The sequence below is a fragment of the Falco punctatus genome (genome assembly GCF_963210335.1).
Source record: "Falco punctatus genome assembly, chromosome: 4".
In the NCBI taxonomy this organism is placed as follows: Eukaryota; Metazoa; Chordata; class Aves; order Falconiformes; family Falconidae; genus Falco; species Falco punctatus.
The window spans coordinates 83,189,547-84,289,093 of record NC_137583.1 but is presented as its reverse complement, the minus strand read 5'-3'; the positions used below and the strand labels follow the sequence as shown (position 1 = coordinate 84,289,093).

General features: G+C 38.8%; 6 protein-coding genes and 3 long non-coding RNA genes across 27 annotated transcripts; 8 read left to right on the top strand and 1 right to left on the bottom strand.

The window, feature by feature from the left end:
* Positions 1–82,053: 82,053 nt before the first annotated feature.
* TMEM196 (transmembrane protein 196) lies at positions 82,054–119,000 on the top strand. Of its 6 annotated transcripts, none has more exons than XR_013927751.1 (5): positions 82,054–96,570; positions 108,350–108,406; positions 110,194–110,448; positions 112,346–112,597; positions 114,772–119,000. XR_013927751.1 is itself a non-coding variant. In XM_080385200.1 (5 exons), the coding sequence occupies exons 1-5, from the start codon at positions 96,406–96,408 to the stop codon at positions 114,776–114,778; spliced, it is 558 nt and encodes a 185-aa protein (XP_080241326.1). In that variant the 5' UTR covers positions 82,054–96,405; the 3' UTR covers positions 114,779–119,000. The 6 variants fall into 6 exon arrangements, 5 of the variants coding, with proteins under 5 accessions (XP_080241326.1, XP_080241329.1, XP_080241327.1 ...); XM_080385200.1 differs by having other exon boundaries at positions 112,346–112,419; XM_080385203.1 differs by lacking the exon at positions 112,346–112,597 and having other exon boundaries at positions 82,054–96,552.
* Positions 119,001–137,380: 18,380 nt separating this feature from the next.
* On the top strand, positions 137,381–141,784 carry POLR1F (RNA polymerase I subunit F). Its single transcript, XM_080383202.1, has 4 exons — positions 137,381–137,735; positions 137,889–138,030; positions 139,732–139,940; positions 141,314–141,784. The coding sequence occupies exons 1-4, from the start codon at positions 137,518–137,520 to the stop codon at positions 141,705–141,707; spliced, it is 963 nt and encodes a 320-aa protein (XP_080239328.1). The 5' UTR covers positions 137,381–137,517; the 3' UTR covers positions 141,708–141,784.
* A 47,818-nt stretch (positions 141,785–189,602) lies between these two features.
* LOC308062145 lies at positions 189,603–245,468 on the top strand. Of its 3 annotated transcripts, none has more exons than XR_013927502.1 (4): positions 189,603–189,739; positions 194,411–194,468; positions 194,720–194,794; positions 196,237–245,468. It is a non-coding gene; the product is annotated as an uncharacterized lncRNA (long non-coding RNA). The 3 variants fall into 3 exon arrangements; XR_013927504.1 differs by lacking the exon at positions 189,603–189,739 and adding an exon at positions 189,959–190,095; XR_013927503.1 differs by having other exon boundaries at positions 194,411–245,468.
* Positions 245,469–324,674: 79,206 nt separating this feature from the next.
* FERD3L (Fer3 like bHLH transcription factor) lies at positions 324,675–331,079 on the top strand. Its single transcript, XM_080383197.1, has one exon. It carries the CDS (start codon positions 329,222–329,224, stop codon positions 329,780–329,782), a length of 561 nt encoding a protein of 186 aa, XP_080239323.1. The 5' UTR covers positions 324,675–329,221; the 3' UTR covers positions 329,783–331,079.
* A 133-nt stretch (positions 331,080–331,212) lies between these two features.
* On the top strand, positions 331,213–349,166 carry TWIST1 (twist family bHLH transcription factor 1). Its single transcript, XM_080383196.1, has 3 exons — positions 331,213–331,259; positions 331,312–347,911; positions 348,594–349,166. The coding sequence occupies exon 2, from the start codon at positions 346,966–346,968 to the stop codon at positions 347,866–347,868; it is 903 nt and encodes a 300-aa protein (XP_080239322.1). The 5' UTR covers positions 331,213–331,259; positions 331,312–346,965; the 3' UTR covers positions 347,869–347,911; positions 348,594–349,166.
* Positions 349,167–390,202: 41,036 nt separating this feature from the next.
* Positions 390,203–872,892, bottom strand: HDAC9 (histone deacetylase 9). 4 transcript variants are annotated; one of them, XM_080383947.1, is made up of 27 exons: positions 872,695–872,892; positions 869,324–869,419; positions 834,535–834,643; positions 619,029–619,270; positions 617,937–618,087; positions 615,631–615,757; positions 613,493–613,614; positions 598,980–599,108; positions 596,072–596,187; positions 590,362–590,484; positions 587,842–588,052; positions 587,218–587,435; positions 578,485–578,754; positions 538,135–538,312; positions 532,593–532,726; positions 524,785–524,905; positions 519,155–519,204; positions 503,751–503,858; positions 491,210–491,265; positions 490,880–490,967; positions 486,408–486,527; positions 485,977–486,074; positions 450,526–450,644; positions 419,027–419,160; positions 409,442–409,526; positions 404,165–404,318; positions 390,203–394,929 (listed from the first exon to the last, which is right to left on the bottom strand). In XM_080383947.1, the coding sequence occupies exons 2-27, from the start codon at positions 869,354–869,356 to the stop codon at positions 394,890–394,892; spliced, it is 3,336 nt and encodes a 1,111-aa protein (XP_080240073.1). In that variant the 5' UTR covers positions 869,357–869,419; positions 872,695–872,892; the 3' UTR covers positions 390,203–394,889. The 4 variants fall into 4 exon arrangements, with proteins under 4 accessions (XP_080240073.1, XP_080240072.1, XP_080240074.1 ...); XM_080383946.1 differs by lacking the exons at positions 390,203–394,929; positions 404,165–404,318; positions 409,442–409,526; ... (12 more) ...; positions 869,324–869,419; positions 872,695–872,892 and adding an exon at positions 670,607–670,778 and having other exon boundaries at positions 576,179–578,754; XM_080383948.1 differs by lacking the exons at positions 390,203–394,929; positions 404,165–404,318; positions 409,442–409,526; ... (12 more) ...; positions 869,324–869,419; positions 872,695–872,892 and adding an exon at positions 670,607–670,739 and having other exon boundaries at positions 576,179–578,754; positions 615,637–615,757; positions 617,937–618,078.
* LOC308062440 lies at positions 538,323–586,311 on the top strand. Of its 3 annotated transcripts, XR_013927588.1 has the most exons (3): positions 538,323–542,131; positions 573,461–573,571; positions 580,319–586,311. It is a non-coding gene; the product is annotated as an uncharacterized lncRNA (long non-coding RNA). The 3 variants fall into 3 exon arrangements; XR_013927587.1 differs by lacking the exon at positions 573,461–573,571; XR_013927589.1 differs by lacking the exon at positions 538,323–542,131 and having other exon boundaries at positions 570,689–573,571.
* Positions 795,741–813,269, top strand: LOC308062441. Its single transcript, XR_013927590.1, has 3 exons — positions 795,741–796,137; positions 796,179–809,540; positions 809,580–813,269. It is a non-coding gene; the product is annotated as an uncharacterized lncRNA (long non-coding RNA).
* A 56,066-nt stretch (positions 872,893–928,958) lies between the features above and the next one.
* SNX13 (sorting nexin 13) lies at positions 928,959–997,015 on the top strand. Of its 7 annotated transcripts, none has more exons than XM_080383943.1 (26): positions 928,959–929,648; positions 950,252–950,364; positions 955,627–955,729; positions 958,880–958,969; positions 959,378–959,499; positions 961,149–961,270; positions 961,430–961,531; positions 962,193–962,281; positions 962,683–962,766; positions 965,203–965,341; positions 965,876–965,964; positions 967,096–967,195; positions 969,099–969,292; positions 970,901–971,005; positions 972,532–972,664; positions 973,402–973,439; positions 977,866–977,935; positions 980,542–980,714; positions 983,464–983,571; positions 984,487–984,597; positions 985,864–986,025; positions 987,242–987,313; positions 989,714–989,859; positions 991,632–991,700; positions 992,831–992,943; positions 993,440–997,015. In XM_080383943.1, exons 1-26 carry the CDS (start codon positions 929,631–929,633, stop codon positions 993,685–993,687), a joined length of 2,913 nt encoding a protein of 970 aa, XP_080240069.1. In that variant the 5' UTR covers positions 928,959–929,630; the 3' UTR covers positions 993,688–997,015. The 7 variants fall into 7 exon arrangements, 5 of the variants coding, with proteins under 5 accessions (XP_080240069.1, XP_080240068.1, XP_080240066.1 ...); XM_080383940.1 differs by lacking the exon at positions 928,959–929,648 and adding an exon at positions 929,725–930,016; XM_080383941.1 differs by lacking the exon at positions 928,959–929,648 and adding an exon at positions 929,731–930,016 and having other exon boundaries at positions 980,575–980,714.
* The last annotated feature ends 102,532 nt before the right edge of the window (positions 997,016–1,099,547 follow it).

Here is a 1,099,547-nt window from a genome sequence, read left to right as displayed (position 1 = left end):
CCTTTTAGTGTTCTCACAACATTCAGAAGATACTGCAGTTCCCAAATTTCTTAGTACAGTGCAAATAACAACAGTTTATGCTTCCATTGCACCTTCTGATGCAACTTGTCTATGATTTGCATTAATTAAAATGCCAGAGCTTTGCCATGAGGTAGGCAAGCACTATGGACTGGAATAAAACCCTCACTAAATGCCAAAGAAAAAGCTCCTACTGGCTTACCACTTTAGAGCTTTTTATATCTGTGCCATAGACAACAAAGATGACATTTCAGGTTGGTCTTTACATCTTAGGCCTGGTAAACATGAAGTTTAGACACAGTAATTTTTATATTTTTGTACCTTGGAAAAAGTATATTCTCTCTGATTAGTTTTTATTATCGTTATCTATTAAGTTGTTTATTTTAAAGCAGGCTATACTACTACCAGTCAGTCATTTTGCTGTGAAGACTATATCTTGAGGAATTATAACTGCAAGGCAAGTTACCCCTTCCTCCTAGAGCCTGTGTGTGCTACCCAGATACTTGGTAAAAATTAGCCGATGAGTTTCTACATGTGAAAGGACCTACCCAGCTGGCTTAATGTTAAAGAAATGTCCTTTCTCCTTTAGCATATAATACTGGTACTTCTCCCACAAAATTAAGATAAATTAATAAGCATTTGGATATTTTGCACATTTCACTTGTTAGAATGTTGCTGCATATGCTGCTAAGGTTGCTTTGCTCTAGATGAATGAACATGGGTATTGTTTAGTGCCTCTGGTTTGATAACAATGTATACTGCTCTAATCAGCATTTACTAGCTTCAATGTCTGCTCAGACTTCTTGATAAGTTTCTTGCCAGAACTATTCTAGATGCTAGAGTCTCTTGTAGTAGCAGTATATGAGACACAAATATTCAGAATCTGGAAGACACAGCACTGATCTGTTCACTTGCATATAGCAGAGATGGGAACTTACGTGGAGCATAAATCTTTTGCAAACGTGATTTTTCCTTCATGAACTGGAAGAACCTCTTCTCCAGACAGTTGATTAGAAAAATATGACCACTGTTTCCTCACTTGCTTTAGCAGTTATTCTGAAAAGGTCTTACAACATTTTAAAGTCATCCACTATAAAGCATATTGGTGATATGCAGTAAGCAAATATGAAACATAACTGACTTTATGCTACTGTTTGATAGATACCTTTTTGTCTGTATTAACTGCTGGCTCCAAGGTGTCTAGATGCCCTTGTGATCTAAACTCTTAACAAACTTATACTGGTTATTTTACTGTTGATTGCCAAACATTACTGTTTTTTAAAAACTTTGCTGTGACAGGATCAGAATGTCCACTATAGCAAGATCTGGATGCAACAGAGAGAGCCTAACATGTCAGAGAGCAGATGGAGTACTTGGCCTGCCGATCCTGGCCATAAGGTCACTTGCTTCCTATTATACATTATTCCCAGGACGCTGCTGAAGAGAATTAGACCCAGAGATGAGTTTTTGGTTAGAGCCCAATGAAGTCCCCTATATAGATCCCAAAATCTCAGAAACACACATCAAAACACCCAACCTCATCCTAATTTGCTTAGAAAGTTTAGTAGTTCTCCATACTGTGAAGGACTTAGGAGCCTTGGAGCAAAAATAAAATAAAAAGTCAAAAATGAAATAGGCAATCAGCAGCAACAGCAACAAAAAACCCAAAGCAAACTGCCAACCAAGTTTTCTTTGAAAGTAAGAGTCTGAGTCAGACAAACTGCCCCAGAATTTTTATTGAATAGTACAGATCATAGGGTTTATTTTCTCCACATTTGTTTGTAACACAATACAATACTGTTCCCGGAATTCCAAACTCATCAGACCTAGAAGCAAGAATTGCTCTGAAGTGATCAGGGCACACTGACAGTACTCTATTGAAATTAGTGGATTCTTATTCTTCTCACTGTCTGACTAAGAGCTATCATCATTTTACCCAGATGAATGTATTAAAGTCCACCACTATTCTCAATAGCTCAAATGAAAAACTTAAAAACTGGAGAAAACACAGCATTTTCTTTGTGAATGTGTTAGGAGTGTCTCCTCTCTCTCCTTTCCTGACACATCTGCTTCCCTCCGAGCTGGTAATGCCCTCGCCAGAAAGGTTTGCTCACCCAGCTGAGCAGCACTCTTGGCCAGCCAGAGATGACTCATCGTGTGCCCTGAATGAGCTCCAGCTCGACACCTCCGTGCAGATGTCCAAGCAAGTGAACATTAGTGTTTTGCAGTCTTTGCAGCCCTCAAAGTTGCCACTCAAGCTAAAAAAAGCGCTCATGATCATGCTTATCATCAAGTGCATGCGTATCGAATTTTCCTAATTAGAGGATGAATGGGTAGAAATCAGTTAGTGACATTTATAGTCTCCTGGAGGCATTACATACAGTGAAAGCTTCTATCTAAACCTAGAAATATATTTCTATTCTAAATATATATTGTTTTTCTGACCCTTTCTAAACCTTCTTTCCAGGTAAAATATAAAGCAGCCTTAACTATTTTTACCTGATTTCCCTGGAAGTAAAGGGTTAGATTTGACATTATCTAGACAAGGAATTTGAAGCTCTCTCTGATTCTGAATAAGAAGATTTAAGTCATTGCAGCAAAGGCAGATTATTGCTCATATCCTTTTATGAACAGGCAGAGCATGAAAAGATATTTCTATACAGCAAATCCACGTAATAAACTATTGTTTTTGACAACTTGCACTGCTTCAGCCGCTTGGATTACTTGCTTCTGTGACCTCAGCCACACACACATATGACAGAGCCCAAAATAGATTCAGAAGATGAGTCATGATGTTCAGGAAGGATTTCAAAACAAATGGACCTATTTACTCTTGCAGCTGTCTCCTGAAGCTAGTACTATTTTACAATGGTGTTATTGATTTGTTTTTATTATCTGCATCTGAGAAGTGCATTTGTTTTTCTTTTTGGGCTGGAGGGGGTTGCATCAGGTGATTAAAACAGTTTATTTCTTCAGAGGATAACACTTCAGGAGTAAATGTGTCATACACATTCTGTTTGATCTAAAAACAGAACATGTTAACAGAGACAATCTCAGCATTGCAAGGATTTTACTTGCTTGCCAAACGCCATGCAATTGCACAGCAGTTTATTTCAGCATTGGGGAAGATAGGAAATACAATGTTTTTCTGTCACCGTGCTAGGGATGATCCATGCTTTCACCAAATCTACTACACAGTATGCATGTTCACGTGTTACATTTGTTGTCTATATCTAGTTAATATGGTGACAATGCTGCATGACTAAAAGGAAAGGTCCAGTCTCAAAATGTGATTACAGAAGTTTGTATGGAAGTGTTTTTCAGGTAGACATGGCTCTGTTTTAGCACAAATTCCAATGCCTTCCAAAACATAACAAAAATTTAAGTTAGCAAAACTCTCAGCTTGGTCTTTTGACCTAATACTATTTTTCTTTGACTAACAATAATCCCGTGCTTCTTTTAAATAGAATTCTTATTCTAAAATGGTTCTCATATTTGACTGCCATAATGTTTCAGCAAGTCTAATTATCTCTTTAAAACGATACTGCTTTATCCAAAAGCAAGATGATGTTTTATTTTCACTTACTATTATTATTTTTAATAACTTCACCCCTAAAGACCTAAGCTAACTGCTACTGGCATGATAAAATGTACATTAACTGCAGTGGAAGCTGGATCAGATCCTAACAGCAAAAGATAATTACTACATAAATCTTAGGGCCTCATATACTTCCAGTGTAGTTAACTTAAATTGCAGAATCTCTGCAAAAGGATTATAGACCTAATTATTTAATACGGTTTCATGTTAGCATGGCTCCATATAAAAGACTCACCATTTATATCATGGAACATGACAGGCAAATAAACCTCTAGCTGGTGAAGTAGTAAGAGTTAACATTTATGGCTGAAATTATTATATTTATCACATGTGACCCTTGTTGCCAATCAGTAGGTTGAAATGAAAATAGGGTACAGATGATCGCTTTACCTCAGTAATGCAAAGAAGGGTGAAGAAAGGCTTATACTTCTGTTGCCTGTACCATGAATTTAAGACCACCAGGAGCTACCTGTTTGCTTCACAAGCTAAGACATAAAAGAAGGGCCATTTCTCAAAAAAAAAAAAAATTGTAATGAGGCCTTCATTCAGCAAGGTACGTAAGATGAATTTACCTTTACAATGTGACAATGCCACAAAAAATACTGGCGGACTTCTATTAAATGCATGCCTTTATATATAGCCATCAGGCAATAAAGGTGACTTCAGAAGAACTGTGATTCACTGAAATGAAACAGTTTTATTAATCACCTCCTACAGCTTAAGCTTATAGAATTTAGCATTTGGATTAACACTTTTTAATTCACTAAAAGAATATTTATATTTCTGAATGCTGCTGACCAATAACTAAGCTGATGCAGACCTTGTTTGTGAAAGAGCTCATGCTAACTCCCTTAGGGTATTTCAAGCTCCAGGCAGGTGACAAAAATAGCATCATAAACAATACAAAAGCATGACCACACACAGTCAAACCAAATCAATAAATTAATATTGTTAATAAGTATACAAACAATAGATGTGTCACTGATTACAAGAAAATATTAAAAAACTCCTATGTGTATATTTGCAAGCAGAAATTTTGTCATTTACTACAGATCACTTGTTTTCACTCTTAAGTTGGGATCTCCTGCAGTTTTTAAACAAAACCAAGTATCACCAGTATACAATAAAGATGAATTAAAAACTTCATAAAAGCAACATTCATATTTGTAGATGTAGTCATAAAAATCATCATCTATTTTTGGCTTTTGTTAGGCTAGATAATATTTTAACCAGTGAAGTCATAGATGAGCTTGCAGAATACAGTGATCATTGTAAATCTAGGACTTACTCTGGCAAAGACAGCTTTGGCTCACTCAACAGACTACGCCTGTTACTAAGCAAACTTATTAGCAGGTGTAGTTTTGAACTCTTCTCTTGCTTTGTCTTTAGAAATTTACATTGCTTATCTTTATAGGTACAGAATTTGAAAATTGCTATTGCATTTTATTGATTTTTTTTTTTTTTTTTATAGCAGACTGGGTGACTTTATAATGTTTTTAAGAATATTTCACTGCCTTATATATGGAACAAGTGCTTACCTTCCCTTTTCCTTTGAGTAAATTTCCATGGAAACTGAACACAGTGTTCTCCTGCTGGCTACATTTCTTGCCTACCTGAGATAGCACTTTGATTAAATGTGCCTTCATAGTTAATTAATTAAAACCTTTATGAGGGTTCTCCAGTCTCTGCTAATATTTAAAAAAAATATATGTTTTGCATTTAATTTAGCATACTTGCAAGGAAAATAAGAAATAAATGTTTTCATACCTAGCTAGATGCTGGTACTGCTCAACATTTTCAGTGCAATCACAGAACTATCAAAGCATGTGATGCACTGAGGTCTATCAGCTCTCGATTCATGACCAGCTATAGACCTTTCAGTACGCTGCTAGCTCCTGAGGCACTGATTGTGCCTTTTTTAGTGCCAACTGTTTCCACAACATAATTTATCCATCCCCATTCTCCAAGCCATTGTCTTCTAACTTGTAGGCATCACAAAAAAGACAGTACACAGTAGTTCTTCCAAACCATAACAGGCTGTAGCATTTTCCTAGAAATGTTCCCATTTAGCATACACAGGGCCTGCTAGGAATGGAGTAATGGGTTCTGATGACTCACTGCAGAGAGCATTTCATTTTATCTATCCAGTCTAGGAAGGATAGAAATGGTTTGGGAATCGGACCTATGTTATGGGACAAATAGACTTGTGATAAGAGCCATAATATGCCGAGAACTAAACAGTGCTGATAGCTTTTCATTGTCTTTCCTTATGAAGCCAATAGCCTTCCTTCAGAAAAGAAAAATCGATTACATTTCCAGACACTACATTTTAAAAAAGGTCTGTGACAGGTACCTCTACACAATACATCTCTTCATTTCCATCCTAGTCTGTCTTACCACAGGCAGAACTTTAATTGTAGACTTCCCTGGAGAATTGGGGTGAGGTGGTGACAACCAGGGAAGCAACACCAACTTGTTCTGATGCATGATTTTGGAATGAAATGCAATAAAGCATCTCTTGCAATTCCTAAGTGACCATAGACCAGAACAGAAAGTAAACAAAAAACCTGATTCTTTATCACTGAGGCAGTGATAAAGAAAACTGGAGAAAGATAAAATAGTGTTTCATTTGACCTCCAAAGACAACTACCTCAGGGGCAGGGAAAAAAATAAGGAAACCGTCTGCCAAATGCAAATAATACCTGATTCTAACACATGAGAACTAATAATCAACTATTTTTCCTTAACTCAGTCTTGACAGATTAATGATGAAACTTCAGTACAACTGAAGGGATCAGGCGGATAAAAAACATGTCTTGATGTTCTCAATTTGATTATATAGTGAGAAAATAAAACTGGAGAAGACTTTGCAAGTGGTCTGAACCAAAACCAAGCCCATCAATTTCAAATTCCGGGTTGAGAAAAAGGAGAAAAGGATTTGGTGAGGAGATGATGGATGATTAGATGAATCTGGAATAGTTGTAGAGACAATAGTAAGACTCAGAACAATGAGAATTTTTCAAGGCAAAGAAGTCACCTTGCTCAAAATAAATGTGGATATGTTCTTTGTGATAGTTTTATTAGAGAGTTTTTCATATTCCTATAGGCCAGATAACGTGGACAGGTATTCCTCTGTATTGTTAAAGCCTCAAGGTTATTTAAATCAGGGAGGTCATGGCCATGCTGCACATCGTCAGGACTGTAAGGCAACACAACTACCTTGTCACCTTACATACCTCAACAATACTTGCCCTGTAGCATCCTGATTTCATATGTGTGGCCCCTGCGTATCATGACTGCACCAACAAGATTCATGAAAGGGACTGTACACTACATTTCCACTTAGCTTGTTCCTTCTTGCTGCACAGCTGTGCTCCCTCTTGCTACTGGGTGGGTTGGCAAAATGTAGATCACAGAAGATAACCTCAGGGTCATCCATACCCTACTAGAAATGACCAGAAAAATCTGAGAGCAGCGTTTTCATCATGGTCTTCTCCCTAACCTGCAGCAAGAATTAGGCTCTTCCAGTTTGGATACTGCTCACTGTAGCTGGCATGTTTAGCATGGAGTATGAACTTCAAGATAAAAAAGGCTGCATTAGAGATCCTGGTGAGGAACTGGTATCTGTGCTGTAGCATAAGCTCTCCCTCCATGTGCTTACAGTTTCACCCTCCAGGGAAGCAGCAGTGCCTGCCTGAAGCCTGCCTCCCCTAGTGCCATGGAACCGGTTTGGAGTTACAAATCTACTGTTGTATTCGTCATGGAGAAGGCAGGTGATGACATCTTACTGACTATCCATCTTCTCATACTGCTCATTACTAGCACCCATGTGGCTTTCAGACACTTTGCTTTACAGGCATTTTACTACTTTGTAAGCGATGTACATCCCCATATGCTACATGCTACAGCAAACCCTCTGTTATATGAATGGGAAATCCTGATCCTACAGATCACTGTCAGTCTCTGGAGATGATTAATAGAGACTACAATGAGCAACAGAGGCCAATGAATGATGTCTGAATGTTCAGGACTCAGGTGTCCCCTCTGGGTACACATGGATAATCTTTCTTTCTAATTGTCATGGAACACCAAGGGTGGGTGCTACTCTGTGACTGGAGGGAACAGGGATCGAGAAACAGTCCCACAGTGCTTGAGCATGGAAGGCAGGTCTGAGATGGTAAACAAGGTCATCCAAGAGTCCAGTCATCATCTAGCAAGTCCACAGTGATGAGGCAGATCTGATGTCAATCCAGAAAGTCAAGTCAGTGAATGAGGATCAGAGTGAGGGAGTCAAGAGAACAGCCACAGATAAAGCTGCAACATAGCTTAAAAGAAGCTCCTGAGAAAAATGGGGTGGGGGGCAAAAGCAGGGAGAAGAAGCTCTTGCTAAGGCTTCTTGGCAGAACATTCTCAAAGACTTTAAGGCTGGACACTGGCACCATTACCTACATGCATGCTGAGTCCAGGCAGACAAACCCCAGGGGGAGGAAGATCACCTTAGTGCTCTGACATTAGTGACAGCCACTGATGGGGAAAGTCTTCTGCGTTTATTTTGAGGAAGGTGGAAAAGGACAGCCAGACACCTTGCGATTATTGTCTCAAAGATGTCTCAGATTCTGGAAGCTATATAAGGACTTGGCTCTGAATAAAAGCTTTTGTCCTAGACTTCAGATTCATACTTTTTGGTGTTTGAAATTTGATACAGCATGATATACTGGTTCTTACAATCCAGCCTGTACCTGCCTTCTTAACTGTCTCCTCAAACTCCAACAGTAAATCTTCCTGCAAAAAAGCTACAAGTACAGGCCAGGTGCAGGAATATATCAGTCGCTAAGAGACTAACAATTTGTGCAATGATATATGGAGAGGATGTCTTACATTAAACAGGGTAGAAGCATGCAGTCACTGGAGTCCATACAAGTCTGTGAGGTCTGTTACTGCCGTGGTATACAGAGGGGTGGGAACTCAAGGAGCACTAGCCTCTTGGCCAGGCTTCTTCTTCTTGAATGAAGTCCAGATATGCATTAACATCCACCAAGCGGATAATCTGGGCCCTAGAATCTCAGTGCAAAACATCCATAGAAGCTTGAATACACACACCCTCTATAAGGTGTGGGCAATGTTCTGGTAGAGAATAAAAGCAACAGAATAGAAATAAAAAGACTTTAATAGAAAGTCTTTAATAGAAAGACTGCAGAGTCAGAGTCTGATCTGTATTTAGCATGATTTTATTACAAAATAGCACTTACTGTTACTGTTTAAAAGAAATCTGCAATAAAAACCTCTGGGTTGTTAAAATGCTTGCCCTCCTGGTTAATAAGGATAAAAGGGAATAAAAAGACAGAAAAGGCAAGATAAAGACCATTTGGTATGATCCGATGTACTAGAAGCATGAAACTGATGTTATGCTTGTTTTGGAAAACAAACCAAAAAGCCCCCCAAACCCACAACAGCTGCAAACTGGAGTGAGTCACAAACAGGTTGCCCCAGGGTCTTGGAGGGCTGAAACTCCAAACAAACAATGCTACCAGAAATAGGTGACATATTCCTCCAGTCGGACACACTATAAAAAGAATAAAGCCTGTCACTTTGTTCAAGAGTCACTGCTAACAACAGGCAGAGACACCAGACCCAAGTAGAAATATGTGAACTTTCCAGCTCCATCAGGATATGGAAAAAACAACAGACCAGATTAGCTGGCATAAACTCTGCATACCTAATACATGGTCCCTCAGAAGATAACTGAATACTATACGTAATTTTGGTAAGAACTAGAATGAATTACATATAATTTATAAATCTGGGGTTGAATCTTAATATTGTGCCTTGGAAGGAAACACCTAGCATCAGGGTTTGTGTCCTGTGGTATAAACAGCTCTTGTACCAAGTGTGGTGCAGCACTTGTCAGGTACAATATAAAGCAGTTTTCTTTTAAACCCTGATATAATAAATGATCATTAATCAATCCCCAGTAGACTAGACATCCCATGGTCTTCCACTAGCAATTAATCTCAAAGTGCTTAAGTCACTTTTGTAAAAATTTAACAGTAACAGCATCATAATAAGCATTATGTTTATTATATATTATTATATTTAATAATAAACCCCAGCATAAATAGAGTAACAGCAGGTTACTCTAGAAAGCTGCATCTGGATGATGGTAAGAATCTCCAGACTTTGTATCTGGGCAGTGTTTGATCTCAGCTGGGAAAGTGTCAGCAGGAAAGATAATGGTGTTTTCAAAGAGATGTACATGTCCTAGGGGCTGGTACTGGCCACAACATCCATTTACATCCCCTAACTCCTGTTATTCTTCATTATTTTCACTCACCAGTAATTTGTGAACTATGTGAATAGTCCACTCTAATGCTTAGTCTTTCACATGTGCAGCACAAAATATTTAACTTAAAGATAGAGGAGTCTAATTTTCATACTTAAATCTTTTTTTTGTTCTTTCTTTCTTGAAAGTTCAGGTGCAGGCAGCACCCAGTGGAGCCCAAGGTTCGTTTCATGCCTATTTTTGTACCATTTCTGCTTGTCCTTCAGAATTTGATAAATGAGGAGTTGTGGAGTTGCTTATAGGAATATGATTATGCAGAATTAAATTGTCAGGCTCATTAATTATTCCAATTAAACAAACAAAGCCAAGGAAAGGGATTTTTGTGGCCCCCCCCTCCACCAAATTGCATACAGCGAATCTGCAGACATTTACATTTTTATAGTATAATAAATACATCTTAAATGTAAACATCATCACTCACAGAAACAGAGCTGGAGTTTGACTCACAGGGGGCTGCAGCTAGAAACCTCTCCCATTAGTATACTGTTATTTGCATCACTTTCTGACTTAGCCTTGCAAGCCCACCAGCCACCCTAACGTGCATGTGAAGCCCTGCACACTGCTGTGATTGCTCTCCCTTCACACTCAGTCTGCCTTCATCGGTACTTCATTATGGAAATATGCAAATCATCTCTTTTTACCTTTGTGAACAATTAGCTTACAAGGGAAGATAAAAATTATATTTTACCTTGTGTTCACCCATAATTATTCTGGCACGTTAAAGGGAATGGGGGAGAGGAAGAGCCTGCAGTTTAATTCTTAAAAAAAGTATCTATCACAATTAAGAAACATGCTATCAGATATGTTTTCTTCTGAAGACACTGATGCATTCAGCATCGTTAAATTGCAAACCTTATATTGTGGGCAGCCACTAAAAATAAAACCATTAGTGAAAGAGAGCACATAAGATAGCAATAATAATAAGGTAACAATAAGATAAAATAGTAATAATGATTACAACCACCAAGACTGTCACTCTATCAGATGTCCAGAGAACATAGAAGATTCTTCCTATTTCACTGAGAAAATGACTGATTCATGCAGGTACCAAATTAAGAATCTGGTGGACTTTTTCATTACTGTTGGATGTTAACAACATTCACCCCAGTAAGGAAGGAAAAAAAAAAGCATGAAGTATTAAAGAGTTGGGGAAATTAGATTTTTTCCTCCATAACAAAAAGGCTGAATCTTTCCTTGAAGAACAAATTCTTCTTTGTGCAAACTTAAACTGCTGCATGTACTCCCCCAAGTAATGTCAAGAGAAGGTCCAGGAAGAGAAGAAAAACTAAACAAGCAGCCCAGAAATACTACAGATGGCAAGAAACACAGTTTTGAGCCCAATATTAAAGATTTCTTACACTCCTGGTAGGTAAGAAGTCTTGTTTAGCACTGTATTCCTAACTATTCCTGAAGGTCAGTCTAATAGTAAATGCTGGGAAGAAAGAACTCTTTCAGAGCTGATTTTCCACCAAGCAGTATGTCACTTCGGTATATTTAGCTAAGATATGTAACTTCCCCTACTTTATCACCGGAAGACTTCAAGTATTTCTCATTAGTATTACCTCCCTCCTTTTCGTACTCCAGTTCTATTAAGGAGTTAGTTCGTTTATTCGCCTGCATATAAAGGGCACTGTAAAAAATCCATACTGAAGTTTTGTGCCGAGCCCAAAACAATGACTTTTCCGATCATTTTAAACACCTCTATTCTCTAAATCAGTAAATCTGAACCTTTGGGGTCAACAGACCATGATAAACTGTCAAAATTTCCATGGACAGGCATATACCTTTACCAAATTTCTGACTTAGAAATGCTGGTAAAATGATCAGACTTATTTGTTTGGTTGTCCAGAGAAGTTTCACAGCTCCCAAGAGTCTGTGCTAACCTCAAAAAGGTTTGGGAGGAGAGACAAAAAGAGAGAAGGGTGATAAGTTCTTTCATTTAGAACAAATATAAGTAGTAGCTTTCAAACAGGAGAAATCTTGACTTGGACTCTGGAAGCAAGAAGGAAACCAAAGCAAAGAGAGGTCCTGGCTTATGTGTTAGCTTAGAGCTCCTTCAGACCATGGAGCTCACAGTTTTACATTGGTATTTAACAGCAAGGTAGACAAGCATCTCTGAATTTCACCAAGAGAAATTCCAGCTCAAGTTTAGGTTTCATATTTCATAGCTTTGACAACTAGTTTACAAGAAATGTGGCTCTCAAATCTACATTGCAGTTGAGCTTGAAGGTTTTGGGAAATGTTTATATATGGCCTCCGCTGTTCTCTCGATCCTGGATCCATAAAATAGACTAACCTAGTTTCTTCTAAGTTTACAAGAAAGATCCTTTCTGCCCATCTCACCATTTCATAAGGCTGTCTCACGTGGAGTTACTGCCTGCAGTCTCAGAGGCTGGTTGGCAAGCTCTGTGCAGGGCTCTCCTGAGACCCTGGCACTCCTAACGCAGGGTAATATGTGTCTAACTTTGTCCATCTTTCTCTGGGAGAAATCCTCCACCTGATTGCTTCAAAAAATGCCTGGGGACTTTTTCAGTTTTCACTGGTGCTGTTGACAGTAACAGGAATCAAAATAAGGACTCTTGCCAGAAAGGCTTTAAAGAAGTTTTTGTTTGAGCATCACTGTCTGCACTCTGACTGCTGACATGAGCCCTTCACTAGCCTGCGGGGAGAAGTGATTAAGACTCACCAACAGATAAATCCCACAAGGATTACACTCATCTTCCTGTCACTAACAATGACATGAACACAGTTTTATTGTAAGGATGAATCAAAGCTTATGCAAGAAGGCTTTTTCCAAATCCCATTCGCCCAGTGCTGCCTCCTCTTACTCAATTCTTGTGAGATGCAAACCCAAAACTGCAAGTCTGAGATCCCACTGTATTCACTGCTCACAGCAGTATCTGCACTGGTTTCAGTGCATATTTTTCTTTCAGGTAGTGAGGTTATACAAAAGTGTTCAAGGCCAGGCTGGATGGGGCTTGGAGCAACTGGTCTAGTGGAAGGTGTCCTTGCTCATGGCAAGAGGGGTGGAACTAAATGATCTTTAAGGTCTCTTCCAACCCAAACCATTCTACAGTTCTACTGAAATCTTCACTATTTCTGTGCCATTGCCTAGGACCAGGTTAGAAACGCAGTACTGGTCCCCTACAGCAAAGCTTTAGCTACCAGTTAAAAAGCTATGACTTCCAAGGGTCTGATTCTCCCCTGGTGCTAAATATAGTTTCTTTGGACTCAGACATCAGGGCTCTTTTTGCTAAGTAAGGAACCGTGCAATGCAGTACAAGTTGCAGGATGGCAGATTGATCTCTAGCCAAGATGCCTGATATTGAGTGTGGTAAAAATACTCCCCCCCCCCCCCAAAAAAAAAAAAAAAATATCAATAATTGTCAAATTCGGAAACGGTGAAAGAGAAATATCTCTTAACTCTTTCTGTTTACTATCTTGCAAGTCAATATTGACGTTTATTTTAATGCACTAACTTTCATGCTTCATATCCATTAAAAATTAATATATAACAGCATGTATTTTCTTTCCCTCCTATATCATTTATAGTTTGTTGCTTTCCATTTCAACCTATCTATTATTGAACAGACTGGATGATGAATTTTTGAAACAGAAGCCAGATACAGAAGTACTGGTTAAGTAAATTGTATCTATAAATAACTTCATAACAAGGCCAAATATACAGTAAAATGAAGTTTGCATAAATATCTCTTGATTTAATGCCTGTGTTTCCCCAGCTAACATAAATCTCATTAGTCACAGACACACTGGGTATGGTGTTTTCAAAGTCTTTGCTGCTTGGGCCAGTAAACGCTTCCCACATGGTCATGATATTTCTTGTAGCAATTGACATTAATCCTCTGTACAAGTATGAAATGTTCCAGGGCATTTTAAAGGGCAAGACTACTGCTGGCCTTCATCCATGTGGTAGCTCCGTGGAAAGGATTGGTGATTTCCAATGACACATACCTTCTGAGAAGTTACAGGTAATCACAGGCCCTTAGTTATGAATTTAGGCATTTCAACATCTATATTTCAAGAAATTCTGCGTAACTCTAAGTGGGCAGGGAAGGAGTGAGCAATTCCCTATTTCCTACACAGGATGGAATCTCTGACCATCAATGCTATCAGAGAAAGAAATTCACCATTGAAAGAAGCGATGGATCTTTTATATTTACCTATATGCTAAAATCTGGCTGGAAAAGAGACATTACTTTTCCCTTTTACTATGTCCTCCTTGGTTTTATAGCTTGTGTGTATGCACAAATCTCTGTGAAATAGTTTGTAACTGCAGAGCTAAACCAAGAAAGCATACGGTTCTAGGCTTTGCTCAGAGTGCCAATTTCTTTAAGAAAAAGCTGAAAATATACCTGGCAGAAGTAGAGAGAACCAAAATCTATAATGAAATAATCAGTTCAGATGAACTTTTATTCTCCTTTTGTTTAATTTTATATTCAACACTTTGGTAAGTGGAGATTTGCTTGAATAAGTTTCCTCACAGTATAAAGCTTTATCAGGTTGATGCACATAGCACCCAGAACTTGCTGCTGTAAGTGATCTCTGCATTCCTCAACATGTTGCTGTTTATTTTTAATTGCTTTTTTCAAAAGTCAACAATGCAGTCTGTGCAAAAGTGGCAGGAAATTGTATAGCTCTGACATTTCAATATGTTGCAATTCACAGTATTCTGCAGAGTTCACAAAAGGCAAACAGTATTTGACCAGTATGTGTCTTTCTTACCCTACACATCTTCCTTTCCCCCGAATTCTTAATCCTGCACGAAAGGAAAAGCGTGAAAAAAAATGCTAGAAGGAACTACTAGTGATAAATTGCATTGGATTTAATACCAACTGTTTTATAACCTTCAAATTCTTGTTCCCCATTCAGAAAGATATCTGGCTGCTTTGATGCTTACAATGGCAAAAGAGATGTTGCCGTCTTGCCCCCTCTGTTCTGGGTTCTTCTCTGTTATAATTTTGTTTACTATGCTCTTTCAATATGGTTTTCAAACCTTATTTACATCACTTTCTGTGTGGATGAAAGAGCTTCCCAAATTTATCCCAAATTCCATCTCCCATATAGTAAAATCTTCCTATTTTTCAGAGCCTTCCATTTTGGTCTCAGTGCCTAAAATCTGGAATCTCAGCAGTTCTTCTGGTCATAATTTGAAATGCACTGTTTTCCCTGAAACTCATTAATGTCATCCTTAATTACTCACTAACTTGAAGTGGCGCACGATCTTTATGCAGATTGTACGCTCCTTCCTGTAGAGCGACTACTGGCATATTAACACTACTTATGTTAACTGTCTCTTCCGTATTTGGGTTGTCCTTTTCTGCACATCTATAAATAAAGACATTCAGTGGCATGAGACATATGCTACCTCAGTTGCCAACTACAAGTAGTGAGAAAGTGTGCTAAAGGAAAATACATTTTTCAGCTAGTCAGTTTTTCTTGTGTCTTTTTTTAATTGACCATAATTGGGATGCACAAACCATGTTCTCCATTCTGTGTGCATCTTCTGTGTTCATTTCAACTTTCTGGTTATCAGGGGACTGAGAAAGGGACAGTTGGACCATTTATGGGTTAAGCTGTAGAAATAAGATGACTGTGTAAAAACTAGAACAAGTGTTTCAGTAGCTATTCTTGAAGCAAGTTATTCACCACAGTCTCACTACAGCATTCAAACCTTTTGCCTCTTGTGCACCCTTCTGCTAGGCTTTTAGGAAAACCATGATGTAATGGTTGTGTTGGAGAGTCAGGCCATCAAAAACGCTTTTTAAAAAATAAAATCTTGTTGCATTTAGCTAATGGTGATAACTACCATGGTTTAATTTGCAAGCATATGAACAAAGGCCTGAATTCCAATCAAATTAGAAGAAAGAAAAGAGTGAGTTTAAAGTGTGATTGTTTTTATTTTTTTGATCTGAGAGGTAGGAAGCACAAGAAGAACAGAAGGAATCCTGCAAGTCAATTGGAAATCTGGTGGTTTTGGGTTTTTTTTCCTTTTTAAGCATCAAATTCCAAAAAAAGAGGATTTCTTAAGCTATCCAAAGGCACACAGTTCTTTGTCAGTTAAAAAAAACAATATATTTTGCTCCAGATGTGCCTGAATTTTGTAGAAGATATACGTGCATGTTTAATTTTAACAGCACTGTGTAGTGACAGAATTACAGCTGCAGAGAGCCACTGCATAAACAGTTACATGTGTCCTGAAATCCTGGTAGATGTCTGCATAAATAACCTCCCTTGGACAAGAAAGATTTTGCTTGAGCATAATTGATTTTCATAAAGGATATCAGATACAGTAGTTCCCTGTAAACATGCAATGTTCATCAGCTGTTGCCTTTTTCCTGAAAAACTTAGCATTTGCACACATCTGGAATAGGAAATATGTTCTGTCACAGATCTCACAGTGAAGTAACCATTGGTAAAAGTTTGGTGGTCTTTTTTTTTAATTCTGACCTTTCAATTTGCCTGTGCAGACATAGCCAGGATGTTATGAACTCTAGCTACACGTTAATGACAAGGGTTTGTCAGAAGTCTTACTTATTTCTTATCCAAGAGTTAATATCTTAATCCAGAATCCATTTGGATCAACAGGGTAAAAATCTCTAGCTTCAGCTGCCTACAGACCACTCATTAACTGAAAAATAATACTCATATTGTTAAGTACATTAAGTATATCTCTATAATCACTAGAAATCCAAAATTATCTTAGAATATATTAGCTCATAATACTAGAACATAGGGTGCAGGTTACTAGTGGGAAAAGGAAAAAAACAAAACAAAACAAAACCCCTACAATCTGTATACAGTTTAAAGTAGAATAAACCCATAAATATTGTAAGAAGATTGATATAACTAGCAAAAATCATTTATTTGTCTCAGTAGTGTAGGAAAATTACAGGCTGCATGGGATAAATGGTACAAGCTACATCTTGGTTTTCATATTGGAAATTCTGTTGCCAAGTTATACATTTAACTGTAGTACCATAGTCTAAATTTTCTCTCCCTGAATTTAAAGATAAAATTTCTGCTGATGTCAAAGGGATGGGTATGGTGTGAAATACATAAAATATAATATTAATGCCTCAGGGGGGAAAAAATACAGAATTAGTGCAGTCAATTCTTGAGTATGCTAAAGAAGTCACAACAGTCTTAGGTCAAATCCGTCCTCTTCATAAAGTTTTCTGAGGCATGTAATTTCTTGGATTTCATGTGAAACACATGGATTGATAAAATTTTAAGTGCCAAGGTATATGCTATAATCTGTGTCTGCATAGTCAGACAGATTCTTACACACATGCATACCCACAATAACAGTATAGGAGCAATATACAGTGTAGCGTGAAGATGTTTGGCAGATGCTTTAAACACCAAGAATTTTCTCATCAGGGAATCAGTCACCACTAACTGAAGAATGTGTTTGGCATTGTATTCCTTGAAAATTACAATAGAAGTCAGAATGAAGGCGGGCATTAAAGTTGAAATAAAAGTGTTACTCTTTTATTATAAGTTGTATTATTTTTAAACAACCCATGTTAAGAAAATATAAGCCCATAACACTTAATATTCACTACAATATTACTTTTAATATCCAGGCAGGCAAGAGCAAAAAGCTTGGCCATGTGACCTGTTTCTCTTCCATCTACTCCTTTCAGTATGATTTTTCCTTTTTAATGGATGGCACCTTAGCTTTCCTAAAAGTTAGATATTCCTGGGTTTGGAACAAGGGATACACAGAAAAATGAGATAGTGTCATATTCTATTGAATCTCCTGTGCATTTACATACAGAGCATTGATTATCAAGTTTGAGACAACCAAGAACTTTAGTAAGAGGAAATAAAATTGTAGACATCTGAAAAACCCAGGGATTTCTATTACCCAAATGAAAGAGAATAGCACTAGAAAACTGGAGTTTTCTGGTCCAGGACCAAAAAAACCCAAACCCAAACCCCCAAACCAACGAAACAAAAACCCCACTGAAGTTTTAGCTTTACTATTGAACTGGAAAGAAATAAAGCAAATTCTAAACACTGCTGCCGCTCATTGTTTCATTTCCCCACCAGCAACAAATTTATTTTTCCAAAAGCAATCTTGGAAATGCTAAGGAATAATTACCTTTGACTGCATGGCCTAAAAATCCCTACAACTCCCTCCTGCGAAAAAATCCTTCAAACCAAAACTAAAAATAAACTCAGAGTTGACTGAAGGAACTAACTAGACATTTAGCACCTGCAATATTCTGAGGATTTTACTGTGAAAGTCAAACCGGTTTTTATTCTGACATGATCCAAATCATTAATTTTCCAGACCCACATTTCTACTCATTTCCCACCCGATTTCATCTAGAAATGGGGCAACAGAAGTAGAGAAATCTGATTTTCATTTATAGTAGGCTCCTTCTCATGATGTCCAATAGGTCAAGCAGATGAAAAGATCGAGTTAATTTTATTTTGGCCAATTTTAAGATTCTTGTACTGGTTAGATATACCAGTACAGGCACTGTAATGTAAACAGAAGCTGAGCAACTAAGCTATTTAAGATTACACAAACCGCCACATTTGGACCAAGAAGTAAATTCAAGACTTCCCAATCTTGTCTTTGAACTTAACTTCCTTATAAAAATTCTGTCTTTGAAGGTTTCTTTCCTTTTAATATGGTGTCTAAGACTTCTCCCTCCCTCCAACCCCTGCCCCAGCTTACTCGGTAATTGCCGAAGGAGTTCCACATCACCTGAAACAATCATCTGAGATATTATGTCCTTTCGAAATTTTGTCTAGCTCCTTTTCAGAAGAGTTTAATGTTCTTTTAAATTCAGAGAGAGACAGTTTATATTACAGCTACACATTCAGTCACAGCAAAAACCATAGATGACGACATAAGACTAGTACAATTGATTTCTAGGGATAATTAGTTCAAATTAAATTAAATCAGGTACTTTCTGGAATTTTATGAGTACCGATTTTATTGTTTTCCTTTTGCTACATGCTATCCAGAGAAACATTTTGTCCTGAAAATAGTTCTTATTGTACAGAGAGACATAAGAAATACATGATGCATAGCAATCTGTTTTAGCTTTGAGAGTACAGAAGATTGAGAGCGCGATAATTTCTAATAGATACCAGAAATCGATTAAATGAAGGTAGGGTCAAACCTCCAAATGTGAATCTAATTTTAAATCATATGAGAAACATGGTTTTTTTCCAGGTATATCTTTCAGGAAAGCTTACTATATGTATGGTCTACTCCATATAAATAAAAAGTGTGCATATAGTAAATGCTATATATAAGTGCTGATTCTTTAGATACCAAAATCCAGGTACTAGAAATTCAAGGGGCATATTAAAATACAGACGAACAGAACTCACGTCAGTACTAGAAGTGGTACAAAGTAACTTATGCTCATTAGTAACTGCTAATAAGACCAGTCAAGTTTAAACTACTTTGACTAGCAGAATTTAGAAGCCCAGCAAAGTAAACATCTAAAAAGAAAGATACCATACCCACCCAGTTTCTAAATACACAGGCTTAAACCCAATTTGTATTAGCATACCTAAACCATGCAAGGTTTCCCAAAAAAGCATTATTCAGAGCTGCAGTCAGAGCAGCCACGGAGGGACCTAACCATCCTTTGCTGTGGCTAAATAACTGTGGGGAGAGAAAGATCCCCATCTGGCAACAATCTGCCAGATTGCCATGCTACTCACCTGTATGCAAGGGAGGACCCATGGATTAGTTTCAGGCACACAGGTAGATGCTAGCCAGCTTACTTCCTTTGGGGAAAGTCAACAGTTCTATTCATGGGTGGCTTTGCAGAAAAGCTAATGAGAATGTGTTAGCAGAAATGCTGACTACAGTTCTCAGCCAAAGGATGGACACGTTAGAGCTCTTGCTAATGTGACTAGAGGACTCCACCTGACCTAACATCCATATAACTAATTCCATACTTGTATTGATTATGTCATACAGATTATCAAAGAGACATATTTAAAATAATAGATGCTAAACCAAAAAATACTAAACAAAGTATAGGAGTTGTTCTCTTCTAAATACCAAGCTGATGCTCTCAATCAGCACTTACATTTGGTTTTGCTTCAAAATGGGCTGAAAGCTGTTATGAAATATTTACATTTTACACAAAGCTGATCTTTAATCAGCTTTGAGCTGTGTACTTGTAATCCCAACTGCTTTCAGCAAGAGCTGTGATTGCCAACACATCTGAAAGTCATTTGTGGAACATAAAAGAAAACAAAGAGAGAACTTTAGCTTGATAGTCTATAGAGTTCATTTTGTGTTCCACAGCAGTGGTACAGTTGACACAATCCTGTGGGCTGTAATTGCCTAGCACCCTTGCCCTGTGGCAGCACCCCAAGACATGTGGCCATCCTCCATGGACACAGCTCTGGGGGGCAATCAGGTACACATCCATGCTGCAAGATTTAAAATTAGTGTAAACCCTTTTTTTCTGTACATGACAGCTGTGCACATGTGTTGTGGTTTAACGGCAGCCGGCAACTAAGTACCACACAGCTGCTTGCTCACTCCCCGTGCCTGCAGAGGAATGGGGAAGAGAATCAGGAAAAAGGTAAAAGTCAAGGGCTGAGATAAGAACAATTTAATAATTGAAATATAATATTAATTATAAATCCAATAGTAATAATAATAAAACCAACAACAACAAAAAATATAATGACAAGGAGGGAGAAAGGAGAGAAATATAATGAAAAGGAGGGAGAAAGGAGAGGAATAAAATCCAAGGGAAAAAAACAAGTGATGCACAATACAATTGCTCACCACCTGCTGACTGATGCCTAAACAGTCCCCAAGCAGTGATTGGCAGGCCCTGGCCAACTCCTCCTGGTTTATATACTGAGCATGACACTCTATGGTATGGAATATCCCTTTGGCTAGTGGGGGTCACCTGTCCTGGCTGTGTCCCCTTCCAATTTCTTATGCCCCTCCAGCCCTTTCCCTGGCAGGGCCTGAGAAACTGAAAAGTCCTTGAATTAGTAGAAATGTTACCCAGCAGCAACTAAAAACATCCGTGTGCAATCAGCATTGCTCTCACACCAAATCCAAAACACAGCACTGCACCAGCTACTAAGAAGAAAATCAACTCTGTGCCAGCTGAAACCAGGACAACACACCAGCACCACTGTGAAGGCAGCCATCAGCCTATGGAAGTTAATTGTGCAAAACCTCTCAGTGTTGGATTTGGCCAAACAGGCACAGTTTAAATCCCTTCCCTGAAAGAGTATAATTTCTGAGCTCCAGTACGGACTGAAGAGGTCTCTGATGCATAAGCAGTAGTAGCATATACACAAACACAGCCTTATCAGAAGATATACATGTTGCAGGAATGCTGATGGCTTCTAGGAATTTGAGAACTTGGAAATCAGATATCCTTCAGAAAGTCATGAAGGCAAAATGCAACTGTTTAATAAAAGAGTTGTCTTTAGTATTGAAGTGCAAACCTTTTATAGACATGCAGGTTCCATCTACTAAACTTATTATTTGAATTAGTTTATTAATTTCATTCTTTGCCTTTCATTATCCAATGTATTTCATTATTTTAGATGCAAAGACATGCCTATAAGTAACAGTATACATTTGGCAGAATCCTGATTTCTATAACAACAAAAAAAAATTACTTTCCTGGAAATGTTTTCTCCTTCTGTGTCCCTTGTGAAATAATTATTTATTTTTAAAAGATGGTTTTACTTACATCGAACAATAAAGCAAGAACTAAACAAGTTTTGAATAAAAAAAAGTAAAACGAACACATACTAGTCCAATACAAAGAACGAGGAATATTTTTCACTGATGATGCAAAAGAGAGTGCAACATTTATGTGATATCTGCTGGTTTGACTCAGAGCTGGAGATCATGCAGTTAGCCAGCCCTGCAGTGGGAATTTCCCTTTTGCACCATGCGAGGGACATGGAATTACAAATTTCACATCTATAGTGGGGGTATACCACAAATTTAAAAAAAATACGTTATAGCCCATTAGCCAGTAAAACATTCCACATGTGAGTACAGGTAGACTAGTAAACCTATACTTTCTATGGCATTTGCTTAATCAATCCAAAGTTGTAGTTAGCTCTTCAAGTAGAACTGAAACAAACTTCACATGGGCCTGTTGAGTTCTCTCCCAGATAAGACTGGTTGGGTGGATCAACTCAAGAGATAAAGGAACTCAAGGGGGTTGGCAACGGAACAAATGACAGGGGAAAGGTCCTTAGGTTATTGTTTTGTTTAGGGAAAACATTATGTTTATTTTTTTTCTCTCTTTGTTTTCTTCCCTCAAATAGACACTAAAGAATGGATGTACCCTGATGGGAGCTTCTGAACAAATAGGTTTGGAGTATAAGCACTTAAATCAGTGGTGATGCACATGCATATAGCCCAGATCCTTTTTGCACAACTATGCTAGGTACAGACCATGTTGCTGACAGATCTCTCTTTTATGGGAAGGATTTGTAGAGCTCTTTAGGGGTGGGGAAGAAAAGAAATATAAGTCCAGGATGACTTAAGAGGAAAAGTTAATGAAAAAGAATTATTACTGTTAAGCATAGCCAAAGAGTCAATAAAACAGAATGATGTAATTTAAATTGCAATGCTTTTTTTTCTGCATTCAGAGCAGCCTAGACACTTTCTACACTTCTCTCAAGTCTCTGACTTCTTTAAAAACATACCCTAACTCTCCTTGGTTGGGTCATCTTCTTGTTGTCCACAATTTTTCAAACAAAATTACATTGTACAAGAAAAATTGGGTGTCATATAAGAATAAAACAATGTTTAATATTGAAAGAGCTTATCCAAAGTGGAATTTTTATGTAGAAATGAAAACTAAAGCTCTGCATTTACCAGGATTATAAATTGTGTCTTCTTCCTGCTACATCTCCATAGAAACACATTTAGATATTTTTTGTCTAACCGTTAGTAAGCTAGGGATTTGAACTGTGGAGTCTGAGTATTACTATTCTGCAAATAACTTGTCTTAGTGAAAACAGTTATAATTCTGTCAAATAATGTAGTACTGTTGCTTGATTAAAAGCAATGTTAAGCTTTCAGTCTCTTGAGAAACAGCAGGCTTCAGGGGACAGTTCAGAAATTAAAAAAGATGATAAAGAACTCCAAGGATGTCAACACTGTCATTTTCAAACTACATAGTTATCCTATTAAATTTAATGTAGGATACACATGTAACCACATAAATACATGTGAAAAGACTCTAAATCAAGATGAGATAGGAATTGAATGAGGTTGTGGTTCTGTAGCACACAGGAAAGCCTAAGTAACTATTTAATGTTATTGTCCATCTTATTTAAGGAAAATTAGTAAGTATGTAACAGGTGACTTCTCAAGGGGTTTTGAACAAAATTTCTATAAGCAATGTTCCAAAGTAGAGGAGAGCTGGGCAAGGACCAAAAACTTTATATTTGGTGCAAAGGCAATGAAATTACCTCTGAAATGTGTTGAACCTGTTTCATGCACTGGGGAGTGCCTTACTTGCGGACTGCTGAAGTGGAAGTGCTTCAACAGACACCCCGAAGGACTTTAGCCCCTCAGACAGTACCTAGACAGATTCTACTCCTAAACCTAAAATGCCAAACCATGCTTCTCAAGTCCTCATAACTGTGGAGGTTTCTACACTGACTAGGCAGCTTTGATTGCCCTAAGGAGCATCCATGAGCTTGCAGTTCCGCATGGGCTGCATGGCCAGGGAACAGCGTGCCCTTTTCTGAGCCCCTGGATCCACAAACTGGGGAAAGCAGCTGGGTGCTTTGGGGGGCCTGGTGGTGTTTGCATTTCCTCAGAAGTAGGTGAGAGCCAGACTGTGGGATCCCATTTCCTGGATGAGTTGTCTGAACCCTGTGTGGAGGGTAACAACAGGAGAACCACTTTCAGTGGCTGTTTTGTTGTTGTTTTGAGTTCACCTGGTTTGATAATTGCCTGGGACAACTTTAAGTGCTTGCCTGCATAGGGTGTGGGATCTCAGTGCCTGGAGCCGTCAACTGGAATGTGTCTTCAACTTTTAGGTCTGCAAAAAGGTGACATTCCAGACTTTTATTAGGCATGCCTTTTTCTCCATTGCATGGTGTTAATATGATTTCTTGGGCTGCCACACTGCCCACCACACGGCAAAGGGAATCTGAAACCAAGAGGAAAGTTATTAATGATCTAGATACCCAAATCTAGGCTTTTGTTTTCATATTCATGATCGGGTCCATAAGACCAGCATTCAAATGCTAGTCTTAGAACATTGCCAGAGGTGGCAACTTTTTACGCAGAGCTACCATACTTCTCCTACCACCTCCTTGGCAGGCACAGCAACGGAGGAATCAGTGACTGTCTTTGCTTGTAAAGGCAGAGTAGGGTGGAAACAAGGCAGGTATCAGACTGACAGAGTTATGCAGAAAAATAGCCTGGGTGAAAAACGTTTGAACTCCAACTCCCCACTTCCCTAAATGTGCTAGAAGCTTGTGCCCTTGTACGAGGTATAAACAGTATAATATCCTGGATAGACCAACAGAATGTACGTGTTCTGCTCTGAAAATGCCCACTAATTTAAGCTTCTGCCCCTGCCAGTGAATGCAGTGGTTAACAGCATCTGATCCTGTACACTTCATATAGGTCCTGCATCATGGATTAACACACCCATACACATTTGGAGGCTTATTAAGATCTCCAAGCCAATAAGCTTGTAAATCTCCAACCTTCTTTAAAGACCCTGTGGTGTTTGATGCTGAAAAAATACAGAAGTCAGGGAATTCTGAATGTAACATAATGGTGTACTGGGTTTAGTGGAAGCATTACATTTCTGGAATCATTAACTGTCTCATAGTGTGTAAACAGTAAACTACATTTCTCTTTTGGTTGCAGAAAGACAGTATTTTTTCTTTCATTTTCCTTTTAAATGTATCCATAAAATGCAGCATCGTGGATATGCTGCACAGTTACATTAATACACAGAAATTTCATTTTTGTGCAGACATAATTTTTTTTGGATATGCACAGCAATCTTCAGCATCTTATCCCTGATTTTCTCTGTTACCTTACTATTTTAAGGAACAATTTAGGTGAATAGAGGATGGACTAAGTTTAAAGTCTTTAATCTGAGAATCTTGCCATTAAAATCCAATATTATAAGCAAGATGAATGTAATAATACATGAGGACTAAGCCTAATAAATCTTCTGATTTCACATTTTAAATAAACTGGTAACTCACAAGGCAGTATACCTGTAGTATAGCAACTATTGCACTTGACTCTGTAGAGGCCAGATCCAGCACTTATTAAATGCATTCCCACAGGCTTCAATGAATGTTGGACTAGTTCTTAATTTTGGAATTCTCTTTGGGGTTGTATAATAATACTCCTAAAGGTGGCTGAAATAATACTCAAATATGAGTTCCATAAGTTCTTTCCTTCTACATACTTTACCTAAGCTGACTTGGACCATATTTTAGAAAGCTCTTTAAAGAAGGATAACTCTGAAGAGGAAAGTCTTTAATGCAGCAAGCCCATTAAAATAATTCCAGGGAGGTGGTTATCTAATTCTATCAGCCACTCAGCCCAGCAGAGATGCCCAGTGGGTTTGACTTATTGCTTTTCCACTTATTTGGCCATTAACTCAGTCTTAATTATAGTTTATAAAAAATCTGTATAATTTTCCTCATCAAGTCATGTTCAGGTCACAATGCTTTGAGATCCTCGAAAGAAAATTCTCAGTAAGTGTAAAGTAGTGAAATATAATGTTAGAGTTACAAGAAGTTGCTTATGAATAAAAGGTAGAAACTATTTACCACAGTTTCTTGAATAACTTTACGGGCATGCCCAGTAAATTAAGTATCTGCATTTTCCATATGCACTGCTTGTACTATTTGTACATATTAAGCATTGTTGGATCGTACAGAAAGTCTTCCAGTGTGTAATATTTTGAGACAAAAGCAGGAGAGGTATATTTTTATTAATTATTCACATTATTATCATTTCTTCTGCTGCTATAATATCTGGTTTTCATGGATAAATCTTGCATTTTCCTCTTTGCAACACTGCAGTGCTGCAACAGAGAAAAGGTGTAACTCAATACAGTTTATTGAGGGCAGCTGTATTTGAAAGCAGCTGTAATTCTTGCTGTATTCTTCACAGAGCATTCATTAGTGTTTTATAAGCACCATTTGACACATAAAAGGGAAAGACCAGAACGGTTTGGACATAGGATGAAACAACGTATTTCAATAAATATTAATTCCACATAATAGATTAAAATGTAGTACTTACAGCAAATATGGTACATATATATGTAGTACTTATATAAATATATATGCACATATATAGTGCATACAGTAAATACAGCAATTCTGATGGAGTACTAGTGTATATTATGGTAGATTTTGTCCAACAGTCTGTTGGCCTGTTGCACCAAGGATATGGAGACACGGAGCTTTTTTCCTTCAAGGGAGGGACAGTAGCTTTCTATAGAGTTTTTTTAGGCATCACAGGGCTGTTGCTGTGCTCCCTCCAGAGCCTTTGGTTTGATTTTCAGTACTTAATGTAGATAAATCTTTTACACATTTTGATAAGATGCTGTGGCGGTCTCAACTCCTGACCCTTGGGTTCAGTGGAAGATTTTGGAAGGAAGGGGAGATCTGGACCCTCCCCAGAGCAAGTCTAGAGGCTGAAGACAGGGTACTGACTTTTCAGGAACTTGGGGCAGATTGGGATGCAGCTGTGGCAGTTGCAGGGTAGAGTGATGGGGCTTGTATGCTGTAAAGGACAGCCCTCAGCTAGGCCTTGGGAGGGAAGAAATGAAGGAGACACCCCTCAAAACACAGAGGAGACCAGATGGGTCTGAGGAAAGCTATGTGAAATTGTTGCATTAAAATGCAGAACTGAAGAGTCTCCTCCACACCAGGAATGCTGTAGGCAGGATTGTTTCCTAACCATTTGGTTTATTTTCTCCTTCCCAGATGTGGCTTTTTTGTATTTAAAGATAATTATCTTTCTAGATCATTATTTCTGTGTCCCAATGAAATCTCTCCTTAAAGCTGGGTGCTGCTGGTGCCTTAGAAGGTACTCATGCATGAGAAAAGGTGGAGGTAGATCCATTTTCTGATTCTGATCAAGTTCTGGTCTTATCTCAACCACGTTTCCTGCCTCCCTGGTCATACCCCTGCACATCCACACACAAAAATGAAGACCGTACATCTGTCCCAGTCAGAAAGTTGAATAAAGACATCTGTAGCATTATCTCCCCAGGGTCTTCTCCTCTGACAAGATTTCTGTGGTTGTGGCAGTAACAAGAGCACACAGAACTGTTCAAGCCAGGACATAACTCTACACCTGCCTGCTTCGTCTCTGTACATATGACAAATTATATGTCTATGTATTATGCATGACTGTCATGTCAGTGAGAGGTCAGAGTTGGTACAGAGCAGGTGCTCAAAAAATAACTGTACCTATGGCTGTCATATGCAGTATCTAATAAGCTACATTTGGGTTTTATGTGTGATGTAATAAAAAGTGTTGCTAGGAGCTGTAGGATGAAAATAGACATTTTTTTCAGAGTAACAAGAAAGGCAACCAAAGGGAACAGGTAAAGGTGAGAAGAAGAAATAATATGGCAAGATAATTGCTCTGAAAGATGTCTTGTAGCTTAGACAGAATTTATTGATTTGAGACATGAATTACTGGTTTTACAGTCTATGTTCTGGCAAGAAATCCATCTAGATGACTACAATAGTCCCTCCTAGGTTTAAAAATCTATGACTCGAGATATAAAAGCTAACAAATATGTAAATGAGTAATATAGCCTAAAACATTAATCCAGTGCTCCTTCCAAAGCATTGTGTCCAATCTGCTAAAGCTAAGAGAAATAAACTACCGCAATCACAGTACAACTGAAAGATAGGTGTATGACTTATGAAATAAGACATATTTAAGACTGACTTTATTGCAATACTGCTATACTGACTATTTTCCTTGAAAACTGACTTTGGACCATTTTACTTCAAACCTCACTTCTCAATGTGATCACTGTCACAGTTTACCTCCTGGGGCCATATATTCCAGTGGACCTTGGGCAGATGATCACCTAAATTTTTCTGAAAATTCCATTCTTAAAATTTAACGTAACTTTCTTTGTTCAACCTTTGCCAGATGTAAGTATGCCTTCAGCCTTATCCCACTTGTCTATTCATTCTCTGATCGTTCTTTCTTTCTGTTTAACCATATATGGTTGTGTATGTTGGAAGCAATTTTGCATAATAAAAAATGGAAACTGTAGCTGCAGGCTTTCCTTTAGAACAGAAATGCTGGGGAAGTATAAGAAATAGTTCATGTGCTTGCTAAATAGGGAGCAGCATGTCTTGCAACACAGTGCTTACCCTCAGTTCAGAGCTTCTTGCAACATGAAATTTGCCTGATGCAGGGTGGCCATAACAGGAGAGGGCGTGCTACCGTAGTGTATCCTATAAATTCTCCTTTGTTGGAAAAAGGCAGACTGCGAGCTTCGTTTTAGGTAATTTGCATCAAAAGAGAGCAGGAGGGGAAAGTTTCCAGAGATCAACAGGAAAAAATATGTAGAGGTTCCTTTCCCCATGTTTACTTGCAATGGCACTGGCCTACTATGTCTAAGGTGGCCAGATGTGTTTCATATTGATCTGGTTATAAAAATTTGTCAAATAAAACTTCAATTATAGAATGGTTCGGGTTGGAAGGGACTTTAAAGATCATGCAGTTTCAAGCCTCTGCCATGGGCAGGAGCACCTTCCATTACAAAAAGTTGCTCAAAGCCCCATCCAGCCTGGCCTTGACCACTTCCAGGGATGGGGCATCCACAGCTCCTCTGGGCGACCTGTTCCAGTGCCTCACCACCCTCACAGTAAAGAATTTCTTCCTAATATCTAATCTAAATCTATCCTCTTTCAGTTTAAAGTCATTCTCCCTTGTCCTATTACCGCACACCCTTGTAAAAAGTTCTCCAGCTTCCTTGTAGGCCCCCTTTAGGTACTAGAAGGCTGCTAGAAGGTGTCCCTGGAGCCCTGGAACAACTCCAGCTCTCTCAGCCTGTCTTCATAGGAGAGTTGCTCCAGCCCCTTGATCATCTCTGTGACCCTCCTCTGGACTTGTTCCAACAGGTCCATGTCCTTATGTTGTGGGCTCCAGGGCTGAACACAGTACTCAGGAGAATCACCTCCCTCAACCTGCTGGTCGTGCTTCTTTTGATGCCGCCTAGGGTACAGTTGGCTTCCTGGGCTGCAAATACACACTGCTGGGTCATGTTGAGCTTCTCATCCACCAGCACCTCCAAGTCTTTCTCCTCAGGGCTGCTCTCAATCCATTCTCCAACCAGCCAGAATTTGTGCTTGGGATTGCCCTGACCCATGTGCAGGACCTTGTGCTTAGTGCTGTTGAACTTCTTCATGAGGTTTGTATGGGTCCACCTCACCAGGTCCCTCTGGATGGCATCCTGTCCCTCCAGCATGTCAACTGCACCACACAGTTTGGTGTCATCAGCAGCTTGCTGATGGTCAATTGTACTGCACGTGTTGCTGACAAAGGTGTTAAACAGCACTGGTACCAATACCAATACCTGATTAACAGCACTCTTCACTGGTCTCTACTTGGACATTGAGCCATTGACAGCAACTTTTTGAGTGTGACCGTCTGGCCAATTCTTTACCCACCAAGTGGTCCATCCATCAAATGGGTCATTAATCCTAGTCTACAAACAGGATTTTCTTTCAGAGTTTATCCTGATTATTTACACTTTGCATTGCTATGCATCCTCTGTTGAACGTTTATTTAAATTATACATTGATTTTTCTCTTTTCTGTTCTCTGTTCTCATGCAGCAATTAAAGGGGGCTGTAAATGGACATATTACTGGGATGATGTGCCAACAGAAAAGAGATAGGAACATATCTGTGCATTCAGTAACATTACAGACCATGGACTTATTACCAAAAAGTAGGACCAGAAAGCACTGCAAAAGGTGTCATGCTTCACAAATTTTGAGCTTCAACACAGCTTTTGAGCTTAATTTTTTTTTCTAATGCACAAGAAATTATCTGAACTGACTGTGCTGACTACTTGCAATGAATGTGCTATACTTCCTCTGCACTGATTATATTACAGGTTTTATTCACTAAAAATTAGGCTGAGCAATCAGCATGACTGCAACAGAAGATATTATCACGTACTGGGGCTAGTGAAAACAGCTGAGAACCACCAGTCAGAAATCAACTGTGTCAAAGAGTACATAGAGAAGATCCATTAATTCAATTACACACACACACACCTACATTAGAATAACACTATTATAACTGTAAGGTCAAACACTTGCCAGATAAGAAGTGTCATAATTAAGGATGCCTCATCACCCATAATTAATTTCTTTTCACTTATATACTGGGACATGTTCAAGTGCTGTTTTTCCCACAGAACATCTGCCTCCTCCTGTGCACAAAATCAGTAATGCACATTTAATGACCAGTTATTTAATATGTTTATGTTCAGTCCATCATTTCTTAGGCTTTCTTCATTTTCAAACTGTATTTTGAAGACATAATTATTAATTAACTGTGCTTGACCTCAGCAAATATCACTTAAGGATCATGGTGTTGAAGCCTTGGAAGCTGTGGGCATCAGAGCCTGCTCCGATGATCCTCAGCTTAGTTGAAGTCAGTACATCAGTAGTAGCTAAGACTGGATCTTTGCAAGCTCTCAGCTGAGCCTCATTCAGTCACTCACTCCAGGCACCATCAGGTATGTATTAGTGAATGAATCTTTTCAAGATCCTTCCCAGATGACAGTGTGTTGTTGCTGTTCTACATGTAGATGAAAGATAGCTACACTACAGAGATCAAAATTAACTTAGATACTCAACTTGAAACATAATTGGCCCAAATATTTTTCCTATAAATAAGCAGGCACTATCCATATGTTTTAAATATGAAGCTCAGCTTCCATTGGCCTGAGTCACGCATGCAAGCACTTCTGCAATTCAGATTCCAGGCAGAGGAACTTCAGAGTAAGTGCAATTTTTCCTTTTTTAATTGGTACTGTACAGAGATCAGTCACAGTATCTGCAAGAAATGAAGTAGGAATATCATATGTGACAGTCACCTTAATTATAAAACTCTAATTCAACCCTAGAGCTGGTATTTCACCTACCTGAATGAAATGAACGTACTATGGGGGTTTCTTTAATCTGTTTTCCTTGAAGGGTGCTTTGCAAAGTCTTTGTACAAGTGGCTTCAGCTGTGGCTGGAGAGGGGTTAAAGGGTTAAGGTAAGTATGCTTTCACCTGGTGTGTCATCCACTTGCACAAACTTAACCGCTCATCTGCTTTTCTACTTTACCCATTTCCCTGAAGAGATACATGCTGCCTAGCTTAAATTTTTTCTGTAGATGAACTTACTTCTAATGACTCCTTTGCAGACTGCAAAAATAAAAGCATCATCTTATGGTAACTCTGAATGTCACATATTTCATCAGCAGAGTAATAGTCTTTAGATTCATGTAAGTTTCTGCCACTTGAGAAATTAAAGTAACAGTTAATATCACCAAAAGACAAAACTGGTATTTAATGTCAGACAAAACAGTGACAATTAGGAATCATGGGTTCCATATCAAACTCCAGAGAGTATGTAGTCTAGCAGGTACAAATTATTTGCCTCTTCCCCTGAGCATTAATAAATTATACATTTACCTGCCTTGTCCTCTTGAGTCCTTTGTTCTAGTCCCATTTCTACCTGCTTATAACATGCAATTCTCAAGCTTTCTAGTTCAGCCCCAGCTTCAGGATGTTGAAGAAATCAAAATGCAAGATGATGAATTACTGGATGAATGTTTGTGTCTCAGTAGGTTTGTCCTAACTAATTGTAGTTGAAAGGTATCAGGAGAACTTATAAACTTCTGTAGGGTTTTACATGCAGAGTGAATCGAAGTCAATACCTAATTATAAAGTGGTACAGCAAACAGGGTAGTGCTTAGCAAAAAAAAAAAAAAATTGTAGCAGAGAAAACTTGGAAAACAAGATGGAAGACATCTGTTTTGGGTGTGTTGAACTGGCAGAAATGAGGAGACAAACCAAAAGAGATTGACATTTTTATTTGCATAGAAGGATTCTATGCAGGGTGCATCAGTATCAGGATAACAATTGGATTTGTTTTCACAGAAATGGGTCTAGGGGGAGAATAAAACGATGGATGTGCTGAAGCCCTGACAAAAGGAGAACAACAAAAAATTATGGAGAGAGGGAAGAAAAAGATCATCTGGAGACAGGGAAGCTACGTACTAGAAGTAAGGGAGTGTAAAGCATGGCCGGTAGCTCTTCCAAGTGGAGGCATTTCTGCATTTTGCAGTGGAGAAGCCACAACAAATGTTGTCAATTTGAAGGTGAGCAAGAAAGTGAAGTTGACTGAGCTCTGAAGAGTCAGACCTCTGTAGGCTGATGTCCGATATGAACAGGAGTTACCAGGCGGGGGCCTGCAGAAAACCTGACAGAAGAGAGCTGTGTTATTTGATGCTGTTCAGAAGACATTAGAGAAGCAGAACAGAAACAAAGATATTCAGTGTCCTCTAGCTGGTGAGCAGGGAGCAGAGAGGAAAAAGAATAATTCCTGTAAGAGAAGGAAGTTGTAGTGTTTCTTTTTTGAAATGGCTGCTCTATATTGCCTGAAGGTTACCCTGAGGTGGAAAGTACTGAATCTTGCCCATATTGTAAGAAAAGGAAAATAATATATTGGGAAATATGGGACAACTTGACACATTTTTTCATGCAAAGAATTGTCCCATTTTGACATGTGTGGAAGTTTTGAGTCATTTATTTGCAAAGTCACTTTTAAAATAACTTCTATTTTAATACAGATCATGTTTTTAAAATGTTTAGACTTCGTTGTAACAAAGCAATATGATTCCTCCAAATGTTTTTAATGATGTTTTTGAAAGGGTGTTTTATAGGTAATTTTAATTCCATTTCATAATGGGGAAAAAAAATCAAAATTTCAGCATTTCCTGAAGAATGGAATTATTCCCTCCTGACTTACTACCTCGCTACTTCAAAAGGTATTGTGCAACTTGGACTGGAAAGAGGAACACTGAACTAATTAAAGATAAAATGAGAACAGCAAGAATTAAAAAAAACAAACCAAATGCATACAGAAAACAGTCCAGGAAAATCCCAAAGGAATTATTAATGCCATCATTCATTTAAGCAATCAAGACAAATGACGTCAAGGTTTCAGAGTGCTCCTCAGGAAAAACAGCAAATGTGAAATGCAAATTTTATGTCCCACCCAAGACAATATAAATACAGAGACAACTAATTCTTGCAAGACTGACAATATGTCTACCAACTCTATCCCTATGCTTTCTATATATTCCCATAGTGTATCCTCATCCCTGTTTCAGTTGCAACCATCCTGATTACATAATTTTGGTGGGAAAGCAAACAATAAAATGTTGTTGCTATTTAGTGATAAACAGCAATAACTTCAGAAATAAAACAATCCCAGACTTTCGAATATTGTTGATGCAAGTTAGTTATGAAACAGTATTTAAGTGAAATGAGAGGGTTAGGGAAAATTAAAAAAGTGTAAAGAAGTTTTAGTTAATTGTACTACAGATGCTATATTCACTCGTCTCAGGCAAGGAACTTGATATGTAGTTACAACCACAGATGGACCAGTTTCAGTAAATATATCCCATAAAAATCTATGGAAGTTGCCAAACACAGTGGGGTTTAAATGACTAAAACATCTTTCTTAGACTCTCCATGAAGAACAAATACAAAGAAAAGCATACTTTAATGTGAAAAGGTAATAAAAATTACCTTTTCATCAAGCATAAATCCATTGAGGCAGAAAGAAATGTCAAGTATAGGTTAATATATTTTATTGTATTCTATACATTTTCCATCTAATTCTTTGTACAATGCCTATGATCATCCCAGAAAAATGGATCAAGGACAAGTATTATTAAAGTCATTATTTTGACTACTTGGCTTTAGGACTAATACACAGAAGTACTACTAATAACTGTATCTCTAAGAGGAAGGAGACAAAGAGATGGGAAAGACAAAAGAAATGGTGTGTTGCAAACAGGACCAGTTGAAAAAGAGAACTGAAATTGGTGGAGTGGAGAGTTTAGAAATTCCAATGCAAGATCAAGGACAGTAATTTTACCCTGGAGTTAGTTCAGAGCTGGTAAAGATTTAATTAAGGATGCTAGCACTGAAGGAAATTATTCAGGAGGTTCAAAGGTCTCACAAAACTATTCCAGAAATTTATCATTGAATTTTCTTTTCTCATTTCATCTTCTGAAATTGTAAGACTCTCTGTTCAGTATGATTTCTGGTTATTTCTTACAACTCTATAGTTTATGTGAGCAAAAGATGAATGTTACTAGCATTTCCACAATGAGACTGCAGATATCTGGAGTGCTAACTTGGCAATTTGGCATCTTCCAGGTGCCAAATCATTTATCTCAGATTCTATGCAGCATGTATTTGATGTAATGTATTTTTTACATAGCAATTTAGAGATTTAGAGAGGAAGGAAATTGAGCTGTGTGAAGAGAAAATGAAATATGTATCTCAGGCCAAATACCAGAAAAGCAAAAACTGAGTAATTATGATAAAACAAAATACAGATGGATGGATAGAACACAATGATGAAAGAAGCAAGGATAAAAAGGGGTTGCAAAACAAATAGTGAGAAGCATAATTGGGAAAATACTAACAAAATAAAATATTGGAACTTAGGGTTACCACTGTGGCAGCTCCAGTGTAGCCTTGACATACTCATCTTGGGAGGTCTTACTCAGAGAAGTGCTTTACTTTTGTAACTCAGTACTTTTTATGTCTAGTATAATGATTTGGGCATGTATGACTCCACGCTAGAGCAACACATGGTATTGCTGACCAAGAACCAGAGCCACAGCTCTGTGCCACTCCCCTCCAAGTGTAAAATAACCGCATAGTTGTGGAAAAAGTGGGGTCAAGGACCTGTTAATTTCCTTGCCTCTGGAAGGAAGGAAGTAGACATTAGCAAGTAGACTCAAGTAGAGACTAGCAGCCCTTCAGAAGTTGCTCTTTCTCCGTCTCTCACTGTTCTGCCAGCCAAGAGACAGGCACCCTATTCAAGGTTTTGCAAAGCCTTTTATTTTCATGTGCAGGTGTAAAGCAAAAAAAAACCCTGGGAGAGAAGGGCTTTGGCTTAGATCAAATGAACTTCACCTGTAGCTACCATGAGGATTTGTTACTGGGATTTTTCATAGAATGCTGCTCTTCTTCTCAAAGACCCTCAGTGCTATACAGACATTTGGGTTATCAGCTCCTCAGTTTTAGCCTCAGAGGTGGGATTTTGCCAGAGTAGGATCCCTTCTGTCTGAGGGAGAGCTCTTCTATCTACCCTTACCCCATTGGCTTACATCCTGGCAAAGAGCCGTCTGGTTCTCCTAGTATCTTCTATTTAGTGAGACAACCTTCAGCAGCAGGAATTGGATTTACTCTCTTTTCTCCCTTCCCTGAGCAATAAAGGTTCCTCTTCTTTGCCTTCCTGTGACTTGTCTGCTGCCTTTGGTCTGAGATGTTCTGCTGCTTTAAGAGAGGATGCCAGAGGACCTCATGAAGCAACTTCAAGGTAGGGTGTGGGGAGAAGAGGATGTGGGGACCAAAAAGCAGGGCTGCTGTTGGGAGGGATATTATAGGACACTGGACAGGGATTTTGAGGGTTTTCACTGGGCTAGGGGATGCAGTTTTCATAGATTGTATGTGGGACAAGGATGCTTGAAGGATCAGTGATTTCAGTGTCACTGCTGTCAAATGATCATTTAAGAATCAAGAGTAATTTAAGGATCAGGTTTGATTTAGATCTTGCCTGGAAGATTAATTGCTGAATTAGGGACTAGTAAATGTGGACAGCAAGAGTTTCTGCAGAACTAGGGACCTAAAACCATCTTGCTCAGATTTCCTCCAGAAATGGACTACATTAAATGTACCTCACAGTGGCAACTGGTAAGGGAAAACTAAGTATTAGCTGAGGGATTATAATGCTGTAATCTTAATTTAAAACACCTAATGTTTTGAAAAGCAGAGGAAACCCTGCACTTCTATTTGTTTTTTCTGTGTTCTAGTCTGACTCATAATTGTTTGCTTATTGATATTGGAAAGATGAAGATGCATTAAAAAAAAAGACATAATGATATTTAAAAAGGCTTTTTACCATAAAATTTATTTACAGTGCATGGAGATAGAAGCAATTTCTCCTCCACAGATTGACTCAGAGGAGGTGCTTTGGAGGAGTGTTGTTCTGTGCTCCCAAAAGAATAATCAATCTATATAAAAACTTAGAAAATGTAAATGAAGAAGGTAGTGGATAGGCAAAATATAGCAGAGAAAAAAGAATAATTATAAGAGTCCTATATATTCCAGTATAACTTTTGATGTGAATAGTAAAAATAGGAAAAGTAAAAACAGGTAAAATCCTGCTGAACTACCTTCTTAAGAAATTTCTTTTAATAACTAAGTGTTCTCCAGTGACTTTAACAGCTTAATGGGAAGATTTTGCTTGCTGAAACTGAGCATCAAGAATTTGGCACATAATGAAAATATTATTTTATTTCATGCTTTTCTTCTTATCAAAATACTATTATTTTAGAAAAACAAACAAACAAAACAACAAAACCAAAACCAAAAAATTTGCTTCTGCCATAAAGCTGCTTCTAAGAAACACCACAGCGGCAAAAAAAAACCCAAACCGCAAATCAGAGAAAGAGAAAAGAATTAATAGTTAAGATAATTATTCAATCTAAAAAAGCCTGTCTGCTCAAATCTTGTACAAAAGTCAATGCCATACTAACATGAAGTGCACATCTAGCTATCATCAAATCAGGTAATTATGTGAGCAAAATATAAATACAAAGATAACAGATTTTTTTATTATTACTTATTTATTTTATTAGTTAGTTCTAGGTGTCTGTATTCACTGAAATTCTACTGAATGATGGACAAGGTAATTGAACTCAAGTATGTCAGGACATGTGCTGCAGCGGAAAGGAGAAGACGCAATCTGTGACTATGTACTTTTTGTGAGCTCCATGTGGATGCCACATGTCCCAGCCAAGATGATACCACATAAAGCTGAACAGAAATTTTGTTTCAGGACTTCATGTACTGTATTTCCCTTCACACTGAGACACTTTGGAGGGTGTAGTTTCTAAGTATCTCTAGTAGTGTTCAGATAGCAAGAGTGAATCTTACTATTTTTCTGGCCAGGTAAGATAGACTGGGGTGTAGGCCTCAGTAACCATTATACTTTACAGTCATTAAGCTATAGATGCCAAAGTCTATGTGACACAGCCTACATAGAGCAGGAGCAATCATAACGCTTTCTTGATTTGCAGCAGAGCTGAGTCAGGCCAGAAATCACTGTGCCTCCTTGCAGACCTCAGCACTGCAAGAGCCGTCTGTATTGGACACACCAGCACAGAAAGCAAAACCAGGTTAATGTTTTTATTGAAATCAAGCTGACCTGAATCTAAGTTATAGCTTCTTCTTCTGTCTATAGAATATATTCTGGCAAAATGTGGAATCTGCTTTATTTTTAAAAGCAGCTGAAAAATTTTGACTAGTTGTCCTTACTTATGGGTAACAAACAGGGTTAGATTAAGGAAAACATTTTTCCCACTTGTTTGCTGGGAAAGGCTGTGGATGTTCTCTACCTAGACTGTAGTAAAGCTTTTGACACCATTTCTCACAGCATATTCCTTGAGAAACTGGCTGCTCAGGGCTCGGACAGGTGTACTCTTTGCTGAGTAAAAAGCTGGCTGGGTGGCCGAGCCAAGAGAGCGGTGGTGAATGGAGCTCAACCCAGCTGGCAGCTGGTCACAAGCGGTGTTCCCCACGGCTCGGTACTGGGGCCAGTCCTGTTTGATGTCTTTATCAATGATCCGGACAAGGGGATCGAGCGCACCCTCAGTCAGTTTGCAGGTGACACCAAGCTGGGCGGTAGAGTTGATCTGCTGGAGGGCAGGAAGGCTCTGCAGAGGGGGCTGGGCAGGCTGGGCTGATGGCCGAGGCCACGGTGTGAGGTTCAACAAGGCCGAGTGTGGGTCCTGCACCTGGGTGACACCAGCCCCACGCTGCGCTACAGGCTGGGGCAGGAGTGGCTGGAAAGTGCCTGGTGGGAAAGGACCTGGGGGTGCTGGTCAACAGCCAGCGGAACATGAGCCAGCAGTGTGCCCAGGTGGCCAAGAAGGCCACCAGCATCCTGGCTGGTATCTGAAACTGTGTGGCCAGCAGGACTAGGGAAATGATCATCCCCCTGTACTCGGCACTGGTGAGTCCGCACCTCGAATACTGGGTTCATTTGTGGGCCCCTTACTACTAGAAAGACACTGAGGTGCTGGAATGTGTCCAGAGAAGGGCAATGAAGCTGGTGAAGGGTCTGGAGCACAAGTCTTATGAGGAGCAGCTGAGGGAACTGGGGTCGTTCAGCCTGGAAAAAAGGAGGCTCAGGGGGGACCTTATTGCTCTCTGCAACTGCCTGACAGGAGGCTGTAGCGGGGTGGGGGTTGACCTCTTCTCCCAAGTAACAAGTGATAGAACAAGAGGAAATGGCTTTAAGTTGTGCCAGGGGAGGTTTAGATTGTATATTAGGAAAAATTTCTTCACTGGAAGGGCTGTCAAGCACTGGAACAGGGTGCCCAGGAAAGTGTTGGAGTCACCATCCCTGGAGGTATTTAAAAGATGTGTAGGTGTGGCACCTGGGGGCATGGTTTTGTGGTGGAATTGGCAGTGCTAGGTGCAGTTGGACTTGATGTTCTTAAAGGTCTTTTCCAATCTAAACAATTCTATGATTCTATGATTATCTCTCTCTTTAAATTTTTATATGATTGCTTTCAGTATGTCTCTTGATGAATTTGTCTGATCATGGTTATTTAGTGAAGCAGTAACATTTATGCTACATCATGTACAGTTCTTATATGAGTAAAATTAAGCCTGTGCCAGGCAGAGGTTGTAATTTTACCCTTCAAGGAGAAGCTCTTCTAAAGGAATAGAGAAGGGCGGGGGGAAAATTATTCAAGGGAACTAGAGCTCTGTAACATCCCAGTTAAGGGCCTTTGAACCATAGGTCAATGCTTGATTTGAATTGGAAGTTTCTTTCAGAAATGAGTAACAGCCACAGGACTTTTTTCCCCCATCATTCATACATCCGTTTTATTTATTAGAAGCAATTTAGAGGAAAAAGTGGTAAATACCTGGGGCCAAAGATCTGTGAATTAGTTTCCCTAGATTTTGGTTTTCAACCTTTACTCTATCACTCATAAGATTTAGAACACCATTTTGTTGAGAGACAGCTTTTAAAGCTCTGTTAACTTTAGCTACTCTGACAGCTGTATTATTAAAATCTTAGTTCAGCATGATGGAAATTCGTACATAAAACCTGATGTAGTTAGACTTTAACTGACAGTACTTCCTAAATTACTCTGTTTGCATTAATAATTCATTTCAAAAAGAGAACGCAGCTTTTTTAAAACACCACCACCACCAAAAATCCACTGTACTCATCCAGTGACATTTTGTAGTGCTTTAAAAAAAGAGGTACACCAGGACATTCTGCTTTCTTGTGAAACTTGCAGGCTGAGAGAGAAACACTTGCTGTGATGGCATAGCACAGTACAGTCTGAAACAGTACCCATTAAGGTGGGTCACAGGAAAACGAACAAGATTTGGGGGGTTTGAGATATCTGGCTTCACTTCCTTGCTTTTTCTTAGCATCTGAAGTCATCTCACTGCTCTATGCTTCACTCACCAGCAAAGTGAGATTGGTTAATCCTCCTTTCTTTTATATTCATGTCTTTTCTATCCTAACCTTGTCAAAAGATACCCTTTAATAAGATATACCCCTTGACTGCTACCAAACGATCGCCCTACACGCTGGTTGTCTCAGGAGTACAAGTTAATAAATTACTGTTTGCAAACTCTTTGTGGCTGCATGGAGTCTGGCAGCATGAGGGTGCAAAGATTCATATCTTCCTGAACAGAAACACCGTCAAATGATTAGTCATGCTAGATTGAAAATGTTGTGTACGCCACCATATCTTCCAGTAAATCATCTAATGTGCATCTCCTACTTTCAAGCAGATCTACTTCTGTATCCACTAGCACAGTGGATACATATGGGAAAACAGTCAATTAGCTTCAAGAGACTATATTTCTTTGACTATAAAGGAGAGCAGAAAACAAAAGATATATGGAAACAGTGTTTGTGATTTTCAGAAAAAGTAGTGAATAATAGAATATTTTAGTACTTATGATTCTTTACTTTTCTAAGACTGTACTCAAATTGTAGCATTGTTTTTAAATAGTTACGATCTAGCATAATATATTAATGTCAGTTATCACCAGCATTTTATTTATTTCAATTGTTTGGCTCCCTTTATTATTTCTTATACCTAGTCAATCTTGTACTCATCGGAATAACTCTGCTGTCTTCAAGAATGTGATTTGTATGAAAAAGACCTGTAAAAATGGTTGTGATATTCATATGATGTCAAAAAATGGTCTTAATGTCCTCTCATTTGTAACAGTATGTCTCCAATAGAGTCAGTGGGTCTTGTCACCACTGTAGCAGAAACACTCTGGAACATCAGGCTTCTGTTTCCTCTACTCTGGGGAATTTGTACCCACATTTAATTTACTCTAAACCCTGTTTTAAGGTTTAGATCCTTGAAACACTAGCATTTCACAGAGTAAAATAAAGCAAGACCCAAATCATCTGAATCATTGATAACAGCATTTAAGTAAAAGTGGGAAATATGAGGTAAGAAAAGTATGAAGTGAGTATGAAGAGCGGGTTTTGTGTCACATATAGGCTGTAAGAAAAGTAGGTGTTGAATCAAGAGTGGGAGGAAGGGACAACGGTGAAGGAAAGCATGGTGTATAGCAGTCAGTCACAGACAAGACTTGGCAGATCTGTTTGTTGCTGTTTCCGTGCTTTTATTTCACATACAACTTCTAGCAGGTCAGGGAGAAGGAAAAAATCCAGGGCACTGCTGAAAACTAGTTAGTACCAACCCATATTCCTTAATATGCTCCAGAGAATCTGGGTTGTGCTTTGGGGCTGCAAACAGTAGAGTGACTGGGGCCCTGCCAGCTTTCTGTATCCTTTGAAAACAGAAATTTAAATTCTTCACTACATTCTGTTACTACTTGCATTTAGTTAGCCTCTACCAAAGTCAACAGAGACTAATGATTTCTGACAAGTTCTCATTTCATTTATTCAATATTTAGGAATTTTGAAAAAGGTTTGGGGAGGGATTGGGGTGTCTGTTGTTGTTCTTTTATACTTTGACTTCATCCTTAGTTGTTTAGGTTTTCAACTGCAGGAATTTGGGAGGTGAGAGCCTTCTGGATAAAATATTCATTAAGAAAAATATTGCCTTTTGCTGGCAGGACTACTTTCAGTAGCTGATGCTATATTTTAAATTCCTCACATCCTCCAAGCTCTTATGAGTATAATGGCATTTTTTTGTTTGCTAATAATGCAAGATTGTAACTTTATTAGGTATTTTCCCTTTGGTAAATGCCCTCCTCCGACCCTTACAAGTGAAAATGCAAGATTTAGTGTGCTTCTTATTCCTAGTAAGAGAAAATAGGGTCTTTGAGGATGGAGGCTGTGGGAGAAGAAAATGATTTTCATTCTTTTCCAAGACTTCCCCTATAAAGGTGGAGGTCTTTGTAAGAGGTGTATTAGTAATTCCCTCATCTATTTATCCTGCTCTTCGATACACTTCTTTCTGTAGGTTTTATTACTTTTTTTTTTTGTTTTTAATCATGCTATGGTTATAATCTTAGTATGCAAGAGGAAAGGAGAAATTAACTTCTTGATTTTACTTCTGTTCAAAGCCAATGTTGACCATGGTTGTATTAACTTTCTAGAAAAAAATTACCAGTACAATTCCTGACACTAATCCTATCCCTTAGCCTGCAATTTGAGGGAAGGTGGGACTTTAAAAAGTGTAAAGATAAGGTTGTTTAAAATATGAAATATGTCCTCTTTTAAAGGATTGAACTGCCTTTGTCGTTGGTGATTATATAAAGCCACAAACGCAGTCTTAACCATTATCTTGGTTTCGGTTGGGATAGAATTAATTTTCTTAGTAGCTGGTACAGTGCTGTCTTTTGGATTTAGTATGAGAATAAGGTTGATAACACAGTGATGTTTTAGTTGCTGCTAAGTCGTGCTTATCCTAAGTCAGGGACTTTTCAGTTTCCCATACTCTGCCAGTGAGCAGGTGCACAAGGAGCTGGGAGGGAGCAGAGCCAGGACAGCTGACCCGAACTAGCCAAAGGGATATTCCATACCATAGAATGTCATGGTCAGTATATAGAGCTTGGGTAACTTGGCCAGGGGCCATCGATCACTGCTCGGGGACTGGCTGGGCATCGGTCAGCGGACGGGGAGAAATTGCATTGAGCATCGCTTGTTTTTTCCCCTTTGATTTTATTCCTTTGCCTCCCTCTCCTCTTCATTACAATTACTGTTGTTGTTATTCTTATTTGCTTTATTTCAATAATTAAGCTGTTCTTATCTCAACCTACAGGTTTTACCTTTTCCTGATTCTCCTCCCCATCCCACGGTAGGGGAGGAGGGTGGGGAGCGAGCAAGCAGATGTGTGGTACTTAGTTGCTGGCTGGGGTTAAACCACAACATCCACCAACACAGAAGCTTTATACTAAGCTATACACTGTACTTTTCCATTTTCTAGTAATTTGGCTAGAGAGGATGCCATCAGGTAGATGTGGAGTGGAGAAGTCCTAATAAGATATGAATTCTTCTTGCAGACTAATAGCCAGCTAATGGGATTTTATCAGGGAAATGAAATAACAGTATGACTAAGGAATCTTGTCAGAGTTTTGAAACCCTGCCATAAATTAGCACTTTTCTGGGCTGTCTCTATAGAGACCAAAGTGAAATAAGGAGTAATATAGAAGATGCTTTTTCTTCAGGCTTGCTCCAAAGAGCAAATATTGATAGTGTGGAAAAATTTGGACTGCCCTGAATTATTTTTTTCACTCCTGAAGTGACTTCAGTTTTCTAGTCAATGCTGTTAATTTAGAAGCTATGGCAAGTGCTAATTTTGCCATTAAAGCTAAATAGAAATTCAATGGTTAACAGTAAGCAACAATATGATCTGCTGTCACTAACGATGTATTTTCAGCTAATCTGTGAATGCCAAAGGTCTCAGGGTGTGTACTGATGTCAATAGGAGTTGGTGGTGGTGGTGGTGGTATGGGGGTAAGTATTTCTGTTTCTTGTTTGTCAGGCAAAAGTCCCTCAATGGGATGGCACATCAACAAAATTCTGTGCCCTCGTGAAATGTCAGTGTTATCTGAGAAACTATTTGCAGGTTTTTTGTTGCTAACTGCAGGAGGTGCACGAAGCTGGGCCTTGCTGTCAAGCCTGTTTCTGATGTGGTGAAATGAAATATGTGCTCCGTGTTCCCAGAGTGAGCTTTTATGACAAATGGCAGAAAAATAGCCCTTGCTAATTTGTATTGAAGTATACACACTGCTGGCTTGGTGGCATTACTGCAGCAAACTGTGAATCATGTGCAAAATGGAAAAATCCCTGCTTCTTCTGTACTGGGAGTGAATACAGAAGAGGTTGTTGTCTGCTCTTGATTTTGGGCACTGGTGCTCTAGCTTTGGCTTTTGTTTTTTAATAAAAGAATGCAGGAAGCCAAAACTTCCTTGAAGAATAAGAATAAAAATAAAAGAAATTCATGCCAAATGTTCTTTATCTGTTGTTGTATTACTATATTCGAACACTGTCCTTATTCTCCCAAGCTTAAAATAGGTATTCCTCATTTCAAGCATTTCAGGCATTTTAAATAAATGTTCAGTGTGTGGATTCAGCTTCTTTTCTGTCTCTCTCTTTCCCATCCAGGTTTATGAATTGGACACCTGGTATGGAGGGACAGCTGTGTCACTGTAACTTTGAGAGGCAAACAAAAAAGGGCTTTCTTCAGTACCTGAAAACCCTTTAACCACTTTTCTGGGCCATAACTTTTCTATAATGTTTCATATAAGAATATTTACCCCCAAAGCAGAATACAAGTCCAGTGCTTTTTGTGTTCTTCGGGCTGTGGCCATTCGATGGGCTGGAAGGCTCTTTAATAAGCTGAATTAACACTATGCAAAAGCACCCTTCATTGCAGGGAGGACATTTATGAAGCAGGGATATGCATACGGTATGAAATTGTCCCGTGCATGTTTCATAAGCTGAGATCAAGTTTGGCTCATGGAAAGCAGGCCTTAAACGCTCAGCATGAGATGTACTGCACAGCTACAATGTGTTTGTGGGACATTGTTTCCATAAGATCAACACAATTAGGGTCAGGCCTGCAATGTTCCAGCAATTTTCCACTCAAATTGTATTCTCATTTTGACATGAGAGCATTAGGTATGTAACATGCACGTTCTGGGGGAATAGTTGTTTTGATGCCAGCTTGGTTAGATGAAGAAAAAAGTTGCTGTATTTAAGCCTGGCATAGGAGGAAAACTGTGTGGGAGCTGTGAGTAGCAATGTATTTTTTTAAGCAAGGGGTTTCACAGTGCTGGAGGAGTACTTCTCTGGAGTAGGCTTCATTCCTGGCCAATTCACAGCATTGGGAAAACAGTTCCTGTGAGTAAACCTACCGTGTTTGCTTTGAATGGGAGGAGGGAAGCAAGTGAGATGGAACCATGGAGGTTTCCACTAAAACCCTAGGATGTAGTACAAGGAGTGTCTGTGACTTTTAAGTATAATGCATTTCTGCATTCAAGTTGCCACTAGTTTTTTTGTTGTAGGAGGGGAAGAAAGTTGTGATGTTGTCAAATGTCACAGATACTGTGAATGTAGTTTTTTCTTTTTTAAAGTTGACCTTGAAGTTAGAGGATCACCCTGGGACTTTCAGCTTCTTTTTCTCTAAATTAATTTTACTATTTTGTGGTTACTCAACAAGAAGCTTGAAAATGTGAGCTGAGTGCTCCTAAAAGAATTTATTTTTAAATAAAGGAAACTGAAATCACAAATATTAAATGTCTTTCAAAAAATATTGAGATTGTCTTAAAATAATATAATTTTTACTTCTCTACTTAGTTTTTTTTCTTGAAGTCATGTAGAATAGACACATGACTTTATTGCAACTCATCTTTTTCTTTGATAGCTTTCTTAGATTCTTCAGCCTTTCATTTGGACTCATTTTTCATGCAATTTATTTGCTAAAGCATTTTCCTCCTACCAATTTCCCATAGGTGAAAGAATATAAATTAGAATCTTTTCTATAGTATATCTAAATACTGCATTCATAGGCATACAAAATTCTGCCTTTTCAAAATGTAAGCAAAAAAAATCTCCTTTCCCCATTACATTTATGTATATACATAATTCCTAGGCAAGTATCCAAATAAAAAGCAAATCTTTATTTATTTCTCCCTGATCGTCCCATTACTGGGCACAGTTTTGTAGGTATGTTGACTATCTGCATCTCTTGGTTTCATCAATACCAGCAATCCTGAACTCTTTTCTATCCTTCATTTATTTTCCAACAGGAATAAAAGAAAAAACAGTCAAATACAAATTTTCAGGTGGCTTGCAGATATCTTCCGTTTAAAAGACTTATTTTTTCAGTTGTACGTGGGAACATTTGTTTGATCCTTAGAACAGAAATTCTAGAGATACAGTCCTCTGTGTTCTCCACATCAGTTTATGAATATTTTTTCTTGTTTTACTATTTACATACTCAAGTTTCTGCTGCATATCTTAGACCTAAGCCTGGATTAGAAATTTGCTAAGTTCAGGAATTTGACTTCAGACTAGAGGACTATAGAATGAAAACATGAAGTAATTCAAGCATTTTCTTAATTTATTCCCTGTTAAATGCTTTTGTCAATATGATCTTTGGTTCATTTATACCAATTAATTAAATATTACAAAAAAGGAGTTAATGAACTCTTGTTTTTAGTTTCCTAGGTTGATCTGAAAAGGAAACTATTTGAGAATTACGTATGTATGTTTGTGTGCATAAACACACAGCTGAGAAATGGTCAGCCAATTTTAGGAAAACAAATGTCTGTTTCTGTCTGCTGTAAAACATTTTCTTCCTGGTAAAATTATTCATGATGTTTAGGAGTACCTGTGCTCAGTACCTTGAAAGAGGAATCAAATTTCCTGATTTTATTCTAGGAATCCCCTTTTGAAGATTTCCAGGGAAGATGTAGTTCTCTAGCCATCTTCTATATATTTTAACATAAACATTGAGGCGTGACTTTTAGATTGTAGACTTCTAGTTTGTTGCCATAAGCACTCTAAAAATAGAAATTTTTGCAAAGTCTGAGCAGCCCTTATCGATCAAAAGTGGGTAATAGTTGTTATAGTGAAGGATCCTCATAAACCAATCACTTGGGATGTTTGAATAACGTCCTGCTTCTACAGACACCAAATTCTTTACAGTATACTTGCGCAGCATAGATATTTTTATATCTATTCCTCTCTGCTCCTCCCCCACACCCTTTAAGGTTTTTCTTTCATTTTTGCATAGAACCACTAAAAAGTTCATCCACTGTGCCCCACTAAAGGAGTCATTTATTAAGGTCCTTGCCAAGGTGGTACAGAATCATTCTCTTTTGGCAGAATATTTGAAGAGTTTCCTGGTGGCCTTTTTAAAACTCATTTTCTTTCTCTGTTTTTATATGAGGCCACTGGTTATCTTCAGAGTTTCTCGCTGTCAGTGGTTGATTTATGTACTAGCTAGCATAGCAACTCTTTAACCTGAACTAACCCTTTTCCAACTATTCTTGTCTCTTGGCTACTCTGGCTTCTCATCCAAGTGATGATTATTCTTCTTATGTTCCATGTGGTGAAATGCCATGCAGTGCCAGTGTGCTAGATTTTAAATGATTTACAGTGGAGCCTGTAAATGAAATAGAAATCATGTGAGAACTGAACTCTGAACTCAGCTTCTTGTCTAACCATAGACTTGTCTAACCATAGATGACCTTCATGTCTTGTTCAAAATGTAAAACAGTGAAGGCCTCTTGCTGCTTATTGAAAAAAAAATGTTGTTTCCTATATATTTGCATTTTGAATCTAAATTCAAAGAATTGGAACAAGGGAAAAAAAGTGTTGTCAATTATCTTTACAGGCACAAGATAACATGCCAAAAAGCCAAAAAGGAATGACAGCTGACTGGGGAGCAGAGACAGCACAGCTGGAGTTATTTTCTAAATGAACTACTGTTTGTTAGGCATAGCAAGGACTTTTTTCTTGAAGATGGTATTAAGTATTTTGCCTTTTCAGCATGGAGGGAAGATATTTTTTGTCCTGTAAGAAAGAGAGACTGTGGAGTATTATTGCATGTTACTTAGGGCTGAAACATTTGCATTAACTCAATGAATGTTTTGTCATGGGCTTTGTGTGAGCTAAACAAATTGCTGATTCCGCAGCTTAATGACTACAGCCCATTTCCACATCCATCCCACTCTTATCCATACCCAAAAGGCTGGTTGCAAGTCAAAAAATGAATATCCTTTTCTTTATCCTTCCCTTGTCTCATTGTGGTATGTGCTATAAAAACAGTGCAGAGGATGGGCTTATTAGGAGGGTTGGGCTGTATTTTTCCTGGTTGTTAAGATTATAGTCTAGGGCATTAAAGAATAGAGCTCCTTCCTCTGCCACAACAGTAGCCACCTGTGTATAGAATGACATCCACAAGAGGATTTTGGCCTCATGGGACCCAAAGCCCTCAAATAGATATATAGGCTCTGTATACTGGTATACATGGGCATATCTGATCTGAACTAAAACTCGCCAAAGTGGCTGCCAATTTTTGATAGCACGGTGAGAAATCCCAAAGAGAATGTGTATTTTCAGCATACCTGCCGGCTCCACAGAAGAGTCCATCCACTGCTGGCAGTCACAGACATGTTAGAGCAGGTATGGGTGCCTTGTTTTTCACAAAACATCACACCATGGGCAGTGGTAGAAATCATCCAGTATTTAGGTGAATTGAACCCACACATAATCTGCCTCTGACGAATTCACTAACAACCATGCTGGAAGGTATAAAGGCTCTTACGGCTTCTCCTGCTTGAAGATGTTCTACTTATGAATACTGAAGTTCACTGGACACTCAGTATCTTAATGGTTAGGGCACTTACCCAGACTTAGGAGAGACTTTCATTTCATCCCCTCCTACAGTCAACACCCGGTGTAAAACATTTCATTATGTAAAATTAATTGCCAGATGAACGTGCCAGTTATAAGGTAGCAATGACATGCTCCTTCCTGACCAAATGGATATTTAATTAGGCTGAGGGTATTAGTTTTAACAGGAAGGACTCAGGCAACATAGTCTACAGTGAGGTATAACTGGATACTTAGAGCATTCCCCAGGGAAATGCAAGTTAAAATCTTTTCAAAGGGGAAAAGAAATCAATCTGCATTGCTGATACCTTGATACCAATACCTCAAAGCACTATGATCGTGGATAGGATAGAAAAGCATAGTACCTTGGTTTTGGTTTGTTTGTTTGTTTTTTAATGTGGGGTTCAACTCTCCACGATGCCTGTTTGATTGAAATCTGCAAAACATAAAGTCAGAAAAAAATTTCCTCTACCCAGGCTCTAAGACATCTGTCAAGAATAAGGGGATATCTGTGTCCATGTGTTATTCTTACTCTGATAAAAGAACTGAAGCATATGGTTGTCTAGGCTGCTGAGCAATAACCCAGCAGCATTTTGAAGACATTATTCACAGGACCAGGTGGAGTCCAGGCACTGTGCATGTGTGATTTAACACAACTGCAAGACTGGAATCAGACTTAACCTGGGACATGCAAGTTGCACTGGTAACATTAAGAGCCATGACGTCCTTGGCCACCCTGTCCGCCTAGATCTTTACCTGGGGAAAGCCTGAAGATGACTGGATTGCTTTCTTGAGGCAGCCCAGGTAAAATGGAGGGTAGAACACATGAAAATAGGAGAGGAGAAAAAATGAGATATTTATTATGTATGTATAAAACCACAAAGCTGTTAACCAATGCACCTTTGAAAAAAGAATGTTTTAGAAAATTATTCATTTTGTATTGAATTCATGTGTTACTTTCACCTTTAGACTTCTGCAGTTTGGACAAGTCAAAATCAAGATATAATCTGTATCTATAGGTGCCACAGAAATACAAAAAACTGTGCCATGCAAGTAAAAGGGATATGAGGGGTCCCAGCCTATGTGTTTCAGTTTTGCTGAACATGTACTTCCAAGTGGATAGTGGTATCTGCTAGCAATTGCAAACTCAAGTTTTCAATAAGGTTAGCAGCTGCAGGCTGTTTTCTCTGTGAACATCTGCCCAGACCCTTATTTCCCAAGAGATATTGAAAGGATTTTGGCTTTTCTAGGTTTGGATAAGATCTAAGCAGCTCTGGAGTAATGTTGATATCACATATGTGAATACCCAAATGTCTTGAAACAATTTTCCTCCATTGTTTTGATTTTTATTGAGAAAATCCTTTTTTTTTTTTACCCCTTCTTTTTTTCCTGGAACTAACAAGTACCAATTGTTCTCTGTTACTGAAAACAGAGAGGAGCAGAGTACTCTGCTTTCTCTTATTTTGTTCATGTGGCTAGAATTTGTTACTGGATTTTTAGCCATACAGAAGCAAATGGTAACGTAAATGTTTCTTGTAATGATTCTAGGTAGATGGCTCATTCTCACAAAGTAGATAACCACTAAAATTCCCCTCCAAAAATAAAGTTTTTGTCTGTAAAGAGGAAAGTCCTTGATTTAAACTTTTCTTCTGATATGGATCTTTGAAATCAGTTACAGCACAGACAAGAGCTGTACCCAGCCGTTAAGACAGACTAGATATAACTATATATATAAAGATCTATTATATAAAATATATAGTTATATATATATATATGTATATGACTTCAGAAACAGGCAAGTTATAGAAGATCACTATCACTTTTTAACTTCTTGAGTTCTGGATACGGCTTACAGTTGCAGTGCTTTGGATTTGGAGACAAACCTCTCTTTGTATCTTCATGTTTTCCTTCAGATTGTATTAATTCACATCTCCTCTGCATGATTTCTCATCATTTATAACTTAATGATAATGTAACGTTGCACTTAAAAAATGTTGGTGTCCCTTGGGTATGGCTAGGTGGAGCCATCTCCTGTTCAGACAGTAAACAGGCTGTGTTAATGACCATCTTGCTAACTTAAACTTGGGTTTTATTTATTGCTTTGGAGTTGTTAACTTCTAGCTTTCCAGGTGGGGATCCAAACCTCAGTGCATAGTGTTTTGTATATGTAACCTATAATACTCATGAATTTTTAATTCAAAAATACATATATCCTGGTTAAGAAAATTCATACAAGCTTTGGTCTCTATAGATTAATATCACAAATAAATACAGTTTTAAAACACAGGTAACCAATTTCTGTATTCTTCAGATTTAATAAAAGGAGCATTAAGAATTCCAAATTATTTTTGTCAAGATACCAGATTTCTCTATTAGTATTAAATTATCTTGATTGAAGTATTTTGCTCATCTGTGCCCTAAAATATGCTACTGCCTTGTGTTCCTTGTGGGAGAAAAAGATATGATCTGATGCAGATATTTAAAGTGAACACTGAATTCTTTGTGTTTGATATCCAATAGAAAGTGTATCATATTGAATTTACAGACAATGGATGTCACTAAATTAGTGAATAAGAACTTTTTTACACTTATGATCAGAGTGAAAAATTACTTCAGAAACCTGAGCTAAGTAAATGTCTATTTAAATAAAGTGACAAGAGAGAACAAGTATGGATGTTATTCAGAAAATGAACTTTGGGTTTATTACTTTGTCATAAAGAACAAGAAAATTCTCTTAGGTCAAAATCCTTGTCCTGGGCTGTTTCTTAACCCGCTAAACTTACCTTGGAGCACAAAGGGGTTTTTTGTTGCTTGTAAGTGATCAAATTTCTTAGGTAGATAGGAAGTGCAAGCAAGCCAGAAGTACAGAAAATGCAACAAAGCACATATTTTCACAAATGTGAGGGTAAAATGACTGGAAAGAAAACAGGGTGAGCACACATAGAAAGAAACCTTAGAACAGATGACATGTTCCTTATGATTACTGTCTGGGGTGCAGACACAAAGGCGCAGTCACCACACTTGTACTTTCTTTGACTTATATATGAGGAAATTTTGAATTAATGTAAAAGCTAACTTTATATAGCATTGATTTATCAGCTGTATTTTAGGGACCCATTCTGTCACACACCAAATCAGTCTTTAAGCACAGGGAATGGTTTTAAGGAATTAGAAGATTCTTAATGATGGATTTGAACTGCTTATGTTTACCAGATAGCAATACAGTGGGTATAATGGCTATGCAAAATGTAAGTATGATGGATCCAAGCCTCTTTCAGTCATAACATTTATAGCAGAAATGCCACATCGCCTCTGCAAATACCATTCTAACTTGAGACTGTAGGAAACAGTGATCTTACACTGCATACAGCTAAGGACAACAGAACTAACAGAATATACAATAATCCTTTAAATTAAATTATTTATGAATTGTGCTTATGAATGAATCTTCAACTTGGATCAAGACAGTTGGAGTTCAGAATTTTAATTTAATAATTTTGCGCAGTTCTGGATTCCATCCCTTAATTCAAATAAATATTTCAAATTCACATTTTCGTCTCGCTTCTTGGCTGTGAGAGTTAAGTAATCATTACACAGGGAGCACATGGTTGACATTTGAGGGGAAAATTACTGCTGAAGGACCAACCACCTGTGAACATCAGCAGTTTCCTACCAGCAGCAGCTGTGTTAGTCTTAATGTAGTCTTACAGATCTGTTGAAAGACTTGACCACTATTTGGAACAGTTTGCTGAGATTGTTGGGTTCAAGGTGGTTATAAGTACAATTTTCTGTTCTTTTCTGCTTGAATGAACAGATATCCATTGAATTTTTCATTAAAAGAAAAAGTAATTTGGGGGCTGAGACCAGGTATGTAAAATTTAAGATACTGATTATGGTTTTGTTCATAAGCAAGTGAACATAGAGCTGTGGTGGAAATCTGCCACCTCTATACAGCACCAACTGTTAGAAATAATATATGTACACAATCACTGCTGGGAAATGACACAAAATGACATAAATTTATGAGATCATGGGAAAAATTACTTCCAAGATTTCTTGCTAAACATCATCTCAACTACATCTCTTGTGAAGAGATACATGTCTGTATTTCTTTGTCAGACTTCAAAAGGAGGTTTTAGTATGAGAGAAGCTGAAATTCAGAACGTCGAACTGGGCCAGTAGGGTGTCCTTATGTATGAAACAAGCAGTGCACCTAACCGATAGACACAAATGGGGTTCCTCAGGGGCACCCTCCTGGAAAAAATGCCTGGCTGCCTCGCTGGCAGCAGCAAGAACAGGTGCCCCTGGAGACCCTCATAGAGCTCTGTCCATACCATTGCAAGGACCTACAATTAGCTATGCAGGATCTCCTTCTGGAAAATCTGTCGTGTGGATGAGTTAAGGAATTCTTCTGCTGATATTTGGGGGACTAGTTCACTAGATGCCTGAAACACTGGATGCCAGTTGGATTGTACCCCCACATGCCTGTAGAACCTGGGAAGGCTATATCAAAGCAGCCCCAACCTTGGGCCTCACGGATCACTGTCTGGACACTGTCACATTTATTCCCTGTTTTCCTGTCCTCTCCTTGCATTGTGCAGCATATTATGCTCTTTTGCTCTGCTTTTTAAAGGGATTACTGATACTGATTTTCATTTTATCATTACTGCTACTGATTTGCAAAATACACAGATCCATCTGAAGAAATTGCTCCTGGTTTCACATGAGACCTGTTCTGTTATTTTTGATGGACGCTAGCTTGCTTTCAAGCAGAGACAAGTAGAGCACAGGATTTTTGTAAACAGCATCCCATGCCTGGGCTAACTCCTGTCTGGGGGCTGTTGGTGAAAGCACACTGAGCACTACCCTGCTAACCACTCTATACTGAAAGCCTCTGCTCCATGAGGAGGGCAAAAAGAAATTGTAAGAAATTATGTTTAGTATTTGCATAGCATTTTGACAGGAATGTTACAAGGGAGCACAGCAGCCATTTTAACTCTCTCACAAGGCCACCCCTGCATCTGCTCAACTATATATTTGCTAGAAAATGAAGTGCAGTTAAGAGACTACCGGCACTTTGCAGCTATTCTGTTTTTCTCATATATTTATGCATTGTTAATTTGGAAACAAAGCTATTACACTTCAGATGGTGTTATGGGTTTGATAAAGGAAGCAACATGAGAGATTAAAATACTCTTCTTTCAGGCATTGTAAATTGCTGCAGCAGTTGTATTTAGGCTCAGTGGGTCATTTATGTTCAAACTACACAGCTGACTCGGCACTTGGGTGGGTTGAGAAGTAAGCGGTTTTGACATTTAGCAGCCCAAGGCTTCTTTTCTCCTTGAGAGACTTGCGTGTCAGCTATGTTAAGTTTTTCCTACTGCTACTCTTTTGAAGCAGATGGTAAAACCTCACCTCGCCTGGGTGGTTGGGACCCTTGCAGCATTTAGCAAGGCTAACCAATTGAATTATTACTGATTGTGCCTGCAGGTATCAAGTAGCATATGATTTATGATTATGGTGTTTAAACTATAGTCTGTGGAAGGTACCAGAACATAGCACTGAATGTATTTTGAAAAGTCCAAAGAAAAATACAATCATTCACAGAAAACTAAACAGAATAGTTTAGAATGAGATGGGGTCCCTTCCATTAGAAACAGCTCCATCACAAGCATTTTGTCTATTGTAGATGTGCTCCTGCATATATTTAGTCTGCATGTTTAGCCTGCATTATATCTTGAAATTATTTAAATATAAGATTTTCACAGAGTGTAGATCCTTGCTGAAATACATGCAGTTTAAGAAATGCAGATTTCAAAGCTGGCGTCTGTATAGATACTGAAATGATAAGCCCGAAATAGCAGAGTACATTCAATGAGGTTATTGCATCGGCACCTCAGCAAGCACTTCTGTTCAGTTAGGCATAAAGCCTGAGTGTAAAGTAATGACCATTGTGGGATCAGCAGTTCTATTTTTAGACAACTCTTTTCCAAACCTCATCCTCTTACAACACAATATTTGCTAAATTGGAAATAATACATCCCAAAGTATCTGAATAACTAGAGATCATGAGTATGCATGCTGCAACATAACAGCACTATATATGCATCTTTCTTAAAAGAACATCCCTTAAAAATAAGTTAAATTGTGTTTATTCATAATTAATGTCTCCAGATAAATGCCTAGCAAGGGATATCTTATTTTCAGCTGTTTAGTAATCCTGCTTAATTATGCCCCTGCTGAAACTGGGAAATGTTGCAGAGAAAAATGATTAGGAGAAGCTGAGCATTTGCTGCAAGGTACTATTGTGGATACAAGAAAAAAACTGCCAGTCTCTCAATAAAGGCTGTTTAGCAATATACAAAATCTAATCCAAGGTGTACCTTGCAAATTACATTTTTAGTTGCATGATCTACATTCCCTTTGCATTGGCAGAGCACAGATGAGGTGAGCAACCTTACAAGAAGAACATATTGAATGTTTTACTGAAAATAACATAAAGGACAAGTGTAGCCATTTTTAGTTCACAAACCATTGGTGAATGTGTTGAAATATGTGTTCAGTTTTTCTGAACACTCTGATAAAATATGCTTGTTAGGTTGTGAGCTGCTCGGGGGGGGCGCATGCTATATGTACTTGTGTAGCGTACGACAGCCATTACCAGAAGATAAAAATTTGTCTGCAATCCAGTACTTACTATATGTTATTCATGAGTGTTCACTATTGGCACCATAGGTTTAATCATGTAAGTTACCTTCTTATTTTTCCTGTTTCCTGCTGGGGAAACTGAAGCTTCGTTAATCTGAAATGTCTAAGAATGTTTGGGGAACACAGTTCTTTAACTGTATTTCATGAAGTCTGCTATACAATTTAGATTTATTTGTGAATATTTGCTCATACAAACATTCGTGAGTAAGCATGCAACCAAGTGTTAAGAAAACTGTATGTTTGCAGGTGTAAGCAAAGCAAACTGAACAAAATGTCAACAGTATTTTTGGCAATGCTTTCCCTTATTTCTTACATGTATTCTGCTTTGACAATCTGCTCAAACATGTTTTGTTTTCCTGAGGGTAAAGAAAGCAGGCAAATGCACATACCTTGCTTAGCATGCTATTCACACTCTCTGAACACATATACACACCTTATGGGGGCACTTGTATTTCTTTTTTTGGAACAGACAGCAAAAGTCGCGCTTTTGAAAATGAGGTCTCCAAAATTGTAGTGCATCACAAGCAGAGCAGAGAACAGAAAGGCAGCCTTTCCTCCCCCGCCAGCCTCCCCCCAAAATTCTCTGTCCATCTGACCAGACAAAAACTCCTTCCCAACTACAGCTTAGCACTCAGTTTGATCCTGAACATGTAAGGAACATGCTCCACTGGGCAACCAGTTTCTTGCTACTGGAAGAAGCATAGGTACCTCCAGTTAAAATCACATCTGTAGTTATGTCCTGCCCACAACGCTTTGCAGAAGGAGCTGGCCTGAGATGCAGATACAGACCTGGAGCCCACATATCAGTCATCACAGTTCAGTATTCGGTTCTGATCTTCCAGGAATATTTGGGAAAACTCAGACAGAAAGATTCTCAAAGAATGTGCTGCAATGTGGCATCTTACTAACTGTGCTAAAGCTTAAATCACATTGTATAAACAAAAGTCAGCTATTTACAGTGATCAAAGAAACACATTTTGTGGTTGCATCTAACCAAATGTTTTTGCTAAAAGGCAAACAGTTTGCCTGTTAAAGGACGTGAGCAGAGACTGTTTAAATGAAACAACATACTTGCTCATATTTCTAGAGTGTTAAACAGCCTTTCCTGTGAAATGTGAAGTGCCGTTTGAGAACTGAGATATTGAACAGTTCTTATTATTCCTCCAAGTTGTTGTTTTCAGAGCAACATTACAAACGCCATTGCAAGGGATGATTTTTATAATGGAAAATTATGAGGCAGCCTCACATCAGTATGTTAGAGAAGCTGAAACACCATTGAAACTTGGAATTTGACTGAATTTTTACCAGGTGGGAACATACAAGACTTCAGAGGTCCTTTTGTAACATCCAACAGTGACACATCTTACAAGGCAATCACAGAATATTCTGCATTTAAGAAAGAGTCTTAAAGAGTTAGATTTATACAAGTGAGAATTCATGGATATTATTGGCCTCTGGAGGACAGAGAATTTGTTTTGTTGTGCCACTGTACTCTTCATCAAGAATGAGATAACACTATGGTAATGATATAAACCCTTTTTTTTAGGCATCAATTTAATGAACTGCATATATACACACATACTTATAAAGCTTATTAAACCATGGAACTTTTTGGGTTCCTTTTATTTCATTGGATATTTTTCTCCTGAATCATGGTTATTTTCAAGGGATGAACAGCACCATAGTCAAATAGTTTTTTCATTTCCTCCAGAAAGTTAAATTTTCATTACCACTTGTTGGCATTTCTGGTTTTCAGTTTTTTGGTTTTTTACTCAATTCAGCAAAGCTGGATCTAGTGTGAGCTTCCACAGACATGAAAAAAACTACCCTGAAGGAGCAGAGGCCATAGGTAAAGTGCCCTTGGTAGGGTCTTGTCTGTGATGTCAAACCCCCAAGACTTTTGAAGCAGACAGATAAAGTTTTTCCTGCAGGTGGTTGTACAAGCGGCTGCTCTATGACGTGTCCATTGTCCCATACCTATCTTCACCTTGACCCATAACTATATTATATCCTGCATGCAGCCCCTCTGCCTCCCTGGTAGTCGGTGCCCACACCAGTGTGCTGTAAGGTCCAAGCCTGAGCTAAGCCCTTTTTGCTGCTCATGGCTCTGGGGCAGATCAGAATAAATAAACTCTCTCATGGCCATCACTATCACATGGGATGGGGCAAGGCTGGGCAGAGCCTGAGCACTACATCACCCTCAGGGATGGAGAGGGAGGGGATGTCCTGCTGTAACCTGCTGCTCTTAACCTCTTGCAAATTTAACTGAAAATGTGACTCATTCCAGTCTCTCCACTGAGCTGTGGTTTTGGCAGTGTGAGAAGGGTACCTTGCTGCATCCATGGAAAGCAAAGTAGGGTGGCTGTGACACTTACAGGAGATGTTCAGAAAGGACAATGAACAATGATTAACATCTCTTCTACTAATAGATGAAGATCCACAGGAAAAAAAAAAAAACAACAACAAAACTCCTTATTCATTTCAGCAGGGAGAGAAACATGCCTCAAGCTAAGAGGCAAAATGGTTCTTAGAAGCAGAATTTGACCACTGAAACTAAAACCAGACTCATTTTACATTAATCAGACCATTTAGGAAATTATTTCTGCTAACTGTTCTTTCCTACATATGTTATGCCAGAGTACAGTCTACAAGAATAACACCTTGATTAATTGCAAGGAATTCTGCAATCAGGTAGTCCATTATGTAATAGTTAAAAAGTTAACTGTTGAAGCACATAATTTCTTACAGTTTCGATAAATCATCTAGAGATTTACTTCTTTTTCTGCCTCAGCTCCTAAAATATCTTTTAAACTTTTGGTTAAACTGTGTTCTGTATCTCTTTCTTTTGTGTTGCTATTTTCTTTCATGTTTTCTTTTTCTATATTTTACTGGTATGGGTCCATGCTGTTTGCCATTCCTGCTCAGATGCTTGGTTTCACAAAACAGACTTGCTGTGACCAAAGTGTTTCTTTTAGTGTGACAACTGAGTAATAGAGATGTTTGTAATTTAACTGAAACACACATTTTAACATCTCATTTAAAGAACGTGAACAAATAGAGTGAACATCCTTAAGAATAGAAGTGCATCAGTTGTTATGCTAGTGAAGGTACAAATTTTGTCCTTTTAAAGCATTTCAGAGTTTGAGTCTGACTGGTATCTAATGCAAGACATAGACTCAAAATCAAGATGCAGTGAAGAAATACCAGAACCATTTTGCTCTTGATACTTAAAAAAAGAAACCAAATGGATCATTCAGACCTGGAGCTTGTTTGGGATACAGCACTGTTCACTACAGGAGTCCAGAGATGGTCTGCTCCTCAGTCTCGCAGGGAAGACAGATTTATGTTTAGCTATAGTAGTTCTCTCTTCTGTTACCAGACTCTTCTATTTAGTTACAAACCACAGAAAATAAAGTGAAGAGGGACTATGAGACCTCCTCTTCATGAGCAAGACAGTACCTGTTGTTTTCCTGCATAGACACTTGCCACTTTTTTCCTCCCCCAGTAAAAGAGAGACAACAGCATCATCTCAAGAGTCTGTTTCAGTAATTAGCTATTCAGACCATGGAAACATCTTAGTGTCTAACCTAAATCTGCTTTATTGCACTTGAATCCACTATTTATTTGTTTTATTTGCAGCTTACCCCTCTTATATTTCCAGCTATCTTTTATTCTTTTGACAACTGTTACCTTGCTAATAGATAAGGCAGATAAGGGAGGTACTGTAAGGTATTCTCCGCACACAGACAGGATGACTAAGGGTGAGAGAGAAAGGACAAGCAGAATACAAGGGGGAGCTCCTATGATACGTGTAGCCAATTTATGTCTTTAAACTTTTTCTTGATGGATGTGGTATGTGCTAGTACTTGACAGCAGCTCTCTGTTGGCAGGGGGTTATCTGAAGGGTCTGGACAGGTACTGCTAGGAGCTGGCAGATTATTCTTAGCATTCTCTTTGAAAGAATCACTTGTTAAAAGCAAGCCTCTTCGTTCTCTGTACTTGAGTTTGGTGGTAGGGAACAAGCGACATAAACATTTAGGATTAGGGCTAGGGTTAGAATTAGGGTATACACTGGAACGCCAGGAAAGACGAACTGCTGTTACTGCTGTGTTTCCATAAGTTTGCTTCCCTAATATTACAGCTGGTTCTGCAAGGGGAAAGGCAAACCTAACACAATTTGGGGAAGACCAAAAGCTCTCATTTAGGGATACAATAATGTTTGGAAATAAAGGAAGGGCTGAACTGTAGTGTAGCTAGGTTTACTAACCTGTCTTAAGGACCTAAAACTTGATGGATTTGATTTATTTCTCTAGAATTAAATCTAGATAATTATAATCCTAGTTTAGGATATGAAATTCCAGGATAGTGCTTTGGATACTCTAGAGTTAATTATTTTCAGGTGAGGGCTAGAAATAAGTTTAAAATAGAGGTACAAAAAGTCAAGGAGGTGCTGAGCTGCAACTACTGTTGTGTTTGGAAGGGCTTGGAAGGCAGGAACACTCTTTGGCCACTTGTGTTTCCAAAAATAAAGCCTATTCTTGAACATAAAGCCTTAGTTTCTGCATGAGAAAAGTGCACTACCAGCAACCACAACATGGTTATGTTCCCCAGTGTCCTAAAGCAATCAGTCTGACAGGGCCAATCTAAAGATCAGTTAACTAAAGCCAGCATTGATTATAGTTAAGCATTCCTGCATTTCTGAGTCCTAACTCTTGACTTTAGCCATGAATTTGTACTAGGACAAGCGATGGCCACTGCATGAAACTCAATATAGAATCCTAGCTTTTTACATTTGTGTATATTATTCTGAGAATGGAAAGTCTGAGCAGCTCCTGTTATTGTGGGACTTACACATTAATTAACCTAGGTTTATGGCTGGTTCCTTTTGGACCTAGAGAAGCATAATAAATTCTGGGTGTTCCAGGGTATTTTGCCTGGATTCCAACATGTATACAAGGTTAGGTTTCTAATGGTTTTATGGTTACAAAGGTTAGAATTTGGTTAGGTGTCACAGCACTCTCAATACTAGCTGGCTGCAACAAGATCTTTTACCATCTCACCCAGCACACTCTTCATACAGTCCCTCTACTGCCTTCTCCTCATCTCACCTCATCCAGGACATGTGTTCTCTCTCCTTTCTCTACTTCCTCTCTCCCCTTCTTCCTCAGCTGCTCTCTCTCCATTGGCTCTCAACCACTTAACCAGCCACAGCTGCACCTTATCTACATCAGCCAACCCACTGCCCCTGAAGCCAGCCCACAGTTGTATATTATCAATGCTAATTAACCCAGCTTCATTCCACTACAGTTAGGATTCTGAAATGTAGAAATTCTTGAGTCAGTGCTAGATTTAGAAATCTTCACTTATATAACCCTTAGGGCTTGTATGTGAAAGGAAGTAATATGCTAAGTGACTTCCCATCACTTCCATTATATTGCACCTGAGTTAAATCTGATATTTGGGATAAAGAATGCCAAGAGATCAGAATTTATTCTGATATTGTGGTTAGAAAATGTGTCCGGGTTAAATTTAGGGCAGCATTATTTGGACCTAAGAGATTTTGTTGAGTTTTCTGAGCTACCTTTCAGTCCTTGGCATGAGTTAGGATTAGATATAAGAAAACGTCATTTTGGAACCACTGCGTTTGAGAGAGTAAGTGGATAGCTCATATCAGTTATTTGGGGTGGAACTCAGTTTGGGACTAAAGTGCCCAAAATTAGGCATTTAAGTATATGCTAGTGTTTGTGAGTAAGATGCTTAACCTCCTTGTGTAGTCAATAGAGATCTGGTTAATAAGTGATTTATCTGAGACCTAATTCATAGTGAATAGTCTCAGAAGTGATTTTAATTCTCAGGAGCAAAAGACCCCTTGGTTAATTAAGGTTTAGGATTTGATTTGGGTATGGCTAGGGATGAGGTACAGACATGCAGTAAGTAATTTAATCCCAGTCTGTTCACCTAGTTCAAAACTGAGCTGCTGCTTTAATTGATCACCAGAACAGTTTTCCTTGCATTTTCTAAACCTATAACCTATGCTTGATGTTAAGATAAAACTCGGCATGTTCATCAGGCACCTAATGCAAATAGCACTAGAACTAGGTTAGCAATATTTTTCAAATCACAGGCTGACTACTGTTCAGCTTCTCCTGTATGTATGAACTTACTTCAAACCCTAATTCTAATAATTAACATTGGGTTGCAAGAGGTAGACATTCACTATGCTTTGATAGACCTTAACAGAGCCAAGGCTAAAAATAGGTTGACAAATCTATTTACACTAAGAATTAATTGCAGATTTGTTCCCTCTGAAATTCGAAACCTGAGGCTCTGATCCCAATCTTCTGCTTGACAGGGATAGATGATCACTGCGGAATCTTCCCATGCTCTCTTAGCTTCTAACAGGACCAGTCCCAAAAATAAGCTGTCAAGCATTTAGAAACACAGCAGGTGAGCCCTCCATTGACTTCCAAATCTTAATTCTAATCTCCAGGTTTGCCTCTTTAGGGTTATGGATTGCTCATATAGGATCTCGAGAGCATATGAAGCTTTTCAGTCTATAACAGCAGACTTCTACAGCAGAAAATGTAATGTAATATAACATATTCCAAGGTCCTAATCAGAGAGTCTGTAACACCAGGTTGGCCAGAATTTCCTGAGTTTACATACCCTAAACTTAACATAAACTGAAACTCTAAGGCACCAGTCTGTTAGAGACCAAAGTTGTATATGCTCATTTAAGCTCCAGTGGAACCAGACACAGTTAGGTTACCATAGCCCTTCTGATCTCGGTACTGCCCACAACTCCCAGCTCCACAACTCCCAACTCCTTTTATTTCTAAGCACTCACTTAGCCCTAGTTTGTACCTTAAAGAGTATGGCATTGCTGGCTAAGACTCAGCATTTTCCCGTAGTTCTCTAAGGGATTAGTTCTGATTCTAGACTGGTAAAGCTGCTTAAAGTTAGCTCCTTTATTAACTCTAGTTCACAGGCCTGTTTTTAAATTCAAACCTCAACCTGCATAATAACCCCAGCCCCAATCTTATGTTTAACTGCAGAGCACTGACCAACACTCAGCATGTTCCTTCTAATCCTGTCATAAATTTAGGTCAGCTAACTTTTCCAAAATCACTATTAAGCATGGATCATGAGTCCCTCTCCGTTCAAACTCCTAACACTAACAATATTTCCAACCCTACTTTCCACTATAGACTCCAGCTCAGAATCCTTATCTAAACATGTTAGTTTCAGGACACAGAAATAGTGGCTGTATATTAAACTCTTATTCTGTTTGCAGTCCTGTACAAATGCTCTTCATACACTTCATGATCAAGATATTCCTCTGGTCCCTTGAAAAACTAGTCTGCACTTTGTAGATCACTATTTGGACTTGTGCTTATTTGCACAAGTGCTCTTTCAGATCTGAAGTAATTGTGTTCCCCATAAAGCTGAAAAGGGGAGCAGCAGTCCTAGTCAGAAAGTGAGGAGCTGCAGAGCTATGTGCCCTCTGACTGCATCCAATGCTTGAGGTACACTGCACTGGACGGTGGTCAAAGTTGACAAAGATGTCACTTTATTTCCGCTAGTAAATTTGCACCTGCAGGCTTACCCTTAATTGCATGGAGCGTTTCTGCATGCATAGCAGGGGAGATAACAAGAAACCCGTGTTAGAAAATAGGTGCATTTGAATGAACAGGGAGTCCCTCTGAGAACTCTTTCCCTCCATGTTCAAAATGGATCATGCTCAAAAACAGACCCAGAAGATAATAAGACTTTAAACCATGCTATTTTTCTTTACGTATAATACAATTATCAAACCAGTAAATAAAGAAGGCTTTGCCCAAAGCGATACTAATTTCTCTCTGATTGTGTTTCTTAATAGAAAAGAGGTAACCTGTACGTATCCTGGCCAAGATGGAGTTAATTTTCTTCATAGCAGCTCACATGGTGCTTGCGTTGATAACAGGGCAATATTTTGGCTGCTGAACATCAAGGTTGTCTTTTTTTACCACTCTGCACTCCATCCCTCCCTCACCCCAAGCAAGTAGGCTGGTGGTCGGCAAGAAGCTGAGAGGGGACATAGCCAGGACAGCTCACCCAAATTGGCCAAAAGGTTAATCTATACAATATAGCACCAGGAAACACAATAACACTGAGGTAGAGGAAGAAAAGAGACAGTTATCTGCCAACATGGTCATTGCTCATGGCTGTGCATCAGTCTGACTGTGGAAGGTGGTGAGTAATCAATTTTGCAGACTTTTTTTTTTTTTCCCCTCCCCTTCCCTCTTTCCTTCAACTATTGAACATTCTTCACCTTGACTCACACACTTTCTTCTTTTGATTTTCTCTTATTCTCTCCCCTGTCCTGCTGGTGGAGGGAGTGAGCAGGTACCTGGCTGATGGTTGAGGCCAACCCACCACAGTACGGTAAGGGGAGGAGGGGAGGTTGATAATGTGATCGTCTAAGCATCAAATAATAACTCCTTATATTAGTAAATTTAAATTATAGTCATTTCAGATTATCCTTGGTAGACCCACACTGTGTTGTACCTGTGTTTCATAAACCTCTTCATAAGTACATGGGTAGCCTTTTCTAGCATTAGCATCTTTTGCAAAACGGATATTCTAGCATGAATATTTCTATCAAATGTTATGTGGCGGTTGGATAATTCTTGGGTAGTTCTTGCAGTCCAGGAGGCTGAGCCATGAAGAGCATGAAGTATGATTATTTTTCATAATAAAACTTGGTATGGGTTCTTACTCGCTGGATCTGTTTTTCATAGGTATGTAATTATATATCCTTGTTTTAGGGCTGCAGGTAAAGTTCTACTGGATTAACCTCCAGGGCTATGCAAAAAACAAACCTATGAGTATTATATAGGCATATAGCTCCAATCTTAGTTGGAAGAATTTAGAGTCATTCCACAATGTTTGAGTGTCATTCCTAATGACAGTGAAACTGAGAAAGAGAAACTGGTGGATAGCAACCATAAGGATCAAAAATATTATTAATACTTTATTCTTTTTCACTTCTGCTTGACCATTGAGCATCCCTCTTTACTTCCCTCCTAACTCCGCTTAGGCTATTTGATAAACAAAGATGAGGAATTTTAATGGCTTCTACATTGTCTTACTATTCCAAACGATGCTTCCTGGAAAGTCATTAACACAACAGATACATGATTGGTTTCATACCTCCACATAGGGGGAAAATCATAATAACCTAAGAATGATTTTGTAATAAACTCAACAGAATGAGTTATTAGTACATTAATGACTCAATCTTAACATTTAACATTATTACATGTTAAAGAATGAATGCTTCTGGATAGGTTTTTTAATTTCTCAGGAATAGATGGATGGGATAAGTTATAATCTCACACTGAATTTTATGAAAATTTTTAGCCATTGTGTTCATAAGATTGCAGCTCTGAAATCACTTTTTGAATGGCAGTGAATGCTTCATAAAATTTGCAAAATTGCCAGCCTTGTAATTATGAACCTTTCAGCACAGAAACAAAACAAAAGGTAGCATTTACAGATAACCTCACTGTATCACTAAAATGTGCAGGAGGAGTTCCAGTTCTAAAAGCTTTTATTTTACCTTTAAATTCAACTAATCCTTTAAATTATGCCTCCAAGATAGGAAGTTTGCAAACTGTCAAAGACAGAATAGCACCACCATAGATACACTATGACATAATCAGGAAGTGAAAGGGCAGTGCTCTTCCTGAAAATATTAATACTTGTTAATAAAGAGCCTGTTGCATGATTTCAGGCTTGGTAGAAGTAGTGCAAAATTAACTTGCCCTCATATTGACAGGGCTGTAATCATGAAAGCCTTATAGGTGTATCTTTGGTTCATCCGTTGTCAGGGTAAAACGGAAAATACACCCTTCCTGGAGCTTTGCTTGGTTGGAAGATATTCCTGTGCTATGCCATGGCTATCGATGTCACGACTCAGCACCAGCTACAGTTTTAAGCGTGCAGCTCTACATTCAAACATGCAGTCAACGTCGAGACTTGCTTTCATGGCTCAGTCTTTCTACCTGCATGGTTAGACTACTTAGATGAGCTTTTGTACAAATATTTTGTGCAAACTACAAACTAGAAATTGATGTCCTCATTGCTATAAAAGCCTTCCCAAATACATAACAAAGCATCAACATGCTTCAATTTGAAATACTGATTACAGAAGGGCCAGTTCTGCTCAAAACACAATGAAATAAAGTGTGACAACCACATACAACATCTTGGTTTGGTCCTGGGTCACTTCCCCAGATACCTACCACACACTAAGATGAAAGCTAGAAACATCATTCAAAATGAAGATGAAGCAGGTGCTCTGTCTTAATGCATACCATGGTCCTCATCTTCTCAACAGCTCCATACAGAACATGAGCATGGGCAGGTAACATACAGAGAATGAATCAATGCTCATTTGGCCAGAGATACAAAAAAAATTTCAGGAACGCTGAAGCTAGCACCAAATGTCTGGCTTCTAATCTTCGTACATCACATCATCATCTCTGCTTAGAAAAACTGCAATAGTGTGAAAATTCAAGTATGTTGTAATTTTTTGCATGCATTCAGACATCCAAAATCTGTAGAGAAGCCAACTCTGAGGCAGTACTTTGAAGTATTTAGGGAGAGCACAGTAGCCCAAAGATAAAACATTGTCACGGACCTGACAACATAAACCTTGAAAGATTAAGTCATTATGGTTTAATTGCCCTAAATTGCATCAAACCATGACATAAGCACTGCAGCCACCTACTATGCAAACGGAAAGTGAAAGACAATTTCAAGACAACACTGAAATAGAAGGCTAAGTAAACCAAAGCTTCTAAAATGAGCTGTACTTAATTCTATCAAACAGTAAACTGCAAAACAGCTTGCTTGCCATATTTCTCTTAATAAGCATATCCTTTACTTTTCACTTTTCTTCTACTCTTAGATCATGTAGTAAATGAGGCTTAGGAAGAAAATGACAATATTTCATAGCAATACTTACTGTGTGCTCATCTCTGGTTAATTTATTCATGCCTGCATATAAAAGAAACAACAGACAAGTAGATATTAACAAGACCAGAAAAAGTACTCAATTTGTATCTCTTCAAATGTTCGTAAAGAGAACTTACAAGCCTCCTAACTTGATGACTACCTCATCTATAAAGCAAGTGAATTCCATGTTTACAAAAGTAAAAGTCATGTTTTGAAAGGGTGACTTTGAACTCAGATTCAGATTCAGTACCTGTGAGATTCTGTAAGGCTATTGGTCCTAAGACGCCTGCTCTCTAATCTTTTATTTCTGACCTTATCCTGTGTAGAAATCATGATCCATGCCAGGTTGTCTTATTTTGTAAGTTGCATGCGCAGGAACAGGAACACTCCCAGTGTCTTGCAGGTTTAAAGTTTGAAATAGAGTTTTCAGAAGAAAGTGGAAAAGTGTACCCAGAGTTGTGACATACAGGTCACCACGCAGGTTCAGAGTGACTGGCTGTGAAGTTTTCTGATATCTTGGCATAAATGAGTGATTTTTTCTGGAGCATTTTGCTGTAAGTGCAAACATTTCTTGGAGGAGAACCCAATTGCAGTTGCTCTCTGAAATCTGTATCGCCTGCTTTCAGTCAGTTCAGTTGTATTTCCCATTCTTTATGAGGGAGAGTCTATGGGCTTCATGAATTACATGGAGAAGTGACCTCTGCTATTGTCCTTACAGAATGCTAGCAAAAATTTCTATGAAAGGTTTGTTTTGAAATATGGAAAAAGCTCTTCATTATGTATTCATTCTCTCTTTGTGTGAAATTTCTTGCTAAGCTCAAAGCAAGTATACATTCAAAATATGTCTGTTACATTGATTTAATTTTTCTACCTCCTGTAGTAAAGTTCAAGTGCCCAAGATATATAGCTCGCTTTTAAATTTTAACAAATACTTTTTATATTTGCTTTCTTTCCCCCTAGTTTACAGACTTTTGTCATTTTTCTGATACAACTGGCAAATCGAAGAAATCATGAGGTTCCTAATTTTTTTTTTAGAAATAAGTCAAACCACTCATGAAAGCTGTGAGATAAAAATACACTTAAATTTCAATCCTGCCTTCACAAGTGCAACTAGTGAAACTGGTACAAACCCAAAACCACAGGTATACAAAGACTTCATTGGAATTGTATGTCTCATGCTTGTCTTAATTTTATTTTTCTTCTGAATCATAGCAATATAGATTAAATAGTTCACAGTGATAGTGCTCCTGTCAGAGCTGTAACCAGTCTGCAAACATAGTTATGCTGGGCTCACTGTGATGAAATGTCAAACAAATCTCGACAAAAGTTCACACAATGGAGAAACGTCTCTCACTCAAGCTTTTAGGCAAATATTCTTTCAGTATTTCCTGAATCTTCATTACTTAAAAGCCTGTGCCATTTTGAAGCTTGCTCTGCAATGTGTCAGTTTGTAAAGAGTTTATTCTTTGAGTTCTGCATTGGACGAAAATTTGCTTGCATCTGTGGAAATGTAAAACCAAAGTAACCAACCTTTTTTTCACAGCTTTCACTGAACTTAATTAGAAAATGCTGTCATTTGCTTAATTGGAAATGGTAATGTAATGTGCAAAGGCAATCCAAAAGATTTAAGCACAAAATTACCACATTAAAATGCTAGCTTGTAGGTATATCGTTAGCTGCCCTATACCATGGAAATCAATATAGAAGTCCTAAATACAAAGATAGCTAACTTTCTACCTTACATAATTTAGGATTTATTTTGTTGGCCAAAATCAGTTGTCGCATAAACCATTTTAGGTAAAAATAGATGGAAGATTTGAATTGCACAGCACACATTTAGCAGATCAACATTTAGTTCTGTGTTGGTCCCTAAACATCATGCCGCACCTTGTTTAAAATTAAGAATACCTTCCATTGTCTTCTCTCATTTTCCCCTTTCATATCCTCTCTATCACTCGGCACAGTGATATATATTTTTCTGTCTCTCTCTCTTGAAATAACTTCTTTATCACATGCTTCTCACATGACTCTTTCCAGACTTCAGTTTGCAGTTTGCTTCACCAACCCTCAAAGTCCCCTCAATTCGATTGAATCAAGCATTTTTGAGGGAAATGAAATGCAAAAGGGAAAAGGACTTTCATAATTTTCAAGGTTAGATGCCAGCTTGTGCAGCTTCAGAAGTGTTTCTTTTGAACGGCTAACAGGGATCCTGGTAGAACTGCTGATTAACTTTCGATGGGTGATGTAATTTCTAATATTTCTTTTGTTTCTCAACTTCTGCTGTCATATAAATTTTTATGAAATGGTTGATAGAACTCCTTGAAAGTTACTTCTTTTGCCACTTCTCTGAAATCCTAGCCATATGTCTCAGTAACCAGTAGTATTTCAATCACAACATCAGCATAACATTAAAACCCATCCTGCATAATTCTTATTGTCCTAGGAACACAAAGAAAGAATAAAATCTGGGCAAAGCTGAAGCCTACATTCCTTTAATAGTGCAAAGCACTGAGAAAACAGATATTTCCAATGGTAGTTTGAAATGAAAGTTCCCCATAAGTCCAAAAGAATTAACGAGAGTATATTATAGTTAGACAATGAGAAGTCTGGAGTAAGGAAACCTGTTTACTGTAATCCAAATGTCTGATTCTACTGGAAGTCTAAAAGATGCAGTGACATATAAGATATTTAAGAACAAATATAATGAATTATTCTACCTAAATATCTGACTATACATAAATTTTCCTCTCTGCAATTATTTGTTCCCATGAAGAGGCATTGTTACATGCAATTTGTGATGACAGAGGACAGTAGATGTTAATTTACTAACATTTTATATTTACTGTGCATAGGAAACACACGTTTACTGGCAATTCAGTGCAGTTGTTCTTAAGATTTCTGTCCAAAAATCAAGACATCATGATAGCAATTGTTCTTGCTTTTTCAAGATTTTATTTCTGACTTTCCCTAGTAAAGGCTGGGAACTGGGTTTTCATTCTGCTTTAGGAATGGCCAAGAAATTAGGAGTCAGCTTTGTCTTAAAATTATTCCATGCTTTCCTGAGAAGAAGCCAAAACAATCAGGCTCTTTTGAACTGCTTGTCATACTGATTCGATTATCACTTCCTGGGCCATGCTGTGAGCTAAACAACAGAGCTACACAGCTTTGCTTTTCACCACCTCAGCTGTCTGAATGTTTTCGGTGATCTTAGCGTTGTGATGAACAAGCCCCCCAAGTAAACTGAAGTGTTGTTCTAGCTCTTCTAGGAATGTTCTTCTGTGCAGCACTGTTGCAGGAAGTTGTGCAAAAGCTTTGTCCTTTCTTGTGCCATCTAGGGGTTCCCAAACACTGACTAAACTGGCAGCTGCCTACATACAGCAGATGTAAAATCTTTCTGTACCAATCTAGGAGGAAGAGGGAATTTAAATGGAATCAAGAATTTTATGGCTTTTATTTGTTTGTTCTTGCAAATACTGACTGGATGGTTCAGCTCGGATTGTCCTTTGAAAAAACGAACCAAACTTCCTGGGTTATGTTCAGGCCACATTTGTACTTCAGATAGTTTGAATTTATGTTTTTCTGTCCCTTGAGCCAGATTATCTGACCACTTTCCAACAAAACAACCAATTTGGGCTGGCCCTCTTGTTATAAGATCAGCCTAAAAAAGTTGTTTGTTTTCTTTTCTTTGGCTGGGTACAACTGGCTAAACTATATTTGTACTTGATGAAGATGGGAAGCAGAAGGGAACTCTAATACACTATTTTAGGGTCTTAAGAAAGCATTCTAAATTAGAGCAGCTCTAAGGCTGCCATAGCTTATGTTAAGGCCAGCTTTAAGCAGAAAACTGAACTACATGCAATATAGCATATATACAATTCACTTTCAGTGATCATTAATTTCTTCTGCAACAAGTGGATTTAGGCTGAGGAGATAATCTGACTTGGTGTGTGGTATATTATAATCTGACTCAGTGTATGGTATATTATAGAAGTCAACCATGGGATGAACTCTGCTGATATAACCACAGCACTTCAAGCCCTTTGTCTTTTGTGTCTTTAATGCCTGACTTTTATATTGAATAGCTGCAATGTCGATAGGTTGGATTTCCTCACTGTGATAGATCTGATTCTGCAGTCAAATGCTTTGCCCTCATTTTATTACTTTTAAAAATGAGAAACTCTATGGCTCTTAATTTGTGGACAGTAATCAGCTTCTAAACAGCCCCACCACACTATCAAAATCTGCTGAGGAATTGGCATCTGGGTCAAGTGTTAATGAAGATGCAGAACTAGCAGATGAGGGCTCTGGCAGTACCCATGCTGACCTGTCCCTGACCATCTTGTTCCTCTAATCCTTCCCTATATTTTTAAATACTTTGTAAACTCATTATGCCACTTTTGCAGTATTTTAACTCTCTTTCTCTCCCCTCCACCACTCTTTTTTATTTTATAATTGGAACATCTGTTTTCATATTTCCTGTCTTTCAGATTGTCTTCTGTGGCTGGAGCATAATGGTACTGGCAAGAGGAGAACCCCCAGACCCTGGAACTTACCCAGCTGTGCATTGCATTATGGAAAGAGCGGCTTTGATATTGGCAGTTTAGGCTAACTGAAGCTTTATAAATGATGTGTGAATCTTTCACAACTGTAGCCTTACACTTCCACTTTGAAATATTCATTGAAATGGATTATTCTCCTCCATATGAAATTCTCTGGAGTAGCCCTTCACGTTTTCAAGTTGTACTTAAATTATACTGCTATGAAATTACTAATACTTCTATTTTCCCATGGTAAAAGTTTCTAGATATTCAATAAACTTAAGAGGAAATTATTATAGGAAAATTACATAAGCATATACTCTTGAGAGCTTAAAATTGTTGAGATTATTAGAATGGGAAGAAAGACTGTATAAGAAACCTGAAAATAATAGCTGATACTGATAAGGGTTTTCTATTCTTTTAATTTAATCCTATCCAGTTATTTTTTTAACAGTTAACTTTATTAAAAGACTAAGCCATTCATCACGATTTTTGTGTTTATTTTTCTTCTGGTGAGATTATATATATATATATATATATAAAAGTGGCAATAAGTCAAATAAAAGCAGCCTACTCCAGTATTTGTCTTCACAGTTCCTTATTTGCTTGTATCATGACTTTCTGAGCTAGGAGAGCAATGAGCTTTGACTCTCCTGTCATATGCACAAGTTAGCAGGCATTGAACAACAGCTAAAACTTCTGAAATCAGAAAACTGACCCTCTCAAATGTGAATATTCTGAGAGACTTTAAGAAACCTTCAAACTACAGTGTTCACATTTGTGTCACTTTTTTGCAAATATATGTCTGATAAATGAATCAGGTTCAGGAAAATTTACCAGAACAGTGATTTGTAAGAGATATTTTACAAATACTTTTAAAAGAGATGTCATTTCTTCATAACTGCAAATATTCATTCCTGACTAATATACTTATCCAGGAATGGGGCGGAATCATACCATGTGATCTATGTGCTGAATCATCTCAGACTCAACTAGCTCATGGTGAATATTTGTGTAATTCTATAAAATACTGACTTGGGTCTGTTTAAAATACAAAGTGAATAATTTCTAATGCAGTTTGAGAAACTCATACAGTATGTTTGAGTTTTTCCATTTTATTACTGAGGTTTGCTTCCTGAATGACAGAACTTTCCTTAGGAAAAAAACACATAGAGACAGACCAGGGACTTTGTGTTGGTAAGCAAGAATCTGTAGTATTTGTTTGCCCATGTTCTCACGAATACATAGTGAACACTGTCCTAGAATCACAGGGCAGTAGAAGTGGGAAGAGACTTCAGGAGGTGTCTTGTCCAACTTCCTGCTCAGAGCTGGGACAGCTCAGAGATCAGATCACGCCCCAGGGCTCTGTCCAGCCTGGCACTGAAAAATTCCAGGGGTATAGACAGCACAATCTCTCTAGGCACTCTGTTCCACCCTTCAACTGTTTTCATGATCAGTCTTTTGTAGTGTGTGTTATATCCAGTCTGAATAGCTCTCTGAATTCTCTCATCCTACACCCATTGCCTCTCAGCCTCCCACTACACACAACTGTACACACCACTGTGAAAAGCCTGACTCTTGTCTTCTCAAGAACTTCCCCACAGGCCTCGTCAGGCTGCTGCCAGGCCGCCTGGAGCCATCTCTTTTCCAAATCATACAAGGCCAGTTCTGCCAGTCTCTCCTCACAGGGCAAATATTGCAGCCTACAACCATTTTGGTGGCCCTCCACTGAGCTCACTCCAATTTATAAACATCTTTGTTGTAGGGAGGATCCCAGCACTGGATGCAATATCTAGATGCGGTCTAATGAGTTCCAAGTAAAGGGGAGTGACCACTTCTCTCCATCCGCTGACTCTGCTCCTGGGATGCTGCTGACCTTCTTTGCTGCCAAGGAAACACTACTGGCTCATGTTCACTGTCTACCAATGTCCTCAGAGCTGCTTTGTAGCCTGGCAGTCCCCAGCCATGATTTGTGCAAGGGGTTAACCCAACCCAGTGCATGGTGGCAGTTGTCCTTGTTGAATTTCATTATATTCATGTTGACCCATTCCTCCAGCCCATCCAGGCTCCTGCGGATGTCAGTCCTGACCTCCAGCATGTCAGATGCATCCCCCAGATTGGTCTCACCTACAAATCTGATGACCAAGCAACACTCTATCACATTCCCCAGGTCATTAATAATGACATTAAACAGGATTAGTTCCAGTACAGATAACTTCAATACTCCACTTGTTATCATCCTCCAGGTAGTGTATGGCTCAGCAACCACTGCTCTCGGAGCCTAGCTGTACAGCCAGTTTCTCACCCACTTGGCTTTACCTCACCCGTCCTGAAGTATCCCAACTTGGATACAAAAATCTTGTATCCAAGACACAATATTCTTGTATTGAGAGACAGTGTCAAAAGCCTTGCTAAAGTTGAGGTAAGAGACACCCACTGCTCTTCCTTCATCCACAAATCCAATCATATCTACTCAAAGATATACATTTTACTTCAGTTCTGTGACATGCCTTAATAAACACCAGAGCAGAATCAACCTTATACAATCAAACTAGAAATAAATCTGTTGAAAAGTTGTTGGGCATCAGTGATAAGTAAAAAACCATGTCCTTATATTGTGTAAATTGGTACTTACATCAGTGAAAGCATGAGTTCAAAATATTTAGCATTCTCTTGTTAGCTATAGACATGAATAGGATATTGGTTTCATCTTCCCCTCTTTCTCTATTGGTTTGTTGTAATTAGATACATACAGGTTTAACATATCTGCACATTTAGATCTTAAGCTCTCAGTAAATTAGACATTGTGCTATATTAATCTCTGTTGTAACTGAATTGAGATGAATATCACAGTGGTATGATTTCATAGACAATAACGGTATTTATTAACGGTGAATCTGATGCGTGTTTTTCCCTCACTTCATTTTACTATGTTAGATATAATTCCTTGTCAGTATTTGTATGTGTGCTACATATAAAAGACTTATTGTGCACAATTATACATATGTGCACATACATAGGAAAAACACCTCTACAGAATCAAGCTCTATTACAGAACTACATCTGGAGTTCAGCCTTGTCTCAGATGAAGCTACTATGTATAGAAGACTGCACAAAAATATATGTGATGGTTTTGGGTTGTGACCTTTGGAGAGATGATACTAGCAATGCTTTTTGAAGTGTGCTTTGCTGTAGTTCAAGACTGATGCATTTAAATATTATTTTATTAAATAGTATTTTATTTGGAGACTTGTTCTCCTGTTCAGACTTTTGCATTCATCAGTAAATCATGCTACCTAGAATTCTCCTGCTAGAGGCTATGACCTCACTTCTTTCTCCCACCCTCTTAAAATTAGGAGCCTTCTAATGTTTTATTTTTCTTCCCCAAAGTGTAAATCATGCATCTTGTAGCTTTGTTGACAGATTTACTGAGCAGGAGGACAACTCTGGTGATCAAAGTAATGCTGCAAGGTTTTCACTTTAACAATTATTTTGTAGCTTTGGAAAGCATAGCACAGCTTATACTGTACACCAAGTATCCTTCACCTAGGTTATATATTGATTCTTTTGGGGTAACAAAAAACATAAAAGGGAATATGATGTTGGCTGCTCTAGGCTGAACATTATTATTAATTTTTTTAATTCATCTTGAAATGGAGAAATTTCTTGAGGTTTTTTTCTTCTTAGATTCCTCCTTCTCTTTGGGGGATTATGCTAGCAACAAGTATTTTCTCCCCACTTTCTAAACATGATTAGGACTTCTCAAAAAAAAGAACATTAAAAACTGAGGCTAATGTGTTGCATAACGTGGTCAGTATGGCCTTGTCCGCAGAATCTTCCTAGCCAGGATGTGTTTGAGAGAGAGGAGTTGAGGGAAGTCCCATCTAACAGCATTTTATTCTCTCTTCATCAGCAAAAAAATGCATTGACTGTAAAAGATCATTCAAAATCCAACCTTTTGCAAGTCTGTTGTGGTGGCTCAAATTGCCCAGCTGGATTGATGTGGCAGGATATTAAGAAAACATGTTCAAATAGTTTCCTAAGGATTGTTTTTTAGAAGTCTAATAATTTTTAGGAGCTGACATGACTATTACAGTTATTCTTTCTGTATAGACAGTGATTAATTTGCAGTGATACTTGGGCTCATAACAGATGACCATTATTTGGACCATAATTTATTGTGACCTCACTAAGGATTTGTGGCAGACCTCACATTAGATTCTCATTGTGTTTTGCTTAAGCTTCACCTCTGCTTTATGTAGTCATTCCTGGGATAACAATAAATGCCCCGGTGATCCGCAAAGGAAGAAGGAGCTAGAAGGAAAGTTCTGAGTAGCTTTATTTCTCCAACATTCAAGAAAGCTATCTGCTTCAGAATAAGCAAAGGCTTACAGAATACATTTTGTTAGCTTTTTGTGAACCATCACAGAAAACTGATTGTTTCTCAGGCCAACCTACAATAACCAACCCCTCTGGCTTGTCTCCAATACTATCTAGAAAGATTTCTTCCTCGGGCAAGATTTCCCAATGTGATTTACAGCCCAATCTGGCTATCCAGACAGATATTCAGTCTCCTGATTAATACAGAAAAAAGCTTGTCTCCTTTGTTCAACCTAACCTCTTTTTTGCAGAAGGAACTTTTGTAGGTGTACCATTAGACTCTGTGCAGAACTTTTTATGGCTTCCTTGGCTGGGGATGCTGAAACACTCAGCACTGAGCAAACAGTCTTCTCTCCAAGGCCAACGGGATCACAGTGAGCCTCCGAAAGAAGAGTGCCTGAAAAACCACACATGCTGTTAGGCACCTGAGTGCTCTGGGCTGTAACAGCAGGTACTGTAGACAGCTATCAATGTTCATTATTTGCATTCTGATAGCATCCAAAACATGCCCTGCTGCATCCACACCCCCATAAAGTCAGGGCTGAAGGACTTCTTTCCCATTTTGACATTGTCTTGGTAGCATCAGAATTTCACACTGAGTCCTGGACTCAGCATTCACTTACGCTACAACAGTAGAAGATGTGCCTATCTTGGGTTGACATTTTGTATTGTGAATTTCACTTGTCTAATTCTTTCTTTAAATAATTATCTTATACTCTGCCATCATTGTTAAAGACCTATCGTTTGTAAATGGTAATGAATGAAGAACCAGCAGTCTGACAATATACCTCCATCATCATTAGGATGTAGAGAAACCATCTACCCCCACAACCACGTAGGACTAATACTGTGCATGTTTTTCTTCTCGCATTAAACAGAAGAAAGGTCTACAAAATTATGTGGCCACATAAACAAAGAAGTGATTTACTGTGTTTGTTCATGCTGATTCCATTAATTTTTAATGCACGCTTTGTAGAAAATATTCCATGAACAATTCCAGACTAGAAACCTACTGTACGAGAAAGATAACAGTAAGTGTAATTACTTAAGTGGACCTGTATTTAAAATAAAACTGAGCATGAGAAAATACAGTTTCCTTCTTGTTCTGTCACCTGGTAGAAAAATTAATTGCAGCATTGATATGGTTCACTAATCTAGAAAAAGCAGGTAGCGGGAGGTCAGTGTTTAGCAATTTCAACAAAATAAACAGTGAGAAGATAGTCAAAGTGGTTTGCAAGGCCAAGTAAATATCCAGAGAAGAACAGAGGATAAGCTTTACAGAAGAGGAGAGCATGAAAGTGCTCATAGCTCAGCACCAAGCAATCACTTTATTATTTGACCAGATCAAGACTGAGCATCTTGCACCCTATCTGAATCAGCAGCGAACATCCCACCTTCTCTTCTTGCTCACACTTTAGATGATTTGAGCTGAACCACCTTGCCCTAAGACACCGAGGAGAAAAATACTAGTGGAGTACTCATTCTTGGTGTGCTTAATACTGTTTTTAACCTTATGAAGTGTATATAGCTTCTAATTTACAAGTTTATTTAAGGTTTTCCAAAAATAACATTGTGAAATACCAGTGCAGGATGTTTCATTATATATATAGCAAACCACTTTCTTATCACCCTCATCATAAGGTGTCCATGTGTATTGAGACAGATGGAAAGGAAAAACTAGTCACTAACAGAAACAAACAAGAAGATTTTAACTCTTCATATACTTTTCCCTTTTTAACAAAAGTAAACCAAAGTCAGTTCTTACTGTCTCCAAACCCATCCTTTTGTCATGTACTTTGTAACTTTACCACTTTTTAAGAGAGATTTTTATAGTGGAATGCCTCTTTCCTCTTTCTTTAGATTTTTCACCCACCAGTTTATCTGTGTGGTTTCTTCCTGATGTGGGACATTTTCTGAAATACATGTAGGGCTTTAATCTTAGAGATACTTCTTTGTACTTCAAAGCACCTGCACAGCAATGTCTCCAGTTGGACAATCACTCATATTACAGAATTCACTCTTGAAGGGGGGAAAAAAAAAGAAAATTGAAACTGAAAATTAAAAAGTGAAGTGAGTCTTCTCAAACAAGTTGTACCGCACGTGACATTCACAAAGTCTATTAGTAAGTTCCATTATTTTTGCTCAACACTCCTCTGGTCAGCCTTTATTTTTAGTGAGGTCAGGAACTATTATATTTAGCAAAATGTTGTGTTTAATAAAAAATATTGCCATTATTCCCTTCAGAGCACCTCTCCTTAAATAATAAAAATGCCATGAAAAATGAATCTTCAGAATAAGCAAGGTGAAATTAAAGAGTGAAATAACTAAAAGGTGAGGATAAAGGGAGGCAGAAGGCACACTAGAAAGAAAAGAAAAAAACATTTCTAACCATATTTGAAACTTGAAAAAGAGGTAGAGAAATGTAAAAACTTATTCTGGATGACTGAACAGATGAGCTGCAGCAGTTTTGTCTATGCTGAATTTCATCTGAGCTGAAACAGAAATAGGCTACCTATTGCATATACCTGGGCATGTTGCACAGTGTTCAGATAAAAAATGAGCATGATTTCACAACTTGTGGTTGGAGGAATTAGACTGTTATTATTGTATAGAGAAGAGGAAGGGCTGGACATATTTTGACATGGATTGAAACATGAATATTTGACCCTGACACTGATAGCTGACTTCCTGCATATTTGCATGCCTAGTAATACAGTATTCTTCAAAGATTAATTCCTGTACACTTAGAAGAAACTAACCCCAATAGGTGACTTTGAACTGAAATGAAAATTATATCTAACATATAAAACCTTAAATATATGAAAACAAATGAAGAAACATATGAACATTGCTATTAGGGAAATAATACTTATGCATCTGTCAGTAAACCTTATCCATATGGATGCACCTTTAAGTGGTTAATTTTTTTCTCAGAGTTTAAAGACCCCAAATATGTGCTCATACCTTGTATGATGCCTGTTACTAAGTCTATCTATACACCTGGTAGTATTTAGAGCTAATTAATTATTTTCCCTCTTCCTGTTTTCATCATGAATTTCTCTCAAGTCTACTTTTTTGTATTTTAAAGTAGTTAAAATATGCACAAAGCACAAGAAATATTTAGGAATATCCCTTAGAAAAAATAAGCTTTATGTGGTGGGTTGGCCCTGACATGGCCAAGCATCCATACAGCCACTCACTCCCCACCTTCCAGTGGAACAGGGAAGGAAACAGGAAGAACAAGAGAAAACTTGTGGGTTGAAATAAAGACAGGGAAATCACTCAACAGTTACTGTCATAGGTAAAACAGACTTGACTTGTGGAATTTAACTTAATTTATAATATTTAATTACTCAGAGATACCAGGAAATAAAGATGACAAACATTTAAATACTAGAGGCTGCAGTCCCTTTATGGGTGTACCTGCTCTGGTGTGGGTTCATCCATGCACTGCAGCTCCTTCAGGGGTGTCCCTGCTTCAGCATGGGGCACCTCTTCCTCCTCTGGCCTTGTTCTTTTTTTCTAATTTCTGAAATAAATTTTCACTGAGCCACCACAAACTCCTCTGACTGCTTTAGAGGCAACACCAACTCCACTGCTGGGCTCAGCTGTGTCCTGCAGTGGGTCCATTTTGGAGGTGGCTGGAACTGGCTGTGTCTGACACAGGGCAGTCCCTGACCTCCTCCCACAGATGTAGGTCATTAGGGCCACCCGCCAACTTTGCCATTTATACCCGCACATTAACAGCATTATTGCAGAACATGAGTTCAGTTGCAATGAAGTCATGCTTTTGGAAACCAATTTACCTGCTTGTGAAAAGCATACGGCAGTGGTTGCCCGATGATGTTCTCCCCATGAATAAAGTTCAGCCTACAGGGCATAACTTGCCAGAATGTGAGTCCCCGCTGATTTGGTATCTAACACCACCTTACACAGGGTACTGATTTTCAGCATTGGCCTTGTAGTCCATGAGGGCCTTAATGTGGGCAGAGGAGTTGAGTATTAATGAAAATGGAGACACAAGGTGCTCTGCAGAGCTCGAGAGCTTGCTAAACTGCTAGACAGACCTAGTTAGCCTGACTGGCACCCACGGTAGATGGCTTTGTGCTCCTCTCTAATATTAAGACAACCTACAGCAATTTTAAATCTGCCACTGATCTGAAGGGTGCAAAGTTGAACGTCTATACTGTTAGTGGAGCTTGAAGAGTGTTACTGACAGGAGAAACTGGTATAACCAGTCTCGTTAGGGTGAGTATATGCTTATTTATACAAATTAACTGCATTTTTGTAACAGTTATGCTATTAATATACTGTTCCGGTACCAGCTCATGAGCTGGTACCCATTAATGCTCTGCAGACACAAAGCACGTCCCATCAGCTAAAAAGACTTGCAGGGCAAAAATGGAGTACAAGACTGATACTTGCTTTTTCAAGAAGCTGAGAGACCAAATCTCCACAAGAATAATTAACAGCTGCAATAATTAGCAGTGTTAGCTCTTTTAGAGAACAACCAAATACTCACTCAAGCCTCGAGGATCCAGAGTCAGAGGCAGAACCGACTGTGTAGTGAGCAGTGTGTGGGAAGTTGGATCAGCCGCCTCTTACTCCTGGACTCAAAAGGATCAGGTGGAGTAATGGTGGGCAGCCTTCTGGAATGGGTTCAGTCCAGTGTGTGCCACTGACAGACACATTTGCTGCTCTGTCCCACAGGTTAATGCAGAAAAGACTAAGAAGAAGCTCCTTGGAAAATTAGCTTCAGTGCAGCTAAATTTAGGGAAATTAATTTCATGGAAATGATGAGAAGGAAACAATTTGTTTCCTTTTTTATTATTTTTTTATAACTTGGGTTTCTTTCCTGAGTCCCAGCCACTCAATTTGTTGGAGATGAGGTCTCACCCTAACTGCCAGTGCATGGAGCAGCAAAGTGCCATTGAACTCGGAGGCTTCCATGAGCCAAGAGAGACTGGAATCACCTGTCTGCTTTGCTGTGATGGAGACCAGAGCTGACCTCTGTGCTTCCTTTCCTTTCCTTTTCTGAAAGATGCTTTCTATTCAAAAAGATAAAACGGAAACTGCAGCTAGCAAGAATCTCCTGGTGCCAAGTAGTCCTATAGTGGCACCAAAAAAAAATAAAACAAAAGAATGAAACAAATGTGGAATTAAAGGAACCTTGTTCATTAAACATTCTTCTTTCCAAAGGCTTATTAACAATAAGATTTGAAAAGTTGAATTCCACGAAAATACATCCATTTAAGTAGCTGTTAGTGGATCTGTGTTTAGGAACTTTATTACCTTTCTGTGAAGCTTTAGATCAAGGGATACTCCACCTAAAACTTCCTCCTTAAAATAAATAAAAAGTATCCTGTATTTTGCAGTATCAACATAAAACATATATAAAAAAGGAGGTGGCATGTTGATAAATGCATGTAAGTCAAATTCTGTATCTACTTAATTGATCTTGTTCTTAATAAACACTTTTCTATAAAATGGAAACCTTTAGATAAAGATTAACTACAAAGACCATGGAATAAAAATTAATGATATTGGTCTAAATACTTTATTACAGTGAGGGAAAACCTGGTTTAAAATATAGGAGATCAAATACATCTTTAACTTGCCATTGAAAAGAATAAATAGAAAAAAGAACAACAATGCTATGTGTTAGAAAGCAGAATTTTGTCCACAGCTCCCCTGCCTGTTAGCTTGTCTTGCCCGTGATGCACATTCCTGAAGTGAGATGACTTTATCCCAATTTTGTGACATTTTGGAATCACTTCATACTTTGTCTGAGCATGAGCTTGGTGGGTGCAAAGCAAAAAAGCATGAGCTCAAAGACCTATTCTCTGCTGCCAGGCATAAGACTTTACAAGACACCAGACTTAGTAATGCCAGATTCCTGTCTAAATAATTGACAACTACAATGAAGTGAGGGCAAAAGTCACTCCCAACCAGACTATATTTAAAACTGCTAACCTGAGCAGGCTTCATATTCTAAGAAACGTGTCTAAGATTCATCTGAAAAACCCTGCTGTGTGTTTCCAAGTTCAGTCATCGTCTCCAGAACAGTTTTAAATGAGAGATTTACTGAGCCAGTTACTGCACAAAACTAGCTGTAGGGAAAGTTACACTGTACTGATAAAACCAAAATAGCCGATGTTACATTACAGCAAAGCTAACATGGAAAACGTCTTCTGTCACAAAACTTCTAGCTGGACTTATGCACTGAAAAGAATTAGTTTCATTTGTGATCTGAGGTTGTGCTTTGCTCAGAGACCTATCAAGAGCTAGAGTAGCTGTGGATGTAATGTTAAATTCCAGTTAAGACATAGGCAGGAGGAACAAGACCACTGCCCAAGGGGTCTGGTGGTTGTGTGCCAAGCCACTGAGTGGGCACCAAGCTCAGGAGCCAAATTCTTAACTGCATGAGTATGCCCTGCTCCCGCCAAGGTCAGTGGGAGCAGCGTGCTGCATTGCAAGGCAGAGCATTTAACAAGGACACAAAGATAAATTTCTGCAGAGAAATCTTTCTTGTGCTCTTTGCAAGTATTGTTTTGTTGTTGGCTTATTGTTTGGTGGGGTTTGGGGTTTTCTGTTTGGTTTTGTGGGTGGTTTTTTGGGGGGTTTTAGTGGGGGTTTTTTTGTAAGCCTGCAAACTGCAGGATATTGAGAAAATAGATACTGGATGAAATCCTGGTTCCACTAAAGTCATTGGGAAAAATTGTATTGACTTCCCCAGGGTCAGCTTTCATTTAGAGTGTAGTCCCTTGTGTATTCTTTCTTGGTGACACCCAAATAAAATGTGCTTTGCTTACAAATCAAAATGTTTTTTTGAAGCTGCTAGCTCTTTCAGATCAGCGTGGTGGCTGAAATACAAGCTGTGCTCTTCTCTGAATCTCCTATTATTACCTGTCATAAAGAATCCACAATTGGGGTTTAGCTGGCAATTTCATTGCTGATACATGAGGCAGATGAAAATCCAGATTGTTCTTCCAAATCAGTTTTAGCTGTATGTTGATGATATAATAGCTTTTTGTGGTGGTGTTGGAATAGTAAGCAGATATGTACCTCCATCCACACTGCCCAATCGGCAGCCCAACAAAATCGGTGGGATGGACTTCCACCTAGTAGAAAATTAATATACTCCACAATGTTGCTATCATTTAGTTTCTACAGCCCTGTAGCGGGGTTTACTGCAGCAGCTATTCCAGTGTACCTGGTCTCTGCAGGAGTTTTTTGAATGACTTCAGTGACACCAGTACCTACAGACACACTGGAAGAACCTGACAGTTTAAAATATTTTTTCAAACAGATGTGACTTTAAAGAACCCAAAGCAGAAGAGAAATATTCACAGATATGAGCATTTCTACAATACCACAGTGATTCGTTGAGAGACTTCTGTTTACCCACTGAAGAGTGAGAAATGGAAGACAAGAGAGGATGAGTAGGGAACAACCCAAGGTGTTCGGAGTATGAAGGGGAACTATTTTTCTTTTGCAGATTGTCCAGTGGAGCAGGAAATGTCTATACCTGACTTAGGAGTTTAAGTCAGGCAATTTCTTTATACATGGAAAACGTTAGTTTTCGAGTGGTATGCAGGGCAGGCAAACTAGTTGGCCTCAATTGCTATTGCTGTTAAAGACGACCAGTACAACAAGTTGTGGAGGATGTCAGAAACCTTACATCTCTTTCTGCAAGAAATGTTTCTAACTTGATTTCTGTCCTGTGGGAGCAAAGTTAAAGTAAAATGTTCACTTTTGCCACAGGATGAAAACATTAAGTTAATAGTTATTATTATATATAGCATAATTTCACATCAATCCACAAAAAATTGAAAGCAAAATAAGAGGAAGTGCAGCAAATCTTTCAGTTTTTAATTTAAAATATTATTGAAATTGACTCATTCCCTTGTAATTTATATTTTCTCAAAAGAATGGTTCTCTTAAAATCGTTTGACCCTATCTATTTATAGATATTGTTTGTTCTGCTCTTCTTATTTATTTCTTTTGGCATTACTGCTCAAATAATTTCAAATCATGATTTATGCTTATATGGCAACAGAAAGGATTGAAGCCAGTGTCATCTATTAAAATAGCCTGTGTCAGATATTATGCTGTATTTACCTCATCCTGAGGCATATTCCTGTGATCTCTTCGAATTAATTTAATTTGAAAAATATTCTGGAGTTAAAGTACACTGAATAATAGTTGTTTTGGAAACTGAATAATAAGAACTAACTTCAGCCCTTTTTGTCAAGCTACTAATTGTTTTGTTTATTTAAATTAAGAAAACTCTGTGCCTACGGACATGTTATGAATTCTCAAGACCATACATCATTCTCCCTTCACAGCAGCAAAGATAAAAAAAAATAAAAAAAAAATTCTGTAATTAATGTTTCTTTTCACGTGGTTTTCTATATGGAGAGCAAAAAATTTTAAACCAAAAAGTACTCATTTATTTCCAAAAAAAGGAAAGGCTGGTTTAGTGGCTCTGCAGTTAATTGGAAGCCTTTATCCTGCTTGAAACAGTGGAAGTCACGGACATGGCCTGTCCCCAAGAGCCAGGGTGGTTATCATGAACCATCTCACAAGGAAACCTTAAACAGTCGGGGACCTTCTTTTCAATGAGGATATGATCTTGCTGACAAGCTCTGGGCTGAAACATCATTATATCTGTCCAAAACCACGGAATATTGTGCCTTGAGCTGGCACCACAGCAAAACCCTACTGATTCAGAACTGGAGTGACAACACTTGCTGCTTTGTTCTTCGTGAACGAATGGCACTGGAGTAGGCACAGCGCTGACATGTAACAAGAACCAGCCTCTGAGAAGGGCATGCTCTAAATCAAATCAGACAGAAAGGAAAGTGCAAGGATTATTTCTATCTTACAAATGCAAAATGCAGAAAGAAAATAAGAGCCTAGTCAGAGGAGTCACATAGTCTCAGTGTGCATAAATACCTGAAGGGAGGGTGCAAAGAGGATGGGGCCAGGCTCTTTTAAGCAGTGCCCGGTGGCAAAAGAAGGGGCAATAGGCAAAACCTGAAACACAGGACACTGCCTGAACATCAGGAAACACTTTTTAATGGTGAGGTGACTGAGCACTGGCACAGTTGCCCGGGGAGGTTGTGGACTCTCCATCCTTGGAGATATTCAATAGCTGTCTGGACATGATCCTGGACAACTGGCTCTAGGTGTCCCAGATTGAGAAGTTGGACCAGATGACCTCCAGAGGTACCTTCCAACCTCAACCATCTTGTCATTTGCTGATTCTCTCTCATCAGAAAATCTGGAAACTGACTCTGCCACTGCTCACCCGCAATCAAACGGTGCAGGAAGCCCCTTACTTTGTGCCTCTGAGCTTAGGTTATTTGTGGAATAGTTTATTCACTCATTTTTATGTTATTTTCAGGGAACAACAGGTTCTTATTTAGTACACTCCATGACTTAATGAGAACAAATATTCTGATTCTTATATATACTTAGATCTCTTTACGCTGCTCTGGAAACACAGGGGTTATACATGAGCATGTGGTGTAGAAATGACTTGCCTTGTCACAGAAGTGTATCCTCTCATTTTTGCATCTGCTGGTGGCACACTCATTTCAGTCACATATTCCTGATCTATAATGATATAATAGAATACAAATTATATCTGGATGGGGCTTTTTTCTATTTAACTTTAAATGTAACTATGAATTTGGTTTAGTAAATTTGTGTCATATTTTACTAGCCTTGAAGATTTTACTCTGGTGAATGTTTTCTGTTTTGTTTTGGTTTGGATTTTTTTAAAGTTTTGATGTCCTGTTTTCTTCTTTATCAATACTATCTAGATAGGGCCATATGCAAATAGCTTATCTGTCTTTGCAGGCTAGGAAGATTTCGGAAAAAGCATTGTTTACATCCTAATCAGGTACAAACATCTTTTGGTTGACATATTTAAATTATTTGAATGCTTTGCTGTGGCTTGTATTCGTATCTGCAGTGCAAATATTCCTTCTAAATCAGTACCCAGACAGAGGAACATTAAATAATTTGAAGCAATGCTAAAACCAATAGAATATACAAAGACAGTTTCCTGTAAACAACATGGTGGTGGTGGTGGTGGTTTTATATCCTTCAAATTCTGTATCTTGGTTTGTAATCTATACCTACAGTGAGGGGAAGAATAAATTAATTTCTATCCACAAGACAATCTTCCAGCAGTGATGGTTTTCCCTGAGGTACGACAGCTCTAAGAAATAGCTGTTGAACAAAAAGGTGTATATGATATGGTAGGAGCAGGCAAGCTGAAAACCATAATTATTCTGTAGTTAAATATGCGTGCAGGAGTCTTTCATTCATATTCATACCCACAGGGTAGCCCCTGGGGTGATAATTCAGTGGTTCAGGTCCACCAGATTTAAAATAGATGAATGCACTCAATTCTTAATTTTAAGCCTATTTAAGTCTGTAAATGACAGAAATGTATTTGTTTGATTTATGTTGGCTTGCAATTGACCACATTAATAGGAACCAATTAAAATATTTTTAATTCAGTGATATTTTATACGTTCCTTCCAATTCCCAGATATCACCAAAAGTGAGCAGAAACCTATGCCTTTATTTCTAGAATGCTATTGAAGGGAGATGAGGTACCATGGCCAGAGGGAAACTATATTTTCTGTTTATTATACTTAAGTGATCTTTTTTTTCTCAAAAATATTTTTTCCATAAAAGCATCTATTTCTGAAGTGTCACCAATTTTCATGTAGGCATCTTGCAGGCTTGATACAATTCATATTATATTTTAATTTAGTTTTTAAAATAACTTTATGATATTTTTTAATTAAATGTACGTTTAGCATTTCATTTTCAAAAGGAGAACACTGTTCTGGGGGCACTTAATTGAGATTAAAAGTAAATTTTTGAGAAAAATATACAGTTCAACTGCATTAAAAGTTATTCCTAACACTCTCAGGGAAAAAGACTTATATCAAATGTACTAAAAGGGAAACATCCTGAAATAGCAGGCAGGTCATAAAAATAGTTTCCACATTTTTGTTTCTCATGGTACTGTTAAAGCAGTCAAAAGATGCAAGGTGTAATCAGTGACTTCTGTGAGTATGGCTTAAACTGCGAGAGTTTGGAACAATGGTGAGGGAAATGACGCTTTCACAAGAGGCAGTCTGCTCAAGCCCAGTGAAACAAAAAATGTTAAAAGCACATGGGAATGAAGTCTCCTAGGGATGGCTAAGATGGCCTAAGGCAGTGCTCCTCCTTTCCAGCCAAAGGTCTGATGGAGGCTCTCTCTCACGGTAGCACAGTCCCAGCTCTGAAAGAAAATGTCCACCCCATGAAGATAGCCTGCTCCATTCCATCAGAGGCCAGGGTACCTGCAGACGTGTTGTGAGGAAGGCATGAGAGAGTCTGAAGTTTTTTAAAATACACATTTCTTAGATAACTATTGTTTTATTTGAAGATGCTTTGATTTTCTCTCTATACAAAAAAAAACCCAACCAAAAAAAAAAAAAAAACCAAACAAGCCAACCCTCAAAAATAAAAATGCAGTAATGAGCAGTTTTTAAAGTAGTTTGGTGCAATTATCATACAGAGATATAACTCACAATGTCAAAAAATGTATCAGGAATGTTGGGGAATGAGCTTTTAATCATAAACCAAAACAGCTCTGTGGTCACCTTTTCAAGATGGAAAGCACTAAGCAGAAGTGAAAATACTATTGCAATATGACTGTTAGAAATTATTGCAAAATCAGTCTTTACTATTAGCTAGTACTTACTGTTCTGCTAGTTGGGAAGGTATGGGGGTTTTTGGATTGGTCAGCTACTGTAATTGCTGCCAGATGGATGCAATTTTAAGATCATTATTTGTAATCCTTCCTTGCTCTCAGTATTTTTTATCTCGAAACAATTGCAATTAAGATGTTCCTCAGCAGTTTTTTGCTGAGATAAGAGGCTTTTCTTGCTCACCCATGTTAAAATGCTACTAAATTAATCATTGTGCAATTTAGCTAAGGAATATAGCTTTGTTGATGTGCTGTTATTTTTAACGTTTAATTAGAAGGAGTAAGAGAGCTGATTAGCAGTACAGTATGATAGCACAGATCATTAAAACTCAGATGTAAACCTAAGTGCACTCTCTTGTCTCACCACATGCAGGTGGCAATTACCTGAGCAACAGAGCTCTCCTGGCATGAAGCATGGCTGTACCTAAGTGATGGGAGATTTTGAGGATGGGACCCTGGTTTCCTTGTCAGATATGTATGAATAGATCTGACTGAAACCCATGGGAAACAAATGCATAGAGGGAAACCAGCAGTCCAGAGGACTCAAGGTGTGTCTTCAGGGATGGTTGTTTCAGATATGCTTGCTTTTCAGAACTGTATGGCCAGAATGTAACTTATAATACTACATCTACAGCATGTATACATATAAAGCCCTTGATTAGGCAAAAGAAAGAGCTAAGGTGCCTTTGGCTTCCCTCCTGCTGTTAACACTCACCACTTCTGCATAAACTACCTAATCTCATGACAATGATGGGACCAGACAACCTTCCCAGCCAGAGGGCAATGTACAGACATTGTTGACCAAAAAATGGTCTGAGTTTTATAGACAGGTATAGTAGGATTTTAGTCTAGCAATATACCCTGTATTTTTTCAACTGTAAAAACTATTTGTAAATGTTGACCAGCTAATAGCCATTACACAGTGATACACAATTTAACTCACATTTTATTCAGTAGTAAGATTTCTACCAACTAGACAAGAAATTGGATCAGAGTACAGATCTTTAATAAAATCATACATTACAGAAACTAATAATTTGCTGGGTATAGTCCAAGATAAACCATGATTTACAGGCATGTTGACAAATCACTCTCGCAATTCTGTGCCCTCTGAGCTTACCATTTTGGACTGCTTTTTCACTTGCTCCATACAGTGTGTTTCTTATAAAAATTATTATTACAGTTTGGCAGAGAAAAGGGGTTGATGGAGTCATGTACGGTTGAAGGAAAACCTTTTTGTTAACCATTAATTCCTATTTTTGCCTAACATTGAAAGGATGGGAATAATTAAAATTTAGTCCCTAAATGTTTTCATTTTTATTTTGGATTTTTGATGATTTTTTTTCTGTACTCTACCTTGGGCACAAAAATTTAACAATTGTTTCACAAATTACAACAATGCAACAAAAAAACCCCCAGTTCCAAACCTTCTCAAATAACAGCCCAGATGCCCCATGCTCAAGGACTTTACTTGACACAATGCGTCTCATCAGTGGAAAAAATTACTCAGTGGGAGATAGAGTCTGATCTAATTAAAAGACCTGGTGAAGGGGAAATGACCACACTCCTTATTCATCTCCAAAACTATCCTAATAGGCTTCAGATTAGGGCTCTTAACAGGGTTCATCCCAGCTGTTATCTCTTTCGTGACTCATCCAAAGAATATGAGCAGGCAACAGCTGGAGCCTGGACTCTGTCTTTTTCTACAGTGTATTGGATGCCAAAAATGGGAGCAGATACTGGTCCTGAGGTTCTTGAGTGCTGCTTTCTGGTTTGGCACTGTTCCTAGTTACTGTAGCAGCATAAATCCCTATCATGCATGAGTTATACAGCCTGTCAGGCCACTTAACATGTGCAGGTTTCTTCCAGCCCTCATTCAGGCCGTGCTCCCATTTAGGCAAATGTGAGCTTTGTGCATCTACATGATGGAGGCTGTAATGACTCTGATTCAGCAAAGCCCTTTAGTGCATATTTAGTTCTGCATGTGTTAGGTTCATCCTCATTCAGGGGAGCGTTATTCATAAGGTGAATTTTGAACACACACTTGAGTGCTGTACTGTATGAGGGCTGATTTACTAAGACACCTTCTAACCTTTATTACTTGAATGCGCTGCAGGATTCTAAAAATGAATGGCAAATCTATAATGTACTGAGGTCCTAGTTAGGCACTCATTTCATGGCATTTTAGGTTTGAGAATGCTTTATTACAGCCTGCACTGTAAGAATGTATTTTGACTGCATTCAGATTGGAAAGGTTTAATTAAATCTCAATTTAATGGACTTCACCCCAGAAAGTGAAGGCCAGAGACCGAAAGATGGCAGAATGTCAGATGGGTTATGTAAGTCATGCAATTCAAAGAGCACATTAATTTACTATCCTGCAGAGACTGTTTATACATTCTGTTTATATAGCAAGGCAGTAATGTTGTTATCTCACTTTCGCTTTGTTTTGAACATCCAAGGTTAATGTATTAAAACAAAAAAGGTGACTAAGTCAGGATTTTTCCCAGGCATTGCTTCAAATGAATTCTTTGCAATAAAGATTTATGTTCCTTTTTTATTTCAGATCAGTATGCTTAGTGTTCAACCCAACCAGGAAGAGTAAATTGGACATTTCTTGCAAGCAGCAACAACATGAATGTCATTTGAAAACTGTTCAGTTTATTGCAGAGGACAAGATGAAAATGAGGTGTTCAGTGTTCAAAAGATGTCAGTGAGGCCTTTGCAACATAGCTGGTGCTAGGAACTGTATCTGGTAACTTTTGTATGCTCACACCTAGTATGATAGTGCATTAGTTAGAAGTGCAATAGCTTCAAGATTTCAGTTTTCAGAAATGGTCTGAACAAAATGTCCACTGTCTCAGTAGATTTAATGATTACTGAGTAGTAGATTATAAGAAGGCAGCCCATGACAATTACTTTTTGTTCTTTGCAGAGTTGCTGTATGCATGCTATATACTTCTATAGCACCTCTCCATAGCTTCACAGCTTCAGGAGTGGAGCTATGAGATGTACTATAGCTCTACAGAATAACTCATCCAGTGGTTCAAAATAAAAGTGAGAAATTCAAAGTGCCTCTAGCTACTGTGCTACTGTAGATCATCTTCTAGGCAATCACCTAAGTAAAGGTCCTAGATAGAACCTTTCTACCCAACTTAGATTCAGAGTTGGTATAAAAATGCTCCTCCTCATCCCATGTTTTTGATGGTGTCCTCTCCTAATAGGAAACCTTAAGAGATGTTAAGATGTGGATCGTAATATACACATCAGACAAAGAGAAGCTGAAGAGTGCAACAAGGACTCACTCCCAGTACAAGACCCTGTTCCTGCCTTAGTTTCTTATAAACAACATACTTAATAGCTTAAAGTCTTCAGGTTGCTGGTGGGAACAGATTATTTGATCAGATATATGTCAGATGAAACGGGGACTTAACGGATCAACACGGAGCTCTGTCCTGTTAGACTGCAAAGCAGTCTTTGCCCTAATACTTTTTAATCTCACAACCCCTTGGCATCAAAACAAAAAGTCCTCAGCAAGGTTTTTCTGAGTTTTCTATCCCACTTTATTTCTTCTTTCCCCTTCTTGTGGAAAGAATGGCATTATGCAGCCCTTCTTTTCTCCTCATATATGCAAAATATTCATGTACAAGGGCTCGTGTTTGTAGCAAGTCCATGCATACTTGCAGGGATAAGCAAGAGACAAGAAGCCTGCATTACTCTCCAAACACTCGCACTTCCAGTTTCCTTCATGCCTCTACTGAACTGTCCCAGCCCACCAAAATAACCACTGATTCCTTCTAAACTCCTTTACCTCCATGACTGCTGCTGAGACTTGCCAGCCCTGTCAGTCTCCAACAATCCTTCTCTGACCTCTTCCTCACCCTTTTCCAACAAGCTATGCTGTCATCATCACAAAATGGCATTTGCTATCCCCAAAAGTGGACAGCAAAATGTAACAGTTGCCTACATTGTTAAGAAGACTAATATTGGCTTTGTTTACCTTCCTCATGGAAACAAACACAACAGGTTCCACTAAAATGTTCTCTCCCTCTGGCTATTAGCACAAAACAGCGGCTCAGCTCAGAATAAGTTGCTGACTTATAGGCTTGTAAGTCTCCAGCCCTCTTTGCTCCTGTCCCCCAAAAGCAGATAGTTCCAAGCCTTTCTTCTCCATGGTAGAGTGAACTTGCTTTTCATTCTTCTTTAATCCTGAATCCCATGGAAATCCCATATCAAAATAATTTTTCCTTATATCTAGATCTTACCCAGCAGGGTACGATCCTGGGCAGATACTACCTTCAGAAAAATTTTCCTTAAGAGCTTAGATGACTTGTTTATCCCAAGCAGAGAGGATGCCTTCTCAAAGGTAACTGTGCTCATTGGGCCACCACTGGCCCAAAGCACTTCGGAAAGTGGGTACCTTTGAACTCTCCTATGTCCCTAGTAAAAAGCCTGTCCATCCTGTGAAAGAATGTAAATATTTCAATAATTGTCTGGTAAATATAAAATTACTCCATACACACAGTTTGACCATGCAGTTCAAACCAGTTCCTAGAGCAACCAGCTCTAGATTCTGCTCGAGATTCCCCAGTGAGTGACATTTCCTTGTAGTGGTTCAGAGGAGATGTGTCTATAAAGCTCATCCCTCTAGTTTACCAAAAGTCATTTCATCTGATTTATGTTCCTCAGATCTCTAAGAGAGGCTATTTAGCATGACATTACTGCACCAAGAAATGGACAGGAACTGTTTTACAAGTATTAAATTCACATTAGTAACAGAGGAGTACTTGTTTTAATTAGGCATTTCATGCCGTACATTGTATTGATGAACAGAGCTGCTGGGTGAACATGGGTCTGCAGCTCCATCCAAGGGTCTTCACTGGCAGAGAATTATCTGCTGTGAAGCCGGGGGATCACAGTTCCTGGGAAAACTTAGTCTTTTCCAATGATCATACTTGGTTGCAGTTTCCACAGAAACCATATTAATGTAGAAAGAGTCTTTATTTAACAGGACATTGATGTTGGATGAAAGAGACCTTGGTTCAGCTAGTCTTTATGTACAATGTTAGGCAAGTCACTTTAAAGATCCTGTGACTCATATCCTTGAATGTAACATGGAGGTAAGTAAATTCACATGCACTCTTAATTAATGTTTTGATGAGTAGCAGGAGACTTAGAAGTTGTGCAGGTTTCTGATCTCTTCTACTGAAGGAGGATCCTTCTCTAATCTAATCAAACTAGTAAAAGGTGCCTTGAGGGGAATAGAATTTCTTTAAGTTGTAGAAGAAAGGGGATAATTAAGAATAAATCCAAGAAAAAGTAATTTTTACTCACTTTTCACTTGGGCTATATAAAGTCCATCCTATTTTCTCTACCCAACCCAAAGCTGAAAACGTGAAATTTTCCATCCAACATCAATGACTGTCACAAATCCTCTAACCTCTCTTGAATAAAACCGTGTGCTGAGTAGTTTTAGAATATGCCATCAGATTTTTTGTGTGTTATAAGCCAATAACTTAATGACTTGAACCAAGAAAACCAATTGTGACCTAACAACATTAACAGCCACACATGTGTCACAGGTCCTAGTTTTTCTGGGGCCGAGCTACTCATTCAGCAGAAAGTTTGTCTGAGTGTTGAATTTTAAACAGACAAAACCAATGAAAGTCCCTTATCTTCTCCCATACAAGATTCTAATAGGGTTTGCTTCCCATTTTAGTACATCAGTGCATGCTAATTTAGAGTATGAATAAACTAAGGAATAAAATGTACTGAGCTGATTTTCCACAAAAAAAGGGAATGTTCTAAAGGCTGTTTTGTACACATTTTTATAGATAGGATAGAACTGATAAAGCTGGCTTTAGAATGGAATCAATAGGAATCTCTTTGTAGAACCCAAGGCACTGTATCAACCCCAAACACTTAAAAGACGTTTGTTAGAGTGCTGCTCTCCATTGCTTTTGTTTCAGTCAAACTTAATTGAAGAGGTCTAGGTGACAAAGCAGTGTAAAGGGATGGAATCTGCAAAGTACGGTGAAAGCAAGGTGTGCCTGTGAAAAGAGGAGGATTCACAATCTGCCCTTGAAGCTGAATTTTTCCATTTCCTAAAGAATGTCCTGGTAAAAGTCATTTAGTCTGTGCCATTTATTCCAGGATAGCTCAACTGATATTCCTTGTGCCAAGCTAGAAAATAAATCCATAAGGTAAAAGAGTAATCCAGCTTCTAAGATCAAATGTCTATTTGCCCAAGACTGCTACCTTATACGCAGGTATATTAGCAACACCATATTAGCAACACCAACCTTTAGGAAGTGAGTACCTCCCATCTTGGAACTGCATCAACTTATATCTCATCTCTGAAGCAGCCATAGGATGGCTGTACAGTTCCAATTTTATTCACAATTTACCCAGGCTGAATTGGATTCGGTGGCCTGAATTCTGATTTAATGCTATAGGCCAGTTCTTATTCACAAGATAGATCTTTACAGTATTGTTTTAGAGACTCATGGAATTAGGGAATAAATAAATTCAACCACTCTAACAGGATGCATTCAGCTATGGATAGAGCCTTCAAAGTGTTACATAAAACTGGTCTTTTCCAGTGGAGAGGCTATAACTTTCTCAGTGTCTCTCCTTTTGGTCATCAGAGCCACGTAAAAGGGACTTAGCATAAATGAATCTTTGTATTCTGATTTCTATTTCTTCACTGCCAGTACTATGTCATCCAATTACCCTTCATTCCACTATGTGACTAGAATCTTTTTGTCATGAGACATTTTTAAAGTCTCTAATGATAAAAAAGTGGGGGAAAAAAAGTTTTCTTTCAAAGAAGTCAAGAAGAATAAGGTTGATAACTTTGGCTCATGAATCCAACAGTTTAAATTAAAGATCCAAAGACCTCATGACTTTAGTTAATGGTACTTTGGGGATGGGCTTTCAGTATTTAACTTCCTGCAGTCATGAACACTTGCCTGCACATTGAATGATTTTAGATATTTTTTTTCCCTAGTATAACATCATAATCTTTTTGTTATGGGAATCACACATACAGGAAACATTTCAAAACCAGCCAGCTGAGACAGCAAGCAGTTAAATAACTCTGGAAAAGAGTGCCTTAATGCTGCAAAGATGTAAGCATGTGCTGAAATGTATGCATGAATAGCCCCATGTGTAAAGTTAATTGCCTAGATCAAATCATAATGATGATGCAGCACCATAGTACAAATAAAGTGATTACACAGACAAAGGCTGTATCTTTTCATTTTAAAAAGATAACAATTAGAATATTACATTTCCTTCCTGTCTTTATTTGAAAGGGTGCAAAGCAGAGATAACTCATGCAGCTCTTCCTGGGCAGCCTTACTAACTCCGGCTGAGGCCTTGCTTAGCTCTGCACCTCTGCAGCCTGCAGGTTGGAAAGCAGGCACCCGGAGCACTGCCTCTCCTGCCATTGGGCTCCAGTTTTATGTCCCTCTTTTAATAACTGTCGCACGAAGTGATCTCCATCTAGGACACACTTATCACAAGGTCTCTTTCCCCCCATCTTTCTGGCAGCTTATTATGGCTGAAGTGGAAATGTTACATAAAACAAGCTGTTTATGGAAATCTTATTTCTGTCACATGAGCTCTATCCTGATATGACAGGCACTCTATCTGGCTGCAAGTATTAAATATATTAATTATATCTGTCATTATGCAATTCCCTTCTTATCACCACTGGTTTTTATAGTCCTGGTAAAATATACTCTAAACGGTAAAATCATTGTACCTTAGCACACTTTAACGTTTATAACAATCTGACATAATAAGAATACTGTCATTGCAGAAACACCTTCCTACACCCATGTGGGTACTTGAAAATCTGTGCTTTCTCCATCCTCCTACATAAAGATAGTAGCTTAGAAACTTTTATGCTGTGCCTTGATTTTTAATGATAAGAGATGTCAGGTATCATTTAAAACATCGGAGATGGAAAGGGGCTAATTCAGCTTTAACTATAATATAGCTTTCCTTTACAGTCACACATTCTGCTTCTGTGAACTGGCAAAAGTGTGTGAAAATATGAAACAGTTAAAATTTTAAGCTAGAAAGCATTAAGATCCTTTCTTAGGACCCCTTTCTCACTCTTGGATACCAGAAGAACATAAACAGCTTATGGGGCCAGACTTTGACACCAGTCTAACTTCACTCACAGCAATTAAGCATGCAAGCTTTCTATAAATGAGAACTAAACTCTGGCCTCTAATGGTGGATCTTCTCAAGTGATAATACCTACACATGGCTTGTTCTCTTGCACTTTAGCAAGTGCACATGACAGCAGTCCAATTGCTGTCTTCTCAACAAGACACAGGTTTTGGAGCTCAAAGAAATATTTTCAATCAGGACCTTGCTAATCTGATGCTCTTGCTTCCAAATTGTACCATCAAAATAATGGATAAGTCTAGACTGCCCTTCTGGATCCTGATGCCTGAGCGTAGGATTTCTAGATGTTTAAAGAATATTAAGAATTCTAGATTTTTGCATACAAGGGAAATTTCCACATATGCTTTGTTTGGAAGAAAAAAATAGCATGTATATAGAGAAAACTAGCTAAATCCCCCAGGATGCTGATGTTTTTGTATCATGATCTAGATTTTGGGGATGTAATTAAGTAGTGCTTTTGCCCCGCTGTTAAGGTAGACGTCCAAAGGTTGGTGATGGATATTTGGGAAAGCCAAGGTACTAGGTTGAGTGTTTTTGTGTTGTGCAGCACACCCATGTTCTAAAACTGCAGTCACAGTGGCGAAGCATTCCCTGTATCTGCACCTCGGGAATAAAGGCTGGTACCAAGCCACCCGGCACGGCTCAGGTCGCAGCTCTGGATCTCTCATTACGTTTCTCTTTGCGGCTCATTTGCTTTAGGACTGCCACCCTCCTGGCCGTTGTCAGAGTGACGAGGATGGCTACAGCAGTTGCCTATTTTGGCAACGGTGTTTTGGAAGGAACCAGAGAGTTTTGCAGCGGTGAGACTGGCTCCAGCCCTTTTACTCACACAAGAGGCAGACGGACTTCCTCCTGCATGCTCGCGGCAGCACCTGGGGGCGGGGGGGGGCTCCTGCGCACCCCCCCGAGGGGGCCACCTTCGCGGGAAGGGTGGCGGGGCGGCAGCCCGCAGCCGGAGAGCGGCGCTCCCCGCGCCCCGCCGCCAGCCGCCCGGGCGCGGGACGGAGGCGGTGTGCGGGCCGGGGCCGGGCCGGGCCGGGCGGGGGCGGGCCGGGAAGGTGCGGTGCCGTGTGCCCCAGGGCGGGGCTGCGTGGCGCCTCGCCCCGGCATTGGGTCTAGATTCATACATAAAGATAGCCGGGGTGGGCTCGGCACACTCCTCTCCCCCCCCACCCCAACCCGGGGAGAGACGGGGGGAGAGAAATAAAGGGAGGGGGGGTGGGGGGGGAGAGAGAAAAATCCCAGTGAGGTCATTTCAATGAGAGCGCAGGAGGCGACCAGACTAGGTCGACTTTTCCGGCGGAGGCGCAGCCCCTGAGGAGCGCGGCGCGGCACCGCGGCCCGTCCCCGCCGCCGGGCCGGCACCTTGGAGAGCTCCGCGGCGCCGGGGCCGCGCTCGCTGCCGGCGCGGCGCTGCGCGGCGCTTTGCGGGGCCCGGTGCGCCGGGGCCGCCCCGCCGCCCCCCGGCAGCGCCCGCCGGCCGCGGATGCGCCGCTCCGCCCCGGCTGCCGGCCGAGGAAGAAAAGTTTGGGGGCGACTTAAGGCCGCGGGAGCGTCGGAGGAGAAGGAGGATGCGCGGTTTCCCCGGCTGATCGGGAAGGAAGGATGACCGAGGGAGGATGTGCACCAGCAGCCAGATCATCGGGAGCCTCCTGGTGCTCTCCGTGCTGGAGATAGGGTTAGGGGTGTCCAGCGTGGCCGTGGGGGCGGTCAGTTTCAGCCTGGTCCTCACAGAGCATAAACCTCAGCTGGGAGACTCTTCTCCGGTATGGAGCGGGGTGTGTGTACGTTAGCCATTTCACTCTCTCTTTAACTCTTTATGGTGATGATCAGACCGTGCGAAGGCATTCCCTTCCCTTCCCTTCCCTTCCCTTCCCTTCCCTTCCCTTCCCTTCCCTTCCCTTCCCTTCCCTTCCCTTCCCTTCCCTTCCCTTCCCTTCCCTTCCCTTCCCTTCCCTTCCCTTCCCTTCCCTTCCCTTCCCTTCCGCGTGTGCATGCTGCGCCGGGAGCCTTGCCGGGTCCATTTCCGATGTGCATGGGGTACAGTCCGCATACTCGTGGGGCAAGGGGGGAGGTGCGGGGGCAAGAGGTGTATGTGTGTGTTGGCGGGACACCTCTTTCTCACTCCTTTTCATTATTCAATTTTGCTGTGAACGATTGAACTTTCTGTGAACCCACCTCACACCTGGAAAAGCCCAATGCCTCCAGTGGAACATGGGCCATAAGCTTTACTGTCTTTAAATTGACTGTGAGTTTTGCTTTTAAAAATGAGCAGTCCTGTCTCTTATGATAAGACTCTCAAAAGGTCCTTTAATATAATGTCAAGGGCATGTCAGCTGAGCTCTGAGCTTTTGGAGGAAGAAGATACAGAGGAAATGGGAAGGAAAAGGAAAGATATGTTCTCTTGATCTGGGCATGCTAAGCTGCTTGTAAAATGACCAAATAAACCAAACACCAATAATGGGTTAAAAGAAGCAGCATGTTCATATCACAGAGCATTTCTCACTTCTCAGAAACGTTTCTTACTTTTTTCAGTTTGAGAGACGCATGTTTCGAGGATAAATTTTCCTCCAAATGGTTATTTACATTTACGAAACAAGGAGAAGGAAATACTGAATACTCATCCTAAACATGAGTGGGCATTTCTGAACTACAAAGCTGGTTTTGGCCAGCTGGGATTGTACAGCAGTATTTCTAAAAGGATTGTTTGCTTTGCTTGAGATAAGATGACAAATGCAAAACATTCTTGGTTATTCATCAGTGTAACCTCCTGTAATTTATAGGTTAATTCTGACAAAGTGCTTCATGTAACATTCTCACTGACAATAGTTATTAATTGTTGACAACAGTCATAAATATTTTTGGCAGTATAAAAATGCACACATAATTCTGCACTGCAGAACAGGTAGGTGAGAAATGAGAATGAAGCCCAGATAAGATAAGACAGTGGCCAATATGTAATAATATTATCAAAACCACTTCAAAGAAGGAGGTTTCTGAACACTGCTGATGAATAAAAAAGATTACACAAAAACATGTGTTTATCTGAAGGTTAATGACAAGACGCAATATCCTGGGTTTTACTGAAGTCAAAGAGTTCTGACCAGTCAATGAGATCAGTATTTTATGCAACGATTGCATTTTGTGACGCTGTCACAGCTGATACCATTTCATGACGATGCAAATTTCCTGCACAACTGCCTCATTCATTTTGATGGTTTCTGTTACCCCAGAGTTTGTACTAGCCAAAAATTAAGATCCTATTACATTAGACGCTGGCTCCAAGGACCTTATAATCAAAGCAAGAGATAGATGTAGGATAAAAGGATGTAAGGGAGTATAAAGAAACAGCAAACCAAAATTGATTGGTATAACAGGTGGTTGCATTAACACACCAGCAGTCTGGCTGATTTCAAGCTGTTCATAGCTAGAGTTTTAGATAGGAATACGAGAGAGGACAATGAAGAATTTTTTCAGATGTTTATAGGAAATTCTCCCCATGTGTGAGTGCAAAGCATGGAAGGGAACCCAAAGGGACTTGTTTGAAAATGTAACAGGTGGGTGAAGGATGCCCGCAACCAGAGCCAGCAGATGCAGGCATCAGCTGCTAGGAACTGAGCAAACAACTGCAGGTTGGGTAGGCAGAGAGGCCGTAGAGAAACTAAAGCGAAAGCAAGCAGTTTGTGCTTCCTGTAGTAAAGGAAATAAGAAATCACAGCAGTACATAGAGTGGGGTGACACGGTTATAAAGGCTTACTTTGCCTTGAACTAAAGATCTATGGTCTAAATTTTCACCATTATGACACCTTATTTGTACTGCTCCAGCAGCTGAAAATGTCTGTTAGGTTGTGTTCTTCTTACTAGAGGACTAACAAGTGAGACAGGACAAGAAAGGGGCCAGAGAGCTACTGTTCTCCAGGGGTGCTTAGGGCCATGGGTAACTAGGTCCAAATTAAAACAACCGGAGGAAGGTTTGTTTGCACAGTCCTCAGAATTGTCCTGCTGCAGAAATGGCATAAGACACCTTTCAGTTCACTGGATCTGACACTGAGCTCAGGTTGCCTGTATTAAATAATCAAATAATTAAATAATATGTATTGCATAAACTATGCTTTTTCCAACTCAGACTCCTGAATCAAGGTTTTCCTTTCAGAAATTAACATTAAGGAAAAGAAAGGGACATTAAAGGAAAAACTAATACTTGAAATCTTAGGTTGCAAAACACTAGGGTTAAGTTGAACAGTGTGTCATGTCTCCTATTGTGATTTACCTGGAAATATGCTGAAAACTTTTGACCCTGTTCTATCCTTTTACGTGAGTGGAACTCAGCAGAGGCCCAAGTTCATAAGGAAGTAGATGAAGACAGCATCACCATGGAAACCTTAACCTGAATTCCTAAAATTTGGGCATCTTAAAATCATGCACATTCATTTCTCCTATACCTGCCTCCCTATAATGCTTTGCATTTGACACACATTAGCTTCTTCTTAAAAGAATTGTTCTTATTGTTCACTATCTCCATTCAGCCAGATAATTTACCAACGTACCTAACTTTAAGCATGTGAATCCCACCCACAGGATTAAAGAGACAAATGAAGTTAAGCATGGGCTGAAGTGTTCAGATCATTGCGTGCTCTTCATTTATGTATAAGCAGGTCAGGGAAAGTGGAGTAGACAAGAATGAAGAAATGGAAAGCCTAGACAATGTCTACATAAAAAATGCATAGAAATGGGAAAACAGCTTCTCAGTTCATTGTTCTCATTGGAGTTGAGCTGGATTAAGATAGAAAGAGTTTTTTAAAAAGTAGCCGAAAGAAGACAACTGAAGGTGTGACTGACTTCTCAAATTATCTGGAGCATGTGGAAACAAATATCCAGTTTATTTTACATCATATCCAATCTGTTCTTTTAAAAACAGGCCACAGCTCCTAAATTGCAAAAAAAAAAAAACAAAAAAAAAAACAACAAAACCAAACAAAAACAAACACCAGAAAAATATTGCTATATAACTTCAGGTTGAATGTGTTGTTGATTTCTGGATTTTTTTTCTGTTTGTTATGATTGTAGTGGTATCATCTACTCCACAGGCTGTATTCAGCATCTCCCAGATTTCTTTTTTCCAGAAATTGAGGTATATTTCTGAAATCCACAATTCCAATTCAATTATATGACATACTGTAGAAATGATCAAACCAAGGAGCATGCTGAACCACTAACACTAACATAGCAAGAATGACTGTATCCATAACAAAGGCTTTTGCACAAAGAAAAAAACACCCAGAAAATACTAATTTAAAAAGTATTCACAGATGTTTTTTAAATGATCACATACTTTCTTATCTATATTTAAAATATAATGGTTGCATCACTATCACTATGAGTAGTGACTATATATTTATACACACATATGTATGTGGCTTTAATTCTCATTTATTCTATAGTGGTGAATAAATTCTTGTTATAAATGAGATTTCTCTCACAGAGAGAAAGAATGAAAGACAAAAGCCAAATAGTCAAATATGCCAACTATCTTCATATGCAAGAGAGATACCTGATGATTCACTTACGGCTATGCCCCTAAACAGTAATAGTTTCTTCCCTTATAAAGACAAATACCTAAATGTATTTGAGAGTTATGCATTCCCTGGATGTTGGTCAGTTTGTCTGTCTGCAGGGGCAGAGTTATTGTTTCCATGATTTGTGATTTCAGTACAGTAGAAGTCTGCCTTCCCATTAAAACTCTGCATTTATAGTTTGACTACAGAAATTTGCTCCAAGTTGGCACTTGAAATATTTCATTTCAATTACTTTTTTTTTACCCAGGATGTGAAGGAAAAGAAAATGGGCCAGTCAGTATGGAACTCTCCGCGAGCAAGAACATCATTTTAGACTGTTGGTGGCCTAAAATTTTAAAACACTGAATTTTGCATCTACTTATTACTGCTGCCAAGTTTCCTTTGGAAAGAACAATCAAACTATTCTTTTTTTTTTTTTCTTTCCCCCCCAAAAGAACACTAAAAAAATAGCATTATTGTTTAGCATGAAGACAAAATGCAGATGTTATCCTACTTTATTTTAACATGTGCATTGCATTTTCATCAAACTGACCATATTTCTGGCTGGCTCCTGCTCCTGATGAAAGGAATCACAGCACTGTCAGTAAGCTCAGTGGAAGGTGGAGAGAGTTCTGTACCTGTAGATGAGGGAGGTTGTACCAGGTGTGGGAGCTTCTTGCCTTGCATGGAACCAGAACAATTCACTCCAGCTGAAAAGTCTTTCAGTAGGTTTTCTTTATCATTCAGACACTCCAGAAGCATAAACCAATCTGGAAGATGGTCTGTACAAAGGGGACTTGTAGTTCCTGGTATATATTTAAGAGGATCTGTTGAACATAGACTGACTTAAGCATACACTTAAATGTTTAGCAGATATAAGACTTTAGTTCGCCTGCAGGGAATAATCTTTATTACTTTTTGAGATGAAAGCAGTCATATTCTAAACTGAATACTTGATACAAACAACAAAAAGAATTATTTACTATTTGTTATTCTGATAGGTCCTAAACAGGTAAATAAATATTTTATTTTGTGCTGAGACTCTGAGTGTTTTTCCAGATGACCAGAGGTTTTTTGACTCACTGATGGCAGGCAGATTTTCAGGTTCAGAGACTCACTTCTAAATATCCTTGAGTGTTTCTAAACACTATTCCCCATTTTGAAAGTGTTCCTGCAGGCCTAGAACCAGATGAATGGAAACACTGATCACAGGGACTGGGATGGAATTTAAACTACTTCAGTCAGTGGGAATTGTAGCACCACCTGAGCTGAAATGGCCAAACAGCACACTGCCAGGTCAAGGTGTCCACTCAGATTAGACATGTTTTAATGCTGTCTCACTTCAAATAGCAGAGTCTGTCCCCGTCCCCCCATCCCCCCGCATGAGAGATTTGGTGGGACACAGGGTTGGGCTGTGGCAATGCTGTTGCTTCTAGTTCTGGGTCAGAGTGACTTGCAGCCAGCTAGACATTCCTGTCCCCACAACCCCTTGCATGGAACAGCACCATCATTAGAAGTTTCCATCCCCCTTTTGCAAAGATTATTGTGTTTCTCTGTGGAGGTAACAGGCAAACCTACTACCTAGGCTCGCTCTTTTTGCCTGTTGACATTTTTCTCTAGTTGGATGTCTTTGTTTTCATGAATGGATTCTGTGCCCTCTACACCTGCACTTAGAAAACTTAATCCTTGTCCTGAAATACTGCTTTGAGGAGGAGTTACAATTACAGATACTGTCTCTGCTCAGTTCATCCATTAGAGATTTCAGCTTTTTCTCACTTGTATGGAGTTGAAACAATGAGTTTATCTAATAGAATGGTCCTTTTTAGACATTACTAATTTCAGATTCCTGGGTATTCTCATGGAGTCACATGTTTATGCACTTTTAGTGTAAAACACAGACTTTTCTGGTTTACCACCTGACAAGAGTAGATAGAAGTGAAGCTATTAATTTCATCTTGATGGTTTAGTCTTCCAAGTAGAGGATTATTTGAATAGATATGATATGCTTGCATTTTCACTGTGTAATATTCAAATTTGGAATAATTTCCCTTCTGCTATTTCATCAGATGTGTATGGATGACACAGAACACTGGAGGGCTTTCCACAGAGTATATGCAGTTTGGGCTGCTTCTTTGTCATGAACAACAACTAGGGATCAAGCAGTGCTTATATTCAACAGGTTTTCTCTATTATTTTCTTCAGCCTCTGTCCAGAAAGATTTTCTGCAAACATTTTTCATTTTCTCAGGGGAATTACACTCACCATTGATTTGCCTCCTCCAAACAGAAGAAAGATTTCTTACCTTCAATATATAAAATAAAAATAGTTCATTTTCTTCTGCATGATGGAAAATAACACATCTTCAGCTCTCCGCAGATATAACTAAAACTGAATCTTTTTTTCAGGCTACCAGTAAGAAAGCCCACTTTTTCCAGGAGAAAGTGAAAGAGGCCAAGTCTTTTGTTCCAGAAAATATGAAATAGGGATGGATCCAAACCACAGATCTTGAATCTAAATTGAGATTTCAACCTCCTTACTGAAATTTCTGGGTGTTTTGATCTGAGGTTTTATTTCAAGCCCATATTTAATATAAAGTAAATTAAACCAGGCTCAAAATAAACATTATCCTTTTCTGGGAGGTCTTTGGTTCTTTATTCCTGAGTTCAACAGACCAAAAGACAGATTTTCAAATATGCGCATTGAACATAAGCAGGCACAGCTGCAGTGTGAGTGGCAAAGACTCCACAGACAAATGGACACCACTGCATCACCTTGCAATCACACTAGTGCTGTCCAGAGGGATTCTGCCCCTGCTAGGTCTCCAGCAAATCTCCACTGAAAGAGGGACTGAGGCACTCACAGCCCAGAGTCTCTACATAGCTTGTGTGCTTTGTAGTATCTTTCTTTGGATTTTTTACCAATCATCCAAAAGTGGTTCTTCTCCTACCTATTATTGGATGACATGTTCAATTCCTGTCTCCTCTGCTAGTCTTGACATGAAACATCATGTGTCATAGGAGAATATGAGTAAGTCTGCAACCAAAAGTAACCCCAGAAGCAATGGGAATTGGTTGCAAATACTGGTCTCTGTAGGTTTTTAAGTGAGATTTTGGATCTTTTAGCATTTTATGATTTTTCTGATGAATAATTAGAACAGAAGTCCAACAGTAAAACATCTGTTTCAACAAGTGCCGGCTGAAGGCCTTTCTCTGGCTCCCAGGGCATTTTGGAGGGCTTATTAACTTAGCTCATCCTTCATTAAAAGTTTCAGCCTTATTCTTGGTGTGAGTTGTGAACACTTCAACAATTGATCATTCTTTACAAGGAACTTATCTTCAGTGATATATTTCATTTCCACTCCTGATTTACTGTATTTTCAGCATAAGTGTGTTTGCTTTAACTTACTGCAGGTTTGACATAGGTAGAAAATGTAACTATATTTAGAGTCCAAGAGGTTGGCAAAAACTGACTGAGGATAATCAATGCTGAAGTAGAAAGGAGTAAGTCCTCACCATGACAGTATTAGTTAGTCATGGGTAAACTGCAGTCCCAGGTAGCTCAACAGTACAAGTCAAGTTTAACTGGTACAACATATTGACATGAAGATGATGTCTTTCAGTATAGCTAAGAACAGACAGAAAGTGGCAAGACAACAGAGCCTCCAATGGCTTTATTCCAGTTAGCTGTACTACAAAATAGAAGTATTCAAAATTAAAAGACAAACAGGAACAAACACAGGAAATTCCTTTTGAGTATCATTTGTATTCACATCCTTTTGCTGGTACAAAGAGCTAGTATAGTTTCTCCCATGTACTTTTCACTACTGCTGATCACAACACTGAGACTTCCAAATTTTTACAGGAAATTATTGTAGCTTCCAAAAAAATATTCCCAAGTGCCTACCTATTCTATCAAAAAACAATGATCAGAGTGAATCACATAATGTCTCACTGACTTCCTAACCTTTCTAGAGGTCTCCACATTGAGAAGCCTGGCTAAAGCAACTTGTCATGAGCAGAATTCCCGAGCCCCAGGTACTGCTAACATGCTCTCTCTAAAGCAGGTTTCCATTGCTTCCAGTGAATTAGAATTCTCTGCAGACTCAGAAGAGAGTGGAAGACTTTTCTCATAATTTTCAAAGCTTTGCATGACATTAAATTGCCTGACACTCTGGCTAAAATTCATCCATTGGTTTTAATAGCAAAAAGACTGCTGTCATAAATAAATAACCATACTGTTTTTTCGGGAAAACCTTTTCTCTGTGAATGTAACACACTGCCATCCAAAAAACTCCAACCAGTATTAATCCTTTGCTACTGCCCAAGTGCTTTTCTTTCCAGGTTTTTAACATGTTCAGGCATACTGCTGCATTCAGTTTCACAGCTTGCTTATCTTGTAGTCATATGGATTATAAAACTTTGGCATGACCTTCTCAAGCTCACACCCAACTCCTCTGAGTTAGAATAGAATAGAATAATTTCAGTTGGTTCTCTTTTGAGTTCTTTAACTACAGGACACCTTATTCCTTGTGTATATGTATAAATATTGTAGATGTACGGTGAGAGAAAATACATACAGAGCATGCATACAGACCATGACACAATAAAATATTATCACAGAATCATAGAATATGTCCAGCAGGAAGGGACCCTTAAGGATTATTGAGTCCAACTCCCTGCTCCTGGCAGGACTACCTAAAACTAAACCAGATGACTAAAAGCATTGTCCAGACACCCCTTGAACTCTGACAGACTTGGTGCCATGAACACTTCCCTGAGGAGCCTGTTCCAGTGACTGACCATATTCTCAGTGAAGAACCTTTTCCTAATGTCCAACCTGAACTTCCCTTGGTGCAGCTTCATTTTGTTTCCTTGTGTCCTGTCACTGGTCACCAGAGAGAGGACATCAGCACCTCCCCCTCCACTGCCTGCCTTGAGGAAGTTATAAACTGTGATGAGGTCACTCCTCAGCCGTGTCTTCTCCAAGATGAAGAAACCAAGTGACCTCAGCTGCTCCTTATAAGTCTTGCCATCGGGACCTTTCACAATTTTGGTTGCCCTCCTCTGGACACACTCTAATCATTTGATGTCCTTCTTCTATTGAGGTGACCAAAACTGCACACAGTACTTGAGGTGGGGCTGCACCAGTGCAGTGCAGAGTGGGACAATCACCTCCCTCAACCATCTGGCTATGCTGTGCTGGATGCACCCCAGGACATGGTTGGCCCTTTTGGCTGCCAGGGCACACTGTTGGCTCATATTCAATCAAGTCAGACCCCCAGATCTCTTTCCATGAGACTGCTCTCCAGCCTCTTGCCCCTCAATATTTACATATAACCAGGACTACCCCATCCTAGGCACAGAATCTGGCACATGGTCTTGTTAGATTTCATATGGTTGGTGATTGCCCAGTATTCTAGTCTACCTGATCTCTCTGTAAGGCCTTCTACCCTCAAGGGAGTCCACAGCTCCTCCTTGTTTAGTATCATCAGCAAATTAACTTATAAGTACTCCTGAATCCAGACCTTTACTCAAGGTAGTCCCTCAGATACTTCAACAACTATGGAATACAGTAGTCACCCCTTGTTCTTGAGAAGGCAGGACCTTAGGGTTTGCAGATTAGCTCATTCACTATTATTTGGATTTCAATTGGTTAATACCTTAGGTAATATATATGTATATGGCACTGCGTAAAGGTGGTTTGGAAGGGGGTGTGTCCTGTCCTTGAAAAATAGTAAGGAACAGCAGAACTGCCTGAACTGGTGGGTTCTAACGCTGAGTGAATCTGTAATTTGCTTGTTGTTCCTTTGGTGATATGCAAGGCTACTATAACTTGTTCATTGCATTCCCTTCTGGTTAGCAAAAACTGTACAATGGAAATAGAAAGCCTTCTTCAATTGAAATCAGTAGTAAAAAATCCACTGACTCTAACAGGAGCAGAATTAGAGCATTCTTGAAAAAATGGGTGACCTATTCTTTCAGTTTTGAAGGTAAATTATCAAACATTTAGCTTTTTTTAATTAGTTAACATACACTTGTTACAAGTTGAAATGATCTTTGATGGTATCTTCCAGATCCTTTCTGTAAGCTCTCTAGAACTCATAAGTTCTTCATACAGAATTTTCCTTTCAATCCTATTCAATCATTTCAGAGAGAAATTATATTATTAATCTGCTTCATCAAGTATGACTGAATAGAACTTAATTACAGCAATGTCTTCAAAAATATATTTTTTTTTAGGTTTATGCATTAATGTTGAGAAATACAAAATACTACGTGTGAAAATCTGAAGCATGCCTTCAGTTGAAGGTAATCTGCAATGACAGGACTGGGAGTGAAACTCCAAAACTTCACAGAAAGCCTGAGCGAAAAATTACAAGGCAGATATGATAGTTCTGAGCTGAAATCTCCTCTGACTGTGGGAAAGGGGCAGGGGGAGCCCTACCCATCATTTTTTTGGATTTTTATTCCAATGGATGATCTCTAGCAGCAATTACCGGTTGTACGTCCTGGACTGTCCTGAGCCATTCAGCACCATGGTCCACATGACCCAGTCCTCTCCATAATCAGATCGGCATTAAATTCACATCCCATGCTTAGTGTTGATGTAAATAATATACAAAATTGAACCATATTCATTGTGGGGAACTGATTCATGGACTAACTCAGAGTAAAAATACATCTCAAGGCAGATGGTTAGCTATATGCATGAACTACTCTAGTTGGAGGGAGATAAACTAGTCACCTCCTCAACTGAGATACTGAAGCTGCAAAATTTTGGAGGGTAAATGAGATATACCTGCAATATATTACACGGGCTCTGAATGCTGTATAGAAGCTGCTTAAATATTTTTTCCATTTCTTATGTAAAAGCTAGCTCTGTTCTGTAATTTAAATCAAGGTCAAACAGAACCTTTTGCTAGATATACTATCTCAGTGCAAAAAGGATGTGGAAAAAAACAGTTTTAAAGGTATAAAATTACTTCCCCATAGGGGTGTAAGGTTAGCTTTACTGAAAATAAGTAGCATAGTTTTCTTAATAAAGGAGTTTATGAGGTATCGAAGAAATCTTTTGACAGTATTACAAACACCTGAAGAAGGCCTTATTGCTTTCATACAACTACTGCAGTGCCTACCACAACTGCTCCATCAGGGACTATTCACTGTTTTCCTCATTAAACTTTTTTGTCGGAGGAAATTGAGACATCAGAGAGCATCATCGGTCTTTGAGACAGGTCACTAAAAAGCATTAACATCTATTCATATCGGTTGGTAGGGTTGTTTCTGTTTTTGTTAGTTTTTGTCTAATGCTCGATGGAACAATTAGTAGACAGGTTTGCGAAAGGGAACTACATGAAAAAGTACAGATACCTTCATGTTACCTCCTGCCAAGTGGGCTATCTAGAACCTGGAACCGGTTTTCCTGCATGGTCAGTGTAGCCACACCAACAGATATATTCATATTTACACCTGCACCTATGCAGGTGACTGAATTGCATTCTTGCCCAGAGTTCCACTGTCTTGAGGACAAATATCCATGTCTGAACCCTCAGTGTTTCAGATGGTAGAATCAGGGCAGTAAGTACCTCAGCTGTGCTTGAAAGTAGATTATTTGGATTACCGACTACAATCTTGCTAAACTTTTCGGGGGGGGGGGGGGGGGGGGGGGGGACGGGGCGGAACCAATTAAAAAGGCATCTTCTGTTTGCAACACTGTGGGGTTTTTTGTTTTGTTTTGTTTACCCAAGCAGCTTAAAAGTAGGAATTTTTTTTTAATGAGTAATCATCCTCAGTCTCACTTCTCATTCCATTTTCTTATTCTTAGATAAGTGTGTTTATGGTTGAGTTATAACTTCCTGAAACATAAGGTTTGTGATAAAAATGCTGACAACTGTAACCATTGCCTAACATACTGTTGAGGTCATCACTACAGCAACACAGCAGGATGTAAACTTGAGACGTTAAATGATGAAATAATTGGTTGTTGATTTTTTTTCTTTTCTTTGCAGTTTCTGCTTTGTGGCATATGTGGAATATTGTGCGCCAAAAAAAAATCTGGACTTGTTGTAAGTTTCTCCACTGCATATACGATATATAAGTATTTGAAAGGCATACTTAACTAACTTGAACTCCTTACTGACGGCTTTCTGTGTCCAAGTGTTTCTGATAAAAAGTCAGTAAAAATTGCAAGTCAGCAGTCCAAAAATGCAATAAGCACTTTGGGTTAATCGTGCAAAACAAGGCAATTCTGAAATGGCCTATTTAGGACATGCCTATTTAAGCCATACATCCCTATTTGTCCCTGTTGGATGGAAGCTTGGATGGAAGCCCTCTTGACACAAATTTATTCCAAGTCAATAAAAAGTTCTCCAATCACTGGATTGTATCTTCTATCCTTCAAAAACAAACATTGGGCTGACGCCTTGATGAGGCTGCTGACCAAGTCTGATTCTCAATATCATAGCTTTTCACTTTTAATAAGTTCTTTTTGCAATCAGAATCATGTATGAGCCTGTTTTAAAGTGATGGCCGATGTTTTCTATCTCTTCTAAGAATCAGAAGTACAGTAATTTTTCTGACTGCAGCAGAACGGTGCTATTACTACTCAAGTCACAATTTATGTTTAATACATGATCCTATTGTAAGTGATAATGTTTGTCTTAATTTTCTGTCAGCTTGATTATTCTGCCTTATACAGACGGAAGTCATGTAGAACCAGTATAACCGTGACAGGAATCAAGATCTCTCTCAGATTATTTTTGAATATCAATGATTTATATTAAACCCTGTTACAATGACAGTTCTTAAAACATGTGGACCATAACCAGTTTCTAAAAGCTTTCTGTTCTTGTGGTCTCATGGAATAGTCACTTCCCAGTGGACTGCAGCATACAGCCTGAATGCCACATTCCTGAATAAATTCTCACCCCAGTTGTGTACAGAAGTAGTCTGTAAGGCTCCATAAACTCCTCCTACCACAGTACATAAGTAATACACAAAGCCATGTTAAGTAACATCAAAGGCCCATCTTAGATCAACATCTGACAGGCCAGCAGTATCAAGGGAAGTAAATAAGACAACAGTTTAGCAGTGTCTCCATAATAAGGTCTTTTGCCCTCGAGTCATTTGTAGCTCAAGGACATCTTGAACCAGGGCGGCATCTTTGTGTTTAAAGTGGTAGGAGGTCTTTAAACATGTCTAATTGCAGCCTGTTTCACATTCTGCTAAACTTCCCAGAAATATAGTAGCAAAGTTAAAAACAACAAACAAAAACGTAGTCACCACACTGACCTGCTGTAGAGTTGCATCACAGATTTCTTTGTTATTTCTCATGCTTCTTTGTCCAGCACATTCACCTTGAACACATCTAAGTCCCCACAAAAGCTATAGAAAGCCTCCAGACTGCTGTCTGACCAAGCAAATTGGAATTGAACAGGAGGCAGAGTCAGAGGGCACGCAAAGCAAGAGAGTCACTCTGAATACTCAGTCACCACTGAAGAGTGGTGAGAAACTGCACGACAGAAAATTATGACACATTCTGATGTTACTGTTTTGAATGAAATGCTGGAAAACAGATTTGTGCCCTAGTAGTCCTTGCACTGACTAGCTTTTAACATCACCAGCTCATCTTACCCAACTTTATCTTACACGTAACATCAATCTCAACTCTTGTGCACAAAAGGTATTGTACTCCCTTGGAGCTCTGTGGGAACTGAGGGAGTTTAAAACGAATGTCTGTGCTGTCCATGATGCTATCGAAGCATTGAATTACGTTTAGTCTCACTTTTTATATGAATGAATCTGTCTTTGAACAATGTTACTGTGACATAACCTCTTTTGTCTTTCCTGACAGATGATTCTTTTTTCTGCCTGTTGCATCTGTGGACTAATTGGAGGAATCTTAAATTTTCAATTTCTTCGTGCTCTGACAAAGAAGTCGTCTGCTCTCTATTCTTTGCACCTTGCCTCCATGTCTCTTGCATGCATTGGAATCGGTGGTTGCACCCTTTCTTCATGGCTCACTTGTCGGCTAGCCAGCTATGAACAAAGGCGAATGTTTTCAGAAAGAGAACATTCACTGCATCACTCCCATGAAATGGCAGAAAAAGTGAGTTGTGTGTCCTCCCTTATTTGTTCTGCTTCTCCTAAAATGCTACTGTGTGTGTTAACATTTACAATTGGCAAGAGATGTATTCAGTTTCAGTTTTATATGAGAAAGACCTTCTGGGAAATGAAATGCTGCTATTCTGTGCAAGCTTTATTATGTTGCATTATATGGAGCTATTTTTAGGTACTGTGTATTTGCAGTACATCCATTTCAATGAAGTACATCCATTTTCAACATAATTCCATTGTATAGCTATTCAAGGGCTTAGCTGCTAAATATAGCACTTCATAAATAATTGGAAGCCTTATTAATATGGATTATCATGTATTGTACTGTGAAAAAGTACAGAATGCTTTCTGTAACCACATCATTGCATGCTTCCAGGATTTAATCAATTTCGTCTCCCAAGTACTCAGCTTATAAAGTAGGTTATTTAAACACAAAAGCCACAGTTCACAAACCTAGATGACTAAACCTAAGCACCTAAGGGCATATTTAGACACCTAAATGAAACTGGTCTGATTTGCAGCAGCACTGAGCATTTACTGCCTTTCTCCGTTAAAAGGGAGCTTACCAAGGTGTCTGGGTCTGTGCTTACATACTGACACTTAAGCTCCTGAAGTTGAGCATGTAAGGCCAAAAGAATAAATTGAATAGAATTCTTAAAATCAGCTCCCTGGATTTACAGATCTGATTAATATTTGAGGAGTAAAATGTTCATTGACACCCTGTCTTTATGTTTGGACACTGTATCCAATGCCTTTCATTTGAGAAATTAGTAGACAAAAGGACAAAAGCCAAGTGGACTTCCCATCTAAGCCTCCACGTGCAAGTTTGCATTACGCTGAAATTCAACAGTCTACATCATATCTACTGAGACCTCTGAACAGAAGGGTGAGGATTAATTCACTCAGGCTGTAGGATGTTTTGGGATTCCCTGACAAAACAAGACATAGCAGTTAATTGTCCATTAAGTTAAAATTCCTTGTCACTGTTCTTTGGTTTCTTAACCAATGTGAAAGTCCAAGTAAAAATGCAGAATGAATTCACCTTAGAAGATGTTTGAAATATGTTTTATAAAGTTAAATAGTACAGGTTACAACTGTAACATAAAGCAGGGTGATAATATCAAAAGAAGAGATACGTTTTCCCCTCTCATTTTAAAATTAAGCAGAAATCTGATGAGCTTTGTAAGCTATGTGAGCTATGTGTGCTATGTAAGAACGACCATGGTCTTGCAGATGGTAGGCTAGATCTTGCCTTTCAAAGCTCTTGCCTCAACAAGGACAAAGATAAAGCTCATTTGAGAGGAAAAGAGAGAGGGAAAATAAAAAGAAATGGCCTAGGAAGAAAAACTTTTCAAAATTCAAACACCTGCCAGCTCTATAAATTTGGGTTCAAGATGACCATGTATAGCACTACTTCATTGCCTTCTTTCCCGGCCTGTTGACCTACTGAGCTTTTAGACACTTAGCAGTGAGCACTGCCAGGTGCACACTTATCTTGGGTGAAGGGCCACGATGCATGTGCAGTGCAACCCTATTGCACACTCAGTGAATGTGGGATGTGCCCCCCAGGTGGTGGGCTTCCTGCATGTGTGTTGCTGAATCAGGTCTGCATGTGTAGATGGTCTGATCTGGGACTTCTTAGACCTACAGCCTGTGGACTGCCTGCTGCTGGCAGGTTTGAGCACACATTAGCTCAAGGCACGCCCCTAAAAAATAAAAGGCTATTTAAAAATTTACATTAAATTAGGCCCTGATCTAGAAAATAGCTTTAAAGTGTTTTATATATAAGACTATTTTGTAATTTATACTGATATACAGTAATATAGACATGTACTGCATGTGCATTTGTTTGTGCTATATTTATTGTATAATTGTTATATTTATATTAGAGATTGAGGGGTATTGAAATAACCGACCTGCCCAGCTGCCCGGTGGTTCCCCCGACACCAGAGTTACCTCCAAGGTACGCTGAACACTAGGGAGCTACCATGTTCTTATGTCACTTCAGGAAGGGCCACCTCTAAGAGGAAGTCACAGTTTCAGCTAATCGAAGTTGGCTGATGCTGTGATGTCACTCTGAGTCAGGAACCGTGCTTCCAGGTAGTGACATAATTCTACGTGGCGAACGCTGCAATCTGGAAGTAAGTTGAGTATTTAAAATATTCACCCTAGTTATAGACATCCAAATGCTCCTATTTGGATGTTGCCACCATTGACTCACTCTGCTTCTAATCTGTGTGCTCCTTCATTTCTTGAATTCAGCAACATTTTTTAATTTATTAATACTTTTCTTTTTGAAAAAAAGAAATATTGGGGAAAATAAATGGTTTTCAATATTGTCCGCAATTATGATGATATTCTAATAGCTGTTGTTTGCAGAGGATTCAAGTAAGAAAGCTGACAAAAGGAAACTCCCACTCACTGATGAGTAGCATTCTGACAGATCATTACTATCAGCTTATGGCTGACTGATAGTTAATATTAAATGTCTTTGGTATTCTTGGTCCGTTTCCTAGCTGACTGATATCTTCAGCGTAGATCCAGCACAGTGTTTAGGCAACTACAAATATGCAAAATGTAGAGACTTGTTTCAGAGCAGACAGCCCCTAAACTGGGATCCAGAGCCCAGTGTCAGGCACGCAGCTTCCTCTTCAGTATATGGGGAGAATAAGGCTCCATACAAAAACACCCACCACCACCTGCCAAATGGACAGCTGGATGGTAGAAAATGCTCAAAATCCAGTAAGTTTACACACCTTATTTTGTCTTATTTACGCTTGATTCAGGAGTATTAGTTGACAAGGCTACTTGGTTTAATGCCCTTATGCTTACTTTGTGGAGAGAAACGGGACATTCTTTCTTCCAAAAACTGCAAGGAACAACTAAGTTTTGTGATCTGCTTTAAAGTGTAGCCGGTAACACCTGACAGAGGAGGCACCAGTGCTTCCACTTTTGTTAAACTCTTGAGTTCTGGTCCCTGCCTCCAATACTATTTATAAATCAAATATTGTGGATTGAAAGAAGAGAATGAAAAAGTCAGACTAGCCAAAAAGACCGGGTCCCAGAATTTTCTTCTCTTTACCAAGAATCTCAGCTACTATGCTACAGTCAGGCTCACTCTTTCTGTATTTCTCCCTCTCTCTGTTTAACCCAATGAATCTTGCTTTTCACAGAAACTTCCACAAGAAGGGGGACAAACAAATCCCTTTTCTTCCACATTTTCTCCAAGTGTACCTACGAGGTAGAAGAGGTGAATTTAATCTTTCCATGCAGAGACTTTCTGGTTCTCATGCAAGTAGTTTAGAACTAGACCAACAGTAGCCCCTCCACCTCATCTACCTCAATTTCAAGAACAGCCCAAACTGCATTTTTATGTGTGCCCATTTCTCTGGGCATAATTGGATGTTCTCTGGGACTTGTCACGGGACTTAAGCAGCAGATCCCTTAATTTGTGCATCCAGATTCTATTTGGTATGAAATAGGCCTAGGAAGGTTCAGAACAGGGCAGTTCTGAGCATAAACCCTATGTGACTTTGCAGCCTTGAAGTTCAGGGAATTGCTTAATTAATGTAGCCATCTCTGGGCTTAGACAGCTGCTAAGTAGGTATTGTCTGAATTGCAGTTTGAGTTAGAAAATCTAACTCCAAACATAACTTGGTTTAGGTGCCTTAGGATTCTGACTCATGATCAGGTCATCTTACTCCAGGATGACTCACCTGCCACTTGAATAGCAATTGCTGAACTGCTAAAATTTTTAGTCTGGCATACTAAGGGAAAACAAAAAAAAAAACTGCATCCCAAGGCAAGCAGTCAAAACCCCATGATCCTGTTTGGATCTAGACCTACTCCCCAAATGTCTATCCCAGCTAGCATCCAATGGCATCGGTTTGTAGCATGTCAGCACAGAAAAAAGTCTGAATGGAAACAAAGAATTAATTACCAACTTGTTCCTTTGTGGATTAGCACACAAGCTTGAGTTGATGCACTTTCAAAGGACAACGTCACAAAACTTGCACGGATGCCATCGATGCTGTATATGTGGTCTGAGAGTAATGTCAGTTCAATCAGTACCAATGAGTCTATGAGCTTTCAAATGTACTTAATTTATGTAGGAAGAAATGTGATTTCTTTTTTGGTTTTTTGTTGGTTTTTTTTTACAGTGAGATTTATCAAGCTAAATAAAAAAATGTAATGTTTTTCTGAATGTTTGAAATTTAGAGTTTGTTGATTTTTTTTATTACAACCTTAGCTAACTGAATTTTGAACACCATAAAATAATTGTAATTTTAATCTGTGTTTTCTGTTCTTGTTCCAGGAAATGACAGACAACCTAAGCAATGGTGGCCCACATCTGATTTATAATGGAAGTGTATATTAAGAGATTTTTAAAAGTTCCATGGGAAAAAGTGGTTTTAGAATTTTCTTCAGAAAAAAAAAAAAAAAAGACTCCAAGGAGTTGAGAAAATGGAACTATCTTAGCTTTTATGGCTCAAATATCACAACTGCAGAACAGCACAGTTGCATTTCCCTTTTAGAAACATGTTCAAAATTTGTCTCATAAACATTTTGCGGATATATAATATTTATTCACTTCCTGGCTATTCTTTTTTGTTTGGGTTTGGGTTTGGTTTGGGTTGGTTTTTTTTTTTTTTTTTGTCTGAATAACTTTTCAGAATTGTGATAGTATTTGAAATAGACTTTGCAAGACTCTTCTTCTCATGAAGACTCAAAAACCAGAAAAAAATAATTAACCCAGACCACATTTAACCTGGTCACAGGATTCCTAAAGAGAAGAGAAGAGGGCAGAGGAAGGATGGCTCAGGGGAATCTTTTTCACCTCCCCACTTATCAGTATCTGGTGTAATATGATGGCTTCAGATCATGTGGCATGGTACCAGCAATGCATTTGCACAGTCCCCCTCCACACGTTGCAGATGCATCCAGCCTCAGTTTTCCCAGTAGGTCGTTTCAAAAGAGAGTGCAAATTGCTCTTCCAAAGGTTCCCATTTCACAGAGTGTAAATTAACAGTGTGCTGAAAACACCACCAATGTCTTTGTTTTGAAAGACAGAATGCTCTAAGAATGCCATAAATCAAAACCTCAACAATGCCTTGTTGTAAAGAAATTGTAAATATTTCCAATTTGTGAATGAAGTATATTTCGTAATTTGTTCATAAAAGATGACAAATAAAATGAAATCTAAACCAGAGATTTTAGAGAGAAGTTTGGGGTTTTTTTCTTGTTACAAAGATCTTGCAAAGCTAAACTGTCACGCTTGCAGTTTTGCACAACACATTAAAAGGTTCCTAAAGGGGTGATCAGAAAGATCAGAAAGGAGGAAAATGAAGGGTGAACAAAGGCATGGTCAAGGTCAGAATATGCTGGCAATTCTGCACACCCACAGCAGAGTTTGGAGTCTGTTTAAGCAGTGTGTATGTTAAAGCAGCAGCTTTAACTGATCCCAAACTTTATCGTAGGACCTACTGGCTCCATATAGCCATGCAAAATGGAAGATGTAGCCTTTAACAGAACATATACAGCATAATATTCATATAAAATATTCATATAAAATCTCTCATATGTTACATAGTGAGTCTATGACTATGCTAAAAAGCCCAACACTTTAACATGAGTTTGAGATGTGAGCTTTATTGATGACTGGCAACATTTGGCGATTTATGCCCATGTCCCCAGATAAGTGCGACTAGATAAAAATGCCATAATAACATCTAGAAATTATATTAAATTTTTTTGTGAATCTGCACGGTATAAAATAATCTCTAATTCTATTATTTTAGTGTTTTCTAAGTCTGCAAGGGAGTCTCTCATCTAAAGACAACATAGGAAACATCTTCACCGTGATTTAAGTCTCTCACTTTAAACTTCATACAAATTACTTGGATGGCTAAGCTTGTGAGTCAAAAATGGTCAACTTTATAAGGCTTCTCTTCAATTACCTACTGTCTGAAAAAAGCTTTTGAATTTTCTCAAAGCCCCTGCTATACTATGTATTGTGTACATTAGAAATTGCTAATGAGACTGTTGAAGTTCATAAAGAATATAGATACTGTCATAGGAAAAGAATTAGATGCTAAGGCATCTCTGCTCAAGGAAAGTGCTCCCCTTCCCAGGTCCTACAAGCCTTTAGGCTGTCGGCCTTAATACATTCCATCTTGTTTGGACTCTTTATAGGTGCCATTGCCTCTTCAGCTTGATGCTTCTCTTCCTCAGTAGCAGGAAACATGGGACAGATCTGTCGCCAGTATGTGCCCCTTCTGGGACCACTCTTGGTGCAGCTCTGGAGACAACCTGTCAAGGCAGGACTACTGTCTAAATGGGCTGCAGAGTTTCATAGAAGTTGAGGAAATATTCACTGGACATAGAACCAGAGGAGGTGGTTGTGTAAGGCTCCCTTCCTCACTGCATCGGCACAAAGCATCTAAAAGAGCCTTCTCAAAGAAAAGCAAGAGTAGAATAAAAAATTACTCAAAAATCCACCTCAGAAATACCTGGCTGAGGTTCATCACTAGCTCTGTAGAACAGCTGTAAAATCACAGCTCGTACAGAGGTATCTCGCAGCACCTCAGGACTAGGAATGGTAGCTTCAGATCCTAGAGAGTGGTTTGGAATTGCAGTTCAGAGTCTGCTCAGGAATGACATGAACGAACAGACCATAACACCACCCATTTACTTATCACAAACACTTAATTTCCCAACTTGGTAGCCAGAGATGGTGCAGAAGAATAGGTGATAATTCCATAGCAAAAACAGTAGACCAGTGCAACACCCACTTTCTCATGCTTTGAAAAGGAAGGGAAGATACATTCTCCAAGCTCACAATGTTTGAAACTTTACTGTAACTTATGAAATACAACACCACTTTTGCTGCTTTTCAGGAGGTGCCGGAAGGAGAGAGAAGAGACCTGGGCCGCAGAGGACACAATATTCAATTGTTTGGTTGTGGGTTTTTTTAATTCTTTTGCTGCCAAGTCTGCAGGATGCAGAGAAACTGGCTGGTCCCTGTATTAATAAAAGCCTTGAAAATGCGAAGCTGGAATTCAAAAGACTTGGGAATAAATGTGATGAAGAAGACTGCTCCTACCTGACAGATACAAAGAGGATCAGAATTCTTAAACTCAAAGTAAATTACTGTAATATAGGGATGTGGTAGGGCAATTCTAAGAAATGTTTCCCTTCATTTGAAGAAGTTTTGTTTCATAACTGCATGCAGACTTCAACTGCAATGCATGTTCTGTATGTTTTCATTACCAGTACAGTTGAAAGGACACTCATTCCACTTATCCAACTGTATGAAAAACAAAACTTTCATTTTTCAGAATGTGACCAGCCAACATATCTACACCAATAGCTTGAAGGCTGGGCACCAACATCGATATTAATCTACATAAGATGAAGCATGTATTGTCCTTGATGCAGTTCTTTCTAATTCATTCTGCTGTAAAAGCAAATGCTGGCTCAAATTCTCTGAGAGGTATTCAGCTGTTATTTACTACGTCAAGCAACACTCTTCCTGAAGGGGATTACTTATTGAACTTTTTATGTAGGATTTAGCTGGTAAGTCCTTAGTGTCTGTTTTAATATTTTAGGCTATATTTTAGGTTGTACTTGGCATTTCATAGAACCTCAGCCTACGAGAAACACACACGTTTTGAATTTACAACAATCAACAGTTCTTACTGCAAGAATATGCACTTATATGCACTGTGAAGAAAAGTGCATATAATAAGTTTTAAATCTTTGTCTTGCATAGTCTTCAATATGTATTAGTTGCATTAGGATATAAAAATTTTGCTTCAGATGGTCTGTGGAGGTTTGAAGGACAGTGGAGCAGCTCAGATTCAATAAGATATTATTATGCAGTAAGCCATAATCATAAATAGTCATACTTATACCAAAATTTTCCTGGAGAGTATGATTTTGAAAATAGAAGGGAAAGAGTATAATTTTTTAGCCATTTTTAATACTTTGAGAACCCAGTCCCAAGCAGGTGAAGGAGTTAAAAGTAGTATTTTATGATTGAAAACTTAGAAATATCTAAAAGCAGAGTAGTATTAGACTATCACGTCATTGTAGATATTACTGCATACTGTTTCTGACTAAAAATTATTCTAACTAGCTTTCCCTTCCTGTATCAAAGTGACATCTTTAGCACCGCTATAAACTTGCAAGTTCCACAAAGCTGTTGTACATGCAGCTGGAGACAGACTTTGAAGAACCTTTTTAGAACTCGTACAAGAGCTAGCCAGACAGACAGTCTCCAGGGGGCAGGAGAAAAAAAAAAAAAAGAAAACACTAGAATGTTTTTGATAAAACATAATTTGATTGGAAAAACTTGGGAAGCTGGCTCAGGAAGGCTTTCCCCTCCCTGAATTATAAAATTATGAAAATGCTATTCAATGTTCTGAAAGAAAAGAGGGAATCGAGTGAGATAAATCCATAGCTGGTGTTTCAGCAGAAAGCTGTGGCCTGGAGAGACTTGTTTGGCTGTGAAAATGTTGTTTTGCTTCAAAAAGAAGCAGCTTTGATTTGGAGGAAAATGTTGTTTTGCTTCAAAAAGAAGCAGCTTTGATTTGGAGGAAAAAGTCCAGAGGGCTGCACCAAGGTCTCTCTTGTCATCTTGCTACAAAGTAGTTGAACAAATACCGCAGACACAGGACAGACACATCTACTTCTGCCAGGGAACTAACAGTAAGCTGTGCAGAGTAGCCTCACAGTTCTTCTGTGATCCCCTCAAATGAACCCTGAGCATATAGAGAAGTGGCAGTTTATTTGGTTTTTTTCCCCTTTGCATTACATTTGATTTTCTGTAAGTTATCTTTTATGTCCTTTAACCACCGAGTAACAGCAGGCTGCTTCATTGATTTCTGCATCAGTGTAATTTTGCTTTCTAACCAGTAGAAGATGGGGTTTTTTTCCAGAGATCCTTTTTGAAATCCAGTTTCAATCCTGCCATAAACTGCAAAATATATCTTTCTAAAAATATGTGCAGCTATGGCATGATGAACAGGTTGACCACATCCATTAATTAAAAATAACTCTGCATCCATGAAAATAGCTGTTTTGATGGACTGGTGTAATGTGCAATGGGAACACACGAGGAAGGCAGGCAGGAAGAGAGACCACAAGCCCAACTAAAAATGCTTTGAACTGCAAAGTGTCACTACAATTCTGCATATAATTCCACTGATATATACCAGGCGTATGAGTCAACACAACTTCTCTTTGCACTCTTAAGAAAGCAGGCATAGATTTAAAAGGAGCTACGAGCTGTTACAATTTCCTGCCCTCTTTCTCACATCCTGTTACTAGTAGCTAGTGTGAGACAAATCAAGTGATGTAGCTGGGACCACAAACTTGTACAGCTCCTCTCCCACATCATTAGGTGAACCCTTTTTTATCTTCCTCCCACTTCATGCCAGTTCAAGCTAGGAAGTCAAGTCTTCTATCTCCCCTTATCTCCCCTTCTGTTAAAGCACAGCTTTATCCTTTAAAGTGTTTAGTATTGTATAAATTCTTACCTTCCCTGCCCAGCAAAAGCAAACAGATCATTGCCTTCATTTTACAGCAAGAGTGCAGACAAGGAAAATCTAAATCTAAACCATGAAATCCAAACACCCACACTGACAGTATTAAATTCCCGTGGTTTGCTACACTTACTGATATCATTGTTGTCTTCCCCCCCTAAATCCAGACATAACCTCCAGGAATGCTGACAGCTAATATTTTTCTGAGGACTATGTATTAACTGTGTAGCACCCTGGGAAAGAATGTCAGAGCTCCTTTGGTAACCATTACACGTAAAGGACAGCAGATTAATATTGATACACCTTGGTGGCAGCAGCAGAGATCCTGAAATGGCCCAAGAGCTCTGGATCTAAACGTTACAAAAGGCATGGGATTCTGTATGATCGTATTTATGCAAAGCATTGTTTTGTTTCTATTTTATGCTTCCTAAAAATATTGTATAAAACCATGAATAACACTGTTAAGTTTGTAAATTAAGACATTCAAACATGAAGAAATAGATGAATGGGTTTTTTAAGACTAGAAAGCACCTTATGATTCCCTTCTGTATAGCACAAGACATGATACTTCACCTGACTATTCTCGTATCAATCACATAACATCTGGATAAGTGACATATTATATTTAGAATGAAATCTGATCTTTATTTAAAGACTTCAAAAGATGCAACCTATCACCTCCCTTACTTCAGTGAGCAGAAACTTTCCCACTTTAAAGCAGTTTGTTTCTATGCATATTTTTTTTTGTTTTATTTCCCAGGCGCTGGCTCTCATTATGCTATTGTCTGCTAAATTAAAGAACCTGGGAGAAACTGGGATCAAGTCATATCTTAACCTTCTCTTGGGTGAGCTTTTTTAATTCCCTCACTGTGGGGCAGATTTCTAGACACCAAATATCTATAATATTTTACTTCTTTCCTAAACCCTTTCTGATTTTTCCACATAAACTTATTTCTTTCCTGTGCATTGGAATTATGACAGCATCTTTAACTACTTATCCATTCATCCCTGCCTTACCAAAGTTTCATTGGACCAACAGCCAGCAGGCTAAGAGTTCTCATCTCATCTCTTTTCCTGATTGCTTTGAACTAATCTTTATAGTATAAGGGTTTAAAATTGAATAAAAATTCATACTCTCTTCAGCTTGCTTTCCCCGGTTTCTTCTCAGACCGATGGCCTATTTTACCCCTAGCAGTAATAAGGAAAATAAGAAGTTCTTCATGGTTTAGGATCTTTCCCTGATTTCCATCAATGGATAAAGAGATCTTTTGTGTGAATTTGTTTCAGGCTGGCAAGTTTACTTTTACACTGACACCTATACACCTAGGATTTAAAAGGTTTACACCAAGCAATAAGGAATTCTGCAGAAACACCATAATCCTCAGATGCAGAACCAGTTACGGTGCAGTTGTATTAATGAGGTGCTCCTGACCTGAGCTAATTAGACATGCTGAGGTAGGGCTGACAAACCTTAACACAGAACCATACACATACAAACATATTGCTTCTGCACATTACAGATCAGGTACAGTAATGCCCTGTGTGGCACAGGCACACCTATACTGCTTCAAACCCATGAGCTCTGCACAGAGACAGCTCTGCTCTTACCAGCTTTCAAAGCCAAATGTTGAACAAAGCTGAAAGTCTACGTGGAGATTACATTTCTATCTGCCAAAAGACAGATGCTTGCCTTATGTTAAATGGCTTGCTCAAGAGGGAAAGACCTTTCTTCCCACTCTTATGATATATGTTCGCTTTTTCAGAGTCTGTGCTATGTGCTTGGGTCACAGCAGCCTCTTGGCAAATAATGCAGCCAGAATGAGCATCCAACAAGAGAGCTTCAGGGATATATAAGGATTAATTTGTTGCAATTTGCCATTCAAGAAAGTGTTGCGACATTCTTAACTCTGTGGTAATTCTGTGGCTGCAGTGATGAGCTTGTGTTGGCACAGAGAAACCAACTGCATCCCTGTAGCTAGACTGGAAAATTTGGAAATAAAACCTAATTTCAAGGAAAAGGGTTTAATGATATATGGTCATGTCATACATCTAATGGTCATAAAAAAAAAAAAAAAGAGGAAAAAAAAGGAAAACCAAGGTAGGTGCGTTCAATGTATCTTTAAATTCTTCACTTTCATGTTAGATTTTTTTTTTGTTCAATTTATTCTTTTACGTCACATGTTTGGGACTGCCCTATGTTGTACATTATTATATTCAAGATTTTGTTTGAAAATTCCACACACATAAAAAATAATGAAAAAGATTTAAAATTAACTGTTCATGCTTTACGAACAAAGGGTAGTATGTACATGTACCTTGGTGGCTTAACTTCTCAAATACTAAAGAAATGTTCCTTTTGAGGACTGTATACAAATATGTCCTTAAGGAACTGCTTCCTCTGAGAGCAATGGGACTAAGACTTATTTTTAAAGTTAAACCTGGACAACTGCCTCAAACAAGGATTCTTTTGCAAATGACAGCCTACCATTGTCCAATGACTAGTAACTACTCCTGCATCACCCTGAATTCTGCAAAAATAGCAACTGGGTGTGCAGACCAAAGGCACAGAAGTAATCAATTAGAATAAATGAATTTTACAAGTACAGATTTACTGCAGGGGAAGCGAAAAAAAAAAAAAAAAAGAAAAAGACAAAGGGATTTCTACTTCCTTCACCCCATCTTTCCATTAGCACCCAACAGTGAAATATGCTCATTTCTATCAGTCAATGCAATCACAGCTGCCTTGCCTGCAGTCCCCCAGGGTAGACTGCACCATCCTTCACCCCTCAAGGCACTTATATTTAGAGTCTATAATACTTGCAAATATTTAAGATTACTCTTTTTAATTGTTCCCCCAAATACATTGCTCTTAACCCCCAAAATGGTTCATGCTTGAAATCTGAAGATTTGGTTGGAAGGATCTACTTTTGATTTCAAATAAATGTACATTCTGGGGTCTTTCAGAATATTCGCTGGGTCTATCAAGAAACGGAAACATAACAGATGCCCACCAGCTTACTGGCAAAGAGAAGAGATTCTTTCAAAACAGCATATTTATTTGGAATGAAGAATCTGATTTCAAATCTCCTTCTTTGATGACACCCATATCTTTGGCATTTACATTTCCAATGTTTATACTACTGTTTTAAGAACACTTAAGTAGAATCTTTGTTTCCAAATAAAGTTTCATAACTTGGCAAGCTCTTGCTCACTTTATAAATATAAGAACTTTAAATCCCTTTCCATATAAACATATGTAATATTTCCTACCAAAAGTTTGTGACGGCCAAGAAGTAAAATTATTCTCCATCTGTAAATCTGTGCAAAACAGTTCACCCATAATAATGCATCAACTGAAGCATAATTACAAATATGCATGTCCAGTAAAGGTAAATAAATAAATACCCTCTAAGTATGAAATAGTAACTTGCCAGAAAAATTATACAGTATGCTAGAATATCCCATAGGTTCATTGGAATACAGTTGTGGTTAGAAATGACGGGAGACCTCTTCCTCCTAAAACTGTCCATAGTTCTCTGCCAAGCTGGAAATTTCCAAAATGTGAGGAAGAGAAAGTCACCCTAAGTTGTCCTCTTCGCTGGTATGCACACAACCAGGCGGGGAGGAGACTGCCAGCAGGAGCCATATAGTTCTTCCTGCCAGCAAGCATCTGTGGAGATGGTCCAAAGATGCGCAACACTGATGCAGGCACACTGCCTTCTCTGAGACACAGAATGAAAACAGAACGAAAAAAATGAAAACTGAATGAAAAAAAAAAAAAAGTCTGTTTTCCCAACTAATGCCCTCAATACACAGTGCCACGTGAACAGCCCCAGTGGTTGCACAGGAGGTGGCTGGAGAAGCAGACACGGGTCATCAAGAATGAGCGCGGTTCTGGTTTAGCCCAGATTACTTAACTTTTTGGATAGGTCAGCAGCAAGAGATTAGCAGCAAGCCTGAGCATGGATTTAAGTGTGAAGAAGTCAGCAGCATACTAAAGTACGCCATGTCCTCACAGCGCTCTAGAGTTTTGCTTGAGCCCGGTTCTGCTGGTTGACCCAAGTTTGAAAACAGATCTGGGTTTTCTTAGAAAGCTTCCAATGGAAATAGTGTGACATGGACTCAAACTGAGGCTAAGAATATTTTAAGGCCATGTAAAGTTAAATCCCAATGATAAGCTTTAAAAGGCATTAGATTCTGATAAGCAATTTGGGTAGCTGCAAACTAGGCCTGGCAAGCCTGATGTCTTATATTCCTTGCTCTCAAAGTGGAATATCCAAAATTTATTTAGATATTTGACTAATCAGCGAGAAAGGGGTGAGCATGTCCTTCTACAGGAAATATTTCATGCTTTCTGGACCCAGAGCTCTGAATCTTTACCTTAAATCAGGAACCTGTGAAAGCACCAGGCACTTAAAAACTCAGGCTGCCTCGAGAGGACTTCGTGTTCTACCTCTTGAATCACACCTCAGTACAAGACCCTGTTTTGCTCAGCCTGAATGCATTCAAGCTCCTAACCCCATTTCTCAGGAGTGTTCACCAAATGTCTTGCTAAAGGTTAAGCTGGGAGGCCCTCTTCTGTTGAAATGAAACATGCATGATTTACTGCACAGAAGAGCACACACAGCAGCACAGCTCTGGGAACTACTGATTAGACAGCTATACAAGCCCTGAATTTTGCCGTCAGCTTGTCCCACCATTTCTTTCAGGTTTGGGTGTTGGGTTTTTTTTCCTCCACGACCACCTAAGCAAACCTGGAAGTAGAAGCAGACTGCTGAAAAAAGTCAGCATTACCCAGTGCCACCTCCACCTCCAGCAGCCATAGGACAGCTAGTTCTAATCCAGTCGACTTTCCTGTCCTCTCTCAGCCATACAGATGGGTTGTTAAAGCACTCCCTGATACTGCAGGTTTGCATGTCCTCCAGCTGGGAAGGGAATCAAAGCTACTTTCCAGTTCAGTCTTCTGGCCACTACATAAAGTAAGGCCTTGTTATCCATGTGCATTTCGGGGGAAAAAAAAATAATAAAAGACTACAAATGTGTTGAGGGGAGCAGACAGCTGATACTATGCAGGTGTTTTTAAAGGTATTCTCATCTTACCACACTGCTTAGAGCTCTTAAGACCTGTTCTGCTTAGAGGTTGGCTCCAAGCAATGTTTAGAACGGAGCTGGAGAAGGAGCCTTTTGAAGTGGGACAGGTCAGCCTAGGGCACCACACTGAGCTTCAGACAGCTCAGAACAACTTACACTGAGTTTTGTCCCAGGATTAAAATGGAGTTTCTGAATCAGCACCTGAAATCCTTCTCAGTCATATTTTAGCTGCTTCTGTCTTTCATAGGATCTGATTCTTTTTGTACAAGACAGTTCAGATCTTTGTTTCAACAACACAATGCAGCCTAACAACAGCTCCTGCACTAGTACACCCAGGCATGAATCTGTAGAACATCACTGATCCTTTGCCCTTGCCATAAGAAATCCAGTTAAAAAAAGGGGGGAAACACCCCACATTAGTTGAAATTTCCATTTCAGACTTAATTAGCAAACTGTTTCTTCACTCTCAGAAGTAAAGATTCAAAGCAAAACACTCAGATTTGTTACCTCCTCTTTCTTACCCTGGCTGAAAAACAGTATTACTTCCATTTAAGTCAGTAAGGTTAAAAGCAGACATGGGAGAAGAATCAGTTCTGACTAGCCAACAGTGATACCCCTTCAAAACCCTCCAAACTTACACTGCATGCAAAAAATTAACTAGTGAGGTACACAACCTGCAACTGGAAAGCATAAAAAACTTAGGCAAGGCAGTGTTTTTGAGGTTGTTCCTTCCTACTATTTCCTAAAACAACCATGTCCAATGTTTTTTTTTCCCTTTATTTTTTCTTCATTTTTTCCCTTTATTTTTCACTTTATTCCCTTCTTCATTAGAGTATTGCCCAAAGGACTGCTGATAACCCACCAGAGTGATCAGATCACCTGAAAGGCTCCATTACCCTGCAAACCATCTTCCATCGGAATTACTTTAAAGATGACAAATAGCTGCTTTTTCTATCTGTGATTAAAAAAATAAATTAAAATACTTTACATAAAAAAAATTAAAATCAGGTTTTGATAATTTATTGCAATAAACCTGAGGGAGTTACACTTTTACTAACCTGAAGCTTTTGTACAAAGTTGTTTTTCATGCAAAGCAACTTGGAGTTCAAAGACTTCATTTATTACTTTCGTTTTATCCTTCCCAGCTGAAAAGGGACCAGACAGACTTTTTTCCCCACATTGTTGCAGTGGCAAGCTAGTTTTCCCCAAGATTTTTGTCCTACTTTTGCTGTGGCACTATCTGATTCTTTGCATGCTGACAACAGTATGAATACTCATGCTGACTTTAGCCAGCAGTTTTCCAAGTCCCAGGTTCTTCTTATGTACATGTAACTGTGTTCTATGGTGTAGACTACTGGTAAGAAAGGACCTCACTGTGCAGACTTCAAAGCAATACAACTCCTGTGACATAGCGAAGTCTGACTGTTTTGATTACTCATAGTGAGTCTTTTCATAGTGAGATAAAATACCTTTCCTTAATAATAACAATGCAGCTGTAGTTCTGTCTCTCTTACTGATGAGTAGGTATGTAATCACTTGCAAATGCTTCAAAGGGAGCCTTGACTACACAAAATCATTGCTTTTATATGAGAAATGATGAAATATGGGGTTCAAATTCTATTTAAAGAATCAAATATATGTGCCATGTTACTAGCTCAGTGGCTGAAATAACATCATGCAAAAATAGTACATTGTAATAAGTAAAAAAGCGTATTTCATCTAGCAATGTCAAAGCACTTAATAAGCACGAATTAAGGCTTACAACATCTGTGTGAGGTTGATACTATCACACCAAACTGATATGTAATTTGACGTCAAGATAAATGCAGTCAAGCTGATGGGCCCAGAGTCTCAAACTCAATCACTGTCAGGACCCTGAGCACATTCCTCTCCCCTGGGAGTTTGACTGCTTGGGCAAAGACCCAACCTCGACAAGCAGCTGTCAGGCCTTGAAATGGTTATGAAGAAAGAGTTCTCTGAGAAAAAGCTGGAGAAGCCTCAGCAAAAGCTCTCCCCTTTTCTTGGGAGATGCATTTAAGTGGAGGTTCAACCTGGGTCCCTGTTGCAAGTCTTGTGTTGTGCTTGTCTCGAATCTCTCTGATTCTGAACCTGAACCTGACTCAGAAACTTGACTTTCAGGCTAGACCTCAGACTTGCATCCTCTCTACAGACCTGTTGGCTCATAGTGGACCCCAGCTGACCCTGGTTACCAACAAGGATATGGTCTACTCTTCTAGCTCAGGTGCTATGGGATGTTGCCCTTGCTGCACCCTGGCAGTCGCTAGCAGGGTCAGCTGAATGAACCAAACACCTAATTTTAACTTTAACTATTAGGCAACGTGCCTTACAGACACAGGTACACGCATTTCAACATAAACGCAGGTAGGCTTACAAAAATGGTATAGGAAAACACAAATTACACAATCATAATTTTAAAAGACAATTTTTTTGTATTTCCAGTGTTAGGTGTCCCAGAAGCTCTTTCATGGCAACAGCAGAAAGATGTGCCTCAACAGCAGTAATATATGGCTTCTTATCCCTACCAGTAAGAACTTCCAGCATGCTTTGCCCCACCAGTCCAACAGGGTTATTATATCCTTTAGCTACTTATTAACCTGACCAATAGCAACACACACACACATAAAAAAGAAATCACACATCATGAGCCTCCTACTAATCTCAAATAATGCCATAATAATAGTAAGCAGCCACAAGAGGAACGCTTTTTAGTTGATTTTGCATATAGAATACTCAAACAGCTAAGCTGCATGTTTAACTGATGTATTTCAGGAAATCAGATCTTTTTTTTTTTTTTCAGCATATTTGAGTTTGTTTATTGATGGGAGCACTCACAAGTATCACAAATAGCTGGAGATATTTACAAGAAATTAATTTAAAGAAAACAAGAGCAAATATTTTTAAAGCCGTGCAAAACATGCTACTATAGATGTTTACAAAGTATAAATCATGGATAATGTCTATGTGGTAAGTGCAAATTATTCTAATTGCACAATTCAGTCAAGATGTCTGTAGATTCAAATTCCTCCTTAAAACGTATGTGTTCTTTAAATTCTTTCACAATTAGCACATTAAGTTCCAAATACAAACTTATATAAATAAATATACTTAGCATTTCAGCTTCCCACTCATGTCTCTCATCTTTCACATATCTAACATCGTCCTTGCCAAAATGCATGCAATGAAGAAATAGCCTGTGTAAAGTTACACTGATGTCAATAAAAGTTCTCATTTATGCATCTTACAAGACTTACAAGAATATATAAGGGGGACACAGAACCTGTATATAGACTATATGCAAGATCAGCATTAAGCACAAGTAGCTAAATTGACTGCTCTGTGCCCTGATGCCCTGGTCTAGACTCCTCTCTGCTCCACACTATCCACAGTTAACTGCTGTGGGGAGACTGCAGAGTGTTGGATGAGCTCAGGAGACTGGTTCACTGGTGAGAGAATAATTTAAACTCCTAATTCAAAATCTTGCTGGATTACCCTCTTTGCCAAAGGCCAGCCTAGCCTGGGCAGCTACACTGCCTGAGGAAATACTCAAGGCTCCAGCCCTTGCCAGCCCTTTGACATGTGCTCATCTGTTAGCATGAGCAGTTTCATTGAAGTCCATTCAGAGCAAAGCGATCTGTATGCCCAAGTGTCAGCAAGCTGAGATTTAAAATGCTGGGCAACTGGAGGCTGGCAATGGGACATTTCTGAATTTCCTTCAGCACCTGATTATTAGCAAATATCAGCAAAGTCACATTACTGGGCAGTACTGAGAGTTGCAATTGGAGGGTGACATTATTTTTGGAGCACAGAGTGCTTTGAAAAAGCCTGTTTCAATTTGCAAAGTACACTGACGCAATATACTGCTGTTGTGCTGAGTGAACATGTTAGTTATGCTTTGCATCATCCACCATATCCTACGCAATCTGATATACCTGATGAGCAGCAGTAAAACAAATATCATTAATTAAATGTCAATGAACCAACAGTAAGCACACAGCGGCACCTAGGACATTTATTTCCTGATGCAAGTTGAGATGAATACTGCAGAACTCAGCAACCACAGTGCCATAATTTTTGGTGAAAGGTGTTTGCTAGTTTATGGATAACAACCACAGTGGCCTTACTGTTTAACATCTGTTTAACTGAACAGTGGCATCCTGTTTAACATCTTCATTAGTGGTTTAGGTGATGGGGCACAGTGTAACCTCAACAAGCTGGCAGGTAACACGAGAGGAGCAGGAGTAGCTGATCTGCCAGAGGGTTGTGCTTCCATCCAGAAGGACCTCGACAGTCTGGAGAAAGGGGCTGACAGGAACCTCATGAAGTTCAACATGGATAAGTGCCAAGTTCTGCATCTGTGGAGGAACAATCCCATGCACCAGTACACGCTGTGGGCCACCCAAATGCAAAGTAGCTTGGTAGAAAATGACCTGGTGATCCTGGTGGACACCAAGTTCAACATGAGCCAGCAATGTGTCCTTGCTGCAGAGAAGGCAAATAGTGTCCTCGGCTACATTAGACAACGTACTGCAAGCAGGTTGAGGGAGGTGATCCTTCCGTTCTACTCACACTGATGAGGCTGCACCTGGACTACAGCTAACAGCCACCAGGGTCTCTGAAGGAGTCTCTGTCCATGAGAAATTGACACAACAGAGACATGACCTCTGTCCCTGGAGCAGGAGTATAGTGATGTGTAGCCTATATTATCACATCTTGTAACTAGAGAGTACTTTCTAAGCACTCCCTGAGGCATCTAGAATGCTTCTGCTGTCTGCCATGTAGATGTATAAATAACGAGTTTTTCAGACCACGGGACAGACAGGGCTGCTGCAGAACACAGTCGTATCTGTTCTGCTTTCCTCAACTTTTACTAGTGTTAGCTCTGATTTAAAAGACTGCCCTGGCCCTGTTTGTGTCACTGAAAAATATTTATTGTTCTGTAATGAATCTGTCATTTAATCTAGAATCATAGAATATTTTAAGTCAGATGGGACCTTAGGATGCCATCTGGTCCAAAACATTGTTTTAGTATTTCAAATAATATGGATGCCACAGCTTCTCCAGGCAACCTGTTCCAGCATTTGATCACCCTAACTGTAAAGAATCCTTTCCTTGTATCTAGCAAGATTTTCCCCAGCTACAGCTTGCACCTGTCACCTCTCATTCTTTCACTGTGCACTGCCAGGAAGACTATGGGTCCATCTTCTCCATAGCTAATCACGAGGTTGTTGAAGACAGCCAGTTAATTCCCCTGTTGGCCTTTTCTTCTCCAGATCAAACAAGACTTCTCTCAGTGTCTCCATTAAATAGTCATTATGCTATTGTTTCCCAGTGACAAATCTGGCACAGCAGTGTATGTCCTTGATTCACTGAAGACATTAGTAATATCACACTAACCATATTTATTGATGATACCAACCTGGTGAAGTGGGACTCAACTGTCTGTGTCTTTACTAGCCAGAGCGCTCAAGGATTTCTACCATGTTAATCTTGTGTAGTAGAGGCAGAAACAATTTCTAAAGGCTCAATCCAGAATCAAAGTAAAAACTCAGTCTTGGCTTTAACGCAGTCCAGTGTTCAGACCCTTTACATCTCTTTTCACAATGAAGCAGAAAAAGAGGAGTTCTCCCCAATCACAGTCAACTTGGTATTTTAGTTCCACTGCATTAAGCACAATAAAGAATTAGAGTAGGTTATTCCTCATATACAGAACAGATGTACTTTCACAATGTATTCTTAAGAGTTCAGATGCCTCTGCAGTTTTCTAAGGTCCAAACAGAAGCAGATCCACTGCATCATAATATATTACTCTGCATGATGCTAACAACTACAGCCATTTTCCCAGTTGCCATTGTTTCATAAAGATGCCACTCATATTTCCTGTCTTTTGTCCATTTTAAAATGACAGCAATAATTTCTGACTATGTGCATTGATATAAGTCAACTCCAGGGGTCCACCTCTAGAGCAAACAGGAGCATGGCAGACATCACACCCTCCGTCCATCACACACAAGGGACTTCCTCACCAGCTACTTGGTGAATAACTTGCCTATCCTATGTGAAAGCCAGTACTGGCAGAGCTGGCAGGATACTATCTGCTGGACTGGAGTGGAAATGCACAGCACTGCATTGTCCAGATGGCAACTAAGGGTTACACTTCTATCAAACAGACACCTTTGCCTTGGAGAACGGGTGTGATGTTGAAGGCCACACTGGGGTACCTCTCTGATGGAGCAAGCATGCTGTGATGGTCTTTACTTAGACAAATTCCTTTGGCTTCAGTTGAAATTGCTTGAGCGAAGACTAACAAATATCTTGGGGTTCAACTACTGCATCTCATTTGCTTCCAGGAAAATGGTGATGATAAAAATAACAAGGAGAACCTTGTGACTAATGTCACATTTAAATTTACATAAAGGACAATTCTGCACTTCAGAAATTTCTCATGCTCTTAAGGGACTTGGGTAAGTGAAAAGAGAATCTGAAACGAGAGCAGGCTTTTAGCCACGCTGCATTAATATTTTTACTACTTTCACCAGTCTAGAGAACATTAAAATTGTACCTTTGTCACGGCTCTCACAGAAGAGTCCCTCATTCTCATGTTTTGTTGTGCTTTGGTTGTTGTATGATTGGTTGGGTTTGGGTTTTTTTGTTTTGTTGGTTTTTCTGGTTTGTTTTTTGGTGGGTTTTTTTTTGGTTTGTTTTTTTTTGGTTTGTTTTTTTTTTTTTTTTTTTTTTTTTACTATAAACATGACTTCTGTTATCCTGGGATTTTTGCATGTGGGTGGATGGATGTGATGCTAAGCAGTTGAACTGGTTTAACGAGAACGCTGTGAGCTGCCAAACTAAACCATGATCTCAGCAGGAAGTTACACGAGAACAGAGAAGTTTCTCTGTAAACTAGGACAACCTGGCAATTGCCTAAACATTACGCTACATCTGTTCTTAAGCCCTATCATTCAGAAATGTCATTCAAGCGTCAAGTAATACCTAGCACTGAATCACTCAGAGGTGAGTGACACTCAAATAGTTTTCAAGATAAGAACTACTACAGGTACAGTACATTGGAGATCACCTGAACTACTGCAGGCGCATTTGCTTCGGCACCTAAAGCTGCTGTACTTAAATTCAAATGGTGACATCGAGCTCTTCAGTGTCCACTCAGAATAATGACTGCTACTCTTTATTTGCCTGAAGGTAGATAATGCTGCTATTGATAGTCAAAAGCTCAGCTCTTCTAAGAAAATCAGTGACACTCAAGGTTTTCTGAAGAAGGATACACTGCCTGAGAAGGGCAGCAGAAAAATAGTAAATGTGGAATTGTTTTACACTGTTGTCATTACTTTTATGCTCATCTTCAAGCAGAGATTCAGGAAGAATTTATTCATATTTTTAGGCGGATTTTTATATAACGTATACTGATTAAAAAGTTTATCTTTGATTTAACAAAGGGTATTCCTGGAAATAGAATCCCAGTATTTCTGGAGAATAAACATAATAAACAGCCAAATGTTACGATGCTTACTCAGCCTCTTTGGTTTACAATACAAGAACAGAATTCCCATCAGATTTGAGGTATTTTTTCATTCTTTTAGACAGGAAACACAAGAACAACTTTTTCAATGACATCCAAACAAGTCCGTATTTAATCCACAACAAAACCACATAATCACAAGACAAAAACAATCACATTCTTGAATACCAAAAAGGAATTGTCTCTCATTTCCATTACATTTGGGTTAAAGGCTTCAGTTTTCCATTCTGTCAATAGAAAAGCATATACCTTTAACTGCAGAAGAAAATACAGACAAAATAAAACAGAATGATTTGTCACCATAAATATATGCGATAATCTACCTGTTAAAGTCTGTAGATGAAAAGAAAAAAAAAATCCACATAACTGAATTCCTCATCATTGTTTTTAATACTTCTTAGGTATCAACTGTCCTGAAACTCACTTGCAAAAATGAGATTGCAGGACTGGGGCTTTAGTTTGAAAGCAGCCCAGTAGATATAAACCAGTATATTTCATTCAAATAGGTGATTACTTTGGATCTCTCTTAAATGGCAAACTCCTTAGATTAGGGACCTGGTCTCCAGGCCAGAAGGATTAACAGTTTTCCATTATGAAAAAAAAAAAAAAAAAAAAAAAAAAAAAAAGTGGTAAGAGATGCAAAATTGGGAATACCACTGTAAATTAAAAGTTTCTGTGCCTCATCAAATATATATATATATTCTAGAGTTTTGTCTGAGCAATGATTTGGGTCTAAATGTCTGAACATTCTTCATTTCATTAGAAATGTCTTCACAATTCTTTACACAATTTAACAGGGCATGAACACTAAAAAGACAGAGAACTAGTAGAACCAGAAGATTTTGTCTTCTGTAGTATCTTGAAGAAGTACAGGAGTCATAAAGCAGGATGGCAAAAAGACATTTTCTACTCTTAAAATTAATAGCAGCTAGCTTTTCTGGAAGCAATCTCCTGTGGATCCTTAATTCCTATCTTTCCTGACAATTTCAAAAAAGCTGGAGTAAAGGGTTACTTAAAGTTTTTCAGAGTATGAACTGCAATATAACACAGTCAGATAATGTTAAGAGACACATTTACCCCATTTACAAACTGTGCATCCATCTCATTTGTTAGCACAATTTGTCACAAGCATTTAAAATGCTGCAGAAAAGCCTCACTGTTCTTCACATTGGCATAGACTGCCTCCCTCCCTTGTTTCTGTGGCAACATCACCTCTTGCATACATGGCAAAAGTCATGTTCTCACCTATTTGCTGTACTTTCAGCCAGTATATGAACACACTTCACTCACTGGCTGAAAACATGGAGGAGAGACTCAGCATCAGACCAACAGCCAGATCTCCACAGGCCATGATGTCTCCACCATTGAAACTGTGCCTTCAAACACCAGAAAAACTGGAATGGGGCACCTCAGCCAGCACCGGTCATCCTAAGGCAAGTTCTCTCATTCCCACAGATGTGAGGCCAGGGAGCTACTTGAATACAGTTCTTTCAGCAATATAGTTACAGACAAGATGTTTTCTCTCCAGAAGAGTGATTCACTGCGTAGGCAATACTGATTGCCAGCCATATCAGCCATTTCCTGGCAGGCAGCAACTTACTTAGAGAATCAAGGGCCAAAGGCAAATCCAGCCAGTCCCCAACTGTTAGGAGATGTCCACCCCAGACATCATAAATGCCACTACAAATCAAGACATATTATTAGCTGAAAAAAATTAACATAATTGCTGTCTTACCTGCTTCTTTCCCTTAATGTTTCTCTAAGTAATTTCCTAGCTATTAAAGTGACCTAGCAATCGCTGACAAAACAAAGCACAGTCTGCATATTGTAACGCAGATTACATGTTCAGCCTGACATGCAGTTACTATCATTCTCTTGGATGACGGCACTTTTCAGTATGGCTTTCGTGTGCCATCTGGTGGACTTTCAGCATTTGGTACATTTTGTTTATGTACAAATCCAGTGACACAGAGGTGCTCGATATACTGACGTATCTACCTTCTTTAGCGAATGATAGTATTCATCTTATCATCCTGCGTTCGCTCAGATTATTTTTTGCCTGAGAGTAATAACTTAATTTCTCTCACATTTCCAGTCAAATGAGTTTTTACTACTGTAACTATTGTAACTTTAGCTAATCCCTTACACTGATCAATTTTATATGTAATTGAATGGTGGCGCTCTCAAAAAAACTTCTGCCAAACTAGCCTAACAGCAGACCCTCTATGACATTTAGTTGCCTAATTCTCACTGACCAAACATGCTAGCATTAGTCTCTACTTGGGATGAGGGTCAAAGATATTGAAGTAAATCTGTTACCACACAACTTCAAACAAAACTGAGAGTTGCAGTACTGACTCTTCATTCCAAGTACCACAGCAACAACTGTCATTAAAAATACTGTAGGTTTTTATGATACCACATGACAAATGTGAAGCCAAATAAATATTTGAAAAAAAAAATTCAAACATATTTTCTATTGTATCCACCCTTCCTTTGTAACTGTGAGACATTTCTGCATTTCTCTTTTTCATAGAGCGTGAGTTGTGTGATGATGAACCTGGGATGGATTCAATTTCAAAATGCAGCGAGGCCATTGAGCACACAGCCCAAAGAGGCAGCATACCTGCCACTCCAGCACAGTGCCACAGGCACTCTTCCACTCGGCACGAGATGCAGTATATTCCGTGGCAGCTGGGACTTCCAGAATTTTAATGCTGGATGGAGGCTGCCCTCTGAATGAATGAGCTGCAGGTGCCACAGAAGAGCATGAATGGGCAGTTGGATGAGGCTTCTACGCAACATACGATGTCAATTCAGAAACCTGGACAGAAGATTGCAATGACTGTATGGGGAAAAAAAAAAAAGAAAACACCAGCTGAGAGGTGCTGGATATGTGGCTATTAATGAATCTCCTTACTGGAGTCTGGCCTTCTTTCCATAAAGACAAAACAAGACAAACACATATAAAACAGAAAGGAAAAGAACAGCACTGATTGAAAATGCAGCTTTTGTTTTTGGGGACAGACATACACAGATTGTTGCAGGAGCAGAGACAAGGAGCCCTTCTGCCACCATTTTGTCCAACCTGCCTACAGGGTGAAAGACAAAAGTCTACATTCCTGTTCATGTTGCCTTTCCATCTTACTCTGAGTTTTTATTTAAGAATCACAGTTAGGATTTTATTATCCTGGATAAAGCTGAGTGTAGCCGTTAGTGTATTATATGTTCTCACTGCAAACTAAATCCACTTATAAATAGGAGTTATAAAACATCTATTTCATTTAAAAATACAAGTGCCCGTAGTTGTTGTAGAAGGTCTTTAACTGAGATTGAAAGCACATTGTAAGGTTTAAGTATGACCTAAATAGATGAAATAAAAAAATGCAGGTATTTCTTCCAGTGAGCATATAACATACAATTAATTTCAACAGATATTAAATACCTTGGAGGATTACAGCTACAAGACAATACAGATTACAGTTCAAGACATTTTCCATTTCAATTTTGCAAGTTCAGGATGACATCTGAAAGCCATTTTTCTGCCAGTTTTTTCATACTAATCCAATTTCACTCGCAGTAATGAATGGAATATTATACCATTTGTTTTACCCATGAAAACTAACAATGTTCTGTTTTCACAGTATACCCAGTCAAAGAAAACCTTGTGGTGATGTAGTATCTGAGTAGTTGCAAAGGCTTTTGCATCACTTAACATTTCACAGGGAGTTCAAGGATTTCTGGTATCTGATGTGAGGCCTGTTTTTAGGCAACAACAGTGCTTCTGAGGCCTCCACAGCACAAAAAGAATTTTGACACCTTTCATAAAATCGTTACATGAAAAACTTATTTTTGTAACTCTCCTTGTGGATTCATTCAGTTTGAAAGCATCCATTTACTAAAACAAGGTAAGCTGATGTAAATCAGACTTCAATCAGAGAATGCTTTTTCAAGGTTTTGCACCATCCAGTTACATCAGTTCAAAATAAAATCTGAAGGCAATACTGTGCAACTGTGGGCCCACACAAAGTCTGACTGGCTTGTTTGGTCAAAGTCTTCACAAACCAGCCATGAGTTCCACTGGTTACAGCAGGAAAAGGGTGGGTTTTTTTGCTGTTGCTGCACCTCACTTTGTAGGTTGTTCAGCGTACAGAGCACCCACAGCCCTTTTTGTGACTTCTGTTAAGTTTTATCTGTTTTCTCCTTCTGTCTTCTAACACGTGGTTAACAAGTGTCACAAAAGTTCTCACTACTTTTGCGTACAAAAATTAGATGTAGGCCCTAGCAACAGAAAACAAATTGTGTGTGTTTATAATTGCCATGTGTGAAGAACACTATTTAAGACAACTTGACATTTTTTCTTTAGTTCGAATTACCAAATGCTCACTTTAAATTTACTATAGCATCCTAACACCATGTCTTTTGTCTAATGACCAAACGCTTGATTCAGGTTTATGGGTAGAATGGATGCGTGAGGGGGGGTCATTACCCGGAGGAACGATCTGAAAAGGCGCGAAATGGCGAGCCCGAGCACACGCGTATGGCTTTCGGGAGCAAACCCGCTTCTGAGGGCTACCACAGGGGGCTACCACAGGGGGCTACCACAGGCCGCCGCCGCCACCCCCGCCACCCCCCCTCGCCCAGGGCTGCGGCAGAGGCAGAGGAAGGGCCCAGCTGGGCGGCAGGGGCCGAGGGCCCGCCAGCCCCGCCGAGGCTCCCCTCACACCCGGCCCCGCCGCCGGCGCTCGGAAACGCGTCACTCCCCGCGCCGCGCCCCCGCCCCACCGGGTGGTGCGTGACGCCATCACGGCGCGCTGCGGCGTGTGCAGTTGCCGCTGTAGCCCGCGCGGCCCCGCCGGTGGCCGCCCGCAGCATGGCCGCGGCAGGGGAGCCTGCGCCGTCCGCTCCGCCGCTGCCCGCCGCCGCGGTGCCCTCCTTCGCCGTGGCCCGCGGCCTGGTGGGGCGCCGCTACTCCTGCCTGGTGGTAGCGCCGCACCGGCGGCACGTCGCCCTGGCGCCGCGCTACCTGGGCCGCAAGCGCAGCGGCATCCGCGCCCAGCTCGACGCCGAGCTCCTGCGCTACTCGGAGAGGTGCGGCCGGCGGGCGGCTCGGGGCGGGCCTCGGGCCTCAGCCCGCCGGGGCCCCGCGCCGCCGCCTGGGCCCGGCGCGGCCGGGGGAGCGCTCGCCGCCCCGCCGGGTCTGCCTCCGGCCTAACCGCTAACGGTGCCCCCTTCTCCTTCCAGCCTTCAGGGCGTGCCGCTGGCGTACGACAACATCAAGGTGGTGGGCGAGCTGGGGGACATTAACGACGAAAAGGGGTTCATCCACCTGAACGTCGAGGCGGATTTCGTCATCTTCAGCCCCAAGAAGGGGAAAAAGCTGGTGGTGCGTAAACGCGCTGACGTCTCACGGGGCATTTTTTTTTATAAAGTAATCAAAGCTTGGCTTATCTCCGTCATCAACAGAGGTCTGGGACATGGGGTGGAGTTATGTTTTACTTTGTAACACTGGCTTATGCGTGCACGAGTAGTTCACGGTAGTTTGTTAGCAGTGCGTGGTAGTAGATCGTACTTCCGACTATCTGTACTGTCCCTGTATTTATCAAACTTCTACATAACATGTATTGTTAACATATTGTGTTACATATTATTAAATACTTCAGAATTTTGAATATCATATCCATGCTTCTTTCTGAAGAGCTGATAATTCTCAAACAGGTATGCATGTTCTTATTTAATAGTAACAGGGGTGTTTAGGATGCTCATATGAGTTTAGTTCCTTCAAGTACAAGAGCAGTACATCACGTTGAAGGCTACCTTTCAGTAAAAAGAGATGTATGGCTCACAGAACAGCTTTAAGCTTGTTAAGACCCTTGCATCAGTATTTGTGGGGAAAAATAGGTTGAGAGTTGGCTTACATTCATTTGTGTGCTGTACCTTTTGCAGCATAGCTTATGTCTTAAGAAATTAATGTGTCTTCTTGCTAGGAAGAGAATGGAAAAACCCTTAGCCTCTCAGTCACCCTTGGGGAGAACAAAGATGAATAGCATTTGATGTACAAGCGTGTCAGAAACCCACTGAATGGAGTACTTGAAAGCCTTTTAGGTGTCATCTGTATCTTTAGCTGCTAAGTAGTGCTGTGCCACTGTGAATGCTGTTTTAGGCAAGTAAATCAAACTTTAAATGGCTTTAAAACAAAGTTGATGGCTGTAGTGTGGGGAAAGAGTTACCAGTTTTATTCAGATACTCACTGTGGCTATGTTTTGGTGTCATGGCTTGTATCCAGAACTGTGTGGCCAGCAGGACAAGTGATTGTCCCCCTATACTCAGACAGTGGTGAGGCTGCACCTTGAACACTGTGTTCAGTTTTGGGCCTCTCACTTCAAGAGGAATGTAAAGGTGCTGGAGCATGTCCAGAGAAGGGCAACAAGGCTGGTAAAGGGTCTAAAGAATGTCTTAGAACAAGCAGCTGAGAGAACTGGGACTGTTTAATCTGGAGGAGTCTCAGGGGGGATCTTACTGCTGCCTGCAACTACCTGAAAGGAGTGGGCAGGTGGGCGTGGGTCTCTTCTCCCAGGTAATTAGTGACAGGACAAGAGGAAACAGATTCAAGTTGTGCCAGTGGAGGTTTAGATTGATAATTAGGAAAAATTTCTTCACGGAAAGGGTTGTCAAGCATTGGAACAGGCTGCCCAGGGAGGTGATAGAATCACCATCCCTGGAGGTATTTAAAAAACATGTAGATGCAGTGCTTAGCGACATGGTTTAGTGATGGACTTGGCAGTCCTGGGTTAACGGTTGAACCTGATGATCTCAGAGGTCTTTTGCAACCTAAATGATTCTATTATTATTATGCAGATACAGGTTGAGTTCTATTTTTGGAGGAGTTGTATGAAGAGTTTACAGGAATAGCGTTGATTTTAGTGAAGAAGAGTTAGCTTATTTGCTGGATAAACTGACTTCATAAATTGCGCATAAACTCTTGTTGAAAAGTGCCCATATATGAAAATTAAATTTGTATCATAGGCATTTAAAGGAATGATCTTTCTATAACTTCATATGACCTTTTTTTTGTTTGTCTTTTTAGGGTGTAATTAATAAAGTGGCCCCTAGTCATATTGGCTGCCTGATACATGGATGCTTCAACGCGTCTATCCCTAAACCTGAACAAATGTCAGCTGCACAATGGCAAGAGCTGGGGTTAAAAACAGGGGATGAACTGAAGTTTCAAGTATTGCACTTGGATTCTGATGCAGCTGGGGTGTTTTTCATTCGAGGAGGACTTACTAAAAGCAGGTATTGTGACCTACTAGAGAATATTTTTAACTGTTTGCATGGGTTTGTTACAAGCTAAATGATTTGAATTAACATCTTAATCTTCAAGCTTTCTTATTTTTACACAAACCCATGACTATATATACCCTGTTTTTGTTATCCTAAACTAAACTTCCTAGTGTTAGTTCTCATATGAAAATTTTCTCTGGAAAAATAAAAATAGATCTTTGTTTTTTCTTAGATTTAAAAATCTTGGTGTGCTGACCTGTGAACTGTTGATTATGTATGTAATACGTGCTCAAAATAGCACCTCCAGATGTCTAGAGTAGCTGTGTTGGTGAATGTGCACAGGCTTTTCAAGTGAAAACTGTCCAGTTCCTGAAAACGGTGTTCATGTTGGTGTTTGCCCACACAGGTGCGCACATTCCATAATCACAAATCATTACATGTGGATGGCTTAAATGCTTGCTAAAATGTAGGAATATAAAAGATGATACAAGAAAATGCATCACCTTCCTCCTTTTGCTTATGCCTCCTTTTAGAGCAGCTTCCTAAAAATCTTATTAGTGATTAAAAGTTTGTTCAGATTGATTTTTAGATGGTCATTTGCTGAGCAGTGTTTTTTTCTGCCAATGTGCTTATGTTTTTAATTAAATGTACAATGTGACTACTACTGGAAAAATCATAATATTTTTTGTTTGATTTTTCTTTTTTAATCTGGAAGGATGCTCTAAATTGTTTCAGTGAACTTACAATGAAAGTTAACAATGTTGTCCTCAGTGCTTCTGGGGACATCTCCATGCCTTTTAGCTGCATGCTTTCCATATTTGTCTTTCTAGACGTTTTCTCCAGTGCTCTCAGTTGCAAGGTACCTGCTGGAGTTTTTTATTTTGTTTGGGTGGGTTTTTTTCTTTTTTTGCCTTTTCTGGCATCACCTTTGTTTTAGCTGTGTAGACTTTAGCAAGGTAGTTGCTTGGTAAAACCAGTAGTGTGTCTCATGTATGACTGAATAGGCTGTTGACTGTGCATGTTTGTGAAAAACGTAAAAATAAAAATTACTACACAATGTGTAAGTAGGAGTTAGTGTATGAAGGAGTACAAGGAAAGAGGGAATATCAAAGTGGTCTGTACAGCATTTTAGAGAAAAAAATTAGCCTTGGATCTGAAAGAGAATATTGATTCTGCGGTAAGAAGGAAGCTCATCGGGTAACAGAAATTACCCTAAAATACCCTGAAATTATTAAACTGGCTTTATGATTTTCTGTAGCTACAGTATCATGTTCTCCAGCTGGTTTTTTACAAATGCTTATCTTTATCTACTTGATGTAAATAAATACTGTGTGAGGGACAGTTAGATATCTCCACTTCAGCTTATTTTGTGTATTTCTTTACAGCATGCGGCCCAAAAAATCTGAGACTATCACTGGCAGTGCAAATGGAGATGAATTTCAAAATCTTGACTACCAGGAGAATGGCTTCAATGACTCTGGGGGAGGTAACATCACAGAGGAACCTCGAGGTGAGACACATAACACTGGGAGAGAGAACACAGAAGAGCAAAGTGTTGGTGCTGTGAATGGATTATGTGATGATAAAAAGAAGAAGAAGAAAAAGAAAAAGTGTAAGCAAGAAGAACAGGGACTTGTATTGCCTACTAGTGACTCCAGTGGTTACCAAAGTGACCATAAACAGTCAAAGAAAAAGAAAAGAAAGCATTGTAATGATGTTGAAGAAAGTAAATTATCTCAGCTGTCAAAAGAACCCAAAGCTAAAAAGAAAAGGGACTGAAGTCTGAAGTGCTTTTCCTGAGTAAGATTTCCTATGTTTTTGATAAGGTTCCAATAAAATCCTGTTTTCAAAATGTATGTGTATATTGCTTTACTGATGCTCTGCCAGGTGGGATGATGTTTGTGTGTATATGCACACCAACAGCTTTAAAGGCAGGAGCTTTTAAAGAAGTGATAGGAAGAATGTGATAGAAGCAATATCTTATCTTTTATTTATGGGAAAATAAGACGCCAGAAGAACAGTGGAATGCAATTACAGGAACACGTGCATCACCTCTGTGTCTGCTTTTTGGTTCCATGCATTTACTACTGGTTACCATGTAGCCATGGTAAAACCCAATGATCTTTGCTATTCTTTATTCCATCTTTTGCTTCTCAGTGCCTTAATTTTATTAGACTAGATTAGGCTTACCTTTGAGGTTCTGGAAAATACACCTGAATTTTCAGGGGCTGAGAAGAGATACTATTTTTTAAATTTTATTTTATTGTAGTAAGGAACTGTGAATGCCTGTGAATGAAACTACAGCTTGATTTAAAGGTTAAGCGAACTCAAGCATCTTGGATCTTTCAGAACACCTTCTGCAGTACTCTAGGGTATGATCAGTTGATTCAGAGCAAGCAGGGAAGATGGGAGAAGATTAATTAATCTAGTGTAATGAAGTACCACTTACAGGTTACAATACTACTGAGATACAGGCTGATAAAGCAGTTGGTAATGGGATGTACTGTAGTAACTTTCATTTTTTCACATCAAGTTTATTGACTTCACAGTTTTCTTTTAAAAACAAAAAAACAACAAACAAAACCCCTGAAGTGCAACTCCCAACTTTTTGTGCTAGTTGTAACTTTCAAGTACTGCTCTCTAGCATAGCAGGTACCTACTGTCAGTATTTTCTAAAATGTTGGAATTGGTGTTAGTGGAAGGTTCTGACAATGGGAAAATGACAAGCATTAACAAATGTGGCTTTACTATGAACTAATTTTCCTGGTGTACATGTATGATATTTTTTTTGAATATTGGTACTTTTGGTTGCTGCTCTTTTCTGTTGTGAGGAATTCTGGGGAGAAATGTAGTGTGACACATTCTAGGCTGTCTTTAACTGGGATACAAGGCTATGATTACTTTGGTGTTGATTAACCTATTAGAAGAAGACATAACCAGCTCTGTGGAAGCCTTTTAACTAAACAGCTTGTATATGGAAACTTGCTGTTCATCTGTCCTTAGGTGACAAAACATTTTGCTCTAGTGATCATCACTGGTCCGTTAGCTCATTTCGCTAAGGTTTAAATACAGTGCCTACTAACATAGCCGTTCACATTGAACATGTATTGAATTTCAAGTGTAACAGTACTTGTTTTAGGGCTCACTTTGTGCTATATTGATGTCTTTTATGTATCTTCAAGCTCCAAATTTACAAAGGCAACTCTTAAGTTTCTTCCAGACTTGATGGCATGGCAGTACATCATAGACATTTTAAAGTTATAGAACCAAGTTAAGTTAAGAGTTTTCAAAGACCTGTAAGATGAGCTTAAATAGCTGTTTAAGGGCAGCAGAAACTTCAGTATATCCTGTTTTGCTTGCTCTTCAGTGTCCTTGATCTTGAAACCAGTTTCTAAACAGTCCTGAGATGACCATGAACTGTCCCTGTTGTGTTTCTACATGTGGCAATGCTGACACTTGAATTACATGCAATTTCATGGACGGACAGTGGTCTGTCCATTCTTCCTGTACTGTGACAAAGCCTGAGAAGTCAGGTAACGTTTGTTACACCTTTGTTACACGTTTGTTACAGATTGCTATGAGGCCAACTGAGGGCAGTATTCTGGTGTGCTAGGTGTTACAGAGAGTAGCACAGAAAGTCCCACCCTAATGTGCTTCACATTTAAACATGCAGGGCTGGCTGAGGGTTGGGACATAATTTACAGTTAGAAATTATCTACTGTCTCCTCTTCTTGTGTGTGTGTGTGTTTGTTTATATTTTGTTTTTTAATGGATTGATGTAGAGGGAAGAAATTGCCTGGATAGGTATGGAGGACATACCGGAGAGGATGGCAAGTGCAGGTGCTTTTGTTGATGTCTATGGGAAGAGAAGAATGGTGGCAGTTGCTATTGCAACTAGCCGAAGATGGAGAGTCATGTGACTTGGTCTGTTAGTCCTTAATAATTGTTATAGTTCACTTTCCCTTTTAGGGAAGGGAAACACGTCTCTAGCAGACCCATTTTTGGGGAGGGAGTGGGGCATGAGACAAGTGCCACTAGTTCATAGAAGCACCTTGTAGCACCAAGAGTTTGTCTTGCCATGTTCAACTTTTCATCAGTGTGGAGAGAAAGGAGACCTTCAGGGCAGAAAAACTGAAGTTGCAACTAATGAATCAAGTAACTTAGTATAAATTATTTCAGCACTTTGAATACTCTTTTTCCTGCTTTTGCTGCTTTCCTATTCTATTACTGAAGGAGAATTGCCTATTGTAATTTAGCAAATTATGCAAACTGGTTTTTTTGAGGGTATTAAGCAACTTTTCTGAAAGTCTTACTTAGTAATCTGTCAGGTTTTGGGCCTTACTTAAAGCCAGGGATTTTTTTGGCACACAAGTATGGCCAGCACCGTCTTGTATTATCTTTTGATTTATTTTCTTGGCATACAACAGGAGAGAGCAATTAAAAATATTTAAATTCAGAAGCTGGTATTTCATGATTGCCGAACAAGTTGTTGCTTCAATGTCACAAATACTATAACGTGTTACATTAAATTCTTGCTAGGTTAATATGTAAAAAATAAAATTGTAGATTCCTTTGCCTGACAGTTGTACAAAACAGTTGACTGTTTTCTGCTGGTTTATGTCTTTGGAAGGGGAAGAGTGAAGAAAAAATTTAAAATTAAAAAAAAAAAGGGAAAAACGTTTTTTTTCACAGTTGGAGGCAAAATTGGCAGTCTCACAGCTGCACTGTTGATGTAGACAATCTTTTTGCATTAACTAAACATGGCAAGAAAATTTGGATTTTCAGAAATGAATTGTCATTCTAATCATGACTTTTGATCACTTCTCTTTGGGTTTTTTTTTGCCTTAAAAGTAAGATTTTCCAATGCTTGAAATTAAAAAAAGGAAAGAAGCTGAACCGTAAAAGTTTCTCTGAAGTTTGATTGTTATAAACGTTCAGCTTTCTGTGTTCCCCTGGACTACAAATGAAGAGTTGTATTGAATTCTGAGTTGAGCCAAGATTTCTGATTATAGAGGACAAACATTTGTAAAGCTTCCAGTGAGCTTTGTATTTACTTGGCCCTTCTGTTCTTTTCTTTTTTCAGAGTGCATGCTAGTACAACTCACTTCTGTCACATAGCAAAGAGAAGGTTAGGGAAGTAAAACTGTATTTTGTCCTGTAACTGTATTGATAGTTGCACCAGTAATAGCTTGTTACTATCAGGTGATCTAGACAAAACATGCTGGGTTTTTTCCTGTTTTAAGTTGGCAACAAAGCTAATATTCACTTCTGTCTATAGTTGATAATCTTTTGCCTTTATTATGAAAAATGTAGTTCCAAAATAACCAGCTATAATAAGTTTCTAAAGCAGGGACTGCTTTGTAGTATTATAAATATTTTGATTCTGCAAACATGTTTCTCAGTGTATTATATGCCTTTGCCAGAAGAGTAAGTGCCCTTAGAAGAAAGTATTTTTAGCTCTCATTAAAACAACTGTTTTTTATTCTCTGAAGCCTGCAATGATCTACAGTGTTAACTTTTGCTTTTTGTCTTTTCCTTGCTTCTCTTAGAAACAAATTACTTGCTTTTTACTTGGCAGTTTGGTGCTGCTTAAAATATGCAGCCCAAACAGCCCAGTGGATGAGCTCTAGGGAAAGGATTTTTTAAAAAGCTTAAGTAAGGCAGACTGCCTTTCGGAAAGCATGTGCCTTGATCAAATCTGCCTCTGAATTAACCATTTGCCTTTGGAAGTACCTGAGCCTTTGACAGCCGTCAGACAGTACAGACCTTTGCTGTAAAAAGTATTGGGGTAGTTACATATCCACACTACTGAAGTTAAAGTTTTCCATATACCTGTGAAAAGGTTATGTGATCTGATGCTTAGGATTATTAAGGCTGGCTATGAAAGGATTGAAATAGTTTCATTCTGGTAAGGCATATATTTTTCTTACCATAATGTTGAGTCTATTCTGCTATTTATCGTTCAGAAATTCTGTCATTTCAATGAAGCCTGAAGGGCTTCAGTATTCAGTACACTTAGTCTTTCTTACAGGGAGAAGATACTTTGTCTTCTGGATTGATGTAAAAAAAATAAGACTCTGAAAATCAAGCTTCACACTTCTCCAGCATCATCTGTAAATAAGATTTTTAAAGACACAGATCGTGATTTTTTTTGTCTTTCATCATGGCTTTGGATATAACTAAGTTAGAGCTGGGTTAAATTCAGCTGTAACTCTTGTAGCAAGCCACTCAATTGACCAGATGTTAAGCAATTAGGAGCAATTGCAGCCTGGAAATGGCTTCAAGTTCCCTTGAAGCCAACTGTCCCAGGCAAAGAGTGGAGACAGGCAAGAAGGAATGAGCTTTAGTTTTCCCCACTTTAAGGACCCCTACTGTGAGACACTGAATACATAGATGATCTCCTCCCATTTCCCAAACTGGTATGTCTGTAGTGCATTATTGCTGCTGGAACATTTTTGTTTCAGCCAGAGGTAGTTCAACTCTACAAAGACTTCCTTGAGAAATCTGTCTACAGAAACAGCTAAAATTAACTTTCTGTACAGAAGGTGAGTGAACTGCAGTAGCTCTTGATCCACAGCACAGAAACCTTATGAACAGAGAAAGAAATTTTGGTACAAGACTCATTATCAATACCTTCCTCTTCTATGGATTATTTTAGGATATTTCATATGACTAGAAGGTTGAGCTGTGACCTTTGGTCTCTGAAGCTATAAACTTATTAAGAAAGCAGGTACCAAGGTATGATTGACTATTGCACTTCAAAGCTCCTTATCCCCTGTTTTCCTTCTTTATGTTTTCTCTTACTGGTGCCTTTGGTGTATGGGAACTTCTCTAAGAATATTCTTACTACACCTGAAATATGATGCCCCATTCAAGAGCAATTGCATTCATTGTGCTGCACAAATTGATTGAGAACCATATGTTCCAGAAGCTCTGGTAAAAGCCAGTCTGCCAGTACTATATTGCTGTGAAGTTCACATTAGGTATGACAGATCCACTAGAAGTCTGGACACTGAAAGCAGATCTTTGTCAAATACTTTGACTTGAGTTGCAATTAAGATTGCCTTCAGAAAAATGTTACAATTCTATCTGCAAAGGTATGATCTTTGGGCATGACCTCATTGTGATACGTACATGCACAGTGCACACAACTTCTGCTGAAGACTCGCAAACACAGCAGTTATTGGAATGCGGGCTGTGCAAGTACAGTCCCAGGTTCATTGAAAGCATTTTGTCAGAACTGGTGTGAAACAACTGCCACTAATTCATGAAGCTGGCTGAAGCCAGAGTCATCTTGTTTTCAAGGAGAGTTGGACTGGGCTACTCTTGGCCTTGATAAAGTCAGCTGGTTAGGCTTGTTTGTTACTGTGTATGAAGGCACAGTCTGTGCTTTTGTTTCCTCATAATAAAAGTGTTAATGTATGGATAAATGAAAAATCCTCTATGGATCAGTCAAAGCAACATTTAAAAGCTGGACTAAAAAGAAAGGCAAATTTATGCTGCATCAGTAATCATTAATATCAACATCAGGAGAAATAAGACATAGTCTTGGAGCAAGATTACATTTTTGCATCAGCTCCTTTTTTATTTCAGATAACAAACCGTTGACATCCGAACTCCTTTCAGGATGGTGCCAGTTTATTACATCTGTGCTTGAAGACTCATTTTTTTCTCCAGAGATTTGGTCAGTTCTCCATGGTCTCAAAGACGAGCAGATTTTTGAAGCACTTTCCTAGGACAGCTATTTGTCTCTTTGCTGAAAAAAACCCAACTCCCAAAACCCAACAACAAGACAAAAACTGCACAGATAGTGTAGGTGTTTGTAGTTTCTTCATGGAGCCTGTTGACATTATCTTGTGGCTTTGTGAAGAGGGGCATTCCTTCACCTCTGGTGTATCTACATTCTACACAGAGAAGCAGTTGAGGACCTCTGTCTTTCAAAGAAATTCCATATATTGTGGCTAAAAATAAGTACACAGAACAGCCTGCACTGATGATGAATGGGATGTGCTGATAGCTTTTTTTGATATGATTTTCTCAATGTTAAACTGATTTTAGCGTAAGTGACCAACTTTATGTCTGTTATTACTAAATCCCATGTTTTCCTAGTTTTCTCAGAGAAAGGATAATTCCTTTTCATCTGTAAAAATTCAAAATTCATCTTTTTGTTTAGGATAGACATTAGTTAAGCTTGTGTGCTTAGTTTCCTTGGGCCAAGTGAATGGTATCATGGATAGGTACAAGGTTTCTGAAGCAGAGAAAAGCGTGCACATATTACAGATTTAAGTACATTTGGACATTCATATTTTTACCTGGGTAATATTTATAAAGTACCAAAATATGCTGATGCTTACAGATTAATTCTGTAGTTATTTGTATTTTGGTTATTTCCATCTCACTTTGATGTCTGCAAAAAACTTTGTCAGAATTAATTCCAAAATAGAGCCCACCATCATATTTATTCTTGATATATTTATTTCCTGTAAATCCATGGTTGTGCAATATGATGATGAATGTGAGGACAAGCTATTGCAAATAACTTTTTTAATCTTCCTATTAATTAAGTGTAGCAAATGTCTTTTCTCAGGCAATAAAAATTCCCAAAGACTTTTTTCTCATTTTATGAACAAGTCTTAGAAAAAGAAGAGTAATTACTCTATTTGTGAGACAGGCATTCAAATTTGAATTACACTTGAAAAAAGGGTTAGTTAAAAGATGTTGACAAACTGGATTGAATTCAAATACGAATCACAGCAATAAAAGAGAGCTCTATTTCATGAAGGAAGAATAAAAAGATTGCCAACTTTTAGCCGAACAGTAGCTGTGGATGTAAAGTGGGAAGAAATAGACTGAGTACCTCTGCAGTGTCTTGCTCTGAGAGTTCTCACAGGGCTTGAGGTAGGCTGCAGTCTGAAACACTTTCTGGCTGCAATGCAGCAAGGCACTTAGACATCACTAGTGAGGGACCATAGATACAAGCAGCACTTCTTTGTATCATAAAGATTGTGTGAAAACCTAGTGCAGAATTCTTCCTCTCAGCATTTTTCTATGGGATGCTTCTAATTCTATAACGAAAAATGTAACAAAGGACAAAAAAAATATTTTCATTTACTGTAGCATTATTAGTTTAGTGATTATTTTTTTTCTTGTCTCTGAGCAAAAACTATTGTGTAAATATTTGTAGTGGTTAGAAAAACTTTGAGTACACAGAGTTCTGATACTACAGGGTTTGTTTGGGTTTTATTTTTTATTAGCACAATTATTTATGATTAGACTTTCTTTACTTGAGCACACTTTGGAAAATGTTCTAAGAAAATTCAATGAACTTACGCAAAACTGGGAAAGATGGATTTTAAAAAAGAGAAAAAAAAGAGGATTTCTTCATAAACCAAGAGTACAAAGCGTAAAATTTAAGTTTAAGGAAGTTCTTGATATTTCAAAATCTTTCCTGAGGATGAGGGAAACTTGAAGACTTCTCTTTAAAGGCATTTCACTCTTCTCTCCACTAAGGATTTTCAGTCCATTCAAAATGCTTCTCTAGTTTTTGAAAGTGTGACATAATGTATTTAAAAAGTGCAAATAGGAATTTCAAATAGAGAAGTATTCCAATCTAGGTATCTGAATTACATTGTTAGGCAGGGAACCAAAAGGGTTTTTTCCTCCCAAATTCATACTCTGGTGAAATTGACTGAATTATTTTTTTTAATGTGAGACTATGATTCCAAGAAAACTACTCTGATCCACGAAGAATTTGCACTTCAAATTAAACCCATTGATGAAATCAATGTAGGACTTGGAAAAGTCTGGCTTGAAGAAAGGTTCTGCCTGTTCTCATGCAATGCCACATGGTGGAGTATTGCTTTTTCTGTTGGGCTTTTTCCCCACATCTGTCATCTAAAGAACTCAAAACTAGTGTGAACTAGTATTTGATAAGAGGAAGTTTCTGGTAAATGTAAGATGCTTTAGGTGCAGAGCATGACTTTCTGTTAGCACTGTGCTCCTGGAGCAATTACAAAGTCCCTTGTCAAAAATACAAAAGGTTCGGAATTAGAGAGGACACTTTTGCACTTTGTTGTACTTTTAAATTACTGCTGTTCCAGTCTTGGACAGCATTCGTAATGACTCTTTTAAATTAATAACGTCAGTGAAAGCCTGCAGACTTATTTCGATCCTTCCTTTGCAATATAACAGGGTACTTCTGTATTACAGTTGACTGTAAAGAAAACTTGTTTATTCAGGTGGAAAATGAACTAATATGCAAAGGTGCAATTTTTTAATCTAAATAATATTTTGGCACCATGAAGTTCAATACAGCCACAAATGAGAGGGCTAGAGAGCTAGATCAAATAAGACTGGAAGAGAAAATCTGTATGTGTTCTGTATTTCAGCATTAAAACCTTTGTATCTAATTCTGTGACCATGTTAGTTTATTTTCTTATTTTCATATATCTCAAAGTGCTGTTAATACGTAAGTTCATGCAGTTTTTCACTGTTCATATTTCAGATTCCTACCTTACTTTGGTTGTATAGGAAAAGAGGCTTATGTGGCCGTGCTGTGAACACCAGCTCATGCAAGTGCCATGAAGTGTAGGTGCATTTATTTGTCCTTACTGTTGTGGTTTAGTACTGTCACGGTTTAGCCCTGGCCAGCAACTAAGTACCACGTAGCTGCTCGCTCACTCCTCCCATGCCCCACTCCCCGCCACCCCCACCCCAGTGTAAAATTTGGCCAGTTAGAGCCAGCTGTCCTGGCTCTGTTCCCTCCCAATTTCTTGTGCCCTTCCAGTCTTCTTGCTGGCAGGGCCTGAGAAGCTGAAAAGTCCTTGAATCAGTAGAAACATTACCCAGAACAATTAAGAACATCTGTGTGCTATCAGTGTTATTCTCACACCAAATCCAAAACAGAGCACTGCACCAGCTACTAAGACGCAACTAACTCTATCCCAGGTAAGACCAGGACACTTAGCAAATTTTTAGATATTGGCCACTTTGCATACTTCTGTCTACTTAACTGAAATACTGAATTCCCTGTAAGCTTCATGGAAGTGAGTTCTTGGGCAGAGAAGAGAAATCATATTAATTCCCCGATGTGAAGAAAAAGTGACCCAGCTTCAGCTGTGGTGAGACTTGACCCCTCTGTGGGCTCCATGGAAAAAGCTTCAGGCAGAACTGTACACTTTATTAGGCATGTGGGGATGGGAAAGGGGGGCATCCTTAGCTGTGCTGCTGAGGAAACAGCTTGGGTTTGTCTTTACTGCACTTCGGGGTTTTTACAACGTGTAATTCTTTTGTGTTTACTCACCGTCTGTTGTTTCTGGATTTTCTGTACGCTAATCTGTTCTCCTTCACTTATACAGGACAAAGAGGCTGAAAAGTCCCTGTTAGTCTTCAGTTCATCAAGGCATTTTAGTTTTCACATAAGGTTACTGTTAATTACCAGAAGCTCAGTATTGATCATGTCAAGTCTCAATGGCTGAGGTGTAAGACCTGCAATTAAGATTTTAAAGAGCGAATTGGAGGTGGGGGAATTTCTCTGCATACTACCAACCTGCATAGGCTGCTGTGCTGCCACAATGCCACCTGTAGACACATTTGAATTATATTAACGTAAAAAGAGTGACATCGGATTACACTTTTAGCCTTCTGCATTATATCAGTCACAAAGTAAAATACAGAAACTGTCCTGTTTCTGACAGACTGCACTGAACTACATTAATGTGCTTGATTATGCTTGTCCTTGTTCTGGATAATGGTGTCTGAAGTACTCGTCTGTAGAGCTTCACTGGAAAGGTTAAAAGGTGTCTTAATCCTGCTTAGGATGTTGAGTGATATTCCCACCTGAACATAAATCCATGTGTTTTACATGTAAGCAATATAACCCTTAGAATCTTGCAGAAAAGGTGGATAACAAAATCTTTACCTCTAGTAATGAATTACATTTTGAGAGCAGACTGAGCTCTGCTTATGGGATGGTTCTGGGGATTTGTCTTCAAGAGGGATTTCAGGTTTGTGTGCATGGGGACTCAAAAACATCAATAAGACTCTGTCATGTGTGTGAATATTGGTGGCAGAATATGCAACTATGTTTGTGGTACATCTGTGCTCTGGAGTGGATGTGGATCTGGCTCAGATTGCTTCAGGTTTAGTCATGAAAGTATCCATGGACTTAGTTTGGAAATTGCATGGTATTTTAAGGTTAACTAGAGACAGGAATTCAGAGGGTTCTCTAAAATCTCAAATAGAAAAAGACTAATTAATAACTTCAGATACAGTGTTGAATAAATCTGCTATGAAAGACAACTAGCGAGATGTAATGGACCTGTGCACTAAGCTATGGAAGCTGTTCACACTGCTTTCTGGTGGGATGGGATATTAAAATTAGTGTAGGACCCTATCAAGAAAAACAGCCTATGTAGGACCAGTGTGCATGCAACTGTGCTTATGAAAACTCTAGAAAACAGAAGCTTCTCTGACAGGTAACAGCTATACTTAAAGACTTCCATTCTGTTAGTCTTACTAAAAAGTGCTTTTCACCAATGAGCTGTTTCATCTGCTCTTAAGGTTGAAACACCAACAATAAACTTTTTTTAAAAACTTCTAAAAATGTCTTTCTGTGAAAAGCCTTTAGTCCTAGCAAATTGACAGTATTTTTTTGTTTTCAGGTACAAAGTTAAATCCAAACCACTTTTTTCCCTTTGAGTTGAGAGATTTTGTAATTGGAAAAGCTTTGCACGCTTATTATAAGGAGAGCAGTATTCTCACTACTTCAATATAAAATTCACAGACCGTTTTTGAGATCAGTACTAAAATATTGTTTAAGTGACAAATAAAGTAAATTCTTAGTTTTGTGTGTTTGTGTAATTTATGTAGTATGATTCATAACAACGCTATGCAGCAAGGCCAAGACAGGGATGAGCAGGACTTCTGCTGAAAACCTTAAGCTGAGACAGTTAGGAGGTTACAGGAGGGCAAAACTTTGATCTCATTCTGCTCTTCATTACATTATATATCAATCTGATCGGTATCAGAAAAAAAAGAAATAGTATTATCTTAATATTTTATGCTAATTTGGACTGAACGTCCTACAGCATTATTTTGGCACTGTGCTAGTGGTGTGTCAGCTGTCTCCAGGGGCCCTTGTCAAAAGCAGAGGAAAGTATCCTGCTGTGCCAATACCGTAAAATAAATAACATTCTCAGAAGATTAATACAGAGCTGGAGCACAGAGTGTTACTAGTTGTCATAAAACAGACGGAAAAAGAGTTGCATTCTAAAAGGGAAGACTTAGGAAATGACTGATCCCAGGGAAGGATAAGTTTGTTGATCTGGAAACATCATTTCAGAAAGAAATGATGAGTAAGTGTCCAACAGTCTGGAAGTTCTGAAGGGACACGTGTCCAAAATGCAGATCTATAGCTGAACTTCTTCCAAGCACGTTTAACCTTGTTTGGTCTGGAAATCTCATGAATATGAATTGTGTTTTGAACTTACACTTACCGGTATTGGTTTTGCTTAGGCTGTATAGCATATAAATGCTGTTTACAGAGCCTTCCCCCCCTACCCTCCCCTTTATTGATACTCTCATTTCTAGCTGAAACTAGTAAGAGAAATAGTGCATTAGTTACTTTACAAAAAAACACATAAAAGGCAAGTCCCAAATGTATGTATTGTGGGGTGACAACTAAATTCCTGTCTAGTTGCCTTGTGAGTTTTTTGCTACCCATTTCCAAACTGCAGAGTCACAAGGCTCATGTCTCTCTTCATCACTCTCCACCACCCCTCATAAATCTGAGTGCAATCAGCAATTCCAAACTGCTTACTGTGTGCCTACAGATATTGTAAGTGTTGCTTAACAAGAAGTCAAACAGCTAATCATAGTCACACACACTGTAAGTAATTTATAGCTATGCCAGGGGCTCTGCCGCGTGCTCCACCAGCTGGATCCTGCTGTGAAGGATCAGGGGACTGTCAGAGTGTGCTGCTGTCCCCATCCGGCCTGAACCCCATCTTTGCTCTCCATGGGCTGGGGGTGTACACATAAGCTCCATCTCAATTCAAAACATGATTGTAGCTGGAGGATTGTACACTACCCAAGAATTGAATATATAATTAAAATTCTGGAACAATTAAAAAAAAAAAAACAACAAAGAAAGAAAAGCTTAGAACTCATGAATTGGGAGCAGAGCTGGCCCTTTGATGTCCTTCTTCATATCACCCTAAACATGTATGTCTCAGTAACATAAGTGATATTTCATCACGTTCCAATCATTAGCAGCTGCTTTTGAGACAGGAGTGGATTGTTGGATGAGACAAAATTAATTTTTAAGAATTTTGAGAATTTTCAGGAAAGTTCTTGCCTAGACCAGGCCCAGGGCAAGCTTTCAGAGCAAGCCAGAGGGCAGCCCACATACAAGCATCCTGGGTGCAAGGACACCACACCCTTTGACCTTGCCTCACCTTTGTGAGTCTCATGCAGGTTTTGGACAGTAAGTGTTAGCTTTAGGAGGATTTGATGGTGATTGCATGTTGTACTTTTTTCTACTCTTATTCAGTTTTAAAATTGCTGTTTGGAGCACAGTATGATATAATTGATTTATTGTATTAGTACAATGGCTTTCTTCTAAAACTGTTTCTCAGCTTTCTATTTATTAGTTTCTCTGTGCTTCAGAGTTAGCACCATCCCCAACTCTCATTTTTGGCCCAATTCACTAGGTGCTCTTTCTGTCACTCTCTTTTTCTCAGTGTGACCCCAACAAATTAATCCTATTCCTTGCAGTCTTCAAAGAATCACAGTTTTCCTTCACTTTTCTAATCACGAACGTCTGGTCTCTGCAGCTGAAGCAGGAGTTAAATGGGAATCCCCATCTGTATTTAATGTGCACTTGGCACAATGCCTCTGTTTTTTTTAAAAAATTATTTCTCCCTTTTAAAAGCCAAGGTTGAAAGTCTAACCTTGATCAAGTCAATAGGATTTTTGCCACAGAGTAGTGGGGCTACTGAAATCAACCCCAAAATCCCAGCAGGTACATTTTTGTTGTTTATTTTTATCTGTGAACATCACGTTGCCTCTTCTTGATTCTTTCATTACTGTCTCCTTAACAGTACTGAATTTTAATCTTAGAATATAGGCTTAAGGTGTTCAGTCAGTTACCAGAGGTAGAAATAAAGCTTGTGGAATCCAGCTTATTTTAATTTCTTCTTTTTAGGCTTAAAGAGTTTTTTATCTTTATGCATAACTGAGAAAATGTCTCTTCTAAATCCTCCTTTTTTTTTTCTCTAGTTCTAAGTACCAACTTTTTCATAAGAGAAGCCTTTCCAATTTTCTCTCTTTACAGTGTAAATCTACCAATCTCTTGCCTTGCATGCTTTTCCTGTTCCTTTTCATAATTTAAAAATGTATTTACATAAGTAAACTGGTGTTATACATTCTCCAAAACTTTTAACTGATCATGCATGAATTACAATGGTGATGTCTGAGATTACAAGAACCTAAATAACAAATTTTGAGGTCAAACCCAAGATTATGTACCTAAGGATCCAAATAGGGAAAACCAGCCATGATCTTCATTAGAAAGTACCAACAGGGTCAACTGCTCTGTAAGGAGTGTAATTTTCATTGTTGACAGATGGAGACAGTAAAAGGTCAGTCTGTTATGGTTCCTGTTTGAAGATGTTGGCTGGGTAGTGAAATGAAGTCAACTCTATTCTTTCTCCCGAGTAGCAGAAAACGTCTCCATTCCTCTTTATGAATGTGTAATTGGCAGTGTCGAGCCATTAAAAGTCTCAGCACAAAAAAAGTCTCTGCAGTCCCTATTCTGGTGTGACACAATGTCCTTTTCCTACATAGTAATGGATGGCATATTACTTTTCTTTTGCTCAAGTGCTTACTCTTGGAGAAACTTGGACATTTGTAAAGGGAACTTACTTCCCACAAAATAATCTAATTTTTTAAAAAAATAACTTCAGGTACATATCAGAAAAAAGATGCATGTTTTTCGTACCTGTGTCACCAAGTGGTACTCTTTGGCAGATGTTTCTGATGCTTGGCTTTCTCAAAGAATAACCTTCTGATTATTTGCATGTACTGAGTGCAAGGGAAGTTATAGTTTAATCTCTGGCTGGTTTCTCAACATCACATCTTGTACAGCTTTCCTATCCCCAGGTATCTGTCCTGAACCAGAACATCTTTGCTGTAATTAAAACATAGCCTCCTCCTCACCACCCTCCCCACTGTGGTCTTGATTTTTCATTCATATTTAAGTGGGGTGTTATTTTGACCCTCCAGGATCAAGTCTGTTGTTTGTGCATCATGCAATAAAACCCACTGAGTTCTGCATCTTCATTTAACACTGGCTGCTACAAAGCAGCACAGTTCAGATAAAGCAGGTGCCAGCAATGGTGAACGTGAACCTGAGAGCCCATAGCAGGCTCCTGTGCAGCTCATGGCCTTGTCTCCAAGGCCACTTGAGCACCTTGGTAAGCTTGTCGATAAACCTGCCAGTCCTGCTGTGAGGTTAGCAAACTGAAGTGAAGACACCAGTTCTGTTTTTTAAAAAAGTGAGGCAAATCCTCAAGAGCTCAGTTGCATGAATTGTCTCAGAGGAGCATGGGATGAGAAGAGAGAAACAGATGAATACAAAGCGCTCAACCTAGAAAAAAACCTGACACTAAACTCTTTCACCTTCAATATTTTTTCCTTACAGCTTGATTAGTTATATCTTTATTGTGTCGGCTTTCTCTTTTAATTCCATTTCCCCCTACATATTTTGAGGTTTTTTCCTTATTTTCTATCACATTTTTCTTTTCTTTTTTTTTTTTTTCTCTATCATTTTCTGTCTTTCTTGGAATCTTGAGAAAGTAAGTTGTGAACACCTACAGAGCTCCTAAGTATGATGGTGACTGAGTACCGAGTTAAATTGAGTAGGAATCATGATGACCCTTGAGGGATGCCAGCTACTGTAGCAGAGAGGGAATCACATGGTGTTCTGACCTTTCTTTTGTATCAGACTGTTTTGCCCATACGTGTCATTTAGGAGGCCACTACAGTATCAAAAGTTGGTTTTAGTGTGACATTTGAGGGTCTCTTTTAAACAAAAGGGTTTCTGGGAGAAGAATGTAGAAAAGGAATAAGCAGGAGAGAAAGGATTTAATTGCAGACATCCTTACTCGTAATATTTCCATTCCATGTTCCTAAAGAACATCTAAATAACAATACCTGCAAGCTTTATTTATGTGAAAAATAATCCTAAAATTAATGTAGAAACAGTGTGAGCTTTGATCAGCTCTTGATTTTGCTACACAGCGGATATTTGGTACCCATATGCCGGTAAAATGCTAGTGTATTTTAGCTGTCCTCCAGGCTGCCTCTTGTGCCTGCACAGCCTTTGTAATTGAATTTGACTCAGAAAACCATCATCTTCTTGTCACTGAGTTCTCCAAAATGTAAAGCAAACAGAGGAATTCCCAAGTGATTATAAGTGAAATATTTTTTACTGAATGTCAGCATGGTCTCACATAAAACCAACGATTTGATGTGTTTTTCCATACTTGCAGGCTTCAGCCATTTGGTGTGGTAATAAACATCTCCAAATCTTATGTCATTGATTGTTTGGATTCAGTGATGATGAAATATGGAAAACAAAATGAAGGAACATAAACCTTGTCTGAGATTTTTTTAGAGACCATGTGTGAAGCATACCTGGCTTTTCATACTTATCATAGCACCTGACAGAAGTGGCACATTCAGCCTTAACCATGTCTAGTGTATCTTGTCAGTGTCTGAAACAGACAGGGGAAACCTTTCAACATTGTACTTCATAAAACTGTAACCAGACTGATAAATCTGTTTATTTTTCCTTTAAATGTGCCCTGGTTTCCATAACAGAGACAGCTTGCATGTATGCTGATGAATGGTTACTCTCCCATCACAGACCTTTATGGACACTTTGCCAACAAACTTGTTTTGTGAATTCCTCAGCTTCATTTTTTTTTCCTTCTTTTTTTCTTTTCCAGCACCTGAAAACTTGCAACTGCTCTGGTTTGAAAGCTGCCTTGGCAATTTTACTAAGGCATTTACTTTGATAGCTAAAAATGACCTTGAAGAATGATTAATACTGTGTGGGGGTTGATGACATAAATCTGTTAAAATGCGCCTGATGTACAGCTTCACATGCAAGAATGTTATAGCCATATTCCTGTACTAACACAGTGACACTGAACAGACTATTGCAGGTATAAAATCTACAACAACAACAACAAAAGAACCTTTTTTTTTTAATTATTTTTATGAATTTGTTACCAACAAAATGCTTCTGGTCAGAGGGTATAAATTTAATGAAAAATAACAGTGTTCTTAAGGTACATTGGGACATATTCTCTAACTCACATAATGCTAGTGGTTGTTGCTGAGAATGTAGATACTTGCCCCAAGGAATGAAAGAGTCCACTCTTTCTCTACTGTACTTTTTGCAATGTAGAACAGCAACAAAGTGCAGTTAAAAAAGGAATAAAAGCCCGATTCAGCAGCCCAAGAAATATGTCCATCCTTTGCCTTAAATGTATCTGTGTAAATCTGTCTGTTGATAGTCATTTTGGAAGTACATAATTAGAAGGCATAGGTTAATCCCTTCTCAACCTAAAAAAAATAAAAAAATAATTATAATCATAAGGAGGTAGAAGAAGGAAGGATGTACTTTGTACCGGACTGGTAAGAAATGAGCTGAAGTTGCTATCCCTAGCCAGGGAAAATGCATGGCTTACTATTTTGCCTATGTGACTATGGGAAATCAGCTGAATAATTAGGTTTGCAGAGGAGCAATCAGGGACAGTTTCTAGCTAAGAGGTGTCAACAGTAGCTCGCACTGTGCTTAATCATGGGAAATTATGTTGATGATCTTTTTGCTGTATATTGGCAATGAGTCTCTATCAAACACTAGTTTATCCCAGTGTAATTTCCTTTGCCTTCAGAAAAAAAATTGGGTAGGGCTGATGAGGGGGAGATGAGTACCCTAGAAGTACTTAAAATACAGTGCTGTGTGCCAGGTCACCTTTTCCATTGCACAGATCAGGCAGCACACTTCCATTTACAGCCTCATCCCTTTCACCAGCTCCTGTGTCCACCAGCGTTACAGGTCTTCATGGCTGCACAAAGCTGGAGAAGCCTCCAACCGCAATTTTAACAATAAAATAAAATAAACATTCTCTGCACAAATAGACTATTCTAGTTTCCACGTCTGACAGTTTGGCACCTTTCACAGCTCTACATTAGCTTAAAACATTCATCACTACACATGCTTTGAGAGAAGAAAAACAAGTACTAAGTAGGCTCTGAGACTTGGTAAACTTTCTATTTAAGATGAAACAATCATTTAAACTGACAAGAAAAGGCTGTGAAAACAACTCAGAAAAATAACTTATTTCTATTTGAGACTCAGCAAATATTAAGGGAACAAGAAATGGTACTAAAACGGGTGTTGAGCTCTTCTGTAAAAATAATAAGAAAATGACAAGCCTGATTTACGTGAAAATTCGTAAAACTGTTCTGCATCCCAGCCTTTCCCAAACTAGATTTTTGTATGCCAAGTTTCAGCTTGAACCATTCTTTAAGGAAATCATTCCTTAAAGTATAAGAATTAAATAATGAATTAGTCATCTCTTAATCCTAAGTACAGTTTCATATGTGTAATTTTTTTTAATAGAACAAAGTATAATACAAAAAACATTGGAGTGCAGAAAGAATGTGCACGTTCTATTCAAATTGCAGTGTGTGCAGAAACTTAAAGAACCTTACTATGGTAAAGCTTTAAATCATGCTACTGTATCTATATCCCAGGAGATAGATTCCTATAATACAAAACTAACATTAACATTTTTGCTAATGCTTACTAGCCTGGCAAAAAGCTTCACATGGTTTTACGGGAGAGGAAGGTAAAAAGCCATGTGTCATATGTTTTTGTGAGAAGTAGTAGTTCATAAATTAAAAGGAAGCTTAACAATTCCTCTTAAAAGATGAATTTTCATGGCTCATGACAATGCACACACATTTTGGCCTGTTTAAGATTTTCCAAGTGATTCAGGCTAGATGGAGATGCTCTAATAATTTTGGGTTTAGTTCACTATTGTCAATTTTTTGAAACCTTGTTGACTTTCCATGACCTGAGAGTCTCCTCTCAGTTACACCTTGCTGAGATTGTATAATGGTTTTCCTCTACAGGATAGATAAATAGCATGACTTCTCTGACTGTAAAGGAAAAAACAAAAACAACCCACCGCCCCCCCCCAAAAATAACCAACAACCCCACACCACAAAAAAAACCCAAAACCAAGATGCATTCTATTTGTGTTCTAACACAGAGGGTTTGCAAAGTGGAAACTTCTAACAAGCCCATGTATTTATCACAGAAGTTAGTGTTACTGAAGTTTGAAAACGATTTGTCATATTCATGTTCATGAAAACACAGAGGTTTGTTGCTGGGATTTTTACTTTTTGCTATCTACTTGGTCCCTATGCTTACATCAGAAAGTAACATGAAGGTGACTAGAAATATTTTCTTTAGCATAGAATTCTTTAGGGGTGCATTACAATGAGCAGTGGATTTGGATCTTAGTGTAAACTCTGGAACGTGACAAACACACTTGGAACAAAGAGCTAAAAATCTGCTATAAAAATGTCTGTTTGGATTTTTCAAGTTCAGATATGAAAAAATCAGGCGAAACAGGATGAACAGTGAAAAATGTAGCTGACTGTTTCTTCAGCATTAGTAATTTAAGGTGTTATGAACAGTTCAGGCAAAGTAGCCTTCTTTTCAACAATACAAATGTCTTTTATACTGTCAGTTGCGCAGAAATATGTGAAATGGCCCTGTTTTTTTTGACATGACCTTTGCTTTTTATGTCTCTGAATCCTTACTTGCCTTTCTTATTAGTCATACTTTAACCAGCATAAAATAGATGTGGATGATCTAGTTCATCCATGCCAGAATACAAAAATCAGTTCAAGGACCAGAAAACCACCTCAGATTTTTTTCCAAAGTCTGTCTAAAGATAGTTAACTGTTCTGACAGCCCCACTCATTTAAAGTACTAGATTCACACGGTAGCTTAAATTTCATCTTGGAGTAATGTTGAATGGAGGATTTAAGTGGGGTTATAGTCTGTTTTATCTGATGCTTCTGTCCAACCTCGCTGTAATCCTCTTCTTCCCTAATAATTGCAAAAAGAGATAATTTATTATAATCATAGGGAGGGGGAGAGAGAAATAAAAATAAACAGTGACATCTGTTCCTGAGTTTTCCTTTTCTCTAAATTTCTGTACTACTTCACCTTCCTCTGTGTTTCTCTTTCACCCTAAAAGAAATGCAAGACCCTTTTTTCCCTGCTTTCTATATAATTTTGTATTTTTGGAACCAAGAAACAGAAATACATGTCGGCACTTTGTCGGCACTTTTTCCAAGAAAACAAATAGGACTGTGTGATGCCCTGTAAGACAGACTGAAATACCACCTGCAATTTTTTGACTACATCACTGCAACCATTGCTAAAGTAAAGCTGCCACTTCTCGTGTGTATCTAACATCTACCTAAAACACTGTGATATCTCAGTTTTGTGTCACTCCTTTCAATATCACCTCTCTTTAGGCTCCCTGGGAAATAAATATTCAATTTATCTTGCTAAATTTGTGCCAAATTGAGCTCTCAGATACTTTGTGAGGTCATTAGGATTATCCAGATCCAAATGGGATACATGAGTCAAAAAGGAATATAGTATATCTTTAAACCCACACGTATTTCAAGTCAGGGGTTTGGTTTCAATCCTCTCACTTGCTGCTGTGTATCCCCACGGTGTTACATTTAGTGATGCCATCTACAAACCGAAGATCCTCTGCTTCTACATTCTTTGGCATTAGCTCAGGGGGAACTGCTTTGCGCACAAAACCTGCACTTTGTAGACATATTCCTGTCTCCCACCTTTCAGTACACTGTTTCGTGTCCCTATGATCTAGGCTACTCTTAACCTAGGCTGTGACCCCATCAAAAAGTGTGTTTTGTCCACTATAGATCGGTAAGAGAACGCAACAGCTGGAAGGAGCCAAACAGCAAACAGGATCCTTTAGCTGAGGGGGGACTCTCGTATCAGTAGAGGGCAGCACTAGTACCCGTATAATTTAAATTAACCGTAAAGGAATATTCTATAGGCTTGCCAAATGCATTAACCAGCCCTTATACATTAAAAACAATGAAAATGACCAGCCTAGAGCGGGACTTCTGAACGTGTTTGCACAAGGCACCCCTTATCACAGGGGCAGAGCACGGGCTCCATCCAAGAGCCGCTTGTAATTATAAAAGCCAGGTTTTGTGAGCACCGAGAGAGATGAGGGTAGTAACACAGGTTAGGAAGAAGTCTCCAGCTGCAGAGGTTTTTAAATGATAATCATGTTAAATAAATGTCGTGGTCAAAGTGGTTGTAGTGGTGTGGGTGTCTACCATACTGCGCACGGTTTGGTCAGCATTGTTCCTATCAAACTGGGACATTACCTTCTACCAACACTCTTAGGAACAGCAGGAATCTTTAAGTATCATCCTTCTTATAGCTTTACATTGTCATTATCATGTCAAATTTTGGGTTGCTCCAGAGTCTTTTTTTGATACCGATTAAACTCCACTGCACCCCAGTATGTGTTTCAGCAGCACAGCTGTGAAATTAGAGAAGGATTTCCAGATGCAGGTTTAAATGGCTAGGAAACAAAAATGGACTAATTACAACTATCCCACCAGGCCATCCTGGAGGCCTGCTACTGTTATCCATGCAAGTATCATTCAGCAAACTAGCCACTTAACTGGCTATAATTTTAAAATCTCCTTGCCTGTGAGACTAGCTGTAAAATCGACATGTGCCAAAACACCGGGATTTAGTTCCAAAAGTACATGAGAACTTCAGTGAAAATACTACTTTTAAGTTTAAATTTTAATATGAAAATCAAATATCTCTGCTTCGTCATTATCACAATGTCTTGGTAGCAATTAATTTTGTACAGCACACGTGCTCTGGAAGCACGGCTGTATCCATGCACCACAACCAAGCAGCTGTAGACCTGGGCTCCACAGCTTCTCTGGGGCCGTGTAACAGCAGCCAGCTCTGGGTGTCCCTCCATGCCGGGCACTTGTAGCTGTGGCAAACAGTTTTCTCATCGCTCCCATTTTTCCATTCCTAGTTTTTTAAAGAAAAACTACGGATTTAAGAAAGCAAAGTTGCCATTTTTCTGGACAATATCGGGCTCCTAATTGCTTAAACATATGCAGTCCTGCAGGTCTCCAACCAATATAACTGACAAGCAACCTTACGCATATACATAACAAACTCACCAGGTTTTAAGTTAAAGTAAAGTGAGAAAAACTAATTGGCTGAAGGGTAAGCATAATAAATTCTGGGGGAAAAGTGTAGCTGATCCCATCATAAAACAACCAGAATGAGAATGTGCTACATAATAAACTAAGTGTTACTGTTTTCTACAATCACTCAGGCCCTGCATTTTGATTAATTGCAGATTCCGAATTACTGAGAAAAATGGCAGTTAATTACCCCTAACACCTTTGCAGGAACAGCTTGGAGGGGACTATGAAATTAGCACTCTGAAGTCTGAGTTAAATATATCATTTTAGCTTAATGGAATTTAATAATATTGTAATTCAAACGTATGTTGCACAAAATTAATAGCTTTTAATACTGAAATACCTTTATTTGATCTGTTCCATATTTTATGCACAATGACATTTATTGATTTCTTCTGAAATAGCCATCACTTCCAGAAACTGGAGGAGAAACCTGGGTGTGCCTGGTTCAGGTGGGGCGTTATTCCCAAACCAGCAGTCAAGACAGAGATTTGATGTGTTTATCCGGATAGCTCGGCTGACTTTTTCTGCCCCGTCTAACTCTCCCAGGTTGATGTATCCAGCCATGAGCCCCAAGGCCTGAGCTGTGGTTTTCTGCTGGAGCCCTTGGAGGAAGGTACACCACAGGACCCTGGCGGGTGCCCCAGGGCCACTGGCGCTGGGACAGGGCTGTGCCATAGCCACAGCACCTCCGTCAGCTTGGCTGGCAGAGCAGCTGGTGCCATCCTGTCACCCCACGGTGCCATCAGCAGCATGAGGGCTGCTTTATAATGCGATGTGGTGAGCTGTTCAGATGGCCAGTAGAAATCCTCCAGAGATTAGGAGCAGGAGACTGCCGTAAATCCCACTCATTCCACAGCTGTATCTGTGATGGGCTTGGAGTCACAGCTGGCCGTGGAAAATTTTATCGAGATTTTTGGGAATGTGGGATGCGCTGACATTTCATCTTTTTAGCAGAACCCACTGGGCGGCGCTAGGTCCTGTTTGCCACAGCTGTAAAACCTGATCCTCGGTTCTTCTCCAGTTTGGCTAAAAACCGCACGTTATTCATTAAATTATCGTTTGCTTGGACGTAGGGGAATAGAAAAATAAAATCCGATGTCGATTTACAGTTTGGTAGACTCTATGAAAATTAGAAATTAATAACTAGGCGAGTAGAAAACATATGCCCCAAAATTATCAAATATGTCAGTTTAAATAATAAAAACCCTCAAGGTAGTCAGGTCGTCTGAAAAATATTGAACTTTATTTTACACTTAGGAAAATCCATTTACATACTAAAGACAAAAATACAAAAGCGTGTTACAGTAAATCTCCACATCCCAATCAGAATCACATTCACACGGCATTGGATGTTTTTCAAATTCAGAAGATAACGTGATTCCTGCTTACATCATGGCAGCAGCAGCTTAGCAGAGTCATCTCAGACACAGATCCACATCATTTAAGAGTTCTATGTTGTCCTTTCAGTTCTAAATACAAAAGAATTTGCGTGTCTTTAAAGTAAAATCTCTTCCATGTCTGAAATATCCAAACATGTAAAACAGTGAATGAGGACTGGATTTAGGTCCTTTAGTCCAGCAATAATATCTGTAGTATGTGATCCATTGAAGGAAAGAAAGGGTTAGTAATTAATTTAGAAATAAATAAAACAATGTATTCACCCTGCAAAATCTCTATACAGCTTTCAGTAGCAGTGATGGGACAGTATGAGCAAGAATGCAAGCCCAAATACAACAGTTGCTTCTAGACATATACCATAAAACCAGAGGTTGTAAAGATAATCACTGAGGTCTAAAAGAGAACCAAGGAATACTGAGGGATATTTTACAGATGAAAACAGGCACATACACAAGACAGTGACAAAGTTTAAGGTTACTTGCCAAGGAGTAAGAGGGTCTCGGAAAGCTATTTAAAAAGCTTTTTGCACAAAGGATATCAGATACAGAGGCTGTATTTTATAGATTTTGACATACTGTGAAAAAAACTGTGCGGCTGACTAAATACATTCAGGTTTGGTTTTTTTTCCAGACTCACTACTTCTTATGCAGAATTGCATTAGTGGAAGAAAACACTGTGTGTCCAAACTCACAGCACTGCATCAGACTTCCTTGATTTCATAATATCCTTATGTTTTGTCAACTGTAACAGTCTTGTCTATAAATAAGTGAAAACTCCAAGTAAAACCTCACTCCCTGAATCTGAGTAAATCTTTCCAACACTTTTGTCTTGCATTGACTCCCACCTATGCTATTGATTTTTCTTCAAATTGAACAGAATGGTTTACACTGTATTATATGAAAGGCAGAACAAATGTAAGACAAGTAAAACCAATTTAACTGGTAGTGACATAAAATACTAAAGGTCTGCTCTTTGGGAATCTGTAATATCTACTGTGGATGATAACCATTTTTCACTGTCTTTTTTAATATTAGTTTAGAAATTGCATTGTGATATAATTTGCACAATTGGATGCTGATGCTTCCCAAACACTTACTCAGATGCAACGAAAGTTACTTAAAATGCAGTACGCATCTTTACCCAGACCTGCTCGGAACTCCACGTGAGAGGTTCATGTACTACTACATCTCTGATTCCCCGAGGGAAGTGCTGAGACCCAGCCCTGATCAGAGGAACGGTCCCATTCCACAGAGACAGATGTCTGCCCTGGGGACTGATCCTGCCCTGGGCCTGGCTACACTGTCTCCTGCTTTTCCACTGCCATCTACCAGTTCAAGCCAATAACACTTTGATCCTCTGTTTATCCATTGCTTTGCTGCTGAGCCACTCTCTCAATGGAAACCGTTCCTGAAAATTTCATCCAAGTTTTTACTTCTCTCTCAAAGAATATGTCCATAATGCTCCCTGTAAGAATGGGATTCGTGCCCAGCTAGAATGGAAACCTTAAAAGCAAAACACCAAAGAAATACATGCTTTTTCTACTGATTATATTACATCTTTGCTGAGCATTTTGTCCTTTACAAGTACTTTTCCGGAACTGCTTTTTGTTTTTAAATTTGTGCATATTATATTCAAGCTAGAGACTACCTTGTGTGTCAGGTGAGGACACAAATGAAAATTTTGGTCCAAGGAATGAAGTATGCCTTAACAAGTTATAAAACCAACGTCAATGAGCAGTTGGTAAAGCAATCAGGGTCCCAAGATGAAGCGTACAGCAAACACAGTGACCTTAGCCTTTCTCTTTTGATTTACAACAGTGTTGGAAAGTAACTTAACTAGGTGCCATGGGGCTCCAAGAACAAGTGAGTCAATGTATTGTTTAAATTGTTACGGATGTTAATTAGATTAGCAATTTGATGTTGAAACCGGCAAAGAGAAGTAGGTGTGCTCTTCAAAACTCATTCTTCTGGCCTGAAAATTCGGGCAAGATGAAGCCATATACTGGAGAAACTGGTGAGGTCCTACCGAGTCGCGGAATCCTTATCACAACAGCTGCGAAATAGAAAAGGAATTGTCTGGTTTTAGAGGTAGCAGGCACCAGCATTCATGGACTGTTCAGTATAGGCACAACAACTGGGTCACGAATGTCATACACCCTGCTATATTCCAGTATCAGGTCTTTTATCAGGCGTTAATAATTTTTTATTGATGGAGTAGTGTCAGATCAGAAACATTCATTAGAAAAAGGGAGTTGCTATTACATTCCTAATCTACCGTTACCAAGGTAGCTGAGCATCTTCCATATAAATTAGGACAATTAGTAACATCTTTAGAAGATTTCAAGGAGGCCTTGTGACTCTGCCATAGTCTAGGCTGAAAAGTAATAAAATAAGCACAAAAATTCCTGTAGGAAGTTTGTTTTTTTTTTAATTCTGTGGAACAGTTATCTTGTGCTTTTGGGGAATACTACAACTGACTGCTTTAATAATACAATGGCAAGGCATTAGCCTTTCTCCTTGTAATTGAGTTTATACCTTTTCTTTACATTCAAAGCAATTGTACTCCTTACATTTTCAGTCAAATATATAATCTTTGTCATTCAGTATCCACAAATTATTGTTTGCAGTGCTCATATATACACTTATTTTGCTGAACTAGGGCTACAGAGAGGGGAGAGAAATATGCTGAATCTGCTTTTTTTATTGCCATGTGGGTTTCTGTAGAGGTCTGGCAGGCCTGATCTTGTTTAATCTTTCAGAGGCTAGAATAGGTCCCCTACATGTCACTACTGCAATTATAAAGCAGGCTGACAAATGAAGCCAAATCTTTAAACCATTCCAGCAGGTGGAACTCCAGACTTGTCATTTTTTGTGGAAAACAGTAAATGGAATTCTAAATTTTGAAGGAACTTACTGAAACCTCCCAACTAGTCCTGACTTCACAGCAGATAAAGGCAATACAAATCCATTGATGTCAGTGCATCAGTGTCCTTTCACTCCAGCCAAGGGTCTGTTAGAAAATTTCCTGATGTCAGAACACCCAACTTTTGCAGAAAGGAAGGTGATATCATAAATTCCCTCAGCTTCTGGAGAGAAATTCTGGTTCCAGAGAATTACCTATTACAGAAGAGCCATAATAATAATTTGTTCATGTACTTGCCTTTCTTTCTTACACATCTCAGGTGAGTTCCCGGACTCTGAAACTCAGGGCTATTTTGGAGGGAAATTTAATTTTCTTTTGTTTTTTTACCAGGGGTGGGAATGAAAAAAACCCCACAACTGGTAAAAGTTTCTGTTATTCAAACAGAAGAAAGAGCAGGACAAGAAAGCTGCTTTCCCCATTCTTATGCTCCCATGTGCTCACAATGCACCATACAGCCCCATGTTCACATGGGTGTTCATAAAAAAAGGTCTTCATTTTATCTCTTTGACTTCCATCAAACAGATGAAAATGATACAGTACACCTTGTTCCCACTTCTCATCCACTGGCTCTTTCATGCACATCTCTGACTCTCATTACCATTCTGAATGTCCTGAGCCATCTGTATCCATGGAAAGCTCATGGACATTTTTTAACATGTGCCTGGTTTAGGAAACTGCCTGGGGGGAAAAAAAAATATCAATGCCCAAGGCTGTCTTCTGAGAAGATTAGCAAGTGCAAAATACTGAAATGAGAAACAGTCACATCAATACAATCAGGATTAGTCCCAACAGCAAGAAAGGTATGTTACTGCACCTGTGCCAGGTTTAATTGCTATGAAGACTGTAGATGGCTTAGCTTTGTCATTTTCTCATCAAGCCAGAATAGAGCAGGCTATATCCATGGCATGTCAGTCTGCCTCTGCATCAGTGGAAAAACATTCTTGCAATGAAAAATGAACACATTTCAGGGAACCCATTTTAATGCATTGAGAATACAAAGGTCTATTACAGTCAGTACTGCTAAAACGTGTGGTGGCCCATTATAATTAAATTACTACTGCACAGCCTTCAGTGCAGTGAATGTAATGGCAAACATACATACGTAAGTGAAGGACAATGTGTGGCTTATTTGTAACCTTATTTATAAGCTTTGGGACAAATTCTGCACTCCTTGCACTACAATCCTATTGAAGATATCAAAATTTTGGGCTATATCTGAGGCAAATATATATAGAGAGATTGTTTACACAAAATTTGCAGTTTAGAAGATCTTCCATTCTGACACATAACCCAGAATATGAAGGACGAACCGTCAGCCATGCAGTCAGTGAGGAACTGCAAATGCCACAGTGACATACATCATTGTTTAATATTATTTCCTTTGAAACAACTGGTGGCTGTTTCCCCCCCTTACAAGCTGGCTGCTAGCTAATCGTTATATGCCAAAATAACTGTCTCACACACATACAGATTTATAATGTCATCAATCTATCTAAGAGCTCCTACACCCAATACAGTCAGGAATCCTTACTTCCTTTGACTATTGCCATCTTCCTCTTTCATACTTCTACTACTTTTGCCTCCTTCTCCTCCACTCCTGTACATACACCCCCCCTTTATAATAACTACTGATTAAACAGTAGTTGGTGTAATCCTAAGAAAATCAGCTTTTCGTGAGAGCCTTACTCTCATGAACAATGTTTCAGGTACATATGGGTAATGTTGCTATGGAACCAGTAATAGGTGTAAGAATGTGCATGTACGTGTTCATGACTGCACACTGTTAGCACTAAATCCTCACTGGTGTCTCTCCTACCACAGGGCAATTACTGTAGTTTATACCAACCAAAAAGCTCTCTTTTATGTACTGCTTATTTTGACACTTCTCAAAGCAGCTAGACTGGCATTCACATTTTAATGCATCTTTTCTGTCCAGGCAGCATTCAAAAACAATCAAAACCACCCTGGTTTGAAAAAAAGACATTTATGACCACTGTGAAAAAAAGTTCCATTAATAGATTTCTATTTTTGTAGATTTAGAAACCGATACCTATTAATGGAAAGCCACTTTTGAAACGCTAAGCGACAGTGATTGTAGATCATTTATATTAAGTGCTTTGTGTCTGTGTTACTGCCTGCTGAGACCTGTGGAGTCTAAAAGGGAAAGAGAATCTCAGGGATTAATTGCCAATATTTAAAAATAGTTTTGCTTTGAATTTTTATGTTGTGTGCAAGGGCACGTTAAACAGAGACTTTACTTAATGTTTTACTTAGCAGCAAGTAAACAAGATTTAGCTAGCTACTCCTACATGTAATTCTTTTTTAATTGCAAAAATTTAATTTCTTGTCATCAGGAAACCACATCATTATGGCAGGCTGTACATCAAAACTGAGAATCTCAGTAGAGTGCCAGGCAGTGAGCATCCAGGGCAAGCTGAGCCTCAAAGCTAGCTCATGGACAGGGAAGTATAGGAGACTCAAAATTGGTTCTCTGCTTGAGCTATGAATAAAGGTTGAAAAAGTCTTATGTGATACTGCACTAGAGACATCAAGAGAAACCCCATGGTTTGTATAATTCCCCAAGACACATCCAGAACCTAGCAACCCCTTAATGCGGAAAGATGTTGCCTGCCTGAGGGCTAAGAAGCACAGGGCATTCTGGTGCACAACCCCAGCAGGGAGCTGAGGGCTGACAACCCGCTGTGTGCAGACTAAGGAAAGGTGGACTGAGAGCGTGGTGCATGCTTAGTGCCCCATAACCCTGGCTGGGGGAGATTAAGTGGGTGCAATGGCACTAGTCAGCTGGGGATTTTTCCTTTCATTTGCCTGGTTTTAGATTTTTAAATATCCCTTGGCTAGGATTTTCTCCTCACTTTCTGTGACTGCCCAGTTGAAGCAAAAGTGATTTAGTGAGAGGGGAAAAAGCGCTCATTTCCTACCACAGGACTTATACCTCCTGCACATTATCCCATGTATATGGGGCAGGCAGAAGACCGTAATCCTGAAAGAGCGCCAAGTGCACAGCGTGTTGAAGGCTGCTTGCCACAAAGAAAATTGAAGCCCTAGCCAAGTGGACAAAGAGGGTAAGAGGGGTGGTTAGGGAGTTAAACCTCTTTCACAGAGTTGTTTAACATTTCAGAATACACTACTGGATTTGCAATCAGTTTGGCAGTGGAGTCTTATAACCAAACAGACGTCTCTTTTAAGAAAACCTCTGTATGTCTGAACAGAAAGAGGTTTGTCCTCATGCAGGAAGCCTAACGCAGAGCTTACACAGCGATATATTTTCAGTCATGTGGCCAAGACAATAAACATGCATTTTTTGATCTGTGTGGCAACAGTGCACGAGTTGTAGTTTATGCTGGGATAGAATGAGAAGCAAATCCGCCAGGAGTGAGTCAGTGCTCTGGCGTGTTTCTGCACATCCTAAATTTCACCAGGCTGAGAATAGGGGACTTCACATAAATGTCTAAAGAACGCATAAAAGTATCGCAGCAAGCATGATGGTTTAAGCCCTTATTTCAAAACACAGGAACGTGCAGTCTATTTTCTATAACATATTTCTTCATCTTCTAACTATAAATTAAAACTCTTTAAAATACGTGCTTCTGTAGGCATACATTTACCAGCAGTCTTTTCCTTTTTATGTGATGCAAAATGGGGCAGTATTACCTCTTGCAGGACTACAGAGGGCACAGGTAAAATTTAAAAATACCATTAAAAATTATCTCTTATTAATTGCTGTCACATTAAAATTTGAGCAATATCCTCTGGTCCTTTAATAGCAGCACTGCCATTATACCTTCTTGTCTTGTGACATTATACAACTAACCACACTGGTACATTATTTCCTAGACCGCCTCTGTTTACAAATCAAAGTGCCTCGCTCAAGCGCAGCCTGCTGAAATGCAGTGCTGTTATTAGGAAATGTGAGTGGGCTGAAGTGGGGATCCCTGTAGAGTTAACTTGGCAGCCGTTGAGATCCTGCTCAACGTGATATTAAAAGTGAGTCATCAGTTTACCCACGCAGCAGGCCCTCACTTTGTACTTTTCACTGCGAGCAGCTCAGCAGAGGGCCAGGAGATCCAGCGTTTGCTTCTCTAATTAATAACCAGCTGAAAAGAACTCCTTGTTAAGGAAGACTTGGGGTTGTTTTTGTTGTCAGTGGTGGTTGGTTGGTTTGGGTTTGGGTTTTGGGGTTTTTTTTTGTTCTTCAGGGTTAAATGCTGATAAATAACAAAAGCACAAGTCAGGTCTGCCGCCTGGAAGCCCAACACAGGCTGCTTCGCTTCCATGCTAAGCCTAGGGCTCTGCAACTGCCTCAGCTCCTCAAAGCTATTTTTGTATCTTCTAGGAGCTATTTGCAGCTCAGATCTTCCATTCACAATTAATTTGGGACTAGCCTGTTTTCCCAAGATCCACAAACAGCCTTGTGCTCCTTGAGGGCCTCAGGCAGAAGGTGTGCCAGTGCTCACACCTCTTTGAGGAGTGAGGAATCACAATACCATAACGGCTGCAGGGTGAACATCCCTTGCAGGTTATCAGTCAAGGCCAGGTCTTCCTTCTGGTATACATTTAAAATATATAACTAATTGGTCTTTCATGCAGTATTTTCTTGTTCTAGCAGTTTTGTAGCAGCACTGGGCAGCATGTAAACATAGCATGAGGAGCTAGGATGGACAGGCTGTTTCCTATACTCTGAAGATGTCAATCAGATTTATATGTTTCCCTGTAATGGAGGTAACTTTTCTGTCTCTTTTACAGCCTAAACCAAAAGCTCACGATTTGCATGTCCACTTCCCTGATTTGTATGTACACTTTATTGAAAGGTATCCACTTCAGATTGTACTTTTTGTTCTTTTTCCCCCCAACTTGAGGAGACATTTATACGAGCTAAAGTATAAACATGCAGATTTAGTGGAACTTGGGCATCTAAATATAGATCCTTTCCTGAAGCAAAGCGTGCTTTACACCCCCACCCCCCGCCCCCCCGCCCCCCCCCCCCCCCCCCCCCAAGTTTTCTGGTTCTGAAAAGAACAGAAATCAGTAGGATATTGCATTACTGGTCCAAGTATGGTTGCATACTCATGCGGGGGGAAAATGATGTTACAAGTATAAAAAAAAGTCAATTCCACAGTTATTTTAACTGCAGAATTTGCATTTACCAAATTCTATGTTGCCTAAATATACATTTTGCCAGTTCCTCTTTATTTTCTTTTGATCTAGTTCAAGATGCACTAGTTTTATACACCTTTCTTGGTCTAGTCTCTTCCTATTTGTCTGTAACCGAGTCGTTGCTGTTTAGTTTGTGATATTAATTTCAGGGTAATGCTATGGTTTTGTTTCATGCAACTGCAGACCCACTAAATAAAAAAGCATGCTTTAGTTTTGCTGCTCTTCAGTTTTGCTGATACAAACATTTTTTTCTGTTTGTTTAGATCCTCCCTAAGGCAAGGCACTGAAATAGGAGGAAAATAAAAATTATGTTATGTATGAAACTGGTAGAAGAAGGGAGGGAAAGAGACTGAAGAAAATGTAAATCTTCCTAAACAACCAAATTATTTGTGTTATGAAAACAAGTGTCTTATGTCAAGTGCCTCTTCACCCTCTAAGTGTGCTATGAAATATGATCACTTGTCTTGAATACACTCCACCTTAACAGCAACATTCTTGAACTTATAAACACTATTAATTGTGTCAGACTTGGAATCTGAATCCTGCAAACTCTTCCTATGTTAAACTGAATGGGCCCCATTCATAGATGAGGTAGGTTTGAACGAGCTCAACATGGTTATGTTAGGCAGGACAACATTTCATGAATAATTCTGCATTCTTTTCTCAACAAATCTTTGAGTTAGATATTGTGAAGTAGTCTGGATGGCAACGGGACCCCATTTCTACATGCCATAGTTAGGCTGAGAAAGTCATGTATCACTAGAAACCACACCAATGGTACCGAGTTTTCCAAAAGGAAAAGCAGTAGCTATGTGAAGTTAGCAGAATCCTTTCAAGGCACCATTCTCCATTTGCGTTGCAGGTAGAGCCTCTATTTTGAGGTGGAATACAGCTTTTATTCCTGTAGATGAGATCACTATCTCTTTTACATCCTGACTTAAGCACATTTAAAATATAGTTGTTTTACACAAAATTGTAATTATAGGAATAGAAATTAATACAATGAAAATGGCCTTCCTCTAAGTTTGCTTTCAGTGAACAAGCTAACATATAAATAGCAGCCAAACCAGAACAAAAGGCCTGTTCTGTATTGCAGTACAGGTACTGCTTCTTAAGCTGGTTCTTAAGCTGGTTCGGATGTCCCACACAGCAGTTCTTCATAGTAGCACACTGGCAGCGTGAATTTGGCTTCAGCCAGAGATGGAGACGGACACCCTGGGAAAAGACCAGGAGGACCGCTAGGAATGAAACTGAAATTTTAAATAAAGTTTGATGCTGCATTTTTGTTTCTAGAGTTATAATAAATTCTTTAACCTTTTGATTTGATGTCAATGTCTGTAACATTTGTCTGGTTCTAGTAGCCTGGTTTTAAGGTGTTTGGCTGGATTATGGATAGGCTGTTGCCATAGACAGAAAGATACTACACACAAGCACAGAATGTCATTCCTCAGAGATGCCACTGTTCAGGACCTGTTTTGGGGTTTGGCTGGGTCACTCGGCTTATCAGCCTGATAAAACTACAAGTTATACAAGAAGGAGATGTTTCCTTTATCTGGTGAACTCTGCTGTGGTTGAATATATACCTGCTTTTTTTTGTTTTCCTTTAAAGACACAAACAGACGTTGACCACCCAGACTGAATCATGCAGTATGTGATGCCAAGAAATCCCACTTAACTTGTGATCTGAGTCTATGTGTGATGTACACGTGAGAGCAGTGAGGCTTGTAGGGAGGAGGTGCCAAACCTGCTTTGCCATTGCACTCTGGAGAGGAAACGTGATGGGAAAACATTTGCTGACATCCTGGATTGAAGTGCAGTGAGGATGGGCTGGAGGGATCTCCCTAAGGAGAGGAGGGAGGAGGGAAAGGCTGTCCGCTGCAGTAACACACCGCTTCATGCATCCTCTGAGTAACAAGGGCCCCAGGAACTGCAGAGATCTCTGTCCAAGCGGCAAAAGGCTTGTGCCGTCATTACTCAGCTCTCTTCTGCTTCCTTTGGGCTATGATGTCCCTGCCCACGGACTTGCCAAGAACACTACAGTCAGTACAGTGTCCAGAAAGCTCTGCAACAAACCTCAACAGGATGATCAATAACAGCATCTCAGAAAAACAATAAATCAGCATTTATGTACTGCTTTACATTTGTAAAGCACTTCTCAAGCATGAATTAATGAATACACAAATACAATTCTATCGGAGTAGAAGGTTCACAGGCTGTAATGATGATGAACAGGCACCTTTAATCCAAACCACATTGTTCAAAATCAGCACTTGGTGCAAGATTACTTACACAATTCAAGAATAGATCAGTGATCAGCCAAAACCAGATAGACAATGCTAAATGGTGAATTAACAGGAATCTCCCACCCTATCTGGGTGGCAAACACCTGGCTGCCACTGTTACAGAATGTACAGGCAAAGGCTGGCTCTCCAGTCACTTTTATCCAGGCATCTTTAAGTAGTATCACTGACAGAGCAAGGTGTTACTTATCAAATGTAGCACAATTTCCTCCCGTTCCTCTAAATACCTAGTACATGTCATATATATGTGATAACAAGGGTGAGAAGTTCATTACAGAAAGCAAGATGGAGTAAAACTCTTACAAAATAGGGAGAATGTGAATATGTGGGACTAAATGTTAAAAGGATCACTCTAGGCAATTGCCTAGCACAAGAGATGAGAAGAGGAAAAGATGGAACTGTAAGTGAAGCTCTGCCAGAACCACAGAGCAGCTAGAGGAAAAGTGATCCCTGGATCTATGGATAGAAGAGGCGGCTTGGGCCAGTTTTGGTCCTGACTGTGTCCAAACACAGTAAGTGCACTTTCTGCAGGACAAGACCATTAAAGCTTATTCCTAAAGTTTAATGTTTAAATGCTAAGTGGATTGCTGTGCCACGGCCATCTGAGGGAACTGCAAGGAGTACAAGTCAGGACTGCTGTATCAAAAGCCTGGCTAAAGAACAGCAGAGTTGGAGTAGGTGAAATAAAGTGCTGAAGTAGTTTAATAGACTAACCTGAACACCAGACTGTGACAGAACAAAAACCAGATCACTTTGATATTTCTGAATTAGCAATTCTGTTTCACATAAGAAGGAATATGCAATCATCATTTTTCTTGAAAAGTATAACCAGATGGGCAGCCACCCTAACAGCCAAAGAACACGTCTTTTGAGAGTCATTCTGGGGCATTCCATAGAATAAAACAACCTTTTCTGTTTGTTTCTAGCAGCTTTAGTTTCAGGTTCTGACAAAGGCATACAGCCCTAACTGTTAAACATGGAAAATGGTGCGATGGGAATACTAGCACAGTGAACCAGCTCCTGTAAGCAGCTGAGTTTCTCCATTCTTACTCAGACTCAGATACTGTTAACAGGGTTTTGACCTGAGTAAAAATATCAGAATCCGGGAATCCACATCATCAGGAGGAACTGATATTTTCTGGACTTTTTTCTCCACTCTCTTCCTCATGGTGAAGTTTAGGGCAAGGAACGGTTCTACTTCAGATGCAAAGTGAACATACCAGGGAAAAACAGAGAACGTAATTCTCCCTCCAATTGTTCTTCCCCTCAGGCTACCCTGTATTTGTTTTTCATGTGATACTGGTGTTAAAATGTACAACATCTGTTTCAGGGAGGTGGAATAGATCACTCTTCCATCCCTGTCCTCTGTCCTTGGGTTGAGTTTAGAACATGCTATCCACCTCATGAGCTTCAGATATCCCCAGCCCTGCTCTGGACAAATTTGTACAAATTTTGCATGGAGAAGTAGGAACTGGCCTCCTTCATCACCACTGAATTTCTCCCATTTCAAATCTGCAGGATTAGGGAAATGGCGTACAAATATGGGTTTAATATTATGAAGAACCAAAGTGCTCATCTTTCACAGTGCACGGTTTTATCAAGGCAGGTCCAATCCTGAAGTTTATGCTAAGTACTAAGTCATTACATACAGCTACTGGAGGGGTGAATCAATTCCACAGAGACCATTTCCAGGTTGTGATAGAACACTGAAAAAAAGAAAACAACAAAAAGGTTTTATAAAACAAAAGCAAATTGTCACATAAAAATCACGAAATGGCAGGACAGAAGCAGAAGTGTCTCCGAGAAGGTTGTCTGTCTGTACAGTTAGAGAAACAAGAAAAACACTTCTGTCTTCTTTCCTTCATTTCTGTACCATATCAGTGAAAAAAATAGTAAGAGTTATTCCTGTGACTCCAGCAATTACTATGGGAAACCTCTGACAAAGGGAACTAATCAATAGTAGAAAGATTTTCTGGTAAACTGTAAGCGAGTAAATTGTGCTAATCATGGTAGAACCTGGGAGATCTGCAACTGTAAATATTGTGTTAAAACTTGCAGCCTGATATTCACTGACAGAGAATTAGATGTTGTGTCTTTCTAATATACATGTATTCACACACATTCATAAATACATACTGCACACCAAATACTGCATGCATATGCATGCGTGACAGCTAATGAGAATAACTTTGCTGCTACAGCACCTGACACCTTATTTTGGGTTGGTTTTGATCAAGAAAATGGTTGAAGGAACACCAACACCCTGCATGGATCTTTTCTGGGAATTCCCCTGCTGCAGGCTGAGGGTAAGTTTGCCTAGGACAACATTTATATAGGACACAAAGTTTTATATCATTTAACTGTCACTTTACTCATTCTGGAAGAGCACCACTAACTCTAGATAGCAGATGCAAGTCAGTACATTAAAATTAGGGATTTTCTTTTAAATCATCTGAAATGCATAAGAGAAAAATATCTCCAGAGTTCATTGTGTCCCCACTCCTGTGTGTGTTTTGGGAAACATGGATATACACAGCTACATATAATAAAGAATCCTTCCTTTCTGTACAACATAGCTCTCTACAGTCAATTTGATGATGGATAAGCCACTATCTATTCCTGCTTTAGTGAGAATCTGGACATCATGAACACATTTCCTAGTCTGTTGGATGATTTCTCCCTGAAGTTCTGTGTGTAGGGGACAACGATACATTCTTTTCCTTCCGTTTTCCAGGCTCAGCACATGGTAAAATCCTTGCCTACAGATTTCAGGCTTTCTGTTGCATGGCTAAGTTATCAGCTTTTTGTCGGGGTTGCATTATGTTTTGTGAAGGAGGTGGAAGAGTGAGGGAGAAGGTTTATTTTACAAGCTGCCAGTTAAGATGTGTCCTAATGAATTGAATCTGGCTAACCCTCCATCCTCTATCAAGCTTTCCAGACTTGCAAAGCTTTGAACCTTGCACATGAAAGGGGGAGGTATTTATTGGAATCTGCTATGACTGAAACTTTGCTGCTCATCTGAAGGTATCGTTTGTATTCCACTTCATAAAATAATGAACACTGGAGCTGTCTTTTGTGAGCTAGACCAGTGGTCTTGTCCGATTTTAGTTCTAAAGTTCATAAAAGTTATGTTCCAACAGTGAGACCATCTCCATGGTACTCTTCAAAGGACATGCTTCTGTCCTGGCTAGAAGCTAGGGTATATTCATATCAAAGACTTAATATCTAAGAAGGCCTGATTTTAACTGCATTTTTATGTTACAGATGTCAATTGAATCTTTATGCAACATTTAGGAGGAGATATGAAAATAGTTTGTCAAACAGATTTAGACTTTTTTTTTTTTTTTTTTTTAGTTTTAACAATGCAACTTTCTGTATTTTCATTTTGTGAGACTTTTTCCTTTCTTGTAATGGAACATTAATCTGACTTAATTTGCAACCTATACAACGTTTAATGTTTTTATGTTATGTTTATTATGTATCATTATGTTTAATGATTTTATGAAAACATTTAAAATAAATGTCACATAAAACATCTATAGTCAAATCAAATTACATTTGTAGTTCAACTGCTGGTTCAAATAGACAAGCCAGGTATTTTCCCCCATGAAATACTTACTTCTCATTTAATTTTGCTGTCATTCCTTCAGCCTTCTGCCCTGATCTTACCAACTCTCACAAAATAAATGACCTGCTATGTATTTCAAATGAGGAAAGTCCTCCAAAAAGTAATCCACATCCATAGATGAATAGAGCTGGTCTTTCATTTAGTGGCCAGCCTATGCCACAAGAGTTGATGTATATTTAGTTTACATCTACAAAATGTTCTTCCAGAAAGACAATAGTATTAACCCCACTGTTTGATACACATTTTACTAACAATCACTGATATATAAAAAGTTTGCTGTAGTGAAATGAAGCTGGGTTAATTAACATTGATATACAGCTGTGGGCTGGCTTCAGGGGCGGTGGGCTGGCTGATGTGGATAAGGTGCAGCTGTGGCTGGTTCCTGCTAAGTGGTTAAATAGCTCTAAGGGGTGGGGAAGAGGGGTGGTAAATGGAGGGAGATCTGGAAAAAGTAGAGGAGTTATTGAAGTTAACCTGGTATGGGATGGTAAAGGCCTTGTTGCAGCTTGATCGTTTTGAGTGCTGTGACAGTTTGCATTAAATGAATGACTTATTTTCACAATAAGTTTTTCTTCCTTATAACGTGCAAATATTTTTCAGCTTTTTTAACTGCATTTTTATAAATAGCTGAAAAATTATCATCTGCTCATAGGCTATTTCTAGGAAATATATATTCAAGTGAAGTCAGTTACTTGTGACTGATCATCTGGTTGTTTCTGAAGGACACACATATATTAATATGACCAGAACATAAAAATCTGTTTTAAGGCAAGTTGTTTAATACTGAGTGGTAAACACTTGTGCCAGTTGAACAAATATGTTAAAAAAAGCTTAAGAACTGCCTTATTAGGCCAAATAAAGGCTGAGATAGCCCCATATGCTGAAAGAAATCAAATACAACATGATCCTGCAGCAGGTGTATCATCCTAGAATCCAGCAATTATCAGTTTAGAGATTTCTTCAGCAAGGAATCAGATTTTGTGCATGCTGGCAAAGATAATTTAAAGAGAATTCAAGGAATACTTGCTGCATTTTTCATTCCTGGTCTCTTTGCCAGTAGACACAGTAACACAGAGTGGCTGTGCATACCCATTGTGCAGTTAAACACATGCTGTGTCACACCCCAAAACTGGCTGCATCTCGTTGGTGGGAGAAGGGGTTTCTCCCCCTTTTGCCCTGAGGCACCGGGTGGTGGAGCAATGGATGGGGATGGTGTGCCACCACTCAGTGCTTTCTGTGTCAATTTTCCTTTGACTAACAAAATCACTGTTAAATAAAACCCAAACTTCTAAAAAAAATAAGTTAATGAAAAACCATGAACTATATGGTCTGTGTAAGAGTTGTCAGGGCCTCGTGAGTTGGGCATCAGAGCCTGGGGAGAGAGCTGAACCCCAGCAGGAGGGCTGATAGAGAGCTTCAATGCATTCAAGCAGCATGGAGTTTCTAGCAGAGATTAAAAGCTTATGTGGAATTTTTGTTATTCTGTAATGACAATCTAGTTCCTATGGAAAATGAATATTAAACCAATATGATGACAAATACTGATACACACTTTCCACTGTCCTCAGAGTTAATTCTGCTTTCTCACATTCACTTCTTTGGTTTAAACATATGATATAATAAAATAGTAGCTAACTTTCAAAAACATCAGGCAAATACTGAAAGCAGTATGCAACCCACAGCAGAGTATATCTTTCCATAGTTACAATGTCCTATACAGTCCTACAATTAATGTCAGATTTGATTTCTCTTGTGCTATTCTGTCCTTATTATAGCAGTCATTTCTGTTTTTCCTTGTCTCTAGTCTTCTCTTCAGCTCTCACAGTGATCTTTTCCATGATGGCTTACTTCACTTTTGTATATTATTCTAGTTTCACTTCACCTTGGTATTATTGTTTCAATATTATATTAGATTGATTTTTTTGCTCTACTCTACCTCCCACACTCCCATAGTGGTATTGCTTATTCCACCCGCATTTCCTCAATATTCTTGGATAGTGTTTTACGGATAGAGTCTTTAGCTGAGTGGTGTTTGAACATGGTCACTGGCTTGTTTGTGAGGTGTCTACACCATGTCTGCTTCAACCACTTGATAGAGATTTTTTTATAGCCATATTGGTTTGGCAGAACCCATACATATTTAAGCATCATTTTTACATGGAATGTTGATCTGCTCTTTCTAGTTTGTTCCTAACACTCAAAGTGGACTAAAGAGTCCATTGATCACTGAATAAGCCTGAGAAGGGTGATCTTAAGCAAGACCTAACGCCAAAAGTTAATACCTTGGGATACATATAAACCAAATAGAAATGAAATAAAAATATTTTCAGTTCCTGAGTCTATTTGAGGAACTGAAATGAGGATTCTTTGAATTCTGTTACAAGCTAATTATTTCTTGTTCTGATCTCAGGATATTTTTTTCCCAGACCTATTTGGCTATATTGGCTTTTCCCCAAAACATGGAAAATATTTTTGAATGAGCATTTCATCCCAAATTATTCCAAACATTTTCAGTTTATTATTATGGCCAATATTTTTTGTCTCAGGTTGGCATTCTCTCTGCCCCCAGATGCATTTGTTTTTCCTTCCCAGTGAAAAACCAATATAATAATTTAGAAGCTTAATAACTATTCAGTAGACTTGTCACTGATGTTCAGATTACAGTTTTACTGCTACATAAATAGAAACCCACACTTAGAGGAAAGTGCTGTGTGGAGGCAGCGTAGGTGCTGTTACAGAAGCTGGTGGCTAGAGGGAACTCTTTTTCCTTGTTGGAGACTGGCTGTAACAGCAATGAATCTTTTGCTGCAGCTAAGCAGTTCATTAAAAGAAAAAGAAGATGGGAAAAATCCTTGAAATAAAAACATTACGTGATTGAGAAGTACTCCCGGTCGAGCGCAGGAATCAGGAGATGGTTCAATGAAATTTATCATTTCTACAGCAATGAAGAAAGCCTTTAGATGTCCCAGTCCAGGGACAGTCATAGGTCACATATAGTTAAATGCTCTGCTGTTAGCCAGCTCCTTGGAAGCTGTTAGACTAGTTACGGCAGCCTGGGTTACCTTGGCTGCAGGGATGGATGTTTTGGTTTCGTGCATGGGGGAAGAGAAGGCACAGACCACAAAAAAGAGCAGGGAGTTCACAGAGCAGCAGTAGGTAAGTCATTTAGGTACCAGCTACTGTACTTTTAGGCCCCTAGCCAGCAAATTAATTAAGCACATGCTTAACTTTAAACATGCAAGTCATAACTTTAGCTGAGCTATTTGGACATTTAAAGTTAAGCAGCTTTAAAGCATGCAGGCATCAGGTTGCTCAAGCTTTGGTGTTTTGGCTCCAGCTGCACCCCTGGGGTGCCTGGGAGAGGGGCACAAGTTGAGTGGGGAGAGCTTTTGTTTGGAGAGCGTGTTTGGGTGGTGCTTGGCCAGAGCTGAGGCACAGGGAGGCCTGACATGTGCACAGTCTCACTCTCCTGTGAAACTGGGCTGTGGCCAGCTTGTGTGCCTTACCTAGGAACTTGGAAGCACTCCTGGCACTGTCATGTGGTCTCAGAGACCTGTATTTTTTCTCTTGACTGTTATTCTCAACCTTGGATAATGCCCTGAAAGATCATGTAGTAAAGCAAATCACATGAGGGGGAGCAAAGCAAGGATGGAAGATTTGGAAAGGAGATTACATTGATTAATGCTGACATTCAGCGTAACCTTAATGTCTGGCTTAATGCTACCTTGCTCCAGTTCTTTTTAACTCCAATGAGATCAATGAGGACAGTAAGAAAGCAGTATAAATCTTAGCATACTCCTCCCCTTTAATTAAGTAAATCTGAAGTCATGGATACCCCACAAGCCTCAACTGTCCTTATATGGACTAGCTACTAGAAGCCAAAGCCCACAGCCTTTTTATGGGGTCACCATTACAAACACAGTAGGACCCAGGTGTAAGCATTTCAGCAAATGTTCTTGCAGATGCTCTCCAAATGTTCTCAGCTGTGCTCCAACAGCACAATTTGCCAAGAACTGTTGAATATATTTTGCGTTCGGCAGCTGTGGCTATATTGCTCAAAAAGCACTGTATCTGACAGCTCCTGCCTGCCCTCTGTCTATACAGCCAGTTGGCCTGGGTGCGCTTGGCCCTGAGATAATGTGTAGGGTGTATTCAGGCAGGTGTGGCCCAAGATCTCCATCCTGTGTGATCGTGCCAGGACTGCCTTTGCCAACTGCACAGCACACAGGGCTGATCCTGAACGTGATCTCTGTTCTGTCCGTGGCATGCTGTTTAAGTACTGAATGGTTCAGAACTGTTCAGTTGTGTCAAGTCGGACCGAAAGTCCATCTAAACCTGGCATCTTGCCTCTGGCAGCGGCAAGTAGAAGTTGGTAGTGGAGAGTGTAATACTTCTTCCCAGAAATACTTTCACATCCTGCAGCAATTCATGCTTCAGCAACTTAGCCAGATGTGATACCTTTTCATCGAAAGGATTTGTCCTGTCATATCCACATCACCCTGCAGCAGGGAGCTCCACATCACCCATGTCATACTTTTCAAAACTGCCACCAAATGCTTCCCCTTGATATCCTCTGGTTCCACGCTCAGAGGCCACACGTTCCCTGTGCAACCACTCTTCCCTGTGTATGATTTTGTAGATCTCTGTAAAGTATCTGTCCTCAGACATCTCTAGGGGCTGAAGAGTCCTAGTGCAGTTAATTTTTCTTCACCTGGAAGTTGTTCCGTACCTTTGATCAGCCCTGTCACTCCCTTCTCTACTTTTTTTCAGTTCTACTATGTCTTTTTTAAGATGTGTGTGCTGGGGGGGAACCATAACTGCTGAACTAGGTCACATAAAGCCTTGGATGAATTCCTGGGTTTCTATTTTAACGTCTCCAAAGCCTTGGCAAAGGTTCAGAACTGGTCAGTTTTCTCCCTCTCCTTTTGGTAGTTACTCCTATGATTAAGGCAAACCTCCAAACCTCCCAGCTCACCAGTGAGAAGCTGGAAAAGAGCAGTGCAGCTAGAAACACACTGATGGAGGTATCACTACCATTGGTCCTCTTCAGTCTCAGGCATCCTTACCACATAATCTCACTCACAAGCTGATCAAGTCCCATTTGAAAATAAGCTAGTGGTTTTGTCCCCGCTACTCGTACCACAAGGCTGTTGCAGAATCTCACACTCTTGATCACAGAAAATCTCCTTTCCAGTTTACCTTTCTCCATGGCTGCTTTATACACATTTCATTTTATTCCTCTTCTCTCTTTCCTTAATGTTTATTTCTGTGAAACATTTGTGGACCACAGACATGCTCAGGATCCTTACCTTAGGTTATCCAAACCAGGTCTTTTCAGTCCCTTCTGGCATGATAAAGTTTCTGTTTCTTTCTTCTAGCTTTTACCTGCATCTGCCCTAGTTTGACATCAGCTTTTCTGAACACTGAACAGCCAAAGCTGGACACAATCTTATTCATGAGGAATAACCAACACCTTGGCTAACTGCATGCTTCTGGAAATACAGCACTTTGTTAATCCTAACATGACATCTGCATTTTTCATATTGATAACTTCCATGGTCCTGATGTGATCAGTTAATTAATCCAAATACATCTCCTTGTCTGTAGATATCCTTTGGTTTATGTGAAGATTCATGTTAAAAATTCCCATGTATGTAGCCTTTCATTTATGCTGTTGAAATTTATCCCACTTCTGTTGCTTCAGTTCTCAGTTCTGCCTCTATGATGCTCTGAATTTCCTCTGTGCTGATGGAAATATTGACGACTGGTCCCAAGGCAAGTCCTTGAGGAATTAAACTAGCAGTCTCTTGCCAGCATAACACCTCCTTTTTGAGAGCAATCTGACCTCATTTCTCTTTCTGCCAGTTCTTTATGCATACCATACTTCTTCAATATTAATCCCCCCCTTCTCCAGATGAATTAATAATTTCAGTGGTATAATACCAAGTAGTTGACCAAGGTTGAATTCTTGTTTCCAAAATGTGGTAATTTTAGCAAATCATGTTATCAGATTAGACTGGTACGATTGCCCTAACTAAAGCCATATTACATTTTATACCACTTTTTGAGTGTCTCCATTAATTTAATTATTTTGTCCTTTAAACTTTGCTCTACAGTTCTGCACCCCTCTTGAGCTCCATCTGATAGGTCTAGCCAGGTTTTCCTCTTTCTTCAGTCCTGGTCAAAAAGGAGAATGTAAGAACCTAACCGCCACTGCCAAATGTCATATATTGTTAAAAATTTTTGCCACCAAATTTTTAGTTTCATGTGTGAGTTCTTTCACCATTCTGAGACAGATGTTAGTGTTGATTTGTGATTACTACTACATTTTAACTTCCTTTGGATGAGATCATTTCTATTTATATTCCCCCAATTCTCTTCAGCTATTCTGCCTTACATCCTCAATCCCAAAGAATTAATTTAATTTGAGAATTTGAATATTTGAGAATATTTTAAATATTCCCCTTTCTGCATCCTTATGTCTTTCCTTGGTTTTATGGCCAAGATAGCATTTATTGTGTAAATTCTTTTGCAAGCCCTGTTCAAGTTGTCTTTTACAAAAATGTGAGTCAAATAATGGAAATGTTGAACTTCAGTGTTTTGTGGGACTTCTTGCCATAATGGACACATTATTTAGACTTTCTGATTACAAAACATATTTTGAGGACATGTTATCACTTAGTTAAGCTTGCTGACTTTTTGCTCTGGTTCTGTTTTCTCTCTTGGATTGAACTTGATCTCTTCTGATTCCCAGTACAGATAACAGTTGCTGAGTGAACAGAAAACCCCATGTTTCTTACAGTGTTTTATATAGTCAAAGCTATAAGATGGAGAAAAGCGACATATGTATTTCCATTGATGTCTTAACCACATTTAACCCAGCAGGGAAATGCTGGGAGGTGGCAATACCTTTTCCTTCTACATACTGGAGAGAAGGGTAGAGTAGCAATAGAGCAGCCTTGTGGCTAAGATAGGATTTGTGCCAAAAATTCACACACATATTCTGAGTAGCAAGGTAGCCCAGTTAAGGTATCTTACTTCTGTTTTAATAACCCTACCTTCATTGCTGGGTTTGCAGAACATCTTTGTTAAGACATTAAAAAGTGCAACCTGGCTTCAGCAAAGAGCCTGTGTTCACAGAGGGCTTCGAAGCATCCAGATTTATAAACAGGAGAGTTGAAGACGGTTTTAAAAATAACCTGAATCTTACGCTAAAGCACAGAGGCAGGAGTCTCGGTTCATTCATAGCTAGAGCAATGGTAATTTGGAGCATTTGGTGGAACAGAACTGGTCATCACAAAGTGGAGGCCAAGGCTGTAAAATCTGACACAATTGAGACCTCTGGCTTACAAGGCTTTAGGTTAAGCACATGTGTCAGTATTTGCATGCTCTGCACCTAAATCCTGTAGCTGCTATTAGAGCTCATGGATTACAAAAGCTGAGTTATCAAAGTGCTGAGTTGCTGAGACAAGTGTTACCACAAGCTGCTTTTTTTTTTTTCTTTCTCTTTTTTTTTTTTTTTTTTTCACACCACTTGGCTCCATCACCCTAGTTTATTCCTGAGTTTATTAGTACAACACAATCTTGCTTGAGATAAATAGCAAGGTAGATCTTTCTTGATTAACACTAAATATGATATTTTCATTCAATATATATAATTCTCTTTTATTCTCCACTGTGGCTACCTTAAAGACACCTAGACATTTACTTAAAAATTATTTTCAGACAGTAAGAAAGCAATTGAATGTAGCTGTGTTCATGGAGCAGTCTCTGTCCCCAGGAACCAAGTGACATTTACAACTTTTTGCCTTCCAAGGAGTAGTCTTTGAGTATTTTCATACTCCAGAAAGTTCTTTTAAGTATTTTTAGTCTCAGGATTGTGGGAGGGGATTGAAATATTTTGTGCCAAGATTTTCAGAAGGTGTATTGCCAAAAATGTCTGTGTAGGAAGAGGAGAAAGTACTTTAAAAAAAAGATATTAGTTCTTTTAACCCAATTTTCAACTGGTATGCTCTCCTTCATTCACAGAACAAAATGCCATGCACCAAATATACACAAACATACACACACTTTGTAATTTTGCTGATCCAGATGCTTTTCCAAACATATGGTTGATTACAGTAAAAATTTCAGAGAACTCTTACAAAATCTGCTTTTTCTCTGCTTGCCTTTCTTTTATAGTCACTTTTTTCCTGTTCCAAACTATGACAGGCATGTATAGAAGTGTATCTCAGAAAACAAGAATTTCCCAATCTTTCTCACCTCTTAGCATTCTCATCACCTGCAATTATTCAAAACAATAAAACCCTGGATTCCTTTTCTTGGAAAAAAAAAGCTACATTAAGTAAAAGATTTGTGAGTGCGATTGATTACAGACTACAGAAGAACACGATTATTCTGAAGGAAAAGTCTTACAGATAAATGGATTATAGTTACTTACACTTTCTGACATGGGTTTGAAATATTCCATTTCTGCTTTTGTAACCCCTGGGTTCACTCATGAGAGCTGGGTGAAACTGGGTAGAAACTGATTAGAAACATTTTCCATTTTCCACTGTCCAAAGAGTGCACACACAACACAAAAGGAAAAATTAAACAAGATATTAAAATGTCTTTCTGTTTTGGAGCTTGACCCTGCATTCCCTTATCCCGTTACACTGGAGTTAATAGGGCTGCTCTACTCCCACAAGGACGATTTAAGCTATTATTAGTAAGAAACGGTTCTCTTCCTTACATGCTGTTCATCTGAGTGCAGAGGAGGGCATGCAGAGGAAAACTCCCCAGACTTGTGTGACAGGGCTCTGCGGACCCGCAGCCCCAGGATGGTGCCGGTGCCCCTTGCCGTGCCCGGGCAGAGCGCAGCGGGTCCCTGCCACCCCGCACACCTCGCCCGGGGCCACACCAGCCGGACAGCCGGAGCCGCACGCCAGCTTTGTGGGAAGGGGGATGCAAGACCGCTGTGCCCAGCAGAATCGTACCTCCAGTTCATGCACTTGGAGGCACCCAGGGAAGGATTCAGAGTTGGTACTTCGAAGTCTCTTGCCTGAAGGATAGCTGCTCTTCACTTTCCAGGGTGGGAGCGATATAACTGCTAGAAATCAGCAGCTCTAATGTGTGTGTGTGTGTGGGGGGGTGTTTGTTTCAGAGCTTTTCTTATTTTTCTAAGCCTTTCCTCTTTCCCTCTGCAATAAAGTGGCCATTGTATTTACTCATGCTGTGCTGGAATAGTTTTTGTTTACAATGAAATATAAGTGATGCTAAACCTTTCAATGTTAGTTTATTACCCTTGTTTTCCACCACTTTTTGTTTGCTTTTGTGCACGTAATTTTTGCTTTCATTCTGTTCTAATTTGTTTGCAGTCATTCTGCAGACAAACATCTGATGTAGCGTGGACCACAAGTGGATCACAGATCACAGTCTGAGTAAGAAACATTTATTGATGTTCTTACTCTTTGGTAGATTTTTACTTCTTCTGTAATTTGTTTAAGAGTTACACTGGACATCTCAAAGAAAAATAAAAGAGCCTCTATTTTGATTTATATTAGCATTTGTTCTCACACAGGAAAAAAGAAAAAGAAAATCAGAAAAACAAAAGAAAAAATCCTACTTCAGTAATGCAGAGTTTTAAAAAATTACATCTCTTATTTCAGGTCCCATTTCAACTGAAGATGTGAAAAATTAAATCTTGGTGTACCTCTTTATAATCAGGTGGGTGGACAGTCTGTGTGCTGTTAACATGGGGAGTGTGTGTGTCAGATGACATATGTGTGAACTGATCTTGAATGTAGCCAGGCAGCTAAAAAACACAGGTTCCAATATCTGAAGAGATTAGGACTCAACTCACAAACAGCCATACTCTATTCTGAATGACATGGGGTGAAAAAAAAAAATATTTAGAAAATATACCTCATTGGAGAAAGAGATTTATATTGCATGAGTGACTTCTTTTTAAATTAAATGGCAGGCATCCTTAAACTGTAATTTACTGGCACAGCTGAATTCCCCAAGGTAACAAAGCAAACTCCAGGGCTGCATCAAGGAATGCTCAGTAACCCGCCACCAGCAGACAGCAACAAGCCTGCAGTGTCTGCGAGGTGGGCAGGCGCTGGAGCTCAGACCCGCAGCAAGCCGCTTGCCGGGGCTGCCGACGGAGAGATAATGAACCTCCCTTTTCTCCTCAGCTTACTGATATCTGGGGGAGGTCACTCCTGACATGTGCTGGGTTTACGTGACATAGTGGTATTTTTTGACCTCATGAAGCTGACAAAGCAAGAAAATAACACTGTAATTTGAAGCCCTGGAAGAGCTGGGCAGGGGAGACCATGAAATCCTTGGCCTTTGTTTGGCCTCTGCAATAAATTTGGTTGCACCGAAGGGCAGGTGCTTCTGTGACTTTCCTGCCATTTCTGATGCTGCCGGGCTCTTTGCAGGAACATTTACCTTTCTGCAGAAATGTTTGCTTTTATCAAAACCCTTATTAAAGGTTTTGTGAGGTACTTGGGAACATTTTTAATTTCAGTCATCGGTAATCTCATTGACCAGAAGTTTAGTATCTGCTCTGCTAAGTCAAAGCTGCAGATACTCATTTCACTTAAGGACTGTAAGGAAAATAGAGCAGCATTTCCCCCTCCGTTTTTAAATGCATGATCCTCCTATATTTCCCACATACTATAAACATCCCTTTTGGTAGATCTGAAATATTCCTGCCACATTTAATTAAAACTTGTCTTTTTGTATAATCCCATTTTCTCTTTAAGTCTCATTAACTGCTTCTTCCTTGTCCTTACCTCAAATCAAAGCTTTTCTCATTTTCAGGGCTCCCTGCTGCTCCTGACACCATCTTGCTCTCAGTTCTTCATCATTACTTCTAATGGTTGGTGAGCAAAACCACCAGGTTTTTGCAGCAGACTCACATGCTGGGGTGAAGATGTACAATTTGGCAGCTTTTAGACATATAAGGTTTAGTGAGATGAATCCCTACCCTTCTTGTCCTTCCATCTGTGAGTACTGTTATTATTTCTCTAGGAATAATAGAGAAATAATTTTCCTTCGTTCTCTGATTACTGTCATGATTTCTTTAGGAATTTCATTAATCTGATTTGATGAGACTGCCGCCTAAGCCATGTACTGTCGTTGCTTCTCCTTTGGCTGACCTAGGATTTTTGTGCACTATGAAGTAGCTTATGTGACTATAAACTGCATTTCTTTCAGCATTTAAACGACTCCGCTGTAAGATCCAGAGTTTGCTTCTGCATGTACTTATGAGAAAACTGAAAGAAACGGGAGCATATGCACAATTTAGGTTTAGAAGTCAGAAAAATGGTTTTTCCTCACTATTCATCCATCCTAAAAAAAGGTAAGCTGACTCCAAGACAGTGAGAAAGTCTGAGGGCCAAATTCAACACTTGCTTATAAGAGGCTACTAAGTTTAAGTATGAAGGGTGATAAAAAATAAAGGAGGGATATTTATCACATAGGCAAGATGTGACTCTCATTTTCATGCTTAGAAAGTTCATTACACCCGCTCGAAGTCTGTTTGCGCTGCCAAAAGATTATTAAGAGACTGAAGTGCAGATGAGAAATGGCCCCAAATTGGGGCGATAAAGACCAGCAAGGAGCTTTACAGCTTTGTGCTATACTTTATTTCAAGCACCTCCAGATAAAAAGTTCAGGGACAGGAGGCTGCGCAAAGCATGAACTAACATATTCACAAGGCAAACCTCAGAATCACAAATAACTTATTATTTTATAATTTGATTTCTTCGAGTGCTGCTAGCCCCAAAAGGCCAGCTCTTAACTGCTCAATTTTCTACATTGACTCTAATTAAGGTTTTCCTTGGCTCATGATCCTGGTGAACTTGGAGAACTTTTTTTTTTTTTTTTTTTTTTTTAAACCTGCTTTTCTCACCAGGTGGAGTGTTCCCTGCAAACCCCAAAACTTATGAACTTTCCAGTACATTTTACAAGATACTTTTGTCTACATGTTTGACTGAAGATGGAGGCATTCCACAAGTCCCCAAGTAGAAATCATTTTATTAGCCAGGTTGTGCACTGTATACAGGAGAATATGGGATTATTTGTTAAGAAATTTACTGCCAAAAAATTTATGGCAGTAATATAAACTCACAAGTGTCCCTTTCTGCTGAGGGGGAGTTGACTTCAGTAGCCATATGACTGATGATGTGACAAAGTGTGATAGGGAATGCAGCTGCTGGAACAGCAAAAAATAATTCCTAAAACCCAGAGATAGAACAGAGAAATACCTTTAAAAGGAAATCATTTATTATTATTATGACCATGCTAATTAACAATTCCTTCAAAAAGCCTGAAGATGACTTATTTGTTTTTCTTGTCTATATCAGTTTAGAACAGGTAAAAACATGAAAGTGTTTGTTACTATTAAAACATGAAAGTGTTACTTATCTCTACCTCTTTGAAAATTATTTTTCAAAAATATTATTTTTTACAATGTAGCTATACTTAGTTAATTTAATTTACTATTAATTAAAATAATTCCTATGCAGTTTTCAAGGCACTGCATGATGCTTTTGTGTTTGAAATTCTGTGTTTGACAGTGTAAGTTTTATCAGTGATTTCTGCTATTCATGTAAGGTAACACTAAGGAAATTCTGTGCTGACACAGTTCTCCTTTAAATCAGACTGGTTATTTTTGGCTTTTGCTCTTTGTCATTTTTAGTTTTTTCCAGCACCTTCTCTCCCCCTTGCTTCCTCCTGTCTTCTCTCCTCCTACTCCCCAAAGCATGGAGAATTTCCAATTTGGATTTGAACTCTGCAGCTGGCTACTCTGTCAAAAAACGCTGAACCAAAACTCCAGATTAAGGCTGAGTGAATAGTTAATGGATGTTTCGTTTCTTTTTTGATCTGGAAAACCAACCCCCCTCCTCGAACTTTATCTGAAGTCAAATGAACCTTGCCATTCAGTCTCAAAAAAAAATGCTTTAGTTTAGAGTCTGTTCATTTCATTTTGTTTTTGTTGTATTTTTGTATTGAATTTAGGCAACTTTGATCTCAAATCACTGTTTTGAAACAAAACATTCTGTTTTGAAATAAACTGAAATGAATTATTGTAACATAAGAAGGAAAAACCTCCACCTTTTTTGGCCAAAAGTCTTCACTGCACTTGGCAAAAAAATTATGGATAGTTTTGATCAACCTAGAACAGATTTTCCTTGTCAAATAAACAAATTTCTTGGAAAAAAAAATCCATATGTACTCCATATATAGTATGCAAATATAGGATATTTGCATATGAATATTGGTTATCTATAGGTGTAAGCCTACCGAAATGTAATTCCCTTTGAATTCAATCATCGTAGTCCAGCTGCCATGCCTAAGAAACAAATAGTCGTTTCCTTGTTTAATGAAGACAAAACTCAAGGATCAGAGTGGGCTAGGCAGCACTGAACGCGTGTGCACACCTGCTCGTCCTCCCTATCCCCAGAGGAAAGGAGACCCAGGGTGCCTGCTAGTGGTGGGGCTGGTTTCTCCTTCCCCAGTCCCTCTCCTGACAGCAAAAGCCAGCCTGGCTTTCGACAGCTTAAGCAAAGGAGGCAGCTGGGGCATTTTTTCTTCCTCCAGCACTTCACTGAGCCTTGGCAGCTGCCTGCACTTGCCAGGAGCAGAGTGGTCCCGAGGTGCAGCCGGGGCTGTGCGCTCGGGGGGACATGGCCGTCCTCCAGGGACTTGGTATACCCCGCCGTGGCAGCCTGGCGTTGGCGTTCAGCCCTGCCAGCCCAGGCTCTCCTCAGCACTGCTGAAGGGAAACAGGCCCCACGTCGTCGTGGAAGCAATTTCAAAAGGCTTTTGGATGGGATGACCTCCTTCCTCTGCTGACTATAGAGGGGTGAACTAGGCTCTGAGTGGTATAAAATGACCTACTTCTTCTCTGTAAAAAAGGGAGCCAAGAAACTACCATTCACCTTTCTTCTTTCAATAGCTGTGCTAAAATAAACTCTCCCTAGTTGTGGCTGATAGCATGGAAAAGCTTCGGTTTAAGCTGGGCAATGCTCTGAGGAGCCAGGGTGATGGCTGGATTTGCGATACAGCAACAGCCTGTTCATCACCCGGCACACTCTAAGGCAGCTCTCCTAACATCTGTACAAAGAAAAATATCGCTTATCGTATCTTTCAGCATTTATATTCCTTTTCAAAGGTAAATTAACATGTTGCTTTTAGAGTTAGTTCTGTTTAATGTTATTCAGATTTCAGTTTCAGCTATTTCACACCTTTCAAATTCATAAACATGCAAACGTTTTGAAGGATGTTGTTTGGATTCCTTTTGGCTTTGTGGTATCTGGCTCTGGTTTTGTTTATGGCTTGGTTTCTATGTTTTTGAATTTGACTCCTGATTTCTTTTATAGTATTTGCCTTTTTTTTTTTTTTTTTTAACCTCTGCATTCTCTAGCTGAAAACCTGGAGCATTAGAAACTCTTTGTAAAGGGTATGTGCCATTCTGTAGCTGCTGTTGGGAGTTATGCTGGCTTGAAGCTAAAAAAAGAAAACACAGAGGATTTGATGAAAGCATGTATATAAACTAGCAGAAAGCCTTTTGATTTCATTCTATATTACAGAGAAAAAAAAGATTTTCTGCAAACTTCTGTGGATAAAATTACTCCACAGTAATAATGGTTTGAGATACCAGTTACTGAAGTTTGAATCAAATAGGGATGTGGGCTCTGTTTCCTCATCCAAGTGGTCTTCTCACAGGGCAATGGCAGAAGTGGCGCCATGGCATTTTTTTGTGAGAAATTTCATCTTTTACGTCAAATCTTTTTGGGGATGTGAGCATCTCATCTAAGCTGCTGCTGTTTTGCTGCTGTGGCTTCATTGTGACTAGTTTGAATGCCAGGCTTTTTTTTTTTTTTTTACACGAGGAAGTTTAGACCACAATCTTTAGACCAGGTTTTCTTGTGTTTTACTAAGTAAATACTATAAATAGTTAATATTTGGAATCCACAGATGGAGAAGATGAAAGCATAGAAAAATTAAACGGCTTGCTAGAAGGTGAAGAGTGAGCCAATGGCAGAGCCAAGAAAGGCACCTTAGACTCTCATTTTAGCATGTAACTCTGGCCAAGACAACTCAGCCTTCAAAAAGGAAAACTGTATTTTGTAAAACTGCTTATTATTTTGAAGATTGTGGCAAAAGTATGGTGCCTTTTTTGTCAGATTTTGGAATAACCTGTAGTTCCTTACCAAGACAGCCCTGTTTTGAATCACCTCTGGGGATTGATATATTTTAACCGTAGGGATAAAAACATTACAGACTTTGGTAGTATGTGCCAGACATAGGATCACAAAAATGTGAAAGCTGGGTCCTGTTTCCAGTCAGAAAGGCTAGATATGGGAAGTCTTTACTTGTCTGCTCTTGAAAAAGTAAGATATGTTTTTATTGGAATCCAGTGGCCCCTTTACATTTGGTTTAAACTCTTTCCACTATCTGCATGTCAACTGTAAAATATAGTACTCAGATTTCAGGGATTGAACATGGTAAATGTTCATGAAAGCAGAAAGACCCAAGGCTGTGGCTCCCAACCTTCTTGATGCATGTCTCCATTTGACAATATTCCAGTAGAGATGCAGATACTAGTATAGAGACTTTTAGCTTACTGATGTCTTTCTTTTCACATTTACTGCTCTTCACCTCCTCAGATGTACCTCTGTGACCACGGGTTGTCTGCATACCACCGGCTAAAGGCACAGGGCTAAGGTAGGTGAAGTTTACTCCCTGGCAGCAATGTTATTTCCAGGACAGGATTTCTTTCCTTACTGTAGAGAAATCGGGTCCAAAAGAAGAAGGACTGGGATATAGATTTTTTAGTGAGATTATTGCTGATTTACCATTGCTTAAATCAATCCGTTACTATTTGGCACCTTTAAATCACATGGGGTGCTCTTGTCCTAAAACATATTTTAGAAAATTTCTCATTAAAACACAGCAGACATTTACTTGAATCACAGGCTGTTAAAACAAATAACCTTCACTGAAACAAAAGAAGAAAATCATCCTTTCAGCAGGAGGAACAGCAAATGAGGGTAGGTCAGTGGCCAGAGAGCTTCATTCTGGCCTGGGGGACACGGGCTGTCTCTGCATGAGTTGGGCTTACACATCACCTCTGACCTGCTGCAGCACGTCCTTCTGTGGCTTAAGCTGACGCATCATCTCCTGATTCCCATTTCAGTCTCCATAGATACCCCTGGGAGAATTCTCCCTGGTTTGTCAGTTTAACAGGCAACAATAGAAATAATTGTCCATGTTGGTTTTTTTAAGGAGAATACTTTATCAAGTGCTTACTAATAAGAGACTGCAGCTGTCCTGCAAACGGTGCTGTCTCAGGGGTGCCATGTGCCTTCAGTGCCAGCACAAATGGACACTCACAGCAACCTCTACACATGTCACAGCAACAGCCCTATACTGGGATGGCTGCCAGATAAGCAGGGAACAAGGGCATAAAGAGAAATTTAATGAAAAGCAATAGCAAAAATAGGTACAAGACTCAGAAAATAGAACAAAGAGCAAAAGATATCTGAGTTGGTTTTATTTTGAAATAAAAGTTTATATGTTTAAATTCTTAAACATTTTTTCTAATGTTATTTCTCCAAATGAGTGTAGTTTCTTTAGCTTTATATACAAGAATAAATAAAATAGTCCAAGTATCATAGCAGGTTCCCAGCTATGCTTCACAGGGCTTGGTAGTTCTTGAGAATATCGTGGTAGTCAGTGAGGAAAGAGGGGCTCCTCCAGGAAGAGACTGAGAACACCTAGGTTCATTTCTCTGGGACTTTGTAAATGCATCTCTTTCTCAACAAAAGACAAGACTGGCCTTTGAACTAAGCAACCAAGTTCCTGAAATTAAGCAGTGTGAGCATCTCCCTAACTGAATGCAAACATGGTGTATCTACTTCCACTCAGAAGCTGCTTCGACTGGTTTCTTGTGGCTTTACAGCACTGCAAAACAGTGAACTCTGGTAGGAAAATCACATTAACCTTAGCCTTCCGACAAGAAATTGTTGCTGCAGATGTCAGAGAAGCACTATTTGGTCAGAAATGAACACAAATATAGTAGGTGTTTTACTTCCGTATTAAAACCTAAATGACAATGTTTTTACAGCTAGAGAGTCTGCTTTGTATAATGCATAATTCAGTATAACACTGACAGTTCCTTTTGCCCTATAGGGTGCTCTAAACATGTTGCTCTCTTTTTTTCTGTGCCACCCCTGTTCATTCTTGCATGGATAATTATGATCAGGCATGTCAACACACACTTGATCTTTGCTCTTGGCATCGATGCACTTAAGGTATTGCCCTGTCCTTTTTAAGAACTCTCCTTCCTAAGCCACCAGTAACGTAGCAGGCTGTACTGTTTGTTCTGTGGCTGCACTGAAGACCTGCGATAAATCATTTGCTGCTGGCGTGAATAGTACCACTTTGTAGGTGTGCATCACCTGATTCTGGCATACTGAAAACGTTCCTGTAGGTGTTTTGTTGGTGCACTGCAGCCTCCTGCTCCTCACCCTTGAATCTCAGAAAGTGTTGCTGGAACGCCCATGCTACAGGCACGTCCCAGATAAGCCACACTTTCCTCCCTGTCCATGGTCTTGGAAAACCTCTGCTTCTTTCACCATACAGGTACTTTTCCTCTGTGACCTCCTAATTAACCATCACCTTATGGGAGATTGTATGATTCATTAGGTGAAGATGAAAAGAAGGAAAACAACGATCATGAGTTGCTAGGGGGAATGTGGATTTAGTTTTGGCAAATCTGATTTTTGTTTATTTTTTCTTGGCTTGTGTTTCTGTATCTGATGGGGCTCTTAGTCACCTTCAGAGTGTGCTGTACTCAGCAGCCCTGCTGCAGGCACTCAGCTTTTTCATATTGAGTAAAAGGAAGCATAGTTTTGGGGATGATTTCTGTACACTGCAGAAAGCGAGTGCTTTTCCATGACCACAAGATAAGCTCTTACCTGCACTATGGCCTTGACTGTGTTCCTATGCTCTATACAATTTATCATTCTTGATGCCATACATTAAAACACACTGCTGTTTCACATTTCTAGCTCTGTCCATCTCTAAGCAGGGTCCTCACAACAACTGACGTAACAGGCAACCATGCTATTTGGGGAGCCGGTGTGTTTGGCAGTTAGTCATGCACTTGGTGGCGTTTCTGCTTTTTTCCGTTATTCTTTTTCGCTTTTTTTAACAAGAATCGTTTAAGGATTACTTTATGTATAGAACCATTGCCAATATTTTCTATAACCATCAAGTAAGAGCAAGTATTTTCCACATGCCTAGAACTAAAGCCATTTATTTAGGAACTAAAGAGTCACTGGAGTGAAATTTAAGAACATTATCAATGACTTGGAAGCTCATTTAAAAATTCATTTTCAAGGCAGGATTAAAGGGAACTCTCTGTGGATGTATTCACATTTTCATTAAGCATGCTCCCTTGCTACACTGTTGGTTAACAGTTATTACACTGTCAAGTTGTTATTTTAAGAATCCATTCAGGGATCTTGAGCTCCAGTACAAAACCATATGGTCTATCAACACATGCCTTTACGCTCCTCCACAAACTACGCAAAGCACCTTGAAATCTGTTAACTAAATGTAGGTGCAAACCATACCAACAATCCCTAAGTATTACTGAGTGTTGGTGGGGGTATAGGAAGGCACTTGGGTGGCATGGGTGAGAAATTAATTTCTATAACAACTATGGTGCCTTGCTTGTTTTGGTTTTTGTCTTTCTACTGATATACAAAGACTTTTGAACTTTTTTACAAGAACAAACTTGTGTATGCTTATGTTGTAACTGAGGGGATAGGTCACCAGCTTAGGATGTGGAGCACAGAGATTCAAGTATCTGCTCTACCTCATTTAAGGCACAGCTCTTTGCCTTCACCCTCCTCATTCAGGAAATGGAAGGTTGTGGGGGTTTTTCTGGGTACACTGCACACAGCAACTCTGTATGGCTGTTGAGCTATGCAGCGCTTGTGTGGTGGCGGTGTGTGCTTCTCTATCTCCTGGCTAATAACCAGCCTGCATTTCTGACAAAGGCTCTCTTCAAACACAAAACATTTTTTGTAAAATGTTTTGTTTTCTACTGAACATATTTTGCCAAAGCTTGATCTCATCAGAGCTGGTCTGACAGATCTTATTTACCGCTCTAAGGAGGTGCTGACCATCTTACCTGCTCTGCTCCAGGCTTTCTGATTACACAGCGTATGGAATCCCTGGAAGAACTGTGCAAATCTTTGGAATCTCTAATTTCAGACACAGGAAGTCCATATAATAAATGAGTCCAAATTTGGCTAATTTGGTGTGTGGAAATTATGGTTCAATATTTTACTGCATATCACTTTCACATCAATTCAGCTTTGAGCAGGATAGTTAATGCAAGTTTTATTTATGAATGAATACTGATGTTTGATTCTATGTTTAGAGAAAAAGACTACAGTAATATCTATTTTCTGATCTGAGTGTGAATAACTTGCTCCATCTTTTTTCTCAAAGTGGATGGGTAACCTAGAATTCATTTTGTGCCATCCATACCCATTAAGTCAGCCAACTATTAAGATTTTAGTATGAGAAGAACTTTAAATAGTCATTCATTTGGCCCCACGTCCTTTCATCTGTGTCGAAGTACATACTTCAAATCCTAATTCTTCAAAAGCTTATGTGTGTGACTACTCCCACCAAGGTTAACAGGAGTTGATTTGTACAATGTTAGCAGAGCACATAGAATTCTTCGTAGACTAGTTGCTCTAATTGGTGCTGCATGGGGAACATAATTCTTCATTAATCAGGGACCAAAGCAAAAACTAGTGTAATGTAGACACTTATAATAAAATACTTCTAGGGCCTTTGAATGAAAGAATACTATACCTGTCTGTATTTTCATGACATTTTCACAACAGAACTTTGCGTTTCCAGCCCATTGGAAACACCTGTGAGTTGTACCTGACCATCATGGTTGCTTTTTGAAGAAACTGGGAAACTGGAGAATTGACTAGCCCTGCAGTGAAGGCACAGGCATAGGGGTGGAGTAGTAGTAATAGCAGAAAACAGAGAAAATAAAAAATGGCTAGAAATGCTGGGAAGGGTGTGGGCTTTTTTTCTGGACATGCCTAAGCATAATATTACAGCACATTTCACAGCTAACCAGTGACTGCATGCACTAGTTGTAGTCTCTAGGCAGGGATTACTCATTTCATACACCATTTAGAATCAATTGTAGTGATTCTGCAAAGTCAGTACATACCCTGGATGCAAGATTAGGAGAAAGTGTTTTTGTTTCAAAGTCTTTTGATGTTTCTGTTTTGAAGTATTTCAATTTTCCTTAGACAGCACCCCAACTGGCTGATGATATGCAATAGATTAGATTCTCTTTTGGAAAATAAAACTTTGTCAAATGAAACTAAATCTTTTCCAGTCTCATGACAATACAGACACGCCTAACCGCTTCATCCTGGAAGGCTAAATGAAGCTGAGGGTTTGCAAGCATTGTTAAATAGGACTTGTAGAGGAAGGCAAGCATATACATTTGAAGTATGAATATTCAGAACTCTCAGAAATACAACAGCCATTTATGTTTGCAAAGGGTTACATATATGTGTGTGTATCCTCACAGAGTTCTCCTAATCTTCTGGGTAATGAGAAATACTGTATGTTGTCTGCGTAGAAAGTAGTGACTAAAAGACTCTGCCACGCGTCCCTCTCAGGTAGGCATCCTAGGCTGTCACATAAGGCACTAGAACAGCAGAAAAGTTCTGGTTTCCTGGGTACCCTAAATAAAGCTAAAACTTGTAGTCTGAAGAACATTACAATATTTTGGAGGAACCTAAGGCAGGCTTGTAGCATGAGTTTGACAACTGCAGAGAAATTATACTGCACATAGGTCAGTTTTGACTAGCTGCTTATGACTTTTCAAAATATTTATGAGCAGTCAAATGTTATTTTCAATAAAAGTATCAGTATTAGGATTCAGAATCATTGTTTAAGATTTTATAATTGTATGTTCATAGTCATGGTATTTCAGTAGAGAAGTCCTTAAAGTGCTTCATCAGTGTTAAATTGAACTAAAGTCATCCTATGCTTTCCATTTGCCTCTCAAAACTTTTCAGTCTTAAGGTAATTTCATGTCACATTAAACTGTTCATTAAAAGGCCTAACACAATTTTGAAGGATCTGATTACAACAATTTTCCATTTGTTTCTGGCATGCTCTGGTCTCATAATTGGAAATACTAACATATGGATTGTCCCCAAACATGGTTCATGCTTCATAGTTCACGATTTCTTAAGTTTGTCAATCAGAATATTTTGATAACATTCATTACATCAATGCCAGTGGAAAACAACACTAGAAAACTGAAATTTAGAGAAAATATTACTCAAGTTGCACAGAATCTTCTGTTTGAGCATGGATGTTTTTGTTTGTTTGCATCTCTCATGCATTTAAACAGTCAATGGATTAATTCTATTGTTGCTTAAACCCACATGATTTCATCCTTTCTTACAATATTTAGTTCTATGAAGCCAGACATGAGTATGTGGCCTTTAGCATATCTTCTTCTCTTATGAGCATGTGTAAGGAAGTTTGAAAGTGATATGTTATTCTCCTCATGTTAGAAATGGCAAAAATAAGGCAATGAGAAAAAAATATGGGTTGTTCAGAGACACCCATCAGGCCAAGGGCAGAACAAGAACTGGACATCAGGCCTCCTGCGTTTGATCACATCAGTGCTGTAGCACTAGAGAAAACTCTGTACTTCTGTGTGTGTTCCTGGGCAGCACACAAGCAAAGGGAGACCAGGAAAACACAAGCAGAATTTCATTAGCAGACTGCCCTTCCCTTGCATATCTTAGCAAAGTTTTTGTCAAAGTCGAGTCCCTGCGTTTCCATTGGGTTGTGAATTGCTGGGCCATACATGCCCAATGACAGAGCATGTACTCTGTCAGGCACCAGGGTTAAGGGAGGGAGTTTACCTACACAATCCTCTAGCTACAATTAAAACTACTCTATCTTCATCAATACAGGTATTAATGACATTGGCATTCAGTACCTTATTTCTTGATCCCTTGCTGCCTCTTTCTCCTTACCTTTAGATACGTGATAGGAAATGGTCTTCTGAGGCACTTTTGCATTACGACCGTTCCTCTTGAACTATAGGAGATGAATGATGTCTAGGAAAACAGTCATGGGTTTTATGATTACTACAGATGTTTGCAAGATCTTCCTTTCAGACAGTGGAAGTTCGAGGTGAAACAGAAGATTAAACTTAAGCACAAACAGCTGCAGCTCAATGTGTCTTCTAGTAGACACAAGGGTACTTTGGGGGGAAGGATCCTTTTTCTCTGCCTCTGAAGTGAAGATATATGTGGCTTGTTGATGGAAGATTTTGAGAAGACTGCTAGGTGCACAGAGGTTGTTGAGCGATTTGAGCATAGCACAATGACACTGGTGATTTCAAGTGCTCAGAACTCAGCCCAGCCTTGCATCTTGTGGCAATCTGAGCACTAGGAGAAGGCAGGCCCCAGCCCCAGACTCAGCTCTGCCAAGTTTCAAAGATCAGTTCTAAGTTACTGAAACATGGGAATACTTTAAAAATTGGCCATATCCTACCTCGTTACCTATGTCCAGTTACTGTTCCAGTTACAACCTTCCTGCTTTTAAAGCAATCTGAGTGTGTAGTCCTTAGTACTGACTGATGAATGATATTTAGTTCATGTATTCACATTCTTGCCACCTATGTTATTGAAGATACAGAACTTCCTTCTTTTTTGTGGCTGCCATATTTCCATTGTGATTGTAATAGCATGTATTTCTGCAGGGTTTTCTACTTTTACTTCTCTTAGTCTTGAATTTCAACATATTTTTCTATTTATATGAGGGAGAGAGAGGTTCAAAGGGTTAGAATTTATGTTTGTGTGCATGTGTGTGTGGGCAGGGAAGATGAGTTAAGGTTCACAGGTAGTTAACAAGGAAAAGCGTTATCATAACAATGTGTACTGACTAACTTCTGGCTATACACTGCACTTGTGGCTTAACACTACATATATCTTTCCCTTTCTCATACTTTGCAATACACTTTTATATGTTATAACTGCTGGATAGTCTGGATAAAAATATTAACCATGTTTTGTATGATTTCTAAGGTAGCTGTCATCCTTAAAGATATGTACCTGAGCCACAAACTGTTGGAAGCTGTTAGCAGAATCTGGTGAATATGTTTTCCTCTTACATGCTTTACTAATTATCCACTTTTGGCTACTGTGAAACACTGGCCACTGAACTAAATGGACCTGTAACCTGATCAAAGATGAGTGGTCTTACAAACACATCAAAAGAACTGCCCAGAAATGACAAACAGCCCAAGAATTGTGTAAATTGCTCAGCAAAAAGGTCCCAAAAGCCCCATTAGGTTATCTGCGATCTTCTCACGTAGACAAGTTGTGGGAATTAAAATAAAGTGTTATTCAACATAGAAATTATTCATTACAAATTATTCACTTATGCTAAGCATGCATTTTCTACCTTGAGAAGAGTACAGCAAATTTTGCTTCTTCAAAACCAGGGATACTCTGAAGAGCAAAGAATTTTTTTTGTTGTTGTTGTGGTATGTTTCCCAAAGGCTATGAAATCCAGCTTGCTTCTTGTTAATAATTCTAATAATTGTACAATGAATAGCAAAAATAAAATAAGGAAACTGGAAAAATACTAATAACAATTCTCTTAATTACATCTATTATCCAATAGAGGATCACCAGACTCTTGAAGAGTGGAGAGAAAATATTAATTTCATTTTTTCAAGGCAAAACTCTCTTCCAAGACCACACAGCAAGTTAGTGGCAGATCTAAGACAGAATCTGTGAGTGTTGGCTCCTAGCTGTGTTCAGACTAAGGTGTCTGACTTCCCTTTACCCTAACAGTGGCAGGACATCACTATCCCAGCCACAAAGAGCTATTACATCTTCTCTACAGGATTCCGGTATATTTTTCTCACCTTTGGCACTACAGTAACAAAAAGATTTGTTTAACTGAACACAGCAAAGTTCAACAGCGACTGGAGTTACTGGCAGGAGATCATAATGTAAGCATCTGATTTATAAATAGCTGAGAAAGTTTATCTCTCTGGATTTGCAAAACATGCTGTCATGAAAAGAGATTGCTGCTATTGTAAATACCATGGAGCACAACATACATGAAGTTTAAGCTGAATTTTTCTTGTGATTATCTATATGCTTGCAGGTTCCCCTCTCCAAAGACCCTGCATCTGACCAGCACCCAGGATTTATAAAACAAAATAACAAAAGGTCCTGAGAACAATTGTACTGAGATATACTGTAAGCTTTCACTAGGCCCAGTGGAGTAACAAATGTCTCTGCATCCTGCTTTATTGTCATGAATCCTTTGGTATCTATTTTCCTTCCCCTCTGGCTGTTGGATGCAATTAGTTCATCTGAAATTGCATGCCAAAAGGCCCTGTTTAATGGCTTGCAGTATATAATCTTATATTGTTTTGGCTTTGAAATTTGTCCTTCACATATGCAGCATAGGGTAATGGGGATTGTATTATTCTTTGTCATCTGATAAGCCTCAGAATCTGTATATAAGGATTTTTAAGTCATAAACATAATTCTGTCTAGAGAACTGCAACCACAAAGCTGTCTTTCAGTTTTCCTGTGCACAATAGGTACATTTGTTTTTAGGAATCACTTGCTACAACATAATAGAGAGCTTTTTTCCCTGCTATCCAACCCTCCACTTTTAATTAACAAGACAAAGGGGACTGGGAATTTGCACTTCCAGTTCCAGTAACCTTTCACCTCCTATAACCATGGGTCTAGAATTCACCCAATAAAATCTAGAAACATAAAGGTTATTAAATCCAGTGTTTTGAATGCTTTTTACAAACATTCCAGGCAAAATGAGAATGTGAAAAAAATCAAATGTTAAGTGGCACAGAGGAAGAGAATGGTGGTCCTTTACCCAGCTCTCCTTGCTCTGCTTCATGCCATTTCCTTCCCTGGAAATTTGCAGTCCAAAATTCTCATCTGCCCTGGCTGATATATAAGATAAGAACTTCACGCCATATTTTGAAAGCCATACCTCTTTATTCTTACAAAATGTCTCAGGAAAACTGACTTATATCTTCTTTCTTTGATCACAGTCATGCCCAAATAAAAGACAAGACCAGAAGGTTTCCTCTTCCTCCTGAGCCTGAGGCATGAGCAAATAGTTCTGCTTTGCTAGCAACAGATATTCTGATTGGAGAGCGATTTCAGGACTTCATGTCTTTTTGCTAGTTTATTCATTGATTAAAGAGTTTTAGAATGTGGTTTTAGTCTCTTCTGTTATCTAGCAGGTGCTGGGTGGAATTAAAATTAAAAAAAAAGGCAAAAACTACTGAAAGCCTTTGGCTAAAATCAGAGCTTAATTAGAAACAGAATCCCTTGTGACTCCTCTACTGTTGATTCATACAGTAGTAAAGGATACTGCCTTCATTTAACTGCAATCATCATTTATATCATATAATTTACAATTGACTTAACTCATTAAAAGTAATGGATTACAGCATGAACTTCACAACAGAATAAATATCTTATCTCATGTAAAAATTCAGAGGTGAAGTCAAAGCCTTTGGTTAAATGATGCAGATGCCAAACAGCTAACTGGGTGTGCAGGGGGTGTGCACTGCACATACACAGTCACAGTCTCCATGAAACATGTTTCTCTAAGAGCAATCAGAGCATGGGGATGTCCTAGAGGATGTCTTTTCACAGCAGCAGCATCTTGTGTGGCTCTACTTGACATTGCCCAACATCTTCTCAGGCAAGAAAATTGCCTGAACTTTTTTAAGTCTGTTGATTGAGCTGTTTATTTCCTAAACATTATCAGATTTTTAAAGATTTATTTTGGCAAATAATGACTTTTCCTGTTTTCCTGCTGACTAAAGTTATGCTGGCTCAAATTACTTGTCAAAGATTTCTTTTTCAGTAGATGTTAACTAGTTCTTTTTTATTTGTTTCTTTCACTACACATTCAACAAAATCAGCTGACACTGAAGGTTTACACCAGCTCTGCATACTGCAGTATCATGTTGCTAATTTATTTTCAAAACTCCTTTGAGTAGGTCTTATTGAAAATTAGAAGCAGTCGTCTTTGGAATAAGTTCTGTGCTACAAGCACCCTGGCAGGCAGCACTAAATCCCCTTCCCTGGAGTGCACCCACCCTGGTAACCTGATTCAACCTCTGTCTGGTCTGTTCTCTGCCTCCTTCCTACCCCTTTCCTACAGCATACACCAACACGGGGCAAGGCCTGCAGGGGCACCTGTGGCTCATATGGGTTAGGCAGGATTTAAAATCACTGCCTTTTGTATTTTGGCTAACTTTTAGTGAACATGGAGAACACCAGACTTTCAGGACACATGCAAAACTAAGTCCTTTCTCATAAATTTCAGCTATGACCTCTTTACACTGCCCTGATAGAATGTAAAGAATCTTGGAATTGAGGTAAAGACAGTGTCAAATATTGGAGGTTGTTCTGTCCTGGCAATGTTAATGTGAAGGAGTCTGGGTGGAGAAAGCTACACTTCCCTTGTACCAGACAGCGCTTGACATAAATTCTGGGGCAAAGACACAGAACTGGCTGCCTCTGCTCTCTGTGCGGAGAGGGAAAGAGAGATTAAAGTCCTGAGGGACTTTGGGCAAGAAGAAGCCTGAAGTTGTCCTTGCCGCAGTATTAGCACCTCAGGGGTAGCTGAGGCAGATGGAGGCTTGAAGCCGTCCACACTGCAGGTGAGCATGGTCTGTGGAGCTGCTTTAAGGGTGAACTGAAGGTGGTTCCTCAGCCAGCAGTATGGGCACTTCTACAGCACAAGAACTGCAGTTGTTTTAGCTTCAAATCTTCAGGATCATCCTGCCACACACAGTAGGCATAGCTGGTGGATATTCTCTTTTAAAATTATTTCTGCTTAGTCCTGTCACACAATCCTGATACACATCATCTACTGAACGGAAATAGATGAGTTTGGTGGTCCAATATCAGAAATTTTTCATAAACTTAGCCCTTCAAAACCAAAATACATTTTTTAACAGTGAATGTGTTTCCTCCTGTGGTTCGTAGTCCTCACTCTGTCTCACTAGCAAATAATTCCCTTCTTAACTTAGCAGCTATTAGTTTGGCATTTGTATTTCAGGGGGTATTAACACTGTGAAACTCTGGCCACAAGTTTCAAGAAGCTCAAAACACAAGATGTGTTTTGACAGGGTAAATGGCAATGTTTATCAGTTCTGAAAAGTGCTAGAACCACTGAAGAGACTTGTAAGATTAACACATGCCCTGTCTCTCACACACTTACTAGGTTTACTAAGTGAGTTACGGCTAGGTTGTAGCTAAGGGTAATTTCATCAACTCTTTCACAAAACCTTAGGCTGAGCTGGTGGTGATGATGAGTGAGTGAATTGCAGATGTAAGAGCTAGGATACCTCACTATGCATTAGTACCTGCAGGAAGCACCTTGCAGCAGGAAGGGGTTCACTGTAGATGATGGGCAAGCATGAGCTGTGTGGGAACTGCTGGAAATGTGATGATAGACTAAATTGAGAAGGTCAGCAGGACAGTCAGCATATTACTTAACTGAGTCACCTCAGCCATTAAAGAATAGCCAGATAAATATCTCCACAAGCCACAATGCTTCTTCTGAAGTCATGGCCAAATGGAGCTGTAGCGTAGTTGTTATTCCACTACTAACAACTTTCTAGAGGGTACTTTCTAGAGGGTGACAATCATGATGACCACTGTAATAATTCAAATGTGTTTCACCTTACTCAGACCTAATGTTAGAGGGAGGAAGAAATTATTTTGTCTTGAACTTCACTTGGTTACATTATATAGTATGATCTTGTTTGAACTGCACCTTTTGCCCATGGGAAACATTGCACTGATTTTCATTATACTGGTATGTTACTTCTTAGAAGTTCTTTTCACACATTTGTCATTCTAAGGGTTATTGAGTTTGCTATCCTCTCCATAAAGTACTGGAAGTACGTACTCGTTTCTGCCTGAGACTGGAAGATGTCAGGAACTCAGAGGCAAGCTCTTCAACAACTATAAACTGATATATCTCACTTATAGACTCTTTGATACTAATTTTCTTTCAGGTTTTATCTTCATGAAGTATCAAAATCTCCATTCTCACTAGTTCCAAAACCATTTGTACCACAGAAGAGGGAGATGAAACCTTGAGAGTTTTTGATCTTGTAATTATTAGTCACTTCCAATCTGTGTAACTGGATAAAAGAGGATGGGTTCTATAACTGCATCGCATGTCCAGTGATGACAGTAGAGCGAGCAACACTCTTACAATGTCTACACAGTTGTACCCCTAGAAGCATACCAGATGGGAAATGGAAAAACAACATAGCAGACGTCTTTTTCCTGGGAGGATGAAGTTAGAAACAACAGTGTATTTACATGAAGAGGTAACAAAAATCTGTGATTAACGTTTGTTTGTGTAAGTGCATTTGAGTAAATATGAACATGTCCATATCTGCACACCACCACAAATTAGAGACCAACTCCTTACTTTGTTGTTTTAGATGTATTGTTTTTTCTGTGGCCACTGCTATTGTACAATGTTATCTGGATCACATGTTGAGTAGTCTGCAGTTCATTAATTTGATGAAATTAGTCAGTGTGTCCACTGACATTGTGTATGGTTAGCCTGTCAGTCGTCTCTCTTCAATGCAATATACCTTTCCGAAAAGGCATTTCCTAATCTCCAGGCTATAATCTCATTAGCACTGCCTGATTCTAACCAAATAAATAGAAGTAAAGACTGATTGCTTGGTCAAAGCACTGCAGCTCAGCTCATGAGCTGAAGGTTTCAATTATTAATTTACCTCAGTGGAACTATATTGATTTACATCAGCTGGCAGCAGGTCACGGAAGCTCTTACAGTCTAAGATCTATACTACGTTACAGCAGAGCTGGCTCAAGTACTAGTAGCAGTGGAACACTGCATGGGCTAATTTTATGTGGGAAAAGCCAGGTCTGATAATTAAGGGACATCAAATTCTGTTTGTGTACCTGAGCAGGCTCATTAAAATTGAGCTTCTGTATTTTGGTGCAACACTACAGTGAAGCATACAGTCCAGTTTTGCCTTGGCAAGTGTGAATATAGTCCTCTTGAAAGCAAGAAGTTAATCAAACTGGCAGGAAAACCATGCAATACCCAGCCTCCCTAATGTCTAGACCTCAAGTCTGAATCTCAAGTACACTGAGGTACCTTTGTGCTTCTCTGTCTTTGCAGAGCTATGCTAATTCCTGCTTGGCAAGTCACTGGAGGAGTGGGTAGAGGAATCCTCAATTTTTAAATCAGAAGTTGTTCCAAATGCTACATTGCTACTGTATTCATGATGTAATAGAGTGGTTTTAAAGCTACCTCTTGCAACCTAAGGGTAGAGTGTGCCTCAGGTTTTCTCATGCACAACTCATCCTTGGGCTCTGGCTCGACTACCTAGAGCTGTTGACCCCTCAGAATATTTTAAATTATGCCAAGAGGGAAATTTGGAAAGGGATCTCTTAAGTGTTAGCGGAGGGGGAGTGCAAGCTTGGCTTAAAGCTGCCTTTATGCCCTGCAGCTAAAATGGCACGGTGTGCTCCTGAGCTATAGCTAACAATCTGGCCCTCAAATCAGTACTGATATGTAATATGCCCAGCAGACTTAAAAGCAGAACGGCACATTTTGTTGAGCTGCATAGTGGTTTTGTGGTGAATCCCCCCCCCTTTTTTTTTTCCTTTCCAGGATTGTGATGGGAACACCAAACTCATTTATATTTGTAGTCTATTCAGGACTGGGTTTTGTGTCACCAGAACTAAAGAGCTTTTACATATGCTTGCTGCATGATGAAATTGTAGGCCAACAACCAAAGAAAATAGGTGAAGATCAGGCAAATGAATTAATTTCTTTTGTAAGGAATACATATTGCTGTATATCTTGGATTGGATCCTCGTTCATGGCTCATCCTTTTACACCACTCTATAGCAACATAAAACAATCCTTATGCAGCTTAAACATCAGTACTATTGTATTTGCCTTCGCCATGGGGCTCTGTTACAAGGTTTTCAATTGAGCTGAAAAATGGAACCACAATTTTTACTTCATCACTTCTTTAACTGACCCATCTTCTCCCAAAGTTTACCATCTGAAGCTGTGTTGCCAGTTCCAATACAATGCCTTACCATAAGTAGAGGGAATTTTTGCACAAACCAGATCTTTCTATTAATAAGAAGTTAAAATAAAAAGTCAAAATTGTGTCCTTATACTTGCTTTTGATAAGGGCATTCTAAAGCCCACCAGCATACAATGTTTTTCTAACAATTACTTAAAATAGGAAGCAGTTAAATGAATGCAATCCATTTCTTCCAGTTAACATTATACCATTTCATTTATTAAACACACCAGGTCTGTTATATTTATTCTCCCTTTCTACATGGAAGTTGTGGTTTTAACATTTACACATTTCAGAATATTACTTTTTAATGTTTAAACATGTCAAGTGATTTTGACCAGACCAAAATCCCGAATCCTGTAACAGGTACAGATTTGCATTTTCTGGATGCTGAAAGTAAGTGTTGAAAAGAGCAGGTAATCAACAGTACAGAGTGCTGATGGTATATTCTAGCTTTTTATTACAGAATTATGTAACAAATCTCTCAAAACTGGATATTTCCATTACTTAAAGCTAACCTGAGGCAAGCCAAGGCCTGCATTTAACAGGAGAAGGGTCTCTGAAAGAATGGTAGGAAACGCCTATTAGTCATGGGTCCATTCTCCATCTAACACTGCATTTCTTCTGGAAGTACCTGTGTGTCCTTCATCACTTCCTCCAGCCCTGCTTCTGACCAAAGATGATAGGTGGGATTCCTCAAATGTCTCCTAGAAAAAGCTCAACACAGTAGAAGTTAATTGCCATGTAGACACCGTACTGCTTCTCATGCAGGTATAGGTAAGAAACTACATTGCAGCCAGAAGATGGTAAGAGAGAGGCTTCAGATGGTAAGAGACATCTTCAGGGTACACCCTTGGTCCCAAAAGGAAGAAGAGCTGAACATGAAAGTACAGATTGTTCTACTACACCAGGGCACAAGCATGTGAATGTTTGGTGGATTTCTTTTTCCTTCCTTCCTTCCTTCTCTTCCTCATTGCTTCTTTCCTTCTTTACTCGTTTCTTCTTTCCTAGTGAGCCTGTGACCTCTAATTTCCTATTTTTTAAGTGCAATCTTTCTTAGCATCTGCATTTCTGTTAGAAAGTTTACTTTCTTTTTTTTTTTTTTTAACTTCGGAAACATTTGATCTATCAATTAATAAGTCTTCAACCAAACACAGTAAAGAAGGAAACAATTGGACAAGCCTTTGCATTTGGCAGGAATCTTTAAGACTCACTTTGAACAGCTGGACTCTTTACAGTCCTTGTGATGCAGATTAAATGAAAATAATACATGGCAGAAAACAGCTAAATCATTTGAACTTTGCAAGTTATAGCCTAGAGCCATTTCACTACAGCTCATTAGGGAGTTTATGTTTATAATGTAATGCCTTTAAATAGATTTGATTTTTCTAAACAGGGTTTTGTAAATTAGAACTTTCCCAGGGGGCTAACCCAGCGCAAGCTGTTCCAGTTGTGGAACACATCGTGACTGAAGAGGCAGGACTACAGAAGAAAGGGTTTGCTTAAAAATGCAGTCCTGTGTATTGTAATTACGTGAAGGTTTAGGAGTATCAAAGTCATCTGATGTATGAATTATGTATGAATAATACCCAGCACTCCTGGGATGCATTCACAGGTTTGCCAACCTCTCATATTTGGAAACAAGCATTGTCCTCTCCCTGCCCCCCAGTATTGTGATAGCTTTAAAAATCATGGGATATTGCAGATAAATGTGGTGTTAGCTTGCTTTGCAGCTATTCATTCTCTAGTTGTTATGCTTTTCAGTCTTCTAATTTTTTTTCTTAAATAGGGAAAGTTTTTCACTATTTTCCTCATAAAAAACCAATTATTTCCTTGCATTTTCTTGATTCTAATTGGCATGGCATAAAGAAACTATACTCATTTCTGTGCAAACACAGACTTTTCCTAGTCCTACTTTTCAGAATTCCTTCCTTCCTTCCTTCCTTCCTTCCTTCCTTCCCTCCTTCCTTCCTTCCTTCCCTCCTTCCTTCCTTCCTCTCCTTCCTTCCTCATATATACTCCCAGCTATGAACAAAACATAGGTCCAGTACTGTCCCACTTGGGTATTGAAAGCTGAAAACTAAGCAGAAGTTTTGGAATATTTTCACAGTAGTTAAGGCACATTACAGTATTTGCATTGGTTTTACTGATACTTAGTTTTCCTGGAATACTTTCTTTTTCTGTTGTATTGGATGGAGCCAGATAAGTCTGTGTTTTTCACTGTTGATAATTTCACATTATTTTAAAATGTAGCAAATAGAAAATAACACCTAAACCTAATGAGACATTATGCAAACATAAAGTGAAAAGAGAACCACCACCATCAAAGTACTGCATCTAGGGAGATCAATGTATACAATCCTGCTCCTGGTTCCATTTTTTACAGTTAAGTATGGCCCTGTGAGTACATCCTTCCAATAGCCTTCCAGTATTTCGAAAGAGGATCCCATGTAATCACAGACAAGGAGGCTGATTCACCCTGAAAGGAGACAGCAGTGTTCCACAGAGCAGCAACTCTTCTGTCTCACGGTCGGAGGTATTCCCAAAGGGACTTCCAGATTCCCAGCTCACTTTTCCAGGAAAGTCATGCACAGAATAGAGCAAGATACTAGTTCAGGTTTTCCCTGTGCAAAAGGAACTTCATCTGCTGTGTCAGAATGTCTGCAGATTTAGAAAGGGAAAATCTCGGACTTGTATTGCATGCACTTTTTTACACAGCCTCCCAAATCCTGCCCCCTTTCTGAGACCTGTTCCACCCCAGGTGAGGCTTTCAGCATCCTCATTCTGCAGAAAACAGACAGGTTCTACCTGAAGACCTTGACAAATGTATCATATTTAGAGATGCAATGAAAAGGATGTGCTCAGATGTGGAAATCTCCACAGGCACGTGACTAAGCTGATACTTTAAAAATGCCTTTATTGAAGAAGTGCAGGGGTCTCCTATGTCACTGGAGTTTTATTCTTTCTTTCCCTTTTGCACCCACTGCATCTCTTAGGAGCCAAGTCAGTGGGGAGTCTGCCAAAGCACAGAATTTCAAATATATACGTGGCAACTTAGTCCACGTATCTCACCACTGCCCGAGATGCTGCTGAGAAGCCCTTGCACCAAGTTAAAGTTAGAAGTATTATACACTATCATTCAAAATTGTTTAGACTTTTTCTTTTGATTCATGCCGTTGCTGTATTTTGTACATCCTCCTGACCACTCTTAGCAGCTGTAACAACACTTGTGGTATTACCAGTAATTTGCAACTTATCAAACATGATTGAACCTTGTTCTTTTGTGTAAACGAAACAGAACTCTCTGGTTAGCTTTCTTTATACTTTGGAAATAGTGCAAAGGAAACCAAGTCTATATTTGCATGCCAGACAATGAAACATAACACACAGTGTATACATGCCTTTGACACTGTAATTACTAGCTGTTGTTTAGATTCCATGTATGGTCACTGGCTTTGGCTGTGTTGGAATCAGCTGTATCAACATTTAATCAAAGTCTTATAGATTTTGGTTGTATATTTTTCTAATGTCAAAATGGAAATGCTGAGACTGAAAAATAAGTTCTTTGGTAAGAAAATGCATGCCCACTGCACTGCAAAAATAATGAATACTTGTGGTATAATGAACAAAGCCCATTGAAGGTTTTGTCTGTGATGAAGCACAACAGAACAGGTAATTTTTAATTTGACTTCTTCAGGATTTCAGCAACTTTCGATGAATGCTTCTGGAAGTTGTACTTGATTTGTCTGGTTTATCAGATACTTAGGCTTAGCTTGACTAAAAATTCTTAGAAATGAATCCTGATAGAGGCTGTTGAGCCTCTGCAATACCTTGACTTGAACCATATCTGCTCTTTGCAAAAATGTGCTGGTAAAGCAAACTCAGTGTCCACTATCTCAGATCGCCATGAGACATTCTCAATAAAGGGCACTCACCATGAATGTAAGTCATAAAACGATTGCCTGTGCTGCAGAGTACCCACAGACAACATAGCTGAGCTCTGGGACCTGAGCACACAGCAGTGAATTCCCCCAAGAGTATTGCCTGTGTGGTCCATGTGGCTTTGTGCCATGCTCAGTAAGGTGAGAGAACATATTGTGTGCTTAGGAGGTATAGTTAAAATGAAAATCATAAAGCAGAATGTGCATTTTGAGTAAGTCCTTGCTCTTAGTCTTACGGTCTAGCTCACTTTGAAAAAAGCTTGAATAAAAGGAAGCAGTCAATGCTTTGCCAAACACCGTCCAGCTAAATTCATGGTCCCACTGAAATGCTCCTCCTGCTATGAAACAATCCCTTAAAGGTGTCAGTATTGCCTCTGGTTTTTATATAGGAATAATTGCTTGTGAAGTCCCATTTTTTTGGTGGTTATCTCTGCAGGACTGGGGAACCAGTGGGATTAGTGCATCTCAAGAACATGATGGAAACAAGGATTTCTTTCTTAAGCAAACACTTAATCTAAATCCAAATAGTCAGAGATAAAGTCTTTATTTCTGAATGTTTTGATACATGGAAGTCCACAATAGAAAAATGGGAAAGCTTGCAGTTGTTAGCCATTAGACAAGTCCTTTAACATTCTCAAGCAAAGGAGAGCATAGGAGTCATGAGACAGCAAAGATGAAAAAGCAAGCTGAAAATGTTTAATCAAAAAATGGGGTGCTGGTAGAAATGAAATAATGAGTAAATACAAACTGTTCCAGACCTTCAGGCTATATAAATGAGTAAACTTTTTATTGCTCACAGCAGAAGTGGTAAAATCTTAACTTGCCTTTCCATTTGAATATATAACTAGAAAAAAAAACAACCTTGGCCTTTTTTCTGCTTTGGAAAGAAAAAAGGGAAGGTGAAGGACAGGAAGGACAGGAAGGACAGGAAGGGAGGAAGGAAGGAAGGAAGGAAAAGAAAGAAAGAAAGAAAGAAAGAAAAAGAAAGAAAGAAAGAAAGAAAGAAAGAAAGAAAGAAAGAAAGAAAGAAAGAAAGAAAGAAAGAAAGAAAGAAAGAAAGAAAGAAAGAAAGAAAGAAAGAAAGAAAGAAAGAAAGAGAAAAAGATTTGCCTGTATTGCACCACATAGCCCTATGTTAATTAAGATTCTTGCTACATTCTAACAAGCTACAAATGAAAGTTGGCTACTGATTTTTACATCTGGAAAGTCTGATGAGTGACATTACTTTTTCTTTTGCATGTGTTGCACTCGCTAGGATCATAAAAAAGAGTAAATCTTAATAATTTCAGTCATAGGACCAAAAGTGAATTTTCCAAAGTATTTCTGATAAAAATAATAATATTAATTTCATGAATATAGTGTTATGATACTAATTGGTTGGAGAAGCTGACAGTACAGAAGAGTTGGAGAGCTACTGAGCACTATAGAAATGGATTAAATTATGCCAGTCTAGCACCAGTTTCAAACTTCTTCAAAGCATCCTTTAGGATAATTTATTTATTTGTTAAACTTTCAGTGCTTCATTTGAATGTAATTTGTCTCAAGAATCATTTAAAAATCCTTGGAGAATTTAAATTCACTTTTTTTCTATGTGAAATTTTAGGTCTAGCTTCAGTTCAAATGAACATACAGGTGGGGCTGTGGCTTCTGTTGAATAAGATGAATTGCTGTAGGAAAGTAGGATAAGAAAATTGGCTGCCATAAAAATATTAAAGGGCTTTGGGTAAAGAGGAGGAATTTTATAAGTATGAAAACATTGCAGTTTGGTTAAAGGAAGAGTGACTACTGTCAAATTAATAATAGTAGAAAATCTGCTCATAAATAACTAAGCAGTAACAAGAAAGACAACTCTTGAAGGATGGTGTTAAATGTCAAAACAGCCTTCACCTAGTCCTCTTGAAGACATATCTCTAGCCTCTGGAGCTGGCTTTCATGTGGCTGATAATAATAGGGTCATTCTGGATTTAAACCTTCGTGACTGAGAGCAGCATTTGGCCTGACAGCATGCAAAGGGAACACATGAAAAAGTAAAAAGTTTAAATAAACAACCAAAAACACTTCTAAGACATTTCCTTGTGGATAGATTTAATTATACAAAACCAGTTGGGGGTAAAAGGAATCTCAGTAAAACAAGATTTTTTTTCTTGGCTGAAACATTTTCATGTTTGAACATGGTTAATTACTCCTAAAGGATTTTATTATTAAGGGAGCAACGTAAGTAACAGCTGCTGCTATTGTTACTCACAAAATTATTTCCATTACAAACTCAAATTTTCCCATGGACAAAATTTGCTAGAAATTCACTTTTTGGACTGCAGTGTTCTACTCTGACTTTCTGAAAGTCTGGATGCAAATGATTTGGACATTTTTGTATATGAGAAATCTTTATTAGAAAAGCACTTGTGCAATTGTTTCCTCCTCTAGACTGACCAACCACTGAACAGCTATAGATTGTGTTTTGAACTGGAATTACTACTCACTGAGTGGCACTGTATAGCTTTGTTCCGGATAAAGAAGACTTTGGGTTAAGCAAGTTTTAAGCATTCAGAAACTTGAAATTTGAGTCAATGGTACAGAAAAAAAGTCTTTTCCTCTGACCATTAAGCGGGTACTCAAAAACCCATTAGAGAAAATGCAAAGCCTTTAGCTGGTTCTGGTGGGCACTGGCTTGAGATTTAAATGTTCCACTCAGAAATAATAAGCAGTCTGTGAGTGTAACAAGGACCGAGATAATCCTTAGAAAAACTCCAAACTGTTATATGCAACTGAGGTGCTGGGGAGAAAAGACCATCCTTTCCTGGCTCCAATACTTTTCTCTCCAAAGCAATGAATTCCTGAACCCAAAACATAATGCAAGAAAACCTGACGTCCTCATTTTTCTACATAAGCTTTCCATTGATTGTCCTTCACTGCTTTCTCATCATAATGCTTAAGTAGCTGAAAGAGTTGAAGATGGAAACCTGTAATGTAAGGTATTTAAAATGGCCAAACCCATTCCCATAAAGCGTTTTCTTGCAGAAAAATTAATGGTGTGTTGAATGAAAAGGAAGTCCGGGATTTAGAGAAGAGCACCATTTTGTGGGGGTTCCTTACATACCAGAAGGCGGGACGTAATTAGAGCTACGTTCTTGTGGGAGGATCAACCACCCACAGAACCTCCACATTTTGCCTGAGAAAAAGATATGCCAAAAATAGGTTGAAAGAAGCAACTCCCTGGAACAACTATGCAACCGGACTCAGGAGATCTCACCTACATGGTTCCCATCTCAGTGTGTCAGTTCAATGCCCTGCCCAGCTTCTGCCTTTGGACAGTATTTACCTGAAAAAGGTTGTATTGCATATGAGCATGTAAGTGTTTATAGGCATGGCGACCTTCCCAGTGCCCCCAGCTGGCAGATATATTTGGAAATATTTTGAAACATTTTTGAAATATTTTGAGAGCTTAAGGATACGTTAAAATGCCACTTCTGCTCTGAAAGCCACAGGATTACAGCAGCTTCTACCAAGGAACAGGACCTCCAGATGGTGTCTGGACAATTAGTTCCAGATTGTGGAACTTGCACGTTTTTATCTGGAAGAGGGCTGGTGGGGTGTTTCAGTCCAAAAGAGCTTCAAAGACTGAGCTTCAAAATAAAATAAGACAATTACATGCAAAAATGTTCACTAATGCACTCAAGCCCTCAAAAGTGAGGGAATAACCTGATTACAGTTAACATATAATTTAATAGTCATATACCTGATTTTGAGCTAAACTGCGAAGAGTAACTTGTGACTATAAATGATTCCCTTGGTCCTTTAGACACGTGTATCATATTTAGGGCCAAAAAAAGATTCCATAAGTGTCACTGATACGAGTAAAGGAAACAAAAGCTCTACTTGGGCAGCGTGCTGTAGCTCAGAGGAAGCAGGAATAGTGAAAATATGTTGGTTTAGATGGGAATTTGAATTAGATGGGTTTTAAAAAATAATTATTAATGTACCACTTATGCTTTATTACTATGTTTTTTACTAAGAATATACTTTACTAATTAATATAGTTGAAACTCTCACACTTGTACATGACCTTGCATCAGCATATGGCAAGTATCAATTTTCAATATATTCCTGTTGTGAAAAATTAGAAGAGTATTGAGAACATGTTATTAAATTACTTTATGACACAGAAGAGAAATTCTATAAACTTTATAAAGAAAAAAGTAAATAAAATATATCTATCACTACGCAACCACCTCCGAAGTATATTAAAATAGAAAAACATAAAACATTATAGTGTATAGCCCTCTTTTTCCTGTCCGAAAGGCTTCACTGTTTTATGCATTAGATGGGTGTGTTTGGCATCTGTATATTTAGGTACATAAAATAAGAATATAAAGCTTGTTTATTCAAGATGCTGGTAAAAAAAGATCCTGGAAAAAGTAATTAAACACATACTTGAGTGGCACGCTTGAAGTAAAGCTGTAGACTTACTTTTAAAAATGTTTGGCTATATTTTTTTCAATACCTCAAGCCAGATTATTCAACACTTCATGCGATCCAGATTTTACTGAGCAAAACTACATCACACAGTTATTTTTTGGATTTTGTTCTGAATTTTTTTTTCCCCTAGCATTTGCATTTAAACACCTCTCTGGAATGTGCACAATTTAATTCTTCCAGAAAAACATAGCTGTTGGTGGGAAGTCCTGTTCTCAAGGGAAGTGTTGATTCGTCATCTAACTGTAGCCAAATTCATACTGTGCTTTGAGTATCAGAATAGTAATGTCGATCTGGACATTGTGTTCCACAGGGAAACCAGTGAATGCAGCATAGGGGTAAGCCACCTGTGTTACTAAGCTCTTGGCATGCTAAATTTTGAAATGTCTAGAGCTTTTTCAGTGTGACTGACTTTCGAATATATTGAGAAGCTGTAGTTAAAAAAACAAGTACTTACAAATGAATGAAGATGCTCAGATCAGGCCCATGTTCATTAAAATGAGACGCAGTATTCTGAGTCATCACAAAAAGAGATTAATATTTTTATCCCAAGTGTTACGTAGGCTGAAGACACACCAAAGTTACAGTTCCTCTTAAAATGTTCCCACAGTAGAGATATGTTAGGTGATGAAGACCACACAATGAAGTATTTCAATCTTTCTGCTGTCCACATTTGTCTTTGTTCATGCATGCTTCTTCTAAGTGATGAGTTGATGATTCACAGTGGACGCAAAGCAAATCTAGACTAAGGTATGTGAATGCCACTGCCTCTTCATCTTAAGCTTGTTCAATAGTTAGCACAAGATAGGTATGGCCTAAAAGGTGTGTGTAAATAGCTATTGTAGATTTTTTTTAAAAGCTCTACAATACTTTTTTGACTCTTGATAGACACTTGCAATTTAGGAATGCAAGATATATACCCTGTCTGCCAGAAACTTCAGCTGAATGTCTGTGGCATTTGTTAATTAGCAAAGAATTGAGGAAATAGCTCCTGTAAAATTAAAGGGAAGATGGTACAGCGTGTGTTCACTTTGCAGGCTTTCCATTTCTGCCTAATTACTTCAATGTCTGTTAATAGATGAAGACCACAAGTTCCTAGAAAATTAAATGTTAAAGAATTTGTGCATAATGATTGTTTTGATTAGAACTGGAACTGGCTGAAAACTGGACAAAAATACTTTACATCTACAAATATTGAAAAGAAATGTTTAATAGGCTTTATTTTTTTCCCCAAATAAATCAAGAGTGAATCAAGTAAAAACTTTTGAGCTGTAGTAGTCACAGCTAGTATAAATATAAGGAGAAAGAGTTCCTCAGAATGAAAAAGAAAAGTGAATGTAGTGTATCTGGCTTAATCATTGAGTCTGGTATGGAAAATTATATTGTCAGTGCCAATGATCATAGAAAAGTGTGTCTGTCTCAAACGTTTGTGAATGATCCATTGAAAAATCTGGCTCTGGAAGGATAGTAAAATACCTGTATGTCAAATATTCATAGCTCTGTATGAGGCATCTGTTAGACTTTCATGTAGCTGAATGATAGGACAACTCATCAGTATGAATGTAATCAGTAAAACAATAATCCATTTTCTGTCTTTATTTGTCAGCGATAATTTTTTATTTTCTTTTTATCTTATTTTTTGTGCCCCTCCCCCCCCCCCCCCCGTTTCCTACTGAGTTCAATTAAGATTCAGAAGTGTGCCAAATGTGGATAGGGGTTTTTTTAATAAACAAGTTTGCTGGCCTGGCAGCTTTTCCCAGACCTGCCCCTTTCTGCTGTATTTTCGGTTCCGTCTTTCAGCAAATCAAACAGTTGACATGAAAGGACATCAATCATAGCTGTTTCTTGGGATGTATAAAATATGTACATTCCAAGCCTCTTGAACAGCATTAACCAGCTGTGGTTAACATTCAAACTACAAATACGTTAAATATATTTTGAATTTTGCAACATTCGCTATTCCAGTCGTTAAATGAACTTTGCAGGTGTTCAAATACACTGCTAATCCTGGGGTTTTTGCTAAGACTGTTAGCAATATTAAACTGAAACTCTGAAACCCAGGCACACTAAATAAGGTAAAAAAAAATAAGTGTTGATAAGTGAGTTGTTATGCTACAACTGAAATATTTGCTGAAGAGGAAAAAATAAAATTGCTTTAAAAAATCTCAGCAGCCTAGTTTTAAGTGTAGTACCAGATTCAACCACTTTATGGGTCTTCTGGTTTCCCTTTCATGTAAACATATTTCTTCAAGAAATCCCTGAATGTGTTTCTCACCGCTATGTTTTTTATTGACGTTCTTTTTGTGATGCTCATCTCTAATATTTTCATTGCCATAAGCCATATGTAAAGCAAAAGTGACAGGGGAAAACGCTGGTCCCTATCAAGAAAAATGCCAGGGTTTCATTTGCTTTAGGAGTATGCCACAGAGTCACTCTCAATGTTAAAAACATTCTGCACTTACCCAACCTTTCCCCTTATAATTTACCTTGTAGCCTCACCCTAAAAAAAACAGGAGATCTGTTAAACAGCAACAAAGAATCCCTAAACTTAATCATGGGCTTATTTGAATAGGGACAATTAATTTTGTAAACTGAGACTCCTAAATAACATATAAATCCTAAGGGGATAGTTTAGTCATTTTGAAACGCAGCCATTTCTGGTAGGAAACTTACAGGAGCAGCATCCTAATGAATACAGAAAAAAATGCATTTTGGTAGGCAAGTTTTTATGGTACAGGAGATAAAGAGTGAAATGTGCCTGATGTTATTCCCCTGAGGTGCAGCAGACTCTGCAGTGCAAGCACTGGTCAGGGAGTTGAGGTCTTAAGTATAGTTTTTCTTCTCCCATGGAATTCCCTTGTTTCTGGACTGTTTGCTCTGGCTTGTGCTGCAGTCTCTGTCTGTGCAATGGAAGGAGAAGTGGTGACAGGCCAGGGGGATTGCAGCTGGCTGAGTCAGGCGCAGCCAACACATGGTGGGCAGCAGAAGCAGAGGAGAGCATTAGCAGCCAGATGGATGAGAAATCCTGCTTCCCATCTTGCACCAGGCCAGCCCTGCCAAACAACCACTGCCACACATAACAGCCAGGCTCCTGCTCCCTTGTCCAGTTAGATGGCAAGATCCCCCTTCCTGGGATTGTGTGTCCGTATTACGTGTGTTGCTGAGTCTTTGCTATAGCTGTTTATCACTGCAGCACAAATGGGGACTAGAGCACAGGTGAGCATGAGGGTTTTATGGAGATCAATGCTTAGGACCACTTCAGACACAAATATTCTCCTGAAAGAGAGGACAGAGTGTTGCTCAAGGAATACTCCTCCTTGCTGTAGGGTTTTGCTCCATCACATTTGCCAGCTCAAGTTCTGACATGACCTGACATTGCTTGGGTTGTGATTACACATGATTTTGTTAAGTCATTTGAAGAAAAAGTTAGAGGACTGTGAAAACACATGGAACTATATCTTTTTAAACCAATTGATTACTAAAGGCATAATCTCATTCCCAGAATAGCCTTGCTAGTTTTTTGTCTTTTTAGCGCAAGTAACAGAACAGTACTACAATAAATTTAGGATTTATAGCTGCTGCTTTAAAGCCAGCCTTTAAATACCATTTTTGTTTATGGTTTTAATAAGGTCATTTAGTTGAAAAAGAAGTTTCAAATTGTATGTAGTAGCCATGTGACTTGTTTAGTCAATCACAGCATAGGATATTTTAAACCCATTTTACAATGGTGTATAAAAGCTTGTCTCAATAACCATCTGGAGAATATTGAGTTTCATAACTGGTAGGAATTATTCAATATCCTCCTCCCCACAGGAATAACAATTTCAAAATCTTCAAAGACTGATATCTAACTGGAGAAAAGGTATTTAATGTTGTTAAAACTAGAAATTGTGTAGAACTGAATAACTCTTTTTGATCTACCTGAAAAACGACTTTGTAGGCCAGGGAAATAGTTTCCCCAACTGTCAAGTTTTATATATAATCAACATTTCTTTCTCTTTTCATCATTGAATTATTTATTCCGCAGCGACCCCAAAAATGTCCTTTTCTGACTGGGGCTTAGAATACCAAGTTGATTAAATTAATGGGAAAGCCTTTGTTTTTCTTTTCAAAACTCGTAAAAAGAGTTTGCCTTTTTTGTTCTCCCATTTGGGACTAGCTTCCTGGCAGTGTTATGCGTGTTCACAGGATCACAATGGTAGAAAGGAAACGCCCGTCCTAATGCTAAGGACCACTTCTGAGTAAGGAGGCAGAATTCTGTTTTTCAAGGCAGGAGGTGCAGCTGTGCTGTAGTCAGCAGAGACACCTGAATCCCATCGAAGGGCACCGTAGGCGGCTGGAGGTTGGGGCAGCAGCCATTGACACCCTCGTGCTGATAGGTGTCTTCTCTGCCAGCGTGGGGAAGGGCTGTAAATCTGGGGTTACTGAATTCCACACTGTTCCTCAAAGACCGCTGAAATCACTGATTGTATATATGAAGGATGCTTTTTCTAGCTCACCAGTGCATATAGGGTACACCCCGGATACAAACCTGCCCACACTCTATTCCTTTGCAACCTTGCTTGGTGCTTTACAAAGTCCTGTCCTGCTGAACACTACCAGCAAAGTGTCACATAGCAATCTGTACTTCTGAAGCAAAAAAAATTAAAAATTACACTTTCCTCGGCTATGGGGGGTGGGGGTGGGGGTGGGGGTGGGGGGTGGGGTGGGGTGGGGGGCCTGGTGAGGAATGGAGCACTACAAATTTGAAAAGAATACTCATCCCTTAAAAATATCAGACTCCTGAAACACAATATCAAGCAAAGATCACACCCTGGAGAGGGGTTTAAAAATTAAATGACATGTTGATAACTGCGCTACATACAAAAACTGCTTATGATTTACACCTCTCAGTGCAATCCCTTCTCTTCCTCAAACCAGTTACCAATGCTCTCTAGAGCAAAAAACATCTCCCTGAAAACACACTAGTACATGAACTTTTTCTTTCTTTTTTTTTTTTTTTATTTGAGCGAAGACTTTTTATCAATATGAAAGGATGGTTACTCCCAGAGTAAACACTTATCTGTAAAATAGAGATTATGCGCTTAATAACGTTTAATATTTTGGCATCTCAAACCTCCTGTGTAGATCAGTCTGGGAGAGTGGTGTTTATTTTCTTGCTACATGTGAAAGTTCATTCTCAGTATCAAGTTTGTTTGGTCCACTAACTTTGTTAACCTTTGCATTTACTTCTGTATTTGATGGCCTTTCATGAGCAGCCACTTTAGTAGCTAGGATAGAAACAGTTACATCAGGGTTAGAGGTCATAGCCATTATGGGATTTCAACTTAAAACAGTCACTGCTTTAAGGGGATCACAGTATGTTTGTGATTAATTATTTTCTTTGTGAGAGTTTCTATGAACAAGATTATTATAGTAATATATAAACCATCTGGGTAACCTTTAATATCTACCTACTTTCTTGATGAAATAATAAGCAAGACTTTGTGAAAAGTCGCTCCCTACCTAACTATACGCTACCAGAGCAACAGGGCTTTCCTCCGCCTCTTCTAAGGAATTCCAAGGAGGGATAAGTGGGGAAAAATCTACACCAAGTGCAAGTACATTTTTAACAGAACACAATTCTTTGCAATTTGATGCAAATTTAAGAGCCGCATAATTTTTTTAATGACATACTTCTAACTTTTTACATATTTTAAAAACACACGTGCAGATGAAATTCTCTGCATAAATTGATTTTTATACACCACTGCAGAATGTATTTTATTGAAGCCAAAACACCAAATAACATTTTAAAAAACTAATAAAATTATATTTATATCTTTAAGAAATACATTCCCGATTGCACAGTTCAGATTCACAGTGCTCAAGAGACACTGAAATCATTGCTTAGAAACAGTATTTGCTGACTTCACCAAGGTAACAGTTTAATCCTTAAAGTAATCAACTTTCACCCTCTTCTTGGGTCTTTTGACTTTTAAGTTCTCACTAGTCTTTTTGAGAAAAACGGCTCTAGGAGACAGCTATTATTCCCCTCCATGGGATAGTCCACTTCATTCAGACAAGTAATATCATCTTCTGTTTACACTCATCTGAAACAAGTGCACAGGGTCACCCTCTACACTCTGATGTTTTACCAAAGCAAAAGGAAAGACTCTGCAGCAGGTCACAACAGAGCTCCGAAACCCGAATAACCTGGGAAGCAGACTTTGCATGCCTATTTATTTCTTGCATTTGATCCTCTTGAAAAGAAAAATCCCGATATCATGTCCTCAAAGCGTTTCACATAGGTTGAAACACTGTAATAGAGAAGTTGCCTTTGGACAGTATTTCCTTTTGTCTGTTTTTAAGTCAGGGGCCAGATCCTCAGATGGTGCAAACTCCATTGACCTCAGCTTGTCCTTTGACTTGAGAAGCTGAACATCATATTTAGTAAGTACATATTAACGTTTTCAGCAGGAAAAATTATTGAAGCAGTTTAGAAGGAAAAAAAAAACCCACAACCAAAAAACACCAAAAAACCAAAACCCACAATGGTTTTCTTAGCATAGTCCTAGCAGGATGGCAACCAAATTACAGGAATAAACCACAATACAGATGCAAAACAGAAGTCCTCCACAGCTAAATCACTACCCCTAAAATCTACTGGCTAAACAGTATGGAAGCCAAGAGTGACACAAATTATCCTGACCAAGAGTCTTTGCAGCCTGCATCTCAGAAAAACCTACAAAATCTCCACATTATGTCCTGCTGCTTTCCAAATCCTGGCTTTGCCTCCTATGAAAAAGTATCAATACAAAGAATTGCTTGAGCTCCACTGACTCTCCAGGCTCAAAATAACAGTTGCATGCCACCATTTTGTAATGACTAAACTCAAATTACTTTAGTCGTTTTGTAATGACTAAACCACTCTGCCTTCGAGGAGAAAATGTACATTTTGACTCCTTGTGAGTTACACATTGACTGACTTGTCTGCTTTGATCAGCCTCTGCTGAGTGATGTGGTCATCCGAAATAAGCAAAGAGCTGGCTGCTGGTGCCAGCAGCTTGTAATGAGACCTCTGAAAGCAAGAAAGAGAATCACAGTTTGGTTACAAACCCCTTGGCACATGGCTGGCCCTGAAAGATATATTGAGAAGCACATACTTCAAAACAAAAGACTTCAGTAATTTAATCACTGGCCCTAAATCTGCTAGCTGCATGGTAGTTGACCAAAAAGTTTCCAAAATATGTGCCCAGAGGATCATCTTACCAGTCACTCACCCCAGCTACAACCAATGAGGCTGTTAACAGATTTTAGCTGTATGCTATCACATCTGACACCTTTCCTTTTTACCAATGCTGTAGAGAAAGCCTTGAAAATACACAGAGAGTGTTTCTTTTTGATAACTACAAATCCATGTTGGACAACAATATAACATTCCTTGGGAATATTTCCACCACGGAGTAACTATTCAGGTACTTTGCTATGCTGAAGGGAGAACATAACTACTTCCCCCAGCTAGACAGGTGCCCTTTGCCACCTGAGCGAAGTATCTCCTCTTCTCTCCTTGGCTGGGTAACACAGAGCGTGCAGAAGCTGCTTGTGTAACTGCTTTCTGACTCATGTGTGGGGTATGTCTGACAGCTCCAGGGATCACTCTGCAGTTTCTAGGACCACACCCAGAGGGAAAACCCTTTTTTTTTTTTTTTTTTTTTTTTTTTTTTTTTGCTACAGCAATGCTTGAATTAGGATTGCTGTTTATCACTGCTTCTCTAAATTAGTTTCAGGTATTTGAATTCGTTCAAATGCTGGCATCAGGTCACCAGCTGCCTGTTTCCTCTGTGGGACAGTATTTTCCTAAATCCCTTTGATATTGCAGTTACACTTTAACCATAGGAACTCTTTCTATTGATCTTGGTGCCACTGGTAACACAGAAGTCCAGCTACTCAGTCAAAACTGTACTAGCATTTGGTAGCTCGGAGTTTGCTGAAAGCACTTGGTAGGGGTGTACACAACATCACTGATTAAGCATTCTTTTTCAGTCTCTCTTTTTTTCTGAGATTGACTTTTAATGCATTTATAGCTAATAAAGTTTCGAGCAGGGCTGTAGTGTTAGGCACAGGCTATCCACCCTGAGATTGCTCATCACGATCCCAACCCAAACACTGACACAGTGCTGTTGTCACGGCAAATGCACTTTTTCCCTGCTTGCTTCTCTTTAAGCATGCTCTGTGATGACCGGCATCACCTCTGCCATCACTCCTTTTGGCTGCTGCTTGCCAAAACTGAGGGAAGAATAGTTCTGTACAATCATTTCAGCCCAAATCAGTGGCTATCTTTGAGGTGTAGTTATGGAAGAAGAGTGTGATTCTTCTGAAAGGGACAGGTGTTACCACTCTATTTTTACCTCTGTTGGGTGAATTACTACAGTTTAGCTGCAATCAGTGGGAGCTGCAGCAGCTGAGGATCTGCCTTAGCTTGTGAGGCTGCCCCAGTCCCGTTTCCCTGTCTGGTTCTAAACTAAAGGACAAAACCAGGGTGAGACCTGGGACAGGGGAGGCACAGACCAGCATGCAGGACTCGTGTCCCCCACGGTGGGGGGTAAGGAGTTATGCCACCCTTCTGAGCATGTCTTGAAACTATGACACAACTTGCTGTTCAGCGCAGGAGCCAAATTTTCTGTGTTACTTGGGATTGGGCACATTACAGGGAATTAAAACATAATCCATTACGGTGATAATACACAAATACACATCCAGCAGCTGCCTCAGCAGACCTCATAAACCACAAACGCCCCTCAAAGTGGTACTGTAAATGCTGTGCTCCTTACCAAGCACTCATGGTTTTTCTCTTCCCACTCCTCCTCAGGGCTTTCCATCACTCCGTCGTACCCCTCTCAGATCATATCCACCCTCTTGCTCATATCCTGGTTGTGAGGCACTCTACCTTCTGCAAAGCTTATTTTAGAAATCCTGTCACATCCTGCCCACTCTATTTTTTATCCAGCAGAGGAAGACTTGACACTTCAGTTTCTAGTAAAGCAGCGGGGGAGACCATTTGTTTCTTACCACTATATTTATTATATTCAGTCTGCTGAGGGAGGTAGGAGCGAGCAAAAGCAATGCTTGCTCCTGTTCCTAAGCGATGTCAACTGCTCCTACTTGGCAGCTGCTAAGCCATCCTCTCTGCTGGATATTGAAAGATCCTGCCACTTTTCTGCTGTCTTAGAAACCCTGATGAGGACTTAAAAGGTGAACATGTGTTCCTACCCTGAAGTCAGACACAAGTTCTTCTGGTGGCAGCATTAATATAAACCTCAAAGAAACTTGCCTGAAACTAAAACGAGAGCTGTGCTCAGAGGTCTCACCAGAGGCTGAGCCAGTCACCTCCTAACACAAAGCAGGCCTGACTGCGCGGGTTGTCACTGAAGAAACAGCTTCTCAGGCAGTGCAAATTTGACAGATCTCTGCTGACTGGACTGCAGCAAGGCTGACAATTTACACCAGATGAGGGCCTGCCCTAGAGCCTCTGAAGACACAGCCCAAGAGTGTATCCTGGAAAACCTCGGTTGCTGTGAGAGCTCTGCCCTTGCTGGCTGACGAGGGAACCGCCTGGCTACGCTGCTGGCTGGAAGCAGCTTAGTCAGCCTGCGAGCCCCAAGGCAGTAAAGCCCCACAAGCAGACAGGGGGGCTGCAGGGGAGAAGACCCCTGTGCCCGGGAGCCGGTAGGAAGGGTCAGTGCACACTGCCGCAGCACCTAGCTGGGGGGCTGCACTTCCGAGAGACCAGGAACCCCCTTCTGCTGCCAGCCCATCAGTTTGGCTCACACTGGGCATGTTACACTTTGTAGAGTGTGGTACGAGACACAGTGCCATTACCTTAGGTTTCCAGCCCTTCTGTGAGCCGGAGAGGAGCTGTTGCCTTTTTGACGCAGGTGACCAGAGACCATTCAAGTCCTTGCTGGGCTGTGCTTGTTCAAACTGATGAGGTGAGCCAAGTATTTTTGCGCCTTTCTCTTCTGCCACGGGAAATGGGCAATGCTCTATTTCTCTGCACTCCACAGAAACTAATAGGAGTGACCACCTTTCTTGCCCAGAAATCTACCTCTGACTTGACAACAGATGCAGTGCCCAAAGTTATTGCTCTTGCCTTTGTTTCAGTGAAATGCTGTCATGGTTTAACCCTGGCCAGCAACTAGGCTCCATGCAGCCACTCATTTGCTCCCCCCTGGTGGGATGGGGTACAGAATTGAAAAGTAAAAGTGAGAAAACTTGTGGGTTGAGATAAAGACAGTTTAACAGGTAAAGTTAAAAGCCATGCATGCAAGCAAAGCAAACCAAGGAATTCATTCCCCACTTCCCATGGGCAGGCAGGTGCTCACCCATCCCCAGGAGCACAGGGCTCCATCACATGTAATGGTTACTTGGGAAGACAAACGCCATCACTCCAAGTGTCCCGCCCTTCCTTCTTCTTCCCCAAGTTTATATACTCAACCTGACATTCTATGGTATAGAATATCCCTTTGGCTAGTTCGGGCCAGCTGTCCTGGCTGTGTCCCTTCCCAAGTTCTCATGCCCCTCCAGCCCTCTCCCTGGCAGGGCCTGAGAAGCTGAAATGTCCTTGAATCAGTAGAAACATCACCCAGCAACAACTAAAAACATCCATGTGCTATCAGCATCGTTCTCACACCAAATCCAAAATGCAGCACTGCACCAGCTACTTAGAGAATTAACTCTGTCTCAGCCAAAACCAGGACAAGCGCTCACTGCTGCTTCCCTTGCCTGCATCAGTCCTTCCGCACCTTGCAGGCAGGCACGTGTCCCCGCAGCCAGGCACGGTTTGCAGCCAGGCGTAGGGCTGCAGTGTGCCTTAGCTTCTGATTAGCCTCGCCTTTGGGCACAGCACTTTGCGTGGCAACTTCTTATTGCTTTTGGCTAAAACTCAAGTAAACTGGAAGAGGCGGCTCTTGCTTCTTAATAGCTGAGAGCAAATTAAACACAACCATCAAGAAAGAAAAAGAATCGGTGAGGAGAAGGAAACCTCCCAGATCTTCACTAACCAGAGGGGAGAACAGTTGAATGTTGAAATGATTTGACAGCATTTTCACAACAGAAATACAAGACTTACATTTTTCAGTTCTAATCAATATACTTCCTAGGTACTGAAAGATGCCTACCTTAATTTTGTAATCCATCAGTCATCCTTCAATAAATTCTGTTATAAAAAAGAGGATTTATTATGTTTCATATTTTCAAGGTGACATCTAGTTCACAGTGATTAAATTACATACATTTTATTGTGAACATGAACATCCTGAACTTTCTTCTGTTATGAATCCTTGCACTACAATTTTTCCCATTGTAGTACAAGTGTCAAAGTGACTCCATGGCTGTTCATCTGATCTTTTTTAATTTCATGCCTTCTTTAAAGTTCTACATTTAAGTAAGAATTAACATAGAACCTAGGAAAACCTTTGATTCAAGTTCAGCAAAAGTTCTCTGATTAGTCCTTATGAGGTCAGACACTCTTACTGCTCATACTCTGAATTGGTTAAGGGAACTCCATGGCCTGTGACGGTGTGTTACCAGCCTCAAGGTGGACAAAACATCTGTATTGTAAACAGCTGGTGCTCCAGACAGAAAATATCAGGGTGCTCCAAGGATCAAATAATAAAATAATTATCTATTAGAAAAAGATCATAGATTAATTTTAAAATTGAAGTGAATTATTTTTTTCAAAAAGAATGTTTTAAAATTTATATATGTACATTGTGCTATGAAACTCTCAAATAGAAAAGTAGGCTTAGTTCTTCCAAGGCTGTGGGCTAAGATATATTAATTAATGTTATACCCAGCTGCCTGATAACTTTACTTTCACTTAGGCTCCTAACCACACCAGCAACCAGTGGGGAGTGGCAGGTCTCCAAGCACTGACCAGACAAACTTAAGTACACAGCAGCAACATTAGATTTCTCATGCTCAAGAACTGGAAAACTTCATAAAGGATGCATTCATTCTACTAAACTACATTTCACTGTCATTTATGTGTCAAAACTAGTTGTATCTTTCACCTGAATAAAGAAAGAAAACATGACAAAAAATCAGAGAAAGAAACGGTCATCAATATCCATTCCAAGAATTACTAACGTTACTCCTTCAGCTTAGCTTTGTACTGTGCTTAAAAAAAAAAAAAAAAAAAAAAAAAAGTCAAATCCAAACCTAAAAACAGGAGAGTATGGAGGAGGAGAGCAGGAGGAGAACAAGACAGCCTATCAATTCATCCAATATTGGACACGGGAACAAAAAAAGCCTACATGAAGAATTTCTTGTATTCCTCTAGACTTAAGGCTTTTATTGTCCCATTCAGAAGCACACCTAACATTTCTCAGAAGCCACTTACAACTTTGCCAGGCTTCAGCCCATTAGGCTGAAATTCTTTATGCCAGGACTCTCCTCAAGCTGAATTTATTTAGAAAGTTTCAGCTGAAATGGGTTGGTCGTTTGTTTGAACAAACTTATTGAAAACATAACTTAGTCAGGAGGCAGAGTAATGAATGATCCAGCTCTCTTCTCTCCCTGATCACAGAGGCTGACAAAGGGTGAGCAAGAGTTAGTAGAAGGGCTTTGACCACAGTTTAATAGCACTCCAACTTCCCCAGGATGGTGCATTGCTCCACTGGTCCTCCAAAAAGGGGAAAATCAAAGTTGCCATCAAGTTAATACATCGTAAAGTACACATCTATACATCCTTACATTTATTTATTTTAAGAAAATACACTTAGAATCTCACCTGGAAACAAGGTCAACTGTAATGTTCATTCTAGGGCAAGGTCTGTTCATAGGTTTTATAAAAAGCAAAATGTATCTCAGTTTTCTGGATTCGGAAAGCAATGCTCATGAAAAATGGGCAGTTATAGGAGCTGTGGAGGCAGAAGGGTTGGAGCAAGAGGCCAATCTCAACAGATGGAGAAGTGGACAAAATCTGACAGGATGACAAAAAAATTGTGTAGATATTAACATATATTTCTAACAGCTTTTGTAATATCTTGTTCACACTCTCGTTTTGTAGCTTTACTGAGTAGATCTATGTAAGCATATTTTGCAAGCTAAAGTATTTGTACTTTGGTGTTTACAAGATGTAAATTTTAAAATTTAGAGAATGTAAAAGATTCTAAAAGATTACATTAAACTGATCTAAGTTGTATGATCATTCATATTAGTAAACCAGTAGAAGTTCTGTTTGTTCGGTGCAAGAGTAGGAAATGAATCATGCAGCCAATACCAGACCATGCTATAGAATGTCAAACGAAAACATAAAGTGAAAGAAATCTGCAAAATCCTTGGTGGACACACACACACATACACAGAGGCCAAAAATCTTTTATATAGTAGATATAACATAAAAGAAAATTATATCTTATTATTAAACTCTTATAATGCAATTACAGATTAGTATTAGGCATGTTAATTAAAACCATTCTTATAACGTCATAGTAAGCTTCTTAATGAATTTGTTCTGTCGAGCTATTCTAGGCAAACATGGCAAATAACACAAACAATGAGCAGAAAGAAATGGTCACCATTTATAACACTATAGCTATTTTAGTACAGCAATCTTTGTTTCTTACTCAGATATGTCTGACATTTAAAACGAGAAGTATTAACCAAAAAACTTCTGTTTTGAAAATTCCAAATACGTAAGTAGTATCACTCTAGTCATGGTCTATTTAAAGCAAAATAACAATGTGATTATTGTGGTATGACCAAACTTTACAAAGTGAAATCATGACATTTCCCCAGACTTCTCTGTGAATCAATTTGGGATCTTGTATTTACCCAGTATAACCTTTCAGCCCATTAGTTCAGCTGCAAAAGTCACATGAGAGCTAATTGAATTCCAGCACAGTCTCTAACAGGTGCATTTTATAACATGTCAGATCCCGCAGTTAAATGATTAAAGGACAGGTCTCTACTGGGTTTCCAAGTAATAAACACCTTTTTTTGATACAGAAAGCACAGTGAGGCTATACCAGCTGAAATAACCTGCAAACCAGCTCTACTCATGCTTATATATCTCAGCGGAAAGAGCACAAACCAATTTGTTCATCTCTTCCTACTGGTAGAAATTCAGTGAAAAGGAGACAAAAAGTCTCATTCCTAAGATGCTTCACCTCAAACAAAAGAATAGATTAGTATTAGAATATTAGAAATAATCAGATTAGTCTATTGGCAAGGCAAAAGCAATTTGTGCACAGTCTTACCTTTGAAACATTATCTCTTGCCGCCTTCTGGCTAAACTGCTGGGATCTGCTGTGGGCAAAGCTCTGATCAAGATATACTTGACCCTTTTATTTCCATTTCTGTTGAGTACACTTTCTTAAAAGTAAAACAGGTGTAAGCACAAGCTCTTTCACAATGATGTCACCAGGTCTCACAATGGCAGAATGCTTGTTGAACATTAGATAGAAAAATGAAACCTTCAAAACCCATTTGTACACTCAGTGTGAAATTATGATGATTCTTCATGGATTGAGAAAACTTTGTGGAAAATAATTCAGTCCTTCAAAATGTAAACAACCATATTTTTTACCTGTTTTTCTGTTTATCTCTGCCTGAAATCTTGCTCATTTTATATTCGTCTCTGATCTGGCCTTCCTTTACTAGCAATGCTGACTCAGCATCCTCATTACAGGCTCAGGTCATGAAAAGAGCTCTAATTTTACCCACAAATACATTTTGGTTACTTAAATTTTTCATGACTTACTTTTGATATCTCATTTTGTTGTGACCCTGAGGATGAATAATATATCAACACCCTTATTTGCTCCATTTTTATCAATGACAGTGTCCACAAACACATTCATGCTTACATGAGCTATGCCTATATTATTCCTATCAGTGGAAAAAAATAAAGTATTACGTTCGAGCTTTCTCTTGTTTAGGGCTCTGGTTTAATTATGCCAGTTTAAACAAATTATAGTTTAATTATGCCAGGTTAAGATGCCACTTTTTCCCACTGTCCACCCCAATAACAATCAACATATCTAAAAGGACAGACATATAACTGTGCCTCAGCTTCTCCTATCTCCCTAATCTTAACTTTCGTTGAAGGTGGAGTTATATTAAAACACTAAACTGAAGCAATAGTCATCCAGCTGTGTCCACCCAGGAGCTGCCCTGTACCACCACAGAGATGCGACCTCTGATAGAAGCATGAGGTGGATAGATGGATGAGAGAGGTAACACCTTGAATGGAACAGTAGCATTCACCAGGTGAGGCTGATATATTTTATGAAGCTGGAAGAAGTGGTTGCTCTGTCTTGGGGTCAGTATCACTGGGAAAAATCCTATGTCATAATACTCAAGAAGTACTGAAAGTTAGGGTCTCTTAAAGAAAAGCACTTCTACAAAGTGTACAGAGGTAAAAAAAAAACATTAGTAAACCGGTAATTAGGAAGTACACAGGTATAATCTGACTGTTTTCAGGATAGACTGAGCACTCGGATTTTACAGAGATCTCACAGGGTTGCCCCAGATATTTTCTTCTAATGATGCTGCTGATTATATTCTGGCCATCTTCAGATCTGTAGCATGGTCGCACAGCCACAGTCAATTCACAGCTGCATTTTCAGTTTCACATTTCTAACTAGGTACATACCTTTCTATCCAGGTTTTACTGATATTTCTTCTCTGAATTTAGTAGGTGCCAATTGTAGGCTTTATAAAAGCACCTATAGCTTGACAGAAAGATTAAAAAATTTCCTGTGTGTGAGCAGTATGACCCAGACTCTGCTATATAAATGCCATGGATAGATGACAAATTATCTCAGAATATCCAACAGGTTATATGGCTGTACATACCCACAGCTGGAACTCACTAGCTGTGCAAAGGTGTCCTGGCAAAAGGATTCCTCTGCATCTCTTGCAGAATCGTGTTCTGACACTCACATTTGACTCCTACAACATTCAGGACAGGCATTTGGATTGGTGACATGAAGGTAGGATCTAATTACTTTTCACAATACAATTGATTTCTACTAAGATGTGTTGATGTATGAAGCTATTTGAAAGTCCTGTTTGTCCTTCAGTGAGAACAAGGTTTCTTCACCCTTCACCCTACTTTGATGGTTCCTATCCATGTTTTTCTCCTGCACCTACCCCTACGCTTCCTCTCATGTCTGAATAAAGAATATGTACCTAACCGAGCCAGTATGCCCAAGGAGTTATAAACCACAAACAAATACTATATTAAGAAAAAAGTATATTGCAGTCATTCCTGGGCTGATCAGATTCTGCAAAACTGTTTGTTAACAGGGGTGTACTCTGCATTAATTTTTACAGCTTCTGACCTTGCAGTATGTCATGAAGGCTCCTTGTGTGCCAGGCTTTTGGTGTGAATCATAGCCTGGACCTCCAGAGTCTTTCTGATTTGCAATAAAAATCACACTTTTTAGAGGGAAAAAAAAAAAGCCTCCTAGTGGAGTATACAATGAGTTCCTTTGAAGAAAAAAAAATAATTTTTCCTTATTGCATTTTCGGGGTTTTGATGCTGTGGTTAGGGTATCAAATAGTGAAGGTTATGTTAGATGCTGCCAGAATTTAAGAATGCCATAAATATTTTTATATATATATATATACTGGAAAAATCAGCTTTTTGCATGAGAGAATGGGAAAGAACATTTTTCTTTGTCAAGCAGGGCAGCCTTTTTTCTTCTTTCCTCTCCCCCCACCCCCTTTGAGGTTCTTCCAACCAGTTTGCTGTTATCCTTCACACAAAACAGCATCAAAAGTAGCATTCAAAGAAAGGAAGCAGCAAGAGATAAATTGCTGAAAATAAAGCTTGCTGCTGGAAAATGTGCTTTCAAAGTTTCTGCAAGACTGTAAAGTCAATTTTTCCCCAGTGATGCTAGATTGTGAGAAAAACGGTATGAACAAACCTGTCTAGAGATTAATCTTTTTCAAAGCTATTGCATACAAAAGTATTTTTTTAACAAATGTCATTCATGCTTAAAAAGGTAATCCCTTTAGAATCGCTATGTAGGTGAGAGTGGTATTTTCTAAATTAAAATTTAATTGCAATTTATGTTTACACATACCTACACACAAATATTACTTCAAATAACTTTCTCATTAGCAAATAGTCCTAATTTTGTTTATTTCCTTAATAAAAAGGATATTTGTTCCACAGGAATACCAATACCCCATGAACTTCTTTCTTTTTTGTCTTTTGTATGTTACAGTATCTTTGAAATTCATTCTGATGTTAATTTATTTCTTTATGAATACTGAAATTGCGCCGCCACCCTAGCACTCTTTGTATACACCCTGTCACTGCTAATAAGGTACATCTGGGAGTACTGTTGTATTCTAGCAGAATTACACTGCCATTTAAGGTGGATGGTAGCACAATTTGTGTCACAAGCACAGCCTGTGGATATGAAGGAACACTAATCTCAGCCTGGTATTTTCAGCAGACGCAACTGAATTGACAAAAGATTTTCAAACAGTTGTAGTCTGTATTTTCTTTGTGTGGGAATGTGCTTTTTTATTTAAAAAAAAAAAAAGGTGATAGAAAGACTGAAAATAAACTTCCTTCTCATGTCATTTAACATGTCTGTACTTTTTACTTTATGTTACATGGCTGAATTAAAGAAAAAAATGATTCTTTCAGGGGTTTTCTCCCAGCACTTTGCCTTGCACAGTGCTAATTGTACTATCTGGGGTGCTGTGCTTGCAGGGCTGGGCTCTTGGTGGCCTTGCTGCATCTGTGTTTACATCTCTCCCAAGACCAGCCAGAGGCCTGAGCTTTCAAAACCCGTCCTGACAGAGTTTAAGCAAACCCTGCATCACTGAAAGCGGTTGCTCCCACGAGTCGATCCTGCTCAATTTCTACCTTCCACTGACGTTTTGACACAAATAGGCAGGCAGCCCTTCGCTGGTCGGGAGATAGGAGGGCTGAAATAAGTGTGAATTCAAACGGCTGTTGATAAATTGCTCTACGAGGCCTTCACTATTAATTTCTGTCAGTAGACAGTAAAATGGCAATGGCTGCTCAACATTATTCCAAAAACAACACTTCCTGCGACAGGGCAGACCACACTATGCTGACAGATTGGAATCGGTCTTGCTCAATTGGCTATTGAGTGCTATCTAAAATTATACAGCTGGTGTTGAACAGGGGCTTTGTTCTCACTCCACGTTACGAAGTTAAGCCCCACATAAATGACAAAGAGGGGATCATGCCCACATATCTGCTCACCAGAGCAGATGGGCTTTTGTGGCCTGCCTCTGGCAGGATTTGTCTTTTGTGAAAGAATTTCCATACATTTCCTTCTCCGAGACCTTCCCATTGGTTTCAGCACTCAGAGTGGGTGACACAACCTATAGGTCTGATTTTGTACATGAGATTGACTTGGAAGCTGACAAATGGAGACGGCTGGAAGTGCTTTTAGGTTACAAGTGCCAAATTCTTTTTATAATTTTCTGTGGCCTTTGGATTCCCAGAAAGATGATATATGAGGTAGGGCCTGAGGACAGAAAATAGCTTGGTCTGGAAAGCGATGGACAAGCAAGGGCCATACACATAGCTGGTGGATGCAAACATAGCTGTCATCCTTCCCACCACAGACTTCAAAGAGAAAACAAGAAAATGCAGATTGGATTGTACTGTCTTCCTGGCCAAGTTTTATGCAGAGAGAAGACCCATCTTGCAAACTGACAAGTGGACGTGACTGGCCGTGGTTTTAGGCTGCATATTGAAATGTGCAAGACTGACGCTGCATAGTTACAAGAAGAACTAATTCACTGAACTATTAAAGTAATGTTTATCACCAAAGTGCTTATTAAATAGACAGGATTACAGAAGTTAAGGACTGAAGTACAGGTGATCAAAAGATGACTTGGTAAGTGCAAGGAAGATCCTAAGACAACATGGCTACATTTATGTGCAGCATGGCACTTGCCTTGACATCATGAAGAAATACACTGAGTGCCCTAATTAACCTACCTGTACATTAATTATATTAAGATGCTGTAATCCACCATTAGCATTTGCAAAATTAGCCTTCATATGGAATGTGCTAGATGCTAGTAACTATCAGATGTAGCATTAATATGCACCCCTCCTTCACTGTGGTTGCTTAAAGTTTACTAATAAGGGCTGAGATGTCTGTGAAGCCCTTGGAGCCAGAAACAGTCCCACAACACAAGTTCTGTACTCTGACTCGGGAAATCCACCCTGCTGAGGAGTCATGTGTTAGAAAAACATCTCAGCAGGATTAATCCCTCGATTAACTTGGAAGCAGCAATGCTGTGTTACTTGTTTGGGTCTGTGCTGCAGCCCACATGCTTTACCCACTTGTGTGGCACTACCTTGAGAAGCTCCCTCATACTGCACCAGATGGTGTAGACACGCTCTGAATAATCTTCTAAGGTTAGGTTAGCGTCCTGCATCATTTTCAAGCAACAGGCTGTGAATTAGATCATAATTTTGGACATGTGCCCTCCATGTGTTTTATGGAGGATTTGTTCTCTCTAAAACTTCAGCGGTCAGTAGTAGGTTGCTAACCATAAAAGAAGCAAGTGACCTTGCCTCTTAGCTTGAGAGTTTAAGATTGCTTTGTGGGAGTGTAAGAGGGAAAAAGAACTTCTCCCAGAGATGGTGAAAGCACACAGTCAAACAGACCCATTCTCAACTCTTTCTGTGGAGCAGTTGGTTTACCCTTGGAGAAAGCCAAAACCAAGTGATGCAAGTGAAGAAATACAATGGCTGGAAATGTTTGTTAGATTGAAGCAGTAGATTAATAGTTGCAAAATGGAACTGACATTCACATGACTTCTCTGTAATATCCATGGTTTTTTAACAAGCTTCCCCGCAAGGGCTCTTTCATACTGATTCCTGCAGCAGTGCCATTTGGCAATTGCTGTTTAAAAATGTTGTGACACCATGTGAAAATCTTCCAATAACATTCTTGGGAGACATAATTTTGTTCCTTTTCCATATACCTCTCCCAGCTTGTTTCAGGGCTAGAGACATTTGTATGAAAATGAGACTTACTCTTTAGGGCTCTATTGTCTTGTATGTTTTGCCCCACAATGAATTTCTTAATTTGAAAATGCAGAGGCCACTGTCACACATGCAAATGCGGTGACTTCATGGGCAAATAGCTATGGCAATTACCAGCATGTACAATTACATAATTTGCACCCACAATCACAGTGATTATACAGCTCAGCTGGGTATGTAATTGTTCACATATAGTGAATGTGCAGCTACATATTTGAGTGACACAGGATTCTCCCTTTGGAGTTAATCTTTTCCTGCTGCTTATTGTGCATATAAATTAGTACATGTATATTCCTGGTGAGAAAAGAATGTGGTGACTGCTTATATCCTCACAGTTATTTCCTATAAAAATTATGAAGTGGTTGAAAATCACATAATATGGACCAAACCTATCATATCCTGAGTCAATTAAGTTCTGTGATTTCAGGTGAAAAACAGTTAGTGGTAACTTAGAAACTCAAACAATAATTGCCTTTATGTCATATATGCACTTCTAAAATAAAAAAAAAAAAAAAAGAAATTATGAAGAAAGATACAGAAAATATACTAATAGGTTTCTTGTGTTTTAAATCATACAGTACAGGAAACTAAAACTTTGGGAACCTTAGTTAGAAAATGTTATTTAATAGAAATATCTGTCACAGCAGCACTTACTTAAAAAATAAAGTGACAGCAATGAATTGTGCCTTTTTAAAAGGCATATGAGAGTTCCCTGGAAGTTTCCAATGCCCAAAAGGTCAGCCCTGTGTTTTGCATAATTGTAAAGGTTTTGCTGGGATGATGAGGAAGAATCCTATGTCCAGAAGGCATAGCAAGGATATAAGGTTTGATTTTAAGTGAAATCTCCCTTTTGCTTCTGGAAAACAGGAAACATGGAGCAGGTTTTCACTGCTAAGCTTGTGTTCACTATTGCATTACTTAAATGTACTAACAAGTGAGCACAATAAAGACACTTTTGTTGCAAATCGACTAGACAGAATAAGAATAGATAAAAGAAAGTGAAAGGAGCTTAGTTTGAAACCAGATGCTTGGTCCTAACTTTGAGCTCCTAGTTTAAAAACTCTTGGCTTTAATTGACTTTCAGGAAGACAGCTATCTTGTTGGACATGGAGAATGACATCATACTCTGCTTATCATGCAGACTTTCTTATTACATCAGGCCTCTCAGCCCTCTTGGAGGATGCAAGACCATTCCTCAGTTTTGGTGAGCCCTGCTCTTCATTTTATAGCAGTCTGCATGAAATGCAATGAGATAAATGCAGTTACTACCCTAAAAAGCAGCCTTGTAGTAGAAAGAAAGAATCTTTATGTGGAGACCCAATTAGACCATGAGTTCTCAGTTCAAGTTGTTAATTGCTGTGTTCCTCCTAATTCCTTCTGATAAGCAAGGCTACATCAGTTTTCCCTCCAGCACACTCTTACTCATTGTGAAATTTGCCTGAGAATACCCTGGGTCAGCTCTCACTTTTTATACAGCTCAGACCAAAGCCAGTTGTCACAATGCCTGAACACTTACTTTTTAACAACTCTTCTAGGATTTAATCTCTCTGTATAGAAAAAAGTGACACAGAAATAATGATTTCTAACATCCTATTGCATGACCCCCAAGCAGAATATTTGGTGCCTTTTTGTGTGAATTGTAACAGCAAAGAGTCCGATGGGAAGAGGTTCATTACATCATTCATAACTGTTCAAGCTCTTCCCCACCCCCAAAAATAAAAAAAATAATCCAGGAGTCATTTCAGTCCTTAGAACCAATCTGGAATGGACCCAAATAAGTAAACAGAGGCCTTGGATATTATATGCTGTAAAAAACCTACCAGGTTCACCACCATTATTAGAGCTGAAAGTTCAGTTTCTCTGATAAGATGTTGCAGTGAGTAAGAAAACCATAATGGACATATTGGTTTGTCTCTCCTGCTGCTTTAATTAGGCCAATCACAGTAAACACTTGCCAACTATGTCTCCTTAAAAATGTCATTACATTGGACCTTCTGCTGGCTTTTAGGCTTTTCATCATCGTTAAAGGAGGCTAGACTGGAAGTAGATTACTTAGGCTGACAGTGGTGCTACTTTCAAAAATGAGGAGGATGAGGAGGAAGGGAGCCAGCTGTGCACTTACTAACCCAGCTGAATGACAAATGCTACTTGAACTATTTCATATATTGCAATTCTAATGAAAATGAAAATGAAAGCTAACTCATGTTGCTTTTTAAGAATATTTGAATGTATTCTTCTACATTACCTTATATAAATGCATATACATCTATATACAACCCTTAAATATAAATATATATAATAAATAATGTTGAATTATAACTTAGTGTCTTGTATTCTGTTTCATGTTCACAAGTGAAAATAGCTTAAATATGACTTCATAGAAAATAGCTATGCTTTACCCTGTGCAATTCCGTAGAACTTTCTCATTGATTTACATAATTTTTATTACATACTTAAAAATGCTAACTTTGCAGTTTTTAAAATGAAAGTTGAGGATGAAATCCAAACCTGATTGAAGTTTACAGGAGTCCAGCAGGTACAAAAATTGCCTCATGACTAATTCTTCAGCAGTAGAAATGGAAGTTGCTGCACAACATTGCCCAGTATGAGATGCAGTTTTATATTCTACAGAAAATGGTAAAAAAACCCACAAACCAATCTTGCATCAAGGGATTTTGATCACTGCATTGTTGTGCATAAGCATCTATGCCTTATTTTCAACTTTATTTTATTGTGCCCAAACTGACACTCACCTTTGCTACCTTTAAGTTTGCAGGGTTTTACAAGTATATTCACAGGCAGAGAGCAGAGATGAAAGACTGTCATTCATAAGACCCAAACATGGGGAATGATATCCAGTTTATCTCCCACATGCAGTAGACAAGCTTCCTCTTCCACAGACCTCCTTGCTGTGAGCTACGGAGTTGCCTGCTCCAGCAGTGGCAGCTGTGCAGAGCAAAGTAAAGTTTGGTAAGCCCTTGAGCCATTAAAATCACAATCAGAACTCTTGGTGGTACATTGAATTTCTTTCCTGTCCTTTTTCTCTCTCCAGCTTTCCACTGAATTCTTCCCCTCTTCTCCTCCTGCCCACTTTCTTTCTGTCATCTGTTCGTCTGAATACCAATAGCTGTTTCTGGAAAATGTGTTTTCGGTACCTATAGGGAGACACCAGTGGTCTCCCAGAGGAAATCTCTATTACATTGCACAGTCTCCTGTAAGAATTTGCCTCTGTGTTTTTCGATACTGGCTGCTTCTTTATGTGCTTCTCTTGCTTCTCTTTGATTAACTTTTCCAGTATTTCTAAATCCTTCCTGCCAACCACCCAGTCACACTCCCCAGCATTTTCTGCAGCTTTTCCAGGTCAATTTTCCAGGTTTAAATGGCAATGGATTAATGGGAATAGGCTTAAATGCCACAACGTCAAGTGAGAATCACAGAAGGATACAGGGTGAATGAGCCTAAAGTGAAGCACTATCCTTGAACAGAAAAAAGAAAGAGTCAAGAAAATTGTATCTAAATGCTGCCAACATGAGAATGGTATCATGTACTAATTATGAATTTTCTCCAGAGTGCATAACAAATATCCAGACCTCACAAATGCCAGGCATAAACCTTACAGCTTATTGGTCCTTAGTTTCTCTGCTAGGATTGATAACAGCCATGTTTTGTGTTCTTTGTAATGTGCCCTTCTACTCACAAAAATGTGAGTTGATATGATCTGGTTGCATTGTACAGATCTACCTAATGATAAATTCCTCTGCTTGGAACACCTGAAGGCAAAAGCTACCTTAATGTATAATCCACTGTTCAGAAATTTTATCCCTGGGATAGCAGCATGACAAAAGGATTATCATTCAGTCACATCAGATTTTCTCTTTGGAAGTTTTATATGTCTAATCATACTAGAAGCCTATAATTGGAGATAACCTATGTGGTCAGAACTGTATGTATAGCACCTTAGAAGTGTGAGGAAAACATGCAGACTGTAATTAAGACTTTCCATTGTACTCTGAAAGCTACTGACTTGTTGTGTGTTGGTGTATTTATTATGTGTTGCAAGCAGATTGAAGCTTCTTGACAAGATGTGGTCCCTATAATAATCAGTATAAACATTTGGCCTGAGGTGCTGAAAGAACATCACATACTTGGATTTTCCTTTAATAAATTTAGAGGCTCAGTGAGGACAAAAGAGGTAAGAAAGTGGCAGACAGAATATTTATTTCATTCAAATTCATTTGTTTATAATGGTTTTATCTTTGTTAGTTAAATGTGAGGCAAGTCTAAAATTCATTTGAACCTGGAAAATTAGTAAAAGCAAAAGAAAGTCTGCTGGCCTGAGCAAGTTATGGACTAAGCTTCTAGAGTTCTTCAGAAATACATGTATATTTTTGGTGAATAGCCTTGAGGACACCTTTTCTTACTCGGATGCACAGCACATCATGAATTTTGCATGCATGGCAAGAGGAGGCTTCAAACATGTTAATCTATTCCTAGATATGTTTGTTTTATCCCTGTTCATGGAGCAGTTCCATTCCATATTTTTGCAATAAACTCTCCTCCTTGCCATTTAACTGCTAAATTCTTGCAGTTAAACGCCTATCTTCACGTGTTTTGATTAATATGGGAGGTGGATCTTCTGTAACACTGGAGAGATTTGTATTATACCCACGTCCTTTTTCTGTTTTGCAGTATAACAAACTAAACAAATGGAAAATCAAACAAAAACTCCTTCATCTCTCCCACAGATCTTTTCCAAATGTATCTCAGGGGAAGGGTTTGAGTTTTCCAGTCCCTCACCCTCTTCCTGTACTGTCTGCTTACAATCTAACTTTCTTCATTAACTGGAAAAGAAGATTAGCTTCTTCTTCAGCTGTTCATACTTTCAGCAGTGAATACCATTTATCTTACTTCCTTAGTGAAAATGTACAGAATTTGACAATCTGTACTGTTATTTGAATATTATTCCCCCCTCACTTTATCCTGAGCTTTGACAAAGGAAGTCCTATTGCCTTATCTCTGCAATGCCTCTGCAGTTATTACCGAGTCAAGAGGCAGGATTGCGGAAAACGGGGATCTCTTGAAGGTCTCTTGTGCATATGTCAGTGGAAAGAAACAGTGTGTAGTCACCTGCTAATTAGGATGTTTAATTCAGTGTGGCATGAAACTCTTCCTTCCAGTCCCCCCATGTCCCAAAGCAAGGACATTGTGTGATGACAAAATCATTTAATCCCTTTAAAAAAAAAAAAAAAAAAGTTTCAACCATCAAAATCGGACAGAAGTCATGAAAATATGAACCTGAAAAGGTGTCAAAACCGAAAAGGCAACTCCTTTTCTCTCCCCCAAAAAAACCCTTCAATGTGTCTTTTCTGACTTCAGGCTTTTAAGTCAATCTCAAGATTTTTGATAACTGGTATAAGAGCAGTGCGGGTAATTGTCTGGAAGAATATTGTGTTTGGAGATTTCTTACCCTTAATTACATTTCTTAGTGCAGTACTTCTTTATAATACTTCCCTGGGGCATCTCACTGGAACTGGCCATGCAAGGCTTTAACATGGTCATTTTATAAGTGACTGTTACTTGCACAGCCATGCGCTGCTTCTTTCTCTTTTTGCTTCACCTGACAAGCATCCTACCTTATATGTAAAGCATAGATTAATCTGAGAAAACTGAACTAAACCAGAATGAGATTAGAGCACCTCAGAAAAGATAAAACAATGGGAATTTTTTTTATTTCACATTTTCAAATGTGTCAGATTTTCCCCTACAATTCTGAGTGCTGCAGCAGAACCTGCAGCCTGGCTTCTTTTTTTTCTCCCCTCATCAGAAAGTTGAATGAGTTTTTTCCAAAAGGGGCATGATCTTTAACACTCAGTGACTGAATCCTCTTTAAAATGTTCAGGAGATAGCTTTTGTAAACACGTGTCAATGGTCATAATGCCTGAGGTTCTCCTTTTTCTTTTTTATATTTACATAATTGTAAAATAAAAATAATAAAAGAAAGAAAAGGGGGTCAGAGCAGTAAAGAACTTAAACATCACTTTGCCCCTGCACGCTGTCTGTGTTGGAGCCTCTCTGCCTCCTGCCCCCACTCCCTCTCTTTGAATTTCTGCCCTCAGAGTCAGTCTAGATGTGGACGTGAGTCTTCACTTAGCTCATTGCAGAACAGAGGCCTGAATGCCTGAGAGAGAAAAGGAAAAATCTTGGCAGATTGCTAACATATCAAGTGTTAATGAATACAGCTCTCTAATTAGAAATGTCTGCAAGAACTGAGTAATAGGATCCTTTGAAAATGTGACAGTTTTTAATTTCTTTTGTTAGTGGAGTTTATACTTTTCTGAATTAGAGCTTTTATCAAATTGGCATCAGACTTTAGGAATGACAATAATACTTGAAATACAAATAGAGTTTCTTTTGAAATCACTAGCTAAGCTAATATTTTATTGAAATTCTGAGTTTCTGGACTTTATTAGGTTAATAGATATAATTTAAGAACCTTTTTTCTCCTCCTTGTTTTCTTTTGCTGTTTAAAAAAAAAAAATCCTAATGAATGTAAGATTGGCTGGAATTTGCTAGCTAATTTTCAGAAACATCTTGACTTTTTTTATTTAATTTCAAATGTAATACCTCCCCAGATGGCAGACTTTGTAATTCATGGCACCAGTTCAAAAAGGTATATTAACTGCCTCTAAACTGCTCAGCATCAAGCATTTACTGGACTTCATCGTGAATTGGCTTAATACTAATTAAAATAAGTCCCTTCCTCAGCATGAAGTTTCAGGACATGCAGATGGTTTTACGGCTGTGTGCCTACCTCCATTTTATACCAGCACACCCGCCCCAAAACAGAACAAAACACTGAAGACCCAGAGCAGCACACAAACACTGTACGTCCCTTGAAGTCCTCTAAGGAGCCTGAAAAGGATGGTTTCTTTCATTCTTGGCCAAACAGTGATAGACAAACAGGTAAAAAGGCAAGGAGAAAAATGCCATTTACTCACTGTAGCAGCAGGAAATCAAGCAAAGAAAATAAACAGGGTTTGAATCCTGGGCCTTTAACCTGCTAGTCAGACAGTTTTCTACAGTTTCATTCTGTGCACATTTGTGTGCTGGTAAATGATGAAGGGGAGGTAGAGGAACTGAAAGCTTGTGGGATCCCTGGGACTCCCACAGCTACAAGCACAGCTGTACAAACACACGCAAGCTTTGTTAAGGTAGGGTGGGCAATAGGCTGAAACTGCTGAGCCGATCTGACCTATAAATCCCTTGCAAAAGCTCTGCCTGAGAGAAAGCCAGAAGTTATGTGTAAATGTTTTACTCAGCCAATTGGTTTTGGTCCTCTTCCGTATATACATAAAATGTCCAACATCCTCCTGGCTAGATAATTTTGTAACTAGGTGCTTTGAGTGTCCTGCTGAATTGCTGATTACCTGGGGCGAGAGGAGGGAAGGGGAGGGATCAGTGGGTGGATGGAGGAACTAATAACTCAGGAACTCATTCAAATGAATGTAGAGTTTTAAAGGATACGTGATATATCACATAAGCTGACGTAGGGCTAATGGCTACAGGAAGTCTATAAAAAAAGAGAATGCTACATCCATCAGTTTGTTTTGAGGGGAAGGATGATATGAATTGGTCAGATTAGTAACAGGAAGATTAGATTAATTATTTTGAATTGGACTGCAGTCTCTGTCTTCCCTTCCTCCCCCCAGCCTCCCCCAGTAGATGTGCCACTGCTCATTTGCAGACACGATCTCATGTGAGAACACAGCATTGCAACCCTGCACTGCCCTGAGTGCACATGGACAAGCCATACCAGAGCTAGTCCCCAAGAACACTTACCACGCAAATCACAAAACCATCAGCACCCTTCACGAAGAAAAGAAAAATAGGGGGATCTTTCTCAGACTTTTTTTCCCTTTCCAAACATTTCTGAACTCTGTGTGACCTCCTTTACGACTGAATCTAAGCACCTCTAAATACATAGCAAATTTGGATGGTAGGAAGCAGAGTAACACATAGCAAAGTGAAGGAAGCTAAAGGAAACAATGAGAAGTGAAACAAACAAAGCTGAAGATGAAAATTAAGGAGCCTAAACCAGAGAAAGTTGAAATAAAACATATGGATTGGAGTATTAAATTTAGTGTGAACTATGCAACCTGCCCCCATTTTCTTCCCCTTCGCCATCCTTCCCACCACCTAAAAAGCAGTTAAACTACAGGGGGATAATATCACACTTGGGATTTATGAAACAAAATCAATGAGAGCAATGGGAGTAACGTCACTCCTGTAAATGATCAAAATCCACCAATTATAGGGAGGTGTTAATCCTCATCAGACCCGTTTGCTGCTGTGGCAGCATTTGAAGTAAAGCTGCTCTGGAAGTGTTAAGGGACCAACTATTCTCACAGCATTTGGAGGAGTAGGTATTTCCACCCAGCCTTCTCTAAAAGAAGTTTGAAGTTTAGGAAAGAAAGAATAGGCTAGGAGTGAGGAGGGGTTCAAGCATCCTATATTAGTTTGTTTGTTGGGTGGGAATAAAAAACAATCTATCAAATGCTGGATGATAGGCCAAAAATTTCCTGCATGAGTTCTGCTGCTAAAGCTTTTCTGCCATGCCTTTCCATATCTCTAGACCTCCTCAGTGATCTGATAACTCAGTAATTGAAACTGGCTGCCTTTTATGCTGTATATTTTTATGGTTTATATCCAAGAAAATCAGAGGTAAAATACTGTTGAATCTGCACTTGCTTTAGCTTATAACCGAATTGCATTACTAGATGAGTAGACATCCACATCTTCTAAGCTGATGTTGCCAGGAAGGATCACAAGTGCAGAAGCTTGCAGGATCAACTCCTAGAAGACAGAAGTCAGTAGCAAGTCAACAACAGAGGTGTTTGAGAGTTGTTTTGTTTTGCCTTCGTTTTTCTACCTCTAGAAATATAATCTGTGCTGTTAAATATTGGTAAAATGACTGAGCTTAAACTGATATTTCTCCTTGGAGTGAAACTAGTTAAGCTAATTACACAGTGGTTCATAAATACAGATTATGCATTGAGTGGGCACTTTGGTCAGTCAGAGATTGTTTTTCTTTCTCTGGATTTTAAAGCAACAGACCCAAAGCCTAAAGCTTCTCAAAAGACAGTTTTTCTTCCCTTGAAGTGGACGATTTTCTGCTACGGTACCGAGAAAAAACAGGCGCAAGGGATGGTAGATGAGGGGGTGGACACTGCCAGGGCTGACAGAAGCGCTTGTAACTGTTGCCCCAGCTGTTGCTTAGGCAAAGTAGGCAATGAGGCTGAGGTTATTTTGCCACTGCACCCTGTCTCCAGCTAAAGGCTAGTGCCTGTGCCCTGGGTTAGTCCTGCAGAGACTGCTGTCCTCTAGAACCATCTACACTTACACAGAAGGTGAAAGGCAGCATTGTCTCTGCAGAAGCTACTGAAAGGCGCTTCCTGGAGTTTGTGCAAAGCAAAGGGACTCTTGGGTTTTGCAGGTTCAATGTACAAATTAACAACAGACTGCTCAGGGAGGCTGTCGAGTTCCATGCTTGGAAATATTCAAAACACCACTGGATGCAGCCCCAAGCAAGCTGCTGTAGCTGGCCTTGCTCTGTGCAGGGGGCTGGATGAGGCCATCTCCAGAGGTGCCAGCCAGCCTCAGCCCTGCTGTGAGCCTGTCACTCTGTGAGCAGCAAATTGTGTTTGCTTGGCCTTGACATGCTGTACCATGAGCAACTGAGCTTCAAAAGAAATAAAGGGTACAAAAATAGGGTCACTCTTTCTCACTACAATGGCAAGGTTTCTTTGTGCACTACTTTTCTGCATGATCAGGCAGCTGTCCACCCCGCAGCAATGCCCTGCCCAGCATTGCTGTTTGCCTGGAGACCCCCACACCAGTGGCCTTGAGCTGTGGGGTCAGTCCAAACAGGCAGGAGTCAGGAAGCCTGAGACATCACTAGCTATGGCATGGCCTTTTGTTTGTTTTCCTGTAGAATTGTTGTGATATGGTCTTGAAGCGCAGCAAAATATAATGATAGCAACACTTAAATGTTCATAGGCTTCTTTACTATTTTTCTTTTTGGTCACACAGAAAATGTCCTTTCCTGGAGAACAAACAATGGAAATTTGTGTAGCACAGAGAGCAAATCATGAGGTGCCAACTGCCCTCAGACCCTGATCATACAAAGAATTTTGTTTTATTCAAATACCTTCCTGATTCTGGGCTCTGACCTGTGAGCACTTCAGCAGATGGCACCTGGGCAATTACAGCTGAAACTCTCCAAAAAACTAGCAAATATTGTACTGCTAATTCCTTTCAAAATGCGCCAGAGCACAGGAGGCAAGAAATTAATGACATATTGCAAATTTCCAGCATAATCTTTTTATACTATGTGTAATGTTTTACTGAGGTCTTAGCTTTCTGCTGTACTAACAAAATGAAAACACATGAGGAGGTGTAACCTCATGATAACATTAGAATATAGGGCCAGTATGAAATTGTCAGCCGAAATTTCAGTTTCAGGTCTGTAATGATGCTTATACTACCATCACTTCTATTCACCTCTGAAAAGTGTTACCAAATGCTGCCCAACAAAGACATGTTACTTGCTGATGGAAATCAGTACTTATCGCTAATCTGAAAAAACAAAGGCCAAATGAAAGTGGATTATATTCTTTTCCCATTTACCTTCCTCTGTTTCACTAGAGGTTCAAAAAATCTATTTGTAATACAAAATAATTTACAGCTGGTGGATCTGAACTTGCACTTCATACCCAGGGCAATGAACTTCCAGTAGATAAATCTGTTTTCTTGGTCAGAGAAAACAAGGGCTGAAACCGGTCCATCAAAAGCTAATGCAAAAGTCACATTGACTTCTCTGGAGCTAGGATTTTATCAAATATATAGCTGTATTTATGTTTTAATCTATGATCAACAGAGATGCAATGGTCTTATTTGTAGCCACGGAATATCTTCACAACATGGGAAATAATTAGCTACATATTTCATAGTCTTGGTACAGAAAACTTTGCTTGCAATTTGTGGAGCATAGTTTATGCCTCATTGAAACTGCTGTAGGTTAAGGAATCAGAGCCTTCCTCCAGAAAAAAGTATACATGTTGATTCCAAATATGGACTCGGAGAGCTTATGTAAAAAAATTTTTTTTTGTAGCCATTAATAATCTTGTGCCATGATCATTTCTTCTCATTTGGGAGCTTCCTTGTGGAGGAAAAAGCACTCACAAATATTCATAGCAAACCTAACAGAAACAGATTGTAGAACCTATCAAAGGAAAGGTTTACTGGTTTATCCCAAATGAAATGGGTTTTGAGAGTATTTATCCAGTTGTCCTGAGAAGACAGCTTTTTCTTTTATTCTTTTCTTTTCAGCCTTAAGCAATTTATAGAATTATAAATCCTACTGTTAAGGAATTTTCTTCTTTTTTCTAAATGCTGGAAGTATTTCTTACAAATGAATGACAAAAAAAAAAATCACTGTTTTGTAGCAGGTCCATGAGTGGGGATTTTCTCTTTTTTTTCTTAATGTTTCTTAATGCTCATCCTTTGTTACTCTGCTACAATCGAATCTATCAGCATGCTTCATTCTTCTTAAGCAATTGACTAAATATAGAAAGTCACTTTGTCGAAATGATGAATTAGATCTCTAGAAGTGCTATAAAACAATAGATAGTGAAGTGATCATGTTAAAAACATTTTAACATTTTTCAAGCGTCAAGTTTCATATAAGAAGTGGTGTTTTCCTTGGGGAACTTTAACTGGACAAAATCACTTGAATTGTTTGAAGCTCTCTCTGAGATCCATGTGCTTGTCTACATTGTTAGTCTCCTGTCTACTTTGATGTTCCACCATGACTAACCTATATGAGATCCTCAAGCATTTTTTAGATGAGTCTGAATGCTAATAGAAGATGAGAATGTAAAATGATGCTTTCAACTGGTAACTTGCTCAGAAAATGTGCAACAGTATAAGTGAACACCATATATAGTATTAGTATATTTACACAAGTCTTACCTAAGACTGTCTCTTTCCAAGTCAGCAGCATGAGTAGCCTCTGTGACTCTCCTGTGTATCCCCACATTGTTTGTCAATATTAATTTGTATATTTCCAAGACATTAAAAAAAATATTCAAAATGTTTCAGTTTAAATGTTAAAACTTACAAACTCTGTAATGAATGTCAAAATGCATGTCAAATCCTGCCTCGGAATAGTAGAGAAATGGAAGGGGTGTAATATGATTATTTAATGCTCCTGCTCAGAGATTAACCAGAATCCGTTTTGGGAGCACACTGCTGTCTACTGAGGCAAAAGACAGAGAAAGCTCTATTGCAGAGTCTCTTTACCAGTTTATCACATCTGAACCTCTATAAGCAAAAAGCGGAGAAAAACAGCAGGTGAAACGTTAGAGGCCTCAATCCCCCTCACTGGGGTATGTGGAGTCAAAGAAGTTCCACTGATTTAATGTTGTGAACAGATGAGGGAGAGGTAAGCCCTCCTCGTTCCATGTAAAGGGGCTTTGTGACTGACTGCCTCTTTGCAGATCCCACTGGTCAGCAAGGTGACACTTGTGCAAGCTTAGCACCAAAGCCTGCTACCAGCACTGCCGCCTGCTTGGTACTTAGTCGTTTGGTCACCTGCAGTTCTGAGGAAAGCACTGAAAGGACAGAGAACAGGGAGCCTTCCTTCAGGTTTAGCTTCCAGGAAAATGTGTTAGAAGATGGTGCATTGACTTAGCAGAATGCAGAAATGGCAGTTAGTTACCACTCACCCATCAACATGAGACAGCCAAAATGTGTCGCTTGAGGACTCTAAATATGCTAAGTTTATATTTTGGAATACAACAAATACTTCCTGAAAAACAAGGCAGATGTTATGAATTATCACTTATATTATTTTAGCACTGAATAATTCCAGTCATCAGTTGGGACCTCACAGCTCCACACGTGTGCACTGACAAGAGACATCCCTTGTTCCAGGCTCAGGCTAGCTTGTAATCTATAGTTTAAAAGAAAAGCTATGAGGAAAAGAAACAGAATACATTTATGAAAACATTTCATTATTAGGTCCCACTTACTCTCTGATGACAGATGTTCCGGGCTGACATTCATGTCAAAGGGATGGCATTAGTTTGAGTATCCTTAGTTATGACACTAGTGTTAGTCCAAAGTAAAATAAGGATACTCCAGTTGATTGATTTACTTCTGATTGACTGTTAACAGTAAAATTAGTAAGCTCAGAGTTATTTCTGAAAGCAACCTTTGACCAACTGGCTCACAGTATTTCCAAGTGCTGCTCCAAGATATTTTTAATTGGCTTTTCCACTGTGTTTCAAAGTGTTAAGCTATCTGTTACGATTTATTGGCAGCTTTTAAAAGTACTCCACGTACATAGGCAAAGCTTACAGCACAAATTAATATTTCTCATGTATTTACTTTGCTGTTTAAATGGTACAATCTTTATGTCAGCCAGACTATTTATGAAGTACTTTGCTCAAAATGGTTTAGGGATAATAGTTTGTATTCCTATGTCATGAGTTAAGGACTTAAAAACTGACTGAAACAGCAAGAAGTCTTCAGTTCTTTAGACTGTAGACATGTTAATCTCATGGTCTTCCCCATGAAGCAGAAGGTTTTGAATATCTGGATAAGAGATAAAATATTTGAAAAGTTGAACTAAGCATAGGGGAAGAAACCAGAAAGATAATGTATAAATTCAACATCTGGACTCTTCATTTGGAATAATGCTTTCTGGTGCAGCAGTGGATAGAGTAATCTTTCCTGGAACTGCTGATAGCACGAGTGCCAAGAGGCAGTTCCCCTGTGTTTAATTTTTTAGTACAGTCAATCATTATTAAAAAACACACACTGATCAATTGCCTAACATTAAGTGTGAAGACCCAGATCCAGCGCATCTAAGCAGGAGCACTCATTGCACATCAAATAAGGGACTTGCAAAACGGTGGCTGGGGCGGTGGGGTCCTCCTGGAGCTCAGCATCAGTGCGGTTATGCAGCATACACCACACCACCCGGTCCTGCTCTGGCCTGCCCTGGCTGGAGCTGCAGTGGCTTGCTCTCACCATTAGAGTTCACCTGAGAGCAAGGATGGCTCCAGCTGCAGATGCCTGCGTGAGCTCCTAAATTTAACGCTTCTTTGCCCAAATTCCCAGCTGGTTTTGGCGTACAGCTTTTGGGTGGGTGGGTGGGTTTGGGTTTTTTTGGGGGGAGGGAGGCGGGGAGGGTCCCTCTTGGTGGAATGAGATGGATTTTAGGGCTCTTATCCAAAACTGATTCAGTACAGTAAAAAAACTGGCCATTCTCGCCCAAGTGTAGGTAGCTCTGAGCCAAAACTCCACTGAGAAGACACAAGCAACAGAGAAAATCTTTGTTTCCAATGCTTGTTCCAGAAAGGATGGGATAATTGTATGTTCTTTCTAAACTGCAGCAAGATATTTTTTTTCAAATATAGTGTTTTGATTTATAGTACATAGTGGTTTGATTTATTCTGCAGCATTCTGAATTGCAACACTCCTGCCACAGTGCCCAGTTACTCTTTCATCATTTGCTTAACAATCCAGTTGCATTCATTCATTTTGCTCTTGCTCCTTCTCACATGCCTGTTTAAACACAGTCAGAACTGTACCTATGACCCTAAGGATCATAGGAAACAAAACGTTACGGGCAATTCCATTCACTGTCATTTCCCTATATGTAGCCCAAAGATTTTACAAGTGAAACTGTGAGTTTTCTTTTGCTTTGCCTCTGCAAAGTACAAGTTCCTGAACAAGAGCAGGATTGCATGTTCTTGCATTTTCAGCAAAACCTGTAGGAGACATTTAGTCCAGGACAAACTTTTATTTTGCTTTTTGTTTTTGTATTTCTGCACCTCTGTCTGCCTAATGCCCCTCTTTCATCCCCAGCAACCTCTAAAAAATATATTTTGTTGCAAAAAATCAAAAGGTTCAATACCTGCACTGTGCTATAGGACAGCAAGAGAAGCCTAATTCATCATCAGTATGCCAGACTTGTAGAATAGCAAGGCAAAGGCTCAAAGTGCTCATGGATGAAATAGCCATGTGCTGCCTTAAAGAGGAAGAATGAGGCTTTTAACTAATTGGTTTTCCCTTGGTGGAGTCAGTCTTGCCATACACCCGCTCCCGGAGATACTCACCTACACTGTGCATACGTGCTGAGCTCTGCTGCTGCCCTGGAGTGCTGTTGCATCCACTAGAGCGCAAATGGCAGGACGGGTACCAAAGATCTTGCTGACCCAGGAGTGGTTATCCACCAGGGACCATAAGCAGTCAAAGCGGGAAGAAAAACTTTTCCAGACCACAACTATTTTCAGCCCAGGGGATTTTCTGAGGACATGCACACAAGTGACTGAAACCTTACAAAGACATCTGAGCTCCCTGTTGCTTCTGGATACAACAGTAAAATACAATTTTAATTCCAATGTTAAGACAATGTCTCCCTTAGAAATTCTGCTGGGGTAAAATCAAGTGAAGACAACTGTAGAGAAATAATTTAAAGGTATCTTTGAAGGTCGTGTGCTACATTCTCCTATCTTACAGCAACTGTCTGGAATTCAGTGCTCATCCTGACGGCAGTCTGTACCCATAGATCTACTGAAACAGCAGATGAGCATGGTTTCTGAATCATATTAGGTAAAATAATAAATCTAAGTCTGTACTAAAACTCAGGAGTAATTGTGATGTGAAAAAAAGAATGTTTGAAAAACTGGAACCAGTTCTTCATTTTCCATATCTGAGACCAGTAGCACTGGAACATTATCTAAAATATGACACCTGTGGATGCTGGCCATCGTTGGGATTCTCGTGAAAGAATCTGATCACATAACACCATAAACAAAAAATAATCATAATGGTGGTACCTGAACAGGGATTTACTGTGGGAAGGAATAACTGAGCTGACTACTGGCATTCCCTTACAACGTCTGGCTTTCTAGGCCAGCACTTAGGTCAGCTATGTGGATACTTGCCTTCAACATGTCTAGGTATTCATCTTCCAAACTTTTTGAGATTTGTCCTGGTTTTTTTCATTTTAATTATAGTGGATCAGATTTCTTTCAGTAAACTACATTTGGCTTCTTAATAGCAGTGGTTGAGCTAATATTTGAAGTGGCACTCTACATTATGGCTCCAACAGGCATCTTTTGTGCCCTTCTCACTGGGCTGCTTATGATGCTTAAGACTCCAACCTAAACTTGATCTACCAGCCTATCTCCATTACAATAATGTTTCTGAGGCACTGTGATGCTTTTCATGGCAAAACATATGGCCTCCACAATGGTTTATAGGAGGTCTCCTTGAGAAACATCTTAAACATAAAAAAAGTTTTATTTCCTGGGGTGGTGAGAGTGTGGACCAATCTAAAACAGGCTTTATTTTAATCAGCTGAAATGGGCTGAAGAGAAGGCAAGGAGCTCATTGTCTTGGCTGACATAAACTGTCCATCATCCGAGGGGTTTGTAATGAAATGTGGTGGATGCATCTTTTCAAGAATAATTGCAATTTATAATTGCTCAGTGATGTTGTCACCTTTCCAACATTGGTGTTAGATGATCAAGACATTAAAAGGAAAGTACATAGCTTATATTTTTTCTTTCAAGAAATAGAGCACTGTGATGTCAACTTCCACCCTGGGTCTCCTTGAATCCTCTGTCTATTTATTTCAGATAGTTAACTGAGATGAATGGAGTTAAGGATTTACAGATTATTTTAATAATTGTTTTTGCAAAGCTTAAACTACAATGGAGACATGTTTTGTAGCATTTTGCTGCTGACAATTAAAACTGGAAAAAATACAGTTTCCCTTCTACCATAAAGAGTCTTGGAAGTTATGGAGACCAATGAATGTAGTCCTACAAGATCAGAATATATTAAAGTGTTATAAAAAAGTCAGTTTAACTTTTATCAACCTTGGCTCAGTGTATTTCTTCTTTCCACCACTGGCAGTTTGATTGCATACAGTGTACTTATGTATATGTCCTTTCATCAGACTTTCTTTCCTATTACATTAAATTCAAAGTCATTCATATTTATTCTTAAGAAACATCAGCATGGTTTGTGCTTTTTAATTAGACATCCTTTCAACTCACCTTCCATGCTTCATCATGATGCTGATAAATATTTTAAGAAGAATATTACTAACAGTTTGATTCTGGCTACACAAATACCTAACTTGTTTATGTTTTACAACATTTTATGAAGGGTTTTCCTGCAATACTCTTTTATTCTTCTAGCTTGTGACATTCTGTTTGATAGCTTTAAAGAAGTTACATTTCTGAATGAAGATTCATTTGTTCTATCGTTGTGCTATTCTGCCTGAAGCTTACACTAGGCAGAGGGATCTCTGCTTTTCCATGTACATTTTACCTCTGACTTTCAGTCATGTTGAGATTTTCTGGAAGTCTTCCATAGTTACAGTTTCAAAATATGCCAAGTGCAGTAACAAACTGTCTGTAGGCTATTGAAACACCTCTTAAACTCTTTGAAATGGGTACATTTGTGATTCTTCATGTCCGTTTATCTCAAGGGAAGAAACAATAAGAGAGAAATTCGGATTTAATGGAATGGGCTTCCTTTATGTACTTGTGGATGCACCCATACACAGCATGACAGGCTTATGAATGTGGGTGACCTGTGCCTCCCTTTGAATTCCTGCAAAGTTATGTTGGCTGCATTGCCAAAAGATTAAAAATAGCCAACAATCCACATGCAAAATCACTATGGCACTTCACAATGTAAAGAAAAGCAGGATAAAATAGGGTTGAGGTGGATAAATATGGTTGTAAAATGGCTGCTACCGCAGAGAAAAAGCACTGATACTTTTTATCTGATATAACTGCATATTGCGTTTGTCATCTTAGCATATCTATGCAGCTAAGAAAAGCAGCCTTGCTGACAGAGCAGACTGCAGTGCCAGCTTGTAAAGCATCTCAGTGTTCCTCATGTGAGAGGATCATGGCATGACCAAGCAGGGCTCAGTCACAGTGCCCAGAACTTCCTTAATTCAATCAGTGCCAAGAGTGAAACTGATCATATTGAAAATATGCTTAGCAATCATAACGATAATAATTATGTGTGTTTCCATAGCCCACACAAATCTTCTACTTCTTAAAGTAAGATCTCAATCATATTATTGACCATATTCACCAGCCTTTTTTTTTTCTCTCTTTTTTTGAGATAGATCATTTCCTTCAGATCCAATTGCCAAAAAAATATCTGTAGGCATACAGCAGAACTGTTGCTTTTTTAATTCTCCTGTATTTTTTCAACTGCTAAATGTAAGATTTTATGCTTTAGATTTTCATACAGAAAATATACAAGAGCTTTGTGGAAAATGTGTCAGGCATGCAGTAAAGTATGCCATGCCAAAAGTATGGTACATTTCTTCAGATAGTCTTCCTCAGGGATTTTATTTGCATTGGTTCTTGGCTGTATTAATGTTCCTTTGTTAAAATATTTCCTTTTCCACTGTCATTTGACCATTTGTAGAAATGCTTCTTATTGGTTAACATCTTTTTTTATTATCACCTTCACTTGAAGGTCCCATTCCAGCTAACATAATAGTAGGATATAGTGTCAGGAGATTCATAAACTGTAAGACCACTAATTCTAACACACTGTGGCAAGTTATATGTATGGCAACATAAAACAGAGTGACATGCAGTATTACAAAAGGTGTCACAGAACTGGGGAACATGTATATCACATGATTTACTAATTGTCCAGATATGACAAAAATCATCCCAGGAGATGTATATACAGCATGAAAAACCAGCTTAAAGCACCATCAGAAATAAATCCTGGCCTTAGTGCAATTGTTTAATTTAACATTCTGAAGATATGATATCATTTTTACCTAACTGTAACTGAGTGAGCTTTGAAGCAAGACTTCAGAAAATATTGAGTCATTTCCTGATTCAAATATAAATTGACTTCCAAAGTTGTCATTGCCTAAATCAGCTCTGTGTGCCACTAATCTGCAAGAGAAACTCCTTATCTTAATAGATTCACAGTGGAAACAGATACAGCTATAAGGACAAAGTATTTATTTTCCATCATAATATTTTTCGAGATCTTTGACATCAAAGCAAGAAAGTGTTACTGCATTTTTGGTTGAGTTGCCTTGACACACTGCAAATTTCTTTACATCAGCTTAATCATTTGAAGCAACATGTAGAAATTTTTACTTAGCAATAATAATATTAATAATATTTTGCCATTTTATAATACCTTTTGCTTAATGGACACAAGGCATTTTACACACACAATATATACAAACAGAGAATGTCTTACACACACTGAAGGACAATGCTTTTGTCTTAAGGCTTACAGTCTTCTCCATTTTAAGGGAGGAAAACCCAGACATGCAAGAACAGCTCTACAACACTATCTCCTCCTGCAAAAGTGTGATGCTTCCTGCTGAGTAGTACAAAATATCAACAGGGGATGAAGATGAAAACTCTCCTGCACTATGACATTCACAAAGACCTTTTTTAATGTTAACAGAAGTCATTAAGAAGAATGTGTTAAGGCTGATTGTCTGGGAAAATGCATTTTAATAAACTTACTTGTAAAATATTTTTGTGGCTGCAGTAACAGTATGCACACCAGTTCTACCAAGCTTATGGTGCTTTGGCTAAAGCAAGCACTTGTCCTATTTCATCAGCTTTCTTTACTCAGTATAATAAATGTGACAGTCCCTATTGTCTTATTGTTAGCCTTTCTCTTTCCTTGTCCTCATTATATTTTTACTTTTACTTCTCTGAGATATCCATTGAATTAACTAGCTCAGGCCGAGGAAGTCCCCAAAAGCCAGCAGCTGGAAGAACATACCAAGGGAGAAGCATGACACAACTGTCCTGCCCTTACACCCTTCCCCATGTACCTGCCCTTGGCCACTGTCAGAAGCAGGATACTGGTTGGGATGGACCTGTTCTGTGTCCCCAAGTGGTTCTTTTTAAGAATTGTTCTGCTACTAAGCTGGCAGTGTTATTAATTCACTGTGCCTAGCTCTGTGCTATTTAGTATCGGAAGGTATATATATGTACAATTATTTTCAGAGAAGTGTGGACAACTTCCGTGACTTTTTCTTTAGTCTCTTAAAATGTGGTGCTTACACTAACCCCAATATCTTGACTCAGTTTATGTAAGTTTTGGCTTGAATTTAAGAGGAGAAAACTTACTGCACAAAAGACTATGAAGGAAAGTTTGAAAGTAGGAATCTCCAAGGTTCAGAAAGGGAAGTCAAGTCACAAGAACAGCCCACATTTCTTAGCATCTTTCAAACTCTTCTCTGTTTTTTTAGTCAGTCTTATGATTTTGGCAATCTCATTTACTGGACTGATTTTAAATACAGACAGACCAAAAACACTGTCTGGAGCTCCAGCTGGCAAATTTTCATTGACCCAGTTGCTTGTTGCTCATTTTGGGAGGACCTCTGGATCAAGGGTTCCCAAACTTTAGAGGCTGGTGGGGCTGCAGGAAATGATCTAGTGTTAACTCTCAGCAAACTTTAGGCAGTTTTCAATGAAATTCTTGACAGTAGCTGTGCGTAATGTGACAAGACAAACCAGGCGCTTTGAGAACTAGCACTTTAGATATTTTAAGCCAGTCTTTATGTTTGCTGTTGACAACAACTGGCAGAAAGATTATCATATTATCCTAAAACAGTGCTACATTCTATGCTATAATCTCTTTTAAGGGTTTGCTCTAACATCTTTCATCATAGCAAAATCCCTGATTTCTGTCTCTTGCAGTTTGCTGGGTTATATATAAATAGCATCTTCCCATAGAGATCAGGAACTTACAGCATTGTGCTTTGTCTTATCTCTTAGGATAGCAAAAAGAAAGGGGGAAAAGGCAGGAAATAAAAACCCAATTATATGCTGATTTGCTAATGTTATTTTTCAGATTAAATGCCACTTTCTGTTACAAAAACTGCAGCAGTTGAAGCTGTCAGTTTTCTGAATGCTTTCACATGAAGCCCTGTCATAGCAAACAGAATGCTGGATAGTCAGGCTCCTTAGGGGGCCAGAAAAACTTTGACAGAGGTTTAACAGCCCTTGAAATTATATCCCCAAACCTTGGAAAGCCTGCTGGTTCAGTGGGAAAAGACATAAGCTGACCAAGTTATAAATAAACTCTTTTATCACTGGCAATGGTGTCTTGGTGACTTCAAAGGCCAAGTAAGAAGACTGATTCCTCTGAAGTCCCATAGACAGTAGGAACTTTATTGTGCTGGACAGGCGAATCCTGGTCCAGAGCTGCAATTTGATAATACTAAACTTTTTTCTTTATTTCCCCTTTCTTGTCCTGTTTTGATATCATCATCTGAATTTCTGGTAAACTGAGATCAGAAAACTTTCAATCTACATTTGATGTCAAATCAAGATGTGTGTATTTAACACTTTGATTTCCTGTGAGACTTTCTCTAATCTTGGAGCCAACACTATAAACATTTTAAATGTAATGAAAAACAAATCTACCATCACATACAGAGCTAGTCCTTGTCACCACTCCTTTTGCAGGTGAAAATGAAAGGATGTTCCTAAGTGTATTGCAAACATTGTCTTTTGCCATCTGCTTCAATGTAGATCAGTATTACATATTTAAAAAAAAAAAGAAAATGAAAGGCAGAAGTATACTTTAACACCAGGTTTATAAAAAAAAACAACCAAAGAAACAAACAAAAAGTTCTGCAAACATGGGATAGTCCTTGAAACTATCCTGGACCTCTTATTTTAAATATTACCTAATAGGTCATCCAAGCAGGAAGAAAACTGGAGTGTTTCATAGTGACAAAATATCAGAGGACCAAAACCCCCATAACTTTTTGTAAATCTTAGCTCCACTATCAGTGGATTGCTTGTGCTATAAATACGCCATTTTGGACATTGCCTTTTAAAGACCTAAAGATACACTTGCTTTTTCTTTCCAGAGGGATTCTACTACTAGTCATGAGCAAGCTGCTCATGAGACACAACCGTAAGAATGGAAAAAGTCCATCCGGTTTCAATGTTCATATACATTGCCTTGTTTAGGGATGAACTGGTGCTTGGTAACGGGGGGAGGGGAGACGTGGAAAGATGAAGTAGGACAAACAGGGCAGCATCAGCATTTGAAATTATTTGCGTTGTGGTTAGTGTAGCACATGTGGTTTTGACTTAAGTGTCTAAACCGAACGGGAGCATCTCATCCTTCTTTCCCCCTTCTTTCTGCAAAACCAAAAGTCCGGCTGCCAGGATAAGGAAAGGCCCATATTTTTGTCAGCCAGTTTCAGAGCTAATTTTACACTTAAACTCATTTGTACTCTTCTTCTCACTATTACACATTGCAAAATTCATTTGTGTAAAGTCTGCAGGCAACTTGTTTTACTTACACTATTCAAACCAAATACCGTATACTTCTCTCTGTATGCAAGGAAAATCATGTCAGACACAGATACACAAAGGAAACACTGAAGTACAGAATATTGTCATTGGCAAAGCCAAGGAAAGAAGTTGACCAGCTGCCAATATTTGAGGAGAACCAGCGGAAGGGGCATTACTCCAAAGGACACATGCCTTAAAGTTCAGATATGCAACAATCTTTCATGTTAGACAAAGAAGAAAGTTCCACCTGTTTCATGTGCCAAAGAAGCAGCTTCAATTTTGTTTTTGTTTTGTATCTTGATGGTAGATAAGTATTAAAGGGGCTAGACAGTAAGATTTTTTCTTTAGGAAACATCCCTGCCAATTGAGAAAAACCTAGAAGAGAAGTCTTCTAGCAGAAGATAAATCAGTGACAGCCTTCCAGGTAGTATCTAAAACTACACAATAACTTCCATATTTTTTTATTTAAAAGACATGTTGCTTTTATGACCTGATCTCTTCCTTCTGCTCCTGATGTTTGAATTTTCTGCATATGGCACCAGAAAGCGTCACAGGGAAGGACTGCACTTAACTGGGATATCACAGCCCAATTATGTCATTGGTACTATACAGAAATGTGCAGGAGAATTTGTTTAAAAACAAAGCTGTTAAACTGTTAAAAAACAATCAATTAATTTAAATATTTTATTTTTTTTAAGACATGTTACAAAGTGATGATTTTCTGAAAATCTGGCCCCTCATATTGGATACACAGAAGCACCAACTACTTCTGACCGTCAGAACCAAATGGCTTGAACAAGCAAAATGGTGTTCAGAAAATACCTCACTAGTGATAAAATGCGTACTTGAGTCGTGTGTCAGTATGACGTATCAGTGACAAGTTTATTCACAGTCTAAACCATCTGATTGCAAAAATCTGTGTATTAACATTTTTAGAATAGGTTCTTTTTTTAATTTTGTGTGCAACTCTTGGATGGAGCAGAAAAGAAATACATCAAGAGTTTCTTTAAACACTTTTCTTGACTTCTTGACAAGGATATCCCATGATTGTCCTTTTGTCATTCCATCACCATCTTGACAGTTCCTGAGCCTCAGTGCACCTTTGCTCCTTTCATCGCCTTGCTAACTTGGTGTTTTTCTTCAAGATACAGTGACTTATTTTTCTTCACACCCCCTCAAAGATCACACAAGCCAAAATCTGTTTGGGATCAGTTTATTACATTTCTCAGCTACATTGCTGTAGATGAACACAGCTGATCTGTGTGTGACCATGTTTCGGATATGGACTCTGACCATGCATCATCCATCATGTGTTCCCACTGTTGAACACGATATTCCCTGGTTAGACCACAGACATTAAATTACTCAAAGATAGCTCAGGGACAGTCCATAAGAGATTATTTCATGGAGTCAGTCAACAGATGGTTGATCACTGGGTAGTTATAATAAAAATATATTTAGGGGGTATTTCAGGAATATTTCTTTTTATTCAAAGATTGTTGTGCTGAATTCCAGTTCTGGATTCTGACCTCTTACCCTGCAGTATACTAAGTCCTTCTCATGCTACCTCAATATGCTTTGGAGCTTGCTCTGGTTACCATGACACTTACTATTTTACAATTTTAGTGTTGTTATAACCCTCAGCCTAGCCTTCTGCAGTAACCCTTCCTTACCTCTCATAACTGACCTGCTTGATATACATATGCTTTTATACAAATATATAAACATATTTTATTTCCAATAAATTAATATTTTCTTCTAAAACATATGGTCATGGCAGTCACATTTCATTATTCTGTTGATATTCCTTAATTTTATACTAATTTATTCTCAATATAAGCACAGAATCTGTAATAAAATATAAACCAAAAACTACCCTGCCTGTCCCCAAAATGTCCTGAATTACCATGCTAAAGTCTCAAATTCTCTTTCTCAGATTATAAATCCTCCTTTAGCACTAAAAAAGTATCTCAAGCCCCTATGCTAAACTCCTGCTGACTACCTCCTGGCCCTACATATTTAATGTATATTAAGGGAGGAGAAAAAAGAAACAAAGTACCTTTAAAATTCAGCTGCCCACCTTCCTGCTCGTCTTTCAGTGAAAATGATACTTTACTGTCTTACTGCTTTTCAACCCAGTTTTATATCCTGACTAACAGTCCCTTATCAGCCCACTATTTAGTATTGTCCTAATTTTTAATATGTGTTTGTCTTGAACTTGGAAGATAGCATATGGTATCTTTAACATTATTAATGCCATTAATGTCTCCTCATATCATCTTGCAAAGATCTGAAAATGTAATCAAATCTTTATCGTTACTAATTAAAAAAGCCTGTCCTGAAATATTGATGCAAGCAGCTATCTGCAAATAAGCAAAATGATTTAGTGTAAGATTATCATAGTCTTCATAACATCCTATACCAATGAGTGGGCTTCCTACTCTGAAATTTATTCTTCTGAGACTTTTATTTGAAAATCGTTAGTTCAGTGTTGAACAGCCAAAGTGGATAATGTCATCAAAGTTGGTAAGGAAAAAACTGCCTGAAGAGTACTATGGAAGTGCTCAGTGATATTTTTATTACTTGGGAGTTTCAAAAAAAGGCAGCAAATTCAGTTACATAACCCATGAACGGACATTTGTCTTGTTGACTCTGACTGCCACCTTAGTCACTATGTCATTAGGAATGGAAACAAATTGTAATTACTCTAAATGCTATCAGTACATTATCTAAAGAAAATTTATTTTTTTAGATTGGTAACTGGTCATGAACCAGCTAGCTTCCATGAGATTTCACCATGCCCTTTAGTGAAAGCGTTGCGGTGACCCAGAGTCTGAAACTGTAGTTAGATCTAGTTGGATCCTGGACGTCTTTCACTGACTTCTGCAGACTCTGAAATAGGCAGCTGATTACATTAGTATTAAGTTGTACTGGAGCCAGAATTTTCCTGCTATATCTACATTTTTCCTACAGATTTACCTGTAGGTAGGCTATTACTAAATAATATCACACTATACACAATAATTACATTATAAAAAATCACATTGAAGCCTAGCAAAGAAAAGAAGGATCACGGAGGGTCCTACACTCAGGTTTCTGACACAGTAGTAGATTCCTTCCTTCCTTCCTTCTTCAGCCCTCCATCAGCACTGTAGCTGCCAGCTTCCACCAAGCTGCTCACAGAGGGAAGGATTTTTCCAGGCACAGGAAATTTAGAACTCAAAATAAACCGGGGGAAAATTCCAAATGCTTCAATTGCCCCTCGCTCATCCTTTGGCAACTACTTGTTCTTCAGCACAAAGTGCCTGAAGGTCATTAGCACTATCTCTTGGATATGATCCCTGGCCCATATTAACTTCCAGACTGGGGCCTAGGACATGTTCAAGTTGGGTCTCAGATAACATGCATCTGAGTTGGACTGAAGTGCTACCTCTGTTTTCCTGGCAAATCCTGCAAGAGAAAGCCAGTGTTGATCTGTCCCAAAGTAGAAGACTTCAACCTGGCACAGAGATACTGCTTTATCCTGCTAGCTTGAGCCGGAACGCGTACAGCTTGGCTGTGTCATAACCTGTTGACAAATCCATAGCAAACAATAGCATAAGTCTTAAAAGGAGGTCTTCTGGCCCTGGGGAGACCTTGGAGAAACAGAAAGCAGCCTTGCCTCTGATCTGCTGAGTGACCATGGGCAAGTCGCTTTGCTGTTATGTGCATCAGTTTCTTGTCTTTCAACTGAGTGTTGTAATCATGTCTACAGCACCCTGCTTAGAAAGTGCTTTAAGATTTATTTGTCAAAGTGCTGCAGAAAAGGAATGTGTTATTGATCATCCCTGTTTCATTATTAAATAAATTGGACTACATTAAATTTAGGGTTATATTATTTTATTATCTCCCCACTGCTAGAAAGATCTACCAAAGCAGGGAGTAAAATACTAATGTATTTTTAATACAACACATGAACCTTTGGTCCATCCACAGAAAGACAGGAGGAAAAAGCAGCAGAAGTCCTGAAAATTAGTTGACATAGCTACATAGCAAGATCTCACTTCATGGGCTGTCACCCTGTGTCGAGAGCTGTGAAGAGATGAGGGGCCAAGGGCAAGGCTTGTGCTCCACAGGTTCTTGGCAGCAGCGGGTTTCCAGGCTTTCTTGGCCCATGGGCAACTGTACAGAGGAATGAATATACTGGAGGAATCATTATATTTCACTCCCTGGCAGCCTTACTTAGACTATGTCCCTCTGCTGAGAACTGGTAGTGGAGGCTCTAGTATGCAAGTTATCTTTCAAGCCATGTGTTGTCAAAGACACTGGGAGTGGTTTTGCATAGCAAAAGCTATGCAAAGTGGTCTGTCGTGAATATCTGTGAGAGCTGCACCTTTCTCAGGCTTCAATAATTTTGTCTTCACTCTGCAGCAGCTACAGCTATCCTCGTATAAAGGGGTGGGGGACCAGAGGGAGGCTCTAGGCCCGGACAGTGTAAACATGTCCAAAGCCACAAAATAGGTGTGGCAGAACAAGATCTGAATGCAAGTCTCCTGAGGGCAAAGCAAGGGCATTAATCATCAGCTTTCCTAACCTCACCCACCCCTCTTGTTTGTTGAATTATCTTTCGTTTCCTTTTCGTTCCTGTTTTCACTTAAATTTTGAGTCTGCTTGGACCTTGCTCTTTTGTTTCTAGAAAGCTACTTTATTGTTTGAGAAGTTCTTACGAGGCTTCGCTGCTTTCCCCCACCCCTCCCAAATTCTGCGTGGCCGTTTTGTCTCAGGTCTTTCAGGAGATGGGGTGCTCTGGCTGGAGAAGGGCAGAGGGCGGAGGTGGGGGTGCTCCTGGGCACACATGCAACTCTGCTTCAGAGGAACACTCTGCTTCTCGGGCAATTCCTTTGATGTCTGACAATATATTTTATTCAGGGAGTCACATTTCACCTCTAATATATTTCAGTTTTGTCTGTGGTTCAAGAATCACCATTAGAGTTGTTGCTTTTTCTGTGTTTTGGTCTTGGAGACCTAACAAAGCTGCAGCCAATAAAAGCTCATTTTTTCTGTTGTATGCCCAAAAAATATCATCATGTAACTAACAAATATCATATTTTGGTTACAATATCAGATGGGCAGAGCTTGTTACCTCCCAGCAGATTAACCTTTGAATCTTTACCGATTCATTAACTGTGCACATCAGTCACCCAATTTCAGTAAAATTTATTGCAATTAAGTATTGCAGTGCTGTGGAGGCTGAATAGGATTCTCCGTTATCAGTACCATTAATGGCTTTCTGAACTGTTGCCAGTTCATTCACCCCACCCAGCTTTCAATAATAAAATAATTTTGACAGAGGGCCCATGTTTCAACATTTTTAATAAAAACAAAATAAAAAAACCATCAGTAACAGAGCAGTAAAGTTTTCCCTCTCTTTCCTCTTTGCCAAAACTAACAGAAAAGAAAATGTCAGCCTGGCTTGGCTCCAAAAAAGGAGGAAATTGAATGGTCTTAGTTCTTATTCTTTGACTAGTAGCATTGTGTACATAGAAGACTTGACTCTTGGGCTCATTTTGACAGATCTGAAACACAGATAAGAATGTAGAAGACTAGATTCTGTAATTTATAGCCAATGATTCTGTTTAAGATCTTTCAGTACCACATAACAAATCAATGTGATTTAGAAAATAACATGGTTTCTGCCATTGACATAAGCCATATGTGAAGTGCTAAGCTACTATGTGAGCCACATCTATAAATTTTAGTCAGTAGGAGGAGAATCTTTGTGCTTTTCTGCTCAAAACTATTTAATCCATTATCAACATTTTGAATGAGTTCTGGCTAAATTGCAGTCTGGTAATGTGCTGGAATGTCTCTTTTATGTTAAGGGAAGATAGAAGGCTGTCTTCCACTCAGTTTGCTATGTAACTTACTTACTTGAACATCTTAAAATAGGACAAAATTGTAACTTACAATCCTGTTAATATGCTGCAGTCATGTACTGATAACAGATTAAAACCTCACTGATTATATTGTGTATGATCTGTCCAAATAATAATAACAAATAGTCTGCCATGCATACCCCAGCGAGTAGAAGAGCTAAGTAGCTGTAACAAGACTGAAACAGCAAATAAGTGGCCAGAGACTTCCCTAAAAAAGTCTGAGGTTTCAAATTCAGTCTGAACCTCTTTGTGAACTTCATGCTTGCTTGTGCTTCCCTTGCACATCTGAGATTTCTGACAGTTTGATGACATAAACCAAAAAAGTAAATATTCATACAACAAAAGTTTACACTGCCCATCTCTGAGGTATGCTTCTTTGGGCCATAGTCCCAGTCCCATCTGACATGTGTGAGGCCAAACCTTCATGTATGTCATTACCCACCATCCTGCACTTCCACACACGCTCATTTGCTCATGCACGTTTTCAACAGATGTATGCAAACATTACAGGCAAGTGAGGTTTTTCTCTCACTGAGACCAGAGTATGAGCAAGCTGTGTGAGACTTCCCAGCAGAAGGAGAAAATGTGGGATGGACTGCTCCCACCCAATGTTAGACACTTTCCTGGGTTGCTCTACTCAGCCTCTGTGGTTATTGATGAGAAACAGGTGCTATAAGAGAGTGATTCAGGTCTTAGTTTGCTCAATTACTATCTGGAGGTATCTCTCAGTGCAAAGAATTTCCCTGCTGAAGCTGTCTAAAGGTAACTATCTTCTGTGGAGTAGAATCTCCACACTGTTCCCCTAAACTGCAAGTATCTGGAACAGTATAACTAGTCAGGGTGGGAAGGAGGGAATGGGATTTATCTCCTTTAAGCATATCATCAAATGCTGTGGAATGGGTCTGTCCTGAGGGACACCTCTTACTCCCTACTGGCTAGACACAATTGCAAGTAAGTCCTACCCAAATATTTGAAGCCAAGTACTCAGTGGATTCACATCATTTAAATAGTGCTTGAGTGGGAAGTGCAGAAAATAATCAGTTTATTTGTCCCAGAGGCACCAAGTTCCTGGAGGTGTGATTGTTGCTTACCTCCTGCATCATGGTGCATCTCCTCACTGCACTGTGTTTTCATGCCAGAGAAAAATGAGTCACAATCTATTCTGCCATACCCTAGCTTCTAAAGAAAAAAAAATATCCAGGCACACAAGGTGGAGGGAGCTATGACGCACTCTGCCCTGGTCTCCTGTCTGCATGCATTGTGTTCTCCAGGTCTGCCATTGAAAGGCAATCCATGCACTTTAAACACAAAGTTGATTGCCTTATCAGGGTCACGTGTTGTTTCTGATACAGAACTGCCATAGCACCCTGTCCTGAAATAGGAGAGCCCAAGGGAATTACAGTACAAGCTACGCCACGGTTTCTTGAATCCTAGCTCAGCAGTCACTCAGCCTGGTTTCCACATCCCTGGTGTACAAACCCAGCTGCATGCCGTATTGAAAAGGTGGTCTGCAAATCTCTTTGTGATGTGAATAAAATAAATAGCTAGCACAAACTCAGAGTGTTACTAGTGTGTACATTCATTTTGTTTATTAAAAAATCCTGTGCTTTTGTAACAAAGCACAGCGTTTGGAAGCAGATCTGGTGTAAGGAAATGAGAACAGATTTTCAAAGGTGACGGGATGCTAGGAGAGGATCTGTTATAAGTCTTAAACAAACAATACCGGAGGTCGAACATTTCTTTCTCATCACTGGTCCATGAAATATTTTTAGGATATGTACTGATTGGGAAAGTATTTGGTCTGGCCCTGTAAAAGTGTTACTGACCCTGGCCGTTAGCAGAATACTGGCTTTTACAGTGTGGATGTCACTTTGGCTATTAAAATATTGGTATGAGCTATTGAGTGTTAATGCTGTTCAACCTCAATAGCTTGTGAAGATCAAAGGACAATTAACATTTGTGTCACTTCCATGTGCCAGGCTTTCATGAGAAGCCATTCCAGTCACATGGCATAAGCTCCTGGTTTTGTACACCAGGAAAGTAAAGAAGGAGAGAGATTTCAACAGATTAATCAAGTGAAGAAAATACCAGTCTCTCAAAGTAATTAACTTCAGAACATCTAATGCCCTGTGAAAAATGACGTACACATTTAGGAAAAGATATCAGAAGGCTTAAAGTTGCAAACAGGTCTGTAATGAGATTTTTTTAAATGGCAAACCTGCCTAAGAACTTCTGAAAAGTTCACTAGGTCCTTGTTTATATAGGTCTAATTCCTATTAATTTCAGCAGAACTTAAGCACTGACCAGTTAGAGGTCTAAGCCACAATAGATTATTCGAATTAGACCTGGAAGGAGAAAAAGAAAAAGAAAAAAAAAAAAAAATGAAACAGAGAAATAATTTTATGTGTTGCAGGGCTTTATATATGAATGTTTACAATACAACACAGAGCAACAGAAAAGAAAAAAAACCCTGATGCTGATACTTTGTTTTTCTAGTTTACCCTGATGCATCTTTGCAGCTCTTGCTCAGGATGAGTGCAGGAGCTGCTTACGAAGACAGCTTTACTATAAATAGTATCTCAGCCTTGGCTGGGCAGTCAGGGGACAAAGAAAAAGAGCCTTTCTTGTAAAAAATGGTAAAATTTACGCATTTGAATCAGTAAGGTTTATATGTTTTCTGTAATAGTGAAACAGATTTTTTTTAAAGAAAGTTTACCCTGCTGGAGCTTCAGTTGCAAATGCGGAACACCACACACACACGCGCACACCCCCCATAACAAGAGCTAAACAGTCAAGCACAGACCAGTTCATATCTCAGAGCTCCAGCTCCTACAAACTGCTTGAATTTTTGCCCTCTACATGGTATTTACTACAAGCTTTGGTTCAGAGCAAAGCAGATAAATGGTCCCTCTTATTGAGTATTCCACAGTCTTTGTGTGATGTAACATCTGCCAGAAAGTTATAGATTGATGTTTCAGTTTTATGCAGTACTGTGGTCTTTGGCCTCAGAACTAAAACCAAAATAAATGTGAGCATTTTTGGACCTTTTTCTAAAACTACGCTATGCATTCCTTTAATCTTTCTTTCTAGAGACACTGTACAATAGTTTCCTTGTTTTAGACCTTCAGCATTGCTGACATTAATGCAATTATTTTTGACAAGTTGAAAATCTTCCTGTAATTGAGTTTCTATTTGACTTTAATGTTTGCCCCATTTGGAAGGCCCTGTTAACAGATTTCAAGCTGTGATAATAATATTTCCTTCCTCTATTATCAAACGTTCTAATCTGTTTTCTTTCCAGATCACCACTGCTCAAAATGGCCATGAGATATTTTTCAAAAGGTGGAAAAGGTCCTCTTTTCAAAAGCTTAGAGTTTGGGGATTTTTAAAAACGTTTTTTAAACACATATGCAAATGACGCAGTGAGTCTCAAACAAAACAAGTCAGTGAAACTGGAAGCACAAAGTTAGAATGTAACACGAGTGTTTACTTAGCCCCTTTCATAAAACATTACTGTTCTTTAAAAGTAGCCTCTACAATTACTATGTCATGTATTAACTGATATAGGTACAATGAAAGATAAGTTTGCTGAAAGCATTTTTTCTCAGCTGTAGGTGCTACAAAAGCCATATAACAGTCAAATTTAAAATAACTTTCCCCACTACATTCTACGTCTTGAAATATTTTCCTTTGCTTGTATGATATTTCTTTCCTCTACACTCAAGGACACATTAAAGAATGCAAAAATTAAAGACTTCACTCTTTACCAGTACAAATTTCCTGAACTGTCACTCACAGAAGTTACTGCCACAAACTTTCTCTTTTAAGGCATGCTGACAATAAAGTTATCATTTTGATTTCAACATGATTTTCTTTTTTTCCTGGCTTGGGCTTGCTTCAAGTCATTTATTCCGAATTATCCATGCCAGAGTATAGCCATGTTACTTTAACAAACAGACTCTGGGGTCTTTGTGACTATTTGGTAGTTTGAGTTTAACAGAAAAATGTCAGCCTTCAACTCTGGCTTTAACCCTCTGCTTTTGGAAAGTGAATCTAGGGAAACACTGCATAGATATTAGACACAAAATTGTTTTTCTGTCTACTCGCTATTCCAACTGATATTTAAAAGAAAAAAAGATAAAGCAAGGTTTTAATAGAAAACCCTGCTAAATCAGCCAAACAAATGGCAGTTTCACAGACAAGGAAGATCGTTTTTAAGTACTGCCTACTCCAAACCCCTGTTCTTGGGCTCCGTCAGCTGGTGATCACCTAGATCAGCAAGCTTGGCAAGGATGTATACTACCATTCAAGTATCACCCAAGATGTGTGTACCAGCACTCATTTAAAGTATTAGTCAGATTTATTATGCATTCTTAAGGGTGTATGGAAGTTGGAATCAGATGAGAGAGGAGTAAGGTATGATCTCAGCTATTCTTTCATTGATGCAATTATTGGCAATTGCTCTGACGCACCTTCTTTGCAAAATTCAAAAGCAAATCCTCTCATCACCAATGTAGAAAACCAGAGACGTGACTGTAAGGACATAATTATTATGTTCATACTCTATGGGACAATGGCTACACTACGCTTAGGCCCTCTGTGTTTCCTTTGCCTTGTACACAAAGTGTTTAATAGGAAGAAGAAAGGTCCTCTTGGAAGAGGCCCCCCAGATTTCTGCCATGGATGTACAGAAGCAGTGATGAAGAATATTAAAACCTAAGGCTGCAATAATCACTGGGAACTGCTTTTATGCTTCTTCTGGGGACTGTGCATAATCACACCTCTTTCCCATCACTGTTTCTCTTTGCTCCTCAACACACTGCCACTGGGATGAAGCCATACACCAGAGAGGATGGTTGCCTTCACAGGAGTTATAGCCAATATTACAGAAGAGCCATTAACTGTCCTCATGTTGAGGAGAAATACAGCCATCAGACTTTTGAGGAAAGGGGGAATTATAGTACATCATAAACCTCTTAAGCAAATGACAAAATTGTAATGCACCATGTTTGGTTGCCATCTGGGTTTCATTAATAATGTTATAGAATGTGTTTCCATTAACAAATAAAGAAATGCTTATTTGCTACATCTCAACAAGTAACATAAAAGCAGGTTTGCAAATACATGCACAAATAAATGACTCAAATTCAGTTTGGCATTATTCATGGATTCATTATCCTGCTTATCAGCAGATACTCCATTTCATGCTGGTATTCATGAAAATGCCCACTGACCACCCCACCAACATGTGCCAGAAACACGCTGTTATTCATTCTTTGTTCTTTTTCTCTCATTAAGGGAGCAATTCTTCTGATGGAGGAGTAGGAAGCATGACCCATTCCATGCTGCGACTGGAGAGCTTGAGACATTTTAGGTCTGAAACCTGAGCAGGGAAGTGAGACGGTGCAAACCCACACACAGCAAAATGAACCCTGTGTGACACGAGAATGTTGAGTTTCACACAGGGCTGGTACTGGCATTTTAAAGCTGTGATGAATACAGGGGAAAAAAGCACACCTTGCGGTGTTGGTGTAAAAGATTTTGTCATGGGTATTTTGTCCCACAAATCTACAGCTTATACCTGTGCTCTAATCAGTGCCTCTGTGTCACACTCACTGCAAGAATTCATGTGTTGAAGCTTTCTTTACCACTGAATCCTAGAAATCTCAACTTATTTTTAAACTTTAAAATATGTTTCTAAATATCATTCCCATTGCCAGAAGGTTCTGCCGTGTAACCAAAAACATGTAGAAAAAGCTTTTCACAGAAGAAAAACAGCTGACAGAACTGATACCCCCAAAGCCAGCTATTTTGCCTGCCTTTCCTATTAATGGAGTGATACTCTGTATAATAGCACCAGTTAAAAGGGAATGTATCTTGCCTAAATAAGCGTGAAGACTACCTGGGTACAAAGTTTTCAAACACCTAGCAATTTCTGGGCTGTGTTGTTAATATATGTAGTAAATTGCTGAAATGTTTACTATGCTGCTCTTTGTAGCATGGCATTGTGAAGCAATTAACACTTTTTCACATTATTCCATTTACTTTTTTTTTGTCTATTTTTTCTTTCTTTGCACATTGAAAAATGCAGATTTCAGTTAATGAACCAAAATGGGCACTCTGTACATGATTTTTTTTTTAACCTGCTGTTACTACATAAATTGCCCCTCAATGTCATTAGCTTTCATTGGCACCTTCTAAAAATACTCAGGCTTGAATTTTTTGTAATTTAGGATTCCCTGGAGAAAAGTCTGACTCTGAAGAACATTTATTTTAGCATTAGGAAAGATGAAAGCTACAAAGTTGTTACAAGACCTTAACAATAGGACGTATAACTTGTTGATTTTAAAAGACAGAACAGATATCTGAAATACCAAAAAATGGGGAAAACTGTTTAATGCACCATCAAGCAAAACAGAGCAACTCACCAAGCAGACTGGTAAGCATATCTGGCCACCAAAAATGGCATGACATGGAAATGAGCTTGTTCGAACAAATTTTTATGCTGTATTAGCTAGATGCATGAATATAACATGAATATAAACAGTACCAGTACTGCTAAATTATGCAGATATTTCTGCACATTCTGCTGTATTACATGTTATCCAATACAGCACTGGATATAGGTTATAGAGATACACAGTTTATAATTTGTACTACTCTCCATTCCCTTATTCTCCTGCAAGACCATGCAAGGCAATCTTGCTCACAGTTGACTCATGGAGTTTCCTGATTCCAGTGCCCCCATATTAGCTAACTGGTTTGTGATTTGAAATTTTGATTGCATGTGAGGTAACACTGAATGATCAATAGGGTTGCAACTGATATATCATACACAAAAGAAGATAACAAGTAACATAGAAAGCTTAATAAATGGAGTTTTTCTGTAGATGAAAGTGGTTTGCCATTTTTGCCAGAGTAGCACATTTTATTCTGGTTTTCCTTGTTTTTTTCTTTCTTTTCTTTTTGCATGACAGCGTAGATTTAACATTTGTGGGAAGGGATGGAACTGCTCCTATTACTGAGTTTTGCCACTGTACTGTGACTCATACCTGCATGTGCTGCTTTCCCTGTATAAATAGATATTTCAGTCTGTCTTGATTGCGTCTCGTCTTGTGTGAACTAAAGTTGCTGATTATGCAGATTTATAAGTATGCTTGTGATAGCCTTAAATAGACTATGTTAGCTGTGCAAAAGCAGTAGGTTTTTTAGACAGTCACATACAAAAGCTCTTCAGATTCATGTCAAGGTCTTTGGATGCAATTGAAGTAATTTTGTCCCCCAGTAGCAAGATGTCTTCTCTAAGGTAATTACCAAGGCTCCATCTATAACCAGTGGGGAGGGATAGCCACATCTAGAAGGTGATCTGTCTCACACAGATGTCTTAGGTTATAGCTAGGTTTCAGACTTGGCATATATTATGTCCATAGACAGTTTTTAAGGGTCCTTTGCCACTGTAGAGGTTAGAAGGTTAGGAAAGTACAAAATCAGTGGAGTTAGGATTTCACTCTTCATAATAGTCCTGAGATTATTTAACTAGAATGACTACTTGAGTTTTTAAATGTTCTTTATTATCCTTCTCTGATTCTATCCCTGCGGTTGTCAGTAGCCTGATTTTTTGCATGCCATCTAAGATGGATTAGCAAAACTCACCTCAGAATAGATTATGCCTCTGAAGAAATGATTATGTTTACTTCTTCCATGAAGCTCCCAAGTGGAAGCACTGACTGATTCATGAATGTAATTTGTGGATTGGCCCTCTCTCATCTTGGCTAGCTTGCTAGTGACCAGCTGTGCTCCCTACAAATACTAGTAATTTTTCCTCTATATTTCCACATCTTTTAAATTTTTTATTTTAAAAAATTTCCTTAAAAAGGTATGTTTTCATCTAATTTTATTTTCTTTTATTTTAAACTACCCAAGTAGGAGTGACATACAAGATGCAGGTCTAGTTATATCAGAAAGCCATGTGGTAATTATTTGGGCTGCAGTGCTTCATGACCTGAGAACATGAAGCAACATGGAAATCAGACAATTATTCTCTCAGATTTTGACTTCAGTAAATGCATTGGCAGTTGTTTGGGAACACTAGGTTAACCAGAACCAGGATCTGACTGCCTAAATCCATGCAACTAAGGCTGACTGATCCAGACCGCCTGCTCACCAGCACTACCTTATCAGTAGTCTGAGAGTTCTCTAAGGACTTTAAGTTAGGCACTAAATATCTCATCCTGAAGGGTAATAGGAGAATATAACGCCTACCTTTTACAACACATTTTAGCGATTATTTACCTACAAGGTCTGAGATCTAGGTGGTAGATCTCATCCAATTGCTCAGGCTTGAAAACACAACTTCTGCATCTACCCAAGATGGAAGGATAACACTCTCCATCCCTCCTGGCAAAGCTGTGCCCCAAAGCCATAGGGCTGGCGGAAGAACATGCCAAAAGGAAAAAGCCAGTAGCCCAGTGAACAGAGGATGAACTACTCCTGACTTACTGCCACAGCAGTTTTGCTTTGCTTTCATCCCAGGACACTCTAATGTAAAATACATTAATACTTGAAAGACAAGGGCTTGTAGACTCTGGACTAACCTGTCTCTAAAATACTGTCTTCTCTCTGGTACTGTCACCATTAGGCTCAAGCTGTGTGTCTGCTGCTGGCTCATGTCCTCATGTTCCCTGATGCAATGGTACACAAAGTTTTAACAATAAAGTAACATGTTCAAAAAAAGGAAGGAAAGGAAAGGAAGGAAGGAAGAAAGGAAGGAAGGAAGGAAGGAAGGAAGGAAGGAAGGAAGGAAGGAAGGAAGGGAGGAAGGAAGGAGAGGTAAGATTAACTACATGTCTTCATATCCTTTTAATATTTACTAATTTAGTATTTAATTTATATTATATTATATATATTATATAATATATTATATGTAAAAATATAAATACTAATTTAATATTACTGATTTAATATTTTAAAAGTTCAGTGCATAATGCCTTTAAAGCCTCTGATGCTTAGCATGAAAAAAATTCTGTTCTTTGAATGCTTCTCTAGTAACAAATTCTTTAGACCTGAGACAGATGATCAAGTGCAACTAGTGAAATGGAAGTTTCGTCTCTAGTTCTGATGTCTATTTCAGAGCTCTTTTTTCTGTACTTTTACTATGCCAAACAGCTATCTCCAGTTGCTAGATGGCAGAAGTCAGGCAAAGTTGAAATAACACTGGTGAAATGAGTAAGGCCCATGGTAGCTGACACAAGGATTTTGGTTTGGGACTATGAGATGAGTCTGTCTGTGAGGCATCATTAGGAGTCTCTGGGAAACACAGTGTCCTATTAAATGTTACATGTATATGTGTTAAATTTGGCTCTGTTGTTTGCGGTGTAAGACATTTCATAACACAATTCTTTGCAACACAACCATTTTGCAACAGCCTGGATGTGTGCAATTCCAAGAGTGAATTTCTCAAAGTGTTAATAATAATGGTACTGTAATAAATGCCTATGCTCTTGAGAGTAGGCATAGGCAATGCTCTGAAGACTTTCCTGCCCTATAGTCTGTACTTCTTTGTCTCAGTGTCCAGAAAATCAATGCAGCTATTTTGATTTATATGCACTGTCTCCAAATTAGAATATTTTGAGTGTGGATGGGAATGACCTTGATCCTTGCAAGTTATTACATATAGATTTATTAGACAGAACTGCAAGAAAGATTTCAAATGGTGATTCCTATGAGTATGATAACTTTTAATTTCAAAAATCAAAAAAGGAGGGGAGATTTCAGTGTTAAGGTTCCCTCTTTGTTTGAAAGACCAAGCATGACTCGGAGCACTTTATCACTTGTGTTAATGGGGAGACCAAGAACACGACTCAGTTGGGGGATGATGGGAATGCCTTATATTAGACAGTGGAATGCTCACACACACACAGAGAAAAATTGTATCATTAAAGATTAATTTACATGAAATACATTTTAAATATGCAGTGTTTATGCTGTCTCTATTCACCTCATCACGTCACCATCATGACTAGGAGTCCAAGCAGTGTGAAGGGGTTATTTTTAGCAAGCAGCTGACAATGACTCACGAACTCAGGGGAACTCTAGCAGTGGAGCACAAAGAAGGATATTGCTAATCTTCATGGGTTCCCACAGATAAATTCAACATCTTGCACAGCGATAGACTGCATACAAGGGGATGCCTCATACCCAGCTGCTGAGGTGGTTTTCCTGCAAAACAAAGGCTGGTTAAAACACTATGCAGATCCTTAAAAATCAAAGGCCTCTGGCTTTATAAGCCCACTTTACAGCCTGATTTTGAAGTTTTCATTTTCATTGCCAGACAGGTTCAAATAGAATGTCTGTTTTCATTTCAGCTGGGCTAATACATACATAACATCCTTTCCCACTACTTACTAGACTGCAGCTATCAAATGAAGATATGATGTCTGTGTTTGGGTTAGTTGGTTTAAATTCTAATGACCATGATGTAATCACCATAATCAAGCAAAGCTTGTCTGTCTTTGGGTTTGGGTCTCTTTGCCATAGGCCCAATGTTTCTAGCGTTGTCATTAAACTAACCACAACACTGCCTAATTTTCAATTAGCAGTGATCTTGCTCTACAAAGTTGTGTGGCCCTATTTTAAAGCTGGCTTCACAAGGTTCTTTGTTCTTTTTTAACAGTTTACTAATACTTAGATAAGCAACATCAGTTTGCAGTAGATGCTTTTTTAGATTGAACTTACCCTGGGATTTTTTGGTGGTTGTCATGAAGTTTTTTTCCAAAAGCACTGATTAAGTCTCCTCACATCCAGTGTAGGCAAGAATTTTCAGTAGGGTTACTCAGGAAAAGCTTCATTTAAATCAGTGCTGAAAACATCTAAGAAAAACTAAATTACATGAAGCTTTTATAATGCCCCAGTTCCTCTGTGTGTTTACTTGTGCTTAGGGAAAATTTTAGATTGTATATGTCATGCATTTATTAGGAGAAAAGATGCATAAATTGCAATTCTGTTGCAATGAAGGGAAGAGAAAGAAACAGGATTCAGACTACTGCTTTGTTTAGCCTCATTTACCTTCATCTCCTCTCTGTCTGAAAGTTTGGCTCCTTGCCTTTGAAATTTAAATGTCTGCATTTTTTACATCATTTCTCTGCAGCTGGTAACATTGGGGTGGGGAGGGAATCAACCAAGCTCATTCAACACAACTCTTATATCATTCCTGCTAATTTCTCTAGGTTTCAGTGCAAAAAACTTTGAACTGATCAGACAATAGTGACACAAGTTTTCAATATGTGGAGTTATAATCTAAGAAAATATTAACAACTAAATATATGTAGTTAACAGAACTGCACTTACAAGAAGAGCTTAAAAGTTACTGAAGAGTAAAAGAATGAGGAATGAAAATTTCCCATCTGCAATGCACATTGACACAATAAGCATTAATTAGGTAGGACTAAGATATGAATTTATGCTAAGTATCAGGAACAAGTTCCTGCCAATGAGATGTTTTCAAAGAATAATCAGCCCAAGGAACCATCTATCTGGGAATTTAAAACTGCATAGGAAATAAATTCCACAGAACAATTCTTCATTGGGATAGGATGGGCTGATGTACTATGTCACTCTGGTTGAAAACCTCTGATGCATTTTATTCTCTTACTGTTAGGGTATAAGACTTCTGTATTAGCTTGTCCCCAAGGAGTGTCTAGCCTGGTACCCTGTTTCTGACAGGAATACACGGTGGGTGCTTAGGAGTATGTCAAAAGAAGGCAGATTTAAACAATTTAAGAGTTAAAAAAATGAGATAAATACAAATAGTGAGGAAGTTAAATGCAATTTCTTTTTATTGCCACTTGTTTAGGAAATCTTGACTGAAGTGCTACCATAATAATTCAACATTCTTCATTTCATCTTTGTGCAGTATGGGTTCCTTTTTAGGAAGAGAGGCCATTTTTTTGACTGAAGCCAGCCAAGCCGATGTTCATTCTATACAGGGTTTATTTGCTTATGACCAACCCCAAAAAAGGGCTTACTATAGGTTTAATTATCATGTTATCTGAGTGTCTTACAATTGTTTGCATGCATGTAAGGGTCTTTCCTGGTATCAGATTGCTCAGCCTCTGATATTCACTTAGTATTTATTATTTCACTAAAGTCTATTTCATTTCTAACTACAAATATTCCTCTAGGTGATTAAAGATTATTAAAGCTCTCTGTGACTACAATAAAAATAAAGGGGTTTTATCAGTCTTAAATGAGTTTCATTTTTAGCATAGCAAGCCATGGCCAAAATTAAATTTGTAAACAGCTACATTATTGCTTGCAAGTTATGCAGCTACACAGTTCTTTGCTAATGTATGCAGCAAATGCAGTACCACTTATGTCAAAAATTGTTTGTGTCTGATTCCATTACTTTGTGGACAACTGTTCAAAAAAAGGGTCATCATTAGTGTAAGGCTGGGAAAAGATATGTTGAATTGAAGTGTGAAGAGCTGTGCTTGTTGCACCTGCTATGGAGAAACAGCCTGTTCCAAGTTTTCTTTTCTGATTTTGAGACTATTTAAACTCCAAGGCCCATACTGCAGAATCAAGTAAAATCATTGCACAGGCAGGCACTTATCTAGTTCTGCATATATAGTGATGAAAAGGTCCAGAGGAAACTAAACTAAACTGAAAGGAATAAAAAAGCAGAAGACACTTGCCTGGAGTAGGGTCCTGCCCATTAACACAGTGCAGCTGTGACTCACTGGGCACTTCTTAACTGCAGCTCCCAATGAACGGAGGTTTTGTAATGTCCCCAAGGGCCACACTGAACTTGTCACTGACTTCTCTATTTCCAGGCCCAGAGCAAGTGTGGAGCTACCAGCCAGCCAGCCAACACAAAAAGGCTGCCTTCCAGACTTCCCCATGCCCAGATCACACTGAGAATGCCAGCCCAGCCAGCAGTAAGTCCCTCTTCCCTGGCCCTCCCATCTGGAAAGCAGTGAACATAGGTGCTTTGCAGGCCAGCCAAAAAGTGGCTGCACTAGCTGAAAAATAACTTTCCAAGCTGTCCAAAACCCTCTGAAATCACTAGGCTAACTTCTCTGACTATCTTACTCCTAATTTTCTAGAGTTTCCAGAGGCTTGGGGGATGATCATAGATATTTATGATCTCCCCTGTGTAATGCAGGAGCAGAGCTGGCTGCACACCAGCTGACTCCCCTCAGTTTGACTGTTGCTTCACGTATACTGGGTTATGTTAAATTCTGTCACGCTGGCACATTCTCAAAAACTCTTCCTCCATGGCATGTGCTGATGCTTTATTTTTTACCTCCTGTCATGTCCTTGTTGTTGGACCATCTTGGAACTGATCACACCTCATTTTAGCCACCTAAAATTTAGCTGTCAAATCAGATGTTCTATGAGGTCCCCCCTGTAATCCATGAGAACAAGTAGATGCATACAATGGGGATTTATCCCACCTGTCTTCAAACACTTTTCTTAAAATGGGACAGTTTTTTCTCAGGAGGTGCTTAGTATCCTCTCCCAGCTATCAAAGAAGCTTTGATGACTAGTTTAGACTAGCTGCCAAATTTTTAAGAAACAAAGTTAGAAGATAAGAATCCAGCTCAGGTCAAGGGTTGAGGAGCAAACAGCAAAGCAGCTGAAACTGTGTGCTTTGTCATGTAAACAGACAGACTGACCAGCTGACAACTTCTGGCCCCAAAAGCTGCCAACTGGTTGTTGTTGCAGTTTTAGAGAAAGAGAGATCATGTACAATGGCAAAGTGCCTGAGAAAAACAAGAGTAATAGACAGCAAGACTAATGGAAGGAAGTGGGAATTCACATTACTTGCCATGAGGATGTGGCAATTGCAAGAGTTACTACTCGACTGAGTTTAGGGGTTCAGGAACTATTGGGAGTATTAGCAGACTACTTCTGTGTTGTGCAGATCTTCAGATGTGGCTGAAATGTAGCCTCTGACGTTTTTCAGATAAGGATATTGGTAAGAAATAATTTCGTGTTTTGCAAAATACATATATGTATACATCTATTGCAATGTATAAAGATACATAAATATCTGAAGCATATCCCTCTCTTTTTAAATTAAGTTTACTCACTACCTACCTATCTACCTGTCCTAAAAGACTATGATAGCTTGGTTGCACCACCTCTGAGGACATAGGTGTGCCCCTTTTAGAACAGAGAACTGTTCAGGACAATCCCAAACTCAAGTAGCCAGTCCCAGTCACCTCCCAGGGAGGCAGGAGGAATCTTGCTCTAGCCAGATACGGAACTGCTGGCCTGTAAAGGATGAGGAGGAGTCTTTCATTTCTTACCTTAACACCTGTTAGTTAGAGCTAAACTTATGTCTGTTGCAGTCTCACTGCTTTCACTCCGCCAGCCCTCATGAGACATGACCTTTTGCTGCTGCTGCAGCTTCTAGAGATTCATGAATGTTTTTATTCTTCTAGCTCCATGAGTCCAAGTACTAACCTGAGTAGCCTTCCAAGAAAATGAAATAATTTAATGGGAGTGATGTAATGTTATGTAAGTGTGTTCAGGCTCTTATATGCCAGTGTCCTGCAAAAGCCTTTCCTACCAAAGAATAAATTATAGATTATGAAGTCTGCTGCAAACCACCCACCCACATTCAGCCTTTCTCTCCTCCCCCATATCTACTTGTCAACAAAATGGATCAGAAAATAGCCCATGTTTTCATTGCTTCAGTCAACAACAGTGTGTGTGTTACTACTATGCATTTGAAAAGTAGAGGACATTGCAAACAGAAGAACATAGAACTTCTAAGGCCAAATATTTGTACATTGCTTTAGGGTTATTTTTACCTATAAAATGACATGCTAAATGTGGTTTACTTAATGTGTTTTACTCAAACTTTATTCACGTATAGACATCTGTGTTATATGGCACAGTATAACTGTAAGCAAAATCAAGACGAGGAAGTGGAACATATTAATGTAAGTGTTTTTTGGTTTGTTTTTTTTTTTAGAAGCAGCAAGGAAATACTTACAATTTTTCTCAGTATTAAAGCCAACTGTTTAAAAAACCCAAAACATACAGATGTTGAAACAAAAACTGTGATGTTTATGAAGAATAGTAACTATTGAATGAAGGTAAAAATAGAAGAGAGCAATGTTTAAAACTTTTGCTGGTTCTTATTTTAGAAGATGACTACACAAAGCAAACCTAAAGAGTGGGATAGGATTTCACGTTTTATTGGCATTTGGGGAAACTTTATACTCTGTCTCTGGAAAATCAGAAAGGGAAGTGGTTGCAAGGAATCCACATAATAATGTATGGGAAAGCCAGCTAGAATTTACAAGGGAGTGGACGGTGCTGGTAAATCAAAAGGTTGCCAGATCACATGGTTCACAATTAATAATAGCGGGGTGTTCCACCAGCAAGCAGTTTCTCCATTTTCTTTTCCTTTATTGCCATTTTATTCCCACTAAGCCACTAAATTATTTTTCTTAACTATTGGTGCAAAATACCTGTTATTAGTAAAAACATATCAGGTATATAATGAGAAGCAAATAAGCCTATTGCTGTTTCATAAAAAGCCAGGAAAGTTCCAAACTGTAGGGTGTTTTGTTTTGTGTTTTTTTCTTGCTGAGAAATAAGATTTTATGGCCAAACGTTATAAGAACCAAGTATTCACAAGAACCAGAGTCTCAATGCTCAGTTTGGAGGCTCAGTTTTAGCTATATAGTACAATCTCGCAGTCTGTGCTCTTGACTTGGTGCCAGTTCTCCAGCTACAGTCTCAGAAAAGGATGTTTAGGGATGACTACTGACAGGATCTAACTAAAATTTGGAAATATTTTAGGTTCAGTTCCACAACACCAAATATCACAAGTGTCACCCTTGTGTTGCACCACGATTCCTGAGGAACCAAATAAGCAGTATCATTAAACAAAACACATTGCCTTATAAAGTGAAAAGGAATGCCAACTGCCTATATGATCCCAGTTCCCCAAACTTTTTTGCCCTAAAACCAAACTATTTTGATGTATTAATTCTGTCTCACATTTATTTATAGATAAATATCCGAAGGATTGTTTTAAGCAGAGAACCAGGTAAAGAGCACTTTGCAAAGATTGCTCTGAAGTACAGGAGCAGGGAACACAAACAAGAAGTTTGGTATCTCAGGAAACAACTTTAGAAACAGGCATCCTCCTCACAACTGGGATTTGTCTATCAAGGGACTCAGTCTTACATAGTTCAAAGTGCCTTCTAATTGACCACAGGTAGTGCACATTTATGGCTCCTTTGCTTTAATTTTTAAGTAAGAAGTGATCTCTAATGAAGCTGTTAGATTCTAGTTTCAGAGCTACTGATATAGAGAACCTACAAATACTCTTCCAAATATCAGTAATAAAAACTTCAAAGCGAGCATCAGAAGCAATAACATTTTGTCTGTGTTCCCACCTTGGCCTACAGTGGTTTTGCTCCCAGAACGGAAATGGCAGTTTGTCAGAAGTCATCTTGGTTTTAACAAACAAACAACTGAAAAAAAAGGTCCCTAAAGTTTAAGAAGTGCAACTGAGTTAATTAACTCTGAATATATTTCTAGTCAAAACTGAGCTAAATCATTCTTAGAGTTTGAGGAGTAAAGTATTCCCCCAAAGCTCTCAGATCCCCCACAAAGACAAAACTCCCATTGAATTCAATGGAGAGGAGGCTGATACTAGACATTTCTGTATTTATAAGATTTATAAATACCTTCATTTCTCTAAAACTTCTCATACATTGTATGAAACGGCAGCATGCCATATGGCATAAGTAATTTCAGTGTACATTTTCAGTGAAACATGGCAGTGGTGTTTTACACATAATTTAGAAACACCCACAAGACTTAGTATTTCTCCCCAAAATACTTACAGCTTTAGAACCAACCCTGCTGTCTTCCATTTTGCTTAATGCAATTCCTCCCTACTATGCATGTTTTTAGCAAGCTTAATTATAGCAAACTTGGGTAAGAGAGGAGGTAAGGTAAACACTATAATGCTGATAAGACTAATGATTATACAGACCAAGTTCTGGATTGAAGCTAGTCAAATGCGGGGAATGTACACAAGAACTTGAGAAGGTTTATTGATTAATAACTCAACACTGTTTCATCAGTTAAAGACAGCGTGGTCCAAAGAATGAACTTGTGTGCTTAGACCAGAAAGGAGAAACAGAGAATTCCTCATTTAACTTTATAGATTGCTGTTGTTTATAATACAAAACCAAACATGCCAGTATCTTTTAAACATACAACACCTTTACTTCTATGGAATTTAATGTGATTTTTTAACTGATTAATTGTTTTATTCTTTCTGGAAGGCTGATTCATTAAGTATAGCATGTAAGACGTACTTAACACTAAGTAAAATATGTGCAAGAAACTTTGTTACTTCCATCGCTCTAAAGCGTACTAGATATGCTTAGGATCTCAAAATTTATATACAAGAAAATTTAATAGTTAACTTTGGTTTTCACTTAAAGTTCGATGGGATTTGTGTATGTAAGAAAAAAGTAAAAGCAACCATATTGTACAGATATGTTCCAGAACTGTTAAAATTAGTATTTCAGTGCATACTGGAGAAACAATATTTTAATATGGATCACAAGCTCACCATGCATACACACAGAGAATAATTGACTGAAACTGGCATGGAGAAGCAGAATGCTACCATTTTTAAAGAACAGTTCAAAAACTAGAGGCAGAAGCTTAATATGTCAGGAGTCAAGGAAGGGCTTGGAGCAGAAATATTTCACCCAAAGAATAGTAAACTTATGGAATATGTTGGAAAAGCATAGACGAATTCAAGACAGCTAGATGCTTTTATGGAGAGAGAAAGATAACAATAAAGCATTCAGTGACAAAGTAGAAAAAGATAAAATTGAATGGAAATATACAAAGTTCTTATACAGCTCACTTCCTATTGAAATCTCCAAATCGTGGTGTAATTCTCATGTTATTCAATCTGGAGAATCTAATCTAAGAAATGGCAGTATCTATAATGACACAAGAAAACTTCTGACTGCATGTGAAATGTCTTGTTAGAATATGTTGAGTGGGATTTTAAAAAGTGCTCAGTAATGAGCTTTGCTCTTACTGAAGGTAGTGAAGCAGAGTTAAGCTGATACTTGGTTAAATCCTAAATCTAACACTCATACTATATCACTGCAACCTCTTCCCATTTGCCTGAAGCTTAACCCTAACCTTAGACTTATCCTCAGCAAAGTAACCTTGGCCAGCATCAGATCTAAACCTAAGCAGAGGGTCCTAAGGTCATCAGGCAGAAATCCAGTCTGTCCTCATGGCCCAGACCCAGCTTTAGCCACTGGACATTGCCAATCAACACATGATCCTTACTCCAGAATTCATCTTGGCCATTTTGCACACCTCTGTGCATTAAACTGGAAAGGTGGATCCCACAAATCTAGTTTAAGAACCAAATCTGAATGAAATGCAAAACTAATTAATCCTTTCAAGGTCAAGAACCTGTAAAAACAGTCTATCATAGGTCCCAGGCCTTCACCTTAGTCCAGCTTAAAGTGCTTCCCAGCTCCAGTACCAAACCAAAGCAGCTTCTCCCTGCCAGCACCATCATCAACACTTTGCCATTGGTGTCTCTTTACTTGATATGGAACTTCAGTCTTGGTCTTGACTGTGGCCACATCCCTTAGCTCAAGGGCTGTAGGCAAGTCTAATCAAGTGACTTTTGACAAGACTAGACCAAATGTTAATAAACTCCCACCCTAGCCCCGTGTCCCCTGACACCTCCAGTGGCAGTTTAACACCTGTTTCTCTTCCAACAGCTGGTAAACCTGGCAGTATGACTGCTGAGTCCATAACCCTCCCTACTCAGTCCTAGTTTTGGTGTTAACCTAATATATACTGACAGCTTCAAACCTAACTCAGACTAATGTCTGCCCATACAGCCACTAAACTCAGATTTTGCTGGGTAATTTAGGGCTAAGGCTTGGAATTAAATTATAGCTGTGCTGACTACTCTTGACCTTACAAATATTGAGTTCACAGCTGAAGTTGGCAGAAAGGTACTGAGCTAATGTGAAGGCTTGGTTTGGGCTTACGCATGGATCAGCAAGGTATCTTGCTGCACAGGGAGCTGCCAGATCGGTTTTGAGACTAACGCTGGAAAGAAACAAGGAACTAAGTTTTGATTTGCCAGGACTGAGGAGCAACTAAAATCTGCAGTTTGGGCTGATGTTATGGTTTTAGCTGTACAGTCTGATCAGTTAAATTTCTGTCCACTTAACATCTGAACTGGCACTTCTAACCCATGTGCATAGGCACAGGTCTGAGAAGTCCAGAATCACCTTGGGGTAGAGCTGGTTAAGGATTAAGCTACAGACCACACTAGGGCATATGGCATTTGACTTTGCAAGAATATTCATTGGCACACTGGGGAAATATTTAGCAAAGGCAAGCAGATTTCTTGGAGATATAGCTGGAGAGAGAGGAGGAACCTCTGTTTGTTACTTCTCTTTCTAACTTCTTCCAAGACAGGCTCTTAATCTTATCTCTCCAGGCAGATGTGATGCCAACTTTAATTCATCAAAGCTTAAGACATAAAACTGGAACACCTCATACTGCTCCTTGTGGCAAATACATCTCAGTTGTCTGCAGTGGAAGCAATAATGGGAACATTCATTTAAAAGAAGTGCAAGAAAAGGAAGCCCAAATTCAGAAGCTCTTCAGAAACCAAAGGAAGCCAAATGTAGCCTTTCATTCCCAGGCTAGCCAGAAGCTGGTTTTTTCTTTTTTTGTGTGTTTGCATCATCACTTCTTCCGTAGTAGGCTTTTGATTGACAGATGATTGTGGGAATATCCAAGAATATGACTGCTAACACACAGTTTTGTAATAGCAGGCTGCAATCAGAGCCAGAGCTCAGCTTGAGTCATTGTTGTTTATGAATTTAAGCCAGAAGCACTGGAATCTTTATTTAAGAAGAGCTGAAGAGTTTTGCGGTATCCTTCTGGCAACAATAGCACATCAGAGGTATATCTTCAAGACCATGTTGGCAAACATGTTGTAACATTTGTGGTAGCCACTTGACAATGGAAAACCTTAGGATGAATTTTCAGCTCATAAATAAAACAAGAAGGGCTCATGCTTACACGATCATGGCTGTTGAACCTGGCCATCTGTATAATGTTCCCACTTGCAATGACATTCCTTAAGATGAGCAGTCCATCATTATAGAGCAAACACATAATTACGGTTACAGACTTGTTTTGACAATATTTCTAACATTACTGCAACCTGCTCCAGAATTCCTTTATATCAGCTGATCTCAGGCATTTCACAAAGGACATTTTCTAAACACATTCAGCGGCTACCTTATCTCAAAAATAAGGGTGGGCCAGTGTCATTTACCAGAGTCACTAGAAATTGATTTAAAACTGATTTTGTTGTACACTAGCAGCAATGTTAGTGGCTGACTTTCTAGTGTACAGGTTTTGAGTCTAAGTCATTTTGTAAGCACAGACAAATTATGAAAGACATTAATACGGTAATGATCTCACTCAGAATTATTCAGGGTACTCAGTTCACTGCTTGTCCTAGAAATAGATCATGCATAATTAATTTCAATATATGTTGAAGGATACCCTTTTGAAGCGCAATGTTTTATTGCCTTAGGAACAGAAATAAGACCTTCAAATTGGTTTGAGGGGAAAATTCTCATTCCCCCTAGAATGCAGTACATAGTTCAGTTTTGAAATGAAAAAAATATTTTCAAAACATATGAAGACCTTTATAAATTTGGATGACATCATATGAATTCTTTATAATGACTTACAGTAATTAAGACACATTTCAGTAGAAAAATAGTCCCAAGCACATTTTTAGAGATGTTTTGCAAAGGTTTTTTTCTCTAGTACATGTGACAGTAGAGGGTATTTAGCAATGTGTTATGGTTTAAAGATCTTGTTGGTCCTAATTTTATTACCCATGAAGCTATTCCAGACTCCTGCAGCCATTCCGAACTCTATCCCTTACATTAATAACATCTTTCTTCCACGTATTAGGATATGTATTTATTATACTATTTTCTCATTGGTAATTTCTTGCTTTTTTCATTACATGTATGCACATCTATGTACAAAAAAGATGTTCCTGGGTGATATGCGTACTTCATATAAATATGTACATGTCTCTGTACTCCTTCTCTTCTACCTGAATACATATTTGACAACCTTTTTAAAAAAAAAAAGTTACCTTTTAATGTCAAAAACCCTAGTACCAAAGCATTGAATATTTAAGACAGTCTAGGAGACCAATGCTTGAATATAATATACATGAATACAGGCTAGGTAATTTAAAAGTCAAGCTAGTAGCCATTACTAAGTATTGGCTTTTTTATAGTAATCAGAAATATATCTGTTTTATTTTTAGTTGTTTCTGTTGTAATCTTACAGCTTCCATTCATAAATTTCTGGATTGTAACACTTTAAGTCATTTCCTTATTGTACAGTGGGCCTCCAAACTTATTTCCTGACATAAAACTCTTAGTGCATTCTTATTATTTTTTAATTAAGTAGCCTTAGCAGTCATCAAAGTTTTGGACAACAATCCAGGGAGTGTGAAATTCCAAATTGAAGCACTTCCTGGGTGGAGCCAGGAAAGATTTGCGAATTGTAATGGCATTTTTCATAATGGAGGATCATTTTTTTTCAGCAGGAACTAAAGCTGCCAGCTCTGCTTAGATCTGATTGTAGCTCACAGCTAGTGATGTGGTTATATCAACTTGCCCAGCCATCACTTGTCTTTCTGTCCTTTTCCAAGGCAAATTCCAGCTTTTATTGTTAACAAGCTATGTTTCTTTAATTATAGATGGCTTTGCAGGCAGCCTTTATGAAAGAGAGGGTTATCCATCTGACTGACTGAAGTTTCTGCTAGTAAAATATACTTACTTTTTGGCCTCTACTCACACTACTATTAAACTGATATAAACAGTGCTCTTAGGAATGTTATTGTTGAGGAAACACCACAATTTTAAATATCATATGGTTTGAACATGATTTTGTTCATATCAGGCAATGTTGAATACTGGCAACCAGAAATTTCTTTCCTTTAGCTATTTCAACTAGTCACTCCATTAGAAGCAGTGATCTGGGGTATGTCAAGGTCTTGGAATGGATCTGCACCTCCACACAAGCCAAAATTTACTTATTAACTTATTGCATACTCCCTTGCAAAATCCATTATTTCAAAAATAACCCAATAGAATGTATCTATCATGAATGACTAGTGCATTAAAATGTGTCATTCACATCATGCCATTGGGTAATGCATGGGCCCTTCTAATAGAAAAATATAGTAAGTTTTAAGGGTATTTAATTTTAAAATAACTAAGCTAAAACTCAAGGCGTTATGACATTACAGATACTTTTGAAGTAGAAAATAATATTGTTTTCATGCAGCATCTCCTGAGCTAGACACATCCCTTCCATATCTTTGCTGAAGCCATTTGCTATTTTATCGTTTGACACACAAGAATACAGTCATACAAAGGTCTCAGTCTTTATATGGCTTCAGTCATGTCACCTGAGCTTACTGCTTCAGTTATCAAAGCTGGAAACTATATAGTTTTTACATTGTACTTGTCTCAGGAGAGCTTTGTGAAGATTCAATTACTGCCTGTTGAGTTTTAAGAACATACAACCCCATTGTGATTTCACCTAAGTGGCTGATTCTTCATGACTGTTGCTATTACAGTGTTGGGCCTTCATCAACTGTTTTGATGACACTCCTTGCTTCTGTGTGCTCTGAATGATCTAGCACAGCTTTCTGTGCTCATTGAAATGTTATAAGGGGTTATACACTAAGTATAGACATAGGTCTTCTCTATGGCAAGACCATATCAAGAACTTCCAGTTTTTCACTTTCTCTTGGCCATTTATTCCTTCTCCTTTTGACAGTTTGCTACTCCTGCACACCTATGCAATTTTTTGTTAGGTGTACATGGTATATTGGATTAGTTTATTAGTATTTATTTATTAGTTCCTGCTTTTTTAAGCCTGGGTCATTTCCCTGATCAATGTGCAGCCCCACAAGCCAATGAATTAACAAACAGGCAGTAAACTGAGCGGCTGGGAGGAGGACACGAGAAAGAATCAGGGAGGAAACCTCTTAAACTGGCTTACCTGCAAAAGTAAATGTTCGCAGAGCTAAATCACAGGATTTAAAACTTGCATTGTCAACCTGCAGGGGGAATGTTGTAACTGAATAACTGTTTGTTGTACTTAGCTTGGTTAGAAAATAGTAACTGTATGCTTTGCACTCACCTTTAAATACATGTTTTAAATACATGATGTTCTTCATAAAATATCTGAAGAACATCAGCATTTCAAAAGTATCTTTAAAAGTCAAGAAAATGATAGATGACACTAGATAACAGCCCTGAACCAGGGTGGGGAATTCATTAAGGACTGATCTCTGAGGTACTAGATTCATAATTTGCAGAAGTCATCTGCAGGATAGGACTTCAGATCAAACTCAGAAAGGAACTTTGCAAGACAACATGAATAAAAGGCAAGCTTGCTCTCAGACTACGCAGGAGAGAGAAAAACATCAAGACAGGAGTGCCTCATAAAGTTTAGATCCCAGGTCACACCTGACAGCCTAACAGTTTTTTAAGTGAATGAAACTGAGTGTTTCCTCAGAGTTTATGAACAGGTGTGACTCAAATTTGGCTTTTCAGGTATTTGTTTCAGAGTATAAAGCAATGTTTACATTTGTCAGCTTATAAAATACATATTTTTCTTTTTCCATCTTATTTCCATATAACAGTAACCTAGTAATCTGAAGACACCTAGCAGACTTTTCAACACTTTTCTTCAGGGCTGTTGTCTTCTTTTTGTATGATCCAGAATCCTTAAACTGGATCATGCTACAGAAGAGTTTTTTGAACACTCCTTTGTGAAGCTGTCAGGACTAGTGTGGGACAGATTGGTGTGAAGTGAAAAAATGAGGACAGGTCCTGGATCCAAAGGCACATAAAAGAGTCTGCTCAGAACTGGAACCCACCTAGCTACTCTGCTCTTGCCTGTTTTTTCTTCCCTTTCATATTATTTTTTATTCACTGTACCACTTGAAGGTCACCCCAGGTGAGAAGAATTCAATGCACAAGTTTGGAAGACTGTTGGATCATTGAAGGAAAGATGCAGAATAGGACACAACCCATTGAAAGTTACAATGAGGACAGTGAGAAAATATATACTATGAACTCCCCCTATTAATCCAGAGAAAATGTGTGAGTATTTTAAGCGGTGAATGGGAAGGAATATAAATAAGAAAAGGAAATGGTGAGGCAGTTGTAAAGTGGTGTAGCTGAGGTTCAGTGAACACACCTGGCTGAAGCAGATGGCAGAGCAGAAATTTCTGAAGTGTTTCTATAACATGTGGTGTTCTTCTGACTAGGACATTATCAGAAGCATGACGTAACATAATGCAGTCCTGTGTAGTCCTAGGGAGGAACAAGGGCTTGCTCAGCCTTGGTACCATTACACGCTGCCTCACAGTGTTCCATTACGAGAAAGAGTGGAAATTCATTAAAACACATGGTGGTCCAAAATGTGCACAGAAGGCAGTCACAGAAGGAGTTACTTTTACTAGGAGTAAAATTTTCTGTGTAATATAATATTTCCCAGCTTCTCTACCAAAAGGGCAAGAAGAATCTAAATGGAAAATGTAACTGCATTCAGTGTGCCACATCTGTGTGCATATGCACACACATCCGTTACATATACAGAAATGGGGGAAAGAGGTTAACACATGGGAAATATACTATATAAAAAACTTATTAGCAAGGGCCACTCAACATCTGTGGAAAAGTTGACAAATTCTCAAATAATGGTTCTATTTTATTAAAAGCTTGATTTATTTAATTTTTTTTTAATTTGCAGGCAGCTCCTTGGGATTATTTAACAGCATAAAAGAGCCATTGCATTGGAGAGTATAAATATTTCAAAGCAGGTGCTATATAGAATATAAAGGATATAAAGGGTTACATCCTGGTGCTACTGATTTTAGTATACACGTTCTTACTGGCTTCAGGCACAGCAGTTTTGACTACACAGGCATCCACTCCTGACACCGAATAAATGAGTCCTTTTTCCTCTCTAGTTCATTTTATTTCCATGTTGACAAAATTCGCTCAGGAGCATCAGGTTATGGACTACAATCACAGCAAGCTCCATACTGTTCCCTGCTGTTACCTACAATGTTTCTTTTGCAGCGTTGTTTAAAACATCCATAGATTCCTGATTGCTCATGACAACCCATTTTTACCATTTCTGTATCAATTTCCTAAGTTCAGCAGCTGCATCGTTCCACTAGCGATCTTCTGAGCCCTGAAACAGCTTGTTCATTTTTTTTTTAATTAATAAGGGTTTGTTGCATTCAAATCATTTGGATAGAAAAGTGACGGTGGAACTTGTGATGATCAATGGTTATAAGGAAGTGGAAGAGGCTCTTAATTATGTTTTTCAATACATGCTTGCTTAGCTTTATCCTTTTGATTTCGAAGTGAGTAGTACATATAGCAACAATTAAAAATCCTCACAGTCAGATTGTTTGGCATTCTTCTGCTTTCCAATATAACCCAGAACCTGAAGGGCAAATAATTACCCTAAGCAGCAAACCACATAGTTTTAATGCAACTCTGGCATTTCTGGAAAGCAAATTTGGCAATGAACTGATTTACTGTTTCATAAAGTCCCAGAAGATTTCCAGGTATATGTGTGCTGCATTATTCATAGAACTATTTCTTTGAGAGACTTGAATGGTAATGCAGTTTTCTGTAGGTTCAGAGTTGCTTTTGAGTTCATGTTTGCAAATCTGCAGTCTGGCCTTTGTTAGTTGATTTATGATAAGCTTCTTGTACAGCATAAATATGATATTCAGGGTGCACATTTTCATGTACCAATGACTGTACTATTTTAGCAGATAGGTTTTCTTTAGATTTTATCTCTCATTCATCCATGTACCCCATAACGCTCTACTTTCCACCAAAAACATATTTAATGTTTCATTGAGATATCTCCACATGTTGAAATCTTTGTTACACAGGAGAGTTTCAGGCCAGCCATTAATTAAAGCCCTGCAGTAATATTGCCTGGGTGTAGGACATATTTCAAGTTCCTTATCTATAGCCCTTTATTAGTGAAAGTGATTCTATCTCCTCATTGGGTGTGCTTCTGTTTTGTTATCTTCCTGAGGAAAGGATAAAGGTATTTTATATTTATTGGTGGCAAGGACAGTGAAGAGGCTGAGTGACTGCAAAATAGAATAGTTCAATTTGCACAAGTACAGAGACATGATTTTGAATTTGCAGAGTGTGGAAGCCTGAAGATTTTTTTTTTTCAGGGTCCATTGTGCTACCTGAAAGAAAGTTCAGGTTTGTGTCTTCTCCCATCAAAGTCAAGAGACTATTTACTTGTAAAGCTCTTTTGTTATAAGAACTCCATCCCATCTGACTGCTTACCCAAAGACAGTGAAATAAGGACTCTTCTGTCAAAAGGAGAATTTTGAACTATAAATAGACCTGCTGGCTACCATTACAAATAAAGCAAACAATTTTTGTGTGCTAAGAGAAGTAATACTGTGACCATCACAAATGGTGGAATGAACTCTAGGCAGGGGTGTCAAACCTCTCTATTCAAGATGAGATCTTTGTAACTCAACTTAGGGGGACAGGTAGTTACTTTTCAGCCATTAAGGTCTGTATTACACAGACAGTATTATTTTCACATAATAATAATAATAAAAAAAAAGGCTGTAATTAGCAAAAAGCTTGAGGTTATGAATTTGAAGTGCCTTGTTGATTTGAAGACAGTGGATGAAATAATGATACCAGTGAAGTCAATAAGAAATCTTTTGTTATGCTAGAAGTGTTGAACTGAGCTTTCTGTGGTGAGCAGTTTATCAAGAACATTTTAAGCAATTGATACCACAAAGCTTCTTTGCCATTCTAGATAGTCTTCCTGAATTTATGATATTTTTTATCTTTCTGCTAGGTTTCAGTTTTCAAGCTACAAGGTATATAAAACATCTAAATGCACAATTAATCATCAAATGGCATGTTAATTCCCCGTTCCCAAACCCTACCAGTGGAACTTTTATTGATATATTTATTGATAGCATTTCTTTGCTGTATTTTTTTGCCATCACTTTGCTTTCCTGACTTCAAAGACAGAGGGGTAGAAGGGTTTTCATCATTCTTTTCTCAGAGCTGAGCACAGGAAATGGGGGATCTGTGCATTTTATCAATTTGGCGTCTATGTAACTATGGCACTGGAGGAGGAAGAAATGCCATGATATCTAAAACTGAAAGTCCTAGACAAGTAGATGAGCCAAGAAAGGATAACCAAGAATTCGTCCTAAAATGAAAGTTTGCTTTCTGTTATGATTGCATTGGGGAGAGAGGGAGAACTGAAGTTTGCTATAGGACTCTAGGTTACAAACTTTTACAGCTGTGCATCTGGAGTCTGGTTCAGCTCCCACTGAAATCAGTGAGAGGAGTTTTCACATGGGCTTTACTGGGCATAGGTTCATCATGTTCCTCAGTGATAATGTCTGTCCTAGTAATTAATTAATTAATTAATTAATTAAAGCTATAACAGATTTTACTGCTTCTGAATCAGAAGATACAATGAAAGCATATACGATGATACTTCATTCACACCATTTGACTTGTAACACCAACATTCTCTGAAGTACTGTTATGTTTTAGAAACCCATATCCCATCTATATAATGATATTTAGACAACTAAGAACCTAACTGTGAAAAATTAAGTACAGATACCTCCATTATTTGAATGACTTGGAGTATTTTTCTGTAATTTCTACTCTCTTAATTGCTGTCAGTCCCACCTTACCATGCTTTGTTTTGGTTTTTCAGTCTAAACCAAAATTAATTATCTAATCTCGAACAGCAGTAAATGAAGAAAGTCAGGAAATCCATCGGCATAAAATAGATATTTAATATCAGAGAGGAAAATCTTCTTCTGGAAACAGCTATCTTTCTCTGCTAATGACTGAGGTGAATTTGATGACTACTTTCAATCAGACAGTTAACTTCCAGACAGCTGAAATTAGAGGACATGAAACTAAACCTTAGCATATATGAGATGACATAATTCAGAGTTGAGCTTACCCATTTCCTGTTTTTCAAGTGATTTATATTACCCACCTAATGCCCCTTCAGCTGTGTTTGACTAGAGCAATATATTTGCCTAAAGAGACAAGCAAGAACATTCCGAAATATATCCTGAATAGTGCTTTGCATGAAGTCCTTATTTCCTACTGTGAAATCCTGTATTTCTATAGGAATTCTAACTTCAATTAGCTCTGTTTCAATACATTTATTCTTGTAAGACATTTATACTGTATTGGGAGTTAATTTCTTACCTTAAAAATTGTACAGAACTCGCTTGTAGATTCTCTTGTTGTTTCTTAAGGAATTAAATGAAGTAAGATGAATCTATTTTTTCTTTAGGTCTCACTTCAGTAGTGGGATAAAAGCAGGTATGGCTAATGCACATACAATAGTTTTTGGTTTCTTTCAAATGCCTTTTGTCAGGTTCCTCTACACATTCCTGAAAGAAATGCAAAAAAAAATCCTTTCATGTTTAAATTCAATTTGCAGATTAATGGAGGTCAATTTTTAGCTAACCAGTCAGTTCATGAAAAATGTGTACCTTGCAACAGTCATCCAATATACCATCTTTACATCATTTACTGTTCTTTTCTTCACCTTGGACACTTCAAGTATTAATGTCTAATTTACATAAATAATTTCCTTCCTCTTTATATACTCTTCAATAATTTCTTTCATCATATATTTTAGGTCAAGACTTTTTAGTGACGCCCAGTTTTTCCACCCTGAGTATTTACCTCCAACACTGAATTTCCAAGAATCTTTCCTTCAGTTATTTTCTATAGATAAACTTAGAACTTTTCATTGTTTGGACTTAAGATTCTCAGCAGTCCTCAGAGACTCCTTACAAAGGTTTGATTATTGCACATATATATAAATAAATAATTTCCTAAAATAAATTAATGTTCCAAAGTCAAATGGTAGATTTTGGTCAGAAAATGTATGTCCTATTGTGGAGAATTTTGCTACTGTTCAGCTTTTTCTGAAGCATGATGAAAATTTGAAGAAATTACCCACAAAAGACAATGTCATCTCAGGGCAGTCTTTCTGCACCCTGCTCCAAGGCTGCACACCTATTGAGTTGTAAAGTCAACCTAATACAATGGACTGAGTAGCAGAGCAAAAACACAAGCAAGAGGGATATCATTATGCCTGGCCATCAAAAGTCTTTCAAGACAGGTGGAAAGAAAAATGTTAGAGGAAACCATCCTCCTCCAGTGAAGTTTATTCTTTCAAAGAATTTGTATTTAAGACTGATATGTCTTCATATTCCTGTTTATGTGAGCTTAAACCCAAAGATATTCAAACACATATTTCACACCTAGCCACCAGGCTCTTACAGCAGGGTTGATCAGCCACCCTTCCTACAGGAAGTGTTCCCTTACAGAAGTCAATTCAGGATTCACAGGACCACCTAGAAGGAGTGTGGCTGAGTAGTTCAGCTTTTCAGGTTCTTTTCTGGTAGGCAGACTCTTAGGTTTTGGTGCTTTCTCTCAAAATCATGTATTTTGTGCAGTGATTGCTTCATTGTCACTCAGAGACAACTGTCTTTTCCCAGGCAATGCATTAGAAGTGTAATGCTCAGCTCTGGCTTCTTCTTAATACCACTGTGAAAATTGCCTACAGTTACAGCAACAGCCTCCGCTCTGCAATGACAAAGGCTTTCAACTGGATTGTACCCTGGGTCAGGCATTAGCTGCTCCACTGAACTCATCACGGACTGATGGCAAATGATTAATTCCATAAATGTTTAAAAGGTGTTTTGTCATGGAGGGTGGGCTGGATCTCACACTGCTGTGAGAGACAACACATAGTGCCATATCCACAGGGACTGTCTGCACATCCCACAGCAGTGCAAGGTTGGATGCAGAGAATGGGCAAGGCGGCCTTCTCTCTTCCTTTTTGACCAGCCTCATTCAGAGATGGGGTGAACTGGCAGCGGGAGGTTGCCCCCACCAAAGAGGCATCAGTTCCTCTCCTCCTCAGCACGCCTAGGGGCTCTTGGGGTGCTGGGGCTCCCAAGGCTGGGTTAGTTCAGCTCTCCCTTGTGCAGGCTGCACATTCACTGCTAGCCCTAGCCTTAACTTTTTGGCTCTGGACAAAAACTTCAATGCAGAGAGGTCAGCACTAAGCCAATTTGAACTTGAAACCAAGTATTTAAATCCTGAGGGATGGGGGGGCAGGGACTTGAAATGACTGCTGTCATATAAATACATGAAACCCCATAAAAATATTTACAGACACAGCTAATCTCAAGATAACATTTTTTTGGCCATTGTAAAACTGACTCATCAATATAATGGAGTATTTTTTTGGTTACTCTATTTTAACTTTCTTTTTTACGGTTAATATTTACCAAGTCTCTGGGGCCTAAAATTACCTCACCCTTTTGCTTCAGGTCTACAGCTGCAGTTTCTTGCCTCACCATAGAAACGCCTGGAATGCAGCGTTGTGTTTCCTTTTCTGGTAGGAAAATAAGGGAAGCTGAAGTAGCAACTACCACCAGGAGACAGATAAATGCCTTTATAAGTGACTAATTAATAATTTAAAGCTACGTTACTGGATGGAATGTAGGTGACTTTTAGGTACTTCGATACTCCTGCAGGCAGTAAGTCAGTTACAGTACAGTACCTGGTGCAACTTACTGTGTCCTCAAAATACGTGTCCATCTGCGTTTATCAGATCAACAACATTTTTTTTTCCTACTTAGCCTGGAGAAGAACTGCTTGGCTTTTCAAAGCAGCCAGTGATTATAAGGTTTTCTTTATTTGAAAGTTCAACATAAAACTTACAGCAGATTTGAATTTCAACTAGTCAAGTTGAGCCTCCAGACACTAAGGCACTGAAAATCTTGAGTTCTTTTAGAATCTTGGCCCTTTTTCATTTAAAGATTTCTGAAGCAGAGTGAAAGCTGCATCTCTCTGAGCCAAGAATTATATCTTCTGAGCCACGCCAAGAAATGAGGTAGAGAAAGATGAAAAACCTAGCAGTCCCAGAGTTGATAGGACTTGGCTTTGAAATTGCTTCTGTGATCCTTCCCATTACAGTGCTGTATGACTGGAAGGAACTATAAATACTGATATCTTTCAATAGTGCACAATGACATCTTTTTGTTGCTTCTGTTACTATACTAAAAATCACAGTAACCACAATGTCATATTCTGTATTTCTGGGATAGAGATTATTTCTATACTTTGCATTTGAATGCAGAGTTGTTGCTAACTTCTATTTGTCTTATGGCAACATTGCTATAACTTAAGCTTGACAAGACTTGGACACAGAGTGAGTGCTGATATCAGAGCGTAGTACCATAGAAAATGAGGTTCCTAGGAACCTAAAACACTTCTCAATATTTAGCTAGTCTCAGAGTTTAATATAGGGCAATGACATATATTACCATATTAGATGATCTGTAACTGTTAGATTATTTTTATGAGAGTTGCTTGAAGAAGAAATAGAGAAAATAATATTATCTGTGACATTATTTCACCCTAGTTAGAACTGGGCCTATGCTTCTCTCCTGAATGTACAACCCACAGCCCTCAAAGCTAGAAAGGGTCAGTGTTAGACTGAAGAAGCGCTGCAAACAAGACCTACATTTACAGCTGCACAACTTTAATCATAGCAGGGTCAACATCCTTGCTGTGCAATGCAACAGATAAAGTCATGCAGCTAAATCTCTCCTGCTGTTCTCCTTACCTGTTGGATAGATATTGCTGTCAATGAACAAAGAACATCTGCTCTTCTTGTAATTCTGCTTTTGACCCATTGTAAATTTCCAAACCAGTAGATAAAGATAAACTAAAAAATGAAGTTAGGCTCAGCTGGAAATTGCAGGGGTTCAAGAGCTGATTCACATTCTTGTCTCAAAAGCAGCAACATCTGTCAAAGGAGCAAGGCAAACAGCTGCAGGCAGCAAGAGATTCTAAATTTAATCTACTACTTCACACCTGTTAGAATATTTTTCTACTTTTCTTTTTTTTTTCCCCTGGGCAGAACCTATCTTGAGCTTTGCCTTTGGTTTGTCTTAATCAAATGCAACTCCAACAACACAAATTCCTCTTTATTATAGTGACGGTAACTGTGGAGTAGTGGAGAAATGCAAAATGGCTTGTTACGAAAACTCTGAGCCCTGGAAACATTCAAGGTCAGGTTGGACAGGGTTCTGAGCAACCTGATCTAGTTGAAGATCTCCCTGCTCATTGCAGGGGGAGGAGGGTGGACTAGATGGCCTCTGAAGATCCCTTCCAACCCAAAATATTCTATGATTCTATGAATGATTGAAAAGCTCTTTTCAATGAATATGAATCCCTGAGCCACAAATGTCAATGGGACCATACTATGGGTCTTCTTTGTGTTTATCCACCATAAAAGCTAGCATGGAACAGTGGTTTCACAGGACAGAAAGAATAAAAAGGAGTTCCTTTAGCACATCTATCTAGTTAACATAACTATCTTTATTCACATGGCTGGGGTAGGTACGAGAGGAAGGAAGACCCATGGCTAATATACTTACTGTACCAAACCAGAATGTCATGTATAACATCAGGAGAGAAGATTTAGGTTTGCAAAACAGATCAGAATATGGTCAAGGTGTGTGTGGGGAGGTATCATGGTTTAACCCTGGCCACGCAGCCGCTCACTCACACACCCCCTCACCCAGAGGGATGGGGAGGAGAGTTGGAAAGGAATGTAAAACTCAGGGGTTGAGATAAGAAAAATTTAATAACTGAAATAGAATAAAAATGAAAGAGAACAATAACAATAACAGTTATAATCAAAAGGAGGGAGAGGGGGAAGAGAAATTAAATCCAAAGGGAAGGGAGAAAAGAAAACAAGTGATACACAATACAACTGCTCACCACCTGCTGACTGATGCCCAGCCAGTCCGTGAGCAATGATCAGCAGGCCCTGGCCAACACCATCACCTGCCCAACCACCCGCCCCAGTTTATATACCAAGCATGACATCCCATGGTATGGAATACTTCTTTGGCTAGTTCAGGTCAGCCGACCGGGCTGTGTCCCCTCCCAGTTTCTTGTGCCCCTCCAGCCTTCTCGCTGGCAAGGCCCAAAAACTAAAAAGTCATTGAATTAGTAGAAGCGTTACCCAGCAACAACTAAAAACGTCAGTGTGCAATCAACATTGTTCTTACACCAAATCCAAAACACAGCACTGCACCAGCTACTAAGAAGAAAATTAACTCTATTCCAGCTGAAATCAGGACAGGGGGGTATTCTTAAATTAATAATTTAATGGTAAGAAATGTCTCATTGCATAAAGACAATATATAAAAATCATAGAATCAACAAAGTGGAAGAGAATTTACGTGTCTCTGCTGTTTGAAGGATTGAATACTTACATACACATGCCATCAAAGTGCTGAAGCAAGCACTGGTATCAAATTCTAAGTCAGGTAGATCAGATCACTGTTTTCACTCTGTAATAAACATCTCGTATTGAATTTAATTACCTATGATGCCTACAGTACTGCCAGATACACTTTTAACTCAAGTCACTCCATAGCTGGCTTGCCAAAACTGTTAAAGCATATTTTTTGTAATGTACCATATTTTACCCTGGGTGAGGGGGTAAAGAAATCACATTACATGAAACAATGTATCTTATTTTCACACAGTCCTGGACTAGAACATTCTTATTTTGGACATAGAATCATACAATCACAGATTTGTTTAGGTTGGAAAAGATCTTTAAGATCATCATGTCCAACCACTAACCTACTACTGCTAAACCATGTCCCTGAGTGTCATATCCAGGGATGGTGACTCCAACACTTCCCTGGGCAGCCTGTTCCAATGCTTGACCACCTTTTCAGTGAAGATTTTTTTCCTAATACCCAATAAAAACCTCCCTTGGCATAACTTGAGGCTACTCTCTCTTCTCCTGTCACTTATTTCTGGGAAGAAGAGACTGACACCCACCTCTCTACAGCCTCTTTTCAGTTACAGAGAGCGATAAGGTCTCCCTGAGCCTCCTTTTCTCCAGTTCCCTCAGCTGCTCCTCATAAGACTTGTGCTCTGGACCCTTCGCCAGCTTCATTGCCCTTCTCTGGACACGCTCCAGCACCTCAGTGTCTTTCTTTTAGTGAGGGGCCCAAAACTGAACCCAGTATTCGAGATGCAGCCTCACCAGTGCCGAGTACAGGGGGAAAATCACTGCCCTAGTCCTGCTGGCCACGCTGTTTCGGATACAAGCCAGGGTGCTGTTGGCCTCCTTGTCCACCTGGGCACACTGCTGGCTCATGTTCTGCTGGCTGTTGACCAGCACCCCCAGGTCCTTTCCCACCAGGCAGCTCTTCAGCCACTCCTGCCCCAGCCTGTAGCGCAGCGTGGGGCTGGTGTGACCCAGGTGCAGGACCCGCACTCAGCCTTGTTGAACCTCACACAGTGGCCTCGGCCATCAGCCCAGCCTGCCCAGCCCCCTCTGCAGAGCCTTCCTGCCCTCCAGCAGATCAACTCTACCACCCAGCTTGGTGTCACCTGCAAACTGACTGAGGGTGTGCTCGATCCCCTTGTCCGGATCATTGATAAAGACATCAAACAGGACTGGCCCCAGTGCTGAGCCCTGGGGAACACCGCTTGTGACCAGCTGCCAGCTGGGTTGAGCTCCATTCACCACCGCTCTCTGAGCTCGGCCACCCAGCCAGCTTTTTACTCAGCAAAGAGTACACCTGTCCGAGCCCTGAGCAGCCAGTTTCTCAAGGAGAATCCTGTGGGAAATGGTGTCAAAAGCTTTACTACAGTCTAGGAAGACAACATCCACAGCCTTTCCCTCATCCACTAAGTGGGTCACCTTGTCATAGAAAGAAATCAATCAGAATTAGTCTAATTAGACTAATTAGAAATTAGTCAAGCAGGACCTGTCTTTCATAAACCCCTGCTGACTGGGCCTGATCATCTGGTTGTCCTGTACAACCTTCCCTGGCACCGAGTTCAGACTGACAGACCTGTAGTTCCCCAGATCCTCCTTCCAGCCCTTCTTGTAAATGGGTGTCACAGCTGCTAACCTCCAGTCAGCTGTGATGTCCTTGGTTAGCCAGGACTGCTGATAAATGATGGACAGTAGCTCAGTGAGCACTTCTGCCGGTTCCATCAGTACCCTCAGGTGGATCCCATTTGGCCCCATAGGCTTTTGTGTGCCTAAGTGCTGTAGCAGGTCGCTGACCATTTCCCCTTGGATTATGGGGGCTTCATTCTGCTCCTCATCCCAGACTTCCAGCTCAGGGGGTCAAGTACCATGAAGGTAATTGGTCTTGTTTTTAAAGACTAAGGCAAAGGAGATATTAAGTACCTCAGCCTTTTCCTCGTTTTTTGTCACTATGTTTCCCCTCACATCTAATAAAGGTTGAAGTTTCTTCTTAGCCCTCATTTGGTTGTTGATGTATTTATAGAAATATATTTTATTGTCTTTTATGGCAGTAGCCAGATTAAGTTCTAGCTGGGCTTTGGCCCTTCTGATTTTCTCCCTGCATAACTTGTGACATCCTTGTAGTCCTCCTGGGTTGCCTGTCCCTTCTTCCAAAGGTCATAAACTCTCCTTTTTTCCTGAGTTCCAGCCAAGTTCTCTGTTCTGCCAGGCCACTCATCTCTGTCAGCTCATCTTTTGGCACATGAGGACGGCCTGCTCCTGTGCCCTTAAGATTTCCTTCTTGAAGAACATCTAGCTTTCCTGGACTCCTTTGCCCTTCAGGACTGCCTACCAAGGGACTGTATCAAAGGTTTCCTAAACAGGCCAAGTCTGCCCTCCAGAAGACCAAGGTAGCAGTTTTGCTGACCCTCTCCTTACTTCTCTGAAAATCAAAAACTATCATTTCATCATTGCTATGCCCAAGACAGTCTCCAAGTATCACATCACCCACAAGGCCTTCTCTGTTCACAAACAACAAATCCAGCAGGGTGCATTCCCTAGTTGTCTCATTCACCAGCTGTGTCAGGAAGTTATCTTCCACACACTCCAGGAATGTCCTAGACTCTTTCTGCTGTATATATTTCCAACAGGCAGCTTTCTAGCTGGTAAGTTGAAGTCCCCTATGAGAACAAGGGCTAGTGATTGTGAGACTTCTCCCAGCTGCTTATAAAATGCTTCATCTGCCTTTTCAACCTGATTGGGTGATCTGAAACAAACTCCTGCCTTGATATCTGCCTTGTTAGCCTTCCCCCTGATTCTTACCCATAAGCACTCAATGCTATCATCACTATCATTAAGCTCTAGACAATTAAAACACTCCCTAACATACACAGCTATCTCACCGCCTCTCCTTCCTTGCCCATCCCTTCTGAACAGTTTCTAGCCATCCATCGCAGCACTCCAGTTGTGTGAGTCATCCCATCACATTTCCACGATGGCAACTGTGTCATACTTTTCCTGCTGCACAATGGCTTCCAGCTCCTCCTGTTTCTTGCCCATGCTGCATGCATTGGTGTAGATGCACTTCAGTTGGGCTATAGATTCCACCAGCTTTTTAGGGGAAGAAGCCCTAATTCCTACATGACCATTCTCAGGCACTTGCATGGTTTCTAACACATCCATAACCTTTGCAATTTTGCTGCTGCAAGGACCTCCATCCCCTCCCTCCACTGAGACAGCAGACTGAAGGACCTCGCTAGCACACTGTCCCTCAAACACTGGTGTGCTGCCCCCAGGCTTATCTCTAGCAAACCCGGTTAAAAGTATATGATAAAGCATATGATCTTATTTCTACTGGAGCTGAAAGAAAAAACAAAACAAAGCCAGTTCAATTTCAATTCAAGCAGAACCTAATTCATACTTGTGGATATGTCTATAGGTAGATATCAGCTGACTGAAGCTTTGCCATGTATTATTTATTCACCAGCTAACAATTCCATACAATCATTCATCTCCATCACACCTTTCTGTGGTGCTTTTGTCTAATTACTTTAGATAGAACACAAGGCAGATAATTGAAAAAATTATCCAATTAATTCAGAGGAAATGGAAGAGCCAAACACTGGAACAATGTGGAGCTGGGTAAAGCCACCACGCTGCTTGAGACTTGCACTGTGTACTCTTCTCACCACCATACTCAAAAGAAAAGCATCACCTGTTTCTTAGTTCCTGTCTTGCTGTTTGGAAAGCTCAGCACTAATTACTCTTAGTCAAGCTCCTAGACTACATCCTCAGTCCCAAAATGGGTTCTTAAATGTTTTTGATTTTTCTGACTAATTGATGGATAGACAACTTCTTCCTTGTGCAAAACCTTCTTTTTGCTGACCTGCTTAGCTCATGAAAACACACTGCTGGATAGGCCTGTGATGCAAAAAGACAAACGCTGTTTATCTCTATGGTCCACTTTACACTGGACCCTTATCTTTGTCCCTTGTGTCTCAGAATTACGATAGAGACTTTGATTATATGACCACTTAGCACTGTGCAACGGCCAATATTTTTCTTACAGATATGAGTTAATTAGGCCAGGAACACAGACACATTTCCTACACTGATTTCAGTAAGTTATCAGATTGCACAGGTAAATTGACATCCAGGAATTTCCCTATCAGAAAGTCCTATCTTAATCCATTTTCACAAGGGACCCAAGATAAGGGTGGTATGGGAAGAAAGATGCAAGAATACTGTTGAGAAAAGATCAAGGAAAGAACCTAAGATTGAAAAAATCTTATCTCTGAATTTCTTGATCTCTTCTGGCTTAGATTCCATTCTGAATATTTCATATTTGTAGCATTTGGGGCTCAACTTCCTCCTTTGTGCTTTCTTTACAATAAAATCAAACATAAAATAAAATGTAAAAATAAAATAAAATAAAATTTTCAAAAATATTAGAGGGAAAGGAAAAGAGAGAAGTTAAGCAAGGAAGGGAAGTAGAAAGGTGGTAACGTTATCCAGATCCATCTCTAATAGAACTATGAGCTTCCTATTTAACTTGTAGTCTCTTTTTTTCTTTTCTTCTCTTCAAGAATTATTCAGTACATATGTAAGTAGATGCATAACCAGGATAAATGAATAAATGCAAGTCCTACTGGACAGGATGTCCAGGCTGTAACTGATTTCCATGAGTGCAGTACTGAACTTAGCTAACATGACACTAAACAAGCAATCCTTCAAAACTGCAAGTTTCACACCTTATCAAACCACTGAGGTGAGTTATAATAGTCCATAGAGAAGACAGGACCATGCTGGTTGGTCCTTTCCCTGGGAGTGGCTTGCAGGTTTCCTGTGAGTGTCTAGACCTCTGCCCACACTCCTTTGCTACAATTTCAGACAAGTTGCTTCCAAAAGCTGACACAGTAAGGAAATGTTAAACCCAGGCTTATTCTTAATAGTCAGACAACTACCGTTACATCTGCAACCACTGAACAGGAGATTCTTCTCACTCCTTATGTGGCATCTGGTCTCTTGAGGCCAAGGAACACCAAGTAACAACCAATAAGCAGGATCACAGCACACCAATGTAATTTCCCCTTGTGGACTTTTTTTCTATAAGTTTCCACAAATCTACCACATTTCTACTGTTAGCAGTGTGGGTAATAGATCCATAACCTAGTGTGCTCAGCAGCTTTGGGAAGATGAATGTTATAATCTGAAATGCTTTGATTCAGGACAAGGAAAACTCCTTCAATGTGAGTACAATCAACAGCTGGTTGCCAACAGTCAAGCATCAGACTTTATAAAGTTTCATATTTTACAGGGAAGCAGTAAGCACGTAGGTCTTTTGGCCTTACTGAGGTTTGTAGGAACATCTCAATCCCATGAAACAAGTGAATGACAAATCATTGTAGAGTTCCTGTGTATTTTTGTAAGTTACTGAGTTACTTCATGATTCAGTGCTCATTTTATTATGTCTGCCTATTGAGCTAAAGGATAAGCTTGTAGTTTTTTTAAAAATCATGACCTGCAGGCCAAAGGTTTTAGCCTCATGCCTTAAAAACAGAAAGCTAAAAAAGTGCTGAACACAGCTTAAGATAACAAAGAAAGCAGTAAGGCTCATTTAACACAGCAAAACTTCCTTTCTCAAGAGAAGTAGAAAAGGGTTAAAATCTTTCTTGATGCAAAGGAATTCAAGTGTAACCAATTATTTTATATCAGTGGAGAATATGGTCCTGTTAAAGTCAACTAGATAGAACATGATGTGAAGAAAAACACTATGCTTACATACAGCAGAATGTCCAAAAGAAAGCTGTTACAGAGAAGGCATTAAAATTCCAGCTGATGCAATGATCAGAAAACACTGGGTAGCAGAAAGTTGATTAAGTACATGTCAATTGGAAGACCTTTCCTCAGGCATTCAATCACACAGAAAGTCCTGGGGAAAGTCCAGAACAAGAGCTTTCCATGTGAATTGCCAGGAAGGGGGAAAATGTACCCCTTCTTGGAAGGCATATTGTCAGACTGCCAAAACTACTAGAAAAAGTAATAAAAGGGAGAAAGAAAAAGAAGGAAAAAAAGAATTAAATCCCCAAACAAATAAATTGTAGAGCATTTTGAATGGGTGAGTATATAGCAGATCTGAAGAATGATACAGGTGTGGCAGGCCTTTACAAACCATCTATAAAGAGAGAACAGAACAGGGCCACTCGGGAAAGTTCATCTCAATGATAAATGACATAAGCTGCACTATGTCTACACTGGTGTTTAATTAAAATTAAACAATCCAGTTTAATGAAATATGAATTTAAGCTAGCTTTTCTAAAAGACATTATGGGGGCAAGCCCTAACATAAACACACAAAAGGAGAAGAGCCAAGAGGAGAGGGACAACATTAGTGTGGTGAAAGACACTACGGAGTCGGTTGCAGGCCAAAAATTTGTATTACAAAGGACCAGTCTTGAAATAGTGAAAAAGTAGTAGCCTGTAAACATCAGTTCTGGAAGTGATGGGAATGCTATTGCTTAATGAGCACAAACATCTTATGTATCCTTCACCTATCAAAGCAAATGGGGTCTTCATGTATGCTTTTTGCTGTCTGTGAAGTACAAGTACATGACAGCTTACAGGCAGACACAGCAATTAGACAGCACACAGCTGCTACAGAGATGTTGAAAGAACAGCTACTTTCCATAGAGCAGAGAGTATCTGATTTCCATATTGTGCACTTCAGCGCTGTACATTTCAGTCAAAAGGAGATGATCTAGTACATATGTCAGTGGACATCTATTTATTTTGCATCCTGCACAGTACTAATCAACAAGGGGCACATTCACTACTAATGCTTTCTGCCAATATACTTGCATACAAATTCTTTAAAACTGTCTTCACTAAGAAGGTATAACATGGATTTCCTGGTTAAATCAGCTAACCACTGAGATTGCCTCTTAAGTCTCAAAATTTGTACTAGTTTTCTTAAAGAGCCTGTGCCTGGCAATACATGAGAAAGTGAGAATTTCACTCTGCTTATTTGTGGTTCTAGAAAAAAAAAAACCCTTGAATATCAGACACAAATAAGTTGTGAAGAGTCTGGTATACAGAGGCAAAGAAAAGAAAACCCAAATTGCATTACATGATGTTTCTCTCAAAATTGTGAGAGGCTGACTTGGAAACCAGTAACAAGCTTGTCATCTCCAGAAAAGTAAACAAAACTGTACTGAGGCAAAACAGAATTAAAAGTTTGTGGATTTTACTGACCACCTATAATTTATGTTGGGAAAAATAAGTTTCAAAATACTTCTGCTTACGTTTTAGAGAAAAGATTTTGTAACTTCATTAACATGAAACTGTGGTTATTCATGCAAGTATTTGGTGGGTTTATGTGCCCCTTTCCAACTAACCTATTGACATTATTATCTGTCCCTTAGAACAGCCCAGTTTTGGGGTCTTTATGTGTCATATTTATGAGGAAGAGGAAAACACTCTTAAACTGTGAAACAGGCAAAGTGACAATTTCATCATTAATACTTTCCTGTCGTTCCCCTCAGGCTCCTAACCAGTAAGGTCACATTTAGAATCTTCTAAAGAATTCAATGAAACCTTTCAGTGTAGATATGAAAGTAATAATAATAATCCATTAATAATAATGATTAAAGGTGAATGGATAGACATTTTTCCATTATGTGTTATAGTCAAGCAATGGCTGAATATTTGGGAGATTGTTCCTATATCCCTAATTTTGACAAAAATGTTGACATGAATGACTGTGGAAAAAAAAGATGTCCCTACAAAGATAACTTATTCTTTCCTTTCATAAAGTGTACTGTTTAAAATATTTCTATCATCTATTCAGAGAGTAGCTATTAACCCATCCAGCTTTTCAAATATGTAGTACACTGTATGTAAAGATGTCCCATTATCAATCAGCCCATTATTACCCCAGATACATGTTCTGGTATGTAGTCTACCTGAAACTATATTAGTCACTGATGCATTTTTTTAACTCGTGGTAAAGAATGGAGGGAAAATAGACAGGAGGCAAGGAAACAGTATCTGTGCTCTCAGCGTTGTAAAGAAAAACTTCCATGTAAGAGCTGATCATAGATGGTGAATTGGCATCCACCTGGGCCTGGAGACAGACCTAACAGAAATGGAAAAATAAGAAGCTGGATCATCAGTTCTTGAATTCCACTTCCAATTTGGTAATGTTTTTAGTAATTATTCCAGTGTTCTTAATTTTGGTAAAAACAATAACATGTTGAGTAAGTGCTAACCTGAGAGAAAGAAAAGAATGTGAGGTAGGAAGAACACACAGGGAAGAATAATACACTAGATGTCTTCATTTTCAGATTAAAGTAAAATTTAAGGCATCGGAATTTTGTGTGGGATGGCAGAATTCCCGTCTTCAATTAATATGCTGTCTAGAAGAACTTGGCCCCTCCAGCATTCCCATGGATTTCTGGTCAAATCACACTGTTCGTAAATATAAGCTCCACACTAATTTTTCAATCAGCTCTAAATAGAATAGTTTTAATTTACAAGAGCACTTTGAAGATTCAGGACTAAATTAACTTGAGATAAAGTAAGTGCCATTCCCTGAAGACACTGGAAGTATGCCTGGTCCTAATAATAGTGAATATGATTCACCATGTTTAAACCTTTATAAATGACAGTCTAGTGATTCTGTTATGTAGCCATCACTCAGCAGACACTGGCCTTCAAATGTGCTAAAAGCCAAGCATGGCTTCATCAATAAGGCCAATAGATGAGTTAAAAGTTCCACTGCTTTTTCATGCTGAAGGAAAGCCTCAAAGAATTCAGTAGAAATTATAGCTAAAGATTCCCATGGCTCGCTCTCTCCTAGTGCTTAGCAACGAAAATATGGTGCTCCACATAGTTGCAGGGCCACTGTGCCAATATACATAAAGAGTAAGGGGTGGGAGGGTTAAAGAAAGGATGTCAGTCATATTTTGGGGAAAAAATGACAGCAGTGGCTCACCAGAAAGTGTTATGGCTGACAGTCTCCATCATTATCTTATTTCTTAGTATCATAGTCTGTAATTAGAGTGCAGCTGATGTGCTGAGAAGTATCTTTTCCACTGTTTACAGAAAAGAGGGAAGCACTTATTCAAAACCCAGTCAGGTTTCCAAATGATTTAAGTCCCATGCTAATTTCCCCAGATATGTTATATTAGGAGAGATGGATAGGCTTCTAAACCAATACTGTTTCTATGTCAAGAACACATTTCTATGTTTATATTTATCAGTCTGTGAAAAAGTATATAGATGTCACTTGGGAAGAAATATCATGCTCATCTTATGAAATCCTGTAACTGCTGAGGTACAACAATAAATTTATTTTATGTGATATAGTATTAAAGACTACTTACTTGTCTTAGAATTATAAACATACATTTTATGTTATAGATAGCTAGAAGGTTACATCTTAGTTGTGGTCTTTCTTCATCCATTTGCAGGCATCACTTTTGCTAGCAAACCATTTTTATTTGTACGGATATAATGTCACAACTCAAGCAACAGAAAAAAGCTAGCCCAAAACACCTCAGAACTCCCTCCATTACAAGAGATGAGATTTATAGTTCCAGGGCAAGCTCACATAAACACAATTACCGTATGAACTGTCTGAGATGTAGAGAGCGTTGCCTAGGGCAATTATCAAGGGCCTCCTTACCTTTTTTTATCATGTCCCATACTGTATCATGTCTCAAAAATAATGAGACCGCAGCAATCCCTGCAGAGCCATTGAGACAAGAAAATAATAGAAGCAGAAAGGATTGGTTAATCCTTTCTGTAAGTTAAAAGTTTTGCAATTTGGCACAGACTACAAGCAATGATATAATGAATTCTGTACTTACATGATACATGATCTAAAAGGAAGTCCAAAAGTTAAGAGCATACATCTTTTGGGGGTCAGGTTTGAATTCCCAGGACTTTCAAGACATGAAGAGTGAACAGCCTGACTACTGAAACATGAAACTTAGCATTATCATCATGCATATCCATCACTTTTGTTTGTTAACCTATGCGGAATGAGAGAAATTAGAGGGAGAGCCATGATGAGCATCTGGTATGTACTAGAGTAGCCGAAGCACCTTCAAAAGAGCCATATTTTAAACAGTTTGTGCCAACAAAGATGAACTAGAATGGACTCCTTTAAAATGTAATTGAATCATTAAGTGACTAATTTAACAAAACATGTGGAGTCTGTTTATGCCCTTAAGAAGCACTGATTTTATTATTCCAAGATTTACACATAGTTCTGAGCCATGAGGACTCAATATATCAGACCAACCATTCAACAGCTGGGAGTTGGCACATGCAAATTTTTACCAGCTAAAGTTTTTCCAGTACATTTAGGTTTAGGTCCCAGAGTTGATCTTCATCTCTCAAATGACAGTTAATGCTCTCTGAAGTCATTAGGTACAGAGAACACACATACCATGCAGGACTCTACTACCACTCAGTAACCCAGCAACCCGTTGGTACTGTGCATATGTGTGACAATATTGTTTGATCGTCTGCATAAGCCATTTATTCAATAGGGTCAGTTAATCAACAGGATGGAAATCACTTTATACTGTAAAGGATCATCTTACAGATGAGTTAAGCCCCAATTAAATAAATCCCACACAGTCCAACTGTCTGCATGTCTTCTCAAAGTCCACATTTTTAAATTGGACTGAATAACTACATAGGCGAAAGGAACATGCATGGGGAAACTTTGACATGGAACAGTCTTACCCCTTCAGCTCTCAAGGTTTCAGACCTGCCATTCTATTAAGGAGATGTCATGTTGCACACCTCTGCTCAATCTGTGTCTTTCCCCTTCAGGTCAGCCTTTGAGTAGGAACATGAGAGATCATGTCTTGCCACGGTTGCCACTTCTGGAGATTTTTTGGTCTCCTCCTCAACAAAGATACCATGAAAGGTCCAAACAACCATACCAGCAATTCACGTCAAAACTCTTCTCATAGTCTTTTGGAATAACTCTCCTGAGATCATCATCCATGGGTTATGCATACTGCTCTTATTAATGAAGTTATATTATTCTTATCTTATTTTATATATATATATTCTTATCTTATTATAAGTTGCTTATTTGTGATGACAAAACTTTGTGTGTAGTCTTTATGAAAAAGAGTTTTTCCTCTTTAGCTTGCTGACTAGGGACTCACAGAAAGTTGGTATTGGGAAGTTAACTCCAAAACTTTGCAATATTTTCTGACTGATCAGACAAACTAAAATATTTAATTTGGGGTTGAAAAAAAAGCAACCAGAACTACATATGGCCAAGTTCTGCTCAACCCTAATTTCTCATTGAATCCAAGCCTCTTTAAATAAAAATGCCTGATTGGATATATCTTTAGCACTAAGGAAGTCATTGCTGCTCTGCTTACTCAGTGAAACAGCAATACTGTGATACCACACTCTTGAAAGACTCACCACCTGTGCAATTAATAGGAAGGGATATAACACAGATGAGAACATCTGCTGGTTTTGAGTTCTTCAAGTTGGTGAAAAAGGACTGGAGCTGCTGATATCTCAAATTATAAATAGTGTGAGTATGAACATACTTTACCCACTTTTAAGGCAAGTAACGTCAAATTGAAGTTTTAAAATTCTATATTCTCCATTTTATTAGTTACATTAATATTATTAGGCTAACCCAGCTGCTTGCCATAGGCGAGTGTTCATAAATGGTCACTTAGATGCATACAGAGATCCGTGTCCATCTGCCCATGAGGAGTGAATGAAATCACTTATAATATAAGCACCCACCCCCTGAGCAAGGACAAGTTTACAAACACACTGATGAAGTGAACCAGGGCTAAGGGAAAGGATAGAGATGCCAAGTATGCCTGAATGAGGTAGGCTGCTGCTACTTAGGGCATATAGAGACTATACGGGTGCAGGTATCAGCTGTAGAGAACATAAAGAAAGGAGGGATACCTGCAAGTTAAGAAGAGGAAGAGAAGTGGTGGGGTAGAGAGAGCAAGCTGCAGGTGCTTAAGTGCTATGGCTCTTCTGGGGATGTTACCGGGTGGTGGAAACATTTGGTTATTAATCCTAAAATAATACTTCTCTTAGTCACTGGAGTGGGGCAAATATTATATTATTTTCAATGTAACATTTTTATTTTAACAATGCCTGAAGGCAGAACTTGAGCCTGACTGCATAGAGGCACTGAACAAAACACATAAAAAATGGCCCTTGTCTCAGGAAACATAAAGCCTGTTAAAGCTTCCTGTTCTCCTTGGATAATATTCTGAGGAACGACAAATAGCAATGTGATCAAAATGTTGTTTATTTAGAAGTCTGTATGTCCTTTCTGAATCTAGCCAAACTTTTTACAAAATTCCAGTCCACCACAATTACAACCCCTTTTTCAAAGAATCCTCACAGAACCACAACCCTTTCAGCAAATACACTACTCATCCAAATGCATGCAGAGATGTGTACTGGAACATAATAAATCCCACAGTAAAGCTGCCTGTATTAACACTGAGACAAAAATTTATTCAAATGCTGGGAGATTGTAACCCTACCTCTACAATTTTCTTAACTAAATTAGATATGAAAGTCTCTAGCTTCTTTCTAACTGTTATGTGGTAGCAATGAAAGCAAAATCCCAGCCCCTACTTAAGTTAAAATTCATCTTCAAAAGCCTGCTAAAATTACGCTTTTGTTCCAAGGCTTCCTTTTGGCTGCTCCTTGTATTCAGCCTGAAAGTTTCTAGAGCCCTGGTTGTCTTTCCTGGGTTTAATCCAATCCTGATGGAGGCTGAGTGAGGCCTTTGTCCCCTTTTTCTCCTTCCCTCCTTTCTCAAGGGACTCTTCTAACCCAGACTCAAGCTAAACTACACCAAATGCAAGGCACTGACAAAATTTCTTTTATACCTGACTGTAAATTACCTACTCTGCATAGTGCATCATGATGGGCACCTTGCAAATATGTTAAGGGACCAAAGCCAGAGCAATTCCTACTCTAAAAATGTTAACTATATTTGGCTTTGCTGGATTAACTGTACAGAGGAGGGTGTAGCTGTCTCTCTCTCTCACATACCAGTTTGTTTTCTCTCTTCTCCAAGTGGTTAGGCATAAAGCTTCATCAGTGGTGTGTGACTCTAAAATGTTGGATAGAAATAAGAACTGATGTGCATAGTGCCCTCCGTGCTGGTAATTGAGCTATATCAATATAGTACATGTTCCCCCTACTCGTCTTCTCACATTATCGCACAGGGCCAGCAGAATTTTTTTTACAAAGTATTTATATAAAATAAAGTTCCATGGATATCAGCAAAGAGAATTTACTGATTCTAGTTGAGCTCCAGTGGTTATACACAGCCATGCGATTTAGAATTTTGCACTGAAATATCTGACAGACAAAAATATTCGTTAAAAGTCAAGCCTTTGTTCCTGTTTATAGAAGATTTTCTTTTTCCTGGAGATTTATTGTGAACAATAATTCTGTGTTCAATATCTGATGTGACTGTTCTACATGTCATCTCGTCATCTTCCTAACAGAGAGAATAGGAATGTAAATGTAAAAGCACTATGGTTTTTGACTTAGAAACCATGCATTTTGCTGCTTGAGCTTCTGAACTGTCTTGTAGCTAACCCAGCCTGTTGTGTACATTAGAATAGAAATCCATCTGGGCAAGACCTTGTTATATAGTAGGTTGAGATCCAATTCCCAGAAAATCAATTCCTTTAGTCAGCAGGCTGCTCCTGAAAGGAGGGTAGCCTGTCTTTCAAGGATAAACATTTAGAAGTGTGATTACTTAGTCTATGGGAACAGGCTCTGTAGAGAGCTTATACTTCATATAGTTGTTTTCCCTGGCAGGATCCTCCTCGCTATTTGGTAAGTCAGACACACATTTCTAGCTACCTTGCTTACTTGAAGGCAATCCTTAATATCCTGCCTTTCTTAGGTGGATAGTGGATGAAAGTATATTTGCTTATATTCTTGCTTGTGCACAGAAAAACCTCATGTGTCTCTACGGATTCATTTCTTGACTAGACCAGTTTACATTGTTTGTGCTTCTGAATTCTCTGGCTAGGACTTGGCATGTGTGCCTGTGGCGTGCCATGCCTGGCATCTGTAAGACCAGCTTCTGTGGTGCCATCCTGCTGTAAATCATGGAAATAATAGGAAGCATTTCTGAATTACATCCTTAGCCAGTACTAGAAACCTGGCCTACTGGTTTCCATAAACAATAGCAACTGTAATTATTCCTCCTATGAAGAAGTAATTTCATTCTTGATTTGTCTTACTTTTCCCCAGGATATTCTTACTAAATTTGTATAAGCATCCCTCTGTAACGGGCTGATTACAAGGGAAGAACTTCATTTCATCCTGAGCTCATGTGCAAATATTTCCTCAGTTAACACATCTCTCCATTCCCAGTAGGATTAGATCATTGTACCGCTTATATTTCACAAGAATTTGCTGCTGGTATGATAAATTGAAAAGATGGCATCTTCCTGCCGCAAAGTCCTTTGCCCCACAAAAAAAGCCATACTGTAATAAATAATAAATATACACTACAGCTTCCTTAGACAGATTCCAAGAATTTTATATGCTGTAATTTAATCCTTAGAAAACCAGAGGATATTAAATGAACTAAACTGTCTTAGCCAGAAATCTCTGATTTGGGCTGCTCTTTGATGTTTATATCTGAAAGTCTTTGATGTCTTAAAATTGTTTCAGAAATTAGAAAAAAATCATGACTTTGTAAATCATTTTGTGATTACATAAATGACAATATGATGATGAATGGCACAGAGTTTACAAAAAATGAATCATTTCTCTGAATATTAAGTTAATCAAAAAGCCAAGACTGTCTAGAATGAGCTCCTAGTATGTTAAAGATCCTTTGGCATTCCAGATGCACAATGAAAAAAAAAAATAGTGTAGCCTTATTATGAGCACCTTTCCACATCTGCAATCCTGTTATACAATAAACTCTTGTTCTTTTGTAGCAAGATTGCACTGGGGTTTTTTTTCTTTCTTTCTTTTTTTATTATTAATTTGAAACATGTGGGGAGAGGGTAATCCAGTAAGCCATAGGCATTTCATATCAGAGCTTTCATGCAATCACATGTAACGTCAACCATCTGGGTGGAAGGATAGATAGAACTTAGTTTATATCAATAGACTGTGAATGATAGAAAGGAGCAGAAACAGTAGAGCTCAAATGAATATTAGATAGATATATATTCACAACTACGAACATAATACAAGTAGTATTCACTTGAACATAGGCCTGTCAATGGTATAAATTGGTTTTCCTATTAAATAAAATACCAAGCACCATACAATAAGAATGTTTGTTGTATTTACAACATTTCGACTGTATAGCATTGTTTGTAAGTGGATGCAAATGGTACATATGAAACATTGAAGAGAACAAATTTTATGATTGAACATGTTCAAAAAAAGACATTTCTGTCAGCAACATATTTTTCTGATTGGTAAATAAATGCCATTTTGAAATTCCACAAAACTAGTGATTAGGTAGACAATTAAAAAATAGTAATTTAGAAACCAGATGTCTGCTTTTATTTTGAGCAAAGAGAAAGCATTATCTCTGAAAACACATTCATTTATTGTTCATTTTCAAAGTGAACTTTAAAATTAAATTACAGTGTTTGGAAGAAAAAAATTAAATAAACATCTGAAAGGAATAGAATCTATTTATAATTTTACCTTTTTGATGTCAAAAGATATCCTAGAGGAAAGCCTTAGGGATATAAATTCTTCTCAGACTTACAGTAAAGGCATGCAATTTTTTAAGGTGCGTAATCCTGTATCAAAGTTTTGTGAAAACCTGAAAAAAAATTCAAGAGTTCATGCATCTAAAAGATTAAAACCAACAACCAATGCAAACACTTAAAATTATTTACAGTCCTGTGAAATCCAAACTGCATGCATGTGGAGTACTCTGTCTGTTGTAAAAACTGCAGATCAGTCTGGAATTCTGCACAATAGAAGCAGAGAGGAAAATATATGACATGCAATATCTTCACATGTATAGTACAAATCAGTGAGTTTCCACTCTTTTTAGGTAATATATCACCTAATCATTAACACAATTTTATGCTGATGTTTTCTGATAGGAATGAATTCCAAGGTGAGAATTTCAAATTACCAAATTCTGCTTGGTTAATCAGTTTTGTAGGTCAGTCATTAAAAGAGATACTACCTTCCAGGTTAGTTTTTATATAGTTAATAGTCTGGCTGATTAATTCATTATTATTTTTTTGGGTTGCTTGCTTGTGAGTAGTGAGCATTCTACACAGCCCCCTGCCTTTTACATTCATTACTTCATTTTAAAGAATGAAAATCACAAGCCAGCAAATCACTTAAGCACTTGATAGCTTCAATTTCTCATCACATTTGAAGTGAATGGCACTATCTCTGCATGGATATCTATGAACACAAGTAAGTAGCTTACCTTTGGGGGATCTAATCATTGACCAAAAAGCTCAGACCTATTGTATCAAAATATTCTGCTGTATTTGATGTATATTTTCTCAGGTGCCATGATCACAAATGCAACCAAGAGCTTTTATTGGTTATCTATTCAAAATAAATTCTCTGTGGAAACTTTTTCAGGACCTGAGGACAAAGGGACATGTCATCTCCTCCTGTTGGGACGAAGTATGCTCTTTCAAAGGAAAAAGGTGTCAGGGTTCAGAGCCAGGAATCACAGGATTATAGACATGCTGTTTGTATGGGACATTTGAGGTCCCTCCCACACAAAGTTTACACTTGCTAGCACTAGATCAAGTTGGACATATCTTAACGCTGTCCTGTCTAGAAAAACTTTCAAGTATGAAGATTCCCTATCCTCTCTGGGCAGCCTGTTCCAGTGTTGTACTACCTGTCTGCCACAATTAAGATGTTTTTTTCATCTTTGCCTGTCCCCTTCTAGTAGCTGCAGATTGCTAGGTCACTAATAGAACATTCCTCAGCTTACTCTGTCAGGCTAAACAAGCCCAGCTTATTCAATTTCTCTTCATAATCATCTTAAAAGTGCACCACTGCAACCTCTTGATTCTCGACATCCCTCAGGTATAGGGGACCCCAGACTAGGCTTTGTTTTCTTTATACAGCTTAAACAGTGCCAAGCAGAGGACAATAACTTCATTTTGTCTGTTCCCATGCTCCCATTAACATAGTCCAATACATGATTTACCTTTTTTTCAGTTTGCACTGCTGGTTTATATTCTCCCTGTAGTCCATCACAACCTTGTCCTTTGCAGGACACTTTACTCGTTTCCCAACCTGTACTGGTACCTGAGGTTATTCTGCCCCAGGCTCAGGTTCCTTATGACATTTATGCCGGTCCAGTTCTCAAGAACCATTTCAATTAAAGTTTTCCCATTCTTCATGTCAATCATTCCTCCTAACTAGTACTATCCACAGATTTACTTGAAAACATAACCTGTGTCACTATCTAAGTTGTTGATGGAAATACTGAACAACAGAACTACCAGTATCAAATCATAGGTCACTTTGCTCATGACCAACTAGAACCCAAATAATTGATTTTACTACCCTTTTACTTTGGTGATAAAGCCAATTTTCAATGCATCTAATAAACTGTTTTTCCAGCCCTGACTTCCTCAGCTTCCACAGGGAATCCTTTTGGAGACAACGCCAAAAGCCATCCTGAAGACCAGGCATTCATGGCTTTCCTCCTGCCCACTCAACATGCCATCTCATGATAACAGGCAGTCAAGCTGATCAAGCATGATTTGTCATTGTGAAGTCTGACCTAGTTATTCCTAATTGCTTTCATGTGTTTGGAAATGGATTCTAAGGGGATGTGCTTTACAGTCTTCACAGGGATTAATATGGTCTTTAATCTCCCAAAGTCCTCCTATCACTTTTCTTAAAGATGGTCACAGTGTTAGCCATTTTTGGTTGTGAGGCATCTTCCCTGATAATCAGAGTTTTTCTCCAGAGACAGCAACCTTGCAGTCACTGCAGCCAACTCTTTCAGTGGCCTTGGATGAATCCCATCCAGCACCATTATGTTTAAAGTTCTCTCAGTAATACTTACCATATTTCTACTGCATTATTGCATTTCCTCTGTTTATCAAACTGCATTAGTCCACATAAAGGTGTGAGATCAGGCTTTGCCTGTGAAAACTGAAACAAAAAAAGATGAAGCTTACTTCAACTTTTTCTATAGCATGTCTCGCTAGTTTGTCTACCTCATCAAACTCACATTTTTCCTGAACTTTATTTTGCAACTAAGATATCTGCAAAGTCTTCTCTCACCACTTTTTATGTCCCTGACTACTTTTAGCTCTGACTAGATATTGGTCTTCACATTCTTGTCCCTTAATACCAAAGAAAAGTACTATAAACTTGCTTTTTCAGCAAATTGCTGAAAATACTTCTTGCGTGTTCCCTTTGCATTTTAATTCATCAGAAAGGTTCTTATTTAGCCAAAAGGAGAGCTAGTGAGAGGTCTTAGACTGCTCAAGTTGATGCATAAGGCTGCACTGGTTCTTGATGTTCCAGTCATCACTTTCTGACTTGTGAAGCAGAAACAAGGAAGGATTTCCATAGGCTGATGGACAAAAAGGGTTCCTGTGCCTTCCTGGTGCTTTTCTGTAATCTGTCTGTTTAGGAAGCATGAAAAGTAAAATGAGAAACAGTAGCGGATAAAATCTGAAAAGTCCAAGTTCTGTAAGGGACCCACTGGATCTTTTTGTATTCTTCCTGAATCAGTGCTAGAGAACTCTCTGCTGGACAAAAAAAAAATATTTATTTTTAAACCTTTGCCTTTTTACCCTCTTATGTTACTTTATTTTTCCTAGATTTTGCTGTCAAGTTTAAGATGGGCCATAGAGCAATAAGTCCTATCATTGACTGTAAACAGCACCTGTGGGTTTAGTTGCAGAATGGTATTGCAAGTTTTTTTCTTTTTTCATCTCTCTTGGCAGAACTATTTTGTAAAAGGCCTCACATGCACCACATATGGCCAATGGGAAATTTTCCTGAGTCCATTGTCACTGAAAAGAGCACTGGGCTTAACATGCCTCTTAGTAACTTCATGCAACTACCTAGGTCTACAGCTGCCTTTATTCAATGATAAATTTTAGTTTAATTACTGATAAGATAGTGGGCTTGAATCTTAAAGGACTATAAACTAAAACTCCCTGTTCTCCCAACTCTTTAAAACATCGTTGTTATGTTTGACTTTGAATAATAAATCAAACAATATTAGTTCTTTCAAAATACACATTTTAATTGAAACAGATGTGGTTTAAAATATTCTGAAGAAATTAACTCCAGTACTAAACAGTAAGTGAAAAAAAATTACAAATTATGTGATTGCTCCAGAATGCATTAAGAAACTCCCTTTCAACACAGGCTTAAAGGAATGAGTCAAGAAATCCTGGAAAAAATCTCTCACAGCAATAAAGACTAAACCAAAACCACCATGGCTAATCTTTAACATCCTAGGACACTGCTTCTGAATGACTACTGTGTGCTGTTGTATGTCAAGTTTTTAATTCACAATGATTCTTTTCTACCTGAGCTAAGTAAAATGAGATTTATATGTGTCCTTTTTTATTTCTGAAATGTAGGAAAGAAAATAGATTCACTCAATTATTCAATCCTTCTGGAGCTAAAGTTAAAAGGGATTGTTCCATTCCTAACTTATTTTCTCTGGATCTGGTCTCACAAATGAGATAATTCCAGAGAGATTTAGCTTTGAAAGCAAGAGTGATTTGACTTTCCCTGAGTTTGTGAGCCAGGATTACCTAGCAATTAAAGAATTAAGCTAGTAGACCAGAGACAGTGAGTTTTTTCTTAGCTTTACAACTAATGTATTTTGGTAATCCAATGCAAATAATTGAACCTACTACTCTTCAGTTTACCCTTTCACAAAGTGATATACTTACAAATTTTGCAGGTGCATCATGCACATGCCTATATTTGCAGTTTAGACCATTCTACATGATGTTTGAATGGAAGCCAATATGAAAAAAAAAAACCCAACAGAATATTGTTACTCTCTACAGCTCACTCACTCTAGTGTTAGCAAAACATGCCATAGCCAGCACCCTTCATTTATATAGATAGCAGTAAATTATTGCAGGTCCTTTTTTAAGTGCTTACATAATTGCACTTGCAGTCTGGGGCTATTTTAAATGCAAGGATGAAGTTCAGGTGATTCACCATGTCCTTTGTGCGAAGGAATTGACACTGTTGTTCCTCATTGCTAGCCTGGGGAAATCTGTAAAGGAGGATGGGACTGCATTATTCAGGAATTCTCTGAATTTGGGTAAATCTGGAGAAAGATGACCTAGGGGAGAGAACATGAAGACACTGTGAGTTTACAGTACAGTACAGGTGGAGTATGAATTCTCATTCCTCACTCTCCAGCCTTGAACATTCATTCACTTGGGTTCATTTTTTATTTACTATTTGCTTTTAAAATTTACTACTTATGTATGGTTTTATTTACTGTGTCCATGAGTAGCAATACAATAGTTGCTACAACTTTTAGGTTCAGCCTTTCCTATGTCATATTTTCCTTTCACTGGACAGAATTTGGAATTCAAAAAATTAAAATCAGTTTCCGTTCCAAGACCTCTGGGCCTCATCCGTGTGTGATAACCTTCCCAGAACTAGCTCTAGCTTCCTTCCAACTCTCCAGCCCTACTGATGCAGTAGGAAAGTGTTCACCTTCACTCCACATCAGTGCTGTCAAGGCAGTGTGTACTCGTAACTCCTGCTTCCCCTTCTCCAGATAGGCTACGACTCTGTTTAACTCTTCCTCCCCTTAAAATATACTTTTTTGTCAAGATGTGCATGAAAGATAATATTTGCCTCATTTTCTGGTAACGCTTAAAGAGCCAAATAATGTCTGGGCTTCCTCTCTTAGTAGTCACAGCAGAAATATAAAGAAAGATTCAGTTCTTGCCTGGAAGATTTTCTAATCTAATATGTGATGGGAAGCAACACATTTCTGATAAATCAGAAGGCGTAACAGAAGAAAGTCTCCCCTTCCTCTTGATGTTGGGGAGGGAATGGGAGAAACATTTCACCTCCATGAAAGTAATGTCTGGTCTTCTTCCTTGATAGTCAGGCCCAGGCCAGTACTTTCCTAGGTATTAACATACTCAGCTGCTCCTTATCTAGTTCTAAAAACCTTTTACTCGTTCATGATAATTCCTACATTATAACTACTGGTAAGCACCAAACTCTGCATTATACCAAGCTTTCAGTTTTGTTGCAACCTAAAATACATAGAAAATAGGAGGAAGGATAACAAGTGATGCAATGACCTACCTACAGTGAGGTGGAAAGACTGCTTTAATGTGGCTGTTCTAAAAAGAATCCAGCAACCTGACTCAGTCTTAATTTCTAATAAACCCAAAAGACTAATATGTTGTTTTAATTTTACCTAAAACAAATAAATTTGCAGTGTTAGTATCTATGATGCAATTGTATGTGTTTGTTGAACATGACCAGGTTAGGAGGGATTTTCTTGAGTTTCAAGGGAGCTCAAATAATAGTTAAAAACCTATATGTAAATTTTCCAATATGTAGTGAATCATGTAATTGGAAAAGGCAAGCTTACACAAGATTTTGAAATAGCCAAATGCTTACCTTTCCCAAGGCTTTCTATCAAAAAGATAGACATCAGTTGGCAGTGTTGTAATGTCAGTTGGCAGAGAGCAACATCTTCCACCACCGTTGAAATATTTTCTAAAGAAAATGTAGCCATGGGAGTTCAAAATATTTAATCTCATACTTACCAAGAATATGAAAAGGGAAAATCAGACAGGTGATTATCTGGCATAGCACAGATAATTAGAGATCTATTAGACTGGCAATGTTTCTACTGTGACTTTAGCATGACAGGTATTATAAAAATTCTCAGGTTAGTCTCCTTCCCTGCACAAATACACATATGAATCAAATAAATGGGTTTAAAAACATGATGTAAGAAAATGTTTGGGCTTCTTCACCTTCTAGCTGTTGAACCTATAGAAGAGATCTATATAATGAACACCAGTTTAAGTAACTTTAATGTTGATGGTAATATGATTATTACTCATAACATCATGAATTGTTAAAATCAGTTACATTGACATTAATGATATCCTTTTACACTGTAACCAGTCAAAATGATTGTGTGCAAAACAAAGCTACTGGGAAATGTATTATTTTCCTCATCCTTCAAAATTCTGAAAATTAAACAGTTTTGAGAGGAGTCTACTGTTAAATACTTCATTAAAGACCTGCCCTGCTGGAGCAGACTACAAATTACAAGACTTTAAATATTCTAGATTGCTTATACATTTGGATTAGAGATGCCAAATTTCTTAGGGATTCTACCCATGCTCGAGTTCACTGCAAGTTAAAGTTAGTGCACCTCTGAGCTGTGCCAGAGCAAGGCCTATGGATGAAAAGCAATAACTGCAAATGAAAATGGGCTGTACAGTTAAAGAGAGAGAAAAAAAAAATCAAACACTGAGAAGTGGGAATTTTGGGAAAAGACAGCTCAACCAAAGGAGGCAAGTAGAACACTGAACCCCAGGGGGGGTAAGAACAAACCATGTTCCACATGGAAACTGAGGTAACAAGCCTCTTTGCCTCTGTCTTTAATAGCAAGACCAGCTACCCTCACAGTACTTGGCCCCCTGAGCTGGAAGTCTGGGACGAGTTGTGGAATGAAGCCCCCATAATCCAAGGGGAAGTGTTCAGCGACCTGCTACACCACGTAGACACACAAGCTTATGGGGCCAGATGGGGTCCACCTGAGGGTACTGATGGAGCCGGCAGAAGTGCTCACTGAGCTACTGTCCATCATTTATAGCAGTCCTGGCTAACCAGGGAGATCACAGTTGACCAGAGTTTAGCCAATGTGCTGCCCACCTACAAGAAGTGATTCATCCAGCTGAATACGACCCAGCAGTGTGCCCAGGTGGCCAACAAGGCCAACAGCATCCTGGTTTGGATCAGAAAGAATGTGGCCAGCAGGACTAGGGAAGTGAAGCAGGTGCCAAGTGCTCACAGCTGAGTAGTTTAATGAGATCTTCTTAAGTTTAAAAGGCTGTATAACACCAAAGTTCCATCAAAATAAATTCTAGATAACTCAAATTGGAGGCCTCAATTCCAATTTGCCATATTGTTCTATTTGCCATAATTGTTCTACTTCTATTTACCATACTGTTCTATTTTTGCTTTCCATCTGCGAACAGAAACTTATTCAGTACTTATTCAGCTCACATCTATTGATATGGCATCTGATAAAACATGCAAAATGTTTTTGAAAAGCTCATATGAAATTATTAATCCTATCTTTAAATCATGGCTTATATAGCACAGGAAAAAAAATGGGAATCACTGAGCAACAAGAAGGAAAGAAAAAACTACTCATTATATTAGCAGCTTCTAATATGTTGAATATTAGTTGGAGACTACTGTCATAAATACACACAAAGCCACAAACTGTTAAGAGGGTATTCAGGAGTAGCAGGGAAAGAAATTCCATATGCTTAGGAAAGTATCAAAGCCAGAAGCTAGCAAGGCAGTGGGGGGCTGAGAAAGTTGGCAAAGCAGACCTGTTCTTTAGAGATGAGTTTCAGTGTGGGCCTCTTTGCTAGTCGCAGGAGATGCACCTGTGAACGATGAAAAATCATCTGCTAATTCCAGATTTTATAAAAGGGAGCAGGTAATGTCTGGATGCCAAAAAATGAAAACAAAAGAAAATGTAGAAGATGCAATGTAGCATGTGTACTGTTAATATCAGAAGATCCAAAGCTGAGTAGGTCAAAGACAAAATGGCTCATTTGACCCAAGGGGATCCCACTAAATAAAAAACGGAGCCTACATATAGGATTATGATAATAAATCTCAGTTCACCATCATATATAGATTTATTCTGATGATATATAAGAAAATTCTTTAAGTAACTATAACCTCCAGCTTGACATTTCCTTGCATTTTACAAATTGTGAGAAGCGGAAGTGAAAAAAGTATTAATTAATGGCTCTAGTACATAATTACATAACAATAAAATGAATTAATTGTAATAAAGATTTAGGAAAATAATCTAGACTCCTAGATAAACAATAGATAAACAATACATATTTTTATTGCATGTCATTTTCCACAAACAGTATTTATATATCAAAATCAAGATGAAAGAGGCTATGTTTAAATAACATTGCATTTTTTCATGCACTCTGGTAAAAAGTCAGGAAATTCAAAGTTAAGGTTGATGTTCCAATTTTAATACATGTCTTGTTCTCGATCCCTCCTATCCTTAAGGTTATGATAAAGAAAAAAGTATTGTTCATAAAACTTTGCAAGCATGATGAATCACATCACACCCTAACCACAGATGTTCATTTCATTTGTCTATGATTTACCCAAGATTATACTCCCAATACTTTATCTTCTTCATTTAGTCCCATATGGGGAAATATCAACAGTTACTCCTCTAAACTTTTTTAATGGTGTGTAATAACAGCTGTAAATAGAAATGAATTGTACTTTACTGGCAGAACGTATCTAGTTTTACTAGGTTTTGTCCAAAAGATTGAGTTTTGTTAATGATTTCCTGTGTCGGGGAACAATGATGTTACTGGGCATCACACCTTTGTCATGGAGACCCAAGTTGTGAAACCTGATCTTTGTAAGTAGGTGCCTGTACTCAAATTGGAGGCCTATTAAAGACAGGCTGTGACACAGGAATGCATTCATACAGTCAGATGCACATAGGATCAGTGTCTGAAATTACTTCTGGGACCAGACTGTGATCCTTTGGCTTCAGGTTTATTCTGGTTTTAAGATCAGAACTGGTCTCTATGCTGGACTGGTATACTGGACTTCACCTGTTTTGTGAGCAGAGAGTACTCACATATATCATCAGCATAAAGAATAAAGTTAATTCTGATACTTCCTATACAGGTGAAGTATTTGTGGAGGGGGGGAAAGGTTGCAAAGAGTTCTTATAGACTCATATTCTAGTTACTGCACCCAAATATATCCAGTTGTGTTTGTCCACATACTCTGGATATATATCTTACTGGATCTTTTTTTAGTGTTTATTCATAAACTGCTAATTCTAGAGCCAAGGTTCATCCCACAGGACTGAATTTATCTGAATTAGAAGCCAGTATCCCTAAGCTCCTTAGAGAGTCTGCCAAGGGAGATGGACTTTGAGTAGACTGCAGAGTCTACTACAGGTGCTTACACCTCTGCAGGACTCAGAGTGCCTCCATGAAAAGTTGATACTTGGATAAGAGCCAGCAGTTAGATAAGTACATTTCTAGTATCCATTTTTCCACCCTTGAAAGCCAGCAGTTGAAGTGAGGTAACCTTTTCCTCATCTCCATACACTTCACCTATCTCCAACATACCAAAGGGTTCCCCAGCTGTTTCAACTATCAAGGCATTGCTTTCTCTGGTATACATTAGCTTTGACTCTGACTTCAGCTGTCTCCTCCTCTGGTTTCATTGCAAGCCACGCAAAACAGTACTGACCAATTCATCTGATACTTCTTGCTTGGCTTCCTTCAGCTTCACAACTGACTCAGACATAAACTCTTTAAACATAAACTCTATCACAGTCCAATGTTCCCTGCCTGTATATAATCTCATAATGCATTGAGACATCAGAAGTCTCCTTTACCTTTCCAGTACTACCACATTCAATCACATTTTGCTCTGCTTTCATCTGAGTATCACTGTATTCTTCTAGAATCATAATAACCAATCTTCAGCCAGCTTTGCTTAAATACTTCCTTTTAGTATTAAATCATCGGTGGTACCCATAGTGCCTTCCTCTCTACCACTGACTGAGCAAGTATCAACGTAAGATACTGTCAAAAATCTATCCATTCCCTTGCAAGTTGGCCCCATCTCCACACATGTATACTGCACCGATCTGGTCTGGTCTGGTCTGGTCTGTCAGGAGTGCAAACTGTGATCTCAAGAGGACAGGAACTGCCCTGTGTTTTGAGGTAATGACGTCCTGATCCACAGACATTACTGTAATTTTAGGGTTTAACAAGAAGATCAGACAGCTGCAGTGTCAGCAAGTTGAGAGAGACAGCACTAGTCTGCTACACACTGTATCTGTTTCTGTTATTCAGGCCAGAGTTTGAGAACGATGGCAACTGTCTATTAATAGATCAATTAATGGACAGATTATTTCTCCCATTTTACTAAAAATAAATTGTATAGATATTTTTTTCAGTTGCATATCTAACTTTCTGGGGTTTCTAGAGCAGACAGTAACTTTCAGCCCCTTCCTTCATATCTGATGGACAGTGCCCCCTTATTTCAGCATCCCAAGATCACCACTGACTTCCAGTGAATTTTCCAGTGAAGTATAGGTCACTGTTAAAATCTGTAACATTTCCATCAGCAATGCTAAGTCATTAGAATGGCTGGTTTTTGCTGTGTGAGAATGTGGAAAATGATCAGCAGAAGGTTATAAAACAGTAAAACTATTTCCATAGAAGTAAGCTGAATTAAAATGCATGTTGCCCTCATTCCTGCTAGTACAAACAATATTGGATTTGTTATATAGGGAGACTAGTTAAGAGACATTGATTTTCAAAATTGTAATTGTTAACAACTGGGATATAATCAGGGGTGGGCAGAAGAGGATATATACGCTTTTCTGATAGGACTAATAGATCAGAAAAGCTGTTATGGTTTGAGTTTTAAACCCAAACCCCACATGAGCATCAAAAATCATATCATAGATATTTTTGAAGAAAAATAATTCTGGAAATAGCTGCAGAGTGGCTTGAAGATGTAGTTGTCAGTGCTTAGCACCTGTAAGCATCTTGTGAGCAAATTCTTTTATGACAAACAAGTGAAATGAAAAGGTAGGATAAGAGGTAGGTGAGGGAAGGTAAACAATCATAGAGCAAATTTTATTTTTAGTCAACACAAACCTAGAATGCACATTTGAGCACCTAATCTGGTCTGAGATTTCAGAGTATAAAGCAGCCTCTCATGAGAGTTGCTCCTGCTTGCCCTGCATTGTTGCATTGTCTGTGCACTGCAAACCTGTCCCCTGCAGCATTGGATATTCATTATGCATTGCCTCAGCTCCACAGTTTCCCCCATGTGATAAAAATCACCAAATATCAAAAAGTGTTCAAAAACATACCTCCAGTCACAGTTCCTTGAGCTTATTGTACATAATTTAAAATACTTAATATAAGAAAAAAAACCAATATTTCAGTGAAAATAAGGGGGGAGGGCGGGAAGAAAAAAAAGCAGCAATAAAAAGGATCAGTTTGACAGGACGATTCACCTAGACTGCAAGTCTTCTTGTGCTGCTAGGACCTCCCAGTCCTGGCTTAGTCCTGGCTTTAGTGCTTCCTTTAAGGATTCAGTGACAAGCACACCCTGCATTAATCTTCTATGTTTTACGTTAGATCGCTTTGCAGTGCAGTACTGACTCAACAACCTTCTCCCTAAATGTTCTTGCAATATAAAGTGCTTCTGGTTCCAGTCGCCTCTGTAGTTGGTGTCCTGCAAAAATCTGAAGTTAGACATGTGAGCAGGACTTTTTTTTTTGAAGACACGTTGGTGAGGGGCTGCTCTACCATCTTCTGAACACTGGTTTCCCACACGACGGTAAATTCGTGTGAAGATTGACACAGAGATGATGAAATCTCGTTTCTCCATTCATTTCTTTCATTATCTGAAGTATTTGTATTTCCCCGATAATTTTGCACCCTGGGGTGACACATCTTTGCTGGCATCTGTCCTTAATTTATACCTCCGTGTCTTTAAACGAAATACTTGCAACCACTCCTAAAACGAGCTCAAGAAAGTTACATTCCTTTGCGGATCGATAATAAAGGTCTATCTGATCTTTCTTCCACCGAGGTTTTTTATATAGCACCCAACACGTAGAGCTCTTCAAATCACTGTTACTTTTGGGTGCTCTCTAGTCAACGCTTCTCTTAACAGACGTTTTAGAGCTCCTCTTTGCCTCATTAGTTCATTCACCAGGTGTTTTAATGAACGGTATTTGTCACCAGTAAGCACGTCTCTGAGCGACTCTCTCCCTGCTCGCCAAGAAACCTCTAGGAAGAACAAAAGCGGTCTCCCCGCTACTCGCTCTTTATTTAGCCTGAGGCACGCCGGTAGATCGTTACAGCAGACACGGCGCCGCCGATCCCTCGCCGAGCAGCGGCAGCGGAGGTGGTGCGGCCGGGCGGGAGAGATGGGCTGCCGGGCCGGGGAGGCCGCCGAGGGCAGGGCCCCGCTGCCGCCGCGCCGCCGGCCCCCGCACGCCGCCGGCCCGCCCCGGAGCTGTCCAAGGTAGCTGCGCGGCCGCTCACCTTCCGCACCGCACCGCGCCGCGCAGCCAGCGCCCGGCCCGCCACCGCCACCGACGGCCCGCGGAGCCGGGGGGCGCGGGGGGCGGGGGGCAGTGGGAGGGGAAGGGTCTTTCCCGCCGCATCTTTCCCAGGAAAAGGGGATGCGTGGCTCGCTCGCTGTGCTGTAAATGACGGCAGATCCCGGCCCGCGGTGAGAAACTTTTGCGGTCCCGTCGGCTAAGGGGCAGGATTTTCGCGGAGCGGGAGCCTTCGGCCGCCCCCACCCACCTCCTTTGATCTGACGGGCTTTGAAATCCCTTTAGAAATTAGAGACCAATTAGCCCCAAAGCGAGAGTGGCGACAATGCATGACAAAGGCGAAGATGAGGCTTTAGGAAGGCAGCGCCGGGGTGACGGCCAGGCACTCCGGTGTGCACAAGTGGGGTGTCAAAGGAAACCCACCCGATTCAACCCGGGCGTGTCCCACACTGCCAGGCACTGCCGGGGCCGGGCTGTTTATTTAGGGACAGTCCGTGGTGTGGGAGGGTGAAGACACGAGCCCTAACCTCTTCCAGCCTCCCAAGAGAAAAGCAAAACAATCCCCCACGTCCGTCCCCAAGGAAACCTTGATCAAAGAAAGGTATTCGGCGGTGTCGGGTGTGCGGGTGTGTTTATAGGCATTTCGCGATATTTTGCTTTTGCGCTACGTGTCCCGCGTTATCAGTGCGTGCAGTCAGGCTGATTCCTCTGTGCGCCGTCTGCGACCGGCCAAAGGTGTAAAAGCAACCGCTTGCCCTGAACAGGATCAGCTTATCCTCGACTCATGGGCAGGAGGAAGGTGTTTCAAAGCAAGTGCTTTGAGATTGCCTGAACCGAAATGAGCTTTATGAAGCTGCCTTTTACCGGAAAGATGTTTGAACTCTAGCTGAAGGGGATTTAGGGGGAATGGAGAGACGATTCCAACAGTTACTACTGGGAATGCAATATCGGGTCCCCCACAATGCTTACTTAGGCTAATGGAGGTCCTGTCATTCAGTTCCCATTGCGCTGGGATACAGGGTAAACATTCCCCGGTGACCCTCTGCGTGCAGGTCCCCTCTTCAGGACATCATTAAAAGCATACATGCACTTGCCTGACATCAATTGTCAGGCTGGTTCTCAAGGTTCAGAGATCCCGACAGAAAGCAGGAAAACAAGCCCAGTGAGGACCCGGCTTTGCGGCTGCGGGCTTTAAAGAGGCTGAAAATCGTTTGGTTGCGGGTGTGTAAGAAGAGACAAAAGTGCTCAGCAGGTAAGAGCGGAGGGTTTTGCCAAGAAGGAACTGTCCTTGATCGCTGTGACAGGATTGACTCGCTGGGGACTTCTCTCTCGGGAGCATCCACGCGTCCCCGAGGGGGCTGCCTGTCTCCTCTCATCAGCATCACGGCGAGAAATTTTACAGCCGCTCTTTCTAGCCCTGCTAATCCTGTTATCCGGGGGGTTATAAATATTAACGCCGCCGGGGCTGGGGATGGGGGACCAGATTAAGCCCTCTCTGAAGTAAGATGTCAGCCAGCCTCTTTCCAGCCCACCAGCGCCCAGGGCTGCTGGATGAGCTGCACGGCAGAGCCCCGCAAGTGCCCTGCCCGGAGGGGCTGCTGGGCGCCTCGGTGCTGGATTTTGTAGCCGACCTCTCCCTGGGCACCCCCCAGGCTCCCCCCAGGGCCAGGCCGGGCCTGGGGCTCTGCGAAGTCACCTCCGGGCCTGCCTTCGGGGACAGAGCCCTGTCGCTCCGGGAGGGGATGGCCCGGGGGCTGCCCCTGGCTGCCTTCGGAGATGGAGATCCCGAAGACGAAGAGGAGGAGGAGAGGATGCGCTGCGCTTCCCTCCTGGACAGGCCCAGGAGAAAGCGGGTTATCACCTACGCCCAGCGCCAGGCTGCCAACATACGGGAGAGGAAAAGGATGTTCAACCTCAACGAAGCGTTTGATCAGCTGAGGAAGAAGGTGCCCACCTTCGCCTACGAGAAGAGGCTCTCCCGGATAGAGACGTTGCGCCTGGCCATAGTGTACATCTCCTTCATGACTGAGCTCCTGGGCGGCCGCGGCGGGCAGGAGGCGAGCTAGGGAGCGCCGGGGCCCGGCGGGACGGGGCTGGGGGCCGGGCACCCCGCACGGCACCGAGCAGGTGGCGCCGGCGCCTGTCTCCTCGGGGCGCAGGAGCTGTGGCTCCTGCCTTGGCTTCTCACCGCAGCCAGGACGGCGGAGGTGCGAGATGCAGAACGAGGAGCCTTTGGGGAAGCGTGCGCTGGGGGCGGGGGCAGGAGTGGGGAGGGGTGGAGAGGCTCCGCATGTGTAGATTTGCTAATATATATAATTTGTGTAAAAGGAAGGGAAGAAAATGCAGGTCTGAGGTCCTTGGGTTTCTCTTGCGGCGCCCGCTTGCTCTACAGCTTTCGCCATTTGTTGCTTCCGCGGAAGGCTCGGCCGCGGCCGCGGAGCCGTTGCCGTGGCAGAGCGGGGCTCCAGGGGCTCCAGGGGCTCCAGCTGCCCGCCCCGCTGCCCGCCGGCGACCGGCACAACTCCGACGTGCGCATTTTAACCTCGCGCTTTCTGCTTTTTTAAAAAAATAAATAGTAACTCCCTTCCCTTTGAAACCCAGCCTGTCAAGTCCATGCCGTGTGTCACAGGGCAGTAAAGCGGAACATCTGGACACAACCGTTTGTTGTCACGGCTTTCTTCCCGGGACCAGTTCCGTCCTTGCGTGTGGGCGGCCGGCGCCGTGGCTCGCAGCGGGCGGGAGCTGGCGGAGGAGGGCTCGGCACGGCACGGCTCAGCACGGCACGGCGGGGCTCGGCACGGCACGGCGGCTGGCCGGGACGCCCCGCAGGCTCCGCGGCACCGGCGGGGCCGGCCTGGGAAGCCGTTTGCGCCGTCCTGAGAGAGAAAACGTGTGAGCTTGTGGGCTTTGATTCTGGGGAGGTCAGGCGGAGACCTTTACTCTCTCACCGGATTCCCGCCACCACAGCCCCCACCCCCACCCCCCCCCCCCCACCCCCCACCCCCGTGTCACTGCTTCGAGGAGAGGAAATAAATAAAAACAACCCGGAAAGCCGGAGCGGGGGGGCAGGTGGAAGCCCGGGCCGGCCGTACCCTGGGGATGGGGACAGGGCTCCCGGCGGGGACCGTTTTTTTAGCGTTACCTACTAACGCCCCCCAGCCGCTTATTACCGGGGCGAGAGTCAGGGCGACCGGCAGCGGAGGGGGTGGCCGTGGCCGGGCTGCGAGAGGGGCAAGGGGCCCGGGGGTCTCCCTGGAAGCCTCCCCGGCCTCCCTCCGGCCCTTCCTGCAGTGCCTGCCGCCGCACGCCGCTCCCCCGCCGCCGGGACCTGCCCGCACCGCCGGGGGCCGGGGCTCCCCTCGTGCCCGCAGCAGGCGGGCAGCGCGCGGCCCGGCCCAGCCTGCCCCAGCCCGGGGAGCCGGTGTCCCACCCACGCACTAGTTCTGCGTGACTTCGCAGGACAGCTTTTGTCTCCGCTGCATACAATTGTCGTGGCATTAGTGAAATCCAGATTTACCCTGGATTCAGGCTAGTATGGCTAAGGTCTACATTGCACCCTTGTGTCTCTGATTTCTTCTCTCATGTTTTGGCTAAGGTCTACATTGCACCCTTGTGTCTCTGATTTCTTCTCTCATGTTTTGTCAGCTCCTGTGGTGATTCCCCTTCTTTTTCTCATTCCTTTCACTTTAATGTTATCATGAGTGATCCAATATCCTGTATTAATACTCCAATATTCTTACTCTTTTCACTTGTTTCCTTGGTTTCTTTTTTCCACTAGTTTCTGTTGACCTCCCTGACTCCACACATTGCATCTGCTTTCCAGTTGTCAGGATGCTTTTCTTCCAAGAGGCAGTTGGACAGTTAACACAGCTGGATCCTCTCTAGAAACTGGGATGTTTCACCTCTTCACATGGTTTTGTGTTTGGTTTGGTTTTGTTGGGTTTTGTTTTGTGGGTTTTTTTTTCTAAAAATAAAGTGAAAAAAAGAACTAAGAATGAACAATATTCCAAAATCAACAACTGTCCACATGACCCAGATGTATTTTACTGTTACCACTGTCTCAAGCAAAATGATGAAGACAAATTCTTCAAGGACAATGAAGTACACAATTTAATATTCACTTCTTAGCACCATTTCTCTGTGATCTCTATACAACTTGATTTCTACAGCATGTTTACATACCTTTTCATATTTTTTCTTGCTCATGTCACTGGATGAAATTAGAACTCTATAGCACACAGAGTCTTAGTTAAGAGATTCATAATGTAAACATGTCTGTAACAGATAATTCAAAAATTATTGGTTTTCTTTTCTTGGTTTAATAACAAAACATTGGAATTTGTTCATATTTATGTTAAAGCAGAAAAAAACTCACATTTTATTTTCAATTACAAATCAAAATCTGCATTATGAATCCTGATCTTTAACGGATCACTGGAAAATTTGCAGCAGCAATACAGAACAGTAGTAATATTCTTATATGAGCCACTGATTCTAAAAATAACATTAAAAATTAAAAAATGCAGTTGCACTATAAACCAATGAACGCAATATGCAAACAGCACAGACAGAGTATAGAGATGCATTTCGTGTTACGTCAAAGATTTTGGATAAGCCTCTCAGTAAGACATTGATTTATAGGAGCTAAGAACTTGATGAAGGGGGCTTTGATTTTTTTATATTTCATGTTTTTCCAGAACTGGCAAAGATAAATCAGGACAGTAGTCTAGATGTTTGGTTTTTTCTTAGACACCTGTATGAAAACTAAAGCATGCCTTTATGCCCATGAAGAGCTCAGCGAAACAGCAAGATACCATACTGACCCATCACTTGGCCCATGCGGATGCGTCAAAGTCCTGGAAGCTCAGTCTGCTGAGAATATAAACAAATTATGGAAACATTGCAGAGAAGCTTCTTGCTGGAGCACAATCCCATCTCTCTGAAATAACAAGGCTGTGGAGTCTCTTCTCCCCTCATCCCCATCTCAATCCAAGACAGCTACATCCTAGTCTGCGAGTCATGGTGCAATACAAAAGCACGTCAGGCTTGGGAAGCCAGTGAAACCCTGGGCCTAATGAAGTGAATGCAAAAGTGCTGCTAACTTCAGCGAGGTGAGGGTTTCACCCACTGCAGTGAAAGGCCTTTCCCTTGCTCAGAAACCCTGCTGCCACCAAGGCTGAGGCCAACCCATCCTTGGTCTCCCCAAAGCACCATGCCATTATCACCACATTAAGAACAAAATCTGACAGTGTCAATTACTTCTGGGAAAAGATAATAAGGGGGTTTTTAAGCCTTAGAGCTGTTTGATCATAACCCATTTTCAGATCCTGGTCTGTGGCGGGTTTGTTTATATTCTCTTTGCCCACTGAAGGCTGCCTTTTGGTAGAAAGCTGAGTTCCCTTGAAGCTATCGTGTTACAATTAGTATTCAGACATGTAAACCAAAAAATAAGCCTAAATGAAATCACATTTGAGAGACATTTCCAAGCTTTCTAAGAGAAGTATAAATAATCAAATGATTTTGCAATCTATAGTCAGGCTGATCTTGTTTTACAGCTGCTCAACCTGAAAGAAAGTTTAAGCAAATTAGTGCTGGAAACAGAACAAAATATTATGATAGCACTGCAAACTCCTGCATCCACATTCTGACCAGCTACTATGGCCCCATGATTGGTGTTTATTATCGCATTTGTCAGCGTTTCCATTATAAACACTCTAGTGTGGAGGGTTTATAACTCAGCTATAAAAATTCCCTCCAGGATGAAACTTGATAAGTGAAGTCTTAGTCTAGCAACACTCTTTTTTTTCTTTTACAAACTTTAAAATAAATTGGTTTTTGAAGTCATAGGGGTACTAAGCAAAAGTGACAGAAAAGAGTCTTTGATTTATTTTTGTTCTCCTTCAGATCAGTGGTGCTTCTCAAAGAGAATTTTTATGTAGCCTTTTTGGTCCTTTCAATGAACTTGGTCCTTTTGTTTTTTGTTGTTTTGGGTTTTTTTAATATATTAAAAATAGCCAAAATACTGAGGTTTAAAATGTGATTACTATGCATGCTGAGTCCCCATTTGCCTAAGAATTTGCTGGGTTTACTAGGCTTGAATACTACCAATCTGCAACAATAACAGCCAAGCTTTTCCTTCTACTTGTATAACAGAACAGTTAGAAGGATGGATAGGTATGCTGGTTATAGTCTTTTTGTAGTACAGCAAAAATTGTTGTATTTTCTAAAAAGTTGCTAAATATAATCAGTTCTGATTATTTTCTATTAAACTTTACTCCAAAAAGCATGTTTGTTCCATATATTGAAATGAACATTCATCACAGCAGTACACCCAGAATAAAAGAATTGACCTAATAAAAATATTCAACTGCAACTGCCTTAAAAATATAGCTTTTTAAGAACTACAGTTCATATATTATTTTAAAATTTGCCTGTATTACAACCAGATTTTATTTTTTCCCTTCTCTGTCCTAGTTTCAGGTGTAATCTCTGGTCTGGCTGGCAATAAATTTTAAGACCCTGAAATTTCTTACAGCCACCACTCCACTGATCACCAGCCACAGTCCAGTCCAGTGGTCCTTACACACCTGAAATTCCTGTTCCTTCAGAGAAGTCAAAGTAGGGGAGCAATCCTGCAGGCTTTGCTTCTGTATCATCAGTTCTCACATGGATATATATACTTGTAAGGACTGTAACATATTCAAATTGTTGTGTGCATTGTATTATCTTAGTGTGGTTTATACTGCTCTCCAAGGATTCAGTGCCTTAACTGGGACTCAGGCCATCTCCTCCTGCACTGAGGGGTTTAGGATGGTTCCCACATACAGTGATTGCAGTGCAGGAAGACAGACTTCACTATTGTCACACCAAGCTTTATTTCAAACCAAAGTAATCAGGCACCCTGAGATGCTAGGCCTGCTCTATTATACCACTGCCATAATTTCAAAAAGGAAGATAAAGAGCCTTCTGTTGGTTTAACTGTCTCTCTTTAGCTCTGAAAGCAGAAGAAAGATACTAATTGCCCAGGTTACTTCCAGTTCCATCTTGTCTTGCTCCAAGCCAAGTTCAAGGGAAGGTAGTACATTTTATGATTTTCTGCACAGCAAAGAGGAGGGTCTTCACCATAAATATATGAACTGAGAGAAGGAGAAGTTAAAACAGATGTTGATACTTCTTTTTTTTCTAGCATTGTTTACTTACTATACAGTCTTTAACTTTGCTAATGAACTCTGACCTTTGAAATTTATAATTGTTAGAGGAAAGAGTGGTGACTATAGCACAAAGGATACAGGAATAATTATACCACAGCAAACACTATCACTGCTTGAACAGTTTGGGTTCATGTGGGGTAGATAATGTCTCTGATCTGGGTAGAAGGTAGCTTAACAAAGACTTTCAAAACAACAACCAATGATTTAGCATCATTCATTTTTTGCATTACAAAGATAAGATATCATATAAAGATCCTGATTTTTTGGAGGTCGCTGCTGAAACAAAGGGCATGTAAAAGCGGTGACCTGAAGCCATAGCAATTATTTTTGTCTTTGATGGTGAAATGAAGGTGTGCAGCTCCATCAGCCCTTTTCTCTTCAGCTATGATTAGTGACTACAGTGCACTTACTGCTCATATCCAGTATGCTGGAAAATTGTATTGCATTTTACAGTGCCCTGGGATCCCCACTCAGGCTCTTAGGTGCTTGGCAGGGTTGGTTTTCTGTGGAAATGCAGGTGCAAAGGAGATACTGGGTGCTGCTCCCAAAGCCATGTGGTGGGAAGGGGCCATGCTGTCTCTGTGGGTGTTTCTGGGTAAAATGCCAGTTGCAAAAAGCAACCCCCCTAATAAATACAATGAGATATTGGAAATATAAAGAGAAGTTTCAATAGACAGACAATACATATAAACTTTTGCAAATGTAAGGGAAGACCTAAAAAAGCCTTGACGCCCTGCTTCGGCCCTAGAGCTGGTGTGGCCCTTTGAATTCCCCTTTTACTCCTCCATTGCTCTGCTCCTCTCTCTCCTGGCAAACTGAGGACCCTTGCAATACAAAAAATGTCTCCTTTAAAATGCATTTGTTTGAAAAATGAACGCAAAACCCAGTAGAGCTAGATCCAGCCACAGCACATCAGATTTCATGTTGCAACAGTGTGCTACAATTTCTATTAAAGCTGGCGCCAGTGATCACATTCTGCCATTCAGTCCACTCCGCTTGGTTGTATATTTTCTTAATGAGGATCTGAAATCAGCCCCCTTCACTTAACTGACAGTCTGCCAGAATTATGCCATCTTTCCAAATGCAGAGATCATATGATCCATCTGTTGTCTGCAGCCATGCAGGGGAAACATTTTCCAAAGAGAAATGTGGGTTGGCCCCAAAAGTATGTAATTATCCAAATGCTGAAGTGTTTCAGATGTTTCAAGGTGCTCTTGGACCTGATCTTGGCCATCTAAGCTCCTATGAAGTCTTTTAGAATAATGTACATAACTAAGCCATTGAGTTGGCAGGAAATTTTTGTAGTACAGGAATAGTTTAAAAATTATTCTTAAATAACTTTCAGCTGAATCAGAGATCCAGGACTCAGCAATATCATCTGGGCCATTTGGGAGTGCTTACACTTTTAAGTAGTTCACATTTTTGTTGTTAGTATTATCACACATAAAACAAAAAGTAGAAACCATTAAGTGAATATACAGAAAGATGTTTTAATCTATTTTTAATCATATTTTAATGATATGCCAGAACACTGCAGTAATTCCGCAGCATCCTTAACTATCATAACTCTGCAAACTACCAGATGCAAGAGAAGTTGTAGGATGATGAATAAGTCATGAAGAAGAGAAAAAAAAAAAAGGAAAAAAGAAAAAAGGAAAAAGATGATTGAGAGACTGTGAAGTGAAGGGCTATCTCAGATCTTTCCCTGCCTTACTTGAAGGCGCGTGGAATTCATTTCATATTACATCTGAGCCACTTCAAATTTTCTTTGCAGATATCTTGAATGTTGCCAAGTATGGTTAAACTGATAGTTTAGGTCCTCATCAGGTGCCACCTTCTTGACATATAGAACCTAAATTTTAATCATGAGCAAATGGAGCTTTCACTGAAGTACTGATAACTGTGCTTGAACTACTAAACCAAGCCTTGGTAAGATGGAGTTCAAGTCCTGTTGCCAAAAACACCTTTACCAGCTCCAAGGTATTAAATCTGGAGACATTCACATGTCCATTACTTTATTCTGTCAACCATACATGGTTTGACATTAGCATAAACCCATTCTCAAGGTTATATCTTCCACACATCCCAGAATGGAATGATTACAGTATACCCTCTCAGATCACAACTGTCATACCCATAGACTGGGTATAGCATAGGGTTTTCCCTTGGAAAGGAGTTCTACCAAAGCTATGATGAGAACATATGGTACTTGCCATATTTAAAATACACAAGCATATTTCCTGAAAAAAACCCAAAGATTCATCATACTCTCTTTGAGAGCAGTAAAAGCATGAATCTGCAACGTGCCATTGGCCAAATCCTTTGAAGGATCCAGCCCATAAGCCAAGTCTTCTACTGGAGAGGATTTTGGAGGATTTGGAGGATTTGGAGTCAGTGGTTTTTGCCTCCAAGCTGAAAAGACATACTAGGTAGCTGAGAATGGCACAGAAAGTGAAAAGTTCTTATGACACCTCCTTCAACCCTGCTTCCTCTCCCAAAACAGTTTTTGTGAAGCTATGGGTCATTAGCATTGTTTATTGGGAAGGTTTCTGAATCACTTCCATACCACAGAAACACCCAATATCACCCCAAAGAGGCAGTGTGACCTCAGAGATGAAAAGAGGAGGCTTTATGCCGAAAATCTTTTCTTTTACTGAAAACATCCAATGACACATTTTTAAATGACAGGAGGTAGACAAGGAGATTGGTAATGTTTGCCTTACAACAGCTTTGTGGAAATGCTGGCGGCATCAGGGAGGTTTCCTAGTCAGTGAAAACCTAGGAAAAACACGAGCTGCATTTGCTGTGGTTTCTTTCCACTCTATGTATAATGCTACTACAACCTGTATGACACTGCTGTCCTGCATCTGTATTGCAAATGGGGTGATGTTATCTGCATCGTTTGCAGTGCCACAGCTGTTATTGGGGAGCGCTGCTAGTCCATTCCCTTCAGTTTCAGTGTTCTTGCAGCAGCACATATTCCAGCATAGATTTCAGATAACATTTGCAAATGCTCTTGAGCAGAGCTTAACAGCAACTTCTTGTCATGTAATATTTTCCTAACCTCTATGACTTAAGGAGCAGTGGAAATCCTTTTTTTGCCTCAGTGAACAGTTTGGGAGGGGTATGTGCAAAGAAATACAATGACTCCCATAACCACAAGGAATGAAAGAGCATCTTCTATTTCTTTATAGCAGTATAGCTTGCTTCTGACCTACACAAAGCCTGTTTCTTGTAGTGGCAGCTGAGTGACTGTATGGCCTTTTTCCCTCCTGTCTCTACGCCTTTGGGTTGGCCCTTACCCTTGATGTGAGCAATTATGAAGTACCTCCTATTATACATGTGATTTAGCATTAAGAACTTCATTTCCCAACAGCGCATCTAATCTTCAAACATGGTTATTTTTTTTCTCTTTTTTGGATGAAATTAACTACCCACAGTGAATTCTGTGCGGAAATGGTAAGACGTAGACAGTTAACCTGCCAGCTACACTAACAAATCAGATAGTTTGACATCTAGACCAGACTATTAGTTCCTGCAATGAACTGACAACATGAAACCACAGATGGAAGGATTTGGTGTTGCAATATTTTACCTGCCAAATTGGAGGCTACGTTGTCCGCTCGGAAGAGACAGCCCATTCTGAGATGCGTCTTTGAGAAGGAGAATGTGGCAGCTGTTTCACTTTGTACAGCAACATGACACAGTGTTATAGGAAAGAAAATACAGAAAATTATCTTTCTTGATTGAAATTAAGCCAACTGACAGTGTGCCATACCACAGCCACTCAATTACATACGTTGAATGTAGATAAAGTTGTAGTTAGCCATAACGGAATCTGGCCAGAAGACGACATCATGAGTCTTTCCAAGACACTAAAGGATTTCCACTGACCAAAAGTTTAACATGCTGGCAGATAATAGCTAGGTTGAAGGCCATCTGGGGATAACCAAAATAGATCATAAATGTCACTGTAGATAGCATATGGCTGTAAGCCATTGCACATAATTGATCAAACTTCTATCTCTTTGAAAGGAACGATGACCATTTTACTGTCAAATAATCCTCGTTCAGCAAAAATTCCTGCAGACATACATCATTCAAATTACCCAAACCTCTGATACAATGACTACAAGGAAGCAGTGCGGCCTCTGTAAGGCTGTAATTTGTTTTTATATTGCCTTCTTTTTTATTAAAAAGTATGCTTTTAAATACTATGTATTGTTGTAGAGAAAAGGATTACTAACTGAGGTGTAAACTTCACTGTTTTGTAATAAAGCCCTTGCTATATTCTACTGAACATTCTCTGCCTTTGAATTAATTACACCTGCTGTGACCAAGAGCTACATTATCCCTTTTGCGAAGTGTGTAACAGCAAAGAATAACATTAGATCAGACATTAGAAAATTTCATCAATGGCTCGAATATGAACTGAGACATAAAGCTGAACATACTCTTGAGTCAGGAGGGTATTTTGGAATGAAGTGTCTGCTCTGACTTTGAAAATTTGGGCCATATCTTACTGTTTAAGGTCCAGCCCATATCTATACCACTGAGCTCAAATCATCCTTGTGCTTACTAGGTCAACAACCACATTTCTACTGTGCAGCAAAATATGGATGTTTTGAAAACTGAAAACAAATTACAACCTTCATGTAAAGGATTATTTTTAAATCATGGAAAATTCTACAAATTCAGCTAAATATTAAGGAATAATGACTGGCCCTTTAATCCAAAGGCAGCCTCTCTGATTTTTTTTTTATTCAACAATACTCTTAGCCTGGACATGTTTTCATTTTTATTTTATTTCAGATTTATTTGACCAATTTTAGGGCTTGATCCAAAGCCCACTGAAACACTCCCCTTGACATCAAAGGATTTTGGACCAAGTCCTTAATGCACGCAAGCACAAATGTTCTGAAAGGTAAAGCAAGTATTTCTCTGCTTCTGACAGGAACTAGTTTTAGTACTGCAAGGTCACATAGAAGATTTTGGCATAAAAATATGTTTGATATAGATACATTCCAAGACAGAAGCGGAAGCAACATGGTATTTTACAATACAGCATAGATACAAATACAGACTCTTGTCTGGAGGTCAGAGTACATAGATAGACACATACATACATGTATGCATGCATGAAGAGTGAACATATGTTAATTTACTTCAGCGTATTGATAAACTATTGCCTCTTCTGGAAAATTGCCTTTGGAATTTGGTAACCAAGATTTGTGCTCTAGATCAGCTTCATTTTCTGACCTACTATATGACCTTTGGTCAGAAATTAAAACCAGGGTGTGGACCTATGCACAGACCAATCTTAGTGAGCAAGGTACCCTGAATAATCATCACCTTGTACTCTAGAGGCAGGCAAATGAGACTGGGGCTGTAAAATGAGGGATAATGCTGTACAGTAGATCTTTAGGCATCATAGCTGATAGCCCATAGCACAAAATAATTACAACTCCCCACTTAGAAAGAAACACATAAACTTTGATTCCACTCTGACTGCCTGTTCTGAAAGGGGATACAAACTAGCAGAGATGGAAATAAACCTCTGCTCTCTCAAAAGGTCTTCTAGCTCTAAGTACTTGTCCTCAGAAGTAAGGTAACTGTGGAAAGAATGAGATGGGTGTTCATTTCTGCGAACCTTTCCCCTCCAGGTTCCCCTCCTCTGTGTGGCTACAGTCAGCAGCCCTGTGTGGTCTCAGGGTGGGAGGAGGAGGAGGTGGATGGGTTCCAACTTGCAGACCTGGCATTCAGTCAGGCTACCAATCAAAAAAAAATTCCATTTACCAAGGAGAGCATATGTGTATGTTAGGATGACCTTCCAGGTCTTTTCCCTCACACCAGGCTTTACCAGAGGTAAAGGCGAGCCTATTACCCTGTCTAACAAACTCCTATGGGATCCTTGTGAGTCATGGTTGTTTCTCACATGACCCTTTTTTTCATCTTCATCTGTGAAATCCCGAGAGTGACTGTAAGTCTAAAGGAGACCATACTGAGTAGGAGACACAGGGGATTCTTCCCCAGGGTGCAGACATCGCTGGTGGGTGAAAAGCCTGCTTCCATGCTGAAATTCTGGCTATAGGACTCTGAGTCGAATTGCATGTGCTGCAAGGAGAGTTTGAGTCCACCCGTAAGAAGAAAGCTTTGTGGAATGCTTTATCCATCCTCTTTGCCCAAGGTATGCCCTCCCCTGCCTTGGAAGAAAAAGCAAAATTTGTGGTTAAAAAGGCCTGAAGTTTTACGGAGTTTCCATAGGCCAAGTGTACTGAAAGATTGAATATATCGATGTGAGTAATGTGTGGGAGCAGGAGGATACAAAAAATACAACAAAGATATATTTACATAGTTCAGGAAAGATGGAAGAGATGGAAAAGCCAAAAAAACCACCCAAAAATCAAAGGAGCTGAAATAGTAAGTTGGTTCCATTATTAATATAAATAACTACCATCCCCTGGAGTGCAGATAAGCTTGTTTTACTAAGCAGTCTTTTCAGATTTAGACATGAAACCACATAAACAAGACCCAGAGCCACAATTAGGGGCAAAGCTCCACCACAGCATTAGATATCTTGATGTCTTGTGATGAGAGGGACTGGTCTTCTCTGGGGTAGAGGAGGGGATACCACTCAGGCTTCCAGCAAGATATTCGTGGTTTGCTTAAAAACCCCTACCCACCGCCACGAATTAATTCTGGATCCGAATAAAGCACATATAAATAAAAGATCTTCTATTAAAACACGGGTTGCAAATAATTTTCAGGTCCTAATTTGTTTGGACACCTGTCTCCCCTGTGGGATCGCTGGTTTGATAACGGGACACAGGCACTCCTTGGCCTTGCGCTGCGCGAAGACGGGGAGGGAGGGAGAGGGAGGGAGGAAGGGAGAGAGGGAGGGAGAGAGAGAGGGAGAAGAGAGAGGGAGGGACGCCGCAGCGGGAACGGGAGCCGCAGCCCAGTCTCAGGGCGGCGCAGCGCTCCCTGCCGCCGCCGCAGCCCCGCGGGCGGTCGGGCGCCGGGGGCGCCGGGGGCGCGGGGCCGGCCTTGCACCGCAGGGGCTGGGAGCGCTGGGAGGCCGAGGATGAGCTTCGGGGAAGTTCAGGAAAGCCACGGTCACGTCCTCCTGTGCAAGCAAGCCGTTAGGCTTTCAGATAAACGGCCACATCACAATGAGCTTGAAAAATAAAAGTCGCTGCAGTCCTTCTGGCAAGGAAACTGATTCCTTGAAGGGTTCCCGTGTTACCCTTCTGTTTTCCACAGCTGCCGAACGAAGCGACAGGCAGAGCGCCCCGCGCTAGCAGCACACCAGTGGGAACCGTCCGTGTGTCCACGGAGGATCCGTGTGCCGGTGCACTCCCCCGGCCAGCCACGGCCCCGCGGCGGCCGGGTTCCCCGGAGCGAGAGGAAACCCTCGGGGGTGGCCGAAAGGACTCCGTGCGACAGACCCGGGCGCGGTGAAACGGGGGTGACCCAGCCCGAAAGGACGTGGGCTGCCGCGGGAGCACGGAGGACGCCCGCCTAGCCCTGCCCGAGGGGGGAGCGACTCACCTGGGAGCCGTGCCCGCCGCGGCCGGAGCGGGGACCGGCGGGGAATCGTGCCCTCCGGTGGTCGCCGGCCGCACAGCCCGGCGGCCCCAGCCCCGCCGGCGGCGCCGCGCAGCAGCTGCCCGGCCCGCGGGCCCCGGTGGCGGGGCGGGGAGAGCCGGGCGGCCCGGCAGCCCGCCCGCGTCCCCGGCTGTGGGGCTGCCGCAGTGAGCGGGGAGAGAGAAAAAGGAGCAGAAAAATGGGCCCCGCTCTCAGCCCCTTCACACACCCGCTCCGGCCGCCTGCCGCTGCTCCGCGCGGGTGCGCAGCAGGGCACAGCGGGGGTTCTCAGCACGTGGAGCTGGCGTGCTTTCAACACCGAGCAAATCACAGCATAAGTGTCAGCGCGGAAAGTTGCTGGTGGGTCTCTTGTCCCTTTGGAAGCCATTGGGCCTCGACCAGGCTTTCACTTGACATCTGCAGGAATTAGAATACCTGGCCATGGACACCGGTGGGGAAACCGGCTGATTTGAGTGGTCTTTGAAACAGGTCTTAAAGGTACAGCTTCTGTGGAAACACCAGACTGAAGGCTTCCGCATGAAATACCCAGGGAGCCTGTCCCTGTGTGTGCACGTGTGTGACAGTTACGTCGCTGAATATCCCAAGGAATCCCCACCAGTGTGAGATTTTGGTATTTCACCACAGTGAATAGCCTTTGAGAGCTAAATTACAATGTGTGTATATGCATGCCATATAGGGAATACTGAACAGCCTATTGCAACCCGGTTGTAATTTGCATGTATGCACAAAACACATTGGTGGGCAACGTTGTAAGGTGTAACCACCAGATCTTGAGCATGCTAGTTCTCACACTTCTGCACTGATTTATAAACAGGCAGACAAAATCAGACCTTTCACTCTTTCTTCAACAAAAATTGAAGAAAGAATCAAGCTGTCAGTCCACTCCCCTCAAAGCTGTGATGCTTCTGCCTGGCTAAGGTAGACCCTGCTTGCCCCCACCTGAGTCTCAGCAGCTAATGGGTGCTACTTCCTAAGAGCTTGTGATTTATTTAGCTCCATGTTCACACCCACACCTGTAATTGGGATGATTACTTTACAAGTGTTACACATTACTGAACAGTTGACAAAATGCTGGAGTTCTCTGTGTCCTAACAGTGCCCCATGTAAGGGCTGATCCCAAAGCACACACTTCCTGAGCTAAGGCCCAGGGAAGCCTTGCAGGAATGGACCTGGAAATATCCCTAGAAAGGCCCTGGAGCTGCTTGCAGCTTTGCTTGCCACCTCCAAAGAGCAAAGCAGGGTTGACAGCCTTCCCAAGGAGCCAGGAGAATCCTCACCCAAGCCATGCCTATGCATAGCAGAGAACAGGACATGGTCCAAAGTGGTCTGCAGGTCTATCTAACCTTTTGGAGGTTCAAAACAGATAATTTAACACTGTATGAACTACACAATGATTACTGATTTAGTGTGGAATACAAAGCCTCCACCCCCATCCCCACCAGAACTGTGTATTTCAAGCTAAACCAGAGCTGATTTTAAAACTCCACACAATCCCTGCTTCCCTTCCTTCCCAACACACACGTGTATGCACACTGCAAAAGATCAGCTACACATGCACACACACCCACACACAGACACACCTCACATGTTAGCACACCAGTATGTTTTTCTCTCACACAGACCCCTGGACTTGACCCTCTGACATATCCACACTCCTCCAGACACAGCTGCACACACTCCAGCACTGGGGAGGGTTGCTGCCCACCAGTAGGCCTGGGGGATCCAGGCAGGCTCCCACAGCCAGCCCAGTGGCATGCCCCCTGGGCCAGACCTCTGCCACCACAGCTTACCTGGCCCCTGCGCTCCTGTGGTGGGTCTTGGCAGGAAGAGCATGGGATTCATTTCCTTTGCTCCTGAGCACGATTTGTGAGTCAAAGATGAAGCAAAAGCCAAAATGAAAATGACAGGGGTTTCTGTGTAGTCATGGCTCATACAGCAAGTGTGCAGGTCCCAGGTAGCACCGTCCATGTTCTGCTAACTACTGCTGGTTGCTTTTGCTGCAGTTTCCCTGAAGAGTAACTGACCCTAAAGCCAACCATCTATCATAGTCAGCCCCTCGTTTCTCCTCAAGGTCACCCTCCCCCTACATTTCTCTGTGTTTTCTGATTTTCCAAACCATGTAATACTGCCTCTTCACCTGTCCTTGCCTCTCCCACACACCCTCCTCTGCACACCCTCCTCCACACACCCTCCTCCTGCCCCATGGCAAGCAGGTCATGTCCTGCATCGCATTCAAAGTTCAGGTGACCCAGACAAGCTGTGGCTCCTGCCAAAGCACCTCTGGAGACACTGCCCCTTTCTCCTTTCAAGCAGTGGATCATTTCCATTGATTTTGCTGATGTGGGTCTCCACCATCCAGGCATTGCCCCAGTGTCCTATTCCCAGCAAGGTAATAACAGTTACCCAGGTTTGGTTTTGCACTTCGATATTTTTTGCATAAGAAGAATGGGAGAGAAAGGAAAGATGGAGGGAAGGAAGGAAGAAAGGAAGGAAGGAAGGCAGGCAGGCGGGCAAGCCTCCAGAGCTGCCTACCGATGCTCACCACTACTGTTTCCCACCTTTGCTCTGTAATGGCACTGCTCAACACCCCAGAGGAGCACTGAGGCTCTGGGCACAGCCAAAATTGGTGAGAGGGAGGGGGAAGGAGAGCCAGTTCTTCTTACCTTGGGGGCAGCAGCTGCTGGCAACACAAGGGAACCCCTGAAGCTCCCTGGGACAAGCCGTGGTGTGGAGGTGAGTGGAGAGGCCTACAGGTCGCAGCACACACCGCAGGGACAAGCTGAAAGCCGGGGGAGCTCTGCTCACTCACTGTCGGTGTGCCGGCATGCCTTCTCTTGCCTGGTCAGTCAGCCCCTGTTTCCCCCCGCCCCCGGTACTGGTTCCAGCTGTTTCCCAAAAGAGAAAGTTTAGGGCAGGCTGCTGTTTGCTCACGCTGTGGGATGGCAGACCCAAGGACGAAAGCTCACCCAGGGAGCTAACGGAGGAGTGGTGGGGCAACTCTGCCAGCAATGAGCGCCCAACGGGCTCTGTGGCAGGGAGCGGGGCCATCGGCCGCACCGGGACTGGCCCACTGCCCCTCAGCGGCGGCTGCACAGGGGTCCTGGCCCCTCGCAGTGCCCAGGACTGGAGGTCTCTGCCCGGAGGATAGGGAGCCCGCAGGCAGAAGGAAGAGATGGCTCTTTTCCCGGAGCAGATGACAGCCTACTTCCAGAAGCCTCGCCTTTTTCGTCCCCGGGATTTACCGCGGCTCTGCTATTTCGTTTGCCCTCTCTGCCCTCCCACCCCAAAGACAGCCGGGGAGCGGTGGCGCTGCCCCCTCTGCCCCGCACCCGGAGATGCCCCGTCTGAGCGGTCACTGCCAGGCCGGCAGCGCGGGCGTGCGGTCCCCTCACAGGGAGCAGCAGAAGTGCATCGCCCCATTTATTAATGGGTGGCAATTCCTAGCCTTCCTTCCCAGGCGTTCCCCGTTTGAATCTGAGCTGTTGTTAAAAAGACACACCACCTGCTCTGTGCTGCCAGCGACCGGGGAAGAAGGCATAAAGGCGGGGGATGGGGAGAATTAGCTTTGGCTGCAAACATAAAAGAGAATTTAAACTAAATAAGCTCGGTTCCCAGGAAGTGCCGGAGTCGGGCGCCTTCAGGGAGGGCGAACTGAAGCGAGTGGCCACGGCGTGTGCCTCTCTGCCAGGAGCCACAGGGAGGGTCTGCGCGCCCTCCCGTCTCCCGGTATGCCAGGCTGGGGACGCGGATCCTCCCGGGTTTCTCTTAAGACGAACTCAAGGACTGGTGCGTGTGCACGCAGCAAATGCGTAGTTTCGCCGCCGCTTCCACCTCTGAAGATGGCTTTCTCCGAGAGCAGTCCTCCGGCCGGACGGGACAAGGCTGTGCCGTCCCCCCTCTGCAACCCAGAAACGTGCAGCTGCCTCGAAACGCCGGACCCCGGGGGCGCCCGGCGACAGCAGCGCGGGGTGCAGGAGAGCGGGACAAAATTAGGATGTGCCTGGATGCTGCCCCGCGGGTTTCCCTTTCCTCCTTTTCAGTGCAAGCCGTGCGCGCTGCGGCGGGGGAAGCCCGAGAGGTGCGGGATGCCCCCGCCGCCCTGGGGCAGCCGCCCCCAGCGCAGGCACCCAGCGGGCCGCTCTGCCCCCCGCAACAGCGCCGGGGGGGCACCGGCACCCCCAGAAGCTCCCGCCCCAGCCCCTCAGCACCACCCCAAAGCCAAATCCGAAATGAAGGAGCCTGGGGCAGAAACCGCGGAGAGGGAAGCAGAGAAAGGGGTTGGGGTAAGGATGTATGTGTGTGGGGAGCGGAGGGAGTCCAGATCACTTGTGAATGGCCTGAAAAAAATAATTGGGGGAGGGCGTGGAGGGGGGGAAGCGGAAACTTTCCTATAAAACTCAGCAAAAGTCCCTCCTCTCCACGTCAGGCCAATGACACTGCTGCCCCCAAACTTTCCGCCAGCAGGAGCTATAAGAACCTCCAAGTCTTCAACTTTCTCCCAATCCCAGACACCTCGAAGGGGCTCCAAGGAGGGATCGGGAGGGATTTTTTTTTTTGGTTGGCTTTTTTTTCCCCTCTTGGATCCTGATGCCATCCCCCCTCCCCCCAAAGTGAGGTCCTCCCTCCCTCCCTCCCTCCTCCTCCTCCTTCTCCTCGCAGGCCAGCGAAGCAGCCGATCAAGGGGGAGCTGGCGGGTTAGGTGCCCCCCTCTTCTCCCTGCCCTCCCCCCCCTCCCGGCCCGCTTCTCGCGTCTCCCCCCAGAGATGATGCAGCAGGACGAGTCAAACTCGCCAGTCTCCCCCGCCGACGACAGCTTGAGCAACAGCGAAGAGGAGCCGGACCGGCAGCAGCTGCCCAACAACAAGAGAGGGGGGCGCAAGCGGCGCTCCAGCCGCCGCAGCGCCGGCGGTGCCGTCGGGGCCGCGGACGAGCCCTGCAGCCCGGCCCAAGGCAAGCGGGGCAAGAAGTGCGGGGCGGGCGGGGGCGGCGGGGGCGGCGGCAGCAGCAGCGGCGGCGGCAGCCCCCAGTCCTACGAGGAGCTGCAGACCCAGCGGGTCATGGCCAACGTGCGGGAGCGGCAGCGCACGCAGTCGCTGAACGAAGCCTTCGCCGCCCTGCGGAAGATCATCCCCACGCTGCCCTCGGACAAGCTGAGCAAGATCCAGACCCTCAAGCTGGCGGCCAGGTACATCGACTTCCTCTACCAGGTCTTACAGAGCGACGAGCTGGACTCCAAGATGGCAAGCTGCAGCTATGTGGCTCACGAGCGGCTCAGCTACGCCTTCTCGGTGTGGAGAATGGAGGGCGCCTGGTCCATGTCCGCATCCCACTAGCAGGCGGCGTCCCCCACCCGCATCCCCCCGGCAGGAGCCCTAGGTAAGGCAGGGACACCGAGACCGGCGGGGAGAAGGGGGGTGGGGGGTGGGGGGAAGCGAGGGGCCGCTGGCTGCGCCGTGGGCCGGGCACGCGTGGCCGTGGGGCGAGAGGGGCCCTCCCCGTCCGGCGGGGCCTGGCTTCCAGGGCCGGCCGGAGCACGGGGAGGCTGGAGGTGCCCCCCCACCCCCCACCCCGGCGTGTCCCTCCTCCTGCGCGGCCCGCGGTGCGTCCCCGGCCCCGCGGGGCCCACGCGTGGCGGGGCGATGCCGGCGGCCGGCGGGGTGGGCTGCGGGCGGGGAGGCGGCGGTGCGGGTGTGCCGCGGCCAGATGGGGCCGGCCTGAGGTCACTCCTTCGCCAAACGCCGCGGAGCCAGCGGGGCCGCCGGGATGGTTCCTGCTGCCGCTGTTGCTCGTATTTTGAAGTGAATCCATGTCCGCCTGCGTGCTTCCCGGCGAGCGTTTCCTACGGCCCCAGCAGCCCCCTTCCCGCGGCCCTGCCACCGCTGGCTGCCGGGCTGGGGTGTCACACGGCCACCGCGCCGCCCGCGCGGCGGGGGCACGCGCTTCTCCCTCCCCTCTTGGTGCCCGACGTGTGCATTTCCAGAGGCAGGGAGGTGTAGGTAGATGGGTGTGTAACTTTCATTCCAGTAACGAGTTTTCCGCCCTCTCTGGGTTTTTGCAGATGACATTGTTCCCACAGAAGGAGAAAATGGACAATCTAGAGACTCTGAAGTTGGATACGATTTTTTTTTTTTTTACTTGTCTTAAACAAAAAATGTACCAAGGATTTCTTGGAAATTAGAAGAGCAATATCCAAATTCAAAGCAGGGCGTGGGGAGCACTTAAGGAAAGAGAAAGAGACAAGGGCTTTGGACAGTGACTACCCTTTGGGCGTCGGTACAATCCACACATCTCTGCATTCTGATAGAAGTCTGAATCGATTTTTTTTTTTAATTTTGACGAAGAATGTTGGAATTTAACTTTTTTTTTTTTATTTGCCTTTTTTGCATGCATTCCCAAGAGGTCGTGCCTATGAGCCACTGATGAAAGGAAATACGTTATTGTGGACTTTATTCATTCTTGAATGAAACCAACCAACCAACCAAAAAATATCCCTGTAGAGATGAAAACTTTTTTTTTTTTTTTTTTTATTAGGGGGGAATAAGCTGGGCTCAAGCTGTTATATACCCGGTTCCTAACTTTTTTATTATTATTATTTTTCCTCTGAGAAAAAAATAAACATTTTATTTATTTATTGATGACCCATGTTAAAATGCAAATAGATCCGGTGTCTAAATGCATTCCTATTTTTATGATTGTTTTGTAAATATCATTGTATATTATTTTTCTGCAATAAATAAATATGATTGAAATTTTAATAACCTTAAAGTTTGGTCTCTCTGAGAACTCAGGGTTGGAACTGGAGATAAATACCTGTTTGTTGAGCTGTAAAGACACCCAAGAGAGAGGGGGCACTAGTATAAACAAACCAGGCGAAAAACGCAAACAAACTAGCTACTGACAGACACAGGCACGTTATTTATTGAGACAGCTTTATTATTCTGCGCTGAAGCTCCCTGCATTTGGGGGGCAAGATATTATCTTCTCTCTCTTTCTCTCCCTCTCCCCCTTTAACCCTAACGCCAGGCGCTGCGGAGTTCCGCGGGGAGCGGAGCTCTCACCGCAGTGCTAGGGCGCTGCCGCTGTGCTGTGCCCCCCAGCTGCAAGGCAGGAAGAGGGCCCATTCCCCAGCCCCGGCGCAGGTATTTTTGCTGATACCCCCGAGGAAGAGGCACCAGTTTTAAACAGGGCTTCACCCATCCACAGGCAAAGCGGGAGAAAGTGAGACTGAAATAGGGAAGTGTCTAGCGAGTGGGGTTTTCCGGTGGAAGTGATGTTTGACTGCCCTGCTCTCTAGGGTTTTATATAATATATAGTCTAGCGATCACATTTTCGTTGTACAAAGCACCGAGGGATACGCTAACCCGCCCTCTTCTTTTCTACATGTAGGGCGCGTGTTGCCTCTGTTTCTTCTCACCGTACCCTCCGTGGGGTCCCGGTGTGCGGCGAGACCCCAGTTGTAAGAGAGAGGAAATCTCCAGATCTGAGGGCTTGGAAGGAAGGTGAAAAGGGAACTTGTTCAAACAACAAGAACCCCAATCCGAAACAACCCCAAACCCCAGCCCTTATAACCGGACAGCTGATTCCGTCTCTGCTGTCACTTGCTCATCTCCCGGCGCTTCGCACCGGCCCGTGCCTGGGGCGCGGCGCCTCCTGCCCCTCCGCGGCTGCGAAGGGTGCGCGGGTGCGCAGGGGCGCCCGCCGCGAAGCGCCCGTCTCGGCCCTGGGAGCCGAGCAGCGTCCTCGGCGGAGACGGGGACCCTGCCGCCGGGAATCAGACAGTGTCTAGGATAAATGGGATGGGGTGTTTTTGCAAAACAGAGCCTGTTTGCATAGCCCAGGTTGAGTTGACTTTATTGCCTGAATGCTTTTCTTTCCATATCCACATATTACCATCTATTGCTGACATAACAGTATTATGAATTTAATATCGTGCATATTTCAGGCCAGTGCGCAATGTTTACAGTAGAGAGCCCGCAGCGCTTGTTTGCACTGCCGGATTAGCGGGGACTTGGAAATTGGATGGGGGCTTTGGTGGTCGCGGCCCTCCGTGATGGAAAGGAGGGGGAGCCGCTGCGAGCTCCTGGGAGGCCGCTGCCTCCCCCCGGCGCTCCGGCACCGCAGTTGCCCGCTCGGCGGCCCGCACCTCCCGAAACACCCGGCTCCGCTGCGACCCGGCTGCCGCGGAGGAGGTAATGTCCGTCCGCGTACCTCGGCCGCACAGCAGCGAAGCAGGGGCAGCCCACGCGGGGCTTTGCTTGTGGGGCGGGGGGATCTGAGGGGTTGGGGGTGGTTTCGGTTGTTCTTTTGGGGGGAGAGATCACACCGAGGAAAGGGGGAAAAACGCCCCCCCTTTAGGAAGACCGCAGGTTCGGGAAAAGCGGAGATGAGCTGCTCGGTGCTGACGGGAGGGCACGTTTCGTGGACGGGTACCTGCGAAATACGAATAAGGAATCAAGTGCATTTTAAAATCCACGGGCCAGGCTGTGCTCGCCCTTAGAAATCCGGAGCAACTCCGCTTGATGGTCTTAAACCTGACTGACTCCGTCGCAACCGGCCAGAGGCCTCTGGCCCGGCCCGCGTCAGCCCTTTCCAGCAAGCTGAAGCACCCGAGCGAGAAAAATCCCGAATTGCTGTCCGTGGGGCTCCGCCAGGTCTCCCTGCCTCCCCCCTGGGTCCCTCCAGCCGGGTCCCTGCAGACGCGCAGCCCTCCCCGAGCCCCCGGGCGCTCAGCCGGCACGCTTTCCCCGCTGCGAACCCCTACCTTCGCTTCATTAAAAAAAAAAAAATTGTAAAAAGGAGATAACCCTGGTTCAAAAAACACAAGCGTGCCCTTCCCGGGGTTGGAACTGGGGACTGCAGAGGCCTGGTGCTCCTAGGGCTAGAGCCAAAAGCGATTAAGTCAGAGTCAGGCTTACTGAAGGAAAAAAATAATATATGTGTACTAATTTGTCTTCTGGGAATTTTAAACACTCTTGCAATCAGAAAATGAACTCTGCCTTTGGAAGTCCTGATTGATTTTGCTTCTTCCTCAGAGGCATCAGTACGTCCCGTTCGCTCTCAGTCCAGCCAGCCCGAGCGGAGAAGCGGCCCGGGTCGGAGCAGGGCCCCGTCTCCCCGCCACGGCCCCGCGCAGCGCGGAGGCGGCGGAGCGCGGGGGCGGCGGGTGCCGGGGCCGCCGCGGGTGCCGGCGCTGCGCCTCCTGCGGGGCGGCGGGCGGGGGGCGCCGGCCGCGGGCCCTCGCACATTCCTGGGTTTGGCAGGGGCCGCCCCGCTGCTTTCTCCAGGCCGGTATCGGATTCCTCCCAGGCGTATGATTTCACTTGAAGTCCTGCCCAGGAACCCTTCAAAGTGCGTGCTCGTCCCGCTCCCATGATGTCAGGCGGTTTTCCCTGCATCTGTAATTTTAAGCAAAACAAACAAACGCGCGGTGGGGGGGGAGAGCGGGGGGAGGGACACAAAAATCACGAAAAAGCGCAGGGGGAGCGGGGCTCACCTGCGGCGCCAGCAGCGCGGGCACCTGCCGCCCGGGGCGAGCCCGCCGCTGGTCTCGGCGCCTCCGGGAGCAGCTCCCGGGAAGGGGCTCAGCTCCCGGCGCCGGTGCCCCCCCGGCCCGGCTCTGCTGCCAGCCGCCCTCGGTGGCTGCGCCCTCCCGGCTCACACGGCGCTCCCTTCACCTGCCCTGCTGGGGAGAGCGGAGTGCTCCGCCGTAAATTAGCATCTTTGGGAAGAAAGTGGCGGTGGTGGTGACGGCAAGTCCAGTCCTCCCCGCAGAGGGATCCGGGAGGTTGAGCCGAAAAAACAGGGGCGCGCACATCCACAACCCACCAGGACTTGTTTTATTTGCTGCACACACAGCCTGCCCGCAGTAAACATGGCACAGGATGTATTTTACATTAACTTCTGCACCAGCTTCTTTCGACTTCAGTCCACTTAATGTTCTTGGCAAATCAAAGCACGTGTCCTTTGAAGAAGGTGTGTAATTGGAGTTTAAGGCATGTATGGAATTCCCAGATGTCTATAAAGTAAGAAGGAGCATTTGGCAGGTCACTTGAAGGTGGAGCAGGTTAAAATCACTTGTACAAACGTCCCGCTTTTCTTTTTTAAAAGCAAACAGCCGGCCATTTATAAGGACCAAGTGACCGAGATTGCGGGAGGCTTAGAGCGGTCTTACAGAGCAGGAACAATAAAGCTCCGGAAACATAATGATGATGATAACACCCACCTAAAGATCCGGAATAAAATGCAAAACAAAACCAAATATTCAGACCGGGGGAAAAGCTGCCTGTTCTCCCAGTAACTCCCTGTCTCCTTCGCCCGCTCAGGAGGGCTTGCACCCCTCTTATTTAGGTAGTCTTCTTGCCTTGGGTAGCCGGACGCTTTCCCCCTCTTTTCATACAGAGGTGGCATTAAATTTGCAGGCACTTTACGAAAATTCCCTTGTTCACTGCATGGACACGGGCAAAAGAGCACGCGTTTCGCTCCAAAATAATCCCGACGAGCCACACCGAAGTCAAGACGGTTACAATGATAACAGCAAGCAATAGCAGAAATAATAACGTAATCGGTTTGGAACAATTTAGTGCTCATCATTTGGCCTTGGGAGCTTTAACAGTATTCGTGCAAAATGTCAGCCCAAGCAGGACTGCGGGTTTGCTTGGGCGGTGCAGCAAACCTTATTTGCGGCGATGCAGAAATCCCGCCGCGCAATTTTGCGGAGGGACGGGGACCTGCTCTACCCTCCTAATGCGGGGAAATCTGGAGGTGGGAGGGGGCCGAGGTCTGGTAGGATGATCTTGGGAAGGGTCGGGGTCACCCCCTCATGTTTAGGGTTGCTTTGTTCTGCTTGGGACGAGACAGAGTCGTTAAACAAGCAGTCAAGAAAGGAGCAATACACACTGCTGCAGCCGTGGGGGAAAGGGGAGCTTCAGAGGGGAAGGGATTTTGACATGTGAAAAGTTAAGCAGGTACCTGAAGGAGGTTTATTTTGACCAGATGTTAGAGCTTTTATGAAAATGTCACGTGAAGCGAACAGATGTACAACTTGCAAATGGAGCCCCGCCTTGTAAACACTGGGAAGAGAAAGGCTCACAGAAAATCAAGCGTAAATCATTCCTGCCATTTTCTATATGTGTGTATTTGTACATAGATATATAGCATGTAGGTCCTACTTAAAAAATGGTTTTCATTTGTTTGTTTGCTTGCGAAAAAGAAAATGTAGCTGTTCGGTCCAAACTTGCTATCCTCTTCCAGTGTGCCGAGCCAAAGTCACTTTCTCGCTTCTTCCCTTCTCTTCCTTCCTTCCTCCCTTCTCTTCCTTCCTTCCTTCCTTCCTTTCTTCCTTCCTTCCTTCCTTTTCTTCCTTCCTTCCTTCTTTCCTTCCTTTTCTTTCTTCCTTCCCCTTTTAATTTCTGTTCTTTCTTTTTTCCTTACCTTCTTTTTTGCTCTCTCTTTATCACTCTCTCCCCGTCTCTCGCTCTTGCTTGTGTTCTTGCTCTTTTCTTGCTTTCTCTTGCTCTCTTCCTTTCACTCTGCCCCTCTCCCTTCTCTGCCCCTCTTTTTTTTCCTTCCATCTTTCTTTCTTTCTTTCTTTCTTTCTTTCTTTCTTTCTTTCTTTCTTTCTTTCCTTCTTTCTTTCTTTCTTTCTTTCTTTCTTCCCCTCCCGCCCCCTTCTCTCTGTCCCTCTCTCTCTTTCTTTCCTTCTTTCTTTCTTTCCTGTCCATCGACCCCCTCCTTTAGTCTCGGGTCCGTTTGATCCCAAGGAAAGTATCGGATCTCTGCTGGGAGGAGAAACTGAGACTAATCAATTGCCTTCTGTTTGAAAGTGGGTAGCGACTGCTCAGAGGAGCCAAAGAGCGCCTGGGCTGGCAGCCCCGAGCCCTCCGGGCGCGGCGAAGGCGGGCGGCGCCGCCCGGCTCTGCCCGGCGCTCCCGGCCCCGCGCCCGCCGCCGGGGAGCGGGGCCCGCGGGCGGGGGACCCCTGCCCTGCCCTGCCCTGCCCTGCCCTGCCCTGCCTGCCCTGCCCCGGCGGCGGGGGGAGCGGCAGCGCCGCAGCTCCCCAGGAAATTAAAGGCTGTCCGCAGCCGGCCGCGCTCAGAGGGCGCAGCCAGCCCCGCGCTAGCTGCCAGCCCTGCGCGCCGGGGCGGGCTTGGGTCCCGCGGTGCCATTGTCGCTGTTTCCAGAAGGTCCTCTGGTACTTTAGGTTAAAAACGACGGCTCGCGTTACAGCGCGGTGCCCGTCACCGCCGCTCGGGCCGGGGGACAGGCAGCCCCTGGAGCCCACCGGGGGCGCAGGGCAGGTGGGTGAGCGCGGCCGCTGCCAGGGGACAGCCCCGCGCGGGGCCGGGGGCGGGCTGGGGCTCCGGGGCCGCTGCGAGCACCTGCCTGTGCGCTGGACCTTCCGCTCCATCCACAAACCGCTTCGAGGAGCCGCAAACAAGCCGTGCTGATTGCTGCAAACCTTGTGCGAGTGGGTTTGAACGCGGACTTTGAACTGTGGCGGAGGCTTTTACAATAGGTACCTGTAGCGAGTAACGGAAGGGTTCTCATAGAACGTACCCAGGCAGAACTGAATCCAGTCTTTATTTTTCTTCCTATGCAAATGTTTTCAAAGGTAAAAAAGCACATTAGTTTTGCCAATGACAATGCAGGCGTATATAATGCAGATAAATAGACTGAGGTGCTACCCATAATCTGTAGCATCAGTCTAAAAATCCCTAAGGATTCTTAATCTAGATTTATTGCCTTTGAGTCCCAATCACATGATCTTGTAAAAACGTTTAAAGTGAATGCAAAGGGAAGATTGTTTTTTTTTCTCCCTTTTTTTCAATAAAAGACTAACTGTGGAGTCCTTTTTTCCTTTCTTATCTATCGGTGCTATAAACGACGGACTTGGGATATTCAGCTGATACCACAATTTTCGGCAAAAGCCGATTTGTCTTGTATTCTTTAACGCAATTTAGAAAACAATGAGAGAATGTTTTTTACATTTGTCTCAGAATTTGAAAAAGAGTAAGTTTTTTTTTTCGCGTGTGAAAGTGTACATGTTCCAGACGCACAGGCACAAACACACGCACACACTCGCTTCTGAAGCCCGGAGCTATCAAACATGCTTAGCGACTGAATGAGATGCTGTCTACGGAGGGGTTGTTGATGTAGGAGCCAAATTAGCGTTAATTTCAAACAGGCGGCTAATTCCTCCACGGAACCTCAGCACTTTCAAAGTGCTTTGCTGTGCTTCATATTTAATTACTTGCGATGGAAAATATATCCATTTCCCACGTAGCTAGATTAGGCAATTAATTGGGTCTTTCTTCCTTCCTTTATTTCCTTTTCTTTCTTTCTTTCTTTCTTTCTTTTTCTTTCTTTCTCTCTTTCTTTCTTTCTTTCTTTTTCTTTCTTTCTCTTTCTTTCTTTCTCTCTTTCTCTCTTTTTCTCTTTCTCTCTTTCTCTCTTCCTCTTTCTCTCTTTCTCTTTCTCTCTTTTTCTCTTTTTCTCTTTCTCTCTTTCTCTCTTTCTCTCTTTCTTTCTTCCTTCCTTTCTTTCTCTTTCTTCCTTTCTTTCTTTCTTCCTTTCTTCCTTTCTTCCTTCCTGCCTGCCTTCCTTCCTTCCTTCCTTCCTTTTCCTTTGTTTTCCTGCTTGCTTTCCTCTCACTTTCTCCCTCTTTCTCCCTCTCCAAGCACCCTGGAACACCTTTCAACTTCAAGGTTTTTTACACCAATATAAAACAGATCCAGAACAGACTCCCTTCCCCCTTCCCCTCGGTCCTCAGATCTGAACTTAAAACATATATCATAGATCAGTTTTCATCCAGCGAATTTAGGCATAGTCCTCGACCTGTATTTTCAAAGAGATTCTGGGCTGGAGTCTGCAATATTTAATCCAGTCAGCTATTAAATGTCCTCCGGCTTGAATCAAGAATTTAAACAGGCATCTGTGCTGGGGATAATGACAGTTCAAGCAGTTTGGGGCATAGTGTGTGTGGCAGAGGGGGGGAAACGGACAGAAGGACAACGATTATGTCTTTGATTTGGAAAATTCCTGAGTTTTAGGTGTTCTGTCAGAGTATTGGTGGGGTAGAACATGAAAGAAGCCCTTTTGCTCAAAGGCATGGCTTTAATGGGAAGAAATGGTCCTATTAATACCTGACAGTGCCTGACACTCGCTTTCTTCTGCCTGCCCAGGGTAACGTGACACCCGCTGCCCCCCGCGATGGCCGGGCCGGGGCGGGCAGCTTGCTCCCCGCGGGGCACCCGGCTCCGGCGGACGGGGCGCTCCGCCGCCGGGAGGGCTCGGCCGGGGGCTGTCCGCGCCGGGAGGGCGGCCCGGGGCCTGTCCCCGTCGGGACCCCACCCCCCACCCCCCAGGTTCCCCCGCCTTTCCCCTTCCCGGGGCCTTTTCTTGAGACCTTGGGGGTGGATGGGCCGGGGAACCCAAGGGTGCTTCAGGCAGGGAAGTGTTTTCGGCGTTTTCTTTCTTTCTTTTTTCTTTCCTCTGTCAACTATTGAGCCCATGGCCACTTAGACTGCACGATAGGGTTAGGGATCGGGTCGATTCCTAAAATCCGAGGAAGAGAATAGAAGAGCAAGGCATGGGGAAGAGGCTCAGCTTTTGACTTGATGAAGCATGTGTCAGATTCTGCAGTTCAGGCAATTAAAATTAGCTTCTGATCAAAGGGCTTCATAAATCACCAGGAGAAGCGAACTGGTCAGAGACAGCTGTCTGTGTGAGCAAAGAGGGGCGCAGCTGCCTATCCCCACCTTTCGGACACTGCCATCCACTCCCACTGCCTCCAAAAGTCTCACTAGGAGTAGATTTTTCCTGCTGTTTAATGGAAGGTTGTTTTATTTATGGAGGCATTTCAGCAGGAAAAAAATACAAGGAGGGAGTTCACAACAACTGAAGACTATCCCAAGGGCAGAGGTTCCACAGTATTTTCTTTTCTGATCAGAAAAAAATGCTGGATGCTGAGGAAAAAGTGACCGATAAAAAATAATAAACCTTTATCCTTAGGAATGAAGTGTGAGATGTGTGATTCTCTGTGCTGGGTTCAGCCCCAGGATAGCCCTGAGTGCAAAACTGGGGACCCATGTGCAGTAGCTCCTGGCTCTGCCCGCAGCTGGCTGCACTGGGAGGAGCTGGGCAGTGAAAGGGAAAAGTGGAGGGGAAAGGAGAGAAGGGAAAGGGTTTTGCAGCTGAGCGAAGGTGAAATACCTTTGTCCTTGGAGCATGGCACAGCTGCCAGGGAGTTCAGGCAGCTCTGTGTGACAGCCCCTGTCTGTGAGTCCTGGGGTGTCAGGGACAGTTCCAACCATTCAACACCCCACTAATGCATCTTGTCATGTCAGACTTGGTGTGTTATAGGAGTTTACAGCTTGAGGGGCTGCTCTTTGATATTGGAATTTAGGGGTGAACTTATAAGTGGTCTCAAGGCACTTGTCAAATTTGAGTACTTTCTGGTGTGATTTATGGCAAAAGGCTCCTTTCTGACACTTCCAGATGCCAAACCTTTCACCTTGCAGAAAACGTGCTTGCAATAGCCAGGGTGAGTTCATGCCTGCTTTTTAAAACAGCTGCTCTAGGGTAATAAGGTGGCATGCAAGCTCAGTAAGGAACCTTTTTATGAGATTTGCAAACGGTTCAAATGGTTTCAGCAATGGTTTCTGCCTCCTTCTGACATTCAGACTGTTCACTGACACACAACACTGGACTTGTCTTATCCATGCAGAAGAATGCAGGACACCGATTCTCCCTCCAAATCCTTTCTTCAGACTGACTTCTTAGTTGCACTTCAGTCAGCTTGCAACCTCTCTCTGCCCTGTCATTTGACCAAACGAGTCATCAGGAGTCTCTGGAGATCCTTTTAATACAAGGCTTTTCAGAGATTTCTCTGGACAGAGGACAACTATGGAGTGAGAATTTGAGACAGGAAAACAGGGGACATTCATCTTCAGAGCACATCAATCACCATGAACTCTCTGAGGCTACTCCAACAGACTTGGGATTCCCTTGCCAGAGGTGAGTCACAGATAAATTACCAATAGCCCACAGAGAACAAAAGGTTTGGCCAAAAACTGCAAGGGGATGGGTGTTCTCCAAGTAGCGGAAGCCTTGCTAACACATGCCTCTTGATGGACAGTGGAGCCTGATCTGAATTCCTAGTTCTCATGAACAGCAGGAAATAAAAACAAAAATAGATCAAAATTCAGTATGTGGTGACTTCTTCCTTGCATTTCTTGGCAGGTGGACTCAGATGTTTGATCTCACTGAGGAAGAGTTTTCCATCTCAAATTGAAACAACCCCTCTTCCCAAACTGAATACATCAGCAAAAATAATTAACATTGAGCTTGGCTAGTACTAGGTGGGGAAAGGACTATCACCACGTTAGAGTTAGCATTGCAACAGCAGCTAGCTGTCATCTGAGCACTTCCTCTATAGAATGTCAATATGATCCAGTAAGGCTGATTTTCTAAGGTTCTTCACTGGTGTGATCAAATTATGCAATATGGAATAAAAACAACAGAAGTGGAAGAGAGAGAAAGAAAAAGAAGGAAAGAAAAGAAGAAAGAAGAAAGAGAGGAAGAAAGAAAAAGAAACGAAGGAAGAAAGAAGGAAAAGCTTTGAAGAGATTTTCCCAAATACAGAATTAGCAGTGCCTGGTGCATGGTTGTCAGCATTTATCTAAAAATTTGCAGATAATAACTTGTTGCCTCTGTGTAAGATTAATGGTAAGGGTAAAATAGACCCCTCTGCTTGCTTCCACATTATTTCAATTTACAAGTGTATCTGTTTCCCGTGGATGATAAATGGGTCAAATCCATTTTTTTTTTGTTTTGGGCAGAACTGATCATGGTACTTTGAACCCTAATCAGAACCCCAACAGAAAAGTTAATATATGTAGACTAGCTCCTCCCTGCTATCCTCTGTTGGTCAACCATATCGAAAGACTTAGGATTGCCTTTGTCCTGCTGCATGCATGTTTTCCATGGAATGAAAAGAAACTTCCCCAAACTTCAAACCTATCAAATGTTTAGCATCTGAAGGATATTCATCTTTAGGAGCCAGGCCAAAAAGACAATAAAATTTAATTATTTCTGTAGCATATGGGAGCACTTACAAGGCCAAAAATGTGATACTGTTTGTTGGTATTGCGAAGAAACTCAACAATGTACTTTCGTATTTGCTGGTCAAGACAGTGCTCCCACCAAAAGGCAACATAAGCCCCTGAAACTGCAATTAAAACTGACAGTTTCTAGAACTGACATATAACAGGTCAGTGATCTAGGAAGCAATTACTTGCACTCCACTTAATGATAAAGTGGTGCTGAACATCTATATTCAGGGAAAAACGTGTTTATCATTTCTTTGTGTGGTCAACAGGAAAAACAATATTTGTATTGATAAGATTCTTGCTGTCTGTGATGAGTTATCTCCCATTGTATATGTGGGTATGGGAAGACAGGAAAAAAATCCCAAATGTTTTTCTGAAGAAACAGGAGAGAAATCCCCAATTCTAAATTTAAAAATAGCTCACTATATCAATCATTAGCAATGTCAAGCAGAGGAATTCTCCTTGTAGGGCCTGATCTAATGGGATCAGCTCTGTGGGAGTCCTTCAATTCATTTCTTGGGGCAATGGAGCAGGCTACTAGTGCGTTATTTTAGCATATCCTAAACTAGGTGTTAGATAAAGGGAAATTCAATCTGACAGAGGTAGGGAACACACAGAGAACAGCTTGAGAAGGCCTTTCTGTTATTGTCACATATGACTCCTTTAACAGATCTAGGCAGTGACAGTTTTAAACATCAGAACCACTCTTTCAGGTGACACATATCAGAATCTGCTGAAATAAAACCACACATCCATGCCATTACTTTCATTATTTTAATTAAGAGTAATAACTATGTAAGGTACCTGTAACTGTACAAGGTACCTAAACCAATACACATTTAAAAGATACCCTATTTGCCTATCTGACCCGAACAGATTCATATATTCAAGCACCTACCCTCTGTTCATTTCCTTTGTTGGTCTCATCAACTCTTTGGTCACCGATCTGTTTTCTCTAGGATGACTTATTCCTTCCTTTATACATAAAATAAATCTGTTGTTCTTCTGCCTTTTTTTTTTTTTTTTTTTTTTTCTATCTCATTACAGAACAGCACATGAAACAAAGTTCTAAAAAAATAAATTCTGGAGCACAGCTAGATTTAGGTCAGACGAGAGTAAAAAATACAGTTTCCATATTTTGGTACATATACACTGCCTGCTTCTAGTATTCACAGGTCCTGAATAGCAGGTGTTTGAACAGTGATGTCTATCTGGAAAGGACATTGGCTACTGCCTGGTTGCTACTGGTTATCAACTTTTTATTCCATGGATACTTGTGCAGTTGGAGGCAGGGCAACTAGAACGTTCTGGCTTTATAGGGGCTTTGTTAGTCTCTTAGCTTTAAAAAATAAGGTGTGTTTCCCACCTGCCCCCTGTTAATCCCCTCCTTTCCTCCACCCCAGATTTGCTTGGTGGTAAGAATGTTTAAAGGATTTATTGGTATTAATTTCTGACCCTTTACCTCATTCACACACAGCTTCACCAGTGCTGAGTGATGCAGGCATCCCAGATGAATGCCGATACCATCACTGTACCATAAGGCTGTGTGTGTTTTATGCCCTATAATGGCAGAGAAAACAGTAAACATCAGTGAGGAAACTTTTTTTCAAAGTTGTGTGCTATACTTCCTGCAAAATACAAGCAAGTTCTTACAGATTTATAATACTTGTCCACTTTACAGGATCACGGGAGGCTTACTTCATTAACCTCTAAATATTCTGAGTATATCTAATGGAAGATACTACCTAAGTACATTGTATTTAATACTTTATTTCAATATATACCATTGTATATACACCATATAGTTTAACTGCATTATAATTCTTTCTTTTCTCTCAAAACAAAATAAGAGCTAGTTCTGTCTGAAACGAATGAACTCCTTATGGTTACCTGTATCTGTATTGCTTGTAAACTAAATAGAGCCTAATGCTCCCAGGAATGTATGGACTATTATGCCTAGATTTTTTGTGGGAATAATCAAGCTGCATGCTATACTTTAATGGGTCAAGCACTGACTCTTTTGGTCACATTGAGTAGCATTTCAATCTATAAATAGTCCTACCAAAGGCAATAGAGCCATTAATGAAGTAAGGAATTACTCACTGTGAACTGGGATCCCAGAGTTGCCTGTAGTAATTCTCGTTTTAAAGAAAGGTATTAATATCTGCAAGCAATCGTAGACTTTTGACAAAGAAGAATGGAATTCCAATGTCACTGAGTAAAAAGGATTCACAAAGTAGAATGTTATTTGTTGAGTGAATTTTGTACCACACAATGCCAATAATAATAAAGTCTTCCAGGCATAGCATGAAGTGAAGAATTCTTGCAAACCATAATGTAGCAAGGGAGATTTTGACCTTTTTAATTTCTTTCCAGCAAAAGAAGAAAATGGCCAGTTGGTTAGCAAAGTTGGAGCTAATCCTCTATGAAATGAATTTTTAATTTACTGTTAATTTTAAATTAATTTAGTAATTACTCTTGGCAAGTTTTCAATAATTCAATGAAGTAACATTTATGTTGCTTTCTAGACCGGACACCTTGCAGCTTCATCAAATATAGTGAGTTTGCCTGTTCCAATGCAGACTGCAGATCTCAGAGCTGTATTAACAGAAGAATGTCCCTCTCAAAAGCTGTAGCTGAGAGAGGTGGGCTGGTCTTTATTTGAGACTCCAGCCATGTTTTTTCTGTTTTAAACCTCTTCTTCCTATCACCCCTGTTAGGGCCAAGAACAGCTGTATTGTGAAGAGAAGGTTCATAATCTCAAGGTAATGTGCAGTTTTATTAATTTATACCAGCGCATCTTTGTTTCATTCAGCTCCAACAGAATGCATGGGAGAACAGTGGAAACAATCTATTCTCCATCCTTGTGTCTCCTTTAGTTTATGGTAACATTTCTGGAGTGAGGAGCTCCTGAAGATGTCATTGAACTAGCAGCATTCTCTCCTGTACTATCCCAGCAGATACCTTGAAAATGTTATGAAAAAAAAAAAAAAAGCAAATTAATCTTCTGTCCTGCAGTGCCTTTGGTTCCTTTGGGCATCAGACAAGGTAAATCATGCCAGCAGAAAGCCTCTTTTCCCAAGCTAGAAGCAAACAATTGCTTCTGGAAGTGGTGCTCTGTGAGTGATGCAACCAGAGTTTTTACATGGTGCTGAGAACAAAGCTGATATGAACAATCCTCAATATATCTGACTGTCAGTACTGCCAAAAGATCTTGCCTCCTGAAAAAAGTCTTGCTTTCTCAACACTTACTCCTTTTACCCAAATGTTCCCAAGTAAGGAAACAGTTGCTATTCCCAGCAAAATAAGCTCTTCCCTGGGGCCATGATGAACCAGCGATAGTTTCTTTTCTTTTTACAAGCCTGGCTTAGAGACACGGGCAGGAGGTTTGCCAAGGCCACCTGCCCCAAGTCAGCTAGCCAAGCCTTGGGGAGGGGACCTGCAGAGAAATGATTCACTGGCTTTGTGTAGGGCACACAGTGGGCATCAGCAGGAACACTGCTGCTGTAGGAGGGACTCCACAGGTCCAGTACTCCTAATGCCTGTGTGGTCATCTGTCTCACAAGGGCCCTGTGGTGCTTTCAAGCCTTGCAGTCAAAACAGTTACTGGAGGAGACTGGTCTAGGATAATGAAGCTAGTTGTTATCCAGCCACACAGATTATGACTTCCTAAGCTTTATGGATTTTATCTGACAGTATCGGTCAGCTCTTCACAACTTCTCTCCACTCAACTGTAGTAAAAATTTACTGCAATTTCAGGCATCAGCTCACTGCTCTTTCCCCTCCATGGGAAAGGCTAAGTAAGAACAATCATTCAAGAGTGGAAACAAATAATTTCTTGATGCATCATTCTCTTCATTGCTTGCCAGTTTGGGACCTCTCCTCACAGGCTGGGATGCATTTGTTACTCAGCAATTCATTTTTTATGGGATATATATAAGGGAGTGGGGGCATTGTTTCAAAGTGTTTTCTCACACAGCAGACAAAAAACTTTCTGCTCTGATATGCAGAGATGATAGGCACAGGTTATGTTTATTTGCTACTATGCTTTGTAAAGGTATTAATCATCAGCCTCATACTGAACTTTCTTTTTCTGCATGTAACATCAAAAGGAAGGTTTAAAGCTCTATAACCTTTTTTCAAGAACCCTACTCTTGAGTATTTCTGTTTCTTGTTTTGCTTTGTGGTCACTAACCACAGGAGAAATTTGTCTTTTTTACATATGCTGGAAATAATTTACTGCTCTTAGAAATATTAAACCACAAGAAACCCCTTACATTAAAGTAACATTAAGGGTCTGCCTAAAACCCACAAAAAGCCAGGAAATTGAGAGTTAAAGCTGTAACTCTGATCTGATACTCCAGCCTTAATTTACCTCATAGGGTCTAGGTACAGCTGGTGTCCCAGCGAGGGAGTGGATGTTGCTGGGTGCAGTATGATGCAACAACCTAAGTGAAATACAAATACGCTAAAGGTGACTCCTTTTTATACTCAGGTTAATTTAGTAGGATGAATGGCCACGTGGAGCCTCTTCACAGCCACTACTAAATTTACCTCCATAACTTGTTCTCTAAATTTCATCCTTTAGCCTACCCAAAACAGCTTTTGGTCAAGGCATTCTCCTAACTTTAGTCATGTTCTGCTAGGCAAATGATGAGCTACTCCTAAGGTTTGCTTTGTTCCTTGCAAGAAGATCTCAGCAATCACTTGGTTGGGTTTACCCTTACCCTTCTTTCCTATACTGGTTCCACTGTACTTTGTGTGCCCCACCTGCCTGAAACACAGTCCCACTGAAAAATGCAACAGAATCTTCCGGACTAACAGAAGGAAGAAAAGGATGTTGAAAACACCCAGAACACCTATGCATACTGGTATATGCAGAATTAATAGCAATAATCAAAGCATAGAGTTGTGAACCATATGAATATAGTCTAGGGAGCTATTGGAGTAACATGTGATGAAACCACTGAAGTTAATGCAGGGCAGTGAGGGAAAAGTCTTGGTTGTCTGGGTGCTCATGGGTATTGCCTTCCTCTTTTCTCACCAGCTGAACACCACTGTCAGTCAACAGGAGGTACCTGACCAGGTGCTACCTTTAGGCACATTCTTAACTTTCTAACAGAACAGGTGATTATTGTTAAAAAGGAGGGCAAAAGCTCAAGGTCACTTCTCACTTGAGAAATTTTCCGCTTCACAAAGGATTTTTTATCACTACAGCCTAACTTGCCTTCTGGAGTTTGCTGGCATTGGAGGCTGTGAAAGCAGACACTGTCAGTAGTTTCAAAAGGATTAGAAAAATTAATGAACAATATGTTGGTAAACAGAAACCTAGAGAGAGGTGTACTTATAAGATCTCTAATAACAGCTGTGGATACTGAAGATATAAAAGGCATATGTATGCCAGACTCACAGCTCTGCTGATATCAAAAGTGGGCTGGATGGACCACTGCTCTGACTGAAAAGGGCTTTAATTGTGTTCTTAGTATTTCACTGTCCAAAATGGTAGCAATGGCAGTTACATCCTTAACTCTTATATTTCCCTTGTGAAATACTTTTTTCTTTTGATAGATAAAACCTTAGGCAAAACTATTGAGTAAGAGCTGTCACAGCATTGCTCTGCTTCAGGAGCTGTGCTGCAAGGGAAAGAGCAAACAACCTGTGCATCTCTTATTCTGCTGAAGAAATACTACTTCGCTCAATCTACTTTGTATTTAGATCTAGGTACAGCACAGCCCTGTCCTACTACATACACCAGCTTTTCTTCTCTACCAGCAAGCAGATAAGGAGAGGGAATAGGCAGTGAGAAAGTGGAGCTTTGTTTCTTCTCTTTCTTTGCCAGTCAGCCAGAGCAAAACTGAACCGATTTGGGAACCACCATGGAGTGCTTGAGACAGATGTTTCGGAAAACATGGCTTGTCTAGACCTAATAATAGGAAAATGCTGCTCATATTCCTTTTTTCAAGACTAAAGCCACTAGTTCACTGGATGGTTCAGAAGAATTGGGTGCGTTCATCTAAAGGTAATGAAATGGTTTGAGGACAGGTACTGAACTGTAGCCAGTTTCCCTTTCTCTGTTGTTAACTGAGAGCAAAGTCCCAGCTAGATAGCAAGCTTCTCCTAAGAAATGCAGATATAGGAAAGGATACGTCACTGAAACCAACTGAGACTCACTGACTTCTTTCTTTAGTATCAACAAAAGCTGCTAAAGGACACATGTACTGTTTAGGCCTATAATCAGTTAAGTCAGTGGCAAAAGTTATGCTGTGAACACAGTCTAGACTGGTGGAATATTATTTCTAATATTCTACCCATGGCCTTGTTTGCAGTGAAGGATGATTTTATTAATGAAGTGAGAAGTGTGGGAGCTTTAGTAGAGAGCTGACAATTACTAACCAAAATTCCAATATATTACAGCATTTATCTTCTATAGTATATTTGTCATTATGCTTCAGCAGCTTGTCTGTGACAATGGAGCTACATGAAGCTTTTTCACCATAACGATGTAAGTTTGCCAGATGGTTGACAGTAATTCCTAGGCTTGTGCCTGCAGACTGCAGGTCTTCATGGAAGTCACCAGAGCTGAGAGGCCTGAGTTGCTGAGACCAGATGAGATTGGTACATGGAATGTAGCCAGGCTGGAAGAATTTGTAATACCTTAATTATGAATGGATTTATCTCTGTGCTCTCTCACACTAGGAGTCTGCTTATCAGTAGGGTAAAGATATTCACATTGTTAATTTGATGCTTACACATTTTGCCACATACTGATAATGGACATATGGTCATACCAGTGCTTTAACTTTTCCTCTTTTTTAAAGGCTTTCAAGAGGCAATAATCCTAAATACTGTGCATGGAAACGATAAACTGCTTGTTGTGACTTTACTTTGAACAAGTTCTCCTGCAGAGTATCATGTTTAAGTAAATTGCCATCAAGTACAGTGAGGAACACAATCATTCACATTCAAACAGAGCCTTTTGATCATATTCTACAATGCAATCAAGAATCACATGAGAATTTAAGTACGCACCGACCTCATCCAATGCTAACTAGGTGAGAGAGAAAGGAGGATTAATTGTGGATGTCAACTAATTGGCTGATGCATTGGCATATAGAAACTTGCACTAGTTATATGTAATAACGGTGTATAATTTCACAGTGCTCTGAAAATATGTGGTTACTCACAGCTGAAAGATTATTAACATTGTTTCATGTGGGTACACCCCCTCCCCCATTTTTCTCATATCAGAAAAGGTTTGGAGCTTTTTATCTTCAAGGTGCATTAAGGTCACCAAATGGGAACTGTTAACTGATGGGTTAATTGGGGAAATTTACAGAATCTGTTGAACCTCTGCCAATAATTTAGCTGATAGACTTAAGCAGGGCAACAAATGTGGAGGCGGAACCTCTGAAGGAATTCATGGCACTAGCAGAACACTATCTCTGCCCCTATTTAAATTGCAAGTAGCACAGCAATACAACAAGGAGGTGAGAACTGATGTTGTCTGAAGATATCCCTGATATCTGGGGATATCTGAAGATAAAAAAGGTGCATACTGGAAAATAGATATTTCTCAGAGATAATACTAATCCTGAATTCACACAGACACAGGAACAGCCTGCAGTTATAACCTTGACCACTGTTAGTGCATTTGCAAATAGCTTTGTACACTTCATAAAGCTCCTTCTTCAAATGCTTTCTCTGAACTCTCCTGGAAGGTAATTACCTCCTTTCTTCCAAATCCAATAATCAACTTGGCTTTTTTAAAGTTTTATTGCTGGAAACCAGCCACCTAATGCTGTCCTTGTTAAAGTGCATGTGGAAATAACGGTTGTGTCTAATGCTCAGAGTAAATCCTTTGTGACTAGATGGTTCTATCTTCCCTACCTTGTACTTGACATCTCCAGTTGTGCAGGCTATGGATGAAATCCTGGACTAATGAGAGTCACTAGTAGCACTCCCATCAGCTCCTACACCTGGTAGAGTTTGGACAGCATGAAGCACTCATGAATGTTCTAGTGCAAGGAAATATTGCTGGACTCTATTCTCCCTTATCCTTGGATATTATTTGTGCTTCTTTGGGAGTATGCGCTTTAAGTTCCATCATTTGGGGAATAAGTAGGCAGCTTCTGTCATCCTGAATCCTACCTGAAAATTAACAGAAAGGAGGGTTATCTTTCATAAAGTACTCTTCCTTGTACTGGGCAGTGAAGTAAAGTTTGTAAAAGAAACTGCCCATCATCCCCTGAAATCTTCTGGAACAGCCAGTTGCTATGATTTATTGAGTTACCTGAAAGAGATACATATCCACCATTGCTTTCCTCACTAGTTCTTTGCTTATTGGTGTACTTGTTCTGTTTAAAACTCCTTACAGTGTAACACATCTAGAAGGACAAGTAATTGTTGCTTGAAAACACCACAAACCTCATCTGCCACTTCCCCCTCTTGTTGAGAAAAGAAATTGAGGTGGAGTGAACCTCCTCTGCTAGCCTGGCTCGTTTTCCATCCTAAATGAGATTGGCCACACTGAGTCTGAGTGTAAAGGGGACAACTTCTTAAAAGTGGTTCCAGAACTCCTTCCTAGTAATGCATAATTAGCTCTAGCTGGGGGGTTATCAGTGGCTCAGATTTTGCAGAATCCATTTATAATAATTTTTAAGATGGCTATACATCCCTTTACTATTTAGGAATGGGAAGCAATGTGTGGAAATATTTTCCAGTTTTCTAGTAGTTTAAACTTCTAGCTCAGCTTGGGGTTCTTCCTGGCTTTACTTTATTATGTTTGATATGGGCATTTTTGGGCAGGCGAGGAATGAATGGGACTGCATTCAGGCTGCAGTCAGGTAGGCAGTTCTGACTGCAGCTGAGTTCGTTAACAGACTACCTCTTTCTGTTCATCCTTGTCCACTTCCCTCAGTCCGTATGCTATTGTCCTTCTTTACTCTCTCACTGTGCTTGGAGGAAGAAAAAAATGGCTGGGGTTAAAAAAATTAATGGATCAAAAGTGTCCAAGTGAATCAATAATTTTTTTTACAGCTACATCAGAGAGACTATATACATAGTTGTGTGGGTAGATTTAGGGAGCAATAACCTCTGGGGAAGGGGAGGAGGAGGAGCTGGGCATAGGCTCAGGAACAGCGGTAGTAGCACACCTGAGTGCAGCTTCATTGCCAGTGTCTGGTTCAGGGCGTTATAGAAGGCACACCACATCTACACACTGACACTGGATATATGCCCGCTGACATCAGGGGGAGGAGGAGCTGGTCTATGAATGATGCTGGCTTCCTATTAAACCCTGTTCTTGAAAGCTGTGGCAAACCAACTGTTTTCTTGGAAATAAATGCAGATGTGAATTTATCTGAGATTTCAAGGCTGACCAGTGATAAGAACTTGTGAACCAACAAAACGGCATGTTTCACATCAGAACTGAAGTGTATCTATGTGTGTGTGGCTATATATATATCTATATATGTATGTGACAGCTTAAGGAAAAGGGGACATAATTGTTCTTCCTGTTGGGTAGTGCAGACAGAGAAAAAGATCTGTTATCTTATTTACTGGCAATTTTAAATGTTGCCAGCTGATGTGTGCTCAGCTCCCACCCTTCACACTTACATTTGATCTTCAGACTAGGTCATTTGAAATTTTATCCACTTTTCCTTGAAGGTGCTTAGAAGTTTTGACCAATTTTTAGTTAAACATTTTATTTCTTCTTTCCAAGAGCAACACCATTTACTTTTTAACTGCTACTTAATTTTTTAAACTTGACCTCTATACCTATCTTCCTGTTGTGATGAAAAAGTTTATTTCTTCTGAACCGAATGTCACCTAAAGCAAATCAATTATGAATAGTCTATATATCCTGCTCCTGTTATTGGTGAGCATCCCAAATACTTTGTGCCTTTGCTGCTTGTTTTTCCTTATGAGGAAACTTAATTTACAAAGCTATTAGGCATCAAAAGAGATACCAAGGAAGATCTATAAAACATCTGAACTGAATACCTGTCTAGCACATTCAGTCTGTTATGTGCAGGTAAGAGCAGTGAACCCGGCTTTAAAGATTAAACCATAAGATACCTGTCTAAAGACAGTAGAAAACCTGTGGCATACGAAGAAGCCAAACATAGTTCAATAGAGTGCTTGAGACATCCCTTATCTGGAGACAAAAGATGGTGCAACTTTGACCCCACTTTGCAAAGGGTGGTTTGGACGCAACTTCTTGCATGCAGATGCTTTTTAGGTATGCAACAGGCATCCTTTGTATTGGTGGCTGATCTGTGATACCAGTATTGGCTTTTCACTATAGAAGAGGAAAAAATTCTGGGTATGCTAGGGCCAGGGCAGAGGACTGGGTGCATTTTAAAGTGGTAGAATAAGCTGCTGAAAATATTAGAAAGATCTGCTACGTCTCTTTCTTCAGCCTGCCTGGGAAAGGGTTCAACATCCCCAACGTAAAATATTAGACTTCTGTCTTTTTTAGAACTTACTTTTTCATGAATCCCAGCCTCAGCAGTGTTTCCCCAAAGGGTACCACTAGCTAGTGTGAAACTTTGGATTCTCTGCAGAGCCAGAATTTAGTTGCCTGGATCTATAAAAAAACCCCAAAACTTCAAGAAACGGATGAGATTTCTTGATTTTCCTTGCTTTTGCTCGGTTTGCTTTCACTTGGTTTTGGGAATGTTTTCCTGAAGTGTTGTATTTGCATTACTGTGGCTTAAATGCTGCCACATTTTGATCATTAACCTTATTTCGAACCTCTGTTAGCATCTTGGATATCAAAGAAACCTGCCCAAATATACTTAATTTAGAATATATAGAAGAATCACCCTTTCAATAAAAAAGACAGCTTACACAGACATGAAAGAGACTATTCATCCTAGTGGGTGTTTGAATTCCTTGGCACTAGCACCAATACTTTAGAGTGTCTGCTATGCACTGAGGATGCTTTTCCTCAATTCCTTGCATAGAAGGAATGTGTTATAACGTAGCTCTGGTGAGTGGTTAAGGACCATTAATAGTTTCTCCCTGCAGTCCCTTTCTCTCTGCAGTCTTAGTCCTAGCTTCAGAGGCAGATGGAGGCATAGAAAGAATGACTAAAACCCTCTTCAGGTTTCAAAGACTACATGAGATGGCAGAAACAAATAGCACTTTGCTGAGAAGGGCCCCAAAACTGATATGAGATGGAGTACACAGAGCATCCTGAATAGCCAGTAGAACAGGTGGTCTCCCTTCCCTTCCCTTCCCTTCCCTTCCCTTCCCTTCCCTTCCCTTCCCTTCCCTTCCCTTCCCTTCCCTTCCCTTCCCTTCCCTTCCCTTCCCTTCCCTTCCCTTCCCTTCCCTGCCCTGCCCTGCCCTGCCCTGCCCTGCCCTGCCCTGCCCTGCCCTGCCCTGCCCTGCCCTGCCCGACAGGAATACGGATGTGTGTCCCAGTAAGAAGTGGAGCATGGACCTTTCACACTTTGCATAACCAGATGGAGCAGAAAGTGAGAGATTAAAACCTCCTCTGAGCAAGGCAGTACACTTAGGAAGGGAAGAATGTAGGGCTGACAGCTATCAGCTTTGGCATCCTTCAAGTTTTCTCTCACATGCCTGTCAGCCTTACTTCTCCCTGCTGTGTCTTGGGTTGCCACAAGTCCTTGTCATGTCCTGTATATCCTGCTCACTCTGTGCTGAAAGTCCTCCTCCTCTCAACTTTTAACTTGCTGAAGAGCAGTCATGTGCCTCATTTATTTTCCCTTCATCTGCTGAGTTTTTTCTGAGTTTAGATTATTTCATTAATGCCTTCTTTTGTTCAGATTTCTCCCAATACCCAAACATTCAATCAGACCCTGAATAGGTAGCAACTGTAGGCACTGTGTATTAACTCTCCCTCTGAGGTGCACAGGACCCATGGATGCAAACAGACAACAGCTTGTTGCCTGCTCAGTTTATATAGGCACAAGGTAAGCCTCCCAACTCACTCCATAGCAAGACCCAGTTTTTCTGGAATACCATTTTCTTTTTCTTTCCCCAAGGAAGCTGCAGGACCATGGCACTAAATGACATAAGCAGTGGGTGACCTCAAATGTTTTCAGGGTAGTCAGTGTGAGTCTTCTTTCATTCACCCTAGCCTGAGAAGAAATCAAGAGGTGATTTGGTGTATGAGCTTCCTTTCTTTAAAAGTCTGTAGACCTCATCTCACAACGCTTTGGGTTCACTCTAGATTTCACAGTGGTCAGAGATGAATGTTAAAACTCTAAGAGAAACAGAAATCATTTCCTAACTCTACAGCGCTGCTGTAATATCCCTCATCGATGTTCTGTGTTGTTTTCCTTGTGGTATGGAAAATTTCTTGGAAAGGAAAATGCCAAGCATGCACTGAAGAGTTCACTTGAAACATTTATCTTCCAAATCTAGGGTATCACTGGTGGTCAGCAGTGATATTATATATAAATCTACTGCAGATGAAACCGAGAAAAGCCTTTTAATATTATTTTCAGCTGAAGTGGTGACAGAAAACATTATGAATGCAATAAACAGAAAGAGAGGGAAATGCAAGATTATACAGCAAGGCAGATTTACTTTTTCCCCAGCTCTTTGCCAGCTAACAAATACATCTCTGACTCTGGGGTCCAGTTTTATTGGAGGTTGCTGCAGCAACCCTGCTTGTGCATCCGGCTAAGTTTGGAGGTTGCAATAACCTTCTTTTCCCCCTTGATATTAGAGATGCTAGAAACATTCTGGAGACGCACTTTAAGCAAAGGAATCCCTCAAATGAAACAGGTGTTGAAGATGAATCATCTTACTTGACATCTTATAGCCCTATACCCCTGACTGGAAAAGCTATATCCAACTGAAGAATAATCAAATTTTACATTCTTTTTATCATAACATTTTATTTCTCAATGTCTTTTAGGATTAATAGTTAGTAAATCTTAATGTTTCTCTATCAAACAAGAAAACCTTTTCTGTTTATTTTTAGACATCGGAAATCCTGATTAACTCTTAAGTTCTCATCTCTTCACTCCATCTCTGACTGTTCTTAAGTGCCCATCTCCTTGGTTTGCTCGGAGCTGTTGCCAAAGCTTTAATCTCCTCTCACTACTGCAAATACATATTCAGAGTTGAAGGTTGCAACTTCCTTTTCCTTTAAAGTCGCACTCCAGCTATTTACCAAAAGAAGCTTAGTGTCTTTAAAGAAGGATCATGGTTTCTCCCTGTGAGGGTATCCAGTAGGATATCTAGTAGAGTATCCAGTAATGAAGGACAAGCGTGCTTCTGAACAATGGAACATGTCACCCCAGCACATGGGGAGTCCAGGCGCTGAGCTGGGAATACAGGGAAAGTCAAGATGAGTCCTGATGGAGAAGCTGGATAGGAGCATCATTACTACTGCTGATCCCTCTCCACCTCTGCGTCACATAACTGATGTGAGGAGTACTTTGTACAAGGAAGCACAAAAAGATGGCACAAACAAACAAGCTGTGTGCAGTCATAGGAAACACTGTGATGAAGCAGCCACCAGGATCTAACGCCTAAATGTGAGCTAGGCATGTGTGTTCCAGGGGGTTGCAAACTTCTTACAGGATTTCTTTCCACAGTCCTGCTGAAGAAGCCAATGCTTTTCTAACTAGCCAAGGGGTGTGACCTTCCATGAGATCCCACCCAAAATTGTTTTCATTTGGCCTGTGTCAGGAGCCTGGTGACTCTATGTTGTGCAGCAAAGGCTTTGATCCATTGCTAGCATGGGAAAGAATTTGAAGGCATTGAACTCTTTGTAGAAATGAAGTTTTCTTGGACCAGCCTAAAGATTTGCTGGGCATAGCTCCTTCCCAAGGGGTTTTCTCTGATGTGAACCAGAACCATCCCAGCTCTAGCTCTAAAACCCTAGTGTATTTTACTTCCTTCTACACTTTGACTTTTAACACAATCACCTTTTTAAGTCCCAAAGCTGCCATTGTACTCCTGTTCACTAACCCATGGAGCAGCTTCAATAGATGAGGTATCTTTGAGGAAGACCAGATCATACTATTGCCCCCTGGGGTATTTCTAATCTGGAAAAACTTTGCATATCAGTTTTGAAGCTCTTCCGCTGGCTTTGTAGGGTGCTGAGACCATCTCACAGTTACCTTAACTACTGCTACAAATATTCATACCAGTTCTGACCCTTTTTCAGCTACAGTGTCCTAACAAAAAAAAAAAAAAAAAAAAGACTTTTCATATAAGAAAACAGAGAAGAAATACATAAACCGTATTTGTGTAAGTGGGATAGATACAGTATGGAAACTAAAAACTTCATGAGCTATTCATTGTGCTTATAAGGTGTCTTATATAATGAATATGACTCGTGAAATGGACTCAAGACTTTGTGGCTGACTTTGAAACTTTGATTTTTTAATTTAACTTTAATATTTTTTAAGATTAAAAGCTACTTTCAGTTTGTTCTTTCTTTCAAAGGGGTTGAGGGACCTCCAGGGATTCTTCTAAAAGTACAGAGAACATCAGAATGACTAAATCAAGGCACTTTCTGCTGCAGTGAAGTGAAAGTATCAGGAAGAAAGATTGTTCCAGCTTCTGCAATAAGTAAAGGTATTTTTGGTGAGATATAGGATAGAGTTTCTCTAAAGTTCTTTAACTTACATTTGGAACTAAACTTTGATCGGACAAGAAATTAAATAATTAAAATATCTTTCCTGTACCAAAGGTAGTCCAAAAATTAGAGATGTCTGTGTCAATGTTTAACCTACAATAACAACATTTTAATATTTTCAGAGAGGCTGGGGGAGGCTGGAAGCAGATGGGGAAAGAAGTGGTTTTGGCTCTTAGGCTTTCATGTGATTCAAATGAAAAAGGACCTGGACCATTTCTAGATTGTAAAATGTATTACTTCCTTTTACCGTGTGGCACACATCCCAAGCTGCTTAGAAGGTGCATGAAGGGAGTACAGACAACAGAGAGAGGTCAGGGAAGGCATCTAAAGGGATGGAAGCTGTCAAATGAACAAATTGCATGTATTTTCCTCTATGCCATATGTGCATAGGCTAAGAAACCAAGAAAAGAAAGAAAATCTTCCAACATGCTTTGTTTCGCATATCTGGCTTCAAAGACAGATTCAAATGTTGGCCAAAGAAAGTACATAAATTCTGGGGCCTGTTCAATGGGAGGTAGCGAGCCTTTTCAAATTCATAACTTCATAGCAGAAAACCATCACTCATGGAATGCACTCCATTTGGTGAAAAACATTCTTTCCAGCTCTATTGAAAAAAAGAAAACACAAAGAGAGAGAGCTAAGCCATGTTGTACTAACATGTAGATGAAGCCATACCAGAAGTGGAACTAACAGCAGCTTCATAGCTAAAGGGTAACTTACTAAGGTTATCTTGATTTGGGTTATTGCTTGGCTAGCGTGTCCTGATGGATTTGCATAAGTAAATTTAAAATATTGCGTTATATTTATTTTGGAAATCCATGTTGAAGAGAATTAATTTCTCAAAAAGGAGTGCATTTTGGGAACTATTGTTTTCATCAGATAAGGTTTTTCTTGGCTAAACCAACGTAACATGATAAGCATGATCACAAAGACTACCACCGCCTAACCTGGTTAGCACCAGTGCCTCTGCATTTATTTAATTATTATTGCTACTTTACGGACTTTTCATTAATGCTAGCAGTGAGAAAAATCACCACCCTGTTGCCAGGGTCAACAGCCATTTATGAGAACTTGGTCAGCTTCTGTGAGTTAGTGTTTGGCACACATTTAGGAGTGTTTTCCTCCTGCAGTTATCCTCATGTTTTGACATTTCTATTGCAATTTTCTTCTAAGAAAACCCACTCTTAGTGGGTATCACTTATATCAGAAAGTAGCCTGAAATGGAAAGTTTTAAAGAGGTGTGTGAAATGCAGGTTAGTCAACTGTGCCGTGAAGATGGACCAAAAGTTAGCTATAGGAAAAGGTATGAAGAATTCGCACGTCTTTCCAGCCAGCTCACACATGTTCAAGAAACATAAATCCCTTTGTAATTTTGGAATGTTTCACTTCATAAAATAAATGGATTAAAGACTGGATTAAAAAATGGAATGCTGAAGTGTAAAGTCACGGCCTCTGTGCTGATGCCTGTTTGCTGAAAAGTCCATAGGGACCATAAGACTGCCATTCTTCACACCTGCCAGCCTCTGAGTGGCCTCATATGTACTTGGTGACATGCTAAACCCCTGGGAGCACTTGAGCAAAGAGATCTACCTCTTCATGGTCTAGACACATCACGGTTCCCCTTCAGCTGAAGCCTGCTGCACCTAGCTGCCCACACCAAGACTGTGGCTGGACCCTCCTAGGGCTGGTGCATGCAATTACTGAAGTCTAACTTCAGGGAGGCCAGGATTTCCCCTGGAGGAAAGTCATCATCAGATTTCACATTCAGTGGAGCTAAAATATAATATACAGCTAAGAATCAGCTCCCCTATTGTTTCAATTCCATGATGGTACATATATTCATAGCTGTGGTATGTACAGAGCTAGAGATAGACATATATGGTGCATTATAGTACTCTATGCTCATATAATTTGGCATTTGGATGGGTATCTAACCTAAATACAGCTATGGCAGTTTGGCAGATATGCATCTAATCTAATTTATCTTAAAATACAATTCTGCTTTTTAAAATGACTTCATTGAAGTAGCATCTTCTGACTCAACAAGCTCGTCTTTCGTGGGTACTTGGTGACTTAGCTGCTTGCTTTAATGACTGGAGTTAATTTTTGTCAGTCATGCTTTTGACAGTCCTGCACTCTGAGGAAAAAATGGTTTTGTAGAAGTAGCATTCTGGGAAGATCTCTGCAGCTCAGTAATTCCCAAGTTAATTCACAAGTGATTGGAAACCCCTCCACACACCTCATTACCTTGGCATGTTCAGCTTTTTTATGTGAAAAGTAAAGCTGTTATTTCTTGCATGTGGATCATATGTAGGAGAAAAGCCAGTTCAGAACAAAAAATGTAATATATTACTCACACAAGTAAATTACTCACACTCTTACTATCTTCAATGACATTTTTAATTTGAGAAACTACTCCCTGGCAGGAATGAAATGATCGCAGTCTAGCCTTTGGCTAAAGCACCTATAGGGCTGCATTCTGCTCTGCTCTGAGCATTGTGATCAACATTTTAAGCAATGCTTAAAGGAATGGAGAATGCTGCTCTGTAACTCGCAGGTGTGCTTGCCACAACTGACAGTGGTAGGTAACTTCTGAGCAGAAATGTACTTAAAACCCAATGAGCAGTCACCCCATGGTGGCAGAACAGTATAAATTGTTTCAATAATCAGAAAGGAGAAAGGCAATAATCTGTCGTCTTTTAAAGCACAGAACATTTTCCAGGACATCTCTGTGTTACCATTCTATTATCCCTGAACTCTCCCCTGACCTCACAGTATACTTTGCATTCCTGTCTTTACTTTACATTTTCAAAACAATTTCAAAGCAATTTCAATTGAGAAACAACATTTGATCAAATGTAAAGTGGTTGAAGTCTGCTCTTCACATTTACTGCAACAAAATGCTGAAGCCATCCTAAATACATTTTGGGGTAAAATGATGTACAGAAATATAAACCAGCAACAGGACAAATCTTGCTTATATAGGAATATTTTATCATGGAGGCACACTCTAATTAGATCAGAAGAAGAAATTAGGTTGAAAAGTGGGCCAATAATGGTGCTAATGGTGCAACTGAGCGTATAATCCAAGCGATAGCATGACAGAAATCAACCAAGAGACAGACGCATATATAGAAATGCAAGCAGCACTGTTGTTCAGTCAGGTTTGTAACATTCCCATGGGTACTTGTGTTTCACATGCTACGAGCCACTACTCGCTCCTCTGCTACACACATCAAACCCACTCACTTATTACAGAAACACATATGAACAGCAAAGCAAACACCTTTGGAAATAAGTCAAGCATATTAATATGTCAGTGATAGCTGTCTTCAGTAGTGCATTTTTGTTTCAGTAATAAATCCCTGTGGGACAGACAGGCATCTTCAGAGTTTGGACATTTAAAGTCTGAGTCCTCTGGAGGACTTATTCACAGCTGACTGTAATAACTCAAGAATTATTTCTGTTTCAGTAGGGTTTGGTCAGACTTCTGACATACTGTATACATGAACAATAATTCTAACTGAAACCCACAAACATGAATTCTAACTAAAACCTTGCTTCTTTAAAACCTATTTTCAGGCAAGCTACCCCATGACATGTAATGTAACTGTTGGGTAGGAACCCCTCAAGCTTCATACAAGAGCTAAGGCATTTCTGTTGATTGTGGTAAAAGCACTCGCGAACTGGATGTATGCAGAGAGGATGCGATTCTGTGCTCTACCAGCGCTGCAGAAGGCAGCAGTTCAAATAAGCTCCTTTTTCAGATGCTTTCATTCTGATCTGCTTGATTATCTTACCTTGTCTGTGAGTTGCCACACACCATTTTGAAGATCAGTTTGCATAGCTGCTTTCTTCCTGTTCCCTATTACTGCTCACACTATTTTTCACCAGCTTTGAGACAACTCTCTTTCCTCCTTGGCATTAATCAAATAAACAGAGTTCTTTAGGGATCTATCCATCCAGACTTGGAACAAACTATGAGTTGGGAGATAGAGTAATTAATAACTTCTGCAACTACAGAAATGGTAGCAATGGACAAAGCTGCCCTGCTAGAAACAGAGATTTTGGAGTCGGGCTCTTTTAACTGCTGTTTCACTGTCTAAGCAAATGTTTGATCGTCTCTTCTTTTCTAGTGTATGTAGAAACAGAATAAAAGCAAGAAAAAGCATCTTCTGTTCCAGGACTGTTTAAGCTGATAGAAGATTTTTCTACAAGCAGGTTGTTTATGTAGGTAAAATAGACACCAATGAGCTCTTCAATTTATTTTCGCAAGGTCTACTTATTGCTTTAAGCCTCAATTTGCCTTAGCTACTATTGGTACCAGGTGTCTTGAGAGAAAATGCAACTTTCCCCTCTTGATTCTTGTAGAGACAGGATGACAAACTAGGAACAAGCCACTCCACATCTGTTCCAACAGAGGTTATGGGTTTTTGGAGGAATAACTTTGGAGCATCTAACATAGTCATCCACAGTGGAAAAAGAAACATACTCATAAACCCAAAAAACCAGGGCAGCTCTCCTAGTCTCAACAGGTGGTAGCAGGAGGTGGCTCTAAGAGGAAGTCAAATGCTTCCGTTTATTGCAAGAAGTCCTTTTAACTTTGCTCTGAACTGGGATGGAGGCATATACCGAACAGAAGCTGCAGGGCACTACATTTAGAACAATCTTTGATGAAAGAAAACCAAATCCCAGCCTCATTGAAGTCTGTGTCAACTTTTCCACTGACTTCAATGGGAGCAGAACATAGCCCATGGTCATTACAGAATTACTAAGAAGATAAATTTATTTAAATCCAGATACTGCAAACTTCTGTTTGTGATGGCTTCTCATAGAAGAGATTCTGGTAATAATAAGAGCTGACTTTGGTATTTCCATTCTAGCAAAAGTATTAGACAGTTAGCCTACTTAACTCAAAATATGCTTAAGTCATTAAAAAAAACCAGGAAACCACACCCAGTTTATAAAGTACAGATTCTTAATGAAGCCACTCTTGGAGGAACTCTGATTTTTCACAGAGTACTAGTTGCTAGAAAGCACAGCCATGAATCTAGAGATGTTTTTGTTGCAAAATATGTAATATTTGAGAACCCGAACACAGTAGTTTGTTGCTATTTTCACACAACTCTGTTGCTGCTTTGTTGTTACTGCTGGCTTTAAAAGATGCATGTAAACAAAGAGAAAAGAGTCACAATTTCTAACTAAGTGACTTTCATTAAGATTAAAGGCAGCAGAAGTTCAGCATTTAGTGTCCCTGAAAGGATGGACAGACTAGTCCCTCTCTCTTTGCACAGGCAGTAGAAGGCACAGTATGGGATGCAGCTTGCCTAAAGCACCCATTTCTAGTTTGACACACAAGCAGTCTAGTGGCAAACCATCCTCAGTGATGACATGATAAAGAGTCCATAAAAAGTTGCATATATAGTAAAGTTCTTGAAAAAGTGGGACTGCTTCCTGAAAAGATGTCACAAGGACTTCTACACAACCCATAGAAACAACTCCTTTCTGGGATTTGTTTTTTTCCTTTTTTCTTTTTTTTTTTTTTCTTTTTTTTGGTGAGCTTTTAAATTTCTCATATGTTTCCCCAGCCAAACTATAGATTAAAGTAATTTCAGTACTGCAATTTGAGGGATGCCATAACATTAAATTACACCCACTTAAATAATTACTTCTCTTTAGTGACAAATGGTAAAATAAACGTATCATGTTTAGTGTGTGTACTTTGCATGCAGTCATCTAGCAGTTTACATGCAAAGCCCTTCCCAAAGTAGCAAAGGGAAAATGGTCCTTCTGGAAATCTTTACTATTACACTAATGTATTTGGTTGTGGGAAACAATAATTCAAATGAGGCAAAGGTTATAGCAGAAAAATAAATGAAATCAAATGGGAATAAAAGCTATAGCTAGATGAACAAGTTTCAATCAGTGTATTTTATTCTCATTCTTAACCTTGATTAATTGTTAAGAGGAACATGATTGTTAAATTATATCTTCTTTTGGCTTTATGAACTTCTTTTTGCATACTTGCCCTCTCAGAGCATAGACAGCTAATCAAAATTTATTTTTAGTGTCTTTATTTGAGTGGGGTATAGCATACACTGAAAATGTGTGAGATAAGGGGGAAGCAGGTGCTGTAGCAGGGGGTAAGAAAGAGAATAATTCTGCAGATAAAATGCCCGAGTTCTACTACAGGCAGTTATGTGGCCCAGAGAAAGGAAAGAAGAAAGGTCTTTGGTCTTTTCAGAGCTATCCAAAACACCATCAGGAATCTCACCTGTTGCTATTTTAATCCACAGCACAGATTATATTTGCCCCTGGGCCTCCTGGGTGTCCAGTTCATTGAAGATACCAGCTGTAGTTGCCTCTGCCCCAGAAGCCGGGGCTCTTCTCCCCAGCTTGCCGTTGCTCATGCCTTGTAAGTTGCAGTCTGCCCAGAAGGTTGTATGCACATTTTCACAAATTACTCTCCTCCTCCTTTCTGGTTGCTCCATGCCTGGCTGTTTTGCAAAACACATTTTAAGATATATTGGAAAAGAAAAGAAAGAGAACACTGGAATAGTGGTAATCGTTTGGTCCTTGGGGACAGTTCACTCCCCTTGTGGACAGCAATGTTAGAGGTACATTGCAGTCTCCATGCAGCTCTGAATTTGGATCTGAATTCCAATCAGGCCAAAATCTAGTTTACATAAATATTAGTGCTTGGCTCATTTTAGAGATAGACCTTGCTGCTGAAATTTAGGATGAAAACTTGAATCCATTTCCTCGAAACTGCCTTTGGCTTTTGCCATTGCTGTCTGGGGTGACACCCTGTTTTAGGACCCACAGCTTAAGCAAGCGACCCCAAACTACACCATCCACAGTGCCTAATCTGCTAGGTTTTTTCCAAGTACACCTCCAGGATTAAGCCATGCGCAAACCCAGCTGGAGTGATGTGCTTCTGCTTTTTCTCCCATGTCTAGATCAGCAAGGCTTTGAGAAAAAGACACAGCTTTGGTCCTTGCTCAGAGAGGGATGACAGCTCAGAGCTACAAGGGAACTGAACTGGGGGCACTGAAGGCAGCTTCAACTTTTGTGCTACTCAAATGCATGCTAGCTAAGTATCCACTGGGAAAGCGAGAGAGAGAGCAGGCATGACAGTGTAGCTGGGTGGTTAGACAGTGCCCTGGGAGGCTGGGGTGCAGTCCCGCAGCAAGCAGGGTATGACTATTAACAGCAGCTGTGAAGCTGACAGGACTATCAGAAGCAATCAGCAGCTGACAGGGTACTCGGGACTATATTTCATCCTGGGAATAACCACATGGCCATGTTTCCAAAACCAAGTGAAAAAACAATAACAACAAAAAAAGGCTGAATATTTCCCTTTGTCCCCCTTCCCCAAGGTTTTAATCTCATGGGATTGAAAAAGAAAAGATAAAGAGTTTTGCTCTGAAGAAGAATGAAACCAGCATTTGGAAAGCTGGCTTCTCCTGTCTTCTAAAGTCTGCCCAGCTCTGCTCAATGTCCTGGAGATCAGGGTTCTCTGCAGAAATGGGGGTCACTGGGCAGGAAAAGAATAGACACGTCTACCAAACCAGGCAGACTGGGGATGAACATGTCTGAAATTGCCAGCGGCACCTCATCCCAGGAAAATGGTCGAATTCTCAAACCATGGGTCCAGAGGGGAGGGAAGGTGCCTCATCACAACCCCCCTCCTTGGCAAGGCATGAGCAGGGTGACATCCTCTGAAAATACCTACCCCAAGGATCATAACGGGGCTTGGGCAGGAAAGGAGCCCAGGAGGTGGCAGCCAGCAGGGCTCGGGCAATGTCGATGCTCACAGCACTGGGAGGCAGCCCGGCCGCAGCCCTGGGAACACCAGCAGGCACTGCCCACCGGGTTGAAGAAGCCAGGCCTTTGAAAGCCTAGCACAGATGTTTTGTGACTTACTAAAACATCATATAAAAGCATGATCTTAAAGAAAATGTAAATGCCTATAATACAGTTAATTTAGGATTTTAAAGAAGGCAGTATTGTGGTTATAAAAATCTATATTTTTCAGTAGAATTCAGTATCTTTTTTCTCAGTGCACTTCACAACATATACAGATACAGGGTAATTATTACTATGTTTTGAGACTGGTGAACTAAGGAGCAGAGAAATGTTCATCACAAAATTGGTTCTGCAGCTCAGCACCAGCAACAGGACATACCGATACCTTTTATTTTATATATTTTAACAATAGTCTGACTCTGTTCCTCCAGGCAGCATTCCTCAATAATCATCATTAGTTACATTTTTAAGATTGTGACTTCAGTCAGCCTAATACCTTTATATTTGTCGTAAAAAAAGTATCTTGGACTTGTGTGATTATGCAGGCTCACACCAGCCCTCGTGTTGGTTTGTTCCTGCTATAAGCCAGATACTAGATACAAATCCTGTAGGCACAGGCACAACTAAAGGCAGAAGCCTGAGGATATATATCATAGCATCAGAAAACATACTACATGTATCTCAAATCTCATCTTTCTTGGGCAGTCGGCCTAGTATCCCTCATGTACATATTACGTTTGGTCTAAAAGCCTGCAAAGCAACAGGGGTGCTGCTGCCAGCACTCCTGCCAAGGTCTCAGCTGTGTCAGGTTTGCCCAACTCCACGTACAGTACCTCTCAGAGACTGCTGCCAAGAAGCTTGTCATTAGCACACCGCTATGGAGAATTTATATGGTTATCACAGTATGGAGAAGAAGTGGGAGATCCAATGTGATCAGCGCGTCTCTTCCCCTCTGATATGCCTGTGTGGCCTAGCACACCCCCTTCAGCAAAATTTGTGCCACGTGTGAATTATGGAATCACAGAGTGTACAGTATAGTCTCTCCTTGAAGTATATTTTCCTTTCAATTTCTAGACATAGTTCACACTGTCCTTAAAATTCCTTTCATAAAGACATGTGCATAATATGAGGAGGTGATAGATATTACGTAGTTGGGGTAATTCCTCTTGTATCATGATTTGCTTCTTCTTTCTTTTTGAAAGATGGGTACATGAAATTGGAGCTCAGCAGACACCTTTTGCTGTGATCTCAGTTTAAACTTTCCTCGGGCTGCTCAAGTATCAGTTGGTGTCCATATCACAGTTAATGACTCATTTTCAGGTGCAGCTGTGGAGTTTTCTCAGCCCTTCCCACTCACCTCTGAGACTGACAGCACATGAGGCTGGGCTTAGACCTTCTGTGGGCTTTCACAGGGTTCTCTCCAGCAGCTTATTCTGATTCTGCAAGGGGATGAAGGATGTCCCAGAGCTTTTGAATCCTGTCCTAGTGCTCTACACTGAATGTCTCTTCACCATGGATTCTGTGGGTATGTGGTGCACAGTACCCCTGCATGTCTCACTCATTATGCTTGAAATATGCACATACATGTCTCCAGCTTCTTGGTTGCCTATAGTTAAGAGCATGTATTTTCAGTGTAACACCTCAAACTCCCTAAGAGAGCCTTACAGAAAGGTGCATTCCAACATTACAGCTTAACAAGGGTTATCTCATGACATGTACCACCCTGCTTCCTTCATGCATTCAAGAAGATGCTTAGACAACTGTATATAGGAGGATCTAACAAAATGTGTCTTAAAAAGGCATTAGCACTCAAAGGAAGTCCAAGTAGGCAGAAAATAGAAGCAGATTAGGAAGAAGCCATTTTTCTCCAAAATTCCAGACTCAACTTGCAGTGTACAGGGCTTTGCTTTACGTTCCTTTTTGAGGACTTGGTGCGTGCAACCTATGCCTGCTCTAACCTCTCTATTCATTGAATCCCTAAGATTAATACGAAGCATAAGGACTGGGCTGATGTTTCTTTGCTTGGTAATAAGAACCACAACCTTATGTTTGTAAGTGAGAGTCCTGAGATAACTTCCTTCCAAATCACCTGAAGCCTCATCTGAAATGGTTCAGTTGTTATCCTTTACACAAGTGCAGTATTTGTTGATATTTTTGTGTTCCTTGCAATCTACATTCAAATCACAGCAGCCAACACATAGAGTAGGGTAAAGGAAAGGTCTAGTTACTGTGCATAGGTTTTTAAACAGCCCAAACAATTCTGTTTTGTGAAGGTCATTGAAAAACAGGGAGCAAGTAAGGAAAAAAAAAAAGACACGGAAACTACAGGATATGATTCATAAAAATCCCATGTCTCCTCTATATGCTCATACAGTTGTCTTTGAAAAAATAAATACAAGTTTTTGTTCTTTAGCAATGTTCCAGTAAGTAATACACATGCCAGAGAACAAGCAAGCTCAAAACAATGAGCTAAAATTAGAAGAGGCAGATTCAGCATCTAAAGTCACAAATACACACACACACTTTATAGTGTGAAGGCATCTGGAAGAAATATAGTCACATGGACTGTCTGGGTGCTTGGCATTAGGACTGTAGCTCAGGAGATTCTTCTGTCAGCTACAAGCTCTTTGTGGATCCTTGAACAACCCTTTTAATCCTATCTGTGAAAAGAGGCCACAACTGGCCTGCTTTGCGGCTGTTGTGAGGATGAAATCCTGGGTGTTTACAAGGATCTTGGATTTTTGTGTTGAGTTCCAGTGAAATAAAATTTTCCTCAATCCAATCGGGTTTAAAATATGCTAAAAAAGCAATTTAGTTTAAGCCATTTTGCTATTCAGGGTGAGTCTACTTCCCAGTGAAATGGAAGAGAAAGAGAGACATGGTGTGCACTAGTAGTGACAATTTGTCAGCATTTTGGGTTTAATGCCAATACATTTTTTTATGGTATGTTTTTCTTGTAACCTAAAAAAAAATAATATTAAAATTTCCGTGTGGCCAGATACTTGCTAGGCATGATAATTTCTCACTAGACCTTATCGGGTCAATCAGTAGACTACTTACATCCCCATGGGAGGCATGTTCAGCAACAGCAAGAAGCAGCGATCTACATAAAAGTCGGGGGAGTCATGCCTTGTAACCAGGACCGCTCCTTCCATATCGTACCTTCAACCAGTAATGAAAGAGTTACATCTACAGAGGAGGAAAGGACAGCAATCATGACTACACGCCAATTTTGACATTACAAAAAGGATTCAGGAGGAGCTATCCATATCACTCTAGATTTATGTCCCCAGTGCAGATACAGGCCTAAAGGAGGCAGGAAGAGCTAGTGTATGTCAATGAAGATGGAGAGGTTTTTCAGCATCTTATATTCCTAAAAATTCCAAAGATTTCATTGCAAGACAATACTACACTGTGATGATGCTTCTCATGAAATAATTTGCTGGACGTTTTAAAAGATAATTGGGGCCTACATATTAATTTTTCAAGTTTTTTCTGTTCTTTTCACTGTTCTTTTATGTGTGTTGTTGCAGCTGTTCTTAAACTACGTACTCAACTTTCAGTACGAACTCAAACGCCCACGGCAGGCAGTAGCTCAGAAGGAATGGGGACTGGCTTTTCTGGCTAAGGTGGCAGAAGAAATGCTACATATCAGATGTAGTGACAGACAACACACATTTATTTACATTTTAGCTAACATCATACATATTTATATAAGGTGATTTTGAAGGGAGAAAGATATGTGGCTGAGAATGAGAGAAATAAATTACAAAGTTAATTTTGGTTTTGTTTCCTAAGAATCAGTTATTATTTTTCCTGCTGCATTTGGTAGCTAGAACAGGGAACCATTTAATTTATCCCCACTCAGAGGCCAAATTATTTGTAAAAAGACTAGAGTAGTTAAAAACTCTATACTAGGTTAACTATAAATATTCCAATAAAATTCTCAAGACTAGATTGTCTAAAATACTGAGAAAAATGTTAGACCTTTACTGATTATGTTGCCCGACATAACCAAAGTAGGAAAGCAGAATTTAGACAATAAAAGACAAGAGAAGCTAAGAAAAAAAATATTACAAATAACCCCAGTTATGTTCTTATCCTTTGTTACTGTGTAAAATCTTATAGAATTGCATGTAGTTAGGCTGGGCTTCTGTCACAGCTAAGATCAGGTACTATGAATGTGGAAAGTGAACCTGTATTGGTTTGGGGGAACATAAATATTTGTAATGCATGCTTTTACTGTGATTAATTGATTGATGGGTATTTTGTTTTGATAACACTTAACAACTTTAGCACAGACTAAAATTTAATTAGATAAAGAAAAATGGATTTAAATGCCACAATGATCTGAATGTTGTAAAGTGATGTTGCTTGTTACTAAAATAAACCACAAAAGAGGTAACCTGGAATCTTACCATCAATGCTCTATTTAGTTATTAATAATCTGTGAAGACTTTAATGTGGCAGTCACAGCAAGCTGGGTATTTTTCAGTGATATGTGGACAGAGAAGTTCAGCCTGAAGCAGCATCCATGCTAGGAGTGGTAAATAAGCTGAAGTTTGTGCAAAATCCTGGACCAATGCCCTTACTCTAGTAATGTATAGAGCTTCACTTTGGGTTTTCACTGAACGTCCTGGCTTTTACAAGCAAGTCCAGCAAAGGATATAACAAGAATCCTGAAAGTCTATTTTCTAGGACTCTGGGAGACCTGTATGGACGAAGTACTGTACCTGGGGCACTGTGATAGCAAAAAGAAAAATAAGACCCTTTTCTGTTAAAAAAAAAAGTAAAAAAGTATCTCAATGGCATGCTGAAACCATAATTTTAGCATCACTTTCATTTGGCAGGGAAAAGAGTCAGGAATAAGGAAGAAGAGCAATGGCTCAACACATTTATTCAGCTTTTATCTCACAATTTACCCTTTCTGACAAAAAGCCATCCAACTCTTGCTAGTCATTTCAAAGCTGCCAGTGGAAAGAAAAATTTTTCCTGGGGAGGAGGATCTCCAGGGGAAGCAGTGAAAAAGCACAAGAGTAGGAATCTGGAAGAATTCACTCCCACCCATCTAAAGGAGATTCCTAGAAGCATTGTTAGCTTGAAGGTTTCCAAAAACCCACTCCGCTTCTCAAAGGCAGGGTCATTTCTGTGGCAGGTTGATTTTAAAGCAGCAGTGGTGTCTAGCTGGAACCTCTCACAAGGTTGGAATGTTAGAACTAGTCCCAGGAGAGAGGGTTTAATGTACAAAATGCAGGTGAGGCAGCCAGAAAGACATGATGAATGCAATTTTTCACAGGGCTCTGCAATTTATCACAATAGAATCACAGGAAACAAGCAAAGCAGAGAAGCAGATAGATGGACTGGATAGATTAAGCTCCTCTGGGCACGGAACTTCTTTGAAATATGCCAAGGAAATTATGTGTTACACGTCCAAACTTTCAAACAGTATTTTATTGATTGGAATGGAGCTATGCATTTCTGGGGCTGGGGTCCTTTTCCCCAGAAAGGAAAAAGAAGTGTTATTATGAAGAATGAAACAAAGTTAAAATTATAGGATGCTGCTTTGCTTCATTTTCATTTTAACTCACCTCTGGAGCAGCTCTGTATACATGCCAAGAGGTAGGGAGCTGCACGTGGAAATCAAGTCCCAGTACTTCCCAGCCACCCTTCTGCCCACTCAGTTTTCAAGTTTAGGTGCACGAAGCTCCACACACAGGAGCAATTTCAATTTGTGAGCTACTTTTGATGATGTGCAAGTGATCAAAGCATGCTCACAGCAAACACATGCCTTCCCCACACCGCTGCTTTTGCAAGATGCCTTTCTCAAAACAGAGAATCAGCATAACAACTGAGTTTTACAGCAGCAGGGCCGGCACGATACCGTTGTCCAGAGTATTGCTGCAGCGTGCTGGATATTACCCACCTCACACAAAACAGGGGCCTTACAGCTTTCAAAACAGACTATGTACCATTTAAATTGTTTCACTGGGAGGAGAATTATGTGTTCTGCAACGCCTCAGGACAATGAGCCAAAGGAACTGCAGAATATGAGCTTGGTTTTAAAGCCAGAGCTCTGCAATGCTCTGCTTTGTGTGCGTTTTTAGCCTGCTATGGAACATTACTTTTACATTAACGTTTGTGGTTCCTTTTTTATGCACTCCAGCTTCACCATGCTCTGCCCTTTATATTTTAACAGTCAGATTCCTATGATCCAACCAGGGTGGCATGTTCAAAGCTGCCCTTCTTTTTAGCGCTGATTAAAAAAAAAAACACCAAAAAACTCAGGCAAAAAAAAAAAAAAAAGCTCAGAGTATCGAACAAGCTTACTTCAAATAGCTTTTATTATCACTAGGACAAGACTATAGCCAAAGAATTATACAAAACACAAAACAAAAGGGATTTTAACAACTCAGTTGAAGTCTATTTCACGCCAATCCAATGCTCACATATCTATAATCAACAAAGTTTTTGAGCACAATGTTACTTAACATTACTCATTGGATGCTTTCAGATACAAAAATGTATCAGGAATAATAACAATGGTTCCTTTTACTCTTATGGAAATATTACTATTGACCTTTAAAAATGTTGCCCTTTGGGTCAGTCCCACTGATGCTTTATCCTTTAGAATCTGATCTGCCTGGAAAGACAAATTACAGATAAACTTTTAGTGCTCTGAGCAAAAGGACTGTTTTTTATCATAGAAACAGATAGCAACATCAATTTCTCAAGAAAAAAATAGACATTTCAGCTATGCATCTCTAGACCAAAAAGTCAGTGTTGTAAAAACCCACGACAATAAGTTTGCTTTGAAAGCTTTAGTTATGACTCCACCAGGTATTGCTTTATGTTTTCCTACTGCATCCTAACTTGGAATATTAAGCCAATCAAGAAATTTCAAATAGCAGTAAACTAAGCAGCAAGAGACATGAATATGAACCTGTTCCCATAATACATGACATATACACCCTCCTGAAGCCAAAAGAATATATCCACTACTGTCAATGCTCTTTCAGACAGACTCTTCTAGAAGCAGAACTGGCACTTCATATCAGAAGCAGGCATGTGTGGCCAAGTTCAGATCTGTATCCGTGCTTTTTTTACAGTGTGTGTGTGGCTGAGCACAAAGTTAATATTTCTTCTCTAGCTGCCTCCGGATCTTACCCAAAGCCTGTTAGAGAATAGATTTCAGTGGTCTTTGAATCAGGGCATCCTACAGCTCTGCTATTGTAAATGTGCCTCTGGCCATGCAGGCGTACTGTTGGGAAGGGGATAATGTGTGGAGATCTTAGTGCAGAATCACTCTCACTGCACAGGACCAGTGCCACTGGTTTCATGCATCACTTGCCTTTAGACCATCTATGCAGAAGCATGTCTTCCTTATAAATAACAGCCCAACTCACAGTGTGCTAATTAACATCTGAATAGTAGTATCTTTGATGGTGCAGCACGATTTATATTTTGCTATAAACTATTCTAATATGCTGAACCACAGAGCATGGCACCAGAGCAGGATGAAGGACTGTGCAGAAGAGATATAATTAATAATTGCTGGAATCTCCTTTTTGGTCTTTGCTCTCTGTGGTGTGTTATTTGCTAGAGACTAAAACTGAGCTAGTAACAAGATGTCATGGGACAAAAACCTTTTGGATCAAGTGAAAATATTACATTGTTAAAATCAAAATGGGTCCCTTTTGAGGTTAGAGTGGAATGTGAGTTTCACAATTTCTTTTTTTAACTATCAGCAGACAGCCAGCTAAATTGTACTCGTAAAATACCACTCCAGTTTGGATCTGTCACAAAAATGAAGTATTTAATTGCTGCTAGAAGTGACAAAGATAAGCTATTCTCATTCCCACACCAAGGACAGGGGCATCTGTGGAAAAGACAGGCTTTCTTTGATGGTTTTCTATGTGCTACAAGGGCGAATTCAATTATAGGTTAAAAAAAAATAGTAAGTGATAACGCAAAGCAAAAGCTTAATTTATAATTAAGAAACCAAACTCCTCCAAATCCAGGATGAAAAGCAGGTAGCAGAAACTTGATTTAAGAGAAATTCTTTCCCAGCAGGTTCTCCCCACCATGTACATATTCTGTTTTACTTCCATATGGAGTCTGTAAAAAAAAAAAAAAAAAAAAAAAAAAAAAGTACAATGGTTCACAAAGCTCTATTGTGACCTTTTAAAATAAAACAACCGTGCACTGCTATGCTTCTGGAAAGGCCACTATTGAGAAAAAAAATTACAGAAATTTCCCCTATCAGTCATGTTAGGAAGCATCTGCTGGGGGCTAACTCCTTGGGCAAATGCACAGCACACCCATCATGGCAGCACACCTGGCTGCTGCTGCTTAGGACAAAAAATTGTACAATACTGTTCATGTCTGCATGCGTGTGGGCATGCTTGTGGGATGGAGGGGGAATTTCCCAAAGAATAAATGCTGGCTGAGCACCTCCTTGCCCCTGCAAGCTAACAGAAGTTAGTTGCCTCACAGCCATCAGTGCCTTTGGAAAAGATCCTTCTAATTCTTCGTCCCAGACACATTGCCCCGAAAGTGTCCTGCTGTCTGTCTACACAAATTAGTCAGACTCGACATTCTTGTTCTCTACAGGACCTCTGGTGTTGACTGCAACAAAACCTTTCTAATATTTCATCTCTGGTTATGACTCTCAGCTTTCTAGGGAGGCTGCACTTAGATAAGACACCGACTCAAATACCACATACTCCAGAGAGGGATTTATTTTGCCACTTCCATTCAGCATGTTGTTGACTTTTCTGCAAAGTAAAGAAATAGCCACCTTTCTTTGCCCAACAGCTGTTTATATTTTCTTTTTCTTTTATGATGTTTATTTAAGATAGCTTAATGATTTTATTTTCCTCAGACTCACTCGCATGGAATTAGTTACTTCATTTTCATCAAAAGTAAAATTAGGAAGGTACATAATTAAAGAAGGGACTAATTCTGTTATCTTTACACTGGCAAAGTTCCCATGAACTTTGATTACTCACTAGGAATGTTGCCTGAAAAAAAGATCATTTAATCAAGCACTTCATTGCTGCAGATTATATTAAAGCCAAATAGGCACATACAGAAATCCTGTGCACAGAGGCCAAAAATGAAGTGCAAGACACTCCAAGGTTTTAGCAGTTCTGAGATTTACTGCTCATCACTGTTCCCACTCCAGTCCAGGTAAAAGCATTAAGCTGGATAAAAATAATTCTTTTCTTGATATCCTGAGTCATATCTCCTTTAGTTTTCAGTTTCTACTATGAATCTAATGACCTAAGAATACCGGAAAAGTATTTAATGACCTAAGAATACAAGAGAAATACAAGAACACAAGAAGCGTCCCACTGAGCTTAATAGTTAGTCCCTGACACTAGGGAAGAGTATGACCTGGAGCAAGCATGTTAGTGGTATTTGCTACTGAGGCATCTGTCATTCTGGAAGTTGGTGGCTTAGGGACACCTTGATCCAGAGGCAGAGTGCAAATTCCTGCACGCTTCCCCTGCAAGGCCAAGATTTGCTGCTAATGGCAATGGCACCCTTCACCCTTGGGTGGTGGAGCTGTGGGACATCCTCCTGCCTGCCTCCAGCCCCTGTGCCACCAGCACCAGGCAGAGCATCACCCTGGCTCAGAAGGCACTCTGCCACTTCCTCAGCTTCACCTTCTGCATGGGATCACACACAGAAGCCACCATTTACTTTACTCATATCATTGACACATTTCAGCTCATTTTTAGAAGTAATCTAAGCTCAGATGTACATGCTTTGGCAGCCAGTTTGAAATGTCTGGGTTCTGAATTTTCAGAGGTGTCAATCTCCCTAGCTGAAGCTGAGGTCCATGAGAGACATGAGACTGTGATGTCTCCTCAAAAACAGGTCCTGAGCCCCTGAATTTGGATATTAGAAGTGGAGAAACACGCAATTCCTGCATCTTTCTGAAATTCTTGGAATTTGTTGTTGAATCCAGTTAAAACTGTGCATTGTAAAGAGTGTCTGCATGAATATTTCCCTGGAAGTATGTCTAAAATTGCTGGGAGATATTTTAACTGTAATCCATGGGGAGCTATTGATGGTAATAAAAAATACTGTGAGAAGAAAACAGCAGCAAGTGAAACTGCCCTCTCGGAAAGCCCAGGTCTGCTTTGAAGGAAGTGTTGATATTCACTGTAAGCCTCAATCATTTCCCAGAGGGCTGAACGGTGCCTTGTAATGACATAATCAAAAAGTAATGGTGTTCTGGACTTAAAGGAAAAAAAAGAGCAGGGCCTGATCCGTCTCTCATTGAAATCAAAGAGGTTTTTGCTATTGACTTCACTGAGAAAAGAGTTCTGGACACAATCTGTGTGCAGTTTATTTGCACATTTGCTTATCCAAATCATCCTAACTTTAACCAATAGCATGTCTAGATGTCTGTCTGGGAGTACGCCTGTACAAATGCCTAAGTGTGAGTTTATAATGTGGTTTAATTCAAATTATTCTGGCATTTTAAAAGCATTTCCAGCTACAAAGGACAGCTTTAGCTGATTTCCACCCCAGAATATAGACTTTAATTGGTAGAGCTTGTAACTCACATTTCAGGCTGCAATTCATATTCAATTTTATGCAAGCTAACAGCACGAGCAGAGTTTGCATTTGTGGGGTTAATTTTAAGATGCTTTTACTATGCACCCAATTAAAATTTTGCAGCCATTATTTCAAAATGTGAAAAGCTCTACAAATTACCCAACTCATCAGCTATGGTCCTTGGTTTCCTTGAAGGGAAATTTCTTGAATAACCACAAGAAAATTGCAGTAAATGGTAAGTAAGATTGCCATCACAAGTCTGCTGAAAATGCAGGATGAACTCCTGATTGCTTTAGTCATGTGAACAACCCCTTCAGAACAGCCCAAAGTTGGGCAAGATGGCTTACACCAGGAGTTAATTTAGCTTGCTGGGACTCTTTGCATTACTAAAATGAGCATGATTTTGGCTTGTAAATGGGGGGTAGAATTTTATTTCACTTTCTGAGGGGCATATATCCATTTTAGAGTAAGACTTTCAGAATAAAAGTTTACTTCACATTATAGGAAATGACATTCCTCTTTTAGATTTCCCTTTTCAAAGCATGCTTCAGATTTCTAACTCGTAGCAGAGAGCTTTTGTATAAGTAATAAAAGTCTTTAAAATTAAAATGCTAATCGTAAACAAACCCAAATGCATGAAAGATATAGTCTGACTGCATAACAAAAGAGAATTATATAATTCTATTTGAGTGAAATCTTTCATCTTTGATTTACAGGTTTGAGTCTGTCTATAACTGAAACCATATTGTTCCATATCTTTCATATCACGGCCTTCCCCAAAATCTTGTTTTAATTAAGGTTCCTTTCAGATTTCAGAATAAAAAGCATGACAGTCTTCACTTATGGCTTTAATAATCTTTTGAGTTTGGAAAATATATAAAAACGAACATCACTTGCTTTTAAAAGCTGAGCGAGCTATCAAATACTGGAAGTTGAATACTTCAAGGTATCTCCCAGGGTTCATTAGGTGAGAAAGTTGTAAGCAAAATAAAAGTTGCTGTAGCAGAGTTTTGTTCATTTGAAGTAGTCTTACATACATGCCCTATCTCTTTCTCTGACGGTAAGGCAACATGTGTAACAGTTTAAGCGTTCATTATCAGCTAAAGGCACAACTCTATGTTACGTTCTCAAACATGGAACTAAACAGCTTAAGTCACACTACAGGGAGATCTTGCTGCACTTTGGGGATCTAAAATAAAGCCTAAACCCTTTGAAGCTTCTTAAGCAACATCGGTTCTCTTGGTGCAGGACTACATAAAAGAATTAGCTTGTATCCACATGACGACCTGTAAAAAACACCTCCAACACAACCTCCACAGAAACACCTGAGCTTCAAATGAGCTGCACACAGTTAGTGAAGATCGCTGCTCTTAGAGTCAGGACGCAGAAACATTTCAGAACAAACTAAAAACACATTTGAAAAGCCATCCATACTTGATCTCTGCTGCACATATGGTGAGAGCTACTGTCAACTACAGAGGGTACAGCACTTCTTTTAAAAGGCAGAATAGCACTCCTTTTAGAGAATCGTGAATGCACTTTTATGATAGAAAAGATTACACAAAATGGGGAGGGATGGCTGGGAAAAGGGAAAAGAAAATAAAGCACCAGCAAGCACAGTACTTCAGGGGATTTATAGTACAATAAGAAGTGCTTTCCCTTTAGCTAAAATTCCTTATCATAATTTACATGCTTTTTTCACTTATTCAGCTAAGAACTCATTTCAGGGGGTTAAAAAATGGCACGTAAAATAAAGGTGGTGGGTTTTTTTTCATTACACAGAGCAAAGAAAACAAATTCTATTAACAATTTAACGCAGTACGAAAAAAAATTACCCAGTAAAAAGTGTCAGAAAGTGATTCATAGAGTTTACTGAGTATTTTGCTGGCTGTTGCAACTCTCGTATCTATAATCTATCATGTAGAATTTTGTAACACTCTGTTTCACAATTTATGTTGGTGAGTGGGTCAAACAGCATATAAAAAGCATGCTCTAGGCTTTTTCTCCCAAGCCCATTTTACTGTAACTCTAGAATTGTAGCGGTTACATATAAGGAAACTTTAGGGCCCTTTCAAGTCCATCCAAAGAACAAGTGAAGCTGCTATTCAGAGTTTTGTGCCCAGTGTTTATGTTCCATCTGATCTGTGCCACCCAAGCAGCAGACAAGACATGTCTGAGGGTGCTTTGGGGGGATACACAATGATGTCACCCACAGGAAATATCAGGGAGGACTTGGCACTTCACAAGGCTGGCTCTTCTTCCATGGGCTCGCCAGCAGCTCTGTAAAAATAAACAGGCAATCAGAATACGGCACAAGAGTACACAATGACATTGTAGATTTTCATGCATAATCAAAGCTGATTTTTCAGCTCTCTCTGATGTTTATTTGTGTTATTCAGTTATCCATAAATAGAGTTTCTTTCCTAGGAAGTATAAACAAATGTCAAGTGGAAAAACATTTTAGATCCAAGCAATCACTGAAAATGTTCCTGTTTATATTAAAATATGTCAGAATATTTTATAACTTTTTGTCCAGAAATGTACATGCTTTGTGTCAACAGAGTCAAATAATTTCATGAAAAAAGTAGCTGTGATACTTTTATTTTACAAGCTTTTGCAACTGAAAATGCATGCATTTATTTTTTCAAGTGGGCCAATACCATTAAAGCAAAATAGTTCACTAGCAGCCCAGTAGTTAGTAGTGTTTCTTCTGGGGTTTTTCTTCAGTCCTCTGATTTCTGACTATGTGCTTTCATAAATGCATTGCCTGCCTGCCTGCAATTTCTGAGACCAAATTCTGAACTCGATCAGCAGATTACTGTCATGGAGAAGGTAACTATTAATAATATCAAGTCAGATTATACATACATCTTTCATTTGAAAGCCTCTGCGAAATATTCAGCTTAGGCAAAATGAGCTCTTGGAAACAAACAATAAGAAAATAATGGGGACATACGCTGAGGTGGTGTAAAGTGTCATTATTCCTTGTATCTGGCAAGCTACCACACCTGAGGATCATGGTGGCAATTATAAAATGTGAAGCTTCTGAGATCATGGTGAGACCTCACTATAGAAGGGTATAAGAATTTGGACATAAACCATCTTTCACCTCCATCTGGCAGAATACCATGCAGCAAATGAGCTTAAGACCACCTTAAAAATAGTCACTTCGAGCAATTTTGAAATCAGGGGGAGAGTAAAAAGTACATGAAAATTAATAAATGAGACATCTACCACTTAAATATTGTAAGCCAGTATAATAACTGGCTTCAGTGAAACATCCCTTAGAAAGCACAAACTCATGAGATCCCATGGAAAAAAAAGTAATTAATGGGGGCTTGCATGGGTTTTGGTAGTTTATTCAGCAATGAAGCCAGAGAATTTTAAATGAATCTGGAGTTTATTAAAGTCTTACCCAATGAAAAATTCAGCAGTGTGTCTTTAAATGATTTTATACAGGTTGTTCCTTTCCAAATTGGAATGATCAGAGCTAGTACGCTGAAAAATATGTCAGATGAATGATATATGAAAAAGAAGACTTTTTCAGACTAATCGCTTTCCAAAGGGTTATTGACCCTAAGAGATTATCAATCTATAAATCTCAAATCTTTTGTTCCTTACCACACAGTGGAGAATGTTTCCTACATACAATAACCACTGCAGCTCCCTTACTCCCAAAAGGCAAGGTGAAACCCTCTTGTACTGCCTCTTTCTCTTCTCTTGCATTGCTCTGGCTGGCAGCGGATGGAGCCCAGCCTGCTGCTGAGGTCCTCAGGTATGTTACAGGGTCATGCACCATGTGGGGGACTCATAGTGATGGTGTATGTTGCTGTTGTGTTGACCACACACTTCCATTTTCTCCAGCCACTTTTGGAAGACCTGTATGTCCTCTGTCATAACCCAAAAGTGCAATAAGACCTTGTTAAACATCCAGGGCCTTACGGGGCTGTCTGGAAAGAGGATAATTTGGAAGCAGATAACAGTTCGGTTTTTCCATTCCGCTGTAAGCGAATGAGAAGGAATAGTTGTCAATAGGCTTCAACTGGAGACTGGCAGAGGAAGAAGAAGTGGATCTCTGGAAAACCTCTGGAAGTGAAAGTTGGGGTCTGGGTTATTTATTTATAATAATCTAGGGAAGCAGTACGTGCAACAGTCTGTTCACATATATTTGGCTTCTGGGACTGGTGTTCTTATGACCATAGTGGGATCGACAGATGATCTTACTCAGGGTTTTAGTCCTGGGAAATTTTTCAATGATGAGGGTGCTCCTGAGTGCTATGACTGAACTCAAGTGCTATATTCTAATATATTACAGTATATTCCAACAATATGCCAATATTCTGCATCAGCCACAGCCTAAGAACCAACAGTAATTTTTAAGTGCAAGCGACAGACACAAGGTCCTTTCTGGAACAGGAGAGAAGGTTATAGGGTACCCTGGCAAATCCAGATGTTGTCACTCAGTGTGGGTACTCTCACAGCCTTCTGCAGTCTCCTTTTGAAGACTTATGTGTTTGCTTTAACTTCACTTTATTAGAGTCAAAGAAGTCACTGGACTGAGCCAATGGCTTATCATTAAAAACATACATTTTTTATGGGATAATGGCTTAGGCCAGAGTTTTGTGTGAGGGCCAGTAAAGTTTTAGAGCTGCTAGTAGAGTACAAAAACTCTGTAGTCCCATAACACTAAGCAGTGAATCAATACATAATCATTCCACTGGAATCAAAAGTTCTCAAAACCAAAAAAAAAAATATGAAGGGGGCAGAGTCTGACAGGTCAAATTTATGTTACTTCAGTTATGTCACTGTTAGTTACATCTGTTCAGTTAGTCTTCCTGTAGCTGACAAAAAGCTGGCATAAAAACATAAAGCAGGCAGAAAATCCATCCCGTACTGTACGCTCTGACTGGTTCCTCAGAGATGCAGCTAGGAGCTCGGGTCTGATCCAGACTGATTCTGTGCTGTCAGCAGATTCAGACACTGATTGGGACTGTAATGGCTGTAGAGCCACAGCCATGATTTTTCATTAAGGCTTTACTGTGGCTTATTTAAACTGCAAGTTCCTAGGACCAGAGCCCTCTTGCGCTTGCTCTGCTTATTTTGGTGAGCTGGGAATAGTGCTCACCTATAGCTCGCTCTCTGTGTGATTCACACTATGGCAGAATGAAGTAGTCTTTTTGAAGTTAACACTAAACAAAATTCTGTTTAAACCTTAAAACAAAAGAAATAGATGAGGCAAAAATCCTACCATATGGAAAAATCTGGCAAAGCGCATGAAGTCTTAAGTATTGTTCTGTGGCGATTGTGAATAAATGACAACCGCATTATTTTTGACAATATTATTTAAAATAGTTGACATCTACACCTTAAAAAAAGTTAATATTTAAAAATTTAGATAAAACCTGTACACAATACAAAAAAATGTTTTTCTTACTGTATTTGTTAAATTAGAATTACAGAAATTCCTCATAGCTACATTATCACACACGCAAGAATAAAAGTTCAAGGTATGTTTCCAAGTCACAGAAACTGCTGAACAAAAGATAGATTTTCTGGCATGGTATGTCTCTTTTATGCCATAATTGGTTCCTAACTGCACTCAGCTGTCCTGGGGAAGATCATTGTAGTTGAAAAGTGATCCTCTGGTGGCAGAGAGTTTGGGGAAAAAAGAGATACCTTTCTATACTATGCAAATGATTCAGTGAGTGGCTAAAGACATCATATAAGAGATCCTGAGTAACTGCATATCCTAGTAAAAATGGACTTTGTATGGATTAAAGAAAAAGGAACTAAAAGTAAACCCCATCATATTTAAGAGCAGGATAAGGTAACTATATATATCCTTTCAAAAGAGGAAGTAATGTCCAAAAAAGGCAAATTAAATGAACTATAAACTCTGGCAAGTTAAATGTAAACCTTCAGTGAGGCAATCAAAAGGAGAGTCTGAAAAGCAACATGTTAAAGGCATAAAAACTAATAATAAAAAGGTCTTTCAAAATACATCAGAAGAAATGATCAAAGCATAAAAGGAGCATCAGGGAAGGTAGACCACAAAAGGAAAATGAACTATTTATATCTGTGTTCACTGGAGAAGTGTCAGGGAGATTTTATTATTTGCAGATGAGCTATCTCAAACTGAATCAGCACTAGAACAAACTGATATATTAAATGTTGCCAAATTGCTAAGAGCAGATGATATTTGTGCACTGAATTCTAGGGGAATGCAATTATGATGTTGCTAAAGAAATAATTATTGAGCATATTCTACGGCTTAACTCAGCACCCAAACAAGAGGTATAGAAGGTAAGAAATATAAGTCCCCTTCTGGAAGCTACAGGAGATACAGTAAGTCTGTATGGGGAAACTGAAAGCAGTTATAATCAGTGATAGAATTAGTAGGCATTTAGGTAATAGTAACTTGGGTAAGAGCTATGTCTTAACACAGAGAAAGCAAGCCTTAAAAATTCGTTAGAAGTTTCTGAAGGAAATGAAGGAAGAGGGATCAAGTGATATCCCTGTGCAAAGAAGGTCTTCGAACAATTTTATCCAAATGGTGTGAGAAACATGGGTTATGAGAGAAGGTCCTCTCATAGATTAACAATCCATCAAAAGTAGGAAATGGATAATAATATTGGTGAATTTTCACCGTGGAGGGATTCTCTAGATTATCTCAAAAAGACTTGGCAGACTAACAGTTGATTTAGGCAATAACATTTGTTGGTGATGCCAAATTACAGATACTACTCAGTTCAAAAGCCCGTAACACCATTTCTGAGTGGAAAAAAAGGTAAACAAACATAAACTAATACACAATCCACAAAACAGTGGGGGAGACAGCTATAACTGTTTCTACACAATGTTGGCTATGACTGAGAGCTTGGAGTTTATGGTAGAAGAGCAGAGAGCAACAGAAACAAGAAAAAAATTCCCCAACATTATGCTACTGTGTAAATCCACAGTGTGCCCAACACCTGGAGTCCTGCATACAGTTCTTACTCCATTTCAAAGAAAAATAAAGAAGGCACAGACAGCAGCAAGAATCATCAGAAAAAAGAAATTATTTTCATACCAGGAGGAACACAGACAGCTGAAGCCTTTAAAACCAGAAATGGGGCAGAGAGTAAGAAAAGAGTTGCTTTTATTTCTTGTGATGCAAGAACTAGGGGCTCTCCACTGAATTTATCAATAAGTTAAGAACAAAGAAAAAGAAGTGCAGTCCCTGAAGAAGCTGTGGGATTCACTGCCTGAGTGCCAAGGGTATAAATTACTTCAAAAAAAGCTTTGAAAAGTTTATGCACAAGTAGATATCCTGGAGGCTTTCACACAGGAGGGGTCAGATACAGCTGATGAGATCTACCGACTCACCAGGTCAAGGCTGGCTCTCAAACTCCCCAGCTCCTGGTTCTCTTCCTTACGCACCCACCATCAGGGGATGAGAGGAAGATGGGCAAGAAAAAGCTGCAGCCTGAGCTGGGGAAGCTGTTCTTCAGCTCCTGAGCCTGCCTGTGATTGCAGATGCTGTAGGATATGGCCAGGTAGGTACAGGTTACTCAGCATAGCTGAGAAGGGTACCCAAATAGTGAAACGCTACATGAAGCTGTATGAGTCAGTACACAAACACAGCAAATGACTTTAGATGGTAGCTAGTTGTACCCTATGATCCAACTAGTTGTGTAGTATATAATATACTGTATGCAATATAATGCAATGTGACTGAAACTGCAACGGGCAGCTCTGTAGCACTAAGAGTAATATCTGAAAATTACACTTTGTTTTCATTTCCATTTGAGTAAAATCTATGCTCAGCTGAATGAGGGCCATAAAGTTAAATTCTGATAAATGTAATTCTCAAAATTTACTGTTTTCTGTAAAAATAGTAAGTGCAAGAGATCTCCTTCCGCACCCTTTTATTTTTCCATTTTAAGAAGAAACATACAGAAGCTCCAATGTATCAGGAACACATTGTACTGAATATTTTCATAGCACGATTTCTGAAATGGATGCCTGGCCAAAACAAAATTCTAAACAGCTAAATTTGTATGTCACATAGGTAATAAGCAGTTATCAACACACAAATGTTACGGTAGTTAGAAGTGTTTTATAAGGCATGCCTGTTCCTTTAATTGCATCTGTATTTAAATCTGTGTTAGCAACATGCATGTTTTCTTTCCTATCCACAAACTCTTTTTTCTATATCTGTTCTCTTCTGAAGTCTATAATCAAGTTTCAATTGGACTTTAAAACGCAGAGTTGTGCTTTGGTAAAACAAAACACCAAAAGCGTAGCAGCTTTTCACGGTTTTCTTCATTTAATCTGCCAGAGAAAATAAAATAAAAAAATAATCAGCACTGTCACTTGAAGAAAAGAAAGAAAGAGAGAAGAAAGAAAGAGAAATACTTAAGATGGACCTTAGCCAGGAGTATTTTATCCTTTATTCATCAGTGGTAAATGAGTCAGATATGACTTGGCCAGGAAAAGAGCTGCTTTACCCAAAATCTGAGTTTAAAGTGAGTCATCTCACTCCAAACACCAATATATCCTCCAACATAACTGGCAAGAGCTTCCTGCAAAGAGGCTCTTGCTGCTGCTTTCTTCGTCTGGAGTCCTGACCATCCAAAGCTGAAGTCAACAGGATCTCTACTGTCAATTCACTGAAACAGGGTTAGAGATGTAGGTCAGAATTATCAACATGGCTGACTATGGTGAGATTAAGAGAAAGTAAATTGGCTCCTTGGCATAACGAAGAAACCCTTCAGACTGCCCTGTCAGCCACAGTGCTTTCTGCTCTGATCCTGCCCTGCTTGTCACAACTTAATGCAAACACTGTCACAAACATTTAATGCAAAGACTTGCAACAGGTCTTCAGAAGGTGGCTTCCATCTGCAACGAGGGGAGGAGGAGCACATCTACAGTGCCCTTACCAAGAGGGCTTGAGAGCCCAGATGACTCCTCATGCCCCTGCAGCCCTGCCGTTTGTCATAGAAAGGGTCTGGAGAAGGAGTGTTGCATCCTTGGTCCTTAACTACAACAAACACAACAAATGTGAAAAAGCAAAGTTGGACTTACCACTACATGACTGCAGTTTGTGTTGGTATATGCTTATGAAATGAAGGGCATGCTTTTGTGAAATGAATGAAATTATACTGGCATGAAAGAAGAGCATGCAATGTCAAATCAGTCCCTGGATTTATGATCCCATGCCAGACTTTCATTCATGCTCAAAGTGCAGCCAGGTCCTCTCAGGTCTCCCTGCAGCTCAGAGGACCCTCAAAACCAGACCTTTTGGGTGACCATTTTGGATTCCATATTCCTCCTTACATTCAGCAGGAAGAAAACAAAGAGAACGATGTCCCAAAGCCTCAGAAAACCAAACTATCAATTTTGGCCCAGTGGGACAGCACTTATGTTGTCTTGTTGCTCTCTGATGATAATCTGGCTTCGAGTGACTTCTTTGTGGGTTATGAATGTGGAAACAGACTTAGGAACGCATGCGTGCATAGGGTTTTTTTTTGTGCTGCAGAAAAATCTCTGCAGCACCACAGAAGATATTTCAAACGAAGCCATTTTTCCACAGAACAATTCATCACAACGGATTTGTCCCTATAAGAGTCCAGAACTGACGAAGTGTAATGAATCTGGCAGCCACATGAATCCCACTTGTGTACATTTCAGCACATCCGTTTTTTTCCATTTCTTTCAGCTCTGCCCTGAAATTCTGTTTTCAGAATGGGTGGAAACTGTCACAGGTTATCAGTAGGTAGGTAATAAATACAATAATTAAGTGCAGTGTTAGTCAAAGGGTTATTTTGTTCAAATCATGTAGGATCAGCAGTTGCTCTCAGTGGTTGTACTTTTAAGTGAGTGGAGGCTATAACAAATACAATTCTTGGTTATTCTGAGCAATGTAAAAATACACAAAATTAACCACACCCTTTTCCAGACAATTTAAAGCTTTGCTTTGTTTGACTGCGTTGGTTCCAACACTAACTAAAATTCTTTAAATTTCAGAGATATGCGTACATGAGAAGGCACCTTTCTGTCCCTGGTTAGCAGAAGTGTCTATTGACTGTCACAAATTTGTATGACGAGCCTTACATTATTCCTTATCTGAGCCCTGATTAGACTCTCACAAATCTAAAATATGTCTCTCGTTCACCATAGATTCTTCCCTAAGCTTTTATGGAATTGTTTGCAATAATGCTAGCACAATGATAGCCATAGTATATTAAAGTATAATTACAATCAGAAAGGTAATTATGCAAATACTGCGAACTTTACTAGCTAGCTCTGCTCCCTGTGTGTCCCTTTGAGCCACGTCTATTAACTCGTTGGCAGATGAGCGCTCCCACTGTTGTGAGAAACATTTGCTCCCAAACGCATCCATAGCTTTTAGCACCGCACTAGCCCCCCAGATGCCTATCAGATCAGTTCTGATTAAAAGAGTCAACGTGGGAGGCAAGAACCAAATCAGACAAGTAGCTGTCACGATGAAGGAGCCATGGATCCTTCTGGCTCCCCTCCCACCACCGCTCTGCCTACCCACAGCTCCCTCCTTTCTCTCCTGTTGTTACACAGCTCTGCTCCACAGCCTGCAGGGAGCTGGTGAGTCTCCTTATAAGGCTTTTTACTGCTTTCCTCCTCCCTTCCCTGTTTTCTCTGTGTCATGGAAACTGAATGGTTCCACTGCATTTTGGGTCTTCCTCTGCTGATGAAGGCCAGGAAAGTTTGTCCCTATAACAAGTAAATAGAAAACTCCAAGAACTTCTGCAGTTGCTTTTCTGATTCCTAACAGCTCTTCGAAGAAATAGTTTTGTAGATGACACAGTATTCAGTGGCTATCAATTTTTTTCATCTCTAATTGGCAAAAAAACCCAACAGCAGTTACTGTATCATTTTCTCAAATCGTGAAATTGAAAGCAATCTTCATTGATGTAAAAAGCAGCTGGCAAGTTCGAAAACCCCAGCATTCTCATTCTTTGTTGGTGTACCTTCATCTTGGGACACTGAGAATGTTGGCCATAATCCTGGTCAGGTTGGCTTTAAGTTTTATATCGGCACCGTTCCATTGCTTCCATGGAAGTAACATTTAATGCCCGTCTAATACCATTTAATAATGATTTAAGTCCATCCTTATTAAATATATCTGATCATGTGTTAAATGCCATCCTAGAAAATTAAAGCTAAACCAGGTTTGAACAGCTTCCAATGAGAAGCTCATATCCTCATGTGGATATTGGACTTTTTATGTAGTAGAGAGGACTAGACATGGGAAGAAAACAAGGTTCTTGTACTAATCATGAACCTTAGTAAAGAATTACACATGCCAAAAAAATATCTGCTAGCATAGAATACCTGTGCTTCTAGTGGCCAAGTAAGAGAGCTCAAATCCAAAGATGAAAATTTCCAGGTACCTCAATTAGCAGATAATTTTGAAACAACCCTTAGTCTAACTGTCTTCTTCATCTCACTTGGCTGGACAAAAGCCTTCCTCTCTACAATAACCGCATACGCTTACCTGCTGCTTTCCTGAGGGATACACTGCTCAACATCCACTGAAAGAGAGGCCATAGCAGATACTGTTTCTGTCTCCTCCCTCTCTCGTTTCTGAGACTCAGCCAGAGCACAATCCACTGGCACAGAGTATGGCTCCACAGACTTCCAGTACTTGCCTAAGGAAAACACACATAATAATTTATGGGAATTTTAGCTAGCATGGTGGTACAAGCATAGTAATCACTTAGTTCAACACCGAGTGATTATAATTTAAAATCACTGTGGTGTAAGGAGTACAGTTGAAATTTCAGACTGCAGTGAAGAGGTATATTTCTGAACCTAAGAATGCCAAGTTGGAAAGTGCTTTCATTCCAAGGGCTGTGTCACACCCTTCCCCAGAAGGTAATAAACTGGAGTAGTAACACATAGACTAGTGAATGCATTCTGTCAGACAGGCTATTGGCTTTATCTCTGCAAGGTGAAGGGAGTTCAGGGCAGATTGAATACCTGGAAGCCCTGATGTGGCAGACAGTTGATTCATATACAGCAAACAGGACTAAAAATTGAACATTGTTGTACAAAGTACTCACACAGCACTGTCTGGAAAAGGAAAAAAGTCAGAAATGCCAACTCGGACTGAAGTGATGTTGCCAGAACAATCAGGTTTGTTAGTCCTGGATGTTCTTTCTCCTCCAACCTCAGGGCGTATACTAGAACAATAATTTATTTAAAACTTTCATATATGAACTGGCTGTTGCTGGAAAGCCACCAGATAGCATAAGGAATAGAGCTTTCTGGTTTGCTGTGTAAAAACACAGCAGTGGATTAAAAGCATGAGTATTCTCAGCTTTCTGCCTGCAACAGAAGAGACAGTGAGAAGGTTCTCAGGCAATGCAAACAATGACGGCAGGTGTCTCACCGTCAACATATAAAATAGTCTGCTATTGCAGTGCTATTAAGAAACAGAGGTTGATTAGCCGTAACCAGGTGAATAAGTAAGAATTTAAATACATATTTCTTACAGTTCAGTAATCCACTGAGCACTTGCTAATTGCCAGGTGGATGACACCTGGAAATTAGGAGCTTCGGGAAGGCTGGGAGTTCTGGACCAGAGCTTATTCAGTGTTTAGCAAGAAGCTTCCAGCAGCTGCTGCAGAGGTTGGATCAGGGTACTTATCTGGGAATTAGACAGAGGGCTTCAACAGCTGTGAAAGAGAGGGGATCAAGTAGGGGACTTTTCTGAGGGCTAAAAGGAGGATTTTGGCAGCTGGGCAGTGGGCTGAATCGAGGTGCTTATCCAGAGGGTAGCTGGAGGCTTTGACAGCTGGGAGGCCAGGCCAGTGGTGGTGCTGCCTGTGCTGCACAAAGGCTGCTAAAAACTCCCTCTTTGGTAATGCAGCTCTTGACACAGTTTCAGGCTTTTCGAAAGATGAACTTTTCCCTCCAGTGAGAAAGCAGCTGTCAATAAAGCCTGAAAATGTCTTTATTCAAAAACATCATTGCAAGATGAAAGCCCAAGTCAATCTGCAAGAACAACCCGTGAGCATGGCTAGCATGTTTCTTTGAACTCTAATAGTGTGCACGTTTGAGTAGTTAGCAGAATCTTTAAATAACGGGGACCTTCTGGGGATAAAATGTAAAGTGTATTAAGTATCCTACAAAGTTGAGATTAAGTGTTAGGAGGTTGGCTTTGCTCCAAAAGCATGAAAGACACAGCTAAAAAGTTATGTACATAACAGTAGGCTCAATGATTGGAGCCTGGCAAATTTTATAAAAACAAGACAAAAATATTCTCTATTATTACTGTGCTCAGAGACCATATTCTCTGTTCATTAAAAAGTACACCAAAAACAAACAAAAAAGTTATATGAGCATTCCACAATGTTCTCACAGATCATATGTGCAAAAGTCAGTCTTTGCAATATACACCCAATTCAACCCTATAATTTATGAGCTAAATGTTTGCAGAGTGGGTGGGGTTTTTGTTGCAGAAACAGATGTGCAAGAAAATCAAATCTGTTGGCATGGGAATAATACCCCCTCTTGCCTATAAAAGAAATGAACCCATGTTCACTGCTGGAGTTTTCAAGGGCTCTTATTCATAAAATAAAATATTAGTACCCAGCTACCACTGTGTTGCTCTCCTGCAGCAACAATAAAACAGCATCAGTGAGGATTGCTACATTGCATTCGTTCATTCACACACAGGCTTGCACACCAGCTGCCCCCTGAATCCTGACTTTCTTGTAACACTAAAACTCAGGGCCAATTCAAGCATATTAGTGGGCTCTCTGTGCCCATTTAACTGCCCTTCACTCCCAAGTGATCGTTGATTTTCCTTGTTTCCCTGCATTGAGAATTGTTATGAGAGGGGCTTCAGCAATAAAGAGGGAGAGCAGAGTCAGGCCAGGAAGCAGGTGGCAGCACCTATGCTGCAGTGGAAGGTCTTGGAGAAGGGGAATACGTGGCAGGGTGTGTGTGGTTTGCGGGAGGGAATTTTAAAGCAGTCCCCGTTAGGAATAGTGCTCAGGTAGCAGTGGGTACCTCATGCAAAGAGGACTTTCTGATGCTTGTGAAAAAGCAATGGTAGATTTTTCTTTGAAATCAGAAAGCTGTACTTTACAAACACCTGTGGTAAGCAGAACAGCTTTGCAAGCTTCTTTTGATACCGGACAACATTTATGTGTTGAACACAAACCATGCAGGGCTGGCAAGGTCTTGTGGAATGAAGAGGCAATCACAGCATGCCAGCTGCAAAGGAGCTCTGTTAGAAACCCTAGGTATGCTGTGGATTGACAATTAAATGAGCTCAAAAAGCATCTGCCTCAAACTGCTCACATCTCTGAAAATGCCATTTCTACTGTGCTATACTGGAATGTGAAATTCTACCGGTCCTGTTACATTCATTGAGAAGAACTTGGTGGGGCTCAGGGGAAAGAATGAAGCATACTGCTGGTTTCATTCATACAAAACTTGAGCAATCACGGCTTGCAAGAACAAACAGTGAAACCAAATCAGTCTTCTAGGTATGCTTTGGCTTTCAGCATGAAAATGTGCTTAAGTCTTCCTCAAAGATTTGTGGGAGCACTGATTATTACCAGGAAATAATAAAAGTGAATGTTTCTGTCACTGTTACAGGCTTTTGGAATTGCCTTTCACAAATAGATTTGGACATGTCGTGCCATGGCTTGCTTGGAAAAAAAAAACACATTTGGGGGTGGTATTCAAGCTAGTGAACAGGATTGTTTAGAAATAGCATATTACATGGGTGTGGGAACTACTACTTCCAAATGTATTACATTTCCAAAGGAGCTTTGGATCCCTGTCACATACAAAACATTTATAAAAATTCCGTTCTAGTTAGAAAAAAGTTGTTTCCTCTCATTGTCTAAGTATTGTACTTTCAATTTTTTTGCAACAAACACAGAGGAGAGACTTTTTTTGTGTAAAATATTGCTAATATTCATGATGAAAGCTGGATCACAGAAATACAGACCCATTATACATGCAAGCAATCATCCAAACTAATCAGGCTTTCTCAGTATATCTTGAGTTGCTACTCCATAGCATAACGCTTTTCAGCCTGCATAACTCCCTATAATAATCAACGCATGCTTGCTTTTCTTAATTCCATCTAAATATATATCCTCCATAAAGCTGCACTGAACTTCCTCAATGCTCCTTTCTGCTATCCAAGCATATTCCTTTCTAATACTCGGTTTCTCTCCAGACAAAATGAGGTATGCATAACTTTAGGGGCAATAGCTGCAAGAAAAGCCAGAATATAGTGTATAAATAACTCCAAACCCTGAGCAGCCTGTTAGGTTTCAGAACTGCCCCCTTGCACCGCCATGACTGTAGCGGTCCAGCTCAAACCTAAGTGTGGCAAAATTAAGTCACTCTGCAGAACTCTGGGTTATGTTTTTAGATACATTTGTTCCTAAATCTATCAATTCTGTCTGAACTGCCATCATTTGTGTGTATTTCTAGTAAGACACTATGCCTTTCTAGAGTCAGTATTATCTTTTATGTTTCTCAGTTCACGGTTTTTTTTTTTTCTTGTTTTTTTTTTTCCCAGATCCATTTTTCATTAAATACATGTCTTATTTCAAACAGAATTGCATATTCTTCCCTCATGGCTGTGGCCTGTGTACAGCTTTTTGTCCTTATAATTTGCAAATCTGCTCTGTCTTGCATAGTACATAAATTTCCTTACCTTGCTGATTCCTTCCGAATCATTAACACTTTCTTAACAGGGAATTTTAAGCAAGATACTAACACATGAACATGAACATATCACTCAGCAAAAATGACCTCCTGGAATTTATCATATACAGCTGATTTACTTAGAGCATTTGCGTATCTAGGTGCCTACTAGATACGAAGGATGAATTATATACCTACAGTGAATTTTCTTTGTCACTTTAAAACCAAAATCAGATTGATAAGTACTGCATGATCAGTGGGTAATACATGATGTCCCTTTAAAAAACTGCATTTATTTTATACAGATGAATCTCAATTATTTGTGATTCATCTAACATGAAGAAAAACATTTGTTATCCATTTGTTATTGTTAAGGAGCCAGCAAACAGTAGAAGTCAGGAAGCTCCCACTGCCTCAGTAAAATGGCAGGGAGCAGAAGAATAGAGAGTTTAAGGGAAGTCTGCTCAGTTGGATTAAGGTAACCGATGGCAAAGAGAACTTTCTTCAGTGAGACCAGAGCAAATGCCCTAAAGTATCTGGGCAGTAAAGGTTTGGGGTCAGGTACAAGTAAAGCAAACTACCCTCTGCACCAGAAACATAATAAAATAATGTATTTTTTAGCATTATTCCATGGATCAGTGCTCATTTTGAGCATTTTAACTTAATCTCAAGCTCCTATATGTCTCAGAGTGAGTAACTTGTAAACGGCTGCACAAACAGAATCTGAATACACTGTTAGAGCTCTAATTTACCTGTCTGTTCCTGTCCCTCACTGACAAACACCTATTTCATCCAAGTGTCTCTGGAATGTAAAGATTTGGGAATATTTAGGAATCAGAAAGCTCTAAATAATTTAAATGGGTTAGTTTTTCAGGGCTAAATACATAGCAGAAACAAAGAGATATCAAAGAAACAAAAATAAAAGCATACCTCTCTCTATATATATACATACATAATAGGTAGGCACAGCACGTTGGTTCATACATAAAACATTTTCCTACTCTTTTCTCTGAAAAAATGAGATCTATGACATCAATTAATACTAAAAATACCCCAAACCATCCAACCCACGAACCCAAACTGAGAAACATACTTTGAATTTCAGTGGTCTTTTTTAAAGAAGCTATTGCATTCATATTGGGGATTTGGTGCACAACATCTTCTGGGAGAGGCTCCAGCTGCAAGAATAGAATAGAATAATATAAATTTTCAATAAGCCACAGGGAAGTAAAACAAACTGAAACAATCTAATCCTCAGGAAAAGCTCAGCCCAAGAACTGGTTAACATGTTGCTGGTATCAGTTCTAAAAGTATAGCCATGATTGTTTTCTGTTTTCCAGCCATGTAATTGAATTCCAAGGGGCTTTTCTATTGGCTGCAAGACTAATCTATGGAGTCTCTGAAGCAGGTGCATGTCTGTGTATTATTCATTAAAAAAATGCTAGTTATTTGTGTAATTTTTGTAGGTTCCTCACAAACCAAATTCCACTGCGTCTGTATATGCAGCTGGGCACTCCAAACAAAACGTTGCTGAAGCCACACTGGAACTGAAGTGTGGACTCTGTTATCTTTATTTTTCTGTTATTATTGTATCTAACCATTTTACACATTTTAAGATTTATAGGGGGAAACAGTAAAACACAGCTGCTTTTACTAGCTTTGCATTCATTTCAAATACAGTAGTAGATAAAAATGGTTATGTGCATCAGCAGTAAGGGTTCTCTAAGAAAGTTTTTTTATCATCAGCTATATTTTAATTAGACAGATTTAGTTGTATGTTCTTTGAGTAGGGCTGCATCACAGTAAATTAGCACAAGGAAGTGTGCTGTTACTGCACAGTTATTTTTGCTCTGCAATGGATAGATAAACCAAGAAAAGCGTGTTTTGAAATTCATCCACATGTGCTTTTTTGTCCGCTTCCCATACATTTTCTCCTAGAAAAAGGGTAAAAGATTATTTGGACTAAATGCCTTTTTGTCTACTGTAATAACCATATTCTCCTTGACCTATACTCAGAATCCAGCCAGTTTTTCCACTTCCCTGGATAGGTTGCTGAGGCTGGGTATGGAGGCGTGCTTCCTGCGGAGCCAGGAGTAGCAACTGTGTCAAGGTGGACAAGGAAGAGTGATATCAATACCAATCTCTCCTCTCTAAAACTAAGGAAGTTCAACCACCATTGACATGAAACATCTGTATTGCAGACAAAACTCTTTTAAGCATGCCTGGGTCTACTTCAAACTAGGTCAAGCGAAGCCCACCCAAGGAGCTTCCTCTGTGAAGTTAATAGTTCAGTAGCCATCATTTATTGTCCTCCAGGTTGCTACTGCTGCATTGCTTCCCAGCAACTAGATAAAATCAGCTTTGATCCAAGTACACAAACTGGGAAGTAACTGCAGTGTAGATACTCCTTTAGTGGTGCTATTTTAAGCAAGCTCAGCTACAAATCCCAGGACTTCTGGGACCCTACCATCACAAGCAGCAGTGAATGCCTGTCAGTGATAAAGACATTGAAAATATCACCAGTCTTTTGGAGCCTTGGTAACTAAAATGAATAGGGCTGTTCATGTCATTATTTCCGTAGAATCCCATACGGGATTGCAGCTGGAAGATTTTCTTGTGGCTAGAAACAATAGCACTATGTTTTGTTTTCAAACAGCATAAATCACTCCATTCTGCTCAGTGAACAAGTGTGCAGAGACTAGTGCTGGTAGGACCTGACTGGGTCCCAAATCTGCTTGGTCACCAAGGAGGCCAAACTGCAAAGGAAGATTGTTGCTATCTAATGTGTACCATGGATTACGATAAAGAGAAGAATTATAGTAGAAATAATATTTGCAGACACGTTTGCAATTCTTAAATGACATTTACTTCATGATCTTCATGGCTTACTCTATTTGGTAACACTTGCAGGCAGCTGGGGGAAAATCGCAAATTTACAAAAATGCCCAACAACAGGTCGAACTTTACACATTTTAGAATAATAATCTATATAATAATCTTAATAATTCATATATTGGGCTATGTAGATAAATAGCACGTTCTTTTATCACTTGTTATGTTCTGTTTAAACTATCATTTGGCCAGGAAAAGAAAAAATCCTGAAGTTCTGTTTGGTTGTACTGGGTGCAGGAAGACAGGAGGGGAAGCAAACAGTAGCTTAAGGTTCTGTTTTGACAATTTCCTAAGGCTTTGATGACCAGTTCTCCCCCCTGAAGCAGGACAAAATAGCTCTAGGCTATAACAGTAGGAATAATATAGTACAAGGTATGGAATTGCCAGACTGCAAGATATGAGAGCTGTGTCATGTTTTGCCCTTTAAGTACCTTGAGATTCTTTCTGCAGACCTCTTGTAGCAATTATTAAGCTGGGAGCAACTGATGTATAGATAGCTAGAGGAGATTTCCTGTTAAAAGGTCAATTTTTTGTTGGCTTCTTCAGAGCTGGATTTTTGCAGGAGCAAAAAGAAGTCATGATTTTTCCTAATATATCAATGACACCTCTTTATTTATCAGTCCAGTAATATTTTTTTTAACGAGTAGGCTGTATTTGAATATCTAGACACATCAGATGAATATTTAGAAATGGCAGATGTGGTTTTAGAAATAAGGATAAGCTGATGAGTCATTAAAGGAAAGAAGAAAAAAGGTCAAATGTCCAACAGTTATCCCAATCATTACTCCATCTGTTAGCTCTACTGACAGATCTGTAGGTGATGTGAGTATAGTAGTCATAACTGATCATTTCCTTAATTCTTTTTTTCCACAAAACTTTTAATTTTGTATCCCAAGCTTGGCCTCTGCTCCGGAGCTATTCTGCCTCCTTACCCTTAGGGACAGCCAGACAGACCTTGGATTGTCTTCCATATCAGGGAAACCTTATCAGGCTCCACAAGTAAATTCATTACATCACATACCCTGCTCAGCCCAAAATACAGCACCATTACAAAAACACTGGAAATAAAGCCAGTGGGTTATGGCAGCTATTTCTACACACTTTGAAATGAGACTGTCTACATTTGAAAAAATGATTTCTGTTGGCAGCTATCCACTGATTGGATACAACTGTACAGTCATAGGGGTGTCCCTGGAAAATATCAGCAGTTAGACCCAACAGTGAACAAAAGAAATTACTCTACACCTGGCATATATGGCACCATCACTTTCCCGCCTACACTTACTGGCATTCAGATCGTAAAGTCTATTAATTCTGGAGGCTAACAGAAAGGAAGCTGAAAAGAGCACTGGAAATACACTGTCAGGAAAGAAATCTTACAGAGAAGAATAGCTCAAGTCTGCAAAAATAACCAAACCACGGGAGAGACAGTTTGGACCAGACACAAAGGGTCACATTTTCAAAGCTTTTATGTGTCTGAATTGGGCTTTTGTGCCCAAAGTAGCAGATGAAAGTAGAAACTGTGTCCACTAATTACTTTCAATGTAGAAGAAACAATGTAAATGGGCAAGGGCAAAAACTACTGGGCTGCCGAAGTCTTCCAGGGGCATATCAACAAATGCTTGAAGAAGGAATTAATGATGGAAATTTCATGTGCCCAGATAGTGATCTGAATTGATCCTTGGGAATGTGGAGAGAATCTGACACTACAGTAGTTTGTACTGAGCTGGAAAATCAATCAATATCTGCATTGTTCTTAGCACTGTCATGTTCTAAAGCACCAAGATTACCTTCAGTGAAGATCGTTGCAGAATGCAGTGAGACGATTGCCAATAGAAGGTAAAGAGCATGGAGAGTCCTGAAAGAAGCAAAGGAAGGGGAGAAGGCAGGCAGGCTCCTCAGAGGAAGGGGAAGCATTACAAACTCCTTTCCCCAGATACATTGTGCAGGAAGAACGGTGCTCTTAGGGTTGCCTGTGATTACAGAGGACTAAGTTCAAAGATCTCACAGGTCCTCTGTGTTCTTCTTCAGTACTTCCTCGGTAATCTTCTCAAAGATTCTGCACTTTCTGTTTCTATATAAGCACTTTAGTCAGGTATTGTGATCCACAATTTCAATGTGGTACATAAGTCATCCTTCAGTAGGGAATATGTTCAAAGGCACAAAGGACCATTAGCACCTATCAATCCCAGAAAACCAAGGGAAGCCTTGGAATTATGTAACTTTGGAATCAGAATATTCTCTGTTTCCTTAGCCAAACCACTTCCTGACTAGCAATGCCCACCTTGGGGACTTTGATGTCACCATGCCAACCTCTGGCACATACGTTGCTCTAGTTTCCTACCCCATCTAATTCTCTGTTTCTGGGCCAATCTCTGGACTCTGGGTTTATGCAAGCAGCAGTTGACAGGTGTCTTAGACTCAGTGTTAATTATTTTCTGGGCTTAGACTCAGATTAACAATGAGGATGTGAGATTGTGAGTAAGTTTACCATGTAATTTAAAATTGATTTCAGGCCATATTCACTTCCATGAATATTTCCATTTTGGAGAGAGAAATGCTTACCTGTTCTGGTAAATAACCCCTTTTAACGCAGTCCAGGCCCTCTTGGCAGAGCTCACTGCCTAGCTGGCAAGCAGCCCCAGATTCACACTGAATTCCACAAAGGAGAAAATGCCAACTTTTCATCATCAGCAGGAAAGCTGCAGAGTACAAGCTTTCCACTTAAATTACCATCCCCTCCTAAATGCCAGCTCAACAGATTGCAAGAAAGAAGCACATACTTCACACTCTGCAAGAAAATTGTCCGGTATAAGTTTTCAAGCATGCTTGGGAGCCAACCAATCACAATGTTTTGTCAAATTCTGCTTCAGACTGAAATTCAAGCCAGAAGAATATTTACTAGAAGATGTTAAATTTAGTCACTTAAAAATGTTTTTGCACTTAGGGCCAAATTCAGCCTTGGCCGCCACAGTCAATGAGAGCAGACATGTATCCTCTCTGTGCCTTTGTTGCAGGGTCCCGCTGGGCAGAGCACACTGTGGACTGCACTTCTCTGTTTCCTCTATGCAAAGAAGAGCATGACCCCGTCTGCAACTAATTATCACTTATTATAGATCATGGCAAACTGCTGTACCACGTAGAGCTAAGAGATGCTGCCCAAACCTGTAGACAGATCAGAGGGACCATTATGTTAGACTGACTTCCATGCGCCATAGAAATATCCCATCTAGCTGCCTGAAAAAGGATGGCATGAAAGAAGAACTAAATTCTTGAGTTTTGACTCAAAGAGTTTTGTGCTTGAAGGAATCCTTCCTTACTCTGGCTGCAGAAGAACCCCCAACCGAATGCAGTTATGTTGAAAATAAGTTGCAGGGTTTAGGATACTGAACTCAAAAAAAGCTTATCCCTGAGGGCTTCTTAAATCCAAGTAGTGCCTCTTCAAAAGTAATGTGGAGGAAAGAAACCAGAACCCATGCTTGCATGCACAGAGAAGCCTTACTCACCACCACCTGGCATCGAAAGGCATAGCAGAGGTCTTTATAGCACTGAAGCTAGGACAGACAAAATAGTGTGGAATTTCCATTCTCCATGAAAAAGATTTTGGGGAAAAATCTCAATATTCAACCCAATTTATACACACTTCTTGCAATAACATACAAATCTTAACATTTAATGGTTTTCTTAATTGGAGTAATATGTATGTCTCTAGGTGCCTTAAAAATAAATATTTGAAACTATATGAACAATCTGTGAAAAACTGTAGAATCATTTAAAGAGTATCACAATAAATGAAAGAATTGAATTTTAAACACAAGAGTGTATCATCATCTCAGAAATACTCAGCAATGTATCTTTTCTAATTATCTGAATCCACCATTTCCTTTGTTTGGACAGATGCTCTTTTAATGAACCAGTTCTCAAATCATGCTGAGAAAATTCAGGGATATTTTAAAGCAACTGATGCTCATCTTGCCTTTTTGCCTTCCAGAAGGATTTCTATGTTTTCATTTTGGATTTCAAGGGAATCCAGCTGCTTAATCTCTTCTCACCTCCTAGAAAGATTTCCTTCCAAGGAGATAACCTACAGTGCCTCTAATTAGCTCTACAAATGGTCAAATGGATTTTTCTCAAAGTGACATGGAAATTTTCTTGTTGTACACAGAAGCATGGACAAGAAAACCTAAGATCTTGAAAACTTTTTTTAAAAAGTAATTTCATGTGTAAACTTTCTAACGAATAATTTTGTTTCTATAAAATTTATTATTACCTTTAATTCTACAATTTTCTTTTTAGTCTTTTCCTCATTTAAGGAGGCATTCACACCACAAAACCAGACGAGCCATTTCAGATACTATAGGGTGTCTTTCCTGTTGCCTCTCGGAAAGGGTGTGGATCTTTAAGTTCTGTGTTAGATCTACCAGTCTTGTGCTGATGTCCTGGATACCCTAAGGTATTTTAAAAAGTCACCAGGCACCTCTATTTAGGGAATTGGGTCTTAGAGACAATTAACAATGTAAGTACTTCCAATCACAGAAAACCAACAATTATAATCCCATTTGTGATTCTGTCAAAATTTGAAATTATTGTTCAAAAGTACTTCTGCAGAGAAGTTTGGAAGTATTGGCACCAAATGGATGGGGCTGATAGCTCATTCAAATCCTTATCTCTTCCAAGAAGAAGAGACCTTTGGAGTAGTTTTTTTGGTTAGTCTTCAAAATCAACAACTGTATGCAGGAATTTCCTTTGCCATGCTCAAATTATTTAAAGAAGATTAACTTGATAGTGTATTCTTTTCCTAGTGGCTTCACTTGCATTTGCGTAAGAGAAGAGTAAGTTATCTTGCTAAACAGATCACTGTGCTACAAGCCACATAAAAATAAGAGCAAAATATATCTATTTTGGATGTCAACTTGTTTTCCTTCTTGGTGTTCAAAGACAAACTAAGAAAAGAAAGCATTTTGCACTTTTAAGTTTGATGTTACTTCTTCATATCAGACCAGCTCTCCATGAAAGTTGGAAGTTGTTTTACAATCACTTTTTTTAAAAAATGTTATTCTGTTGGTAATAGAACATAGGAAGTAGTGAATTTCTGTATTGACAAGTCTTGGCCAAAAATAACAAAAGAAAAGAAAAAGTTTTCAGAAACCTCTGCAAAGTGTTTGTGAATTCTAATCCTCAGCACATGAATAAATACATCTGACAAACTGCAGAGTACCTTACAAAGGCCTTTCCCAACCTTTCTAATTTGAGTTCAATTACATGTGTAGTGTTTAGATATGAAGTTCATCTTGCCAATGTTTTTAAACTAGGGTGCACTATATACCATTATTTGTAAAAGTGAAGGGCAAATAAGTTATAATTATCCTACTAATCACCTGTAAAGAATTGCATTCAAGGAAGAATGCATCCTCAAATTACAATGAGTCGTTGTTTGAAGAAAAACTTTTTTTTTTTCCTGTCCTTGGCAGGAACCTGCTTGGAATTTGCTGTGCAAGTTCATGAATATTATGCTGAAATCAAGCAATGTATATGCTTTGGGCCATGTGGATTAGGTTGCCATAAATCTATAGATGTCAACAGATGTGCTGATCTTTAACTGCTAACTAGGTATCAGACTTCCTCATTATTGTCTGCTCCTCTACAACACCTTAACTTATTTTAAGCAAACATCAGTTTCTTATGGTAGTGTTGGTAACAACATCCTCTCTAGAGCATTTTTCTCAGCAGCCACAGCATATTATCTCTTTGAAATTCTGTTGCACCAGACCATTTAATGCATGTCCCTGAAGACAATGCTGTGATTAAGAGCACATGAGAATAATGCTTATTGCATGAGATGTTTCAAGTTATTAATGATCATGTTCTTTTACAAGTGAATTAAAAATGGCTGCATGGTTATGTTTGTCTTCATTCTTAGTTATTTTATTTTTGTCTCCTGAAATTTGCTTTGCTATATTTTGCAAACAGATAGACTCACAGTTTATCTAATTTCCCGGTCTCAAATTACTCTAAAATAAAATGGAAGAAAGTCTGTATTCCAGTACATTTATCCCATTCCTTTTTCTCACAATCAATTTTTTTTCTCTGACAATGGTTAGTCAGTGACAGCAGAAATAGTGGTTGGGTATGACATAGTGTTAAAACAAAACAAGGCAGTTTTCATAAATGGGTAGCACCACCAAATGGTCATAACTGGATAAAGGGACCCAGGCACCTACACAGAGGAAGGCGCATGATACCAGCAGCATTGTACCATTTGCATTAGTTCCACAGAAGTGCAAATTTCAGTGAATGGGTTTAGAAGGGTTATGAAAAGCCACTGATGCCATAAGACACTACCACAGGGAAGATGATGACAGAGAATATCCGAGTGCCCTGGAATGGCAGCTGATTAGGAAGGCAATGCTGCATTCAGTAAGACTGTCAAATGCCTTAAGCTAGGTCTTGTAATCCATAATTCTGCACCTAAATAAAAGGACCAACATTTTGCTGAACATCTTTTCCAGTAGTGCATGTCACCACACTGGAAAACTCTTTATGGGACTTGCAAATGTAATAGTAGATAAAACCCAATTAAAGCTTTTTTTCTGTTGTTTTTTTTTTTTTTTTGACATGTCTACTTTAAACTTATGAGAATATTTTTGAAAAAGCTATCTTTTATTCATTGCATGTATAATGTAAAACAATAAGCATAAAATATTTTCTTGATGGGTCATAAAAATGAAAAGAAAAGGTTTAAAAGAATATTTAGAAAACCCTTCTATCCAGTATCCATCAGGAGACACATTACTTCACATTATTCACATAGGTATGAAGTCTTGAACTGGAAATGAACTGGCAGACTAGCTTGCAGCTTGGCACTAATACATTTGATTGGGGAGATTATATAGCTATTACCACTTCCCCTGGGGAAAAAATGTAACACACTGCACTTTATAACAAGATCTTGCAAAATTCAAAATTTATGGTAAAGGCTTTTGTCCTTTCATAAATTATTTTGGCTGCAAGCTTATTTTCCTTCTTATCACATTTATAGGAGAAAAGATATTTTCTAGTGGACAATAGAACAATTTTCACTATTGTGAATGCTTATTTTGTGTTTGTGTGCATAAAGAGCACATACTCATACTTACTTAGTCTGATAGTCAACTCTCAAAATTTTTTACATATTATACACAGTGTTTGACAAATCTTGCACACTCCATTTAAATTACATACAGATCAACCTGAATCTTCATTTATAACTTAAAAAACTTTTTGTTTTGTTGTCTTGGAAACAATTTTATTAATGTTGTTAAATTTTAAAAGCCTCTGAAATATGTTCTTTCACATGCCAGTTGAAATGCCAAAATAGTGCAAAAAATGTGCCTTTTATAATATCCAGTTCCTAAGATTACCAGATATCTTGCAAAAGCCATTTTTGTTTCCATGACAGTTGGCTGGAAGATCCAATCCTGATAAATGATATGCACACCAATCACTACCAAGGATGCCAAATCTAGTATTCAGTACATCACCAAAAGCAATTTTGAGGTATTAAATATTACTCTGAACGGGGAATAATTTAGGCAAACACTAAAGAATTAATATAATCATCTAATTCAGAGGTATTTATCCGAACGAGCTAATCTGAGGTCTGCTCATTTCTAAAACATGTTCAAATCGCATGTTTTTTATACCAAATGAAAAAAGAACTGATGCCATTATTACTAAAAGAAAATCAAAGATAGGAGTTTCAGCAAACTTCAATCATTTGCTCCACCTACTATGATTTATGTTTTACCTTATTTCCTAAAAGGGCGTTTATACAGGCTTCAGATGCATCACAGATGGCAGTAAGGTCATGTCCTCCCTCCAGTGCCAGCACAACACGGCCATCCGCTAGCTTCAGCAATTGCTTGGTTAGGTGACCAAAACCTAATATTTAAATACAGTAGTGCAAAAAATTAAAGCTGAATAGATATTACTGGTATATTTCACATCACCTGCATGAGAATGTAGAAAGCTCATGGAAAATGTACAGAGAGCCTGGGATATACTTAGTCCAGTACCCTGTTTCTGACTATGGCCCACACCAGATGCTTTGGAGTTAGGTATATGGAATTTTGTATGAGGTAAAGGTGAGATAATGTCCCTCATGCTGATCCCTAGTATCTGGAGATTAGTTGAAGCATGAGGTTGTCTTTCTTTTTACTGTCATTAACCATTATCACCTTGGATTCTCTTCCTATTTGCACATCAATGTAACATATACCCCTGTTATTTAAAGAGATCTGACATAACCCTCGTCACTTAGGCACCAATATGACAACTATTATTTGTAGTTAAGCTATGGCACTATAATTAAAAATACTTGTGTTTCAAAAATGAGATTATGACATTTTCATTTACAAATATTGCTTCTTCATTTGTATTTGGTGTTTGACTATAATATATGGCCATGGACCAAAAAATAGGGGAAACATGTTACCTCTTAGCTCCTTTTTTAAGTGGTTTTTAAGCAGCGCTAGCGACTAGATCACTTATTTTGATTCGAGGTTTTGGTATGAGTTGAAACTGTCCAGAACTTCACAGATATCTCTAGCAGTATCACTTGCTCATTACCAAAAATATTCTAAACAATTCTGCACCACACCCAAAAATTATGGTACTTCATTTTATGTGGTGATCTATAACTATAGAAACATTAACACAAATTTTTCATCTATGATTCAAATAAAATTTGATTTTTAATGTAAAAAAATTTGCATGAGAAAACATTAATTTGGAGAGAAGGTTTTTGAGAGAAGTCCTAGGAAAGCTATTGTTTTTGATTAATCTCCTTAAGGTAAGTAAAGCTTTGAAACTATTGAAGTTAAATACCCATCACATCTTGTTCTTAACTTTTCTGCTTGGTCTGTTCTAGTTACTCTACTGACGGTCATCACAGCTCATTCCAGTGCCTTTCATAACCTTAAATAAAGCATTTAGAAGGTACTTATTAAAGCTTGGGGCTCTACAAAGACAGGAAAATCAACATCACCTTCCAATGTTCCAGTGAAGAAGGTAATGAAAAATTAAAAACTACAAAAATTATATGCATATTTCTGAGAGAAATTTGCCACAATGCAGACTTAATTCCTGATCTGGCAAACAAGCAATCTCACAATAATTAGCCATTTACATCTTTGGACTTTGTTAAGCACACACGCAAATATTTTTAGAATAGGGACTTTAGTGATACCAGATTTGGTTTAGCTATGCAGAAAGAAAAATATAAATAAAAAAACCCTCTGCTTGCCACTTAATCTATAGTGATCACAGAACACTTAAGTGAAGTATTCTTTCCTTAAATCACTCCACAATCTTCTGTACCCTCTAAGAACTGCAGTTTTGATTCTAGCAAAGTAACTACACTGTGGTTCAAATTGCACACAAGGTTGAAAAACAAATAAAACCTTAAAATCTCATTTGGGCTCAACCTTTCCTCATGAACACCCCCCACCTCCCCACCCCCCCACCCCCCAGTTCTCTCTACAAAAGACCAAATTTGGACAGGATAATAAAAGTGAAAGAAGGAGTGGAATAAGGATAACCTTTGATCTTTAGCCAATTTCTGCTCTCTTTTACCTACAGGATTTATTTCTGTCTGCATGTTACACATGCAATCTTCGGATTCATAAGAGAGTGCCAACAGCATAAAGTGAGTCATACATATAACATTTAAAGGAAATGAAGAAGAATGAACAGGCGCAGACTCCCCACATCTACAACTCACCCTTTGGGTCTGTGAGAAATCCAACAGCACTTTTAAGACAGCATTATCCTTCATGTTATACAGCTTCTGTGAAAAAGGGAAAGCTCTACCATGTTTCCCCTGCACATTTTGAAAATTTTGTATGACCACAAATACTGCCACATCATAATTTTCTGAGGTATGTGTGGCAATAAATGTAAAGACTCTGGCAATGCCTTTTTCTTCTTTTAGGCAACCATAAATAGTATAACTCATAGACATCGTTACAAAGTTAGTTTGTCTACTTAGTTTCCTAATGATTTTCCGAGCATCAATGTTATAATCATCATCCCTGGCTGAGTCAGGATGCAATGACCCATACAGAAAGCATCTTTCCCAACAGAGATCACAGTAACAAGATAAAGTGTTGCCAAACCAAATCAAAATGATGGGTTTTTTTCTTCAGTGTAATTACCCTGAGAAAATAAAGGTGACTTGCTAGAAAGGGAGGAAATAACTTTAGCCGACAGTACCAACATTGCTGGTGACCGACTGAGTTATGGAAATTCTTAACAAAGAAACTTGGATTCTGTGTCACTGCAGCAACTTAGGAAAGATATTAGCTTCCTCAAGGAAATCCCCTGGAGTGCAGAAGTAACAAAATGGAAAGAAAGGAATCCCAGTCAAGTAATGGTTTTAAGATGGGCTGTAGTTCATGCCAAATAATTAAGAAAAACAAGAAGAAAAGAGTAACAAGCACTGTGAAAAGAATGTCATCTCCGCTGACATAGGAAGATCAAGCATGTACTTGACACACCACTGACCGATTCTAAGGTGAGAAAGGAGTCAGACAAGCACTTTGAATCCTGGACCTTGCAACTCACAAGGATTTCTAGAAATCAGTAGCAGTTCTTGGCAATTCTGCTGTGCCTGTTGAAAAATGTGCCATCTGTGATGCTGGCTTTAAAAGATGGTTTCTTATTTTAAAGCTATGCTTTCACAGTTATAAATTAGTTGCATTTTACAGAAACAGAAAAAGTTCAGTTATAAAATAGAAAGTGATGTTAAAACATCAGTGCATGATTTTCAGCCCAGCCTTGAATGGGCATTGCTTCGCTGAGGCTGCAGGTGCCTTCAGGTCATTTGACGACTGAGTTCCTGACTTAATGACAGGCATTTATTAATAAGGGCTTGAAATGGCCCTGGCAGTATCCACAATTATTTGTGTCTGCAAACATGAGTAAAAATAATAAATAAAAATAAATATTTAAACCCCCAATCATTTCAGTCAGTAAGTGAGAAAAGATTATCCATACAGGGGTATTTCTCAAATCTTCTTGTAAATGTGTTCAGTGAATTTGTACTTTAGAGAAGTAGAGGCATTTTCTAAAGTTAGGTTCAACAAGTGTGCCAGGAAATTGTGAGCAGGGTTTTGCGCCAACTATTACTTTCATAATTTCTGTAATTTAAATGTCAAAAGTACCTGTTTCCTTCACAGATCCAGTATTTAGGCATCCAGGGCAGAATGTGTAAAAGCACTTAATATTCATTAGCTATGATCCTATTAAAGACAATGATAAACCTTTGATGTACACCAGAAACAACACTAAAACACTACTAAGTAGTTCTGAAAATCCTACCCATCAAGTGGTTTACATTTTTTTGACAGAAAAACCTGTGGCTGCACAATTGTACATCTAAGCAAAAAATGCTAGATTAAAATGTAAACCATTAAAATCCATGTTATATATTGGAGAAATAGGCAGTGTATGAGCTGTTATTTGCTGACCTTTGAAGTAAAAATAGAAACTGTTAAAACAAAAACATAAGATGTACTTTTTAATTATACCTTTTCCCCTCCTCTTCCAGTGCTATCAATCAGGGAGATACAATATTTGGCCTTATGTAAGAAAATATTATATTGTAGGAAGGCAGAAGGAGAGAAAATTAATTCTGTATTATGCTCATGAGCAAGCTGCCAGTCTCATACTGAAAACACTGTGCTGATCATTTGAATTATGATCTAAGCAAGCCAGCTTTTAGTAGACTGATGTGCCAGTAACTTAAAAACTCTGGTTTTTGTCTTTTGTAACAGACAAACTCCCTGTGCTCTCCTCCTAGTTCTGCCAAGCAGCAAGGAATGACACAGATGAGGCTTCTGCCTTATTTGACCAAAGTCACTGGATCAACTGTACTCTACCTGGACTTACTGAAAATTAAGAAACAATGCTAAACTCTATAGAAAGAGAATCCAGAGTTATTTCAGTTTTCTGCTTTTGTTTTTGAGATATCCTTACTCTGACCACTTGAAATGGAAAGCGGCAAGCAGAGAGCAGGTAAAGCACCTCTTAACTAGGCCAGTTCCCCTCCAATGGCCTCGTCACATAACTGTGTTGTGTATTAGGACTACATGAAGTAAAGCTAACAAAGTCAGGCTTTGTACGTACAGCCTCCCATTTTGACAAAGAAATATTTGAGAATGAAGTCAACTCGTGAACATTATTCTTTTCACATCCTTTCCTCAGCAGACAGGGAAAGGAACCATATGGACAGGGTACACTCCCAGCCAGCACTGCAGCACTCCTTGTTTGCATAAACAGTCATGTATGCAACTCAATGTGCTCACCCGCAAATGTGCAAACACCCGGTTAGTACGGACTAAACCTGCCTCAGCACAAGACAGGCTCCTTCCCTCTCCCCCACTGTGCATAAGGAGAGCAGATGATGTGATGGCAGACTGAGCAGAGCCCTGGTGCTGGCCCTTGCTCAGGGTAGGCGGCTGGTGGAGGAACAAAGACACATCAACAGCTGAAAGGCTGGTGAAGCTTTGGAGTTATGGAGAAAACCTCAGCTTTCTCAGCCTTAGCAGCAGGGGCCCCAACAACTCTTTTGGCTTCAGTGTCTTAAAAGCTACAATCCGACCCTAAATTACAGGCAGAGCTCTGGTGAGCTCCTCTGGCTACTCAGAGCAGCCTGGAGAGGAATACACACGAAACACAAAAATTCCTCAGTCTCTGTCCTGGACCTCCAAGCATGTATTTAACTATTATTTACCATTTAATCATGTCATTACTCTCTAATTTACTTGAGAATGTGTTTTCCTCTTATTAAAAATGTTGCAACGATCTCTGCCAAAAGTCTACCCACCAGTGTTCTACACTCCTTCCCTGTGGTTCCTTTGTGACTATTTGATTAATTTTCATTTATAGTCTTCCAATAACAGCATCTAAAATTAACTGGGTCAGTTTTTACATAACTTCCTGAGTCATCAGGCTATGTGTCCTAAATAAATATGTCCATACAGGAGTCAAATGATAATTTACCCTTCCAGCACTGGCAGGAGCTAGAACATTTTGCAAAGCTTGTGTTCTATGATAAGAGAACACATTTTTTTTCTCAGGCCTTACTTCAGGACCTTTTATTCAATCAAAACTTCATTTGGATTAAGTCAGAGGTTTGACTCAGTTGGCAGGATGTAGCCCTGAGTGAGGGAGAAAGTGAGATTTTAAGGCCAAATGCATTCTTATGAAAAACATTTTCCAAATGGCTGAAATTATGAACGTTAGTGTTGAGGTACCTGAATTTAAATGGTAAAGATCTGCCCTCCAGGCATTAGCTGCTGATTTCTTGCTTTTAATACCAGAGAAGGAAGCTCAGTAACACTTCAAATTACATGTCTCAAGCAGGCATTTAATTTAGATTAAGTTAGACAGTAATTGTATGTTAAATAAATACCAATGGTCTCAGGAACACATTTTTATGGATTAACAATTTATGTAATAGATGTTTTTATTGCATGATTATTAGTTCTACAGTAATATGCTTTTCATAATTAGCTGATCATTAGCTGTTACACTGAACCTAACTTACTCTATCTCTGTTAAGTACATATTCAAGGATACATAGAATACCTCTTTGAAAGCCAAATAGACCAAACCTGTGTCACTACAGGAAAAGGCCACCTTGACAATGCTCAGTTGGATGGTCCAGGTATATTCAACTCTCTTGAGGTATGTATGTATCCAAGCTGGTCACATAGTCCGTTGCATTTGCTTAGTCCTCCAGGAAGGGGCAACTTACACACCTCCACCACACAATGGCAGCACTGACCACCTGACAAAATGCTCCTCAGAGATAACACATGGAGGACAAAGACTCCCCCAGACTCTTCTCCCAACTAATTCATACTAAAAAAAAAACACAAAAAAAAGGTGTTTCTTTTGTACCCTGTATTACCAAGCAGTAGGGATTCTGCATCCTTCAGGAAAGGTCATAGTGATGTACAAAATGATGATGTTTTTTAGAGATGTTACAGTGCTGTCATGTGGATTTGGAAGGAAAATATTCAACCACAGATTTCAGCTGCCAGAGTCAAAGCTGACTTTGGATATTCCCAAAACTGGCTGGATGGTTTTAGCCCTGTTCTTACTAGCTATTTGCTCCATTCTTGCCTTTCTTCTTGGTTTCCTCACATTCTCTTCATCTCTACCTCAGCTCACACCTGGTCCAAGTAATAATTTCTCCACTGTTTTGCTATCCTCCCCTTCTTTTTTATTTTGCTTCCTGGTTAGCAAATCCTCTACTAAGTAAAGCTGGCCAGGAAGCAAGATTATCTGTCCCTCAGAGTTCTTCAATGTTTTTTTTCAGGAACATGTAGCTGTTCTACATCAGGAAGCAGAAGCCAAGAGAGGAAATACAGAACTGCAAACAGCAAGGTGGCATTTCAGAATTTCAGATTCATATCTCTCTGAAAGAGGTTGTTGCTTCACCTGGGCAGGGAGGGGATTATCCATAGGGTTTGTGGGTTTTTCTTTTTCTCTTTTTCTTTCTTCTAGAGATTAAAGATCCCTCTGAAGGTATTCTATGGGGATACTCTATACAGACTGATAATGACCTACTGAAAATGCGTCCCATGTATTGTGAAATGTGCCAGGATGATAGTGCAAGTGGTAGTACTGTTATCACGGTAACTTCTTCCAAATCTGATGAAGCTGCCTGGTTTAAACTGATACACGATATATACATCTGACATTACAAATTACAGATGATTATATCTCCAAATCTGAGTCTAGACTCAGTAAGGAGTTGGCTAGAAAACAAGACATCTGATAAAAAAAATAATTCAAAGTATGAGGAATTTGTTTCTAATCCACACTGGAATGAAAATCAGATACTACTATTGACTATCCAAATAAATCAGTAAGCTTGATTAAGTTTGGAGAAGTTTATTATAATGCTACTGCCTATAAAATCAACTTGACACATTTTTAAAATATGTGGGGCAAAGTTTCTGCTGTTATAAATGAGTATAGCTGAAATGTGGGCACTGAGTTATGACTGAAAACAATCTGATGGGAAGATCTAGCCTTATTTCTTTTTTTAACTGATGAAAAGCCAAGTCAGTTAATTTTGAATTGACCCAAGAGACTAACATAAAGGATCTGATTTAAAGCCCATCACTAAGAAGCTGAGAACTGACTGCCATTTTCTGAAGATGGTCTACAAAATTCTGCCAAGAAAAGCAGCATGGACTAAACGATCTTTCCAACATACACAGTTTCTCAGAGTCTACAAATTAAGGCCCTCACTTTATTTGCAGTCATTTCTTGACCCTGCCACATCAACATATAACATTAAATTAAGGGCTAGTTCCTTAGCCAGTGTTAATCAGCATATACCAGTATCTAAAGACCTGGCCTCCAGATGTGGATCATTCATCATTCCAAGACTAGGGATATAGATACAATAAGCATATTAGGGATTGGTTCTTGTAGGTGGATATATTTGAGGTAGATACTCTATTTCCTGACAAATTTGGCATCAAGTCTCCTGGTGAACTCAGTATTAGTATCAGAGGTCTAGTGCCCCTTAGGATTTGGAACATGTTGTTTAATAAACATCATTTTATAATATCAGGAGGGAATAAGGCAGTGCATTTCTAAGGGATTACTGTACATCTCAAGTAGTTACTCACTTTCCCTCTGGCCTTGTGCCCGTTAACCCCACCTGACATATGCTATAATCACCCAGAAATGCACTGCCTGTCACCACTTATTGAAAAGGTAATGTGTAAAACTCACTAAAGGAAATGGTATTGAAACTAGGTTTGGGGTCTGACTCCTTACAGTCTTCTGATTAATTGCAATTTCCAAGTAAAATACATTGAGCAACTTTCTATTATGCTGTTCTATTGCAAAAATGTGTAAGAATTAAGGATGTGATTTCAACCCATACAACAGCCCCTTTGTCCCTTTTCATACTACTAAAAGGACACACAGATGCCTTGAAACGGTGGCTAACCCGCCCCCCCGAGTAATAGAAACTGTGGCTACCATTTGAATGACATAGGTGGCTCTATCCAGCCTTCTTCCCAAACAGAGAAGTCATGTCAGAACCTTGTCATTCATGTTATTACACAGCAGAGCTTGCAGGAGCCTCAGCTTCCTGGGAGTGCAAGAGAAGGTGGCAGGGAATTGCATGGGCCTCAGGTGGAGGCAGGGCTGACGCCATTTTGTTCGGAGGCACAGGAGATGGAAATATGTAGAAGACAATCTTATTTGCTGTTCCCCAGAATGAATTATACGACTCATACTCATCACAGATAAAATTTCTTTTAAAGAATGAGAGTAAAGATGCCTTTTCTTTTCTTTTCTTTTTTTCTTTTCTTTTTTTTTTTTTTTTTTAAATACATTAGGGCCAGCTTTGGCTGCTGGGTGAACGAGAGGGCTTCATGTACAATACAACTTGTGATTTGAACAAGTTAATTGGAAGAGGAGTGGCCTTTTTGTTTCCCCAGAAAATCTTCCCCTCAGAAACACATGAGAGTAAAACCTTTTCTTAGTCTTTCCAGTCTTCTGACATACAGTTCTCAGAAAGAGCCCTTCTGTGAGCTCCTGTAGCCAAGTGGCAACCCACTAATTACCACTTGAGAACTAGTGTTCAAGAAACCTTCATGAAATTCTTTGCCTGGTTTTCTACCTTCTCATAGAGAAACTTAAAAAAATGATCATAACAAGGCCTGGGTGAAAAATGCCTTCACGTGGCTAAGCAGTTATGGAGTACAACTTTTTTGATTTTCTCAGAGTGAGGGATAGAGTCACTCACGAATGATCTAATTCTTCAGGATCTGTAAGTAAGCAAATGACCATTATTTCTGCTGTTACTACAGCATGACAGCAATATTAAGGAAAGCTGACAGACCTAAATAATTGGTAATCTTCATTGAATAATAGAAACATCAAGACAATGACATTTCTGTGCTACACACAGACCTAAATCCATCTAACTATTGTCAAGGTAATTTGAGGACTCCAGATGTTGTTGCAGCTGCATGACCACAGTCATCTTAGTCATTCTCCTTAGAAGTGGGAAGTTCATAAGAGGGCAAAAATCATTCATCCAGTGTTAAGATACTGTTTCTTGCACAACATTGGTGATTTCTTCTTCAAGGGAAAACAATACATTGGTTTTTCTAAATGGAGATGCTGAAAATCTACTACCAGAATAGCTACTGTTTCTCCCTCTAGAGTTTTAGCAGCTAGAAGTAAAATAACCTGCTGCCAGAGCTCAATGCTCCCTAGTGGCTCCAAAAACGTAGCAAACAGCATATACCAAACTGCAACATCAGGATTGCATTTATTCTTCCTTCTGACAAAGCTGAAGAGCCATGGTAGCTAAAAGCTTGGGCAAAAATCACCCAAACTTTGTAGCAAAGCCACTTAGAAACCTTTGTCAACAAAAGTGTTTGACTGTCTCACTACAGATAAATAGAGAAGAGCAACAAGGAAAAATATCAAATTCAGAACACCTCCATGCATCGGAGCATGCGATGGTCACTGCAGCAGAAAAAGGATGCACTTTTTAGTCATTCTCAATTTTGGCCAAAGTGCTGATTTTGTTTCATAAAATAAATGTTCACAAACCAAAATTCTAGCATCTTCCCACTGTTTTTACCTAAATGTTACAGCTGAACATTATGTTACAGGGAATTAATTAATTAATTAACATTAATTGCACATGAGAGAGAAAGATGAAAAACAACAAAAAATGAGACATGATAGAAAGGATAAAAGTGTATGTTTGGATGATAAAAGAGATTTTTATTAAATAAGATGACAAATACATTTGTGACTAAAAGACAATAAAGACATGTAAATGAAATTACTGGATGACTGAGTGGATGAGCAGGAACAAAAATGAATGTGAATATGAAACTAAACTTTGTAAAGGGATTAGATTTTGTTATAACCATCAGGAATGGTGAGAAAGTAAAGACAGCAGGGAAGGCTTATGATATTATTTCTGCTGCAAAGGGATGCAGACTATTTCTGAATTCTTCACCCCAGGAATATACTTTTGTATCCTTTATATACAGAGGAAGGTGAGGCTGTCCCACAGCTATATTTGCATGAAAATTATTCAGATTTTGTCTGCAGTGAACTCTGGATTCCTCAGTGACCAGTTACTAACTCAAACAAAGTCTAAACATAGGCAACTGGCACTGAATTGAAAATACAATGTGCTTCAGGTGTCAGGTTTGCATGTGTAGGCAAAAATGTCAGTAAGGTATTTAAATAAGCAGGTACTTGACAATTAGCTGGTTTCCCTGGGAGCAACCACATCACTTGCCATTTATTTAGACATGCTACCATACTGTCACAAAGACAAAATCTGAAGTAATCCCATGGCTACAGTGGATTTATACCTCTGGAACTGTAAGTAAAGCTCGGCCAAGTACATGCAACCATTTATATTATTTTAACTATAGTAAAATAAGTTTAGAAATTGTGAATGAAATCCACATTAAGGTTCAAATGTATATTTGGAGATCCACATTTTATCAACCAGAACAAAGTCTTTACAGTGAATGCACAAGTCTCTTGAACTTATCTGGACTCAAGGAGCCAATAGCAGTTGCTCATTCTGACCTTTTAACTACTTATATTATCTTTCCAGACCATGCCTTATTCTAATGGTTCATCACAAATAGACTCAAGCTATCTTTCCATATATATGAATCCTTAGTGGCAGTGGGAAAGGTTACATCAATCTCCCTTCCAGGTGATGTGTGATTCCATCTTAAGCTGATGAGCCCTGGCATGCACCTAGCCCAACCTGGAACAGCTCAAAGATGGCCTGGAAGTCTTGTAAACAAAGATCACAAGCAAAAACCCTTTCATTTTCCTTTTTTTCATACCTGTTGTGAACTCAAACAGTAAATCTATGTATTTATTATACTGCTTGCAAGGAGTGAGTGCTTACATCTGAGTAGAAAGCATACCTGAGGACAAGGGATTAAAGGCAGATAAAGAAAAAAGTAATTTCCAAACTGAAGATGTTTTTTGGTGATGGTAGCTGTTAATAAAATGCATTTATTTAGTGCTAAAATCTATACATGCCAGAGTAAGACATAGGTGTTGTCTATTCAAGAGGTGTGAAATCCAACATGTGTAGCCAGCAGGGCTGATGCAGGTGTGAGTGAGGTGTGTAGCTGCAGGCAGAGGGGGTTGTAAAAAAAATGAGAGTTTTGTGTCCTGTCCTGTTTCTGTTGCCCAAAACCCAGGCAGGCATAGTCCTTGTGACTGCTTCAGACTAGGAGTGTTTTTACCTCTTGTACATTCTGTACTGAGTCTTTCTACATCCTCACTGTATCTGGAAATGTCCAAAAGAAATTTGTTTCAACATGACTATTATCTGTTTTATGGGACTACCATACAGTGTACATAATTTAATATTTGGATCAGAGCTCTGTCCAAATTTCTGGCTGTGGCTCTTCATGGGCATTTGCAATGCATAAGTGACCTGCTGGCTGATGTTACAAATTGGACAATTAGAAAAATGAAAACATTTTTATTGAATCTGAAATTAAGATTCATAAAAGTAGAAATCTGAGGCTCCACACTGCCATTTTTATATAAGCTACTTTTAACAACAGACCTTGCAGTGCTTAAGGTTGCTTTTCATTATACAAAAGAGGTTAACAGAAACCCCCCTGATATATAGAAGAAAGGTAGAGGAACATCTATTTCCTCTATTGTTCAGATTTAGGCAGAAACTTTGAAGTTAACACTTATTGCTGGTTTATAGTTACAGTCTGAACTTGGCCCTCTCTATACTGGGGAAAGCAAAGATTCAGAATAGTAGATGTTCAGTTAATTAACAGCTCTATCTTAAAGCATATGCAAAAGGGGTCCATTGTGCAAGCAATCATAAATCTCACTTGGCCTAACTTCAGAGCAATTGACCTTACAACCCAAATAATGTTCCTTTGTGCACAGTTTTTATATGCATTTTCTAGATTTACTGTTTCAAAGGAAGTGTGTAAACAATTTCAACTGAGCCTAAAGTGAGAAACTCATTCATCCTACATCTGGGTGAAAGTTTGCACCAAACTGGAAACAGTCTCTATTGATGCTACTTTCATTGGATCCAGATTCAATTTTTTCATTTATTTATTTTCACATGCTGCTGGTATCTTAATTAGGAAAGAAATGAGAGGAAGAGAAATGACAAGGTTTAGCAGTTCATTGGACAGCAGAGAGTATAATAGCAAAAGGTAATGATACTTTGCCAGCCAGAGTATTCCCTTGTCAGTCATCAATGGACAGCTATGAATAAAAAACTCTGAAGACTTCTCCAATAAAATGGCAGAAGAGAAAACACAGGCAACACAAATGTAACTTCTACTTGCTCTCACTCTAACTATGCAGCATCTTAAAGTCTTGATATTTCTTTTTTTCTATAAACAAAATTTCAGGCCACATTTTAAAAACTTCAATATGCAAAGCACACATATCACTTCAATACATGTGACAATAGGTGACATCTATATGGAAACAGTGACAAACTCTTTCCTTGATTAAACATTGTGAAGCCTTTATTAGAAAATTTACCAAAAATGAAAATTGCTGTCTATATCAAAAGTGTGCACTAAAATTCTCAAAGCAACTAGCTCCAAGATTAATCTTGGCAAACTTTAAAGCCCATATGTGGGAGAGGCAGCTTTAGCACTTAATAAATACCAAAAATCTGCAATTAACCTTGAAAGACTCTTCGAATCTCTTTTAGGCTGGCAGGCTTTTTTTGGTTATCCACTTCTGGAGAGCTCTGATACTCTTGAGTCAGCCTTTGGAGACTGCACTGGCCATCTAAGGGGTCTGGGCTTTCAATTCAGACACCAGGTTCGGGTGGTTAAAATTTGGGCAGCCCAGAATATCTCAAACTCACTAAAAGGTTATCTCTGCCCTTATATTATATCTAAGTGTAACCGATCTTTTATATATTATTAGGACTTATTGAAGTATTAATTACAAATAAATACTTCAGATAGTGTACCCCTGCTTCATGTTCATAATATTGTTTGTAAACATATGATAGCATTTACCAAATATTATGTTCATGAAGTTGTTTGTGGAGATACCTGTTAGCATTTGAGAAATGTTATGTTCAGTTTATAGGCTGCCTGCACACTGCTTGCTTTGACTTGCCAACCTTAATTATCCATTTCTTATTAGTGCTCATACAATGGCAGCCTATAGTATCTGCTCTCTTAATGTGTAATTGAAACTTTGTATACAAGTGAATAAGGACTGACTAAGATAAAGTGATAACTAGTAAATAACCATCCCTCTTGATCACACAAATAATCAGGAAACTTTGCAAAGAAATACCAGTCCTCAGACTTAATGAGAACATAAATTAGAACCTGTGACTATTTCTTAATTGGAAATGAAAAAGGAACACAATTAGGGATGGGATGAATGAGTTTTAAAAGTCAGAGAAATGTTTACTAAAAAGAACATCATTTGCATTCCTATTTGGCTGGGCCACTTGCCCCTTCTGCAACCTGGTGAAACAAATGAGTGAATACAAATCAAGACGACCTAGTAGGACAGCAAATGGCCATTGCAAAAGCAAAGGCCAGAGGAAAAGGCACGCCAAAAAGGCCTCAGTCCCACATTATTTTTTTGCAAGCAGATTTAACTGGGTGTACAGTGCCGAGACACCTTTAGTCAGACATGCCAAAGAAAACAGCAAGGTCATGTCCAAAGACAGTAAAGTAGAACAGAATAATAACTTGATCTGTTACAAAGTTCATATTTTGAAAAGAAAATACTAGAAAACTTGCACAAACATTTTTTCATGAGAATTTGTCTATTTTTCAACGATTTTTATGTGATAATGTTACTCTTTCCTTCATAGACATGCTGCCTTATTTTCACCGATTTACCCTGACTGTCAAGGAGCTTTCCAGAAAGCAGTGGATAAGCTGAGAATTTATGTGGTCCATATCCACTATCAGACAAATCACTGCAAAGTTTCATTTTCCCCCTTGCCTGTCTGACAAAACTGCAAGGCAGCCAAATACAGGTGTTCAGATATATTCAGACAGCACTCTTTTTTCTTTTTCTCTTTTTAATATAATATTTTGTCATTTACTCTGGTGAAAACTTTATGGTTGGTAAAGTAAGATCAAGCAATAATTCTAATTTTTTAAAGCCTTTAAAGCAATTTTTTGAGAAATATGGGAGTTTAGACAGCACATTTATTTAGTTTTAATTTTTGTGCTGTCATACATCAGCAGTGAAGTCCTGATTTAGAACACATGCAGCTTGCCTTTGAAGTTTTGGCTGTTTTTTAACAATGGCAAAAAAAGATATAACGAAATTAAACAGCACCAAAAAAATCATAAAACAGGGCTTTTGTGCTCATGATTCATATATTGTTTTTTATGTTTGTTTTTTAAAAAGCTTTATTCTCAATAATCTTTCATGGGAAGCTTTGCTCTGACATACCTTTAGTCATCTAAGCCTTTTCTTCTGCGTTGACCTTTCTTTTCTCATTCCTATCCCCCCAAGTCTCTGAATAGTGCTTTCTAATATCATTCCCATCCAGTAGCAAAATGAGTTTATTGGAATTCTTCTGAAAATTTGAAGTGTAGAAAATGAACAGAGATATGCTAAACTGATTTTTTTGGATGAAGGTAATAAATATTCCAAGTAAACAGGACCTCCACATGGAACGGCTTTTTTCTGCTAGTGCTTGCTGGACTCCCCTTCTGGGTTGTGCATGTGCAATGGTATACGTGGTGCTTTTGGTCAAGTTACACAACACTGGCATTTTCCAAGGAATTGCATAAAAGCTGATAGTTGCCATTGTTCATTTTTATCCAATGTGTTGCAATGAATACAAGCCAATGCAGTCTTTATTTGTCCTGTGGCCAGCTTCTTCCTGTTATTCTCTCCCCCTTTCAGCTCAAGGACTAAATTGCTAAAACAACAAAGACAGCACAACTGGCTTTATAGTTTTTCTCCTCCTTAGTGTCTTCCATTCACTGGAAAATTTTAGTCTGTACTAGAGGCATCTAAAGGTACCGACACCATGTGCTGCTAAGACAGGTTTTAATTGCAGTCTACCTTCAAAACGTATTGAAAGTAATTTCTAGACAGAACAAGTCCTTAAAGTGTCCAGATGTTTGAAACAGAACATTAAAAACCCTCATAATTCTTAATTGTTAGCCCAAATATATACATGTACAGTACCACTGTGTATGTGTAGAAGGATATGTGCAGGGCATTTATGATAGCTGAGGGACCTGGAGAAGCAGGGACTGACAAGGGAGCTGGACTTTAAGGCATTGCAGGAAGGTTAACAGCTGCATATCAGCAGTTTACCAGGGACCTCCTCACTTGATGTATCTCTTCCTTCATCTTCACCGTCTCATATCCATATGCTTCATCTCTGCATCCCTTTTAAAATACTGCTTACTCTTAACTGTGAAATAATACCAGCTGCACCTGAGGAGAAAGTTCTTTTTGTACTCCAGCTTATTCATGGGTTAGTGCAAAATAACAGAATCAATAGCATCTCCTATGACCAACACTGACACCTGGATTTGTGCCAAAATAGTTAACTCCGGTGAAGTGCAGTGGTAAGCTTATCGTAAAGACACCTCTGATTCCACAATACCTCTCTTAAAATCCATATGAAGAACTTGTGTAAAATTTTGAATGAACATAGAAGGTTCTGCATTTATTTTATTTTTATGGATTTCAACTATTAATTTTAGCAACTTAGCCTGTATTAACAGAAAACTTGCTTATGATTTAATTTAATTTCAAATGTAATCCGTGACCCTTCTGTATTTTGAAGCAAATACTGATGGATGGGAAAAAACCCTTTGATTTTAACATTATCAGGATTCTTCTCCCCTACCTTTAACAAAGGAAAAGTTAACTGTCTTGCCTCTGCTGCTTATCCAGGCTAGTTACTGCTCAGCAGGGAGAGAAGAATCCCTCCAGGCAGATCTGTTGCACCAATTTTCAGAAAGGATGAAGGTCTCCTTGGAATTAAATGCCTCTTTATGTTGACTGCCATGGACAAATCTGGATATATTAAGACGTATAATATTCAGAAACCCAAACTTAGAGAGAAGAAGCTAATTTATGGCTCTAAACTATGACTCTACAACCAGGCAGGTAAAATTTGATTTCAGCTACCAAGGTCATGCTTTGGCATTGTGAACATAGTATGGTCAGCAAGAAGCTTCTCAGGTAAATATAAAATTAGAGATAAACATGTTTAGATTAAGTAGATTATGCCACTGTTATTACTTCAATAAAAATTATTCTTGCTAGAGATTTTATAAGGAATAGATTTCAAATTCTTTTTTTTATTTAGGCAAGTTATAATACTAATATCATAATAAAATATTAATATTTTAACTCTATAGTTACTAGCTATTTATAAAATATTTTATATATAATCTCCATATATAATGTATCTATAATAATCATTCAAGTCTCAAGTAAGCAAGAGTATTTCTATAAAGAAATCACGAAAATGATGTAGAAATTATGGTTCTACTTGTAACACAGAAGTCTTATTAGCATGTCGTAATAATAATCTTTTTAGCTTTAAAGCTTATTCATCTATGAATATCTTGTAGAATATTTCCAGATTTATAAACTTTGAAAATAATTATATGCAGACAGAAGATTTCTATGCCAAATTTGTGCTATTACTCCCAGTCATAATTCCTCAAACTACACTTCTTATAACTCAAAAGGTTTGTTATCCTATCAACCCACTTTGCACCTTGCTTTCTTTGGCTAAGAAATACATCATCTGCTCTTTTAAGCTGTGTTCAGTAACTTAGTTCAATCTCCCCTATCACATTTTTATCCTACTGTTCTTTTCCCTTGAATATACTGGCACTTCTTTGCTAAGAACATCACAAAAACTTGGTAAGTGGTACATGTTTACCATGGTGGCTTTTAGATATCACAGGAAAAAAAAAAAAAAAAAGGAATTTGGCCATTTTTCCTGGTGTTTTAGGAGTTAAACCATCCAGTCAAAAGAATGGTTCCAGCTTGGAACCTCTGAACATCTGAACCTCTGACATCCAGCCTTGCCGTCCTCATACCTGGGATTTCTCAGGCTGAAGCACAGGAAAATGTCTGATTCCATCATGAATTAATATGCTGGTCTCAATCCCTTTCTTTCAGATTAGAGGTTGACATATCCTAAGCATAAATATCTATATCACTTCAAAAAGGAGACATTTGAAAAAGGGGGATGATTGTTTACTTTAGAGAGATAAATTGAAGCAAGTGAAAATTTTGAATCTCTAGGGATATGCTCCAAGAGTGAAATCTGCACAGATCAGTCTCCCATAGGTAGTAAGTGGTACAAGTCATTGATCTGAACCTAACACAGAAGGTACAGTTCAGTAACATAATTATAATAAAATAGACTAGGGAATATTCCTGTAATAGTGAGCTTTTTTGATTGTATGCTCATTTTTGATGCTTTTCTGAACCAGAGTCTACTAACGGTTCATCAGTTTTCTTAAACCAATATATTTCCCAGATGCACAGTTTTTCAGTTTTAATAAGATGAAAAATAAAAACAAGTACCAAGCAAGGATGTTGTTATCCAATGGACTAAATTAGGTAGAGTCACGATGACAAGAAGGATGGAAAAATTTTGAAGGAAAAAGCAGGTTACTCAAGACATAATGTTTGACATCTGGTTTATGATAGTCTGTCAGTAGTCAGCCAAAGTCAAAAGCCTGCTGTTGTCTTTCAGATGAAATATATCTAGAACAGTGTTGACTATTTACTCCAGGCATTCTCAAACTTTTTAACCAGGGGGCTGGCACGCGGATGCATCATCTGCGGCTGCTTGGTTTGCCCCCAAACCCCCTGCGGGGGGTTCTGTAAATGCCAAAGGCCGGATTGAGGACCCTGGGGGGCCATATCTGGCCCGTGGGCTGTAGTTTGAGGACCCCTGATTTACTCAATTAAATATATCCTCTCAGTTTCTGCTTGAAGTACATATTTGGAATAAAAGATATTTTTCACTTTGTCTCTTAAGAATACTGGGTTTAGGTGTGGCAAGTTCTGATGGTCAGTGTATGTCATACTAGAGGTGATTATGTCTAGTTACCCTTGTTATGTTATAAGATGGCCAGTTCCATTACAATCAATTATAAAATTTTCTTTGAATGTAATGAAACATAATAAAAAACTAGATCAATCACCTATAAGTATTTTTGAAAATTTTATGCAAAAAATGAAAATTAGTGGTATTTTTCTAATTTTTTTTCTTTTTTAACCATGAAATGCAGATTGCAATAAAGACTCTCATTTGATCTGAATGGAAGACATGTATTTTATGTTCCAAAATTCCTCTTCCCTCCCCTCCCCTCCCCTCCCCTCCCCTCCTCTCCTTCTCCTTCTCCTCCTCCTCCTCCTTCTCCTTCTCCTCCTTCTCCTTCTCCTTCTCCTCCTCCTTCTCCTCCTTCTCCTCCTTCTTCTCATTTTCTCTGTTTCCCAACTTTATGATGTCTGTGATAAAGTACTAAATTTGATAAGGTAGATTCAATTTCCTATTGTTTTTTGAAAGCGCTATGTAAAAACTTGTCTTCATTAAGTGCCACTGGGAGTCCAACACCACATAACTAATCAGAGAATTCAGTAGCTTCATGTCCACAAGTTCAAAGGGGAAAAAGACATCCTGTTTGCTGTTTTGTTTCACACAAGCTATTAAAACTGCACAGACCCCCTTAAGTGTTTTTTAAAGTAATCTTTATTCCCTATCAGTAACCTAAAACATTATAAAACCCAGTCCCAGTTTAGATAATTTTCAGATATGTAATGCAGTTTGGAAAAAAAAACCTCAGTGATTCTTAATGAAGTGGAAAGACTGAAACTCCTGGTGGATACAAACAATTCAGACTTACTACTTTTTCCATATCCCTTAAAGATCTTGGCTTAGTCATTCTGTTCAACTTTTGTGACCTCAATGTTTTTCCTCAAAAGGCATGCTGGGAAATTCCCAGAGGTGTGCACTGTGTGTGGGAATGTATATACCCAAAAAGGGTCAAAAGAAAAAAAATTACATGGTTCAGAACATATGCACTGTCTTCATGTATATTCTATAAAGCTACAGTTGATGCAGTTAACACCAGTAGAAAAAAAGCTTTGATCACAAGGTCATATAAACATCACAATTTTTTGGATAAGTGCTTTGATGTAGCATATATGTTAATTAAATTACAAGTTTTGAAATAACATCTTATCACTTGATCAATAGATTTTCCTTACTGTTTTTCCCAGGGCTTGAGGAAGGTTTGAGAAGGTTGCTTACTTGAATGCTTGGGTGAATGAAAAATTAACTTAAGCTGTTAATGTTAGCTTCTGAAGTTTCAGGAATACTAGGTTCCTCTTTACCACTTTTACTTGCGTGCTAAGATGCTTTGGATCATTGGACATGAATATGCAACTATTTTAAAGCTGATTACACAAAATTTCTTTAAATTCCTGGTGAATTTGTTAGTACACAGAGCAGTCATATTCAAACATGACCTTACTGCAAAGCTGTTCCTCCAGTGTAGGAACCATAAAAGATACTTCCTGCATGTGGAAGGAACTATAACTTTCAGCCAAAAATACAGGATTTCTTTGCAATAGTCATATCTGAGACTATAGAAACTGTCTTTTTTAATAGAAATAAAATAAACACAAAGATGAACAACTGGATTTGATTTGTTACTAGTCAATACCTTTTTTCCACAAAAAACCAAAAATTATTCTCTTCATTTTTATCTTTTTTTTTTTTTTTAGAAATTACATATTTTTAATTGAAGGAAATAACAATGTCTTTTGTCTTCAATTTTCAAAAAGAAATTAATATGAACATTTTCAAAAGAAAATGTATTTGTGAAAATATATATATTTAAAATTGACTTTATATATATAGGAATTTCTAAATTGATCTTTTCTTTGCAAACCTTAAACAGTGCTTAATAATATGAAAAGATACAGAAGAACATACACAATATGCCTAAACTGCAATCATAAATGAAAATATAAATTATGTGGCAATACATGTGAGTGATCATCTTTTGTAACAACACAATCATAGAATTAATATTTAACATTACATAACCACATTAGGAAAATAATTTTGAAGCTGGTACATTTAAAACAGACATTTTACTGAAGGATGCATTCCACTATTAAATGAACAGCTTTGTTTTATTTTGCTTTTAGAGATTGCTAATCCATTTTAAGTAAGTAAAAAACAGATTTAGAAACCAACCCTCACAACCAAACTGCATCTAAATGGATGCAATGCCAGATACTAAAAAGTTTTTGGTCACCATATAGCCAGAGAACCAGTCTTTTACAGGGAGGAACCTAAAGAAAAGGGCTAAGCCCATGGATCAAAGGATACAGATTATTTGACTCGTGCTAATTTTTACTACCATAAACAGAAACCAGAGAGTAACTGAATTTTGATTAACTAATAATATTTTGCTGTTCTGTCTACATATTATTTTTAGTTTCTTCTAAAGAAGACCTTCCAAGATCTTTCCCTTGGTCCATTTTAGTGTATGTGAATCATAATCAGTGGTGGGAAGAAAAGAAGGAGTTTAAAGTAAATAAATTACTACTTAATGGATTTCTGTTACAGCAGGATGACTCCTTTTTCTTTCCAAGTTAATTCTATAAAACTTCAGAAAGTATTTAAACAGCAGCTTTAATATGTGAATATGCTTTTGAAGAGTTTTTAACATTTGGTTTTTTACATATTAATACCTACAGTGCAAGGTCTGTCCCTGTAATCATTACTTATTTTAGTCAATCTTAATCAGATTGGTGGAGTGGTCTCAATCAACAGGACTGCTCCAAGTGAGTAAAAGCTTGTGGGATTAGGACCTACATTCTTGCATTTCCAGCAACTGTTTGGCAATTAGTTGGTACAAGCAAGAATTTCCTTAAAAAAAACCACCACCACCACACTCCCAAAACAACAAACAAAGTAAAATAAAATGCTGGGGAAAAAGCAAGGATTTTTTTTTTTTTTAAACATGCCAGTGTTGGAAACCCGCATCGTTTTATTGCAGGTTTCATGATATTAAGTGTTTGCATTAAACCTATCGTAATCAGGAGATTGCAATGGAGTCTCACAGTCCAATTGATAAAGAAATGGCTGCAGGGAAAAGCTTAATACATGCAGGAATTCTGTTCTGGGAGCTCAAAAAAAAAAAAAAATCTGGTTAGTATTTTAGTAACTCTTACAGCTTTTTTGAGGTCCAAAGCAGTGTGTTTTAATTTCTAGAATTGGTAGTACTGGTATTCTATTTAAACAATTAATTAAGATGCAAGCATCCTGTGTGGTGCTGCATAATATGTGACTTTTTGAAACTGCTGCCATGAATTGATGTTTTTAGTTTAATCACATTGGTAAGCACTCATTTCCCTCTACCTACAAAGAGATTTAAAAATGTCTTTTTTTTTTTAACCAATAGTACCTTGAACTTAATTTTTTAAATTTTATTTTATATGTTTGCTTGGGTAAAGAAAACGGCAACGGCAACTAAGACAATTGCCTGGGATCAAAGCTAAAAATACCAAGAAAATCTCTTCAGGTCAGTGAAGAATTGCTGGTGCTGATACCGGTCAGACCTAAAATGTACTTGATACTGAGATAGTGTGAAAAAGATGGGTTTGCAGACTGAAAAAACAGATGGCCCCTTATCACCCCATGGGGCTAAACACACAAGAGCAAACTTCAGAGACTCCTTACCCTTACCTTGTCTGTCCCTATCAGGATGGACTGTTATATTGAGGGTTATTGCCTCTCTAGCCCTCCCTGTGATCAGCTTTTGAAGTCCATGGCCAAGAGGCCAGTGTGAGAATATCACCCCAGATAAGAGGTGTTTGCTCTGTGAAATATTCAGGACAGGAATCCATGGACCCTGTGATAGTTCATCAGGGAACCACAAACTCCAGCTAATATCTTCTAATCCCCTGTTGGTTTGAGAACTACCCACCATAAAAAGCATAACTGGCTGTTTATTTGCGCAGGCAAGAGATAACATCTTAAAGTTACAGTCTGCCTTAAGTAGTAGGGATGTGAAGCCCAAAGAAATGAACCATCCAAGCTCATAATCAGAACTGTGTGTGCTCCCTTCTTCTCTGCCTAATGACATGTAAACATTTTGGCTGGTGTCTCTTTTGAAAGATATTAATCAAATCTATTGGTTAGAAATCACAAAGGATAGTCCAGTCTGCAAATTACATGTCTTCTTTTATAGCATTCTGAAGCTGTGAACAATATGTTAAAAATTTTCCCATGGCACAACCAAGTAAATACTTGTGGCACATTTCTATTTATTACAGAGAATAGTTAAATTCTAAGACATAAATCATGCTCTTCTACTAAAGGCTTTACAAATTCCCAAAGACAAGCCTAATTCCCAATGCAATGATGCTATAAAAGATCAGACACTTTGTTATGGAGAAATCCACATTTGGAGATGTCTTTCAACAATTTTCTCTCAGGATCCAGTCCTGTGAAAGGCACATGCAAGTTGCTGAACACTGTGTCAAGCCCCATTAGTTTCAAAATGGCTCTAAAAACTTATATTTAATTTGCTGTATTTAAATTGTAATCTGACAAGTTTAATACTGCCTAAGCAAAGAAATTATTTTTCCTTTTCTTTCTTCTACTAAATGTGACAGTCTTTTGGTTTCATTAAGGAAAAAGATTTCATAAGTTTAAATTTCAGAACTGAGAGAAGTTGCCACCAATTTTTACCTTTTTCGCACCCCTCACATCAGTTATTGTCATTAGCCAATGGCAATACTGTAGCATGAAAGAAAAAATAACAAGAGGTAGGTGAAGAGATAAGGGAAGATGACTGAAAAGGGAAAATAATTCTTAATGGTTCTGTAGATCCTTTTTCCCCCCATTGCAATCTATCCTCTGCCCTGTCCCCAGCAACTGCCCTAAATCAAGGAAGTGGCACCTGATGCATTCTGCAGATGGATCAGCACTGTATACTGGAGCATAGTATACAGGTGGTTTTTCACTTGTACGAGTCAGTTAACTAGCTTGCAGACAGATCTGTTTGTGCGACAGGAGTGGGAGTGGAAAATGGAAATCTCTCCTGGCTGATTTACGGAAAGAAAGGCTAAGTGAAAGTGAAAGAGCAGGTCAAATCAGTGCTAATTTATTAATATTTCTAACTGCTCTCACTTCCTGCTTAGGTAGACCCTTTCTGGAAGGCACACTAGTTTTCACCCAGTGAAAACTCTGGACAACAACAAAACCAGTGCTAAGATTCCAAATCCTTCAGATGTGTTTTAAATACGTGTTCAGTTAGACATGAGTGCCCTGAAGTCTGAAGACAAGGATTTCTCTGGCCTCAGTAAATGAGGTGAATTGTTCACCAGTCTGTTTCTCTTGGTTCAAATCCATGATCCAAGCCATTGACACATGCTTACTTGACAGCATGTGAAGGCAGATTCCTCAACTCAACATTAGAGTTGTCCATTTATATAGTAAAAAAAAAAAAAAAAAAAAAGAAAAGAAAAGAAAAGGGGGGGACATATACTCTTATATCTTCACCTTCACCTTTGCCTTTTGCTATGCTATGTCCTAGAGAGGACATTAATTTTATACAGTGAATTCCAACCTTCGCTCAATTTCCATGAACATGATTTCTGGAATTTTCTATATTTTTTATTCATAAATGTAAATGTAGTGTAAATGTCAATAATGTATTGGCCACTGGAGTCACTGGCAAATAATTCACTGATATCTGCAGCGCAAGAGAAAATCTGAGTACAAATGCAGGAGTAAATGCAGTATAAGCTGGCTTTGGAGACTGGGCAATCCAACAGTTATGTTACGGCAACCACTGTTGTGGGCTAGGAGGAAAAAGAAAATACTTTCCTTCTCCTGGTAAATCCTATGAAAATACTCATCTCTGAGGGTAAGTCACCAATGAACTTTTCATCTATTTTGATGCCTTTTGTATTGTACCCAGCAATCATTCAATTAGTATTCAAAAATCACCCTCGAGAAAACCCAAACTTCGCTTTCCAATGTGAACAACTGGAAGCAAAGTCTTGATGCTACATTTTTTTGCTGCCAGTCACTGGGTACCCTGTAGTTTCCAAGAAACAAAAGGAACAAAATGAAAATTTCTGATGTGAATCATGAGACTCTCCCGTGAAAAACTTTATGAACGATCATTGTTCCACCCCACCTCCAATGCTTTTAGCTCTGTGTCAAATGCTCAAGATCTGTCCTGCTGGATAACAATCTTATCACCTCCAGTACCGCAAAGATAACTAAATTATGTCAACCAAAATCAAATCTCTGTACTCAGAAGAATTCAGAAAAGAAAGCAGTTGGGGCAACTGAGTTAATTTAACAGCTTTCTGCTACCAAGAGGTATCCTACTCCATGTCTCCCTTTCTCTACTGCCCCTACCCCACTTCCACTAGCTGTGGCACACATTGGTCCCTCCATAACCTGATTCAGCTTCAAAGCCTAACAGAAACCTCTTCACTTTTTTGGTTGATTAAATTTTCTTATGGGTTGATGAGTCAACACTGCATGTGTTTACAGAGATTTAACAAGAACTAGGGCCAGTGCAAGGTAAGTAATGGACAATTCAGAAAAGCAAGGGGCATGCGAGCACCCTTTACTACATAATGAGTTATTGGAGCAGCTCACACCATCTACTGGAAGTGCACTCTGAAGCACTTATTGCCAGACTTTACAAAATCATAGCTTCTTCTGCTGATATCTGGGTCAAAAAGACTTTCTTGCTTGTGAAAAGAAGAAATTAGACATGACATCATAAAAACCTGCAGTGCTATTTTTAGAGACTTGAATTGTGTTTAAACAGCTACCAAGTCAAAACAATTATTCTGTTAGCCAGCTGTCAATTTGCATGGACTCTTTTTGCCTGCCTTCCTCTATAATTTCTCTATTACCTTAGCCCCAGTAGTCCCAGTCAAGAACCTTTCTTGAAGGGCCTATTGGACAATCAGAAGAAAGTGTAGTACCTCCCAAAAGACATTGCAATCACTCTACCCTAAATAATTCACAGTCAGTAAATGGTTACAATATTATTTGGGGATTTCTTTAGAAATTAAGCACTTCCAGGAAAAAAAACCAACCACCAATCATAGATATTATTTGCAGTACTTGAAATACTCAGAATAGTCACATAGAATATTTTAGAGATAGTGAGGCTGGCACATAGGAAACCTTTTCTCTGAAACATAGCTGAAGTACCAGTCTTAGATCAGTTCTACATTTGAATTTGGTGATACACAGTTCTAGCATCTTCCTTTGGTCTGTTTCTAACATGCATTCCAAGATACAGTAGGACAGTTGTGAAGACTCAAGAAAACATTGGTCATTGAAGAGACCATCTATTTATAGGTCTCATTTAAAACTCCCAGTGATGGCAAATACATCATACTAGATCACTTGTTTCAGTGATTAGTCATCTCATTATTAAAACTGTACATGTTACTTCTGAATTTGCTTGTCCCCATATGCAAGTTGGTTTAGCTTTTTATAGCATTGCATGCTACATCCAGAGACCTTGTTATCAAAAATCATTACTCCCTGTGAGAAGCTGGAACTGAAATGTGAATGGCAAAGCAGAAAAAAAAAGGATAGGTCCCCAACTTCAACCTGGTTGCTCTTGTATTCTGAGAAGTACCACTTTCAGCCATGAGAAAAGATGTCTCAGTGGAAGACCTATAGGCTACATGTAAGTCAGCAGCCCTTTTTACACATTAATTTCTACCACTTATGCTGACATATCCTTTGGAAATAAACTGTTTAGATCATTAATTGTTTCCTCTGCTGTGATTCATCAGACATACTGTGCACTGTTAAACAGAGTCCTCTAAGTTTACCTGCCGAGGGCTCATGAGGAGGGAAATTGTTCATAGCTTTAGCACATTTTTCATTGGTCCCACTTGAATGGAATGTATCACAGGGCAATGCAGCTTTTGATAAGTTAAGGGAGTTATTGCAATTTTCTCAAATAACAAATAAAAACTTTAAAAGTTGCAAATCAGCTTTGTTAAGAGTGAGTTATATTCTAGACACTGGGTCAACCTTGCATCACAAATTTGGCATAACAGTAGACAGGTTTCCAAACTGACAAAATATAATTCACTCTTTAAATGCCTGCAGTGGTATATTTTCCTACTGTTAATTGCTGATCTTATTTTGCACTTTGGTGTCAAATAGCATCTTTGGAATAAGAGAGTAAAGCAACAGGAAGACTCCAGGAAATCTCCATAGCCCTTAAAAAATGCAGTGCTTCAGGAAGATAAGTAATCTGAAAGAAATCTTTATTCTTGCTTGACACTTCTCTATTTACTTTATTCTTTTATGGAATGGTCACCATTTAATGAGCAATTACATACAATATTTACTTGAACAGTAAAGTGATCTCAGTGACTTTGACGCAAGCATGATTCTAAGGGCTGCTCTATAAAACAAAGTACTTCACCTCAGGATAGTGTTACAGGGAAAACTTCAGTCAGCAGAGCTAAATTTAAAAGCAGTGCTATTGAAAGATCTAACAACTTGCAAATTTATGATCAGATCTGGTAGCTATTTTTCAGACCTGTTCTCTGCACAGAATTCAAATGGTGTGATAATACAATACATTTTAGCAGAAGTTATAAAAATTAACTATTAAATAAAGCACTGACTGTTTCAGCTCCATTTTCAGTAGTTCCACCTAAGCATCATCAGGATAAGATAGAAGAGTTTGTTCATACTCTTTAGGCATCTCCTCACTATTCTAAATATAAAACTTCTTTATCCCCTTTATTTCTTCCCCCATTTGTTTTCTTCTACTTTATTGTCAATACTATTTTTACTGCTCCAGTACAAAAAAGTGGATTTGATAAAATTATGGTTTTAATACATAATATATTGTGTTGATATTTTATCTGTTACTTTATTGAAAAAATAATACCTTTTTAGTAATAAAAAGGAAATATTAGGCTAGTCAGGAACTGACACATGTTTTCCTCTCATCTGATCATAGTTTACAGTAAAATTAAAGCACCTTTATAGTCTCTGATCTAAACAAAGAGATCTCAATGACATCAATAGTTGCTCTGCATAAGACAGTACATGACAGAGCTCTTGCTGCTGCATCCACCTTCACCATACAGCCTAGGGAACCATTTTAACAAAGAAACTTGGACAATTATGCCAATACTAAATATGGACTTGACAATACAAAAGATACTCCACTATTCTGGCTAATGAAGTTAAGCTTGAGTCATAAGAGAGAGGCCATAGGAAGTAGAATCTGAGATAAATTGCTTGGATATCCCTGACAATCTGAGACAGATCCTACCAGAATTTAGAGAAGCTCTTGAGGAGGATTTGGCACCTTTAATTGATGCAAGACCTCAGGCCAAGAGGGCTACCACAAAGGTTTAACATGCCAAGTGCTTCGTTTTCTTTGCTTTGCTATTTGATGTTAAACTTGGTGCAATTATCATAGCATAAGGACACAGGCAAGGCAGAGTTTGTGAGTGGAGATAATATCTTTATCCGAAAGAAAGGGTGTATGTAGAAAAACAAACTTCTTTTCAGATGTAATCTCTTTTTTTCAGAAGATCTTCAGGACAAAGTGGTTGTGCACTCAACAGTATACCTACTGTTTCTAATTATGCTAGGCGTTCTTATAAACAGTGTTGTCTATAAAGCTTGCCTTTTCTTACTAAGATATCAGGAATATAGCTGGTTCCAAAGGCCTGAGAGCTTCCCTGCAACAGAAAGTTTGCCATATGCCACGAGTCATCTCAAGTCTTTGCAGCTCATTTTTTTTCTTAACAGAATATAAAAGCCATCACAAAGTTTATGCACATGGATTGAGTATATGATTCAAGATGTGTATGTGTACCTGGGTATATACAAGCACCTTTTGAAATGGTAACACTTCATTAAAAGAAAGGACTGGAACAAAGAGCCAACACAAAATAAAATGTGCCTGTGAAATCCTCAAAGTCAGGATTGAAACAAATGTTTTAGTTAATATTCAGTCTCAATTCTGTATTGCACCTAACAAATTCTTTTTTGAGGCCAGGTAAAAGTTAGTTAAATATTCATTAGTTTAGTGAAAAATTTTCTCCTCAAAACATTAACAGACAAGGATGCATCACAAAGGTAGTTGGAGAAAAAGATTTACTTATGGGAAGTGATTTGAAAAGTGTCATATGAAAGGAAAGAGCTTCCCTGCCAATCCTTTTCAAACATTACCTCTTTCTTCCAATGGAAAAAGACTGTTAGTGATTTTGTTACTTAATGGGACTGGAGATAAATTAGGCAAGTGAGATATTGCCTAGATCTGCTATCATCACTGATCTCAGTTGGCCGTCTTCTATTCTACACCCTTCTAGAGGGGCTGAGATTCACCTCAACTGTGAGAAATCTTGACATGCACATCAAATCCATGCATTTAAAATCAGCTGCAAAAATATATAGGACTATTTTGTTTCTGTTGTGTTTGTTTCTAGTCAGACATGGCAGCTCTTCAGTAAATCAGGTTGCATGTCGATAAAGCAAAAAATTAAAATAAGCAGGTTATAATTTACACCTATCAAACTGCATAGATTTAGTAGACCATTTTTTTCTGTATGTAGTTGCCTGCTCTGTGGTTACTCCAAAGGCTGCCACTAGTCCAATTTGTTATCTTCATTGGATGGTTTTTACTTAATGACTTGGGAGTGCTGATTTGTTAATACATTTTCATTTTTTCTCTTTGACTGTACTCTGAAGGAAAGACATAAATAATTCCTTATCAAGAATCTAATGTCTCCCTAACTATCTTTAACAGCAAGGTTAGTAGCTAAAGACCCATCTTCTCTCTTTTGATGTCAATCTCTTCCTAATTTATATATGTAAAATTTGTATTTGGCATAGAAATCAGAAAATTCAATGTACTAAGTATACACAAAGTGCTAAAGATTTATAAAGAAAGAATATTTACAGGTTGAACTTTATTTTGCATTTACTCATTTTGAGCATAATTCTAATTATTACAAACAAATTATATTAAAAAGTTGCATGAATATCTGTTTTTAGTCTTTATTATGAAAGTTTCTCTTTGGACTTTATTTTTTTTAATAGACTGCTCATATTTCTACATACCACGTATAGTATGCCATGTTCTAAAATGGTATGGTGGAATGTGGAGAATTTTGTTTTGGGGAAATAATAAATTCCTTTGGCTCTGTACAAAAGGCTTTATTCATCCCTCAGGTGCATGATCATTATCTGGATCTATCTTGGCTTTTCCCTTAATTTAAACAAGAGCCACCTACTGTAAAATCATCTTTTTTGCTTACAGACACGTGTAACTTGCAGATGTACAGCCTCTTATATTAAAAAATGTACTGATTTCAGTTTCTAAAAAAAGTTATGAAGACTTAACTAATTAATTAATGAATGAAAATTAACACTGATTCCAATAACAAACAGTTTTTCTTGCTTTCAGGTTGAAATTCAGTCTAACCTGAGAGGAAAATATGAATCATATTGCAATTTCTAGTGAAGTTGTTGATGCTGCTATGCCAGAATATCATGTATGCCAAAGCATCTCATTAGAGCATCATGCATCCTTCAGGGACATGTTGCATGCATTCTCAGATGCAAAATACAGAAAATTATACAATGTTTCTCAACAAAGTATCTATTGTGCACTGGTTGAAGGCTCATCATCCTACCACATAAGCTCATGGAATGGTGCCTCTGACGAGGAACCATATTTACGGAAAAAAAATCAGTGGGTAAACCTCTTACAAAGGGCTTTTTCATGCACAGTGTTTTACTAAAAATCGTAATACACAGAGAAGTGAAACTCAAAACATGCATACAGGCTGCTATGTTCCTTTCCTCTCTAGCGCAACCACTGCATTAACCTGAAAATCTGTGCTAAAACTCAATATGCCTTATTGCAGCCACAGAGTCGTTCCCTTTCCACTTGTGCCTGTGTGAGTGTCTTTGGGTGGGCCCTCGCACTGCTCTCTGCATTCCTGCTTTCCATAGCATGTCACTGTGGACAGTTACTCTAGCTCTCCATCTATCCTTTTGTGCCTGGTATTCAGGGGAACCTGTGCAGCATGCAGTTAAAATGAAAATAAAATATGTGTCTTTTCCCTGCTCTTCCTGAGGTAAACACCAACTTCGTTCTACTGACCTGTAACAAAAGGCAGAGGTCAGAAGGACAAAATTCTCTGAGCTGGAGTCCATTTGTGCAGTCTGTTAAATGCCATTAGGTCTCATCGACTTCTCCAGACTTTTCCCAAGGCATTTGTCATTAGCAGCAGAGATACATATTTAATAGTTTTTTAAGTGTTATTATGAATTTATTGAGATATACTGAAGAAAAGTATATATACTGAAGAAAATTATTCACAGCATTGCATTAGGAAATCATTTTGTGTTGTCTTATGGAAAGGGATTTATATATAGTGATGTCACAGCACACATTACTCTGCAGAGAGTTACTCCATTACCCAGCCCTGCTTAACATCCCAGGCTCAGAACCAGTTTGGCCATGATACTCTGTAAGAACTAGTGACTTTGGAGTGCTACATATGAGACACTTCAGACAGACCTGTCTTTCAGAAACTATTAATTGTCTGCCATGAGCACACATTTTGGAGGACTGAAATGGACATCCAAACATTGAGACCCAACAGAGTAGTCTTTTAGAAAACTTTGGCCTTCATGAACACTGATGTAATTCAGGATTAATGCCATCAAGCTGAAAAGATTACAATAACAAAGAGCAATATGAGATTGGATTTAGGCCTCCAAAGTCTAAAATCTCCAATATATATTTAAAGAGAAATAACTTACTCCAGCATTTGGAAAATGAAGCCTATCAAAAAGCATGAAACCTCTAAAATGTTAGTTGAATGCCAGAAAAGTAATGCTTTAAAAAGTCAAGACAAAAATGCCAAGAGGAACAGAAAGGAGTGATCCAGAAACACTAATGTGTTTATTTCCACCCTGTCTGTGAGCTGAGTGAGACCCACAGCTCCATGGGCATCTCTAGGCATTAACTGACATAGAGTGTCTGCCCTCAGTGGCACGGGTGTCACCTCACAGAATTGAAATATGGATGTAAGCTGGAATTAAAGTAAGGTTCCTAACCAAAAAAAATGCCAACTCCAAAACATGAGCCTTATGATGATACCTACATTTAGCCGTGACTTTGTACCCGCCCAGTGGAGGGTCGTGGCCTTCCACGGCATCAAATCCCGCTGACACCAGGACAATCTCTGGATCAAACTCATTGGCAGCTGGCATAATCACAGTCCTGTAGAGTGAAAAAAACCAACCTGTTAAAAATTAAAAGAACTTGTATCCTCATGATATAAATTGCCACAATCTCAAAAATCCACAACAGAAGATATTTTCTTTTAATTAAACTGATCTTCATGGTAGCTGTCCAAAACCAAACACAGTCCAAGGCTTCAATTAATTTCTTTCTATATTCACTCTTTTTTCTTTTCTACAATTGAGGAAAAAAAATAAATGCAGGTACATGTGAAAGCCTCTAATATTACACACACATCTGTGCCTGTTTTATTCTGCTGCCTATAAAAAGCTGCCTCTTCCAGGGAAGTGACTAATGGTTTACAGAGAGCACTCAAAGCCTGAGTGGAAACCCGGACTGCTCCAGTTAGTGCGAACTTGGTGTAAATTTGAACTATAAATTTCTTTTGGGAAAATGTTTGCTTTCCAAACTTCTTTTTTTTCTTCTTAACATTTTTAAATGTTTGTCGAGGTGGGGGGTGACTCTAGCAAAGGAAAAACATGAAATTCCCTTAATCAAATCCAGACTATGTTGTCAAGCCTTTCCAAGGTCAAGCATAACAGGAATGTGACAACCACAAACTAGTGACAGCAACCCCTGCTGGCGTCGGAAGATAATTCAGCCCTTCACAGTCACAAAGATTCCACTTTTTTAACCCATTCCTTGACAAACTTCCATGGGGATATTTTGTTGCTTTGGTTTTGCTCTTATCCAAACTCAAAACATTGAAGGTGTGTTGAAGGAGAAGACAAAAGCCTGCGTTCTGCACTCGAATCTGCTTTCTTCCAGGCTGAATTTCTGAAGGGAAAGCATCCAGGTGGTTTTCACTAGTGCAACAAATACTGAGCCTGTAATGACTGGGCTAGTCAGGGGAACATCACTAATATTAAAAGCCAAATATACAAATGAATGTTCTATTCCAAATATAGTAACTCAAGGAAATCTCAGTTGATCTGCACTGGTCAAAACCTGAAGATCAATTCTGCGCATGTGTAATATCATTTGCTTTAGTTCAATATTTACTTTTTTATCATTTAATTAATTTATGCCAAAGAGATCATGTTTTTGTGGAAAGATTAAGGTTTTCTGTGGGGGGAAAAAAGTTCATTAATATTTTAACAACTCCTTAGATTTTCCTTTAGTTCAGTTTTTGATCTGTTTTATAAACCTGATTTTGTTCTGATTTCTTCAAAGGTAATTTTCATATTAGGAAAGTGTTCCTTATATATAGTCAGAGAAAAAGTGAATTCAGAATAAGGAAAAAGACTTTGTCAGGGCATACAGCATTTCAATGAATATTGTTTTACATTAGAAAAAAAAGATAGAAGCAACTCCATTTTTCTAGTGAATTTGCTGAAATTGCACTATGAATGTCTGCAGGCAAAGTGATGCAATTTGTGAAATATTCCTTTTTTTACATGTCATTAGTAGGCCTCTGCTGAAGCATGGATTCCAGTATGGACACAGACCAACTTGAGAGAACAAAAGGAAAGAAAAAAATTCTAAAAAGCATGACCCAAGTGGATAAAATGATAGAATTATAATTGTTTGATTCACATAACATGAGAATAAATATTATAAAAGTCCAAAAATATATAGGTGGTTGTTGTAGGAGGAAAGAAATATTCTGCATTTCCACTGTGGATAGGACGTGAAGTAGTTGCAGCAGGAAAGCTGTAGTTCAGACACCAGAAAAAGCTTTTTAATAGTAAAGACAGATAATAATTTAAATAAAATGTTTAAGAAAATTAAAGAGTCTCCACCTCTTTAAGGTTTTTATAATAGTTAAAACAGATATCCATCAAACTTGCTACAGGTTCAAGCTGACACGACCTTGAGGCAGAAGGTCAGATTACTTCCTTTCTAGGTCTTTTTTCCCGTAGTTCCATGATGTGTAACTATATAACACACAAAGTACACATATTAATAATTACATTAGACACTACAGTGACTGAACATTTTTGCAGGCTAATCTCCACAAAGTTAGGGAACAGTATCAAGAAGAAATATCTCCTATGAAACCACGCCTTATCTTTCTTTTGTACATGCGTTCTGATACTCTAGCTATATGTTCATTGTCTGAAGAAACACATACTTCCCAAACTTCCTCACGTCTGCAACTCATGCGGCATGGATCCTGATTAGTGATGAAGACTGTGGCTGACATGCAGTCTTGATCTGTCCCCATAGCACAACATATCTTTAATGCTTAAAGAAGGAGGGGTCCTATAGAGAACCCGCCCTATCCGCAGCCACTTGAGCTTTTGCCCTCCTCCTCCATTCAAATTTCCTCAAATTCAAGTCAGGCTCTGGTTTTTATTCCTTCATGTCCAACAAAGTGGCAGCACCACAGAGTACAGCATGGACAATGCTCAGGAGTCAGAGGATGGAATGTGTTCAGTGCAGACAGAAACTCTGGTAACTGAAGTTGCCGAGCACTAACAAACATAACCAGGCTAACACAGAATGAGATTTTTGAGTCTTGTAATTTGGAACATTGGAAAAATCTGCCACACTTCCACCACATTTCAAGGCCTTGCTCAAAAGCATAAAGATGTCAGCACATTTTTTTATAACTTGGGCAAAACAATGCATTTGACCCTTAATCTCATTCTTAGGAGCAGTAAAAATTGTTTAGCCACAATTTCTTCAAAATTTTTTCAAATAAATATGTCTGACATGAAAACTGCCAGCCACACTGGGTGACATTAGTAAAATTATTAAATACTGAAAACAAGGTCTTTCAGCACAAAGTACCAGGAATAGCTATTAACTCCATCTTTAATAGAACTGAACAGGAAATAGTAGCATATTTATAAATCTCTACAGAAATTATATATAGGAATCTCAGCTAAAGGAAGGATAAGGCTATAAGGATATTAACCAGAGGTGACATTTAGAATTCACTGTTTTGTTACTGCTTTCAGTATTACCTGAATTCACATGACTAAAATAAGACATGAGGGTTTTTCTGAAAGAATTTTTTCTTTTAAAAATGCACACAGTGTCTGTCAGATTTCACCAGAGGAATATCATCTTACTTTTGCTATAATACTGTCTCACAAATTATGACAAAACTTTGTTGCTTCTACTCTGCATACTACGTACCAAAAGAGCTAACCTATGTGCCCACAAGACCTGTGTCTTTGTTCATTTCTCTTTCACCCTCTGTAATACTGAGGGACTTGGAATGTCAGGGCTTATCCATCTTATACTGTTCTTGATTTAATACTGAATAGAAGCCCTTAAGGACTTTTCTTTAAAAAAAGACATTATGGAAAATGTAATCTATTTAGTAGGATAGCAAGCCTGACTCTTCTCTAAAACATCTCAGGGTGTCTGTGGTCCTTGTTAGCCAGGACTAACTGGCTAACTATTTGGTTACCAAGACTACTATTTGGTCTTTCAAAAAGATGACATCTACAAGTCAGTTGCAGAGAGGATCATATAGACATCAGACATCTAGTTCCTAAATCCCTAATCCAGTCTTCCTCTACATCAACACACATTTGAAGTTGCTCCTCTTTTGAATAACTGCTATAAGATCTGTGCTTAGAGAAGAGCAGCTTAAGGTCTAGAAAACATCATAGCTTTTTGTTTTGGACTTTGTGTATGTAGGACCTCTCTAACATTTGTCTTGCCTTGGCAGGAACTCCTTTGTGGCACAAAACGTGTAAATTCCATCACAAAAACGACAGATACTAACCTATCTTATGAAGTGCTGTAAGCACTCATACACATACATTTAAAAATACGGACTAAATCTCACCAGGACATAAATAAAACCTTTTGGCATTTGCCACCTCTCAGGCTTCCGTGCCTCTATTATCCCTGAATAACTGTCTTCAGAATAATGTTTTGAGGTTGGCAGCTTTAAAGAAAGCCTACACAAAGCACAATATTCCACCTTTTTTTTTTTTTCACACAAAAGCAGTGTGAAGCTCACTTCTCCCTTGTAAACATGCTTCTCCTACCTCAGGACACAGAATGGTTGGGCAGGCAGGGACAGCTACTGACCTTTCGCTGTCTCTTGGGAGTAAAGAATCATCAGACCCTGTCTCTTGTTCCTTTCCCATCTCATTTAAACCCTGGAGGGCACAGCAAGGTGTAAGAAAGAGAAACCATCCATTGCCTGCCTCCTCTGGAGCTCTAGAATCACAGCACTTTCTTCTCAATTGCCTAAGAACAGAATCCTTTGAATCAGTTCCTAACAGAAAATATTCTAAGGTTTTTTTTAAAGCATACAACTAGCATTGGTCATACACTAACAGATATTCATGTCAACCTTCCCAGATTCCTCAGACCAACCCTATGCTCAGAAGTTGGGCTGCAGCTGGCAGGTTTTGTTATGGTGCAAAGTGTAAGCTGAATATTTACCTTCTTATTATTTAATCAATTCATGCAAAGAGATCATGTTTTTGTTGAAAGATTAAGGTTTTCTGTGGGGGAAAGAAGTTCATTAATATTTTAGCAACTCCTTAGATTTTTCTTTAGGGATCAGAAATCCTTTGCAAGGATGCATAGGCAGCCTGCACTCGGACCTAGGTAGGAACAGTTATTACCTTACCCGCAGCAGGAGTAAGAAATATGATTTAGCTTCTGGCCATACGTCACCAGATAGGTACGGACTGGGGACTGGCAGGCAGGCCATCAGCTTCCTTCTTGAAGCCAGCTGGGCTGCAGGGGTTATCAGCAAACAGAAGTTAATGCTAGGATCCTTCTCTGACGAAATGAGTGGTTTTTCTCAGAAGAGAAATTAATTTTATTCTTCCACTATGACTCACACTCTCCTCTACTCCCTTCTCCAAAGAAAATAAAACACATAAAAGAGATATTTATTTTCTGTGATCCTGAATCATATAGAAGCATAAATATTTGGTATACTGTATTCACCTAATGATGACAGCAGACTTACAGGGGCATCTTTCCTGGCTGACTGTTTCTTTCTTTTCTCTCACATTTTCATTAATAAACATGTCAAAGCCTGAAAGCTTGAGCAGCTGGATCACAGGAGTTATTTATCTGTGCTGAACCTTGCAGTTACAATGGAACTGTGTCCTCCAGCCCAACACGGTGCAGATCCTCCTTTAAGTCTGATGGTACTGGGAACAGAGCATATGTCTGGGAAGCTGAAAAGATTCCTTTTTGTCCCACTAAGATTTCCCCAAAGAATTAATATGTTCCATTTGGGTATGCTGCTGTCTGCAGAGAAGGCAAGGGATGCCTTCCAGTTGGGTGTAGTCCTAGGGAAAACATCAGGCATGTGATCCTCCCCTCCCCACCAATCTGAACATCAGATGCAAGACATTAAAGAGATTCTACCAAGGGACTCTGTTCCTTTTATTCTTCCATTCTATTTTTGAACATTTAAAGCACATGGTTAGGATGCTCCCAAACATTTGTTCTCCCAGAAGAGATTGCAGAGAAGTACCCAACTCAGAAATGACTGAAATGACTGCAAGTACCATCATACAGAGCTGGAAATCTCCAAAGAAAGTTAAGCTGATGTATACAGCTAGAATTCCTTTGCTGTGTGGGTAATTTAAGAGGGAAATGAGCAGTCCAGGACAGTAATTTATGTAAATGAGAGAGAAACCCCCACACTGTTCTAAAACAGCAGATTGGAATGTCTCAGTAAAAAATTATTTGCTCTTTCCCTGAAAACCTCCAGTGTTTTTATCCAGTGATCTCAAAGTACTTTCAGAACATTAATAAATGGAAAGGCTCATATCTTCAGCTGGTATAAATCAGTATAGCTGTTTCTGATTGCATAGTCCTTTAAAGCAAGCATTTTGTGTACCCACTTCACAGATGAATCAGCTAAAACTAAAAGCTGGTAAAAGACTTGAATAAATTGCTTGGTTTTCCCTGGAAAAAACCTCGAAAGAAAATGCAGGAGACTAAGTTCACTACTTCAACTAGTAGAAAATGCTATAAAAGCACTGTCATATATTTAGTTATACCAGACCTGTATTTTGCAAGAAAAATATGTACAATGCATTACTGTTATTAGAGTGGGGGGGTTGCCACCAAACGGAGACCCAGTCTGTTGTTTGAAAGAATGTAGGTCTGCCTACGGATTCTCAGTTTCACATCCTGCAAATAAAATACTATTCCAAACAATCACTATGTTGTCCTACCTTAAAATTACACATTTAAGTATGTTGTTGAATGCACCATGACATGAATAGATCAGAAAGTATTTAAAAGGTTGCCCCAGTAAGTATGTGGAACTTATGGTATCTATTATTTTTATGTGTTGTTTGCACATATGTTTTAACGTAACACAATATCAGGTAAGGTCTATCCTCAAAGAAAGCTACATAACATTTCTGTACAACTATTAGATAAATGTTTTTTCTCCATATTAATTGAGTTTTTACTAATGTCTCTCACTACAATTTTGGTTTACCCTCATGACATTTCTTTATGCCACTTCTACTGTCAGCCTGAGTTCACCAAGGTCACACCTGAGAACTTTCCCCCAAAACTACTTGCTGACTGTCATCCAACCATCAGCTTTGTCCTGGACTTATCCTCCAAGGTATGCCTAAATTCTGCACATTTTAATGGTATTAGTTTCTAAATTGTATCTTTTATATAAGTTCTATCTTTATGGCCTTTGTTTTTATATCTTTTCTTTTATCCTTATAGGTTTTCTTTTTATAACTTTTAAATAATTTTATTCTTCTCTATTTTTTATAACCACAGTCAATATTTTCATTTTTATTTTATAGTTACCTTATTTGTTTTCTGGAGATAAAAAATATATTTTTCTTTTATTCTTCAAGGGGCAAAAGGTACCACATCAATACAAAATCCTTACTGCTGTAAATCATGGTCGTTTCACTGGGGTTTACACATGCTATTAAATTTAAGCACATACCAAAGTGTTTAAAGGGTTAAGGTCTTCCATGGATGCACCCAAGTTAGTAATTTCAAATGTTATAATTGTAGGAGTATATAAGTGCCACTGAATGAAAAGTTTCAGAAACACAAACAACCTTGTTGCTTTTTTTTTTTTTGTCTTTTGAAGATATTTGTAAAGCCTAAGGCTATTATTCGTGGGTTCCTTTTTAAATTAATAATTATTTTGGCATCCTGCAAACAAGTTTCCTGATTTCTATTACAGATGGAATTGTAACATTTGAAGCACTCAAAAAGCATAAGAAATATTGACTAAAATATTTGCTGATCCTTCCATTTTTGTTATTTAGAAAAGTGGTCTCAATGTGATTATAAGGACTCTCCTACATTTAATCTACAGTGTGCCTTAGTCAGACTCTGAACTAATAAAAAAAGAACCAAAATTTAAAAAGTTAACAAACAGGAAATATGATAGAGATATTACTTTGTGGTTTTCAGAATTCACTTAAAAATTAATAGTATAGTCCAGTAAAATTATCCGATTTCTAGACATGTGGGCAAATGTATGTAAGCATGTAAAACGCACATTCACATCCATATTCAGAACAAAGTAAAATTCAAAGTTCAGTGGTATTGGGTAAAGGGATTGGCCAAAAATTACGGTAAGTAAGCTTGTTCAAAGGCTATGGGACTGTGTATCTCTCAAATGATTATAGGTTGAAAGAAGAGGTTGCCTTCAAAGGATCAAAGACTTCCAGCTGCCCAGTATGCAAATATAAAACCTTCTATGAAAATATAGGCCAAGATAGCTCATGCAATAGCAGGATATCTCCTTACAGAAAACTTTTATCCTGACAAGTGATTGGGTAAAAAATCTGCATTTTCTATTAAATGTTCCCCTGGTTTTTTGGTCTTATTTGCAGAAGTACTGGCATGATGAAAGAAAAATTTACTGTCTTTGTACCTTTTATTTGTTTCTCAGATCTCAAACAAAGCTGGCTGGTGCCATGCCATCTTGTGCAACAGAAATAAAACTTATTTCTTAAGTTCCAGCTCGTAGCTAAAGCACTGATGTGGCTTCCAAGAGCTATACAACTGAAGATGACATATGAGAAGGAGGAAATAAAGGTTTAATTTGCAAAGATGGGTCTTAAAATAGAACACAACATGACTTAAAATAGCATCACCAACACTGAGAAAGTAAAATGCCATTTTAAGTTAATTGTTTTTCTATCAAAGCCATTCTAACATGTATGGGAAGTGGTATTGACACTGCCAAATTTTACCCTCAAGTATTGTTTAAGATAGCATTTAGATTCAAGCTGTAACATGTTCCTATCAGAAAAATCAGTTCAGTGTCTATTTCTTGTTTTTACTTTACTTTGCAGGGACCAGGGGGAGAAGTAAATCTTTAGCAGCTTTTCTGCCATAAATACAATAATCACATTTGGGGGTATTCTAAGTATTCTCTTTCAAAATTTGCATGGCTGCTTAGAACATATTACATTTCTATCAAGCCTGAGTATACACTACAGTATTTTCCATAACAAAATAACTATCAGTTTTGCCTTTCTACTAAGTAGTTTCTTTCAATGGTATTCCATTATAAAAGTCAGTGGACTTGGCCTAAAATATCAACATAATAAACTAATAATACTACTAAAAAAGGTCATTGCTCCCAGTAAATCTTCTTGCATTGCTCATTAGAAGACAAAAGTGTTTTAATATCAGAAACAGTTAAATACAAAGGTAAAAATTTGCCACAATGTGTGCATTTATAGAGTTCACAAAATGAATGACAGCATGGTATCCTCTCTGAGGAATTTCATATGTCTATAACAAAGCATATTATTTTGAGCATATTCTACCATTTGGTGTGTTTTTTGAGTACTCGACACTTTTCAAATTACTTAGCAATCTAAGAACAGTACAAGAGAAAGGACAGCATAGTACCTCTTTTACTTACACTCCACAGGAATGATGGAATTAGGGAAAGGAAGGAAATGGTGGTGTTCTGAATAAATTAAAAAGAGAAGAGGGCTCTGGTGCATGAAGTTTGCCTCAAGTCCAAAATCTAACCTCCTCCTTTATGAAAAAGACTTAGAAAAGCTTTCCAGTTTGGGCGTATATCATATAGTTTGACAAACAGCAGGAATGAGGAAAACATGCTACCTAAAATTTATTGTTATCGATTGTACAACAGCTCAGTTTGCGATGTCAACAATCTGCTTATGTCACCACTGGAGTGATTACCAGAGAAGTTTAAAGTCGATTTCAGTTCTTTCAAAAGTGAGATGTGGGCAAGAAGGGAAGGCAAATCTTCTTTAAAAATGCCTGGTGAGATGAATTAGAGGGGTTGCATTTTTCATGGGACCAGTAGATTGAGTGGGTAAAAATACAGAATTCCCTTGGAAAAAATACTTTTACCACAAAATTTGCTAAATTTCTGAAAAGTGCATTTTGCCCAGAAGGGGATTTTTTTTTCTTTCCTTTTAAATGAAAAGAAAACAAACATTTTCTAGAAATTAAATTATTCATCAAGGTCACGGCCATTTGCAAAAGCATAATTTTTCACATGCTGTATTCATCAAAATGGTTGTGAATACAAAGTATGTGAAGTTGTCTTAATTTTTTTCTCAGAGGTCTCTACATATTCTTTCTTGCTTTGTCTTCTATTTCCTTTCATATACTCATAATTACTTTTAAAGGTATTTTCTGTGTATGTGGTTTTCTGGCTTATCATTAAACAGAAATGTCACAAGTTTCTGGATAGCCACTGTTATTTTATTGTACATTATGTTGTCACTATTCCTTTGAAGTAATGTTATTCAGAAAATTGCTCATATGGCTAATCTCATTTTTCAGTGCTTATGAGGCATTCTTTCAGTAGGAAGAGACAAATGTATGTCACTTCCTCTTGTTTTTTCTTAAGGAACAACATACCCTGGTAGAAAAGGAACACATGGACATTTTCTTACAGCCAAACCAAATTAACTAACGGGAAGTGTCTCTGATTTCAGACAGGAAGATATTGATGCTACAGGCAGCAATAGTACTCAGCACTTCTGTATTAGTAAATATGGGCCTATTTGTCTCATGCGTGGCAGAAGTTTGTCATTGGAACTGGGTCTACTTTAGACCATCCCGTTACTCTAGCGTGTACCTAAACAGACCAGCTGGGCTTCATTCTGATAGCCAAAGATACAGCACCCCTCATACAACATGGTTAAAAAGTACAGAAACACCAAGTCTTCTCACTTTACCTAAATTGAATGTCACTTAATGGAACCCATACTGATACAATTTTACTGGAGGTTTAGGGGAAATATTTACAGATAATTTAAGGTAACCCAGAAAAGCACTTTACAATCCCTGTCCCCACTGCAAAAATCTCAGAAAGAAAGAGAGAAGGTATTTGTGGGAGCAAGGAAAATGCTCACACTAAAGCACTAATCTCTAGGTACCATATAGTGTTAGAAGCGACAACATTTTCTGATGCAGTTTCAGCTACTGTTTGGTTAGAAATGTGACCTGGTGCTGGCTCTGGGTAGTTTGGAGGAATCCTGTCTCTTATATTATCCTATCCCTTCTCTTCCCCTACACTCATTTTGCTCAATGAAACAGAGGAAACATGATAGACTCAAAGACAGAGAAAACTGGATATCAGTGCTTACAAATTAACTGAATTGAATGTGACTAGGGCAACTCAACTGACAAAGAAAAGTACCAGACTTGTGCAGGGAGTAACATCAGGTAGGCTAATGTTTTAAAATATGAAGCACTCTCTTGCAAGAGAGTTACACCTATAACTTAAAGAATGAAGTCAAAGAAAGGACTGGAGGGAGATAACGCTTAGGGAAATATGAAGCCAAATATTAAGGATCATGGGAATTTTGTTTCTAATTTGAGAATTATGAAAAAAATAGGGATTTATACCTGCAATTAAAAGGGAAGCAGTTTCATATAGGAAGGAACTTTAAACATTAAGGAATCAATGTCACAAATAGGAAGTTTGATAAAATACAAAAGTAGCAAAGGAATCTGCATTAACACAATATCTAAAAAACCACAAGATGGTTAGATACTGTATCATCTTCAGATAAACTTAAATAATAACAAAAAGGATACATGTTCCCATTCACAGACACAATGAGGGAAACAAAAAGATTTTCTTAAGCACATCTGGAAGGAGAAGAACAAAAGGAAAACCAAAGAGCTCTGAAAAATAAGGATTGAAGATACTACCACAGAATTCAGGAATAACATGACTCCTGCATAAATGTTTCACAGCTTTTGTTTTTAAACAAGGAAGGAATAGTGAACAGTAAAGCACTTGAAATGTCACCCCAAGAAACAAAACATGAAAATCTAGATACACTGCAATGTGATTTAATATTTTGCTTAAGCTTCCAGTGACTTCATGGAGCCAACATATCTCCTAATAGATTTTATTTGATGTCTGCAAAAGAATTATAGAAAGTCTTGTGGTCCTACATCAATTATAACTCTTTCAGTGGTGTACATGGAAGAAGCCTTTTGTGCCAGGCATTTTACAGCAGAAAGGCAATTCCACTCACCCCAAGAGAGTCATACTGATACAATGCTAATCTGTTTGCCAATACAATCATTTGCACCAACTCTTCATGTTGCCAGGACCCCTGAAGAAGGTCAGAGGAAAAATGAAGGTGAAGTCTGGGATTTAAGTGAAGAGTATCTAGAACGTACATTTTGATGTTGCTGAATTTGCCTTTCCCCCATGAACTTACATCTCTGCACTTCTGCTACAAAACTGAACTGTTCACACCTCTTTCAATCATTTTTGGATCCTATTTGGAGTGATAAATTGGATAGTCTCTTCAACAGAATGAAACAAAAAAGACTTTTTCTACCATATGTTACAGTAATAAAAGAGAAAGCTGTTTCCCATTATTGGCTGGTCCATCCTCATGCAGTCAGTTGCCTTGGAAACTGAGATTGATTATAATTTCAAGAAAATGTAAGAATGAACTGAAACACATAGTTCCTTTTTCAATGTTTGTCTCAATTTACAGTGTTGAAACAAGTAACAAAAGCATGCCTACACATGATTTCCACTTCCAACTTTATTTTTGTTGCACTTATCTCTCAGAGTGACAATCAAAATAATATATCTTAGATTGGATACATCAGTAAAATAGTTATGAAGTTTCAGAAAACATTGCAATAAATGTAAGTCAAACGTATATTCAAAGCAACATAGTTAAAAAAAAAAAAAGAAAAAAAAAGAAAAAAAAAAAGTTGTTCTTCCAGATTTGATATCTGGATGATACAGTATCTAGGTATCATATAATTCAAATTCTTCACTCTGTCCAAAAACTTGAACTTTTACTGAAGCCAAAATATATTTGATAAAACGTTCATTTTCCAAGTATTTCACAGACCCCTTCAGGAGTTCATACCATTTCTATCTTAAGGATCTGACTTAAATCAACTTTAGTGTGCTTACTGCAAATAAATTATCATTTATTCATTAAATGTTTTTGTCATTTTAAATTCCTTACTTAAAACTGCCCATAGAGCTTGTGGACTGTGCAAAGATCTACTTCAAAAGCAGCACTTTTCACGTTGCTCTCTTTAGTTACCAACTGTTCCAAAAAACTCTGCAAAGATCTTTTTGCTGTGAGTTCAATTCCACTTGCAAACCTATATTTAAAAACAAGGAATTCTACACCAGCTGAGAAATTTGGCACACTCTTCACATCTACTCTTTGTTAAAATTACTCTTCCAACATAAAATTGCCAAACCTGTCACAGGGAGTTGTGCAATTACAGTGAATAGGAAGACGTTTTTATCATTGCTAATACATGGGAGGTGATCCAATAGATTTTAAAGTTGTGGCCCCTTCAAGAAAGGTTAGAAGACTCTTGGCACATAAGCAAAAAGAATTTTTGAGCTCTTCAGCATGAACAGCTAAGGAAAAAATTACTTATTAAAATCTGTAATCTTCATATTGTTTTTCTGTAGTTAGTTCAGTCTTTGGAAAAAAACCCAGAACTCTAAGTTAGTACAATGTTTAGGATAAGTAAAGAAGGATTCAATATATAATGATTTAAGTTGTTTTTTATTTTGCAGTCCTAATTTCAACAATTTCTGACTTTTGTGAATTCATAATATTAATCAAATAATATCTAACATTTGATTTTTTTCTTCTCACTTATTGGACAATTCATGTCTTTTTTTAATTGAGCTCTGCATACTTGACAGACATTGCTAATCAAGTAGTTTGCAATGAATTTTCTTATGTAGTGCTAAAAAAAATTTTTGTATTTTTAATATTATTTAGCTCATATAGCTATAAAAAGACATTGAAATAGCACAAGTATAATTATAAATTTCATGTCATAGCCTTTAAATGGTTAAAAAGTTCTTTATTTTATATCTTGAATTCTAGGAAAAATCTGAGCTTTTAGTTGCAAGTCTTGAAATTTATTTTCAATCTCAAACAACAATTGGTGCCCTGACACTGGGAATCCTGGAAAACTGTCAGTCCAAGTGGAAACCCACAGTCAGGAAGGAAATAGTTATTTTTTAAAAGACTTGACTGTGGAATGAGAGCTGGTAAAGTCTTGCTTGCTATAACACAAAGCAAGTCAGCTTTCCCACCACCTTGTTGCACTGCTTTCTTCAACGAAAAAGCAATGATAGAGATGAGGAGTATCAAAGAGCAAAAAGTACTTAAAAATAAGCTGATCCTGCCAAGGCTGATATTTTCATCTTCCCTCTGGCTCTATTCCATTCTCTTTAAATTCCATTGAATCACCAAAGAAGAACTCTGGCCTGATCATGGAATAAAACCCCCAACAAACCCAACAAAAAATCAGTGACTAAACCAACAAATGAGAAGTGCTCTAGCTTGTAATCTAAGAACTTCTTTTAGCAGGATTGCTAACTATTGGTGAATACAGCTCAAGAATGGCTTAAAGAAGCTGCTGCAGCTCTAGAATACTAAGTATTTCTGTAATCCATGCATATAACATACAGATAAAAAGCGTTTAAAATGGAAAAAGGCATATTTTTTTTCAACAGCTACACGGTACACATGCATCTTCTGATTTGGCTCAATACCTAAATGCAAGTGAAGCCAAATCCTGAGGCGCAGGCTTTCCAGACTTGTGCTCTCTTTAACACTTCCTACATTCTCCTTCCATAAGTTGAAAAAATTCAATAAGAATTTTTTTAATTCACAATCCTATATAGATGTAAATAGTGATTTATTATTAGCGCATTAAGGTTATTATTAGAACAGGCTATTGTGAAGAAAAAATGGTGTTCTTGGACATATGTAGAAACCCATGGGTTTTGTTTATCTTGCTATCAATGCATTCAATTTTAGGCTCTGTACAGCTTTAAAAGGAAGCATATATTAGCAAAGAATAGACCTCAAGGGGTTTGAAGCTTGGTTTATATAAACATATAAATGTTTTGATGTTTATTTCATTCCTATCTATGCAAGGTCACCAATACTATCAGAATATCCTGTTCTAGAATCTCTGTTTCTAATTCCAGGATGAAAAGATGCACAAAGTTTCACCTTAACCTTTTTAAAATCCTGTTAAAGATTTGTCTGATTCTGAAGTTGGACTAAGGGTAAAAGTTTCTTTATTTTATTTTATCCAGACTTGTTCCACCACGTCTTGTGTAAATCATTATAGTCTTGTCTCTCTCACTTCATTGGCTGTTTGGCTTCCATCTGTTTTCTCTCATCTTTTCCTCTACTCTGTCTCATCTGCATTCTCTTTCTACTCTGCTTTCTCTCATCTGCTTGCTCGTTACTATTAGTCCAGCCCTCTGTTTCCCCCCTTATTTACCAGTTATCTCACAGAGGTGGAAAATGCACGAGACCTGAGGGCTCCACTCTGAGAGATGCTGACCACTTTAATGTCTGTTTTTGGCCTGTAAACTTTATTTATTTATTTATTTTAAATTTATTTTTTAAGACAGCCCTGGATGTCTTCACTGACGTAAGCATGTTACTTTTCTGAATGTTGTCTAGGGTACATTGTGTTCTTATTCCTGGAAGCATTAAAACTCCACAGGATCCATTTGCACTTTTCACAGAAAAGTGCAACTCCCCAGTGTCCTACCTGCACACAGGTTAGCACAATATCATGGTACATATTTCACTAATCTCTGAAGGGAAGCTGTCAATATTTTGTTGTTGCATGCTATTGTGTCTGTTGTATCTGTATCTGTATTCAGGAGTGTGTTCATTTTAATGTTAATACAATTAATTTAATAATGATGCTGTGATACAAGCAAAAATTTGGGTATCTCCAATGTAACAAAAAAAAATAATCCTTTTAGGATCAGGACCCAAATATATAAATTATTTTATCACTGGAAATGGCTTAACATGGCAGGCTTAATGCTTTACAGCTACCTTTGTGACACCATGGATGTCACAACTCCCTATTCTAAAGCCATAACTTAGCCATTGATGATCAGGGGTAATCATTAATCCTTAAAGTGAATTCAGTCAGAAACTTCCCACTTGAAACTATTTTTTAACTTTCTTAATAAAGAACAACTCTTCACAAATGTTTAAAACTGTACAGTAAAGTACTGACCTTCCAAAAGTGTGCATATGGTCTCATTCCTGGAGCTTTCAGTTTCTTGCGTTTGTGCTCTTTACCTTGTGAACTCCCCAGTGCAGTCCCCTGTGAGAGAAGTCTGGAGATGCAATGCCAAAGCAACTTAGATAAGGTCATCACCTCAGCACCAGGCCCATCATTTAAAGGGTGCGTTGGTGCATAATTCACAGAATTATGAACACATTTCTATGTCTCAGGCTTGGGAACACTGGCTGGACACTTAACTGAACTAACAGTGTGAAGTCCAGCTGTGCTATGTGCCCCTTTTCCTTGGGACAGCTCCCATATACAGTAAAACGCACCTCCTCCAAGTAAGCACTCCTGAAGTAGGAAAGCCTTATTTATCTTCTGGGACTTACTACTTCTGCCCTCATGCCAGCAGAGATCTGTATTGGTCAAAGCTTTCATTCCACAAACTTGTCCTCCTCATGCTGTCCAAGGAAATCTTTTCAAGCACTCCCCAAAGAAGGTACAAATAGTAAGGTTCTTGCTCTTCCCTGTGTCAGCAGAGGAGGAAAATCACTGCAAATTAGTGCCCTGCTATGGAGAAAACTTCTGGAAACTCCAGAGACTTCTGCAGTTTTCCAGAGGACACAAATGAGATTTAGAGAGGTAACTTGTATGTTGCCTTAATCACAAGAGTCCCAATCTCTTTTCTGTGATTGTGAAAACTGTGAAAGGTCTAAAACGGAGACTGGAGAAAGGATCGTCCCTCTGTTGACAGCACTGCTGTCCTCTGAATGGTAAAAAGGCAAGTGACAGAAGTGGGCTGACTTGGATTTTGTCAAATAAAAGTAGTAGTGTTATTCCATGACATACTGTGCTCTTTTTTTTTTTTTTAAAGACTGAAAAGTTTTAAAGCTGAGGTGCTAATTTGCAGCCCTGTCAGATTAAGGGTGCTACTGAAAAAAGTAGCCAGTCCTTCATGCTTTAAATGGAGGCTCTATTCTGAAAGCTGGCATCTGTGCCACAGCTAAAGCAGTATTTATCTTTCAAAGAAATGCTGAGAGTCATGAACCTGAGTGATTTGGAGCTGCTCTATTTATAAGCAGATATTCAAGACAGCATTTTTGGAAGGCAGCCACTGGAGTGTACTGTATTACAGAATAAATCACACTGAAAAGATGCTCCTTGTCAAGTTGGAGATACTTTTAGAAAAGATCAGTTACAGAAACTATCACATTTATGTGACTATTTCTACCTTTATTAGTGACACAAGCTTATTTCATACAAACTGTAAGATCTCAGATGAGTTCCCCTAAGATTTCACACAGATCGCAATACCACAAGCTCTTAAATCTAGTGGAGAAGTCTCATTTTTTATAGTACAATGAAGTACAATTAAGGCATGATCTTCCTCTGACAGGTCTAAAATGATCTCCATCTCAGCTCCTTAGGGAGTGTGTTGAAATTTAGCCATTTAAAAGACCTCTAGCCAATGTTTCAACTGTTCTGAACTCTCATAAATATCAACTCTAAATTTCTGGAAAGGGTCACTGTTGAGAGGTAATCCCTTCAGGAGTATACAGTACAACCTGACTAAAATACAGCCTCATCCCAGGTTCTTGTTCTCACGTATTGTTGTCTAAGTGCAGCCAATAATATTGGCTACAGAAGGTGCAGTACAAGGATATAACAAAAAGTGTACAACCGAAGTGGCAAACCTCCCACTTACTTCATCAATAAATGAAGTGGATACATTGCCTAGGGACAATGCACAGTGCAGCAGGACACAAAGATGTGTAGCTTTAAAATGAGTCAGTGTAGATACCAAAAAACTTTTGCCATGACTTCATTTTGTACAGGCTATTTCATACTGCTAAGAAAAGGTAATTTATCTTAGTGCAGTATATTAGCCCCTTTAAAGCTTCTTCCAGTCTGAGAGATTAGTTTGGAGACAGATATAAATACTTAAGAGTGTGTGTGCTTATGTTTTGACACTGTGTAGTAAAGACAAAATCAATTAGCATGGGTGGTTCATGAGAATTCTGCAGACATATCACAGGTAGCTTAAAGCTGGATTGAACATGTCTACACTTTCTTTGCAGGTATAGAAGTATAGGCATACTCTGTGACATTGGCTTAGAACAGGGGTCCTCAAACTTTTTAACCAGGGGGCCGGCACGCGGGTGAAGTGGCAGGCAGTCATCTGCGGCCACTTGGTTCCCCCCCCCAACCCCCTGCGGGGGGTTCTGTAAATACCGGGGGCCGGATTGAGGACCCTGGGGGGCCATATCCGGCCTGTGGGCCGTAGTTTGAGGACCCCTGGCTTAGAACAATATCCCTAACCATATATGGATGAAATAATGGTTAACTGAATTTTCCCAAATGTATGTAAATAACCATTACCTAGAATAGAGATGAAATTAGCCAGAAATGGCATCCAAATTCAGATGCAGACACTTAACCATATACTGTAGGAGTCTATATGTGAGCTGAGGGTCTAAACTATCATTGTATTTCATGGAGACAGAAGATTCCATTCTGTTACCTATTTGAAGATATCCAGTGTCATGCAGGGGAACCCGTCCTAGCCACCTGCTGACTCTCCAAAAGGGACCAGTCTCCCAGAGATCCTGTGCTATAGCTGTCAGCCACAGCAGTAAATGCAGCTCCTCTAGTGCACCTCACGTGGCACTGAACTTGTATGTTTTGGAGAATTCTATCAAGGTCCTAGTCCATATAGGCAGTGAAGTCTGGAAAGTCATTCAAACGATGCATATCCCTGCTTAAGGGTGAGTCACACAGCTCTCTCGATTTAGCTATCACCCAGAGCTCCACAATAGGAAAATAGACGCCTTGCTCACATGCAGATGCCTGCATTGCAGGGACATGGCTGGAATTCTGCATTTGACCCTGAGTTCATCTGCATTTGTATTCTAGTTTTTAGCCACAACCTAGTGTGAAATAAGAATCCAAAAATCACAACTTCAGTATTATTAGGTCAATCAAGCCAAAAGCTGCAGCAGAGAAACCATTCTAGGAAGCCTTCCACTAGCACTATTCTCTATCCAGTGATAAGGTACTGGGGCAAGGAAGGTGTCCTGAGTAGAGAGCAGAGGAACTCAAGCTTCTTCTTCCAGATATAAAGTCATCTTTCTTTATGTTCAAAGCAGAAAGGACATAAGGAAGTGAATCACATCTGTATAATCAACTTTTTCAACTAAGATCTGAAAATGTATGGCTGCTTTCCACATTTTCCTTTAGGGTACTAATACAAATTGTTTCTGTATGGCAGGCTCAACCTTCTGTTTCCTCTCCACAGCTTGTACATTGCTGCTTTTTCAGTGCAAAAATAATAGTCTGATCTGGACAGCTAATACTGTTATAATAATTTATAACAATAATTATATAGATTTTAATAAGAATAATAGCATTCATAAGCAGTGTGGGCAATATAGGACTTAACACTTTGTTAATTCCCCAATCCTTACACAACCTAATATGACAAATAGCATAGAACTGCAGTTACACAATAGCTTCCATTAAAGAAAATATTACTTGCTTTTTAACTTAAAATGTGTGAATTATTAGCCCATGTTTTAAGACATCCAAGATGGGATTAACTGCAAATTCAAAGTAATGCTTCATGTTACTATAGAATAGACTTTCAGTATTTTAAGAACAAAAATAAATAAAATGCAATGGGAAGTCTTTTAAATTTTTAAAGAAACATTGAATTTGTGTGCATTTTCCTGTTTTTTATTACAGCACTATCAATCACTGTAGTTATTTTGGAATACTGTACATATGAATTAAATTAACAAAACAGAGCTATTAGGAGAAAATATGCAACTAAAAGCACTCCCTGTTTTTTCTTAATCCTAAATCTGACCTTGTTAACACACAGGTGCAAGACTTCACACTACAACCCAGAACAATAAAGAAGCATGCTGTCCCCATTTTTCCTCTAATTGTTCTTTTCTCCAAATTGTATTAGCTCTCATTTGTTTTATGTGATATTCACTATTATTCCCTTCTTTTCAAGTTTATGTAGTCATGGAAATAAGAGTACAATCCTTTGATCTCCCACACCACACAAAAGTAATCTATGAGAATATAGCATATGCCATAATATGAGAAATGTATCCCAGTTGAATTCTTCAGTCAAAAGAATTACGTACCTATGACATCCTCTGTGAAAGTTCTCTGCAGTGAATTATTCCCACTGTTGTTACTGAGTACAGCAATGAAAAGTCACAGTCAAAACCCACATGTATATACCTTAGGTAGGTAATGTCCTTATTAACTCTTTCTGTATTCGTTACCAGGGTAAAGGATGCCTGAAAGCAATATATAATTATATAAACAGGTAAAACATCTAGCATCCAATTAAATGTTCTTTATGGCATTTATCTTCCAGTTACCCTCTTGTTATCAAGAAGTGTAAAAGAACATGTAATGAACAACAGAATGCAGTGCTGCCAAAACATATGTCGTGGTCATTGCATCTAAAAGTGACTTACTGAACCCAAGTGGTTCAATTTACCTCTTCTTTACACATTCTAAAATGATGCAAAGAAAGAGTAATGAAAAGCATAATCAAAAACTACGTTCAAATTTTAACACGAGAGCAGATGAATACATAGAAAGATGACATCTAATGCCCAGTTTTATAGATCTGTCATTTTAAAGATGCAGGAATTTCACAGAATTATTGAAAGTAATAAGGCTGAAAATTTATTCTTGGCTCAGCCAGTGATTTGTCATGTAGTCTCTTTAGTGTTTTGAAAATACACAACACGACAATGTTACATCATATAATGGCTACTTTATGAATTTTTTTGTTAGACTTTTATTAAATTGCAGATTTACAAGCAATTGTAAGTAAGGTGGAAATTATGACTGTGTGGCTCTCAGCTTCCCACATGAAAAATGACCCTTTTTAGTAATAATCATTGTACTACCTTAAAAACATTGTTGGAAACCTTGGAAGTGAGTGGTTTAAGCTTCCCGGGAATTTTTTCCTGCAGTAAAGTGTTTCCTCAGTCACTATGCCCCGCTTGCCTCACACCACCCACCTAAGCTTAACTTTACTCTATAAAGTTTGTAGACAGATGTGCAAAGGTCAAATTAAATCATTGGTAGATTTTATAATCCTGTTCCTTCTACTGAAGAGATCATTAGACATATGCGCAAGGTATGAATTAAGTCACTAATAGGTTATATAATCTCACTTTTCCTAGTCAATAAATCTTTTCCAATATACTATAATATTATTATATCATCATATATACTCCTCTAAATCCCATTAGCCCCTACAAAATGTGAAAGTAGCTGGAAGTATAGTCACACAAGAATTATGATTGACATTAATAGCCCAAACTACTTCTTAGGAAACATGGTATCAAAAAGGAAGTTTGTGTCTTGTTATTTAATTGTAAAAAATGAAAGCCAACAAAATCTTCTGTTTAATAAAGAGCAGAACATCTGCCCAACTGGAAATACTGCTTATAGGAACTCTCACACTCTCACACTATGACACCTACACTGCTATTTTCTCACAAAACAACCTTTTGTATTAGAAGGGAAATTATTGTTTTCTGATAATTGTAGTGAATTATGATGATTTCAAAAGATATTTTCTTAGCTCACAGAGAGATTCATTAGAGCTAATAGAATATGCATCAAGATATAACCAGCTCCCTGTGATGCTGGCTGTGAGTTTAAAATTTCACAAAATGTTGATAAAAATATTGAAACCTGCTGCTTCTCTTTAAAGCATGTAACCTATTCACAATTCTAATAACATAAAACATGTTTAAATGACAGGCCATAAAGAGAAAGGGAAGAAAAAAAGAAGGCTTTAGGCTTCTTAAATAGGAGTCTTTTGTATTAAAAAATCTTCAGTTATGCATACATAAAATTTGCATTGTAGCATATCTATTATCTGTAAAATAACGTAAGGTAGAACTATCATGAATTACACAAGCCTTCTTTGTGATACAGTGTTACCTTAAGGAAAGAGCTGAATACTCTGTAGAATGTGCTTTTGTGACATTTCTAGTTTTTATGAAGGAATCCAAGAGGTTTTCAAGCTTTTAAGAAAAAGAAATATTAGCTCCATAAAAAAACAAAACAAAACAAAACCCACACCCAAACAAAAACACAAAACAAAACACATAAAAACCAAAATAAAATGCTCACAGAGCAGACAACAACAGAACTCATTTTTCAGTCCTTTCTAATTTGCCTCCCATGCTCATGGAAAAAATGTTTGTGTGTCTTGATATGAACTTCACAATTTCAGTCTTACTAGAAAGTAATATTCATCAATATTTCTTTTATGTGCTAGCATTGGTAATATGGGATCTGACCCAAATTTGCCAAAATTATACACTTTCATTAGTCTCGAGAGGCCCGGTCCTGCAAACATAAATGCACATGTGTAACTTTGCTGAGTAACCTGATTTACTTGATAATGAGTTAACATGTAAATATATTCAGCCACACATCTAAGCATTTGCAGGATCTGTCCCAGGTTTCCTAAGAGCAGTCTCCCCAGGGACTTTGGTGGCCCTAGACACTGGATCCTGAAGCCTGACAGACGTTTCGTTTGCCATAGTGTCTAGATCTGAAAACCGATTAATGCACACAAGTTCAGCTTCCTTTTTTTCCAGTAGCACCACCAGCTGGAGCAGCTAAAGAGATTAGAACCAAATTCTGAAAATGATTATCCTGAAGAGAATAATTCACAACTAACATTGCTAAAATACCTCAATTGTTGCTTGCCCTTACAGCATTTCACAGGAGGCTTTCTGTTTTTGGAGAGCACATTACAAGTTACCCTCAAGAAATCAGGCTGGCTATAAGGAGTTGGTTCTATAGGGTGTCAGGTCTGCAAACACACCATAGGGGTTTCCTCACTTATTCCCACTTCAAAGCAGCATAAAGAACAATTTTTCTTTATTACAGATTTTAACTAGATTTCTTTCCCCTGTGATGATTAATTAGGCGTTTGTTACAATTTGCCTTCTTTCCACCTCTAAGAATAAATGTCCCCTTCTGCTAATCAGACACAAACAAAATGTTTTGAAAAGTAATCACTTGTTAAAAAAAAATATGGAAATTGGGCTTCTGTGTTGTGAGGAATGTACACACATAGCACAGTGAAATTTAACACGGGTAAATGATCTGACTACCTCAAAGTGAAGTTTTTGCCTTCCTACAGTGGCCTTTCACCCTGCCCTTTCCTCCAATCTGAGGAGAGCTGATGTTGATGGAACATATAATGGCTCCTTTCCTGTGTAGTAAAGTCAGCAATAAAGCTCAGTAATTAAGGTGACCGGGGAGGCCCAGCCCAGCAGGCTAGTGGTGTGGCGAACACTTTCAGAACTTCAAACAATATCAAAGTCACTGAAAAACGGGCCTAGCTCAGGACTGGTTTGAATTAAGCCTCACTTCCACACGCACTTTTCAAATCCAAGCTCAAACAAGAAAGCCAAGGCCTTCTGGATTTCATTAGACCCAATTATCTTATCTGTTTCATCTCAGGCCTGACCCTAAGGCTGGCAAACAGCTATTCAGTGTGTTTGTGTGGTTGTTTGAGAAAGCCTCCAGCCAGCCAATGGCCTGAGGAACTGCTAATTAAAACACAGTTGCCCCCTGCCTCTAGTGATTAAATATTTTCGAGCTTTTGTAAATAATTTTTCCATTCTTTGCCCCAAGCCTCAGAGGTCCAACACATGCAGTAATTTATTTAGTTTGTCAAAGAATAGTGCTGGAAATAAAACTATAATAGAAACTTAGGAAACTCATATCTTGCTTAACTTCTGCAAGTGGCATTCTACAAGCTTACAAAACACGTATGCTGTTTCTTATGTAATTAAGCTTTAATAACCTCATTGTGTTTGAAGTGATACAGTGCATAACAGGCCCTACATTTTGTTGATAATCAGGTTTCCTCAGATGTCAACAGGATACATATGCTCATGGGCTTAATGAGCTCATAGGCACTGCAGAAGTGATACTGAGCAGTATCTGCGCTCCTGAGATGGACAGACAGAGGGTGAATCACTTCCAAAGCCTGTTTGGGGAAGGACTGAATCCTACCAGTTACATACATACGTCTTGGTTGACAAAGAAAAGTTTCAGAATACAAGCCCATGTCACCATGTCCCAAATGAATTCTAGTCATTAAAATGTGCATAAAAGACAAGGAACTCCATGCCTTTCATCTGGGCTAGAGGACTTTATCCCTTCATCCCTCTCTTTCAAGCCCTGGGAAAACACCCCTTTCACATCAGATCAGAAGACCTGATTCTAGCCTAGTTCTAGCTTTGGTCCCAGCCACTGCACCAGCTCGTTTGACCCCACGTCTCACATGCAGCCACTATCACAGATATTGGGGGTGAGTACCTCTCACACAACATGATGGGGACAGGAAAACCAAAACCTCCCAAATTATCCTTTTAACTCCTTACATCTTATTTTTATCCTTAACAATAACCAACATGGTTATATTAGTACAACGCATTGGAGGTACTGTCATGAACCTAAACCCATTGCATAAGACACTGAAAAAAACTGTAATACAAAGATGGCTTCTGTATATACACTCTATGAGGATTTGGGGAATTACAGGCAGAAGCTGTATAAGCTAGAAAATTAGAAGCAATTTTAGCAGTATAGGAATTTAAGTACTGTCCAGTTTTGTGGGAGGCAATATCGCAAAATATAAAAGTAATAAAATATTTCAAGGAGGTTAATGAAGTAGTTCTGTAACTGTTTATGGGAATACCCTACAAGTATGAACATTATCACTTGAAAAAGAGGAAAATATGTAGTATCATGATCTGGAAAATGAAATTCATAGGGGTATTCTGAGAATGATATTGCAACAATAAACAAAATGGCAGAAGCTCAGAAATCACTTTAGCTGGTTGGAATGGTAGTATACTCTGTATTTCACAGACATGCTACAGAAAGAATATGCAAAATTTAGACATTGCTGGGCTGTGACTTTCAACAGAGAAGGTCAAAGGTAACACAAGAACTTGTCTGACTGACAGAAAGAAAGGTGGTTTTGCCTGTACAGAGTGGCAGTGGGAATAGCGTGTGGGTAAAAGTTTGGTAGGGTTCAGCTTGAACTAAAGGCAGATTTTCTCAGTTAGTATATCAAAAAATTACTACAAATTTTCATGATGCACAGAGGAGACATACCTAGAACAGACTAGTGATTGGCTGACAAACAATAATTGAAATTGCAATGTGGATGAACTGTCCTCTAGACAGACACAAAGAAATAAGGAGAAGGGACCAAGACCAAGAGCCGAATGCAATGGAATCATTGAAGAAAGCTCAAGGAGGAAAATGTTGATTCTTCTGAAACGCAAGTTAAAGGAGCTACTTGAAATGTTGAGTGGAGGCCAGGGACTACCAAGCATGGAAGCCAGAGAAGGATGAATTTCAAGACAAAGATCATCAGGGTCAATAAAAGTGGATGACACACAAGCTAAGGAAAATGAAGGTGAAATACAGACTCTGAGCTACGGGCTAGGAAGGGATTATACAAAGAATGGTTTTGAAGGAAAGGAAGGCTGAGATGCTGTTTGGGGGAAGATCTAGAACTGAAGCAAAGAACAGATCTGTACACTCAATGGTCTTGGGGATAGAGAGGATGAAAGGACAGAGGGTGATAGGGAGCTTAAAAATGCTTTTTCTTCACAATGAAACATGAATGTATCACAAGGGACAAGAACCTCTTGTGAGGGGAGTGAGAGGTTAAGTAGATAAGGGAAGATAAAAGCTTGTGATCCAGGTAGATCAGAAGATGAAAAAGAGTGAGGACCGGGTGCTAAACAAAAGTTTGAGAAGAACAGATGAGGAACAACTTTGTGATTAGAGGCATAGGACAGAGGCTATGGGAGGAAAAGGGGAGTTAGGGCTACTGTGAAGAATTTGGTGAGTGGTCAAATTATGACTCCAGGAGAAAAATATGAAAGGAAAAGGGGAGGAAGGAATATTTTCAATACTGGAAAATTATTTTGGAAATTTATTTCTATTGTTTAGGACTATTGGAAAAGTATTTTCAATAATCTGAAGTTCTTAAATTTGTTTTGCAAGACCACAAAAGATAACACAAAAATTTCTAGATTTTTTCAGTGATTTTTTTACATAGGTGCCAATGACTGAACTTGACACAGAGAAAGTAAAAATTATCCCAAGAATGTTCATCTACTGCATGTTGCTGCTTTCAGGGGCAGCTAATACTTCTTAGCAGTGGCCCATCTGATGGTACAGAGTGAGAATGAAAGTACTGCTAACTTGATCAGTTGGAAATCACAGGATCTTTAAGCTGTTACAAATTCCATATTTCTTGTGCTGGCTTTGCTTGCAGTTTCTAACAAGAATTATATTGTAAAGGATGGGGCAACCTTTTGAAATATGTTGTAGAACAAAATGAGGTAAATGAGCAGATAATAAATTTTAATTTTCAGATCCAAGGGACATCAGTTTCCATAGAGGCACATAGGCAGTGAAACAAATGTTCATAGAGCATGAGGAGTGAGAAGTTCCTGTGGCACAGGAATTGAAGCATTTGCAGAGACTGAACAACAATGCTTTCTTAATCTGTAAACATCTTCATTGGAGAGGTAGGAGGGCTGAGTTGGATAGGGAGGTAATTAGCCCCCACTCTCTCATCAGCCTAGTGATGCAGGATTAGAATTGTAACTTCTTCGAGAAATTCACTCTTTTACTAAAACATAATCTTTCTGTAGATGTACATCACTGACATTTTCCAGAGGGAGACTTCTTTTAAGAGTGAGGGGGGGTGGGGTGGGAATCTCCAAACAGTGTGACAGCAAAGCCATTAACTTCAGATGTGATGAGGTCAGGTTCAAGTCCCTGATTTATAGGAATGGGGCACAAAAAATTGTTTTCAATAATTCAGGGATGGGATTTGTCACTTAAGGGGTTTTTTTTTGCTTCCTAGAGTGATGTCCTCACCATGAGTCTAGAGATGAGCATTGTCACGAAAGGGTTTGAAACACATAATTAGTTGTTTTCTTGGAAATTTTCAAATAGTTTTGGTTTTGTTCCAGTATAGAAGAAAATCACATGTCAAAACCACGGACAGTTGCTACTTACTGGAACTGCTGTCTTTAGTGTCTACTTAGCAATGCACACCCTGCACGGGAGGGAGACCAGTCAATTTACTGACAGGGAGAAAAGAACCAAATAGACATCTTCCCTTCAGCCCTCCACCTCATACCATCTGATAGGCATGTATGCTGCTGTGCATGACATAGGAGAAATACAACCTAGACATAGCTATTTTCAACCTGGTTTTATACTGTGCTGTAATTTGTTTGGTTTAATTTTTCATTATTTTTTTTATAGATTAATACTTTAGGTAACTTTATTTTAACACAATATAAATATCACTAGAACACTTGTGGTAGGTAAACATATGAATCAGCTAATGAAATGCTTTGAAAGCTTATGTTGTTTCAAGTCATAACAACTCATGAAAGTGCTTGTATATAATCTTAAAGATTTGCTTGCTTAATTAGGTTAAATGTAGTCACAATATTTAAGGTAAGATCCTGCTACATTTACTTGGTGAAGAGCCTCTGCTTTCACAACTGCTTTTAACGATTTTTGGAAGAAGTTACTGTTTTGTGTAAGTAACAACACTGTATCTTAGCCATGAATTATGCTAGTGTGCAGAACTGAGACCTGCATTAGCTAATGACACAAATGATCAACTTACTTCTAAATCCTGACTCTAGTATATGTGATTACACAACAAAGACTCCACTTTGCATGAAAAAATATACAAATCTACCAAACATGATGTCACTCTACGACTGAGCATTTTTCTAATACTGCCTGTAAAAAACAATTAATGCCTAGGAGTTTGAAGTCTGATGGATTCCCTCACACTGGGTAACAACTTATTCTTCAAGAAGCTGCATTGATTTAATGAGATTACTGGTGTCCTAAGCAGTACTGATAATACCACATAATCATGAGTCATAGACCTCCCTGAACTTTTTCATTAGGTATCTATTTTTGAGACATTTCTGTTTTCATAGTCTCAAACATCTCTCCACAAGACTAAAAGCTGACTTTAGAAAGTAATAAAATACTTTCTAAATACTTGGGGCTCCAACAATATCCAGTAACAAGAAACCTCGTAAGATCTTGCAGCACTGAGCACAGTGCTATTCAGCATAAGTCAGGATTTCAAAATCTGATTCTTGCCAGATTTTTCTATTTTTCTTCAGAACTACTGGAACTTATTTGCTAGAATATATTTTCTGCAAAGAATGCTTATTCCTTTCATTCAATTACTTTATGGGAAAAATGTAGCACATGTACACAAAAATCATTAGGATTAAAAAATATCTCCAAGGAGTTATTGATGCGAAAGCATGAGAACATCTATAAGCACAGGTATGCCCTGGAGGTACTCACACGAACTTATATTGAGACACAGGTGTGTGAGCACACACAGAACCTCACAATACTTCTTTGCAATCCTGCTGATGTTTGAAAGGAACAAAATAAAATCTCCTAGTTCTTTTTCTTCTTTAAGTATTTAAAGAAGAATAGTGGAGGTCTCATTAGCTAAGCTGGCTAAAGCAAGCATGAATAAGAACTGTGTAGCTGAAAGGCCTCTGTTTCTGCTGTTCTTGAAACAACACTTCTGTCTGATTCTGGATAATGGGCTTTTAATAAAAATATCCACCAAAGGAAAACAATTAAACAATACATAAAGCACCAGGGTGCAATCTAGTGGTTCTGTTACAGTCTGGAGCTGTTCCAGCAGCGAACATGTGGATATTTTTTACAGGCTACAGTGTAGTTCTCAATATTTATTATAAAGCAACAAAATTTACATTGGGGCTGGACATCTATACAATTGCTCAGTGTTGCTGCAGGACTTTTAATTCAGACCTAAAATTTATCTCTATGTAAGTGCTGCAGATATTCTGGCGTTTAGGATAAAAATATCTTCTGTATTCTTGCTGCTGTTTAATTTATTCCAGGATGTTTCTGGTGATATTTCTCACCTTTCCATCAAAGTATTTGACAATATGGCAATTCCTTATCTATATACCTCTATTCTTTCATATTTCTGGCTTGAAAAAAATTGGAAAACAGTTATATTGGATAAGAGCTCAGGTACTTTTCAGTACTCTGAAACTACAGACCATGTATTGCTTGGGGTTTTAATCAAATAGTTTTTAACCTGAAACACATAAACCTGACACATGCCATATTTTATTATCCTTTCTCCTCCACCCCCTAGTCCGCCATGTCAATAAAAGAAACTGTGCATCTGTAGAAAAGTAAGCCAACACTAATTAATTTCTGTAATGAAAGGTTTCTTTTCTGTAATTTCAGTGAATGAAAGGATCGTCCTATACAGTTTTAAAAATCCTGGTACAGTAAAGGCGAAAATTTAGGGTAGTTTGGTGAGAAGAAGTTAGATTTTCCAAATAAAAATAAACAAGTAGGAAGAGCAAGAGGTCGCAGGTTATAAACACTGTTGCCAGTTTTCGTTTTATGGTGAACTTTGAAGTATCACAAAATGTTAAAAAGCTGTTTATACCAGTGTTTCAAATGCTTTTACTTCTGCTTCTCCATTTCCTAAGGATTCTGTCCTATCCCCACAATATTAATCAATTAAATGTTCAGAACATTTGTCAAGAAACAAGAAAAAAGCATGAAAATTTACCATTATTACAAAACCTCCCCTACCACGCTCAACAAAATACTCAAAAGCCACAAATCCTCAGGACTATTGCATATTTACATATGAAACTTATCCTCTAAGCAGATTTTAAAAATATTATTCCAAGCAAACTTCTACCTTCTTCAAACTTCTTCAAAGGGAACTGCTCAGGCACTTTTAATCCATCTTTTTATAGCTGTTTGGTGTACCTTTCTTTGAATTCTCCTAAAACATTTTCTAACAACAGAAGGGAAAAGAAAGACATCTCTGGTTGAAATTTTAATCTTTTAAAGACACTTGGAAGAGTGGGCATAATCAGAAAGGAAAAACTGATTGACACTATAACATGACTCTGCAGAATGCTGTGGGTGACTGAAAGCAAACTATATACATCCATACAGAAACCATTGTATAGATTTCCTAGAGCTTCCATCATTGTGTTCTGTTCAGCTATATTTTTCTTCATAAAAGAAGTACTATGCCCATGACAATGCAGAAGGATTGTGGACAATTAGCACTCTCAATAATGTTCATCTACATTTGGGTAAATCATTATCTGCCTGTCACACATGACTCAGAGATTCTGCTTTCCTCTTTACACAGTGAAATGCTGAACACATTTATGTCAGCAAATAGACAAGACAGATAGCAATAGCTGGGATAATCTTTACAGTTATTGTAAAGCAAAATATTGAGATATAAATAATTTATTTCCATTAGTAAAGACAAACATAACATTTTGCCATTAGAATTCACTGATAACACAAGTTCTGAAGATGTTAGTTCTGTCTGCTTCTAGTTCTTTTATTGACTCATGAGGCTGAGCAGCTAACTTGGCTTTTTAATTTCCTCTCTTACACTTTTGTTTTTTTTATTTCTTCACACTTGAATCAGAAACCAAGTTTTACCATATTTTTTAGACACAGCCTAGCATACTACAGCCTCAGCAGCAGCCTCTGGACATTACAGCCATAAGAAATAATAGCATTAAGCTATGGATATTTAGAATTATTTTTTAAAAGAACTTTTTTTTCAAGAGCTGTTCTTGGTGGAATTCATTAAACATTATCACAATATATCATTGTTCTATGTCTCATTGTAGATAGTTAGGTACAGCTAGGAAAAATGTTGATTTTTGTCTCCTACATCGTTTTGCTATGTTTACCACAGACCAGGGTTTCTACTCAGTCAGAGAGTATACAATATTGCAGAAGACTGATGTCAAAGAAAGCCATAATAATATTCAAAATAATATAAACTGATGGTTCGCCCTCATGTGGTGTATTTAGCTCATTTCTGGAAAATATCAGAGCTTCAGAGATGAGCAATTAAAATGATTTGGCAACTGGATACATTTCTAAATGAAGAGAGATTGAAAAGACGAGCAATATTGTATTTTGAGAGAAGGAAAATAGGAGAGGACATGACACAGATAATGCAAATGTATTTAAAATAATAAATACGGACAGCCAATAATGTGTACTTCACCTATGTGCATGACACAAACAAATGGATGTTTAAAAAAAGTAATAGGCTAGTGATGTGAGCTAAACCAAACAATTTTTGTTTTTCAAACACACACACTTAAGACAAGGAAACTCAATACCAACAGGATACACAAAACTTATTAAAGTTATCTCCAATTCCTTAGTGAACAAAAAGTTATAGAAGTAAAATTTACAGGAAATTGAAATTAATATATACAAATACATATTATCTATGTATACTTATATGAAAAAGCATAAGGAAAATATAGCAATATTTTTTCTGAGTGGTTTTTTTAGGGTTTATGTATGAAATTGTAACTTTAAAAGCAAAAAATAAATTCATAGTCGTACCTATGCTGAAACAGAGTTGGCAAGCAAAATATATTTAAAAACCAAGAAAAATACATTTACAAAGTTTTTAATTTGAAATGTCAAACATAAATGTCATCAGATCGGGAAATACAAAAATAAGACCAAAAAAAAAAAGGGGTTGGTGTACATCAATGCAATCCCTCAAATAACCTTGTCTATGCACTGTAAGGCCACAAGAGTACAATGACTATCTCTTCATATTTTTGATCTAAGATTATAATACAGAGAATTTTAAACATATTTATTTTTTTTTCCCAAAAACAACCAGCGAGAACTTGTGAAAGAACTTAAGAAAAAAAATATTATCTTGAACAGGTTGGATGAAGAGTGAGGTGGAATCTCATTCAGTCCCAAAAAGATTTACTTAAAATAGATTTATCTAGTGATTTATGTAGTGGACAGTAACTAATATTCAGCTACCTGCATGTGTATACATATATATATATGTATATTTGTGTTTGTGTAAAGACAGAATGAAGATTTTTTGCACACCTTCATTTTCTTTAATTTTTATACTTTAACATGTGGTTTCAAGTATGATTTTAATTTTTAATTGTCTTGGTTTAAAATTATTATTTTGGGGTAATTTTAATTTTTGTGCTGTATTTTAAATTAAATTGTGGATATAGTTAATCCTTAACTCAGCCTTAATGTCACCTATTTCTTTTGAATTTGCTCACTTTCTTAAATTAAAATCATACATGTGACTGCTAAAAATTGAACTCAAAGATAATATTATTATGAGCTATTTCTAATCATTCCAAGAAACACACACATACACACACACGTTTCATTTTATGTAAGCTTTTACGGCTAGGTTCATTGATATGCTGTGGCTGTTTTATGCTATTCTGGAGTAGAGCAAAGCAGCCAGAGCATACTGGCTGGTTAAACTAAATTTACAGCTCCTTTGTTGAATAAAAGTGGTACAAAGCAGTTGGAAAGCACACCACAGTTTCCTTTTGTCTCTTGCTTCTCCCTCACATTTGTTTCCATTGCCTCCTGCAACTTCTATATTCTGTTCTATGGAAACACATCTCTCCTGTCCTTTGTAAACTCCAAGTACATACATATACATACATATGTGTATGTACAACACAGACCTCAGCCTGCATCTGCTGCCTCCTTTACTGAGCACATCTGGTATAATGTGGAGCTTATGAAAATAATTATTTGAACATTAGTAGTTGACCATTGGTCTTATTTTTTCTATAGCTGTTGGCAGAACAGAGTGGATTACATCCTCATAAACTCGAGTATAGAATCATTATTTTAGAAAATAACCACCATCTTCTATTGCTTTCAAAAAGGTTAAAGCAAATTTAACCTGAATAGGTGGAAGTAAATGATGAAACAAAATTCTCTAGAGGGAAAGATACATCAGGCCTTAAAATAATGGAAAAGAGCTGTGCTTTTTTGTTATCATAGAGGAAAAAAAAGATGCCAGCCCTTTAGAAAAAGGACATTATTTCAAGGATTTTTTTAGCTAGACCAGTTGCTTAACTATGATAAACATTAAAAAAACTTTCCTGGCATAATTAAAAGGTATAGTGATTTGATTACTGCACTTCTTTGCCATTCTACAGAAACTTCTCTCCCCTACATTTTATACCTCCTTGTAGTTAACATGAACAAACATATTTTCTTAGTAGAAATGGGAAAGAAATGGAAAGGAAAACACGATCTTTTATACATGAAAGGGAAGTCTTCATCTTCAAACTGGCTACAGCCATTTAAATTTCATTTTGCACTAGAAAGGGTTAATTTAAAAGTACAATAAAGACTCTTCGTGTAACACTGAAATCAAAATGGCAGACACAAACCAGCACCATAATTTTTCCTGTTTCCCACTAGAGTACCACTGGAGCCACTCACTCAGTGTGCCTTTGAAGTGATTATTCTGTGTTATGCCTCTATATCATCAGATTTTCTGCATTTTTACACATGAAGGTTGCTTTTTCCTTAAGAAATAAAAATATTTTCTTGAACAGGTTGGACTAAGAGTGAGGGGAACGTCATTCAGTCCCAACAAGCTTTACTTAAAATAGATTTATCTAGTGATTTATGCAGTGGACAATAACTAATATTCAGCTACCCGCATGTGTATACTTATATATCTGTGTTTGTGTAAATATTTATACTGTTCTACAAATAGATTCTGGCCTAAGAACAATATACCTGATGTCAAATACATCATCATATATAATACTCCATTATGGGCAAAACCCTAAAGGCAGAAAAAACCTTGGTCTCTGTTTCTGTGGACATTATCATTTAGAAGGATCTCTGCTGTGAAATTTGACAGTCAGTCAACCAGTAACGAGCTACCTAGTGTCATGGCTGCTGACACTTCAAATATGTGCTTTGTGCAATTCTAGGAATAAACTAGGGCTCTGCTGGTGAGAAAGTGAAGGTTAAATGTACCCCCTGGGGAGCTTTAGATGATTTTAATGCAAGATTTTCGGTTCCTAAGAACTCAAAGGATTAGGCTCTCAAGGCAGCCAGAAAGAAGGAAGCCTCGGCTTCTCTCCAAACAGGCTACACCCGTCTGCAAACTTATTCACACCTTGGTTATATTAGAGAGGGCCTTCACCAAAACCCAGTTCCTGCCTTTGCTAGGGACTGAATACTGCACAACCTGTCTGTCTACTGGGGACTAGGTATGAAAAGAAAATATCTACATTTTGTGCCTTATTTTTCTCTTAAAATTAAGGATGTCCTCACGCCTTAGGATCTCCTATGTACCTGTCTCTAAAACCAATGTATTTGGGGGGGGGGGGGGGGGGGGGCGGGATATCAAACCCTTTTTCCTGTCTACAAAACTCACTTTATTTTCTTAAAAACTGACCTGTTGCAGGTCTAAAATCCAGACAAGAGCTGACTTGCTCTGGGTTTTTTTAGCAACCCTTCTACTGATTTTCTCCAAGTTTGCACCTTCCTTTCTATCTATGGCTAAAGGACTGAACCGTGGATCTGTCTTTCCTGACTACTGTCTCACAAATCTGTCCTGGCCAAACTGAGGATGCAAGCTACATCATGTGTGACATTTTGGACAGCAGCAGATATGGATTCCAGTCCACAGATTAAGTGTCTCTTTACAAGGAGCTGTAAATTTACTTACCATTCAGACCAGATCCATAGAAAATAGTTACCTGGTCTACCTTATGTAATTTAAAGATTTTTGTATTTGCCCTTCAAAGTGTGAATGTGTAAAGCTATTTCTGTGTCTAGCGCTTAGACTTTGAATTCAGATGTGTTGTTTATCAGATCTTCTGCATATTATTTCATGAACTGCACAGGAGTGTTTCAGAAAAAAAAACCAACAACAAAAATAAAAAATTAGGTTTATACTTTTTGTGATGTATTTTCAATATAATATAGTCAGAAACTATATAAGGTATATGCACTACTTCAAACTAAAAGTCTTGCAAGTGATTGGAGATACACTTTAGCTGTCTCATTGTCTTTCTTGTGTATCAGTTTCCACTAAACGAAACCTTTCAAACATGTAGCATTTGCCTAATCTTGAGAGGTAAGTGCCCACTAAACTCTTCCACTGGACTATTTTACAATGAAAGGAAATGGTGTATGTAAGACAGGACTACTGAAAGTCTAAAGGAGTGAGTTTTAAAATGTTTTTGTCTTCTCTGGTCCCATGAAAATAAGACTAAAGGTTATGACACATCACCTATGAAAGAATAAAATTTCATCTAGAGTGAGCTATTGAAAGTAAAGAGAAATACAGCATGCAAAAGTTCCCATTGTTTTTAATGAGACATTTCACAGTTATTTACTTTTAAGTAACTCTTTACTGCAGTTCACAGAAAAAGCCAATTGGTCAAATCTGTGAGCATCATGATGAGACTTTTAAGTGAATGAGGAATGCTGGATTCAGACTGTACTTTACATTGCTTTCTATCTGCCCTATTTGTATGTAACTATAATCAGTGGGAACAGTAATTTTCTTCTGCCTGGTATAAATGTTTACATTTAAATTTTGTAGGTAGAGAAGTGAGCAAGCTCAAAGTCATTTCACTGGCATGACATAATAATGATAGAATGAGTGACTGATTAAATCCTTTTTTGTTATTGTTGATTCTGAGTGGATGATTACAACAATTAAATTATCAATTTTTGTAATTTACTAAGCTTTCATACACTGGTCTACTAGGATTAAGTTTGTTTCACCATGGATCATTCTCCTGTCTTTCAAGACTACATTAGCTCTTATTCATGTGCTTATGTTCCACAACCAGTTGTCATAACTTTAAAAGAAAAAGGTACCAACCTGAATGCTGTGAGGTACTCAACATCGCCCATAGGAGGATCCAAGCCACCTGTCCAAGCAATGTTTATGTTATATCCTTCACCAGGACCACTTCCAACCTGAAAAACAGGAATAAAATGCCAAAAGGAGTAAAGAGGAGGAAAAAGAAGAAGGAAAAGAGAGAAGGAAAGGAAAAAAAAAAGAAAAAAAACTCTCAAGTGTGCTTTAGAAACAAACATCAAACAACATGTCAGATCAGCCCAGCCTTGTTTGACAGGGACTGCTCTGGGTTATGCACTTGTTCTCCACTGGTCCCCTGCTCCCAGTGGACAATTTGGTAATCTGGTGTAATTTAAAGAACCAGAGAAGGACAAGAAAATTAGGGGTAATCATGCAACGCAATTACCTGAAAGATACAAATAAAAATGGGGCTCTAAAGAAATAAACCTAACCTCATTTGGGGCTCCACTGCCGGGGAAGAAGTTGCCTTCATCATAGCGATGGAGGGAAACATACAGGATGCTGGGGTCAGCATAAAAAGCCTGCTGTGTACCGTTGCCATGGTGAACATCCTAAAGGAGAAAGAAAACAGATGACAAATGTAATAATGTCCAACTCAGTGTAGAGAGTTCATTTCTGCTTTCTTTTACCCCCTTCCCCCCATGTCTCTCCCTCTCCATTGCCCTCCTTTTGTCTTTCCCTTTCCCCCTCCCTTCACCACCCCATACTTCCTGAACTTTCAGGCAAATTACTCTTTAATGCACTCATTTTTTAAACTGGCTTCTAAAAATCAGGAAACCATAGCGAGCATGCCCTGGAGACTCCAGATGAGCAGTCATTGAGAAATCCCAGTCCTTTTGTACAATTAGATATTTATACACCGGCTCTTTGTACTCCTTGCCTCAGTGATGGAATCTAGCATCCTGTTTTATGGAGGAATTTTATGACTTATTAACTGCCAACAGTTCATAACCCCTCAGGCTTAATTAACTAGTCTCATTGGCCTCTGAAGAAAGACTAATGTTTAAACTACAAACTAGTATTTTGCAGAAGGATCTATGGTTTACAGAGCTTTTTCACAATTCTTGACAGAACACTAAACATAAGTGTATCCACTGATTTGCCAAGTTCCACTATTGAGGTCAAAGGCTCTGTGACCAGCTGAGTAAATTGGCTTTTTTGAAACATTCAGTTCAGTTAGCAGTCCCTCAGCAGTTAGATCCACATCAAAAGAGATGCCAGATGCGGAAAGGACTTCATACTTCATTTTTGCAAAATCATGACGGCAACAGTTGAAGACATAGCAATATGATCTCATTAGCTATTAAATCATCTAGCAGATAGAACGGTGCCTTCCAAAATCAAGGAGTCACCTTGGCCAGTCTCCATATTTCAAACATTATATAATACCAGTGAGAAGAAATTCTGTCATTAAATAAAATACTGAAAAAGAAAAAGAAATGCTGACAGTATATCTACATAACAAAGGCTGATGATGTGGACTTTCCCTCTTTTTCAGTTTGGTTTTCATGGTTCTACTATTGCACTATGTGGTTAGACACACAAGAAATTTTTCAAGTGAAAATGAAATATCCACTTGCCTTTCAGTAAAAGAAAACTGCGTCTTTATTGTAAGTTTCCTCACTGGCATTTCTAAGAAGTTGAAAAATTGTAGGTATTATTGATTCTTCTTCTTTAACTCATACCTTTGAAATTTTTGGTTTAAGGAGAGAATTCAGGAGGACAAACAAACTATTCTGAATGGCAACACTATCACCTAGACTGTATTTGTTTCACAAATGCTATGAGGTCTGAACCAAATTTTGTCACAATGGTCACATTTTCCTCAGGATGCCAGCCTCCAGGGAGGTTCAAGTTAGGTGTACATTGCCAATGGCACAGCAAGCACTGCCCATTGCTTGTGGTATTTGTCAGCTGATGTAGCCCATGACTTTCACTCACATTATTCAGGACTCTTTACACTGATTGAGTCTTACTTGTACTGCATTGTGTTTGACTTGGACCTCCTCTGGGACCTCTGTGGGATAATATTATAATGGTTACTTTTCTCAGTTGAAAGTACTTGAAACAACATGAGGATGAAGTTGCAGCCCAACTGTGACTTAATGCCAAGATTAAATGTAACACATGTTGGAGGTGCAAGGGAGCACACACTGGTGTGAGGGTGTTGGAGATCTGAAGGCAGCCAGCATAGTGTTAGAGGACTCTGACTGGCAAATGAAGTAAAATCTGGCATGCAGACTAACCCCAGAATCCCATTCAGTCTTCAACCATGACAGAATTAATTGGTATACTTCAAAACAGACCCAGATCATGCTAACATACATACAAGTATGGATGGTCTGATCTTGGAATGAGGATTGCAATAACAACCTGAGTTGTTGGCCATATAGATATATGTTGGCCATATAGATAGATCTGCAGAGACTGTGACTAAAAACATAATAGGACTTAATTTTGTGATGTTAATTAATTTTATTTTCCATGTATATTTGGGGCTTTAGATATATTCTTGCAGTAACAGTTTTCAAATGAGAAGAAAAAATATTAAATGGGCATGGAGAGCTCTTTTAAAAAATTATTTTATTATTTAAACCTCAAGGCTAGCTTTTTTTTCTAAACTTTAATTCCACCAAGAGTTACTCTGTTTGAAGAGCAGTAACTCCTTTGGTTAGACAAAAGAATGGGCTGTTTAAGACTACGAGTGTTACCATGTGGGAAATGTGTTCATGTTCTGCCCTTAGTAGATCAAGTGTATTCAGGGCATATAAGTCAGTTCAGAAATGAAGATTTATTCAAATGGTGAAATGAGGAAAGAGAAGCTGACAGAGAGGTCTTTTAGTGTCAAAATAAATGAAGGAAAGATTAAAAATTTAAAATATGAACACACGTAGCAGCTATGAAGACTACACTTAATTTGTAACTACAGTACAGTTTAATGGGTGAAATTGAATATTAATTTTTAATATTTTTATTGCAGTAACCTGTAGAGCTGCCAACCTGCATGGAGTCCTGATGTGCTAGTCACTATCAAAATGTAGTCTTAAAGGTTAATTTCAAGGCTAACATGTAATAGCATTCTTTCCTTCAGATGCCCAAAACTCTGTTGGTGGGCATAAAGGCAGCACTATGAACTGTTCATTCATTGTTTGGATTGTGATTTTTCCATAGTTTGCACACATAAGAAATTTTCCATATTAATTTTTGTACATCATTGCAGTGACCATGGTGCAGACTAGGGACTGGACTGTAATTGCTCCAGGAATGAAGTAATCTGTGTCAGCCATATATTTCTCCCTTTTCACCAGCTGTGTTATTCTGGCCAATAGGATAGAGTCAGAGAGAGGCTGAGCATTCCCTATCTGCTTTCCTGGGTAAGGATAGGCAGCTTCACAGGTAATCATTTGCACAGGTAATGATTTGAACGTTTAACCTTGCCTTGAAAATTCAAAGCTGAATTCCTAAGTGCTTACTGGCTAAGTAGGTCAAATGGAAATGATTTCTTTTCCTGACAAGGCAAATGTAACACTTACAGTCAAAAAGACTTAAAAACATCCACAAAATGCAAACTTTGAATAGGCTTTTCTTATGAAAAAAAACCAAACCCAAGAATAAACATAGAGTTCAGTTCTGGCCAGCATTTACCACAGTAAAACTCAATGAACTGTAAGATTCAAGGCGGGAAATAGATATAACATACAGTGGAAGTGAACTTTTCAAAGATACTGTTTTTTTTTGCAGTTTATGTTTCTAAGTGATAGTAGAACACTCTGAGAAATATTTGAAAAACATTCTAAGAATATTTAACCTACCTCTGTACTTATTCTACCACTCATTTTTCACTTGCCATTCCTTCTCCCACACTCCCCCTTTCTCTGCTTCTCTTCAACAGCCAGTACGCATGTTTAACTGAACAAAAGTGCTAGATGGTAAGGCCATGACTTCACAATAAGATTTAATTATGAGTGCAGATATGAACAAGATTTAGACTATTAAGCTCTGCACTTCAAAAACCCTTTAACATATTTTGTCTTTAAATCTTTTATCACCTGCAAAAATTAATTAAGTGCAGATGTAACAGGTTAGGTTTTGATGCCAGGGTTCATTTCCTGTCTATGCTTTGTCAGACACCCTATTACACCTCCTCATGAACTGTAGGAAAACAAAAATGGTGCTCATAAATCAGCATTCAACTTTCCTTGGGCTGTGCATTGGGCTGATCCTTTAACTGCAAGGCAGAGCTCCAATTCATTATTCATGAAAATAATATAGACAACATGCCAAACGTCATTTGCATTTAAATAATCCATTTGTTAAACATATTAAGTATTGTGTAAGAATGCCTTCTATTAAAACACAAGCCTAATCCAATGAAGTAGATTTTTAATCATGTAGCTTTCCTTCAGGGAGCCATCAAAAGCTGGCATACATGACTTGAAAACTTCTTAGAGGGAATGACCTGTTGATTTGTTTAATAATATCGAAGTTACACAACAAGTTGAATCATTGCTAGCTGGGGGAAGTGGCCAATTTGGTTACCAAAGCAACAACATTCTTTAAAGCACATCTGACTATTTAAAGTTTGTATTCTGTAGGGAAAAGTAAACTTGGGTTCTGTAGGGTTATTTTAATGGTGGAAGTATCAATTCATTTAAGGACCATAAAAGTTGCCCTGATCTGTGCCTTCTTCTCATTAAATTGCAGTTAACACCATTAAAGTGAAACATAGATGTTTATGGCTTCAGTACTGCCATCCTGGCTTTAATGAGTTCCCAAAATCAGAGGAAATGCTCACCTTTATTACTTGTAGGTATTAAAAGCAGGAAAGTCTGACATATAAAAACAAATTCATTATCTTTTATCTAGATGCGTTGAAAGTGAGATGTTTGCCAAGAATACATACCAGATCTACAATCAATATCTTGCCTATATTTAGCTTGTCTCTCAAGTATTTGGCAGTAATTGCAATCGAATTAAAAAAGCAGAACCCCCTGTGGAATAGAGAAGAACAGAAATAAGAAAGCAAATCAGTCAGGAAAACAGCTATAAATAATGTTCAGAGCATTTTAAAAAATGCTATATGATCTCTGAGGCCATAAATCTGCTTCTGGGAGTACCTAGAAAGCCTTTTCAGTCATCTGCTAACAATTACAGTTCTTCAGAGACATGCACAACACAGGTGATTGCCAGTAACCTTAGTGCTCCAAGATGGGCAATATTCCCTGGTACTTACATGGCTGTTGATTCTTCAGCATGATGGCCTGGGGGCCTTACAACAGCAAAGCCATTCTGTAAGAACAAGATAGGTTTTCAATTATCAGCTTAAAAAAACCCCCTTGACTCAGTGCAAAACAGAGCAGCAGGCAGACTGGATTGAAATCCATTGCAGGCACTTGAGCACTTTTCCTGTCCACTCATCCTTTCAAAGTATTGCCAGAGATAATAATTTGAGAACAGTGGCATATAAACATATAAATACACACATGCATATACATACAAACACACAAGATTTAAAGAGGAGAAAAAAAGGCAGGATGAGAAAGCTGTTGTTATCAATTCTGCTGTCTAGAATTCACATTTAAAAGGAAGCAGAGACCACAGATACACTCTTGATCTAGGTTCCTGTAATTTTACATTGCTCCAGCTTGAGATGCTTTAAAATACAAGTAGCTTGAGGTATGCATTTTACATGATTAGTCAGTGTTGACCCTACCTTCTGTATGCACTAAATAATAGATTCACACACACATGCTCACGTGTAATTTCTAACAGTAGAAAAAGGACAACAACATATTTCTGCAAACCATAAATTAAACTGGAGAACCTGCTACACTCACCATTTTAATGAATTCCCTAAAGTAATTTTCTAACACACTTTCTGGAATTGTATATAAATGTCATAAAGTACAGCACTAAGATCAGTGATGACTGAAGAACTCTTTGCCTCTAGAGTCACTGAAGATAAAAGAAAAATTAAATTTCCCTCCTTCCAGCGTGGGTAAGGTAAAAGGAAAATGTAGAAGTACTGGCAAGGTAGGTCTGTTCAGAAAGTCAGATTATGTATTCAGGAAGCAGAAACTCTAAGGGTGTGTATCATATCAAATTTCTTTTACAGCAGTCACACAGGAGTAAGACCATTACTTCATAAAATATACTTTTTATTTCAACCACTTACAGTCTCTTCTATTCAGCTATATATATGACAGATTAATGACAATTAACACATACATAAAAATGAGAAATTATAATCTGTGCATGAGTATATCAACCAAACTTGCATTTTCAAGCAGCCTCGCACAAATACCATGTGTGTATGTATAGCTCAAGACCGACCGGGCAATATATTTTCAGAGGGGAGGGGACAGGAAGAAAAAAGATAGAATAGTTTTATACTTTAATAATCAGTATTAAAGCAAATCAGTTTGATAAACTAGTGAAATGTCAATGTTTCAGCCTTTACTCATCTGAAACAAACATGATAATCACTACACTTTCACTCACACTGGTGTGAATAAGGAGGAACAACATAGCAGTTAACTGGTTACATAGGTGCCTGTGAAATCTGCTTATTTACAATCCTGTTAATGTGTGTATGTGTGTACCTGTGCAATTGTCTACCTATGTTGTTTCACTGACATTAATTTATAAAAAAATACTACTGGTGTATTGCTGCTAAACGTAATCCAAGGAGCCAGCTGCAAAGTTTTGTGGAACATTGCCCAAGTTCTATCAGACTACAATGAATTTAAACCATAATGCAAATGGAGTACATCTGTAAGTGGTTCTTTTGGCCACCAGTTAAAGAATCTGAGAGATTTGACATCATGCCTTATTTTGCATTAAATGTCCACATTTAAAAAAATGACACCCCCCAAAAAAAGAAACAAAAAAACCCAACCACACACCCCCCTAAAGACAGAACAAATATATGTGTTCATATTTAGGCAGGGATTCCTGGAGGCAGAATATAAATTGCCTATAGATCAAACACATCATCAAAAAAAAAGGTCTTCTGGACTGCACTAATCTTCAGAACCAAACCAGCTTTACACTCTTAGCTAAACCCCTGTTTCTTATCCTTCCGAGGGTTTTTTAACATTTCCTTTTCAAAAAAAATATGACTTACAGAAGAATTCTATGAAGAAATCTGTTGTAACATTTATGAAAAAACAAAGTATGTGTATGCTGAGGAATGTACAGCTAATGAAATGAAAAAAGACTCACAGAAGAGGGTATTACTAGAGAGATAGCATCGTGCTACCTGTATTTTGTTCTCTTGATATTTTAAAGAATTTGGAAAAAATCCATGCAACGCTTACAGCTGCCCTGGCTCAGCTCACAGCTCATTATCATCTAACTTTATCAGCATTCCCAAAAGATCAATATAATTAAGATGATTATCTCTGGAAAGATTTCATGGAGCAATATAGAGGCAGAAAAAATCAACACTGCTGTTTTTGACAAAATGACAGTTACAGTATAAGCTTCTCTTTTCTGTTCCCATACTTGGACAAGACTGTTTGGAAGCCCCGTTTTGTTATAGCTAGCTAATTTCTGCTATCGGTGCTTAAGTTAACTATTACAGTTCTTGAGCACTGAAGACACTATCAGAGCTTAAGTTAACTATTATTGTTCTCCACGAGCATGCAAGACATTCTCATTAGTGTTGTGACCATTTTTTATGTGTTTTTACATTACAAGAAGTTGAGTATTCACATAGGGAATTTTATTCTCTTAAAATACAGTGCCTATCTTGTATTGATGATAAAGCACAAAATATAATCAAATTTTACCAAACACTGAAAACTAGTTACCACACAGTATTAACAGCAACTTTTGTGCAATTGATAATAAACTTCATTTCTCCTACTTTCAAACTTTATATGAACACAGTGTACATTAGCACAACGGAACATGAATTCATTTATTTAGGTAATATTTAAATACCAGACAGTGAGTTCAGAACAGTAGACAGAAAGGCAAAAATCTGCTTTAAAGATAGAAAGACTAACACAGAGCAATATGTTGAAAATGAAGCCAACTCACATAAATTCAAAGCATTTTTGTACAGAGCCTTATTTATACTAGGATACAGACACCTTTAAATGTAGCCAGAACATTAAACTGACTGACAGACATGAACATTAGAAAAAGGATTCTTGTCGGTGCCATTATATGATTACCTTTAGTTAAATGTGAGGGTAAAGAGTAAAGCCTGAATAAAGATATTCTAAAATCCGTGCGTATTTGAACAACCAACAGAAGTCTGCCCAAACCGTTTACAAAGAAGATTCATTGCAGATAGACCCACTTAGTTGGATCTTTAATGAAAACTAAGAAAAAATGTCAGTCTTTTTCCACAGTAATCCAGGTATTATCTTCTTTTATGACTCCAAATAGGCAGTTGGATGCTTGATTTCCAAAGAACAGAGGTGTACATCCTACTATCTCCTTCTTGTCTTTGGTGGTACAGTTGTTTCCTTTCTGTAGTGTGCTGGGTTAGGTTAGAGTGTTGGGCTACGTCATGCTTGGGCATCTACTATACCTCTCCCTGGACCTTTTCAAGATAGGCACTCAAGACAATACCATAACATGGGTGGTTACTCCAGGGCTTGGAACTGATCATCTACAGCAGAGATCCATTGGTGTTTCTGTTATACAAGGAGGGAAAACTAGATGTAGGCAATTTTTCCCTAGGGCAATATGTGGTGACTATGGCAAGGTGTGAATCATTCTTTCCTTTGCTTGGCAGTGAAGAGCTTGCTTTTCCTAGATTCCAAATGGACCAAATGTGACCCAGCCAGTCTGTTACTCCAGGTATGCTGAGAAGACTGGCCAAGAAGCAGTGCATACTAGCTTCAGCTTGGTACTACTCTGGTAAAATCATCTGGCTTTTTGTTGACTCCAAGAAAAGCCAGTGCCATGCAAGAAATAGAAATGAACTCCAGCAGGCACTCCAAGAACACTTATTGAAGCAGTATTAAACTCTTTCTTGAACATGGGCGTGAATTTGTAAATATTCCTCCCATACCTGTTTGTGTATTTAGATTATGTTGTCCTTAAACTAGATATTGAGACACAACTTCTCAGTCTAAATGAGTTTTCTAATAACAGGTATAGAGTCATATTCTTCCTCAGCTCTTATTCCAACTTATGAATCTTTAATTATTTCCTGTGAATTAGAAGTCCTTCAATAGAGGACAAAACCCCAAACTGAATCTCAAATTTAAGACAAGACAGTTTTATATGGAATTTAAAAATGGATTCCTTCCTGCTGAAAAGATAAATTGAAACTTTTCTTGTATTTTAAGCTGTAAACCCCTGTGCAAAAGAGCAATGCCGTGTGTCCCAACTATTCAAGAAGCAATAGGCATAAACTGAAACATAGGAGGGTCCGTCTGAACATATGAAAATGCCCTTTTACTGTGAGGGTATCGAAGCAATAGCACAGGTTTCCCAGAGAGGTTGTGGAGTCTTCATCGCTGGACATATACAAAAGCCATCTGGACATAGTCCTGGTAACTAACTCTAGCTCTGCCTGCTTGAGCAGGGGGGGACAACACCCAGTGACCTTCTGAGGTCACTTCCAATCTTCTGTGATTCTGTGATTCTATTCAGAAATTCATAATCTTTGAAAAGGGGCTTTCAGGAAAATGGATGTGATCCCAAATGATGAGCAAATCTCTCAGCAAAACTTTGTCCCGTGCTCTAACTAATTGCAGCTACATGCATTGTTAGGACAGCTTTCTCAGGAATCTGTGTATTTCATATGGAGACCAGGTACCCAAGTCTGGATTCCACACTTGAAGCTCAACATCCTCCTAAAGTCAGATGTTTAAAGTCCCTATTTTCTACATATCTAAATCCTTTAACTTATCTGCTCCTTAGCTCTTAAAATTATCAGTGCTTAAACGTGGCATTCTTGGACATTCACTTGTTTTTAATGGAAAGATTTTATTCTTGCTTCAGCGTGCCCGGGCTTCAGAATAAGAAGCAAATCATTGAAGCTAATACTTCATATCTTTGTAGAAACTTCTTTATTTATTTTACAGAAATGTATCCATTCATCCTGTCAGAATCGACGTGTTTTATATATATACAACTTTGTATCTTTACAAAGTTGTATAAAAGCCTATTTCTTTAAAATGTGCTCCATATAGTATATCTGACAGGGTGTAACCCCTGAAGTGGCCTTAGTGCCATCTTTAACCCTGATATCTCTGGCTTAGTTAACTCCTACAATAACAAACATCACTGCTACTTTAAGTCTTGGTTGCCTACAACAATCCTCTTGTAACTGGTACCCTGAAGAAGATAACCATATTTTTACCAGTGTCACTTATGCTGTAACATGATCCTGAGCTATGCCATTCAGGAGGGAAGGTAAAAGTAAGAGTGGTGTAAGGCTGAGGCAATCCTCAGGTACCTGTTTAGGACAATTTTACAAGCTATTCATCCTGCTAGAGTGGGAGCCAGTGTCTGGCCTTGGAGGTCTATGAATGCAGTCAACAAGAACCCCTGTTTTAACAGATTAGTGTTAACAGGACATAGATTTGCCAAGAAAACAGTAATGGACATGAGGGAATACCATTTTGTCTTGCAGAGGAAGCTAGTAGAGGCCAAGAACACAGAAATGGACATTAAACATTTAACTCTGTAATGGAAACAAAGAGTTCCCTGTCTGCTTTCCGGACAGTCTAAGAAAATAGCACCAGAAAATCACATGAAAAGTTGGTGCTTGCAGGCTAACTTGTATACAGCCATGATGGCCTGTTCAGCCACACCTGGTGTTAACTGTATTGGGAAAGAAAGCAAAGATTTTTAAGAACAGAGTGGTCACAGAGATAATCTATGTACCACACATATAATTACAGTTGTACTACTGTATGAAATCATAATAGTAATTCAGGTATACATATAAACATAATTGCCGGGATAATGTATCTAAGAGATGGTTCCATATGAAATTTTGTAATTTTGTAACTCTGTAAAAGTAAAGAATACAAACTACTGTCTAAAAGACTTTATTGGTAACTTTGATTGATGGCTTTTATCAATCATATATTTAACACTAGTAAAATAAACATTTGTTACTGTTTCTTACACACTATGCATTGTTAAAAGTGCTGTGCCTGGAAGAGCTGTGGAAAAAATGCCTTTTTGTGGCTGCCACACATGGTTTTTTGTTTTTTTTTTAAGGCAGAGGGAGAGTGTTATGGGGCAGAGGGTGAGACAGAGTGGTAGAAACAAGGGTAGCGAAGAAGCTGCGGGAGGAGTACTGTCCAGGAGGCACTACAGCACAGAGCGCTTCTCAGGAAAGGAGATCTCTGTAGGAAACCAGAGAAGCTGTGTGGGGTTTTGTGTTGTTTAGGCAGGCACGGAAATGTGCTAGCCTGAAGCTTTACTGGAGGGAGGACACTGTGAGACTAGGGAGACATTTATTTTCAGCTCTTTTTGTTTATTATGTCTTTAGAAGGATACTTCATTTTAATTTTTATTCGAAAAGATAGCAGTAAAGCTGTGACAGATGGCTGAGTGATTTTTATACAGAATACTTCTAAGACTAGAAAACTAAGATTTTGGAGGTGGGAGGGGGTTCATTAAGCTAATTCTGCTTATTCCCAAGATTAGTACAATTTACTATATGATGATTCCTCCATAGTCCTGTGTGACAAAGGCCTTGAGAACAGTAATAACCAAGCTCATTTGGAATGAGAGTTTCAAGTTGAATTTAAGTTATCCATGGATTATACAAAGACACCAGAGTAGCAAAGACCAAATGCAGGAGGTTTATTTTGGTATTGATTCAACCTGACATATCAGAAAGAACCATCCCAGGAACGTATCAGATCCTGGTTAGGAGGAAACTCATTTCAGTTGCTTTCATTCTGTCAAATCACCCCTAACTACCAGCAGGGCAATTTCACACACATGTGTGCACACACATATACACATGATAAGACAGGGAAAGGGCTTGTGCTTCACTTGCTTCAGCTGAAGTGGATGTTCAAGACAGTCTCAGACCACGTTTTTAGCTTATGTGTCTTCTTTCTTGAGTGTTCTTTTGCAAAGCAAAATTGCTTCTTAATTCATTCAAACTTTTTAAAAAATGGGGAATAACAATACAAATCTTACCAGCCCTTGACAGTTTATTGTGTAGCTCTCTCCTGTTTCAAATTTGTCAGATTGAAAATATATGGTGCTTACGTGTTTCACATAAAAGAGTGCTGCCATTGCCAATGCTGACATATTTAAAGGACAGGCAAAGTAAACTAGACAGTAATCCTTATTATGGGTACTGTACTTAAAATAATTAATTCCAGCTTATAATAGTACTGAATGGGGTCATCTGAGGCTGAAGAAAACCATTTCAGAAATGTTCCTTTGGATTTTCAGTAGTTTCATGGTCTGTTCTGGCACTGAGTTGCCCATGATGATGGAAAGTCATCTACCATTGCAAAAAGGTTCTTGTTTAGTATACTCTTTTTAAATTACACATTTCACTGGCACAATTCTTTTTCCTGTCAGTCAATAGTAAGATATTAAGGGACAGCTAGAGAAACATACTATTTGTTACCAGAAAAGAAGTTGAAACATATTTAATCTTTACAAAACAGCACACAATAAAACAACCATTACAAGAACAAATAGCATTTTGAAGGACATTAATCAACAAAGTGTAATTATTCCAAAATTATCACACTAACATCAACTATCTGAATTTAGACTTTTAAAAAGTAGTATTAGTCATTTAATAGACATGGCAACAATAACAGTGGCAGCATCATCATAAATAGCTTGATTAACACAATGGAAATATCAGTGACCTAAAATCTTTCAGAAAAAACAATGATTTGGCAATCTAAGTCCTAAAGATGAGATTTTCTGCAAGCTCTAAGAGTTACAAATGAAATCTGAAACTCAAGAGAGACCACAGATGCAGAAATCCTTCTTATTTCCCCCTGAGGTTTGTCTGATGTGGAGTTTGGACAACTTTGATACTTGTTCAGTTCAGCTGCAAGAGGGAAGTGCCTGCTGCATAAGATAGCTGGGTGCAGGCAAGCAGAGTCTTTTTGTGCTTAGCTGCCCGAGAGTGAAGTACTGCACAGGGGGGAAGGGGAGGTGAACTGAGCTGAGCATCAGAGTGCATGTAAAGAAAGCAACTGAGCCAGGATGGGAAATGGGAAGGCAAGGCTGGATGGCACCTCACAGTGCCACCAAACCATTAGACCACATGCCTCTGAAATCTGCCTCATTATTGCAGAGCAATGACTGGGACACCATGAGTGTTCCCTTTTGTAACATACTTCTAGCATAGCTCTATTTTCCTGTGGCAATGCAAAAGAGGAAGAAGATCCTTAGGAGACATTTCCAGGAAAGAAATGTTCTCTCTGTGGATGCTAGATCTTTTAGGACCCTCTTTTTGAAGGTGTGGTCATTAGGTAGAAGCTAGAGACAATGATTTCCAAGTTCACAAGCTATACTGCATGCAAGAAATCATAGGGAGGGCACTACCTGTACTTCTTCCCCAAGCACCAAGGAGTATATCATAAGACTTCTCTTATTTGTAAAAAATATTTATTGGATATAGCTAATGACTGCAGTGGAATTACATTTACTCAGTTCTGCATACTCGACTTTTCTAAAGATCTGTGGTCAGCCAGCAGATTATTAAAAGCCATCTACACAAATCTGTTGGGGAAATGAGAAAGAAGCAAAGGCAGATACAGAAATACAGCTAGACAGGAGAGCTGTGGTACCAGTTTCATATAATATGAATACCCCATCATGCACCAGCAGGTTTCCTAAATTATAAAAGGCTCTAAAAAAGAGTGACCTTCATGCAGTATTTAGGCTCATCTCCTACTGTAATATTGCCAAGATGACATTCATCATACACGTTAATAAATTCACAAAAAAAGGAAAAGCATTGCATTCAACTTAGTATAACATCAAATTTATCATACTATATATTTCAGTGGTGTGATTCTTTATTACCTATTAAATCTTTTCTCAAAATTGTATCAAATGGATCTCAATGAGTGTTCAGTATATTATTAAACAAACCCTCAAAATCCTTAATTTTGATTGTTTGATATAATGAAATAAAAAACATTCAGATTAAGACTCCCCAGAGAATGGACACTTTGTCCTAATTTAAAAAAAAAAAAAAACAAAACAAACCATCACAGTAATTTAGTATTACAGCAGCAGTAGAATTTCAGTAAACCCTATTGTTTTATGCCCTTAGCACTGTCATATTGATGCTTTCCCCATTAGTCAAGGAGATCAAAGAAATCTGATGTCTCAGAAGGGGTTTGAACTATGGTGAAGAGAACTCAACTCCTGGTCAGTTTTTGAACACTGTCCAAATCAGATGAACAAAATGTTGCTGTTCTCAGATGAGACCTGTGTGAAATGGGACTGATAGTCTCAGGAAATTCAGAATGAAGTAAAGAACCTTTTGCTTTGTGTATGAGTTTGACTCATGCCCAGCTCTGTAGTGAATCTCTCAATTGTTCTACAGACTTTTACAATTTATTCTGTAGTCTCAACCCTTTATTTAGTAGCATGTACCTATAGTTTCAACCTGTTATTATGACTCTATGCAATAGCAAGCGGTATCAGTAGAGACCATGGAATAAGGCAGTAAAGACTTTTTTTTTTTTTTTTGCTAGGCAGTGAAGACGTTTATCTTCAGTATTGTAGATATTTTTTTAAATTAATTGAATACATGTCCATAAAATAAACTATTATATTAATTTTAATTTTAGAAAAAGCATATTTGCATTTTAAAAAATGTATATATTAGTTCATCAAGCTTTAAGAAATATTTGGGCTATTCATATCCAACTACACTGACAAATTTGATAATTCCTGTGTCAGAAAACTACTTGTTCAGTGAATGACTCCTGTTTCTCAATCTTGAGGCTTCTTGTCTCACACTTTGCCTATGCTAGATAGTTTTACTCTGAGGTTATCCTAATGTCACTATGGTTGTTTCAGAAAAAGGCATTTGTGATTCTCCAGTGCAGTGGGTAAATAATCCACTGCTGCCTCTGCTGCAGTCTGGAGCACTGCCTTGTAGGAAGTCCTTGCTGTGTATTGTAAGTCTGCCACGGTGAACTTCAGGACATGCAGCTCATCTCAGAGAACTGTGGGATTTCAGAAAAAATCAGTATGTCCTGTCTCATAATTTACTTTTTTTTCTTAAGATGACACAGAAATGACAGTGCACCATCTGATAGCAGGCCGCAGTGGTCAACTTCCATGGAAAACCTACAGCATGTTTCTCTATTGCTCTCATCTTGCTGTTTTACATGTTGCAGAGCTGCTATAGCTTACACATGGTTCTTGGGAGGTGCTTTTTGTTGTCCAAAGGTTTTGAAGCTGTGGCAGATCATTCCAGATTCCCATCAGAGCTTAATCCTCCCACTCAGTGCTTCACATGCATATGTGCTCAGTGAATGCACATGGAAGTGGTCAGCTTTGCTTCTCCTCAGATCTTCACAAGTACACTACAGAACTGCCATTTTCCCTGCGCTAGAAACAGCTGATCAATGCAACATGTATGTTTCCAGAGGAAAAATGGCAGCAAGATGGACAAACAACGTGTACAGTCATAAAAGTAGATTGGAACATACAGATCTGTGGGGCTAAAATCTTACAGGTACCTACAATCTCATCCATAAAACCATGGAGAAAACCCCAGTGTAGAATGCAAAATACCTCCCTAATGTCGCTTACCATATGAGGGTATTGGGAACAACTTGCCAGCAAAAGCCAGATTTGTATGGGTGCAGTGACAAAGCAAACATAGGAGAACTCTGCTAGAATGGCTAATGTCAGTCTCAATGCATTTCCAGAACTTCTGCTACCATGCTTTACTTCTGTCAGTTCAGGCCTTGGTCACCTTTCCATAACCTTATCCATAAATACCACAAGCAGATTGTTAGTTCATACGGTTGGCATGGAGGCATGTTAAGTAGGCTTCATGCTGAAAGTATAGGAGCTGGTTAGATAAACACTTATCAGGAATGATATGAGTATTCCTGATTCTCTTTCATAGAAAATCCTTTCCATTCCTATTTTCTTGATGATTTGGTGGTAAAGCAACTACTTGGCATGTCTATTGAACAATTACCTTTCCTGTGTCTCAGCTGCAGGCTGCATGAGACTGCTTCAGTCCTATGACAAAGATTCAATTTAGGATCAACAACAATTTTACAGTAAACTACAAACTAGTGCTAAATTTAAAATATTTGTTTACAGACTGTTGCAACACCAGTAGCAACCCAGGTCTCACAGTGGCTGACTGATTCTTTTCAGCTGTCCATCACACACACATAAAAAACCAAGAACATTCACAGGTGTGGAAAGACACCACAAATGTACAGACATAAGCGGCAGAGATTCTGCAGCAAACCCTGCTCATGTCAACTGCACACAGGACATATCTTGTTATTCTTATCAAAACCTGATGTTGCCTTAGAGACTGACATATGTCCTACAGTCAGCAAAGGTAAAAACAAGCTAAAAAAGTCCTTCTTTACTTTCAGTAATCCTGTTGGGTGGGAATAATGAACATTAAGTTGTGTAAGTGTACTGCATCCTTCTCTGCCCAGGAAGCTTAGTGGGGATGAAATACCCATCAGAAAGGATGCATGACAGGGAACCATATGATATGCCCTGTCCTTGATCTTAGATTTCAAAATATGTACATTTTGTGTAGTACCTCGCTAAATGATTTTGGCGTCTGAATATGAAAGATTAGTAGGTGCATTTGATTGGGTCAGAGCTATAGTACTGCATTTCACCTAAGCATGCTGTCATTTATGTACCTATATATTCTATATCTATGTATATGTACACATAAACATATGTAACCCTCCCTAAACATATAGCTAACATACTTTGACTGAAACAAGACAGACATACAGGAAGAAAATTCTCAAATTTAGATACAGTTTGGACTTTTAAAAATCATCGTACAATGCTAATTCTAAAATACTTATTTCTATCTTGGTTTTGGAAACAGGAATCAATCCATTAGTATTTGGGCTGGAAAGTGAATAAACAGTTTCATTAAGGAGACATGTTAGCTCCAACAATGTTTATTGGGGCAAGCCCGCACTCTGGCTGCATATGGTGCACCTTTAAATGGGGCTGTTAAAATACCAAATAAAATGTCAGTCCGTCAGGTCTGGACCTTTTATAAATTGTTTAGACTGGGGATAATTTGGGTTTTGTACATCATGCCTTGCAGACGTGCAGCACCGAGATAGGAAAGGAAAGGGGGCAGGGAGGAGGGCGCGGGGCAGTCAGCCTGGCAGAAAGGCACCTCCTGGGCCATCGCTCTCCCCGCCAGCCACCTTGTCTTCCCCCTCACTGCACACCCCTGTTTGCCTCCCCTCTCTCTGGGTGGTATCCTGAGGTTACGCATGTGACTGAATGACCATATTAAAAAAAAAAAAAAAAAGTAAAAAGTCCATTTCAAAAGGCAGCACCACAGCCACTTGCCAGAGATGTGCACACTATGAGTAACTTCACCTCGGGCTGTAGCAGCCCTGCGCTGTAAGAACCCACCACTCTTCCAGGATATCAAAGGCCAGAGAGGCCTGGAAGAGCTGCCGGGGCTGCCACACCTTCGTGGCCATCCTCCCGGCCCTCCTCCCGCCATCCTTCCCAGAGCAGCGGGCTGAACAACGCCTCCCTTCAGCCCCCCTCGCTCCACCGCCCCAGCGCTCCCACCCACGGCGCGGTCCGGACCTCACCTTCAGCTCCCGGGAGGCCACGCGGGCTGCCAGCTCGATGACACAGCCCACCGCCATGCGTGCCGCCCCGGCGGAGTGCAGCTCGTTCCAAACGGTGTCACTGTCCACCTGAGCAAACAGCCGGCCCCGGGAGGAAGGCAGGGAAGAGAGGGAGAGGGAGAGGGAGAGGGAGAGCATGAGAGAAAACAAACCCGTGAGGGAGGGCTGGCAGCGTGACAGCCCATGTACAATAACATCAGTCTTCCGTCCTGGCCAGCTGAAAGGCCTTCTGGACATGGCTTTGCTTATGCTTTTTCTCTGCACAGGCTTTTCCAATGGAAACACATTCCTGTCATGCCTCGCTGCCATTCCCTGTTTAGATTTCTCATTACAAACAGTGTTACATCGGCTGGGCCGGGCCTGCTTGCCAGACGCCAGACGCGGTGTGCCGGGCCCTCACGCCGGCGGGGTGATGGGGACCTGCCAGTGCTGGGGCAAAGCATCTGGTGGAGATGGCCACCGCGGGCTCCGGAAGCTGTCACAGGCAGCCCGTGCCACCAAAACTCACCAGTGAGTGAGTGAGTGAGGGGTCATTACCCCTTTTTTTAAAAAAAGAAAAGAGCAGTAAGCGCTCGTCTTTCCTACCCAGGCAGGAGTTATATTTGAGTGACTGAAATCAGAACGATTAATTGTTTGAATTAATTTCAGTAGTCACTATTGCCATAGACAGAAAATAAAATTAAATAAAATGAAATCAAATAAAGTGCAACCCTTTCTGTGTCTCCACTTTTGACGAACTGATAATTTTTGGCTGAAAGGTTTTAGGTCCCACTTTGTGACAGATGACTGTGGTTATTTAAAGCAAAGAACATTTTTTGTGCTTTCTAAATGAGTAAGCGTTACATGTTAAACATGACATGAATATTATCTAAAATACAAGGATAAAATATTATAAAAATAGAATATTACAAAGGAAATATTATAAAGGTGGCTAAGCAGCACAGCTCTACAGCTTCAATCAGTATGCTAAAATTTTACTTCTGAAATCTATTTTTAGTAACTCTTTATTTATTTTATACCAATAACTATAGGTGAAATGTTGTATATCCTTTTTATGATATTAGGGCTAGCACACATGATGGTCTGAAAAAGTCATTCAAAGAGACAGCCAGACTTCCTCGATGCTCCATGGGAAGTGCATTTAATTGTATCATACTGTACAAATTTATCATGAAAAGAAAAACGTTTAGGGATAGACAAAATACTGTGGCAGATGCTATTTGGATAACTTCCAAGCACACTGAAACATGTTTTCAGTTTGAAGCAGAAGCTTCTGTTCCTAATTTCTTTTTTTTTTTTTTTTTTTAAAAAAAAAAAGGAATGAAAGAAAGAAATCAAGTAATTGAAAATGGATGCAACTGCTGCTCAACTTTTGAGGTTCTAAGGAATTTCTCTGATTAGTCATTTGAAACAGAAAGAAGATTGATCTTCTCTACACCTGTCAAATATCTTCACCATTACTGTTACAATAATATTATATTTCAAACTACTAAAGTGATCTTACTTTTCAGTGTGCTGGACCTGAGTTCTCTATCGTTCCTATCAGTTTTGTGTGCATGCAGCAGAACTAACAAAAATAGTTTGTATTCATAGTAGACCTGAATAAGGAGACTGGATTTTGCTCACAAAGTTTAGAATAACAGTTATAACAGCATACTGTATTTACATCCAAGAAACTAAAAATATTGTACAAACACAATTAAACATCATTAGTTTGATATGGGATGATTTATTATATTTGTTTTGCAGATTGGTAGCTTGAGATTGAAAGAAATTAAGTAGCTTTCCCAAACACACACACAAATCAATAAGTAACTAAGAAAATTACAAGAAGAAATAAGAAAGAAACCAAGTAGGAAAAAAAATAATGATGCATTTAACATTAGGCAGACCTTCAGATTGTCTCTCTATTGCTTTAAAGCAACTGTGAATCAATTTTCATTTTTAAAACAAATAAAGAGATAAATAAGTAGAGGTCATTGGTTAAATCAATTTAATGAAACCATAATAAAGTTTGAGAAATACTGTGCAGTACTTTAAATAAAGAAGTATCAACAAGAGGGCTGGGAGGGAGTACTTTCTTACAATTTTTATGGCTAGCAAATTAAGGTTAACATGAAGGAGTGGCTGATGAAAAAGGTTCAATGGCAGCTGCTCAGTACACCAGGGCACAAGCAGGAGCCTGCAGCCTCAAAGGGACTATGATTCATTTCCAGGAAGACCGATTAAGTTAAAATTGTAACCACAGCTTGAGAGTGCCCACCCTTCAAGACAGTTGTCAGCTCTGACACATGAGACGGCAGTCTCTCCAACCACTAAATGCTTAGTATTGGCCAGGATACGGCATTTATCATCTTCTGCTTTCAACTGAGTGTGAGAAGACTGAACTGGGACAATAAGACCAAATATCTTCCACTGAAAAATTTGCCTCAGACCACGTGAATGACTGCTACCTCATTTTACCTGGACAGGAAGTAAAAATGGACAATCAGGAAAGAAAACAGCATTTCCTGAGGAATTTTCAAAAATTACCACCTAAATATACACAGGAAATTCAGGATATTTTAGCTGATCTTTTGGGCATGGTACATGTAACAAATGATAAACTCAAAGCCAGGGGTAGCCAACTGAAGCTGCATACCTTAGTGCACAGTTATTATAATACAAGAAAACTAACATAAACATATGAATAATTACCCTGAAAAGGTGCAGTATTACAAACTTAGATGTCAAATTCTATTTCATATTTACACAAAATTAAGACTGAATTTCTGAGGAACATATCATGAAGAAAAACCTAGAAAAACTTCCATCATACAATCAATGCTTTAGCTGTAATGACTGTAAAATGCCATCTCACTCCATTTTATATATCTATTAGTTCTATGTATAGCGTTAAATGTTTCAGGTGTGCAATCACAGATTTTTTTTTAGTGTTACTCAATGTTTGCTTTGTAAATTACTGTTGAAATACAGTGGTATAAATGGCAAGCCCATTAAAATTACTACTAGCTGGCCCAGTTGCCAAGCTGTATATGAAATGCAGCTATGTAAATTCTTACTAGATATGCTTTTCTTTATTCCTGTGAGGTGAAATGGTTGGATTATATACAAGTAAAGGGAATAGGATTAGACACTGTGGTTTCTGGTTCTAGTTCATGTATATATCACATATATCTGACAGTCTAGATGCTGAGTATGCATGAATTTGTGACAAATGTGATGCTTTCTGAATCACAGACTATGAAAAAGTCAGATGGAATTCTGTAAGAGGTTATTTTTGTTCTGCAAGTGCTTTGGAGCCACAGAAGAATTCAGTAAAAAATTTACCTTGAATAGGAATTTTTTCAGAAAATTTTAAAGAACATTTGCAAAAAATACAGCATTTGTAGCTTAATTCTGACAGAGAATCTTAACCCCCTTTTTCCTGCCTAATTATATATATATATTATTTTCATTTAAAAGTCCTTTAAAAAATTGCCAGGGTAGGAAAATGTTCTGAACACCTAACCAAATGAAAAAAAACTATTTTTTTTAAAGTATCAAAATGTCAGTGTTAAACTATAAGCATGCTACACATTTTGTTATCAAAAATCCTATCACTTCTGCAGCTCTTCAAAGAAGGATTGTGCATGATAGTGCCAAGAGCCAACAAACACGAGCCCTGTGAATGCTGACTTTCTAACACACATATGGATTTACTTCACTCCAAGTTTCCTGAATGAACACTGTAGGTTGTAGGCTTTTTCAAGCACATCTAGTATAGCTCAATCATTGGCATCTGTAGCAAAGCTAATACTCTGTAAAGCTACAGATGATAGAAATTAAGCTACCTATCCCTGAAGTGGATGTGGAGGCATTAAAGAGGAAGGGAATGACTTAAGTGAAATGTAGGTAACTTTTCCTGACTGAATATGACTTATGTTTCAGAAATTCCCTGCTTTGCACTACAAAAAGAACTTGATATGAATGCTTCCTGCAAGAAATATCTACATGATAACTTAACTTTCACAAACTTTAAGCATACTTAAAACAAGCTAAGAAAAAAGAAACCTTGCAGCAGAGACTTTTCACCAGATAGAAAGTTTGTCCCATAACCCCTCATGGCTGGAATATTTCATACTGAGGAAGACTGACTATAAAGTTTGAAAGTTACCAACGCCTTATACTGTGCTCAGGTTGTGGCACGTGTATATGAAGGTAGAGAGGAAGGATATGGCAATACATCTGAGAGAGTTCGTTTACCTAAAGGCCTTTCTGAAATCACTGCAGCTGCTGAAACTGGAAATGTTACTTGTCCTGCTATTTACATTTATCTGAAACCTACCTCAGAGAAGCAAAAAACTAGCATGAATAATAATTCTAAAGCATCTTAAATAGATATTTATAACTGTCTTTTGTTTCATCTGTCCTTTCTCCTGCTAAAGAACCTCTTCATTTTTCACCCTCTGTTTCAGTCCTCCCTCCTCTGGAAACCTCCTGGGATCTGCCCAGTGGTCACTGGATCACAGTTCTGCTGACCAGAGATGCTGCTCACAGTTGGACACACCCTTCTATTTTTCAAACCCTGCATGGTGTATTCATCTGTGTGAGTTATTTCTCTTTCTTAAATACTTATGATATACTCTGAAGTTACCTTAAATACACATTCACTGATAACGATATGGCAATATAAAAGAACACCCAAGATACTGGTTTGGGATGGATTCTGACAAAGCATCTCTCTCTCTCTCTCTCTCTCTCTCTCTCTCTGATTAAACATAAATCCAGCTTCCACAGTGGAATTCTGTTTTCACTCCTAAAAGGAATGAAAAATAGACTGAACCACTCATTCTGCTCTGGATGCTCTGCACAACTGTTGTCATCATAAAAATCAAAACCAGTCCTCCTAGAGTTACCACACATTCCTACTAGAGATACTCATTCTCTGAGAATAGTTCAAAAAATTAAATCTGTCATCTACCTGTTCATGGAACTTTTGACCTCTGATGATTCTTTGATAGCAGTGATTGTATTCTATGTGTCCAATATTCTGGACAACAAGCTAAAAAGTAGCAGTTCTTTACAATAGTTTAAAAGGATTCTTTGCCCTTTCTTTAAAGAACAGAGGTTGGGCTCAACTTTCCTGAGATGGAAGTTAATCGAGTATGCATTTCAGATGGATACATTTCAACACAAATCTGGGAAAGTACTACATAAAAAAAAATACTGTCCTTTGATATAATTGGTTATGAAATTAATAAGTAACTAAAAACAAGTCAGCTAACTAGAATGTAATTATATGCAGTAAACAAACTGATTAAGAAATCTGTGAGAAATAATATAGGAGAGTAGAGACCTCCTCAGTGATACTGCAATTTAATAAAAGTTGCATATTGCAGAGCAGATTTCTGTACTTTAGCTTTAAAAGCATTCAGACTCTCACACTCTTCCACCTATGCCAGAACAAACACGTTTACATCACTGGTGTTTTTAGTTGCCTGGCATGAAAATAGAAATTAAATATTTTTCTGAAGTGTTGCAACTTCTAAAAATTGTGTGTGGCATTTTGCTATCACTTCAGCAAGGCATCTGTCATTGTTGGAGACAGTTGGTGCCAGCAAATGCTAGCACATAAGTTTGTAATACTTCGCTCCTGACCATGAGCAGTGCAGCTTCCCAGGTGCCACGCTCATAGCTCTCACCTTCCACTCTTACAGATGTCCTGGTGATCATTCATCACCTCCATGATTTTCAACTAAGAAGCAAAAGGCCCTCAACATGCTTCTCAGCTGCTGTTTCATCTCACCATGACTAAAGAAGCAAAGGTGTGCACATCATCTCCAAGGAACAACCTCTAATGAATGGCCTGTCAGCCATGTCTCTCATTAAGGAACAAAGGAGAAAAAGTTTGCATGGCTGATGCCTCTTCCATAAATCCCACATACAGGAAGTGTGTAAAAGTGGGCTACTTTAGGAGAAATACATACAGTGAGCTTCCTTTATTTTTACTACTATTTTGCAGCTGTGTCAGAGATTTGTTCTGTCAGAGGCATTTCCAGCTGCTTTAATCTAAAATGCCTGCCTTAGAGAGTGCCCAGAATACCAGCTTTTCATACTTTATTGCCTACCGCTGCAGTTTACAAAAAAATTGTGAAGGGGATGCAGTCTTTAGGCTCCAGTGGGATGAATAGTTCAAAGGTTCATCACAAATCATTGCTTAAGCAAAAAACATGGAATTCACTTGGACTTGCATGGACTTCTCTGTTGTGTTTGAATAGTTCCAATAAGAGAACTGATCAGCAATATTCATGGGAATAGACTTCTAAAAAGAATTTTAGAGGCTATTAATTCTGACCCCAAAATCTTCTTTCTGGGCAAGAGCAAGGAATGTGGACAGTATATGTACCCACTGCATGTAGAATATTCAACATCTTTCAAGTTTTACCTGCCAATAGTGATCTAAGTTGTAAAGCTCTTATAAATCAAAGCCAATTTCCAGAAAATACTCAGTAAAAAAATTCTAAGTAAAAATTAATAATTGAATGCCTAGTAGAGTTACTGATGGTGGTAGTCAACCACTGGTAAAAATGCAGCACCCCTACTTCTGTACAAACAGAATTCACTTTAAGGTTTGTAAAAAAGTAAGTAAATATGTGAGGTCTGTATTAAAAAAATAAATAGCTTTGTATTCAAAATGAGAATCATAAAAGAATCAGGCTAAGTCAAGCTGAAGCCTGAATAGAATATCGTCTTCAGAAGACATAGTTTGATTCGGTTGTTCTTTTAAACTAACTTTAGTGACAGGCATTCAGAATCATAAAGCATAGATTCGACACCCTAAAGGATCTCAAAACCTTAGTGAAAAAGTGATGTGTGGATCATTGGTAGGGGGAATAGAGGGAGGATAGCATGGTTTACATGTGGATTAGAACTTGTTTTTTTTTAAAAATACATAAATAAAACACTTAAGACCAGATTCAAGGCTCAGATATGTGGCATATATCACCAGATGCTTGTAAAAAACTGTTACTGCACTTTCAGATCTAACTCTGAGAACTCTATTTTAACTTGAAATTTGTTTTAGTATTTAATGGATTAGTGTGTGAAAATGCTTGTGCAACTGCCTTCTTATGTTTGATCATGCAGTTTCTAGGACCTCATGGGCAAATAGAACAATGTGTAGCTGGTTGTAATGCATACAGTTACAGAAAATACAACTTTTATGTGCAGGATTCAAGCCTTATTTTTTAAAAGATTCATCGTTTGCTGCTGAACACGTCTTAGCAATATATAGCATTTAATCTTTCTTCTTCAATGTAGATATTTAGGTTAGAGGCCACCACTGGAGCTATGCTAGAACCTGGTGTTTATTCAGATAAGGAACACATGAACATTTCCTCTTCAGAGGGCTTTTCTGTCCATCTTGGGGGTTAAATTCTATCAATAAACACATGATATGTTTTTAAAGTGCAAATGTGAATTCTGGGTTAGTTACAGAGTTCCCATCAAATCCATATGTGTGTGGGTGATTAAGTCTGGGGAAAGTGAATAGTATTAGTAAATTGTATATGGTACTGTTCCACTATTTACATATAATGTGTGTGTGTGTGTGTGTGTGTGTGTGTGTGTATAATGTTTCATATTCTGGCAAATAGGAAGGCTTCTTTGCATAATGCTAGCCTTTGGCCACACAACAGTTTTTAGGAAATGCACAAGATGAGATAAAACCTTTAAAGATTTGACTTTATGGTATTTCATTAACTTCACAATAATTTTCTGTATTCCATGTGCCTTATCTTTGTTTACAGTTTTTTTGATCTAGTCTAGTACCAAAGGAAAAAGGTCCTCTCTTAAAAAAAGCCCCAAAATTGTCTGAGGGACCAAATTCTGTATTTGATGAGTAGGCAGATTATCACTCCTGAGCTTTCTGTGGAAAGCCTGATGCAAGTAAAAGCAGTCTGGGACTATTCTAAAATATTCTGTTGTGCCTGCTGCAATGCCAAGGAACTACATCTCTCAGTTAAACAGCTCCGCCTCTCACTGGTCTAAACATCAGGCTCCATGGTGGATGGTACAGGGCCACCTCAGTGCCATGAAAGGACAAGAATGGGACAAAATATCTGCACTTTAGTGTGAAGAGATTTTTTCCCTTTTTTGTGGCCATGGTATTCATATGCTAAATGCAGCATCCCCTCCCTGCCCAGAGATGAGAAAACATTGCACTTTCCACATCCAGAGATGAAGTCTCTGTGCCTCAGTAAAGGAAGAATATTGGTTTCCTGCTGTGATCACCCAGATTCATGTTATCACACTTGCTAACTTTTTTTCCGAATTGGGTCTGGCTGAGCCCCACAGTGACCCTCATAGCGCCAGTGCTCTGTGTTGGTAACTAGAGGAAGGTGTTGATAACACACCAGTGTTTTGGCTACTGCTGAGCAGTGCTCGCACAGCATCAAGGCTGTCCCTCCAAAATTATCCCCTCCACACTAGTAGGCTGAAGGTGGGCAAGATCTTGGGAGGGGACATAGCCAGGACAGCTGACCTGAAGTGACCAGTTGGATACTCCATACAATATGACATCTGCTCTGGTATAAAAGCTAAGAGAAAGGAGGAGGAAGGGAGGGATATTTTTGATTTAGGACGTCTGTTTTCTGGAGCAACCACTAGGCATACTAAAGTCCTGCTTCCTGGGAAGTGGCCGAACATCACCTGCTGATGTGAAGTAGAGAATAACATCTTTTGTTTTCCTTTGCTTCTACATGTGCAACCTTTGCTAATGCTTCATTAAACTGCCTTTATCTTGACCCACCAGTTTTGGTTTTTTAATCTTGTTTTCTCCTTCCCCTGTTCTGCTGAGGAGGGGAGTGATAGAGCAGCTTGGTGAGCACCTGGCATCCAGCCAGGGTCAACCCACCACATTTTCCTAAAATGAATGTGCCTAAAATTAAGAACTTCATTGCTTCAGGTCCCTGTCAATGAAGGAAATCAAGCATCTCCAGTCAGTTTTTCTGATCTTAGGTCAACTGACTCCTGCTGTAGTGATGCACATGGCTCTCTAATGGTTGTTGAGGCAAACAAGGGTGGTCAGGGTCCTGCTTTGGCTGCTCCAGTATTTTGTTTAAAATTAGGTATGTGAAGCTCGATAAGAGAATCTTCAGACAACTGTTGTTATTCTGAACTGAAAGTAAGTAATGTGCAGTTTTTATCTCATTTCCCTATGTTGTCTTTAGTATGCTCACTCCAGGAAGCTGCGACTTTGTCTGCTAGAAAGTCTGCAATTCTCTGTACATAAGAATGCTTGACTAAAGTGTAATGTTAATTGATCTGTTCCTACAAAACAGCTGGCTCTCATGAACTGCGAGAACTGGTGGGGTTTATCACCTAAAAAGTGCATTCACCAGTGCAGCTGGGAGTACGTTACACCCTCATTCACTCACCCTGTGGATAGCCTAAATAGGTTTATAGGGAACTGCGCTAAATGACTGAGCATGCAGACCCTTAAATGCTCTGGGATGACAAACCTCCAGCCCTTGTTCCAAGTCCCATCCCAACTGGCCTCAAGTTATGTCTTCGGGTGGAACCAGGATGGCCTTTTTGATCACATATTTTGATAACTTCTGCAGGAAATATCACACGGTCAACACTATGTAACTATGAGTCCTAAGTAGTCATGCAAAATATGTCAATTAAAGTATAATGTGCTTCTGAAGTTGTTTTAATTAAATATTGGAATTTTTTTAGGGATGGTATAGCTGCCAGAGAGGCTTAGGAAGTAAACAAGTCCTTTATTCCCAGAAGTCTCCCACAATCTGCTCCAAAATGTTATAATGGCAAATTTCAGTAGGTTAGTAAGGCAACTCAGGTAAGTAGTTTAAATTAATAGGTGATTATATTGATGGTATGTTATATTAATGATTTCCATCATATTGAGTAGGTGAGCTAGGAATAACAGATTGCTTTCCTCAGACCAGGAAACAGACATATTTTTGGTTGACGTTTTAAAAGGACTATACCTATTTTGGTACAGCCTGGGATATAGGGGGAAGACACAAGTTAATTCTGAAATCTGTGTGGAGGTGATGTTTAATTTGAGTGCCCAAACCATAGCCAGTCCAATTTCTCTACAACCAGATTTGCATGCAGACATATGGAGAGACTGCTAAGCAGCCTGGAGCCTAAAATCTGCTACAAGGAAACAATGCCATCATGAATATTTTCTTAATTTTTACAGTTATACCATGATAATGGAACCAGGTTGGTACCAATAGCTCTTATACAAATAAGAGGAATGAAAAGTCATAATATGTAAAGGCTGAACATTCTTCCTGGGCTCAGGGTGAGAAGATCAAGGGAAGAATGAGAAACCACAGAAAATTTGTTGCCTGGATAACTTCCTAAAGTTGTATACTACTGAAGTCTTGCCTTTCTTGTTGCTTTTCCTCCTGTGCGGTCAGGAGGTACCACAGCAAGGAATGCCAGGAAGAAATTCAACATTCAGAAAATATGAATATTTTTAAGTTTTGGAAAAATGTAGAGAGATTTTATGGTGTTACATTTCTTTTCTTGACAGTTACTTTATTGTAACAATTATTTTCTGATATGAAAGATCTAAGCTACACTTCAGTTAATGAAACTGGCCAGCAGTTAATGAAACAAGACCATCCTATCCCAGCAGAAAATCTCACCTCTGTTATACTGCAATAACAGCAAAATTAGAGGAAATGTAATGGACTTTCCATAATATGTACAAGCCAGTCTCTAGCCATTCAAATGGCTTGATATTTAGCCCATGAACCACTCTGTTCAGCTCACTAAACATTTATTCTGCTAAAGTCTGATTTCTTGTGAGGTGGTGTTCTCCCCCAGCTACTCCTCTTGCAATTTAAAGATCTGACTTTACACATCACAGGTTTGGAGCAGTGTCTTTTGAGGGTGGGGGGAGAGCAGGGGGGATTGGATAACTGCCCAATTTCATATGATAAAAGTGAAATTCTCTTCTGTCTGCAGGACAATCCCCAGGGAACAACGTATGAAACCCAAACTTAAATAAAATCATATCCTGTTTGCAAACATCATATTCCCTTTGCTTCTCAGTAATCTGCACCCATAAACCCTAGCACAGCTTGAGAGCCCATTCCTCATCTAAACAAATGCCATAAGCCCCTTTATACTTTTACAACCATGTCAGAAAATAATATTGACTGCCAATAGTGATGTGATTGGAGTTGCCTCCTCTGAGCCATAAAAGAAGCAGTCTGTTATCAATTTCTTTAAATGCATCAAGGGAATTATGGGTCGGTTCAGTTCCAAGTTATAAATGACAATTCAAAAGCCGCAGAAGTGTTTGAAGCTGGGAGCCGATGATGACATTATCATAAAAGCCTGCTCTTCTTTGCTTTTGTGGGTTTTTTTGCCTATCAACTAGACAAAAAAATATGGCTGAGAAATGACTTCAAGATTTCTTCACACAGCAGCAGGTCAAACAGGCAGGAAAACAATCACTATTTTTAGTGACAGTCTGAGGCAAGGAGATGAAACTTACTCCCACTGAAAGTAGATTTCTGCTGCTTTCATTGTCTTTTTCACAGCTTAACAGAAGGGAAAGAATTGCAATAGATTGATTCATTGATCAAATGATCAGTTATGGCTCTATTGGCTGTTTACAGATGAAAAATTGTGGATGGTCTGATAATCCACAGAACCAAAAAGTAATTTGTGATTATTTTCCCCATTTGGCCACTTCACCTGCAATCTACCCACCTCTCCTGGAAAACTTTTCACATTCCAAACTTCTGACCAGCTGCAAGAAACCATCTCTTGTTATTAAAACTGCTGGCCCTAGAGCTGCTAGTCTCTCTTCCAAGACAAAGAATTTCATCCCCCTGGTATTAGAATTTTTTAACAACAGTTGGTTCTGGAACAACCTTAAGCTTGCAAAAAGAATAAAAAACATTATTGTAAGAGGGAGGTCCCATACTTCAGTGGATGTTATACTGCTGACCCTAGATAGTCCTCTGATAAAAAATTAACCACCATTGAAAGAAAACCTGTTCTGCGCAAATTTAGGTTAGATTTGGAAAAGGTTTTTTTTTCTCTCTGTGTGACATCTGTTCAGTTTGACTGTCAGTATGAAACAGCTTTGTGCTTTTAGATAGATAATTATTACCTATATAGTTTCTTATAGAACTATAAAGTTTATTGTTTGATTTCTTCTGAAAGCCTAACACATACCAAACCAAATTCGCCAATGACCCTGACATAATCTGTCCCTATCACTACCTGAAAGAAAATTCATATGGATGAAAAATGTTTACAAAATCAGTAAATATAGCTTTACATGCCTTTTGCATGGGTACAAAAGATTTAGAGCCATGATGGAACAGGATCAGAAAATATTAGTTATAGACAATGCCTCTTGTTTGCTTTTCACAATTCTTGAAAAGAACTTCTCTTTACTGTAACTGTAAGTAACGTCCAAAGAAGAGGATCCCTGATCCTGACTGCAGTTTATTGGTACTGTTAGAACAGAGATAACAATGAGATCAATAATATAATAGAACTCAGAGTTACAGGGGTTAGTTGGACCTTTGTCTGTGAACAATGCAAACCATCCCAAATTCATGCCAACATAGTCTCTATAGCACATCAGCTGATCATGTCTTCAATGCCTGTGAAGTCCTAGATACCAGCGCTTGCTCAAAAAGCAGTTTCCATATCGTCCAGTGATTCTTTCATGTGAAACATATAAGCTGTTTGTGAAGCAGGGGCTCAGAGCTAGGAATTTACATTATTTATAAATGTATGACAGGTAGATCACAGCCTTAGATACATGGGCTTTATCCTACTAATGCTCTGCCTTGCTGGTCCAGTGCTCTTTTCAACAGTGGCACAGCTTCAGCACAGAGTATGAGGGTCCCCACCCAGAAACAATGGAACCTATGATCTCCTCAGTGATAACAACATCTGGTAAGAGATGGGGGCTCTGATATTAAATCCAGTCTGGCAGTGGAGAGAAATTAGTCTAGGTTTCCCATCCCCTGTGTAAGTAGCCTAACCACTAATCTATTTAATAATAGAAGAGCTGCAAATAACAGCCAGCAAGGTCCCCATATAGTTAGAGTACAATAGGATCAAAGAGCTCTGAAAACCGTTCTCCAAGAGGCAGTCATAAAGTCTCCTGCAAGAATGGAATCCTTTTTTGTCTTAATACTTTCTCACTGTATTCTTTAGCAAACAAGTAATGAAGCAAGCAAACAAGAAAATAAATGAGAACAAAAATTTTTAAGAGTCACTTCTTCCATCCTTCCTTAAAATCTTTGCATGCGCTACTTTTGGCCTTACATTGACCAATCACTGCTTTATAACCTATTAAGTTGAAAGCTACTAAGTAGCAATGCTGCTTCTTTCTTTCCACCGTCGTTTTGAAAGTAAACTTAAGAATTGCTTTCCACACAGTGTGAAGCAGCTCCCTTTCCCAGAGCTCATCTTAACCAATAGACATCTAAATATCACTGAAAGAGAGCTCCTAATCTGATTATTTACCTTGAAAAAGGTCATAACCTATTCCTTTAAAAGAGCCCCACAGCAAGCCTGACAATAATAATATGTAGAAAGGCAAAGCAACTAGCAAAAAAAATAAATAAAAGATCCATTTCTACAACATGTTCTTTAATCCAATTTCCATGATTTTAAATAAGAAATAAACAGATTCAAAAAACTGTAGATAATTTTAAATGCTTTAAAAACCAAAGTTACAGTGAGCATTTCTGACTTGCATTAGCTTTAGAATGGACAACATACTTTCATTAGTAGGATTTAAAAGCACATCTCTATTCATGATTCTTTAATACCACAATAACTTGTTTCATAGAAAAATCTTATACTTTAATTTTCAAAGCATACCATAGTCCTATTTACTTTCCAAAGCCCTCAAAGAGATTTATCAAGGAATTTTTACACCAGCTTCTCACTCAGAAACCCAAACATCCTTTCTCAACTTTGTCTCATTCACTTTTCTCTAAACTTCTTAATAAGTGCAACAACTATGTGAAAATTTCTTTTTTGATGCAGAAATATATGCATGTTTATGTGTGTGTGTGCATGTGTGCACACAGTATTGCATAGAGGTGCATGTGGACATGTATGCCTACATGTCAATATGTAATGTTAGCTGATCCATATACAGAAATGACCTCAAGTTTCAAAATTACCAAGTTGCTGGCCACCAGGTTCCAAACTGCAGGTAGAGTCCTCAGCAAGCTAAGTCCACAGTAGAGGAGCTGGAATGATTACCACTTCCTGATTCTTTGTTCCTTAACTCATAGCTCATGAATGCTCCAAAGTTACTAAATACTGAAAGTTAAAATGGAATTTTTCTTTTTTATGTGTTAAAACCTTACAAAATGACTATTTCTTCTGTCAGGTATCTCATAATAAATATTAAAAAGCCCACTATAAACAAGACTAGTATGGTATGGAATTTATCCTTTGTGAAGGATAAAAGTAAATAAAACTTCAGAAGGTTGCATTGGAAGTTGACCTCTAGAGATTGTGGCTTTATTCCTGCATACTCCGAAACACTGAAAGGGAACTAAAATATATATGCATCATCCAGCCAGCCCATCAATATCTAATAATATCAACTTTTCACTTTGATATTGCTGATATCAGTAAATAATGGACCCAGCTGGACCAAAAGTGTAGAATGCTTTTGTGGGGAAAAGCCCCTGTATGTGAAAATTTATTTATCCCTGGTATTATCTCAATTCTACATGTCATGTTTTTCAATAATTTAGAGTAATTCTTTTACCTAGTGTTGCAAGAGATTTTTGTCTGCAGATTTTTGTCTGCTGTGTCCTAATACTTGCAAGCTTGTATTTCAGAATGAATCCATTTCAAAACAGGACAAAACAATGCTCAAAATATTTATTAGTTTAACAACACCCAAGTTATTAGCTAGCAACTAGTGAGCACTTCTTATGCTAAATGTTAGCTTTGGTAAATTGTTTGTCCTTTCTGAGAAATGTGAAGCTATATTTACTTTTCAACAGTACGCAAAACAGCTTATCCAAAGCTCATTTTGCTAAAACAATTACACCCCTGTTACTTTCCTGAAAAATAGAGCTCATGTAAAACACCCAAAGTAGGACAACTAAGTGTGCACATTATCACAAAATATGTTCTTGTCCTACTATTCCATATGTTTGCTGTAATGTACTGTCTTCTGTGTCTTTGAAAACAGTATGATAATGGCTCAGGTTTCATCTCTACATTTTTTATCAGCTTCTGAAGACTTTGTACTGATAATGCAGTACTGCAAAATTCATGAATGAATACATTTGTTGTATGCTGTCCCTTTTGCAAAAAAACAAGCATCTACTTACCCCAAGTCCCCCACAAGGCAACAAGGAAAAGAGTTTTTGAGACACGCTTCCTATATATTAAAGAAAAAAAAGAAACAATAAGCATCATTTATCAAAAAGACATTTAAATACTGGAACAGTCATAACTCTTTATGGTAATTCAGATTTTGGTATCACACAGTGAAAATGCCATATATTAGAATAAAAAATGTTAATAGTACTTAGAAAGCAAATCATCCATGGGACATTTAACAATGTCTTTTGCAACAGTGACAAATCTTAAGACTGGTAAGCAGTAATTTCAAAGGAGTATAATGATCGAATCTCCATAGAAAGTCACTCTGAACTAATCATCCTGATATCTGTAGCTGATAAGCAGCTTGCTTAAGCTAGTCATCTCAGCAGCTCCTACAGCCAGTGAAGTGAGGTAGTCACCTCTACCCAGCCTAGGTGACTGATGGGGTGAATTATACTTGAGAAGTGCCTGTTTCTTTTCACTGACGACAGAGGGAACCTCATTAAGCTTACATGAAACTGCTAAGTTCTTAACTTCATCTCTCCTAAAGAGTTTCTCGTTTGAAAATTACAACCTTCGTCTTCCTATCTATGCAAAAATACTGTTCTCTTCATTTACATACCATCACTAAATACACTAATATGTTAAAAACACAAAATGAAATAGTACTTGTTTCAGTATTACTTAGTAAAGACATTCTACTAAAGGGAACAAAAACTTAAGAGGCTTTAGAATATAATTTCTAGCTTACTCAGCTCTATACATTAGATAATGTGATAGGGTTTATCTTAATATTTATACTCACTTTTTATTCATTCATGTTTTCTTTTTTTGTACCACTGAAATCACTGTTTGTCTTGATAAGGGCAATATGAAAACCGGGTAAGGATCTCAGGATTTGATGCATTTCCTATCCCAGTGTGTAATCTGATCCTAAGGCAGCTGTGGAAGAGAACATAAGCTTTTCCCCTGCTGTATCACAGAACTGGCTTTGTAACTTTGCCATCTGGAGGAAATGTTAGATAGTGAATCACTCAAGTTACCTAGAGGAGCCACCCATTGTTATGGAAGGGGCGAACGCTGCAGTTACTCATGTTTAGCAGGTGCCAGTGAAATGCATAAGGACAATTATAAGCCATCATCTTTGAAGTATGAGAGACCAGACTGCAAGGTCTGAGATGAAGAAAGTGCTTTACACTTCGAGTAAAATCCAAGATGCATTTTTAACCGACTAGAAGCCTTTGATCAGTTTGCACAGTGTGCGAGAGAAGCCAAACAAAACCTCCTGTGGAGCTACCAGGGGAAATGCAGGTGCAGCAGCTATGCAGAGTATTCTCATACTGTGAGTCCTAATGGCCCCAGACATGCAAGGAAATGTTGGCGGCAGGAGATTGTCAGAGTAGAGGTACAGGAGGAGTTTCCAGATCTCTTGCTAAGCAGATCCAGGGACCAATGCGAACAGCAATTTTTGATTTTTTACTGTGGGGAAGATCAAAAAGTCTTGAGAAGATAACTAAAAAATGAGTGCTCTTAAAGTGCCAGGAGACATTAATGGAAACATAAGCTGTAAGTTGAGATGAAAGAAGGCATTTTCAGAATATTGGATGACCAGACCTTTTTTCTTAAATTCTGTTGCTGTGTTGGGACATAAGAGAGAACAGATGAATTCTCATTTATCTCCCTGCAGCTGGGCACATTGTGCATGGTAAACACTATTAAAAACAACAAACAGAAAGTGAAAAAAGAAAAGCAGATGGTGAGGAAGGACACTAAAATCAATCAGCAGATAGTATTAAAATGGGGAGAAACAAGCACAAAGCCTTTTCAATGTATCAAGAAACTTGCCTGAACAGTCACTTCTTATTACACAGTAGTCAAAAAAGCATATAACAGATGTTGCAGAACAAGAAAAACATTGCAATTTCATGAAAAGAACAGTGGGGAAAGGTTCTACTAAGAGAAAGTGAGACCATCACTTTGCTAGTCTCACAAAAAGAAAAGTGATCACAAAACTCTTTGCTATAAATGAAAATGAGTAGCAAAAAGCAAACCCTGAAAATGAGTTGAACCGAGAATTTTCCATGATGTTTGGAGCTAATATCCCAGTAGAACTTGGTAAATAGCAGTCACTTTACAGTAACACCCTTCCACACCCTTGCATACCTTCATAATAATAGCAAAAAAGATATTAGAATACTTAAGTAAGATAGAAGACAAATCTAAAATAATCGTACTTTTTTTTGACTTTGCATCAGGCCAGACTTTGTGGTCACCAGCAAATGGCTTGAGAAAAAAGATCTTTCAGATAAGATTCAGCACAACAATCTACTGATAGAACTAGAAATATTATCCAAGATTTCTATTCTAAAATTTCTACCCACAAAGGCAGTAGGAGCTGGTTAGTCAAATTAGGTGCTAAGGCACCCAGCACTGACTGAGGTCAGGGCCCCTGCAGAAGTTAAGGAAGCTGCTTAGAAGGTTGGCAATTGGGGACTGAGAGTATAATGAGCAGGAAAAACGATGGGCAAAAGCTCTCATTCAAAAAAAAAAAAAAAATAATTAAAAAGTGTGTTCACTTGTGAAAATGAACAGTTTGAGGAACCTGATTGTTTTCAGTGTCATCCCTCAAGAATGAAGCCATTTTTGCTAAGCGGTCATTTTTTCACTAACTTGAAATTGCAATTGCACGGAGGTTCTGTGGATGCATCTTTTAGTTGTAGTCTAAATACTGCCTTACTGTCAGGGATGTGTTGATGGTATAATTCTCTTTTACAAACTTGTAATTATTGGAAACTTGCTTTTTAGAAATACTTTCTTCGTTATGTTTGGAGAAGGAAAAGGGAAACTAATTTGTTAGACCTCTTTGATAACTGTTCTGCTCTTGAGCTTATTCGAAGAGATTTGAAAGGCTGTATTCTGTCACATGAAACCATAATGTGATGTGACACGTAGCCTGTATATTAGTTTCCTTCATGTCAAGACAAAAGATATATATAGCGCATATATAGTGCAACATAAAACATTGCTTAACACACACAATGAAATACAATCAGTCAAAAGCTTAATTATGCAACAGTGTAGAAGTGGAAGTGATCATTTGCAATAGCTGCATTTGTAGGCCCTGATGCAGGGGAAATAAAGCCAAGAGTTCAAGACAGTTTATACTCTGAAACCATTAAGAATATGTGAATGGTAACTGTGTTCATGATTCTTACCGATTTCAGTAGTTCACAGCCATTTTACTTTGCAGTCTTCCAGAATAGTTGCTTTTTTTTTTTTTTTTTCCTGAACAGGGACACTGAAATAAGCATTTTTTGACAGGTAGCACATTTCTAGCCTTAGTCATACTTAAATTTCCCTCCTTAAAATGTTCATTTTCTGTTTGAACGGTACAGAAGTTGCTTGTTAGCAAAAAGAAAGAGCTTCAGACAAAACAGATTTACTCCTCTGAGCAGGGACAGTTTTTTGGAGCACAAGTGGAGAACAAACTGTGCCTCTGTCTTTTTGTGTGTGTAGAGAAGAATGGTTAGGTCTTCCTTTTCCTTAGGATGCAAAGCCACAACTTGATGGAACAGTTTCTGTAGAAAATCAGTGCACTTTCATTGAGACAGAAATGTTTTATGAGATGATGTTGTTATTGATAACATTTTTAATGAGAAATATTTGTTTTAGATTTTTATCTTTTGCTAAAAATAATTTTGAATTGTACTATACCAAGATGTTAATTTTAATGTCAGGATTGGTTAGGTTCAGCCTCACTGAAATGGGGACAATGAAAGGTAGAACAGCCACACTGAATTTTAGAAAAATATGAGACAAGTTCATTCCTTTACACAAGACTCTGGAAGCCCAAATTATTAGAGCTTCCAGCCAAAAAACAGGCACATGCAAAAGCATGTGGGAAGGGTGTTTCATTGACTGTTGTCTTGGTAAAAGGCCATGTGAGATACAGCAAGAAAGAATCCTGGAAACAGAGACAGAAAAGGGAATTAAGCCAAAGATATGCTCAGAATATATGCTAGGAGTGTAATCTTGATACAAATGTAAAAGTAAATCTTTTGGACTAAGTGTCAAATAAAGAAGGCAAAGACTGCTGAGTAAAGAACTGTGGACAAAGAAATGTTTTTTCTGAGATTGGGTACACAAAGCTTTCTGCATTCTCTGTACAAAGGCAGAAACACAATGAGGATACCTAGTCCTTCACCTTCTAGCTGCAACTACACGCTGAATCCCATATACTGGTCAACCACTGAGATCCAAAATGGGAACAGTATTCTATATGAATATATGTTATATTAAATAATGTGAAAATTAAAATCAAATGAATCAAACCCAACAAAATTTAAATGTAATGCTTGACTCTATCAAAATGGAACATTTTGACAATGTTGATGAGCTCAAATCAGAATGTTTCCAGATTTTCATTTTGCAGGAATTTAGAGTATTTTCTTGGGATGACATTTTGTTTGGTTGGGGTTTTTTTTTGGTGTTAAAGGAGGATTGCCTACTTTGGAAATTAAAGCTCCTGAGAATGTATTGTATTGTAGTATTTTTAAGTTTTGGTGGTGCTTTGGCCAAGAAGATGTGTAAACTTAGGTAACATTGTGATCAAGTAATTTTTCTTATCTGCTTATGGCTCACTGAAGCAACAGTCTGCCTTACAGAAGAAAGTCTTAGCATTAGTTTCCAAAGCAAAATAATTGCTATATATTACTAGAACTGTGTCAGCGATTCCTTTTGATGGCTAGTATTGTTTTTGTTTGGGTTGGGTTTCATTACACTTAGGAAAAGCTCCACATCTTAGAAGAAGTTATAAAAATAGCTGAGAATGAGTGTGTTGCATCCAGTGTGCTGGGACAATAAAGGGCAGGATTTCACTCACAGATTATTTCCAAAAGGCACTACTTTTTTATGTTTTTTCCTTTCACATTCTCTGTAGCAGGTCTGACAAGTAGATCTGCTTCATGCTACACTCATGACAGAGTTCAATTTAACCCTACTTTTCTATTATAAAAAGCATATACTGAGCATTGGCTGTGCATGAAGATATTTGGTGTGAAAATTCTGTCAGTTTTCTGCTATTCTGTACATCCATAGGTCCGTTCCATATTTTAAAGTGTTTTCACTTCCTATTACTGAGAAAGATATCATATCCTGCATAATGGGAAGGCATTAAAATAAAGTTCACTTATTAGCAAGACTTAGGCATGTTATCTGTACTCAGGGTGGCTGAAATATTTGAAATAAAGCAAATGAGAACAGCAAACAAGCAATTCTGACAAGCAAGTGTATCTTAAACTCCCATTTTCAAATCAAAGAACACAAGAAGATAGAAGACCAACTGTGTTCAAAATTGTCATTGACCTCAGATGGAGAACAAATTACAGCAAAGGGTTAACACTTTGATGATTCTTTTAAGAGAATAATGAGAAACTTCTATTGCTGCTTTCCAGCCAGTGCATTTTGCTAATCTATATTTGGCTTCCATTGTAACATTCTCCTTCCACATAGCAATGCATTTGGAAAAAATGAATTTTTGTCACACTGCTTGCCAAGTATTTTAAACTGACACCAGCTATGACTAATGACAGTGCTGGAATGTGCTGTTCTCAGTAGAATAGAGGCCTGTACAGACCTAGGAGTTTCCTGGGGTCCAGCTTCTGTCTGTTCAGGGGGCTGGTGCCATACAGCAGTGAATGATGTTCAGAGTGAACCAGCTGTATTTCCTCCAGACTGGCTTTTCGACCTCGAATTCGCTGAAAGAAAACAGCAGAGGCCTACAATATTCCACTGACAATATTTAGGGAGAGAAAAAAAAAAAAAAAAAAAAGGTCCGAAATAACATTTAGTATGATTAATAATGGGTTGAAATTGCGTCATGCAGGAATGTGACACTGATTTGTTTATCAAAGTAATACTATATGAAAAACAAATGCATGTGTGGTTTATCACAAATGTTTAACTTAAGTCTTAGCAGAGTTAACTTAATACAGGGTTTCACACACAAGAAAAAGAAAAGATTCTGTCTCTTTTCTACACCATATTAAGAGATACAAACCAAAAGGTGAAATATTTCTTAAGAAATCTGGCTAGGAAAATTCTTGTTTAAAGAATAATAACTTCTTCACACCTGTAAGCTGCAGATGTGTTCTGAATGAGGATTAATGTTTTTTTGCATCACTAATTGTACTTGTGATTTGTGCTGTTAGTAAGAACATGATCACAGTGAGGAGAGGCAGGAAGAAGAAGAAAATTAAAGTTTAAATGCTTTAATAAACTATTTCTATATCTTTTTACTTTTTTAATGTATGTACAGTATCACAGGATCGGTTTTGCTGTTACACATGCTGACTCATTTGCTGCTTCACGTTTGTTAAGCAGAGTTGGTCTCTTTAACCGTTTCTCCAGCCTGTACTCACCCCGCTTAAATTAGCGTTAAAAAATTTGGGATGTCTTTCTATAAATCCATTAAAATTTAATCAGTTTACAAGGAAGTAATATAGGAAAGAAGGAAGAGAAGATAAAAGCAACGCTTTCTTATTCAGTGGATCTGTTCCTTACATGTATTTGGAGTTACAGCTTGCTATAGAAGTACTTACTTCTCTGCTTGTGCTTGTGCTGCACATCCTTTGCAGACACAACAACATGAAGCAGATTTTGTTCAGGTTTGGGCATAACAAGCAGCACTGCCAACAAAGTTCTAATCCCAGGATCATTTTTCCTGTTGATATTGTATAACATGGAGAGAAAACAACTGGTTTCTAAGGTCTTGGACTCTTATTTGCAGATCTGGTCCTTATGAATACCTTGGGCAAAACCTTTCATGACTTAGACTGTGGATCTGTCTGACTGTCAGGGTCTACGGATAAACCAGTACAGAAGTTAACTGAACAGATGATCCTATTTTTAATAGACTAATTAATCTGTTACAGAAATGCCACTTAATTCTATTTTTCTTAGAGGTTAAGTTGTAATTCTTATCATATCTGTCACCTACTTATGCACATTCAGAAAGCACCAACCTCTTCACTAGGAGAAGAAAGCAATATTATAAATATTAAGGGGAATGTGCACTGCAGAAGAAAGGAGCTGCCTAGAGGGGTTCAGGAGAACCATGCACAATTTATATTGAGTTAAGCAGTGGCAATTTTTTCTGACTAATCAGGAAAAATGTCCTAAGAGTTAGATGTAGATGACTGTGGAACAGGCTTCCCCTCAGGGAAATGGTGGAAGCCCTATTTCTTGCAGTGTTTAAAACTTGACTGGACACAGCAGTGGAAAAAGCATTTTAGGGAATGATCCAAAAACTAAATGACTTAATAAACTCTGTTTCATCTCTAATTTTTTCAAGCCTCTCCCAGTCTCACATGAGAATTTGTAGCAGTGCATTCACATCCTTTTAACACACAGTTGCACAATCAAAATCAGCACATTGTGTTACTTCATGGAGTCAGTAAACTCTGTAATGGTTCTTCTGGGTCAGATAAAATGTTTTTCTTTCCCAGTGAGGTGACTGGTAACATTTATTCGTTCATCCATTCTCATTAAGGTCTATGCTTCTAATAAGCTGCTTTAAAATCTATATACCCAATTCTCCACAGCAAAACTGGAAAGGGAGGCTGGCTCTTAGGACAGCTAAAACAAATGTATAAGAAAAATAAAGAGGTATTTTATGAAGGTCAGATCAAAGAACCTTGAGTAAAATGCTCACTCTCTGGTCATATATTTTCTACAAGTTATACAAAAACTCTTTAATGGCTGTTTAAGAGAGTTAATTGTCTGGCTCTTTTTAAAGTGCTATTAAATGCCATATCCCTTTAACTATTAAAAGACCAACAGCTAGCCATTATTCTTACAACAGCGATCTCTGAGATATCTGGTCACGAAGTGGCCTCTGCAAAAGATTTTGCCTACTACCCAATATTGCCAGCCAGATTCTCTAGAGAAGAAACAGGTTGTGCAGAAATCAAGTAGCACTGAACAGGGCACCCCAAGCCAGGCTGTTCCCAGCAGTGAGGTCCTTGGAGTGCATCCAACAGCTGAGCTGCCAGGGCAGGCACAGCCCAGAGCTGCTCATTCTCCATGGCTTCTCCAGTTCTAACCTTGAGCATTGGCAAGCAGATTTACATGGTAAGTGGCAGGCGGAAAAGGAAGGTAAACAGTGCACACGTCTGTGCTGTTTCTGCCTTCCTATCTCCTCATTTACTGTTCCTTTCATCCCACCCTTGCAGTATCTCTGCCTGTCAAGCCATTTTCAATAACATTAAAATTCAAATTATCTAAGGCTCTACGCAGAGGAAAAAATTACACAATGATGCCAGGATTTAGCAGATTTACAAAAAGCATATGTCATAAACTTGTTGCCAGAATCTGGAATCATGCAACTTCAGTTATGCAAAGCGACAGTTTCTGGCTCTCACTGGCATTAGTTATCAGACGACATAACATATGCATTTGTATAACTTTACACTTTTATCCACATCTTTTTTTATTTTAAAGTGTCTTTCTTAATTTTCATCGAGCATAGTAGTATCAAAAGCCTAAAATATAGTAGAAAGCGTAAAATTGGCATAAAGACAATGAAAAAGGAGAAATAGCATAGGAGAACTTATGAACAGTATTTATTTCATTCAGGGAGATTTGAATACTACGTTCATCCATCTATGACATCCTTATTAGAAGGCAAGTCATCCTTCTCTGATGTGCATGACAATCGGTGTGTTGGTTTTCTGGTCTGACATATGCAGTTCCCTTATCAACAGAGATATTTATACATCTCAGGAGAGCAAAATACTACACCTGAGTGCTTCAAAAAAATCGGTCTAGAACTAGTAAGCTCCTCTCCCCACAATGGGAAAATGCTTTCACCTTTCACAGAATTTAAGGTCGAAGAGGACTGTCTAGTCTGGTCTTCTGTTTAAAATAGGCCATTAAAGTTTCACACAGATAACCTCTAATAACCTGAAGATTTTGCTTAGACTTTCAGCAGACTAAACTCTTACACAGTCAGAGATTCAAAAAGACAAAGGTGAAACTCCCTGTTTCTCTCTGCTATACAATAGGAATTGATGTCATAGCTTAAGGAATATTTCTCACTGGGGTCCTTAGTGTAAAGTGTGCACTGCCTTTACTGAAGCTATTGGTATGGAGATTGTGTCTCTGAAATTCCCTTTGGCTACCTAGTTTGTAAATAAGGTCTTCAGAGTTTTTCCCACTTTTGGGGATTTCTCATAGTTGTTAAATTCTCGCTTGTTTTTTTTTTAACACACAGAGATAACATGGATCTTTTGCCAGTCAGTACACAACACCACTTGCTCTCTCTCCATTCTGTGGGAAATGCAAGTATATCTCTGATGTGCATGCACCCACTTAGAGATGTGTTTACTCTTTCCATGTGTTTTGGTCCTCCAGTGCCTAACTTGGATATGTTCAACACTACAAAGATTTTTGCTCTTAACGACTAACTTCTCCTGTATTATTTCTTCTTTAGTTGTGAACTGAGGATGGAATCTTTTCATATATTCTAGTCTATGCGATTTGGCAGACCCAAAGGTTTATAAATTTCTAAATTCTTTCCTTTTCTTCCCTTTGGTCTATGAGGTGTGGATAGTAGGAGGTATAAGATGTCTCCCTAATCCAGAAAACTACCAAAATTCAGATCAAATTCCAGGCTAAAAAGAAAAATGTTGCTGGACTGAAGTCCCTACAGGAAGTAGAGTTGGGGGCACAAAGTGGAACTGTGTTGACATTCTTTTCTTTTCTAAAATTGTGCTGATCAATGTAGCCTGATGTCAGTCATGTGTGCATAAATTATGGCCCCAGTGGAGTTATGGAAATAATTCCTCTCCCTAGAACAAGTAGAAAGCAGACGCCACTACCAAAACATAACTCAGTCCCTTTTTTGTCCCAAAGGTAGGGCAACTATGCATTGCTCTTTACCAAGAGAAAATTGCAAAAATAGATAAGGGATGTTTTTATGCCAATCTTTGCATCTTTTAGTTGCCCTGTTCTGGTGCTGCATTTGATAATGGTCTGTTCCACATCTGTTAGCCTTTAATGAACACAGAGTAGGTATTTCAGTAAACATACACATAACTTTTAAACTAATGCAAAAATATTGTGCCTGAATTTTATTTTTCCAATACATATATACCAGGACTATAAAAAAGTCCATTACTAGGGGAAATTACTCCACTCTCTTGACTTGGACTCAACCAGGAACTGGTCTCTCAAATCCAGCTCTACACGGCTCACCATGGCCTGAATGTGTTTCTCCTTTGTCTTGGGAAAGCTGATGGGGGAAGTAATCTATCTATTTGGGAGAGTGGTGTGATTAAAAAAAATTCTGAAAGCTATAACTAGTTTCTCAATTTAGCAAAAATCCTCTAAGCTGTTTGAATAACTCTAGAGCTCAAATATCTATGGCTAGAAAGACAAAATACAGTCCAGAGAAGCAAGTTCTTTTGGCTGTGTCTGCAGCAGTAAATTAAGCTGTGCCAGGAAACATTCCCAGGCAGAGGAACGCAATCCTCTGTACTGTTAAATTGCTAAAGTGGTCCTTCACACTGTTTTGGCTGAGCAGCAACTAGCACTCTCCTAAACAACTCCCAGACATGGTTTGGTCACTGGCATGGGCCAGGGAGCATTCCTGGTAGTATGAACATGGGCCTTTCCATGCCAGTTGGCCGCAGTGGTGGAGAACAGTCTCAGGCACATTTTATTTTGAAGATACAGCTTTGAGTACCCCAGTTAAACCTTGTTATGATTTTACCAAGTTGTATTTTAAAAACGTTATATATGGGGACAATATTAGCAATATATATAGGTAATACATTAAGTTTAGATTAACCTGCCTAGATTAATCTATTAACTGCAGCAAGCATGGTGTCAGCCCGACACGTATGACTTCCATCATCCCATGCCCTGTTAGAGACGACGGTTCTCTGTGCACTTGGCCAGCCCCCTTTCCAGGGCCAGAGATCTGAGCTGTGTGAGGGGTTAATCCATACCACATGATTTAGGAACCACATTTTGCTCCCTGCTATAGATAACAAAGATTGTATAGATATAAATTGTTCATTTTCATAAGGGTTTCTTGTTAGATTAAGAAAACAGGGAGGGCCCCCTGGCACAAGCCTGTGGCTAAGGATATACACATTGCAAGGTAACAAGATCTGAGCTACCTCTGACTGAACTAGCTTTGATCCTGAAACTCCTCATCAGACAAAGAGTGGGACTGCAGCCCTCTTGTGGGACTGTTTCAGTAACAGAGAAAAAAGAAGGTTCACAGTTACGGCGGAAGATTTCCTAAGCAGCTATTGCAGGTTGCTGTTCCCTAAGCAGCCTTTCAGATATGGTGCATGAGGCAGTGCATGTGGCAAAACGTGATCAGTGATCTCCCCACTCTTCCTGACAGAAACCATGGGAAATTATATTAGAAATTATATTAAGTAATACTAATGTCCATGCGAGGGCATTCAGAAGCTAGTAAAAGAGACAGTGCGATTGCCTGTGGTGGTTTGACTCCACATCCTCAGTGTGATATATTCCAGAATGCAGCTGAATCGTGGCCTATTTTTCTTGAATAATGCAATAACTGCTCCTTTAGTGACACAAGTCATAAATTCAGCTGAATAACTTTTCTAAAGAATCAGAGCACTAATTAAGTGAATCACCACAGCTTTCCTTATTTTGAAAAGTGAGCAGATTTAAGGATGCATTTGATGTCAAGCAAGTGCTAGAGAATTAGTGAAGCAAAGGACAGACTGCATATAAAATATAATCCTGTCTTTAGCTACATAAAAGGATCAAGATAAACACCAGATCTATGCACCAACTTCACACTGAGGTTCCTTAAAGTTCTGTGATTAGAGTTCACATTTTGACAGCTTGTTTCACATTCCAGCCTCATTTCAAAGCACACAATGGGACTCAAATTTAACGGAATGCAGTTCGACACGAAGCGACTTCTGCCCTCTCTGCCCACTCACTGGCTTTTGTAAAGAGTTGGTAGACTATATTTCTGTTTTTGAAATTGTAGAATTGTAAGAAGGAACTTTAAATCTTCCAGGAAACTATTGGACTGCATGCACCTCAGACTAACCTATATCACTTTTCCTATTTACAACTTTTGCAGATCCACATGATTTACTGTTCAGCAATACCTGTTTATTACTGAAGAAAGCAATACACAGCAGCACATTGCATTTTACTTATTTTCTCTCTTTTTGTCTTTTTTTTATAACACAAGTCCTGAGTCAAGAAGGTAACTAGGCCTCATTTGAGTGAAGCACTAGTCTGTGTGACTTACTCATTAACTATGTGATCCCACCAGTGAAACCACTTGTGATATGTGGGCTTAAGAGCCTTGCTGAAAGAAAGTCTTCTTGAAGATTGAATGAATTATCCAAGCTAAAAAAAAATTAGCCTGTTAGAGTGCTGCCATCTAGTTAGACGAGTGTATACAACAAATCCCTTTATAGTGCTTGCAATACCTCACTGCCCAGTATGCTGGGCTACCTGCAGAAAATCTTTGTGGACAGTGACTAATAGCTTATCAAAGGGATCTATTGTACCAATTCCTTTGGCTTTGTAAAAACCTAAGTAAAATAAAGAAAAATGATTAAGAAAACAGAGCATAAGAGCCCTGGCAGTTTTGAGATCCTGCAAAACATAAGCAATTTTGTGTTGAACTTTGTTAACTTGTGCTGAAATGCACTAAACACCTTCGATTGCCACAGGCTTCTGCAGAAGTTGACAGTGCTGCACAACTTATGGGAAGTAGTGAATGGGAAGAAAAAGCTGTTTTCCAGTAACCCAAGCATGAACCTCAGAGCTCGTATCTGATTTAAGCATGATGTTTTAATATGCAATTTTGTGAGGGAAATCAAAGCAGAAGAAAGTTCCACATTTGCTCTGATATTATCTAGAAGATTGACTTGAATGTCTTAGGTTTTGACATGGTACCCATTGTACACAAGGCAAATGAAAACACTATGAAAATAGACTTTAGAATCTGAAATAAGACAAGATGCAATGTGCTTATGGAGTTATACAAACTGCATCTAAAAAAAAAAAAGCAGCATCCTATGTTACTACAAAAGTAAAATCCTGAGCTGCTTGAAAAAGTTAAGAACTGTGCTATTGAAAGGACTGTACTTGCCATTTGACTACGGCTTGTCTACCTTCCTATATCAAGGTGAGGAACACAGTCATGTCTGGATTTGTTATTATGGTGCATGCAGCTAAATGACTTTCATTGTTTGAATTCTTTTTCTCTGATTAGGACGTGTGCTTTCCCAAAACACATGTTAATATTGTCAGTTAAGTACAAATAATTCCTAAGACAAATTACTCTCATTACAGAAGTAAGACAGATTTAGGATTTAATAAATTTGCCATTTACTTTAACAAGTCAAGTATCTCGTCTTCAGTTTTTATTACCTCGCACTTGTTTAGCAGCCCAGTTTCTTGCAGCCTTGACCAGATGCTTTGGATCCTTCCAGCATGTTCTGGGTGATTAGCATAGTTGCCACACATACACTGGTGCTTCAGCATCAGACTGTCATACACAACACCTTCAGCACAAAGACAGCACAATAAGAAACAGTAAGTGAAACAAATGCAAGTTATACTGTTTTGTGTCATGCATGCTATAACAAAACTGGATTTTATTTGAGTTAGAGCAAGATGAAAATTCTGGATCTTAATTTCCCTTTCCTCTGGGAGACTTTGAATTTTGACCTACAATGTACATCTTGTGATGTTGATAAGGCAAAAATGAATTCTCAAGAAATTATACTAAAAAATACAATTAACTGTAAAGAAGAAAGGAAATTGGTGGTGTCTTGTTAAAGCTTTTATGGCTAGAAAAAAATCAGACCTGTTAGTGAATCACTTGTTTTCTCTTTCTCTGGTGGATAAGGTCAATTAAAGCTGTTAACCTGTATATAACAAGAAAAATGTATATATTTATAATAATAATATATAAATATATTATTATAAATAAATTTATATAAAAATATATCTATATAGTTATATATTTAAATATAATAAAAAATATATATTTATAGCACTGTATGGAAAATCATTCAGAAAAACCTTTTCTAAAATACATTTTGAAATAGTACTTGCACTGCTTAACTAATACTATATTAATTCCAGATCTCAAAGCATATCAAAGTTTCAGAGAGTTGCAGTAGTGTCATCTAGAGTCTTTTTTCATTAAAAAGAAAAGTTCCACTCACTACTCAAGACCAAATTCTGTTGTTAGACTGCAATGCAAGGTTACTTTTGAATTTTCTACACTCATTTATTTAAGGACAGGATAGCTTTATACAGAAGAGCTATCAATATAACATTGTTCTATCTGTGTATGGTGAGTAAAAGAAAGATGTTAGAGAGCAGGCTCAAGCTAAACTCAATTTTTAAGGCTTTCAAACCAAGTCTGAAACGCTGAAAAATTATTTTGTTTATTTGCTTGCTGTTTGCATTTCCCTCAGAAGCATCTGGAACAAAAAATATTTTCCTTACCCCTGTGAACCATTTTCATTTAGGAAAAATTTGCATTTTTCTTCCTCTTACAGTTGAAAGGGACTCAAATTACCAATTTCTCCAAGCTGCAAAACTTGGCATTCAAAACCTCTTTCTTATATGCCACCACTACTGGGGATGCCAACACAGTTCTGGGAAGATTGTGTTAGCCTGCTACCGAAAAGTCAGCCAGTGAAGAAGATACAAAATTAAAGTCCAGATTCAACAACATGCTCAATACACCCTTATTTAGCAAGGATCTTGAATGGATATAAAGTGTTTAAAAACTCTAATGAATGAAAGTCTATATACATTGTGGATGATGCAAAGTTCAGGTTCTGAGATAATTTAGTTAGAAGGCAGCCAGAAATTACACTGCTCTAGAAATGTTTATGCTGCCATATTTCTTAGCTCATTCACTTTAGTACTGATCCTTTGGGTTCTTGCTATTTAAGCCAAAATGATAATACTATTACGTTTAGCTTAAGGAGAACACAAACATAATGCCTATGTGCAGCATGACTAAGTTTATGCTAAATGATTATCTAACAAACGAAATAGTTCATTAGCAATACATTTCTTGTATTTAGTTTCTTGGTTTGTTTTCTTTTAAAGAAAAATAAAAGGATTAGTGAAAATCTGGAGCTAATAAACTAATGCAGCTTAAAATCTCTGCTGGCATTGTCAAAGCAGTTAATAATTTCCTTTTTCTGCAGTTATTTTCATTGTACTGTTTATAAGCTTTGTCGCTGTATCATCACGTCTTAGAAGTTATTTGAAATAGCAAGTATGCACACAAATAACTTCATGCACACATAGCTTGCTTTCCTTTTCTTGGCATACAAAGTTTTAAATTCTATAGTCTGTTGCATACCCAGATTGTACAGTTTGCCAGTGTTCATTATACTATTAGATAAGAAAACTTTTCCTCCCACCACCTGCTCAAAAGAGAAAGTGTTTAGATGCTAAACATACATGCATCAGAGCTTTCCAGAAGTATTTAGGCAAAGTAGGCAGTTATATCCAATGGATTGAAATGGAAACACTTGTTAAATGTTAAAAAAATTAGCTAAAAGTGTCTCCTGCCTGCCACTCTTCCAATGAATCTTTCTATCTAAATACCAGTGCTTCCTACAGGCTTAGTTTGCTGTTCCGAGCTGAAGTTAATATAAATATATATATATATATATAAAATGTGTGTGTACAACTATGCTATTATTATGCATAATCAAGGTGTTATGTAATAATGACAGTTTCTGAAGACCTTTAACAGGATTGCAACTAAACAATGGTTTTGAAGTGAAATGCTGAAACTGAGTAATCAAAATGCCTCCTGTGGTTGACATAGATACAAACGTCCCTTTCTTAGTATGTTAGCATTTTTCCCAAAATAGAATATAACTAAAAATTTAATTTTATTGTACGTGAATTATTTTGTCTGAAAAAAAAAAATCAGTTTAATTGGGTCAGGTCAGTATGGCATGACAGAAGCATCTGCTCCAAACTTTTAAATACTGATATTCACACCACTTATTGTAAAATTTATTTCTAACAGGATTAATTGACTTAAGAGAAGACTGAAATATATGTTTTCATTTATTGCAAGCATCTAAATTGATTTAGGATGTGCAAGTCATTCAGATGTGTGGCTGCTGCTCATACAGCACATGTGCTTGGTACAATACCACAATGCAGCAGTAGAGCTTACTGCTAAAAATAGCCTGTAGGATTTCCCTAAGAGGATTCAGCCAATAATCTCCCCACCCCCACAAAAAGAGAGAGAGAGGGAGACAACTGTTTTCAATTGCAGACTGCTGTGAAATATTAATAAAAGATGGTTATTCTGTCTCTCCAGAACAAATGCCTACAGACAGATTCTGCTCTCAGATTCCTTGTGTAAATCTGAGCAGCTCCACTGAGACTGGTGGATTTATTCTGGATTTACACCAATATTACTGAGGTCAGAATGTGGCCCTGATGACAGTCTGGAATGGTGGCACCATTGAACCATATAATGACAGAGGAAACAGGACAAAAGAACCTGAATTTGCATTAAGTCAGAAAAAACAGGGTCTTCCTGGTGGGGACTCCCTAACACTCATTCTTTTCCAAAATACATTATTTGGGCCAGCTTCTTTTAATAATATTTCAAACAGAGGGGAGAGCAAAAGACCTAAAAATTGTTTGCTAACAGCATGCTTTGAAGAAGTGGAAATGCCCTGAACAATAGTACCAGTAGGAAAACCCAAGGGAAGAATATCTAATAAATTATTCAGAAGAAAAACCTGAACTCAGTAGTGTCAAATGTTTTGTAAGCCACCTAAATGAACATCAAGTAGCCTTTATATTTTTTCCATCCTTAACTCATTATCTTGTCATATACTGTGTATATATTGCATAGCACTCTCACAGCCATCAGCATTGTGATTCTCTTCAGATATTTAGTTAAGAATATTTTCTCTCTTGACCCACAAAAATATAGGCTCATTTTGATCCCCATGTAATATTCTGTCACAATTTTCCTTCCACTTTTTTTCTCTTCCAAGAATGTAATGTCTTTAAAAGGGGGGGGGGGGGGAACCCAGTAAGAAAAAATTCAAGGCAGAGAGGTGTTTTTACATTAATTTCTAAAGTCTGAATTTTATCTCACTTCATGCTGTACTAGAATTTTCTCCCTTTCCACCCACCCATTCCTTCCTTCCATGCTGTTAAAAATGGTAGTGTTTTAACTGCTGTGGGCAATGGCTGGTTGCATCTTGTGTTTTTTAAAGGAGCAAATCATAGCATCACCAGATAACTCAGGTTGGCAGGGACCACCAGAGGTCTGTAGTCCAACCCTCTGCTCAGAACATGTCAGTATTATGATCAATCCAGGGTGCTCAGGGCTTTCATCCCAAAAGATTTTTGAAAGGCTGTATAAGAATAAACAAAAACTAGGTCCAGGATTCTTTCTTTCCACTAACCTATGAGTAAATGCTAGGACACTATTAAGCCTTAGCAATCAGACTGAAACAGCAGCCTTTACATTTGTAACTCTAGTCAACTTTCCTGGTGGAACTGCAGATTTTTGAACATGACATTGAAGCCTACACACAGTGAGCTAACTTTTGATGTGCTCTGTGAATCTTTTAGGATGAGTTTATAATGTTTTGGGGACTCTATGAACCACAACTAGAAAAATAGTGGCCTGGTTTAATAATCCTGTGTATACACAGCTTGTTTTTTTGCAGAAATTCATGGAAAGTGAATTAGCATGTTTCTTTCTGTACAGTCTGAATGTTTGTTACCCAACAAGTGGAATTCCTAAATTGACAGTGTTTTTACAGAAGAAGAAATCATGTCTTTCATTTTCAAACATCATCTTGCATCCATTTACCCACTTCAAGTGCTTTAAAAGATGATCTCTTGCAGGTTTTTTTTCTTTAAAATACTAAATTTTTGCTTTCAAATTCACATTCTAATTGGAAAGATGGGAGAGCACACTGTCTTGCGCAGTCGAATACGGTGTCAATTAAGGACTGCATCCTATATCAATCCATGGTCATGGCCTGAAGAGCTATAAGCTTTCAGGGCATGGCAAGGTCTGCCAACTGATGTGAAGGAATTAATACTTCTGGCAGAAACCTGAATAAACAGTATCTCCAGGTATTCATTTCTCCCTTCTGGTGCATAGAGTAAGTGAATCTTCACTTCTAACAATGATGTAATGTTATATTGAGACTCAGGCTTTTAAAAACATGGACCCTCTGGCAAGGTTGGATTACCCATAATAAGAAATGGGGTTTCTGTAGTCCTTTTTCTTCCTTTCACTGAGGATTTTGAGGGTTCCAATCATTCTGCTTTGGACAGCCCAGGCCATACCAGTAGGAGGTGGTCCCTGAGTGACTCGACTGTCCATGGCCTGACCATAAAACCTTCCTCTGTAGACTCCACACAACTGCTTGAAGACACCAAGGTTGAAGCCAGCATCACCTTCTAGTCATGGCTACGGCTTTGCTCTTTCTGTAGGAGAAGCAATGCTGTAGCATAAACTGACTTGTCAAATGAAGACGTTGAGAAATATATTACAGCTTTCCTACTTGGTGGTGGTCTTTCTTCAACTTATTGACGGTCTCTTTACAAAACAGGCAACAAGAACATGGAGAAAAGAACCAGAGGATAGGGAAATGAAAGAAAGAGCTATAATGACTTAAAGGCACCAAAAAATGCACCTGTTGCTATATTGCCAGAGCCAGTCAATGATAGTAATTTATGACTGTGTGAATATTAACCTTGTGATTTATCAGATGCACTGCTTGACTTGATGCCAGTACAGTGTCATAAAACCAAGGAACAGTAAGGCTAAAACTGAATGCATTGCTGCAGGAGGTATTTGAGGTATTTAAGTCTGTTGATCCTACATGAACAAACGCATTTGCCCTGCCTATTAGAAGTAGTCTTTAGAGAATCCTACCAGTCGTGTAGACGTGCTGACTGGGCTGGTCCATGTCTGGGTGAGGTAATGTGGAATCATCGGGGGAAGACGGGGTCCTAGACACTGGTCGATGTTTATCTAATCCCGCCATGCCAACTGTAGCCATCTGAGCCTGGTAGATTTGCAACTGGTGGACATGCTGATGGGCCAGGAACTCCTGTTTCCAAGAAAACAGCACAGTAGAAAGAAATGTGAGACGGGATCAAGTAAGACACTGAGGGAAACATGTCAACAAATTAAGTTCATTAGGTCAGGGCTGTAATAAACAGTGTGGAAAAAAACAACCCCAACAACTCACACCTAAGACCTAGTCAATAAATCCATTCAACAGATGTTTTCACACTGACAGTGTGAGCTGCTGACTTTGCTGGAGAGTAGGTGATGGCAGGCAACCTGTCAGTTCTCCCTGACAAAGGAAAAGATGGATTCACATGCAAAGACTTATAAAAGACAACAGTTTTTCTAATATATTGAATGCATAATATGATAGAATATACATTTTATGACCCTACACAAATATAAATAAAATATTCCTACAGCACTGAACATTAAAAGCAGTGTCATTACTACTCAGTAGCAAATTCACAGACCAACTGTGTGTCAAATTTCTCGAGTACTCAGTTCCCAGAAATCCCTGGAAAACAGGAACAATTTGCACATAGGTTTTCACAAATCATTTAGAAATTCAGGAATTTTACATGAGATCCCACTTAGGGGCCATCTTTTTTTTTGTCATAACTGCTGCTGGCTATAGGCAGTGCCAAACACTTCAGGAAAGGTAGGCAGGTGTGAAAAGACTGGGACAGAGAAGAAAGGGAGATTTCCTCCTCTGTTTTCTTTGTCAACAGATGGTGACTTTTGCTGACATGACAAAGACTGAAACTTTCTGAAGTCAGTAGAAACCTTGGCATTCACTCACTCCACAGGGTAGGATTACTTTGCAAGCCTTTTTCTTTCTGTTTTTCTTTTTTGTGCATATAGTCCTAGAACCTCAACAGGAAGTGATTGTAAGAGAGAGATTTCCAAACCGCTTTGCAATATAAGTTCAGCTGAAATTCGTACTTCTGTCTTGAAACTGCAGACTCTCTTTATCCTTACGTGGACTTGAACACATATATGCAGGAATATATATGGTATATATATGGCTTATTTTGGTTGTTTTGGTATTTTCTTAAATAACCCAGAAACAATTAGCAGTGCTGTATGCTGTAGCTTGGGACAGAAGCTCAGAGGTCTGGCCTGGCTAACGAAGGATTGTTGTGTGCACAGAGAGGTGAAGCCAAGTTCAGGCTGTGCGAGAAGGCAGGTGGGAGTACCTAGGAGTACCCCAGCCCCTTGCACATTGCAAAATGAATCCACAGCTCAAGGGAAGTGAGAATGTTTACCCTGCATGTAAAAAAAAAAAAAAAAAAAAAAAAAAAGAGGCCTTTGTGAAATTGAGTTCTCATCAATAACAGCTGAAATGAGAACAAATACTTTAAAAGGCAGCCTCAAAACCCACATTAATATATAAGGTCACCACTTCAGTGAAAAGACATAAGGTCATGGGAAGGCTAAATCACCTGGGACCTTGTCATAAGTGACTAAATAAATCGAGAAAATACCAGTAAGCAAAAATAAGTTTTACAAGAAGTGTCTTGGTTTGGTGTGATTGAAGCATTCCCCTTTCTTTAAATACAGTCTCTGACTTCTCCTATTGCTTTTTTAATGTATGATTACAGGATGTTCTTGGAAATACCTTGAGGTATCTGAAGAGATGTGTGTATCCCCTTTCGTTATGAACATAACATTCAGGCATTCTTCCCTGAAATGCCTAAGTGCCTTGTTTTTATTTAGTTTAATTATTGTAATTGTGATAGATTTTGAGAGGAGGTATTTTTTATGCTCCTAGGCATACACATCTTTTGTAACCTTTGCTGGGAGTGCGTGTGATTGAAGAGAAGTGAAGAATGCATGGGTGCTACTGTGTCAAGTATTTTCCTTATGGAGAACAGAAGCAGATAAATTCCTTTGTGAGGATTCAACATTCACTTTCCTCAATGCTGGCTTAGTGCTCAAGAAATGAGGCACAGGAAATATTTTGCTGTCTGTAGCATAATTACGCCTTGCATCCTAGGGTCAAGTGGTGACAGCAGCACTGTCTGTCTTACACTAGGGTATTCACCATCTCCTGCCTACTCTTCCACAGTATGAGAGCTGAGCAGCTTGGAAGAAGCCAAACTTGTGCCTGTAGGAGCCCTTCTTCACACAGAGCTTTACTGCCGTACATGAAATCAGAAAATAGTTGATATTTTTGCTGCTCTCCTCAACCTTGCAGGCTGTATTCATTGCATTAATTAAATAGCTGGTATTTGTGTAATTCTTCGATCAAGGGGATTTTTGATACTATCTTTTAGTGTCCATACTGATGATAATTCATTAGTTGAGTTCACTTTTCTGATAGTTTTGAGTACAAAAGACAAGAACGTTTTTCAAACTAGTCAGAGTGCAGCAGTGTATTCTCGTAGTCTGCATTAAACAATATTATTTAAATATACCTCTTAAGGGAATCTTGGAAATACATATATCAGTGAAAGGGCATTCATACTGTGCACACATGTTTCTATTTGGACTTTTCTCAGCGCTGGTAGACTGAGGTCTGAGCCTTCAGAATTGCTTTTTTACTTTCAGACCTGAATTTCACTTGTGCAATACCTGCACAGTCTTTTTCAGTTTGCCATTCAATCAATATCTAAAATCTAATCTGTCCAGGTCTCTGATCTGAAAAAGTCAAGTGTGTTTTGTTGTTTTTGTTTTTTTTACGATGTCTTGAAGAAGACAAAAAGCAAAGTCTGGAGCACTACAAAACAGATAATTCAGGAAGATGTTCCTACCTTTGCTTATAAAAACATTACATGTTTGTGTCTGTGTAAGCAATAGAAATAACACTTTTCAGGCATATGAACAAAACAAGGTAATTTTTTTTTAATGCTAATCAACCTGTGTGAACGTCACCCAAGAGCCAGACAGCTATATATTTCAGCAATTTGTCAAAGGCCCAAGAAGAGAGCCTGTTCTTGCTCTCCTGTATTTTCCTGCTCAACTGTGTTTTGTTTATTTCTTTCTTCCCTCCTTAAATGAAACCAGACACATAAACATGTGACATTCTGGGTATCAGCATAATCGGTCCAGGGAAGGAGAAGAAATTTGTGGATGGTTGAATAGAAAACTGCGCAACACCTGTTTTAATTTCTGAGATCAGAGAGAACTGTTTGCCTGGGAAAAACTTTTAAAATTTGTTAAAAGTGCATTAGTTTGTCTCACAAGGTTACACTGAGGCTTGTTCTGGTGACTTCCAGATTCTTTAAATGTAATTTTAAAAAGGTATCAGCAAAGTTTGGACTTGGTAAGGTTTTAGACAAAGTTTTAGGCTAACTTCCTGATTAGGTTTCGTTTTACAGTCAACAGGCACTCATGAAATACATAGATTTTTTCCCTGCACCTACATATTTATGCTGTGAGCATTTGAGATACTCTGTGTCACACAGACAAGTGGATTAATGCAATGAGTAATGTGGATAATCAACACGCTTATCTGGTTCCCCAAATACCCACCTGGTCTCTGGAAGGGATTAAAGCAATGCAATGAATTCATCTTCAGGTTTTATGTGCTACAGCACTGCAAACACATGTCTATCTTTCCAGCAATACGGCAAAAGCAGTATTTGCACATCTGCAGGGTTAGTGATTTGTGTGAATATATTTGGAGCATTTCTTAGGTAACCCGAGCCCTGCCTGCCCAGCGTGGAGCCTGCTAGTTCCAGGTGCCTGAGATTAGTTCATTAGTAGAGGCAGGCAATTAGGGCCTCTGCCTGAGTGAGTGGAGGACCATTCATTGTCTTCCCCAGGAACCAGCTCAGGCCCTCAGTAATTATTTTGAAGAAGGTTTTTAGAATCAGTATCTAAAGAAAAGATGACCCTTTTGGAGGCACAAAAGGTAAATATTTGTTCTCTTTTTAGTATTGCTGTAAGATTGGTTTAGGAGGAGCTGGAATTGATTTGGGTTGGTGTGAATACTACTTTCATGTAGATGTATGATTTGTACATTCTGGTGCTCGATGTTTTGTATATTTGAGGATTTTAATGAGAGCTACTTCCTTATTTCTCTGACTGTGAGAACTGGTGACTCACAAGTGTATTATTCAGTTGGACAGTTAGATGGTCTGTGCTGGATGAAAAAGCACAGGTGAGTTGTCTATGAATGAACGGTCCTTCAAGCTGTTATGTTTTGTGTAGAGAAAATATGAGGGGTTCACTCAAAACCTTTTTTTGCCTCTCAGCAGTCTGCTTTTTAATTTAGTTTTGATATGTTTATATTTAGTTTAGTTATGGCTAAATAAATCCCAAGATTCATAGGTCTGTACTGTAATCCTAAGTGCGCATGGGCATACACACACCTCTCTAGGGTTTATGCTTTGGCTTTTTATTCATTGTGGTACAAATTCTTTTTCTCTTAAGAAATTAAAACTTTGCTACTCCTAATAGCAAGATTACTGCTTGTAGTCTGTCATATATTTGTGATCAGGTTTACAGCCCTCTGCTGTTGGGCCTCTACTGCATTCCCCTGAAGTATGAAATGTGTACTAATGTTATTAACTATTAAAATCATTCACGTATTCCCCTTCTTCCCCTCCTTTTCCCTCCCCCAAAGACTTTCTATACTACTAACCTTACAAGGTTTTTTCCTCTCAAAGCATTTTTTGGTGGTCTATTTTCTAGTTAATTTTTCCCTATAATTTCCACATTGTTTTCTGAAAATTATTGAACTGCCCAGTTATTACTGAGGAGGAAAAATACATGTGTGCTGGAGGAAGTTTTGCCCTAAGTAAGGATGAAAACAAAAGCTGCCCAGCGGAAGACCTGCTGCTTAACAAGTACTTTCTCCAGCCCCTCCATCTGAAAGGTATTTCTGATGCTTGCTCTGCTGCCTTGTTTCTACCCCATGGCTCCTGCTGTAGGCCCTACTCCTTTGCCTTTTCCCGACCCCTGTAGCAACATGGGAGAAGGGTAACTTCAGGTCTTACAACTTGTCTTCCCTACCACATTCCTTGACTTCCTACCTTCCCAGTGCAGTTGTAGCTGAATGCATCCAAGGGATGTCCAGGCCATCGGCTGCATCCAGCAAAAAGGATTTTGCTTGCAGCAAACAGACTAAGTCCTACTTTAAGGTCCCCATGATGGCAGCCTTGGCCCAAACCAAGGCAACATCATCCAAAGTATGAGTCAGTCAGAAATTCTAGGCACCCAGAAACCTCTCATACAGTTCAGATGTAGCTAGTTAACAGTGCTTCGGAAATCATGGACCTCACGGAAAATATTAATAGGATTGATCTTAGTTATCCCTAGAAGTGACAGGGGCAGAAAAACCTGGATAACAATGACTTCCTAAACAAGGAGTATTGGGGAAAAAAGAGCTGTAGATAAGCAGAAGTTGTAGCACTTTTGACCCAGGAGTTTTGTGAACTACTGTTCTGCCTACTGGCCTCAAACAAAACTATAACTAGTTGCCCTCAGGAACTCAGTAAAAAGCAGTCATGAGATTTTCTGAAAGTACTTGTGTGAACAAATGTGAAAGTGCAGGAATGGCTTATCTCTGTCAATCTGTACAACCTCAAATAGAAATTAGTCTGAGAGATCCCTGAAAGCAAATATGTTGAGAGATCTTTTAAACTGCTCTGTCACTTGGAGAAAACATGTGACCAAGAAACACTAGTGGTACTATTCTTGACAAAACCACATGTAAAGCCACAAACTTCCATGGCCATCACTTTCAGGAAAAATCAGCGTCACCGTCTGAAATAGTCAGTTACAAATTCAGAATCAATGTTTTTATGAAAAGTAAATAAATAGCAAGTATGGATACAGACACATACATTGACTAGGTAAAAAAGTATTTAGAGCAAGTAAAAGCATAGGAAGAAACCAAGCAGCTAGCCTTGAGTCACCTGGATGTATTAGGTCACATATTATAAAGATGTTTATAGACTTTGGTTTTATTTTCCTGCTGTAATACAAGGAACACAGTGTTGATTAGAACATGAGTAAACAGAAATGAAGCCTTATCAGCTGAATGTTGGGTACAGCCAACAGAGCAATGGGATGAACTACACAGAGTCCTAGGCAGAGAAGACTTGCCTTGGGCAGCAAACTGCTGTTCACAGCAAAATGACCCCATGCCCTCTGCCCTTCGCTTGCCTTCTGGAGCACTTTGGAAAGGTTTATTCCAGCTGCTGTCAAGGCAGAGCTTAGTACTTGGGGTGGCATTACTACGGTGGCTGCCCAGGTCATGGTCATCACCCTCATCCAGCTTTTCCCCCTCTGTTTCTGCAGCAGCAAAACTGTTGCTACAGAGGTTTCTGCCCCTCTCCCGTCACCCTTCCCTTCTAGGGCAGGAGCACCTTTGGATGGCAAAACATGTTATTAAAATGACAACTTTTTTGTCTAGTTGGCCAAGGAATAGGGGAAGGGCAAAGACTATTAATGGGGTGCCATGAGTGTGCTCCTTCATCAAGCCCTGTAGGAGAGGATGCGTTCCCTGCCTTGGCTTGCAAGACCAAATGTGCAAGTCAGGGCTGGGGTCACACCCCTTGCCTCTGGTTGTAGGAGATAACAGGAGGGTCAGGACCCTACCTTTTACCCCTACTGTTGCAGAGGGAGGTGGGTGAGTTGCTGACCTGCAATTTCAAAGGGAGAGATAATAAAAAATTACCTTCCTTGCATGGAGAGTTTCCAAAAATCTGAGCATCTAAACATGAATCATCCTGGTCCAATGTAGGTGAGGAATCAAGATGGCCACGGGGCTGAAAAGTTTTCAGCTATCTTTGTGAAGGAATATGACCCAGGCAGTCATTAAGTTGAAGCCTGGCATAATTAAGAAGAAAAGAGTGATGGGAAATGGTGTCTGGGAGTGACAGCAAGGAGGGTCTTAAGGAGAGAGCACTACTAGTGGAAGGAAATTCCAAGAGTCCAGCTGAGCTGCTGGTTTCACTCCTAGTTCCTGCTCCTGTGAGACCTGCCTTCTCTACTCCTGACGTTGGCAGGTACTCGACTTCTGTCACTTCTGCTAAAGTGCTGACTCTACGGTGTGCACAGCACACATCCAAAGAAAATGCAGCACCTCCTCAAAAGCTTGCACTCCCAGATGAATCTTTTCCTTACTTTCTGACTCTCTTGGAGATTTAATACAAATATATGAATAATTTGGGGTTCAGCGAAGTGGAGAAAGGGACTATCTGAACATCTATTGTGTTGTTTCTTTTTTTTTTTTTTTTTTTTAAAACCCACCTCTTCAGAGGATTCCTGTTACTTCATTACTTTTACTAGAAATACCACAAGACTTTCCTGAAGTCATTTGGTGCTTCCAAAAAAAGAATACAGAGAAGTGCAGAAATAAAATACTAATGTGAAAATACAGTTGTTCACAAGTCTTGCCCTAATTTTCAGTATTAACAGGTATTTGCTTCTTTCACTTTGATGTGAAGAATATATAGGCTTTATAATGGCATTTAATGGTTACAATCACCTAATCCTAGCAGCTTTCCAGCAGTCATTCAGTTAAACTGATAGCTGGCCAAAACTAATTAATGAAAAATCACGTCCCACCTGTTTCATTGTTCTGGGAAATATCACCCAACTCTCTTCAACAGTATTGGCAAATCAGTTTGGTATTACTTTATGCAGATCATTTCAACCACTTCTATTTTTCTGCTGTTCATTGGAACTGTATTTTCTAGCAGACTTGGACGGTTTCTTTTTAAGTGAAGAGTCATTAGTTTGGCCTTCATGCATAAAAATAATATTCTCCAGGCTAAATTCAGCAGCATCCCAGCTGAAGATTTGTGTTTTCTGCATGCTTCAATAGATCCTGCTTTGGGTTTATAGTCAACTCTACTGAGTTCAGGATTTATTATAGAACTGATGGAAACTACTTGGGTGTGATGTATAAAGAGGAAACCTTGGGGAACCCTGCTCTTCAATATATATAGGTCCGTGCACAGTAACACATTGGTGTCTAAGCACAAAATCAGGAGGGTGTATGGAAGCCCTCTATGGACACCTTCTCTCTTGTATGGAGGTACGTGAGGTCAGAACAGGGAGCATCAATGAACCAATGGTCAGCAAATATAAGAGCCATAACCAAGGTGTTTCACCAACTCTGTTATCTCTCTGTAGATCACCCCTGTAGATGACTGTATATAATGCATAAACTCCAGCAAGTGTGTGTACTGCCATTGCCCACACCAGAGCTCTTCCACACAAACCATTCATTTATCTTGCTGCCTGTGTGACAGCAGAGTTGTAACCTGATTGATACCAGACCTTTGCTGGAGGACTTCTGCCTCTCTGAAGATTTCGGAGATGTGTTACCAAATCTCACACCTTACTTTAGTGTACTTAAAATGCCAGCAGACATCCTTTCTCCAACATATTTTTAGTAAGAGTTATACAGTTTCTTAAAAAAATATGTATGTGTACACACACATTTGCAAATATCACAAAGTATTTAAAAATATTTTTCTTTCTGTGGTGCTCAGCTCTTCATTGACCTTAATACACAGAGAAATAGTAATATATAGTTAAATGGTGATATAATTTGAGAACAAAAAATGTAGGCTCTGGATAAAGGAAGGATGCTGTGGATGGAAAAAAAGAAATTATCACAAAATAAATCTTTTCAGGTCTGTTCTATATACCTATGAAATATTCTGTGTATTTACAGAATGCTCTGTATATTTCTAGGATAAATATATTTCTGCAACAAACAAGTACAGCTTATTGTACTTTTTTCCATTTTATTTTGTATAAAATTAGATTACTTGTAATTTGAACAAAATTGAACTGAACACGTAAAGATTACTTTTAAATATTTCTTGAAACTAGGGACTTTCCTACTATATGCCTCTCAGCATAGGTTTTGCTGCTTTTAACAAGTAGAACTACCAGAATGGGCAGATTGAAAAGCAGGTGAGGGAGCGAAGCTTATGTCTGCTGATTTAGGAACAGCTAGAGGGTTAAAAAGAAATGTGGAGAATAGCATGTTCTAGCATAACACTAATTATATAACACAGACTGCAAAATAAATTCTCCAGTTTCTCATTCCTTGAGCAAATCTTGGCTCTCCAAATGCAAAGTACAGTTCATAAGAGGCCATAATACTTGCTATATTTCATGGTAAGGAAGTGTTTCACAGAAAGGAAGTGTTCTTCAAAACTGCCCCCCCACCACCAAAAAAAAAAAAAAAAGTAAAAAAAATATTGGGCTAGAGTGCTGTCACAAGGAGAGTTCTGGAAGACTGGGTGGGACTAAAAGGGAGAAGAGGAAGCAGTATTGCAAAGTCCAAACAACTGAATATCATAAGCTCCAATCCCTTCCCTTAACACTCTCTCTCTTCTTTATTATAATGCTCTCAATTTTTTGCCTGTTTTTAAAAATTGAAAGGTATTTTTCTTCTATGTTTAACTGTCTTTCAGTCCTTTCTTGCCTTTATTCTTTTTCCAACAAAAGTGAAGTTTTCTATGTATTCGCATCTTCAGAAATATCAAATATTACAAGATATTACAATTACAAGAAATGGAAACAGAAAGGAAAAGAAAAACAAGGAAACAGAAAGAAAAGGAAAAGGGATACTACCTACGGAGAAGTGGGGGCAATAAGATAACTTGTCCAAGTGTAGCATTTCTGGAAGGTGGTTCATTGATTTGATCATGCTACATAAGGATCTTATCACTGTGTTAGCTAACCTGATATGTTTCTCTGTCTAGAAGAAATCTTTCTGAAGTATATAGGAGTGACTTACAGGAAAAGAAACCTGAATATTTAAGAGATCAAAGGACACAAAAATAGAGACCAAACCCTAGTCTATATTCCTCTTATGGGCTCTGGTACTCCCTACTACGATCCATGTCCTTCCTGAAACAAGTGAAAACACAACAATCTTGGGTATATTAATTGCATTTTTCAGAACTGCCTAAATATAAGACAAACCCAACTTTCTACTTTAGAAATTATTCTTGGAGGATTGCTGCTTAACATTTGGAATCACTATCTCTTTGTTTTAAAGGCCGTCTGAGATAGTGATGTCTCAATTTGTATATTGGGGAAGGCAGCCCTGGACATCAGCTTCATTGGCAGCGCAGTCCCTATAACACCTCCTTCAGTGTAGCCTGATGACACCTTGAGAGGAAGCTCACGTGCTGGAGATTGTCTTGGAGTTGGTGGCTGGGCAGAAAGACTGCAAGCAGTCAGGAAGGGGCAGATAAGCCAGCTGCAAAGCACAAATCTTACATCCCGAGAGTTGTGTGGGTACAGTCAAGGAGCAGAGAGCTTCAGTAATTCTCAAAAGAAAGGACCTGACAGTCAGTGGAAAAGGTAACCTCCTCCAATAACAAGTTATAAATTATAAGTAGCTCTGTTCTGGGGCCAGACTGGATTATTTACATAGATCTAAGTCTAGGTAGACACAAGGGGAACCAAGAAATTTTTTCTTCATTTTCACTGGGGTATCTGAGAGGAAAGTTTGGCACCTCAATAGCTGCTTCTTAAAGCAATGCCCACAAAGGGAAAAGAGTGAGACTTCTTGCAGCCATACAACACTTGGAAAACATACATACTGGAAAATATTACACCATCAATAGGCACAACTTTACTTCTAGTGAAACCTGGGATCAGGGAGAGAGGGAATCCTGAGAACAGTCAAAGCAAAATGCTAATTTTAATGGTTGTATTTAGTTGGCCTTGTCTTGTGACAAGTTTGTTACTATGCAGATTTCCTACCTGCCACCTTCCATGGGAGGATTTTACAAAGTGAAGCTATGCAGGCAATTCCCCTTGCTTCTTACCTCTTTATTCCTAATTATGTTAGCCCTGTGTTCCCTCAAGATAACATTATAGCTGTCCCCAAATGCTCTGGATTTGGGGCCTGTGACAAATGAAATCTTGTAGTGCTTGGAAATTTTTTCTCCTATGTTGCAGAAGTGTAGCTCCTAGCGTGCTGAAAACAAGGCTGTTCTTGTTTATTGTCTGACAATGGATTATTAGCTTTTAAAATATTTCATGGGCATACTTTCTTACATTTCCTTTTTGTCTTCTGATAAATATATAATGTAATGTTACCGGGGATGGTTTGGATTTTGGTTTGGTTTTGGGTTTGGTTTTTGTATTTGGTGTTTGGTGTTTGGTTTTTTTTTTGTTGTTTTGTTTTGTTTGTTGGTTTTGTTTGTTTGTTTGTTTTTAATATATGTGTATTTACATATACTATTGCACTTACTGCTTTTTTTGTTTTATTTTTGCTAGGAATGTCTTCTTTCTTCCTACATAATAACTTCTATGTATATGATGCATATACATCCCTTGTATTATGCCATCCTATCAAAGGGTATAATGAAAATAATCTGTAATTCATCTGCTACATAGAGAGTATTTTTGTGTGGAGAAATTATGAATTCAAAGTGAACAGGGATTAGAAATCCTGATTTCAAATCCTTTAACCATTGGATAAATAGCAATTGTGTTGCATCAATAACATTCTCCACTTCTGACTTTTAATTATGAAGTCATGATGCACTGTGGCTTTCAGTGTTTCTTATTGCAACACATAGTAGCAGAGGTACAGTCAGAAGTTGTTTTGGTTTGTATTGCATTTTGAAAAGGGAAGGAGAAAGAAGTTAGACCAATGAACACCATAAAATATCACAGCTTTTAGGCACTGCCCAGGCAAATGAAAGTATCCCCACTACACAGCTTTAAGCTGGATGCAAAAGAGCTCTGGACAGACAGGGTGAGTAAAGGAAGCCTGATCATCCCTATGTCCCACACAGAGCCATTGTGGTGAAGGGGCCTTTGTGTCTCAGCTGTTGTGTCTTTGGGGTCATTGGTGTCCTCAGTCTTGTTGAAAATATCCAGTGTTTATCCAGTAAGTTTAAACCTACTCAGAGAAACCAGGAGGAAATGTGATCCCATAACATGGTACATAGTGTAACATGGTGCCACAGCCAACCCTCAGGGCCACCACGAGCCCCAAAAGCACTCCAAGCCAGGGAGTGTAGAAGCACTCCCAATAGCTGGCACCCTGCCTCTGTGCCACCATTGTTGGGGTGGCCTGCAAACTCTGCTGGCCACAGGGGAGCTTCAAAAAAGATGTTGTAAAACCTATCTCAGACCCTTGGCAGAGCTGCAAATGTGGGCTGAAAGGTTTGGGGCTGGGTTCAAAGCACTGGGTTCTGCCAGCCCAGTAAAGCACGTTCCTGTTGGAACTCTGAGACAGGATGCACAGGGGGTTAATTGTACAGTCTGATTGCAATATCAACAGATATGCTAAAACATGGCATATTTAGCCAAACCAGAGAGCTAACACTATCCAGAGCCCCCATTGCAGGCAATGAGCTTCTCAGCTGCTTCCGGCTCTTTTTCCAGATCCTCCTTGGACTATGGGCATTCTGTTTTTACTTTGCTACTCTTACTAGACAAACCTAATTAAAGCAATTAAACACTTAATAGTGACATTTAAAAGGGGAAAAATATGTGAGATTGTAGCAGAGTTTCTGACAATTTTGGAAATATCCCTGTTTTTTCCATAAAAGTTCATCCACGTCTAAGTGGTGCTTTGGACATTGAAATGTGCTATACACATGGATATAATTTAATTCAGAAGAATATGACTGCTGCTACCTGGCATTGTTTACTTATTTTCAGTCAGTCTGTGGAGAATTTGGAAGCCTTTTTACTATACAGTTCGAAATAAGAGACAGGATTGTTTTTCAGTTTTCCTCATGTGTGTTGTGAAGCATCAATCTAAGCTATGACCAGGCTCTTTATTTTTCTTTTAAACTTGGATTTAATGATGATTGTTGCTGTCATACAGCAATATTGTCCAATGCTGGTATAATACATTCTATATGTTACATTCTAAAGAAGTTCTAGGATTTTGCTCTTGTTGGGGGAGGGATCATGAAGTTGCCAGACTTCTAATATGTTTTATATACACTTATTAATTAGCTGGAGATTTCTCCTGATTTTAGGTACATCCAGGAACTGGTTCTGATACAAAACCCCAGATAATGCTTTGGAAATTTAGATTCAGTAGAAATTCAGATGGAAGCATCTGCTACTTCATGTAATCTGTAGCACATTTTTGTGTGTACCAGCCAACATTTACTGAGCTCCCTTTCAGAGCTGGCCGTATTTCTGGAGTAATATCTGTAACACTTGGAGATTCAGCATATTATTTCAGTAGAAAAAGTGTTACATGAAGTTAGCCAAGCTAGCAAGGCCAACCCCTCTTGAAAACAGTTTTGCTACATGCAATCATGCAATGATTGCAAAGAGCAAAATTCTTCTTGTTACAGTGGAAATAACACACTCCAACTTCACGTGGCAGGAAGAAAAACATTGCGCTAATTTATGAGTAGCTGCCATCTGAAGGCATTGAGATGGTAGGCACATTGAATCTTAACCTAAAGGACCTGGGGAACATCTGAGGCAAAGCCTAGCTGGTAAATTAATCTCTGCTGTTTATAGGCATTTGCATCACAGGCATCTATTTGTGCCTGCATAACCCTGCCGGAGAGAGAATAAGGGCTGTGGGTGCAGTTGTAGGCAATGCGTTCCCATGGAGGAAGCCTGGGGTGAACAGTGTGGTTGGTGGCTAAACCAGAGGTGTGAGTTGTATCACCTAATCTTTGTATTTTAATGAGAAAGTAAGGAGTGAGAAGCCCTGAGCAGGGGTTTGTGGGTGGCTTCCTCCAGCTGTGAAATGTTTGTGTCCCTGGTGGCTGTCCTCTCCCCAGGGGTAGAGGTGGGTGGAAGAGAACTCCTTTTCATTTAAGAAAGGGTTACAGGGCCATGCTGCCGAAAGAGCTGCACCAACGGCTGAAAGCCCTGATAGAGGTTTGGGTCAAGTTAGGTTGCTTTAGGAGGATTTAGATCTCTGAAGATGTTTTGTTTTCATTCTTTGAATTAAAATTTAATTTAAGTAATTGAAATACATAATCCACCTCCAAGGAATGCTGTCTTAATCTTGTCTCTTAGAAGAAAAAGCAGGATTTTCAAATTTTATCTGTTACTGATCAGTTGTATGAGCTTACATCAGTCTTCTGACCTCTCTGAGCCTTTGTGTCACCTTATCTCATCCTGGCTTTATCTATCTTAACTATGGAGATTTCAAGCAGTTTGTCCTTTGCAATGTGACAATTCAGTGCTCAACACTAAGGGTACTTGACTGCAATTGTGGAGCTAAAGCGGCAGTAGTACACTAAAAATAATGAAAAGCTATCTTTAAAATCCTCTTCCTTACCTCCCACCTGTGTTCCAAAAAATAAAAAGGAAAAAGCTATGAGTTTAATTTATTTTTTTCAGCATAGCGATTACCCATACAGGTCCAATTAAATTTCATAATAAAAAAAAAAAAAGAAAGAAAGAAAAGCAGCAAATATAAGGAACCAGAGCAAAAGGACAAAAAGGGAGGGAAGATAAATTGGATGGGAGCAGTATGGAGAGAACAATAATCCAGCTTTAATAGAGGCAAATCATAAATAACTGGGACTCTGGATCCAAGTACCGCCTCTCTCATCACCTGGAAATGGTCAGAGCATCACAACTGTGATTTTTGGACACTTATACAGTATGAGGTTCTGTTGAGTGAACTCTGGTCCCCTAGGTCCCCCTACAGCAGTTATTTCTTTAAAAGCTTTTAAGCTTAGGACATCATGTTGTTGTAATATGAAGGCTTTTGAAATGCGTAGTTATTTTGGAGGGTTTTCATTTACTGCTCTATTCTACTATAAAACGGTATAAACCCTATTTCTCTGATGCCTTCCAAAACCCCACAGTAAATAATTGCTGTAGCGTATGGTTGCGGTAGCCCAGTCGTCGGATGAAATCAGCTGAGAAAGCAGGGCTGGTTGTGCACCAACTGTGGCACCCGCCCACTGCTGACCACAGTAACCTTTTTGGGAGAAGTCACTTCCATCAGTCGGGCCACTACAGGGCAGTGGCCGCAAGGCAGCAAAACACTGCTTGGAATAATTCTTTGCAGATGCCAGGAACCGGAAGTTTCAGGGAGAAAAATGAAAGCCATTCCCTCTTCCAATGACACAAGCCTTTGATACCACAAAGTCATTTGGACAGAGAGCTCCAAGGTCAGGAAGGCACATAAAGATTGGTGATTAGAGAAATACTATATCAGCAAAGTGTGGCAAGCTATTAAAAGAAACTGTAGCTTTTATGATTGTGTTGCTGGAGCTTCCCCAGGGCTATTTGTATTAGATATTGAGTTAGGCATAACTTATTTAGTCCCAGCATTCCAGAAAACATTTTGATGTCAGCTACTGAAGGAAAGTAAACATGAGGAGGAGGAAACAGCACTGATCTCAAACAGATAAAAATATTGTAATTTAATTTTGTGAACCCATGCATGTTAGAGTACTAAGAAAGAGGAATTTTTAAAAGGTTGATTTGACTTAAAAGACTTGGTTGATAGAGGTATTTAGTCACCGTGCAGCTGGGGGGAGGGAGGGTGGAGAAACAGAGATGATTTATAATCTTGAGTATATGCTACACCCTGACAAAGCATGAATGTAGTTTTCTGTAGACAACATTTTTGTCTAGAGCAGATTTTATGCACATGTGTGATTCTCATCTAATGCTGTGGGGTTGTGTGTATGTTGGGCCAAACTATTTGCTTAGCTGGGCTGTTTGCCCAGTGGGTGTTCTGATGGCTGGTGACAGGGTTTTGCCTGCCCTGCAGTGAGCAATTACGTCTTTGGGACTGTAATTTAGGAATAGCTCTATGGGTCTGGATTTTGGGTCACTAAGTGAGGATTTTAATCAAAAAGTTCTGATCTTTAGGTTGATAATATATGCACAGATACTATCTCACTGCTCAGCAGCTCCAGTGCAGGAGCCTCGCTTGTTTATTTCTATAAGAAGCAGCCAATAAATCCATTGGGGAATTCTGCTCATGGGTTCTCTATTCTCTCATAACACTGTGGATCTGAGGAAATCACAGGTATAAATGTAAGGTCAGGTGTGGTTTTATTCCATGTGCCAGAAATTACTGTTTGTTTAAAAGTGAGGAAGTGGGAGAGCTGAAACCTCAAAGTCAAGTACAGCTCAACCCCCTTAACACAGTGGGGTCACCTCAACTACAGCTCCTTGCAGAGGGTTTTTCTATGCCATCTTGACTGTGCTTTCATTTTTAGATTTTTATTTTTTATTTAAAATAGCTGGGTTTTTTGGAGGTTAATACTTAGGGGTTTAAGTACTGCAGGAAAAAGGCTCAAGGAATATAGCAGAACTAGCAGGTTACAGATAACGCTTTGGAAATGTTATCTGCCAGAGATATTGTCCAAGAAAAGTTTGTGCTTTCTGCTACCTTGCTCTGACCAGGTTTATTAATGTCACTTCATTTTGGACCAAGGCAAGGTGCCAGCCCTTCCATACCCTTTTATCTCAGAAGACAAGGTATATAAGACTGTGAAGACCATACTTTGGTGCTTCTCTTGATTAGCATCGTTAAGAGTTCAGTGACCTCATATCGCTGACAAAGTTTTTCACTCAAATTGTGAAATTCTACATTTTTGTTCTGAGTAGGAAAGATTTTTAGCATGAGATGAAGAGGAAGAAAACCTCCTCTCCTTTCTATCCTTGCTATATATTTTTTGTGTTAACATTTTCACTGCAAAGAAATTATGCATTACCACAGGAATATCCCAGCTCTGCAGGTTACGTATTAATGACCAGTTCTTCCAGACAGAGGATCATATTCCATTTAAAGTGCAAATGTTATGCCTGCTAGTTACCAAACATGCCATATAGAACTTGGCAACTAAGACTTTATTTGCATGTCCTCTGCTTAAAAATGTACTAGTTAATACAAAGACTTCCCACAGATTATTTTTTTAACCTTAATTACTCAGTCCTACATACTTGTCCTAATTCTTGACATAGTTAATAAGATGATTCTGGGCTATAAATTCTCTACCTTGAAATTTGTAAGTTACTATTTGTAAGTTTATTGCACTTTTAGGTTGTCTTTAACAAAAGTTAGTCTTTTACTTGAGAATACAACTATTGCATTTTGCATGTTGTGAAGATGGATTTGAAGCTTTTTGGGACCCATAGCTAAAAAGGAAACATGCTTGTGTTGTTGACTACTTGTCTTGGGGAGAATAATTCATGGCTTAAGAAAAAGGAAGCAGAAATGTGCTTTACCCTGAAGCTAGACAGAAAAAAACCCACACCGTAAATTTAATAGAAGAATCTGTTTGGCTATGATAATGCCTGACTGCACGAGACCAGTCTGTCGTGCCCAATACTGTCTCAGACAATAGATGTTATTTAGTGAGAACACATGAGCATGTCTACTCTCTGCAGTTCATTTCCCTCATAATCTCCCAGCATCCAGATTTTTTGCGTTACATACCTGCCTCTTTAATATCTGCTTATGACCCTATTGACCATGAATTTGTCTAATCTTGTTTTGAACACCTGGTTCCACAATCATTCATGGCAACAAATTCCAGAATTTCACTATTCGTGGTACAAAGGAGAAAAAAAAAAAAAAAAAAAGCCTTCCCTGTTTTAACCTGATCTCCTCATAATTTCAGCAAAAGCTCCCAAATCTAGTATTGCAGGATTTGGTGCGTAACAGTTCTTCATCCACTTTGCCTGCTGCCCTCATGATTTTGGTAATGTCTCTCTGAGGGAAGGTATTCTGTAGCAGAATTAGAGACATATACCCAGGAGAGTCTACGCACTTTTCCAGCCTTCCACGGGTGATAACATGGCCCTGCTTCTCAGTTATACAAATTATCTTTCTGTTCAGCATTGTTGAAAATGCTGCTTTAATTGATGTTCGTGCTGCAGCTGTCCTGGTGGGTCACTCGCTAAGTGGGGTGAGGATGGTGCCAGCTCCTGCCAAGCTCCCTCCTGGCCCTAGCATGTCCCAAAACTGCCCCCTGTTCTCCAGGCCAAGAAGAGCCTGGCAGCCAGGCAGGGAAATCTTATTATGTAGGTGATATTCACTAGGGGAGCATTTGAGAGGTGCATTTTAGCTTTATTTAAATGTTCTGGTTTCTACTGCTATGGATCTACATGTATAAAACCCCCACGTTTAATACATAGTAATATATGAGCTTTCCAAATGTTTTCTCTACACTTCTGCTTCTACTCTCCAGACTCTTCGTTTTGCCTTTCTCTCTCTCTCTTCTTCCCTTCTCTTCCCACTGGGAAGCACTAGACATTAGTGTGTCTGCAGGCAGTATGCAGTAAAACTGTTAACTATAATGCAATTTAGTCAAGAAATAAGAGACAAACCCCAAAGGCTGAGACCAGCACCAAATCTAGAGGGTTGATATTAAAAATATTGCAACTCTTTCTAATATTTTCAAGTAGGAAATAAATCTCCCTTCTGTTGAAAGATAGGTTCTGCCTTTGAAGATAGAATAACGTTTACATAAATGTTAAGGTCTTCTTTAATGTCGCTTTCATTATCTCCTATGTTCCCCCTTTCTCTGAAAGCCCAAGTGACTGATGTCAAGATCAAGGGAGTCAATCAAAGTAGATACACTCCAGGACCCAGATAGGATATAAATCACCCTTACTCCTAACCACAGTAGACACCTAACTGAAGGACAGAAGTTTACATATTCGCTGTCCTTGTGGGGGAGGCTAAATTTCCCAGCCACTTACCTTGCAGGAACCCCTCATTCATTAACCAATTGGGGTGCTTAGTATCACTTATCAAATAGGACAATCAAAGCTTGAGAGAAACCAGCTCTTGACCACTTCTTGCCCTTTGAGCACTCCAGGGCCACCTCCCGCCCCTAGACTTTTATCTAATTAAAGTTAAAGAGGGGAAAATTAATCCATGGAAGTAAATGAGGTAACAGCCACCATAGCAGACCATCCGAGAGTCTGGTTTGGCTTTCATCTATCGCTACTTGACAATTAACTCTTCAGCAAACACAGGAACCCCATTTTATGGGAGCAGGATCTGTCCCTTCACACAATGATGGGTGTTGTATTTTCATTTTTCACTGCTCTGTGCTGCAGTTCTTCTGCTTGTAATGGGTGTGGATGAATTAAAAAGGTCATCCTTTACACTCCCTCTCAAGCTTGACTTAGTGCTGTTTTCACTTGCAGAATACAAAAGTGAAAACTGTAATTTATTACAGTACTAGCAATTCAAGATGTTTTGCTTGGATCCTGTGCTTGCAATTGGTTACCAACATTCCAGCCTTTCTTGCTTTTGTTGGCTACTAGTTTATAACCCTCAATTTCATTCTTTAAATCTCTGTTTAAAAAGACATTTCACAACATAGGGTCGTGGGTTTTTTTACCTTGGAAAAAAAATTGTAGAGTGTCCCCTTTGCAGATTCACTGTAATTGTTTTTTACAGCTTGTATTCCTGTTCAAAGTTCTTTTTGTTTTAAATTCTTTCCTTGTTTTTTAAACCACCTGACTATAATATTTCTGAGGCCCAGAGGATCTTCCTTTATGATCGCTTGAATTTTTCAACAGCTGAAACTTTGGCACTGTGAATATCAGAAATAAGTTAACTCTGGTAACACAGCAGTCGTTAGCTGCACTGTGAATGGAGAAACTTCCATTTTATAGGATGCTTGGGAGTGCTGGGCTGCGGCCATGCAGCAGCAAGCCCGGCTCCTCTGGCAGCACCAGGCAGCAGTGAGCCAGGGTGCGTGGGGCAGCTCTGACACACCACCCTCACTGGCATTTTGGGTCTTGGTGCACCGAGGGAGCAACAGCAATGAAGTTCAGCTTGCATTCTAAAAATACTCTGATATTTTGAAGGCTGCATTTGTATTTCTAGCATTTTTAGCAGGAAGCATTGGCTTATAAAGTCTGTGGGACAGGCACATATGGCCAAAATTAGAAGTGCTGAGGAAATCCCACTTATACCCAACGCTGTCCCAGTGTTATATCATGCACCTTGAGGTACTCAAAGGTGGGTAAGTTAAAGTAGCCCCACTTGGACTCCTTTCTAGAGAATAAGAACTGTTTTATTACATGTTTATATTACCATTGAGCGGGCCACTGTTACTTGTTTGGTTTTTGGTAGTGTGTTGGTTTGGTTTATTTTTTTTAAGCCTACAAAGCCCGTGTGTATCTATCGCACTATAGGCAGCAGTAGTCATTAAATACCTTACAAGGCTAACCTTAATATTGTCAGTACACTGTTCCTAGCGCTTAATAATGGACATTCGGCAGCATAGTTAATTACTTGCAAATGGAAGCTGTAAAAGATAATAGGGTTCAAACCTCTTCATTTAAATCAAAAAGAAGCCCCAAGCAAGCTTCCAAATCTCTTCCAAACTTTGGGAAAATTTTAGTTCATATCGATGTGTGAACTAATATCTGGCCTTCCTTTTAGCTACCCAAACTAATCCATCAGGCCTACAATTTAGAACTATGACCTGCAGCTGTTTGGTTATGGAAGGGACATTGGTAGGACTTTAAAGGGGGATAAGTGAGACAGTGAAAATGAGATTCAGTAATCCCCCTGTATTATAAGGTATTTTGTACAGGGTGGGAAGGAGCTGGAACTTTTGCTTGCTCCTCCATCCCAGGCAGCAGTGGGGGGTATGAGGGCTCTCTGGGCTTCTGCCCGCTTTGTGCCCCCCATGGAGGCAGGCAGCAGAGAGGTTTCTGCTGAATCCCTCCTACAGCTCCGGTGCCAGTGCAAGGAGTTCACCAGGACCCAGTTAAACTCGAATACCAATTAATACCAGCTGCTTTGCTCTGCAGGGTGGACAGGACCTACTAGGAACTGGAAATCTGTAACCAGGAAATAAGCTAGAAAGAACAATTCTGTACCAGTAGGGGCAAAGGCTGCAAGCTGTAACAGGTCTTTTCCATCTCTAATTTCTACATATTTAATTTATATATAGGGCACTGAAAACTTAAATTGTAGCAAACTTTGGTCACTATCCACAAGAGACCAATTTGATCCAGTGACCCAAAGGCGAAAGGTTCTGTATTCCATTAGCAAACCCCTACAAATGCAGCCTCTCACTGAGGTTTTTATATCGATAACTAAATACCATGAACCTTTACAAGCTATGTAGTAACGTTTTCATTCTCCTAATTCTAAGTCTTTCCACAAGCCAGGGGAAATTCAAGTTTGTCTTAGAGATTAAAAAAAAAGAACTTCTTCCATGCTTTGTTGTTAAATATTTAGGAATACAACTATTTTTTAAAGAGGGGGAGAAGGAAAGCAAGTTGGATTATGTCTCGGTGTGTTTAGGAGTGTCTAAAAGGCATTGCCCTAGGAGAACACATTAGGCACCACTCCTACACTGCTTTTCCCACCCTCTCCTGTGACTGATTGTGAGAGCAAATTCTTCTCTCCCCCTTACTGGCAATTTTACATCTTCTACTCTATTACCCACTGGAATGTCCCTTGGAATTCCACCCAGGATACAGAAGTTAACAGTCTTGATCTTGATACTAGTGAAACTTGTAAGCAAGATAAAAGTATTCCCGCACATATTTTTTGAGCATGCATAAAAATGTGGTGTACAGGCTAAGAAGATATGTCATTTAACTTCTATTAATGGTAAAAATGTGGAAATAACCAAAAATAAGTTACATAAAATAGCAGTTGGAGGTCAGTATTCATGTCAGAGGTGGTCTTGTTCTATTTCTTTTTTCTTTTTTCCTTTACCTACAAGCCAAACACCACTAAGCCAGAAACCACCGACCAGTACAGTCTCACAGTAACAAGATATTAATAGCCCATGGAAAAATCAACATATAATTTTATGGTACTTACTACAGTCCTCGTATCTTTTTGTTTTTTTCTTAGTTCTGACCTAACTAACATGAGAAAAGGCAGCAGTGATATGCAAAAATGTGTGCTCGTTTTAATTTGTAATATATTCAAAATATTGATGGTAATTTTTCATATATGGTATGTTTTTAAGAAACCCTCACTTCAGTCTTTTATTACAGAAAGCTAGGAGATTTACATACAAATTCTAACGGGGTTTTTTATTATTATTATTTAAACAAACCTATCATCCTTTAATACACACAATAATCTTCAGAGCCTATAAAGTAACTTTGGGATTGTGACACATCTCCTATCTCCTGAGGGGTCTGTCTATGGGCCTGCTATCTCCAATATTACTTACATAGGCTCCTTTCACACCAGCATTTTTTTGTTGTTGATTTTGCAAACATAAGTAAATCAACAAACATTTTCATTAGATAGCAGAGAATGCACTTGCATTATTTGCATGGACCTTTGAGGAAGTCGCCCACATACTTACAGGCAAGTAGGCATGTTCATAATAGGTGCCTAAACACTTTAGTGATTTTTCTTAAAATGATTTCACAGAAGTTCCTATATGTTGTAATGGTCAATGACAAGAACCGGGTTGAAACGTGTTTAATGCCTAACTTGCCCTTCATTTCTACACATGCTGTATTTTTCCTTGCCACATCTTTTGCTGTTGTCCTGTCTTGTGCAGATTCCCTTTGGCATCAGTGACTCGGAATTGCTTATTCCTATGTTTCCTAATTCTTTTTATGTTTCCTAATCCTCATACATGGGTTGCAGACTTTTTTTTTTTTTTAATTATACTGATCAATCTCTTGATGTCAAAATGCCGAATCCAGCAACAATAAAGGAATTTTCTGGTTAACAATTTGAAAAGACGATAATCTGCATTTGACTAGGCTGGTCTCCTTGTAAAGGTATGCAAACAGTTTAGCAAACTTTCAATCAGTGTCTCTCAGCCATTGCCTCTTGGAAGACCTGAATCTGGTTCAAAAGTGCAAACCTCTTCCCTGATTTCAGAAGTGTTAAAATAGCAGGAAAAACATCAAGTAAAAAAGAGAAGGAATACAGACAGCCCCTCCAAAACCTCTCCATCTAGCAATAAAAAGTGAGCTTGAAAGGAAGCATCCACTCAGCAGGCGGGATTTAGAGGCTAAACCACTATACTTTAACACCATTCTCATAGGCAAGCCAAGAGCTGCACTTAGCATGTGATGGTAAAGGTTTAGGTCAGAGCAGAAATGTTAGAATTTTCAAAGAACTCTGGATACTCCAAGCGATGCTGTGGAGCCTGAGATAATGTGAATGCCGACTGGGGCCGAATTGCAGGCTTGCTCCTAGGACTCCTTGGGTCTTACGGATGCTTTGCTGCTGTTTGTGTTCTGATCCTAAAACGAGATTAGACACTTGGGAAAACACTGTGTTAATCTACTCCACAGTGATTCACACTGGTCACCAGACTGGAGTGAGGTCCTGCTGAAAAGCTTTAGAACTAGGCAACAATATTGGAAGCAGAGCCAAACCAGCAGTGTTATTTCTAAGGCTGAGGGCTCTGTTCCAAAACTACTGTCTCCTCCAGCAGCTTAGTCTTCAAACGAGGTCCATTTAATATTAAAAATTACCATGTTTGGGGGATCAATAAATCTTTTTTTTTTTTTAAAGTGATAAACCACAAAGTGCCCCATGCATTGATCCACTTTGTGTCGCCATGGAGTTTGTCATCTTTTTTTCCACATACCCAAGTATTTCATTCTGCTCTCTTCTTGAAACTTGGAGGATTTGGGTTTCTCCCTCTCCCAAGATAGTTATCTTTGGCCAGTGCATCAAACAATTTATTCTAGTGAACTCCAGCCACAGAACAAATACACCACCTACCAAACCAAAGGCGCCCTCTTCAAATCGCTGTCGCTTTTGGCAGCCAGTTCCTCTCATACCATTATACCGGGAGCAAACTATAAATCTTTTGCCTTGGACACTACTCACTATCTCAGGCGTGTAAAACTGGCTATTACAACAACTTTAGTAAAATGATCAACTGCTAGAAAGGGTTTGTGCTGTAAGTATAACACATTTCACAGAGATAGTTTCAGACAGCTCCATCTTTTGTTTTTCAAAATTTAAGAGCTTCCTTGTAGCAAACTTGAAGCCGTTACTTTTTTGTATCTACTGATGTTTTTTTTCCACGTTTTTTCTCTTTTGTTTTTGTTTTGTTTGTTGTGCTTGTGTTTTTTGGTGTTTGGGTTGGTTTTTTTTTTTTGTTTTTGTTTGGGTTTTTTGCGTGTTTGTTTTTTCCTGTGTTGTCTCTTGCATCCCTTGTGAGCTAAGAAACATATCTTACCATTGTAGGAAACATTACCTCATGTGATTCTACATAAGGATGAACCTCACTATTGCTGCCTTAGGTAAAAGGTAGATTTGAAAATGCCAGACCAAATTCAAAATTTCACTCGATTGTCATAGGACACTTTTTTTCCCCCTCCTTATTGAAAATCAGACTTTCTTCTACCTCACAGGTATATGCTTAGTGTAAAATATGTTTTGAACTGCACTGCTTCATACTGTGCGTTGGAATTGAGAGTTTGATATAGTCTGTAACATGGTAGATTATTCAAATCCAAGTTTAGTACAAAAGCAAAGTTTCAGCAAGGCAGTTAAAATGATAATCCAAGTGCAGTGACTTTGGATTATATGGACAGTGTTTTCACAGCAGTTGTCAAAAGACACACTTGTGTCCCCAGCAGACATGAAGGCAGCTTCACACCAAGGGCTGTATTTGGCTGTTTTTTACCTCAGCCACTGTTTGCACTGCTACAAAATGCTTGCTCCTACTGCCACAGTAATATATGGGAGCAAGCGAGGAGGGAGGACTTTGAGTATTTGCTTATAAATAACTTCCAAGGTTGTGCAAAGCTGCACAAGTTACTTTCTGCTTCCTGAGTTTGGTTCGCATCCATTTGGTTACTCACACACTTTGTGCTTTGAGGTACTTGGGGAAAGATATATTTTTTTTTTTTCCTGCTGCCATGTCAGATCCAACTAGGAGGAATTCCTTTGCTACAGGGCAAGAGTGAAACATTATTAAGTCATAAATTATTTTCCACAAGCATAGGAGGTATAAGCAAGCTGCTTTCCTCCTAAGGCTCCCAGCTCTGAGAAAAAGAAGAGGCTAGCCCCAAAGGACTGCATTTCTTGGGGTGCTATAATTTAGCTCAAAGTCCTTTTGCCAGAAGGAGAGAAAAAAAGTGACTTAACACTTCTTTTTTATCTTTCTCCCTTCAAAAGCAACATGAAAGCTCACACTGTATGCTTTTACAATCAGACTGAGCAGGGAACCTGTCCCTGCATAGGTAGTGTATGCATCAACAGGGTATCTCTACTTCAGCAAGCTCCAGATGCAGGCCTGAAGGTAAGCTGCTTTCTTGTCTTGCCTGCTTTCGTATACTCTAGCTACCCTTCCTGGAGCTTATGCTTAACCACAGACAGAGCGGAGAGCTTTTTTGGTTCCTAAGCAGCCTTTGGAGGGGAAGGCTCAAGCATGTTCACTGGCAAATTTAAAAAACAGTAGGAAATGGGTGAAAAAGAAGCAATTCACATAAATGTTCTGTCTAAATGAAATATAAGAGTACAAGATTTGCAGGGGAAATCAAAGTCTGAAAAAGTAATTACACTTGTTTAGATTAAATAAAAGACAGCATTTTAATAAACAAACAAAGCCTCTGGCTAACGTTATTTCTCTGCCTTTCTCTTATTTTATGTTTAAAATTAGATGTATGCTCTCCTCAGATCCATAATCCCCCATAAATTAACCTGTGCAAATAACACATGCACAGGATAAAACCATATCTTTGATTTTGATTACATCTCTTATGGTTGCAATTTAGGTAGCCTTGATTCTTGCCATTGTTGTTCCTGGGGACTTAAGCACCCTTAAACTGCTGAGAAAATCTCAATTCTTACATGGATCTAGTAAAGCTGTTGGTTGTACACAGATAAGCATCTCTCTTTTTGTTGACAAATGACTTAAAAACATAATTGGGAAAATATGGTGCTGAGTCTATGGCGTATTATTGCTCTTTTATAGGGACTGTAAAAACATAATTTGGCAAATATGGTACTGGGTCTATGGAGTATTATTGCTTTTTTATAGGGACTATGGATTTACACTGTTGTAAGCTGGAAGAATTTAGTTGTGAATGGGATAAGTTTCGTCTGTAAACACTATTCCCAAATATTCAACAGAATTACAGGACACATTAACTGAACTGTTGCATAGATACAGCAAAACTGACGCTATTAAGGAATCATAATTTCTTGAAGTCTTACAAATCAGCAGTTAAACTTCTATCTCTTATGACATGCTTGTATAAAAAAATAGCTTATTCGCAGAAATACCTTGCTCAGTAATGTAGTGCTAGGTAGACACTATACGGAGTTCATATTACAGGACTGTAAAGCTTTACTACACTTTAGTAGCAGCTCTTTGCATTAAAACAGAAGAAATAATGGTAAAATAACGGGTTGTGATAGAATGTGAAATGTAACAAGAGCAGAGTATGCTTTCAAGGCAAGGAAGCTCACCCTCCCTGTTTGCATGTTCCCTTTGACAGGAATACAGAAGTACTTGGCTAATATAATAGAGAATAAGGATGTACCAACGCTTATTGCCACAGTCATGGGGGATCAGGATTAAATTAGGTGCAAAATGAAAATTATTTTTAATATTTTAAATTTAGATTACTAAACCAAAAAGTAATTCTTACTATGGCTTTGACTACGGGTAGTACACTGTCATACTATTAGACACCAGGAAGATTATAAAGACTTGTTTTAGTACAGCCAACTAAAATACTCTTTAAATGAAGTACATCACACAACGTGTATTACAGTTACAGCACATATAGAGCAAATGTGTTATAAATAATTGAGACAAATCTTAAGAAAGCAAGACGCTTGCTGATGTAGGCAAAAATGAAAGTGTATCTGAAGACACTATCCTCCTGCCCCGGTGCATGCAATTTAGTAGCATAAATGTAGCTTTGGAGGGGCTAGTTTCTAAGTAATCTGGAGCTTCTGGATTTCTGAAAATCAGGCTTTTAGAAATGTGGGATTCTTTCCACACATCCTTCTGGAAAGTTCATTCCTCCTGATTTAAAAACCGCAGCAGTAGCAGCCACCTTATGGATATGCATGATAGCCCTTCTGTGACTTTCTTCTTCTTACAGTTTGTCGCTTTTGGACCTGAGTAGTGCAGCCTGCTCTTGCCTGTCTCCTCAGCATGATATTTTCCCTTCTGCCCAGTCTTTCCAGAATCACACTGCAGAAACCAATATAGCATCCCTTTTTTTAGGGGGACCTGGGGAGGTAGGAGATGAAGGGAATGTTCTCCACAAACTCCAGCCTATTAAGTTTTTCTTGGAATTCCTCTGCTTTCTTTTAAGTAGAGCTGTCATCAACACTTGCTAAGTTACAATACCCTAAAGACTCAAATAGTGAATTATAATGCGTGTTTTCTATAAATCATGAAAAGGCACGTGCACCTTGCTTGCAATGCTTGTGTACGCCTTCACGCACACACCTAAATACCTATGTGTATATAGACATATAAAATTAATAAAACATGTATAGTGGTTAAGACGATTCCTGTATAATGTTCTTTTTGAAGTTCTTTGGTTGAGAGGCATGTAAATATATGAACTAGTATATAGGGAGATGGGACCGTATGCCCACACCTATTAAGTAAGTGGGAACTAGTGTCATCTAGTGGTTAGCTCAAAGCTGAACGGGACAGGAGTTGTAATTCAGTAAATAGTAACAAATTTTTTCATTCTTGCATTACTGTATTGTGCAACTTAGAGGGAACAACTTTTATTCATTGTATCTCATTGATACAGCTAGAAAACTGGTGTGTGTGTACACAGAAAAAGCCAGTTGAAGAACCATACACTGAAATATCAGAAATACATAAACTCTGCTTAGATGGACACTTCCCTTTTTTGCAGCCTATCCTATCCAGTGTTTCCCTCTGATGATGCAGACTTCTTGAAAGCATACTCGTAGACCTTCTGTCCATCCTCTTCCAGGCAGATTAGTGTTGAAACTTAGAGTGATTGAAGTTAATTCAGTTTCCAAAAATGTAAGAATAGCCAAGTTTTTCTACGTGTAGTTCCATCTTACAAGGAAATTACTAACTGATTAAAAGGTAGTTCTTATTCTTTCCTTTTTTGACAACATAATTATTAGAAAAAATATCCTCATATAGTCTAAAGTACTTTTAAGTATCACTGCTTGATGCAGGAAAGCATGGACTCAATTGAGCACTTGCTTACAAGTGAAGAACGTGGTGGTGTTAAGCACATAGTTAAAACTGTGTGATTAATTTCTCTGTAGATTTGGGGTTTATAATATGAATAGTGTAGTGTAATCTGTCTATCTCCTCTTAAACTTTTTGCAAAATTTGAGCTGTAATTTGCAGATATTTCTTACAGAAAAATGACTTAGTGTACTTATACCTGGATGCAACAGTATTAGTACGTTTATTTGCTATGGAATCTTAATTAGTTTCACCCACTGCAGTTTCATCTTTTAAAATGAAAGCAACAAAAATTCTACTGAAACCACTGGATGATGGGCTAACTGTATTAGAAAGGACCAGTTATAAGCAGGACTTTTCCAGCTGCCCTTACTAACAGGCAACTCTAAAATAACAGTAATGCACGTCTTAAGTTTCTGCTAACAAAGCTGATTTCTGACCAGAAGGCTAAAGTATTCTTTTTCATCTATTAAGCTCTGAAAGTGACAGTTCTTCTTCATATTCCTAATATTTCCTTTTCAGCTCACCAAGGCCAAAATGTCATCTTTTCTTGTAAAACAAAAAATCAAAGCCAAATGGTTAAAATGCAAAGTTTTGGTTAAACAAACAGTCAGTATTTCAGTGGTTTTATCTGCAGCCTGCAGAGCAACTAAACAAAGCCAAGATATTGTCCATCTCTTTGACAGACAAAGAGCCTCAGAGGTCCAGAATGACATGCCCGGGGCTGGCACGTGATTAGAGTAATTAAATTAAATAGCAGGAAACATGTTTTCCATATGCCATTGCCTGGCCACACACAAACTGTAACAGTAAATCTTTTATATTACATTGGTTCAGGGAAATGTATAACCATTTTAAAAATGCATGATGCCCACAAAAATAAAGTTAAGGGAATATAGTAGCATACTCACCAGGATCCCTGGCTTTGGTCATTGGCCTGAAATGCCAAACAAGTTCAGTCCTTATTTATTTATTATTAAAGGTGCAACTCAAAATGTCCTGAGGATGTGAATATTCAAGAAGCATTACCAGGTTTATACTGGAGGGTACTGTTGATGCGCTGATTCAGAGGAAAAAAAGAAAGTCCTCCCAGTAAAGTTAAGAGAAACATTTTGGGTATCTTACAAGCTGAGAACCTAGCATATTTCTATCACTCTTTTGCAACAGCTAGGCCCTCTAAACATGCATAAAAAAGGAATTTCAGTTTCAATTGTTTCCCACAGCAATATGAACTCAAATTTCTTTGTTTTCGTGGCCAGTTGTTAGAAAAGACCGTGTTTATCCATGCTGTAATACAGTCAGAAGAACTGTTAGTCCATGGGATCATCTGTCATCCTTGATTTTACTTGTCACTGCACTATTAAGATCAACTAGAACACTTGCTAATCTATTTCTGACTCATCTTTCAGCAGTTGATGATGCCAAATTAAATCACTTATTTCTGTTTTGTTATGGTTCTGTATAATAGGAAAAGGCTGCAAATCAGCTTGTAGGAGTTATTAATCAGTGAGGTCACAGATTTAAATGTCCAGTCCTTGAGGTTTTTAGGACATGACACATAGGAACTGCTCCGATAAATGATAAATTCTGAAGATGGCAAATTTCTCTTAACATGAAGAGAAATAAGAATTTGCAAAAAAAACATCTCACAGAAGTAAATTAAAAATGTGTATCACTGTTTTCTGGTGAAATATATACATGATTTCATAAGCATTTTAGATATTCTGTCTTCACTTTATCTATCTATGTCCCTGACCCAGAATGCTCAGATAAGAAACAACAGAAAATTCAGTGCTTCCTATTTCAGGTCTGGTACTTAACTGCAGTATTAAGTTCAATAATTGATTCAATTCAATGAAATCAAAGTACAAGCTTCCAGCTGGAAAAATAAATGTCAATTTATCTTTAAAAAGTGGTGTAACAAAAGTGATAGAACATTGATACTCTGGGCTCAATCTTTAGCAGTTCTAGTATTTCTCAAGTTATTGAAGTGAGGTGCACTGTGTAGTCACTATAATCTCCATTATTTAGGCAGGAAAACTCATGTTTAAGAGTGAATCTAAAATAGTTAAAGGAGATGACTCAGGCTGGTAGTAGCTGGCAGAGCTTTTGTTTTTTCTGTTTTAAACATTTCTTTAACTGTCTGAACTCTTCTATTCCCTGAAAGGATCACTGCAGTTCAACTTAATTAGCCCAAACTTTCTATAAAATGGGTTAAAACAATCAGTTAAAAGGCAAAGCAGTTAATCCCTTATTACCACCTTGACTTCTGAGAACAAAGATAAAAGAGAATGTTTTTTACAGTAGGGAGAAATCTGGAGCCTCTGGCTGAAGCAATGTTGTCATCCTTTGGAGGGGATGGAGCTGAGCAGCTCTCCAAGCCAAGGAAGGCTCTCAAGCCTAACTGCTTGGTGCTCTGGAAGATGTTTTACGGATGCTGCTTCACCTCCTCTGCTTGCCCTCGCCATTATGCCCCACAGCAGTCCTGGAGTGAGGAGGATGCCCCTCAGTCCATTCCCCCTGCTCTCTGGCAGGTCTTGGCCTCCAGCCACTGTCCCTTCCCTGCCAGGAGGCAACCCCACCATGGAGTGGCCGTGCATATGGGTGAAGCAGTGGTAACTAAAAGCTTGTGGCCCTTTTATGCCTTGGGATTGTTAGAAATGGGGCAAACCTGGAAAGCCTGGCAGAGGGGCTGGTACACCAGAGGACATCTGCAGGATGGTCACAGGAGGGAGAAGGGGCTGGGGAAGCTTCTGGTGAGGAATTATTTGCTGAAGGGGAGAAACACTGCAGTAGCTTTGGGCGTAACTGTTCTGATTTTGCGAAATATGTTCTTGGAAAGCAGCTCTGCCTTTGACCTTTTGGTGTTTTTCCAGTATTACTCATTTTAGGGATAGGAGCTATACGCTGTGAGAAGCCTCAATCCCTGTGAACCACCACAGTGCTTCAGTGGCACAGAGGAGATTTAGCCTATAGAGAGAACTTAGTACTAAGCATTGTATGAGTCAAGGAATACTACCTAGACCTATGAAAACATCTGAAATTCAGTCTGGTGGCTTCTGCCTATGTTAAAAAAAGTGATTCAGTTTTGCCATCAGTGATTTTGATGAATTACTGAGACCAAAGGACTGGGACAATTTTGTTTCTCTGTCCTGTTTCCTATTCCTCATTCCAAAGACCTGCTATAAGCTCTGCTGACCACCTCCAGCACAGCACTTCTCAGAAGATACGCAACACAGGGATTGAGTATAGCAGCAGTAGTGACCGGTGGCTGTTTGCTGCTGATGCAACAGTACTGTATAGTGATCTGTGGAGAAGGCAATAGCCAAGGAGTGGTTCTGCTTTTTTGGTAGGGGTCAAGTTGTGAGACAGTATTTTCCAGCTTCTTATTTTGCAGAGTACCTCAGCTGTGTAGTCAGCTGCATGGCTTGAATCTCCTTGTTTTGTTAGGCTCAGGCTCTTAGTTCAATGGATGAACTTTGTAGTGTGGAAGAGCAAAATATGGATGTACTGGTTCTTCTTGACATATGTTACTGTTGCATTTACAGGATTCTGCAAGTTGAATGAATCTAAACTAGAAGAAGGACTGTGTCCTCCTTTTCTGACTTGCCAGATCCTCCTCCATTTCTAACTCCTCACCTGAAAAGTCTTTTTCCTTTTCAATACTTAGCGTACATATTAAAGCAGAAGAAAGTAAAAATGGGAAATACCAGCACTACATAAATAAGAACTTGCTATGCATCAAATATTAAGTGCCCTATCTTCTGATTTACTTAATTACTGTCTGAAGTAATCGTGCAGAAAAGCAGATACATACAGTAGAGCTGATCCTGGTAAAAAGACGTAAAGAGTTTCCAAAATTTTTTCTTCTCTAATGTACATAACCCACTTTGAGTATCTGTCTATAAGTTCATAATCAACCTTTTGCAATGACTCTGAATGCACAGGTGGCCATGACAGTAAGGAAGAGAACCAAACACTGCTTTCCTTCTATCATTGACCAGGTAAACTCACAGTATCCTTTCAGGCTTAAATGATCCACTTGGTCATGGCATCTAGGATTGGGTACCGAAAACCAATTCTATGAGGGAAACTGTGCTCTGAAACTCTCTGTGGTGACCACCTGCAGCTCACCTTCACAACTGCAGCTTCACAAATGCTGTGATCCTGTGGGTATGGCATCCCACTGCATTTTCTCGGGCCAAATGCACTTTATGCCAACCCATTTTGCAGCCTGAAAGGATCCTGCTGGTCAACGGCTGTGGGAACCGCTTGCCAATGAAAAAGAAGAGTGCGGTTAGTGGATGACTCGGGGAGCTGGGAATGAGCATTGGCTTCAGCATGCCAGCTGCAGAACTCCACCCACCCCACCCCCCCACCCCCCCCCGTCAGCTCATCCCTGATGTAGCTTCTTACTAAATTACAGATTCTTCCATGAAAGTAGAAATTGAAAATGAAACTGAGTTAATGTGCTTTGAGTCTTTTGCTTTCATTAAAAGCTGGAGGGAAAGGGCCAGAGAGGTGAAAGAAAGGATTACTTTTACAAGAGGATCCAAGCTACTGTAATAGTGACATATAATAATGCCTAACTTGAAAGCAATTGATTGACTTGGGAAAATGAGCTGCCTGCTTAGCGCATTATCCATCAACATGGATAAGTAACAGTCCCCATGCTCATTCTCAGCCCCTTGCTGCAGGAATGAATCTTGCTCCTGTTCCATTTTCCTTGCTGGTTCTGTGCTGTCTGTGTTTGTGTTCTCAAAGCCTTCCCAAGAAGGGATGGATATTCTTATGAAAAAACTTGGTCACATAGCAAAAAGGGTAATGCTGCACGTATTTTAACTGAAATCACTAGCATCCTTAGCAAGGCCTTACTACCAGCAGAAGCAGCCAAATCAGAGCTATTGAAGTCGGGTGTCCCTGGGATAAGCCTGTGGTGATAACACCTGTATTCAGCACTGCCATTTTTATCTTTCTGTCAGAAATACTAATGGAGAAGCTTTGACGCTCTCTGTATAAATTCAGTAGCTTCAGAAAACTGAAATCTATGCAGAAACTAATGGGAAACTATGACAACAGACCTGTACAGATTTAGGTAAATGTTAAGAACCAAAAAAAGCTCTAGAAAGAAAGGAAGATGTCGAGGAATGTGCTGTTGGGCTTTGGAGCCTTTGATGCCCTAAGACAAGGTGTCAAAATAGATCAAAATGGGTTAGAAATGAGGGAAACCTGATCACCACCAGTCCCTGTGTGCAGTCAGGTAGCTGAGTGATGCAGCCATGCTCTCTGATGTGTAGTAACTCTTCAGCTTCTGTTTTCAGAAGAGGAAGATCTAGGAAAGTAAGGCTTAGAGGCAGCTGGTCTCTGTAGCTATCCCTCTGCACACAGGGGGAGAACACTTCCCAACAGCACTTCTGCCCTGTGCTCCTTCTGGATCTGTTCAATAGGAATAACAATAATAAAAATCTGCAAGCTGCCACCTAAAAACTATCACAGTACCCTTCTTGATGGGAGCTAAAGGAAAAGACTAAGGAGAGGGAGGGCTGGAGGCTGAATCCTGCATGCTTCAACTGCCTTACAGAGAAACTGAGCAAAGCCTTCTTAAGCCCTTGCCATCGCTGTGTTCCTGCAATTTCATAGCTGTAATTTTCACAAGACCGTTTGCTGAGGAAATACAGGCAGTATGAACAGAAACCTCCACAGTCTCCTGGGGATCCAAAGGTCACAGTCCAGAACGTGAGAGGACACAGATTATGCACTGCTTTCTGCATTACAGCACCTATGTCTCAAAAGCATTCAGGCTGAGCTGCTCTTCCAGGATATTAGACAACAGAGCTTTATGAAGATTTAGCCATGTATTCATGTATGTATTCACTTTCATGTTTTAAGGGAAGGAAGAAAATGAAAACTTGTGTGCAAGCTCATACATGTATCTGACAGAGACGGAGAGACATTCAGCGGTCAAAACAGAATTCTTCTAAAAATGAAGCATTTAAAGAAGCAGCTTTCCAAGAACACATAATCCTCCTCAATGACAATAATAATAAAACCCCGTGCTGTCTGATACAGGAAGTGACAAATTGCCCAATTGTATGAAAGCAGTATCATCTGACTGTCAAAATGTGAAGTGATAATTACTGGGATCTGGACTTAGAGACCTTCGATTCATGCTAGTTATGTACCCCTGATTAAGTAATTTTGCCTAATGTTGCCCCAGTTGTCTCCTTACATGCCGCTTTCTCTTACAAAGGGGAGCAGTAGCAAAAGTTTCAAGGTACTATATTATAAGTATCTGACAGAGGAAAAGAAGCATAAAAAGTCTTGGATTGAAAAATAAATGCAGTATCAACATTATTCTGTGCAGGTACCAGTGAAATGAAATAATGTTATTATGTTGTAATGCCATGTGTTTGGTCAGACAATTCAGTTCTTGATTTAATCGTGTGATAAAGTAAGTATTACTGCCTTCTGTAACTGAAAGTTTACAATAGGAGATACAAACAAAAATAAGAATCTCCTTGGCGCTCATTAAGAAAGTAGGTTTGATACTTTCTGAGAAAATGGGTTATTTTCAAGTCTAACAGGGAAAGAATAACTACTTGTAATTACTCTCATCATTATTCACTTTCACATATAATTGGCATAATATATATATATATAAATAATTGTTCTTCCTGTAGCATAATTTTCAAAGACTGCAGTTAGAAACTTTATAGAGATGGACAGACCCTTAAGAGCAAAGGTGAGGGAAAGCTGGCTAAATATTCAGATGGCTCTTCCCCTTATGTAGATGAATAACAAATATTCAGAAAACAAATCCGACTACACAGCCCTCCACTCCCTTGCTCCATCCAGACAGTCTATGGCTCAAGTTTGAGCTCAGAAATCATAGGGCCAGCTTGTGTTATGTAGGGTTTGTACTGGGACTGTGCACTCACAGACTTGAGGAAAGGCAGAAAGGTGCAAGGTTAGTGCCTCTCTTACTGGCTGCACTGTTAAAGGACACAAAGTAGCCTACACTCCCCACCCCCCTCCACCCCCACCCCCCGCCAAGAAAAGTAAAATATGAATTGAGCTAGTATATACAAGATGGAAGGTTTATTTGGAAGTCTGACATTGTTTAAAACTTGCATTTCCATTTATCCCTCCCTTCACAGGACTTCTCGAGGCCAAAATGTTGTAATATTCTACCACCTCAGAAGAACCAGGTATGAAGAGGGGAACTTTTAACACCGTTTCATCCAACCAACCTCCCTTATATTTCAGAGGTATGTACTGTTAAGAGTCTAGGCTACTTCAAGGCAACTATGGAAAGTAAAGTAAAACAAACACAACAAAGGCTCCACAGCCAGATTCAAAACATCTCATTTAATCAGCTAATTAAGGCACCGAATCACTTACAAGTATCTGCTCTACCAAAACAACTCTAATGACTAAGGCCCCGGTGTAGTCATCACAGAGAGTCAGACATCGCTGAATGACTTCAAGTTACTAAGCTAGCACCCTTTTAACTCTCAGGTGCTGATGAAATAACCCTGGGGGGTCTCCGATAGTTGTGCGTGCCCCCAGGCAGCTGGGGAAGTTATTCTGTATGGGCTACATGAGTCACGGGGACAGAATCAAAATAAGCAAAAGGAGTGTGACACTTGAGCTCAGCAAATGGGGACCAGAAACCAGGACACACCTAAAGGATGCCCCTTCCCAGTCCTGTTTGTGTGGGTGAGTGAGTGAGCGTGGCCGAGGAACCCTGCTTTTCTAATGGCTAATTGTATTTTTTGCCTTTAAATCTAATTCCAAATTAGGCTGAATTAGAAGAGGAAAAAATCAAATGCAAAGCACAACATCTACCAAATAGAGTGGTAAAATTCCACAGGGATCACTGGGATTATTGCTCTAGGTCAGAGAAAATAATTTTATCCAGGATGCCTTTCTGTTTGCCTGAACAGCAATTCAGCATATGATGTTCTAAGCTATATTCCTCCACTAAGAAATGAGGTACAGAAGCCCCACTACCACCCAGATGATGGGAACTACATAAGGAAATCAGAAACTAAACAAATAAATGAAAAGCAAACAAACATTTCTTAAGTGGATAAGTAGGACATGCTGCTAGTGGGACAGAATACAATAAGGAAATTAACTTGGCTTAGCGAATTTTGGCTGAAAACTGTGAAGTGTTCATAAAGGGGAGAAATAAGTAAACATTTTTAGATTGGTGGTTGGGACTAACGTTTATAGATTTTTACCTCAGAATGCCAGTGAAGATAAAAACAGGGTATAGTTGGCTTAAGTAACATGGAGTAAATCTTAGTGATCCTGATGATAATGAAGATGGAATGAAGATAGTGCATGAATGAATTGCTGAATAGTAAGGATGAGTGGTGGTAATGTCTGTAGTGCTCCTGCTTTGCTGAGGCATTCAAATTTAATCCTATTTTGTTAATGCCAGAAGATGAAAAAGAGGCTAATGTTACAGTAATGTGTGTCTGTCTTGAGTATTATTCGTAAATATTTGGAAGCATTTTCTTTCCCTCATTTAGTAGTAAATATTTCTAAATTAGTAGCTATCATGGCATTATCTTTTGGACAACAGGACAGAGTAAACATCTATTTTTCAAGGAAAAAAAAAAGATATATGCACATCATTTCTGGAATAAGATAAGGCTTGGGAATTGTATTAAACTATGATTATTTTCTTTATTATGGGTGCTTTGATGCATGGTAAACAAACAATTTAGAAAAAAAACCCTAGGTGTAGCCTTCAAATGAGGAATGTTGTAAATTGAAAACATTTGTGGCTGCTCTTTAAATTCTGACACGAGTATTTAAACAGAAGGCATCTCAATAAAATCCCTGTTGAATGAATGAATGACTTATAGACCTAAGATTCTAAATACATAATAAACAACAGGGCAAGCAGTATAATGTTATACTGTTAATGACAGTTTTAATCTTTCTTAAGCTAAAACTTGACTTTTCATCTTGGTTTTTTTGGGTGGATTACTGACAAAACATTATTTTGCTGTTGTATCAGTGAGTATATTGAATTTGGTTTACGGGAATAGTTATTCTTACATATTTATGATGTTGAAAGCATTTTATTTTCATTGAAGTTATACCAGAATCGAAGCTGTTAGGATCCTTTGCAATTTAAATGAATAGTTAGAAGAGCTAGTTTCTGAACTCCTTCGGTAGTAGTAATGCGTATACTGTGGCCACAGGGATCATTGAGCAGTACAAGCTATTTCTCTCTGTAGATCTGAAGTGAAGTTCAGTAAACGTCACAAAGCATTAAATATCTTCACGGAAGTGTTATGGTGTTTCTTTAAAGCACGACTTCGCTGTCTCACACAATTGCTGTAGTGTCTGCAAAGCTTGTGGATTCCCTCCTCTCCATCTTTATAGGTGGACTCTAGTTTTGCAAAGGCCTTGACGTATATCAAAGAGGTCAGTATAAGCTGTTTCAGCAGCATCTTTTGGGTTCTAGTCAGGTTTTAGAAATGTCATGGAAATTATTTCAGTTCATCTGAATTTTGGATAGGTAGGAGCCAAGAAACTGGGATTCACCTTTACCTTTCCTATATATGGTGCAATATATGATCACATGTTCAAGACAGATGCCATGATGGGAAAATAAGCATGCATCAATACTATTCCACATTCACTAAAACTTATAATGGCTGATGTAGGATAAAATAAGAGATGAAAAAAAAAAAAAGACTTTGTGTAATTATTGTAAGAATAGTGTAACAAAAACCTTGCTCCTGAAAGCTTGAATTGTTTCAACAATGTGTAGTGAACATATTTGGTTATACAAAGCAAAAGCACAACTAAATTATCAAATTTACACAAAGTCAGATATCTGAAAGGGGATCTTTTAAAAAAAAACTTTATTTGAGAAAGGAGGAGACTTATATCAGAAGGCAAAAAAAGGGAACATACAAACAGAATATATTTACAACACAAAACAAGAGATCACCTCTAAGGGTGTAAATTATAATAAATACAGTAGATTTAAAATGTAAGAGACAATAATCAATTAGAAATGTGGTTTAAACCCAGTTTTCCTTTTCACTGGTTCCAGGTAGTTTTTCTGTTTTAATTTTATCCAAATTTGAAAGGTTCTGAAATTAAAGTCCAATAATGTATTGGGGTTTCTTACCTGAATGACATTATAAAAATATCTTTTGTCTTTTGTGAATACATGTCTTTGAAATTATATTGTACAAAATTTTTCTCATTTGCAAGTTTCTCCCCAGATAAAATGTATTTTAAAAGATGCACTATCCCTTTTTGATGAGGCTGAGGTTAGATTTCGAAGAAATTTAAAATTATATGCAATGGGAAAAACATATAATTTCATTTTTATATGCTTCATTTTTTGAATGGGAATGTGATTTTTTTCATCCAAGATGGGAAAGGTTTCTGTTCAAATACAAAGCGCACACAACAATTACCTGTTTTTCTCAATTAATAAATCTTTTCTATCTAAGGAGGCCTTTCATATTAACAGCAACTATTTAGTCATTTGTTTGGCGACCTTCTAGGAAAAAGGATAATGTATCTTTAGTAGTTACAACATTTTATAAGAGATTTAATAGTAAATAGCATAATGTAAACAACACATGCTAATAACATTTTAGAACAATTTCTACATTTGGCAAAACAGCTATCTCTTTTGAAACAGGATACTGCACCTTAAAATACCTCAGCTTTAGAAATATAAATATTTTTAATAGAAAAAAAAACCTGACAAGGATTCCAGGTCGGTTTGGGATTATCCATATTAAAGGGGATCTTAAAGATTCATTGTATTAACTAGCTTAACAAAAGTAAACCTATAAAACAAGGTAAACATATCAAAAGGGAATATGAAGGAAATGTTTCACTGGAAAGCTTCCTTAACAATTTCCCTACTCGCTTTGTTATTTTCTTTGACAATAAATCAATTCATAGAGTGCCTTTAAAAACAGAGGGAGCGCTGCCCCGTTCCCCCCCCCCCCCCCGCCCCACATTCCTCAGCACATGAATCACTTGGGCTTCCTGTTTCCATAAGGCATTTCCTGCCCCCCCTTCCAAAATCACTTTTCTGCAGGAGACCAGCAGGGACCTGACAAAGTATAGACTTAAATAAACAGGGCCTTCCACTGCACCCAGCCTTGCTGTGCCTGATCTCGAAGCAACAGAAAGGGATGCCAGCTCGCTGGCTGCACACGTGCACTGCGCTTTTCAGCCTTGCTGAAATGCTTACCAACAATCTGAATTTTCCTTTTGCCAAGCTGGCATTTTATGCACAGTTGTTATTTTAGTATTTGTCCATGAGACCTAGCTGTAAAGGTTATGTGGTATTGTATGATTAGTCTTTCTTTTTTTTTAATAAACAAGTGATTGGATATCAGACGATAATGATAACAGTTATGTGCTTTTCCTGCAATATCCTAGTAACTGATTGGAACCTAATGCTGCATTTTGCTTCTCACCAGTACTCACAGCTGCTGCATTTAAGGATGTCTCTGTGGACAGTATCATCAAATAAGACAGAATGAAAAATTAACTAAGCAGTGCAAAAAAGAAAATAATGCAAATTTTAAACAGTGCCTTGCCTTGCCTCTTCACATCCACCTGGTATTCTCTAAACTCAACTTTATACACCAGCCTGGGACCACTGATATAGCAGTCAGTACCTGTCTACTGAGGAAAATATACCCTAATGTTAACAGTGTTCAAGACTACACTATGATACAGTATATACAGACAGCTGAAAGCAAAAGTCAGAGGATTCAGAATCACAGAAGAATGTTTCATCAATCAGATCTGGAAACTAATTCCAGCAGTTGCTGATCTCAACAAGCTAGGTGATACAAGTTCTCTTTCACTAGAACTAAGCGATGTAATGTAATCCTGGGTTAATACAAAGTCTATCAGCTATTACGCAAAGGTTTATGTAGAATAATTGACTGCAACAGGTATTTTCTCAATTAGTGGCCATAAGGATGAGCTTCACTATGTTTTCAAGTGTGCATACAACACTTCTGCCTTTGTTAGATTCTTTGAACAGTAAATCAAGATTTGCTAGATCAGTGAATCAAAACACAATTGCTTATCAAAGCCTAGAAAATGCACGTGATGTTCAGATAATAACCTTAATTACAAATCCTGGAGCTAAATCTTTGCCTATTACCTGTTGCATAAAAGCAGCTTGCTCCCCAGATTCCATTTGCTGGGTTTGAACATCCTCATCACTGTCGGGTGGTTCCTCTTTGATTTTCACAGCCCCCACCTGCTGTCCTATTCTGTCATCCACACCAGCACTGCTGCTCTCAGCCCTAACGCTGGCACTGCTGGCAGGGGCTTGCTCTTCCTGCATCGAGTGATCTCCGTGAAGCTCTTCTTCGGCTTCCTCCAGGTGACTGCCAGGCTGCTTGAGCTGCTCGATGGACTTAGAGAGCATCTGGAAAGAGAAAGTGGGAATGATTATTGATTCCTTTCACTGATGCCAAACACTGAAAAGTACTACATTTACACTGAAAAATTAAAGCTTCTGTAGCAAAACCATGTAGCTGTGCATGGCTAAAATATTAATGTACAGGGAAAAAAGAACCAAAGGTCCCAAGCAAAAGGTCACTTGTTATTCTGCAGTAGAAAATACCATGTGTGTAGAGAGTGCTATACAGTAAAACTAAACTAAAAATAAGACAGAATAATGAAAACGTTACACTGTTACAGCTGGCAATCATGAGAAATTAGTCTCCTTTCATACTCTTCCAACATAAATGCAGAAATTAACTATATTACAGTTCATAGTCATATAAAGGAACTCTAAGATATAAGAAAATTAGTAATCTCATTAATTTTTTGTTATAAGTAAATTAGGGAATGTTCACACAAGCTTCTCCATCAACTAAAGCATGAACGCACCAAAAGCCAACACGGGTGGTGACAAAGAGCTGCTGTCATTCCCCTTTCCTGTCACACAAAGATGCTACAAGCATGTCATTTGTCCATGACTGGAAAGACTACAGCTTTTGTTGTGCACGGTACAGGTACCCCAGTTTCAGCAATAATGACATAACACAGCTACCCAGATAATCCTGGTTTTATACCATCAAATGCTGTTGTAAAGCTCTGCTGAGGTGCCAGATGCCCAAGTGCTGCAATCAAGTACAGTTTATGTTTTACTAAGATACAGCAAACGAATTCCAAAATAGTCCAAATGTAATGCAAAAAGGCAAAACTTAAAAAAATAAATCCCTGCTTTGTTGAAAGAGGTGCAAATTAAACATGTGCGTAAGAATCTGCAGGGTCAAGTGAGTAATTACCATTTACTCAACTGATTGATTTCAAGCCGATACCGATTTGTACCACCAAGGTCAAATATACTGAGAGGAGAAAACCCCCCACCTTTTACCATTTCTCTTACATAGTTTCCTCTTCCCATCTGCATTCCCCCGCAACTATCAAGCGCCTCAAACTGTGTTTTAGCTACTGCTATATGCTGAGTTACTGGATGGCTTCAGTACAGCTATTTTGTTACCAACTGTGGACCATTTAGTTTCATTCTGCTTGCTAATGCATATAGAAAAACGCCACCCCAGTGAAGGGCAGGGCTGTCATGTAAACTCTGATCAAGAAGCTACAGCTGGATTCAGAAACTCCTACAAAGTCAACAAGAAGAGTTGAAAGATCTGTTTATGCAGTTCCAGTTGATGCTCTGATGCATACGCCTCACATCAGTGCAGAAATAAATTCCACGCTGGAAGTCCACAGGCTTCAGTCACAGCAAATCTTCATTTTTGGGGTGTAATGGGAGTTTAATAGCTTACTAGAAAGAAACAAACAAAAAATTCCTTTTCATTACCATATTAACTAGCAAATCGCAACACGTGCATCCTGCATGCTGCAGGTGGCATGCTCTAAGCTGGGGAATACTTACTACTGCAACTAATGCAGAGTGTCTCCTTTTATTAAGCAGCATCTGGAAAATTTCTCAGATCAAACCCATAAATCTTTTCCAGTTGTTTCTCAGTGGATGACGCTGACCAAGAAGGCAATGAAGCTAACTACGTGTATTCGGCTCAGGTACGCTCCTCCCTGTCGCTCAGTTACACATCTGTGGGCGAGCGCTCTCCACTCCTCAAGCAAGAAAAGAAAGGCAGGACTGGCTGCTAGCAAGTAAATACAAGCTGAAACATCTGTGTGACAGATAATCACATACAGCTACGAGAGTCACTGATGCTGATCCATCTGTAAACCATTCCATGTGCCAGTTACTTGATACCAGGTGGGTTTTTCTGGAGGGGAAGCCAAGAGAAAATGAGTGTATGTCCACGGCGAAGTTAAGACACATATTTAGCTCATTACTGCTCTCCTTTTTTTTATGGTTTTTCACTTTTATGTCAGGCTCTTTCTTCTTCACATTGCTGTATGGCATAGAACTACTGATGAGCTTTCTGAGGCAACACATGCTGGACTGCAGTATATAATCTATACATGGAACACCTTCAAACACTTTTTGCATGTAATCAGTGGAGTGATCCAAGCACACGTAAGGGGGCTGTGGAGACTGGAGTGGCATTTGTGTGCAATTCAGCTTGCAGCATTCCTGTCTGGGGGCCTGCTCCAATGCTGTGGAAGTCACCGGGCAATTTGGTCCAGACTTCAGTGACAGGAAGAGCTAAACAAATTACATTTTCTAAGACTGTGAAATGAAAGTCTTTATGTATTTACACAGTAGATTTTACAAAGTGCGTTCATATTATCATCTTTACTGCCAGATCTTATTAAAAACATCCTTTATGCTGTGACTTTGACTAAGCCTCAGGCGAGGGGCCATGGGGCACCACAGTCATGTCCCTGAAAACCACTCCTGCTGCTTGGATAGCTAAGCCACAGCCGACTGCTTTCTCTGTATCAGCACCGTGCTTGGTTAAAGTGTTTTCTAAAGGCAGCTTGGCCCCATCTTATCCCAGTAATTACATTAGTAGCATGACCAGGGGACTGTTCAGTTCTCCTAAGTCAGAACCATCTTATTTTATATCATATCTCCTGGTAGTACCATGGAAAATTATGTATCTGGAGACATGTAACGATATCAATTTAGAGTCAATATTTCTATTTTATCTCTCAATCTAAGGCTGGATTACACAACAGAAAATGAGTCCTGAAGGCAACACTACTCAGGTCCTTTCACTGTGCAGCTGGACACTTTTGTTTACACTTAATGTTTAAATCTTTCACTTTAAATCTCCACTTACCACTTTTTTCTGAATTTATCTGTAGGTACATGCAGGACTTTCTCCTCATTTTAATACATATTTTTGATTTTTAAAAAGTGATTTCTTAATCTGATTTTTAATAAGACTACATTTATAAATAATAATAAAACCATGGTTTATTTCAGTAAGATATTGCAGTTGTACAAATTGGTCTTCTTTTACCAGTACATTTTACTGCTATCGCTATTCCAACTAAAGAAGTCACTCAAAAAAATGTTTTCATGATAATGTAACCTATATTTTTTCCCCTTTTATTTTCAGGAAATTAAACTGTAAGGGATATGCACGAGCCAAAGTAAATAGTGGCAGCAGGAGAGGAAGCATTTACAGACATCAACTCCATTGTATAATTTCAAGAGTCCAACCAAAAAAAGACATCAAACACAGTCTAACCTGCTTGCTTGTACAGAAAAATGGAAGACTAAGTGTAAATAATCTGAACATTGCAACAGACCATTTTAAAGGTCCTTCATTTGCAACTGCTGCCTTTGTTTCTCCTTTGTATCAATAAACTCTTGTAAAATATAATACTTTAAATAAAATGTCTTTACAAAGAGACAAAGCACAAAATCCTGCATCAGCCACCCTATATATTTCTTTCCTTAATTAATTGTTCATTTTAAATACATGGCAGTTATTTCTATATACACTTATATACTCACAGAACACATTTTTTCTCCTTATCTGCTATAGCTATCAGATTACTTTAACCAGCTATGTATGTTATTAGCTGTACAAAAACAACTTGGCACCTGCTTATTGTTGTCTCTGTTACTCATGTAGTACAGCGTTTCTAAGGGATGCATTTATCTTTCAAAATCATTCTTCTGCATTGTGGCTTAAACATTAGTTCTCAACAAAGAGGAGAATGCCCTGGGCATTTTTTAGTTCCAAACGAAGTCAAATGTTGCTACACGTTTGTCCAAATAATCCCCAGATATAAGCAATATTTGAAAGAAGAAATGTGCTACCTCTCACCTTCAGAAGATGCTGGTCAGATGTGTAAGCTGGAAAGCCAAAACCTCAGTTGTAATAAGTCTAATGAAACCAGATTCATTTACTCCTTCTGAACCTGATCCAGTCTTTCATGTTTCATTAAATATCATTCAGAGGGGTGAATGATTAATCTGAGGTTAACTGTATCTTTTCAATATTCCTTTTGACAACAAATAATCTTCCTATTTTTTCCAACAATAAATCAACAGAAACTTCCATATTGGTTAGTTATGATCACCAAAGCACTAACAAATTTTCATTTCCCATGTATTTTTTGTCATGGATTTTTCACTCCTCAGTCTTGCCCAGTCACTGGTTCCCTATACAAAGATGTTTCAAACCAATTAACATCCTCGAATGAAAACTGAAATTCAACCACTCCTTATCTAAGCATTAACATTATTCATACTGCTCCTATACTACAGTGCACACTACCAACTGCCCCATTATTTTAACCTTTACTACTACAGTACAGAGAAGGATTCTACCATTAAAAAGAAATTGCCAGAATGCTATGAATACATTATTTTAAGAACACATGTAGGGTTCCCACACTGATCAAATAAAATCTGGGTCCCTGTGAAGGCAGTACTAGTTTAGCTTCAGTAGAGGCAGGCCTTTGCTCATCATATGTGACAAAAAAACTACCTTTAAAGGCACTGAGCTTTGTTCACGTACTCTTCACATTAAGATGTCTGAAGATTTTCTTGAACGCAGACTTCTGCTAAGGGCTTTACACTTAGATTAGTTTAATCAAAATCACCTTTTTTTTTCTGCAAGTGGCAAGGTCAAAGCCTTCTAGATACACAGATATACAAATAACATCAAGATTTAAAAGTTTTTATTGTAGTAGTGGTCTTTTGGTACCCAATTGCAATAATTTTAAGTGGGGGTTTCAGACTTTGGACTCCCTTTACTGAGCTAAATGAAGATCTGCAATGGTGATCAAAGGGCCTTATGAGGAAATAAGCTGTCATTTGGACAGAAGTATATTAAAGCTGACAACAGCAAAGCCGATCTTCCCTAAGACAAGCAGAGTTCAGGTTACTTCACATTCATTATTATTTTTTTCCCCAGAAAGCTCGGATGAAGTTTTCTACCTACTTTTGGATGGGATATCAACATTTGCAGAATGTTTTCAGAAGGTCAGCATACTAGATCCCGCAGGTATAAATGTCAGTCTTCAGTGGAGACGTATACCGTTTCCCACATCAAAACCCTGGCATCTGACAGCTTACCAGAAATAATCCATAGGGGTCTTCTCTTTGTTATTAAGGACAGAGGCACATCTCTTGGCAATGATTTGTTTCTCTTCAGAATGGAAATTATCTAGGGGAATTCTTTACCTCTGACCTATGTTAGACTTTGCTTGTTATCACCCTCACAGCAGCACTGGCTTGCTGCTGAAGTATATTCTTTTCTCAAAGAAAAGAAATGGCTTTTTAATACATGATAAATACAAGGATCAATGAGGTGGGGAGAAACTTGCTCTCTTCTTCTTTTTATTGTTATGGCAAGATTCACCTACACGTCCACCAAAAATATCTGACCAAAAACAGTTTTCAGGGTGTGCTGACACATGCCATATCATCTTAGGTCAGGGCAAACATTCCAATACTGGGTTCAGTTGAAATATATTAAAGCCTTAAATACCTGAAGTCCAAAACATATGGAAAAAAGGAAAGAGAAATGGAAAAGAAAAATAAGATGTTAACATGTTCTAAGCTCTTGATCAACTAGCATTTCAAAGTCTTGTCAGCTTAAAATGGTTCTGGTCTTTCTCACCAAAACTTTTAAGAGAAAGTGAGTATTCCCTATTAAAAAAAAACAAAAACCAACAAACCCTACATTTTTCACTACTCAAAAGGAGGGATACCTCTGCAAATTTCATTATACAGCCTATAAACAAAAATGAATGGAAAATAACAAGTGTATGTATTCACTTGATATATGGCCAAACTTGTCCTAAGAAAAAAGAAGATATTGGGTTGCTTTACTACATCATCTAGAATACCTACTGTTTTAAGGTTTAAATAACTGCTTTGCAGAGTTTAAGTTTGATTGTAAAGCCATGGAAATTATACAATGAACAAATAACTTCAACTGCAAATAGAGGTAAGTTTTAAGATTGAACAAAGTATATTCCAGCATGCTAGCAGTGTTCAAAAACCTTATGTAGGCACAGGTGTTCAATCTGAACCTTTAAGTTAAAGGGTTAAAGAATAAGGTTTTAAATTCAGTACTTAAAAACCACTCTATGGTTTGATCTTTTCTCACTCTTTTGTCTATGGACTACTCTTAAATTCCAGTTTTTAAGTCAGGTTTCTTCTTTGACGTAGGTAAGAAAGGCCCCTGGCTTTCTGCACACTTGCAGAAGACAGATGATTAGAGCACTGATATTTTTCAGTACTATTGATCAAAACAGGTCTGAGAACAGTGCTGTAGAAGAACCTAGATGCTGCAAACTTTAAAGTCTGATAAACCACCCACATCCTCAGATAACCCACTGCTTCTGTGGCTGCAGCACGATCTTATTCCTCCTTAGGTGTTCACTGCTCTGATGATTTACTGTGCTCCTGACAAAGGCTAGCTGCTCTGAGAGTAGGAATAAAGGAGAATGAGAAGGTACTGGGGCAAAGGAAGTAGCTTATGAAGATTCAAGGCAGTGGAAGACCCTAGGATAAACTTAAATTTATAGTATCCGTGTATGTGTATAGTCTATACTGTACAGACTAAAAGCTAGGTTCACTAGGTTTTAAAAGAAGGAGTGGGTTTGTCTCTTTAACACAAATAACCATGTGAGAATAAAAGCATATTTCAACTGTGAGAGGGAATTATTCTCCTTAACTTATATTTTCATTGCAGTTTAACTCAGGAAAAAAAAAAATAGTACTGAAATAAGCATTATCCCAAACCAACTGCAGTCTTTTTATTTCCTTATCCAACCTAGCTCCTGTGAGGTGCACTGCATTCCTAGTCCCACATGACTAGGAATATATTTACGTGACTCAAGTTTAATTTTCACATTCAGGAAAAATGTATCTATATGCCACTGCACATATCCTCAAATGCTACGGTAGAATTTGTGTCAATAATCATATGATCTAACAAAAACATGACAGTGGGAATCTCTGCTTTGTGAGGAATGCATGAACTGATCAGTTTGTAGTGAATACCCACAAACAGCACAAAGACTCAGTACTTCACCGGTAAAAATCCTTTTCTCTTCAGACAATTGAGGGCAGGTGAAATATTTTCAAAACCTGAGGCTACGAGATATACATATGCCATCTTGATTAAACATATGGAATGCATACTCAAAGAAAAGCCAAGTGGAGTCCTAGTTGAGTAATCAAAACACCCAAGCTGAGAGGGGTTAACATGAGAGGATCAGCTCTGAACTTTGAAGTTTTCTGGTCTTCATTTTTCCTAATTAAGACAAGATTTAATAACCAAACCACTGTACAAACTATGTACTTAAACTCTAGGTTTGTTTCTAATTTTGTTGGGAATTCTTAGTAGATTCCAAAGAATCAGTACCCCTGGGTGTTCACCCAGTAAGGTGGATTGTTTTGTTTGGTTTTTTTCTCTTTTTTTTCACTTAGGTAGAAGGGCTGAATGCCAGCTTTTCATCTTTTCTTCTTTGCCATTGCCTCTTATATACAGTTATTAGGTAACCCTCAAAGAAAAGAAAATAACTAAAGATGCACAATTAATACCTTTGAATTACTAGGTGAGCTCCAGAAAACAACTTTTGGAAAGCTATGTAGTAAGTGCACAAAAACATTCTCCAGATAAAAGCATTTAATTACTTGCATATCTTCATTTCAGAGCAGGGAACAGCATCACATTTGTCATAAAGGCATTAGTTCCTGATAAATCTATTTATATTCAGCTGTTCTTTGTTTACTAATGGATGGTACCCTGTTTTCTCCCCTGCTCCATTCTCCCTCCATCTCGCTCCCTTACCCAGAACAAGGTGTTACTCTACAGGGGAAGAGGAGCACAATTCAACTCTGTATCTGATGTTAACAATAGCACATTTTTCTTTTTCCTTTTATATGTTAATTTTATATTTCCATATAGATAACAAAATGTCATGTTACTAATTGACTTACAGAGAAAAAGTTGGTTTGATAAAAGCCAGTTTAAAACATCTCCAGATGTTTATGAAGTTTCTGACATAAAAAAGATAAATTTAATCAGCTGATTTGAGTTCAGAGTTACATATTTACTTTACATACTAGTCCACAAGAAAGCTTAAAGAACAATTCAAAGGCAGCTAAATAGACTTACTGCTGAAGCACAGAAATGCAAAAGCTCTAAAAAATGGGACCAAAATGCAGTAAACTTTAAGGCACCATTTACCATTCAACAGGAAACCACCTGTAATTTAAACCTGTTAAGATGCTTTGAACCCTATTTTGTCGAATTGTATTCTTACGCATGACAAGAACAACAAATTACCTTTGTAGTGTGTTTCAGAAGCTGAAAATGAAGATCTATATAATTGTATACACCAACTATGCATAAACAAGATACTCATGCTCTACTGTCTACAACCACATGGGACCAACACTTAAAACTCCTTATTAGTTTTCAACCTTTATGTTTACTGGAAATTCCTTATTTTAGGAACTCACCTTATTCATGTGGATTTGCTGCTGGTACTGTTTCTGCTTCTCCAAAAATTGTTGATGTTGCTGCTGGATAACCAGCTGGGCCAAAGTACTCTGAGGAAGAGGAGCTGACTGGGTTCGATTCAGTGGCCTGTGACGAGGCAGTTTGTGGGCAGCTCTTATGCCAGGTGAGACTCTCTCCTTTGCTGCTAAAGGAGACTGTGGATGAAGAGGAACCGCTCCTGCAAAACAAGGACATTTCACTCCCGTGTGAAAAACAACAAACTAATAGTTCTAATAAAAGAGAAAGTTTTCAGCAACAAGAGGGGTGTATTTTGCAGAACTTTACATCAGTGCTGATGCAGTGGGATGTGTACCACGTGCCTTGCCACGCTGGGAAGTTCAGCAGCTGCAAAAGAATGCGATGAAGTAATCATTTTCTCTTTTCTGTAATCATTGAATTCTTTCAGGCTAACAGACTTGAGCAGAATCACTAAAGGGGGAAAAAAAAGATGCGGTCTTTTTCTCCCACCCTTCCCCTTTTCCCAATGGTTAGGATGTATAAAATCTGTATTACTGCATTTATTTTCATGTGAATACAAATGTCATTGAAAATAAATTATTATTGTGTTGGCGCCTGATCATTACCAGTCACAAGAAGCTTTTGCTGTCTCATTTGTTCTTTCAGTAACAGATGCTGCAAGAGAGCTTGGTGGCTGCTATTTGGCTTTCCCTCCAAAGTAACATGAGGATGAGTCGAGGACGGAGGAATGTTCCCCCCATACTGTCCAGCCAAGGCCACTCCTTGTCTGAGCGACTGGGTCTCCCCCTTCTGCTTTTCTTTGAATGATGATGAAGCCTGTCAAAGAACAACGGCACTAGTAACTGCTTTTCACAGACCTGGCCATTTATATCTCCACTTGATTAGATGGTCTTATGTCATACTTTATGAATACATACAGAAGAAAAGGTTAACAACCCTGTCTTACACTTTGACTGTGAGATGAAAAGGGAGGAAGAACATGCCAGTTAAATGTAACACTGTGAGAAACTGAGTAATGAAACCACTTGAAAAAAAATCAGTAATAAAAGCCAAAGCGAAAGGAACTACTAGTTAGAACATTATTAATGAAAACTCAGGACCTACCCTTAAAATTCCTAAAGACCTTCCCACAGCCTCCTGCACAGGAAGATGGGGGATCAGAGGAAACAGTTTCCATTGAGTTGGGAATAGGCAAGGCTTGGTTTTTCACATAACTTTCCACCAGACAGCAAGCCAATCAGAAAAACAGAATAATTACCTGTAGTAGTGGGAAGCTATTACTTTTCCTGGAGCACTCCCTGACTCCCTGAAGGACAGCACAAATATAAGTTTCACCCTTTGCAAAGTATATTTATATAGTTAAATTCTCATCTACAAAATCATCAAGAGCTGTTGTACATGTATAGCATTTTAAAATGCCCTTAAAATTGTAGTTATTGATTTAAAACTTTAAGAAGTTTTGGCTTTCAACATTGCAAATGTACTTTATACCTCTTTGTTTTTTGTCTGGTTAAAAAAATTAATTCTTAAAGGAGCAGTTAAAGCAGAATAATAATTCTTACAGCAAGAATAATGACCTAACAGAAATAAGCATGCTGAGGCTTGCAGGTAACCACTTATGGTATGTCATGGTCAAAACAGTATCTGTGACTATCTAAATTCTGTAAATTCTAATGAGGCAAACCAAGGGTTTAACTAATATTTTTGGGGTGTATGCTTACTTCACACTCTGCTATCACCCTTCCCTGAAAAACAAACACCAAAGTAAACTTTACATTCCATTTGCAGCTGTTTATTCTAGTGACAGAAATAATCACTTACATAAATCAACCCCTTTGCTTTTTCTAATGCAAAAAAAGTAATATTTGGTGCTAGATGGCCACATCAAAAGCTCATATGATTTGAGTGAGAAAATTAAACATATTTATATTTATTATTCTGATGTTGTAAAATTACTTTGAAGCCAGTTATATTTTTGTGAAGTAGCTTAATTTTTTCCATCATTTAAAAACAATAATTTGCTATAAATGTCTCATGAAAGGCTTCTAGAGAACTGATTTAAAGCTTACAGTTTTCTTTGCAAAGTTCTATATCTGATGTTAAAATGTTGGATTGCAGCAATATATTATTGGTGAGAACAGTAAATGTACTGAAAAAGCTGTAAAATAATATGAAACTAACTTGAAACTACATTTAGCACTGGATTTAAGTAGCACTTATTGCAAACCATGTGGATTGTATAGATTATTTTTTTTTTTACATCACTGAAAGCTGTACTTACACATCTAGTATTTTTATAGAAGTTACCAATTCACATTCTAAGAAATTTAAATTGCTAAAATTCAGCATTTATACACTGGTTTACAGAACCACCATATAACTTCTTTTTTTTTGGAAATCAGAAAAGGTAAGTTTTGACCAGTGGCAAAATTTGCAGATATTTCACTGAGCCTCAGATGTCACCTCTAGGTTACTGTATCTTGGTCTAGATCTAAGGACCCTTATCCATCACCTTGGATTTCTGTACATAGCATGTCTGTGTTTCCATACATTTCACATATTAATTTAACATTTACCTCTAAATAAAGGTGATTGCTGCAGACTAAACACAGGGCATACGAATATAACTTGTCATTATAATATTAAGTGTTCACACAGCATTGATTTTATTTTCCTGCTGGTAGCACACCCCTCAAATAACAAACCTAGCTGCAGGAATACTAGATTCTTCCCCTACTATGCTCCAGTCCAGCTTAGGTTGCCACTGGAATCCAATAAAAAGTAACAGGTGCTGTACTTTACCAGGTATGTGTGATCGTATAATTTGAACTTTTATACTAAATGATCTCCTCATATACTTCTCACAATGTCTAAGATCTGTTATCTGGTTTGCAGACATAAATGCAATGCATGTGTCCCATACTTACTAAGCCCCACACTGGCACTTGTTTATTTGCAATTAAGAATGATTGTTGCTTTCAAGTTTCAGGTATTGCCCAATGCAAACCAAACTCTGGTTCTTACTCTGAATTGCTTATGTTCCAAAATGCTAAAAAAAGAGAATAGTCTGAAGGAAGGCATTCTGGAAGCAAAAGTAGACAGGAAGCTTGAGACTGGTCACTTACACTGATTTGAGGTTGCACTGCTGGAAGTCCCAAGGTAATGTTGGGCAGAGAAGGGGATGTGTACAGACTCAACAAGTTCACTGATTCATCTTGTATCAAAAGGCGTTGCTGTGAAACCAGATGCTGGAATAAAGGGGAAAAACAACAGAAGTATAATTTCCAAGCTTTTTATCTTGGTTACTTTATATACGTCTGGGATTATTCCTTGGTTAGTGAATCAAATTTCCGTGCAAAACTGAAATCTTGAGGATTCTCAGACCATCTCTTCTCATCAGCTTCTCATCAGCTCAACATCAGTTCTTCTCATCAGCTGCACTTTCACTACTAGAAACTCAGTGGGAATTCAGCCAATGAATTAAGGAGTATATTAGCCGAATCAAAGGTGTCACAAATATGGAAGTATTAGATCTTTAGTTTACCACGGTGGTTACAATTTTTGTTGTAAGGTATGAAGTGTGGTTTCTATTACACAGCTTGTGATGGGGTTGTTTCAGGCACATTATTTACTTCCAGTGACATGGGAATTTTGGATAGCAAGTGAGGCAGAATGGCACGTCTGCCATTTGAAAAACTGTACTGTCTCTCTCTGTGTATGCATATACACAAACCCAGCATTCTGTCATTCTCTGATGGTGGGATACCCCTCACAGCCTTTCTAACTCCCTTCAAGTTAAAATTTTTAACACTTCTTTTGAAGTCTTGTGATACTATTTTCAAGGACATGGAATTGCTGACATATTTTTAATTACTGTCAAGTAAAACCAGACATTCTACAAAGATCACCCTCTGTCTTTCCATTCTAGATTCATTGGGAAGAAACATAAAAAGTTACATTACCACAACAGGAATCTTTTTGAAGCCTTTGCCTTTCTGCTTGAACAGTCATGTTTTTCAACATGTGGTCTAGTATAGTTGCTTGAATTACATTTTCTGTTTAACTCTTGCTTCCCTCCCAGAACTTTAACACAATAAGAGCTACAAAGGTCTTATTAGACTTAGGAACTCTGGCATGATATGGTCCCCAAGGGAACAACATCCTTGAAAAAGAATACCCTGTGTAACAGTATGACACAGTGACTGCTTTCTTCCCAAACAAAAAGCATATGGGACTCCAATAATAGACCACCTCCAAGAGGGATACTGCACACTCGGGCTTTGACTAAAGTAAATATAATAACTTGTCAAGCATGTTGTGGGGAGCTGTAGATTTTCCCCTGGACAAACCTGGAATATCAATTAACTCTGTAAAATACTTTGTGCTAATACAATGCAACTTCAGACCATCAATGAAAAGTGGCTAAGCACAAAACCACAGGATGTTATTCCAAAACATAACCTTCCTCGTACAGTTTGTTTGGAGATACGACCTATCACTGAGACAATAACAGTAGAAGTCTATCTCTGTAATTTTTTTTTGGTACCTAGGGAATGCCAACAGATAGCATATGAAACAAAGAAGCTTCACTTGTATATTACATTAATTCCTGGCTAACAGTGTCTTGCCTTGATAACAACCATCTTTGACCATGAATAAAATTAAGTATGTCAAGACTATAGAGATATAATTGAGGGAGACTACAGAGATTTAACTGAAAAAGGACACTGCAGCAGCCCTAATGTGCCTCCTAGAATATCACCGAATTTGCAGCAGATGCAGTGTCTATACAAAGCCACTTCAAAAATGCACATTTCCTTTTTGGTATGCCACTATTACCTTCTGAGATTTGAATTTCAAACGTAACAGTGACAGGATGCATAGCAGTAAAACACATTCCTGCATTAAGGTCAGGCACAATTGTTTTATCAGGCAGCATCAACCATGTTATGTACCATGGGAGTTTAATGTTGAAAACAAGAGTTTATTAGTAAGACCATTGCCATCCAATTTCTAATACTGCTAATCATCAGTCATTTTCACTTTGCCAAGTAACTGAATTTTTTAAACATTTAAAATATTTAAAATATTTTCAGGTAAATATTAGTCCAAGCATCAGTTAAACCTCATGTCCCAAAATAAGTTTAGTAGCCCACCTGCATAGATTATGGTCCTGTGTATGCTGAGGCAGAGCTGCATGACCCCTCTGCAGCTTCTGTTTTTACACTGCTGAAAATACCTTGAAATGGTGGCAAAGGCTGGAGTTGCCAGCAGTGTCATTTGGCAGTACAATGGCTAAGCAGACTTCACGGTTTGGATTGGCACCTAAATTACCCTAAAGAGCAACTTGCCCTACTTGCTGCTCTCTGTACATACTCACTGGGTCCATGGATCCTGCATCCTGATGCTTAAAATAGCCCATCCACAGAGTTACTCTCTTTCATAAAATAGAGTAGAATAACTACATGTAACAGTGCACGGTGATCAGCAAGTAACCATGATTACTTTTTGTACTTCTGTTGTGCTACCAGGACCTGCTGGGAAGCAGGAACTTCTCTTTCATGTGTGCATGTTTATATGCACATTTATACTTCAAGAGTGGAAAAGGAAATGGTGTGGCTTTAATACTTCTCAGTTGTGGAGCTACAGTAAGGTTATAGCTTTGAATATTCACAATGACTCAACATTCTTATTTCTTAAGGCTTTTGGGGAGGTTTTTTTGTAATTGATTGAACTCTCTTGACGTACACTCGAAACAAACCTTCCCAGCTGGTCAGAAACCTACACATTTTTCCTCTAGCCACTTGCAAAGAGCACGTCAAGGAGCTGAGTGTCAGAAACACAGCACTGTGGGGCTGCACAAATCACGTATGCATTTATCTGCCATGCATGTCATTTATAATCCTGTATAATCAGGTGATATTCTAGGAAATGCTGCTCTCCAAAGTGCAAATGAAAGAAAGAAAATGATCTGAAGCTCACTTACACCAACTAGAAACTTTCCATTGCCTTCAGTGGCTTTTGACCAGGCCTGAATGCCTGAAATTAATCATTTCACATGACTAAGGCAGTTTGTCCCTCTGAACTCAAGGGACATGCTGTGCAGGGGCTCAATCCTGCTTGCATTTCTCATGCAAGTTAGATTTAGCCCCAGCACAGCAGGTCACCTGAAAGTGTACAGCGTGCTACAAGAGACAAATAGCTACTGCAGTGAACCTTGATGATACTGGACACAACTGGGCCTAATAAAAACAGCATTTTATTTATAAGGTGCAATTAAAATCTTGCGTTTAACTTTCAAGTTTCATATAATGAGACCGGTGTCTTAACAAATGGTACTGAAAGTACCATTAAGGGAACCGTGATAGTAAAAGATTATCTGTAAAAATGTAGCATTTGCAGAGCACTTTTGTTCATTCAAAAGATTTAAATGTCTACCCACCAGACTGCTCAGGAGGGCAAACCACTTAAAGATCTCACTATTCAAATGGATACGGCAAAAATACTGCAAAAATCTGTTTCATTACTGATAATACTCTAATTCTGTCTATGCACTAGAGTGTGATCATTTATGGTATTGACTCATGTTTTACTGGTAAATGGCTCTCTGTCATAGCAACCTGTTTTCCCCCAGCAAAAAGTGTTTTATTTGCTGCCATGAAAACCACGGCTATCCACCCACTCAAATATGAGCACAACACTTACTGCAAATGTCACAACAACAATTATGAAACAACAGCAATGTGAGTCATGCAGGATTACAGCAAAACAAGTGATAGTTTGGGTGATTTTGAAACACTTGTCCTATTATTAGAAACTTCTGTACTTTGTTTATCTGATGAAAATTTGATTAGCTATACAGCCTTTGAGAGCGGGCAGCTAGAGCTAAACTAGAAAAGAGATATGCACGAGTTTGGCTGCTATTAAACTACTAAATAAAATCCCACTGAAATCAAAATGCACTGAAGCTGAGATTCATGGAAAAATTTTTTGAGCCCGCTGGACCACAGTATTAAGAGTCAAGTAACCAGAGAGGTAAAGAAATCCCTGACTGGATCCAGAAATGGGAGTCCGTAGTTTCAGCTGCTTAGCACACTACCAACGAGCTAAGTGACCAACTCCAACATGCAGAGCTCAACTTCTAAAGGAACATTTTAGGCTCAGTTAAGCATCTGTGATTGTATAGTGGAGCTGTAACTTCTGATGTCTGGCAAACATAATGGCAAATGATATGCAATGCAGTATTGTATTAATAAACATAATATAACTCTGCTGGTTGTTGCTACAACCTTTCCAAATCTCCCCAGAGACAGGCTGCCAACCTGACCAGATTGTATGCATTTCTGATCATGGTTCAATACTGTGGGCAAGTGTCCAGAAACTGTAACATGCAAGGTAACAAGCACTGTGTATCAGTCTGTAACTTTATGCCCTTTGCATTTTGTAGTATCCTTGTCAATAAAAGATCCAATTGGACAAGATTTCCTGTTTAATACAACACTAACACCCACATATTACAAATTTCTATCTAAAACATACCCAGTATTAAAATATACCCTTTAATTCCACTAAACTATGATCTGAAACATACCCAATATTAAAATATATCATTTAATTCCATGGAACTAGGATCTGATCTAATCCAAATGATGGACTTTACTCTGCATCATTTAGATTTCTTTGCAATCACGTACAGGGGGCTATGAGGCAAGACCACATGTTAGCCATCAATGTAACTTTTTTTTTTTCTTTTTGGTTACGGGCCAGAGAGAGGCTACTAATCAGTCTGCAGAGGTCACGCACCTGCCCCCTGGATCATAGTTCACACACACAATTAATTCATTATGGGGAAAAGTCACTGCTGGAGGTTGAACTGCCCATTCCAGGTTTTTTTGAGGTGAATGTCCTGCCACTGACCTGGAGAAATAGCTCCATTAACTAAAATGCTGTTAAATCACATTTTCTTATGCAATTTTTCTAACATAAACAGCATAAACCAAAAAAGAATAGAAAACTTTGCCAACAAAGCAGGAATTGATGTAAGTATAGGCACTGGATAGAAAATTGTGAAATTTGATTCTCTCTTAGTTGCATTATTTTATTGTCCCTTTACAATATTGCCACGGAAATCATGACTTAGGCATGTCATCTATGTTAAATGAGGTTTATCACAACTGATTTACCATCTGCATTCCTGTTGTTATAGGCACATATGCATGAAACAGAATGAGTAGTTAAGATTCCTTCCGTGTACAATCTCGCTTTACAAAACAAGTATCCAAGGCTTCTGGCATGTCAGTTATGTTGGCAAGTACTGGCCTGATAAGGAAACCGAGGTACAGTAAAATAAAAGGCAGATATGAAAAAGTATTTAGTCACCTAACTTTGATACTCTAATTAATCAAACCTACTTCAGCAGCCATCTGAACCTGGGACCACCTTAACTCATATGTGTTCGGGTCACCAACGCCTATATCACTCTTGCATGTAAAAGTTCATCAGCATTCAGCACCGTGCACCTCTTCAGGTTATCCCAGAAGGTAAATTTCTGTAACACAGATGCTTCCAAATTTCTCCCATAGCTCTGTCCCACTCCTCCAGTAGCATTAGGTCTGCTTTTGTTTGGACTTTTGTTACTAAAGACTCTACTGAACATTCATCTCATGTATGAAGATGTATCTCATATATCACACACCCTGATATCAGCCTGCAATGTCCTGGTATAAGAAGATATCATTGTATCTTCTGCAATTATTCTGCTTGTATTATCAAATTGAAGTTTCAAATCCCTCCAGTCTAGAAATCTGAACAATTATCTACTCAATAAAGCCTTACCTCAGCTTGAATGTTAGACGGCAGAACTGAGGTTTCGTTTTCTGTTATACTGCTGGTTGGACCATTGCTTGGGGAACTGGGACCTGATCCAGGGGAGCTGCTACTGACTGAGGATTCTGAAAAACAGACGAAGCTTACATGAATTTCACACTGGAAAGGAACATATGATCTTGATTAATTGTATACTCTTTATTGCACAGTTGTTTGTTTTTTTTTCTGTTGAAATGTATCTATCGGTTATATTATTTACTTACGTTAAAGTTTTTTAATTCACCCTCCATTTCTTTTGGGTTTCCTTTTATAGTGCTAACAAGGAAAGATACTCCTGCTCTTTCCCCTTCTGATCTGTCTGCTTCACAAAGGAAGAATTTGCTATTTAGTTTTGCCATGAAGATGGTATGATACTCAGTAACAGGCAGAGATGCAGAGATGTAACTCGTAATGAATAAAAAGAAAATAAATCTTTTTTTTTTTAATTGTAAAGAGTCCTGCTTCTGTAAGAGATCAAAATGACAGAGACAGCAGGCTTGCAAAGGTCATGATAACATGTCGTCAATTCACGAGGCCTACTGCCATCCCCTTTCTCTTTAGAAAGTGGATGAGCCCATTGTAGACTAATAAATGCATATGTAAGTAATAATGGAAAAATGTACATCACTTTCCCTACATCTTTGGCACAAATATGAAGGAATATTTACAGCATACAACAATCTTAAAATAGGATTGGCAAAGCTGTATATTATCTTGATTTAAAATTTCCCAAGTCCTAAGATAAAGGGGAAGAGGATGATCTTGTGTGGTGTTGTAATGAGTTATTCTAAGCTTACACTGATACAAATTAAATTTATGTAATGGAAACCAGTTAACAAGGTTAAAGATGGAAGAGTGTAGCACTAGTAGAGGTAAGCCTATTTCATGGGACAGCTTTCAAATTAAAGTACTCAAGGTGTCAAAATAATTAATACCTAAATGTGATGGTAAACTATAGTCACTTTCCTTCTTCATTCTTTCTGATTCAGTTCACATGCAAAAATATATCCTCACTTTGACTGAAATTACAGTGAGATTTCTGTTTCTTGGACCTGTCACACTTTCCTACTAGAGCTGACTTCAGTTTAGCAAATTGAATCCATACCCAGCTATACTGACTAGTCAGGTAAAGTTCTTCCCTTGTATTCTCACTAGTTTTCACAGAAAAGCAGAAACACAAACTTATTCTTTTAAATTCATTTTTTTAAAATTACAATAACACTTTCTGTATAAATAGGCATGTAAATAAAGGGCTGTTTTCGGTTAAAAGAATGAAAAAAAAAAATGGAGAAAAAGGCTTTGGCCAGAAATGTTTCATCAGGGAAGTTTTGATTATGAAAGGTACAAAACATCATACAGCTGATATTAATAATTATAATGGAGATCTGTAAAGCTCCAAATTATTGTCAGAGCTAGGAAAAACACATTTATTTTCAGTGGTTGCAGAAAAACACTCCTGGGATAAATATTTCACTTTATACCTTACTTGTGAGTGTACAAAATATACAGAAATCAGCTAAAACTAAGGAAGTGGAGATCAAGAATCTCATAAGAGCTTCAGCAAATAAAAATAATAAATTAGCTGTAAAAATTTCTAACCTGGAAATAATATATAGAGAAAATACCTTTTTAATTACTTTCATACTTACATTCACACCCACGTCCCAGTTTAGACGTGACATACTATGAAAAGTTGTCACGAGAGTCGCATGTAGGGGGACACTGATGTGAATTTGTTCATGTTGTGTTTTATTTCCATCTTGGTGTGACATAATTCTGATCTACCAAGTGAACTAAGATACATGTCTGACAGACTAGTAACAGTTGGTTGCATAAACATATGGCCTGATTGTAACATCACTTGAACAAGCCATGAAGCTACCAAATATTGATGCAAAGTTAAAGCGAGAAACTTCAGAGTAAATAATCTTTTCTTTCAAACCAACAGGTAAGGCCTTGGCAGCACTAATCCTAAGGACTAAAAATGAGAGGACATTAGACTGTTTTGGAACTCAGGTCCAATTCTTCAAAACAATACACGTGAAAATATTTACCACTCTGCAGTACCAGACAAGTGAAAGAAAGCCTTAGTATCCGTAGTTCATCCACCCTGCCACATTTTAAGTTCAAGGGCAGGAAAAATATTGAAAACAAATACTACTTGATGACAATTTTTTACTTTGCTTCTTTTCCCCTTTTAATCCTCCCCATATGCATCACTCTGCATTTTTACATCCTAAAAGTTCCCTTTCAATTACTAGGAATACTTACTATCTGCTACGACCAACAACATGCCACTGATATTTAAACGTTTCAACTCTTCTCAAAAAACAGCTTAGTGTCCCTTTACATCAAAAACAACTAATCCTGACATTTTCAAACAAAAGAAACTATAGGGATAGGGCCTAACATAAAATTCCAAAATATCCTTGATTAACCTAAGTAATACGAGATAGGTGGTTTTGTGCCTGCTATTAGCATCTGCATTTTACATGGAGATGGGAAGTGGGTCATGCAAGACCCGGAATGCTGTTCATGTTCAGAAGACACAAATTAAGGGAAGAGACTGCTCTTGTTTTCTGCTTTGATGTCCCTTGCCACCAACAGTTTACCATTTCTTTTTTCTTGTACTTGCTGTTATAAAGTGCTGGTTTCCAAGCTAGTTTGAAAGTATGGCTTTCACATTGACAATGACTTTAGCAAATTGCAGAAAGCTGTAGATTACAAGCTATTTATACACAACCATTTATTTACTATGGTTTTCTTTTCAGCAGCAGAAACAAAAGATACAAACTTTGGTTTAGCAAACAATTCCAAAACACCACCGCTATTCTGTAAGCAGTTGCAGCTGATACAGAATTCCTCCATTCTTAATTACCTGTCACCTCGAAGAGTCGCTTCTTGAATGAACTGATATTTCCATCTTTCCTCCTGAGTAAAGGACTGCTTCTTCTTTCGGTCACTTTTTGTTTTAACCTTGAACGTACCTTCAAATTGGGCTCTGAAGCTGGAAATGAAGAGAAGAAAATGAATTATTACAAATCAAATTACTGCTTTGTGTCAGACACCACCGATATTCCCCACAGTGCCTCATCTGATCCAAGGAGGGCCTGGGGGCAGAGGTTTTACTGCCCATCCTCGTCATGCATCCTGCCGTTCCTCATACAATTCCATTTTAGATTGGAGGCTAGGAAGGAGAGGCAGAAAGCGGAAAAGCTTTGGATCCTACTATTTTTTTCATCCCATTTTAACTCTGAATTTACCTATTAATTATTGTTAATATCACAAGTATTAATTAGAGATGAATGCAACTTTTTTCTATATAATTTTTATATCTCTTGTAGGTGAAAATTTGGATAGCAATACAGCTTGGAACTTGGAACCTTATAATTGGATTATGGTCTGATGACAGAAATAGAGAGAAGCCTCCACTGGTGCCTTTTGATTTCTCTTAGAAATGTAACTTATGACAAGCCTTGCTGGCAGAACATTTCTTGGTCAGCAATTTCAGGCCCTGAACTTCAATGTTTTCTGAGTAACACACCAAACAAGTAGATTTATGACAGTGTCCTAAGAACATTTAGACAGAAAAATATATGCTCTGAAAATGGAGAAATAGGATTGATTCTGGGAAAACCTAGGATTATATTTAATGTACCTTGGGCAAGTTCCACCTTTGTTTTCCTAAACGGACACAGTCTTTTCATATGAAGGCCAAAGATGAAGCTTTGCTGTGTTTTTTATTTCGTGATATTTTTAGCATGATAAAATGTTTCTTTTATCTGTTCTTCTAAGTAAACCCTCTATCAAAGAGACTGCTAAGAGCTAGTGAAAGATAATTGTGGAATAATTTGTTTATATTTCCCTTTCTGGAACCAAGGCTTGGCTAAGCAGTATCTTAAAATAGAGAGAGCTGAAAACTGGGATCAGTTCTCTCTACTATGCACATACATAAGCCCAGCCCCAAAGAAGGAGCAAGCGTTAGTAGAAAAACAAAATAAATGAAATCTTCACGCAATTCAGCATTATACCATTTGTCACTTTGGGCCAGGAACTCAATCCTACACTTCTAATTCCAGTCCCTGCCCAGCATGTAATATCACACATCTTTTTCCTGCTGTCCCACTTGTTCTCTCAGGGATGGGGACGTTAGAAATGCTTACACCAGAGCAAAGGAGCTGCATCTCTGCCAGCATGCTGCTGCAACCTCCAGTGCCTGCAGTTGTGTGCCAGCTTTTGTCACATACTACATCGCTCTCAGCAAGCACTTCCTTCTGAGTAGCCTGTGCCTTGAGTACATTTCAGAGCAAGAGATACAGGCTAGCACAATACTGGAATTCTTTAACAATAAAAATATTAACAAGATATTTTTTTTTTAAAACACTTATTACCGTTAAGACCAATGATTCTAGCGATGGAGCACAGATGAGTTATTTGCTGTCTAAGGTGCCACTTGCTATGAAACTGAAAATAAAAGATATAGCAATGGGCTAAGATTACACCACACACTTTCACCTCAGATCTTACTAGGTACAATGACATTTGGAAGAAAAGGTGCTCAATATTTTTGCACTTATAGTTATTTCAATTTATACTATTCTGTACTCTTAAAATTCCATATCTGTGACAGACTGCTGTGATACAAATCCTCTGCAACACTCACTGGAGAAATGTTCTACTTACATATGAACGTTTCATGCTCAGTCACAGTGATTACCTTTCTATTTTTACCACATTCCCATCATACCCTGCATTTGAATCAATCATATAAGCAGAGAAAGCAGAGTTTGATGTCAACATCTGAATTTATGAGCCATCTGAGAAGATGCATGAAAGACAACGATAATTTTAAAATGGAAATAATCAATTTTCAAATGAAAAGGCATGGAGAATTATAAACAACCCACTAAAAAATGAAGCCAAGGTTTGAAGAGTGTTTGCTTCAACTACTAGCCTTCTTGAATGTTTCCCATGCGACACCGTGAGCTTCTAACATGGTACCAGTTAGGACTTGATGGCTGGCAACAAGAATTCAGGTTTCAGTGCACTAAATATATAAATCTAATAAATTTGAGGATGTCTGCTCTAACAGACAAAATAAAGAACCAGAAAGTGGTTTCCTGATACTCGCCTGTGGCTGAGGCACTGACTTGCTGTGTAACTGTAGAGATCACTGTACCATCCTGTCCTACCAAAGCTGAAGCAGATTTATTGTTGACTGCAACAGGTATGGATCACTAAAGTAACCCTCTGTGCTTCAGTGCACTCCTACATGAAGGCAGTAATAACACAGCTATAATTGTCAGCTCTCTTCTGATAGTTAAAAAGGCAAAATTAAGTATTTTAAGCTTCAAGGATAATGCTGTGGATTAAAATTATAAATGCATATACTTACATATACATACAGACTGCCCCAAAAGCAGATACATGAGATTATTTAGAAATTAATTCTTTACACTCTGAAATGCAAACATGTGAGCAAAAATTCAAAATACATTTTTCAAACTGTTTTTAGTAAAATTGTTCCCCATTTTCAAGCACCTGGAAAGCCATAGTGGCAAATGGTAAAAAAATATTATAATTAATCTGCCTTATTTTTCAAATGAGCGTTTGGTTCAATACTTCAACTAGTGGTTCTTAGAAGTTGTCTACAGAGGGATAACGCTCAAAATAACTGTTTTGCATTAGCCACCCCTGTAAGCATTTCTACTGCAAGTTATTAGCACATTCGCTCAGTTTAATTAATTCACTGTCAAGGTTGACTGTGTTCATCACCCAAAGGCATTCTCTGTGTGGAAAAGAAGTGTCGCATGGGGAGACAGTGCCAAATAACTTCTGAGGCTCAAGCTCTACTCAACAGCTCGGTGCAGACTAGCTTCCTCATGCAGAAACAAGCCCCTATGAATTAACCTTTTTTTGCTCCATTAATACCACAAATTCATTGAAAAGGCCTTCATGCAGTCTATTACTTTCTGCAGTGATTCAACCATAAACCAAGACACTGACTCAGCAAGGTAATTAATGCATGTGGCTAACTTTCTGTACACCAAGTATCCCACTGGGGTTCAGGACTCAAAACTAGATTCATTCTATTCCACACAGGACACATCCTGCATCTCACCCTCCTGAGGAAACAGGGCCTCTCCAAAGTGCTGGAGGTGCTGGATGAGGTGGGGTTTGCTAGCTTAGATGCCTGCAATTGATAGTGGGCTGAATCATCTGACCAAGGAGCCAGAACGCCAGAGACAAGAGAAAATCAAAGGCACATGGCCAGGAGTATGACAGATGAGGAAAACAGAACTGTGTGTATTCATGGCAGCAAGCTGGTAGGTTGAGCTTTTCATCCAAAATCCTGCTAAGAATGAGTATACACCTGATGTTGGTCTAACTGGTGACTGTTAGCCTAGTCTTTTTGCTCCACAAATCTTTGCACTCCTACCACATTTAGCGCTTTGGAACAAATAATAATCCGTTCCCACCTGGAGAAAGGGAAAATGTATCTGAGAGTGTTTTGTGGCAAAGAAAACAAAAAAGACAGAGCTATTTTCTCTGAAGGCCATCAAAGCCCATGCCATTGATCTCTACGGGAATCAGTTGATATCCGTTTGAAAGATTTCACTAGAGTGGTTTTCATGCAAGACTAGCCTGAAAATGACCTTCTTTATGTAACTGCAGCATAGTCTGGAATAATAAGATGCTGCAATAATAGATCTTTTTCAGTCTCTTTGCTATTACCTAGCACATTCTCTTTTTTCTACTGGTAATAAGGAACTGGTATTACTCTTTAAATGACTGTAAGTGGGAAACAGATATGAAAGATACAGAAAGTATTAGTTTGAACAACAACAGTAGGTATCACAGGCAACCCAAGGATTGGGTACCTAACTTCTTGGCATGACTTATAATTATCTCTATGTAAAGGAGAACTTTGGTTCTAGGTGAAGAAGAAAGACAATGCCTCAATGATTTTTCTCATCTTTTATGGTAGCTTCATATAGTAGGAAAGGAGCTAGTAACTGTACTGTTAAAAATGGAAAATATACAGGTTTCTGTATAGGTACACATTAATTTTATCACAAGAACCATCATTGCTCAGGAAACAAAACTTCTCTCCTGTGAAACACGATCCTGAAACACAAGCATGAGAGATAGGAAAATGATTCAGTGAAGTCATTATGTCCTATACTCCACTTTGCTTAATATTAGCAATTTGCAGATACTAACTTTAAAGAATATAGCCTAGGGCCAGATTGCTCCTAAATGAGAAGACTTTTTTTTTGACAAGGCTTTGCTTCACTGTTTCTTTTTATTAAACACACAGAGATATTTAAGAAGAAGGGATAAAATCCTTTCTATGCATGGGGAGAGGACATATATATGAAGGGAATGTAAAAGATAATAATGCACTACTTTCTGATGGTTCCTGGACACAGTACTACTTTTGTATCAGACGAGCGTGTGCCAACTTCAAATCAGTATTTAATGAACCCAGGCAGGAAATGGGGGATGGGAGAGGGTGCATAGCGAGCAGGTCCTCATCTCGAGGCTAATGCCATATATAGGAAACCTGAAGAACAGAAAGTGAGCTTTTGTCCAGACTTCGAAAGGCTCTAAAGTGAAAGCATTTCCTTTTCCTTGCTGGCAGGCTGGCTTAGAAAAGCTGTGGGGCAGTTGAGGTAAATGATGCTAAATTCAGCTACAAAGATTCCAACAACAGTATGAACAACAGCAGCAAAATTCACATCTTACTTGAGAAAGATAAATTGTTGCCTATTGCCGAGGCACCAGCTATTATCACTAAGACCATTTTGAAACAATAATTTGGACTTTTCTAATGTAATGAAGTTAACAGAAAGAATTTAGAAACAAAGAGTTTGTGATCTTAAAGTAAATCTTCTGTGGTATTCTCTATTTAACTGTCCATTTTTTTTTCTTTTTTTCTTTTAGCTGTGCAGGGTCAGATATTATACCAATATGAATCTATTCTATGCTGTACTCCAAGCAGGAGTTACTGGTTTTTCCCTGCCTTATATCTACCAAGTATCAATAAAGGAATACATAGACAAGAAATCTTGCTTTTTTTTTCACACCATATAGGCTGTTATTTTTTATACTATTGTACTAGACACCCATGCACAGGTAGGCATTATGTGCTTTACAACACACGGTCATGACAGTTCATGCCTGAGATAACTTGAAGTCTAAGTTATAGGACAAAAGGGCTATGTATGGGTATAGACCATCAGAGGTACAAGAGAAAATGAGACGGTACTGGTTAGCATGATATTGCCAGCATACCAGTGGCTTATCCTTTGACAAATTTTTTTCTAGCGCTGTGGCAATGGAGAATTTTCAAGATACTGAATGTGGCTAATGAGATAACAGAGATCTCTGTTATGATTTCACTTGAAGCAGAAGGAACAGAATAGGAGAAAACACTGTGAAGAGATCCTCATTTTGTTGGGTCTGTTGCATAGCACAACAGGTTCCTGGTCCACGCTGTGGGCTGCCAGTCACCGTGGTAATATACATAAGTAACAAAGCAGCCTGCTCGTCTATGCCATGCCAGGACCTGCAGATTAAGGGAAAAGTCAAATCCCACTTTACAACTGCACCAATGAAAGTAGACAGAAGAGGCATATCTAAGGTTCCTAAGAAGTTAGTCTGAGGGTAGTGAGCTATGGAGAAACTTCCAAGTTTCCCCCTCTATGATGCAGGCAGTATGAAAGGCACAAGATACTCCCATGGACCATCAGAAAGGATAACAGAGAAGATAATTAACTTCCTCACCAAAACTATGAATGCAACCAAAGCCAGGCAGAAAGCTAGAGAGGCAGAGACACTGGTCAGGGGTTGAAACTGCTTCCAGCTTCCTCAGCCGTTTTATGCAGAGCTGCAAATGGGTTTGTCTTTCTCAGAGACCTGACAGTCTCATGGCCTTTCCTCTGCTGCACACAGGTCTCGCAGACATGTAAATATTCTCTGCTCTGCAGAGTTTCTGACTTCTGCTCTGGCTTCCTGTAGGCAGCCACAGACTGTTTCAGCCGCCTCTACATGGCTGAATATATCAGCCATAGGCAAGATGAGCAGTGACTTTTTGTTTTCATACATGACTGACTGACAGTTGCTGCAGAAGGCCACGTCCCAGTACAAGACAATACCAGATAACGAAGATGTGGACATCCTCCCCACTGGCTGACAGACTAGGAGGTAGCAGCATGTAGTACAGTTCTGTAGATTCAATGATTTCTAAATTCTGGTGATTTAAAATTCCATTTCTGAAAGAGTTTAAGTTAGATTCATGAGACTGAAAGCTATTTACACGTGCCCTTTAAAACTCTTCCAAGAACTACATGGAACTGACCGCTGGGTGGTCCCAAGGAGGCACCAGATACAGCAGTACAGGATGGAAACACTGTTTTTCTGGCTTGTATCACCTAATGTGTTCTCAGCATATAACGAAACTGTTTCCTGTACAACCATTCACTTTAAGGGAGTGCTTGGTCCTGTATGAAACCCTTTAGTCCTTTGCTTTATTTTACTTTTGTAAAAGGTAGAATGCTTTATTTTTTCAGACTAAGGTAAATATCCATTCTCCAAATCAAAAAAACAGGTTTAGTGAAACACATGGTAAAAGAGCTAATTAGATTAGAGGGGATCTTGCAGCCTTTCAGCTCTCTTCAGGCTAAGGAAGCCAATTTAACAAGATTAGCAAATTTTAATTGATTTCCTAAAGAAGGTTCCTAAATGAAAGATTCCCTGAAGCTGTCTTAAATATCTAACTTTTCCTTGTTATTAATTGCAGTCTGCATGAAACACAAAATTTCTGTTTTATTTTCCATGCAAACAAGTGTTATCTTTCTAGAAATGAGTTTCTGAGCTAGGTGTAGGAATTACTTAAGTATACTGCTTGCATTTAGCCAGAATTAGAGATCTTTATATTTTTTCATGAAAAGCTGATCAGTGCAATATATTTTGTGCTGGTATTTGTTCTGCATGTAACCTGTGAGGCAAAAGAACAGGTCTCTCAATAGAATTCTTAATAATTTCTATTCTTTAGCACAGAAACAGCATCCCCTTGCATTTGCACCACTGGGCTATAAGGTGATTCCAATGAGGTCATGATTTCACTGGGCCTCTTGAGTCCTAATTAAGTCTGCTGAAACCATGGCATCTTAAGCTTTTTCCATGCAAACTAATATTATTTTCTAATAATAGACAAGGGATTAAAAAGCAAATAATAATATAATGTCTTGACACATAACAAAAGAACAAGGATATTTTAAACTTAATTCTTATCTTCCCTGCACATCTTCAAATTCTGTAATATTTTTGCAATTTTATAGCACTTATGGGAGCCAAATTGCTTTGAAGTTCTCAGGAGGTGTAGAGGAGAAAGAAGAAGGTGATACGGGCCATTTAGTAGAGGACATTCCTAATTTGCATGGTAATAACCAAATTTAGATATGCATGACTGGCAGTCCTGGTTTGGTCTCCACTGGTTATTCTTGCCCCCACTTCATACCATTATACACCAGTTGGTTCTAGCTGGGAAGAAGTAATGGGAATATAATACCATACCTTCAGCAAACAGAGTAAGTCTCACTCTTCAGCCTAAATCCTCCTCTAACACCCATTGAATCACTAATTTGCACAAGAAAATATGGTTTTTTTCAGTGAAGAAGTGCCAGAGAGAATACCCTATCCTCAAGAATCAAGGCTTTTGTGGGGTTACAATTTGATTGCTAGATACATGATTTTTTCTAGAATAATCATGTTCATGATTATGTTATTCCCCAAGTCCCATACAAGAAGTTAACAGGATGATTAATTCCCACAGGTTTTAATCTAGGAAAATATCCAGCAGTGATAACACATTGATGGGAGGCAAAAGTATAATTTAATATTTCATCAGGCTTCAGAAATTTATTAAGAAATACCATCAGTTTAAAAACCTCCAGTTTAACAGGGCATCAGTGTTATGAGCAGATGAGAGCTGGGCAGGTCTAGATTGCTGAAGTGTACTCTTCAGAGTTGTTCAAAGGCAACACAGAGCACAGGGTGCCAAGAAAACAAAAGCAACCAAAACACGATGTATCCTCCTTTCCTAGCAGATGAGAATTATGGGCCAAATTTAGCTCAAGAGTAGCAAGGCACTTCAGCTCCACTAAAGAGAAATGAAGATAAAATTGGTTTCAAGTTGTTTGGACTTTCAGAACATGGCTGGCTAACTTTTGCAGGCAAGGCTAACTTTCTGAAAGGATCTCTCCATGTTACCTGAAGTGAGGAGAAAACTCCCACCTGTTTGAAGTCTTAATTAGACATTGACACTGTACCTTCACAATGAAACGGAATTAAAACAAGTTTACTTTTAGATAGGTTCTTTATGCTCTGGGATATAATTCCAGTCCCCTACAACTTAATTAGCTAAATATACAATGTAACCTTCCATCTGGTAGAGTAATTTAACAGGAATAATTGTGCACCACCATAACTCAACGAGACACTGAGGAAAACCATTGAAATGCTATTTCCTTTCTTTTGGAAGAGAATTATGTACAATTTCAGCATGCTTTGCATTTCTAACAGTTAAAGCCAACAGGGAGGTATCACTCTCATTTATATTACTTTCCCATGAGAAAATAAAAAAGCAAAGTACAAAGCTTATGCCGTTGTTCATGAATGGCTCTGTAATACTTACTTGGCTTTAGCCAGAACATGTTATTTGGCAGCTTAAACCCTTAATTAGGAGTTGTGGGTTTGAACAGATTTTTCAGTGAAACTATGTTTTGCAGGAGTTTGCAGAAGTGTAATCTTTACTAACCAATGTCTTCTATTTTGGATGATCTGATACCATGTGATTTCCACTTTTCACTTCTCTGTCTGTTTCTCTCTTTTTGTCATCTTTTAGATGTTCTTTACTTTCCTAAAGGTTTTCAACTTTCCCTACCCTAGATACAGTGGAAGAAAAATTCTAGTCCTACTGAAATCAAACAGGACAGTTTCTACTGACTTCAAAGAGTCTCAGATTTAATACACAGTATTTTTTAACTTATTTATCCAGAGGGAATAGACTTTGAAATGCCCATTAAAACCATTCCACTTAATTTTCAATGGACATTATGCTCTTAAAATGGTTTAGATTTTAGAACTGCACCCTGCTCCTTATTTAAGCTGTTTCCTTTAGGTTCAAAAGTCAAAAAGGTGTCTAGTATCTGATTACCTGCTTATCAAAAAGTTACACAAGCTACCTGCTAATGCTAATTTATGAAACAGTTCTGAAAACATATACAGTTTGCGTAAGAAAAGCTTTTATGTAACCACATGAAGCAGAACTTGTAATTTAATTTTGGCTATGCACTGGGCAATGACAGGAGAACCAAGATGGTATTTGGACCAACGCTGGATAATTAGCCTAGCCATCAAGAAGGTTCAGTACCTAGCACAACAGATTACTGCCAACACAGAAAGTGATATATATACAAGTAGTGCGATTTTTGCTAAAACAGAAACATAGTAAAAAAACTTTATACAGGTCATCCTGACATTGAACAAGAATCACCCATACATAACAACCTTTGCTTCCTGCAACTAGTAGTAAGTGATAAATAAAACATATTAGAGGAACAATCTTGCACTGATAGGAAGACTATGATGGTCTTTACAGGGATCATCTCACTGTGATAAGCTCCAGTGATTTCCTTTGGGCACCTCACCTGATCCAAATTCATAAAGACTGTTCATTAACCCAGGAAAACAAGGACTTTGAGAGGCAGGAATGCTCAGCATCCCCGAAAAAAAAATATCAATAAAATGAGGAGAATCATACCATGTTTGCCTTGTTTCCCTGCTTCAATAAACAAAGTGCTTCTCCCATTTATTGTGCCCACTCATAAACTCAAGAGAAAAATAATGCTTCCCTCCACTAAGCTTGACTTCTTCATTTTGGCAGACATGGTAATGGAGGGTTTGTGATCCTCTAAGCCTTTTTTTTTTCTTTTTTTTTTTACCAAAGACCAAAAGAAATCCAGATTTTTGATATACTGTTACTTCATAGGAGAGTGTGTTCCTAGAAAATGCAAACAGAAATGGACTTTGGTGGCAAAAAAGGGAAAGGAAGAAAAACTTTCACACACAAAAATGTTTTTCTCCTGAGTTTCAACTGCTCCAGTAAATTACTGAGTCACTAAATGCAGAATGAATGGTAAGGAAATATTCTAATTATTATTATTTTTTTTAAATTTACATCTGCTGAGTTCTCATTCAGGAATCTTTCACTCTCATTACACAGGAGTTATGCTGTTATTCTACTGCCTAATCAGGTTAACTTAATATGGTTCTTCATGACTGCATCACACTTCTTTTTCATCACAATATTAAACAAACCTTCATCTCCTTTTTTCCCTGTATGAAATCATGTAATTTCTCCCCTTCAAGCAAGAACCTTGTAGTATTCATTATTTAAAGCCCCCATGCTATATTTGCATTGAGCATGCTTGCAATTTTTCGAAAGCAAGCAACAAAGATCTCAAACAGTACTATTGTGAGTGATCTTCAAGATCTGTAAGCAATATGGAAGTTGTAATGTTACAACTCCATCAGCAAGGAAAGATTCAACTGGCATAAAACCAAAACAAATAGAAATACTGATTGACATTGCCATTCTGCCAAAATGTGCTAAACTCAGGAAAGAAAAAACAGTTTATACTTGACATGATGACGTCCCCAACTTTCCCCCCCATTTTTTTTCCAACAAAAGCCAAAACATGAGGCAAAATGCAGAAATTCCATCTATAGAAACATTTTCAAAAAGCATCCAGCTTTGGTTAGCAAGGCTAACCTTGATTGGAATTTACTGGCATTTGCTGGTATTGGAATTTCCTGGCATTCGCTGGTTTGCATCAACACTTGCATACAGAAAATCAAATGTTACAGATTGAAAAAAATGCAAATGTTATGGCCATTTGCCAGAATTTCTGCATTTATTTCAACAAGGTAAAAAAACCCAAAACAAACAAAAACCAAAAATTCCTTTGACAATCACTTCTATCCTATCAAATCCATGCTGTTTGCTACATTTTTGTTAGTTTTACAGTAACCTTGTCAAGCAGATAATATTTTCCTGGATAGACAGACACAGAATTATAGAGATCAACAATCAAAAGTTCCCCATACTAAATGATCAGGTCTTGAAAAGTGCACAGCTCCCATCAGAGCTCTTACAACAGTCAGTATGAATTTCAAAAGTGTTCAGTAATAGGGATGAGTTTTCAAACCTCTCTGGGTAATTTAGATGCATTAGTCTCATTGAAAGTTAATGAGCCATGTGCTTCTCAGGCTTTTGGGTGCTTTGCAGAAAACATACATTACAACTGGTATCCATGGTGAAAGTTGTGGGCATTTTGAAAATTTGATCTTAGGCTGTTTAGGCTAAATTCTAGCTACAGATGTGTAGCTTCTTATGGTATATTTATCTGTCCAGTGAAGCAATAGCTCCCCTTGCTCTGCTCTTTTGAAAGCCTGTCAACACAGAGCATCTGAATGCAGCTGTGCAAAGAGCTGCATATCCTGGCCTCTAGCCCCTAGGACACTCCCAATCCTCCACACAGCTAAGCTGCATGAAGCCCACTGCTGACAAGTTCTGCTGCATCTTGTACAGAAAGGAATAATCCACATGGTTAAGAGAGTTATTGAGTAACCATAGTCACTGCACTAGAATGTTAATTCTGGTACCTAACTGTTAAAATAGAAAGAGCAAGGCTCTTAATCTTTCCCTAGTTACCTGTGCATCCCAATCATTCCAGATTCTAGAAGAGTAAAACCTGCACAGACTATCTTCCTCTTTACCATAGTCTCTCTGAATTAATTTTTAAAAGATTAATAAGGACATGCCGCTTCAGGACTAATTAAGCTAAGGTTGGATTACTGAACAAGAATGTAAGCAAGCAAGATTTATGATTTACAATGCCTGTGTTACACTCGGTGTTCCCTTAGCACTGAAAAACACATTAGAATGTCAGGAGAGAATCATCCAGCTTTGCCGTCCCATTAAATCTGATCTTAGAGTAACTGCTTCTATCAGAATTATCTTCCAAGAGCATTATATTACAGCTGAAGAAAGATGATACCTCTGTATTTTATATTATGAATATGCAAAATGAAACTGAGAAGCAAAACAAAGATGTGATTAAAACCCACAACAGGTATTCCTTTCTTAAGGCTGCAAGGAATGTGAGGTCTGCTTTCGTATGAATTGCTGACATGCAGGTTCAGCACCACAGAGGGTTTACCAGGAGCCAGTGGCAATAAGTGTTCATAGCCTAAGGGAAAGGAAAAGAGGTTCACCCCTCATGGTAAAGGTCAGATTTCTGCAGGCTTATAGCCTGTCCATACACATGAGTGTTCATGGGACATCTTTGTCTAGTAAGGTCCCATGAGGATGACACAGGCTCCACAATGTCCCCTCTGCCTGGAGGATGGCCCTATAACCACCCAGATCAGTTTAGGGTCATTTGACTTTTGTTGATCTGGTTCCTGTTGCTTTTACTCTCAACCTGATTATTGCAACCTTTGTGGGGATGTTGCTGAAGGCTGGAATTAAACAGCTCTAGTGCACAGAGAGATCAGATGTGTAAACAGGATATTTAATAGTTGCTATATTCATGGGTGTGGAGAGCAATCAGATATACTCCCTTGCTAACATACAATATGCTGTACACTTCACTTATATTTGCTTATCAGAATCACTCTATAAACATCACAGAAACAGTTGTGCTAATGATTATATTAGTATTTGTCTATTTATTCTGTAGATATCTTTTGAGAGAGTCATCATGTCCTTTGTTCAGTTTTGGAACTGATGCATTGCATGCCCAAATATTTGGAATAACATAGAAAACATCTGGATTTAATTATATTATAGTCCTCTTATGCAGACAATGGGAATTGAATTAAGGAATATTTTGAAACCCCCACAGAGATATAAAAGTATTAGCAGCTGCACGAGAACTTTACTGTTACAATGTTTGAAAATGTTTTGTTTTACAGATCAACAGTCTGACACATCATAAATATCAATCATAACATTTAAGATATATAAATATGAAAGAAAAATTGTAAGTTGCATTTTAAAAACATGTAATTAATTCATTGCATTTAGAAGATGTAGAGTGTGTCCTTTTGTTTAAAAAATGAAAACGTATATTCTATTGGCACAGAAAATGTATCTATTGCACAGTGGTATTAAGCAAAGAACCACATAAGGGCTTATTGTGATTGAACAGCCTGAACAAGATTTTATAGAATCTTGTTATTTTGCCACCATATTAAACAAAGAGTAATTCAGCTAGAATAAATTAGCACTTTGCTTTTCATGCTTTCATTCCTTTGAAAATATTTGGGGATATAATATGAGCTTAGAGAGTCTGCCCCAAAGTATTAGATGCAGACTGGATTTTCATTCTGAATGTATGCTGGTTCCAAATGCCGCTTCTTTTCAAGTCAGTACCAGTTTTGCAGTTAGTTTTCAATCTCCCAGTGGCTAAATCACATTCAAAGGCTGTTAGCACAGTAGGGGGTCAGACTTTCTCTCTGAATGTAACTATATCACTCAACAGCAGACTCATGCAATAAGGGATCTAATGTTTTCTTCCCCCCCCCCCCCCTCCTCTTAGTGTCTCCCTGCATTCCTGGATACCAGTCAATGCACCAAGGACCTGAGGCAAAAGCCACAGGGACTCCACCACCATCCTTCTAGCTTTCTTTATGGTGTAGAAAAAGCCATGTCTACAGTTCACCTGCTGTCAAGACAAAAGGTTCAGTTGCTAAATCCTCTGAAACATTCTGAAAAGTTCAAATGAACATTTTCGTGTACAAGATTACACATTCCTATGTGTAAAAAGCATACACAAACATGTGCATGCACGTATGGATTTTCGCAGCCAATGAGACAAAGTATATTAAGCTAATTCCTCTTCTTTTCATGAGTTCCCCTCAAAATGTCCTGAAAAACATTGTCTAAAGGCAGCACGCCATCTGAAGACAGATTCGGTATATACCATGCAAAGAGAGAGCGCTATTAAACCCAAAAGTAATATTGAGACAAAGAAAATAATGCCATAAAAGATCCGTGAAATGATGGCCTGTTTAGAAATCAAATTTATCAGGACTGAAGCTTGCACTAGCTGTTAGCATTGGGAAACACTGACTCTCGATACCATGTGGTCAGTCCAACTTCTTAAAGATGCAGTCAGGATCTTTGAACTTACCCATAGTATCGTGCTGAACAGGCTTTGTGGATTATGATATATGCCTTGCTGATGGACAGCTGGGTTAAAACAAAGGGTGGGAGAATCACTGGGTAAGGGGCTCGAATAAACTACGCTAACTCACCCGTTTTACGAAGTGGAAAATCATCCTTGGCATCCTGTGCTCCTGGTAAAGTGTATTTGTATGGTGGCGAGGCCCCACTCAGGGGTGGAGAGCTTTGATCCAGTGAGGTATGGTGGGCAGCCCTGCAGCAGACACAGAGAGGTCACAAATTAGCAGTCACTGAGGTGACCAGCAGTAACTATCTACACATGTTGTACACATGTCTCAGCTGTGTTTATGTTCTTGTTCACCTAAGTGTGCACAACCACAGGTTCATGCAACCAATTTCACTTTTACAGTAAGTTATGGAACTGTTCGGGATGGCCAAGAATGCACTTTTTGCACTCATTATAGAAGTCACATAGGATAAGAGTCATGTTGACCTACAGACAGGATCTGTCACCAGTTTGGGGAATTGACCATTTTAGATTGTTGTATTTTAATATGAACCAGCTGAGGCACAGCAAAATCCATTTAAGTCTTGTTTACCACATACAAATAGATGTACATTGATCCAGCCTCTTCTATCAAAATGTGGAGGATTTTCAGGGCAGGGGTGCTTGTATAAAACTAACTAGAAATACTGAGTTAATATTACCTGCTGGGGGGTGGGGGGCAAACTATTTAGTGGACAAAGTAGATAAAACTGTGCATTTCAGTTCACTTTTTAAGTTTTGTGAGTGCACTGCTCTGCAGCACATAGCACTAACGTCAGCAGAGAAGCTCCAGGCTGAAGAGTGCTTTCTGACAACTGCTGGATGAAAGAAATAGTGTGGGCAGATCTTTCAAATCTGGAAATAGCAAATTGCAAAGAAATCGCATCATTTGGCCCAGAGACAGGTGGGGTTTGGTTGGTTGGTTGGTTGGTTGATTTTTCTATTTAAAGGTGAAGAGAGGGAAAGGAGGCAAATTTTCAAACTTTGTGTTTGTCTGAACATTATGTTACTTGGCCTTTTATGGAGTCTCTCCCTATCTTTCCAAGGTAGTGTGGTTAATCGACAATACATCTCTATCAAAAGGGACACTACCGAGTGGAAGTACTACCTTCCCAAGTGTAGCAGAAGATATCCTCTGCAGAGCTTCTCATTCTCATTTGTCTGAAGACTCAGAACTAAGCTCAGATTATGAGTCCAGAAATCTTACATACTCAAGAGAATTTTACAAATTATTTTGAATAAAATAAAATAATAAAATAAAATAAAATAAATATAAAAAAAGTACTGCACCTTCACCAGAAACAACGTGACTATATATTAAATCATGTTACCACAATGCTCTGATCAGCTCAGAATGGAAACTCCAAGGGCAGGCCTTCAGGAATTCTTTTTAAAAATAAATAGTACAAGATGGAAAGCTAGTGTACCATATGCATTTCTGTTTGTCCTACTGAAGGTCAGTTTGGGCATAACATTTGATGTCTTTCAGAAATGTAGCCGGTTCATTTTCTTGGATTGACTTATGTGTCTGTTGTAATAAGGAAGTTAAAAAGGAAATAATTATTACTTTTTTTTTAAAAAAAGGGGTAAAACCTGTAAAATCTGTAACTTTTACAATGTTAATAGGCCCATTACAGGGCTCAACAAAATCACTTGTTTCTAAGTGGTCTAAGCAGATTCTTATCAAGGCCAAGGCATCGTAAGATTATGCATGTCTGAATTTAGTCTGAATACTAAAATGCACCAGAGTAAGAAAAGTTAAATGACTAATTCAAATCCTTCTTAAAATCCTTGTGAGTTACACCATTCAACTAACTTCACTGGAAAGCAGCACTTCTTCAAGAAGAAACAATTTTTGTGATTGATTAAAAATCCAAGTAAATCAAACACAAAGTTGTTCTAACTGCAAAAGCCAAAGAGACTTGGAAAAATGACAGGTTTAGTTATAAAATTTGTGATACCATCAAGAGCTGAAGCAGTCAAAATAAAAAGTTTATACACATTTCTGACAGCACCTTGTTCTGAATAGCTCTCATCACATTACTGAACACCACATACTCTTCAGTTCAACCAGAAATATTACACTTCTGGCTTTCTGCTAACTTCTTGGTTGAATTGTCTTGTTCTAGAGGCAGACTCTCAACATCCCTGCTGGAGAAGCATTCTGGCAAGTTTTAACAGATACCTCAATGAGGCAAGGAAACAGCTTAATATTGAACATACGTGTACCAGAGCTTGGGGTGACGGCTCATGGAATGATTCTTCCCATTTGCTGGAGAGTCTTTTGTTGCTGATTTACTCAACAGGAACTCTTGAAGTTTCTGCTTCACTTCTGTACTGGCCACTGCTCCTTAGACACAAAGAATTAAACATATCTTTACTTAAAATTCATTTTGAAAGGAAATAAAAACCAAAATGCAAAAAAAGAGCCTGTGTCTTGCTGCTGGAAGTTTTGTAAACTATAAAAAAATACTGGTGGAAATCAGTCAAAATGAGATAACATTCAGATTAAATGTTTGTCTGTAGAAGACTGAAGTTGGCCATAACCCAGAAATCCAGTGAAGTCATACGGAATATTTCAACAGTAGATGAGGCCATTTATCCAGGGCCAGATGTATCTAAAGAATTTAAATTATTTCCTAATAATTCCTAAATACAAAACCAAGGAAAGAACTATAAAGATAGTGACAAAAGGTCACTTTGAGTTTGCAGTAAAGAATGTTTTTTCATTTAGTTAAATAAGAGCAATAGCACAGCAAACCAGCCCTCTGAACGCTGTCTTGGTTACGAGCAGAGTGCCACAGAAAGAGCTAGCAGTGAGCCTTTTTGTTCAGCCTCTTCAGACCTTGTACCTGTGATGTCTGGAAGACAGACCACAGTCTGAAACATGAGTCTTAGTTGAGAATACTCTTACGACACAAAAACAACAGAAAGACCAAAATGCCAGGAAGACACAGTGCATTTTGACCTCTCTTGGTGGCTAGCTCAATACAAGTAAGGCGTGTCAGTGTCAGGTTAAACTGCAAATTACTATTTGCAGCATGGGACATGATTCTTTACTCACAGCCATAATACTCTTAATAAAAAAAAAGCATGAAAAGGAAAAACCTTCCTTCAGTTTTCCATCAAAAGTGACAAAAAAGGGGAAAAAAACCACATTTATTTGAAAGTAGCAGCACTAAGGCATACTGATACTCTAAGTATTTGGTTACCCAACCCTGACACAGCACAGCTAGCTGGTGAGCATGTCGCCCTGTGACCTGGTTCCCATAAAATACCTCTGCTGCCCCTCAGCTTCAGACACTAACTCCCCTCTCTGCACCTTCCTTCCCTCCTCTACTCAATAAGTAGGTCAGCAGCAGCAAATGCTGGGGCTGGGGCTGAGGGGTTAATACTGCTCCTTAGCTGGCTGCTACACACTGAACAGGCACTCAGCAAGCCAAACTGAGAAGGGAACCACAGAGTTCATATCGCTGCTTTTCCTCTGGTGCGAGGGCTAATAAAGCCCAACTGTTTATATGGAGCTGATTTTTCATATCACTTACAAGTACCTTTTGTTCCTGCAGTTTCTGCCCTCCTCCCAGTGCTAATTCAACAGGCTGGTGATGCTTTCATGGGTTCATTGTTCACCAAAATACTGGAAGCACCATGGACATGTTAATTTCTAAAGCCTACAATATGGTACATCTAGAACTGTTGAACTGATACATTTTTCTTGGGTGGAAAAATAAGGCAGGTGCATAATGTACAGCTCTTTCTGCTTCAGTCTTTGTCAGTTAGTTCTTGTGGTCATCTAGCAGAGCAAGTAACAACGTCTGCTCGTGGCAGCTTCATTTTGAACACCTTCACAATGTACTTTAACCTGATTTGTAAACTAACCTCACTAAGGAGAATTATTTGTATCTGTCTCCCTCTAGTGAGCACTAAATCCCAACAGCATCCTTTGTATCTGTCATTTGCCTTAGAGCTGTATATGAGCTAGAAGTAACTCATGGTTGGGTCTCATGAAATGGCATCAAGAACGAACATGAGGCGGTTTGAAAAAGTACTAGCAAAATTAATCAGAAGTCTCAGACAAAGGTATTAAATATTTTTTTATCTTTTCAGTCTTAAACAACATTGAACATAGTTGTTACAATCAGCAAGTAATTTGATTTTTTTCTTGTTTTATAGTGCTTTCTGTATTGGGAAATAAGCTCTTCAGAAAGAATTTCTCATGTGAAGCTTTAGGCTTTCAATTTCCCTCCTCTTTTATAAAAAGGTCTAGATTCTTGGGAGACGTATACACAAGTCTGTCAGAATGTGCTTTCCTACAGTCCTCCAAGTCTGCACACAAATCAGCAATATGTTTCTGTGGGTGCATCAGGTGGCCCTGCTTTTCTGCAGGCACAGCCCTGACTTCTCTAATTTAGTATTTCATACAGTAATAGGCTTGTTTCAGGTTCCTGTTCATTGTCCATTTTGGCTGGGAGAAGGCAAAGGAGAATAGATTAATTTCTTATTAGGATTCATGGTACATTGGCTCTTACTTTCTCGGCCTCTTTCTTTGCCTCGGAGGGGAGGAAGCTGCTGTTCCCTGCGATGCCTCTCCGGTTCCTGCTCTTGTCTCTGCTGCTCCAGTTTCTGCTCTTTTTCAAGGAGTTCTTGCTGTTGTTTAATGGCTAGGAGTTCCTGTTGTAACTTGCACAGAACAAAAAGACATGAGAAAGTGCAGCTTGCACAGGTCAGTCCTGGCTAAAACAACCCCCCTGAATAACTATCAGTGCTTGCTTTTGTGCGTATACTTTTCATCTCTTATGCACCTCTCCCCAGCCTTTTAAGGGGGATAAGTTGTTACTGGCTGTCACTAAAATGAACTCTAATGTCAGGTAGCAGCTCGCTGCTCTGGTTTCACTTCCTTCTCTTTCGGCAAAAATGCCTGGAAATTGCACAGGGTTCTTTGCCAGCGCATCACCAACTCTGGCTACCGTGCTCCACTGCATTTGTCAGCTCCATCAAGTGGAAGCTTAGCACAGTAGCATAATGGCAAGTAGATCAGATGGAAAAAATGAAAAGAAAGGCAAGATCATAAATTCCCAGTCAAAATCCATTATAGCAATCCTACTGTAGTGCATGTAATCCGATAAATCATTTTATTTTTACGTTAGATGAGGCAGCTTAGAGAGGAGTGAAAACACCACACTTTCAGGGCCCGCCTCCATTTTACAAATGCAAATATTATGCACTTGCCTATCAATTTGATTTGTGGGCACAAACTCAAACAGCAGCCCGAAAAAGAAGTCTTCTAGTATACTCAAAACTGCACATACAGAACAGACAGCCATATTGAAGTCTGGCTGAAAATCCATCATTTTAAAATAGGCAGTTTGATTTTCTGTGGATGTGGTGGCTTCAGCAGCTTGAGGATTCTCATAGTACTGCCTTGGTTTGCTGTGAGCAACTTGCTGGTAGGTGCTAGCAGTTTTGCTTAAAAAGGCTTGTATCACCCAGATACAGAGAAATAAGCACTCAGACACCACCTTTCAGTCACAGCAAACTGTTTAGGCACGCTCCCTTTTCATGTCTACCTAAGCACATTGAGTTTGCAGATAAAATGAGGAATAAAAGAAAAATGTTGCTACCTTTATGTGTTCCTGGAGCTGGGCCTGATGCTGGCGGGTCAGGTTTTCATGCTGCTTCTGAAACTCTGCAATCAGCAGTTGTTTCTGAATTTGCTGCTGCTGCTGGATCAGAAGTAGTTCCTGCTGTAGCTGCTTTTCACGCATAATTGGGTCCACCATGGGAACCATCATCCTGAGATCAGTTCGCAAGTCTAATGGTGAGATAGGCTCTAGTCCCACGGGAACCTCTGACTTTACATCCACTGTGGGAAGAAAACAACAAAATGTATATATATAAAATATAACTGGAGAAGGAGAACAGAGACCATTTCTGCTGGGAAAAAGACCAATTTCACTCAAGGACTGCTTCAATGTGCAGACCTAACCAAACACTAATGCAGTCTATGCTGTATGCAGACTTCAGACATTCCTACTAGCAACTGGAGATTTTACAGATTATTTTATCACTTTCTTTCCATTCTCTGCAAAAATACTCCCAGATTAACATTCTGCTAAACAGACTAACAAGCAACCCAGTTCTAAAACCATGTCACAGCCTACTGGAGCAATATTTAGTGACAATATCCTAGGCACTATTAATGCTCCACAATAAACACTCTGGGCACTTCTTCAGTGTAAGGTGGACTTCCAGTTCCCACTGCACTGCAAGCGATTTTCCAAAGCTAGCGTGTAAATTTTCTGAGGATGGTGTTACACATGAACAGCTATGCAATGCTACTTAGCTACTGCATGTAAGCGTACCTGGCAAACACATAGGAATAACGTATACAAAATTACAGGGAAATTATTTGACACACAAACCGAAAAGTTTTAGTACAGCTTTTCCAAAAGTGACCGCCATGCTTTAACTGGATTATACATAATACACTATATATGGCTCACAAAAAAATTAAAATCTTGATATGTTCTACTTTGTTGCAGCAATGGTTTATGTTGTTAATCCAACCTTAAAGTATTTATTGAAGAATCCTGAGGTTTTCTATCTCCTTATTTAAATTGAAAGGACTAGAAAGAAGCAGAAGAGAGAGATTTGATGCTTTTCACTACAGTACTTGTAATGCTCAGATTTTCACATTAAGTGGAGACATAGTGTACCTTTATCTATTTCAAAAGAACAAAACCCTAGGAAGTAGCATCTCTAGAAAAGGAAAACAAACAGCAGCTGAGGGTCTCTGCTTGGGCTCAGCAGTTCTGATTCCATCCACGAGAGGACAGTGGAACACAAACACATGCACTCCTGTTCCTAGTGCTCCACTATCTTTCATTGGAAAATAAGATTATTAACTGAAAACAAACATGCTGTCAGAAATTACCAAGGAACAAGACTTTAAGCATATTTTCTCCTTTTGCTTTGCTACAGCTGTATTTGTTTTCATGGAGAAAACCAAAATGAAACAGAAATATTGTAGCAAGCAGGAACAGTAAAATTGAAGCAGCAAAAGTTGAAACTGCAGCAAATGGAGAGAACTGAATTCTAACCATAGAATCAAATCTACTAGTAATATGTTTTCTAAAAAGGAGAGATGAGGCACTAAATCTATTCCACTGATCAAACTCTTTTCTTCTCAAAATTCTGGAAACATACAATTTTCTGAGTCTTTTTTTTAAAAAAAAATCCTAGCAACTGTGATTGTAAACCTCAGACCATAATTTGCCTTCTTAACCTGCTATCCCAACAGAAAAATTGTGTCTAAGTGCTTATTTTTGTTCTGAGACTAATCACTAAATTATAAAAAATCACCTTCAACTTACAAAAACTACTCTTGATTATAAATAATTGCCACAGACCAAGACAAACGGACAGGCAAACCCCCAGCCTTTCATCCCATTTATTCAGCAGCAATTCACATTCCATTTGTCTAGACTAAATATAGCCACGTTTATACAAGAAATCAATAGTTCTTGCAGAGAGCAGAGCAAAGACATGAATATTTCATCAAACTCAGACAGAAATGGCAATCAGCAAACTGACAGCAAACCGTGTAGGCTGACTGGCCCTCCAGATAAGTCTCTGGTACTTGGACAATGGCTCATTCCCTGCAAGTCACAATCTTATCATCAGTGTTTTCTATTTTTAACATTAATTGCATTGTAGGTGACAAAGGCTTATCATGTTTGAAGTGGAGAGATGGATTTTCTTACATCTTCTGTGACAGGATAATAAGTCTTACTAGGAGCAATAATAGTAACCGGAGCTCGGCAAACCCTGCAGGGTCTGGTTCGCAATAGTGTTTGCAAACTGAACCCTGCAGGGTTTGGTTCACAACAGTAGTTGCAAACTGAACCCTGCAGTTTATTTTGCAGATACTGGCTGCCAATCAACCCCCACAGGTCTGCAGGGTGATTCAGTCTGATTATACATCCTAGCTCTGACGAGCATCCCACTTCTTCATTTTCAGAGCACTTTTGTGAGAAAGGAGGCCTTCATATTTTTCTAGCAATGGAAATTTTCTTCCACTATTAGTACAACTATACAGCTGTTTAGTTGTACAGTAATTAGTATGACAATGTACAACTGAAATCAGGCTCAATTTGATAAGATACACATTTTCAAGGATTTTCACACATTCAAACAATATATCTAGCGCTGGAATATCTACTCCATCAAGCTCAACTTTACCTCATTCCTTAATGTGGGGGAAAATAAACATTAGGGTAGTTCTAGATACTTGAATCCATAGAAATCAATACATAATCTTTCATGTCATTTAAATGCCAATGTTTACTGACAAATAAAGACAAGCATGTATTTCCTGGAATAGATATTACTAACATTGAGGTTACTGCCAATACTACTAATAACTGCTGACATAGTTATACTAAATTTTGGAGGTAATTATTGTCTTAAAACTGTAACAGCTGAATGTTAGCTGGATAATAGTCAACCTCATCAACAAAATTATTCTAAACAAGTAACTATAAAATCACCAAACTGAAGGGCTTGGTACTGTCTGTTAGGCAGTACTAATGCCACAGGCCATTTACATTCTCCTTACTTGTTACCAGCTGACAAGAAAGAGACAAAGCAGCCCTGTGGGGCTACATCAGTGTGAAAAGTGTGTAATGGAGCAGAGAATCAGAATCAGTGTCTTTAAAAGCTTTGACTTTTAGCTGGAGCATCTTCCCCAACCCCTGCCACCCCAACACAATTTTCAGTCTCAAAAGAGCAAAGGCAATCCAGAATGTTTATTCTCATCAGGGCTTTGTATGTTTTTTCACCCCCTCTACACAGATATATGTATTTTTCAGGTAGAAAAGGAACTTTTCTAAGTCTAATCAGTGCCCCCGACTTCCAAATATGACAAGAAGCAGTGGGATATAGGACTTCAACAACAGTAGTCATCATCAAGATGTTAGCCAAAGAAGGAAAAGGATGAAGCATGAAAGAAAATATTAATCAGAGCTTGAAAAAGGGTAACTTCACTTTAAGGAGCCTTGTTTTGCAGGATTTCCAGTATCACCAGTGGAGTGAGGCTGTAGCAGGCATGATTCAGAGCGGGACCCTGCCCACCCTCTCCCCACTGCGGTCTGGAGCAGATCCTTCCCAACAGCTCTGCCGACTACAGAGCAAGCCTGGGATTTTTCTCTAAGGTTAAATAAAGACAAACTCTCTGAGCTCATGTCAGCTGTGGTGAATAGAACAGTAGGCTGCAGAATACTAACTAAAAACGTTACTGAAAGCTTGGTGATTCCAGGAAGCATGCCAAAACTTGAGTAGAAAAATATTTAATTATCAGCTACAACACACTGCAAATGGCATATACATTTACTTTTCCTATAAATACTCAATTGCTTTTATCTTGAAACATAACAACAACAATAGTTGTCAGAAGGGCGTCCATATCAATTATATTCCATAGATGGCACTTTCTGCAGTGCTTCTGACATTCTGTGGAGAGAAAATAAGATACTTGCAAAATGGCATGCTTGCTGAGTAGATTTAGATGCCTGGAGCACATATAAAAAAAGAGGTAAAAGAGCTTGTTTTAATCCTGAGGCTTCACTTTTTGAAACCATTCCTTAAAATGGGAATCACTGGAAAACTGAGTCTTCCACTAAGAGATGGCATTTCAAGCTTTGTTTCTTGTGACTAGTTTTCATTTCCAGTGTATTAGAACACACAAACTTTCCAACTCACGAGTGCTAAAGGAAAATATCAGAAGATAAACCAGCCCACTTTCTTGCCATCATGTCTCAAGATGGGTAATCTTCTTTTCTGTTGGCAGTTACCCTTCTTGGCAGACATTTATGCCATCTTTAAAAACAGGAACTTAAGCAAGGTACACTCCCCTCAGCGGAACAGTTGCCATTCTTTACTGAGAGGCAGTGAAGAAGAATTATAGTAAACCCACTTACCAGAACATCTCTTCCAGTACATATGTGCTTCTTACATTAGAGGAACTGTCTGAATTTGCTGTGGCTGCAGGGATTCAAGCTAACCTTTTCCCAAAGGAATTTCTCGGTTACACTGTTGGGCTGGGATAGTAAGGAAGGCTGGAGACAGGAACAAGGCATGAAGCCGGTGAGGCTCTTCCTCCTGCCTTGGTCATCCAAGGCAGCATTTTACTGGAGAAGCAATTCAGGTTTACAAAGTGAGCAAGGAGGACTACAAAAGTTGAAATGCTAAATTGAAATAACATGTGACAAGAGACAGATGACAAGCTCCTTCAACCGGCAATTTCAGTAATTGGCAATAAATGCATATTCCTGAAAACACACCAAACAAAGTAAAATCTAGAAGAGTAATTCTGCCAAGAAATGGCCACACCTTACCCCAGACATCAACTCAGTGAAGAGCTGAAAGTGAAAGAAAATACAGAATGGGAGAACTGTTTATACTAGTGGTACACTTTTGAACTCTTTTCTGCAAGACAGAGCCCACCTAAAGTTATTCTCAACTGGTACAGTACTTTTCATAGTTTTCATATGCTTTTTATAAAATGAAAACAAACCAGAACAGTTCTGCACATTTTACTGTAAAAAAAAAAAAAAAACTGTCTCCATTTGGCCTCTTCAAAACCTTCCTTTTCGCACGATTAGCCATCAGTCAATCATGATATAATCAGAACACTAAGGAATTTACAGAAAAGAACTCTAAATGGTTGGAAGAGTGGAAAATACTCTCCCACCCCAATAAAGATAATACTTTAAATTTACTCTCCAGTTTAAACCTGGAATTAAAGAATTCTCCAGATTTATGTGCCATCTCATTCAGGACTTGAAAAGCACCAATACCTGAAAAGCCCTAGCAGTGTCTTTGAACACAGATGGAAAAGATTTTGGAAAAAACTGAAAAAAATAAATACTGTAGGAGGCTGAAAGTTGCAGGAATAAGGAACAGAGGGCAGGAGTGAAACTTTGGTAGGCAGGTGAGACACAAAGTAACTGGCAGGAGATGGAGAAGAAAAGGACTGGTCAGGCAATAAGACACGAATGGCTGACCAGAGATGGAGCACAGAAAAAGGAATTAAAAATTCCGAGCTTTCCACGCTGAGAAGCAGCATTACAGAAGTGTTGCTCACTCTGTAATCTAAGAGCAGCCCTGGCATACTGATATGGCAGCAGTGAGGCCACAGTGTAAATAAAGAGCTAATAGAGAAGCAATGTGTCTGTTGTGAGGAAGCTGGGAAATTAAGCGAGCAATGTGGTTTTGAATAACCATGACTAAAGAGGATGGAGTGTGGCATGAAAACTACTACAGCAATTGTTCAATGTTCAAACTTGCAGAAAAATGGCCTAATCTGGAGTCCGATCCCCAGAGGAGAGGCATCTTGCCGCTTTCTGGCAAGACCTGCACAGCAGACTGCAGGAGTGAGAGGAAATTTTAAGAATAACTAGTAACATCAGAAGTACAAGTCAGATGATCAATAGACTGTGAAAGTTTAGGTTACCTTCTGTGGGATGCTTTTATCATCCCAGCTCTGGTGGCTAAAATCTTGTACCTCAGTCCTCAACTGGCATAATGTCATTACTCTGTTAACTTCAATATAATAGGCAAAGCTTCTTCATGCCAGCTGAGAAGCTTGATGAAGAATCTCTCTCATGAGTACAGCAGTGAAAAAAGATAGCCTTGAGAGCATCTCATTTTAATATGGGGACAAAAGCATCCAGATTTAGGGTGACAGTTATAAAACTTTTTTCCAATATCTAAAATAAGCGAATTTTTTTCTCGCTCTCACAATTACGCTAAAGGATGCATCCAAGCTGAAAAAAGCGTCACTTAGATTTCACTGAATGTTATTAAATAGTTTTGTTTAATTGTACATCCTCAAACATACTCTGGATTTTGGTTGTCACAGGCAAGTAAAGCAGAAAGAAGACAGAAACTGCAAATGGAAGATTCTTTCCAAAGGCAACACGATGACTTTTTATGGCAGTTAAGTACTCGACTGCAATTTGTACTTTTAAAATTTCCTCCTTTGGAAAGGAAAAGCACAAGAAATTAAGACACATTTCAGATCAGAAAAAATACTTTCCATTTATTTTCTTGGATTATCCTTCAAGAGCCAGTAATTATTTTAAGCAGTACTATCACTGAATTAGAAGTATAAGTGAACTGTCAAACCTAATGAGGCACTCAATTGAGTTTATAGTATTAAGGAGAAGTGTAATAAATTAGACTAGAAATGTATTCCCCTTTGTTCTATAAAAGGGATCTTATCATGATTATACCTTTTCCTTATTTCTTTTAAATGTTTGCATACATGTCATAATGAGAAGTAAAATAAATGCAAACAGTGATCCGGGCTTTGATTTACCATTTTCTTATTTCCCCAGGGCCTGGAAAGGAAGCTCAAACAACCACAAACTTCTAAAATATCAGTGAGAGGCCTTGAAATACCAACATTGAAGTTACAGCTAGCTGGGTTTTTTTAAATATCAAAGGCTTTATATATTGATTTACTAAAATCAGATTCCTTTGCTGCAAATAGGCTTTTGAGTCAGTCATAACAAACACAAACATAAATGCCATCTAATTTGTTATAGCCAAGAAGTTTTTAAACGTTACAGTGTTCACTGTTTCTTCTCTACTGAACACATGAGCAAAAGTTCCACTTATGAGCCTGCCGGAGTTCATGCAAATATCAGGCCAACCACTTCTGTCACAGGAATAAAGGCAAATGTACCCAGTAAATCACATCAGAATGTGAAACACTTTTAAACTCAAACCAGGGATGATCTGTTATCAAGAAATCCAAGCTGAGCTATATTTGGGTTTCTGAGTTACTTTATTTATATTTCAGCTAGGAGAACACTTGCATACACATTCTCTATGCTCATCGGCACACGGGCATATTTTCACTTTCTAGAAAAATCCTTTTGATATAGGGAATCCAAATATCCTAAATTTTAGATACTACTGTTGCAGGCAAGATAAAAACAGGACAAAGTTAAATGCACATATAGTTAAAAATGTAGAATTTCTATGTAACTTTCTTCTCAGTTCCAAAGTCCATGACGTACCAGCAATGTTATTAAATAATGGTAATATATCAGTGTTAATAATGCTTTTAACACATGGTATCAAGTTAAGCCAATTTGACCATAAAGTGCCCAGCCCATGTCAGGCATACACAAGAAATGACAGGGAAGAATGCAAAACAACATTCTTTTGGCTGTGTATCTTCTGTGCATGGATCAGTACCACTGTCAGAGAGATCATACTGAAGATGCCACGTACGGTTTTATTTGGTGGCAGCACCGCTTAGCAGTTGCAGAAATAAGTAGGTACCATGCCTCCAAATAAGCAAGTGCCATCTTATCACTATCTGCTGGTTACTTCATTAAAGCCTTAAAATTAATTAATTAAAATGAAAGCATGTGTGATATAAATCTGTGTCCATGCACTTGCATACATACATAACTCTTGCAATATATCCTGAAATGCTAAGAAAAATCAAAGAGCAGGCATGATACAAGATTCCTCTCACCTCCCTTTTTAAAACAGGTATAATGGAAGATACTATATACACATGAGAAAAGAAATATGCTTTTAATTATTATACATTAAGACAGAGTACAAAGTCCCCCAGCTTGCTAAGAATGACTGAAAGAGCTAGAGACCTACTATAGCCTTTGCCTCATTCCCCATCCAGAGACAATATGAGGCTGCTGCGAGTGCTACCAAATACATCCAGAACATATGATTTTCACTTACTTTTCTTTCATCTCTTCTCCACCTGTGGATGCTGTAGGCATGTTGATGACAATGTCAAGTTTACACCTGCTGAATAATTCCCAACAGTGGGGATACCACTATTCTAATCCCAAGTGGATGACAGAAAAAGAGGAGAGGGGAAAAAAGCTCTTCCTCCAAGTGAGGATATCAAAGATAAACAGCTAGCATTTGGGCATGTCAGTGGGTAGTATCATAGGGCAGCATGCTCTAGGCAAATTAGACATTGGGTGAATATTTGCTGAACAAGTATCCCCAAATAGCTTTGCTATTTCAGGGGGGTGACAGTGTTAGCTCCAAATGAAGCAAAGCCTTGGAAGGCAAGATACAGTGCAAATCTTTCAAAGAACTGTTGGCAACTTGATATTTTAGAGAAAAAGATGGCTGACCCCAAAAATGCATTGAAAATATTTTCCAGTTCCTAGGCTTTTTATTTTTGTAGCTGTATGTGTTCCCCAAGATGCTACAATACTTAGGGTTCTCTTTTTTCTTCTTTTTTTACTGCATAGCAAGAACTAGCGTGCACACGTAACTTACTGAGCTCACAACCTTTCTACTATACTATACACAAAAGACCTTCTATTATTCCAATGTTTTTTAATAAATATTTATGGAATGCCCTGATCTTTGATAAGCATGGGGCTATAAACAGTTTTGATCCCATTTTTGAAGCACAGAAAAAGGGAGAACTGAACTGAAATCTTCCACAGAGGAGGTGAAAAATCCAACAGAAGGGTCATACCTTCTGAAGAATCTTTCTAACGAGAGTAAATGAGATGCCAGTCAGAGATTGGCAACACAACACAAAACTTACTATGTTAACTCAGAAATAAAAAACTCTACTGTATCGTACGCAAAATTAAAATTGCAGATATTTGTTAGCAAATATGTATTTGTTTGTATTATGTATTTTTTCCTACTTTGCTCCCCTTTGTACCGTGTTACCTTGGACTACAGCATACTCAGAGGAGTCTGTCTTTCTCTGCTCACATAAAACAACCAGTAAATTTGCATAGTGACTGAAATAAAATGGATAAATAATACTAGAACACAGGTTTGCCATTTTTCAGAAGTCTACCTTTTGATTTACTGATACTTAGCAGCAGAACAGATGACAGCATGCATATACACTCTGGGTACCAGGCAGGGAAAATAAAAGGGAAAGAAACAGTCCCAATGATGATGCAAAGCAAAGGAAAGAAGGTAGAGTTTATTAGACTGCAGAACTGAATTAAGAGTGGCAGAATATGAAAAGGGACAAACAATGACAATACAGCTGTTAGGAATACTATGCAACAGTCCATGCTTGAAGCTGGATGGGTAACAACATCAATGGGCAGGGAAGATGGGCTGCTCTAAGGAAAGTAAAGAGGAGTTTCTGAGGAAGATCACTCTCAGCTTGATGAAAAGGTTGTGAAACTTTTAAAGGTCTTGATTTAATCTATTTTCTGCTGCAGACAGAGGATGTCTTTCAGGGAACAACCTTGATTACCATGCAGATGGCCTCATTTCCATTACTAAGACATTACATAAGGCAGGCACTCCAGTAAAAGAGATTATATAAAATACACAAAAAGCATTATGAACTCACAAGCAAGGAAATGCCAATCTTCCAGGATGCTTTCTTATATTTTTGCCTCATTCATGTGAAGGCAGTTGTGGTTTTATAGCGTATAGATCCAAACTGTAATTATTTGCAGTAAGTAATCACAAAAAGTCTCTCATTTTCTGCCATTTGGGATTTGGTGCAATTACTTGAAAAAAGGAGACAGATATCTCAAGTTCACAGCTGTAATCTAAATATTGCAGAACTCTTCCATTTTACAGCAAAATGGTGTCTTGGGAAAGGCAAACTTTTAAATGTTTACTTCTAAAAACAAATAATGTTCTTGAGCTGAAAAAAATTCCAAGCTAAGTCTACATGTGATCCTGTGACACACTTAGTATGATCACTAGTATACTGCTTACCTAAATTCCTCCTTTCTTATTTTTTCTCTTTTCACCACAGTAAATGATTTCAATCCTACTGTGTCCATATCTGTTTACTTTGACCATCTACTTTCCTTTCTTAAAAACACTTGCTGTAAATATCTGCCATAAATTCAAGATTTCAGCCAGCAAAAGCAACTTACCACTAACATTGCACTCTGTATAACAGAAAGAAAAGGTATTGTTATTTTTTTGATAATGATGTAACACTAAACTTTAAAAAAATTATTCGTTATTTGTACTCCCCATAAGGGGATCTCGGAGATGCTCTCTCCGGTCTGCAGAGACACGATTTCAACCACCAGAGGGAGGCAGGCTGGTTTGTCATGTCAATTCAAAAACTAGAATGAACAGAAAAAGCACTGAGAAGGAAAAACATCACCAACAACCAACATATATATGGATACCAAACATAATGAAAACAAAGCTAAATTGGGATTATGTTAATTGAAATAAGAAAAGTACCTTTTTTGCTTTAAGTATTTATTAATAACATTCCTATTAGTATATTTTCCTGTATGACTTCAGGTTAGTAAGATCTTAAGGAATCAAAAAATAGTAATTGACATAATCAGAATGATCTTCATGTTTCTATCCAACTTACTACTCTTTCTTTATGCTTTATGTGAGTTTAAGTCATTACCATACTTGTATGTCTGGTTCAGACATATGGTGGCTCAACTCGAAATGGTAAATACAGCTTTAGTCACCTTAACCAGTAAGTAGAGTTATGGACTTAAAATGGTGAGTATAGGAAAGAAACCAACATTTTTACTCCCTCTGCCAAACATTTGTCTTTTTAATATTTCAGCATTGGAAAAGCAAACTATAAGAATTATTGAGATGATTGCAACTTTCTCAGTACATTAGCTGGAGATATTTTCCATTATTATTATTCTAAATAAATACTGAAAAATGTTTCTGCATTCTGTAATGTTCCAGAAACTAACAACATGAAACACTTCTAAGAAATTCATCCGTTATGCCAAAAGGAACAACAGACATAGAAAAATTCTATGCAATTCTGATGCCACTTAGCAAGCACAGTTCAGAAAACTGGAAATCCAAAAGTTATTACCCATTTTTGTTTTCCTGCATTTCAGTAGGTCCATTTCTTACTAGTGGGTTGGTTGTTTCTCTCTTCATCTCACCTGACATGCAGAAAGCCAGTCAAGCCAGCGGACATTTCTTCAATCTCAAGTAAGAGATTCTTTCTCAAGCTAACTTTTCCAGAAATTAAATTTCCTATTATGAAATCTAAAAAAAATCAGTGGGAACTCTTCTCAAATTTCAAACGCAAGTTTTAGAAATCTGAATAATAGGCCTGGAACATGCACACTAGGCTGACTGCTTGAATGGAATGAAGTTCTCAAAATTACTCTTCGAGAAACTCTTTGGGTCCTTTGAGAATCTCAGCCTAATCATTTAAATAAATTCTAGTCATACTGAAACCCCCACCCCCCCACTTAACACATTAATCATTCAGAGTAGAAGTTCCCTCTCATCAAACCTAAGAGGACAAAGCATAGTGCAATAAGGAGCACATTTAGTCCTGTTGAGCTTTTAAAGCTGGCTGGAAATGTCATTACAAACTAAAATTCTGCAATACAGGAGGAAGCATGAAAGCAAGTGTTCAGTTTCTACACTTCAAGCAGAACTTTTTGTGATCATTGAGATAGCTTTCAATATGTAACGGAATTATTGCAATCAGGCATTGCATATTAAGGACTGGAAGAAGAAGGTTGTGCAACTAATTTAAGGTTTGCAATGGAAAGGATATAATGCTGATTTTAAGGCAAAGCACTGAGAGAGTTTGGTACCATACAACAGTGATTGACGCTCATTTTAACAAGAGACAAACTGGAATCTAGCATGACACATTCTCATCAATGCATTGCAGAAAGCCAGATCCTAAGATTTTCAGCAGAGCATTTTAGTTGCAACATCATTATCCCTTACTACATTCCTCTGTTCAGTATAGTTTGTTTTATTTCTCAGAAATTTAAAAATTCTTCTTGACTGCAGTAATCTGACTAATTTTGGGTTTTCCCCTTTTTCACTCAAAGTATTTCAAAAGCTACCAGGAAGAGATTTTCAGTAGTTTTAGTTTACTGAAAATATTATAATGAAACATATTAAAAGAATTAAGATCAATATGCAAATAATTTCTGTTGCATCCAGAAAGTACAGCTTCACTTTCTATGGCTTTTTACACTTCTGCTATACACATTTGTATTTCTTAGAGTTATGCTGCTAAAAACCAGGAATTTAATTTGGCTAAGGAGGTTATTTACACTAATTTTACATATGCTTGTGTTTGGTTTTCTTCCCTTAGTTGGGTTCTGATAGTGAATAACTGAACTGAAATGTCTACCCTGTTACAGATTTCCCTGTAGCCAACCTTGGCTCAGCACTCTCTTTAGTTAATTTAGTTTAATTAATTAAATGAACACTGAGACCACGGTAGTATACCCATAAAGCATGTTTTGTCCAATGTCTTAGGAACTGAAGGCGATCAATCTACCACATGAAGCTGACTTCCCCTTATTCGACAACATAAAACACCATTTCCTAGAACTACCACAAAATCTACACAACCACTAGTTACTCATTGTTGTGGACAGAAGCACTCTGCAGAAAGTACAGGGATAACAGGGTCTGGACATAGCATAAATATGGAGAGAATGACCAGGAGTCAGTCTACCCAAAGGAAAGGAGGTCTGGAAATACAAACAAAGGAGACGTCATTGATTTCACTCATTCCAAGCATGTGAGTACTAGACTGTCAACTGAGAGCTATGCCCCTGATGAAACACCACAGAGCAAAGGTGATACCCAGTGTTTTGCCTTTCACTTTCTCCACAACTCAGAGTCCCAAAGTAAAAAACTGACTAGCTCTACATTCAGAAAGAGCTCGCTTATGCACCCATAAAATTCCATTTCATTTTCGATCACACCTACATCTGCCACAAAAAAAAAAAAAAAAAAAAAGAAAAATTGATAGTCAATACACATGCAATAGGGCTTCTCAAGGATTTCTTCTTACATGCCTTTTGAATACAGGTAAAATGAATGGCCCAACTTCCATGCCAGGGACAATAGAAAACTAGTATACGATCTTTCTTAAAAAAATGGGAAACGACCAAATGTCACTCTCCACTATCTTCTTAATTCATCCATTTCCACAACTTGCACCGTATTTTATACAGCTTGCTTCACCGTATCTTAAAGGACATTCTGATAGAGGGGAGACTAGATGCAGACTGGGATGAAGTTGCTGAGATCTCACCATTAATTACAAGGAGGCTGACTTCAGACAGTGCCATACTATATTTATCACCCACCTCTAAAAAGGTATGGAAATCAAATGCCATAAAGCTGCATGACTCAGGGTCACAAGGCTGAACAACTGTAGATCCTGCACTCCTTGGAAGAAGGAGACCAAGGATTCTTTGTTAGTCAACAATGACATATACATATATATGTGGCTGTATGCCATATATGATACAATTTTGTGCAAATACTGACAGCATGTTATTGTGGCAGAAGGTGAAGATCTCACCAACGCTACTGAGTGGGATCACCCTTTCTTTTGGCAGGGGCAAACTATTAGAGCAAACAGTTAAGAATCATTAGGGATCATTTGAAATCCCCTTTTTTGAACCATCTGACATAATTTTTGCCACCACCTACTTGAAATTTAGCTTATTGAAAAGTGTAACTTTTGAGTGGAAATGATGTCTGGCAACAGGATATTCAGCTTTTGATTCCTGTATGCTAGCCAAAGGGCAGAACACACATATCCAGATACACAGTTTAATACTACAGTAAATGGCAGGGGGAGGAAAATAATTTATAAACTTTGCTCCTTCTGCCATTCGAACCCATTGAAACAGCAGCTTACAATTTTTGGCCAATGATGGCCTTTCACAACCATCTGAAGACACACACAAAATCTTGCCAATCACTCAGAAATCTGGCTAAAGCCCCCAGACTTCCAGAACTGAGTGAAAATCCTGCAGCTCAATACACAGTTATCTGCTAGATTTCAAATGTCCTAAGAAAGCACCTGTGTACAAACTACACAAAAGATCTTCAGAATTTGGTTAGCTCCTGTAAAATGGTTGCCCACATGGAATTACTCCGGAGCATGGCAGCTAGAGAAACTAGTGCTCACTTCCATTTCTAAGATCTCAGAGTGACATTAACCCTCTTCAGAGATATCTTTGGCCCTTCCAGTGTGGACCTGCTGATCATCCTTCCCTCAGATGAAAGAGGGAGACTAGATGGAAAATTACCCACTGAACTTTCCAGTCCTTTAAATAAAGCCCTCTGCTGAGACCTTACAGGGCATATCTTCCCCATGTGTGTGTTGAGTTCCACATGTTTCCAAGTTCAAAACACTGCTATGGCAATGAGATTAATCTGATAATGCCAAGCAGACTCACATGACACAAGCTTCAATGCAGTGCCCGCCCAGGCTTAAAACTCTGCTGGCTTTCCCAATTTTGACATCAAGCTGGTGGATACACTCAGACAGCTACCTTCTGCAGCCTCCCACCTGCAGAAAACACCATCATAAATTTCGCCGTTACCATTATTACAAGGAGAGAGAAAAACTTACTTACTTGTGAAGCAAAAGCCATTCTGATCTGAGAAGTATGCCTTTTTCTGAAATAAACGTTACTCGGTTCTAAGAATTTGCACAATTCACTTCCTTTACTCTTCCCTGACAATGTCTATTTAGAAGAGATCTATTTATTCCTCAGCACATTTCACAGTTCCTGTTTCTAAATGAGAATCATATTAACAAAGGGTAGAAAGACACAAACACGTTTCAAGAAACCAAGACTAATTTCTATAATGTATATACAGTGTTGTTTCCAAAGGGGGAAAAAAACCAACCCTCAAAACCTTCAAAGGCAGGTATCAATGCAGTTAGCCTTTCAAGAACTACTGATCCTACTCTGAACTTGCCGAAAAGAAAAGAAGAAAGTTAAAAGGTGTTTAAGATAAAATGAACAATTGGAGATAATTGTATTACACTATGAACAGTTTCCAATTTACTGTTCATAAATAACTGTCAAAACTGACCTCCTTACAAGAAACAGATCTGCAACCATTTCATGGTAAATGATTGTCGGTTCACCTATTATTGTCATATTGGATTACAAGCACTTCTTCCTCCCTGCAATACAGTGGACTCCATGTTAAAATAATTTCAAGATGATATCTTGTACTTTCAAAAAAAAATAATTCAAAACCAGCAGAGTGAAGAAGGGAATCTACTTCCCACAGATTCATTCCACACAGTTTCTACTCTCTTCTCCTTATTTTTCTGCTCAAACTAAACCACCAATATCCTGTTTCATACTGCAACACTTTCAGCAAAAAATTCAAATACATACAAACCTTCTGAAAGAACACAGCACAGACAGCAAAAAGAGCAAAGGAACTGCAGCAAAAAAAAAACCCACGTCCAAACACAACCATATTTAAGGAGATTATGTAGTGAAATTCCAATTTTTTGTGTGTTTTGAACAAATACTGTGTATTTTACTCCCTTTCCATGCTCTTTATGAGCTCTTCACCATCACCTCCAGGTACTACTCTTCACTACGTAACATTCACTGGTACCTCTGCCCACTATGAAACTACTGGTAGGGTCACTGAAGCAGTGGTATGTGTTGGAATGGGCATGCAGAGCTGTTTTCATGCCTTCCCTGCGGTTTCCTTTTCCCCAGTAGGCTACCCAATATTCCAAGGCACAGTCTGAACCAGTATAAACTTCCTGTTAAATGACTGTGGTTCCAGTCCTCAGACAGTCCTTGGTCACCAGGGACTGACCACAGTCTCTTGAGTACAGAAGTATCAACATGCTACTGGAGTTGCTGAGTGAAATGATTAATGCATTGGAATACCTGTATAGTATGTTCTTAACTGTTTTCTTAGGCTTTGGGGAATCTGTAGCTTGCACCACCACAAAAGAATAGAATAAAAACAGAAACCCATGAAAGTTTCTTCTCAAAACACTTTTTAAGCCATAACATAAACACCATCGTGCCTCTGTGTGCCATTGAAATGAGTAATCTATCTGAAAGTAATATTTTTTCAAAAGTATCCTTAAAAGTGAAATTCTGGAAATTTTGTTACATTTATATTTATATAAATCTACATATAATTTAATATTCATATTAATTTTAATATTTTATTTTATTATTAAAACATGCTACAAACAAACAATTCAGTAGGAAGCTGCAGAAGCATTGAAGTCTGCTATCATACAACAATCAAGCTAAAAAAGAAGAGTAACTAAGAAAAAAGTAACATCAACTTTGTTTGAAATTTACATTTGAATTTTATATATGTAGATAAAGAGAGCTGGGTTAAGAAACAGAGACTGTAATGTTATGCCAAGACAAAGAAGCATTTCATATTACTAGAAGAGAAAATTTCTTCTTACGTAACATTCCACTTAATGGTTAGTATGGAAAGCCAGAGAAAAATGGCTCAAGTATAACCATTATTCCTAAATCTGAGAAGAGCTTAAAATTACACCTCAGGGAGCTAAGCTGCTGCATGCTGTGCATAAGCTGCACATCTCCTCTCCCAGCGGTTTCTGCCAGCCCTCTCAAGCAGGGTGCAGACCATAACAGATCCGCTGTCATAATCCTCTCCCCAGGGAGGAGGAGGAGCTCCCTGGTCTTGTTTTACAAAAGGAGGTGAGACACCGGCTGAAGTCACTCTGAGTATGTGTGTCATAAGTCTTAATGACAGTCACATGAGATACACCCAGTGATAGCCCCGATTGCCTTAATAAACAGATATGTATTATCTGAGCCCATAGGAAGCGAGCATGAGTGCCATGAAACAAGCAGAAGCTGCGTAAGCAGTGAGCACAAGGAATTGCTTCTTCAGGGATGAATATGAATCCTACATCTCACACTTAGCTAGTAAAACATAATCCTGTATTTAATACAATTAAACCAATTAACACCACATGAAGAGTATTTTAAAACTTGTGAAGTTGGGTAGCCTAGTGCCTTGGGAACAGCCTTCATTCAGCAGCGATAAAACCACTCTTACATTAAGCAGAACTCTACAGCACAGGAGCACCACTTGAGATCAGAAAATAGTCCATGATAACTGATCTTGACAACTCCCAGTAGCAAACTCCCAGCCATTTCAGTGACCGCTCTTGCAGCTTTTGAAAGACAGAGCTACCAATATGAAGCTAATAGTCTTTAGCTAGATTCAATTTATGTAAAGAAAACCATCTGACAAGAAATCTCAGCCATCCAGCCACAGGGCTGTTCAACTGCTTTGCTGAGGCTGGCTGCCACTGGGGTTGTGTACTGGGAGCAATAGGGTGAGGAGGGGGTCTGCAATGCTAGGTGAACATCTGCTCCCCCATTGACACACCGATTTCCCTGTTGTAGCCCCTTTTCTTCCATTCCCAGCTGGATGAATTGGCCCAGTATGGAGCAGGAACAGTCAGGTAAGGACAGCGCAGTGGAAGTCATGCTCTTGGTCTTTCTAAGACTCTGGTTGGGGTCCTCTCCCAGTACTTTCCTGATTACAGCTGGCCTCATGTCACCAGCACACACAATAAGATGAGGGAATAACTGAAATAATTTCTTCCTTCGTGATCCGTAAGGGGCACATAGTAGAAGCAGTTCCCGTAAGTGAGCTGGACAAGAAGGGGCAGAGCATGAGAACTTCCCAGAATTTACTAAGACAGGGTAATGGAAAAGCACTACAAAATGCTGGTGTAAGCCTGATGGTTGTAATGAATCACTGCACTATGGCAGACCTTGAAGTTTGGGTAAACTGAGCTGAAATAATCCATGTCTGCCAACTGTTTATACCGGCGTGCCAGTTGCCAGTACCTTTCTGATATGATAGTTACACATCTTAGAGGACAACGCGTTTTAAGCCTCTCTTCAGCCAAAAGATGTAAACAAGGATCACAAGTAAACATGTATTGCTTTCACTTGAAAGTGCTACAGATTTTGCTCACATCTTTTGGCCAACTTCAGCTGGCTGTTACTCCTTACCAGAGTACTCACTAATACAACACTTCTCTTAGCCCAACAGCCATTTCACACTATTTTGCTGATCTAAGACTCTACTGTGAGAAACAAACCTATTTTCATAAAGCAGATCATTTCTTCAGAGATAAAAGATCAATAGGTGAAAAGGCACTGAGGGAAGTCATGTGTTTAACTCCATCTCATTTAAAAATGGGGTGGGCCTTAAGTCAAACAGATGTACAGAGACCTGCAAGTTTTTATAGTATCAATGGAGATAAAAGGCATTTGAAAGAAAATCTGTGCCTTTCATGTTCATTCCTAACCTTTCTACTGCCCCCTTTGACTCATGCTCTCCACAGAGCCCTGCTTAGAGTCACTCTGCCTATACTTTCCAGGCTATGGAAGTCCCCTAAAAGTAACACTACCTGGCATGTTCAGAAAAGGGGGACTGGCTATGCCACGTCGCCGAGCTGGAGCCTCTTTCCTGCTCTGCCTCTCTCTGCAGGGACAGAGCAGAGCAACAGCAGTGACCAACCCACTGCCAGATGCCATGCTAATTCACACTGAGAGTGCAACCTCCCTCATACAGACATTTTGCAACCTCTCTTACCTGGGCATATATATTTGTGCATATACATACTAAAACCTGACTGATTACACTGGAAATTTCCCTGCAACTACGTCTTAATATTTGGATTAATAAAAAAGAATTTGTGGTCCCTGGAAATGGTTTTATGAAATGTCTGACTGGGTTTTAAACTGCAACTTTCAATTACCAGTTTAATCCATTACTATGATATCTCAGGAGTTTTTGTGACTATTGCATAATCCTTTAGTCAGAAATGCTACAATGCAGTGTTCTATATATGCAAGCTTTCTGTAATGCCAGTTTCCCTTCTGAAAGCCTCCATATGATTTGCTTTTCAGGTCATATTAATTAATACCTCATTGGATTAAACTGCTATGGCTTGTTACTTGTTATGCTGTTAACAAACAGCTGGGTTCACTAGCTTCAGCGTAGTTTGTGTGCAACTTAGTATCATCTCCATTATGAAACCCCTTTAAAGCTTAAAAAATGGTCTCTAAGCTGAACGGCCTGTTGCATGGCATGTTTAGTTTATAAGCACTTTCATCTATAGACAGTATTTTCCTACCACATTTTTGTTTGCAGTTTTGATGGCAAACTACAGATAACAGAGCAGTCAGTTCTACTGTGAGAGTAAAGATACAGAGCAGATATAGTTTGCTGAGACAGGTACGAAAAAGACAGTAGAAGCTACGTATAATTCAGTGCACACCAGTTCTCTGTGGATAAATGATGAAAGATATGACTTCTTCCAGTGGGTAGTAAGTATGCACAACCAATAGCTGTACCACTGTTTATTTCAAGAATATACCACAAAATGGTGAGAGCTACACGGTTGTTATCTGCACTTCTGTTACTGACCATTTCAGTGGTGTTTCTATAAATATTGCACATAAGCAGCTATAAAGACAAAGATTTAAAAATAGGTCATAGGCATTAGGAGCAGATTATACTGTACAGGTGGGAAACAATGATTTGTGGCACAAGTGCAGATTATGTCTGTGTTCAACATGTGGGAATTCTCCATCAGTACAAATCAGCTGCCACCATGAGCTCATGGCATTTCAGAGCACAGCATAAATCTTTGACACAGCTCTATTGCCTTCTGTATCTCAAGGGAGTAAAAAGTCAGAAAACAGAAACATTTTTTATATGGGTTCTATCAATAGTCCTGTGACATGTGCCTATAACAAAATAAGATGGCATATTCCTGATCAGTGCTGGTACTGGGTGAGAGACTACAGAGAATTACACAGAAAAGAGACTTGCCTTTCCTAGAAAACAGTCACAGCTAGGGCAATTCATGTACAATGCCTCTAAGGCTAATTTCTCTAGGGAAGCCTTGACTGTGAATGGCAAAAAGCACAGTATGGTTGGATGCTCTTGAGAATCGTAGCAGCACAGCTTTTCCTCATCTATCTAGAGTTGGATGGGCGTCATGTAGGTTATGGCCACCTCACTATCCACCAAAGAATCCTAACTGCTTTCCTAAAAGGCACACACACAAAAGAACCATCCTGGCTGGCTGCCTCCTCCTGAGGCACATCTTTTGGACACATCTGTCCTTGTCTTGCCAGTTCGCTTTAAAGGAAACATAAGGAAGGAGAGCAAGACCCCAAATCAACAACAAGAAAGCAGTCATATACTTGCCACACTTCTTATGAGTGACACTTTCTTTAATACTTTAATAAAATCTTATTGTGTTATAAAGTTCAATATATTTATTATCATGGATGATATGACATATATCAAACCCTTGCTTCTCTCAGTCATATAGTTACAAAATAGCAGCTTTTCCTTTGCAGCTAGCAGTTTATTCCTCATTCCTTCTGCTTTATGCTTTCTGTCCTGCCCATAAGGCAGAAAAAAAGGGAGAAGAGTGGAAGACCTGTCCAAACAGCACTTGCTACCATTGTAATATGTCCACTGTGATGATCCATAGACAAATTTAAAGAGGAGAAACTAAAGCTGAAATTAGGACTCAGAGTATAACATAATTCCCCTTCGGTATTTTGTCAGGAAGAAAAATACAGGAAGAATATGCAGAACAAGAAATTAGAGTTTTGTGGAAAACTAAATCTCACACAGACTTCTAATTTACAGCCCAAATTGTTAACAAACAGCTGAAAACAGTTCAAGATTGATTGCTATACCTAAAGATTCACATACATTCACAGAAAGGCCATTAGACACACCTCTTAAGGGAGGAAAAAGATTCCCCACGTGGTTTTCAGTCACTGGCCAGGATGCCACAGCCACATTCTTTGGCAGGAAAATATGCAGGGGAATGCAGAAACCATAAATATTACAAGAGATCAATTGCAAGTCGAAAACTATTGCACAGACAATCTATTCCTTAAAAAAATATTTGTTCATTCATACAGAATCCAACTGACGTGCTTTAAAAGCCTCTTCCTCGACAGAATTCTTAGACATCTGTAATAATTCCATTTAATGCAATATATTGGCTTTGGGGGCTATTGCTATTAAGTACTCAACTGCTAATCGTCTTAACATTTTATTTTGTAAGAAGTGAACTGGTCTACAGAATCTAAGAGAAAATGTTAATCAGCTGCATAGATGCACATTTAAATAGAATACAGTTATTAAATTAAATTTTAAATTGGCACTAACTTCAAGTAGACACTTACTCAAGAATAGGAAAAAGTAGTTTCATGGCTGTTAGTCTACATCAAACACTGAATCACAAACGCTTGTTTTTTCCAAAGGGCTTTTTCCTCTCATCTGACCTCCAGCTCCCCACTATATTCCCTGCACTCAACTTCTAATTCTCAGTACCTAGCTGTCAACACAAGCTCAGCGTTCCCGTTTATCCTATCAGGTTTTTCTCTTTCCCACCCAGGGAAAGCAGGAAGGGTAACTGAGCACAGGAATGACAGATGTCCTTTCAGTACTTGGATCCAGGTTCAGATTCAGCCTACGGCAGCCAAGAATCGAAACAGCTGAGCTCTGAAATGGAGCACATTCACTGCAGATGAAATCTTCAGGTTACCTACACAGTTCTACAACTTTTATCACACAGAAACTGAGGTTTTACCATAGGTTTTATACTGGCCAGACGTTTAAATAAATAAATAAATAAGTTTAATGCATTTTTCCAGTATAACAGTACTTTTCCCCGCCATGACAAATTCCAAAACTATTGCTCCTGAATACATACACACAACGTGCTCCAAGATCAGCAGAAATTTTAATGGAAGCACCTTATATGAGCCACACCAGCAAAGCCGGTAAGGTGACCTGTGACAGGCACAAGACTTACTTGACACGCCTTGTTGCAAGCTCAACATACCTGTAATTGAGTAGCTGTAAAACAGTCATTCAGCTTCAGAAACCCAGCACCCAGGAGGCTACATGCAAATAGTCAATACACAAAGACTACACGCAAATACTTGTCAATAACCAAGTAGGCCTGACATTAGACTTTGTATTGCTTTTCTTTGGCTTTGTTACACATGTCTGAAATTTATCAGAAATGCAAACAAAACTCATCATCTTTGAAAAGCTACTTACCCTCAAAAAATTCAGCTGGGAAGGAAAAATGCAGTAAGATCTACCACTACCAGTCTTGTGTACTATAGGCAAAGCAGCACAGGTCACACAGTGGGGAACGCTGAATTTAGCAATTTGGGGGGGGAAATTCTGACTAAATGAATATAATAATTCATATGTACTTCATAAGGATGAATTTTACACACATTTTGACAAACTCGATTTTTCAGATTTATCTCGCTATCTATGGCCCCTTCTTCCTCTGATTGAAGTCAATTACAAAATTTTCTTAGCCTCTACTTTAACAGTCAAATGAAGAAATAATTTCAAAATTCAAGATAAAAGATGATTTGTTACCAAGACAGAACTCTCTGAGCTATGAGTAACTACTTCATACAATTACACGTCTTAAAATTTCCAGTGCACTTACATGTATTGAAGCAGAATACTAGTAAGACTCTTTTTTAAAATCTTCTTATTTTTTAAATATGCAGGAGTTTTTTCAAGTATTCTGATTTTTTTTAGTTTCCTGAACTAAAAGAAAAAGCATAAAATGTTAAAGGCCTGGAAAACTTTTACAGGTTTGTTTAATCTTCCCCTGCCGATGTAATATCATCAGCCTTTACTAGCTGCTTATCGTAATGTATTTAGCTCCATGCTCATTTGTGGTTTGTACTGTTCTTCAGTGGTGGGACTAAGCTACCGTAAATGAGTCTTTGACTAAGCAGATGATCTGAAATCAAGGAATAGAGTACAAGAACTTGGAAGGCTCAGAAGAACTGAATGGAGAATATAACTCAGGTGCCACTGAGATTTCAGTTTGGCAAGGATGCAGTTTACAAAACTCATGCTTCACCAAATTAAGTAGAATCCCTTCACTGGGGAATTGAGTTGTGCAGTAGGGTGAGATAAGAACACCCAAGAAGTATATTTAAGGGATTTTTTTCAGAATTTGTAATTGTCATATGGAGGTAGATGTGCTTAATCTAGACGAAAATCTGATTTGCATGATTCCCAAAAGTGTCTTGAAATACACATTCATTTATTCCTTTGGGCAAATCTTTGACATTTGTCTAAAAAAATAAAAAAAGTCCCCGTCTGATACAGAGAAACACAATCCAATATGTTTAAAATCTCAAATGTATATTTCCTCGCAATATTATTAATTTTTGAACTAATTTAGAATGTAGTAAAATCCTTCAAAGATCCTTAGCTGAAAAACAAAGGGTTTTTTTCCTATAGCAAATATTTAACAATAAAAAAATACAGAGGAGATGGATTCTATTGGTAATGCAATTGAAGCAATGCTACTCTTAAGAAACTTTTATAGGATCTCTGTGCATATAACAGTTGATACACAGCATTAACTTAGAAAATCTTCTCACATGCGATCCTGTTTTTAAGAATGAAATGTTTGGCAATGTATGATGCCAAAGTTCTTATTTTTTCTTGTGAGAATTTTGCTGGCATGTGTCTTTGGAATTAGCCCCTGTCAGATGAAACTTCGAAGTCTGCAGGATCAGTGCTTTTCATTGCAAGATGTTGACAGTAATAGGCTGCATTTTCAGCAGATATGGGTAATCCCTTCTTTCTCCTACAGAATGAAAGAGTCCTGAACTTTTAAAAAACAGAGATCTAGTGAAAAAAATTCAAGAAGTAGTCCTTTACTCTTCAGTAAAATCCACTGAGATTATTGTTTTAGTTAAAATGAGTAAGCACCTTCTATGGACAAAATTTGTGTGGTGAAGTTTCCCTACCCAGGAGAGACAAAATGTTAGTTTCCCTTCATGATACTTGGAATACACTTGGAATACACTCCCAGAATTTGTCCTAAGCAAAATTATTTCAAATGTAGTCATATTAACCTGTTTTAAAAGAAATTCTACAAGTTTTACCTTTCCTGATAGAGAGTTGATTTGATCTTAGCTCATTCAACCCTGAGTAAAATCCTAACTTACTCAGTTACTGAATACACAGAAAATTTACTGCATATTTATTATGTGTCTGAACTAATAACATCAGTGAATATCTAGTTGTCTAGAGCCATATGACAGGGTAGCTCCACTGACTGAAATGGAAACTTTGCCAATCTGTGCCACCTTTAACATTTTGCTAGAAAAAGGGAAACAAATTGGAATCCACAATCCATCCACTTTACAGCACTATTAAATGGATTGTGAAACCACTAGCGCTGGTGCATGATTTCCATACAGTATGAAACAAATTCAAAGCCTGAGTACTACAGTCCTCTTTTTCACTTTGACTATATGCCAGCCTTTCCTCTGCTTTCTGAATCAAGAGGTCTCCTTGTTCTTTGGATCTTCTGGGGTATAGTAACCAAGGAAAACAAATCTCTTTCCTTATCTTCCATATCTACATTTACCACCAGCAAATGCCATTAAATTATGAGAAATTACTTCTACTACATTCTTAAGAAGGCTAGATAACAGTCCAACACCAATATACTCAGTACACTAAGTATTAATGACAGTTGAAGCCAAGGAACCATGTTCTTAATATCACTCTTGATATGAAAAGGGACAGAGTCCCCTCAGAGTCTCAAATATGGAGATGTTTTCAAGGGGATTTTGAAAAGTTACTGAAAGTCAAATTCAGCCAAAGTGGGAAAAGACACTTAAGGTGTCAGGACCTCACATATACTGCCTACAGGGAGTAAGTAACTGTGCATGTAGATGGCCAGGCAGATTGATTGCTAAAAGGGAGATCGTGTAAGTAATGTGGCTGGGACGATGATGCCGTCCTTTCAGTCTCATGGAAACACAGCCCAGCCATTTCATTCTTCAAGAATGTGGCCTTGCAAAATAGTGCATCCTGAGATGATCAATTGTAGCAGAAATGTAGTGAAATTTCAAAATTCTTGATGATTCTAGATACTCTAACAATGATAAAATATACCAGCTACTCCTTTAATTATTTTTTCTTTTTTTCATTACTTCACTCCAATGTCAGATTACAGCTTGAAGACCTATGCTAGTTGAGAGACGCAAGGGACACAATATTATCTTCCAGCCTCCATGTAAAGAAGCCCAGCTGAGTCAGTCTGAGAAAGGTAAGTGGTAAGTTAATCACCATGCTCATTTAATTCTTTAATGTAAATTATTTTTACATAATTTTTTTTTATCTCAGTTTTTTCATTTGTCAATTGCAGGTACTGGATTTCCTTCCAAGAACACTGGAAAGTCATTTCACAGAGATCAATAACAAGGACAATGCATTTTGATTGGCATCAACAACCAGGTTAAATTCAAACTGGTGCTCTAGAGATGAAGATCTCAAGATTATTACCAATCCCCTGAGCTAACCATGCATTCCTCTAAAATGAACTTGCTAATTCTGCTAAAACTCATTTGCATTGCTCGCTTTTTCACAGTTTTCAGCAGAGTGCTTTATTTTATGAGCAACCTCTTCTACAGAAATTCTTCCTGGATGTCTTATTGACCAGACAGCACACCCATATAAATTCAATCCAAGTCTTTGCATTAGCTGTGGTCTTAAACTGCTGACTAGCAGAGATCCCATCACTTTCCTTTGAGAGTGCTATATGCAGGGTACCTCTTTAAATTCCATTTAGACTCCTTTCTTTTAAGCTATGTAGGCTGTTCATATCCTTTGTACTACAAATAGAACAGATACAGTTAATTGAAGGCATCCCTCCTGCTGAATTTAGCCTGCTAGTCTGATAGCCTGAAACTTCAGAGGAAGTTCCTACAACACAGAATGAAAGGCTACTTTAATTTCCTCTCACCCCATTACAGGCCAAAACTGTTTGATAGAAAGAATTTTTTGATACAATAGGAAGAAACAGTTTTGCCCTTCCAGCACTACACTTCTAGTGCTCACATTGGCCAGAAGCTCCATATCTTACTGGTTTACAAACACTAGCATACAGGAATCCTATCAGGATACAAAACCCTAGTAGGACAAGTTTGATTCTCCAAAGTGAGACTTTTAACTCACTTGCAGCAACACAGAGAAAATAAATTAGAATTTGGGGAAGGTTTTAAAAACATTTAGCCCTTAAGAAAGACCTTAGATGCCCAGTGTCAGGTCTTAGCAGCCATTGGCCTTCAAGTGCTTTTGAGAATGTTAGGTACCTTCCTGCACAAGTTACTTCATACCTAAATAATTCTAAAATATGGATCTTGAGTAGTGGAGACACCGCAGACTAAGTGCTATCTTACCCTAATAAAATCAGCTGTCCATTTGCCTATACATCTATAGGAGGAATTCCTATAACCTTCCATTTCCGTAAGGTTTTGTTAAAAAGTGGTACAGGTACAGCTCTTCTGTGAGTGCTCAGATTACACTGGAAACATGCAAGCACAACCCTAGTTCCAAAACTGGAAAAATGTCAGTGGTTTCTCTTCTATTGCTTCATTTATGCATAGTCATTATTTATGAGATTGAACTATACTATCACAGGTTTCAACTTGCCTGAGGAAACAGGAGTTAGTGTTGGCGAACCTGCTAGTACACATCATTGGTCAAATAACTTAGCCTGCAGAAGCAGAAAAAATTTACCTTATGAAGCTTGATGCTACTTTTATTGAAAAGTGTTCTTTAATATGACTTTTAACTACTTCAATACATCTTTAAGTAGGAGGGCATACAGAAGCCTGTGATTCTGATAACAGTTTCCATTTTAAACTTTACCCTATTTAAAATTTCCATTGCTGTAATGTTTTGCTCTTAAATAAGACTGAGTTTGGAGGTCCTGACCCCATTTTCTCAATTGCTTTTGCAAATTTAACTGAAAAGGTTTTGAGGTTGGGACTGGAAATACCTAGATGTTTTATGATTCTGGATTATTTCCTTTTGCTTCTATGTTTAATGTAGCTGTGCTTCTGGAAATATTTTTTTTTCCAGGTCAGTAAACTGTAAATTGCTGTGCTGGTTTTCAGGAATTGGGGGACAAATTACAAATTACCAAGTTGTTTCATTTAGAAATACACTTTCTCTGAATGACCATTAATTACTTCCCACATACATTTCCTAATAATTGTATATACACAACATCTGTATGGGTGAGTCCGAGCAAGGCTGATGAATGTGAGGCAATGTATTGAAACAGACCTCAAAAAGGTTTTACGCTAAACACTGTGGGGTCTTTTTCTAGTGCAAGTGTGCCTCTGCAGTGATGAATTGTGGAAATTTTTGAGAAGAGGGGAAAACCAACCTCCTACAGCATATCAGAAGCACATGACAGCAGAGCAGTCCCCATACACTACAACCTTTTCCTATTGGTACCATACAAAGTTGGGTCCCATTTTAACGACTTAAAAAAAAAAAGGCTGTAGTTAACTATCTCACTCCACTCAGCAATGTACAGAGAAGGGGGATCTAATTAATCAAAGCCCTTAATTTCAGAAGAAAAATACATATATTTCTGTGAGTTCTTTCCTTATGGATAACCAGATACACATAGCTGCATAATGCCTTGAACACAAGCTGGGGGGGTTGTTGTCTGTTGCCCTCTGGCACCACAGTGTCAGCCTTGGATGTCTTGGGCTGAGGGAGTCTGGCCCCAGAAACCCATCAAAGCAAAGCCAAACAAGACACTCCAGAAAATTGCCAACTGTGCTGTGACACTGGGATGGAGTGGGGGTGGGTATGTTTTCTTTTAATGAGGGCTGAATATTAGTCACATCTTTGCATGTTGTTCAACACTGCAGATCATGTTGATAAAACAGGATGATTGCTGCACTAAAAGGACATTTATAGAAAAATTAGCACAGATGGGGTGAAATTATAAATACGTTGTCTGGACATCTGTGTTATTTATACAGAAAAAAACTAAAATGAGTGATAATTATCCACATTTAGTGGAGCAAATGAGGAAAGCTTATTCACTGTATAAATACTACAGTATGCCTTTGGCCCCACTCCAGCAAAACTATATAGGCAACGAACACTTAGGCTCTCACTGGACGTTCTCTGATTCTTATATAGGCACAAAGTACCACTGGTTTTCTCCCATGGTGAATCTATAAGAAAAGTATCAAGTGACCAGTTCATTGGCTCACTTATTTGGATTATATACAGTCATTTATAAGCTCAATGTGTTACATGAAAAAGCCTTTAAATATCACTAGCCATTTATAATGATTTAGTAAAATTATAGCATGCAGAGAGAAACCCCAGAGAAGAGCTAAATGACCTTTACTACCATTAGCTAATCTAAACTGTCATAATTCCAAATTATACATTGTTTTTCAGTTCACCAGTGGTGCTTTCAAATCTGCATTTTTTATGAGGATGGCCATGTTTTCTTCTACTGTTATTTACTTTCCTGAAGTGTTTTCTGCTGCTATAAAGTTACGTAATGCTCAGAAGATGACAGAAAGACTTCCCTGGGACTTTTAAATTACTGTCTATCACGGATTCGTTTTGAATGTACTTTCAGTCAGAAGCATTTTATTTATCCTTTAGGGTGATGTGTCCTTTGAGCACAATTGTTTATTTCAGAAATGGCAATAAGAAAAACGACAGGTGGAGTCCATTTCAAACATAGCTCTCTCCCCCAAAGACATCAGTTTTCCTGCGGACACTGTGTGGCATTCATTATATATAAAATGGCTTGCTTTCCTTTAATTGGATTCCAGATGATTATTTTTGCCAAAAACAAAGGTTTTCTGTGTTCTTAAAATAATTAAGCCTGATTCCAAATCAAATTATCCAATTTCAAAGGCCTGTTTCCCTCTCTGAAATGCCCATTACAGACAGGCTACAGATGACTAAGTCTTGTGTCATCCCATGGCTTTATTAGGAGAATGTTCTAAGTCCTTCACTTTCCCTGTAATCAGAACTATAATTTCTTCAGGTTATTTTAAGAGCAAGCTACAGCTAAAGGAGGAAACTCAATTTTATTCTGAGCTCCAGACATGTCGACACAGCAAACCAGGGCTCCAGTTTTACAGGCTATCTTCTTACATAAAGCCTAACACTGGCATTAAATTCAAGTTCTCTACGAGATGCACCATGCCGGCTACTATCAGCTCTCTATTCATGGAATGAAGAGTGGCACAAATGTTTGTTTTGATAATCTGTTTATAAGCTCTCCTCGTAGAAATAATACAGGCTCAGTATGGCCACTTCCTTTTCTCTCTCATTAATTTTTAAATGAATAAGGAAAACAATCCTGTACCAAAATGAACGAGAAGAGAGAATGTAACAGCAGAGATATGCCCTCAAACTCCCTAACAGCAAACTCAGAGCATGTGTTTCCATTTAGCTCTTTGTTAGTGGCATTTGTTTTAGTAAAATTCCGGTAAGTTAAAGAATTAATTCTACAGAGGCTGACTAATTACTCTTGATTCTACTAAAACACTTAATCATGATGTAAACTGTTATACTAATAATATACAGAAAGTGCCATCATCCTTCACAACTATCTACCTTTAAAAAGTAAAAAACAGCTAACAAAAGCTTTGAGAAGACATACAATGAACTTTAGAAAACTAATGTGTGATGAAATGTAAGAGCAAATTAGCAGCGACACTGCAGCCATGAGGTTTTCTTGAGGCTCTGGAAAAAATAGAACATGGTTAGTACTCCACTACTTTTCAACAGCCTAAAGTGGGCCTCACAGCTAAAATGTCATCTCACATTTGATTTTCTATTGCCAGGATAGAACGTAATTAACTTTTTTTTGCCAGTTTGCTGTTTGGAACTCAATAGTATATCATTCCTGCTTTTCTTTAATGTCTTCTCATCCTCTTCAGAAGAGCTTGAGGTTGCTCACAGTATTAACCAGTTACCTCCCCCTACACCACATTACTTTCTACACTGTTCCTTTCTCTCCACTCCCCCTTTCACATTTTTCTCCACTAATTAAACCTGTCTCCCAACTCTTGTTTTTTCTTTTTGCTTTTAACATCTCTCTTGCTCCCTTTTCGTTCTGCACTATGTACCAAGAAGTAAACAAAAAAGAACTGATGGTAACAAAAGAACTGCTTACTGCTCCAAGAATAAAATACTGCTCTTCCCAGTGAGAATCCACCCATGCTTTTCTCCTGTCTTCCTATCTAGATTTTTTTCTTCATTCATTTCATTCAAGTGGCTTGTTACTACTGAGAGAAGCAACATAGTCGAAATTTATTATTACTTCTATTATTATTGTGGTTATGAATGTTGCTATTACTACTAATAATAAATAGTTGCATATTGCTAAATATTCATAAACTAATAACTAGTTTATGTCCCTAGTGGGAGTTACCTGAACACGAGAGGGAAAGAACAAAATGGAGTTTCCTTCTCTCCATATCACTTGCCCTTCCTTTGGACCTGAGAAGCTGTGGGCATCATAAGGAATTATAACTGTAGTTCACATCATGAATTCAAATTGGTGCTGACATTTTAAATACTTCCTTTAAAAAAAACCAAAAATCAGGGGCTTATTAGAATGAAAAATATTAAATCTAATGAGATGGGGTATAAAGGTATGTATGTATTCCCCAAGTCATGAACGATTCCAACTCCAGCTTACAGAAAGGATCTATATCAGTGTGATAGCTTTACTTTAAAAGAGAAGCATGCTCCATAAACAAAGCTGACCTGTGTAAGGCTTCAAGATATCCTGCAAAAGACAGTCCAAGTGTCAGGAAGCCACTTTAGTTTATGGACTGCGAAACTGCTTATTTGCGTGCTTAAGTTAGATGTAGACTTAAATATTATATGGATTTCAGGCTTGTTCTCTGGAATAGTCATTCTTATGTCACTCCCATTATAGGAATCCCTGTGTAAATACAAATGTTTTAAGGACAAGCAAGCATGAAGAGTGAGGAGCCAAGGCTCTTTCACATTATCAGCAAATTATACACTTTGTTAACCAGAGGCCTTATTTTCACTACATTTGGTTAATGCTTCTAGTAAGTGAATAGAGAATTTAGAGGGGTGAATTTAGAATGGTAACTTCACTGCATGTCTCATTTTAATTCAGAAAGCAAAGCAGCTCCGAACAGTGACTACAACAGAAAAACTGTGGCTATAAAGAAATGTTTTCTTCATCCCTGACCCCAGGCATTACCAGTAAGAAACACTTCACTGACTTTCCACTCACTAAAGCCCATTCAAATGGGGTCTAGGTAAGCCATGCATAAGCCCAAGGCTTCAAAGTTCTTCATGAGAAGATAATTGCTGAAGGCAATGAGAAATTAGTCAGTTCTGCTTGCTAGACAGAAACTAAGGAGACAGAGCAGAAGTATTTAAAAAAGAAACAGCTAAGCATAATCAGGATGCACCTCTCTATCATTACCACTCCTTAACACATTAACATTTATACAATGCAAGACTAAATGTGCCCAGTGTTTTGGCTGTAAGAAAGCCTGATCCTGCCACAGCACTCAGGGAGAGGTGCACAGTGAGGTGTGAGCTTGGCGCATTTCGGAGGAGTGCTGAAGCACTCCCAGTGCCTCCACTCTGCTTTGCTCAACAGGGTCCAACTTCCATTAATTAGGAATTCTAAGATGTACAAACAGTATCTACAGCTTTATATTGCAGACAATTACAAATTAATTTACTAAGGAAAAAAAATCTCCTACCTGTCAGGACTGCACACATAGTGAACCTCTGTTTCTCTGTTCTCCTGACGATGAGCAACATGAACCATGTATAGTTATGAACACAGTCAGGCTTACAATGAAAACCAAGCTGATTAATTGGAGAGAGGCTGACAGTAAATCATTTCCTCATGACTGGAAGTTTTTGCCTAAGACTCCCAGGAGAAACATTATTCCTCTTCCTCCTCCTCCTCCTTTCCTCCCTTCCTCATCCATCCCACTTCAGCATTACCCTGTTCATTACATCTCTGTCCAGGGAGTTACTGGAGTCAGCTGGCAATATATTATTACTTAAGCTGCTGCTTTTCCTTCTTGTCCTAACTTTAGAAGCCACCAAGAAGTGCCATACTGAACTGTGTAATTCCTGGGTTCTTGTAGAAAGATCCAGAGATACAGTGGTCACCCCCAAAAGACTGGAAAGGTCAGCTTTTGTTAGCCTGAGGTAGCAGGTTTAGAATAAGCCTGTGGCCATTGTAACTGAAGTGCAAAGTGTTCCCCAAACTGCATATCATAGTAAATGCTTTCTCTCCTTTATACAAGCTCTAGGTGTTCCCTAGAACAAGAGTATGATTTAAAACCACCTGCACAAGCAGTTTAATTTTGACATAAGTCTGCAAGTTTGCAATCTTCGTAAGCTTGAAGAACACTTTTTAGGTGGTTTTACTGCTCTTGCCAGCTAATTATGGATTCAAGGGTAAAATATCCATAGACATTTTGATAACATATCCGAAGTTAATCTAAAACAATGGAGAACATGCTAATGAATACAGAGGGATACTATTTGTTTCCAGGATTTTTCTGAAATCATAACATTGAGTCTGCAACATAACAGCTTGCATGTTGTAGAAAAGCCACTGGAAAGGAAGAACAACCACTGAAGAGTTCTCAAGAACTGACAGTATTTCTTAGAAATATTATATTATGTACTTGGTTTGTATCAGTTACTCACTCTCAGAAGTTCTTACCTAAATAGGCTTTAGAAAAATCCAAACCAGTGATATGTTGGAAGAAAATGTTATGACTCTGAGAAATCATATATAACATTTTCATGAAGCGGAGCAGAAGACTCAGTTATTTATTCCTTGCCTGTAGTGAAGCTCAGTTCACCCTGGATAAAGATAAATCATCTTTTTCCTCACAAAAATGTTTGGCTTTTTAAAGATGAGTAAGATGGATTAAAGAATTTTTTAATTAGCTATGTTGACAGAACTCTATTCAGACTGCAACATTAAGCCCTCAAACTCTGCCTTAAATAACAGTACTACATAAAGTAAGCATGCTGAAACCTCAAACCTTTACCTGTTTAATGAGGGCACCATAAATCCATAGATCAGGGGTCCTCAAACTACAGCCCGCGGGCTGGATACGGCCCCCCAGGGTCCTCAATCCGGCCCCTGGTATTTACAGACCCCCCCGCCGGGGGTTGGGGGGGAAACCAAGCAGCCGCAGATGACTGCCTGCCACTGCATCCGCACGCCGGCCCCCTGGTTAAAAAGTTTGAGGACCCCTGACATAGATATTTAGTATGTTGGTATTTTAAATGCTCTGTGCTTTAGATTCCATCCATAACATAGCAACAACAAACTCCCACATTTCAAAAAACGAGTTGTGTGAACACATTAATACTTAGGAAAGTTGCAAAAGGTGAGCTCATTAATAAATTTATTAATTCTGCATACTGAGTAGGGTATAAATGGGGTGAAGTTAATAGTACCTGCTGCCAGGTATGGAACAATGAAGTTATAGAAACATTTTCATGTTTCATCCACTCTGGACATAGATAAGGCAGAAATCCTATAGGAAGAAAATATGATCTGATTACGCAGTTACTATTCCTACTGGCTTCTTGCACTTTTGTCCCTTTCCAGGTTCATTCATTCTTTGCTACTTCCATCCAAGCTGCTCCTGACCCCTGTCATTCAGTCAGTCCCATCCTTCCCACCATGCCCCAGCTTCTTCAGTAGTCCTCAACCAGATCCAGTCTCCTTGGCTGACCAGTGGGTTCCCTGCCCACTCAGTTGTCTTTTTTACCCTTCTTTCTCTTTATGCTTCCAGTTTCCAGTTGGCCTTTCACCTAAGTCTACTCCTTACCACACTTGGTGATGGAGGTGGAGAGGTCTGCAAGACAGTTGAGGATACAACAGGCTCCTGCTTTCAATTCAGGCACCTGGAATTGCACCAGAGCTACTTTGAGCTGCCCTGCCTTGTAAAACAAGACTGCTAAAAAGGACAAGAATACAACACGCCAACTGAAGACAGAATACCTTGACATTTCATCAGCAACATGATAGTAAAACTTGTTGGCCAACAAAAATGGATTTGCACAGAGAAAGTGAAAAGTTGCCTTTCAGCCACAAACATCACATGCCACATTCCTGATCTAAAGCACAGAAAGCACCAGAGTTTCATGCACTAGAATAAGGCATTCTGATAGAACTTTTCAAGAAGAGAATAGTTTATTTTTGTCTAGCTCCTTTCTCAAAAATGGTTGAAATATTTTGGCCAAAAATAACAGGAGAAAGAAAAAAAAAAAAAAAGAAAAAAAGCCATATTTTTGCAGGCAGCTGAATGGCACCTTCACAAACCTCACAAATACTTAGTATCATGTCCTTCTAAACCATAAATGTTAGCAGTACATCACGCTAGTCTGAAATCACGAAGATAAACTTGTTTACAAGTAAGACTCACCATTTTTGACCACTGCTACAATGATGATTCTGTTCTAATCTGGTACAAAAATATGGCTTTAACAGACAAGGAAAACCAATATACTGATAAGCTGAATGGTAAGAATGAAACAGTTAGTTGCAATAAAGAAAAGACTTAATAGTTCTTTCCTGTTAACAAATGATTAAAAATAATGGGACTTGATAATAATTCCACCTTGCTATCCTGAAATCCATTTTCCCTTTCCTGTTGAAAAGCTCAGGTTATACAATTGCAGGTAATTGACAATTAGTATCCAATGTAAGGCCTCATGCAAACTTGTGAGTCTTGTTGTTTCTTAAACACTATATTTCACCAAGTTAACCGTAAGCATGAAACAAAAAAATAGTTTCCCTTCCTACCAAATGTACTTCCTCAAAATATTTGCCTATTCTTTAAGGAACATAATTTTTAAAAAGCACTTTCAAAGGCTGCAGTGAAATTTAAGATGATGATGAGCATCCAACCAAGTTAGCATGCCACTGGAAAAAGTCCTTATTAATTTGAAGTCTTGAACACTTCATGACCACCCAAACTTTTCAATCTGATGAGTCAAAGATTTGGTATGATATTTATTATGGCTGAAAGTATAGGACTTCATCATTTCGCCATAGCAAGTGTAATCATTCTTAGAAAGTAATTATTTAAAAAGTGATTACAAGGCCTTTTAATTTCACCTGACTCTTTAAACACAAGGAACACTTTCTTGATCTGACCTTCACAGAGTCTGTCAACAAAAGGTTTTCAGTATAATAGATTTATGGCTGAGGTGCAGGCATAATACATACCATTCCAGATGGATGAAGAATTCATGGGTCTCTGAACATCAGAGCTTTAAACGTAGGGTACTTGCCTTCTTGGATCAGAAACAGAATATTCAACAGCTTGCAGGAGCAAGTCCATACAGTGCTAAATAGGCATAACAGATTATTTTATTCATGACTTTATCAAGAATTTATTTTCAGATTGAGAAAAATGAATAAACTATGGTCCTTTCCCCACAATGACCTCTGTGCCTGTTCTGAGGTTCTTACCAATGGTGTGATCACAGGGCAGTAATGAAACAGGGACAACAGCTTTCATTTACTTCTCTGCTTACTTACAGCAAAGCAGCTTCAGCAGCAGGGAGCTCAGCATAGCCTAAGTGCCTATGTAATTTTCTCACTTCTCAAGCAACAATGGCACTGTAGGCACAGGTGCCGGAAGAAATGCATAAGACGACATAGTTTTGCAGAGGCTTCAGGCTCAGCTGTGCATGGCAGCCCTGGGGCCTCCATTCTAAAGATAAAATATTTCCTGAAAGACTGAAGAACATCAGCATGTGATTTTGTTCTTTCTATAAAAAGAAAGAATAATACTTAATTTCATGCTTCCCTTTTCAAGTTCATGAAAGTATGTAAGCCCTCACACATGCACAACATTTGCTTTTGGCCTAAGTACAAGCAAATGAAATTTCAAATCAGAAGGTAACTTTTTATGAATGTTTTTCCGTATATAAAGAGAAGCAATTGAAAGAAAATGGCAATTTAATCGCAGACTTTACCAGCTGGCATCAGACATAAATCAAGATCATTACTTTTGGAACAGCATTAAATTTTTATATTTTGGACAAGTTGGATATCTATTCACATCATTGTGAATAACTGATCAACATTTTTTATTATTTAGGAGATAAAATCACAACATGAAGTAGACAGGAACTGACACCCACCTACTAGACAGTTTTTCTATACATTTTATCAAGTAAGCAAACACGCCCTAAGGAACACTGCAAAAAAGTGACTGTTACCCGTATAACTGAGAGTTGTTTCTATTTTGTGATAAATTATCCAATTAATTTGAATACATTCTAAATTCTGCATAGACAAAATGAAAATTCTTTTATTATGAATTATCAATTGTTGTCTAAAGTCTTTGGATTTTCTTACGTAATGATTTCTCCCCTCATAAGGACAGGTTTCAGCCCATGAAGGAAGAGCCCAAGCATTCCAAAGGTGTTGTGATTAAATTGATAGCTTTCATAGCTTTGCATGAATTGAGAAAGAACAAGGAGAAAATGCCAATATAAATAAAAATTAAGAACAAAGCTGACTCACTCTAACTTTGGGAAGGTCGCTATGAAACAAGGATACTGTCAGCCAGGAAGGTGAAATAAAGTCAGTCATAAAGACTTTTTCAATATAAGACAGATGCTTCTTGGCAGAAAAATAAATTAAATTATTTATGAACAGCCCATTCAGAATATAACTCACATTAAATACTGAAATGTGACACTGCATGCTGAACAACTAGATTTTTCATCTTAGTGTCATCTTCAATTATTGGAAATCTGATGGACTACAGATCTTTTTTTTTATTGTTTGATCTAAAAAGTCATAGTAAACATGTAAGTGCTATCTTAATAATCTTGGGAAATTAAAAGTTTTTTTCCTAATTATTTTTAGTAAATTCTAATTTTCAGCATGCCCCAAGGTTCTTTATTCTTTCAATACATAGGAACCTTATAACTAACATAAACAAATCTTACACACATAAGACATCCTTCAAGCCAAAGAATCCCAAGTCAGTCAGACTATCAACACTTTCACCTTCGTCTGTGATGGGATGAGTACATTTGTGTGGACAAGGATCACTGTGTAGCTGCCATGATGTCCCAACACCCTTGAGTTTTTCTGCCAGTATAAAGCAATGCAATTCAAGGAACTCCAGGAAGAGGCATCAGCAAGCTTTGCTTATACCGTATGGGCCATCCCAAAAAGAGACTCATGAGAAAGACTTTTTACAGTACATGATAAACAGCCTTCCTAGTTTAGAGGAAAAGAGAGAAAAAGCAAGCCCCATGAAGAAAGAAGAATTAAGAAATATTATGCTTTATACAGGCTGCAAAAATACAGCTCTATACTAGAGTTCTCATAAATTAAACCATATCTCTTATTTCCTAACAGTCTAATCTCTTAAAGGCTGGAGCTTTCCCAAAGAGCATTTGTTTCACATACACAAAATTATCAGTACCCAGAAAATTGTCAATATTTGGCTCCAACATGTAAGATCTGAAGAATGTGGAGTGAAATGAAGCAAATTACTCCAAGAGGAAACCAGTGCCTGCTCTACAAAGAGAGATGACAGGTAATTACTGCTGATTTTCAAGGCTATGATCAGCACTCTCTTAACAGCTTAGCTCAAACCCAGGGGGACCAGAGGTATCCAGTCTATCTAACAGCATCGTACCATGCGAGCCTCCTTGGACATGGGGCACTCTGTTTTGGGGTTCATGCCCTTTCTCCTTTTTCCTTTTGTCATGGCTGTATCAGCATTCACTTTGAAGCAAGCCAGCATCCAAGTTACATAAGTCATTACATTCTAGTGAAGTCAGCAGTACCCAGCAAACAGCGTGTTCTGACATCACTGTGTAAGATTCACACAAGCTATTCTGCTTACCTGCAGCCTAAGGTTACAGCGCTCAAAAGCCACCATCTCATCTAGGGACTGATGAGAATAGAGGGTTTCCTCCTTCTCACAAGAGCAAATAATAGCAGGAGACTGCATCACTTTGATTAAACTAATATGACTTTATAATCCCACTACTAAGTGAGGTTATAATTGACTAATAATGTTATTTTTTCCCTTAATCTGGTTAAACCTGCACAATAATCTTGGAAGGAATGCTGTGTCTAAGTAGTCTTCATGGGAAATTAATGCGTATTATGAAATGTGGGCATTACAAAATACAACAGGTAAGAAAAAAACACATGTTTGCATCACTGAGTCTGGCCCTGTGAATTTTGCAGCATGACCCCATCTATGAGTAATTTCAATCAGCAGCAAAACAGCTGTAGTTGGTGTTTTAGGTAGTTTCACCCTCCTACCTTATTTATGTGTCTGCTCTCCACAGCTCTTACTGCTAGAAAAAAGTTCCAACATCTAACCTAAACTTTTCTTTGCTTCAGGTTATTATTCCATGCTTCACCATCTTTTGAGAACAAATAATTCCCTTCCTTCATTTATACCGTTACCTTGAAGTTATTTATAGCCTGTGCCCGTGTCCCTCAAGCTTTCTCTCTTATAGACTATAAATATAGCTCCCTTAATCCCTCTTCATATGTTTTATCCTCTAGTATTTATATCAGATTTGTAATCTTTATATTTTCTTTTCATTTTAAATTCTTTGGACCACAACTACAGACAGTATTGCAAATGAGTGGTGAAGCAAAAATACTTTGTTCATTTTAAATATGATCTGTTTATACCGCTGTAATTGTGAACACACTAATCAAGGTTGAAATGCATAAACTACTGTAATTGCTTTAATCTCCTGATTTTTTTAAAACAAGTTGTTTTGAATTTAAAATTTCTAATGTTTTGTTGAGCTTACAGATCAATCTTACAAAAGATTTAACAAAAAAATATTTTAGCCAAACAAAAGCCATGTATGTAATTTTAAAAGAAGAAAGGGAAAGAGATATTCTTTCCCCATATGTTCTCTCAGAAACTATATCCTCTATTAACAGCCACGACTGAGCCAATTTTTGTTTAAATTTGACTTGTTTGAATCTCACAGACATTTAGGGAACAAATCAGGTTTGATGCAAACTGACTTTGTAGGATGCAGTTATGAGCTTTGAATTATAATTGCATGCATATTTGAGACACAAAAGCATAACAAATTCTTTCAAAGGTTAACAAAATGGTGACTAAAAAGTGGTCTGGATTTCAGTGGGGATGTGACACTTGGTACTGGTTAAGGATCTGGTTCACTGACTTATCTGGACTTGCAAAATGTCCTCAGAAGGTGTCTCGCTGGATTTTGAGTCCTGCTCTGGCCTTTACGTGAAATTACAAGAACTTCATTGCTGATCAGAAACAGTTTTAAAGAGAAAAAGCAGAAGGGAAATAAATATTCTTTTTGAATTTAAGGAAAGGTTGATAGCACAGTGAGGCAACAGTAATTGCTATTTTAATAGAGGTCTGGAAAGAAGAATAATGGAAAAAAGATTGATTGGGTTAAAACCACAGATGAAACAAATCTTCTCAGGATATTTCATGGAAGGCTCTGAGGAATGCCAGAGGTCCTCATAAAGCTTTGTGATTGGGAAACAAAATAGGAGAGTTCACTCACTTTTTGTATGTGCATGGTAATTTCTATCAGGAGGAATGAGTGGAATATACCTTACTGTGCTTCATTAACCTTAATGTAACCTTAAAAACAGATGGCTGTCATTGCAGACAGCTCAGCGACAACATGTGGTCAATGTACAGCAAGATTCAAAAATGAAAACAGGAAGTACAGAAAGCAGGATAAAAGTAAGTTTTCATATTCATCAACAAGGCTTTGTCATCAGGAATATTCCAGTCAGGTTATCCTATCTCAAAGGGAGCCATGTCAGAAACAGGAAAAGGCTAATTGGATTTAAGATGATTAAGAGCTTGGAAGGACTTTCATAAGTAGAAAGAGTCTGATTTTCATTTGGACTACTACATTTTTTTTGCATGGAACACATACTATTTATATCCACCTAAGCATCCATCCATCTATATTGGAAGAGGAAAACCATATTATTAATGACTACTATTTGCATAACTGTGGGCCTTCTGGGGAGTGCAAGTATGGGTTATATAACAACAAAGTAGATTTAGTGCAGAAACGTAAGATTAATCTATACAGCCTTTCTCTTTTGCAGAAAGAGTCTTCCGGCTAGACTTTACAATTGCATTCATAACCATGAAGTTCAAACATCTGAACATCTTATCTAAGGGGAAAGCGGAGTTTTCTTCTCTCTACTGAGGGTTTAGACAATTAATCAAATACCAAGTCCTGACAGCTGGACACAACACATTATTATCCCATATAATTATTAACAACTAATACTTCTGATTTTCTACTCTGCCCCACTGGTGACACAGTCTGTGGTGGTCCCCAGTTCAGACATAGGCACAGACTTTCACAGCAAAGGAAGAGCAATGAAAATCTCTCTCCTTTCAGGTCTGGCGTCTTCTGCTTGGGGTGTCACTGTGGAGAGCCCGGTCATTTTGAAGGGTTCTGATCCAAAAAATGTCTGCACTTCATATTGCCAGACTCAGCAAAGCCCAGTGCCAGCCATCAGAGTCAAACTGTGCCTTCAACTTGAAACTGCACTTGGTAAGAAAAGAACAGCAACAACTGCAACAACTGTATGGTCCTTTTGACCTGCATTTGCTAGCATGTCAGCATCAGTTAGAGATATTTTATGGTTTTGGTTTACATAGGGAAGCACTTGATACCAGTAGCTAAGTAGCAACCAGGGAACAGCATCGCACAAAGGAAAATTTCCCTTCCATAACTTGAATTCTACTGATTTCCAGGTTGTCTAGGAAGGATAAGGGCATACCAGAGCACTCTCGGGTTACACAAATAAAGGAGGATAGGAGGGATTACAGTGGGAGAATGTCTGGCAACACATTTTCTCCACAAAGACTGAAAAAGGAATGAAGCAGAAATGGAATGCAAGAACCATTAAGGCTCTCCTGGAGCAGACCCTTCACGTGGCACCCCACCAGGACTGATATGGTTCAGAGGTGCAGAGGTCCAATATGTTCAATGTTGGTCCAGGTTGCTGGATGCCAACATAGATATAATTTGCTACTCAATATGAAACAGCATACATTTGTAAGGTGTTTTCGTATTGTACTAACAGATGAAATGTGCCCTATGGATGATGAAAGATAATTACTGACAGCTTCACAGGGACAGTATTAGCATAAAATCTACTTAACAGTAAAGTGCTATGTAGTTAACTGGAGTTTAACAAGGTGCTAATTGGGTGTCAAATTTTAGGCTCTGCACTTTAATAGTTGAGAGGAGCAAGGGGTGTATTCTCTGGACACAGAAGATTCCCCAGGCAGCAGTTTGATGTGTATTTGGGGCCACCGTATGCTGTAGCTGAAGCCGAGAGAAATGGTTGTGCTTCCCTTCCACACTCATGGCCCCTCCGACCACAAGGACGATGCCCTCCTTCCCCAAGCACACCACACACCTGCAGTGGCACCAGGAACTGGTGAGGCACATTTTAACTGGGGTCAGCTGTTCACTCCGTTAGTCCCAATGGACACATGAATACCTGTGTCAGTACAAGGGATGTGTCTGTTCAGCAGAAGAATGAGAGCCCAGGACCAGGGAGAGGATGGGACTGTTGCTCTTCCTTCCCAGTGCCAGCTGCCATCTCTACAGACATCTATAGACACTCATATTTACTGAGGTTTTATATCTGTATAATCACATAAACAGTAGTCATGGCTAACAAAAATAATAATAATAAAAATAAACAGAAGGAGAAAGAGCAAAATGGAGAAAGGAATAGTTCAGATTTCTACATTCACTCATGTCTTTCTGAATCTGCAGGAGAACACTAAAGCCTATTTGGCTGCTAAATGTTTTACAGCCTACCCTGCACCTGGAGCTCCTAGTCACTACCAGAACAGACTTAGCAATAGTATTACCTAGAGGGAATAACAAAACCAGGTCCTTAAGAACAAGTTTCTGAGGTTTTCAGGAATAAACCTGTGCTGCTGCAGATGAAGAAAGGCAGGCAGACAGGGAGGTTTATGGGATGCGCACCCACCTCCTCTGGGTTGTTAGACCTGCAGGAGGAAGAAACCCCCTTTGCTGTAGGCACTCATTCGGGTTACCTGAACTAACTTGTGAAACCCAGAGTTACTAAAATTTTTGGCAGGTTTTTATACGTTTATACCAATATGTCCCCAGTGAGGGGGGACAGAGTAAGACTGGTAATAAGTCTATGTATATACATCCTCAATTATTGTATATGCCTGACCAGTGACCAGAGAGAGGCTCTTAGATCAAGTTTGAGAATTTTAGCCCAAGAGTAGTTTATATTTAAATATTCCCATTTCTAAAAATTTATTTTCTAAACAAAATAGCTGTGTCAGTATTAGTATCCTTAATCATCCATAGCATCACCATTACTTAATTTAGCTGCATTAGCATTCCTTATTTCTTTGCCTATAGCCCTTTGATGTTGACATTTGTAATTTCCCTTATTTCCCCAGTAAGTCCTCCAGCTGCCCCATAATCACTTTGCATGCACTGACACAAAAGGAAAAAAAAACAAACACAACCCAGAAAATAAGCACAGAGCTCAGAAAACTGCCTACTAGACCAAGCAAGAAAAGGCAAGATAGTGATAGTGCAGATGGCACAGTGATAGGAGTTTACAGCAAAGCTCTGGTGAGACAGCTCTGCAGGTTCTCCAGCAAAGCTGAGCTACCTCTTGCAGGGGGACTTTGGGATGATGAGATGCAGCAGAATTTGTAGTGTGTGCATAAACTGACTGAGTGTCCTACAACTCTCCTTCTCCTAAACAAATTACTCATTCTCAGATAAAAAACCCCAGAAAAACAGTCTGTATAATGGCAAGGGAAATCCTTGAATACTAGCCTACCATGTGATTACAAGAGTAACACAGTCCTGAGTTTTCACCAACTTTTGTTAATTCTAAAATATCCCTACTTCTCCATGTATTCTTCATTATGTCTTTGGAGGGTTTTTTTGACAGAAACTTTTCTCAACTCAGTTGAAGTCGATTGTTTTCATAACTGTTTTCACCTATATTTTCCCCTCTGTTCATGGATAGCTAGAACTGTACTTCAAACTCCCCTGGTTTCCACCTCCCACATAGTTCTCTTACATCTTCGGCGCCTTCGCCACCCTCCCTCACAACAGCACTTTAACAGAGGAAGTGCTTCTATAGCTCATGTCTGCATTACTACTCCATTTATTAAATCCTCTCATATTTTTTTCAAACCTCTTTCCCTCCTGCCAGTCCGTCCCTCATACTTCTTGAAGAAACCTAGGTAAAACTTACTATATCCTGTGGAATTCCTTCTATGATAACTATTGCCAATTCTTAAAAGAAACAATAAGGTGAAACGTTCTTCTTTTTATGAAACAGATCCTGTAGGAAAAACAGTGACAGCAAATAAAATGATGCCAACATTCTGACGTGTGCGTGGGAATGACTGGCTCTGTCTTTGGAGCCTGGAACAGTTTTGAGCATATGCACAACACAAGCTGGTGAGCATCTACTGGACTCCCAAGGTAAAGAGCTCTCCCAGATTTAGGTCCCACTAAATTTCAGCGGCTGCTGTGCAAGGATTTTTATGATGAACATTTTGAGACATCTAAGTAATTTCTATATAGTCCTTTAACAGTATGTATTTACATATATACTAATTACAGCACTATTCATGTCAGCATGAAATCTCAAAAAAACTAGATATTTTATGTTTCTTGGTGATATTGTAATACGTGTATTTTTTTATGCATTTTAAAACTTCAAGGTCAGATTCCAAGACTTCACAAGGCTTAAGAAAAAATGCATGTTTTTTCAAAAAGGATTTTGATCTAGACATGAAACAAGTAGATGAAGAAAATTAAGAACTTACTGTCTGTGAGAAAAAGAGGTGTGAATAGGTAAATAAAAGGCAATCACTAACATTTTACTAAATGTAAACAGGGGTAGCAAACATCAAAAAGAGTCTCTATGTAGGACTAAGCACTAACAGTTTGGTTTCGCTACTCCCTCTCATACTGTTACTGCTCAACACCAACAAGGTGGTGGCCTTGGGCACCAAGAAAGAAAAAGGAAACTTGGATTAAGAACAGAACAGTTGGGGGAAATTATTAAGTTAACATTAAGCTTCCTCATTATACAGTTCCAGACTTCACTGAAATTGAATAGCTGTGGTTCCTCCCTGTGGCATGCATACCTTCAACCACAGGGATTGTGAAAGAGAACAATAGTCTTTGATTGTAAAAACAAGATTTATATATTTGGCATTTTCAAATAATTCATTCTGTTCTCCTTCTCTTCTCTCCCTTTGATGATACTCGGTTTCATTACTAGAAGGAACATGTTATCATTAGAATAAAGCATCCTGCATTTCAAGCACATTCATCCACAAAGGGCTTGAATTCTTGGAGCTCTTTTCATGTTTGTATACTCCACAAGCTGGAAGAAGTTTACAACCAGAAGACACAAAACAAATAAAACAGATGTGTTGGCTATGCTCAGATTATACTAAATGCAAAAGTACCTTTACAGTCATGCACAGAACTGCCAGCCTGACAAAAAGAAATGAGCTCCTTATTATGCAATGGAAGTTAAACCAGGACTATATCATTCAACCATGCAAAGGCTTCCACTGATTTTGCAAGCCTTTTTACACAAGTAACATTACGAAGTAGAACAAACCAGGTGCCCCCCAAATGTGCGCACATATAGAAACACGTCATTTATTTAGAGAAGAAAGGTAAAAAAGAAAAGATAGAGTTCATTAGATAATTGTAATCCAGTAATACATCACTGTTTTATAAACTGCCAGCTTCCTGAGAAACAACTACAGCCTGAAGTTGCACTGACACCCAGCTGAAGATCTGCCACTTTACTATTTTTGCTGTTCTTTACTAAACTGTCACTAAAAGCTTGCTCCTAGTTAAACACATACAAGCACAAAGATCCCAGTGAATTTCCTTGGGGGAGAACGTGCCTCACTCAGTTTTTGAATGACAACTCTGCTTTAGGATTCAAGTTTTTTCACTGAGTAGAAATGTTTGTGAAGCACAAAAAAAATGGTTTGCTAAAAATGTGTCAATTTGCCGAGGCTTCCCGTTATGTCTGTGAAAAGCCTCTAGAAGGCTAATTGAACAGCAAACATCACTTTTATGTAACAAAACTAGAGGGGTCCATTTTGGAGGAGCTGTGTGCATATGTGACATGTTCACACTGAACATGGAGCTCGACAGTGGCAGCCCCTAAAAATAGCACCTGGATATCCTTGTTCTCATCAGCAACCACAACCCTCTCTTCTCCGTCGTTTGGTGCATCAATCTGGCACCCCTCTGCCTCCTCCAGAAGAGACAGGAGCAGTGGTACCTTCAAGCACCTCATATTTCAGTAGAAGAGGGGGAGATAAAGAGGATGTTTGCATCTGATGCAAGCACACATTTTAAACAATATCCCTGACCCTCAGCAGGCAGTTATCATGTTGTTTTGGCAGCAGGAAGGAATCTGTGGTTTTTCTTGAGTGTTGCTCTTCTTTATTTAAACTACCAGAAATAAAGTAAAAATGACAGAATGCTCTGTCTATAAATAATCATTCCGGTGTACAGTTATATTAGGAGGTAACTCAGATGGCATGATAACGCCTAACAGGCTAATCTTAGACCTGTAATGCCATAAGATGAAAATAACTAGGCTAAGAATAACTGACCCAGAGGAGTCAGCCTGTTAAAGGGATCCACAGAACAGGGCATTTTAGATGTTCATGTGTTTAACAATAATATCTTCCAATTAGTTTCTGTACAACATTTTGGATTGTACTCATCATATTAAAGACCCACCCATAACCGTAGTTGGGAAAGGTTGAAAAGTAACACCACCTGAAACCTTCCCCATCATCCACACCCAAACCTGAAATTAATGTGTACATACACATATATTTGCAGGCTATCTATCTATTCTGCTTTCTCACAGCTTTTGCTTTCTCTGCAAAGACTATACAGAAGAAAGGGGCTGGGCAGTCAGTACAGAAACAGAGATATGATCAAAACTCTGGAAGTAGGAAGAATTACAATTCCTCATATCCAACACAAACCTTCATGAATTAAATGGATTCTATGTATATTTTTTACAGGAGGGAAGACTCTGGCTGAAACTGCCTCTTGAGTTTCAGCGCAAACCAATAGGTTTAGGAAACAGCTAAAATAATAAACATCTGAAGTAAAAAGCTCTTTTCCAATAAAGTGCTTTAGCTCAACACACCAAAGAGAGGGGAGCTACTGACCAAGTGCCAGTACTAGTGAACCTCAGTATTAAATGCAGTGTTTAATGGCATCAGGAAAGATGCTCAAAGAGGTTTTGAAATTATGCTCACATTCTTTTTTTATTTACTTCCCAGATTTTGTAGCTTGTTATTGTTGTCAATCTTGTACTTTGAAATTCTTACAGCAGGCTTCTCCCACAACATATGAATATACCTTCTAATACAAAGTAAGACTGTCAGGTAATCACATGGCTCCAGAAGCTGGGGCTTAAATAAAAAGAAAGAAAAAGCAATGTTACAGCATCAGACGACATATGAAGTTTGCAACATTGGTTTGTACTCAATGTCTTCTTAATAATGCAAAACAGAAAAAGCAGCTACATTCCATTTTACCACACTTTTGTTCAACTAAATTCACAAACAGTGTCTTGTCCAGCATACATTATTGGGCAGAGCTTCTACTCAAAATCAGAGATTTCAACCACATAGGACCTGCAGGTCTGCGTTGCTTGTCTCTTCTTGTTGTAGTAATTGTTTAGGCCTTACTCTTCAATAAAAATTAATTCAAATACTTCAGCTACTGCTATGAAACACCTAGATTATTTTTCTACCTATCCTTTATGACAGGCATTGAAAAAGCTTCTACAGCTGTTATCCAGAACTTCCCTGAACTGAATTTTCACACTCGTTTTCTTTCATTATTCTGAAGAGAAACACAAAGTATAAGCTCAGCATATCTATTCTCACTCTCTCTGAAGAGTTATTGCCTATGTTATCACATATGCGACATTTTGTATCCTGTATCTGTAAGAAGTTTACGTTACTTGATTCAGATATGCAAATATGTCAGGTTTTTAATGAGCATCAGAGCAAACCTTTAAATGAACTTGCTTTCTGCAATATCTCCACAGGAACCGTTGAGGTGGTGAAAAGTTTTGTTTGGCCAGAAAAAAATGGAAGAGCAAATACCAAAGAATTTCCCCTGAAGGCAATATAAACGCACGTACACAAATGTGCATATGTGGTCACAAAGCCACGCAATAGGTACAACATATGAGAGAAATTTTGTACATGGGGGCTTACTGAGAGAAGAAAGCTCATGAGGACCTGTCAACCCATGCGCAACATGATGTCTGTAGCATTCGTTCTGTCATTTATATTCAGGTGACACAGCTTGAATTTCCTGACTTGTGCAAAGAATAAAATGCTGGGACTGCATTCAGTTACTACACTTGTGAAATTGCAGGTGTTTCACAAGCCTGTAGGTAGATGAAGTAAATCAAATCAATAATTCTGAATCATTACATTCCCTTTAGAATAGTTTTGCTCTCTAGATTCCTGAGCCTGACAGGTATCATTTTCTGTATTTTCACAGAAGGGTTAGCTGACGTAAGCAGGATTGCATAACTTGCTCAGGTCACCTGTCAACTCAGTGATGAGCCAAGGCTTTAAGTTCAAGATCTCCTTGAACTCTTGATTTTTCAACACAACAGCTTTGGGCAGGAAGTAGAGGATCCCTTATCCAATAAAAGCTAAGGTGGAATTTAGGGAGGGTAGTACAAGGCTGTATGTCAAAATATGGCCAGTGAAGCAAATGTAGCAACTTTACCTTTTGGAAAAACAGCACAGTATCTTAAATAACCAGAAGTTAATGAAATCAGCATTTACATCTTAGAGTCCCACATTTACAGATACCATGGCTGGGCAGGTTGGTTCTTCTCCTTCACACAACTGACATCTATTTTGTAGCCCTGCATTAGTTATTTCTTGACTGCATTTTAACGAGCATTCTTGCCACGGACTGTGCTGTACCACGTGCTTTTTTTCAGTGACTAATAGTTTACTACTTGTCTTGAGGTAGCAAGAGGCCAGATGAACACTGAGGTCCACTGTGTCACTGCACACACATGGAAGTTGAGATTTTGGGGTAAAATACAGCAACAATGTAATTAAATTGTAACTCCAACTAAGAGGCTTTAGACTCCAGATCTATTTTTTAAACCATGAAACTAAAATAATTATGGTACCAAATAAGAATATCTCACCATCATACTCTTAAATAAAGATGCACAGCACTTACTGCTGCATTTCAGAGCAACAGTACCATATGGGAGAATCTAGTGCAGTCTTCTCAAGATAGCTGAAACTGCTCTCTGCTGTAAGGTGTAGGTGTCTGCAAATTACACAGCTTCTTGAGTCAGTGCCGATCTAGATTGCTCCATTCATAATTAGACTTTTGATTGGTACCTATCCAGATCATCTCATTCATAGTATGATTTACAAGCAGGGATGGAGACAGACAGGCAAAGCAGTAATTGAGGGAATACCAGGAGAACTGCTTCACATGACACAGGTATTTCCTATGCCTGCTATTGTCAGAAATTCCTTAGACAGTTTGTTTGCAAATACATATCCGTTGGCCATTGAATCTGTCTTCTTTGGGGATGGCTCCAGCCCAGCTGAAAATGAGAGTTGCATAATAGATTCTCAATTCATCTGGAAACTAGCAAACCTAAAACTCTATTGAGTGTTTAGTTTGTGCTTTCTTCAAAGGCATCAAGAATATCAAGGGTGCAGAGTATAAATGTTCAGAGATCTGATTTTTCTTCAATATGTGCAATTTTTTAACCTGAACAAAAGTTACATACATGTAAGTGAAGATAACTAAAGTAAGGACACTGATAAGCAAAGTTCAAATGACTGATTCTAGCTACTCCAAACACTGCAGCCTATTGTCATACCCTGGCTCTTTCTTTCTCCCCTATATGCAGCATAGAGGGAGACAATACCTGAAAAGTTACCAGATCCTGCAAGACCCTGAACTCAAGGGAACTGAAGGTAATTGACAGCAGCACCAGGCATTGTAGTTTCATGGGACACGAATTAAACTGCAGACTATGTATGCTGTCAACTACTTGCAGTCTAGTTGTGTATTTCAAAGGCCAACAGAATCACTGGGGAATATTTTGTGTTCTACAGAATATGTATTTAAACATCTTTTACCTGAGGATAATGCTCTTGACTAGGTTTTTGTTTTGTTTTGTTTTAAAGTCTAAAAGCCCCCTCTATTCTACCTAGTACTAGAGGGGAAATTGTATATGCTACATGGGCCTAATGTGATATCAGATAAAAATCAACTGTTACATGATATTCTTGACTCCAGTGAAGAAAAGCAGAGCTATAAACTTACAGGAAATTACTCCCTTTCTTGTGTTTCAAATGAGAAAATTGCCGTTACTCAAGCAACATTAGTTGGCAGTTAAAAGGTACCATAGTGAGCTAAAAAACCTGATTTTCAGTTGTATACAGCAAACTTCAACTTGTCATAGCATTAAGAAAAAACAACACATGGGAGGGGAAGGAGCCTGTCTTATCTCTTTGACCAATAAAAAAAGCACTAGACACCTTCTCAGCTGTTCAGGAAAACCAAAGAAAAGCAACAATTCTTGAACAAGAGGTCAGCATTGTAGATGGCTTTGCGGAACTGTAGTGCTTTCAGAAAAGTTCTGCTTTTACCCCCTGCCTTTGCTACAGTTTCTTTGTTCATATTTGTAAACAAGTCTTTCACGTGATTTCTGTCCTTGACAAAGGAACTGTAATTGGTGACCAGCATCTCTTCTAAGAAGTTAGAGAAACAGTAAATTCTTCGAGAAATCCAGAAACAACCAACCAACCCAGCAGCTTTATGAAGGAATAGAAAAACTGGCAATCTTTGACATCACCAGTTGGAAGTCTCCATTCCCCTTAGGTATTCTCATTATTTTAACCTGCACCTAATAGATTTTCAATCTCTCATTCCCTCCTTCAGTCTATAATCATTCTGAGGTAGCTTAGGCTTTCTATATTGAAAAACGCTAACCATGAGGTTAAGACATATCTAAGTCTGTTCTAATAGGAAAGATATTACCACTTGACACAGCCACAAATTATTTTCATATTTGAAACCGTAAGTCTGCTCTAAAATTATATGTAAGAAAGAAACACAAGTAAAACTGTATGTTCTTGTTCTTTAAAGCAGGAAAAGAAAGTGTGGGTTTTTTTTTAAAACAGACAAACATGGGCTCAACAGGTGTACCAAAACAGGCAATACATGAAGACAGTCATGGTCTACACATATAATGAATCTTAAAAACTGAGAAGCACTGCCAAGTTTTGTGAAAGAAGAACAAGAAGAAAAAGAAAAAAAAAAAAAAAGGAAAAGGGAGAAAACTAAGACTAAAGTACATGTAAACAATTCACTCTGCATTCTACACACAGGTCTTCTATAAATCCCACTTTAATTCTAGGTTTCTGACTTTGTTTTGCATAAAAATATATAAAACAGACAGCATTGTGCCTTGAAAGATGGAACTGGAATTCATAGGGTTTAAGGGAGAATGGGCAAAAGTAACCTGAAATTTTGACTTTTTTAGCCTGTCTAAAATGACATTTCATCTGAACAGCAACAATTCTTCCAACTTAATTCATCCTCAGTACATCATTTGCAAGTCTCAAACACAGCTAGAAAAGAAACTAGAAAATACATGGGTAGCTTCAAAGACATGAGGAAACATACAACGTTCTTTCAGAGCAGCTTTGAAATACCTTCATGGAAAAACACATCCAATTTACATCTGACATTACATCAGACCACTATTGCCAGGTTCACAAATGTTTTTAAAGTAAAAAAATAGGTAAGTATGCATATTAAAGACATTTTAAAGTAACACTGTAATGAAAAGAGAAATATCTTATTATAAAACTCCCTTTATATGCAAACTGAAGAAAAGCAAACTCACAGGAGGACCCAGTCCTGTTTACAATAGACATATGATCAGAATTGCCTATGAGGGGCTCTAACTGCAGCCCTCTGACAAGGTCTGTCTTGAGGAAGCCTCTCACTGTGAATAAGCCTGTACCATAAGCCCCATTTTGCAACCACACAACAAAACAAACAAGGAATCCCAAACTTGATTTCAGTTGTGAGCATTTCGCTCTGGCTGGAAAGCAGCAGACTGAAGGAGACAAACTCCCCACAAAAGCAGCAGCTGCTGTCTAACATGCTACCATAATTATTTAACAGCAACTTACATAAAGCCTACAAAAATAATTTCTTTAACGGAAGGGTGGGGTTTTTTGTTTTGCTAGGTTGTATTTTCCCTGTCAGCCACTGAAGTCTGAAGTACGGAGCTGTCTCTTACCTGAGCTGATCATACTGTGCATTCTTTGCTGAGCCAAGAGCTGTTCACGTCCAGAAACCCCATCTGAGGAAAAACACGATTCACTCTCGTAAATTGTCTGCAGCATATTCCAACTGGTCTGCACTTCAGCTACACAAGAGATTCATCACTGCACTTGCACAGGGGCGTCGGGCATGACCCTCTGCGGTCCTACCTCCTCCAGCGAGGGCTGTAAGATAATACGCTTCGGCAATTAGCAATGTTTAAGCACTTGCACAAATATCTATTGGGAGAGGGAAAAAAACCCAAATCCTCTCTCAGCAGCCCCCGCCTGCAGGAAGGGAGCTGAGAGCGTGCAAGGGGCTGTGCACCGCCGAGTTTGAGCAGTTGTGTTCGGGCAGCCAACGGCAGGTGGAAGAAGAAATGAAGAAATATCTCTGCGCTTCGGGCTTTCTGGCAGGGCGGGGGGGGAAACACAGCCTCTTACAAACCATCAAACCAAATAAGCCACCTTTCAAGGGACGGGAGCCCCGGAGGGTTTAGTCTGAATTACCCCAGCCTGGACCAGTGTTGCTGTCCCTGCGCCCCTCTGCGCTCCCTCGGCCGGGCGGCTGGACAAAGTTGGCGGGAGCAGCAGCGATAACTCATTTGCATTTGAATCGACACCCGCGTGGCCCAGCGGCGGCAGAAATAGAACAATGGCCGGCCTGAGCCAAAAATAGGTCAAGCATGGCCTGGTGATTGGAGCCTGCATTAATGCGTTTAAAAATACCACAGCAAACACAGCTGTCCAGTCTCTGTCTTTCAAACCTCCGGCGGCCGCCGCCGCTGGGCCTCGAGCGCGATTAACCCCTTCCCCCTGCCCAGCCCGTTTTGTTGGGGAGAAGACAGGGAGGGAGGAAGGGAAGGCAGGGGAGCGGGACAGAAACTCTGCTCGCCTGGGACTTGTGCTCCTTGCCATCCCCAGGGAGTATTTTGCAAAAAGCGAGCAAAACGACACAGCCTCTGTATCGGTCCTAAAATAACGCCGGGAGGTTTTGCTGGCAATGTGGTTTCTGCCTCGCCCACGCGCAGCCATCCTGCTGTTCTATTTTTGCTGCCCGTTTCTCTGGCTACGCTGCAGTTGGCTTCGGTGGGGGAGCTGGGCTGCTGCCTGCTCCCTGCAGGACCTGCAGCCGCCCTGCGAGAGGCGATTGCTGAAGCTAATCGGGTTGGGAGGGAGCAGAAGGTGGGGGCAGATGTTAATGAGGGACCGGGTTTTGTGCGTGCAGTTATAAGCAGCCTTTCCGTATTTAGCATGCTTGATATAATTCTTATAGTAAGTCACCAGTTGTGGCACAGCATGTTAGACACGCTTACCGACTGCACTATTCGGTTGACTTGCTAAAATTTGGAGAGGGGCTGAGCAGCTCACACTTATTTTTAGAAGCATTAGGCAATTTGTGTGGCGTCTTTCTCAGTTTTACAAGATTATATGGTTTCAGAAGAGCAGCATTTGACAGCGTATCAGACAAGAGCACCGTGTTCCTCTGCATCTTGGCAGATTTCACGCATGCTATGTGAAGGTTATTTTTCATAATGATATTTCAAAAATTGTGTTATCTTGTTTGCTGATTAATATACCTATATGTAGATAAGTTTCATTTCACTGTTACAGATAGTACTTTACTTCTCTAGGTCTTGCTCTGCCTTATAGCACTTGTTACACTGGTGACCAAAGCCTGTCACTACCGACATATATGATACAGCAGCCTGACCACTCACCTACCAAAATTACGAGTCCCCTTCCACGTCCCTGCTCTAGGGGAGCAACAATGGCCACAGAGACATGATACCTCACTGTAATCAAGAAGCCAACACAGAGGTTGTCTTGGAGCTTTCTAGAAATCCACCAAATTCTCAACTATCTTCAGCATTTTTTGCTCCTGAAGAGACAAGAATCTGCCCAACACCTGAGGCTTGGTTCTGCCTTTCAGCAAAGGATCATCTGTCTGCTCTTTAAGTAACAGAATGTATTGTACCCAAGGGTAAAAAAAACCAAAACTTCTCACAATTGTGTTACCCAAGAAAAGATTCACAATAACAAAATTCTGTGAAACACCTGTGACATTTGGATACTCCGTGGCACCCGTGAGGTCTGTGGCTCAAGTCTCCTCCATCATCCCAAACCTTTGCCTTCCTCCACATGCCAAATGACCTGATCCTGTTCGGATCTGTCCCCAGACAGATGCAGACTGCAACAGCTGATAACAGGGTGTTCCCCACAGGATCATCAAGTTAGCACCTATTGCTGCTTAACACCCCTGTGTCCTTGCCTTCGTTCTTCCCTCTCCACAATATTCCTCAGGAAGCGCTCCTCCCAGGGAAGTGCTGAAGCTCTGCAGATGTCATACACCCAGCTCTGCAAAGGGGCATGGACACGGGCAGTGGCAGCGCAGTGACAAGTAGAGTGTTACAGGACAAGGCAGGGGATCAGCATCATACGTGCAACTGTACCATTGACAACCGATGATTTGGTATCATTTTCTCCTGAAAATAAAAATACCCAAGTTTTTTGTGGGTAATATGCAGCACTTTCACAGGACAGGGCAGAAGACACAAGTGCAAGGGGGATCACCGATATAACCAGAAATCTCCTCTAATGCAGAGAATGCTTTTTATAGACAGAAGTAAATAAAAAGTGGAATTGCTTATGCCTTGAGCCAACCAGAACATGACCCTGTTTAGCGATTCAGTGCCTCAAAATATTCAAATCTCGTATTACAGGGAAACACTGGATGAATCAGTTAAAAACAAGTCAGAACATGGAAAATTGTGGAGTGTGGGATCCTGGTATTAGGTACCCATACGTGTTTATAACTTCTTATATATGCAGCTGCACTTTTAAAGATAGCATTCACAGCTCTAACTGATTTCAAATACTTCAGTAACTATATAAAAGCAAACTATATGCAAGAGTAGAAAATGTACATTCAGATATATAGCTGCAAGCATTCTTAATTTTGGCATATGTATTTTAAGTTGACAGACACATAAACTCTCCTGTGTTAGCTAATTCACAGACCATAATAACTACAGCATTGTGCTTTATATTTTAGATGCTATATAAAAATTTTATCAAAATATTTTACTTATGAAGTCAGTCACCCCAAAGTTAGGGCTTTTACAACTTGAATTCTTCCGACTTGCTTCAATGTATTATGGGCCTACTTTGCTACATGCTTAGTTTTAAACACGTGTGTAAATCCATCCCTTTTCAACATAATATTTAAGCACATGCTCAAATTCTATTGATTGCAACAGAATTTAAGCACATAGTTAAACACTTTGCTGAGTCAGCCCAGCCTTTAACTGCATGATCACGTGAGTTTAAATAGCTCCTTTAGAGTCCCACAGGGGAAGGATAAAGGGTTCATGCCTGACGAAAATCTGGTTTTTATTTTTAAAGCTATGTATGTTATAAGGTGACATTTTCATACAGGAACATGAGTTTTTTTGTTCTGTTTTTTCAAATGCATTTCCTAAACTTAGAGAACTTTAATGATACTGGAGGTCAGAGTAAACTGTTGAAATGATTTAGTGCTGCTGAGGTGATTCTAAATGCAATCAGCAACTTTATAGAAAATGTAAGGCATGTTAGTAGCACTAAAATCTCATTACAGGGGTTTCACAATGTGTTTCTCTTATTTTTCTTCTGAGTTGCTAAAAAAAAATAAATATAAGGAAATTAAATCTGGAAACCACATTACTGCAACATTAAGACTGAGAAATTAAGCACTCAAATTAGAAAGAGCTAAGATTTCTACTGCATTATTAACTGCAACATTACAATTAAGTAGCATTTTTCTCTTACTTTCCTTTTTAAGTACAAAACAGTTTATTACTGGTTGTTTTTGGCACATCCCATTTCTCACTCATGTTATTCTGAAGCATAGCCTTCATTAATATTAATAGCTTAGTTTCAACTTTTGCAGTTTTCTTAAGTGTAAATGAATTCTTGCATAATTTTTTCTACCATTTCTACCATACAATTTGCTCAATTGTATCATATAAATATTACATACAAAATTAAAATAAAGAGAGTCGTCCATTCAGCCTTCCTTCAGCCCCTTTTTCATTTGGCAAGTGAAAACACAGGAAGTAATAACATGCATCAATATCAAGCAATGCATAAACAAGTTGGAGCTAAATTGAGGTTGCATGGATTAAAGACCATTAAATCTGGTCTATTGCAGTACTGAAGGTCTGAGTTCTAATCTTTGCAGCCTAAAGAACTCCTATTTTTTGTATATCTAATCATCAAGATTAAAGAAATAAAAAAATTAACTATTGTATAGAACAGATGTTTCTGTAGCCACAGTTCATTAGATACCATTAGTACCACATGAAACCCAAACATCCAGCATAAATTACTACAGCTTATGCTTGAGGATTAACTAGGTTAACAAACAGCCTAAGACTATTACCACAGAGAAGCAGATGGTTTGGGAGCAGAAAGAAATCAAGGGAGATGCTCAAGTGGTCTGGTTCTGCTCTTTCCTGGAACTAAGGGATCGTATTCCAACCCTCTGGGGCAGTTAAAATGGATCACTTAATCCACGTGCTCTGGTTGGAAAGATGCAGTGTGGGGATGTCTCTGATAAGTTTTCTGTGTAGCAAGCCTTTGGCATTGCCGGTGCAGGAATACATGTTGCTTTTCCTTTGCTGTGCTGTGAAACCATGTGCTGGGCACTTCTGAAGTGAGGAGAAAACTGTGATTCTAAACCTGTTTAAGCTCAAATCAAGCTTCAAAGGAATTTTCTGGGACAAAGAACAGCATTTCTGTAGCTTTAGAGGATTTTGTGACAAACAATGGGAGAATAAAATTTGAAAAAGTTTTGAGGATAAGGAGCATTATGCTAGATAAATGTATAGGTCTCTACCATCTCTCATATAATAATACAGAGAGCCTTGCATCTTTCTCATGCAAATTATCTCAGGGTTTTGGAACTAACTGATGGCTTATCACTTCTTTCTCCTCTTAAAATATGCCTTTCTGTTCACATAAATGAGTCTACTAGAAATTAAGTCCTAGGTTCAGAACAACACCTCAACACCGCATACTTGATTAGAAGCACAAGGCTTAAGTTAAGAATATGCTTAAGGGCTTTATACATTCAAAAGGTAATTTCCTGAATCACAAAGCTCAAATAATTTAAAAAAACAGAGAGCTATCAAATAAATTAATATTTAGGTTGGGAAATACATACACAATTCAATTATTCTGCTGACATTGTTACTCGTCAGGTTGGAACTAAAACCTCCATATTTTGTGGCAAGGCTGAGGTAAATTGCAAAAAACAAGCGATACAGCCAAAAGCAACATCAGATATTGACAAATAAATGCCTCATACCAGCAAATAACCATCCTTCCCTTTTTATGCCATTAATGAAGCAAGTAGAAGTATGAGCAATATGAGATTTACTGGGTCGTCCATAGTTACGCCCAGCTCTCCGAGAGCGACATTAGTGCATACTGTGTCTGCCGCATCTAGCTCCACCAGACACACCTGGATGGATATAGATAAAGGAACCCTAGAGCACATAACTGATGATAGCTTGCAATTTGTTCAGCTTCAGGAATTTCAAGCTTGTTGCACTTCTAATGAGAAGATAATCTGTACCTCCATAAAGCATTTTGCACAGGATTTCGTGATGCAAGGTAGCCTGGCAAGTAGATCTAGAACTGACCTAGACAATGAGAGTTCCTGGACAACAGACTACTAAGTCCATACAGCTGGAGAACCAAGAGGATCATCTCTAGCTTGTAATATATGTCTGAGTTTAAGTGTTTTTTTGGATTTAAGCCAAGAAATGTAGGCCATGCTTGCTGTCTGGAGAACTGCATTGTGAAAATCAATGGCTATGCAAAAGATTTAGGATCACAGCAGAAGACAGCCAACTAAATATGAGCTCCTAGGATTACACTAGGACCAAAAAGACTAATAAAATCCTTGGATTTATAAACAAGGTTATATTGAGTAACAGTAGTGAGGTGATATGCATATACCAAAGAGAATATTCTTGTGATACAGTAACTTGTTCTAGTATAGATACCTGAAAAAAGAACGCTGCAAAACTGAGGATGGATAGATAATGCCACAAGCACAAAATAGGTTTAGAAAACCATTGGAAACTCAAAGACCTGAGATACTAAGTTTACTGAAGTAGTTCAGGGATGGCTTGGCATCCCTTGTCTATACCTACACAGGGCAAGATGTCCAGTGATGTAGTAAAATGGTCTTTATTTTAAGAAACAAGTCTTTAAGAAAAATCAATCTAGTAGAAAAATTCAAGATAGAAACAAATTAGCTTTACATTAATAGTGGCTGTGTCTCTGGAAAGAAAGCTCTAAGAGTTCTGTAGGGCAAACTTAAGGGAGGTTTTGTTGTAGGACTTCAAGTTAGACAGGTCAGATCTGGTGATCATGGGGAGTACCTTCAAAGCTACTAAGAACTACTAAGAATTATTGCTGAACTGATAGTAATAGTAAGAACTAAATAGAATAATTATTCCTACATCAGAAAGTTGTTGTCTTTTAAATCATCCTCTCCTGAAAAGCAGAGGTGTGTGGGGGTTTGTTGCTTTTTGGGTTTTTTTGTTTGTTTGTTTTTAAATCCCAAATAGGTTTATTTTCCTAAAAGACTGGATAATTTTTACGAGAGAGGCACCAATGGAGTACACTCTAATCACTTTGGGGGAAAAAGTCTTTGTGGAAAAAAAACCCACCACTAAACAACAAAGCCACAAAGTGTTTGCTTTGTTTTGCTATTCAAAGCTGCCCTTTTAAGTCACATAATTAGATCAGTAGGGTCTTTCTAGCTCCAGGCTTGGGTTCATGAAAGGATGAAGTGACTTTGCATAACATGCTACAACCATTGTACAAAACCATATCAGATTTGGAGCAGATAGATACTCATGTAGGTTGGGACAATTGTTCTGTTAAATTTTGAAGGAAATATCAAACAAAACACATATAGTTAGACAACCACTGCTATAAGCTTTTGGAAGCTTGGCCAAGAAAAAATATTTTACATAAAGCACTAAAAGTATGGGCCAAGGAACGGCCCTGAAAAGCCTGGCCACGTGCTGGGCTGCAGGCACACGTCATCCCTCCCACTGCCCTGCCAGCTGGGATCTCCTTTCCCAGCAGCTTCACCCCTCACTGGGGAGCATTCAGGCACATGGAGAAACAGCATTACATGCATACATATGCCTCTGGAGCAGTAACAAATTGACTGCTACTGTGATATGAAAAGGTCACATCTCACGCCGGTCAATAACTTTGTTATGAAACTACATGAAACGTTCCTGCGTTAGCTGGACCAGGACGGCAGCAAAGTTCAGTCCTGGTCCTCTCCTATTTTTTTTCAGAATGTTTCAGTGAACCCAGATCCAGTTTTTGTCTTTCTTCCTCATCTTGAACTCTAATAAGGAACAGATCTGCAAACCAAAATGTTATTGATACACCAGCTCAACATTTTTACTGTGTCGGTGAATTTTGTGCAATGCTAAAAGGATGTAACTGACTTCAGTGAGTGAACTGTAATTCTTTGCCTGACTTCAGCAGAACCAGGGTATTTCCTAAGGAACAATATGATTTTAATTCTCCTTGCGGAAGCAACATGCAATGCAAAAAAGAAAAAAAGTCAAAATACAATTGAAAGCAAGGTTTCATAATTCTGAAAGAAAATTACAACACCTTTCAAGTAAACATAACCTCTCCCTTTAGCTAAGTGAAACACCTTGAAAATCTTAATGCAGCTACTTACTGTAACTGAAAATAGTTTTACAATATACTATGATGCTGCCAAAATGTGTCACAAACCTGACTTTTGCAAATATTTTGCAGCCAACTGGTGGTATTCCAAAGGCCAGAATCAGTCCCAAGAAGGACTTTACCCATACTTCAAGCTCATTTAGACAAGTCATACAACCTTCAGTTTGCTAAGGAATCTGTCCCGTAGAAGGGATGAAACAAATAGAGAAGGATGCTACAGCAAGTGCTCAGCAGTCACACCTCAGCAGGCAGATGTGGGCAGCTACGGCTGCTGTTTCCACGCATCCTTCATCTGTCCCATCTCTAGCTTTTAGTAGCAGAAGACAAGTGTTCAAGCTCTCTAGGATAAACGGGCAAGACTGGTCCCAAGCCCCACAGTTTTCTGTAAGGAGAGCTTCACAAAAAAACCTGCTAAATTGTTCTGAGCCTCAAACTGCTATGCAATGGCTAAAAAAATGCACAGGACAGAACTGGTAATTCGCATTGAAAGCATGGGGAGCCAGGAAGAAGATAAATGGAATCCATGTTCAGACAATAATCTCATTCTAATCAACTGTAATCAGGTGTATTTATATCTTGCAAAAAGTTTGGGAGGGGAAAGCTCTTACATTCACTTCAATCCAAAGAGCTGCTGGGAAAGAGCATCCCAAAATGAATCAACAAATGAAAAGTAACTTGCAAATGCTGGAATCCCAATGCCACAAAGTAAAGATGCCAGACTATTTTAGATGAACTTACGCTTCCGAGTGCAAAGTGTAGGATCAAACTTGGGCTCAGGGCCTGTTCTAAAAATAGCATAGCTCTGTGGCAGTCATCTACACACTTCATATTCTGTCGATTGGTGGTCGAGAGAACAGGGTGGCAAGATAGGTGATAATGGCAGGAAAAAAAACCTTTCAGTGAACGAATCAGAGGTTCTACACCATCACAAGTCAGGTCTCACGTAAGTCATCAGTCATGGGTGGGCTGGCCTGCATATGTTATGATTGCACTTCATTTCCAGCCTCTTCCTCCACTTGTTTAAATAGTAGTCAATGAAATGAACTGCTAAGAATGTTTCCCTGAGGTCTCAAATGCATTTTCTCATTTTAAATCTGCAGTTAATGTAATTAAAGTGTTACTCCTAGTCCATGAAAAATTGAGTGCACATTCAGCAGCCCACAAAACAGTGCCATACACAGGCCAAGTGGCAGTTTTGGCTACAAGTAACCAGCAACAGAAGCTAGACCGTTCAAGGTAGCAGGTATCACCTGCAGACTGTGTCCAGAGGAATGAATAAGTAAATCACAACCTAGACTATCTTAAACCTTAATTGTGTGCTCCATCTCCTCTACTTACCTCTGCCAGAATTCCAGCAATAAAGAAAAGCTAAAAAGATGGAGACAGAAAACTTGGACAACTAAAAAATGCACATACAGTTCACAAATAGTTTATTTGGCATAACTAAAGAAGCTTCCTATGTCTCAGAAGACAAAGGAAGATAATTAAAGCTATGTGTCTTTTTTTTTTTATCTGATAAAGAGGTGCAGCAAAATTCGTCACCACCTTAACTAAAAATAGATGTACTGTAATAACAAAGCTGAAAAAACCCCACATAAGTAAATTACCAGCATGATGAAACAGGCTTAACCTTGGTCAAGCTTTATTTTTTCTTTTTCATTGCCAGTAAGAATGCTTCTAAAAATAGCATCCTCATGTTTTACAATATTAATTTGCTTACCATTCTAAACAAATGCTTGTCTCCACTTTCAGACTATACACAAATGCACCAACTTTACATTTAAGGAGTAATTTACTTGAACTAACACAGCAGAGCTGGTTTTATTTAGACAACTTCAAAGAAGATGCTATTGTAAGCTATCTAATCACAGTATTCTCTTTCAATTACTATTCACAGGCATATAAAGTGTATTACTCTTAGAGATCTTATATATATGTCTCACATGTGTTTGTGTGTGTGTCTAAGAATATAAATAGATAAACAGCGCACTCTCAGCTACTGGTGTCACACACCACAGCTGAAATGCTAAAGTGCATATACATTGACGTAAAAAAGAAACTAAAGCTGAAAGCTACATAAGTGTCTAGCTTAAAACATGTGATGATCGAGTATTTTATTGACTTGGGGGCTAAATCATTACATTCACTTTTGTTCATTTAGTGTCCTCTCAGATGCAGCAGAAACCCTCCAGCAATTCAGAGAGGCAGTATGCTATTCTGGGACCCATCAGAAAATGAATGAGTTGAGAAGTTGAGCAACTAACTATATTTGCAAGTGGAAATCTCCAAGGCATACCTACCAACAAGAATTTCAGGCTACAAATGCACTAGGATGGTTGCCAACAGAAATATTTCATCAGTCAGTCTTTTACAGTACTGTAGCTCCCATCTCGGGTTTTGCCAAGTTATTTAGCACTGCAGACACCAGCAACCAACAAGTTTGATAACTGCTTTCATTTCTCACTTTTTCTGGCACTCAACTGTTTTGTGATACTTTGTCTTCTGATCCAGAGACCATAAGCTTGTCACAGTATGCTAAGGGGGTTTGTGTGCACTGTTGCAATGCGAGGAGGGAGAGAAGATACAGAGATGGTCAGTAGACCTTTAGTGGCTACATATCCCCTAAAGAATGACCTGCAGCTGTGGAGGGCTGGACTGAATAACCATGGTAACTCCTTCAGCCATTTCTTCTTAAGGGGCAATACTTGAGTATTGGAAACACTGCATTTCTAGGCACTGCATGAATCCAAGGACAGTCATTTCTCCAGCACAAATGCTCTTATTTAGGACATGCGTCCTAAATAAAACCGTGTCCTAAATAAGACCATGTGTACTAAACAACCCATTTATGGAACATCTAAATCAAATCAGCTACCGCTGCAGTCTTGGCACCGCTACACTGCCAATCAGTAGAATGATGTTTGCCTGGGTGGGATGCAGGGGCTTCACTGGCAACACCACGTTAAGGAGTTCCCTATGTGTTCCTGCTCCTTTCCTGTCTTTGTGCAGCACGGCAAGGTTTTGTGTGTATTTATTCATTAATTTTAAAGGAAATCGTATTAGTTTTCCAATGCAGTTCAAAAAGCACAAGGAACAAAAGCAAGACCCCAAAAGCACAAGCAAGAAAAGCAAGAACTTTTTATCATCACAAGGTCCACTGCCTTATCAAGCCACAAGCACAGTGAAAGAAGTTCAAAGTAGTCCTGACAGTGCTATACTACCCCAGAACTCTCTTCACTAGTGGCATGACAGGTATTCAAGAGGACTTGTATCTTGAGAGACTGATAAATCATGAAAGATCTATGCGGCCAAGCCAATACATACAATCAACATAACTGACTACCCAAATGAGCCAACATCATTTAAAGATACGCACAAAGTCAACAGAAGATGTATTTTGAACACTAAGGGAAAAATAAAGTCTTAGAACTCCATAAGGTTTTTTAAAACATTCGATTTTCTAATGATTTGTAGTCTTGATGCTATAGATCTAGATTGGATTAGTTAAATAAACAATTAAGGTCTCCTTTGAAAAGGAAAACAATATTATTTAGTTTCTATACAGTATAAACTGCATTTTCTGATGCTGTAGAAAAGAGAATATTGGGTTAAGTGACTTATACAAAACTTCAGTTGACTCTTTATTTTTCATAAAAATTCAGACTAAATTAGGCTACCTTAATCTTAGACTATATAATCTGTTTCCTCCACATCTTTCAATGCTCATTTGTAAAACTCCCTCACCAGTGCGTAATCCTGTTCTAGAGAAGACAGCAATCAGAGTGTGCCATTTGTGCACCGAGAGGGCAAAGGGACGTTCCCAACTCTGCTGGCGTCACATGACAGACTGATAAACAATCTATATCGTTTGGCTACCCCATTTGATAAACTTTAAATTTATTTTTATCATCTGCACAAGAGAAAGATGACACGTAGTAACAGTTGTTATGTTATTCTGCTTGACACACAGACATGAAGAGAACTAATTTTGCTCATTGTTACAAATAATAATACAGTTTTGAAATTTTCATTTTGGAGACATGATATGATAATATCCTACCCAATCTGAAAGAGGATTGAATCCTTGCCTTTTTGGAAAGTTCAGCATCATTACATGATATTGCATACAACAGAGCAAACCAGCCTGAGCATGTCTCATGCCATTCACTGTCACACGAAGCCAATAATCTATCTATGATTTTCATGGATGGCCTGTTCCCATCTTTGACACAGTAACATTGATCCCTCTACCTGAAGCACAGTAATTCTTCACTGGCAGAAAGTAAGACCTCCAGCAGTCTTGGTCTGAGAGTACCAAGAAGGAAATTTGCATTTCATTCACATACAGAAAGAAAATACCCACTAGATACACATATAGCCCTAGTTGACTTTGTTGGGGTTTTTTTTGTTTAATTGATTTCTTTTTTTTTTTTTTTTTTTATGGGTTTCTACTTTTCCTGTGGTAACACTGAAAAAGATCACGTAAAGTTTTTTACATCTATGTATTCATCACGTATTTCTTAAAAGTGCCCATGAGGGATGGTTAATGAACATTTAAAAATAAAAATAAAATAAAAAATGGCCTAATGATTCGTTAGGACACTCAAGATTTAGCAGTCTTGAGCTGAAGTTGCCAATCACAGGTTTCCAGTGATCAGAGATCCCATAATACTCCGCATTCCACGTCCCCATCTGTCAAACGGGAATAAACAGCAGTCTATTTCACATTACTGTTTAGAGGATAAGTGTTGTAAGGGTGCTCAAACACTGTGGAATTGGAGAACATACACTTTCTTTAGGCCAAAATATTTTTGCCAATGTCTACAGCACACAGTCAGTTAGCAACTGGTAATCTGTGCCCTTCCACAGGGAACTGGCAATGCTCTGATTACTATCCATGACTGTCAATGCTGTTCAAAGTCTGATTATTACCAAAATCAAAATGCATGTGATTTCCCCAAGCCACAAGTATAGCTTTTTATTTTCCTCAAAAGTTAGAGACAAGCACAAAAAGCCTGTGCCTTCTTTGATATTTCAAAAGTTTTTTTTTTACCTGTGTTCCCTTAACTTGTCCTTTTCTTCAGAACATTTTATGTAGTTCTGTAAACAGAACAATGCTACTTGCAAAAAAAAAAAACACAGCTAAAAAAAAAGTTTCTTATGTCTCTCTCTACGTTCCCAGGCTTACAACTTAGGTATTTCCATTCACAAGGAGAAACAAGGCAGCTTAGCGACAGTTCTGGCAAGCAATGAATCTCACTACGTAGTTACTAAATGCTTGATGTTAAAGAAAGAAATTGCCTACTTCAGCTCAACATAACGCATTAAAAAAACCCAACCTAAAAATCAAACACACGCCTCCGGGCAAACATTTCTGTCTTTGAATCTGTTGTACATTGATGAATTAATGAGATCAGCTGAAGGACTTTTCCCCCCATTCAGTTGAAGCGGTGGTCATACACACCTGCTCTTTTTATTTCATCTCCAGCATAGACCTGGCATGGTCCGTTAGTTTTCAGTCTATTCTTGGCACAAGGATATTTGAACAATGATTGACCATGATAAACTGCCTCTGCTTTGGTCAACATTAAACTAGCCAGTCCTCTTTATACACTTCCCATGAGCCTGGAAACCTCACTTGCAGATAGGGGTAAATATTTCTGTAAGATTTTCCTCTTTAAACCAACCAGAAGAACAGTCTTTGCATTGTTCTGGGGCCCGTGTTTATAAATGTCATCCTTTCCTTCTTCATTTACTACTTCCACCAAAAAGGACTGTATTTTCCAAGAGAAAATTAGTAACTGATGACCACTTTTTCTAGTTCTTTCCTTTCCTGCTGTTAGTCTCTCTTCAGTTATTACAGACACGCAACTGTCTGTCCTACTCTCCTCCTCTAACTCCATCTTTCATTCACTACTGAAATGTTGACTCCCTCCATGCTTCACTTACTGAAATCCCAGACAAAACACAATTCCGAGGTTTCTCCCATGCTGGTCTCTTGTTTGTGAAGTCTCCAAATACCTCCAAATAGTTAAAACTCTTCTCCCTAGGTCAATACAATGAATTGAGCTCCTTTGCTCAGAAAACCATATCACCTGACATTACTAGGTAATATGATTCTTTTCTTCTATATTTGAATATGCACACAGATTATACATACAGCCAAGATATTTCCATCCAGGCTGAAAAAATTATTTGGAAGAGGTCTTGTTTCTTGTGGTGATGAACATAAAGTGGCCCCCTCTATCAGATAAAAGAAGAGGTTGTGGGTTCTTACTGTAATTCTAGTACCACTCCCATTGCCACCTTCCTGTTCTTCCAGGACCTTGGAGACCCTCCACAGACTCACTGACAGCCTGCTTCTGCAGGAAAAGCTTTTCCACTGACCTGCTACCAGCTAGGGAAACACCCTGCAATCCTTAGAAGTCAGATTTATTCCAAACCCATTAATTCAGACTTCATTTCACAGGGTTTCAACTGCCATAATTTCTACTGAATGATGAACTCAAAAAGCAGACGCAAAGCACTTCTCAAAGAACAGCTGACGTCAAATATATATCAGGTCTCCCATTCTTCTTGTGCATAAATAAATGCCTCTCTTTTAAAGTTTTCTCTCTCATATTTGCTTTCTATAGTTTCTAGAAAGAGTGCTCCACAATCTCTCCTCCCAGAAGCTTCTGATCGCTAATTCTGTTTTAATCTTCTTCTGTATATATTTATCACTGTATTTCACAACTTAATCTCTTACTCTTTGATCCTTGAAACATCGTACCCTGCAATTTCTTTATTCCTATTAACATTCTTCATCAAGCATAATTCAGAACATGTTCCTTACCACTTGTCATCTTATTGTACTTGCAGATGGAAATCTTTCCTCTGTCTATAGAGATGCTGCAGAAATTGTTTTCTCAATCACTCAAATTCTTCTTTTGACTCCTCAAATTCAAAGAAAATTTCAAACACAGCCAATTTTGTCACATCTCATTCAATTTTTTTGGAGAGGACAATGATAGTTATAGCATTCATAAATCATCCCACATGATGTTTTAAGTTTTGTTGCTGCTAACATCTAGTCTCCTTCCTGCTGAAAATGGCTAGTTCCTTAAAAGCTGACAAAAGGGGAGAAATCTCTGCTATTTTGCCATCTATTCAAATAACAGAGGCAATTCTTGATTTCAACATTTTCTTGTTATGAATTAGTGCAATGCCAATAGATAGGCAAATGAAAGGGGGGGGGGGGAGTGTAAGCATACAAAAAACATAATTTCCTTTTTATTATAAAGACTCATCATGTCAAAAACTGATGTAAGGATATGAGCAACATACCATGAGGCTTGTGTACCTGATATTCATCATTCATAATCACCTCTCCAGAGCCAGTTTTATCCTTTGTTGTATGGAAAATGGAGAGCTATAAAGCCCTATTTTTGGCCAACATGAAACAAAGGTAGGGGTTTTATTCCATGAGAGAAAATACTGTTTTCCCACAGTGCACAGAAAGGGAGTTGCACCATGAATAGAAAAGGAGGAGGAGTGGGGAGGTGGTTGCAGAAGAGGGATAGTTACTATGCAACTTGGAAGCCTGCTAGAAAAACAAACACAGAAAAATGGCAGCTTGGGAAAAAACACACCATTTATCAGTCTGAGACTGAACAAGATACAGTGACTTAAAAGCATGTGTTTAACGTCACCAAACAGGATGAGCTTGCAAAGCATACAGCAAGACTTTGTGACTATGCCTAGGTTCTATTAAAAAAAAAAAAAAAAAGTTAGACACGTCCAAATTTCTAGTATTTCTTCAGCTCTCTATGGATCCTTTCCCTTGCCTGGCTTAAAACATGCTCAAGGCAAGGAAATAAACCTGGCATACAGTAACACTGTCCATTTGGCCAATTCAGTGTATCTGGTATCACTAGGTTAGTGTCTGCAAATTCACTACCACCCTTTCCCTAGTCCTCTCCTTCCCCTCAGTCTGCATCATGCTACGCATGTACATTTCAGTCATGTATGTCCTGCCCTGACAGTCTTATGTGCTGAATTTGACAAGGAACTACTGGATCCTTATATTTTCATTTAAAAAGTGTGTTCTCATGTGGAGACACTTCATATTTTTTATTTTAAGAACAAGGCAGATGGATGATGCTAGAGAAACAATAGAAGACTTTATTTTGAAGCACGTTACTACTTTGCACTCACATTCACATAGGACTGAGTAGAGCTCACAAAATTCATCATCTAAGCACCTGCAAGACTAGCACCAGTCTTCCTTCATTAGCTGAACATTGATAAATGTCAACAAGCATTATGCCAAACAGTAGAAAGCTAAGCTATTTTAAAAGGTGTAACAGCAGCATGCAAATTTTTAAAAAAGCTCATCTGAGTGACACAGTCTGTTTTCATGATAAAACAAACTTTCTAGAAGTAACAATAACAAAAGGGAGTGAGGTCTATCATTCTACCAAGACATTCAACCCTGGTGTTTACAGGTGCTTTACACCAACTAAGCAAAAAATAGCAAAGAAATTACTAGGTTATATTAAAAGAAAAGCTTAAAGTAGCCATTATGAGCTAATGTTAGAGGTATGCAATAATCTAGGTTAGGTCACACCTACAACTTACTATTGCCTTCAGCTCTGAGATCTTCTTTATGAGCTCTACAAATACAATAGCAGAGCTGTTAAGAAGAGCATCATCAGTATACCTTGCACCAAGCCATCTGTTTCCTTGTTTTCAACATTTTATAAATATTAATATATACTATGTGACTTTTCCACTCCATCTTTATTTTAAGAAAATCCTAACAGTTTAGTTGCAAAAGTTCCTATATTGCTTTATATTTTATTTACTTGAGAGTCAGAAGACAGTAGTCCGGCAAAATTCCCTCCTTGAGATTTCCTTATCTTTGTGGCTTTTATATTAAATGCACAGCTAAAGATATGACTGTTGCTGCCCTAACCCCTTACAAACATGATCACGTCATGTCACAAAACATGGTATCACATCTAAATTTAGAAACAAATCTCAACTGTGATGATTTTAACACTGAGCCTAACCTTGAGAAATGTTAAGTGCCTTCTAAGAAGTACAGGAAACTGGATTCAGGGGTTCTCAGCAACATACAGATTTCAACTGCAGAAGAGCAAATCACAAGACAACAGTAAAACGAAAAAAAAACCCAACCAAAACAACAACAAACAAAAACCAAGAAAAAAATATAGACAGATTTAAAATAGATACTACAGAAAAAGAGTAGAAAGTGGCAGGATTAGTGCTATCCATTTATAAATAATACTTGGGGAATGTTTTTCTAAAGACTAATGTGCTCTTAATTTTTAAACTTCAATTCAAAATCTAAGACAGTGGTTGACAGTATTAAACTTGCTTCAAATTATATTAAGCCCTGCAGGTTTGTGGGCCATTTGACACACAGAAAAAATATTGACCTTGCATATTAAAGATAAGCCTTAAATGACCTTATTTACTTCAGTATACCACTTGACAGGATCAATGAGATCACTAGCTATTTCTAAATTACCCCAGACACTGGAAAAAACAACAAAGCCTAAACTATGAAGCTAATAAGACACTTCCTAATTTCTGCTACTTTGCAATCTACTGAATTACATTTCACATTATTCTCTGTTGTATTTCCACTTAAAGTGCAAATTTTCCAAACAGCTTGGTAACTAATTCCCTTGTAAATTACTCAGTATGGTCAATATACCAGAATAAAAAACTATTATAATAATTTATATCAGGTGTCATGAATCAAGGAAGACTGGTATGTGACACAATTTCAATCATTAGCAGTATCCTTTTCTATGCAAGTTAGCTTGTCTGCAGCTCTTTGGAACAGAATTTGATTTATTTCTGTTTAAGTTGGGAAATGTGGCAAAGATATGTGGTTGCGTGAAGTATGAAATTTCTTTTGAAAACAGATCACAACGATGGAGCAATTATGAAAGACATTTCTACTACATAAGATGTGCAACATACGCTTTACCATGTCTTTTTTATAAAAGCTTATTTTCTTTAGATTACATTGCATCAAAGTCTTTCAAATATAATTATTATAGTCTTCCTGACAAGACACTGAACACTAGGAGTCCAAAATTCAGGATGTTTGACTTTGAAGAGGGACTGTGAAAGCTGCAAATGTATATCATACTTCTCAATAAAGTACATGGGCTAGGTTGTTTTTCCTCCTGGAGTCAATAGGATTTTCTGCCACTGGCCCAAGCAGCTCTGGAGTCCACCCCTGCACCCCATCCATAAGAGCAAGTAGAAAATACAGCCAAGTGAAATATATATGTCTGTCTTGCAGCATAAGTTACAGTGAAAAGATCAGCAGACCTTTTCCTTATTTTATTTTACTTTAGTGGAGCCGTTTGGGATAACCATTACCACAGTGAATAGAGACAAGTGCCTGAAAGTCGGTGCAATGACCACACAGACAAAGTATGAAAACCTGAAAAATCAATGCTTATTTATCAGAATATATATATATGAAATATATTCTCCAAAGAATCTGACTCCCAGCTATGGCATGATCTGAGCTTTCATTCAAACTATTAAGCTTCTGGTACTACAGTTGGGAAGACACCTGAACTCATGGTGTTCACTGCTATGGAAGAAGAACCTGCAGGAGAAAACCTTCAGGGAGAGGTTTTTCTTCCAGCTTAGAAGTAGCACAGACAAGATAGAGTGAAGAAACAAGCATCAAATATTGGAACTTTTCCAAGGTGAAGGTGCAAATTCTTCAGTCTCCTCCCCTTACCTGCAATCTGACTTGCAGGATAAGATTTTACTTTGTATCTGCCCAATCCACAGGAATTTGCCTGCTTTCACCTACAATTGATAAGCTACAAAACCAGAGTAAAATTGATCTCAAAGGGAGAAATGGATTCATTGGGGGAGGGGGGATTATTAAAGGGAAAGGGGGAAAAAAAGTTATTTACTTTCTTTGAAAGATTACAAATTAAATTCCCATATCACTTAGCAATGAAATATGCATTCAATACCAATGGTTTTTTTTCTTTTCCCATCTGGAGATAAGAGTTGGCAGTGCAACTGTTAGCAGAATTACTGCTTCAATAAAAATCTGCCACCAGAAACAGTTCAGTTATAAATAAAAAAAGATGCATTGTCTATTACTGTTTCTAAAGCTTATCAAACCCACTAAAACTCAATTTCATTATACTAAATTAAGTGTGGTGGCTTGACAGTTTATTATCACAACTAACTAGAAAGCATATATGATCCTGGTTTTACCATGCTATGACATGTCAAAATCCCACAAAGGACTGTAGGGGGAAAGTATGCATCTGGGTAAAAACAGCTTTTGTGGCAGGTATAATCACCTTCTTACTATAAGAAAGTATAACACAGACATGAGGCACAAAGCTCCTTTGTTATATGGAACAAATATATTTCCATTTTTTTCTTAAAATTGTGTTCATCATTTTCTGCAGTATTGCCTCCAGCCATCGAGAAATGATATCTACATCAGTGTCTCAGAAAATAGTTTTTATTATTTGGCAGAAAATTAGTACTGTACCTACAATTTTAATCTTTAAATCCCAGCAACAATCAGTTGCTCATACAGTCTAAAAATCAACCTAATGACTACATGCTAGTCTTCTAATAGATTTTTATTTCCTTTTCTATTTGTCATAGCATGTCTTTACATTGTTTTTGTAATTGAAAATATACTGACTCACAAGCTGTAAGTTATTTCATTATGTATTTCTTCTTAGCGATAATAGCAATGCAATAACAGTCTGATTTTGCTTTAATGGAGAAAACATGAAGGTGTTGCATCCCTTGAGTGCTCCCATCCCATCTGTGTAACAGCGCTACCACGCAGGAGTGCCAGGCTGGCCCTCGTAAGGAGTGCACAGAGCTCCGTATCAAGGGGCTTAAAGTGACCATACACCTAGTGTGATGCTGCTAGGAGCTGTGATACCCAGGCAGGTAAAAAGCCCTGCAGCCTCGAGTTCAAGGCTTGGCTACATCGTTGGAAAGATAGACTTCTAGGCACAATGCGTGATGGAAGCCAGACACCTATAGCTAGTGACCAGACCTCTAATATCACAAGTTCAGCACCCCGCGGCTCTCTGAAGCTGGGGAAAGGAGACAAAGACCTACAGCACCCGCCAGACTGCAGAACTAGCTCTTCATAATTTTACAGTGCAGTTCCCAATTTCATGAAGGCTTTCAGTATTGTCCCACCATGTATAAGAAAAGGACCTCTAAAGCCAAGCACAGATTTCTCACCATTTGAACCATCTGTTGAATTTCATGCCTTCCCCTGTGCTTAATATGAATAAAATAGTCTATTTCTAGCATTTCTTGTATGAATTGTTTATTTTCAAGTCTTGCATAACAAGCAGCATAGCTACAAATGTCAGGTAGGAGCTGGCATTGCACCTTTTTAACTGGTGTTACAAAACACCCTCATCTTTCACTCAAGTATTCTAAGAGTTTACCTCTTATAAACGTGTCCCACTGGAGCTTACACATATGAACTGTTTCATTACAGGGAAATCCCTTGTTGAAGAACAACATGTAAGGATATTACGAACCCTTAAATATAAAAAGCTGTGGCTTTTGCAAACACAGAACCATAAAAGTCTGATACACCGTAACTTCACAGAAGTGGATGTAGCTACAAACAGTAATTGTCTGACCTGAGCAGCCAGGTCCTGGCTGGACCTGATCCAATGAGATTACTGCCAAAAGCAACAAGGTTGATTTCTCTTTTTCCTCACTCTTCCTTTGTTTACTTTCAAAGCTGTATTTAAGTTAAAGGATGAGAAAAGCTGAAACAGAAATGGGACTAAAAAAGTGCTAAATTCTCAGAGGCTGTAGAGAGTTTACGTGGAAAAACACCCAACCAAAACCAAAATACTAATGAATCCCACCTAGTAAGGAGAGCTTGAGAGAACAAGAAGACATCCTTTAAAAATCTGAAGTTGTGCCCAGATGAAAATCACAGAGAGGAGTAAATTAAATACAGGAACACAATAACCCCCCATCCCACCCTAAAAAGTGTAAGGATCAGCTAGAAAATTGACTAAAAATCATGTCTACAAACATGAGGTGCAAAAAGACGGTCAGAGAGACTTTGTAGGCCCAGTTACTGTTCAGGATGCGATAACAGCATCCACAGAAGCCAATGTCATTTCAGTGAAGCTAGATGAATACTGTGAGTACATAGTGAACACCAGCTCGCTCAGAACCAGGGCTCAGCGGTGAAACGTTATGTCTGCGATAGTAAAGACTAGAGCTAACCATGCAGGACTGGCAAAAGAGATTTCTGAAACTGAACAGGCAATAAAATGGCACATTAATTCAAGGAAAGTAAAGGGAAAGTGATGTGCATAAGTACAGCAAACCCAGCTTCACATATAAAATGACATTTTACAATCACAACCACTCAAAAGTGAAATCGTAGATTTGTGATGAATCATCAGTAGAAGTCAGGAAAAGAATATCAAGTAATTGAAAATTATATTAGGAAAGGAACAGGGAAAAAAATCAAAAGCATCATCCCACTACTGAATAAATTATTAGCTTACCTCGATACCTGGTATGGTTTGGGTTCCCTCATTTCAGAAAGGGTATAGTAGAATTAGGAAAAGTTCAGAGAAGGGCAGCAAGGATATAACATGACTTCTGGATGAGGAACTACTAAGTTAAAACTCTTCAGTCTGGATAAAAAGGATATTATATCCTAGGAAGGATATGATAAGGTCTGCAAATTCACAAGTAGTACAGAGATGGTGGAGGGACCAATCGTTCAGTGTCTTTAAGTACAAGAGCTAAACGTTTTCACAGAGAAACTCGAAGTCACTCGAAATGAAGCAAAATGATGTCGTTTTTCACAGACTAGATAACAGACCCACAGAACTCCCTGAAAAAAAGTACGTTATGGATGCCAAAACAAATTCCCTGAGCTGAAAACAGCTGGAGATTGTGAGGCTACTGAAGACAAATATCATACAAGTTCATCCCAGACATCTGTTTACCACCAGTCCTGGAGACAGGATACCCAGTTCTTCATGGTGGGTACCACCATGGCATAGTAGGGAAGCTGTGTATGACACTGTAGCATGACATTTTGCAACACCATTCTGGAAAGTATTGTCTGTTAGATGGGTGCCATCTCTCAAGCAAGTGAATTAGGCATTTAAAGACCTTCAGACAATGCCACCTTACATCTGTTAAAAGAATCTTGTTGAAAAAGGTGGAGTTTGCTGGGTTTGTATTTAGCCAAAAATAAGAAAGAAATCTTACGTTCCCCACAAGCCTTATTTTCAGGTGTCTGCTTCAAGGGCCTCAGAACAATCAAAGAAAGCAAAGACACAGATACAACACAGAGCAAGTCAGATGTGCTCAGCCACTCTCCATCCCAGGGGTTGTTTTGCAGCTCTTCTCAATAGATAACTTACTCCATTAGACTGCCCACTCCCACCTGCCGTACGTCCTTGTTCCCAGGTAGGCAGTGGGCTCTGGACAGGTTTACATGCATCAAAATCTGGTAGAGCCAAGAAAAAAACCCTACAGCACATGAGCATTAGAGCTGAAATGCCCAATCACTACAAAAAAAGACTTCATGGAAGTGCCAGCCTAATGCACAGAGCAAGATTGCACAGGCACTCTCACTCAGGCCATAGGGCAGGAAGGAAGATGCAGCTGAAAAAAAAAAAAAAAAAGAAAAAAAAATGCATCTGGACTGATGACCTAATCTTTACAGTGTGATAAACAATGCAAACTCTTAAATACATTCTATACCAAGAAAAAAAGAAAAGAATATACATTTTTTTCTGAAATTCAAATTTATTTGACATTGTTTGTTCAACCTATTTGTAAATATTTGTAAATCTTCAAGAGAGTCAAAACCTCATGAATATAATAAATCCAATATTATCTGAATGAAATGCCTGCAATGCCATCTTTCTGACAAGCTATGCCTTAAGACACAGTGAGCTAAGAGTTAACAAGTTTTGCTAAGCAAGCCATCCCCATTCATTTAATAGCATCCCCAGCCAGCTAAAGGAAGAATATGTCCCCATAATATTATGCTAATAATTAATCATCGTGCCATTAAAGGCCTATGCTTAGGGCTCCACAGGGACAATGAATCAGGTATTTACATTTTAGCCAGGGAGTTGCCTGGTAGCAAGGATGCTCACACCTGCTGTAAAATAGTTACAGGGAAAACATTAAAGACCAGAGAAAAATAAAACAAACAAAAAAACCCACCCTTTGTTATCTTTACATTGCATTTCTTTGTTGCAAAATATTAGTGTGCTTTCTAATGTTCTGAGGTGAGATAACGAGGTATGAGTGCAGATTATGACAGAGAAACCATTTCTTTTTATTCTGCTCAGAGTTGGACTAGTGAGTTTGGAGGGATGAATTATCCTTCATATATACCTGTAAATAATCAAATCTAAGCAACATGGAAGTAAAAAAAACCACTATTCTCAAAGACTGAAGTCCACAAAATTGTACTTAGTGCATTACTGAATCCACAGTGAAGACATGGATAATTTCAACATATTGTCCCATCACAAATAATCTCCAGGCAAAATAATTACACCTTGCTATTGTCTTTTGGCTGATGGAATTGTACCAATCATGCAGTACTTAACATGCCATACAAGCTTATCACAGGTCCCTTGTATATTACCTCTGTTTTTTTCTCTAAATATCTGAATTCAACAGTTAGAAGTTAAGAATTTACCTTTTCATATGCACATACACATGAATACATAAATATATATACATGAAAAATTAAATGCTTATAAAACATGGTTTTTTGTATTTGTAAGTGTTTTTATCTTACAAGGTTCAAATGAAAGCTTGAGAATGTGACATAAAGATTCAGACTAAAAAAAGAACCAAACAGAAGGCAAACACAGGACTCTCCTAAAGATACTTAAACAATATATAATTATTCAGTAAATAGCTTCTGAGCTTAGTGGGTTTTGAGGACTGACTCATGACTTTTATTCTGGGTTGGCAATACAGCCTCACTGTCTCTCATGCATTTCCTTAACTGGACTGTGAAGTCAGAGCAGAGCAATGAAAGATACTCATATTTTTCCAGGAATGAAGGTTGAGGGCTAGAAAAACAGAGACAATTTCCTGCCCTGTAGTGCAGATTTTACCAACAGGTAAAGCTAGATGCAATAAACTTTAAAAACCAAAACAAAACCAAAAAAAACTCGACAGAAATAATAGCACAGAGACTCGGTTTTTGCTCTTCAAGGAGTGAATTATTTTGACCAAATTAAATACTTTTAAATAACAGGCCCTCGTCCTCTAAGTAGAGTTTAAATAAAACCATATTGGCCTGCTTAATTACCTAGTAACTGATAAAAAGGGACCACCTGCTATCTGCAAGTAGAGTTCAGGTCACACTGTGGATCATCTGTCATACAAGGAGAGTCTGAAAGAGCTGGGAACGTTTAGCCTGGAGAAAAAGGCGGCTTAGGGTGATCTTATGAATGTGTATAAATACCTGATAGCAAAGGAGACAGTCTTCTCAGTGATGCCCATGAAAAGACAAGATGCAATGAGCACAAATTGAAATACAGCTAATGATGTCTAGAAATAAGAAAAAAAATATTCCCTCGTTTACTGTGAGGGTTATCAAACATTGAGGACAGTTTGTCAAGAGAGCTTGTGGAGTCTCTATCTATGGAAATATTTAAAACATGACTAGACACACACCTGGTCAACCTGCTCTAGCTGACAATATTTTTTCCAAAAATGGAAAAAAACCAAAATTTTTTTGGACATCAGAACGTACTGAAACCAAGCTCAGCAATATGCCATGCATGAATGGACCTTTGTTCTCACAGAGAGATCCCTCCATCTCTTTTGGTGCCCCACATGAGTAAGGAGACCACCTGCACACCTTTCAGTACAAGACTTACGCCTTAGATCTACACTTAAAAGTTCATGGGTTTTATACTTTATTTATTTAGTAAATAACTTACGATGGTGGGTCAAACATAGACAGGTTTATTTAAGCAGCCTATTTTGGTTAATTTAAACACATAGCTAATAAATTCAAGCCATGAATAGACTACCTGCTTGAGACCTAGCCCTGCTGGTTCAATGTATTAGTGCTCCCATTTCAATCCAGCAGCTGGAGTCCACTGCCAGTGAAACTCTCCTAGCAGGAGAGATTTTTCACTCTAAGAGACCACCAGTCAGATGACCTATCGGGATGTCTTAAATGCTTTTGCTTTCAGTGCAGAAGTTGCACAAGCCATTATTCTGGCAAAGTTTTGGAAATAGTAAGCCCCAGATGGAAAATAACAAGCCACTAGCACAGATAATAAGGTCTTCAACCAGCGCAGCTGCTCGTTGAGCAGACACAGCCATCAGCTAAACCAAAGCAATCTCAATTCAAAGTGGACAATCTCTCAGAGCTTTAAATTCAGACTGGGTTCAGGTTTAAAGACAGGCTGCACTCTACTGACTTAAAAACAGAGACTTAGCACTTCAGTGAAAAAATTCTCACACGGATAATCAGTTTCCCTGAGCTGGGTGGAAGCACACTATTGTAAACTACGTGTGGGGATCAGAGCTTGCTGTCTTACCTGACCAACACACAGATGCATAAAAACTGGAGAAAAAAAGCCTGGCGTTTTTCTGAACCATTGCAGAGGATCCGGTCACTTACAAGCAATATTGACTTCATTTGTAGAAGTGCTGGCACCAATTGTTTTCAAATGTAAAGCAGAAATTGCTTTTTGGAAAAAAAAAAAAAAAAAGAAACCACAAAACCCAACAAATTTCAATTACATACCTGGGAAAATTTTAAAAATTGTTTTGGAACTTGTATTCGTAACTCTATTTTGGGGAGAGAAAACTTTTTTTTTTTTAAAAAAATACATTTCTTTTTAAATTTTGCATAGCAAATATTTAATATAGTAATCCTAAGAGCCAGAAAATTGTTTTGATTTATATACTTTATAGCACTGCAACATTTAGAGACAAATTATCCACTTCCTGCCGGGACTACAAATTTGTATAAAGTTATTTTAAAGGATCATAGATGAGACGAAAGTTGGGATAAAACTGAAAACCTTAGTACTGCAGCCATGCCCCTTGGCCCTACCCCTCAGTGTCGGAACTGGACCTTTTCACTGTGTCTGAATGTGTCAGGAGCAGAGTTATGCAAAGCCTGGCTTTGTTACACACCAGGGATCTTGATTTTGCTCCAGAGCCACCACAGCTAAAGGGCCTGGAGCTGCTCTCCATCCCCAACATAGATCTGGCAGCAGATGCATCTATTTGGATTCCACTCCTTGGGATTGCAGGCTTTGGATGCCACTTGGAGTCCAGCACACATGCTGCAGCACCCAAGATAGCAAAGCTGGCTTCATCACTACAGCTAACTGCCAGATATTGGCAGGGACTGCACAGCCCATAGCCCTAAGCCCAAGCCCTTTCACACCACTTTGCAAACTCCATGCTCCAACCTCCACACTGCAGCTATGGTGGCTTCTCCAGGCCAGGCTGAGCCATGTATCCTGCAGGCTGTGTGGTGGAGATCAGCAGCTTCATCAGCCAGCCATCTCTTGGGGCTTCAGATGCTCCCAGTTATAAAGAGTTAAGGGCACTGAGTGATGAGATCAAGTTCAAATGTATGACCTCACCACATGAATGAGCTCATAAGACAGCATGTGTATTTTTAGGACAGGATTTTTGGAAGCCTTCAGCATTGGTCTAATTCTATTCCCACTGATTTCATTTGTACTATTTTAAAGACTCTACGACCATACTATTAAGACAAGAGGAACCTGGTGGAAGCTGACATACTCTTTTATGCTGTGGCAACGTCCTGGTTTCAGCTGGGATAGAGTTAATTTTCTTCTTAGCAGCTGGTGCAGTGCTGTTTTGGATTTGGTGTGAGAACAATGTTGACAGCACACTGATGGTTTTGGTTGTTGCTGGGTAACGTTTATATTAAGTCAAGGACTTTTCAGTTCCTTGGGCCCTGCCAGCAAGAGGGTTGGAGGGGCACGGGAGTCTGGGAGGGGACACAGCCAGAGCAGTTGACCCAAACTAGCCAAAGGGCTATTCCATACCATGGGACGTCATGCTGTGTACACGTAAGCTGGGGGAAGAAGAAGGGGAGGGGGTGGAATGGGGAATATTCGGCATTATGGCATTTGTCTTCCCAAGTAACCATTACATGTGATGCAGCCCGGCTTTCCTGGGGGTGGCTGAGCACCTGCCTGCCCATGGGAAGCGGGGAATGAATTCCTTGGTTTGCTTTGCTCGCATGCGCAGCTTTTGCCTTACCTATTAAATTGTCTTTATCTCAACCCATGAGTTTTCTCACTTCTACTATTCTGATCCTCTCCCACAACCCACTGTGCGGGTAGTGAGTGTCAAGCTGTGTGGGGCTTAGTTGCCGGCCCGGGTTAAAAAATATGACAGTCAATTTGATTTTTTTAAAAAATAATTACATTGTTAAAATTAAATTTATTTCTATTTTAATAAAACCTACTTTGAGAATAAATTATTTTTCTTCCTTTTTCTCTTAACCCCCTTTTCCTACAAATGTAGATATGAGTTTACTGAATTCCAATGGTCGTGAAGTCATGCCAGTTTACACAAATTTGAAACCAGCTTCAAAATACATCATATAATTAATCAAGATATCAGACTTTGCTCTAATGAGAATCATGAACTTTTCAGCATCAAACTCAGTATCTGAATTAGTATCCAATCACTCCACATCAATTGTACAAGAGAAGAAAAAGACAACACACCATCAGCTCAGGTATAAATAGCCTCCAGTTCACCAAAACCTTTGTGGACAACAATAAAGTACTAAGTGGAAAGTAAAGTGACTTATGGTAATTAGATTTAGACTGCTACATAAAGAAAGTTGTGACTCAACACTAATAACTAATTTTACCTTCCATGATTAGTGGAAGCTGATTAGAATTAAGTATGTTATCTGCTGGCTCTGACATGATTATTGTCTTACAAAAAATTCCGTATTAGTTTTGCTGCAGCTACAAATTCTCCTTTAACAGTTATGCTCGGCAACACTGCAAATATTCCATTACTTATATGTTATTAGCCTCTCCTGTAACATGTAAAACTCTTGCATAGAATTCAGGCGCTTTTGTCATTGTTCAGTATGGACTTAATTCTGTGAGGGACCGAGAAACTGTGGATTTAAGTTCTGTGTTGTCAGAGATAAGAGAGATGTAACTATAAAGTGAACTCACATTTCTCACAGTCCCGGTCAGAAATACCACAAAAATATATACAAGTTAAAATTTTCACAGGCTTCTGTTGATACTAAGACATTGCAAGAGACACAGGTAAATATGGCAATGATGAAATTACCTAGCCACCATTCCCATTCAATTTCATTTACTGATGTGACAAATTAGATTGCTCAGATTGAAACATTAATAGACTAGACATAGCAGGAAGACAAAGACGACAGTTGGATATTTAGAGCCGTGCAGGTGGGGTTGACAACATCTACTGTCCAATGGATCTTGACAAACACCTGGCATCCAACAGTAGCTATAACAATTCCCCATGAAGAACATGCAAGCAATTGCTTCACAAATGGTCTCACTAACTGAAAATGAACTATGAAGTACCTGGCAAAAGAACTACAACATAACATGAAATATCTATTTGAATACTGTGGTTTGTAAAGTAGTGCCATGCTGAAATGGATAAATGTTAGTGATCATTTGTTAGTGGAACATTTATCCATTTCAAGAGAAAACCAGCAGATTTTGCCCCTCTGAGAAGTAAGAAATTAAACCAATAATAAAAAAGTAAGAAGTCTCTTTTTCGTATCTGGATCAAAAAAACTATTTCTTTTCATATACATTTCAGAACTTCAGCAAAAATCTAATAACTTACATTTTTACTTGCTTGTTTGGCCAGAGTTAGCAGAGAAAAGAAAGATGAAATATTTTAAAAACTAAGATGTTCTTGAAGGAGGTGGTAGCTGTTATTCTGACTAAATTTCTCACTTATGCATATGTTTTTTCACTGTATGGTGACCAGTGGCACATCCATTTCTGCAGATAAACATTTCCAGGAGCTCTGTACCATTAAGTTAGGGATAGTATTAGCAACTTCTGCTTGTTTGTGCAGCATGCAGCAGAAAAAATGTAGTCCTCTGATTGTTCATTTAAAGTTAAAAACTTATTTACAGAGACCCTAGCAGCAGCATAAAATAAAATTCATTTCAGCTCTTGACATAAGTGGGTGTAATTCCATTCTCTTCAACAGCGCTTCCTATTTCACTATAGCTGTTTATGGACCCTGAAAGAATTTGATGGACAGAGTTGCTCTGGTATCTCCTCTTAAAGTAGCAGAGAATTTCTCAAGGACAAACTTGCTAACTTTGCTGTCAAGCTGATGCATAAAGTAATCTCCCTGGTCAGAGTTTGCCTGCCAGAAAAACACTGCTGAAGCCACAGATGATGCTTTGCAAAAGGGATCACAGAAGATCCAGAACCATTCATATTTAGCTTGGAGGAAGCTCAACAAGAAAGGGGAGGTACATCAGGGGATGCATTGAGTCTCTAAATTCCAAATTCCCATATCAGCACATCCTGACATGGGTCCTCTTACCTCACCAAAAAATGTCTGTCTCCCTTCCAAAAAAATATAATTGTTGCAATATTGTTCCTTTTACCTGCGTGTTCCTCTTTTTCATGTCTCCTCATGTTAAGTGTTAGTGAATTTAGACCACAGTCCACACCTTATACATTCAGACTTATGCCTATACTGTTCCTCATACAGCTGAGAGGTTTGTAGTTCCCATTTAGGTGAGCACAGAGCATATTGCAAAACCATTCTGGAAGTGGAAAAATACAGCTTCACTATGTGAAGTCCTATTTTCCTAGGACTGTGTAAGGCTTACTAGTTTACATGGCATTTTCTTCTTACCTAGAGATTTCTATAGCTGCTTTATTGAGTGTTCTAGGGGATTACACAGGGGAACTTGATCCAAACAGAGTCTCTTAATAATGCATATGGACCATGTCAGTTTTATTATTTGGGGTTTACTGTGATGTAAATGAGAACAGAGACAGGCCTTGGTTCCTACCTACAAACACCAGAGTCTTTTATACTTATGCCTCTTTTATGAAGTATTTTTAAGTTAGAGAGCAGGGCTGTCCCCATAGGTTGCTTTCCCCTCAGGTGTTGATTCTAAAATCATTGACTGAATTTACAGGAGAAAAAGACCTTTGTAATCTTTTCAGATCCCAAATGAGCAACCTCTATTAGAGCATGCTTTATTTTCACAAACTAAGGCCCAACATCCATGAAGGGCACCATGAGCCCCCATAAACCCTACACACTGGTTCCACTTCAGTGAAACTGAGTGAAGTGAAACTGGAGGGTTTGCTGAAGCTCAAATAAAATTTATTTTCTTGTACTAATTTAACAGAGTAACTGAAAACTTCACCTATTCAAAGCTTGTCTCCTCTGCCATCTGCTGGACCCCTGCAATATAAACCCTGACATACCGTACTATAAATTTTGAAATCTACAATAAGGAAAACATTATTATGTAAAATTAATTAGACGTATAATCAGATAATCATGAAGAGTATTGTACTCTGATCAGGTTGATCTAGCACAGCAAGCAAGCTTTGATATTGGATATAGCAGTTAGGCCAGCATGAAATAAATAAAATTATTCCAGGCCCTTCAATAAATGAACGTTAAAGTTATTGGTCCAAATATTAGCCTTTCTCACAATATATAGCCAGTCATTCTAGTGTAGTTCGTAAAGTTACCTGAGATGTACCTATGTAACAAAGTCCAGACTGTCATGTAATTTTCCTCTGTGTTCTTAAAACAAGTGTCAAAACCAAGTTTCAGAGTATGAGTTGCATACTAACCACATGCCTTGCAGCCTCCTGTAAAAAGAGCATACACACTGGTGTCATGTGAAAATGCATTTTCAGCCATACATTTCAGGATCATTTTTGCAGGAACGGTGCAGATTGTGATAAACCAAAACAGACCTCTCCTTTACCAAACATGCCAAGCATCACTCCTGGTGCCTAGGCAGGCTCACTGATGAATTGACACTGGCAGAAGTAGAAAAGGCAAAAATGGACAAAATTTCTACATGGGCAGCTTGCCCTCCTCAGCCTTAGCATACCAGATCTCCCAGAGCAGTTACACGGAGGAAACCAAGACAGGGGGAGGTGATTCTTTGTTCACAGCTGACTATTCCTATGACAGTGCAGGAGAAGCTCCCTAATGCTGTTAGGTCTCATCTGAGAAAAGGGGTGCCAGATTTTATTCTTTCCTGAAACATTTCAGAAATGATCCCCTATCAGCAGAGCGGCTTCAGCCCCTTCAGCTCTCAATGGCTTTACTGGAGACTGACTACATCTCTAATTAAACCATGATTTTCCATGTTTCAGGATAGGGACAGAGCAAGTGAAGAAGGAAGTTCAGGTTGCAAAATAACTTCATCATTTAACACGGCTGTTTACCTCCCACCATTTTCAAGGTGCGGAGGAGAAAAATTGCAGGTGAAACAACTGAGCCAGCTAAACCAGCCCTTTTGGAGAGGAAGAAGGGGCAGAAGGAAAACTTCTTTTGCCCATGTAAAATTCCTACCACTAACACATCCTGTGTCTTAGAATACACACTCCCACAGTCTTAGAAATAGGTATCAAAATTTGCCAAAGAAGATATCACTTGACCAGAGAAGTGCCTTTTACTGTTCCCACCTAATAAATCTTCTGTGGAAACATGGATCTGAAGAGCAGCTTTTAAATATTGTGTAAGAATAAATGTTTTCTGGGGACTAACAAGAAAATTCTTTGTTCATCATATACTAAGGCAGACCTGCTTTAAGACGAGTATCGACCCAGAAGACCTCTAGAAGTCCCTTCTAACCTTATTTTTCCACTGTTTCTGTTATCTGAAAAAGGCCAATCTAGCCCACAGCTGACTGAGACTATCCTTGAGCTTACTGTCTGGCAATGCCAGAAGGTTCTGCCAGAAATGTGAAACAGACCATGAGAATATCTACTGGCTACTGGCTGTCAACTGGTGGAGCTGAGCGCAAATAAGTTAATATAGTTAAGGGGTTTGACCCTGGCAGTGTCTAAGCAGTCTAAAGCCAGTGCATTGTGCCAGACAGTATTTTTATTTTCCAAATTCAACATTATACATGATCAGCTAGGAGACTGTCACAAGCAGGAATAGTTAGGAAGTTTTGTGTGAATGAGGAAAGAAATTGCAAGCAGACAGAAGTCTTCCTCTTGATTACAGAAGCTGAATGCTTTCTGAGATCTGAATTCTCTCCTTGCCCTGGCATACAATTCCTGCATGCCCATGGGCAGCTGATTGACCAGCGATTCCTGAAGTCCCCAGGAAGATGAGAGCTATGGGTCAGCATCCCACAGCTTTCATGGGAGACATTTTCCCTTTACGTGAAAGGCTAAAAGCACATTGACACTGCTTATTTAGCCCAAGTCTATGCCCAGGGCTTGATGAGACTTTTCCATGCTGTTTTCATGCAGTCATTTGGCTGACTGGAGCAGGCTGTGAGAATTTCCCTCTCTAGAGGGCAAAGGAAACCAAATTAGCTGTCTGTTCCCTTTACACTGGCATGACACCAATACAGTGAAAATCTAATGTGATGTGCAATAGCCTCCAGCTAAGTGATAATCAACAGCCCAGTGTTCCTTCCTGTTGCCAGCTGTCTCTCAGGTGGTAGCACCACCAGCACTTCACCTCTACCTCAACATGGAGAGGATGCTTACCCTTAGAAGAAATTAAAGGTGGTTGAAGCTAGCCATTTGCATGGCCATTAACACACAGCAAGAAGGGTGTAACTAGCAGCCCTGCCTTTGAGCTCTTAATTGTTGTGGTTTGCATTGGGTTTATTATCTATGTTGCTTGCAGGAAGGGAGCTCACATTTCCCTTGGAAAGCCGCCACTCTGTTATATGAAATATCACACCCTTTTCCCATGGCCATGCTTTGAAAGAATAACAGTTTCTCAGTTGCATGAAGGATGGAGCCTGGACATCTACCTCAGTGCCATGGGTGCCCAGTGGATGGAGGCAGGCTCTTAAATCCCCAAGGTGCTAACACAGCACAGAGGAACAAGATTCTGCACATCTGTCCTCAGTATTTCTTACTGGGTAGCTGGGAGCAGCCCATCACACAGCTCCCCAGTTCCCAGGAACCCCTGCTGGGATTCCTGCCTCTCCCCAGGATGGCAGAGTCGGCGTACCCACGATGCTGCTGCAGGACCCCAACAGTTAGACAGCACAGTAATCAGGTTTAGCTGCATGGGACTTTTCTGGGATACAGTGTTTAAGCCAAACTTATCCCAAGCAGCACGTGTGTTTTTGCTGTTTTCTAACTGAATGAGCTGGTATAATTGGCCTGGGGTTTGGTGTTGACTTTCTGCTGAAAGAATCATATTTGCAATTGAAGTTGAATGGATCTTACGCAATACACAGTGGTAATATCACAAAGTACTTAGAGAAACAGAGTTTTTAAAGCTGGGTAGCTATATTGCTATTTTAGATAACCACTGAGGATATGTCTAAACAGCAGAATGCTCTGCAAGTCAGAGATATCCTGTCTTAATATAGCACAATCACAGTGCTTCACTCAGGCTAATTTGGGAAGCACAATGCAGAACATCTTATTATGCAGCTTCTGGTAGTATACCTAGCTCAACCAGAACTAGCTAAAGTAACTCAGCACAGAAATGCCCTGTTTTTGAGTGGTCTAGCTATAAAATAAAAACAAATCTTTAAAGACATGATGAGAAAAAAAAAATAATCTGTGAAATACTTATATAAAATAGTCAATAACCACTATCAAAAATCCTACAGGACACAAAAACTTCTGTATTCAGTGCAGGGTTGGAGGTCAGGCAGTAAGTAAAGTTAGAGCTTTACCAAAAAAAAGAAAGAATAAGACCACTTAACAGAACAACCTATACAGCTAGGCCATCTATAAAGTACTACCAAACAAGCCAGATTCTTCAGCAGGGGTAAAAATGTATAATGAAGTAAAAAATCACAATAATGAAAATGAAATAGCTAGGCATAAGAGGAAAGGAGGAAAATTAAGGGTATATGGACAATCTAATTGCAGTTTAACTCTTCTGTTTTAGCATTTTACTATTTTACCTATCTTTCTCTCTCCCTTTTTTTTCCAATTCATGTGGCTATCTCATACACACACACTTTAAATATAGAAATATATGTAATATCTTTTCTGATTAAGAGTGTCCCTTTTCCACCTGACCAGAAAATAGAAGGTGGCTGTCTTCCCTCACATTTTATAGTGCACTCTTCTCTAAAATCTATGTTGATACAAAAGGTTTCTAAAATCAAGCTAAAAAACAAAACCAAAAATAATCTGTTTCCTTTGTTGGGATACTACAGTCCTATGTATGTGTAGAAGTAGTGCTTTATTTCTCTATAACATGACATCTGGTTCTGCAATGGTTACACAAAGATGGTTATTTATAGTCCAGGGAAGCACAAACATCCCTCCCACTTGCCCCACTATAAGGGTCACAGAGACCTCACCTGGTACTAGATTTAACATGACAGGTGATAACACAGAAGTAAAAATAACTTGTCAGTATTCCCTTCAAAGTCAGGCAACTATTAGTTTAAACACAAGAGATGATCTGTTCTTAATTACAGAAGATTTAAATACAACAGAATACAAACACATGAACAAGTGCATTCCAACAGATACATGTATATGTACATACATAGATATGCACACATGAATTACTTAGAAAAGATTATTTTGGTAAGAAACCCCCCTGAAGCTGAGGCTAACATCAGCTTTAATTAAAATCAGCTCAGAAAACCTGATACTGGATTTCCAGTACTAAATGGAGGTTTACAGGGCTTTAATTAGGATATAAAGGCTCTGTTCCCAGTGGAACAGATCCTCAGTAAACCCCTCTGCTAGTCCATTATCCCCAGCCCAGCATGCGTCATTGGGTGCCCCTGTCTATTTTAGCCTTATTAACGTGTTTAGGCAGATACATCAGTGAATTAGTACAAACTGGTCTAAGGTTTCAGAATGAGGGAGCCAGTCACTCCCATCACATCAGATTTACCTCCCACCTTCCAGAAAAATAAATACTGCAAACTCACCCTGCTAGTTTCCCAAGTAAACTGCTCTAGATGTATAGCAGGTTTCATAATAACTGTATTTCAACAAGTTTATACAGCAAACGGGAAGGGTTTTTTAGACAACATCCATAGACCAAACTCAACCATTTAGGTTTTGAATTACAAGACAGACCTAGTCCCAGGACTGGGGATACCTCACCCTTGCAAACATAAAGAAGTTAAAAAAAAATATAATATTTTTCAAGTATCCTGTACTCTTGCTCCTATAATTCTATAGGCAAATTACAAGATAAACCTAGTCAGAGCAATCCTTTAAAAAGCTAATGCTATTTAATGATTTTTCTCCCTCAATGTTCTTCTAAACAGGCATTATTAAGTTTTATTACACTTTAGTTACTTCACCCAGAGAACCTCATTTTGACAATATCCTGAGTCAGAAAATGTTTCATCACCAAAAGATTTATTTCTGTGTTTCTATACTATATGACTATCAAATGTCACAAAATATTTCAAAACCATTTTGAATTCATAACAGCCTTACTCATATTGGTAATCAGGACAAAAATTACTTGGGCTGAACTCTAAGTGTTTATTTTTAAAATGGGTAAAATACAGGAATGGAATAAACACAAGGTAGATGTCGATCATCTAGTCTGAACACATAAGTGTTGATATGACCTGTCACAGTGCTGTGTCAGGGACTTTTACACAATTCAGCCATCCCACTCATTTATATTGCACAGACAACACCTTGACTGAGAGAATTTTAAAATTTGTTTGCAGCCACAGATAATCAACACATTAAAATGGAAGCCAACAGGAAGAGGAAACTGATAGCCTGAGCCCATTACCTGTGCGCTTGGTTCTGCAGGCAACCAGAGATGAGGCACCACTGGTTTAGAGCATTCATACCTGGTAGGCTCTGCTGTAACCACTGTATAATACAGCACTAAAGTTACTGATTTAGGTACTCATCAAAAACTAGTTTTAAACCTACCCAGGTTTAAATGGCCAATTAGCCACTGAGCTAATTACCCTGAGTCCAGACCTTCTTGTGCCTTTTGAAACCTCTATTGTATCCAATAGCATGGAGTGATCCTCCTCACTTACCAAAATGAAGGTCACCAGTATGGCTAGAGGTGCTGTGCACCTCCAACTAGTGTTAGTTAACTAACCACTGTTAGTACAGGTAGAGAAAATACTCTAAGAGGCCTTTTATCATCTTCCTTTATAGTACCATCATCATAATCAAGTGACTATTTTCTGTATAATCAAAACACAAAGAAACCTGCCAGTATGCAACCCGTTTCTTTAATCTGGGAGAAGGGAAATTGTACTGATGCTAATATGCTTGCCTTGAATTTTGAATTTGTTATTTTCAACTGATCAAACAAATTTTGATCAAATAGAACATAGAGAATATTACTCACTCTGTTTAGCTTGGTTTAGCTTTTTAATAGAAAGCATATATTTTTAATACACACACATATATATTATTTTTCAGGGTTTTTTCCCCAATATATCATGCTGGGATGATTTGGAGAACACAGAGAAGTGCAACCTATCAGACTACCAGTTAACCTTGAAAATTAAAACCATCTGCAGAGAAGGTTATTCCAGTGAGGCCTGCTGAACTTGGACACAAGAAAGGGTTGTTGGTTTAGGACAATATGAAAACCTACTGCCTCAAAGACATTTCGCACAAGTTATAACTGGTGGCATAAATTCTAGCACCTTATTCTGTATGATGTCATATGATTTTATATTTACTTGGCAGATAGGAACCCTTCAGGTTCATGGGTAGTTATTTATATTTTAGCTCATGCCCACATTTTTACACTATCCCATTAAAATCTGGTAATAGCAAGGAAAATCATTAAAACTTTTTAACATATTCTAGGACACAAAGCTATATTTTTTTAAAAATACTGCATGTTGCCTGTAGTCTGACTGCTGTAGCCTGTAGGGTCAGACCCTGACTTAAAAAAAAAAAAAAAGACAGAGTGAAGAGAAAGACTTACAGCATTTATGGGTAGAGTCACTTTTTCAAGGCCATTTAGCAAAAAAGGAAGAAATGCAAATGAAATCATGTCATTCTGATTTCCAGTCTCTCGTTCTAATCATCTTCCCCAGCTCCCTTTCAGAAAGCTACCCATAGAGTATATCCTACTCATAATTAGCTGAAATATCAGCTAGAATCTTGAAGGATCACTAAAAAATAAGCAAATAACAAAAAAGAAAATAAGAAATATTATTTTATATGTGCCTCTATCATATTTGCAATTTTAAAATTTCATTAGTTCTTGACAAGAAGTCCATTCTTATGGTAAGAACCCAAAGCGAGTACAAATTTTAATATTCATCGGGAAGCAGTGGAGCATTTCACCAGTCAAGCTTTGCCATTTTACAAATTCAGATAATAACAATCAACAAAGTATTCTGGCAGGAAAAAGGAACTGTAACCAAGATGTTGCTGTAGCTACAGTTAATGTTCAGAAGCATTGCTGGAGTGTTTGATAGATCAGATGAATGTAAATACTCTATTTACTGCTGTGAAGTAGTCAAGAAAAAATGCTGTGAACATTTAATTATTAGCAAGAATCCAGAGAATCTAAGACATTAATTTTAAATATTCAATTACTTATTGAACAAAAATCTATTAGGATGCTGTCGTGAGTGTAGCGGCTGCTTGTTAACTCTCCAGCATGGCAATAAACCTTGGGCAATGAATGTAATTGTACTAGGGATCAAAGAGCTGAGCTCCTACTGAGAAGCAAGTGTATATACACTGCCAATATTTCATCATTCAGAGTCACTTTCCCTCCTCCACCTAATATGAAAGCTATAAAAACAAAACAAAAAAAACCCTCAAACTGTTATTGTTAAAGCCAAAAACTAATTAGTCATTGCTTCCCAAAGTGTTATGTGAAAAGTCTCTAGAAATAATGGGCTGCATTCTCAAATTTTATAGGTTTACTGAGTCTAGTGTTCTCTGGTATTTCCTGCTTCCCTTGCTGGGGAAGATTGAGTCGAATTTACAAGTCATCTTGAATATCACACAAACTTTTCAATAAAGCCAATAATTTGTAGATTCATGAAGTATATGCTTGAAATAAAGACAAGGGTGGTAAACAAAGGGAATAGCAAGACTTTTTCTATTGTTTTTAGAACTAAAATTCCCAGCATCTTAAACCTTTTAGCAGTGTATGATTTGCCATTTCGGTAGCATTTGGTGACGCACTTTCATTTTTCCACTTAAAATATCTGAGCTTGAAAGGATTAATACATGAGATTCCAGCAGGAGAAAACAAAAACCAACACATCCATTTAAGTCTAAAATACGCTTTCTGTATGTCAATGCCTACATATCACAGCAGTTACAAGCTGCTAACAATATGGGGAGCAATGGACAGCTTTGTGTCTCTTCCCTTGCAAGGCATTTCAGCAGATCTCAAACCATGACATATATAAAAACTTCAGTGTGATCCTTGAAATACCTATGTATGTTACTTTTCCAAGTTATGAGCGTTTGAACAGTGCTCCCAACCATTAATGACAAGGAATCACCTTCTTTCTCAGTATCTCTACATACTATGAAAACAGGGTTAAATGTCATGACTCTTGATCAAAGTCTCAAGATGATGATTCAGACCCCTGGCCCCATTACAATTAATGGGAGTTCTGCTATTAACTTTATTATGTCAGGATTTAAACTCCTGAGATCATTTAATTGTCCCAAACATTTATCACCTTGTTTCCATTTTACAGCACAGCTAAACACATGTCCAGAACTGCAGCCATAGTGTTTTGACCAAATACTGCTTCAGTGAGGACTCAAAACAGAAAAATACCGTCTTCCAGAAAAACAATTCCTAAATCAGCCCCTGAATTTGTGCACAATCCCAAACCACATTCACTTATGAGATGTAACAGCATCACAACCCAAGCATGTATTGCTGAATTTTAGTTTACTTACATTTTACATAGTCATCATGATCATACACTGGTCAAAAAAATGCTTTTCCAACACAAGATATGTTAAAGCTCTGTCTACATCCATGTGCAGGTGTACCTGTGACCTTTCCAGTATTGTTCTGTTTTTCATTACATTAGCAAAAAGACACAGATTCTCCAAGAACTGTGTTTGAGGAGAAAAAGCCCTTGTTTTGCTTAATAAAGAAAATAGGTGCATCTGTATGCTTAACTACCATCCATACAGTAAAGCTGATAAAAGTAATAATGGTATGCGTAGATTTTTTTTTCCTTAACCTTGATCTATATTCAACTGATATAGGCATAAGGCTGAACCCACCAATACTGAAGTCTAGGAGACTCTACGGCCTCTTACAGCAACATGATAGAAGTAGCAGGATTGGCACTGAAGAAAAAAAAAGTTAGATTAAAAGAAGAGACAGAAAGCAGGGCAGTTGGGCTGATCCAAAACCCAAAAGATATCTGTTAGCAAATCAGAAATTTAGGGTGCATGTTCTGTATCTCTGTGAGATGAGGTTTTATTTGCTGGCTATTAAACCACACAGGTTTTCTGCAGTAAACTTCTGCATTGCAAAGATGACTTTATCCTCAAACTTAAGCTCCAGTGACATTTTTAACAAACTAATTGTGGCCTGAAGACACCAGAAAATGTTTACTTACACCATATTATATATAATGTATTTTAGATATAAGACACTTTGGTAAGTTCATGAAAGCAAGAACTCTAAATTTGTCTCTGGGTGATGTTCATTTCTTAAGAAATGTACACATCTGATATCAGTTGAGCTGCTCACATCTTGTATGTGGTCCTGCAAAGCCCAGTTCCCACAGATGAAGCAGCATTTTGTCCCTAATCAGAGCTGCCTCTATTCGGTGATCTGGCACAATATGCACAGTATTAGGTGACAAAAAGTGAGAAAGGTATAAAAAAATGTGTCTTTTGTTTTTAGCACACAGAGTGTCTGGGCTTTAAGCATTCATAAAAAATATCAAAATATTTTTAGAAATTAAATCAGAGATAACTGTTTTGAATAAATTGCCGTGTACTGAGGTAACTGGATTGTAAAAGCAAAAAGGAGTATTAATAAAAGTGTTCCGGCAGCTTAAATCTGTTGTAATTTAGTAAATTACTGTACAACCACCCAGTAGTCCTGCTCTATAAAGTTACTTCTGACTTTATACCAATGTATTTCTAGCAGCAAATCTCCACTGTAGACCATATTTGACCTTTTTCTAGCACAAATCATGTTATAATACTAAAATTCATTATGCTCCTAAAAATAGCAATGCAGAGATTCTGAAATGATTAATGACAGTTAGGACTGTTGAGCTTGATGTAGAAAAATAAAATAGGGTATCCATCCATCCATCTACTGAAAGCTCTAAGATTATTTTTCCTGTTCTGTGGTGAGGATATTAAATTTCACAAGAGTTCTCCTCTTCTAAGATTGTCAGAATGTCAGTGGCTTTATCTAACATTTGTTCTAACATTTAATATAGTACATAACTGCCCAGAGGTACCAAAATACAAGCAGCAATTGAAGGGTGGCTTTCTAAAGGTACAAATAGGAATGCTAGACATGAGTTTATTATGAAAATCTTGAGAGTCCCAAGACTCAGGACAGAGATCTCTGTCACAGCCATGTGCCTGCAAAGCATTCTTCTGTTCAAAGTAGCCCCTAACAAATATACCAATGATACAGAGATCCTTTGCAGACTCAGCAGACCATAGTTCAATCTGCATGAAAAATCTTGTCAAGGACCTAGCACTGCTACAGTGAATGTGTGGAATTTCTTTACTTTCTTCATAGAAGTGCCAGTGTTTATTAATGAATCGCATAGAATTAAAACACTGATCTCTAAAATCAGTATCTGAATGTCTCTTGTGCAGCAAAGAACCACGTACTGTGAGAAAACTAAGGGGACGAAAGCATATCATAGGACAATTATGGTGATATTACCAGGGAATTATACATACGCTTTATATTTTAAAAGGGTGACCATAAAGCTAACTGCACACCTCTACAATTTAGCAGAAAAGCAGCTTAGGTGGGCACCCTCAGAGTGTGATCCAGATCACCAGTTTCAATTGAGTAGTGAAGGAAAACACAGCCGACTATCCTGGAGCAGACACCTAATTTTTAGATGAATAAAGTGACATGAGATTATTTGTGCTGTGCATCTTAATGCCACTTTTTTTTTTTTTTTTTTTTTTTTTTTCACTCACTCTTCTGATTCAAGAGATGAAGTTATCACTGACCAGGCATATTCTGCTTTCTGACCACATTAAAACCAAAACTGACCAGTGCTAAAGACATTACATGTGATGAATGCATGTTCAATTCACTTACACTGAGCCTACCCCAGTGACATGAGCTGAATGTCAGCTGTGTCTTACATGTCTGCTTACTCCAGCTTTTCTCAAAGAAGAGAAGAATCACAACCCTCTATTTTCAACACTTAAGCAGCAGGCACTTAACACTTACGGAGAGGGTGGAATAGCAGGCAGCACGGAGGTAGTAAGGTCTCAGCAAAAAATTTGCACATTCCTTGGATTAATCAGTGGATATACAAGGGAGACACACAACCTGTTGTGCACACAACTCCCATGCACTGCAGGACAAAACAAAGGAGAAAGAAAACCCTGACAATACCATTATTTTTCCCCTGGTCCTCCAGTATCACAGTCCACCATGTAGATATGACATTGTTCATTATGAACAGGATAGAATAACCTGACAAAGGAGCCGAGAACTTACTTCACAGCCCATTTAAATTCACCGCATTGAGATGTGAAATAACACTTGTTTCTGTATGAGAAACAAAAGTGTTAAGGATTAGATGCTGAAAATTTAAATAGCAAAACAGATCAGAGAAACAAGCCAGGATCATTGATGTGTGGTAGCACACAAAGTTCTCCTTCATTGCATATTTACTTGGTGTTCCTTGCTGGTAATAAGCAAGTGCAACGACACCTGTACAAGAGCTTTCCTGTAATGAAGGACTGATTTTACATACTATTAAAATTATAATGCTGCTGCTGCAGGGAACCTGAAAGACAACAAGCTGAAAGCTATTAATGAAAAAACAAGATCCAAATGTGTTCATTCTTCATATTCTATGCAGCTATTTATCATTCAAGGAGCAAATTTTACTGCTCAAATAATATCATTTAAAAGGATCCTAGATCTTTAACTCCCATTCCAAAACCAGCCATACCTGAAATTCTCAACATTTCCTTTACAGACCTTATAATTTCAACATGTATTAAGTGAAAGTGAGCACACATGGAATACCTGTTCCTTTTAGTAGATCCTGAATTTTATAAGAAATATCTAGTTATAAAGGAGAAAAAAAACCAAACAAACACAACACCAAGTCTTCTAAACTGAATCTGGTGAAACTCATGCAACTAACAAAGATTACACATTCTCACTTAATACTTGTTTAATAATTCCTTAAACTGTTTAAATAAAACATTAATTTAATGCTAATTTTAAAGTTCTTATAATTATTTAATTAAGCTAAGTAGGCTTTAGGTGCATCTCCATGGCTTTTAGAACAATAATATAAAACTGAATAAATTGAACTCTTGTAACTCTTGCAAATACAAAGATAGTAAATACAATTCCTGGAAACATTCTCACCCATAAGCACCTTTATGCATATAAGCAGTGCCTTTGAGTTCTATTCAAGGAAGTGTTTTCTGGAGTGAGGCCCTATGGAATACATGTAACAGTGACACTATTTTCTAGTATTAAATATAGCTGAGGAGCATGCAGGTTCTGAATAGTTATTTTATTCTTTCTGTGTATGAAAGCCAATGTTTCATTGGTGGCACATTTTGAAATCTCTGGAACCCATTCATGTAATACTTGGAGTCGTTCTTAAATTCATGCCATGAGAAGTATAAAATTTCTTACTGAAGGTAAAACAATATGCTCAGATTTCTATTTGCATGAAGAAACATGTACCTTTGGGGGCCATCCTTGCAACTAATCTTTCTGTTTCAAGATGCTAATTCTGCGTATTTTTGTATCTTCACAGTTGTTCATGAGCATATTATTTTCTATCAAGATGTCAAGTTTCTACCTTAAATCTTTGTATTTTTTTAATTGTATTCCTTGCACTTGCTTTTCTGAAGCTCTGTGAAGGTCACAGAGCAAGAAATAACACATAGCTGTATTTTGTATGAATTCTTTGCGCTAACGCACAATACCTCACCTTTTCTTCTAGAGGGACAGCTCAGATATTTCAAGCAATCTTTTGCTTTTTGGTTTGTAGCCATTGAATTTTAAATTCCTAAGCAACATTAAAACAATTAATGCAAGATATTAATCTTGCATTTGAATTGTATGAGAGATAAAGCAATGTTTTATAAATAAAGCTATTTATTAGATAGAAATTATAATCTTTTTTGTTTTCAAAGGGTATTTGGAAACATACAGTTGAAGTCCTTGCCATATTTTTAATAATAAAATATTTGAAAAGGAAAGAAAAATCAATATCTTTCTAATAATCAAAATACCTGGATCTTTCTATCAAAATATTTGTATTTCATTCTTGAATTTCTATGCTTCACATTCCAGGTTCCTGTCTAGTTGTTTCCAATATTCGTCATTAGAATTTCAGTACAGACATGAAGGAATGATTGAATTTCATAGCTGCCTAGTTATATGAAAAGTCTTCCCAGTAAGGAACTTCCAACAATGCTGTCTCTAAAGTGATCAGAAAAGTGAATTCATTCATAGAAATTATGACAGGCAGAGTGACACGTACAAACAACAATCAGGATTTCAAGTTTTCATGTTAGGATTTTGGGTGCTTATTTCAATGTCATTAGGGAGGGAAGAAAGTAACACATGTACAAATCTTAGATACAGAAAAAATAGAAAAAAGGCTGTCCTGATTAATATGTATGCATATCTATAGACATTTGTATGAAACACTTTTCCTGACTTTGAAGACATCTTCCCTATACAAGGAGACAAAGCCACTTATACTTCTCTAGACTGCTTTCCTTTCAGCCATCTCAGACAACCTGGGGTAATTCCACACCCAAAAATCCCTGAAGGGGTATCAAGAAGGCCAAAGCAACTCAGGGAAAAAGTTTAGCAAGGTCTTGCCGTAGGTTTCAGAAATCAGTAGAGTTAGATAAGTAATGCTCAGCATAGCTCTGACCAGACTAGAGTGCTGAAGCTCAATGCTGTGTTTCACTTCTTGGTGCACCTTTTTTTACAAGCAGAAACATCTTATGTTCTGCAAAAGAGGCTGTGCAGCTCCAGGACTAACACAACAGAACAAGAATGTGCTAAAAATCCAAACATAAATGTCTTCAGCCTTTGCCAGTAACCACCTACCTTTTCCTCTAAGGTCTGTCTAATATTAGAAAGATGATTCAAGTCTTTGAGGACTATTCCAAATACACCTCTGTGTTTCCTTCTGCTGCTTTTGATACCAGCATCAAATTATTAGAAAATAATAAAATCAAGTCTCTCTCAAAAAAAAAAAAAATGTGCGGGAAATTTCTCACTGATTATCCATGATACATAGAGGAGATATCTTTAAGGATATTTACCTTAGATGAGAATGAAATCTACCACTCACATACTAGATAAGATGGAACTGTGAGTGGAAAAATTCTTACGTTTTTTAAGTACCTGAATGCTTGTCTTTGTTTATCTTAATTAAAATCAATACATCTGACTGAATGTCGTTATTTTGTTACTAATAAAGTACACATTAATTAAACACCATGCAACATGCAGAAGCCTGTCTCTTAACGGGAAACTCATTATTAAACAGTATTAAGAAACAACATTTTAATTAGAAGAGGTTCAGTAAGGTCATTCCAAATGCTATTTAATATTTTTATCCTTCATTTAATGCTGCAAGTGATGTAAAATCCAACTAATACAAAATTTAATGAAGTGTTAAGGCTCTGTCCGTAGCAAGCAGAAGAAAATAGGTTCTAAAATCATCAGTTGAAGTAGTAGATAAAGCCTTCTTTGAACAACTGAAGAAGCCTCAAATTCACTGACCCTCAAGGTGGAGGACTTCAACTATCTGTTATCTGCTGAAAGGACAAGACAACAGAGCACAGGCAATCCAGGGGGTTTCTGAAGGGCACTGCTCATTACTTCCTAACACAAGGATTTGAGGAACAGACAAAGGCAGGTGCTCTGCTGGACCTCATACTTATTCATAAGGACAAACTGGTCAGGAAAGTGAAGGTCATAGGCGACCTTGGCTGCAGTGACCATGACATTGTGGAGTTCAGGATCCTGAAAGCAAGGAACAAGGCTGATAAGCAGAATCATAGCCTTGGACATCAGGAGAAAAGACTTTGGCCTGTTCTTCGGGTTTCCTGGAATAATCCCATGGGACATGGCCCTGAAGAGAAAAAGGGTCCAAGAGAGCTATTTGTTTTTAAACAATGAACTCCTCCATGCTCAGAAACAGTCCTGTGCACAGGCTGAAGTACAGGATGTTCTATTTAAATATAAGAAAAGATCTTTTTCACTGTGAGGGTGGTCAAACACTGGAACATGGTGCCACCGGAGATTGTGGAGTCACCCATCTCTGGGCATATTCAAAACCTGATCGGACTTGGCCCAGACCAACCTGCAGTAGCTGACCCTGCTTTGAGCAGGGAGGTGAGTGTACGTGATCTCCAGAGGTCTTTTCCAAACTCAACAATTCCATGATTTTGTGACCCTGTGAAACACATTGTACTATTTTATTGTAGTTGGAGCATGCAACAATCCCAGCCTTTCACTTTCTGTGCTCAATCATACCAGAATTAAGGAAAATGGCCAAATCAACAACAGAATTTTGTGCAAAAGGACAAACGTAAGCTCAGAACAAGTAAGCATATTTGATACCACACTGCTTTTGTAAAACCAAAGGAGGCACCACAGAGGCTAATTATTTTTGCTGTTCTTATCCATAAGCATTATATTTTTCAGTGTTCACAGAGAAAAACTTCAGTTAATGAGATCATAAAGATTCTTTAATCAGCTTATATTGTGAAAAAGTATTAAAGTCTACACTTTCACAACAGGCACATGAAATATATAGTTTTATGATATATTACTAGCACAGGAACTCACTTCCCCCTTTCCCCTGAACCACCTGCAATTTTTAATAGTCATGTATCGCCAGGGTACCAGAAACCCATAAAAGTTTAACCTGCCAATTAACAACTAGGTAAAGTTCCAGCCTTGTACAGTATTTTGATTGCTTCCAAGAGCTTTTCACAAAATACAGAAAATATTTCAACAAAATTACTAGCCACAGTTTTGATCTGATCGATACAAGTTGAGTAGTAGGAGAAAAATATAATTGTATTATGTATGAAAATAATTAATCAATTTTTCTACATGACAGTAGACCTCCCAACGCCAACACTGGATAAAAAGCACTTATTTGGGAGGGGTGGGTGGCTGGTGGCAAAAAAAAATGCGGTAAAACAAGAAAATATTTCTAATATTTCCTCTCAAAGGGGACATAGAAAATAAGGGCAGAGTTCTGTTATTCTATACAGGGTAAGTTACCTATTCAATATCGGTACGAATTACAGTGCGATAATTTTCAATTTATTTCATGATACTGCATTAAATAAATAACAAGGTCAAATAACATTATCTTGGATTTCAGTAATTCTTTTCTGTAACTAGGTAAGAATGTATCAGCTTTCAAACCATTTTCAGGAATACACAAATTGAGGTGCAAAATAGTTGCATTTATGTAGATCTGGACAGAGAGGTACAAAGTATACATTTTTTTTGCATTACTATTGATAATCACAGATCCTAAGTACTGACCAATGCTCCCATTAAGATTTGAACAAAAAAAGAACAATAAAAACATGTCCACCTCTGAGAGCTGAGGTTTAATTATAAAGCAAGAAAGTCTAATGTATATTGGCAAGAAAGAAATCACAGACAATATCCATCACCCGCTATAACAGACACTGACTCCTATACATCAAACCAAACACTGCTAAGTTTTTGTAAGTACCGCACAGTTTTGTGGGTAAATACAAGATCTCCTAAAATCTCCTAAAAATGAAAAACATAATGAGAAAGCATAAAGATGTCCATCTGAATGTGTAACAGTTGGTAAAGCAAGCTGTTGAGCAAACAAAGTGAGAATACACGTCTGCTACTGGAAAGTAGATGCCACGAAGAAGCAGCAGAAAATAGGAGAAAGTCAAAGTCAGTGGGATGTGGATGCAACTACAAGCCTGGAACCTCGTAGAATATGAGCAGACAAATTATTTTGAGAGATATCCAGTCTGGAGAGGATGAAAGTAAATGAGGAAAAGGGAGCTAAGAGAGAGAAAAATCATAAATTGCTTAGGGCATAAGTGGGAGGACCCGAAAAAAAAAGTGGGCCTACAGGCAATGAATGAAACTAAATGATCACAGAATAGTCCGAGTTGGAAGGGACCTCTGGAGATCATCTAGTTCAAGCCCCCACTAACGCAGGTTCTCCTAGAGCAGGATGCACAGGCATGTCCAGGCAGGTTTTGAATGTCTCCAGAGAAGGAGCTCCACTACCCCTCCAGGCTGCCTGTGCCAGGACTCTGTCACCCTCAAAGCAAAGACATTCTTCCTCATATTCAGATGGAACTCTTGTGTTGCAGTTTGTGCCCGTTGCCCCTTGTCCTGTCACTGGGCATTACTGAAAGAACCCAGCCCCATCCTCTTGACATTCAGCCTTAAGATAGTTGTAGACACGGATAAGATCCCCTCTCAGCCTTCTCCTCTCCAGGCTACACAGGCCCAGCTCTCCAGTCTTTCCCCTGAAGGGAGATGTTTCAGCCTGCTCATTATCTCCGTCGCCCTCCTCTGGGCCCTCCCCAGTGGTTCCCTGTCTCTCTGGAACTGGGGAGCCCAGCACTGAACACAGCCCTTCCGATGTGGCCTCACCAGGCCGAGCAGAGGGGCATTATCAACTCCCTCGACCCGCTGGCCACGCTCCCCCTAATGCACCCCAGGGTCCCATCGGCCTTCTTGGCCACAGGGCCGCTGCTGGCCCGTGGGCAACTGACTGTCCCTCAGCACTGCCGGGCCCTTCCCTGCAGAGCTGCTCCCCAGCAGGCCAGCCCCAGCCTGTGCCGGTGCGTGGGGTGGCTCCTCCCTGGGTGCAGGACCCTGCACTTGCCTCTGTTGGACTCCATGAGGTTCTTCTACACCCAACTCTCCAGCCTGCCCAGGTCTCACTGAATGGCAGCAGAGCCTACACAGATACAAAACTGGGAGGAGTGGCTGATGCACCAGTGTATCATCAGCAAGCTTGCTGAGGGTACACTCAGTCCCTTCATCCAAGTCACTGATGAATAAATTGATAATAAGTTCCATGATAAATGGGAAATATTGGGGTTTACAGGACATCGTTCTGCCACAGGGATACAGGTGCTGCAGAACAACCTTATCCCTGGCACTACACGGTTACAACTGAACACACAGCTGCATTCACAGGGGACCTTCAAGGCACAACACAGTTCAACTACCACAGTTACACCTTGCCTTTGGGTCAAAAAATGCCGATATTATACAAAAATGTGTGTACGCAATTTACAGGAGCTAATAAATAGCCCCAGACAAATCTTAGAAACACCCTGGATGCAGGTTCAGGCAATTTCTAATGCTCAAGTCCACTTGATGAAGAGAAAGTGCACTAAATTCAGAGGCAAGAGTTTTTATTTTATATAAACACTACTGATTAAAAAATATCAATTTTTTTAACAATAAAAGAGCAAATTTTTGTACCACAAAGTCCAGTATCAGTACGAGGGTAAGCAGTTCTCTTCAACTCTTAGCTCTGAACTGATTCTATGGTACATAAATCTGAACTTGTTATTGGGTTTTTAATTCCTTTTTCTGTCCCTTTTCCCTGTCTTTCTGCTTTTGCAATCTATAAATACAAGCTTTAAGACTTGATAAGCATTCAGCAATAATGAACTAGCACCCAATTTCACAGAATTTTCATTATCATTCTTCAAACTGCTATGATTTTTGTCAGGCCAAGTTACAATTTAGGTCTGCAAATTTACTGTGCACTGTCTTCTAACAGATCACTTTTCAGGAGACCGTGATCCGTTATCACTGAGGAAAAATATTAACTGAAATATTGCCCAGCAATACACTTACGGTCTCTTACCTGATCAGAAACTGACTGAAGAAAAAGCTGTGGGCTTTATGGCACACTCAAAGCGTCTTCCAGGATATTAAATAAAAACAAACAAACAAAAAGCCTAGCTTCTGCCTAGTCACTCAGTTTCCTTAGTAAATTCTTTGTGTCTCTGTTTGTGAGAATTACAATAAAATCACAATAAAATCAGTATTTGTAAGAGTCAAGGAAGTGATTACCATACTGAAAAAAACACACAACAACCCAACCAAAAGAAACCAAAAAAACAATATGAAAGCCCATAGGCCAAATGTTTTCAGACATAGGCTATAAACCATAATTGGAAACATTTGGACTTCATGATACTTTTATCTACTATAATTTTCATTTCATTATTATACAGGAAAAGGGATCAAAATAATTTACAAGTGCAGACTAAAACAATATTTAACAGCAAATTGCAAAGATGTGACATTTTGGTAGTATCTGATTTATCATTCACTTAGTTCTAGATCTATGCTATAACATCAAGCACATACTCCATTACTAGTCACCAATCCAACTCATATTCCAATAAAAACAAAAAAATCAATTTGCATTCACATTTTGTAGGAATGGCATTTAAGATTCTCTTGGAGAGATTCCTGGCTTCTCAAGAAAGGGTTCTCAGAAGAATGGTTGAAAAGGAACAAACAATACCTTTTATTTCTGGTTCTTTAGATGTTCAACAGGCATTTTAATTCAGAACTACTGTGTTTGTTCAAGTCATTTGAGATAACATTTTCCAAGTTTTAAGGGCTTGGCATACAGTATTAAGTTTAATCTATAAGCACCATAACTTTACATACAAAGCATTCTTTTTTATTAGTATTATTATCAGTATATAGTCAGTGCACAACACATGCTTAATTCAAAAGTCCTCCCAAGTTTAATTGAAACAATCTTAATGGTTCCTAAACAAAAATTAAGTCAAATAGCTACAATAATTTAGAAGGGGATAAAAAGTGTTAAGTCCAACATAATAATGGAATGCAACAATGTATAGTAGAGTAAAAACCTAACTTCTCAATTTCTAATTATACAGGATGAAAACATAAACAAAGCTGAAAATTCATTCATTCTTATTTAATTTAGGTGGGTATCACAAATGTTAGTTTGGTTACTGAGCAAGGAAACTGTCTACAGGAATTCTGCTTTGATTTGTGGCAGTCCTTGACGCCACTTTGACTGAAGCAAAATATAGCCAACACACATAGCTCTCACCATACCACTGCAACCTAGGAAAGCAGGACAGATCTATCCCTGGTGTGGGGCACTCCTGGTGACCACTCTGCTCAAGAAGTAGCACCATCCACATTTATCTGTTTCTTCTGTTTTGCAGAAGATGGGAATTTTCCTGGTTTTGGTATAAGTATCTTAGACTATTGCATTTCATGTTCACAAATGAAAATGGGATTATTCAGCTTAAGCATAATGTTTTACTCATTGCCAGTTAAAGAACTGTAGAAATTAGCTCTGCCACACACCAGTGATGTGCCTAGTCATTTTTCAGCTTCATAAACAAGTCAAAGGGAACGGAAATCTATTTTTTATTAACCAGTTTCTAAAACCAAGTCATTTATGCTTCACTCTGCTGAGACCCCTAGTCAAAGGAAAGTAAGGGCAACTGCAATAAGTTTACCACTAGGTTGCTTTATTAAAATCTGTAAGGTGAAATTTTTCAACACAATCAAATCATCATAAAATATGTTATGTATTTATGATAAATTAAACTGTTATTACAGTCCTTTTCACTATTACACCACCCTCGGGACCAAGGGATTTTGTAGGTTCCAAGTATGTGTTATTGTGAGGTGCTATTCTACTTAAGGTTAAGTTGCATTTTCCATTATAAAACCCCATTTCCAGGGGTTTATTACTCAGCCATAAAAATCTGCTTGGGGCTGAAATACAGCATGTAAAGACTCAGTTCAGCAGCATTTTTTTTTCCAATGAATATTTAAGGAAAAAACAAAACAAAGCCTCAGTTTAGCAATTTTTAAAATAGTAAATTACCAAACATTCAAGGAAATTCCACATATGCTGAGATATGAGTCTGGATCTGAAATACTGACCCCAAAAGCCAAAAACAATCTCTTCAGTGACCATCTGCCTGACCAAGCCCAATATTTTGCCATGGCAAAGCAGAGCCAGCAATACCAACCAACATGGCAGCCTAAGCATCACAGCACTGTCTTCAAAGACTGCTCTTTCCAGACCCTTTCATGAATATTTGAATGCTTTTTCAAATCTTTCTCTTTTTAGGTGTATATTTTTCAAAACTATAATTAAGACATCATTTTCTCATTTGATTCCTGAAAAAGAAATGCAAGGTGCTCCACTTAAAACAATTGTTTATGCTTGTCAAAGTTATCAGGGCTTTTTTTTATTATTATTTTTTCTTTTTTTAAGGTATCTGTATTAATGGCATTAAAACTTAAAAAATATTTCAATGAATTTGCTTTTATTTGTTTTGCATTCTTAAGTTATGGTGACATAGGAGTGGATGTCCTGAGTCACAGTACAGGTTCGTTTTGCTCTGTACCCAGCCTGATGCAGTGACTCATGTGCAGGTACCTAGGAAAAAGTAAGAACATACTGTTTTCCCAGCCTCCAACTATTTTCAGCTCAACATCATCTTGAGTCAGATGTATCTTCTGATATATTTAAACTATTACAAGAGTAAACATTTAATGTAAAATCCTGTAATTTTCTCTGGAGATTTTGATTCTGTGAATATTCTTTGGGTTTAGCACATATGCTAACAATCTATGGTGATTCAATACAGATATAGTGATAGAACGATACATGCCAGTGCACCAGTATGTGACCACACATACACAGCAACTCAAACAAACTTTAAAAAGTCTGATTAAAAAGGCAGGAAATACCAGATTAATCTCAATGACACAACCTTCATTTTAACACCCTTGTGCACGGCTGCTGTAACTGAATCTTTAACCACACCTCTATGTGCTGGGGTTTTTTCTACAGAACTTATGCCACATTTGCTCACAGCAGTCATTGCTCTATTTCATCTTTTATTCTCTCCTCTTTCATCATTATGTAGTCTTTGCTCACACCTTATTCACATGGAACAGCAAAGCAGATATAAAGACATTTTTTTCCAGGCTCTTGACATTTCCTTACAGGTTTTCCTCTGATTCACACTGCAGGAACATGCTCGATTTTGAGTTTTGCAAAGTCTGGTAAGATGTGCAGCAGGTTACTGATCCACCAAAGCAGAAGCAAAGCATTAGAAGGATGAAAGTAAAAGGGAGCCACTTGGCTGCCATCCTGGGACATTACCCACGAGATTATCTTCACCCTTAAGCAGTGGTTAGCACTGCACACCATTTACAGCAATCCAAGCACAGCTACTCTACACTTCACCTGCAGTGAAGTGTTGCAGTGGATTTCTCTCATCCTACTCTCCTCATATAGCCAGCCCCAAGCTCCAGTCCTCTAGCTTCCCACTGTCCTTGCTCAGGAGATCACTGTGACACTTCCACCACATAGGTCCCCTCCTTCAAAGCCTTGCTACTTCCAACTCTGAATTTCTCTTTGTACACTGTGAGGTCTGTTAACCTTCTCTGCTCCAGGTTCTTCTACAGGTTTTTCTACCTGTAAACCTTCAGTGCCAGTTTTGATCCAGATAACCCAGATCAAACCTAGCATGGCTGCCACAGGCAGCAGGACCACAACAACACGAGAGTCCTGAGCATCCCCAGGGTTCAGGGAACAATGCAGTGCAAAGCTCTAAAGCACAGGGGTCACGCACATCTTCTATACACCAACATTTGCAATGCCTTTCCGATAGTAAGCCTTATAATACAGGCAAGTTGTAGAGGGACAGCTTATTCCACTTAAAACCTGTATTTAACTAGGCAGCGCATCTGTTACAGTTTATGTATAAACTAAAGTGTGAGCACAGACAAAACCTTTCCCTCACCATTGTTAAATGCAGGTATTGCACGCAGTGCTGGTGGCATACAGTACATGCTGGTGTTTACCTGCAGTTGTATTTCAGTGAGAAAAATCTTCTCCCCCCTCATCCCCACCCTGCAACGCCCAAGCACATCGCATCATTCTGGGCCAAAAGGCAATGGCAGTGTAAGTCCTTAAAGATTACATGGCCCCTCGTGAACGGTTAAGTAGAGATTATTTAAAAGGTTTAATTACACAGAAACCTGACACACTCTTTTTAATGGGCAGGCAGACTGCTGTTTATTTAGTTTTTGAAGTCTAGTCTAAATTGGGCCTTGAGAAAGAAAAAAGTAGCCTAGGTTTCAATTAACAGATTGTCTTCCACTAGTCAAGGCATAATTTGAGCTTTAGAGAAACACATGCAAGAAGTAAAAACAGAGCATAAGTACTTCTTTATACCGTATATTATTTTGCATCAGTTTAGTTATATTGTGGTTCATCATTGCTATTAAAAAATTTACGTGTATATTCTAGTTAAAGTATATTAACATAAAGTAATATTGTATCTTAATATATATATCAGCCATTAAATCTTTCAATACTGTCCAGTTTAATCAGTAATGGTTTAGAAAAAACATCACCCAAATCAAGGGTAGGAAAGACAGAAGCTTCCACCAGGAAGAGTGCAGCAAAAGGAGTATCAGTTGATAGTAACAAAATATTTTTATAAGAGAGAGTGACACTGCTTATACTTATAAATATCAGTACCAAATTTGGAAATGTTTTGGCTGTAACTATGCAAATCAGTGGCTGGGACTGTCTGTTGAGATGTATTAGGATATACTTATGACATAAATGTTGTGTGGAATGCCTATTGTGTGATTTTTTTTTTTAATAAAAAAAAACAAATTCAAAATCTGAGAAGAAGACTTGAAAATCTTTGTTTCATAGTTTTGATTCATGACTTAAAATTAACTCCTTGGAGGCTGAGGTACTGCACTACATCAGAAAAAAATACTTAATGCTTTTCAAGAAAAAATACTATGGATAAGAATGAAGAGCACTTAAAATTGAGTTAGGAACTAGGCATACAATAGTGATTTGCTGTTCAAATTGACTAATGCCTAGGTCAGAAGAAATGAAGCATATTATTTTCTCTTTAATGATTAGCGAAAAAGAACACCTGCACACTGTTCTCAGCAGTAGAAAGTTGTGGGAGGGAACTTAAATCGTCAAGTGAGATTTATTCAGGTTGTTAACTGGTATGAATTTCTGAGTTTGCAGCGTACTTCAGAGTCAGAGGGCTGGATGATTCTCTACCAAAGATTCAAGAAAACAAGTTGGCAGAAATAATACTTTCTTCATACATATGACTCCTCAAAATATGGGGTATTTCAGCTTTTTAAATATACATATTTCCAATACTGTGAGCAAACAGGAATGCAGGTACACACTCACAAGAAAATACATACATAAAAATTTTTTTCAAGGTTAGCTTCTATTCTAATTGTACCAAACTAAATATTACTTTGGCTTGTTTGTACCACTTTAAAAAGCCCAGGGAAAACTAATTTCTGTTTGAAAAATGATCACAAATTGAAAACATATAGGAAAATTGTCACTTGATAGTTCTACAAATACTGATGCTTTCAGTAAGCAATTCTCAAGCCAAGTCACTGCCTGCACTGCAGACTTTCTGTCATGAGTTCCACACTTGCGCTCGTCTGCTAAATCTGGCTGAAACTTCCAAACATGCTTTAAAGCTTTGGGAAGAAAGGCAGGGGTTGTTATTTTAGCCTTGCTGCCTCAAGAATGGACAAAAGTTCTGAATTTAAAACTGCAGTTTGGCTGCTCTACAATAACAGATTACAAGTTTTTAAGCATCATGACACATTTTTCCACCTTTTAAAAATAGTGATTTTCCTAAATGAAGTTTCATATGAAATGCATGCTCAACCTACTATTTTTCTTCCGGTTTACATTACAATTCATTAAAAGCTTCACTCCTTCAGCTCTCTAAGCTGCTTTCAATCCATTCAAAATTCCTATTGTTCCTGTGAAATGACATTATTCTATCCAAGAAGGAAAGCAAAAAGCTATACACCATATGGTATCTTCACTAAATTAGTAGAAGTTTCACTGATGCCAGAGGAAACCAGAATTTTTCTACCCTACAGATTGCATCTACATGTCATTGTTTGGGGTTAAACAACAGATGAAAAGATTTTATCAGTTAATTAAGCTGGGGCAGGGGGAGATTATTAATTTATTTTATTTTGCTGTTCTTTCATGTATTTAGTGATAATAACAAACAAGCCTTGATGATTTCGTCATACTACTTTCCACCACACACCTTGCAGAAGGCTGCACTATTAAATATGATTTGCACTGGTAAAAATGCAACCTGCCATCATCAGAGCACTATGAAATGAAAATGCACCCAGCAACTAATACCACTGAAACAAATTTATAAAAAAAAACCTTGGCATGCACAGAATTGCTTCAGTAGACCTCTCTACCTCATTATGCCACAACTGCTGCAGGAAGCAGGTGTAGCATTACTCTCTGGTTCTAGCTCAAGAGGAACCAAACCACTTTTGATGGCAGGAGGAGAGGGAGTCTCTAGGACACCTTCAGAGTCCTCATGTCGTGGCTCTTTTAGACCAGCAAAGAATCCTAAATCTACAGAAGGCTCCCAGCACGAACAGCAGATTCCTGGGATTGACCAGAAGTCACATGAAAGACAACCAGCTTAGGGGAATGACATGTCTGCTTCTCCATGGGAGGACAAAGCTCATCTATCTGCTATACTTCAGCTCCTGCTTTCACTTGCACAGTCCGTCAGTCTCCTCTAGGGAAAGCCCTGCCGGTGGGAAGGGTTCTTTAACTTACACATCAGTCCATGCAGACTTCAATCAAAAACCTGAGTATTTTTAACTTGCTGACTTGCTCCATCTCTTCAAAGCTTGCTGGAAATTCTGCATGTTCTTAAGCACGTGAGCTGCCCTGGGCAGCTACTGTTGCCACAACACTGTCAACGTGTGCCTTTAGTCCCTGTTATGGCAGACATGGTGCCCCACTCTGTAAGTAGCCAGTGGGCCCCTGCCCACACAGTGTCACTTCATTGGACACATTCAGGCCTCGGCCACTGTACCTGATCAGCTGCTGGTCCATTGCTGAAGGCTTTGTCAACACCATCAAAGAGTCTAGCCTCCCAACAACACGTTTTAAGTACTCATACACAGTCACAGAGAAGACTGACATACTGGAAACAGAAACTGCACAGGCAGTTAAAAAAGAAAACAAACACCAATATAATATGTTGAATATATTCCATTTTCATACTTAAAAAAATTGATTTTTAAAGTATATAAAATTTCTGCAAAACATACACTGAAATACTACTGAACTGAATGAATTCACAGCAGAAAGGTCTCAGGCTACATCAGGGTTATGGTTATTGCCATAAATTTTGATTAAATGTTTATGAGTCAGTTGAAATATTGCAGGCAGGATCTTTTTTCACTATAGGCTGCACATATAGAGCATAAAATCCTCTAGAAATATAGGGGATTGTGGGTTTAAAATATGATTATTTATTGTCAGATCAAGTTATTAAGGCAATGGTTTGGAGCCCCACCTGAGATGGGAATACCACCAAACAAGGCTCTTTTTAAAACAGAGGAGGTAAAAAAAGACCAACTCAGGACTCTTGTTAGATGGAGATAAAACAGATGTGAAAATCCAAGAAAGGGACAAGCAGCATATTAGCGCTGTAATATAAATAAAGAACTGAAACACTGAGATGAGGCAACTTGTCTAAAGTATAATAGATACTAGGTATCTACAGTGGGCCAAGGGTCACTTGCACCAAGGGCAGCCCAAGTTTTCTGTTGAAGCCAGGGAAAGAACCTGCTAGCAGAAGCAGATTGTTTTAATACAGTCTGTACCTGGTTTAATGTCACACTCATACTTCAATTTTCAATCCTCTTTAATCAAACATCATATTGTAATGTTACAGACAGGAAAGATGCTGCTTCAGAAAAAACACCTTTACATGCTGCGTGAAAACTTCCCTGGACTAAAGTATTCTGATTGTCCTGGGTACCTGAAAAGAAGTCCAGAATCTAAATGCAAGCTACTACGAAAACAAAAATGTAGCAGTAAATTCAGCATTTTCTTTACCAGCTTCTGTTACACACGTATATGTGCTTTTTGAATCAACACATCCTACAAGTATGATTTTGATCTGATGAACTCATGACTGATCCAAATAACTTGTTATCCTTCAGGTCCCAGCTCGCTGAAACAAACTTTCACAGGGATATTCCTCCCTCCTGTAATTCTCCATTGTGCACATACCATATATAGTGGTTAAATTAAATGCACATTTAGTAAGTGTCCTCTGCAATTATTTACTTGTGCAGGAACAGCTTGCACACTCTGGAAAGTTTAACTTCTTAATTATGAGTCCTTTGCTAGATATTTATGCAAGTGAAATTACGAGGACATGCAAAGATGCATAACAGGTATTTACATTCCTCTGTGCTCTGAACAGAGCAGGATTCTTTTTGAAATCTTAGTGTGTATTTATGTATTTAAAAACCAATCTAATATATAAATATATATAAGGTTCTGCAAGCTCCTGAATTTGCATGCATGAGCTCACAAGGCAAACACCACGATTTTAAAGCAGCAAAATGAAGCGTGTAAGAATGTGTTTAAAGAAATAAAAGGAAAAAAAAATCATGCTTTATGCAGCCATGCTAGCCCCACACCATCAAATACCCGCAACAGCTGAATGAATAACCATTACTCAGCCCTTCACTGCACTGCCACACTGCAGCACTACTGCTGAACAGAAAACTGGCCTGCAAAGAAAGCTGTTCCTTGACAGGGCTGAGAGGATGCACCGCAGCTGTGACTTGCTGAATTTGAAGGAACGTTCAGCAGGAAGCCTATTATGAATTTTGGTTCACATTCAAGAAATTAGGAGAGTTCATGTCCCAAGTGGTCCCAGGAAGAGGCAGACTTCTGATATACTTGGGTATTGACAGTAGTCAGAGAAGTGGGCCGTACAGTTGTATTTCCCTTTCCTCAAGCATTTCTGCTGCTCTGAGCTCCCAGATGTTTCCAACCTTCCTGTTTTCAGCCTTCCTCTTGATCTTTCTGCTGCTGCTTGAGCAGTCTGGGCTTCAGCTCTGGAATGCTCACAAGCAATTATCATTTAATCAATCACCCACAGTTTTCCCCAGCATTAGAGCTGGCATAAAGCAAGTGGTAATTTTTCATACTTTATAGTTCCAATAATAAAGAAAAACAAGAATCTTTGTGTCTGGCACAGCTTAAGTAGGTTACAAGCACAGGAAGTATATGAGTTTCTCAGAGCAAAACATAATTGTGGAAGTGTATACAATGGGAAGAGTCTAGAAACCCAACAACAGAGGTTGCAACCAGTTCACTCCAGAATGTGTGTCTATTCAGGTATGCACAGAGAAATGTGCTATCATTATCGTAATTTTTTTGATATTTATATCTACCTGTTACCAGATTGAAAAGAAACAGTCCCTGGAAAATAAAGCATCACTAATTAGCTGAGTCCCATGAGCAGAGTGCCTGTCAAATCCTTTTAAGTCACAAATTAATTTCAAATACTTTGTTGTGTTTTGGTTTTGTTTGTTTTTTTGGTGGTGTTTTTTTTGTTTTTTTTTTTTTTTTTTTTTTAACAGTGGGGCAAAAGAAATGATTTAGCAAATAGCACCTGGATCCCATGAGCACTTTGATAATACTATGCCTGTATTAAAAAAGTTGTTGGAAACCCTTGAGTACATTTCCAGTATATCAGAAATAAAGACAACTGTCAGATACTCTTATTAGTCTGTTGGAAAAGCCAAAACAGCCCAGTGGGAGGGAGAAATGTTATACTGACACAGTTATGAGTCACTACAGTTTTGGTTGAATCAGGGCCATTTATTTGAAAATCTGCTGCCCCCAAATGCTTCCTAATTTACAAACCACCACCTTTTTTTTTTTTTTTTTTTTTTTTTTTTTTTTTTTTTTTTTTTTTTTTTAACTGGATATCTTGTATATAAATTTGTTTCCATCACTTTATGCTCAGGAATTTTCTGTTGGCCCTTGTGTAGCATGATGCCTATAACATCCAAAACAGAGGGCTCCAGGATGTCTGCCATAAGAAAATATACTGGCGTGCTTTATTTTTAAACATTAATACAGTTGGCAACCATGAGGACATGAATGACATGATTTACAAGTTTGTGGGCCAGACAAAGAAGGATCAAAAGATTATCTGCAAGCAAGGAGTCAACATTTCAAAACAGGAACAGAAAAGGCTCATCTGTACACAGACCAAATCTCTCCAGCAGCCCAAGGTAGTGGGGAAGAGAGTGCTGGAACTCCTCTGCATCATCTCCTTCTGCAGGGGTCAGGATGTGATTCTGGCAAGCAGATTTCACCCTGTGAGTTTGTAATTGCATGTAATTTCTGTGTCTGAGTGTGAAACAAATGCACAAATGGGCAGATCACTTCTAATGGCTGGAAAGAAACCCTAAGAGAAATAAAGTTTAAGTATCTGCATTCTGACACAAAGGTTAGTAGTTTGACTATGGCACAAGGAGTTTGTGAACAAATAAGCTAAGCTACTTTCAATAATGCTCCTGAAAATAAATTATTCCCCCTTTGCACTCTGCAGCAACAAGCCTGGTGGGGCACATCTCAGGCTTCTTCCAGACCTGCCTTCAAATCATGAGAGACACTAGAAACAGCACCAGAACAGGAGCAGAACAAGAGTTTTATATTACAAGTTCTGAATATTGACATAAGTTGGCCGCCTTCTCCTGGTTTCCAGGTCTTCATAAAAGACATCAGACTCTTCTTGGCGGTGAAGATCATACAAACTCCTAGAAATTGCCAGGAACAAGCAGATGGGGACGAAACCACATAACATGTCTTACCGGTAAGCTACAGACCAGAGTCTGAAGAATTCAAAAAGCATCAATTACTCCCAACTTTGAAAGACTCTTTGAGACACATTTCTGCCTCCTTCCCACATCATCCCCCAGGGAAGAAACAACTCTGTCATTTTGCTCTTAGCCCAGTATGGAAAGTAAACGACTGCTTTAGCCGCACCATCCAGCACAGAAAAGGAAAAGAAAAAAAGCACAATCTGAACGAGGGTGGGAGCTGCAAGCGATGCTGCAGCCAAATCAAACACTTTCCAAATGCTGGAACAGAGCACAACCCTAAATACAAATGAACCCTGCTGGTTTTATGATCTGCGCAATGAAGTTTATCAAGGTATCACTTCAAGGCTACATCCTATTTACAAATACAGCACACAAGCCTTTAAAGAGCTGTAGCAATACAAGGTAAATACGTGCTACTAATTGCTTCTTCCCAAGGATTAAGTTGTTGCAGTTTGGAGCTGAACATTAGAGGTTCTTGTTCATGCTTCCTGGTTTCTCCTTTTCTGTACCCAAACGAATATTTTCTGAACACAGTAACTGGAAAAAATGGTCTTTTTGCTCAAGCATTTAAACAGTCAGTCCTCTAGTGAATAATAATGAAAAAGAAAAACAATATTAACCGGATGGACTGAACTCCAACCAACAGCTCCCCCTACCAGCCAATTCAAAGAGGATCAAGAGAAGTAAAAAGTGCAAAAAGTGAAGTTGCTCTAGGATTCAAAGACACTATAAACTAAAATATAAGTTTTCCAGTGACAGCAGGGAAATAGTATTACAAGTGCAGAGGCTTATGCTCAGCATTTTGTGATGACAAGGAACATTATACCACAATGCCTCAACAGAGTGCCTCTTACAAGTCACTAAAAAAACATACCGTACTTTAACTGTAATGCCATGTTTAAACCTACAAGTAAAGGGTTTCTATTTTGTTTTATAAAATGAGAGGTACGTTTTACTACAGCTGTGTTGGAGTCATCAAATTCTGCAGTAGGAAATGCTGTAGATTTACTTGGAGGCAGAATTTGACTGAGTTCACGGCAAACTCACAGAAGCACTCAAGTTCAAAGGGACATTGGGACATCTCCAGGTCCAACATCCTGCTCTGCCAAATCAACACTGAATTTGGATCACATTGTTTAGGGCTTTATCCCATTGGGCACTGAAATCCCCCAAGGAGGGAGGCTTCACAACCCCCCTAAGTAATCTGTTTGCTAATTATCCTCATATAGATTTTTTTCTTTTTATTCTCAATTTATGACAACTGTTTTTTGTTACCTTGCTGAGCATCTCCATAAAAAGCCTAGCTCCACCTTCATGGCAACATCCTCTAACATATATCAGAAGGCTGCTATTTCCACTTTTATTCATACCTATGTGAAAACCATTTAACTAACATTAAGTCTCAAGGGCAACTGACAATGTTTTTTTAGACACACAACACATACATTGTTTGCATTCAGCTACACACACGAAACAAAGTAATTTATCACAAGGCTACATGATCCATCACATAGACATCTCCAGATGTCCGAGTTAGCTTACGCATTTTACACAGTGCATAGCTAAATCTACCTGTCTTGTACATACTTATCTAGCCAGCATACTGATAGGGCATCTCATATTTTGAAAGCATTTCATCTGTGCATTGCGTACTGATTTCCAGTTCTGAAATTGTTTTCAACATTCTGAGCAGCTTCAAAGACCTATTTGCTTTTCTTCCTTAAAAAAAAACAAAAAACACCCAAACAACTACAAAACAACAAAAAGCCCCCAAAAACACTCGAATGTTTAATCAAAATGTTTTCCTCTGATTTCCACCATTTCCTTATCCACCCACATATGGTTATATCCCCTAACTCTAAAGGACACATTAATAGTATAGTGTAACAGCAGTAGGCCTAGAACATGAATTTCACATCTGAAAATGTTAGATTCCCAAAATTCCCAGTGAAACACGTAAATACATATTTTCAATACTTACGATCCACTATGTTGATCATAAAAGTTGTGATATACTTATGAGTCAGAAATCTATTTTAGTTCATTTAGGATTATGTTTATGACACTCTCTAAGCCTTACCTTTGAACTAAGGTACTTATACCTTATATAAACACAAAAAAATAATACCTCTAATACCATTTAAAGCCCTCTAAAATGTTTATTGGTTTTCCTAATACTTGGTGAGTATATAAAATACTCAGTTGTGAAATGGAGTGATTTAAAGCTTTTAATAGCTCTTTAGAAGGAAAACAACTGTATAATTTGTTTGTTGCTTTTCCTCTTGTAAAAAGCATACCTATACCTGAAACCAGTGCTCCAAAACAATTCTTGTATACATTGTGTATAGATTCTAGATTCACATTTACTGGCACATGCCATTTCTACACAACACAGATTGATGCATAATTATAACCCTAAAGGAACCAACTCCTAGGTTCCCATGTACATGCAAGGCACCACTGCCTTCACAAGCAAAAGCACAAGCACAGTTCTCAGCATTGCAATCTCAGAGAGAATGAACAGCTGAATAGATCCCATTTTTACTTTTTTTTTTTCTTTTCTTTCAATATTGCAGGATATCCATGGAGTTGCATGTTAGAAACTTCCTGTAAGTGTAACTTACTTTTCTCATTCAACTCACATGACATTTTTGATTGACACCACATGGTTAAAACGATACCATTTGAAAATCTCCAGTTTTAAGGGCACTTAACAAACAACCTTTTCTGCACTGACATAAGTGAATGTTAGATGTTAAATGTTAGAGTTCAGCTTTTCCAGACACAAGACACTTGACAACAACCTACTGCTCTTTGACTTATGCTCCTAAATCAGCCAAATGCAGTGTCTGAAAAAAGAATTTCTAATTATTGTAAGAATCTTTATTGATTCATTAGTTCTTAACAATATAAGGAAAATATTATACATACTTACAAATAGGTGTTTGATCATATACCTGTAGATAGATGTAATTTATCTTTTAGCAAACTCCATTGCAGGGAGAAACCATCAACAATTTTTTCCTGTTCTGATTGAACACCCTTTTATCTTCTGCTCTTCTTGCCCTCAGAGTCTTTCACCAAAAAGCAAAGCTCTCCACCTGCATTTGCGTTATGTTGTATTTGCCTTTTACCATGTAAAATATACCTGTATATAAGAATATTTTTTTTCCAGGTTAATTACTGTGTGTGACTATATAAGAGTCCACAAGTTTATCCAGGCATCTCAGGAATGCTGTACAAAACCCTGTGTGCAGTCTCAAGAACAAAGTCTGCAAGAGAGGAAATCTGTGTTTCATAATAGTAAATCAAATTAATGGGAGGGGCAGAACAAAATTCTTTCTTACTAGTCACCTGCTTTACTTTCATATATTAAACATGCAGAAAATGAACAGTCTTTAACTGTGCAGTTTTATTTGTAGTCTCTGACTTCCAAACACTAAACAGGACCCAGCCACAGGACAAACTTCCAAAGTCCTGTGAAGAGCAGCAGCCATACACACCCAGATACTCAGTGGGTCCAGCAGCTCGGAGCCTGGGAGAGCATCCCCTGCACCCAGAGTCCCCAGGTCCACAGCCTCAGACACCAATAGCTAGCACTCAGGCCAGCTAGCTCACCTCCAGGTCTCTTAGGGTTCACACAGGCAGGCTCAGGGCAGAGGGACTATGCAGGGTATGGCTGGAAATAGGTATTAGACTACAGACTGCAGCAATCAAGAATAGTGCTCAGATAAGCGTAAAGACCAGCAACCTGCTTACAAGTGACAAGATCCTTCTATACCCTTTGCCCTCCCTCCTCCCATGTTTTCTCCTCCTTGACCCATCTTTGGTCCTTTGATCCTTCCCCCAAATATCCCATACCAAATTTTGCACATTCTCACAATCCCATTAAAATACCCTATAACAACTTTTAGGCAATCCCAAAATACTCTGGCTGCATGAACCCACATAAAGTCCTACGACCCTTCAGGCAATAACCCCATTAAGATCTTGTGCTGGTTTGGGCTGTGCTAAAGTTAAATTTCTTCATAGTAGCTAGCATGGGGCTACATTTTGAAGTTGTGATGGAAACGGTCTTGACAATACAGGGAGGTTTTCATTATTGCTCAGCAGTCCTTACACAAAATCAAGGTCTTTTTTTCATACCACCCTGCCAGCGAGTAGGCTGAGGGTGCACAAAAAGTTGGGAGGGGACACTGCCAAGACAGCTGACACCAATAGACCAAAGGAATATTCCATACCATATGACATCATGCTAGCATATAAAGCTGCGGAAGAAGAAAGAAGGGGAGGAAAATCGGAGTGATGGCATTTGTCTTCCCAAGTAACCATTACACATAATGGAGCCCAGCTTTCCCGGAGATGGCTGAACACATGCCTGCCCATGGGAAGTAGCGAGTGAATTCCTTTGTTTGCTTTGCTCGCATGCACGGCTTTTGCTTTACCTTTTAGCTCCTGCATAGTGTTCCTTTCCAAAAGCAATTTCATTTTGTTTAACAAAATCATTAAAAGAAACTAAATTCATTTCAGATGGTATGTTTTTTTGTCCTGTGATAAAACAAACTAAATTAAACATTAATGTGTTGGTGAAGTATAATTATACTTTAGAAAATTTCATGACAATAGATAATTATATGAGCGTGATTAGTCTATGTTGACAATGGGACAGCTTTTTAATTGACAGGATTATGAATAGTAAAGATAGGTGTCTATTCAATGTAAATATATTCAAAACACACAGGAATGCCCCGTCCAAGAGAGTCAGTGAAGTCACCAGCACTGGGTGCCAGAGACCTGTTATAAACAGGGTTGATTTTATTAATAATCTAGCTTTCAACAGAATTGTTTTCATATACAAGAGCTATTTTAATAAGCAAGCATCATGGACTTAGCACTTCCATCATATGCTCCTCATGACAGAGACTTGGCACTTGTCACCCACATATTTACTATGATGATATCATAAATAAATGGAATAGAATAGAAAGCAGAAAAACTAGTAACCCTAAAGTGTACTCGATACAAGCCTTTATTCTAATGAAGTCAGGATTTCAGCTCAAATGCTTAATTGCCCAGGGGAAAATCTAGTCTAATAAACACTGAATTCAGTGCTATGTTGAGGATCTAATTTGGTATGCAACGGCAGCCGAGAGAAGGTTTTCAGTGCTAAGAGATGCAACACACAGACAGAACGGAGAAGAATTCTGCAGTGTGAAGTCTGCCAAAGCCTTCCATTTTTTTAATTATAAGGTTTTGTTTTGTATCAGATTTGTAACTAATTAGCATGATTTACATACTGAGAAGAGAGGAATTGATAAGTGTCAAATTCCAGGAAGTTTTTCATACTTTTTAAAATGAAAAAAAAAAAAAGAATTCCATTCCAAAATGTAGCACAGTGGATCTCAGCAGAAAACAGTAACAATATGAATAAATCTGTTAACAAATTTAGAAGTTTGAAATAGAAATAATGTATTTTCTAACATTATCACCCAGAGATAACTGGAATTCCAAGGAACAGCTGAGGAATTTTAATGATCAATAAAAAGAGATATACTTGAACACTTCAAAGTTTGGGAGCAGTACCAAATGCATCCCTTTTAGAACTAATTTTGTGTCAGTGACTTAGATTATCGAAATATCATTTATGGCACCCTAGTTCTCTCTCACTTTTCACTTACGCAAGATCTAGTGCAACACAAAATTGACATTTCAAATACTATAGCAGCAGTTTATTTCCTAAGCAATCAAACAATGCACTGATTTCCTCAAAGTAATGACAAGCAAACAAAAATAAACACATAGCACAAGACAAAGATCTACAGATTTTGGTAAGTAATTCAATCATGTTAAAAAGTCTCTCAACAAGTATTGCCACCTAAGCATCATATAAATCATCTGTTCCCGCCCCTCTGTGTCCCTGAAGCAGAAGTCACCTTAGCATCTGCATAAACCTGAAACTCCCAAACTGATACACCATTATCCTTCCTAAGTAGATCTAGATACTGGCAATGCTGCTTTTAGGTATTAATTAATCTCTATTACAGACAACCATTCTGGTTCTGTCTGCCTTAATTCTGCTCCTTTGATGAAAATGAGTGTAATTATTTGTGTCTTCTGCCCCTGTTTATGCAGTTTAGTTTATATATAAAGAAGTTGACTTAAAACAGTCAGTTCTACTCCACACTTTGTATTTTATTTATTATAATTTATATTTATTCTTTTCAAGATTGAAAAGAACGTGGACATTTCAAAGCCCACAGAACTCTTGTTCAATTAATTTTGTTTATACTTACTCTTAATTAGGATCTAAGACTTTGACATTACTTCTAAAGTAGGTGAAGTACCCACACACATCCTGCTCAATTTAATATTGGACCCTAAAGAAAAACAATCCTGAGTTCATATAGAAGCTGATAATTCCACTGAGCTTAATGGCTTTGCAAGAATTTTATTTGAAAGCCAAAATCACTAACTAGATTTTAGCTGAATTAAAAAATTTGAAGTATTGTTTTCATTACAAAAAATAATTTCACTGCGTCTACCTGCATTAAGTACTACTTGCATTTCAAAAATTCACCTTAGTATTGAAATCAGCCATTTAGCACATTATTATTGTGGATTAAGGATTTCTATTTCTGAAATACCAAAAAAAAACCCATGGGGAAAAAAGTAGAGGATTGCTAATTGGATTACAGAACACATTTTAGGCTTCAGTGAGAATGGTACATAGACATAGTTTCAGTTTTGAGCATGAGTAATCCCATTGATTGCTATAGAAGTATTCATATTCTTAAAATTTAGTATATACCTCCAAAAATTGCTGAAAACTGAACAGCAAAGATCTTAAGTGGAAAAGCAACACTCACTCCCAAGAAAGCAAAGCAGCCAGATGCATTTAATAAACGTCTTCTCTTTTATTTGTTTCTACACATGGATTTAGGGAAAACAAACCCCAAGGACCCCAACAGCCTCCTGAATGTATTTGGTTTCTTAAAAATGTACTTAGCTTATTTGTTCATTCCCCTAACAAATTTTCCAGGCATCTTAATACAAAGTAAATTTTAAAAGACACAGAACTATCGCTAATGCGGATATTAAAAGAAATTTTTAAATATATTAAATTCAGAAAAAATGAGCATCACATAAGAATAGGCACAACTGGCCACAGGAATAGAATTGGAATATTATTTCTAACTTGAAGAAATCCATGAGAGATCATATATTTAATGACGGTAAGGAAAAGATCACAGCTTAAAGATAGCCATTGGAAAAAGAGAAGTAGAGAGGCTGAAGTGAAATAATTTCATTCCACAGCAGTGAGCTGCTTGTGACTCCGTGACTCTCTGCAGTTCCTAGTGTAATCTCTTTTTGTGCCTCAAGCTCCAGCAGGGCCCTGAGCCTTCACATTCTGCTCTCTACTTCCCCACCTTTGTATGTCCTGCAAGTGTTTGTACAGCAACACAATACCAGCATTAGCCCAATACAAAAACATCCAAGTAGAAAAGTGTTTAAATCTTGTGCAGTATTAAGTTAAAATGTAATACAAGTAAATGTTTCAGTTAATAAAAAGTCTCTGTAATAACTGTTAATCATTATGCATTAAGATAACATTTATCATAATAATATTCATTACAATGAATAAGCTGATTTGTTAATAAAGCACTTCAACGGGATTCCTTTAGTCACCAACACTACCACCGTTATTTTAAAGTGCTTCCAAAAACATTAATGTACAATGTTAATCTGAAATCCATACCTCAGTTATTTTCATGAAGCAACTGGCAAGGTTTGTTTAGGAAATTTCATGCCAAGCTTCAGAAGTGTGCACTCTAACCTTCTTCAACACATAATTCAAGATAAACACTTTCTTCATGACAGACATTTCAAGAGATGAAGGAGTGGAACAAAGGCAGAGAGTGACACAAAGCACAAGTTCTGCACCATTAAGATGAATGGACAGATTAGCTGGAAAATCCATGATGACACATTGGGCTTGCTGAAGCGTTTCTGTTTATGTAATTACAGCTTTGTTGCTTAAATGACAGGAAGCTCTGAACAAGATCTTTACATTAGTACCTCTGGCACCACCACTTCAGCAGTGCTTCGGTATCCCTGTCCACCAGTGCCAACCACTGCAATTCACCTGACATCTCCTTAAAGGTTTTAAAGTTTCACCTACTTGAGGACAAATGGTTCATTAGGCAAACTGTTATGGGCTAAATACAATCTTTATACAAGATGTGTCAAGCAACATTCAGGTATATTGCCGGTACGGGCAAAATAAAAGTCAAGACGTGCACTCCCACCCAGCGCAGCCAGCTGCTCAACCCACGTCTCGCTTACAAACTGATTGCAAGACAACATCTTCTGCTTGCTTTTAAAAAGTTCTATACATCCTACCAGATGCAAAAAACGAGAGTGCAAATCTGTGTGTGCTTCACTTTAGAAAGGAAGATCAAAGCAACTTTGCATGAAAGAAAGATGCAAGAAAGCCCACCACGGCCAGGCCTGCCTCTCACTTCATGTTTACAAGCAACATTAAAGAACACACAGTGCAGAGGTGTGCCATGAATTAAAACCTGATCAATGTTTTTCTTTCAGTAGTGACTTACCATGTCCTAACTGGCATGATGCACGCTGACTTACTGAAACGTTACCATAGGGAAATTATCTATATGAGTTTGGTAAAACTGGCTCTCCTGGAATAGCAGGATCAAGGGAAAGAAAAATAGCTTGAATTTGTGCATGGATGTTCTGCACTTCTCACTAGGAAATCCAATGAAGGCTGAGCAGAAAGACTGAAGGATTTTTCTAAAGTCAAGATTAATCTAGTCCATGGTGTGCTGAGCAGAGGTTGCTGCATGACTGTTGTGTGTAGAATAAGGTGGAATTACTCACTGATTTTTCCACGATCTTCTGAAAAGGTGAATAACATACGGACAGAGATCATCCTGTGAAACAGAATACCTGTCCTCAACCTAGTGATTACCTCTGTTTCTATTTCACAGTCACATAATTTCCTTACAGCAAAACCAGCATTAGCTCATGATGAAAGCTAGTATGTGCACAATATGTGCTGAAAATTATAGAAATGCTGGAGAAAATGCTTTATAGCAACATTTATTGACTCTCCTGTTCCTGCAGATGAATGTGATGATCAGTTTGCCCCTTCTAGTTTTAAACTCCATGAATCCACAGAATTTGAGGAATGGAACAAAAATATCCCAAATATTAGCATTAATTTAAGTTGCAGTAATCATATAACACATTTTCAAGTCTGCTTCAAAAAGCCACTCCAGTGGCACAGCACAACTTCTGAACTCAGTAGTCACAATTCCTGTAGATGGTAAAGGACGCTAGGTCATGATGAAACAGCAATCACAGGCACTCATGCCCAGCTTGATATACCAGTTACTTAAGAGTTATGGGAGTACATAGTACTTCAGGAAACACTTCCATGAGTAATTCTCCTGCACAACACGGGGAATCCAATACTCTGTCACGTCACAGACCAAATCTAAACTGAAATATAAAATAACTAATATTTTTTTTCAAACTCCAAATCCTCAAGGGAAGTTGTCCTAAACTCCCATATAGTTTAGGCAGCACCAAAACTGACCAAGTGCTTTTCTTTGGTTCTGAGGATGCTGTAGGTGCCCAAAAGTCAGTCTTTGCATAAATCACAACTACTTTTGCCCAAGCTATGCAGCGCTTCAGTTGAGCCTGACCCCTGACTAGCCTAGAAACTAGGCAGAGCAGCACCCCAAACACCCTAACAGTAGCTGTGCTCTGTACATAATTAACATGTACCAACAAAATTAGGTTCTTCTCAAAATACAGTCACAGCAGCTTTCTTTTTAAAGCCTGATTGTCCCAGAATAGTAGTATTGCTTTAAGATCCCAGACAACTTTCCCCTGAAATCCCTGTTCAGCAGAAAGTGGGAGACCTAGATCCAGTTCACTCCTCTGCTGGAGGAGGTTGTGGGTATAACTTCTGCTTTCCAAGAAGGTACCTGAATTCAGACAGTTGGACAGGCTGGGTGGCACAAGTTAAAAAGCAAGCAAAAAGTACCTTATTCTGGCTTAGTAACAAGGGGTGACCTAGGTCCTGATGCCTACCCTCAAGATTATTTTTATTTTTACTGTTTCATAGGAAGTTCAAAACCAGAGTCACAGCCCTATTACAGGGTTTTGGTTTTCTTTAAAAAAAAATAATTCTAACACAAATTTAAACTCATCAGTTGTATCATACATCTTCTGAGCATGCGCTAGGATTCTGGGCAGAGAAACTTTGGTTGCTATAAAACTTCAACAGTTAAAGAAGCTGATAAATATAGCTTGCAATGTGATTATACTGAAACAGTTTGTTCCAGTCATACGGGACTCTTGACTTGACATTCCAATTAAAAAAAGAACTGACAGGAAAAAACATTTCAGAGCCATACTTTGGTATTAAGTCAAGGTTGTGCAGAATTTTCTTTTTCTAAAATGAAGTAATTGGAACAACCGACATTTTAGCTGCAGCATTTCCTTATATTTCCTATAATTTCCCTTCATTTCCAGATTAAACTAGATAAAAGCTTCCAAAATTCATGAAAGCAAAGTCTTCGCCATTTCAATGGCCACATAGTTACTTATCTCCAGCATTAAGTTCACAGTATTTCCTGCTGAGATTTTAAAAAGGAAAAAAAAACATGAAATCTCAAAATTGTAAAAGATTCGCACTTCTCACCAGTAAAATAGCAACTCCTGAAGAGAGATTCATATTGATAAAGCTCAGGTTTATGCATACCAATACCAAGTTACTACTCATAGCAAACTTTTCTGTAATTCTCAATTATTATTTTTTCTGATATGAAAAATCCTTCTACTTTGTTGGTCAGAGTCTTGAGAAACAGGTATCTGGCCTGGAGAACAGTGGGCTGTGCAGTCCAGACTATGACCTGATCATCTGGACAGCTTAACAAAGCAGGCTACTTGCTTACCATCAAAGTGCATCCCACTGAAAGAGCTATCGATCCTTTGGGACTTGCCCGGAGCACCAGTTGCTCTCCCGGTGTCAAATCCTGCAAAGGAAGGAATGCATTCCCACTAAGGGGAGCCTGCCAAGCGCTGAGTTAGCATTTGCACTCAGACCAAAGCAGCTGGGGAAGGGAATCAGTCTTTCAAGAATAAAGAAAAGTTGGCTAGCAGTTCTCCCAGTAAAGGACTGGCACAGATGAAAAAATCCTCTCACTCTGCATAGCAAAGGAAAGAGCACATTAAAATGCCCATGTGAAATACAGATAACTAAAACTCCGGGGGGGCAGTATTGCTTTTAGTAGCTTGAGCAAATTCTTTTGCTCTATTAACAATCAAAACTCAGCTAAAAAGCAAGAAGTACGTATCAACTACTTAAAATCTATCTATTTTTATAAATGTTGAGTTCTCTGACCTCATTTTGATTGCTGCCAGGTAGGCCAGGCCAGAAAAAACATGTGATTTCCTTTTCCCAGTTCAAAGGAATATGAGTTAAGAGTCTGCAGAAGGTGCAGCAGGAAGACTCTCATGTTTGGACGTCTTGAACTTAAAGATACAGTTTAAATTTGCTGTAAGGCATAAATTCAATATTCAATGAATCTGGCCAAGCATTCAACAGTGCCAGGTTCTGTCGTGACAGCCCGCCAGTTCCCAGGCCGTTTGTGCAGCGGACCGAGGAAGAAACCAGCTTGTTAAACTTTCCATTAAGTTACGAACAATCTGCTCTCCAAATCACATGGGTACTCTAAACGATGCCATCAATTCAGTTCTCTGTGTACTTATTTGCTTTTAATTAGGGGAGTCTACCATATATCATTACTATAAGAACTTACTGAAAAGGAAGCAATAATAGGGCTAATTCTCCATAGTTTTACATTCACTCTCAAGTGGTGTAAATGACAAAGCAAGCCATCCACTTATATATGATTTTGTACCGATGTGAATGAATGCAAAAGTTTCGGATTAAAGATAAACAGGCTTTTAAATATAAATATTTTTAAAAGCATATGATGCTAAGCATTTAATTTTACTCCTCCCCCCCCCCAAAAAAAAAAAAAAAAAAATCTACTATTCCCATTCAAGGAAATAGGAATTGATACTAACTTTTCAACAAATAGTTTTTATCATCTTTTGTCTCAATAAGCAAATGTATCCACAGCAACATCTATGTTCATTTCTGCTCCTGAAAGGTAAGGCCCGTTACTTGCTGAATTTAGCTTAACAGAACTTTTATCTATACCACCTACCCAATACTACTGGACTGCATATGGTTGAGGTTTTTGTGCTATCTTTCACAGTTGCTCTCAAAGGACCAAACTGTGAGAATGCTACTCAGGACAAGACATGTGGTTTAACCATCTGCTGCAGTTACTGCTGACCTCTTTACCTTAGCTTTTCTTTATTACCAGAAGCGCAGTACCACCAAATGGCTGGAAAAATCAGTCAGAAGAATGCCAGCAGGTAGACAGTAGTACCATCTAACACCTGTTTATGCCATACTATAGAACACAACTTAAGTGTTAATTGCCCTTGGGACATGTTTAAAATTTACTTTTTAATAGAAACTATTCTCTACAGGTCTGAATGAGGCCCTCCAGAATGCCTCAAAAGCCTAATAAGAAGCCAGGAATTCTTGTGGTTTCATTGCAGTTCTGCTACTGACTTGTTGTGTGGTCTTGGAAAAGGCACTTGTCCTCTCTCTGGAGTTTATTTCTCACATATGGTGATATTAATATGCAGTAGAAACTAAGGCCATATCATATGTGAAGCTGAGAAAACAAGTTGACATACACAGCAAAAAAAACCCAAATGCCCAACTATATTCATCATCATAAATGCCATTTTCAGCACTGAGATTATTGCTCCTTGGCAGATGCAAACACCACTGTGAAAAAGAGAGGGCGTGGGAGCAAAACCCAACAGCTACTGTATGTTATTCACCTATACACATTCTTACCTAGTGGTGTCATGACATCCACTTCCTTGCATTTCCCACCAAAGAAACGTGTACACCACTACAATTTACCTTAGAGTAGCTGATGCATTGCAAGACGATGTCTCATTTAGTCCATACTATCCTTCTCATGTGTCATTCATAATCTTAAATCCCACAGCCTAGCACCTTCCTCTAAAAGGCAGTACTCTGAATGAGGAATAACAGGTTGCATTTCATTATCATTACGCTCAGCAAACTGACAAGAGTTATCCTCAGGGCCAGTAAAGGTTTTCTGACCTTGTGAAGCCAAGGTTGCAGCATTCACATGGGAAGTATTATGGAACAACTGTAATTCCAGTATTCTGCATTATATTGTAGATTAGTACTAATTTAAAATATAAGTCCAAGCCATACATCAGTTTTTCGATATTAATAAAACTCAGTACAACATACTGACATCACATCTAAGTTTCCCACTCTTGACTGGAAAGAAAACAATGTGCTCTGCAGAGCCAGTACAGTAAGTGACCTAAAGATTTAGGGGCAAGAAATATATACATGCAGTGTACTATTAATTTTGGAGACTTCCTTAAAAAACATGAGTGATGCATTACAAGACCGGGACTCAGCAGAATGGCTTCTGAACCTTACTGAAGCCTACCATATGCTGCTGTGCAAAGGGCTCCGGGGTCCTCTCTGAAAGACAGTTCTTTTCCAAACAAAAGCCTTGCAGATCTTGTCCCAGGTAAAAAGACTTTTTTTGTCATACTACCAAATAATTAAGATTTCCAAAAAAATCCCACTTAGTTCCAGGGATGAAATGCATGCATTTAGAAGGAAAAAAAGAAAAGAGACTCAGTCTCAAACTGTCGAGCAGCTGCATGGCTGGACACTCCAGCTTCAGGCCCAGATATAATGAGGGCCAAAGCTGAGTCAGGGAAAGATGGGCTCCTAAATGCTCCAGGTGGTGTCAGTTCTCCTCTAGGCTACATAAAGCTTTCCAATTGAAGTTTTGGGTTGGACTGGTTAAATTAGGTTTTTTGCAATAAAAAAAAGTTTCTTTATTGGATCCACTGAGAGCATCTTCTGAAGCTCTGGAGAAAAGTCTCCTATTGGATCTTCCAAATGAGGGAGCAGGAATAAAGTCACAAAACCCATGCAGGGAATCATCGCAGCATTTAGATACATATTACATAATATGGAAATTATTTCCTAGGTACTCAACTACAGCAAAATTGACATACGGGGTTTGATTTAAAGTGTGCCCATCGTACTGTGAGGAATCTCTTTAACCTGCAAAGGTCAGGGATGGTCTCACCAGCACATTAGAATACACTGCAACATGAGCCTCAGGGAAAAAAAGTTTCTCTTTTTTTCCCCATTGGAAATTCTTTCATGCATAGATAACTAGCTATTTTTATAGAAATTGTGAAAAAGAATCATATCCGAGTTGTCATAATTTACCTTAAGTTCCATGAATCCTAGAACAGCAGTGTAACAAATCCTTAAGGTAGCAGTAAGGACAAACTATATTTCACACTGGCAGAACTGAAGAGATCCATTTTATTCTTCCTAAAATATCCCAGTAGTTCCCAGGAAAGCCAGCTGGGCAAAGGGACTTATTTTGTTATAACTTACAAAAGAATAGCATTCATACCCGATTTGGGAGAAAATATAAAATGACAGGATTTCATTATTACTTAGAGGATTTTTCAACCATTAGAAACTTCTCCATTAAAGCATAACTATGAAGGAAATTATTTTCTAATGCTTTTAGGGAAGTTTGTCACCGAAGATGCGTATTATGCTCAACAAAGTTCATAGCACCTGTAATGACTGTTGTCAAGGGAAAACGTGCCCTGTTTGCACATGATGTTAATTTTCATTATCTCAAGGTTATGAAAAAGCATCTAAAGAACAATTTTATCATTAGCTAGTATTTTAATGATGACAATGTTCCAGCTTTAATATAAAGGAAGTATGTCCATGCATTTAAACACTTAGATTTAAATGCTTCCAGAGTTGGAGTGTGTGCATTTGGTCTGTTTCTTTTGCAGCTAAAGCATCTGTTTAGGAAAGACACGGCAACCTAACACCTGCTACTTAAAGCAATGTCCTGGAATTTTGTTAGTTTTCTCAGTCCTTGCTGCAGATATAGGACAGCACAACATCCGATTTTACCTGAGGAATAGACCTTAAGGTTCCAGCCCTTTTTATCTTAAAAATACTCTTCAAATATCAGCATCTTCCCTAAACACATCTGTCAGATAAGTAGATACGCATCACTGTCCACCTGATGCAGACACTGTGTGTTTCCAAGATTCCAAGTTCCAAGGTCTTAGAATACGAAAAACAACAGGAAAATTGCAACTACACCTTTGGTTGTCCTCTCATGAAGCAGCAGGTGGTTGTGGCCAATGCAAAGAGTAAGATAGGATCCATGGGGTGATTCATTTATTGCCAAAATTAGTGACCTGCACGTATGTCACAAACTGCTTGCATTGCTTTGAAATTCCACGTCACTAGAAAGTATGAACAACAAAAATATATTTTTGTAAAACTACATATGTCTGAGTACATCTGCTTTCAAAGTCTCATGCACTGGAATTTATTGTCTATTGCATCATTCAGTAGAACAGAAGAAAAACGTAATACGTTTTGGTGGGTTTTTTGATTGTGGGGTTTTTTGGTTTGGTTTTCTTTTTGAAAAGACAAATAAGCCTTTTGTTTACAGAAGGATGAGAAATGGAGATATCAGTTTAAACTATAAGGGATACCAGTGATCACTGTCCAAATTACAGTCTAAACACATTAAATGTGAGAAATAATTTCTGCCTTGAGAAAAAGAGGAGTTGTAACGTACGCCAGATGCAAACAGTCACTTTACTGCCTCATGAATGCACCACAACTAGAGCTTAAAGTTTGATGACACCTTGTAGAGGCTGTAACACATGATAAAAATTAATAAAATTAAGTCTATGACAAGGCCGCTTTACGAGCGAGTGCTTTAGATGACAAAGGTTCATTTCACCCTCCTTGAAAGTTTGTATTGCAACGGAGCTTTTTCAGCATTAAATCTCTGGCTGGAGATATTCACTGGGCACACTTGCTGCATTCAGAAATGGCACAAAGGAAGAGCCCATTAACTTCTCCTGCAGAACTGACCTAACACAATGCATCTGCCAACCTCCTACGCTCGCCCCCCACTTTGTTCTGAGACTTCTGCACATAAGCTTCCAGCACTCCTTTCTGCTTGGCTTTCCAGTAGGACAAAGTTAAGTTTCATAAACAGCAAAGTGTGTTAATTCAAACACAACACAGGACAGCAGTTCTTTTTAGGCAGTAAAGTCCCGTCTGCATATTTTAGCTGTTGCATAATTGTTACCTTTAGCTCATAAACTTCAAGGTCAATTCAAGGTCAAGAATAGATGTTTAGCACACGAAACTCAGAAATGCTGCTATCAGAAGCATACTTTATAAGTAACAATATTTTGTTCTCATTTGGTGGGGGTTTTTTGTGGTTATTTTTCCCTGGTGGTTCTTAATCTGCCATCTAAGACATGTATTTATACAGTACTTTCAAGCTAGAAGTATAATTTGTATACTTGGAATGCAGACTAACATATTCCTACACTCCAAATTTAACTATTTCCCCACTAACATCCACATCAAATGTTCTAAGTTTGTTTACTGAAGAGCAGGATATGGCTACTAAAACAAGGCAGTATTTATTCAAAGCTGGTATTAAACATTCAAAGAAATTTATGCAAAAGAGCGAACATCAGTTACACAGATTACTACAAATAGTTCTCTCACATTGAAAGCCCTGATAAAGTTTACACTTAATTCAATGAAATACCATTGAATTTATATTGCTCTAGCTCATTTCTACATGTTAACTGTATCATAGCACCAGCAGTAACTGCCAGGGTATCTTTTCTTCTTCTATGTCATGGATATTTTACTTTGTGTAGGACAGAAGCACACTGTATAATCTTAAGAAAAACATAATTAGAAGAAAATTAGAAGAAGAAATAATTAGAATACTAAAAAAGTGCAAGGGAGTTCACAAACTAAACAATTACTTTGCTGACCTGAGCCTTCACACAATGGTAGTTTGGAGTGGTGACTGGTTCTATACTCCCTCCTGCTTGCATGCTCTCGATACCCAAGATACAGCAAATAATAAAACTGATTTCCTTCAATTATATTACAAAGGAATAATTTGCACCCAGGGAATAAAAGGTTGCAACAGTAGGTTTTGCATCACTCAACAACAGAATCCAGCATTTACAACATGACTCAGGAGCCCACGGGAGGAGGGGAAAAATCATTTACTTAGTGTTCTTTAATTCTTTGTGATATAATGGGAATATACAATGATTTATGGCTAAATAGCACATATCTTTTTCTTGGGAGAAAAGACTTTCATAAGCTGCTCATTTCTGTGGTGCTCAGGAGTTATGAGATCCAAGTCCACTCGTAAATGTAGTGTCCTGCTGAAAGAGGTTTGATAGCCTCTCAATTAGAAATAGTTCTGTTTTGCTGTGTTTTCAAACCATGGATCAAAATCCTAAATCACCAAAAATTCAAAGTAAGCTTTAATGAAGGTGAACAAATTTAGTTATTTGTTTCTTTAAAATGGGATCATTTATTGTTAATTAAGCATTCTTTTCCTAATTTGATTACATAAAGAGTTGGTTTGCAACACAATAGCATATGAAGGTCAGTGTAGCAACAGGAGAAACCCTATATGCTGTGACAAATCCAATAAACATCAGGGTATTTGGCTCATAGAAATAAAGCGTTTCTTAAAATATGTTGCTGATTCGCTAAGGTATTGGAAGACATTTTGCTGAGTGCGTAACATGACATTCCCAGAAGGAGATATATTTTATAGGGATGTTGTCAAAAAATTTGCCCATGGGATAAAAGGTTGGCACTTATGAAGTGAAGGGTGTATGAACAGGTTGCAGGGACTGGGTGCTAAGACTAGAAGAGGAAGGGTGGAAAGGAGCAGAAGGGTGAAACTGCTTTCTCACCCTCTGCTTCTACTTACAGAGAGAGGGAAAAGGTGAAAAGTAGGATTTTTTTCCTCATTTGCTGGACTTAACAGAAAATATAAACATTCACAAATTGTAGTATCTTTAATTTTCAAAAAGTAGTAAGGCATCAAGGAAATTACCACCTGTATTTCAAAACTGAAACAGATACAATTTATGGTAGGGAGGGGAATATCTCTTCATTCTCCTGAACGCGCCCAAAGCATCGTGTGTGCACATACACACACACACACACACACACACAGAAGTGCTGTGCCAGCGTAGCGGGATACAGCCCCCTCCATCACTCAGACGCCCATCACCACCTCACGCATCCCTCCTTGAAACATCGTGGGCAACAGCTATGAAGTTCAACATGTAAATTGTGCCATACATTTTTAAGTAGCACAAAAGACAGTACGTTTAAACCTCATATTAAAAAAAAAAAAAAAAAAAGGAATAAATACCATATAAGAAGGAAAAAATATTAGTTTACTCGAGGAAACGGTTTCAACTCCATGTAAAAGTTCGCTATTGCAGCTGTAAGACAGACTCTGGCTCCCTCTAGGGGTTCCCACCTGCCCCTTTACAAAACGTATTTTTTTAACTTACCCTAAATATATAAAACACATTAAAATATTCCTGTCTTTTCTATCTTGGTAAGGGACAAACCCGATATGATTCTCATATAACTAGACATGACAATAATATATATTATAATCTGGTGGAAAAGAAGCTTTTTTTGTCCCTGTGTGGAAAAGGTAACAGGTATAATAAACCTTTGTTTTCTTTAAGCCTAAGAGCAAAAATTCCATGTGCATTTGTTCTTAAATCACCAGTGTCTCCTAATTGTGAGAAAATATTTCAAACCAATACAATTATGTTCATATCTTTATACTTAATAATCTCACAGCCAAACTCTGATGTGAACCATCACTAATTTTTTTCTTTCAAGTACAATCAACTGTCATATTTATGCACTTCGTCACTTCCAAGTTTTATTCTTACTATTATTCTGAATAGCGTTAAACCACTATTTTTAAAATTATTTTTTTTAATTTAAAATTACAGCCTATACTTGTGTGTAGAACCTATCAAACAACAAGCAAGAGGATGAATGACTGTTGTAAATCCTACTCTAAAGATTGTTACCTAGTTACATCTCAGCTGGAGCTTACGCTTACACACAAGGAATAAGCACATCACTGCAAATTAAGCCAAAGAGTAAGGTAAGAAAAAAACAGCAGAAAAGAGAAGCAGTAAGATAGCTGTTTGTAATCCATTGCATAACACTTCTGCTCTCTGCATGTACACAAAACAAAGTAACAAGGCCTAAAAGTCAGTATGCCTCGTCCCATTGCCTTTACTGGGCAGGTCATCCATATTCTCCCTCTTAGAGAATGACGGTGCAATGATGCACCATTAAAAGAAACTAAAAGATGCATTATTAGGGCCTTTTTAATAGTTACAGTCAGATCTCGGGCTTATTTCCCTGAAGAGTGTGTGTGGATCAAGCCTAGCTCATCTGTATAAATCCCTTGTGGAGTCGACTGCTTCAGTTCTGGGTGCTCCACATGCTTTTTGACTTGGCAGATGAGCAAGAAGCCAGGAAGTACTTCCAGCAAAAGTTTAATACAAAACTAAGCAAAGCCAGCATCAAACCCAAGCAAGCTAACACCTGCAATAAGAATAAAAGCAACTCCAGGTATTGGTAATTCTGTCCAAATGCGTTGCCCAAATGTCTGGGACTTGCTTACTTTGAATGTAATCAAAAGTTTGGAATCCTGTACAGGAAACACAGCCTCGCCTCTGAAACCACTGCACAAAGTCAAGAAGCAGCACGGCAACAACAAAGCTATTGCACGCATGCCTGCTGCGCTTAGGGGGATTAGCGGGGGGTCAGGCTCCCATGGCCGCACCTGCAAAGCTCAACACTATGACATTAGCTAATATCCTGCATAAATCATATTCCTTCTGGTTTAAAAGCAAATAAATAGCTGTGCATGTGTCCTTTGACCTTCATCGCTGGGAAACCTGTGCAGTTTATCTTTATGGCAATAGACTACACTCAGCTAACCACTGCTGGCGGGGTGTCTCTGCTGTTTAAGTAGAAATGAAATTCAACGCGGCTATACCCATAAAGATTTTTATTTTTTTTAATCCTTAAGAAGTGGAAAGGACTTTAAGAAGTGTGAAATAAGGACATTTTTAAAAATATAGTAGACCATATATATAGACTATACCATAAGAACTAGAGTAAGAAACCCCTCATAAGACGTTTACAGTAAAATATCAAAAAAGAAAAAGTCCAAACTATAAGTCCAATTCAGGAAGTATATGAGCTTTTTAATCTAATTTCATAATACAAGGACAGAGATGAATGAATTTTGCCTGCCACAGTTTCTGTAGTCTACTTAAGATTTCATTTAAATTCTGGCTCAGATCCCAATTACACGTTCAGTTTATATGCAAAACACTATTAAAAGCAGTTATGTATTCTTTACCAGAAACTTGCAGATACCAGATACATAGATAAGTTTGAATAATAATTAAACCTCTAATAAGTTGAATAATATTAATCAGATAGAACTGTTACTAGAACTACTGTTATTTACCAGACCTTAAAAAGGCAATAGTTTCTTAAAGAGCTTCTCTCCTTCGAGGGTATTGTTAAGAAGTTAAGAAATACTTAATCTTGATGGGGAGAGTACAGAACGCATCATATTGAAATCTTTTCTTTGAACCCTAATTTTACATTAGATCCTGTAAGTCAGTATCTTGTGAACCATGCATCTAGGAAAATAGCTCATTGTGTTGGGAGGGGTGTGGGGACAGGGCTGCGAAGGGGTTGGGTTTTTTTGCTTTTTTTAAGAATCTAAACAAAAATTAGGTGTATGCACACAAAAAACCCTCTTTGTTATTTTTCTATTAATTGAACTGTAGCTTAGGGTAGGGACATGGTGTAGTGCCCTAGCTAATTCTAGAATCCTTTTATGATATCCAAGAGATTTTAAACAACTTCAGATACTAAGAGGTTCTGACAATCTAGCCAGAAAGGAACAGGAAAAAAAAACCCATTAATTGTAGCAATCGATTCTATTGAAGTGTAAAAAACTCACAATATGTGTTTTGATGACAATGTTTTCCTCACATAGCCAGAATATTTATGGCAATATAAAATAAATAATAGAAAATACTTAATTTCTTATATTAAGTAGCAGGATAAAGTTATTTAAGAATTAGAAAGAAAACTAAAAGGCTGCTTTAAAATTTTAATTCTAGCTTCTTTTCAAACTGACAAACACCTATTAAGAAAGGAATATAATTATTATTTCTACAAAACGGTGCTTTAAAAATTAAATATCAATATGCTATATAATTACATAAAGTGCATAAACTGTACAAAGTACCACCAAGGTAAGTGTAACATTACTGTAATTAATTTCAAACCCAATGCATGTGAATGTCCATACTACCCAACGAGAATTCAGCTTTCCTATGAAAATACAGCTGTGAAACAAGACTGGAATAAAATATATCCAGGTTTCTTTTGTGCATGGGATTTAATTCCACTTTGAAGTTTTGTAATCCACACTGTATTCCAGGACTAACAATGCTCCCTTGCACAATACCTTGGTTTAGAGGAACAGCAGATAGCATATGGCATATAAGAAGGGACCAGATCCTCAGCAACACAAAGAAAAGGAGCACAAACTTGAGAACGATGCAGAATTCTGAGAGATTTAATATGAAGAGGTAAAATTATTTGTCTGAGATCCAAAAGTTGCATTTACGTTCCCAAAAATGCTACAGTCCAGTAGGATTTAAACACAAGGCCATGATTTTTCTATTTTATTTCTAAACAGTATATGTAAAATATGAACTTTCATTACATCACTCAAACCCACTTTGCTCAGTCAGAATCAACTTAATATGTCACAGGCTTTTTTTCTTTCTACTTTTCTTCTTTTCCTTCTACATAATTTCCTTTAAATTAGATCGGGGGAAAAAAAAACAACAACAACAACAAAAAAAAGCGTCTTGGTACAAAAATTTGGTTTAGCACAAAGAAAAGCACAAGGATATCTGATAACCTGAAAATCTCAAGCTAGCTTCAGGCATGAGTGGGTTTTAATCAGAATTTGGCAACCAAAATGTATTTGCATAAGTCTATATGAATCAACTCAGATGGTGGTTTTACTGATAAAAATGAAAAGAGCAATAGACACGCAAAAGATTTTCTAAGGCAAAAGTAGTGGGACTGAGCATCAGATTTTTCCCGATACTCTCATTTGAAGGCAATTCTAACAGAATTCCCTTCCTCCAGTTTCACAGAAAGATTTTAAAGAAAAAAAAAAAACAAAAACAAAAAAAAGACACAACAACAACAAAACCCAACAAACTAAACACCCAAATGTCCAAACAAACAAAAAAACCCAAACACCACCGTTTCTGGCAGGTGTTTTTTGTTTACAAGTTTGCTAATAAGTTCATTCTCATAATAAGCTAAACTTTGTAACTATGTAACTAAGTAACATGGAAGATGAACAGAAAATCTGAGATTACTTCTTGTCCCATAAATACAAATCAATTTTAATTCAGTACTCTTTAGGGATATAGTTTATATGAGCTCACTTGGTTCAAGACTATGTTTTTGATGGATATGGCCTTCTGTTTGTTCAGCTGTAGAAAACAGGAATGCAATCCAGGTTGTTGATAAAAAAGAATAAACAAAACTCTCTAAACTGAAGATTCTGGAACTTATGACAGCAGCTTTGGATATAAACTCACAAATAAATAAATAGGGAAGAATTACAACTCCTGAATTGAAATGCAAAGCCTATTAATAATCATCATAATCAATAATCATATAAGGCAATAATCATAATCATCAATATAAAAACAGAAGGAAGTAAGATAAAGAACAAAAAAAACCCACCCAAAACCTACCAGAAACACTACAGATTGTGTACTGCATTTTTTCCATCTTCAGAATTTAATTAGCCCAAAAAGAGTATTTCCATCCTTCTCTGCCACACACATTTGTCTGTGCATTCACAGAAATACGTATTTGGCAAACATTGTAAGCTTAAACTATAACAAACAATAACTCCAATGTATTTCACATGCTTTTCCAAATAGTAGAGAAACTCATCTGGACTACTTCAAGAAAACTATCTTCTTCCTGCCCTAACACATGAAGTACCAAATAAAGCCTCGTGTGTTTCAGTTAGTTACCTCCACAGTCAACCACTCTGACCAGCTCAGACCTGCTGTTCCTCCCTGGTTCAGAAAGACTGCAGCACTACCAGGAACCTGAACCTGGTGAAAAGGCTGGGGAGCTGCAAGCTGGGGCTTGTTCTCATCGCGCCTGCAGCACCAATGATGATGAAGATACACAGAAGGCCTAACTGGAACTTTTTTTTTGAAAATACTCCATCAAGCAATAAGGCCAGCAGAGGGACCCGTAAGGCAGAAGCAGTCACGCAGCTATGTTATCACAAGAAATTTCTATTCACAGGGTAGTTTTGGGATGGTGGCAGAGTTCTGCACTGTGTGCCCCCTTCCCAAGGGCTTCCCACAGCCTGCATGCATATCTTTAAGTGCACTGGCCAGTACAAAGATCTCCTTATGCTCTATTTTCTGAGGTGGTTTGGGGTTTTTTCCATTCTTCTCTCTTGCTGCTGCCATTCCTGCTTAATCAGCTAGCCTGGGAAGCAGAGTGATTGAGGAGGGCTGGAGGGTGAGTTTTGGCCACAGGATAAAGCTCCTGTGCCCCCACAGTCTGGCTTGTAAGAGATGAGATGTCAGGCAGTTGTCACCTACTCTGATCTGGCTCTGTTCAAACTGCTTTTGAAAAGATGACACTAGTTTTATCTCCATTGATGAGCCCTGGTGCTCCACAAGCACCAGTGCAGGAGAGCAGCTCCTCACAGCCTCACATCAGTCTTATGAGAGAGCAGCCTTCTCCTGATGCATTCACAGTAGTATCACAGGAAATAAGAAGGCAAAAAAACGCAGCAGAAAGACTCAAAAAGCCTGTCTAACCGAAGCAACAGCTAATCAAATCAAGCTATTGGGACATCCTGGTAAGCATAAGGAAGATCTACCTCAATATTCCCATACTTCATGATAACACAGGGCAATTAATCTGCAGTTCTAGCTACGCTATTAGACCTGTCATCTCACTGGGACAAAGTCAGTGCAAGGCACTAGGTAACAATTGTTGCTTCAGTTCTCAGTTTGCACCACTAAATTTTATTAGTTCTTTAGACACAGTGCAGAACTAATAAGACTTTTAATAAGACTTAATTTTATAGTCTGTACCACTATCTTTGATAAATCAGGATCAACACTTCCTTCTTCATTCACCAAAAAGACCCAAAAATCTCCCATAACAACAACAAAAATCCACCAAAAAAAAACCCAAACCATAAATATGCAGTTCAGTATCTGGCAATCATAATCACAAATTCACAGGCCTGAAAAAGCGTTCCTCAGTATCTGGCAAGCCTCTATTTGATATGATTATTGGGAAAGTATAGAAACCATCTTGCCACCGAAATCAGACACTTGAATCCTGAGACACTCAGTAAGTATGGTGTTTTCTTGATATTTCAATGTTATCCACATAACCACAGAGAGGGGAAAATAACACTTCACATGGAGTACCCTTAAGTACTGTCCTCCTCCTTTTGCACGATACTCAGTTCATAACGACCTTGACTTAGAACACTGTTGAAAAGTAATAGAAAAAACTGTTCAATAATCCTATCAAAACCAAATTATGTTCATAGATACTTATACCAAATAAGAACAAAATATTACACTTATAACAAGCTAGCTGATAAAACTATGAAATCACCACATCTTACGAAGGCAAAATTGACTTTTCAGCTACCTGCTTGAAAACACAGCCCAGAACATGTTCCTCCTCTTTTGAAACAATGACACCTTTCACCGTATTAAAAAAAAAAAAAAACAAAACAAAAAAAACAAACAAACAAACAAACACAAAAACCTTTTAATCTCAGGAAAATACAACTTCTTAGAAGCTTTGGTGTAACCAATACCAACCACCAACAGCACTTTGCACTGGAACTTACCCAAACAGCCACGCACAAAGTGCTACAAATACTAGGGAACCTGACAGCGAGTTCAAGGTAATTTTGCTTTTTTGGAACTCACTAGAAAAAACTCTGCAATTTTGTGCAAAAGAGGGATAAATGACAAAGATTGGGCAGCAATGATGTACAGGCTACTTTGTGATTTTTACCTGTTGTAACTGACTTGTTATTTGCTCTTACCATTTTTACAGCCACAAGCATTACAGCAGAAATGAAAAAAAAAAAAAAAAAAAAAAAAAAGAGTACTAAACACTCCTTAGTACAATCCTTAATATACATCTTAATTTCTTTTTAAAGCAACACTAACAGTTTGACAATGAATTTGTAGTTTTTCTAGCTGGGTGCCTTAAACCACCATAGTGATCCTGTGACTAATATCTATCGGAAATTACCCATACTAATGTCACTAGGAGTTCTAGCAGCTAACTACTTCTGACCAGATCCTGGCTTAATGTAAATTGGATAGAGCAAATTTAGACAAGATAGAGCCATGTGTCTTTGACATAAAACTAAAGAAAGTTCCAGACATCTGCCTCAACAGGATTTTGTTCAAAAAACACTCCTACATGCTAGTTATAAATATACAGAAAGTTATATATATTTATTCTAGAAACATATATTTGATAAAGATGACCTTCTCTGCCGAATGAATTGGAAAAGTTTGTTGGTGGAAATATGAGCTGTGGAAATGAAAAAGGGTGCAGACAGCATTCTGTTAGATCGGGGCATATGTTCAAAGAAAAGACTACAGCAATGCAAACAAACTGGAAGGACCTGGCTGCTTTTTGTTTGTGGTTTGTTGTTGTTGCTTTTAATTGAGTTATTCAATAAGATACTGAATTGTGTTGTCTGTATGTAAAGCAATGTAATTTAACTATCTGTGGCTGTACTTTCATCATGATCATCAACTGCCCACATACATATGTTATGGAAATACTGTACAGCCTTTAGTTTCTCAAAGACATGGGGGTCTGTAATGTCTGAGCTTTCCCTCACTACAGAAGGAAAAGAAACTTGTCCATACATGGGGTCAGTTCCAGCCGGGAGATGGCAGCAGTAGGCTGATTGCAGTGGTTCCCTCATATATTTTGCGTATATGGTCTTATGGTCCCAAGGTCAACATTAAAAGAAACATAAAAGACTGGGGTGGGGAGGGAAGCATTTTTCAAAGTCACAATATTTACAATTATACAGAAGTAATCAGTCTGTGGTTTCTGATACTCACTGTTAACACTACGAATGGCAACTAAAATTTACAGAAGAGCTAATACAATTATGGTTCCTATAGCAATCTATGACTGCTAGGTAGGAAGGGTGGCTGCCGTTTTACCGGTTGCCTTCATGCCATCTAGTGCACAAGCAAGGATTTGTTGTTATTATTATTACTTAAAAGAATAGCACAGTCCCTTCCTCTTATCCCTCCTTTTCTTCTTTATTGATAGGTCCCTCTGAAGTCTATCATAAAGCTCTTCAGACTGGCTAAACAGAACTGGGACTCCTTGTAGAGCTGTGTTATCTGTTCTCGGAAGAACCATTCGTCTGGCAGTGCCATCACCACAGCTATGGCTGCTCCCACTTTGCTTGAGCCTGCTGTCAAGGACATGGCAGACAGAACCTGTCTGTGTTGAAAATGTATTATATGAAGAGGGTTCTCACCAATAAAACACTTCCATCCAATCCTAGTTACACCATTTTCTCAGACTTGTGGCTGCATCTAACATTTTCTTTAGGAGGAAAACCAGGTATAATTATTAAAAGTACATATAATGTGAATACTCAGTGACTTTCTTAAAAAATGAAGGAAGATAAAAAATATTGCATACAAACATGCAATGAATGTACAGAATAGAATGAACTCCAAAAGAGTAATGACAGAATCAAAAAAATTGGCAGAAAAGTAAGCAAGTTAAAGACTTCTGGAACTATTAAGAGACCTCAGATGAAGCTATGGCATGGATCAAGTCTGTATTAGAAGAGATTTTGGAGATACTAGGAGAAAAAAAACCCACATTACGGTATTACGGTCCACTGAAACAAATTACAAGCAAAGGAAAATGAAAAACATGATCACACTTGACCAGTGGGATAATAGAGAAGTCTTTCAAGTGGGGCAGTATTTTGTTTTGCTTTGTTTTATTTAATATACAGAAATCTTAAGTAATACTTATACATATGTTGAAAAATGCCTAAACACAGGAAAAAAGAGAAAGCAAGCTAAAATGAGGGAGACAGTTTATGTTGGGCTATAAGGAGGAAGAAGCCCAGAGATGTTTCAACCACAGGGGAGCGGCTGGAAGTCAGTTTAGGAAAGATCTTCCAAAGTGTCTGGCAAGAAAAGATATGTCAAAAGAAAAACATGAGAGAGATGAAAACAGAAGACTAGATCTCATCTGTCTTTTAAGGATATTAAGATCCTGGCAGAGGACAAAGACTTGACAATGGAAATAAAAATGGGGAATAAACAATCAGCTGTAAGGCCTGGCAAGTTCTTCTCCAGCAAGTATTTTCCAGAATTAACAGGAAGGCATCAAACACTGAGCCCATCATATCTTTGCTTTGCAAAATAGTGCCTACCACCGTGGCAGCTTGCTGCTACCCTTTGTCTTATCAGTGGCCCAAGCAACCAGAGCCCTGCAGGCAAAACCTAACACAGTTTCTCCAGAGCAGGGGGGGCTTAAATGTGTAATCTAATAACCAGACAGCATAAGGCCTGACAGTAACTCTCTGTCCTAAAAGCCAGAAAGATGAAACTACTATATAAACAAATACTTCTGTATTGGCAGCAGTAGGTTTCAGTAAACTGAACTTAAAAAAGCCGGGGAACTAATTTTATCTTCAACAACATATTAACACAGCAAATATTTTTCAAATGTAAATATGCTGAAACATACATTCTCATAAAGAACAGGCATTTTCTTAATTTATTACTACCGTAATATGACTTCATTCTGAAAAGGGATTTAAAAGTTTCTGAAAAGGGATTTAAAAGTTACTGAAAATCTTCACAAAACCTCAGGACTTCTTTTTTCCTTTTCTTTTCCACACATTAAGCTTTTTTTTAAACAAAGCAAGATGAGATATGCTAAGAATCTCTCTCTCTCCATGGTCGTTTCAGAGGGAATTAAAATTTCAATAGGATATAGAAAGCTACTTAAAAAGAGAAAAGTGTTCAGAAATTTGCTCAGAAGGGGGGAAAATAAGACAGTAGTTTAGTTTATCATATAAGAAAAAGAAAACGTACCTTTGATTACAGCGCACTGTGGGCTTAAAGCTAGGCAGGACACACCCTAGTTAGTAAGCATCATCTCACTCATTCTTAAGCAGCTTAAGAAATGCCATCACCAAAATACTTGACTTAGTCCATCAGAATAACTGAGGTAACACATATAGCTCATGCTGTAAGAAGGACTAATCCAAAAACAGTTTTTAAATGGTTAAAATCAAAGCATCCTACTGGGATGTATGATGTATATTTCATAGAATAATAGAATTGTTTAGGTTGGAAAAGACCTTTAAGATCATTGAGTCAGCACTGCCAAATTCAGCACTACACCATGTTCCTAAGCTCCAAATCTACATGACTTTTAAATACCTCCAGGGGTGGTGACTCAACCACTTCCCTGGGCAGCCTGTCCCAAGCTTGACAATCCTTCCTGTGAAGAAATTTTTCCTAACATCTAATCTAAACCTCCCTGGTGCAACCTGAGGCCATTTCCTCTTGTCCTATCACTTGTTACTTGGGAGAAGAGATGACCCCTACCTCGTTACAACCTCCTGTCAGGCAGTTGCAGAGAGCAATAAGGTCCCACCTGAGCCTCCTTTTCTCCAGGCTGAACAACTCTACTTCCCTCAGCTGCTCCTCATAAGACTTGTGCTCTAGACCCTTCACCAGCTTTGTTGCTCTTTTTTGGACATGCTCCAGCACCTCAATGTCTTGTAGTGAGGCACCTGAAACTGAACCCAGGTTGAGGTGCAGCCTCACTAGTGCCAAGTACAGGGGAATAATCACTTCCCTAGTCCTGCTGGCCACACTGTTCCTGATGCAAGTCAGGATGCTTGCCCTTCTTGGCCACCTGGGTACTAAGCCTCACCTTTAGATCATCTGTGTAGATGTTATGTAGAAAAAAAACCAAAACATCTTTCTAATTTTGCAGATTTTAGGAGATGATGAGGAACTTAAAAAAAATCTGCTCCAGATTTTTTTTCCAATATCATATCAATACTAATTTAAAGCTCCATCTGTAGGTTTCTCTGTTATTTGGTGATTTTACTGAAGGCAGAAGAAGCATTAATTCCCAATCAGTCATCTACAAGTCTATGTCCAACATATTGTAATACTTTAACATTTTATTCCAAATCTTTGACCACTGAATGTATTAATTTCTCAGACTAGACTAACATACTTTAAAAATGACTCAAGAGGCACAGCTTCTTTGACACTCCAAGTATTTCAATGAGAGCTTGACATTCCATAGGAAACAAAAGTCAAAGAAAATAAGGATAAGAAAGAAAAAAGTAGTCAAAAGATGCAGGTAAGTGTAGAAATGTGATGAGTGTCTGCTTAAAAGCTATTACACTTAAAAGGAATAGTTTGCTTGCGTGACCAGAGCACTTAGCCAGAACGAGAAAGGGTAAGGCATTTATATATTTAACTAAATCCCATAGAACGCCTTGAGTAAGAAGCAACATAACGAACCAGACCTTTACTTTCTCTCAGAAAATGCAGTTATTCAGACTGGCATAGCTTTACAGTATACTGAAATACTAAATTAGATAATGTGTTCCTCTACATACATATTTTAGAAATAAACATGGGTTTGTATGTGTTCAGCTGAATCTAAAAGGAACTGTCAGAGAAAAGAGACTAGCACAGTCAGAAGCAGCAAAATATTACACCAAGTTGGTTTTAGTCATTTGCAGTGGCACCCACCACCAAAAGAACAAGTGAAGAACATTTATTTTTTTGATGGAGGTGATTCTCCACCTTTACTATGCTCTTATGAGACAACACCTGGAGTACTGTGTTCAGCTCTGGAGCCCACAACATAAGAAGGGCATGGACTTGTTGGAGTGAGTTCAGAGGAGGGCCATGAAGATGATGGGTTGGAGCACCTCTCCTATGAAGACAGGTTGAGAGAGTTGGGATTGTTCAGCCTGGAGAAGAGAAGGCTTCAGGGAGACCTTACAGAAGCCTTCCAGTACCTGAAGGGGGCCTACAAGAAAGCTGGAGAGGGACTTGTATTTACAAGGGCATGGGTGATAGGACAAGGGGTAACAGCTTTAAACTGAAAGAGTGTAGATTTAGATCAGGTATTAGGAAGATGTTCTTTACTGTGAGAGTGGTGAGACATTGGAACAGGTTACCCACAGAAGCTGTGGATGCCCCATCCCTGGAAGTGTTCCAGGCCAGGCTGGATGGGGCTTTGAGCAATGTGGAAGGTGTCTAGTGGTCTAATGGAAGGTGTCCCTGCCCATGGCAGAGGCATTGGAACTGATCTTGAAGTTGCCTTCCAACCCAAACCATCCTATGACTCTATGAAAGCTGTTGTGTTAATTGTCTCTCTTCAAAACTTGCAGAACATCATCTGGCAAAACATCTGAGGATTTTGCAGGGCCAATGCAACTCTAGTCTAGACTTAAATGATGTATTTCCAAAGTTCCACTTCGATGTTAATGCTGTGCACCCTGAAATCCTTTTAGATTCAAAAGGATGAAGGAAAGTTTCACTTGAAGAGACACTTCCCTGCCACGGCTAGACTGATTAACAGCTCTCAAGTATCAAAGGCTATTGCTTCTCAATAGGAGAGAGCATTCCCAGCTTTGTGTTTCCACATGGAAATGCAGCTGGCACCCAGGTACAGTTTGGATAGTTTGCAACTTTGTATTAGTATTTCCTCAATGCTGAGCAGTCATTTCATAGCAGACTGTGATATAGATAGACTCACTCCTTTAACACAGTGTTTAGCACATGTCTTTTCATCTACATGTTTCTGTATACAAAATGTAAGCAAGACTTTTTAGGCTCATTGTAAGTGAAGCTTGCCTATGACCATATAGTCAGCAACCAGCAAAGGTTCAACAGTACTTTTATACATACAATGAACATCCACACAAGTGCTAATATAACCCTATAAAAGACTTTTAATTTGCCATAACACCAGTGTTTATCCTGGCACCTATGTAAATTTTAAAAGAAATGCTAAGAGGTATCATCAGAGGCAAAAGTCTCTGGGTACTTATAGGTCAAGGCATGACGAGTAACTATCCCATATTTCTGAAAGACAGGTTGGTTCATTTAAAGCAGTTAAATTCTGAAGTGAATCTCTCTGAAAACCTGCTTGGAGCAAGTAAAACAACTTTTTAAACTTGTAGGTTCATTCTTCATGACAAGCAATAATTCATCTGCAAGTATAAATGGCAGTCTGCACAAAATAGGTGGCTTCCATATACAGTGTGTATATACAGTACATTTTAATGCTAAATGCTAATTTTCTGAAATATGGCCTGTAACATTTCTCGGAGTGTAACAGCATACTTCAGCATCGCTTTTATTCTTGATGGAACAAAATCTGTGTGCGTTGTCCGTTGTAGTTACTCAGAAACTCAGCAGGTTTCATTGTTAGAAAATAGCTCACAGAAAAGATGGAGCTCCATTTATTTTGAGCTGTGGAATTTAAGCTATAATTGCCTAATTAGATTTCAAAGCCCACTGACAAGCACAATCAAATCAATTTGAGTATCTCCTGATACAGACATGGAAGTGACCCCTACAAGATGCAGGGACCTCATTAGTGATGAACAATTAGGAAATGTAAAAGTAAAAAAGGTTTTAATAAACACAGAGTGAACATTACGGTCAACTACAACAGCTGTTGGATTTTAGGATTTATGACAGATTTATGACTTGCTGTACATTCTTGTACATTTCCTACATACTCATAAGCAACTCCTACAATATACACCAGATTTTTTAAATTAAAGAGAAAAAGAGGGGTGTGTGTAACCCTTGCATTCCTTTTTCAAACAATCTTCAAAATCAAAACCTGCAATTTCTGATATGTAATGTAGCATCCTCTCTCCAATCTTACTTTACACATGCACTTCAGAAAACACAAATAAATTCAAGGACTGACTAAATAAAGGAAATTAATGCTGTAACAGCTAAATTCTGTGTGGTAAACAGACTCAAATGCCAAATACAGTGTTAAGTACCTCTGCTCCTATTATAGGGCATTCCAGGTCATGGAAACCACAGAACTGGTGCAGAGAGCAAGAAACAACCTAAAAGTAGCTAACAGGCATCCAAGATAGACAGACACTGCCTGGGTCACTTGGCTCAGTTCTTCACCATTAAAAAGAGCAATTTAATAGAAATTTAATTCCAGGCAGGCACACAGCAATACAAGCCCTTCAGAATGGCAAAAGCTAAAAGAGTCTAATTTCTTCTGATTTTTTCCAGAATATTCCTCAAAATATTTAGATCAAGTATCAGACATTTCACAGGACAGACCACAAGCCTTCAAAAGCAGCAGTACACTCAAAGAAGGAAATGGGAGAAAGATACAGAGGGAGCATGAGAAGGGAGAGAAAAATCAAAGGTATTGCAGTAGCCTTGCAGGAATTTTATTAGGCGAAACATGCCCGGTAATCCTTGCAAATGAACAAGGCTCTATGCTGCAAAGAAAGGAAAAAGAACTACATTCATTCCTGCCAATATGACTCAGAGGAAAATTCTTTCCCATCCTAAAAATCAAAACATTAGTCTAACCTGAACGTGAAGGCGTGACGTGCCACTCGGCCAAGTGTCTTCAGATCCTAGGTTTCCTTCCCTCCCCTGCTTCAGCAAAGCACCTCAGTGTATCTGCTTCATTGGGCCTCAGATCACTGCCATGTTTCTGGACCTCACGTGATTTACACCGTCCGTTCCCACCTAGCAAAACACCGCACAGCACAAAGCCTAGGTATTAACCTCCCCATACCAGTTCTGATGCCATGCAGTCTGTAAGCTAAGCTGAGCTTTCCGACTTCGGCTACGCTGCAGCGCTACTGGCAGCGTAATGACTGAGGTCAGAGCAAGGAAGGGGAGTCAGGGATGAGGGACGCAAGGAGGCAATAGCCCATGGAGAAAAAGGTGTGCAAAGAAGAGGCACTGAGGAGCAGGGAGCAGAGGCAGAATAGGGGAAGGCACAGAGAAGGAAACACCAGCAGAGAGACTGCACTTCAAGATGACATCCAGTTTTGTCTACAGCACCTTTACGTGGCTAAGGAGTGGCAGCAGATGGGAAAGTGGCTTTGTATTGCTCTTTCAACCATGGACACTCATAGTTTACTCTTTTACTCCCTTTCTCTCCTTTGTTTTTAACTGCAGGGAGTACAGAAAAACCTGTCTGCAGCCCAGCAAAAGGGGCAACAACAACAACAATCTTTCCAAGTACATTGGCCTGAAGACACTAATTTTTTCCTTCCTTACACCTCCTACTTGAAAAACTAAGACACAACACAACTCACTATATTCATTCTGAAGATGAGAAGGAATGTTCTTGTCCACCATTCATCCTTCCCTACTGCTATGGAAAGCAACATAACAGTTTGTAACTGTGTGCAACTTCACACATCTAATTCAAAACCCTATACTGTCTTTAGTGCCCTACATGAAAGGACACCACGGCTGTCCTTCAATGGCATAGCTTCCTACATCTTTCTTTCAATGAAAGATCTTCTGAGGAAGAAAACAAAGCAATATTGTGAAAGCAACCATCATTTAAAAAACTTGCATTTATCACTATTGCAGTGCTGGTTTAACAGGAGCAAACAGGAAAGTGTCTTCTCTGCTTTGCTATGTGATTTCCAGCAGTACTGTACTATTCTTCAGCAAGTAAGAAAAGCTGACAAAATTCAGAAAAGGACAAGCTCAATACCTTGTAAAATGGCAAACAATGCTAGAGACAAGAGTCAGACAGTTCCAAATACAGAGAAAGGACAGGAAATATTAGATTGTTAATCTTTTGCTTTTTAATCTTATTCCTACTAAGAGTCTTTACAGAATATTTGTAGTTATATTTGTATGTTTGGTGTGTCAGTGTGCTCTACGATAATTCTACTAACAATTTAATTACTAAAAACTTTTTGCCATTAGGCTGTTAACATCTGAGATTGATAACAAAAGCATGGGATAATTAAATGGGGTTATTTAAACCAAATGGAATTCATGCATTATACACTTCATTGCTTATCTAAAACTAGGTAACTAATCTGAATATGAATGATGAAAAATAACAATGATGAAAAAACAATTAAAAAACAATACAGAGATAAATGCAATGAGTTTTTCCTCTTATAACAAAAAAGGGCCATTTCTGTTCCCGATTATAAAAGCAGCCTAATGTGATTCCCTATTTGGTTTATGACTGCAGGCTAGCAGCAAAGCACATCACTAATTGATCAGCAGAAAATATTTCATTTCTTTTAGTGTTATGTTTCAGCTTTGATCTTAATTTCTCTTGTGATTTCTGCCAGGACTGTTAGTCATACTTTAACAAAACCCATGAACCACATAGGATATGCTAAGCTTATATCTGGACATTTGCTTATGAATAATCTTCCTATAGTCTAATTTATCTAATTATATTGTTTATAGATTCTTCCCATGCAGATACATTAGTGCCAGTGCAACTGTACTTACAGTGGTGTCAATGGAGTGTGCTCCTGAGTTATAGTTTGCATATGAAAACCTATTCTGAGCTAAAATATAACATATACCACAAAGCAATACCTCAGAGGAAATTCAGTTCACAGAATGTCAAAAGGAAAATCAGTTTGGCTATATTAACCTACAGGAATGCAATGCACAAATAGAAGATAGAGCTTTTTAAAGCATTTCTTAGAGCTTAATCTACAGTTTTGTTTATTTTTAGGATGATAATGCATGTAGAATTCTGCCTTTGGGTTTGGGATGCCTCAGAATTAAAACCTGAAATTGATAATCTTGTGTTTAGAAGGATTCGTTTTCAGTGTCAGACTCAACATACTGGAGAAAACATCATCAGGAATTTTTTAAAATAATTGACCTATTTTATAGGGGTTTATCCATTCAAAAATATTGCTAGTTTTCAGAGCTGCTAGCACAAGCATCACCTGTTGATGAGACTATAAATTCCAAAATAGTGTCACAAGAACACTTTCTGATCTCCTTTGCCCAACTGTATATGAGCAAGGGCCTATAGTGTTTTTCTGTTATTACGTGCTCCCTCTGTCTGAATTACCTTCATGCCCCACAGTCTTTAAAAGACTTTCTTCAGTGCCAGGGAAACAGACTCAATACACAGGGCCACTAATTTCCACTGATTAAAATGCCAACACACTTTTGTTTTTCTGGTTTCAGTGATTTGGGCTCCTTAATTCTTGATCAGCCCCCAAAGGTCATCTGCACTCTGAGAAGCTGGTCCACACTGATCCCAAGCCAGTGCTGCCACTGAAAGGAGTGGATATTAATGAAGATGCAAGATGCCCCAAAAGACTCCTTGAGAACCAGCCCACCAACCTCCCCCTCCTCCCACATCTTAGTGAGGCTTCCAGATTCACTAATACTTCTCAGCACCGGACAACTGCATTATCAAAACGGGCACTAAGCCCAGGCAGGCAGAACCCAGGAGAGGGCAATGAAGCTCCAGGCCCTGACATTTTCTATCATTGAGAAAGATGAAGTAAAATGCTTACTCTCTCTCAAATTTGAGGATGCACAGTTAAATTTTGCTTATGGTTTTCATAGGCTTTGATCTAGCTCTGTATCTAAAGCAAAGTAGAAAATAACTGTGCTTTAATTACTAATTTTGTTGCACATACAGGAAGAAAGTGGGAAAGCTGAAAGAAGCGCAAAGTAAATAATTCAGATATGATTGCAATTTGCACAGTTAGAAAATATAATTACAATATTACAAGGATATAACAGTTTCCATTACAATCTTGGGCTACATTCAGCGGCATAATATGGATGAGCCTCCTTCTTGCCCTGCTTCTGAACAATGTCGGTATGATTTCAAGCCTGAGTTAGTAACTGACTTTTCAGGATAGTATATTACTTGAAATTTGGCAAGCAAACTTGCCAGCTCTGAGATTTTAAGTACGATCCCCACAACCTTTGCAAACAGCCTTCTCACTAACACCACCTTTGCAAAGGTGTTTTAAATGTAACCTAATGTTGAAGGTATGAAAAACATAGTATAAAGTCATTTAACAGCAAGAGTTTAGCATCTCAAACATAAGAAAGCAAGTGCTATAAAGAATAAGACTCACCACCACCTCATTCCACTGAGACCAGTTAGCGGAATATATCTGATTCTTTGAGGAGCCAGTAACTTTATGTAATTTGGCAGCACAATATTTTAAGAAAAAGCTTCCAGTACTAAAAACATTTTCTGGCTGTTGATGGCTGAAGCCAAGCTTTCAGATTAATATTGTGCAACTCTCTGTTTCCTAGTGCATGAATAGTTTTGTGTGTTTCCATGCTTTGATGTACTCCACTTTTATTGACAAATTTTTCCTCACTAAAGGATTCATTCTTCCTTTTCTTTTTACCATGGAATCTCTTTATAAGATTCCCAGCATTTTGAGGACAGGAAGATAATTCATTTTATTCAAAGAAATTTAATTCTTCACACCAAATACAACCTTTATTGGAAAGAGACAAACAAACAGCAAAGAAAACATTATTTTAAAACCCCTACCAGGCTTTCAGGAGATATCTGTGTTATGAGAACAAGACTGTACAGCACCTTCATAGAAATAAACCATATATCTCCTCAGTTAATCTAATATTACAACAGATATCCTGGCAAGACTAAATTTTGCACGATCATTTCCTCACACACTTTATTTAAACTCCTACATGAAGCCAGTGGCAGGGGGTGGCACCAGGAATATGAAAGTAAGAGCATTCATGGACGAACTGTATAATACTTTGGTATTAGAGGAAAATATTCCTAGCTCACATGGACTGCAAAACATCCTCAAAATAAATGTTTGTGTGTCACACACCCCACCCCCACCCCCCACTTACCTATTGGCATTTCTGCAGTTGTGCTTAGGCCAAGGAGGTAAGTGAAAAGCTCATACTGATTTCTGCCATCTATCTTCTGGAAAGCTAACAGAACATGGGAAAGCCTCAGGCCAGAAAGATTAAAATCAAATACCCAGGGGAAAATTCTCAAGTATTTAATGGCACAAAGGAACTGCCAGTTTCCAGGTAATCAGAGGTATGAGCAGGGTAAGTTAGATTGCAGACTTACAGGTTTCTGAATATACTGTCTAGCCACTGGTATTGTAATAATTAGGAGAGAAATGTTCTCCTGAGTCTTTTTAAAAAAAAAATAAATGCAAGACTGAGATCTTTGCACATACACGTGAATGCCCTTTCCTACTTATGTAAAAATTGTATTTATAAAACAAATTCCTGATAACAGACTAAAACTGACAAAGTCTAGAAGGTTTGAATACTAAAGTAAGTTTCAGGGAGCTGTGATACAGACTACTCTGCAAGAGTTTTAGCATTTAATAGAAACAGAAAACCATTTAAAAGTGAAAACTAAAATGCAAGCAAGACAAACTCCCTAAGGGTGGCAGTACATCTGGGCACAATTTTAATAAACAAAAGTAACCTTGTACACATCTACTTCTACTCCTGCTACCACACTGGTTCATCTCAGCTAGTGACATTTTTTTTTTGCCATTCTCAGCAACCAAACTTAATGTAGCTGCACAAGCCCCATTTGTGTTCATTCCGCTTGATATATCTCCACCACCAGCCAGATAAAATGACAAAATCAAGCAACTGCAACTCTCCAGTGTTTGCTTTTATGTAAGGGTTACACTGATAAAAAGAAGCAAGGGTGCAAGCATATGTAAGACATTAGATGCTCACGCTACATTAATATTTAGGTCCAGTTTCCCACTACAGCCTCAGGAAGAGAGCTAGTTCTGGGAGGACTTCTGGAAGCATTCTGGTAAACTTTACTCGAGTTTTAAAATGCATCAAGACAGAGCATATAATCCAAGTGTAACTAATACTATATAACATATGTTATGGTTTCATTTTCTCTCCTTTTATTATTTCAAATGGTCAGGTAAGTTATGATAGTCATTGTTATTTATATTCTTATTATTAGAATTATCTTTAAAAAAAAGCCTTAAAGTGTTTCCTTTTACCAATGAATTTGCTTTTTTCTGTATTTTAAAGCATGCCAGAATTCTTTTAGTTAGTGCTTCAAATTAAACAATATATTATTATTTTAAAATAATGTTTATTGTATTTTTTGCCTAGTCCCTAACCTTCATTTCAAAAAGATTTTCAAATGAAAAATTCAAGTGAAGTAAAATTGTCCTACTGTTAAAAAATTAGGAAATTACAGAAACTGTCTTATTGTTTTGCATTTCATGTAAGTGCATAGATATTTGTTCTACAAGCAATGTGCGCTCTGATAAAATGATAATGCAAAAATGTTGTATGGGGTTTTAGGCTAAAGCTGTAACAACCTGAAGACCATTCATCTTGCAGACTTATTTTAAACTGGATGAAATTTACAGCAGTTAAAGGCTTGGCTTTCAGAAAAAAATTAAATAATCACTTTGAGAAAGCCGAGAGTAAAAGTTGACAGCTGTCAGTCTGTTTGGGGGGGGGGGACGAACGACACACGACACTAAGTTTTCTGAGATTAGTGAATGATTATATGCTATTGGAAATTTGTTTGCATAGTGCAGAAATGAATATAGAAGCGATGTAGCTTCATCATATACACAGTGAAGTATACATATACAGCACAGTACCTTTATGTTAAATTGTACCCTTTGATAAAATACTGAAAATACCACTGAAGAAAATTAAATGTAATCCAGCCTACAACTAAACAGCTTACTAAATGACAGTAACACAATAGAAAAAAAGGACAACAAAATGATTTCCCAGTTTTTATTTCCTAAACTGAGTTTGGCATTCTATTCTAATAAGCTGCGCTCTCAGTTAACAGATCTCACTATCAACTGCTATTACCCTCCAAAACTCATAATCTACTTTTTTTTTTTTTCTTATTACCAGGGAGACTCCCATGATTACAACATATTTCTACAGCACCCATTAGAGACAGAGACACATTTAGTAGTACTCATTCTTCCTAGAACAAGCACGTCTTGACAGCACTGAATGCTTATGAATTATGACTTCTAAATCCAGAAAAGTTTAAGAAAATTCTAGTCTGCTTTCAGCTAAAAAAGCATTAAATCAGATCCGGAATGAAGATGTGATTTTTTTTTTTTTTTTAAACACTTCTTTAATATAGTACAACACAAATAAAGTCTGTCACTTTACAAGTCTCATGGCACTTCACGATTTTCAACAAAAGCTGACAAAACTCTGTCTAGTTAGATATAACATAGAAAAAAGATTTCTGAACTATTATCTTATGTTTTAACATAGTAGCTCAATCTCAACAGAAAATACAGAGCAAGTTCAAGAACATAGCAGCTATTAGAACTGAGATTCAAGGGACTCTTGAATTCAGGGTTAGAAGTTGCCTTCAGGGGAGAATTTACTCAAAGACGATATTCCAATCTGTCTTTTGTTACATGAGTTGATTGCTTACAGAATACTGTTAAAATCCACAGGCTACATAAAAAGACAGCTCTAATAATAGAAGCAGCTTACCAAACACATGCAGAATCCAATACAAATTCTGTAGAGATACCCGTGTGAAAAGCAGCGAAGGCATGATTTTCTGAATTTGGTCTATACACGTCCACAACAACTTGCAACATTATCTCTTAACATCTACAATCTAAATTTCTTCAGAGAGGGGCATCTTTTTGTTTCAATATTCCTTGCAGAATCAGAATACAAAAAGAAAAAGTTGAAATTTTATAATAGTCTCTTCATTATTATTATTATTTTGTAAATATTTGGGATGGGGAGGTTGAACCTAAAACAGCTGACAGATTCAGAGAAATTATAAGGGGAAACAGTCACTAGTCCCAAATATTCCAAGTTTGTCTCACCCTCTGTAACACAGAGCAAGTCAATATAAGGCCAGAATCTGCAACGGTAAAAATTCATACCATGCTTGTAACTCCAAATATTTTACAAACTGATGTGCAGAAGAATTTATTCATGTAACAACCAAATGGTTCTTCCTCTGAAAAAGTAGCGCTGGACATAGCAGTACAAAAATAAAATCTCTGTGTATCTGAAAAGTCATTATAAGAACCTGATTGTCTGACATATATATGACACTTCTAGAAAAAAAATGTTTTGAGTAACACTGAAGTTGAACAGACAGACATTTGAGCACTGCACAGTGTGTCTACTCTTACATTCCAAATAATATGCTTTTACTGTCTTTTTTCTGCAAGTTCAAGTGCAGATTGTTTTGTTATACTGTCATCATCACTAGAGACTTCAGTTTTAAATGGAAGACTGAAAGAGTATAGATTTGTCTTTGAATGTCGACTAATATATACTGAATTACTCGCTGGAAGATATTTGTGTGGGCTAATATGCACCTCACACATGAACATCTATGCCACTATTCTGAGGTCATTTAGGCCATGAAAAAGCGAGTGCTGTAGCCTCAAGACATTCATATCACGTCATTACACAGTAACAAATACAGTAACCTTCCTCTGGAAGGTAGTAATAGAGAGAGGTACAAAGCATTGGGATTTCTATTTTGGGATTTCTCAGAGATGTCCAGAGCAAGCATTCCATATGGAGGACTACCTTCTCACATGCTCTGTTGAAGGAAAATGCTAGCACTGCTGAGCTCTACTGCTTCTAGCATAGAGCATAGTTCCAGTTTGTACCCTAGAAATTTTGCCCTCTCAATGGGACATAGCGTGGAGTAATAATAGAAAACTTCAGTTCCTTCCATCTATTTTTCACAACGTAAGAAAGAAGTATATATACATGAAGGAAAGTATGATTTTTTTTTTCACTTCACCATTTGACTGTATATCTAGCATGAATGGGAAAGCAGTAGATATACCAACTACTTATACAGCATATATCTGCAAGAAATACATCAAATACTTTTACCAAAAGGTAGCAGTACATTTACATCACTTTCAAATTCCTTACTCTACAGTATAGCAAATGTTAGCAAACAGGAACATTGACAACATGGCAATTCCAGCCATTCCTTACAGACCTGTGTAGCCCAGAGGTGCTTATAAAGCTCACTCATTGGAAACCATTCATTTTTCTGTTCACCTAACACCATGCATAACAACATTCTCGCTTACAACTGAAACCTTTAGGTTCAACTGAAATACAGCTAACTACCACCACCTGCATACTTTTTTAACTATACTAAGCTAGAATTAGGCAGAAAAGTGGCTGGAGAATTACTGCTATGCCAGCTCTTAAAATGCTTAGTCTGTTGTGGGGGGTTTTTTTGTTTTGTTTTGTTTTTTTAATCTTCCTGGTGCCAGGAAAGCATCACTTTGTTTAATGAAAGTTGATAATTTTGGTAGTTAAAACCAAGTAGGTGCTTTGCAATTCTTAAAGACACTGCACAAAGCCAGAAGTTAAATGCTGTTTTCAAACAAAAACTTGACAAGAAATTGTAGCCTCTGAGAGGGTGTAAAGACATACACACTAATCTCGCCAGCTGGAAATGTTAAACTCATTTTTAGAAACTAGGCTAATACCCCTTGGAAATAGAAGTGTTTACATATATACCCTACTTTTTGATGAATCCAACATAAAAGGAGATTCAAAACTGTAAAAATGCATTCAACATTTTTTCTTTATACTAATAAACTTCCAATTTAAAAAAGTATGTTGTTTGTTGTTTTTTTTTTTAAAAAAAAACCACAACAAACACAGAAACTTAGGTCAGGGGGGTTGCATGCAGGCAGATTCCTTTTCTTGTGTTCATTGTTCTAAAAATCATAGTTTAACTAACCTAAATTACTCAATTTCCCCAAATGCATGTATCTAAAACACTGGTCCTAAAAACACTCTCATTCATCACTTAAAACATGCCAGCCACAGGCACAATATGGAATCATTTCCAGTCCCAAGATTTAGTATAGGAATAGCAGAATAGGTTGGTCCTACAACCACACATTTGCATGCTTCGGATAACAAACTCAGCTGTGCAAATCTAACAGCTGCAGAGAGAGGATGCTCGCACTTCACAAAGAGGTTTACACATCTCCAGAGCAGAACTACTGCTGTCTGCGCCAGCATCTGCAACATGGCCACTTTGCTGGGCAGTTACCATATGCCAGCATCTCTTTCTGACAGAGAACATTTCACTGCAAGCTTGTGCCTTCCCTTGGATCCATGCAACTAGTCAGCTGAAGGTTCTAAAGTTTCCTATTATGACAAAATTTATAGTTCCACACAGCAGCAGGGAGGAAAAGGGCACATAATGAACACAAATCCAATTACTGTGTTGGATAATCTAATACATGCATCAGAAATAGCTGTACAATAAACTATGGGGAATAAAACAGTTAAAAAATAAGTATTTTGAGCCGATTTCCTCAGAATTTCTCTCTTACTCTATTATTATTGGTATTTGTTTGGCATGTTCTCATAAATAAATGTTAATTTTAGCCTAATTTTTTTTTTTTTTTTTTGCAAACAGGAAATAACATTCACAAGTTAGAACACAGAGATAAGGGCACTTACTGTGTTGCTACTTCAGCAACAGTGGTCGATTTTTTTATGAAGTAAGCAAAGCCCAACTCAGAGTAGGGAGAAAGAAGTCTCAACATGTACCAAACCAATAAGCTGTCTCCTTTCGCTGCTTTTCCTACCCCAGTCTTACACCTTAATAATAAAACATGGGGGAAAAAAAAAAAAAGATAAGGGGTTTAGGGTTTTTTACCAGTTCAGCATACTCTGATCCCACGCAGAGCAGCATGCTGGTATGACCCCAGTGCTTTCAACGTACAGCAGCGCTAACAGATTGGAGACTCTTCGTATCAGAGAAGGGTGTCAGGGCAGCACACTTCAGAGCAGAAGGACAGCCAGCTGAAGAGAATTATTGTCAAATCAGATAAGGGAGCCCTGAGAGGAGAGGGATCCAATGCCCTTTGTCAAGCTCAGCTGTGTCCTGGCACATGAGTAATTTCACTGCAGTCAGAGGACTGCACGAGAGCAAGGCACTACTCAGTCAGAACAAATAAAAACCAAATGGACAGGAAAAAAGTCTGATTTTCTCATTCTTTAGATTATCCATGAAAGTAAGTTATAGTAGGTCATGTCTTCTTGTTGTTTATAGTTAAAAGTACCAGCACCTAATCATACAAAAAGCAGTTAGGCCACCTATTCCAGTCAGAAGTGCATGAACAATTTCTTTCTCTCCTTAACCTGATTCTGTATCTGCTGTCTGAGCTGTTGCTGCTCTGAGATGAAATTTAAGTTTGCATATTTACACTTGGGGCTTGGCAACAGGAACATGCTTTACCAGAGTATTCATCCTAATGATAAATAAAGTATGAATACAATTTGCACACACAAGCCTGAGGTAGATTCAGGCTACTTACTCATGTTACAGTTTGGGAACAGGAAGCTCAGAAGAATTTGGGTACACATCTTACCCTGTGAGAAGCAATGCTCTGCAGCAGCTGCTGTCCACGACCAGCCTTCCCTCCAGGCTCCCCCACAGCCCCGGACCCCCATACCAGCCCCCCAGGGCTGTCGGTCCCTGCCCCAGCGACACTGCAGCAGGAACGGTCTCCAGCTCCCCGCAACCCTATGTCCCAGCCCAGCCTTGGACTGGATGGCCAGAACAATCCCAAGGTGAGACAAAACCAAAGGGTGCAAAGGGTCCAGCAGGCAGCCACTGGAGGAGGCTGAGCTCTGCCTGCTGGTGGGTTTTGCAAGCTCTCCTGATAACAGAAAGGCTGCTGTAGACACAGTATTTACAGAGCATCATCTCTCTGAAGGGATATTCACATAACCCTAACCTGGGCCCATCCCTCCAGCCCTGCCCAGCTGTCCTGGGGCTGTATCTCATCTCTCTGCCCCACACTGGGCCTGATCCTGACTCTACACACACCCACAAACACACAGGCTGACCCTCAGGCAGGCCACAGCTCAGCCCCATCTTCTTCCCTTGCTTTCAAATCTGCTATTCAAATATTCTTGTTCTGGACTGCCACGATCAGGCTCCTTTTACCAGGATTTAGCTAACCCTTTTCTTCACACAGTACCTGGATTTAACATGTTTGTGAATACTGTATCAAGTATGGGTTGCTGCTATGTGGCATGGTCACAGACCAGTGACAGAACAGTGTCCAGAAAGCTTCTGGTCACCCTGCCGAAAGTTAACAGTGGTTCAGTAAAGGCAGAACTTCAAAAGAAGCCACATTACAAAGGCACAGACACTGTCTCCATTTCCAGTATATCACAGGAATGCCATTTTGCTCTAGAAAGAACCAGAATTTGCCCATTATGAAATTGGACACAGAATGGCCAAAACCTGCCATCTAAACCAGGCAGTACTGAATGGCCCTGCTTCAGACACCCACTCATAACTCCAAATCAAAATGTCACAAAACAGCTCTGGAAAAAAAGAACCATGCTGGAGAATGGTGCTACAGATTAAGGAACCAATAACAGACCTATTTTTAGGTTTGCCTAATTCCTTATGACTTTTAAAGCAGGCCTCAAACATTTGTTAAATTGAAAAAATACTTAATTCTGTCTAAAGACACAGAACATGATCAAACAGGAAAGGAAAAGGAAAAAAGACAAAGTTGTTTTAAGAGAAAAGCAGTCTGCTTAATTTGGGTGACTTACCCTTTTAATTATTTTTTTTTTCTTGGTGTAAGACAGTCTTCTAGTTCAGGAAATATGAATACAGTGTAGAAGCCAGATGTTACAAAGTCTTTCACTGCTACTACCAAGCAGGTTATCCCACTTCAGGTCCTACCTTGTTCATCAGAGCCAGTGAAAAGCCTCCTAGTAACCATAATCCATATTGGAAATACACTGATTTGAATCAAAGTAAAAATAAAATAAGAAATATTTATTCTTGAAAAAGATGAGATTGCATTTCATTACCTTTTCTACCAGTACTGCTTAGGAAACGTTTATTCTCCTCACCAGCTCTCAGATGCAACTGGCCATTTTAAAAGGCTTATTTTACCGCCTTGCAAAGCAAGCTGTGAGGTGATAACGAGATAACAATGTGGCCCTGGGATAGAGGTATTTATTAGCAGTCATACCATCTACCTTTAACAAGCAGGAAGCCCAGTCTGTCAGCAACAGCAGTTCCACAAATAGACATAGGGTTCTTGCCTCTTTTGACCTTATTTTCAGTATGTGGTTTAATACAGCTGCCACCTGAGAAAAGATATCTAATGTTCACAGCCACTAGCAAAATGCCAAAAACACAATAGGCTTTGCTTTAAGCAATGCTAAAGCAAATAAAAGTTTATACACCCTACAGCACATTTTTCCCTAAACTTGTCACAGAGGTTATATTGTATATATGTCTAAATATCAGTCACAAAAAAAATAAATCAGGAGCTTTGTTAATCTGAGAAGTCTCCAAGATCATCTTTTCAGATTCTTCTAATTTGTTCACAATGAAATGGTTTCAGAAGAGTTTGAAGGATTTTGCTGTATTTGTGATAAAAGAGATTAAGCAAAAGACTAATGCAAATAGTGAAATATACAGACAGTGAAAAGTGAGTTTCCATTTTTTGCCTAAAGCTACAGTTTGCCATGTATAACTTAGATAATAAAAATTACAATAGGGCTCCAGGAAAACTATATATTCTGCTAGTAGGCTTCTGTTTCACTTACCTTAGGAAAAAAATACAAACAATAATAACAAAAAAAAAAGGACACAACAAAAAAGCCACACACCAAAAAAAAGTCAACTCCAAAACAAACAAAAACACTTAACCATTAAGATTTTCAACAGGTATCTACCAGGAAAAAGGAAAAACCAGAAATACGCTGTTTCATGACTCTAATTTCATGATTTTGATACACATATTTTACAAACATAAAACTCTAAAATAATAGTAAGGCTACAAAGGTAAGCACTCTGAAATTACGAAACTTTGAATTAGGATTGTCTTTGACATTTTAATTTGGCTCCTGTTCTTATATGCATTATGGCAAATATTTTAAGTAAGTATTCATATGCTACTTAGGATCCTTATATCAGGGATGAAATGTTACTCATTTAACAAAAAGCTTTTATGATTTTTTTTTGCCCTCTTCAGTGATTAAGGTTCCAAACTCAGTTTATAGAACATGACCTATGTTTCCTTTGAAAACAAAATTATGCACTTCAATGAGCTCTATAAAACATTCAAGAAAATCACTTTGAAACACATTTTACCTTTTCAAGATCTGTCCAGTACAAGAGAATCCTTTACACTACAGATGCTGAGTGGACTCACCAGCTTCATTTGCAGACTACTTTTCTCCCAGACTGGCCTTCTGCAGGTACGCTCCCCTAGCCCCAGTTTCACTGCATTGTTCCCCTGCGCCGATATCTATGCCTAACCAGTACCTCTGCCAGTCCAGCTCCCAAACCTAACACCTGTAATAATCTATCTGGTACTGCTTCAGTTCCCTGTGGATGCTCTATTAGCATGTCTAGTTCATAGATCATGTCTTTACCTGCTAGTCTTTCAACTAAAATTTTACTCAGCCTAGACTATTACTTCTCCAGACAGCAAGCCATTTCTGAGAAATACTACTCATTCCAAAAAAAAAGAAAAACAAAAGTCCTAAAATTAGGACGTGTCTCATTACCATGACATTGCCTTATGAACTTTTGGTTGGACCTGGCCCCCACTTTGGAGTCTGCCCAGCTTGCCTAAGGCAGGCATTGTGTGAACCTTGGGGTCCTGCAGGAACTTTTCCACTTCTGCACAACACTGCAGGGTTGGGAGTTACTCCATGCAATTTAAAGGAGTCCCAAGAGCCTTTTCAGGCTATAGAAACCTCCCCAGTTTGTTTCTTATAATTTAGAATTGTATAAAAGTTGTGTATCAGATCCTCCTGAAACACTTTTCCATCTGTATGCCGCATCTGACTTTGTCTCAGAACTAAATGGGACCTTGAAAGAGTCCTTGAAGAACTGTGTTTTTTTGCTTTGTAAAAGACAAATCCTCAGCCATTCCTTTCAGTCTGGACTTTGCAAAAGCTTCTATCATGTCAAGAGGGGCAGGGCAGGGTACATAGATGTCATTCCCTGAACCTCCACGCAGAGGGCTCCCAGCCATTTCATACAATACAAGATTTCCCATATAATATTTTTCTTTTTAAAAGCAGAAGGTTTTTAACTTTCCCTGTATTTTCCTGCTGTAGTTATATACTCATCTCTAACAAGCTCCTGTGAAAGCACCTGAAGGGTAAAGAAATATCTGCCAATAAAAAAGGCTGGACTCTCAGGTTTAGCTTTAAGAAACACTAGTGAGAAGAAATGCTCTCTTTAATTGCGCTACCAAAAAAGCTTCTAGGATGATACAACTTACACATTACTCTTCCTCAGAAATACATCTAATGGTGCGTAGACTCCATAAGCACTGTTCCATAAAATCTCTGTGCCAGGGGTGTGGGTTGGTTTTGTGGTTGTTTTTTTTTTGGTTTGTTTGGGTTTTTTTTTTCATTTAGGGTGTAGGGGAAGGATGTTAAGACAGCCAAAAGGAGAGTTAGGTTATCCATGTGAAATAGGCACTCTGAGAACCCCAGAGTGAAAGCTGTACATGCCCAACAGTGCTTTCATTTTTAGTAACTGTAGAAAGACAGAATCTGTACTACACACTGTAAGGTCCACAGAAGCAGGATTTGACCTTCGAGCTATTGAAGCTATATTCTAGATGAGCCTTTTCCCAATATACCACTATAATAGACAGTACAAAAAATTACATGGATTTTGCTACTGAAATGTAACTTGCTAATGCAGCACATTTTGAAAGACACACTTAATAAAGCTAATCTGTTTTTGCAACTTCCGACAAACAGTGTTTTGCTGTTAAAGCTATTCATTCTTACCCATTCATTTCTGAGAATCATATTTAAGGGAGGAAGAGAAACAGGAAATATAACTGACTGAATAAAAACCTAATTTCCCTGAAACCAGACAGATTTTTAAGCTCTTGGGAAAGCTGCTTATAGCTATGTATTTCATTTAAAAAAAAAAAAAAAAAAAAAAAAAAAAGCAGCTAAGAGACTAAACCAACATACAGACCAGCATGTTTGTATCTCAGCTATATGTTCAGAAAAATCTGCTTATGTAGGTATTTAAAGGTTTTTCAAATTACCATATATTGAATTCTTCTCTGAAGGGAGCCACATATCTCAATAGTGAACTGCCTAATGCAGCCTAAGAGGCTGTTGGCCTTCCTTGCTGCAACAGCACATCACTGGCTCCTCTTCCAACTTGTCCATCAGGATCCCCAGGTCCTTTTCTGCAAAGCCGCTTTCCGGCCAGTTGGCCCCCAGCCAGGATTGGCACATGTGGTTATTCCTCCCCAGGTTGAAGTTCAACAAAGAGAAATGCAAAGTCTTGCATAAGATTCCTGTTGGTCCGTTTCTCCAACCTGTCAAGGTCCTTAATGTACTGGCACCAGTTATCAAGCACTAGGGTACTCTACTAGTTAGTTGACCTCCAGCTGGATCTCAAACTGCAGATTACAACCTTCTGAGCCTGGTGGCTCAGCCTGTTTTCAGTCCACCTCTATGTTCACTTATCTATCCACACCTCATCAGTTCATCCGTGGAAATGTTATAGGAAACTGTTCTGAAAGCCTTACTGCCGTATAGATAACACCCACCACTCTCCCTCATACATTTTGCTAGTCATTTCATTGCAGAAGGCTATCAGGTTGGTGAAGCACGATTCTCCTTCATAAGTCCACGCTGACTACTCCGAATCACCTTCTTTTCCTTCATATGTTTGGAAGTCATTCGCATAATTATTTTGTCCATCACCCTCCCAGGGATCAAGTTGAAGATGACCAGCCTGTAGTTGTATACATTCTCCTCCTTGCCCTTTCTGAAGATCAGAATGATGTCTGTGTTCTCCCAAATACCAGAGTCTTTCAAGGATAATCAAGAGCAGCCTTCACAATGACATTGGCCAACTCCCTTAACACTCACGGGTGCATCCATCAGTTCCCATGGACTGGGGAGCGTCCAGTTTGTGTTCCCTCATTTTCCTCTACCAAGGGTCAGTCAGCCTTCCTTGCACCAGACCTTACTACAGGTCCCATGGACCTGGGATTTCTGGAGGTCAGTCTTATCAATAAAGGAAGAGGTGAATAAGTTGAGTATCTCAACCTTCTACATGTTCCCTGTCACCAGTCCCCCTATGCTGTTCAGTAGTGAGCCACATTTTCTATAGTCCCTTTTTGAAGCTGATACAGCTGCAAAAGCCCTTCTCTTGTTTTTAATGCCCCTTGCCAGATTCAACTACAACTGAGCTTTGGCTTTCCTAACCCAGTATCTCTCTATTCCTCCAGAGTCACCTGCCCCTGCCTCAGCATCATGTGTGCTTCCTTTTTACACCAGATCTTTGTTAGGAGGTCCTTGTTATCCACGTAGGCCTCCCAGCACTTTTGCCTGACTATCTACACATCAGGATGAGCTGTTACTGAGCTTGGATGAGGAGATCCTTGAGAAATCAATCAGCTCTTCTTGATCTCTCTTCTCTCCAGGACCACGTCTATTTCATTGTGGTGTAGCTTAGTACCAGGGCTGTGCCTGTGTGCACGTAAGTCATTAATTCCCTGCATGGCCCAGGAACTCCCCAGGTAGCTCTCTACAGAGATGAGATAAAAGGACTTACTTGCAACTCTAGTTGCAAATACTTACATATTTGACTAATTGCTAAAGGAGCTTGCCATGTGGGAGTTTGGATGGTACTAATGATTCCCCCAGGCAGGTCCTGCTGTGCCTCAAAAAACTCATCTGCTTCAATGTGCTGATTAACATCTTGAATGGAGTCTCTGGTCATTCCAGAGAGACACTCAGTTTCTGCAGCAGAATTAACCACATTCTACATAGATAAGACAGTCTCAAATGGTTAGTAAACTGTTCCTCAGATGCAGAAATGGTCACATACAACAATCTTTGTAGCTAAGATTATTTAAGAGATGATTTGTACATAGTTGAAGATATGCTATACCAATGGATCATGCTTGTGTTAGAGAGGTCACACAAGACCATGAGTCAGCTGGGATTGAAGAATTTAACAGAACTGTGATTTGGGGAGTCTCATGCAATCCAAATCAAGACACTGTTGCAAGGACCCATCATTCAGATCAGCAACTGATTGCTTTGTTCAAGAGATTTGACTGTTGTGGGAGTTGGTGCAAGGTACTTCTACTATGGGACACTACAACAGTGTATTTATTTATTTTTACTTTGCAAGTCCATGACTTGAAAAGCCATCATCAATCACAGACCCTTCATAATTTATGACTTCTGTTTCTTTACCAGTATCGGTACTTCATATGCGCCTGAAATGTCAACACAGCAAACAAAACGTAGCCACTTGATACAGGAACTACTACTGCTGGCATATGCTACAGGTGCAGAGAGCAGTCAGTAAGCCAAAGACCAAAAATTAATGTGATCAAAATTTGCATCTATAATGTGTTCCTGATTCTAAAGTAACATTTCTTTCTACATTATGCATTTATACTACTACACTATTATAATGATCTGAAAAATGAATATGACAAGATATGCATACAAAGTACTTCAAGCATATACTCAAAAGGCATTCGCTTACAATCAAATACTTCAAATCTCATTTGGCAATGAAGAGACATAAGCAGATCATTGCCTTTATAAAAAGCCTCACAGAGAGTCACTGACTTGGCTGAGATGAAATTAATAACTTGATAGATATGTGATTGCATAAAGATGATAGGTAACTAGAGGAATACTGAATTATTACACAAATATATATATAAGATGTATGTAGTTATGCAAACAGTGCCCATTTATAAATGCATCTTTTCAGCCTTTTCTTTTCTCTACACCTGACAATGCTAACACTCAAAAAAAGTTGTGTAACAAATAATTCCGTAACCATCCCATGTGTCTTTTAAAATGACAACAGAGTACATGACAGGTTTCAGGTGGACATTTAGACTTTCCCAGTTGGTTCATTTTATTTCTAGTAAGTTTTAAGTTATTGAAAAGCCCTCCATACCAAGTTCAGGTCTCCATTTCTGACAAATAAATATCTGAGTAGTAACTTTACAAAAGAATTTAGGAGAGTATTAATGCAGTAATCTACTTTTGATAATGTCGGTATATTCATTGAAATAATTTGGTATCAATTTAACATTTCTTTTACAAACCTGAGCTCAAAAGAAATTATAGAACTAAAAAAAAAAAAAAAAAAAAGATTTTTTTTAAAAAATGAGACTAGCTATATTGTGAAATACTGCAGGGAATAAAAATGACTGTTCACATACACTGAACCCAAAGATGCACAAATTTGATAAAGTCAATGTGAATATTTTTTTTATGTAAATCCCAATTCCTTTACCTGCTTCCACAATAATCTTTATCTTGCACTATACAACCCCAGTAAATCAAATATAAGTGGTTGTGGAAGCCCTGAGATGGTTCTTATGATATTTCAACTCTTCTTCAGTTCTGCAAATAAAGGAAATTACAACTCTGAATGCTGAAATTGCATTACATTAAAAAATTATGGAATTTGTGTACTAATTTCTTTTCCTTTTTTTTTTTTAATCACTGTAATAGCTACATGAATACACATTTAGAAAAATCTCTACAGCATGGAAACAAAAAGGTTCTCTGGTAAAACTTGAAACTCAACACATTTATTACTGAAGATGATTTTACAAAAGTCAAGATTTAATTAGCTAGTCCTTCAGATGTACTTCAAGGCCTGGACACCAATTCATGTATTTCACTGCTGTTGGCTTGGATTTAGATAATCTATTAAGGAAAATGCACAATTTTACTGAAGGGCAAATTATTTTGTCAAACTAACCATCTTGGAAAACCCAGGAAATAGTTGCATTGTTCAAAATATTTTGTAATACAAATATGAAGCAAGTAATATCATTTTAAATGCTTCAGCGCTGTACTCATTTACTTCTCCAAATCAGATAAGATATTTTGTTGCTCACTGTCAAGTTTGTGAACAAATGACAGTCATTTACTATATCAATTCCCATTAAAGGTAATTGGATTGGGAAAGAAAACATAAGTAGTTATGCCCAAAGTTATATTTTTAAGTATGGTAAAAATGATTAAGACAAAGTGAAATGACAGAATGGCCTTATTTAGGAAAGAGCATTCCATTCTTTGCCATTACCAAGCAAGGAATGGATCTACGGTGTGAATGTTTTTACAAATACATTAGAAACAAAAGGTAGGCCAAAGATAATCTTCATCCTTTATTGGATGTGGTGGGGAACATTGCCACAAAGGATGAGGAAAAAGCTGAGGCACTTAATGCCTCCTTTGCCTCAGTCTTTAATAGCAAGACGAGCTTTCCCCTGGGTACTCAGCCCCCCTGAGCTGGAAGACAGGGATGAAGAGGAGCAGAATGAAGTCCTCACAGTCCAGGAGGAAATGGTTAGTGACTTGCTGCTCCACTTAGACATGCACAAGTCTATGGGGCTGGATGGGATCCACCTAAGGGTACTGAGGGAGCTGGTGGAGAAGCTCACCAAACCACTCTATCATTTTTCAGCAGTCCTGGCAAACTGGAGAGGTTCCAAAACACTGGAGGTTAGCCGATGTGATACCCATCTACAAGAAGGGCAGGAAGGAGGATCTGAGGAACTACAGGCCTGTCATTCTGACATCAGTGCCAGGGAAGGTTATGGAGCAGATCTCCCTGAGCACCATCATGTAGCTCATGAAGGACAACTGGGCGATCAGGCCCAGTCAGCATGGGTTTATGAAAGGCAGGTCCTGCTTGATGAACTCAGTCTTCTTCTACAACAAGATGACCCTCTTGGTGGATAAGGGCAAGGCTGTGGATCTTGTCTACCTGGATCTTAGTAAAGCCTTTGACACTGCCACCCACAGCATTCTCCTGGAGAAACTGGTTGCTCAGGGCTTGGACAGGTGTACTCTTTGCTGAGTAAAAAGCTGGCTGGGTGGCCGAGCCCAGAGAGTGGTGGTGAATGGAGCTCAACCCAGCTGGCAGCTGGTCACAAGCGGTGTTCCCCAGGGCTCAGCACTGGGGCCAGTCCTGTTTGATGTCTTTATCAATGATCCGGACAAGGGGATCGAGCGCACCCTCAGTCAGTTTGCAGGTGACACCAAGCTGGGTGGTAGAGTTGATCTGCTGGAGGGCAGGAAGGCTCTGCAGAGGGGGCTGGGCAGGCTGGGCTGATGGCCGAGGCCACTGTGTGAGGTTCAACAAGGCCGAGTGCGGGTCCTGCACTTCGGTCACACCAGCCCCACGCTGCGCTACAGGCTGGGGCAGGAGTGGCTGAAGAGCTGCCTGGTGGGAAAGGACCTGGGGGTGCTGGTCAACAGCCAGCTGAACATGAGCCAGCAGTGTGCCCAGGTAGCCAAGAAGGCCACCAGCATCCTGGCTGGTATCTGAAACAGTGTGGCCAGCAGGACTAGGGAAGTGATCGTCCCCCTGTACTCGGCACTGGTGAGGCTGCATCTTAAATACTGGGTTCAGTTTTGGGCCCCTCACTACAAGAGGGACACTGAGGTGCTGGAGCGTGTCCAGAGAAGGGCAAAAAATCTGGTGAAGGGTCCGGAGCACAAGTCTTATGAGGAGCAGCTGAGGGAATTTGGGTTATTTAGTCCAGAGAAGAGAAGACTCAGGGGGCACCTTATCACTCTCTAGAACTACCTGAAAGAAGGTTGTAGGCGGACAAGTGTCAGTCTCATCTCCCAAGTAACAAGGAATAAAACAAGAGGAAATGGCCCCAAGTTGCACCAAGGGAGGTTTAGATTGGATATTAGGAAAAACTTCTTCACAGAAAGGGTGGTCAAGCATTTGAACAGTCTGCCCAGGTGTATAGTGGAATCACCATCCCTGGAGGTATTTAAAAAACACATAGATCCATTGCTTAGCAACATGGTTTAATGATGGACTTGGCAGTCCTGGGTTAACAGTTGGACTTGATAATCTCAAAGGTCTTTTCCAACCCAAATGATTCTATGATTATATTACTGAACTTGTAATACTGTTCTGGGATGTCAGAGGAGATAATTGCAGTGCAGAAAATATTTGTCAAACACAGACGTCACATATTAAGATGTATGAATAACTGTAACCTTGTATTGCATTCCTTATCTACATTAATACATAAAGAGGAATGAAGGAGAAAGAGGGCAAACAAAAAATAAAAACCCTTTTCTGCAGGCTCCTAGTAATCCGTTGTGATTAAGACAGCTCTCATAAGGACTGATAATATGCATCTCAAACGTTTTTCATCTGACTCCATTCACAGTTGTGCAAGAAGTAACTTTGAGGAAAAAAGCAAAATGTATTTATGCATGTTTATGCTATCAACCACCTTTTAAAAACCTGAAACATGGCACTCTTAGAAACATCACATAGGGAGCATGACACAGAAACCTTTAAAAGTAATTCTTCATCACACACAAACATACAACTATACCAGAAGTACAAACAAATCAACTTTGAATTTTCTGACTCAATAATAAAAAATCTATAGTATGCAACAAAAAAGAAAAGTATTTTCCAGTAACTCTTACAAATTAGGATTAATGTCTTATTAAAAAAGTATTTGTTATCATTAAAATATTTATGGAAAATGTAGGTGCCACACCAAATATGTTACACACTATGTGTTCAACACAACGAACAAAGCACAGGGCTGCTCGCAATATTTTATTAATTCAGAATTGTTACTAAAGATTCAGGAAAAATTGGGAACCATTACTCTAAGCAGACCAAAGACTGAAGTGATAGTATTGTTCTATGAGGACAGCATTTTATTTCACTTTAGTGACTGCCTTACTCAGTTTTGCCAAGCCTTCAGTCTAGCTTTGGTATTAAACATGTTCATCTTTACTACACTTATATTACGTCGCTATAAACAAGTCCAGCACCTGAATTCAGAAAGGGGTTGGACAGAATCCCAAACCATTAAAAATTAGTTTGTACTTTCATAGCTTCATAAGCCTCTAATGCCACAAAGCCAAGAAGGTGACTTTAATTACAAAAGGCACCATCAATAATTCAGTACATAAATCTTTACGATTCTTTACATGATCTACCCTCCAACTGGGAATTATCCATCCTCATTTCAGGCAAATTCTGGTGCTAATAGACAGGTCTCATCCACCAATGCCAAAAGACATATATATATATTTAAGACATTAGTTATTCTTATTGTCAGCCCAGAAATTCAAAGCAAAAAATGGAATAACTGCCAACTTTAGCTGCTACAATTTATCTTCAGGAAAGCACTGTCTTTCCTGCAGCTATTGACTACATGGAATGAGAAATATTTAGGAACTCCCCCAACAATTCCCAGATTAATGCATATTATCTGATTATCTTATCAACAAATGTTCCACTTCATGGGAAGGCAGGTAAAGAAAGAACTGGGAAGTGTGCAGCCATTTTCAAACTATCCTTCTCCCATTGCAGTTTGGATGGAAAGCTACTGCTAATTTGTGTTCTGTTTGCCCATGGATTTTCCCTAACTATAAGTTTAACCCACAGCAGTCACCTTTGCCTTTTGGGTACACAGTTGTTTAGGTCCGGCTAACAATGAAGTGCTTTACAGAACTCAGAAAACAAGTAATAACCCAAAGCTTAATTTTGTAACAAACAACTTGTTAGGCTCTGTTTGTGCCACCTGACTTCAAAGGAAGTGATTCTTTTTAATCAGCCAAGAAAGAATTTGTATGCAAACAGAATTAAGAGATTGGTAAAGCACGATAATTGAAAGTGGATTCATTAACCAGGGCTGCATCTGAGGACGAAATTAGGCATTTGAAATAGAAGGGGGGGGGGGGGGGGGGGGGGGGCGGGCGGAAATCTGTACCTTAAAATGTGATAGGGTCCATTTACGCTCCTAGATGAGATTACTTTTCTCTACAACACATTGCCCAAAGGCACTTCCAAAACTGAGGGAGTATAATACATGGAGCTAATCAAAACTATTTTTTCTAATTAGGTCAAATGTTGAAAAAAAATCTTGAATTCTTATGCACTGTTAAAAAAAAAAGTCTGAAATCCACACAGCCAAGGTGCTATTCACTTTCTAAAATATAAAAACCTTCTGCATAAACATTAAATGTAGCACTTTAAAATGCACAGTCATACACCTGAGGCTGTTCTTTCACTGTCATTTTAATTCAGTTTTTAATAACCAACTGAATTGTAATTAGATTAATGACTTTAATTGCATACATAGTTGTTTAACTTCACAAAGATTGACTTGTTTAACATCTCTTTTTTTTCTGAAATCAAGACATCCCCAGTTCCAAACAGTCAGGCATATTTAGACTTCAGGAATATGACCTTTCTTCAGAACAAAATGAATAAGGCAAGATAGGGTAATTGTCTGGGTTTATTTACAACAAGCATATTATATGAGAATGAGGCGTCATGGGCAAAGACAGTGAAGGTACTAGGAAAACTGAAGGAGAAATAGCTTTCCTGCCAAACTTCAGAAGAGACAATTCTGACTTCAGATTCCAGGCAAACACCAGTTACACGCTGTCCTGCATGGAATATCCTGTATTGCACATAACATTGCAAATTTGAAAACTAAAAATCTCTTTAGTAGAGTATGTTTTCTAGCCATTGTTCTAAAGCCTAACTGAAGGCAATCCATTATTATCTTCATGCTTTTTTTCAAAATTCAGAATCAAAGTACATGGGTGGGTACAGAAGGGAGGATTTGCCATGGATTTAAATGGAAGTGCCATTAACCTCTCTAAAGGCATATGCAATGAAGCTCTGCCTGCCTCTTGGGCTAACCGAATGCTGTTTAACTGCAATTAGGACAGCACAGAACCCTTGTTGCTAAGAAATTGGCTCAATTATCTTGGGCATAGTACCAACACAGCTTTCTACAGTCTCAGGATGCAGAAAGAATAATCTTCCAGCTGTTTGCATCATGGAAAGAGTAAACTCGCATCTGTCTAAAAAGAGCATATTGACTTACTGATGTTACAGCTAAAAGTGCAGAATTAGGATTATGAATCTTGCTGAAGTATAATTGATCAGGGAATGATGACTGGAAACTGCTGAATCAAACTGGAAACAGATAAAATATGTGAAATATGACTTATTTTCATTAAAATGGGATGGAAAGAAGTGGGTAACTTGCTGGGGAGTACATATACTATACTTTGGTGTTGAAAGTAAAGTCAAAGTAGCTTCCTGAACCAGATGAGATTTAGAAAGGCTCAAGGGGAACTTGCACCTTTACCACCCAAAAAAGCAGCTTAGTAATGCACTGTATCCAAACTGCTGCAAACTGTGCTTCAGCAAGAGCTTCACATAAATGAAAGGGGCTTTTTAATTGTTCATGGATTCAGAGGGGGTTTTGGTCTATAATTTGGAGGGCTTGATATAAAATTTTGGAGGGTTCTTTTGCTTTACATAGGAATAAAGAAAAATTCTGGACAATAAAATAGCTTATGAAATAAGCTACTGTGTCTTATGGAAAATGTGATAAAAATACTATACTTGCATGCATATAGCCTGCATCTCTGTTAATGTAATTCCTTGCAAGTAAGACAGTAGAGAACCAAGAACCTCATACAATCACAAAAAAACAAAGACAGAGTCTAGGATGCTATCTTACAGAAGGAACAGACTATCACAGCAAAGAGGACTTGAAGGAAGAGGCTTCTTCGAAAATAAAGAGGATCCTACCTACATTTACAACACAACATTACTGTGCAAATGAAGGTTTGGCTTGTTTATTTTCTCCATACAGATAACCTGTAGGCTATACATGACTATTGGTTATGTGTCTACAAGTCACACAGTAATAATATAAAATTTTTGAGCCCGAGTCAAATTCTGGAATGATTCTGTATTCCCTATTGTGAATTAATTCAAGGCACAAAACATGGTTTTGTAAAATACAATGTAGGTTTCCACACATTTGTTCTGGCTACAAGTATGTGTTCAAGCATGAATAATAACCTAAGTTAATTAGCAAATAACTAACTGAAGGAAGAACAGTCTTCAGCAGACTTACTCCAAGTTTTGTCATGCCTTCACAGAAAATAAAGTAGCTCTCCTAATTTGATCTCCGCACTGAGTATTCTTAGTAAAAATGCACGTTAGAGAGAGAAGGTTTTGGCTATAAACCGTAAATATTCATTAAGGAACATTGCATGGCCTTTTCAGACAAATACATGTCTGAGAAAAGATTATATTCTTTAGAACTTTTGCCAGATTATTATTAAACAACATTCAACTGTATGTAACATTTCTAAATGCAGTGATACACAGTAAGTGAGTACATAAAATGATAAATCTGGTTCACACAGTCTAAAATCTTCTTCACAGTCTGGGAAAACACTACAACAGGAGAAAAAATTCATAAGAACAATCTTCATCTGTCAGTCAAAGATTCTTCTGGCATTACTTCAAAACTTTACTCCCACTTTGCTGTACATTTTGATATAAAAGTTCATCCTTTCAAATTATCATGTTAGACTAAGCTAGCAATCTTGCTAGAATATCTGCAAACAGAAATCTCTAAGAGAGTAAAAAATGGTTGCAGTCTCCAAAACATACTAATAACCTTGCACCTTAAAATTCAGCTTTATTTATTCTTAAATTCTGTGTTCATCTGCCTAAAATAGTTTGCTTATGGACCTCTTTTCTTCACCCGTCTCTCTATGAAGACAGATATGAAAGGAATTAAAAATCATACTACCAAACATGAAATGAATAATGGCTTTCACAATTATTCAACAAATTGTACTATTTACTTCCAAATTATTTATTCAGTGAATATTTTCTGCTCTACAAAACCAACGTATTAAGTCCTGCAATCTTTGAGTCTTATTTGTACAAAATATATAAACTTTGCAAATAGATCCCATGTGAAAAAAAGAAAAAGAAACCTTCCGAGACATATAACTGTTACTTAAATGAACAGCAGCAATAACAGTCTTTTGCACAGCAAAGATTTAACAAATAATAAGCTGTTTACGAAAATCCACAATTGCCAGGATTATAAATTACAGAATCACCACCAGGATTGTTTTCAATTACAAAGCCAAAAGTAATTACAAATAATGTAATAAGAGAGCTCTAGTAATAGCCTTGGTTAAGAGTATCAAATTAGTGAGCTGAGCATAATTTGAAAAATGTAACAGCACTAAAGAGCGGTCAGCTATTTCACTGCAATAGTACATCAAATCCAGCTGTAAATATAGGACTTTTTAATCTTTCTCACCAAGTTGTACACACTTTCCTGTTTCCTCTACTTTCAAATACAGATGTGAAACGATCATGCCTCATAAAAGAATATTTGATGAAAAAGTTATTATTGAAAATAAAATGACTTACCAATATTTATGACACAAGGTACCATTCTAGAAAGAAACTCAAATAGGACAAGTGTTTTACAGCCTTGATTAAAATATTCTCAAGTCGTTATTTGACAATTTTAACTCTGTTCCTATAGAATTCCTGTATACTATTCAAAGTAATTCTGTTCCATTTCATCATTCACCAACACCAGGTAGAAAATTGGATCAACAGAATCAATCATACTACTCAGTGAATTGTATTATTCAAAATTCTCTATTAACTCTTGAAACTTATACTGCCAGAATGATGTGATATTATCTGAGATGCAGAGGAAGCAACTTAAAAGGCTGAGAGAAGCTTTAAAATGTTACTGCTTCCTACAAGTTACAGACCCTCCAAATCTAATTTGGGCTTCATAACCACAATCTTCCTTTTAGATTAAAAAAAGTTCTGGAAAATGTCAAACCTCACCTTTATTCTAAACATGACTGAAGTTACATTTCCACTAAGAGCTCAGACACTGAAGGTGGGAGTGCACCACAGAAATAATATAAAATTCTAACCATGGTCCACATGTCATTTGCTCTCCACAGTAACTACTGAAAATGACAAACACAGGCTGGACCTTCCAAGTACCTATGATGGGGACGAAGATTACAGACAGATGAAGCAAAGGAATGTGCAATTGCCACAGAGACATTCCAATAGAGCTCCTAAGTATCTTCTCCTACAAACTGTGAAATCCTGGATAGCCTCATTTCTTCCAGATGCCTTCAAAACCAACTACATAGTGCAATATTAAAGACCCTCCCTCACCATTCCTCCCTCTGACCTCCTCCCACCTACAGAAGTACTACACAATCAAATTTTAGACATATTATTTAAAACACCCTACATACCCTCCCACTCAGAGCAGTGGTCATATATAGTGGCTGACTTACATTTAATATATAAAAAAGAAAAAAAACCCTGGTAACTGAAGACTACTTTGAGTGCTACATATTAAGTTTGATTTTAAGACCTGACCTGCCTTTTGAAACATTATTTATTTTGATTACATTATGGATACAAAAACGGTACTGTTTAAAACTGGGAAAATCTGTTTGGGAGGGGCTGAGGGGTGTGCAGCAACCTTTTCTATAACATTAACACCGCATAGCACAGAAATGGCACAGAAAAAGTCACCCTTATTTTGGGATTGAATTTGGGATGGAATTATTTCGCATTTGTTTGCACACCCTTTCACTTACAACTGGCTCCAAGAGAAAAAAATTATCTAGAGGAGGAAAAGTGCCTAATAGCAAGCTGTACTTGGAGACAGACCTCAAACAAGTAGGTTTCTCGGCTTGAATGAATTCCACACCCCCACACCCCCAATACTCAGAAACCAATTAAATTCATTAATTTCATTGACATGAATTGATCAGTTAATATGACCGGTAAGCCTACATTTATGACTATTAAAACCACAAGTTTTGGAATGCATAATGTAACAATTGCTTTGAGATTAAATACTGGATTGGGAACACTGGTCTGAAACACTGGACTGCTTTGGGATTCCAGATGTTGGGCTCTGCTGACACAAATGGCTGGGGATGATGCAAATAGCTATGATGACTATTTCTAAGACAAAAAAAAGATGGTCTCAGGAATAACAGTAAGCATATCTGAGTACTAGGGAGAAGAGGAAATAGAATTAACACAATACCTTAAAAATTAAACAACAGGTCCCCCCCATGATTTAGCTTAAAAGTCATATTTTTGCCTCCCATTTTGCAACAAATTTTGTATTAACATTTAAAAAAAATTCCTGTGCACACAGAAGAACTAAAAAAATATTTTTAGCCTGGTTTCCTAAGGAAATGTAACATCCATTAGGCATTCATTATAGTAACTTTTCAATTCATAGAATGATTTCTGCCAGGTCTGACAGGGTGTAAAACATATTAGGTTCCCAAAAATGGCAGCTGGGAGAGGAAAGAGAATTTTAGTACTCCCATTGTGGGGTTGCTTCTCCCTGCCATCTCTGAGAGCAGGGTATTGTAGTTGTATTGCTCAAAAGTCTGGGTGAGGGGTCCTCAAACTATGTCCCGCGGGCCAGATACAGCCCCCCAGGGTCCTCAATCCGGCCCCCGGTATTTACAGAACACCCCCCCCCCCCCGACGGGGGTTGGGGGGGAAACCGAGCAGCCGCAGATGACTGCCTGCCACTGCATCCATGCGCCGCCCCCTGGTTAAAAAGTTTGAGGACCCCTGGTCTAGGTGGGCTGGGGAAAGGATAAGGCAGTTTGGGTTTCATTGATTTGTTTGCTTTAATGAAAGCGATGATGGTCATATATTGGCATAATTCCAGTTCAACTGCAAATGAAAGCAGCATTGACCAAACCCCTCACTCCTGTATCTTGTCACAGATCCACCAATACTTTTAAGAACAGCGTATATTTGCTAAGGATCCAGTGTCAGATCCTGCAATGCACTGAAGAGGTGAAATTTGCTACTGACATGACTGAGGAGAAAATATGAAGAATTCCAAGAGGATCTCCTGTAGCTGGAGAGCTGGGTAAAAGAATAACAATAATAAAATTCAGCGTAAAGAAGCAGAAGGCACTGTTAAGGTTTAAGATGTCTGCAAAATAAGCCTATTTTATGTACTGGGTTTGTGTGGCAACGTTTTGGTAGCAGCGGGGCTACTGGGTGGCTTCTGTGAGAAGCTACTAGAAGCTTCCCCTATGTCTGATGGAGCAACGCCAGTCAGCTCCAAGATGGACCCACCACTGGCCAAGGCTGGGCCCAGCAGTGATGGTGGCAGCACCTCTGGGATAACATATTTAAGAAGGGAGAAAAAACCTGCACAATAAATTGCAGGAGAAGACAGGAGTGAGACTATGTGAGAGAGAGAGAACCCTGCAGACACCAAGGTCGGTGCAGAAGGAGGGGGCAGAGGTGCTCCAGGCACCAGAGCAGAGATTCCCCTGCAGCCCCTGGTGAGGCTCACAGAGAGGCAGGCTGTGCCCCTCAGCCCATGGAGGTTAACAGTGGGGCAGATCTACACCTGCAGCCCATGGAGGTTAACAGTGGGGCAGATCCCCACCTGCAGCCCATGGAGGACCCCCACCAGAGCAGGTGGATGCACCCAAAGGAGGCTGTGACCCCCTGGGAAGCCATGCTGGAAGGGGGTCCTGGCAGGACCCATAGCCCCATGGAGAGAAGAACCCAGGCTGGAGCAGGTTTGCTGGCAGGGCTTGTGACCCCGTGGGGGATCCACGCTGGAACTGCCTGTTCCTGAAGGACTGCACCCCGTGGAAGGGACCCACACTGGAGCAGTTTGTGAAGAAAAGCAGCCCGTGGGAAGGACTCACATTGGAGAAAATCATGGAGAACTGTCTCCCATGGGAGGGACCCAACAGTGGAGCAGGGGAAGAGCGGGAGGAGGAAGGAGCAGCAGAGTCAATGTGTGATGACCTGACCACAACCCCCACTCCCTGTCCCCCTGCACTGCTCGGGGGGAGGAGGTAGAGAAATCGGAGGTGAAGTTGAGCCTGAGAAGAAAGGAGGGGTGCAGGGAAGGTGTTTTTCACTTTTGACTTTATTTCTCATTATCCTACTCTGATTTGAATGTTAATAAACTAATTTTCCCAAGTCGAGTCTGTTTTGCCCACAACAGTAACTGCTGAGCGATCTCGCTGTCGTTACCTTGACCCATGAGCCTTTAATTGTATTTTCTCTCCCCATCCAGCTGAGGAGGGGGGTGACAGAGCAGCTTCGGTGGGTACCTGGCATGCAGCCAAGGTCAACCCACCACATTTTATCTTTTCAGTTAAGAACAGAGTATTTGCTAATTACCCTCATGTTGCTTAAATGAGGGATATGGATGGCCTCAAAAATCAACATATTCTGCAGTTATTACTACTCTGTAACTTAATACTTTTAGATTTATTTTTTTTTTTCTTTACAGAAATAGCTGGATGTTTTCCTTGATGGCTCTCAAAAACACAAGTGTTCAAGATAAGTTATCTGAAAGCCTTTTCGTTACAGTATACACAGAGTGGCTGGCAATCACGAAGTTTTTCTTAGCTGAACTTCCACGGTCCACCGTGTTTTCGTCTGTGAGACTCAAATGGAATTACTTCTACTGGTTTTCAGTACAAAAATATAAATTATAATAATTTAAAAAACCTTATTTTTATCAATCTCATGAAGCTCCTGAAACATATCACTTAATGTTTTTGTCTTTCAATAGTAAATATCCAAATATGCACAGAAAACACAGAAGTCACCTTGCAAATACATGTTGTAGAAAGTATAAAGTATCGATGTGAATAGACAGCTTGCAATAAAATATAACTAAGGTATTGACATCATGTCTTGTATTAAGAACCAAAATGTATTGTCAACTTTTTAAATGATGCCTTCCCTAGGAAATACACCCATTATTGGTGGGTTTTGTTTGTTTGTTTTGTGTTCAGTGTAAGTAAAGCTATTAAGTAAAAAAAATGCACTGACAGCAGCAGAAGTTATTGCATCCCATAAAAGAAACAATGCTATAAAATAAATTCTGAATTGATGTGCCCTTCCCTAGGTTTTGGGTATATTTAGCTGCATCACAAACACATTATGGATAAGACAAAAAGAAATAGCTGTAACAGCTGAAACCCCTATTACAACTTTTGGCTACATATTAAGAACACGGTCTAACTCCCATTCAGACCAATAAAAGGCTAGAGCCTTCAACTCTAGTGCTGCTGAGAAAACAGGCTTCAACTTCAAACAAACTTTATGGTTGATTGACAAGGTTTTTTGAGCACAGCAAGCATAAAACCAGCCTATTTTAGCCTTAACTATACATCTCCACTGTAAGACTACTTCACTTTGGGTTTATTCAGAAATGAAACTACTTAAAAATATTTCCTTGTTTATTTAGCTTATTATTTACGATTTTAAACTATAATAATTATTAACAGGACCTGCAATAGAAATGATGAAATAAGAATTTTCCAGCCTCCAAGTAGTAACAGCAACCAACATAGATGACTTCAGCTTGTGAAGGACAGCACAGCATAAGATAGAGTACTTGGGAGAGAAATAGAGGTTCATTTTTAAACTCTTTCAAAAAACACCAATTAAACCACATTTCAGACCTTATGGGCTTGCACTAGTTTTTCAGCTGTCATTATTATTATTTTGGTAGTAATTTGTCAAGGAAATATACCCTTCTGACCCTGCAGGAAGTTTGTTGCTAAGGCAGGAATGTGTCTGGATTTGTTTACTATGAACAACCACTAGGACCATATTTTTGTTATTCTTATGAAAAAATAACATAAAAAATAAATCTTATTCAAATTTTAATCACTGAGAATCACTTCCAATTCAATTTTCAATTTAGATCTTAAATGAAAGGAACTTACCAGTTAAGAGTGTACGTGGTCTCGTTTATGCAAGTCACGGTGGTTTAGAAAGCTATCAAGGCTATTCTGATATTAAAAGCAACAATGAAGGGAAGTGGTTAGTCAACTAGCTGGTTCTGTTATTCCCTCCCACTCCTTACAGCAGTACCTAACTCTGAGGGCTCATAATTCATCTTACCATCCCAGTTCTTCCTTTTGTTTGTTTAAAAGTAATAATAATAAAAGAAGTGCCACATCAGTTTTGCAGGATTATTAGTGTTTCAAACCAGATGTTCAATACCTATAGCCATAATAAGATACTAGATAAAACATTCAAGCAGCAATAATCTCTGCTCACTTTAAAAGGGGAAAAAATATCAAAAAGAACAAAATATCTACCTAAGAGTAGATTTTCTCATTGCTGCATTGAACCAAAGCTAATAAAATGCAAACCATTCCGCATTAGTGGGGATGGAAGAATAAATTAGCTGTACATATCATTAGTCAAGTTACCTAATAGACTTGATCTAGCTGACTTTAGAGTCAATGGACAGGAAATTTTATGCAGGCATTCATGTAACTGTACATGACTAGGGGATGCTATCTAACAAAATATTAGCAGTTTACAGTCACTTCATACAGGTCAAAGTGACCAAGGGTAATGAAATAGAGAAGAACTAAAAATGACAGAATTATTTATTAATTATCATGTTTATTTTTTGCCTTAAAGCTACATTTGTAAACATATTTTCATACATGCACTGCATGCTTCTTCAGGTCACAGTCTGGTTCTCTGGAATTTACTTCAAATTACAATTTTACTGCTGAGTGATGATTTTTTTCTGATACAGAATATTTAACACCACATGTTAAAGGAACTCTTAAACAATGAACACAATCTCAGTGTCCTGATTTTTAGTAAGCTCTTTTAAATGCAAAGAATTTCCACTTTTAGCAATAGCATTTGGAAAAAACCAAGACACTTCCCTTTGGTTTGGGGCATTAAAATCATATAAAACAGATTAAGACAGGTTGGTTAAAGCTAGGCCCCAGAAACAGCCCAAGTTTATCTTTACATTTGTGGTCTCATGGTTTGTTCAGTGCTTTCCTTTGGCATTTGTAACGTACATCAAAGATTTAGTGCCTAAACAATCCAGGGGTTTGGCTGTTTTTAGTACTTGAGAGAAAGTATAAACCAGATCAATGTTCAACTTCTCTCCCTACCACAAAACCCCTCATGCCAAAAAAACAACACTTGACTGAGGCCACAGCTGCACTGTCTGTGTCCCTCCCTCTGCAACACATGCACTGCCCAAACCAGCAGCCTACAGAAGCTCTCTCGCTTTCTGGAAAGAATGACCTTGCCACCACCAAGCAGAGACACTGTCATACTTCACTTTCTCACATTTCTTTCTTTCTTCCATAGGAATTGCCCATCTAACACAATGCAGAAGCTACATTTTGTAAGACTTTTCAGTGTACCCAACGTCATGCACACATCACCATCCTCTTTCATGGCAGGAAAATTCTAATAGCACTCTTGTTGCATCGTCCCAGTGACTTCACATTCAGCTGCCAAGCCCCATTTGCCATAGCTTGCCTGTGCAAAAGACCTTACAATAGTAAACAGTCTCTGTGGAATCATTTCCCTTCTCCTGAGAGGAAAAGACAACAGGATCTGGAATGAAAGAAACCCTCCAGAACCCTGTGAAAATGTAACTTGTAGGGTTATGAAAAAGGACTTTACTAAGTAGGGCAAGAAATGTGGATCAGGTGATGCTACCTGTTTTTGAAGCAGTTTCCCAGTACAGTAAGCAAATACTTCATGTTCATAAACATACTACACTAAAACTGCTGTGTTTCCCCTATCTTCCTATTAAAATACTGTCCCATAGTTTCATGTCCTTGATAGAAAATTTATGGCATTTCCAGCATATATGTACTCATAACTGGTCTATAAACATTGCTTCTTAACATCAAAGCTGCCCTTTAGTTAAGGACAGCTTTTCCCTCCCTTGTAATGGTTGCAGAGGTGCAAAAAAATCTGAGCCTGATCATTTTGGAGCAGTTTTGATGGCTTTCCACTACACATATTCAGGGAAACTGGGGATGGGAAGGTGGGCGTGTCTTCAGCCATGTTGCATATGCCAAGAAAATGTGTTCTTTTAAAGCTTTTTAATTATTTCTTTTCACTTCTGAAAGAATACTACACTGACTCATCCAAAGTCAAAGGTATTCTCATATTCTTAGAATGTACTGCAGTATCTATGTGCCATACACACTCTGTGAAATGCTCATTATCCATGCAAATTACTTTTTCCTTTATACCCTAAGGCATTTGTAATTTTTGTGTGTCCACTGAAGAGAAGAATTTTCCTCTCTATCTCCTCACTTTACAGAACTTCTGTCAACCCAGTTCTTTAAAGTATATAAATACATATTTGAATTAGTAGAGTAAATTCTGATGTAGGAGATTTTAATCATTCAAACATCATCATTTAAAGGTATACTCATTTTTTAATTCTTTGCTATGTGCAACATCATGTTCTGCTTATTAGCTGTGAAATGAATGGCACATGATTTATGGGATCCAGTAGGGAATTATATTGTTTCCTTTTTGTATCTCCTCCATCCAGGATGCATTGCCTTGCTACTTTCCCAGTGTTGGTCATGCTTACCGTGCAGACACTTGTCTTCAAGTCAAATACTCCAATAATGGTGCTTCATTTACCCCAAAGGCTCAAAAAGCAGGAAAATCACTGTTCAGACTGACAGCTGAACAAGCAGGTGTTTAAAATATAGTTCAAACAACCAAAGTTAACAGTGCTAGATGTGATAGCACAGCCACAAGAATTCTACACTTGGATTTTCTACTGCTGGCAAAATCATGGTGCAGTGCTACTATAAATATTATATATAAAAAATTACAGTCAAGAAAATCATAAGTTTCTACTTCAGAAGATCATCTAGGTATCTTTACAGCTTTCCCTGGATTTCCAGGTGTGGATTATCCAGAAATTTCAGCTGCAATGGATCACAGAATGTTGTTTATAGTAAAACCTGGACAGAAATCAGTTTAACCAAAGGGTAAGACCCTTATCTGGAGCAGATGTGTACTATTTTACTTACTTCAGTAGAACCATGCTGTTTCAGCCTGATCCATAAAGGAAAGGGAAGATGAACTCTTACAGTACTTCCACCTACTCACTAGTCAGCATAATATTCTGTAGCTTTTAGAACCAGACTCACACAATTTAATTCAAAACAGGTGTTAGGTGGAGAAAACTGAGGAATCATCAGAGAAGTCTAAGTGCTTACCTATGTTAACATCATCACTACCTGCACATTTTCAAGATAACATTTATGCAAACAAATCAGAGTCAACTGAAACACTCCTATAAACACAAAAGGGGAGTGGTGCTTTATGCATGCTAACTATATCCCAAAACATAAAAAACTATACTCTGTCTCCCAAAAAGTAGCTCTCATTACCTCTAGTCACTAAATAAAGAAACTATTATTCTAACCTCCATGAAAAGCTTTTAACATTTTTTTCTGAAGACCTGCAAACCTAGGGTCTCTGGAATTCATCAGAGAAATGAAGTTGGAGATCGTGTTAGTATGCCCTGCATGTGATTCTCCTCTGTATCTGCTTGTGCCTTTCTACAGATTATGAGACAGCATGAGATAGAGCAATTACTTAAATAACAAGAACAAAACTAAATTACCAATGCTAGGGATTGTATCATATAAAGAGGATGCTATCTTCTGCTATACAAGAAAGAACAAAAAATCCCTTTCAATATCTGCTGTATTCTCAGCATTAATTTGTACAGTGGCTTATCAAGAAATAGTGAACTTTAAAAATCAATAGAAGATGTATTACTGTACTGGATATAGTACAAGAGCATAAAGCTTTCTTTATTAGTCACAATATACGTAATGTGCCAGACATCAGGGCACTCCACACATTTTGGAATGGTTAAGTATGGTGTCTACCACTTCTACATGTGCAATTGTCGCTGTGTCTGCTCAGATGTTTCTACTAGGCTAACACCACCACCGCAGGAAAAAAAAACCACAAACCTGTTTCATTCTGAAAGGCAAAACATGATAAAGTAGGAACACTTTTCTATTATATATTAAATATCTATTTTTCTTTCAGCATAACTGTTAACTGTGCAAGTACCAAGCCAATTTCTAAAGTCATCCTTGCTCTCCAGAAATCATTACAGTTCTCCTTATTTAAAACAAATAAAATAAACATATAAACTGTTCCAATCCCCATTTAGACCAGTTGTTATGCATTACTGAAATTACTAAGTATCTTCTCCTACAAACTGTGAAATCCTAGATAGCCTCATTTCTTCCAGATGCCAAAAAAAAAAAAAAAAAAAAAAAAAAGAGAGAGAGAGAGAGGAAGTGCAACTTTTACAGATTTGGACAGCTTGTTTCACTTCCCTAAGCTGTTTCTTTATAATATCTTTGCCTACAGGGCAGGGGAAAAGAAACCAGCAAAATCTAAAAAAAGGTGTTCATATGGGCAAAAAGAAATGGCATCTTTTAAAAATTGATCTTTTATTACTAAAAGTTTTGGTCTGTTCAATGGACTGGAAAAACTAATTAATTTTACAAAGCCAGAGATGCACATCCCAATGTGTGTAGCATGTGCTACAGTGTAGCCCTCAGCTGGTCAAAGGACTTTGGTTTTCTGGAAGTTTTTTTGAATAGCAAAACTCTTCCTGTCTTCTTGTCCTGAGTCCAGGCAGCACTGCCTGCAGTAGCCCTTCATGATGCCAAGAGCTCTGTCAGAAGAAAGCTTGAGAATTATTCACATTGCAGCAGAATCAACCACAGCTGTCCTTTTTCCAACCACCTTGAGGCTCCTCTAACACACAAAAACTCTTAAGACTAAAGAAGCACTGAATTAAATAAGAACCCTCTTTATCCTATTTCAGGTTACACAAGGGGCAGATTTACTTTACAAAGATAGAGCATTTCCAGTATCTAGAAGGCAAATGTGACTTGTGTCTGGATCACTGTTGGTACGGGTCCCTCAAGCTGTTCCTGGATGGAGTCACTCCAAGAAGGCGCAGCACTGCCTCCTCCATGAGCCAGTCACAAACAAACGTGTCTCTGTGTTTTTACGTTACTCGTGTTCCACAGCCAGAAAAGAAACTGTATTTTGTCAATATTTGTTCTTATATCATGGATCCTCACTCTATGAAAAGACTCCAAGTGTGCTGGAACTTTCAAAGCTATTTTAGGTCATTTTCCTAGATAATGTTTCCTCTTATGATCCAATATCCCACCACCTTTGATTATGTGATCTGGGTCACTGTCCACAGTTCAACTTAAAAAACCCAGATGACCAAAGCAATCTATGTGAAGCTGTTGCAAAGGATTGCACATCTGAAGTCAACCTCTTAAGTGAAGTTTGCTATTCATTTCAAAACAAGTGTTTTTAAAATTTTCTTACATACAGCTTTCAAAAACCAGAGAGATCAGCACCTTATGCCCAAGACCAAACCACCAATGACAAAAGCGTAATGGTCTTCTACCTAACACACTGTAGTTATTTCATTTACAAAATGCCTACATGATTAAAATAATAAGTTTCATGTTTGTCCACAGGCATTTGCATGTGAAATGGTATCACCATTTGTAACACTGCTTGTAACATCTCTGTGTTCTCCATGCTTACACATACATTGTACTTCATAATACATTCTAGATGTTTCCTTTACTCTCAGTGTGAAAGAAGACAGATCAAGCATTAAAGACTGTTTATGATACCACTGCTAAAAATGACTCACAGGATGCTAAGAGTGAAAAAAACCTTAAAATAAGATTAGATCAGACAGGATGAGATCTTTTGCCCTCTCACTCTGCACATTTCAGAGTACACAGCAGCTATGGAAATAAGCCAAAATACTAGGATGTACAAGTAAAATTGGCCATAATTTCTCATTGAAGAGTATACATTTCAAATGAGTTCAAAAACGCTAATGTTAGCTTCCAAAATATTTTTTAAATTTCAATCTTAAATTTAATTTAATCTTTTTATTACTATTATTTTTAACTTACTTTTCTTGTTTTCTACATGGAATACTGAAAATATGAATAGTGGCATATAATGCATTATAGATTTGGTGCTTGCAGCAACACTTCAAAAAATTCATAGTAGCTTTTTGTATTAATCTCTAGTTGCTTTTAAGGTTTCAATTTCTAGCTTATGTATTCCACATATACCAGTCCACTGTTTTAAGGAACCTAATAATAGACCCTCCAATTCTAAGTCAGATTAAAAAAAAACAAAAACAAAAACAAAACCACAAAAAACGCCCAACAAATGGAAATAAATTTTAAAAAGCGCCCTGGTCAAGTTGAAGAACATTGACCTGGTATACCTGGAAAATTTACATTTGCAGGAAGAAAAAATGGTGCAGAGGATAACAGACTCCAAGTCTGTTATTTGAGTGTGGGTGGGGAGGGATATAAAGGACAAGTGTTGCTGCACAGATTCTACAACTTCTCTTCATCATGTTTTTAACATATGGCATGGATGAACAAAGCTCTAACCGAGGAGCATTTTGGATGGAGCTTTTTTAAAAATCACAAGAATAAACAAGAAAAATAGAGTAGTAGGAGCATCTCTGCAGAGGGAACACCATATTAAACACTTTGCTCCCCATTGTCAAAGAAAAGTGTCTTTCACATTCTCTTCCAAACCCAGTAACCACTGGTCTGAAAGCATATTCCAACTACTGATACTGGCCAGAAGACCTCAGCAGGATTATTTCCAAACTGCACAGATTTCACAGCTATAGTGGCTAGCAATATTTTTTGTATTCTTCTGCCTTTCTGCCAATAGTTTACCTATCATTTAGGTTTCCAGGCTGCATATGAAATCTGCACGAGGATGAGACCTGGGTATGTACTGGCTGTTCCTCTGCATACTTATTTTCACAGAATATGAAACTGGGTATGTAGCCCAGCCAGGAACTGCAGCATGTACCAGTAAGTACCCATGAAACAGATCCCAGCTACACAGAAATATCATTACATTCACAAGGATATTTTTTTTTTTTTTTGTTACTTCAGGTTTTGTTACTAGAAGACAACTCCAAATACCAAATTCACACTGTGCATTGAAGTTTTAACAGTAGAAAGACTATCTTACCTCTTACAGTTCCCTTTTCTGGCATTACTTTAGATACAGAGATGACTGCTGGCTCAGAGAAAAGTGACCTCCCTTTTTCACAGAATCATAAATGCAAGAGCTGAAGTTACTATATTTACTTTGTCTCAAACTTTCAGCATTACAGAGAAAATATCTGAAAAAACAGAGGAGAAAAAAACCCATAAGGATTCTTTTCCTCCTCTTTTCTCCTAATTTCTCAGTAATTTTCTGTTTCGGAACCTGCCTTTTCTCCTTGTTTCTCCCCAGCAGTAGCAACACAGGTAGTTTATAATACAGACACCAATGAGATAAGGCTGACTACTCAATGACTGAGAGAGAGGAGGAGAAAGAGTAGTAGTTTAAACATATAGATATAAATACTGAATTATTATATGCCTAATGCCAGCTGAATTCCACATTAACCTCTCCCTGCTTTGCCCCCCTGAATTCTGCATGTCTCTCCTTTGCCAACATTTCTTCCTCTTCTGAAAGAGAAGTCCTGCGTGATCACATCTTTATTATAGACAGCAAATGACAGTAAGTGGCACATGGATTTTTGAAGTGCAAGTGGTTCAGAAAAAAAGAAAAATATTTATTCACAAATCAAATGAGAACTAATCTTCGTTTTGACAAGACTGTCCTAAGGTCTAATATTTTCAAACGCATACCTCCAGAAAAGTAAAATTTTAACAATAAAGATTTTAGCTTACATAATTACTCTTGAAGCTTTCAAAGCTCAGTCAGCTCAGTATAGTCAGTCAGCACTACACTATGTAGAGCTTAACGAACAGAGCAGCTCTACAGGGATTTTATCTGGCAATGCCTTAGGTTCTAGTTATTCTGCATCTAACTGCAGCTTAATCTTCTAATCTCTTGTTCTGCTCATCAGTATGACTCTTCTATATGCCAATCTCTAATTGTTTAAGGAGAAGCTTAAAAAAAAAAGAAAAAGAGCAGAAGGAGAAACACTTAAAGGAAGAGATTTTGAGGGCCTTGGTACCAACTTGCACTCTTCACTTTTTGCAAAGAAACTAATCTCTTCCATGAAATAGAGTGACTTCTATGAAGGAAAATTTTAATCCTCAAAGTAGTACTTCATATCTTACACCCCCCCTCCTTTTTTTTTTTTTAAAGCAAAACAAACATTCCTGTTATCTGCTGAAGTATGGGGAATATTGAATGATATCGTACAGGTGATTGTACTGGAATAGTTTTCCAGTGTCTAAGCACATATACCTAACAGCTTTCTCAAGTAACCTGAGAATCTGTTCCAATGTTGTTTTCATTTTTAATTGTAACAGGGAGACAGATGCATTTGGCTGTCAGTGTCTTTTAAATAGTAAGCAAATAGTGCAGCTCCGCAATGTACCTTTCTTGTAAGAAGAAAAAAAGCCTGCAATTATCACTGTATGGTACCCTGTACATCAGTGTGCACTTGAATATAAAAAGTGCCTATTATCTGTACTGTTACAGACTACAAAATGTGCACCTTTAAGGCAGGTCAGCAATTTACCAATGATGCTTCTCTAAATAACTCTATTAGAAGAATAAGCATTAAACAACTTTTAATGGCTGCATCTACAGAAGACTTTGCGGCACTAAACCACAGATCTTTCTCTTCTGAAATTTATATTTAGATCCGTAATTTCTTTTATCTGTATACCAATTTCTCATTGTTACAGAACATATGCTCTTCCTCAAAATAACTTGCTATTTTTGTACGATTACTCAGCCACATACTTCCACAAAGCTGCAAGTGTTACTTCAGATAAACTTAGCAGCTTTCTGGCTAGTTTCCACGTTACTTTAATGACAGAAAAAAAGACTGCCTAATGAAGCATGCTCCTGTACCCCCTCCACCAAACTTGAGTTTGCTTTGAGTGAGGGCAACGAAACCAGTTTATCAGTCCCCAGTTGACTGGTGAGAATGAAGGGGAGGAAAAAGTGCAAGCTCTTGCACACTCCCCCACTGGTAGAAGTCATTCAAACAGGAACGGTATCATATCCTATCTCTTAGTAACTCTGGTGACTTTTTCTGCTACTTTAGGTGTTTCTGAACGGAAAATAGAAGTGGTCCAAATTATAAGATTATCTCATTAAAGGGTGGATAAAAGAAAACATTAAACATCCACAAGATTTAATAAAACTGTTCACAAAACTGGTAATAATTTTTCTAAATCTTTGATTTTATATATTCAGCTAAAGCAACTTAAATTTCAAATGTTCTAGATAAATTACCGTTGCTTTACTAATTGTTATTCAGATGTTACACAATCTTTGAATTTAATAGCCATATTACATACTACCTCTTCTAGGACATTTTTGCATCAGCTGTCATCATTAGCACACCAATGCCATTTTGCCCCCCAATCACAAATACTACTGTGCAAGACATATTTCAGTAACAAAAAGTCTTCTTTTATCTTTAGAAGTAATATACTGCAATCATACGAGTGTGGATTTTGATATGTATTTTTTAAAAATATAGATACTCCACACACTTCATATAGAAATAAAGTATTTTGGTATTCTTCAAATGGAAGTAGCAGCTTATTTCCTACAGGTTTTGAGAAACAAATTGACAGTTTTCCTCTCCATTTTGATCATCATGATAGATTCAGATTTGTAAAGATATGGGAAAATATAGGAATTTAGCATAACACAATACTACCAGTTAAAACATATTTGTTTTCTATTCTAAGTATGCATACATTTTACCAACTATATGCTTTCTTCTCTGTCTTACGTATTTATTTTAGAGCACGTTATGTGGAGTTTAATCATACAAAGTAATACGTCCTCATGCAAAAAATCTCATTTGTTCAATCACATCATTTGTAGGTATTCTACCCAACACCACCAAAGCCTATAGAACCAGAAATCTATCATACAGGCATGTAAATAGTTTCTAATCAGAAAAATTTTGACCCAAGTAATTTATTAAATCCTGATTTTATAATGCTAAGCCTACAAAGGCCTTGCTAAACTTAGTGACTTTGGGCCACTGACCTTCCTGTGTAGCCCCTCCCTGAGGAAGCTATTATATATCTGTCCTGATAGATCTTCAACATGTTTTGAAGAACTAGCATTTAAATAACCAGAAAGTTTCCATTTGTTTGGGGATGTTCTGAGAGGAAACATGCTGCTTTCAAGAATTGCTTAAACCTACAGGGGAAAAAAAAAAATCTGAAAATTGAGTGTCAATGAAGTTACTTCATCGCACAATCATTGTATCGTATGCTGTTTGCATAGCTCCAGTCCAGTACAGCCCTAGCTCATTGAGTAGTTCCTGGACATCCAACATGAATAATCTACAAAACTTGTGAACCCTCAGGTGCATTCTACCATTTTTTAAATTCAGTGGGTTTTAATGTATTTTCCCTACAGTCCTCAGAGCTGACAATTATTACCCCAGGAAAAAGTATCCCAAATTGTTTGTGATCATAAGTAAAACTGCCACAACACAAATGAGTTGTAAGGGAAGCAACCTCCAGCTGCACAGTCCTGAAAGAACTGAGAAGGGGATTACATCTTCAGCTGCTCCAGGCAGAACCAAAAGAGGTTTGACCCGTTTAGCATGTTAGCCCCCCATTTAGCTAACAGAAATGAAACTATTATTTTATAAATATATGTCTAATAGTAGTATTGTCCTATCAACGTAAACTATCCTGCAAGCTACTTTTATAGTTTTCCGTATTTGTTACACAACTGCTGCTAAGTACTGCTCCATGTTACACAACTCAGCATGATGCAAAAAGGTCTAAGGAGGAAGTTGAAACTGTTCACCGAGAGGCAGGGAGGGAACATCACTAATGTACTGACCTTTTGTTTTCACTTTTCCATATTCTACTGCATTCCATGTGCTACTGGTAAGTAAATTACTAGGCTTATTTAAAGGTAGCAAAACAAAAGCAAAAAGTATAATTGCCATGCTGGTTTAGTCATCAGAAACCCACTGGCTCTTACCAAGTTATCACCATAGTTTATCTGCTCAGGAGTCAGTTAACTGCCTCACAGCACACAGCAGGGCCACTATCACTTAAACCATTATTATCATTAACCCACCTGCAGCCACAAGAACATGGCTAATCTGAAGTATTCTTTGCTCCTCTGTATCACTCTATCTCATGTTGGAAAACTAGCATGTTCTATTCTCACAGAAGCATAGTTGTCTACACAAGATGTTTTTGCTGCTATAACATGGCTGGATAGCAGAATCATTCTTTTCAATATCAAACACGATTAAGAAACGATAGTTAAGAAAAACTTCTTTAATGCTGTAGTGTCTTTGCTGGGCGTATTCTGATGAAGAAATACTTTACCAACCAAAAGGAAACTCCAAAAAAAAAGACGATTAGCAGCAAGACAAGAGTATGATCTTAGTCTAAGTGAATGATCTGGCAGCCTGAAATGGGTCCAACTGTAAATTAATAAATAACAGAAGAAAAAGTAATAGGGAAAACAATTATGCAATCTGACATTTGTATACATCAGACATGCTTGAATCAAAGCTCATTTGAATTTAGTGTATTTGATTAAAAAAAAAATCAAAATGTCATCAACAGAAATTCTGGTCTGAAATTTTAGACTGCATGTTGTTCAAAAGTGTCGTGGTCCACAGTCTGAAAGAGCTAACGTTCAGTTATTGAAACTATTCATTGCTCAAAAATAATACAGCTGTACATTTAAGAGACCCTTCAAATTTCACTATACTAATTTCTCAGTTTCTCTCCATTAAGTGATGATAAACTGAGCTGAGATTATATTTTTTTTCCTTTTTAAGCAGGAATGAAATACAAAATTTCTTAATTTAAGAATCAGGAAGTCAACAAAGATAAGATGTGACACCTTCAATTGGCTGTTAGGTGAAGTGTGAGATAAGATCAACATCCTGACTTCATCAATAGTCTCAAACAGAAGTTCAGGGAAAAGTAAGAACAGGACATAATGATGCTCCTCTGAATACTCTTCCGCACTCCAAACCCTTTTCACTCAACAAACTTTATGAGGCAAGTGCGATTGCTGGATACTAAAAAACCTCCATGTATTTCTCCCCATGTACTTACCAAGACTCCCCTTAGACCCAGATTGAAAAAAAAAGCAGTAGCATCAGCAATAACCTCAGCAAGGCTTTCCACCACTATTGCTAGGAAAAGGAAACCTTTCTTTGTTTTGCACCTGTCTCCTGCTAGCTTCATTTGATATCCTTTAGTTCCTCCAGAAGAGACAGAGAACAGTTAATGCATATCAACCTTCTTCCATGCTATTTATGATTTTGCAGACTTCTACCAAGTCCTGCTAAATTCTCTCTTCCCTGATATAAAGCTCTTCCACAACACAGATCATGGTCTTGCCCTATTTAAATTCTTCCAATTTTTACTAAGTAATTGCTGAGATTTCAGAATCATTTCTGAAAGAAACCAAGCCACACACTGTATCAAGGTGTAGAAAAACCTTAGATTTATATACTTACATAATAATGTCTTTGAGGGGTTTTTTTTGTTTATTTCCTAATAATTCCAAACACTTAACTCACTTTACTGAGTGCTACTCATTAGGTATTTTCATGGGAGTATAAAAACCTCAAGATTTCATTCCTGACTAGCTGCAGTATTTTTAAAGCCCAGCATATCCAGTTACAATCACTGTAAAGCATCACTCCAAATCTACCTGTGCTGTATTTTATTTATCACCTTATTGTTCAAAGTCAAAAGAGGTTTGTCCATTTCTTTCCAGCTGTCTTTCATCCTTATGAACCTAAACAGCTTAGTATTACCAGCAAACTTTCCTACCTTACAGCTCACCCCCTTCCAGGGTTAATTAAAAAAATGCTAAAAAGCATAGGCCCCAGCAGAGCTCCCTGCAGAACACCCCTTCTGACCTTCAACATCTGCAACTGCTGACCACTTATTTCTGCTTATTTCCTAACTTAATCCAGTTTCTTTCCCTACCCATCTCACTCACAAAGGATTTTCCCTCCTATACCACTTCAGGCCTAGTTTCCATCAAAACCATCACTGTTGCCTTTCATGAAGGCCTCTTGAAAATCCAAAGAAAATATGGCACGCAGACTACTCTCCCCCACATGACAATGGACTCCTTCAAAAGGGCTTAAGCTTTTATTAAAGTCATGCTATTTTTCCTGACAGTATTATCTTTTTTTACCTAGGTGTCCTCTGTTCTGTTCTTCGTTATAGGCTCTGCTGACTCATCCAGTAGAGGGAAGATCTTTTCTACTGTTTTCCATGGGGCCCATTTCTTCACTGAGCTAAAGCTGCACCACTTCTTTGTGTACTGGGTTTGTGTGGCAACGTTTTGGTAGCAGCGGGGCTACTGGGTGGCTTCTGTGAGAAGCTACTAGAAGCTTCCCCTATGTCTGATGGAGCAACGCCAGTCAGCTCCAAGATGGACCCACCACTGGCCAAGGCTGGGCCCAGCAGTGATGGTGGCAGCACCTCTGGGATAACATATTTAAGAAGGGAGAAAAAACCTGCACAATAAATTGCAGGAGAAGACAGGAGTGAGACTATGTGAGAGAGAGAGAACCCTGCAGACACCAAGGTCGGTGCAGAAGGAGGGGGCAGAGGTGCTCCAGGCACCAGAGCAGAGATTCCCCTGCAGCCCCTGGTGAGGCTCACAGAGAGGCAGGCTGTGCCCCTCAGCCCATGGAGGTTAACAGTGGGGCAGATCTACACCTGCAGCCCATGGAGGTTAACAGTGGGGCAGATCCCCACCTGCAGCCCATGGAGGACCCCCACCAGAGCAGGTGGATGCACCCAAAGGAGGCTGTGACCCCCTGGGAAGCCATGCTGGAAGGGGGTCCTGGCAGGACCCATAGCCCCATGGAGAGAAGAACCCAGGCTGGAGCAGGTTTGCTGGCAGGGCTTGTGACCCCGTGGGGGATCCACGCTGGAACTGCCTGTTCCTGAAGGACTGCACCCCGTGGAAGGGACCCACACTGGAGCAGTTTGTGAAGAAAAGCAGCCCGTGGGAAGGACTCACATTGGAGAAAGTCATGGAGAACTGTCTCCCATGGGAGGGACCCAACAGTGGAGCAGGGGAAGAGCGGGAGGAGGAAGGAGCAGCAGAGTCAATGTGTGATGACCTGACCACAACCCCCACTCCCTGTCCCCCTGCACTGCTCGGGGGGAGGAGGTAGAGAAATCGGAGGTGAAGTTGAGCCTGAGAAGAAAGGAGGGGTGCAGGGAAGGTGTTTTTCACTTTTGACTTTATTTCTCATTATCCTACTCTGATTCGAATGTTAATAAACTAATTTTCCCAAGTCGAGTCTGTTTTGCCCACAACAGTAACTGCTGAGCGATCTCGCTGTCGTTACCTTGACCCATGAGCCTTTAATTGTATTTTCTCTCCCCATCCAGCTGAGGAGGGGGGTGACAGAACGGCTTTGGTGGGCAGTCAGCCCACCACAACAGGCAAGCAACAGGGCTACGCTTACGTGTGCCAGTCAAAAACTGACATCTGCCACCCAAAACATTTGTTTTGCCAACACCATGCTGCAAAATACCTCCCAGAGCTAAATAACTTCATGCAACTGAATTATTTAAAAAAAAAAACAAAAAAACAAAAAAAAAAACACCACAGAAAACCCCACCAACCAAAAGCCAAAAAACCCAACAAAAAACAACACCTTACTAGAATATTTAAATCATTATTCAATTTAAATGTCTGGGACTGAACTCCACTGGTTTCCCAGAGCTGATTCCCAGTGAATTCGTTGTCCAGCTCTGCTGGATCTTAGAAATTCTGAAAATACAGAAAACCTTCTGGATTCTTATAAAATGCCACTTCAGGCTCATTGCGTTTACTTAAACTTTGACCCACTATGAAGAGGAGCCATTCTTTTGATGAGAGCTTTATATAGTTAAGTGTCAAAAATATGCGCTGTTTAATTCATTTGTCACACATTATTGTGATTGTGTCTCTTATACTGGAAAAAAAACCCACAAAACCACACAAACCCCAGCACACTTTACATTACTTGCATATATTTTAAAAGAGCATTTAATTTAAAAGAAATGCTTCAGGAAACTAATATTGCTTATTAAGGAAAGCATCTTTCTCACAGTCCTACATTCACATTGAAATAACCCAAGAACTCGTCAATCACAAACTATTCAGCAGATACCAGAAAGATAATTTGACAGGCAAAGAAATATTAGGAGTTTGAATGACATATTTATTAGCAAAATGTGAATAACTTCATTTTAGTTGCATATCTCTATAACACAAAGCAGAGTTAGTTTTCCAGCTACAAGATAACTAACTTTTTGTAAATTCAGTCAGCCCACTGTTACCTAACCCTGATCAGTATTGTTAACTCCTGCAAGTCTTGCATTTTTAGGTAAAAAAGTCTTCTATCAATAAAAATAATAGTATGGTAGTGAAACGAATCCAGATTTTTGAGCTTTGATTAGGAATATTAGTAATTTCTTTGAATTTAATAAGTAGTTTTATCTCTTCAAGCATGCAGGAGATATGCTGAATGCATGTATAAAGAAGTATTTGCATTTCTTTTACCTTTAAATTGTTAGCTTTTTCAATACATTATAATATAAATATGCAGGAAGTGAAAGATATGGGAAGTCAAGCCCTGTGAAGACATTTTCAACAAAATTATTTTAATTTATCCAGGATAGAAATGCAAATAAATCTTTTGAACTCATAGTGAGCACAGAAGATTGCCATGAGACTTCAATATAATTATTATAACATGGAGAGGATTGAAGTATTAGCTTGGCAGTTTGGAAACCAGATACAGCCATCAGAAAAGCACTAACAGGGTTCACAGTGCCTTTCAATCAATGAATAGCAACAATAAGTTTCAAAGTAATATCAGAAAATCCAGCAAAATAACACAACTCTTTCATTAAAAAGCCCAATATAAAATAACATAGGTTAGTTTACAAAAAAAAAAAAATATATGTATGAAATATGAGAGCCGCTACCATTTTTTTATTGTTACCTGAGGCTGAGAAAACCTTGTCTTGGGTACAACTGTCTGATCTCTCTCTCTTATGCACCCTCATTTTGCCTCTTTCTCTTTCCTCACAAAGATACTTGATGTAAATATAGGAAAGAGGTCTATCAGATGCACTAGGCATTTTACTTCTGTCTGGGAGCAAAATGACAACAAATACTTATTCAAACATATTAAGCTTTATATTCATATATCGACAGTAGAAGAGAATGCATTTACAACCAGATGTAGCACTAAAAACTATTGCAGAGTACACACAGAATGAATATGTTCACACAGACCATCACAGTTAATGAAATTATCTAGATAACTACCATAAGAAAATTACTGAAAAACTAATTATTTAGCATGTATAAGAAAAGACCAGAAAAGGGAAGACCTTTTCCTCTTCCGTTTCTGTTGTTATCATAATCCCTTGATTCTGAGAGGTAACAAAGAAATAGTCTGCACTTATTTCTTTTGGCATTTTGTTATTTAAAATATTTAACACTATTTTAAAAGTTTGGAGATATTTTTTTTATTGCTTAAAAATACATATTTGGAGAAAAAAAATTACATTAAACATTTATTCCAATGTTGATTAGTTTGGATACCAATTAATAGCTACATATCCACCCTAATAAAAATTGTTTCATTTACTCAACCTCACAGACTGTTTTCTTCTTTTCCTTAGTTTTAATTTATTGTGGCAAAAAATATGGAAATTTCTCAGGAAACTTTGCTATACAATTAACATCCCTTAAATAACAAAAAGGGACATATCACTTTAAAGGTTGTAAAGAAAGCTAGAAAAAAGCAACCAGATAACAGTACACTTCAAAGAATATGCTGCACAAAAGGAAATATGTTACCAAATAGAGTAAAAATTTCAGCTTTTTTCTAAGAACTAGCCTGAGTAACTCATTTCATCTGACTTCTGGTCATTAACTATGAATAGATATAATGGGTCCTCTCACTGACAAATACCAACACACTTTAAATCAGAAAAGCATGCCAAAGAGAACACCATAGCTTTAATTTAAGAGTCATGTTTTCTAAAATGCAGTGCAATGGGGTGCAACATGACAGTACACTTTTGAAAGGCTTAATACATGTAGCTCATCATGAAAGGAACCCAAGGAAACACATTAAAATTGTGTCACAATACTCTTCTACTTGTACAACAGGCTAACCCCTATTTGATGAGAGAAAGCTGTATGGAATGTAAATCCTCTCAGTCACACCTGATTAAATTTGTAGGACAAGATTAACGTTCAGATTTACTATTCCATCAACAGTACATCTGATCAGAGAGATGCACTTCTCCCCACCATTCCCAGTGACTTGCTGCTCCCCCAACCATCATTAGACACTTCTACTTCCTCACTTGTTCTGGCTCATCCTGCCTCCTCAGGGCTGCTGAAATGATCAGGGTTTTGGAAACTGCCAGAAGTGTTGGCCTCTGTCAAACAGAAACAAACCAAACATAGCTCACAAATCCAGCTTAAAACACAGCTACCAAAACCAAAAGATAAAAGGGGAAAACTTCCAACAGGGGGAAGATCCTCTTACCACATCCTCTTCTTTTGGCCCTTCCTCTACCACTTCTACCACTGAAAGGAGGAAGACCTGCAATGCCTACACCTTTCAAGGTGTGACTGGCACAAACTACTCAAGTAACCATAAAGCATAGCTGACATTCAGCAAGAGGGTGGTATATAAGGTCTGATAGTGATATTCAACTTGAACAATCAACCTGACAAGAAGTTACGAAACCGCTCTGTGTTTAGCTACAAGGGCAAGGGAAAAACAAGAGGATCCACCTCTTCAGGGTTTCACAAATGTCATGGCTGGAGTCTACCTCACAAAGATGCATCTCAAAGGAAAATGCAAATCACTTTAAAGGAACTGGAAAATCACGTTCAATAAAAGCACATAGGAAAAGACTGCGATTCAAATGAGGCCCTTTTTAGGAAACTGAAAAGGAGCCAGGCCTTACATAGCCCAGTGAAACGGAAACATCAGGCAAGCCCTGATATTCCCAGTGCTCTGCCATGTCTGTTAAGACAGTGAAGAACGGGTTTTTTCCAGCATTTTGGCTTGACTTCCTGTTGCCAAAAGATGGAAAGACTTGGCAGCTCTCAATTATACTTGCAGACTGTTCTACAATTTGTTCAGATTATGAACAAGTAATCATAATCAGCTCAAGTGGCTTAGGATGCCAAAACAGAGTAATTTTACTGGTTTCAGTTAGTGTGGATTTCCTCAGACATAAGCAAGATCCAAAGTTGGGTAAGAAAATGGCTTTGCTTACAGTAACATCGTGAGTTTAAAACAGCCAAAAAACCTCAAACAACCCAAACCCAAAACCCTCATGTATAACAGCATTTTTAAAAATTTCATCTTAAATGGAGAAAAAATTCAGAGGAAAATCAAAATATTTGGAAAAAAAATCAGATTTAAAGAAGGAGTGGTTTAACTATTTCAACTCTATTATGGATACTCATTCAGGATTAACTTAATTCCATGCAGCTTAGTTCACTTCCAAAATAAATTAATATAAATTAAATTAAGGAAATTAATTTTGAAAGCATTCTGAACAAGATTTAATGCAATTTAACTAATCCACTTCAAGTCTACTTAGTGCAGATTAATTGTTTGAGTATACTTGTGTAAACAAGCCCAAGTATCTTGGAAATGCTATCATGCAGAAAATCCTGGAGATTTTTAAAAGCACACACCATAATGTATGTAAGACCCTCTATAAAAAGTATTAGCCTTCACTAGAGTTTTCACTTTCTTTCCTGCTTAATTTTGTTTTAAAAGAGAACATTTGTTTTAAATTATTAAATTTGGGGTTCTTTTTCCTTTAATAAATCAGTTTCTCTCTTCAGGTGGTGGTGTTAAAATGGGGACAAGGATGTACTTTAATACCAAAAGTAATCACAGCGGGAATTTCCAGCTAGGTCTAGAAACAGCCATAATTAACAAGCATTTCTGCATAAGCAAATTTTATTTTTATGTAGGAAAGAAATTTAGCATCTTCCAGAACAACACAGGTTTTTATTCTTAACATCTAAAAAGTAGTACTACACTATGTGAAATCTGTGGTCATTTTGCTGTTTTCAGAGTTTAACTCTTTTCTATATATAGGCATAAACAAATCTTTAACATTGCAAAGTAGTATGCTAATTGACTTTCAGATACAAATTCAAGCAGGTAGTAAAATATTCTAGAATTATCTGTTGCTTACAGGAAGCACCAAGACTACCTTGCTTACAATAATTCACAGGCCACACACAGCAAGGTGAAAAGGAGGAACAGAAGTCTGATCTGAACACAGGTCTGCAGCCACGACCTGACTGCCAGAAAGCTAAGGCCCAGCTCTCACTTCTGCCTTTACTCAGTTGAAGCCACGTGTGAAAAAAAACTCACTTAAAAACGCTACGAAAGGGTGGGCTCTGCTACAACAGAACAAGGAAAAATCCTGAATAGATGACTAAATACTCGGAGATACTGAGTATTTCTCAGTAAGAAAGTCAATAATTTCTTAGATTTGGTAATGAGTTCATTTAATTCGGTTAACAAGAAGTCCTGCAAGCTAGGGCAACACTACCTCCTACCAGCCTGTCTTCACTTGTGCATCAGCACGGCCTTTCACAACTTCCATCCCCGAAAAGGCTGCCCGTTGAGCTGCTTCTGCAAATGCTTCCAAGGGTATTTCAGTCAAAACGTACCAGAATAGCAAAGCCTTAATGCTTAATACTATTTAATACAATATTAATAATATTGATAGCGATCTGATTGCTGTAATAGACCAAGTGCATACAGAGAAGGCACTTTAGGTACCACTACACTCAGAGATATCTGGCAGAAAGAAACATTGAGTTGAAGACTGGTAAGACAAAGCAACTTATTCTAGCACAGTTTCCTGCTGAATGCACCTCCGTGTACATCTTAACATGATCAGTGTTAGACCTAGATTTAAGCAAAAACTAAATAGGTTTCAAAAAACTGTGAACAAGTTCAACCAAGAATTATTCTGAATTTTAATGAAATTGATTGTTCCAGAAAAAATGCATGCTAAAAACATTGGAATGAGAAATTATTTCTTGTGATGCCTTTTAAGTGAAACATCTAAATACTTCACATGGCATTTGAGAAGAAAGTTACTTGAATTTTTAAAAGTTAAGAGAACAATCACTAAATACAGAAGTAATTTATTTGATCTAAATCTGGTCAAAATTATCCCCTCCTGTTCTTCTTTCCCTTAAAAGTAACCAGCTCCTGTGGCACAAATGACTTACTGCAGATATCTTTACTGGTACAGCATACTTCTTTGCTTGTACCCATTGAGATCTGCTGAAAGAGCACAATAGTGTAAAGTTAATTCTATGTGTAATATTAATCTCCTCATCAGGTAAGTGGGGAAGGGAGGTATGTAGTAGATACACAATGCATGATTTCTCTCCTCTACCAGATTCTTAATGAAGGAAATGCTGAAATCTCAACCAAAGAGCTCAAGGGATCTCATTTGCCCTTCCTTTCTCACTCTTCTGTTCAGGAGTGATTCAGGATTAACCTATGCTAAATAGACTGTGAACCATTTTTGGGTCACTGACAAAATATTTAAGTAAAAAAGCCTGGAGCAACCAAATCATCACAGAGCTTTTCCTACAGCTGGGTTGATCTAAATCCAGACACTCATCAACAGTGCATGTCATGTATACAGCTACTTAAAAATTCATCTGCACAGCTTTATCACTTCTGCTGCCAAAAACTAGTAAATTCTTTTAATTTGATTTCAGCCTAAAACATCTTAACACCTGACTACAAGTGTTACTATTTTAAGATCCACTTGTAAATTGAACATGCAATCATGCTCAGGCAAGGACAGATTTGCAGGTTCTTAAATCACTAGCTGTTTCAGCCAAGAATCACACCAAACAAGTGCAATTTTTTTTTAAAAAAAAGTAAATTAATGCATTTTCAAAGCACTTTTGAACGTTATTTTCATACTGAAATGCGTCCAAAAGAGCCTGTAACCTAAAACTATGCTTGGTATCAGTTAGTTTAAAAAATTACATGCCACAAAAAGACTGATTAATCTACTTCTTGCAGTTTAAAAAAAAATATCTCATGACTCATGAGCATGACAGGTGCAAAAGATATAAAGTCAAGGAGGGAATGCCACCTTCCAGTTTCAGACAGCCCTGCATTGTAGATACATTTAAATGTAAGCATTTAGGGGGAAAAAAATTAAAAACCTGCTTTTACCCTGACTAGTTCAGGTAGCTAGTGCTACCTTCAGAGACTGACTGGAATTTTTGTGTGGTTTCTCACAGGAGGCTTAAATTTATAAGATGATGACAATTTGCATGGTAGACATTGAAGATGAGGAATTTTGGGAGATTGGATGAAGCAAAAAAAACAAAAAGCCCTATTGAATGTAAAGAAAATATTATGGAAAAAAGGCATTTCATTCAGAAAATGTAATTATTCATTTAATTGAAGCAAATAGTGCTAAGGCTAAAAAACAAAAGCTAAACCACCAAGATCTTAACTAAATCCAGTTATTACAGAAAATGTAAAACACCGATGGGAGAAGGATACGGAGACATTTAATCACTCAATATGACTGCTTCATGCCAGCTGCATATAATTTGTATTGTCTGCCTGTAAAGTAGGCACCTTAAGCAACCCTGATTTTCAAAAGCCTTTGCTTAAACCAAGACCCATTCCTGGATCTGCAGAACAGTCTTCATCTGACATCATTACTTAAAAAATGGATCACTGCTTTTCAGATTGGACAGCTTGGCTTTTGTTACGACAATTCCTAAAAGAGGCTACTTCCTCAAATACATTCCACCTCCTTCCCCCAGGTTTTCCGATAATCATAACACAAGTCTAGTTAGGTAAGTACTAGACTGAACAGTGATTTATACGCACGCAGCTAGAATGGTCTGGAGGCTGTGCAATTTCACACTGCACTCCCCCAGATGATGATCGGTAGACCTCATAAATAGAATTAGGATGATACTGCAGGTTGAGATACTCACCTTCAAGCCTCTCAATCAAGGCATAATTCCTTGTCCCAGGTGGTTCCAAATCAAATAAAGCAAACTTGAACTTCAGCTTCCCACTTCCTAGACTAGTCACTGAGACTCCTAAATACAATCTGAACACAAGTCCCCAGTAGCAGGCTGGTGAATTGTGGAAACTGCCAAGCCTCAGAGCAGGTTTTGGTTTTAATACCATCAATTAAGCAGAAGTGCTGCAAGGAACCCTTCCTGAAATCATATGGGCTGTTGTTTTGATGTACCTTTGCCAGGGTATCATTCTGTCACACTTCCTATATGTGTAATGCTTTACCCCTGCAACTTACTCCACACAAGTCCCACTGATTGTGATGCCATTAGATTCATTTGAATCATTCTTCCTTGCTTTCAGTGGGATTGTTGTACAGAGATGCATAGTCATAATCCAGTTCCTGCTGAATACATCTGCGAGCAGTTATTGTGAGTGCCTTTGAGTGTAGTATTATATAACGTCCCTTTGGCTTATCCACGTGAAGAAATATTAAAATAAATTAACATTTTACTGGTTCTCTAATTGGAAGTGTCTGTTCGAAACAAATATGTTTATCAAACAGTTTGACTGGGAAAATACATTACTGTAGCTGCAGTTACCCAAATTACATGCTGTCTAAAGCAAAAAGGGCAAAAGCCATCTGGCTCCATATAACTTACATTTTCTAGACAGCTTGCAGCTGGTTCTGATTAAGCAGCATCTCAGTACTCCCAGAGATCTATTTTTAACTCTGCAAGTTTATTTTTAGGGCTCACATATCCAAGGCACATGGTGTTTACATTAATAAATGAACAACCGCCTACAGTTAAGAAAAGCTTTGTGCAATTCTTGTGGCACAGTCGCTGCACAACATAGATGGATAGTTAAATAAAACATTATGCGTACTAATTAAAGAGACCTTGCCCACCTCCTGGCTCTTTACAGGACTGCAGAAAGCATCTCTGGAAAGCTTGAATGGCAGGAAAAAGAAGGTGCTAGACAACAGGATGATTTGCTTTCAGAAGAAATATTGTGTGGCATGTCATAGGAAAAGTACTTATCTCCCGGCCTAACCCCTCTCCAGAAAGCCCTCTTTTTTTTTTTCTTCACATGGAATCTATAGATTGCCCAATTTATCTCTGTATGTTACACAGCCACATGTATAAGGTACATCTTATACCTGCCATCTAAGAACATTAATGTTGAACAGCAAAACATGGTACAATTTAGAATGACTGAAATCTCTTACTAAAGCCCTGAAATTGTCAGAACAGTGGATGTTGCAAGTCCAGGAAGCCTTAGCAGACCTATCTGCATTTTTTTTTTAATTATTTTTTAGATAGACATACACACATGATTTTTGATTGTAAAATACCTGCTCATTCCTGTACAATTAAAACATCCCTTTCACAAGGATATTAAACACATGCACCAGCAAGGTTAAAGGTTGGACATGTTTTGGGTTTTGTTGTTTTCTTGGATGGGTTTGTTGTTGTTGGTTGGTTTGGGTTGTTGGTTTGGGTTTTTTTTTTGGGGGGGGGGGATAGGGGTGGTGTTTGGGGTTTTTTGTAACATCTGTATTCTTTCATTCCATGGTACAACTGAACTGCAACATCATATTTTGGTGGGGGTAAAAAAAGACCAGTAACCTGCTATAATAAAGTTAAACATAGCTAAAGTTAAACCATCCCATAATTTTATAACATTAATTCCATTTTGCATGGACTTGGAACTTATTCTATTGCACAGACTACTGTGTGCAGTACATGCAGCCTCCTCCACCTCTGATCCCTTACTCTGGCAAAGAGAACTGCTAGAACTCTTCAAGAGGGTATGCTCCCAGAATTTGGTTCTGGATGAAGTTATACTGAAAGGACTATTAATCCTGAAAGTAAAAGTTTTAAAATGCTTTCAGAAACACTTCCCAAAGGTAAGACAATACAAAACATAAGTAATCCAGATATCGCCTTAACAAGCTATTAAAGGAATTTGCTCTTCCAATCCATACCCACTAAGCTACTTCAGTAATCTAACAGATTCTGAAACTAGCGGCAGCTAACACCTTAAAATTCCATCAGCGGGAATGTTTTCAGCACCATAAAGTACTGACTAGCTGTAAAGTGTTAGTCAACTTTGAAACAAATCTCCATTTCAGCAGCCAGGCATGCAGAGCACCAGAGAAGCTGGTCCCAGTTCCAACGTGATATTAAGGACCAGTGCCAAGTGGAAGGGCGGCTATTTCCCCAGGAAGTTCTTTTCAAAAAATTCCTTACTCATGCTTTAGACACACCTATTCTCATGTATTTTTATGTTTCTGCATATGTCTTCTCACCATACCTTTTTTCATACGTCCTTTTTCCTTCTTCTTTTAGGCTTAACTACTATTTAACTCTCCCACACTGCACAGCTTTCAAAGTCTCCACTCATTTTCCATTCTCTATGATGCTTTCAAGTCACTGTATCAGTGTCTTTCTTCCTAATCCTCCTCTACATGCAAATGATAGTTTTGTTTCATTATGCAGTTGATCAGCTGGGCAGTTTCTTACTATTACTAAAAGAACTATACTATTAAATTCCCATATATAGACAGATCTGCACCCCAAAGACAGTAGTCATTTATTAGTGTCTCCCTGCCACAGAAATGAATGGTGCCTCCACAAGTCTACAGGTACTCCTAATCACCTAACCGAAATCAAAACATTAGTTATCATCTATCATAGATTCCTTGGATGATAATGAATCAAAAGGTGCTCAAAGCAGTCATCTTTCCTGCACGTTTGGTGAAGGAGGGCAAGTAGACCCCTCAAGTGCATCCAAGGACATGGCATAAAAGGCATGTTCCAATATACCAGTTTGAAAAGGCAAAATATTGATGAAACCACATAAATTACACAGGGGAAAGGTGATGTAATATTTCATATAGCACCACTATGTTTTGAGTTCCTCTCTCTTCTTCTACTCTTTACAAAATAGCTGAACAGAAAAGACAAAGCACTCAGTGGCTATTTCGAGGATTTTCCTGTCTTAGCTTACACTTACTTGTGAATTTGTCCACCAAAAAATTGTTTAGGGAAACTGCTGAAAGTTTCAATAGAGAAAAGGGATATTCATCAAGATCTGAGGCAATGTAAGAGTGCTCTCTGCACCCACACCAACTACTGAAAGCTGAGTTGGGCTATCTAAATGAGCTGTATTCACTTTAAGTCACTAAAGATCTACTTCAAGGCTAGAGGAACAGCTGCAAGCACGTTAGGGGAAGCTGCGAAAGATATCCAATGTTGTCTTCATGAAGCTTTAAATTTGTGTATTGTGCACTGGCCTTTATTGCAGGGTACTGCCTAAAAATAGTATTGTCTCAAAATACAGAGCAGCCATACTTTTTTATACCACTTTATGATTTTTTTGTTGCTCCCCCCCCCCCTTTTTTTTTTTAATTTAAGCAGGAGTTCTGGGGTTCTGTTATGCTTCTTCCTATTAATCATCTTCTCTAAAAGTACAGTGCTGCTATCACTATCAAGACTTGACTCCCCCTACCCTTAACAAGAGACCTGCATATGGGGTGCATGGTCTAGAAAGACAAAGGACTGCAAATGCTATTCCCAAATCAGAGCTGACAGTTTCCTGAAATGCTTACCATATCTTTTTCCCCCTCTGATTAGCAAGTGATGCGAGTCACACAAGACAGAGCATACACAATAACTCACAGGTCTCCATACTTGCATCCTAGAAACATCTCTTTCCTCTGCCACATCCCAGATCAGTAATCCTTCACGAATTTCCCACTTGTGTCAGATCATTCTCCATTACCCAATGTAGGAAGAATCCAGAATACAGACAACATGAAACTTCTATAAATGGATGACAGGACATTCAATTTTGAAAAACCTGTAAACTCATTTCTGCATAGCACAGATGCAGCCTTGAACAGCCGTACACAGAGGAAGCGACATGTAAGCAGATGTCATCTACATGACTCGTACATTGGCAGTGTCCTACAGTCAAGTACTGAGGGGCACAGGACCTGGTTAATCCATAATCCAGACACTTGAGAACGACTACATCTGCAAATTGAGGGTTTTTTAGCAATGAGAGAACTATAAACAATAATTACTTGCATTGGTTTAATTTTATACAACAAAAAATTTCCTATCACTTCCAGGTGGCACCTTAAGAATCTAAGAAAAAACTGAAAATATGAAGAGATTTAAAAGTGTAATCTATGAGAAAAGGTGAAAGAAATTGATTTTTACAACCTAGTAAAGATAAGACTGGAAAGAAACACTAGCAAACACCATCCTAGGAGAATAACATTGAACAAGTGAGAAGGGAAAAACAGCATGGTAGCAGTTGCTATTCTTATGTCTTCAGATCAGTTGGTAACAAAGGGGACTTTGGGTAGAAATTCAGAAATACTAAAATAGCTCAGTGCTTTTTTTTGCAAGAAACTGCTGAAGTGATAAACCAAAAACTTTAAACTCAAAATATTCTATGTTTAATGAATGGGAGTTTTGTCAAACCATCTCAGGTTGCCTTCCTGTCTGCCAGAATGCCCAGCCAGAGGGCAGCACCTGTAGGAGACAACTTTGGAACAGACATTGAGGTTGACAACACCAACACCACACATCACTGCCCCAAGAACTACAGTCATCACCAAAATTAGTTATTACCCCAGGACCCCTGCTCAGCTTTGTTATAACTAAGAAAATTAAAAAGGAAAAAAAGAAAGGGAAAAAAAAGCATTATCTAGGTATGACATGATTTCAAAATCCTCCCCTGCAGTGACTAACAGTCCAAAATAAGATATTTTGTCTAAATCCATTTCACACTACATTAAACTTTGGAAAAAATACTCAGTTTACAAATCTTGCATGCCTACACTGCAACTTTATACAGAAACAGATCTAAGTAGAAGAAATATAAAGAATAGGAACCTCATGTTTCTAAGTATAACCACACACAGAAACAGGTCATCAAGGGGAACTGTGGAACTCATTGTGTTGTTAGTTTTTAACAGTGACATTTGTCTAGCTTCTTTTTAATATGCCATGAGACAGGTTCAAACCAGGAGTTTTGCTGGTTTAGTAGAACTTGAATCCACACCACAATGTGCATATCATTGCCTGAAGAATAGCATGCCCCTCCCTGACTTAAATCATACTTTGAGGTCCCTTTAGACCTTCATTTTCTAAATGCTATAAAGCAGTACTTAAGTTCTAGATTAAGATATTCCACACACTATAACATTTCAGACTTTGTAATGAAGGTTTGAAATTGCCACCAGCTTCAAAATTAAGCTGCTACAACAGTTCTGCTTTTTGTGAGTTACCTGATCTGCAAATTACCTGTTATAAGTGTTAAAATTATCACGGAAGAAACACTTATTCTTCAGAAACACATCTGGGCTGCCAGAGACAAAATTAGGAGGTGGTGTGTGGGTGGGAAAAAATTAAAAGTTGGCAAACACAGCTTTTTTAGGGTATTCAATACAACCAACATTCATGCAGCTAATCTAATGAATGAAGAAACTACAAGAAATTTTTTATTCGTGGTGTCTTCTTTAACTTTCTGTATAATGTAACATTTTAGAAACAATTATTACAAAAAATATAGATGTTATAAAGTCACATAGGAGAATATTAACTGCATGATCTTTCAATAAAGTGTATTTCACATACTTCTGTTTTGTGTTGCATGTATCTTAATGAATATCGAAAAATGCCTAGCAGTCAGATACTGAAATATCACTTTAAAAGTGGTATGCTGTATGACAGATGATATGACCTTATTAGTAATTTCTTTCAGCTAAAGAGCTGAAAACCAAAAATGTTCATTCAGCCTCCACATTCTGCATGGACAGAACTAGGAACTCTTAACATCTGGAAGCCAGAAATGACTAGTGAAGTGAAGACCTCCTAAGTATTTCTCTCTAGCTTTAACCAGGGCTAGGTAATCTCACTAGGATTCCCCTCAAGGATCACTCATGATCATTTCTTTCAAAGGTAGTACACGAGTTAAACACTCTTTTCAGTTCCCTCTTCCTTCCCCACCTTGCCAATACCATTGATTGTGTGGCTATGCAGTAAACCACAATGAGGAACCGATCCAGGCTAAAACCAACCCTTTTTTTTCTTGGGAACAGCTGAGCCTGGATCAGTTCCCAAATCTGTTTCATCCTGTGGCCACACAAATATACCTGGCATGACTGAGCAGTCAATGAGAAGCGTGAGAACAGGCAGGCAGTCATTACAGCTGCTTATTCTGGTACTGCCATTGAAAAAGTAATTTCTCAAAATGTAGCCTCCCCTTTGGTGGCTTTTTGAATCATGCAGTTCCCTGGCTCATTCTCCCACCTGCTCTCCAGCCCTAGAGGTGACTCTGTCCTGTCTTCTCCCCCCACTAAGACAGGCACACAGAAATGAGTCTTGACACCAAATCATTTAATAAATGAATGAAGAAAAACAGCTATCTGATTAGTAAAATCACTCAGGAGGTAAAAACCTGCAGCAATGCAGGGAACCACGAGCATCTCCCACACTACTTGTTTTTCAGGTATAAAGAACCCTAGTAATAATGAAGCAGAAAAGGACTTTGTTGTGGTTTATCTGGATACCACAAAAGCAATTCTCCAAATCGAAATGTGAGGATTGACAAAGAAAGAAATTAGGAAAGCAACTGACCTGCCAAATAGAATATGTCAACGAAGCACCCAGAGAGACCAAACTTTACTTTGTAGCCTCTGAGAAATAAATAGGTCTTTCTAAAAAAGCAACAGCCCAACCCCCCCCTCAAACAACATGCTAGACGGTACATTGAAGAAAACAATGTTCGTAGAAGATCAAATAGATTATTTGGTATGCCAAGGCTAAGAATGAAATTCAGATGTTTGTGGGGAGGGCAACAAGAAAAAAAAATATAAAAAGGAATAGGAACATCAAGAGTAGATTGGTCCCACCCACCAAGGCATTAGGATTTCCCATACTTGGCACAGTCCAAAGAATACTCTGTATATGTGGCTGTCCATCTGCACAGTAGGAAGTTCAAAGATGGTAGGGAACCCTCCACTCCAGTAATATAAAAACCTAGGCCCTAGGCCATGTAGCATCGAAGCACATGGCAACTGCAGAAATTATATGGGGCAGGGATGTTGCTTTAGTTGAGCTGCTTCCGATCCTGACTTGGTTTGGAATTAAACGACATTTTTGTTCGCAGAGCGAATTCATATACTTAGGGAAGGCTCTACAGGTTATGCTGAAGAGTTTGCATCAAGCAAAGCCAAGCTTTTCTAAGGCATCAGAAGATGCTCCATTGCACAAGCTTCCAGCAAGCACAATGACTTTAGGATTACAGGCAGTAAAGCAGTAGAAACAGAGATGGTTAAATATTTCCTGGGAGACTGGAATCCAAACTTTTAAATCTGGATGCTTTCCAAACTTACCTGGAATGATAGCAGAGTTCTATTCAGTAAAAACACATGAGTATTTTGTCATACATTTAGCAACAAATCAAAGCAACTTCTAGTTGGCTTTTGGGATTTATAGCTTGCAAGGATGGAACACATGAGGAATTAGTCTCCTTGTCATTATCCAGCACATTCCAATGGTTAATTACCACCACTGTTGAAAAAAGGAGACTCATTTCTATTCTGAGTTTGTCTAGTTTCAGCTTCCAGCCACACAAGATATGATTAAGTCCTCCTGTTAGGAGTAAGCACCTTTTGTACCAGAAATCTTTTGCACATTGGCATTTACACATATATATAAAAGAACCATCAATCACATTGTCTCAACCTTCAACAAAAGAAAACAGACTGAAGGACTGAATTCCTGAAGCTTCTTTCAGTAAGGTATATCTTCCAGACCTTGTATTATTTCTGTTAACTCTTCTTCAAAGCCCTTTCTGAACTGTTGCTATCAGGAATAGAACCAGTACTCCAAGAACAGTTTTGTTCACTTAGTCTAAATGGAGACTGAAGAAAAAGTTTTGCTTGACCCTAACTGTGTCTCTTTTCTGTGTTGAAAAGGAAGCTAAGACATACTTATTCCTGATTAATTCAAAGCTTCTCTCTACTCCATCCCCAACCCTGGATCTGGCCACCAAAGTCGAAGCATTACTTATTCTCAGCATGCAGACCCCATGCCATGACGAAGCCCATGTACTTCATTGGCTACTGCAGGGCACTAGCTTCCCTTTTCATGATTCAGGGTGTTTTATCATGACTTATAAGTCATAACCAAGCACTTCTACGTACAGACAGTGAAAAACTGATAGTGGAGAGCTACCAAGAGAGGACTATCTAGTCAGGGCCTTAGAGCCCATGACCTGCAAGGAGAAGCTGGCAAAGCAGAGCTTCTTTAAATCAGTGAGAAGATGGCTAAGGTGGTGGTTTAAGAGCAGCCTGCAACTACTTGGAGGGGAGTTACAAACATCACACAAGCATGTTTTTCTCAGCAGTGTTAGATGATGGTGAAAGGCTCAATAGCTACAAATTCTAAATTGGAGGCTCAGCCTTCTTGCCAGGAAGACAGCGCAATACTCAGGCAAGATGGCCAGGGAAGCTCTGCAAATGTCCAGCCCTGGAAGGTTTCAAGATGCCTAACCTGATCTGGTGTTGGCAACAGCCCTATGGGACCTCTAGAGATCTCTTCTAATCAATATTCTATGATACTCCTGAAGCGCTACATTCTTTTTTACTTTTATATGATTAAAATGCTATTTTTTCAAAATAATGTATTTGTATCAAGTGGGATTACAGAACCTTATATAACCAAATTTATTTCAGTATAACTGATCTCAGCTTTACCACAGTATTTCTTTTCCTCTTGATAACTGATAAAAAACCTGAGTCATGTTAAACTAATAATAAATTCGTACAGATATCTACTAGGAAAACCTTTAGGGGAATAACAATTTTCCCTATGCACAACGCTTTGTGAAACTGTTAGCCAGTTTTTACTTCATTTTAGGCTGTAATGGTTTTGGATGGTGTTGTTTTTAACAGATTGTCACATACCACAGAAGTCTAATTATATTCCTCAACAATTATCTTTGTAAAACAAGCCTTCTACCATCAGAAATATTAACCACTTGTCTGAAAGCTTTTTTCTTAGAACCACGTTGTCTGGCATGAGCTGCAACACCATATTTTCACTTCACAGGGAATGCAATCTTGCAATTTACCTTTCCTAAGGTCACTCAAAATATAAATGTATATATTTACCTATTTAAAGTATAATGTATACCTACTTCAAATATAAAATAGGGCATTAGCTTTATTTTATAGCATTGGAACATTTAAAAATGTGTTTAGCCAGTTATATTAATATTCTTATATCAAGTTATCCATGTCTATATGTTCAACATTACACTAGATGTTTAATATTAAATAAGGTGTTAGTAAACACCTGATGTTTAATATTTGAGTATTAGTGAAGTACAATTCTTTTTGCTCTTGCTCTGAGCTGCAAAACCAAAAACCTAATTTCCACAACAGTTAACAGAGAAGCATTTATTGCCCCTTCCACACTGTTAATACCTTTATGTACACTAAACACCACCACAAACATATGGGAATAAATTATATTTCTTTGAGGATTATTCTTTCTATCTGGAATTGCCTTTTTGTACCATTTGTCTCGCACCCATGCAGAATCAAATGCTTACCCAGAACCAGTTACATCAGTTTACATATACTGAAACCACAGCCTCTGGCAAGCAGCAAAAATTAAGGCATGAAAAATGGTTTACAGAATACTTCTGCATCAAAAAACCAGACCTCTCATACGTAAAAAGCTGTTCAGAGGGTTTTTTTGTGAGCAAACAATTTTTTTCAGGACATACCAAAGCATACTAGCTGGGGAGCCAAAATCCATTTAAGTAATTTATTCAGTTTATGACACATTGACTTAAAATAAATTTAGCTGGGCTTGTTCACTAGATTCCAGTGAAAGTGTAACTATGTTACCTTGGTTTAATGAACTAATCAGAGTAAAAATGCTGATAACTCTGAAAAGACAGTGAAACACAGTGTTTTGTCAACGGACAATAAATTTGAGTGCTCTTTCTAGAGGTGTCCATTTAAAGCGTTTAGGTGAACATGGAGGATAAATCATAGCCTCAGATTATATGCCCACAGAAATTGTGAACACCCCATCCCTGAAAGTGTTCCAGGCCAGGCTGGATGGGGCTTTGAGCAACCTGGTCTAGTGGAAGGTGTCCCTGCCCATGGCAGGGGGGTGGGAATGAGGTGATCTTTCAGGTCCCTTCCAACCAAACCATTCTATGATTATATACTTAAAGTGAGGAAAAGTTTGCACCTCTAATGAAAAAAAAAAAAAAAAAAAACCAAAACAAACATTCTGAAGAGTCTTTACAAGTTTTATGAACCATATCAAAAGAAAAAAAAAAAAAACACAAAACCTTTGAATATTTATTCCCAGAGAGCTAATTTAGCTGTTAAAAGCACTACAGCTCAGAAACCTGTGCTTTGGCTACACAAAACCAACAAAACAGTTATTTTGAAAGACAAATACCTAGATGAAAACATCTGGTGGCCAATATGAACAAGTGATTCCTGAAAGGAAAAAGCAATACAATTGTAATTTTTAAGCATCATATCTGTTTGAAGAGATAGGATTTTATATATATATATTAATATATAGGTTAAAGTTTGCATGCATATATCACGTTAAAGCACAGCAAAGTTATATAAAAAAAACACTCTCCAGACCTGTTTTCTTCAGTTAACCTGAACCTGCAGAAAGTAGTAACTAATCCCACAACACAATGGCTGGGTGACTTGTGTTGTCATTAATTGCTTACTTAAGACTTGAAGATTTAACACAATGCACAAATGAGAGCAGGACCATGACACTTATATGCTTTGATTATCAATTTTAATGGTAAATGGTGTAAATTACTTCTAAATGAAAAATAAAAAAACACCAAAAAAAACCCAAAAACCAAACATAGGAGGTAGCTTAATTTAATTACTAGCAAGTGAACACGATGATGCTTTCTTATCTAATGCATAGACAGAGCATTTTATTCATTATTTGGTTGTCTTGTATATTAACACATTTCGGATCCGTATTTTTCATGCATGCTTGTTAATTATTGGGATTTTATCTAGAAACACCTTAATAAGGATGTCAGGATTAAACTATTATGAGAAAAATACAGAAAGACAGAAAAAGAGTCTATAAACAGCAAATATTTTACATTGCATAAGACTAAGATACAAAACTAAGATTTGTATCAAACTGAGGCTATTTTTGGACTTCAAGAGGTTAGAATCTGAGCTGCACATCTGAGTCATGCTTTGCATTGGAAGTTAAAAGAAAGCAGTGGGTGCAATGGGAGAAGAATCTTTCTTTTACACGTCATTAAGCCTGAGCTCATAGATTTTATATTTTCATTTCATTATTTGATGTCTGAAAGAGCTGCAGTACTCCATCACACATAGATAGATATAGGTAACATATCTATTAATCCTGAAAGTTATGGGGCCATATTCAGTGAATTCACGAAATGTATATCTAATCCAGCCTTTCTGTAAGTGATTTATTTATTTTTAAATCAAAGGAAGGTCATCACAAGGAACAAATACATTCAATTCCTTCAGTATACAGTCAGAGGTCCAAAAAAACATCCATGCACTCAGCTTAAACAGAACTTAAAGACCTGCTGAAACACACCCATTTCTGTATGAAGAAAAGGTTTTAGCCTTCTGGTATTTCATTTACTACTTCGGTTTGGGCTCAAAGTTCTCAAATCTTTTTACAAAAAGACTGACAAAATATATTTTGCAGTAACTACATACACGAACATTCATGAAAATACTCACCTGTTCACAGCATCTACTGCTTGTGCAGAGATGGTTACTGGACCGCAACATAACCTTCCACTGCATTTTAATTTTAAAACAGTAGTGGAAATACCATTTTGGAGCATCTTCTATACTTAGTCTTTACTAATATGAGGAAAAATATTTATAAAAAAAGCAGAGTCAAGCAGAACAAGGAAACAGGGGGAGTCAGCTTTGCAGAAAGGAAGAACAAGCTATTCCTGAAGAGGAACAAACAAATGCCTATTAAAGAAATTCAGAATTAAGATGACAGAAAAGTGATCCAAAAGTAGGAACTAGCAGAATTCAGCACACAGCTCCTCTCCCTTCCCACTCAGTTTATTAAGAAAAGAAAAACCACCTTCTCATTAACTACGGCAACAGGCAGCTCCTACAAGATACTAAAGACCTGGAAAAATAAGCAATGCTGTTGAAGAGCAGAAAGAACTTTGAACAGGTATTTCCAAAATATTATATATCAAAATGGGATTTTAATTCAGTAATTACAGATAGATAAAAGAGCCAATTTCACTCAGGTGCAAGTAAGTAAAGAGTACATATTCTGAACTTGTTCTCTTCAGCAGCAGGCACATGTTGATATGCTTCTGAAAACCAAGAACAGTGAATAGATGTCTCACCTTTATGACCAGCCTTCCATAGCAGCATTTTGCCTGTTCGCAACAGTAAAAGGAAGAAACTGGATAAACGGGATGTGTGGTTTACCAGTGGGAAACTGTGATACCAAACACTGCTTATTTAGCAATAGTTTGCCACATCTGGAAACCTACTGAACAGATTGGAGTTCCAGGTATCTTCCTTCATCATCTATTAATATTACTTGCCCCTCTTCTCTAACAGAAATTTTACCCCAAGTAATTCCATGAATGACTTTAGGGGGTTTAGTGCTTTGTTTTGTTTTTTTAATAGAATCGATTTAATTTAACTATTCCAGTATTACTTTTAATTTAGAGGTTTTTGAAAAGCAAAGCACAAAATCTGAAATATGTGGGTGACAGGAGAGGCAAAGGGGAGAAGAGATGAGTTCTCTCAGGACTTAATCCCCTTCTCTGGTTACAAAAAAAAAACTTAGTGTCTTCATGCCTCTGTGATCTTTATCTTTACAGAAATATTTATAGTCTACCCTTCCCCACAGGTGCATTTTTTTCTTTGAAAAAATCTGGGTATTAAATCAACACATGCTTTAAAGGAAGAGCTCTCCTGTTCAGAAGAGTAACATCCTTTGAAACAGTTGGAATCCTTGAAAACTGAGCTGGTGGGCACACAACAGACACAGCCTCCAACCACCCCACCATGTTAATAGAAGATATATTTCAAAGTATTAGATAGGTAGAGACAAGTAACTCCAAAATATATATGTGAGTATTAATTCATCACTGGGTATTATTTAATATTAAAAAAAAATAAACAAGAAAAAAGGTATTTCTCAAAACACTGTTAAGTATTCCCTATAATAACAAAGTATTTTCTTTTGCTGTCCAATGATTTTTATGCACACAGATCAATTAAGAACATGCAATAGCAACAGGATGTAGATGTTTCCTTAATGATGCTTACAATTTATAACAAGCAAGGCAAACAACCAAACATCAGCACCTTCCCCTGTTGGGATTCAGCAGTTACTTTTATAGCTCTGCAGATTAGCAATAGCCTGGTCCCTTAAGGTTCAAAGAGTTGCAATCAATTTTAATAGGTTACAGTGCTGTTGCAAGTAGATGTTGCTACACTGGAGACCTGTTCATTGCATCATGCAACGTAAGGAAATTCTTACGTGCATTGGTGCTGCAAACAAACTCTAGCCAAAGAGGTTCTTCAGGTAATATATGAATAAAACATGCATAAATTTGGCTTGTTCCACATCAGGTCTTTCAATGGACTTTCTGACAATTTAGATATGAAGGGAATATAATTTTAAAGAAAAAAGTATTTTCTCCACTTAGCATATCCATTGTAAAAATAAGGAGAAATTTAGCACAGCACACAATACTTGAAGCTTTCTACAGCATTTCAAAAATTTTTGATTGACAGAACAAGCCATCCATGAAGTGGGCTGGCCTACACTATTCATCTATGAGGTAACACTGCTTTACCAGTTTGCCTCTTGCTTTTCTTGTCTTGTCATGTATAAATGTGCATACACAATCTATATATACATGGGCTACATAAATAGTAAAACAAAAAAGTACATCTACCATTATGTTGTAACCTACAACCATGACCTAAAATATTAACATTTACAATGTATAATGGAAATTTTCACAGGTCTTATGTATAAGACACATGGATTGGTGTTCAAATGAGGTAACATCCTGGTATTACAAAATAGAAAAAAATGGTTTTAAATACTGTCTATATTAAAAGGGAATGCTTATGGTTTCCTGCTTAGGAATTATTTAAAACTGCCCTAACCGCTGGCTGTAACTGAATATAGCAATCTGTTCCCTGAAGAAGCACAAGATTCTCAAGAGTAAAAAAGCAAAAGCACAAACCCCCCTATGTTAACACTATTAGATACATCTTCATCAGGCTTTTGCCATTTAAACTACATGCCACAAACACAAGAACTGCCTTCCACAGGTTCACCATCACAGCAGCAAGCTGCTCAAGTCAGTGACAATCCAATTAATTTTTCTTTTGGAATACTAGGGATACTTCTTCAACTATTGCAGTGTCTTACAAGTGAAACAAGTACATCTTGGTATATAGTTCTAACCTCAAGTTAGAAGTTGAATCACAGAATCATAAAATAGTTTGAGTTGGAAACAACCTTTAAAGTTGGACAGAACTGCCCTTCTATCCCTTTCTCTCCCAAGGTCCACCTTCATAAAAACAAACTCATGGAGAAAGAAAATGAAGCATTAAAAATTGCAATGGGACAAAGACATATCGGCCACATAAGAATAAATATGTGTGCTTGAAAAGAACTGTGAAGGGGGAACTCAGTTACTATGGATGCAATAAGAAAATTCAGCAATTTTTATCTCCTAAAGAATTCTAATAATCAAGTGTGGACTGCTCACAGAAATGGGATGCCTTTCCTACCACTCTATTCCTTCCCAGTCTATTACAGTGACTGCGCTGAAAGCAGAAATTCGAGTGACTGCCAAAAGGGGACAAAACACTATACAAAATGGATCTCAGACTTCCTTGATCAGGGGACAGAAGAGATACCACAAGGAAACATCCATCCTCATTTAGTCCACAACATTTACTTTAAGCAAGATGCCAGACTGAAGTCCAAACAAATCCTGTGTAATTTCCCTTTCCCTGAGGAAAGAAAAACAAGGATCTCATGGGTGATGTTGCCCTTGAAAGCTGCCACTCTGTACATGCCACAGAGGTGTTTTGATGTGGTTGGTGAACAGGCAAACTCTAATGATGGGGGACATTAAGGACTGGATTTAAAGATATTTAGGCAACTTACTCCTACTGAAAGCAATGTTTCTAAAGCGTCTAAATACCTTTACAGGTGATCTGATTATATTGAATGTTTCTCCTTTATTGGATTTTGAAAGACAGCAAACATGAATGCATATTTGCAATCTGTTTCTTCATAGTAATGTGAGTACTGGAACATTTACGCTCTTTTTGTAAAAGCTAATTTCATTTGTGGCTATTTTCACAGACTGTATCTAATGCAAGATATGAAATGTTAGAAAGATCTGATCAACGGGACTATCTTGGAATTTGAACTGAATGTTTAGGGAAGTACAAGACTATTTCACATTAGTCACCAGTGCAATACAGACAAAGACATGCATTTCTGCTGACTGTCCTGTCATGCTTTGTATGGATAATTCATTGCATGCACCAAACTGCACTGTAAGAAAAAAAGGCTGAGCCTGAAACCTAGCTATGCTTGACTCCATTTAATGTAAAAGCAGTTATTACCAGTTTTCAACAGTAAACCCAACAATTTTCCAAAAACCCTCACTGAATTGTATTTCTATGAGATAGGGCATCTAGCAGATAAACAAGCTGGCTAGCTATTACAGTGTTTTCTGTGATGCTTTTATAGGCTGTTTGCAGAAAACAAAAGCAATCATAAAAAAGCTACCTGTAAAGGGTTTTTTTTACCAACAGCACTAGAAATAGATGCTTCAAGTGTGGGTGAACAAAATGTGAACCTTATGAGACATTGCACAGATTTGAACTGGGGACTTTCACTCCTCAAAAGAATTGAAGTCAAGCCACGTTCCATATGCAGCATTCTGTTTTCTTGGAAATTTGAACATTTGGTACAGCTACTAACAGTTCAATTTCTATCAGGTGAACCTGCAGCAACTCATTTTGCAGGCATCAGATAAAGCAGGTTCAGAGACTCCTGTTAATTAGAGACTGCCTTAAAGGAGGCAGCTCTGCACAGAATGTCCAATATGGACAAATATGACTTTAGAGCTAAAAATAAAAATAACAGTATACCATTTGCAGTTTTTCTTTAAATGAAGCAATTGTGCAAAGGCAGAAATGACTACATACAAATATTAAAAATTAAAACGTTTTAAGATGCCTGTTCGTGTCCAATCATGATTATTCAGTTTCTTAATAAACTCTACAAAAACATTTTAAAAGCGCTGTAGGATTATACTGGTTTCATAATTGAACTGAGATAAGGTATTCGCAAAATAGCCTTTTCTGCCTGTATAGCCACTATCTTGTTTTCTAAGACAGTCATATCTTATGAAGTGCAGCTGGCATATCAGTCACTTGCCAAATCCATTTCATCAACATAAAGTAGGTACATCCTAACACAGGACTCTGTTCTGCAGGAGTGAGGTATAAATATAAACCAACTGACCTGGTGTTGTGGAGCTCATTGCTCTTGATGGAATGCTAACTTGACAGTGTAAAGTAAACTGTGGCAGAAATTGTTCAGATTTTGAGGTTCTTCCAGAAGCGGGGTGAACCTGAATAAAATAAACGAAAACACACCTTTGACTATAAATTAACAACATACTATTTTGAAAAGATTGTAATTCAGTCAAACACACTTAAACAGAACATTCAAAATCTCTCACACTAAAGGTTCTTTCTTTTATGTACATTTTTACTGTAAATTCAACAGCTGCTGACCACTGAAAACAAGACTAAAATTAAAAAAAACCTCAAACTTCAGGGCAGTCCAGATTCAGACCAGATTTGTATTACAGCCCATCTATAGTCACATAACAACACCAGAAAGTAAAAGATGAACTGGTCTTTTCTCTTCCCGCTAAGATAAGGGAATTATATGAACTAGAGTTTCAAAGACTTGAGGAAGAAACAGCTGATTATATCCTTATGGTTATGCAGCGGCCAATTCATAGTTTTACTCTCACTGTACACATTTGCAGTCAGTATTGAAACATGAATGTGCAGAAACAGATCTGCATTCCAAAGCCTTTCTGGAATAGCTACTACTTTCTTAATCTCCAGTGTTTACACAGTTCACGAATAGAACTTGTTGAAATAATTAGCACAGTTGAATGAATCTCCCATGACTAGCTAATGAGATCTCCGACACCACAAAGACAGTCGCTAATGGTGTGGGCTGCTTGACAGTTGTGCAAGGAAGGTTCTGCAATTTGGCTGAATCCTTTCACAGTCCTGTGCCATTCTCAGCTCAATGCAGAAGCAGAGGCAAAAATGTTCCTCTAATACTCCCATCTGCTGAAAGTTTAAAGCTGCAGAGAAGAGGCTTTCAGGGAAGTAAAATATATTTTCATTCAAGCATGATATAAACAGCATAATGAGGGAGAGGAGAAGGTTGTACTGCATTACAACGACTGTGACTATCCTATTCAGGCACTGCTCCTGAAGTATCTAAGTAGTCAAAGATATTCTTAGTGCTGAATTTTTTAGCAGGTTTTTTCACTTTTTTTAAACCACCAACTGCACATTTAGTTTCAAGCTGAGCTCAGCCAGATTTCAGATAGTAAATTACATTTTAACCAAGTAAATCATTTAAGTTTAGCATCATTATCATTGAAGAATGGGAAATCGGACATTTAGATAAGCAACTTCTGCTTTTATGCCCACTGAAGTAGCCTGCTCAAACAGGCATGATATTTGGACACATCCAGTACTCCAGCAGACAGCACCTGGAAAACCAAAATTAATGATACCTCATGAAAATCCTAATTACTTTCCCTTGCTTAACTCATGCATCAAATTTCAGCAAATATCAGCCAGAAATATTATTAAACTGAACAGTCTCTACTGTTATTCTAATTCAAAACCTCTATTTAGGCATACTTTTACCCTGACTGAGGCAGGCCAGTTACTTCCCCATATAGCTCCAAGATTTGTCAATATAAGTACAACCAATGCACAATTCAGGCTAGATGAGTTTTAAGATTTTACTTAATTTCAGAGAGCTCATTATCATCATGAAGAACATTTTCCAGTGAAACCAACATCTATTCATTCAGTACCCAGCCTCAGCTGTGACTACACAGTATCTCAGGGAAAGTAAAGAAATGGACATTTGCTTAACTATAGACTTTACTAGAGTGAATTTTCAGTAGACATAAACAAAACATAACAGAAAATTCTGGGCATTAGGATTTGATAGTATTCTAAGGAAAACACAATCACCACAGCTAAAACTATAATTTTGTCTAAGTTCATTTTGTGTAGACCCTACAATCTAAGCGGTATTTGAAGCATATAGATAGATAGTTAGATAGATAGATAGTGTGTCTATACGTATATATAGCAGTGTATGTATATATATAGCCAGAGAACATCATAGAAGATCTGGAGTTGGAAGGGGCCCATGAGGATCATCAACATGCAGTCAGTTCAGATTGTGCACTCAAATGGCTAAGCTTTCACCTCACAAACAAATCTTCACTTTTTTCACCAATAAAGAGAATTACAAGTAATTGGGATAGTTGTGTGAGAGAGACAAAGAGAGACATCAGTGGATATGACTGGCACGCTCCTGTCAGTGCAAATACTGACATTCCACAGTCCATCAAAACAACGGTCCCACCAGTCCTGAACTACTGTGTTATGGATAACAGCCTTGCTGAAACTCTGTAGAAAGAAAATGCTTCATAGCTCTTCCATGCTTTTCTGGAGCAGGGAGCAATTACCCTTGAAGAAGAATCAGATTAGGGAAGACTTAAACAAGGTAGACATATACAAGTCCATGTGACCCTGATGCGATGGATGTTCCCATGAGTGCTGAGGGATCTGGACAGTATCACTGAAACGCCACTCTCCAATTACCTTTGAAAGGTCATGACCATCAAGGGAGGTTCACAAAGACTGTAAGCAAGCAAATGTTACTCCCATCTTCAGGAAGGACAAGAAGGTGAATACAGTGAACTACAGGCCAGTCATCCACACCTCAATTTCTAGGAATGTGATGGAGCTAATAATCCTGGAAACAATTTCCAAGTATGTGAAGGACAGGAGGATGATAGAAAATAGCATATATTTATGAAGGAGAATAATGCTTGGCTAACCTGACAACCTTCTACAAGGAAATGACTATCAACATGGATGGGGGGAGAGCAGGGAACGTTGTTTATCCTGAATTTAACAAGGCTTTCAACAACTGTCTCCCATAACATTGTCATAGACAAATTGTGAAATACAGATAGATAAGTGGACAGCAGGGCGGCTGAAAACTGGCTAAGCTGCCAGGCTCAAAGGGTCATGATCTGCAGCCCAAAGTTCAGCTGAAGTGCAGTCACTTTAATGGAGCACCCCAGGGTCAATACTGGCGCTAGTACTGCTTTTCATTAAGGACCTGGCTGATGATACAGAGCATACCCTCAGCTATCCTAGTGATTAAAAATTGGGAGGAGTGGTTGACAGAGCAGATGGTTGTGCTGCCATTCAGAGGGATTTCAACACTCTAGAGAAAATGGATCCTCTGAATGTATAGGGCAGGGTGTGGGAGGAGTGGGGTATTGCAGAGGTGGCCTCTGTGGGAGAAGGTAAAAGGCTGCCACATGCCAGTCACAGCTGGTCCAGCCAGGCCTGCAACAGCCCCACCACAGGCCAAAGCTCATTAGCCCATCACCAGTTTGTGGAACCTCTGTTAATACATATTCAAGGGCAGAAGACACTAGACAGAGAAAGAAGGCGGCAGGCGAAGAAAAGTGAGAAATAGAAAGAACACCAAAGTCTGAGGAAAAGGAGGCACTCCATCGCAGAGCAGCAAGGTAAAAAGCAGTGAAGAAAACTGAGCCAGACTCTTCTCAGTGATGCCTAGTGACAGAAAAAGGGGCAATGTGCACAAGCTGAAATATGGGAAATTCCATTTAAACATTAGAAAGCACTTTTTCACTGTTATTGAGGCCAAACATCTCAGGATCAGGCTGCCCAGCAAGTTTATCGAGTCTCCATCCTCGGAGATTGTATACTATCTTGGGCAACCTGCTGTAGTTGACCCAGCCTTGAAGAGGGGCATGGACAAGGTATCTCCAGAGGCCTCTTCCAACCCTCAGCTATTCCGAGATTACATGATGCAGAATTTAAGGATTTTTCCTTTTCAAGACCACCATAGACAGCATCAGCAATGAATATTCATTGTGGTTAAACCTACTGAGAATAACTCCTGCATAAGAAAGCATTCTGCTGGGATCCCCATAAAAAGATTCCTGTTAAGGAATTTTGTAAATTCAACTGCTCTGGTAGTCATGTTTTATGAAGTGGTGGTTGGCATCCTGCCTGATACTCTATTTCCATATATTTCTTGTAAATGCAAAGCTTTCACTAAGCTGAATGTTGTTGTTCAGGTTCAGTTTTAACAACTCCTTGCAAATATGATACAAGGCTCATATTGTCAAAGCTCAAATTTAGAACCATGAAAAAATTCCACATCACCATAAACAGAATTATATTCACCACACAGACACTCATTCAAATACACTTCTACTGATAAGCTGGCATGCTTCACTTCTTTCCTTTTACTGAAGGAATGTCATAGGGTAAATCAGACACTACAAACTGCAGTGCTGCATATTTTTTAACGTCAGCACTGAACAAAAGGAAAAAAGCATTGTGCTGGCCATAGCACATTATAATTTCATGTAGGGTACTACGGTCCTTAGGACATGCATTTGTACTTCACCTCCACTCACGAAAAACAGCACACAGTTCTCATCTGTCAAATCTTGAAGATACTAAGGTACAGCAAGTGGCTCCAGGATTTAGTACAGACTACCTGCACTTCCTCAGGCATTCCATTTTAACTGGATGATAGTTCATCCTTTACTCATTATCAACTTGGCATACTAGGCTACAGCACAAGAAATAGCAAATTAATGTCTACCTTCAGATATATCACTGGAGGTGATGCTACACATCAGTGACTTGCACTTGCTCACCGAGGAACAATGAAGAAAAAGGAGACTGTTCAAAGGGAATCCAATAGTTCATATGCTCCAAGGATTGATGCATCTTTGAAACTGCAACAGAACAGTGCAAGATGGATTGTAGGTCTTCATGCCCACTAGCCAACATAAAGTTTGTTTCTCATTACTATAAACAGGTACAAAATTTTCAAACACAAGTAAGCATGTCAAGTTAATGCCAGTCCTTTAAACTGTGTCATCTCTCACTGCACTGTCCCACAACGATATTCACTGACTACCCTTCTTCTACCTTGTCCCTATACTTTGAAACTCTTTTGGGAACCGAGTTTCTGAAATAGGATGTAATGAATACAAATTAACAGAATTCAGATGAAATGGAAATTTCTACATCTATTTCCCCCTTCCCCAAGATGAATTTTTCATGAGAACTTCTGAAATGAATCCAAAGGCACACAGATTTCAAGACTACATCCTGGAGGTATCTTCCAGATCTTTCTCTTCCAGGAGGATTTCTTACCCAATTCCAAAATATCTCTATTTGTAAAGGGATTTAGAAAAATCATTATGCAAACATTTTGTGGATAAAAATACAGAACAATACACTACATGACAGGTTGGCACCCCTAATAACACATCTAGTTGATTTTCTGCTGCACATATTGTTTTAAAATAGCTTTCAGTTACTTATCGACAAAATTGTTCTTTGGAATCAAGACCAAAGTGCTGGAAACTATTCACCTCAAGTGTCACAAGAAAGGAACAATAATAACTTCTCACGACAGCTTGTGTGTTAAAAAACTAAGCATCTAAAACAGCTGTCAGAATTGGTACAAATTCTGTTGTCCAACGAGTACTGTAGCAAAAAGCACAATTAAAAGAAATCGGAAAGGTTAAAAAAATAAAAATAAATAAAAAAATAAAAATTGTTCTCTACAGGACATGAAAAACGTGACTGTTAAAAAAGAATACAGCTTTCAAATAAAAGATACTTTACCAAAAACTAATAACATGTATTCATACTGTATATAATGAAAATCAGATTAAAAAAAGATCAAGTTATAGATTTTAAAAAAATAATAGATGAATGACAACATAAAGACTGGAATACAAATTACAGTGAACTTTTACTAGAGTAAATTTCACTCTCATAAGCCAAACTCAGAGCGCCAAATCCAACCCTTCTACCCTTATATGAACCTTCAAAATTTGATTAGGAAGTGAGCTGGTACATGCAAAAAGAGGAAAAATAAGACCATGTGTGCAAATAAATGTTGGTGTGAATTCTAAACATGAAAGACCCAAAGAGATCAACTCAAAGAATAAATGGCTATATGCTCTTTTATTCCATTATTATTGTATTTGGTTTAAAAATGTAAAATAAAAATAAGCTAAACTAAACCCAGGACATTATGCAGCATAATGCTATTATGCAGTGACCTTTATATGCAAGTACAGTGCAGATTTACTAGCAGCACTAACAAAGTATATACCCCAATACCTATCGGACTAGAACTGCTTTCAGTGAGAATTCAGTTGTTCCACAGCAAAGCCTTCAGTATCCAGAGCTCAGTGCAGGATTAAGTATTTCACAATACAGTATTCAGTTATCTTACTCTTAACTAGGGATCTACTTTAAAACTTTCTGAAGTTTGTAACAATTTTGCAGTACATACCTTTGAAGGTTTTGTATTAAAGAACTCCTCTAGCAGCAAGTTCTGTGCTGTCATGCTCTCCACACTTCCCCACCAAAGTAATTTTTGACACAGTGCCTAACAGAAAAGTATGTCTTACAGAGTCGGTGAGGAATCCTCAGCTGTACTACTAACATACACCTATTTCTTTGGAAAAGTACAGTGATGTAACTTACTCTTCAACTTATTCATATGAAATATTAAGTAGTTTTATAGCTCTCGCATGCTGCGAGCATACCATTTATGCTGTTGTAAGTGGGAAGGCTCAGACTTCTGTCCAGTTAGGCAAAACCTCCTTTCTGAAGCTCTCTTAAGCCAGCAAAAGAGCCATACAGCCATTTGGTCAATCTCTTTTACACCTACCATCTGCCACAGAGATGAAGCAAACAAGATTTCTGAAAAGCAAGATGAGATGATGCCTTCCATCAGAAATGAGTCTTAGGCCTCAAGCATTAGGATTAAGCAACGTGCTGCGCAGCAGCTGGCTGGGCTCCTGCTATGCCAGTTACAACACACTGGCACAAGCTTCTGCTCCCTTTCCCACTGAAGCCAGTTCGAAATACGATCTAGCTAAAAGCAACCTTTTTTTTTTTTTTTTTTTTTTTTTCGGCCTCATCAGGTTTTTGAACTTGTTCACCACACAGCTGCAGAGTAATTCTGCTGCAGCTGAAGTGGTCCTGTCTCCCTGCTCCACGCCATCCCCTGGGCTGGGCCAAGAGGGGTCCACATCAGGCTGTGCCCTCACAAAGGAGAGCTGAGCTACGAGATTCATCCTGCACCAGGTACTACCAGACAGTAGCAGGGACCTCACCAGGTGAGGGACTGTCCTGTATGACGCTGTCATAGCAAAAATGAGGCAGGATAACCTCTTTATGTCCCCATTTTGATATTATTTTCTTTAAAATTATGCCCGATTTTAATCTGTATTGCTTAAAACCATTTTGGAAACAAAAAGAACTGCTGCTAAGGAAAAATAAATCATAAAATTAGGATATTACTGAAGCACAAATTTGACTTCTATCACTTCTGACACTTGAAGCATTGTAAAATATAACTACTGCCAAGGTTGTATCACTAATCAATGCATACAGGCACTTTTAGAAAGGAAGAGTTCTCTCCTGCATTCCCTTTCCTGCCAATGGACTCTGATGGAGCCAGGGAAATATAATGGACTTCTCAGACCCTTCACAAAGCCTGATGAGAAGAGGGATGGAAGTATCAGAAGTTAATGCTTCTCTATGCCCTAAGGGTAGCTCACAAGGGAAGATACTACTTCTAAACTGAAGATTGGTGGCTAGCAACAAAAAACTCATACCATCAGAGACCTGAACAAATCCAGTTAAACCTAAAGAATTAAACAAACCCTTTTTCACTTGACAAAGTTGCCCAGGGCAGCTATATAGTCTCCAGCCTTGGAGACACTCAAAACCCAATAGCTCTGCACTACCGACCTAAACTGTGCTTAAGTCAGGGGACATTTGAGGGAGACGACTTCATTAATCAATAATTTCTTATCAATCATCATCACCAATAAGTTATTCACTGATAAACCCCACACATAAACCCACCTTTTTAGTTATGCAAAAGGAAACAACTCTGCTGAAACAAAAAAAAGCATACTCTTACCCACCACTGCCTGCTCTGTGTCCAAGAACATCCATTTCTCTAAAAATGCATGAGATTAAATGTGATTTTAACTCATAAAAATTATTAACAACTGGTTACAGTAGGGGGAAGCAGGGAAGATGATGGACTGTTTATTCTATGTATGCATACACACAGAATAAATAAAAAAAACAAACACCACTACAACACACACTTCTTAATAAATGGTCTTACACTAGAAGCAAAAAGTAAACATGTAAACTTTCACCATTCATGTCATCAAGATACCACCTCTCTCATGGGTTCAGGTAACCCAACCTAGTTCAGAGCACTAGAACTAGAAACAATCTTTCAAAAGAACAACAAATAGACAGTAAACAGAGCACTTTGAAACCCCCTGAGTCTACAACATGTAGTCCACAGTATTTCAGCTTTGGTTTATAGTTGTCTTTTTTCCCAGTTGAAAGCTAAATTTCTCTCAACCACTCACCCTTCCTTTTTTCTTAAATTGCATCATACTTCAGCTGCTATTGAACCTGGTTGCACAGTGTGGTAATAATGTAACTACCAATGAAGAACTTTAGATAGTCACACAATCTTTCCCTATTCCTTGGTTACTCTATCTTTCCAAGTAAAGGGCAGCATAATAACTAGTTTAATACGTTTTAAATTTCATCTGAAATGCACAGCACCTGAATATTCACAGCAGGGAGAGTTTGTAATTAGAATGTATCAGAATATCAGAGCTTCGTACAGAAATGCACTTTTGCATTTACATCATACTTATTTGGAATAACAGAAAGCATCTCATGAAACAAGAATTATTCGCCTCCCTATGCGACTCCGTCTGTCTTAAGACTCCACAGGAAGAGACTACTTATCTAGAAGAGAAAGCCTCTTAAAGGGAATCTCAGATGGCTGATCTTGGGTTCTGAATTGCCCTCTGAAGGAATCAGTCTTGCATTCCTTCTCAGCTTTTAAAGGAAGCATGAGGGTATATGCTGGTTAAGTTAAAAGGAAAAAAAAAAAATTAAAACAAGCAGCTTCATGTACAAATTACCTCAGACATTATAAAAATTTTATTTGAAACCACCAAAAATTTACTGTTAATAACTTTCGATTCATTTTACTTAGACATATTGCCGTAAAGTTTGATTCTGTTTTTAAGACAAAAGGACTCTTCCTCATTGAAACCTTCCTCAATATGTAACAATTAAACACTTTGATGGGATCATAAAGATAAAAATAAACACTGGGGAATATCACCACTGCCTTCAAAAGGACTAGAGTGAAGTTACAGCTAAATACCCTTGAAAAATCCAAATTCATGTTAGATACGTTTATGTATAGATATTAGCACAGATAATCATATTTAACAGAACCTGGTTTGCAAACAGATCATATTTTTAGAGCACAATATGCCTTTGTAAGCTTTGCATTGACACTTGGTTTGGATGAATCCAGACAAACCTCAAGGTGAATCATGATAATATTCTGCTGCTCTCCAGCCCTTCCACAGAGGTTACAAAGCCATCCATGGTTTCTCCAGAACCACTGCTGCTACTTCCATTGAATTAGTACCTAGGTGTTCTATCCAGGATTCAAACCATTTAGTAAGACATTCAGTACTCTATTATTTAAGGGACCTTTATAAGTTATCAAAACCTTTCTGAAATGTCAAGAGATGGAACAGAGCTTTTACACCACGCCTCAATGCTCTTGAATTAGTATATTCATGTGGACTGTGGAACACAGGTCTCAAACATGACCTACTGATGCCTCGTGTACTGCCTTCCCTGCTAAAGAAACAGGATCCAGTCTTGGACACACTCCTCAGTGATTCAGGCATATTCAAAAAGCTGTAAAATCGTTACTTTATTTACAGTTAAATTATCATCTTCTTCTATGCTTACATACATTTCTGATTTTGACAAAGTCTAAGCCACTTAAGATACAAGATACCATTTTAGAAAAAAATATGTTAAAATGGTTTCTGAATTTTATTACTTATCGGCTTTAAAATATTAAACCAAGAAATGAGTATGTGAAAAAAAATATAAAGCAGAAAACTGCAAAATCCACAGGCACATTTGGATCTCTGGTAATTGTGACTTCCTCTAGACAGAAAATTTTCCAGAAAAATAAATATGACACAGGAGGAAGGCATGCAAAATACAAACTCATGACAACTTCATTGTAAGTTAGAAGTCCAAGAATACAAAGAAAGAGAAGCATCTACAAATAGGTACAACACAAGCCAAGAACCACAGTAATCACCGACAGAAAGCAGTCAGCTCCTTCCATTATGTAGCGCACAGAGGTCTCGCATGAGAACAAGACCATCCCATGTTTATGTAGCACCTAAGGGAGTTCCTCCTGCAAGGAACTTGGAACCTGTGCCAGTAAACCAGGCAGAGGGGGACATCAGGGCTTTGTATGGGCTCTGAGCACAATGACGAGTGGTGGCTGACACCTTTACTCTAAGGAAGATTTTTAAAAAGTGATAAAGTCAGACTAAGGAGAGAATCAACATAGGAGAGGGGCTATAGGTACATAAAATTTGTTAGCAAGCTTAGCAGGAAGTAGAGGCAGCTATGGATTTTTTTCTATAGATGTACAGCAATATTTCATGCATTAAAAGTAGCTGAGTCAAATTTTCCCATTGAAATCTATGATGGAAAAAGGGGTTTATCAGCTTAGCAACAAAAGGATTTTTGTTGTTTTTACCAGCAAGAATCCTTCAGCTTTTGTTGCATAATTAACAGCCAAGTATTTTTCTGTTCATTAAAAACAAGTTTCTGTCAAATTTTCCTCCGGAAAAGCACATAGATGGCTAGAAAGCATATAAGCTAAGGTCTCGTATATCAACTTACCGTTAAAGAAATTATATTTGCTGTCATTGACTTTTATCAGAGCTTGGACAAACTTTTTTTACACTAGCTCCTACACACATTAGGCTTCAATTTTGTTTTTTCAATGTCTAAAGAGCCATTACCACATAATCTTTAATTGTTTAAGCAGTTATTTGCTTTGTTTGATGAGTAAGAATTTTTGTAAAGCTAGTACTACCAAAAAACTCTGAAACCTTTCACTAAAGCTGATGCTTTGAAGAACATTTTAGATTGAATGTCCTTTGATGGTGGATTTCTTTGCAGTAGAGCTTTACTTGTTTTCACATGACAAGTTTAGGATTAAAACTGACATTTGGTAAGAGTATGGGTCAGCAGGGACTAAATGGTACATGGAAGTTTGACTAATTCTTTGGCTTTTTCAGCAGTGGAATACAAACCAAGAAAACAGACTTTCTGCATCAGGCAGTTAAACTGAATCACAGGTAGAAGTCTGAGAATTATTTTCATGCATGATTACTTTTCTGTGATTTTACTAATGTCACTGGGGAAAAAGTAAACAAACATTATATTTGATAATTTATAAGTTAGTATTATAACGCATCCTTCATACAGGAACTTGCCAGCCACAATACAAAAGACGTATTAACGCACCTGGCTTATTAACTGAACTCATAAAGCAAAACCTAGGGGACAACCCTGACCTGTGCTGCAAACGTGTATTGTGATTTAGCAATAGCACTAGGGTAAAATAACAGGAAAAGCTAACTTTCCATGAGCTTTATGAATGTTGTAAGTCTTGCGTGGGAGGGGGGAAAAGACCCAGCAAAACCCACGCTCTAGCCAAGTTCTTGTCCATTCTCACTCTGTCTGAGGGCTGAGAAAATAAAAAGAAAAATAAAAAGACCCAACACACATCAAATCAACTGGTTGGGTTTGCCCCATCAGATACTATGGATATACATATACTTACAACTATTTTTAATGCAAATATTTTTTTACATTAACTTAGTGACAAGGAAGCTTACACATTTGTAAATCTCAGATATACGTATCAGCTCAGACATCAGTTCCAAGAAAAAGGTTTAAAAATTTTATCTAGCAACAAGCTACAGGTAAATCTCCTCATTTAATAAAATGAATTCTGTACCCATGCACTTTTGCATCTAGTCACATACATACAAATAATTAATCTGCTTCTTACCATGTAACTTCTTGTTAGGATTGCAACTGTGGCAAGTACTCTGATTTGAAAGATTTCACTTGCACAGTCATTTCGGTTTCAACTGTGTGGGCTTGTTCTTTCAACACTAGAATTCAGTTTTGAATTGCAGATTTAATATACTCAAGACCTCAAGAAAAATCACAGCTAAAAACAAGTTTCATGATGATGGGGGGTGGGGTGGGTAGGGGGTGTGTGTGACGACACGGACACACAAACACACACACATCCCAAAAACCCAATGCCATGCCTACATACATGCAAGAAAATCTTGATTTAGTTGAAAACAAAAGCACAACAAGCAAAACCAGGGCTAAAGACGACTCAACACTTGTTCTCACTTAAACAAGCAACCCTGAATGGATGAAAATAATTTGAATTAAAATTCAATGGTTTTGGCAAACACTTCAGAAGGAGCACTGCAGAACATTGCACCTGCCATTATAAAAAAAAAAAAAACATATTAAAATGTTGTTTAAATGCATTGAAATTTTGAGTTTTTTCCCCCTTTCTATTCCTTTCTATGGAATAGACTGCATCTGTGAACAGAGATGTTGAATCCGGTTGGTGCCCCTTCAGTTTCTCATGGTTATGAACTTAGAGTGCTCAGATGTGAAAGAAGGTTCTGTTTGTTGGTGGTTTTTTTTATTCTGTAGGAGTGAACAGGCATGCAGATGTCAACCAGTCAAACGCAATCAGAGAGTTCATTTTATGTTTCAGTAAGACTGTATTGCTCTTGCTGTTGCCTCTAAAACAGGCAAAAGAAGAGCAAAAGCTATTTTCTTACACCAATAAAAGTGAGTATTCATCCCTGTCTTAGCTGGTAAGTAACACAACACTTAAGATTTGGATAAATCGCAGCCTGTCACGTTAATCACAGACATTAGATAATGCAATGATTTTAATTAGTGCTGCATAACTTCAAGAGACCAGTAGAATTTGAAACTGAAAGGGGAATATGTCATTGGTAAAAATAATTTTCAGATTGCAGAAGCAATTCTAAATCAAACCATCACCTGTCAAACTAATGTAAACAAAACTAATGTCAAACAAAATAGGACTTTCTTTAAAAGTCTTTAAAAAAAAAACACTTTCAAACAAACAAAACTACTTTCTTAAGTCGTTGGGACTCAAAGAAAAGCGCGCTGACAGATTAGCAAAGGCACAGAGGCAGGAAGGGACACAATAAATTGAGGAGGTGTAACAGAACTGGGTTTTCAGCATACTTGGGGGGGAAGCAATATGTCAAGCAACTTTCCTATGTAATTTTCAGCAAGATGGATCTTCCAGTAGCAAGAAAAAAAGAAAAAAAAATATCCAGAACCAATGATACAAATTGTAATTCCTAACACATATATTGGTACATATTGAACAAACTGAAATTACAACAAAAGCACACATGCAGAGATTGTGAGTACACCAGAAAGGAAAAGGGGTTTAAGATTTTACAAGATATTACAGAATTAAACAGTCCACTTTCAGGAAAACTCAAGTTTTAAACAGATAGAAATACAATTTTCTGTAGAAAAATTACATATGTATCCAAATTAACTGTCATCTGCCATTCAAGCATAAGTCACTTTGGTAACTGTATTTCTATAGAAAAAAAGAGAAGTTAACAAAAGCAGTCCTAGATTTTTTTCCCCCCACAACAGGCAAGAAGCATAAGAGAAAATAATTAAAAATATAGTATAACATTTGGATTTACTGTCAAACTTTTGTAGCAAGTAAATCCAGATGCACAAACAGAAATAGATTTTATGGCAGAGTCCCAACAACCTGTCCGCAGCCCATGACAGCTCATACAGCTGCAGATTTCCTTCTGCAGACTCCTCATCACACATACCTAACTCCTTTTGTTTTGTTACAACACCAACCATATTGCAAATTCAACTAGAAAGAGGTTTCAACAGAAACAGCATCATTATGTTCAAGGCTATAATGCCATATCACAAAGTGGTAAATAAACATCACATGGAAATATTTTTTAGTATACCCAGGTTTTTTCAACTTAATATAAAGATACTACTCTATCTTTTATTTTATCTTTAATAGCATGGTAATCAAATTCCTCTTGACTTTAGGACACACAGACAACTTCATGGTTAGATTTGTCTAAACAGAATTACAGCAAAGTAAAACCTAAAACATAATTTGAAAGCAAGAACAGCCAAAAAATGTGCCCTACCTAGTGGAAAACACCTAATCTAACTAATTACTAAATAAAGAGTAATTTTAACAAAGACACAGACACCATAAAGGTACAGACATTCACAATGAGAAAGTTCTTTGTTCAACTTCAACTATGCTTTAATTGCAACATAATATTTGAGCTTAAAACTTGTAATTATAGAACAACTACATCGTCACACAGCTGGAAGAAGCAACTTTCCTCATGAACATAAACATCCCTAACCATAAACCTGCGGCTAAAATAGCCTGTGTAGGACCGGATGAGGTCTCCTGAGAAATGAGAGTCATGATGTAATCTTTCAAAACCTACTCAAATTCCAAGTGAGCCAAATTTCAGGTCATTTCAGGCTCAAAAAACAGCAACCAGGCAAATGTAGCATAAGCCTTCTTTTCAGGGATCTCTAGTCTAGCTAAAGATTGATTAAGACTAAGGAGCAATATCTAGGATTTGTAACTAAAGGTTTTTCTGATTAATATGTCAATTATGAAATTTAAGAAAATAAGCAACATGGGTAACTGATTGAAAACAAAATAAAATAAGTAACCTTCTACTTGTCCCCAGAAAGACAGTCACCGAGTATTCAGCTAGTATTCAGCACTGGTCCACAACTTGAATTCCCGATAAAATGAAGAATTGGTTTCATGATATTGGTATTATCTTGTACAAATAAGTTAAAAGAGACCTTATTGCGGCCCTTCAATACATATAAAGGAGGCTGACCAAAAGATGAGAGAGGCTTTTTACTGAGACCTATACTGTCTCAGGGCAGTATATATAGGCAGTATATATATATATATAGTATATATATATAGGACAAGGGGCAATGGTTTTACACTGAAAGATAGTAGGTTTAGACTGGACATAAGGAAAAAAAAAATTGTGATGAGGGTGCTAAGACGCTGGAAAAGGCTGTCCAGAGAATCTGTAGATACCCTGTCTTTGGAAGTGTTCACATTCAGGTTGGATGGGACTTTGAGCAACCTGATCTAGTGAAATATGTCCCTGCCCATGGTAGGCGAGTCGGACTAGGTGAATTTTAAAAGGTCCTTGCTGGCCTAAACCATTCAATGAGTCTAAGTTCATATTTACATATTTTTATTAATTTGAGTATGCTGAAAGAAAGATTACTTGATGCATCTGCTAAAAATTTTAAATTGTTACAGATGTAGGTGTGAGGTTTAATAATTTATAGTATTCTTAACACTACTACAGAAAAACTCAATAAATAATACAGTAAGGACACAACTGAACCTGTGCTGACAACAGTTAACAGCATGCAGCCTTTTGACTTTTCAGGGCTAAGAAACAGCCCTGCATGCTGCAACTACACATATATTTCATTGGTCCATTAATATTGTTCAGTTTATCACCTTACAAAGCTGCTTTTTTTTTTTTTTTTAATGCCTAGAAAGATCAAAAAGGTGCATCTCCTGTTATCACTGGGAAAGCCTTATAAAGCTGGTAAGCTACATTTTCAACCTCTTTTTTTGTTTTAGCATAACTAGGAAGAAACCCAGTTTCTTGGAAGCAGGGAAAAAGACCCAGTTGCAGCCAGTCAAGAAAAAATAACCCTGAAGCTGAGAAACAGAACAAGAGAGAGAAGACAACATGGAAAAGGTTAAGAGAATTTGCTAGGCTGCCAGAAGATGATCTAAGAAATTGCACTTTATCCCAAGATATGCCTTCAGCTAAAATAGTCAATTGTTATGATAAAGAGAAAAGGAAAAGCAGCAGTACGTAAAAGTCATAATGGTGTTCAGAAATGCAGAATTTCCATTCAGAAATAAATGGAAGTATGACAGCATCAGCTGGGGGTGGGGGGAGAACACAGGAAAAAACAAATTAAAAAGAGGTGCAAGGCAACTTAAGCAGTAGGCACATCAAAGGAATCCACAGTTTCATGTACCTTTTTGATGTTTAAATAGAGGAAGACAGCAAACACCTCCATTTCAGCAGGCAGAAAGCATTTTCAGGGAAAGTGGAAAAAAAAATATAAACTCAATAATAATAATTCAATCCTGCTGAAATCTACGGCAATGTTCCAACGTTCTACTACTTCAGTTTCATAACACTTACATATTTACTGATACAGTTCAAGTTCTGTACAACAAAGGAAAAGCGTTATCTCTCACCTCTTTCAAAATTTCCTACTTTTTATCCTTACTAAAATAAAATATCTTCACATGCAGACAAAAAAGTCAGTGTGCAAAGACCAAGGAAAAAGTTATCTCTGTCTTTGCTCTTTTTCTAGTCTTATGACTTAACTGTGGTACAGGAAAGTAACAGATACTGATAACTCACCAGAAATGTGTTTTTCTTCATGGTGCACTTCATATAGCAAGAGAATTAGGTAAGAAGTTCAGGAAGAAAACCGATAATAATACAATACCTTTTTCAAGTCAGGAATATCTGCTAATACTGTCCATGAGAAAGACACCTTTTCCTCGGGATGGAGAGGCTTTTGTTACCTATGTTTAGGCACGGAAGTCACAATTAAATGTGGGCATCTGCCAAAGAAAATGCATTACAGACTACAGCAGCTGCTTTGATGAAAAATATGTACTATTACTGTTTCCCTGCCCCAGCAAAACCTCTGTTAAGAGAGGCAGGCATTTAAAGCTACAGCTCTGCTTTCTCAAAATTTTGTCAGTCAGTCCCATACTAAATAAAGTATAGAATTCTAAAGCTCATTTCACCACTGGAAATGCTAATTCCACTATTAATGTTCAGGATTTTAGAGTAAGAAACAATCTCTGATTCTATCATAATATGTACTACTGAAAGACATTGGTTGTCTTTGTGATCTCTGGATCACTACCTCACGCTAAAAACCACGTTGTTCAGAAGGCATTTGCATCTTACCTTATACCAAATTGTAGGTCTTGAATACATGCAGCCATTCAGTGTACTCTGGACAGAAAAGTAAAAGTGACGCTACAATTTTATTTCAGGTAGATCTACAATTTCATAGATTCTCATCAAGTTCTTAATTCTAAATAATTTTGTATACAAGGGAAAATGCTGCAGGTCTATCTCAGCCAGAACTGCATCTCCCACATCTCATGCTTACATCAAGTATACAAATATACATCAAGTATACAAATATACATACAAGTCAAAAAGTGCACACTGACATCTCCCAAGTTTACTCTTCCAGTGATTTAGATTATGAACTTCCCAAGCCAGAAGCCTCTTGTACTAAGTAGACCTTAGAAGATCTTCTTGTGTTATAACCTTCATTACTGAATGGCAACACTGAAAACAGTCAAAAAAAGGCCTTTTTGGATGTGTGTAAATCCTTTCTCTTTCTACAAATGAGGATATTGAACTTCAGCCAGAGCTGCACGCTGGCAGAAGCAGGTATGCCCTTCTCAACCTCATTCCGATAGCTGCATTTAATGTGTGTTAGTGGGTGCACACCCATCCGCATCCTACTTCAGATTTCCAGAGCGCGAGACTTGAACCCTATCAATACACACTGACATAAACTAATCACCACAGAAGACTTGTTACTATTAATAACTCTGATGGACAAAACTCTGTACTGTATCTTCACCTCCTGGTAAAAGAAAGATCAGAGAGCAAAAGTTATCTTTCTTCATACTGCTTACGAGGACAAGAAACTGCTTTTGGTGCCTGTAGAAGGGACGGTGATAGCAATTCTGGTGGACAGCTAAGCATTGTCCGATGAGTGTTTGCACCAGTCTACTTCTTTCACATGCCTGCTTTGGTTTAAATTTTTTTTCCCTCATGGTTTTCTCAGGGATAATAGAGTGGGCGGGTATTAGCATTAAAACCAAAAAAACTGTATCTACACATGTGTTTAGGTACATTCAGCAGAACAGCAAAATAAGAATTGTTTTAAGATTGCACACTAAAAGTATGCAATGCCAAAGACCATGTTGTTGGAGGCAGAGAGCTGCCCCCACATTGGAAATCTAATCCACACACTATACCATAACTGATCTGCAATTTCTCTTACGGATTGTTCAAGGAACATTTAAGAGAACAGAATTAAGATTTCTGCTGATAAAAGATACAACCTGCAAACACAGCTTATGTGAAATAAACCTACGAAATACTAAGACAAAAAAATAAAGTTGGGATACTAGAATTAATTAATACCTCACCCTACTCACATTAAACCAATGTTTCACTGACACTACTCAAGACCTTAGGTTCCCAGTGAAAAAGTTGGGGGTGGGGAGGAAAGAAATAATAAAAAAAAACCCTCTTCTAATATTTTCTGGAAGTCCTTGTGCCCACAAACAGAATTCTCCAGCTACAGAAGAAAGCAGAAAGAACAGCAGCTTGCTGACAGAGAGCTTGTAGTCCAGCTCCACACCCTCTCCAAATCAGCCACATCCTATAGTGAAGAAGTAGGTGGGACCCAACAGAATCAGCATTGCCTCCTGCTTGCAAACCACTCTGAGTACCTGTGGCCTAGGGTGAAAGAAGCAGGTTTGGACAGTTAAGCTGAGAAGTAAAAGAATGCAAGAACAGGACACGCAAAGGAAATCAACCTTCAGCATATGTGTCTAAAAGACTTCTATCTTCCATCTAGAAAGTTGTGTTAAGAGCTGCCAAAAAGAAAAGTTATTCTTCTGGTCTGCACATCATTCTTGGACAATTTGTTACAGAAAAAACCAGCATTTAGACTTTTGGTTTCTAGATTAATCTAGACACTGTGTGGCTCCATTCCTCCACCTGTGCTACAGCCTGCACCCTTCCTTCAATCCTTTAAATACACAGACAGCACTGAGCAAGTAGCATTTACATCAGTGAACTATCTCTTCTTCAGACACTTTCACCACTAAAACTGTTCTTCTGTACACTGAGCGAGTCAAATTTTACTGTCAGTATTCTGGAAAGCGTTTTGTGGTTTGGGTCAACTATCTGAAATCCTAAATTTCTTAGCCTATCATTACATCAGGTCAATACCTAACTAACTCGAGGAGTGGAAAAGGAACTCAAGCCTTCAAGGCAAAATGAGTGTTATACACAGGTTTCTTTTAAAAAAAGAAAAGGAAAAAAGAAAAATAAAAAGTTACAGGGAATAGCATCCTTTAGTCTTCAGCAACAAATTGCCTTTGTATCACTTTCAGGTATTCAGTACCAATCCATTTGTTCTGAAACCAAATTAGTTCTAATGCCATTTCAAGCTTCCTACATAAAAGTTCTTGTGAGACTGACCATATTTAGGCCCACTTTAGGGAGTTTTTTTTAACCATCTCTTCTTCTACAGCAGTTCCCTTCTGGTTCATCCACTATAAAATCATAGAGGCTTTTTGATCTTCAATCCTCTTCATTTATCCCAGGGGTCCTCAAACTTTTTAAACAGTGGGCGGGCACACGGATGCAGTGGCAGGCAGTCATCTGAGGCTGCTTGGTTTCCTCCCCAACCCCCGGCGGGGCGTTCTGTAAATACCGGGGGCCGGATTGAGGACCCTGGGGGGCCATATCTGGCCCGTGGGCTGTAGTTTGAGGACCCCTGGTTTATCCCATACCTCGTAGACTCTTGCCATTTACATAATAACCAGCTGCAGTCACAGCCCTCTTCCAACCTCCAGTTTTTCTGAAAATACCATTAAGAATATTCAGTGGAGTAGCTGCACAAATATGATGAAATAGCTTATAGAGATCTTTGAGGCCCTTTTACTCGCCCCAATAGGTACTCCAGAAGTGAGAGCTATGACAAATGCTCTGAGATGTAGCTGGTACTCAGTGACTGCTATCAACAGTTCCAAAGCTTTTTTCAACACCGCTTCTTGCAGTGATCAAACCCACTCTGCCTAGGATTGTCACATCACTCAGCTGAACACTACGTTGTTCATACAGGTTGCCTTGATTATGGTAGAGTAGTAGATAGTCAGACTAAAATTGTGCCAAAAGCATAAACAGTACAGCAGCTCAGAATGAAAGAATTTACTCTGGTTCTCCTGTTCAGACACACTAAATCCATTTTTCATACATTATTGATTAATTGCATTACACTTACAAGATCCAATCATTTGCAGCACAGTAAGTTAAAAATCTCTTTATTTTTGTATTCCATATTTCTGTATCTCCTGCATCTTTCTCCACACCGTACACGCTGTCTGCTGCATTGACTTATTTTAGCCCTTCAAAGGAGTGTGCCTAGCATTAATCCAAACTTGACTTATTTTTGGAAGGGGCCAGCATGCTCATTACAGGTTACTCTATTCACAATCCCATGGTCTTTATCTGCTTCTTGGGACTCAATTAACTGCATTTTATGATGCATGTTCTTCATAAGATTTAAAGACCTGATTTAACAAGGGCAAACTTTTTTCCAAGTCATCCAAAAAGCAATCAATGGAACTAATCATAAAGATGAAGTTAGGCACATACCTTAATCCTCACCCAAAAAAATAAGTGCAGCATAATCACAGAAAAGACAAAAAGCCAGACTCTTGTTCAATTACAGTGCAATATTTGACCCCCATTTTGCCCCTAAGTGCTTCTAAAAAGAAACAGAAAAGTAATTGCTGACACACCTATGCTACATAAGAAAAGGAAGGACAAGTTTCGTATCTGAAATGCACTGGCTAACAACATCAGAAAAGAAACTGATTTAGCCTCACAAGAAACAAAAAAATACCCAAACAACTCAAAACCATGCTTAATGGCAACTGTATCTTGCTGGCACTTAAAAACATAGTTTGTAAACAGACCATTACAAATAATCTGATTAGGTTAATAATGAGTACTTGAAGGATATATTCAAAGCATAGAATAAATCTGAGCCTGTTACTATCAATATCATTAAAGATTTAATCAGTATATCCGGGTTGTTTCAAGCTCAGAAACTTCAAATTTAACCTTGACTTGTATAGGAGAAAGGCTGAGTTGATGGTAGCCAGCTTGGGGGCTGTATTGAGAGGACGGGTCTAAAATGAGCATGAAAATATAAGTTTTGAGAGATAGGCTGATGTTTTCTTTAATTAATTATGGCTGAAGAATGTTCTGATAGGTATCGTTGGGGGCATGTCAAGCTGTGACATGCTGAAACAATCTGGTTTAAGTCCTGACATAGTACAGGTGCTTAGTTGGAGAGTTACTTTGGTGTAAGATGGAGTGTACAGAGAACTATTGAACTTGGAGATGTTACCAGTTCAAGTTAGCTCTTATCTGGAAAGACTGCATTTTTGCGTTGTGTATGTTTGAAATATGTATTATAACATAGGAAGGACCTGATCTTGAGCATTTCAGTTTGTTGACAGCTCAAATTGTTTTGCTTTGGTCTTTTTTCCTCTTGTTTTTAATCATCATCCTACTACTCAGATACTCCCTCTTATCACCTTAATTTGCCCATCTACTCATCATGCCTTTCTCCCCAGGTGTCAATATTACCACCAATCTTGTGTGTCAGCTTTCCCTCTAAATTTACAGCTTTCCTCATATGTTAACTATTTTCTCCGATCTCATTATAGAGCCTCAGCAACTACCTTGCCAAAGTACATCTTCATTTACACAACTTTAGTGTTACCCACAATTAATTTTAATGTTTTTCTTCCTCAGATCAAGCTTTAACAACTTTCTGTAATTCCTTTCTTTACTAGCACATTCCTACTCCCAGATGATATGCATTCAACTGGTTGAATGTGCCAGATGTTCATCCAGCACCACTTTCAACCTCAGCTTCTCTAATCAGCTTGGATGAAAATAGTATTTTGCCTGGTTACTTATGTCAGCCTATGTCAATCTATGGCACGGAAATAAATCTGTATATTCTTGTAATTTCTTTTCAGATATCTGTCTATATACTATTTTTGCTAATAATATAACAAAGATGTTCCTGTTTAGATGTGCTCCCCAGCCTTTAATGCAATTATTCTGAATTTTAAAAATTCTCTCTTCAACACAGCCCATTGATGTCACCAAATTCTATGATTTGTCTTCCCCCATCTATGTTTTTTTTCTTTGACTACAGCACTTCCACTGTTGGTGAAACACAAGGAAGTCAAAGGGTTCCTTCATCTCATATGAGTCATATTCATCACTAAAACTCAAAGAAAAGGCATAAAAGAAAACCAAAACTCACAAAATAAATTTAAGAGCTTTGCTATCTAGGTAATGTGTCATCATTGTTTTCTTCAAAAGGTCTTTGTGGATTGAAAGCACAGATAAAATTCTCAATCTGTGCAATCTTTGCTTTGAGCTAAAAGTCTACCTTTCTAGCAGGATTATTAGAGAAAGTGGTTATCACCTCTCTACATTAAAAAAAAATAACCAAGTAAGTGTTCAAAGAATACTACTATAATCAAACTGACAGGAAAAGATCAAAAACAACAGGGTAAGCATCTTTAAATTTAGGCAGGTACAGTACTACTTCTACAGAGCACTGAAGTCACTGTCACAGATACTTTGAAAACTATCAGCACTTGGTTCCACCTGCAGTACTTCAGTGTATGCTTTGCAGAATCAAGTTCTAAATTATGAAATTGAAATTTGAAAGGAACAAACTTCAAAGTTTAAGACTAGACTTAACAGACACATGCATTTCTCATAACATCAACTCACAGTTTGGATTTATATACAAATTTAGTTACTGACTACAACTTGCTTACTGCATTCCATTTGCTTGTGCTAGGTGTGTGACACCTTTCATCTGTGTTAGCATTTAAAATAAATGTGAAAATACATGAAAAAAAAATTGTGTAGATGAGAAATTAAGTTCTGTACATATATATAGTATTCAATAATATTGCATGTATGTATTGTAATAATATATTTCATTCTTTTCACAAAATTGTCCCACCGCATGCTTTAATAAATAGCAGCTTAAAATTATTTATTAGAAGTGGCTTTGCTGAGCACTTTTTAAAGTATACTTTACTACTGAGTCCACTACTTTCAATAACATCGATTTTAAAAGGGCATGATACATATTTTAGAAAGAAAAAAAGTTCTGCTTAAAGCTCTGTGAAATAAATCAAGTGAAAAAGGTGCAATATTCAAAATTTCAGGTATCTTAAACATTTCTACAGAAAACACTGGATTTAAGAATTCTAAGAAAAATATGCATGGCTTATAGAAGCACCTGGAAAGAAAAGTAAAATCTCTACGAGAATTTAAGACACAAACACTGAAAAAGTAATCCTACTCAGTGTGATGACAACTCATCAGAGGTAGAACTGTGATATAAAGACAAAATGCTGTGGAAACTACTCTAGAGAAATGACCATGGCATAAGTGCTTCTACAAGCCATTCAAGAAACTACACCGTAGGAAGGAGAAATGAGTTGGGAGAAAGAGAAGACTTTCTAAGACAGGTAGTTTGGAAGAGGAATTTGAAAGACTAAGTTGTATTTTTGAAAAAGCATTCATCCAGAAAATTAAAAGCTTGCTTGCTGATAAAGAACGACTTTTTTTTTTTTTTTTTTTTGGTTGTCTGCTTACTGTTCATTTCATAGCAACTGTAGGTGAATTTTCCCTTATGAATGTGTGAAAACAGTTAAGAACCATTCATAACTGTTTAAGAGCCTTAAATGATTTAGATGCATAAGCCTGACTCAAGCCCAGAAAGCTCTAGGCTGTCACTTACCTATGCCAATCTTAAAAGTTGAACCGAGATCCTTTTCCCCATTATTACATCTCTTCATATCTACATTTGATAGTGTATCTAATCTAAACGAGATCTGACTGAAGGGATCCATAAATGCCACAGGAGGAAGGATGAATTGTTATGATCACTCTGAACAGAGAAAAGAAGAGACTTCTTCAGGTGATAGCAGTGTGCTCCCCCTTAGAGCTGCAGAGAAACAGCACTGCTATTAACAACTTGTTCACTGGTGTCTTCATGGATGTGAGACTTTCTGTAGCACTTGCTAAACACTCTTGTGTTCACCTACTTCCTCAACTGTTCAATTCAGGAAGAAATACGTTGGTATCATTTAAAAGGCAACTTGTGAGGAAAAACATTCAAGGAACAAGCTAAAAGAAGTTCGTTGCCACATTGCCAAGCCATCATAACTCACCCTTCCCTTAGCAAGCCTCTACCAAAGCTCGTGTGTGACAATTAGAGAAACAGCCATTTCATTTCTAGAGGAAATCCCTTGGCACAAGTCAGAGTGGTGCATATTATATAGCAACAGGGAAATCTGGGAGCCATATGTGACCACATTTGGAAAGCCACATGTGGATGTATAACTGCACTACCAGTAAAATTTTGTGGTCATATTTCAGGACCATGAATAATATCAGGAGAAGAAAATATTCTAAGCTGAAGTTTAAAAAAGTTCAGTATCCAGAAATTGTGAGCAGTGTCCTGGACTTCATGTAACATCTGCCCCTCCATGAAGCTCTATATAAAGCATTCAGAGCCTGCCACCAACCTTGGTAGTCTATCCTAGGGGCCCTTTCAGTGAAGTACCAGAATAATCTCCAGACTTCTGCCTCAGGACCTTCTCCCAGACCCATACCAAAGCACAGCCTGGATACAAATCCACAGATCCCTCAGACAAGTATCCTGGAAAACTAGATTAGATTTAGAAGCTGTAGACACAAATTTATTTTGCCAGCTGGACAGAAAGGAAGTTCAAGGATAAAGATCTATAGATTCTGCCTAGAGGACACATGCTCTTTTAGTTACTTGCCAAAAAACTTGTCCAAGCAGTAAAAACATGGAAGCTGACACCTGAAGTCAGAATTGTCCCTTCCCACTCCACCCCAAAACTTGCTCTTAGATGAAAATGGCCTCAGATAACCCAAAATTCTTGGCTAGATACACATACAGGTAACTTAACCCGATTCAGCAGAAAAGAAAGCTGGATGTGGTAGGCTATATATCCTACCCAACTGCCAGCCCCCAAAACTGGGGGAATTCAGATGCATCTTATCACCCATGTCTGACAGGAAGAGAAGATGTGAGCCTTTACATACAACCATCCTCCAGCTGCAGAACAAGAGGGAGACAAGGACTTGTAACTCCACCATGCAAGGCAGGCAGCAAAGCCCTGCACTGAAGCACCACCATGACCTCCTGAGTTACCTAGAGCCTTCAGTTCTCCCAGCATTCTTGTTCTCTACTGGAACTGCCTGCCTGCAGCTCAGTAGACACATAACTACTTAAGAAATGCAAAACAGGAAAACTTCTTACGCAGCAGAACCTGCAGGCTTGATTTCAGACCAAACACAGCTGTTCCACTTCTAGCACTGCTATGTCAGCTCTCTCCTGGATATGATTGGGACAGATCATCAACTGAAGCAACACTGTCATAAGGAGAACATCAACTGCTAGTTTCAGGTGTCCACATGTCTGAGGAAGGAGGACTTGAATCAAGACTGTCCTGATCCACTTATTCAGCTCAGTCTAGGAACACATAAAGTAAAGATGGAGCATTACCAAGTTGCTTTAAACCATTTTTTATTTCTAAGTCCCCTACCCCAGATGTATTTCACAGTCTGCAAACTCACAAGATGACAGCCGCTGTTTCCAGACACCTGCTCACTCCCCTGTACCTTAAAAACACCAGACACTGTTTAGATCTATTTTCCTGGTCATGAGCAGGCAAAGGATCAGAATCACACGGGAAGTTACCAACCTGGAGAGCCAGAGACTTGAAGAATAAATAGTAAACCTAGACTGGTTTTGAATGTGTGACATGAGCTGGACCTGGCCAAAACTGCTGACTGCCCGTGCTAGGAGCACACTCTCATGCTGCTTAAGCATACTGCACTAATAACCCATCAGGCCTGGAGCAGCAAGTGTTGAAGACCCTTGAGAAGGCACTCACAGCTGTCTATCGTCTTTAAGTTTTGTACTCCGCTTGCTCAGAATCACGTGCTGTGAGCTAGTAATCACTTGTATGCTAAAAATGGTGGGATGCTGCTCAAGCTTCACTGTTTGTCTGTCAAGCCTGCATTGCTTTGGTTGTCATCTCCTTCCTGCCATCAAAGGTTGGCTACATGCAGATGTTCTCCCGGACTGTAGCTGGGGTTTCATGAAAGCTGGACAAGAATCATTAGAAGCTGCAGGCAGAGCTGTCGTATGTCTTGTGACTTAGAATAATCCAGTCATTATCCAGTGGGTTTCTGTAATTTGGAAGCTGAGCACGGCAAGACTTATCTCAGGAAAAGATGAGCTCTTGCTTTTTCTTCTCCTCCTATGATGAGTTGTCTCTTTATAATCTGACTCACTAAGAGGCCTGCAATCCAAAGTTCTGCATTGTTCAGGCCAGGCAAAGGGAAAAAAACCTAGGGTAAAGACTTGTCCATGGTTTGTAGAGGGCTTTCTGTTTAGAGCTGTGAGACAGACTGGGAAAAGCTGTGGGCAAAAATACAGGGAAAATACACCTTTACCCATAAGACAAAGCACCATGATATTTTAGGAGGTCTTGTACCAACACAGAATGTATCATTATTGGTTCAGTGTGTGCCTTTTAGCCTATATAAGTAATACCATTGTGATTATCCACGACTACACAGCCACTAGGCCAATATACTGGTCAGCTGGTTTCCCTGTGTAACACGCTTACTCATTGTTTTAACCAACTAATCTGCAATGGGTTTGAGAAGAAATAATGCACACAGGCACCTTGCAATATTCCCAGACTCCAGACCCTTCTGTAAGGGATATGGTGCAGCGCAACAGTCAGAAGATGGAAGAAAAAGGTAGAAAATTAATTGGGTTGCTGGACAATATTGCCAGCAATATTTAAGAATGCTTAGACATCTAGACGAGCCTACAAAGAGATGCATCTGAGCACCTAGAGGACATAAAGTTGTACACATAGGGAAATTAGTCCTACAACCAAGGAATTTTCACAACTAAATCCAGATTCACATTTCTAGAGTAGCATCTGATGTTCCTCTGTGCAGGAAGATGAATCCCTGCCTTCATGAGCAATCATGGATAAAACTTTACATGCTTACACATGGTCACAGCATTCTGCTTTACCTAAATAGTGTTTCTGCCCACTGGACACATAATTAGAGGGTTACTGAAATTTGAATAAGATTACAAAGAAACAAATGCTTTTCTGCATGAATCATGCAGAAAATGTCTTCCTTTGCTACTGAAGCAGCAGATTGAAATTGACTGCATTTAACCTTATTTTAGGAATGCAGACACTAGCTCTTTCTCTTATATGTGAGGCCAGTCTCTTCATAGCTCATTATTCTAAAACATGGGGGGTTGAAAGTGCCTTCCTTCCTTCAGCTTCTTTACCTTAAGTTATTCAATTGCCTCCAAATTGTCTTCAGTGCTTACACACAAACCTGTAATTACCTTCCGTGTGTCAGTAATAAGAAAAATGGAACATAAACCCCATTCCATAAAAAATGGCAGATTTTACCACCTTACACAGAATAGAGGGCTCTTCTGTTGATCCTTTTGCATTCCAGGAATTATGCACTGAATAGTGAATAAAATCTATTATGTTATTAAATCTAGTTTATTTCCATTGGGACATGAAAGATGACTCCTTCTAATCAGGAACTCAGTACCAAAATGCAGTGGGGTTTCTAAAAATCAAGAAACAATCAGGCTTCACTATTATTTGATGCTATTGCCTATCCAGGTATAAATTATTCAACTCTGTACATCATATATATTTCCATCACAATGGGAATATGGGTATTCAAAAAACAAAAATGTGATATTTTTTTTTTTTTTTACACTTTGAGACTCTCTTCATTAGCAATTTCAATATTTATCTCACTCATGATATAACTCACACCCATGCAAAAGGGATGTTTTCCTTCTGCAGTATATAAGGGGTTGGTATGACCCTTACTTTGACTCTATCAAGCTGGGGGTGGGGGGCAGGAAATGAGACCCTGTGGAATAGATTCAACATACTATGCCATGGAGAACAGTTCTATAGTGACCACTTCTTGCAGCTTCCAGTTAGAGGTTAGAGGCAGGGTGGAGATGCAAAGTTCTTTGATTACATTCTATTACTTCCTATTGCTCCCAGGTGATGCTTCTCTGTCAGCGAATACTGGTTGGCTCTCAGTATTTTCTAGCTGTCATCAACTAATTTGATCTTGATTAAAGCAGTGCCTGTGTTAGCCCTTATATCCAAGCCAAAGCCTCAATATGCCTCCCAGAAATACTCACTCCCATTCAAATCATTAAGATTTTACTGGCTTTATTCTCACATGCAATTCTTAGGGTGAAAGTTATTTTTTCTCCTTTTACTATAAAACTGCAATAAAATAGGCAAAACTTCTATTAATTTTCAGATGCATTGCAAAAAGAAAAGCAATGTAAAGTGAAATGACAGAATTCCAATTTGTTATTATTAGGGATCACAGCACTGAGTAACCTTGCAGTTACTAAATGAAAAAGTTCCCTCATCTATTCCAGATTTTTTTAAAAAATATTTTTCACTTCCTTAAAATTTCCTGTATTTCTTCTGGCAGCACTTTTCTTAGTGTCTAATCAATACATTTTTCAAAGATGGATGCAGAATGAAACATAACTGGTTTCAAGTACCATTTCCTATGTAGCATCGATGCTTACTGCCCACATGCACAGCATCCTTTTGACTTTAAACAATTAACCAGCTGGAAAACAGTTAGAACCATATGAATCCCTGATTCAGAGAGAATTATTTCTTCAGCTATCTTCTACACAAAAAACATATCTACTTCTGAAATTCTAGCGATACTATAGCCAACACTATTCTAAAGCAGGGTACACCTAGATAATTCAGATGTAGCAGTCATCTTTCAAAACAAGTATTATTAGTAGTAAATTCTCACAGGAAAATATGAAACTTCTGTAATTCTGTATTACAAAATATTGTAATATATCATAAAACAGGTGAAAAAACTAGAGTTTAAAACAGGTGAAAAAACTAGAGTTATACATGGATTATTCACCTTAATCCTATGTGTTTCTGACAAAAGCTTCCTGACCAAAACAGGTAATTTTCATTAAACAGTACTTCGTTTTTCCAGAAACTTTAACTTTACAGAAAAAGTTCCACAGAATTTACATTATGCTTCAGGTTTTTCAATATCACCTGAAGTACAAGAGTCCAACTACTGTTCAAATTCTGGTGACTGAATTACAATATGCAATTAGATTTAATTCAGTATAATTGGACTGAATCACTAGCTAAAACAATTTCAACCTTGTTCAAGTCAGATTATCATTTTATTTACCTTTATATGTGTCAGTAATATCAGCTCTGTTAATATCAGTATAGTTAATTATTCCTTTGCCTAACTGAAGCAGCAACATTAGTGGAAAAAGCCTGTAGATAAGAGAATAATAGCTTGCATATGAAAATCTGATGGATCATTGCACTGATGTTCAGTAACTGCTTTAAGGATGAAGTCATCACTTTTGCTTTGATTTGTGTGTGCTTAGCACATACTCCACACCCCTTTGTGATGTATGACTTCAAAAAACAAAATATATGAACAAACCAAGATACATAAATTAGACCCCAGTTCTGGCCTTGGCAATCTATTCAGCTCCCATTCTCTTTAGAATATAACTATATACCATAAATGACAGATTTCAGTCTTTTCATCATCTTGATTTTAACATATCTGGAGCAGGAAAGTATATAATGTTCTTTTTCACAAAGGAGAGTAATATAAAATCACCACGTACATATCACAGCAATATGAAAGCAACAATGATTGAAGAAGCAATCACATAATGCTTTAAGAGAAATATTTGAGCTTAGAGATCACATAGTTCATCAATTTCATGCAAGAAAATCGCCTTCCATCAGAGTAAGCAAGCAGAATTAAACATATTTTTTTTACTCTAGCTTACCTTTATTTTGTTTTGATTATATTTCTATGGCTTTAAAATATGAAAAATAGGCCTTTTCACTCTCTCTCCTGAAGTACTTAGATTGAAATCATTGCAAAGAATACTTTTTTTTTAACATGATAATGGATTTATTATGTGGCTTTGTTATCTATACAGATCTGTATTTTGATCTGACATTTCTATGCATAAAACCTAAGTTATGGTCCAAATGTCACTTGAAAAAGCCTCTCAGTTGTGTCTCCTGTCCTCTCTCCCATCCCAGTCTCTTCTCACAATACAAACACTCGACAGAAATGAAAGAAGTAATGATGCATACAGACTTCACAGGTGACAAACATTAAAGCAGCATTCTCCAAAAGTATGGATGACCACCAGAGGAGTAAATGGGAAGCAGGGTCAGAAATGACACTTGATTTGTCACTACAAAACACATTTCTCACATGCTACTTATACAGACACCCCGCAAAAATCACAGTGAAACTCTGGAACTGTCTCTGTTGCTACTTTGTGGCCTAGAGAAAAAGGATTTCATTTGCCAGGCATGCAAAAAAAATCTCCTAGGCATATCCTCATGCTCTGCTTGCAGGTAAACTGAATACACCGAAGAAGCTACATACTTACATTTAGGCATCACTCAGGAAAACTAGTGATGGAGGGGACAGAAGCATACAGATACTTAGGTACAGAAAATGTACCTAGAGCACATGCCAAGATCTTTTAAAATTATCTGAAGGTAATTGACAAAAGATGGCAAAGAAGAATCACCAAGAATTATTTTTGATACACTTTTGTAGCTCCTCCATTGCTTTGACAGTCCACCTAAATTATAACAGCCTCTCCGGGTTGCCCTAATGACTAAATGAGCACTTAACTGCTGCTAGCTGCAATCCCAGCTTCCATGCTGTTACAGATGGTACTCAAAGATTAAACTTAGATTACGTCATTTATAAATGAAAATACCTTTCTCTGACTCGCTTCTTGGTTTGGCTTCCCCTCCAGACTATTCACTCTTGTCAGTTCTGTGGCCCTGATTGCCACAGGGGTGCATCTTGACCATGTCTTCACTCTGATGCTGTTGATGACATTGAACTTCAGTTCCCTGCTGCTCCCTACTTACCCTGATTTTTATGGAAGGAAAACTGAGTACACAGAAGCCAAAACGGATCCTATGGTAACCTCCAGCTAGATCCCTGGTATGGATGATAGAGGTCAGCAGGGTAGACCTAACCCACATTACAAGACTCTTTATGATCTGTTTTAGCTATTGAATGGGGTTTTTGCTGTTTCAAGCCACTGATCTTTCATTCTAAAACATTTAGAATATGTTTTCAGAGAATATACACAGTAACTATTTATATCCCAAATAAAACAGATTCAACTCCAATATGAAATATCAAAATTTCACTTAATCAATAGTATGGCTTATTAATCAATGTTGGTTATATTGTCTACCAAAAGAGGAAACATAAAAGATTAAAGTGGTAACTGTATCTATTGTATATTGTCAGCATATTCCTCTAATTTTAAGCTATATATGAACAACTGAATAGCTATCTAACTATAAATCAGGTAAAATGCCAATAATTTATACACTTTACACACTAAACACAGTCACTACGTGCATGCTGCTTATTTTCCATTTGGAATTCAATGTTTCAATTTTTTTCCTTGGAAATCCTATATTCACACCTGCAGTTCACCCACCTCTTGTCAAAGCAAGGTTTCAGTTCAATAGTTAGCACCCTGGAGACTTAATGATAACTGTCAAAAACTTGAATAATAAAGAATTTTGTATAATTAAAACTTAGACATACAGAATGTCTGTGTCATGTCATTTTCTTCATATGCTTCTATAACGGAGATATTTTAATGCACATATTGCTTTAGAATTCCAACGTCAAATTACTTCCCTACTCCAAAAAACATGATTCAAGAACTTTTCTGATAAGAACTATCAAATGAACCGCGTTTCTATGTAAACTGCAATAACAAATTCTTAAAAGCATATAATAGCTTATATTAATTTCATGGTCTCAAGACAGTACACTTCTGTTCAATGCCTTATTCATAGGTTTTCAGAATCTTGTGCTATTTACTATTTGGTAGCTTTACCAATATGAAGGTTTAGGTTTCCCCTTTACTCAAGCACTAGAGCTCATCTGGAATACTGCATCCAGTTTTGGCTCTCCCCATAACTGGAAGTTGCCACCACCTGAGTCTACTAAGGCAGTCAGGGACTGGAGCACTTGCTGTATGAGAAGCTGAGGGCTTGTTCAGCCTGAGGATGAGATGGCTTTAGCAAGGACCTAACGTCAGCTTGCCAGTGCCGATGAGGAGGTTACCAACAAGATGGAGCTAGGCTTTTCACAGATGTGCATGGCACAAGAAGAGACAACAGCTGTGAATTGAAACTGACAGGTTATGAGTCAACATGAAGAAAAATTTCTAGGAAGAAAATTAGGTATTGGATGTGATTTTCCAGAGAGGTTGTGGAATCTTTTTCTTTGGAGATTTTCCAGACAGAATTGGACAAATCCCTAAGCAACATGGTCCAAATTCTATGTTGACTCTTATCTGGCCAAAAAGTTGGTCTACGGATCTCCTAAGGTCCCCTCCAACTTGAATGCTTCTGTGATTTAGTGTAATCACAAGTGTTACAAAAAGTAACAGGAAATTAAACTTCCAGTTTGACCTGAATACATCCTAGGACACATCAGTCAAGCTTTTTATAAAAAGAGATGGAGCATTACCACCCTTGGACAAGACGCTAATGAGATTTTGATGGGCACAGACTACCGTTCTGGTCACATTTGCTTAAGAAAGGTAACTTCAGATTGAAAAGGATACAGACAATGACTCAAAGATATCTGGAGGAACACAGATATTCTTACATAAAAAAAAAAAAACAGAAAGGTAAATTCAGGCTGACTAAATGAAGGCTCAGAGGATGTATGATTTCTGTTTGACCAAACAGTAAAACTAGGAAGGTTATCAGATAATCTGACTTTAAACACGGATAAATTGCCCATGTACCGGTCTATCAGCACACTCACCTATACTCCTCATTACAGATCTGTAAGCATCTTTACATCCCTTCTTGATTTACAATTTATTTGCAGAGTTTATAACTGATAACATGTACGAACTCCAATAACAAGAGTTCCTTTTGGGGGGGGGGGAAAAGGCAGAGGGGGGAGGGAGGGGGGGAGGGAGGGAAGGATAAAAATAGAAGAACACAGGAAAAGGGAACTGGAAAAGTGTAGAGGAATGAAGCTGGGTTAATTAGCATTGATAATATACAACTGTGGGCTGGCTTCAGAGGCAGCGGGTTGGCTGATGTAGATAAGTGCAGGTGTGGCTGGTTAAGTTCAGATGTTGGACAGCCAATGAAGAGAGAGCAGCCAAGGAAGAAGAGACAGAGCAAGAAGAGAAAGAACATGCACTCTGGATGAGGAGAAGGTAACAGAGGGACTGACATGAAGAGTATGCTGGTATGAGATGGTAAAAGACCTTGTTGCAGCTTGATAGTTTGGAGAGTGCTGCAACAGAAAAGCAAAAGGAGAAAATGGAAAGGCGAAAGGCAAAACTCCCTTCAGTGGCTAGTCAAGAAAAGAACTGACATGGTCTACCCAGCAAGCACCCTCTTCCCAGTGTCCTCTCCAGTGCATATAGGTGGTCCACCATACCACTCCCATAGAAACTATACAGATTTCCTCATGATCTGTTCAAACTCCCTATTGCCTGTTCCCACTCATGATGCTATTAGCACTGACTGGAGTAGTCCTTGATCAGAGGCTGTGTCGAAAGCTAACTAGTTGGCTGTTAAGGTTTACATATATTACTGAGTAACACTTATCAGATAATTGTCTTTCTCCTAGCACAGTCCTAGCTGCAAAAAATGGTGCAAGAAAAGGATGTTGAAAAAGAATGACTATTACACCAGTGTCAATCACTTACCACTGGAAACCTGACATAACAGTACTATCAGGGTTTGCAGATGAAAAGCCATGAGAACAACAGTACAAGACCAACAGCATGAGGACAGCAAGGGAAACACTGCCCCAGCAGTTTTGGAGAAAGGTTACAGAGCTGCAAGGGAAAGGCAGAGTGCAGAGCTGCTAATGGAAGACCCATGGCATTGCAAAACGTTGGGGCATTGTCCTGGTTTCAGCGGGGATAGAGTTAACTTTCTTCTTAGTAGCTGGTGCAGTGCTGTGTTTTGGATTTGGTGTGAGAACAATGCACACTGATGGTTTTGGTCGAGAGGGCTGGAGGGGCATGAGAAACTGGGAGGGGACACAGCCAGGACAGCTGATCCAAACTAGCCAAAGGGATATTCCATACCATATGATGTCATGCTGAGTATATAAACTGGGAGAAAAAGGAAGAAGGTGGTGACATGTGGCACTATGGCGTTTGTCCTCCCAAGTAACTGTTACATGTGATGGAGCCTGGCTTTCCTGGGGATGGCTGAGCCCATGGGAAGCAGTGAATGAATTCCTTGGTTTGCTTTGCTCGCGTGCGTGGCTTTTGCTTTACCTATTCAACTGTCTTTATCTCAACCCACGAGTTTTCTCGCTTTTACTCTTCTGATTCTCTCCCCCATCCCACGGCGGGGGAGCGAGCAAGTGGCTGTGTGGGGCTTAGCTGTTGCCTGGGGTTAAACCACTACAACAAACTTCTTTAGAAAAAAAGTTACATAACTATATATTGCATAAAAATAAAGAAGTTTGGGTATGTCCTCACAGGAAAGTTAGATCATAACTTGTAGCTGAAAAGATTTTAAGATGGCCCCAAACTAATGAATATTATTTCTGAAAAGTAGTTAAACACTGTTTTGCTGTAATTTTTAAGCTGCCTGAAGATGAAGCTATAGATTAGCACATACGAATAAACTTCATAATACTATAAAAGTTGCAATAATAATGTCAACACTAGTGCAGTCTTACCTGGCATGCACTGACATTCACAATGTAATGCATTCATTCCAAGTAAGTTACATCAAATATGGGATAAATTCTTTGGTCATATATGATCTTCCTAACCTAAAAACCCAAAACAAAAAGCAGCAAATGAAAGGTGATTTTGTCAAGTACTGTTAGCTCTACATTGCCTTACTAACATACCAGTTTCAGTAAACAATCTAACCTTAAATGATTCAGGACGCAACTTTCTCTGAAAAAAACATGCTTTCTTCTCTGGCAATCATTACTGAAACCTTGAAGCATGACAAGTATCTTTTATCATGGAATGGTCCAGCATTCAGCCTTTACAAAGCATGTCTTTACATCTTAAAATAAACTCATCAAATGTATTATGTACTTTCCTACTTAAATGCAACAACTGAAAGAACGTTTTCTTACACTCTTGGAGAGACTGGAAAACTGATACATTCTCTTTTAACTTTAGTTCTATGGAAAGTTAATTTCACGTGAACAGTATGCATATAAGGCATAATATACAACCCTCAGCAAATCTGGCCCAAACCTCTTCTGTAAAAGACAAAAGCCCTCACTCCTGAAATACACCAAACTCTCTCAGCTAACGATTCAGCTAGGACTACACTGTAAACCAGAAGCACTTTCTATTGCTGTTTGTATACACATACCCTAAGTAGCTTTAAAGTAGCTAGTATGAATACCGATGGATACAAAATAACAATAGTACACCCAGTCTAGTAAATACATGCTTTAATTTACTATTTCGGAGATTACTAGGCTACATCCCAACATTTTTGTCATTTTTAATTGGCTATAGTCAGTCACACACAACAGGATTTGAGTATTTTCAAAACTCCATTTCTCCTATTAAGCATTAGTTGAATACTCAGAAATAACTACTTAAACTACATTTAGTCACCCTCAGCATTCATGGTAATTCATACTGGGATTCATTTCATTTTCATGATGGATAAACATGAATTTGATCCATATTTTCAGTATATAAAAGATTTCAACAGCAACTTCTATTAGATTATCTCAGGCAGTGAGATAAACAACTGAAAATTATTTTCCACTTTAAATGGTTTTTAGAAAGTACATAGTTTTTATAACTGAACCTCTTCTTAATGTTATTGTCTATTAAGAAATCAGAAAATATATATACCACTCAATCACAGTATTATCTTTTTTTCCCCAGAAAAATCCTAGGAGCAACTGCACTAGATGAAGCATGTACTAGGACTTTCAGCAGTGAAGACACTATTTCATTTTTATTTTTAAACTGCTCTGGGCACAGAAACATGGTGGTAAACAGAAGATACACAACAGCTTATAAACTAGTATTCCCGTTTCATCCTGGAGACTGCGCTTCATTTGTGGAAAAGCAGGTTAATGGAAAACCAAACACTGCTGTTTTCAGAATTGGCATTTTAATGTCAGGTTGAAAATATCTGGGTGTATTACACATTGACATTGACTTTGCTACCAGAACACTGAGAACACTGTTTTGGGCAGGCTTAAGTAACTATGGTGCTGTACTTGCATCAGCTTGGTCACCATGAAGTATAATGGCGTGGTTTTATCTTTTTCAGAATTCTCAACTGACAATGACATTTTCATACAAAAGAGCTATTTCAGTATTTATATGATAAAGTTGGCACCACTGGTAGGTAAATATGACTGACTGCAGCTTTTGTCTGGGGCAATGACATGTTTTTTCCCAACGTTTTGTGTCACACCTCTGCCACTGTAATGAAAAAGAAGGGTTAGAATAATGTATCATTTGTATCATTGATGGTGGAAAGTTATATATGGTTGAGACCTATCTATTTTATACAAATAACAATGCAACTTAGCTGTATGAAGGGATGGAATTGCCTTCCAATACCGCTCCAGTACCATGACAGAGAACAAGCCTGCACTTCCCTCTGAACAAAGCAGGTGCTCTGGGTACAAAACATACGTGGGCTGTGACCACTGATACGAGAATGCATTGGGCATGAAAGAAAATTTAGAAACTGTCAAAAAAAGATCAATTTAAATATCTTCAATAGATCTAGGATGCTGTTGGGGAACTGGGGCTGGGGGCAGGTAGGAGAGGGCATTTGAAAAACCTTAATGTGAAATACCGTCCTTTTTTGTTCATGAGTTCTCAGCAGAGTTTACAGGCCTTTGTGAGCTTGCAAATTAAATCCTGAATAACTGTCACAAAACTATTCTTCTGTCCCAGAAAACAAGATGTCATGGAACTAAAGCTGACAATACTGAAAGACAGATAGGTTTAAAATTCCTCGGCTTCTGTGTCGATACTTGTTCTGTGTTGTTTGTGACAGGACTTCTCAACACCTTTTGCATCAGCAAAGAACACTCATGCATTTTCATATGTCAAAAGGTCTCCGCAATTCGCTTTGCTACTTCTTTCTCAATGTTCGGCTTGTTTTAAGTATTTCTCCCCTCTTAAATTCTCGCGTAGTTTAACAGCATTTTTAGACCCCTTCGGAGCACTTTGAAATACAAACTGCCGTGGGCTCTGTGTAAATCTTCCCCAGATGAATACCCATTTCGTGCATTACAAGTAATACCTGCTTTTTTTTCTGTAACAGTGATAAGCACGAATGATTACCGACTGCTGTTACATTCCATTTCAGATTACAACTCAGACATTTTAGGTGAGTCGAAACAACTGCACCCGTATCGGAAACTGCCCGTGCGCTGCCCCGCGCCGCTGAGCCGCCCCCCGGGATGCACACACCGCTGGGCCACCCAAAGCACGGGCACACGGAGCTCCGGCCGCGCACCGGGCTGGGATGCGCCCGCACCGGCCCTGCGGCGCCGCCGCCGCCCCAGGCAGCCGCCACCCCGGCCCGGCGGGGAGCCCCAGGGGAGCGCCCCGCCGCTCGGCCCCGCTCCCACCTGTTCGGCCCCCAGCGGGGGGCTGTCCCCGCTCCCCAGCCGGCCGCGGGGGGCTCGCAGCGTCCTCCCCGCCCGCTGGGGCTCCGGCTACCGGCCCCGCCAGCCCCCGGGCTTGCCTGGGTGGCCCCGGCACCCCCGCGACACGGCCGCGGCCCCGCAGAGGAGTGGGTCGCACAGGGACCCCCTCCCGGGCCCGTTAACGCGCACAAACGCCGGGCAGGGCAGGCGCACCGGGAACCCCTCCGCCACTCACGCTCCCGCGAAACGAAACTTGCCGGGGGGCGGCCGCCCCCACCCGCCCTGACACGGCCCAACTTCCCGAAACCTTCCCAAAGGTCCCGAAAAATCCACCCCGGCAAGCCCAGCACAGCGGCCGGGCGGCGGGACGGGCCGGCCCCACGGCCCCGCGCTGGCTGCCGCCGCGGCCGGGCAGAGCGGAGCGGAGCGGGGCAGCCGGTGCCACTCACCTTCCCGCGCCTCCGCCTTATCTCTTCGCTCGCGGGCTGCAACTTCCAGTCCTCCCCCCAGCTGCCATCTTCCACCGGGGCGGCAGGGGAAGGTGCGGAGCGGGAAGGAAAAGTTGCGGCGGCTGCCGCGGGGACTAGGTGGCCATAGCGCCGGCGGGCGGCGGAGCCGGCACGGGCGAGCCTGCACCGTGCGCGGCGGGCGGGCCGCGGGGCGGGGCGGGGCGGCGGCAGCTGCCGGCGAGGGGCTGCGCGCTGCGATCGCAGCCCGTGGCGACGCGAGGAGGATTTACTAAAAATAGCCGCCCGGCTCGGCTCGGCTCGGCTCGGCGGGGGGGTGGCGGGGGGAAGCCGCCGGGTTGCTCCGCGCTCCCCGCGGCGGCCGCTGGGGGCCGAGCGGGCCGGGCCGGGCCGCGGTGAGCACGGCGCCGTGCGCGGGCAGAGGGGCAGGGAGGCGCCCCGGGGGCGAAACCCGAGGGAACCCGCGGGGTTGCGGCTTCCCAGGCCCGGCGGCCCGGGCCGCGCGGGGTCTGGCAGTTCTGTGGCCGCAGCGGCCCTGGGGGGGGGCGGCGGTGCCCGGACCCCCGCCCGGCCCTTACCTCCCCACCCGCCTCAGGGCTCCGCGGCCCCGCACGGCGGCCTCTGGCGGGCGGCAGGGCTCCGCCGCCGGCCCGGGAAGGCAGGGCCGGCATGTCGCCCCCGCCGGGCCGGGCCTAGGCCCCGCGGGGCTTCACCGCCTCCCCGCGGCGCTGGCTGGCGGCCGCTTGCGGCGGAGCCGCTCGGTTGTTTCGCGCCCGTTGCCACCCTTGCCACCGGTAACCTCTCAGCCCTCGGGAGGGAATTGCACCGGCCTGTCACCCGCCCCCCGCCAGCGAAGGGACAGGGCTTCTGGGCCCGATCGTGGGCCCTCCGCGGCGAGCCGGCGGGCGGCATTAGGGCACGCATCTGGGACCGCGCCGGCCGCGGCTTCCGCCCGGGCTCTGGCGTTCGGCACGGGGAGAGTGTACCGGCTGCCGTGCGGCCCTCGCGTGGTGTTGCTGCTCCCTCGGGCTCTCACGTCCCGCGGTGACTGCACGTCTCTCTAGTGCAGCTCTCCCCTTGTGGTCTTTTGATCAGTCTTGGCGTGTCTTAGCATCTTCAGCTAGAGGATGTCCATCTTTCTGCACCCACGTTGGGTCTCTTTCATAATGATTAACAGGCTCCAGAATTCTCTTTTCCTAGTACGGTTTTATGCAGAACATGAAGCACTATGGAATCTGTCCTAACCACATTTATTTGTAATATAAATTCATAGATAAATGTCTTCATTACTTGGAAAAGAAGGGAGTATCTCCTTTTATCTCTCCCCTTACGGGTAAAGGTTAGCCTCAAAGCAGTTTAGTTCTTGGAAATCTAAGCAATCAAAAAAAAAAAAATCATTAGCTATCTTCCAGCTAGTGGCTTTGGAATTCGTGTTTGTATTTATATTTAGTCTACTTATTACCATAGAAGTTTCATGGTGTGTTTTATTCGTTTAAAAAAACATAACATTGATTGTACTTACTCTTTTCACTTTGTTTGTTGTCAGATGTTAGCTTTTCTGAAACAAATGTTTAAAACTGTTGTTTCCAAGAGTGGTGAAGAACTAGTTAAGACTAAAAGGTAAAGCTAGTGGCTAAAGGAAGAGGTTTGGAATTTGGGCCTGAATGTCATTGATTGCTCAAGGGATAAACACACGAAAACTCAACTGTGATAAGCAGTGGGTTTTGTGACCCTCAAAATAAATCTCACTTCTCAAAATTAAAATCAATCTGTGTCTGCGTATATTTCAAGTTGGAGAGGAATCTCATTAGTTTGTTGTGGTTTATGTTTTAGTTTGAGAACTGGTTTCAGTGGTATTGCTGGATGTTCAGTCATGGAGTGCTATGTGACAGATCAAAGTCCAAACTGGCTAATGAAATCACAGAGCACTGTTTCTCTGGCAGGTTGATAGGCTTCAAGCTGATACATACTTTTGTTTCATTATGTACTCTTATTCTCTCTCTACTCAAAGGAAGAGTCATCATTATAATCATAAAAGACTAGTTACTGTTCTGATGCTATGGTGGGAACTCCAGCATTTTTTACTGGAAAATAACAGGGATCTCTGAGACACCTCCATGTTTTGGTTACTGCTGCTCTTGCCCTACTCATTTCCACTCAGTGCTAATAAATACAGTGAAGTGGTGCATAGTGGTAATATTCAGGCAGTCTTTATCTTGCTTTTACTAGGTCTGCTATTGCTATTCCATTACTACATTATCTACTCCTAATCCTACTGACCAAAAAAATGTTTTATAGACTTGACTGGTTTGCTGGAGTGCTGAATATGTGTACCTCATTTCAAATGTAGCATTGCCTATTTTATCACTGTCTTTCTGAATTATTATAACAAACATTTGCTGAAAGTCATGGGGGTGAGGAAAGGATGTGCTATGCCTGCATTATAATTTAGAAGTGTAATTTATAAAACCTGAGATGAGGTGTTGAGATCCTTAAAACATTTCTATCCCTAAAAAGAGACTTGGCATCATCCTTGCAGCTTCTTCTCTGCTACATTGTGAACTGGTGTCTGCTGACCATTAGGGCTATGATGCCCTTCACATACACTCCGATTTACAATAACTGGATTTTTGATTGAAAAAACCTTGCATATTTATCACACAGAAGATCAGTAAGGTCATGTCTGGGAGAGCCACAAAAAGTTTTGGAAACCACACTGGAACAGAGAAATTGTCTTCCCTGTGATTCCTCACTTAAGCTTGTGCTTAGTGCAGGCACTAGGAGAAAAATCATAAACTTTCCCCCCTCCCCCCAGTCAAATGAAAACACTGAAAATATTGAAAACATTGAAAAAAATAATACATACAAAGCTCAGTAAAGAATTTCTCACATTGACACATATTTTAGTATCATTAAGACTGTGGAAAAATAGCTTTCAGAAGTTCCATGCCTTAACTGAGAACTACCTTAGGTATTAAACAAACATTGAGGTATAACAGCTCATCAAGCAGTGAGCAATCCCCCTCCTATGATACCAAAAGGAAATGTGTAGGATGTTCTGTACTGTGTGACTATTAAAATCAAAATGATACTCAGCTATGACCTTTTCCAATCCAGTTCGTAAACCAATGTTTCACAAAAAGTGAAACCCATTGAGATGAACAGAAAGAAACCCTTAACATTTAACAAGACTGATCTGGACTTCTAGCCTACACATGCTTGTTAACTTGCGAATCTGAATAAGATGGACGTAGTGCTTTGCTTGTCCATGAAAACCATTGAGGAATGAACAAAAGCTGTCTGCCCCATTAGTTGATGTTACATGCCAGCTCTTTGCTGAAACGGTCAGTCCTTTTGGGTGTATTTCTGTTCCTCAACTGCCAGACAGCAGATCCTTTTATTATCTCTGGCAGTCAAGAGGCTTCAGTTCTTCTTGGGTGTAATCTTGCAACACACCTAGGCTTCTAGTCACATCCAGAGCAGACTAACATGACATACTCTACAGAGATGATTTGTAAATTCAGCTTGATGTTCAAGGAGGCAGCCACCTGCTTGCTGAGCATGATAAATCAACACCCCAAAACTTAGCTGGGTCTGTTCCTTAAGTTCCCGTCCAGTTTCAAGGGCTCATGGCTCTGCTCTTTATATGCAAAGCTAAGTTCAAGTCATGCTGTACTTCTCTGTAGAAATCAATACCAACTGCCTCTCATCTGTCACCTATAGGGCTAGATCCTTTCAATACTTCAGACCACTCTTTTTTTTATTATTTAACAGAATTAGACTGACCTACCTAGCATGTTGCACAGATCATCCATGCACCATGTACCTAAAATATGGGGCCCTTCTAACCAGTGTTGTGCAATTCTTTGTGTATGCTTTACATAAGTATTAATACTTACAAAAGTATTTGCTTTTGCAAATATTTCTATTTTACTAAGAATGTTTACATTAAGTCCTTCTCTAAAATTTTAAGATTTGTCTTCCATAAGAAAAAACCGTGGAGTTTGGTGGGGGGAGAGGGTGTAACTTACTTGTGATGTCTGTTAATTTGACTGAGAATTAGTTGAAAGGTCTTTTGGGTAAGACTGCTAGCCTTTTAGTAAGTATCTTGCTCAGTGGCTCATAAACATTAAAATTTTGCATGTTTCAAATGGGTATAATTGTTGGTTTTGTTTACAGAAAGTGTTTGCTTTTTTCCTCCAAAAGATCAGCGGTTTAGCTGATCAGTTTTATGCAATTTGTAAATAACCACTTGACTGCTACAGAAGTAGGCAATCTAAATGAATCAACACAGACGCCAACATTTTAAAGATAATAGGGATTTCTGCATTAACATGAAAAAATAATAGTTTTATATATATTTAAATGTCTTATGAAAATATATTTCTCACACACTGTAGATAATGAAATGTGTGATTAGCTCTTTCAGTGCTTGGGCTTTAAGGAATGTATACACATACCTACATTTGATAGGACTATTCAGGTGGTTAAAATTAAACATGTTATTACCCCCTTTTTTTAGTGCTAGTGGTTAGCCAGTATTTGGAAATCTGTGGGCTCTTTCTCAGAAACATGATAAAGTGTTTTCTGATCCTGACCTATTTGTCTGCAGAGAATATAAATATATCTTGTTTCCTTGAACACAGTAAGTCATGAAACGAGTGACCAGACTGGGCTGCTTGCTGGTAATGCCAAGCCTGCACACAACCATCCTGCAGCAGCACTGTGCCCCCAAAGCCGTTCTTTCACTCACACAAAGCAAAGGTTTTGAAGTGCTAATGTTGTGGTGAACTGTGCAGAACTTGCAATCATTCATGTAAAAAGGGGATCTAAGTATGCGTCTTGGATGTCTTTTGAAAGATTTCCCATTAGCTTTGGACTAACTCGAGCTGAAGTTGAGCCCTGTCCTTTCTTTCATATACTGCCCTTTACTCTTGATCCCAAGTCCTCTTCTGTCCTGACCCTAAACACCTCTGATTATTGTGGTCCTGCCTGCTTTTTTTCCATATCCTTTTTTCCCATTTGTCTCCTGCTGAGATGCCAAATTTTCTACACTTTCTGTTGAAGACATTGCTATGTCCTGTTACACTGATGCAAGTGACCCCTCAGGTGTCCTAACCCTGCTCTGATATCTGACCTTGTCCTTTGCTCGTTCTGAACCAGGCATCCTTCCAAAAGACATCTGATGACAGACTCCAGGAATTGTCACATCCAGCATCTTGTTCAGGCCAAGCAGCACTTCTGTCACTCTGTGCCCTGTTTACATGTTCCCATTGTATTCTTGCCATTCCCTTGATTTTCTGATGTCCTTGTTTCTCCCTGGCATACGACACACAGTTCCACCAAAGAAAGGAGCGCGTTTCTGTTCACACCTCACTGTACAAGTCTCAGCTTACAGGACTAAGCCCCTTTTTCAGCTTTATCGTGCCAATCCACAATTTGGAAGGTTCTATTCTTTGCCATTACTAAGTTAGCTGGCATTACAGTATTCTTTCACTTACCCTGAATAGAAAATGTTTTTTATCTAAACAAGGATAGATCATTACTAAATCAAGAACTGCCCACAGATCATAAATACATCTAGCTTACAAAATTCCAGATGCACTAGTCTTTGTAAAAAAAGTGCTTAATAATTACAAAAATAAAATGACTGGCCTTTGCATCTGGCGTGTCTTATTTGTTCCTCATAATCATTGTTAAAAGGTAAAGAATGTTACAGGTAAATTTCTTCAGTTCCTAACTGAACTACTCTTTTAAAAACAAGGTACATTTGAGAAAAGGAACTCTCTGAGGAACCTAGCCAGGTCATTAAACCTGACCAAATCGTGCTTGTTTGGGTGGATGATTGCATCTGGTTTTGTCATGTGCTTATTAACCGCATTAGCAGATAATACGTGATTGTGAATGAAAGAATGAACCTGAAATTACACAAATCTTTCTCACTATAATGATTCATCAGGTAGGATTTGTTTCAGCTTTCTGCTTTAACTTTTATTATTATTATTATTATTATCATTATCACATGTTCTGTAGCGATGACAGTCGTGATGAAGAACAGGCAGAAGTGGCTGCTGGGAGCCTCTTGTCGATAAGCTTCGTGCAGGCAGCTTGGGCCGGCCTGATGATGATTCATGGATGATCAAGTGCAACAAACGGCTCCATGTGAATATCTGAGCAAGTAATTTTCTGGGGGACAAAACAACTCAGCGACATTATTATTCCTTCCTGTAATTTTTTACTTCTTTTTCTGAAACGTTAATATCCGATAGGTTTCCTTGCTCCCATGGCTTAGTACCAGGGCAATGTGAACAATGATGCACATAGAAAGAGAGCTTTTCCTGCACAGTTCTCAGCCATGAGGTTGAGAGGTTATCATTGACTTGGTCCTGGCTTTTCCAGCTGGGGTAGATGAGCTGTACTGCAGATGTTTCTGTTGTCTTGATTGACTTCAAGATAGATTCCATTGTCATAGCTGCTACGCTGTCAAACAGATAATTACACAGACATAAGATAGTTTTGTAATAACATTCAATATTAACATTAAGATATATATTTCTTATTATTGATTGACTTCTGTGAGTGTGGGAGGCTATTGGTGGAATAGAAATAGACAGACAACTCCCAGGCAGGTGGCAATGGAAGAGATATCCTTAGTCCTCCTTGCCTTTTATGAAATATCTTAAATGCAGTATGTGCTCTCCACTCGCAAGTATACTGTCAGGCTGCACAGCTCCTCTTTCAACTTAAGGCAGGGCTGCAGGCACCCTGCTATTATCAGTTACTACTTGGTGATAACCTTGTCAGCTTCCTTTTGGTATTCATGTATTATCAACCAAATAACACTAGTTTCTGAAAATGACCGGTTCCATTTACATTTCATAATCTGTTGAAAGGAAAAACGTTTGTGACTAAGTAAGAGAAGGAAGGAGCTGTCAACCCTGTTTTGTGATTACTGCCCACAAATGTTCTCACATTTTGCTTTAAGAAAGTGTTCTGACAAAAATATTAGCACTAATAGTACAGTATGCATATGTTCTCTGAGTATAAATAGTGCAACTTCATCTCATGAGATAGCTCAGGGCTCTATCCAATGACTTTAATGAGGTTTGAGGTTGCTCAGCACCTCACAGCAGGCACTCAGCACACAGGAGGAAGGTGACATGCTAAACTTCTAATGACGTGAGGCACAAAGCACCACCAGTACTTGTTCAAGCCAATGGGAGTCACAGAGCCTTGGTGCCTGCAGCATCAGCCTTTCCTTCTCCAATGAATGTCAAAAAACATTTCTTTCTCTAGCACACTGTATCAGCATCCTTCAACAGACACATCCTACAAACAGCAATCTGTATTGGCATTCTGCTTTCACACAAGAAGTGAAACTCATTTGCCCTAACTTGGGTGACTGTATTACCCTCGGCTCCCTGGTCAGACAATACAGAGAAATACCTCCAGAGAACAACTCTTCATTCAAATGTAGGCGCTGAAAATTAGGTGGGATGGATCCCACTCGAGGTGTCTGCTGTGTTTTATTCACTCTTTACAAGATTTACTTTTATTACATAAAGTCTTACAGGGGAATTTTTATCACTCACCTTGACAGAACCAAGTCCATCTCATATACAGACCACCTCATTTACAAATGCATATGCCATCAAGACAATGTATACTGTGTTCAAGATTATCAGATGGATACTCCTAAAATTGCAGTGTTTTGCCATTTTAACACTACAGGATGAAGTGGACACTGGCAATACTAATGCATTCAATTTAGAGACATTGATAGGCTCCTAACAAATCTGAGAGTGACCAAAGTGATTTCAGGGGTAAGTCAGAAACGGAAATTAACAATGGGTGTCTTTTACATACAAAAAAATCCCATTAGTAATTAGCCTATTTAAAATATTCCACTCTAATTTTGTGTGTCTTGTACTGTGTTTCATTCTTGTCTTTTTGATTGTTTGCCACAATTATTATCTCTGATCTAAAGAAATTTAGGAAATGCTGCTGACAAGAAGCTCATGTTTAACCTTTATCAGCCTATTGTTTCTTTTGCATATAACTCAACACCTTTGTAGAGGTCACACATACTCTCTGTACTGCGTGAATGCCGGGTTTCTGTAAGCTTTCATGAGATGTGTTGCACCCTGAAGAAAAAAAAATGTACTTGCTCACTGAATTCCACCTATTCTGTAGGAGTAAAATATTCTGGGCTAAATTATTATTAGCACATAAATATTTTTTGTGCTAATGATTATTAAATAATTATGCAGTACAGCATAAAATCTTACATATATGAGATTTTAATATATCACACATTCACACATATATATCATATATGTGATCTCTATCTTATAGGCATATCATATATATAACATATTTATACATAAGTGTCTATAAATGTATTTATAATATTTCAGCATGCACATACAGATATAATCAAGGTTATAGCTGAGAGTTGGAGAGAAATTCTCACCCCCCTCCCTTGCATGAAGTGAGACACTTTCTCTCAAATTCCTGCAGTCTTTTTTCCTGGAAGAGAAGGAATTCAGGTGTGTAACAAAAGTTACCTGTCCATGACCTTTGAAACTTCTCCTATTCTACCCACAGTATGAGAATGACATAAGAAGAAAAAGAAACAAAGCCTGTTCTTTCTATATTTATGTCTTTGTATGTAAAACAGAGGAACTATGATCTCTGCCCTAAACCTTTTCTGCATACGATATAGCTACTAGAGAATATGCAGGTCTTCTTAAAAGTAAGATGAATAAGATAGCAGTAGCATTATTTGTTACAGAATTCATTTAACACATATTTATTTCTGTCAGCCTGTTCAAATGAAACAAGCATTATGTATTTTTTTTCTTGAGGAATACAACCGTGCAACTGAAGTAATCACTCTTAAATAAAACTCCAGAAAATCTCAAACCTAGCAGTAAAGTTTCATATTAAGCAAGGATTTATTGATTGAGAAGTTTCTATTTATTTGCTGCTATTTGTAAAAACCCAATACATACATTTTTCTATGTGAATGTTCAGCCTATGTATCACATAAACTGTCAAAGCTATAGCTAAATATAACAATTATTATCTTACTTATTTGTCAGTGGCATATATATAAGAGAAAATCAAAGTACTCTGGTCCTCAGTTTTTCTGTCCACACCTTCCCAAGTAAGTCTGGATTTGTACAGTTCCTTGACTGGAAAGGACAATTGTCCATTCTCTAGCAAGCCATATTTTGACTAATTGCCAAAGCCTTACAAAGGTATTTGTACACTCATTTTATAGATGTTTTCTTTTGATGTTCTGATAGTATGATACCATTAAAATTTTGAAGAGCAAACAGTTCTCAACTTAATAAAAGAATCTGTGAAGAAACTACTTCATGATGGTGCCTGAAGCCCATTTTGTCTTCAAAGATGGTGTTGTGGATTGCTGTACTCCTAAGTGATGACTGAACATTTTGTAAACTTGAATTAAAAGGTTTTTTTCAGTATTTTATCCTATAAAAATTGTCATGCGTTTATACTTATGTGCCCATACCTCTGCCCGTGGCTGATGCCTGGCAGGCTCTTGTACAAAGGTAAATATCGTCAGCACTGCTGAAACAGGACGATGAAGCATTGTTCCTTGTTAGATGATAAAGAATGGAAAATCATAGAATCATAGAATGGTTTGGGTTGAAAGGCACCTGAAAAGTCATCTAGTTCCAATGCCTCTGCCATGGGCAGGGACACCACCCACTAGACCAGGTTGCTCAAAGCCCCATCCAACCTGGCCTTGGACACTTCCAGGGATGGAGCATCCACAGCTTCTGCGGGCAACCTGTTCCAGTGTTTCACCACTCTCACAGTAAATGTTTTTTTTTTCCTTATATCTAATCTAAATTGCCCTCTTTCCGTTTAAAGCCATTACTCCTTGTCCTATCACCACATGCCCTTGTAAAAAGTCCTCCAGCTTTCTTGTAGGCCCCCTTCAGGTACTGGAAGGCTTCTGTAAGGTCTCCCTGGAGCCTTCTCCAGGCTGAACAATCCCAACTCTCTCAACCTGTCTTCATAGGAGAGATGCTCCAACCCATCATCTTCATGGCCCTCCTCTGAACTCACTCCAACAAGTCCATGCCCTTCTTATGTTGTGGGCTCCAGAACTGAACACAGTATTCCAGGTGCTGTCTCATGAGAGCAGAGTGAAGGTGGAGAATCAACTCCCTCAGCCTGCTGGTTGTGCTTTTTTTTGATGCAGCCCAAGATTCAGTTGGCTTTCTGGGCTGCAAACGCACACTGCCAATTCATGTTGAGCTTTTTGTCCACCAGCATCACCAAGTCCTTCTCCTCAGGGCTGCTCCCAATCCATTCACCACCCAGCCTGTATTGATACTGGGGGTTTCCCTGACCTTGCATTTGGCCTTGTTGATCTTCATGAGGTTCTCTTGGGCCCACCTTACAAGCCTGTCAAGGTCCCTCTGGATGGCACCCCTTCCCTCCAGCATGTTGACCACACCACACAGCTTGGTGTCATCGGCAAACTTGCTGAGGGTGTGCTCCATCCCACTGTCCATGTCACCAACAAAGATGTTAAACAGTGCCGGTCTCAGTACCAACCCCTGAGGAACAGCACTTGTCACTAGTCTCCACTGGGACATCAGGCCATTGACCACAACTCTTTGAGTGTGACCATCTGGCCAATTCCTTATCCACTGTGTGGTCCATCAGTCAAATCTGTGTCTCTCCAGTTTAGAGATAAGTATGTTGTGCAGGAGGACAGTGTCAAAAGCTTTGGACAAGTCCAGGTAGATGAGATCCGTCGCTCTACCCTGATCTGTCAGCACTGTAGCCCATCATAGAAGGCCACCAAATTTGTCAGACGTGACTTATCCTTAGTGAAGCCATGGTGACTGTTACCAATCAACTCCTTATTTCCCATGTGCCTTAGCACAGTTTCCAGGAGGATCTGCTCCAGGATCTTCCTGGGCACAGAGGTGAGACTGACTGGTCTGTAGTTCCCGGGTGTTCCTTCTTTCCCTTTTAAAAATTAGGGGTTATGTTTTCCCTTTTCCAGTCAGTGGGAACTTCACCATCCTGCCATGACTTCTCAAATTTTATGGATAGTGGCTTAGCCACTTCATCCACCAGTTCCCTCAGGACCCACAGATACACGTCATCAGGTCCCATGGACTTGTGCACCTTCAAGTTCCTTAGATGGTCTTGAACCTGATTCTTCTACAGCAGGCAGTTCTTCATTCTTCCAGTCCCTGCCTTTGTCTTCTGTGACTTGGGCAGTGTGGCTGGAGCACTTGCTGGTGAAGACTGAGTCAAAAAATTCATTGAGTACCTCAGCCTTCTGCATGTCCCAGGTAACCAGGTCTTCTGTTTTCTTCCAGAGAGGGCCCACATTTTCCCCTAGTCTTCCTTTTACCACCAATATACCTGTAGAAGCTTTTTTTTTTGTTGTTGTCCTTGATGCCCCTGGGCAGATTTAATTCTGTGAAGGCTTCGGCTTTCCTGATCCCTGGCTGCTCCAGCAATTTTTCTGTATTTCTTCCAAGCTACTTGTCCTTTCTTCCACCCTCTGTAGGCTTCCTTTTTGTGTCTGAGTTTGTTTAGGAGCTCCTTGTTCATCCATGCAGGCCTCCCGACACTTTTGCCTGACTTCCTCTTTGTTGGGATAGTGATCCTTATTATCAGACCATGGAAACATCATTTTCTGTAGAACCCCATCAGAACCCGAGCACCAGTAAAATTGACTGAATTAGGATTATTTTGGGCTGTGCACTGGGATTCTGAAAGCAGAAAAATACTTTTTTCAGCAGAAAGTGAGAACTGGTATCAAGTTTAGCATTTCAGTGCTTCTTCATATTATTGACTGGTGTCTACCTCTGATTATTAATGAAAAAGTGGTCAATAACAGACCCTGTAAAAATACCCAGAATATGTCACGTTTGCTTGTGACTCCTGACTCCTGTGCTGGTTTTGACTGGGATAGAGCTAGTATGGGGCTATGTTTTGGATTTGCAATGAAAGCAGTGTTGATAATTCAGGGATGTTTTTGTTACTGCTGAGCAGCACTTACACAGAGCCAAGGCCTTTCCTTCTCCTCACACCAGCCCACCAGCGGGTGGGCTGGGGATGCAAAAAAGTGGGGAGGGGATACAGCCAGGACAGCTGACACCAACAGACCAAAGAGATATTCCATACCATAAGATGTCAAGCTCAGTATATAAAGCTGGGGGAATAAGGAAGAAGAGGGGGATGTTCTAAGTGATGGCGTATGTCTTCCCAGGTAAACGTTACACATGATGCAGCCCGGCTCTCCTGGGGATGGCTTAGCACCTGCCTGCCCATGGGAAGTGGGGAATGAATTCCTTGGTTTGCTTTGCTTGCATGCATGGCTTTTGCTTTACCTGTTAAACTGTCTTTATCTCAACACACAAGTTTTCTCGTTTTTCCCCTTCTGATTCTCTCCCCCATCCCATGGCGGGGGAGCGAGCCAGTGGCTGTGTGGGGCTTAGCTGTTGCCTGGGGTTAAACTATGACACTCCTCAGATAAGGACCGAACAAAATATTTCAAACATGGCTATCTTTGGCAATTGTTAGGTCCAATGGATTTGCTTTTTTCCTGTTGTCCTGTCTAAACCCAAACTTCCCAAATGTATGTTTTCGGTGTTTTCTCTATTGCTTTTTACCTTCTCACTGAGATCGCCTAGCACCATATTAAATCGTTAACCTGTCACAATACACTGCTCAGATACAGAATGGCTGTTACATTTTCACCCAGATTCTAAAGAAAACTAACAAGCAACCAGTCGGGGTTTAATTGCATACTGGGCACAAATATCTTGCAATCATCCTGTGGATTTTTGGGCCACTGATGCAGAAGCAGATTATCAGCAATCACAGGTAGTTTTTAACAGGAGGCTGAGAAGCTGAAATCCCAGCTGTGGGCAGCTAGAGAGTGAAGAGTTATGCAGTCTTTTCTTCAACATGGAGTGCTGGTCTTATGGTTTACACCAAATCTTTTCAAATGCAGATACACAGAACTAAGAATCCAAATATACATTTACATGTTTTTCTGACTGACTTCAATGAAATACAGCAATTTCAGATCAGATTATTTTTGCTTTGGTTTCACAATCCAGTTCCTGTAAAGCTTGCCATAGAGCAGATATGATTCCTCATGGTGCTGGTTCTTCACCTTTCAGATGTCTTTACATAATGGAGGGCATTTTCCAGACATATGGGTCAGGGTCTCCCCAGGGCTGCAACTGGGACTCCCCAGGGGGGTGACGGGGCAGGGCTGTGGCATTGCATCCTACTACCTCTCTGGGGAAAGGACTGACAGCTCTGGGGGTGGGGGCTGAAATGGGGTTCTGGTCAGGCTGGGGTGAGCCCCAGGGGAGGGCAGGCAGGACCAGCAAGGCTTGGTAGTGCCCCTCACGCCCTGAAAATACAACAGACTTCCAGATATCTATCTGTGTCTTCACTTACTGTAGCACTAACTTCAAGGAACTTGTACCCACATGGGTTAAATTTCTCTTTCTCATTGAAACGTAGGGTTTCGATCCAGATGGCCTCTACCACTACCATGACACTAAGAGCAGGAATAATGACAGAAAGGCATGGTAGTCTTTCCCCTTCCCAGCATCAAAGGCAGTGCCATTATTTAGGCATATGTGGTCTCTAATGTCAGAATTTGGAAACAGGATTTTGAATGGGTATAGTTCAGAAATACTCTGCTCCTGGGCATTGAAAGACCTATTTGCCCTGAAGGAAGGCCATTTATTGAAAGAATGCTTAAAGTGTTTCCATCTAAACATGGACATCTTGCTATCGCATTTTAATTTTTCTCAAGTTTGGTCAACGGCTCCCTTACAAATACTATCTGAGAATGTGTTGCTTATTTTATTGTTATGGGGAATATCTTTCCTTTTTTTCCCCTGTAATTAGAAATATGTGAGTGCAAATAGGAGAACGAGTCTGACAAACCCTCAAACAATGATAATCTTAGTTTTCTGACACTAAAAAGGGCTAAATTGGTGCTTCTAATTTTCTGATAGTCTCCATCAATCAAAATTATTTTCTAAAGCTATAAACTTAGATGATGTACTTACATAACAAACCAATAACATGATGGTTACTTCTGAAGTAGCTAAGTCTTTTTTTATTCTGAATGCATACACACAAATATGACTGTTCCTTAAAGTTAAAAATACTCAAAACCACACAAACATTTTGTAATATTTTATTACCAACAAGGTTTCATTGGTTAAATGATTGAGAAGGAGTGGCACTGTCAGGTAGAATTTTTTCACACAGTAAATCGACCTCTGAAGTCAAGAAGAAACATAAAAACTCAGCTCAGTAAGGAATTAAATAGATTTTTAAAAATGTCAAGATGTTACGTTTCAGTAAGTTATGGACAAATTAAATTGAGACATCCTGTAATCTTCTACCCCTTCAGATTTCTTCATACAAGTGAATGGAAGGGAAGAAGTCTGGGAATATATAGCCCTATTTATGAGGAGCTCCAAGATGCATGATGCTGGTCCCTGAATACAGTATAAACAAACCAGATAATTCTGTTGTTTTCCCAAATGAGGCAGTAAATGCTGATGTCTTGGAGCACAGAAACAGTACATTTATTTGCACATTTGTGAAATAGTAAGCATTTATTTGGATGCATGTCATTAGGGCTAACTGAATGGTCTGTAACCAGACAGAAACAGGAGAGCTACCCATTCAGAATTCAACAGCTTAAGCTGTGTTACTCGAGATAGAATTTCACAAATATTTCTGAGTATTTTATGATTTTTAGGAATGAACACAAGTTCAACTAGATGCTAGTTACATAACACTAACACTCTCGCAAAAATAGAAAGCACAAAACTTCAGCTCTGCAAAAGGTATAGCTGCCCACAGTGTTCCAGTTTATGGGTTCAGTCCTCCAACGCAATGAGCACTTTGGTCCCAGTCCAGCAAACTCCTCAAATATCTGCTTAACGGTATGCACGTGAATAACTCTGTTATGCTAAACTGCTACTATAGCTAAATAGAAGAGTCACAAGGTCCTGATATCATAGATGACATCTTTTCACTGTCTCTGTGAAATGTTAGCATTACACCCTGCCTAATTCACTGGGGTTTTATACATCACCATTCATAAAAGTTAGTCTATAATATGCCATATTCAAGTGTGAGAGGACTACAAAATGTGTAAACAGATAATTTTTTTCCCCTCTTGCTAGTTTCTTCCAGGAGCTTGAAGGGATTATTAGAATTTGGTGCAGGGCCCAAAGGAGCTCCCCTCTCTCCCCTAGTTGTATATAATGCAATGTATGCTGGACATCACCTAACTGGAGGATGCCACCTTTTCCTTTCCAACCTCTTTATTGACCTTTGCAGAAAGGGTGAATGCAAAACTTGTCGCTATTTGTGCTGGTTAGCAGATAGAGGCTATTGCAGTCAGAAAGGCTTATGCTTCATTCATCAAATGCAATATTGAGGCTGCTCCAGCACACTTACCCTCAGAGCTTCCATAAAAGTTCCGTCTCACTCAGCCAGGACTCATGTCCATGGTAGTATGATTCCTCTTCTTTCTCTCTTCTCCCCATGCCATTTGACCTCTTTACATCAGAAACAGCTTGAAATCTATGTCAGATTTGGCCTTTAATGACACCCAAGTAGTTAATCATCACGAATTGTGCTTTGTGATGCACGTCATTATTACTAATACTTCATAAACATTTTTTGTGCCTCATGATGAATGTGGGTTAGTGCATTATCCCATTTTTTGTGTGCATGATGAAGCTAGTCCCTTCAATCGGCATTGTTACAGTCTGTTATTTGCTTTCTCGCTATCTATCCATCCATGTATAATATGACATGTTTCCTACTCTAATCTCAGTAAGAAAGCATCAAAAGCTTAAAAATTTCGTACATCTCCAGAGCACCATAGGTTACTTTTTACCTAAAACAATGTTCAGATGGCTGTCACAAAGAAAGTTAAAGTGAAATGTCAAAAGCTGTAAGGATGAAAAGCTGCACATGGTAGATAGAAGATTCAGTGCACGGTAACTCCCTCTTAATAAACAAGCAAAGATCTATTGGAAGGAAAATTTCCCTGCATTTGAAATTTAACTGCCAACCATCCACATCCTACACATAACTGTCAGAAAGGATGTCTAAATCTGTCCTCATTTATAACATGTGTTGTGACAAGATTTGACAGTCTCTGAAAGAGCTATAATTGCCACCTAAACATCCAGCATTTTGTCAACTGTGATCATGTTTAGGGAAAGCATTTATTTCACTTACAAAAACCTAGCATTTTTTCTTTCTTCTGAATGAGATGACAGATTTTTATTTTTTTTCTTTTCTCATTAGGGCTTGCAAGTCAGATTTAAGGATTTTTTTTTTTTTTTTTTCTGTTCCTTTTTTCTTGTCAGTATTTTTCCAGTGACAGAAGTTGGAACTTACTTTTCAGATTAAAAGAAGAATGATTAGCTTGAGGAAACCAATAGCAATTTAACAGAAATACTGTAAGGATGTCTACCAAGATACTGACACCACTGAAAATTTCTGAGTGTCAAGCTGGTTTTGATTGGTGTTCTGTTGTATATCACAGCAGGAAACAAGGTGAAAAAGGGGGAAGACTATCCTGGTATTTGCCATTTTGTTACTCTGAATAAGTCTTATGTAGTTTTAGTCCTGTGCATATAGCTGTCCAAATGCAACCATAAACATGGCCATAGGATGGAGATGGGAGCTGTTGGTGGTATGCTCCCACCCCATGGTGCGAGCTGTTCACATGAAAGTGGAAAGAAGATTTTGGATGAGGGAAACAACACCTGTCTCTTGGGCATTAACAGTCTATATAGTCGGGACTGCAACTAATGCATAACCAGATAACTCTCCTGATGGTTCAGAAGTACACAAATTCCTACCAGGTCTAAGAGTTTGTCTTAATTGCTTTCTTGAAGTACTGAGAACTAAAAGTCCCTACTAGTAGAGCAAACACTCCCAAGCAGTATTGCTTTAATTCACTCTGGCAGCATTCATAGCTCTTCTGTGTATATCTACTGAGAAACCACCCACCAATCAAATTTTATTCACAGGAATTTTCACAAATTAAGCAACAACCTGTACTTTGGAGAGCATCAGTACTAGACCTGGTACTTTTTCATAGCTGATGGATACAGAAGATACACAGAAGCAGGACCACGTGGAAAGAACAAGTATCCCCAGATCGATGCATGCTTGTTTGGCCTGCCCTTGCTAGATGCGCTATTAGTGAGAAGTGTTTGCCACCTGCCATACCTGTACTGTGCTGCCATGGGGCTTTTGAAGAAGAACGTGGTAAACTCTTCCTCTGTTGGCTAAAGTGGTCAGTAAGTGTACTAAACATTTCCTCCTGATTAGACTTTGACTTGCAAATGGACTGGGAAGCCAAAAGAAAAAGATTTGCCATACAAGTGAGGGCACAAGTTTGTATTAACTTTCTCCATCTGTTCAGTCCTAATTGCAAGACACCTATACAATATATTCTTTATTTAACTGCCTGTTAAGACTCTCTTACACTCAAATCACAATCATTATTGATTTTTTCTAAAACAGATAATCATCTATAGTGGGTGGTGGCCACAGTGATGGCACACTACAAACTTGGATGTCAGATAGGATCGCCACACTGTGTTAACAGTCAAGCTCAGTTTCAGTTCAAACAAGACAAAAAAATAATCTGACACCCACCAAACATCCAGTTTAGAAACAGGAAGAGAATCTCACAAACTAATAACTGCTATTAGTCAAATACTTTTCCATAAATATAGCTGAAAAGGACAGTCCAAACATCTATGAGTGTTGCATGGCACCCAAGACATCAGAAAGATGCTTAAAGGAACAGAACCAAGTCATGTACCAGCTTTTACATGTTTACATTGAGATACTGGCAAACAGTACATTTTGTTAGGAGTATCCTTAAACAACAGAAAACTTACTTCAGGACGCAAGTAAATAAATGAATCATAGACCTGAATTAGTTATCTGGGCATACAAAATTACTAATGCTGGTCCATTTAGATTTGTTTAAAGTTAGTATCTGCCCATAAATCAGATTCAATTAGTTGGAACACCTAATAATGAAAGCGTTGGGTGGTTGGGGGTTTTTTTGCATCTGTGTCAGATTATATATCCCTTATCTGTTAAGAACTTTCCAACATTCTCATGTTGCCTAGCAAAGCTGGTCTCCTACCTACATGCTGTTATTCCTCTGTTGTATATAATGCAATAGAACTTTTGAGTTCTACCCCTAAGTGGCTGACAGGGTCAATGGAAGCTGGAGAAGAAAGTACTAGAAATATAGGACAAATTTAGATGCTGACACTGTGGTCAGATGTCCAGCAGCTTCTAGTGCCTCTGTAACTGAAGACAGATGGATGTCTCAGGTTTCACCAGCTAGTAACACCTTCCAGAGAAACAATAGTTTCACTGCCTCTTTGCTGATCTGCACTATACAGTTTTTAAACATTAACATCCTGAATGACCTAAAAATATATATATATGGTAGAGGGGAAGTTGGAAAAGAAAAACACACAAGAAGCTAGCACAAAAGGAGGGAATAGAAGTACTTTCTGTGGGAGTGAGGGTAAGAATGAACCACCTAGAACACATGCAGAAGCCTTGGCATAAGGGGTGGGGTGGGGTGCGGGTAAAGGATACTGGGGTAACATTCTAGGAGAAAGGGCAGGGAGTTCTTGACAAAGAAGAAAGGAGGCGGCAGGAGATTTCAGGAAATCTTTACGTGGATGGGAACAGAAAATGGCACGCTGGGACCTCAAGAAGTGTGATAAATGGAATGCTCAGCACTTTCAGCAACTGCAAAGTGAATGACAGAACTCATTTGATGTCAGGTTTCAAAAACTTGGAATTTATGGACAAAACTATTATCAATGAGTGTCTATGAGAAGAATTTATATTAAAAAAGATACTCTACAAATTCTAAGTAGGTGCTGCCTTTCTTTCGGAAGGAAGGAAAGTTCTGCTCTGTAGTGGTAAACAATAAACAGTTTAAAGATTTGACTGAAGTTTACCTTTCTAATCAACTGTAACATCTGTGCAGTATAGTAATTAAACAAAGCATTGGTTTTTCCCACTGCTTTTTTTTTTTTTTTTTTTTTTTTTATGATTCCTTGTTTAAATCTACCAATTCAGACAGAATCTCACCCTGCAGTGGGAATAAATCCAGGAGATGACAGAAAGCGGAAGGAGTTTTTGCAAGGTTCCTTCTGAGAACATTGCCCCACATGCCTCTCTTAAGAAATGCAATTAATATTAAACTGTAGATCTCACTTCCAAGCCTTTCCAGATGCTAACGTGGGGTTCCCCCTGGGGTACCTGTGTCTGGTTAGCTAAGTAGGGAGAAAGATAAACTCCCTGCTGTGTGAACCTACACAGCCAGGTCTGGGAGGACATTTAGAAGAAATCATGTCCTAAAGTATCATCCTAGCTAGAGCTAAATACAGGGGTTTGAACTTGAATGGGAGATTCCCTTAAAATTTTAAATATGTAGATATGAAAAATTTACAAGAAACCTTAAAAAAAAAAGTTAAAATCCCCTTCCCTACTTCAGGAGAGTTAATGGCTACAGCCATTACTGACAGAGGATAGCTGTGCTAATGTTTATGCACTTATTACTCCAATGTCAGAGACTTAAGTAATCAGGAGTTGCATTTAGCTTTTGAGATCAGAAACATATTATGCCATTTCTTCCGAGTGCATCTTTTTCCTAATACTAAGCAGCATGCATTTGGTTGTAAAAATAAGACTAAAATAGTTGTTTTGGTGATTAAGTGGATTGAGTTGTGCAGCTCTGAATGCTAATCAGCTGCAGGTAAAGAATGTTTCCTCTTGTGGGAGTTTTCTAAATGTGCTAGCTCAAGGTAAAAATAATCAGCTGACCTGCCCTCATCACAATAACATTGTGCAACTTGTTTCTCCTTGCATGATTGAAGAGCAGATGATATACATTAAGACAGAAAGAGGTCATTTTGCTCATCTGAAAACAGGATTATACCCTTATTTATATACCTGATCTGGGAAACCTGCTTTGTGAATTTGCACATAAAGAGCATTCAAACATAAGAATCAGTTCGGGAAATCTCCCATTGTTCTTTGTAACAAAACACTGCTGTATTATCTGTGCTTAGCATTCTCTTGTGTTGCTATGATACCAAGATGCTAACTTTAAGTGAAATGGTGCCAGCAGGCTAATGGCCATCAGAGCAGCACAGAGGGCCTGGAGTTAGCTGTCTATGGGAAGGTCTGTTTTGGTACTTGTCAGAGGCCTCAGCTAAATGTCCCTGTGTCATGGTTTAACCCCAGCCAACAACTAAGTACCGCACAGCAGCTTGGTCAAGAAAGCTTCTCCATGTGAGATAAAAAGCTGATCTTGATGGAGAAAGAGAGAAAGACTTGCTCTCTGATCTTCACAAATGTGCTGCAGGACAGCAAAAGAATTGGGAAATATATAAGGAGGCCATCAACAAGGTTTTCTGATTCAGAATGGATCAATATCGGATTAACAAGTAAGAAATTGCATTTAAACTAGAACAAGTTTATCCAAAAATGTCTTGTTTCTCAAATGTGTTTGCCCCACATTAAATTATGTCATTACAGGATGACTTTAGTTGCTGTTTGAAAAAAGTTTCACCTTCTGTTTACCCATTCATTCAACTGCAGGAAATGCAGCTGAGGTTGTTTATTGTTCTTAAATAGTGATGATGGTATTCTGTGACTGTAATATGATGACTACACAAATACACTGGCAACACATTCATTTTTAATTCTGTTCTGCAGTTGTTCTACCCAAGGTGAAACTATTCCATTAAAAAATAGTTAAATGGATACAAGAGTTCAGTTCATCTTTATCACATGCTCAAGTTTTCATGTGAAATGCAATAAACTGAAAGTGAATATTTTGACACCACATGTCAACAATATTAAATGTGATGCAATTTCTTTTCTGTAAAATGCTGTGGGTGCTTGATTTTAGAAAGTAAAATATATATCACAGAAAAATACATCAGCTGTGCCTTGTCATACTTGAGATGTTTTGCTTTACTGTTGCTCCCAGAAACCTCTAAAGACATTACACAACCTCCCATGACATCTATTCTAGTGCTTAGTAATCCTTACCCCAAGAGTGGACTTGCCTAATTTAAACTTTCTCTGCTGCTGCTTTGTGGAAGTGCTGAGGCAGTCTGGTGACTTATTATCACCTACAAGAGGAACACTTCCCTATGCCCAGCAAGAAAAACCCTCAAAGGCACCAACAGCATAGCCTCCATGGTGAGTTTCTGGGAAAGATCAGTGAATGCTGTGCAGAATCTCAGCTTACAAAGCATAACCCCTACAGTTTAGGTGCTTCCAGGTTGTCTGCACCCCATTCATGTACTAATTTGCTGACTTTCACCAGACAGAACACAATTAGTTCACTGGTGGCAACATAATCCACCCACCATGTAACGTGAAAATAGATAAAGCTGTTGGTAAAACAATGGAAAAAATTACAAACTTTTTTTTTCAGAAATTGAGATACTCTGATTATGGTTTGAAGGACTGGAAATGAAAAATTGTGTGTAAAATAAACAATGTTACCTACAATCATTATGAATTCTTTCCTTTGGAAAGCTGCACACAGATATTTCATTGGCTTCCTCAAGTAACTTCATCATCTACATTCTGTCTTTCTCTCAGTGGCTTCATATATTTACATATAGAATGGAAGGTCCCAATTCCCACATTGCCTAATATTTTGGATGCACTCAGGCTCCCACATCAATGCCCTAATACATTCTTTGAGGTATTTAATACTCCACATATTTAATATAGAAAATAATTATAGATACATCTAATTAAGCCTGTCATCTCCAGTGTATTCTTTGCTGGAGAACAAGCATGTCTTGTTTGGCTCCTCTGTGATGAAGGTTATGAAAGATAGGCTTTGTCTTGTCCAGGAATAAATTGAAGACAAGCTCCTCTTTCCTCTGTCCTCCAGGTACGTACATGTTCATGTGAGCACCCTCTCTTGTAGTTTAAGCTCCAGACTTGTACTATCCCTAGTGCACATAGAGAATAATTAATTTTTTTCTTCTTTGCAATGGTCTCATCAATTGGACTATTACGTACAAGTGTCAGTGTATGAGCTTATAGACCACAATGGTTTCTGAACTTTTCCTGCTTCTGTGTGGGTTTTAATGACTCAGACGTTCCCCCTGCCCATAAGATACTCTAAGCCATTCAGTTTCATTAAGAATCATATGCCTTAGAATCAATTATCCTGCACAGAATAACTCTCAGGTCTTCAAATACAAATCCCATCTAAATATAAATCTTCCTTCATCTTTTCTAGATTTTGACTTTCTTCACATAAAACAGCAACTTTTGATTAAATGTAACACTTTATTTGGGTTGAACTGTCTGTTTTTCCAAAAATGTTTCTGCACTCACTGGCATTTTCATTTTTAAACCTAAAAAGGCAAATGATGATCCCAACCCCTCAGTGGTTTTGCTCTATACTCCTTTATACATTCAGAATCAATAGTGATTGCCTGCTGCCAAAGTTACTTGAGATTTTTTAGAATAAATTTAGTTATTTATTTGGTGAAGTGTGAACTCTGAGGAAAGAATGAACTACGTAACTCCCTTGCTCAAACAGGACCTTCCTGCAAACATGGCAAATATTAAAGGGATTGAATGGAAGAAAGTAAAAGGCCAAAGGTCTTGCAGTTCTAAGTATAATTCCTTAAAAGCGAAGGACTCACCTTGGAAGTTCCAGAGTCAGATACAATGGTGTTTCACATACAGCACAAAGCTTAGGAGGCTTTGATTTATTTATGAGCAAAAACTTTTTAAAAGCTGTAAACAAGTAACCTCAGAGTAATTAGTCATGGAATACAGCACTGCTTTTCCATAGTTTTTTTTCATCAGTCATAATAATCACTGCAGAGCAGATGTATTAAGGGTGACCCAAGGTTAAAGCAAAGGATACAAAATAATGAACTGGAGCAGTAGCTGATAACCTGGAGAACTACTTTATTTGTAATTCCAAAACCTGTTGTGGGTTTCAGCATCAACTTTGTGCAAGTCTATTTCCCTTTAAATCAGTCAGTCTCTGATCCTGGTGATGTTTACTTTGCATTAATTTTATCTGCCTTTGGAGGTAATGTAACTGTGATAAGAGCCAATTAGTTTTGCACCATCAAGGAGGACAATGAATTGTGACTCTGCAAAACAAAGATAAAATTAACCATTTGCCTAAATGGTGTGCTGTTCATTGTTGTTTTCTCATAAGGCTTCTTCTGTAATGTTCAGCTCCATGAACATTACAGCTCAGGATATGCAGGTTTACCTAAAGTAAAATGTGTTTTGAAATGAACTGAAATAACAGTAATGTAGCAACACTGCCCAGTAATTCAATGCTCATTTTCCACAAGCCGTTAGATCTGTTGAAAGATTTTATTTCACACACACAAGAATAAGTGATGCAGTGAGAAATAAACTAGCAGTTCAGTTCCTGTGGCTAAGGCTTTTTAAATCAGGAGTTGTGTGGGAATGCTTTTTTGAAACAACAGAACTATCTTAAATATTATTCCAAGTCTTTTGCTCAGAACTGAGTCGAATTGCATGCTGGAGTGAAACTCAAATCACTGGTCAGAAAACATTTTTTATGATAATATCACTTATCACAACGGAATCTGACACACAAGTAGCTGCACAGAAATGTAACCGTTACTGTGATATGGCTAACCTGTTACTCATTCACAAGAAAGAACTAGAAATTTTAGAGTTTATTTTACAATAGTGTCACAAACCCAGAGAATTGGTTCATAAAATCATAATGACCTAAGGAAAGCTAAGAAAAAATATCAGTCTTAAAAAGACTAACCTAAGATCAACCTCAGGAAGAAAACCAAACCTAAACTTAAGCAGAACATATGTTTTTCTCAGATAAAAAATACTAAATACAAACATAAGAAAAAAATGGAAAGTAGGTTAATTTGCAATTATCAGAATAAAAGAACACAGATCTACAAATAAAAAGTGAAACCAAGGTAACAAGAAATAATTTTATAAGCAATATTGAGGTGATGACTGAGCATTGATCTACTACTGAACAAAGGTCAACAGCCTTTAAGTCTTTTTTAATTAATTGTCTTTACTAAGCCAACCCACTGATAGCAAAGGCCTAGAAAATTAATACCAGTAACAGGAGTAAGTTCTGTGTTAGAACATGAAAAGAACAAGTAAGTACTTAAAATTTCAGATTGAGCTAATCTGATGAACTTCCTCACATACATGAAGACCTAATCAACACAACTGCAAGACCATTAACAAGTGTACTTAGAAACTTACGAAGGATAGAGTACTTTCTAGAAGACCCAAAACCAGGCATGCATAGCACCTATAATTAAAAAAAAATAATAGTTAAGTAAGGGCTGATAAACTCTAGAGCTGTTAATTTAAATTCTATATTCAGAAGAATTTTGAAATAAACCAAAGATGCAATCTTTAAGACCCAGAACTGTATGTAAAAAAATAAGTGCAGATGACTTTTTTTTTTTACAAATAAATTACATTTTTTGCATCAAACTAGTCTGTTTTCCTTTAAAATGGGTTTTGCTTTTATAGGAAAGGAAACTAGTTTCCTAAATCTTGGTGTCATAAGGTAATCACACTGTTTAATATACTCTTTTATGGAACCAGGGGAAACATAGTCCAGATAAAACTGCCAGAAGCTGGTGCAAACTGTTTGGGTAGGATACCTAAATACCTGTTTGTCCCAGGTTCACTGGCAAAATGAAGAGACATAGGAGCTGTAAATGTGGCCTGTCTCATGTTCTAGTCTGTTTTTCCCAGCCTGGTTGGTGGAACAGGGAGTACAGTTATTATATCTGAGGAGGAGACAGACCTAGAAGGAACCATAAGTACAGTGGAGGAGATGATCAGAACTCAAAATTATACTGAGAGATGAGTAGGGAAACGTGGAAAAAAAAAGATTAAATGCAATTACAGAAGTGAAAATCCTATGCTTGGGCAAGAAGAGTGCAACGATATACAATATTTATGTAACGTTACTTTGAAACAACAGCAAAGAGGTATATCCTGTTAGAAGGTGAATATGAGTTAGCAGTTTCACACTGCTATGAAAGAGCCAAGCATCACACTGGAATCAATTAACAGCAACAGAGACTGCAGGAGACCTGGCATAATATTCCTGCTCTGCTCAGACAGGTTGATTGAATCGCCTCCCAGAGTTGCCTCTATTCCTTTTTATAATACTGCCAGGTGCACTGTTACAATATTTAACTTCCCTTTAAATCACTGAGATGTTGACTAAAGGCTGAAGTTTTCAGAAAGGCCTAAGTGCCCAACTGCCACAGAATTCAGAAAAGTTTGAGTACCAGTGATTACTGAGCAGTTCCTGGGATGCTTCAGAACATACTGGATACATAATTCTAGAATTAAAAAGGGATCATTTTAAGAAGTGACTCAACATATTTTAATAACCAATACTTTAATTAGCTTAGATTGTTTTTTCTTAGTTACCTCTATTTGTGATATAGTCCTGTAGCCTAATTCACAATCTTGACTTTTCTCTTTTGGGAATCTACTTCTGCTTTTCTGTAAGAATAACTACCACCACCTTTGGATCAAATTTTTCTCTGCTTGGAGTCTGTGTTTTTCTGGCAACTCCCACTGCTTCAGAGAGACATTTCCTTCTCCCTTTATCTTCTGTATCTAAACCAACAGTTTGGAGAGGCCCAAGTCAACCTTTATTGAAACAGCTGATGTCTTTCATTCTTAGAATAAGTTGTCATTTATTGTTCAAAAAGAATATTCTGGAATTAAACCTATTTTTTAAAAGCTCCTTGAGTTTTTATGTATCAGAAAATTTTGCATCTTCAAAATAGCCCTGCGATCAGTAAGAACTTAAAATTTGTAAGGAAAATAGTCACATTCCATGGCTATTATTAAATATGGGTTATTAACTGATATTAGAAATGGTAGCCAAAAACATGGATAATCGATTCGCAAGACTTCTCTGTCAAAATAAAGCCTGTCAGCTTCACCTAATAGGCAGATAAAGTCTATTACAGTTTCTTACTTTCACAATACAGAACACTGGATTACATGCAGTGGATAGCGTAATGCTAAGAGCAGTGACCTGGAGAGATAACACAGCATAGTGTTTCTATTCTGACATTTAAAGAAGAGAAGAGAAAGAGGTCTCAGGTTATAAACATCACTTGTTCTTTTAGACTACAGACTTTTTTTTTTCCCCCTAAACTTCATTCAGAGCCATGGAAAACAAGTGCGTTCAAAGAACGAGGCTTCTTATTAGCACATCTGGAAAACTATTTGAGGTTGTGCACCTCTGGAGGAATTCTGCAGCATGGGAAAAGGTACAGTGGCAGCTATGGTAAATATGTTAAGCACAGGGGGAGAAACAGATAGAGGGGGACTTGTTCTGATGATCCAAGCAGTGTTTACCTTTCTGACTGTCAATTTCTGAGTATCAATGACAAGTTCCTAACGTGTGCTTATATAGTAGTGTGAAGTCAGGGAGTTCCCATGTTAACAGAATATGAGATGTAGGGAAAAAGTAAGACAGTTTAAAACATAGAAGAGTATAAAAATAACTACCAAGTTGCTTTAAAAATGATTAGCTTTTCCATGGAGATTTGTGCCTTTCTTAGCTAGCCTCTTTTAAAAAAATTTTTCACTGTTCTTCACATAGCAATATTTCCATTACTATTTCAGCAGTTGAATCAGTAGAATATGACATTATTTTGACAATTCATAGTAATGACAAAACAATAAGATAACTGTAATTAATATAAATGCTTAGAGTGAGTGGTTGTGACCCATAACTAAGTGCTTTAAAACGAGAGTGCATTAAAAAAAAAACCATCTCTGGGCACTTGAACTTCACTATGAAGAATAATTGCAGGGAAACCTAGTCCATAGTAAATCATGCTTTACCATCATGTTTTCTGCTATGGGGATGAAGTTCCTGGCACATTCCCATGTAGACACACACACACACCCCAAAATTGAAAAAATACAACCTAGAGCTTGCTCTCAACAGCCTAAACTGGGCTATAGTCTTTTTCAGAACATGCCTTTTTAAGGAAACAATTAGGTGACAGTATGTATACCCATGTAAGAAGGCATTCATCTAAGGGAACTAACTGAATTTCTGAATCTGGAAAAAGATGGAAGAAACCCCAGTAACAAAGTCCTTCTGAACCGGAAGCCTGAGAAGTTCAGGATTTTGATACTGTCACAATAAAAATAAGAAAAAAAGGAGCAGACACTGAACCTCAGGAGAGCACTATACCATATGGAAAGCTTTAAAAAGTATTGGAATCAAACTGCCAATCTTTTTTAATGACACCATTACAAGAACCAGTGGTGCTCTCAGTGCTCAGTAGGCACAAAAGCAGTCCTCCATGGCCACACTTACAGTTCTCGATATCTGATATTTCAGTTGGTTGTAATGAAAGAGAATGGGGATTTTGAAAAGAGAGGTAATTGATGATTGCATATAAAAAGTTAATGATTGAAGTAGATTGTATATCTTGCCTTGACTTAAATTGTCTTAAGTGAGAAGAAAAAAAAGATAGGAAAGCTTGCTTTAGGCAGAATTGGTGGAAGACCGTCACCTCTTGGAGGATATCTTTTTACTTAACAATCCTGTTTGAGACAGTTGCATGCTTTCTTAAGAACCAATATGGGCTTATAAAGAATAGGGAAAGACTACTTAGCATTCACAGCTATAATTTAAACAGCGACACATTTTTGCTTTAGCAAACAGCTGTGAAAACAGAGACATCACTGCTCCTTCAGGTGTCTGTTACAGCCATATGACTTGCCATTGTACCCCCACAGGGGAAGCAGAGTGCGGCATATGCACCTGGGTCTCGGTTGCTTCTGTACAGAGCCCATCAATGCAGCTTAAACCATCAGGGTCAGCAGTGTTACATCAGGTAGCCAAGTACATCCCTATCTTCGGGGACAGGAACCTTCACAGAAAGAAACTAATAAAAGGCAATATTCTGTAAACATCTGAATTGTATTTCTTGGGCTGTGTTTGGGAGAACAAAGCATGTTATGCATATCCCTCAGGATTCAGTTATCAAACCTCTACTGTCTGGACTTTAGTGACTGCATGCATCTAACCAAGAGTTAAGAAACACTGGAAACTGGGTTACATTTTAGGTACCCAACATGTCAGTTTGGTGCCCGTGTCTCTATAGTCCATCTAGATTGTGTAGTCTAATATGCCTTCAAATAGAGTAATGCTTAAACTGAACACACACATATTACTGTACAAACTTAATGGAAATTTTTCTTATTTTATTTAAAGCACTTAAATTGTGTGCAAGGATTTAAATGGTCATTCTAACTTGTAAATTAAAAAAATAAAAAGGGATTGCTGGGACTACTTCCCATATTCCCTTGCAGCAATCTATTACGTTCATGAGTCATCACACTCAATTAGACAAGGATTTGCAGTTGGCTATCTATGAATATGCAACACTGCATTTTGAAACAATAGATATAGCTTCCCCAAGACTTAAATTATCTTCATAAAGCTATTTAAATGAAAAATTAGAAGCTGTCATTCTTATCAGAAAAACCCTTATTACATAAGAGGATTAGTTCAGACAGGGACATGGTTCCTCAGACTCTCCACTAACCCCTAGATGACAGTTGCTTCTGAAAGCAGTATTTAGCTTTTCAGTATTTAGATAGTTTTACAAATACTGAACACCTCCCAAAATATATTAGGTCTGAATTACTGTCCCAGAAGGAGTTTATGACAAGAAAGAAAATAACATTTCAGTCTAAGCTAGGGACTTTTTTCAATCAACATTAAACCAAACAGCTAGCATATGGCACACCCTGCATATGGATTAGAGAGTATACACACATGTTTCCATTTCAGTTAAAGGTGCTGGAGTTAGTCTGATCTGGCCACAGCTGAAGTTGCTGAATGTTTTGTCACTGGCATCAGTTACAGCAGCATGGGATTGTTTAATATCAAAACAATTAAAATAAAAAGTTCATATACAGTTTCCTTCTTGAAATTTGTAATTACTTCCTTCTCTTCTTTACCTCTCTGGCTTCTGCTTTCAAAATATACCAAGCTAATACTCCTCAACCTAACTTCAACCATGTTGTTTTATTTCTACTTCTTGCCTTCCTATTCAATCTTCTTTCTAAACTAAGGAAAAATAAGAAATGCATTGTATTTAAGTACCACTTATTTAGATTACTTTCTTAGGTGAACTATACCATACTAAGAATTTTACTATTTATAAAGTAATTTCTGTGAAAGTAATGTTTACTTATCTAAGGCTTCACACATAGAATAGACCAGGCTGACCTATAACTTTTCCAGTTGTACCAAATGCTTAGTGCTTGAGAATATATTACACCATATTTACTTTCCTCCCACAAAAAGCAAGTGAGGCTGGTGAAGGGTCTGGAGCACAAGCCTTATGGAGGAGCACCTGAGGGAACTGGGGTTGCGTAGCCTGGACAAAAGGAGGCCGAGGGGGGACCTTGTTACTGACCAACTACCTGAAGGGAGGCTGTAGCAAGGTGGGTGTCAGTCTCTTGTCCCAAGCAACAGGACAAGAGGAAACAGCCTCAAGTTATGCCAGGGGAGGTTTAGATTGGATATTAGGAAAAATTTTGTCTCCAAAAGGGTTGTCAAGCATTGGAAGAGGCTGCACAGGGAAGTGCTGGAGTCACCATCCCGGGAGGTATTCAAAAGACATGTAGATGTGGCACTTAGGGACATGGTTTAGTGGTGGACTTGGCAGTGTTAGGTTTACTGTCACACTTGCTCTTAATGGCTTTTTCCAACCTAAATGATTCCATGATATCCAAGGAATACAACAATTTTTATTTTTTTTTCTGCCCAGAAACTATCCCTAGAACATCTAGTCTGATTTTAGCTGTGTTTCACAGAACACATTGTGTGTCCAGGTAGACTCTTAACCTGAATTGTTTTAGTTCATGTATCAAATACCTAGCTTAGAAGATAGACCAGAGTTTGGTCCATCAGCATAACTGCTGGAGTTCTGTTTACTACAAGTTATGCCCTTCCTCTGTACCTGCCTGCCATTATATCTTCTGTTAATGTTTTCCAGCGTAGATGGTTTTGCAAAGAAGTTCTATAGTAAAATTCCCAGGTCATTTGGGTTTAGATTTTAGGTTTTCCTACTGGAAAAAAGTCACAGTTAGTACTCATTGCTACATTCCAAATATATATGCCTGAAGTATCATTGTACATCATTTGATATTGCTATTAAAATTCTTTGTATAGTTTAGGTGTATGTAGCAAGAAAGGGAAAAAAAAATATCTGTCAAAAGGGAAAGTTACTTAAAAGTAACACTTCATATCCACTGAATCTCTCAATTATGAGTTATACTGTTAGTCTCAGAAATCACTTCCTTTTAACATAAAGGATGTAAGGATGTCCACTTCTTTCCCTTGCCTTTCTTTGCATGTGTAACCCAACAGCAAAGTCATCAGTCCACAAAATGAACCTCTCTGCAAAGTGCAGAGTAACCTGGCCTCACTCCCAGCTGACCATGCTTTGAGCAGGAGGTAGGACTGGAATGCTCCAGGCCTCTTCCTTTCCAGATTACTTTGTAATCCTATCATTTTTTTCTTTGAATGAAAACATCCTTTCTACAACCATCAATCCTTTGGTGCTTCATTTGTTTTCATCTAATCAGACACATCTGGAACCACATTGGTGGCAAACTTCTATGAGAATGAGCTGAGCATAGCTATCTGCATGAAAGATTGTAGAGCTCAGCAGGGAATACACCTGGCTTAGTTCAAGCCTTCATTGACTTATTTCAATTACATATCCCGGACAGTTTGTCTCCCTAACTGCATTTAGTGGTATCTGCAGTAAACCTGACCTCTAGAAGAAACTGGAGTATAGTTTTCATCCACTGTGTCAGTGCAGAAGTATTGCTTACCTAATGCTACCACCCTCTGGGTGGGTGTGTACAGCTTGTAAGAACTCTGTGACATGACAAATGCTTACCACTGTCCTGCACAAAAAGCAAAGAGCAAAACTGAGCCAAAATGGTTCTGAATGCTCATTATCTCTTGCAATTCTAGTGACAGAGAAATCTGCTGATAACTTTTCATCATAGTACCTGTATATTGGACCACTCCTAGCTGTTCAATTTTTTTTTTTTTTTTTTTTTTTTTTTTTTTTTTTTTTTTTTGCTTCAGATGTCAGTGACCTCATCAGAGTCCCTCCAGAACTGCACTGCCTTAACTGGGTCTGGGACCACCACAGTGTTATTACACCAACATTTGGCAATTCTTCATTTTTCCTAAACTATTTATAATTGTTGTGTCTCATTTATTTTTTTAAAAACATGAGGAAGTCTTATCCTTAAAAAAAAAAAAAAAAAGGAAGAAGTTTTACAAAGAGTTCAGCAACTGCAACCAGACAAAATAGTTTGCTGTAAACCCACAGCATTGGTGCAAATGGCTTGCAGAGCACCAGAAGGTTACATTGCAACAGTAGATACCCAGCAAGGGGCTGCAAAAATAGGTGCAGGCCACTTAGGAGCAGCAACCAACATCAAGTACTTGAAGTAGCAGTAACAAGAATATTGGAGACAATTTACTCAGTAGTTACTGACTGGTTTGACCCCAAATTTGGTAAAAGAAGAATTGTCAGATGTTTTTTTAGAGTCAGAATCAGGCCTTTCACAGCCATCTCAAATTTATAGAAAGGACTAATAATCTTGAGGACAGTAAAATTTGAGTCATACCCTCTAAAGCCGATTTGCTTAGTAACATGGCTATAGAAAGAAATATAGTAAAAAAAAATCAGAAAAGCTGTTATCGCAGCTTGATTTGCTTTCTCTTTCAGCATTTATAATGTTGCATTTACAAAAGTTTGTTGATCAATATGCTGCTGTTAAGCTTGCATTTTAAAAAAAGATGGAATAAACTGCCACCTAGAGTTAAATCCTTGATGTTAATATTGGTTTTATATATATATATTTATATACACACACACACACATACTTAAGATAGCTATAGTACTACAATACTTGGGACCCAGCTACCACTGGTCAGCATAGTCTTTGACACTGGCAAAGTGAGTACACATTTCTCATAGATTACAAATTTAATCTGATAATATGTTTAATTTCTTGACAGATACCAATATATTTAAAATTAGCAAGTAACTGGAGAGCATTACTGCATATGTTATTCTCACCCTACTAACAGTGATCAATAGGCTGAGAAAGTACTATTGAAAAAAAAAGTGCCTTTTTTCCTGACAGTCATTTTCAGTCCATTGGGACTGTGGAGACTTGCTAATACATATGCAAATTCATTAGCTGGTTGATTTAATCAGACACAAGTTTTGAAGCAAATAAACATCTACTGCCCTCTATATCTGCTGTAAGAATTCTAAATTTTATTTGCACATTTGTATTTGAACTAAAATATTATTAAGTAAGCATGGTGAGTTGACCTTGGCTGGCTGGCAGATGCCCACCAAGCTGCTCTCTTACCTCCCATCTTCAACAGGACAGGGGGACAAATGATTAAAAGCTCACAGGTCAAGATAAAGGCACTTTAATGAAAGAAGCAAAGGCTGCACGTTGAAGCAAAACCAAAACCAAACAAAAAATAGATTTATTCTCTACTTCCCAGCAGCAGATGATACCCAGCTGCTTCCTGGGAGGCAGGATCTCAGTATGCATAGCAGTTGCTTCACAAGACAAATACCTTAATAACAAGCGCCCCATCTCTACCTCCTCCACCACCCCACCCCTTAGCTTTTATTGCTGAACATGACATCATGTAGTATGGAATATCCCTTTGGTCAGTTTGGGAGAGCTGTGCCAGCCACAGCCCTTGCTCACCCACAGCCTGCTGGCCTTTTGGCAGGGTGGGGTTGAAGAGACAGCCTTGGTGCTGTGCAAGCACTGCTCAGCAACGGCCAAACCACTGCTGCATTGTCAACACTGCCCTAGCTACAAACACACAGTGCTATAAGGGTTGCTACAGGGAGAGTTAATTCCATCCCTGCTAGACCCAGTACAACAAGTAACTTGGAAGTGCTGACAAATCCTGAGTTGTCCTGTAGAAAAGTAATTGCATTAAGGCAGTTGCAACAGCTCAGGAAAGCAGTGAGTCCTGCAAGTGGTCATTGCCCAGAATCCTGTGAATACCTAGCTTCTCATGACATCGATGACTTCTGTTATCTGACTTCCTATAGCAGTTTACACAGATTTTATATTTAAAAAAAATATCTCCCTGTTAGAGAAACAAGTATATTACGGAGGCACACAAGTCTATTGCATAAAGGGAAGCTGAAATTAAGCCACTTTGATACCTTCCCTTACACTAACACCGGTCTCCTTTCATTACATACCCTTTTTTCAGCTAGTTTTCTGATACGAGGAGGTTGAGCAAATCATGCTATATGTTCACAAGTCTGGAAGCCTGTCTCCAATAAGATTTTAATGCATTGGCCCCTACAAACCAAACTGGAAAGAAGATTTCAATTCCAACAAGCTTTGAAGAAATCTGAGTAGAGGGGATAAACCTAAGTTAACAGCCACCTATAAAGGAAAAGCCAACAAAATTAAGCCATTATCCCCCCACCCACTCCCAGCTTTGGCAGCCAAATGATCATCTTGTGCATAACCCCACATCAGAAAAAAACACATACTAACTTTTGTCTGATTTGCCATAAGGAGGGTAAAGTTCAAAGGCATGTCAGAGATAATTGACGTTATTGCAGTGGAGGGAGGTATTAGGAATAAAAGGCAAGTCTATAACATACTAGAGATTATTACTTCTGCCCTCAACAGAAATTTGCATCCTGATTATTTTCTAATCCTTGCCTTTTCAATTCAGAGATTGTGACCACTCAAATGACCTATTAAAATGGAATGAAATCAAAAAATACTCAGCTCTAAGTTAAAAGAAAAGATGCATTTTGAAAAATAGCGTGCACAATGCTTTTTCCAATGAATAAACATAAAATTACAAAAATTGCTATCTGCAAAAAAATCACTCCAGCACAGAATAATTCTGAAACTTTGTACCAGAAAGTAGTAAGTTTCAACTAACAGAACCTACATGCTTGCTGCCAAGAGCATTTCAATCAAAGGCTGAAAAGACAGCAAAAATTGTGTTGGCATACCAAAGATCTCATTCCTGACAAATAAAGGTGGGTACACCCCCAGATTTGGCATGCACATCGAATCACAATTACTCATGTATGGGTCAAGAACTGATTATGCAACCAATGTTGATGCCAGGCATTCAGCTTTTATGATGGGAGGGAGCCTCTTTGAAGATGAGTAGAGACTGGATTTAATTCACCTGACCAAGTGGGGAAAAAAACATCATTAACAGGCTAGCCAAACTGGTGAGAACTGATTTAAAACGGAGATGACAACCAAAAATCAAGTGAAGTGGTGGACCAGGTTTGGTAAGCAAAGGTTGTGGGAAGACATGGACAAGACAGACCTTCAAAACAACAAAACAGGGCAGAAGGGGGAGGTAAGGAACTGACAAGAGAGGAAGCATGACAGGGAATGCTCTTACAGCTTTTTATTTTTGGAAGTTAGCCCAACTGGGCACCTTCTTATGTGCCTGAACACTAACACACAAAGCATGGGGAATGAACAGGAAGAAACAGAAATCTGTGTGCCACTGCAGAACTGAAGTCTCATCAGGACCAGAGAGATATGGTAGGACAGTTCACACGACTGGAGAGCTGTCATGGGTAGATGCAGGCTTTTTAGAAAGGACAGGGCAAGGAGAAGGAAGTGCCTTTCATGTGAGAGAACAGCTGGGATGCCCTGAGCTCTGCCATGGGATGGACTATGAGTCAGATGAAAGCTTATGGGCCAGGATGGGAGGGGAGGCCAACATGGGCAATGGTGTGGCAGGTATCTACTACAGACTGTCTGATCAGGAAGCAGCAGATTGAGGCTTCTTCAGACAACTGAAGTAGCTTCACATTTGTAGTCCCTAATGTTCATCAGGAAGGACTTGAACCACCCATTATCTGTTAAACAGACAACAGAGCAAGGCACAAGTAATCCAGGAGGTTTCTGGAGGGTACTGGTGGTCCCTTCCTGACACAGGCAACTGAGGAATGGGCAAAGGCAGATGCTCTGCTGGACAAACAAGGAAGAACTGTTTGGGAATGTGAAGGTTGTGGATAGTTTTGGCTGCAGCAACCATGACATTGTGGAGTTCATGATCCTCAGAGAAGGGAACAAGGCAAAGAAGCAGAATCACCACCCTGGACTTCAAGAGAAGAGTCTGACCTGTTCAGGGGGTTGCCTGGAAGAATCCCATGAAATAGTCCCAGAAGAAAGAGGAATCCAAGAGAGATGGTTGATTTTTAGGGATCAAGGAGAGGCAGGAGGTCAAGCAGAGGCCTGCATGGATGAACAGGGAGCTCCTGAAAAAGTAAAACATTAGAATTAAAAAAAAAAAAAAAAAAAAAAGGTGGGAGCAGAGACAGGAGACCCTGGAGGAATACAAAGACACCACCCAAGCACACACAGATGGGGTTTAGAAAGCCAAAGTCCATCCCGAGGTGAATCTGATATGGCACATGAAGGGCAACCAGAAGACCTTCTGCTGAGATATCAGCCCCTAAAGGATTTGAAAAACTGTGGGCCTTTTGCTGAATGGAATGGGGACCTAAAGGACATTGAGAAGGCCAGGGTACTAGTTCACAGGAATCCTTGGCCTCCCAAGGCCAGTGGGAAAGTCTAGAGCAATGAAGACTAACCATCCATAGAAATCAGGTTAGGGAACATGTAAGCAAACTGGACGTACCAAAGTCCATGGGACCTGATGGGATGCACTGAGGAGTGCTGAGGGAGCTGGCTGATGTTGAGGGATGTGATTCTTACCCTCTGCTCTGGTGAGTCAGACACACCTGATGTTCAGTTCTGTGGATAAAGCTCACAAGGAAAGGAGAGACATGGATGCGCTGGAGCAAGTCCAGTAAAAGGCCACAAAAATGAAGGGACTGGTGCACCTCTCATACGAGAGAGTTGTGACTGTTCAACCTGGACAAGACTGTACTTTCTCCTGGTTAATGGATGAATCCTCCTAGCTAAACACCTTAGACTTCCACCTTTATCAAGAGCCAAATGTGATAATTGACATCTAAATGATTAGTGATGCGCAGGGGCAGAGCTATTTGGAAACATAGTAAAGGAATCTTAGCTTTGAGGGCTTGGTCTATCTTATTGGTAAAGACAAGCTACTACATTAATTTTAATAATAATCCCATTCATAAACTTATCTCGTACACTTACTATAGTCAGATACAGAGGAACCAAAATAATTGTTATTCTCTCCTAATTAGTAAGTTTTACCTTCTTGCATTTTCTCAGTGTTTGTATCTCAAAAATTACATTTGAGCAAGTTGTGATAAAATTGTGTACCAGCAAGATTGCACATCTGACTCAAACAAAAGGGTCCAATGTTCTTAGTTTCAGTAAGAATACTTAAGTTCTTTTAGAACTGATCTTTCTGGAATTAATTTTATATTCAAACTTACTGTCCTTGAAATTTGGCTTTCTAGTCCATCATCTAAAGTGAAATGCAAGAAACATTCACATCAGCGAAAATATTTTCCTTGTATAAGAGTATGTCAATCTAATGTATCACTATAGAAGACACTTATTTTTCCCTTTGAAAACATACCAGTAACATATATTCATTTAGAAGCTTTCATGTTTGCACTGCAGAAGCACCTAGTAGCCTCAGTCTAAACTGTCACTAGGTGTAAGATAGACAGGATAATATGATCCCTTTCTCAAATACATCCATACTTTTCCTCCAGCTTCCTCTGAAGAGTGCTAAATTGTGTTTGACTGTACCCTCTCTTAACACCTGACTGTCATCCTGACCAGAATTACATACTTCCCCTCCCAACAGCAGGAGTTAAATCACAGGGAGTTTGTTCCTACAGTTGGATAGCAATAGCACAATAGCTATTAACTACTTCAAAGTAGGTTCTTTGTGCAAATTCACTGTATCGTCACTATATGCTAGAAGTGCAATGTCTCTCCTCTGTAATAGCTTACAGCAAGCCTCAAATCCACCCATAAATTGTTTCAGACAGTAGCTGACACGTTATAACCATGTTACTTTCCATTACAGAGCTGTTGTGCAGTATGAAGTCTGTCACTAGCACTTTAGAAGCTTCTGTAGAAGCCATGCTGTTCTTGTTGCTATATCATGATCATGGTTTGTGAACACTTGTCACATGACAAATATTGAAGTCATAAAAAAGTTTGCACAAAGTTTCATGGCAAGCCATTAGATGTTCAAAAAGTTGGATGCTTGCAACTGAAGCACTCACAATACTGGGAAACTATGTAGTTCAGCTTGTGTCAAATAATTGTTTATCAAGCTATAGTTACAGTAATAAATGTAACTATGCTTCATAAGTCTGCTCTGCTTTTAAGCTTTTCCTGCCTCCCTCATGCAAAGCAACTCCATTCCTTCCCATCCTTTTAATTTTGTATAAGTGCAGTGATTTTGAATAGAGAATTTGGACACATAGTAATGGCAGGTAATCCATTTCACACATTTGGAAATGTTTGTTTAGCTTCATTATCACTAGCATCCTTTAAATATAGATGAGAAAGAGGCAATATTATAAGGGATATTTCTTGTCTGCCGTAGTTAAAGGATCTTGTTCCTTCTGAATGTACCTTGGGTATTCCAAATCATAGCATAATTCAGTAGTATTTGAAAGGGACATGGTACGCAATATTTTCCAAAAAAGTTATAAATACATACTTGGTTTTAAGAGTACATTTATCTCTGTAGATGATCCACATTGTGAGGCTCAAGAAAATACCTTGGTAAGAAAAGTGAGAATTATCATAGCAGTCAGTCTTAAAGGCCTCAGATACCTAGGACATGTAGTGTAAATACCTGGACTATCTATAAATGCATGATTTTTCCCTAGAAGTAGGTCATTATATTTTTTTTTCATCTGCAGAACTGCTTTCATCTATAGTATTTACAGACAAGTTTCTCCAAGTACTTATGCATTTCTGTACTTCAGTTCAATGATAACTATCAAACTACTGAAAAGCATTATGGAAAAGCATACTTCAGGCAACTGAATTCCTTCAAAAGCTGAGTTCTAGCTGATCACTTTTTTTTTTTTTTTTAAAGTCTATGCAGAGGTGGGGTTCTAACTCTTATTAGTAGCCCAGCAGTCTTTGTTCAATGAGCAGACTGAATATTTGCAAGTTAAGAAATAGAAGGTATAAAAATTAACTGTAATGACCAAATTCTAACATGAACAACACAACCTATGACCACCACAGTCTGAAATTTTGAACCCAAATCCCATTTTGAAAGACAAGAGAAGGGGTGAAACATCGATGTCTTTTCTCAACATATGTGCTTTCCTGCAGTTGAATTGATCCACAAGTTACATACTGTGCCAACTTCATCTTTAGATGAAGGGCCATTGAAATCACGAGTGTGACACTGAAGATAGTGCTGTACGGAAGAAAGATGCTGCTTCACACTGGATATACTTCTGGCTGCAGAAACCCTCTGTATTGCAATTTTGAAGTCAAGTTGCAGAGCTTAGCTGAAAGCACCAGTAACTTAGTTTTGTTTCTGTTGTAACTGAATAAGCCAAGAGATAAAGGCAAGTTTACAATGAAGAACATGCAGTACCCAAACACGTACCAAGTTATCCTTACAGTCCTTCAGAAATTCTAGTACTTTTAACACACACATACCAGGTACTGATAGAGATGCGGGATTAGTTTGGACAAAGGCCTTTGCCTGAGGAAGGAAGTTCTTATGTCTAAATTCCACAAGCTAGTTCAAGTCCTGTTTCTCCAAGCACCAATCAGTTAAGCGTCATCAGTTAATAGCTGTTGTTTTCATTAGGTAAAAATCATGTTTTCTGACAAAAAGAAAATAAAACTAGTAGATAAGTCTCCATAAAGCGTGCCTGAGCTGGCACCAAATTGGGGGAAAAGAGGACTGGAAGGAGCAGACCGAGTCATGTCCCCATTTCCCACCCCACAGCCACACTCAGGCACTGCTGGCCCTGCCAAGCAGCACCACAGGGTGATGCAGAGACCGCAGCACTGGCATGTGCAGCAGGAGGGGAAACTGTTTTTCAAAAGAGTTCTTTGCAATAATTTCAACCAGATGCCTTAGAAACAGCATCCGCATTTTCCTGCCCTTGTCTGGCATTTCACAGGTTAAGAGTTGCTGTCTACAACTGCCACAGAGCAAACAAAACCAAAGCCCTGATTTGGAGTTACACTTGCCAATGGAGAAGTAACGTATAAAATACATTATACTTCTTGGGTGTGCAACTGCAGCTCTCAGTTGCTCCCTGTGACAGCATTCCTTCCATGCTTGTCTTGTAACCTTTAGTTTTCATACTGAAATGATGCCTCATTGACAGAAATTAGTTTTGCTAACCCAAAATACCTTTGGCACCTACAAAGCACTTCTGCAGGAAGCAGAGTCCTACTCCCAAAAATAGTTAGGTTCCCTGATTTGACTTGCTCTACTGAACTGGAAAATTCATCTTATATTCTAGCACATTCCAAAACAAAACATTGCACTACATTTTCCAACACTCCTTGCAGAATTACACATAGTAAACAGGTCAGCATGACAATTCATAGCCCCAGTATAAAATGAACATCAGCTGTCAGATGAGTGAAAAAACACCACAGACCTTTTAAGATATAAGCAACTATCCAATACCTTTGATTCTTTTAGCAAAGCCTGTTGTTGCTTATTTTATTCATACTGCTTTCCCTATCCCTCCTTCCTCTATCTTCTCAAGTGCTACTGTGGAAATTTAGATCAAACAATAAATTAGCTGCAGCCTTTTAGACAGGGAAGCTCGTTTATCAGCTCTATTCTGAGGAGCCAAGCAATAGGGCTTCAGAAGGAACAGGCTGGTAGCACACAGGGAAAACTGATAGTTTTGGCACAGTTCTGCATCCACTACAGTCAATGGTAAGGGCCTTCAATTTCAAATAAGAGACAAGACAGGGTTACACCAAGTTTTTCTTCAGTGTTGTACTCTTTTAATAAAACTCAGCAGGCCAAACAGAACATTTGTGGTTTCTGGCATAAAGAAATAGTATATTATGCAATACACAACTGCAGAGTGTTTTCCAGTTTGTTTAATACAGGGTAGGCAACAGGCTTGAAAGAGCGACACTCAGTATATTAAGCTGACACTTAAGTAAGTAAGCGACTAATAGTTAATGCCGATTACTTTTCTTTCCGGGCTAATTTTGTAGAGATTTCTGCATGTATTAAGCAATTTCACAGACCAGCAGAGACCTCCTAGTCCTATTCCAAAATTAGGAGCATGCTTCTCTTCCCATTTTTAATTGGTACAAGGAAATCTAAGATGAAGACTCACCACATTCTCCTTTTGTAGGTGGTGTTTCTATTCGAAGAACTGAAAGAGCACCCAAGCCAGAAGTTAAGGCAGCCCACAGACAGTCAGAAGCTGTCAGGCAGCGGTGCAGGCCAGGTGGTCCCAGGGGGAAGGGGAGCTAAGAGTGGCACAGCACAGGCAGGACCTCACTAGCAGGGCACAGTGCCACCTGGCCACAGCAGGGACTGGGACAAAACAGGTCCCACCAGCTATCCAGCCATCATCCGGCAAAGGGAAAATAACAAATTCAAGTTTAACCCCCAAAACTTGAATGCCAATGCCCCCGTTCCCATAAAAAAGGGCTGAAAAAAGGTACATCTACAGCAGAGCTCAGATATTGATGGTCTGGGCCAGAGCTTAAATGGCGGCCTTGGGCCAGTGGCAGCAGCTGTGTGGGCCAAGGCCCCAGGTGAGGCCTCTCACAGCAACTGCAGCCTCCCTGTGCACTCAGGCCCTGACACGCTCCACCTGTCCTGCTGGAAAAAAATAACTTAAATATTGCATTGAACAAATCAACTGATATAATTAAATAACCATACAGCCTCTGACATCCTCTTAGAAAGACAATTATCCTTAAAAGATAATTGAATGTAGGTATACATTTATAAACATTAGCAACACCAGATGGGACAAAGACTGTGAAGAAAATACTCGTTTCCCATTAGTTATGATCTGCACTGCAGCAGAGAATGCAATTTTTAGTCTTCAAGAGACTTTGTGCCACGCACTTGTAGTGATGAATAAAAGACAGTAATTCTTGATAAGTGTGGGTTTTGGCATTCTTGTCTGAAAGGTATTAGATATACGTTCTGATTTTTAAATGATTTTGTGAATTTATGCACCTATTAGTAACTTCCTCATGTGATTGTAGATGTTTTTATTTTTAATTTTTAGTCAGTTCCTCAGCCAAGCACAAAGGTAGAGCCATCACTGTGGAAGATATACTGCACTAAATTAGGTCTCCTGGGGCTTATATGAGAAAAAGAAAGAAGATAATGTGATTAACATGAAATTCAGACAGACTGTTATAAAGCTGGTAAAAGAAAGAATCTTACGGTATTCCTGCACTAACGTTAGAAGCTTGGGAGCGCATCAGAAACTAGTACAGATTTTCATGAATAAACATAATTATACTTGAATTCACAGAGACAAACCTCACAACTGAAGTGCTCATCAGTGCCACCCTGTACTCAAAATCTAGGGATGGCAAAACTACTGTGCAAATGGCAGGCCTAGTGTATTATACACGTGGTGCCATACACTAAAGGGTCATCCCTGAATATATATCCAGGGAATACGATCTGACTTTACAGGAGACATTGATTCAGAGACTCATTCTTCTTCAGCATCTGTTAGTCTTCCACTTTTGTAGTAATTCAGTCATATAATTAACCCAGTATCGCTTTAGGTGCCAATGCATTATACTGAAATGCATGGCCTTCAAAAAGAACATGCTCAGAATTACCTGTATATAAGAATTGCTTATGTTTTTTTATATTAAAACCACTGTGAAAAAATGCGGAAGAGAGTCAGAAGTTAATGTGACTTTTTAAAACTTGAATTCGGCTCTTTTTCTGAGTGCTTTCCTCAGAAAATGAGGATTATGAAATGGTTCTGCTTCTGCAAGTTCCCCTTCTGATAACTTGGAACCTAGTAGCATCAGCAACAACAAAAGTACTGAGGTTTCACAGTTGGTGTACATCCTCATGTTTAATGTAAAAAAATGACACCCAGGGAGAGAAGAGAGCTGCTGCTAATGTTCATTAAAAGAAAGACATGAAGAATGCAGACACTTTACATTCTGTTTAACAGAAATGCTTGGCTGATCTACACACATAGGCCAGCCATCCAGCACATGTGTAACTGAATCAGTCATACCCTGTACTTTGTCTTGTACAGCCAGCAGGTAAAATAAAATAGATTTAGGATATGCTGGGAGCTGGGGTATTTGGGTTATATTTGAAAATCATGGTTGATATTGGACATGTTTCTAGGGAGGAAGTCAGCAAAGGTATTGGTGAGTACCAGAGTTCTGCAGTGGTTGTGCCATATGGACCTGGGCCAACATGGGATTATTGTGACAGTATGTTCGGGACTAGGTCATAAATCCACAGGAAACCAAACTTCAATACTAATTTCCCATTTTTAAGGCATCTTATTTTGCTCCTTATCACATACAATTAGGGTTTGAAAGTGAGGTTTTTTGACTTAAAATTAACAAGAAAGTTAAGTTTTGTAATACTAGGTCTTGTGGAAAGACATTACAGCAGCCTCAACCATTTTATTTTGAAATCTTATACCTTAATTGAAATAGCAAGAAGCTGTATCTTTAATAAGATAACTTTTCTCCATTGTGCATTTTAGCCTTTGGATTTAAGTAAATATATATTTAGTTATTAAATAGTTTGGAAATAAGTATGTTTTTATGATTTAACTATGGAATGCATTCACAGATACTTAAAAGTTAGAGTGGTCTTCCATATAAGTTTCTATAGTAAAATATTTTAGAAATACCAACATTACCAAACAGCTCTATAAAAGATCATAAACTCCATAAAAGCTTCAAAATTCTTACTGTCTAGGAATACCACTATATGAAAAAGCTACATAATCCACTTATTTTTTACTGCTGTTTGCTTTTAAAGCAATAGTTTCATGCAGGGATGATTATTTCCCAAAATGTCCTCCATAATTAATTTTAAAGAGGTAAATAGTTGTCCTTATATTTGCTTAGCCTCTTAGAACCTGGAAAATCTATTGACAAACCAAATGCCCATCAATGAAAATAAGGCTATCAATAAACCACTCTCTTCTCATCCCAGTTTCTCTGCTAAATGCAGTTTCACAGAGAAGAAAACTTCTTTCTTCATCAAACATTTTGAATATATTTGCATATAGAACAACCAGAAAAGACCACATTACAATTTACAGCACATTTTTACAGTTGAGTTATATCCTATGCCAAATGGAGAGTGCCCTTTCTAGGCTACTGCAAACAAAAAAATCTAAAAGTAGTATGTAACTGTATTACTGCTCTTGCTATGGGTGTTCTGCATGTCTTCTTTAACTTCTTTGTCCAGTTTAGATACACTATTAATATACAAGGACATTTAAAATCATGAGCCAAAATCATGAGACTGGTCTACAAACAGTCAAATTATTTTTTTAATTGTCATTTGTGGGGGTTTTAATTTCTTTTGATTTGCTTTTTCATCATTATATCACTTCTTAAAGTTTTCTCTTCAACCACAAAATTAAGAAACTTATGGTTTGGGGTGTGTGTGTGTGTTAAAGAAAAATCAAGAACATTTAAGAATAAGTAAGTTGAAGAGCTTTGACAAAAATGCCCGAGACACATGTGAGACTCATACTGGTATATAGTACTTTTATTTGAATTATCAGACAAATGTAAAAAAAACCCCAAACAAACAGTTGTAAAGTATCAAGTGGGGCACATACTGCAAACTTTCATGTACTTTCAACTCATTTAAGCTATGTGATCTAGTGTTCTGGAGACCTTTGAAGGTAGCTGGCAGCACTAAGTCTCTGCTAGTCCATGGAGGTTGTCCTATGACTTCATAGATGAAAATGGGGTGAGAAGCTTTTGCAAATCTATAGACATTCCAGTCAGCTCTCTGATTGCAGGGTATTTCTGCAAACCATAGTGGGGAACCCAGAGGGTGGAAGATAGGGCTGCATGTATGTTCCTGTAGCAGGCTCTGCCAGCTTGGTGCTGCTGTCTGCAGGCAATAAACATCTACACAGGCTGGATGAAGGCAATAGGTATCCTTTAAAACTCTTCAAATAGTTTCATGAAGCCAAGTATTCTAGGGACTTAACATCTGTAGTATCAAAGGATACACATGAATGGAGGAACTCCCAAGGTTAGGAAAGAAAGAAGGAATAAAACCAGACAGCTATGCATGTTGAATGTATCATAAAATACGCCATCCAGTTGAGGCATAGTCCAAGAAAGTCCCTCTTTTCCACATCTGAGACATTTATACAGTGTGTCCTCCAGGTAGATTCTCTAGCGTCTAACAATGTATGCACTTACAATACAAATTTTCCTTTAATCAGAGCACTGATAAGATTTCCTTATTTCACTTGGCCATTTTCCAAGCCTTGTAGGAACATATTTATTTTTAGAACTCTGGTCCTAAATTAATTTGGTTGGAAATAGCCAAAGGGCTCAAACGTATTAATGGAAAACAGACAGAGAGATATACATGCATGCGTGCATGCATGCACACTCACATACATATGCACCCACACAGGCAACTTTGTTATCTAATAAAAAACAATCTGAAAAAAACAATTTAAAGCAAAGCCTTCAGCAGTAATCTGCATGTTATACATCAGCAAATGCATAAAGAACAGTTGACTATTTATTTGGTTTGGAAAATTTCCCTGTTGCTCATGAAAAACAAGACTGAAATACGGTATTAAGCTTATGTAGGAAAAAAGTTTATTTTTATAATCCTAGCAAGATACTAGAAGTATATGTAAGTCCTAGCATAATGAAAGATTCCATATTTGTCAAGTAACAGCATGGTGGTCTGTAGTAAATACTAATGTGATATGGCATGATAGAGATCAAAGCCTAAGTCCTAAAAGACACAGAGTAACTCATGAAATCATAACAACTGTTTTGATTTGATCCAGGCAGTTTGTTTAAAGCATAAAGACATGCAAGCATTTTGAAGTAAACAATTTTCTGAAAGCAAAACAGGAAATAATCCAGTTCCCTGTCCTTCCTCTTTACTTTGTGTCACACCTATTTTTGATATTATATAAACAGCACATATCCAACCTACTAATTCCCTCATCACAGTTTTCCTTCAGTACTGCTGTCAGTTCTATCATATTAAAGTGGAAATAAATTTCTTTTCCATAGGTCTCCTGCTTTGTGCTTAGTATCATATAAGCTATAATATTATTAAAATGTGCAGTCTTTTAAGATGCAAATCTCGAACTTACAGTTTTCCAGAATCAGGTCATGATTATACAGTCGGTTTAATGTGATTAAATCCTGCTGATTAAATGCTGCTGCCAAATGGGTGACATGTGCTCCTTAACTCACCTGACTGTGCCCACTGAAAATGTTCAGTGCTTGTACCAGCATAAGGAAGATGACGGGAGTGAGCAATTGGGCACATGAGGAGACACAGTCAATTAGTGTCAAGTGAACGTGAGCGTGTAGCCATCACTGCATACCTCTCATTTGCAAGTTAGTAGTAGAAATCTAGTTTTACTTATTTCTATGAAGCACTTCATACATTTGGGGTACTTTAAAAAATGTATTTTCCTTGTAAGTGTTGCTATTTTTAACTAAACAACTTATGAGTATTTATTATGAAGAAGGTACATTTTATTAGTTCGACCGTTGTATTTTAATGTGGAAACTGTCAAACTGATGCTAATACATACACACCTCAAAACTGACCTTAGGACAATTTATGATCTGCATAACAAGCTGTGTTTTCCCTTGTTTTTGAAGAGAAAGGCCTACCCCAAATACTTGTGAAGTCAGAGAATATCTAAAACCTACAGCTTCCTTAATAATCTAGAAATACATAAAAACTGGAACCAAAAATAAATGTGGGGTTGTGTCACTCACAACAGTAATTATAGCCTTACACATTAAAACTGGGACTACTGGAAGATACAAGGAAGCTTGTGGCTTACTCTGTGCCTAAAATCCTGCAAATTACAGTCAGTAATCACAGTAGTAGGCATATGCACCTGAATCAACAAAATGTTATCTTAAAAACAGCTTAACTCTTAAAATTAAATGTCATTCCTAATTGGAAAACAAACCACAAAGTGCCACTCAAACTATTTCATTCTGTATGTTTAAGAAGATTTTTTTCCACATCCCTTCTGCAATCTTTTAATCAGCAGCTGTGTACTTTACATAAATGATGAGAATGTTAACTATAAAGAATAAATAAAAAAAAATAAAAAAAAAAATAAAAAATTATGTGGAAACAGGCGTAATTTTGCTTTTTCTAGCTCCAGTGCAGCAATCCAATTCATTCTAGATTTATTTCAATTTGTTCCACAACTGAACATTCTCTGGACATAATGTAAAGATTTAAGGGGTTTACAAAACCATGACAGCTTCTGTGTAGCTAGCCCAGTCCTAGCTATATGCATCCAAATAAATTAATGCAATTCTACTCACAGCTCTTACCTAAGGTAAGAGAAGAAAGGTAATTTTCCTTGTTACCCCAGAAATAAATGTCCTTGGGGAGCAAAGTTCTTTCTTTTTATAGTATTTTTTGGGTACGGAATGCTAAAGCGATAAAGAGGTCTTCTGAGGTCTGGAAATCTCCAGATTTCAGAGAATACTGATGATTTCCTTTGAAACATTAATCTGCTACTCAAATGGGATTGTGGAGCACTGTTTGGAATAGAGCTACCCAATCCCAATCAGTAGGCAGGTGTCAAAAGGTGTCTAAAAGTGTTAACAGACGCAAAAGTTTCTGAAGGCTCAAAGCATTAGGAGTACCAAGGATGGAAGGTTTTGAATCAAGGGGTATTGGTATCACAAAAGAGAAATGCATCTTCTGTGTCTCTCTGGTTTTCAAAGGCTTTAGGATTCACATATGTAAGCAATTCTGTGTCAAGAGGAAGGACAAAAACTTGCTTGCCTAGAGCAGAGTCTTTCATCATCACATGGCTCAGACACATGACTCCACAGATGGCAGCTTTAGGTGAAACAAAACCAATCACAGGACCTGCTGTAATGATAAACTGTAACTGTATTTGACATGTCTGTTTAAAGCTATTTCATATTTATTAAAAAGTTACACAGTTTAAAGTCACAGAGCAGATATTTCCTTTCCTCGTTAGCGGGAATGACTGATATATTCGATCCAGAAGTGCTTTTGGTAGCTACCATCAACCTTATCCTAGTGCACCTTTCCTCTTGGAGATAGAAGCTCTTTGCCTTGAGGGAGAAGCAGATGATGTACAAAGCCTGGCACAGCTTGCTTGCTCCCCTAGGATGGTGCCCTCCCCAGGTGCAAAGCAAAAGACATAAGCCCATGTTCATGCTCAGCTGTGAGAGAGAGAGAGGTATTTCTGTAAAGAACATGGAGATGTTGCCACACGAAGCGCCTAGGAGCAGAAAGGAGAGAAGCATATTCCCAGCAGGAAAAAGAAGGAATAGTATTAAGTCCAGATTAAATCCCGAGTATTAAATCCAGATATTGCAGGGTGAGGAACAAAACAAAAAAAAACCCAAAGAAACAAAAAAAGGCACTAGGTGAGCAGAAAGAGTACAGATGGATGAAGGTGAACACTAGGAGACTTTGCAGGGCAAGTGTTTATTTTCCACAGCTGGGTGTAGATGGGACTGGGGGTGGTTTTTTATTTTAAAATTGCACAATAAGTATATTATTCTAACTGTGTTCCCATTGGACTGCTCCAGAAAGGTGCAAGAAAAGACCTAGTTCAGTTTATTTATGTTTTTTAACTGGAAAATCTCTGTTCCAGCCTTGCAGTTTGTCACTTTTGTCAGATAATTTGGAGTAATTGGGAATAATTAGAGAACTAGCTGCTGTTTGGGTTTTAACTCTGCAAACACTTGAAGATATTAAATGTTTTTAATTGCATCTTGTATTGAGCAAGAACCTGATGTAGCTAAGATTTTTCTTAACTGGCAAGTTTTTATTTAAACAGATGAATAAAAATTCAAAGTAACAATGTTAAAAGCAGTCATGTATCAAAGTTAGACAGAACACATTTTCTTTTCTCCTTCCCTTTTTCACCTCCAAACCACTGGTGAGTTTGGAGTAAATCAGGCTTTTTCTGGCAGTTATTTCGTATCTCAAAAATGAAATGGCGATCCTTGTGGGAATCTAGCAAGAACAGGTTTATAAAAGGCTGTTAATGAAACTGCATAAATCCAAAATCTTATCATATGATGACTAAGCAGATCTAAATTTCAACTCAAAACTGCATTGCAGACTCCTGTGCATAGCTTTTTAAGAGAATTTAACTTGGTCTGTTACTTTGCAATCTCAGCTTTGACTCCAGAGTAGTCTGGGTCAAGTGACATTTATCTTCCGTGTTTCCAAAAAACCCTCTGTGATTGTATTGTTGGTTTAATGTGAGGTTACAATTTGACTGCAGCATCTGTACTGCTTGCAATATGAGACATAAATAAGCCTGAAGTGCTGTATGCTCAGCCTGAAGAAAAAGTGATACCCTTTGTTAAACCCACTGACATCACAGAGGAAGGGAAAGAGGAAACGTATTCTAGGCTCACAAATCCCTTTTCAACCAAGTTGGCATCTTCAGAGGAATTATTTCAAGGGAGAACAGGAATTATCAGGAAATTATGGCATTTAATATGGAGAATTTCACTGTCCTTCTTTAGGATATGCTTTTGCTGCAACAATTAATACTCACGTGAGTGAGTCATTCTGCAAAAGCCTACCTAAGATTACGTCTTTACTGATCCTTCATGACCTTAGATGTATTGCCGATATCATCATGTCAGCAATACTGGCATATGTTGTTCCAATTCTTTTACAATAAACTGTGGAGAAACCTGTCTGTCTTCCTGGGAACCAGATGTAAATTATGAGGATGGATAAGTGGCAATTAGTCCTCCTGATAAAGTGAAAGAAGAACCCATACAAGAAAGCTGGAATCCACCTCACACCTCCCTGTCTAGGTGGCTCAGGTTGATGCATGAGATGCTGTTGTGTGTTAAAAGGGAGTACTAGCAACACATGAATAGAAGTTGAAGTTAGGAGTGTAATAATGCTTAGTTTAATCCTAAATTGCTTACAGTGGTCTTGCAGAAGGTCTTCTACCTTGTAGAGGGAGTGTTAAAATCAGAAAGCATTTTTTTTTTTTAAAAAAAAAGTAACATTAAAAATATCTTGTGAAAAACTTTATGAGAAAAAACAGAATGTCAAAGAAACAAAACCAACCACAGAAACAGAGGTATCAAATACTTAGTCAAGGACACATTTTATATATAAAACCCACCCAGTTAAAGACTCTTCATAATGGCCTCTCTGACTACGCATCTAACTATGAGGAAGAGGAGTGCCTGAAGAACAGGTTTTTCTGGTGGAGGGACCAGGTAGTCCTTGTAATACATGAAAAACAATTGACATAAGATCAGTTTTTAACCATCCTTCAGGGGAGCAGCAACTGACTTGTGTTGTAAAGTACATAGGGCTGAATATTCTGGGTCTGTTTTTAATAAAACCTGGGAAAATATCATTCAAATAAGGAGTGATTGGTGTACTCCTCTATATTGTCCTCTTCCTAAGGCATTACAATCAGCATTTCATCTTAGGAGTTTGGATTTCTTGTGGCTCTTTTTGACGATTAAATTTCTACATTTTTAGAGGGTTTTGGCATCATTCTTTGTTATGAATAAACTGCTCTAAGTGGCAGCAAAACAAACAACCAGAAGAATGAAGCCAATCTGTGAAGTGACCTCAAAGGTCTAAGCAGTGAGAACATATACAATACCAATAAACTCCTTTACCTGGAGAGAAAACCCAAACATCACTGATGCACAATGGAAGAAGAGTATAATAAGCCCTCCATTATCCTCACAATTTTTGCCGGGTCCTACAAATTTATCATAGCTTGTTGCAGCACTATCAAAACTAGCCAGCTGCAACAAGGCTTTTACCACCCCATACCAAGTTAACTTCAATAAGTAGCTCCCATGCCTTGCTGCGGCACAGCCACCAGTCGCCCACAAGGTTTCAACAGTCTATCTACTGCTCGTGCTGTTTCCTCATCCTCTTCAGGCCAGTCCACCCTGCTTCTCACCTCTCCTCATCTAGGCCCCCTTCTTCTCCTGGGGGCTTCTCCTTGTCTCACCTACATCCAGAGCCCTCTCTCTCTCTCTCTCTCTCTCTCTCCTCCCTCTACATCTTCTGGGGCTTTCTTCATCCAGTGATCTTTTCATCTGGCCTTTCTCTTTCACACCCCTTAGAGCTATTTAACTACTTAGCAGGAACGAGCCACAGCTGCACCTTATCCACATCAGCCAGCCCACCGCCCCTGAAGCCAGCCCACAGCTGTATTTTATCAATGTTAATTAACCTGCCTTCATTCCTCTATAATTCCTCTACAATAAATTACAATATTTATCTTCTTTCTTAAGAGTTTGTTGAGCCATGCCATTTAATGTAAGAAGAAATAAACTTTAAAAAGAGTTTGTAGCCTTTATGACTGCAAAGGAAAGCCTGAAAATATGACTTGACTACTTCTTAGAGGTTCAGGAAACAGGGAAAACATAAACAACTTTCATGTCCAATGTCATGATTCTTAGAGCTTGGCTAATGGATCTGAACACCTGGGGGTGCTGATACTACCGACAGAACATTTATTTTGCTCTTAGCTATTCCATTCTTCTCTTTTCCTCCCCCCACCCCCTACCTCCTCCCGTAAGCATACTAACTGTCTTAGAAAATGTATTCGTTATGGATTAGGCATTTAGGACTCAGTGGAAAACATAACTTAAAAAGAAAAAAAGTTTTAGAATCAATTCTAATTCCCCTCTGCTCAGCTTTTGTTTTTTAAATGTATTTCCTAATTAAAGAACCTCTCATATAATGTGTTAACTGCAGTACAGTCAGATTTCTCAGATTTCTCAGGAAGATATCTTTACCTGGGTTTATGTAACGAGGACACCATTGATACCAGTTTTGCAGAATACAGATATGGTAAATGAAGCTAGATTTTTTAATGCATAGTGAATACCTTTGCTTCCGACTTGTCTTTCTTTTGCTAGCTGTTAGTCTTATTAACTGGGTATTTTCTATCAAAATGTTTTAGACATAACCCATTTTGTGTTCTCCATGCCATTGAATATCTCCATTTTGGTCTTAAGTCACTGGCAAAGTTCAGTATCAATGTAACACTTGATCATGGTATCACTGTCACTGTAATCACTATTAAAGCAGTATGTAACCTGAAAATTCAAGTCCAAACTTCATCTGCTTGTGACATACAGTTAATGCCTGGAAGGATAACCATGCTATAATAACGCAAACAAATTCTTCTTACCAGATAAACTGAGAGCAGTGGGTCTCCATCACCAAACAAAACTAAACCCCATGTACACAAATTGTTTGCAATATGTTCTAAAAATGGCCATATGTATGCTGGAGAAGATACCAAAACTAGGTAATTTGCAGATCTGTGGGCCCATCACTTAGGCTGATCTACCTGCCAGACACATTCATGAGTTCAAATCTCAGAGGAGAAACCATCCAAACCGTTTTTGCAACAGGTAGTTGCTATCATCAGGTCAAGCATGGGTAACAGCAAATAATCTGAAGAGCAACAGAAATATCTTCAAACTGCAGATACTTTCTCATTACTTCTGACTCCCTTGAAAGCAGGGAATGGGATCATTCACCATAGCATAGAATAAAAATTCCATTTAACAGTTTTAGTTTCAAATTAGTGTATAATTCAGACATAAAATGACATTGGTTGCCTCCAAAAGAATTTTAATTAATTAAGGTGACTTTTCTAGACAGTTTTGTATCCTATCGTTCTCCCTTTTGTAGCAGCTCTGTGCAAATAGCATAGGAAGCCTTCTGTTTGTGTGCATTGTTTCCACAGAAAATCCACAGCCAGAAGCTAAGCAGCTGATGACTAACATTTGTGTTACAATTCTGAGATGACTCTAGTCATGTCATTATAGACTTCTGAAAGAGCCACCACTATTTTTAAGAGTTTCCTTTGTATTGCAAAATATAGTTTATCTTTATCCTAATACTTGCTTAGACAACTAGGACTAAGCTGCTAAGGCAAACTGTCTATCCTAGCCAGAGACAGCTGTTTGAATAGCAGAAAGTTCACTGCCATGAAGACATGTAAGCTGGCAAAAGTTTCAAAAGAAATTTCACCCTCCAATAAACAGTTCTGAGAATATGAGCACTGGGCAGATACTGCATCCTTATTGCAAAGGATGAAGCAGGAATTGCACTTACTGCTTCTTCAGTAATTATTTATCTAATGCCCAACATTCACATCATATTGTCTCAAGAGGCCCCCTCACATACACCCTTGCATTTTCTGTCTGTGTGGCATCTCAGGTGAATGCTGAGAAAGCTGAAAGTGAATGAGATCTTTATTTGGAAATTATAGTTCTGATCCTGATCAGAAGCAAAACTTCTGATCAGGCAGCTCAGAAGCAAAACTTCTGATCAGGCAGCTCAGACCAAAGAGCTTAGAATAAGCAATGTCCTGAAATAACAGAATATTCAAATTTCACACATCAAATACACTCTGAGTTCCCCTTTCGATCATGTTGCTATGTAGACTTTTGGGGTCATATGATCTTGAAATGTAATGGAATGCAACCATAAAGATAGAGAATTGCTTTTAAACATAAGACTTAACACCTGAAAGATTTAATGACTACAAATTCTACATACAGGCCTCCTCCACCTCACCTTATTCCCCCCGAAAAATGAATCCCAAACTAAACAACCCTAAGCAAACTCCAACCATACTGCCAGTCTGAGCTACGAACAACTTAACAAGAGAACAGAAGCCAAAGTTTGGTTTACGTCAGTTGGTTACGGACAATCAGAGCTAATTTATAGTATACAGAAATAATTCTGTGAAAGATCTTTTCTAGACTGGAGAGAGATATAGAGAAGTTCAGGCTTGCGGACAAAGTTAGAAACAGTCTTGTAACCATTCTAATCAAACTGCTTAGTAAACTAAGATCAGTCTGTTTTTCCTTTACTCCATCCTTCCGCTATCCCTGCCTATATTTTCCCCTTTCCTTAGTCTTCACTTGTCTTCTCACATATGCCAAGAGAACATAACCTTTTGCTCTCCTAACACAGGTTACTGCTGTTTTAGAGGTTATCTTTATGGCAATTAGGTCACCAGTTTCATTTTTCATAAGCTGGTGAGCTAACAGTTATTTAGGTTGTAGGACTGCCCTCCTTTCAGGGCTGAAAAAGAACTTGTGCTCTTTTGTGTTTTACTGTGAGTTGGCACAGTTGCTCTTTTATTGCTAAATCTTGCCTGTGCCCCTTCTGTGTATGTCGCGTCTGCCCCCTCACAACTATATTTTTGTCTCTGAACCTGCCTCTTGGTGCACTTGCTATGCTTCACTTTACTAAAATCTTTACAAAATTCTCGGTGGAGAGGCTGCCGGTGCTATCTCTGTCTCCTCCTGCTCTCTATATTTCAAATTCTAATGCTGCATTCATCCATAATTTCAATAGATACTCCCACAGCTTCCAGTGTTTGCAGTGGGATTTCAAAATGTGGATCTAGACCATCAGACAGCTTTTTTTGCTTATAGTCAGTGAAAACTTCAATAAATGCAAAGAACACTAAGACATTTGGCAACAAGTAGGAATTGTTTCATAAATATGAAGGTATTTGCAGCCATCAGTGTTAAGGTACTCCTCCTAGTTAAATTAAGCATTTGTCTAGGCCTATGAGAAAGAAAATTCTCTGAGTATTTTAAGGACTGAGTGCAAAAACTTTCTGCCAGGTTTGCATCTGACTACACATAGATATATATATTTGCCCTAACACAGTTCTTTGCAGAGTGCTTGCAGGTTTGTGGAAGTGACAAGAAAAATAGCACACATGCTGCTCCGCCTGGATGAGCACGGTGCTAATGTGCCTGCACCGCTCTTGTTGCACCGGCAGTCCCAAACTGTATCTGTAACAAATGCACAAGGGTAAAATGTAAGTAATATGACTCCCTTATGGATGATTCATCAAGTCTGCTAGCATTATTGTCACTTGAAGGTGGGCTTAGGGAAACAAGTGTTCAAGTGCTTCCGCCCTACCATTGATAAACCTTTCAATCACTGTTGACGCCTTATTTCCAGACCTTCTCATGCTGACCTAGAAACACCCTCCTTCCCCCAAGAAAGGGGAAAAAAAAGAATCTTTACATTTTTTCAGTTTATTCCAAGAATGGTATCAGGGAACGTAACTTTAATTCCTCAGTGGCAGGCAGCTTTCTTTTCTCTTCCTCCTTTGTGCTACTCCCAGCAGACTAGTTTTTCAAGAAGTCCCTTATATTATCCCCTTTCCAAGTTGCTGCTTCTTCTCACTTTCCTTTACAATGCTGCCTCTTCTGCTTTGAGTCTACCTTTATGTGGCTCAGTCCTTCCTCACAGCCTTATTCCTGCTGTTGCAATTACACTCCCTTTCCCTTCCGAAGTTGAAATGGTATTGACCAAAAATTAGAACAATGGATTACAACATTAGTAACTATCTTGCAACACTATGAAGGCTATGCTGACAGGTGTAAAATCAGAGAACAGTTTTCAACAGAAGTATGGGTAGATTTATTCCAGCACTACAAGAATAGGAGGTGCTTCCCAGACTAGTATGCTGTTGGGCTGCCAAATCCCATGCAAGCCAGGGGCAAATTCAAATTCAAGTACAAAGTATTAATTGTGACTTTATCTTGCTGTAAGAGTTGCGTAAGATTTGCTCTTCTTCTACATCTAGCACACTTAGCATATATAGAGTTTTGCAGTAGGTTTTCAAAGATGATTACTTCTTTAGAAAACCTTACCTGATGTGTCTAAATATAGAAGGCAAAGAAATAACAATACCAAGAGACATTTTCTTTTGCCAGACCATCATCTTGGTTCAACTACTATAATTTATATTCATTCATACTTATCATGACACTTTTACCATCTGTTTACCCCTTACATTTTTAAGCTGGGTGATTTATCTTATCAGTTCACCATACTGTGCCTTGCCTAAAGAACGTATTTATGACTAAGTGACCCGGCAAACAGCCGGTGTTTTAAGTATTTTGATTTTATTTTCTACCTAGCTAAGTATATGTTGATGTTTTTGCATAATTACGCAACTGATGATTTACTGATCACTGCTGTATTATAGGTCTATTTCTCTACCACAGACCGGAGCAGAGGGCATTATTTGACTGAATTGAAGTGTGATGAAAGCCACAGAGAATCACAGCTGTGTGTATCTATGACTCTTCCAAACAACCATCTACAGAATGCCATAAATAAATGTTAGGAGACCAAAGTAATACAATGGAATTAGTATTTCACAATTCCCATTGCTCAACATTTTTGAACAATTTTTAATTTATCAAGATGATGAAATACCATGTGCAGGACCACTGCATGGTTGTTATTGTTAAACCTCTTGTTTAAAATAGAGTTGTGTGTGCTGTGAGATTTGGATTTTCTCTGAGGGATCAGCTTGCAGGAAAGAGTAATGCTAACATGAAACATTTAAAAATACAGACTCAGAAGTACAAAGCATACTAGATACTTTTAAAAGTTAGTATTTTGGATTACTTAGAAAAAGCAAATGAACAATTATGAATATCAAGGGTCTGCTCTTTTTCATTCACATGACTAACAGCTGGGTCTCCAACAGGGGAAAAACAGCTGTATGAGTAAAACCGAAACTCAAGGGATACAGATGAAACTAAGAAGTGGGAAACCTTGAAGTGCTAAGTATTTAACAATCCCTGGGAAAAATCACAGAACTCCTACAAAACCCACCGACCTTCCTTTGCTTTACTCTACTACACTGCTATTGACAGTTGGTTTTCTTCACAGTGTAAAAGTAGTGTTGCTTTTTCTCCACCTTCCCTGCGAACCATTACTTTGCTATGCATTGTTACTGGCCATGCAGAAAAAAACCCTCCCATCTTGTTTATACTCTAATGCAACTAAGGTTAACTTTAAAGTCTAGTTGAAAAGCAAGCATGCAAAACCCCACAGAACTGTGTTTAAAGGAAAACCAAGTTTCAGACCAGAATTTCAAGTACTGAGCCATGGGAGTACGTTGCCCCATGAGCGGGACTCGCCGGCCTGGTGCAGGCACAGCTTGGTCCTGAGGAGATGGGTTTTGGTACCACAACTTACAACACTGTAGTAGGTAACAAGACTTACATACATGTCTCTTTCTTAACATCTAGAGCTGGGAAAGACATGCAGTGCTGCATATGTTACTGCTGGATGAGAGGCATGCTGCTTGGTTAGAAATTTAAGAGAGTATTTCAATTGGCGTCATCAGAACAGCTGCCTGGCACCGAAGAGCTCAGAGACAAGGCACATCAGCATCTCAAGGGAGGCAGGGCGAAAAAACCAAAAAAGCACGGTACAGCAGCTTGGACAACAACGTTTCAAACTCTGCTGCCCTCAACTTCTCCCTTTGGACTGCGCAGTGTTTCAAGGCCGCTGCACCGCGGACGGGCTTGGGCTTCGGCTCCGACCCCCCAAGCCACACCCAGCCCCCGGATTTACCAGAGCGCGGGGCCCCGGCACCTTCGCAGCCCTGTGGCCAGACCCTTGCCGGGGACCGCCTGCGCTGCTTATGGTCCCCTGGGCCGAGGTAGGCAGCAGCGCCGGCTAGGCGAGCGGCGGGCCTGGCCCTGGCGGGGCGGGGAGGGCAGCGAGCCGGCCCCGGCAGGGGCGTCCCCGCGTCCCGCAGCCCCAATGGGCGGGCGCGCCGGGCGGGGAGCGGCGGCGGCGCACGTAGCCTTCCCAAGATGGCGGTCTCTCCGGACCGAGCTGCGAGGGCGGCTGCGGGGCTGGGGGCGGCGGGCGGCCGTTGAGGGAGGCGGCCGGGGGCTGGCGGCGCTCGCCTCGCCTCCCCGCAGGGTGCGGGGGAGCTTTCCGCGCGGCCGCGAGGCTTCACCATGCTGCGGGGCTAGAGCCGCCGAGGCGCCGCAGCGCAGTGGGGTAATAATGTTAGCAGAGGTAAGAGCCCTGCCGCGGCCGGCGGGGTGTGGGAGCAGCGCTCCGTCCGCTCCAGCGGGCAGCTGCGCGCCGCGGCCCGCCGTGGAGGGGAGGCTGTGCCCTCCGCCGGGGCCTCCAACCTGCCTAGCAGCAGGGAGCCTCCCCCTTGGCCGCAGAGGCGCCCGCCAGCTCGCCTAGGGCAGCGCCGGGCCTCTCTTACCACCCCTCCCTCCTCCCCGGCCGGGCGGCGTTCCCCCCTCAGGGGCTGGCGGGGCGGGACGGGAGGGAGACGCTCCGGCCCGCGGTGCTCGCTCCGTGCGGCAGCCGGCCGGGGTGGGCCCGCCCTCCGCCGCGATCCGCCGGCGACTGGGCTTTCCCGCCCAGCGAGGGGTCTCCGGGTCGCGCCTCCGCGGCGGGCCCGGTTTCTGGAGCGGTGCGGCAGCCCGGTGCGGTGGGGGCCTGCTTCGGCCCTAGGCCTCGCCGGAGAGATGTCCCCGGCCGGGCCCCGAGCGCTGGCTCCGACTTCAGCCCCTCAGGCCTCCTCTGCGGTAGCTTCCTAAAGGCTTCGTGTTTGCTTTCTTCTTAAACGGCTCAAACCGAACAGTTTTGCTGTTGCGGGGTAGGGGGGTTCTGTCCCAAGACTGCAGGGCAGCTAAGCCGTGAGGCAAGCAGGTATTACAGGATCAGCGTGGGCTAGAAATGGCTACTGTGCCCAAAGGTGCCCTCGGAGGGGGAGTCTGGTGGTGGTTTCTGGTTGCTGGAAATGAGACTTAACCATGTACTGAGTTTTCTCTACAAATAGTGATTGATTTTCCCTTTTTAATATATCAGCAAGGTGTCTGGTTTACACATACTCCTCCAATATGATGATTGCATTACCTCAGTTTTATAATTTGTCATTTTATCCTGCAGTGAAGGTTATTTGTCCAAAACTGAACTGTCTTAAATCTTGAAGGGTGAAGGCTTGCTTTCTGACACCTGAAAAAATTATCTTTGCTTTCCTGAATGATAGATAAAAAAGTGTCCCAAAGCTTTCAGTTTGCATCATTCAAAGTTTCAGGGCATTAGGAAAGCGGTTCTGTACAGCCATGAGCTCTCAGATTTCCGCAGGAGGATAAAATTTGCTGAGTGAGTTAAACCTGTAAGAGTACATGACCTATATTTGTGTGAAAGGTATTTGGTGAGTGGTCAGGGTTAATAATCTGCATTAGGTAGCGTTGGCAAGTGTGATGCATAAGCATTAACCATAGTAATTTAGATTATTTTCAGGGAGGCATAGAACGTTCTGGGTCGGTGCCTCATACTGGACTGTTTGTTCTGTTTGATGATGGGTGTGTGTGCTAAGACATTTTATTGTCTTGGGATTTTTTATTTTTTTTTTCTAATAGCAGTGGTGTGACAGTGTGGATGACACTTGCTTCCTTGGCTTTTTGAGTAAAATGTAGTGCTTAGGTGTGTGATGACCAGTTAAGATACTTAGCCTTGGTGTCTGGAGGACTGGATTCTGCTGTCCTTTACATCTAGTTCCTGTATATAAAATATTTGTGGGCAAGATCCTTCAGGGTCAAGTATTCCAGATTTGGTCTCTGCCAAGGAGATGACTTTAAATTTTGGGGCAGGGGGGATATAGCAAAGTTGCAGGCTTTGCTAAGCCTGCCTGAAGAGTGGTTGTGAGCAGTTCTTCAAACAACCAGGCAGCTCTTGGCTGTCAGAGAACCCACCTGACGTGAACTGGAATGAGTCCTTTCCAGTGTGCTTTTTCAGGTGTTCCAATGGTGACTTGGTAACTAAAACACTTCGTGAAGACTGCATGCAGCTTCACTCATGAACCCTCTCCACACTTTGCAGGAAGATGCAGATTACTTCAAGCCTACTGAGATACTTATTCTATAAATGCCTTTTTTTTTTTTTTTTTTCCCTGTATATGTGAAATGAGGTAGAATGTATGGCAGACTGAAATTAGAGTAGGGCCGTAGTGAAAACTACATGTTTGTAGGCTGCCTGAATTTTTTGTAAACACTGTAAAAAGGTGGAGCACTGGGCTGCTAGTAAGTCTGTTGGTTTTTTTCCGCCCTGTCAAAATAACTATTTTATTTAAGAACATATAGTGAAATGAGATCAAAAAAATTGCTGGATATTTGCAAACTTGTGTAGTTTGCTACTGTCTAGAAGGACCAAGATCACCATCATTTCTTTTTTAGATACAAAAATTTAGAAACATTCCCCCCACTATAACTGTTAGTTTTATAATTCAACAATGTAGACAATATTATTCTTAAATATATTTAAGCATGAAGGAAAGGCAGAATCTGGTTCTACATGTATTGTTATCATACAGTAAAGCATAACTTAAAGTTTCTCAAGATCAATTTCCTGCATCCTTTGACTGTATCCATATATGCATACCCCAGCAGATTCAGTCCAATTTTGTGTGGATGTAGTTAAGATTTGGACCGTGTAATCAGTAATTTCAGGGCAAGATCGTACTCGTACTTCCTGTCCGGAAAAAATACAGGGGATGTTTTTTGTTTGGCCCTTACCTTATTTGGCCTAACTTATTTTAGTTGCATCAGAATCATGTTGGATGCCAAGCACATATACTTGTTTACCTACTCTAGCAAACACCATTCCACAATTTTTCATCATCTTGGTCATCAGAGCTTATTTCTACAGTCACTTTGAAAGCATTCTGTCTGCATGCGTTCAGAGTCCTGCTGCAGTGATCATTTCCCTAGTCGGTTTGGTTGGCCTTTCTCTGTTTTTTCACTTGTTCCCCTTTTTTTGTTCATCAGATGTCTCCTTTGCTTTTCAAGGCCCAGTGTGGCCTGTTTCCATGCAACTTACTGTCTTTCCATGCTGTTTCCATAGTCAGCACTTTCTTGTCTGATGAGGCCATGATGGACACAACTTGCAGTCGTCTGTCTCTTGTGTTTTCAGACAGCTGTCCTCCCCGTTATCAAATCTTGCATGGTAGAAACTGTGCTGCCCTGACTACTGTGAGGCAGCTGGTGTTTTACAGCTCTGGCTCTTGCTTGTCAGTAGTGTCTTAAATTCTGATGGGAACAAATACTAAACGGGATTTTGATGGGACTTAGTTTACAAGAAGGTTTAGAATGTCTTTCACATTGATGGCCTGTGCTGTCTGCATTTGTAGCCGGTGTTGCCCTAAAGAAGGCACTTCAGAAAAACTAAGGAGTAGATTTCTTTCTCCAATTTTTTTCCTCCAGTTGCTCATTAAACTGCTTTGAGATGCTTAGTGAGGACTTCCTTCTGAATATATCAGCAACTAAATTTTTGACAACTTAATTCTCAGCTTAGCAAGAGTATGTTGTTCCAGTTGCTAGTGACAGTTGAGATTTTAAAAATTTGACAATGTAGGAATTTTTTTTCTTCCTCACACCTAAAAATGAGCCGTACAAAACAAGCTCTGACAAGTTGGTATTTCTTGTTACTGCAACGTCAAGATAATTCACCAACTACATGTAGTATTTCTTTTCCATTAAGCAATCTACTTTTTATTTATGAGATGTTTAACAAACTTTTTGTTAAATTTTGATAGCTGCTAACCATTGGGAACTGTTTTTGAGCAAAGCCAAACAAATTAGCTTGATGTTTTAAGAATGAAGTTCACTCCGCAGCTTGTTTTAACTTGCTTTAGAGTAATAATGAATCAGCCTTACTGAAACAGTAGCACATTGTAACGTATATGTTAGTTCAGCTCTGAAAGATGCAGATCACAGTTTACTGCTTGATATACTATAGCATTGTTGTTTTTTTCTGTTCCTTGATAGATGGCAATGGAGGGTTACTGTGGTGCTTCTGGAGGGTTACTGTGGTGCTTCGTGTGGCTGTTTTGCTAGTAGGGACAGCTACAAATGTGTACACGGCAGGGTGTGGAAAGAAACTAGTTTTTTGTCCTTTTGTGAAACTTCTATGCTGGGCCTTTGCCTTGGTGACAGTGTTCTGTCAGATGAGATCTAGCTGGAACGTCAGCTGCAACCCCTTGGTAGGAAAAGGCCTCTCTTTCTCCTTCACTATATTCTGTAAATGAAGTCTATTGCTGGTCTGCTTTCTGTCCTTAATTGTTGCTGTGACAGCTCTTTTAATGACTCCATAGGCTGTGGAGCATCAGTTAAATTTATGTGAGGAATGGTAAAATTAGCAAGATTAACCTTTTACAAAGAATAGGTGTCATATATTCCTGGTATTTGTTTGTAAATATTTTGCTGGCTATTAGTAAAAGATAGTGTCTAAATGCTTCAGGACTTCTAGAGTGTACATTTGGGCCAAAACTGCTGAGACTGAATGCAGTGTTCTGCAGCAACTCTTAAAATATCAGTCTGGACCATTCCCCAAAATACTGTGGAAGAAGAAAAGTGTATAGTTTCTTAGTTCAATAAAAATAGTAATAGCTTGTCTGGTTAGATAGCTGAAGGAGCTCCAAGTGATGATTTCCTCTGTCTGGTTGCAGTCTAGGGAATTATCTCAGTTTTAAATATGTTTGTCACTTTCTCCCCACCCTTACAAAGATGACAAAGCATGTTTTCCTTTGAACTAGCATTAGGAGAGTTGCTGTTACTAGAAACAAGAGAACATTGGTGTTGTATGTGAGACGTTGGCAACAGTTACAGAATTAATATTTTGAAGTCCCATTAGCACTTACCATCATGCTTGTCTGAGAGTACCAAGGCTGAAATAATAGTAAAATCAATTGCAATTGGCTCTTGTAGTTACGTGAGAGAGAAACTTCAAGAAGTACAAGGCATTATGATCTTGGGCTTAATTGCTTGATCTGTCTTCCCCCCCTCCACCAATAAGTTATGAAAATTTGAATTTTGGGTTGAAAAAAACGGGGCATTATTTCATGATGTAAACACATTGAAGTGTTTAAACAAGAGCATTCTAAACTTGTTTACATAATTTCTATAGCATTACACCTTAAAATGATGACCGTGTAATTGTGATTCTAGGTATGATGTGAAACAGGCATTTATTTTTAATGTAACCATAGATGACAGGTATGTTCAGCTAGGGGACTCCTTTTATAGCTGCCATTTATTTAGGAAAAGAGGTCAACTTCTACCCTGTCAAGAGTTTGGGAATACCTGTTAAAGATTTTTATTCTTACTCTGAAGCAGAATTAGGTGTAAAAATCCTCAGAGAGGAGAGGTGGTTTTCTGAAGAAGTTATGGTGTTGATTGGCTTTTCTATATAGAAGGTGATGTGATCTGTGTTTTGCAGTTAAAACATTGTGAGTCAGATTTAATCTTGTGTTTTAATATTTGCATTTTACAAACATTTTAAAAGCCCCACAAATTTATAACTGGTTTTGTTCAGGTGGCGTTCTCTGAAAATTTAGGGATTTCCCAGGACAGAATACAGTTTGACCGTAGTGGTTAGTTCAGTAGTTTATTTTGAAGTTGTTTCACCAGTGGCCCTTAAACTTCTTCAGTTGTGATGCTTTGCATATTTTCTCAGACAGTAAGCACAAGACCAATTTGATTTGAACCTCACCAGTTAGTCTGTCTACCAGTTGCCAGCAGGAGAAGGAGGTAAACTCATCTCTGTGTGTTTGCTTTCCATTATGTCCCTTACTGCATTAAATGGTGTGTACAATGTCCTTTCTGTGCCTTGACTTGGTTGGAAAAGTTTTTGATAATCAGAAACAATAAATATCAATAACTTTTAATTATTATTATGTCACAGGTGGAAATAGAACTGTCCTTATTCAGGTGAGGGCTAATGTGCCCTAATTAAAAGTTCACAGGTACCTGTTTTCTGTAACATTGTTGTCTAAAATGCATAATTCAGTATCCCATTGTAGTTGGGGGTTTTGGGTAGGAAGACAAGCTTCACACATTTTCTTTCCAAGAATGTTTATGAATTTTGGGGCTTACTTTGAAGAATATTAGCTGCTCAAATGCAGCTGTGCTTTTGTTACAGTGTGATTTTATTTTTATTTTTAATGTCTGTTCCTCAGCCTTTCTTCCCTTAATCCTATACCTCTTGGAGGAAAGGGGTCATCCCAGTTCTTTTTTAAGGAAAAATGTGTTTCTATCAGAATATTATTTCATAAATGTCACTATTCTATGGTCTTGTATTTTGCTTCTTAGTTATATTTTTACAATTCTAAGAAATTCTAAGAAACTGTACTCTGAGGCGGTGTAGCATAAGATATCTCTTGTGATGTAAGGGAATAAATTTGAGCAGGAAGTTGAATTGCTACACATCATGTAGGATGCTTTGCATTTCCACTCTCCCTGTCAGTGCTGTTGGATGAGGCTAAGTAGAAAATAGTCCATAAGTTCATCGTGAAATTCTTGCCACAGCTAGCCAACTGATTACGAAACAGCCTCAGACTTGCGATAATTTCTCTCATGGCTCTTAATCAGTACTGAAAGCAACGGGAAAGAACATGCCTGATGTTCCCAGTCATCCTGTATTCAGCATTTGGCATTCCAGACTGTGTAGATGAGTTAAAAATCTGGTGGCATACATGCTGTAGGAAATAAGTATCCAACCTGTGATTGCTTTAGTTTTGCTGATCATCAAAGTGATCTTGGAACTGTTTGACTTAGAGATGTGATGAAGCCTTGCTTGTTGCCATGCTGCCATTCTAACAACTGCTGCTGCAGACTGAGGAGAGGTATGTGTGATGATTCATTCTCAGGTCCTTTCTTCTGTGTGAGGCCTGGCACTTCTTCACTTAAACCTTTATATTCCATATCCTTTATCATGGCTCAAAACTTTATTTTCAGTTTTCCCAAATGTTGTAGTGTTTGATAACACTGTATCGTCTTACTTTTCTGAAGCATATGTAATGATTTTTGTGTTATCTTGAAAATAATAGGATCAGTGATAGTGATACATATTCCTTATCCACTGAAGAAACTATTTGTACTTGAAACTGCATCTGTATTTTGGTGTGTGGTGTTTTGGTATAATTTTTTTTTTATTTTCTTTCACCTAAAATGCTATGCTGAGTGTCTCTTTCCCTGCCCGCCCCCCCCCCCCCCCCCAGTATATCTTGGCATATTTGTTACTAATAGATACTGTAATTTTTAATGAAATCTATATTTGATTGATGTAGCTAACCTATTTTAGCATACTTGGAAGAAAAATAACTTTTTATAGTTTATATACTCAAATTATTATTTCTGATCATGATGCTAACAAATTGAAATTTCATTAACTAAGGTAAAATTATTTACAATGGAAATCTTAAATATTGTGATTTAATGTTTTAATTTGATTTAATCTGATGGTACATGTAATGAAATGGGAATTATGATTCATTTATTGCTTATATATGATTTTAAAATTCTTGGGGAAAACAAATTGTTTGTGTGACTATAACTTTCACTGTTTTGATAAGAAGATATTTCTTTACAATGCTAGGATAGGAAAATGAGGTTTTAATTTAAATTTTCACTCTTACCACAGTTTTTGTTTTCACAGTCACCTTTTTTTTCTAAATTAAGGACTCCACAGTAGTTATGTTAAACATAATTTACTCTTGCTTTGTATGTACAAGTATTTAGTACCAGCACCTTGCTTTATGGTCTTACAACTATGTACGTCATTCTCTCTTTTGTGCTTTATGCTTGCATTAATTTGACTTGTATGTGTGACTAAAACTGTGAAATGAGTTATTTATTTCTGTTGGTTTTAAGGTCTAGACTTTAGATAGTATTGGTCTTGTTTCTTTCCATTGGTAGTTGCCCTATTAGTTTCTTCAAGAATTCTTGAGAACATTGAAGTAGTAATAGTGAGACCAAAGGCAAATGTAATGTTTCTATGAATGCTCCTAAGCTTTTCCATTATTTTAATAAGTATTTTCCTTTATTGAATTCTCCACTTAATGATGGTCTGCTGTTGGGTATTACTGTTTGTTTTGATTATGCTTTATTTAACTGATACTATTTTGTTTTCTATTTGAAATTATTTTTCTGTTTTAATAATCACAATATAAATTATGCTTGCACAGTTCTCATTTTTTCTCTTATTTCTGTAGATTTGCCCATAACTGTTACTTCTCTTAGTCTTGCTATTTTGATGTGTTATGCAAAGCATTCTTCTGTTTTCCAATGGTCAAAGTAACTGCATTGCTCTTGTGCGGGGTAGTATACCTGGGTTAGTCTATGAATGCTTCTGCTTTGCTGTCTGTATGATGGTTCTTTTATTTACTGCTTGTTGCTCTTGTGTGTTTCCTTCCTCTTTATTTTTTCTTCCTTATATATTTATCTTTGCTTTCCTGCTGCTGTCACTGGGTTTGCTATCTTTTTCTTTAGATATCCTGAATACATAAAGGAATTTAAGACACTGAGTGCTGTTTCATATTCAGCTTAACTGGATATAGTTTGGGCTGCTACTAAAGAGGTTTTCTCCCTCACACCAGACAGGCTGGTGTGATGCTGCTTCTCGTATCAGCAGATAAGCAGCAACCGCACGAGGAATTGTTGCATCTTGGTGAACCAGTCTTTTGGAGAGGTATGAGAGTGGGAACACGGGAGAAGTTGCTAGATCAACAGCTGCATGGTTCAGTGTGAGGGAAGTGTATAGCACGTTCCTGCGTGTCCTGCTTCTTAGATCTAAGTGAATCGATATCCATAATAATTCCTGTCTTTTTGAAAACAGGGAATGTCATCATTCCTTCTGTGACTTCTGAATGCATCTCTGCCTCCAGAAAAATTAATGAGTAAGGTTAGCTAATTCTGCTTTGGTTAGGTTTCTTTTTTATTCTTGATGGTCTTGAGCAAGTGGCAATGATTGAGGTTTTTAGATATCTTCTGTAAACTTGCTCTGAGAGCTGGATACTCAAATGACTTAATTAGTTTAGTCTATAATTAGTTTCAGTCTGTAATCTTGAAATACTAGTGGCAAGAGTTGACGCACCATTTCTGTGGTTTTCTTCCCCATTTCCCCCTCCAAATTCATTGATATTTGTTGTAAGTATTCCATGCCCTGATGTTTGGGAATGAAGTGTTGCACTGAGTTCATAGAACTACCCCTCTATTTAAACTTTTGTTTGCAGATTTGATGCTTGCTTTCCCTCCTTGGTGTCGCAGTGGGCAGGAGGTAGTACATGCATCTTGGCGATACCTAGGGACTAGTTGGCACAGAAACTCTGGGATCAGATTTTTTTGTGAGGAAGGAAAGGAAGACTACTTGAGGCTAAAGGAGTCATCTAGCGTACTCAGCGGACTTTTGGCTTCCATAGAGAGGCCAGATGGACAGAGGTTATGGAGCAGAGTTTTGGAAGAAATTGTAGGAGGCTCCACTCTACTTACGCATGTCTGTTTGCTTCTGGGCTATGCACTGCAGTGCCTGTCAGAAGCATTGTGTAGCAAATCACTTGAGTAAAACCTGTGAAATTTCTTAGGAATTGCTGAAGCAGCAGGCAGAATGGTTTTCACAGTAACAGTATTCAGGAAAAGGCAAAAGTGCAGAGGACTCTGAATGAGATGCACAGAGTAACCATGCTTCCCAAAAAAGATGGTGGACCAAACGTATCTTGGAAGTGAGTGAGTAGAGCAGACAAGCAATAAGGACTGGAGGAGGGATTGGGAAAGGATATTAAAACACATGGGGAAAGTTCTGGATTGTTTGTATTAATATTCCCATTACATTTATCCCACTGGAAAAAGACAAAAATATTTAACCCCCCTTTTTTTTCCCCTTCTTAAGTAAGGGCATATTTTGGCATACCCTCAAGGTGCTGCTTTTTCTGTCTGCACTGTCCATTCTGCTGAGAGTTAGACATCAGCTGCTCATTGAAGAATTTGCAGTCTTCTTTGGACACTGTGAACTATTTAGTCCACTTTGGAGACACTGAACTAATCTCTTTTCTTTTGGTTTGTTTTATGCAATGGGATGGTACTCTGTCCAGAAAAACAGTTGCAAGGAACTGGAAGACTTGAGGCTTGCTTTAGCTTTGTAAAGGTTTTCGTCATTTTGTGTAACATCTGTTTCCACCGTTATATTGTCTTCATCCATTAAGCATGCTTCATAGGAAATTTGGCCTTGTAGTTTAGATGTACTGTGGGAGACTACTGGGAATTTGTAGTGAAATAGTGGTTGTGTCAGAGTTTTTTGTGTTTTGTAACTGGAGAAAACTTAGGGCACTTAAAGAACTGCAGCAAGTTTGAACTTAAGAAGGAAACAGTGGAGTAGTTGTCTTTAGAGGGAGGTGCTAGTAGTCTGTTACTGGATTTAAGTTTCTTCTTAAAAATGCACTGAATTTGCAACCTGTGCTATATTTGTTTTTTTGGCTACTGAAAACTGCTTCTTTATGGTGTGTGGTTCTTTTGGAACCTCTTATCTTTGAGATTACTCTGTTTTCACATTCATTTTGTAGCTTGTTAATTATGATGCTGGTTAAAAAGCACTACATACTTTTAAAAAATCTTGGGGAACTATCAGAAGATAAATTGATATAGTGAAGGGGTGATCACTGCAAGCAGCAATCCAAACTGGAACTAGATTTGTGGTGCTGGCACTGGCAGAGGTTTTGGAATTAAAACAAAACCCAACCTCCCTAAAGTATTAAAATCAATTAGTATAATGTTAGTAGCTGTTTCTTCAGATTCCAATGTTCAGGCAGTAGATACCTTTTATTATGTTGGGGATAGGTGTGTAGGAGACTACTGCTCTTGCTTGTTTATTTTTGAAGTTAAAGGTGAGCACCAGAGGGTGGAGGAGGAGGGTAATACTTTTAAAAGTTGTGTTGCTTCCCAGTCACATGAAAGGAGGGGTGTGTGTCAAAATATTGATTGGGAGCACCAGTAAACTTTTAAAATCCACCATTCCCTTGATGGCTAATGTAGCCAGTATGTGGCTTCAGTATATAGATGTGTTTTGTTGTGGTGCAAAATACCTTGTGGTGGAATTGGATACTGTATGTTGCTTTCCAGATGGATTTGTATTGTAATGGGGAGACCAAAACTGGACACAGGGCTCCAGGAGTGATGTTAGATGTCCAGATGGAGAAGAAGCTTTGCTGGACCTGCTGGTAACACTGATACAGGGTAGAATGCTATTGGCCACCTTTGCTACAAGGGCACACTGCTGGCTCGTGTTCACTTTATTGCCCACCAGGACCTCTTGGCCCCTTTCTGTAGAGTTGCTTCCCCAGAGAGTTGGCTCCCAGACTGTATTGTGGCCCAGGGTTATTCCACCCCAGATGCAAGCCTCTGCTTGCTTTTGTTGAACTTCAGGAGGTTCCTCTTGTCCTGGTTTCAGCTGGGATGGAGTTGATTTTCTTCTTAGTAGCTGGTGCAGTGCTGTGTTTTGGATTTGGTGTGAGAACAATGTTGACAACACACTAATGGTTTTGGTTGTTGCTAGGTAATGTTTATACTATGTCAAGGATTTTTCAGTTTCTTAGCCTTGCTGGCGAGAGGGCTGGAGGGGCACAAGAAATTGGGAGACACACAGTCAGGACAGCTGATCCAAACTAGCCAAAGGGGTATTCTGTACCATGGGTCATCATGCTTTGATTATAAACTGGGAGGTTGGCTGGGGACTGGCTGAGCATCAGTCAGCAGGTGGTGAGCAATTGTATTGTGCATCACTTTTTATTTTTCCTTTTTTTCACCTTCCCTTTCATTCCTCTCCCCTTGTCCCTTCTTTTCATTATAACTGTTATAATAATACTGTTTTAACTTTATTTCAATTATGATATTGTTCTCATCTTGACCTTCACATTTTACATTCCTTTCTGATTCTCCTCCCAGCCCTCTGGGGTGGGGGGAGTGAGCTTGCAGCTGCAAGTGGCTTTGTTACTAGCTGGGGTTAAACCACAACACCTGTCACCCCATTTTTCTGCCCTGTTGACATCACTGTGAACAGTAGCTCAACTTTTCAGTGTACTGAGCATTCGCCCCAGTTTGCTATTCTGTGCAGGCTTACTGGGAGTGTAGTTTCCCATTACCCAGGTCGTTGGTGAAGACATTTAACAACATTGGTCCCCACATTGTTCCTTGAAGGTTCCTACCTAGTCACTGGCTGCCCACTGAACTTCGTACCGCTGATCATGTGTCTCTGCAGCCAGCAATCCAGTCAAGTTTTTGCTTATCTTATCATGTACTTTTCCACCCCATACCTCACCAGTTTTGTGATAAGGAGGCTATGGTATGTTGTGTCAGAGGTCTTGCTAAAGGCAAGGTAAGGTGCACGATATCTAAGCCCCCCTCCTTGTCCTCAACATCAGTCACCTCAGTGTAGAAAGCAGTTGGACTGTTCAGGTGTGTTGTACTTGGTAAATCCATATTGGTTGTTCACAGCCCTCCTAGGGATTGAGGTAAGGCTGACTGGCATGTATTTTTCTTTCTTCCTGGCCTGGACCTTCCTTCTTGTAGATCCTCTTCTGCTGCCAGTATAATTTGAAAAATCATTTATGGTGGCTTTCTGTTGAGCTTTGGCTTTCTGGATTCCATAATACTGGTTTCAGTACTACCTGTAGTCAAGGTGCCATTTGACATAATGGCTGAGAAATTCAATGTGGTTTTCCTTTCTGAGCCCTACATTATTGTTTATAGCTTTTCTCCTTTTTAATAAAAAAAAGACACACCCCCACCCACCCCACCCCCCTGCCCCCCCCTTCCCAGGAGTGGAGAGGGATCTTCTAATGGCTTTATTTCATTTACCAAAATAATTCCACAAAGACATGTGACATGACTGACTGTAGTTGGAGACAACAGCCGTGATCACTAGAGGCAATGTGGAAACTAATTTTTAGTCTTGTTGAGTGTTACTGGAGGACTCCTTATGGGTATTATGATAGCTAATGTGCATTAGCTTCATCCACTTGTATTCTTTCATGTTTTTAACCTGACCTAATAAGGCAATAGAGTCCCTCTTTATATTTAGTCCAGTCTCGGTTAAAAATATTCTAAGGTTGCGTTGCTAACTCAATATTTTTAAAGCAACTTTTTCTTTTGGATGAGGAGTGTTGCTTATTTGGGAACTTTTAGATTGTGGTATGTACTTCTAAAAGAATAAAAAAACCTCAGTAAAATTACTGCATCCAGAGCAGTTTCATCTTAATGTTGGTGGGATAATGTTGTAGTTCATAGGACTCTGAAAATTGTGCTGCAGGTAGCAGATATAACATTACCAGTGGATTAAAGAATTACAAAAAACACTCAGGTAACTAATTTTATAACCTGAGGAAGCCAGGGTACTAAAACATTATTTAGAAATTAATGACTAAGCTTTCTACAGTAAATTTAAGTACTGGATTTTGTGTGTGTACATATATATGTATATATATAAAATAATTATGTATATGCAAACTATCTATAAACACATATAAAAGGTTTTAATTCTTAGTAAAAATATAACACACATCCTGTTGATATGTTGTTGAAACATGGTATTTCAGTTTCTTTAGAAGAAGCTACTGGTTTTAATGAGTTTGCTTGAGAATAATTATTTGCTTATAGATGCTTTTAAGCAAGTCATGCAGTGGTGGAAACAAAAATCTTTTCTTTAATATAAAATTTCAGGGTACTGTCTGCTGTTTCACATTTGATGAGTTGTTTAGGAAAAAAAGCACAATAACTGCTGCTGCAGTGTACACTTCCAAAATGTTCATTATTTTATGGAATTTATTTTATACCTTCAGGTCCTTGGCAGTTCCATACTTGCAGAAACTAAGCACTTTCAGTTCATTTCACTTTCTATTTTTGTGGGGCTGTTATTGTTTGAAATTTCTGAGATTTCTTAAAGTAGATACTGTATTGTGTGTCTTTTTCTTTTTTTAAGCTAATTCTATCAATTTAAGATTGCACAAACTATTTTGTGCACAGCAGCTGCTGTGAAATTGTGTGGTATCTCCATAGAAAAATAACAGATTTATCTTAAGAAGAATGATCATTATCAGAGCTCTTATAACCCATCTTTTTCCACTTTATCCTCCATCTAAAGATGGAACATAAAGAGACAGCCTACTAGAACTGACTCTTATGGAGAAAGACTGATTTAGTGTATTTCTGTTAAGATAAATATTGGGAATCTGAAGTGGTAGAAATTGTTCTAAAAGCACTGTTGATGATTTTAAAAATTTGTTTAGTGGTATTTGTTTTCTTTAGCAGTGAAAGAAAGAAAACTTTGGTGAAAGGAACTTCTAAATAATTCCTTGCTCCAATCTTAAGCAAATAAGTAAAAAGCTTAAAATACTTCTTGAGCAGTAATCACAAGTGAAATATGCAGTAATAGTTTCTTGATTTAAGAACATGTGATTTAATTTTTATTTATTTATTTTTTAGCCATTTAGAACAGACTTTCTTTTTTATTTGATAAAGATTCTGGGGGCTTCCCCATCTCTCCCTTTGCCAGTGTTTTACACTAGCAAAACTTGAAATAGATGTAATCTGTTTATCCAGAGGCTGAACATAGAAGAGTCTAGATTATTTCATTGGCTTGAATTCAAGCTAGAGTTTGAGGGATTATTTTATTTTCTGACTTCAGATCACTTTAGGTGATCCTGTCACGCAGTAAGCCTGGCCTTGTTTCAGTCAACTAAGGTGATGCAAAATGCTTTGATCCTTTTTGTATGTCTTCTGTCCACATGGCTAAACTATCTATAGCTACAAGTCAATATGGATTGTTACAAAGGAAAAGGATCTTTGAAATCTTCTTTTGAAATTATATTAAAAATGGGTTTGAGTGTGTCACATATTTAAGAGAGTAGCTGAAAGTGGGCTTGCATCTCCTGTTTCCCATCGTAATGCAAGATGTTCAGGTACTTCTTTTAAACTTGACCAAAACTCCATATCCTTTTAAACTAGAATACAATTCAGAGTGGATTTTAATGCAAGCATCTTATCAGAAAGAGTTCATATGTCTGTGAATGTGGCCTCTTGTTTTTCATAGCAAGACAAATACTTACTTGACTTTCAAAATAAGGTTACATGAAATGAGGCTTTCTGTCCCTTGCTGATAGTTCTGCTGTATAATAGAATACCTGTTAGTGCTGAAAATAAAGGTCAGTAAAATGAAGGTTGGTTTCAAATTAAAAAAATCCACTTCCTAATTTTATGTAGTGATCAGCAATGCTGGCACAGGATGTGTGAAAGAAGAAGAAAAAAAAAATCTTGACTCTTGAATCCAGGCTGAATTTTACTCTGTTTTCTCACTCTCAAAGAAAGTTTGGTGTTGAAAGTATTTACCATTTCTAGTAGAACAACTATCAGTATTAATCAGAAGACTAATTTTTCTTCACCAACTTTGTTACACAAACAAATTGTATCAAAATATGGAACATAATTTTTATATTTTTATTTTAATAGTAAAATTCTGACTATAGCAGATGGGCAGGTTTATAGTAATGGAAATTCTTGCTTTCTGGATAAAAATTGAAATTGAAGTAGCATATGCACGGTGGCTTTTAAACTTTTTAGTTACATACTGTACTTGAATGTTACGTGCTTTAAGAAAATGTTAGCATATATTTTCATTTAGAGGTTTGCACATCTAAAAATGAGCTTCATGAATAGTGGAAACAGTGCAGTAATTGTGGTTTTAGAATACAGATGAAAAAATAATGTCCATGAGGGCTTTGTTAGACCACTTTGTGTAACGGGGTGAGGGTAGGGGAAAATGATCCTAAAAGCTTTTCTGTCTCATGCAAGATCCAAACTAAATAGTTGGACATGGTTGTACTTGAATTAATCCAGTTGTTAACCAGTTAAGCCATTTGACATACAAAGTGTGTGTTGAGCGGAGGAGGTGGAGGTGAGGTAGAGAGCGGACAGGTGGACTCTTGCTTAGCAGAGGAGAGGAGAGTTTCTAGCCTCTGTAACAAGGAGACATCAGCAGGAATATGGCACTTATCCAGCAGAAACTTCATTGGCCTAGCTTCTTAACTTTAACATTAATTGTGTAATATTTTTTGTTGTTGTTTAAAAGATCATTGTATAGTTATATACTTCAATATTTTAAGCTTACTTTTGGGAAAAAAATAAATTAAACTTGGAACAGTGAAAACAAAATAGAGTATATAAAATTCCTTTAAAAATATTCCAAAAGTGTTCTTGTGAGGACTGCAGTGAATTGTTCTGTAGATTCACTGCAATTATTTTTACATAGTCTGAAGTGGGAATGGAGCTCAGAGTTTTGTTTTGCCTTGCCCTTTTTGGGCTAAGGAAGGAAAAGTGCAAAAGGATAAGAAGGAAGAAGTTAAAAAGGGATCTTTAGAGATCCTAGGAAATGAGAGTATGCAGAACTCTATTCAGAACCCCTCTTGTCATGTCTTTCTCTTGATTGCTCTAACTTTGGCAGATATGAGAATGTAGCAACAAAGATACCAATGGTTTATTTCACAATTGTTAAATATTTCTCCTAGTACTGTAACATAACAGTTTCATCACAGATGAAATTGGCAATCCAGTTGATACAGCTTTGCAATTTTACTTGTCATGCTAATGAAAAGACAGTAATTTGAATCCTCAAAGAATGTGTTTAATCACTTGACAAAACTGACACTCACCTTAGTTATAGAAAGGTTTATACGTGACCACGTTCCATTTACACTCCAAATGGAAGTCAAGTTAAAATGCAGATGTGTAGAATTAACAAAATTAAACTTGACATGTACTGTATATGCAATCCTTGACTTTTTAAAGTGAGCCCAGAGGTGGCATTAAATACATTCAGCAAAACATCATATTAAAAAAAATGAAAGAATTTAAACTACCCAAATGGCAAAGAATAGTTTGTTTATCAATGTCTGGTTAGGACAGGTCACCTACTGTCATTTTAAAAATATTAATGGGAAAATGTAATTGGATATATAAAAAGTGAAAGACTTGTAAGCAAAGCAGCATGTTTTTATTTCTAGATGACAGTTCTTTCAATGTTGAAGTTGTTCTGTTGACCATTAAATTGAAAACAGTCACAAATGCCAATCTTCAGAAGTGGTGGGGGCCTGTTGGATGCTATATCTGTAAGACCCCCCCTAAAAAAGAAAACAGGTGCCATTGAGAGGTGGTAGTCTTGTTATCTGTAACAGCTGAGTCAAGCTCATGTGACTGTTCACCTTAGTGTGTCTCCTTTCACCTCATGAGGCTCTTCAGTGTGCTGTTTGGACTTGGAGGCAGCCCTTCAATTGCAGTTTATTTTGCTAAAGTGCTGGCATTATATGATCTCTTCTGAAGACTGGCTTGTTCTTTCTGTCAAGAGTGACAAGCATTCACCCTCTAGTTAGGCTAGACAGAACTTCAGTAAAACTGGGAATCTTCTAAAAAATTTACATTATAATTAAAACTTTGGAAAGAAGTTGTAAGTAGCGGAGTTTGATTTTGATTACCTGAGCTAGTTCCATACTACCAGCTGCATAGTCGTATTTCTGTAACGTTTGGACTTTCTTTTTTTGATAGTTGATTCTGATGTGTTAAAGGAACTTTAAACAAAGTTTTAATTTTTGTCTGGGAGATACATTGCCAAAGTCCCTTTAAGAAGTGTAAAATTAGGGGAAATTTTATTTACAGTCAGCCTGAAGGGAACTATGCTGATGATTAGATCCCTTTTGAATGTCTCTAAATCCCTAAGACTATAAACCACTCATCTAAAGTATACAAGAATTGGGCCAGTATCTGTTGTCCTTACTGCAGTGTACCAAGTTGTGTGAGTTTTAAGAAATCCTATTAAAATACCAAATGAGATTTGAATCTCTGTAGCCATATGCTAAACTGTAAAAGCAGAGCATAGGACAAAAGGTCATGGTTTTATTTATTGGAATTATAGAACTTTCTTTGTTAATTATGCATTCATCCAACTCTGAATATGCATCCTGCTCTCTAGTTCAATTCTGTTTTGTTCAGTCATTTAGAATGCTTATCCTATATTTAGAACTTAAACTTTTTTAAAAAATGCCATTAAGCGTACTGATTTTTTTTGACAAAAAAAGACCACAATTAAATGCTGTCTTCTCTGTGCCTATCTTCCTGTTACTTGTAGTGCTCTGCAGAAGTTCTAAAATGTATTTGTGAGGGCATGAATATGAGAAATCTTCTTTGTCTAGTGAAATGTAGATGTTTAATAAGAGCTCATGTCTTTTTTACTTGTCAAGTTTTTTTAAATCTTGTGGTTTTTTCCTTCGCTTTCTCTCCTCCGCACCCTCCAAGCAGTTTATCTACTGCATTTACTTACTATGAGTCAACAAAATCGTCTACTCGGCTGTGGCCAAGATTTTTTTTTTATTTATTGTAGCTCTGATCCTTCAGCATTTTAGCTGTGTGGATTGTACAGTTAATATCACCTAATATAGCACTTTTTCCGCTTAAAAAGAATTGAATAACTTGCAATCCAGTTTTTTAATTGGCAGCATGTCTAATTAAAACATATAAGTATGTAGACAACTGTCATTTTTTCCAACCTCAAATGCCAAGGAAAAAAGCTTCTCCATCTTTTACTAAGAAACTTTAACTAGGAAGAAAATAGTTTCATCTCAGTGTTCCATTAAACTTGTAATAAGCTAGGAAGAATTACATTATTCTGATTACAGTTTACATCTATGAAACTGTTTGTCCTTAGAGCTTTGATTTTGCTTTTGGGCAGTCTGCTGTCTTGCTCTCGCAAAAGAAACAATGCTGCTTTATGTGGGAGCCTTATTTTACATTACTTTTCATTTTCTGTAGGATTTTAAAAACTTTTTTTGTGAGGAAGCTCATTTTTCTGAATCCGATGCCTAAGATGGACAGATGAAATCTAAATAATAGTCCCTTTAGAGACATAAGACCTGTAGGTAAGCTTCCCCTGCCCTCCATATTAAAAGCTAAAAAAGGTCTCTCTGCAAATACGGTGTTCAATCCCTGCTTGTTTTCTAAATGTCAAACTGCAAGACGAGTTTATTTAAATACTTTCTTAGTGTTACTTGTTGACATAGCAATTGTCTGAGTTCCCGTCAGGGTGTCATTTGATTACTAGTAGGAAAGGCGTAAATTAGACAACAAAAAAAGAAAACTTGAGAACTTTAGAGCTGGAACAGTTTTGGTGGTCTATAAATACTTGTCATCATTGGTTTCACACTCTTGGGACTTGGCTGAAACATGTTTTCCATATTGAACTAGAGACTAGATTGAATTTAATTTATATAATCCTTGTTGACTGCATTGCAGCATTGTGAAGGTTCAAAACTATTGTAGCTCATTACAGTCAGGCTTTCCCTTGCTTTTTAATTAACCTCAATATATGTGTATATATATGTACATACATACTTCTGTCTATCTATATAGATAAAGTGTGTATGTATATGTATGTGCATATGAATACACTTATCCTGTAACCTATATCATTACAGGTTATTTGCCTATAACCTGCTTCTTTCATAGTCCTCGTGAATCCGCCAGTGCAGGTGAAGTGCTGCCTGCTTTGCTGTGCAAGGCACCAGCCCCAAAATCCCACCAGCCTCACAGATGCTCTTGCAGCCAACTTCAGCTGCACCACGGGCTTTTCAAACCACCTTTGTCCCCTGTATGTCTGTGACCTCCCAGCCCCCGTCCCCCTCACTGCCAAAGTATCAGTCCTGCCTGCTAAGCTAGATCTCACGTAGCCTGTATGGAGAAAATGTTCATCTGGGAATATGTGATCTTTGTATATTAAATGTCTGGATTTTAGAACAGAATTGTATTTAGATATTTCAAAGAATTCTTTGAATGCTCCTGATTTCTGTGGTAAAAGGTTTTGCATTAATCAGTTTCTTAAGTTTCGCTCCCTTTTATTTAGAGTAAATTTGCACCAAATATTTGGTGCCACCTGTTGGCCCATTTGTGACTTGACTGGAGAAAGGGATGTTTTTTTGGTCTTTAAACCGGTTTTGATCTAGGGAAGAGATAGTGTTGCTTTGTTGCAGAAAATGACACCTTTAGTTGTGTAAAACAAGGTTGTATTCGTTTCTTCCTGCTCTGTTATAAAGCCTGCATTTTTCAGTAAAAGAAAAATGACAAAACTAAAAGGAAAAAAGTAAAAGAAATGACACTTTAAAGGGTGATAGTTGCTCTGAAATGAGAGAGGAGTAGCAGTATTTCAAAGAAAAATCCTCTGACGTTGGCTAAAATGGCCTACTAGCCCACAGTATACTTGATAGCAGTATGCTTTCAAAAAATAAAGGTAATTTTTATTTCATCAAGCAAAACTTATTTAATGTTTAGTTAAAATGTACCAAGCTTTGTAGAAACTGCAAATATTGCTTTGGAGACTTAGTTATATGAATATCATACTAATTATTATTTTTCCTTGTGTTTTTGTTTACAGACCAGTCTTTCCATATGGGGATGGGGAAGTCTTGGCCTTGTGCTTTTTCTAGTAACTTTTGGACCCTTTGCTATATTTTACTTTGCATTTTATATCCTCTGCTTTGTGGGTGGGTAAGTATACTACTTAGTATTTTGTATAATTTACAATGGAAGTAAAATTTTAATGTGTATATTAGCAAATAGCTTGCTCTGAAAATCTGAAATGACGTGTGTAATTAATGTTTCCACATTTGTGCAGCTCTTTAGGAGCAATTTTTTTTTCCTTAAAACCTCAATTTTATAATTATTAATTTTTTTTTGCTGTTGAGTAGTGCTTATACTACCTTTGCCCAGGCAAAATAGAAATCTTTTCTTTTTCTTTTTTTTTTTGTTAACAAAAAGTAGCTATTTATAATGGGTGTTAGAGGACACATACTTCTATAAAACCAATGTTAACTTCGGTTCATACTTACTATTACCGTGTCAGTTCTTATCCCAGGTACTTACTAAGTAATTATGTCCCCTTATCACAATCTCATTTTCCTACTTCATATACTTCAGTCATGAGGAAAGTGAGTGAATATTTTCCTGAATGTGTGGAAAATACGCTAAATCCTGCTGCATCTTGAACTAGTAGATCAGCAGCTGTAGGCATTTCATACTTTTATACAGACAGAGAGGAAGGCAGCAAATAGCTGATGTTAACTGATGTTTTAGCACATTGAATTAAACTTGGAATTCCATTTCTGAGAAATGAAATGAGAATAGTCAGTGTGCTAGAGCAAGGATTTAGTTAAAGTAGAACTAAGTTTTAAATAAATGCTTTTGTCTCGTTATATGTTGATAATGTGGGATTGGCATATTTTGCTGTTTGTTCAGGGCAGAGTTCATCCAAAGGGCAAGAGTTCATCCATTTACTGTTTTGTATTACCACTTCCTGAGTATTTGCAGTATGGAAAATGATGTGAAATATAACAATTTCTTAAAATTTTATCCTTCCTTGTTGATCAATTTCAGTGGCTTGGCTTTTCAAAGCTAACAGTCAAAGGAGTCTCTTGCGAAGTATGTCTGAAGTTAGCTGCAGTTTGCCGCTGTGTGACTGCCTCTAGTGCCTGAGCTCACTCATTCTCAAGTCATCTCTGATATCTCTTTGCTGTGATTCTTTTGGTGCTTTGGTTATTTTTTTGTAGCTACTGAAGACTGATCTTCTTAAAGGATAAATTAGTCTTGTGGTAGTGTATCTGTCAAATTTGTATCCGTCTCCCTATTATGTGTTTACTTATGTAGATAGATATCAAGTCTCAGCTCTTCCAGTAGAGTGCTATTACTTCATTAATTTAACATACACATTTTCTTGGCTAAGGCTGTGATCTGGCCCCACTGTTAATCTTTTTCAGAGTCGCACACCTACTTTAAGTGATAATATTCAGCATACAGAACTGAGTGCTAACTAGGCCAGATAGTTTTATATCTAAATTATTCTTGCCTGCTTTTTCTTTTTGAATTAATTCCCCTGAAATTACACAAAATACCGGTTGTGTTTCTCTTAGAATCAAACAGAAATTAATGTTATGAGGTAACATTTTCACTTACGATTAGCAATTATATACCATAACATCATTTATATAAATTTAGAAGATAAAAATCTAATTTTGGCTTGTGATTATAGTAGTGTTCTTAATATTACCATACCCTTACCTGGAGCAAAATGACAATTTTGGACACGGATATTTGTGGTAGAACTTCATGTTGACATTTGGAGTTCTTATGAATTTGTCATACAGTTTTCTAACTTTTTATACTGGCTCAAAAACTGGCTTCTATCAAAGTGTTCTGACTTCCACTAAGCTGGGAGTCCACTACTGTCCCATCTTGTAGTTCAAACAAAAGAAAACATTGAATCTTAGCTGGTTGCATTCTTACTATTGACATAAGCATTTAAATTATATGCCAGTGAGTTGTGAAGGAAAACAATCGTGATGCCATAGCTGTATCAACATAATCAATCTGTTTATACTGTTTCGCTTCTGTTATGTGCTATCTAATTATTTCTTTTTGATTTACTGTTACTGGTGTGTTTGCACAGATAGCTTGTACTAAGTTGTACTATTGTTTGTGTGCTTGGAAGGATACTGAAACCATTTGTGTATATGAATAAAAGCCCTAAGTCAAAAGTTCTCCTTGTTGTGTTCTGTTTCAAGACTGATTTATAAAGTTAGCTTTTCTTTGTTTTTAGTACATCCCTCTTCAATTCAGGATCTGGTAACTCATTGCTTAGGGAACTGAACTCTTTTCCACCAAAAGCGGGAGGGAAGAAATAGATGCTGTTTCTTTAACCTGTGTAGCCAAGACTATTACAAGATATTAATCTTCATGAGCTGTTTTCTGCCTCTGCTTCAAGTATTGGTGTAAACCGCTTAACTTGAATGCTGGGCCTGTTTTTTACCATGTGCCTTTTCTTTGTGCTATGAACGTTTCTTACCTTATTCGCTCTCATTTGCTCTTTCAATCCTAAGGAAGTAAAATAAAAGTGACGTGAATTGTGGCTCTGCCAACAGCCTTAGGCTTCTGATGTTGTGAAAGTTTAAATTTCCTGGACCATCAGTTGCTTTTCTATTTAAAGGAATTTGTTTGGTTGTCAAAAAATAAGTATTGATACTTAATAACATCCATATATATGTGACTGGCTCCTACATTGACGATTCTAACTGCTGACCAGATTGGGATTGGTTCTGAAGCTGCTTTTTGACTTCTCACAAAACGTTCAGCTGTTACTTTTCAGGCTTTGGCGGGAGAATGATAAATCTCTAGTCCCCATTTGTCTTTCATCTTTTGTTCTGTTGTTAATTTGTCCTTGTGAAAAGCTGGCCTTCCAATAATTTCTGGAAAAACTTAACAAAAATTTAAGTAAAATATGATCTCTTCATTTTTCTGCTCTATTCATTTAGAGAAAAGACTAAAATGATTTCTCATTTACTGTATTGAATATCCTTTTGATGAATTAGCTAAGCATTTACACTAGGAGTTTCTGTTAGCTAACAGATACGCTGACTAGTCAGGCTACGTATCGTTCTCTAATGCGCACAAGAGTTTAAATTAGAGAATGAAATGAATTAATTTCTGCTGTAGAGGTAGAAGCTCCTAGCATTTCTAGCTTAAAAATGAAAGTACTTAAAGGCATCTAGGAAGATGAGCATATATTTAAACTATATTGGTAGCATATTAGTATTTTTGAATGAGTCATTAGCTTTAGAAGTGTCATAATGTTTGAAACAGATGCATAATGTATACCTAGTTATTTTGAAGGCTTCAATCCTTTTGAATAAAAGAGAACCCCTCTCCCCTCCTCTTCCATGCACACCACCTACCCACCCCAAGTTGCCAATTGATGTTTGAAGTGGAAACTGATTTTAGGCAAACAAAAAAAAAAAAAAAAAAAAAAAAGGCGTTTTGGGTATACTGTTTTCTTTAAAAGACAACCGAGGTTTCTAATAGAAAAGTGGTAGATAAAAGGAAAACCCAAACTTTTTAATAATTAAAAAAACCTCATAAAGCACATTACCAAGAAAAACATTAATTAACTTCTAAGCATAGTGAAACTAATATTGAGATTTTTCTAAGCAGGTTTTGTCCTTGAACTGAATTATGATGCTACTAGCACCATTGGTGGTATGATTTAAAGCTATCTGGAAGTATCTGGAGCAGAAGAGCAATTAGACCTGACTTTATTTTTTTGTCCTTGTAGGTAAAAAGTATATGGGGCTGGCAGATAAAGAGGGCTAGATGTGAATCAGGGTATCAAGTGTAATTTTCTTCTGCGTTATCAAGTTACCAATAATAATTTTGTGTGGTGGGGTTGGGGGGGGGAGGTGTTTGGGTTTTGGTGTGTTTTTTTGGTGTGTGGTTATGGGGTTTTTTTCCCTGGAGTTGTTCACGTATAAATGACCACCTCCCTGCTTATGAATTACTGAGCCTCTGGAGTACTGAAAAAGAACAGTTCCCAGTCTGGGAATGAAAGCATTCGAATGGCATATTTTACCTTGGTTAGGAATTTTATTCGGATCGTTTAAGTAAGGCTACTGTTTATCAACAGCAGTCTGTATTAAAAGAATGTATTACTTCAGCACGTTTCAAGTCTGGTGCAACTTTGTGAGTTCCTGTGGCTGCAAATGTTGGTCAGCTGGCCTTTAAATTGAATGCAGCGAAATTTGTGTAAAAAACCCTATGAATGTTAGCCATCCCAAGGCTAGTCTGAGCAGCAGTAACTTACTCTCTTTTTAATGCTTGAGTTTTCAAAGGCTCCATACTTTGATTATGCTGTAATTGGCACAGCCTTTTCATCTATTATCTTAGTAAAAACAGCTTTTTGCGTTTTTGTGCCCTAGTGTCCGTAAGGTGTAAATAAATCATTGCTGTTGTAGCATGGTTGAACTTCTTGTAATGATTGCTTTTTCCCTGATGCCTTCATTGTATCATAAAGAAAACAATAATGAAATTAACTGTTGTCCTGCTTAAATATAAGTCGTAATTTAAATATCACTGTAAAATTCTGAGGGAAGAAGATAATGATTCTGATCTAACATTCTTTTAAAGTAAATGATCCAGGAGTGCATTTATTTAGATTTTATATGCTGAATTAATTAAAAACAGAACAACAAAAAAACCCAAAAATAATGAACACCCCACGAAATGTACAGCCCCAGAAATACCCAACACCTCGTGTTTAACTTGAGTTATCTTCTAGGCTTTTTCCTTTACTCTGTTCTTATGCATCCTGGCAGGAGTACTGTGGTTTTGTTTTTGTGTTGTTTTTTTTTTTTTTTTTTTCTTTGCAGCTTAAAATATGTTCCCAGTTGAAAATTTTCTTACTTCTTGTTTAAACATATGCAACCAGTTGTTACTTACTATACTTACTACATAGTTTCTTCCTCATCTGTGTTTTTGTGGCTTATGCCACAATGCAGTGGCTTAAATGTATCTCAAAAGAGTTTATTTGTTCATAGTGTTGAAGTGAAAGAGTCTTTGTATAAATACAACAGAGCAGCTTACGCGTGTACCCATCTTTCTGTGTACTAGTATTTGTGAGCATAGGTAGTATGCCATCATAGGTTCCTCTCATGCAGCAGACTGTGTAGTGTAGACTGCTGTATAGATCTGCTGTTTGGTAAGAGTATGTCAAGACTGATAGTATAATACAGGACTGGAAAGCTGCATACTGAGTGTTGTGTCACTTAATTTGAGCGGCACACTACACTGTGAAAGAGCACTGTATTAGGAACGTAAACAGTGAGAATTGTCATATATTGTCATCTATAACTTGCTGTGAAATATTTTCAGTGGTGGGGGCAGGAGAGATGACTGTTGTTCTAGCTGGTCTTCCTTTTTCTATTTCAGGGGTTTTGTGGTTACTCTTTTATTTGGAAAAAGCAACTCGGAAAAATACCTTGAGCAGTGTGAACATTCGTTTCTTCCTTGTACATCAGTTGGAATCCCCAAGGTAAGAAGAGTTTACTTGTCTTAATTTCTAGATCAGATTTTATAACTTTGAAGATGAGAATTGACACTAATAATGTATTTTAATCTAAGAATGATACTTGTTTCTGAAGGTAGAAGAGCCTGCTTTTATGTTTTGAGTCAGTTGCAATGTACAAGTGAAATTCAAGATCTTTCCTTTCTGAAGTACAAGTTTTTTAGGTATTTATGGAAAGTTTCTTTCAAGCATTGTTTCAGAGTTCATTATGAGAAATTAGTAAGATGTAAGTGGTTATTGTTACCTGTGAGGGAATTACTAAACCATTCCTTTCTAGACTACTTGTCTGTATTCAGTTTTTTGGCAGGAGTGATAGCTCCTCTATTTTTGTGCTTTTTCTTGCAAGATTGTTATGACTATTTAGGATTCTTCCATCACTGGATCTGTAGTCTCTCCAGTTTTGATTTTTTTTTTGATTGTTTGTGGTCAGAAAGTTACTTGCCTAACTAAGAAGGTTAAACTAATAAAAATCTACATTTGCAGTACTTCAGGGATGTAGAAGTTATCTTTGGCTATTTTTAAGACCAAGCGAAAATCCTGGAAATGCACAGATAAATGTGGAGTAGCAGTGGGATCCCCTTTTCAACTCTTTTTCTCTCAGTTCTTAAGACCATAATTTTGGTTGATGGACCTAAATTCAGGGTTCCTAATTGGGTAAACCTGCATCTGTTTAGTACAGAATAAGTTCTTAATAGCCAAGAGGTAGAATTTCTAGGAATTCCTGCTTTATGAACTAATAAATCTTGGCAGCTCAGATGTTTAGGTACATCTTGGCCTGATCAGTTTGCACTTACCAGGATAGAGAAAACACTAACCCAAAGGTTGCTATATTTAATTTCATAACTGTTTTGACTGAAACATCCTGCCCTTTCTTAGCTGTCAGGTTACTATACTTCATGTTGTCTGTGAAAGGGGGGGAGATATTCAACTTTCTTACTAGTAGCATATAGAAGGTTATTTTGTGATTCAGCAGTATGTTGTCTAATCACAGAAATTTTTTTTTGTGACTGGTTCATAGCTCAGTTGGTAAGTGGCCGTTTCACTTAAATCTTTGAATCTGTTGAGGTAAATCTGAATCTTAAGTATATTCTAAACCATAAAGTAATGTCACTGGTCCAAATGAAAAAAAAAAAAAAAAGTTTAAGAAAAAGAGCCTGCAGAGAACTAATGATTCTGTTCCATTAATGTAACCTCGTTTTAGGGAACTAAGCTTCTTGGTGCTGTATAGACTTCAGTGCTTATATTTTATGGACTGTGGAGTGTTGCTTATGTCTCATGTTTTGAGAGCATATTTGCAAGTTTTTCTGTGCTTTAAATTTCTCCTGCATCACTGAAACTTTTTTTATGTTAATATACCTTTTTTGAGCTCAGTACATATGTATGCTCTGGTTGCTTTATGAAAGAATAAAACATCGTAGGGTTGGGTTTTTTTGCGTAATCCAATTTCAGTAGTTTGATTTTGGATTTGAGTGTGGATTATTGACACGTCACTTTTCTCAACTGACCTGTCTTGACTATTCTCTGGGTTTAAGTCTTGTAGTGCAAAGCTGTTTATTTCTAGCTGGCTTACAAAATGCTGTTTGAGGTTGTTTTCCAATGAAAATCTGTGTGTCTTCTACAATAGTGTTTTGCATTTCCTTTTTTGCCACTGTATTAAAATAGCATTAGCTAGTTTACCTGAGCTTTTCAGTAGCAGTGCAAGAAGAGATGAGTCCTAACCAAAACCAAATGTGTGGTTTGTTTGGGATTCCAATTTACTATTTTTGTATTAAATTTCTGTTAACTTATATCTTTATTGGAAAGTAATATTTTCAGCTTGAAATTGTTTTCATGTTTAAGACTGCTGTGGACTTAAGTGGTCTTGAACAATGAATATTCAAGTGGCTAGTGTATAGGTTATACTTTGTCCATGAACCAAGTACAAACTGAATGCACTTTAATGTGATATTGTGAGAAGTAATTTGATGATAGGTTTTGTAAAAGAAGCTCTTCTTGCTAAAGCAAATCAGAGTTTTATTGATTGTTTTGAGGGGTTTTTGTTCTTTGAGGAATTTTTAGGCCAAGATGAATGTTTAAATGCTTGATATTAAAGAAATCAGTTGTAGTTCAGAACACAAAATTTGTGGATGGAAATTACGTAGAATGTACTAGGCTCTTAAGTTACAGAACAGGATGTAGTGCCGGGAGGTTCTTCTATGTTTCTGTCATAACTTTCTCCCTAGATCAAAGATTAAAATGATGTTTTTTGAACAGTAGTGTAGGTTGTTGGGTTCTTATTTCTGTGAAAATAAAGGGGTTTATTGCAGATTTCATCTGAAGTGTGTAGAAGTACACTGTATTAGTCCACTCAGAGGCGTTGGTAAAGGGTGTTCTTTTTCAGTATGTCACTTGCCAAAAGTCAGCTCTGATGAAGTCATTCTTGGAGTTAACTGCTCTGAGTTGCAAATCCTTCTATAAAATAATTTTTTACCCCATCATCAGTTACTTTTTAAAGGTTCGTCTGTGAATTAGCAATGGTATGAAATAGTGATTTCTCTTCTAGCATGTAGAGTAAACAGAGAGAAAAAACAACAAACAACTGAACAATTAACCTGCCTGAGGTTGCACAGGAAGTTCATAAGTATGGAACTGGGGTCTTACCCATGTCATGTCCCCCTCTCCCTCCTTTTATAAGTGTTTGAGTTTTATTTCCTTCTGATCTAGTATTTTAGCAAACTTGCTTCTTCACAGGAGGCAAGAAGTAGGTTTTCAGGTTGGTTCCTCACTATTATTATTTACTATACAGTGAAAAATACAGATGACACTGTTGCCCAGAGGGCTTGTAGATGCCTTGTCTCTTGCAGCATTCACAGTCAGGTTGGATGGATTGGGCTGTGAACAACCGAACTAGTTGAAGATGTTCTTGCTTGTGACAAGGGGGTTGGACTAGATGAGCTTTAATGGTCCCTTCCAATTCAAGTAATTTTATGATATTGTATTTTATCTACTGTAAAGTATAATAGTGGGGAAAATGTTGCATGAGGTCATTACTGGAAGTAGACATATATCATAAACAGTGGAGGTGATTTTTAATTATAGCTAAAACCTGCCAAGTTATATTTCCTAATTTCTTTCAAGTGCATAGAAGAAATGAAACGTGAAGCCAGGCCTATTAAGATTGACAGAAGACTGACAGGTGCAAATATAATTGATGAGCCTTTGCAACAGGTAAGTTCTAACCAGGACTGTTGAACCTATTGCTATTTTTGCAAGTATTGACTATGTAATATCTAAGTAGTTGAGAGATAAATAGCAGTTGAGAAATGTAATATTTGAGAGTGGTAAGTGAAAAAACATTGAGGATGGGCCAGGGTATTGGGCAATATTTGAGTCTTTTCTGTATATTATAGTTTCTCAGCATAGAGGCAATGAATGCATGCGAACCAGTATGAAGAAGAGGTTTCAGTATGGGAGTTTTATTGTTTGACTCCTAATTTCATAGTGGTAGGAGAGCGTGGTTCACTATGTTAACCTTTTAAGAAGACTGCTATTGCATTATCAGGCACAGAAAGCTATTTCATATTTTGTTGTCTTTTGTTCATGACTTCATCTTTATGTTTTCCTATCCAATTTCAGGTAATTCAGTTTTCCCTGAGAGACTACGTGCAGTATTGGTATTACACACTAAGCGATGATGAATCATTTCTTCTGGAAATCAGACAGGCTCTTCAGTATGCACTTGTTCAGTTTTCTGCCCGGTAAGATTATTTGTATTTACATCAATACACTGTCTAAGCAAGTGGACAAATACCTCTCTGGATTGTATGGTAGTAGATTATTTAAGTTTATCTATTGGCATAGTTCAGTGCATTTTACAGAAAGAATTTGTAAAACTTTAAGATCATAATCTGAGAACTAAAGTCTTTTGCTAATCCCTTAAGGAATGAATGGAGATGATGATTGTTGTCATGGTCTTTTGCAAAATGTCCTTTTCTAAGTTTAGGTTAATGTCTAAAACTACTGAATAGCTTTTTTTTCTTGCAACTTAAGCACTGAGTTGCACAAATCATCACCTTTTTATACGCAGGTCTGTTTCATGTAAACAGCAGGGCTATTCCCAAGGTAAATCAGGTGAAAGCCTCTTAATTAAAACTTCTGTGGGTTTTTAGTACAGTTCTATAGTTCTTCAAAAATAGCCACCACTCCTGTGCGGTTGTGTTGTTCTGTACAAATCAAATCGTTTTAACAGGGCTGCAGTAGTAGTTATTAAGAAAAAATAATCTAGTGTATTTACAATGACTGTAGTTGGATATAGCTGTAGCAGTCTTAGATTAGTACCATAATCTCGTTTCGTACACCCTGTGAGCTTCCGGGGGGAAGGAATACAGTGGGTAGTTTCTCTTCGTTGTACGTTTGGGATGCTGATGTAAGGCTGCCACCTAGTGTCTTTGTATGATTTGTTGATTGTGCGGATGGTGGATCTGGATTGTTGATGGATTTGATTGACTGTTCTTTGAGGCAGCTCTGCTGCTTATTTCCGCATCTAGATTTTGCAGTAAGGTTCCCTCTCCTCCAGAGTTCCTCATCGTTTCCTCTCTCTTTGAGGGAAGAAAGAACAGGTGAGGGAATGAATACAAAAATGGATGTGTTGTAGAAGGATTATGCTATAACAAAGTAGGTATCTGAGAGAAACCAGGTAGTGGAATACTTACTGCAGAATAAAAGCCATCAGTAACATCTAGCTTCATTCAACCTATAATGTACAAGTGCCTTTTCAGCTTGTCTGGTAAGGCATGGACATCTAGGAATACCTCTGCATCTTTTGCATACCAATAAGGAAGTAGTTCTGTGCAATTCTAACAGTGACTATTTTCTGACTTTTGCCTATGTGCATTGTTGGAGATGCATGCTGATTACCTCTTATATAAGCTGTGGAATTAATTGTTGATAATATTACGTCACTTGTAGTTTCAAGTGAAATTGTGTTTTCTCACTCATGCGTATGCTGCAAATTCAGAAGGAAATGATTTTGTTTACGTCCCTTCCAAAATGATAGAAAGTATTGCTGAAAAAGAACTGGGGAATATTTTAGGTTTTTGGTTGTAGACTGTTTATATCAGGATTTTTCAGATATTTGACAATGTTATGAATCGGAACACTATTTCAGATACAAATGTTGACCTTAAAGTAATTCAAGCATAAATACTAATGTGGTGTGAGAGTGGTATTTTACAATATTTCATTTATTTTAAGTGGCCAGGCAATTAGGAGACTGATTTATTTCTTTGCCTTTCCATTTTTACTATCAGTGTGGTTCTGGAAGGGGGGAAGGAGAAGCAGAAACTTAATGCTGTTCTTTGTGTTCAGGATAAAATAATTCATTTTCATGGATGTTCTTTTCTCATAGGTCAAAGGAAACAGACTGGCAGCCTTATTTCACTACACGACTTGTTGATGACTTTGGCACTCATCTTCGAGTTTTCAGAAAAGCTCAGCAAAGAATAGCAGAGAAAGGCGATCAGATGAAAGGTAATGTAATGGTTTATATATTTTTTTTTGTTTGGTTCTGAGTAGACAGGTATCTTACATGTGTGAAATACAGGTAGCTTTATTTTATAATTCAAGTTCACTCTTAAGTTTCTGATCTTTACAAAAAAAGTGTATTTCTTCTTATGTTCTTTTGCATAGATCAAGCTGAGGAACTTGTAGATACATTCTTTGAGGTCGAAGTTGAAATGGAGAAAGAAGTCTGTCGTGATCTAGTCTGCACTTCTCCCAAAGATGAAGAAGGTCTCTCAGTATTATCTTCTCAAGTGATTTTAGTGTAGCAGACTAAATTATACTAACAATTGTGTTCACAATATGAAATACACTGAAATCTTAGCATGTGACTTTCAAAGCATGATTATCTACTATACATGTGTATTTTTTCTAATTTGTACATATTAATGCTATACTTATAATGAAGTATGTACATATGTAGCTATTCCTCTTTTCATTGGAAGAATTTTAACATAGAAATATGTTTTCTGGGCAGCAGGAGATGGCTTTGCAAATTCTTACGCATTTCTGTTAGATCTGCCTTCCTTATCCCTACTCTGTGGTCTTCATTAAAAATATCAGTTTTTCATTTTGGCAAAGTGTGAAGGAGGCAGGGAAAAAAAGCCTGTATATGTTAAATAAGGAAAACACTGCAGTTAAATTTTGATTCTTGGAATTTGGCTGTCTTTTGTCTTGGTTTTGAGACTCTAGATCTGTTTCAGGTTAACATCAGTGCTGCTTATATTCAATCTGAAAGGTGTTGCTGTGGGGCTAGCACTATAATAATATATACGACTGTATGTTTTAATTTAATTTTAAGGATTTATCTGTTGTTTTTTATGATATCAGGTAAGATGTGAAGTAACATAACATAAAACCATGCTAAGGGTTTTTCATTCTCCCTGACTAGGATTCCTAAGGGATCTGTGTGAGGTTTTACTGTATATATTGCTACCTCCTGGAGACTTCCAGAACAAGATCATGCGATACTTTGTCAGGGTAAGTACAGACTCTGAAAGCATCCCAGTTCCTTGGCTTAATGCCATAAACAATTTTAGATCTGAACTGCTCCTCAAAATTGATTTGATTTAATATTAGGTTATTTTAAATTCAGCACAATCTTAATAAGTATTTAATAGCAGAGAGCAGTTTCTGCAAACTGTTCTTGAAATTTCTTATACCTCTAACAACATTAGAAAAAATGTGACAAAAATGGATGTTGTTTTTTTTGAAGTATTTATGTCGTCTGATGTTAATTGGAAGGGAATGTGCTAGTGCCTATTGAGCATTTTCTGTAATAATTTTTTTTTTATTTAACCTCTACACAGTGATCTTTAAATTGTTGCAACTATATTAGCTTTATGAATACATGTATAAAATTATTATATTTTGTTTTTCAGGAAATCCTCTCCCGAGGAATTCTTCTTCCATTAATAAACCAGCTCAGTGATCCTGATTATATTAATCAGTATGTCATATGGATGGTAAGAATTATCATTCACTTTAAACATTATATTTCCAGAATATTTTCATACAAAGTTTTAATTGTGTTCCCTGTAATCATGGCAGATACCTTTCTAGTAGAAAAATTACCAATAGATATATTGACAGAGATAGTGAACTTACAGTTGCTATATTAAATTTCATATATATGTGTGTTTGTACAGAAACGTACACATTCATACTATATTATCTGTACACTGTGTTGTGGTTGTTCAGCAAAAGTTGCCTGACTGGGGCAGATGTATGATAAAGTGTAAAGTTGAGCCCTCTGACTTTTGCTTAGCTGCTCAGGAAGTATAGCAGTAATCATGGAAGTTGTTTGTTTTTTTCCTTGACTGTTTTTCTGGTGTGTCCTTTAAAGCTTAAGGGGTCTCCAGAATGACAAGTAGTAAGATTGTGTTGGGTTGGGTTTTTTTTGCTTCTGTTAAGGAATCTCACAGTGATTGTTTTAGGGGTGTTTGTGGTAACCCTTACATATTTAACTGAATGATAAGGAACAAAGTCTTTACATTGACGTCTCCCTAATATACCTGCAAAAAACCCCCCAGACTTTTAATAGTAGTAATATATAGTAAAATCAACATAAATAGAATAGTCGCACTTTAATTAATGTTACTGATTTTTTTGCAAAGCAAGTTAAAACTTACAGTTTATTTTCCCTTACAGGTCACGAATCAATTTTAATTTTTTTCCCCTTTCCCCAAGTTCTCTCTACTTTTATTCATATATTTTAGTATTGTCTTATGTATTCAAGTACTACACTGAAAATATCCTTGGATTTCAGAGTAAAGTTCTTATGTATAGAATGAATTCAAGTGTGTGTGTATAATGTCACTCCAGTCACCTCCATTTCATGTAAAAGTTTGCACACTGCTTTTCTACAAGAACCTAACTTTAAAAAGAAACAGTACTGCTGCTCATATGGTCCAAGATTTTCAATTTTTATTTTCCCTTTCCTCCTATGCATGTTCTCTATTTGTAACTTGGCCTCATTCTTTATTTACTGAGCACTGCCCTCAGCTGCAGCCAAAGGTACAATTCTGAGATTTTACAAAGCTTTCTATTATGATGGTGATGTCCCAAATATTAATTTTCATAATCATTTTCTGAGATGAGGAAGTAAACGTGCTAGAGGAAAGATAAAGAAGAATAAATGCTTTCAAAAATTTATTACAAGTCTTAATGAAGAATGCTGCAGAAATTAAGGTCAGAAGTAGAGATGACTGGAATAAATTCTGGCTCCTTTCAAAATCTTTGGCAAGAATTTTTTTCATTCAAATCTGATTCTAATTTCTGAAAATGAGAGGTTTAATTACATGTTTCACTAGGTACACCAGAGTTTAATACTGGTTCTCTTGCAGTATAATACAAAGCTTCAATATAAAATCAGAAGTTAATCTGAACTTGTCTCTCTTCACTGTGAAACTCACATTTTTACAAAATGTTTGAAGTTCAAGTATTTTTTGTACTATTACTTTTAAAAGCAGATTTCTAGAAGGTTTTTCCATTAACTTTGGTCAAAGGTATCCATCCAGTCTTCATTCTTTCTGCTCTGTACAACTCATGTCAATGCACTTCTGCAGTACAGACCAAGTATTACATTTCCGTATCAAAATGAGCATTTATGAAAGATGTGGGTGAAGTGACTTTTTTGGCTTCAGGTGGTAAAGACAGCATTAGAACTCAGCCCTCTGCACCTGTGTGCACATGCTGTAAAGCTGCCAACCTTCTGCTGATCTCTGTGCTTCATTCACAACATAGTTGCCAGTGATCTTGGCAGCACAGCAGGTTTACTTCACTTGCACAAATTCCTTTAAGTCCCTAGAGCAGGTTCACCTTATACCAATATGGGGAAAACAGTATGCGTTGAAATAGTTTAATAGTATTTACAAGGTTATCTAAATTAGGGTTCCAGAGAGAGTATTAGTTCAGTAATTTCCTTCCCCGCCCCCCCCCACCCCAGTAGGTTATGATTGCATTGTAGAATGGTTTAATTCTTTTTGTAATTCTCTATCTTAAGAAGCCATTACTTTAGGAGCCTGTACACTTGCAGGGGACCTTGGCAAAGGTGAAACCTTTTCAGTGGCCTCACCAGTTTCTGCCTACTTAGCTAAGGAAATGGGTAATAGCAGAAGAGGGTTTTTTACAAGATCTTCATTAAAACGGTTGACAAACTTTCCATGTGTCTTTATTGTACTTCTTGAGAACAGAAAATGATGGTGTGAAATAGGTTTTGACTGTGCATGCTGCTGCTTTCTTGGTTCATGTAAAATTTTACTATCAAAGGAAGGTTTAGAAGCACAGAGTATTTTCAAAATGCCGCTTTGCAGTGCTGTATGAAAATAATTGACTTACTGAAAAATCATATCGTGCTCTTAGTTGTTTTGCATCATTCACACTGTAAAACTTTGTTTCAGATCCGTGATTCCAACTGTAACTATGAGGCCTTTATGAATATTATTAAATTAAGTGATAATATAGGAGAGTTGGAAGCAGTGAAAGATAAAGCAAGTGAAGAACTGCAATATCTTCGATCTCTAGATACAGCGGGAGACGGTTAGTAATGTATTGTTATACAAAATCTGAAATGCATTTAACAGCAAGATCTCTGAAGTATATTCTGAAAGTTTAAAAAAAAAATTCTGATGCAGGATAGTATAAAATATTTTGTTATTTAATAAGTAAATATGATTTAAGTAATATAAATATATCTTCATAAGTGTTTGGGTGGGTTTTTTTGTTTTTTTGTTTTTTTTTTGTTTTTTTTTTTTAATATAGACTTAATCGGTTAGGTATGTATACTTCCACTAAATTGAAACTTGCTTTGGTGGTTCAGAATTTGAGTAATACTTTAGGTTTTAATAGGTAGTCAGTTAACAGTTAATCTGAAAAAGGAAGGAGAAAAGTATTTTTTTTTTATTGTTCACTTCCATCAGTAAGGTGTTTAAATTGGAAAAAAAACCCCTCCTATTCAAAGCTGATGTGTTTTGTAGTGGTATATCACTTTTCCTATGATATTTTTAGAGCATTTCAGAACAAGAGTTTATATACTCATCTGCATTGTTTAATCCTCTTTGTTTTTGCTTTCAGATATCAACACTATAAAAAATCAAATAAACAGTTTATTATATGTTATTAAAGTATGTGATTCAAGAATTCAGAGATTGCAGTCAGGAAAAGTAAGTGTTGTAGAATTTTTTTAGTTCTTAAAGAGTGCAGTTGCAAATGACTTACTAGTTCGTTCTAGCTTTTTAACTCTTGCATTTTGAAATACAACTTAGAGTATGCAGTTATAGGAATACATTATACAGCTGAAGTTAGTTGTGTATTTGCAGTTCGGTTACACAAAGAATTTCTTAACCTTCACATATTTAAAGGGTTTTGGATTCTGGCTTTAGCGATTTAGGAATGTCACTATATCTTAGAAACTATTCTTACCTTCTCAATACAAGAGTTAAACCAAAATGTTACATAGATGCAAAGCATCTTTGTATTTATACACTTAGATTCAGTTCTTTTATTGCTGCTCCAGTGCATACCTTGTGTGCGTCAAGCTTAGTTTTTGGCAAAGATCTCTTTTCTTGTTGATAAAGGTACTGCTTGCTGATTATTTTACAATGCCTTGTAGGCTCTGTGCATTGCCTTTTATTAGACATTTACCTCTTCAGTTCAACAAAAAGCCTAAGGCAAACTGCATGTTAAATCTGAGAATCTCATGTTGTTGTGTTGCTTGTTTTATATTTTAAAGCTGACAGAGTCAGTATGTTTGACTTTGCTTAGTTTCTGGACTCTCTTAATTGGACCTAGATGTTGCCCAAAGATAATGTAATCTTGCGTTGTTGTGGTTTGTGTTGTGTATGTTGACTGTTAAAATTTCTACAGCTGGACCCAGAAGCATTACTGTAATAATGAGAAATGTCATATTGACAGAAGAAAGTTGGGCAGAGATGAATTTAAGTTGTGGTGACCTGCATCCCATCAAATGCTGAAGTACATTCATCTTGTTAATTGATTTAAATGCTTACTGCCGCATTTGGTGAGGGATTTCAGGTTAATTTGGCCGGTATAGTATTATATGAATGGCAGTATTAAAATCCAGCTTCCCATGTAACAGAAATCATCATGTTGAAGGCAAATAGTTTAGAGAATGTGACGTTATGATCTAGATCATCTCTTACGAATGACTGTGGAAATAACTAACAGTTGAGAGGGTCCTTTATTATCGATAATGTAGATTATTTTTATTATGTCTGCTTTGTGGTAAGTAGAAGTTTTAAAAGCTTATGAACACACTGAACTGTGTCTTACAGGAAATAGATACTGTGAAACTGGCAGCAAACTTTGGAAAACTTTGCACAGTCCCTCTGGACCATATTCTGGTAGACAATGTTGCACTACAGTTTTTTATGGGTAAGTGTTAATTTATCTGATCTGTCTTATTTATAAGGAATATGCTAATTCAGAGGACTGTACACTTGAAAATGCTAAATATAGGTATTTACTGAGTGCTAAATGTATATAAGCCCCTTGCCAGAAGTAACCAGAACCTTTTTTGCAAATCAGCCTGTAATTTACTGATCAGAACGCTATACTCAGTATTTTCAGAAGCTTGTATCAAGCTTATTTCAATACTGATCTCTTTGTAAGACTGTTCTTGCAATGTTTTATTGGTCTGTCACTTTGTATGTTTGTTCTGTTTAGAACAGAATCATTGGAAGAAGGTCTGTAATTAGAATGACTCGCAAACTTAACCATAATCGTTATTCTTTCTTTTGCTGGTCTTGCTGAAGCTAATGGAGCTATTGACTATAGATGTTAGATTGAAGTTTAGAGGATTACGAGGCTACTGAAGGTTGTCTGTTTGAGAAGCTAAAATACAGCGGTAATTTATGTACTACTTTAGGTTTATCATCAACGTTTATAATCAAGAAATTGATAGATTAAAACTGTATAATCAATTTTTAATATTTTCTAATGTTTGATTCTCTTCTGTGAATTAATTGGGTAGCTGATGTCATTACTAAGAATATCCATCAGTTTTGTGGGCAGTGATAGTACTGTTTATGCAGTAGATGGAAATACAGTACATCAGACAGGAAACAGTCTAGGAGGCTTCTGGAGTGTGTGTAAGATAACTTCCTGACATAGCTGGTGAGTGAGCCAACTAGGGAAGGCATCCCACTGGATCTGTTTGCTGTTTGTGAACAGAGGAGGACTGGTGGGTGACATGATGGTTGGAGGCCATCTTGGACCTAGTGATCGTGATATGATAGTTTTTGTTTCGTGGGATTAGCAGAACTACAACCTTGGTTTTCTGGAGGGCAGGCTTTAGCCTGTTGAGGAGCCTGGTTGGCAGAGCCCCTTGTGAGGCAGTTCTGAAGGGCAAAGGAGTCCAGGAAGGCTGGATGTTCTTCAAGAACGAAATCTTAAAGGCACAGGAGCAGGCCGTCCTCATGTGCTGAAAGATAAGCCAGTGGGGAAGAAGAGTTGTCTGGCTGAACAGAGCTTTGATTGCAACTCAGGAAAAAAAAGGAGAGTTTATGATCTTTGGCAGATGGGGCAGGCAACTCAGGAGGACTACAGGGATGTTGTGATGTTATGCAGAGAGAAAATTGGAAGGGCCAAAAGCCAGTTAGAACTTAATTTGGCTACTGCCGTAAAATATGATAAAAAAATGTATTCTAATTTCTATAAATACATTAGCAACAAAAGAAGGGCTAAGGAGAACCTCCATCCTTTTTTGGATGCAGGGGGAAACATAGTGACAAAGGATGAGGAGAAGGCTGAGGTACTTACTTCTTCCTTTGTCTCAGCCTTTAATGGCCAGACCAATTGTTCTTGGGGTACCCAGCCCCCTGAAAAGGAAGACAGACACGGGGAGCAGAATGAATCCCCCATAATCCAAGGGGAAATGGTCAGTGACCTGCTACACTACTTAGACGTACACAGGCCTATGGGGCCAGATGGGAGCCACCCGAGTGTACTGATGGAGCCGGCTGAAGTGCTCACCGACCTACTGTCCATTTATCAGCAGTCCTGGCTAACCGGGGACATCACAGCTGACTGGAGCTTAGCAGATGTGACAGCCATCTGCAAGAAGCTTTGGAAGGAGGATCCTAGACTTTGCTGCTGATTTTGTTTACTGATTATCACCAATATTTATGTAGTACTTTTTTTATTTTTTTTTACTCTAGATGACAAGTATTCTAGATATATAACCAGATCCTGGAGTTCCGTATGTAATTATCATATAGAAATCTTATTTGAAGATTCACAGCAGTAACTATGGTTGTGTGGTGGCTGTTTTCTGTAGATTACATGCAGCAGACTGGTGGCCAAGCACATCTGTTTTTCTGGATGACAGTGGAAGGATACAGGGTTACGGCACAGCAACAGCTGGAGGTACTTCAAAGCCGGCAGAAAGATGGAAAATACCAGACTAATCAAACCAAGGGTCTATTAAGAGCAGCTGCATTTGGAGTTTATGAGCAATATTTATCAGAAAAGGTTGGAATAACTTATTTCTTCATTGTTTGGAATTTATTCTTCATACAGATGCTTCTTTGGCTGTTAGGGCTGTGTTAATATGAAATGGATGTGATATAACACAAGTTGACATTTAAGCTATTGCTTGTGTATCATCTCTTTCATGTCAAGCAGTAAGAAAATGTCTTTCCCCCCTCCCCCTTTAAAAAGGCTCATACTGGCACTGATTATCCTGTCAAATGCACTGAATGTGTTCCTCAGAAGCTGACTTCCTGGAATAGAGAAAATGTGAAGACAGAACAAGAAATTCTGTTCCTTTGTGTGTGCTGTCCTTTCCCCCTTCCCTTCCTTTTACTCTGCCCTCCACCCCCATACGCCCCTTAATAAGATATTGTTTTTAAAAAATGCAATCCAGTTTTTTTTACAAACTTGGGTTAAGATTTGGTTTTCAAATGAAGTAACTTCCTGTGCGCCTCTGTAATTGTCTGTGTAAATTATTCACATATCACAGTTGGGTATCTTTCAATAGGCTAAGCTTGAATGCTTCCAGTAGTCATGTAATAATGGAGTCTTCTGTGAAAGAAAACACTTGTCAACTTGTGTTAACAAAGTGTCTTTGTTCTGAATTTGTGTATTCATAACGGTCACCTCTCAACTCACTCAAAAACTTTCCTCAACAAATTATCCCTCAAATATCTCGTAATGCTTCTCTTTCCACATAATTTGTTTCGCTTTGGTTTTTCACCTTAATAGTCTATCAGCATGGTCTGTACAGAGCTTGCTGTGATGGCTTTTTCACCCCAGTAGTCTATCAACATGGTGAACTATGCGGAGTTTTTTCTGATGGACTTTTGAGCTGACTGAATGCTCAGTAGTTTGAAGGCAGAAGTCACCTAACACTAGACCTGTTCCAAAGCTGATAAACTCAGCCTCTCAGCCATACTATCAGCTGAGCTATGTTGGCTCTGGTTCAGTGCTGGCTTCCTGTCTGTATTACAGAAAACTGGGAAACTGTGTGAACTTGGGCTCATTTAAAAGTGCTTAATGGACAGGGGTTTGGAATGTGTTGTACCAAGGAATGACTGGGAATCTGGTCGCTGATGTAGTTAGCAAGCTGGTGGCTATAATAGATTCTGCACATAAAGCTGCTGTGATTTACAGCTACTAGTAATACCTCCAGAAACTGGCGGAGTTGAGAAACTGTTAGCCTTTCCACAGATGTTTCAGAACTTCATCAATTTTCTTACTTGGATTCATCTCTTACAGGACTCATCCAACTTCATTACTGGCTTGTTCTTAATTTCTGAATCTAGATCTTTTTATTCATAAATAAGTAAAACTTGCTTCTAGGTCTGAATAAATCTAGTTTAGGTATTGCTTCCAAATAATGTGCATAAATTCTTTGTATTTAATCCTGAAACTTCTGAGTTTTAATATGAACTCTGAACTTAATTTTGGGGGAAGAAGGGTGTCTGACTCCTTTTGTGTGTTTTAGACAGTTCTAGAGATGCTCATCAAGCAGAAACTTAGTTTACTTAGAAACCTGAAGAATTGTATTGGATTCTATTTGTGAAAATAGAAGCTTTCTTATTTTTATGCTGCAAAAGTTGATTTAGATCTCCATGACAGGCATCTCCAAGAGTTAATATTGATGACAACTTAGTAGCAAAACTGGCAGAAACACTGAACCATGAGGATCCAACGCCTGAAATCTTTGATGACATTCAGAGAAAGGTATACTGTATTCATCCTGTATTTCATAAGAACTGCTAATGCTATAGAGTATTAAATGTTACTGCAGCCATTGAAAAAGGAGGAAGGAACTCAAGTATCTGAAACTTAAAACCTGCTTTACCATTTTCCTATTCTATAAAAATCATATTCTAAATTGCCAGCTTCTACTTAGCCGTTCATAGCCCATGGTTTTCAAAGCAGTAGACAGAGTAGGTATCCCGTATGAAAAAAATTATGAAGCACGATTTAGAATTATGGGATCATTATTTGTGTTTATGCACTAATTTAAGAAAAGTGTAGGATAACTAAGTTGTGTACAATTTTGGTTCAGTTTTAGCTCTCTTTTTTTCAAAGGTGGATGTAAGCATGTTACTATATTGAATTCTGTATCTCTTTCCAGAAGTTAATTTGACTGTTCTGTTTCTGCACAGTGTAGCACTCGGAGGCAGCAAAATACTGAAGATAAAACAGTCTTTTTACTATCTGCACACATAGACTTTATCAACCAAGTTTAATATATATATTATTTTCTAAAAAAGTAAATAAGTATTCTGGCAGTAAATTATGTACCCAGTCTGAGACAGTTTTAGGTCATTAATTTAATGTTCTCATTCATGCTGAAAATTACTGATGTGAGCTGTAGAACTTAGAATTGCTCTGTTGCACCTGAGGCCCACATTTAAGACTAATGAAAACCCTTATGAAATCTGTATTGCTCAAAGTAGTTTACAAGGTCCTTGCATGTGATTTCTGCTGAAGAAATTACAAAAGAAGTAATAAAAAAATTGACTTCCTCAGACCTGCATGATTTTTTTTTCCATTCTTACCAGGTGATAGCATTTGTAGAAAGCATTCTATGAAAAAACCTCCATCATTAAAATATTCTAGAGTTGACATGAATATCCAAATATTGTAAATGAATTCCCACCACATATAAATATGTGTGTGTATATGTATACATACTGTCACTGTATAGGCTATATAGATAAGTTTTTGAGGTGGTGTGGTTAAATCTTTAGTGAGGTAGGATTATACTGTGTTGGCCAAACTGGAATTTTTCAGGAAAGTAGTATGCAGTGTCTTCCCTTCCCTTCCTTTCCCTCTTCTCACTCTCCCTGTGAGTGTCTGCTGGGCTCTGGTTGTAGTTTTATCAGTGAAGAAGGACTCTCAGAGATAACCTGTTGTGAAATGAGTGAAGACCAAATATGTTTGTAGTGCAATTGAAATGGTTAAGAGGAGAGGAAGGAAACATTTAGAGTTAATGTACTACTTCCTAGATGTACATGTCTCACTCGTTAGATGTTTTCTCAGACTGTATTACACTTCTAGCACAATTAGTTCTCATAACCTTTCCATTAAGAGCAAGCCTGAATTGAAATTTCACAAACTTGCATTAAGATTGTAAAGGAAACCTGGAGACACATAATGGTACAGATACATGCTGGTCAAGTACAATTTATGAAAGCTTGTCTGATTAATTAAAAAATGTAAAATATTTCTGAAGTTGGCGTTTTTTTTTCAATAAGGTGTATGAATTGATGCTGCGAGATGAAAGATTCTACCCTTCATTCAAACAGAATGTTTTGTATGTACGTATGTTAGCTGAGCTGGATATGCTGAAGGATCCTAGTTTCAGAGGATCAGATGATGGTGAAGGAGGTGAGCTCTGTGTCTTTAAGGGGGGTTTCCTAGAACCATTTTTTTCTGCTTTAAAATGGAAATAAGAAAATGATCCACATTGGTTTTGAGAAATCAGAAAGTTCCTGTAGTATCTCTGGTTTTTAAGTTAATGTTTCCTCCTTGTGCATTTTTTGTAATTTCTTCTGGGAGTCACATAGCTTTTTTTTCTGTAGTAACTTTATTAATTTCATGTAAATTTTTTGTCGAGTCTTGGTAACAAGCATGTCACTAAAGTATGTAACTCTTTCATTCTCATTTTTTAATTCAGAAATATTTGAGATTCTGCAAGATGCTGGGTAGTTTTAATGCATAACTATATTAATCATTTGGAAATAGTACATAGGAGATGTGGCTTTTTAAAGCATTTAAAATAATAATTCTCATTAATTGAAGTACAAATCTGATGGAAATTGTTCAACTATTCAACTGACTTCTTAATGAAGCAATGTCATGTGGTGATATAAACTTAAAAAGGAATGTTCTCTGAATTATTTTTCATACCTATAGCTGTATAGACTTATGTGCATTTTCCTTTAGAGATCTCTGTTGGAAACTTAAAGTACTTATATGTTGGGTGCAACATTTTGCCCAATGCCACAGTTGTCCGTTATTTTCCATCATGTTTTGTCTTTGCATTTTTACTTCTTGTGTGTAGCCCAACACTGGAGAAAATCTTCTAACCTGTTTTTTCCTTTCCCTTTCCTCTCTGCTCCCAGAATCTTTTAATGGGTCTCCTACTGGCAGCATAAATCTGGTAAGTACTTGGGGTTTTTTTTATTATTATTTTTCTCCCCAGCAGTAGGGAATGTGTTATAAATAGTTTAAATTATGCACATTAGAGGTCTTACTTCACAGCAGTTTAATTTCTGAGAAAGCTCTTGAATCAAATTGAAACCACACATAAGGTATCAATTTATCTGTAAGATAAACCTGTCCTTTTTGTATTTTCCCCTGTGGTTAATGAAATTTTGCATTGTTTCTCACAGAAGCAGTAATAATCTGTAGTTTATGCAAAGCATACTTTCTTGTCCCTGTTTTTTTTTTTTAAATAGAAATAATTTTTGGGTTAGGTAATAATAGGTGAAAACAAATCTTTTGAAACTGAAGGATTAATTTCAAATACACTGTAAAATGAGGCATTTAATTAGATTTGTGTAGGTTGATTGCTGTTGTTTCTTTGAGGTAGGACTTGATTTGGAAATGTTGAAGTATCTGGAGTTTATTCAGAATATGGATCTTTGTTTTCTAATCTGACTAATTTCAGGTTCAATTTTTGTTATTTTTTTAAGCAATTCTTAACAGGGTCAGTTTGTCAGAACCTTTTATTTGTTACATGAATGTACCTAAATATTTGAAATACGCTTCTGCATGTACTAGTGGTTGCATAAGTATGAAGAGAACTGTATACTTCTACCAGGCTTTTTCCAAATAACCTGTCCCACATAATCTTACTAGGTTTAAAATGTTTTAAACCAAAAATCAATTCACAGTTATTTAAAAAGGAAGAATGTCATAAACATTTTGATGTATTTCCTCCCCTCCCTCTTGTTTCTTCAGACTGTGTAGCTGAGCCACAAGGTATGCAGGGCTCAACTGGACATATGAGAGTATTTTTCCAAATCTTTCAGTTTTAGAAATGTTTGCAATCTGCATGTAATTTCCTCGCTTACGTGAATCATAGGCCCTTCTAATACGTTCTTGGAAGATGCTGTAGCTCCTTAGGAGTTCCAGTGCATTGCTGAGATCATGCTTGTGCATGCAGAGGAATAGAGTTTATTTTGTAAAGGAATACATTTAACATAAATGTAAACGTGTTTCTGTATAGGAGTTGGTTGATTCTTGTGTACATTTTGAAATACAAAGAAAAGGGGAGGAGGTCACCTGATAACAATTTATGCAAACTCCTGTTAGATGCATCAGGAAAACTTAATTTAGCTGTATATTTTTATAAATTTACATACAATTCTGGTACCATTTCACAAGATACTCTTTTAGTTGACTAATCTCTATAATAAAAGATCTTTTAAATGTCTTGAGTACTTTTTCTAAGAATGTTCTGACATATCAAAGTCATATTTTATGGATGGGGATTTGTGATTGAAGTGGCTCATCTAGCCTAGTGGTTATCTGCTGCTTAGTTTCATGTGGCCTTTCTAAACCAAGCTAGAAAGTCTTAAAGTCTTTATCAAGCACTGTTGCAATACAAATAGGTATTTGCATGGGACAGTTAAAGATCTTGTTTTTTGTTTTTGTTGTGCAAAAGGTATTTGCAGAATATGACATTTATTATTTTTATAGAGAGTGAAGAACATTCTAGCAGAAATGTGTAATAAAGTTTTATTTATGCAGAAGAACTTTTACTTTCTGTAGTCCATATTGTTCAGGGTTTTCAGTGCTTTTACAGGTGTTTGAATACTGGTAGATTAGTTTTTCCTGGCTGAACTCCATGTCAAAAGTAAATTTCTGTGCACATAGTTTAGCTCCCTTGTGTTAGTCAGTTACATGAAGAAAAATAGACCTTTGAAAGGTTACTTCAAAGGTCAGGGAATTTCTGTACTTTTAGTTAATGACAGTGTATTAAATAAGATTGGATTGTGGTATATTTTCCTGTTTTAACTACCTTGTGTTCTTGTGAATATACCTCGTTCAAAGATACTAGGTCATACTAAATACAAACTGTTGTGTTACCTGTTCAAGTTTCAGCGATTTCATTTACTTGTGTCAATTGTTGCTACATATAGTGCCTTGCCACAGCAGCTGGGTGTTTCCTACATTTTCTATTATAAAATACATTGCCTGCAGTTTATACTTCCACTGTAAGAATGTATTTTAAGATCATTTGGAAGAGAGGCTCAAAATTAATCTGAAGAAAAGTAATATGTCAAACTAACAGGTCAAAATTAAGAATATACTTCAGTAAAATAAATCTACTGTATTAAACCAATAGGGCATTTTGGGGGGGTATAAAACTACTGTAAATGTTTATAGACTCTTTCAGATTTCATCTAAATGGATCAATAATGTGAGCTTTACATATTGCTTTTGCATTGAGTAAATAGGAGTTACACAAGTGTTACATATCTTAAGACCTTGAATGGCAGCAGACACGGGTGGGTTGAACTTCTGGCAATCATTAGTGTATGTCAGCTTGAACCCCATTCAGTTATCAAGTGGAAAACTGCACTCTCAGAATGGAATGAAGGGAGGCAAGGAAACGTTTGATAGTACCTTAATGTCAGTATTTTGGAGGAGTTGACTGTACTTGTCGTCTTTGATAACGTCCCTCCCATCTGACTAATAATCAAATCCTTTAAGATTTGAGCTCTAAGAATGTCAAGAAATAATCCAGACTTCCACAGTTACCTGCTGTTGATCAGTCTCAGGTGATATTCCGCTCCTAAATTTGGACACTGCAGTACAGAGCACACCTTACAGGGTTGCTACTGTCAAAGGGTGTCTTGCCTAAGAATGGACTAGGTCAGAGAAGTTCTAGCCCTGTATCCAACAATGACCAAAAGCAAGTATCTAATGATTATTGGAAGAGTCACTTATGGTGATGCTTTACCAGAATACTCTCCAGCATACAGTAACATGATTTGGGAGTTCTTGAGGGAAAGATGATGTCTGTTCTCAAAGTATTTTTGTGTGACTTCATCTGTTGTTCCACTGAACAGACATAAACTTCGCATGCTGTAGTGTGCAGTGGCAAAATGGATTTCCCAAATGGGCTTTTCTTTCTTCTACTTTTTTCAATCTGGGACTTTTCTACTCTTAAGTTTACAAGCTGTATCACAAGATATTTAGATATCCTTACTACAGTACATGTTAAAGCATTGTTAATATGTTCAGACCTTTTTAATGATGCCATTTATTCAGTATCTAAACTTTGTAACAGAAATGTTATTTCCCTTGCCTTCCACAGTGGATATTTAGGCAGAGATCAATTGATGTGGTTGAGGCAGGGAAGAGCTGTTCCCTCTAGAGAGCTTGTGAAAGAAGGAGTGGAGTATTATGTTGGAATATTTTGGAGATAGTAAAGATTCAGATGAAGAAGGGGCTAGAGCACAGACTTTAAATAATTTATGTGTTCAAGTCTGACCTGTCTTTTGATTATAATCACATGAGATTGGCTTATGTTTAAGGAAACAGGAGTTTAGAAGCTTGATTGATGTAGGTTGAGGTATTAGTTTGACAGCAGTATGGCACTGTTACCCAGTAAATCCCATTCTAGGTAGATTTTAGTGGCAACTCACTATTAAACTGGCTTGGTTAAGTTATAAAAGATAGCTGATAGCTGTATATTCATTTTGAATGTGTATCTTAGAAGAATTTTAGAATTTTGGCGTAAAATAAAGTAGTTGGGATCCTGGTGCCTATGAATTCTACTTAAGTAGCTCCATCTTTGTTTTTTCACCTGGTAATTTAAGGTTAGGATCACGTGTGTAGTGGCCCATCCTCTATTTCTTTCAATTACATATCCAAGTTTTTCACCCAACAATTTTGCAGAGCTTTATGTCAAATCTTAGTAGTCAGATGTATTATTTTTTTAATAATAGTGAAGCTTTTCTAAAAGACTCGTTGGTCGTCCTTTGATCTGAATAGGGAAACAGGGCTTCAGCCAGCTGAGGATGTACCTGTTCATTTTTCACAATGGTAAACTTTCTGAGAAAAGTGTATGTTGCTCTTTACATACAGCAGATAAATTACTCAAGTTGTACTGGTCTGTAACTTTTGTGTAGTGTTTGAAGTCAGTTAAAAGAAAACAAAATGGTATAAAGATAAAACCAAAAGATCTGTTACACAACATCTGTATGTCCGCAATTGTTCGGGTGGGGGTATGTGTGGAGTGTTTTAATGCTCAGTAGAAGACTGTAGATGTACTTCTGTTAAGAGTTGAGATAACAAGTGAAAGCGGCAAATATGTTAGAATGATCACAAACCTATGAAACTGGTAGGGGAAATGAAGGGCCCTAGACTGTGTAAAAGAAAGGCTTAAGTAACCAGGTAGGGCAAAGGCTTACTTGCATTGTTCAGTGCATTAAGCTTTTCTATTAGTGTAGTGAACTGAAAGTTTGGAAATTAAATAATGTGAATCAAAAAGCGTCTCTCAAACGAGATGTATCTGTGATCTTATTCTGTTGCCCATTTCTTCCCTCTACCATCTCTCCCCCACCCTGCAGTCCTTAGATGACCTTTCAAATGTCCCTTCTGATGAGACAGTTCAACTCCATGCATACATCTCAGATACTGGTAAGTGAATTTGTTATGATGGCTGCTTACTTGTTTTCCACCGTTTATTTTGATTATTTTAATGTTACAAGCCCTTAAAATCCTAATCCTTTCATTTTTTTAACCTCATGAAACATATGAATTCATATTTTCCATTAAATCCTTGTAATGGAAATCCTTACAGAATTGGAGCTGTAGGTCATAGACTGTATATCTGTCCTTAAAATGTGATTTAATTTTTGGTTATATGGTATTATTATTTTCCCTGTCTCTGGAGAATCATTCATTAAACTTAGTATTGAGTAGCATTTATTTTAACAACTATTTAAAGAACATATTCTGAAAGCCATCTCCGTCTAGTCAAACAATTCTAATTCTTGACTCTACTTCTCTTACTGTAATATTTCCCCCTGTTTTTTGTGTTTCCTTATTGATGTAGCTTAATTTAAGTTAGTGACTAGTCTTTACAGTGGTGGCATTTTTGGTTATCTATTATAAAAATTTGTATAGTAATAAATTATTTTTTATATGTTTTCACAACAAAAAATCAGATATTATTTGCAGATATTCTAGTTAGATGCGATTGCACTGGGTAATTGTGAATTGATTTTCAGATACTTTTTTTGGGTAGATTTTACTATGCAATAGACTTTGAAATCTGTGCTTTTAATAGCAGACGTGAGCTGTGAGCAAGAATTCCAACTACTTGACATTTTAATTAAATGGTGTTACTCCAACACAGTATGAGAGCATGGTTCAATCCAAGTCTTATTGTAGTCAGTTCTTGGAGAAGGGGAAAAATAATTTAAAAGATAAGAATCACAATTTTGCTTTTTTATTAAAATGGCATGTGGAACTTTTCTCTGAATTAAACTTAGAACCACGCAAATTATGTTAAATTCATAATCCGGTGTGTATAGGTATCTATCAGCTTGACTCTGGATCCATAATGCTCCACTTGAACCAGGGGATATGTACAGGTTTATATTGTAAGATAGGGTTAAACTGGATGTGTCCTCTTCTTTGTCATGTTTGAACAAGAAATAGAAGTCCCTGCTTTCTGGGTGCTACATGCAGTAGATGTATCCTGCATCTGCGTGCAGGCTCCTTTCCTCTGCCAAATACTACCCTCTGCTGTGCTTGCAGGGTGTATACAAGATCTTCTCCATAATCTTGAAGGATTCACCTTGTCTTGTGTTACAAAATAAACTCTGATTAAGAAGCTATGACATAAGGGACAGTGGGGACAACTTCTTTCTTTCTCTGCCACTCTGTCCTGAAGTGGTACTCCTAAAGGTGCAGCTTAGCAGTGTTCCTGAGATGTGATCTGGTGGCTGCACAGCAGGATGGTCAACATGAGCTTAAGAGGATAGGGCTTGCTCAGCATCCATGGGGCCGGGGTTTCCCAGTTCTGTTCTCTGGGCAGTCTTTTGGCAGCATCCTGACGGCCCACTCTTTGCACTTGGGTTTCAGTGCTCAACATTCTTCTTCTAGAGGGTGCATGGCAAAGGAAAGGTGCTCCATGCACCTTGCTCATTGAGTGATTCCTTACATTGTCAGCAGCTGCCTCTATCCTAGAGCTGCTCCCTGGCTGCTTAGACCTTGGCGTTATTACTTGAGAGAAGTCAAGGCTGGAAGCATAACAGAGATTGGAGATGATGATCAGTCAGGAAAAGTGTATTTTATGGAGCACTGGTGCATTGAAAAATTCATAGAACTTGATCAAAAAGTATTTTCATCTAGCCACTGGAAAATTGTGGTTACTGGTTATTGGCTCAATACTTACAGATGCAACAGATAAAACATAACACTTTAAACTGTGCAGTGTAAACAATATTGGTTCTAGGTTATTCTGTAGATTAAATGAAAGTTTTTTTGAAACAAGCTCTGTACTGGGAGAATTCTGTGATGGGGGAATGTCCAAGAGAATATAAATATTCAGTGGAGAACAGAAAGATGTTTAGTTCTGTTTAAGGCAGATCTGTGTTCTTTCCAGATATAAGTTTACTTCTCCATAGAAGACATGCACGCATGTATGGACACACAGAATACATTATATATATGTGTGCACTCACACAGAGAATACATATGTATGTCTGTGTATATATAGTTTCTATTGACTCAAGTAGTGTGTGGGGGGGTATTTTTTACCTCACAGTTAGTAAGAAACTGCTGATGTTAATAACAAAACCAAATGCTTACAGCTTGTTAGCACTGTTTTGTATTTATAGATGTTTTTGATGGACAAACTTTTGTAGTATGATTAGAATACTTTGCAGACTTGAATTTCTTCTTTCACCTCTGTCTTGAGTTCTTCAGGTTAAAATTATTTTTAAAATATCTTTTCAGTATTCTTAAAAGTTGAAACCTTTTCTATTCTTTGTTTCTGTTTTGCATGTCAGTGAAACTTGCCTAACTAAGGCTACTTAATCTAAGTTTACATAATAAGTTTCTGGAGGGTATCCCTTATACAGTGTTTTGGATAAAGGGATGGCTTACTCTTCTGCTTGCATGCCCATTTTTGTCTTTCAAGTCTGTCATTCCAGACATTTCTTCACTTCACGTTTGTGTCCTTTCGTCTTCCTTTCTGTTTGTTCCTTTTTTTTTGTTTGTTTTTAAACTACTAGTCTATGCTGACTCTGACCCATATGCTGTGGCAGGAGTGTGTAATGACCACGGCAAGACATACGCACTGTATGCTATCACAGTCCATCGGCGTAATCCAAACAGCGAAGAGACATGGAAGACATACCGGCGCTACAGCGATTTCCATGACTTTCACATGAGGATCACTGAGCAGGTAATTAATCTCATGAATCTTTTAAGGTTTCTTTGAAAGGTGCTTTTTCTGTGTGGTGGTATGGCATGAGTGCTGGCTTTCTCAAAGTGACTTAAGATGTGGGGTTGAAGCACTACATTATTTTTTGTTGAAGTGTACTTTTTTTACCATTTATATCATACCTTACTTGTACTGAGCAGTTTACAGGTGCATGTTTATATAGTTTCATACCTGATGGCTATATAATTGCTGTAACACAAGGAAATGAACTTAGAAAGCTTTTCCCCCTACCACCTCCTTTGCTTAAATTTACTTTAAAATGTTTTCGTGGAAGTGTTATTGGTCTTGAACAGCGTTGTATTTCATTTGTTATTTGTCGCAGAGGTTAAGAAATAAAAGCTGAGCTAGGGAAATAGGTGTTTAGGTTTTAGATGAAATGTTACAGATCGGTGGGGTCTTCAAAGGGACAGCTGTTGGCAGTTCAGTGTACTGCTAAACAATCTGCCTTTTATTGTTGTACTTGTATTCTCAGACTCTTAACCCTTCTAACATGAAATTAAAAAAAAATAGAGACTTGTATGTAATTCACCAGCTGGTAGAAAGTAGAACCTGCTGACATGAAAAAGTGTCAAAAATGCATTGCTTTTAAGAGGAGGGTGAAATGCTTTTAAACCAAGCCCTTGGAGAAGTCAGATTTGACTGTATAACCTTTGAACTAGTCAGAAGTGTTGGATTATATCACTTTACCCTGCTACTAACAGAGAGGCAGAGAGAACAAATTGTGTGCAGGTAAGTTAGAGTTGTAAAGTCACAACAGTAGTGAAAATGGAAAAGGCTTTTTTATTAGAAGCAGACATTTTATTGAATACTTGTATTAATAATAAATATTGTATAACTTGTAATAAACAAAGTCTGACATTGCTCTGAATTTCTGATTATCTTAGTGTGCTGTCAATAAATGTGAAATACCAATTTTTGTACTCTTCAAATTATTTTTTTCTTTTTTCTTTTTTTTTTTTAAATTTGTTTAAATTAATTCACTGTTTTGAACAGTCCCTGTTCTTTTGAAACAGGTATGGGTTCCTGGATCTTATAGTGAGTTAGTGTTCTGCTGGTATGGGGCAATCATTTAAAACTGACTTACCAGTAAATGACTAGAAAAAAAATAGCAACAGCAAAAACTTTCAAAAGAGAGAAGCTCAGAAATTTCTTGTTGCTAAATCTGCTTTCTTTGAATTTACAGAAAATGGAAACATTATCCTAGAACACTGAGGTTGCAAAAAAAAAAATTTCCTGTGTTTCATTGCACCTGAGACTCCCAACATTTTTGCTTTGTTTTGACAATAAAACAGACATTCCTACTGAATTTATGGGGCACAGGAATGTCACTGATAGACTGAACACCCTTCCTGTGTCCTTGTCCGAGACATTGTTTTTGCCATGTTAGGGTAAAGGTTAGCATCTTTTAAATAAAATTAATAGGAAGGGCAGGGATTATTGTTTTTCAGAGAAAATAGGTGCTTGATCCAAAATGGAATTGAAGTTAGCTGTGCATAGTATCTGTGTGTGCTCTTTTCCTTAAAGTAATGAAAGATTCACACCAGTTTCTTTAGTCAGTTATGTAATAAATACTATTTGAAGTAGATACCAATATTTAAAATAGAGGCTGTTCTTTGCTTACATTGCTTCTGTTTGGATAGAAGTTTTGAAATAAAAACTAGACCATCTTCTGTTCATTTTTTTTTCCCCACATGACCTATTTGCAAGGGAATGGGATTTGTAAAAGTTGCAAAGAGTTGTTCTTTGGTGCTTCCTACAGGCCATAAATGTTATACGAGCTCTGTGACCTTCCAAAGTTTAATGTTGTTTTCACAAAAAGACACCTTGCAGGGACTGAATGGAATCAATCTCATTAAATTTATAATTCTGTGGTCTTCTTTAGAGAGAAAAGGATACAACCTTTCTCCAGGTTATTTCTTAAAGCCTAGGTACTATACCTTTATCTTTTTACTGCCTTAAAATACTGGTTTTTATAGGAAGTCTGGATTTTGTGTTTGGATAATCCTGATTCTTCAAGTTTTATTCTTGTCAAGTTTTTTTATTTTTGTGCATTATAGCAAATATGTTCAACCTTCTTCAGCGTTAAGGCCTCTTCATTCCCTGCTGCTTCCAACACACATTCTTTCTGTAAAACCCTAACAGTGGAATACATGTCAACCGGTGCCAATCACTGTCATTACCTGGAGAAATGGCATAGGTGATGGCATATCAAGCATGGTATAATAACCTGTGTGTAAACTGGGTGCTGCCATCCACTCCAGGGATAAAAGCTTAATCATTTCCTTAGTAGGTTTGATCAGGAGAGGAAAGAAAAGATGTTTTAAAAAAATTGATAATTTTTCTTGATGTAGTCTCATAACCGTGCTAACTTCTGCCCAAATAATAATGATAAATAATGATAAATCTTGAGCCTAAGCCTTTTGCACCCTATACTAGTCTGTATTTCAAAAGTGAGTTTCATGTGTGTGTGCGTTCAGAAATTTTGTCCTTGACGGTCTCCTGAGAATTTTCGTACATTTGGTCTTGACTGCCTACCTTTCATTTTGGCTTCTCCATGGAGTCTGATCCAGGCTTGATGCAGAAATTATTTGTCAGGTGCTATGTGGTAGATAAGAATAGGTGAATGTAAGACCCCTCTCATTTCTGAGCTTACATGGTGGTTTGAAACTCTTGAAAACAGAACAAAAAAATTTTATCCTTTTTTTTTCAGTTTGAAAACCTTGCAAATATACTGAAACTTCCTGGCAAAAAGACATTTAACAATATGGACAGAGAATTTTTGGAAAAGAGGAAAAAAGATCTAAATGCGTATTTGCAGGTAGGCTGTTACTTTTTTTTGCTTGTGTTCTCGGCTGAAATTCTTCCAAGGCAGGAAATTTGGTAACATGTGCTTTTTTTTTTTTTTTTTTTTTTTTTTAAAGAAAAAAACCAAAACAAACAAAAAAAAAGCTGTGTTGTAGATGGTACGCACTCCTAAATAGTATACTGCTAGAACTTAATATTTAATAAGTTTGCCTTTTCTTTGCTGTTTTGGTTTATTCTCAGCCAGTTCTGTCACTGGTAAGGTTCCATCTCTTTTGAGCTCTATGCCATTAAACTCTTTTCCATTACGCTCCTGTTGTGGTTACTTTCTCTTGCACTGTTGTGTAAGGATTGGTGTGGCACCCACCCTGGCGGTGCAGCAAACCACACAGCTTCTCCTTTGAGATACAGCTTCTATCAGCCTGACTAAAGGAATTCAGTTATTTCACTTCATAGGAACTTTCTGGTTAAGCAGCACAAAATATGGAGCAATTCAGTGGATGTGTTAATGATAAATAATGAAGGTGAACAAAACGTAGTGAAGGCTGATTGTTCTGTTCAGATTGCTAACACTTTTTTTCTCCTTTGTGTGAGAGATGTGCCCCATTTTTAATAACATTTTTTCCAGTCACAGCTTTTCACTGTTTTTTTCCCCCTTGGAGTTTTAGAGGCAGTTTCAGTGGTCATAAATGTGCGTATTTTTCTGTAGGATGCTAGAATTAACCTACTAGTTAAAATAATGGGAATTGCCAGGGAGCACATCAGTTTTATCTTGAGAATAGTGTAATGTTGGAATAAAATTTAGAGAATGAATGAGAAAATATATTCCAAGATGTAGTGTCTTTGTGCATGCTAAACTTCTACTAAACAGAATAGTATGGCCTGTTTCATTATTTATTAAAAAACAGCTTTTGAAAATTATTTTACACAGCTCTTGTTAAATCCTGAAATGATGAAAGCTTCTCCAGCTTTAGCCCATTATGTGTATGACTTCCTGGAGAATAAAGCCTACAGCAAAGGGAAGGGGGATTTTGCACGGAAGGTAAGAATGTTTTGTACTGTCAAGGGAACTTTAGAGCATTCAGTAGTGCAGTGATCACATTAAAGAGATGTTGAACTGATATTAAACAGCTATATAGTACTTTCAAAACAACTTTCAAGTGAGTTGCTTTTAATACTTTGTGAGTGGCAAAGTGTCTGAGAACATATGGAACCAAACATTTACCATTTGTATAACAGGTAAATTTATTTGTATGACAAGGAAATAAAATTTTCAAATCGGACACAGCATATTGCACCAAGGCTACTTTGAAAGTGTGTTTGTTGCAAGTTACTTTCTGTCAGACATCTGTGATTTCTTTTTGTAATCTCATTCCTTTTAATTTCTATTTTCAGTTCTATACTCTGTATTAGTGCTGTTACCATGCTTTCCACTTCTCAGCCCAAAAGATTAAATGCATTTCCCTTCAAAAGCAGCTGTTACGTATTTAGCTGTTGTAACCATTCAGAGCTCTGAGCTGTGCATCCTTTTTGTTAAGCCACCAGGACTCTCTTCAGACAAATGATTCTTGACCAGTTTGTGTGGGCATCTCTTTGCAAATGTAGCTATTTCTAAATTTTCAGTGATTTTGAGACGAAAAGCATCTGTGACTGTATTGTCACTTCAGGTTGTTGTTCTACCTCAGTTCCTTGATAAATATTTAACTGTTTCACTGTTAAGTATTTATGAAGGTCTATGTAATGACTGAGTGAGATTTGCTTTCCAGCTTTTCAAGTGGAAACTTAATTTTTAAGGATATCACTCTAGTATTTGTGTCTGTTTGCGCTGAATTTAGAGTATATACTGAAAGAAAAATATTAACAGTTTATATGGTACTACTTCGGTTTTAATTATACTTGCTGTGATATTAAAGCATATTACTCCAGTGCTGTTTAAAAGACACATGTTTCAAAGATGAGTAGTTGAAAGAAGTAGTGAAACATATGGAAATAGGAAGCTTGGAAGGGAAAAATGGCATTGAATGGATAAGAAAAGGAAAATAAATTCAAGCTAAGAATAGCTGAGGGATGGGACATGGAAATGACTCGGGAAAAAGATCTGCTGAAAGATGTAAATAGCTACAGTAGGGCTGTAGGAATGAGAAATATAAATGAAAGTGAAGTTAGCACATTATTCTGCATTCTGCAATGAAGTTAAGCAATTTGAGTACGTTACTGTTCTCTGGTACAGTGTGATACTTCTCATAGTGTATTAACTACTGGTGTCCTCATAAACTGTACAATTCTGGTTAAACGTCTTCCCCTTCAGATGGACACATTTGTAAACCCACTGCGTAACTCTATGAGAAATGTATCAAATGCAGTCAAGTCTCTCCCTGACAGCCTGGCAGAGGGAATGACTAAAATGTCAGACAACATGGGTAAAATGTCAGAGAGATTGGGACAAGACTTAAAGCAATCATTTTTCAAGGTAAGAAAATACTTGATAGTTAATACATACTAATAATTGGAGATTAGCTATCGGCTCATGTAAACTTACATTGTATACTATAATGAAGAGTCAAGTCATCAGACAGGAAAGCAATCTGTTTTATTCCTACACCCTTTTAATAAGGTGCAGCAGTCATGCTACAAATGTGGAGTTCTTTTTGCTATTAAGTAACACATTTTCATGTGGCAACTACAGACTGTTACAGTGGTCGTTCTTCACTTAATTCTGCTCAGCCACTTGAGAAGAGTATAAGTCACTGATTTTCTCATTTTTTTTACCAACCATTCTCATAAAGCTAGTTTGCTGCATCTGCTGCTTTCACCAGAAAAAAAAAATTCTTCTCAAACTTAAAATAAGAAGATAGCCTCTTTTCTGCTTATTCCTTGCTGAAATCTGTTTTTAATTAAATTTTCTTTCTGTCTTTCCTGCCATCTTTCCTCATCCCTTATATTCCTAATATTTAATACGTTAGACGTGGGGAATAGTAACATCGCATACTATCTAGAGATCTTAATGAAAGTAGTAATCTTCCTAACATGTCCATCTTACCTTCCTTTCTCTTGCCCTCTTCTTTCTGTGTGTAGCTGCAAGGTCTGTGATCAGGGATTGTTCCGTTTGTGTTACCAAAAGAGTTACATGTGGCAGATGTAGAGTAGCAATCGAGATGAATTAACTCTTAAACCATGAAAGGGAATAATAAATCTGGGAGAGTGTGTGTGTATGTGTGTATGTTTCTTTTCTGTGGTTGTTTTTTCATTACTTGTGAGATAAAGTGACTAGCTCTGGATTTCCTCATTGCTGGTAACTTCCCTAGTGTGTGACTAACTATATGATATGCAGTTACACTCACTGGGAAGTCTGTGACTAGGCAGGACTTAAGATCAAGAGGAAACATGAGACAAAATACCAGTCTCCTGTGAACTTGTAGGTGTTTTTCAGTTGAAGCATTAGGCACTTGAAAATATGTCGATTGTCTTAAAGCTATTGATAACTTTTTGATAGCTATAGAATACCTACAGGTCTGATTTATTGGAAGATGAAAAGAGTACTGTGTATTTATCTGTGGTAGTATGCAACTGACTTTTGACCAAATGTCAGGTTTTATTTTCATAACCAAATAGATATGAAAACTATCTGATTTATTGGTATTCAAAAGTATTTTTTCCTTCACAAACAATAGCTTTTTTCATTGTAGGTGCCTCCTTTGATCCAGAAGACCTATTCAGATCCTGACCATTGTCGTGTTGCAGCACCAATTGATGACAATGTGAGTCTGACACCTGTACTTTAAAAATTGACTCCTCTAAAACCAAATTAATGACTTGCTTATTCTTTGTTAAACTGTGTATTTATTGTTTTCTGATATTATACCAGGCACTTACAGTTCTTAACCTTTTAAAAAGAAAAATATACGTCCATCTAAAAGTAACATATTTGTTAGTACTAAAATGGTTTGCACAACAACGGAATAACTCAGAATGTACATGCTACTGCTTCTTTGTTTTGGGGGTGGGGGTTTGGGGTTGGATTTGGATTTTTTTTTGCCCTCCTCCCTCCAATTTTTGTCTGTTCAAAGATAGTATAGTACCAGATTGTTAGCATCATTTTAGTTTGCATTTTATGGATTCTGATTTCTGATATGTGACCTTTTCAGGAGCATTTGTAATATGGATCGGTAGTGTTTTCTGTATTGTTGTAGAAAAAAACCTTCAGAATATGTTCCGAAATAATAAAATTTTAGCATGTGGGTACCTAAAATGTATGAGGTAGTAATGATAGAAACTTGAAAATGAAGTTTAAAGCTCTTGAGGTTATCATAAGCTATGGTATGTTGCTATTGTTTTGATGATACATGTGAAAACAATTGGCAAAAACCTTTTATCTCTAGAGTAGGACAGAAAGGCCATAAGATTACTAGTGATTATATGCGATTTGCTATGGTTGTAAATCTGCACCTGTTCTGTCCTTCATGTTTCGGGTTTTTTGGTCACATGAAAGCATTCCAGTTTGTCTTCCTGTGCATAACTGCTATGATGGCTTGGTAGATGTATTTTTGCTTAGACAACATAGCCTTGAGTTGTTCTATGTTTTCTTTTTCCCCATTATTTTTCGCTGTATAAGACTATATCTCTAAGTTTGTAATTACAAAATCTTTGATACTTCTGAGGCTTCTGTTTTGTACAGGCAAAAAACAAAATAATATCATTCGAGTTTATGAGCAGCTTCTCTGCAGGCGTTTCCTTGATCTTCTGCAAAATGAATAGAACCTACAATTCTTCATAGCTTCTAAGTTAACGTACCAAGTGTTTCTGAAAGGCAGATTTCAAATGTTTTAAAAGCTTTCATCTCTCAACTGCTCTTTTAAGATGCATTTTTCACAATTTACAGCCACTAAAGCAAACAAAATGTATGGCAGTTTGAATGGAATTTTACGTGAAGAAGCAGTACTGTAAAAGCGAGGCATGGATCTATAGAATTTCTGGCTGGATTATGAATTCACTGACTGGGTTCCAGTTGCCTGTAAAGATGTATTTATGTAGTCCACCTAGCTGTGAGATCTTGCTACTTCTTCTAGTTTAGGATTAACAATATAGTGCAAACTACCACTCTCTCAGGTAGAGCTGTATAAGATTTCACATACAAAACAAAACTCTGAATGCTTAGCATGTAAAACTCCTAATTTAAAAAAAAAAAAAAAAAGTGCATTAAATCTTTAAATCTTGCTAAGGATACAGTAAGATTTTAATTAACCAAAAAATCAAATCATTTTGTTGTATTGTACAAGAGACCACAACATTTATCTCAAGTACAACTGTAACTCCAAATGCTGTCTTCTTAGGCAATAACTTAACAATACATAGGCTTGTATTTGGGCCTATAAGCAGGCCTTGAGAAGCTGCTGTTGTTTCTACAAGAGAAACATCAATAGCAACTAAGATGACAATCTAATACTTTCATGCTATAGAATTCAGTAAACTCTCCCTCAGATTTTGATATTTGAAATAATGTAGATGGTTACTGCGAGTATACACCATCCATCTTTAAAAACTTTTATGTAGTTGCTGAATCCTTTCTTTTAGGTTTTCTGTAAAAGTTGGCTTTTGTAAGTCAGTCTGTGTAACATCTGCTATTAAATAATAAAATTATGCTTTTCTTCATCTACAAGCATAAAAGCACTTGATAGCCATACAGATTAGAACAGTATCATAATAAAAGGCAGTTCATTGCAGTGAAGCGGCATTGTTCTTACAAGGTTCTGAATTTGGCACAGTGTGTCCATAAGAAAAAGATGCCAAAGAAAAGCTGCTTCCAGAATTTTCATGTTAGGCTACTGGAAGCAGTTACCAAATTGTTCAGGGACAAGCTCTCGCTTTAGGACATACTTGATTGTATTAACTTTTTTCAACTTTGGCGAAGTAACAGTTTCTTTTTGTCTTATTTTAAAAATCCAGTGGATTTAAGCCTAGTTTAGTTTTCAGTCTTTCTTTGCTGTTAGTGATGTCATAGAAGAATTAGGGAAGTTTTCGTATTTCAGTAAAATACAGAGCAAGTTGTTTCTGTCATTGTTCTTATACTGAAGCATTTGACCTGTGAAGCAGATACTAAAACTGTAGCTTTCTTGAAGTGAAATAAAAGTTTACTGATTATACTTTTACTTGGTGGTCAGGTGGATGACAATATTCCGCTGAGAGTAATGCTCCTCCTTATGGATGAAGTCTTTGATTTAAAGGAAAGAAATCAGTGGTTAAGAAGAAATATAAAAAATCTGCTTCAGCAACTTATTAGAGCAACATATGGTGACACAATTAATAGGTACTGCTTTTCTTATATAGAGCGATCGTGTGAGTGAGATTATGAAACTGTCTATAAATCCTTTTTGGTATTTCCTAAATCATTGTGGTTTAGATCTGCATGCATTCCACTTTGAAGAGGATCAATAAACCAAGTACAAATGTGGTGTAAAATGGATATAAACACGAAACATTGCTGAAAGACAAATTCCAGTAACTCTTACATGCCAGAGAATTTTCAAAACCACTTTTGCATATCAACAAGGGTTCACATTTCTGTGAATGTAACAATACTGATGTTGTGTATGCTTTTTGCCCTGTGTTTTACACTATGCTTTGTTATTAATACTATTTATTACTATTTGTACGATTTGTTTACATCTGTGATGCCACAAATGGAATGATACACTGGCACAATCAAATTATGTGAACTGTACTGAGTTGCTGTGTTAATTTTTTGCTCTCTCACGTCAAAAGGTGGGGCAGGGGAGGGAGAAGGACTGTTACAGGTCTGTTCTGCCCCCCCCCCCCCCCCCCCCCGCCCCCGTTCTCTGTAAATCACATGTACCATTTTTCATGCAAGTGCAAAGCAAATTAGTAGTGCTAAATAAGTAGCGATTCTTGCCCTCATCTTAGAAATCTACAGTTTCCAGGCTTTCTAATAATCTGTCTCTGAAATGTAAATAAAAATACAGAACAAAAATTTTCTAGAAACAGGGTTGGCACTAAATTGTTGCTTTGGATTAGTGCCATGAATCTAAAATTTAATTTCTGGCAGGTGAGTAGTTTCCTATTACTTTTCTAGGACATTCCTCGCTATATCATTACTTTTTACTCTTCACAAGTGTATCTGTGATGTTTTCATCGTCACTGTTAGTTTATCAGTCATTGTACCAGTACTGATACAACCATGTAGTAATAATAGCACTGGGTATTTTTCAAATAATGCCTCACGACCAGGTGACAATTATCATGAGACTCGTGCTTCCAAAAACATGTTGCCCTGTTGAACAACTCTGAATACTTTTTGCTATTTTCAGATTGTAATATAACTAGCTGAGTTTGTGCACAGGCTACTGCTCTCTTACTGCAAAGATGTGTATAGGACTATTTTGCTTCTGCATTTGAAGCTATTCCAGATACTCACAGCTTCCTCTGGTTCAGCAGTCATATCTTGTCTTAGCAGGTTCTTGGGGCTTAGTGGCATTCTGCAGCAAAATAGTGTTTTTCTATTTCTTAAAAACCAAATTATGTTTAGGGAAATAATCGTGGGATTATGGTGATACATAGATATGTAATCATTTCTGTAAACATCCTAGATTTGGATATTGAGCTGTGTGTATGTGTTGATGAACGAAGGTCAAAGTTGATGATCAGTCTGTATCTCCTGTAAAGATTACGAGGTAACTGTATACATAAATATGGTAATTTGAGATTTTAAATAGGTTCTTTGCTTACAGAAGCAGAACTTGTAGTACTCCATGAAAAGGAGCACTCTACAAGCAGAAAATTTATGTAATGCTGACGGGAGATGCAACATCAGTTTTCCAGCCTGCTTAGTCATCGCAGATATACTCGAAAAAGGTTTTAGCTTTAGGAGTCAGCAGTGAACTTAGATTTTTATCTTGAGAATCAGTATTTGCTTTCCTAGTTTGCAGGTTTATAGAACCTACTTACAGAGTTAGAGAAAGTTGAAATAATACTTGTTTTTGCACTAGAGTGTTCTTTAAAACGCTATACTTATGTGTTCTCTGCTCTAAAAATTAAATGAGAGACCGGTTGCTTTGATTTTAGAAAAATCGTTGATCATGTTGATTGGATGACATCTCCTGAGCAAGTAGCAGATGCAGTGAAACGCTTCAGGTATGTCTTTTACCATAAGTGTAAAACATGAAGTACTTGCCATCTGATGTCTGATATCTGTGTATCCTTCCTATTCTTTTTATGTAAGGAAATTTATTACTGTACAGAATTCCAGTTGGAGCATACACTGCTTTTTACATGTGTTAAGTGAGAGAAAGTAGTTGTCACATGAAGAATAATATTTTTGAGTTTTCTCATGTTCCTTAAGAAGTTCTTTGTTAACCAGTCTAGAAGAGCTAGAGTATGGGTATAGTTATAAATTCCATCATATTACTGGGTGAAATGTCGTTTGCCTTGATGAAGGCATGTGCATGCCTTGCCTTAAAAGGCAAACAATTGTTACTAAAAAACGCATAGCTCTAAGCTAGTATGTTTCACATGTGGGCAGACAGAACAGAACTGAAGTCCGAATTTGAAAGTATCAAAGCTCTGTCATTACATTTCCTGAAAATCTTAAAGCTTCTGCAGTGCTGTTGAGTGAGACCCACCCACCTTGCTGCCTTTTTTTTTTTTTTTTTTAAATGGTGTGAAAGCGTTAAAGTAGGATAACATATTAGCCAAAGGGTCACACTTTACAGGCATTCTGTTATTTTTTAATAAAACCAAGTATGTGCGCTGCTTATTCAGAAAAAAATGCCGTTCACAGATGTAAAATAGCTTTTTAGGCAGAGGCATATCTTTTGCATTGGGCTTTACGTGACACTGAAACTACATCTCAGCTTTAGCTTGTTGATAGGCTAACTGCTGTCAGAGATCTAATGAAGCAATTAATAGATGAAAGCGTAGTCTCTCAGTGGCAATAGACTGACTGGTGAAGAAAATCTTAGGTATATTTTATGTAACAACTATGTGGCATTTTAATGCTTTTGTGCAATATTTTCTTAAAATTTTGTTTCATCTGATTCTTGTACTAAAAAAGAATATGGTAGCTACTTAATAGGTTGAGTGTATTGTTCTTCTTGCTTGTGATTTCTTTTTTTGCCTTTTCCCTTTTCTAATATTTGAAGTGTGTTAGGTTGTGTGCAAATGACTTTCTTGTATTTATTTTATGAGCTAGCTTTGAGGGATTAAAAAGAGCCTTTCACTTGATAAAATGTGAATGTATTTTGACAGATTTGCTTTTGTTACAGAGATGCGTTTTGGCCCAATGGCATTTTAGCAGAGACTGTTCCACAGAGGGACAAAGCTATTAGAATGAGAACAAGAGTGGCAGGGAAGACTAAATTACTGGAGGTAATGCCAGGTAAGTGAGCCTGGGATTGAAGCCTAATAATCCTTACCATAAATTGTTACCGGAATTAATGTCAGCATTTTTGTTGATAGTTGAAATGTTGAAAAATGTCGACGTATAAACTGTGTTAAAGTAAAAAGGTTTTTAATTATTAAAGCACTGAACACTTTCACATATACTGTGACTTTGCAACTGTAATTCTTAGAACTAAGTCGGTATTTAGTTTCACTAGAGGATTTTAAGTTTAGTGCGTGAAGTACCTGTATTCCATTACATCATGATTTCATGTAAAATAACATGTTTCCGCATACATAGTGTAAAGTGAAGTAATTTTCAGAAATCCTTCTGCTGTAAGAGAACTTTTAGTTTAGTCATGCCGTGGATAATAGAGGCTCTGTTACTTCACTTTCCAGGCTATGTAATTTGAAAGACTTAATATTCAGTTTAAGTTTGTTGTTAACAGAAGCAGAATTTAGCTTAAACTTCTGTGTAACTTTCATTTTTATAGATGAACTGAAGCACATCATAGGTGCTGAGACTACTCGGAAAGGCATTCTTCGAGTCTTTGAAATGTTCCAGCACACTCAACTGAACAAGAGAATGGTGTATGTGTTTCTGGAGAGGTTCCTAGAAACCTTATTTCCGGAAAATAAGTTCCATGAGCTCTTCAACAAACTGCATTCACGGTCAAAGCAGATGCAGAGGTATAAGCAGAGACTACATTGTACTCAAGCGCCTTCCTTACAGAAAAGGTGACACTTGAAACCTATTGAGCTGGTGTATGTTTGTCCAGGACTAATTACTTGGGCAGATTCTCTGGGGCTTCAAATTCACATGCTGTTATTTCTGCACCAGTCTTGTAGTGTCACATATTAGATTATTAATGCATCTGTAAGACCTGTGGATCTTCTCATCTTCACTTGTAATTCAACCACTACCAAAAGGGTTTGTGTGTCTTAAATGATTTGGTGCGTCTTCATGCAACATTGAGAAGAATACTGGCTCAATATGTAAGAATGCTGATTCGTTCCGTTCCTGAGTCAATGGTTTTGCCAGCAATGAAAAGTGCCAGACTGTTCAAGTAAAGCACAACTGTGGTGATAAAATGGAAGAAAAGGATGTTTTGGCACTGGGAGATAGTGCAATGAGTGAGAATCAGGTGGAGTCATTCTATGTTATGACTGTTGAGGCTCTGTAGGGCTCTTCTAACATTCCTGTAAAGACTGAGCTAACAGGAAAAGCAGTCTCTGGAATACCACGTTCAGAGGAGAGGGGAGAAATAGTTATAGCCCTATCATAAAAGTACATTTATTAAAGAAAAGTTGAGGTAATGTGGCTTCTATGCCACATTCATATCACCTTTCATGTTTTGAAAAATCTACTAATATTAGATCTAATGGGGGTTTTACTAAAGGCAGAGGTGCAGTAGAAACAAACCCTCTATTCTGGTTATTCTGCAGCTTTAAGGGCCATATTCTGCTCTTACGGCGTGTGGCATACATTTTGCATGTAACTTCAGTGGAGAAGGGGCATCATATTTAAGTTCAATTGGCGTATTTGAACATATGTCAAGTTGATAGTTGTAGAAGGAAGGGGGTACATGTTTCAAAGAGGATAGACATCATGAGAAGAAGATGAGGAAATTGCACTAAGACACAGTTTACATACAACTCCCCAGTAAAATCTGAAACTTTTTTTTGGTATAAAAGACTATGTCCTACTTAATTGGAAGATTCCTTACCTTTTAGTGTGTAAGCCTCATAGGGGAAAATGTTAGAATTAGTTGGTTCCTCACAGGTAAAAGATATCATTAGTCATATGCGAACACTTGGAAATTTCTGAACGCATCTCAGTGTATATATGAAAATAAAAAGGAGATAAACTACAATATTTTTTTAAATAAGTTTTTTATTTTTTGCATAGTGTAAGATTTTAATAAAAATTTGACATCAAGGCCCCACATCCATCTGTTTCGTTTCAGTGAAGAATTTCTGTCTAATTAAAAATAAAGTAACAACTGAATAATCCTGGTTGGCCACAGCATATCTCAGTTTGTGTTTTCCTTTTTGTTAGTCCCCTACTGTTTGAGCACCACTGTCCAGGTGAAAATAAAGCAATCCTATAGAGTCCGATTTGGGTTTGGTTTGTGGTGAGTTTTATTTTTTTCCTGAATGCTAAACACAGGGTAAGGTACAGCTATTGATCAAGGATCCTCATAGCAATTTATGTCTTAATGGGAACAAATGATCCTTTTAAGTGAGGGAGGAACACAGACCTTTTATGAAAGTGTTCTAAGAAAAGATAGAAGGCTCTCAAAGGACCTAGTTAAATTGACTGAAGCCTCTATATAGATCATTTTTTCTCATGGACTCTATTAATGCAATGTAGCCTTTTATCATACTACTTAATGATGATCATATTGTACTGTTAACATTCTCATACAGTATGCATGGGCTCAAGTGCACTTTTTTTTCTTTGTTGCAGAACTAAAAACTGTAAATGAAATCCCTTTCTTTTATAATCCCTATGAAGACAAGTTGGTAAAATGTAAGAACCCTTCCCTCTTCCTCTCTGCAGGTCCTGTAGAAGCGTGATGATTAAGTGCTGTTGAATTTAACAAAATCTTGAGTTCTGTGTGAAGTAATCAACATAGCCAGCTCCTGTTGTTTACATGACCATATCTTCCTCTGATGCCAGGGTGCTCAGGCGTGCCTGACATCTGACTGATGAAAGATGGTTCGGCAATTTGTTCTTGGCGATATAGCAAATATATCATTGATCCTACAAAATCTACTTTATGTCTTTGAAATCACTGAATTTGTTATGCGGTATGCAAATGGGAAGTTCAAATACTCTTTTGTAAAATCTGTGGAACCTATTAAGTCTCTGTAGGTACCATGAAAATTTTCAAGAGAATAGTGATCATGTGCAAATTTGAGTGTTGGGGTTTTTTTAATTATCTGGTACATTTCTGTCCAAAAATGAAATAATATCTCTAGGAATGTGAACAGAACATAATACACCGTGTTTATTAGTCATTTTACTTAATGAATTTATTACACACATATACCTATGCACACATTTATATACATATGTGTGCATGTGTATATATATTTAGTTACAGAATGTGGCTTCCTGATTCAGTGGTGCCTGTTGGCTGGCAAGAATCATCAGAAAAGAATACTTTTTGTTAAAAACAGTTTGGATGTATCTTTATTTAAATGGTTTTCCTGTTGGATGATTTACAATACTTGCCCTGTCAATCCATGCAGCCTATTCTGGAAAGTTTCAAAAACTGAATGTTAATATACAGCACTTAAGTGTCTGGGTGTATCTTCTGGCCTTTGGGTGCTGTGACTGGCCACTGAAAATTGTGCCATTGTCAACAAATGCACTTGTTTTAGCCTTAATTATTTTTAAGAAAAAATGAACAATTGACTTTTTCATTTGGTTCATCCTCAAGCTTGTGCTGCTGGTGTTTGCTAGAACTAAACAGTAAATTTTAAGTGCTACCAGAATGTGTACCAAAATAAAAACATATGAATTCCACAATCTAAATTTTAATTTTGTGCAATATTTTCATTTAATGCATGTGTATTTGAATAACTGTAAAATAAATGACTTTTTAATGTTTTGAAGTCTAGGTTAAAAATGTCTTCTCAGCTGAACAATTTTGCATTCTGTTGTTGCGTTAGTTTATTTAAGGACTTGTTTTAAAAGTCTTCATTTGTTACTCCTTTCTTAATTCCCTTGTTCTCAATGACAATTGCTCATCTGAGCAAAGCTCGTCTAATACAAGGGAGAAATCTGAAGAGCACATCTCATGAATATAGCTGTTATAAATTACTTGTGCATATCATTGTACAGTAAGTGTCAGCTGTGTGCCTAATTGTTCTATTGAGCTTTTTCCCTCCCTTCCCCCTCCTTTCGTTTCCATAACAAAGAATGAACATGAAACAGGCTGCCATGGTCGCTTCTGCTGAATGGCAGAGGACTCTGAATTTTATTTTATTTTTTTGGAGTTTGCATTTATGTTCTGTCCAATAGAAAGCTAAAAAATTACACTAATAAAGTATTAACAGGATTATTATGAGTCTCTGTTTATTTTTTAAATAACTTTCTTGCTAGCAGGTATGAATGTTCCTCATGTCTGGGGAAAAAAATATTTTCCCTAAAGATGAAAATATTGCTGTTAAATAAAACAATCATTCCTCGATTATTTTTTTAACATTTTATAAACTGGTTTTGCTTTTAACAAATTAATCTCTACATTAATTTTCAACCAGCATTTGCAGAGTTCTCCGTTTTAAAAGGACTTACGCAGAAACAGTGGGAATGTATGGTGCAGGAGTTCTTTTATGTTGTGGGTTTTTCCTCTTTGGCCTTTTCCCCTGGGTTTATTTTTCAGCAGCTGGATCTACCATGGGAGCACAATTGTTACCCTTGATATATTTATTCCAGCTGTTTCACATTCATCAAAAAGATGTCCTGAGCTACAGAGATGTTAGTTCTTTGACCCCAGGATAAAGTGTTTACTGCTTTCACTAACTTACTTTCCTACAGGATATAGACACATCTCAGGAATTTCACTAGCTGTCTGCAAGTTCTTATTTGTTGAAGTTGTTATCCTAAGAAAATTTCTTGGCAAGAAATGCACTCAGTTATAAAATTCTTTCAAAAGTCTTAAAAATATCTGCCATTTGCTATGTGAGGGTAATATGTGTCTGTGGCTTATTTAACTCAGTCTATCACATTATCTGGTTTATTTTGGTTTGGATGTCTAGTGAACATGTGAGGATTGCAAATCTTTTTGTGAAGTTCAGTAATCAACATCACTCTGCATTGATTTATTTAACTACAAATTTCATTACTTAACTCCTGGAAGAAAGGAAATTATATCATGAAAACAATGAGCTCACTGGACATATTTCAAAATAAATTAAGTTTTGTTTTCATGAAACACTGAAACACTTGAAACATGTACGCCACTGCAGTTCCCCCCCCCCCCCCATGCACAGAGAAATATGAATACTTATTTATTCAAATATCTCAAATAACTTTCTCATGCTGTGTCTTTTTGAATTACTATGGCATGTTGGGATAATCTGCATGGGTCAGTTAAATTATTTCAAATCTGGTTTAGCAAGGGCAAACTGGAATTGTCATTTGACTTTTAGAATTGCAATAGTACATAAGTAATTCTGAGATTGGGTTTAAGTGGAGAATGAGATTAAAGTTGAGTTTGTTGACAAGAGCTACTTATTATGAGGAAGGAATGTAGCTTTTAGAAACAGACTTGCTTTTCTTTACTGTAACAGTTGTAAAATCAAGTCCCGAGTAGCCTTTTGAGTCTTTGTGCTGAATTTTCTTAGCTTGATGTCTAGAATCATGCTAATTCTGAATTAACTCGAGAGATACAAGTGGAAGCTTCTGTTACTAATTTACCTGGAGTTTAGGTAAGAGATTCTCATAAAATTGTGAGAATTTGGAACACGTTAATTTAAAACATATGGAAGATGGTTCTGAGAGTTAGGTGGTTATTCCATGTCAGAATTTCATAGCCAGAACCTGAAAGAAACTCTTACTTTTTTTTTTATTATTTCTTAAGATAGCCAGTGGGTACAAGAGTAGGTACAAAACTTTCTTCACAGAAGTCATCTCGTGTTAGCAATTACAATTTTCTTATTTTTCAGTATGAAGTTGCCGTTAGAATTTGATTATCAAATATGATGTTTTCCTTCCGTTTTCAAGGCCTTTCCTTTATAAAACATTCCTTTATAATCTGCTTAAAAAATTGGTTTCACATCTTACTTGCTCTAACTTACGTTCTCTGTGTTGATATAAATCACTAGCTTCCCAGTAATCCCTAACATGATTTTTTGCAAACAGACAAGGCCTGTTTATACTTAATTTAAAACCACAAGAGGTATTTTGTGGAGAAAAGGATAAGAGCTTCATTCAATATTCTGCTGTCTTGGGTAATCGTATCAGTGCAAAAGTGAAACTGGGACATCATGCAGTTGGAAATCCACCAATTTTGTTGACTTTCTGCAGTGCTGTGTAAAGGAAACATGGTCCCAAGGTTCTCCTGTGTATCATACATCAGAAACCCAGGGCATTTTTCTTATATGTAGGTTCTAAGTGCTCCTGAGGCTTGTGGTTAACAGTTGTGCTAAATGTCTGAATGTGTTACAGCCTAACTGTTCTGCTAATAAGATAAATGCAGCCTGCAAAAGTGTTACTGACAAGGAATCTTTAGAACAAAGATACGGGCTGTCACCAGTGAAAATTTGCTGTAGTACCTGAGCGATTCCAAGCGATGCCATGTATAAACATTTGTGCTATTTCACTTGCTATCGGATCCATCTGACTTTTTTTTTTCTTTTTGTATTACCAAGAATATTGTAGTCTTTATAAGATGTGTCTTCTTAAGCCATAAGAAGCGTGGTAATATTCCATAGACAGCTGTTCATGTAGGTGTCGTCAGCTTGGGAGTATTGGGGACAGGAGTAAAATCATGGATGGTGCTGTAGAGGATATTAAGTAATATTCTTTCCAAATAAAGTGGAAGTTTATTGAAGTAAAAATACATAAACAGAGTTACTTAGCAGTCATTTGATTTATTAAGTTACATTTTTGGTGTTACGGTACTTGATATGACAAGGGGTTTTATTGTGGCAAAGGCTCAATTTGTTGTGACAAAGAATCAATTGCATAGAGATCGCAGCAGGTTATCATCGCTAGCTTGTATGGGCTAGAGCGCAGGTGCATACTGGACAGGAAAACATTGATCAATATTTTTCTGGCTAAGATGGGATAGAGAAAGTTCTGCATTCTCTGTTCTGGTGATGTCTTCTCTGCAAAGAGATAAGGCAGTAGTTACACCCTTCACTCTACGTGGTGTATGAAAATGTGGTTGGGTTATATTCTGTGTGCAAGATCATTACTAAGTCCATAGTTAAGGAAACCGGAGTGTTAATTCATGTCTCAATAAAATGACAGTCGCAGCTTCAGCTGTCTCTGTTGAGAAGAAATCCTTCACCTGATTTTCATCAATGCAGTTAGTAAAATCGTGCACTTTTGTGGCCACGGTAATACTTCTCCTGTAGTATCATGGACTAGAATTAATAAGAATCCATAAAGGGCTACTTTTTTAATTTTAAAAATTATTTTAATTGAAAACTATCCTACTGATGATTTATTTTATGACAAGTCAAGTGATCATTTACTGAACTGAGATGTGCTTTCATAATGAGTCCGTTAACCCGTTTCTTCAGAAAACGAACAGTAAAACTTTGTACAAGCACAATATTCTCTCTGTTTCCATTAGCTTAGAAACTTGAATAAAATGAAAAGAAAGCAATGCAGAAGAAAAATTGAGATGGGTCAGAAATACCCCTCAACTTCAGAATTATTTTGGAAATTTATATAAAAAAATCCACCAACCTTCCTTCCCACCCCAACACTTCAGGCTTTTACACTGCTCACACAAGTCGGACTGTAAATAATTGAACTTTCGCAGCGTAAAGGGCAGTTTCTTTACTGTTCTATTAAATTTTTTGTGCACCTCTAATAATGTGTACATCTGTGTTGCATTAAGCATTTTATATCAGAGACATACTATTTCACAAGGAATACTTGTTTCCTTTCCCATAAACTATTTCTAGGTTTTATCATAGATTGAGAGAATTACTATCCAAATAAACTGCATAGTCTGCAAATTGCTTTTGTTGATCACATCAAAAATTAGTTAAATATCCATTGACCATTCAGATCAGCTAGAAAATACTTGTCTTATTGTTAAAAAAGGTTGAAGTACCACCACTAGGAATTGCCAGAGGTAAGGTAAGCTTTTTATCTGATTGGGTTTTTTTATTATTCAGCAAATCTCATTTTCCTCCTTCTAAGGAAACCTAAAACAAGGAAATCTGAAATATATACTCATTACAACTTTTGATAATACTAGGTTATATGTGTGTATGTTTCGAAGGCTAATATTAAGCACAAACATCCTTCTTTCCATCTTTTGAGGAACTTTACAATTCTGAAATTTAATACGGGGAAATAATAATACTTCTTTTCATTTAAAACAAAATATAGCAATGCCTGTTTTGAAAAAATTTTTGGTTGATTGTTTTCTTGAGGTGTTTAAATCTAGTTTATAGTATTTTTATATTTTTAATAATCCCTCACATCAGAAGTGGGGAAAAAACAAAAACAACAACAACAAAAACCAAAACAAAAAAAACCCAAAACCAAAACAAACAAACAAACAAAAAAACCACCAAACCCCAAAGACTGAGATACATTTGCGTGTCTTTTCCAGTGACATGGGATATTTTCAGCTACTTTGAATATTTTCCATTAAGTTGGTCTTGAAATACGGACGATGTGAACACCTTTATGGGTGAGTGGTGTCACAGATCCATGCATTGCTCAAGCAGCACTGGACTAGCTTAAGGGTAGAGGGGCTGTGTCTGTAGAGATGGGGGCAAATTATTGCACGTTGTGGGAATTACAGATGTTCAGAGCATGGGAATAGCTGCACTGGTAAAGAATGCTTTTTCATTGTAAATGCAGGGAAGGAGACAGAGTGAAATCTTGGCTAACAGTCGGATTACAAGGTGGTAGTGCAAACGCTGCATTCATGAGTTGCTGTCCTTGTGCCTGATTTGACCATGTGTGCTTTTTGCCTTTTGCATAGTGGCAGTTCCATAAATTAATTGAGAAAGAAACCACGTTTAGGACTTCTGTTTCAGGGCCTGTCTTTTATGGGTGTGGAATAATTTCATTTAAATTAATCTTCTCTTTACTATTAACAATTCCACAAGTAAGATAAATTCCATTGCTTAACACTAACAGCCTGCTGCATCTTTTAGGTCATTTCAGTTCACAAGACCTAAGAAGAAAATCTTGCAAGGATAATGGCCTGAGATGTAACATCAAGTTTTAAAAAATTCTTCTATTGACTTTTTTATGATAAAATTGTTTGAAGTAAAACAGACTTTTCTAGTCTTGTTTTTGCTTAGTAGGTTTTGCTGCAGCAGCTATTTACTAAGTGTAGGAATTTATACGAGATGTTTTTTGTTGAACTAACTAAACTTACAAAAAATTTAAATAGTTCCAAATACATTTAAACCATATAAAACGCTATGTAAAACTTGCTCTGTTTCAATTATATGGTCACTATTTAACCGTTCTTTATTCCTCAGATCGGTTTGTTACAAGCACAACCGGGATAGTATGCTTATAAAGGCAAATCTATTTTGAAGGAGATTGTAGAGTGTAGTCCACGTGTGGAGGGTTGAATGATGCATGTGACGAGGTACTCATGGACCAGCAATGAAGTTACTGAGTACAATTAGGAAGAAGTGGGATAGAGGAGCTGAAACTCCAGATGTAGTTTCCCCTTGAATCATAGAGGTTAAAAAGAAGTCAGGTAGCGGAGTTCTTGGATATAGACCCCTTCCTTCCATCCATCCATCCTTCCCGCTCTGTGCAGGGTGTTTTGGTTATGGTTTATGGCTTCAGAATGCAGGGAGCTTTTCTCTTGGCTTGATTTGCTGCTGACATTTCATAAGAATAGTTGGTCATATGAGATGAAAGCAAATACTTTGGAAATACTTATGAATTTTGATCCAAAACTTCATGACAGCAAGTTCCAGACCTCTGTTCTCATTTAATCTAACTGAACCACGTTGCCGGTCTACATTCCTCTCTCTTTACAAAGCGTTTTATGTGCTGTGGTTTTTATCAGCGTGTGATGAGCAAATAGGGCCCAAGATCTGCTTGGTATAAAGAAAGTGATTGTATATGTCAGTATGAGCAGTGCATGCCTTAACGGAGCTGTGGTGGGGGAAACTGACACACAGCAGGTGTGCAAGGAATAAGCAAAAACATTTTATTATGATAATGATCATGAAACTGAAGGCCAGAGAATGTGAACTATTTCTAAGGCCCCTGACATTTTCATCAAGTGGTCTTACGGTACGCGCTTGCCATCATCTGTTCAGCTGTGGGGAGTTCTGAGGCAAAAAAATGTTAGTTCAATGCTGCTGTCTTTTAAGAGAGTCCCAAGCCCTCATGTTATCACATGAAAGTCAGTGAGCCTAAAAATGAGTGGAAGGTGTAGCTTGACGTATTTTCTCCCAAAGCACTTGGAGTCTGTGGATTGCAGCGTGGCTGGGGGTGGTTGGTGTTTCGTCGTTAGGTTTGAGGGGGGCTGCAGTGAGTGTATTTCTGAGCCCCACAGGACAGGGCTGAATACTTGCTGCAGACAAGCATAGTGCAGGATGGGTGTATCCTTACACAGCTGATGGTAAGGTCCACCAACATAGTCTGTTTGGTATTTCTGGTGCTTTTGGGAAAGAGGGAATTGCCCGCTTTGAAAGTTGCTCTGTGGCCACAGACCCTGCTCAAAGGACCTGTTGATCCTTTTGTTTCCAAGGAGGTTTTTCTGAAATTACTGGGGCTGAGGTTTTACAGAGGTTTCCAGGATTTAGCAGTTAGACCTGGCAGATCTTCTACATAATGTTATTCTACTAGAAGGGGATTTTTGAGTCAAGGACCTCAAATCAGATCAAGATGAATGACCAGTGATGTCTGCAGGTTGATTTACTGAAAACCTGCAGTACCTTCCCTACTAGGAGAGAGGTTCGGAGGAAGACCTGGTTGTGTGGAGCCTGCACCGAACAGGGGAGGCCTTGAGGAGCCTCCAGTGAGCCCTCCAGCTGGGAGTGGGCCTGGTCAGTGCCAAGCCTGTGCTATGGGAGCATCCACACTTGAACAGGGGAGGCTGCCCAGGCAGTGGAAGAAGGGTTTTGCTTCCCACCATGTGGCGTGACCAGCTTATAGCTCCTGTGGAGGCATGGTGTTCAGGTGTGGTGGTGTCAGGGTGATCGCCTGCACCCTCCCAGCTGAACCTTCTCCTGCAGGGAGCCCTGAATGGAGCCGATACACCATCACAGTCCTGCCCAGAGACTGTACAAGGCTCTGTGGGGAGCGACTGGAGTTGTTGCACTTTACTTCGTTGCTTCCCTGGGACTCCAGGATAGTGCCCCACGGGTTTCAGCTTATTCTCTGCACAACTATTAAGACAGCCTTGAATAATGCAGATAACAAAATACATTAGTTTGCCAGCCTGCTGCTACTTTAAAGCCCTGCATTTAGTGCTACTTGTTAGACTAATTAAAAAAAAAGAAAAAAATCAAAAAGAAAATTAATCTCATTGCAGTCATGCAACACAGACATATGTGTTTCCCTTAGTGTATCAGCCTGGATGACCCAGCTCCACAGTAGCTAGGCACTTTTACCCTCTTGGAAAAAAACCTTCTAGCTACAGGTGTTTTTCTTTTCCCGTAGGGGGGTTCTAGAAGGTCACAGAAGCATGAAATCTATCCTAATTCAGCTTAGCTGCTAATTACATAGAGAAAGGGAAGTGTGACTGAGTATTGAGTAAATGTCAGTTGGCACCTGTTTTCACAATCTCAATTTGTTTTTCTTCTCACACCATATTACACCTCTTAATTTAATTTGTGACTGGCTTTTTCTCCTCCCAGCTGTCCAGAGCTGCAGTGCACACGTTCCAGCTGGTGCTACCGGGGTCTTTGCTCGGTCCGACGACTGAGCTGAGCAAATTACCAAGTCCCGCAGCCGCCCAGGGTCTTGGCGCTCCCTCGCTGCCTTATCTCCCTTACAGGCTGGTAATTTGATTCCCCGGACCTGAAATGGAGTATACATATTTCAAATAGCTTTAAAAAGTCTTTCCCATCCTCACTATGTTGTTTTGGGATTAAAATGGACCTTAAGGAACAGTGGCCCATTCAGCAGCTTTGCAATAATTATGGTGCTAATGTTGATTCAAGTTTGTTTTTTTGAACAGGAAAGTTCCTAATGGTATTTGCAGAAGGGTAGGCCGCCTGGCAGTTGTACTGTGAGTGTGTCACGTGTAAGGGCTGTATTCTCCTTTCCTCCCATGTGCAAGCACACGAAAAGCAGCAGGGCTGGAGAAATCCAGCATCCCACCCTCGTGCCCCAGAAAAGTTTAAGGCAGTCCCAAAGTGACGTTCAGAGAAGTAGCAAATTTAGTTTCTTGGTTTTCAGGCTACGATAGCTTAATCCTTCCTCTCTAGAACAGCCATCTTCAAAAATAAGATGCATGGCTGTCTGGCAAAATTAACAGACTGAAAGATGATGAATTTTCAAGATACAGAAGCCAGAGTTATCTCCAGAGCTTCCCATTGTAGAAGTCAGTGTTCCAGGTCAGGAAAGATTGCTCAGCCCTGTTGTCCCTGAGCAAATGTTTCTTATCTTCTGTCAGCTCTATGAATTTCTAAAAATTACAGTGTTTGTATATGATGGTGCATCCAAGTAGGATGTTAATTTGCTCTACAGAAGCTAATCTAAGTTACCAGCTCTGACTACCACTGTAACCTGTTAGCTCAGGATACTTCCATCCCAGTAAGCTCATTGTTTTACAGAACTCATTGTCACAATTGCTAGTTTGTTGTTATTGTTGCAAGAATATGACTGCTGTTAGCAAGTTTGGGGGATTTGGGAAAAACCCTGTATAGTAGTACATTCCCTGTGTTAAACGATACAGCTCCTTTTCCTCTCCATAAGTTGTTCCAGAGAGTGAATATGTTAACAGTTGTCTTTGAATAGTTAGATTGAAAACACATTTCTGAAGATGGGTCCTAAACTGAGGAGCTGCATGAAGATATTTTCTTTTTCTTTATTTGGTGGCTTTATGGGAAAAAAATTTGAAAAAAAATTAGTTTAGAAGCAGTTTTGGTCAGCACATCTGTGGTTGCAGATGGTTTTGGCAGAGCAGGCATCAGACACACAATCTTAAAGGTGGAAAGGGTAAAAACCTGGATGTGGCTGAGCTGTCAGCCCTGCCAGCTAGCAGGGACTGTATGAGGAAGCACTAGAGACTCTTTCATATTTTACCAGCCCCAAAACAATTGCCTTGTTTGTATGAAGAGTAGTCGGGTATTGTACTCAGTTTCAGCAGGTCATTCTCTGTTGTCCCCTATCAGTTTCTTGCCTCCATGTATCTGTAAAAGCTCCTGGTGGGCAAAGGAACAGACATCTACTAAAATGTTACCCTTGTTCTGCATGTATTTCATGGATGTAGGATGGATATTTGAGAAGAAACAATCTTTCAGTCTTAAGGTTTTGATTTTTAGTAAGTCTCCACTTGCACATGATGACTAAAGAGGAATTTTTAGAAAAGTCACTCTTGTCACAGCCGGTTATTGCTTGAAGCTTGAAACTTAATGCGTGTCAAGGCTATCATCATATAGGTTATTGTAGCTTGCTTTTTCCTCTGGCCTTGGCAAGCACAACCTTACTTCTCCAGAGTGCTGTCACAAAGACCATATTTTTAACTTAGGCTGTTATCATTTTCTGCTTTCCTGCTGTAGCTGTTTTCAGAGTACATGTTCTTTTTAGCCCCCCAGAACATGTAGAAGCAGTGATTGTAACAGGAAAAATTAAGCTGCAGAGAGGTCCCATAACAAAGTCTGAAAAGTCCTGTTTGTCAGGTTTTGGCATATGATATTTTTTAAAATTCTGCATACTCAGTTTGATTTGCAGTAGACACACACACACACACACCCAATAAACTGTCCCAGCTGTACTACTTTATACTCCTTTTAGACCTACTTTCTGTGTACAGCAGAAAGTTTCTTCAAGCAAATGTGGAGCAAAGAGTCCACAAAGAGGTGCAGCTGGTAGGAGACCTGGTTCTGCTCACGCATTGCCTTCCTAGTTTCCCTGCTGTGATACATGAGATCCATCTACTAAGTGACAAAGCTTAATTTTGCTGACATTTGCTTTCCATGTAGTCCCTGATATTTGGCAACATTATGCCAGTGAAATTGGAAGCTGAAATGTAAATCAATATATGTTTTGAAATTCCATATATTCTTTTTCTTCTCTCCTGGTCTTGCAGGTATGGAATAATAGAATTATGAGGTTGACTATTTTTTGGTTTGTTTGCCTGCATTTACTTATGTTTTGTGCTGATTGCCACTATTTTGAGTCACAAATGTTGGGACGCTAGTGCTCTGTTATGACAGATTTCCAGCCAAACTCAGAAAGTGAAAGTATTGTATAAAATGTTGTAAAAGACTTCTGACTTGCTGGCAGTCTTCCCTCTCCCTTGCCTCACTTTTCCATGTTTAGTTTAACCCTTACATTGAACCTTCCTACCCTTTCAAAAAGATATCACAGGGCTGATATGGCAAGTATTTTTACTCGTATGCATATTGCTGATAACAAAAATGTCAGGTAAAAACTCCAGCATGTGCGAGTTAATCTGTGAAGGCTGCTGAATTTCACTTCCATGCTCTCTGCTGAAGGATGCTGCTGCCTAAATTGTCACACAGATACACAAAATAGGAGTGAAGCTTGGAAGGGAAGTACACACTGGGGAAGTACATTTGCCTCAGCACTGGTGAGAGCAGACTGGATTGAACTTCCTAAGATGCTTTTGTGTCCTGGTGAACTTTTGTTTTTCTAAGTGCAGAGAAATTCTGTAATAAAAAACGAATATTAGGGCACTTGGCTCAAAAGTAAGACCACTTAAAAATGTCTTCTCCCTTTCCTGCAGTAAAAGTTGCTATACTGAGTATAGCCCTCAGATGCTCCCTCTCCCCTCTCCCCTCTCCCCTCTCCCCTCTCCCCTCTCCCCTCTCCCCTCTCCCCTCTCCCCTCTCCCCTCTCCCCTCTCCCCTCTCCCCTCTCCCCTCTCCCCTCTCCCCTCTCCCCTCTCCCCTCTCCCCTCTCCCCTCTCCCCTCTCCCCTCTCCCCTCTCCCCTCTCCCCCAGCCCAGCCCCAGCACATCTTGAAATGTCACGAGAAGTAACATCCAAACAAAGCCTGTAAGAAGTGGTGCATCCTTTTCCTGCGAGGGATGGGGAGGAAGAGAAATTTGGTGGAAAGCTCCTCTTGAGAGGAGCTGTATGTTCAGTCAAGAGGAGCAAGAAAGTTTGCCAGTTGAAAGTGCAGCAAGATTCTGTAGAGAAGAAAATACAGAGATTTATATTATCAGCTCTGAACAATTTACCCAAATAAATCAATAAAATGAGACTTCTAAAAGAATTGCCTCTCTGTTCCAGAAGGTCCCTACTGCACAGATACCGCTGTGTCTGTATGAATTTTTCTGTTTGAGATGAACAACTCCTGCCCTGTGTTTCTTAAATTGCTCATATGCAGCTCTGCTGCCCACCCCAGCATGATGGGGAAAGAATGCAGCTGACCTTTTACCATGCAGCAGAAGAAAAGCAAAAAAGCTGGTGAAAGGTCTAGAGAACCAATCTTGCGAGGAGCAGCTGAGGGAACTGGGGTTCTTTAGCTTGGACAAAAGGAGGCTCAGGGAGACCTTATTGCTCTCTGCAACTGCCTGACAGGAGGCTATAGCGAGGTGGGGGTTGGTCTCCTCTTCCCAGTAACAAGTGATAGGACAAGAGGAAATGGCCTCCAGTTGCACCAGAAAAGGTTTGGATTGGATATTAGGAAAAACTTCTTCACCAAAAGCGTTCTTAAGCACTGGAACAGGTTGCCCAGGGAGTGGTTGGGTCACCATCCCTGGAGGTTTTGAAAAGACATGTAGAGGTGATGCTTAGGGACATGGCTTAGTGATGGACTTGGGAATGCCGGCTTAACAGTTGGACTTGGGCTTCGTGATCTTAAGGGACTTTTCCAACCTAAATGTTTCTATGATTCTCTGAAAATTATCTGAAGCCTCTGCTGCTGGAGGAGGTGGCCTGGGCCGTCCCTGGTTGGTTGTGCCCTGCTGGCTGCCTTCAGGACAATAGGGAGGACCTCAGTCATGTGGTGCCTCCATTATTTCACTGCCTTGACCGTCTATGCCTGCTTGGATCTTTCTGCATAGCTGAGAATTAAAATTGGTGTTTAAGGTCTTTTGATCACTGTACCTGGTAACTGCTATCCGTACCTGATAACTGATAACAAGCTTTCTCTACTAAATGTGCCCCCCTACTTCTTACTGTTCCAGTTTTGTAAAAATACATTTTTAGATTAGACATGCTTCACTACCAAATGTACTTGTTAAAGGAAACTTTGCTGCCTCAAGTTTTTATGGCTTAAACTTAAACGCAGATGCAGGTTTCCCTGAAAGAACACCTTCCCCAGAGCAATTGTGACTTTGCTTTTGGCTGCCGGCTCCTGCAATGGCCTGTAACTAAGGTAGGAAATACCAGCTGTAGTTGTTGTCTATCTTGTACTTGCCCTTGCTACCAGCAAACTCTCAAATGAAACGTTCAGAGAAGCGCATTTCTCCCAGTGTTCATTGCTAAATCAGAGAATTCAAGTAACTGATAATATTTGGGTGCCTGCTCTGTCCTTGTTCAGCTGAAAGTGCTGTTAATAACTGTAAGTGCACTTCTTGAGAAAGTTAATATTTTATGTAGAGAACCTCTTGCATAATAATTAAACTAATGGATATCCAGCATTCACTGAAACACGTCCGAGACTTTCTAGGTGCAACTGTACCTAATGTAAGGGCACTGAAATATGATACAACGATATAAATTTTCATGTTTGAAATGTGCAGATATTTAATGTATCCCAATCTGCAAGCTAGTAAAATGCCTTAGTAATCATACATACTTCATTTTCTAGATGAAATACTTGCTTTTGCAAAGATTTGCCTGGCTGCCTAATTTAGTGTATTTGGTCTTTTTCACAACATAACATTGCCTTTCCTCTTGTGCATCTCCACGCTCCAGTGTTAAGGGAACTGAGGAGAAAGTGATGGTTACACAACATTTTGCAAGAAATCTACGCTGTCACCATCTATCCTAGATCATGCTTTTTACTCTTCCTTCCCACTTTTTTTATAAGGCTCTGCTGGGGGTTGACGGTGCCCCAGCCCGTGCTGTGCTCGCTGTGCCCCAGCAGGTCTCTGTTTCACACACATGCCGTAATCCCGAGGTGAGACAGAGCCTTTGGGGTGAGCTGGGATTTAGGGCTTCCCTTTTGATCCCCCCGCACAGGCTGACAGGTGGCACAGCTCAGCGCAGGCAGAGCTTTAAGGCAGGAGTGGGGCAGTAGCTCGCTGAGCAATAGTAAGGGAGGGAGAAACTGTTTTCAGGTCCAGAAATGTTATTGTGGTCTGTTTCCAGCTCTGTAGTTTGAGTTGTGCCGTGTTCACTTTTGGAGACACGTAGGAAACTGGCAGAAATTTTTCTCCATCCCTTCCCTGTAGCACATGATGATCTTCTAACAGCAAGGGGAGACACAGATTCTGTCACGTGTTAAAGTTCCGCGCTGTTGGTGACATTCTCCTCTTGATAACTCACCAGTACCTTGTTAGCTGAATGTTTTTTAAAAGTGCTTATTTAAAAGCGTCTTATTTAAGCGTCTATGTGACATAATCAAAATTCAAGGGGAGACCTTGCCACCTTTCTTGGAAAGCTTAGCACAATGGTGGTGCCCCCTGACATTTTCCCTTGCAGATGCATGGCTGCGGGACTTTCTGGCTATGCAGAAATAAGTATGCTGCTACTTTTTTCTTTTCTTCTATTTAACAAGAAGGAGGCATGCTAGCAACTGCAAGGAACTTCAGCAGAGGGCATTACCTGATGAGCTTGATGGCTGACTGGTTTTAATGACCCTCAGCTTTTCTATGGGTCATTAACTCTCCTAGATAGTTATTAATCCCTAGGAAACGTCTTTGGTATCAACGTTCAGTCTTTAAAGACAAGACAGTAACTTGCAGATATTTTTCCTACAAAGCATCCAAAACCCTCATTCAACTAAATCTTTTTTTTTTCTTTTTTTCTTTTTTTTTTTTTTCCTTTCCAGATGTTCCACTGTTTTTCAGTCTCCCGGAGAAATCTTCTCCTATCTTAGTGATTTATTTTGGCCTTATGTTGAGTTGTGTGGTTGCTGCTATTGCATATCTGCAGATTAAAGTTTTTCACACCCTTTGGTCTTGAGGCCTTCACTCTCGCTTGATCAAGCTAATTGCAGATGTCTGTACACATACTGATTGTTGTGCTTTGGAACATATAATTTATTGGCCTAATTCTTGCTTTCTGTCCTTTACGGTTACTGTGCTGTACTGATGCCCAGAACAACAGCCACTGGCAGGGGAGCGAGAGATTGATACTCTTATAGACACTAGCACAAACACATCCTCTGCATGTCAACAATTAATCCAGTATTTTCAGAGTCAGGGGATGAGGACCTCTGTGCTTCAGCAGCCACAGCATGGCTTGTATGGATGATGCCTTGAGGAACCAGAAATACTTTTATTTTGCTTTTGTCTGCTCTTACTGCCTTTAAAAGATGACTGCTTAAAGTATCAAGGAGGATCTTTGAAAGGATTTATATGATGATAAAAAAGCATCTGCTGCAAGACACAGCTGAGCCTAGGAGAAAACAACCCATTTCAGCTGCCACCACTGTAGGTGCAGAAGTACATTAATGCACCAAAAGCCTGACTCTGCACGCATCCAAGGTGCACTGACAGGAAATCCTGACACTGGACACATTATGGGATACTCCTGAGAAACCTCAGCTTCTGGTGCTGTTTGTGGACAAGCTCTTCTTCTAAAACATTGAACATTTTGAAATCTTTAACAGCAGGAATGGTTTATTAATGATTAGACCTCTGTAGAAACTGATCTCTGCATTTTACATGCAGCTCGCAAGAGGGATTTTTTTCCAAGAGGTCTGGAGAACATTTTTGGGGTGCAAAATACCAAACTATATGAAGAATTGCATGTGTTACAGTAATCCCTCCAGTGAGCACAAGCACTAGCAAAAGTTATAACTAAGTCTGCAGCTGTGACACCTGTAAAATTTCTCAGTGAAACTCTTGAATGACACACTTTTGTGTCTTGGTGTGTCTCTGTCTGCATCCATGACCTTGGAAATGCAGAATGTGTCTCAAAAAATGTGTCTCAAAAAGCAGAGGGAAGCTGTGGGAGTAGACCTGAGGAGTGAAAAATCATCCCAGACTTGTTTTTCCTCCAGTTTAATAGGGATCACAGACTTTGCTGTGGTGAATCTCCCATTTCCTTCACTAAGTAAGGTGTCGCAGGTGGGGTTAGGCTCTGTGCAAGAAGTAACCGCTTCCCCTTTGTTTATGGGAAATTATTCTCATTTTCTCTGCAGACCAGGGCTGAATTGCTTTGTAGTGTGTTCATTTCTTCCATTTATTCAAATAACTGGTTTTGTGTTTTCAGACACCTTTTACTTCTGTATTACTCCAGGTTGTTCCACAAAGCAACATTTACAGCATCTTTCCTATTGAAGAGCTCGTATGTGCTCATTTTGTAAGGCAGGCAAATCACACCTCCAGTAAAGAAACCAATGCTTTCCATTATACATACTTCGACTTCAAAAGTTCTGCCAGTAAAATAATCCTATGATCAATTTCTTAGTCCTAAATGTAGTTATAAATAAAAGGACAGTTGCAAAATAATTCTATTTATCAAGAACAACTTTTAAAAAGTGTTTTCAGTCAAAATGCTCAACTTTATAATATCTTTATCTCTCAAGATGAGAGTTTTTTTCCTTTTCTTTTGATTCTATGCCTAAAGAAACCTGTTTAAACAAGTCAAGTTTAAAATAGAGTTGGGGGGTTTTATTTATTCTTTAGTCACAGTCCTGCTGCAGGAGTCTGGCTGGAAACAGCACAAATATGAAACAAGATTGCCACCTTCTGGAAAGGCCTTGGAAACCGAGCTGAAGGGGATGCCTTGCAGTTTGGGATATGTTTTTTTTAACAGATTTAAGATGACAGTAAGTACTAATGTCTCCTATTCTGGCTACGTGCTAGCTACCTGCATGGCTGGTCAAAGACCAGAGTATTTTTTAAAGCTCCCTGGCTGGGAGCACTGTGGGTGTAGAGCCCTGACACGGGTCCTCTGCCCTGGCAGGTGCCTTTGCCTTGGCCACGTGCATGGGTGACCGTGGCCAGTCCTCTCCCTAGCTGCTGAATTATGTTTGTGCTGTTTCTTGGCTTCTGATTTTCACTGTGACTGATCTCTCCCCTGGGATGCTAATAACAGAGATAAGCAACACATTTGGCTCTTTGCACAGTTTGCGTAAAAACATAAATTAGTCTTCTTGACCTGTGGTCTGGAGAGGCCACGCTCAGTGTCAGCTGTTTTCTGCTCTTCAAATGCTGCCTGAAATGGCACTTTTGCTATACCATGGTAATGCAAAATGATTTAAGAACAGTGAAGTTTCTTCCTGACCTTTTTTTAAGCTGTAAGGGAAGAGCAGACAGACTGCATGGAAGTTGTATAGACATACATGCAAACTAATGATAAAACCTCGTTATCCAAAGTGTATGAGAAGTGGCTAAATGCGGTATCATCTAACGAAAACTCCATTTACCTTAACTGACCTCTGAATATGTTAGTGCATTGTATTTTATTTTTACCTCCTGCCTTTATTTTGCAGCAGTACAAATAATTATGTATGACTGTAGGTTACAATACATCATCTCAAGTGAACTGAGCTTGTATCTACTACATACAGCTGACTGAAATTCTCTTACAGTGTTACCCTGCAATAAGGAAAAGCTGCAGAAGAAAACCTACTTGTGAAAGAAACTTTTTCAGTGTGTATTTTTAATAGAGTCCAGAAAACAGAGGCAGAAATAATACTGAGGGTGCTACTTACTTACTGCTTATTGATGAAAGAGAGGAAAAGAAAATTCTGAAGCTGTTGGAAACTGAACAGTGCACAGAGATGACTCAGGTTTTGTCTAATGTTTCTGAAAACTGAGATAGCCTTCTGTAGTGCACACAATGTGGAAGGTGCTGGGTGAGCTCTGTCTGAAAGTGCTCTCAGTGTTGAGGAGAATTGAGCGTGATACTCTAAGTAAGTTTAAACTAACTTAGTAAATGTACAAAATAGGTACTTCTAAAAGTTTGCTTTGAAAAAGATCCAGTTGAGTTAATTGTTCATTGCAGATACTACTTTGAATTAAAAAAAAAAAAAGAAAAAAGAAAAAAAGAAAAATCCCCATCTTACAGTTTTGGGTTTGCATTTGGCTGAGGCCATGCAATGAGCCATCGACACAGCATGAAATAGAACAAAAAAGTTGCCCAGGTTCTATGTTTAATGAACTGATGCCATTTTGGAGGCTAATACCCTCGGCTGGTGTGTTCGACAGGGACATCCAGCCACGCTGTGGCTGCAAGGTCACAGTTGTAGGGTTAACCTCACGCTTGCTCCAGTTTGGTTGTGTGCAGCTACAGCAGGAGGAAGCTGACATACACTGTTTCCTTCCCAAGGCTGGGTCAGATAGCTGAATGGTAGATATATCTGCCATTATTTATCTGCTGGGAGGTGGACTGAACTGACTCATTAAGCGGAGGTCATTACTAGCATTTTGCAGCTGTCTCAGTTACATCACTGAAAGGAAGACTTCAGACTCAACCATGAAGCACTTGTAAAGTAATGCATTAACTCCTATTAAACTCAGCGCTTGTTCTTCCTTTTACAGGATTTGCTTGGTGAAACAGCAAAATGAAAGTGTACGCCTGGAGAGAGACCTATAGCACCAAGCATTGCTGCTGAAAATTTGAGGAGAGCTGCCAACTAATTAACACATCCAAGCAGCTTAGCTTTCCTGCTGGGTTACAGCTGCAGGGGGACGATTCAGGGAGCTGGTTGCGAGCACAGTGGTCTTCTGTGCCTTTTTCTAAACTTATGATATGTGAGCAAGTGACAAACTGGAAGAAGAAAAACATTGAAATAAATACTTTTAAAGGACCTCATGAATTACTCAGAAGCACCTGTTCCTGTGAATATTAATATATGATTTAAAAAAAAGACCCTGCATGGGAACGCTGGAAATACGCTTAATACAAAAGGGATGATTTAACAGGGATTTTCATCTCTAATATTTATGATCCAGACACCTTCTAAGAGTCAGATTCATCCCATCTCCTATTTCATCACCTGAGATCCAGATTTTCAGAAGCAGCCAAACTGGTAAGTGCCTTTGAAAACATAACCCTAAAGGCCTCTTGGTCAGTTGGAAACCCGGTGTACGATTTACGCTCTGAGCAAGGCTGGAATTTGTCCTGTGGGAAGCCTGGGACACACGTGTGAATGGACCTTTCTTTTCTGTGACGCACCAGTCAGACATGAATCATGGCCTTCATAAGTCCTTGCAAGAACGTGTGCACCTCCTCCCCAGGTACCAGGTACCTGTCAGACCTGCCCTGCACTCTGGCCTCTCCTCTTCAAGTCTCACCTGCAGCAGCCTCTGCCATTGGCTCTACAGCATAGCTAGACCAAAGACCACTTAAATACTGTTCCTCATGCATACAGGCCCTTTCTCCTGCGGAAGGGGAAAGGAGCTTTATAGCAGAACCTGTCTGTGACCGTCACATCAAGACAGGGAGTGGGCACTGGCCTTTCATTGGGTCTTCACTTGGACTGAGCAGTGCCACAGCTATTTCTTATTTTGGCTTTCCTTTGCCTGTTCCTTCTCCACAGGCTGGTGCTGGGGACAGACCACACCAGCTCCTGGCTGCACCTGCTGTGTCCACAGCCTGTGGACAACCTGGAGGGGGGTGTCCAGGAAAAGTAATCCACAGAGCATTCTGGAGAAACAGTACGGGCATACAGCCCTGGCTGCTTTCCTTTGCTGTCAAAGCAAAATCAGCTTTTTCTTTCTGCCTTTCTCTTTCTAATCAGCCTTGTGAATCATTGACTTGCTGACCAAACCAACATTATGAGACCAGACAGGATCTCAGAGCATTTTCCTGCAGCTTCAGTCTTGCTGCATGCTTCATGCTTTAGTGAGAAACCCCTGGGCTGGTGCATCCATCCTCCCTGTTAGTGTATGGTCCTTAGTGGAAAGCACTGGGCGTTGCGTCCCATGTAATTCACTCTTCAGGTTAAGAAAAGTCAGGCTCTAATTTCGGTTCCCCTCATTTTCACATTGTTTTCTCAATAAAGATCAGCAAACCTCTACTACATGGGTTATCACTTGAAGATTTAATAATCAATCACCAAATGGATTTAAAAAAAAAGTAAAAAAAAATGTGTCATGTATAATTATTACAGCTCAGGCTCCATAACTGAACATTTAGAAATAGATAAAATTTTCTGCTGCCTCAGATATTTTTCCCCACCCTTCTTCAGTAATTTCTTCACAGGAAACTTGTGTAAAGCATAAACACTTTAAGTCAAGCTTCAGACACACATTAGCTGTTTCTTCCCCCTGCCCCATGCTGAATCTTTCTTTTTATGTGGTTCTATCACCATTCAGAGCACTATCAAGTAATGTATGCGTGCACTGCATTTTGTGACGTTAATTTCTACAGTCTTTTTGCAGAATTGCTCTCCTGCTCAAGAGGAAAAACATGTCAAGTTAAAACCCAGAAGGACTCTTTAAGAAGGCTTAAAAACCATAACGTGGCTTTTCAGCCAGGCGCCTGCAACAACTGCCGGAGGAAATACCCATGAGCTTTAAATGCATCAGGGCAGGACTGACGGGCTCCTACCGCCACCTTGTGAACAAGCAAGCACTAGCAAATTTACACAACCCTCTGCTAAATGATTTTACAGCTTCTACAATTGTATCATAAAGCGTAAAACAACAACGTTAAGAAGTAAATATATTTTCCTGAATTTCAAGTCTGAAATGCTTACGCTTTAAATAACAGGCTATTTTTGTGCTGCTGTGAAAAGGCTTGTCTGTTTGGTAAAGTATTGCCACAAGGTGATATGTGTCACATAATGGACCTTTTTTTTTTTTTCTTTTCCAGATACGTAACTTCCCATAAAGCCAGAGCTGAGTTATTTTTTGTGAAACTCTTTGAAAAGTTTCCCATTCACTATCTGTATAAACTTGTTTTATGTCGAGCATGCACACAGCGGTAGTATGTGCTTTTAATGCTGTTCCTGAGTGACGTTTTCACTGGCAGAGTTTAAGGATATGACAACAGGAAACCAAGTGCAGCTGGACTTTTTTTATGTGTGCTTGTTGGTGGGTTTTGTTGTTGTTGTTGGTTTTTTTTTCTTTGGCTTTTGTTTGTTTTCTTAAGAAACAGGAACTTTGAAATCTCGATTTTGATGCAAAATATTAAGCTGTCTGCTGTATCTATCATCTCCATGGTGATCTGGGGGACTGCTTTCTGTTCCTCAAGAGGCTGGTTTTAACATGATGAAATCCTGAGTGTTTTCAGGCACTGTCTTGACTACTGATGACATGCTCAGCCGGTAGGGCAAACAGAAACTAAGTTTCTCCATTGTATCTCAATAGTATAACTTTGCAGAGAGATACGCACTGTAAAGCATTAGGTCTTACACGCACACAGAAGATATATACAGGATGCTCAGTGTTTTGCCTTTCTTACATATCACAACTTAGGCAACCTCAAACAGGTTTTTGAAGGTGTTTGCTTTAAAATATGCACAGAAAGGAGTGATTGAAGTTAACATGGAAGGAAAAGCAAAAGCAAAAAAAAGTTTACCTCTCTGTATTTGGCCAAAGTGGGTTTTGTATTTTTGTTGTTGGATTTATTTTTTTTTCCCTTCTATTTAAGCTATCCAAAACATGCAGTTGAGATCAAAATAGTTACTGGAAACAAGAACACTTACCATCAATAACCTTGATGCGTCACACTGCTTGCTTCCTGCTTTGATGTATTTATCTTTTGCAAGAAGAGAGATCCTTAAAGAAGAAATTGTTCTTTGTAGTTTTACTCCATTTATTTGAATTATTTGGGGGGATAATCTTTTTTTCTTTCTTGCAGTTTTTGTTGTTTTTGTTGGTAATTGCTGTCATTCCCCTTCTCATTACCATTGTTCATAGGCTAAGAGCTCCCTGCCTGGAGTCGAGTGCAAATAAAAGCTCCCTTGTGGCCCAGCACATGCTGCCTGATCCCTGTTGTGAGATGGCTCTGATTTATTTGTATATTATTATTGTTCTTTCTTCCCCCCTCCCCTGCTCTAAATGTATCCCTTTGGTTAGTTTTACTGCTATGTGAAGATCTGTGATTGCTCTGCTGGGCAGGTCTTTCTCAGCCAGAAATAATGGGGCAGACTCTGTCTCGAGTGCCTCAAAAGGCACTTCCAGGCTGGATGAACCCCTACTGGAATGGGGCCCCAGCAAATCCTTGTAGAAAGGAAACACAATTAGGGAAACGTCAGCCCAAGCACTAAGATATGGGAGTCTTCAGGAAAACCAACCAACAATAGATGCACAGTCTATTGCTGACCTCCGAGGTCAAAAACTTGCACGTTTAAGAGAAAAATGCTTTAGTGACTAATGGAGCCCTTTAAGTAACATCCTTTCCCAGCCCAGGAGAGTGGCCATTTCAGCTTCATCAGAAAACTGCCTCTGAATTGTATCACAGCCCTGATAACTAACCCCTTCCAAGTAGGAACAAATTCTAAAGCCTTCAAAAGGCTCTGATCTTTTATCTTTATTCATAGTGAATAAAGTTGTGGGTGAAAAAAGTCTGTGTACTCTGGGTGTGCTAAGAATAGGGATGCAATAAGGATGCTGGTGGGCATTTTTTTCCAAGAAGCCGTTCTGTTTAATGAACTAAATCATACTCTTAGGCTAAATTTAAGCTATACATCCAAAAACTGAGAAATCAAAGCTCAGGTGTCTCGTTGTCAACTTAATAATACCCCTTTGTGAATAATGTGCATTTGTTTTGATGGCAGAATCTTTCATGACATGATCATGTAACACTACCTAATAGTCTGACCTACTTGTATATTTCATGGTGCTCACCATATAATTATTCCTCTTCAGTGTGTGTGTGTTCAGGGTGTAATGGGAAGACTGGGTTAGAAAATCTTAAGATTTATTCAGACTTTCAAAACAAATGTAGCATTTTCCTTTAATATTTTAACAATGCTTTACTAAAATATGAGGTTCCTGTCCCCAGACAATGCCATAAAAAGTGAAGTAGAAAAAGGTGAGGATCCCAGGCTGGGGTAAGATTTTCGCACTCCCTGTTTACAGGCACAGCATAGACCAGGCAGCTCCAAAAGGATGGAGACAGATACTTTTCGAACATGTTCTTTCCGAGAGCCAGCACAGGCCTTGGCATGGGGTCACAGGACTCAGACACTCAGAAAGGCCATATTTGTGTGGCTGCATAGTCAGAAAAAAGACTTTTTACTTGCCCATTGGTGAGTCAAACCAATGATTTTCCAGGTGTTAATGAGTTACTGGTAGTTTCCTGGGGATGGGGAGGCAACCTTCTGTGTCACATCCCTGTCTTAAATGCCCCTCCTATGCTCCCATTCTTGTCTTTAATACATTTCCAATCTCAACAGTCAAAAAAAAATAAATGTTTGACTGCATAGAGAAGACCTCGTTTTGCAAGTAGAACCCCCTTCACCATTCCCTCACCCAGAGCTGTGGGGTTTTTTTCCCTCTGCTGCTCTGGATCTACCCTAAAGAAGCAGGTTCACTTACCAGCATTTGTTGCAGGTTGTTTTTTAACACTGGCTCTGCAAAAAAACCTCACTCCATGCCAAAGTAAATAAAAAAATAAAGTTAACTATTAATCTGTTTGAAATGCTCTATTGTGTTTTGCCACATTTTGCTACTTTTGGTGATACTGGTAGCTTCAGAGGCACTTTTGTTTTTTGTACACCCTGTGCTTCAATTTCTGTTTGATTAGCTTTGCCAGGCTGTCTTTTTGGAAGACAGAGGAAGATAACTCCCAGTAAGCTTTCAAGGCCATTTTATTTTTGTCCTTTCCAACTGAGATAGCTATCTTTGATCTTAAATGGCTGTAGTTGGATGGCAACTAGTGACTGAAGTCATTCTTGGCTGTGGAAAATATACTGAGTGTCATGTATGTTCATCACTAGTTTCAGGCTACTGTAGGCAGCTTGCTCGGTACAGTTCAAAGGGTCAAAATCAGAAACTTAAATTTTCAAATGCAGTACAGATGGTTATAGATACTGACTATGCATAGCCACAGACAATCTGATGTATGTGTATGCTGATGCTACTGCAAACAAAATCTGTTTGCTTCCTTAACTTTGACTTGTATGCTAGCTACAGCTGAGATGTCTGTGTACCTCTCTTGCTTATATGCAGCATGTGTTTCTTTTCTGAATGAACAGGATTATGTTTTTTCAGTACCGCATTTACTTGTTTGCTCCGCTGAAGATGGTGTTAATGATGGAAGCATGTATAGTTTAGACCAACTTTCCCGAGTGAGCTGCCTCTTATCAAGCAGCACTTGTGCTTTGGCATCCAGTAAGTGCTTTCATACATGGCATTCATAATAATTCTCAGTGACTCTTGCTAAAAGACCCCCAAGAAATTCCTGCTGTATCAGGATTTGCAGAGATATGTCAGGAATGTCATCCACTAGCTGACTGGCTGATGCCATGTCTCGGCTGATGCCATGACTGTATGCCTACACCACCTGATGGCTGGAAGGTAACTCATTTTCCACTGTTAGATACTGTTGTGTCCTAAGGTAGGAACTGCTGCATGACTGTGCTCAGTTTTATCAGCACATCTTTTAATTACATTCTAGCAGCTGTTGGTTTTGGTTTTTTTTTCACTGGAACCTTTTTTTTTTTTTTTTTTTTTTTTTTTTTTTTTTTGTATTCTGATGCAAAATACCTTTTCAGCTAAAGGAGGTGTGATATTACTGTGCCTCACAATGTGGGGGAACCCAAATCTTGGCTGCTTTATTCATAATCACTGCTTTCTAAAGGTAACTTGCAGCTTTAGGCTTGAGGCTTGGCTACCTAGTGATGTGCTAATGGGGAGAGTTGTACATTTGTATTCATTCTGTTGTGGAATGATTCAAAAAAGATGCCTGTTTGAGAAGTTCAATGGGGGGAAAAGATGGCTTGGGTACTAGAACATGTACCTTCAAATTAAAGTTGTTACCAAAAATCTTAACCAGGAAAACTCTCCAAACCAAATGATAGTTTACAAAGCCGGCGTGGGTTTATTGCCATGCTTGGTGCAGGGGGAATCTTTCCTCTTACCCCAAGTTACTCGAGGGTAAACATTATACACAGTAGAGTACTTGCATATTCATAGTACGTTACATTCATTTTCATTCATGCACAGGATTGGTTAAAATTTTTTGTAATTTAAAAATAAAATTAAAATTAAAAAAACAAAACCAAAAAAACACCAATGTACAAATTTGGTTAAAAAATTTCTCGCTTCTAATACATATTAGCGCGCATCCTCAGGTAACACTACTTTACCAGCCCTGCATGCACCTGAAGTGGGGGTTTGCCCTGTTTCAGGGGTACTATTTGAGTTGGAGGTTGCGATCTTCCATTACCTTTGTCCTACTTGCAACTAATTTTCTGAGGGCTGCAACACCTTATCAGCTTGTCTTCTCTTGTGGCCAGAACTTTTATATTTGGAGACTTCTTTCTGCATAATTTACATAATGGTGTTCTTATCATTATCTGTTCTTTGCTTCCCAAGACTGACTCCCTTGATTAGAAGTCCTTTCATCCATCAGTTTTGAGGACTTGAGATGGTGAGTACCCGAGAGGGTGAGACTTTTAACAACTTGAGAGGGTGGGTCAGCTTGACCTAAACTTTGTGCACATTCTTGTTTAACTAAATCAGAGATTGGTAATTCGGGAGTTTAGGCAACAAAGTCACCCATTCACTTATCTCCTAAGCTCTTGCAGGCTGATATAAAAATGTGTCTAGTTCCAATCTAACCTTGCTTCATTGGGGGCTGGGGGTGAGGAGATGATGAAAAAGTTACACAAGGAGCAAAGAAGAAAATTTATGCCTTCAACTGACAGAGGCTTGGCACAGTAGGCTAACTTCAAAGTGTACTAATACGCTGCAGAGATCAGTAAACATGATTAATATATAGTCTGTGGGATATTATTTTGTGTGTGTGTGAAGTTACATAGACTTCTAAAAACAAAAATAACTTTTATATTTAATGTCTAATTCATTCCATCTGGTAGATTGTGTATCAATATGTTCCTATTAAGGGACAGATTAGGGACATAGTGCACATGCTGAGTAGGAACTTAGTCTGCAAATAGTACAATAGCAATGTTCTAATGAGGAAGTCATCAGCATATGAGTTTAAATGTCCTGTATCTATATGTTTAGAAAAACAGCAAAATGGCATTGCAGCTTTTCTTTTCTGGAGCTTACCTATTGGCCTTCTTTAGCAGGCAGCCTGGGGGACCATGAACCTCTGATACTCATTTTATTCTGTGGTGGGTCTGCTCTGTGTCAGACTATGCGGTTTGTGCTACTCATGCCAGTGTGGCTTTACTGGAAATTCTTTCCCAGAAGACACTCTTCCTTTGTGCATCTTAATTTAACTTAATGTGTGATACATCTTCTCATCAGCGGATGCTGTGAACCTAGAGCAGTGTAATGATGGGTCTTGTGTTTCATTTGGTAGTCATGCTCTGATTCAGGTGTCCTGAGTCATGTCTTCATATTCCATTGCTTTCTTTAAAGGTCAAAAGTTCTGGATTTTGTGGATTTGTATTTTGTAGATATCGAAGAGTCTCCTTTGGATATTTGTAGGGCAGTAAAACTCCAGTCCTTTTCCCATCTATCAAACAGTACTAATTTATGCTGTTCTGTTATTGATGGTCTTTCAGCTGGTACAGAAACTTGGTGTTTGTAAATGACCATGCCATTTTCCTGCAGTTCTCTTATTTCCTTTTAAAATAGGGGGAGTGCAATATGTTCAATATATTTTCTTATTTCCTGCATTTCTCCCTGAAATTACATGTACCAAAGCTATTTACTATTAAGTTGTAAATTTTCCCTGTTCCTCTTCTCTGCAGCTGTTGAACAGTTGGCAGCCAGCTGTAGCTTAAAAGGAGAATTTTGAGGGCGTTTGGGATTTTCTGCTGGCATCACTGCCAGCTCTGTCTGCAGCCCCACTTGGGTTTGTTGGGCTTTGTGCACTACGTGTGTTCTCCCTCTGCCCTTGCTACTGTAATTACTGTGAGCCTGGAGAACACAGCCTTTTCCTACTGTTGTATAAATTCCCTTGGCCAGCCTATGTCAGCTGTCCTTTCACCCACAGGCATTGCTGACATGGTCTGTGAGTGAATGCAGTGAAGAATACCTTGATTTTCTTCACTCAGCTTATACTACTTCTTTGTGTCTTACATTAGATAGAAGCTCTTCCCAAACTTGTGAAAACCAAACATTGAAATACTGTGGATTTCAGCCTGAAGTCCACAAAATGCTTGTATGCATTGTGCAAAGAATAACCTGCTCATGTAGTATGGATTCTCCCCTTCTTTTCATTCTTCCTAATAGGAACGTGGTGCAACTAATGTCTGTATCAGCAATAAAGACAGGATCATTTCACTTCTGGGACTATTTTTTAAAACAAAGCCTTTTGGGGTGTAAACCTACTGCTGGTGGTCGTGGGTGCCCCAGAGAAGCAGAGCAGGTGTTTTTTAGGAGGGCTTCAGTACATTCTTCACCTGTACACTGCTCTGGTGGGCCTGTCGGTCAGAGTGGGAAGACTGGGATGTGGCCCTTTGTAGCAGTATCCTGCCACTGCAAAAGACATACTATTCTCTGAACTCCAGATGTCCACTCAGAAACAGGCCATGGGCATCCTGGAGCTTGGAGTTCTCACATTCTGACTTTTACACCAACATTACCAAGGGAAGATACTCGGGGATGAGTTTCTGGAGGAAGACTGAAGAGGAAGACTTCATCAGGCTGAAGGCTGGCATTGCTGTGGAGCATGGCTTGCTTGCAGGATGGAGAGAAATTACTTAGGGCGTTTCCAATGATGTGGAGTTATCAGCAATTGAGAGGATTTAACTTACGGTAGTGAGGTATTATGTTGGGAGTTTTATTTCGAATCCATGGCATGAAGTTAGAATAACAAAAGCACTAAGCATTTGCAAGGATTTGGGTTTACTACAGTTGATTTCATTTTAAGCCAATTGCTGAAATTGGTAACTACATTTTTAAAATGTATTTTTATTGTCCTGTAATTTGACCATGGATCAGAATAATAAAATCCTGCTATACAATGGGCTTGGCAGCATGTTTGCACTGGGAATCTGTTTAAGATTCATTCAGTATGCCGAAATCTTATGAAAGTTGGATGCTTTACTCCATAACAACAGATAATTAACTCAGAAACATATATGCAACCTTTTCAATGTGGTTGCCTTGCTTGCACAAGCAGCACAATGCATCAGGCTTTGATTCAATATACTGTGTGACCAAGATGTGCAGAAAGTGAATATACAGGGTTTCCACTGGGGACAGTGAGCCCTGGGATGGAAATATTAATCCTTTCTAAACAATGATGCAATTCATATTCCCTCAAAGTCAAAGCGACTAGACATACAATATTTGTGTGATCAATAGCTTCTTGTTCGATGAAATTCTTCTCTTGAGGCTGAAGTCAAAAGGTTCAGGGCACTGTTGGGTGGGGGGGAGCAGGTAATGAAGTTCTCCACAACTGCCAGGAATCTTTTAGATTGAAATCCTTTCCCATTTGCCATCTGCAATATTAATCTTGATTTGAAATGGCTTAAACTGTCCCAGATTGCAAAGAGTTAATTAAATATTAAGATGTTTTCATTAAGGGTTTCCTCCCCTCTGGATTTCACAGTACTCTATCAAAGAGAAATTCCACAATGGACTATATATTTTGGAAGATATTTCTCCTCTGGGAGAGAGACATTTACAGAAATTCCGGACATGAAAATGTCAAATGTTGTTCACTCTCTGTGGCTTTTTTCCCCTTTTCGAAGTATGTTTGCTTCCACTTGGTAGCTGAGGGTGTCAGCTTGTTATTTGATATGTAGAACTGGGGCACACAAAAGGATGACTAATCCCATTTACTGGAATTTTACAGTTTTCATCAAGGCCACAGTTTCCATTTCAAGCTTTATAGTAAAAGCAAAACACCAACTGGCAAACTGACTTCTGTTATTGTTGTAGTAAATGAATATGGATTACTATTACAGCACAAGGGCCCTTTTTAAAGATTGCTTCTTGAATTGAAAAGAAACTTGCATTTAAATATTTTACGAGGGGTAGCTTATAGTAACTATATATATACAATACAGAAGGCTCCCTGTCCTTCAGCAATCAATACCAGCGAGTATGTTGTGTCCTTTTACAAATACACACTCTCTCGCTTTCTCTCTGTGTTTCAGTCTCCCTCTCTTTTTCTCTTTGAATACATGGCTTCAAGACCAATGATTTACAACTAGGCTGAAATAGGCTTCTTGTTATAGCCATGTGACTCTCATAGTTATCAGTGAAAAATACATACACCCCTTGTATGTAGAACAGTTTTTGCTTAACATTCAGCAGATTTTGTGGAAGAAAGGAAACCTCATAGTCACTGTCTTAAGTTGTTCTTTGAAAAAAAAAAAAAAATCCCAACCTTTTCTTCTTTCAATTTCCCTAATGCTTCTACTACAGTGGTGTTTCTAGAATCTAGGCAAGGGCAGCTATGGCAAGTCTTCAAATAATAGTCTGAGCTTATTGTGATAAATCTGATTACCATTTGTTTGTTTTATTTTTAAAGAAAATAAAATTCTCAGATAGCCATCTGCTTGCATTCCAGCTCTAAGACCCTTTCATTTAAATCACCATACTAGTCTCTTCTCACTAGGTTCAGATCATTCCTGCTATTTCTTCATCTTTCCCTTTTTGCTCCTGTGAGTTCCAGTGAGTACGTGTCATGTTTCCTTCCATGTTACGCTCTCCATAGCACATCTATTATACCAAACCTTGCGACCTCATTTGTAGTGGGATGGTACGAGAGGGCACAGCCTTTGTAATCACAACACAGACACAATGAGATTAGACTTACAGAGAAATAAAATCAAGGCTTTCTCCTCTTTGCTTTATTGCAAATCCTACAGTGCCTGGTATTTCTGAAACCCCCAGCTGCTGGGGGTTTGTCACCTGAGGCCCTCACCTTCTGGGTGAGGCTGGAGGACCCAACTAAATCAGTTCTAAGAGATGGAAATCACAGTCTGGAAATGTCATGGTTTTTAGACCATATCTGTCATCAATCCTGATTATATGAGACCTTTTTTTGTTGCCCCATGGATTTTTCTCCTCTTTTCTTTTGGAAGCTGTGTCTGCATAGCAAAGTCTCCCCAACTCCTTTTTGTGATGTAAGTGCAATTTATGTTTGGGACTGGTAAAGTCCTCTTTCAGATGGAATCAGAGAAAGGAACTACCAAAACTCAAAGGATAATGGAAACCTTTGAAAATAAGTGAGTAATTGGGTCAATCAGCATTGGGAAGATGGCTGTTGTGAATTCAGCAGACTCCTGAAGACTGAAGTCCTTTCTTGCTGGCAGCACCGGAATGATTTTCAGTTTCTTGAGACTTAATGAAGGTTTTGGCTGTGTGCCAGTTTCACGTCAGGACCAGATGGGCCAATTGTGCAGCCCGAGCTGCTCTGGAGATTGGAAATCTAGGATGTCCCTGCGTCAGGTACATCAGGGCGCAGCCTGTCTGCACAGGTGGCAGATCAGGCCAGGGTCTGCCACACTGTACTGCCAGCCTGCCCCGTCTCTCAGGGGTGAGGGCTGGCGGTAGCTGTGTGCTCAGCATGTTCTGCTCTGGGATAAGTCAGTGTGAGCCAGCCTGTGGGTTTGGGCACAAGGTTCAGTCCTCTGTGACTGAGCCGCGCTCACCTGACTAATGCTTTTTTTTGATTGTTGTAATAGCTCTTTCCCATTTAATACAATTTCCTCTCCCACATGATCCTGTGTCCAAACTAAAGGTCAGACCCTCATCTGTTTTAAATCATCATGGTTATTCTGATTTCATGCTTACATATACTAACTAATGAGCTGGAAATTTACAGTGAGCACTGTTACACAAATGGATGGACGCTCATGGCACCAGGGTCATCAGTGACGATGTGAGTAAGGATGTTGAGACATTTTGGAGTTCGTACTTGTGACGTTCATAGCTAAGAACTTGGAAGATCACCCTGCCGTACTCTTTGTGGGGGGCTGAAGGCTCTGCTTTTAGTTAGATTTCAGCTTTTTGTAATAAACTGTCTCTACTCCTACACCATTCTTGCACAAGCTATTCTTCAGAGTAGTGCTGCTAATGCACTGCACGTAGCCATCCCCAGATCACAGACCTTACTTACAAAACTTGTATTTGCTTAAATGGCTGCCAACCTCAAAGCCCTTCTTGTTTATAAGTCTATTGAAACACAGCAGAGCCACTCTTGCACCAGTGTATTGTGAGTGGCCTCAGAAATTACCGCTGATGCTGGTGTTACTCCCTTCCGAGTTAAACACTGAGTGAGCAGCAGATGAAACTGGGAGCTATGCGATGACAATGGATTGTCAGCAGCTGAACTGTGTCTAGAAATGGAGAATGTATTTTCACATCTTCTGCCATTCTCCTCTAATGGATTTTAAGGATTTTTTTCCCCAGTTTTGCCTGCCTAACCAAGCTGGAAGTCTGTGTACTTTGACCACTATCCTTCCTTAAATAATTCTGGTATTAACACAAGTGTCCCTCTCAGCATACACCAATACTTTTAGAGAAGATTTGAAACAGAATAAACTTTTAGCCAGCAAAAATAATTACTTCTGGTTTTATTTGGTTTTACCTCTTTGAGATGCTGAGAAGAATGTGGCAATATTGCCACCCTACACTTGACTACTCTTTTATGGAAGAAAACAAATATGACCTTATAAATGATTTTGTGATAGATTCATTTTCTTAAAGGAGAGTTGAAGGATGGCTATAACAACACTGCATGGGTATTTTAACACCAGAAGTCTGCCAGTAATGAACGTTCCAAGTCTGACCTGTGCTGATTCACACCTGTCCCTCCCACACTTTGTTCCTCTTGGAGCAGCTTGCCTTCTCCTCCTAGATTTTCCAGAAGGTGTCACTGTAAGGCAGTGATAGTCAAAAAATAGATTTAAAAATAAATGAGTGAAAAGGACTTCAGGACTTCTATTTTCTTGCAGTTACTATTTAACTCCTAAGAAATAGGAGCATCAAAGTTTCTTCATAATTTGAATTTCCAGTTCGTCTGAGAACATGTCATCCCAAAGAAGATTCAGTTGTCCAGGCCATTACTTTAATAGTTGAGAGTGTGAAATTATCAAAATGACTGAGCAGTTTTAAAGTTTACTCTTTTAATGCTCATGTTCTGTATGTGTGCCCAGGGGTACATCTGAGAAGCACGTGTGTGCACCAGTGGATGCAACTTTATAATGAAAAGCTGCAAACAAAAATACTTGCTTTTCCAGGTATTCAGTGAGACGTGGTTTACTTGCAGACTTCAGCTTACACCGGGCTGTGGGTCTCAGCACAACACACTGGAGATTCTTTCAAAATGAGTGGGTGACAGATTCAGGAAATGTTGCTGATGTGGGTAAGAACTGGAATGTAGTGCTGCAAGGGTGGACAAGCATGAGGGGTCCAGCCATCCAAAAGGGTTATACATATCAAAATGAAATGCAAAGGCTCACACCTAGGAACATTAAGCCAGAAGTGCATCGATAGGCAACAAGTGAAGAGAAGAAAGTGGTGACTATTGGGCTACAGATACGATCTATCATTGAAAACTGCAAGTATGGCCTAGAAACAAAGAAAATAGATTTTTCTAGTGAAGCCAGAATAGCTTTAGCACCTCTGACCTGAGGCTGGCTGAGCCCTCAACGGGGAGGCTGCAGCCAGCTCTGGTCCTTTGCCTTGGGAAATCGTGAGTATGGGCTGGAAGTGGAAAAGCACTAGCATGCTTGGGGAAGCCAACTGTAGCATGCCAGAAACGTAATCTGGAGTGCAGGAAAATGGCAGCACAGAACTAGTCAGGGGGAAGCAGCCAGCTGAGCTGGAAAGTAGGGAGATGGAGTTCAGGGACAGAACACCCTCTATTTACTGTGAAACTAACTATCGACTATATCCCGTCCTTAAGGAGTTTACAGTTCAGGAGGACCTGTGTCATCCCTGTGTCTCCATGAGATAATCATATGCAAATGCTGGATCATTCATTCCTCTCCCACCTGTACCCTGCATGGGGTGGGTGCAGCCCCAGAAGTGATGCTATGTGTCCCATCATCTGCCTCATGATATCATGAGCATAAACCACCACATTGTGTTGGAGAGGAGGGGGAGGAGAGCAGCCTTCCCGCTGCATGCCCTGTGCAGACATTTGTGCAGTGATGGTTTATCAGTGAGGAGATGAGGCCTCCAGGATTCCACCAGTCTCCTTCACCTGATGATTATTTTGAAACTGAATCCATAGGATAGGACAGTGACTTACTCTGGTCATAGTCGTCTTCCTGGCAGAGCTCCGTCTTGTGAAAAACACAGGTGGCAGGAGCAGTTTTGAGGCAGTGTGGATGGGTGAGCTCGTGGGGCTCCTTTGAGTTCAGTGGGAAGGGGATCCCTGTGAAAAGTGCTATGACCACAACTATGTCCTGGTTTCACTTTGTACAGACTTGGTTTGTGGGCTCTTTGGAGTGAAAAGCTGACCTGAAAAAGAGGAACAAAGGTGTAATGCTCCTGTGACTTCTGCTCTCCCAGGAGAGCCATCAGAATGGAGAGAGGAAGGGAGAGCAGGAGGGAGCAGGGAGGGAGGTAGGGCGAGCATCTGAGTTATGTCCCTGAAGGACCCTACCAAGGCAGACTTTCAAGTATTCATTTTTACAGCACGTTCTTCAGCAACGAATTTTCTATTTAACAAATGTGTTGACAAATCAATCCTCATCTGAATTTGTACATTGCTTTGATTCTTCAGGCAAGTCTTGGACATGTAGCTAGATTCTTAATATAGAAGCAACTGGAAGTAGGTCATTTCCGCTCTTCAAATACCATTAAAAAGCTCCATTCTGCCATGGAAGAAAGGGAAAAGTTTCCCCCGTCTTTTCATCTTCCTAGCTTTCTGCTGAGCAAAGTGCTCTATGAAAATAAATTGGCATAAAATAAAAATTATTTCCTTTTTCCTTTGATTTTACTCTTCATGAGGAGAGTTTTAATGAAATCCATCTATTTATTTTGTGGGATTCTAGTAATGTACCTTCTCATTATATCATAAATAGTGACGAAGTAAGAATCTTATGACTATTACTTTTAAATCAAAGTTATGGGTTTCCTAATGGATTCCATAATACAGATTTCAAAGTTTACAGTAGTTTAACCATAGACAAACATTGTATCCTTCCCTCCTTTGTAATTCAGCTGCTCTTTATTTTCTTCTGCAGCTTCATCTGGTTTAAACATCTGGGCTTTCGGAGCCATTCCATGCCTGTTTGCCTTATTAGAGGCTTTGGTGCTGGAGCCTCCGACTGAGTGCCAGAGTCCTTCCTTTTGTGTTCCTCAGTGACGTACACAAGAACTTTGAGGTGGTGTAAGAACAGAGGGATTCGTGGCTAATAAATACTCCATCTAAATGGGTGAGTGTTTGAGCTGGGCTGTTAGCTTAATTCTAACCATAAGGAGCAATAACCACAGCATACTTTGGGTGGGAGAACACATCAATCACTGTCACTTTTCAGCAGAGGAAAAGGAGCAGAAAGGGAAGAAGCTGGGGGAGATTTTAGCTTTTGGAAACTGGGATGTAAGCTTTTCATCCAGGCTAATTCTCTTCTGGAATGCTGGTGTTCCTAACATTTTATTTCAGTGGTAGCATTACTCCTGTTACTAGGTGAAATAAGATGATTAATATGTGTATTGTGATGGACCATAGCTACAAATATGTTATTCAGTTGTTTTAGATCTTAGGAAGACCCTCACCCATATTGGTTCCTGGGTGCAACTCCCTTGACATACTAGAACTGACATACCCCTGTTGTACTCTGAAGTTTATTTCAAGCTATTAAGCCTAGGGACAAATCTTGTGACTCCTGCCATAAGTTAACATGCTGCCATACCAAGTTTTCCATAATTCCAGAAGCTTCTTTCTCATGGTCATTTTAAGCTTCATTTACATCACCATTAGCAGGCAATGAGAAGATTTGCTTCTAAATCAACATGGTAGGTTTATCAGGGGAATGATTCCTTGACAGAATTCTTTCTGATGTGGAAATTATTTACTCCCTGTAGTAAGTTTTGGATCCACTGTTTTACATGCTGAGGGAGAGCTCCTGGCCCTGTAGATGCCAGAAGTTTTTCCCTTGATTCCAGAATTTCAAGACATCACCTTCAGCCTTCAATGCAGTCTTCCTCACCACAACCCTCATTTCCCTGACAATCTCCTCAGCATTCCTACGATTATTAAAAAACTCATTGACACTGTCCTTTCCTATTTGGTTTTTGGACACTATGTGCACCCAGGGAAATCTCATTTTCATCAGCAGTATCACTTCTGTCACTGGCATGAGGAGAGGGGCAGCTGTGACACTGTATTGCTGTCTGTGCCCATTACCAGCAGAGGAAAGAGATCTCCTGTATGTCTTCTTAATTTAGAGGGGAGTTTTTTTCAATTGGAAAGCTTCAATCTCCTAACTATATTCACCATAGATGGTTTTTTTTTTCTCACAGACATATTCTGCCACTTTGAAGCAGCCAAGTTTTTGTAAATAAAATGCATTCTCCTTTTTATTCTGGAACACTGCTGCTATTCAGATGAGTTGCTACTTCTCTTAAATCTTTCCCACTGCCCAATTTGTTTGAGAGCCAGTTGAGTCATATAACAATACATAAATGAGGATGAAATAAGGAGGGCATTTTTTATATATTTTCGCCTAATCATTATTACTCAATCCACGCCAGCTTCAGATTGACACCAGATTAAAATTTGAATGGAAGGAAAACTGACACAATCCATCAGAATCTCTCAATTAAACACTTTCAATCTGTTTTATTCCAGCTCCAGCCCTCTCCCCCTTTTGTTACAACTCTTCAAATTTTAGTGGCCTGATCAGGTTGGAAACATTCTGCTTGTATCTTTTGTAAAACCATGGGTGATGTTTCTGTACTGAATTGATCATGAAAAGTTTTGCCATTCGCTTCAGTAGAGCTAAGATTTTTTTTTCTGCATCAACAGAAAAACTGTAATACCTTTTGATAGTGCTTTTTATTTAGAAAAGAAAAAAAAAAAAAGAAGAAAACCCACATAACTTTTAAAGGCAATAAAAATAAATAGTTTCATAATGTAATTTTTTTCCCAAAGAAAGCATTTTATAAACAGAACTTTTTAATTGAAAAAGGGTGGGGTTTTTTTCACTTTTAATTTCAGCCTGACTGTTAGAAATGTGGTTGATTGAATGTTTTCTTACACTTTGCTCTTTTTTTCCCCCCCTTTACTATTTCTTTGAATCTTGCTTCTATTTTCAGTTTGTTTGTCTTCTTAACGGTTTCCATTTTTATTTACTTATGCATATCTGTACGTATGTGGTGGGGTTATTTTCCTTTTACTCTTTGTGTCTCTCCATCATTGAAGGTTTCCATTCTCTTCCCTCCCCTGTCATCTCTTCTGTCCTTATTCATACTGCAGCTCTATTACTGAGGAGGTGACTGGAAACTCAAAATAATGAAGAACATCCTTTTACTTCTCTTCTCTGAAAAAACCCTGTGATTCTTGGTACCACCATCTAGCATGCAGCTGCTAAGGAAAGAAAGTAATTCACCAGGCACCTAAGGACAGAGAGTAATACCTATAAAAAGAAAATGGACAGTGTAAATCAGAACTCCTGAGCTGGTGTGAATAATGTAGGTGTTGGAGGAAGATAAGACCATCAACCATTGCATTTGGCCTCAGTAGTGGAGAGACTCCATATAAAGTGGAGCTCCAGTGGACAGCTGGCTTGTGGAAATCCAGCAGAAGCCTGGGAGAATACTGAATAGTTTTACTTGGTCTTTCTCAACACATCTGTGCATGCAGAACCAGTCATTTGCTTTGATAACTGCAAAGCTTTCAATAAATGCATGGTGGGCAAGATTTTCAATAGTAGCCAAGTTGCAATTTTGGTAAACATGTGGAGGATGAAGAGCTAGAAATCTGATCCAGCCCCTGGGAACATACCTGATGCAACTGCTCCCAGTAATGACTGGCAAAAAGGCATTCTCCGTTGCTTGGGAGGATGACTGGGTGTGCACCAGAAGCTCATCTGGTTTGAGTAAACTCCTGTCAGTAGCCTGCCTTCTGCTTAATGATGTTTGGGGTCAAGAAATTAGAATTCTTGCCTTAGTTGTTTGAAAGTTTTGTTTCTAGGTGTGTGATTTCTAGGGTTTCTAATATGTAGTAATCATGTAGGATTCACCTTAACATGCTGGTGGGTGTCTCTTTGGAAAAGTGGGTTGAGCAGTCTTTTGAATAATAGCCAGAAGTCAGAGGACTTTTTCAGAAAGTGGGAGATTTAGATCCTAAGCACTTTTTAGCTCTGCAGGATTTTAACAGCATTGTACACAAAAAATAGATAATCTGCACTTTGAAGAACTCTCTGGTGAACTTCTCTAAAGTATCTTGATACAGGCTGCCCTCTTCTATTAGTGTTCTGCTTTATGTAAGTTATCTAAATAGTTTTTGAAGCACAGAAAAAAATTACTTTCTGGCCCGATTATTAGGTCCATTGCCTTGGGAGATGGGAAAGTAGATTTCTGATCTGTGATTATTTCCAATTATTAACTTGTGTTTTAATATGAAGTGAGGAAAAGCAATGAGAGATTGAGGGTACCCTATGCAATAGCAGTCTACAGCTTGGTTGTTCAGACATTTATTAAGGTGCTAGGTGATGTAGATTTAAAACTCCTCAATAAACGGAACTGAAGTCCCTTTACTTGTTGAGCTTTTAGGGGAATGCTTTAATAATTCTCTTTAAACCTAGTTTTTGTTTCTGTGGCTCTTAATACAGACTTTGAAGGAAGAACTCTCTCTCTAAATCAAACTTTCCTTTCAGTCTGTGACACCTTCTTTTAAAAAGCATTTTTTTTCTTTTAGCCAAAACAGTATTGTTATATCTAACAACTCTATGCTGTTTTGTTTCCTTCAAATCAGTCATCAAACGGAGAAAAGCAATTATTTGAACTTCTCTGCTCACCTGTTTAAATCATTCACTTCTTGCCCTGATAAGTGAAATGAATAACTGCTTTGAAAAATTTTGTACCTTTCTTCTGATACACAAAATGAAAGTGGCTGACCAGACTAGGTCCACTCTTATTCTTGAAATAGTTCCTGACTGGGAACATTCAGCACAGTGGTTGATGTGTCAGTCTGTTTGCCACTGAAGAGTAAACATCTCCATGCCTACACCATAAAGCAAACACTCTGCCTCCCCCAACCACCCAGGTCCCCTCATGATCATAATGACTGACCAGGCAGAGACAAAACACGTCAGCACCAAGAGATGTAGTTGATTATTTCAAAAGAGGAATCCAAACCACATACCTAAAAGTTGTCTGCAAACACTTTGGAAATGTCAATGAACATGAAGGCTACTTGTTTTGGCACATCTCCTATAAGTTGACCATCCCTTGTCCTTTCCAACTAATTTATTAAAACTATTTGGCAGTATAATCTTGACAGTCTTTCAATTCAGTGTCATTAGTTTCAAAAGCAGCAACTCCCTTACAATAATAAGGAAACTGATCTTGGCATTCAAATTACTTCTGCCTATTCCACACTGGATCTCTTCAAGTGACTACTTCAACTAATTCTCTTGTAATTTCATATGAGTTACTACATATCTTTTAATCCTGTTAAGAAGAGAACAGTGATTATTTAGTTAAGGAGATCATTGGAAAAATGATCTAAAGTGTGCTCTGAATCATTAAACAAAGCCCATAATTGAATTACATAACACTTAGGAGAAATTTCTGTGCTTCTTCCAACAGGTCAGCAATGGGTATCAGTTTCAAATGTACTTGACTGACTACAAGCACAAAGAAGGATGTTATTCTTTGTCAGTGTTTCTTATTTTTCCCCATGTCACCAATGAATTGATTTTAAAATTTGGGCTTGGATGGATTCTAAAAAAAAAGAAAATGGTCATCCAGTTGTAATTCTTCTGAGCAAACTGAAGAAGCATCTGTCAATTCAGTTTGATGACTCAGCTTGACTGTTGACCTATTGATCAGATTTAGTCCAGCACTTGGTGTATATGAAAAATCAAACTTTTTTTTTTTTTTAAATATAAACTTTATGACTTTTGGTTATAGAAACTGATGTACTGTTGCTGTCTCAAACCCCATTCCTCCCAGTTTCCTAAAGAGATTGGTTGTTCTACTGAAAAGCCTGCCTGCCTTCTCTCTAAACATCCAGCAAAAATCAAGATAATTGATTCAGCAAAAGTAAAGATACTTGAGGAAAACTTCAGAGGAATGCTAGGAATCTGAAGTGCAGTGGTGAGTATGTCTCTTGAAAAGATCTGACCAGTCTTGCAGGAAGATTTATGTACTTCTCTGGTAACAAATTAGGAATCAAACCCTGGGCTTAATTTTTCTTTTCTGTAAGAATATTGCAGCACCAAGTGACAGGACAGACATATGACTTGCACTTTAAATGCTTATTTTCAACATTAGAAAAATTGTAGGATTTTCCTTTTGCCCATTTCTTAATTATGGAAATGTTTCTGCGATATTGAGCCTTCTACTGCATTTTAGCTTGATAGGGAAAAGGGAAATTCAAACCCAGTGTTAATACTGTAGGTAATGCTCAGTTGTATATTTTCAGCATTACATTAGGTATATGGAAGCAAAACAGTGTTCAAACTAGCAATGACTGTTAAAAAAATTTAGCTGCCCCCCTCTCTTAGTGCTTTGAAAGAGCAGTTTCATAAAGCTGAAAACAATTAAGAGCTAAATCATTTGGGAGAAAGCATTTAAACAGAAAAATGTGAATGGTAATTGGGAACTGTTTAGGAATAATATTTTACCAAATGATCCAAAAGCCACAATTGAGAGAGAAGGCCATATTGGTTTAGAAAAAAAATACCACCCAAACAAAACAAAACAAAATAAAACCCTGGCTCAAGGGAAAGTGGAAACAGATATGAAACATAAAAAAACCCCAAAACAAACAGGAAAAATTAAAATCTGTATAAAACTGGAAGAAAGGCAAATTTGATAATGTTAGGAGTCAGAACATGGGACTCATTCAACAGTTACTAAGGAAAAAAAAAAAAAAAAGCATACAGACAGAACTCCAGATAAATTCTAAAGTGTAAGAGGGAAGTTTTAAAACATACTACAAAATCTTACAATTGTATTGCTCCATTGCTAAAAGAAAGTGGTAGAATTTTCTATGACAAAAAGAGGCAGAACTGCTCAGTAAATAGCCATGTCCTGAATACAGAGAAAGACCCAGGAGGTATATTCGCACCAGTTACCCAGCGTTTAAGAGGGATATCAAACTTGTGCCATTCAAACTATGTATTTTAAAACCAGCTAGTTTGATAAACTCTTTCTTAATATTCTCATCTAGAGCTGGGAAAAATTAATCTCATACCAATATTTTAAAAGATAAAGAGGGTGATGCCAATAGGTGGAAAAATTGTGGGATGGTTTACAGAAAACAGTTTTTGACATTTTTAAAAAACTGAGGTAAGTTTGGTTCATGAAGACAATGGCACCAAAGTGTTTTGGCATTTGGTATCCTGGTCAAGACATGAAACAGTCAGTAACAGCATAGATTAAAACCTCAGCATGAGGTCTGGAATTGTAGGGTTCTCAGGGAGCTGTCATTAAGAGAACAGGTGGTTCTTGGTCTTTACATTGGTAACATTTTTATCACTGATACAAAAGAAAGTACAAAAAAGTATTTCTAATAGGGTTTCCAGAGGACACTGAGACTGGGCATGAAGGAAACCATGCAAGAAGGGGTCAGAGTACCGGTGCAAAGAGAGAGAAAAAGTGAATAATTTATTTTCATACAGGAAGGTCAATTCATCCAAGAATAAAAAGTTACAGCCATGCAACAGTGGAGCTAGTGACTGTGCAAAACTGGTGACAATCCTGTGAGCAGGCTTAGAGGATGGCTCTTCTGAGAAGCTTGGTTTTGGCTTTTTGGTCTAGCAACAAAAAATTCATTGCTATGGCTAGCCATTTTAGTCATGGGTTGTCTATTGCTGAAATTCAAGGCAAGCCTGTTTTGGGAATTAATTCTGGGAAGTCCTACAGTCTGTGTCAGGCTAGATGGTCCCTTACAATCTATGAAGCTGTAAGGAAACAATTGACCATCCAAACCAGGAAATCCACAGGGGGAGGGGAAGAGATCTACCCAGGTCTGAAAATATTGCTGCAGATGTCAGAATTCACATAACATTTGGAGAGTTTTACGCTAATATAATCCATCTCTGCAAAAACGACACATCTGTTTCCACTTTCTGTTCCTTATATTATCTTTGTAACATCACTGTAGACTCCATCTGGAACTGAAATTCTCTTTAATTTTTTTAAAGCAGCGTTCCTGATAAAATCTGGCATTGTAATGATTTGAAGGCAAGGATAAGACTGGAAAATGGAACATTTTCTGTTTCCTGCCCATGTAACTATGGTCCTTCCCTCTCTGCAGGCACACATGGTAAAGATATATACAAATATGAATGCATTTACACTGCATGTATACTGTGAAGACACCCCCCCCCCCGCCCAATTAGACTAAGAAAATAGATCCTTGCTTTGTATTAATAACATGTGTACTAATCCTAAAAACAAATTTAAATGTGCATTTGGAGAAGTATTGTAAGTATTAATAGATGTGAATTCTGACTTCGTAGTGTTAATAATTGTTTTGCTGTTCCTTATTTTTATTACTTGTTTTAAAATCTGCGTTGGCTTTGTAGTGAATCCAGGCTGCTGGGTCTTGGTCTTGTCTTACTGCAGTTTAAAGGAATTTTGCCATTGACTTCAGTAAAAGCCAGCTCTACTTTTACTTTTGCTTTGCAGCCTCTTTTAATTTCCTTTACTGTATGCATTAGCCCAGAGGTAATACTCCCAATCCTGTTATAGAAAGATCCTTTTTAAATTTTAGCATTTAACTATTTCAGTGGAACTGTGATTTTTTTGTGTTTTGATGATTAATACTGAAGGGAACTTTTAAACAGTATCCTTAAGCTGTTTATATATGCATTTAACTGGTAAAAAATATACTTGGAAATCTAAAAAGGTTCTTGGTTAATAATGAGTGATCTTTGGTGTGTCTTATTGCGGTAGAAGAATGAATAAATGTGATTACTGGAAAACCTGTTTAGTTTCTTATTATGTTTCCCCTAGAGGTCCCAGTATAAAGCCTACTGGAGTCAATGGAGGCTTGGAGTGCAAGCATTCTTCCAGTGCCTTTTGTTTAGCAATAACAGTGACTTAATCTTCAGTTGCTAGACTAGGGTGGATATCTTTCCAGGAAAAAATGAGCACTAATGTTTTGCTCAGGGAAAAGGAGGAAAAGAAAAGCAATTTTTAAAAATTATATTTTTAAGCAATAAATCTGTTGGATCCCCTTTAAAATAAGAGGGAGTTTATCAGGAAGGTTTTCCGGTAATTTATCAATCTCTCTGTGTCTTTTTCCTGGCTGGCTGGTCAAGCACTTTAGACTTTTTGCTGGGTAGGAAAAGAAAGCATAAGTAATACCAATTATATGATAAAAGTTTGAAGTTGGAGTAAAAGAGTAGAACTCCAAGGAGAACTGAAGACCTCTTCTTGTCCAGGTTTATAGCTTAGTTTAATTTAGATGTTTTTATGGAGGAAAAGAAAGGAAATATTTGGCAGTGTCACATGTGGTCATAAAGGAATTCTCTCTGGACTTCTCTTTCTTCTTTTGTTCCCTTGTGCTCCTGTTTCCTGCCCCAGGTTTGGGAAGGAAATGCACTGCAGCTCCAACACAATGACCTAGTCCTTCAGAGTGTACGGGAAAGGTCTGGGAACTTGTTAACAGCAGTGGCCTGGCTACGAGAGCTGGCAAGACATAACTCATCCTTATGACTTCACTCCTACATTTTCCCAGTGACTTCTCTGTGTGACAACAATATTCAATAGGCATTTTGTGTGGTAAAAGCTAACTAGCATCTTGAATCCATGGTCATTCTTCAACTTTTCCATCAAAGACAGAGAGGATTTTTAAAGTGTTTTTCCTGTGCCCAAACTTAACAAATACTTCGCCAATAATAATGCCATTAATCCATGCTGTCCATCTAGGACTGGTATTTTTACTCTACCTCCCCCCATCCTAGGTATCTACTTGCTTAATCTGGATAGCTAGCTATCTGTCTAACCTAGAGAGATAGATAACTAAGAAAATGAGATGACAGTGGGAGGAGCTATTTTACCAGCTTTTAAAACTTCACAAACAGCAGTCTGTGCTACAGTTCATGGGGCTATTTAACTCTTTTTAAAAAGTCTGTTTTTCAGGGAAGGCTAAGCATACAAGATAAAGTTCCAAATAATTTACAAAGACAAAAAGATATCAGGAAGTAATCCTTCAAAGAGTGGAAGATTTCTGCTGATTTTAGAGGACACTGGCTAAGCTCTCTGGCCACATCAAGCACTCTTGGCTGTCAAGTGATACTGTTGAATAGGCATAATGTTGAAGATTGCTCAAGTGGAAAAGGCAAAGTGGGTGTGTATGCATACATGCAACATCAATCCTGTATGTTAACGACTCCTCAGCAATTAAGAATGTTGTGTGATTCCCTGGTAAGATGCTGGGTGCATGTTTCTCCTTTTTAAAGTTGTATTATTATTATTATTATTATTATTATTACTAAGAGGGCCAGGCTATCACAGTGAGCATCCTGCAAACAAACTGTCAGTGTATGAAAATTATACCTTACCAGAACTGGAGTTTAAGCTAAAGAGGAAAAATCTTAAGGCCAGAATTTAGTAATACTTATAGCCTTGTGAAGATTTAAAAAAACTCAGTTGGAAAAAAATTGCACACCAACAGTTTGCTTTTTTGTTACCAGTTCAAACCAGGCTTAGACTGAAAAATTCTGGAAGTTGTCTACACAGAGTAAATAAACTGGGCCTGCAGTAGTAAGGTAGTTGCAGAGCTGGGACCATCACAAAACCTGCACTCATAGCTAGCACAGTTTTTAGTAGAGGCATCTTCTTCTGTTCTCAAGTAAAGAAAATTAATTGTCATTTCAACTCAAAAGGAGTTAACTCAAGGATTACCATTTTAACTCTCTTTTGGCCAGATGTGAAACATTAGGTGGTCTGTGAGAGCTGGAATTGCAGGCCCATAGGCTCTGGCTGAGTGCACTGAACTCTATTTGCAACAACATAGTAATTAGCATATTATTGAAAGGTTGTTGTAAGCATAAATGGCAATATTCCCAAAAACCTAGAATCATTTGGGTTGGAAAAGAACTTTGGGATCATCAAGTCCAGCCATCAACCCAGGAATGCCAAGTCCATCACTAAACCATGTTCCTGAGCACTGCATCTATGTATTTTTTAAGTACCTCCAGGGATGGTGATTCCACCATGTCCCTGGGCAGCCTGTTCCAATGCTTAACGACCCTTTCCATGAAGAAATTTTTCCTCATGTCCAATCTAAACCTCACCTGGCACAACTTGAGGCCATTTCTGCTTGTCCTATCGCTTGTTACTTGGGAGAAGAGACCAACCCCCACCTTGCTACAGCCTCCTATCGGGGAGTTGTAGAGAGCAATAAGGTCTCCCCTGACCCTCCTTTTCTCCAAGCTGAACGACCCCAGTTCCCTCAGCTGCTCCTTTTAAGACTTGTGCTCCGGACCCTTCACCAGCCTCGTTGCCCTTCTCTGGACACGCTCCAGCACCTCAGTGTCCCTCTTGAAGTGAGGGGCCCAAAACTGAACCCAGTATTCGAGATGCAGCCTCACCAGTGCCGAGTACAGGGGGATGATCATTTCCCTAGTCCTGCTGGCCACACTGTTTCAGATACCAGCCAGGATGCTGGTGGCCTTCTTGTCCACCTGGGCACACTGCTGGCTCATGTTCAGCTGGCTGTTGACCAGCACCCCCAGGTCCTTTCCCACCAGGCACTTTCCAGCCACTCCTGCCCCAGCCTGTAGCGCAGCGTGGGCTGGTGTCACCCAGGTGCAGGACCCGCACTCAGCCTTGTTGAACCTCACACCGTGGCCTCGGCCATCAGCCCAGCCTGCCCAGCCCCCTCTGCAGAGCCTTCCTGCCCTCCAGCAGATCAACTCTACCGCCCAGCTTGGTGTCACCTGCAAACTGACTGAGGGTGTGCTCGATCCCCTTGTCCGGATCATTGATAAAGACATCAAACAGGACTGGCCCCAGTACCGAGCCGTGGGGAACACCGCTTGTGACCAGCTGCCAGCTGGGTTGAGCTCCATTCACCACCGCTCTCTGGGCTCGGCCACCCAGCCAGCTTTTTACTCAGCAAAAAGTACTCCTGTCCGAGCCCTGAGCAGCCAGTTTCTCCAGGAGAATGCTGTGGGTGGCAGTGTCAAAGGCTTTACTAAGGTTCAGGTTTGATATTAGGATTTGATTCACAGTTTATTATGAACCTTCCTATGAGGGAAATGTAAAGTGAAGATAAATACAAATGAACCGAGTATACCTTACATTACTACTCTGTGCTGTTCAGGAAAGGAAAAGTGTACTCACTGAAAGTGGGGACCTGTTGTCTTTAATCCTGACTTAGGAGTATGAATTTTCTGTAAAGCTGTCTGTAGTTTCCTTTGTTTAAATGCAAGAAATGTTTAAGGAATTTATAAAATTTGCTGGAGGCCATTTCTGATCTGTGAAATCAAACAATCTGAAAATATTAATTGATTTTAGGATTTAAGCAAATAGACCCATGGAAAGAGAGTGCATAATTATGGTCATACGCTCAGGACTGTGTTTCAGTGACTTGGGCACTATATTAAATTACTGGATTGCCTTTGTTTTCTGTTACCACAGAAATTGAACTGACAACTTGATGTAAGATTTTCCCATTTGCACAAAGGACAAAGAAATGATCCACAAAGCTTTGGGTTTACTTTTGATTTAAACAGTTTTTTATGTTAAAAAAAAAAAGCTTCAAAATGAAAATGCTTTCTGACAAAATACTTAAAAGTACTTTTCTGTTTGAAATATGTTGTCAAACTAAACAGAAATTTGCAAAAGCTTTGGGGTTCCCAGAAACTGAATTTTTTCCATACAACTGCAATTTGTCAAAAAAATTGATCCAGTATTAGTCTTAGTTGCACTGATATGAGTGTGAGAGAGAGTTTGGGTCCACATGTTCGCATTTGCTCATTCTAAGCCCTTTTATGATGTTTCTAATTTCAGTACAATCATATCAGGTTTGAGATATCAACAGATCTGCTCTGAGATTAGCCAGCTAGAAACATTTTGAAAGGTGGTGTGTGTGAGTGAGTGCGCACACATGTGCGCCTTTGGAAGTTTTCTTTGAGGGTATGGATTGTGATTTCATCTGATTTTACATAAGCCATTTAGTTTTAATAGAAGGTTTGATCATTGCTAAAAGTAGCCAGCCTTCGTTAATTGAATTTAAAATGCAAAGGATAACTTAACAGTGAAGTTCGTACACATGCTTTTGTCCCAGTGTGCTAATTTTCCCTGCATTTTTCCTCCCAACCCAAGAACACCATGTTCTGTTTGAAAGATTGACGTTGATAAGGCACAAAGATCTCTCTTCCAATAGATATTGAACCCACAGGTTCACTGTTTTTGTTCCTTAATCCTACTTCAGAATTTTTCAGAAGTCCTCAGTTATGGAAATGATCAAAAGCAAGAGCTGTAGCATTACAGGGAATGATTTCTTCTTTAAGATGAATTAGAATGGTCATTCAAGAATTGCCTTAATAACATTTAGCTCTGAAGGGCCAGGGAACCACGGTGCAATTTCATAGATGTTGTAAACTGGATTTTTACTAAAATAATAGTAGTAGTAACAAATATCTCCTCTTAAAATAAGAAACTTTTATCATAATGAAACTCATGCTGATTGAAGCATATTAGATGTTAGCGACAGAGTGAAATACCGAGATATTGGCACAGCAAGATAGAAAGAAAAGACTAAAAGAAAGGCCTGATATCATTCCCTGTTCTGCTGTTGGACCACAGGAGAATCTCAGGTCCAGTAAAATCAGTGGGGTTTTGTACCAAATTCAGCTGATTCTAGTTTGGGGTTGTTTTTCCCCCCCCCAATGTATTATGCATGAAGAACTTAAATCTGCATCTTCACATGCATTCAGTGAGGAAATGATGACAGTAGGTAATCCCCTGTTGCTGATCAGTTAGCAGGTTATCTGTGTGGAAAAAATTTTACACAAAAATGAAATGAAAAACACCAGTGACTTTAGGAGCCTGCTACACCAGGAAATGCAGATTTTGATGGATTTATTATAATTAACTAGGCCCACATATTCCTAAATCTTCCCAAATCTTTGAAAAGCAGTCTTTGAGTATCACTGTATGTGTTAAGGCTGGAGCTTCAACCCTAACTCTTTATTTCCTCTGCCTATGTATATACAATCCAGAAAGCTAACAATGTTTTTGTAACATTTTGGGGTGTCTGACTGTTTTGTACAGCATATAGTCAAACATCCAGGACAGAGTGTTAGAAGATGAGCCTCTCTTTATTTCTTGTATGGCATGTGTCAGCAAGACGGGCAGTCTGAGTTTCCCAGGTTGTTTTTTTTGTGTTTCTTCCAAAAAGCACTGCTTCTCCCATAGTCTTCTGAAGATAAATGACTTGCATTTCCAAATATCATGGCTTAACCCCGGCTGGCAAATAAGCACCACACAGTCACTCCCTCCCTCCCTCCTGCAGTGGGGTGGGGGAGAGGATTGGAAGAGAAAAAGTGAGAAAACTCATAGGTTGAGATAAAAACAGGTGAATAGGTAAAGAAAAGCCGTGCATGCAAACAAAGCAAAACAAGGATTCACTACTTTCCCATCAGAAGGAAAGCAGGGCTCCATTGCACCTAACAGCTACTTTGTGAAGTCAAATGCCATATGTCACACCTTCCTTCTTCCCCCAGCTTATATACTCTGTTGATGTCTGATCATGTTTGATGTCATACAGTATGGAATATCCCTTTGGCTAGTTCAGGTGAGCTGTCCTGGCTGTGACCCCTTACAAACCCTCCTGCCCCTCCAGCCCTCTCGCTGGCAGGGTCTGGGAAGCTGAAAAGTTCTTGATTTAGTATAAACATCACCCAGCAACAACCAAAACTATCTACATGCTGTCAACGTTGTTCTCACACCAAATCCAAAACACAGCACTGCACCAGCTACTAAGAAGAAAATCAGCTCTATTCCAGCTGGAACCAGGACACCAAAGCTTTAGGCTTATTGCTGTTTAACAGTGGGGAGAAGACACTATTGCATATGATCTTTTTCTTCACAGTAGTCTTTCTGAACTCTTCAAAGTGTTTTCTTTGCAGCCTGCTGCTAACTCAGAGGAAGCCAAGCAGGCAACCAAGAGCTGATTCAGTACCCTTTGGCCTCCTTGTGCAACCAAGTCTGCTGGTTGTGCTTATACTACACTACAGTGCAACACAATAATCTCTGAACAAGAAAAGATACAGAAAGATAGTATTTATTTCCAACAGCTCTGAACATGATATACATCTCTGGTGAAAATTATTTTAGTCTTCATTCTTAAGTAACTTCAAAAAACTTGTAAATGTGATGGATAGGAGAGACTTTCATTGGAGATGTATTATGTAAACTAGATGCCCTTTCACACAGGTTTTTTTGATTGTAATGGAGAACTTGTGTCATGCCGTAGCTGCTTGGGTATTCTCAGGAGTAGATTTGCTGTGATCTTGCAACTCCTGATGAGAAGTTATCCCTCTGATGTGACCCCAAGGGGAGTGATAGGATCCGTCCTTCCAAGGATCATCACTAGTAATTCCTTTCCAAAGTCAACATATCTCCTTTCTGCCTATTACCAGGATGTTGATCTCACAACCTGTTCACTGCTGAAGCAGAGGAAAAACAGCTGCTGTAAGACTGTCAGCATTATCATTTTAGTTTATATCAAGAGTTAAATTCTGAAACGAGTCTCCTGTTATGCCCACTTTTTGCAGTTTGTTCGCTCTAAGACCACATTACAATGTGGAGCAACCTGGGGAGCTTTCAAACCAGAAGATGAAATCCAGCCAGGCTCCTCATGTGTTCACACCACTTCTGACCTGTCGGGCCAGACAAGAACTAGCCTGAAGTAAAATCCTCTCTAATGAGCAAAGTGGAGAAGCTGGGTCCTCAGGAACAACATTTTCTCTCTAAAGTTATGCTGTTATTACAATCCACCCCTTGCTAATGCAGATACAGACAGTATCTCAGTTTCTTGTGAACATAGATATACATTGGTGTTTGCTGGAAACTGGTGACTGGCTTTGCATGGTTGTATCTCCTACACACAACTTTCCTCCAGAGCTTGATCGTACTGTATCCACCATCTAAACATGTATGTTTCCCTCCTTGGCTGCTTCTCGTGACTCAAAGCAAAGGCTACAGCTTCCTTCCTGCGTGGCAGCAGACTGACCAGCTGCCGCACCTCTTTGCTGACGGATTGAAGTGTTTTTAGGCCTGAAGTTGCATTCCCTCTGGCTGCTACTGATGTATACAATTTTTACTAGGCAAGAATAAAGGGATTTAAGGGAAGAAAGAAGAATAAAAGTGTATTGTCAAAGGAAATCCTGCTATTGGTTTCCACTGTTTCCTTCTATTGTGGAATGTTGCAGATACTGAAGTAAATTTCTACTGAGATGGGAATCCCACATTAACTATTGTCATCCATGTTTGGTCATGGCCAGCAGTTAAATCACTCTTCCTTCTCATTTGAACAGCTGGCACATACAGTGGTATTTCAGGCATTTTTCTGAGTAAGCATGCATAATAATTCCCACAGGTCACTGTCTTCTTAAATCAGACGAAAGGATTGAAATAAAAATATTGAACCTTCCACTCTCTGGCAGCTCCTATGGAATTGCATAGAGCAGGATGCTTGCCAAAACAAACAATTTATATAAATGCCATCTTTTTTTCTCTATATTTTTTTTTCTTTTCTTCCCAACGTTTTTAGATTAATTTTACAGAACATAATTTAATTCCTCCATGATACTGCTGCTTTTGTCCCTGATGAGCTGTCTGGAAAATTTCTGAGAATCCCGTTGAATCCTGAAATGCTTCTTCAATCACTATTCTCTGAAGGCATAAATTCAGCATATGGGGAAATCCGTGTTTTTAAATCTGCTGCTTAAAAGAGGATTTCAAGACCTCATTGCAAACCAGTTCAAACAGTCCTATGTCTGTGAAAGGAATCCATGGTCCTCCTCCACTGACCAGGTATGACATAATCGTTGCAGGCTGGATTGTATTTTTCTGCTTGAACATGAATACCCTTCACTGGGTGAATGCAGGTCCTGAATGTTCATTCTGATCTGCAGTTCTGCTTGCAAAAGGCACAAAACTAATCCCAGTGAGAAATTACCTGAAGAAAGAATCCAAGTAATAGGATTAGCTATTAAAACTTGTCAATACACTGCAGACACAATGAGTAGAAAGAATAGAAAGACAAGCAGCAACCTAACTTGTAAAGTGATGTAACAGGCAGTGTCTTTAATAAATTTTTAACTTAAGAGAGGGAAAGAATCTAAAAACTGTCTGAACATGGCCTGTAGAGTTTTCCTTCAGAAGCCAGACTCCTAGTTATGGCAAATCCACTGGTCCTCTGTCTCCTACCACTCCCACCCTGCTGCACTCAGCAGCACAGAGACATGCAGGGGACCCAGCTGTGACAGGACATACTGTGAGCAGCTACAGGCTCCATCTATGCCAGTCTTAGCCCTGTGGCTGAAATTACTCAGGATGTTGACATTGCTGGAAAAGCTGGCTTTAGAAGTTTCCAGTTCCCCCCTCTGCCCTGGTGCCTTGTATCCCCTGTGCTAGTGTTTACCATACCCTCAGGTTGCACTTCTGTGACAAATTAAACCAATCTGAGTCAGCATAGCCATGGTCTCATCTTAATGCTTTGCTCTGGCTCCCCTACCGCCTCTCTTGTACAGCTCCTAGCACTGAGAGTGCCAGGAAACCCTGCAGAAAGCCTCAATAGGTTTCTGTGAAGCCCTTTGAACCAGCTGCGAGTCACTGGGAACGATCAGTGCCAACATAAGAGGGGTGGAGATCGCAAGAGAAAGAGAGGAAGGATGGTGGCAAAGCCAGTTTAGATTGTTTTAAGCTGTCGAGAAACCTCATCCTCATTGCACAAGAACAGCAGCATGTGGGGCTACTCAGTGAGCTGTTTTACTGAAATGATTTACACTAAAAAACCCACCCAAAACAAACACCCAAACAAAGCAAAAAATCATCTTCTCCTAAAGGATTGCATTGGTGTATCTGGAGGATCAGTAAACCACCATGGAGTATTTGTTCCTGTGGGGTCACTGTGGCTCCCAGTCCATCCCATAAATTGCATCCCATATATTTCCTCCAGAGCTAAGCAGTGAATGGAACATGCATGATCAGAAAAGTAAATTAAAAGGTCTTTTTTAAACTGAAAGTGGTACATTCGAATTTGGGTTGGAGGTGCTTAATTAGAATATCCAATTTAAATATACTGTTCAAAGTTATTGAATATATAAATATATATATATATATATATATATGTAGATACTCTGCACCTCAGTTCAGTCAACAAAAATCTTTTGTGCCTTTCAGGCAAGATAATTAACTCTCCTATATGTGTTCACCAGAAATATTGGAATATGAATCATCCCAACAGAGTGGTTAGAACAAATTAAAACCAGTCTGTTAGAGTGACAGCATGCTAGTGATAGCATGCTTACTTACCTCAAGATAATGGGATTTTTGATGTCATTTTAACTGAACCAGCTACCCCGAATTATTTTCTACATTTCATTTTAATGTCTTCAATTATGGTTTTGTGTCTTATTTTAATAAAATCAGGTTAATTTTATGTTTTTACATAAAGCATCACCTACCTTGAAACATTTTTATATAAAATATTTATAATTTTGACAGCATTTTAGGCACCAGATTATGATGGTTATTTATTTATTTAAAGAATAGCAGAGCTTTCTTCCTTATCAAGCGCACAGATAATCTGAGTGGCTGAACAAATAAACGTTTCCTTCATCTTACTTTTCAGACATCTCTATGTGAGGATAATGTTTTGTGTTAAAAAGTGTGTTTGTAGTTAAATGGATCTTTTAACATACACTTCCTAGGACAGAGAATGTAGCAGAATGGTCCTTACTAATGTGCTGTATCTTGACCTTTTGCTGTTATTAAAGAAGGACATTAGGACACAGCAACTGGCTTGCAGGGTACCTGTTCATGGATTCTACCCCTGGTTGTTCAGGGTCTGTGCATCTCTCCCAATCTCGTCTCATTTGTTCTGTTCCATTAGTACCCACATCGTGCGATGTTTTAGTTTCCATAGCACACAAGTGAATTTCCAAGAGATAAAACTATGGTACCTCTCCTTTAACTATGTTGTTTTGGTTAGTTTTTATGTCATTATTTCTTTAGCAGCCATGACTTTGTGTTCCTGTATATAGACCTTAAAGCAGAGTTGACTTTCTTCCATAGAACTGTGTGATTATGACAGTTCTGTTCCCGTTGGAGCCAACAGCGGCGCCGTATAATCGGTGTGGATATAAAAATTCAAATAATTTCATGCCTTGCACTTTTTTCTTTGGGAAAAATCATAAATAGTCAAGACATTAGTAGCATCTTTAAAAGAAGCAGCACCATCTAAAATGAATATAAGAGTGGTGTGACTGGTTCACACGCTCTGCAAGGATGCCCTCAGAGCTTGAAAAAAAAAAAACGGGTTTCATCACAGGGCACAGCTATGTCCCAAATCACTTCCATCATCCGCTAGGATGACTTCAAAGAGACCAATGAAATTCAAAAGTCAGCCTTGTGGCACAGTGAGCTGGAACTGATGCCTTCTGCTGAGATTTATGGTTATATCTGGGAAAAAATGAAGTCTTTCTGTTCTCTGTCTGAAATGAAGCAACAGCTACCCTTATAGACAGGCTTATAAAGGGCTGTGGGTGCTGGCTCCAGAATTCTACTTTCTTGGGTGGGGGAAGAGAACAAAGAAGAAACCTTTAGTGGAGGTGAGGGAGAATGTGAGCATTTTGGTGTTTTGTATTACATACTTCTGTTTCTTGTCAAACCTTCCTCATTCCTGTTCTATTCATAGACTATTTTACAGGAAAACAAATGGTAATAGTTAGCATCTGAGGAATCCATAGGCAAAATAGACTTTAAAGGCTCTCTTGAGCCAAACCCCAAAATGTACAATGTATTATGCTAATTTGAATTAATGCACTTTGACAACAAGATTCAGAGTTGCAACAGTTTAAGTGGCTTCAATAACAGAGGCTTGTTTTCAGAGTTTCTGAACTTCTGCTGTTCCCAGTGAATTCAGCAAGAAAAGAGCACCAGAGAAGGAATGATTTTCCCCACACTGATCCACAGTTCATACTTGGGAGCAAAAAAAATCACCCATAGATAACTCACAGTCTGTTAAACTTCAAAAATATTGGATATAAAACACACTGGATAAGCTAAACTACCAAAGCTTCAGGTCAAGAGCTTAACAGGCCATTGTGTAGATCCCAAGCCAAGAAATATACCTTGTAGGTGTCAGAGGTTGGTAGCCGTGATCTCCCCTATTCCACTGAGATAATTTGTCAGATGGCCAAGAAGGGGCTTTTCTAGAGAATTGTGCTATGGAAGACAGTGCCTTCCCAGAAGCAGTGGAGAGTCATTGGTTTACTTTAGCTTCCTTTATTATTTCAATATTAAACCCACTACCCCTTTAAAGTGTATTTTCTGCAACTGAGCATGGCATCTCTAGAACTAATGCAGAGCTGCCAGCTACTACAGTAATTAAATGCATATAATTCCTGGGAATTATCTTTATGCTGTTTGACATAAAGTTGTCATTCTTAATCTTCATCCCTAATCTTTGTGTTATTACAATTATGAATTATTAAGAGTATGAATAATACATTTTTCAAAGTTGCTGCTGCCCTGAAACATAAAGCAGCATTAAAAAATTTACTCTGACAAAATGTTATCTTAAGGCATTATAAAACATACTTAATTTCTTTTATATTGTCATATTTTGCTTTTTAATTGTACTTGCTGGCAGTTCTTGAGATTCATTCTGGGAAATTTTTGATTAGAAGCAATCAAGACAGGACAGTAGCACTCAGTCTTACAATGCAGAGCCAAAACTATGCCAACCACAGCTGCATGAGCTTTTCCAAATTTAATTTTTAAAGTGTTTGAGACGAGGCAGAGGAGAATGTAGTTCTCTGAAGTTCAGCAAGACAGGCATTTGCCTGAACTAATATTCCTTATGCTCATTGCAAAATAGAGGTTAAGATGCAGTTCTCTAATTTGCCGGAAGTGGCAGTAAGGATCTTTGTTTCTTAAGTAAACTGTCTTTGATTTGACTGAACTGGAATATTAAAAAATAATAATAAAGGTGGTCCCAGGAAAAGGAAATTTGCATCAGGACACTTTGAGACTGTGCTGTATATCAGCATATACAGGCATGTAGCTGTGTATGAGCGTATGCTTGCTTGCGCTATGAAATGGGGAAGTGTTTGGAAACAGTCTTCAGATGTAGCACTATGTATGATGCTTAAGTATTAATGTAAAGTGAGGCTGACTGTGTTTTCTACCTGCAGTTATAACCCAGCCGGGTTACAAGGGTAAAAAACTACACAAGCAGTATGTTTTCCATGGTGTTTTGACCCAAGGCCCTCTGTTGCCTGATGCATCTTTCACTGATGCTGACTAAACTTCACTGCTAATTCTGATGGATTAACTTGAATAAAGGGGTCAAAATCTCACCCCTAAAGACTAGCAGATAAAACTCCTAGACTGAACTATTCAACTTTTTATTGAACTTGAGCTGCAGTGATATTTTTCTAAAAAAGCCACAGTATGCCTATGTGAAGAAGATATATGTATACGTATTTCACATCCTGAATTTTGCCCTCTGAAGTATGGCATACGTTTTGCTCCAAGGAGGAGGAAAATAGTTGATGATGTTTAGATGTTTAGAAGATTAGCTGTCAAACTCTGGTTTTAGTTAAACCACTAATAACAGAATTCTTTTTAGATTTTCCACTCAAGTGTTTTGGAGTGGGCGCCCAGAAGATACAGTAATGTCTCTTTTTTGTTTATTTGTTCCAAAATAAAATCTTCTTTCCTTGAAATTGTGAAGCCAAACAGGTCTTTAAGATATTCAGCTCCTGCAACACCGCTGTGTCCCAAAGCACTGTGTATCCTAGAGCTCCTATGGTTGATACGGGTACCAGAAGTAACGTGAACAGTTCTTGATGAGTAATTTCTGCCAGTAAAAAAAAAACAAAAACAAAAAGCAAAGCAGAGCTAGTTAATATTACTGAACAGCTACTACTCAAAGATGATATAAAACAACACAATATTCAGTGAAATATTCTTAGCACCAAAAAAAATGTTCTTAACATTAGCACCTGACTATGTGAAAAAGCCAGGCAGCAGTGATAATCCACCTATTAAAAAATTCACTGTTACTCAAAAAACAGGTATGTTTGAATGAATGCCCCTCTCCCATTTAGAAAAAAAAAAAGTGCATTAAGACATGATTCTGAGAAGCTTTATTCTTAACTGAAAATTGTAATTAGATTGGTGTCTGAGTCCTGAATATAATGTCTAACTTTTCAAAATAGGATTTTTCACATTTTATGAGGCAATTTTCTACTTTTTTTACACACGGCCTAATACTGTATCCCTTGTTTCAGGGAGTGGCATTTAGCCATATAAATAGCTAGGATTAACTGCATGCCTAAATACTGAAGTGGAACTACTTGCATAAGTAGCTACCACTCAGTGGGAATAAAAAAGAATTTGGTGTACAATTATTTGTTTATTACTCATCAGGCAGAATTACTTGACCACCCAAATGAAGTCCCTGAGGCAGTATCTGAAAGCCAGCAGTGAAAAAAACAGATTATGCTCTTACAAGTGGTCTTTACAGTGGATTTTTTCATTATTTTTGTTCTGGACAGCTTTTTACAGTTTATTAATGACAGAGTTAAGAAGAGAGCATTTGAAAATAATTAGTGATGTAAGATAATACATATAATTACAGTATAAAAAGAAGCTAAAATATCTTGGTACATACAAGTGGCTGTATTTATCACCACAATAATTGACCCACATATAAAAGGACTTTTCAAACCAAATTCCTGAAGCTAGTGAGAAATTTGGATAGCTTTCTTAAACTGTAAGAACCTCACTGGCGCCATCCGACTTCCTCTGAAGTCAGTGGAAATTTTGCTTGCAACTTCAGTGGAAGTAAACAATGAGATAGTTTGGAAAACAAAATTAAAAACTTGCCATTAGTGAGTCATGAAATCTGGAATCAAAATCCAAGGGAGTCTCCACGTCCTTCAGTCTCCATGTACGTGTGCAAAGCAGAAATTTTTTACTGCTTTCTTTTTAGGAGGATGCTGAGATAGAGAGCAACGTTGGTATGTCCTCATATGTGAACCATTAAGCAAATGTCCATTGTGTTGTAGCCAGAACTCTGATTCTGCATTCCAACCTTTTTGAGCCTGATGTATCTCATGCATAGCCAGAGATGTGGGCATTCAAAGCCTAAAATTGTGTAGAGATCTAGTAAAACTAGTTGATGGTTGTCTAAATTGTATCTCTCTTGTATTAAAAGAGCTAGGAACAACTTTTACAGTTTTATGTACTGTAATTTTTTTCCTAAGAAGTTTTGCAGCAGCCTGAACAAATAAGAACTATGGTTCATAAAATCTTGAAAGTATTCCTTGGAATAAGCATACACACAGAACATGGGATTAGAGCAATTAATGGCAACATAATCTTTCAGAGTGAGAGATCCTTTCTGTGCAAGGTATAATGAGGAAACATTTTCCCACACAAGATCCCTTGTTACTTAAAGGGTGAAAAACGCTCACATCAGGACAGAAGATAGGAGAAAACATGACTAGCATGGAGTTAAACCCCCTGTGAAAGTACTATGGGAAAGGCCACTTCAATAAGTGCACAATTGTGCAAATAAGGATTTCATCCACTAGTCTGCCATGGCTTCTCAGAATACAACAGCGTTTCAGTTTGAACGTATTGTGCATATATCTCAGTTCTTCATACTGGCTGTCAAGGCTTTCGCTTTAGACAAAGCCTGATTGTTTATTAAAATGTTTCATAAGTCCTTGTTGTGGGAGCAACAAACCTCTCCTCCCCACCAAAGCCAGATCCCGTTCAGAGCACAATTTGGAATGCATGTCCTTGTTAATTTAAAGTACAGAATAGCCTCTCTGTGGTCTGTGCTAAAAATCCATCTGAATGCAATGTCTTTCCCCTAAGCTTAAATGGGCCATGATGTTTTGTGTCAAAATAAAAGCATACACTGACCCTGACCCTCTGCTCTGGCCAAGCCATTTTCTGTCTATAAGTGGAGGAGAACGTAGAAAGAAAGAATATTTTAGTCTACTCAGTCTTCCCTTTTTTTGCCCGTCATATAGATAAGAACAACCTTGTTCACTTTTGCTGTATTTTACTTAGATGTGTCTTCTCCAGAAGACATTGAAGCAGGGAAATACCTCCCACACTATGTATCTGCCATGAATATGATCATTGCATGTCTTCTATACCGGGCCTGCAAAGTGGGCAATGCAGAGATACTGTGCTCTGTATTTGTCTGGGGTTTTGTTCCTTTGCAGTATCAGAAATGCCAGTGAAGCTGTAGTATAGTAGATCTAACCCTCACATTTTCTAAGTCCTAATCTTTCAAGTACAATTCTGAAACATTCGGTTTCGAGTAGGGATGTTATTCAGCCATAAGTTTTCTGTAATTACTCAGCAATGACTCTTAAGTCTATTTGCATCATTCTGATTGCCTGAAATCCATATTTGTCTTTCTGCTTACAGTAGTTAGATATATTAATTCATGAATATTAAACTTAAATGCTTGTAACCATTGGTAAATGAAAGTTATTCACGGATAAAATTGTTTCACAGGGAATCAGAAGCTGTAGAGTAGCTAAGATGACTTCTAGTTATGGTTGCTAAACAGGACCACAAGTCTCTATCAAGTCATAGCCCACTGACTCCCTTATTACTTACCAAGAGAACTAAAATTACCACTCCAGTTGATGGGTTAAACAGTTCCCTTACTGGTGAAGAAGTGGGATGTATATTCTCTTGGGTAAATGGCATTCTAATTTTAAATATTAGAAATGTTTTCATGGTGTTTAAAATAATTTATTTTTCCTGAGAAAACTATTTTGATTCTTGATTTCATTGTTTTCTGAAGTCCTCTAATCCAAACAAATTCTCTAGGTAGCTGGGGCCATATCATGTTATCCTGTCATTTCCTTGAGCTTAGGACCTTTACTCAAGGCAACCCAACTTCCATTTTTTTAGAGGGATGGGAGTGAGGTGGGAAAAGGACAAATAAAGTCCTTTGGTGGCCTATACCATTTGTTTTAGAACAAAGACTTAAATAAAAAGATAAAGCACAGCAGGATAAAGAACTGAAAATATAACAATAAAATGCATCTTGGATAAATATACAAACCCAATGATAAGCCTTTTTCCTCTTTCCAAAGCCCTTTCTTCTAAAAAAGAGTATTTTAAACATAAATGTAAACCAGGGGTTTTATTCTGAAAAATCTCAAACCCCAATGCAAGCACATTCCAGAATAACCCCTGGAGTGAACAGCCCAACATAAACAACAATGGCCCACAAAAAGCATTTTTGGACCATTGATGAACTTTCCATTTTTCTTCAAACTGACAGCTCAGGAGAGCTTCCAAGTGCATGGCTACGTGCAACCTAACAGTTAAAGCAGGAATGGTGTCATGCATCCTATCAAAATGAGACTGTAGTAATGTAAGCTCTTGACTGACGGGGCTGTAGGGAAAATGTCCATCACTGGAAGTCTGCCACATCTCAGAACAGCTCAGTTCCTCTCCCGCAGTGCTGTGTGACCTTCCAGTACAGCAAATGTGAAGGGACTGCTTGCAACTGTGGGAAAGCACCACACTGTGCTCCCTGGTGAGCTGCCACAATGCAAAAGGGAACGTTACCCACAGGTTGGTGTGTTTTTTAATTTCCCATATCTCAAATGTAGGATCACTGTCTGACGATTGTTTTTACGCCAGTAATTGTATGTTTTTTGAATGAAACTATTAGTTTTCACCAAAACCTTTTGCCTGTGCCTTGCAGAAGGCAGTTCATCTCGCCCATTTTACTTTGAAGGCTTAATCATCTGAACATTAAACACTGGCTGCTTTGTTGTACCAGGATTTGTTTGGCTGGCTGTTTTTTTCATCCTTCTTTTAGTAATATTCCAGGACATAGGTGAGTGTACATGTGCATGAGTAAGTACGTGGGCAAACTGGGTGTGGGAAGGATGCAGCCTCCTCAGTCTCCATGGAAAAATGGTGCTTTTGTTTTTAGTAGCTTTTCTTTTGGAGGCAAATAAATTTCTTGTTCACACAGAGCCCTTCCAGCCCAGTGAACCATGGCTGGGCAACACTCCTCCTCACCTCCTTAGCATGGAGGGTGCTGAGGAGGCATATCTGCGGGGGGGTTGACTTTGTTTTGGGCTTTTGAGGCAATCTGTGGTGTTTCTGCCTTTGTTTGGGGATCCAGCCACTACTGCCACAGTTCCTTCTTGTGTGCCTGTTTTCCTCATGACCTTTGCCTGGCCAGAGGAAGGAGAGGAAGAAAGGGAAGAAAGACCTGCATACCCAGACAACATTTAATAAATCACCACAACTTTGTTTTCTATATTGTGTCCACACAAACATCCACGAAATGAGAATCTGCTCAGCACACACCACCACAGGAATCTCCTGCTCCTGTACAACATCTACAAATCAACACAGGGGCCTCTTTAAATAGGGTTTCTTTACTTCAAGGAAAATTAAGGGTCCATAAACAGTTACACAATCATTTAACATCTTCCCTTGAAAAAAAAAATCTTACACAATATGCTTTTTTTCTTTTCTGTTAGGCATATTTGATGAACAAAGGAAGCTTTTGTGCAAATGCAATTTAAAACTTTTTTTGTGAGCGTGTTCAAGCAAATTCCTTGTATTTGGGAAGGCTTGTGAAAATACTGTGAGAAATTAATATTTATTGATGAATTTATTAAATGAAATGCATTCAGTGAAGTTTCAGCCTAAAAGGAATTTGAGGTCATAAAGATGACAATGCAATCTAAGCATATCTTTAACTGATGTACTGAAAGAGTCATGTGCATGTCCAAAACACAGCATAAAAAGCCTTCATGCTGCCTCTTCTCTTTTCCTTTTACTGATTCATTTCTGGTGAGTGGTGCAGTTACGATATCCCTGCTTTGCTCTGCCAGGTACCAGTCATTCCTCCTCCACGCCAGTGACTGTGCCCGTTCAAACAGAGCTCCATGTGCTCCACTGTAATTAATGATGACAGTTTTTCAAAGAGAAGGAGGCCCTGGAACAAAGGCTGGTCTGCAGCCTTTGATTGTTAAGCCTTTTGGCTTATTTACTCAGGATATTTTTTTTCCACCTACATATCTGTCAGAGGGGTGAGTCACGCTCACATGCATGTCCATAACACTGCTTAGGTAAGTCGTCTCATTAAGTTTGGTATGTCAAGGCACATACAAAAGTTTTCACACTGTGGATGCAGGATTGTAGGCCTTGATTATTTTATGAATATGTTTTTCAACATCTATCTGTATGTCTTGTACTAGAGTAAGACTCCTGTGTTATCTGGGGCTTTCAGGTGTTCCTACAAGTGTCACCAGACAGTAAAGAACATGGACATCTCATGGTCTGTCAAAATAAAAAAGAAAGAGGAAAAGTCATTACCCTAGCAGCTCAGAGCCAATCACATATATCTTGGAAATGAAAATGGCTAAGTATGTACCCATCAAGGCCATATGTTGCTAACACATGTGTTGCTTCCCCATCTAGCTGCCAAAATCATGTCTGTGTTTGTCTCTAAGAGGTGCTGAGCAGTTACTTCAAGGTCTGAAGCATTTCTATGAAATAGTGAGGATAAGAGTGTTGCCAGGTCTCAAGATAACACAGAATCAATCATGACAGCTGGAGTTTTCTTCCTTCAAAGTCACTGGGAAAACATATTGTGACTCGGGTAGAAAAGGAGTAAACTGCAAGTTTGCCATCTCTCTCTAAAACAGAGAACTTCACCTTGGTGACACTATGTTAGGTACACATTTAACTTATCTCAGTGACAGTGTTTCTGTATCCTGGTTTGAAACTCGAGGTTGCTACAGTTTTGTCTGTTGTACAGAACTGTGGGAAGGGAGTTAAATAACATTGCAAATATTTACTATAGGCTTTACTAGCAATTAAACTTTCTATTAGGCCTTCTTTTCTGAGTGGCATCAAATTATAAAGGGCCTAAAGGTCCATTCTCCTGCTGCAAGTGATACAGAGCACGACTATTTCAGCCCCATCTATTTTATGCATATACAGCCTACACCTTAGAGATGGTGAAACCAGACAAAGGGAATCCTTTTTTTTTCCTCAGGAATGTCATCCTGCATTGCAATCCCTGCCTTACAGCAAGACTTTCTGCCTCAAGCATTAAATTCCTTTTACAGACATGAAAGCAGAAAGCAAACTCCCCTGCATGCAATGGCTTTCCTAAAAGTCTGGCATACCTGACTACAAACAGTGAAGCATTTCCTCAAGGACTGGAATCATGCCCATAGACCAGAAGAGGAAAAATCTGTGAAATTTTGTATTATTATTAGTAATACCATTAGGTGATACTATCATTAAGAGAATTGTGTTCAAGACTTTTTTCTTTATATTTTTATACATTAGATTTAGTAGATGAATTATTTTTAATTAGAAGTTATCTAATTATAATAGTTATCTATTATCTAGAGGTGTTCTGGGGAAAGTGAATGCTTTCTTGAGTGAGATGAAATTTACGTTCATCAGTTCAGAGAACACAACAGCACATCTCCATTATGGTGGCTGATTAGGATGAGGAAGGGAACAAAACCTGTAAGAAATCAGATTCTTTTCAGACTCTGCGCAATAAATGGAAATTGGAAGGCAAAGGCATAAGAGTTCTTTGTAGGCCTATACCACTCCACAAAACCAGGTCCTGTGCAGCCTTGGCTCCCCTCCTCTGAGACCAAAGGCATGGGGATTTGAACAAGCTATGGCCATACCTGCCAAGAACACAGCGTAGCTGTAGGGAAAAAACTACTGCCCTTCCCACCCCACCGCTCTGGCACAACACAATGCCAATGCCTGCAAGTCTGCACCTTGTAAGCAGAGGTGGCCACCATTCTACCTAGTCATTCACTACTCACCAAACCCGCAAAGTTTTACTCTGAGGAATGTTGTTACAGAAGATGCAGTGTCACTATTTACAATATTCATAATCTTTAAACTGAGAATAGGCAGGGTAGCAGAGGTTTTGCTTCAAGGAAAAAGAATCAGTGTACTTTTCATGTCATGTCAGCTAAGTTCTGCCCTCTTTACCACACAAATACACTCATTAAAGGACAGCTTGTCCATTTATGTTCTTTAGAATTATTCTCAGTGATCAGTGACAGCAAACCCACTTTTTTTTGCCTAATGAAATTACAGCTGCTGCCTGGGGCATTAATATAGAGGTGGTTTGACTGTTCAGAAGTGAAATAACACATTAGCTGCTGAGAGATTTTATTATATATATTTAGAACAAATTACATTTAAAAAGAAGTCATGTAACAGAGGAATATTATTTGGTTTCTTTTCCTGGAGTCAGACTTGATAAAATCTTGCTTTATGATACATACATAAATTTCCAGAAATACGTGCAATGGGAGGAAAGAAAGTTTTCTCTCAGAACCCTCTCAGCACCAGTAACTTCTGTTTCCAGATCCAACAAATACCTTTATTTTATTCTGCTTTGTGTGCTTGTGTAGGGACCCCAAAGAAGGAACTCTGTGTGGGGAATTAGGACATGCTCTGTCCAAGGAGATGAAGAGGGGAAGATTGTACAGTAATATTAGCACAACCTGGTCATAGTGGATGCACACAGTTCTTCTCCCATTAAAGCTTCAGGGTTGATGTTTTCTGTGCTATGTACTACATAGCTCTTCTGCTGTTTTTCAAGACATACTGGCATACAGGAATTTAAAATTTCTTTCCGTAGGGCTACATCCTAATATTAGTGGCTAAGATTTCAACATTTTCAATGTCATGTCATATATATTCACCTTTTGCATGATTTTAAATCAATGCATTTGACATGTAAAGTTCCTGACAGAACAGTCCGATTCCAAGGGGTGCTTTCTCCATAAATAATATAGAGGTTCTTTCCACCTACATGGTCCCACCCTCTCCCTGTCACTCTGACATCTGTTTCTCCTCACAAAATCTGTCCTCATTTATGCTTACATTCTCTAGTATATCCAGTTATAATGATATAACCACATAATATAATAATATCCTACATCAACTATATAAACAGGGAAGTTTTTTTTGTGAGAAAACACAGATTTTCAGTGCAGTACAGAAATGAAGAACACAAGCTCACTTCAAAGAAAGTACCCTTTTTTTCTTTGCTATGCATATCTACTTGTACATTTTAAAACTTATGTCTTAATTTTTACAGTCTGGCATTAAAATAACCTGTTTAGTGAGCAAGCAGCAAGCATTTAATTGTTCCCAAAGTTAGTTCAAAGAACTTTGGACACCCTAGTATTCAATAGAAAAGTTGAAAGCACTTAGAAGACACACCTTGGCTGAAAAAAATATTATTTGAAGAAATATCTATTTGTTGCTTACCTTTTCTTTGGTTCTGAATGAAAAATTTGTGCTCTTATTCTCAATGGGAAAATCATACAGGTTTTGTAAACTCAAAAGAAAAAAATTATACATTATTGGGAAAAAAAGAAAAAAGTTTAATTTTAATAGATTGCTTTGGTGAATGAGAAGTTTCAGTCTAAATTTAGTATTTTATTCAGAATCATCCTGCTCTTCTATAAATGACTGAGACTGTGTACACACAGGGTTTCCTGAATGTGATGTTTATTTGCAGATGCCAAGACATCCTTCAGACAAATATCTAACTCAATATTCTAGAAAGTGAATGAAAAAATAATTCCTACTGTGAAGGATGGCCAGCTGTCCCCGATGTGTTCAAGCCAGAGAGAGATTCAGGTTTGAAAGAAGCTGATGGACACTTCATCCTTCCCCAATTGCAAAGGCTGTGAATGACTTCAAATTCCTCCAGAAGTGATTTTGTTTAGCGATTAAAGAATTTAAATTTTGTAGTTTTTTTGGGGGGTTAATATGTCCATGATGTATCTGAGCCTGGTGTGTCAGCACGGAGACAGGGCATGCCATGGAAGTCCAATTAAGCTTAAATGGTTTTAAGCACAAAAGCAAGAAGCTGTTTCTTGAGTGGTGACAATGTAAAGTGGTGAAAGAGCTCGAGACACAGAGAGCTGAGATAAGGTTTTGATTTGGAGGACTGTCTATTCAAGGCATAAAAATAGATCTGGTTATGGGAGAGGCTGAGCACCCAGAGCTCCTGCTCCAGGGAACAGCCAGCAACGCTTGAGGAAACCAGGCCCATAAAGTACTGCAAGCTGTGCTGCTGTGTTCTGCTCCAACAGCAGAGAAGCCTAAAAATACCTAAGTCTGTATTTTTCTTCTGGTTTTGCCATTGAAGCTTTCTGCAAACACAATTAATTAAATCTCCATGTCTTGCTTTCTAATGTAAAAAAGAGGCATTACTTTCTGCTCAACTCTGCAACAACCATGGTATAAAACACAGTGACTTAAATGTAGCTCTTGTCCTATGTTATTTACTTTATATCCCTGCCCCAAATTTACTGAAGTGAACTATTATTTCTCTAGAGCAGGGTGCTCTGCTTTAAATGAGAACTCTGAAATAACTTGGAATTTGCAAATGCATTGAATAGAAGTCACCAAAAAAAATGAAGAGGTTATGGATTTACTTAGATAGGTGACATTGCGCAGCCTGACTGCAAAAACTGTCACTGGTGGCAGTGCAGGAGAAGGAATGTCCATCATGTTAATATTTTTAATACAGACATTTTTCAGCTGCAAAGAGAACCTTGGAGAGCAGCTTCCCTGTGTCTTGGATTTAGATGTTAGAAATAAGCTGGTCAGAATCTCACCCACTGCATCTAAAAGTTCTTGCTGATCTCTTAAAAAAGCTTTTTGTAGTATCTGAACCTGGTGCTATAAACTCCAGAAAAATTCAACAGTTCTGTTTAAAAATAGCTATTAAAGCACAGAAAGGTAATGTTTTCACCTTCATGAAGTTATTTTTTCTAGTTGCTTCTATGAGTTTTCATAGGTCACTCAAAAAAAAAGAGGGCAAAAAGTCAAAAAGCAGGAATGCACCTGTAGAAAAAACATTGCTTATGGGTTGAAGTAACTAGTTTTTTTTTATTAAAAGTGTTTGCATTTTATGCTCCTAATATTTATTTAACATTACACTTTATATTCTTAAAAGTCATTATTATAATCTTTTAACTTTTTACTAGTATCTTCCCTTCTTTAAACTTTGCATGTTTTCAAGCCTTCTGTGTCTTTGGGAAAAAAAAAAAAAAAAAAAAAAAAAAGTGGAAACAACCTGTCTAAATGGGGAGGGAACCATCTTCTATTACATTGACTATAATAAATTTTATTTTTCTATGTACTATGTTGCATTTCGGACCTTGCATACAGTAAGCTGAAACAGACTTGTTCCTTTCTGTCACAACTAAGCATTTTTAGACTTCAACTTTTCTCTGTCCTCTTTACAAAGCTCTACTCCTTTTTTTTTAGAATTGCACCTTTCACACACCTACTGAGACAATTCAGGACGCGGTTTGGGTCTGTCTGATTTCCTGCTTACACATCCTTCAAAATAAGGGGAACTTCTCTTGCTTCTCCATCATCTACAGCCAGCTCTGTACCCTCTGGGATCACTCCCTCTTCTAGCTGATCTGATATTCTCTCCATATCTAAAATGTGCCCTACCCCCATTCCTGCTTCAGGTATTTTTCCTTGGGCTGCTGCATGCCATTCTATTTTTCTGCTACACGCCATCCACTCACTTTCCCTCTGGCTGCAAAGCCAGGTTTTGTGAACTTTGTGAGATCTATTTAGTTACTAAAAAACTATGCAGTCCAGCAGTAAATGTAATATGCATTCCAGAAGACCTACAAACAAGTTTTTCTTGGCACTCACAGCAATGAGGTAAGAGAGTAAAATGAGTTTGTGGTCACATAACCAGACCACCGGCAGAGAGTTATGAGAAAGCTAGACCTGTTTTAATTAGGAAAAATGTAAAAACCTTACATGAAAGCCATCATTCTGGTCTTCTGTGAACCACAAGCTGTAATTATGTAAACTGTAACTATGAATTTTCTTAGCTTTATCCTCAGATTTTAATATTTACTCTGTGAAACAAAAAGTTGAATTTGCTTGAGATTGCTTAAGTATGCCTTTATTAAAAGAAAACAACCACAGCATTCTTCCCAAAAAATCTGAAGGAGATTGGACTTGATAATCAGCATGGTCTCTTTAACTTAAAAGTTGGTCCATGCCATTCTATAAATCGATGCAGTATCTTTATGTTCTTAAGGCTGATTTCTAAGTAGGTAGAGTTGTACAGGTTAAAGATGGAACCCTGTGATTTCTGTAAGTGGGGAATTTAGATCTTCAGCATTTCTCTGAAACAGTTATGTCCTGAGGAGTGATTTCATATTTGATTTTTGCAGTGAATATATGCTAGGATGGGCTGTTCCTTATGCTGATTGAAAGTGATTTCTTACTATGTGGGAGCCAAATGCAATTTTCAGCCAGGTAGTGGGGTATTACCAGTGATGGGATCAAAATTTTGCTTTAGGAACTTGCTCAAAAGATGATGAACTTGATAAAATGAGTCTCAAATACCACAGTCTCTGGTATTTAATTACATCAGTAAGGTTATAGCTAGATTGAAGTAATTCAATGCCATGTTAGAAAGCTGAAACTGTCACCAAACAAAGTTGGTATGTTTATGTGACATAATATCATATCTTGCTTGATCAATAGTAACCAGCTTGGCTTTCAGTCAAAACATAGCTGAATAAACATGTTGTGATGCCTGAACTAATTAGCCTCAAGACTGGGTTGTCTGGCAGTGGTGGATCTCTCTTTGCTTTGTTTGAAGGTGTAGCTTTTTGGCTATCTACTGTTCTGTAAAAGCACGGACCTAAATCTTCAAAGAGATGTGTGGTCTCTTCTCCGGGTACATCTACACTATAGTCTATAGGACAGTATAAAAAAAAATAATCTGAAAAACCTTTCTAGGGTAGATTTAGCACCTGAAGCCGTGGGACCTGGAGTGAAATTGGAGTGGAAAACTGAATACGTTAGACCAGATGAAGGAAATGCCTTTCTTTGCTGGGGGATCACCCTTGGATAGCCTTTCATGTTCACCTATTTCCTATGTAGTGGCTGTGGTGGTACTACAATGCCCATCTTTAATTCAATAATTCAGTGATGTGGACACTCATGTGAATGTGAGATAACCAAATTAATTCCCTTCTACTGTCTGCTGAATGTTGAGTCTTTGCCATCTTCCAAGCAAATGCAATAATCTCAATGATAATTCTGCCAGTGTGTATAACTGAAGAGGAAGGGACAGACAACTGGAAGGAATATATCTTTCTCATTGAGGCTGTTTTATTTTAATTAAACATTTGTTCTCTCACGAAAGTTACTGCTAAATGGTGCTCATTGTCACAAAATCAGAGAAAGTGGAAATCTGGATTTTATTCTCTATGTCAAAAATAATTTAGTTAATTCTACATGATGGCACAAGTTTAAGAATAGGGACTGAGAAAACCACGTAAGGAAGATTTGTATTCAGGATGCTACAGTGCTTGCTCAGAAGGTATGCCTTTCTGGCAGAGCAGAGAGAGCAGCAGCGTGGGTGAGTGATTTAGTCTTTTGGCTGTTGGATAAAGATGGTCATTATCAAGTCCAGCTTTAGATACATGCTGTTTGTGTGTCTGAACGCTGGGTAGCCCAGGACTTCAGAAGCACTGACAGCAGTGGTATAGGTTTCTACCAGAAGTGTAGGGGTGAGTCTTGTGCTTCAGGAGCTTGCTGGATGCTCTGCACTGGTTTCATAGATCTGTGGCAGAAATGCCAGCTATACTACATATGTGTAAGGTAAATCAGGATTTAATTCATATATCTAACACTTCCTGGAAGGGTGAAGACCTGCTATGCAAACACATGCTAATCTGCCATGTGGTGAGAGGGTTTGCTCAAGCTGCCCCACCCCTGCCTCCTCCTCTGTTCAGGACACATCTCTCCGGGATCAGCCCAATGGGCAGGGCAGGTGTCACACAGACCTGGACAGGCCCAGGAAAAGCACATCTGGGGAGCTGTATGAGCCGGAATATAGATAAGTGTGGACTCCTGGTGCCTCATGAGGCATGCCCCAGGCCTAGACACAGGAAATACTGTTGAAATATGGTAGCAACAATTTAACAAAGCTCAATGCAAGCCCTGATGGGAGGAGAAGATGATTTAAGTTAAAATTAAAGCTAAAGTAAAAGAAATTTTACCCATTTATATTCACACCGTCACCCCCACATAAAGGGGTGTGTATACAGGTAGTCTTCTTAATGTGCAGGCAAGAAGACACTTGTATCCAGGCAGTCTGTTTAGAATTCTTTGTGATGACATGGGATAAAGGATGTCAGCTGCTGAGTCCTCCTTCCATCTGTTGGGTACCCTTTGCACTGGCAAGCTTTACCTCTTGCTTTAGGCTACACTGTTTCTGAGCCTTTCTACCCCATCCCATCCCATCCCATCCCATCCCATCCCATCCCATCCCATCCCATCCCATCCCATCCCATCCCATCCCATCCCATCCCATCCCATCCCATCCCACCTGTCATCAGAACTTGCTTACTCTACTTGGTCTTCTGAACTGAGTGTTGTGAAAAGCTGTGAGTGCAAGGCTTTGGATGACCTGCTTAGCCAGATGCCACCAGCACATGTTATTCATATAACATTTCTCCTGTGACTTTTTCCTCTGGTGCTTTCACACCTTTACACAGGTTGGGGTTTTTAACAAAACCTGGGATGTTCATCAGTGTGACTGGGACCTTAATGAAGCCCCAGGTTCATGACATGAAAAACAGATTTTTTTGAATGACATTTCAAAGTAAGATTCCTTTTGTCTTGCTCATGTAAATTCATTGCTCTTCACAATCCAGATGAACTGCTAAAAGCTAAGGTGCTTGTTTAAACTCCTTTTCTTGAAGAAAACAGAAAAATGCATTGCCAATCAAAGGTCAAAGAAGTGGAATCTTAGGGCATTGCTGTTTAAAAATTACATCCTTGTCGCGACTAGCAATTAATTTCCATGACACATCTGGCAGAAAAGATCAGTAATCCTGAAAATTTGTGGTAATCCAATGGCTGTCTCTTTCTTTAATATTTTTCTGTGCTTCAGGCCAAGGAACTAACATTTATTTTGAAAATAGACCTTGCTTCCTTGAGTTGTCCTTGGAAGACAGTCCCTGGAAGAATTAGTGTTTTGCATACTTAAAGAGTTTCTTAAATCTTTAATTGTTTCCTTACACTTCTGCCCCCATATGTGATCTGTGGTTTTACCTCTTTTATTTACATTAGCCAGAGAACAGATTTTATTTTCTGAGTTCATTCATTTATGTAGCTTTGGGCAAATTTAACCGCATGGCTCTGCAAACTGACCCTAGGAAACATCATGGAAATTATTAATCTAAAACATACTAGCCCTGATCTGCTCATTTAAAGTTTAGTGAGTAATCCCATCAAAGTCCAAAATCTAGATGTGGTTGTAAACATTCCTTGTAGGAGTAAAATTTGCTGATTCCTTATCTTAATTTCTGAAGGTGGTATTTCCTGTCATTATTTTTTTTTAGTATTTGCTTGATATTAGAGCTATGTCCTCAGCTGGTGTAAACTGAAATCCTTCTATAAAGTCAGTTAGGCTGATTTAGAACAGCTGAGCCACTCTACCTCCCTTTATGTACAGAGATTGTGACCGTCCTCTGTGCTTTCAGCTGTTGCTCCTTTGCCAATTTTGTTGCTTACCTCATATAAAAATCTTTGTGAAGGAATGTTACGAACATAATGTAGAAAAATCTGAGACCTCCTGTCTAGAAGAAACACCTGTGATTCAAGTTTCAAGCAGAGCAGTGTATATCAAACTTTGTTTTCAGCTCATAAACATGGTATCTAGCAACAATCTTTGGTTTCTACCAAGCCGTGGTTCTGTGGTAGTATTAACTTTTACTTTTCTGCATTGCTTAGTAACACAAATTTGACAGAGACATGTCAGACAAATTACAGACTCCACTAGCCCTCCTGGCAAACCGTGGGATGACCACTCTGTTGTACCATGAGGCTGTTTTGGGTTGGCTTACCTAAGGCTTACCCTTACAGTTTGAACTTCAGCCGCTTCCCTGCATGGAGTCCAAAATAAGTCTGGAACTGTTATCCCATCATTGGAAGGATAACTTGATATCTACTTATCAAAATAATATCAGTGGGATATTATATCTAAGGTGTACTGGGGCATGGGAGCTAAGAACATTCCTCACTATGAAACCCATACAGCAAATGAAATTACATGCATGCACTGCCAGGTGGTTCCTTACTGAATACATGAAAATTCTGGCTTCCTTTCAGCCCAGCACATAAGTTCCAATAAGAGGCTGGTGCAAGACATCCAAAGAAAGTTTTCAGGACCAGAAAGAAGAATTTTCTGGAAATCTGTCAAAAACTCAGCAAAGCGAGCAACCTACACAGTGTGCACTGAGAAGACGGTGTCTAAGGCTGAAAACCCAAATTTACACTAATCTGTTGATCATCACTTTGGAGTTAGAATGTTAGCCAGAAAGGTATTTGAAGAGATGACATCTACCTTTTGGGAGGTGCATTACCCCTTGCTACCTGCAGTTGATGAACATGCTGGAAACCACAACAGGCTTTGATTATGGGATGTTACCACTAGTAGGAGAGACATTTTTTTCATCTGTCTAGGTCTTCCTTGCAAATAGATGAGCTAGGATTGGGTATTGTTCTTTAGCATGTAAGCTGTGCTTTACAACCTCCAGTATGTTAGTCGATATGGGTGCCAAGGCAGTGTTGTTCCAACATGGGTCATGGGAAAGCAGAGCCAGCCAGGTCATCAGCCAATGGTAGGATGGATGAACACCAGCTGCAACAGCATTTCCAGAGACAACTCTGTCCTTCCACCCAGCATAACCACACAACAGCAATGTGGCACAGGCCTGCATGTGTAGCTTAGGGCTCCAGTGCCCTGCACGGGGTATTGAAATTAGCAGCCTCCTTTAGCTCCCCTGTGACAACTTCCAGAGAAGTCCTCATCTTCTTTCTCTTCTGCAGAAGAGATAAATCATTCCTGAACAGTTGATTCTCCAGAGATTCCCTGTCAAATTTTAGGATTTCAGCTTTGGATTTTTGTGATATCTTATAATTGCAGATTATGAGTAATTGGATGGCTGTTAATTATTCACTAAAAACACCATGAAGACTGAAAGTTTAGTGAATGTTAATAACAATTCATTAAGATTTTACAGTGCACTGATAATTTCCTAGTTCTGTTGCTCTAAGAGTCATTATTGTTCTTCATTAAGTCTTCCGTCCAGACCTTTTTTCTTCATGATACACACAACACTGGATTTCCAAATGCATGCTTCTTCCCGGCTGAAACCACTTCTGCAGAACAGGCCCAGAAAGAAGAGCTCCCAAATAACTCTGAGGCTAAATTTTGTAATAAATTATTCTGAAAAAAACCCCACCCCTACATGCAGAGAAATCTAGATTGGTCAGCTAACAATTAATAGTCTGAAGAAATATCAAAGTGTGTTGGGTAGATTATTCATGGCTTTGAATATAAAATGGAAAATGCTAGCTTGTGGTAATGTAACTATGATTAGCTGCCTTGGCTTGTCAAAAATGCCTCTAATCTATCTTCTTAAAGTCTAACTATCTTCTTCCCCCAAAAAAACAAGGCTTGAGAAACAGATAAACTTTAAATTACTTTACGGGAAAAGACTTCTGATCATTAGCAGAAGTCATACTTAGTTTAAGGAAGGTCAAAGACTTCTAGAATTGAAATATATCTTGTCCTATTTGGAGAGGAAATACCTTTAGCCTTTTGCTATATAACGTTTGCTCTTATCAGTTTGAAAAAGCACAACCACAGGGGAGAAGATTGCATGTGTCAGACTGTTTCTAATTTATATTACTCTTCCTTGTAGCTGTACATAGACAAGCTCTAAACCTTTTCACTCAAGGTGATAGTTTCTTCTGTGGGCAACAACAAGCAAGCTTGTTTGCTAGAAATTAGAAATCAAATTGCCTTGTTCTGCCCAGATTTCGGAATTGTTCAGCTGCTTTTCAAAATTGTAGCCATAGTCATTTTTCCCAGACTTTATCAAAGCCCCAGCCCTTAAAAATAGTACGAATCCATTGTCTGCTGTGGGTCACTGCCACAGTGAAGTCATGTGCTGTGTTACAGACTTTAATGTCTGCTGACATGAAGCTTAATATAAAAAAAGATGGAGAAGTGTTTCATGCCATTTAACTGAATTTATTATTTAAATAAAGGGATTTGTTTCATCTAACTTTGGGTATCTAGAAGTTAGATAGGTAGCCTAAGCTACAGGTCTAGGTGTCCTGCCTTGGTACTCACTGAAGGAAACAGGCAGACAACATTGCTACTGGAACTAGTGCCTTAGGCTCCAAGCTTGAGATGGAATGAAGCCTTCGGGGGTAAGGAGCTCTTCATTAATTAGAACAGTGATTTTAGATGAAAGCTAAATTTAAATAGTGAAAGTTACATGGGATAAATTCCATGCTCCATGGCAAGCTCTGAAGGCAGAAGCTGTGCAAGAATTATTTTCTATGAAGCAAATCTTAAGGGAATTGTGATCCCAGAACATCATAGCTTAAATCCTTGCTCTCATGGAGTATTTGCATTTTTGTTTCTGATCATGGTGTTGCCTTTGTTAAAGGTTTTGGATTTTAACATCTGCTTTCTAAAATTACAGTAACGGCATATGTAAAAATAACATGTGATCATTTAATTTACTGTACTGTTCAAGTAATCCTATACTGCTAATGTGACCTTTCATGAGACAGGGATATAGAAGTAAAATAAGGTTGCATAGTGCCCTGAATTTTCAAAATATCAAGATGGAAAACCAGAACTACTCTAAATGTTTACTTAAAACACTTGAAAGTTTAGTTATAACATTTAATGGGCTATTTTATAATCATACTTGAGAGCTGGCTGCTTCCTATCATTTCTTGCCAGTGATGCACAGTTTCCTATCTCTGTGTTGAGGACAAGCTATGCAGACAGGCATGGCAAGTCTACTGCACTTTTGACCTGCTGGTTGCTTTTGGTTCCTGTCCACCTGCATTAATATTGGTTCATTTGCACGAGTCTCTTCATGTACAATAAAATAAATACAATCTCACAGTGTAGCTTCTGCCTGTGATTAAATGGAATAATTAAACATTTCTCCTTCATTCCTGTATATAACTTTTACATGGAGGAGATGTTCAATAGATATAAAACCCAAGGATGCCACAGGTCTCTGTTCTAGGTCATTTGGTTTTCAGACTCTGAAGCTGGCCTCTCTTGGGAAGGTCTGATGTCTTGCAGTGGAAGGAAGGAGGAAATGAAAACAACTGTGTGGAAAACGAAGAGTAATACTTTTTCTTCCTTGCTGGATTATATTACCTTAGGACTCAGCAGAAGTCTGTACTGCATACTGAATATGCAGTTAATGGTTCTGCTCTTGCTAATTCTGTGGTAATAACCCAGCAAGATAAAAAAGCTAATAGGATGCCCATGTGTTTAAAATAGTCTTTCAGAAACACACTTTAAAAATAAATGTATTCCAGAAGATGAACTGGAAAAAGACATTTTTTATGTCCTACTTGGGGGGGCGGGGTGTGTGTGTGTGTGTGTGGGGCGGGGAAACCTCCTCGTTAAAATTGATGTGAGTTTCTCTGCTGCATTCAGTTGGACTAGATTTTTAAGAAGCAGTTCTTGAGAACTGTGCAGGGAATATTTAACACCAATGCAGAAGCAGGTTTATGGCAAATCCGGATAGCTGTGGAGTATCTGTTTTCACAAGGGTGACAGAACTTACTGAATAGTTACTGAACAATGAATGTCTGCATAATTCTATTTGTCAACTTCATTATAGATTTTCTACCTACAATCCTGGTATTTATAGGTCTTTTGCTGCATGTCTATCCCAAGAAATATCAGTGGCACCATCTTCTCTTTCGGCAGTTTCCATCTACTTCTCTGATATCAGCTGTTATAGCTTCTTCATCATTTTTTGCATTCCTTCTGTGTGTTGCCTTCCCTACAAGACATATGTTTCTTGTAAAAGCTTCTGTTAACTTTTTCTTGATGCCTTCTTCCTATGGTTTCCATGTGGCAGCACACAGACTATTCCCTGTTCTTTTTTTACCTTTCAGTAGCAACTATCTCTAGCTGTCCTTATTTCTACAGTCCTTCCACTCCTCTGCCTGCAGTCCATAAAGATCTTTTCTGTTCCTTTTTTCTCTGTAGACCTAACTGTCCATGAATTTTATTGTGCAAGACATTGTGTACAACAAAAGTGGTAATTATGGTTGGCTAAATATAATTCACTGCATGTGGAATTTCTGTAGAAAAGACAGGCTAAGAAATGGCTGACATTATAGCATAAAAGTGTTTAATAGTTATATGAATGACATTAAAACAAATTATTTGCTTGCATGTCTGTGCAGGCATGGTTTTCTTAGAAAGTATTTTAGACTTACATACTTAAACAAAGCAACAATCCTCTCCTGATTTTTATTCTGTAGTTAAAGATCCAGAGTTCTCCATTGCATTATCAAAATGAATCTGCAAAGACTGTGCATGTATTTGTCTATCAATCGCGAACAAAATAAATGAGAACAAAATAAATAGTCAGGATCAGAACTGAAGCCATCTTTTTCCACAATTCAGCCTACAGTTTTGTCAGTGTGGCAGTATGAATACACAAGTGCAAGCTAATGCTTTCTAATGTGTCAGAGCAAAGACAGACTCTGGTCTTAAGTGGAATATTGGACCAAAACAGCAGATGAGAGGACTGTACAACTTCAACAGCTTGTTAAAAAACAGATCATGTTTTCAGAAGGTTTCATCTGCCTTCAGTCAAGATCTCTTGAGAAAAATCTTATATTACATATTTTTTTAAACTTTATTGGTTACCTTAATATTTTAATTTTGACCTGAACTACCATGTACAACAGAAGGTAAGAGACACTTTCAAAGGCATCTTAATCATTTACTACCTAGAAGTCTGAAAATCAGGTATAACGTCAAATAGGAGAACTTCATGTTCTGCACATGCAAACTTTTCTTGTGCATTCTGAAAGTCAGATGAGGTATTTCTTTTCACAAGGTGACCTGGCCATGTAAGTAGATGATCCTTTCACATTTAAGCAACAAAGCTTGCGTATTATTCTGTGATCAGTTTATTGTAATATTTGAGTGGATTTGGGGCATCCTGAAAGCTGGAAGTTTATTATTAATGAATATATTTAAAATAAATCTTTACAAGCACACCTATCATTTGCTGTCATTAGTCTGTTATTTACAATCACACAGCTAGATTGCTCATCGTCTTCCCAGTATAATGAATATAATTCATTTTTAATGTGAACCATTCGAACATTTTGTTTTAAATAACAGCTTTTTGATCTCTGAATACATTCATAGCATGCTAACAAAAAGAAAACTGTTACTCTACAAAAATGAAATGTGGTTAGGTTTTCTCATACGGATGCAATAAAGAATACTTCTGGTGGCTTGACATTGCACAGCTGAATAGTTTTTGACAGGGAAAATAACTATAGTTTAGTCTGAGCTTTGGCAGTACTACAAGTTATTAAATACTTGAAGTAATTCAGTAAGTGAAACTTTGTTATAGGCAGGTTGCTTCAAAGTATATTATCTCCATAGTTACAGACATTTTCATATGTTAACCTTTTTTCCATTTGGATGTACTTCTTGCTTCTTTATTTTTGTATTGTTTCTGGGGCTGATTGATGGCCTTTTTCAAGTTTTCTCTTTTTTTTTTTTTTTTATTTCTCCTCTTTCCTTTTACAAGTAGGATGAATTTGTTCTGAAAAATGTAACAGAATGTTCTGGTAAAAATAAAAAAATCAAGGATGCTGCTCAAATCAGCTATACTTAAGCTCACTTATTTTTTAATATTGAGTTTTATTTAGCTCGTTTATTTCTCATTTTTCAAAAAATAGTACTGTATCACTGCACATATGTTACCTTTGCTTTGGGCTTCCCCCACCACAGCATGAGAGTTCATCAGTCCTAATGTACTTCTCTTCTGCTGCAATCAGGAATCGCTGCCTCTAAGTGCAGGCGAGATGAGAACAGCTGTGTGGGAGCACACGGTACACTGGGGTACCCAGGGGAGTTACAAATGGGAGAGCTCTGATGCTGCCGAGGGAACTGCCCCAGCTCCAGGGCTGCATGCCAGTGCAGCTGTGCCACTTCCAGGGTCCCAGGTGACATCTCTGCTGGGAGTTGTGTGGTGTCCTGCAGGTGTATTTTGTGCTCCAAGTGCTGGCCCAGATGCAGTCAGGGTCTCTGCATTGGGACAGGGACACCAGCTCCACATTGGTAAACTCCATGCCCTAGCTGAGGAGCACTCTCTGCTCCATGCCTTCTCACCTGCAAGCGACACAAGCTGGAGGTGAAGCACGTGGAAACCAACCCATTGGCTTTGACCAGCTTTTGTTCAGGCTTGGTGCAGAGGCATGACTCCGTAACCTGCTCATGGGACGGTCTCGGCTGGGTGAGCTCTGCTGTTGTTCCAGGGTCACGTTCCCAGGGTTTGCAATAAAAGCTTTCACACTTTGTAGAGGGAAAAGTGAAAACCCATTTTTGGATTGGTTACACAGATAATCTGAAAAAGAAAAGAGGAAAGGATTCACATGATGGGAATATCTAGCAAAAGGAGAAATCTGTAAATGAAGGTGAGAGAACTGTAGCTAACATGCGTAGGTGATAAGAGTAATGAAGGATATTAAATGCAAAATGTCTAAATCACAGTGTCGATATATTTTACCAAATCATTCCACATACAGCTGTGCTTCCTTAAATAAAGTTATTATAATTAATGTCTCTTTCCAGTGATGATCAATAGGCTAAATTCATATGTAGAATGAATTTGTTCAATGAGCAACATTTTTTCTCCCTGGTAATTGCCATTATTTTATTTCTGTCATGCAGAAATGTGATATGAGGTGGCAATGACGATAAAACAAGGAAAAGGTGAGGAATGATCACTTTAGAATTCCTGAAGTGTTAGGTGAAAAATGGGAAACAGTTTCATAGAATCTGATTTGGTTTATACTACACACAAATATCATCTGCAAAACCAGTAATGGAATAAAGTTTTAATAAACAGGAGTATAGACAGTGAAATAGCCAGTGCTGAAACTCTCACTGAAAACAACTGAACTATTGTGAATCATAAATGGCAAGGTATGCATAAGGTCATTCTATATCATATTACAAAACAATGCACAAGATAAGTCATTCTGGCAGTCACTTATCATGTGTTTCTTAAGCTTTATTAGTTTTTAGCATTACCCACATGTCCATGGATGTAACACAGGCATTTTCCAAATATTTCTATGGGATAGATAAACTTAACTTTTCTATTCGTTAGAATAATGAAATATTTTTTGTACAGTGGACTGTTTTGTATAAGCCCAACCTAAAGACTCCTATTGTGTAGGAGGCCATGAAATTTTATAGTCTTTTGAGACTATGAAATATTTTTTCCTTTTTTAAAAAAATTTTATTCTCATGCTCATACTATAAAGTTATTGTTTTTTCTTGACATTTAAAAGGGAATAATACTAGCTTTCTGGAGCTGAGCCAAAACAGTCTTTATGAAGTTGCAATTGTAACCATTTTGCAAAAATCAGGTAGATATAAAGTAGAGGTGCAGAAACTTTAGCAAATATGTCTACATTTTAAGACAGTTTGTTTTCTGTTTGTTTGTTTTTACCACATATTATTTAGGAAAATATTTACTAATTTGTAAAACCTTAATGGAATTAATGAGGGAGCTGATTATTGTTCACAGTACTATAAATATAAAGCTTGAATATTAAAAAGGAAGGCACCACTGCAAGTAGCTCTTCTGTCAGGTACCTCGTAGGTGATAAACTGGGATACTGGTTAGAAGTTGACAGAACTGAGGTTTGCTGGAGCTGAGGTTTATAGCAGTCATGATCAGAGCTGAGGGATGCTGATCTCAGTCGTGCAGAGGAGGGTGCAGGAGGAGAAGGTAAGCCTTTGTACTGAGCTGTGAGACTGGTGCCAGGTTACAAAGGTCAAATATTTAATAGCACTCTTTCATTTTACAGCTTTATTCCATGTATGAAGGCAATCTAGGAACCCAGCTTAGATAAGGAAAAGGCAGAAATACATATCTTGCTGTGCTTTGATTTTGGATCTGTTTTATGTTTCTTTACTATAATATAGAGCCTTGGGGAGTGCTGTGTTCCCAACTCAACAACCTGACAGAGCTATGGCTTAAATATCCATACTGCAGTGCTCTGTGTTGGGGAAAAAAAGGAGAAATCAATTTCCGTTATCACAGTCACTCTGAACTCCCCGGTGGTGGGCTCAGAGCTATATCTCTATTCTGATTAAAGCATTTTCTGAAATCTACAGGAATTTCAGAGTTCTGTAGAAACTCTTCTATGCACCCAGTTAATTTCTGGTTATAAAAATACAGCTGTTATCAAACATTATTTAAACTATATCATAAGGAAGTGTATTGGGTCTTGCTGAGACTGAGCTAAATTTCCCCACAGCAGCCCTCATAGTGCTGTGCTCTGCATTGGCAGCTGGAAAGGTGTTGGTAACACACCAGTGGTTTGGCTACTGCTGAGCATGGTTTGGCTACTGCTGAGCAGTGCTAGCACAGCATCAAGGCTGTCCCTCCAGTATTGCTCCCCCTCACCACTAGGCTGGGATGGGCAAGATCTTGGGAGGGCACACAGCCAGGACAGCTGACCCAAACTGACCAAAGGGATATTTCATACCATATGACATCTACTCAGCAATATAAGCTAAAAGAAGGTAGGAGCAGGGGCTACTTTCATTATTATAGCATTTGTCTTCCAGAGCAACCACTCTGTGTAGCGAAGCCCTACTTCCTGGGAAGTGGCTGACATCACCTGCTGATAGGCAGTACAGAATAAATCTTTTGTTTTCCTTTGCTTCTCTGGATGGCCTTTGCTTCTGATTTTTTAAGCTGCCTTTATCTTGACCTATGAGGGGGTTTTTTTCATCTTATTTTCTCCCTGCCCTGTCCTACTGAGAAAAAGAGTGATAGAACGGCTTGGTGGGTACCTGGTGTCCAGCCAAGGTCAACCCACCACATTAAGTACCTAAAAACATGTTTAACATGTTTAAAAGGTCCTACCCATTTCTCTCCAGCTAAGAGAAAACTCACCTAGTAAGAGTTTTATCAGGCCCACAGAAAGAAAATAAATATTTAAATCCTCAACTCACAGGTACTAAAAATAGTACTGTGACAGGCACCATTTCTCTGAAGACCAGCCCACAGGCTGGAGTGTGTGAACGCAGGACAAAGATGAAAAAGCTTGAAAAGTCCCATCCTTGAAAATTGTAGCAAAACTCTGTTCACTCCAACAGCACCGATATTTCTTTTAGAGGCTCTTTGACAGTAGATCCGTGACCACACGGAAGATGTGTGTGCCTGGAAATCTGGATTAGGAAATTGAGAGATTATGTGCAGGCCTTTGTTTTGCATCATCCTGTAGGAGACCTTGTCTCCACCGACAGCACAGGGAGTCCTGTAGGACTAGCAGCTGACTTCAAGACTTCTATTGATTCTTTGAAATTCCTTTGTATTTTTTTACATTACCTAGCTCAGTGGAGCTCCATGCCAGCTGATTCTTTTCCAGATTACTGAAATATAAATATTTAGCTATAAGTAAAATAACTCTAGCATGGTTATAATGTTTTAATTACATGTGCATTTGTACCAGTTTCTCAAAAAAAGGCAACATGATCCATAACTTGAGTCACATCTGTAAGCAGCAAGAAAATATAAGCTCTGCCAAAATATTCAACATTTGTGCAGGTGCAAACCAGGAAAATTGCAAGTCTTTATGTAATATGGATAAATATTATTAACCAATATTTCCAATTAATTTAAATTTTGTCCCACTAGGTTTATCAATATATTCTAGAATGATAGCTGGTTTTCTACAGTGACCTAACCTGTGACAATACATTTACTCAGAGAAATGAATCCTTGCCCAATCTTACCATAGATCAATCTGGGATGGAGAAGGGAGGGAGGAGAGGAGAGAAGAAAGCGCTGCTGTCTTGGTGGCTCAGAACTCCATTTGTTGTTATTAGGGTTGATGCCATTTACAGTTACCAAGCTTTTTGACCTGCAGACTAGAACATGATTGTTAATAAAATGCCATGAAATGCATATATAATAATAATAATAAAATAAGTGAACAGAAAATGCCCCCATTTGGGGGCAAATAAAACATTTTGTGAAACTCTTTTTTTTTTTTTTTTTTTTTTTTTTCCCTTGATAAAAACGGACTGCTGCAGAAAAGCTAATATTGAGATGTATTATCGCATAAAGGAACTGCATGTTTTAAGGAAAGTGTTCACTGACTAGATTTCAATGTCTTAAAGCTTGTGTAGATTTAAACTTTCTCAGGGGTCTACAGAAACAAGTAATTTATGTTTATGTAAGGAGGAAGGGATTCTTTGCACAAATAGAGTAGTAATAGTTCTGGTATGTACTTTGAGGTCTGCAAAATTGCTTTTTCTGTGGAAAGCAGTTCATGAAATTTCCACAGCTAAGGCCAATTTGCACAATCCAAGTAAATGTTCTAGGGTATTCTCTGAGGGCTAAATGGCTGAATACACCCACCATACCTCCTCCCACCGGCAGTGGTCATGGAGGCCTGGGATAACAGGAGTCCTCTCTTACACATTCTCTGAAGTCATGTCACTCCCGAACCCATCTTTATGCCCCATTCTCATGGAATTCTAATTAATAACAATTCTAGTTAATAGTATTTTATTGTTCAACAGCACAAAGGCAAAATGCAGACTTATTTCCAGGGAATCAAAGGAAAATTTGCATTGTCTTTAGGGTGGCGGCATGTTTTTACACAGTGAGAGTAGATGTTTTTTGCAGGATTTTACATTGCGTTCCTCACATTCAGTACACATGGGGAAAGGAGGGGAAGTACACAACTTCTTTCCCCACTATATAGCATTAAAATAGAAAAAATATACCTCCTTTTTTTTTGGCTTTGCATTAAGGGTTCAGCTTGCACCCTCCATACTGTCCAACAATCTGCTAAAAATTTCCAGCAGCTACATTTTTCAGTGAAGCCAAGTACATACAGTATGAGGTTTTCCAAAAGGTGAATGAAATAATCCATTGAAAATGTCAGTCAGAAGCCAGAGTATAATTTTATTTATTTTTTTGATCTTTGTTCAGAATTCACATGATTAGTATGTGGCAAACTGTAAAACAAAGTGGAACAAAAGTGCCTGAAATAAATTTCACCTTGACCTGGTTTCCACTTGACTGAATTTGTTGTAGTAAACTGGTGACACATAGTGGATAAACAGTAACACATGTCTGCACTGGAAAAGGGAGAACAGATGGTAAACACACTGATATAAGGGCTGTTACACAAGAGTTTTGTGTATAATTCAGAAAGGTCAAATCCCCTGAAAGCCGAAACAACTTTGATAAGGGAAAGGGTTTCACTGACAAGAAGGAGTCAAGTGGGCACAACTGAAGCAGATAAGGCTTCCCGCTCCTCAGTGGGTTTCGCTTGGAAAAGGCATCTGGCCACATCTGTCTCCTTTTGCAAAACCACCGTCAGAGTCAGAGGTGTTAGTCACAGGGAGACTTGCTGTGAAAGGCGCTTCCTCAGAGGATACCACTGCTGGGCCACTGGTTTAGTTTGTGCCACCGTCCTAAAAAACACCTCTTGTGCAACAGTAAAATTCACACTTTTTATGGTTTGAAAAATATTTTGACCTTCCAAAGACATTGATTTACCGGGTCTTGGCTGCTGCAGTGTGAATTATTTGCTCCCACTGGTGACTAGTAGCTGACCATGAGCACTGTGTTGGGTAAAGGAGTATTAGCTGAGGTTGGGAAGGCAGCTGTCTTCGAATGTCTTTACTGTCTGCATGTCCACTAGTGTGCGAGAAGGGTTACTGTCCTCATTTCACATATTAGGACCAAGTAATCTGCCCGGTGGCCACCTGGGGTAATGAGCAGAACAGATTTCCCACATCCTAAGTAAATTCCTTGCACACTGAACTGCCTTCTGTCAGAAGCGCCCTGGAAGGATTTGGTCAAGATGGACTTGAAAAGGAAAGGAGCTACTCAGCCTCACAGATGGTTGAAGTATTCATGGTCAATAACAGAAAAGAGGAAAAGAAAGACAAAAATCCAAACAAGAGGTCATTAGGTAGTGGTGGTAGTGGTGCTCCTAGCCCACACTGCAGCAGTAATTCAAGAAATCTAAGTTGAAAAAAGCTATGTACATGAAAATATAATTTTCTTTGTAAGCACCTATGTTTAATTTTGTAGTATGGTTCTAAAACCTTGGGTTTTGCTGCTCAGAAATGCACCAAAATATATCTAATAAGGGAGACAGGTAATAAATAATTTAGCATAAAGCAATTTCTGCAGATTATTAAGATTTTAGTTTTCAAAACTATTCAAAGGAATTTTATTAAAATGTAATTAATGGTACAAGAATTATTTTACTTTTAAGTTGGTTTCTACTGTTAAAAATATACCTAGAAAGTGTTATTCGTAAACCATATTTTTTCAATCAATTTTTGGCAGGGGACTATAAATTTTAAATTGCTCTGTTTAAGGACTCACAGAAAACAGAGATGGAGTGAAAAATTAGGTGCTGAAGTCAGGCATGTTGAATGTTCAGCTTGTATCTGTTTTCAAGAATTAACAATGCCAAAGCCATTTCACTTGCGACTTATTTAACAGCTGTCTGCAATTGGAGATCCATATTTAGTCTCTTATCGCATCTTTTACTTGTGGGACTTCTTAGTCCCTTAAAACAAAAGTGATCCAAGCCAACAATTTTTCCCAATAATAAAAAATTTTCTTTTTAGCTAAAGCAGGGACCTTGCTGGTATCCCTGCCAAACAAAAGTCATCTCTCTACCTCTCACCAATGTATCTGAAATTTCTTCAGTGGTTATAGCTCCAAGGATAAAGGGTTTATGGTCTTCATACTTGCAGGGCCTAATACAGATAGAGGTGCTGTTCTGTTTTCCTCCTCAGCTACTCAAATCGTGGAAAAAGTCCCTTCAATCACCCTACACCTCCATCCCAGGCTGCTGTTTGGCATTTCCCTGCGGTGACTTTTACATATGACTCCAGGGAAGGCCTAAGTGCCCAGGATGTGGCACAGCTCTGTACTTCCTGGGGAATTTGCAGATGGAAATTTAAATGTGCTTCGCTGTGCAGGTCCCGCTTTACAGCCAGCCTACATCTCCTGTGCACCTGCATCATCTCCTAATTCAGCTTCATCAACAAGCAGCCCAGTTCACATACTCTGAACCCAATTTGCTCTGTGAGCCAAAGCACAAATAAATGGAAAACTGTATGAGTAATTTTAAAAGTGCACCCCTAATCTAAACTGGACTTGGTAAGCATTAGTTGTAGCTATAACCACATAGCCAACCTGAAAATAATGAATATTAAAGAGCTTACTGGCAATTCTTTGGCTGAAATGCATTTGTATGGAGAAAGTCCTAAATGGAAAAACAAATCAATACAAATCTAGGTCTGTTTCTAAAGGATTTAAGGACACAAGCAGTACTGACTTGTTGGGTGTTGTGCATGTGAGAAATCAATTCATTGTCATTAGCAGTTGGCATAACAATCCAAATGTCTTTCTCTCACTCACCTGGGAGATCCAGGTGAATATGTAGACCATTAATGTATAAATTATATAGCTCTAATGTCAACTCAACAAACCAGTTGCTAAAAACTGGCCACCTGAGAATGAAATCAGCATTTTTATGCAGGGAAGAAATCAAGTTTAAGCACTCCAAGACAGAGGGATTTGCTCCAATGTGAGTGTATACAGAGGAGTTTGCCTCTAAGTTAGAAAAAACAGAGGGTTTCTGGAATCAGACATGTATTTAATAATTGTAATATGGTGTCATATTTCCATAACAGCATATTAACCTGAACATATTACAGTCATACCTTTATTCTATGAACCTGGAAGTACACTGATTTTTTTTCAAGTGACATTTAAGAGAAAGGATCACTGAGGTTACCTGAGTGTTGCTCTTTCAGAGCCACTTATTAGTTCTGTCTTTAAAGGTCACCAGTAAAGGGTAAAGTTCCTGGCTCTTTGCTTTTAAGAGTATTTTCCCCCTTATTTTCACTTAATGGAGGATGTTTTAAGTTTCTGTATCCAAAGATAGGAATTTAGAAAAGTACAGCAAGATAAGTGGCTGTCAAGCCCACCATGCGTTTTGTAGCAGTTGCCCATAAAGGACATGGTATTGAATGGTATTTTTTTCTGTTCAGTACTGGTATGTTCCATCTGTGCATCATACATCTCTATGGCTAGGTTGAATTAATTATCATTTCAGGGATAAGCTTATAGTAGGAAATATAGAATTAATTTGTGTCCACATGAGGACCACATTTAGTTTTCAAGTAACTACTTCATCTCTAACATTTGTTGATTTTTAATAGTAATCCAGTCTGGACAGAGAGAGAAAGCAGAGATCACAAAACATTGTGTAGCAGCATGCAGCAGTATCTGATGTGCAAGAATAACAGCCCATTTGGGGAGTATTCCAGGAAAAAGGTAGAACGTAAGATGGTTCTGATGAATATTACAAAATTTTGGACCAAGCAGTAAGCTGTGGCTTTGAAACAAACTGGGATAATCCTGGAGGATGGGCAGATGTAGAAACTTTCCATGTCTGTACACTTCTAGCCTAGGTCTCATTTGCATTTAATTGCTCCTTCCTGAACAATTTAAGCAGCTGCTTGTGGCTCTAAGTTACATTTTTGGTACTTAGAAACTTCTGAGTTGAGGAAGGACTTTGTTACCTCAGTGACAATGAGTTGGCCACTGGGAGAGCTGAGATGATAAAGAGGAGAATTCCAAATTTTGCTCTGAAGTCAAGTACAGCTGGGATAAATTTTGTCACTGATACTCGTCTCACCACCATTACATGCAAATGACACTATCAGAGTTTTAAAAATAACAAATGATAAATCAAGTCATAAAACAACCATTAAAATATCTGCCAGTTCCTCATCTGATCTATGGAAAACACTCTTTTGACCATCCACTTTCACCAAATAAAGCTAACTGATAACAGTAATTCAGTTCTTTTCTATTTTTGGGATAGCTCATACCCCAACAAGCCCCAGTTCCATAAATGCCTACATGTAAATACAACATATATATGGCTTTCCATTAATGAGCAAATCTGTAGTGAAGCATACAAGAAAGATTCAACAGCTGGTTACTTGTTGGATACTTACTACAACCACACCATATAACACCAACAGATATATTGAACACCTTATATTACAGCAATTTGGACATGCCTAAAAGATTATCGCCTTTGCAATTAGGGTGTCAGATCAAGAGGCAATTAAACACCAATTTCTGAATAATATTGTTTATAACTATCTGACATGGACCTGTCTTTAAAGGTTTATGGAGTATATCACTAACCACATTCACTAAGCTCAAGCATCAAGTCTGTGAGCTGTGAATATGTAACCTGAAGTCAGCTTCTGCAACAAGTTTCATTTACAGGAGCTTTTAAGAGTCTGCCACATGTCTACTAATCAAAAATTTGAAATAAAAGGATAAAAAGTGAATGCATGTGTGGAAAGAAAAAAATTACCCAGTCAGGTGATATCAAAATATTCAATACATTTATAGAGAAACATAAAAGGGCTTTGTTCTATGTTACCATACCTGAGATCCTTGGAATGCTTAAGAAAGGCTATTTTATCATTAAAAACAATTGGATAACTTTTCTTTTTCTAATAACTTGCTGCTTTTTTTGTTAATGTATTTGCATATTGTAGTCCCGTTTATTATGATAGCTATCACTAACAAAAGAAAAACAAATGGTCTTCAGCCTGCAGAAAAGCAATGTAAATTTACTGTAACCAACTTGCTTAGATAAAACAAATTCAATATATCTTAAAGATCAACTGTTACTTTTTTAACTCCTTTTTATATGAGGACACACTTGTCTTCTAGATAATGACCTGTGAACTCAGAAATAAATATTTTTCCATTAGGTATTTCACTATGACATCTACATAAACTCATATAGTTTTTATATATATATATAAATAAAGAAAGCATGTGTTGCAAGAAATATGCTACCATTAAAAAGTTTTCCCTTCTTGCCTTTCTCTTCCTCTTTCTTTCCTTCTAGTGGACTTCTGTTTATAGTAGGGATATGCTTCTACATGATTTATGAACACTGTGCTAACCAGCAAGGTAAAATGTGCCATAATTAAAGAGGAAATTAAACTCATCCAAAAATCAAAGCCAATTAAAACCCCAAGTGCCTCAGTGGAAAAGATATGGTGGCTATCACTGGAAAAAGATAAGTGTATAAGAACTGGATATCTTGTCAAATGAAGGAAACAGGAATGCCTGTAAAATGTGACAGGTCAAATGTAAACAGAAAATTCATAGAGAAAAAAAAAAAAAGAATTTGAAAAGGCTCTTTCAAAGGATGTTGAAAGTCTTAGCAAACTCTAATTACATCAGAAAAGAAAACCAGCTAGGGAGTCGGTGGGACCATACAGTGAGAAAGATTAAAAACAAAGTACTTGGGGATGCTAAGACCATAATACAGAAACTCAGTGAATTTTTGAATCGGACCTAACTGCTGAACACTCTGAGGAGAAGCCTATATTTAATATTTCCTTTAGCAGCAGATGGGTCAGAAGAGTATGATGTACAGGAATTCTTAGGTGAAATAGAAATTTTAGAAGTCATAAGCACTAAATGAATACTGCAGGAAATCAAATGTGAAATTTCAGACCTGCTGGCCAGGTTGTGCTATGTACCATCACAAACTGTTGCTCTGCTGAAAGGCTGGACATTTGCAGTGTGTTTGCTGTCTGGAAACAAGGCTGCAGGGAGATCCTGGAAACTGCAGACCAGTGAGTCCATCTTCCTTCTATGATAAGATGGTACCATCTAGAACAAAGAATATGATGATGGAGCACATGAATAATAGGTGCAGGTTGTTGGAAAGAAGTCAGCATGGCTTGTATGAAAGGCAACCTCACTAGATGGGGTCAGTTGGCACTCTCTGAAAGTGTTGATAAGCACGTGGGTAAAGAACAGCCACTGGAAATCTGAAACTTGGATATTCAAAGAGGTTCCACACCAAAAATTACTAAAGGAGCTCAAGTTGCCACGAGGTTGGAGCAAACATAACTTTCAGCCCAGGGGTTCACTTGCCTATGATTCGGATTTCATGCATCACTACATAGCTCAGTTTTGCTAAGGTTGTTGTTAGAAGTGAAGGCACATGAACTGAAGGTATTCAAGATAAGAAAAATAGAAACAACAAATGGACGAGATAGTAACTGCTGAAATAGTAACAATTAGGAGCTCAAGAATTCAAGAGGAAAATTACTGACATGAAAAGGTATAACTTTTAAAGAAAAAAACCCCAGAGATTCGTAAGAGGGTAAAATTAGCAAGACTAAGGATCAGTGCATTCCAAGGGGGAGTGGAGACATGAGTGGCACCATCTGGGCCAGGAGACGCTCAGTGGCTGTCTTGGTGCCTAGTGCTTAGCCTAGTAGCATTTATTTGCTGTGTGTATTAGCCAATAAAAAATTGGCACATACTTTCAAGTTTTGCGAAATTTCCTTGTGCATGGGAAAAGCTGTTAATGCCAAAGTGGCCAGAAGAGGAATTATTCTTTTATGGACTGAAAAAGGCTAAAGGACAGAAAGCAAAGGGGGTCTTAATGGTCACTTCTCAGAAGAGTTACTAATGGAATCTACTATACTATTGATATTGGGACAAGTTTCATTCAACATCTTCATCAATACCTTGGGAGAGAATAGTAAGCTCTTCTGTGTAGTCAGATGCCATAATGCTCATGGTGATGAACTCCAGAAGGGCCTTGCTTGAATGAGCTGCTGAACAGAGAGTAGATGTAGATAAATGCAAGGAAATGCTTCTAAGGTTAGATATACAGTGCTGAATTTGGAAGAGGAAGTCACAACTGAGGAAAGAGGCTTTTGAGTCACAACTTAAAATTCTTAGCAACCTTTGCTCAATTTAAAATGGCAGTCAAAAAAGCCAAGAAGGCGTTGTTGAGTAGTGAGATGAAGACTGGAAAATTTTGCCATTGTACAAAAACATGCACACCCTGGTCTTGATTATTAAGTGCAGCTCTGGTCTTCAAGACACTGGGAGAGTGAAGTCAAAGGCACAGACTTCAGCTAAAACGCTTTAGGGATAAAGCAACTTGCCTTCTGTAGAGGGACTAAGCCAGCTGGGATTCCACCCTGCAGAGCAGAAGGCTGGGGCAGGATATGATCAAAGTTTACACAACTGTGAAAAGAGTGGATAAAGAAAATGTGGAACTCACAGTAAAAGGACAAGACAGAGTAGGAAACTAATAAAGGGAAGTGGATACCAAAAGAAAACCAGGCAGAGATACACATTAACATGACAATTCTGAATGCTGGGGGGAAATGAAAATGGTATGCCATAGAAAGTGTCCACACTAAGGTGCCTGATTCTCCACTCATTACGATTCCTGAGCCCCAGTAGGAGTGACCATAATGTTTTACAGGAATCCGGTTTGGGGAATCCGTTTGTAACGCTACCATGGGATTCACACAGGGAAGCTGTGTAGATGGCTCATTTCCATATTGTAGCTCTATCACATTATGGTTTTCCGAGAGAAAATAGAGATGTCTAGGACCACTGTGATCCCAGACTTCTAATACAGTTGTCTAGTATGTGACTCCTCCTACCTTTTCTAACAAATTCAGCACTACTGAGTGCTGTTATGGAGATCTTCTACACTATTGACTGCATTTTATCTTATGTAATATTCTTCAGAAAATCTGTATGAAAACTTATAAGCAATTATCTAGCAGAACCACAATAAGTTTCTTGTGACTTTACCTCGATGCCTGTATGCAAAAAGAGAAATAAAAAAAGAAAAAGGAAAAAAAAACTATGTCTGAAAGTTATTTGCACAGATTTTTGAGAGATTTATTGCAACACTACATAAAAGCCTAAGAATCATGTCTGCAGGAAATTAGCTATGCATTCCAAGGGACATTTTAAGTGGAAATTCAGAACTAACTCCTCTCTAATCTACTCTATGAGAATACAAGACTAGAGAAACTTCCTGTCTTTCATCCAGTGCATTTAAACAGAAAAAAAACTTGACAAAGAACATCCTATTTAATCTTCATATGTAGCAAAAGTTCTTTCAGTGTCTATCAAAGGTCTAATTAGCAGTCATTGTATCTCTGAATCTTTAGGATAGATTTATAATGGCACTTCTTAAAAAGGAGCATGGTGTAGTCCATCAGAGGTCTTTTTCTGTTTTTGAGGACACAAATGGACTCTAATAGCTCCTGTAATGCTCAACTGGAGTTGCAGCGCTTTGCAATAAAATAAATAAACATGTATCTTATTCATGTGTCCATAATGAATGGAAAAGGGGCAAAATGAAGTAAGAATAAGTTATGTTTGATGGTACGTCAGGTTGGGAGCATTGAAAAGGGAAAAATTTAGTGAGCCAGATCTACCATAATTGTTTCACCTGGGTACTCACTGGTACCACCTCTCCATCTTACCCAGATGCTTTGGAAGAGCCCTGACCTAACCCCCACAGCCTGCAGCACCCCAGCCTCCACTACCCCTGGCCCAGAGCAATGACAGGATTCTCTACACATTGCTCACCACCACCACGAGGCAGACCTCACACCCCCATGGCCTCCCCTGCTGCAAGGGACTCCTTTCCCTGCCCACCAAAGTGCTGGAGAGGACTAGCTCTCCTCTGCGTCTGGGATCACTGATGTCTGTGGGTCAGGGAAGAGAAGTGTGTGAGGGGAGGGAATTGTCATAAGGGACGCAATTTTGTATGCTGTCACGCAGCTTGCAAAAGAAGCATGCAGCAGAGCTGAACAAATCTGTGAATGTGATTTAAAAAGAACGTTGTGTCTCTGCAATCTTCTGAAGCATCTCTCCTTCTGAAACATCTTCCTTTCTGCTCCCCAGATAATTTTCCAAAAGATTTAATATTGTCATAACAGATGATAGTACCGAGATGCTTTTTCTAGATCTCAGAATTGGAGAAGTTTCATATGGCACTCCATACTAATTTTGATTACAGACTTGGCTGACTGACTATAAAATGAAGTAATATCTCCAATTTTTATTATTGTAAGGATCAGTTGTGGCTTTTACCTTGGGGATACAGAGGCCCATTTCCCACCAGAAATTTATAACATGGTAAAATCTTTCTGGATCTTATTTCCCTTTTCCCCTAAGTGCAGATGGTATGTATGCTTACATCAAGTCTGGCAGCACAACCCATGGAACCGGGAGGCATATTGCACCTGCTTGTCAGCCCTACACAGGTAGTTCCCCAGCTCACCTGAAATCAGAGACAGGCATGTGACATTGCTGGTTGCAGGTGGAAAAGGTCATGTAGGACACAGAATATCTTTTTTTCTGTTTTCTAACATATAAGATCTAAATATGCTTGACTTGCACTGTCTTGCTAATGCTTTGCTAATTGCTAATTGCTTTGCATGCTATTTTTCTCTTAAATTCTCATTAAATGATACGCAGGCACACACTCTTCTATTACAGGTGGCATTTTTTTTTTTTGAGAACCCTACCAGCTAGAAAGCATTTAGAGATGCCACAAGTAAAGTTTATGTCCACTAAAAGTTAAACACACTAACTAGTAGGTTACATGTTACATTCACTGCAACTCAGCTCTTCTCCAGTATATTACCATAAACAGTTTCCTCTAATACTTCAGTGTTATCAGTCTTCTTTAGTGTACATTGCACTGGGATAACTAAGATCAACATCAGTCAAGCAGCTTGCAAAAAAAGTTCAGTCCATTCTTCAGAGACCAGACTCCTGTAGCAGTGCAATGGAAGCAAAAGCAGTCTTTAACAAAGAAAATAGAAACTAGTTGCCACAAATGTATAAATTAAATTTTGTGTTCTCCATGAGTTGTTGAAATTGGTTTGGGGTGATTTCAAGCAACCATTGTCTTCTCTTTTGGGTTAATATATGTTGTTAAGACAGACTTAATTTGTTGTAGTCATTGTCACCAGTCTTGAGAGAGGACCACATAGTAATGTAGGCTCCAAAGCAACCTTGGCACGACTTACTTGCCAGGGCACATATGTGGCAGGTTAAAATCAGAAGGTTTACATTTGCTACTGAAAAAACTTACAAGTTAGTTACCACTAATGAAGACCATTCCTGTTAACAGTGAGATTCCACAGATACATCCTGAGGCAGTCTGGGATGAGCTGGATGGATCCATATGAAACGATAGTCCAGGACTACTTCTGCAAAGCTGACTGTTATATGCTTACACCACATGTGCAGTGGTGGTATGTTATGAAGCACTAGCAGACATAGGAAAAGATTGGATCAGAAGGTTTATGATATAATACACGATTAAACAGAGCTGGCTATCATCCAGTTTTGTGTGCGACAATCAGTAGCAGGCTAGAATGGCTGAGTAACAGATGGCTGGTACGGATGTTAGAAAGGTTTGTGTTTAGGCACTCCATGCTAAGCCAGCTAATCTACTTCACAGATGTCCTTGCTTTTGCAGCTGTTTTCTTTAGATGTCCTTGAAAGTTCAAAGCCTGATCCAGGGCTACTCCTAGATACACCTGATATGACTTGTATTCCATGTTGTTTTCACAGAGTGATAAATCCAGTGTTCAATACAAGCACTGTGAAGATGTGGTGTGATGGTTGTATTTGGCTAAAACTTATCACTGATCCTAGCATAAGGCCAGATTGTTCATCTCAGCAGATTATATCTAAGATGCTCTAACAGAGAATTTACGTAAGAAAGGGATTTTTTTCTACATAATGTTAAAGAAAGTGATATATTTAATCGGACAGTGTGAGACTAGCAGATTTGTTGGCTAAGGCAACTGCTATCAAATTCAGCATCCCATCAGGATCTCAGGGTTTCTGGGGTAAACAGAAATTAAACAAAGATTATAAGAAATAAGGCAAAATGGCAAACAGTAAGACAGACAATCAGGTAGTTGTATCCGAGATGCTGAAAAGGAATACACTTCCTAGGATGGCTCTAAAACATTTGAGTATTTCTAGACAAAAGACCTTGCCGAAACAAAGGAAAAATATCTATAGTGTATGAAGCCTACAGGTTCAGCTAGAGCTATTGGTGCAGGAGAGGCAGTGCTGCTTTGCCAAAGGCGGTCTGTGTTAATGGAGACGGGCCCCATATGCAGTGGTATTTTAAGAAGTTTCATTGCAACATGTAGCTGTCAAAGTGCTAAGGTATTTTTGACGAATGGCATGCCGGTCTGTAGCTACATGCAAATATTGGCTGCTACTTACCCATTCAGATACCAAAAGGCTGTGGAAATGGCATTGGCACTAGTGAATGAAAACTGCAGAGATTCTCATGTCAGTTAAATTTAAACACAGATCTGAAGATTGTGAGATTGCATGGATCCTGGATTTGCAAGGGTCTGCTTAGATAGTGGAAACATTAACCATAATAATAGAATTTTAAATACCTGTTAAGCATGGTGCTACTTTTTTCTAGATTACAGAAAAGAGGTCTTTGATATATGTATTGTAGTATACTTACCCTTAAGCATATGCTAAAAATATCTGTTTTATTTTCTTTCTGGAAAACCTCCAGAGAAACAAATCTAAAATTTAAGCAACTTGTAAGATAGGGCTTCTAGGCATCTTTTTTTTTACCTTTTTCTCCACTGAAAATTGGAAGTGTTGCTGCATCATTTTCCAGTAAAGACAGAAAGTGTCATAAAATAGTGAATAGTAGGACAGAATACACTGCAGCCAGCAAATTTTACAGAAACTGTAGTTTCTTCTCAGAGCTACACTGAGCATGACCATTTTGTGGTAACTGAAAGAAAAACTACCATGGGACTTGGAACACACTCAAAAAAGTGATTTGGATAGGAATCGAATTATGGTAAGTTGAAACACTTCCAGAAGAGACTGCTTGTATATCAGCGCTTTATTTTTCATTACTGATAATCTATCAAGTTATTTCTCTCTCCCTTTTTTTTTTTTTTTTTTTTTTTTTTTTTTAACAGAAGATTTAAGTGTGTCTCTTTTAGACCTATTGGAACAAAAAATCAAGGTACACTGGATTTATCTTTCACTAGAACTAATGAATTCAGCCTGCTTTTTAGGTAGCTGAAAGAGAGAGCTAAGGCTATGCTTGCACAAATAAACCCCCAAGTATAATTCCAATTCAGATGATCTGTGCAGAAAGATGTTGCTTAATAGTGTTTTACTGAACTGTATATGCAGAAAAGAAGCTTCTCAGTTCGAGAACAGAGAAGCAGGAAATGGAGGGAGCTTCAGAAAAGCTTGCAAAAGCCTGTCTTGGAAACAGTAGGTTTTGGGGTGGAGGTGTTGGCTGAAGGCTAAGAAAGTGTTTGTTTCGTTGTATGTCCAAAAAAGAAGGATTTTGTACATTTTTGCCATATGCCTCAGCCTCAAAACTTGGTAGGAGGCAAGGACTTTTTCTGCTGTTCCAACCACATTTCTGCTGCATTTGTGCTTTCCACTGCTAGAATTTAGCAGTATTGTTTTTATTCTAACTACAGCTCCTTCAAAGACGCTCAAGTCTAACACCATTTTTTCTCCTAATCGAAATACCCCAGCAAAAACAACTATTGGTTAGCCACTCTGGCTAGAAGGGCTACTGCTCTAGCTTTATAATACCATTTTTGCACAACATCTTTCACCATGTACCTAGAAAACTACACGCATCCTTGAAACACTAAGAAAAGTGGCAGTTGCCTAAGCATCTTTGAATAATCCACTACAGTTGTAGAAAGTAAATCACATTTACTTTTTATTATGAGAATGTGGGATGGTCAAATGAAATTCTGAGCCAAACCAGAAGACAGGCTTTGTATAAAGTAATGATTTAGCTGCTGGCCAGGATGAAACCATCACCCTTAGCTTAGAAAGGAACAGTCCAGATAATGGAGCCTTGACAACCGATACATTATTTCCTTTCATGGGTTTGTATTCTGCATGTCACTAAACTTCTGGACAACTCAGTACACCTTTTCTAGTCTCCCTTCTTGTTGCCATTATGGCCCTGGTGAAGAGAAGTTCCTCAAAGTCTGCAAGGAGCCATGAGTCGTGTTCTGATGACTTAGCCACCAGTTGGTGCAGCATTGCAGAGCTGTAAACAGGCCAAATTACACCTCTTGTCCTGTGGAAAAATACATGAAATTCCTGAAGTCAAGCATTATTAGAGTGTCAGCTTAAAATCTCCTCTGAAAAAGTACAATATCCTCCAGTCAAGCTGGACAGATACAAAGGGGCTCCTGGAAAGGGTTGATACTAAATAGTCCTTAACACTGTTTTTTTGCAGAGTGGTTTTTATTCTTTCCTATTTCTAACAGAGACTGAAAACATAGGTAAGGTCTAAGTGTAGGAAATTTTTCTTCAAAAAGAGAAGAAAGCTCTATTGTGAGGATGAAAGAGATCTTAAATCTTTAGCATTTTTGATCCAGCATCCACGTGAAACTTTGTGGCAGAGCAAGAGGATGAATCCAGATTTCCTAACTATTGTCTAGGGCCTCCAGTACCAAACCATCCATTCATCTTCTCATTTTTCTTGAAGCTATGGCCCTGCCAGATGCTGTTTGATATAGGAGAATCACAGGCAGAGGTGGTATGGCTCTTCTCAAGCAACCTACTTAAGCAGCTTGCAGACCAGGGTGGAGTGGGCTTAGCTTAAAGTCTTTGGAATTTTAGGGATAGACCAAAGAGAGCACAATTAGTGCAGCATTACTGGGACTCACTAGCATGCTGTGTTATTAACCTGCCAGGCATAAAATCCACTTTATTGTTGGGACTTCATAATTCCACAAAATCCTCAACAATTTTTGGTTTTAACATCTGAAGGAACCTTGATGTTTACAGCACAGGTACATTCAAGATTTACCGAGAAATTCACCCCCCCGAGATATGTTACTGGCAGGTATGACCTTTTGGGGAAGCTGGTAGTCTGGCTTAATGCTTTGTTTATTTCTTCTTCAAAGCTAAAAAGTCAGTAACACAGAAAACAGTCTGCTTTCTCTGATAGTAGAAAAGGTTATTTTGATTCTGTAGCATGGACAGTTGATTTATGGCAACTCTCACAGCATTTGTCTTTCCAGCACATGTTTTCAGAAACTAGAGGGTTTGTTGCAGTACCTGAAATATAATGGGAAAACTATGGTGTTTACATCGCAAATTTTGTTCAGATTAGGATATTGAAGCCAGTCTCCTGATTGTCCCCTGTTGCTGTACTTCACTGAGCAATGTTTGTAGGGCTTCTGAAACTGGATTCCTTTTGGATGAAGCTAAACTATGACATGTTCCAGGAGTGGAGCTGATATTGTGCAGTCATCATTGGACGTTCAGCCCACTGAACCAGGCTAGAGACAGGCTGAAATAAAAAGTCCCAAAACATGTAATGTGGTCATCAGGTTTTTAGCACTAGGTGAGGGGACCAATTACTCAACCGATCCACTCCTATTGATCTGTGCTACTTCCTAATGTTGGCATAGTCAAAATGTCCCTTACAAGACTCTATTGTTACCTGTAATGATGTAAAAAAAACCCCGAAATTCATAACTTTTACAGAAAAAGTGAGTTCCATTTTAGTTGGGTAGCAGAGTACATTTAGGATGCAGAAGCCTGAGTTTTGTTGAAGCATTTCATATATAAGAAGCACAGATCTGGGTCACAAAAAATAGTGAGTACCACTACATGATAAAAACTGTACATTAGACAGCTAGGCTATAGCACAGTAGAAGGGACTATGTCTATAGCTGAGAATATATAATAGCTCAGATACCTCCGATGTCATTTATGTACTTTAGGAAAGCTGTTGCACCTTCAAGTAGGATTGGAAGCACACAGTAGACAAATATGAATTAAAAATAAAGCCTCTTCCATTTCCTATGACCATCTTAACGTTTCTGGATTAATTTACCCTAGAATATGATATACTAGCCATACTTTTCATTCTTTAAGACAAAACTGCAAGTATTTTAAAGGATCTGACATAGTTCAAATGATATACTTAATATTTTATTGGATACAGTTTGATACAGACAGAGGTACAGTGATACGCTGTTGGGAACAATTATTGAATACAAGTTGAAGACTTGTATTATGAGAGATTTTAGATGGTCCAATGGTTCCTTGGAATGCTGGTACCCATGAAAATGTTTTCTAGTTTTCCACCAAGTGTGGAGGGCTCAAAACTTCATGCTATCTCATGCTGTCTGAAATGACAAGATTAAGATCAGTCAAGAGAAAGCCATGCTTACAAAACATACCAGCCTCCTTATCCTGTGTTTAGAAAATGGAAGAAAGAATAGGTGTAATGTATTTCTTCAAATGTACATTAGGAAAAGTTAAATATATTAAAATCTAAGTTGCTTTTCTTCCCAGTGGTCTTTTTTACCAGCTAAGTAAGTTGTGCTTTATGTAGATACTTTTCTATCGGGTGGTAGTAATTCCTGGAGTTCCAGTAGTAATCAGGACCCCATGATTCAACAACTCCTGCATCTGTATCTTCAGTCTAAAACTACTGGTGAAAAAAATCACAGCAGAAGAAAACAATGGGACGAAGTGATGTACACAGGATTACATAGATCTATATTGCAATCTTTACTATGCATGAAGTGCCTGTGGGACTATGAGAGACATTTCTTTTGACAGTAATATGTTTTACAGAAAGCAAGATGGTATGAAATAGGATCTCTCTTAATTTCAACTCAAGAGTAGAGCTTCCACAATGCCCACCCCTGCCTTCTGGGGGAAAAAAAAAAAAGAATAAAAAAAAATCAGTATTGAGTACTACTGCTCATTTAAGATGTCTGTGATCAAAGTTCTGAGAAGTGTTGCTTTTTCCCAGACCATAAAGTTTTGGTTTGAACCATATGAAAGCTAACAGAATGCAAATAAACACATTTACACTAATGAATAGGGATGGACTTGGAAAACTGTTTAATAAACTCTATGCAGTTGTCTACATAGTAGTAGTTGGAAGGAAAACTGTAACGTCTCTGCAGATGCAATACCAGCTGACCACAGTTTCTGCTCAACATGTCTTTCAGACACTTCAGTCCTATGCCCCATCAACATCTGCCTTAGACATATACTCCTTAGAAATAAAAGCTGTATTAAATGTTCGTTAGATCTGCCTCTGTACTCCTAGATTTTCTTGTAACATGGCAGGGTTGCACTATTTCTATACAACGGTGAGTGTTGAGCTTCTTAAAACATGAGATTGCATTTGAGTTGTATCAATTGTGCCTGACGTTCTTCGAGGACAATCTATTAATTTCATCATTACTCTTGTCCTCCCAAACTCCTATTTAGCCTGTCACTCCTCCAGGTTATGCATCCTATTTTGTGCCACTGAAAACAAGTTTGCTGCCTCAGAGAACCCACGATCAGACTTGTATGGTATTTGTACATACATATGCAGTGGATGTTTGCAGGATTTTCTTCTGGGTGCTCTGATGTAGCAGTGGCAAATCAGTCAAACCATCAGCGATTTATGTATCTACTGACCTATACTTTTGTCAGTCATTCCCAGTTCATTTGGACACTGATTGTTGACTGGAAATTCAGAGCACAAATATAACATCTCCTTTATCCTGAGAGCTGACAAAGTAACCAGATCACGTGGCAGCGGGTTACAATCAGGCCCTTCCTTAGAGAAAAATCTCTATACAAATGTCCAGGTAGCCACAGGATTTTGGGCCCAGGTAGTATCCCACCCTTCAAAACATGCAGAGGCAGGGTCTGGCTAATGCTACAGCCTCAGGGCCCCATCGTGCTCAGTGAGGATTTCATATCTCCACATGTTTGTTTATTCATTGTGCTCCTATTTTTGCTTCTCAGTATTTATGAAAATAGAGCTTAAAGCTACATTTCCAATGTTAGTGCCTTCTCAGTTTTTTGGCACACATGGGTCATGACATTTGTGTTTATGTGTGATGCAAGGCTAACCAGCAATACGTGCAAAGCAACGGATAAGCCGCTAGAGCAGGGAGATCTATTATTAGCAAGCAATTGACTCAGCAAACGTATCTCTATTTTCTCTTTGTGAGTTACCTATTGGTCCCCGCTGGATGGTTCCCAAACCCACAGAAGTGTTTCTAATGACCACTACATACCTCTGGCATGAGCACTTCTGTAAGCACATAATCATGACAGCTTCTCATCTCATAAATAACTTTGCAGATAAAACGAATGTGAAGTTTCACAGGAAGTGAATGAAAAGCAACTTTCAGTCCAAATGACTCAATTGCAGCCTGTATCCAACCAAATTTCCACAACTGTTTATTTATGATGTTTGCTACCTACAGAACATTAAAATTATACAAGGATCATACAGAACTTGTTTACTTCTACAAGATCTGAACTGTTATGCAGTTGCAAATATCCATGTCTGCACACAGTACTGGAAAGTGCATTGGCTAATGTCCTTTTGTAATGCAATTAAATGTTCTTATTGTGGCTAGATCTTACAAGGCATATTTTTAAAGCATATTTCAGGGTGGTTCTTTGACTTTTGAAACACAAAAGCTGGTGTCAATGACACTGCCTTTATCTTCTGAGGTAGCATTGGACACAGTGGGCATACTTCAATGAAACATTAATGCTTGCACAAGGGAAAGCTTTTAATTTCTTAGCTGAGCTAAATTCCTTACTCTGTGCAACTCATATAGTAAAAAATAGTAGGCCTGTTTTCAGGATATGGTACCCATTCAGAGCTAAAGCTGTGGCATCAGGGAGCCCGGATTTCTGCAATATGTTATTGTCTATTTTTTGTCTCTCTCCCCTTTAACTCCATCCCCATCTCTCTCTCCCGCCCCCCGCCCCCCCCCCCCCCCCCCCCCCCATCTGTCTTATTAGGCGAGCAAAGATAATAAGAATAAATGGTAGGAAATGGAAACAGCTCAACTAACAACAAATGTGACTGATCAGAAAATTAGAGGAAAGTGTCCTACTCTCAGGAGAATTCTGTTCTTGGAAAACAGTGGGGAAGCAGGAGACTGTAGCATGTTTGTTATTCATTGTCTCCATTTATTACATTAAAATAACTATCCCATTTTTGTTTGTGCCTCAAGTCCAAATGGATAGCAGAGTACAGCGAATGAAACATCCAATACACAATTAAATATATAAGCTAAGTCAGCCATTAATAGTTCACTCTCAAGCATCTGGATCCTGAATATACAGTTATACAAGTTGAATTAATATGGTTGTTTACTCACATTCTTCCGGAGCATTTCCAGTCATCAGCCCTTTGCAATAATATTACACCCAGCCAGGCTGGAGTCTGGTGAATGGTAATTCTTACACAGAGCCCTAAGCAAACTCCTGAATAAAAAAATTAAAATACAGTATCATTCCTCTACCTTCATCTGAGGTATAAGTAATATGATTTAAAGTCTATTTAACCTTGGGTTATCTGTGTCCTTGTTAGGTATACTAAATGTAGTAGAAAGATGTCTAGCACAGCAATGGCTTGAATGTATGTTGATATTTCTTCAATTTTTAACCCCATGGAATTTTCTAAATACAGCCTGTGTTCAAAATGTTAATTTTACTTGGAAGCAAAACTGAAGCTTATTCTCCACCTGTAGAACTTAAATTTGTTTTTCTTGTATCTTTCAAAAGTACCACTCTTACAGGGGAAATTCAATAAAGGTAGTGTCATCCAGCTTGAGGACTATGTTTGCAAAGCCTCTACACGAAAATTCAGCCAGTGATCCAGCCTTTTTTTATTTTACTATCCATTTTATCTCCAAATTTGAGAGCTTTCTACAAGGCTATGTACAAACTGTTATTTCACTGGGCTCTGCAACTATCAGTGAAGTGTCAGTTCAGGTGTTAGGAAGCCCTTACACTAAGATCTTTCACATTCTTCTGGAAGATCCTATCCTCTGAAAGGAGTATTACAATTATTAAAAAAAACCAGAAAATGGCAGGATCATGTGATTTACTTCCCAGTGGAATTTAAATCTGAAATCCATAGCGATCATCTGAAGACCATCTATTTAGAATATCCAAATGCCACACTAAGTCAGTGTCACAGTATACACTTTGATCTATAAAAGGAGATGTTTCAATCAGCACTGAATAGCAGCTGTCTTTAATGGCTTTAAAGATAGAATAGACTATGTCAACTATTATATAGTATCATATTTTAACATCTCAGTATTACGAATGGTAAGCAGAGACTGAAGATACATAGTATGGTATGGGGTGAAGTTAAAACATTTTTCTCAATGCAGAAATGAAAATAGCCTATGAGACAAAGTTTGGAGGTTCTGAAATGAATATTCTGAAACAACCATTGTGAAAACTTGTTTTGGGTATTATTACTTCTCATGAAGAATAATTTTAAAATAAAAATTATGGAAACTTCAAAGTCTCCCATGAAATAAAAATTCCAAATTTTGACCAGATTTGCTTGGGAAACATGACAGATAGGCAGTTAAATGCCATCTCCCGCTTCAACACTGCAGGTAAGAGCAATCATGGACACATAGGCAAAGGAATATCAGGTTGCTGTGTTGTTAGGGGGATTAGGACTGCAGTGCTATAACCTTTGTATGTGTCTTATGAGACAGAGTTTGGAAAAGTGCTTCTTGTGAGGACCATAAGGTTAACAATCTATTGATTTAGCTCAAAGCAAAGGTTAACATTTCATTTAGTTACACATATCAGTGAAAATCAGGTTTTACAGTATGGGGATCTCCAGTACAGCTGACGAAAGCTTATCAAAATCACATGGCTTCAAAGGGAAGCTTGAACAATTCAGAGATAAGGTGAAGAACTTTGTAGCTAAGACTAGTTATTTCACTGGTACAATTTCCTTTTTGGTGCAGCCCCAATAATGTTTAAAAAAGGTTTGGAAATCTTGAAAGAGATTCTGCACTCTCTGGGTACATTGCAGGCATACTGAGAGAAAGATGAGAGCCTTTGCTATCCTGATAATCCCAAAATTGATGAGGGATTTCAGATCACTCAGGGGATACTGGAGTGGTCACAGAAAGAATTTGTTTTCACTGGGGACTGCCTTGCACTATAGTTAGTGACAACAGAAATATCATGCTCTTCCCCTGCTTTGCTCTTCCATTTTTGTCCCTAAAGGAGGAAAACATACTTTTTCTCATCAGATTTGTTTACTGCCTTCCTATGTCATTTATGACGGGATTCAAATTTTAGGTTTTTTTTTTCTTGAAAGCTCCCAGTTTCTACCCTCTTTCCCTCACACATCATACTTTTTGACAGCCCAAGCACTTCCTCTCACCTTCTCTTTCCTTTTCTCCTGTTTCATCTCTCTCTTTTTCTCCATGTTTTCCTTTGTACTTGAAGAAGAAAACCCCACAAACACAAACCTTCTTCCTGTTTGCAGCCACCTTCTTCAAAGTGAAGATTATGGCTGTTTCGGGGTTTTTTGCGTGATTTATCACAGCTCTGCACAGCTTTATGCATTTGTTACTTACGACAACTTCCTGAACAGAAACATACAGCAAGATAATTTTTTTTATGATACAAAGCATCATCCTAATGACATTTCTTCCCAGAGGGTGAGAGAGACAGAGGGAGAGAGGGAGAATTTTCTGTTTTCCTGCTTCCAGCTTTATCTACTTTAGGATCAACCATTCAATCCAAGCTTAATGAAGTAATTAGGTCAGTGTGAGGCAGTTTCCCAAGGGCAGAGCCTTTTGAAATTTTTTGTTCTTTCTTAAATGCAGAAATGTTACCCAATATAGCACGGTTTCTTCAAACAATGTTGTGTAATGCACATTTAATCTGTATATATAACACAGCACCACAGCAAGTCATGATTATTCAACCCAAACCTGGCAACATTTCAATGTCTCTCTCATTTTCCTTTTTCCTCTTAGTTTTTAGGATCCAAAGAGCTTCTTTTTCTTGTAAATATTCTTGTTCTTTATTGCTACCAGCAATCCATGGAACTTTTCTCAGTGATGAGGAGATTGTGTATTGCAGCTTAGTGAAGTACTCTTTCACTGTCTAAAAGAGTACATTGTGGTTAGCAAGCCCCCATACTGTCTACACAACAATGTGCAACAAGTTGTATCTGTACAGTATATGACAGAGGTCCATATGTAACTCACAGTGCCATTAATATATTTTCCTATAAATAGATGATGCAAATGTCCCATGATATTCTATACATTGCATTTTTTCTATAACTGTATTACTGTTTTGTTGACATCGGTAGTAGCCAACTACTGCTTCTGCAAAAACAAGAAATTCTAGAGTGAAAAAGATACTCCTATGTAATTTTAGCTATAAAGTTTAATTGCTGGAAAGCCATAAAATACTTCTTTGCTAATCAGTTTAAGTAGCAATAATCTCTTTCTGGAACTAAAAATTCATTAATCATCCCAACTGTAAATGCAGTCTAGGCAGAAAAATCAATAAACCCCCCAACCATTCTTATAAGTTCAGATGTTACCAACTAAAACTCTGCTGGTTTACTTATTTAGTGCTGCTCATCTAGTTAGAGATAAGGCAACCACTGCTGAAAAATCTTTGCATATGTGATGATGAATTGTCATAAAAGCTGGAAAAAAGTCTTTTCGGTTTTACTGAACTTGCTTTTCTCCTCATCCTTTTCACCCTGCTACTGCCTCATTTTTGCACTGCCTGTCCATAAGTAGAGAAGTAAGTAGGATTTTAATTTAGCTTAAGGCAAAAGGGTAGTTTTGATCATTATTGAATTCATAGTCTTAACAGTCATTATTCTATAGAAGGACCCGGAAGGTTTTCCTCAGTATGGATATAACTTCTAGATGGATAAAGTTTTACATATGTTCTGGAAATTCATGAATGATTGAGCAATAAATAATTCACAGTTTCTCATAAGAAAGGATGGGGTGGGGGAACTCAAAAGATAATAGGTGTAGAAACAGCTAAAGACATTTTTCACATACATGATTATAGTGTGGTACTGAGTAACACAAGATGCATTGGTACTGAATCTTAAATTGTTACAAGATTTATGTAAATCAAAAATATTTATCCTATAGAAGAATTTGGAAAGAAAAATCCATCAAGGACTATTAAGCAGTATTTGGTGCCTCAAAGGCAGACTGTTGCAGATACACGAGACGTATTCTTACAGTTTTCATGCATTC

Bases quoted from the DNA above. Each gene is read 5' to 3' on its own strand.
- TMEM196 (XM_080385199.1), top strand. From the start codon at position 96,406: ATGTGCACCAGCAGCCAGATCATCGGGAGCCTCCTGGTGCTCTCCGTG. The intron at 96,571-108,349 runs GTACGTTAGCCA...TTTTCTTTGCAG, and splicing joins CGGTATGGAGCGGGGTGTGT to TTTCTGCTTTGTGGCATATG. The intron at 110,449-112,345 runs GTGAGTTGTGTG...TATTTATATTAG, and splicing joins CCCATGAAATGGCAGAAAAA to AGATTGAGGGGTATTGAAAT.
- SNX13 (XM_080383940.1), top strand. From the start codon at position 929,753: ATGGGCGGGCGCGCCGGGCGGGGAGCGGCGGCGGCGCACGTAGCCTTC. The intron at 961,271-961,429 runs GTAATGTAATGG...TCTTTTGCATAG, and splicing joins GAAAGGCGATCAGATGAAAG to ATCAAGCTGAGGAACTTGTA. The intron at 991,701-992,830 runs GTATGTCTTTTA...CTTTTGTTACAG, and splicing joins GATGCAGTGAAACGCTTCAG to AGATGCGTTTTGGCCCAATG.
- FERD3L (XM_080383197.1), top strand. From the start codon at position 329,222: ATGTCAGCCAGCCTCTTTCCAGCCCACCAGCGCCCAGGGCTGCTGGAT.
- POLR1F (XM_080383202.1), top strand. From the start codon at position 137,518: ATGGCCGCGGCAGGGGAGCCTGCGCCGTCCGCTCCGCCGCTGCCCGCC. The intron at 137,736-137,888 runs GTGCGGCCGGCG...TTCTCCTTCCAG, and splicing joins CTCCTGCGCTACTCGGAGAG to CCTTCAGGGCGTGCCGCTGG. The intron at 139,941-141,313 runs GTATTGTGACCT...ATTTCTTTACAG, and splicing joins GGAGGACTTACTAAAAGCAG to CATGCGGCCCAAAAAATCTG.
- HDAC9 (XM_080383947.1), bottom strand. From the start codon at position 869,356: ATGCATTACATTGTGAATGTCAGTGCATGCCAG. The intron at 596,188-598,979 runs GTAATTAAGAAT...TCTGTTTTTCAG, and splicing joins GCGACTCTTCGAGGTGACAG to AATCCTCAGTCAGTAGCAGC. The intron at 409,527-419,026 runs GTAAAACATAAA...CTATTCTTGCAG, and splicing joins ACGCCCTTTTAGGAAATAAG to CTGGAGCCTCTCCCAGAAGA.
- TWIST1 (XM_080383196.1), top strand. From the start codon at position 346,966: ATGACACTGCTGCCCCCAAACTTTCCGCCAGCAGGAGCTATAAGAACC.